Raw genomic sequence first — 1,005,582 nt, forward strand, 5'->3', positions numbered from 1 at the left:
GAAAACATTTAAGAATAAAGCTGTGGATTTGATGGAAAATCCTGAAAACCTATTTTACCAAGCGAGTTGGTTACATGGTTTGGGTCACCAGACCATCAGAGAACCACTGCAGAGCTGCCGACAGTGGAGTTGGAACCCACCATCTCCCAAATACAAGCTAACAGCCATGTAACCCGAACCACGTAGCCAACTTGCTTGGTAAATCCATTCTAAAAGACTTCATCTTCTGCCATTGAAAAAGATTGGATATATGCATCAAAGAACTGTGTAAGTGGCATGTCCAGCGTCTTTTCCTGTATAACACTCTTTTTCTTTCGTACTAATAAAAATTATGGTAGCAACTGTTGCTGCACTGCCTCACATGTTGCAGTCAATGATGAAGTTTTAGGAGGGGCATATATATGTGATGGCACTTGCGACAGCTTTTCAGGACATTATCATGTATATTATCAGAATCTTCTATTATTATTATTATTATTATTATTATTATTATTATTAGGTACCTTCTTCCAATGAGTTTCTTCAAATTAGAAACTCTTTCCCTGTAACTAAGTTTTTGTTCACATAAATTGTACCAGAGCTTTTGCTCATTATCTACAACACAGCATGAAACACGAGATACAAATTGGGAAGTCCACGCAAACTGTTACGAGGAATATGCTTCTGCATGTATAACTACCAGTAAGCCTAATACAAAGCACTTCAAATAACCAAAGAATACCAGTAACCAGCCAGCAGGTAACAGAATAGGAATGCCAGTACTGCCTCTAAATCGTTACAAAATTATCGTTTCCGTCTGCGGAAGAGTGCGCACTTAAAGCTAGCTATGCTTCCTAATATCTGCTTGTCAATCAGAAACTCCCTACCCTTCCCTTTGTTTTGCTGACACAGTTACTTTTGTATCAGGTTCTCTGGTGGAGCATAATATCTCTGACCCGGTTGGGAATCGAACCTGGGTGAGAGGCAGGCATGTTGCAGCTCAGACCGCGCGGGCGGCTCCCCGAGAGTGTGTCGGAAGCAATAACATTTACCATGCAATCACTTTGAATCTGTTAGCTGCTTTGGTGGATCATTGATATATTGTCTGACTTGTAGAGATGGAAGTTAAGACATATCGTAACATGATTCCATCACTCTTGGTAATGACACTGTGTCTTACGATTATACAGTTTGCTTGTACCGAGCTGGGACATCATGAGGCATCTGAATGAGGTGGAAGTGGCTCAGGCTGTCACAAAGTCACAGAAAGGTAAGATGTGGTCCTTTCTGTGATAAATAGGGCTTACAAAATTACAGACAGGTAGGTACACAAGAAGACAAGGCTCACGACAAAAATAAAGGAAAAAGTCACCATAACAGGCCTGTAATCAACTGTGCCTTTTGCCTCAGGGAGCATGGAAATGATCTCCAGGCTGCATCTGGAATCATTATTAGTGATCAAATTGTAAGGGGTAAGAGAGAGTAGGTCTGAGATCAAAATTCAGACTTTACCGTCTCCAATGTCTCATAGGAGACACTAATTACAGTTTGCTTATATATGTCCAACCCTTATCCCATTTATCTACAGGGTCAGGTATGAAATGAGATGAATCTTCGTAGTGAGTTTTTAATGACTGGATGCCCTTCCCGACATCAACCTCAGAGCAGTGAATGAGATGAGATGACGAGATATGGGAGAGGGTGAAACCAGGTGCTGTCACATAACCTGCTCATGTTGAATAACACCAAGGGATCTGCTTAAGGCTTAATATCTCCATTTGATGGACGAATCACCATCCATGTCACATGCCCTTGCTCTACATGAACAACACGGAGAGGTTTGGAATTTAATCCAGGCTTTTGGCAGGCAATCTAGTAGTTAGAAATTGTATACCACCACCTCTCCTACCCTGCCGGACAACATTTTGATGGTGAAAACTTTTTCGCACAACAGGACTCAAACTTGCTAACCACAGCGTCAGACCATACTGACTTGATGCCTTAACAATCATGGCCACCAGGCAGGCTGATCACAGTTTTCTTATGAGCACTAAATCTGGAAACTTCACAAGTGATTGTGTGTACTCTTCGTCGATCATTCTGTGATGGATATTTATAAGGGTATGTCATTGCTCTGGTCAGTAGTGTCGATTGAGGTGGGGGGAGTCTCCCCCCACTTTGTGGAGAAAACATTACATTTTTATTCCATTTTAGCCAGCTGAAACTAGGAATTATTTTTTAAAAAAGGCGAGTTGTACAAGCCCTTTTGTCTTATCAGCTAATGGTCTCCTTTATTTCTTTCATTATTAGCAGAAATATGCACAAAATGTCATTCGTCACGGCTAACCGATTTGTATAGCGCCACAGCATGTAGTGGAGACTTTGCAAGTGCTGTGAGGAAGGGTAGCAGCCAAGGTCATGGGCACTGAGGTATGATTCCCCCGCTTGCCGGGCGCATTCATCGGTCTGGCAGTCTCTTTAGCATCAGTTAATTTCTTACTGTGTAGTCAAATATTAAATGATTGTAATTGTGTAATCATGCCATACTTCTAATTGTAATACAGGTGTAATATTGTTCCATTGCTGAAAGTTTTATTGGATAGTGAATAAAAATCTCAAACAAACTATTATTACTGTCAACCTTTATCCTCTGTCGAAATCCACTTAGAGCATAAAAACTGACCATTTTGTAGCCCCCCCCCTTTTTTTTTCCAGTTTTGATGTATATACCCTCCCGCCATCCGTTATATTCCACAAACCCGGGTACTGTTTGTCGTCTGTACATTTTTTGCCCCCGCACTTTTAATTCCCAATCGCTGCTACTGGCTCTCGTGAGCATCTAAAAGAAGGTTTAGTCTAGAAAATGTACAGATTTGACTCTGGCCCATTCATGGTCTGGGGTGGTGTCAATATAAACAACAGAACAAATCATGTTAAAATCAGAAGCTAACTTAAAGCTTTGGGGTAGAGAGTAGATGTCATACTGGATCATGTGAAGCCCGCTACAGAGTGCACCATGAACGACGTAAGAAATCTCAATATTCTGACCATGGAATAACTTGCAATCAGCCCAGACTTCAATCCTGTTCTATGGGATATTCAGGACAGAAGAGTTTGATACCTGACCATAGCCCTAAAGACACTGCAGTAAATCAAAATTGTTCTTCTGGAAGAATGGGACAACATTCCTCCAAGAGACATAAACAAAAAGGAAAGTCTACAAAGCAAGTTGATCAGACGCAGGCCTTGAAGATGTTGGGCAGTGTTGCAGGCAAATGAGGATCATACATAAGGTACCAGTGCTAAAAATTATTTAAACAAACAATACTTATGTTGAGGAACATTTCAGTTTTGCTTCTTTCTTCATTCTTTCGACACTTTTCCCACATCATAGTGGGACTGTGTGGACTGTGTCGCACACATGGACTTGACACTGTTCCACAGCCGGATCCCCCTACCTACACTAACACTACACCGAGGGATATACTTGCAGATTTTTTTTTTCCTGTAGTGTTTGGATGTGTGGTGTCTTGTGTTTCCATGCATGTGTGTGTGTACTGGGACAAACAGCCAGTCCTCGAGTCAGCTAAAATCCCTGACCTGGCCAAGAATCGATCCAGGGCCCCTCAGAATCAAAGGCCTCAAAGCTGACTATTTAGTCAAGGAGCCAGGCTAATAATGTACATTATTACAAATGAATAATGGCACACATGTAATGTCGAAGTCCCAGATGGTACGGCACTGTGCATGTTCAAGGACGCAAAGCACTATTTACACACTGCTGCGCACCAAGGGATTTTCTTTTTACAACTGGCTTTACATCACACTGACACAGATACGTCTTAAGGCGATGATGGGATAGGAAAGGGCTAGGAGTGGGAAGGAAGCGGCCGTGGCCTTAATTAACGTACAGCCCCAGCATTTGCTTGATGTAAAAATGGGAAACCACGGAAAACCATCTTCAGGGCTATAAGTTGACTATAAGTCAAACATTGTCCAAACTCATTACTACATCCATAGACCGGTATGCAACATACGAAGATCTACCATCACAACAGATAGATCATATCTTGTTGAAAGTAGACAAAGTGATGCCCAGTTTGAGAGGGTGACAATGGCACAAATAATACGCACATGCCTTCACCAGGAGTGTCCAATAGGTTCAGGTTGAAGAATCAAACCTCGTTTTAATGGTATATAACGTTTATTACTTTTCATTTATCATTCAATTTTTCTGTTACTGGCATGAAATCACTTTTCTGTTCCTCTTTTGACGTGCATTTGGATATGAGTAATGATAAAAACAACAACAATAAGTGTATGGCCTCAGCTACTGTATGGCTTTTAGTGCCGGGAGTGTCCGAGGACATGTTCGGCTCGCCAGGTGCAGGTTTTTTGATTTGGCTCCCGTAGGCGACCTGCACACCATGATGAGGATGAAATGATGATGAAGATGACACATAAACCCAGCCCCTGTGCCAGCAAAATTAACCAATGATGGTTAAAATTCCCGACCCTGCCGGGAATCGAACCCGGGACCCCGTGACCAAAGTCCAGCATGCTAACCATTTAGCCATGGAGCCGGACGCAGCTACTGTGAAGAGGCATCTTAATCTGACACCTTCTAGACCATCTGCGCATCATTTTAACATTCCGTTACCAGATGGCAGAGAAACTGGGTGACCTATGACCAAGTTTTAATCAATTTTGTTAGGTGAACACCACACATGTCGATAAAGATCTTGTACATGCTGACGTCGAATGATATGTAAGTGCCAAATGAACATTTATCCGTCCTTTAAAAATGAGACTACATCCGCTGGGTTTGAACACGCTATCTTCGAATCTAGAGGCCAACAAGCATGAAGAATCAACAATAATAAATTTAAATGTTCAAAAAACAAGAGTTTCTTAAGCGGTGTCATTTAGGTGATTACACTTTCATCTAGTATTGAAACTTTATATCGAAGGTTTCTACAGCTTAGTAGTGATAGTGATTTTTTTTTACCCCGGGTGCTAAGTCCATCCATATGCCAACAAAAATTACAGTGTGTCAAGACTTGACCAGCCTTCAAAACTTGAATATGCCACCAAATTTGCTATACAGTCAATCACCTGTCTGAATAAAGAGCAGATCAGAATGCTTTTTTGATGTATTAAGAATTTTCTGTTTGAAAAGACATCTTTCAAGTTTGTGTTATGTATGTTGTAATAGGGTGGGACCAATACTTGATTAAACCTTTACACACCAGAGAAATAATTAAAGCTAGCTTAAAAACTACAGCAGAATATGTTACAATATGAAATATGTTACAAATATATACAAACATACCACAAATTAGAGAAAAATAACCAATGATTACAAAGGAATACTGTCAAAGCAAGGCTAATTTACACCAAGCCTAGATTTCAATGTAAGATTAATAAATATAGATAGATACCACTGCAAATTAACTACAACCAGATATCTACTACTGACAATTTAATATGTACAGCGATAATTAAAAAACAAGACATTTAAGTATATAAGAAATTTCTTCAAAACCATATATATACAAATACCCAACACAATTTTCTTTTAAATCTGGCACCAGAAATGCAGGTGTGGGCATTATTCGAGGTCAAATTATTACTGCCCTCATAATACCTGCATCCCATTATACTTCAGCGTAGTGCATGGCATCATTTATCTACTTAGAAGAGAGATGTGAATCACTTGCTAAGTACAGCTGTAAGTGCAACAAGTTCTCATTATCCCTTGTTCACAGCTAATAAAAAGCTTTGCATTATTAAAGATACAGAGAAGATTCAAAATTTAGCCAAGGGAGGAAAGTACCATATCAGCAACAACTGTATTAGCAAGTGGCAAAAAAGCACAACTCAACATCAAGAAACAGTCTGTAATCAGCAAGCATTTTGTAGCCAAAAAGCAAAGTATGTGGATTTGAAAGTAGGCTGCACGATTGTGTGAGTGAAAAGAGGCAATATGGACACGCATTTACGAGTAAAATGTGCCAGCTAACAGTTTGGATGGAAGGCGGCAGTGATAACGAATCTTCCACTGACAATGAAAGTGATGATGAATACAAGTAATAAAGCATGGAATTATTGACACACATTTTATTGTACATATTTACACTCAGTTTAAAAAAAAAACTTTGTTCTTGTAAGTAAAATCCCATTTGAGCATCCAAAGATTATGGTGCACCGTTTTGAAACTAATTGATCTTTTATGTAGGATTAATTTCTGGTAAATAAAACAAATTAAAACTCTGTTAGAATTTCCCCTCCTAAAATTAGGGTATGCACATTATTTGTGCATAGTACTTTCTTCACACGGTAAAAAAGAACTATGCATTTTCAGTCTTATAAAATAGTGTATGAATTAGCACTTCAGAGCATTAGAAGAGCTGCAAAGAGAGAAGGATGAAGAACAATGAAGAATTTTATGGTACTGTATATTACAAGGACAAAACCACTCGAAGCAAAATGATTAGTTAGTCTAGACTGACTACAGTAGACTGTATGATATTTGAACATCCTCCACAAGAAAACAGTAAGTACTATTATAATGCTTATCTTTTCAAGTAATTTCTCTTTCTCAAGATCTTTGCAGATCAACTGATCGAGAACTGCAATACTGCTATGCTTTAAGTTCAGTGGGTACATACTGCAAGCACCCAGTTTAACAGATTTCTTTTGTTAAGTACTGTATTGTATTTCAACTAATCCATTCTATAAAATACAATACACAATATTCACACTCTGGAGACTCTAGCTACATGAGCTATTTGAAGTTCATGATTCAGTTTTAAACAACTATTAAGAATCTCCCTTAAAAGTGCATATTATACTGAACAATTTTAAAAAGAAGTTAAATTCAGCCTATAATCAATATGCAGTGGATGTTGGTTCAAAATTATTGTCATCTTAGGGTCGATTCTACCACCTACTGGTAAAGTAGCGCGTAACTTGCCCTCCGCGTAAAAGGATGTTTCCGTTTGACCACTCCCAGTTAGCGCTATCGGCAGCATAAATCGTTACCCGGCGCGTGATTTATCGGCCACTTTGAGGGCCCAATAAGACTTTGCGCGCTACTGCTGGATTTTGAACATTAAAGGTAATCGCCCACTACACCACGCCGCGCCGCGCCGCGCAGCCGAGAAGAAATTTCCTTGGTCTGCTTCTTGTGAAATGAAATGGCTTAACGCCCACTGCAGGGAGCCGCGCCGTGCCGCGCGGAACAAGCTTGTGGAATTTCCGCACCAGAAGCCCCCAGGTTTCTGGAACGGAACTTCTTCCTTTCGGCGCGCTTGTATGGGCGAGGGTAGAAGGAAGGAATAACGGAAAGAATGTGGTTTCGTGGCGTTTCGGCAGTCCTCGTGAGTCCTCGACTAGTGCCAGCACGCTCGTACCTTCACGCGGTTAGTGGTATTGTGCACTGTACGCCTTTCTCAGCGAAAGGTGATATTATTTTCTCGCTCTACGCACGGCTTTTTTATTTGCTAGTTGCTTCACGTCGCACCGACACAGATAGTTCTTATGGCGACGATGGGAGAGGAAAGGACTAGGAGTGGGAAGGAAGCGGCCGTGGCCTTAATTACGGTACAGCCCCAGCATTTGCCTGGTGTGAAAATGAGAAACCACGGAAAACCATTTTCAGGGCTGCCGACAGTGGGGTTCGAACCTACTATCTCCCGAACACTAGATACTGGCCGCACTTAAGCGACTGCAGCTATCGAACTCGGCACACACGGCTTAACTAGGTTCAATAGTTCATAGAATTTTTCTTGGGACATAAGAAAGCAGTGGGAAAATTTACTTCGGTCCTTTAGTAGATCAGGAAATAAATGGTGAAACTCTCCGTACGTTTCCCTTTTCTTATAAATGTTGTGGACCCAAACTTTTCTTTCGCGTTTTTCTTCTTCCTCATTTGCAAATATCGCAACCGCAAATAATAAGTCCTCCTCGGAACTGGAACTCATATTTCTGTGTGAGCTGCACTTCCCCAACTGGCGAGAGGCGGCGCGGTGAGGTGTGCTGTATGGGCGAAGTCTCGGAAAATGGCCCGTGGAATGTTCCACAAGCTTGTTCCGCGCGGCGCGGCGCGGTTCCCTGCAGTGGGCGATTACCTTAATGCTTCCCTTGAGTTGCAACGGTCACATCAGCCTCTCGCACTGGTAGCGTAGGGAACACATTTTATACGTCAAGCTTTCGCAAACTGAGCTCGATAGCTGCAGTTGCTTAGGTGCGGCCAGTATCCAGTATTCGGGAGATAGTAGGTTCGAACCCCACTGTCGGCAGCCCTGAAAATGGTTTTCCGTGGTTTCCCATTTTCACACCAGGCAAATGCTGGGGCTGTACCTTAATTAAGGCCACGGCCACTTCCTTCCCACTCCTGGCCATTTCCTGTCCCATTGTCGCCATAAGACATATCTGTGTCGGTGCGACGTAAAGCAAAAAAAAAAATCTTTCGCAAAGAAACTATAAAAGGATATAAAATCAAAACCTATATGGAAATCATTTCAAATGGGCTTTAATTTTCTACTTTTTTAGTTTTAGACACCATGAATAACCTAGAATTTGGTGTATGTATGCCAGTTACCCCAATCCTTCTCGTGGTGTAATGATTAAAGCGCTGGCTTCATAGTACGAGGTATGCAGGTTCGAGTCTCCGTTGTGATGAATTTTTTTTTTTCATTACTAGCGTCGTATTAATCTGTATGCCTCTTTTCATACGTTCTTTTGTTAATAATATATTTCATTGAAATGTTTAATCACAATATTATGTCTACTAGGAAAATGCTTTATATGTGTGCTACTTATAGAAAGTGATGTTATGATTAATATAGCAAATAGGATATCGCCCAGGTAGCAGATTTCCTATAGCTGTTTACATAGTCTTCTTGTAAATGATTTTGAAGATATTGGAAACAATTCCATTCCCGAATTCCTCTTCCTATGAATGGATATTTACCCCGATTATTTCTTTAACAGTACCTTTCAACTTTATCTTCATAAAGTTAAACATTAGAATGAAATGTGTTATCACTAAATTGAAACATGTCGAACTAAACAAGGTCACAGAGCTAGTTGCAAATAGAGCTTCTTGGATATACTTAATCAATTCACAGAAGCCTGCAGATAGAATGCTCAAAGGCAATAAGTCCGTATGGAAGCTGTGTGGTGTATATATGTATATGGAAGCGCGTAAAAAAAAAAAGTTAAGAACAACGGCAGGGAACGAAAATAAATTTGTAAATGTAAATTAGAAAGACGATGAATACCCACGTATCTTCTATTACGGAGCGAACGACTTGACCAATCTACTACGAGAATACTTTCCGAAAACGCTGCCTTACATGACAGGTTATAACTGGCATAAGAAAATGTGATATTGAGATTTTAATCCCAATTAGGTTTTGATTTTGAAGCTCACAGATTAAAATCACGAAAGCTTGACATAAATCGTTGTCCATAACTCTTAAGACTCCCCTTATTAGGCTTTTTGGTAATAATCAGGCAGATGCAAGTACAGGAAAATAAGACAATCGAAATGAGCTTCATACATCTGATGATAGATAGCATGACACTCGAAAGCGAGAAGTCGCTGAAAATCGGTCTAGCCAACTCCGTACATCGGTGTCGAGCTCAGGGTAGCTACCCAGCGCTTGTGCGGAGGTGGTTGCACGCAAGGCAAAGTACCAGCTGATTTACACCCCCAGGTAGTTTACCTCCCGGGCAGCTGCCAGCCACTTTACCAGCAGATGGTAGAACCGGCCCTTAATTGGATAACATATTACAACATTTTCCAAACCCAAGAAGCCCAAAAGATCTACACACAACTTGCAGTTGTTGGAAAGTCATTAAGCTACATCGGGATAAATACATCTGAGACCAAGCTCTTATTATTTCAGAACACTTGGAAATCTATGTGTAACCACTGCTGTGTCAAAATTCTCCCTTAAAAGTGTTACGATGTTGTGATGTATTAGCATATCGTCGCTGCCGGGACAAAACCTCCTATGTGATAATATTTTTGGAGATATACTGATCCGCAGCACATACATTATCAAGAGCGAGAATGCCTTGACAATATTCACACAGTATTGCACCTCAGATGACAGAAACTTACCAGCCAAAGTTCCAAGCTAAAATATTTCACATAGGAGGTTTTGTCCCAGCAGCGACGATATACTATTACCAACTGCCTTTTCTACCATTAGATTAGGTTAAAACCACAAAATTGAGTTACTTTCTTGTATACAATCTTGAGAAACAGCATAACCAATATCCAAGAAGACTTCAACTGGAGACCTAAAGAGACAGAAAAGAAAGTTGAAATTAAATGAAGGTGACCTGTTTTAAAAAGACAGTTACTGGATTTGATTAATTTAGGATGCATGGATGAGGATACACAGGCTACTTTAGAAATGAGCTTGATTGATGAAGCTGTACGTATTAACCGGCTTTGATGGTGGGGTCATGTGAGGTGAATGGAGGATAGGTTACCTAGGAGAAAAATGGACCCAAGTCGTGGAGGGTAAGAGAAGTAGACGGAGACCAAGACAATGATTGTTAGACTCAGTTTCTAATGATTTAAAGATAAGAGGTATAGAACTAAATGAGGCCATACAACTAGTTACAAATAGGGGATTGTGGTGGCATTTGGTATATTCAGGCTTGCTGAAAGGCATAACAGTCTAGAATGAAAATGTATGATTTTAGATTAAAAATTCGATTGGTCATGTTAAGAACATTAGAAAAACTCCCTAAAAGGCTAGAGAAAAATATTGTATAACAACTCAATATTGAATGGTAGCAAAGAAATAAGAAATAAATTAACAACTACTTTAATTTTTTTTAGAAATTTCAACACTTAGCTACAGATGTTTCGGCTTGGATTTTGGCTTTATCAACAAGCTTAAACAACAATAGCTAATGCTGACAGTTAAGTTACAAACAGAAAGACAGGAACATAAATTGAAACCTTGTTAGTGTGTTCCTCACAACACATTTTCCCCGCTTAGCACGTCGTAATTTCAAAGTCCTGTATTAAATCTATATAAAAAATACCTAACTTATTGAGTCACGAATTTTCGCTATTACTGCTTAGTATTGCAAGCTGTCCACTTCATGGCCGTATCGATGAGTTTAATCAACAAATTAATCTAAAAGCCACCTAATCGATACTTTATTTATTTATTTGTTGATTACTGCTTAGTACGATCACACATTTCCAGGACCTGAAAATGTTACTGTATTTGTCATCTCTTATGAAAGAAACGTGATTTCCAGCTCGGGTAAGAGCAGTCACCACAGCTGCATGATTACAGGAAAAGGCCTTAAATTCCTTAACTTCACAGGATAACTTGTACCTTCATGCAGCAAGCCGTTAGCCTCAGGAATGTTCAGTTTTGCTTGCCAGTAGGCAGAGAGATTGCTGAAAAACAGTGAACCTATTTGTGCTTGTATTTTGCATTTCATTCAGAAGTTACAAATTTATTTTGTGTTCAGTAGTACAGTGAAGTGTAGCGAATATTTGTCTCATGATACGGTAGCCTATATCTGGATGAGGAACATAATTGTGTGAAATTGACTATTCTCCAGGCCACCTTTTGAGCAGACTAACGCAGAAGAGAGAGTATACGTCAGGGGAAGACGCGGGTGAGAGAGGATGCGCCTACGGTGTTGTGGCAACGGTACCCAATGTGGAGCTGCCATACATATTTTGTAGATGTCTTGACCACGTGGGTGCAGTTTCTATCATAGTCCCTTTAAAACAGCAGTGGCGGTATGGGACTCAACTAATACGAATACATTAATGCATTAATTCTTTCAAATGTGCTCAAGTAACAACCGGTGAATTGTGATGTGTTAAAGTTTTGGAGAACAACTTTTAATCGCACACTGGTTCATTTGGCAGTCAAGGAAAGTGTGACGAAGCAATGGTGTATTTCCACTTTAGTCTGTTCAAAAGGTTGCCCGGAGTTTAACGTGGTGCATATTTGTCTTGATAGCCTAGTTATGGATATGGAAAAAGTCCTTACTAATAACGACAAAATAAAAATCTGTCTGAAAGTGGAGTGGCGTAAGCGTGCTAAGGTCGCAAATGTTGAAACTTGCACCTTCGTGTTTAGACTTGATTACTCAAGTTGGTCGAAGTTTTGTTAAATTAAAAATGGCGGCTAAAGTCATTCCTCGCAGTTGCACATGTTCAAGTGTAACCTCCAATTCATCATCTAAGAATGAGACCAGAAAATGTTTAATACCCACTGCTCCGAAATAAAAGGCTCCTACTAACATTTGTTTTACAATAATTGAAATTAAGAGAGTTCCTCCTATTCAATACAAAGATATTTATTAACGTGAATGAGTCACATATCGTTCACATGAGGTACTAGTTTCGGCACTAAACTTGTCCCATTATCAGCCAACAAGTCAAATCGGGTAAACACAATATAACTTTAAACCACCTTTAAAACACACTATAACACCTGCACAGATGGATATGAAATAAAATATTGTACATGATGGTGTTGCATTTCAGTTTAAAATTCATTAAAATGACGATGACTCCGTTGTTGTATACCCATGATGGTTTGTCCAGCTTGTATATGTCTTTAGTTTTTTAAATCTGTTAAAATTATGCTGCAGAGTTTAATGTCATATGAAGTTAACACTATGTGTGTTCTGTAGTTTGGTTCCAAAAAATAAACATGCATATGATGAACTTGGTTAGATCCAAAGAATTAATTCCCACTTCAATATGGGTTGGAACCTGGAGAAGAAATTAAAAGTCGAATTAGGCCAGAGCTAGGAAGGAAAGACTAAAAAGAAAAGTCTAGAAAACACGAGGGACGACTAGAAACAAACTCACCTTGAGCAGCCTGAGTGATCGGCGGACGGAGCTGGACTGGTGGATGCGATCATGAGGTTAAGGGGCTAGGCGGAGGGGAGGAGAGGGAAGGGGTAGAGGCGGAGCAACTGTCACGGAGCTAAGGTGGAGCAGAAGGATGTGGTAGTGGGGGTAAATGATGTGGATATATCCTGCGTATGGTTTGAAAGATCGAATTGATTTTTAGGCGATCTAATATTTCTTAAGCATTTAATTAAGAGATCGTAACTTGGCGTAGGGATGTGGCGACCCCATCGCCCAGTGGGAAACCACTGCAATCAGTCACCCGAGTATTGGCGGGAAAACCATACTTCATTGGGTTAGGAGGAAATGCCAATCCAGAACCCTGAACATCTGGGGTTGTCCCTCTGCGGTTAACAACCGTAGTTGTAAATCGGAGCTTTATCCACCCCAGGTTAACTACCTTCGAAAGTCAACCATGGAAAGAGGAAAAAAAATTCCACCGTCCTGTCCAAGAAAGCAGGAGAAGGCTACATCGGATTCGGTGGGTAGCCACCTTGAAGGCATCAACGAGTCGGAGCGTTAGCAATCACTCATTCCTATGCCAGCACATACGAACAGGATCAAACAAGTTCAGATCAACTACATTGCAACTTGTAATATTAATTCTCTACTTAAAGCAGGAACACTAAAGAACTTGACGGATGAGTTAGATAAACAGAAAATTTTAGTAGCAGGACTCCAGGAGATGAGAAATACTACAGAAGAACCATTCGAATCTCAAGGCTACAGAATTTACAATGGGAAACCTGGACTAAGGGCCATGAAACAATGTCCCCAATTTGGAACTGGGTTTATAGTCAATGTGAAAATAATAGATTCGATAATTGATTTTCAAGCCATCTCACCTAGAATTGCAACTTTGAGTTTAAAAGCATCCAACAAAATTTATACCATCATAAATGTCCATGCCCCTACTAATGAAAAGAATTTTCTAACAAAGATTAGGAAAGAAGTGGAAAAGTTTTGGGATCTCCTTGACCAAACTGTAAACCAAATAAATATTAACAAAGTTAAGATCCTATTAGGGGACTTCAATGCCCAACTCGGAAGAGAAAAGAAATACCAAGATAACATAGGGAAATGGGCTCCACATAAACATACAAATAAGAATGGTCAAAGACTTCTTGAACTCTGCAGAGAACACTAACTGATCTCAAAGTTCACCTACTTCAAAAGGAGGCCCAACAAACTTAAAACTTGGAAACATCCTGATTGGAGAAAAGGGGAATGGCAGCTGGATCACGTATTTATGGACAAAACCTTCCGCAGAGAAATCTACAATGTTAAAGAGGAGTATATATAGGTTCAGATCATTACATAGTCAAAATCAAAATTAAGTTCACACCACTAAAAAGGAAACTAAAACGCAATAAAGGAAAGAGGAACATTGATCCACGCCAATTAATTAGGAATGACAAATATAGAGAAGTCACACAAAACATAAAACTGGCAGATAACTTAGAAAAACTGGTTCCAATTCTCAGGCAACAAGCTGAAAATTTAGCCCCATTGAACACACGTAAAAGACATGCCTGGTGGACCTCAGAATGTGACAAAATTCATGAAGAAAGACATCAGGCATGGTTAAAATTTCAAACACAAAATAGAAGAAAGTGCAACCAACCTCGAAAATATCAGGAAAAAGTTCACACAAATTATCAGGCAAACCAAGAGACAATCGCAGAAAGATCTAATCAACTCAATAGAAGAAAACTACCACAAAACCAATTCCAGAGACTTTTACAAAAAGTTTGGAAGACAAGTACAAAAATTTGCCCCTCCCACATTAATGCTGAAAAGTGAGGATGGAAAAACGACACATAATGACAAGGAAAATGCCAAAATCATGGCAAAAGCATTCATTAAACTTTTGAATTGTGAAGAACCCCAGGAACTTTTAGCAATTAATAGAGACACACCCATCAAAACCCCGCCTGAACTCATAAACCCCCCAACAATCCAAGAGGAGGAAACAGCACTCAAAGAGTTGAAAAATTATAAGGCATGCGGAGAAGACCTAGTTTTCGCAGAAATATGGAAATATGCCAGTGATACAGTTCGAATATCCTTACACATGGCCGTAACAAAAATCTGGATAACAGAAAAATTCCCTGAACATTGGTCCACAGCCATAATCCACTCATTCCACAAAAAAGGAGATAAAAGCAATCCAGATAATTACAGAGGTTTCTCTCTCTTAGACTGCACATACAAGATTTTCTCCAGAATCCTATACAGGAGGATCAGAGAGCAACTAGAGGAAGAATTAGGTGAATACCAAGGAGGCTTCAGACCTTGGAGAAGCTGTGCAGAACAAATCATCACTTTAAATTTAGCCATAGCATATTACAAGAAGCAAAACAAACCTCTTGCAATAACCTTCGTGGACTGTAAAAAAACTTACGACTGTACCCATAGACCTTCAATGTTGACAATTTTAAGAAATTTCTGGATCCATCCAAAATTAATCAAATTGATTGAACTCACCTTAACCAACACTAAATCAAAAGACAAGTTCAGAGGGGAATTCTCTGAGCCATTCATCATAAAAACAGGCTTAAGACAAGGAGATTGCTTGTCACCACTGCTGTTCAACTGCGCCTTGGAATATATAATGAGGGAATGGTACAAGAGTAACCCAAAGAACATCCGAATTGGAAGACCCAAAGATAACATAAGTTTAAATTGCCTAGGATTTGCCGATGACCTTGCTCTCTTGTCTAACCATATTCAGGAAACCAGACAAGAAGTTATATCACTACAGGAAATACCACAGAAAATTGGTCTTGGAATATCTTTTGAAAAGACAGTAATCATATTTACTGACCCACCACTCATAAACAAAATTGCCATAGGAAACCAAGAAATCAAAATTGTAGATAAATTTAAATATTTGGGAGAAATCATAACATATAACCTCAATGAAAAGCCAGCATGGCATAAAAGAATAAATAAACTGACCAGAGCACAATATGTCACCAAGAATACCTACAACAAAAAGGGCCTGTCAATAGCAACAAAATTGAAACATTAAAAAACAGTCACTCAACCAGAAATAACATATGCAAGCGAAACCATCTTCAAAACAACTAACACTGCACAAATAGACAAAATACTCAAGATAGAGAGAAGAATTATTAGAACGTGCATCAACAAATCATACGAAAAAGATGGACACTGGAGAGTAGCTTCTAAAGAAACAGTCTACAAGGAAATAGAACCAGTAATGAGTACAATCAGGAAGAAACACATTCATTTTTTGGACATCTAATCAGGACACCAGAGAACAGGATCGTCAGGAGAATAGTAAAAAAATTATGGAATAGTAAGTGCAACATTAAGTGGATTACAGAAATCAAGGAAGATATGGATGAACTACAAATTACAGTGGAAAACCTAAGAAACAAAACCGACAAAATCAAGAAACTCACAGACAACAAACCAGACTGCAAATCAGAATCAACAAACAGACAATAGGAAGGGTGATTTCCGATGAAGAAAGAAGGATAAGATCAGAGAGAATGAAGAAGTACTGGGCTGACAGAAAAGTGAAAAATTATTTGTATAAAGTTGGCTAGAGTGGTCCAATGAAGGCCATAAAATGTAAATAAGAAAAATAAGAGATCGTAAAGAATATTAGATTTTTCGGAAATTTCATTTAAGTTGTAGTTAGGGTTGAAATATTGATCGCAATGAATGAAACAATGTTCGACAATGTTCGTGATTAGCCCTTTGTTTGCTATTTGAAGTATCTCAAAATCATGTTCTATATTAGTGAACTTATGATTAGAGTCGTAAATGTGTTGGCCTATAGCAGAAAACTTGTTATATCTTACTGCGTTGACGTGCTCTGAATATCAGGTTGTGAAGCTGCGTCCTGTTTGACCCACGTAAGAGGCGCTGCAGTCGATGCACTTGAATCTATAGATTCCGGATTTAGAAAATCTGTTATAGAGGTGTTGACTGATGTTGAATTGTGTATAATTTCTGAAGTCCTATTATTCATTCTGAAGAAAATTTTTACGTTATGTTTTCGAAAGAGATTGGTGATTTGATGGACATTGTCATTGAATGTAAAAGTAGATGAAATGGTAGTTTTAGGTTTTTCTTTTGTGAGAGTAGTCTTACGTTGGTGTCTAAATTTATTGATTATCTGTTCTATAAATGATCTGTTGTAACAGTTAAATTTGGCGATTGCTCTTATAGTGTTGAGTTTGCTACTGAGGGTGTATGGAATCTTGACGAATAGTATTGGCAGTTTGTGTCTGTTTTCTGAAGATTCTATATGAAAGAGCAGATGGATTTCTGAGAATAGTTAAATCCAGAAAATTAATTACTTTATTATTTTTGGACTCAAGCGTAAATTTGATGTGGGGGTCAATGTTGTTTAGTTCTTGCAGGGTAGAGGTCGCATTCTTGATTTCTTCATCCATTATAACATGTGTCGTCAACACATCTGGCCCACATGAGGATGTTTGGAAAAGTGTTGCTATTTATTTTTGTATATTCCAGAAAGTCTAAATAAATGTCCGCTAGAATTCCCGATGCGGGTGATCCCGTGGCCAGTCCATTTTGTTGAGAGATGGTTTCAATAAATTTAAAGAAATTATTGTTGATGACCCAGTTTCAGAAGAGAAATAAAATCTTGTATTTCTAATTTGCTGAGAGAGCTATGTTTGTTTAAGTTATTTTCAATAATGGAGAAAAATTTGGTTGTGGGTATGCTTGGATACATATTTACTATGTCAAAAGAATGAAGGGTAAGGTTGGGTTCTACATTAAATGACTTCATTTTTTCAATTAGTTCGGTGGTGTTTTTGATGGATTTTTTAGAGAGAAATTTATAGTTCTTAGTTAAAAATCGTTGAACAAATTGCACAATTTTATATAGAGGGCTGGGTTTATAGTTAATAATGGGCCAGATAGGAATGTCAATTTTATGAATTTCAGGGAGTGCTTTAACTGTGGGTAAACCTGGATTCATATTTAATAGTTTAGATTTGTCTTGATCTGTAAAAAGAAAAGATATATTCTTTAATGTTTGTTTTAACTGTCTTTATTGATTATTATAAACGTGCTATTGTTAAAAAATTCTTTGGTTTTAGATATGTAATTAGTTTTGTCCATGATAACTGTAGTATTTCCTTTATTCGCTTTTGTGACAATTAGATCGTTATTTTTAATTTTCTTTTTGAGTTCCGCGATTTGTTTATGTTCGGAGGTAAAACTATTGACATTAGAATTGATAGGAGGATTTCTTTTATTTACGTTATTAGTACTTTCTTTTTACTTCAAATCTAATTTCATGTTGATCTTCTAGCGGCATTTTATTGATTGTAGCTTCCGACTCAATCAAGTTAGTGGCTGTGTTTATTTTGTTCATATTGGGCCAATTATGCTTTGGGTCTTTCGCTAAAATGGTGGTTTCTTCCGTGGTTAAAATTACGTTCGAAAGTTTGACTAGAGGAGGATGGAAATTCTCGATTAAGTTTCTTTGCTTCCTGGTATTCAATGGAATTTATTTCTAAATCAGATTAATAATAAACTGTTCGACATACTCTCACAAAAACAGTTTACATTAGATAAGAAATTAGCTGCATTAAAAATGAATAGAACTGCATCAAAAACTCAGCCCAAAGAGACCAGTTTGCAGAGGCTGGTTGGATCCTCAAAGAGAATAATGGGATACTGTTGTATTACAGGTAGATTTTGCTATGATTTATTCATGTGCATGGTAAGCTGAAACACAAATCAGCACTTTGGAGTAGCAGAATGTAACCCTATTCATCACTGCTCTTTTTGTAAATGAACATAAGAACACAGTGTTTTCTTACTGTGAACGACAAGAAAAATGAAACTAAGCAGTCTGTGTCCGCCTTCATCTCTTGTCGATCACCAACCGTTTGTCTCTCCCTGAACTTTCTCCGAACTCTGGTGACATAATTCTGACGCACATGAGCGGTGACATCCACTTGTCGCCATCAATCCAGCAGCAAGTGTCACAATGAATGTAGTCAGTAGGGAAAATAGGTACTCTTGCTATGTTTATCTCGGTCCTACAACATCATCATCATCATCATCATCATCATCACTGGCGCGACAGCCCTTTGTGGGCCTTTGTCTTCTGAAGATGTTTTCCCTATTCTTTTCTGTTAAGTGCAGAGCTCCTCCAATTCTTGATTCCAATTATCTTTACATCCTCTCTCACCCCTTCTTCCCACCTTAACTTTGGTCTTTCAACCTTCCCGATTCCTTCTGGCACTGCATTAAATATCTTCTTAATCATTCTGTTACTAACACCCAGCACATGTCCTGCCCACTCCAACCTTCTGATCTTTGTTCAGTTAACAATGTTCGGCTCGTTATATAAATTATACTATTCATGATTATATCTTCTTCTCCAGACAGCATTTTCTAGAAGTGACCCAAAAATTTGCCTCAAAATCCTTCTTTCAAATATACTGAGCTGTCTTTCATCAGATTCTGAGAGTGTCCAGGTCTCAGCACCATATGTTAATACAGGCTTGACTAAAACCTCATACATTAGGGCTTTAGTTTTCCTGAACAGCAGCTTGGACTTCAGGTGTTTTCTGAGGCCATGATAGCAATTGTTAGCAGACAGTATACGTTTTTGGATTTCAGAACTAATATTGTTCTTGGAATTAACTTCTGATCCAAGGTAGGTAAAGCTACGCACAACATCAAACTTATACGAGCCAATTTCTATTAATGTAGATCCACTAGGGTAGTCTTTCTTGGTTACGGGCATGTACTTAGATTTTTTCTTCATTAATCTGTAAATTAATCTTTCCTGCTGCTTTTTCAAGGCTTGTGAAAGCTTCTCTTAATGCTCTTGCGATTAAATCAATATCATCTGCATATGCCAAAATTTGAACTGATTTATATATGATGGTTCCCCTTGTGCTGATACTTGCATCTCTAACAACTTTCTCCAAAGCTATATTGAATAAAAGGCACGATAATGAATATCCTTGCCTAACTCCGTTCTTGGTCGTTACAGCACTTGATAACATATGCTAGACTTAATTTGATTCCGGATATTTTTCATAGTGACTTTCACAAGGGCGATCAGTTTCTTAGGGATCTCAAACTCTTCCATTGCTACATAGAGTACATAGAGATTACTTCTATCAATTACTTTTTACAGTTTGCTCACAGAAGACAATTTCAACCCCTATGCCCAATGGAAGGAAGATTGGATCTTAAAAACAGGTGAACATCTCTGGCCTTTCTTCCCACCTAATTCGAGGTCTGATCTCGCAAGAAGAACTTGGACCATCCTTAATAGGATTTGATGTGGTCATGGTGTCTGTGCTGCGTCCCTGTATAAATGGGGAAAGATACAATCCCCCGAGTGTGACTGTGGTGCTCCTTTTCAAACCATCGAACACATTGTAAAGGAGTGTAGCAGAAGAGCCTACCCTGGAGATTGGTTTGATTTTCTAGAGGCCAATACAGAGGCTCTAGAATGGATAACATCTTTGGACATTAAAATATAATCTACTTGCTTTCTTGTTTCTGTATATATGTATATATGCCATACGATAAATAAATAAATAAATAAATAAATAAATAAATAAATAAATAAATAAATAAATAAATAAATAAATAAATAAATAAATAACTTCTATCAATGCTGTAATAGGCTGATCGGAAGTCAACGAAGAGATGGTGGGTATCAATTCCAAATTCTTTACATATTTCAAGTATCTGGCGGATTGCGAAGATCTGATTAATAGTAGATCTTCCTTGGCGAAATCCGCATTTTCCACGTAAGTCGGTCCTACAATATGTGCTGTTTATACACCACCGACCTTACAAGTGATGTTAAACTGACCAACAAGAAAAATGCCTCCTATTATTATTCTTGTTTTGTATAGGCCGACTAAGGACCACGATATTCAACCATTGCATTTGGGGTGGGTTTTGATGTTTGCCCAGTAATTGCGCATCCTCTGGCTGTGTTGTTCACTCCTCTCCTTTTGTTGTTATTATTATTATTATTATTATTATTATTATTATTATTATTTTTTATTTTTTTTTTTTAAATTAATACAATCTAGGGGTGGTAGATGGAGAAAGGGCAAGCCCCACATACATGGAAGTGCCTCCATCCTCACATGTATGTTTACATAAACTCTACTGAATATTTACAGATGTATAGACAATTTTAAATTTACATATTTATACTCCAAACAGTGTTGTTGTTGTCTGAGTCATACATCCATAGACATTTTTGATGCAGCCTCTCCAAGCACTTATCCTTTGCTAATCTTTTCATTTCTACTTAACTACTATATCCTACATCTGTGCTTGTCATATTCATACCTTGGTCTACCCCTACCGTTCTTACTGCCTAAACGTCCATCAAAAACCAACTGAACAAGTCCTGGGTGTCTTAAGATGTATAGTATCATTCTATCTCTTCTTCTCGTCAAATTTAGCCAAATCGATCTCCTCTCACCAATTCAATTCAGTATTTCTTCATTCGCAACTTGATCTAACCATTTCACCTTCAGTGTTATTCTGTAACACCACATTTCAAACACTTCTATTCTCTTCCTTTCTGAGCTAGTTATCGCCAATGTTTCACTTCCATACAATGCCACGCTCCATACAAAAGTCTTCAAAAACATCTTTCTAATATTTTATTTTTAATTTTGCAAGTTGCTTAACGTCGCACCAATACAGGTCTTATGGCAACGATGGGATAGGAAAGGCCTAGGAGTGGGAAGGAAGCGGCCGTGGCCTCAATTAAGGTACATTTGCCTGGTCTGAAAATGGGGAAACCATCTTCAGGGCTGCCGACAGTGGGCTTCATACCCACTATCTCCTGGATGCAAGCTCACAGCTGTGTGGCTCTAACCGCATTGGCAACTTGCTCAGTCATCTTTCTAATAACTATATCAATGTTCGAAGCAAGCAAATTTATTTTCTTAAGAAAGGCCTTCCTTGCTTATGCTAGCCTGCATGTTATGTCGTCCTTACTTCTTCCAATGTTAGTTATTTTACTACCCAAGTAACAATATTCATCTACTCCCTGTAAATCTGGCTTCGTTCAACTGCACTCCATTACTTTTTTTTTAAACATTTATTTTCATCTTGTACTCTCAGAATAATAATTATCTTCATTTACGCTATACATATTAAGAGTAAAAAGACCCACATATATCAAAACTGATCAGAATTTAGCATCACTTGTCCTACAGTGCATATTGTAAGCATGTTTGAGCTACTGTTATATCGTCTGAAATTGTAATATATAAAACTTTTTTGAGCATTGTATATATGATGGTTCAAAAGTCTACCTACCCACATTGTTCACTTGGCTGAGCGAGGCACCTGGAAATGCACTCTTCTGTTGGGAGCTGTTTCAACTGATGACTCAGTAGTCTCTGAGAGAGGGCTGCACTCTGAATCCTCTAAGGACTGCACCAAGGATGAGGTGAAACTGAACTCAGAACCACCACAGTCATTCAGATCAGCCCCATCCCTGTAAAGAAAATGGGACAGTCATTTAAATTCAAGAATTCATATAAGGAGTTGGTGCTACAATAATCAACAACCCAAGGACGAAGACAGTCTGATAACAATGAGTTCCAAATATTCAACTCTTTCCTTATAAACTTAGTGGAAACATTTTAATAGTACTAGTTTCTATCAGGCTCAGTTTGCAAGAAATGTGCAAATAACATTTTTGAAATGTTGATTTTACACTAACATGATTCAAATTATACTAATATCATAAAGAGAAAAAATCTGCAGGGTTGTTTGTATATGGAGGGTAATCTCGGGAACCACTCCACCAATTTAATTAAGGTACAGCCCCAGTATTTGCCTAGTGTGAAAATGGGAAACCATGAAAAGCCATCTTCAGAGCTGCCGACAGTGGGATTCGAACCCACTATATCTCGGATACAAGCTCACAGCTGCGCGCCCCTAACTGCACAGCCAACTCACCCGGTTTTCACCATTAGAAAGCTTATTTCTTTCAAATTATTGTAGATTATAGAAAACTATGTTAGTTTATCAAGGAAACAGACAGATTTTTTAAAATCAGAAAAATTCTGCAACTGGGACCCTTAAAAGGAAATATGGTGCCCAAACTGGTAGTACTATTTTGAGAAAATGAAGCTCCCCGAGTGTACTTAGAATTCAGTTTTCTGTTAAAAAAAGTTCATATGTATGTTCTCCATAACTAACAGTTTACCAGAAAACTGCAATTTTCAATGTTAAAGAAGCGTTTTGTGCAGCCTAGGGCATCACGTGTCGAGGGTGGTACAGCAGGAAGAGTGACAAACATTACTTGTATCCATTCATTAATTATTATGCCTTTATTTACATGGTGTGACTAAGGCTATAAATCCTGCTATTCTACCAAACCATGACAGAGAGAGAGAGAGAGAGAGAGAGAGAGTTATAAACACATTAAAAGAAAGAAAAAAGAACGTAATTACATAAAATATCCCAGAACAAAGAAAATTGTCTAATGCTTCAATAAAAACAAATTTCGTGGTCATGAGAGTCCGAAAAATGTCGTACATTTTGAGAAGACAGGGGCAATGAAAGATAATGTTGATCAAGCCAAAGTGAATGTGTATCTTGGACCCTTAAATGAGAATACTCTGCTTAATCTGTTAGAAGTACAGGTTCTGGAAAAAGTAATATTTCCTGGCTGTACGGTAACTGATGTTCTGCCTTCAATAACAAGATATACAAACAGGAATGTCTAGCTATGGGAGACCCTATCTCGGGAATACTCGCCGAAATTTACACAGATAACCTTGAGAATAGTAAAATAATAGAAAACATTAATGGATTGTGTCTTTGGCTGCGCTATGTCGATGACACGTTGGCAATAATTGACAAAAGATGTAACAATAGTGAAAACATATTCATCATCATCATCATCATCATCATCATCATTTCCCTTTATCCAGCTGTCGCCGGGTAGGGGCAAATATGGTTCCTCTCCACTTTCTTCGGTCTTTCCACCACTCCTCCTCCAACACTGTGTCCCAGTCCAGGTTTCTTTCTATAATGCTGCGTTGGATGGTATCCTTCCATCTCAATCGTGGTCGTCCACGGCCTCTCCTTCCTTGGATTTGCATTTCCATCACCCTTTTTGGCATTCTTTCGTCGCTCATTCGCTTTATGTGCCCAAACCATCTTAGTCGGCTCTTCTCTATTCTATCATTCATTTTTTTCCACTCCAATTTCTGCCCGGATTTTCTCATTCCTTATTTTGTCTTGTCTACTCTTCTGTATCATACTCCTCAAGAATTTCATTTCGGCTGCCTGTATTCGACTCTCATCCTTCTTTGTCATTGTCCAAGTTTCTGCTCCGTAAGTTGTTATGGGTACGTAATACATCTTGTACATAGTATCCTTTGCTTCCATTGGCACATCTTTGTCCCATAACATATTTCTTACACTATGATAGAAACAACTTCCAGCTTGAATCCTTTTACTAATCTCAGCATCCAGTTGAGCATTCTCCATTAATTCACTCCCCAGGTATTTAAACGTTTCCACTGCTTCCAGGGGCTTGTCTGCAAGTCTAATCTGACCTTTCCCTTCTTTCTCCCCTCTAGTCATAACAAGAGTTTTACTCTTTTCTACACTTATTTTCAATCCCCATTCTTCAATCTTCCCATTCACCACATTCAACTGTTCTTGAACCTTCCTGTCGTCTTCTCCCCAAATCACAATATCATCTGCAAATAACATCATGTTCATTTCTCTTCCTCCATATGCTGCTTTTGCTGTTCTCATGATGTCATCCATTACTATTGTAAACAGGATTGGTGATAGAATACTTCCCTGTCTCAGCCCACTAGTTATTTTGAACCAACTTGTCCTGCCAACTTGTGTTTGCACGCAACTACAACATTCCTTATACAATGGCATGATCATTTTTATTAATCCCTGTCCAATTCATTTTTGCACCAGACTGTCCCAAACTTTCGTCCTAGGGACACTGTCATATGCCTTTCCAATATCAATGAATGTCATCACCATATCATTCCCGTACTCCCAATGTTTTTCCATTAGTTGTCTCATAATGAAAATGGGCTCTATTGTTGACCTTCCACTTCTGAAACCAAACTGATTTTCCTGTATCTGCTTCTCAACCCTCAACCTTATTCTACTTTCCAGTATCCTTTCCATTATCTTAGCAACATGGGATATTAGAGTAATTCCCCTGTAGTTCTTCAAAACTTTCTTATCACCTTTCTTGAAAATTGGGATGATTATTCCTTTTTGCCAATCCTCAGGGACCTCCTTATTCTCCCAGACATTCCTGAGAACCCGATATGTCCACTGCAGGCCTACAACTCCAGCTGCCTTTATCATCTCCACTGAAATTTCATCTATTCCAGCAGTTTCATCTTTCTTACTGCCATTTCAATTTCATTCATTGTAATTTCTTTATCCATTTCTTCGTCAACTAATTGCCTTTCCTGGTCGTCCATTGAATGACTGTCATCCGTTCTTGTGTTCAGCAGCTTCTGAAAATACTCTCTCCATCTATTTCTTATTTCTTCTGGCTTTGTTAAAATTATGCCACCTTCATCCTTCACAAATCTGGTGTTTACTTGATCTCTCTTTTTGTTTCTTAAGATACCATACAGTAATTTCTTGCTGCCCTGCATATCATCTCTCAATTTCTGTGTGAATAAGGCCCAGCTTTTCCTCTTTTCTTCCTCCACTACTTTCTTGGCCAAATTCTTTGCCTCCACATATTTTCTTCTACTTTCTTCAGTCTTAGATGTTTTCCATGCTTTCCGTGCCATTTTCTTTTCCTTCACTTTAATCTTTACCCTATCATTCCACCAGTGTGTTTCTTTGTCCTTCACATTTCCTGATGTTCTACCACACACCTTTTCTGCACATCCAACCAGTGCTTCCTTAAATCTTTTCCATTCCTCTTCAAAATTCCCCATCTCTGTCCTGGGTACCAAGGGTATTATTTCCCTTTGAAATTTTTCTTGTATGCTTTTCTCCTTCAACTTCCATTCTTTAATTCTTTTCTCTCTTCTTAATTGGGGTTTTTCAATCTTTCCAACTTTCAATTTTCCTATCACAACTCTATGATCTCCACCAAAGGCTTCTTCAGGCATGGCTGTTACATCTACAAGGTTCTTCCGGTGTTCTTTCTCTATGATTATATAATCAATCATGGTCTTTATTCGTCTGTCTCCCCAACCATACCTTGCAATCTTCTGACTGTTCTTCTTCCTAAACCAGGTGTTTCCAATAATCATTTGATTCCTCATGCAAAAATCCACCAACAACTCGCCTTCTGGATTTACATTTCCATATCCAAAGGGCCCTACAACATCTTCCTTTCCTTGTCTTTCCATTCCAACTTGTGCATTTAGATCTCCCATCAATAGTACTTCCTTATCTTCTATCTGTCTCTCCACTTCCTCTAAGAAGTCCTGTAGATGTTCATCTATGCAACCAGTTTGTGGGGCATACAACTGAAATAGATCTTTCACTTCATTTTCAAACTGGAATCTCATCATCATCATCATCATCATCCTATTGCTGATGTACTTTGTATATTCCAGATATTCTTGGATTTCTCTTCTAAGTATGATGGCCACTCCATTTTTTGCTTCAGGTCCTCTGCTGTAATACAGCCTGTATCCTTCCCTCAGAGGGATCTCCCCTGTACCCCTCTTCTTGGTCTCGCACAGTCCAAGTATGGCTATATCTTTTTCTATCATGAAGTCAACCAGTTCTTCTGTCTTTCCTGTCAGTGTCAGTACATTAACTGTTGCAATTTTGATGTAGTTTGGTGCTGGTTGCCCATTTTTCACAGTTCCCCCAGCACCTGAAGAGCTGCACGTCGCTTTTAGCAGGGGACGCCCTAACCTTTTCCGAGGCACCATATCTGCTTTGTCCATATAGGCTATTGTTACGATGGGCTCGCCACACCCAAAGGCATTTTATACCTACTGCCAGGTTCAAAATTAGGCCGCCCCTAACACGGAGACAGATGCCTTTCGTAGCCGCTCCTCTGGAGTACAGACGCTACGGGTATGCCCCTTCCGCCATCTCCGCCGTACCGAAGTCCACCTTCTCCGCCGTAGATGCCGTTGAGGTCTTCACTCGTAACCCTGAGCTGGGACCCATACCAGATGTTACACACCGGGTCAGTGTGCTCTGGGACTCACATAGGCAGGGGCGCCACTCCCTGGGTAGGGCTGCCTCCGAAGAGGGTCCCTACCTGCTACCAGGTCAACATACTAACCTATTTAAACAACTGATGTAGAAGCCGAAGAGAGAGAGATTTGACAGTGCTGATCAAGGTTAAATTATTATTGGACTATACACTATTATTACCAACAATGCACAAATCTAATTAAGTCTGACTTCAATGCAGGCAGAACCGCAGGTACTACTAGCAGTATATAAAGCATAAATTAAATTTTTGGCATGTCACAATTTTGATGCCACTGAGTAAATCTGAGTTCTAGAACAAGTTCTGCATACAATTACCAAATCCTCCTCCTTGACCTTGGACAGGTGGCGCTCTTTGATGCAACGTGAGAGGTGGCGTAGAATACTTTCTGACCACTATGATTGAACTTGCTCTTATAACAATGTTACTAATTTTTATGTATCATATATTGATGTATTAGATTTATTAACTCAATAGCATGATTTTTTATCAAAAATAATTGTATAAATTCAATACTAATTAGCTTCACAGCATATGAATGTTATAAAACTAAAAACTTGTCATGCATTGGAATAATCTTTATTAAACACCTTATCTTGCTGGATTCTGCTAAGTAGTAATGTTATTCCTGCAGTATATCCCTGGGTGGTGTGGAGGGGTACTTCCAAAATAATTACGCTACTGGAAATAATTATCCCCTTCATGAAAATCCATATCGTGATAAGTAATTAGTTTGCAAGTGTAATTTCCTTTGACTCTTTCACTTTGCAGGTTCGTACAGTTTACAATGAATTGTAACATATTATCATTCATGAAAAAAAATGCCCCAAGCTTCTTCAGGTGATGATGCACTTCTTGCTACGAGTTTCACTCCTGGTAAATGAGTGACAATGTTGTGGGTTCGAGTTTGTGAGTTTTTAGGATGAAGAATTTTCATCCATTTTGTAACACCATCCTTTTCTGTTATGGTCCAAAACCGTTGAGCAAGAGGTAGATCATCATCATCATCATCATCATCAATATTTACTAATTTTTCATTGGCGCTGTGTTCCATATCACTATTAGAGTCTACTACTTCTAATTCATCCTCACTCTCACTACAGCTTCTTCCACTTACACAGACTGTCAAAGAGATAACACCCTTGCTTATACTCTTCATAACTCATTTCAGTGAAAGGGGTTTGATTGAATGAATCCCTAACATGATTACACAGGTAACTCACTGGTTACACTCAGCGCTGCCGCTGGTGTAAGTCGGACGAACGGGACTGGTGGCGTGGGAAGTGTTCTCCGTAGGACCTTTTTAATGGGTGCACCGCCCTCCCGTTTTTACAGACCGCCCGGGTAGTATAACCTAGGTATGTGCTAATTACATAACATTAATACATATTTGAGTCACTGGGTGCTCCAAATTAACATGTAAATACTGTAAAACTGTTAATTTAAAATAAATTAATATTGTCAGCATAATTGCATCAATTACGTCAGAGATCAAATGTTTATCTTGACCACTACGTAGTGTCGTGTGCGAGCAGGGTCTGGATTAGCGTGGAATCGCATGCGAGCCCTCTATTCTGCATGATGTCACAAACCTGTATGGCAGTCCACAGCAACCGAGTGGTGGCCTAAGCCTGCTGTTACATGATTTGGAAGGAGCAGTAGAATACTTGAAGTTCAAAATACTCTTATGTCTTGTTTGTGATAACACTTAAATAGTTCAATTTTGCAGTTTATGTTTACCTGTCTGATATTATTGTTAATACCCTGAGGGGAATGAACTTAATTGTTTTTGTATTGAAGTTTTATGTAGTATTCCCCGCCCGGCTACTCATTCCTGACACCCGGCTGACGAAAATTTCTGGGGACAACACTGGGCGTAATTGAACCACTTGACAATAATCCCTCTTTCTAAGAATGAACACTCTTCACTACTATGCCACTGACCTCAAACAGAGGGCAAGGAATGTGGAGAGAGGTATGTGGCAGCTAAGGTCTCTAAGTTTAAAAATAAGCGCAAATGAGCCAAATAAATTTGTGCCATGTCACAAAAGACCCCACCTCACCACTCCCGGGTTAAACTCATTGCCCTCAACGGGGCATGGTAGCATTTCATGGTTTTACAGTCCTGACATGCTTTCCCCAAGTCTGGCAGTCTGATGCAATAACGGTAGCCTTGTGGAAAGATTTTTCTTCCAGGGGCTGCATCTAGTCCACCCATCTGAATGGGTGCCTTCCCTGCGGTATCTTGCCATTAACCTTTCCCTCCATCGTAAGTTTTTCCAGGGTGCCTGTTCTTCCAACCATGTTTCTGGAGTATTACACTTAATGCCTAGTTCTGCCAGCACGGATGTATTTGTATGGTGTTCAGACCAAGAAATATGGAGAATGTGTTGGTAAAGTTCTCTATTTTTCTCTGTTTGATTGCCCAGATCTCAGCTGCATAGGTGGCAAAGGGGAAAATGAGAGAGTGAGCCAGTTACAGTTTTCTGTTCTTTGTAACTGTTCGGTCCTTCCTGCTCAGCTTTGTGGTGGCTGCCTTGGCCATGGCAGTCCCCTCTTTATATCGTCAGCACTTCCTCCTGTCTTAGAGATCATGGAGCCCAAATACACAAATCTCCAGATGACCTAAAAACCAGCTCTATTGCTCTCACACTGGGTCGGTCGGTCGGTCGGTTGGTTGGTTGGTTGGTTGGTTGGCTTTGTCTCTGTTGACAGTGATCATTTGTCTTCCTACAGTTAATTTCTATGCCATATTCCCTGCTAGTCAACATCAGCTTCTTCATGAGGATCTGTAGTTCCTGTGCATCAGCTGCCAGGATCACATTGTTGTCAGCGTACATCAGGTTGCTAATAATCTTACTATCTACAGAAATATCTCCTTCTCAATCCTCAAGCACTTTTCTCATTACGTGCTCAGTACAGATATTAAAGAGGATGGGTGAAAGAATGCATCCCTGTCTTGTATCACTCTGAAGTTTCTGGACATTGCTTGTTTGAATCGGGCAGCCTCTGTGTTGCTCTGGTAAACACTGGACGAGTGGGACCAAGTGCTGTAGGACTCTCATTTCCAGAAGAAAGGTCCATAGTAGTGTCCATTTCACCAAGACAAATGTTTTGTTGTGATCAACAAAGCTGAGAAAGTTCACAACACAGAACTCTCTGGCCTTTTCCACAATATGACAGACATTCAGAATTTGTTCTCGGGTGCCTTTTCCTGGTATGAAACCACATTGCTCTTCAGTTATTTCAGGGAACAGAAAGTTCAGCCTACTGTGAAGGACAATGAGAATAATTCTGTTCACATGGAGGATGAGAGCTACTCTCCTGCAGATGGAACATTCAGGCGGTCAAACTTTCTTGTAAATAGGAATAAAGACAGAGACACCATTCATCCGGCCACTTTCCAGTCCTCAAGATGGTGTTGCACAGCTTGCATGTTGCTTGATCCAACTTGACTTATGGCTTTCTAAACAGCAAATGTGAAAAAATTCCAAGTAACAAATTAAACCTATCATCATATTTCTGACATACTGAATTATAAATATACACAAAGGAAAAACTGAGATACATTGGATAAAGAAGAAAGCAAGCAAATCTAAAAATAAAATAAGAATCGTAATTTATAAACATCACTGTGCATTCTTCTATACAATATACAGTGGATGCCGTTTATTGTAATCACGGATAATGTTATCAACAGAATTATATAATCACTTTTATGAAGTACCGTACGGACAAACACTGAAACATTGAAAATCTTCCGTTTATTGTGATCATGAATTCGCTTTATGTTATCACATTTGTTATAATACCAATAAAAATGGTCCGTTATTGGACATTATAAATTTTCCAGCTAACTCATTCCTGGTTGCCAGCGTTTCGTCCTCATGTGCTAGGCTGGGCTCATCAGTAGGTACCTAGCACACCTACCAAGACGCCAGCTAGTGCATACCATGGAGGCCACTGCATAGGCTAATTGTAGCCACCAGCAGTGCCAATGCACTATGAGACACTTTGTCTCATTATCAAAAATTGATGCCTGCTTGGCCATCAGATGATATAGATGGTGATTCCCATAGCGAATCTGAAATATTTGTTCCGAATGAGTAAATTTATAATACCAATATAAATGGTCCAGGCCTCCATGGTATGCACTAGCTGGCGTCTTGGTAGGTGTGCTAGGTACCAACTGATGAGCCCAGCCTAGCACACGAGGGCGAAACGCTGGCAACCAGGAATGAGTTAGCTGGAAAATTTATAATGTTCAATAACGGACCATTTATATTGGTATTATAAATTTACTCATTCGGAACAAATATTTCAGATTCGCTATGGGAATCACCATCTATATCATCTGATGGCCAAGCAGGCATCAATTTTTGATAATGAGACAAAGTGTCTCATAGTGCATTGGCACTGCTGGTGGCTACAATTAGCCTATGCAGTGGCCTCCATGGTATGCACTAGCTGGCGTCTTGGTAGGTGTGCTAGGTACCAACTGATGAGCCCAGCCTAGCACACGAGGGCGAAACACTGGCAACCAGGAATGAGTTAGCTGGAAAATTTATAATGTCCAATAACGGACCATTTATATTGGTATTATAAATTTACTCATTCGGAACAAATATTTCAGATTCGCTATGGGAATCACCATCTATATCATCTGATGGCCAAGCAGGCATCAATTTTTGATAATGAGACAAAGTGTCTCATAGTGCATTGGCACTGCTGGTGGCTACAATTAGCCTATGCAGTGGCCTCCATGGTATGCACTAGCTGGCGTCTTGGTAGGTGTGCTAGGTACCAACCGATGAGCCCAGCCTAGCACACGAGGGCGAAACGCTGGCAACCAGGAATGAGTTAGCTGGAAAATTTATAATGTCCAATAACGGACCATTTATATTGGTATTATAAATTTACTCATTCGGAACAAATATTTCAGATTCGCTATGGGAATCACCATCTATATCATCTGATGGCCAAGCAGGCATCAATTTTTGATAATGAGACAAAGTGTCTCATAGTGCATTGGCAATGCTGGTGGCTACAATTAGCCTAGGCAGTGGCCTCCATGGTATGCACTAGCTGGCGTCTTGGTAGGTGTGCTAGGTACCAACAGATGAGCCCAGCCTAGCACACGAGGGCGAAACGCTGGCAACCAGGAATGAGTTAGCTGGAAAATTTATAATGTCCAATAACGGACCATTTATATTGGTATTATAAATTTACTCATTCGGAACAAATATTTCAGATTCGCTATGGGAATCACCATCTATATCATCTGATGGCCAAGCAGGCATCAATTTTTGATAATGAGACAAAGTGTCTCATAGTGCATTGGCACTGCTGGTGGCTACAAGTAGCCTATGCAGTGGCCTCCATGGTATGCACTAGCTGGCGTCTTGGTAGGTGTGCTAGGTACCAACTGATGAGCCCAGCCTAGCACACGAGGGCGAAACGCTGGCAACCAGGAATGAGTTAGCTGGAAAATTTATAATGTCCAATAACGGACCATTTATATTGGTATTATAAATTTACTCATTCGGAACAAATATTTCAGATTCGCTATGGGAATCACCATCTATATCATATCACATTTGTTTTCAAGGATTTCGTTCGGAAGTATGCAAGTAGAGTGCATACAAAGAAAACGCTCCCAACCTTTAAAGAAACCCGTTTTTACACTGCGCCTGTCTTCAAAGCTACTTTCACGCCTCATCTTTTGTAGCAGGTGTACGGTACCAAACCGTAGTTTAGCCAAGAACCACTCATTCGAGTCTTACTAAAGCTTTCGCACTGTAAAGTTCTTAGCATTGTAGTGCAGTGATGGCTAGTGTGAAAAGCAAATGTAAAGACCTAACCATTAAAGAGAAACTTTCAATTATAGAACATTTTGACAAACTGCCTACAATGAGTCAACACAATGCTGCAACCTCTTCTATGCAAGCTATTGGAAAACTGAGACAATATTCTTAAGGCAGCAAAAGAAAACAAAAACTTCAACTGTAAGCGAAATCGTGGTGGGAAAGACCGTCAAGTTGAATCAGCTCTAAAACTTTGGTTCTCAAAGGTTTGTGAGAAAGATATTCGTGTTGACGGTCCTCTGACGTGGCAAAAGGCCGAAGAACTAACAAAAAAAAGTGGGAAAAATAATTTCTTGGCAATGGAAGGATGGTTTCACCGTTGGAAGACACGAGAAAATAGAGTGTACAAACGAACGCATAGTGAGCAGAAGGACGCTGATTCTGTCACTGCTGAGAGATGGATAGAAGAGGAGTGGCCTAAAATTGCTTCTGAATTCCCTCCCGAGTGTGTGTATAATGCTGATGAGACTGCACTGTATTATCACTCCTTGCCTGAACACACTTACTTGTTCAAAAAATGAAAGTGCTAACAGCTGTAAAACCTCCAAGGAATGAGTAACAGTTTTATGTTGTGTGAGTATGTCTAGTAAAAAGAAAAGACTGTTAGTGATTGGGAAAAATAAGAACCCACATTGCTTTAAAGGCATCAGTAAGTTTCCAGTGGACTATCATTCCAACTCTAATTCATGGATGACTGCCGTTATTTTCAAAGAATGGCTACTGAAGTGGGATAATAGGTTGAACCGTAAAAGAGTTATGCTGGTCGACAACCGTGCAACACACTTTCTGAATTGTGAGCTCAAGAACATCAATGTGGTTTTCTTACCGGTGAATACGACTTCATTAATTCAACAATGCGATCAACGAAATCATTCGCACCATGAAAGCTTATTATAGCCATGAAATACACACAATCATCTTAGAAAACATAGAGGACTCACATAAAACTAGTACCAATACCCTTGCCAAAACAAGCAGCCTTCTCGATGCCCTGCATCTTCTAGCCATGTCGTGGGGTAATGCCTCAGCACATACAATAAGGAACTGTTTCGGACATGGAGGATTTTTAAGAGAGTTACCAGAAGTAAAGGAGAATGCTGAACTTTGTCCAACAGGCTTAACAGAAGATGAATTTCAGGAATGGATGACCATTGATGAGGGCATCATTACTCATGCGAAACAGACAGAAGACGACATGCGAGGAGTTACTTCCACAGAATTTGATATGAGACGTGAAGAACATGGAGCAGAAGATAGTGATGCTGATGATGACGATGTTGCCGAAACTACCCGAACACCAACGAATGCTGAAATGCGACAGGCAATAGATATCTTACAACGAGGTCTTCAGCGTAAGTCAGTGGACTTCCAAAAATATTATGAATAACCAGAATCAAACAACAATTAGAGACTATTTTACATAGCTGAAAACGGTTAATTGTATTGCAATGCTGTGTACCGGTATCTGTTTCATTGCAGTGCAAGTAAGTTATGAATAAATAGAGTAGGCTACCTATCACTTTTTTATTTTTCAGCTACTGTTATCAATTGGTTAATGTTATAAAACGATCTGTGTCCCAGAGTGATCATAATAAGCAGCGTCCACTGCATTTGTATAACACAATAATGTCACATATCAAGACTTCCTTTTGTGTGTAGCTTGTGATGTGTTCCATTTTCAAGTTCCAGCAATAGTGTGGAGCACTGAAACACTGCAACTGCATTTCAGTCTCTGTTCAAGGATTTGGACTGACTGCCAAATTTCTCACCATGCTCATCTTCAACGACAGCTCCTCAATCGGTTGCACATAGTTCCCACTTTACCTGTTTCTAAGAAAGTTTTCATTATATGTTCAAGTGTTCTGAGGGTCAATGAAAACGCATTCTTTCAACTTCACTTCTGTCATACAAATAAATTTCTCCCTCTAACATACCGAGACCCTCTTTCTTTTCTTCATTTGCTTCATAAAAACTTAACTTTATATACAAGGTGTATCAAAACTCAATAGCAAAACTTCAGTATTTTTTTCTTTTAACAAGTTGCTTTACATCGCACCAACAGATAGGTCATATGGCAACGATGGAACAAGAAAGGACTGAAGTGGGAAGGAAGCGGCTGTGGCCTTAATTGAAGTACAGCCCCATAATTCACCTGCTGTGAAAATGTGAAAAAACGAAAACCCATCTTCAGGGACAGTGGTGTTCAAACCTGAATGCAAGCTCACATCTGCACATCCTTAACCACAAGACCAAATCGCTCGGTGCTTTAGGAATAGATTCCTCATATAGAGAGATGAAAGAAAAGGAAGGAAAAAAAAAAAAAAAAAAAAAAAAAGGTAATACAACATAGGTCCGAAAATGCATACTTTACAAAGTTCTGTTCACGTACCAGATGAAATGTTAGAAGAGGATGTGCAAAGTGGTATAAGGATGCTATATCGACTTGTAAGAAGGAAGGGAAAAGAAAGAGTCCATACAAAGCAGGTGGGAGAGAATAACACAACCAGACGAGATAAGGAAAAGATGGAAGGATTACTTTGATGAACTCCAGAATGTGAGAAGCGGGTGTAGATGAGATGATGGTAGAGTGTGAGGAGACAGATTCTGAGAGTGAAATCACAATGGAAGAGGCAGAAACTTCTGACAAATGAAAGACAGTGGGAAAAGCAGCAGGAATGAATGAAGTGTGTGTGGAAATGATAAAAGTAGCAGGACCCGTTGGTCTACAATAGCTCTGTAGGCTATTTAGATGTATCGGAAAGAAAAATCAGTATCAAGTGACTGGAGTACAGGAGTAATAATAAGTATATTTAGGAGGGGAGACAAGAAGATGCGTGATAATTATCGAGGAATCACACTTATATCTCAGGTAGCAAATATATGTGAAAGGATAGTAGAAAAGAGAATGAGAAGGAAGGACAATTACAAGAAGAGCAATATGGCTTTTGAAAATGAAGATCAACATTAAACCCCATCTTCAGTATGAGGTAGTTAATGCGAATACAGAAGAGGTATGGTGATGACATTCCTTGATTTAGAAAAGGCTTACGTTAGTGTACTCAGAACAAAGCTATGGAAAAGAATGTAAAGGAAAGGATTTGGAAAACAAACAATAGAATATGTGCATGCAATGTACAAAATTTGTTGCAGCGGTATTCAGATGGATATGCGGGAAGGACGGAGGGTCTTAGAATAAAACTGGATTATGAAAGGAGTGTGCTGTCACCACTGATATTCATAATGGTTATGGATGAAATTGTGAAAGTGACAAAGGGAAAATATGGAGACAGGGAGCTGAAGGTAATACTGTTAGCAGATGATATTGTGGTGTGATGAGCAACCAGAGAGGAAGTACACGGGCAATTCGACATACTGAGTCAAATTGTTGAAAATTATGGCATAAAAAAATCAGCATAGAAAAGAGTAATGGTGTTGACTAGAGAAGAAAGGGAATGGAAAGAAATTGTACGTAGGCAAATCAATAAATATCTGCACTTTTGCTCCAATTGTCATCAGGTTGGCTCTATGGCATTGTGTGCTCAACAGCCACTAGATGGCATCGTTGTCTACGTCTGTGGAAGGTTTCAGCGTTATCAGATCAGTATAGCTTACACTGTTGCGACGTAAAGATGGTCTCGCCACTCTCTGTTTGCACCAAGGAAGAACAGCGTTCTGTAATCCGTTTTTTGTGGTTTGAGGGTGTACCAGGAGCAGAAATTCATAGAAGACTTTCAGCACAATACGCGGACAATCTTTTGCCACAGCGAAGTGTTTACCAGTGGACTGAAAAGTTCAAAAGGGGTCGCATGATCGTGAAGGATGAGGAAAGATCCGGGCGTCCATCTGCAGGTGTAACCGATGTCAATATATATATATATATATATTTGCTAGTTGCTTTACAATGTTAGAAAGATGTTCCACCTATTCAGCACAATAATAAATTGTTGCACCAAATTAATGTTGCCAAATGTTTAATATGTTTTCACTGAAGTGCTACATGAACTTAAATTATTAATTCTTCAAGAAAAGTGTCATAAGTGTTACAATTACCCTTTAATGTTTTTTGTGTGTTGACTTCTTGCCATTTTTGTATCGGCTGATGATGACATGGAGATATGTTGAAACCGGTCCCATAACATATTAAACATGTTGCAACATTAACTTGGTGCAACACTTTATTATTGTATTGAATAGGTGGAACATCTTTCTCTTTCTAACATTGTAATTATTAGTTCAATACGGATCAGTGATGAAGTTTTTAACTTTAAAATAGTTGTTTTACGTTGCACCAACACAGATAGGTCTTATGGCGACGATGGGACAGGAAAGGGCTAGGAGTGGGAAGGAAGCGGCCGTGGCCTTAATTAAGGTACAGCTCCAGCATTTGCCTGGTGTGAAAATGCTAAACTATGGAAAACCATTTTCAGGGCTGCCGACAGTGGGGTTCGAACCTACTACCTCCCGAATACTGGATACTGGCCGCAATTAAGCGACTGCAGCTATCAAGCTTGATGATGTCAATATTGAACAAGTGCGTGATATGATCCTGAACAACAGACGAGCGACTGCTGATGACGTGGCAAACTATATGCACATTAGCCATGGTTCAGTTCCGATCAACAGGTGAAGGAAGCGGTGCATTAGTGGCTTGCTGCGCAACCAAAAATCTTTTTTGCAGAGGGTATCAGAAAGCTTGTGAAGCGGTGGACATTGTGCATTGAAAAGGAGGGTGACTATGTTGAAAAATGATATTTAAAAAAACTGTGTACATTTTTGTTTGCACTAGTGGCTTCACGTCGCACTGACACAGATAGGTCTTATGGCGACGATGGGATAGGAAAGGCCTAGGAGTTGGAAGAAAGCAGTCGTGGCCTTAATTTAGGTACAGCCCCAGCATTTGCCTGGTGTGAAAATGGGAAACCATGGAAAGCCTCTTCATCCTCCTCACTATTTTTGTAGTAGGTTATAAAAATTGATTGGAGATACTTATTAACTTGCCCTCATAAAAACAAAGGGACAAAACCTCAAAATTGTGGACTACTTGAAACACTTGGGAAGCAAACTGATGCAGGATGAAGCACTGGACATGAAGATCAGTAAAAGGATTCGACAGGGAAATGCATTCTACCAGAGTGTGAGAAACCTGGTGTGGGAGAAGGAAGTACCAGTGAAGTGTAAAGAGGTGATGTATAAGATGTATTACTGCCCACTACTGACATGTACAGCAAAGACCTGGACACTGATAAAAAAACAGGAGAATAAAATCCAGACCAGTGAAATTAAATTTTTAAGAAGTATGATAGGAAAGACAAGAACGGACAGAGGTTGTCAGTAAGAACATTGGAGTGGAAAAGCTTTACGACAGAATGGAGAGGGAGACTTAGATAGTTTGGACATGTTTAAAGGATGGAAGAGGGAAGGATGCCAATGCAGAAGATGGAAAGCCCTTCCCCCTCCCCTTGAAAAATGATGCATCGAGGTTTTACTGTAATTGTTTTCCTTCCGTATTGCTATCACATTGTGATGAAAATCTTCGACTTTGTCGCTAAAATTGCTTGGCATTCTCTGGCATAGAGAAGTTCATCTTCGCAGACACAATCCCTTTCGTGTCATGAATCTACGGATCTAACCTCGGCTCACTTAGAGACCCTGAATGGAAGGAGTGCAAGAGGGAGACTCAGGCTAAGGTGGTTGAAAACTGTAAAGAATAGCATAATTAGAAGAACCTGGATTGGAAACAGCTGAGGAGGAGCAATGGTGGTTGAATAGAGTAAGATCGAAAGGTGCCGTATACATCCCAACCTGGACGAAGGAAACTGATGATAAATGGGGAAAATAATGTCTAGTTAATGAAATAAAAATTTGTGAAAATGTGTTAATGAAGATATGTTAAAATGTATTTAATAGCACAGGATTGGCAACGACAAAAACTGTCATGTTAAACGGTAAAATGTACTGACGGAGAACATACTAAAGAGTTTCCACTGTATTATACTCTTCAATTCAACAACAATTGATGCAGGATGTAGGGCTGGACATGGAATAACAATCACCACCATCATCTTCTGGTGATGATCATCATCTTGTTGGCTACTCTCTGCAACAATTCATCAGATAACATTCTTAGCTGTTCCCTGAGATTGTGTAGCTAAGAAATTCATGATCTTCCTTGGGTCTCATCTGCTGAAGATCTTCCCTTACATAACAAGTTGGAGTGTGCATTATTTCTCCTCGTGTCACATAATGTGACCAAAACATTCCACCTTCGTCTGCTTAATATTTGTAAATTCTTTTTGTCTACCAATGCGACATACCGTATATATTCGCATATAACTCGCTACGCGTATATCTCGCACTCCATTCTTAACGTATGAAATTGCAGCTGAAAAAACCCTCGCATATAACTCGCATTAATTTCCGACGTTGTCATAAAGACATACGGTACATACATGAAATAAAGTTTGGGTATTCCGTGGACATGCCTACATTAAATATCGGGACTGTACTAATTGTTGTTACGGTACTTTGTACGTGACAGTACAAGAAGAAGCTGCATTTCTTTCTACCTGCAGAACGGTTGAGGCTAGCTGTTGTAACTCGCAAACCCCCGCCCCAAGGCCACATTCCTAGCCAGTCACACTCAAAACCATTCCTCTCACTCTTCCGTCTTTGTCAATATGCTGAAATATGCTTATTGATACCTGTCCGGCTGCCGGTCGAGAATTCAGTGTGACTGAGTTAAATGTTTAATGGCGTAAACAGAAACCTACGCTAAAAACCACCAACCACGTAAGGCATTCAGAGGGCTGAAAACTGGTTAAGTTTCCTGAGCTGGACGATGAGTTGCTTCATTACGTTACAGAGTTGCTAAATGATGGCTTTAGTATCTCAAATCAAATCAAATCAAATCAAATCAAATCAAATCAAATCAAAATCACTTTATTTGCAAATGAGGTGTCTACCTCGGTGGCAAATGGTACACTAACATACATTATTGTCAAGCACTAAATATTAAATTAACAAGAGAAGAAAATTTTCCTATAATACAATATTATACAATTTACGCTAACAATGTTTTCTATTAAACACACAGCTCATCCTTAATAAATTTATATTGTTTACAAAATTCTACTTATAATATCTCCTGTACTACTTACAAATATAGTCAACTGATATACAGTATGTGGAATTACTTCAAATGATACTGTACAACTGGTATAAGATTAATATTTACATTGCATTTATTTACTTATTTACTTTTTTTTTTTACCCGTTCTGGAACCTAAGTAGCATAACGACCTGCTGCGTCTTAACCAGAGCCCCTTTTGCCACCACTTTTCAGAGTTCCTGAAGGGCCTTCACAGCTACCGTAGTGGTCCCACTGTACTTCACCCCTACAGGCAGTCCCCTACTTTGGCTGTCCAAACTCCTTAGACCAGGGGATGGAATTAATTTATTCACACACGTTTTTAATTTACAATAACCTGCACTGGTCGAATGCCCTCTAACACTTCATTTATTTTCTCTGTTGCTGTTTATTCTCTTCTTGAATATCTGTACAGATTTTGGAAAAGGATCAAACACTACCCCTGGTAAACTGTTCCACTCCTCCACACCCTTCCAAATGAATGAAAATTTACCCCAATCGCTTCTGCTAAAATTCCTTCTAATTTTATATTTGTGGTCAGTCCTGCCGATATAATTATTTTCCAACTGAAACCTCTCATGGATATCTCCCCATGCTTCTTCTCTTGTATAGGCTCTATATAATCCTATAAGTCTAGTTTTCTCCCTTCTCTTACTTAAAGTTTCCCACCCAAGTTCCTTTAACATTTCTGATACACTACTCTTTCTCCTGAAATACCCTGTTACAAATCTTGCTGCTTTCCTCTGCACACTATCCATTTCTTTTATTAGGTATTCTTGGTGAAGATCCCAAACACTGTTTGCATATTCCAATAATGGACGAACCATACTCAAGTAACTTTTTTCTTTTAATTCTTTGTTGCATCCTTTAAATAGCCTCATTATGACATGTAACGATCTGTATGCTTTCCCAACAATGTCATCAACATGACCCTTCCAGTGCAAATTACTTTCAAATCTCACACATAAGTATTTGCACTTGCCATCTTTTGGGATAACTACCTCATCCAAAGTATATTCAAATTCAGTTTTAAAGCTCCTGTTTGTAAAAGTTGTAACAGTTGATTTGCCTCCATTAACCTTCATATTATTTTCTTCAACCCATTGTTGGATACTTTCAAGGTCCCTTTGTAATTCTGAACAATCCTCAATGTTGTTTATTTCCCTATAAACAATTATGTCATCTGCATACAATCTTATTTTTGATGTTATATTGTTCCCTAAATCATTTGCGTATATTAAGAAAAGTAACGGACCGATTATACTACCCTGTGCAATTCCCTTCCAAACTTTCTCTTCCTGAGATACATTATTTCCTACTTTGACTTTCTGAACCCTTGAATTTAGAAATATTTTTATCCAACGTCTAACCCTAACGTCCAATCCTATTCCCTCCAATTTCTTTACTAATATTCCATGTTCCACTCTATCAAAGGCTTTGGAAAGATCTATGGCTATGCAATCTGACCTCCTGAATCCAATTGATCTGATATGTCCTGCTGAAATCCCACCAGTTGTGCCTCACAAGAAAATCTCTTTCTAAATCCATACTGGCTCCTCATGAACCAATTTTTATCATCACATATCCCTCTGATGTACTTTGCTATTAAACTCTCCAGTATTTTGCAAACTATACTGGTCAGGCTGATTGGTCTATAGTTCTCTGGTTTCCTTTTATCACCCTTTCCTTTATAAATTGGTATTATTATAGATTCCTTCCATTCCTTTGGTATTACACTATTATTTATGACATAGTCAAAGAGAAATTTTAAATAAGGCACTATGTACCACCCCACACGAGATGCTACATTTCAAAGTGTGCAAACTAGTGATTAAAGGAGGAATTAGCTGTTAGGATCTGAAAGTGAGCTGGGGTTGGATCCGTAGATTCATGACACGAAGGGATTGTGTCTGCGAAGACGAACATCTCTCTGCCAGAGAATGCCAAGCAATTTCAGCAAAAAAATCATAGATTTTCATCGCAATGTGATAGATAGATAGATAGATAGATATGGTTTATTTTAACTGGCAAAGTTAAAATGTGGAAGGAAAACAATTACAGTAAAACCTCGATGTATCATTTTTCAAGGGGGAGGGGGAAATTGACGATGGATGCGGGAAAGCTATAAATGCGGATGACATGTAAAATAGGGGGAAAGCAAAATAATAAAATACGGGTACTGTATTTGGGCATTTTTTAAAATATAATAATAATAATAATAATGGTGATGATGATGATGATGATGATTGTGTGTGGCCTCTGAAGCCGGGTGCTACTTCAAGAGGGTAATGACCACAAAGGGAAATGGAAAAAGCTGTATTCATATATCAGGAATCAAAAAGGAAAAGGAATCCAAATTCCTACAATGGTGGGAGAAGGGGGTGAACACTATTTTTTTTTTTTTTGCTAGGGGGCTTTACGTCGCACCGACACAGATAGGTCTTATGGCGACGATGGGATAGGAAAGGCCTAGGAGTTGGAAGGAAGCGGCCGTGGCCTTAATTAAGGTACAGCCCCAGCATTTGCCTGGTGTGAAAATGGGAAACCACGGAAAACCATTTTCAGGGCTGCCGATAGTGGGATTCGAACCTACTATCTCCCGGATGCAAGCTCACAGCCGCGCGCCTCTACACGCACGGCCAACTCGCCCGGTGATGAACACTATTTAACAGATACTGAGAAAGCAAACCTATTTAGTAGGGAATTCAGAGATTCAGTAGATGATTGTCAAGAGTTGGAAACCGAAACAGAAGATAGATAGGGAGAGACACAGAGGGAAACAAGAAGCTTCTCATTCACAAATGAAGATATTTTCAGAGAAATCCAACTGCTTCAGCAAGGAAAAGCAGCAGGAAGTGATCAAATTACTGGGGAGGTATTAAAGACAATGGGGTGGTACATAGTGCCTTATTTAAAATTTCTCTTTGACTATGTCATAAATAATAGTGTTTCCCATTTTCACACCAGGCAAATGCTGGGGCTGTACTTTAATTAAGGGCACGGCTGCTTCCTTCCCACTCCTAGCCCTTTCAATGAAGCTGGCAGCCCTAGCCAGCCAACAATAACACAGAAAATGGTGGCAAATTTGAGTTTTACAGTGCCTCCGTTTAAATTCTTGTAAATACGAATACTTCTAGGGGCCAGTCAGTGGGTCGAGGAGAAGCGTTGACGCCAGGAAGTTCGTAGTGAGTTTGCACGTGAATAACCTGTGCACAGCACTCCAGCCTACAAGATCCTTGCTCAAGAATAGCAACTCGTAACTGCTCGTACATTCTCGCGTAACAGGTTGCTGCTATTATATGTAGAGTATTCAGCTGTCTCTTTAAATTCAAAAAACTTTTGGGTTCGATCGATCCATGCGTGAAAATTGTGGCCGAGGACAAATATTTTTTGACGATTGATGCAATAAAACAATAGCTCGAGAAATGATAGATGCGGGGAAATTTAACATTGGTTTATATGGACTATTTTTGGGACCGAATAAATTGAACAATGGATACGGGAAAATGACAGTTCCGGGAACAATGCATCGATGTTCTTCTGCACCTCTTATCTCAAATTGACAATGCAGATCAAATACCGATAAACTTCGACATGCCATGCAACAGCACCATCAACAAGAAGGGAGAAATTTTTTTTTTTTGCAAGTTGCTTTACGTCGCACCGACACAGATAGGTCTTACAGCGACGATGGGACAGGAAAGGGCTAGGAGTGGGAAGGAAGCAGCCATGGCCTTAATTAAGGTACAGCCCCAGCATTTGCCTGGTGTGAAAATGGGAAACCACAGCTGCCGACAGTGGGGTTCGAACCCACTATCTCCCGAATACTGGATACTGGCTGCACTTAAGCGACTGCAGCTATCCAACTCTGTAAGGGAGAATCTAGTGTGCTTATACATATGACTGGGTGTAAAAGAGAGCGTTGCACTGTCAGGCTAGCAATAACCGCAGACAGAAGAAATTTGCCACCATACGTTATTTTCAAAAGAAAAACAGTGCCTAAAGCGAAGTTTCCCAAAGGCATTCATGTATGGGTTCAAGAGAAAAGATGGATACAGCTCTTGTCCAGGACTGGGTCCGTATGGTGTGGGGAGCACGGCCAGGGGCACTGCTTCAACGCCCAGCAATGCTAGTGTGGGACAGTTTCCGCGGACACTTGGTGGAAGACACGAAGAAACGTCTTCAGGAAATGAAAAGTGATCTCGTTGTAATTCCTGTTGGACTCGCACATTGTCTACAGCCCTTAGATGTTTCCGTCAACAAGCCCTTCAAGGACAACATACGTAAATTGTACGTCGAATGGATGGCAGGAGGGGAGCATGAACTGATGCCAGCAGGCAAAATAAAGAAACCATCAGTTGAACTTGTGTGTGATTGGGTTATGCGGGCATGGGTTATGTTGTCAGCAGATGTTATTGTAAGAGTTTCTTGAAGACGGGCATCGCAAATGCGTTGGATGGAAGTCAAGATGATGCAGTATGGGATGGTGACCAGAATCATGCACGCAAGAATAACTCTGAGACTGAAGGCAGTGACAATGAATAGGGTAAGTATGCCAGTTGTCTTGTTTCAATAGACTAATGCAAATTTTACGGTTTTTGTGGGAATATGATCTTTTGCACACAAATCCCCGCATATATCACGCACCGAAAATGTTCACACTTATTTTTTGTCAAAAAAGTGCGAGTTATATGCGAGCAAATACGGTAATACTTTGACGTTCATGTGGTCCACCCATTGAAATTCATAATAATCGTCGCCAGACCCACATTTCAAAAGCTTCAAAGCTTTGGATACTTTGGACAACATAAGAGTTTCAGCCCCCTAAGCGCTGGCGACATCTAACAACTAATTATTCTGATCTTCATATTGGAGGTAAGGTCGCAGCAGCATGGTAGACAACGTCCTTTAGAGGTGGGTCTAGCTTTATCTATGAACGACTTAATCTTTACACTGCTCATTTAACCCATTGAGCCCTGCATATTTGTTGGATTGAAACTGCATTGGCACTGGGATTATTTTGGAGGAAATATAGTGTCGCTTTAATCATGAGAAATTTCTTACTTACAAGACCATTAAAGATTTAAATATACATAAAAACAAAAGGCTTTCATACCACAAACTGAGGAAGAAGGAATACTGTAAAACATTTTATTTTATTAGCATCACGCGACCGTACTCAGTCCCCCTGCTGAGCTGTAAACAAGTCTTCTCTTTGCACTTCCTCTTCGATTTCCACATCTATTTGTTCTTCAGGAGCGTTGCTCACACTAGTACTAATATTACTACTAATTTCACTAAAAAAATTACATTCCTAATCATCATTACGTCCTAAAAGGGGTTATATATATCGGTAAATATCGGTTCTATACTGGCAGCCATCTTGTTTACAAGCGAATCTCAAAGCTAGAGATAGCCCACTTCAAACTAATATTACCAAGCACACTATCGATATATATTAGCAAAGAGCATATAACACTGCAAAGAAAGAGTCCCTACACAAATTACAAATGCAACTCACTCTGCCATCTCTTGAGGAAAAGTTGAATAACGTAGTAAAATGAGACAACGGAACAGTTCTGTGGTCCGACGTTTGGTCCACCGAGATGAAACACGGAACGGTTCCGTGGCTCAGGCCCAATGAGCTAAAATACTACCCAGATAATCATAATTCTCTACACTTTCGATTTCTTGTGCACGTGCCTTCAGCCATCGTTGGACAGATCTCCTACTTACGATGAAATACTTAATCTTTCTTATTATAATATTCAGATTGTACTCTATGCCAGAACAACTGGTTCAGTTCAACAGCAGCTGAAGATACGCAAGTATCATCGTCAGCAGCACCATGTTATAGGTATAGCGAATGTTATTCAAGTACTTGTCGTTGATCCCTATGCAAATGTTCAGATCTAGCAGAGCTTTTGAAAATACTTCCCCTAGGTAGATGTTGAAGAAGGTATGGGATAGGACACAGCCTTAACAAATGCTCCAACAAATTTATATCTGTTGATTCAGTTTGCCATCCACTTTGGCTGCAATTCAATTATAACAATATTGAATGAATTTGTTAAACAAAGAGAAATGACCATGGGCCCTGTTACACACATGATATTGCTCTGGTCAGCAAAATGCATGAAGAGATTGAGGCAGCCATAGAATAACTGAGAGCATTGCTGGAGAGAAAAAGACTTAGTTTCAGCTACAAGAAGGCAGAACACATGTTCTGCAACTTTGCAGAGCCAATGCTGTTTGGTCCACACTACTCATCTCCCTAGCCAGCGAACCACTGAAGATATAGGTTCAGGTACCTGGACTCTCTCATTACCACCGATGCCAAAATCTATGACTGAAAAGCACTGTATCAATGTTCAGTGGATGAAATGGCAAACACTGACAGGTGTCTTATGCTATAAATGAATGTTCATATAGCTCAAAAGTAAAGTTTACAAGCTAGTCATTAAACCTGTCCTCATGTATAGCTCCAAATGCTGGCCTACATTTGACTGAATATGCAAGGATACTTCAGTATACCACTACTGGGGAGAAACTAGAGGGGACGACTACACAGGTAGGGGCATATCAAACAGCATGATGAAGTTTATCTTGTATAGAAAGCTCTTGCCATAGCAGAACCAAGGCGAGGCCAAAGATGCTCAAGAGCAATGCGGTGGCGAACACCTAGAACCACTTTGAGGAAAAAAGACATCGTAGTGCCCCATATCCAGAACTGGAGGGAATATTCTCTTCGGATCAGAAGAGCCAACGCTCAGTGATACTCAGGTGTGTGCATACAGCAAGCCAGGGAAAAGAATTAAAACATAAAGAGGAACTGATTAAAATGAAATCGTAAGGGTAGATTACTTACTTACCTTTCACTAACAGTGTCTAGACTGGAGACACTGCCGGTCAGGTCGCCATCATTGCTGACGAGCTTTCCGTCCAAGCGTAACATCTCCACACTGTCTGGTGGGAAGCAGCTTACAAAGATGGCTCCTACACCATTTGCAGCTCCTACAATAAATTTATAAGGTAATGATGGTGTAATTTCAAGGTATCAAGTACAACTTGTTATTACTCACAATATCCAAATTTTGAATAGCATACGTACATGTTTATTATCATAGTCCACTATTATTATTCTTTCAGTAATACTTAAAGCGTAACATTTAGCTTGATATGTAACAATGTCACTGACTTGATTTTATGATACGGTACATGGAAAAATTACTTTTCCAGGCAAAGATCACATAAGCAAAAAGTCTTAAAGCCAAAGAAAACAACATATAACTTTTTTTTTCATTTACAACTGGCACCGACACAGACAGGTCTTATGGCGACTATTGGAGAGGAAAGGGCCAGGAGTGGGAAGGAAGGAGTCATGGCCTTAATTAAGGTACAGTCTTTGCCTTGTGTGAAAATGGGAAGCAATGGAAAACCATCTTCAGGGCTGCCAAAAGTGAGGTTCGAACACACTATCTCCTTGAATGCAAGCTCACAGCTGTCCGTTTAATCAAACTATGTTCCACAAGCAGCAATTGTTAGTCATGGTTTGAAAACAAAAATAAATTACCATAGCATGCTTAAAATATTTCTAACATTGTCATTTTCACTCAGACAACAGTAACGTAACATCTTTTTATTTTCTAGTGGTTTATCATCGCACTCACACACGGAAGGTATGTGACAAAGCAAGGATGGACAAGGGCTAAGATCGGGATGGGAATTTGATATGGCATTAAAGTGATGTGACAATTTTGATGACTCAGACTTAAGAAAGTACCAAAAACAACTTACCCAAATATCTAGGGCTACTCAGTTCAATAAACTTCTGCTCAGGGAAGTTGAGAGTTGAATTAGAATCATCTTTTGTCCTTGTAAATGATGCTGGCGTCAGTTTCATTACCTCAACAGAAGTAAAGTGGATGATGAACAAGTAAGGTTTGCGATATGCTGAAAACAGACAAATTTGTTACATAAAATTATCAATATTTTTTATAAATAAATAAATGAATGAATAAATAAATAAATAAATAAATAAATAAATAAATAAATAAATAAATAAATAAATAAATAAATAAATAAATAAATAAATAAATAAATAAATAAATAAATAAATAATTTTTCTCTCTTTTTTTTTTTTAAATGAATAATAGACCTTTGTTAAGAGCAAAATTTTGTTTTCATGAATAACAGACCTCTGTTGCTATTACTTTTTCAGAATTTGTTTTGTGTCACACCGACACAGATAGGTCTTATGGCAACGATGAGACAGGAAAGGGCTAGGAGTGGGAAGGAATTGATCATGGCCTTGATTAAGGTACAGCCTCAGCATTTGTCTGGTGTGAAAATGGGACACCACGGAAAACCATCTTCAACGCTGCCGACAGAGTTTCAAACCCACTATATACCGAATGCAAGCTAACGCTACGTGACACAAGCCATAAAGCCACTCGCTCAGTATTGCAAATTTCGTTAAATACCGTACGTATTACCCGTCTTTTACACTTTTCAAGGGACCAAGGAATACTTGTGTAAAAGGGGGGAAAGTGTAAATCGTGGGAAACAACTTGTACAGGTATATATAAAAATGCTCTGGAAAAGGAGGTAAATGTTACACAAATGCATAATACTGTATTAATTTATAGAGTATTTCAATCTCAATTGATTTACTGTACTTACCTCAAATAAAGGTCCATGTAAGTTAATTACTGTACTGTATTAACTGTTGACTACAATGCCTTTGTAATTCTGCTCATCCTTTGCCCAGGAGAAGGTTACCGGTAGGTGGTTAAAAATTTGTGTAATATATTCTTTTAATATACAGTAGTTACTTTCTTAGAATGGCTGTCTGAATAAAACATTTCCATTACTATTATTGTACCTGTATTTACAACATTAACACAAATTTACTCCAGATGGAAAACTAGACAATCACTGCTTCCTACAAAAATAGTCCAGAATCAATCTCTGTTTAAACTTCTTATTTCCTATGACCTCTATTTGTTTCTCAAGCTCATAAAGGTTATGAAAATTATTTTCACCCCCCCTCTACAGATGACAGATACCTGTGTAAAACATCCACTGCTGCACTTGCATCAGCACTGGTAGGTATCACTTCACTGTGTCCGGTTCTATGGCTTAATGGTTAGCATGCTGGCCTTTGGTCACAGGGGTCCCAGGTTCGACTCCCGGCAGGGTCGGGAATTTTAACCATCATTGGTTAATTTTGCTGGCACGGGGACTGGGTGTACGTGACGTCTTCATCATCATTTCATCCTCATCACGACGCGCAGGTCACCTACGGGCTTTATATTCGAAAGACTCGCACCTGGCAGGCCGAACTTGTCCCCGGACAATCCTGGCACTAAAAGCCATACGCCATTTCATTTTTCACTTCACTGTCTTCCTTTGCTTCCGTCACTGGTGGGAGACTCGGCTGCTGTTTGCTCAGCAACCAACTCCTCCACACTTCTCTTCCTGTGCAGTGATCACAGAATCATCTACCCAAAGAAAATATTCAATAGTGCAGTCTTCTCCTCCTCCTCCTCCTTTGCAGTTTTGTTGGGCTCTGCATTTTGCCATTACCCAGATACTCTATTTGCGGTATTATACATGTTTTTTATTTTTACTGAGTGTTCGTTTACTTGCATTCAAAAGTCACTGGATTATGGTGGAAAGTTTGTGTGTATGTGAGATTTAGAGAGTTAATTCAACCTGTTTCGGATTTGAAAATAAGGTTTAGGACGTTGTGGAAAACATCTGATATCAAAGAAAGTGCTGCGTTGGTTAAGTGGAAGTTCAATACCGAGTCAGACCATGGCTGTTTGATTTGATCGTCATGCCATCGTTTTCAAAGCGTTTTAGGTTAGTTGCGACGCCATTTTACCTCAAATTTTTTTCTCTCGAACAGCCTGTAGTGGCGTAAATGGCGGGAAGCATAAAATGTTGCAAATGTAAATTTGAGGATTTTAATACATTGTGAGCATAGGGAATCTCAGGGGACCAACAAACATTTTTGTAAATGACAGGAAAACGTAAAAGCCAGGAACGTAAATGCGGGGTAATACTATAGTCAGATTTATTGCAAAATTTAAGAATTCAGCACCTTTTTGAATGGAGCAGAGTCTCGCTAAATTGCAGCAGTGTCCACATGGGACAGGGCATTGAAAGTGAAAATGTGAGGAGCAGAAGGGTATGAAGTACATGGTCAACTGGACATTTTGAGAGAATATATTGATAATGGGGAATGGGGAAGATACATCATGAATACAAAGATAATCCCCAGTAAAAGTATGGAAGGTGATCATAGATTATTAACTGTGGAATTAAAACAAGTACATATCCCTAAAATTGTACTGAAGAAGAAACCTAAGATCAGGATTTGGGAATTGGAGGAGGAGGATAAAAAGAATAGCATTCCAAGATTGTATAAAAAGGAAGTTGGCTAACACAGAAATACGAAGTGGAGAAGAAGAGTGGGACAATTTAAGACAGACATTTGTGGAAGCAGCAATTGAGGTATGCGGAAAAACAAAAGCAAAGGTTAAGGAAAAGGAGACACGGTGGTGGACAGACAAAATAAAAAAAGAAAGAAAGGAACAAGGTGAAGAAAGAAATGGTTAAGTAAAAGCAAAAAAACATATCAGAGGGTTGAGAATAAGATAGAAAGTTTACATGTGGAATACAAAAGATTGAAACTACAAGGAAAGAGGAGTATCAAGGAATAAAAGGACAAATGTTGGGGAGAGTTTACGAACAAAACTGAGCAAGATAGTCGAGGAAATTAGAAACTATTATACAGAGTAATAAAATCATAAAGAAAAAAAATCGAGAAAAAATCAAGACAGAGAGAGAAGATGGATCCATAGTACATGACGAAAAGGGTCTTCAGAAGGTGAAGGCAAAATATTTTGAAAAACTCTATAATGAGGATGACTGCTGGGAAGAAGAAGATAAGAAATTGGAAATAATAGATGGAGAAAAAGAAGAGAACCCGATAACATGGTTGGAACTTGAAAGGGCAGTGAAAGCAATGACCAAAGGTAAAGTAAGTGGAAAAGATGAATTCAATGCTGATATGATTAAGGCAGCAGGAAGCAGTGGACTACAGTGGCTATACCGAACCCTCAATGCGTGTGGAAAGAAGAAAGGATACCTGAAGACTGACAACAAGGAAGTACTGTACCATTGTTCAAAAAAGGAAATAGGAAGAAATGTGAAAATTATAGAGGTATAGTGGAACCTCGATTCTCCGTTTTTGGTGGGACCACGGAAAAAAAAATGTACAACATTGGGAAAACGGAAAATCCGGGAACGAATGAATCATCAACAATTTGGTTAAACATCACCAAAATGAAATATGTATACTTATAATCTTACAAACACCCCTAAACCAAACAAAACTATGGCCCCAATAGGCCTTCCACCTAGCAAGCGACCACCCTCGGTCCGAAGCCCTGCAGATTGCAAGATTTGCCATGGTCAGTGTAACGAATCCTCTCGGCCGTTATTCCTGTCTCTCTAGACCAGGGTCGCCATCTCACCATTAAATAGCTCCTCAATTAAAGGTAATCGTAGAATGAGTGAACCTGGAACCAGCCCTCACATCCAGGTTAAAATGCCTGACCTGGCCGGTAATCGAACCCGGCGCCCCTCCTGGTGAGAGGCAGGCAAGTTAGACCGCGGGGCCGGCTTCAAACATTAATTACTGGTACGCGACTTTAAAATCTCGAAACTTTACATTCAATTTTACTGGGGAAACTTCGTCAGTTTCCTCTGAAAACTTCTTTCAATTCAGCAACGGGACCTGTTGTATATTATTGAGAAATTCCACACTATTGCTCATGACACCAAAAACAGAACAATACAGAAATATAACACATAAAAAATCCCTTTGAAATCTTAAATTTTCATTACCTTATCTCACCTCAGAAATTCTTTAGTGTGTGTTATGGCCTTAATTTGCCTGATTTGAAAGAAGGAAATAATAGAAAACCAATACGACATGAGCCTAACATTTGCCTGATGTGGAAATAAGGAATTAATGGGAAACAAATCACGAGTAAGTGAATGAAGAGATTCGAACCTATATCCCAAATACGAACTTACAGCCGTATGTCTCTCTCGGTGTATTATTATTATTATTATTATTATTATTATTATTATTAAGTCTGAGGATCAGTGGTAAAGTGTTCACATCCAGGTACCAAGATTGTAGGTTCAAATCCGGCAGTCGCAATCGGATCTTGAGGGGCGGGAGAAAGTTCATTCGGCATTCCATGTCGTTCGATATTACTACGAAAAGATCTCTGGTGATATATTTCGTTTTCATTCATGCACAGGATCACTAATAACTTCTTCCTCACTAATACTGCTGAAATCAGAGCCTAAAACATCAAATATGCTTTGAATTTCGCTATTACTGAGCATTTCGCGCGAGCAAGCAACTTCCTTCTCAGTCATCCATCTTGTCAACAACAGAATACAAATTTCTCGATCGATATTTCAATAAATTCTCTTTGCCAAAGTTGCATACCAGAGCACTCTGGGGACACTATGGGACACCAAGAACAGATTTCCAGTAGAAATGTTTCCAGAAAAAGCCTACAGATGTCACAAACGTCTCTAATATGCGACCTTGCACTCCGGCGTACCAGTCCGCTTACGGAGTCCTGGCCCAGGCGCTTGAGCGCGTACCAGTCCGCTTACGGATGCATTGGGGTTAATGCAAGCATGACATCACGTTTTTCACTTTCTTTCATCTGGGTTTGAATTTCATGTTTCAGAGAACAGTAACCAGACCAGATATCGTTTCGTGAGAGATCTGTTGCTCCAAACAATTTCTCAAGCTCATCTTATTTATCAGTGTTATTCAAAATTATGTTTTTTGGATACAAAGCTTGAGAAATCGACACAAAATGCTTATGGTTGGGGTCTTTAGCTTTCAATGTGGCTAGCTTGCACTGTGAAGAATGAGCAGCTTTGACAAATATGTCTCTACATGCAGCCTGCTGTAGAGGAGTGAGCTTAATCAAAGCATCATTAGTTGCCACAGAAAAATTCCCCTCACAAATTAAGGTAAAACTGGCATCAAGGTTATGCAGTTTGGGGTAAAGGAGATGAGAGGTAGGATACAGAGACCCTTCAAGTTCAGTAAGGAGGTCAACCAATCCAGCTGCATGAGCTGTGACAAAAACCATGTGGGAGTGAGGCCTATTCACTTCTCGGTCACTCAGATCAGTCAGGTACTTAATACCACACTTTCATGTCAGACATCTTGAAAAATGTAACAACATCAGTAAAGTAAGCATTCAGATAGAAGACAGCCTGAAACCAGCTATTCCATCAGGTTATGACAGGTGCAGGAAAAAGCTTTGCTTCCTATGAAGCACCATACTTCGATGTTAAGAATTGTAAATAATTATATTTTCGCTTTCTTATGTTCAAAAATGCAGACTTTACCTTCGCAACCACATGATTTAAATCTGCCATCACTGCGACCTAACTATTGCCAACCAAGCTGATCTTATGTGCCCAGCACTGAACATGCATTAAATGATCCCCTATGACCACACTTAATGTTTCATAACACCGGGTCATGTATGGGGCACTGTCACTAACAAACACTTTAACTTCATCGTATGGTACACTATAACTGCGCATAGCTTCTAAAACATCACGAGAACAGTTTGTTGCATTTCCTGCATCAAGATAGTTCACAGAAACAACGTGCAGCTCTCTTTTCGATCTGGCTGGGACTTGTAATATGATGATAAAAACGCAACGGCAGATTCTATCTGCGGTCTCATCACAGAGTATATTGATGTTCTTTTTTTCCCCAACCAACTCGGCAATTACAATACTTGAAAAACACTGTCGCTGAATCTGTGGCTTATAAACCATCCTTTGTATATTGCTGAGCTCTTTCGTGCACAGTTTTTGTCATGCGCCCCATAACCTAAACAGTAGCTCGACTTTCTACTCTTCACCAAAGAGAATCCTCTTCACTAGTTTCAGTTTTGAACAACAGGAAAACAACGCTGCATCTATCTTGTTATTTACGTGACACTCGATTTACATTTCGATAATAATCATTACAGATCTTATTTCCCTTGCTATTCCCATTGTAAATATCGATTAAAGTCAGCAAGCAGCAATCGAACGGCTACTTTTCTTCATCGATCGGAACTGTCGAAAGATTTATGCATCATATTTTGAGTATTTCTGACGATTTTGCTGAAATATGTTGTTTTTGCCAGTAAAATAGCACATTTTTGCAGAATTCACACCAAAATTGCATATTCATACTAATTTCGTATTTTGGGTCACAATTCGCATTTTGTCGCACTTCTATTTATGCGCAAAAATTATTTTATTCCACATTAGAATTACCGTAGGCTTGGATTCAGAAAAAGATTCTAAAATTTATATTTATTGCAAATGCAATTTTTTCAGGTCCCTAATAATTAGTAAAAAGAAAACTGTAGTCATGCACTGTGAAAAAGAGAAAAGAGAAGCCAAGTGAACATAGACAGAGAACAGTTATAAAACATAGAACAGTTTACATATCAGGGTAGCATTATTAATGGAAGTAATGAAATCAACCCTGAAATTAATAACAGACTATGTAAAGGTACAACATAAGCAAGTCAGAGAGCTTTTATGGGATGACAAAGTACCCAAGAGAACGAAATTAACATTATATAAACAGTATTTTACACCAATTGTAACATACAGGCTAGAAACGCTGGTAACTAATAAGAGACAAGATAGTAAGATCCAAGCAGTAGAAATGAATTTTTTAAGAACATCGGTTAAAAAGACAAGAAGAGATAGAATCCAAAATATTAAAATCACAGAAGAGCTAAATATAGAACTGTTAGTATAGAAAGCAAGACCGAGATGGTTCGGACACGTAAAAAGAACGGGAAAGTAGCGGGTAGCAAGAAGGGAATTGGAAAGAGAAGTTAAGGGAGAGAGAACAGTTGGAAGACCGAGAAGAAGGTGGATGGGTCAGATCTGGAAGGACATTAGAGAAGCTGGATTGGATGTGGCAGAAGTAATGGAGCAGGAAAAGTGGAAGGACAGAAAGGAGTGGAGGAGGCTTGTTAATGGCACCCGGACGACTGGAGCGGGACATTGATGATGATGATGATGATGATATTGATAATTATGAAACCGGTCAGAGTGATGGCATGTGTTAATGCACTACTGCTATGGAGCCAAGCTCTGCATTTGGGAGTCAAGTGGATTCGAATCTCGCAGCCGGCTGTCCTGAGAATGGTCTTCTGTGGTTTCCCATTTTCACTTCCAGGCAAATGCTGTGGCCAGTTCCTATTCAGAGGTCATTGGAGATTCCTTCCACCTCCTTTTCCAATTTCAATCACTATCATTCATTTCATCTTCATCAGCTCCTCAACTGAGGTTATCATCAGGAAGGGCAAGCCAAATAATTTCATCTCAAACTTGTATCAGGTTAATGGGACTAAGAGGTAGACATGCATATTGATAATTATGGAATAAAAACAAGAGTGGAGAAAAGTAAGACCATGGTGTTGACTACAGGAGAAAGAGAAGGGAAAGGTATTGTAAAAAGTGAGGAAATTGTGGAAGGCATTAAGTATATGAGAAATAAACTGATGAAGGATTGGACACGAAGATCAGTGAAAGAAGGAAGTACCAAGGAAACAAAAGGAGGTGATGTACAAGATGTATTGCTGCCCCACACTGAGATGTGCAGCAGAGACCTGGTCATGGATGAAAAGACAGGAGAGTAAAATCCAGGCCAGTCAGATGAAATTTTTAGGAAGTGCAATAGGAAAGACAAGAAAGGACAGAGTAAAAAATGAGGATGTCAGGAAGAAAATTGGTGTGGAAAAACTTTCTGATATAATGGAGAGAAATAATCTGAGATGGTCTGAACTTGTTGAGAGGTTAAAAGAACGAAGGATGGTGAAGCAGATAATGGTGGCCAATACTGAAGGAATGAAAACAAGCAGTACTCTGACTAAAGTGGTTGGACCACTGCCTGCTCATTACAACATTTTAACATGGCACTAAATGAAACACTCTGTTTACAAATAACCACAGCAGATGGCAGCACCAACCGGCTCCAGACCTGTCGGAATGAAATAGCGGGAAATAGGGTAGTACTGTACTTGTTTTCAGTGAAAATGGTGTACTGCTGCGCACCTTTCTGCAAATCAAAGAAAAGAAAACCAGAATGCCGTGGATACATTCAAGTACAGAATTGCATCGAAAGTGGTTATTATATCCAGAGAAGGAAGCAGCAAGGGAAGTAAATGGATTCCTTCTGAATATTCCGTGGCTTGCGGTCTACATTTCATAAATGACGATTGCAAAGTGACCAGCAAAACGCAAAAATTAAAAACAGGATCTGTACCCAGCCTTTTTCCCGATTATCCAGCTTATAAAACCTGCTAAGTTTGGCGAAGAGGAAGAGAAGGTATTCCAGCACAGAGACGTCTAACAAGAGCTCTTCAAACATCATTGCAGAAAATGGTAAGCATTATATAAGGTTTGAAGTATTACATAGAAAGTAATATAATTTCTGGGGACAATTGTACTGTTAATGTGAAGGTACAAAACAGAATAATATGCTGACATATATTCCATTAAGAGTTGTTTATCAGTAGTATAAAATCGTGTCAATATACTGTTGTTCTTCTTCTTCTTCTTATTCATTACGCAAGTAAGGCCTATTTAGTTGTTTCGGTTTTACAGTTATAGCTAAACTAACGTCAGGTTCTTTCTCTTTCCAGCCGACTCTCCATTTACGGATACAGAGGTAGGCCTAAATACTAGTAACAATGAACCATGTGACATTGGTTGTCAAGTTGATATCTTGAATGACAGCAGCATGGAAAGTCTAAAGAGAACAAATAAAAGGCTTTGTGTTGCGCTATTCAGAATGAAGAAGAAAATAGTAGATCTGGGAGAAAAATTACACCGATCAAGTAAACAGCTTGAAGATTGTAACACGCAACTCAAACCACTGAACATTATAAAGAAAGCTGCAGGTGAGAGTATTGAAAAGGCCATTTATCTTCAAGATCAAGAGAATAATTTTCAGAAACTGCGCCCAGTATGGTCTGAAGAAATCAATGTATTTGTTGGCGGATTGCTTCTCCGAAAAGTTACGAGTATGGGCGGAGTTCAAAATTAATACTGTCGCCTTCACGTAGTACATTAGACAGGTATCTAGGGACGGTGAAGTGTCTATGTTATTTGTCTTGTGACGGACAATCATAGAACAAATTTTTCAATGTTTAAGAAATTTGGTGATGGTGAATTAGTCGTGTGTAGTTCATCCATGCAACGCCATGTGACAACTATATTTGTCTTTCGATTATTGTCATATTATTAAAAACATCAGATCACAGTTTCTTGAGCATGATATGGCAGATAAAGACGGATTATCACCTCCTTAAAGGAGCTGTATCGTCTTCAGAAGAATCTGCTAGTGAAACCGGTGTGGAATTTAACAAGGAAGCACGTCGAACCAAGTTCTTTTGAAAAGATGAATGTACTCTATGCTGTGCAAGTGTTCTCACCGCCAGTCACAGCAGCTTTGCAGTTCCTAATGGAAAACTCATCGCGCCTGACGGCAAGAGTCGATTTTTCGGAGGCTGGACCTACCATACGATTTATGAAATCTGTGTATAAATTCTTCAGTGTCCATGGCACCAGCAATAAAACACAGCACTTAAGGCAAAATAATCCAGACAAAATGATGTTCTTTTCTCCAGCAGACGAGCATCTCCAGTGGCTGAAAGACGATTTCTGTCAATATCTTGAAAAGATACAAGAAGCGTCCAAAGCTCTCAATTAAAAGGGACTTACCAAAGAAACTTCAAGCTATTATTTTTACTGCTTTATCTACTTCTTCATGCATTGTTCATCTTCTACAGAATGGATTTTTTTATGTGCTGACACGAGCCTTTTCAGGACATCCAGTTGAAGCCATGTTTAGTGCTGTAAGAATGGGAGGAGGGTGCAATGCCATGATTGACTCCCGGGCTGCTCAGAATTCCATAAAGAGAATTCTGAAATCCGGTATTTTAATGTCCATCGATGATGCTAACGTTATCCACAAGCAAAATTCAAAATTTTTTGCCTCAGTATCCTCTCCCGAACTTGACGAAACAGAACCAGTGTTGCTCCCCAAGTATGTACTTGATTTACTGGAAGAAGTTTGTGAGCCCCCCAAGTCAGTGTGTGTCACTTTGCAAACTGCTTCCCAGGCATTAGTGTGTGGTTATTTAGTGCGTGTAATCGAAGAAAAAACAGAAGGCAGCAAATGCTTGAATAACGTTTCCACCTCAGTTAATGCATCCCCATTGATGAACTTAATCAGACAGTCGGATAGAGGAGGTCTGCGCTATCCCCAGCAATGATTTATTGGCCTAATTATGGGGCTGCAGAAATTTGTTGAGGCGGCTCTACCATACTGCAAGAAATCTGCAAGTCTGCTCCAGACTATACAAAACTATGTTCTACCTTCTTTGTGCCAGAGTAACATTTTAGGGTGTTTTAGTAACAATAAGCACCAGGAACTTGCATTAGAAACTGTGGTGGCCAAATTTGTAAAACCTCTACTTAGTTATATAGGAAAGTACCATACAGACAAAGTTTCCAGGTTTTCTTGTTCGTCGAAACCTCTTTCTCGAAAAGTCCTGACGCTATAACTCTCTATAGAGTACCACTTTATACGTAAAATTCTTTAATTTTTCTGTTACTTTCAGATTTTAAATTTTGCTTGTATGCTTACCTAGTTGTATTCACGTGATAACTGGGTACATCTGGTGCTGCTATCTAGCGGCAGATTGTTTGTAAGTCATGTTACACGTTTGAATATGGAATGAGCAGGCAGTATAAGCAGCCATCGGATGCAGATCGAGCAGGCAGTGGGTTGGACTCCAGGAAAAAATAGTACAGGGAGTCCCTAAATTCTGGTAACACTTTTATTAATTTATTTTTAAAAAACTACAAATGATACAGTTTTTGTGCATATGTCATACTGAAGAGGAACTCAAATGGTTTTGTTTGAATGTTACAGCCAATGCTCATAGTTCCCACATTCATTGCAGTTGGCGACATCTGGCGAAGAACACGCTTTCTGAGCGTTGGAATTCTCCAGCCAATGCTCATAGTTCCTCCATTCGTCGCAGTTGGTGTTTTGTAAAGATGGATCCCACCTATTACCAGAGGAACGTTCCACCTCAACGCTGGATCAGACAAGCAGGGATGATGTATGACCACTGGCCTCCCAGATCCCGAGATTTAAATCTCTGTGATTTCCTCCTATGGGAATACATCAAAGATTGTGTGTATGTGCCACCTTCACCACAAAATGATGAACTCAAGCATACGATTGAAGAGGTTGCTACCACTGCATCCGCAGATATGCTCCGAAGAATATGACAAGAATTTTATTACTGTGTAGACATATGCCAAGTTACATGTGTTACCCAGATGGAGTCATTGTGAAATCAAACGCTGAAAACAAAACCATTTGAGTTCCTCTTTAATGTGACATATATTATAGCTGCATCATTTATAGTTTTTGTATAATAAATTACTAAATGTGCTACTGGACTTTAGGGACTCCCTGTATAATAAAAAGGAACTGGATTGGAACACATTATAGAAGCAGCAATGGGGGTTGGAGATAGGAAGATAAAAAGGCGCTATCAACATCATGAGTGGAGCTGGAAAAAGGAATGATGATGATGATGATGATGATGATGATGAAGCAAGAATGGTTATCTCTGTAACTGCAACACTGCATTTGGACTCTACTGGGACTTGGTCTTGTACGGGTAAGGGAAACTAAATAGGAAGAAAATACTACCTAGACAATGCGGAAATTAAAGATACACAGTGAATATGCCAACCAACTGAGCCACGAGTCAATCCTACAATCTTGAGTAGAGAAAGAGAACATCTAGCCACTTACATTATACAGTGCATTAGATTAGACTAGGGCATTTCTTCATTGATAATACCAGTGTAACAGTATAATCTTCAGAAGTCTGCACTGTAATAGAACTTACCAAAAGCAAAAGGCAGGTGACTCCACTTGACATCATCCTCACGAGTCCGTTGTCCGTACTGATCCACAAACACACCAAATTCATTAAAGCAGAGTAAATACTCAGGTTCTCCACTACGAGTAACATCCAGGATGGCGATGGGATAACTGTTGAGCTGCTGGGTGCCGAACACTGCGTGCGCCAAGGTCTTGTCTGATGAGTCCAGGAACTCTGTGGACAAGCATCTGCTCAGAAAGACAGTTTACATACATCCAGATAAGACAATAGTGAACTTCTGAAGAAAGGAAAAGGGAAAATTTTCCTTTCCTTGAGAAGAAGTCATTGGAATATTAGAATATTTAAGAAAATAATGAGTGTGACACAATTAGCTGGTAACAGATAAAAATTCTTCGCAAGAATGTACATACCGTATTTCTCTGAATCTACGACAATGTTATTTTTTGCAGAATCTCACGTGAAAAAAGAAGGGTCATCTTGCAAGGGTCGCGACCTAACAGTAATGAACACCACTGGCAGCTACCACGGTAACCACAATGCTTCCCTACACTCCCCTGCACACACATAAAACTCAGCCTTCAACATCCACGTATTTATTAGGCCTATAGGGTACATCGTTTGCCGCTGGCTCTCAGGAAATAGTGGAGAGAATGACCTTCTACTTGGCGGGAGACAGGCTCGCAGCGCGGGCGACTGACAATCCCTTGAATATATTTAAAAAGTATCTGTGTTAGCCTCTACAAAAACGTTTCTCAACTTCGCAGAATGGAATCAAAACATGCAAGCCTTCGAATACTTAGAAGGATCGTGGCTACTCAGTGGCCGAGTTATAATGCTTCTACTGTAGGTACTTGACACTTAGTAAAATTAACAGTTTTACAGACAGCAGGAATATTTTCGTGATGGATCATCGTATTATAAAGACACGTGGAACAAGTACTGCCGGCAAATTTTCAATGGGTCCTCATCGATATTATGATGCCAATTTGAAGTTAATGGTTACTAAACATGCGGAAATGAAGAATAATTATACAGCCGCAAGAAAATACGACATAACTGAAATCAATGTTCCGCGTTAGTGTGTAGACAAAAATAGCTTTAAAATGCGTATTGTACAAAAAATGCATTCAGTGGCCCGCAACAAGGACGCTTTAAGGAGGTCGAAGATTAAATTGTGAGGTATGTGCGTGAAAAATGCAACGGCAGAATGGCCATACCACAGGACAATGAACACGTTGACCTTCAACATCCACGTCTTCATTATACATAGCTAGCCGCTGAAGTCGGCCGAAGCCAGCAAGAGAGACATGCGTCTAGTTATGGGACAATTAGCCGGTAACAGTTAAAAATTATTTTATTTTATTTTTATTTTATGTGTGCAGCAGTTGTACCTGGCACTCAGTAAAAGTAACAGTTTTATAGACAGCAGGAATATTTTCCTAGTGGATCGTTGTATTGCAGAGACATGGAACAGGTCCTGCTGGCAAATTTTCAAATGGTTCTCTTCGATATTAAGACACCAATGTTAATTTAATGGTTATGAAACTCACAGAAATAAAGAATAATTGTGCAGCCGCAAAAAATACGGCGTAATTAAAGCTAATATTTGGCGCTGGCGTGAAGACAAAGATACTCTACAAAATGTGTACTGTACAAGAAAGGCATTCATATGATTTCACAAAGCACTTTTTAAGCTTGTTTTAATTTGTTTGAAGGAAAGAATGGGGTGGTCTTGGATTCAGTATATTATCCACCTGTACAGTCCTGTACAGTCATTATGTCTAAAGGACATGTTTCGACCCATGTTAAGTTCATTTTCAGCTTTTAATACAAATGATAAGACATACACACAAAAAGCACTACGTTCATGTGAATAAACTAATGAGAAAAAAAAGAATATTATATAAACAATTAAAGCATAATTTTACGAGGAAGATAGTTTAAAACAATTGACATAGTATTAAAATCTTGCTGTGGTTAATGTGGTGTTGATTTGACTATAATTAACACTCCAGATGAATAAAAGTACTTAGCTGGAGGAGTATCATTGATATCAGTGGACTGTTTACAATGGAATGTAATACAAGATATTAGAATCATTCCGTATTGGCGGTTTTCACTTTACAAAGGTAAAATTAAGTGTATCCTCCTAATTCAATACATCATATAATTCCATCATTAGATGGAGTAATCAAATTCAAATATGTTTCGGCTCATTTGAGCCATCTTCAGTTAAAAAGGGAGGGGTTGAACTAATTTATGTAATACAAGCTAAAAATGTGCCAAAAAAAACCATAATAAAGGAACAAATGAAAAAACAAAAGAGAGACATGGCAGAAATCAAAACAACCCAATATACAATATTTACATCATGTGGAGCAAAAAACAACTCGCTGCGTTAAAATTCAGTGAAAACAGGGGTTAATACAAAACATAATTGAATCTAAAAACTGTGTTACCTAAGAAGAAAAGAAATGAAAACAAATGATACAGATGGAAATGAACAATAAGTGCACATAGCGAGGTTGTGGACCTCTTAGTTTACAAAATTTGGTTTTATAACAATTCAAAACAGGATGAAAACAACGTGTCGAAAACTCAGGTCAAAAGTCTGTCTTTGTAGAAACACCATCACATCGAATGGCTAGGAGGGGAGCGGGAGTGAAAAAGTTTGAGAAACCAAGCCTGAGATAATATGCAGGTGAAATGCATGTGACAAGTGATGGAAAAACACCAATGAAATTTAAAACTGTAGAACAGCAGCTTCTTAATACAGTAGAGTCTCGATTATCCGACCTAAACGGGACCTGGAGTACGTCGGATCACCGAAAATGTCGGATAATACAGAATTACTTTGAAAATAAACTGAAACAAAGAGGAAGGCTATACTCTAGTACTAAAACAATGACATGTTTTACGGTACTCTATTTATTGAATTATAAATTCAATTGTACAGTATTGAACGAAAACATTGCAGATGTCTTACGAAAAGAAACTTTTCTCCACAGATATTATGCTGCATAATGCCGTACAGTTTTTCTACCCATCAAGCCACCCAGCATTGGCAGGAAAATTAGGGTCCCCTTAATTAAACTTCTTCTGGAAATACACAGCCTTTTCCTGCAGAATGGGGCCAGATATTGGCAGGCCCTTTTCCCGGTGTTGAGATAACCAAAGAAATAGTGCTTCACTTACTTTTTCGTATTCACATTTTTTCAATGTTTTTCTCTGCTCTGGTAGAGCACCACTTTTGAAATTCTTCCCTCTGTTTTTTTTTTTCAGTCTCCCACTGTAACACATCCAACACCATAATCTGAAGCAACATTTTGAAGAATTTTTGCCCAGTGACTTAAATGCACTCAACTTCTCTTCCAGAGAAACAATCAGTTTCTTCCATGTACTCGCTATACTCACAGAGGATATGAAAATGATAACATCCGCACCCAACCAATACTACAATGAACAATGACTGAAGACTCACTGCACCTGTCCTTGAGAGAAAAAAAACTGTCCTACCGCCAGCGGTCAGGCCAGTGCTTGTCCCATGGACGCACCCTCCACACCGGGTCCTTCTGAATTTAGTCTCCACCAAAAGTTCCAATTAAGTCTACCAGTGTCGGATAACACGGAATGTCGGATAAGCGAAGGTCGGATGAGCGAGACTCTACTGTATCTTCTCAATCTAGTGGTCCTGTTCTCGATTATTGTTTCACGATGTGGGCTGGTTTGCTTGCCTTATTTTAAAAGGTCGGGAGGGCCACAACAAAAATTGAGAAGCTATGTTAGAGCAGATGACAGATGCATGGTAAACTGTAAGTGATCTACTGGAAACCGTCAATGAAGTTCCAATCTGTAATGGAAAATATGAGGTTGTGTGAAAAAATTGGGCTGATTAGTAAAAAGTGTAAAATGGGTGTGAAGAAAGTTTTAAACTTACGGTGTTTAGTCGGTGGTTTTCCTCTCAAAATGGCCTGGCCTTCTCAAAGTAACGGTCCCGTTCGTACGTTCGAGTCTATTGCTGGCTCAGCTGTGTTTGCGCGGATGGAAGGAGCGGAGGGGGAAGGGGTGGTGTAGGGCTGGTTGGGGAGGGGGGGAGTGGTGGTGCGGTGGAGAGATGGAGGCAGGGTTTGTTTATATTATTGAAACATTCATTCCATATATATTTGTCAGAACATCCATAATATAAACAAACCCTGGCTCCATCTCCCCACCACTCCCCCCACCAGCCCTACACCACCCCTTCCCCCTCCGCTCCTTCCATCCGCGCAAACACAGCTGAGCCAACAATAGACAATAGACGGGACCGTTACTTTGAGAAGGCCAAGCTGTTCTGAGATGACAACCATCGTCTAAACACCGTAAGTTTAAAGCTTTCTTCACACCCATTTTATACTTTTACTTATCAGCCCAAGTTTCTCAGACAACCTCACTTTTTCCATTACAGACTGGAACTTCATTGACGGTTTCCACTAGGTCACTTATAGTATACCATGCATCTCTCATCTGCTCTAACACAGCTTCTCAATTTTTGTCGCGGCCCTTCCGACCTTTTAAAATAATGACATAGATAATGAATCTCATAGGGAATCCGAAATATTTGTCCCGAATGAGTAAATTTATAATACCAATATAAATGGTCCGTTATTGGACATTATAAATTTTCCAGCTAACTCATTCCCGGTTGCCAGCGTTTTGCCCTCGTGTGCTAGGTTGGGCTCATCAGTTGGTTCCTAGCACACCTACCGAGACTCTAGCTAGTGCATACCGTGGAGGCCACTGCGTAGGCTACTTGGAGCCACCGGCAGTGCCAATGCATTACGAGAGACTTTGTCTCTTTAACAAAAATTGATGCCTGCTTGTCTATCAGATGACAATATTTGTTCCGAATGAGTAAATTTATATATATAATGTCCAATAACGAACCATTTATATTGGTATTATAAATTTACTCATTCGGGACAAATATTTCAGATTCCCTATGGGAATCATTATCTATGTCATCTGATAGACAAGCAGGCATCAATTTTTGTTAGAGAGACAAAGTCTCTCGTAGTGCATTGGCACTGCCGGTGGCTCCAATTAGCCTACGCAGTGGCCTCCACGGTATGCACTAGCCAGCGTCTTGGTAGGTGTGCTATGTACCAATTGATGAGCCCAACCTAGCACACGAGGGCGAAACGCTGGCAACCAGGAATGAGTTAGCTGGAAAATTAAAATGTCTAACAACGGACCATTTATATTGGTATTATACTTTTAAAATAAGGCATGCAAGCCAGCCAACATGGTGAAACAATAATTGAGAACGGGACCGCTAGATCGAGAAGATATTGAGAATGCTGCTGTTCTACAGTTTTAAATTTCATCAGTGTTTTTCCATCACTTGTCACATGCATTTCGCCTGCATATTATCTCAGGCTTGGTTTCTCAAACTTTTTTGCTCCCGCTCCCCTCCTACCCATTCGATGTGATGGTGTTTCTACAAAGGCAGACTTTCGACCTGAGTTTTCGACACAGTGTTTTCATCCTATTTTGAATTATTATAAAACCAAATTTTAAAACTAAGAGGTCCGCAACTTCGCTATGTGCACTTATTGTTCGTTCCCATCTGTATCATTTGTTTTTATTTCTTTTCTTCTTAGGTAACACAGTTTTTAGATTCAATTATGTTTTGTATTAACCCCTGTTTTCACTGAATTTTAACGCAGCGAGTTGTTTTTTGCTCCACATGATGCAAATATTGTATATTGGGTTGTTATGATTTCCATCATGTCTCTCTTTTGTTTTTTCATTTGTTCCTTCATTATGTTTTTTGGTACATTTTTAGCTTGTATTACGTAAATTAGTTCAACCCCTCCCTTTTTTCACTGAAGATGGCTCAAACAAGCCGAAACATGTTTGAATTTGATTACTCCATCTTATGATGGAATTATATGATGTACTGAATTAGGAGGATACACTTAATTTTACCTTTGTAAAATGGAATGTATGACAATCAGTCACCAATGTAAGAATAGAGTGTGAGATTTAAGTTCAGTTTTTTCTTCAATGAACAATAAATACGTTTAACATGTATTCACTCTCTCCTCCAGCCCCGTAGATAAGCTGTTCAGGTCGGATTGATGTTGAATAGGTGGGCAATATATGTAAATTCTTGCTAAGAATTTTTAACTATTGTGTATTAAGTCAATACAGAACCAAAGGTGAAATTTGTCACATGTAGTAATGACAACAACCGAAATAGACTTTCAGCACATTAGGTCATGTTCAATACATATCGTACATACCGAACAAGTGTGAAGTACAGAATAGAATTAGCCATGTCAGGTTGCCGTAACCATAGCATGGGAGGAATGTTCACAAATAACCTGTAGCAGGATCTGCAAAAACTTAACGAAGCTCCCATTTTTTTTGTATTTTGTGGATTGTAGCATTGAATACGATTAACCTTGAAACTAACAGTACATTCATCAACTGATACCTTACTGTTAGGAATACAGAACTCCTGAAACTTGCTTCCCAAGTATAGAACTAGGTTTATTAAATTATTAATTGTTTATTAATCAACCACCTATTCAATACATAAAAGAATTGGTGGTTGATTAATAAACAATTAATAATTTAATAAGTATAGTGAATTTCAATACAGATTTACAATGATACTAATTACTTGCAATAGAACTAGGGGCCGAATTCATAGACAGCACTTATATATGTGCCCCTTATAAGCCAGGTTTCATTTCATATTACCTACTTAAGTGTCCCCACTTATTGCTATAAGTGGACCTCCCACACACACTTAAGTGTCTCACTTATGCTGCAGGAAGATGGAGGATAATGATTTTGCTGAACATGTTGCATTTCATTCACAGAATGCTTTCCGTGCATACAGCAGAGATGGAAAATCCTGTCGGAATGTAATGTGACCAACAATTTAATGAAGGTTTCGTTTTAGTAAAATGAGAGTTATGAATATTCTTGTTCCTTTGATTGAGAGAGTGAACATAACCTCTAGAGGACTCACTACCTATCTCACCATTAATGAAGATATTGTTTTGAGATTTTATGCCACTTCTTAATTTGAAGGTTATTGTTATTACTATCATCACCATTACCGGTATTTCGCTTAATTAATTGGAAACGTGTTACAAGTTGATAAGCTATCAAGACTGTAGCCCTACGGAATAGTAAAGAACTGTACTGAGTTATGAGAAAAATGAACGTGTTGCACTACCACCATTTATTTTAAGGTTGATCTGTGCTAATTACATCAGGTTAGTCAACGAATCGTTTGCCGGATTATATCAGAAGTTTCTGAAATTATGGCATCACACATCAAAACATACTATTTGTATTTTATTGGGGAAATAATTAGGCCTATTACAACATAATGGCTACGGATATACTTGTCAAATCATCAAAAGCGTTGTAAGGCTAGATATTCTACATTTCGATGAATATTTGCATAGGTTCGAGTACCTGGATAACTATAAACATATTAAGAAGAAAATTAGACTCTGGGCATTTTCGTAGTTTGCATTGTCCACAACAAGTATTTCCCACGTCATTCATATTCTAATGAGAAACTGCGTCGGTCTGCTTGTTCTATATTATGCGCAAATTCTTGCAGGTGTCGTCTCAGCTCGCTGTTTTGTTATCCATTCTGATAACCAAATACAATATAGACGATCTTTTAACCTCAAATATTACGCGCGTGGTTGTGTGATGTCCTTCGATAAACAAAGCACAATAGATCATTCCACTATTCGGTAGCCAGAACTGTACGATCCAGGAAGCATGGGCATAATATACAGCATTGCCACATCTCCAGTGATACTTACGGTATCAATAAGTGTGCTCTTTAAGTGCTGTCTATGAAATGTAAACTCATATAAGTGAATACTTATTATAAGTGATCCCTTATTACTTAAGGGTTCCACTTATGTATAAGTGCTGACTATGAATTTGGCCCTAGGTTGTCGATTTTATCCACTCCTGTTCTGATGGGGAACTGACATGACTTGGCTACGCGCCATCAAGTCGATATCGACTCCTGGAGAATATGTGGATGGAGAGTCTCCCACTATCTACTTCTGACGGTTTTCGGAGATGGCATTTTGTCCCGCAGGAGTTCTTTTACGTGCCAGTAAATCTACCGACATGGGGCTGACATATTTCAGCACCTACAAATACCACCAGACTAAGCCAAGATCAAACCTGCCAAGTTGGGATCAGAAGGCCAGCACCTCAACTGTCTGAGCCACTCAGCCCGGTTGGAGTGTCTCCAGATGCTTCTGTATCCACAAAGTCTTTCAGATCTTCTAAGGACATATTCATTGCACGTTTCATGACATCTATCCATCTCAATGCCGGCCAGCTTCGTCTTCAAGTCCCTGTTACAATTCCAAGCATGATTGCCTTCCCCAAGGATTCCGACTGCCTCATAATATACCCAATATATCATTGAAATATGGATATTTTTCAAGCTAATCCTCAGACTAATTGCCCTGCATTTTGGTTTTTCAGTTCATTCCCATATTCATAATGACATCGAAGAATGTTTTGAGCTTGTCCGTAGTTACATCCATCCAAAAGCCCATACACCTCCTCAGAACGATGTAATTTTTCTTCGGTTCTTCTGTGCACCAACTGGTTTTTTCCTTCCATTACATATATCTGTCTTCTTTCATAAAATTGCCATCAGTAATTACATAATATAGCGACACTTTTAGCACAATTAGGATACAGATCCAAAATATTTGTTTTTTAACCATCAGAAAACAATAAACAAATACATGCTACACAGTAATGAAAACATAAATTACCTTCAACTGTCAGGTCTCGTAGATCAATCTCGAAGAACTTATTCGAACCAACAAGGAGAGAATGGCTGGAGAAGTGAATACAGCTGCATGGCTCAGCAGTATCAAGGACTTTTAGAGGAGAAAATCCCTCTTGACTAGAGCTCCACCTTAGAAGACTGCAGGAAACAACATATAACATAATATTTTAAAAATAAATAATAAACAAATTAATTAACTAAATTAATAAAGCATGTACGTATTTGAAAGAACACTAGAAAGTAGAATGAGAAGAAAGGTGGAGGAACAATTAGAAGTGGCTTTAGAAATGGGAGATCAAAATTTGATCCCATCTTTTGTATGAGACAGCTGATGGAAAAGCAATGGGAATGTGGAAGAGATATGGTATGTATTAATTATTATGAAATAAATTGAAGGGTCAGGGAAGAAAGAACAACAGGTATGTCAACTTCCTTCAGAACTAAGTAAAAAACAATTTTTTAACTTCAAAACATTACTAAATAAAAAATTACAAGTTACAAAATCATATGCTTTGAACAACTGAAGTTCGAAATGTAGTAATCTGAATTAAGCTTCGTCTGATGCCCAGTATCTCACCGCTAACTCGATTACGACAAAAAGTGGTTTTACCTGTTTCTACCCCTGACCCTTCAATTTATAATTTTCATTAAGTCACTTTGTTAATGTTTTAGGTCTTTTTAAGAGAATTTAGGAGAATTATGTAGGTCATAAACATCTGAGCACTAATCTTGTGGTGATGAAATTGGTAAAAATACAGAAAATCGCAAGGTTTTACTTATTTTTGTCTAGAGAACAGTACACCTAAGAAAATTCATTTCATTTTCTGAATAATATAGACTAGACCAGAAGGAGCAAGAAGATTGAAACATGAGAAAGTTCTGGGAGGACTGCAAGGCCTGAACAGTCCCTTCAAATGGACTTGGATAATGGACGAACTAAAGTGATTCTATGCAGTCATAAAAAGGCCTGAACAGTCCCTTCGAACGGACGAACTAAAGCGATTCTACGCAGTCATAAAAATAAAAGAAGAAAACTATGTCCTAGTATTCCTCAACTATAAATTTTAGCTGTTTTTCTTCTTTTCTTTTTCTAGAATACCTATACTGTAACAGCTGTTCTATGTATCATTTACATTGTTTAAGATTTCCTTAAGTTCAAAACTGACTTCAATGTTCTCTACAATGGTAACCACCTTTAAACAAACGGAGATACTCCAGATTAGAGAAATGTGGAAAGGCATCTGCATCATTCCCCCATTTTCAGTCGACACCAGCTGGAGGCAAATATGGTCCTCTCCACTTCATCCTGACTCTCCACCATTCCTCATCCAATACTGTGTTCCAGTCCACATTCCATTGTCCTATGCTGTTCTTCACAGAGTACATCCATCGTAATTTTGATCTTCCTCGTCTTCTCTTCCCTGTCTTCTGTCTTTCCAGTGCTTGTCTTGGCAGTCTTTCTTGTTTCCACTGCTTGACATGTCCAAATCATCTCAATCTGTTCTGTTTCAGTTTGTCATTTAGTTCTTGCACATTTAGCTCTTTTTGAATGTCTTCATTTCGCACTCTATCCCTCCTTGTCTTCTGTCCTATACTGCTCAGGAATTTCATTTCAGCTGCCTGTGCTCTACTCTAATCTCTCTGAGACATTGTCCTCGTTTCTGCTACATAAGTCATTATAGGTAAGCAATATCCCTTATAAATTACTTATTTGTAGCCTTCATTGGTATCTCTTTATCCCAAATTAATCTCCGTACCTGGTGGTTAAAGGCACTCCCTGGTTGTATCCTACTACTTTCCATACCCAGTTTTCCATTTTCTGCCAGTTCACTTCCCAAGTATTTGAAGTGTTCTTCTTCTTCTTGGTACGAATGAGCCTACTTTGAATCACGCTTGTTCAACTGTGGACTTTGATCTTTGCTCAGTATTGGCACATTTTCTGTCGGTATAACTTCTTTCTTTCATCTGTCCAGGTAGTACCTTTCTTCTCGGATTTTGTCTGAAATCCAATGGACTTCCTTCAGGGTGCGTCGTACAGACCATCTATCTTGAAGATCTGATATTCCCAGTTCTTTAATGTCCTTCTCAGTTTCTGTCAGCTAAGTGGTACGGATCTTTTTGTTCTGCCCAAAGATGAACAGGCGATTGGTCAGTCATTTGGAAGGCAGTCTTACTATATGGCAATAGAAGGTTACTCTCCTTTTCCTAGCACATTCAGAGAGCCTCTCTATGTGTTCGCAGAGCTCGGAATTGTACCGTCTATGGAATTCTTCACCTTCCTTTATTGGAACTAAGATCTTCCTGAGAATTCTCCTCTCTCTGACTTCCAGTTTCTCTATCAGACCTCTTCGGTTCAATAAAAGATACTCAATATTAATAGTTTGTAATACAAACGAGTCGTATATTTTGGAAGAAATATTTTCAGAAATGTTATTAAAATATTAAAAATAATACTGAAACTTGATACTATATTTCAGTTCTATATTTTAAATGGGAAATGACTTGTTCAAATATGACTGACGTGTAGTGCTTCAGTTTCAGATTGCATGGTAGGCATTTTTTGTTATACGTGTTTCTTCTACTATTTCCATTTCCTTGTCTCCAATCTTGATAACTCTTTTTCCTTTCTTATTTCCTCTACTTATCACCATTGTCTTGTTTTTCTCCATGTTGATCCTCAATGCCCACTGTCCATTCCTTCTATTCAGTACATTCAGTTGTTGTATCTCCTCTTCATCTTCTTCCCAGATCACATCATCATCTGCAAACATCATTACAATCATTATTTCCCATATTCCACTAAAATCAACCAGATGACCCCACTCAACCACTACTTTGAACTCGACAGCTGAGAAACACATGGTGTCAACTGAACCATACAAGAACAGGCCACAGAAGATACAAGTGAGTGTGTACCCTAGGATGACCAGGTCTTCAAAACAAAACAAAACAAAACAAAACAAAACAAAACAAAACAAAACAAAACAAAACAAAACAAAACAAAACAAAACAAAACAAAACAAAACAAAACAAAACAAAACAAAACAAAACAAAAAAGAACATTTTAACTTTATCTTGAATCAAAGAGGGACAAAACTAGTTATTAAAATCAAATAGTACCTGATTACAATATAGCATATTTGAACAAGTTATTTCCCATTTAAAATATAGAACCGAAATATAGTATCAAGTTTCAGTATTATTTTTAATATTTTAAAAACATTTCTGAAACTATTTCTTCCAAAATATACAACTCATTTGGATTACAAACTATTAACATTGCGTATTTGTCCTATGATATAACTTACAGAAATACAGTGGGCTTGATCACATAACTGAGAATTGCACTAGAATTTATGACCACCACATCATTCACATATTATTTATCTGAAGAAAATATTTTCTCCAACAATCTTAGATCTTTCAATGTAACATTTCTATAATTTGTTGTTAGGACAGATGACACTGCAGTACTGCCATGCGTTTCAGGATCATGCCTCATCTTATCAAAGGGAGAGAGTGTTCAGAATAGTTGAAAATTCCACGGATTACAGATATTCGATCTCTGAATATAATTATGACTGTTATTTTGTGCATCATTCACAGAGCCTTCCACGGATTTAACATTAAAGTTCAAACTTCTACAACTACTATGCCATGCCTTTCTTTCTTTTAAGGACAAAATGGGACCGAATGGGACAATTTTGTATCCATGAGAGTTTCAGTAGTTGGGGGGAAAAAGAAAAAAAAAGGAATGTCTGGTCATCCTAGTGTACTCTATTCCCCGAAGTGTGATTGTAGAGCCCAAGAGCAACTATCAATCACGAACATGTTCCTCATATATTCAACCCTATGTTATGTTTCTTCCTCCTCCCTGTTTTTATCCAACTTTCTTCTTATCCTACACTTCCTGCATCAAAACTGAAGACCTATCAAGATGGCCGCTCAATGAATGTTGATGCCTGGTCTCCTGATGAAGCTGAGAAGAAGTCTGAAGTAAAGTTCTTATGAACTGAGCAAAGTAGAATTACTTACACAAGCTTCTCTGAGGTGACTGTACAGAGCATGGGACGGGACTGGTGGTTAGGTTCAGAACTGCCAGGCGATACCCCAAAGAGATGGAAACTGTTGGCAGGTACTCCTGGAGAAACAAGTATGGCCGACCGTGTTGTTATTGATGCCTGGGAGCATTCTGCAGCCTCTGCACTCGACCGCAGCTGACGGAGATCACACTGAAGGAGATTTCTGCTTTCTCCTGCAGGACATAACATGCAATGTAATATGACATATATTGCATAACAGTAACCTTTCCAAACATTTTAATTTCTTAACATTTCCATTTGAGAAAGTAACAGGTGAATAATAAACAAACTGAAATATGCCTATATCATTACTTTCAGCACTCACAGAAATTCTGAATGAATTATGTTTCTTCTCCTTTTACTGGCTGTCATGAATGATCAAAAGTTGTAAATAGGAAAGTCAGAAAGACTGACTGTTACATGTTAATTTACACAAGCAATTGCTATCATTATTTTTATCTAGGTTTTTTGTGACACTGTGATAGGAAAATACTAGGAATGGGAAGGTATGTCCCTGGCGTTTAGATGGTGAGATTCAAACTCACCACCTCCCAACTGCAAGCATACATTTATGCAACCCATTCTCAAATCCAAACCTCATGAGCATTAAGACAGACCCAGCAAATATATGTTTCTTTTTTTGTTTTTCCTTGGTGTGATCAATCAGGGTGACTCACTTCTTTGTGGAAGTATTTTACCAACCCCACCCACAGAGAGTAAATATCTCTCGCATGGATACTGTATTTTCATTTCTTTGTTTCTGGACCTGATCGACAAATTTAAGATAATAAATGTATCGCAGCACCTTGTTTTTTGAAGACTCCCAGGGAGTGTTCAACGAGTTTTGTTATGAACTATGTCTCTGAACTATAGAGTAGGAGTCAGACACATCTCAGAGTGGTACTGCTACAACTGGCTTTACATTGCATTGACACAGACAGGTCTTAAGGCAACAATGGGATAGGAAAGGGCTAGGACTGGGAAGGAAGCGGCCATGGCTTTAATTAAGTTACGGTACCAGCATTTGCATGGTATAAAAATGGGAAACCATGTAAAACCATCTTCAGGGCTGCCAACAGTGCACCAACAATCTCCCAAATGCAAACTCAAAGCTGTGCGCCTCTAACCGCACGGCCAACTCGCTTACTTCTGTGATGTTAGAAGATGTAATTGGAACAGTGATTTTCATGAGGAGAATACTGTTTTCACAACTTTGATGCAGCTCAAGACATCCTCCTTAACGAGGTTTACTCTGGTAAGTAGAGCTCCCAATATATAATTTCTCTGAAAGTTCTTGTCAGCTATTCTGATGCTGTCAATTCTAGTGTGTCCAATTCTACTGACATTCAGGTACATAGTTTTCTCTTGATGTTATGCCCTATCTTCCTTGCATCCTCTTCAATCAGCACCGTTATTCTTGCCAAGTCCTCAGCTCTGCCTGATGACATTTAGATCAGCTGCTGTGGCACTTGGTATCATTTTTGGTAGCTTGAGTTAATGTCAAGGTATCTTCAATTTTATAAGGTAATGTATAAAAGATACATATGAAAAGACGATATGAAAAGCACGAATTGAAAATTGTATTAGTTGGGATGGCCTCTCACAAGTCCAACCCTTAGTCCACGCTGTGGGAGATGGTGGTGGTTATTGTTTTAAGAGGAAGTACAACTAAGCAACCATCCTCTATATAACACTAATCAGAGGAAAAGACGGAAGTGATCCGACACTTCGAAAAATGAAGATATCGGTCAAAGAAAGACAAGGGCCACGAAGGGCGTGAAAATGAGACTCCCTAGCCCTCGCAAACCTAATAGCGTCGGGGTCTGAACAGAACAAGAGTTGACCAAGGGAGGTCGGATAGGATAGATGACAGTGAGGAGCCTAGCACAAGTAAGTGGAAGCAATGCCAGGACTCAGCTGAGGGCTCCGTGGTCGCCAACCCACGCTCCAAAGTTCAGAGCCCTTGGGGCCCCTTTTAGTCGCCTCTTACGACAGGCAGGAGATACCGTGGGTGTTATTCTACTGCCCCCACCCACAGGGGGACGTGGGAGATGGGCAACGTCATCAAGTAGGGAATAGCCTGTGGAGGTGAATTACAGTGGGGACCGCATGTGCCCCGAGACCACTACGGTACCTGTGAAGGCCCTACAGGAATCCTGAAAAAGATTGCGGCTAACGGGGTTCTGGTCAAGACATGACAGGCCTAGCAAGTCGGTTATGGATATCATCCCGCTTTCAAGAAAATAAGAAACAGTAAGCCGGATGGATGTAACAGATGACATCATTCTCATTTATGACACATCCATACGAATATTTATATCACACCAACACACGCAACATAATGCATAATAGTTTCCTTTATTAGACTGTAAAGTGAATGGAAATTTAATTTTTAGGTACCTCTTAACACTTGGAAATAATGTTTGTTATGTTTTTTGGCCATAACATGAAGAGAAAATACCAGAAACTGTCACCGACACAACTCCCTGAAATACACTCAATTCATTAAAATTATCAAGTAAGAATGAACAGAAATGCACTGAAATATGTGAAACTACCACCCCCCCCCCCCACACACACACAAGAGGAATCAACATGTCTCATACATTTCTTTTTAATTTGCTTTACGTTGCACCGGCACAGATAGGTATTGTGGCGACGATGAGAGAGCAAAGGGCTAGGAGTGGGAAGGAAGCAGCCGTGGCTACCCCAGCATTTGCCTGGTGTGAAAATGGAAAACCACAGAAAACTATCTTCAGGGCTACCGACAGTGGGGCTCGAATCCACTATCTCCCGGATGCAAGCTCACAGCTGCGCACATTAACTGCACGACCAACTCGCCCGTGTCTCATACATTATCATACAAGTTTGACAGGGGAATAAGCACAGAACTGAAAAAAAAAAAAACCTGTGGTCTACAACTCCAACGAAACTATGCACAGAAAACGATGTTAGCAGGGCGTGAAACACACAATAACAAACCCATTCTTTCATTCCAATTAACGGAGTCGCTAGTGTACGATTGCCATCCCAAATCCCCAGCTGTAAAGCACACACGCTGCTGTAGTGAGCAGGAAACACAATACACAAAGGAGACAGACGATACACTCGCAAAATAAAGCATCAAATAAATACTCTTGAAAATGAGTTTGCATAAATTACACAAGTACGTAAGAATTTTTGCTAGGGGAAGAGTATTGAGTGTACTCGAGGTTATATTGGTCAAAATTAGGAAGAGGTAAAAATAAATCGGGAAATCGGAAGAAGAGTTAAAAAACAGAAAAATTCCGGGTAAATCGGAAGGGTTCGCAAGTATGGAAGAGGTTGTAGACATGATGGAAAGAAGAAAACTGGATGTATTAGGGCTGGCAGAGACTAAATAGAGGGGGGAAAGATAAGAGAGAGCTGCAGAACGATTTTTGGTTGTACTGGATAAGAAATGACAAAGTAAAGCAAAATGGAGTAGGAGTGATAGTAAGAAATGGACTGAAAGAGGAAGTAAAAGGGATAAGTGACAGGTTGGTTAAAGTAAAAAAAAAAACCTGGGAAATTGTACAAAGTATGCTCCTCAAGTAGGATTTGGGAACTGAAGGAGAATGTTCCAGATTAAAGGGTAATACCATCAGAGGCCCTAGATAGTGACCACAGACTATTAGTAATGAAACTGAGAATAATGAAGGAAAGGAATAGGTCAGAGAAGCAAGAAAGATATCAAAATATGGAAACTGAAGGAGAAGAAAACCAAGGAAGAATACCAGGAAAAAATAAGATTGCAACTACCAACAGATGATACAAAAACAGGCAAGGAGGAATGGGAAAGGTTCAAGAGGACATTTCAACAGAGGACATGGAGACAAGACAGGAATATAAGACCAGAAAGGAAGAAACTAAAAAGGTTGTATCAGAGAAGAAAAAATGGATGGAAAGGTGACCAAAACATGATGGAAGAAGATAGCAAAGCAAATAAAAACGTACTGTATGGAACAGTCAAGAGTAAGAGGTACGACATGAGGGAAGATGTTATAATGATAGATAAAAAATATAAATGAAGTGCAGGAGAAAAAGAAACTCAAAGGAATGTGGAAGGAGTATTTTGAAGATTTACTCAACCCAGAAGGATGCGTAGAGGAGGAAAGAAGAAATAAAGAGGAAGGAAGAAACATACAAAAAGAAAAAGACTTTACATGGGGAGAAGCAGAGATAGCACTGGATAACATGAAAAGAGGGAAACCCCAGGTTTAGATGAAGCGAGTATTGAGATGGTGAAGGCAGCAGGAGAGGTAGGGAAACCGTGGCTTTATCATGTGTTGAAAGTAGTATGGAAGGAGAGGAAGACGCCTGAAGACTGGAAGAAGAGGATAATCATACCCATCTTCAAGAAGGGAAATAGGAAATATTCAAGAACTATAGGGCAGTCACATTGATATGTCACTGTGCAAAGGTGTTTGAGAAGATTCTGGAGAATTGAATCAGAAAAAGGGTGGAAGAGAATTTAAGAGAAGAGTATGGCTTCAGATCAGGAAGATCCCCACTAGACCTTATATTCACAGTAAGACAGTTACAAGAGTATCATTATGAGTGGGGTAAAGATCTACTGATGGCCTTCTTGGACTTTGAAAAATCATATGATTATGTGTGCAGAAACAAGATATGGCAAGCCTTACAGGTAAAAGGTGTCAAGAAGCAGACAATAGAAAGAGTAAGGGAGATGTACCATGGGAGTGTCAGTTGTGTGAAAGTAGGAGAGAGAACAGACTGGTTTGAGCAAAAAAGTGGATTAAGACAAGGAGGAAGTACTATGTCACCTTTGTTCTTCATTGTAGTAATGGACAAGCTAATTACAAAAGTGGCAAGGAAAATTGGGGAAGGAAAAATGAAAGTGATGATGTTTGCAGATGACTTGTTAGCCTGGGGAGAAAAGGAAGAGGATATCCAGGAACAGTTAGATGCATGGGAAGAGGAGGTGAAACAATATGGAATGAAATTTAATGCCAAAAAGAGCAAGATAGTGATCAAAACTAGAAAGAAGGAGAGATCTATGAGAGGAATAATGCTTGGAGGGGAACAGCTTAGGAAGGTAGAGAGTTTCAACTACCTGGAAAGTATCACATAGGAAAGTGGAAAAAATGATAAGCGTGAAAGACAAGCAGGAGTGATATAAAGGACATACTATGTACCTACTCTGACGTATGCAGCAGAAACTTGGGTAATGGCGCAGCGAGCCGTAGCTAGGATACAGGCAAGTGAAATGAAATTTCTGACAAGCAGGATAGGAGTGACAAGAATGGATAAGATGAGAAAAGAGAAGGTTAGAGATATAGTAAAAGAAGAGCCACCACAGAACAGGATAGAGGCATCTAGACTTAGATGGTATAGACACATGAAGAGAATGACAGAGGAAAGGATACCGAGGAAGAGGCATGAAATGGAGTTAACAAGAAAACGAATGAGAGGAAGACCGAGAGACAGGTGGATAAAAGGAGTGGAAGAGAGTGTACAGAGAAGAGGAGAGGGCCGGGCAAGAGTGACGAGGGAGAAGTGGTGGGAAGAAAAGAGATGAAGAGGCTTACGTTCCAAGCAGACCTGGCCAACAGCTGGAAACTGCATATGATGTTGATGATGATTAGTTGGGATGATAATAAGATACTCCATTATTCAAAACGCACCAAACTGAGCATGGTAAGTAAATGGCGATCCATAGAACAGACCAGCATTTTACAATAACTATCAAGTAATGATTCAATGTGGTACTACAGGATATATACATCGACTAAGGTAAAATTGTCAATAGACAATATCTGCAGAATTGTTGCACAAACAGCCAAAGCAGAGTCAATTTGGCAGTAGAAGACCTAAGAAAAGATATGACTTAATGTCAACATCGGTGTAATTCTGGGCTGATTCCCATGAGGTTTCCAAAGATGGTACAAATAGGACACTCTCTAAGAAGTTAATTGATAGGATAATTTACAATATCAAACTATGAACATTTATTATAGATTTATTTAGCCACATGTGTGGATGTTATAAAATTTGGTTAATGGTTCTGAAATGACATATTACAAGCACTCACTGTTTATCCCAACCTCAAATAGGGGCTGATTGGAAATCTTGTCACAAATCCCAATTTAAACATAGATCCATTGGATTAGCCAAAATTTCATAAGAAACATCTTCTTCAAAGTAAATCTTACAAATGCAAATATACTATACAAAGCGAAGTTAATGCCATACTCAATATTTGAAGTATTATTATAATCTCGATGGCTAACAAGCCTACCAATTTTACTCACTCACTCAGTAGGCTTCTGAGGGACATGAAGTTCCCGTGCCGATCTCACAATCCTCTTCCATCCTTTTTGATCTTGAGCCTGCTCTTCCCAGTTATCAATTTGGAGGGTCCAGCATACCTTGTTGATCTCCTTCTTCCAGGTGCTTCAGGGTCTTCTTGAAGGTCTTTTCCCATTAAGAGATCCCTTGTATAAGTCTACCGGTGCTCTGTTATCCTGCATCCTCAGTACATGTCCAGCCCAGCGCAGTCTGTTGGATTCTATCGCACCCATTATAATGCGTTGATGAGAAAGGGTGTAAATCTCAATTAGATCTTTTCTGCCAGCTTTGAGAGATAGGATCGAGCAATGGGCCAAATATTTTTCTATAAACTTTATTCTCAAAGAATTGCAACTGCTGCTGCTCTTTATTGGTAATACTCCATATTTCGGAACTATACAGAAGTACTGGTCGAATGATTGTATAGTAGAACCTCGATTATACGTTCCTGGAAACTACGTTTTCCCGTATTATTAGTTCAATTACGTGGTCCCACGAGCATCCTAATTAAATCACTTTGTAAAATCCTGAATTATCCGTTCCTCGAAAAAACAATTTCCCGGATCAACCGTCCAGAAATTTCAGTCCCATCAACGCTAAATCCTCGATCACGCGTTTTTCAAGAAACTGTATTTTACGAAAGGACAGCTAAAGCATACTTAAGGATCTTTGTGTTGACGTCCCGTCATTGTGGTAATTTGAAGAAGTACTGTACTGGGAAAGCAATCAGCAGTGAACTTCCATAAGGGATCATCTTAGCACCGCATTCGGGTAGTATTGTTTAGAGAATCCTCGGAAATCATAAGCAGAGAGTGCCCACGACAATTGGAAGGAGACAAGAGCGCATTTCAACAGCTCTATTTGAATATACAATATTAAATAGAAGGAAGGGTCCACCTTTCAATACTCCGTTGTTAAGTGAACCAAATAGAAGTTACAACCTGTTCATTTGGGACCGGTTTCAACACATTTGAATTATCATCAGCCAATTAGCAAAGCAGTGCAAAAATTAAGTCAGAAAGATCTAAAAACAGCTAACACAATGATCACAGGCAAAAAATTAACACTATTTCATGCCGAAGCAATTCCAGTAGATGTTCATAACACAATGATCACAGTCAAAAGAGTAAAAACAACACCACTATTTCGTGCCGAAACAAATCCAGTTGAAGTTCATAAACAGGTCTAGTACAATCCTGTTATGCCGCATTCACATATGAAGACGTATGAAGATGTATTCGAGATCAATAACGAGTTAAAGGACTTGTTCTAATATGTAAACCTGAAGGATAACTCGTTATGAAATTGAACTTGTGATGTGTATAGTTGTTGCTAGGCAGGTCTTGCAGGCATTTGTTTCTCCGGTCGAAGAATAAAAGGTGACATAATTGAAGTCTTAGGAAAACAGTGTAGGACTTAACTTCGACAATTCGAAGCGGATATACAAATTTTAAAAATAATTTAAATCGTTAAAAGGAATAAAACCAAATAAAAATATATAAAATATATGAAGAAATTATAAAGAAATTTCAATGTGAGGCTCAATTTGAAGACGGAATGAGTTTCATCAAATGTTCGTACTTGCAAAACATCTACATTATGTCCAGGGTTATATGTTTATCTCTTTTACCTTTTTTCAAGTGTATCGCCGAACAGGTTTTCGGAATTTCCCTCACAGCACTGTATAGTCACTGGGCTTTCAGGCAGGCATTGAAACTGCTCCTTCTTAAGTGACACAAATTTAGTATTTTAATATTATAGTACCATATACGATTATGTTATTGAGACCAGAACAGATGTTGCACCTTACATACTGTACCAGGAAGGCCTAGGTCCTGGCACATATCAATTGAAAAACTTTATTTCAGCATACAATTTCCGTCCGCCATGTGATCAGCTGAGCGAAGGAACATTCCAGTATGTACCAGACTCCACGACCGACCAGGCGAGGCCAAGTGACGTCACCTACAGCTTGAAACTTGCCTCCCCTAGAGATATTTCTCGAAAGAATTTTTCTTTCGTGAACTTTTTAACACCTTAACCAATTTGAACAGGACCAACGCTAAATTGTAGCAGACATCGTAAAAGTAAAATCCTGTACATTTTGAAGCAATTTGTCCAGTAGTTTCTGAGTTATAACAATATAAAGTTTAAGAAGATCGAGCACTCTCGGTCACATGACTTAGAATACCACCCCTCCTGGCGCAGATATATATGCCACTAGGTCAAGGCTAACAAGCAGTTCAGTTCAGCAGTACAGTCTAGCAGTGCAGTGCAGAGCAGTGCAGTATGTATGTGTGAGTGAGACAGAGGGGAGACTGACCCTCGTACAGTATGTCCGTGCAGTCTCGAAGACAGTACTTCCCGTCGCGTTTCGCGGAGACAAAATTATGGGATAATCAATCGCCGTCGCACTTGTAAAAGATGTCGCACTGTACCTAGTTTATCGAGCCGCGACTACGATATAATTCACAGACATTTCGAAGTATAACACGTGTGAAATCATTGAAGTATGAAGTTAAATATTGGACATTCACAAACTAGAACATGACGTGTGGACTTAATTAATTTCACATAATATTAAATTACCACAATAAACAGAAACTGTCGTGTACAATAACTCTAACTACTCTAAGACTCAATTTTTTTCTAATACAGTACATCCTTGAACTGTGTCTCTTTATTTACGTGCCATATTAGGACACGACTTACTACAGGGACAAACTTGGTGAATACTAAGAACTTTTGCTAAAGTAATATAATTTTATCACCACCAGAAAATCAGTGTTATCTGCTAGGATAACGATTCAAAGACTGTGGTCAGAGACGGTAATGAGAAATATTACACGTAACTTTTTCAAGTGTTTGAACTGTGTATTTATGGACGTTCTCAGTGACGGTTTAAAATAGTGTTTTATGCAGCAAGGACTGTAATCATTCATTTAACGTCATAAAATTAACACACGAACTGAACTGTGTTCAACAGTGAATGATAGCATCTGTAAATACTACTTGCACCAAATGAACGTTCCGTGTGCTAAAATAACCTCCACGAGCAGCGGAAATCTTGGTGAAATTCTACAAGATCCAGCTGCCTTCAACATCATCTCATCTATGGTACCCATCGAGGGACGTCAACGTGGTTTCTTCGTGGAACATCAAGTTCGAGTCTTCGTCCGCACCCCGCGGAATATTCCAGATTCCCATCAACATTTGTCAGCCAAATTTTCTTTATTAAGTGAGTAGTCACAAACTGACTGACCTTTTTTTTTTATCTTGAACAGTGATTTACTCAGTGCTGCGTGTAACGATGCTTCGTAGTTTTTCATCATTTCTCAAAATTCATCTTTTAATGATAAATTTATTTTACATAGAAGAACTCTAGGATTTTCAAGTGTTCTATATTACAAGGCTAACAAACTGAGAAACTTCCAACAGAAATTTTCAATTATAAGTGTGTGTTCATTTCATGAATTAATACTTGGAAAGACTTTAGGTGAAGAACTGACACTTCGTGTTTTCACAAAAATTTATAGGATCTATGATATTTATTTATTTTGATGAACTGAATTCAAGAAGATTTACGTTAACATTTTTGATTTCAACAAAATATCTGAGTCCTATATTGATATTGCAGGGTGATGAATCATTTAACATTATTAATAAATTGTTTGGAAAAGGTATAACCATCTATTATTCGCCCTGCGATTCTATCCTGCTCTGTATCGGCTCCAAAATCCACTACCTGAGATCTTTCTCATGCCCTAAACCCAAGAACTTTTCCTGGTACAATACATAAAGCCATGGGAGGTTTTGGGATTGCCTATTAGTGTTTTTGTCCTAATATAATACTGGAAATTTCATGTTTTTGTGTTAAAATGTTATAAAAGCCGCAGTCGTTTTATTTGTGCACGTTACATTTTAAAATTTTGTATCATTTCGAACTCGTGCCGACTAGTATAGCGAGCGCGCTTTCCAACTGAGTTCAAGGCCGCGAATAATCGTAATTTCGGAAGTGTTAATGATATTTTTTCTCTTTCCAATTTGATTATGATTAGTGATGGGCAGAACTAAATATAATGCATTCGAGAACTTGAGGATTGATACTTTCGAAACCATATTCTCAAGTTCAACATAACCTTTAAAAGTCGATGTAGGCCGAATTTACTGGGTACAAGATTTCCATAAACTGACTAGGAACAGCATATCGGTGACCTAATTACAATGGAAGATTAAAAAAAAAAAAAAAAAAAAGGATTTTGCCATCAAGTTGGACACTTTTGTATCTAATGTGCTTTATTTTATTAGATAAGAGAATGAAAAACTACTTGTGGTCGACTGTTGTTTGCTTTGGCGTTAGGAGTATTAGATTTTTCGAAGAGTTTGGCTGATCAAAGTTGCTGAACTGAAAGAAGTTTTCAAAGGAATATGACATAGTTTTCAGACGAAGTTTCCCCGGCAAAACGGAATGTAAAGTTTCGAGATTTTTAAGTCGCATACCGGTAATAAACATTTGAAGCCAGCCCCGAGATCTAACTTGCCTGCCTCTCACCCGGAGGCCCCGAGTTTGATTACTGGCCAGGTCAGGCATTTTTACCTCGCTATGAGGGCTGGTTCCAGGTTCAGTCATTCTACAATTACAGTACCTTTAATTGAGGAGCTATTTAATGGTGATATGGTGACACCGGTCTAGAGCGCCAGGAATAACGGCCGAGAGGATTCGTCACACTGACCATACGTCACCTCGTAATTTGCAGGCCTTCGGACCGAGGGCGGTCGCTTGGTAGGCGGAAGGCCCATTGGGGCTGTAGTTTGGTTTGGTTTAGGGGCGTTTGTAAGATTATAAGTACTGTAGTCTAATCTAGGACCTGACTTCTTTCTTACAGAATACTGTTGATCACAAATGCGAACTCACTGCATTAGCTTTTCTGCATCTTGATTCAATCACACTATACTATCAACCTTGGAGAACACACATCCAAAATATTTGAAATTATCTACCTGTTCCTGTTTAGTATATCCAACCTGACATTATTTTCTTAGTTTCTTCCCTACTTTGCTTTAGTCGTCCGGCTTCGTGGCTAAATGGTTAGCGAGCTGGCCTTTGGTCACAGGGGTCCCGGGTTCAATTTCCGACAGCTTCGGGAATTTTAAACATCATTGGTTAATTTTGCTGGCACGGGGGCTGGGTGTATGTGTGATCACCATCCTCGTCACGACGTGCAGGTCGCCTACGGGGGTCAAATCAAAATACCTGCACCTGGCGAGCCGAACATGTTCTCGGACACTCCCGGCACTAAAAGCCATACACGATTTCACTTCATTGCTTTAGTCTTGGAAAGACTCATTTTTATAACGTACCCATGGCACCTATTTTCAAGTTCTGAGGTATGACTGCAGGCTTTCAGCATAGCCTGCAATTAAGACCAAGCCTTTTTGGTAACAGAATTATATGTGAAAAAGAAACAACTTAATGAATTTCTTTTTCAGATGTAATTCTGTCACCACACGTTTTCTTTTTCAGACAGTAAAACCTCAATTATCCATTCTAATGCCTGGGAAGGGGTGAATGGTTAATAAAAAATAAAAAAGTGGATAATCCATACTACTAATTTTAATGGTCTTTAAAGTACATAAAATACATACTGTTTAACCTTAAAAAGCAGTGCATTAAACCCTCTTTAAAACCAAAATGTAGTCAAAACTACAACAATCCATACTAAATATTTACCTAAATTACCAGCAGACCATAAATAATGAATTTACCTGGCATCATTTAAGCTGCTTAAAAAAATCCATTACTATTTTTTTTGCACTCTCCTACAAGTTATTTTCTTCTTTATGGCCATTCTGAGCTTTTAAATTACAAGAATGTCTGAAAAATACGTATCGTCCTCTTGCTCCAAGAATTCCATTAACGTTTCAGCCGACTCCAGTGCGGTCTGAAGTGGTAAGCAATTGTTTGTGACACACACTTCTTCCTCATCCCCCTCACTTTCACTCATCACTTCGCAGCTGACTGCCGAGTTCCCGTTCACGCTTTTATTTACTATTTCATCATCAGTTAAAATGTGATGCCCAGGCAATACATCGTCAGTACGAAGCCACCCCTCAATGTTACTTTCATCCACTTCTCCAAAATGAATGTTATTTTCAAGAGTCTTCAGGATATCTCTGATCATCAATCCCTCATTTTCATCCTCATCAGTGAACCCATGAAAATCGTCGGCGAGCTCTTCGACATCAACATACAGTTTTCTCCACGATCGAGTGATGTTCTGAGCGGTTACCAGATCCCATGATTTCTGGGTAAGATAAAGCACTTCTTTAAGATCAAGCTTTTCCAGAACTCAACCATCGACGTTTCTTTGGAAAGTAAGAGGCCTAGCAATTCCCGCTTCTAATGTACCTTAAAGGTTGTGATGATCCCTTGGTCCATCGACTGAATTAATGAAGTTACATTAGGTGGCAAATAGGAAACAAAAATGTTTCCATCCTCTGATTTCAACTCTGTATCAACAGGGTGAGAGGGTGCATTATCAAGAAAAAGGACGGCCTTTAATGGCAAGCCTTTGGACGCCACGAAATCTTGAACTCGCGGAACAAACTTATTATGGAACCAAGTCCTGAAAATATTGCATGTCAACCATGCAGATTTGTTATGACAATAATCTATTGGGAAATATTTCATCACTGTTACTTTGAAAGAACATGGATATTTTGCTTTACCAACAACAGCTAATTTTAATTTATGGTCACCACTAACGTTCGCACAGTACAAGATGGTAACGCATCCTTTACTAGATTTGTGACCAGAAGCTGATTTCTCTTCAGCAGCTGCTGGTGTTTCTGTCAGAACTCGAAGCAAACTGCAACACTTGGTCTTTATTCTTCATTAGGTCCCGCACTGTTGTCACACCCACATCAAACTCTGATGCTAAAAATGAGACTAGTTCACTTTTCTTTAACCGTCTGATTATATTAACTTTATTTTGTATGGTTAAAACTACATGGGGTTTTTTTACTGCAGATTTTGATCTCAACATTTCTCGGCTGTTAGAACGGAAAATAAATGTTCAACTTCATCAGTCACTCTCACATTTTCTTACTTTGCACTACAGTACAGAATGTAGCCTACCTGTCTACTGATAGTGGAGGTTGACTATGACGGACCACTAGGCTGGTTTCTGATTCCTGTGCATTGTGAAATATTTACGATGCAGTAGCCTGTGGTGAAAATATTTAACCTTGACAGAGAACGATATGAAAGATCTACGTATGGTACTCAGAGATGTTACACGCTACCAAATAAGTTGTAGGGATCATTCTGAAGCAGAAATGACAAGCATACTGTACTCTACGCTCCATGGGCTGGGAGAGGGCATATTACAGTACATTATTCATTAACAATGGAATGGATAATAAAGTTTGTGACTGTTGAATATGAATAGCATCTCTCTTCTTTTGTAACAGTTAAAAGTTAAATAATTTTACACAAGATAAAATTACATAGTAAAAATATGTATGAAGTCATGTCTCCAATGCTGATTGCTGGTGTATGCGCGTGTACGTACAGTACCCCAACTTGGCAGGTTCGATCCTAGCTCAGTCCGGTGGTATTTAAAGGTGCTCAAATACGTCAGCCTTGTGTCGGTAGATTTACTGGCACGTAAAAGAACTCCTGCGAGACAAAATTTCGGCACCTCGGCGTCTCCGAAAACCGTCAAAGTGGTTTGTAGGACATAAAACCAATAACATTATTATTATTATTATTATTGTTATTATTATTGACATCAAGAGTACGCTCATTCAGGTTTGGAGCGACTGTACATTGCTTTGAAAAAAAAATCAAGATATTTTTTTTTTTGCGACGGATAATCCGCAGAATGGTTAATAGAGGTTTACTGTAGTTCACAAATATATTTATTCAAAATTAATATTGTCAGACGGAAGAACCTAACAGTTATAAATTAACTGAGTCTAAACTGATAAGAGATGGCTTCAAATATGTTTTCTTTCTCAGGTAGTTCATAATTGTTTTAAAATAAAAATTAACTTCAGCAGACTGAGGAACCTAACAGTTATAAATTACGACCAAGTCATCAACACGGAACTGCTTACTACATTTCACTCCCTGCCACTTTATACCTATCAGTAGATCGACGTAAACTAAGAACAGCAAAGGTGAAAGATTACAACAAAATGGAAGGGGCTCGTATACCACACCTGGGAAACTGGAGTTGGTCAACGATGATGATGATGTTGATATATAGAGCAAAATGTAGCTTCCACCTAAGTCCCAGCCTCATCCACAGCTGTGACAATATGGAAGCTGTTGTGGTATGGTCGATGCGGAGTAATGCCATTTGGAGCAGTGGTTTTTTTCTTTTAATGGCGACGATGGGATAGGAAAGGCCTAAGAGTGGGAAGGAATCATCGCTGGCCTTAATTAATGTACAGCCCCGGCATTTGCCTGGTGTGAAATTGGAAAACCACGAAAAACCATCTTCAGGGCTGCCGACAGTGGGCTCGAACCCACTATCTCTTGGATGCAAGCTCACAGCTGCGCGCCCCTACCCGCACGGCCAACTCACCCCATCGTCCGAGTTTTACGAAAGAGCAGGTCAGGGCCAGTCATTCTGCAATAGAGCTGTCGAGCCCGATGAGGAAAGGAATGGTCAAACTCCCTCGCTCTTTATCATACTTTGTACGTCTTATTATGGCCTTGGCATTGGAGTTTGCAGTTTTCCTATAACTGTATAACCTTTGGTGGTGCGTTTTGAGGATCTAGCCTCCCTGTGGGCTGAAGTCTTAACAGACTGGCTTTATTTAATAAGAATGCTAGCATATTTCTTCTATGTAGGCATTCCCACATTTTGACCCTTTATACAACGTCAGAGGTATTTTCAGGGTCCACAAAAACAAAGAAGAATGCTTTTCTCCCAGTATTTCTCCAAGACTATCCTGATTTTTTCAATCAAATCTGTTGTTGTCCTGTTATTTCTGAAGGTACGCAGTTCCTCTTCAAGTTTTATAAATCCCAATATACTGTATTTCTCTGAATCCAAGACGACAGGTTTTTTCCCCTCAGAATTTCATGTGAAAAATCAATGGTCGTCTTACATTTGCGACCTAACAGTAATGAACACTACTGGCAGCTACCACTGTAACCATGCTTCTTCACTTCAACCTTCCACGTGCGCAAACGAAACTCAATGACTTTAGACATCCGTCGCGTCTTTATTAAGCCTATAAATCGCTAGCCATGGCAGCCGGTTGTACAGTGCCTCCGTGTAACGTCACTGGTTCTCGGAAAATAGTTGAGAGAATGATGTTTTACTAGCCTCTACAAAGCATTTATCAAATCCACAGAATGGATTCAAAACATCTCTTGAGCAAACTGCAAGGTCGAGTCGACCATAATGTATTTCCAAGCCCCAGCTGTGCAAGAAATATCATTCAAATTGGAATAGCAAGGATGTGGCCCTTCGAATTTTTACAAAGGCCATGAATACTCAGTGGCAGTGGCGTCTACTGTACCTGAATGTGCCGCGCTGATCACCGGGAACTGGCGGTTTGCTTCTACAAATCTATTCGTCTGCGACTTCAAGTTTATTTATAATCTTCATATATTATTTGATAGTGTTGTGACTTTGTGCCTGACAGAGTGTGAAACTGACCCATTTCTCCAATATTCATAAACATTGTGTAATTTCGCCTACTTGTTTTTACGGCTGACGATGACCTGGACTAGGGTCGAAACCGGTCCCATTTAAATAAGAATGTAATTACTACATTTCTTTCTTTTATGTATTGAATTGGTTGAACTTCAATTATTTAATTTTTAATACTGTACCTGACACTTAGTAAAAGTACCGTAACAGATTTATAGACAACAGGTATATTTTCATTATGGATCATTGTATTGTAGACACACGTGGAACAGGTATTGCCGGCAAACTTTTAACAGGTTCACATCGATATTATGACGCCAATTTTAAGTTAATGGTTATTAAACACGCGGAAATAAATGATAATTGTGCAGCCACAAGAAAATACGGCATAACTAAAGCCAATGATCAGTGCTGGTGTGAAGACAAAGATAGTCTAAAATGCATACTGTAAAAGAAAGGCATTCAGTAGTCCACAACAAGGACGCTTTAAAAAAGTCAAACATGAAATTGTGAGATATGTGTACAAAGACGCAAGGTCAGAATGGCCATAACATGAATGTGATACGAATGCGGGTTCGCAAAGAGGAATTCCCTGAACTTTCAAAGGCAGTATCAGATACCTCTAATGAAAATGATTAAGGAAGTAGGTAGGACATACATGGTACTTGTGTGTGATTACTTTTTCTCATAAAACTTTGAAATTTGTTATAAATAACAATATGATTTCACAAAGCACATTTTAAGCCTGATTTAATCTTTCTAAAAGAAAAAGAGGGGGTTATCTTGGATACAGAGAAATATGGTATGTCAAACACTATTAGCCTCTGCATAGCAAACAGGAAATAGTACATTATAAAATGCTGCATGGAAGATTCCTGAAGTATAGTAAAAACGATGAATATTAAAACAGAAAATAAAGCACTTTTCAATATATACAATACCTGCTATCATGATTACAATACTGAGAGAATGAATTACAGCCAACTGGTAGACATGAGTTACACCAAAGATGTGGACTGGAGTGGCATCCTCTGCTTTTTTCAACATTCTCAGTGAGTAAAGGCCTTCTTCTGCTCCCAACACCAACAGCTAATGGAAAATAAGGGAGAAAAACCATTTACTTAAATATATTTCTTGTCTTTGACATGTATTTGTACTTAATTATACCCATTCTATTGCATATAAATAATGTACAATTTAGGATATCATTTATCAGTTTGGGCTTGACTTGTGTTGTGTGCTTTGCTTCCTACCACTTATATATTCACTTTTTTCTTATTTCCTCTTTCCTTCTGTCTTGTATTTATTCATAGTTTTCCTTATCTAACAACCCCCAGTCCCCTCCCATCAAAAAGGAAGATCTTTCATGAATAGCCCCCAAGGAGTGTGAATCTTTGCTCTTCAGATGACACTGTACAAAAAATGAGCTACAATGTGGATCTGGGCGACCTAGGAATCATTATGAGAGATCTATGAATTTGGCAATGTGTATTGATGAGTTCTTCATTGATGTGTTTCACATTTGTCCTTTCCTTTCTTCTCTACTGTTCCTGCTATCCACATAATCTGTCATTGCATTTATCCTTTGCACGTGTTCCTACCCACTACCCAGTTGCCTGTCCTTGACGTAAGTGTGCAGGTAACGAGGTAATAAAATATCTTACCACATTACATAGGATGCCCAACAGAAAATTATCTGAATGAGTTTGTGTAATTTATTTCTACTGAAGCATTACTGAATTTGGTAGCAAATATTTACAGTGTTTGTTCCATTTATCAAAAAAATAAGACCCAGTGCCTGTGTTATATACACAATAAGGTAATCATGCAGATCCAGAATGATGATAAAAGATACAAAGTAACATAAAAGAAAAACAATTCAAAACAAAATACAAGACAGAGTTACTTAATTCATACATCATTATGTTAATGATTGTACAAGATATGCATAGAATCCTTGAAAAATTCATCTCCAAATAACTTTATGGGTTTATCAAATCCTAAGGAATGAGATCTAGCTTTCTAATCCTGTTTAAAATTTGAAACTGATGGGAATCGATCAGAAAATTCCTATTCTAACATTCTGATTACACAAACCCAGTCTTCATCACTGGTTCTTTGTCAACAGAAAGGATGTCTCACATGTAAAAAAGACGAAACCCATTACCTCCCATGTGTAAGCAACCTGTGTTATATCTTCCAAATAGGTGACAAATATGTGATGAGAAACGGAACACCTGAACAATATCCTAAATAATGAGAAGTTCAGAAATTTCATGTGTATCAACACTTAAATGCCACCATTTCACTAGCTGACAATGGAGCACTCTCAAACGTATTGTGTAGTAAAACATTTAAAAAAAACTTTTGACTGGTAGCAGTTTTAATTATTCATGAAGAATTAATTTACAGTTAAGGACAAGGCCTACATAAAAAAACGTGATTATGTTCAAGATTTCAAACAATTTTAATTTAAGGGTCATACCATTGATGGACAATTACTTTCTGTGATACAAAACAACAACAATATAAGGTAGCATTGCACGGATGTGAATACTCCGCACATACTTTCCTAAAGTTGGCAGCAAAAAAATGCAGGTGTGCGCATTATTCGGGATAAGGCTGTTACTGTTCTCGTAATACCTGAATCCCATGATACTATGGCGTTGCACATGAGGTCGGTTACCTTGTTAGAAGAGAGGTGTGAATCATGTGTTAAGTATGACTGCAAGTGCAATAAATTCTAGTTATTGTTTGTTCACTGCTAAGGAACAGGTTTAAGTTATTGAAGATGCAAAGAATATTTAAAATCATGCAGCAGGAAGAAAGTATGATATCAGGAAAAGTTCTACAGTATTTGCAACTGGCAACAAAGAAAAGCTCAAATGGTAAACGCTGGGTGTTTTGCGGCCAGAGAGCTTTAGCTATCGCCAAGGACAAGGAGCCAAACATTACGGGCTCATGCTAGCCAGGGCTCACTAATAAGAGTCTTTAATCGGAATGGATTGAGCTTCTGCCGGCCCAGCGGTGTAGGGGTAGCGTGCCTGCCTCTTACCCGGAGGCCCCCGGTTCGATTCCCGGCCAGGTCAGGGACTCTTACCTGCATCTGGGGACTGGTTCGAGGTCCACTCAGCCTATGTGATTACAATTGAGGAGCCATCTGATGGTGAGATGGTGGCCCCTGTCTAGAAAGCCAAGAATAACGGCTGAGAGGACCCGTCGTGCTGACCACACGACACCTCGTAATCTGCAGGCCTTCAGGCTGAGCAGCGGTCGCTTGGTAGGCCATGGCCCTTTCGGGCTCTTGCGCCATGGGGTTTGGTTTACACTGAGCTTCTAGAGGAAAACTAGCATCGTACAGCAGTTACTAGGTGATTACAATTCTTATTGCTGTATGATAAATTTGTGCAGGGACCATAGTTTCACAAACTGGCAATGTGGAACGGATACCAGTCTCTTTTGAACTGAGGAGGGTGAGGGAGAAGATTATGATGCATTGTTTTAAAATGAACTGAAATATATACAGGAATGTAAGGTTCATTTCTTGTAAATAAAATATAAGCTAACATTTTTTACTTTTCTTTTAGAGTTTAATCTTAAAATGGTTCATTCCCTTGGCTCAGGGACTGAGTACTTGTGTTGTCTCCAACATTCCTTCAACTCACACATCATACAAAATCCTATCATGCACCACAAAACACTCAGTTTCCAATAAGCAACACACACTGTCCACCCCTGTAGGAGGGTTTGTCATACAAGGGCTGCACAAGGCTAGGAATAGCCACATTAAATTCTAACTGAAAATATTTACCTGGTCAGTGAGCTGTAGGCAGCAGTTGAGGTCCACAGCTTTCTCCTTGCTCAATCTGAGTACCAGCTGTCCCTTGTACCTCTGGCTAGGATTCCCCATAATCTTGTGCTGACCCTGCACAACAGCCTCTAGAGCCTGCACCCACTTCTGCTTGTCAGGGAAGCTAAGTGCCATAATGAGCATCGAGCTACCTGGCCAGCATGTCGTGCGAGGAGACACTTCCACCTGACAAAATAGCAGCCATTGTGTAACCACTTAAATAATTAAATACTAGTAACGGGACAGAACAAACAAGTCTCTAATCAAATCGTATAAAGGTAGAAAATTGAAAAGGAGCACGCCATAGGATGAACACAATAACAGGTCAGTGTAGGAGGAGGAAGCAATAGAAATAGAAAGAAGATGAAGATGAAGACAAACATGAAAACAGGAAAGTACAATCTCCACATCTTTATATACTGCCAACTTCCAAAACAGGAGCTGCCAAAAAATATGTACACACTCTTTAACAAAAGAAAACTTTGTAAGCACTAAATTTAATAACAGTGTTACCACAATTTAACAACAGAAAACTTTGTAAGTACTAAATTTAATAAATTTAAGAGGTCTCTATATCTTCCCTTGTATAAAAACTAGAAAAAGCCTGACTGGTAACCATGATCATTAAGGCGTCCAGTCTATATGGTCTGACACCGTGGTTAGCTAATTCAGGTCTCAGTGGTCGAAAAAATTATCACCATCAGAATGGTGGCTGGCAGGCTAGGAAAGATGATGGTATACAATTTCTAATCACTAGACTGCAAGCCAAAAGCCTCGATTCAACTTCAAACTCTCTGTAGTGTTCATATGGAGTGAGGTCATATAATGCTGTTGATGGTGACCATCTGGCAGATAGGGACGTTAAACCTTGAGCAGACCCCTAGGTGCTACTCGACAAGAGTAGGTAATGTGCCTGCACTGGGTTTCACCCTCACCCTTCCTCATATTATATACCATGTCATTCATTTAATCTCATTAATTCCTCTGATGATGTTGACGTCAAGAAGGGTTTCTGGTCGTAAAAATAAAAATGCTACAAAGATTCATCTCACTTCATACCCGGCCCATACGGAAACGGGGCAATAGTTGGACACACAATCAAAATGAACAAAAATATAACTGATTTTAAACAGGAATGTCTGAAGTATCTACTCAAATAGCTTTCAAGGTTAGATGGCACAACAGTGAGTGGCAAGCGCATCTGCCGTATTGTGATGAAATCCGAGTTTATTACTTGGTAAAATGAGTATGAATCGGGACTACAATGTGATAACACGTACCACGAGGAGTAGTTTGTTTTGTCTACATGACATCTAGCAAAATCTGTGATAATATTTGTTAGAAAACTTGACTAGACTCGTGATAAGTTACGAAATAGTTGAGAATTTTGTGAAAATTTCCAAAATAACTCGATATCTTAATCTGAAGAAGGTCCAAGTCTACTGCAAATGAAAACAAGTAGACAGAATGACTCAAGAGAACCGAACAAGCCCAAGACGTCTGAGGCTGGGCGTAAGAGAGCAACCGAGTACGTCTAACTTACTGTCCCCTTCTAGCCTAAGGGAACAGATAAGGACAAAAACATAGGAACAATATGTAACAGAGTCACTGGACAGATTGAGTTCATAATATTCACAAGATGAGAGCCTAGCAAAAAATACCCAGCTCTCTAAAAACCTAAACTCCATGCATCCCCTTCTTTCCCACACCCACCTAAACTCACATGATGTGGTTACGACACAGCCCCTGCCAATTTTTAAGATCAATAATAATCTTTATCGTGTTGTCTGGTCTCTTCTTTACTGTGTTCATTTGGGTTTCGTCTTATTCCACACTTCCCAGATCAAGAATTAAGATCTGTCAAGATGGCTCCTCAATGACTGTTGATGTTCACCGTCCTGATGAATTTCAAAAGCAGAAGCAGAAACAAGCTTGTTAGGGGCAGAGGAGAAATATATACAAACTGGGATTATTGAGGAGACAGTCCACATGTATAAAGATGTTGAGATTGTTCTTGTCTGAGAAATGGCATCAGATCCAAATGCTTACATGTAGTAGCCAATTCATACAAAACCTTGTTTGACTTAACACAATACACTTCGCTACTTGAGCAACAAAGTAAGAGAATATCGGCTTCATAATTAGAAAGGAGAAGTAAGCTTAATAATCTCCAACGTTGTGAGGTCTGGTTCTTCCCTACTCCTATAAATAATCCACTGATAAGATGACCTTCACAAACCTTGAGAATATACGGCAGGTCTGACTTCGCAGTATTTACTACATCCGAGTAGGGAACAGCACTGAGTACGCTGGTAGTTCCTTCTGGTGGACATACTTCAAAAGTACTGACAGGAACAGCATCCTTGCTGGTAGGCTGGGTGTCGAACACTTCAAGAACCGAGCCTTGTAGACGCAGGTAATTTCGCTCCCAGCCGGAACGGTTCCGTCTAAACAAGAAACACAAAGATTACTTACCCTAGCAATAAGCAGATACTTGAAAATCACTGATGTAGTATACACGATGGAAGAGAACACAAAAATGTATGAATATATCTCTAACAGGGTGTCTGAAAAATTCGAAGAAACAAAATTCATGACTTATTCATGATATCTTTTTAAACTGTGCTGGCCCTGCGTTCAAGGGGTAGTGAGCCTGCCTCTTACCCAGAGGCCCTGGGTTCGGATCCTGCCAGGACAGGGATTTTCACCTGAAACTGAGGGCTGGTCCGAGGCCCACTCAGCTAACATGATTACAATTGAGAAGTTATCTGACTGAGGTAGCTGCCCCAGTCGGGAAGGCCAACAATAACATCTGAGAGGCTTCATCATGCCTACCATGCATCACCTCATAACCTGTAGGCCTTTGAGCTGACCAGCAGTCATATGATAGGCCAAGGCATGTCAGGGCTGCTGCAGCAAGGTTTTTTAAAATATCTGAATGGTTATGTAGACCAAAGGTATCCACGAAATGTCACTTTAATATTTGTCCCAAATGGAACATAATAATTGCTTTTACACAAATAAAGTGAAAAATCTGTGGTAAATTAAGAAATACCGTCATTACTAGAGAAATATCTATACATACTTACGGGCTGTAGACAGGACTCCCTTATGTTGCATTCTGCTGCCCATGCTGTCTTTTGTTTCTTTCTTGAGGCCCAGGCCTAGCACCGACGAATGGGAGTGCTATGTCTGTGAATTTCATTATCTTTGTCCATATGACTAGCGCGGGCAGTTCAAACAGCATGATCCCTGGCCCAATAAATATATTACTTTTTTGTTGAAAGGAAAATAGCATGATTCCTGGACCAATAAATATATCATTTAATGAATAAGTTAGAGCACAAAACGAATAAGCAACATGAAGAAAACGACACCTAATTAATTCAAACAACTTCAGTGAGCAAGGTAGTAAAGTATGTATCCATATTATTCCCTCCAAGTAAAATAATTCGTACTACTGTATTTCTTAATTTACAGCTGATTTTACACTTTGAGTAAAATTATTATATTCCATTTGGGACAAATATTACAGTGACATTTCGTGGATACCTTTTGTCTACATAACCTATCTGAATAATTTATTCTTTTTCAGATGCATAAGTGGCAGAGTGTTTGCCACTTCAGACTTACAATGTGGGGCCCTAGGCACGAGACTCCCAAGTATTTTAAATTTTCACAAGTTACAAAACAAGTCCATTTCACAATTTTTGGTAGACACCTTACCAGTTGACCACAAAAGCACTGCTCTAAAAATTTACATAGTTAAAAAACCATTGTTTTTCATTAAACTATCCCCTACCTAAAAGATGGTTTAGATTAAAACTGAAAAGAAGGTATAAAATAGTATTCATGTGTAATTATTAATTTATATTACTAATTATTTATGGCAAAACAATACCAAAATGACAAGTACATGAACTTCTGTTTCTTCTTATGTCAGTAACAATACTACTTTTCTAAACAAAAATATTCAACTTTAATCTACAATTGGAAACGGCCATTTTTGGAAATATTCAATTATCAACACAACAATAAACATTGTATCTCCAATGGGGGAGCATTTTTTGAACGGAGAAATGATTTCTCCTTTAGCAGGTTAGCAAACTTGATTTGCTAACTCGGCGGGGCCACACAGTTTGGTCTGCCTGCTAAGCAGAGTCCTGGAGGGGCGTGCCATTCCAGCTGATGAGTCCAAATGGCACGTCTGGACGAAACTCTGCATAATGCACACGGCCTAACCACCCAAAAGCTGGTTCTATTGCTGTGATTTTAAGATCTGCGGCTGTGAAAGCATTTTTTGACAATAAACATATACATTCTTGTAACTTGACAATAATGTAACATTATGAAAAGGAACACAAATAGGACAAACACACAACAGAACTGTATGGGGAAAAGGCACGGGTGGCCCAGATTGGTTGCGCAGTAGATGTTAGTTTTCCCTCGTCCTGCTCGTGACGTCATCACAGGAGCACCGTGACTGTGTAGCATACAACCGCATGTGTATCTCATTTCATTGTTTATATATGTCTGTCTTATAAAGAAAGGATTTCCACGTAATAACTATACGTAATTTCTTTCCGTATATTGCTGTTGGTTTATACAGTGGCCTACTGTATTATGCAGAGAGAGAGAGAGAGAGAGAGAGAGAGAGAGAGAGAGGGAGAGAGAGAGAGAGAGAGAGAGAGGGAGAGAGAGAGAGAGAGACTCTCTCTCTCTCGTAGTTCGTTTCTGTGAGATCTCTGTTAAGTTGCTGTGTTTCGTGCAGTGAGGTACACTTATTTTCTTTTCGTTAGTTGCGTGAACAGTGTAATAGTAGCTGGAGTGAAATTTATGTGTTCATTGTACAGTATCATTGCGATAGAAAACTGTGCCGTTAATGATTCACCGACCGAGCTTGATAGCTGCAGTCGCTTAAGTGCGGCCAGTATCCAGTAATTTGGCGATAGTGGGTTTGAACCCCACTGTCGGCAGCCCTGAAGATGGTTTTCCGTGGTTTCCCATTTTCACACCAGGCAAATCGGTTTTAGGAAAGGTTATTCCACTGAAGCTCAACTTGTAGGATTCCAGCAAGATATAGCAGATATCTTGGATTCTGGAGGTCAAATGGACTGTATCGCGATTGACATGTCTAAAGCATTTGATAGGGTGGATCATGGGAGACTACTGGCAAAAATGAGTGCAATTGGACTAGACAAAAGAGTGACTGAATGGGTTGCTATATTTCTAGAAAATAGATCTCAGAGAGTTAGAGTAGGTGAAGCTTTGTCTGACCCTGTAATAGTTGAGAGGGGAGTTCCTCAGGGCAGTGTTATCGGACCTTTATGTTTTCTTATATATATAAATGATATGAGTAAAGGAGTGGAATCGGAGCTAAGGCTTTTTGCGGATGATGTTATTCTCTATAGAGTGATAAATAAGTTACAAGATTGTGACCAACTGCAACGTGACCTCGAAAATATTGTGAGATGGACAGCAGGCAATGGTATGTTGATAAATGGGGCTAAAAGTCAGGTTGTGAGTTTTACAAATAGGAAAAGTCCTCTCAGTTTTAATTACTGTGTTGATGGGGTGAAAGTTCCTTTTGGGGATCATTGTAAGTATCTAGGTGTTAATATAAGGAAAGATCTTCACTGGGGTAATCACATAAATGGGATTGTAAATAAAGGGTACCGATCTCTGCACATGGTTATGAGGGTGTTTAGGGGTTGTAGTAAGGATGTAAAGGAGAGTGCATATAAGTCTCTGGTAAGACCCCAACTAGAGTATGGTTCCAGTGTATGGGACCCTCAACCAGGATTACCTGATTCAAGAACTGGAAAAAATCCAAAGAAAAGCAGCTCGATTTGTTCTGGGTGATTTCCGACCAAAGAGTAGCGTTACAAAAATGTTGCAATGTTTGGGTTGGGAAGAATTGAGAGAAAGAAGAAGAGCTGCTCGACTAAGTGGTATGTTCCGAGCTGTCAGCGGAGAGATGGCGTGGAATGACATTAGTAGACGAATAGGTTTGAATGGCGTCTATAAAAGTAGGAAAGATCACAATATGAAGATAAAGTTGGAATTCAAGAGGACAAACTGGGGCAAATATTCATTTATAGGAAGGGGAGTTAGGGATTGGAATAACTTACCAAGGGAGATGTTCAATAAATTTCCAATTTCTTTGAAATCATTTCGGAAAAGGCTAGGAAAGCAACAGATAGGGAATCTGCCACCTGGGCGACTGCCCTAAATGCAGATCAGTATTGATTGATTGATTGATTGAAAGCTGGGACTGTACCTTAATTAAGGCCACAGACGCTTCCTTCCCATTCCTAGGCCTTTCCTGTCCCATCATCGCCATAAGACCTATCTGTGTCGGTGCGACGTAAAGCAAATAGCAAAAAGAAAAAAAGAAGAAGATTCACCGCAATCTACAGCGACACCTGATTGTTCAGCAGAGGGTTTTCGGTACCTCGCCGGCTACATCGCCGACCGTGAAAGAAAATATGACAGGTCAATGCGAAGTCCCACTGGGGAAATGCTTTCCATTTCTTCTGGTACAGCCCCTGTGGGATGGATAGAAATGTTATCTCGGGGAGGTCTACTCGTTCCATCGTTAGAATGGTAAACCAAATAAAGGAATTTGAGTTAATTTTCAGGGACACTCACGGACGTGCTGAACTGTGACACATACCTAATATTATTCGCAAAGTGTGTCAAATAATTCGCAGTAAATTCCCCGCTGTACCACCAGAAATATTTAAAATGTGTGTTAGAACGAGAATATTTATACGCATACGACAAATGAACATTCGGACAAGAACTGAAAAATCCATAGCAGCTCATCGGCGAAAGGCACGACAGTGGATTTCATCTTCAAAAGCAACCACTTCATGGCATTTAATCTCACAGGTAGGGCTGTGTTCTAATGAAGTGCTATCTATGCGGAGCCTCCGTGGCCCAGACGGCAGCGCGTCGGCTTCTCACCACTGAATACCGTGGTTCAAATCCCGGTCACTCCATGTGAGATTTGTCCTGGTCAAAGTGGAGGTGGGACAGGTTTTTCTCCGGGTACTCCGGTTTTCCCTGTCATCCTTCATTCCAGCAACACTCTCCATTAACATTTCATAGCATTTATCAGTCATTAATAAATCACTTTGGGAGTGGCGACCCCATTGTAATAATAGCCTATATGTGGTTCATTCACTACATCCCTGACCCGGTCAGAGACTGGAAAACAGGCTGTAGGTTTTCCAGGACTATCTATGCATGGTTTTGAATATAAACTTACTTTTGCTGCTGTTATAATATGTGTTAAGCTTTAAACTTGATACCTGCGGAAGTGAGTCAGTATATCGTAGGTTAACATACGGTAGTTCATCACGGAATTTCTGCTGTAAAGATTTAGTATGACAAAGATTTCATATCTCTAAATATTTATGTTTACAGATTTGAAAATGCGCAACCTTCCTCAAACTAAATAAAGGAACTTGGAAATGTTAATAAATTTCAAGCGTTGGTTAGTGTGCCGTCACGTTTACGCCTTATTCGTAATGGAAATCATGAAAAGTTACTATGCTGTACTCTTTTTCTATCTTATAATTGCAGTAATCTTTATGTCTGGTCTGCAATTAGTTCTGAGAAACTGTAATATTTGCTGATATGAGATTCCTACTGATTTGCACGCTCTGGGCTCGGCTGCTTTGCTCCTGCTGTAACGTCATTTCGTTAACCAATAGCAGCTCGGCTCGCGTTGGGCCCAACCTTTAGTAATGTTTAAGAACCTTGGGGAAAAGGAGCAACAGAAACAGGAGAAAAGAACAAGGACAATTTCTGCATCTTCATACACTGCTGTCTTAAGCATCAATCAGTCACTACTGATCTGCATTTAGAGCAGTAGCCCAGGTGGCAGATTCCCTATATGTTATTTTCCTAGCCTCTATCAGCTACAATATTCACTAAATATTCCTAATAAGTATGCTGGCCAAGACAACCCAGGGCCAAATAAGAAATGCGGTAATACGAGAAATATAATAGGTGGCCCATCAACGAGTGTTGATGCCCTCCTGATGAAGCTGGGAAGCAGAAAAGAGCACATCACAGGCAGAGAGGAGATTGGTATAGAAGAACAGGGATTGATGAGAAGAGAGTATATCTATTTAAAGATTCCGAGCTGTCAGTGGAGAGATGGCGTGGAATGACATTAGTAGACGAATAACTTTGAGTATGTATGTTGGGTATTGAGTTTGAGGGCTGGTCTGATCCTCTACAGCTCCACCGACAGCTGTCATACATGGCTTAGGAGTCACTAAAGAGGCATATTAGGGAAATGAGGAGTGAGGTAGTTTCCCGTTGTTTTCCTCACTGGGCCAGAAGTTATTACACATCAGTCTCCCAAGCCCACTGAAATGCATGCACCAACCGACCCTATGAGCGATATTTCCACACCATTCATAACAGGGACTGGCTGCATAAGGAACGGAATAAGGCATAAGGAATTGCTCATGCCTTGGTCACTTAAATGATTGCAAAGAAATTGGAAATTTACTGAACATCTCCCTTGGCAAGTTATTCCAATCCTTAACTCCCCTTCCTATAAACGAATAGTTGCCCCAATTTGTCCTCTTGAATTCCAACTTTATCTTCATATTGTGATCTTTCCTACTTTTAAAGACACCACCCAAACTTATGCCTTTGCTGGTGGGATGTAGTGTTTAGAGTGCACTCTGTCTTCTGGTATGGGCTAGAATAAATTTGTTGCTTTCATTGACCTGTCTCAGTCTCATCCTTGGCTTTGAAAATATGAAAGTGACCAAAAAATGTTTGTCATATTTATTTTCATATTTTAATACATTTTTAGGTCATAAATGTTTGCATATTTCTAACATTTTTAGGTCATAAACATCCGGGCCATAATCATCACTTCTACTACTCCTAAATGATAAATCAAGTGTTTCCTGTTTTAATGTTTTTTGTTATCATCGCCTAAATTGTAAAAATTCAGCATCCTTGTGGTCATTCACTCTGTGAACTGATGTAATTTGAGAAATATACATAAAACAATGTAATTGATGAGGAAATAATCAGTCTTTATATGAAGATGGTAATGTGCCTTGTCTTTTTGTTTTGTGTTTTCATCTCGTTGCTTTTCATCTCGTTGCTTCCTCTATCTACATTAGCCAGTCAGGGCGTTTCTTCTTTGTATATGTTCGTGTCTTGCTTCCTAAGAGCAATAAAATGAACAGAACAAACTCCACATCTTTCTACATTATCACTGTGTATATCCTGCTAAACAATCACACTGTATATAATGAAGATCAGTGAAGAAGAAGAGAGGAATGGGCAAGAGTGAAGAGGGAGAAGTGGTGGGAAGACAAGAGGAGATGGAGAGGCTTATGTTCGAAGTAGACCTAGTCAACAGTTCAAAACTGCATATGATGATGATGATGATCCCTAAGTGAGCATCAATGCCCACCTTCCTCCTGCCCTAATTTTATAGCAAGACAGACAAAGTTCCAGGAACCACATGTGCTGTTTAAGAATTGGAAAGGAACAAACAACTTTCAAGTGTTTGCCCTATTGTGTGTTCCTTTTCTTGCTTCTATCTCACTATATCGATCGTCTCATTCCAAAAGTAAGACATCTCAAAGAAGCTAGTTCTGAGTTATATGAGATTGAAGGTTTATACGCCTCTATAAAATCAGACATTCTTGGTAGCTTCTTATTCTTTTATCTTTTCCAGCCACTGTAGACTTAAGACATAGCATACTGTTCCTGTTCAAAACTACTACAGTGAAATATCATTAGTACATTCCTCATTAACACGTTTCCCCGCTTAACATGTTGTAAATTTGAAGTCCCGACGACCATCGTATTAAATCTGTATAAAAAATCCCTCACTCAACACGTCATGGTTTTTCGCCTTTACCGCTTAGAACGATCATATATTCCCCAGACGTGAAAATGTTCTTTGTCATCCCTTGTGTACGAAATGTGATTTCCAACAGAGGTAAGAGCCCTTGCCATGGGTTGGTCAGAGAAAGTTGCGCGATAGGAGAAAATGACCTTGAATTCTCGAACACCGAGTATATTGTGCCTTCGAGGAGCAAGCTGTTAGCTTGGTAAAGATGAGTTTTACGTCACTGATTGGCAGCAAAGACTTTACACTAGTACAAGACAGGACAGTGCTAAGTTAAAGCACAGTAATAGATTCTACTGAGGCTAGGAGCGCTGAATTCAGTTTTCATGCTTTTTTTTCTTTCTTTTTTTTCCCAAAGCTGTCCAGTGTAACGTGCTACTGCCATAACCTCTCCATCGACGTTCTACGAGTTTCTGCAAACTTCGTCGCATGTACATCTCCACATACTCTACAATTTTTTGTTTCTACAAGACTATAATGCCATTATTATCTGCTCTGGTTATCAATACTTCTTCCTATCATTGGAATTACCTTACTTTGCTCACCTGTCGTTACCCTCCGACATTTCTCGACACACTGACTGCTGTCTTTCTGTCTGCCTCGCACCTACTACGTCATCTGCCATGTCACAGGATCTTTCTCGAATGAACTGGTCTTCGCTTCCGGGCGTGTATATATTGGACTGCTTGGCCCGTCTTGGGCAGACTGGCATCATCTTTTGTAAATAGTGTGTGTGTGTGTGTGTGTGTGTGTGTGTGTGTGTGTGTGTGTGTGTGTGTGTGTGTGTGTGTGTGGAGGGACTACGGACCTCGCTCGGCTTGCCGTGTGCTGCGCCATTTTCTTCCCTACCAGCTGATGGAGTTATTCTGAAAGGACTTTGGTGAGCTAAACATATCATTTACTAAACTTGTTTTGGAAACTTTAAAACTCGGCCTGTTTCGGCATTTTGAGTGATGGCATGCTATGAAAACTTTCAAGGCCTTGGTTTCGAGTCTAACTCCTTGCCACCTTCAAACTGATTAAGATTAATTGATTTTTAGTGCTGAACACTTGGTGATGTGGACTGAGCCTAAACATCGTCAAACAGAACTTTCACAACCTTAGACGATTCTGAAAAAAATCTATTGGCAGATCAAACATTCTCCAGCATTACGCAGTCAGAGTTTCCTTTCTTTTCATCCTCACTTATCCTTATTGTACTGATCCTCCTTTTTACCCTACCCTTTTCTCTTTTATTAGGTGTATATGCTTTTTATATTAGGGCGCCCTGTTTTTTTTTGTTTTTTTTTTTTGGTGTGGCCAAATATTTCTTGATCTTCATGGTAAAAGTGTACTTGTTCCCTCGAAATTTGATCAGATAATAATATTAATAATTATCTTTTGAGGTGATTGTGTGTGTGACACCTCTCTTTTCAAAATAATAATTGAGAAAACTGGTTTTGTGATCTAGTTCCATTATATGGTCGAGATTCACGCTGACACACTGTTCTATGTAACGATTTTTGTAATTTTGTCCAAACTTATCTGTGGGTTAGTCCCCTTTCGAAAACGTTTCCTCTAAAACGGGGACCCGAGCTATTTTGTCTTTGTAATCAATGCCTGGGATTTTTGCTCGGACTATATCTTCTTGGTTAACAAGGTGTATATTGTGATAAACTTTTTTCACCAATTTTATTGACCAAAAAAAAAGAGTTGTTCTTTCAAAGGTTTTGAAACTCTACATAAGAAATATATCATCTGAGATGATTATCTGTATAACTTTGGAAAAACTGTTAAAGCACGGACCTTGCATGGCAGTTCCTTTTTAATCTCTTGTATATATATTGGTCAATTTTATTCTGTAGGTTAGCTTAATTATCCCTTTGATACTTTCCTAAAATGTCCAGGGTATATTTGAGGATCTATTTTCTCCAAAAATGTTAGTGTGTACTGTATTCTCGTTAAAGCTGCTGTTTCCAATACACTTGGTCATCTAAAATTTTTTTGTAACGTGGTGTCCTTTTTTCTTGTTTGGTACCTACCATGGTAAACCTCTCCTACTATCCCCCCCCAGTACTGCTTCCGCTCACTCTGCTCCTTTCTTGTTTGATGTCATCGACTCTTCGGTGCAGTGTTGCCTATGCACAGACATCGTTTGGTAGTTTTTTCTTTCAACTGGGATGAAAAGATTAGTTTTGGAGAAAGCTCTCAAGATATCTTAACTATGTTGCACAATACGTCACACCAGTTGACATACATGGCTTATGGCTGTGAATCATCCGAAATTATGCATCACGGAAGTTACCGCCAAAAAATGTGCAACGGAAGTATAACTCTAGCTGCCATTGGTAGATGGTAATGACCGAGAAACATATCCATGATAATTTGCTTTTCTCAAAGGAAAAAGTGGTTTATTTTTGTTCTATGTTCTATGGAAAGGTCTTTGTAGTCAGTGAGATTGTTGAATAACCCATTGCGCTTGATTGTGCTTGTAGCCTCTTTTGCATTCCAATCAGAAGTTAGAAATTTATTTATTCACAATCATTATTTCCAACTTCGGAAACTTTCCTTCGTGCACTCGTTTTCTCGTTCCATTTCTAGTTTGCTTATACGCATTTTCAATTTTGTCTCAGTTGCCCACAATAGTGTTCAAGTAGAAGGTGCTAGTTTTAACGTTCGCGCCAACTCTACACACTTAAGATGTGGATTCCTGTCTACTTCTTGAAGGATTTTAATTTTTTCTTCATTAGTGAGCGGTTTCACGACCCTTTTCTTATCCATAGCTAGGCTACCACAAGACAGATACCGTATATACCGCGCTACTGAACTTCTCAGGATTATCCTATTAGTCCGTAAGTAAGCTGTCATGTGACAAATAATCACTTCACTTCTTTTTACCACTCAACACAATAAATTGAAGGTAAAGTGGTGTACCATTCATAAAAAATACAAACTGCTAGTTGACAGTTGGCATTTTTATTCACCGGCGAGTCTGCCGAAGCTTTACATTAAGGAGTGAGGGTAATTGTTTCCACCTATTCAATACTACAACAGTGTGACGTCATTAATACATCATGTATTTATTAGATTTCAACATTGGGACCAGTTTCGGCATTTGTGTTTGCCATCATCAGCCAAAGGAAAATTGTTACAAGGCTTTATACGAATCAATATTAACATAATTTTAAAATATATGTACATACAAATTGAACCATAGTCTTAAATTATTTTGTAATTTGGTCTACACCACTTGTAGTTTCAAAGTTTTATGGTGTACACCAAATTACAAAATAATTTAAGACTATGGTTCAATTTGTATGTACATATATTTTAAAATTATGTTAATATTGATTTGTATAAAACCTTGTAACAATTTTCCTTTGGCTGATGATGGCAAACACAAATGCCAAACCGGTCCCAACGTTGAAATCTAATAAATACGTGATGTATTAATGACGTCACACTGTTGTAGTATTGAATAGGTGAAAACAATTACCCTCACTCCTTAATGTAAATCTGGATTCAATACGGACTAAAAATGAAGTTTTTGACATTGAACACTGCCAAAGCTTCATGTTCAAGATGGCGGCCGAAGGCGTTCAAATGGCAAGTATAACCTCGCGAGAAATTCAGTGACCAGAAAACAGTGTTTAATTACCCACTGGTCAGAAACCTATGGCTTCAACTAACAATTCATTATACAGTTGTTTTAGGAAGAAAGTGATCTGCTATAATATGTAGGTACTGTAGCTACTTCTATGAGCCGAAGGGCAAAAGAATGTTGTATCTGTTTTTCCGAGTTTTTCACATCTTCCAATAGTCTCCTGTTACTTTGACAGGCTCCAGTAGAGAATTATTGATATCTATTCTCTCGACTTTTTTTCACACAGCCCAGTAGAGAATTATTGATATCTATTCTCTCGACTTTTTCACACATTAAGTGCTCTCCTTTATCTCCTGAAACACTACACACACACAATGTAAAATGTACTAATGTGTGAAGTGATACCATCTCCCTGTTGGATAGTTTTTAGTGGGATATTTGATAGTACGTTTTCCCGCTTAACACGATTTTTTTCGTCGTCCCCTGCAGAAACGTACTAACAAGGTGTCGCTGTATATTTTGAAAAGGTGCAGTTGTAAAAATTCAACACGACAATTGTGGACAATTCCATACTACTTTTTTTTTTTTTTTTGGTTTAGTTCAGTTTTGATTAGCAATATGATTTATTGCAATACTCAACCAAAGAGAGCTTAGAAAATGGAAGAGAATGATATAAATATTTAAAAATAGACAATTTTTTTATTGTTGCACTTTTGAACCAAACCACTGATATGATTTCTTACGCTATTTAATGTACTGTAATAAAAGTATCAATTGCACCATAATATTGTAACTGACCTTGGTAACTTAACATAGCCCTCCATACTGAGAGCAGGTGATGTGTTCTGTTCTTTACCATCCGAAACATTTGAGTCTTGACTGTTGTTATTCCATGTCTGGGAGAAGTGACGTGCAAACCCTGTTGGTAAACCGCAAGTAGTGGGCAACACCAGCGAGCACTGTAACATAGAAATATATATATATATATATAGGAAATAGATTGACACAATGACTTACCATGTATGAACACGTGGATAGACTAGGTAAATATAAAAGGAAGACATGGATCTAAAATTTTCAGCCGCAGCCTTCATCAGTGGAGGATATACCATTATAAAGAAATAAAATATCCTCCAACCATCCTCTTTCAACACTAAACCGAGGGGAAAAAAAAAAATGGAAGAAGTGCAGCCCTTGAAAGAATGAGCGTATTGGAAAGTGTAGGACAGAATAAGAATAAAATAAAAATCCTCTGTACTTTTTCTTTTTGATTCAAAGGCCATAATACATTCATTAACCCCTTAAGCGGGGAGCTCGGTTCACACTAGCTCACTCCCAGGTGGGGAGCGATTTCCCTGATTGAAGAAAATATTTAATTACTTGATTAAAAACAGTCTTAGACTAAAATGAACTATTGAAGGGCCAAAAGAGAAATATTTACTTGAATATAATATATTTCATTGTTGAAAAATTCGATAATTTTTCAATACTTTGTGCAAAAACGTACTAAGTGCTTTCACACTGTGAAATCGAGATTGCTTCTTCCTAACAGCAAAACTCTGGTCTTTGTTTATACAGTAACTTTCACCTGAATATTTTAGGCAGTTTAATATCAATCTCTGCCTGCAAATAAATGTTTCTGCATATGTAAATTGTAGATTTACAAAGTTTACATGTACTTAAAAGATGTACAATTGAATAAATTATAATACTCACGTATTTTTCTGTTATGTTGGTTAACGCTTTCGAGGGATCAAGTTTATATCGCCTACCTACAGTTCATAAGTGACATAAACGGACTCTATTACACTACTATACAGGTAATATTTACAGTATTTACAGTCTTCACAGTGTGATGTCTTTTACAGCTGTTCATTATGATACAAACGAAAGCAGGTCATGTTATATAACCTGTCTCGCCTTCGCATAATTTATATAATTCCATTCCGAAACGTGATCGTTTTCTTGTTATGTAAACTTTCCACCCTAGCCACCCTTTCCATAGGAAGAGGTTGTCATCAATTGACATTTTGCCACCAGGGATGTAAGCTTCCGTAAATGTTGCTAACAGGTGGTCAAATACTGGATTTATCTCGTATATTTTGGGAGGAAGTTGTGCATTATTCACCTCATTGTCAGAGATATGTGAAAAGCTGTGGAGGAAAATCTAATAATAATAATAATAATAATAATAATAATAATAATAATAATAATAATAATAATAATAATAATAATAATAATAATGTTATTGGCTTCACGTCCCACTAACTACTTTTACGGTTTTCGGAGACACTGAGGAGCCGGAATTTAGTCCCGCAAGAGTTCTTTTGCATGCCAGGAAATCTACTGACAAGAGGCCGACGTAGTTGAGCACCTTCAAATACCACCGATCTAAGCCAGAATCGAACCTGCCAAGTTGGGGTCAGGAGGCTGGCCAGGCCACTCAATCTGGCGAGAAAAAATTCTCCTCTGTGTCATCAGTTCATAGAAAGTAGGCGTAGTGAACAAGCGATTGAGAGAAATAGTGTCCTAATTTAAGTTTCTCTACAATCCCCTGCGGGAACAGTATGGCCATAAGAAGCTTTATTTCGTCCTTATTTGTCCGGACATGGTCTTGATCTCGATTCTTTCCTTTTGTCTTACTAAACTGGGATTTATGTGCGATTTCCTGCTCGGCATCGTTGGTCTGTTCAGCTATGTTCTGGCATATCTCGTCATAAGAAAGGAATTACAATATTTCGCTCAGTTTTGTTTTCCCTAAAAACACTCTTTTTACATCACGATGGAAATTTGGATCAAAGCGAGAATTTCTTTGTCCATTTTCAGTATAAGTTGACGAAGAACTTGCAATGGTTGGATTGTAATCAGTATTATCGTCACAACTGTCACTGTCATGATCGCTACTTGAACTGGAATCGAACACGTGTTATCTCTTTTGCGACTGCTGAACATTCACATCAGATACGCCCAAATCCTGTATATTCGAGCTTGCAGTACTTTTTCCAGGTAAATTCCTGTCACTTTCGAATTCCCCTTCGGTAGAATTTACTTCACTAATATCACAATTCTCCCCACTAAATTCCAACATTTTGTTTATCATGACCCGTAAATCGTCTTCCTCTAACAGTGGGGGCCGGTAATTCGTTATAGATATTTTAGCGGAAAAAAATGTAAGAAAAAGGATCGAATAGAACCCTGGTCTCAGCAGTTTGGCCGGAAATCATGAAATGGGACTGTATTACGTATGCGTACGATAATAAAATGCTGTGTAACTCGCGATAAACACACACTCCAGTCGTGAATGATGAACTCAAGACTGGGGATAATAAATCAGGTCACAGTTCTAAAATGTCATCAGAGAAGTCTGTTCCGTGTCATAATCTCTAGAAATCCCTTCTACAGCAATATTATTACGTCCAAGGGACGATTAGGCGATGAGCTAAAGCTTCAGCGCGCAGCTATTAGGCCTTAGGTCGTTCTTGCCCGGACTCAGCTGCGTTCTTTACGTTGCAACTTCTGGATGACACATTTGTATTGGGATAACATAATTGAAAAAATTTACATCAGAGGGCAGACTCATCCAGAATACGCTGCTAAAAAGGAAATAAACCTCTGCAGGCAGGCAACTGAGAAAAAAAATATAATTCGAATCGGCGGATATATCTGCGTTCCCCACCGAACAAGCGACTTGTAGCCGCGGATCTCGCCGCTTCGCCCACCGAAGGGGTTAAGATATGTATCCTTAGGTACAAATGGTAGCAGAAACGAAATATTATTCTATCCTCCACCGACGGAGGCTGCACCGAAAATTTTTGCCCCACGTTTTCTTTTCATGCCTTCTATTTACGCAGTCTTACATGGTAAGTCGCTGCTCTCCATCTGTTCCCTGGACTTATATCAGATATATAACAATATCAAAATATGTTCTGGCATCACCAATGTATTGAAATCTTTAGGCCGCCTGAACATGACTTGATAGTGACACAAGTTGGAGAACTCTTTAGTAATTGGTTGTAGAGTTGGCTAGTGTGCCGGCGCAATCAGCTGTCTCGATGCCTTGACACATCAATGCTTCACTGTTTCGAAGCAGTGAGATTGCTTCGTGTGTTATGTTGCGTGAACAGAAACAAGAGTTGTTCCGTACATGTCAGCTACATCGATTCTTTGAAACAGTGACGATGTTTTATCTTCTCACCTCAATAGAAACATTCCATGTGACATTGCCCAGAAAATGAGCCGATGTTTATATTCCAAACCGCAACTGAAGTTACTAAAAGAACAATGTACTCCGCAATGTAAGGTCTTAGTTTTACACAGAAAAAGGACACTGTTTTCAAAGCAGGGTCATACTATAACAGAAAGACGCTCCCGTTTGTCAAGTGTCAATTTTCGACAATTATATTTTTAAATTTCAATTCGAAATAGATTTTTAAACTGGATTAGGTCAAGTTGTTACTTTGCATATAATACCAACCTTGGATGCTTCTTAGGTTTAATTTCTCATTTTATAATAATTCTAATTAGTTCATTTACTTTATTAACTATCTTAGTATGCTTTTGTAACTAGTTTAGGTTGTTTGTTAATGTATGTAAAATTCTGATTTCTGACACTTCTTGGATTTCATTACTCATGTTATAATTATTCAAGTTAGTTCATTTACTTAGACTAGTATTTTACTATGCTTTTGTAACTGGATTAGGTCAAGTTTTTTATTGTACATAGAATACCTATTCTGAACTGTTCTTAAATTTTATTAATCATTTTATAATTATTGAAATTAGTTACTGCTTTAGTACAACTGTAAAACTGATCCCTTTTATATCATTCTAAGTGCTTAATGAAGAAGCAAAGACAAAATATTACTATATACTATTATTATAATTACTATTATTATTAACATTATTAACTTTATTGGCCACATTGGACCAATTGAGTCTTCCGTACACTTTTTCTTTGAAGGTTATACTGTTTGATTCTTAGCTGCCCAGTACTTCTTCATTCATTCTGATCGCAGTGTTCTTAATTCGTCTGAAAACTCTACTGGCCTTCTGTTGCATCATTTCAGTTGAAAATTTGTGATTCTTAAGAAGGGTGGTAATTTTATTCTTATTCTTTGCATCTGTAATTTTGAGTCCAACTGTTTAGAGATCCTCTTGAATTTCTTTGATCCAATGGCCTCGTGTCTTCTTTCCCAGATTTCTCATCACTCGTTGTCGTAAAATCCTGTTTTCTGGTAATGGTAAGATGTGAAAGAAATAAGAGATTCTTTTCTTCTTCATCGTGCTGGTAACTGGGTCAGTCTCTTGATAGACAGTTTTATTGGGGAGGATTCTTCAGACTCCTTCAACCTGGTACTTTTTATTTTCTGCACTTGTACTATTATACTGTACATCATCTATTTATCATACTGTATCTTGTACATTTGCTCACTAAATATTTTATGAACCTCGTATTTTATCGTTATAAAAACGTCGGTGAACTGAACTTAGCCATGAAGCATTGTTCATGTTTCACCATACCATCGCAAAATATTGCTTTTCTTGTAGTCCGTGACAGAAGTGTGCCATGCGTCGACACACTGCTTCACTGTGCCATGGAAAGACACTGTCCAATTACTGCATATAGGAACACTTTCTCTTGCAGTCCGAGGAGGAAGTGCGCCATGTGTCGACAGTACTTCACTATGCCATCACGAGACACTGTCCAGGTACCGCTTGTCTTGCAGTCCGAGGCGGAAGTGTGCAGTGCGTCGACACACTGGTTTGAAGCAATTTGCTGTGCCGTATCGAATGTTTCGAAACAGTCAGCAGAGTCACATTGCCCATCTCTTAATTGGTTGGAGCTATGTCCTGCACATGGAGCAACTGAAAATAGTGAAAGTTTCGTGCTACCTGCTCAAATGCAGGAACTTTCTCAGTACAGTGCAGAGCAAATAAAAACATTTTTCACTGTATTATATATATCTAGTGCGTAAAAAATGTAAATAAGTAGGAAATAACATAACACATAGTTATTTCAATTTCTCCTACTGTTCAGTAGCCTAATGTATGTTACGCTTTCTGTTGCTTCAAGACATTTTGAGCATTCTTTTAGTTTAGTTTCATTCAGTTCCCTTCTCTTATTTAATAATAATAACAATAATAATAATAATAATAATAATAATAATAATAATAATAATAATAATAATCCATATTATGAGTACAGACCAACTGTTGAGCTTGAAAATAAATGGTTCAAGCTGTACTGACCTTGATCTTTGCAGACAAACAGGACCAGAAGATCAAACTGGTGGGATATTGTCCTTATTGACAAACAGCTAAGAAGACTAATTTTCTGGATGTAACAGTCCCTTCAGATCATAATGTCCACCAGGTCTATGTCCAGAAGATTGAAAGGTACATTGACCTCACAGCAGAAGTTAGAAAACTATGGGAAATGGACATATAATCAGCGTCAACTCAAGTCCTAAGTGGTCCCTTTAATGTAAGACCGGTCGTCAACTCAAGAACTGATGAAAATAACCTTCCGCGTGTGTGTACTTCCCGTCTATCCCCTTTTTAATCTACAAGAAAAGCCATATTTTGCGATGGCGTGGTGAATGTGGAAGGTAATGTAAGCGGCATTTATATAAGGTATACAGTGGAACCTCGATTATCCGTTCCCGGAACCTATGTTTTCCTGGATCATGCGTTCAAATTACGTGGTCTCGCGAGCATCGTAATTAAATCACGTTGTAAAAATCTCACATTATCCGTTCCTCGAAGACACGATTTCCCGTATCAACCCTCCACAAATTTCAATCCCAACAACGCAAAATCCTCGATCAAGCATTTTTCAATAAACTGCAACTCACAAAAGGACAACTATGGCATATTTATGAATCTTGGAGTTAACGTCCCGTCATTGCAGTAATTAGAGTAAATACTGTACTGGAAAAGCGATCGACAGTGAACTTGCATTAGGGACCATTTCAGCATCGAATTCGGGTGGTATTGTTTAGAGAATCTCGGAAATTATAAAGCAGAGAGTAAGGGGATACAGAGCATTGTGACAGCTCTACTTGAAGACGGAACGAGTTTCGTCAAATGTTCGCACTTATAAAACATCCACATTATGTCCAGGGTTAGACGTTTATATTTTTCGAACCAGAGACCAAATTACAATGGAAGATTAAGAAAAGAAGGGATTTTGCCATCATGATGTGCGCTTTTGTATCTAATGTGCTTTATTTTATTAGATGAGAAAATTAAGAACTACTTGTGGTCAATTTTCGTTTGGCTTGACGTTATTAGATTTTTCGAAGAGTTTGGCTAATCAAAGTTGCTCAACTGAAAGAAGTTTTCACGGGAAATTGACGAAGTTTCCCTTGTAAATCTGAATATAAAGTATAGAGATTTTGAGCTCGCGAACCGGTAATTAATGTCTGATGCCGGTTTCATGGTTGAACTTGCCTGCCTCTCATCCGGAGGGCCTGGGTTTGATTCCCTGCCAGGTCAGGCATTTTTACTTGGATGTAAGGGCTGGTTCCAGGTCCACTCAGCCTGCGTGATTACCTTTAACTGAGGAGTTATCTAACGGAGAGATAGCGACCCCGGTCTAGAGAGCCACCAGGAATAACGGCCGAGAGGATTCATCACACTGACCATGCGTCACCTCTGCAGGCCTTCGGGCTGAGCAGCGGTCGCTTGGCAGGCAAAGGCCCATTGGGGCTGTAGTTTGGTTTAGTTTAGGAGTGTTGTAAGATTATAATTATACATATTTCATTTTTGTGATGTTTAGCCAAATTGCTGATGGCTTTCATTCATTCCCGGATTTTCCGTTTTCCCGTGTTGTACGTTTTATTTTAATGGTCCCTCCAAAAATGGAGAATCGAGGTTCCACTGTATAGCATCAAAAGGACTGCTTAGTACGAGTCGACTCTGAGTTTAGCAACAGTGAGGCCTTCAGTCATTTCCGCCACAAGATTTGTGGACAATAAGCTGCAACAACACCTACAGGATACGGGTATCGCCTATACGCTTCACCAAATGCAGAACGTTGTCCTCCTCAACAACAGCCGCATGACAAGAACCTTTCTATCACAGCAGTAAAGATCGGAACAACTTGATCACAGTCCATCTCCTGATCGGTGAACTGCCACAGCGAGTGAAATGCGAAAATAATAATGAGTAATAATATTAATAATAAAAATTATCTTTTGTTTGTATTACCATAAATATTAATAATAATTAACTTTTATTTGTATTACCATAATGACAACTATTCAAATAAAGAATTACATATCTGTTGTTTTCGGCTTCTTTTGTCACTTCATGGTTTTCCTGTTCTATTCTTTCCTTGGCCATCCTCAGATCTAGTCAAATAGCTCAGAATCTTTTTCAATTTCTTCCACACATTTGAGGTTCACAATTTGCTCTTTCATATTGGAGTGCCAACCATGAGATAGCAAAAATAATGCAACTGTGCAGCTGACTTGTTTTGCAAACAGAGTAACAACCTGAATGCAACAGTTTGGTGACTGATTACTAACCAGTTACATTTGGAACAAGCCGTGTGCAGTGCCCCATTCTATTACTTGAAAACAAGTTTGCATACAATTCTCATGTAATGTGTTGCTAACTCTCATTACTAACCAGTTGAGCCAAGTACGGAGGATCTTAACGTGACAATATTTTACACAGTAAATTTTCCATGTAACAAATTATTAGGGACTATGGATTGTCTGTAAAAGTGGAAGTCTAATAAACTGCAAATCTTAAAAATTGTATTAACAATAAAAGACTTTTAGTGGTAATAATGTATTTTGATGGCAGCAATTTTATATACATATCATTTTATAGTGGATTTGTCTTGAATAAAGCATTGACCAAACGAGTGGCTGCACAGTTTGGGTCATGTAGCTGTCAGCTTGCATTTGGGAGTTTGAACCCCACTGCTGTCGGCAGCCCTGAAGATGGTTTTCTGTGGTTTCCCAGTTTCATGCTAGGCAACCTATTTAAATTTTTTCTTTTTTTTTTTAATATTTAGGGCAAGTACCAGAGAGTTCCCTTTACTCATCTGCTTCTGAGAAATGCCGATCACATGTCATCATCATCATCATCATCATCATCATCATCATCAATGTCCCACTCCAGTAGCCCGGGTGTGGTTTTCAGTAATCTCATAGTTTAGAATTTGACAGCCTGGGTCACCTTTATCGATATCTAGCCATTACTCAATATCATTTGCACTGCAATCATCACCAGCCTGCTTCAGATTCTGGTTAATTTCCGTTCGATCTGTAATTATTTGTTGAATGACATCCTTTGAATCGAGAGTTTAATGTATTATAAATTATAAAATGACTAATTAGTCAGAAGAAGAATGGCACTATAGGAGTAGCCAGGAGGTCAAATCTACAATATTTCCCTTTTTTTTTTTTCTTTTTTTTGCTAGGGGCTTTACGTCGCACCGACACAGATAGGTCTTATGGCGACGATGGGATAGGAAAGGCCTAGGAGTTGGAAGGAAGCGGCCGTGGCCTTAATTAAGGTACAGCCCCAGCATTTGCCTGGTGTGAAAATGGGAAACCACGGAAAACCATCTTCAGGGCTGCCGATAGTGGGATTCGAACCTACTATCTCCCGGATGCAAGCTCACAGCCGCGCGCCTCTACGCGCACGGCCAACTCGCCCGGTAATATTTCCCTTCTCCCTCACTCTTTGTGAAGGTAAGTACACAATATATAAGAAGCTACCGTTCTAGTTCCAGGAAACACAGCTCAGAGAACATACAGTACAAGAGGATCCCAAGCACCCCACACAAACACATGAAAGGCTTACAAAAAGCATTACCTTGGGATGTGCAGTGACTTGACACTCCTGACACACAGCAGCCTGACGTCCAAAGTGGATGCTATCCAAACACACAGCACACTTCGTGGCACGCATGCAGAGCTTGGGTTCAAACCTAGAAGATAAGACTAAGTTACAGTCCTACTGAAAAGAACATATGACTGGTCATAGTTTAGCCATGATAAGCATACACTGTACCTGTGAGGGATATTGTGATGCATACGCTGGAGGGATGGCTGGCGCTCAAAAGTTCCAGACCGCTGCGATTCTGGAGACTGTACAATTTGCGAGATGACATTCCGAGAATTGGGTGTTACAGGAGCAGTTACCAAAGAATTATCAGATTTTTCTGCAGAAGAAAAAATAATGTAATTCAAAAAATGTAATAGAAAATATAATTCATTCTGAAATAAAATTAAAAATACACATAGTGGAAAAAAAAATTATTGAGCCAAGGTCTTGAGATTGTTACATATACATGTGTAACATTCTATCAGAAAACCTGTCCTATTATGGTTTTAGTAATACAGTGCGGCACACAAAATGTCATACACAAGAAATATACAACATATTTCATATAACATGGTATTAAAATACTGACGGAAGTGTGCATGCTGGATAGTATGAAGAACGTGATCAATATATCAACTTTCTCAGTATAAAACTGTGCAAACCTACATGTTTGTGTCCACTCTACGACACATGACCTCACTCGGCCCTCTGAAAACATTCACAACGGCCGCTTGCAATTCCAGGATATTTTTTTGTTTCCTGGCGGTAGATTCATCATAATCATTTTACGGTTTGAGTTTCCTGGGTACTGTTGGCGAGCTTCTTCCACTCTGTCTTATTGAGATACGTTCTGTTAATGACATCCTCCAGTGTCCTTCCCCGATCTGCAAAGTCCATCTTTCCAATGTCCATCAAGTGGGTTTTTCATCTTCCCACGATCTGTTTTCCTGCCACAGGTCTCTCCAAGTTAACATAAGCTGTCCTTGTTGCCTCCATCCTCAATACATGCCCAAACCACCTCAATCTGAACATGCTGACCCAATCTAACAATGATGTCTCAATGTCAGCTTCCTTTCTAACCATGTCATTCCTTTACTTGTCCAGTTTTATTATTTGAATTGTGGACCTCAGGAACTTTATGTCAAATGCCTGCAACCTTGACGAGTCCTTAGTGAGAGTGCAGGTTTCGATACCACAGGTTAAGCTGTTATGAAGTACTGATTGAACATCATCAGCGGTAGACTGTCTCTTTCAAACATCCCCACAGGAAGACAACTCAGGGATTAACAATGGGGTTATGTGGTGGCCACACTGAACTGCCCTGAAAATATTTGGGATACTGATGGGACGTTACATGGGGCCCAAAATGTTCATGCAGGAAGTCCAGAACAACATTAGATGTGTGGAAGAGCTCCATCTTGCATGAATTATTGTGTCTATTAATAGTCGTGTTGCCAAGAGTTGTAAAGGGAGCTGTTTTGCAACATGTCCATTTAATGCAAACTGTTGAGTGGGTCACTGAAATCGAATGGTCCATTAATTCTATGGCTAGAAATTGCAACCCCTCCAGCTGCTCCACCCACCTGCCATGACTTTCAACCCCGTGCACAATATTAGGTGATTCTCTCACCCAAAACCGTGCATTCTGTTTGTTCACAGCACTGTTGAGGTAAACATATGTTGTGCAGCACAGGATCACCTTCTGCAATAGCTCATGCAACAAACTGTTACGCGGGCCGATCACGTATCTGTTAAGTGCAAGTTACATTAATCTGTTTTGTTGCTGAGGTGGTACGCCTCCAGCACAACACAACCTATTACCACACGTTTTTCTATGTTACCTTGTCAAAGAGCTGATAGCTGCCAAAATACACACACCTGAGTAAAATGCTTTATTGATCATCACCATCATCATCCTAAACCATCTCCAGTTTCGCGGGTGTGGTATATGAGCCTCCTCCATCTCATCCTGTCCTTGTACCATTCTTCCTCCACCAACTTGTCCCAATCATGACCTCTTAGCAGTACATCGCTCTTAACTAAATCTATCCATTTCCTTCGTGTCCTTCCCACGGGTCGTCTTCCTTCTACCTTTCTGTCAAATTCCTTCCTTGTAGTTCTGTTTATTGGCATCCTCTTCATGTGACCAAACCATTTCAGTCTTGATATATGAATCTTATTGAGGAGAGAATCATCTACTCCTACTTCTTCTCTAATTTTCTCATTCCTAATCTTGTCTTTCCTGGTTTTCTGGATCATAGTGCATAGGAATTTCATTTCAGCTGCCTGAAGTTTGGAATTATCTCTATTGGTCAGTGTTGTGGTTTCGAGACTGTATGTAAGAATTGGTGTATAATAGGACTTGTACAATGTCATTTTTGTTTTCATGGGTATTTGCTCATCCCACAGCAGGTGTCTTACCTGGTGGTAAAATTGTGTTGCCTTATTGATTCGATTGTTAACCTCATGTTTTGCTAGGTTGTCATTTGATATAACGCTACCCAAGTATTTGAAAACTGGAACGCTGTCCAGTTGAGCTTCATTTAACATGACTATTGGTTCTGCTCCTTCCCCATACACTTTCATCACCACCGTCTTGGTCTTGCTGATGATGTTTAAACCATATTTCTTAAACTCCTCATTCCAGCTTTGTATTCTCTCTCCCAATTCCTCTTCTGAGTCACTCCAGATCGCAACATCATCTGCAAATGTGAAGGCTTTGATATCTCCATGTTCTTTCCTTTTAATAGATTTCATTACTACATCCATTACAATAATAAATAGAAGTGGTGACAATGAGCTGCCCTGCTGCACTCCTCTCTTTGTTTCAAACCAGTCCGACAAACCACATCCTACTTGAATACAGCTTCTGTTCCCACTATACAACATTTTCACTTTGTCTATGAAGCTGTCTTGCACTTGAAGTTCTTTCATGCATTGCCAAATTCTTTCCCTTGGTACACTATCGTATGCTTCTCAATGTCCAAAAATATTAGAAATAAAGGCTTGTTCTTCTCCCAGTATTTTTCCATTAGCATCCTAATTGATATCCTATTGATAACTTCAGTAAATATTGGAGAATGTCCTCTTCAGAAGGTAATTAGATGCTTGGAGTGTAAGTAGCTTATAAATGACTACTTCATTGCAAATCCAATCCTATCCCAGGAGGTACCCGTTAAAAAAAGCTAATGAAGTAATGTTTCTAATTAACATTCAAATACAGTAGAACCCCTATTTAACATTTTGACCGAGACCTGATTTTTAAAACTTTAAATGATGGTTTACCGTAAATCAAGGTTTCAGTAGAAAGCACACGTTTTCCAGAGATCTTTGCCTGTATTAACATAAAATGTACCATCATACATTATTTACACAGTGACAGCAATAAAACAAGGAGATATCTACCCCACACACTGTTGTGTAGTTATGGTTTGTGATTTATTTTGACAGATTTTTGTTGGTGAATGCAAAACCGCTTTAGTTTAAGGTTGTTCATATGATGTTATACATAATTTTCCATAAAAGTCGGGAAAGATACCAAATTCGCACAAAAACTCATTAAAATTGGTATGAAACAGCAATTGGTTTGCTTAAACATTTTCGCAGATGTTTTCCAAGCAACAGCTTACTCATTAGCATGCATTTTCTAATTCCAATAATATGAACATGCATATTCAGTTACATTCTTAAAAATTGTAATAGCATCACTCCAGAGGCTTGTGGCAAACATTTCCATTTTCTTACTTCAAACGGCGTCACCTAACCCAGGTTTACCACGCACGTATTATGAAAACATATAACAAGCTCCCTCTAAAATAATAACATTTTCACTATAAATTTACACGGGGACAGCCTTTCTGAAATTCAACAAGACGCGAAAGTACATAACCTAACCTCTGAAATGAGTCATGTACACCGCTGTATCTTGAGAAGGACAAGTATCACGTTCTTATTTTATTTCAGTACATAGTATTAAAATTAAACAATCGTTTACCTCAGCCCTTATTTCTACGGTGTTAACAACTGCTGGCATTGCACTTATTGCAAAAACATATTATCCTGATGTTTGTTTACCAAGTCGGAGTTGTTAGGAGATATCAGGCTCGCTCAAGATCGACTCGCTCGTGCATAGCGAGGAATCAATATGGAAGATGATCGATCGCATTCAATATGAACGCTGGAGTAGAGTCATATACTGTATGTGGCTAGTGTGTATGAATATTGATAGCGGATAAAAACACGCCCGAATTTGTCCATAATAACGAATGAATCAGTAAAAGGGTTCTCACAGTAACCGAAGGATATATTGATATAGGAATGTTCGAAGGTTATAACAACATTAAAACAGGGGTTCTCTTCTGCTACAGCAGACGCGGTCGGATGTGCATCTGAGTTCGACATCCCACTTTAGCCCTAAGTGCCCACGCTGTAAATTCTTCTTCTGCCTTGAATCCTCCTTAGCAACATTATGACGTCTTTTCATAGGTTTTTGATGTCCCATAACCAAAACTAATAGAAATAAATATTTGAGAATTTAAAATTTCCTTAACACTAACTGCAGGTTCTGCCCTATTGTGAATTACGATGAATTGAATATAAAATTGCATTGCTCTTATGGAATAATTTTCGGGACTGGAAATTTCTTCCATTAAATGCGGGTTTACGTTAAATCAAGCTCACACAAAATCAGGGTTAAACTGTAATTCTCCTGTATGCTTATCTATAATTATCATCATCATCATCATCATCAATGTCCTACTCCAGCCGCCCAGGTGTGGTTAACAAGCCTCCTCCACTCTTTTCTGTCCTTCCACTTTTCCTGCTCCATTACTTCTGCCACATCCAATCCAGCTTTTCTAATGTCCTTCCAAATCTGATCCATACACATTGCTCTCGGTTTTCCAACTGGTCCCTTTCCCTTAACTTCTCTTCCCAATTCCCTTCTTGCTACCCATTCCATTCCCATTCTTTTTACATGTTCGAACCATCTCAGTCTTGCTTTCTGTATTTTCCGTACTAACGGTTCTATATTTAGCTGTTCTCTGATTTTAATATTTTGAATTCTATCTTGCTTTCTGTATTTTCTGTACTAACGGTTCTATATTTAGCTGTTCTCTGATTTTAATATTTTGAATTCTATCTCTTCTTGTCTTTTTAACTGATGTTCTTAAAAATTTCATTTATACTGTTTGAATTTACTATCTTGTCTCTTATTAGTTACCAGCGTTTCTAGTCCTTATGTTACAATTGGTATGAAATACTGTTTATATAACGTTAATTTCGTTCTCTTTGGTACTTTTTAATCCCACAAAAAAGCTCTCTAACTTAATGATAAAATGTTGTACCTTTACTTAGTCTGTTATTAATTTCAGGGTTGATTTAATTACTTCCATTAATAGTGCTACCGAGATATGTAAACTGTTCTACATTCTCTAACCGTTCTCCGTCTATGTTCAATTGGCTTCTCCTTTTCTCTTTTCCACAGTGCATGACTAGTTTTCTTTTTACTAATTACCATTCCAAACTCCTTCAGATTTTCATTCCAAATGTCCAGTCTCCTTTGTATTTCCTTTTCTCCCTTTCCCCAAATCACCACATCATCTGCAATTACCAAAGCATTCACTTCATCACTACTGATACTCTGTTGTACATGTTTTATGATTTCATCCATCGATATAATAAACAATAATGGTGACAGTGCACTTCCTTGCTTGAGACTTTTTTGTATATAATGTTTCAGAGTCACCACTCCCCACTTGCACACTGCTTTTACTCTCATGATGCTTATCTATATTCTATATATTTGAGTACACTGTAAACTCCTGATTATCTGTGTGTAGATGATCCACAGAAGTTGGAACATTTAAAAAAAAAAAAAAAAAAAAAAAAAAAAAATCAAGTGCAATAACAATAAGGTTAGTTTTTAAAACTTATGCCACAAAATTTCGGTCAGGTAATTTTTACACGGGACAGTTTTCAGCATAGCCAAGTAATGAAATTATGTAGATGTTTAAGTAAATTATGTAAATATTAAACTGTCTACTAAATAGCTGAACTAATTTTTGTCATGCAACACCTATCCCATTTCTTTCCACAGTTTCATTCATTTATTTGACTATAAAGAAAGATCTTCATTGGGCTAATCACATAAACTGGATTGTAAACAAAGGTTACAGGAAATTATGTAGATGGTTATGTAAATTGTGTAAATATTAAACTGTCTACTAAACAGATGAACTATTTTTTGTCATACAACACCTCTTCCACTTCTTTCCACAGTTTCATTCATTTATTTGATTATAGAGAAAGATCTTCATTGGGGTAATCAAATAAACTGGATTGTAAATAAAGGTTACAGATCTCTTCATACGATAAGGATATTTAAGGGTTGTAGTGAATTATGAGACATACCTTCTTTAACAGACATGAGTTGAGCCCTGTTCAGTTGGTCAGTCAGCAGTTTCACCTTGTTTCGTTCTCTTGCTAGAAGAACCTCCAACTCACGAGTGCCTGTTGGACCAGGAGCAATGTTCTCCTTCTGACGGCTGCCAAATAACTTATCTGTGAAAGTCTAAAGAAAAACGAGAATGACATCAGTACCGGTATTGCTTCTCCAGATATTGGCTTGGAGAAATGGGATTCCACAAGGCCATCATGATTTCACTCCATCTAATATCATCTACCAGCTCTAATAATGTCAACCCTGATGATGACTACATACAAAAAAACAGTGAATTTAAGGGGTTAAATATACAAATGTGGTTGTGGTGGTAGTGGTGGTGGCAGCGGTGGTAGAGGTTGTTTAAAGGAATGACATGAATGACTACTGTAAGATGATAATGAACATAAAAAGAAAATAGTACATACAAAAAAATAGTGAATTTATGAAAAGGCACTGATATAGAAATGAAACCAGTTATTCAGAAACCAGACTTCTCTGCACTTCTGCTTTTTGAGATATTGAACGAAATATATTTATATGGTTCAAAATGGAATGAAACAGATTCAGACTATTCTCAGTTCTTAATTAGATGATGATGTATCTTGACCTTTCAGTATGCCTCCCTAAGGAACTTATGTTCCTTGGATATAAGCCCCAAAACTAAATGGAAAAGTCCACTTTCTATACATATCAAAATTTTGCTGATAAAATTTAACTTTGGCTTACCTATTACAGCATTTTTTAACTTTATTTCTCTAGGACACTCTTGCATACTGTTAGACTGAAACAGTTATTGTAGAACTTCCAAAAAGAATTGTGCAAGAAAAATACATTTGAGATCTAAATCAAAATAATGGTGTATGTATCCATTTATTTTCATAGTAACTAATTATTTCAAACGCTGATTCTATGGAACACTCATCGATTTTATAACAACAGACCGAGAATGGGGAAGATACATCACGAATAGGAAGATAATCCCCAGTGAAAGTATGGAGGGTGATCATAATTATTAATTATGGAATTAAAACAAGTTAACATCCCTAAAATTGTATTGAAGAAGAAACCAAAGACCAGGATTAGGGAACTGGAGGAGGAGGATAAAAGAATGGCATTCCAAGATTGTATAAAAAGGAAGTTTTCCAGCTAACTCATTCTTGGTTGCCAGCGTTTAGCCCTCGTGTGCTAGGGTGGGCTCATCAGTTGGTACCCTATGGGAATCAACATCTATATCATCTGATGGCCAAGCAGGCATCAATTTTTGATAATGTGACAAAGTCTCTTAGTGCATTGGCGCTGCCGGTGGCTCTAGTTAGCCTACGCAGTGGCCTCCACGGTATGTACTAGCCAGCGTATTGGTAGGTGTGCTAGGTACCAACTGATGAGCCCACCCTAGCACACGAGGGCGAAACGCTGGCAACCAAGAATGAGTTAGCTGGAAAATTTATTATGTCCAATAACGGACCATTTATATTGGTATTATAAATTTACTCATTCAGGACAAATATTTCAGATTCCCTATGGGAATCAACATCTATATCATAAAAAGGAAGTCGCCTAACACAGAAATATGAAGTGGAGAAGAAGAGTGGGACAATTTAAGACATCTGTTGAAGCAGCAATTGAGGTATGCGGAAAAACAAAGGGAAAGGTTAAGGGAAAGGGGACACAGTGGTGGACAGACAAAAGAAATAAAAGGAACAAGGAGAAGAAAGAAATGGATAAGGAAAATTAAAAAAATGAATCAGAGGGATGAGAATAAGATAGAAAAGTTACATGTGGAATACAAAAGATTGAAACTACAAGTTAGGAGGAGTACCAAGGAAGAAAAGGAGAAATGTTGGGGAGAGTCTACCAACAAAATTGAGCAAGATAGTCGAGGAAATCGGAACTATTATACACAGTAATAAAATCGAAAAGAATAAATCAAGAAAAAATCAAGGCATTAGATAGAGAAGATGGATCCATTGTACATGATGAATAAGATAAAAGAATGGCATTCCAAGATTGTATAAAAAGGAAGTTGCCTAACACAGAAGGTGATGGCAAAGTATTTTGAAACACTTTATAATGAGGATGACTGCTTGAAGGAAGAAGGAGATAAGGAAATGGAAATAATACATGGAGAAAAGGATGAGAACCCAAAAACATGGTTGGAACTTGAAGGGCACTGAACGCAATGACTAAAGGCAAAGCAAGTGGAAAAGACGAATCCAATGCTGATATGATTAAGGTAGCAGGAAGCAGTAGACTACACTGGCTATACCGAATCCTCAATGCCATATGAAAGGATGAAAGGATACCTGAAGTTTGGCAACAAGGAAGCATTGTACCATTGTCCAAAAAAGGAAATAGGAAGAAATGTGAAAATTATAGAGGTACAGTATAGTATAACAGTATAACCCTATTATCACATGGGCTAAAAATCATTGAGAAAGTCATAGACAAAGACTGAGGGATATAAAAGGAACACAGAGGAAGATCAATATGGCTTTAGACCAAATACATCAACAATAGACTTGATGTTGCCATTAATGCTTTCACAGCCCGTACTTATAGACATGATATACTGTATATCATCATCTAATATCATGTCTAATAGACTTGATATTTACAGTGTGAAAGATAATTGGAAAAAATCTGGAAAAGAACAAGGAAATCATCTTCATATTTTTGGATTTGGAAAAAGCTTATGATACACTTAAGGGATAAAATGTATGGGAATGCCTACTGAAAAGGAATCCCCAAAATCATTAACAAGATAAAAAGATTGTATCATGAGAGTAAAAGCAGTGTACATGTGGGGAGTGGTGATTGAAACATTTTATACAAAAAAAAAGGTCTCAAGCAAGGAAGTGCACTGTCGCCATTATTGTTTATTATATTGATGGATGAAATCATAAAACGTGTAAAACAGAGTATTAGTAGTGATGAAGTGAATGATTTGGTATTTGCAGCTGATGTGGTGATTTGGCGAAAGGGAGTAAGGGAAGTACAAAGAACACTGGACATTTGGAATGAAAATCTGACGGAGTTTGGAATGGTAATTAGTAAAAAAGAAAACTAGTCATGCACTGTGGAAAAGAGAAAAGGAGAAGCCAATTGAACATAGACGGAGAACGGTTAGAGAATGAAGAGCAGTTTACATATCTCGGTAGCACTATTAATGGAAGTAATTAAATCAACCCTGAAATTAATAACAGACTAAGTAAAGGCACAACATTTTATGATCAAATCAGAGAGCTTTTATGGGATGACAAAGTACCCAAGAGAACAAAATTAACATTATATAAACAGTATTTCATACCAATTGTAACATAAGGACTAGAAACGCTGGTAACTAATAAGAGACAAGATAGTAAGATCCAAGCAGTAGAAATGAAAATTTTAAGAACATCGGTTAAAAAGATAAGAAGAGATAGAATTCAAAATATTAAAATCAGAGAAGAGCTAAATATAGAACCGTTAGTATAGAAGACACAGAAAGCAAGACTGAGATGGTTCAGACAACCAAAAGGAATGGGAAAGGGACGGGTAGCAAGAAGGGAATTGGAAAGAGAAGTTAAGGGAAAGAGACCAGTTGGAAGACCGAGAAGGAGGTGAATGGATCAGATTTAGAAGGACATTAGAAAAGCTGGATTGGATGTGGCAGAAGTAATGGAGCAGGAAAAGTGGAAGGACAGAAAGGAGGGGAAGAGGCTTGTTAACCACACCCGGACGACTGTAGTGGGACATTGATGATGATGATGATTACGATGATGATGATTCTATGGTTGACCAGTTTAACAGTTCATTGTAAAAGTCCTTGCATTATCTAATATGTGCCCAAGAAGTTGCTTTATGCAGCTGAGTTTCCATGCATTTATTGGAACCCTTCAACACTGGGATCTTTCATATAATTAATTAAGCAGAAATGTTGGTGGTGTGGATGAATACCACCGTCATCCTTCACTGACAAAGGACAAATTTTCCGTGTTCCTTTTGTTGTTTTACTTGATACATGCACACTTACCTGGCAAGTTGCTGTCCTCTATTTGTTCTCTAAGCTTACACACTCCAATGTCCATTATCTGAGTTATGCTCCAGATCCAGAATGAAACGACATGCATTGAACTGCACAGAATGTTGGGTGTGGTGATGGCGGTGGTGATTATTGTTTTAAGAGGAAATATATCTGGATGACTGCCCCATCTTAACACCAATCAAAGGAAAAAATTGAAGAGGTGGGACCCCGTGAAGAATAAGAGTATTGGCAAAAGAAGAGGAGGGCTTCCTAGGTCTCATGAGACTAATCTCAAGGGAAACCAGTAAGGAAAGATGTAAAGGTCATTCCACGTCAAGTCAATACAAGATTCGTACCTCAGCATTTCAGATCGGAATTTTACCCTAAGGCCCATATTCACCAAAGCGAGTAAAAGCTTTTATCTTGGTTTAAAGCTAAGAAAACTGAGATAACAGTTACATTTGCATTCACGAACAACATTAACTCAGTTTTAAATTTTACCTGAGAAAGGTTGGCCGGTAAAACAAAGATGGCAGCTCGTAGATGGCTGGAATATTTAACTAAAGGAGAAAATCGCACCAGTAAGGAATATAACCAAGATTATGCAATAAAACACCCTAGGTGGATAAAAAGAACGCGCTACATACTTTGCTGACACTGATTTTGAAATACACCTTAGGTTCTCTAAAGCTTTGACACTGTCAATGTTATCCATGATCAAACATAACCTGGAATTCCCAAAACATAGGAAGGCCTAAAATGAATTCTCTATTATAGCTTATATCTTGTACGGTACACGCCACGATAAATGAAGAATTAAGGAATACTACCTTTTTTTTTTGAATGAAATATACAATGTGTAGGCTATAATGTTTTCTTATTCTCTATGTTGTTAATGCTTTCTGCCACCAAATTCGATAACAATTCACTCGCTTCAAAAGTCATATTAGGCTTCTCTTCTTCATTTCTGCTCAATAGCGGACATAGAGTAGAACCTCGATAATTCGAAATTGGTTAATTCAAAATCCCACCTAATTTAAAGAAGCTCTCGTTCCTGGAAACATGAGGTACGGTTTTGCATGTTATTTAAATTGTTTAAATCGAAATATGGATAATTCTTAATTTGAAGAACAATGTCGGTCCCATTACCGAAATTCAGACTTTTAATTCAAAACTGCCATGACTTAAGATCAAGTGTAGTTTCTGTGCGTCTTATCTCCATCTATACGTTAGAACTATGCTCTGTTTGTGGCTTTTAGGCAGTATTTTTGACACTGCATTAAGTGTTTAGTGTGTGTTAGTGTTATCTAGAGAGTTTATAATCGTTTATCACCTATTTTAGGCATAAATATTTCTTACTGTCGTGCCCTAAGTATCAGCCATATTGTTTTTGCATGCATTTGATCCATAGATAACACAACGAAGAGAGAAACTTGATATACCAGTATAGGTTTACATTCTTTGCCTTATGGGTCAGCCATTTTGATTGACTTGCCACCAATACCACAGTAGTCATGGAGAAGATAGACACTATGTATGGCCGTCCCGTTATTCTTAAGACTCAGAGTCTACACTCCTGATTGCGGGGACAACGTTGCTCAACGTCCGTAGGTTTTACATGAAATTTCCCTACACGTGTCCTCTGGGTGGTGCTAACTGAGCAACAACACTGGTTGCCAGATAATCCTTTGGATCTCCTGGCATAAATCACATCATACAATGGAATGTAAGTCTGAGGTCCCACTGCCTAGAAAGTTAGGTCATTGCCTGACGATTTTTCAGTTGAATACAGAAGGCATTAGTCGATCTAAATGCCAAGTATTACACAAGATCTTGGTCGATAACAACATTGACATAGTCCGCCTCCGTAGCGTAATGGTCAGTGTTATTAGCTGCCGTCCTCGGGGGCCCGGGTTCGATTCCCGGTACTGCCAGAAATTTAAGAATGGCAGGAGGGCTGGTATGTGGTTGAAATGGTACATGCAGCTCACCTCCAATGGGGGTGTGCCTGAAAAGAGCTGCACCACCTCGGGATGAGGACACGAGTTTACTTTACTAACGTTGACATAGCCCTAATTCAGGAAACTCATGCAGGAGATGTAACTGAACTTCTTTCAAGAGGCTCCATACCTGGATTTGAATTATTAGGTGCCACCTATGACAAGGTCTATGGTATTGCAACATATGTACGAACCAATAGAGAAAATGCATATATTATTTCTATTAGTTCTGATTTTGGTATCCATGAGATTGTTTCCAAGATAGGAGAAGTTACTGTGGTTAATATTTATAAAACTCCGGGGATAACTTGGCCTGCGCATGTACACCATACTCACAGTCATCCTACGATATATGTGGGAGATTTCAATAGCCATCATGAAATGTGGAAATATTCTCACAATGATGATAATGGAATAGCTTTGGTTGATTGGACTGAACAACACAACGTCAAACTTGTTTTTGATGCCAAAGATCTATGTACATTTCGGTCCACAGCCTGGAGGACAGACCACAATCCCGACCTGTGTTTTGTCTCGTCCGATAATAATCTCCAACCCTTGCCAATGTCGAGACAGGTTATGGCAGACTTTCCACACAGCCAACATCGACCAGTTCTTCTGGAAATGGGCCTTAGTATCCCAATAATAAGGTCCTTTCCACACCCTAGGTGGAACTTCAAGAAAGCTAACTGGACTCTGTTCTCGGAAATTCTTGATACATGCGTCGGTTGGATTCCTCCCATAAGGTCCAATTACAAGCGATTTGTTGGTGCTATCATAAGTACAGCAAAGAAATGTGTCCCAACAGGCTACCGTAGGGAATATGTCCCTGGCTGGACTGAGAAATATGAGAAACTTTATGAGGAATTTCTGTAAGTAACGACCGAGAAGTAGCTGATGAACTGCTATGCCAACTTGACGCTGCAAGATGTGCTAAATGGACAGAAACTGTTGAATCCATGGACTTCCAAAAATCAAGTAGAAAGGCCTGGTCTCTCCTTAGGAAGCTTGGTGGAGGCAAACCATCACACCGTACTAACGGAGCTGTTACTCCAAATCAAATTGCGTCCAACATAGTCAACACTTCAAGAACTCCTCAAAATAAACAACACAGGATCAAAGTTAAGAAGGAATTAAGAGAGCTCAAGAAAATATGCACCTTGAATTCTGAATATTGCACTCCATTCACTCCAGAAGAAGTTACAATAGCACTGAAAGATATGAAAGCAGGAAAGGCTCCAGGTTCCGATGGTATTCATCCAGAGTTCCTTCTCAACTGTGGTAAAAATGTAAGAATATGGTTAGCTAAATTTTTCACAGACATTCTTCTATCAGGCAATATACCCCATGAATTAAAGAGGGCAAAAATCATTGCTATTCTTAAACCTGGCAAACCTAACAACGAACCTCAAAGCTATAGACCCATTGCTCTGCTTAGCATGATCTATAAACTTCTGGAAAGAATTATTTATAACCGTATTTGCCATATCATTTTCAAAAACTTACCTGTTAAACAAGCTGGCTACTGCCCACACCGAAGCTGTACAGATCAGGGCCTTTCTATGACAACATTCATAGAGGCTAATTTTCAGAAACACCAGAAAACTTCAATTACCTTCGTTGATCTAACAGCAGCATATGATACTGTGTGGAGACAAGATTGATTCTCAAACTTCTACGAATCATTCCATGCCTACACATTGGAAATCTTATTAACAACATGCTCAGTAACAGAAACATCCTGGTTCAAATTGGCAATAGTATGAGCTCACTGAGGAATCTTAATAATTATCTCCCACAAGGTTCAGTGCTGGCTCCCCTTTTGTTCTGTTCATATATAGCAGATATGCCAGAGACTACATCTAGGAAGTTTGGGTAAGCAGATGACTGGGCCCTTGCTGTTAGCCATATAGACTTCGAAGTCACCGAGGATATTCTAACCAGAGACCTATCTACTATGGAACGTTACTTTCGCGGCTGGAGGTTACAGCCAAGCGCAGCAAAGACAGTAGTTGCTTCGTTCCATCTTAACAATAAACAAGCGAATAGAGAACTGAAAGTTCACTTTGATGGAAGATTACTCTCACATACCAAGTATCCAAAATTTCTAGGAGTCATTCTAGACAGGACTCTAAGTTTCAAAGAACATCTTAGCAGAACTGCCGCCAAACTCAGAACCAGAAATAATATCCTGCAGAAACTGTGCGGCACTACGTGGGGGTCAACAGCTTCTACACTTCGGACTTCTGCCCTTGGACTATTTTATCCCGTGGCTGAATATTGTGCTCCAATCTGGATAAACAGCGCTCATGTTAAGCTTGTTGATACTCAGCGCAACCAAACAATGCATTTAATATCAGGGACAATCAGATGTACTCCAACATACTGGCTGCCATCATTAAGTCACATACCACCACCATCCGTGAGAAGAGAACAAGCACTTATCACGGTGTACAATAATATGTGCAACAATTCTTCTCTTCCTGTACATCTTGACCTCCCTGTTATTAACAGGAAGATACTTCGCTCTCGCCACCCTCCATTGAATACTGCAAGGAAGCTTGCTGAAAGTAATTTCAACATGATTGACAGCTGGAAGCAATTATGGAAGACCTCTGCAACACCTGAACAGCAAGCTATGCCATGCATCACGTCTAAGCCACCAGGTTTTGAGCTCGCCAGAAAAATTTGGTGTACTCTAAACCGAATCAGAACGAATTGTGGTAGATGTGCAGACTCCCTTTATAAATGGAAGAAAATTCCATCTCCCAAGTGTAGTTGTGGTGCTGAAAGACAAACTGTTCAGCATATTATCCAAGAATGTCCTCTATCAGCCTTCTCAGGAGATCCAGCCGAGTTCCTGATGGCTACTCAAAATGGTGTAAATTATATTAGAGATACCAATCTGACATTTTGACTTAATATGTTCAGACGTAAAAATAATTTTAAAATACTTTTATTGTGACGTGATTGTAAACCATACGATAAATAATTTTTTTTAAAGTTTTTTTTTTCCAAAGTAATTTAAATTTGAAATTTATCCGCGTAATGATAGAACGCGTCTTCCAGAATGTGCTGGGGTAGATTTCAGTATTTTCACTCACTTTGGTGCGTTTACAGTGTGCTTCATATTTGCTAAGTTCGAGTAAAATCGTAATTCTTTTTATTCAGCGTTTTAAGGAAAGCCATAATATCACGTAGCAGGCAGTGTGCGGAGAAGCAGAATCCGCGAATGCAAACACCAGCGATGCTGAAAGTTGGCGATACAGTGTGGCTCATATAATCAATCCGTACGCACCAAATAATATTGTCAATGCTAATGAAACGGCATTTTCTTTTTAATGCCAAGACCAAACAAACTTACGGTTTTATAGGAGGGAAGTGCCAGTCGGGAAATCGTACAAGGGGCGTCATTGCACTGTATTGCAATGCACACGGAAGCGAGAGACTTCTTCCCCTCGTTATAGGGAAGTTAGATAAGCCACGATGCTTTAAGGTGCGTCAGGCACTTTCCGTGCAAGTACAGGACATCTAAAATGCATGCAGTACAGTAATTCAATGAATAAAGGACTTGCACAAGGGAGCCAGCATAATTTGTCCTCGTCTTTGAATCGTGCGTTTTTTTTCTTTCGATGCGTGAGGTTATGTTTACCAGCGATTTACCCAAGTGCATTATTTCAATAATGTAAATGCACCTTGTTGGATGCATTTCGAGAATAGTTTTTCCAAGGCATTTGAAAGGTTTATTTTTTCAAAGGCATTTGAAAGGTTTAAACTGCGAATCAAGGTGATTGAATGCATTAATGCGTCTTAGAATACTTTGTGACGTGGCAAGGCTTCACATTTCTGAATTACGAGAAAAACCATGGTGGGAAATCGTACACGGATAGATTCACTGTACTGTGTTCTAATGCACACGGAAGCGAGAGACTTTCTCACCTCATCATAGGAAAGTTCGATAAATCACGATGTTTTAAGGGCATCAGGTACTTTCCGTGCAAATACAGGACATCTAAAATCTATTCAGTTCAGTAATCCAATGAATAAAGGACTTGCTCAGGGGAGCCAGCATAGATTTCTCCTCATCTTTGAATCATGCCTTTTTTTTTTTTCCCCGTTGCGTGAGGTTATGTTTGTCAGTGAGTTATCCAAGTTAATTCTGTAAATGCACGTTGTTGGATACATTTTGGAAATCATTTTTCTCCATGGCATTTCAAAGGTTTAAACTGTGAATCAAGGTTAACTGCATGCAGTACGGGTTGGCATTTCTGAATTACGAGTTGGTGGTTAATTCAAAATCACGTAATTCGAAGTCCCATTTTTGCATCCCAACGACTTTGAACTAACGAGGTTTTACTGTAATTTATGACAAATTATTTGCAAGCCCCAAATGGAGTCAAAAACTTGTTTAGAATTCGATAGTGGCAGCAGCACAGCCATTTGTTTCCCGTGCATCAGTGTGAAAAATATAGGTTCAAATTCAGACTGAAATGAAAACTTAGTTTTGGTAAACCAAGATAATACGAAGCATGTTTTTTAAGTAAGGTCTGTTTTGTTGTAGACACTAGTAGTTCTTGTGCATATCGCAACGAGCGCGTGGGTCGTGTACCGGCATGCCTCGGGAACAACTGTGCTCAGTTTCAGCTCTGTAGCTAACCTGTACGGTTCTGTTCTGTGCTTTCAAAATGTTTAAGACTATCAAATCGCCCGCCGCGTGTGAGGTTCGGTCAGTGATATGGTTTGTGTCAGCAAGGAACCTGCCTGCTGCAGAAATTCATTGACAGATTTGCGAAGTGTACATTGATACTGTTATGAGTGAAACCAAAGTGCGTAAGTGGGTACCCGGTACGAAAATTCAAAGATGGCCGTGACAACGTCCATGATGAGGACCGCTCCGGTCGCCCTTCTTTGATTACGGACGATTTGGTGGCTTCAGTTGAAGTGAAGATTCGTGAGAACAGGCGCTTCACAATAACAGGTCTCGCAAACGAATTTCCTGACGTGTCGAGATTAGTGCTTTACAAAATTGTTTCTGAACACCTAAAGTTTAGGAAACTGTGCTCCTGTTGGGTCCCGAAACTCCTGAGGAACACAAAAACCAAAGATTTGAGTCTGTGATGAAGTTCTTGACTCGTTATGACAAAGAAGGCAACTGCTTCTTGAGTCAGATCGTAACTGGAGACGAAACATGGGTTTCGCATGTCACACCCGAATCGAAGCAACAGAGCATGGAATGGAGTCACACACACTCGCCTGTAAAGGTGAAGGCCAAACAGACTCTGTCCCAGAGCAAAATCATGGCATTGGTGTTTTGGGATAGGCATGGTGTTTTGTTGGTCGACTTCATGCAACGAGGAACCACTATCAATGCAGAAGCATACTGCCAAACCCTGAGAAAGCTACGCAGAGCGATTCAAAACAAAAGACGCGGCATGCTGACAAAGGGAATTGTCCTTCTCCATGACAATGCAAGACCTCACACTGCAGGTCAGACCCGCGATTTATTGGACAGTTTTGGCTGGGAAGTTTTAGACCACCCGCCCTACAGTCCTGATCTTGCGCCGAGCGATTACCATCTGTTCCTCCACCTCAAGCATCACCTCAGTGGCAACCATTACAATGATGACGACGACGTGAAAACGGCAGTGAACTCTTGGTTATCGGAGTAGGCGGCAAATATCTATGAAGAGGGTATTTTAAAATTGGTTACGAGGTATGATATGATATGATAAGTGTTTGAACAAACTTGGCAACTATGTTGAAAAATAGAGTGAAGTACGTAATTTCTGAATATAAATTTACTTTTTTGAAATAACCTTTCGTTGTATACTTATTTTTAAATGGACCTTACTTAAAAAACACGCCTCGTAAATTCTGTGGTGAATTCAGAAGTGAGCATTATCCTAGTTTTGGAAGTCTAAGCTAACCGCAAAAGTTGACTGACGTTGGTGAATACAGGCCTAAGTGGGGAGTCTAACACAAGAGGAAGCAATAACAAACTCGGCTAAGAGCCCTGTGGTCGCTAACCCATACTCCGCAAACTGAGAGGTGATGCTGATATTTAGTGTTTACAGAAAAACTACAACTGAGTAACCAAACCAAAAAACCAAACCCCAGGGCACTACAGCCCTTGAAGGGCCTTGGCCTACCAAGCGACCGCTGCTCAGCCCGAAGGCCTGCAGATTACGAGGTGTCGTGCGGTCAACACGACGAATCCTCTCGGCCGTTATTCTTGGCTTTCTAGACCGGGGCCGCTATCTCACCATCAGATAGCTCCTCAATTCTAATCACATAGGCTGAGTGGACCTCGAACCAGCCCTCAGGTCCAGGTAAAAATCCCTGACCTGGCCGGGAATCGAACCCGGGGCCTCCGGGTAAGAGGCAGGCACGCTACCCCTACACCATGGAGCCGGCCAACTGAGTAACCACATTCACCAAAGATGAGAACCTCCAGTTGTTGCTCCTTTTAGTCACCTCTTATGATAGACAGGGGATACTGTAGATGTATTCTACTGCCCCAGTCGGTGTGGGGGGGGGATTAGTGTTGGGCCATTACTAGGGTGGGACCAATACAAAAGCAGGCATTAAGTTAATATGAATGGGGGAACTAATCTGTTACCTTTTTCTTCTTGGTGTGTTCAGCCAAAGTACTTTGAAGGAAGTCAATTAGCTTAGCCTGCTGCTGTAGAGTAGCATCAGTCTTGATCTCCCGATGTTTGTGGAACACTTGCAACTCTTCCATGGCTGCTTGAACCTCAGAAAGCCTGCAATGACACAGTGCAAATCTTGTATTTACAATGTTAAAAGTATTTGGCCAACAAACAGAAGAGGAACAGCAAGCCTTGTATGGAGGCTATTCCTGAATGTAAAAATTATTACTTATAATTAGAGTTTGTGATTTTTAGCATTTGCGATAAATGCGAAATATGTCGAAACTTTGTCAGTGTATGTGCCTTCATCTTATATGAGCCGTACGAGTGGTTTTTAGCGATTTCGAATTAGCGATAAAATGCGAAACTCGCAGTTTTATACGAAATAAAAATGTATCTTTTTAAAAACGATGCATTTTTCTTAAAAATAAGATATATGTTGTTATTTATTTCAGGAGAAATAATTATTACGGCGCCCATTGCGATCATAAAGCGGTAACATGCTTTGACGTACACTTCCGTCCTGCTGCATGGAACATTTATAAGTTCATTATCGCAATTAGCTGGTCGGAGAGATTTATTCTCTCTGTTTTGCAGCCTACCCGATTGATGTCAGATGATACCTGAAGCTACTTTCTCTGTGTAAATAGTAATTCTGAGCTGAAATACGGAAAATAAAAAGCACCTCATTTTGCCGCTCTTTGTAAACAATCATGGCGGCATCCAAGCGCGGCATGGACGAGTTTATTCGTAACTGCTTTGAAAATAGTGATGTTGAAAGTGGAAATGATTCTCTGGAGAGTGAAAATACTTCTTCTTATTCTTCTTCAACTGACAGTGATGAAAGTGATTCCGATTTCAGTTCTGAGATGATAGTGCCAATTGAAACTACGAGACAAAACCAGAATGCAACAAGAGCGAGTGAGAAGTCTAGTTTTTTTTGCTTTACGTCGCACCGACACAGATAGGTCGTACGACGACGATGGGGCAGGAAAGGCCTAGGAATGGGAAGGAAGCGGCCATGGCCTTAATTAAGGTACAGTCCCAGCACTTGCCCAGTGTGAAAATGGGAAACCGCGGAAAAACATCTTCAGGGCTGCCGACAGTGGGGTTCGAACCCACTATCTCCCGGATGCGAGCTCACAGCTGCGCGCTCCTAACCGCACGGCCAACTCGCCCGGTGAGAAATCTAGTAAAATTATAATTGGAATTATGATCTTGTTGACAATAAGCCTCTTTCTGTAACATGTAAACCAGTTTTGGAAATTCATTCTATAGTGGGGAGGGGGTTGGGTAATAATCCGAAGAAATGGACGTAGGGAATGAATTTCTTACCCCACAGTTATGGGATCGCGTTACTAAGGAGACCAATGCCTATGCTTCTACATTTCTTGCTAATTTATCTGCTTCCCTTGAAACCAGTAATATTTACGAACGAAAACATTAGTTTCCTGTTACTATAGACGAGCTAAAAGTTCACTTTGCTTTGTGTATTCTTATGTAGCCTATGTGATTAATCAAATTTATGTTAAAGTGACGAAAAAATAAATGGTATGTAAGGGAATATTTCCTTTCACAAGTAATGGTAGGCCAAAGGGTTTCTTTCACTGACTAAAGAGCACTGCAAGGAACAATCAATCAAACAGCAAATACACTTTCAAGCACCACGTTCGTTGACCCTTGATCATAGTTGGTTATTCTTGACATTGGTGTTGAGTAGTAGTTCTGTTTAATACGGTAGCGTTTTATTTTATTGTCTGGTAACCATGGATAGAAGCGAAGTGACGATCAAACAGTATGCCGAAAGTCACAAATCGGGACATTTTTATGTAAGCGATACAGATATTGATGTGCCGACTCTGCAATCAAAGACTTGAAGAAGAAGAAAAGAAATGTTTTTCAGTCCTTCCTTTGCCTTGGCAGCCCTTCTGTCCATTTGGGCCTCTACGAACAGTGTCGATGTAGAGTCGTTTTTAGCGAGTACAACATAATTGTGACTGATAAGCGGTCTCAAATGAAGGAGGACACCTTTTAAGCAATTGGCATGTTGAACTTTAATTATCATTGGAATTCCTCTTCCTTGTAGGTGTGTTGTACTGTGATAAATAAATACATTCAGAATAGTATTTTTCACTTTGAAATTGTGTTTGCAAATTTGAAAATAAGCATATTCCTGTGTGTGCGTTAATACTTCTTGCAGTCTTATGTTGATGTTTGTCTTATTTTCCATAGTGAAATCAAAACTGCGAATTCAAAACTGCATGACGAGCAATGTGTGATTAAACAGTATGATTTTACTCCCAACTGTTGTGTGTGCAGTTTAGCAAATTATGCCTATTTTCAATCAATTTGCTACAAAACGCTAAATTTGAGAAGTTTAGATGCTACAAAACGCTAAATTGGAAAATCAAAACGCTAAATCTCTGATTTTTAAATGCTATAAACCACGAACTCTACTTATAATGTAGTCCACTGAATAGATATCTTAAAATCCAATGAAATATATACCGTATTTCACGGCATAATCGTCGCACTTTTTTACCAAAATTTTCGAAAAAAATTGTAGGGTGCGACCATTATACGATGAATATTTAATACCAGTATTTGTATTACTCAAAAAATGTATTTATAACTAAATTGTATTTGATACAAATTTAAGATGCACGTAATACTCGCGTTTATACATCAAAATAATTAAAATAGTCTAAAACAAAATTCATAATTTTTCGCAACAATTCGGCGAACGTTTTTCCAACTTGAAAATAAAAATGAACGTATTAAGTTAATTTGTCATTAATTTGAGTATTAAAGTTAAAATATTACACTTGCAAAAAATTATCGCTTTGTTGTGAAATGCGGACTTACCGGTACGCAATTTATTCCAAATCTTCGGTGTCGCTGTCGCAGGTTTCGCTATCTTATGCGCCGTCCTCGCCTCTGTTAATACCATTATCAGATTCTTCGTCTCCCTGCCACACTGCGTCATCTTCGGAACCGTCTAGTGCATTCGAAATCCCAGTCCTTTTGAAGCTCTTGGAGACTAGTTCAGGTGGTATAAGATCCCAACTCTTCTTCACCCACGAGCATAACAAGTCCAAGGGTGGACGCCTGATATTTCCGGCGGGCGTCAATTGCTGATCGCCGCTCATCATCCACTCGTTGTAAAATCGACGTAAGTGGTCTTTAAAGGGTTTATTAACACATACATCTAGTGGCTGCAAAACAGATGTTAGGCCATCAGGAATGACTATCTGTCGTGTCTTATTTGTAGTGAGAATTTGCTTCACTTCGTTCACGAGGTGACCTCGGAAACTATCTAAAACAAGCAGAGCTGGTTGTTTTAGTAGTGCACCAGGTCTTCTATTCCACACAGTTTTAACCCAGTCCAGCATGAGTTCTACGTCCATCCAACCCTTTGGTTGCACTCGTACATGAATTCCACGGGGAAACTGTATATCCTTAGGCATCGTTTTCCTCTTGAAAATGATGTAAGGCGGCAACTTTCTCCCGTCAGCTGTAATGGCTAGCATTGCCGTGCATCGCAACTTCTCACTACCGCTGGTTTTCATTAATACACTCCGTGATCCTTTTAGCGCAATAGTGCTGTTGCGAGGCATATCAAAAAAGATTGGAGTCTGATCGGCATTACCGATTTGAGAAAGCAAGTACGAAGTTTCCTTGCGCAAACGTATGACAAATCGGTGAAAATTTACAATCTTGTCCGTGTAATCAGCAGGCAACTTTTGGCTTAGTGTTGTTCTCCTTCGCACTGACAGATTGTGTCGTCGCATGAACCCCTTAATCCACCCACGAGTCGCCTTAAACTGAGTTACCGGTATGTTGTGTTTGCGCGCTACCTCCTGTCTCTTAATTTGTAACATTTCATATGATACACTGCAGCCATTGTTACGTATTTCACTGACGTACATAAACAGTTCTTCGTCAATTATAGGAAACTTCCCTGTTTTAGGCCCTCTAAACGCGCGTCTAGAAGGGTTTGTGCTTTTGAGCTTGTTTTTTACTTTCCGCCAGTCACGCACCAACTTTTCACTCACAGAATTTTTTTTTTTCTGCAGCTCTGTTCCCGTGCTGTTCAGCGAAGGCAATTACGCTTAGCTTGAAGCCCGCAGAATAGTTTCTATATTTACCCATAATCGCTTATAAATGCTTCACACGTTAATGTTTTGCGATATAAATGACTTTCCGTAATTGTTCACTATTAAAACAAATTATTTCTGCAAACACCCAAAACACAAATTAAAAACTTAAATTCTCACGCACACATGTCTACAATAATCACGTAAATCTGAAACAAATACATGCATCTGTGATCTGTCCATTCCAGAGCAGCCAATACTGTTAGGCAGCAAGGAAGCATGCAACAATTTATCAGTTTAGCCAAATACTTTAATAAAGTATTTGGTTTAACTCGTTGGTTGGGACACACTACTGCGCTTGCGCAAAGCTCGCAAACCGGAGCTCTAGCTAGCGCGGTGTAGATCTACTGTATAGTTGACTGTAGAGGCGGCAAACTATCGATAGTAATCGCCATCGATATTTTCCGATATTATGAGCTCTACTATCGATTGTAATCGATAGTTTTCAAAAAGTGGAACGAATAATATCATTATGCCTGAAAATAGAACATTTATTGAACACAATACACAAAAAATCAGTAGAAAGCACAACTATTTCATGCTATGTAATTTCTGAAATTGAAATCGGAATTACTCATAAATCTCTTCATTGACCACCCGAGAAATTCTCGTTCTGCTGCAGTGTTCGTTTTGCGATCGCCCGACATTTTCTCAGGTATTGTAATATATTTGGAAAAATGTTTTACAGCAGTCTCAGCAGATGGCAGGAGAGTTTTCAGTTGCTTTCATGATTTCTTTGACCTAAAATGTGCATACATAAAATCTCTGATAATATATCAATCATATTTTTTGTCCCGTATTGGCATCAAGTCAACTAAGGTTAGGTTGTATGGAGAATCCAACCTTCCAAAATGCTAAATAGTATGTCTGCCGGCACTGAAGTCGCAGGTACACAAAGATTCTTAAATGCACACCTATGAATTGGAACAAACTCTTCACCAGTTAACTGCAAACAGCTGCACAATTTCTGTTAGCGCGAAAAATAAGCCAATGACGAAAAAGAAAACTGTCGTTGACTATCGATAGTAGGCAACTGACTATCGATGCCAGACGATAGTGATCGCTATCGATAGTTTTCCGCCTCTAGTTGACTGTATTCCGAGACGTCAGTAACAAACATTCATTTTTTTCAATTTCTTTTAAACATACGGTAATTAGGTTAATATTTCTTCCCAGTTATTGATGATTTTACATTACATTACTGACGAGTTTATAAAATAAAACTTTAATAGCATTGGATAATAATTATCTTGACTGCTTGGATAAAAGTTTTCATCCCATGCCCGGACACTTATGACGTAGTAGTAAGATAAGAATCTAGCGATGACAACTGAAACATCGTAAATAATTCGGCTGAATAATTCCGTGGAAATCTGCGTTATCGTCTTGGATTTCACTTCGTGCGCAATAACACAGGAGCCGGCCCCATGGTGTAGGGGTAGCGTGCTTGCCTCTTACACGGAGGCCTCGGGTTCAATTCACGGCCGGGTCAGGGAATTTTACCTGTATCTGAGGGCTGGTTCGAGGTCCATTCAACCTACCTCGCCGGTATTTCCTGGCGACGTTGCCGATAAGCGATAACTTACAGCCTTACGTATTTCAAATGGGAACTCATATGTAGGTCGTGAATAAATACTACACTGTCTCGCGACCACGTTGTCAAACTGCCGATAGCCTACCGGTAAGCATAATATGTAGGTGGTGAATAAATAGTACACTGTCTCGCGACCACGTTGTCAAACTGCCGATAGCCTACCGGTAAGCATAATATGTAGGTGGTGAATAAATAGTACACTGTCTCGCGACCACGTTGTCAAACTACCGATAGTCTACCGGTAAGCCATGCGTCGTACATATACCGGTATTATTTATTTATACGTTGTGCAACATGTCGCAAACGTGACTGTGTTGCCAAATTGCCCATAAACCATACACATATTTAAATTGCGCATTCATGTGCAACTTAGGTTGCAGTTCCATTTACCTTTTAACCAGATTAGTGAACAAAATTTGGACGTGCGACGATTATGTAATTAAAGGTTTAAAGTCCGATTTTTGTATTGAAAATAAAGGATGTGACGATTACGCGGTGGCGACGATTATGCCGTGAAATACGGTATTTTTAACAAATATTCAAGAAATACACTGAAGGCAATTTCAGGACGATACCGGTAAGGATAAAGATCAGGAGGCCACCTGAATGTTGGCTAGCAAGCTAGAAGAGGTGGTAGTATACAATTCCTAATCAGTAATTTGTGTGCCAAAAGTATGGGTTCAATTTCAAACCTCACCACATTACTAATATGGAGCGAGGGCATAAGGCGCCGTCAATGGCGATTTGTCCACCAAATAAGAACGTTAAGCCTTGAGCAGACTTCTTGGCACTATTTGATAGAAGTAGGCTGTATGCTGACTATGAGTTTAACCCTCTCCCTACCTCATTAATACCATCATCATCATCATCATCATCACACAATATGCAGTCAGGAACACTGCACACACAAACGAATACACACCGATGCCTCTGAGGCGAGAGTAATTAACTCTATGATCAAAGAGTTGCACACAAATAAATGCCATTTGCTTTACGCCACACTGACACAGATAGGTCCAATGGCGACGATGGGACAGGAAAGGCCTAGGAATGGGAAGGAAGCGGCCGTGGCCTTAATTAAGGTACAGCTCCAGCATTTGCCTGGTGTGAAAATGGGAAAGCACGGAAAACCATCTTCAGGACTACCAACAGTAGAGTTTGAACCCACTTTCTCCCGGATGCGACCTCACAACTGCACGCCCCTAACCGCACGGCCAACTCGCCCGGTCACAAATAAATGAAGATCACAATCCGCCCATCATTATGGCCAATGGATCATATGCCAAGTACCTGTGCATTAGAAGAAAAAAAAACATACACAGGATAAAGATCAGAAATGTTGATGAGTACTGAATATAATTTTCTATCACAATAGTTTGGAAACGAAAATTTTACACAAAAATAAAAATTCCAGCCAAGGTTTAAGTAATAAGGTGTTAAATAACACTTGTTAAAACATTGTAGAAATATCTTCTGTAAAAACAGATATAGCAACGACATTTATTTTTGTGTAAAATTTTCGTTTCCAAACTATTGTGATAGAAAATTATATTCAGTACCCATCAACATTTCTGATCTTTATCCTGTGTATGTTTTTTTCTTCTATATGATGATTAATTTTAATTTACTTTACGTCACACTGACACGGATAGATCTTATGACGACAATGGGACAGGAAAGGGCTAGGTGTAGGAAGAAATTGATTGTGGCCTCAACTGAGGAACAGCCCTAGCATCTGGTTGATATGAAAATGGGAAACCATGGAAAACAATCTTCAGGGCTGCTGGGGTTCAAACCCACTATCTCCCGAATGCAAGTTGACAGCTACGTGACCAAAATTGCACAGCCACCCGCTCAATTAATGATTATGTATTTTAAGGTCAAGTACACACAATAACTAAAATTTACAGCTGGATTAGAAGGTACTGATTTATTAAGGATATTTACTATCCCAGTCATTATCCCATTTATTATTTCAGTTTATTTTAAGGTCATGCCTTTGCTGGTGGGACGTAGTGCTTACAGTGCACAGTGTCTTCTGGTATGGGCTATATCAAATTTGTTACTTTCATTGACCTGTCACAGTCTCATCCTTGGCTTTGACAATATGAAAGTGACTGAGATATGAGTGATGCTAGTAATACCATTCCTTATGCAGCCAGTCCCTGCTATGAATGGCATGAAAATATTGCTCATAGGGTCGGCTGGTGCACGCATTTCAGTGGGCTTGGCAGACTGATATGTAATAGGAACTTCTGGCTCGGTGAGGAAAGCAATGGGAAAATACTTCACTCCTCATCTCCCTAGTACGCCTCTTCAGTGATGCCCAGGCCATCTAGGACAGCTGATGGCGGAGCTGTGGAGGATCCAACCAGCCTTAGTGCTGAGGATTGACCATACATATTAGGGTCAAGGACAATATTCTTTTTACAATTATGTGTACTTGAGTATGTAGAGATTAAACCTGTAATTTTCAGGTGTATGTAGAAGTGAGAATACTAAGAATTATTTGGACCAGATATCGTAATAAGAGCCTTGGGACTTGAAAGTAATGCATTATCTTGTCATTTTGATGTAATGAGTATGATAATCACCAATTAAAAGAGTTTGGCCTAAAAATGAATCACATGAAAACAGCTGTTATGTCAGTTAGCAGGCAAATATTACACACAAACATTCAGTCCCATGCAGTGAAACAGAAAGAAGTTAACAATGCCCAGTATGGTGGCAAAACTGTATCAAGAGGCAGTCAGCCCTCTCAAAAAGGTGCTCACTTTTACCGTCAAAATGTCATCTGGGACAATCAAATTCCTAGGAGAGCAAAAAGAACTCTTTATCAGGGCTACTTCTTACCAATAACAACATACACCCTTGAAACTTTCACCATTAACAGCAGAGACAATAGTAGGGTAGAAGCTGCAGAAGTGAAGTTTTTGAGGTCAGCGTTCAAGAAAATGGGAAGGGATAGGATTTAAAATAAAAAGACTGATCAAGAAATCCAAGTAAAACAGTCTCTTTGAGAAATTATAGCTGCATCAATGTTCAAATAGTTTGGATAAGTCAAGGGATGAGTGGCAACAGAATGACTTGAGAAAGATCTGGAAGAGACCAAGAGGCCGACCAAGAAAAAGAGCAACCACTCGATTAAAACAGAACCTGGAAGGAAGATTAGTGAAATGGTGCAAAGTTCAAGAGGAATAAATGTACATGGATCTATAATAACATTAGAAAATCTAAGGGTATGGAAAGTGAATTACATACTTTTCTTCCAAGAGCTGGCAGCGATCCTGAGCCTCATCCAACTCTCGACTTAATTTGAAGTTGGACTCTCTCAAGGAATGGATCTGAGTGAGTTGCTGAGTTGATTCCTCCTTCAAGCTGGTCAGTTCTCCCTCTTTGGTTTCGAGTTGTCGACGTAGACCGCGCAGGTTCAACTCTGCTGAACCACACTTGTCTTCCAGCTCTGTCACCTTAAATGTACAACAAAATAAATTTTCAGGAGTAAGTGGTTTATAAGATTTCCTTGATACATATTGAACACTACAAATTATGGATGACCTGTTATAAATTATATCAATTATGCAGTTGTACTAGCAATTCAGCTAGAAAACTAGGGGTTTGTTTCACAAACTGGAATTAAGGAATATAATCAACAGCATTTCCTGGAATAGCCCGCCCGGTGGCCATAGTCAAGTCTTTAGAATCCGACACCATGGTTAACTGGCTCAAGTCACATTGGTGGGCAAATACTTCACCATCAGAATAGGAGAGGTAGTGGTATACAATTCATAATAAAAACAGAACAGAGCGGCGAATTACCATGTAAGCACACATGGATACAGTTCACAGAAAAGAAAGGTTTCTTCTTCCATCACCCTTGTCCAGTGAGCTCTATTTCAGCCCCCTTTTTGTCCTAATCCACTTTGAGGCTTCATATAAGCTATTATTACCCAAAGGCATTTTATACTACCTGCCAGATTTCAAAGAAGCAAACCCCAACCTGGAGAATAGATGCTAAATGCTGGATTGCAGTGGCATTTGCTACACTGAGGAAACAGCACTCATCTAAAGGACTTCCTCCGCCCAAAGCCACTAACCCCTTTAAAGAGTCTGTTTATTTAGTGCCGCCTAACAAACAGCACTAATTCGCTGGCTGTACAGTCAATTCCATCTCGTAGCAGATAATCCTGGCCAGACACTCATTAAAGAAAGACATAGGACAAAAACTTTCAGCTGCAGCCTTTGTCACTGGACAGAAAAAGAATCACTAAATTACATGCCAAAAGCCTAGGTTAAACCCAAACCTCTACTGTTCATGGCAAATTGTCCATTGAGCACCCCCTTGGTAGTATTCGACAAGAGTATAGGCTAATTCCATTGTAAAGAGTCCATTAAAAATGATAAATTTTCCAGCCAACTCATGAGTTTAAGGACAGAAGGGAAAGATGGACAAAAATGGTTGAGGAACTAGTTTTTAAGTATTCGAGTAAAAAAGCCTGGAGCCTTGTGAAGAAACTAGGAGGCCATTCTCAAAAATCACAAGCACCTCAAGAAGTCAAACCAAACCGAATTATTCAGATGTCCAGGGCTAAATCAGACAAAGCACACTCAAAAGGAATCAGAAGAGACCTGTGAAAACTAAGAAAATCATGGTCCTCTATACGAGAGATAGCATCACCATTCACTGTAGATGAAGTTACAATAGCCCTTCAAAGCTGCAAAATGGGAAAGGCATCAGTCTTTGACAACACTCACAATGAATTCCTCGTTCACTGTGGTAAAAATGCTATGAAATGGCTTGCTGACATCTTTTCATTCATCCAACACACAGGACAACTGCCACATGAGTTCAAGAGATCAAAGATCTTTGCTTTCTTGAAACATGTAAAATCGCTCAATGCTCCCGAAAGCTAACGACCCATAGCATTATTAAGCTCAACCTATAAGCTACTGGAACGACAGATCTACAATAGAATCAATTCAAACATTTTCAAGGTCCTCCCCGCAGTTTTTAGACCAGACCGAAGTACTTGCTCTGACGACATTCACTGAAGCTGGATTTGAAGAGAAGCTAAAAACTGGTGCGGTATTTGTAGATCTCATGGCTGCTTTTGAAGCTGTACGGAGGGATGGGTTAATGTATAAACTCCCAAAAACCTTACAGTGTAAAAACACTAGAAATTTAATCAATCGCATGGTTTCAAATAGAATAATTCAAGTGGTTATGAACAATACCCTGAGCAAACCAGGACGACTAAACAATGGACTCCCAGAAGGTTCCATATTAGCCCCTCTATTATTCAGCATTTATCTCGCAGATATCCCAGAAACAATGATATTTGCATACCCACCCAACACACAGTATTTAACAGCCTTGAGGACACGCTAATAAAAGATCTCTGCTTACTGACAAATTTCTTTCAGAAGTGGCACCCAACACCTAGCACAACCAAACAGAAACATCTTGCTTTTATCTGAGTAACATACAGGCTCAAACCACCTTGAATGTGACTCTCCATGACAGCATTTTACTGTACAACCCTAACCCAGAATATCTTGGTGTAACACTGGACCGGACACAGTAAACATCTCTCCAACCTTGCAGCCAAACTAAGTACAAGATACAACATCCTATCTAAGCTATCTGGAAGCACTTGGGGATCTACAGCGGCAACTTTAAGTACTTCTGTGTTAAGTCTGGTGTATGTAACTCAGCTGAACACTGCTCTTCCGCCTCGCTGAATAACACCCACACCAAGAAAATTTTGACACCGTCCTGAATCAGTGGTGTCATAAAAACAACCCCATTGAACTGGCTTCCAGTCCTTATCCACATCCTTTCTCCAGGTCTATGCTGCATGAACAATCTTGTCCGAGAAACAAATAAAATTGATTATTTTAACCATGATGGTTCAATCTGTCCGTATTGACTTACATTCAATCTATGAAAACACTTTCCGCCTTGTCAATACTTTATTATATTACTTCCCACATATGTTTCAAGAGCTCAACTGCTCCCTTCCTCAGCAGTACAAAACATCAACAAAAATCCTTGGACTTACTATTATAATCTATGTCTTAATTCTACACTATACTCTTCATTGTACAATTTAAACATCCCTAGTATTACTAAAGTCTTTTCTTACTCACATTTTCCAAATTTGTAACGTCTTTTCTTACCCTCATTTTCGACACCCTCCCCTTCTGCTGGCTCAAAAACTGATGAAAGGAAACTACTGTGACTGTGAACCTGGAATGAAGGATGGACTGCTAAGACTCCCAATGAAATTCAAATCCGACTGAGGTCAGATGTGATATTTTACACACGTGAAACCTAATCCATAGTCGGATATGCTAGTAAAGGTGTGAAGAAGTGATTTTTCTTATTTTGTGTTGCTATTGAAGCTTATAGCAGCAAGTCTAAGGCAGACCCTCAGATGAAAATGGACAAACTGGATGTTCAGTGGTTGTGGTGGTTGTGGTGGCATAAGCTCGAAGCAGCAGGCAAGATCCTCAATATCCACTCTTGCTCACAGAGCCATGTTTTGTACATCCCTAGCTCAGTTAATTAAAAAATGTTGACAAAAACTGTTCAAAAATATATCATAAAGTTAAAATGGGGTATATGTACCTGTTTAGTAAGGTTCTCAGCCAGAGTCTTGTAATCCTGCACCTGTTTCTGAAGAGCAGTAATATCTTCCTTGTGGGTTTCAAGCTCTGCCTGCAACTGTTGTAGTTTTGTCTCTGCTCGGATACGTAGAGACTTCTCTTCATTAGTAGCTTGGCGAGCTGACCGCACCTCACCTTGCAGGCTTTCCACCTTAGACTCAAGAGTTTCTCTGAAACAAGCAATATAAATCTTCTAAACTTCTCTCTCGCTATTAAATGCCTTTATATTTCTCACAATTCACAAATCAAAGTCAAGTTATGTACTCATATTATTATTACTAGACCGAGGATTTGCATAAATGCATGTTTTTATTAAAGCATCATTTATCTTTGCATTTTGGAGGATATACAGTCAAACATTAACTACTAGCTGTTACTCGAGGCTTTGCTCTCGAGGATTCCGTAATTTGATAAAATTAATCGTTCCTCGGTACTGCACTAGAAGACATTATATGAAAATCTCTAATGTATAAAAACTCACTGAAAAATTGTGTTTCATTTACCCCCGAACCTCTTCGTAAACCATATTTGTTGTATTGCCTTTTGGAGCTAACGTGACCAGGCTACTGACAGAGCTAACTCTGTAACATGCGACATGGAACTCTACATACGAGAAACAGTCCTCTCTCAAGTCGAAAACAAAAAAATATGTGTTTGTTTATTTTTAAAGGAGATTCCTAACACCAATTTTCACATCTGTCAACTGTTCAGTTTTTAAGATATAGATACTCTCATTTTAAAATTTCACCCCTCTTTTCATCCAATTAGCAGCAGAATACACAAAAATCCTTCCTTAGTCGGATATTACACTGTAAAACAGTAGAACCTCAATTATACGTTCCCGGAAACTACGTTTTCCCGTATTATTAGTTCAAATTACGTGGTCCTGCGAGCATTCTAATTAAATCACATTGTAAAAATCCTGCATTATCCGTTCCTCGAAGAAACTATTTCCCGGATCAACAGACATATCGTCTATCATAAGCCTACCCACATAAATCGCAATCTTCATGCAGATTCTCACCACCACCCAGCACAAAAACAAGGCATTCTCACGACACTTGCCAAGAGGGCGAGGCGAATTTGTGAGCCATCACATACCCAGGTGGAGATGGACACGCTCAAAGTCACATTCAAGGGTAATGGTTACAGCGATTTGCAGATTCATAGAGCCTTGCGTCAAAAAGAAATGACCAAGCAAAGCTCACAGAAGGAAGAAGTGAAGGGAACTACCTACTTGCCTTACATTCACAACCCCACAGATCGAATTGCCGAGGTCCTCTGCAAGAAAAATATAAAAACCATGTTTGGCACAGCCACTAAAATTGCTCACAGTCTCAGTAAAACCAAGAACAAATTGACCTCACTTTTACATCCTGGGATATACGAAATTCCCTGTACTTGCGGTAAGGTATACATCGGCCAAACATGCCGGTCATTGGTACCCATATCAAAGAACATGAACGTAATATTCGTCTCAACCAGCCAGACAAATCGGCAATAGCTGAGCACGCTTTATCGTCGGGTCATGATGTCATGTTCCAAGATGTTCGAGCTCTTACCCACACTAGACACTACAGGTCCAGGATTATACAGGAAGCTGTGGAAATACATAGAAATACTAACAATTTCAACAGGGACACCAGCTATCAATTAAGTAATACCTGGTTGCCAGCCATTAAGAATTTATGTAAGTAGTTCCCTTCCCTGTCCTTTCACTACTGTTATTTCATCTCGGTGTTTTCCAAATTTGTACGTTCCTCATCGCCAGATGTTTCATTCCAGGCTTGTGTCTATGTCATACACCTGTCAATGTCATATATTACGTAAACACATGTGAACCGCTTAGACTCATTCTGATGGTTCGGTCAGCTTCCACTTCGAACGCTAGCATTGTGCCATGTCCTGGGAGCCATTTGGTGGCGAATGAACGTACTATTTCCACTTCTATTATAACGTCTAAATTCAAAGAGTCATTGTTTAAGAAGCCTTTCTCGTGGACAGTCGAGATTTCTTCTGAGGACGCAGAGCACAGTTCTCTGCGAAACGTAAAGAATTTCACCTTATTTTCTTGGTATGGCATAAGCCCAAAAGCCTATACAGTATCATGTCTAAAATATTGTATTGTTCCTAATCAGGTTTTGTTCTCTGGTCTAACATTTGCATGAACATCAGCATTACCATCATACTGTGCAACTGTAGCCAGAGACTTGTCAATTCCATTTCCAGTTTTAAACATCCATCCGAGGCTTGTATTATAATTGAAAGCAAGTACAAATTTACTCATCTGCTGACCTGCTAAGCCTAATGCACCTGAGGATTTTCTTTCAGGGTTTACTCCCTTAGCCTTTGAAGATCCCTCTTCTCAACAAGGCAGTGGTTTCCTATTCTAAATTTCCCCAGAGAGGATGGGTTGTCTCATCCACCATCTTTTGCCATTCTGAAGGTCTCCTTCTCTCCCTAAGATGCTGTTAAGATCCTCACCCGTAACCCTGGGCATGGGTTCCACGTTATACCCCGTGAGACTGGGTCCCTACCTGAACTTAACTCTCCTTCACGCCGGCCTACTGATGTGGAGGATACCCAGCCCCGCACGCGATGCGCCAGACAAGAATTACTCAAGTGAGCCGGGTTAATGGTTGTGTATGATGCTACAACCAATTGTACCCGTACAAAATGACTGTACAGTGGAACCTCGATTAACCGTTCCCGGAAACTACGTTTTCCGGAATATGTGTTCAAATAGTTAATAATACATTAGTTTAACTCTATTGTAATCACAGTTCAATACGGATCTATCACAATGAAACTTATTTCATTTAATTATGCGTTCAAATTACATGGTCCCGTGAGCATCGTAATTAAATCACGTAAAAATACCATATTACCCCTTCCTTGAAAAAATGATTTCCCGGATCAACCGTCCAGAGATTTCAGTCCCATCAATGCTAAATTCTCAATCCATCGTTTTTTTAATAAACTGTATCTCATGAAAGTACGGTATGGCATACTTATGGATCTTGGCGTTAACGCACCATCATTGCAATAATTAGAGTAAGTACTGTACTGGAAAAGCGATCGACAGTGAACTTGCATAAGGGACCATTTTAGAATCGCATTCAGGTGGTATTGTTTAGAGAATCTCAGAAATCATAAAGCAGAGAGTGGCCACAACAAATGTAAGGAGACATGGCAAATTTCGACAGCTCTGCGTGAAGACGGAACGAGTTTCGTCAAATGTTCGCACTTATAAAACGCCCACACTATGTCCAGGGTTAGATGTTTATATTGTAATGGTTATAGCGTCTGCCATGCTAACTCGCTACGCGCCGGGGGCGTCATCGTATCGGCCCCACACCCGTTACGCTCGAGCGCGCCAATCCCGAGCAACACTTGGTGCTAGGCCGGCCCTCTCGCCTCCGTCCGCGGCCCCACAGCAGAGGACGACGGAAATTACTCGACTATTAATCTGGAGTCTTCTATCTCACGAGGTTCCTGGATACATCTAGCATCCGGACTGTTCTGGAAGGCCCAGAGCAGGTATATAAGGAGAGGAGAAATTTGGAGTGACAGTCAGTGAGTTAGACGGAGTTAGTAAGAGTGAGTGAGAGTGAGATTGAGTTCGCTGGAGTGCAGTCAGTGATGGCCTGGGAGAGTGCAGCCTGATGGAGTATCTGCTTGTTGGAGCTAAGGACTCGTTCCTGTTTCCCTGACGTCGTGTGTGTGAGAGTCCCTTGTGGCCGGCTGCTGGAGAAGAACCTTGGGTGTTCTGGAGCAGCGAAGAAGGGAACACTGAGTAATGACGTGTGTAGACTGCGAACGGGGTTCGACAGATTGAGTGAACAGCGGATAATAATCCCGACCTGCGAGACTGACGTGTAGGCTGTGGACCGTGACCGCGCTAACGAGAGTGGCTGAGAGAATGTACTGTAAATAATCGATGACCCCCCCCCTCTCTGTGTGTGTGTGTGTGTGTGTGCGTGCGTGTGTGTGTGTCATTGTAGATGGAACATGAGAAACTAAGAGAGAAAGCGCGAACCGTGTGAGTGTACTTGCGTAAGTTGTAATCTCGGATATCGTCTGTGTGTGTGTAAATCTGTAATTGTAGTGCTAAGTTAATAAATCTTAGAAATAGGACGCTACCAGGTTCTGTACTCATTTATTCATTTATCTAGCCCGCCAACACGTTACAATATTTTTACTTTTTTCGATCGTACTGCCGAACATGTTTTCAGCACTTTCCTCAGGGCACTGTAGAGTAACTGGGCTTTCAGGCAGGAATCGAATTTGAATATTATTGTACACGATTATGTTATTGAGACCAGAGCAGATGTTACTCCTTACATTTAAAAAAAACTATGGGAGGTCTTGGGATTGCCTATTACTATTTTGGTCCTAATGTAAGACTGGAAATTTCAAGTTTTCATGTTAAAATGCAAATAACCACAGTCGTTTTATTTGCGCATGTTATATTTAAATGGTTTGTGTCATTTCCAACTCGTACTGACATGTGCAGCGAGCGCGCATTCCATATGGCCCTCTAGGTCACGAGTAACAGTAATTTCTGAAGTTTTGATGATATTTTTTTTCTTTTTCCAATTTGATTGGATTAGTGACAGGCAGAATTCAATATAATGCATTTGAGAACTTTTGAGAATCGATACTTACATTTGAAACCATGTTTTCAAGTTCAACATAACCTTTAAATGTCGATGTGGGCCTAATTTACGCGGTACAAGATTTCCAGAAACTGACTACGAACAGTGTAACGGAGACCAAATTACAATGGAAGATTAAGAAAAGAAGGGACTTCGCCATCATGTTTGGCGCTTTTGTATCTAATGTGCGTTATTTTATTAGATGAGAGAATTAAAAATTGTTTTTAATCGAATTTTAATGTTATTGTACACGATTATGTTCTGGAGTTTTTGAGGGGGTTATTAGATTTTACGAAGAGTTTGGCTACTGGTAATCAAAGTTGCTAAACTGACGAAGATTCCCCTGTAAAACTGAATATAAAGTATTGAGATTTTGAATCGCGTACCAGTAATTAATGCAGTTTCGTGGTCTAACATGCCTGCCTCTCATCCAGAATAGTGTTGGCTACTGAATGCATGATTCAAAGCAGTGTATCGATTCATTCAAGTGTCCGAGTGAATCGATTCACAGGAACGGCGAGCTTACGGCACACGATTCAGCTTACTCCCAGCGGACAGTGCTGAGTGGCGCACTCACTGGACATTGACGGGGAGCCGAGCTTCCGCTGCAGCGAGACATACAGTACAGTGAGCCATGGTACACCGAAAGAATCGTGAACGAGCGCGGCTCAGTGAGACACAAGATCACATGGCTCCTTATCGGCTCACTGGACACGCAGAGAGCCGAGCTTCCGCTACAGCGAGACATACAGTAAGCCATGGCACACCGAAAGAATCGTGAATGAGCACGGCTCAGTGAAACACAAGATACACGGCTCCTTATCGGCACACTGGACAGTTGGACACTGGCAGAGAGCCGAGCTTCCACTGCAGCGAGACATACAGTGAGCCATGGTACAGTACACTGAAAGAATCGTATGCTATAATGGATTCTCGAGCTCAGCTCATTTGAAAATAATACCCATTTGCATTCACTGTCCTCTTCTTACAGGGTGGTTTAAATAATAGATGGTTTTATTTGCAGTGTTAAAAAGGTAGTCAAAACATAATTCTGAAGTAGCTAGTAAGTAGGTAGGCTATTAGGTTATACTATTTATTAGTTTAATGAATCTTAGTATTATAACTTAGTTGACATTTGACAATTAAACTCTACTCTAGCCTGCCATATGACTATGAGTCATGCTCATGACCACTCAAAAGTACTCGTTTTATATTGGGAAGAACAGCTCAGTATTCTCTCAGTTCATATGTCACATCGTTGCAGAAGACTCCAATCATATGTGGACAGACGCAATAACTTAACCAACAGTATGTTGAATCAGAGAACCAGCGGGCTACTGTACATCTCGGGTAGCCTATACAAAATATGACGATTTAAAAAATCCTCAGCTGATAGAAAAATACCTATTTTCAAAAATGACGGAGCGAGTTGTCGTAGCTATGCGCTTGCGTTCGGGGGATGGTGGGTTCGAATCCCACCCTCGGCAGCCGTTAAGATGGTTTTCGGTAGTTTCCCCATTTTCACACCAGGAAATGCTGGGACTGTACCTTAATTCAGGCCATGGCTGCTACCTTCCGAATCCTAACCTTTCCTACCCTGCGTCGCCAGAAACCTTCGATGTATTAGAGTGACTAGCATTTTCTTTTCTAAGAAAGGAGTTCATAGCATGAAGACCAGATGGCAGCTGCGAGCACTGAATGCTGTTGCTGCTGTCTTACCAGTACATACTACACAGATGCAGTAGGAGCGGTGACTAATGTGCCGTGAATCGGATCACTGTATCGATTCAGTAACGTGAACGGAATCAAATGAATCGATTCAGTAAAATGAATCAAATGTCCCATCACTAATCCAGAAGACCCGGGTTGGATTCCAACCAGGTCAGGCAATTTTACCTGCATATAAGGGCTGGTTCCAGGTCCACTCAGCCTAAGTAATTACCTTTAATTGAAGAGCTATCTAATGGTGAGATGGCGACCCCGATCTAGAGAGCCAAGAATATCGGCCGAGAAGATTTGTCACACTGACCATGCATGACCTCGTAGTCTGCAGGCCTTCAGGCTGGGCAGTGGTCGCTTGACAGGCAAAGGCCCATTGGAGCTGTAGTTTGGTTTGGTTTAGGAGTTTTTGTAAGATTATTATTATACATATTTCATTTTTGTGATGTTTAGCCAAATTGTTGATGGTTTTCATTCCCGGATTTTCCGTTTTCCCATGTTGTATGTTTTATTTTCAGGGTCCCTTAAAAAACGGAGAATCGAGGTTCCACTGTACTACACAAGTTAACAGATCTTCACGGGCAAAGAGATTGCAGTACGCCTTATGGACTCAAGATAAAGATGAAATACTGTTTAACACTTGGTTTTCTGATGACGCCTATTTTCATCTCAATGGGGCAGTTAATAAACAAAATTAGCAGTTTCGGGCTACAAAAAAACCAGACATTATTCATTTTAAAAAAACACAAATGGGAAAAAAGTGAGTGTGTGGGTAGATCTGTCAGGTTGTGGGTTAATTGGACCATTTTTCTTCAGTCAGTTAATTCACAGCGATACAAGGACGTGCTGGAGAATGAATTCATGCCTCAACTTCTCACTACAGACCTCAAGTGGTTTATGCAAGATGGTGCAACACCTCACACAGCTAACAATGTTCTGGGGTTGTTGAGGGGAGTATTTATTGTGTGTTCGTGTAATGTATCATCGTTGCCTACAATACAACAATAATGGCGGATTCTTCTGGCCTCCTTTAATCCTTGTGATTTTTTTATGGGGCTATTTGAAAGAAAATCTCTTTGCTTCAAGACCTCAAAGCCGCATGGAAATGCGTGCTCGGATTGTGTAGTTCTGCAGTGAAATTCATGAAGACCTGTGACGCAAAGTCATCAGAAACATGCGTACTCTTCTCGAAGAGGTTGTCCGCCGCAGTGAAGGCCACAGTGAACATGTGATATAGTGAAACGTATTTCCAACTTCCAAGCTACCTGTGTCTAAAATTCCATTACTGTTCTGTGAAAAATAAAGTTGTTATTCTAAAATTAATTATGTCAACTATTTGTGTACCACCCTGGTATGAAAATTACAGTATATGAAGCTGTGGAGACTGTCCTTGCCCTTTTATGTTTGCATGCTTGTCCTCTCCTCCAATTTCTGTCGCTCCCTCTTCCCACACTGACCTGCCACCATTGTGATTGTCCTATTGTTTCTTCTCTCTCTCTCTCTCTCATCAACTCATTAATCCCCATTCCGCGGCATAGCAACAAGGAGAGCACTTTGCTCGCTTTACTCGCACATGACATGAGATAACAATTGAAATTAAGAAAATAAGAATTAAGAAAATTAGTAATTAAGAATTAAGAAAATAAGCTCGTACCTTCCAAAAATTTTAACATTTTCATAGCCTGCCATACTGAGCTCTTCGAAATCACAGCTTCTTGTCCAAGTCATCTTAGGGATTTTGTAGGCATATGTTCTAATCTTTCGGCGATTTCATTTAATTTTTTCTCGTTAAGTACACGTTTTTTAACACTTTGCTTCTTATTGAGTAAAAAACCAGTTCCTCTCAATTTGTTTACAATATTCCACTTGGTCTCTCTACGTGGAGGGCATACACCTGGATGTTGTGTTACAAATTGCCTAACAACTTCCCTGCAAGACTCTGTTTTCACATAATTATCGTACATAAATACCCTTTTCTCTACCATGTACACGTGTGGAGGCATTATGAGAATTATATTCGAAGTAACATTTCACAACTTGAGAGCAGTTGGAGCAACAGATCAACACTTAATATACAGTACATTACAAGCATGGACCTGAACTGCGAAGTGCGCGCATCCCGTGCTGTCGCTGCGCTGTGTAACGGGAAGTGATGAGTCTATGAGAGACAGATAAGCTGGGTGCGCCTGCCGGCCCACCGATGAGAGAAACTCACTGTATATATACGTGAAACATGCATGTGTGTTTTCCATCCCATCATGCTACCAAAATATGAAAACACTGTGATTTTGTCTATTTCTTTGTGTTCCAACGTCACCAACAAAGAAGAAATCTGTTAATGCGAGAAATCATGTAAAACTCAGTAAAGCAGCCAAATTCTACCACATATTCCAAAATGCCAAATACAGCCTGATATGACTGATCATAAAAGGCAAGACAGAAGGGATACATCGATGTGGGTGGAGAGGATTATCCTAGGCATGGAAACTCCCACGACGAGACAACTCAGATACAGGAAGCACAAAATTGGCAAACTTACTCAATAATAGTTGCCAGCCTTCTGTGAAGAGACAGCACCAGAAGAAGAATGACAGATTTAAGCTTGGCAAATTACAGTAAGTAAAAAGTTAACAATGTCACAATGTCATTATATCCCACATCTAATACACTCAAACACAAACTCACTAATTAACAACTGTTGTAAGGAATCTTAATCACTTACTTGTCAACAGCAGCAGTCTTCTCCTTCTCTGCATAGGTGGCTGTGAGAGTTTCATAATCCTCGAGCTGTTCCTCCAACATCGTGCAAGTCTCCTTCAGGACGTTCAAGTTCTGGAACAAAGTGCATGTTTCAATATGTGCACCAATACTATGATACAGACAAAATATTTGCAAACTTATGTCCACCATAGACCATGTCTCAACACCACATACTCCTTGGTACCTTTCTGTCACAACCCTTTCTTTTTTCCTACCAACAGATTAACTTAGCCTTGAGAAGACAAGTGAGAGCTAAATTTCATGAATGGTGGTGGCCTTAAATCTCCTAAATAAACACTAATATCAGTGGAATTAGTCATGCCCAGACCAAGAGATATTCAATCATAATCAAGAAAGCAGCCATTGATCAACAGTAGCTAAAGCTCAAGAGAGCAGATGTCTTAGGATTTCTTTTATTTAAACTAGTAACAAACATGTCACAAATTCCAATTCATTACTTACAATCTAAACATAGCAAAAATGACAAAAAAAACTCTCACTAAACAGAAACCCTTATTGTTAAACCAAATTGGTTGTCATTCTGATGGATTTCATTGTTTCAAAGCCATTTCATTACAAAAATATTTATGCTTTACTATGAGATAACGACTTCAGCTAAAGCTTGTCCAATAAGAGGAGGGTTCTGATAGATAAGGCCATTTCAAAAACTACTGCGAAAACAACGGGGAACTGCGTTGCAAGATACCCATCAGCTGATTTGTCGTTGAATCTCCAAATGGCATTTCTGAGTCAATTTTTGTAATTAAACTCTGTTTTTTGCTTCCCTAAGTTACAAAATTTACATAATCAACCAATAGCATGCATTCTTACTGTAATGATACTGCCATAAAATACAATATTATAGGCACGTAATATTAGCTGAAACAACTACATTTGTCAAAATGCATAAAGAAAACGGGCACTCAACAAAGCCATTATGATGAAGTAATAACCTTCCTGCAATACATATATGTAGGCTTCTGCATGGACTGACGGCTGTAAATAATCACAGATATTAACCTAGGTAATTCTAAGCAACTGAATCATGTGGAAATGCGCAGGTAAATAACAGCTGACTGAACGATTGCAGCGCTCAAATGTCAATAACCCTTCTCTTACTGGACAAGCTGTAAATTGTTTCATAGATCCTCTCAGCATGGTAATATTCATTTTGCTGTTCTGTTTTTCTAGTTACAGTAAAACCTCGTTAATTCGAAGTCGTTGGGACTCAAAAATCGGACTTCGAATTACGTGATTTCGAATTAACCGCCAATTCGCAATTCAGAAGTACCAACCCTTGCCGCGTTATGAAATATTCTAAGACCCGTTACTGCATGCAGTTAACCTTGATTCACAGTTTATACCTTTCAAATGCCATGAAAAAAGAACTATTTCCAAAAAGTATCCAAAAAGGTCCATTTACAGTATTCAAATAATGCACTTGCATATCTCACTGGCAAATATAACCTCACGCAACGAAAGAAAGAAAAAAAAGCACGATTCAAAGACGTGGAGAAATCTATGCTGGCTCCCATGTGCAAGTGCTTTATTCATTGGAGTACTATACTGTATGCATTTTAGATGCCTTGTATTTACACAGAAAGTACCCGATGCCCTTAAAATCAAACTTTCCTATGACTCTATCCTTGTACGATTTCCCGCCATGGCACTTTTCTCGTACTTCAGAAATGTAAACACTTGCCGCGTCACAAAGTATTCTAAGACCCATTAATACATGCAATCACCTCGATTCACAGTTTAAACCTTTCCAATGCCATAGAAAAACTATTTCCGAAATGTATCCAACAAGGTGCATTTACAATGTTCAAATAATGCACTTGGATAAATCACTGACGAACATAACCTCATGCAACGAAAAAAAAAATCACACAATTCAAAGACGAGGATAAATAATGCTGGTTCCCCTGTGCAAATGCATTATTTTTTGGATATCTGTACTGTTTGCATTTTTAGATGCTTTGTACTGGGATGGAAAATGCCCGACGCCCTTAAAACGTAGCTTATCGAACTTTTCTATGACGATGGGATAAAGTTTCTCGCTTCCACGTGCATTGCAATTGCAACGCACTACAATGACCCCATCCCCGACCCTTGTACGATTCTCCGGCTGGCACTTTCTCCTTTAAAACCATAAGACCGTTTGGGCTCGCATTAAAATAAAGCAATGCAGTTTTATCGGCAATGACAGTATTGTTCGGTGCCTACGAATTTATTATAGGAGCCACGCTTTTTCGTCAACTGTCGGCATCGCCAGTGTTCGCGCATTCTGTTTTCCCGCACACTGCCTGTTGCGTGATATTACAGCGTTCCTGAAAAGGTTGAATACAAAAGAATTCCGATTTCATTCAACTTGGCAATCATGAAGCGCAATGTAGACCCACCGAAGTGAGTGTAAGTGCGGAAAGCTACCCCTCCACGTTCCGGAACACGCGTTCTATTACCACGCGGATAAATTTCGAGTTGAAATTACTCTGTAACATACTATTGTTTTAAAATGTAAAGGCAGTTTTGAATTAAAAGTCTGAATTTCGGTAATGGGGCCGACATTGTACTTCGAATTACGAATTATCCGTATTTCGAATTAAACAATTTAAATAACATGCAAAACTGTATCTCATGTTTCCGGGAACGAGAGCTTCTTCGAATTACATGGGATTTTGAATTAACCGATTTCGAATTATCGAGGTTCTACTGTATTGGTACCTAAACATAGAACTTCCAGGCAGTCAGTCTGACTACTAGTGTTGAAATTTTAATATAGCAGTTTGTATGATTATGACCTGGGGAGTTCAGATTGGAGAGAACAAGTTATTCGTGGTGGTGGTTTTAAGAGGAAGCACAATTATGCAATCATCCTCTCTTAACATTAATCAAAGAAAGAAGGTACTAGCGAAAGAAAGGAAAGGGCCATGAAAATGAAAGACATCCTAGAGCTTGCAAATCTAACACCGTTAATGTCGAAAGAGAAAAAGAGTTGACCGAGGAAAGAAAAAGGCGAGGAGCCTGGCATAAGTAAGTACCTAATCATACCTTGGCAATCGTGGTCATATATACCTCCACCTGTTAGAGTACGTCCAAGGTGCACGCTGGTTTTCTGAGTCAGACAGTCGGCGCCGAGTCGGCATAAGTATATCCTTTGTTGCTAAGCAAGACTGGCCATAATGCACCTGCGTGCAGGAAGCCTGCGCACTGGTAGTCTGACTCAGATGTTTACCGGAATGATTAGTTCATTCTGGTTTCAGACAACCTGCCGCGCAGGCTGTTAATTTTCGTGTTAAGTGTGTTTGACATTTTGTTAACGATGGATATAGAGTATTTGATTTCAAAAGCTCAACTTATTTCTCTGATATGGGATAAGCGAATTAAAGATCATTCCAATAGGAACATCGTCGATGGCTGTTGGAGAAATATTTCTATAGTAACTGTGGCAAAAGGTGTTTGTACTCCCCATAAATAGATCTTAATTCATTGATTGGATGTATATCACTTCTCATTCATTTTAACTTGGTTGTAACATTGTCACTTAGCAGCAATAGAGCTGCAGCCTGTTCTCTTGTTAGTTCCATGCTACATTGATCAGTTGTAACTCATATCTTTTCTTTTCTGGCAGCTCTGTCTGCGCTGACAACCATCTTTCATAATGGCCACATCCCACCTGCCGCTCGGAGTCAGACAGTCAGCACCGACTGTCTGACTCAGACAACCAGCGCGCATCTTGGAGGTACCCTTAAAGATGAACAATTGCAGGACAATCGGAATGACATTCCTGACGTCATAACACAAACAAATTGCTCCAAACCTGGAGATCAGGCAGGTAAATGAACTAATGTCTCAGATGAAGATTATCACCATAAAGATGATTCAGACAGCAAATAGTGTGAAGAATGAGGAATATTTTCCCCCAGATTTATTTGAATATTGAGAGACTGAAGTTTCAAAATTATTGTTATTTCTTTACTCTCACAAATTTACAGAATGGACTGCAGCACTTCATGGACCAGATTTACTAAAAACTGCCAGCTAAGCTTCAGCTCGCTACATGGAAATCAAAAATCAATATAAATATATAAATGACAGATAAATAGAAGGAGGAAGAGGTGGAGGTGTCCAAACAGGACAATCAAAAACCAAAGTGCCAGAACAAGATGAACATGTTCTGCAGTAAGTGTATAAAGCACATTTTTGGATCCTGAAAAAAAAAAAAGAGCAAACTGGTTTGTGTATTTTATTCTGAAACAAGAACACTGGTGAATGTTTCCATAATCATATTGTGTGTGGTTAAATTTTATTCACTTCCTTTTTGAGACTTCATAATTTGATAATAAAGAAAAGTAACTAATTCATGTTTCTGTGGATTTAAAAATATTGTGTTAGCACTATACTGCGAGTGCAATACAGAAGAATAACAACAGCGGTCAAAAAATGACCAAGTCAGCTGTTCTGAGAGTGTAAGTAGTTATGGGTTCTAGGGTTAAAAACAGGTCTACAGCAGAATGGCAAAATAACCAACCATTTCCAAGCTGTTATTGCGCGATTTCTGTTCATCCAGCTCAGCACTAATTTTGTTCTTCTCCTCCCGAATCTTGTCGCACTGTTTCCTAAGGCAGGCTGTTTCACTTTGTAAAGAAGACACTTGTTTCTCCAGAGTTCCCTTATGCTGACGAACGGCATCACACTCACGACGCGACGCTTGTAACTGCACCTTACAAGCCTCTAGTTCATGGTTGGTGTCTGCAAGGAGTGCTTTCTCAGCCTGAAACAAGTAGAGCTTTTTAGTACACATAACACATCTGGATACAGAGCAAATACAAGGACATGCTGTTAATATTTTTGAAACCACCATACATCTAGTCCGTAAGTGCAATATTAGCTACTAATAGAAAAACTTGTTCACAATGTAATAATGGAAAGCTATTGTAAAAGCCTGAATATAAGACTATATTTTAAAATTATGGTTTCCTTTTGGGAATTTCATTTCTGATATAAATGCTTAATGCAGGCATTTATACAAGTGGAGGTACATACTCCACCTAGTGCACCTTCACTGCATTATCTTACATAGGAGGCTGGAAGTGGTGCCTCAACAGCACATTAGCCACTGGCCTCCTGGAAAGATGTGGCAATCCAACTGAAACCCACTGCCACACGGGCAATAAGCTAGTTCCATACCTGCCAACTTTTAGAAACCAAAAATAGGAAGATTTTTTTAATTCTTGGATTTCATCACATATATTCCACCACAGTCTATGTGAAAAAAGGTCAGGATAAAAGGCATACACATCTACAGTTACAATGTGAATTGACCATTAAATTTAAAAACTTCAACTAAGAAAACATAAAAATAGTCACAAAATGCATAATACCGTATTTTCTCGCGTAATTAACGCACATTTTTGAAGAAAAATACAGGCGAAAACTTCGGATGCGTAAATTATTCAAGGACTTCAGATCTTTACAAATTATTTACAATTCATTTACATTTAAAAGATACATAAAATATAATATAAACACAATTGGTTCAACTCATTTGCGGTTATCGTCATTTGGCGTAAAATTCCGACGTGAGATTTTTTCTGAAAAGTCAAATAGGGTACACCAGGAAAGTTAGACAGGTGGGTATGAAGTACTAACACTAGAAAATATTCTTCTCATTACGAGCTGATAATACGACCTGAATGACATACCGGCAAAAAAAAAAGAAAACTGTCCAACACGAGATGGGCCGGGCATCGAAGGAGGGACCCTGCTACATTACCCCAAACCGTTCGTATCCAATCTTGTACGAGTGACGTGTCCATCCATCCTTTTTCTTGAATAGAGTACAAACGTGGATCACTCGCGGAAATTTAACTTTAAGCATTGTTTTTCATTTTAGAACAATGTAAGGTGCAAGGTTTCTGCCATCAGCTGTTACAGCAAGCATTGCAGTACCAGTACATCGTTGTTTCTTGCTTCCGGAGCGCGTACGATAACACTGCATATTCCTTTCTTTTCGATTGTTCGATTTTGTGGCATATGGAAACTGATTGGAGTCTGACCTGCGGTTCCTATAAGGGAGATCAAATATTCCTTCACTTTACGCTTCTCAATCACAAAGCGATGAAAATGGTTGAAATCATTCATTTTTTGGCATAATGTTCGTCGACGAGAAAGTCCATTTCTCTTCATAAAATTAATCAAGCCTCGACTAACCTTCAAATCCGAGACACTGATTCCATGTGCGGCTGCTATATCTCATTCTTTAAAATACAGCATTTCGTGAGAAACGGCTTACCCAATATTGCGTAACAAAATCATATGTTTGAGCAGATACTCTACTTGTGGAAACTTGCCGCTTTTTGGTCCGCGAAATGCTTTGCGAGACTTGTTGGCCGCTTGAAGTGCACTTCTGTTACCGCGGTAGTGCATGTTTGATTTGGACACTGAATACTTGCTGCCCACTGCTCTATTCCCGTATGTTTCGGCGTAACTGATCACCGCGAGTTTGTATGATGCAGTATTGCTCCAATACTGTGGACTGACAATTATGAGATCACAGAATGTCCCGTACCCGAAACACTCGTAAAACTAGTGCAGTGGGATTTCCTGACGGCTAATAACAGCATGTTGCCCTGTGTTTGGAATGCCCGCTTTCGCAATAGGAAGCCTGCTACTTGAGTACCGACATCTCTATTTCGAAACGCATCCAGAGCTGAGTGATGGATGTTCGAAGTTGTGGGTGCGTCAAATACGTGGACATTTCTTGTTCTCCACTTTGGACCCAAAAATATTGGGATGCGTAAATTATGCAAGGGCGTTAATTACGCGAGAAAATACGGTAGTTTCCTTAAACAGACGGTAAAATAAACGGAACCACATACAAAACAATTCAATATGTCCCATACATTATTAACATGCGACTTTGACAGAGAGGGAAAGCACAGAAATGCAAGGGGAAAAAAGTGGCCTACAACTCCGACGAAACTACGCACAGAAATGATATTAACAGCGCGCGAACAACACAATAACAAACTCATTCTTTCGTCCCTATTAACTGAGTCGTTAGCGCGCGCTAGCATCTTGCTTGCAGGACGATCGCCGCCCCGAATCCCCAGCTGTATCAAGCGCACACGCTGCTGTGGTGAGCGGCAAACACGATACACGAAGGCGCCGGACGAAACACTCACGAAATAAAGTATCAAATAAATAGCTTGAAAATGAGGTTTAGTAAATTACATAAGCGTATAAGAATTTATCCTTTATCCTAGGGGAAGAGTATTGGCCGTACTAGAGGTTATTTTAGTCAAAAATCGGAAGTAAAAATAAATCAGAAGACGAGTTAAAAACCGGAAAGTTTCCGGGTAAATCGGAAGGGTTGGCAGGTATGTAGTTCTTTCATGAATGAAAAGGCCTAGGAAGTTTGAATGATGTTCTTTAAGTTAAAATTTACTAAATAAGAACCATAATAATTTTATATGCACAGCCTAAAATGTAAATACTTGATATTATGAAGGTCTGTTTGTATCATTCCTCAATTATACTGGCTTCTTGTAGGAGTGCCAACGGCCGTAGCCGTGTGGAAACACCGGATCCCGTGATATCTCCGAAGTTAAGCAACATTGGGTGTGGTCAAGATTTGGATGGGTTGCCATGCGCTGTTGGTGGGAGGTAAGGGAATGGAGGAGTGGAAAGGAACTGACCACCCTATCGTACGTAAACTCCGGCTCAGGCACACCTCTGCGGAGGTTCGGACCTGCCTGCGGGCAGAATACACCCTTACTTTACCTTGTAGGAGTCATACCGTGCAGCACAGCTGAGCTAAAGGTTGTGAATAAACCAAAACTTCTCAAGCTTTCACAACTTCTTCTAATTTGTAGCTTGTCACCTAGTGCTGTTTGGATTGGCAACATTGTTTAACATATTCAGTTTTGGTTATTATCCCAGCCATGGTAGACTGTGTGAAAATGAGAGTATATTAAACACACTAGTTAAACAAAAGATTGAGAGGTTATGATATAAACTCCAATTTGCAAGTGTAAAAATACAGTAGACGTCCGTTATAGCGAGAATTCACAACAGCGAAAAATTTACAAGCTACAACGGATTGTCGTTATATCCGATTTTTTGTAAAATGTCGATGAACTCTCATACACATTAAAATAGGTATGGAACGACAGTCAGCTTGCACAAAACCTGCATTTTCGAGGATAATATCCCCTCTTCGGCTTACTTGTTTGTAATTTTTTCGAAATCTGATATAATGTGAAAGTATGTTTGATTTCATTCTGAAAAATTAAAGTACCGTATTTCTCTTTCTCTGAATCCAAGACGCCCCCAGCTTTTCCTTCAAAAAATGTATATTAGTCTTAAAAAGTGCTTATTAAAATCATATGAATGCCTTTCTTATACAGTACACATTATAGACTATTTTTAGACGCCGAACATTGGCTTTAGTTATGGCGTATTACATTTTGGCTGTACAATTATTCTCTATTTCAGCGGGTTTAATAATCATTAACTTATAATTGGCATCATAATATCGAATAGAACCTCTTGAAAATTTGCTGGCAATACCTATTTCATGCATCTCTACAATACGACGATTCATCAGGAAAATATTCTTACTTACTATAAAACTGTTACTTTCACTCAGCGTCAAATATAACTGGCTACACGCGAGTCTCGCTTACCGGCTTCGGCCAACTTCAGCGGCTAGCGATGTATAGGCCTAATCGTGGACGTTGAAGATCAACAAATGAGTTTATTGCGTCGCGGTATGGCAATTCCGCCCTTGCGTTTTTTGTGCACATACTTCAAAATTTCATAAGGTTTGGTGTTTCCAAGTGACGTTGGCAAAAAGACAAAGAAAAGTTTAAGGTATGGCTAGATGGGCATTTTTAAACAACAAATTTTATAGAAATGAATGTAACTTTTATTCCATTTACCCTGACTAGACAGTCTGTTATTTATGCGTTAAATGGTGCAGATTTGAGAATGTGCCAGCTACGGATGTAGTTGCTTTTCTTGTAGGGCCACGTTTAAATGAAGTGTTTTGAAAATTTATGACAGAATTAATGTAACATCAAAGACAATTGTTTTGTTATTGGTTGATAGATGACATTATAAAGAGAAATGACAGGGAAAGTGGTAGAAATACCCAATAATTGGTGATCAGCCTAGTCTCTCGTACACTACATTAATTAACATACAGTACGTGTGGCCACTAAACATTGTCTTTTATTGGAAGATTATGGAGAGCAATCCATTCATCTGTGCTGTGACACCGAGGATGGCCTTATACTTTGATAATTCACAGTAACTTCCATAGTGTCCAGCCATGTCATATTTCACACGCTATGTATACCGTATTTACTCGTGTATTAGACCCCCTCGCCTATTAGACCCCCCCCGGCTTTTTGAGACCAAGAGAATGGAAAAAAATAAATCTCGCATATTAGACCCCGAAACGAAATTCAGCTGAGACCAATAAACGATTCCACTTCGTAGCGGGTACTACAAGCTGTACTGCAGCTCTGATGACGTCGTACAAATGTGTGTACAAGTTTGCGCACATTTTCTTGAGCCCTCAGCTGCCTTTTGCCAGATCGGCACAATCGGAGCTGACAGCTTTATCTGCGACAGCCACTACAGCAGTACGGTACAAGCATCACAGAATATTGTCCGAGTTCGTACGTGGATTAGCGTAAACGGAGAAATAGGCCTACTACTTTTTTATTCTCGACTTTCCAACTACAGACTATCACAGTAAGTGTGTCTGTGTCTTGGAAAATTGCCAACATGTCAGAAAATACGGTGGCGAGTATTCCTCCGTAGACTCGCAATCGGCCATCAGTGAATGAATTGAGACTTAAAATGTCCCGTAAAAGCTGATATAATCAGTACTTGTGATGCAAATGGCGGTTTATGAAAATATGCTTTGAATTCTTAACCTTATATATGTCAATATGACGAACTTTGTTACTGTTGGTTCCATTGCCGGCTGGTTGGCCTCCCTGCAGGAAGAGAGGCGGAAGTGAAACTCTCCACTCACCGCAGCTTTCTACACTGAGAGAGCTCAAGGTTCGTCCGTCCGACCCGCCCGATTCAAGCTCACACCAAAATCGTGTGATACGTCTGTCTTATAGTTAAGAGATGTCTATTTCCGTAGCTTTAGCACTATTAGCTGCTGATACGGTTTGCGATCTTGAACATTTTCATCAGTAATTTGTGTTTTTTAAATTGTTATATTACTTCTAGACTTCATCTCTCTAGGATAGCGTAGTTCACAGCATTAGTGCAATAACGTAGTTTTTTATGCGTTTAATAGTTTATTGTAGCTGTAGTTTTATTGATATTTGTGTGTTGGTTAGTGTATCTAGTTCTGTGTGTACCATGTCTCGTTTATTCCGGGAAATACACGTGGCAAGAAAGTTACTTGAGTCTCGGATCAGTGGAGTGTTTCTTTTGTACACCATAACCTCCCTTAACTGTAAGTACCGTAATTTGTTATTTCCTCACTCTCTTTTATTCTTGTATTCTCATTTTAGTGCCGGATGTTGTTAGTAAGTGTATATTTTGTGAATTTATTTTACCTCATGAATAATTATCTTTTGGAGTACAGTATTACATTTTATGCGGGCTGTGCGCCGCGGTCGTATTGCATCAGCTGAGCGTTGGTAACGTAGGTACGACGATGCTCGCGTGTTTCCCGAACTATCAAATACAACTGACAGTGACAAATGACTGGCCATTAAGTTCTTTTTCATTATTTTGTGTTAATATTGCTTAATACGGTAAATAAAAGTGATTGATTATATTTAAAATATATGTAGGCCTAAAAGTCATGTTCACCATTGTCTTTTTAAATTTATAAATTTTTGAACGAAAATAGCCAGTAAAACGCAGAATACATTCATAAGTTTATTAAAGAATAGTGTAGAATGTTTACGTGTACAATTTATAGCCTAGAAGTCATGGGTTCACTGCACGAAATTTGACGTTATCGCATATTGGACCCCCCTTCGCATTTTTTGACTGTAAAAGTGGAAAAAAAAAGGGGTCTAATACGCGAGTAAATACGGTATATTTCTTGCATTATTCTATGGACAAATGTTATACTTAAAACTGCCCGTTTAACCATAGACTAAGAATGTTGGCACATAAAGAGACATGGGCGTACCACCATAGTCTGGATGTGCCGATTTGGTCTAACAGCGATGTCTTTATTCCGGCTTCTTTTCTCACCTCATTTCTTAACTTGTCCATCTTGGTCTTCTCGATGGTGGATCTAAGAAATTTCATTTCTGATGCTTGCAGTCTTGATGAATCTCTAGAATATTACTAGATTCATGGAGGATAAATGAAACTGGGATTGTCCTATAAGTCAGGTAAGTTATTAGAAGGAAGACACTGGAGATGGCTAGTCAGTTAAAAGTTCTGGTAACAGAATTTAAGGCAAGCCTAGATTGGTGTAAACAAACAATAATGTGTTCTGGACTGTATTTACGTAGCCACACTATTACAGCACGATGCCTACTAGCAGATTACACCAACAAATTCGTCGCCTATGAGCATGACTTAATAAAACTGAGGGAAGCCATCAATACTTTACATTAAAATAAAACTTTTGTTCTTAGACTTACTTTAGGGCTTGAATGCATCTTAACCCTCAGCGGACGACTGTCGGGATATAACCGCAACCTGTCTCCGCGGTAAATATATACATGTGTGAAGCAATTATGCGTGCTGCTGCTATCTATAGTTTTTGTATAGAACGTTTAGGAATGTCACAGCCTTCTAGATGGATTAAAACTTTGTTTTATGAGTTTTACAGGTAAATAAAGAACGAGCTGTTGTTTACATTAATCAGCAGTGAAAATGGCGCGCAGACAGGGTAATGCTACTTAGTCTGATATAGTTAAAAATTAAATAATTGAAAAAGAGGTTCAACCTATTCAATACATAAGAGAAAGAAATGTAGTGATTACATTCTTATTTAATAGTAATTAAAAATGGGACCGGTTTCGACCCTAGTCCAGGTCATCGTCAGCCGTTCGAAACATGAAAAACAATGCACATGAAAAAGAAAAAGATTAAGTGAACTCTGGATCAGTATAAGATGAAATATAAATTGATGATGAGGGTAGAAATTGTGAGTCACTTATAAGAAAAACAGTACATAATATTATGAATGGTAATACGGCACACGCAATGATAGGTAAAGTCTCACAATGTTTATGAATAGTGGAGAACGGTCAAATGGGTAAGTTTTTACACTCTGTCAGGTACAAAGTCACAACACTATCGAACAACATATGAAGATCCATAAATATGTTGAAGTCGCAGACGAATAGATTTATAGAAGCAAACTGCCAGCTCCCGGTGATCAGCGCGGCACTTTCAAGGTAATGCGCTGTGGTCTCGAATGCCAAAGTAGAATGGAGAATATCCTGAAGATCCAGTATTTGCCTCGGTTCCGGGAAGTTAAGTACGTATATATAGAAATATACAACGCAATTCAGTATAATTAAATGAGTAATTGTGCTCCTGCTTAGTTCTTGGAAAACAGTTGACATTTAAAAAAACCATTGTAAAGAGAAAAAAAATTAATAAAAAATGCAATATCGGAAAACAAATGAAAACATATATGCACAGTGCGCTATTTTTTAAATTGAAAAAATTTAGGTCATGATTGAAGTAGTCGAAGTTGGCACAACACAAGAATTAAAATTTGAGTGAGGAGAACCGAAATGAAGGTAGGTGGTTTTTTTTTTATATATATATATTTTTTTTTAATATGTAGAAAAGGTAGAATAAATTAAAAGAGGAAGAGTGATAGTGAAATAAGAGAAGAATAAAAGAAATTGAAGTTAAATGGTGTTGAGGAAGGATAAGATAGGGAAATGAAGGAGGGGTAGTTTAGGGTGGGGTAGGAGGGTGGGTTATTGGAGGTAGAAAATGTGGGTGGGAACTTTGTAAGGCATGGAAAATAGAATTGGGGTTTTGGAATTTGGAATTTTTGAGAAGAAGAATTAGGAAGTTGAAAAGGATGTTGGGTTTTTCAGAAATGTCGTTTAAATTGAAATTAGGGTTGAAGTATTGGTCAAGGTGGATAAAGCAATTTTCAGTAATGTTTAAGAGGGGGCCTTTGTTAATGATTTTAAGTATTTTCATGTCATTGTCAATACTGGTGAAACTATGCTTGGAGTCTTGTATGTGCTGTCCTATGGCAGAGAATCTGTTGTATTTAATGGCGTTGACATGTTCAGAGTACCTGATATTGAAGTTGCGGCCAGTTTGTCCGACGTAGGAGGAATTGCAGTTGTTGCATTTGAATCTGTATACACCACATTTAGAAAAAGCATTAGACTTATTTAGAGATTTAGAGTTGTGTAAGATATCAAGATTTCTATTGTTAGTTCTGAAAGAAATTTTCATATTATGTTTTTTAAAAATATTAGTTATTTTATAAGCATCCTGAGTGAAAGTGAAGGTGGAAAAAGCAGTTGGTTTTATTATGTCTTTAGACAAAGTGGTTTTTGGACGGTGTTTGAATTTGTTGATGATGCGGTTTATGAAGGAGTTGTTAAAGCCATTGAATTTAGCAATGTTGAGGATGGTGTTTAATTCGTCATTTAAATCTTTTTTGGACATAGGGGTGTTGAAGGCACGAAAAATTAAGCTGTTATAAGTAGCACGTTTATGAGCTTGAGGGTGCGAAGAATCTTGTCGTATTGTCGTTGCTGTTTGGGTTGGTTTTCTGAAAATTTTGTAAGATAAAGAAGAAGGATGTCTAGTGATAGTTAGGTCTAGAAAATTAAGAGTTTGGTTGTGTTCTGATTCGAGGGTGAATTTAATGTTAGAGTCTAAGTTGTTGAGATGAAGAAGTGTAGAGGCTGTGTTAGTTGATTCCTCATTTAAAATTACTAATGTGTCATCGACATATCTGGCCCAAAAGAGGATGTTGGAGAAATTATTACGTACTGTTTTTCTTTTAAGTGACTCACAATTTCTACCCCCATCATCAATTTATATTTCATCTTATACCGATCCAGAGTTCACTTAATCTTTTTCTTTTTCATGTGCATTGTTTTTCATGTTTTTTATGTTTTGAACGGCTGACGATGACCTGGACTAGGGTCGAAACCGGTCCCATTTTTAATTACTATTAAATAAGAATGTAATCACTACATTTCTTTCTCTTATGTATTTGAATAGGTTGAACCTCTTTTTCAATTATTTAATTTTTAACGTTAATACTTTCAATACGGAACAATGAAATTTTTATCTTTAAATAGTCTGATATAGCTCGTTTTTTAGATGAAATCGACAGCAGTGATAACGAATTATTAGTTACGGACAGTGAGTTTAATGTTTCTGAGAGTGATGATGACAATTATAGCGAAATAGAAATAGTTGAAAGCAAGAATGAAGGCGATATAAATAGTAGTGAACCAGACAATGGTTGGAAAGTTCATTGCCCATGTGATCCGAACTTTGTAAAGAAACCATACACTTTGAATAGTGGTTTCCCACCTCTCAGAGGTAAGAAACCATCTACTCCCGTTGAATTTTTTACACTAGTTTTTACGGAAGAATTGGTACAACAAACTGTTGATGAGACTAACTGCTATGCAAGAGAAAAAATACAAATGAATGCTTCGAGAAGTACCTCATGGAGAAGAAATATAAATAGGAAAGGGGCAAACTGTCTTTCAACTACATGTTTATTGCTTATAGTGTGTATCTAGAGTGATAAATTAATTCATAATGTTGTGAGTCAGACTTTGTATCTTCATTATACCTTCATTGTAACTATACAGCTTTTTCAAAGAAGAAAAATACGACTAGTGCAGGACTACACAAGGAAAAAATTTGTCCGCAAAGGGTTAATTACATTCATTATTGAAGTTCTTTTGTAAATACCTTCCAAAAATTCAGGGTCATCTTATGTGCGGGGCAGTCTTATACTCAGGCCAATATGGTAACATGTGAACATTTGAATGGTGCTAAAAGCATCTGCCTCCAAATAGGAAGATGATCTATAGAGGTAAGAGTTACATATTACACAGGGGTAATTGTCAGAGTTCAGTGAACTGAATCTACTTTAGATTTTAACACTGCCCTTTACTAAAGTTACAAAGTACATTTCACATAACTATGCATTATTCACAGCAGATGTTCAAGAGAAGTTTCTAGAATAATTGTTATTCTCCTGAAAATTCCTAAAACATACATCCCCTTTCATAAGTAATAGAAAGAAACACTTAAAAGATGACAATAGTCTCCTTTTGTGCAAATCAAATATTCTAGAATTATCTAATCAAGGAAACCCAAACTAAGCGACGTGCTGCATACACTGCATAACACTATTTTCATGTTTTTTACCCATATTGAACTTAATACCAATTGTTACAATTAGTACTGCACACATACATACATACATACATACATACATACACACATACATACATACATACATACATACATACATTACATACATACATACAACTCAAGCATCTTAACTTCAGATATCAACTCTGAAATAATAGAATACAACCTCAAGTTGTAACACCAGAGTGGCATATTCCCCCTGGCGACGCTCAAGTTCGGCTCGAAGTCCATTCTGCTCTTCACGTAGCGCCTCCACTTTATCCCAATTAGCCTTCAGTTCTTCAGTGTGGAGTGATTTCTCTGCCTGAAGCTTTTCTTGCCAACTCTTCTTCTCCTCCTGTAAACCCTTTAGCTCCTCCTCTGCAGCTCGAGCTTCACGCTGAGCAATTCGCAAGTCAATCTTGGCATCAGACAGTTCTTTTTCTTTCTGGAAAGATAAATATTAATAATAATACCTCATTTCAAACAAAATTATAGATCTGACATTTTAACACAATGATGGTTTAGTAAACGAAGAAAAAAAAAACAGGTTCACACAAAGAAATTCACAGGCATTTTCAATCTGAAAATCATTCATCACAACAGCAAAGAATGTAATAATAATTATTCAGTTGTATTGCTGTTGTAGCTTCATACAAAGATCATCAGCCTCGTGTACTAAGTAAGGTGTGATGTACTGCTTAATAATCTGAGTTGTCGTGGTGCCTGTATTGCTAAGTGCAATATTGAACTTTACTAAAGTTACAAAGTACATTTCACATAACTATGAATTATTCACAACTGGGCTGGGAAGGAAGGAAGGAAGGAAGGAAGGAAGGAAGGAAGGAAGGAAGGAAGGAAGGAAGGAAGGAAGGAAGGAAAGAAGTAGCCATAACTTATGCATCATCTCTGCATCTATCTGGAGATGAAGTGTAGAAACTACAAACAAACAAACAAGAAACTTCTGGAAAGGCCAATAGAGACATTTTTAATCTACTTCTCTACTCAATTCTATAACCTGCACCTATTCCAGTCCCTCAAAATCAGTCTTAAATGCTTGCAAAACTTCAAGTCAAACTCAGGCAAGCCAGGAAGGATGTTGCAATGCTAACCACTAGACCAGAACAATAGAAAATGGAATATGAATTACGGATTTCAAAGGTATGACTCTACGAAATAAATCTACTTAAGCTCAAAGAAATTAAACTGGATAAGAGAAAATTGTGAGGAGGAAGAGAAAAGGAAGAGGTTGACAAGGAATATTTAGCTAATAGTTTGAACATCACACTAAATCAGATAGGTTTTTGGCAAAGATGGGATAAGAAAAAGGCTAGGAATGGGAAGGAAGCGCCTGTATCCCTTAATTAGTACCGCATGGTCTTTTAGACCATGTGTGTTACCTTTTGTTTCTCATGAGCTTTACAGGCAAAAGAGATAACCATCAAATCGTGTACCTTTCCCCACACTCATTGTTGACAACTCGGCCTGGTTACTTTAAATTAGAAAATGTTTTTGGTAGCAAAGTTATGTGTATTTTGCAGTACTGCACCAACATGGTTTAATGGTCAAGAAGTGATATTTTTATCATTGAAAACGTCATACTTTTCAAAATTTAGTAACTTATTCTTTTCCATGACATGCCACAATACATCCAAGATTTTTTTCTGACATGCTCTAAGTTTAATTTATTAGTGAGATATTTTTCATTTGAATTCTTTTAAATATTAATTAAATTAAATTTGTTTTCTATAGAAGAGGAGAAAGACAGCATTTCTACCAAGAAAACTGATACTGAAAACTTGAGTATGGGACAAAAAACATTCAGTATTCCTAACAAATACACCATTTATTTCAACAACACACTACCATTAACCATGAGAACAAACCGTTCCAAAAGGTGGGTTTTTTTTATTTGCTTTATGTCACACAACACAGATAGGTCTCATGGCGACAATGGGATACGAAAGGCCCTGGAGTGGGAAGGAAGCAGCCGTGGTCTTAATTAAGGTACAGCCCCAGCATTTGCCTGGTGTGAAAATGGGAAACCACAGAAAACCATCTTCAGGGCTGCCAACAGTAGGATTTGAATCCGCTATTTCACGGATGCAAGCTCACAGTTGCACACCCCTAACCACACGGTCAACTCGCCTGGTTAAAAGTGCTGTCTCAAACACACTATGAACTCTCATTCTGACTATGGTAAGATTTTCTTTTATCTCTCAAATTAAGTCATTTTTGCACATCATTTGCTGAAATGATCATTGCAAAACTAGTCGGATGAAAAGGTTGTATTCCAACTCTCGTACTCGTTCTGCAATAGAACCCTTTCTAAATTGATATGTTTATATTGATATTTTTATATTCTGGTTGCGTCAATAGATGCAGAGTGGGTCTCGGCCCGTAGGTGGCCACGGCTGGTCCGTGGTCCAACGGCTCTGCACTCTGACCAGCCAACCAAGCAGGGGAGAGGTGGCCATGGCTCTACCATGGCTCTACACTTCGGCATTCGGAAGACGGGACAGGGCTGGACCTCAATGCTGATTCCAACCATCGGCTATCCTAAGAATGGCTTTCCGTGGTTTTCCATTCTCTTGCACTAAGTTGAATGTCAGGACAGTTCCTAGTATAGGCCACAGCCCTTCACCTTCACTTTCTCCGAGCATCTCCTTCACTGTAACAAATCTTCCAGCCTGAAAGATGGTGCCACCGTCTAGGAGGCCTGCCTCCCCCTTCAGGAGAGGAATGAAAACATTTTAATAGCAGTAGTAACAGCAGCAGCAGCAGCAGTAGTAGTAGTAGTATTCTGGCTGCAAAATCACAAAAAATCATCTGAATTGCTTTGACCAGATCCCTGATCTCATTCTAATAATAACAATAATAATGAAACAGTCTACAAGGAAATGGTACGGTAACAAAAAAAAATTATGAAACAGGGAGAGCGACATTAGATGGATTATCGAAATCAAGGAAGATACGAGGGAACCACAAATTACAATAGACAATTTTAAAAACAAAACTGACAAAATCAAGAAACTCACAAACAAATCAGACTAAGAACTAAGATCAACAGACAATGGGACAGGTGATTTCAGACAAAGAAGAAAATTTAAGATCAGAGAGAATGAAGGAGTACTGGGCTGACAGGAAACTGAAAAACCATTTTTATAAAATTGACTAAAGTGGTCCAATGAAGGCCATAAAATGTAAATAAATTAAATAACAATTATTAATAATAATAATAAAGAATAGTTTTACGTCCCACTAACTACTTTAATGGCTTTCAGAGAATTCGAGATCCTACAATTTTGTCCCATAGGAGTTCTTTTATGCCTTTGCTGGCAAGATGTAGTGTTTACAGTGCACTATGTCTTCTGGTATGAGCTATATCAAATTTGTTACACTCATTGACCTGTCTCAGTCTCATCCTTGGCTTTGACAATATGAAAGTGACTGAGATATGAGTGATGCTAGTAATACCATTCCTCATGCAGCCAGTCCCTGTTATGAATGGTGTGAAAATATCACTCATAGGGTCGATTGTTGCATGCATTTCAGTGGGCTTGGCAGACTGATATGTAATAGCAGCGGCTGGCTCGGTGAGGAAAGCAACGGGAAACTACCTCACTCCTCATTTCCCTAGTACGCCTCTTCAGTGACGCCTAGGCTATTTATGACAGCTGTTGGCAGAGTTGCAGAGGATCAAACCAGCCTTAGGGCTGAATACCCAACATACATACATACATACATACATACATACATACATACATACATACATGAGTTCTTTTACATACCAGTAAATCTACAGACACAAGGCTGGTGTATTTGAGCCCATTCAAATACGACCAAACTGAGCTGGTATCGAACCAGTCAACAGAAGCTCAGGAGGTCAGCGCTCTACATCTGATATACTCAGCCTGACAATCTCCATTCTATTGCTTCCTCAACCCAAAATATTACTCTTCAAACTTTTAAAGATTTTTGGAATTGAATTCTTTTTGCTCTCTGTGTTTATAGGTTAATACTAGAAGACATCAACAATCTTACCTTGAAGAGCTGAGCCTGCACATTCTTGGCAGCGTCACGCTCTAGCACAGTCTCCTCTCGTAGTTTCTCCAGCTGAGCCTCAAGTTTTTCCACCTGTGTTTCCAAGAACACCTTCTGTTGAACTAACTCTGTATTATCAGCATGGTTGCACACAACAGTCTGCTGGACCTCCCCAAGAGCAGAGATCTGCTCTTTTAGCCTACAGTTTTCTGATTCTAGCCGAGAAGATGTCTCTCGAAGGACGGTGAAGAGATCCTCCAAGTTGCTCACTTTACGGGCTAGCTCCGCTTTTTAAAGACAAAATACAATCAAATTTAATATAAAATTTCTACATAACTTATAACAAAAGGAAGGGACATATCAATGGCAAAATGATTTATAAAGCTAGAATCAAATGATATGAAAGAACATACAAGTGCAAAAGTAAACATATCTAATTCCAAAATCACTGATGTCTATATTTCAATATTCATAAGAGAACATGCCACATGATGATGTGAGTGTAAAACAGCTGAGCAGCATTGCCAAATCGAATCAACTGATGAGAACCATTGTTTCCATGTGGTGGTCCACAACATAAACATGTTTTATGCCTATTGCTTCAATTAGTAAATAAGGATCACTCAAAATTAACTACGCATACAATAATACAATATTACCGGTACACAGCCAGTCAAGATCATTCAATATGTACATTAGTAAGTAAATAATCTAGAGCATATAATCATAATTTAGATATAAGAAGCTATCACCATCTTGGCAGGCAAGCAGCAAGTTAAATATGTCCAGAATGACAATGATCACTTATTATGTAAACTATGTGTGGCTCAAAACAATCCCAGACACTATTTTACCCCAATCAGCACATGGAAACATACAGTTCATTTTTTCAGTATATATAGACCGGTTAGCGGTATTTGTAAACACAGAAAACTACTCTTGTGAAAGCTGTAACACCCTCTTACAACTGCCAAAGCAAGGTCAGGCACACAATAACGTGTAGCCCCTTTACTACAGGTTGTAACAAAAGTATGCACGTCACTGTAGGTTGCCTCAAAATTATGTATATCACAGAATTTTAACTGGCCAATGTAATCGGCTCTGGCAACTTCCGAATGGATATTTAAAGACCGACCTGATCGGCTTTGGCAATTTAAAGGGTGGGTGCTCGCACTACCACCTGGCACCAAGAGAGTTAAAGGAGATTCGAAAAACCAGTTTTCACGTTTGTAACATCTTTAGATTTTTTGGTATATACATTCATACAAATAATTCAACTAATTTTTCAATTTTCTCTGTCACACACACACTCTCTCTCTCTCTCTCTCTCTCTCTCTCTCTCTATCTCTCTCTCTCTCTTAATGGATTTTCCAAAAACAAATATGTGTTTCCTTATTTTTAAACGAGATTCCAAATACCAATTTTCACATGTGCAATATGTTAAAGTTTTGAGATATACTGTAGATATGCTAATTTTAAAAATTCACCCCCTTTTTCAGTTCCCCTTAACTGGATTTTCCAAAAAAATATGAATGTTTCTTTACTTTTACGGGAAATTCCAAATACCAGTTTTCAAATTTGTAATATGTTACCTGTCCGAGATACCTTGCAGATATAGTCTTTTTAAAAATTCACCCCGTTTGTAACTCCTGTTCATCCCCTCTTCATCAGATTATCCCAAAACACAAAAATACGTGTTTATTTTCAAAGAAGATTCCAAATACCAATTTTCATGTCTGTAATATCTTCAGTTTTTGAGATATAGGTCTCCTCATAAAAGGTGTTCAACCCCTTTTCCCCCATTTTTCACCCCCCTTAATGGGATTTTCCGAAAACAAAAATATACATGTTTCTTTATTTTTTAAAGGAGATTCCAAATATTAATTTTTACGCATGTAAACTTTCAAGTTTTTGATATACAGATATCCTACTTTTGAAAATTAACCCCCCTTTTCACCCCCTTAGCGCTGGAATACCCAAAATTCCACCCTTAGTGGGCACCTACATGTTAATATGAATGTATCCCCAAAATTTCATTTCTTTATGTCCAGTGGTTTTCGCTCGGCGATGATGAATCTGTCAGTCAGTCAGTCAGTCAGTCAGTCAGTCAGTCAGGACAAGTTATTTTATATATATATATATATAGATGCTACATGTTTCGCCTGTCATTGAAGGCATCGTCAGCCATGAATTCTAACTCCAAGTCAAGAGCTCTGAGTGGATGCTTACTAGGATTATTCTAAAACAATATTTTTTATAACAATTTGCACTGGAGTACAAGAACATTAGGGCATATTGAAGTTAACAAGCTGTTCTTGTTTAAAAGTTAAAATGTGACATCCAACATAAGTTCACATCCACTGGAAATAAAATTAACTGTCAACTCTCATGTGCCGGTAATGAGAACGGTATGATATGAGTGGGATTTAAAACATCTGTACATTTTTACAGTCTATTAGGAGATTAATTTGTATTAGAACTATTCTTAAAAACAAATTTTTTTTTTATTTTTACACAATTTACTCTAATATATACAACAAATGGTACAATTTGGAAATGAACTTGCCGATCCCGTCATAAAGCTTCAATGGGACGTCCTACTCATGTCCACGTCGTATGGGGATAATACAAAATATCAACACACATAATGCCGATGCTGGAATGGCAATTGTAGTCTATTGGATCATAATATTTAAACATTTCTTTTTACATTAGTGGGAGATCACCCACATTTAGCATATATGGTTTTGGGATGGCTTAAATATTCTATAGTAACATCACTTCCTTGAAGAATGAGAATCGCTATTAAAGTGGAGTGCCAGTTGGATGGCAAGAATGCTGGCAGAGAGCTTGATTGAGTTTCATTAAATAACGGATTATTTCATCTCCGTATAAACAAGCTGTATGTTGTTTATGTTGTGAAGCTTTTGAAGTTATTCCGTGTAAGCCTGAAAAGGAGTTAAACTGGATTCTGGATGTAAGTGTGGGTCTAGTGAGTGTGTTGAAATCTGTGGAATGAAACGAAAAAGTGTGAGTGCTATATTAGGATAGTTTATTAGTGGATTTAATATTCTTGACACTTACCCTTTACTGTAGATGTTAGGAGGAAATCCGGTTGTGTAGCTTGTGTGAGGTGGTTTGAACAGTCGCTTTATCTCTGTTTCTCGTATTGTAGGGGTGTGTCATTGTTGGCTGGTAGTGTGTTGGGAGGAGTGGGTTGGGCGGGGAGTTAAGATCGCTATTGGTGCAAGTCGGAAAAGGGGTGAGGGTGGGCGAGGGGGCAATGGCTGCTGTTGATATATACAGAAGGTATTAGTGTTGGATTTATAGTTGAAGATTTAAAAAAAATTATTACTGTTTATGTTAAGAGATGACAATAAGTTAGGAATTTGTTCTGTGACCGGGCTCTTTGTTACTGCAATGTCATTTAGATTTTTATTTTTATTGAAGTGTTGGTCAAAAAAGACGTAGGTATTCAAAAATTCAGTCATTAGACTACCTTTCTTCTTCTTCTTTTATGACCACATAGGATCACTTTAGTCAGTCCGTCGTTCAGGTCTCTTTGAAGGGATTGTTCGGGCTTTGCAGTCCTCCCAGTATTTCTTCAGACGCTCCGATCTTCGTGCCCTTTCCTCAGTTGAAAATGTGCGTGTTGTTGGTTTGTTTTGTGTAAGGGTAAAGCGGAGGTTTGTATTCTTGAGTTTTGTATTCAATTTTATCTTATTTTTGGTGTCTTCTGTTGTAAGGCCTATTTCCTTCAGATCCTCTCTTACTTCTCTGATCCATTTACATCCTTTTGTGGTATTTTTTGAGACAAGATTGTGTTGTACTAGTTGTTTCAGAAGTCTCGAGTCCTGCATCCTCATGATATGTCCAAAGAATCCCAGTCTCCTCTTACGCATAGTATCTGTAATGGGTTCTAGCTCTTTGTACACGACTTTGTTAGGTATTAACCGCCACTGTCCATCTTTCTGATATTTTTTGTTGATACAGATTCTTCCAATCCTCCTTTCAATTTTCTGAAGTCTGTCAGTCTTTGATTGTTTATTCAGGTAAAAGAGTGTTTCTGCTGCATATGTAGCTTCCGGTTTTATAACTGTGTTGTAGTGTTTTATTTTTGTATTTATTGATAGACATTTCTTTTTGTAGATATCCCATGTTAATTTTTGTGCTTTAGCTAATCTATTTGTTCTTACTTGGATTGAGATTTTTTCATTTAAGTTATGTGTTATTACTTCTCCAAGATATTTAAACTGAGTTACTATTTTGATTTTATTACCATTTATGGTGACTTCTTTTAGCTGTGTTGGTTTTTGGGGCACAATTTCTGTTTTTTCAAATGATATTTTGAGGCCAATTTTATTTGCAATGTTTTGAAGTTCTGATATCTGGGTTTTTGCTTCTTTTATGTCCACTGCTAGTAATGCTAAATCATCAGCAAAACCCAGGCAATTTGTTTTGATTTTTCGGCCAATCTTTATTTTGGGGGGACATTTTCTAAACCATTCCCTCATTACCATTTCTAGAGCACAGTTAAATAATGGTGGTGAGAGCCCATCTCCCTGCCGTAATCCAGTTTTAATTTCAAATGTCTCTGATGTTTCACCCCTAAACTTCACTTTTGACTTGGTATTGGTGAGAGTCAATTTTATCATGTTTATTAATTTGGGGTGTAGTCCAAGGTGTCTTAAAATTTTAAACAGAGATTCTCTACTGATGCAATCATAAGCTTTCTTGAAATCTACAAATGTTATCACCATATCTCTGTTTCTTCTCCTGTTATAGTCCATTATCAACTTAAGACTCATGATCTGATCAGGACAGCTCCTCCAGGGTCTGAAACCTCCTTGATATTCTCCTAGTTCTTTCTCAAGTTGTAAACTTATCCTATTAAGGATGATTATTGAAAATATTTTGTATGTTATGTCTAGGAGAGAGATTCCCCTGTAGTTATTAGGGTCGGTTTTGTCCCCTTTTTTGTGCAGAGGATGAATGAGGGCTGTTGTCCAGTGTTCTGGTAGTTCTTCTTTAATCCAGATAGAGACAAGTTGTTGATGGAGGGCAACTTTTGCTGGTTCCTACCTTTATTAATGATCTTTAAGATTTGTAGGTCCTGGTCTATGGTGGTGAAGTTATGCCCTGTTTCTTTCATATGAATACTCAGAGCGGAGTGTTTGTTGTGCTTAGATGCGTTGTAATGCTCTAAATATCTTGTGTGAAAACTGCATCCAGTTCGTCCGACATAAGAAAATTCACATTGGGCGCATTTGGGTCTATAAATTCCTGAATTGGAGTATCGGTCGTGTGTTGAATTTACTGTATGGGAGTTAAAGAATATATTTCTGTTAGTATTACGGGTTTTGAATGCAATATTGATATCCTGTTTCTTGATTGGGTTGGTGATCTAATATATAGCCGGATTTGTGGAGGTAAAAGCAGCAAACCAGGTTTTTTTTTCTTTATTTAGGTCTTTCAGGGGTTAGGTTAGTAGCAGTTTTTAATTTGATTTTGTTTATAATTTTATTAACCCTGTTTGGTTTGTAACCGTTAAGTTTAGCCAGTTCTTTAATATATTGTAGTTCTTTTTTTCGGTTGTCACTGGAAAGGGGAATTTTGAACGCTCTATGGATTAAGCTGTAGAAGGTTGCTAATTTGTGAGAATGCGGGTGCATAGATTCATTTCTTATAGTCAGAGGGACAAAAGTGGGTTTTCTATAGATTTGAAATTCAAATTTATTATTGGCTCTATTTATGGTTACATGCAGAGCCTGGTCAAGGCTTAATGTCTCCACCCAACAGATGGATCACCATCAACAGCATCATATGCCCTCACTCTATATGAACAGTGCAGAGAGGTATGGAATTGAGCCCAGGCTTTTGCAATCTAGTGATTAGAAATTTTATACTATTACAAACATTCTGAAGGCGACTTTTCTTCTCCCAGCAATGGGACTCAAACTGGCTACCCACAGAGTCGGACCAGAAAGACCTGTCGCCACTAGACGGCCTAATAATACGGAGTAATTTACTTTCTTGATCCTTCACATATTACATGGATGTTAACATGTACTTACAGCTCTTCTCAGTAGCATCATGGAGTTTCTTCTGCAGCTTCATTCGCTCCTCAGACGACTGTTTCAGCTCACTTTCCAGAGCAGACACCTGAGCTTCACTCTCTTGCAGACGCAGGCTCTGATCTTGAGATCTCACAGAGTCGTTCAGCTGACCTTCCATAGCAACGAGTCGAACCCTCAGCTCCTTTAGCTCACACTGTTCCTTCTTTTGCTGCCGCAGCACTTGATCCAACTGGGATGAACGAGCTTTCAGTTCAACATTATATCTGCGGGTTTCCTGCTCCATCTTTGCTTCCAGGGCCAGACATTTCTGCACATTGAGGTCCAGAGCAGTCTGAAGCTCAGACTTCTCTGAGCGTAAGTTGTTGCATTGTACAGACAACTGTAACACAAGGATCAAAAATTGTACAATACACATATTTCTCTCAAGGGAAGCTCATACAAGCAATCTTGTCATTGTATGATTAAATTTTTAAATACGTCCTAATTTCTCTGTGAAGTAAAACATACTTCCACAATATAAAAAATTTTGAAATACCAAGTGAGCAGAATATGAGTTACCCATGCGAGTGATGAGTTCAATCCAGCAGTGATGTTAGCAGACAAGCTGGGAATCCTGAGCTTCGTGGGAACTATGAGCGCATTATCAATCTGAGCTAAACAGCTGCTGAAACCGCACGTGTACAGTAGTGTGCTAAGAAAGCTAAGGATAACAAAAGGCCTTAGTGTTCTATGCCATAACAAATGCTTATTTTCTATTTGTATGTGGGAACTGAATCAGTATATCTGACAGATTATTTCAAGAAAAATTTCATGATGATTAACCTCTAAGTCGCATAGCAATTTATGAATTACAGAAGTTAACGAGTATGAATGGCCATGAACTTAATGAATGAAAGCAGTTTGAACATCGCCCAACAAGACAAGGGTGAATACAAGTCTTTTTAAGCAATAATTTTTTTGTAATATTATTATCCGTGACTAGTATCAAATACCTGCCAATCTGGTCCAATTTTTGGGTTGCCAGATTCAGCCTGTCAGAGACTAGGACAAAGTGTGCGGGTGATAAGAGATTTAACAACTCTGCAAAAACGTTGGTCCAACCGGCCCAGCTGGTACCTTGTAATGGCTCTTTTCCAGAGTTACAGAAGAAGACTGTCAACGGTTTGGATGGTAAGTCATGACTTATCATCCACACGATAGAGAAAGTGGAAGAACTGTCTTCATATAGCGTCTGTACTTCAGTGAAGCGGACATACTCTAGAGCGCCCTTACTTAAACACCTGCCCGTACGTATAAAATGCACCTGCTGCCTTGCAGATGAAGTAGGGAACTAATGAAGGCTAAAGGGGTTCATCCCACCTGAAAAAACCTGTAAAACAAAGGAGTTGGAAAACAGATTATATGGAGGGTACAGGAGAAGTATCAATGGAGTGTGAGTAGTGTGACAAGAGAAGGAAAGAGAACAAATTGGCAGAACAGAAGAATGGTTTGAAACAAGGAAGTAATAATCTTGCCATACCTTTTTGTTGTAGTAATGGATGATATAATGATAAAAGTTGTAAAGGAAATTGGGGAAGAAAATATTAAAGCAATGGTATTTGAAGATGACTTGATGGCGTGAGAAAATAGAGAGGAGGAAATTTAGGAGCAGCTGGATGCATGGGATGAAACAGTACAAGGATATGGCAAGAAATTTAGTATAAAAGAGTGAGATGGTGCTTAAAAACAGGAAGAAGGATAGATCAACAACTGGAGTAACAATTGGTGGAGAATGACTGAGAAAGGTGGAGTCTTCGTGCCTAGGCAGCTTAATACAGGAAAATGGAAGACATAATGAATTAAGTAAATGGGGGAGACAAGCAGATTTTTTTTTTTCAAAAAAGTTAGAAACTTAGTGTGCAGTAACAATGTCCCCTACAACAGCAAAAGAGTGATAAACCAGATGTACTATATCCTAGTACTGACATAAGTTCAGAAACTTGTGTAATGAGGGAAAGAGAGAAAAGCACAATCCAAGATAGTGAGATGAAATTTTTGAGAAGTAACCAAAATTGTTCAGATATAAAATGAGAAGATTTAGAGACCTAGTGCAAGTGGAACCACTACAAAATAGGACACACGGATCAAGGCTAAGATGGTATGGACACGTGCAGAGAATGGCATTAAGAGGATACCCAGAACAATGCATGATATGGAGGAGGAAAGCAGGCAACCAAGGGACAAATGGCTGAAGGGAGTGGAGGAGCAGGTGAAGAAAACTGGAGGATTGGATCAAAGTGACAACAGAGACACAAGAAAACAAAAAACAATGGAGAGGCTTATGTTCTAAACAGAGCTGGCCAGTGGCTGAAAGCTGTGCAAAATGATGCTGACGACTCTAGTACCAAAGTAGTAGTCTCGTAAAGTGTAGAAATGTGTTGCCATCCAGCTGTGAGTACAGGCTACTTGGCAAATGCAGTCTCCAACATGCACACGGGAAACCCATAATCTGGTCACCCCTTTTCTTTTTTTTTTATCCCTAGCCCTGTCACAACAGTATTATCATACTGAAATGGGGAAAAAAATGGTTTAAATTATAAAATGTCCCAGAATAATAATAATAATAATAATAATAATAATAATAATAATAATAATAATAATAATAACCAATGACAACAGCTACAATGCTGCAAACCATCTGAAGCAATGTCATTTAGGAAAGGTATTATACTAATTTAGACTTTCTAATAATAATAATGTTATTTGTTTTACGTCCCACTAACAACTCTTTTACGGTTTTCGGAGACGCCGAGGTGCCGGAATTTAATCCCGCAGGAGTTCTTTTACGTGCCAGTAAATCTACCGACACGAGGCTGACGTATTTGAGCACCTTCAAATACCACCGGACTGAGTCAGGATCGAACCTGCCATGTTGGGGTCAGAAGGCCAGCGCCTTAACCGTCTGAGCCACTCAGCCCGGCAATTTAGACTTTCTAATATCACAGCCATCTACTAAGGTTGCATAAGCAGAACTATTCAGAGCATATGACAGCCAAGTAATTAATTTTGTCATGTAGATGCACAGTGTTCTGTTAGAGGACTTTAACATACTAACAAATAAGTCATGGATAGCCTACTGTACCAGTAAAGCCTAGGTCCTGGTCCATAGTTATCAAAAGAAATGTTGCTCCAGACATATAAGATCCATCCGACGTACGAACATCTAAGTAAAAGAATGTTCCAGTATGTACCAAACTCCACGAGTGCGCTAGGCGGAGTCAAGTGACGTCACCTGTCGTTCAAAGCTCACCTCCCCTAGAGATATTTCTCGAAAATATCTTTCTTTTCGCAAGTTTTCAACACCTGTACCAATTTTAATGGAACAAACGCTAAATTGTAGCGGACATCATAAAAATTAATCCCTGTGAATTTCAAATTAATCCATCCCATGGTTGCTGAGTTATAATGATTTAAAATCTAACAGAAATTACGCACTCACGGTCACATGACCGAGAGAAACTACCCCTCCCAGCGCCAGCTATATATGCCACTGGGTCAAGGCTAACAGGTAGTTGTGTGTTCAGTTGAGTTCAGTTCATTGCAAGCAGTCCAGTCTAGCAGCGCAGTATGTGTATGAGTAAGAGAGAGGGGAGACTGGCCCTCACATAGTATGTTCATGCAGTCTCAAAGACAGTACTTTTCGTCGTGTTTCGCGGAGACGAAATTACGGGCTAGTAAATCGCCATCGTACTTGAAAAAAAAAAGACGTCGCACCGTAAGTAGTCTATTGTGCCGCGACTACGATATAACTTACAGACATTTCAAAGTATAACACGTACGAAATCAGTGAAGTTCGAAGTTATATATTGGACATTCACAACATGACGTGTGGACTTAATTAATTGCACACAATATTAAATTACCAACAGAAACTGTCGTGTACAGTAACTTTAACTATTCTAGAACTTATTTTCTAACATAGCACATCCTTGGACTATGTCTTCTTATTTATGTGTCATATTAGGACATGACGTGTTACAACTGATAAACTTAGTGAAAGTTAAGAACTTTTTCTAAAATAAGATAGTCCTATCAACATTAGAGAATCAGTGTTATCTGTCAGGACAACGATTCAAAGACTGTGGTTAGAGACGGTAATGAGAAATATTACGTGTTTGCACTGTGTTGGATGTTCTCAGTGACAGTTTAAAATAGTGTTGTTTTTTTTTTTTGCAACAAGGACTGTGATCACTCATTGGACATCCTAAAATTAACATAGTATCTGTAAATACTACTTGCATGTTCCGTGTGTTAAGATCATTTCCACGAGCAGCAGAAATCTTCAGAAAATTCTACAAGATCCAACTACCTTCAACATCATTTCATCTATGATGTCAACGTGGTTTCTTTGTGGAACTTCAAGTTTGAGTCATCATCCGCACCCGCGGAATGTTCCAGATTCTCATCAGTATTCGTCAGCCAAGTTTTTTAATAAGTGAGTAGTCACAAACTGACTTTCTTTTTTTTTTTTTCTCCTTTCTTACCAATCGTGAACAGTGGTTTACCCAGTGCTGCGTGTGACGATAATTCGTAGTTTTCCACCATTACTCAAAATTCATCTTTTAATGATAAATCTATTTTCAAAATCTATTTCACATAAGGAAGACTCTAGGAGTTTCAAGTGTTCTATGTTTCAAGGCTCACAAACTGACAAACTCTCAACAGAAGTTCCAATTCTTATTTTCAATTATAAATGTGTTCATGTCATGTCATAATACTTAGAAAGACTTTAGGTGAAAAACTGACACTTTATGTTTTCGCAAAAGACTATTGGATCTGTGAGATTTATTTATTTTCACAAATTGCATTCAAGAAGATTTACGTTAACCCTTTTGATTTCAACAAATTATTTGCATTCTATATCGACATTGCAGGGTGGTGAATTGATTAACATTATTAATAAATTGTTTGAAAAAGGGTATCACCATCTATTATTCGCCCTGCGAGTCTATCCTGCTCTGTACCGGCTCCAAAAACCAACTTCCACTACCTGAGATCCTCCTCATGCCTTACGCCCCGAACTTTTACTGGTACACTACATTTCTGCCATCATGCAAAAATTATTCTTACTGTATGTGAACTGGATCAGATACCTCAGTCTCTTTCTGAATAGCTGAAGCCTCAAGCTCCCTTAGTTTAGTTTGAACATCTGTGCGCAACTTCACTTCCATGTCCAGTGCCTGTTGCAAGGAAATCAGCTGTTGTTGATTTTCAGAAGCTATCTTCTCCAGTCGAGACTCGGCACCAACAACGCTCATCCGACTCTGTTCACGAGCCTGTAAGCAAAAGCACCAGATCCCTCAATGCATAGAAACAGTTTTCAATATTTAAGGGCAGAAACTAATAACTTTATTAATTAAGGTTAGGGTTTTGCAGTCAAAATAAAATAATGTACTACATGTAAGAGAAAGCTTACTCTAAATTCTGTGGATGCACGCACAATCTAGTACATAACTTTTGTTACTTTCACCACCACACCACAAATCTCACATACATACCCACTAAACAGACAGACTTGAGGATAGCTCATGTAACCTGTCAACATCGGGACATTAGAAATTAGATATTCTTTCAAGCGTACACAAGCTTGATTGTGGAGTGATTAGTGCACATCTGTGATATTATTACATACAGGGTAAGGAAAATCTAACAAACTGAGAAATTCACGGGACATAGGAGTTGCTATATGAGGGCCAGGGCCTGGAGATCTCCAGTAATCATTTATTTTCCAGGTACAATGTAATTACAAAGCATATTTTTTTAAGCATTTTACATCAAATGGTACCATAAGCAATGAAGTACAAAATAAAAGGCATTTATTATTTTAAAGTTTTAACACACTCAACTTTCCTATAAAAAAATATGAAGCAGAATAATACCAAATACTATGCTGCTAATATATCTATATAAAATAAGAGTTTTGTCTGTACATTGTTCAGAATTTAAAAAGAATGGTATTTCTGTATCGGCCGTGCCCACAGAAACAAGGAAATGCACTTCTTAATGTTCCATCATTTCTGTCTGTCTGTATGTATGTATGCACGTACGGCCACATGAGAAAATGGCTGAAGAAAATTTAATGATAATCGGCATGTAAAGTTGGGGTATGATGCACTACAATCTGGACTATAAATCATTTTATTTATGCTGAATGAAAAGGTAGTTTAGGAGAAGGCCTAAAATTTAATTCTCAAATATTTATGTTATTAATGGTCCTGTAAATAAATAATACATAACAAAAGTTATATAGAATTAAATTTACAATCATTAATGTCTTATACACTTTTACCGCACCAGTTATAACAACAGAGATATTAGTGAATTTCAATTTTTGTTGCCAAGTCCATATCAACGCTGAACCACGAGAAAATGGGTGAACAGAATTTAATGAAAATCTGTATGTAAAGTCCGGGAATAAGGTGCTACAGTATAGGTTATAAATAATTTTTATTCATGCTGGATGAAATGGTAGTTTAGGGGAAGGTACCTAAAATGTAATTTTTTATGTACCTATGTTACTGGTCCTACAGAAAAGTAATACCTTACGTACCGCAACAAAAGTTATCGAGAATACAAGTTCCAATAATTTATGTATTAACAGTTTTACCATACTGACTATAATTAATGTAGACTTTTGTTGCTTACAAGGGACCGTCAATCAATGTTAAGAAAACTTGCAACCGATCTATACACCATCCAAAAGAGCGTACTGAAATACGAAAAACCCTAGAATATTATACCCTATCGAGCATGTATATACGAGTTACAGAGCGGTAAAAATGTGCGGGTGGGGGTTGTGAAGTGACCAATCGGAGTGGCATTATTTTGAACTGCTGGCGCGATGTAAGGAGAAGCGGGAGAAAGAAGGGGGGGAGACAGCACTGTGAGTGCAATGAACCGTGTGAACATTGTACGCCTGTTAACACATTATGCCCGTAACTTTTTTTCGCTAATTTTGATCATTTATGCTTATATTTTGTATATGAGACTCAAACATAACAATTAGTACAAATTTTACGTTATTGCGTATTCTGTATGGTGAAAATAGCATGGGTCCAAAACGACCCAGTGGGCATGACCTCTTATGTAGTTGTGATCAAGATTTTATGGTTAATTATTTTAAATGCAGGAATAATCTTGAACAAAATAAGTATATTCTTATCTAATAAAGTTACAAATAACACATGCTACTCAGAGTTCACTTGTTCTGAATTAGTTTTAAAAATTGTTTCACATTCACTGTTTAAACTTTTTGAGGTTTCACAATACACAGGAATTACATATGATGGAAAGCTGCAAAGCACTTGTCATGCAGTGGAATAGAGCACTTCTTACAGGCTTTCACTGTTTTGTTGGAGCACTGGGCACATATTCTACGCGGCTGATCAGTGAGAATAATATGTTGAGCTGCAATGGTCCGGATTGGATCTTCAACTCTCCTTCTACACTGCAAATGTTGTTGAGGTCCGGGACTCAGGCATGGTTTACCATACATTGTTAACAAGGCTCGCAGTACAGCTCTTCGAAATCCTAGAGCATCCAGGGACAACCCTACCCTTCTACTCAGAAGCCAGGCGTTGTTCATCGACACATCCAGCAACCACAAAATAATTGGAATGTACCCATTTTTTACCTCTCATGGAGATCCTGTAATTTTAAACGTTGTTACCCAGCTGGTCAACACCGCCCATTCCCTTGTTATATTTAGAAAACAAAAAGGGTTGACTCACTTCGATCTTCTTCCTTTCAATGTAAGAATATCTCATTGCTCACTGAAGTGGTAGTACCCCATGTTCATTACAGAGCATAGTCACAACGTTATTGTCTTTCCACTTCACTGCAATTATGGCATTGCCTTCATCCACACGAGAATCCTAATGTCTTAGCGTCTGTCAAAGACATTTCTCAGATCTGTTTTCTCTAACGGTCCCGGTTCCATGCAATCCCCTCTTACCAAGCTCGGTAAGGAGCCTAACGGAAGTGAAGAAGTTATCAACATATAAGGAGAATGTTGCGTTAGGGTAATTGGCTTGTAGAACATCACAAAATCCAAGAACAACAGACTCACCTAAGTTAGTGGCATGTGTTGTCGCGTCTCCAGTCTTTCGACCCTGATAAATATCCATGTGAACACCATATCCATTAGGATTTGCTAAAACCCATGCTTTGAATCCAAAGCGCACTGGCTTGCCTCGTATAAACCGCTTGCAGCCGTGCCTTCCAAAATAGGGTATCATGCATTCATCAGATGGGAGATCTTTCTGGATGGGAAAGTTTTTTAAAAAGGACTCATTCAAAGAATTTAGCATAGGTCGGACTTTATCCATCTTGTCTCCTGCAGAAAGATTACTGTTGTCTGCTACATGAAGATATCGGAAAATTTCTTCAAAACTGTTACGCTTCATTGCATTTGACACTAAATCATTATGTACATCATTCTGTGTCTCCCTTTGGATCCTCGTGTACCAGTAAAGACAGTCTCTTTGTCTGCCGAAGGAGCTGCGAAACATGGAGGAATATTTTCAAGAGTTTCATTCACACCATTGATGACAATTTCTGCAGAGGCTTCCAACAGCCCACGACTCAAACGATCTGGGTCGTTGCATTCATCTTCTCCGGAGTCACCATCTGTGTCGACTCCCTCATCATTTGGAGGCAAGATATAGATATCGATATCACCTGGAATATATTCCTCTTCTAGCAGTGCTATTACTTCACGAGTCGATAGGCCACTATAAACAGGAAAAGAAATGGATTGGAATTAGGTCAGTAAATACAGCATGTAACAGATGAGATATTCAGAATAACTGATATTTTTTACTATGAATTCCTAAATACAGCAGTGATCATAGAATTCATATTTCTAAAATATTTGTTCTAATCTTACATAAATGCTGCAATTGTGTAATAATGATATGGCATGATAAGAGTGCATGGTATTCATAACTCCCTAATTTCAACAAAAATGTTACTTTTACATCCTGCTCACTGGGCCAGTTATAGCCATTAAACCATAAGATGTGCAATAGATTTTATATATGCTAAATAATCTCCGTAGTATACAAATGCAAAATATATTATTCAATTATATAAGACTTAAACAAGTTCAGCTGTACTTACGTTTTTCTGAAGCTCGACATGATGGCTGGAGAAGACTTTTCGACTCACCAACACACTTGCACTTCTAGCTCAAGAATGAAAATTGCCTACAGTGTACCAAGGGTGACAATGTGCGAAGTGCATTATAGAGTGTGCAGCAGACCGGGTAACAAACGTCAACAATATATATACAGTTACTGTTTGTTTGTCCAACCCTTGTCCCGTTTCCCTACGGGGTCGGGTATGAGGTGAGATGAATTTGTCGTGGCGGTTTTTATGACCGGATGCCCTTCCTGACGTCAACCTCATCAGAGGAGTTAATGAGAGATGAAATGAATGACGTGATATATGATAGTAGGGAGAGGGTGAAACCCGGTGCCGGCACATAGCCTACTCCTGTCGAATAGCACCAAGGGGTCTGCTCAAGGCTTAACGTCCCCATCCGACGGACGAATCACCATCAACAGCGTCATATGCCCTCACTCCATATGAGCACTGCGGAGAGGTTTGGAATTTAATCCAGGCTTTTGGCACGCAATCTAGTGATTAGAAATTGTATACCACCACCTCCCCTACCCTGCCGGCCAACATTCTGATGGTGAAAATTTTTTCGACCAACGGGACTCGAACTGGCTAACCTCGGTGTTAGACCGTTTTTAGACTTCAGCGCCTTAATGATCATGGCCACCAGGCAGGCTAATATATATACAGTTACTAATATAATTTTAAAGTCACTGGGTCGTTTTCGACCCAGTGGACATTAATGGGTTAATCTATGTATTCATTTCTTTTAAATTGTAACACAGTAATCACAGAACTTGGAATTTATTTATGCATGTTTTAAAGGCACAAGTAAATACTAACCTGTGGTTCTGTTGTAATTGCATGAGAGATAAAAATATTCAAGGTAAACACTGTTTGTATGAGAATGTACTGATTAAACAATTACATACTCACCAATAATGTGGCAGTCGTGTTTAATTCCCTTCAAGAGATTCAATCTCCTATGAAAGATAATGGAAATGAAGAAAAAAATGTTCGAAACACAATAGCTTCTTGCACCAGCTACATTTGAGTAAAGACAACTGATCACAATTATACTTGTCCTCCACAAGGAATTCGCAAGTACCAGTTCCTTTTCAAATACAATATAGCCTGTGCTATTTTTAAAAGTTTCATTCATGTTAACTAGACCCGCTAATTTCCACCCATGTCTACGTGACAAACGAAAGCGCGGTGAACATTCTTGATTGTAGATCAATGACATGCATTTGATAATATTGTTGCGCTGTTGCAAGTTCACATTGATATTATTTAACACAATGAAATCACATACATTTTGGTCCATTGTTTTGAACATTCGGAAAAAATGCCTGTCTAATGAGGTAGGTCAGAAGTTGTTTTTGCTGGAATGATTTGCACGTTTAACTTTTCAGGTTCATAGTTATTTAATGAAAGTACTACATGTATTAAAATATTATCTTTGTGAGGCGCCCAGGAATTCAACAGTAAACAGTTTGATGGACCACTGAGAGGTAAAAATGTCAACACCATAAATATATGGAAAAATCTTTTGTCATTTTTCCAGATTGCAACCCCTGCATAATTAAATTAGGGTCTTTAAGCATACCCTGCTGGACAGCTTGACTTGGTGGCTTTGATACCTGCAGTACGATAAACAGACAGGGAAGGAGACATCCTATGCACGATACAATTGGCATAATTGTGAACGAATGTGTCTGTGCGCTTTGTAATTGTGCACTATCTTCTTACCACAGCAATCAAGTGTTCTCCCAGAATGCGATTCTTAATTGATGCCAGACTGATCTGCATTATACACATTGTCAGAACCATACTGCTCTATAAGCAACATTGCCTATTCTCTCCAGGAATGCAGTATGTTGTTAGTAGTTTCATCATCATCTTTTTTTCGTGTGACAAACTGTGTTAATTTTTCATGATCCTAAGTGAAAATGCTGCTTGAAATTTTATACAAATGTTGCACTTGCTGACAAAGGTAAATCAAGTGATTTGGCTTCTTCACGGGCCCATTCAAGTTGTTTACATGAGCTTCCATAAATTTCTGTGACTGTTAAACTAGACGATGACTTGCCAACAAAATCCGCTTTTGCAATATCTTCCTTAAAATGGTACAACTGAGTCTCGTGCTTCAATCGAGGATATCTGTTTTTCATAGAGTTCCATGACAAATGAGGAAATGATTGCTTTGGCTTCCGCTTCTTTGCATTCAACCATGTGTTTATAATCTTACTCTTTTTCTTCCAATGACCATTCTACTCTATGTTTCTCTGGGCTCTGTGGACCTTCTGATGTTGATTCCTGTTTTGATGAAAGTGAAGTAGATTCTTCTGATGGAAATTCGTATTTGTCGGGCACTAACACTGTTTCAGATACTAGTTCATATTCATTAATATCTAAAATCTGCATATACATTATTTCTGCATCAGACTAATATATCTACTAAATACTGAAACACTTTCTCATCTTTGGTTAAAATGGAGAGCTGGAAATTCTTTTTTTTTTTTTTAAGTGATTATATAACGCATTCACTACGTTTAGAGGATTCACTTTTATAGGTAGAAGCTTGCTTCGGAAAGACCCGTACACAACTCACTATGCCTAACTGCACTCACAGTGCTGCCCCCCTCCCCCCCCTCTTTCTCTCTCTCTCACTCTCTCGCTCACTTCTCCTTACATCGCGCCAGCAGTTCAAAGTAACTTCACTCCAATTGGACACTGATAATCCCCACCTGCACATCTTTACCGCCCTGTAACTCATATATACATGCATGATACGATATGATATTCATGGGTTTCACATACCGTATTTCAGTATACTCTTTCGGACAGTGTATAAATCGGTTTCAGGTTTTCTTAACATAGACTGATTGTTAGTCCATATCATCGCTAAGCATTGTTATAACATGGAACTACTGTTTAATAGTCTTAACTGGCAATGTCTTAAGGTTTAAAACTGCATGTTCATCAGTCCATATTGACAAGGGAAAATGAGAACATATAGTAAAGTAACGATAGCTTGAAATATGAGACAACAGGAAGTCATGAAAGAAGAGAGGACTACGTTTACATTAGCTGCTCTAATGTCTCAGTCGGAAGAAAACTAAACGTGAAGGCCTACAATATCGAAAACTCATAAAACTGATCACAGTAAGATAAAAAACATTTAAGCTATTTAGGCTTTTTCAATCGTGAAATTACCAGCGTTTCACTGCAGTGTAGCAGTGCGCTCAGTTGGATTGCTACACCTTTCCAAGACGCTGGCGCTAGTGCGCAGTTGAGACACCACTGCAAGCCTCTTATGTAGGAGAATGCAGTGATGGTGCGCATGTACATGCTTTCTCTACCACCAGCTAATTAGCATCCTACAGTAAGGTGTAGCAATCCAATCGTTGAGCCCACTGCTACACTGGGGCAAAACGCTGGTAATTTCAATACTGAAAAAGCTTAAATGATTTTAACATTTGCAATCGATGAAATGAAATTATGGTTTCCTCCTAGAAACCTTATCTGGGATAACAGTAACATTATACTGACCATTGTTACGATGCGATTTGTCTCTTCTGTCGCAACTCATCTCCGACAGATAGGACTTCTGCTGCATCCCGAGTAAAACAGCATGCCCGAATATTGATGGAAAGAAGCTACGAGTTAGATAACTTTGCATAATCTACATGATTGTCCCGTCAACGAAGGGCGCTGCAGCTAGTCACTTCTATAGCAAAAGGTCATGTTTTTATAAACTTAAACAAAATAAAATAGGCTTCGATAAAAGTAGCACCTCTTCAAGCAACCTTTTTGATACAAATGAACACAAGTATAAACACACACCAACACATTTCTGTGTCAATTGTTATGCCACAGCCTATGTAACTGTATGTTTCAACCATTACGTTTCAACCAAAACAGGTGACCGGAGCTTGTCATCGACAGGCGCTCAAAGCCCTGAGTCAGCAACGCGGGGAATTTCAAGCCGACTGGGGTGAAGAGACTTGTGCCTGCGTGCACAAGCCTTTCTAGAACGGCCACTCTGTTTACAGCAGGTAAGGTTTTGACACCTATGTTCTACATCCATTTCCAGTGTGTTCCTTGTCTCCTACAATGTTTATCCCATGTCCCTAATATTTCTTAACTTATATTCATCTTTGCTTGTGTGTCTTCTTTTCTCCTCTCTTTACCCAGCTTCTTCCTTACCCTACACTTTTTACATAAGACTGAAGATCTGTCAAAACAACACCTGAGTGAATGTTGAAGCCCACCCTCCCTAATGAAGCCAGGAAACAGAAACGAGCATGTCAGAACCCGAGAAAGATGAAAAGGAACTGGGACTGATCATTAGGGATCCCATACACATGAGGAATTTCGAGCGGAGTTTGTCCTCGTCTTTCGGTACCTTAATGTTTGTCCTTGTCTCCTCTTTCAGTTGCTCCTTCTTTCCATACTAACCTGTCATATTCATCCTCTTATTTGTTCCTTTTCATGCTACTGTCCTATACATGATTTGTCACTTGTTTATTCCTTTCCATTGACTAGGAAGAAATTTAATAACCAAATACACATGTCTGTCTGTCTGTCTGTCAGGTCATCAGCCCAGAGGCTGGTTGAATCTTCACACAGCACTACCAAAGGCTATGCAGTTAAAGAAAAACAAGAAAATCCAATGGCAGCACCAAAATGAGGCATACTAGGCAAGATGAGGAGTGAGGTAGTTTGCCACTGCTTTCCTCACTGGACAAGACAGTGCTACTGTAGCATGACTAACCCTGCGAGTAACACCTATCGTGACACTCAGACGCACTGATTGTGAAGTGAATGTCATTACCCAACACTACCCATACCCCAGCAGCTTCCATACTGTCACAGACGTGGATATACAGGAACTTCGGTGGAAGCTACATTTTACCCTGGTCTGTACCAGGAGATAGATGCAAAAGTACTGTATCCATCAACATCACATGAAAAATGAAGCTCTCAGGAATGGCCTCCTGAAAGAGTGCAGAAGCTAGTTTCACTGATCTGTCTACAAAGCAGAAACAAACTTGATGAAGGCTGAGAAGAAATATAATGGGAAAAATTGGGATTGTCAAAGAAAGAACCAATCTATGAAGATAACAGTGTGTGAAAATATGGAGTTTGTCCCCATGTATATTCACATTTATTTCTATCTCCCTTTTCTCTTTGTACATCAATCATATTAATCCATTATTAAAGGAACAAGCAACATCAAAGACAGCAAACTAAAAATATACACACACATACACAATGGAGAAACAAGGCAGGTTAATGTGAGTAGAAGAACAGCAGAAAGAAGAAACATGCAACAAACAAACAAACAAACAAAAAACAAACAAACAAACAAACAAACAAACAAACAAACAAACCAGTTCAATATCTTCACAGATGGCTTCTTTCTTCTTCATCCTCAATGCTTGAACATCTGTTCCATCTCAGCTATTGATAACCTCATATTTGTAACTTTTGACATGTTTTAGCTAGACTCCAGGGGATACTACAGACCTGTAGGCTGCTTCGCGACTCTAACCTGGGACCTACATACCCGGACCACTTTGCTTGCCCCTAAGACCGATGGTCTTGTCCAGACCATATTCTGACTTACCCAGAACAATGGTCTTGCCAAGACTATATACGGTCGCTAGCAGGACAAAACCTCCTATGTGAAATATTGTAGCTTAGAACTTTGGCCAGTAAGGTTCTGTCATCTGAGGTGCAATATTGTGTGAATACTGTCATGGCATTCTCGCTCTTCATAATGTATATGCTGCGTGTCAGTATATCTCCCAAAATATTATCACATAGGAGGTTTTGTACCAGCAACTAGGATATCCTGATCTATCCAGACCAATGGTCTTGTCTAGACCATATCCTTCTTCAAACCATATCCTGACCTATTCAGAACAATGGTCTTGTCCAGACAATATTCTAACCTATCCAGACCAACGGTCTTGTCTAGAACTATCCTAACATATCCAGACCACATCCTAACCTATCCAGACCAATGGTCTTTTCCACACCATATCCTGACCTATTCCAATGGTCTTGTCCAGACCATATCCTGACCTATTCCAATGGTCTTGTCCAGACCATATTCTAACATATCCAGACCAATGGTCTTGTCCAGACCATATACTAACCAACATGTGTCAAAACAAGTCTTTTACCATCTGTATTACCTTTGTCTTATGTTTCTTCCCTTTTCCTGTACTTATCCGGCTTTCTTTTTATCCTACACTTCTCCGCATCAAGACTGAAGATCTGTCAAGATCATGTAGTGAGTGGCATGAATGATGACAGCCCAGTTTAGCGAGGTTCTGCACAGTTATGTCACTACTTCGCACATAGCCAATCAACTTAGTAAGCGTCCTGAGTGTTGATGCCCACCCTCCTGATGAAGCTGGGAAGCAGAAATGACCTTGTTGGGGCGGGAAAGTGATGGATGTAGAAGAAATAGGACTGATAAGGAGAGAGGTTAAACAGACCCGGCCAACAGCTGGAAACTGCAGATGATGATGATGATGATGATGATGATGGAGAGAAGTTATGTATTTGAAGCTTGCGGTCTTTTGTGTTTCCATGTTTGTCCTAGTCTCCAATTTGTGTTGCTTCCTCTTCCCACACTGACCTGCCAATGTGTTCATCCTATTATTTGTGTTTTCCTTTCTTATGCCCCTCTCTCGCTCTCTGACTTGTATCAACAGACAAGAAGCTACTATGGAGCATGGATGTACATTCACTTACGAAGAGGTTCGGGAGGGATGTAACTATCGGTAACTGGATACCCTTGTGTGAAAAATGTACAAAGGAAAGCCCAGTATGTGAGTGTGTCAGTGATCAGATACTTGTCATGTCAATAGTAGCAGTAATGTCATACAATATATTGTTTTCTTGGTAAAGTACTCTATGTATGTTATGTAAACAAGGACCAAAGCTGAAAACATTTGACATGTAAATCTACATAGATAGCATATCCAGCAGCAACAACAAAATGCACACTATGTACCTGTACATCAGTGGAATTTTGTTTCTCACTCTGCTACAGGCATTCTGTTCTGTATCTCAATAACTTTCAACCACACAACTACAGTACATAGAAACTGGAGACAATTACAAATAACTACTTAACTCAGTTTGCAGGTCGCATTCCTATGCTGTGTGAAGTCCATTATTCCCTAACAGAATAACTGCAATATGGTACTACATGATAAATATTTGCTCTTTACTTAGTATGAACTTTGATTTGTCATCAGATTTAAAGCTATTGGAGTAAACATTGTGTCATAAGGAATCCACAACATTCTCCTAGTAAGCTGACATGTATTAAAATAATGAGATACAATAACAATACCCCAACAAGAAATATTCAAATTGCAATAATGAGAAAAGCATTAATAGAAATAAATCCTCAACCCACAACTAGTGTGTTTGTGGAATTGGGTAACATAAAATGGTGTTGTGCAGGTCAAAATGACCATTATAATATTTACTGTTTTATTTCTATGGTAGGGGTTAAATGACAGCATAAGCAATTTTTAACACATATTTTATTTGTAATTATTCATCATCATCATCATCATCATCATCATCATCAAGATGCATTTCTCCTGTCCAGCTCCCACTGGGTTGGGATGTTTGTGGCACCTTACCATCTTCCTCTATCCAACCACCATTGTTCCTCCTTAACTGTGTTCCAGTCCAGGTTTTCTACCACCTTAGTCTGGGTCTCCCTCTTGCCCTCCCTCCTCCTATCTGGATCTCCATCACCCATGTTAGCATACATCCTCTTAATATGTTCAAACCATCTATCTGAAAGCTGTCGTTTCTTGTCTTTCATAGCAGACTTTAAAAAAATTTCAGTTCACTGGCCTGGATTTTATTCTAAGTCTTCTTGTCAGTGTCCAGGTCTCTGATGCATTGGGCAGTAGTACATCTTTATACATCACAATTTTACACTTCATTGGTACTTCCTTCCGCCACACCAGGTTTCTCACACTCTGATACAATACATTTCCCTGTTGAATTCTTTTACTGCCCAGCATCCTGCATCAGTTCTTTTCCCAAGTACTTGAAGCATTATTATTATTATTGTAGTGAGTGGCATGAATGATGATTGCCCAGTTTAGCGAGATTCTGCACAGTTATGTCACTACTTTGCACATAGCCAATCAACTTAGTAAGCATCCTGAGCTTGTGATGGCTAGGTAAATACTCAATGCAAAGTTTGTATGTTGTTTCACGGCGTGAACAGTAAATTCTTGTGTTAAATCATGGAAGGTCAACAGTATATGCACCAAGTTTTGCATTATAAAGCCAGAGAGCAAGCATATAGTATATATACAGTATTTTCTCATGTAATTAACACACTTTTTTGATGAAAAATACAGGCAAAAACTTTGGACGAGTAAATTATTCAAGGAGTTCGGATATTTAAAAAAATTATTTACAATTCATTTACATTTAAAGGATAAATGAAATATAATATACACACAATTAGTTCAACTCATCTTCGGTTATCGTCATTTGGCGTAAAATTCCGACGTGAGGTTTTTCTGAAAAGTGAAGTAGGGAACATCAGGTAAGTTGGACGTGAGGGTTTGAAGTATTGACACTGGAAAATATTCTTCCCTTTACGAGCTGGCAATACGACCTGAAGTGAAATAAACATGAACTCATAGTACCATTCATGTAAGTGCATAATAATGACATACCAGCGAAAAAAGAAAACTGTCCACCACAAGAAGGGCCGGGCATCGGAGAGACCCTGATAGATTTTCCCAAACCGTTCGTATCTAATCTTGTACGAGTGACGTGTCCATCCACCTTTTTTCTTGCATACGAACGTAGATCCCTCACGAAAATTTTACTTCGGGCGTTGTTTTTAGTTTTAAAACACCGTAAGGCAATTGTTTTCGCTTCCGGTAGTGCGTACGAAAACACTCAATGTCCCCTTCTTATCGATTGTTCGACTTTGTGGTAACTGAATGGCGTACGACCTGCGGTTCCTATTTGAGAGAGCAAATATTCCTTCATTATACGCTTCTCAATGACAAAGGATGAAAATCAATTACTTTAACGTTGAAATCATTCGGCATTTTTTGGCATAAAGTTTTTCTTCAAAGAGAAAGTCAATTTCTCTTCATAAAAGTAATAATCCTGCCTAGCCTAACTTTCAAATCCGAGATACTGATTCTATGTGCAGCAGCCTATTTCTCATCCTTTAAAATACAGCATTTCGTGAGAAACGGCATATCCAACGTTGCGTAACAAAATCACATATTTAAGCAGATCCTCCTCTACTTTCAGAATCTAGTCGGCCTTTTGGTTCGAGACATGCTTTGCGAGACTTGTTGGTCACTTGAAGTGCACTCTCTGTTACCGCGGTAGCGCACGCTGCATTCGGAGAGTGAATACTTTTGCCCACTGCCCTATTCCCGTATGTTTCGGCGCAACTGAAAACCGCAAGTTTATATGATGCAGTATTACTCACATTCTTGCTCACTGTGAACAAACAAACAATCTTGAGATCAGAGAAAACAAATTTCTCGTTCCCAAAACACTCTTAAAATATGTTTGTACTAGACTGGAATAGAGCATCACTAGTCACTTCTGCGCTGAATCTCTCACTGTACTAGTGCAGTGGTATTTCTTACCAGCTGATAACAGCACATTGCCAAGTATTTGGAATGCCCGGTTTTGCAATAGGAAGGCGGCTGCTACCTGAATAGCTGAGATCTTAATTTCAAAACGCATCCTGAGCTGCATGATGGATGTCAAATATGTGAACATTTCTTTTTCTCCACTTTGAACACAGAAATATTGGGATGCATAAATTGTGCAAGGGTGTTAATTATGCGAAAAAATATGGCACATATAAGTTCTGTAAGTGAGAATCAGATGCTGGCATGCCCATTTACGATGTTGCCAAGACACAGGAATGAATAGCTGAAGCGTGTGGTATTCATGGCAGGAAGAAACACTACTTTCAAAATCGCAAGTATGAAGAAATTAGTTCATGAAGCTATTATGGCAAAGGCATGGGTGCACTGTGTTCAGCATGCTGAAATCATCCAAGAAGATGGCTTTAAACAGAAGACAATGCCTTGAAACCGGTGATGATCAACCTGCAAGAATCTGCATTGGATGCAGATACGAGTGATGGAGAGGAGAACACGGAATAATCAATGAGGTATTATGGAGTTATTTTACTGATAATCCCTGACAATGTATCGAGAAAGATGAATACATTATTTATTGCTTTCACATTGCTTCTTCGTTCAAACATGCATTGATGTGAATATAAGTCCATAAAAACTAGCCTATATTATAAAAGTGTCTTGTACACTGGAGGTTTGTAGCTGAATATTCTCAATGCCTAGAACTTTTGAATTAATCTCGTAATTAACGTCGTAGTGATTGTGATTATCTACCAATAAGAGACTCCGTGGCTCAGGAAGCAGCGGGATGGCCTTTCACTGCTGGGTTCCATGGTTCAAATCCCGGTCACTCTATGTGGACAAAGCTGGACAAAGCGGGGGCGGGACAGGTTTTTCTCTGGGTACGCCATTTTTCCATGTCATCTTTCATTCCAGCAACACTCTGCAATATCATTTCATTTCATCTGTCAGTCATTAATCATTGCCTCAGACGAGTGCTACAGGCTTCGGCAGCTGGCACAATTTCTATCCTCGCCACTAGATGGGGGCTTCATTTATTCCATTCCTGACCCAGTCGAATGACTAGAAACAGGCTGTGGATTTTCATTTTATATACCAATGAAACCAGAAAAAAAACTAATATAAGAATAAATGGCAGCTATTGCTTCCTCTTCTGCTTGTCATACAACATCGTAGTTCATATTATCTTTCTATTTTCATCTCTGTCTGCGCCATAAGTCATCGTTCGTGTCGCCTAGTATAGTTATTAAAGATATTCCATGAAATTTGCAGATGTATCACACAAAATTTTGGCATTGTTCCTCTGGCACCGATTAACAGTCCAACAAATTTTAACGCTAGAAATTCTGTAGGAGAGTTCGAATTATTTTATTTTTGGTTCATAGATGCTCTTTTCCTGGTCTATATCCTAATGAACATTGGTACAGTTTTTGAAACAGTCTTTTTTTTAAATGGAAATTTCCTCAGAACAGTCAGGATTCTTCCCAAAGCTCGTTCATGCACATGAATATATTCTGCACCCCAAGCTATAAATGCCATGTTCCAAACAGTCTGGCTTTCTGACCTTACTGTGTAATTTTATTGCACACTGAATAAAATTATTTATAAAATAGCCAATGGCACTCACTAGCTGAGATGGTCCCAGAAGGAAATACGTCATTCTGTATTCTCTACTTCCAACAATCAGAGTTCATTTACCATTTTTGAACACCCTAAAAGTATGCTGAGTTTTGCATGACAATCTTAAATGATATGCCACAGGCCTCAGTATTAGAACATGGATGCCAAACTACCCAGCCTAACTTTTCATTGTGAAAATCTTGTATCAATGTTTAAAAAAAAAAAAAAATCAGAAAAAATGACATATTACAATGTGTTAAAACGCGTTACTGATGACATAACTTACACTAATTCAAGAATATTTAACACAATATACTAGTCTTGTACATAATTTATGCAATTTATTTATTTATAAATGCTCAAATGCTGCACATATCTAGGATTTCAATCATTTTATTCCTCATCCTTCATCATCTCCAATTTTAGTCTATTCATGTACTCCTTCAAGACTTCACCCCAGTTGATTCCTTTGGATGTGATATCTTCCTTCACTTGGTCCAGCCATCTCCTCCTAGGTCTTCCAACAGGTCTCTTTCCAGTAATCTCAGTATGCAACCATTGTTTTGCAATTCTTCTTACTATCATGCGTTTGACGTGACCAAACCATCGCAAACGTGCCCTAGTTGTGGTCTCCTTCAGGGATGGATTTATTCCAGCTTGTTCTCTAATCTTCTCATTCTTACTTTGCCTTTCCTAGTCTTTTGAAGCATGCTGAAATCTGCTGTCATCTTTTTTGGTAGTATTGCATGTTTCCAACCCATAAGTCAATATAGGGACAGAGTATGTTCGAAACAGAGTTTGTTTTGATCTTATTGGCTCTTGTTTATTCCAGAGCAGATATCGAACTTGCTGACAGAATTGTCTGGATTTCTGAATACGGTTATTTAATTCAAGCTGTATTCTGTTGTCACTTGATATTATGCATACTGGTTTACTGCCTCCAATTGTACACCCTCCAGCATTATATTATCTTTACTTCTCTGTCCATTAACAGACATTGCAGTTTTTGTAGCACTTACTTTCAGTCCATATTTTTTCAGATGATCATTCCAGACGTTCAGACTTTCCTGGACTTCCATCTCGCTATTTCCATAGATAACTATATTATCTGAAAAAAACAAATGCTTTAAGATCCATGTTGGTGTTCTGCTTCACTTTTATGATTTCATCCATGATGGTGATGAATAGTAATGGTGAAAGGGCACTGCCTTGTTGCATTCCTCTAGATGTCTGGAACCAATCTGACTATCCACTTCCTACTTGAACACAGCTATAGCAGTCATCATAAAGCATTTTTATTCTCTGAATGAGTTCCAGAGATACATTATTCTTTTTTAAGACACCCCCATACAGTTGTTCTAGGGACACAATCAAAAGCTTTTTCGATGTCTAGAAACACAAATGTCAAGTTACGATTCTTCTCCCAGTGCTTTTCTAATATCATTTTCAGTGTGAATATGAGGACTATAGTTGATCAATCTTTCCTAAATCCATATTGTTCTTCTTGCAGTTGGGGTTCAATAACTTTCCTTAATCTTTTCTCACAAATCTTCTCAAATATTTTTAAACTATGGGACAGTAAGGTAATCCCTGTATAGTTGCTGCACTTTTCTCGAATTCCTTTCTTGAACACGGGAACTGTAACTCCCTTTTTCCAGTCATCTGGTATTATTTTATCCTTCCATATTGCCCTTATCACCCTGTTGAATTCCTCGTGGGCCAGCAGCTTTAAAACGTTGAGTGCCGAGCCGATTGTGGCACACTATTCCACTGGTGCCAAACATGTTTTTGAATTGCATTCCGCTGGTGCCAAAACAATTGTACGCATTGTAGTCTGTTTATATAATCTTGGGATGTATTTATATGATGTACTAAGTAAATTTTATCTCAACATACCATGGTCATGTGTGACGCCATATGGTGTCACATCAATTTTTAGGAAAGATAAAATATAGCGTGACGCCATATGGTGTCACAGAATTTTTTGTCATGGAATGCGCAATACGAATTTCAAATACGGGATATTTATTTGCTAATTCAAATTAGCGCAATATTTATGAAAACCTAGTAAAATGCAAAACAAGTACTTATATTACATTACATATTGTTGCGAACAGTTTTCTGATAACTCTAAACAATGAAAATATGCGTCTCGGCACGCCCGAGTTCTTGTTACTCGTAATTTTTCAAACCTTATTGGCATCGTGGCCGTTCGGGGCTGTTGTGCCATGGGGTTTGGTTTGGATTCGTTTGGTTTGGTTGGATAAGGTAACCTATATGATGAATTTTTTAAAATGTATTGTGGGCATAAGGTATAGGAGCCAGCCCCGCGGTGTAGTAGTAGTGAGCCTGTACACCTTGTACACTTGTTTCATGTGCTATTTTCATATTTACGTTTTGCACATCTGATCGGGAAGTTAAGGGGAACGCGCTAACTATACGCTACCTGGCTGCTAGCGCAGCTCGACGCAGCCCAGTTGATTCACGTCCGCTGCTTCGCTCCTCCCTACCTCTCCGCCACACCCCGATACTCCCGCGGCACTTCTAATTTTATGACTATTTATTTGTTCAATTTTGGTGTTTAAAATTGCGCTGGGTACATGCAGTTTTCACCTTAGCATTCTACTGCCTCCCACGAATATTCCTACCAAATTTCAACCGAATCCGAGTGTAACACATGTATGTGTTCCCTCGTAAGATTATTACCAATATCTTCCATTTTTTATATTTTTGCACAACTATATAAACTGAGTGATAATACGTACGTAAACGAGGAATACACAATGCCTGGCGCGCTTTCACCTGTGACAATGACCCCTGGCCAGTCAGTGGCTTCGGAAGAATACTGTGGTGCCACATGGTGGCATAGAGTAAAAATACATAGCTGGAATAGACCCTGAAGTTCGCCCTTCATGTAGTACCAATTTTACGCGCATAGATGTCGCAGCTGATTATCTATGGTGCATCGCCTGAAACTCAACTGTGCCGCCATATGGCGTCACGCCAACTCTGATTTCAAGAACGGTGTGCCGCCATCTCAAATTTGAAGACCGCCGTGACGCCATATGGCGGTACGTGGCACCCAACGTGTTAATCATGTCTGCACTTAGTTCATCAAAGCCAGTAGCTTGTTCATTGCGCATAATTTTAAAGGCTGATTCTACTTCACTCCAAGCTGGTGGCGTTTCTTCAGATATATTATCACTGCAGCTTGACTGAATCTGTGTATTAGGACTGGAGTCCTTCTTTATACTATTGTATAAATTCTCAAAGTACAATTTCATAATTTCTCTTATTTCTGTGTCTTCCCTAGTGATGGTCCCACCTGGTTTCTGTAAGGCTGTTATTTGCTCATAATTACTCCTGGTATTTCTAACAACACTGTACAGCAATTTGGAATTTGCTTTACTGTCTTCTTTCGATTTATTTCTAAAATCAATCCAAGACTTTTGTTTTTCTTCTGCTACTATTCGTTTCACTTGCAGTCTACAATCTCTGTATGTCTGTTGTAATTCACTCATTTTAAATTCATCTTTTTCATCTCATTTCTGAATTTCTTTATCTAGAGCCTTTCTTGCTTCATTTTTCTTCTGAACTGCCTCTTTACTTCATCATTCCACCAGGCTGTTTTTCTTTCCTTTACTTTACTACTAGTTTTGCCACATATTTCTACAGCAGTTCCAACAAGACATTCTTTGAATCTGTTCCACTCCGTATTTCCTCCTTGACTTGTGTTCTGTCTGCAGGTATTTTCGAGAGCACCTTTTTTTGTATACATCGTTTTGTTTTCTACTTTTTTCAGTTCCCAGGTTTTAATGTTTGGTTTTTTGTTTTCCTTGGTGCGTGGATTTTTACATTTTTGATTATTGCAAGAAGCAGTCTGTGGTCAGTATCCAAGCTCTCACTTGGTACAACCTTAACATCACTCATAGTTTGACCAGTTTTTCCATCAGATATTATGTAATCTATTAAGGATTTGGATTGTCCATCCCAAGTATACCTTGTTATTTTGTGAGATAATTGTTTTTGAAACCAGGTGTTATTTATTTATTTTTATTTTATTTACATTTTATGGCCTTCATTGGACCACTCTAGCCAACTTTATACAAAGAATTTTTCAGTTTCCTGTCAGCCCAGTACTTCTTCATTCTCTCTGATCTTATCCTTCCTTCTTCATCAGAAATCACCCTTCCTATTGTCTGTCTGTTGATTCTGATTTGCAGTCTGGTTTGCTTGTTTGTGAGTTTCCTGATTTTGTCGATTTTGTTTCTTAGGTCTTATGAAGGTGTTATTTATTTTTAAGCCATTTCTCACACAAAAATCTAGAAGTTGTTCACCTTCCTGGTTTCTGGTATCAAAACCATGTAGGCCCAACACATTTTCATACCCAAGTCTGTCTGTTCCCACTTGTGCATTCAGATCACTCATCACTAACACATTCTCCACTCCTTCAGTAGCTTTCCTGGTCAGATCGAAATTGCTCCTTTTCTTCATCACATCCCGACTGTGGGGCATATACCTGTATGACTGTTAACACCTCCTTATTGAAGGAGACCTTCAGTTTGATGATTCTGTCATGCACATATATCACTTCACTTACAGCATCTACATCTTCTCTCAATACAAATCTGACACCAAATTGGTTTTGTTACCCATCCAGTGAAGTTTATATCCTTTCCTCAGTTGTTTTACTCCTCTGCCTTTCCATTTTGTCTCACTTATGCCAAGGATGCAAAAGTTTCCTCCTCCCCATGAAATCCACCAGTTCTTCACATTTACTTGTCAATGTAAGGATGTTTAGTGTCCCAATCCTGTATTTGATTTTCTTGATTTGGGATTTCCTTGCATAACATTGTAAAAGATCATCAGCCTTTCGGTCATCATACGTCCCAAATGTACGAGAAGATTTGTCAGTCTGGTATTTGTTTTTCTTTCCGAGGCTCGTTTTAGTTTTGAAAGCAATCCAAATTACTCGCCAGCTGGCTTGCTAAGCCTAACACTGGAGAGGAGTTTGTGTTAGGGTTTTCTCCCTTAGCCTTTGGCAGTCACCTGCCACTTCTCTAAGGCAGCAGCGTTGGTATCCTCTTCTAATTAACCCCAGAGAGGATGGGTTGCCACATCCCCCATCTCTGCCATTCTGAAGGTTGCCTTCTCTGCCAAAAGTGCTGCCTGGGCAAGGGCTGCCTCATCCGCAATCTCCACCGTTCAGAAGTCCACCTCCTCTGCTGAAGATTCCGTTGAGGTCTTCACTCGTAACCCTGGATGTTACACACACTGGCCAGTGTGCTCTGGGACACACATAGGCAGGGCATCACTCCCTGGGCAGGGATGCCTCCAAAGAGGGTCCGTATATGCTACCTGTTAACTCCTCATCCTTCAATTTCCTAAATACTAAGTAATATAATGTTATTTGCTTTATGTCGCACTAACTACTTTCACGGTTTTCAGAGACAATGAGGTGCCCAAATTTAGTTCTGCAGGAATTATTTTAAGTGCCAGTATATCTACTGACACAAGGCTGATGTATCTGAGCACTTTCAAATACCACCAGACTGAGACAGGATCAAACCTGCCAAGTTGGGGGTCAGAAGGCCAGCTCCTCAACAGTCTGAGCCACTCAGCCCGGCTAAGTACTAAGTGACTTATGCTAATCATTCAACACTGTAGATGACTTAGCCCTCTTCTGAAACCCTGACCTCAATTCTTGCACAAAGCATTTGCATTGCTGAACAAATTTTGAGGTAAAATCTCTTCAAAAATTTTCTTTTCATGAAGCATTGATTTTGTAAATGTGCTAAAAAGTATATCACACTCAGCACAGCTATGTGGAAATTACAAGCAAGTATTGCTTTAGACTGTGTTGTGTTCAACAACATCATTAGTTGATTTCATCTGTCTTGGATGAATGATTACTGAATATCAATTCTCTCCAGCTATCGGCAGAACCGAGTAAACGTGTAAGATTTTTAAACAATACAAAAATACAAAGCCGCTCTCAAAATCGGGAGAATAATCTCAGCGATGAGGTGAAAAGGATGAAAGATCGAGTATTTCCCGTTTAAGTTGGGGGAGGGGGGAATTTGACACGTCTGAACCGGGATTCAGATCATGGTTGTCCTTGTGAGAAATTAGAACAAAGTGACTCAGCTTCTAGCACAACTTGATTCCACTGATGGTTCAGAAAGTCAAAGCAGCATACATTTCATTTCGTAAGTAAAAATTAAATTTTAAAATTTTCATTAGGGATGGTCTGTTACCTGGGCAGAGACAACAAACAACTGGTAAACGACACATTTAATCTGAAAACATTTCTAAACTCTGTGGTAATACTAAAAATCAAATGAATTTTTAAAATATATCAAATAGGAATTTCCTTTGCATTTCTTACCTTAGCAATCTTGTCCTGACTTTGTTCCAGTAGTTCCTGCATACGTCTGGTTTCAGACCGAGCAGCCTCTAGTTCATCTGTTAACTTCTGCACCTTGGAGACCATATCTTGTTTCAGTGAACCAAGTTCCTCTATTTGCTTGTTTCGAGCCTTTAAAAAAATTTTAAACATTTAAAAAGATACATGAATAAAATGTATAACTCTACTAACTGTGTGCAAGTGATCAGTTAATGTAAATGACTAATGAAACAAAAGAGATATGGGGCTGGGAACTGTGCTTCAACAAAGATGATGAAATTCTCACCTATTACAATACAAGCTCGAGAATACAATATCTGGAATGGCATTTATCAGAAGTCAGAAGGGTAGTACTGTGCAATAAATACTTCAGTTTCTCCAGATCTTAAGTAAAGAAAACTGGAGTGCTGGTTATGTAAGTTAATATGGTACTCCTTGAAGAATTCCATAGATTATCCAGTTTGAACCTGTTATGGTGATCCACATACCACTGGCTCCTAATCGCATTTCGTTCGAAGAAGACTGATACCTGCATTTGTTTAAAATAGCCATAAAAAAAACTAAAGAGCACAACACAAGACTGGATCAGGTTCAGCTAGTTAATGATCATAGAACATCTGCGTGGAGTGTGGAGAGAGGAAGAGTGCGAGCAGGTGACCTTGAAAGAACCAATCACAGTCCATGTTGTCCCCTGCAGAAACGTCTTAAGGAGGTTTTACGGTACATTAATTCTCATGGCTACCAGCCAGGCCAGTTGGATCACGGTTTTTTAAAGAGATGTTACTCCTCTACCACTCACCCTTTGTCCTGGCTGGGCCAGCATTAGCACCTTATGAGGGTGCCACATCTCAATTCCAGATAAAGTAGAGGAACTATCTTCAGCAGTGTCTGTACTTCAGTGAACCGGTGCAAAAGGTGCCTGTTCTCCACAGTAGTGGCCTCTTATTCGTATCTGGCAGTAGGTATAAAATACCTTCAAGGACATTGGACATGAGTCTTAGAGGAGATGCCAGTCTTCGTCCTTAATGTGCTTGGCATGTCCAAGGTCCAGAGTTGCTTGATATGTACAGGCCAAATGGTAGTTTTTATTTTCTCCTTCAGGCAAGTCCAATTTAGCATATACATAGCCACAGTAAGTAGCCTTGGCTGCTGCTTTCTATGCCTTGTAATGCAGAAGATCTTCATTGGTGCACGACAGGAACCATCCTTTAAATGCCTGTCTCTGCAGATTGTATATCCAATATAAGAGGTGAACCTGACTACACAGTTAGAAAGAAAAGAAAATTTGTGTTGGATAAAAATGAAGGGTGTCAAATAGACAGTATATTTTCAGAAGACTTCCGAACGGAATAAAGGTCTATTTTACTTTTATTTACAGAGTTATTTGTAGAAAAAAGGTCTATGGCACCTGCTTCATCTATCTATACACTTAAACTTAGCTTATGGTAATAGATGACATTGCTACGCAGAAAATTCTGAAGTGAAACATGCTTTGACAATCGCAGAACACGGGTCTATGTCAAACATGAAAGTAATGTGCCTGCTTCCCTCATGCCAAGCTACAACCACCACAGAAACCATACGTTCTACAATACACACCCATTGTTACTCTGTCTTGGAAAGTGAATGCTTTATTACCAAAATAAACGTGCAATCTGATAATAGCAATGATCATGTGCACCTACCGCCAAGTGTCATAAAGAAGATGACCAAGGACAGAAGAAAAAGAAAAAAATAATCCAAGTGAAAGTAATGATGTCCAACGAAAACAGCTATGAAATGGTGGAAAGGCTTACATCAGCAAACGAGGTAAGAGTGCTGAAGAACACAGAAAACCAACAGATAGTTTTGCTGTAAATGTAAAAGGCCAGGGTGCAAACAATTGATTTCCGAAGAGAAACTCTCGTACTTCTTTGACAGTTGTAAGTTATGATGATGCTTGTTTAAATGAGCCTAAAATCTAGGCCTCTGTCTCTTATTATAAGTTATCCTTTGATGATTAGTCCCTCTTCTAAATTCAATTAAATAAGGTGCAGGAATTCGAGAGGTAAAAGAAGGGGAAAACCAATACAACTCCCAGAAAATCAGCCATATTTTGTTACAAATTAGGCCTTCTGCAAGTCTGCAAAAATAAATTAATGCACATCTTTTCAATATCTTACAAATGTATCCAAGGTGGTCAAAGAAATCTTAAAGTAAATTTTGAAACTTAGTGTACAATAAATTGTCTTCTGCTGTAACTGAAAACGAACAGGGAAAAAAATCAACAGAAAGTATGTTGTATTACTTCAAAACTGATCAGGCATACAAAGTTATGCATAATAATAGCAAAATTGCCAAAATAAATACAAATACAACAGTTCTTTGTGTAGATCTCCAGCGAGTTCTTTTCTGTCCAACACTTGCATATTCTTCCATGTACTATCAGCTTCCACTGTACACCTACAACTTTGCTGTGCATGATTTGGAACAAAATAAAAATTACTTTCAGCTTGCAGAATTAATCACAGGAAAATGAGGACCAACAGAAATAGCATTATGCATACTTAAACATATCCCGGAAAATTTTCAATCTGAAAGTCCTCAGCACAGGAAATTAATTTTGTGGTTAGACAGATTTATAGGTCAAAATAACAATTGGCTAAATCTTGGAACGTGCAGAAAATTTGTACCTAAAGGCTTCTTTGATGCGGTACATCCAAAAATTTTCTGTTAGGAACAGTTTTCTTCCATACGATATACATTTCGCAGGACTTCAAAATCATTGAAATGAGCAGGGAAAATTTGAAAGATATTGAACCAGTGAGACGGAGCACTGTCAAAAATAAAAGACTTAAAATCACAGACCCATAATGGATTAAATTTATGCTAGATGAACCTTCTGACCTGTAAGTGAGCACATCTCGCAATACTCCGATTCCATTCACTTATTTCCCGATAATGTCACTTGAAAAATGTAAACACTAGCAAACATTATTTCAATTTTTCACATGGTCCCTATTTACTCAGATGACCCTAAAATTTTTTTTTTAATTGGAAGAGATGTTGAAGTATCAGTGAAAAATATCACAGTTTCTACATGAATCTCAAAACCAACAACAGTATTTACTCGCGTACTTTACCTCCCCGATTTTTAGAACAAAAATTTAGAAAAATAATATAATTGCACATTTTCCCCCCTCTTGTTTTATCCACAGTTTCAACCACACGGACTTGTCTTCGTGATTCATATGGAAATCTGAAACTAGTTTAGAAATTCGGGTTCATGCTTCCCATGCCAGGAGAGGAGAAAGTGACATTACTCAAAATTCCAGCACCCGGGCCAGAACACGCCTGTGACTGCTAGCCATAACTCACCCTTGTTATCAGCTGACACGCACAGCAATTGCTTGCAACGGTGTTCTTACGTGTGAATTGTTGTGCGAATTGTTTGTTAGTGACGTGATGGGAAAGAAAACCAGTAGTTACGACGCACAATTTGAACTGTCCGTAATAGAATTTGCCAAAAATAACGGCAATCATGCTGCATCTCGTGAATTTTCCGTAGCACCATCACACGTGCGTTACTGGCGGAAGCAGAAAGAATTACAGTGTACCAAGAAAACAACTTTGTCATTTTGGGGACCAAACCGGGATGCATTGAGAAATTGAAAAGGAAGTTGTTTCTTACATAAATCAATTGAGAAATGATGGCTTTTCAATTTCCCATCAGATGCTCCAGTTAAAGGCTGTAGTAGCAAGAACCTTGAAAATTCCTGATTTTAAAGCAAGCAGAGGGTGGCTTTGTCGGTTCATGAAAAGGAACATTTTTCCTCTTCGAAGAAAGACATCTCTCTGCCAGTGACTTCCGAAGGATTATAGTGAAAAAATCCTGCAGATTTGTAATTAGAAAGCGGTGGGAGTACAATTACCTGCTATCGCAAATCAGAAATGCAAATCAAATACAGATTTTCTTTGATATACTGAGAAACACTACAATTACTGAAAAGGGGACATCCGGCGTACGATAGTCAGGAGGACTACTGGGGCAGAGAAGCTTCACACCTGGGAGATGGAAAAGTGTGGGAGTGATTCATCGCAAATGACTTCGGAAGAAAGTGACGATGAATGACATGCTAAGTCTATTTCTCTGAAGTGAAATACATATTAGCGTAGGCAATTTTACAGATCTTACCTAATACAGAATTCTAATTTAGTTCAGGTATCTGGCTCCTATCTTCAGCGAATTCTCATGTGACATTAAAATATTGCCTTTGATTTTCTATTAAAATTCTGTTAGATATATTTTTGATTATTTTGTACTATTCTAGGCCTAAATGAATTTTGTAACTTAAAAAAGGTAATTATGATTGATTTTTTCATTTCCATTCTTAATTTAGATTCGCATAATTTTCCCTTTGTGAGGTTGAAAAAATTTTAAAAGGGGGCGGAGGAATTTACGTGAGTAAATCCGGAATGTCTTGGCAGTTCTCAACAAGGATTACTTATAAATGCTAAATGTGTAACAAAATTTGAGTAGTAAGTGGTAATAACACATATTATTATTATTAGCTTCAAATTTATCATTTCTACTATTTTATGAAAGTCCAGCTCCATGGCTAAATGCTTAGCATGCTGGCCTTTGGTCACAGGGGACCCAGGTTTGATTCCCGGCAGGGTCAGGAATTTTAATCATCATTGGTTAATTCCGCTGGCATGGGGGCTGGGTGTATGTGTCATCATCATTATTTCAATCCTTATCACGACGCGCAGGTCACCTACGGGTGTCAAATCAAAAAGACCTGCACGTGGCGAACCGAACTCGTCCTCAGACACTGCCGGCACTAAAAGCCATATGTCATATACAGCATGTGTTGGTTGCTAATTCGTACTCATGCACGACAATGCCAGGGCTCATGTAGCGCGGATCACCAGAGCTGTCTTGTGAGAACTGGACATTTATTTATTTATTTATTTATTTATCATGTCAGAAGTACAAAGTAAACGAGACAAAAATTAAACAGAGGAAATTTTAAACATTGGACATTGAAGAGATAGAGCAGCGACTCCTGACCTTAATCCTATCGATCATGTGTGAGATAAGCTTGACAGAAGTGTTCATGGGCATCCTGTTCCACCACAGACTCTCCAAGGCCTCGAACAGGCTCTCATTGAAGAATGGGGCCTGATACCACAACGTGACCTCCGTCGACTTACACGGAGTATGCCATGTAAGTGCCAAGCTGTGATAAATGCTAGCGAAGGACATACATCATACTGAAACTCTCCAACTGTGATAAAAATCCACCCTGGAGGACTGTTTTCACTTCGTTTTTGCCCCTATTTGGACATTTCCGTATGTGTTTTGAAAATGAACAAGAATCCATCGATGTTCTTTTGTATACTTCAACAGTAAAGAATAAAGGTTTAGTTGGTAATATATCTGGGTGTGAGGTATTGTTTTGTGGAGCATGGCATACGTTCAAAAACATGTTCCCCTAATTTTATTGAACTGTGTATTTGGAATCAATAGCCTACACTGCTCAATATGCTAAGGTTTTATTTCATTATGTAAATATTAAAGTATTTCAGAATTATAAGATTTAATTTTTCTTAGTAGAGAGTGGTAACATTCACTTCAAATGTCTTCAAAGTGAAATGGTATGGTAATTCATTCTTTCAGTAGCCTGTTTGAATGTTAAATTTCTAATGTGTTTTGAGTAGATAGTGTGTCGTAGCATTATACCAAGATATTTGCTTCAAATGTTTTGTTTCAATATAGAGTGTTTTCAGATCACAGTAATTTTTAGTCATTCCTGCATTACTTTGAGTAATAAACATGAGAAGTTAAGAACAGGTATTGTATTTCTCTGTCTGTAATATTTATACATTAGATAGCAGTATCACTTTTATGGAACGAGGATCTATGCTATATTATACTAGATGTCCCGACTCAGTAAGCAACAACACCTTTGGATTTTTCACAAAACTTGAAAGATGTACCATAGACACTTGTTTGCAGTTATGCATCAATTATTAATTTATGAATTATTTAGTAGTACTTAGTAGTAGTTTATTGTTTTACACCACAAATAATGAGAATTTTCAAGAGGTCATTTAAAAAAAATTAGATCATAAACATATGGACCCTTTTAATAACAAATGTTACATTGAAATTAAGAGGAAGAAATGTGAAGAGAAAACTGATCCACAAAATGAGACCGTTTCAGAAAAGAGCATAAAACTAATCTGCATTATTTGCAGCAAATAATTTATATAGGTTGTTTTCTGGATGCTCAGAAAATTGTTAAAGATAGTAAGTTACTCATGTAAGTATCTGCAAATCATTTCTCAACAAAACCACTGATAAGTTAATGAAGTAAAATGTATTTGCAAAGGTTTCTCCTTTTAAACCTTAATGTCTGCCACAAAAGATAGGAACTAGGGTAAAGGATAAGTGTACTCACCTCAATTTGCTTTCTTAATTCCATTGTTTCCTGTTGCCGCCGACGTTCCCACTTAGCTTTGCTGTCACGGATCATGGCAAGAGCATTTGTCTCCAACATTTTCCTGTCTTCACGCTCCAGATCCAAAGTCCGTTTCAGAGACTGCAATAAAATGAAATATGATTACTTGTGAATGTTGCATGATATTCAGGTGTAGCAAAATAGTATGAGAATCAAACAGGGGAGCTCATGTATACTTAGAATGCCAAACACTCAAGTTATAAATAATAATATTATTTATTTATTTATTTATTTATTTATTTATTTATTTATTTATTTATTTATTTATTCTGAGTATTCTCCCAATGAGCTACTAATCTGTTAGTCTACTAGTTTTGGCTTTACAATTAATGGTAAAAAAAAAAAAAAGTTTAATATTCAGAATATAATATACGTTGATCACAACAATATTGGCAGTACACTGGAGATAATTAAGAGGCACGAAATTGGGGTGCGGGTTTTATTTGCGTCAATGTTGGCTTCTCTTTTTTTTTTCAAAGTCAGCCTTCTTAAAGTTAGGGTGAGGGGATTATTGCTAGGGGCTTTACGTCGCACCGACACAGATAGGTCTTATGGCGACGATGGGATAGGAAAGGCCTAGGAGTTGGAAGGAAGCGGCCGTGGCCTTAATTAAGGTACAGCCCCAGCATTTGCCTGGTGTGAAAATGGGAAACCACGGAAAACCATCTTCAGGGCTGCTGATAGTGGGATTCGAACCTGCTATCTCCCGGATGCAAGCTCACAGCCGCGCGCCTCTACGCGCACGGCCAACTCGCCCGGTAGGGGATTATTCATGTTATGGTATATTTAACTATGGCAATAATAATTAACACTTTCAGCACTATGCCCGTACGGGATACGGGCGCCCTGCTTTCCTGCTTCTGGACGGCGCCCGTATATGATACGGGCGTGATTTTCTCGTGCGTTTATATCCAGCTGCACGTATCACGTACGGTACCCGTCCCTTGGTTGGAGGTAATAGTTCATCTAGTGACCACTAGAATGCAGCAGTTTTCGGGAATTTCGAAATGAAACGATAAACAGGGTATTTCTCCTTGCCGTGACCTCTACCGAAGCACTCGGTGTGCCGTGTGCTGCGCGCGCCAAATCTGTCACGCTGTCAGCTGTGTTACTCTGTGTAAACATGTCTTCACGCCGGCTCAATGATTGTGATATTTTATCGGGAGAAGCGGGTTCAGAGATGGATGAAAGTGATTACGACCCTGCTTACGAACCGGATAACGTATCAAGCGATAGTTCAGGTAAGATTTGTATTTATTACGTCACTTTGGAACGTAAGTGTTTAGCTGTATTATTTTACTCCGAATACAAATGATAGAAATACTTTGCCTACAGAAATGTGGGTTTATCTTTTTCGTTCAGACGAAGAGACGCAGGCTGATGATTCACCTGTGCCGGGAACATCTGCTAGATCATCTGAAACTGATGATGAATGGTCAGAAACAGATGACCAACTACAGCTACCTGTCTTCCAGTCGGCATCTGGTTCTAGTCAGTTTTGCGCGGGGTGTGACGAAATGGATTGTCTCAGTAATTTTTTTAGTGACGATTTGATCAAAAATATAAAAACAGAAACTAACAGATATGCAGGTACGACAATTGCAGCAATGAAATGTCAGGGCAAACTGAAGGAAAATTCCATGTGGCACCGGTGGTCTGCAGTAAAACTTCACAAAATTTATTGGTTTTTTGCAACAATTTTGTATATGTGTGAAAGCTACTCGTTATTGCAAGCTATGCTCAGACAGAGGCAAGAAGGAAAGTGGTAAGCACGTCAGAAAAGAGAGTAGATGGTAATGCAAGGAGTGCAAAGTAGGACTGTGTATAGTCCAATGTTTTCAGGAATACCATACCAAAACAAACTATTCCTAAATAGGTAAATATTTTATTCCATTGCATTTGTGTTTATTTGTGGCCTAAGTAGTCACATTAAATGATTATTTTTTATTGTTTGAGCAAGCTTATTGGTATAACCTCAATGTAAAAAAAAAATTCTGTACTATTTTTTCATGTTTTTCATAAGACTAGTATAATTAAATTACTTCAGATATTCACTTGTTGATTAACATCTTCATTTTGGACGGTTGGCACCTTCATATGGTACAAAAATCAGGCATGTAATATGTTTCGCTGTTCCATAATAACGCGTTAAAAATTAGCAAAAAGACCCAGTTCACAGCCAGGATCCGTGTTAAAATATGGTAGTGTTGAAAGTGTTAATACATTTCTATATACTTTTGTAATAAATGACTAAAGACAAAACTTCTTAAATAGAGAAAATGTTTTATTACTCCTTAACTCAGTTGGTAATTTGTTATATGATGCTATATTTTTTTATTCCATACCTTGAAGAAGATACATGGCCAGTGTATATCTGACCTACTGACCAAGTTTGATAGTTATGAATGTCTTTCCTGTACCTAATTTCAGTATTTAAGGAGATCATACCATTTTTAAATTTGTACATCAGTAGTGCTTCAGAGTATGTCTTATGCATTCTGGTAGGTAAGATGTTTGTTTCTCTGTACATATTAATGAAGGGTTTCAAAAAGCTGTATTTATAAATTAATCTCATGCCCTTTTTTGAAGTACAGTAGAACCTTGATAATTCGAAATTGGTTAATTCAAAATGTCTGTGAAATGGTGGGAGTTGCTGTATACATGTTTGCAGAAGGCTGAATGTTGATTGTATCAGTGTTCTTAATTTCTTGTACCAGGTCTGGAAGTTTTATTTTGTTTAGTCAACATGTGGCTCTGCACTTTAGTTCTTAGCATTTGGGTTCATCCTGTTTGGAAAAATGGTCTCTTATTTATGTTGCTTCAGACTGTTATGTTTTTCAGTCTGCAAGCCTCTGTGAATCAACTATGCACCTCCACAATCCTATTCTTGCACATAGTTCTGTGGCCACGCTTAGCTTCATACATCTCATCTTTAAATTACTAAAATCTGAGCCTAATCATTGTTGCCTTAGACTCCCTCTGCTTATCTTACCCTCCATGCCAAGTCCATTATTCTTTCCTCCTCCATCCGCTTCACATGACCCAACTACCAAAGCCAGTTTAGAAGCACAGTTTTACCTATTGACCTCATTCCTAATTTTATCTTTACTTTCTCATTCCAAATACCCTCCTGCCATTGTCCCGACCATTTGTATCAACAGCCATTCTTGCTACTTTCATGTCTTACTTCCATCTTATGGATAAGGTAACTGCCACAATCAGACCTACATCTACTTTCTGGCTACCCATATTTAGCAACATGCCACATCCTTCTATGCGGCAGGAAAGTGAACTTACACGGAAGTACAAAAATCTACAGAAAAATTCTCATCTCCATGTTAACACGGACATCCCAGTCATCAGTCAAGGAAGACTACGCTCTCATCACTTACTACTGGAAACTGCAAAGATGTTAGTTGGCAACGGCTTTAATACTAATGAATGCTGGAGACAAACATGGCAGATTATTAGTATTACGACTTAAGATGCCATGCATATCAACCAAGCCACCTGGCTTTGAATTACCACATAAGATCTAGTCAGTTCTTAACCAAATAAGAACAGCCACTGGCAAGTGTGCCGATTTCCTGCACAAGTGGAAGAAAATAACTTCTCCAAGTTGTGACCGTGGTGCTGAAAAGCAGAATGTTCACTACATAGTTCAAGAATGTCCTCCGAGAGCTTTCCCTGTCGATTAAAGAGAATTCCTGGTTATGATGGAGGGATAAATCTACAACATTCGTGACCTGCATATTAGTTTGTAATTCAAGATAATTTTAAATATTCATTTTTAGTGATGTAGCCATACACTAAATAAATAAATACGAGTAAGATAATTATCCTTACTCCAGACCAATAATAATAACTTCATGTGGCTATTTCTAGCCGAGTACAGCCCTTGTAAGGCAGATCCTCCGATGAGGGTGGGCAGCATCTACTATGTGTAGGTAACTGTGTGTTTATTGTGGTGGAGGATAGTGTTATGTGTGGAGTGTGAGTTGCAAGGATTTTGGGGATAGCACAAACACACAGCCCCCGAGCCATTGGAATTAAACAATGAAGGTTAAAATCCTCGACCCGGCCGGGAATCGAACCCGGGACCCACTGAACTGAAGGCCAGTACGCTGAACATTCAGCCAACGAGTAGGACTCCAGACAAATGTAAAAATAACTCTTTCTTATAAAATATGATTGATCGCAACTACGAGCTCACTGCATTACACACCTTGTTTCACCCTGGGAGAAAAGACATCCCAAGTATTTGAAGAGATCCACCTGTTCCAATTTCTGTGTTTTCTATCTGACATTCAATTCGCCTCACGTTTCTTTCCAAATGACAGAAATCAATCATGGAAATGCTTATGCTTATGCTTATATTAAACACAATATACTTCCTTGTAAGCCCTAAGACATTAGACAGCAGGCTTTCAGCACAGCCTGCTATTAGATCGTCATCAGAATGACCCAAACTGCTTACTACATTTCTACTCCCTTCTAGTAAATAAGTGTGAAAGATTACAGCCCTGCCCTGCAACTACTTTGAGCCATTTTAATAATGCTTTTAAAAAAATTATCCATTCATAGACTCACCTGCACTTCATTTCTGTACTTTTCAAGAGCAAGTTCCAACTGTCCACGATCCACTTCGACCATCTCTAGCCGTCGTGTCCTTTCCTCTAGCTTGCGCTCCAAGGCCTCAACTGATTGGTTTCTGAAAACAGACGACTTCAAAATTTATAGCTTGACTAGCTGTTGTGCCTATACATATTTAAATATGCCACTTCTACTGCACCACCTCCACCTCTTTTTTTCTTGACTTATGTAATGTAATCGATGTGGAGGAAATGCAAAAGGCCCAAATACAATCTTAATGGTGCAGAATATCGGACCCGACCGAAACTGATAGCGAACAATCAGGAGCTGGATTCATGCCTCTCAAAACCAAAGTCATCAAGGTAGGAGGCTATCGTGTAAAGTAACATCAAAAGAGAGATACAAGGAAATTCCAACGTTTATCAGAATTAAACAAGGGGAAAAAACAAAACAAAGAAGGTGACCCACATGGATCAAAAGAAACAAAATTTTAAATGTACAAAACTCTTAGAGCCTGTTCAAGATTAGTCAAGTTATATCTCAAAACATTACATTTCTCTCCACTCAACACCAATCTTTATCATCAATACAATATTTTGACTTTACTCATTTCCTTCACGCTTACAAACTATGACCCAAAACGATGTATGTGTACTTCTTTCTCTTCTTAAAAACACCAATATCATATCAAGGAAACAAAATCTTCCTCCCACGCGCCACGACAAAAAGGGCCCTCTCTCTCTTTTTTTATTACAATCTCCACAGAACAAAAAGAAACAGAAAAAGATCATTGCCAATGTAAAAAGAGGAGGAGGGTCTAAACAAGAAGTCATGCGCCAAAAGCACAAAATATGAAAATCTTAAACTACCATAATAAATGGATTGGCATGGCTACCTTCTAATTCCTCCCTGGGTGCAACAGCCCCGAATGACCATGATCTATCAAGCAACCGCTGCTCAGCCAGAAGGCCTACAGATTATGAGGTGTCGTGTGGTCAGCACGATGGATCCTCTCGGCCGTTATTCTTGGCTTTCAAGACCGAGGTCACTATCTCACTGTCAGATAGCTCCTCAATTGTAAACACGTAGGCTGAGTGGACCTCGAACCAGCCCTCAGATGCAGGTAAAAATCCCTGACCTGGCCAAGAATTGAACCCGGGGTCTCCGGGTAAGAAGCAGGAACGCTACCCCTACACTGCGGGGCCAGCACCTTCTAATTAAACAGATAAAAAAGTACCGGTAATGCATACTATCCATAAAATAGAGAAAAATAAATAAACGGCAGAAAAACCTGTAAGAACAGAAGTCTTAAAAGCAGAAAAAGGGTTTGAACAGCTGATACGTCCCATTTCCAAGCTACACTCCCACACATACAGAGACTCACAATATCCAAATCATAACAAAAGGAGCATAACAGCAAGGCATATCCAAGCATTCGTTGATCAGTTAAGCCAATAAATCAAATGCTCTTTGCCTAGTCCAGAAAATAAACCGATGTGCAATGTATACAATAGGAAGCCTTTATCGCCTGAACCAAACATGTCACGTAGTTATACATCCTCGCTGTCAACACTTATTCATGCCACACGATTTAGGATTTCATGTGGACATGAATTTCGCCCAGCAAACGATCGCAATTACAATCATGACTTCCAGGCTCGAGCAATGCATCGTAGGCCTGTGCTGTTGTGCCCCAACTTACCTTGTGTAGTGGCCATTCACATTTCACTACCATCTGTCGGACTTGTTCTCCACAGACTGACCGCCATTTTGAATGATCAGCTGACTCTCCCGCTCACCTGACATCGCTCTAATGTCTCACACATTCTAAAATGAACTGTCGGTTATATAAATACGCCTCTCCTCGCGCAGCTGGGCAGGTTGAACGAAAGGCTGCTCCTCGCTGGATGTGGGAGCACACCACAAAAGACAAAGGTGGTACTCTAGTACCTTCGACTGCTGATATTTTGGTTTCAGGTGAGACATAGAGAACAAGTCATGTAAAAATATCGTCGCATTCATCCACACATCTTGCTAAGTAATGACGGAGTTGGGAGAGTCACGCAATTGCAAGGCACTAAAATCCTTTTTTGTTTTTGACTACTGATCCATAACACAAGCTTAGACTTACACGCTTTACCGTATTTTTAACTACTTCACACTTCAAGCAAATTCTATCTTCATGTGACTGCCCTTACTCCTATTAGAACTCTTTTGGCGTCAGTCGTGTCTCTCGGTTCCCTCATTCCCATCCCGCCTCCACCCCTCATCTTGTTTGAAATTTTGTACGATTGCATGGTATTATGTGATATAGATGTTGATTCCCCTAGGGAATCTGAAATATTTGTCCCGAATAAATTTATAATACCAATATAAATGGTCCGTTATTGGACATTATAAATTTTCCAGCCAACTCATTCCTGGTTGCCAGCATTTTGCCCTCGTGTGCTAGGTTGGGCTCATCAGTTGGTACCTAGCACACCTACCAAGACGCTGGCTAGTGCATACCGTGGAGGCCACTCCGTACGCTACGCTGGCAACCAGGAATGAGTTAGCTGGAAAATTTATAATGTCCAATAACGGACCATTTATATTGGTATTATAAATTTACTCATTCGGGACAAATATTTCAGATTCCCTATGGGAATCAACATCTATATCATCTGATGGCCAAGCAGGCATCAATTTTTGGTAAGGAGACAAAGTCTCTTATAGTGCAATGGCATTGCCAGTGGCTCCAAGTAGCCTAGCAGTGGCCTCCCTGGTATGCACTAGCCAGTGTCTTGGTAGGTGTGCTAGGTACCAACTGATGAGCCCAACCTAGCACACGAGGGCGAAACACTGGCAACCAGGAATGAGTTAGCTGGAAAATTTATAATGTTCAATAACGGACCATTTATATTGGTACTGTATGGTATTAGGTATTTAAATTTAGGACTGAATTGTAATGAACTCAACAATCGTTTGATCAATCTCACTGTTGATTCATTTGAATTGTGTTACTTATTCAGTTAAATTTATGAGACTTGTTAACGATTTGGCATAAGTGTTTCCACGTCTACGCATCTGTATTAACTATATAAAGTATTTAAACTAAACATGTACCATACACTTTCAATATTTGTCTCAGTATCCATCGAATTATATTTGTTATGCTTTGTACCCGCTGGTCGGTTCAGTACACACATGCATCGTATTCTAGTAAAGGGTTGTTATTATTATTATTATCATCAAAATTATCTTTTCATTTAGTTTTATATCTTGTTACCATCCTCTAGGTTCCAGATCCCTCTGGGCTATATTCCACTGCGCACAAAAGTGTTCAGTTATTATTATTATCATCAGTAATATTGATGTTAAACCTGTACTCTGTCAATGAGCAGTAGCTCCGGCCTAACATAGGGTCACCACATGGTGCCAGAGTATTACAATAACCTAGTAACAGTTCATAACAAGATCGTGACAGTGATAATTACATCATAGCAGTACCACAGGCCATAATGCAAACAACACAACAGTTTCCAACCACACGGATATTCAGCCATAAACACACACACAAGATAAAACTAGGCTCGAGCCACACAACGCCTATTAAAATGCAAGTCAAGACACATCTTTAAGATATCCATGGCAAACACGTCAAAACAAAGGAAAAGAATGAAGGGATATTGTTACCTCAAATTACTTGAAGAGACAAATCATCTAACACTCCCGAAATGAACGAGAGTGTTCCATAGCATATAGTTGAAACGGCTGCAACATCGCCTATATGAGAGGAAAGCCATAGCTATCCCTTTCTCCTCCTCACAAGACATAACCCAGAAGACATTCCAAAAAATATTGAGTGACACAAAGCTGACTGTAAATAATGCAAAATCAGAATGAAGTTACAAGATATTCACGGGGACCACAGGCATGGTTCACTACATAGTCCACCTTGTTGGCACTGCCCAAAGCGCTAACAAATATTGCTCACGGCATCGCCCTCTCGGGCGTTCACTCTCTTTGACCAGTTATATCATCCCTAATTATGAACATTAAATTAGCAGAGGACACAATAACATTACTTCATTTAACATACTGGATTTTTACATGAACCTTCAAGGAAAACCCCTATCGGTATTTAAGGATCAGATAAATCCCTATGAGATCGCTCAAGAGGGGTTGTACTGTATGAAAAAATGTTTAATTTTCAATTCACATACTTGAATTTTTACATGACCTGACTAAATGTGAAATCCACACAGGACAGAAGATTACGAAACCTTACCTATGAGATTGTTCTGCCATCTTCAACTTAATATGTAGATCCTCTATTTCTTTCTTCTTTGCAGCTAGTTGAGACTCCACATCAGAGCTCTTGCGAGGAGAGCTGCTGGATTCCGACCTTGAACACAACGTAAAATAAGTTACAAATCTTCACTGCAACAATTTTTAATTCCCGAATGTAGTATTAACAAATCATTGAATTAAGAGAATTGGAAATACAACGCCATGCTACTTCTTAAAAGTAAAATGTGTATGCAGTCTGGTTAATGAAGAGTTGAAGTTGAGAATTATTGACAGTAATATAGGAAGAGTATAATCTGGTTTACAAATTGGTGTTGGAGCTCAGATATCTTCATGTACCTCATTTTCAATATGGGCATTCACCAAACCCTACTGCAGAAAGCTGTTCAGTTGAGAGTATAGTAAAATACTTTTCATAACAGATACGAACGGAGTGAGCACGCGTGTTAACACCAAACTCTGTACATGGGAGAAGAGTGGCCTCGAATCCCACCGTCGCCTGTCCTGAGAATTGTTTTCTGTATTCTGCATATTTAAAAAAATGCAAATGCTAGGAAGGTTCCTATTCATAGGCCACAGATGATTCCTTCCACCTGCTACCTAATTTCATTCACCATCATTCATTTCATCTTCATTAGCTCCTCAACTGAGATTGGTGTCAGGAAGGGCATCAGGCCATAAAGACATGCCATATAATTTTATCTCACCTCATCACCAAACCTGTATCAGGAAACTGGACTAAGGGGTAGATGTACACAGATACCCGTTGTGTTGAACTAAGTGTTTACCTTTCACAACTGCATTGTTAGACTTTCATCTTGTTAGATTTTGTGAAGTACATAATGAAGAGACATTAAATATAAAACAAAAATGGCTAAGACACTGGTGGAAACTGAACCCAAAACATCACATCAGATCCCTGCCTACAGGACAAGAATGACCTAGGCCATCACATCTCAATTGGTAGAGCATTCAAAGAGATAAAGTAGTTGTAGGTTCGGTTCCTACCCGTTTCCAGTTGGCCACTTGTTCTGTATTTAACATCTCTTTGGCATGCACTACATCTACTCAACATGACCTAGTAAGCTGAATGTCTATTTAAAAAATCAGTCATGTTGGTTTTTCTGTATTTCGATTGCACCGTCATGCCATTTTATATTTTTGACTGCACCATTCTGCCATTTAATGTATGTTTACCATCTTGAGACTAAACCTTAACTCTTTCGCTGCGCTATTTTGAAAAAGAACACTTACAGAAAAATGTAATTTTTTTCGTATTTTCCAAATGAACTGAAACTGTATTTTTTAAAGGAGAGCGACATATAATAAACCATTGCACCATTTTTAACTCAACTTCAGCAGTTTAGCAGTGACATTTGACCTTGAAACACACATTACTGTGATGCATCTCCAAACTTGGAACTGGACACATTGCAGGCTGTCCTGGGCTATTCTTACAAAAAAATTCTGTCTGTTTTCTCTTGCACAGTCCCTTGCCTTTCTTTGAACATTTTGCTGGTAATATGGAACAAACAACACAATTAGGTTTATGACTCTTGTCCTGGTGCTCCAAAGAAAGTGCCTCTCCGTCAGGTGCGCTTGTGGTATGTAATCAGAAAGTCTTCCTCGTTTCGCTGGCGAACTGCGCTGATACTCTCTTAGAAGTCCCATTATGACAGAATTTCTGAAGTCAGGAGTATTAATTGTCCTTTCTTGAAGCTTATTGTACAATATTCTTCCATTCATTAGTGCAGTTTCAAAGCCATCACCAATATCCTGCCAGTCTGAAACAAAACAAAGATCTTCCTCGTTGGCACTATCTTCCGAACAATCACTATGCACTTCATCACTTGTTTCGTTGTCCAAATTTATTGAACAGTCTGAATCAGAATCGGCCACTAAAAGATTGAAGATTGCTTCACTGTCATTCCTAATGTTATGCGTGCTCATAGCTGCTGAGTGAAGCCTGCTATCGGCCAGACAGCTGACAGGAATGTTGGCGGGCAGGCGAAAAATAACAAACATAGGTCCAGTATAGGCGGCAGCGTTTTCAAACAATGCTTAGTACAAAGTCAATACATGACTGCAGATGTTTGTGTTATTAAATGCGCCTTTATTAAAGAAGCGCGCGGAAAATATAGCAGGAAATTACCAAGTTGACAAAAGTCGATTACCGCAGCGAATGCTATAGGGAAGCAAGTCGACAAAAGTCGACTTCTGCAGCAAAAGAGTTAAGAAGAATCATACCTCGAAGAACCATCCGATGCACACACCAAGAAATGCTCCGTCTATAATCCAACCATCCCTTACTACAAGTCAAAGTGTCAACTTGACAACATTGAAGTCACTGGCTTAATGGTCGGTGCGAGAGGTATGATCCCTGGCTTCTTCGCAAAGTTTTGCAAGGACGACAATGCCTTTGTTCTAAAGCTGGGTTTCCACTGATTAACATTTAACAACAACATGTTAAAAATGACATGTATACGAACATTTGCTTCATAGTTGACTGAACATGTTAACTTGATATGTTGAAGTTAACATTTTTAACACATTCGCGTGTTTTCTGGTGGGACTGCAGAAATCATGCTGAATCAATTCATTGTTCGTGTGGTGTCGGCATAGCTTCAGCAAAGTTTGTGTAGGTAAACTACATTAAAATCATGCTCAGACATTCTCGAAGTTTTAAATCCAAACCTGTCTTCTACTTTGAGCTCATTCGGAATTTCATCCACATTGTGCCTTCTATTCAGATATTGTCGTACCCACATTATCCATTCCTTCTCTAGAAGGGATGATGACCTAGATGTTAGGACCCATTAAACAACAAGCATCATCATCATCCTTCTAAAAATCCTACAAGAAGCAACAGCGGCAATAACAAAGGCCAAATCTTCATCTGAGTCTATTGTCCTTGTTTGAAAATGCAAGACACCACCTGAATGTATTAACACAAAGTGATATGATGAACTAGAAGCATATAAACAAAGAAAATCAAGTTTAACATGTTTATAAGTGTGGACACAATGTTAAATGAAACAGTATTTAAGAGTTAAAATGTTTAACATGTTTTAACATTTAACATGTTGTTAAATGTTAATCCATGGAGACCGGCTTTAAGAACTGCAATGACTGCTCTCAAAGGATCTATTTAAATATTGTGTAATCAATTCAGTGGACAACTACAAAGTTTATTGAATGATTTTCCAAACTCTCTCATTTTAAAATTACAAAATCATAGTGTCAAGTAGGCTTTGTCTTATGGCAATCCCTCAACGGAGGAAAGCATATTGTCTGTTCTCAAGCAATAAAAATAAAATGGGTGTTACTTATACAAATAGCCAGTCCCGAGGTGTAGGGGTATTGTGCCTGCCTCTTCTTTAAAGGCTCTGGGTTCAATTTATGGCTAATTACCGATTGGACTGGAATGGGGCTCACTCAGCCTTGTGAGAGTGACTGAGGAACTGTCAGATAAAAGAGAAAGCCAAAAAATACAGCTGAGGATGTCATCAAGCTGACCACGAGACATCCCAGCATCTGCAGCCATTCATCTTGGCAGTACAATGCTCTAACGAGGTGTTGTGCCACAAGTTGATTTTGTTAGCTACTGAAATACAGTGGAACCTGCCTCTGCCACCTTCATTTAGTAGTCACCTCTCAGAAATCAATGAATTTCCTCACAAGGCCTGTGTTAATATCCCCTCCTTTAAGCGGACATCACACACTGTGGTCAACGTCCAGACACACTTCACAAACTGACCTGAATAAACGGCCGGTCATAACAGCTTCAAATACTTTGTTCATCCCTGAGACAGACACACAGTAATAAAGTTGATCTTGTAAACATGTAGGATAACAGACTCATGAAGTTATTGAAAAGAATTAACAAGGATAATAAAATGAAGATAAATGTTGTTCTGTTATGACTTGATGGTCCAAATAGGGTTTTAAATTCAGCATGAAGGGTGTGAATAACTGAATATCAGGTAATATTAATAATCCAAGGAAAGTTCTCAATGTGACCATACAAATAGTATTGTAGTTTCTCTTTTCTGGGGTACAGTGAACATTGCCATTCTTCCCCATCCTCTCTTTTCCGTAACCTACCAATAAACGCAGTTGTAAAATGTCTGCGACAAGTACTGGGGCAACATGTTTAAATAAGCCAACAAAGTGCAAACTCATTTCAAAATGTTTTTTGGTTGAAATCATATCTGTATAGTGTTCTTCTGTTATGCTTATTGGCAGTTTAGAATTTGAGTTCAGTTATAATACTGTATTCAGACAGTGAATGTGTAATATACTGTATCTAATAAGTCAAAGGTTGTTTTAACATTGGAGGATAGGAGAAAAGTGATCCTCAAGTGAGAATTGAAGAAAACTTGCTAAATTTTCAACAAGGGAATAACGCTTCATACAGCCACTGTGTCATGTTTTAAATTAACAGTATGGCAAGAATACAGTCTCATAGTACAGGGATACTATTTGCTTTACTGTAATTTACATAAATTAGATAAGGTGTTGACTAGTCAGTATATATATGTTACGTGGATCTGGCCCTGTTTTATTGCCGGTTGACCTTCCTAATGCCAACCCTATGTTAAGAGATGTTACTCACTATAGCATGTTTTTGTTGTGGTTGGCAGTGTGGTGTGTTGAGATAACACACACCCAGTCTGAGTCAGAAGAATTATCCAGATGTGATTAAAATCCTCAACCCAGTTGAGAATTAAATGCAGGACCTTCTGAACTAAAGGCCTTTACATTGACCATCCAGCCAAGGAGGTAGACTAGGTTCATATTGTTGCTGGATATGAGAAATACTTGTAGAGTTGTAACACACCCTCATACATTACGAGTACAGTAAAACCTCAAATATCAGTCACAATGAATGGAAGGGGAGGAACAGATAATACGTTTGACTTGTTCTTACCATGTTTTTGTGTTCTTTCAAAGAAGTCTGTACTTTCATTGAACTTTAGTACCAGCAATTTCTTTTCTGATGTCTACTCTAATTCTCTGGAGTAAAATAATGTCCGAGAATTAAGTGTGAAATGTCATCTTCTTGCTCCGTAAACTGGACGACACTTGCAAATTGTCACCCACCAATTCGCCATATTCGAATCTTTCAATAATTCAAAGTTTTGCTTCAACTTTCAATTTGTATTATTAATTGAATTTATTAACTTCGGGTTGCAGAATGTTCAAAATGAGATCTGAAGCTAAAATGACTACAGCCAACAAGATGCAAATTGGTGATTGGCCTTTTAAAAATTTTGTGGGAGATCAGTGACGCTCGATAAGCTGATCTCGACAGCAGTCAATAAGGCTCCCACAAAGATGATGTATAAGAATACCATGTGGTGTGAATAGCAACTGTAGCCTTGTATAGGATCTCTTCTTGGACGCTTCATACCCTACTTTTATAAGATACAAAACACTATTATATTCTCGCAGACACACATAATTTTACCAGAAAGTACTTATTACTTTAAAAACCGAAAGACCACTGGATAATCCGATGATAGGTTAAACAAGAGACAGATAATCTAGGTTTTACTCTATATCCATTTGTACAAACACCACATTAAAAAAAAAAATACTCACTACATAAGAGCGTGAGTAGCAGCACGTATAAAAAAGAAAAGATAAGAATAATCAAGAATTTTGGGATATGAATATTGGTATAAAGAACCAATTATGAATAATTCACAAAAAATGTCACTAAAATCCAATGGAACAATTTCTTACAAATGACTGGGGTTCACATCGTGGGTGTACGTGAAGCCAATGAAGGGTAAATCCTTGCCGCTGAATTCCTTGCGTGTTTTGAAGTTCTCAATGGAAAGAGCTGGAACCTCATGTTCAAACTCGACGAAGTTGGAAGTATCGTCCACGCCATTTACCACAGGTACAAAAGGTGGAACCACTGAAAAATAAAGAATAAAATTCTCAGTAGTTCATGTGAAACAACATCACCTTCACTGCATAACATAGTGAAAGGTTGATACTGATACTTAACAAGTTGTTAAATTTAGATGGATGCTTTCACGGCTCGTAGTTACAGATATGATAACCTTTTGGGCTTTGGCTGTGTCAAGAAAACAAGGTGAAATTCTTTACGTTTTGCAGAGAATTATTAGGGATGTTTTCCTGGTGAGAAGAGATTTTCTCCTGCGACACAGAGCAAACTTCTCTGCGAAACATAAAGAATTTCACGTGTTTTCTTGACAAGATAAAAGCCCAAAAACTAATTATCATGTCTATAAATTGTTAAATTATTTTAACATTTGACCTAACAAATAACTGTGTTTCATCAACAAATATTGTTAAAAATTTCTTGCCCTACACAATAATATTCTTATTCCATCATGATGATATTGTTCTTATTGGCTGCAATGAATTAGAAATTAGGCAGTTATTTGTAGAACTAGAGAAAATGGCAGCAAAAATTGGCTTACAGGTAAATGATAAAAAGACACATTACATGGTTGTACAGAGACCGAATCATGAGGAGGTTGACAGATTGCCTTTGAAAATTGGGAAATACAGTAGAAGTCCACTATAGCGAGTACGGCATACGAGAACTCTGTTATAACGACAATTATTGTGTGTCCCTTCAAAATTCCTATATTCAACTGTGTATTATACTTCGGTTACAGCGAGAGGCCTATCACTGACGCATCCGGTATTACGAGCAATTAAGCGCACAGAATTTTTTTCGCTACCGATATTTATGCACCCCAGCAATTATGTTGCATGCGATCGATTATATTCAGTATCGTATCCTCGCTATGTCCACTAGCGAGCTCTCTCATTAACATTCGAAGGCGATGTCGGAGTCAGTTAGTAATACCCGTCGACTGCTGTTCCGTAAAGAAAATTCAAAATGAAAGAGAACTTTTTTCGTAATAAATGCGTAAATAACATGTCCAATATCAGTTCTTCACTCATTAAAATTAAAGGCTGAATAAACAATTGCTTAATTTTAATGCTAAATACTGCAATTAAGTAAGAATGGGATACACCTCAAGGTATGGCAGAGTGCATCATTGATTTCAGAGGTTAGTTTATGTTTCCTCGCGTCTGTTAAATTACGGAAAGGCTATTATCATATAAATTTATAGCGAGAAGGTTATAATTTTTCTACTGGTGCTTGAAGTATATTTTCATCATATGTATAGTACAGTTAAGTTAGGACAGGTGATGCTGTTTGAATAAGAAAACTTTAATGTTTGCCACAAAATGCTATCGATCATGTTCGCAACGATGTAGTTTTCTCACTATGGGCATTTGCAAGCTCTCTCGTCTAAATTCAAAGGCGATGTTAGAGTGGATTAGCAATACCTGTTGATTGCTGTTCTCTGAAGAAAATTCGAAATGAAAGAGGATAACACGTTTTCATAATAAATGCATAAATAACGTGGTTGAGAGTAGTTGTTAACTCGTTAAAAATAAAGGCTGAAGTAAACGATCTCTTAATTTTAATGGTATATTCTAAAATTAAGTAAGAACGTGATACACCTCAAGATATAGCAGAGTACATCACTGATTTCAGAGGATAGTTTATATTTTCTCGCGTCTAGAAAAATTTTGGAAAAGCTTCTCCCATGTACATTTTTAGCGAGGATGTTATAATTTCTCTACATGCGTTTGAAATATGTTTTCATGATACACATACGGTTAGATTAGGTGACGCCGTCTGAAGAAGAAAACTGAAGTGTTTGCCACAGAAGCCTCTGGAGGGATACTGTATTTCTCCGAGTTCAAGACGAAGTTTCTTTCTAGTATCTCAGATGATAAATCAAGGGTTGTCATTCATTCGCGGCCTAACAGTACTGAACACCACTGGCAACTATCACAGTAACCACACTGCTTATTTTCACTCCCGCGCGAGCGCACACACACAAAACTCACTGACAATAAACGACTGCCTCTTCAGATATACATCGCTAGCCGCAGCAACCGGTTGTACAATGCCTCTGTGTAACGTAACTGGATCTCAGGGAAATAGTGAAGATAGAATGACTTTCTATTAGGCTCTACAAAAAAGTTTCTCAAATCTGCAAAATGCCTGAAAACATGCGAACCTTCAAATTCTTAGAAAGGCCACAGCTACTCAGTAGCAGAGTTATAACGTGTCTACTGTACCTGACGTTTAGTAAAATTAAGTTTTTCAGACAGCAGAAATATTTTCGTTATGGCTCGTCGTATTGTAAAGATAGGTGGAACAGGTATTGCTGGCAAATTTTCAAAGGGTCCCCGTCGACATTATGATGCCAATTTTAAGTTAATGGTTACTAAACACTTGGAAATGTAGAATAATTTTGCAGTCGCAAGATACGGCACAGGCCTAACTAATATTCAGCGTCAGCATAAAGACAAAGATAGCTTAAAATTGTGTACACTACAAAAAATGCATTCAGTGGCCCGCAACAAGGACGCTTTAAATAAGTCGATGATGAAATTGTGAGATATGTGAACGAAAAACGCAAGGGCAGAATGGCCATCCCGTGGCGCAATAAAATTGTTCATTGACCTTCAACGTCCGCGATTAGGCCTATACATCGCTAGCCGCTGAAGTTGGCCAAACGCAGCAAGCGAGAAGGGCAAGTAAGTAACAGAGTTTTATAGTAAACAAGAATATTTCCTGAAGGATCGTTGTACCGTAGAGACACGTAGAATAAGTATTGCTGGCAAATTTTCAACGGGTTCTCTTCGATATTATGATGCCAATTTTAACGTAATGGTTATTAAACCCACGGAAATAAAAAAGTTGTGCAGCCGCACAAAAAAAAAAAAAATACAGCATAACTAAAGCCAATGTTTGGTGTCTGAAAATACCATTAAAATGCATACTGTACAAGAATGGCATTCATACAAGTTTAGAAAGCACTTTTTAAGCCTGATTAAATTTTTTGAAGGAAATTCGGAGAAATACGGTACTATAATATTTTCAGAATGAAATTAAACCTACACTTTTACGTAGCATCGGATTTCAAATAAATAACAAACAATTAATCCGTTGTGTGGATATTATCCACGAAAACACAAGTTTTGAACAAACTGATTGCCGTTCAATCCTATCCTATTCATTCATTCATTCATTCATTCATTCATCCTATTTTAATGGGTATGGGGGTTTTCCCTACTTTTCAAAAAATCGGATATAACGACAATCCGCTATAGCAAGTATATTTTTCGCTGTTGTGAATTCTTGCTATAACGGACTTCTATATATTTAAAAGAGTAGAGGAGTTTAAATTCCTTGGTGTATTAATCGATGAGCAAAACCGAAGGCAACAGGAACACCAAGCTAGAATTAAGAATACAAATAAGGCATTTTACTCTATGAGCTCTATATTAGGTTCCAAGTTTTTAACAAAGAATGCAAAAATGATTATCTACAATACAATCATTCGACCAGTACTTATGTATGGTTCCGAGACATGGAGTATAACCAAAAAGGAGCAGCAGCAGTTGCAAATCTTTGAGAATAAAGTTTTAAAAATATTTGGTCCATGGTTCGATCTTATCTCTCAAAGCTACCAAAAAAGATCTAATTATGAGATTTACACCCTCTCTCAACAACACACTATAATAATAATAATAATAATAATAATAATAATAATAATAATAATAATAATAATAATAATAATAATAATAATAATCGTATGGCCTCAGCTACCGTGTGCAGACATTTCGATTTGACGCCATCTGGCTGTCTGCTCGTCAATTTCGACGTTCCGTTTTACTCAAGGCCCACTAGATAGCAGACAGAGTAAACCGGACCTCTCTTGGGCGACTATGGCTGAGATTTAATGAATTTTGTCAGGTAAATAGCAAATGTATCACCAGAGATCTTTTACATGCCGACATCGTATGACATGGAGTGTCGAATGGACTTTTTCAGCCCTTCAAAAATCCGACTACCTCTGCCGGGTTTGAACCCGCTATCTTGGGATCCGAAGGCCAACACACTACCACGGATCCACAGAGGCAGCTAACACACTATGATTTGTGTGATAGAATCCAACAGACTGCGCTGGGCTGGACAAGTACTGAGGATGCAGGATAACAGAGCACAAGCAGATCCATACAAGGGATCTCTTAACCCTCGGGACATCGCACGAGGCAGTGTAACATCAGTCGTCGCGTGCGGTGGAAAAGACCACAAGAACACAATATCATTTCAATTTGCTATTTATTTTGTTATGTTGCTATGTTTTTTCTTTGCTCTCTATTTTCACCATTAAAAATACAAATATTATTTGTTCACTTTTAAATAGTGCTTTAAAATAATACAATAACTAATATTATGTTCTACTTTAAAAGACACATCAAAATACAGTGAAGTGGGAAGAACATAGGTACACAGAATTTACGAACTTCTCCCCCCGCCCCATGGCACAAGAGCCCCAAAGGGCCATGGCCCACCAAGCAACCACTGCTCACCCCGAAGGCCTACAGATTACGAGGTGTTGTGTGGTCAGCACAACAGATCCTCTCTGCCGTTATTTTTGGCTTTCCACACCGGAGCCGCTATCTCACCGTCAATAGCTCCTCAATTGTAAAATCACGTAGGTTGAGTGGACCTCGACCAGCCCTCAGATGCAGGTAAAAATCCCCGGGAATCGAAATCGGGGCCTCCGGGTAAGAGGCAGGCACACTACCCGTATACCGCGAGACCGGCACAGAATTTACGAAAGTAAACTGGTAAAAATGTATACTACAATGTAGGAGTAATTTACAACTATCGGTAAAAATAGGTATAAAACAATGTTACAGCAATATAAACAAGGTAAACAGTGCAATGGTCAGAGCAATGTTATCGCTTTAAAGGCTACAACAGATAGAAGGGTAACAGCAATTAGAGTTTTACTGTTCACAAAGCAAAGCAAAGCCATCTCCATACAGGCCATGAAGACCCTTGGAGGGGTGGAAGGTAAAGGCTATCCGTAACCTCGTCACTTGATGGGGTAGAGTGGTTAGCTCTACGCCCGGCCGCCTTTGCCCCCAGGAATTAACCTGGTACTCAGTTTTGGTGTAGGCTGAGTGAACCTCAGGGCCATGTGCACCTCTGGAAGTGAAAATCTTGTTTCTTAAAATTTTACGACTTCCTGTTGGGGATTCGAACCCACGTCCTTCCGGGCGAACCGAGCACGCCTTTACCGCCTCGGCCAGGCAGCCCCTTTTACTGTTCACTAAAGACAATTTATTTATCAATCTTCATTATATTCGTGAGCTGACCGTATCCTTAGATAATAAAACTGCCATCTTCATTTCCTTCATCTTCATCTGCTATCCCCATACTGCAGGCTTGACAAGTGAAGACAGTGCGCTTCCGGTATATGTACAGAGAGCAGGTAGCACAGAAAGCCTTTGTCCTTCTGTTTCTTGTTCTGTTACAGAAGGCACATTTGCCAGGGTTTTGGTTAATCCTCTCAGGCCTTTCTTCTTCTCTTCCTGTCCCAAGAATATTGCATAGTATCAGCTTGATTCGTTGGGGAATATTTTGAAGAGAGAAGCGATACTACATGTAATCGTGGTATAGCTCAGTTGCTAGTGTCTTCAAAGATGTCGACGGTTTATGTCAACTTTGTTTTGTAGAATTATGAAACGGTTGCTGCCACCTGCGTTGAGCAGAGTGTAAAACAATGTCAGGGTCCATCGTCTGCTCGTTCGTGACACTGTATAAGATGCTTTAAGCTTATCAACGACATCCACTCCCCATTTCGATAGGTTGTAAAAAGTCAATATTTCAGGTTTCTCTGCCTCACCCGATTCGTCATCAATAGAGTTTGTGGTTTTTAGCATTTGCGATAAATGCGAAATATGTTGAAACTTTGTCAGCGTAAGTGCCTTCACCTTATATGACCCATACGAGTGTTTTTTAGCGATTTCTAATTGGCGATAAAATGTGATAATGGTTCAAAATGTGAAATTATACAATTTATGCAAAATAGATATGAAATTCTCCGTTTTATCTGAAATGAACACTTATCTTTTTAGAAACAATGAATTTTTCTTAAAAATAAGATATAAGTGGTCATTTATTTCAGTGGAAAGAAATGTTTTTCAACGGCCAAAGAGCGATGGAAAGAACCACCAATCACACAGCTTAATACAGTACGCGCAACTTTTAGTGACACCTGGTTTTACGGGGTGGGGAGTAAGGAGGGAGCTCTCCCGATTCCGGTAATACTGCCACTGAATGGAAATGAAATCTGAATTGAATCGATAGTATGATCGATCGATATGAATTTTCTAAACCTTTATTTTCTTAAGCCAACAACTGTGTCACACACACATTATATAACATTTTTCCATGAGAATCTTGTTCCTAGCAAGAATTCTATATTTCGGCTCTGCTGTGTAAACAACAACAGTACTAGTACGTTAAGTGTACGCCAAATGTCTCATGGCGATGCCTACTTGATTCACAGTTTGTGTTTCAAAGGTTGCCAATACAAATCTCGAAAATAACCAAGGTCTACCGATTCAACATTAGGGAGCACAGGTTTTTCGTACACTTTCAAACACACGTGTTCCCTAACTATGTGTTGACATGCATTGTATGTAAGCTTTGGGAAGGCATTCTTTCTGATTATATTAGACATGTTTGTGAAATTAATAACTGGTTCGATAGAAGGCAATTCGGTTTTAGGAAAGGTTATTCCACTGAAGCTCAACTTGTAGGATTCCAGCAAGATATAGCAGATATCTTGGATTCTGGAGGTCAAATGGACTGTATCGCGATTGACATGTCTAAAAGATTTGATAGGGTGGATCATGGGAGACTACTGGCAAAAATGAGTGCAATTGGAATAGACAAAAGAGTGATTGAATGGGTTGCTATATTTCTAGAAAATAGATCTCAGACAGTTAGAGTAGGTGAAGCTTTGTCTGACCCTGTAATTGTTGAGAGGGGAGTTCCTCAGGGCAGTGTTATCGGACCTTTATGTTTTCTTATATATATAAATGATATGAGTAAAGGAGTGGAATCGGAGGTAAGGCTTTTTGCGGATGATGTTATTCTCTATAGAGTGATAAATAAGTTACAAGATTGTGAGCAACTGCAACGTGACCTCGAAAATATTGTGAGATGGACAGCAGGCAATGGTATGTTGATAAACGGGCCTAAAAGTCAGGTTGTGAGTTTCACAAATAGGAAAAGTCCTCTCAGTTTTAATTACTGCGTTGATGGGGTGAAAGTTCCTTTTGGGGATCATTGTAAGTATCTAGGTGTTAATATAAGGAAAGATCTTCACTGGGGTAATCACATAAATGGGATTGTAAATAAAGGGTACCGATCTCTGCACATGGTTATGAGGGTGTTTAGGGGTTGTAGTAAGGATGTAAAGGAGAGTGCATATAAGTCTCTGGTAAGACCCCAACTAGAGTATGGTTCCAGTGTATGGGACCCTCACCAGGATTACCTGATTCAAGAACTGGAAAAAATCCAAAGAAAAGCAGCTCGATTTGTTCTGGGTGATTTCCGACAAAAGAGTAGCGTTACAAAAATGTTGCAATGTTTGGGTTGGGAAGAATTGAGAGAAAGAAGAAGAGCTGCTCGACTAAGTGGTATGTTCCGAGCTGTCAGCGGAGAGATGGCGTGGAATGACATTAGTAGACGAATAGGTTCGAATGGCGTCTATAAAAGTAGGAAAGATCACAATATGAAGATAAAGTTGGAATTCAAGAGGACAAACTGGGGCAAATATTCATTTATAGGAAGGGGAGTTAGGGATTGGAATAACTTACCAAGGGAGATGTTCAATAAATTTCCAATTTCTTTGAAATCATTTCGGAAAAGGCTAGGAAAGCAACAGATAGGGAATCTGCCACCTGGGCGACTGCCCTAAATGCAGATCAGTATTGATTGATCAGTATTAGACTCTTGACTATAGTCTGTTATTCTTGACATAGGTGCTTTGTATTAGTTCTGTTTTTAAGTATGGTAACGATTTATAGTCTTTTACATTAAAAGATATTAGAATCATTCTGTATTGACGGTTTTCACTTTACAAAGGTAAAATTAAGTGTATCGTTCTAATTCTATACATCATATAATTCCATCATTAGATGGAGTAATCAAATTATTCAAACATGTTTTGGCTCATTTGAGCCATCTTCAGAGAAGAAAAAAAAAAAAGGGGGGGGGGTCGAACCAATTTACATTATTAAGCTAAAAACTGCCAAAAAACCTAATGAAGGAACAAATGAGAAGACAAAAAGATATTGGAAATAAAAACAACCCAATATACAATATTTACACCATGTGGAGCAAACAACAACTCGTTGCGTTGAAATTCTATGAAAACAGGGGTTAATACAAAACATAACTGAATCTAAAAACTGTGTTACCTAAGAAAAAAAAAATGAAAAATGATACAGATGGAAACGAACAAAAAGTGCACATAGCAAGGTTGCGGACTTCTTAGTTTAAAAAATTTGGTTTCATAACAATTCAAAACAGGATGAAATCACTGTGTCGAAAACTCAGGTTGATAGTCTGCCTTTGCAGAAACACCATCACATTAAATGGCTAGGAGGGGAGCGGGAGCGAAAAAGTTTGAGAAACCAAGCCTGAGATAATGTGCAGGCGAAATGCACGTGACAAGTGATGGAAAAACGCCAATGAAATTTAACCCTTACCAATCGTCTGTCAGGTGAGGCCCGACATTACAACAATCCTGTTCTGGTCGCATGTCGGGGGAGACCCGACATGACATTTCATCGCCCACCGCTCGTCTGCCGTCTCTTAGCCGACAAATTACACTATGATATACTGTACTGCCATCTTTTGGTTCAGCGTGGAACTTTGTAGAATCCAGATACCATTTGACAATCAGTCAAAAACCTATTATTTAGATGGCAGTGTAGCCGTCATCTGTCCCCTCACGCACACGAAAGCTCGAGCGATAGTAAACAAACATGGTCGCCATGTGCTCTTCTAGTCATATACAGTATATGATGTATATGTCAGGCAACACACAAAACCACAGTATTTTTGCACCTCTGCTCCTAATGAATATATCTAATAGCATTTCACGATGCCTAAAAGTGAACTGACGATGGTCGGTTTGTGTACCGTAACCCAACATGTACCTGATGCTGACGGCTGGCACAATTATAAACCAGCAGATCCAGATTTCAAATTTGTACACTGAAATTATTAACGGAACCAATCGGTATGCGATAACGATGATAATAATAATATTAATAAAAATGCAAAATAATTTGTCTTAAATTCCACATATTGCTTTTATTTGCTGCAGTATAGCTTGCTGAAAACGTGTATAGCCTAACTACATCATTTAAAAGCAAGTGCTATCTCCAAATCATGAAAGATGAATACAGGTAATATAAGATAAAAATTTACATTTAAAATACGAGTAGTAGAGACAACACAGAGAACTTTAATTCGAGGGGTAAGGGTTAAAACTTTAGAGCAGCAGCATTCTCAATATCTTCTCAATCTAGTGGACCCATTCTCCATTATTGTTTCACAACGTTGGCTGCTTTGTTTGCCTTATTTTAAAAGGTCGGGAGGGCCACGACAAAATTTGAGAAGCTGTGTTAGAGCAGATGACAGATTCATGGTAAACTGTAAGTGATCTAGTGGAAACCGTCAATGAAGTTCCAATCTGTAATGGAAAAAAATGTTGTATGAGAAACTTGGGCTGACGAGTAAAAAGTGTAAAATGGGTGTCAAGAAAGCTTTAAACTTACGGTGTTTAGGCGGTGGTTGTTCTCTCAAAACGACCTGGCCTTCTCAAAGTAACGGTCCCGTTCGTACGATCGAGTCTATTGTTGGCTCAGCTGTATTTGCGCGGATGGAAGGAGCGGAGGGGAAAGGGGTGGTGTAGGGCTGGTGGGGAGTGGGTGGGGAGTGGGTGGGGAGTGGGTGGGGAGTGGGTGGGGAGTGGGTGGGGAGTGGGGAGTGGTGGTGAGTTGGAAAGATGGAGGCAGGGTTTGTTCATATTATGGAAGTTCTGACAAGTATATGGAATGAACACTTCAAGTAGAATGGGTTTTTTTTTCCGTTGATTTCATTTAAGTTGTCAGAGGGGTTCATAAACTGATCTAAATCGATGTGGATGCTCTCGAGAATGTTGAGCAAGGTGCCTTTTTGCTCATAATGCAAGATTTTAAGATCTTTATCTATTGAAGTGTATTTGTGGCTGGATGCTTTATGTTCACTCATAACTGAAAATCGATTATATTTGAGAGTGTTGCAATGTTCGGCGTATCTTATGACAAAATCGCGGCCTATTTGACCTATAGAGCTGGAATTACAGGATTGGCATTCTAATTTGTAAACTCCGGAGTTCAAATATCTATTATTAATGTTATTATTGACAGTGTGTGGATTGAAAACGAGTTTGGAGTTGGTGTGGGAGGTTCTGCAGGCTATTTTGATATTGTGTTTTTTTTAATATTAGAAATTGTCAGATGCAGAGGCCAGTCCCAGTTTTCTAACTGATGGTGTTTGGCCAGCGTGCACTAGTTCTTGCTAGGGACTTTTTTTTTTGTTAGTTGCTTTACGTCGCACCGACACAGATAGGTCTTATGGCGACGATGGGACAGGGAAGGGCTAGGAGTGGGAAGGAAGCGGCCGTGGCCTTAATTAAGGTACAGCCCCAGCATTTGCCTGGTGTGAAAATGGGAAACCACGGAAAACCATTTTCAAGGCTGCCGACAGTGGGGTTCGAACCTACTATCTCCCGAATACTGGATACTGGCCGCACTTAAGCGACTGCAGCTATCGAGCTCGGTTTTCCACACTATCAATCAATTTGTTTATCCTATCAACTTCTTTGGGATCAATTTTCACTCATAACACAAGTAAACAGTCAAACAATTTGTGTATACTAATTGTCGCGCATCCAGTGTTAGAACAAACGGCAGTAGTCGCCTGCGGTCGAAAGCACCGCGCACTCACATAAACATCCACAGCGACAGCAGAATAGCAACTAGGGAGCGCTATCAGGTTTTAAACACTAGAGGAAGGTTGCGGGGTAGATATGGTAGAGGGAGAAATCTGCCCTACAACAATCATAAACAGAGTAACAAAAGAAGAATATGTGCAGTCCAAAAGACCGCGGCGCAACGTCCCGAAGGTTAAAAGGAAAAGACCTTCAGGAAGACCCCGAAGCACCTGGAAGAAAGAGATCAACAAGGTATGCCGGACCCTCCAAATTGATAACTGGGAAGAGTGGGTTCAAGATCAAAAAGGAATGAGAGACGATTGTGAGATCGGCACGGAAACTTCACATCCCTCATAAGCCTACAGAGTGAGCGAGTGAGTGAGTATTCCCTCATGTTAAATGTCTAACAACTGTTAACAGTTCCAAAATGGCTGCTTTGAATCATGCTTCGGATGTCAAATTTCTGTGTTCAGATCTTTTGAACAACATTTTTGACAGAGGAAGAAATTTGCAAAGTAATGATTTTGAAAATCTGACAAGTGGAGAATTTCTACAACGAAAATCAGGTGAGGTTCGAATATTCCACAAACAGAAACTAATATCTTTTGCACATGCTGTTAGGATTTTGTGCTACTGGGTCTTTTCATGTAATAATATAGCTACAGTTAGTAGAACACTGTAAGTCGTGTAGCTGAAGCAATAGCATCCATGTGGTGGTGGTGATTAAGTGTGTCAATGGACTATCCATGACTTCTATGAAATATGCCTTTTTACTGATGTTTTAGGTGCAATAGATCCTGCACGTATAAAAATTAAATCAACTGCAGGCAAAGAGGCCGATGCATTTGAGCACCTTCAAATACCACCGGACTGAGCCAGGATCGAACCTGACAAGGAATTTTATATAAAATTAACAGCATAGTTATAATGAACAAATTAAAGATCAAAGTATGGCTTCACCTCCTGCTTGACTCTTCTTCCTCACTGACTGATGATGTAACATCCTAGATTTTAATGCAAAACAATAAAATGGGCACCAATGAGGAATACCCAGTTCAGCCATAACACAACTTCCAAATAAAACCACAGAAATTTCCACAAAACTTACTATTTCTTAAACCATTCCAATCAATGCTCGCAAAAAACTCGTGCTTAAGAATTCCTTCGTGAGTAAGGCGAACAGGTGCAGCTTCTAGAAGAGCACCAACCAGATGTCGGAAGGCTGCAGATGCTTCACAATCCTCTGGGAATTTAAGGCTCTTGTGGTGGTTCATGATGTTGTTATAAGTGGCAACGAGCTGCTCGCCAGAGAATGGGGTGCGTCCGACTATCATTTCATAAGCCACTACACCCAAGGACCAGTAGTCACATTCAACCTGTCAAACAGTAAACAGTTCTACTAACTAAAACTGACACAGATTAGAATTGTAGGAGAAGGCTTCAAGGCAGTCTTGAGTCATACCATCTAGCCCATATAACCTTTCTTTTCAAAACAAATATAGTTTTCTAAGGACCAGTTTCATCAAACCCTGTTAAGGATTTAACATCATATTAAACAGAATTGTTAAATGAATACACTGAGCGGCACGAAAATGCAACACTTCAGTTTCTTTCAAAACTGAAATTTATTTTAAATTTATGACACTAATCCAGTATCTTATGATAGAATATTCTGGTACGGTCCCATGTAAGTATCTAAAAATGAAAGGAAAACACGATTATAAACAAATTGAACAAATTAAGCCGAAGACGCACATTTTAAGGAAATATTGAGTAAGCTCATAAAAGTAATGCACTTATGTTTTAATGGTATACACTTCACAGACCTCGGAGACGATCTTGGGGACCTCTGTTCAATAGCATGTATTGCCACCTCTTGCAGCAATGACAGCATTCAACCTTTCAGGGATGCTCCTGATTAATGTGGTAATGTCCTGTTGAGGAATCATCTCCCATTGTTCCAGGAGGGCGTTCCGTAGGTCCTGTAGGGTCTCTGGATGGTGCTGATGGGCTTTTCTCCCCAGCTGGTCCCAAACGTGCTCAGTAGGATTCAGATCAGGGCTTCGAGCAGGCCAAGCCATAGCACGAATCCTTGTTTCATCCAAGAATTCTTGCACAATAATTCTTGCAACATGTAGGCGTACATTGTCGTGTATTAGTGTAAAATCATCACCAATAAAGGGAGCGAAAGGCACAACAGGCTCCCATTCTCCACGAAGACCAAATCCGTCCTTGCAGCTGTCCTGATTCCTGCCCACACCATCACAGAAACACCCTGAAAAGGCGCCCTGAATAAGAATGTGCAAGGGGAATACCTTTCCCCTGGCCTTCCCCAGACTCTCTCTCTTCCGTCAGGTGATCGGAGGCCAAATCGCATCTCATCGGTGAACAACACTTGATCCCATTTTTGTACTGTCCAGCCTAGATGTTCCCTTGCAAAACGTAGTCGAGCTGTGCGATGCTCTCTGGTGATTTCCGGACCTGTAGCAGGTCTTTAGGACTTCTTCCAGTCTTCTTCGAACAGTTCTCTCACTAACATTGACCCCTCGAACTTGGTGGAGTAGATTTCGTGCTTCAATGGCGGTGGTTTGATGGTTTCGGAGAACTTGAAATTGTAAGAAGCGGATGTTGCTCTTCTCGGGTCTGATCCTGGTCATCTTGCAAAGCCTCCAGTTTCCCTGTACCTTCGTGCGGTTCTGGAAATCGTGGAAGGTGTAGTCCTCAACACTTCAGCAACTTAATGCATGCTGTGACCATCTTCTACCAAAGCAACAGCTTTCGCAGTTTGTTCAGGGTTTAACGGCAGGTTTACTCCAGAAAACTGATTAAGACAATCACAGAAAGATCTTACAAACACGTGTGATTGAAAGGGGAACAATTAAAGCTACAACAATAAGCGCTACAAGAGCGGGAAAACATTATTTGCTCACATCCAGCCACGTGTTTTCCAGGTTGAGCGAGAAAAAACATTAGAGGCTAGTGCAATAAACAATCAACACTTCATTGTTTGTTCGCAGAGCAACACCATTAACATACCCCGCCTTAAAAAATTGATTGAAGTGGTTCACTTGATTAAATAGATAATTACACAATAATTACACATCATTTATTGGGTGTTGCGTTTTTCGTGCTGCTCAGTGCAGTTGTTTCATCAACTGTGGTTAGCACTGATGCTCTATTAAACTCTCTGTTAATTCAAGTGGGAATTCTCGTTCTCTTGAAGGAGCTTAACAGAGTGTCATAAATTATGAATTTCATTATGGTCCGTATTGACAATTGATCACTATCAAAGGGTAGGAAGGGTCCACCTTTTCAATACTATTAGTTTGTATACTGTCTTATAAAACTGGGACTAGTTTCGACCCCATATATATATTGGGTCATCTTCAACCATGCTCCAATTGGAAGACATAAGCACTCATATAACCAATAATGATATAGATACTGATATGACACAATTTATAGCCTTAATTTAAACCATTGATGAAGTCTGAATAACATATCTACACTTTAAACTAAATAATACATCAAAAAGGTTGTGGCTGATGGCGAACTATTTTGTCGTTTCAACAGCAGCTATTGTTTTTGAGTTGGTCTGGGAGTTGGTATCGTTTTCTGTGTAAACACTGATATAATTTAAATCATTGATAAAGTCCGAATAACATATCTACACTTTAAACTAAATAACACATCAAAAAGGTTGTGGTTGATGGCGAACTATTTTGTCATTTCTACAGCAGTTGATCTGGGAGTTGGTACCCTTTTCTGTGTAGACGAGCAACTTGATTGATATTCATGTTTGTTCAGTAGTAGTGTGGGTCAAGACTTATGTAGCTTAAAGGGGAACATTCATACTTTGAATAGGTTTTCCTTATTATCAATGCAGTGATCTATTGTTTAATTTATTTGGAGGTGAATGTCCCTATGTTGTTCGTGCACTTGGTAAGGATCCGTTTTTTTAAGTACTGTTTTGAAATAAATGAAAAACAGAGATTTTTTAACAATTTTATTTTTATACGAAAGCCTGTACATTACTCTACTTTTCAACAAAATTCCTACCAATATTGAGGCACGTATCATATCGTACAACGAGCTCTTGCATACCATCCTCATAGAAGTTGGCCTGATTTGTCAGCCACTGCAACACGGCCATCTTGACACCATCATCGTCGTCGTAAATCGTCCGTTTTCTCTCACTGCTCCGTCAACTGCCTGCACCAAATCTTCACTAATGAATGAAGGTCGCCCACTCCGTTCTTCATCATGCACATCTTTGCGGCCACCTTTAAATGCTCAAACCCATTTCCTAACCATTCCATTGCTCATAATGTTTGATCCGTAAACTGCACAGATCTCACGATGAATATCGATAGCTTTCAAACCTTTTTCACTCAGAAGACGAATAACAGACCGGACTTCAGATCGGCGCGGCGGGACTCTCGATCAGCGAGGCCATTTCAAATGCTTGCCAACAAACGTACACATCTCAACCTTGCCAATGGATGCAGGTACACAGCGCGCATGCACGGAATGCCGACCGCAGCGCTGCATTGGCGGAATATCAAAACGGTACTTACTTAAAAAACATGCCTCATAAATGAACACACTAAAATAATTTTAAAAGTTTGAAATACTGCATACATATTACACTATTGTCTTCCTTGTTCTGCTTTTTAATGCACAGTTCTTGCATAGTATGTCTTATGCTAACTGTATTTCAGTTTATAAAATATGTAATATGATACCATTTAAAATTTATTGAATTAAATTCTCTCCTTGGGAGTGTCCTGTTGAATTTTTGATGGGTCAGTTGTTATTATCCTAGCAAGGGGAAACTCCCCTCAATATTACCGTTTTTACTTGTGTATTTGACCCCCTCTACCCTCCTGACTTTTCAAGATAAAGAAAATTAAAAAATAAATCTTGCATACAAGACCCCCCCCCCCCACAACGTAATTTGTCAGAGAAGAACAACGATTTCACTTCAAAGCGGGTACAAGTCTTAACACAGCTCTGATGACGTCGCACAAATTTGTGAATAGTTTCGTCCGTACGACCCACAGAATGAAAACACGCGTGAAGTCATGCTGTACATCTTTGTTTCGTAGTTAGGAAATGTCCGCCTCCGTAGCATAGGCCTGCTGCAGCTCTGATGATGTCGCACAAATAGGGAATAGTTTTGTGTCCGACCCGCGCATTGCACACATGCATCAGTCGTGTTATATGTCTGTGTTTTGTAATTAATGCGTAATGATTAGCACAATTAGCTGCCGTTCTCGGGAGTCTTGAGTTTGATTCCCAGAACCGTACTGCCAGAGATTTACGAATGGCAGGAAGGTTGATATGCTGTAAAAATGGTACATGCAACTGCCCTCCACTGGGGGTAGTCTAAAAAGAGCTGCAGCATTCTGGGATGAGGAAATGAGTTTACATTAGTTGAGAAATATTCACGGTTGTTGCTATTAATATAGCAGGTGAGATCATTAACAAAGTGATCGTTTAATATCTCGTAACTTGGGCAAATATAGGTATTTTTTGGAAAGAAGTAAGTTTCAAACATGGACTCTATGGTCAGGAACGAAACTGTTTTTAAAAGGTTCAAAAAGACGGGACCTCAAATGCTCTCGATCGCAGTGCATGGCTGACGCGGCTGACGAGATGGCAGTGAAGATGACGTCACTTGGAATGACGACACACGGATAGCAGGGAAATTGGTGGCGCAAGACGGTAATTGAAATGAAAGCAGTGGTCAGGTTTACTCAGGTTTACTGTGTGGTAGGCCTACTGCTCAAATGACTGTATCCATACGGCATAATATGATAATACGATACCCTTATCCCTTTTCTCTACAGGGTTGAGTATGATGTGAGACGAATCTTCGTAGCGAGTTTTTACGACCTTATGCCCTTCCTGACATCAGCCTCATCAGAGGAATTAACGAGATGTAACAAATGACGTGATATGAGTAACTAAAACCGACTATATTTACTTTATATGTAGGCCTAAAAGTCGTGTTCACCAGTTATTGTCTTTTTACATTCAGAAATGCTGCCTTCCAATGAAAATAGCCAGTATAACGCAAATAGATTCATAAGTTTGTCAAAGAATAGTGTAGAATGTTTACATGTACAATTTATAACTCTTTATAGCCTAGAAGTCATGTGTTCACTGCACAAAATGTGAGGTTATCGCATATTGGACCCCCCTTTACTTTTTTGGCTGTAAATGTAGGGAAAAAAGGGGTCTAATACACTAGTAAATACAGTATTTGACAGTTGTATGGATGTATAGTTTGCCGGATGAACTTGAACAATTTGTTTCAAAATATTTCTTGAGGAGTTTCCCTGCTGGTTTTAGAGCGGTGGTGCTATTCGACAGGAGCACCGGGTTTCACCCTCTCCCTTACTACTGCTATATATCACGTGATTCATTCTGTCTCATTAACTCCTCTGATGAGGATGGTGTCAGGGGGAGCATCCAGTCCTAAAAACTCGCTACGAAGATCTACATATCTAAATTATAAATACAGAGAAAAAGGACAAGGGTTGGGCATACATACTTATAATTGCCAATTCTATTCTAGTATTATAATTTCATAGGTTTTGTATTGTAATGCCATGTGGAATCCTTAAATCTAAATTGCATTGTTCATAGTGATAAGTGTACTTTAAGTTTCATATTCAGTCTGTATTTTTATAACTTTATTACATAGACTATTGTGTCAAGTATAGTTTTACCATAGAAATTTGTTATGGTTTTATTATTTAACCTGTATTCTGGCCAATGTAATTGGGAAAAAAGCCTGTTATATAAATAAATAAACAAAACTTTAATTAGGTGTTTAAAACTAATTAATTCACATAAAAAATAAATTCAAAAGAAAAAGTTCTGTCTTAACTTACACCATATGACTGATGCTTGTTCTTCCCTCTGGGCTGGTCGACAGCCTGTAGAACTTCAGGTGCTATATATTCCGGAGTCCCTACCGGCAGCTGGCTGGTGACCACACCAGCCGGAGACAACCTTGCAGCAGAGCCAAAATCGGCCAGCTTGAGGTGGCCACAGCGATCCACCAGGACATTGTCTGGTTTGATGTCTCGATGTACATATCCCATAGAGTGCAAGCTTCGGACTGCTAGGGCCAGCTCTGCCAAGTAGAAGCGAGCCATATCCTCAGACAGGACCCCCTCAAATCTCTCCAGAAGAGCCAGTAGATCTCCACCAGGGTGGAACTCCATAACCAGATACAGATGATGCATATCCTGAATAGTAACCAATCTTCCTCGGTAAAGGTACACTTGTAAATTAATTATAAGAAGATATGAAAGAATCAATGTTGAAGTTGGCAAGAAAAGACTTGGGCAAAATTTCATTTTAAAAAACATATTACATGCAAACCGAGGAGTCTCAGAAAGGTTTGGTGAATCACAAGGTGTGTAATCTACAGGCCTGTTGCTCATACACAGAGGCTTGGGCCAGCTTCCACATATTGTATGCTGTATTTGAAGTTGTCAGTACTATAGTAAAATAATTCTCAGTTTTGAGTGCATACATATATGAAAGACAAGAAATTATGGAGGATACGAACACATGCATACAATGAAATGCCAGAATAGGCTGACCAGAAAACGAGAAAAGAACAAATATCAAAAAGGACACACTCCACATCTTCAAACATTGTCATCTTAATAGATGGGCTACCTCCCCAATATTTCCAGTTCAGTCAGATATATTTCTTCTCAGTTCCCAAACCTCCTCATTTTTGCTTCCCATCCTCATCGCAAAGTCAAGCGACCACAACCATCATCATCATCATCAACATGAATTCCTTCCAGCGAGCCGGGTAAGATGTTTTAGAACAATGTGCCTCCATTTATTACGGTCTTGGTATGCTGCTTCTCTCTCTAGCGCATCCCATGTTTCTCCTCTCTTCTCTAGGTCAAGTGTCTACAACCAACGAATATGATTATACTCGTTTATTGTGTTTTCCCATGTGATCCATCACTCACTGACATTTACTTTCTGTGCAGTTCCTTGTAATAACATACAAAACGTTTCAGTAAGTCCTGAGCGATAACTGCAATCACTAATAATCTTTAATTTATGGAATATCAAAATGCTGATGAAATGGGAGACCCAATTTTGAGGTCAGAGTTTGACAGAGCTGTGAGTGACCTAAATAGGAACAAGGCACCTGGAATTGATGATATTCCCTCTGAATTACTGACTGCCTTAGGAGAAACCAGCATGGTAAGGTTATTTCATTTAGTGTGCAAGATGTATGAGACAGGAGAAGTCCCATCCGATTTTCGGCAGAATGTTGTTATACCTATTCCCAAGAAAGCCGGTGCTGACAGGTGTGAAAACTACCGCACTATTAGTTTAGTATCTCATGCCTGCAAAATTTTAACACGTATTATTTACAGAAGAATGGAAAAACAAGTTGAAGCTGAGTTGGGGGAAGATCAATTTGGCTTCAGAAGAAATGTAGGAACACGTGAAGCAATCCTGACTTTACGTCTGATCTTAGAGGATCGAATCAAGAAGGACAAGCCCACGTACATGGCATTCGTAGATCTAGAAAAGGCATTCGATAATGTTGATTGGACCAGGCTATTTATGATTCTGAAGATGATAGGGATCAGATACCGAGAACGAAGAATTATCTACAACCTGTATAAAAATCAGTCTGCAGTGATAAGAATCGAGGGCTTTGAAAAAGAAGCAACAATCCAGAAAGGAGTGAGGCAAGGCTGCAGTTTGTCCCCTCTCCTTTTCAATGTTTACATAGAACAGGCAGTAAAGGAAATCAAAGAGAAATTTGGAAATGGAATCACAGTCCAAGGAGAGGAAATCAAAACCTTGAGATTTGCCGATGATATTGTTATTTTATCTCAGACTGCAGAAGATCTCGAGAAGTTGCTGAATGGTATGGATGAAGTCTTAGGTAAGGAGTACAAGATGAAAATAAATAAGTCCAAAACAAAAGTAATGGAGTGCAGTCGAACGAAGGCAGGTGATATAGGAAATATTAGATTAGGAAACGAAGTCTTAAAGGAAGTAGATGAATATTGTTACTTGGGTAGTAAAATAACCAACGATGGCAGAAGTAAGGAGGACATAAAATGCAGACTAGCACAAGCAAGGAAGAGCTTTCTTAAGAAAAGAAATTTGCTCACTTCAAACATTGATATCGGAATTAGAAAGATGTTTTTGAAGACTTTTGTGCGGAGCGTGGCATTGTATGGAAGTGAAACATGGACGATAACTAGCTCAGAAAGAAAGAGAATAGAAGCTTTTGAAATGTGGTGTTATAGAAGAATGCTGAAGGTGAGATGGATAGATCGAATCACGAATGAAGAGATACTGAATCGAATTGGTGAGAGGAGATCGATTTGGCTAAATTTGACGAGAAGAAGAGATAGAATGATAGGACACATCTTAAGACACCCAGGACTTGTTCAGTTGGTTTTTGAAGGAAGTGTAGGTGGCAAGAACGGTAGGGGTAGACCAAGGTATGAATATGACAGACAGATTAGAGCAGATGTAGGATGCAATAGTTACGTAGAAATGAAAAGGTTAGCACAGGATAGGGTGGCATGGAGAGCTGCATCAAACCAGTCTATGGACTGATGACTCAAACAACAACAACAACAACAACAAAAAGCTTAAATTTGGTGAGTCACAGCAGCAATTATGGGTCAAACATGCATCTATGGAAGCTGATATACCAAATTATTACAGAAAAATGACAGACATTATCTACTAAGAACTTTCAGACGTCTGATCAACACAGAGTGAAGCAAGTAATGAACTTCATAATTATTCCATATTGACTAACAAATTATTATACAAAATGTTCTTATAGAAAATATAATTACTTTCACATCTCAAATTTCAATTTTATGACCTAAAACTGTCAATCTTCGTCATGATTAAAAACTAAAACAGTACATGTTTTGGTTCTTTTCAAACTTCTTCAGCTTGTAAACATTAAAAATTATATAGAATATACAACACAATATACATTCAATCATCAAATCGTACAATTCATCAAACAGAATGTTCTTATGATAACATCTTGATACACATAAAAGACTGACGTAGTATACATTCATGCCATTAAAAATTCAATCAATCAATCAATCAATCAATCAATCAATCAATACTGATCTGCATTTAGGGCAGCCGCCCAGGTGGCAGATTCCCTATCTGTTGCTTTCCTAGCCTTTTCCTAAATGATTTCAAAGAAATTGGAAATGTATTGAACATCTCCCTTGGTAAGTTATTCCAATCCCTAACTCCCCTTCCTATAAATGAATATTTGCCCCAGTTTGTCCTCTTGAATTCCAACTTTATCTTCATATTGTGATCTTTCCTACTTTTATAAACGCCATTCAAACTTATTCGTCTACTAATGTCATTCCACGCCATCTCTCCGCTGACAGCTCGGAACATACCACTTACATGTAATAAATATCATTTTTGGTCCGTATTGATGATATTAGATTGAAATAATAACATTAAGTTATTTATTAGACCACCTAATCAATACAAAATCGTCTTGGATGATTTACATAAATTTGTTAGCTAATAGTGGGACATGTTTCGCCTTCCCTGAAGGCATCATCAGCCATAGTCTTAACCTTAAATTAAAAATAAGCGTCTAAATAACATGTAGTGATGAAATGAATTTTAAAATCTTGAAGAGATTTGAAGTAAAATAACATTAAAAATAACAATGATGGTTTGAAAATACAATGTGATGAGATACAATAGTGGAAGTATTAGCAAAATTAACATTAGAAGGCTGCTAAAATAAGTACAATGGATAAAACAGATTGTTATACAACCAGTAGGTAAGATTGCATAAAAGTAAAGTTGATAGTCATGGCGGTTATAATTAGACGATGGCGAAAAATCTTATATAATCAAAGTAAAGAGAGAATAAAAGTCAAAGTTAGTCGAGAGATCCGAAGTTCATCATGATCTTGAAGATAAAAGACGAAAGTCAGATGCATATGGTGAAGTTGTAGAACACGTTGAGGATATGAAGTTGGTGAATAGAAGTTGAAGAACAGTTTCAAATAGGATCACTATGGACCATCTCAAAATTTGAAGTGATGTTCAAATGTTGTAAATTGTGAGTTTGTAGATATTCTAGTTGAAAAAGCATATACAAGTGGAATCTGTAAATGGAAGCAAGAAACGTAGAGTTAATTGTGTGAAAAGATATTTGAAAAATATTGAAGTAGAATCGTATGCACTTACCATTTGACGGTGACAAAGATAGCTTGTAATATTATGAGTTAGAAGTATTTGCAACAGTAGACTTCTTGCTACGTGTGTTATAACTGAAGTTTTGTGCTGGAGGGGGATCTGTTTGCGTTGACGTAACTATTGGAGGGGGGCTGCTATTGGTGGGAGGGAAGGAAGAGAGTGTATTACTGCGCGTATTGTAACGGTGTAAGGCTATTGGAGGGAGCGATGTTCCGGTGGGTGTGGCTATGGGTTCATTGGTTGTATTTGAATTAGAGGTACTAGCGGCGGGGGGAAGGGAGGGGGGTATATTAGCTGTAGGGGAGGTGGGAACTCTAATTGATGTGAGGTTGAAGATTTTTAAGAATTTGTTGGTGATGGAAGTTGATTCTCGTAATAAAATAAGAATCTGTTCATACAAGGGGCTTTTTTATCAATAGTGTCATTTAGATTTTTATCTTTATTAAAATGTTGGTCGAGGAAAATAAATAAGTTTTCATATTCAGTCATGAGTTTGCTTTTATCGACTCTTTTTAGGATATGGAGGTCTTGTTCTATTGTGGTGAATTTATGCCCGGTGTCCCTCATATGGTTGGCCATTGCGGAGAATTTGTTGTGTCTTTGGGCATTGTAATGCTCGGCGTATCTGGTAGAGAAGCTGCGGCCAGTTTGGCCAACATAAGAAAAATTACATGTAGAGCATTTCAATCTGTATATTCCTGATCCAGAGTAACTATTGTCTGTGATGTTGATAGAGTTGTGATTGAAGAATAAATTACGATTAGTGTTTTTTGTTGTGTAGGCTATTTTTATTTCGTGCTTCATTAATGAATTGGTTATCGGGTAAATGCTATGGTTAGTGAAATTGAATTTAGCGTATTTAGGTTTGACGGGTTTTAATGGAGTTAAATTGGTAGCTAGTTTCAGTGTGGTTTTATTGATGATTTTATCAATCATATTCGTGTTAAATCCATTGAATTTAGCTATTTCCTTGATGAATAGTAATTCTTTCTTTAAATTAGTAGAGGACATAGGGATCTTTAATGCTCTATATATTAAACTGTGATAAGTGGCTTTTTTATGTCAGTTGGGATGTAAAGAATCATTTTTTATGGTTGTTGGAGAAAAGGTGGGTTTTCTGTATATTTGGAAGTCGAATTTGTTCAATGCTCGTGTGATTTTGATATCTAAGAAGTTCAAAGAGTTATTAAACTCATCTTCTTTAGTGAATTTAATATTATTATCTCAGTTGTTGAGGAATGATAGTATGTTATTGCTGTTGTTGATTTGTTTATCAATGATAGCTATGGTATCATCAACATAGCGATGCCAAAGACAGAGTCCGTTGATGTTATTAATAATCTTACTATGTTCGAGATTATCTAAGTATATATCGGCTAGTATTCCAGATAACGGGTCTCCCATCGCTAGACCTTCTTGTTTGTAAATTTTCTTATGCTCTACATGTAATTTTTCTTATGTTGGCCAAACTGGCCGCAGCTTCTCTACCAGATACGCTGAGCATTACAATGCCCAAAGACACAACAAATTCTCCGCAATGGCCAACCATATGAGGGACACCGGGCATAAATTCACCACAATAGAACAAGACCTCCATATCCTAAAAAGAGTCGATAAAAGCAAACTCATGACAGAATATGAAAACTTATTTATTTTCCTCGACCAACATTTTAATAAAGATAAAAATCTAAATGACACTATTGATAAAAAAAGCCCCTTGTATGAACAGATTCTTATTTTATTACGAGAATCAACTTCCCTCACCAACAAATTCTTAAAAATCTTCAACCTCACATCAATTAGAGTTCCCACCTCCCCTACAGCTAATATACCCCCCTCCCTTCCCCCCGCCGCTAGTACCTCTAATTCAAATACAACCAATGAACCCATAGCCACACCCACCGGAACATCGCTCCCTCCAATAGCCTTACACCGTTACAATACGCGCAGTAATACACTCTCTTCCTTCCCTCCCACCAATAGCAGCCCCCCTCCAATAGTTACGTCAACGCAAACAGATCCCCCTCCAGCACAAAACTTCAGTTATAACACACGTAGCAAGAAGTCTACTGTTGCAAATACTTCTAACTCATAATATTACAAGCTATCTTTGTCACCGTCAAATGGTAAGTGCATACGATTCTACTTCAATATTTTTCAAATATCTTTTCACACAATTAACTCTACGTTTCTTGCTTCCATTTACAGATTCCACTTGTATATGCTTTTTCAACTAGAATATCTACAAACTCACAATTTACAACATTTGAACATCACTTCAAATTTTGAGATGGTCCATAGTGATCCTATTTGAAACTGTTCTTCAACTTCTATTCACCAACTTCATATCCTCAACGTGTTCTACAACTTTACCATATGCATCTGACTTTCGTCTTTTATCTTCAAGATCATGATGAACTTCGGATCTCTCGACTAACTTTGACTTTTATTCTCTCTTTACTTTGTTTATATAAGATTTTTCGCCATCGTCTAATTATAACCGCCATGACTATCAACTTTACTTTTATGCAATCTTACCTACTGGTTGTATAACAATCTGTTTTATCCATTGTACTTACTTTAGCAGCCTTCTAATGTTAATTTTGCTAATACTTCCACTATTGTATCTCATCACATTGTATTTTCAAACCATCATTGTTATTTTTAATGTTATTTTACTTCAAATCTCTTCAAGATTTTAAAATTCATTTCATCACTACATGTTATTTAGACGCTTATTTTTAATTTAAGGTTAAGACTATGGCTGATGATGCCTTCAGGGAAGGCGAAACATGTCCCACTATTAGCTAACAAATTTATGTAAATCATCCAAGACGATTTTGTATTGATTAGGTGGTCTAATAAATAACTTAATGTTATTATTTCAACATACCACTTAGTCGAGCAGCTCTTCTTCTTTCTCTCAATTCTTCCCAACCCAAACATTGCAACATTTTTGTAACGCTACTCTTTTGTCGGAAATCACCCAGAACAAATCGAGCTGCTTTTCTTTGGATTTTTTCCAGTTCTTGAATCAGGTAATCCTGGTGAGGGTCCCATACACTAGAACCATACTCTAGTTGGGGTCTTACCAGAGACTTATATGCACTCTCCTTTACATCCTTACTACAACCCCTAAACACCCTCATAACCATGTGTAGAGATCTGTACCCTTTATTTACAGTCTCATTTATGTGATTACCCCAATGAAGATCTTTCCTTATATTAACACCTAGATACTTACAATGATCCCCAAAAGGAACTTTCACCCCATCAACGCAGTAATTTGTATTTGAAATCTTAATGATGGGTTGAAAGGATTTTCCGGAAATGACTAGAATGTGGCAGACGTTATAGATGAAGAGTGGATGTTGTTTTAATGCCAGACATTATGCTGAAATAAAATACTGTATATAAAAGACAGCTGTGTTATGAGCTTGTCAGTACGGAACAAGATTTATATTGTTATTAAGAGTTCCTTGTTGGTAATGTTAACATGTGAGGGCATGAAACACGCAACAGCTGTGTCAATGTAGGAAGCATTCAACCTTGTTCAGTTCTATGTCAGCTATGCACAACAATCTCCACACGAGATATCCTTTTCTAAAGAATGGGGCAGATAAATGTACAGTCTACATCAGTTTTTGCGCAATTCCGTTTTGACAAAGTCATATGTAACATTTTAATTTTTAATTTTTAAATGAGACAACAAAAAATTTCTCTGATATGAAGATAATATGAACAGTTTTATAACACTTAAGCAATATTTAACTCAGGAATGAATATTCTGGTGCTGTTTTGGAATAACATTATATCTGTAACTTCTTTTAAACCTCATGATTCACCATTACAATAAAATTTTGCTCAATGATCACTTGTATGTACCTATTTAGTTTCAAGAGGACGATTTCAGGTTTTGAAGTATAATACTGCATTTGTCTCGTTCATTTGGTCCATTACTGACTTATCATATGACTTTTATTGCCACGAGTATCCAAGGACATGTTGAAGGTCTTTCTATTTTTCGTCCATGGATGACCTGCATGTATGGATGTGGGATGATTATGATGAGTTAGGGAGAGGGTGAAACCCGGCGGTCGAACCTCCATCAAGAGCGTCATATACCCTCCATGTGAACACTTTGAAGATGTTTGGAATTGAATCGAATCCAGGCTTTTGGCATGCAATCTAGTGATCAGAAATTGTACGGCATCACCTACCCTACCCTGCCGGCCAACATTCTGATGGTGAACTTTTTTCGACCAATGGGACTCGAACTGACTAATCACTGTCAGACCATATAGACACCTGAACAAACATGGCCACAAGATGGGCTTTCGCTCCATTCATTTTATTCAATGTTGACAGCTAAAGATAGCTAAAGAAAAATAGGACTGAAATATGTTCTACAAAATGTAGCCTATGTAAAATGTACTGAGTAAATGGAAATGACCAATACAATTTCTTATTAAAGAAATATTTATTTTAACAACCCCAGATGAATGTGATCCTCATTTTTTTTTAATTCCCCATGCACTGATCAGGTTTCAAATGGAGGGAATATAGCACATGTCAAAGATGTTAAATTACAGAACAAAAACATAATACATACGGTAGTCAATCACATGTCAGCATAGATAGGGGAAGCGACAGAGAGGAAAGACAAGAACACACAACAGGCCAAAACTGTTGTCTAAATAGATGGGTTCTCCCTACAATTCCAGTTATTCTCAGTCTTTAAGGAATTTGTTTCTGTTTCCAAGCTTTATCAGAAAGGTGGGCTGCAACATTAAGAGCCATTCTGAGAGTGATCATGTGTAGAAGAAGGGAAAGGTGGAGAGGGTCAGCTAAAAGTTTGAAGAATGTAAGAGTTAACAATGAAGCATTTCTGCAATAAAATTTACCTGGAATGAATACTGTAACATTGTGAGCCAAGGAGAATTGGCATGAGCCATAATATCTCTCTCTTCCTGGTAGAATGCTGCAGCCTGCTGGTTCAGTGTGTCAGCTTTACGAAGGGTTTTCATGGCATACACATCTCCAGTCTGCTTCTCTCGTACCACTTGCACTTCACCAAAATGTCCACGGCCTATTACTTTCTTCACCTCGAAGTCAGCGATGTTGACGCGCAATCGGCGCAGTTCTGATACGATACCTCGAACTGCACAAAAATATTTTTAAAACTTTACAATCCAGTAATGAAACAGTGGCTAAATTTGATTACACACATGCTGACCACTAAAGCCATGATCAAATATTTGGACATGCAACTACCATTCTACTAAGTAATGGAACACTGGTAAGACTGAAGCTTCATGACAATCCTTTTTTCAATTTGTTTCTAAATTTACCATGGCTAATAAGTAAGTAATTTAACTGAACTCGTGTCCTCATCCCGAGGTGGTGCAGCTCTTTTCAGGCACACCCCCTTTGGAGGTGAGCTGCTTCAACCACATACCAGCCCTACTGCCATTCTTAAATTTCTGGCAGTACCGGGAATTGAACCCGGGCCCCCGAGGACGGGAGCTAATAACACTAATCGTTATGCTACAGAGGCGGACGGCTAATAAGTTAAAACAGTTAACAAATATAAGTTAGTAGATTCTCAAATGTTATGGGTGTGAAAAAATTTACGAAGATAACAGAAAACGACAGATATTATTAATATTATTTGCTTAATAATAATAATGAAAATGAAAATCCACAACCTGTTTCCAGTCGTTCAACCGGGTTAGGAATGGAATGAATCAAGCTCCCATCTAGAGGCGACGATAGGAATTGTACCAGCTACCGAAGCCTGTCGCACTATTCTGGGGCAATGATTAATGAATGGCAGATGAAATGAAATGATATTGGAGAGTGTTGCTGGAATGAAATATGACGGGGAAAACCAGAGTACCCGGAGAAAAACCTGTCCCGCCTCCGCTTTGTCCAGCACAAACCTCACATGGAGTGACCGGGAACCCAGCGGTGAGAGGCCGGCGCACTGCCGCCTGAGCCACAGAGGCTGAGCTATTTATTTAATAAAAATAATAATTTTATTATGGAAATATGCAGGTGACAAGGCGACTGACAGACTGAGATGATATGTGAGATTTGGGGAAAAGAGAAGCTTCTAAAATGCTGGACTTCATCCCTGATACACTCTCTTCGCACAAAAAAAGTGATATCAAAGTCAATGAAAATAAGTTTGATCCAACCCATATCAGAAGTTAAAGTGTACTCGTCAGTGTTCTATATGTCAGGTAATAGTTTTAAAAAACCCAGTATTTTCACATCTCTACTCCTTCCTTGTACCTTAATGAACATATCTAATAGCATTTGACAGCGCCTACAAGTGAACTGGCGATTGTCGGCTTGTATACCGTAACCACAACCTGCAAGACCACATCAAACATCTGTACTCCAACGTCCCTCTTCAATGATGTCACAGCCATCCGTCAACACTTCACATCACAGCCTGTAAGATCACATCGACCATCTGTACTCTTACACCCCTCTTTGATAATACATCTCTGTCATGGTCATCTATCAATACTTCACATCACAGCACAGCGGTAGCGTGGCTGCTAGGTAACATAACGCCACACATTTTGTAATCACTAATTTCATCACGCATATTTTCAGATGGCCCCCAGCCATAAGACATATTTATGTCAAAAATCATCCATTCACATCTAAGTGTAAATTGTTTTTATTGTTGTTTTTTTGTTTGTTTTTTTTTTACGTTGCATCGACGCAGATAGGTCTTATGGCGACGATGGGATAGGGAAGGCCTTGGAATGGGAAGGAAGCGGCCATGGCCTTGATTGATTGATTAATTAAGTAACAGCCCCAGCATTTGCCTGGTGTGAAAATGGGAAACCACGGAAAACCATCTTCAGGGCTGCCGACAGCGGGATTCGAACCCACTATCTCCCGGATGGAAGCTCACAGCCGCGCGACTCTAATATGTTTTCAAAACACATTCATGATGATGATGATGATGCTTGTTGTTTTAAGGGGCCTAACATCGAAGGTCATCGGCCCCTAATGGTACGAAATGAAATAACCAAAATTTTAAAGGCATCCACTGACCAAAATAAAAATAAAAAACGTCATGAAGAATGAATGGATGGATGGACAGGAACCCAACAAAACAAAAAAACTAACAAAAACCAGTGGATCAGACTCAAAACAGATCGAAAATAACATTATTACCGACCAAGGAACCACTTATAAAGCAAAATGATGCTTGGCGTCTAAAGGGGTGCAAAATCCACGTCTAAGGCCCCACAGAATGGTACATGTCGCGAGTAAAATAGAACCATGGTACGTGTCATGTTGGGGTATTAATCAGAAGTAGCGAAGACTCACGGTGTTCCACAAAAGATGGTACTACTCACAAGTATTGCAATACGTACAAGTAACGCAGACCTATGGTGTAACTCACACAATGGCGCAACTCATAGCCAACGCAAACCAAGAAGGTTCCCCACCTAGGTGTACTAAACACGGGCGCCGGTATTCCCGTGGTGTTCCTCACATAGTGGGTACTAATCACAGGCAACGCAGACCCACGGTGCTGCTCATATAGTGGTACAACTCACAGGCTACCCCCAGACCCGCGGTGTTGCTCACATGGGTACGACGCACGGGTACTGGAATCCACCAGGCCAGGCTTTTACTCCTACTAATCACAAACCTATTTCGTACCGAATTTAGTGGTACTACTCGCAAGTACAGGCAACCTATGGTGTTCCCCGCGTGATGGTACAATTCAAAATTAGTTTCATGGTTCTAATTCAGTCAGCCCTTGGTCGCCCCTTTTAGTCGCCTCTTACAACAAGCAGGGGATACCGCGGGTGTATTCTACATGTGCGTCCCCCACCCGCAGGGGGTAGTGTGTTTGGTCCGCGAGAGGTATTTTATTTCCCTCAAGTCCGCCGGCAAGCCGGTTAGGACCCCCCTATCCGCCACCTGGGACGCGCCACGTGGGAGTATCACCTCTCCCCCTGCTACGAAAACACACATTCAAAAATATTGGTAAAAATGTAGCCCGGCTGTCATGTTATTTGTAACGTTATATTAAATGGGAAATAATGAAAACTTACTTGGAGAGCATCTCAGAGGAGAGATGTGATCATTGCGAAGTCCAGGAACCCACCATCCCGCCCAAAGAAGTATATTTACTTTTATAACCTAATGAAGACTGTTACACGCCATTTTCATTTCTGAAGTAGCTATTTGCATCCCTATTGGCTAATGTGAAGTGCAACGTGATGCCGTTGCAGTCAATTATGTTAATCATAATCCGTTACCAACCCCAGCACAATAAAATGTCTTGTCTAGATCCTATTCTTAACCGTCCACACGGCAAGAACTTTCTTGAGGTTTAGGGTTAGCACCGACGAATAGGAGTGCTATGTCTGTGAATTCTTATTATCTTTGTGAATATGACTAGCGCGGGCAGTTAAAACAGCAAAATAGCATGATCCCTGGACCAATATATATATATTACTTTTGAGGTCCAGGGCTAGCACCGATGAATAGGAGTGCTATGTCTGTGAATTCTTATTATCTTTGTCAATATGACTAGTTCCTAAGTACAGAGGTTGTCAGCACTGAGCACTATTTGACAACATCCTTCCCTAGAAGGCCACGAGCGTGTTAACAGACGACAATCGTTATGCGGGTGTGAATGTCAAATGACAATCGTTGCGCGGGTGTGAAAATCTTGACAGCCGGGCTAAAGTATTAATAAAAGGGGTTTACACGTAATGAAAATATGAAAGTAGAAAAGTTCAATTAATCTAAACTGTTTGTAATTTAATATATATTTCTTTCCAGATAAAAGCATGCGCATTATGATACAAGGAAGAACCATCAGACGGTAAATATGGAAGGAGTCTGACACTGAAAAATGAAGGTATCGGCTATAGAAATAAAAGGCGGTGAAAGGCATGAAAATGAAAGACTTCCTAGGCTTCAGAAACCTAATACCAACGGGGTCAGAAAAAATAAGAGTTGACAAAAGGAGGTCAGGTAGGATAGATGAAAATTATGAGCCTGACGCAAGACGAAGCAATGCCAGAACTCAGCTAAAGGGCCCATGGTCACCAATTCACGTTCCCAAGTTAAGAGCCACCGTCAATCCACACAGCGGAAAGGTTGTGAACTGAATCCAGGAATACGCCCTATATTACAAAATGCAAGTCCCATAAGATAGTATGATTCCACACTTGAACTTCAAATCATCAGGATCAAAGAGTAGTTCAAGGAGAGGCAAAATTATAAGATGAACAAAATAAGCCTGGCAGAAATGAGGAAAAATAATACTACACTCACTAGCCCTACACAAGTTTACTAGGCCTATCGTTATCAGCAGTTTTTTGCTTCTAGGGCAGAAGTTGAAATTCAAAATATCACACAATTGATTAGTTTAGCCATCATCAATTGAGTTCATGCCTGGAAAGAAATTTAATGCCAAAACAGCATTGGTGGCGTTTCTGTACCTGGCGGGCATACACAGGAAAGAGAAAAACAATATAAAAATGATGTGCTGCTTACATTTATCAACGAAGGATCCAATGTTACGATCTTTTTTCAGAGTATCATTATTGCACTCATCGTACAGAACTACAAGTGCATCTAGTAGACCCTCTCTTCCGAGGTGATGTTTGCTGTTGATACAGTTTAAGAACGTTCCTGGCCGCCCTAAGAAAAGATTATTCATTCTTGCTATCCGGACACTAATAGGTTCTTTTGATGGCTCCATTTCCGTAAATGTATCAATTCTTCGACTGGAATCACACAACACACTTCAAAAGAACAAGATGTTTTAAAATTCAGAAAATTGAAAGTTCAGAAGAATATGTAGCTTTGCTTTAAATACATCGTACATAGCAAATATCACATCACCATGAAACTGATATTAAACAAGAGCTTAACAAACTTGTCAAAAACTTCATATTTGTACTTTCGGTTAAAACTTCAATTCACACATTTCGGATTTCACGCACATTCCCTGATTGGTTCAAACGTGTAAACCCGCATTCATATGTTAGTATATTTTCGACCAATGAGACGAATGCTTCGTGAATTTGTTCTCGTCAAGACTACTAGATGGCAGTACAATCAATCAGTACGGATGGCTGCAGCGGGTAGTTTAAAAATATCACTGAATTTTGGGTTTGTACTAAAGATTACCACAGCATCGTAAATGTTATAGAAAGTATATTGTTATATTTCCTTGCGAAAATTCAACTACTGTGAAGACCATTCACAATCTCTGTGTAATAATAATAATAATAATAATAATAATAATAATAATAATAATAATAATAATAATAATAATAATAATAATAATAATAATAATAATAATAATATAATACCCCCATGGCGCAACAGCCCCGAAGGGCCATGGCCTACCAGCCCGAAGGCCTGCAGATTACGAGGTGTGTGGTAAGCACGACGGATCCTCTCGGCCGTTATTTTCGGCTTTCTAGACCGGGGCCTCCATCTCACCATCAGATAGCTCCTTCAATTGCAGTCACGTAGGCTGAGTGGACACCGCGGGGCCGGCAATAATAATAATAATAATAATAATAATAATAATAATAATAATAATAATAATAATAATAATAACATAAGAAGGGCCAAGTTCTGCTATGAAAGAAATAGGCCTATGCTTCCTTCACGAGTCCCAATGGTGGCAGGTGGCACCAAAGATCAAGGAGCACCACTGACACTGACACTGTTCAACTCGATTCTGGAATGGTCTCCCTTCTGAAATTAAACACCTACCCGCTCCAACCCTCAGCAGATATTAACGGGCCATTCGATATTATGTACAAATAAGTTGACTGACCATTCATTATTCATTTATTTCATCCGTTTACCCTACAGGGTTGGTTTTTCCCTCGGACTCAGCGAGGCCCACCTCTACCGTCTCAAGGACAGTGTCCTGGAACGTGAGACATTTGGTCGGGAGTACAATTGAGAAGGAAGACCAGTACCTCGCCCAGGCGGCCTCACCTTCTATGCTGAACAGGGGCCTTGTTGGGGATAATAATAATAATAATAATCGTATGGCCTCAGCTACCGTGTGCAGACATTTCAATTTGACGCCATCTGGCTGTCTGCTCGTCAATTTCGACGTTCCGTTTTACTCCAGGCCCCCACTAGATGGCAGACCGAGTAAACCGAAACTCTCTTGGGCGTCTATGGCTGAGATTTAATTAATTTTGTCGGGTAAACACCAAATGTGTCACCAGAGATCTTTTACATGCCGACATCGTACGACATGGAGTGTCGAATGGACTTTTTTCCGCCCTTCAAAAATCCGACTACCTCTGCCGGGTTTGAACCCGCTATCTTGGGATCCGGAGGCCGACACTCTACCGCTGGGGATGAGAAGATTCGAAGGGACATGCAAGGAAGGAAACGGTCGAGGATGGCTGGGGTGGGAAACGAACCCTTTTCAACTTAGTTGACCTTCTGAGACTGAGTGGACCCTGTCCCTAGTCCTCGCACCACTTTTCAAATTTCGTGGCAGAGCCGGAAATCGAGCCTTCAGGGGTGGCAGCTAATCACTCAGAGGCGGACTTGACTGATTATACTCCTTAAAACATTTTCCCCGCAAATAATAGATAATATGTGTCTTTGGGGGCATTTCTTTTTACTTTTGTGTACTTCAGCTGTGTTTCGTTTTCAACTACTGTCTAAAAATTGTAATAATAATGTAGACCCTATGAGCAACATTTTCACACCGTTCATAACAGTACTGGCTGCATAAGGTCACTTTCATCCTCTCAAAGCCAAGGATGAGACAGACAAGTGAATGAAAGTAACAAATTTGTTCTAACCCACACCAAAAAACATAGTGCAGTGTATTAAATATAAACACTAGGTCTCGCTAGCAAAATGTTATATGTTAATGTTGTAGAAAGGATCATTTAAGCCCTGATTGTAGCCTTCTCTAGCTCTAACATAGATACCGGTAACACTTCCTGATTAGATAAATTCAAACCGGGTGAGTTGGCCGTGCGGTTAGGGGCGCGCAGCTGTGAGCTTGCACCCGGGAGATAGTAGGTTCGAATCCCACTGTCGGCAGCCCTGAAGATGGTTTTCCGTGGTTTCCCATTTTCACACTAGATAAATGCTGGGGATGTACCTCAATTAAGGCCACGGCCGCTTCCTTCCCATTCCTAGACCTTTCCTATCCCATCGTCGCCATAAGACCTACATCTGTGTCGATGCGACGTAAAGCAAATGATGTGTTTACCTACTAGGGATATTATTTTATTAAAAATGGGAAATTTTGTTGTTGGCAATTCTAGTTAGCCTTCTAACCAAAGAGGATAGACTCTTGCCCCCATTCTCTTTGCTTGTCCCTGATCAGTCATTTTACCTTGTTGGAATTGTGTACGAGTATAGAACTGACATAATCAAGTATCGTGTCTGGGTGAAATAACGAGCCCAAATCCACTTCAAGAACAAGAACAACAAGTCATTTTACCTTCTGAATAAGTTATGAAATGAACGACTATTCTCTTTGCGTACCGTATATATGTGCTATTCGCAAATGGCTTTCCTTGTACAACACACTTAAGTTGAAGATTCTTTGCGTGTAGAATTTGTATGAGAATAAGAATAATGTTTTTTAAAGTGAGGTTGAGGGTAACGAGTGTTCGAACAGTTCTGTATTATTGAAGACAATGTGGTTAGCTGATGTCCCATGAACAGCATTGTTATTAAAAAAGAAAGTTCTTTCGGGCCTGTGAGGCTTTTATTTCACAGCAGCTGATTTACAGTTTTATTTTGATGAATGTCATTCGACATTTTTCATGTCTTGAAAATAATAGGTGTTCTGTATACACCCACCGGACCGGTACGCATAAAAGTTTATTGAACAACAACCTTGGGTAAAATTGTGACGATTATAGCCAAATGAGGTGTTCATGAATAAGTTCGTTTACGCGTAAAAAGTGCGGTGCTGTGCAGTTATGTGCTTCTACGCACAATTTTCGTAATTGTGAAAATTAAGTGTTCTTCGAAATTAAGCTCCCGTTTTTGAGTAGTAGGCTACTAACTTGAATGAAGAAGACAGAGGGAAATTTTACATTGTATTGCATGATAAAATAACATTATAATGGCCCCTAAGAAAGTGGAAGAACCAGAGAAGAAACCTTTGATTGGACGTGTAGGAACTAATCTGAAAGTGGGAATTGTGGGCATTCCTAATGTTGGTAAATCTACTTTCTTCAATGTGTTAACTAAGAGCCAGGCAGCAGCAGAGAACTTCCCCTTTTGTACAATTGATCCCAATGAAAGCCGTGTACCTGTGCCAGATGAACGATTTGACTACTTGTGCTCTTACTTCAAGCCAGTAAGTAAAGTACCAGCCTTCCTAAATGTGGTGGATATAGCAGGACTTGTGAAGGGAGCATCTGAAGGTCAAGGGCTGGGAAATGCTTTCTTATCACACATCAAAGCCTGTGATGCTCTCTTCCATTTATGTCGAGCATTCGAAAATGAGGATGTGACTCATGTGGAAGGGGAAGTGAACCCCATCCGTGACCTGGAGATTATCACTGAAGAACTTCGGCTAAAAGATCAAGAGTATCTGCTGACGCACATGGAGAAAATGGAACGAACTGTGTTGCGTGGAAGTGATAAAAAATGTAAGCCTGAATATGATGTTCTGTGTAAGGTCAAAGGGATCCTTGTTGATGAAATGAAGCAATTAAGATTTGGGGACTGGAACGCAAATGATATTGAAATCTTGAACAAACATTTATTCATAACATCAAAACCTGTAATTTATTTGGTGAACCTCTCTGAGAAGGATTATATAAAGAAGAAGAACAAATGGCTGGTGAAGATAAAAGAATGGGTTGACAAGAATGATCCTGGTTCCATAATTATACCTTTCTCAGGAGTGTTCGAAAACAGACTAGCTGATATGGATGAAGAAGAGCGGGCCAAATACTTGGAGGAAGTTAAAGCAAATAGTGCATTAGACAAAATTATTGTACAGGGCTACAAGGCTCTTCAGTTGCAGTATTTTTTCACTGCAGGCCCTGATGAAGTTAAGGCTTGGACTATTCCAAAAGGTACAAAAGCTCCACAAGCTGCAGGTAAGATTCACACAGATTTTGAAAAAGGATTCATCATGGCTGAGGTGATGAAATTCGATGACTTTAAAGAAGAAGGTTCGGAAAGTGGAGTAAAAGCTGCAGGAAAATACCGTCAGCAAGGACGTAACTATGTTGTAGAAGATGGAGACATTATATTTTTCAAGTTTAATGCTGGAGCAGGTTTAAAAGAGGCCAAGAAGAAATAAGACATCATCTTTCTTAGCAACTCATTCGTGAAATACAGTATGTGCCACTCTGCTACAGTGTTCTCTAAATTGTAGGACTAAGCAGCAAAATAATCTTGCACCTTTGCTTTAATATTTGAAATTTTAAAAGTGAGCTGACTGACTAAAATTTTAGGCTGTATTGTGGTTATACCTAGCAGATTGCTGTCAACTCGATATGTTTCTTTGCTATATGCTCTCTCTCATTCTTACGAAATTTGTTTAATCAGTTGCTCAGAATACCCTCTTTCTTTTGGCTCTCTGATGTATAGGAATTTTGTCTAGGGAATATACTTTTGAAAACCCTCAGTAATCTATAGGCCTACTACAGTAGCATGAACAAATGAATGTAGATTCATTTTTGTAAATCAAAAATTATATTGGCATTTAAGTTTTCTGAAACTGTCCAGTTTCCTCTGATATTCATTTTTAACTATAAAACTGTCAAAGTTATACTTCTATTCATAATACAGTATTATGAACATAGTCTAAATATGTGATTTTTTATAATAATGTTATTTGTTTTACGTCCTACTAACTAAAATTTTATGGTTTTTGGAGACGGTGAGGTGCTAGAATTTTGTTTTGCAGTAGTTCTTTTACATGCCAGTAAATCTACCGACACAAGGCTGACTTCGGACTGAGCCAGGATCAAACCTGCCAAGTTGGGCTCAAGAGGCCAGCATTCTACAGTACAGTTTCCTTCAGAGTCTTCACTTCTTTGCAACTGTCCATTGCACAATTTTCCTGTGAAGAATTTGAGCCCATGGATTTTTTTTTTAAACTGACCAAATTCCCTGCCGATGATAAGAAAGAAATTTGAACTTTTCAGGATAGATAATAGATTCCTGATGGCCATGTTCATTGAAGCATTAAGTCTGTATGGTCTAACAGCTGTTTCGAGTCCCCTTGATTTAAAAAATTCACTATCAGAATGTTGACCGGCAGGGTAGGAGAGGTGGTGGTATACAATTTCTAATCACTAGATTGCGTGCCGAAAGCTTGGATTCAATTCCAAACCTCTCTGCGGTGTTCATATGGAGTGAGGATATATGATGCAATTGATGGCGATTTGTCTGTTGGATGGGGATGTAAAGCCTTGAGCAAATTTTAAAATAGAAAATATTTAATCTTGTTATATTATGTAGGCCTGTGTCCAACCCTTGTCCTGTTTCTGAATGGGTTGATGTGATATATGATAGTAGGACAGGAGAGGGTGAAACCTGTTTCTGGCACATAGCCCGCTCTTGTGGAATAGTACCAAGAGGTGTGCTCAAGGCTTAACGTTCTCACATATTAAATGTTAACTGGTGACACCATCGACATGTTAAATGTTGAGTACTATTTCATTTAACATTGTGTCCACACTTAATAAACATGTTAAACTTGACTTCTTTTGTCTACATACAGGTAGTTCATTATATCAGTTTGTGGTAATACATTTAGATGGTGTCTAGTATTTTCAAACAAGGCAATGGACTCAGATGAAGAGGATTACTGGGCGAGTTGGCCGTGCGGTTAGGGGCACGCGGCTGTGAGCTTGCATCCGGGAGATAGTGGGTTTGAATCCCACTCTCGGCAGCCCTGAGATGGTTTTGCGTGGTTTCCCATTTTCACACCAGGCAAATGCTGGGGCTGTACCTTAATTAAGACCACAGTCGTTTCCTTCCAAATCCTATGCCTGTCTCCATAAGGCCTATCTGTGTCATGACGTAAAGCCACTAGCAAAAGGAAAAAAGATGAAGATTTATTTGGCCTTTGTTATTGCCACTTTTGCTTGTTACAGTTTAGAGATGCAGTTTTATTAGGCATATTTCCTCCCCTCATCCTGCTCATTGCCTCAAAAGTAAACCACTTTGAAGTATAAACTTCGTCCGCTCTCGCCCCCGACTTCTGACTTTTCTGAACCTTTTGCAATTCTCGACTGTACTGGGAGCGGAGGGACACTAGGTTTTTCCCCCGATGCACTCGTGGGAACAATTATAGATAATATTGAATTCCTGGAAACTATCAGCTTTCTTCGCTTTATCTCTGTATTCCTTTGATGAGACATCCCACAAACGAGGCCTTTCTATTACATCATTAATTAAGTCTAGAGTAATCTCCTTGCTCCACTCCATTTCTGACTATAAATTTTAGTACCAGTATAGTGCACGGAGAATGACATACGTGCGCATACTGTATTTGTAGCTTATAACAAAGAGAGTTGCAACTATAATCCTACTTCATGAGTTTGCGTCATTAGGCTATCTGTTGGTATGGAAACAGCATGTAAGTTGTCAAAGCTGTGCAGACATCTCATGAACAATGAATTGACTTGACTTGGAGCGGAAAACACGCCGACGTGTTAAAAGTGTTAACCTCAACATTCTGAGTTAACATGCAAGGTTAATTGGAAGACACGATCACAATATACATGTCAATTGTAACATGTTAAATTTAACATGTTGGTGTTAAATGTTAATCCGTGGAGACCGGCCTTAACTCTAGGACAGGTCATTGTGGGAAGAGGGCAAAATAGAAGGAAGAATAGCAAAATAATGGGCCAAGGACAATCTCCACATCATCAGGCACTGCCATCTTCAAATAGATATGTTCTTAGTCTTTTAAACCCTTTTTTTTTTTTTCTCTACCTTTTTCTGTGTAAAGGCAGCCCAACGTATGAAGATGTGGATATTGTCCTTTTTCTTCTATTTCTTATTCTTACTTGATATTGTATTCCTGTTGTGTGTTCTTTAGATATTCCTGTCTTTTTATACACTGAGCGGCATGAAAAATGCAACACCCAATAAATGATGTGTAATTATCTATTTAATCAAAGTGAAGCACTTCAACGATTTTTTGTAAGATGGGGTAGGCCTATGTTATTGGCGTTGCTTTGTGAGCAAATAATGAAGTGTTGATTGTTTATTGTTCTAGCCTCATTTTTTTTCCTGCGTAACCTGAAAAATACATCGCTGGATGTGAGCTAATAATGTTTTCCCGCTGTTGTAGTGCTTATTGTTGTACCTTTAATTGTTCCCCTTTCAATCACACGTGTTTGTAGGATCTTTCTGTGATTGTCTTAATCAGCTTTCTGGAGTAAACATGCTGTTAAGCCCTGAACAAGCTGCAAAAGGGGTTGCTTTGTTAGAAGATGGTTGTTGCATGCATTACGTTGCAGAAATGTTGAGGACTACACCTTCCACGATTTCCAGAACTGTACGAAGGTACAGGGAAACTAGAGGCTTTGCAAGGAGACCAGGATCAGGCCTGAGAAGAGCAACATCGGAGAGAGATGACAGCTTCTTACAGCTTCAAGTTAAATAGTTTATAGTTTAAATAAACTATTTAGCATCCTACATATGGTATCTTCAATACGGATCAATAACGATATTTATCACTTGCAACTTCAAGTTCTCCGCAACCATCACACCATCGCCGTTGAAGCACGAAATAGACTCCACCAAGTTCGAGGGGTCAATCAATGTTGGTGAGAGAACTGTTCAAAGAAGACTGGAAGAAGCCAGTCTTAAGTCTAAAAGACCTGCTGCAGGTCAGGAACTCACCAGAAAGCATCGCACAGCTCGACTATGTTTCGCAAGGGAGCATCTTGGCTGGACAGTAGAACAGTGGGATTGTGTTTTCACTGCTGAGTCGCAATTTGGCATCCAATCACCTGACAGAAGAGAGAGGGTCTGGAGAAGGCCATTCAAGATGCCTTTTCAGGGTGGTTCTGTGATGGTGTGGGCAGGAATCAACACAGCTGAAAGGACGGATTTGGTCTTCGTGGAGAATGGGAGCCTTACTGCACATCGGTATATGGAGGAAATCCTTCTGGAGCTTGTTGTACCTTTCGCTTTATTTATTGGTGATGATTTTACACTAATGCACAACAATGCACGCCCACATGTTGTGAGAATTGTGCAAGAGTTCTTGGATGAAATAGGGATTCGTGCTATGGCTTGGCCTGCTCGAAGCCCTGATTTGAATCCTATTGAGTACGTTTGGGACCAGCTGGGGAGAAAAGCCCGTCAGCACTGTCCAGAGACCCTACAGGACCTACGGAACGCCTTCCTGGAATAATGGGAGATGATTCCCCAACAGGACATTACCGCATTAATCGGGAGCATGCGTGAAAGGTTAAATGCCGTCATAGGTGGAAGAGGTGGCAATACACACTTTTGATGATGTGAACATAGGTCTCAGAGGTCTGTGAAATGAAAGTATGAAGTGTACAACATCAAAACAGAAGTGCATTACTTTTATGAGCTTACTCAATATTTCCTTGAAATGTGCATCTCTGGCTTGATTTGTTGAATTTGCTTATAATTGTGTTTTCTTTTCATTGTTAGACACTTAGATGAGACCATACCACAATATTCTATCACAAGATAGTGGATTAGTGTCATGAATTTGAAAGAAATTTCAGTTTTGAAAGAAATTGAAGTGTTGCATTTTTTTTGTGCTGCCGTGCCCAGTGTATGTGACATGATTTGCCCTAGTTTGTTCAGACTTTCCATTATGTATGTAAGTACTCTTCTTCATTTCCAATCTTCTGTGTCGGGTTGTAAATCAAGGACCTCCAAAGTTGTCTATCTCCACCACTCCCTTTTTTCTCCAGTATTACTTTCTGTATACTCTCCTTCCACTGTATCCATCCACCTTTTTCTGGGCTTTCCCCATTGTCTTCTTCCTATTAATTTCTCTATAAAACCTGTTTTGGAAGTCTAACCTCTTCCATTCTCAACATGTGTTCATACCATTTCAGCTTGCTGGTCTCTTATCTTGTCTTGCAGTTTAGGGAATCCAGTTCTCTCTCCATCTTCTATGTTTCTAATCTTATCCCTTCGTGTCTTCCCAATTATTCCAGTAAGGAATTTAATTTTGGCTGCTCGGATTCTGCTTTCCTCATGTTTGGTTGTTGTCCATGTGCCCGTGGCATATGTCAAAATTGGTGTGTAATACACAGAGTACAGAATTTTCTTGCATTTCTGTGGGACATCCCGGTTCCACATTATACCTCTCACACATTGGTCCATTGGCTTGTTGAATTCTCTTTCTGATTTCTTTGTTTATTTTCCCAATATTTGAAGCTTTCCACAACTAATGGTATTATAGTATTCTAAATATTATGTGAGCAAATTTCCCTTCTTCAAAAAAGCTTTGTGTTATTTGTTAATCTGCCATCATTGGTTAATTTATTAACCCAGCAACAAAATTCACATACTTCATTCTCCCCACCCGTATCATCTGGCACTGTTCATCCAGAAGCAGCCTCCCCAGATATTACCAGGACTATATCTTGCTATGTCGTGATTGTATGTTAAGGTAGTATTCTGTAAAGACACTTCCAACAATCAGATGTGTGTTATTTTTATGGTGTATTTTTGTTTGACTGTGTATTCTGAGACAGCTTGAAGGGGCCTTGGAATTAGAATTGTTTTAAAAAGCTGATGTCTTCTAAGCAGGATGTAGCCTGGCTTCATTCTGTTGATGTGCTACAGGCAATAGCGAGCGAATGTGGGCTGTGGGATCCAGAATGCCTGGCCCAGTAGTGGACAAGGCCTATAGCCACCCAATTTCTAATTGTGAGCGAATGTTAAAAGGAAAGTAGTGACCGTTATTATTTGTAATGGCAGTTACTATGTGTGTATTGATGGACTATTTCAGTGTTATTTTAATGAAAATTCACAGCCTGTTTTCCAGTCATTGACCGAGTCAGGAATGGAATGAATGAAGCCCCCATCTAGCAGCGAGGATAGGAATTGTGCCGTCTGCCGAAACCTGTCGCACTCCTCTGGGGCAATGATTAATGAATGGCAGATGAAATGATATTGGAGAGTGTTGCTGGAATGAAATATGACAGGAAAAACCGGAGTACCCGGAGAAAAACCTGTCCAGCACAAATCTCATATGGAGTAACCGGGATTTGAACCACGGATCCAGCGGTGAGAGGCTGACGCGCTGCTGCCTGAGCCACGGAGGCTTACTGTTATTTTAATATGAAAAAAATATTAGCATACAGAAGTATGATGGTGACAAATTCTGTTCACAATCACCTTTGGAAATGTATGAAGAGCTTGCCTGCCCACCTCATTTGATCCCCTCCCCTCCTGGTCAGCCCTATCTTTCCTAACAGCTGCAGAAGCTAATTCCTCCCATGACCCTGTTCTATCTGTCTCTTTAAGCACCCAAACTGCTGTACTTGTTCCAGGATCTTCTGTCTGAATAATTCAGCTGTCCTGATCTTTTTTTAGGAAAAGTGCATGACTTCATTCTTGCTGATGTTCAGTTTCATTCCTTGGCCATGGAGTGCTCAGTCCTATTCTAGGATAGTATTCAGAAAGTCAGGTTAGCGGACTCTTTGCCCAATGGGACATTTCGTCCAAACCGACTTTGTCAAGGGATTTTCATCCAAGGCTTTTCATTCTGTAGTACATCTCATCCAAAGTGAGTTTGTCCAGGCCATTTTGCATTTCATCCATACTTTTATTGAAATAAAATAAAATTAACAACTTTAATTACTAATATTTATTAATGATGAAATTCTTTACATAACTTTTGCCTTAAGACACATGTTCTGTAGAATTTCATTAATGTTGTAACTCAGGATCAGATTGTATGTTAAGTGCTCAGCCCGGAGGCTGGTTTGATCCTCATCAGTTCCATCATCAGCTGTCATAGGTGGCCTATTTGTCACTAAAGATGCGTACCAGTACTAGGGATATGAGAAGTGAGATAGTTTCCCGTTGCTTTCCTCACTGAGCCAGAAGTTGCTATTACATATCAGTCTGCCAAGCCCACTAAAATGAACGCACCAACTGACGCTATGAGCAATATTTTCACTCCGTCCATAACAGCGACTGGCCGCATAAGGACTGGCATTACTCGTACCTCGGTCACTTTCATGTCAAAGCCAAGGATGAGACCGAGACGGGTTAATGAAAGTAACAAATTGCTCTAGCCCAAACTAGGAGACATAGTGCACTGAGAACACTTGGTCTTGCCAGCAAAGGCATAGGATCAGATTAAGAATAATTTTGAGAGGGCTTCATTGAATACAGTAAGCAATAGTTTTGGGTATGTTTCGACACAGTCATTTTTGTTATATTGTTGGTAATTGTGATTCTGCTATGTGAGATCCCTTTACAGTTCACTTCGTATTGCATGTTAGGCATATCTGTGTATGACCACCAAGAAGTTGTAAAATAGTCTGTTCAGTACCTTTATGAATTTCCGTTCCTGTGGGTGATGTACAATTTATTTCTGGAATCTACTATACCAACCCTCGACTACATTATTTGTTCTTTGTTCAGCTCTAATAAATGCATTGTAGACATTCCACATTTCAGGTGCTAACCATGGTGTTGCTCACTTCTTCACCTTCACGCAGCTGTGCCCCTCGCATACACTTCCTCAGCGTAGCCCATAATTTCACCGAGATCGTCTGCTGCACTGTTTGCTATCATATCAAAAGTATCCAGAATATGAGGGTTAGGTACAAGTGGGAGAGCAAATAGAACTGATCTGTTTTCCTATGTCATCTTATACTGTAGTATAAGCCCTTTTTAAACATTCTGATGCAATTTTTATCCAAATAATCTGCAAAAAAATGGAGTAAGCATCCCTTTAACTGCGTCTCTGGAAATGCAGTCCTTACAGCATTCATATTCGATGGCTTGGAGTTTATTATCTTAACCATATAGGTTAAATAGTTATAATTGGTCTGTATTGACTACAATCCTATTATCATAATAAATCACACATAGGCTATATCATCGGCCTAGTCAATACTTAAAATTATTTGTATCTATAACATTATAATATACACTGTCATATGGCTACAGATCTATTTATAACCTGTAAAACAACTCATTCTAACATCTTCTAGTTAACTACAATCTGTGTTAATTAAACAATGCACTTTTTTCTATTTACAATCCAGCCTTGTCAAAACAACTTCTACTCATTCTGATAAAATAAGTGTCTATTTTGCCCAAACGTATTAAAATCTTCCAAAAACCTTCCACTCACGAGTTTTCATCTACCAAATACCGCTTCCTCCTCTGCTATCAACTGTCCTTGAGCCAACACAAACTAACACTGTATTACATTGGATGGTAATGTGGTAAACAACATTTAACATATAATTTAAGTATTGACTAGCCTGATGGTATATGTATACATGTATGATTTAATGATAATAAGCTCGAAGTCTGTCACAAAGGTAACTGGATTGATAGCAATGTTGCCTTGTAAATTACACACACATGACAATTTTCAAAAGTGAAATATCAGGATGCTTTTTTACGACATACTCTGCCGCGTTATAACGCACCACTGATGATGTAACTTGCAACAGTTCAAGAATATTGAACATATCATACTACTGTATTACATTGTTGTTGTTGCTACGGTATATATTTATAAATACTAAACGTACTGCACATATCTAAACTTTAAAACACATGGCTCTTCAACATTCAACTTCCTGAACATTATATGACACCACCTCAGCTGACTTAGCTGGTTAACAAGCCGCCTCCACTCTTTTCTGTCCATTGACCATCAATATCTCTTCAGCTATTGCTAGAAAGAAGTAAAGACATGGAATTGTTTAAGCATTACAAGAGTATTTAATTTGCTCTCAAAATTGGTAGATCGATCTTAGTGATCAGGATATGGGAGGAAGGATGAAAAATTGGGAGTCTCAAAATTAGATTGGGGGAGTTTGCATATCTGTTTTTACATCAAAAATGATTCTGTATGTGTCTGTTTTTTAGGGGGGATTAAGACATAAACAAAAGGTATAACATGCTCCATGAAAATACCATGCATCGTAAATAACTGGGTGATGTTTTGAAGGTTCCATTACTGAAGAACCTCAGACTGGCAGTTAAAAATTTAATTTTTCCAATTTTATGAACACTAAAATTCTGTTTTCAACATCTATGCCTAAATTACTTATTAACAATTGTGTATTTGTTCTATTAAGCTTTTCCCCATGAGAAATTTCAAATCCATCAAGAAATGTAGTATTAGAAGGCCTTTTTCTGTTTTGTGCACAATTGACTTGTTTTGTCATTATACTTCTATCAGGTAGCATCTGCAGAATCTCTTCATTTTGTGCTGTTACCTACAATCATGTGTAATTCTTATGCAGGGGTTTGTTAGGATATTCCTCTGCTCTTCACATTGTGTACAACTTTACAGACCTTACATACAACGTGTGCTAGATGATGATTACAGCTTCCATCTGCCACTACTGTTATATTATTCAAATCTGCAGTAGTTATGCAGCAGGCATTATACGCTCTCCTTATAATTATTACATCTCCAGTACAGCCTGGTGTAATTACGTTTCATTGAGTGGTGATGATAGGAAAATAAATTTAATAAAAGTATTGGCCTTTCTTTGCTATTGTGTATACAACCTGTGACAATAAAGTTCGGTGAATGAAGTCAGAACGGTCGATCCGGCAACACTGGCGACAGATTTTGACCACCTGCTCCCACCATTGTTCAGATGAGCATCGTGTGTGTGCCGTGTAAGACCTGTTTCTTGATTTACAAGTTTTATTTCCGTATTGATAGTTAACTAATATATAGGTAAGAAAAGGTTCCACCTTATCAATACAATTTTATTATTAACTGCAGGACCGGTTTCGACCTTAAGTCATAATCAGCTTATGCTAAGATATCAATGCGATTGCTACATGCTCTGGCGGAAGAAGTTTAGAACAATAGCCGATGCATGCAACATCAATAGGTGTTGTGTACACGCTTTTAAACATGGCTATTTTTTTATGTTTTAAGCTCTTGTCGGTAAACAAAGCCACGTGCTTTTTTGACAGCTGTCATCTTGACGGACCCTAACCTCACTTTGAAGGACAATAGAGCATCGCTAACCTCACTGCTGCCATCTTTACGGTGCTAAACTTCAAGGCTGCCACCTTATGCATGTCGTAGCGCAGAATTTAAAATCCAACAACAGAACATCGCTAACCTCACTGCTGCTATCTTGATGGGGTTAAACCTTACTGTTCCTACCTTAGTTATACGCTTTTGTGTTAGTTTACTGTTAATCGCTAAGCTGTTCGCATCATCGAAGTAGCGAGTAAGAAGTGTCTAGCAGATTTAAAGAAGAATCTGTCAGCAGAAGATAAAATTCCGTCATGGAAAACTCTATTTCTAGGTATATTTGCAAACAGTGTGGAAAAGCATTTTCCCGAAGCTATCATAAGAGACGTCATGAGATATGTAGGACAATTTTTCAATGCAAACTTTGTAGAAGAGAGTTCAGGAACGCATACAACGCTCAACGTCATGAAGCCGCGTGTAATGTAGCTTCATCGAGAACAAAATACAAAGAGCTCAACCGTATTAAAGCGAACACTGATTTATTTTTAAAAAGTACACCTCTGCGAGAGATGTTTAATTCTCCCTTGTTGTCTAGGCCTGCTACAAGTTCTGTTACTATGCACAAACTTCAAGATAAAGAGAGGCAAGATCATGAGTAGTATAATACAGGGATTCGGCGGCCACCACCTCCTCCGGGCTCCCAGGGCTCCCTCCACCACCCGCGGGAAATTTGAATTTTGGCGCGAGATTTGAATTTGTAAACAAAGCCACGTGCTTTTTGACAGCTGTCATCGACAACAACGCATCGCAAACCTCACTGCTGCCATCTTGACGGGCCTAAACCTCAGTGGTGCCAACTTAACCTAACTAGCGTGAGGTAAACAAAGCCACGTGCTTCTTGACAGCTGTCATCGACAACAACGCATCGCTAACCTCAGTACTGCCATCTTGACGGGCCTAAACCTCAGTAGTACCAACTTAACCTAACTAGCGCGAGATAAACAAAGCCACGTGCTTTTTGACAGACAACAACGCATCGCTAACCTCAGTACTGCTATCTTGACAGGCCTAAACCTCAGTAGTACCAACTTAACCTAACTAGCGCGTGGTAAAAAAGCCACGTGCTTTTTGACAGCCACGTGCTTTTTTGACAGCTGTCATCCGCCATCTTTAAACCACAGAGCACTGTGCTGCCCTCTTTATCGTAGTAGATGTAAATTCGTCACCTGTCATCGGCAGTGCTGCCATCTTGGCGGACCTAAACCTTAGTGCTACCAACTTAACCTCACTAGCGTGAGATAAACAAATCCACGTGCAGCTGTCATCCGCCATCTTTAATCCATAGAGCACAGTGCTGCCCTCTTTAGCTACTTACCTTTGAAATGTGGTGGCGGATAATTTGAAAAATGCTTTTTGACAGCAGCCATCTTTGAGCACCGTGCTGCCCTCTTTAGCTACTTACCTTTGAAATGTGGTGGCGGTAAATTCCACGTGCTTTACAAACCTATATGCTTTTCTGACAGCTGTCATCCGCCATCTTTAATCCAGAGAGAACAGTGCTGCAATCTTTGGTTGAAATGTGGTGGCAGCAAATTCAACGTGCTCTTGTTTGGAAACAAATCAACATGCTTTTTTGACAGCTGTCATCCACCATCTTTAATCACCGTGCTGCCCTCTTTAGCTACTTGCCTTTGAAATGTAGTAGCGGTAAATTCCACGTGCTTTACAAACCTATATGCTTTTCTGACAGCTGTCATCCGCCATCTTTATCCAGAGAGAACAGTGCTGCAATCTTTAGTTGAAATGTGGTGACGGCAAATTCCACGTGCTCTTGTTTGGAAACAAATCAACATGCTTTTTTGACAGCTGTCAACCGCCATCTTTAATCACCGTGCTGCCCTCTTTGTGGCGGTGGCAAATTCCACGTGCTTTACAAACTCACGTGCTTTTTTCTGACAGCTGTCATCCGCCTAGCAATTCTCTTTCTATATAATAACTTCGTGTGGCTATTTCTAGCTAAGTGCAGTCTAAAAAAATAAATCCTAGTCTTGTTACATCATAAAGGGTAACTGGCTAAATCCCGGTCTTTCAGCGTCAGGAAGGGCAACCGGCCATACCGTGAAACAATAGTGTATGATGTAAGAGGCTAGATACTGCTTTTTAAAATCTAAGAAGAGCATCTAGCTGTAAAACCCCGATTCTCGTGTTAAAAAGAGCATCTAGTTATAAAACAGATTCTTAATCCGAGTTCTTTGACGTCAGGAAGGGCAACCGGTCGAAAACAATAGTGTATGATGTAAGAGGCTAGATACTGCCAGTTTTGCGTCAGGAAGGGCAACTTAAACAAATTCTTGCGATTTAAAATCTCAGTTTTGCGTCAGGAAGGGCATCCGGCTGTAAAACAATAGTTCGTGATACAGCGATTTAAAATCTAAGAAGAGCATCTAGCTCTAAATCCCCGATTCTCGTGTTAAAAAGAGCATCTAGTTGTAAAACAGATTCTTAATCCGAGTTCTTTGACGTCAGGAAGGGCAACCGGTCGAAAACAATAGTGTATGATGTAAGAGGCTAGATACTGCCAGTTTTGCGTCAGGAAGGGCAACTTAAACAAATTCTTGCGATTTAAAATCTTAGTTTTGCGTCAGGAAGGGCATCCGGCTGTAAAACAATAGTTCGTGATACAGCGATTTAAAATCTAAGATGTGTATCTAGCTGTAAAACCCCGATTCTCGTGTTAAAAAGAGCATCTAGTTGTAAAACAAATTCTTAATCCGAGTTCTTTGACGTCAGGAAGGGCAACCGGTCGAAAACAATAGTGTATGATGTAAGAGGCTAGATACTGCCAGTTTTGCGTCAGGAAGGGCAACTAGTCTTAAAACAAATTCTTGCGATTTAAAATCTGTAAAACATATTTTTAATCCCAAGAGAATCGAACCCGAGACTACCGGGTGAGAGGCATGCACACTAAACCAAACTGTAGGCTATAGGTTACATTTTTTTTGTTCCACAGTCTTTGAAGTTGTATCGGCGCAGTCATTCAGAGCGAGGTGCAGAATGCATGTGTTGGCTGAAATTGTACACGCATCTTCCGGCTGTAGTAACCTTGAACGAAGACACTGCGTGGTGATAAGCTACTTGTAACTCACGGAACGTCTTCTTAGCTGAGTAGCATTCAGCCCGTGTAAGCTCCTAACATAAAATATCATGATTGTACGGAGAGGTTAAAACACAGTGCCAGCATATAGCCCACTCCTATCGAAAGAGCCCGCACGGCGCCGGTATGTAGGCTACTCCTGTTGAAGAAGCCTGTACAAGATTTAACACCCCTCCATCAACAGCCCTTATTAATGCTGGCTTTTTTTTTGCACGCCCTCGAAACTACTTAAGAATGTAATATACAATAGTAGGGAGAGGGTAAAACCCGGTGCCGGCACATAGCCTACTCCTACCGAAGAAGCCTGCACACAGCTTAACGCCTCCATCCGACAAATGAATCACCCTCAACACTCTTGAACTCACAATCATTTTCGAAGGAGTTTGCATAAGGTTTAACGTCCCCATCAACAGCCCTTACTTAATGCTAGCTTTTTTGCACACCCCGCCTCTTAGATCATACACCATAGTTTTACGACCGGTTACCCTTCCTGACTAGGATTTTAAATCGCAGTATACGCGATAAATTTGTTATAGCGGGTTTTATAACTAGATATCCCGGTACCGGCACATAGCCTACTCCTACCGAAGAAGCCTGCACAAGGCTTATTACCTCCATCCGACAGATGAATCACCATCAACGTCTTGTACTCAAAATCATTTTCGAAGGAGTCTGCACAAGGTTTAACGCCCCCTATCAACAGCCCTTACTTAATGCTGGCTTTTTTGCACACCCCGCCTCTTAGATCATACACCATAGTTTTACGACCGGTTACCCTTCCTGACTAGGATTTTAAATCGCAGTATACGCGATAAATTTGTTGTAGCGGGTTTTATAACTAGATATCCCAGCGCCGGCACATAGCCTTCTCCTACCGAAGAAGCCTGCACAAGGCTTATCACTTCCATCCGACAAATGAATCACCCTCAACACTCTTCAATCATTCCCGCTACTTCGGGAGATAGCAGGTTCGAACTCCTACTGTCGGAAGCCGTAAAAAAATAGCAAATGCTAGGCGGGGGCCTGCGCGATCGTCATAACGTGTAATTACATGATCTAGCTAAATGTAGTTTTAGCTCAATACTTTTAAGTGCCTACAGGTAAGGAATACCGCGGATGTAGCTTAGTACCCTCCCGTCTAAGTCCAGAGGTCGAGGATCGCGCGCTAACTTTCCAAGGCTCGATCCGCTGCAGAACTCTTAAATTCTGACACCTCGGCATCAACAGCAGGTTCGATTCCGGCTTAAATACGTCAGCCTGCAGAACTCAACGTAAGACCCTCAGGAGAGCTCTTGTTGCATAAACATTTATTTCCAACTGTACTGCAGTTGTCAGCGACCTTCACATCCGCTTGGTAACAAGCAGCATATTTACTCGCTGCAGTCTGCGTGAAGCGCTCACAGTTCTCTGTATGCGTTTATTACGTACACATCTCCCGTCTAAGTACTGTCTGCTGTGAATATTATTCTTCAGCCTTTATCTTAAGGGAAGTCAGAACTGTTAGTTACTGTTTGCAAAGCAACGTCTACGCTAGGTAATAGACATATACCTTCATATATGTTTGTTCTTTTCTTTTTTAGGTACCGTTCGAGTTACAGGCTTGAAAGTACGCATTTTATTCATCCGAGTAACAGTCTGCAGCACGTGCATTTTAAGGTATGTTTTCGAACTTTGAGTTGTAAAGATAGCTAGGTTAACTGATGTACCCTACACTACATTCATATATGTTTGTTCTTTTCTTTTTAAGTACGACCAGAATATTATCATTCGAGTTTCAGGCTTGAACGTACGCATTTTATTTATCCGAGTAACATTCTGCAGCACATGCATTTTTAAGGTATGTTTTCGAACTTTGAGTTGTAAAGATAGCTAGGTTAGCTGATGTACCCTACACTACATTCATATATGTTTGTTCTTTTCTTTTTAGATACGACCAGAATATTATCATTCGAGTTACAGGCTTGAAAGTACGCATTTTATTCATCCGAGTAACAGTCTGCAGTGCGAAGATTTTAAGGTATGTCTGGCCTCTATTCGTTGAAACTTGGTTTCTTCAGAACATCGTAACTTTAAGCTAATCATAAATAGTTGTTCTCTTCAATCCTCATGCTATAGACGAGGTTAAATTTCAAACACACACATAGCTATGTCTGACCTCAACAGGCTGAAACTTGGTTTCTTCTCAAACATCGTAACTTTAGTCTATAGATAAATAGTCGTTCTCTTCAATCCTCATGCTATAGACGAGATTAATTTTATAATTTCAAACACACACATAGCTATGTCTGACCTCAACAGGCCGAAACTTGGTTTCTTCTAAAACATCGTAACTTTGATCTATTGATAAATAGTCGTTCTCTTCAATCCTCATACTGTGGACGAGGTTAATTTTATAATTTCAAACACACACATAGCTATGTCTGACCTCAGCAGGCTGAAACTTGGTTTCTTCTAAAACATCGTAACTTTAGTCTATTGATAAATCGTCGTTCTCTTCATTCCTCATGCTATAGACGAGGTTAATTTTATAATTTCAAACACACACATAGCTATGTCTGACCTCAACAAGCCGAAACTTGGTTTCTTCTAAAACACCGTAACTTTAGTCTATTGATAAATAGTCGTTCTCTTCAATCCTCATGCTATAGAAGAGGTTAATTTTAAAATTTCAAACACACATAGCTATGTCTGTCCTCAGCAGGCTGAAACTTGGTTTCTTCTAAAACATCGTAACTTTAGTCTATTGATAAATAGTCGTTCTCTTCAATCCTCATGCTATAGACGAGGTTAATTTTATAATTTCAAACACATACATAGCTATGTCTGACCTCAACAGGCCGAAACTTGGTTTCTTCTAAAACATCGTAACTTTGATCTATTGATAAATAGTCGTTCTCTTCAATCCTCATACTATGGACGAGGTTAATTTTATAATTTCAAACACACACATAGCTATGTCTGACCTCAGCAGGCTGAAACTTGGTTTCTTTTAAAACATCGTAACTTTAGTCTATTGATAAATCGTCGTTCTCTTCAATCCTCATGCTATAGACGAGGTTAATTTTATAATTTCAAACACACACATAGCTATGTCTGACCTCAACAAGCCGAAACTTGGTTTCTTCTAAAACACCGTAACTTTAGTCTATTGATAAATAGTCGTTCTCTTCAATCCTCATGCTATAGAAGAGGTTAATTTTATAATTTCAAACACACATAGCTATGTCTGACCTCAGCAGGCTGAAACTTGGTTTCTTCTAAAACATCGTAACTTTAGTCTATTGATAAATAGTCGTTCTCTTCAATCCTCATGCTATAGACGAGGTTAATTTTATAATTTCAAACTCACAGCAATGTCTGACCTCAGCAGGCTGAAACTTGGTTTCTTCTAAAAACACCGGGACTTTAGTCTATTGATAAATAGTCGTTCTCTTCAATCCTCATGCTATAGACGAGGTTAATTTTATAATTTCAAACACACACATAGCTATGTCTGACCTCAACAGGCCGAAACTTGGTTTCTTCTAAAACATCGTAACTTTGATCTATTGATAAATAGTCGTTCTCTTCAATCCTCATACTATAGACGAGGTTAATTTTATAATTTCAAACACGCACATAGCTATGTCTGTCCTCAACAGACCGAAACTTGGTTTCTTCTAAAACATCGTAACTTTGATCTATTGATAAATAGTCGTTCTCTTCAATCCTCATACTATAGACGAGGTTAATTTTATAATTTCAAACACACACATAGCCATGTCTGTCCTCAACAGGCTGAAACTTGGTTTCTTCTAAAACATCGTAACTTTAGACTATTGATAAATAGTCGTTCTCTTCAATCCTCATGTTATAGACGAGGTTAATTTTATAATTTCAAACACACACATAGCTATGTCTGACCTCAACAGGCTGAAACTTGGTTTCTTCCGAACATCGTAACTTTATTGATAAATAGTTATTTTCTTTAATCTGCATGTCATAGAAGAGGTTAATCTTATAATTTCAAACTCACAGCAATGTCCGAACTCTATACGTTGAAACTTGGTTTCTGCCGAACATCTTAACTTTAAGCTAATCATAAATAGTTGTTCTCTTCAATCCTCATGCTATAGACGAGGTTAATCTTATAATTTCAAACTCACAGCAATGTCCGACCTCTATACATTGAAACCTGGTTTCTTCCGAACATCGTAACTTTAGTCTATTGATAAATAGTCGTTCTCTTCAATCCTCGTGCTATAGACCAGGTTAATTTTATAATTTCAAACACACATAGCTATGTCTGATCTCAACAGGCTGAAACTTGGTTTCTTCTAAAACATCGTAACTTTAGTCTATTTATAAATAGTCGTTCTCTTCAATCCTCATGCTATAGAAGAGGTTAATCTTATAATTTCAAACTCACAGCCATGTCCGACCTCTATACGTTGAAACTTGGTTTCTTCCGAACATCGTAACTTTCGCCTAATCTCTATTGGTTGTTCTCTTTTCAGATGTTCCCCTGCTGTGAGGAATGTAATGTAACGTTTACAAGGCGAGATAACTTCATGGGCCATATGAAATCAAAACACCCTAGCATAACATCTGCTTTATGTAAAGTTTGTAGTGTGTAATTTCGCTAACGTAGAGCGATACGAGGCTCACTTAGTAGAGGTACATCAAATATCTACTTGCCCTCAGGTAGTAGTAGGGAAAAAGCGTGCAGCTACTGATGTAGCTGTAGAAAGTACTAGTAGTAAAAAACCTAGAAAAAATCATGAACTTCAAACTATTCACTGCGAGCACTGTAACACTGATGTACCATCTTCGCATTTTCAGGGACACTTACGGAGTAATGCACATAAAAATAATGCATGTAGAAGTGGTAGTAACGCAAACATCGAGGAAATTAATACAGCATTTAAAAGTAGGATTGCTAGTTACAGAATTCGCACTAGTCAAAAGTTTCAGAGCACTTCAAACTTTTTAAATTGCGTTCAACCGGATGTACAACAGCTTCTTGCCAAATCTTTGTCCAATCATAATTTATTTAAAGTTAATTTTGAACTTTTCGCCTTGTACATTAAAAGCACGGATGAATCCGAAATAACGGACATTAAATCATTTAATACGAAGAATTTGTCATAAGTGAGTCGACTAATTTTGGTGATGTACTTAGGGATGCCTCTAACATTATTTCAACTAAGAGCGAGGAATTTCAGGAAAAGGAATCAGGGTGGGCTTTAGTTGAAATAATGTATCTAGAAGTTAACATCAGTAAGTACAATCCCATGCGAGGTTCATCGTACATCGAGCTGCCGACATGGATTCAGCGAAAAGAAGCTGTTGTAAACATCCAAAACAATGATGAAGCATGTTTTGCATGGGTGGTGATGTTGGCTTTAAATCCTGCGAAATCAGACGTAGCTAAGAGAACATCATCGTATCCACACTATTCAACGCAACTAAATTTCGATAGTATAGAATTTCCTGTGCAGATAAAGGATATTAAGCGCTTTGAGGAACTAAATAACATTAGCATTAATGTGTATGGGGTAGAGAAAAAGTCTGTAGTAGGTCCTCTGTATTATACATGTCATAAGAAGAGTACTCATGTTAACTTACTCTATATTGAAAACAGTGAAAATAGCCACTTTTGCTGGATTAAAAATCTGAGTAGACTTGTTGGTAGTCAGTTATCCAAAGAAAGGTGTAAAAAGTGGCTATGTGATGGATGCTTGCAGTATTTTAGAACTGAAGATCAGTTAACGAAGCATTCCAAGAATGACTGCAATCATGTACGTACAGAGATACCTACTACAGGCAATAATGTTTTAAAATTTACAAATTTTCACAAGCAGATGTGGGTACCGTTCGTGATTTATGCAGACTTTGAAGCCATCCTCACGCCATGCAACACATGCTTACCTAATCCTGACAACTCTTTCACTAATAATACGCACATGCATGTCCCGTATAGCTTCGCGTATTACATCAAGTGTAGTTACGATAGTACGCTTAACAAGTTAGAGCTGTATCGAGGACATGATGCTGCTAAAGTATTTTAGAAAGACTTGAAAGTGATGCAGTTCGTCTTGGTCGTATTCTAAATAGTAATATTCCTATGAAGTCACTCACCGAAATTCAGTTAAATGATCATGAACGTGCTACAAAGTGTAGCATTTGTGATGGGGAATTTTCCGAAAATTACCCTAAAGTTTTTGATCATGATCATTTAACTGGTTTCTACAGATGTGCCGCACATTATAGCTGTAATCTTAAGTATAGAGTTCCTAAATTTATCCCTGTAATTTTTCATAACTTATCTGGTTACGACTCTCATTTCATCATTTCACAATTTGGAGCTTCAGATGAAAAAGTAGATATAATCCCTCAGAATAAAGAGCGGTACATTGCGTTTGCAAAGTCTGTAAAAGTAGATGCTGAGCATTCTATAAAACTGAGATTCCTTGACTCGTTTCGCTTTATGGCGAGTAGCCTTGATAAACTTTCTAGTCATTTACAGCCTGAACAATTTACAGAAATTCGACGCGTTTTTCCCGAAGAAGCGCAGTTTAATTTACTTCGGCGTAAGGGTGTTTTTTGTTATGAATATCTTGACTGCTTAGAACGCCTCGAAGAACGTGCCTTACCATCGCAACAATCCTTTTACAGCTCGCTGAATTCAGCAGATATTAGTGATGATGACTATTTACATGCACAACATATCTGGGAGCAGTTCCACATTCAAACGCTGGGTGAATACTCCGATTTATATTTAAAGACAGATGTACTTTTGTTAGCTGATGTTTTTGAAAATTTTCGCTGTGTTTGCTAGAAAACCTACAGCCTTGACCCATGTCTGTATTTCACCGCACCTGGGTTAAGTTGGGACGCGATGTTAAAATACACGCAGGTGAATTTGGAACTGCTAACCGATATTGATATGGTGCACTTTATAAAATCATCTATTCGAGACGGTCTAAGTGTGCAGCGGGCGGTATTCCAAGGCAAATAATAAGTACATGCCGAGTTTCGATTCTAGTCAGGAATCTCAGTATATCGTTTATCTCGATGCTAATAATCAGTATGGGTGAGCGATGAGTCAGCATCTACTGGTGAGTGGTTTCCGCTGGCTAACGCAGTGCGAAATTGATGCTTTACAGCTACACGCCCTAGGCGATGAAGCTGATAAAGGCTATTTCCTCGAAGTTGACTTACAGTATCCTAAAGAGTTACACACTTCTCATAATGACTTACCGTTCTGCCCTGAAAATATGAAGCCCCCGTACATCGCATCAACGACGAAAATGCTCATTGCTAATTTGTGCGATAAATCTAAGTATATCATTCATTACCGAAATATAAAACAGTGTTTGCAGCATGGTTTGAAGTTATCCAAAATTCATCGCGTACTAGAATTTAATCAGTCACCATGGCTAAAGCCATATATCGATCTGAACAATAATTTAAGAACGAATGCGGTTAACGAGTTTGAAAAAGATTTCTACAAGCTCATGAATAACAGTGTGTTTGGTAAGACTATGGAAAATGTTGACAAACGCGTTGATGTGAAATTGATTACAAACTGGGAAAATATTAAGAAAAGGTATGGTGCTAACTATTTAATAAGTAAACCAAATTTCCACAGCTGCACCATCATACATGAGAATTTAGTTATTATACAGATGAATCGTGTTAAGCTTAAATATGACAAACCTACCTACGTCGGCTTTGCAGTACTTGAATTGGCTAAAACACTCATGTATGAATTCCATTACGATTATATGATGAAGAAGTACGCGCATAATGCGCAATTGCTCTACACAGATACCGATTCGTTTATTTATCAAATCAAAACTGATGACTATTACAATGATATAAAGCCAGACTTGGGTAGGTTTGATACAAGTAACTATCCTGCAAATAATCAATATCATCTACCGCTAGTGAACAAAAAGGTTCTAGGTAAAATGAAAGATGAATGTGCTGGGAATATTATCGATGCATTTGTAGGTACTAAATCCAAGTCATATTGCATAAAACTCTTAAATGAATTACAAATAAAGAGATTGAAGGGGGTTAAAAAGAATGTCGTTCAGAATCAGCTAAGTTTTGAAAACTATAACAATTGCATTAAAAGTAATCCGCCTGTTTTGCATAAGCAAATGTCCGTCATTAGAAGCAAGAAGCACCAGGTGTACACTCATTTAATTAGTAAGGTAGCCCTTAATAGTGATGATTGCAAACGGTTTGTCATTCCAAATTCTACCAACACTCTAGGCATAGTAGTATTGATAGGTACTACTTTACATAAAGCAGATGTGTGTGTAAACATTATGCTAGAGGTGTGTACTTATGTTACGCTTTCTTATATCACAATTCACTGTACATATTGTAGGGAGAGGTACGCTGAGAGCGTAGTACGGCAAGTTTAAACTTGTACATACAAGAATTGCATCGAGAAGTACGCAAACATCACTAGGGTAAAATGATTCGAGATAAAACTTGTACATACAAGATGTAAATAAATAATGTAGAATTAGCATATTCTTTTATTTTACATTAGGTATTACCTTCCTCCCGCTCCTTATTTGCAAGATAGAGTTTTTGTTTATTACTCAAAGAAGAAAAGCAAGAAAGAAGGTGTTGAGCAGATTCGTAAGTATGTTATTGTCTAGCTCATGTTGAGAAGAGAATTCTTTTTCTTTTTCTAAACAGTGTTTGATTGCAATACAGTGTTCAACAACATCGAACTATAAACGGTAGTATGTGTTCAAGTCTAAACTTGCAATACTCTTACTTTTGCAATGCACGTTCGATAGAGATGTAGCTTGATAGAGGTAGAAGAGCAGTTAGTAAGTATGTTGAGAAGATATTTTGTTTTTCTTTCTAAACAGTGCTCGATTCTAGTTATACAATGCAGTGTTCAACAACATCGAACACTAGTATGCAGTTCAAGTTGTAATAAGTTTTGAACAGTAGTATGTGTGTGTTCAAGTCTAAACATGCATCACTGCGGGTATGCGAGCGGATGACAGCTAACGAAATTGCCCCGCATGAGGGCAGCACGGTGCTCTGTTCATTAAAGATGGCCGATGACAGCTAACGAAATTGCCAGTTTGTTTCCAAAGAAGAGCGCGTACAATTTACCACCACCACATTTCAAAGGCAAGTAGCTAAAGAGGGCAGCACGGTGATTAAAGATGGTGGATGACAGCTGTCAAAAAAGCATGTTGATTTGTTTCCAAACAAGAGCACGTTGAATTTGCCGCCACCACATTTCAACTAAAGATTGCAGCACTGTTCTCTCTGGATTAAAGATGGCGGATGACAGCTGTCAGAAAAGCATATAGGTTTGTAAAGCACGTGGAATTTACCGCCACCACATTTCAAAGGTAAGTAGCTAAAGAGGGCAGCACGGTGATTAAAGATGGCGGTTGACAGCTGTCAAAAAAGCATGTTGATTTGTTTCCAAACAAGAGCACGTGGAATTTGCCGCCACCACATTTCAACTAAAGATTGCAGCACTGTTCTCCCCGGCTTAAAGATGGCGGATGACAGCTGTCAGAAAAGCATATAGGTTTGTAAAGCACGTGGAATTTACCGCCACCACATTTCAAAGGTAAGTAGCTAAAGAGGGCAGCACGGTGCTCAAAGATGGCTGCTGTCAAAAAGCATTTTTCAAATTATCCGCCACCACATTTCAAAGGTAAGTAGCTAAAGAGGGCAGCACTGTGCTCTATGGATTAAAGATGGCGGATGACAGCTGCACGTGGATTTGTTTATCTCACGCTAGTGAGGTTAAGTTGGTAGCACTAAGGTTTAGGTCCGCCAAGATGGCAGCACTGCCGATGACAGGTGACGAATTTACATCTACTACGATAAAGAGGGCAGCACAGTGCTCTGTGGTTTAAAGATGGCGGATGACAGCTGACAAAAAGCACGTGGCTTTGTTTACCACGCGCTAGTTAGGTTAAGTTGGTACTACTGAGGTTTAGGCCCGTCAAGATGGCAGTACTGAGGTTAGCGATGCGTTGTTGTCTGTCAAAAAGCACGTGGCTTTGTTTACCTCGCGCTAGTTAGGTTAAGTTGGTACTACTGAGGTTTAGGCCCGTCAAGATGGCAGTACTGAGGTTAGCGATGCGTTGTTGTCGATGACAGCTGTCAAAAAACACGTGGCTTTGTTTACCTCACGCTAGTTAGGTTAAGTTGGCACTACTGAGGTTTAGGCCCGTCAAGATGGCAGCAGTGAGGTTAGCGATGCGTTGTTGTCGATGACAGCTGTCAAAAAGCACGTGGCTTTGTTTACAAATTCAAATCTCGCGCCAAAATTCAAATTTCCCGCGGGTGGTGGAGGGAGCCCTGGGAGCCCGGAGGAGGTGGTGGCCGCCGAATCCCTGTATTATACTACTATCATGATTATGATAATAAGGATAATGATGTTGATCAAAACAGTAGTAAAGAGAAAGTAGAAGATCTCAATGTTTCATTGCCGTTACAGCTTGATGATTTTACTTCATATCCTAAGCCTACTACACGTTCTGTCGCAGTGCAAACATCTCAAGAAGAGATGCAGGATAAAGAAGAAGAAAATTTCATTGCTATCGAAACAAGTTAAGTTTGTACCTAGAAACGCTACTGCTGAAGCACGCATTACATCAAAACAAGTCCCCACACATCAACTGTCTGCATATAGACTCAAAGTTCACAACAAGCCTCTGTTACCCTATGTAGACATAAGATACTGTAAAGACCCCAACGTACTCGTAAAACGTTTGCAACTGCTAAGAGCCTATCATGATGCTGATTACACACAGTACAAAGCAGATATTTTTGAAGTAGAGCATGAATTACGTCGTGTAGGTATTATTAAGTAATAGCTCTCTCTCTCGACAGTACAACAGCTTCAACACCTTCCTACATTCCCAGCGCTTACCCTCACCTAAGTCATCCTTCTGTAGTATACAGTCGATCGAGTAGCTATATTCGTATAGATTATTTTCCAACATTCTCCCTTCCTTAGGGTGTTAACTACGCCTCTAGATGTAGAGCCGGCCTCAAGCCCGGATAAAGAGAGGAGAGGCACATTAGGTCTTTAGCCTATTAGCCCTACAAGGAATGTGCGTTAATCTTATCTTCTTAGAACAAACGTATTCCCTGACATGTTCTAAACACATGTTGTATCGAGTACAGTGTTCTATTTCAGTCTTGATTACTTATTTAGTGTTCTGAACACATCAGTTAATGTTCCCATCACATGATGAAGTTAACGACATCGAATGCAGTGTTCGATTCTAGTCTTGTTATGTTTCAATCACTTTTTTGTGATTTGCATAGCCTTTCAAGGAATGTGCGGTAATCTCATCTTCTTAGAACAAAGGTATTCCCTGACATGTTCTAAACACATGTATCGAGTACAGTGTTCTATTTTAGTCTTGATGTATGTTCATGTTTGTGGGTTACTGTAGTCACGTCCTAGTTCGTGAACCATGGGCAACGACTGAGTGGCCTAGTAAGTGGTCCTGAGAGTCGGGATACCAGTTACTATGGAATGGGAGTGGGCATCTCGGACATATTCTGAGTCCTGACCCTCCTTGTGCTCAGGTGGCTAGGACTATACAATCCACCGGTGGTCCATAACCCGTTAGAGGAGAGATCCTCGCTTGGACTATGTGTAAGTAGGGTAGCATCCTGCTTCATGAATCTACCGAGCTCAGAACATTTTAAGCAAGTCTCGGACCTATGGGAGTAACGGAGTCCCACTCCCATTTGACAGGCGAGGGACTCCTTGGAAACAACTGGGCGAACGAAATGGAATTCGAAATACACAGAGGCTTGCAGACTGAACGCTGAAAGCCATAACAGTCTATAATGATAGTGTATGTATGTATGTACTTATTTAGTGTTCAGAACACATCAGTTAATGTTCCGATCACATGATGAAGTTACACGACATCGAATGCAGTGTTCGATTCTAGTCTTGTTATGTTTCAATCACTTCTTTTGTGATTTGCAAGTCTAAACATGCACAATGATGTTATTGCTGCACACTCTTACCTTCGCGATGCAGGTTTAAACTTGTTCGATAGAGCTATGCCTTGACATAAGAGGATGCCTTAACAGCTTATGTATAACCGCTATTGTTTAAAGATGGCTGCTGTCAAAAAAGCACGTAGAATTTTTCAAATTACCCGCCACCACATTTCAAAGGTATGAGGTTTAGTGCTGTAAAGATACCAGCACGATGCTCTGTTAATTAAAGATGAGAACTGTAAAAAATACGTAGAATTTTACAAACAAGAGCACGTAGAATTGCAAATTGCCCTCTACCGCATGCATAACAGCAGCCGCCATCTTGCGCGAGCACCCCTAGGCCGTCTCATAAGGAGCTGTGTATAGCCGCCATCTTGTCGCTGCTATCTTGCGCAAGCATCCCTAGGACATCTCATAAGAGCAGCAGCCATCTTGTACAAGCGCTCTTAAGCCATCTCATAAGAAGCTATATGTAGCCGCCATCTTGCGCAAGCATCCCTAGGGAGTCTCATAAGAGCAGCAGCCATCTTGTGCAAGCACCCTTAAGTTGTCTCATAAGAAGCTATGTATATCCGCCATCTTGTAGAATTAGATAGCTGTCAATGCCAAAGAGCCTAAGTAGGAACCGAACCGTTGATCTCATAATTAGACTATGTTTTTCTTATGCTATCATGTTCCTGATACTGCGAACCTACGTGATAGGCAGAAAAAATTTGTCCGTTTTGCTCTACGACGTACCGTTTTCGAGATATTTAACATTTTGCATTTAAGCCCCAAATTTAATGAATGAACTAGCACAGCACGTTAGCCTCTAAGCTAGTTTTCTTGACAAGAGCGGCAGCCATCTTGCAAAAGCGCCCTTAAGGCGTCTCATAAGGAGCCGTTTATAGCCGCCATCTTGCGCAAGCATCCTTAGGATGTCTCAAGCCATCTTGTGCAAGCACCCTTAAGCCGTCTTATAAGAGCAGTCGCCATCTTGCGCAAGCGCCCTTATGGCGTCTCATAAGGAGCCATGTATAGCCGCCATCTTGCGCAAGCATCCCAAGGGCGTCTCATAAGAGCAGCCACCATCTTGCGTAAGCACCCGTAAGGAGTCATGTATAGCCGCCATCTTGTGTAATTAGCGTCGAGAGATGGCTGCTGTAGAATTTTTTAAATTATCCACCACCACATTTCAAAGGTAAGTAGCTAAAGAGTGCAGCACTGTGGTTTGCGATGCAAGATGGCGGATGACAGCTGATGGATTTTTTAAATTGTCCGCCACTACGATAAAGATAGCAGCACGCTGCTCTCTTGATTAAAGATGACAGCTGTCAAAAAAGCACGTGGGTTTGTTTCCAAACAACAGCACGTGGAATTTTTCAAATTGCCACCACCATATTTCAAAGGTAAGTAGCTAAAGAGTGCAACACGGTGCTCTCTTGATTAAAGATGGCGGATGACAGCTGTCAAAAAAGCACGTGGGTTTGTTTCCAAACAAGAGCACGTGGAATTTTTCAAATTGCCGCCATCACATTTCAGAGGTACGGTAAGTAGCTAAAGCGTGCAGCACGATGCTTTCTTGATTAAAGATGGCTATGACAGCTGTCAAAAAAGCACGTGGATTTGTTTCCTAACAAGAGCACGTGGAATTTTTCAAATTTCCGCCACCACATTTCAAAGGTAAGTAGGTAAAGAGTGCAGCACGGTGCTTTCTTGATTAAAGATGGCGGATGACAGCTAACGGAACTTTTCAAATTGCCCGCTGCTACGTGCTTGAGGTAGTAGCCATAAAGAGGGCAGCACGGTGTTCTGTTGATTAAAGATGGCGGATGACAACTGATGAAATTGTCCGCTACTACGATAAAGATAGCAGCACGGTGCTCTGTTGATTAAAGATGGCGGATGACAGCTGTCAAAAAAGCACGTGGCTTTGTTTACCGATTCAAATCTCGCGCTAGTGAGGTTAAGTTGGCAGCACTGAGGTTAGCGATGCGCTGTTGTCGATAATAGCTGTCAAAAAAGCACATGGCATTGTTTACCTATTCAAATCTCGCGCTAGTTAGGTTACGTTGGCAGAATTGAGGTTTAGGCCCGTTAAGATGGCAGCAGTGAGGTTAGCGATGCGTTGTTGTCGATGACAGCTGTCAAAAAGCACGTGGCTTTGTTTACCAATTCAAATTTCCCGCGGGAGGAGGAGCGGCCCCTGGGAAGGCCCCCCGTGCGGAGGAGGAGGCCCCTGGGAGCCTGCGGAGGCGGAGGCCGCCGAATCCCTGACTTTATCTACTTACAAGTAACCATTCATCTTCCAAAACATTAAAAATACTACATACCACCAGGTCTAGGTCCCCCTACAAACTATCCTATGGGCGCCCATGGGTGTTGTGCCGATCCGCTTCCTGTTGTGTGATCTTGGTTTATTATTATTATTATTAGTATTATTATTATTATTATTATTATTCAAGAAAAAGATACATGCATGGAAAAACCTATATATTCTACGATAAATGGAATCAAGTTTTCGGTATCAATATATCGATAAATCGAAACGAAAATATCGGTATTTATCGTCCCCATCCCTACTCGTAAACAAACGAGATTATCTTTTCAAGACGCAGAGCGAAGTTCTCTGTGAAAAAAAAAAAAAAAAAAGCCAAAAATCTTATTATCGTATGTACATACAAACTATTATTATCTATGTAATGTCATCATCATTCATTGTGCAAAATTTGAATCACCAGTATACTGTGTATTTCAAGGAAAGTGTTTGTTTGGTGGTTACTTACACTAATGCGTCTATTTCATGTACATCACCCTTTAATGGGTCAGTTTCATTTGTAAATGGTCTGAAGGAATGCAGTTTATCAAGTTTCTATTGACTCAAGGAAAAGTATAAGTGGGCAACCATCATAAGCAAAATATGAAAAGTTCTAACAATGCTTAGAATGAATGTATTGGTCAAAGAAATACAAGCACCATAAAGGGATTAAAAATGAAAGACTCCGCAGGCCTCGGAAACCTAATACTGTCGGGACAGAAAAAAGAACAACAATTTACGAAGGGAGGTCGGATAAGAAATATGAACGCGAGTAGCCTGACACAAATAACTGGAAGCAATATCAGGTTCAAAAGTGCTACAAAAATGAAAGCCTCTGGGACCCCTTTTAGTCGCCTTTTACGGCAGACTAGAGATACCATGAGTGTATTTTACCGGCTCCACCCACAGGGGGAAAGTAAAATTATTGTTGCTATTATTATTCTTGTTCTATTACTAAATTCATTCGTCAGCCCGTACCGTAATTAGGTCTAGTTTTAATGCTGAATATTCTTCCTGGCGCCAACGCTGTGTGGTGGGATCTGTATCTGTATTCTTACAAATTTACTGTTGTGAATGCGTTAAATCGTCCAGACGAACTTTCGCATGTTGAGTTCTGCCAATGGTTTCTGAGCGAAGTTGGAGACAGGACTTTCCGATCCTCAGTTTTCCATTCCTTCAGATGAGGCCAGCATCTTCTGTGATGTTCGTCTTAAATCTTCACTTCCAGCTCACTTTGATTTGCAACTGATTTTTCTTTTCTTTTTCAACCGATGAAGTGTCTCAACCTTTCTCTTCTCTCCCATGTCGCCTCATCCGCTGCAATTCTGTTCACTTCGCTTTTATTCTGCAATCGCTTCTTTTTTTTCCTTAGCACTGGGCCCACACACATAACAAAGCATGTCTTGATCCACAACTATGGCAACCTCTCATTGCATCTTGTATCTGCTTATTCTTCTACCGCACCGGGCGAGTTGGCCGTGCGCGTAGAGGCGCGCGGCTGTGAGCTTGCATCCGGGAGATAGCAGGTTCGAATCCCACTATCGGCAGCCCTGAAAATGGTTTTCCGTGGTTTCCCATTTTCACACCAGGCAAATGCTGGGGCTGTACCTTAATTAAGGCCACGGCCGCTTCCTTCCAACTCCTAGGCCTTTCCTATCCCATCGTCGCCATAAGACCTATCTGTGTCGGTGCGACGTAAAGCCCCTAGCAAAATATATATATATATATATATATATATATATATATATATTCTTCTACCGCTGTGGGGTCACGGGTCCGAAATGTTTCGCACAGGAGGATTTAGCCCTGTTTTGCGGTCGGATACCCTTCCTGGCGCCAACCCTGTATGGAGGGATGTAATCGTTTTTTTTCTTTACAAGTTGTTTTATGTCGCACAGATAGGTCTTATGGCGACAATGGTACAGGTAAGGGCTAGGAATGAGAAGGAAGCGGGCGTTGCCTTAATTAAGGTACACTCCCAGCATTTTCCTGGTGTAAAAATGGGAAACCATGGAAAACTATCTTCAGGGCTGCCGACATTTGGGTTCGAACCCACTATCTCCCGGATGTAAGCTCATAGTTGCGTGCCCCTAACCGCACGGCCAACTCGCCCGGTCTACATTACCTTATAAAGGAGGCTTGGTGCCTCAACGGTGCATTAGGGGTCCCACAGGGCAGTATTATTGGACCTTTATGCTTTCTTATATACTGTATATAGTATAAATGGAATCACAGATAAAGCTATTTGCGGATGGTGTTATATTGTATAGAGTAGTAAATAAGTTACAGGACTGTGAGCAACTAAAAAAAAGGCTTAGACAATGTCGTGAGATGGACAGCAGAGAATGGTATGATGGTGAACGGGATGAACAGTCAGGCTGTGAGTTTCACCATGAGGAAAAGTCCTCTCAGTTTTAATTATTCTGCGAATTTGGTGATAGATGTCATTGTTGCTTTCACGGCCCGTACTTATAGAGGGAGTGCCCAAGAAAAAGATTTGAAGGAACTATTAATTTAATGTTTTCTGTCGGGTAAACACCAAATGTGTCACCAGAGATCTTTTACATGCCGACATCGTACGACATGGAGTGTCGAACGGACATTTTTCCGTCCTTCAAAAATTCGACTACCTCTGCCAGGTTTGAACCCACTCCCTTGGGATCCGGAGGCCGACACTCTATCACTGATCCACAGAGGCAGCTATTCTTTCTATCAACACCTAGGTATTTACAGTGATGTCCATGAGGTACTATCACCCCCATCAACATAGTTATTATTTCGTATGGCAAAATAAGGATACATTGGAAATGTAAATATTACAATAAGCTATATACAGTACTTACAGATCAGGTAAATGACAATGGAATGCCCAGCGTATTCACGCAGTTCACAACTTCATCCGTGGCACTGTGTATATCTTGAATAGTTCTTTCAAATCTTTTTCTTGGGCACTCCGTAGCAAAGTGTTTGGATGGTCTGTGGGACATTGTCACAGTCGCAGTATGAACTTTCAGCTTTTCCCCACTTGTGAAGCCAGAATTTGCAACTTCCGTGATTTGTCCTAATTCTGATCAAAGATGTCCATGCCTTTCTAGGTAAATTGAAACAAGGCGAAGCTAAACCCAGCTGATCAGGGTTTGAAGAAGACCATTCTTCTTTCCAGGTCTGATCAGCATTAAAATGTGATTCAGCAAGCCTTTCTCCTAATTTCCATGATGTGTTCCTTGATTTCAGTCTCACTGGTTTCTGAAATTTGCTGTCCTGATGTAAGGGTAATTGAGGGTTGATGCGACATGTCTTCCATTCACTTACCAGAGCTGCTTCCCTTCGTATATAAGGGGGGTGTATGTTCGTTCCACGCCATCTCTCCACTGACAGCTCGGAACATACTACTTTGTCGAGCAGCTTGTCTCCTTTCTTCCAAACTTAGGATTCAATTTGCTTTTGGTATCAAATTCTATCATATTGGTAAGCATTTTCGTTAATGAAGTGGAATAGGAATAGCTACTTTGTTCAATTGCATACAGTAACTTTTTAATAAAATGTACGATTAGCAAGTGAGACGGCTATCTACATTCTATTAATTGAAATACTCCTCTTCTTTTCTTAAAATTCTCTTCATTCTATTTTTAAGGTCTAATAACTGTTTAAACGTATTTAATGACTAATAATTGATGTCTCACTGCGAAGTGACTCAATCCTAACCAAGAAAATAAACATAATTCTCTTAGGCGTTATAAGGTCATACTGCACTGCAGTTATGAAAATCGACACGTCGGAGAAACAAACCGCATTAATGCGCAAAGACAAGTCGTTACACTGCTAAAATTATGAATAGAAATGTTATTTAATATTTCGAATGATATTCTTCGTGAATTTGGCATACGATATAGAGTAATGTACTAACTAACCGAGGGATTATGCTAGAATAACAGCCGCATATCATTGCTTAGCAACTTTAAAAACAGCAGAGCGAAGGGTTTCCAGATAAAATGATGTGCCTCTTTATTTTGCTAATTAAAGATGAGAGAACTTTTCATCTTGGTGAAACTTCCCACCTGACTGTTCATCCCGTTTAACATCATACCATGCTCTGCTGTCCTTTCACAACATTGTCTAGGTTCCTCTGTAGTGCTCATAACCCTGTAACTCCTTTACTATTCTATACAGTATAGCATCATCTGCTGATAGCCGTAACTGTGATTCCGGGCGAGTTGGCCGTGCGGTTAGGGGCCTGCAGCTGTGTACTTGCATCCGAGATATAGTGGGTTCGAACCCCACTGTCGGCAGCTCTGAAGATAGTTTTCCGTGGTTCCCCATTTTCACACCAGGCAAATGCTGAGGCTGTGCATTAATGAAGGCCACGGCCGCTTCTTTCCCACTCCTAGACCTTTCCTATCCCATCGTTGCCATAAGACCTATCTGCATCAGTGCGACGTAAAGCAAAAAAAAAAAAAAACCAATTATTTACCCATACCATTCATATGCCTATTTATATAAAAAATAAAGGCCCAATAATACTGCCCTGGGGGACCCCCTCTTAATCATTACAGCATCAGCTTTCACTAGGGGTTGTATTAAGGATGTAATGGAGAGGGCATATAAGTCTCTGGTAAGACCCCAACTAGTATAGGCCTATGGTTCCAGTGTATGAGACCCTCACCAGGATTACTTGATTCGAGAACTGGAAAAAATCTAAAGAAAAGCAGCTCGATTTGTTCTGGGTGATTTCCGACAAAAGAGTAGCGTTACAAACATGTTGCAAAATTTGGGATGTGAAGACTTGGGAGAAAGGAGTCGAGCTGCTCGACTGTGTGGTATGTTCCGAGCTGTCAGAGGAGAGATGGCGTGGAATGACATCAGTAGACGAATACGTTTGAGTAGTGTCTTTAAAAGTAGGAAAGATCACAATATGAAGATAAAGCTGGAATTCAAGAAGACAAATTGGGGCAAATATTCGTTTATAGGAAGGCGAGTTAGGGAGTGGAGTAACTTACCAAGGGAGATGTTCAATAAATTTCCAATTTCTTTGCAATCATTTAAGAAAAGGCTAGGAAAACAACAAATAAGGAATCTGCCACGTGGGCGGCTCCCCTCAATGCAGATCAGTATTGATTGATTGATTGATTGATTGATTGATTGATTGATTGATTGATTGATTGATTGATTGATTGATTGATTGATTGATTGAATTATCTGAGTTCTATTTTCTAATAATTTATCCACCCCTTCTACCACTGTTTTGTCTAGTGCAATAGCCCTCATTTTTGTCAGTTATTTCCCACGACCTACCCTATTGGGTATAAAAATCAAGTATCAGATTAATATTCATAATGTACAGACGAAAAATGATTTTATATAGATATATAAAACGTATATATTATATATCTATATAAAATAAAACGTATGTCTTTTCTGGCAGGACCTAGTGTTTACAGTGCACTATGTCTTCTGGTATAGGCTAGAGCAATTTTGTTACTTTCATAGATCTGTCTCTGTCTTATCCTTGGCTTTGACAATATGAAAGTGACTGAGGTATGAGCGATGCTAGTAATGCCATTCCTTATGCAGCCAGTCCCTGCTATGAATGGTGTGAAAATGTTGCTCATAGGGTCGGTTGGTGTATGCATTTCAGTGGGCTTGGCAGACTGATATGTAATAGCAACTCTGGCTCGGTGAGGAAATAAACGGAAAACTACCTCACTCCTCATTTCCCTAGTACGCCTCCTTAGTGATGCCTAGGCCATCTATGACAGCCGATGGCAGAGCTGTTGAGGATCCCACCAGCGGAATCGCTGACGGACTGAACATACATACATATAAAACGTGCCATTCTTCTTAAACTTTTTGAATGAGTGTATAATGCGCTATTTATACAAATGCTCCCCTAAGAAGCTACCGATGGACATCTTGTTAGACCTCCTCTTCCTGGGTCGCGTTGCGTCCGCCTAGTGGTTGTGATCTTTAAGGCGTTAGGTCTATTTGGTCTGACACCGTGTTAAGTCGGCAGGGTAGGAGAGGTGATGGTACACAATTTCTAATCACTATATTGGAGACAGAAAGCCCCCACAGCGTTTATATTGAGTGAGGGCATATGACGCTGTTGATAGTGATTCATTTGTCGTATAGAGACGTAAAGTTATGAGCAAACTCCTTGGGGCTGGAGTAGGCTACGCACCGACATCGGATTTCACCCTCTCCCTAGGTTATTATCATCATCCCACATGTCTTCCGACACTATAAGCCATACGATTTATAGATCGTGCGTTGCTCTCCCATTTTTTATTTTTTATTTTTATTTTAAGCATGTTTTCAATCCTTCCTTGAAGGTAACGCCTTCTCTCTGGCCAAGAGATTCAGGCAGGTTAAAGCTGAAGTGCGGGATTTGGGAGGCTGGTAACGGATGTGCGGAAATAAGAAGATGGTAGGCGTTTGGCCTATTGGTTTATCGTATTTGTTCTTTTTTTCTCTTTTATTCTGTATTTTTAATTTTTTTTTTCAGAGTAGATAGTTTATGGTATTTACAATTTAAGTTTTATTCGGAGGTATATAATACATAGTCCGACTCGTTGGCTGAATGATCAGTGTACTGGCCTTCGGTTCAGAGGGTCCCGGGTTCGATTCCCGGCTGGGTCGCGGATTTTAATCGCTTCTGATTAATTCCTCTGGCTGGGGGACTGGGTGTTTGTGTCCGTCCCAACACTCTTCTCTTCATATTCACACAACACACTACACTACCAACCACCACAGAAACACGCAATAGTGATTACATCCCTCCATGTAGGGTTGTCGTCAGGAAGAGCATCCGACCGTAAAACGGCAAATCCACATGTGCGACGCAGTTCGCACCCATGACCCCACAGGTGTGGGAAAAGCGGTAGGAAAAGAAGAAGAAGAAGTTGTATATCATACATAATTGGTTTTAAGTGTCTATTTACATCATCTATATACAAGGTTTCCCATAGCAATTGTTTTTCTGAATCATATTGTCTATTATTTTGGGGGTGGGGGGTGAGGGATGGGAGGAAAGTTGGGTTTAGGGCGTCCCGTCACAGATCACAATTGGGCGTCATCTTATCCCCATACAGGCTTCGTTTTAATGCAATAAGACACTCGATTATATCATTGTCATTTTCAGATCTGAAGTTCCTTGCTCCTCTTTGCAAACTAGATAAGGCTAAGGCAAAAGATAGAGCTGCCTATACATTTACATTTCACAAAACAGGCATTACGTAACAATCCATTCTCTGGCAGATATCTAGATATCACAGAACAATAAGATGAATTCAATGCTTCTTACTTCCTGGTCGCATTTTTGTGAACAATGAGAGTGCTCCAGGTCGCAATGGTCGGCAGCCAGCAGGGAACCAATTGTTACGCAACAGCTTCGCTTCATGGAGTCCCTACTCTGGCCAACAGATGGTGCTGAAGCAGGAGAAACTTTTGTTATACCTGTTTGGCGCTGTGTGGGAGGGGGAACTGGACAGGTGTAAGGTAGGGTGGGAGAGGTGTCTGCTAACAGTTCGCTGTGATAAGTGCTGCTTGGCGGGTTGTTGTTTGTTACTCGTTCCGCGTGGGTTTGTTGGTAACGTGACATATACAGTTTGTTTTCATACAGTATCGTCAATTATGATTGTTAATAAATGCAATAACATATACTTTTCTGATTGACTACATAAAAGATGCATATTAAAACTCTAATTTATTTTAGTGACGAATTCAGAGTGATTAGATCATATTTGTATAATGAGTGGCCTTATCAAAGTATTCAATTTTAATAACACAATATTGCTACTACACTTTAATATTTTGCTCGCGAAATAAAAAAGGGAATCTGAAATAACGCGAGAAACATTCAGTGAAGTTTGTTTTTAGTGACTTAATGTGAATACATTTGTTTGACAGTTTTTGTGGTGTTTATAGTAGTCGCGTACACTGTCGAAGTGTACGTCGAAAATGTGCTTTATAATTCATAGTGTGCGTTTTTAACCCGTTACGGCTTCATTAGTTCTGTGTAATGATGCACAGAGAAAAAATGAAGCCAAAATACGCTTTAGAGGATTATATTTACGAAATGGAATCGCGAAGCATGCAACCATCGGCTGATCCAGAGGATCTGGATATTTACGCCCAACTACAGCAAAAGGAAAAGGATCTTATTCTTGCCGCAGAATTAGGGAAAGCACTCCTGGAAAAGAACGAGGAACTCAGCAGGCAGAATGAAAGAATCGCTGAAGATTTTTCGCAGAAATTGGAGGTAAGATATTAAACAGTATTTAATTTAAGATATAGATCAACATCTACTGCTTCTCCGGGATGCTACCCTATCTTTTTCAATGACATGTTATGCTTTGCAACGCCGTCTAAACTGGCAGACACCATAGATTGCCGAAAATAAAGATATCTCATTTTATCTGAAACAAAATTATACGAATATTTCTAAGAAAGATTATATTCGTAATTTTACACTTCCAAAATGTGTTAGGTCAGAGCAAAATAAAGAGGCACATCATTTTATCTGGAAACGCTTCGCTCTGCTGTCTTTAAAGTTGCTAAGCAACGATATGTGGCTGTTATTCTAACATAATTCCTCGGTTAGTTAGTACATTACTCTATATCGTATTCACGAAGAATATCATTCGAAATATTAAATAACATTTCTATTCATAATTATAGCAGTATAACGACTTGTCTTTGCTCATTAATGTGGTTTGTTTCTCCGACGTGTCGATTTTCATAACTGCAGTGCAGTATGGCCTTATAACGCCTAAGAGAATTATGTTTATTTTCTTGGTTAGGATTGAGTCACTTCGCAGTGAGACATCAATTATTAGTCGTTAAATACGTTTAAACAGTTATTAGACCTTAAAAAGAGAATGAAGAGGAGTATTTCAATTAACAGAATGTAGATAGCCGTCTCACTTGCTAATCGTACATTTTATAAAAAAAAGTTACTGTATGCAATTGAACAAACTAGCTATTCCTATTCCACTTCATTAACGAAAATTCTTACCAATATGATAGAATTTGATACGGTACCAAAAGTAAATTGAAGCCTAAGTTTGGAAGAAAAGAGACGAACTGCTCGACTAAGCGGTATGTTCCGAGCTGTCAGTGGAGAGATGGCGTGGAACGACAGTAGTAGGCGAATAAGTTCGAGTGGTGTCTTTAAAAGTAGGAAAGATCACAATATGAAAATACAGTTGGAATTCAAGAGGACAAATTAGGACAAATATTCGTTTGTGGGAAGGGGAGTTAGGGATTGGAATAACTTTCCAAGGGAGATGTTCAATACATTTCCAATTTCTTTGATATCGTTTAAGAAGAGGCTAGGAAAACAACAGATAGGGAATCTGCCTCCTGGGCGACTGCCCTAAATGCAGATCAGTAATGATTGAGTGATTATTATTATTATTATTATTATTATTATTATTATTATTATTATTATTATTATTATTAGAATTGGGATGGTACTTGGGGTACAGCCCGAGTATTTGCCTAGTGTAAAAACAGGAAACCACAGGAATCGTTCCCACCATCTCCGAATTAAAGCTCACAACTACGCGACTCAAACCGCACGGCTAACTCGCTCGGTCAGTATTATTATTATTATTATTATTATTATTATTATTATTATTATTATTATTATTATTTGCATGAATTAATCAATTGACATAGTAACAACTGCATAGTATATAGACTATACTTCCCTTTTAGGAACAAATTAAAAGTCCCTTCTCCAACTCCTTTACAATTGTCATTTGTATGAACTTTCACTATCCCGTACTTCTTGTTAAATCTGTGATATGTAAGCCGTATCGTAAAAGTTAATGGACATCTATTTCATAAGAAAGGATAGCCTTGAACATTGTTTTATTAATGTGAAATCGCGAAACGTCAACTACCATGGTGGCCGTGGTAACCGTTCCAATGCCTTCTACAACTTTTTATAATCTCTTTCCTTTCCATTGGAACCTGCAACTGGTGCTGCATAAACCTGAGATGAGTGACATTATTTCAGTCTGATACTCACAGTCTTTACTTGCACTCTTACCTGAATCTGGCAATGTTTCCACTTAATTGCACCTACGCTCCTTGAATTCAGTTTTTGTCCATCCACTATTGGTCAATTATTGTTGTCTTCCGATCCCATTTTTATTAGGTTTGCGAGACCTAGGGAGTCCATTTACGAGCACTTAGTAGGCCTTATTTTTCTTTTGACTATAGCAGCCCAGACTCCCTCCAAAAGTTCCTCCATCGTTTTGAAACTTTCATTTATTTACAAATATTTAATTTCTAATCACTAGATTGCGTGCTAGAAACCTGGATTCAGTTCCAGACCTCTCCGCAATGTTGACATGGTGTGAGAGCACAGACTCTGTCGATTCGTACGTCGGATGGAGACGTTAAGCATTGAGCAGACCCCTTGGTGCTATTCGACAGGAGTAGGCTATGTGCTGGCACAGGGTTTCGCCTTCTGCCTTCAGATACCGCATATCCTATGATGAGGTTGACGTCAGGAAGGACATTTGGTCGTAAAAACTCTCTACGAAGATTCAACTCTCTTCATAAACGACCAAGTAGAGAAACGGGATTAGGGTTGGATATACTGTATATTTATTTACAAATATTTCATGTTGTAAGCTGAAGTCGTTAAGCCGATCAGTTAAATAGGAGTATTATTAAATGAACAATAAATAGGTTTATTATTATTAATAATAATAATGCAGCAATACAAGTAAATCTTCTGGAAGAAGTTCGGCAGAGAAAAAAAATTCATGACGAACATAAAAAATGCTCCAAAATTGCTAGGAACAGATGTTGGTTCAATCAAAAAGGTAAAGCAATTCGAATATTTGGGGGAAACAATCCAATAAAATTGTTTGGAAAAATTTGCTACAGAGGCAAGGGTACACAAAATGGAAAGACCATATTATTATTATTATTATTATTATTATTATTATTATTATTATTATTATTATTATTATTATTATTATTATTGAATATCCAAAGCAGTTTGGAACCCTATTTTACATAGTATACTAGGGTTGTAGTTAAAATACATATTCAGTTTTACAATGAAAAATAATTAATGTATGAAGTGGATGAAGTTAATAAATAATTGTAACAGCACGGCTTCTTAAACAAATGATACAGGGGTTTTGATAATGCAATGTTGCAATAATTCAAATGAGAGTTCAAGTCATGCGTTCTTCTTTCAAATGCAGCACATTCAAACAGTAGGTGATCGACCGTTTATGAGGATCCGCAAACACACACGTAGCCATCAGGACGATTAATTCTGAATCGATGAAAATAGTAACCAAATTTGCCATGACCAGTCAAAAATTGAATAATTTCAAAGCTTGGCACCAACACGTTACTTTGTAGGCGGTTGAAAATCTCAGGGAAGAATATTTCTCTGGTAACTTGGCCTCTAGTGGTAGAAGCCCAAATGTTCCATTGATGGATTACGCGCTTCTTTTTATGATTTTTTTAGCGTAGCTAGGTGACGTTTTGTCATAAGAAATTTCCAAATTAGATGTAGCCGCTGCTTTCGCCAGTAGATCAGCTTTCTCGTTTCCAGATATTCCACAATGACCATGAATCCAGTCAAAACAGATGTGTGGACTTTGTTGAGCTGTGGTTCTAATAGCTACAGCTATTGGATTCAGATTATATTTATGGAAAGACCATATGGTATAACAAAAGATACACACAACAAAAATTTTTTATCTAAAAATCTTAAAATAAAACACTACAACAGAATTGTGAAACCAGAATGCTTACATGCCAGTGAATGCTTAGTACTCAATTATTAACCTGAAAGGTTTGAAGTACTAGAAAGAAGAATTATAAGAAAATATTAGGCTCTCTAAAAACTACAGAATTTTGGAAATTAAGAAGTAATAACGAAATTTATCAGAACATAGAAAACATATCTATAACAGTACGGAAGAGGAGACTGCTATTTTTTGGACATATTTACAGAATGGACGACAATGGATTAACCAAAAAGTTCTTCACGTATCTTTGGAAGGAAAAGTCAACAACCACTTGGATTCAAGAGAACAAAAAAGACTTGAAAAGAAACAACATCAGAGAAGAAGAAGAAGTAATAGAAAGAGAAATTTTCAGGAAGAAAGGTTTTTTTTTGCTAGGGGCTTTACGTCGCACCGACACAGATAGGTCTTATAGCGACGATGGGATAGGAAAGGCCTAGGAATGGGAAGGAAGCGGCCGTGGCCTTAATTAAGGTACAGCCCCAGCATTTGCCTGGTGTGAAAATGGGAAACCATGGAAAACCATTTTCAGGGCTGCCGATAGTGGGATTCGAACCTACTATCTCCCGGATGCAAGCTCACAGCCGCGCGCCTCTACACGCACGGCCAACTCGCCCGGTGAAGAAAGTTTTAAAGATGGAAGGATTCCAACGGAGGAAGGCAAAGAAAACCGGCATAAAGTGGTCCGAAGAAAGAAAAAAGAAACATAGTGAAACAATGAAGGAATATTGGAAGAAAAGGAAGGAACAACAACAACGGATGAAGAATTAAAATTGGAACATGGTCCCTGGTAGGCCCTAACGCAAGAAGAAGAAGAAGAATACTATTGTGCTAGTTTAGTAGGTATTTTCTTTCATCACGTACCTTTATACGTGGGACAGCACTGCTAGTGATTTAGATATAGGCTACTATAAAGTATATGCAGTTTGCGGATTTAGAAAAACTAAGGCAGAGTATCAACTCATCATCATCTGTTTACCCTCTAGGTTCGGCTTTTCCCTCGGACTCAGCGAGGGATCGCACCTCTACCGCCTCAAGGGCAGTGTCCTAGAGCTTCAGACTCTTGGTCGGGGATACAACTGGGGAGAATGACCAGTACCTCGCCCAGGCGGCCTCACCTGCTATGCTGAACAGGGGCCTTGTGGAGGGATGGGAAGATTGGAAGGGATAGGCAAGGAAGAGGGAAGGAAGCGGCCGTGGCCTTAAGTTAGGTACCATCCCGGCATTCGCCTGGAGACCACTTCCAGGATGGCTGAGGTGGGAATCGAACCCACCTCTACTCAGTTGACCTCCCGAGGCTGAGTGGACCCCGTTCCAGCCCTCGTACCACTTTTCAAATTTCGTGGCAGAGCCGGGAATCGAACCCGGACCTCCGGGGGTGGCAGCTAATCACACTAACCACTACACCACAGAGGCGGATCAACTCATCACCAAATAATTCTGGACCCCCTCCAAAACTAATTTGTAAATAAGTCTCTACCTCTCTTAAGGGAAATTCAAACCCTAAGAAAATTAAAATTTTGACATGTTACATTTTCATTCTATAGGCTATGTGATAAATTAAATTGGCGTATCGTTTATTAAGTAACTCGTTCCAGACCAAGTTTTTGATTCTGCTGTATTACAGATAAAAATGACTCCATCTTTTCTCAGTCTTCTCTTTATTTTCGAAACCAAGCGCTAGAGAAAGCTGAAGTTTGCACTATTCTGTGGCTTTCTAGATTGATGTGTGGTTTATAATTCAGTGCTTCCTTGTGCGAGAATGCATAAGTTAGTACATTACTTTAAGGGCAATTTTTGACATTTCATACATTTTAATACTGTATGATATATTATAGGCCTACCTGTATTCCTGAAACTATAGAATAAAGAATATACAGATTTTCACCAATACTTTAAAACAGTTAAAAGTGACTACTGAATTAAATTATCAATTGTCTTTCTTCAACTTACACCGGATATTTCTGGTGTCGCTGGAGAGACCTGGCTCGTTTTGGTCGTTTCTATTTTGTTTTCTTTGCTAATATTTGTTTTACGTCGCACTTTATTAAGAAGGAAGAAATACTTTACAGTGCGAAGCAGTTAATGTAACTTTAAAGCTTCTCAGTGTGTCGAAAACACTCATTATAACACAGACAGATACATGTAGAAAGGCAGTAAAGGCATGTTCGGCCCGCGCGGAAGGTCGTCAATTCCCCATCAGGAAGTCGAAATTTAAGAAACGAGATTTCTACTTTCGGGGGTGCACATGGTCCCCAACAAGAGCCGAGGTTACGAGCAGTGGAAGCATTTACCTTCCACCCCTCCAAGGGTCTTCACGGCCTGTACGGAGAAGACTGCCTTGTTTTGTTTGACAGACTGAAAAGGTTTAAAGGTTTAAACTGGGAAGGAAGCGGCAGTGGCCTTAATTAAGGTACAGCTCCAGTATTTGTCTGATGTGAACATGGGAAACCACGGAAAATCATCTTCAGGGCTGCCGACGGTAGGGTTCGAACCCACCAGGCAAATGCCAGGGCTGTACCTTAATTAAGGCCACGGCTGCTTCCTTCCACTTCCGAGGCCTTTTCTCTCCCATCGTCGCCATAAGACATATCGGTGTCGGTGCGACGTAAAACAAAATAGCAGAGACTTATACGCCCTCTCCTTTACATCCTTACTTCTTCTTATCTCCTCAACCCCAAGGTTGGTGGGTATCATGCATGTCTTCCTAGTGTTTCCGTTCTTTGGCCAATAATTTCAAGTGGCAATGTGTGTGCTTGTCTTTAATGTTGCCTACAAATTGCACTCTAGGTCTTCCTTAGGTCCATTTTCCCTTCAAACAGGGTGGTGCACCAGTCAAAATGACGAAGCAAGTGTCACACGAAGCTGGGTTTTTTTCTTTTGTTTAAGGTGTCAATCAAGGCACTTGTCTCATTTACTCTTTTGAGAACGTACTCGTCTGTGACTATCAAAGACCAACTACAATTACAATCCGTAACCCGCCCCCCCAAAAAACAGAACAAAAAAACAGCGGACAACGGTGGGCGATATGAGAGGTTAAGGGGAAGATTATGTATGTTCATTCTGAATCACCTAAAGAAAATATCACAAGTCAAACGTCCTCATTAACTCAAAATATGAATAATTATACACCAAAATCAACGTTATCACCTCGTTCTAATTGTACTTTCAGTGGGAAAATAACGAAGGGAGAATTAGTTTATCAACGTCAGGTTGAAATAGACAGACATACACATTATAAAAATATTTCACGTATGAAACTCCGGGCAGTAAATAAGATGAATAAATGTCAACGAATAACATTATTAACCTGACATTAAATATAATGTAACATCATTAACCACAGCCCATTTCGTAAAACATGCAAACAAATACATTTCTTGAACAAAATTTCAACTCTCCACAATCCACTCGAATTGTTTATTAGGTACAGTGATATTAAATATCACAAACTTTGTATGATACTCTTGAACATCTAAAGCACTAGTCACCTTAAAACTCATCGGAATTGATGGCACATCGTCCTCTTGTATTTATATAGAAATGGGTTTAGATTTCGTACCTCCGTTGGAAAATACTAAAAGTGATTCAATTACATCATTCTGGTACCCGATTTAAAAAATTTCAGTGTTAGCCGTAACTCTGAGTCACGATTTTTTGGATCTTCCCGGGGCTGATTTAATTTTGTAATTAGGTACGTTGGCTGATTGGGGGAAATGCTAGGGTAGGCTTAATTAGGTAAGTTCAGAAGTTTGCGTGGTACCCGAACTGGATCACCACCTATTATGGCTATAATATCTTCCTTAACAATAAATTTGATATCAAAATGATTAATGCATCACGTGGTTCGAAGTTTTCGCTGTGAATGCACCAAAACCAATTTACCTTAGTACTAGGTCTTTTGGAAATCTGAACGCTGAAGCTTTTGCTCTGCCCCTATAATTGGACTTCCATCCAGGCACACAGCACATATGACCCATCTGATTAAACTATAAACATACTGCACAGGTAAGTGAAAATATAAAGAAAACTTGTTCTGAGAAGAACACGAGGACAATCACCTTATCACCACCGGAATTGCTCGAATGCATACTCATTTTATGAACAAACAGCTTCTTGCGGCACTGAAACAGGCCCTATAGCCTTTTAAAGGTTATAAATATATATAATTTTCGATCAATAATATTAACATTTCCGTAAATATTTGGTAACAACACGACTTACACAAATCGAAACAAACACATGTTAGCACTCAAAATGTCGCCATTGGGAGCAGTTTCGATAAGTCGGTGAAGGTCTGAGGTATTGTACTTGGTCTTGCTCTATTATTCCAAGGTATTCTTAGGAGTCGACATGAGAACCACATCTCAAAGGTCTTGAGTTTCAGCACTTTCGCTTTTTGCAGCGTCCATGTTTCTGACCCATATCACTCCATACAAAACTTTGCACGAAGTGTGTTCGTACCTCTATGCCGACAATCTTACTGCAACCGATAAATACTCATATAAGATATCTGTAACCCTTATGTACAATCTTGTTAATGTGATTTGTCAGTATCTGGACACCGTCTAACGTTCTTCAACGGTATCCGCAAAACGAGGTTCTAAACTATCTGAAGTCTTACTTGTTAGCTTCATATTAATTTATGCAGTTCCGTTTTTAGTAGTGCGTTCCACTTAATGCACATTAAGATAGACTCTAATGAGGTTGATCAGTTACATAACCTAATAACTGGTTGCAATGTGCACGAGAGATCAACAATTAGCCATTGCAGGAGAGGAGCGAGATCTTAGCTCAAGGCGTATACGGTAATGAGGTGTAATTAGTGGCACATTTTATCGTTCGTTTCTTCTTATTATTACGTCTGCATTGTGTTACTTCGACGGCCACAGACACCACTTAAATAAATTAATACTAATTGTCATAATCAGTTTCACTGTTAGTTACTCTTTACTTACGGGGGTATTTTTAGTTGGAGACAAGGTGATTTAAAACGCCTTAAAGGTCCTTTAGATATTTTTGGTTTGAAAACTGGGTAGCTATCGAAATTTTACTTAATAATTATTTCTTAGATGTATTAATTTATTTGCAAATAAGTTACATGCCAGAATAATATACCCGTTTTTGCACCTAAAATGAATTAACATTATTAATGAAATTCAAGGCCACCTTTATGCGGTTGCAGGTTGACAAAGCTGAACTATTTAAATATATATATATATATATATACAACAGAATAAGGTTATGGAACACAGGAAGCAAACTCAAAAGTTAGTTTATTAAATAAAATATGTAACTATTAGGTTAGTAACATGACAGTTTAAATGTATGAGAACTCGGTTTTTAATCATAGTAAATATTGTATATGTCCAACTCGTTGGCTGAATGGTCAGCGTACTGGCCTTCGGTTCAGAGGGTCCCGGGTTCGATTCCCGGCCGGGTCGGGGATTTTAACCTTAATTGGTTAATTCCAATGGCCCGGGGGATGGCTGTTTGTGCTGTCCCCTAGATCCCTGCAACTCGCACACCACACATAACACTATCCTCCACTACAATAACACGCAGTTACCTGCCGCCGCCCACCCTCATCGGAGGTGGTGGTGGTGGTGATTATTGTTTTAAGAGGAAGTACAACTAGGCAACCATCCTCTATATAACACTAATCAGAGAGAAAAAATGGAAGGGGCCCGACACTTCGAAGAATGAAGGTATCGGCAAAAGGAAGACAAGGGCCACGAAGGGCGTGAAAATGAAGGACTCCCTAGCCCTCGCAAACCTAATAGCGTCGGGATCGGAAAAGAACAAGTAGATGAAAGTGAGGAGCCTGTCACAAGTAAGTGGAAGCAATGCCAGGACTGAGCTATGAGCCCCGTGGTTGCCAACCCAGGCTCCAAAGATCAGAGCCCTTGGGGCCCTTTTAATCGCCTCTTACGACAGGCAGGGGATACCGTGGGTGTTATTCTACCGCCCCCACCCACAGGGGGCCTCATCGGAGGGTCTGCCTTACAAGGGCTGCACTCGGCTAGAAATAGCCACACGAACTTCTTCTTCTTCTTCTTCTTCTTCTTCTTCTTCTTCTTCTTCTTCTTCTTCTTCTTCTTCTTATTATTATTATTATTATTATTATTATTATTATTATACTGTATATTAAAATGAATTTTTATGATAATTTAAATATTAATTAATGCTCAATGTCCAGCTCTGTGGTGTAGTGGTTAGTGTAATTATCTTCCACCCCGGAGGCCCGGGTTCGATTCCCGACGGTGCGGCTTAGAGCAAATTGCAGATTCGTTTATATGACGAGGAATAATGGATTGGAATAATGTATCGAGGGAATTGTTTGATACATCTCCAAGTTCTTTGAAGTCATTTAGGTAAACAACTAATAGGGAATCTGCCACCTGGACAGCAGCCGTAAATGCAAATCATTCATGCCGTATAAGTGATATATTTGAATGGTCCCGCTTAGCTTCCTATCTTAGTAATTGTTAAAGGCTCTTTCAGTCGTAGAACTACCAGCGTTTCGCCCAGTGTCGAAGGAGGCTCGCCAGTTGAATTGTCACACCTGTCCAAGACGCTGCGACTACTGTGTCGTTGAGACACCGCTGTAAGCCTCCTTTTTCATTCATACAAGTCGAGGTTCATACTGTATCTGCCCTGTTGATTGCATGTGGTCTCCAGAGAGGCCTGGTGCAAGTCCCTCTGGTTGATCCCATGGGCGACCTGCGCGCCTGAATGTGAGGTAATGATGATGGCAATGTTAATAAGACTGGTAGATAGTGAAAGCCGGAATCGGCAAATAATCTACACCGAGGGATCTGCTCAACGCTTAACGTCTCCATCTGACAGACGATGCCCTCAGTCCGTATCAACACTGCGGAGAGGTGTGGAATCTGATGGTTATCAAATGTATAATAATGTTATTAATTTACGTCCAGCGAACTACTTTTACAGCTTTCGGAGACGCAGGATTTCTTTTACGTATCGCTAAATCTACCGACAGAAGGCTGGTATATTTGAGCACCTTCAAATTTCACTAGACTGAGCCGTTGTCTGAATCACTCAGCTCGGCCCTCTTGAAACAATAATTTCCACCTTTGAACCCGCGATCTTTAGATGTGGGGGTCCTCACTCTACCCACTGATCCACATACAGATCTGAACGTTAATCACATGGCATTATTATTATTATTATTATTATTATTATTATTATTATCTTTCTTGCAGAGACAATGAAACTGAAATTAGGTAAATGAACCCTAGCCATTACGCGCACTGATCTTACTAAGTTATCAGATGAAAAGGCAGAAGCACGATGTAGATGATTTAAAAAAACTCCATTTAGCGCGTGAGCTGGGAAAATGCTAATTACAGAGAAAGAATGAAGACAAGTATGTATGTGTCTCCACTTCACTTCCTCGGTTCAAAATATATTCTTCAGAGCGTCTTATTGTGTGCCAATTAAAAAAAAAAAAAGAACGTTTGTGCTGGGAAAACACTTGATTACGTAAAAGGTGAAATGATCTGAATCCCAAGGAGAAAGGTTGGTGGGAATAGCACTCACTTTAAGGATGTGAAAGGAAAGGTAAAGGGCTGCCAGAGTGTTAGAATTTCTCTGTTCCTTTTTCACTAAGACCACTCGCGGACTTTTGCCATTTGAATGTTTGTTGATGACGCTTGCCTCTTCTGAGAACACAAAGTTGTTTTTTCCTCCCTATAAATAAGGCATTCGGCTAGACCATTCCGGTATAATAGTACGAGGGTCTTCGATAAGTAAGGTAGGAGGAGTACTTATTGTTAACCGTTCGGTTTACACGAGGTAGTCCCGATTTCGGCGATATAGTCCTGTGTACCGGAAAATCTCTTCCTTGGACGCCAAAAATCCCGATTTTAAATGTATTAAGTGTCTGGCGTCAAGTGGAGTAAATTGTTAACAGACAGTAATGTCATACCGAGGTTGGTACGTGACGAAGTTGGCGAACATGACGATCTTTCATTCATTATTGCCTCACACTCATGTTTGAATTATTTGAACTCTGTAGGATAGTTCAATGGTTTGATTTACTACGTTGCTGTCACTATCGAGGAGACGGTAGCTACTTCATGAATGAGTGAAATTGACTGAACAAAACAGATGGGCTACGCATATTCAGCATTTCTAGGTTAATCTGTTCTCTTCGGAACTAGGCCTTGTAGGTTTATCTAGATTCATTCCATCTCACGATGCGTGTCACTAGGAAGTGAATGAAGTGAGTACTGTGTCTTGTAATACAGCAGAAAGCTCGGACTTTGAGAGCAAACGACGTGCCATTCAGAGTACTGCGTAACCTGGTTCTCACCAGAAGAAGAAGAAGAAAGACAATGTAATTAAGTCTAATCATCGTTATTACGGTACTGTGCCTGCCTTCTGCTCGACGGTCTCCCTAAAAATAAACCAAGAGAACAGCTGCAGCTTCCTTGTGAAGTACGCTGCAAGACGCACACATCAGCTGGTTCGCAGTGTTTCTTCACTTTACATGAGATTACTCAGGGTTCTCGTTAAGGTCCTCATTTCTTTCTTAATCATTTAAGGTAGAACATGTAACCTATATATACGAAATAATTGCATGAACATGTAATTCAGTATTAGTAAAAAGAGTTAACGATCTCTAACGATCAAAATATTATGCCATCGAATAACTTAATAATACAGTAGGTCACATACTGGATATAAATATCCGCAAAACTATCTCGATGTATTTTCACAATGCTCGGAATAGAGATATCTATATAGACAGTACCTATGTGACCACTGTCGGCAGCCCCGAAGATGGTGTTCCTTGGTTTCCCATTTTCACACCAGGCAAATCCTGGGGCTGTACCTTAATTAAGACCACGATCACTTCCTTCCCTTTTTCTATCCCATCGTCGCCATAAGACCTATCTGTGTCGGTGCGACGTAAAAAACTGATGTAAATAAAACCACTTGTAAAAACTGCGAATGTTTTTTACATTGAAGAAATTGAAAGAGGACTTGACATCAGATTCGAAGAACACTTGGCGGTACTTCGGCTACATAAGCATTAAAAAATCAGCAGTTGGTGTATATCTACATGACACAGGTCATGGAGTACCGTATCAAAGATACAAAATTCTCTCGCCATTTTACACACACATCCAAAAGGGATAAAACTGAACATTTTAGAAACTGTAGAAATTTACAGACATTCGTCAATACATGCCGTGATAATGTGACGTACCCACTCGGCCCACAGATGTTTGACAAAATATAACGTGGCGGGTCACTTTAATATTAAAATAAATAAATGATATCTCATTGTTTCTCCATAAACAATATCCTATGGGCGCCAGCCTTCAAGCGTATGGCTTGAAAATGAAAGTTGATAATTAATAATAATAATAATAATAATACGTAATGAGACTCAAAAAACTCCCAGGGGCGAGGTGACGAAACACAAATCATTAAGTACACTAACTTGGAATTTAAGGATCATTAATAATAATTTCAGAACATACAAATTAAAACAGCTATTTATTAGGATGAAAAACGTGACGTAACGGCGTATTAACGAAATCTGAACTTACGGAAGCAAAAGAAAAATTGAATGAAATTAACTCTAAGAAAATGAACTGTTGCGCGAAGACTTGCAGTAACTTATACCATAAGCTCACCATATGTAGACTCTGTTGTCTTGAAGCCGATGATCGATGGATCTCTCGTACCGACTGCCTCATCTGTTGTTGGATTTCAGTCCTACTTATGCTTTTCCTGCCTTTAACACATCCTATTGTACTCCTTATATAAAGTCGTAATGAGTCCTAATTTTAAATGCAAAACCACCATGGGTTATGTTCATGGAGAGAATACACATGTATTCTTCCGTATTACGGAACAGTAGCGTAACTAAATTCATAGCAAAAGCTCTCCTTCCCTGTACTAGTCAAAACCGGTCTCCCGTCGACTATACCTCTCGTCATTAAGATAACAAGTCCCATTGAGAGTAACTTTTGAGTAATATCCTACGGTACTACTCAGATGCGAAGTGAACTAAGTTAAAATCTTCTCCGATGTGCAGACGAAGATTCGTAGTAAGAGTGTCTCAGTGTCTAAGAGTGAGAATAAGAATGTCCTCTCCAGCTCTTGTCTTCTAAGTATATCGGTTCAAAAGTATCCTTTCATCAGCCATATCACATGGTCCAGTAAGATTGGAGGTCTCATCCCTTCTCCTATGCATTGCTGTGAATCTATCACGTTGCTTCATTATGTTAATTCACATAGGCTGAACTTTCCCGCTGAAATAAAGCGTCAGGTAGCGAAGTTCGAAAAGTGGGCGTTCATAATGTTTCAACTGTCTCTTCTTACGGCGGAGAGGGTAAGATCTCTTGTAACCTTGATGACGTTCTTTTCCTGGAAATGGGCTGAAATTAGCCTGCTGACTCTGGTCACCTCACAACGGCTATTGGAAAATTTACTGCAAGCTATTAATATGAATGGTGTTGAAATACTTTACCCAATATGTGGTTCGTTCAGAATACGTTATAGCCGCGATACAAAGAAATGAAAAATGATGATTGAAATGGATAAAAAAAACATATATATATATATATATATTAATTTAAAAATGACCTATCACTGATTAAATATATACATCTTATCAATTAATTATATAGTTCAATAATTGAAAACATGCAGTGATGTCCCAAACATCACAATAACATTGAAAATTAATATTTAGCTTTAGCAGCAACTGTGTATGTCTGAGACGACACACACAGTTATAGTTGACCCAACATAGATGTAATAAATTCACAATGCACATAGCTCCTATTCTTCAGTGAAATACTATAATATTCTTTAAAAACAATTGCTTATCAAATAGAACAACAATTATATGTCAATATTTCACCAACTGACGATACGTGAAACGCGTTGTGGAATACAAATTATTAAACATTAATTTCATGACGAATTAATTCAGTCACGGACAAGGCTAACTTCACAACATGATTATGTTTAATATTAGAAGTCCGTCATTCACTCCAATCTAAAAGGAATTGGGCTCCATAATGTTATAGAAGCACTGAATTTTATAGACACCATTGATGTGGGGATACACTCGTCACGTTAGCTTCCGCGCTGTGTGATATTCATTTTTTATTGCAATCTACAAAGAATTCAGACTATGGCGAAGTACACAAACCCTGTTTAGTGTAATCACCATTTAAGATTCTTCCCAAATCTTGTTTAAATTAAACTACGGAGCATCATTCCTGATTATTGTCGGTTAAACAGTCAAGTTCGAATGGACAAGAGCGCAAAAGTATAATAGTGGAGAGAGACGATCATTTTCAAGAACTTAGTGATTGAAAATTTGTGGAAAGGTTTCATTTATCTAAACAAACAGTTTCATTTCTTCCGGAAACGATACAAAACAACCTTATATTTCCAAAGCAGAGAAATAATCCTTTTTCCGCTATCAATCTGCGATTTTATTCCGTGTTTCTTCTTTCTCTTTGATGGTGATTCCATCTGCTTTTTATTTTATTCTCAACGACGTCTTTATGTCAATTGTTAAATAATGTCCGGCTCCTTGGCTAAATTCTCGGCAGGGTCGTCCGACTCGTTGGCTGAACGGTCAGCGTACTGGCCTTCGGTTCAGAGGGTCCCGGGTTCGATTCTCGGACGGGTCGGGGATTTTAACTTGAATTGGTTAATTCCAATGGCACTGAGGCTGGGTGTATGTGTTGTCCTCATCATCATTTCATCCACATCACGGTGCGCAGGTCACCTACGGGTGTCAGTTCAGAAGACCTACAACTTGCGAGCCGAACTTGTCCTCGGGCACTCCCGGCACTAAAAGCGATACGCCATTTCATTTAACTAATTCTGCTACAGTATCGGTTTCAAATGCAGAAAAATTAGATGACCATTTTCTCTCTTGTTCTTTCATGTTGCTAATAAGTACTTTTAGCATTGAAGAAATTAATATTCTTCCGACTAACAAAGGAAATACGAAATCACTGTAGCGCGATCAGAATCCTCTATTCGCAAACAAAACCACGGTAGTGTTTAATTCCGCTGCCGACTAAACGTTCTCTAAGTAATCATTGATTAAGTATGGTGCTCCACGATTCCTTGCAACCAGTCCTCAAATTTTAAACATGTTTACATACACACTGGTCAACTGAATCTTTTAAACAAGGTTGATGCACTTGGCCAGAAAATGTATAGTTTATTGGTAGTACTGGCACGTATTTGTGCTTGGAGATGAAGGTGGAAGGTGCTCTGCTGATGCGACGGAAGTGATGTGAAGAATGTGAACTTGCTGGCAGTGCATGTATTCTGTAGCAGCCGGTGTGGTGCCAATGCTTGAGTCATCCAGCGCGACGTGCCTTCATATCGTTGCCAGCTTTAGTTTCCATTTCTTGCGCTTTCTACACTGCCGCTAATAATACGTGTAGTGTTTTCACTCCCCGCCCCTTGGCCAAGGTAGTGTTTCGCCAAGGGTACACGCAACAGCTGATTCTACTTCAGTAAATAAACACTGTCAATGGTGCTGTTAAGAAGAAGAAAAACCCAGCGGCACTTACAGCCCATTGAAGGCGTTCACCTGTTAGTGGTGCCATTAAGGAGAAAGAAACAGTGGCACATTCAGCTCATGAAAACAACCGATAGCCTGCAGACATTACAGTGTCACGTGGCCAGCGTAACGGCATACGCAGCTGTATTGCTTGGCTTTCATGGGCGAATGCATTGTCTCCTATATCAAACATCTGGGTGAATCCCGTTTCAAACTTCAGAACAAGATTCAAATCCTTGGATCAGCCAGAAATAGTATATAGGACTCCGGAAAAGAGACAAAACCCCTACACCTACATCCCTCTGTAGTTGAAGGCAGTAGAATAACATCCTCGGTATCCTCTGCCTGTCGTAAGAGGCGACTAAAAGGGGCCTCAGGGGCTCTTAATATGGGAGCGCGGGTTGCCGACCACGGACCCTTAGCTGAGTCCTGGCATTGCTTCCACTTACTTGTGCCAGGCTCCTCACTGTCATCTATCCTATCCGACCACTCTTCGTCAACTCTTGTTCATTTCCGACCCCGACGGTATTAGGTTTGCAAGGCCTAGAGGGAGTCTTTCATTTTCATTTTCATGCCCTTCGTACCCCTTTTTCCTTATTTGGCCGATACCTTCCATTTTCCCCCTCTGATTAGTGTTAATAGAGGATGGTTCCCCAGTTGTACTTCCTCTTCAAACAATAATCACCGCCACAAACCTACAACTACACAACAGCACTGGCAGATCTAAGACATTCCCTAAATATTGCGAGTGAGAGTTAAATTTCAATAGTCTTTCGTTGAATTGTTCTGGTTGGATGTAATAATAATAATTCTAATTATGCTGATCAGTTTCAATGCCGGGAATTGAATAGCTAGTTGAGTTCTTGGAGATTTTTCTTGAAGGAAACTTCACCAATTCTGAAATTACAGAACTGTGCTTTTACGGCAGGGTCATCGGTGTATGTAAACTCGATGGAAATTCGATTTGCTGTATATACGTTGCGTTGAAAAGCATAGAAAAAAGGTCCGAACCTTGTGGATACCTATCGTTTAGTATGTACTGTTTGTTTTACGGTACCATATTACTAATCTCACTTCAAACCCCCCACGCTGTTAAGGAACACAAGGTCTGGACCAATTAATAACACATTGCATGAAATCGAATGTGTTACGATAAACGAGAGGTTTGGAACTCATTATCGACTTGAAACAGAATATAGACTTTTTTAAACAAGAGGTCTATAATTTACTTTTAAAAATCACGTGTTCAAGTAGATAATTGCCATAGATTTTATCTGTCCTGTTAGTTATATCATATCCTCGGCACTTATGTTAGGCAAGGTATCTTAATGTAGTGATAACAAGTATCTGATTAAAAGCACGATAAGATTAGTCTGGGTTTTACCTTCACCCCTCTCGCTAAAAATTATTGGATATAATAGAGAAATGTAAGAAATTAATTTGAACTTCTATTGGCAGCCTGACGTATTATTATTATTATTATTATTATTATTATTATTATTATTATTATTATTATTATTATTATTATTATTATTATTATTATTATTATTATTATTATTATTATTCCCCGTGGTTTAGGGGTAGCGTGCCTGCCTCTTACCCGGAGGCCCCGGGTTCGATTCCCGGCCAGGTCAGGGATTTTTACCTGGAGTTGAGGGCTGGTTCGAGGTCCACTCAACCTACGTGATTAGAATTGAAGAGCTATCTGACGGTAAGAGAGAGGCCCCGGTCTTGAAAGCCAAGAATAACGGCTGAGAGGATTCATCGTGCTGACCACACGACACCACGTCATCTGCAGGCTTTTGGGCTGAACAGCGGCCGGTTCATGGCTGTTGCGCCATGGAGCTTGGTTTGATTTTGCTCATCTGAAAAGTTCGTTTCTCCTCGGCTGAATGGTTAGCATTAAGGCCACCGAGCTTCATAGCTGCAGTCACTTAAGTGCGGCCCGTATCCAGTATTCGGGAGATAGTGGGTTCGAATCCTACTCTCGGCAGCCCTGAAGATGGTTTTCCGTGGTTTCCCATTTTCACACCAGGCTGTACCTTACTTAAGGCCACGGTCGTTTCCATCCCACTCCTAGCCCTTTCCTGTTCCATCGTCGCCAAAAGACCTATCTGTGTCGGTGCGACGTAAAGCAACTTGTAAACAAAACAAAAAAAAGCATTAAGGCCTTCGTTTGTGAGCGTCCTGGTTCGATCCTTGGCCGGGTCAGAGATTTTAACCTCGTCTGGCTGGCTCAGGGACTGGGTGTTAGGTTTAATACGCTTCCGTCCATTCATATACATCCCATCATACGTCCCAACACCACATAAACACGCCATATTGAACACATTCCTCCTCCTCATAGGGTTGAAGTAGATGTGGATCAGATCCACACGTGAAAACCAGATTGTGGTAGGGAAGGGAAGTTCATCTGTCGTGCCGACGAAGTTTTTTTTGCTAGTCGTTTAACGTCGCACTAGAACCAAGAATGGAAAAGTGATAGGATTGGGAAGGTAGCGATCGTGACTTTAATTGAATCGATTATTTCAGAAAGCAGTCGAGTGCCCAAAAATGAAAAAAAAAAAAAAAAAAAAGAGTTAATGGCAGAATATGTTACTAAGAGGGTATACGCATATTTTGGTGCTGAAAACAATCAAGAAACGTCCTCCCATAATGGTCAGGCATTATGTTGAATTTCGTATTTAGTTCAGAAACCAGTTGACACCGCTTGGCTGGTTTCTGCAGTAAACTGCAGGTACATTTTGTGATGTGTTGCACCTTGCCGGCTGCTCTGAATCCAGAATAGCCAGCTGTTCAGCTGTTTATGTTGTCATTGTTGTGTTTCTGGAATCCCATGTTCGTAGTTTTGTGAACAACTGTTTGAAAAAGTGTTTCTTTTGTTTAGTGCAGTGTTTTTATAATCGTAGTGATATGTCTGAAAGTTCAGAAGACGAACCTGTATCTAAAAGAAACGAGGAGTGGTAGACACACAAACTCACACGCGTGATATTATTCGGATTGCAAGGGTAAAAGGAGAAGGTTATATTTCTTACTCAGGCAAGGAAGTACCTCGTCTGAGCGCTACATTATTCTTTGTTATTGTTTGTTTTAGGTGCCCATCAATATTAATAAGATACGTGACCTATATGCCTTAAAACCTTACCTGATGGGATATGAATAATTATACAATGGCCTACTACGGAGACAGAATGTGCTGTGGAGTTTATTTATGGGGATTGAATACTTCCTGTCATGAGATGAGCAAGCATTGCTGATTTCATCCTTTTAATAATTATATTTGTATCAGCAATGTAGTCTAAACCTATTAAAATATTTTATATTTCCACAAATATGGGTTTTATGACATAATGCTTTCAAAATTCAAGAATTATCTCATAAAATATGTTTGCAACACTCGTTTATTTCAGAAACCAGTTAAGTGGAATATTTTTCAGATCTTTTTTACAGCAAATTTAATGAGCACAAAATAGTTTTCCTTAGATAGAAAGTATTAAAAGATATAATACTCTCATGCTAAAATAATAAAATCACTATCATAACATTCTGTCTGATGCTAGACAGTTTTTTTTTTCATTTTCCCAAAAATGACAGTTTTGGCGCTTGACCGGTTTCTGAAATAATCGATTCAGTTAATGTACAGCCCCAGTATTTGCCTGAAAATGGGAAACCATGGGAAACCAATTTCAGGACTGCCGGCAATGGGAGTCGAACCCACGATTTCCCGAATGCAAGCTCACAGCTACGCGACCCAAACCGCACGGCCAATTCACTCGGTTCGACGAAGTGTTCCGTTACGCAAGGAATAACACCTGATACCGACTTAACGGGAGATATTATCGGTTGATAAGAGATGACTCATGAAACATGTCAACAAGTGCTTATTGCATTGCCTTGACTCATTATGTTTCATATAGGCTTTCCCCACTGTATTGAGGATGCAAATCTCGATTACTTCACGTTAAGCTCTTGTCGGGTGCAGTGGAAACGAAACTTTCTCCAGAATGTATGGCTTTTTCTTATAGTCATTTAAATTCCCGTTACATTCCATAAATCATTCGTCATCGACTCGGGGATATGAAGCAGGTTTCACCAGCTGACGCATTGTTGTTTCTCCTCGGAACGTGGGTCAAAATGAATTTCCTTAACAACTTGGATTTAATTATAATAATACTGTTTGTTTGTCCAACCCTTGTCCCGTTTCTCTGCGGGGTCGGGTTTGAGGTGAGACGAATCTGTCGTGGCGGTTTATTGACCGGATGTCCTTCCTGACGTCAACCAAATCAGAGGAGTTAGTGGCATGAAATGAAAGACTCCTGTCGAATAGCACCAAGAGGTTTACTCAACGCTTAACGTCCCCATTCGACGGACGAATCACCATCAACAGGGTCATATGCTCTCACTCCATATGAGCACTGAGGACAGGTTTGGAATTTAATCCAGGCTTTTGGCATGCAATTTAGTGATTAGAAATTGTATATCACCACCTCCCCTACCCTGCCGGCCAACATTCTGATGGTGAAAATTGTTTCGACCAACAGGACTCGAACTTGCTAACCTCGGTGTCAGACCCTCTAGACTCCAACGCCTTAAGGGTCATGGCCACCAGGCGGACTCAATAATAATAACAATAATAATAATAATAATAATAATAATAATAATAATAATAATAATATCCACCTTTGTGCTGTAGTGGTTAGTGTGATTAGCTGTAACCTCCGGAGGCCCAGGTTCGATTCCCGGCTCTGCCAACAAATTTGAAAAAGTGGTATGAGGACTGGAACGGGGTCCACTCAGCCTCGGGAGGTCAAATGAGTAGAGGGGCCTCAATCCCCTCTCAGCCATCCTCGAAGTTGTTTTCCATGGTTTCCCACTTCTTCTCCAGATAAATGTCTGGATGGTACATAACTTAAGGCCACGGCTGCTTCCTTCCCTCTTCCCTATCCCTCCCCATCTTCCCATCCCCAACAATGCCCCTGGTCAGCACAGCAGGTGAGCCCGCCTGGGCGAGGTACTGGTCCTTCACCCCAGCCCTGTCCCCGAGCTGAAAGTCTCACGCTCCAGGACACTGACCTTCAGGCGGTAGAGGTGGGATCCCTCGCTGAGTCCGAGGGAAGAAACAACCCTGAAGGGTAAACGGATTAAGAAGGCCTTAGGATCTGCAGGCAGACAGTCTTCAACTGATCACTAAGCAAGGAGTCTTCAGTAATGGCCAAATTTAACAGTAAAAGTTGAAGGCAAGAAATGAAAGCAAGTCATTGGATAGGATAGGGTCTATTAAAACGAACTGCGGTCCATAGCCTTGGAACAGATTTTTATCCGTTTTGTGAGCACAATAATACGCCGTTAATCATTAGCGTGTATTGTAGTTGGGGCATCAGTTTATCACAAACAGTATCTCCGTTTCTAACGAACCAACCATAAATATAGCCTTGGATACCACATCTCGGTACGGAAGGCCGTGGCATGTGATATGTGCTTACGTAACGCCTTACTGAATTTCTGTACGCTACATACACGCACATATCGTGTGTTTATAAGCAAAACACATGAAGTCAAAAAAATTACTTTTAAGAAAAAAGATGTCTTTCATTGCTGGTATTCTCAGAATAAGAATATTTCTTTATATATTGTATATATTAACACGCGAGAGGTCGCACCCATTTTAGAACGCGAGAGGTCGCGCAAAGGCAAATTGCTCACGCCTAATATTCTAATGAGCTGCTATTTTCCTTTTGCAGTGAACGCTCTGATAAAAATATGTACCCTGTTTAACTGCCTTTCAACTAGTACTAACATAATTACCCAGTAACAATATTTTCTCACTGTGAAAAATTTATTTTACAAAATCTGGTAAAATTGCGTGAGCTTTTAAAAAACGCAAGAGGTCGCACGTGAGCAAATTGCCTCAACGTTTGCATTTATACATTTTCAACGAATGATTTGGTCACAATTCAAGATAAAACCACAGCACCACACTTCACTGAAAGCCACCATAAACTTCATGAACTTTACTTAATAAACTTTCTTGGAAATGCAGTCATGTAAGAATGCACTACGCGAGGGGTCGTACGAAGACAATTTGCCGCGGCAGATGCGAGAGTAAAACAAAACTTAAACTACTCCGCATATCAACGTCAGGCGCGAGAGAGGGAGGGGAGGGATGAAACGAGCGCCCTAAGCCCTGCAGCGGCTAGCAATGAAATTATTAACAAATATTCAAAAAGTGCGGCAAATTGCCGCGGGTGCGACCTCTCGCGTGTTAAACAAGTTTATTTGACTAATATTCCGACAGCTCCCCAACAACTAAAGACAAGGTATGGCAAGAGTGAAAGAGTTAACAGCTTCAGATATCTCGGTGAGATTGTGCAGATGGGATCTAATCAAAGAAAAGCTAACAACAGTAGATGAGATAGGATGACCGCAGCGTTTCGCAGAACACACGACAAAGGCAATATCAATGCAAGCTTAACTCAGACATTACAACACAGTGATTAAACCCGAATGTCTGCATAGAAGTGAATGCCCCCGAGTTACTGGAAAGGCTGGTCTGCGAGAGGTTGAGAAGTTGGAGAGGATGATCATTCGAAAGATAATGGGCCCAAATATCGTGAATGGACAATACAGGTTGTGAGGATGAGAGGAACTTTTATCAGAAAACCGAACGCCTGATGGAATCCATCAAGAAGCGACGACTCAAGTTCTATTTGCACCTATTTAGAATGGAAGACAAGCGGTTGACTAAGAAAATGTTTACCATACTTGATATTTGAAAAGTGGTTCAGGGAGGCCAGGAACGATATGAAAAAAAAAATTGGACTAAATTGTGAAGACATTGTTTACAGAACCAAGTACCGACACCAGATCAGTAACTTGATGAAGGGCCTTCGTGGATTGGAGTGGAGTGGAGTGGAGTGGAGTGGAGTGGAGTGGAGTGGACAACAGAAAGAAGACAGGTTGCCAGAGTGAGAATGCAATGACACTGGGCTGCAAAGAAAGCTGTTGCTTATCATGGTCTTTAATGGTCATAAATGCCTTAAAAGGAACTAGCAGTTTCGCGCTGGCAATGTACACAGTATGGTGTTGTTCGTTACTATCCTTACGGATGCATTTGCAAAGTTTCGACTTAATGAAATAAAGCACATGATCTGCTGTGGTAATAGAATGTAATATTATGTCAACAAAACACTTGATAATACATCACACAAAAAAATTGAATTAAACGTTCCTTGGAACAACACTACGTGCCGAACTGTTAAAAAGTCCTTCAAAGATCTTCATCATGGAGACAAATGTACTCATAACTTTCCTCAGAATCTACCAATTTCAGTAGTTATTACCTCAAAAGGAAGCGCTTGATCCACTGAGTGTTTTTAGACCAAAACGAACTGCGTACCTCAATGTGAAGCAAAGAAATGATTGCTTTAAAGAGACAAAAAAATGAAAAATCAAATAATTTGAAGAAGGCGGAAGTTAAGTGATTTATAGTACCTGATGATAAATCTGTGCATGAATACATTTATGAATTTGAAATTCGGGACCTATTTTAATGAAGTTAGCTTTCTGCATTCCTCTGAGCTTGACTTGCTCTGCTATACAACGGACGTCCTGTACATGCATATTGTACATGTTAACGGCAGATTCGGAATATCGGGTCGCTGTTAGCAGTGCTGACAGTAGAACGACTTGTGTCGAAATTGACACGCTTCGCGAGTCCGACATCCTGTCCAAGTGTTCCCTCCGATGTCATCGACCACACAGCTGATTCTCAGTTCCTTTGTAATGTAATCGGCTGAAAATTTCTACTTTCATCGAAATTTCTTAGCTAGTTAACACGTTGAGGTTTACAGTATCTACAGTACATAAGGGAAGTAATTTTCTCTGACATAATATACTGTATAGGTGAACTCTGTGGAAGAAAGAAAAAGCCGACTGCTTTCGTAATTTGAACATTTTTGCGGGAAAAGCAACCAAAAAAAAAAAAAATTAGCAAAGCTATCAGGGAAAGGCTAAGATATGAGGAGTTAAAAAATGTTGTTGCCTTTCTAAAAATGTAAAGGAATTAAATCAAATCAAAATCACTTTAATTACTAATGAACTGTCCACTTCGGTGGCAAATGATACACAAAAATACATTAACAAGCACTAAATTTTAAATTAAAAAGAAAAGAAGACATTTTCCTAAAATACAGTATTATACAATTTGCACTAACAACTTTTTCTATTTTTGTTTTTGTTTTTTGTTTTTGCTAGTTGCTTTACGTCGCACCGACACAGACAGGTCTTATGGCGACGATGGGACAGGAAAGGGCTAGGAGTGGGAAGGAAGCGGCCGTGGCCTTAATTAAGGTGTGAAAATGGGGAAACCACGGAAAACCATTTTCAGGGCTGCCGACAGTGGGGTTGGAACCTACTATCTTCCGAATACTGGATACTGGCCGCACTTAAGCGACTGCAGCTATCGAGCTCGGTGACTTTTTCTATTAAACTCACAGTTCATCCTATATAAATTTATATTATTTACAAAATTCTACTCATATCTTCTGTACTTGCACACATAATCACCCCATATAGAGTACGTGGAATCACTTCAAATAATACTATACGACTGCTATCAGATTTAAATTTATATTTCATTTCTTTTCTTTTTACCCATTTTGGTACCTAACATGGATAACGACCTGCTGCGTCTTAACCAGAGCCCTTTTTGCCACCGCTTTTGAGAGTTCCTGAAGGGCCGTCATAGCTACCGTAGCGGTCCAGGGCCCTCGAGGTCACCATTGCACCCCTGCAGACAGTCCCTTATTTAGGCTGTTCAATCTCCATAGACAAGAGGATGGAATTCATTTATTCACAAAAACCTGTACAGGTCGAAAGCCCTTTAATATTTTATTTCTTTTCTATGTTGCTGTTTATTCTTTTCTTGAATATCTGAACAGATTTTGGAAAAGGATCGAGCACTTCCACTGGTAAACTGTTCCACTCCTTCACGCCATTCCCAGTGAATGAAAATTTACCCCAAATCAACTTCTGCTAAATTCCCGTCTAATTTTATACTTGTGTGGTCATCCCTGCCTTTCCAACTGAAGCCTTTCACAGATTTTCCCCCACGCTGCCTCTCCTGTATAGGCTCTATATCATCCTATAAGTCTAGTTTTCTCCCTTCTCTTCCCACCCAAAGAACTGCCCTCTTCGCACAGCACCCTCAAGGAAATACGTGGTTCACAGCAAGTAGGCCTTTCAACATCTGAGTTCACTGAAAGCAAGAAAATGCTGGCAGACGTGGCTCCAGTAAGAAGCTTGTATGGTATGTGGATAAGCCAGGAGAACAACCACTGCAGGCGTGCCTGTGGTGTAGAGGTGTGACAAACGGTTATTTTTGTGGAACTGCTACATCTGTCACTGCTACAACAAAGCAACTGTGAAAAGTAACAGTTAAAAATAACGTCCAACGTTACTCGCTTTTATTGATTATAGCCTGGTCACGGCTTCAAGCTTGTCTCCTTACAGCTGTGTTGCGAGGTCCCATTCATTCACTCGCACATGCGCGCACGTATCACTACACGGTTGAAAGTCGGTGCAGCAAAACACGCTTTCCTATTTGCTATAAAGTTGGTGCAGCAAAACACGCTTTCCTATTTGCTATAAAGTTAACGAGAGGCGTCTTTTCTGATTTTTTTAATGTCGCATCGACACACATAGGTCTTATGCCGACGATGGGACAGGAAAGGGCTAGGAGTGGGAAGAAAGCGGCTATGACCTTAATTAAGGTACAGCCCCAGCATTTGCGTGGTATGAAAATGGGAAACCACGGAAAACCATTTTCAGGGCTGCCGACAGTGGGGTTCGAACCCACTATCTCCCGGATGCGAGCTCACAGCTGCGCGCTCCTAACCGCACGGCCAACTCGCCCGGTACGCGACAGGCTTCGACAGCCGGCACAATTCCTATCCTCGCCGCTAGATGGGGGCTTCATTCATTTCATGCCTGACCCGGTTGAATGACTGGGAACAGGCTGTGGATTTTTCATGTATTGACATTTACTTACTGAATATTTCTTTAATCAAACACTAAATATTTGGAAAAATTGAAGTCAAAATCAATGTGTATTCATTGTATTGTCAAATTGTTAAGTGTTCCACACATTGGTGAATTATTGTGATAAATGTGTTACTTCGTACATTAGGCCTATTATTTATTTATTTATTTATTTATTTATTTGAGGGGCTTGTCCGCCTCCTTGAATGAAATGGTCAGCATAATGGCCTTCGGTTCAGAAAGCCCCGAGTTCGATTTCCCGCCAGGCCGAGGATTTTATCTGCGTGTGGTTAATTTCTCTGGTACAGGGACTGGGTGTCTGTGTTCTCTTCATTTAGATACAACACACCACACTACCAACCACCGCAGAATACATTCGTCTAGATAGGGTTGACTCCAGGAAGTCAATTTTTTGTGTAAGTTGCTTTACGTCGCACCGATACAGATAGCCTTATGGTGACGATGGAATAGGAAAGGGCTAGGAGTTGGAAAGAAGCTGCCATGGCCTTTGTTAAGGTACAGCCCCAGCATTTGTCTGGTGCGAAAATGGGAAGCCACGGAAAACCATCTTCAGGGCTGTCGATAGTGGAGTTCGAAACCACTGTCTCCCAAATGTAACCTGACAGCTGCGCGCCCCTAACCGCACGGCCACTTGCTCGGTAATAACATTATTATTATTATTATTGAAGAGAAGTGGTCCATGTATGGACTACTTGTAAGGTTATCAAAAAATCACTTGGAATAATTTTACACTAACGTACTCAAGCACAGTAGGCCGTGCTATGAAAACAATAGCAAATGTAGCCAGCCCTCTACGACTAAATTATACCACCACAATGCATGTTCTTCATATGGAATTGCTGCTACTTTCCAAAGTAGTTCCAAGAGGAGAACATGCAAACGTTATTGTGTTGGACTGAACCCAGCACAATCCATGTCTTAACATGTCATCATATTAAGCTGTCTATTTAACTCTGAGGGAAAGCGTCATAAGAGAGAAGCCTCATTTCTCGCTAATCTTTACTTTACTACAAAACACATCTTTACATTATAAAGCGACTTGCATACCGTATAGCTTGTTCCTTTCACGTCGTTTCGCCGGAAATAGCGAACCTGTTTTCTCGCAACATGCATAAAAATACACCAAGCCAAGCAGCGCGGTCGAGAGAGAGAGAGAGAGAGAGGAATCATTGAAGACCTGTAATGTCACGAAAACGACGTTCATACGGAGAAGGTATTTTACTGCACGTCCTAGAAAATCTGACTTCATCCGTAAGTTACAGGACAGTGAGCGGCTGCAAAAAGATAGAGCTTAAGGGGGCCCACAGAATAATAATGTAAATAGATAAATAGTCCGCCTGTGTAGTATAGTGATTAGTGTGTATGGCTGCCACGTCTCGGAGGCCCGGGTTCGATTCCCGGCTCTGCCACGAAATTTGAAAAGTGGTACGAGGTCTGGAAAGAGGTCCACTCAGCCTGGAGACGTCAACTGAGTAGAGAGGGGTTCGATTTCCACCTCAGCCATTCTCGAAGTGGTTTTCCGTGGTTTCCCACTTCTCCTCCAGGCAAATACCGGGATGGTACCTAACTTCAAGCCACGGCCGCTTCCTTCCCTCTTCCTTGTCTGTCCCTTCCGATCTTCCCAACTCCTCACAAGGCCCCTGTTCAGCATAGCAGGTGAGGCGGTCTGGGTGAGGTACTGGTCCCCCTCCCCAGTTGTATCACCCCGACCTAAAGTCTCATGCTCCAGGACACCGCCCTTGAGGCGGTAGAGGTGGGATCCCTCACTGGGTCCGAGGGAAAAGCCGACCCTGGAGGGTAAATGGATTATTTTGTCTTCATGTGTTGGCAACATTGATCGGTGAGTTGCTTCTTTTTTTTTATAAACAAGGTGAAGTTCCTCTGTTGTTTACGATTCTGTTTTCAGCTATTGTGAACACCCAGCTAGCTACTTTGTCCACGGTTTCACAACTTCGGAAAGTACCACGTTACAGCTCATAGTGTGTCTTCAACATTTGCAGGACGTGCGACAGGCAATGTGCAGCTCACGAATAAACTCCTTATCTGCAAAGCTCACGTAGCCTACAGTCTTCTCTCAAGGATGACTGGCACGCATCTCAGCAGCATGATTCAGAGCATGGCCGATAGTTTTCTAGTGCATTCTCCGTCGATTTTCAATAGCGAAGAATGTTACTCCCTCCATAAATTGAAGATTTCCGCATTATTGTCTACCAAAATATTGTGTGTACTCGAGTTTGGAGGTTGTTTATGAAACAACTAATAGTTCTACAGAAAATACAATAACACCGTTATTTCCTTCGTTTCATTTCACGTTACCCGAGTGAGTTGGCCGTGCTGTTAGGGTTCGAAACCCCCTTTTATCACCCCTGAAGATGGTTTTCCGTGGTTTACCGTTTTCACACCAGGCAAATGCTAGGGCTGGTGGGCTGTACCTTAATTAAGGTTAACTACACTTCCTTCCCACTCCTAGTCCTTTCTTATCCTATCGTCTTTCATTCTTATATTCATCCGTGCATTCATTTAACCTGGCTACGCATTTAGGAGTAAATCCCGACAAGATCATCTAAAAGAGGCTAATGTCGTACAGTTCCTAACACTGAGCGGGAGAGAATTCCATAACCTGGCATTAGACACTTGGAATGAACAGTTGTACACTGATATATGATTTACCTAAATAGGCTAAATGATGTCGAATGAGGGGGTTTCATGATGATTTTCAAGGAAAATAAACGGCAGCACACTTGATAGTAAAAGGTAATAAACAAAATCTTAATTGACACGCTAATTTGAAAAGGTTTGCCGTCTCTGTCCTACAGTAGAATATGTAGTACTTTACTACATCTAGGATAAAAAGAAAATTAAAAGAAAAGAAAAGAAAAGAAAAAGGGATGATAATTTGTGGAATGTATATAAATCTTATTAGTTTTAGGTATTTAAGGTTTAATGTAGCAAGAGTCAAATAATTGCAAGAAGATTAATTGAATGAATGTATCAAGTAGTAATAATTAATAATGTTATTGGCTTTACGTCCCACTGACTACTTTTACAATTTTCGGAGACACCGGGGTGTCAAATTTAATCCCGCAGGAGTTCTTTTACGTAACAATAAATCTGTAGACACGAGTCCGGCTCCATGGCTAAATGGTTAGCGTGCTGGCCTTTGGCCACAGGAGTCCCGGGTTCGATTCCCGGCAGGGTCGGGAATTTTAACCATAATTGGTTAATTCCGCTGGCACTGGGGCTGGGTGTATGTGTCGTCTTCATCATCATTTCATCCTCATAACGACGCGCGGGTCGCCTACGGCCGTCAAATCAAAAGACCTGCGTCTGGCGAGCCGAACTTGTCCTTGGGCACTCCCGGCACTAAAAGCCATACGCCATTTCATTTCATTATAGACACGAGATTGACGTATTTAAGCACCTTCAAATACTGTACCATCGGACTGAGCCAGAATCGAACCTGCCAAGTTGGGGTCAGAAAACCAGCGGCTCAGCCGTCTGAGCCACTCAGCCCAGTCATGTATCAAATAAATGAATTGCAATGAGTTTCAGGCGATCCGGAATTAGGGGATGCGAGTATTCTATTCTAGAATGGAGTTTGCAGGGACGTCTTAAGTATTCTTGCACATATTTTCACGACCATTCATTTTCCAAAGAACGTGCAAATAATAAAAGTTTTCAGAAAAAATGTTTTTTCAACTAATTTTTCTGGTGTAAACAGGCACTCCTTTCTTATATCTAAAAAAAAACCCGTTTCTGATATTTACACGTTGAAAATTACATGTAATAACAAAAATTTGGTTTGACTAAAAGACTGATTTCTATTGCATATGAAGAGAATATTTTGAGTATGATATCTCTCAAATATAGAGCCCTGTGGATGAGAATAATGAAGACTTTACTAAAAAACCGAGATGCTATTCTCTTATACAATTGTTCATCCTTCCATCTGTTACGTATGTTACATGCATTATCCTAATCACAGCATGCGGGCGAGGTAGGGATTGTCAGTCAAGCATGTTCAATTTGCCGTGAGCATCAGACAAGCCCTACTAAATCACTGGTGAGTGAAATTATCGCTATCATTTTCAGCAGCAGTTCATAAAGTTTTGGCTTAGATAATACTAGGAGATTATGGTCTAGTCGAGTACCTTTGACACCAATTCGTTGTATTTTATTGCATATCATCTCATAGCATGAAATGAATGGAAGTGTTTTCCAGACCGATGTCTAGCATTTAGGGAGCCCACCTTGCAGAATAGTACGACCTTCAACGTACCGTGACAGTACTGAGAAGTCGTAGTAGAAATATTCGACAATATCCACAACTATGTTGACAACTATCTACCGAATAAAGCAAACCCTTTGGCGAAACAACCCCGAAAGGTTTTGGCCTACCAATCGACCGGTGCTCAGCTCGAAGGCCTGCAGATTATGAGGTGTCATGTGGTCAGCACGACGAATCCTCGCGCCCGTTCTTCTTGGCTTTCTAGAGTAGGTCCGCTATTTCACCGTCAGAGCTCCTCAGTTTTAATGTCCTATTCTTTAGGAGAATTACGAACAAACTGATTAAATGAATAATATACATTTTTAACTCTTCATTCCACGAAATTAACACTCCTTCCGTATCACTACTTGAAATAGAATCGCATCGAACAATACCTACATCCATTCATTCCTGGTCACTGCTTCCAGGCTACTGAACACTCTTGCTCGTCTACAACTTTTAAAACAGCCTACGTTAAATTACTCCAGAGTACATACAGTTGACCAGAATGGATGAATGGCGTGTGAATGAAACCAAAAATTACGTATTAGATTTAAGTATCCTAGGCTTTCCCATTTACGTTTTTACTTTTCTCATCTCTGTTCCTAGACATGGATAACGTAGTAACATGATTTTAGTATACTGATATTGCAACATAGTAATATGCAGTTACTTTCTTTCTGCCTGATATTAGAATAAGTTTTCCTTTAAGCTAGTTAGTAGAAATCTTCTTTAGTTATTAATTTGATATCTTTCTGTTATTGTCCACTCTCTATTTTTCACCCGCTCACCTCCTGAGTCCCAGACTAGCCTTAATCTCAAGGGTGATCAGTTCGTAAAAGATGTTAAAAATTTTAATCAATAACATTTAAAAATATATATAGGCGCACCAAATGAACACAGGGATGAACGGGGCATGCAAATTAAGGTAAAGGGGGACGGCTCATTCATAGATACTAATTATAGGACTCCACCATAGGACTGGGAAGTTACACTTAAATTCCATGGGCATACTGGACTAACTACAATGCACAATATTATTCTTCCTTGAGCCCGAACCACGAGTCGTGACACATTACGACGAAGTGTCGTTTCATTCGATTTCTGTCCTCCACTTTTCGCGCGTTAAGTCGGCGTCCCTGATGGCGTGATCGTCTTGACCAATGGCGAGATAGCGTGAGTCGTTTCCTAGAATTCTTTACTTTAATTCATTACAATTACAATTAATCAACTTTGAGATGATATCACAAAAATCCCCTCTGTTCAATTTGGTGGTTGGAATATTTTAATTATTGTTATCGGAGAAGCTAACTGGAGTTCATATTGACTTCGTTTATGTTGGCGCATCTGCGAGTCCTTTACTAATTTTGTCATTGGCTAACACTGCAGCGGTTCGTTTAAATATCTTACTCTGACAACTTAACAACAAAATATCTCGAGGCGTTGGAAACTTTGTTGCGACACATTCTCAGTATCGCGACGTGCTGGCTGCCCCTTGTTCAAGAATAAATGCTCACTTTTTCCTCGTAGCAATTAGCTCTGTTTATATTTATTTTCAGTAACGGATGTAAATTACACTGTCATATTATAAATACAAAATAATATTTCAACAATAATTTTTTTTTAACTTTGCTCCAGCTCAAAAGTCTAAGGTGTAAGATAAAAGACTTCGTCCAGTGGAGCGTTATCTGGAAATGTGCCCATAACAGTGGCAGCATTTCCTCGCTGGATAGCAATTCCTATCCGCTGTCTCAAGAATTCTGTTGAAGAGGTGTCTCCAGTGATTGCTGTTAGTCGTTTGCCAATATCTGAAATCAGACTTTTAGCTTCTTGACACCACGTCCCCATCGTTTTGACTGCGAATACCACGAAGATGTAGTTGTCCATTATTGCTCTGTATTTCGCCCTTTTATTGCGCACGGCCATTTCTGCAGCAGAGCCAGCAGCCTTGCCAGTGTGAGGCAAATGCGATGGTGCTAATGTGTCCACACACGTGGCATCCCACAGGAGAGATCTGCCTTCGTTACATGGGACTAAAGTCAGACCATCAGGGCGTTTTCCGTCCGTGCGGCTAATTCCACTCGGTTCTAGGACAGAAGGGACATCGATAGATGTAAAAGCTCTTTTGATATTGTCATTAATTGAACAGTGTCTTGAAAATCGGCCACCATTCTTGGGGCAACTTAAAGCATGGCGTCCATAAACGTCGACTTCCGCTCCACATATGCACTTATGAGACTGGCATAGTTTGCAACCAAGACGTAAGCCGATTACTATTTTAAACGACATGTTATTCATAAGCGTGCCAACATTGGGTGACGGAAAAGCCTTAAGCCATGAGCCCGCTTCCTTTTCCTGGATAGCAAGATGTCGTGCTCGATCAGTTTCTGTTGGACATGACAAAATCAAAGAATCGAAAATTCGACGGGTGTTTACCATATCCCAACTTCTTTGTGAATCCAGGGATACTGGAGGACTCAAGTTATTGGTCATGATATTCCAGTGATATCTTGCGTCAACCAGATGGCATATCTCGACATTATCACCGTAATCAGAGAACAGAGACTTGATAAAATCAGATACTCCATGAGCGGAAGCAAGAAAAGCGGGGATGGAAATATCACTTAATCTACGAATTCCGAGGCCTCCAGATCTTACTGGTCAACACGCCAGAGTCCAGTTATGTTCCTCAAACGGTATATTTAGTAGAGATTCGAGACAACTTCTTGTCAAATCATCAGCCTGAGCAAGGAACGAAGGAAATAACCATAGAGGTGTGGTCCGCAGAAAGTAATTAAATTTTGGAATAAAAATACAGTTCTTTAATAAGAAGTATGCCATGTGAGAATTGATCGCTTGGAGACCATCATTCAGCCTCATTAATTCTGTTAGCTTTTGCTTCGCAATTTCCTCCACGGCCTCGACTAAGCGGTGATCCAAGCAAGGATAGACTGGAATTTGTTGTAACGTGAATACCGGTAGTCAGTACTCGATTTTAATCCTCTTAGCTTCTGACAAGGAAGTATACCATCCATTATGACAAGCTTAACTTTGGCGACAGATTGTCGAGAACACGTCTGACTATGTTGAAACTCTTCCTTCCACACAAAACTGACACTGTGTATAATTCACTATTCCCATGTCTACATTTATATTATATTATCAAATCATGATAACTATGGCCCATCTCATCCGGGTACAATTTATCTAATAATTTTTCATCAAGCGTAATCCTCATTAATTGTACTATTGTTACTCCTTATCTGACTTACTCGTCTTATCTCATAAACTGTAATTGATTAACATGATATTTTAAATTAATGCTGTAACAAAAAGAGAAAGTCAAAATGCCATTTGAATATTGTTTGGAAAAACTAATTTATAAGGCTGTATCCTCAAACAAGAGAAGCTTTCTTTTCTGGATTTCTCTGTCCTCTCTATGCAGAACTTAGCCCACGTAGGTGCGATAAAATGGAACTGATAAGACGGAAATGAAAACATCGTGGAGATAGCTGTTGATTGGTTGAAGTTATTGGTATTCTTTTACCGGATTGGTCATTGGAGCCATAAACGAAATAGTCTTAGTGATCTTCATTTTTCGTTGTAAAGTTTCATATTAGTAACTCTCCATGATCATCATAGGTTACAGTGAAATAGACAATTGTTGCTTATAGCGTAATAGCATTGGTGACAAATATAATATGTCTTATAGCTAGGGATCACATGAATATTTGCGTAACCTAGCAACCGTGCAGGCTGTGATGTAAAATATGGATGGATGGCCAGACATTGTTACCAAGCAATCGTGCAGGCAGTGATGCAAGGTATGGATGGATGGCCAGACAGTGTTACCTGTGAACCGTGCAGGCAGTGATGTAAGGTATGGATGGATGGCCAGACAGTGTTACCTAGCAACCGTGCAGGCAGTGATGTAAGGTATGGATGGATGGCCAGACAATGTTACCTAGCAACTGTGCAGGCAGTGATGTAAGGTATGGATGGATGGTCAGACAATGTTACCTATGAACCGTGCAGGCAGTGATGTAAGGTATGGATGGATGGCCAGGCACTGTTAACTAGCAACCGTGCAGGCAGTGATGTAAGGTATGGATGGATGGTCAGACAATGTTACCTATGAACCGTGCAGGCAGTGATGTAAGGTATGGATGGATGGTCAGACAATGTTACCTATGAACCCTGCAGGCAGTGATGTAAGGTATGGATGGATGGCCAGGCAGTGTTACCTAGCAACCGTGCAGGCAGTGATGTAAGGTATGGATGGATGGTCAGACAATGTTACCTATGAACCGTGCAGGCAGTGATGTAAGGTATGGATGGATGGCCAGGCAGTGTTAACTAGCAACCGTGCAGGCTGTGATGTAAGGTATGGATGGATGGTCAGACAATGTTACCTATGAACCGTGCAGGCAGTGATGTAAGGTATGGATGGATGGTCAGACAATGTTACCTATGAACCGTGCAGGCAGTGATGTAAGGTATGGATGGATGGCCAGGCAGTGTTAACTAGCAACCGTGCAGGCAGTGATGTAAGGTATGGATGGATGGCCAGGCAGTGTTAACTAGCAACCGTGCAGGCTGTCTTATGGCTGGCGGTCGTCTGAAATTAGCAGACGGGGATGGATGACCATGACCCAGAGACATGCAAATGAAAATCCACAGCCGGTTTCCAGTCGTTTGACCGGGTCAGGAATGGAATGAATGAAGCCCCCTTCTAGCGGCGAGGATAGGAATTGTGCCGGCTGCCGAAGCCTGTCGCAGTTCACCCAGATACATATTTATGATCATTTGATTTTCGCAAAGGGAAAAGTGGTTTCACTTTTTACGTGATGATGGTGGTGATTATTGTTTTAAAAGGAAGTACAACTAGACACATCCTCTTATTTTTTTACATGAGTATGTCTTATGACTGGGGGTCATCCGAAAATTTGAATAACGCAACAAAATGTGTCACGGAAGTGACGTCACCGGGCGAGTTGGCCGCGCGGTTAGGGACGCCCAGCTGTGAGCTTGCATCTGGGAGCTAGTGGGTTCGAGCTCCACTGTCGGCAGCCCTGAAGATGGTTTTCCGTGGTTTCTCATTTCCGCACCAGGTAAATGCTGGGGCTGTACCTTAATTAAGGCCACGGCCGCTTCCTTCCCATTTCTAGGCCTTTCCTACACTCCATCGTCGCCACAAGACCTATCTGTGTCGGTGCGACGTAAACTCAATTTAAAAAAATAAGAAGTGACGTCACATTAGTCGTTACCGTAGGCCTTGGTTTGGCCTTGGTCGCCAAATATGCTGAGGCTATCGTTATCAATATTTGAGTTTCATTTATTGAAAGACATATTCATGACCGTTAGCTTTTCGCAAAGGGAAACTTTTTTTTTTTTTCCCAACACCTTGCATAGTAGGCTACATTTCTCCGGGGTAAAATAATGGCATTCTTCCTCTGATATATGTATGTACGTATGCCCTTTCATATAACTGATCTTTAACTTTCGGAAGAAGCCATTTTACAATCCTGCTTCATTATAATATTTCTCCATTCTTCCAGTTGTAAAACAATAGGCTGTTTTTTAAGACGATTATTGAAAGTTACACTGCATGATACAATAGAAATGGAGAAATAACACGTAAAGGCAATTGCTCCGATTATCGTAAACCACAAGACACGGAGAATTAAACTGCTGAAGACAAGAAGCAGTCAGGCCGCATTTCACGCGTGACTTGTTCTGCAGCGTCACGTGTTGTACTGACGAGTTCCCTACTAGTTCACGTACAGTACAGAACACCAACAGTGAAATAATTGTTTGTCATTATATCCAAAAGGTTAAAAATAATAACATTTTGGTTAACTGACTACTCAGTGGCAACTATAGTCGCTAGCTGTTAGTGTCACAGCAGGAAGGCTTGTGCACGAATAAAGCAAACAAAATCAGTTTTAATTTAAGTACTACACAGTGTAGCGTTCTGCATATAACTAAAAATTACAGAGCTATGTTTTGCTACCAACTGACCGAGCAGATATCCTGAAAACATCAAACCCTTTTTAAAGAGTTTGGCTTATTGTTAGAAGAAGTTCAGCGAACTCTGGAAATAAACCTGCCAGAAATAGAGAGGATAAACTCCCTGCTAGAAAAGAATGACTCTGGTTGTTGAAAGCCTTCGCATTCTTCAGTTGAACATTTAATTACAAAGACGTAAGAGTGAAAATCCTATTTTTATTTCAATGTTTAGTTGATACATCTCCGCTCAGAATCTCAGATATTAACCAAATTTTTAAAATATTGAATTTTTTAATCTCTCAGAATGGAGAAAGAGGAATCATCCGATTGAAATGTTTAGGAGTGGGGGTGGACAGTTTGGTTCGGAAAACTTTTTTTTTTCCAATTATTACAACCAAGATCGATTAGGCTGCAGTATCTCAGATCGTTATACCACAACCAGGATGGCGGAAATGATAGGGGAACAGCTGCTGGCTGTTTTATGTTATAACTTCGACGGGGAACATTCGCATATTTGATTATGCATTCCGCCGGGAACATTAAGCTTAATATTCTAAAGAATACGCTTTGTTAAAAACAACTGGAATGATGTACGACTATAAAGAACAGTATGTAGGTTACTGAAAATCTATCCATTTTCTCGTATGGTTGTTGTTACTGGAGTCATCAGTCTATAGACTGGTTTGATGAAGCACTCCATGCTACCCTTTTCGTTTCTACGTAACTACTGAATCCTGCATATGCCCTAATCTGCTTGTCATATTCGTACCTTGGTCTACCCTTACAGTTCTTACCGTCTACGTACCCTCAATAATCTACTGCACAAGTGCTGGGTGTCTTAAGACGAGTCCTATCATTCTATCTTTTCTTCTGTCCGGCTACATGGCTAAATGGTTAGCGAACTAGCCTTTGGTCACAGGGGTCCCGGGTTCGATTCCCGGCAAGGTCGGGAATTTTAACCATCATTGGTTAATTTCGCTGGCACGGGGGCTGGTGTAACGTGTCCTCATCACGACACACAGGTCGCCTACGGGAGTCAAATCAAAAGACCTGCACCCGGCGAGCCGAACTTGTCCTCGGACACTCTCGGCACTAAAAGCCACACGCCATTTAATTTTTCATCTTTTCTTCTGGTCAAATTTAGCCAAATCGATCTCGTAAGGTAAGTTCGTTCAAAATTTCAATAACTGTTGATAATAAGAACAAAACACTGATGTTATAAGATAGGTAAATAAATAAATACATACATACATAAATAATTTCGACTTTCTCCAACTGGAGATTGCCCATGAGGGCAAAGTACACGAAAAAAAAAAAAAAACAAGAGAAATGTTAAAAGTAATTGTGAGGAGTTGATTGGTTTCTTTAACAAGTTTGGGAGATATAGTTCTTCGGGATTTGGACTGAATATTTCAAGCAGTCACTGCAACTTCTCCTACTAACGCCTGATCGATGTTAAATAATTTGCAGAACTTGACGAAAAAGAGAGGATTGGTTCCTCTAGACTCAGTCATTAATCCGATGACTTCGATATTATTTCTCATAATTAAAGAACAGTTTACTGCCTGTTATTACAGAATACTGACATACAGTGGCTCAAAAAAGTATTGGTCTGTCGAGATATGCTACATATGAGGACGAGGAATCTAAGGGAATGATGATAAAAATTGACATATACTAGAATCCCTGATGATTTATCATCTTGTGTAACATGTAAATTAAGAAAAACATAATTCTTCCATGTCCATATAACTAAAAACCAATAACTTAAAACAATCATTTTCACTTGCCACCAAAAAAGTATTGGTCTCAATTAACATAACGCAATTTCTTGAACCTTCTTGAACGTTTCAGTACTTGGTAGGTCCTCCTTTACTCTTTATAATCTCAGCTAACCTATTTGGCATCGATCGTACCAAAGTTTCCGTACTTTTCTGTGGTTATGTCATTCCATTCGGTGAGTAAGGCTTCTTTCAGGTCAGCTTTGTTTGATATGCATGCTTTCTCACGTTTTGCTCCAAATAGTGCCACAAATTCTCGATGGGGTTGATGTCGGGAGATTGTGGTGGAGTTTCCATCCAACGCGGTGTATTATATAACAGCCATAGCTTCGTGTTCAGGCCTGTGTGTTTGGGGTCGTTATCTTGCGTAAACGTATACTTTGCTGAGAGTCTCATTTTGTGTCTTGAGGATGTTATTGTATGCTTTGTGATCCATAGTCCCTTCAATAAAGGCTAATTCACCTACACCATTCGTACTCATGCAACCCCAACAGTAGCTGTCAGACTCTTCCCTTCAAGTTCAGAATTCGTCTTCCTTCACACAGTCACTCGTCTGTCTGACCTGAAGAGGGTAAATTTACTCTCATCAGTAAAAACGACTGTCTTCCAATCCTCATAGCTGTCATTTCTGTGCTCTTTAGCGTACGCAAGTCTCTTCTTTCTGTTAGCCTTACTGATGTACGGCTTTCTAAGGGCTCTTCTGCCCGCATATCCTCTTTCGCGTAGCACATTTCGGATGATTTCAGATGACACTTGCACTCCTACATCTTGTTGTAACGCAGCTGCTATCTTCGGCGCACTTAGTTGAGGATTTTGGGCCACTTTACGCACAATTTGCCGTTTGTCTTGTACTGATAACTTTGAGGGACGGCCACTTATTGTCTATTTTCTATTGTCTTTGTTTGTTTGTACCTGTACACAATATTTTTAACAGTTGTAACAGCTTTTCCAATAATTTCACTTATACCCTTGAAAGATTTACCTTTCTGAAACAGTCGCACTACAATCCTCCTTTCTTCCACGGCTGTTTCTCTCATTTTCCTTCCCATTGCTAGCTGAACACAGAAACAGTGCTGAATATTACCCTCCGTCGTGTCAGCACAGACACAATGAGCCAGATGCAGCAGACAGCACGATATCACGATGATATTGTGTATTAGACCAATACTTGTTTGGCGTGTAATGACGCACGCCGTTGTATTACTGGTCCTTTTGCAAACAGCGTGAATCTCCTTGGCTCTATATTCAACCTACTGATGTGTTTGACTGTCTTACATATCTGCATATGCATAATTCCATTATATGCACTATTATTTGTACCATAGAGTTCCGTTCATACCACGGCTATGGGCAGACCAATACCTTTTTGAGCCACTGTAGTTTACAGCTGCGCTCGACAAAAGGTAAGAAAGACCCTTCTTGGGACGAAAAAACAGAAAAATTCTTTTTGGGCGTTATTATTTGTTTACAATATAGAGAACAAGAATTTGTTAAAAAAGTCAAAAAATTATGAAAATAGACCACTTTGTAACATATAAATTACTATGCTGCACCATGAAAGACAACGCCCACTTTTACTTCTGAACTGTTATACATAGATATCTGAACTAACTTCGGGTCTGCTCTGTTGAGCATAGACTTTATGTTGGTAACCATGACAACTTCCGGTATTGCTTGTTTATGTTACGAGTGGTTACCAAACATCGTTGTAGTATTATAATCCTTGTGATTTTGCATAGACGTATTGAAGAATGGGTCGTTTGAAATCTTTTGGAAAGAGGAAGAAATCGGGAAATCGACACATACGTAAACATCCCGGTGTAAATAATGTTAGTTCATGTGAAAGTTCAGATAGGCCTAGTTCCAATGTAGTGGAGGTTAAAAATGACATCGCCATATGCTCATCATGTAGTGTTTCTGGATCTGAAATAGTCACTGAATCTCCTTCATGTTCATCAAAAGAAAAACTGTTTCCCTAAGGGAGATGATTCATGGTGCAAATATAACAGAAAAGACCAAAATAATAAGCAGCATGGATTACCTCATGTTGTAGCTGAAGCTATAAAGCCAGTATATTGGGATTTGGCACACCCATATCTTTAAAAAACAGAACGTTAATGAAGCATTCAATCATGTTCTGTGGACCAGAGTTCCGAAAACAGTGTTTGTTGGTAATACTACACTCGAGTTTGGACTATGTGATGCTGTTATATCCTTCAACGATGGGAATATTGGTAGGGCTAAGGTGCTACGGATGTTGAACATCCTCCGAGGGTACAATACACTGAACATCCTAATGGAGTTGGATGACATCCGAATAAAGAAAGCAGACCTCATGGTGGAAGAAATGAGTAAAAGGGCCAGAAGACTGAAGAGAAACCTTAAGAGGACTAAGGAGGACACAAATGATGCAAGTTATGGGGCAGGAATGTTCTAAGAATTGTCAGAGCTAACAAATCATAATGAGAAACTTCAACCTAATTTTTATTAGTTTAATATTTTTCACTACTTTGGTACCATTTATAAGAAAACTAATAAAGATAGGTCCATTAAATTTTGTTGGTGCATCAACATCATCCTGATTAACAGTAATAAGAAGGGATATGCCTTTAAATAAAATACAAAATGAAATATAAATACTTTTCGACATTATTTTAGTTTTAAAAATCGTACCTTAAGAAAAAATTCATACTGACGAAAGTACTTGGTTTCTGCCAATAATCCTTCTTATTATTGTAGATAATGCTCTAACTAGTAATCCTTCAAAATTTCAAGTGGCTAACACAAACAGATTTTGAGTAAAGTGCACCAAAAGTTTGAAGATTTAACATGGGCGAGATAGGCAGGTCTTACTTACCTTAAACGCAATACGTACGGTACCGTCAAATCTATCAACTGACCGAAATAATAGGGGTAATCGTAAATTAAACTCGATGAATTCGATGACAACTGGTAGATTCCATCAGAGATCCATCGATGCATTTAAGAACAGGCTGTTTACCTATTGAAGTTTTGATGAAAATGCGATGTAATCGATTTGCTCACCGATGACTATTAAAAAAATGCGCCTAAATTCAACTTCTTACGGCAGCAGCTTGTTGCTTGAAGGAGGTTTCTCTGGCTCCAAAGAGAGGTTCATTCACTTCCCATGTGTATCCAATTGTACTGCAACTCTCACTTAAATGAGAAAACCAGGGCACTAAATGACTTTCTTCTCCTCGTCCACTATGTAGTCTGTTCTGCATCATTCTCAAATAATAATAATAATAATAATAATAATAATAATAATAATAATAATAATAATAATAATAATAATAATAATAATAATAATAATAATAATAATAATAATAATAGTAAAGTCTAATAATAATTTTACATCGCAATGACTACGTTTACGGTTTTCATAAACGACGTGGCCGGAATATTGTCCCGCAGGATTTCTTTTACGAGCCAGTGTATCTAGTGACACGAGGCAGAAGTTTTTGGAGCACCTTTAAATGCTACCGGACTAAGACGAGATCGAAGACGTTAACTTGGTCTCAGACTGCTAGCGCTCTACCATCTGAGCCACTCAGGCCGGCTTTCTCAAAACAGTCAATGGGATCTAAAAGAAAAATCTTGCAATTACGATCAGTAGTAATAATACTCTCTCGGCTCTTTGAAAACCATATTCTCTTGGGAGAAGAAGAACGACTGTTTGATGTCTGGTAGTTTTCTTCACTTCTCTCCTGGAAATGTAACCCAATACGTATTTTAATGAAAATCTCTCGCCATTTAACAGAATAGCGGTCAGTGAACTTGGAATTTGCATTAAGATGTCCTAAAAAAGTCTCGTCATAGAGCTGACGTACCTGAGTTGATGAATTTGAAAATCCTGACTCTCGATGTATCCGGTTAAAGCGGAAAAAGAAACCACTTTTCACTCTGGGAAAAATCAAATGATCATAAATGTGACTCCCGGTCGTAGCCATCCATCAACGGCTGTTAATTTCAAATGGCCACCAGGCACAAGACATTGCTTCAACGGTTGCTATGGTTACGTTACCTGGCTATCCACTCACACCTTACATCACAGAGTGCACGGTTGCTAGGTAACATTGTTCGGTTACCCATTACAGCCTGCACGGTTGTTAGGGTTTCACTCCGTCACACATTTTCTGACGCAAATTTGCAAATGACTCCCAGCCATAAGACATATTTATGTCAACAGATCAGTCAGCCATTAGTATAGGGTCATCCAATTAACATAGAACCGCAGCTGACACGAGGCGGAGGCCTCAGCCTGTAAGCTATCGCTTCCCACTGGCCGGACAATACGAGAGCAAGCTAGAGTGACTGCTGATAAATTCTAATGCACTACGATCCTAATTTCTCTAAACTTAAACACAGTATCCATCACCCGGTTTAAGTTTTTGCACCTCAGTACATTTAAACAGTAAAACAGAGCTCGATACCTGCAGTCGCTTAAGTGCGGCCTGTCTCCAGTACTCAGCAGATAGTGGGTTCGAACGCCACTGTCGGCAGCCCTAAAGATGGTTTTCCGTGTTTTCCCATTTTCATACCAGGCAAATGTTGGAGCCGTACCTTAATTAAGGCCACGGCCGCTTCCTTCGCACTCCTAGCCCCTTCCTGTCCCATCGTCTCCATAAGACCTATCTGTGTTAGTGCGAAGTAAAGCAACTTGCAAATAATAATAATAATAATAATAATAATAATAATAATAATAATAATAATAATAATAATAATAATAATAATAATAATAATAATAATTGTTACCGTGTTTTGGTGGTAGTTATGCATGAAAGAAGGTGCTGGGTGGTGAAGGGGTCTCAAGCTACTAAAGTGAAATTAATTTTAAAATTTAACAAGGTTATATTTTCTTTTCAAAATTAGGTAACAACAAATTGAACAGGTACTTAGTAGCCGAAACACGATTGACAATTACATTTACATAGGTACCCCATTTGGGGCTTCAAAAAGTCAGAAACATAATTCTTGAGCCATGAGCCCAACCTTACAATGAACACCATACAACAAAGGGGCCGAAAACCCCCAAACATGCCAGAAACACCGGCTTCCAATTACATCCAAAAGCCTCCTTGAGGCAGAAACACAATTTTCAAAAAGGGCAACTTCCCCTTAAAATACAAGCCTATCATAGGCCACTCCGAACTCCACCTTTAAGCCGTCCTCAAAGGACATATACACAGGAGCAAAATACCCAATCTACTGAGGTCTGTTAAATGACAAGAAAGTTAATACATGACCTCTAAAATCACAATTTGAGAGGAGGCGAACTTGCACTCCTAATACACTTTGTCTTTAAGACCTATTTTGGCTCTAAGGCCACTGTTGCAAGGGCTAATCCCATACTACAGAGGTGACTTAAGAAACTACTAACTTACATTACTGAAGAATAGGTTGCGAAAAATAAGTTCACCTCAAACAATGTGAGTGGGAGCTCGAGAGGGTTAACACTCTCTATCCCAGTATGTCGCTTTACAAGAGAATAGAGAAAAGAGAAGTTACATTATAGGGGAACGCTTAGAACCTGCCCCGAAAGTTAAACTGCTGAGCTGGCAAAGAAAAAAAAATTTATTAATCGGCCATTACCTTATTGTTGACCGCTGCCGAGGAAAGAGGCGCTTCCCGCCTCCTGCTATGTACTTAATACACTGAAAGATGGAACAGAAGTGGCCCGGAGACCCTAAAATCAGCAGTTTAAATACTCTCGCAGAAAGTTCTAGGCGTTAGGGGAAAGAAAACACCCTCCCACAAAGATTTTATTGGGTAGGACCCCGCAACAGATTCAAGTTGGGGAAAGATACACCAGATTGGTCAGAAATTAATTGAAAAAATTCGTGATTGGATACATTCAAAACAAGGGGAAGAAAGGGGTAAATATTGCCAACTTAAACAATGACAGAAAGAAATTTAACAAAGAACAAACTCCTGAAATTAAATTTTCTCCAACAAAATAGTTCTTTGACTCCGCACTAGGGTGCACTATTGTTGATCTTCAGTAGTGTCCTCTAGAAGAGAAAGTTCACACTTCTTAATACAAGCAAGACAAAAGTACGTCGAAAATGACACAGTTCACAAACTCAAAAATTTCCAGGTAGTGACATCTTCTGAGAAATTTGGAAATTAAGACCGTAGATAAAGTTCAGACTTCCTCCAGAAGAGGAGTTTCAACTGGCGCAACTTTTAAATAAACGGTGTGGAGGTGTACCGCCCGGTACAGACCTCCCCCCCCAAAAGTTCCTCCACGGGGTAACACAGAAGAACATAAACTTTTGTTTGAAAATAAGGTCCAAGTTTTGATGTTGATATTAAGATAACTTGCAGAAGTATTTGAGAAATTTCTTAATTCGGTTCCAAAATTTGGTTGTTGGAGGTGAAGTGAAGTCTTTAGGTTTATAGAAGTTGAATTTCTGAAGATAAGCTTTTACTACTTAAAAGTGAAGGAAAAATTTGCAATGTCCATCAGATATTGCGGTTGAATTCCCAAATGTAGTTATCTCTTATAGTAACTGTCCATGTAGTTGATGTTGATGAAGTTGGATGGCCGGACCGGCCGTTGCAGCTTGCGTCCAAAAGGAGGCCGCTCGGACCCCTTAAATACCCTGAGATACCGCTCGCCCGCACTATGAGGGGAGCAGAGTGTTGAAACACGCCGCGCCCGCGGTGAACATATACAGGCTGCGGGCCAGTAGCAGGTCGTGCGCCGCACATCAGCCTTGGCCGGGAGGAGAGCTCCGGCTCGCCGTGCACATGTCGTCCTCGCTGGAGAGGAGGGGGCCCATCCCCCTCCCCAGTTGCTGCACGGCGCTGCGCGGCTGCGGGGGCACTGAAACATTAAGGCTAGGCGGCAGAATTGTGTTGGACCATCGTCTTTTTGAAGGCACAGGCATTATGGAGAGGTTGAGGGGCCAGCGGCGTGTAGATATCCGTGGCATTTAATCTTATTAAGCCACAGTGTAAGGTGGAGCAGGAGACGGGAGCGTGGTAATGGCCGTGGCAAGAACAGGATGGCAGTTTAACGGATTGGGGCGGATTTTACAAAAGGCTTACATCTAAAACCAAAATATTATAGAAGGGGCAGAATGCCATAAAAGTGAAACTCAAAAAAAATATAACCTTCATATCCTTTCAAAATAATATGAAGCAAGTTAACACAAAATTACACCGGTTTCACCTGGGACAGGTGAACCCTAAATATCCTCTCGGTGGCTGGATTACTTAACAATAAGGTAACCGGCGTAAGAAAATCGAGAATGATACAAGGCCCATGAAATCTGGGGGCAAGCTTGCCCGCGGGAACAAAATTTTTGACCATAACCTGGTCACCTACCTTCAAAGGGGTGGGTCTCCGTCCACGATCATACCTTTCCCTAACCTTTTCATGAGACACTTTAAGATTGGCTTTAGCCTTCTTCCAAAGATCTTTAATGTTGTCCGGATCTATTATCTCGGGTAGAATGTCATTCAGAGACCAGAGGTTAGAGAGCGGCGAGTTGGGAACAAACTTGAACATTAAAGAAGCTGGAGTGAACTTGTGAGATCGCTGAATTCAAAGCAAAAGCTATCCAATGCAGGGACGTGTCCCACCTGGAAGGATCTTCATGATGATAGGCAATGAGTGCGGACCTGAAATTACGGTTAACCCGTTCAGCCAGAGATGGTTGAGGGTAATAAGCAGAAGTAGTTACATGAGAGATGGATAAGTCAAAACAGAATTTACGAAATAAATTCGATGTAAAAGCCTTAGCATTATCGGAAACTATGTATTGACAAGGACCAAAAGAAGCAAAGATAGTATTAAGACAAGAAATGGTGGACTGAGCGGTAGCCAGCTTAGTCGGAAATAACCAGGAAAATCTAGTAAAACCATCTACACATACAAAGATGAACTTGTTGGCATTCCCCTTTGACTGGGGGAAGGGTCCCACATAATCAATATACAGGCGCTCCATGGGGCGCGACGCTTGATGAGAAGACAAAAGACCTACCTTAGTGGACATGGTCGGTTTACTAAGCAAACAGGATTTACATGCCTTTACTAATTCACGGATTTCACCGTCCATACCCTTCCAGATGAACATATCACGAATCTTTTCACGAGTTTTAAAGATACCAAGATGCCCTCCTAATGGGGTCTCATGATAATACTTGAAGATCATAGGTACAAGAACCGCTGGAACAACAACTTTCATCATCTTATCATGCCTCGAAGGGCAACATAGAACTCCATTCCTCAGAACATAAGGGACAACATGTTCCCCAGAAGAAAGGGTTTCCATTATCGGAGCCAGCGTCGGATCTTCACGTTGGTATTTCTCGATATCCCTAAACAGCATGGGAACATCTGTTAGGATGGCATTAACCTCAGATAGCATGGACTCGGGAGGTGATGGACTGTCGACCTGTTCATGGTTCTCAACGTCGCCTGAAAACATACGGCTGAGTCCATCAGCGACAACATTTTCGGTACCTCGGATATGCCTGACATTGAATTGGAAGGCAGAAATACGGATGGCCCAACGGGCTATACGACCAGTACGACGCGGCCTACCTAAGACCCAGCTTAATGCTTGATTATCTGTCTCCAGGTCGAATTTGACATGTTCCAGATAGAGACGGAACTTTTCTAAGGCAAATAAGACTGCCAACCCTTCGAGCTCATAGATGGAATACTTGGCTTCTTGAGCCGATAGAGTCCTAGATGCATAGGCGATGGGTCGCCTCCCTAGTTCAGTCTCTTGAAGAAGGACTGCCGCTACCGCCGACGACGACGCGTCCGTTTGGACGATGAATTTCTTTGAGAAATCAGGCATAGCAAGGATAGGGGCATTACAGAGAGCTAATTTCAGATCTTCAAAAGCGGCTTGTTGAGAAGGTCCCCACTCGAATTTGATGCCTTTCCTACGAAGAAGGTTCAATGGCGCCGCTCTATTAGCAAAGTTAGGAATGAACTTTCTGAAGAAATTCACCATACCAATGAACCTGGCGATACCTTTAATGTCCTTGGGAGGTTTAAAATCACGGATGGCCTGTGTTCTAGAATGATCGACTGCTACACCATCAGGTGACACAATATGCCCTAGGAATGACATAGAGGGCTTAGCAAAAGCGACCTTGGACAACTTGACAGTTAACCCAGCCTTACGAAGGCGATTCAGAACTTCTCGCAGATGATCTAGATGTTCTTCGAAGGTCTCCGAAAACACGACGACATCATCCAAGTAGTGATATAAGTACTCGAATTTGATGTCGGAGAAGACCCTATCTAGTAGCCTAGTGAGCACAGCTGCCCCCGTGGGGAGCCCGAAAGGCACGCGGTTGTATTCGTATAAATTCCAGTCCGTGGCAAACGCTGTAAGGTGTTTAGACTCTTCAGCAAGGGGAATTTGATTATAGGCCTGATTCAAGTCCAAGATAGTAAAGAACTTGGCCTTACGAAACCATGAAAAGCAAGAATGAAGGTCGGGAAGGGGCACAGATTGTAACACCACCTTCCGATTGAGAGCCCTGTAGTCAATTACAGGCCTGAAGCCCCCTTGGGGTTTCGGGACTAGAAGAATAGGCGAAGAATACGCTGACTTAGAGGGCCTAATAATACCATCCTTCAACATCTGATCGATGATTTCTTTCAGAGCCTTCATTTTAGGTGGAGATAGCCTATACGGTGGAAAACGGACAGGAATCGAATCCGTGACCTCAATTTTGTATTCGATCAGGTCAGTAACGCCAAGAGTATCAGAGAATACCTCGGGAAACGACTGACACAGTTTGCGAATACTATCAGCCTGCTCCTCAGGTAGATGTCTAAGGTCTAACAACATCTCATCCTGGGTAGGCGAAATAGAAGAACATGACACAGAATTACACTTTAATAGTGGAATTTTACAACTAGAAGCAAATTTGAATGTGCACGACCTAGACTGGAGATCGAGCACAAGACCAGTGTGAGAAATAAAGTCAGCTCCCAATATAATGGGGCAAGACAATTGCTTGGCCACAAACAATTTAATTTTCCATGTAAATTTAAAAATACGAATTTTGACCAGTAAGGAACCTAGAATTTCTAATGGAGATGTATTAGCAGAAACACATTTCACAGGAGAAGAGTCATAGACAGGTAGATTACAAACAGACTTCAATTTCGAGTACCATTCAGCCGAAATAATGGAACAAACACTGCCTGAATCTAATAGAGCTGTTATAGGTTCGTTATTTACCTCAATCTTAAGGAAAGGAACAGGTGCGGGGGTATCCGCCGCAATCTTAAGACACTCTTTGGGGCATTCAAAGGACAGATTAGCAGATTGAACGTTCCCAGAATTTTCGATCTGCTTACTAGGGGCTGAGCCTCGGGAAGATGAATTAGTTGACTCAGCCGAAGCCACTAGTCACTTTTGATTGTTGTTGGAAGTTACCCCAGAAGTTGAGCAGGAGGGGGTGCTATTCGAATTGGGACAATTCTTGGCGATATGTGAGAAAGCCCCACATTTAAAACAGCCTTGTGATGAACCAGCTTCATTATTTGCCCTACTAGACTTGATCAGAGGACACTTATTGCGCAGATGGTCAGGCGCCCCGCACGCATAACATTTACGGGGATTGACTGGTCGGCGAGGTGGAGGCCGAGTGTTACTAAAGGAAGGCGGGGGTTCTTTCGCTACACGCAAAGAATCGGCGTATCTAACTCCTTCCGCCGAGACGGCCAACGCTTCAAGTTCCGAGAAGGTTTGCGGGCACGCCGCGAAACACAAATATGACCTATAGGGAGGTGAAATTCCCTCTACAATAGCCTGCACAATCTGATCTTCAGGAAAATGAAGGGCAAACACCCTAGTATAAAACTTAATGTCCTGTATGAAATCAGCCAAGTTTTCATCCAAGCGCTGTACCCGATAATAGTATTTCTGAATCAGAGATGACCTCGCGCGGGCAGGAATGAAATTTGCAAGCAAGTGTGCGTGAAAATCTTCAATAGATGACTGTTCAGCAATAGCTCTTACTATCTTATCTGAGAGAACACCAATAGCATAAGGATAGATTATTTGTAAAATTTGACAAGGGGAAAGAGAAAACACAAGGGCGTGATCCTGAAATTCAACTAAAAATCTTAAAAATGAAATAACTTCACTGGTGGTGTTGACAGAAAACTTAGAGATACCTCTTAGCAACATTGCCAATGGATGAGGCAAGCTGCTAAACCCGGGTGACATAGTAGGTAGAGGTTTCAGGGGCAAAGAATTTAATTCAGAACGGATGTTACTCAACGATGCACGGCGTTCAGGCTCGTTGTCCAATGGGGCAGAGATAGTTTGAGCAGTGGGGGTTTTCCTATTTACTTCTCCCTTAGGAGACTCTTCCTCGCTACCTACATTCACTATGGTGGGTTGATCAGATTTGGGAGGAATTTCCCCAGTTAACAATTGAGTGACTTTACTAGACAATTCAGAAATAGTTTCAAGGAGCGTATTAGCTTCCTTCCTCTGAACGTCATTCACCTTTAGAGACAACAGATCATTAACTCTATTTGAAAAATGATATAGCCTGCCTTGCACACGCTTAATTTGATTAGGAGACGGATCATTTTCATCAAAAAAACTAACGACCGATGCTAGCCCAGTAATGTTCTCGACGATCGTGGAAAGAGAGTCATCAATTTCTTTCTCTCCCAAATTGGGGATGGAAATGGGCAAATCAAGGGAGTCTCTAAGCTTGTTAGTATCGATAGCAACCGTGCCTCCAGATTGCACGTTTCTAATAGTTAATTCGTAGATCAACTCCTCTTTGCGCAAGTAGTTAAGGAGGAGAACATCGCGAGGGCCGGGCATGATAACAGAAAAATTTTGAAAAACCTCAATAAAAAATTTCCAGCAACTGAGAAAATGGTTAGAGTTCGGATCAAAACAGAGTTTAGCCGTCAAAAGGGGCTAAATTGAGACCCATTCAACCACGCTCTGCTACCACTTGTTACCGTGTTTTGGTGGTAGTTATGCATGAAAGAAGGTGCTGGGTGGTGAAGGGGTCTCAAGCTACTAAAGTGAAATTAATTTTAAAATTTAACAAGGTTATATTTTCTTTTCAAAATTAGGTAACAACAAATTGAACAGGTACTTAGTAGCCGAAACACGATTGACAATTACATTTACATAGGTACCCCATTTGGGGCTTCAAAAAGTCAGAAACATAATTCTTGAGCCATGAGCCCAACCTTACAATGAACACCATACAACAAAGGGGCCGAAAACCCCCAAACATGCCAGAAACACCGGCTTCCAATTACATCCAAAAGCCTCCTTGAGGCAGAAACACAATTTTCAAAAAGGGCAACTTCCCCTTAAAATACAAGCCTATCATAGGCCACTCCGAACTCCACCTTTAAGCCGTCCTCAAAGGACATATACACAGGAGCAAAATACCCAATCTACTGAGGTCTGTTAAATGACAAGAAAGTTAATACATGACCTCTAAAATCACAATTTGAGAGGAGGCGAACTTGCACTCCTAATACACTTTGTCTTTAAGACCTATTTTGGCTCTAAGGCCACTGTTGCAAGGGCTAATCCCATACTACAGAGGTGACTTAAGAAACTACTAACTTACATTACTGAAGAATAGGTTGCGAAAAATAAGTTCACCTCAAACAATGTGAGTGGGAGCTCGAGAGGGTTAACACTCTCTATCCCAGTATGTCGCTTTACAAGAGAATAGAGAAAAGAGAAGTTACATTATAGGGGAACGCTTAGAACCTGCCCCGAAAGTTAAACTGCTGAGCTGGCAAAGAAAAAAAAATTTATTAATCGGCCATTACCTTATTGTTGACCGCTGCCGAGGAAAGAGGCGCTTCCCGCCTCCTGCTATGTACTTAATACACTGAAAGATGGAACAGAAGTGGCCCGGAGACCCTAAAATCAGCAGTTTAAATACTCTCGCAGAAAGTTCTAGGCGTTAGGGGAAAGAAAACACCCTCCCACAAAGATTTTATTGGGTAGGACCCCGCAACAGATTCAAGTTGGGGAAAGATACACCAGATTGGTCAGAAATTAATTGAAAAAATTCGTGATTGGATACATTCAAAACAAGGGGAAGAAAGGGGTAAATATTGCCAACTTAAACAATGACAGAAAGAAATTTAACAAAGAACAAACTCCTGAAATTAAATTTTCTCCAACAAAATAGTTCTTTGACTCCGCACTAGGGTGCACTATTGTTGATCTTCAGTAGTGTCCTCTAGAAGAGAAAGTTCACACTTCTTAATACAAGCAAGACAAAAGTACGTCGAAAATGACACAGTTCACAAACTCAAAAATTTCCAGGTAGTGACATCTTCTGAGAAATTTGGAAATTAAGACCGTAGATAAAGTTCAGACTTCCTCCAGAAGAGGAGTTTCAACTGGCGCAACTTTTAAATAAACGGTGTGGAGGTGTACCGCCCGGTACAATAATAATAATAATAATAATAACTAATTGTCCAGTCCTTGTACGGAACCATAAGAAATTTCCGTTTGCCTAGAAAGATGGCCAAGAGATTTCTTAGGTTTCGGCCGTTGTCCAATGTCTTCAAGATTTTATTCAGTTAGCAGTGTACGTCGCCTTTTTCGCTCCGTATTATTAATACTGTATTTCCTTCTTCATAAAATTGATTAACTAATCTATGAACCGTCACACGACTTGAAACTCGAATATTAAAATAATCCAATAGCACGAGCTGATTTTGTACAGACATACGAATCGTAAATAAACAGTCAAGGTGGAATAGAATAATTATGCCTATTATTATGAGATTCCATTTATCCTCACTTCACCTTCTCACTGGATCACGAAACAAACTGCGTTGCGAGACAAAGCCAGAACCGGTATTCCTCGCAGGCTTCCCTCCTTCCCGCGCAGCTGTCGACTTATTCACTCCCAGACGTCGCTCTTGTTCCAAGATAACTGGATGACCCAGTAGACTATATCATGAAGGCGGTTCTCTGTTCAGATGATACCCCTGTGGGTGAGGGCGGTAGAATAACATCTATGGTATCCCCTGCCCGTCGTAAACGGGGCCCCAGGGACTCTTAACTTGAGAGCGTGGGTTGGCGACCACGAGGCCCTTAGCTGAGTCGTGACATTGCTTCCACTTACTTGTGCCAGTCTCCTCATTTTTATCTACCCTATCCCACCTCCCTTGGTCAAGTCTTGTTGTTTTCGGTCCCCGAAGGTATTAGGTTTGCGAATCCAAGGGAGTTTTTCATGTTCATATCCTTCGTGGCCCTTGTCTTTCTTTGACCGAAACCTTCATTTTTTTGAAGTGTCGGACTGACCCCTCCCATATTTTTTACTCTAAAATTGAAATGAAATCGCGTATATGGCTTTTAGTACCGGGAGTGTCTGAGGACAAGTTCGGCTTACCAGGTGCAGGCCTTTGGAATTGACGCCCGTAGGCGACTGCGCATCGTGATGAGGATGCAATGATGAAACGACACATACACCCAGCCCCCGTGCGAGCGGAATAAACCAATTATGGCTGAAACTCCCGACCCTGCCGGGAATCTAACCCGGGACCCCTGTGACCAAAGGCCAGCATGCTAAACATTTAGTCATGGAGCCATTTTCCCTCTGATTAATGTTAATAGAGGATGGCTGCACAGTTGAACTTCCTATTAAATCAATCCCCACCACCACCACCACCACCACCACCACCACCTTTTCGTTAGCAAGTCGGCGCCTGGTTGTGATACTGTTGATTGTATATTAATGTGGGACGCTCGAACATACGGCTGTGATTGTGGTGCTTGAAATACTGTATCTCTTAGTTTGCACATTCCTGTCCCATTGTGCCCCACATTGAGGCTGTCAGAACAAGCCGACAGCTGCTACAAGTAATAGTAATATCAACTTCCGGCGAAACAGTACCGCCAGATGGTTTTCGGCGAGACTAAATATAGAATAGGGTGCACTGTACTTCTCCACCCCTGACGTCACAGGTGATGGCTTTCAGCCGGTTAGATACAGATGTAAGGAAGTGGGTGATGGACTAGTTGTAGGATGATGGAAATCATTCATTCTCTCGTTTTCCAAACTGGCTTGCAGACAGAAGAATTAACTAATGGCGGGTAAATTCCTCGACCCGGCCGGAAATCGCACCCAGTTTCCTCTGCACTGAAGATTATTATTATTATTATTATTATTATTATTATTATTATTATTATTATTATTATTATTATTATTATTATTATTATGCCCGCCTGGTGGCCATGATCTTTAAGGCTCAAGTCAGTAAATGATCTGACACCACGATTAGCCGGTTCGAGTCCCGTTGATCGAAACAATTTTCACCATAAGAATGTTGGCCGGCAGAGTAGATTACGTGCCAAAAGCCGGGATTCAATTCCAAATCCTCTCCGCAGTACTCATATGGAGTGAGGGCTTATGACGCTGTTGATGGTGATTCCTCCGTCGAAGACGCCATTAAGCCTCGAGCAGACCCCTTGGTGCTATTAGACAGGAGTAGGCTGTGTGCCGTCACACTCTCTCTTCCTACTATCATACATCACGTCATTAATTTCATCCCATTAACTCATCTGATGAGGTTGACGTCAGAAAGGGCATCCGGTCTCGCTTCATACCCGACCCCGTAGGGAAACGGGACAAGTATAGGACATTTATATTGCTGTTCTTTCTACTTTTCGTTTTGGCCACCCGAGAACCACGTTAATTCGTATTAGCTTCGTTTCTTCTGGTCTTTCTTCTTCTTTATCTGTTTACCCTCCAGAATTGGATTTTCCCTCGGACTCAGCGAGGGATCCCACCTCTACCGCCTCAAGGGCAGTGTCCTCGAGCTTCAGACCCTGGGCCAGGTGGCCTCACCTGCTATGCTGAACAGGGGCCTTGCAGGGGATGGGAAGATTGGAAGGGATAGACAAGGAAGAGGGAAGAAAGCGTCCGTGATCTTAAGTTAGGTACCATCCCGGCATTTGCCTGGAGGAGAAGTGGGAAACCACGGAACCACTTCCAGGATGGCTGAGTTGGGAATCGGACACACCTCTACACATTTGACCTCCCGAGGCTGAATGGACCCCATTCTAGCCCTCGTACCACTTTTCAAATTTCATGGCACAGCCGGGAATCGAACCCGGGTCTCCGAGGCGTGGCAGCCATACACACTAACCACTACATCACAGAGTCGGACTCTGGTCTTTCTCCTTGTCCAATATTCTTTCATTCTCATACTTTGCAACTTTCTTCGCTCTTCTTGTCTTTTCTTTTTTCAATTGGCTTTATGACGCACCGACGCAGATAGGTCTTGTGGCGACGATGGGATAGAAAAAGGCTAGGGGTGGGAAGGAATCGGTCGTGGCCTTAATTCAGGTACACCCACAGCATTTGCCTGGTGTGAAAACGGGAAACCACCGAAACCCATCTTCAGGGGAGCCGACAGTGGGATTCGAACCCATGCCGCATGCAAGCTCACAGCTGCGCGCTCGTAACCGCACGGCCAACTCGCCCGGTCCACGATGATTTTGTTCTGCGCCTAATTCTGTCCTGAAAACCTGTGCAAGCCTGAATTTTTATTTAAAAATCGCTCTGTTTTATATCTCTGATTCCTGTATTCCCGTATCTTCCAGATCACTTCGATCCAGCGTACTTTGGTTCTCGTGTTCACAAGAAACTGTATTATTCGCAATGTTAACCTCCACTGGTCCATTCTCAGGATGTGCCCGAAGAACACATGTCCGAGATTTTCTCTATCTTGGTATACAGTTCTTGTATCGCTCGTCTTCTAAATTATTATTATTATTATTATTATTATTATTATTATTATTATTATTATTATTATTATTATTAAGTACACTGTAGGAAGTACTTTCTGAGGTCACTCAAAGGATTTTCCTTTTCTGGGACCCGGTAACACTGAATTAATCGCACTCCCATCTCCTTGATGGGTACCAGATCACTCCTTTAAAGTCATAACGTCATAACTCATAAGTCTATCATACACTTTACTACTTGTGTGTGTGTGCGCGAGCTATTCTTTTTACGGCCTATCTTAAGGCGACTAAAAAGGGCCCCAGGAGCTCTCAATCTGGGAGGACAGAGCAAGTTGGCTATGCCATTAGGGTCACGCAGCTGTGAGTTGCATTCAGGAGATAGTGGGTTTGAACCCCGAGGATGGTTTTCCGCGGTTTCCTTATTTCCACACCAAGTAAATGCTGGGATTTTACCTTAATTAAGGCCATGGCCGCTTCCTTCCCACTCCTAGCCCTTTCCTATCTCATCGTCACCATAAGACCTATCTGTATCGGTGCGACATAAAGCAATTTGTAACATGGCAGCATGGTTTTGCGACCACGGGGCCCTTAGCCAAGTCCCGGCATTACTTCCACTTACTTGCGCGAGGCTTCTCACTTTCTTCCATCCTATCTGACCTCCCCTGGTCATTCTTTCCGACCCCGACAATATTAGGTTTCGAGGTGTAGGGAGCCTTTTATTTTCACCCCTTCGTGACCCTTTTCTTTCTTTGGCCTCATACCTTCATTTTTCGAAGTGTCGGATCTCTTCCATTTTTCTCTCTGATTAGTGATCATAGAGGATGGTTTTTCCAGTTGTACTTCCTCTTACAACAAAAATCACCGTCACCACCAGGGGTTTGAACCCACTATCTCGCGAAAGCAAGCTCACAACAACGTGACCTAAGCCGCGTTGCCAACTCGCTTGGTTAATTTTATTGCTCGAAAGTATCCACCATATATTGGTTCCTCTTCCTTGAAGATGTTCCTGATCACTTTCTAATGAACACCACAAAAGCAACAAAAAAATGACATGCCACATTCGACGATGATATCCTAAAGAAGGAAGGAAGAATGAAAGTTTCTGGTCACATTTCGCTGCACACTTTAAATAACATTTGGTCGAGTGTACTTGGCACAAGTGAACGGGCACTGCAGCGATCCAGGAGACAGTGATCTCGTTCAACCGTAACGTGAGGTCACTCTCAGTTTCTCCTAGAACTGGACATAGCGTAACATCGGAGTTAGGATTACGTGTACCTTCGCAACATCCTTTCCTTTGTCTCGGGAGAAGACAGGGGAAAATGAAAGGGATTGCACTTTTGTTAGGGGTTTTTCATTTCAATATGAGCCGAGTTGAGTAGCTCAGACGGTAGGCCGCTGGCGTTCTGAGCTCAAGTTGGCAGGTGCGGTCCTGGTTCAGTCCGGTGGTATTTGATGGTGCTCAAATACCTCAGCCACGTTTTGGTAGATTTATTCTCACCAAAATGAACTCCTGAGGAACAATATTCCGGCTGAGAAAACCGTAAAAACAGTTAGTGGAACGCAAATTTAATTTTATTTTACTTAGGTTACCTCCAATTACAAAAGACAGTATATAAAATATACATATAACATTTTTTTAAATAACATACAAGGTTGGAAAAAAGAACAAAACAAAACAAAATAAACAAAATGCGTCTGTCTCGCAAACAAAGCATCTTCATGTACAAACATAATTTGTTTTAAAATTCTAATAAGTGCATTCATTAACATTATCAGTGAAAAATACTACAGTAATAAGATACTTCTTCTTCTTTATCTGTTTACCCTCCAGGGTCGGTTTTTCCCTCGGACTCAGCGAGGGATCCCACCTCTACCGCCTCAAGGGCAGGTCCTGGAGCTTCAGACGCTGGGTCGGAATATAACTGGGGAGGATGTCCAGTACCTCACCCGGGCGGCCTCACCTGCTATGCTGAACAGGGGCCTTGCTGGGAATCGAACCCACCTCTACTCAGTTAACCTCCCGAGGCTGAGTGGAGATCGTTCCAGCCCTAGTAGCACTTAAAAAAAAATTCGTGGCAGAGCCGGGAATCGAACCCGGGCCTCCGGGGGTGCATCTAATCACACTAACCACTACACCACAGAGGTGGACAATAAGAAATACTCATAAGACAAAATTTACAATGAAGTGATGTATATAGGAATATATTGGAATATTTAGTAAAGACAGGTTAATACTAACCATAAAGAAACTTCACAAATCAGACATGTATAAACCAATGTAAAACAGAAATTCGCAAATTGGCATTGCAAAATCAATATTATTATCATTTAAGGCTATTTGATTAAACTGTTCACATATTATAACCAGTGGTGATGATGGTAAGAATGGTGAATTTCTTTGACTAACGAACTTGGAACGTCCACAGTAGAATGGTTGCCGCTTCCTCAACGTATTATTATTATTATTATTATTATTATTATTATTATTATTATTATTATTATTATTATTATTATTATTATTTTGTTAGTGGTTTAACGTCGGACTACAACATTAAAGGTTTTCTGTGACGCGAGTAATGGGAAAGAAGCGGCCAAAATTAAGGTACAGCCCCTGCATTTGCCTGGAGTAAAAATGACAAAACCACAAAAAATCATCCTCAGGGCTGCCGACAGTGGGATTCGAACTCACAATCTCTCGAATGCAAGCTCACAGCTACGCGACCTTAACCGCACAGCCATCTCGCTTGGTTATTATTATTATTATTATTATTATTATTATTATTATTTACACTCTTCCCTCCTTTAACCTACAGTTACTCCCATAAATATTCGGTCACTCTGATTTTTGATACACTTTCATTGGATAATTATTCTTACACTGTAATGATAATGTATTATACAACGAAACATGTAGGAAAATATAATACAACGTTATAGACACATTGTGATGTAAGTCAAACTCTTCTGGCAGTCATTAGTACGCCATCTGTCGTACATTTAAACATAAGCAATAATTCCAATGCCGCCTCAAAAATATTCGGCCATTGTACAAAAAAGCAAGATAAACTCGCATAATTCACAACCCTGTTACACATTCAGTACTTTGTAGGTCCACCATCATGTTTTATGACCTCTTCCAGTCGATTCGGCATACTGGCGATAACTTTCTTGATATAATCAGGGCTTAATGCCGCCCATTCTTGTAGCAGTCTCCTCTTCAAGTCTATGAGGGAACTTGTCGGCCGGAATTGCAGAGCTGCCTTCATTTGACTACACACATTCTCGATGGGGTTCAGGTCGGGTGATTGTGGTGGAGTCTCCAAAACCTTCGGGCAGTTGTACAGCAGCCACTCGCTGACAAGTTACGACTTGTGCTTGGGGTCGTTATCTTGGTAGAATTTGAAAGTACGCTGTGTACCAAGTTGTTCCGCAGATTGTCGCAAATTGTTTTTGAGGACAGCCAAATAGCCCTCCTTTGTCAAAATATCTTCAGTGAAACTCAGTGCACCAACCCTGTTCGATGCAACACATCCCCACACCATTGCACTTCCTTCACCATGTTTTACCGTTGCTTGTAAATTGCTTGTTTTCAGTACCTCGTGACGTTTCCGCCACACCAATTGCTTTCCATCGGATCCAAACACGTTGAACTTTGACTCATCAACAAAGAACACATCCTCCCACCAAGCACTGGGTTTGGTTACGTAGGTTTTGCGAACTCTAACCGCTTCTTTTCATATACCGCGCTAATGAATGGTTTCCTCCTAGCGCTTCTCCCAAGTAACTCATTCCTTCGCAGTGCTCTTCGCACGGTTGCAGTACTCACTCTCTTTCTACACTCCTCTAAGACATCTGCTACCACTTTCTGAGCGCTAATTTTTGGATTTCGTTTCCCATTTCGAAGCACAAACCGCTCCTGTCGTTCTGTCAGCCTTCTTGGCCTGTCTGTGTGAGGAACCGAATCAATTCTGTCTTCATTTTTGAATCGTCTGATTATATCCAACTATTATTCTGCTATGTTAAGCATCTTTCTATGCAATTTACCTCGAGCATGATGGAATATCACGAGCTGGCGTTCTTCAAACGTGGTATTGTGTTGTCTTTTGCACCCTATTTGATACCTGTCCGCAACATTACAGCGAATGACTTCGGCACGATGGGTCTTGCGGCACCGCATTTCTGAACTGAAAGTTTTGCAACGCTATCTGCCCTGTCTCTATCAATGAACACAACGGCAATCCTGGCCTTTCCGGGTGACCGAATATTTTTGAGGCGTGTCATTTCACCCATGTGAGCAATATCCTTTCTTTTACAGCATAATGTAAATCAATGCTCCCTGATTCCTCTTCGGCATAAGCAACCACATGTAGTTCCATTACTTAGACACGTTTGGTTTCACTTCCCGCTCATGGTTGCGTTGTTGTCATCACTTTTTCGCGGATTTTATCAGTGGCCGAATATTTATGGGAGTGACTGTAACTGCTACCTTGTTGATTTTGGATACAGTGTGCACTCTCTCACCGGAAATTTAATTTGTAGAGCAGAATTGCCACACCAATCTGGACGGTAAAAGTCGTACACTTGAAGAAACTCCTATACGCCCCCCTAAACAGTATGCTGAATTAGAAGGTTGCAATGCAAGGACCACCAGTTGTTGATCTAAATGGAAACTAACAACAACCGTGGCCTTCTATATGGATGACTCAACTTTCAAGTAGGCGCGACACTGGAGGCGAAAGAGGATACAAGCTTAGGCGAACCGCTGACTAAACGCTACGATTGGCCAATCAGCGAGATCGTCCTGGATGGAACAGGTGATTGAGTTGCAGCAAGCTTTGTTCTTAAAGTAAAATTAACGGACTGTCGTAGCAAATGCAGTGGAGAGAATCGGGAGAACCAGGGATAGTAGTTCGAACATGACGTAAGTTCGTGTGAAGAAATATTTGAGAGAATTTCTTATCGGCTTAAAATGTCACAAATACGCAGCGTTGGAGTCCTTTTGAAGTGGTACCATTTAGACGGTCTCATTTCGGATGCACCGCCTACTAACAGCGAAGGGTCGATGATCTAGATGGAAGGCCCCTTTAAACAACAAGTATCACCATCATTTAACAGCGAAGTGGAAAAATACTGAACGGTTTCGGAGGGTGAGTAGTTAATCGAATATGGTAACGGTGATAATTTCTGTTTTTACGTTAAGTACAACTGGATAGGTAACTATCCCGTCTTACTACCAATCTATGGAAAAGAATTCGAACGTTGGTTTCGCATTTTTACACCAGGAAAATGCTGGGACTGTACCTTAATTAAAGCTGCGAGCGCTACCTTCCCACTCGTAGCCCTTTCCCATCCTTGAGTCGCCGAAAACTTTCATTGTGTTACTGCGGCGTTAAACCAGTAGAAAAACAAAATCGAACGAACGAGCGTGTAGCTGCGTGGTTTGGTCACGTAGTTGTCTGCCTGCATTCGGGAGATGGTGAGTTCAAGTCCCACTGTCGGCAGTTCTGTAGATGGTTTTCCCTGGTTTCCCATATCCACACCAGGTAAACCTTAATTACAATCACATTCGCTTTCTTCCCTTCTCCATTGTTGCCGTAAGACCTATGTGTGTCGGTGTCAGGGCCACAAGTTTTGACGCAGACTGGGTAATGCGTAATGTTGTAATAATGGTGTGTGGGCCCCGGAGAGACTTGGGGCAGGTTCTTCGAGTTGACGCGCATGAGTGAACTGCGTGTGAAATATTTATAATGTTGAGGACGGCAAAAATACTCTGTCCCCGAACCAGAGGAAAGAACCACTGAAGGTTAAAATCCCCGGGACGGCCAGGAATCGATCGAGGGACTCCATCAATCAAAGGCCGGTATGCTGACCATTTACCCATGGAGTCAGACAATAGTAAACCGGTGCACTCGAACCGAGAGAAATATTTAAAGAGCGCACAGCAACTGAGCGAATTCCACCTGCCTCAGCTAAATTAAACACTCGAATTGCGCGACTTGCTGAGCAGGTAACCTGAACTCACCTAACTTAACCTGACAAAATATAACCTAACCTAACATACCCTAACCTAACCTTACTTAATCTCACCAGACCTAATAAAACTTAACCTAACCTAATCTGACCTAACCAAACTTAATCTAATATAACCTAACCTCATTTAGTGATGGTGGTGATTATTGTTTTAAGAGGAAGTACAACTAGGCAACCATCCTCTATATAACTTACAACTAATCAGAAAGTAAAGATGGAAGGGATTCGACACTTCGACAAATGAAGGTATCGGCCAAAAAAGACAACGACCACGAAGGGCGTGAAGATGAAAGACTCCCTAGCCCTCGCAACCTAATGGCTTCAGGGTCGGAAAAGAACAAAAACTGACTGAGGAAGGTCGGATAGGATGGATGAAAGTGAGGAGCCTGGCACCAGTAAGTGGACGCAATGTCAAGCCTTAGCTAAAGGCACCGTGGTCGCCAACCCACGCTCCTGGAGTCGTATTAAGTCTCCTCTTATGACAGGCAGAGGTTACCGTAAGTGTTATTCTACCACCCCATCCACAGGGCGACGAACTTCACCTAATCTAATTTCGCTCAGTTCGTGTGCGCCGAAGTAAAGCTCGTCTCCCCGTTCCGAGGTGGTACAGCAACCCCAAATGAAGGTGAGTTGCATGCACCATACCAGCCCTCCTGCCATTCTTAAATCTCTGACCAGGTTAACCTAAACTAACCTAACCTAACCTAACCTAATGAATATTTAATTTTCATGACTGCATTGTAATCGAGACCGACTTTCAAACTATAAGGTCGTGTTACGCATATTTAGTACGCATTGAAGAGATGTTAAGTACAGAACAAAAATGGCCAACCAGACACCAGTGGGATCCGAACCCACAACCTCTACAATGTGTTGGCAGTTATGCCAGACCTGTAGCTTAGATCCTTTCCAAATCCTTTCCAACAGAACAAAGATGGCCTAGGCCACCATAGCTCAATTGGTAGAGCAATCGACGCGAAATCGGGAGGTTGTGGGTTCGGATGCCACTGATGTCTGGTTGGCCATTTTTGTTCTGTACTTAACATCTCTTCAATACGTAATAAATGTGCGTAACACGACCTAATAGGTTGAAAGTCGGTTTTGATTACCTAACCTAATCTAACCTAACCTCCAAGGTCCTCCAAGGACGGCAGCCAATAATGATAACCGTTACGCTACGGAGGCGGACACAGAATGAATTTCAACTCAGCCATTGTTCACCCGACAGAGATCCGTTTCTCTGCCATCTGGTAGAGTAAAACGGAACGTCCAAAATGATACACAGGCCGTCTTGATGGCGTAGAATCTAAATGCCTGCACTCGGTAGGTAAGGTCATACGACTGTACTAGACTTCGTATCAACTACAGGCTTATTTTCCGTTACATGACACTCTTCTCCACAGTCCCCAACAGAAAAAGAGGCATCACCTGTGGGCAATGATGCGAGAAATATGAGCTGTACATAAACGAAGACCGTAACGCACTTTTCTGCAGCACACCTGCGTAGACTAAAGAGCGTGTAATGCATGTGAACGAAGTTCGAAAGAATGTGTCATCTGTTTCCAGTGTGAGAAGTATTCACTGGCAAAACATATTCCGTACTCTCCCTAACCGAGACTGTGCAGCTCGTACTTACGTGGATGGTTGTAGGTAGGGAAGATTATGCTACGTTTTTAGGGTAGTCTCAAAGCAGGAAAGGACCGGATCGCGAGAGTGGCAACGTTTATAGTACTCTTCTTCTTAATCTGCCTACCTTCCAGGGTTGGCTTTTCACTCGGACTCAGCGAGGGATCGGGCAGTGTCCTGGAGCTGCCACCTCCGGAGGCCCGAGTTTGATTCCCGGCTTTGCCACGAAATTTGGAAAGTGGTACGAGAGCTGGAACGGGGTTCACTAAGCCTCCGGAGGTCAGCTGATTAGAGAGGGGTTCGATTCCCATCTCAGACATCCTCGAAGTGGTTTTCCGTGGTTTCCCACTACCTTCCAGGCAAATGCCGGGTTGGTACCTAACTTAAGACCATGGCCGCTTCCTTCCCTCTTCTTTGTTTATCCCTTCCAATCTTCCCATCCTCCTACCAGGCCCCTATCCAGGTTAGCAGGTGAGGCCACTGGGCGAGGTTCTAGTCCTCCTCTCCAGTTGTATCCCCCCACCCAAAGTCTCACGCTCCAGGTGAGATCCCTCGCTGAGTCCTAGGGAAAAGCCAACCCTGGCGTGTAAATGGATTAAGAAAGAAAGAGAATAGATAATCATATTATTAATTCATAAATAATAAGCGTAAAGGTTAGCACAAATGCTCCCATCATCGGGAGCCCGGGTTCGGTTCCCGGCACTGCTAGAAATTTAAGAATGACAGCAGGGCTGGTATATGGTTAAAATGATTCATGCAGCTCACCTTCATCACTGCACCACCTCGGGACGGAGACACGAGCTTACTTCCGGCTAGCGTGCTGGCCTTTGGTTCTAGAGATTCTGGGTTCGATTGCCGGCCAGGTCGGGGATTTTAATCTTAATTGGTGAATTCCTCTTGCTCGAGGACTGGATTAGAATTCATCATCACAAAGGCACAGGTCACTTCTACGGCGTCAATTCCAAAGACCTGCACCAGGCCTCTCCAGAGGCCATATGCCATTATTATTATTATTATTATTATTATTATTATTATTATTATTATTATTACTGGACGACCTCTTCTCCATTTTTGAATTGGTGCAGACGATTTCAAACACCTCGGCCTGTTGCAGATAAATTATCTATATAGAAGAGGATATTCCATTCACAGTGAAAGTACAACAACGGTACATCTCTACGAGACCTTCAGGGCAGTAAATGTGTTCCTTTCGAAGTTACCTGGTCAGATTTATTGTACACACTCCTGCTCTTATTTCAACACGTTAAATAGCCTTCGTGATTAAGGTCAGCTATTTCTCTCTGTCTCTGCAGGCCATGACTATGACGTCATTCTACAGAGATAAAATAACGTGCATGCTAAAAAATTATTCTTTGACAATGTATGGAAATTAACGTGGAGGATATTTAACAACTGCGTTTAATTAAAAACGGTGTAGAATACAATAACGTACGGCACTGTAAATGCGATTGCTTTTCGCCCCGCATTTTTTAAAGCCTATCACAGTTGAGTAATGCGATATCTTACTATAAAGAGAATACATTTCTAGCTCGAAACGTTATTAATCTACAGGGTGATCACAAAGTTCCATTACCCCCTATGTGTTACATAGATGGTAATGAATTGTTGCTTGGAATTGTTGTGTCTTATTGTTGTGGGATCATAACAGAGGACAACTTTGAGGCAGTGTGACTATTCGTTATTATTTATTCCAGGATGTCTGTGTTTACACCATTGTTTTCATAATAAGATTCTCCTCCATGTGCGATGTGAAATTCTCCTCAACATTGCTGGCGTGATGGTAGTAAATGCACGTCGAACAGCATCTTTAAGTTCGTCAACTGTCTCGTAACGTGTGGCAGCAACCTCTTGTTCAATGAACTCCCATAATGCATTACCGCAGGATGAGAGATCAGGACTTCGGGGTGGCCACTCCAAAGGCGCAGGCAGATGGACAAGAACCACGTCCAGTCCATTTATCAGGCAATACCTCATTGAGATATTCTCTGAGAAACAATCATTCATTGACATCAGTATAATACATAGGAAACACGATTTATGTAATACATAGGGGTTAATGGGACTTTGTGGTTACCTTGTAGAGAAGAAAAGAAAAGTATAGGCCTACTCTATGAATCCACCGTTGCCTACCTGAAGGAAAATACAGTGTTAAAGAAAATATCGAAGTTACAGGATTAACCCTCCGTTAAACGCGCGCTCTGTTGTAACACCAATACACGCGCGCGGACTAACAGTCCGCGATTGTTTGTAAGCTTCCATTCTTTTCATTTCAATTCTTTTTTCAAGAATTCCTTATTTCTCTCTTTTTTCAATCTGTCTTACATCGTAATTACTTTATTTGATTTTATTTATATTGATAAATGTGTATACAATCTACATTTACAAGAACATTTCAGTCCTTTAGGATAAATTAGAAGTTATCAACTGCAAATCACAGGACTTGGCAAAACTAATAGTAAATTAACAATAACTGGTTATTAATTTACTCCTTGGAATAAAATTGTAATCGTTACATTCTATTAGTTGATGTATATCGCACGGAAGAAGTCACGACGTCGTGATGTTCTTGCCATGGAGTAAGTGCATTTCATTTCATCCACCTTATCAACGCCCGACTTCGTGTCATTATAGAAGGTAATCATTGAGGGTTTTGATCCATCTGAATCGTCATCAATAGAATGGTCTTCATGGAAAGTAGATAGAACCAATATAACTTTGTCTTTCCTTGACTTGTATGACACAAGGGTATATATAGTCATTTGTGCATGTTACGATTTCTTGTAGCATTTCGTCGGTAAAGAACAATTGCAGAGCTTCAACTGGCGTCTCAGTATTCATGGCAACTCCTAAGTGTTTTTAATATTATGTTCAGGTTGCCTGACCTTTCTATTGCAGGGCGATGATTCCACTCGGCCCCGTCCTTTCCAACATATATTCCATACTGCTCACTTTCAGTCACGTCCTCTTCGTACGTGGACTGTTTGCTCTCAGAATTATGATCACTATCGTTTACGACGTCCCGATCACTATCATCAATTGCACTAACTTCATCGTCGTCCAGTGACTGCTCGATTTGATCTATAACTCTCGGAATAAATCGCACCAACTCCTTGGAAAGAGGACACAAAATAATTGTTCATAGCTCATTTTGCAATATCGTGTTTTTCCCACTGTAAATAATCACAAGTAGAAAATATATCAAAATGAGCCCACTGCTACACTTGTCGGTAATAAAAGTATATAATTTTATAATAAATAATAACGGAAGTGTGGACGACTTAACAAAAGAGTGAGTAAGACTAACAACTCACTAATACACGCCTGCGGACTCAGACTCCGCAGGTCTGCAGTTGACAATATAAACTTCTGTAATCAACAGCTCGGCGATTACTCAGACATTCTCACGCCGTCACGGCCTTTGTATTGTTGCAGAAGGAAGCTACAAGAAGGCAGCTCGTTCTGCCTTGCATTTTCGGCCTATAATACCAAAGAATAATAAAGTGCGGACTCTCACTCCGCGGCGCGTGTAACGGAGGGTTAATAATAGTTACTAGAGGAACTATTTCGGATTGTTTAGTAGATACATTTGAAATGTACAAAATCAACCTAAATTTAATATCAGATATAGTTAATACTGCATTGAAAGTTTCAGTATCATTCATGCGGAACCCTATATACCGGAATCAGGGCTTTAGTCGAAGGTACGCGCAGGTATATGGCGTTTGTCCTCTGCTTGACTCCACTAATTATATTCTGCCTTCTGATTTCTTGCGTATACCTTCAATTTCGCCATTCTGTCAGTGAGTTTTAACTGTCCTGTTACGCTCGTAATAGTGATCATCAAATGTTCAGCTTGATGAGTTACATTATCAGCCAGCACTTATTGAAGGTCACCAATGTTCATTGCTTACGTCTGCAGCAGTATGTTCATACGTTCAAATGCCTCATCAGTTAATCGATTTAAACCTGGGAAATACAAGAGGACGTGGCTGCAAAACCACCGTACTACAATATACAGTACACCAATTCAAGAGTTTGTTCCAGTGAAAAATGTGATCGCAAATCAAAAGAAGAAGCACCTTGGATTGTTTTTGTAATAAATAGCTGGAAGCAGATCCAGTAGAAAACTACTATGTATGCAAATTAAGGTGTAAAAACTAGTGCATTAAAATATGGATGTCCTCTTTAGTCATCATAAAATGTCTTCTGTATGCCTGATTTATGCTAAATTGAGGGAAGTTTGTTATAACTAGCTGTAACCACTAATTTTAAATGCCAGGGTGGTCTGACATTCGGGATTTGTCATGCCCTGACTGGAGTATACCCTGTGATAATTTTGGGGACTATAACGCTGACCGGAATTCGCGAGGAATTACCACAATAATTAATGCTGAATGTACACCTACTTTTATGTAATACATTATATTTTGTCAACTGAATAATTCTGGTGAGAGAAAGTTGAAGTCCATTTTCATTCTCTCTATTCTTTTATTTAATGAGGTGGGAAGCTTATATTTAATTTCATTTTTTACAGTTAGCTTTACGTCGCATCGACACAGATAGGTCTTATGGCGACGATGGGATAGGAAAGGCCTAGGATTGTGAAGGAAGTGGCCGTGGCCTTAATTAAGGTACAGCCCCAGCATTTTTCTGGAGTAAAAATGGGAAACCACGGAGAACCATCGTCAGGGTTGCCGACAGTGGGGTTCGAACCTACTATCTCCCTGATGCAAGTTCACACCTGCGCGCGTCTAACCACGCGGCCAACTCGCACGGTTTATTTATTTATTTATTTATTTATTTATTTATTTATTTATTTATTTATTTATTTATTTATTTATTTATTTATTTATTTATTATGATTTCTTTAAATTGGCGAAGTTAATTGTATAAAGAAACTTAATTGTCTAAGAATTCATAGGATTCGTGAAAAATACAGCACGAATTTCAAAAATGCCATAATTTCAAAAACAAATAAATAATTAAAGTCATTTTCGTACAGGCCATGAAGGTCCTTGGAGGGGTGGAATGTAAAAGCTTTCAGTATCCGTAACCTCGGCACTTGGTGGCCGCCTTTGCCCCCAGGAATTAATCTGGTACTCATTTTTGGCGTAGGCTGAGTGAACCTCAGGGCCATGTGCACCTCCGGAAGTGGAAATCTCATTTCTTACATTCTTCAATTTTCTGACGGGGAAACGAACCCAAGTCCTTCCGGGTGAACCGAGCACGCCTTTACCATGGCTATGAAATAGGTATATAGAATTGTAAAACATCAAAGATCGCCTCGTGGGTGTGAGCTTCTTGAACTTGTCTGAAAACTGTAGTACTGTGATGACTGGTGTATTGGTAGCACCTCTGTGATTTAAATTCTGGAAGTCTAAAGAAGTGTAGATGTCCTGGGACTAGAAATTATTAATAACAGTAATAATACTATGTGAACCGGTTCCTTTTCTGAATTGTTGGCGTTGTAGCCTTCGGTTCGTGGGGCCTCGGGTACGATTCCCAACTGTGTCGGGGATTTCAGCGTATTTGATTCCGTTCCTCTGGCTCGGTGGCTGGTTGTTTATAATCCATTTATATTTACACACAACACGTCACAATACCAACCACAGCCATTGAGTACCTCTCAGCTAAACTACAGTAATAAGCTACTTCTTGTTTTGAGATCGAGAACATGAGAGTCTCAGGACGAAAACTATGCCCTTTTACTCATCTATTTCTGAGAAATATCAGATGAGTCGGAAAATCTCCATCGTACTGCATTGGCGGGGGATAAAACGATCTGTCATGGAAGCTGTATTTACCCATATGTCAGAGAAGAAACCCCCATCACCGCAAATACCGTTATTTTGAAAATCAAATTGCATTGATGAGTTTAGTGAATGAAAGTGTGTGGGGGGGGGGGGCTGAGCTTCTTAAAAACGGGCCTGTCCGCCTCTGTAGCATAACGGTTAGCACAATTAGCTTCCGTTTACGGACGCCTGGGTTCGACTCCCGATACTGCCAGAGATTTAAGAATGGTACATGTCTTAAAATTTGGAATATGCCGAAAAATGGGAGGGTAACCAGTTAAAACAGGTCGTAAGTTAGCTAAGGGCCGTGGTGTTTTGAAACAAGTGTTCGGCTTCTTGGACCTTACGACCCGTTTTATGAGTCGGATGCCTGGGTCGGTAGATTGACTAAGGCGGATTCTAGATTTGGTCACCTTCCCTGTCCCATCGTCGCCATAAGACCTATCTGTGTCGGTGCGACGTTAAGCAACTAGCAAAAAAAAAAAAAAAAAAAAAAAAAAAAGTCATCTTCACTGTTCTGTTTACCTGAGACCTAATAAGCGGAATACAAAGTTCGGTTCGTATTCTTCTTTTTTTTCAGTCCGGTTCCATTGCTAAACGGTTAGCGTGCTGGCCTTTGGTCACAGGGGTCCCGGGTTCGATTCCAGGCAGGGTCGGGAATTTTAACCATCATTGGTTAATTTCTCCGGCACGGGGGCTGGGTGTATGTGTCGTCTTCATCATCATTTCATCCTCATCATGACGCGCAGGTCGCCTACGGGAGTCAAATGAAAAGACCTGCACCTGGCGAGCCGAACATGTCCTCGGACACTCTCGGAACTAAAAAGCCATTTCATTTCGTTTATTTAATTTCAGACCGAGCGAGTTGGCCGTGCGGTTAGGGGCGTGCAGCCCTGAGCTTGCATTCGCGAGAGTGGGTTCGAATCCCACGGTTGGCAGCCCTGGTTTCCCATTTTCACACCAGACAAATGCTGGGGCTGTACCTTAATTAAGGCCATAGTCGCTTCCTTCCCACTCCTAGCCCCTTCCTACCCATCGTCGCCATTAGACTAATCTGTGTCGGTGCGATGTAAAGCACCTTGTAAGTAAGATATCTTACTTGTTTTATCACAACGATGAGCAGTCGGTATTCTAGGATGTTTTGTAACCAGGTTTCCAATCGAAAGGAGAATAATTAAACGTTCTTTTTACAGCAGCAATAAGCTGCAAGTCATACAGCATTGGGAGTACCGTTACTTTCTGCTTCGTAAACCGCAACGCCAGATAGAGGAATTGCATTTCGACACCCGGTCATTCTCATTATCCACCAGCGCTGCGAGTTCTTTCTGCAGTAATGAAGAGATAACTCCGTTATAAAAAGGAATTAAATTAAACACAAGGTGCATTTTAGTTGGCTGCAGTCTTCAATAATTGTACTGTTTATATTAAGAGAAGATGGAGTCATGCTATTACATTAAGGAGATGAATGGCGCGGTCGGATCCCTTTCAGTTGTCCCCATTACCTTTTAATGCTGTCTCATATTTTAATTATAGACTGTTATACTTTTCAGTGTTATGTCTGCAATCTTTTGTGAACGAACTAAGTGCCTCTACAAACCGCTATGTGTAACTGCCGCTGTCACATTCTAATTCTACCCCTCATATTTGAAACTGGAGTCTAATCAATCAATCAATCAATCAATCAATCAATCAATCAATCAATCAATCAATCAATCAATCAATCAATCAATCAATCAATCAATCAATCAATCAATCAATCAATCAATCAATCAATCAATCAATCACTACTGATCTGCATTTAGGGCAGTCGCCCAGGTGGCAGATTCCCTATCTGTTGTTTTTCTAGCCTTTTCTTCAATGATCGCAAGGAAATTGGAAATTTATTGAACATTTTCCTTGGTAAGTTATTCCAATCCCTAACTTCCCTTCCTATAAACGAATATTTGCCCCAATTTGTCCTCTTGAATTCCAGCTTTATCTTCATATTTTGATCTTTCCTACTTTTAAAGACATCACTCAAACATATTCGTCTACTGATGTCATTCCACGCCATCTCTGCACTGACAGCTCGGAACATACCACTTAGTCGAGCAGCTCGTCTCTTTTCTTCCAAGTCTTCCCAGCCCAAACTTTGTAACATTTTTGTAACGCTACTCTTTTGTCGGAAATCATCCAGAACGAATCGAGCTGCTTTTCTGGTATTACACTAGGCCTATTATAGAAACTTGTTAAAGATCTTTTGTAAAATATTGTTGAGATATTAACCCTAACAGAACAGGAGAACTTTTGAAAATCAATAATTCATAATTCATGCGTGAAATAATTTACGGATAAAAGAGGGCGCAGGCCCACAAAGGTTGAGAACCACTGGTTTACGTTATCTCACCTGGCTTATCAGAAATATTATATTTTGATTATTATTATTATTATTATTATTATTATTATTATTATTATTATTATTATTATTATTATTATTATTATTATTGCAGCTAGTTGAGCAGTATCACAGGGTCCAAAACGGCCTCTTGTAGTACATGGAGTAAATATTCTTTGGGCAACCTCACACGCTTCAATATTGGAGTCAAGCTCTCGATCCTGATTGCGCCAAATTAAAGTCGAACTGGTTAACATCTTGCAGGGACAAAATATCTCGTCGTAAATGAATCACGCTGAGCTCTCGAACGCTGCAATGATGTTCCGGCAATAAAAGAGAAACATCCAGGCCCATTTGAGACTATTGCACATGAGGGTCCGTAACCCACTTTTCCTTTGTTTCTAGCTACGTCACCAACGGCGCAGCGATGCGGTCAAGGAGGCTGTGCACACGCTATTTTGAATTCAATGCAGGGGCTGCGACCATGAGCTAGCAATGAAGATAAGCTTTAATACTACCTTTTTTTTTTAAAAAAAAAAAAAAAAGAGATGCAAATAATACATCTGTAGATAGCTTGCAAAAAGAAAAGATAAAAACAAAACATTCGTGTATCTCGAAATTGGCAAATAGACCAAGAAACAGCATGCGTCGTTGCACCATAAAAAACGTGAATTACATCGACGTTCATTAAATTCGTGAAATTCGTGAAATTCGTGAAATTCGTGAAATTCGTGAAATAATCGATTTTCTTTTGGGAAAAACTTCCATATTCCCTAGTCTTTTTTAAAATGATTTCAAACAAGTTGGATATTTGTCAAACATCTTCCTTGGTAAATTTTTCCAATACCTAATTCCTCCCCCTCTAAAAGAGTATTTGTCTCAGTTTGTTCTCGTGAATTCCAACTTATTCATATAATGATCTCTCCTACTTTTAAAAATTTTACTCGAGCTTATTCATCTACTAATGTCATTCCACGCCATATCTCTCTGATGGCAGTTGGAAACATTCTGCTTTGCCGGGTGTACGTCTTCTTACTCACTTGGAAACACACACACTCACTAGTAATAATAAAAATAATAATAACTTTTCCGTGAACTGAAAGAATTCAAAGTAGACAGGAACGCAAGAGAATTAATCTTGCAAACACTAACAGGTACCACTTCAAAGATTAAATTCTTAAGGGAATTGTCTGAACCATTTGATGTTAAAACAAGGAGACGAACTGTCCCCTTTATTGTTTAATCTTGTTTTGGACTTGGAAAAAAATAAGTTAAATGAATAATATGTATTTGTGTTTCACGCCATTACGTTCATATCTGTCTGAAGCACAATAAATAAATAAATAAATAAATAAATAAATAAATAAATAAATAAATAAATAAATAAATAAATAAATAAATAAATAAATAAATAAATAAATAAATAAATCCCTTGCCAGATTACGTGAAAAACAAAATTAATTCACTGTGTTTGCAGCAATATTGTCCAAAGCGATTGCATCCATTGAAAAACTTCACGAAATTGCATCCAGAACAGGACTCCAGATGTCATACCAGAAATCTCACTACATGGAAGAAGCTCTTCGGTACCTAGATGGACAACCAATGAAATCCCAATACTGTATGGCAAAATATCCCAAGTGTCTAAATTCAACTATCTGGGAGAAGTCATCCAACCTTCAGGAGTGAGTCATGAAACAAACAAAGAAAGGAAGGATCTCTAAACAACAAAGAACATAGAGACTCACTTAGAAATGAAATGGCGTATCGCTTTTAGTGTCGGGAGTATCCGACGTCTTAAGAGTGAAGTACATCTGTGCATTTACTGGGAAGAAAACCGCCCCACTGGGGCACTTGAAGGAATACCTGTGTTTTATTTGGAATGTCTTTGAAAGTACTGGAGAGGTAAGAGAGTGCCCCATCCTGACCTGGTGAGGATACTGGTTCTACTGTATGAATGTAAACCTATAACCTGTTTTCCAGTCAATGACCGGGTCAGGGAAGGAATGAATGAAGCCCACCATCTAGCGGCGAGGATAGGAATTGTGCCGGCTGCCGAAGCTTGTCGCATTCCTCTGTGGCAATGATTATGGCTGACAGATGAAATAAAATGATAGTGGAGAGTGTTGCTAGGATGAAAGATGACAGGGAAAGCCGGAGTACCCGCAGAAAAAGCTGTCCCGCCTCCGCATTGTCCAGCACAAATCTCACATGGAGTGCCCGGGATTTGAACCACGGAACCCAGTGGTGAGAGGCCGACGCGCTGCCGTCTGAACCACGGAGGCTAACTGGTTCTACTGTAATAGAAGTGTAAAAGTTATCTTTATCATAATTTATTTCTCCAAATTTCTGTTTCAGTGCTAGAATGTAACGATTACAATTTTATTTCAAGAAGTAAATAACAAATAAAAATTACTTTTTGTAAAAAGTAACGATGTCCGCCTCTGTGGTGTGGTGGTTAGTGTGTTTAGCTGCCACCCCCGGAGGCCCGGGTTCGATTCCCGGCTCTGCCACAAAATTTGAAAAGTGGTACGAGGGCTGGAACGGGGTCCACTCAGCCTATGGAAGTCAAATGAGTAGAGGTGGGTTCGATTCCCCGCCGATTCCGAGCAAAAAACCAACCCTGGAGGGTAAACATATTAAGAAGAAGAAGAAAAAGTATCGATTACAAGTAAAAAATACATTTCGTAAAAAGTAACTATTACATGTAAAATTACTTTTTGTAAAAAGTAACAATTACAAGTAAAATTACATTTTGTAAAAAGTAACGATTACAGGTAAATATTACATTTTGTAAAAAGTAATGATTACAGGTAAAAATTACATTTTGTAAAAAGTAACGATTACAAGAAAAAATACATTTTGTAAAAACGATTACAAGTAAATATTACATTTTGTAAAAAGTAACGATTACAAGTAAATATTACATTTTGTAAAAAGTAATGATTACAAGTAAAAATTACATTTTGTAAAAAGTAACGATAAAAAGACAAAGTCACCTCCACACAGGCCATGAAGGCCCTTGGAGGAGTGGAAGGTTAACCGCGGCACGTGATGGGGTAGAGTGGTTAGCTTTACGCCCGGCCGCCTTTGCCTCCAGGAATTAACCTGGTACACATTTTTTGTGTAGGCTGAGAGAACCTCAGGGCCATATGCACCTCCGGAAGTGGAAATCTCGTTTCTTAAATTTTTACGACTTCCTGGAAGGGATTCGAACCCACGTCCTTCCGGGCGAACCGAGCACGCCTTTACCGCCTCGGCCAGGCAGCCCCTCAAAAAGTAACGATTGCAAGTTAAAATTACATTTTGTAAAATGTAACGATTACAAGTAAAATTAAATTTCGTAAAAAGTAAAGGTTACAAGTAAAAATTACATTTTAAAAAAAGTAACGACTAAAATTACGAAGAATGTAATGGTTACAAGTAATTCGATTACTTCTGTTCAGTCTGCAAGGAGACAGTCTTGCCACATCACCATAGAAAGCTACCCTCACTTTTCTTGACGCAGTCAGGAAATTTCTCCACTCGTCTGATTTCACCCTCTTCCAGAGACAGCTGTTCGTTAGACTCTTTCATGTTGGTATTATTATTCATTCATCCATCGATACGGCCATCTGTGGGCCACGTTTACACACTCTACCTGCCCTGTAACGCAAACTAATGTCGGTCTCTTTGTACTCTCACCAAAGATCCTTAAGTCCTTGGTTTCTCCTTTCTCGCTCTTCCGCCGAAATGCTCCATGCCTTGGTCAGTGGCTTTTCGCGTGCATCCCTCACTCCCACAAACTTTTTCCTAAAATGTTGCTCTGTCCTGTACCTCTTCCTCCTTGACACCTACTTCTGCTAAGTCCTTGTGCACCTGTATAAGCTACCCAGGCTTTCTTTTCCATTTTTCTTGTTCTGTTGCCAACCGCTGAATTATTATTATTATTATTATTATTATTATTATTATTGTTATTATTATTATTATTATTATTATTATTATTATTATTATTATTATTATTATTATTTTGATTCGTTATGTCCAACTAAGGAGCGCGTTCGATCTTATTAGCACTTTCTTCGGTTTTTCTTTTTCTATTCCCAACATCCTCTCGCTGTGTCCCTTATTAGTTATTATGGTCCCTAATGGCGTAAACGTCTAATAAATAAATACATAAAATTAAATAAATAAATAAATAAATAAATAAATAAATAAATAAATAAATAAATAAATAAATAAATAAATAAATAATAAGGAGTATGAATCCAAAGAGGCTGCCACACAAGAAAGATACTTGACTAAAGAAAAGTGGAAGACACAACCTTTATACCTTAAGGAGGTTCACAAGAACTTGGAAGAAGTGGGGATTCAGAATGGAGATATATACAAGAAAGAACAATCTTTCGGAAGAATATTGCGGGAATGAGGGATGCACCGGAGGAACTCATCAAGTCACGCAACATCTGGAAGGAGTGCAAAGAAAAGGGAATTCATTTGAGAGATAGAAGATCTTGTGGATTGTGTAAACGTAGTCCACAGATGACCGTAACAAATAGAATTATAATGCTTCTTTAAATAAATAAATAAATAAATAAATAAATGAAACGTGCGGAATTATATCCATACTCTGTATATAAGATAGAGTACGCGTAATTTCTGGAACGCATTGTGTAGCTCGACCTACAAAGTCTGTCGGAGACAAAAGATTACAGTTAGGGCGTCTTGGGCCGTGAATGAGATTCACATGGCTGCGTGAGCCGTCATTATCTGGCGTGTCCCTTAATGAGAATAGTTCTCAAGGTGTCATCTTTGCAAACTAGACCAGTTCCGTTCCAAAGAGGAATTAATATAAGACCAGAGCAGGTTCCGAAAATAGATTTTTTTTGTTCTTCATACTTATAACAGTACCATAATGAACAGTTGATAGTTTCAAACTTTGTTATTCATCGGGCTGTGGATAATATTATCAAGCACGAACCACCAGAGCTGAGTTCTCACGCTTAGCGAGTGACCAGGCCGTGAACTACTGTACAGCGTTGCCAATGAATTGCACACCCAGGTCAGCGTCCATGTTGTTCACAATGAAAATGAAGCGTTAAAATTATTGAGATGTTAATGTTATTGCACCTCTTCAGCCTCTTTTAAGCGGTCTTATCGAGATTACCTATTACATATATAACCAGCTTGTGTGAATGTCAGTATGAATGGACGAATGAATGTGGTTACGATTTTACGATTTTCGATTATTTAATTAGGGTCTGTTCAGGGTAACCTGATACAAACAAATACACGTGGTAAAGTCGCATTCTGATTAGCTGCCGGCTCTGCAACTTTGTTCAACAAATATTTTCTATTTTATTATATTTACGGCATCTTTTAACTTAAATAAATGCAATCAAGAATATCGTATTTAAATTGTAAACTTATTTATTACATTTTGTGATGAGAGATTGTTTCGTATGGCAAATATTGCACCAAGTCCAACTGAGCGCATAGTCATTTTTTATTACGAATAGCGTCTGATGCAGTCAAAGTCGAACTTCTTCAAATAGCCAAATCACTGAGAAACGATTATGACAAATATATCATAAATGACTCAGCAGGGAAGGTTAGTCATTAAGTCCTAAGATTACAGCCTTATCACTGCGAGTTGAACCCCATAGAATTAGTTTAGGGTCTTGTTAAATGTTACGCAGCAAGACATAATTAACACAACTTGCTAAAGTTACAGCTGAAATGTGACAGGCGTGTTTCGACCGTGTGGTGAAGGATGAGGGAAAACTATGGAAGTTAGACGGCATTACGGACTCTATGGTAAAACCCGTTTATAATTTGTGTAAATGCTTCATCGTCTTCAAGTGAATGCAAAGTCTGTGACACGGATATGAAGGGAATCGAGCTACTGCCAGAAGACGACTAATAAGACTACGTAAGTACAGCGTTCATCGATTGTATAGTTTATTTATGAGCCATATCTGTCTATTCTTGTGCCATTTATTCGGATTTTTATTGACATTAGAAGTTCAGTTACGTGGCTCAGTGCGGCTTCTTTTTACGATTGTAATATTGTAGGTTAGAACTCGAAGTAATCGTCCGTTTTATGAAGTTTTCATGTTGCAAGAGTACCGTACGAATAACATCGTCGATTTTATATCATTCTTAAAAAATCAATCACTACTGATCTGCATTTAGGGCAGTCGCCCAGGTGGGAGATTTCCTATCTGTTGTTTTCCTAGCCTTTTCTTAAATGATCGCAAAGAAATTGGAAAATTATTGAACATTTCCCTTGGTAAGTTATTCCAATCCCTAACTCCCCTTCCTATAAACGAATATTTGCCCCAACTTGTCCTCTTGAATTCCAACTTTATCTTCATATTGTGATCGTTCCTACTTTTAAAGACACCACTCAGACTTATTCGTCTACTGATGTCCTCCCACGCCATCTCTCCACTGACAGCACGGAACATACCACTTAAACGAGCAGCTCGTCTCCTTTCTCCCAAGTCTTCGCAGCCCAAACTTTGCAACATTTTTGTAACGCTACTCTTTTGTCGGAAATCACCCAGAACAAATCGAGCTGCTTTTCTTTGGATTTTTTCCAGTTCTTCAAGTAATCATGGTGAGGGTCCCATACACTGGAACCATACTCTAGTTAGAGTCTTACCAGAGACTTATACACCCTCTCCTTTACATCCTTACTAAACCCCTAAATACCCTCATAACCATGTGCAGAGATCTGTACCCTTTATTAACAACCCTATTTATGTGATTACCCTAATGAAAGTCTTTTCTTATATTAACACCTAGGTTACTTACAATGATCGCCAAAAGGAACTTTCACCCCATCAACGCAGTAATTAAAAGTGAGAGGACTTTTCCTATTTGTGAAACTCACAACCTGACTTTTAACCCCGTGTATCATCATACCATCGCCCACCGTCCATCTCACAACACTATCGAGGTCACCTTGCAGCCGCTCACAACCTTGTAACTTACATTAATTACTCTGTAAAGAATAACATCATCTGCAAACAGCCTTATCTCTGATTCCACTTCTTTACACATATCATTCATATATATATATATATATATAAGAAAACATAAAGGTCCAATAATACTGCCTTGAGGAATCCCCTTCTTCTAATTATCTGAGTTCTATTTTCTAGAAATATAGCCACCCATTCAGTCACTCTTTTTTCTAGTCCAATAGCACTCATTTTTGCCAGTAGTCTTCCATGATCTACCCTATCAAATGCCTTAGTTAGGTCAATCGCAATACAGTCCATTTGGCCTTCTCACACTCTGTAGGTTATATAACAGATAGTGAACTTTTAATGGTTTAGTGGGCCCGTTTTGGATATATCACAGTTTTCTCAGCGAAGGCTTTGTTAACATCGCGCATCAGGTTACCCCGAACAGATCATATCAAGTTTTCCGAAGTTTGTATTCATTATTTTAAGGTTAAGTCTAAGAGAGGTCTGTGATCCCTAACTTCGCTACAAATGAAGGCATGAAATAAATACATGTCGATGTAAGTATTTGAAAGTGAAGGTCTATACTCTACAGGTGACAGCTGACGTAAAATGGCTGCTTGTGTCCAGATACCGGTACTGAAGTAGGTTATCTACGGTCACAAACATAAACCACTTTTGATTACTTTCCTTCACCATTTAATTCACGTGAAACTTATACCCATACGTTGGCTTTGAGCACTGCATCTTTATACAATCTGTTTCTCTTATCATGCAAGCAGGGATGAGTCTGATACATTGCGACCAGTCCTTTCATCCGACGACGTCATTGTGCGTCTACGTACATCTGAAAGGCAGTGCATTCTGACTGGCTCACTTCTTACATTCCTCATTAACTTCAGCGAAGAAGCTGGATTTGCAAGCATATTTGTTAATATTTAATTGGGTATTTTCTTCTTTTTTTTACATGATCCATTGTGAACGGTTGCATTATATTACATAGTTTTATGTTTACGTTTCATCCTGTGGGTGGGGCCGGTTAAATATATCCTTCTTGTCGCAGGAGGTGGCTAAAAGGGGCCGGACACCGGGGGCTCTCAACTTAGGAGCGTGGGTTGGCAACCACGGGGCCCTTAGTTGAGTTCTGGCATTGCTTCCAGTTGTGACAGTCTCCTTACTTTTAACATTCCTATCCTATCTCCCTTGGTGAACTCTTGTTCTTTTCCGACCCCGACGGTATCACGTTTGCGAAGCCGAGGAAGTCTTTAATTTTTCATGCCCTTCGTGTCTCTTTCCTTTCTTTCGGGAGAACTGGACAAAATGATCAGTGAGGAATACCGTGGTGTAGCAATATTACGGGAACTAAAACGGAAAGTGTGAAATTTTTCTGTTAATATTAGCTGTATACAGTGTGTAACAACAAGATATAACCACACTTTTAGGAAGAAGAAAATATGTTATATGGTCATGGGTCCGAAAGAATTGGAATGATTATCAGCCGAACTAAAACCGTCGGTTTAGTGATGAGTCGAAATCCTGAAGCAGTCCACCTGTGAATGCAAAATGAAGAAGTAGACGTTATCAATAACTTCAAATACTTAGGGAGCTTCGTTTCTTCTGACAATACCATAAACGAGGAAATAGGCAATGGAATACAAGCTGCATCAAAATTCGATCACTCCGTTCGTCAGTTACTTTGGGATGACTCATTTCCCCAAGCTTGCAAGCTCACGCTGTACAAAACATATCTTGTACCAATTCTAACATACGGACTGGAAGCAGTAACGTTGGCTAGATCTGCACACTGAAATGAATTTCCTTTGGTCATGTCTCAAAAAGACAAGGAGAGACAAAGTAAGGAATGAAAGTATTCGGGAACAACTTGGATTGGACAAGAGCCTGTTGGAAACATTAGAATTAAGCAGATTACGATTGGTATGGACGTATGAGAATGATGGCTCCAATTAGGACCCCAGGAATGTTGTTGGTAAGAGGCCCAGAGGGAGGCCTCGTGATAGTTGGGAAAAGCAAATTTTCAAAGACCTTGACAAACGTGATGTAAATTGGCAGCGAAAGGTAGAACATCAGCTGTGGGTGGACAGCAAGAGGCTCGTAAACACCCGCACCCGGCTTGCTGGAGCGGAAAATTGATGATGATGATGATGATGATGATGATGATGATGATGATGATGATACATTGACAATGGGAAAGACACAGGAATAGAACGTACCATCTTACCACATGAAACTCTTTCTTAAATGAAATATTGAAAATGCCCTCCGTTAGCATTACACAGGCATCAACCCGACATCAGCGCATCAGAAACCCATGCATTTTTCTTTATTTTACCAAACACGTTTATGTAGGTCAAATGTTCTTTCCGTCTTCCTCACTCCTACAATCAGCTGCTTGGCTGTAACTTCCTCACGATCATATGCGCATTTTCACAGATTGCCGTCTGCAGTAAATTGACACACATATATAAAACGAAACAGAAATAACGATTTTCTCTTTATTTTTGCTAAACATGTAATCATGTCTGTCCAAAATTCATTCCAGAGTATTATTACTACGTGTCCCTTTCCTTGAAAACAGCTGTTGATATTTCACGGCGACGTATGACTTAGAAAGAAAGAAAGAAAGAAAGAAAGAAAGAAAGAAAGAAAGAAAGAAAGAAAGAAAGAAAAAGGATGATTCAATATTTCTCCCGCGAGTTATTAAAATAATTACTTAACATTCTCCATTTCATAAATATATTCACAGGGAGGAAGCACAATGACGGGAACAGCCATCCTTTGTTGCCTTCCTTCATTTTCCTTCTGAGTTGCTCTGTGTGCATATAATCGTAATCCGTTACGCTGTGAATCGCCGGTAGCTTATCACTGTTGAAGAGAAACCATCAAGTATGTGTGTGTGTTTCTTCTAATAGTCTCGTACAGTAGAGCAGTTGTTGCGGAAGCTTTTGCTGCTGCAGTGTGCGGCGATACATCACGGCATGACTTGAACTGGCACAGAAATTCGCTGTGATTTTTGTGTGTCCTTGATTTTGTAATTTAGCTGTTTCTTAAGCGCATTTTATTTTCAGCACTTTTTTTCCATTCTTTTCGTGGGGCCTACAGTAGTAGGCATTACCTGGGCAAATTTATTAAATGATCCCGAGCCTATAAAAGTTATATGTTGTCTATTTTCTCCCCCAGTTTCCCCTAAACTTAAATAATGAGGTCTTGCGTTTGCAGCAGTTTACCCTAGTTTTTGATGAAACCTAAATAAGCCCATCCCCCTCTCAAACCCCTGTACCATAGATTTCTTAAAATTAATTTTCAGCATAGTTTCTTCCCCACTTTTATGTCGAAATTAAATAGCGAGCTTCGCCAATATATGTGTCGCCGTTTTCACATGATGTTGTTGAGCAGAGCCGTTCGATATGGCAACCCTTAACGTGGAATGACCTAACCATGCTCAAATTCATAAAATTTACCAGCAGTAACATTGCACTTATTGACTGTTGTCGTTATTTGAGATGTACTTTATTCATCTCCGATACATGGCATTGCTGTTGCAAATTGGGCCGATGACCTTCGATGTTAGGTCCTTTTAAACAACAAGCATCATCAACTGTTGCAAATTCGAAAACTAACCCGTCAATGACGCGTTCACAGCAGCTAGTCTACAGTACTGGTCAAAAGTTTAGGACCACATAAAGAAATCACAAAATGTCATCTAGAACCTAAAATTGTGCCACTAGACCTCTATAATTTTCTTTCTGAGCCCTCACATCTAATAGGATATATGTCGCCTGATTTCATTGAGTTAGTCCAAATACTGTAGAAGTTATGAATTGTTTACTCTTGGAAGGCCACACCAATTTTTTTTTTTTTTTAAATGGTTATATAATGTACTCCATAGTCTAATTGGTTGCAAGTGTTACCACCAAGAATTTTTTGTAGACATAGCAATAGGTGGGGGCCACTTGAATATAAATATAAAAATTCCGAAAATATGCAGCACCGTTTTTGCGTGTTTTATTTTTTCGAACCAGCGTTAAAATGGTTGACTTTTCTTTGCCTTTGTCAAGTATGGCTCAACGTTTCAGGGCGAGCTATCGGCGTCAGACTTATCTGCCCTGATAGTTTCAATTACACTTTGCCGATGGCATCCAAGAACACATTTCTGATGCGGACAGCTCACACTGAGACCTATGACAAGAACACATTTCTGATTCGGATAGCTCACACTGAGACCTATGACAAGAACACATTTCTGATGCGGATAGCTCACACTGAGACCTATGACAAGAACACATTTCTGATGCGGACAGCTCACACTGAGACCTATGACAAGAACACATTTCTGATGCGGATAGCTCACACTGAGACCTATGACAAGAACACATTTCTGATGCGGATAGCTCACACTGAGACCTATGACAAGAACACATTTCTGATGCGGATAGCTCACACTGAGACCTATGACAAGAACACATTTCTGATGCGGACAGCTCACACTGAGACCTATGACAAGAACACATTTCTGATGCGGATAGCTCACACTGAGACCTATGACAAAAACACATTTCTGATGCGGATAGCTCACACTGAGACCTATGACAAGAACACATTTCTGATGCGGATAGCTCACACTGAGACCTATGACAAGAACAACAAAAAATTGACCATTTTAGCACTGGTTTGAAAAAATTTAAACACACAAAAATCGGTGACGCATTTTTTCAGAAATTTTTATTTATACTAAAATACCCCACAACTGTTGCTAAGTCTACAAAAAAATCTTGGTGGTGATGCTTGAAACCATAGCCTAATATTTCCAAAAATGTTAACTTTCTGATGTCGCCTTCTAACAGTTAAAAATGTATAACTTAATACAATAATACTTGGCGTAAATCAATGAAATCAGGTGACGTATATCATATTAGATCCGAGAGCTCAGGGAAAAAATACAGAGGTCTAGTAGCACAATTTTAGGTTCTAGATGACATTTCATGATTTTTTAATATGGTCCTAAACTTTTGACCGGTACTGTACAGTAAGTCACTGTGTGTACGGCGAGCTTCTTCCTGAAAGTTGCCGATCAGCTAATTGTATCATACCCGCCTGAGATAACCACAAAACAACATTCCTCTAACTTTTACTTCAACGCTAACGGTCCAGAGAAAGTGCAAGTCAGTTTCCAAGGTGGAAAACAACAAACACTATAGAAATTCCAGCTTGACAGACTCCTCACACTTAATGGCAAGTTGAGAACAAGAACCCATATCTCTGAGTGGTGGTGTTTATTGTTTTAAGAGAAAGTACAACTAAGCAACCATCATCTATGTATAACACTAAACAGAGGAAATAAATTTGCCTGGTGTGAAAATGGTAAAACCACAGAACACCATCTTCAGGGCTGCCGACTAAAAAGGGCTCTAGAAGCTCTCAACTTAAGAGCGTGGGTTGGCGACCACGGGGCCTTTAGCTGAGTCCTGACATTGCTTCCATTTACGTGTGCCAGGCTCCTCACGGTATTCTATCCAATGCAACCTCCCCCCTTGGTCAACTCTTGATCTTTTCCGACCCCGAGATTAGGTTCCCGAGGCCTAGGGAGCCTTTCATTTTCACACCCTTCACGGCCCTTGTCTTTCTTTGGCCGATATCTTCGTTTTTCGAAATGTCGGATCCCTTCCATTTTCTCTCTCTGATTATTGTTATATAGAGGATGGTTGCCTGGTTGTAGAATAGAATAGAATAGACTAGAATACTCCCGTCCCCCAATTCCGGATCGCCTGGAGCTGGGGAGAGAGCATTCGTTTATTGCAATTCCTTGAATTATGATACATGACTTACAATACCCTCTTACAATTATTGGCTGTTACTATACTGAATATGAATTATTTTGTCCTAGACATTAACAATATTATATAGTCTAGGACAACATGTATCTTCCCTACCTTAACTTACTAACTGAACGAATTTTTATTTATTACGTTATAACATTAAAAGAAAAGTTAGAATCAAAATGACAAATTTACATTGAATATATACTACATCTAACCTGAATCTGCCTGGTCGCGACATCCCCCCTGTTGAGGAACTCCTACCACCCTTCCCAGGGATGTCACGACCAGACCCGTCTCATGAGGCTCCGAAATCGAAACCTCGTAGACCCCTTAAGTTGTCAATATTGTTTCCTCACCACTCCTTCATGTGACAGCCCACATGTGTGCGGATGACCTAGCTCAACATGTAGGCTGCCTCGCCTGTATTCCACTGCCGAGACGGAATCCATAACTCGGCTCATATTTCGCTGACTGATTGACAACTTGTTTCCTCTGGTTTAATATTGTTCACACCTTACTCTAATCTACACGTGCAGGGGTACTGAGTCAACACTATGCTTGAGATAGGATAGGGTTGCCTGGTTGTACTTCCTTTTAAAACAATAATCACCACCTTCGAACCCACTATCTCCCGAATGCAAGCTCACAGCTGCGTTACCCAAACCGCTCGGCCAACTCGCTTGGTACAAGAAAATTGAGCAGCCCTCTCAATTAGGCCGTTTAGCACATCAACATAGGCTAATATTGGTAAAGTATCGAATTTATCTAACAAGGACGAGACAAGCCTCACGACGTGAAGAACAAAACTCGGTTTCAAGACCCTAAAACCAACCGTTTTCGAAATATTGGCACCACATTACCCACGCTGTAGGAATCTGATGAAACAATGACCGGCCGTAGCGATGGTAACGTCAGCTCAAGGATTCTACAGTAGAATACAGGCCTGGTGTTCCAAGTAGGCACATGCGCAAATGCAGGCAAGGCTAAGGAGAGATTATGTTTAAATATTTTCAAACTCGAAGCTAGCGTTATTCTGCCGAGATACTTACTGTTTCTGGAACCTCATTTCCATACTCGTATCACGGCTAGCTGAGTCTGGCTCCTCATTTTTATCTATCCTACCCGACCTCCCTTGGTCAACTCTTGTTCTTTTTTACCCCAGCGGTATCAGGTTTCCGAGGCCTAGGGAGTCTTTCATTTTTACGTCCTTCGTGACTCTTCCCTTTCTTTTGCCGATACCTTCATTTTTCGAAGTGCCGAACCACTTCCATTTTCCTTCTCCGATTAGTTTTTACAGAGGGCGACCGCCCATTTGAACTCCACCACCACCACCACCACCACCACCGTTTTTTTTGCTAGGGGCTTTACGTCGCACCGACACAGATAGGTCTTATAGCGACGATGGGATAGGAAAGGCCTAGGAGTTGGAAGGAAGCGGCCGTGGCCTTAATTAAGGTACAGCCCTAGCATTTGCCTGGTGTGAAAATGGGAAACCACGGAAAACCATTTTCAGGGCTGCCGATAGTGGGATTCGAACCTACTATCTCCCGGATGCAAGCTCACAGCCGCGCGCCTCTACACGCACGGCCAACTCGCCCGGTCTACCACCGTTTTAAGAAGCGTCATATCCTGTAAGTCTCTGTAACTTCTCGCTAATTTTGCCATATTCTTTCGTGCAGTCTTAATATAAATCCACCTCGTCGTTAGCTTTCTTTCTACTCCGCTGCTGTAGCCTACTTAAGATGAAAATGTCAGACGTAGGCTAGTATACTGTTGCCTAATGTGTAAATGAGAAACTACAGAAAAGCACCTTCAGTGTTACTAACGACGGAGTTCGAACCATGGCCTTTAAACTGTAAACTCAAAGCTACATATTTAAATGACAAACCTACTGTTACATCAGTCCACGCGTTTAGATTGTAGCGATCCTAATAGTCCTATTGTTACGTCAGTCCACGCGTTTAGATTGTAACGTTCCTAGTAGTCCTATTGTTACGTCAGTCCAAGCGTTTAGATTGTAACGTTCCTAGTAGTCCTATTGTTACGTCAGTCCACGTGCTTAAATTGTAGCGTTCCTAGTAGTCCTATTGTTACGTCAGTCCACGTGCTTAAATTGTAGCGTTCCTAGTAGTCCTATTGTTACGTCAGTCCACGTGCTTAAATTGTAGCGTTCCTAGTAGTCCTATTGTTACGTCAGTCCACGTGTTTAGATTGTAGCGTTCCTAGTAGTCCTATTGTTACGTCAGTCCACGTGCTTAAATTGTAGCGTTCCTAGTAGTCCTATTGTTACGTCAGTCCACGTGCTTAAATTGTAGCGTTCCTAGTAGTCCTATTGTTACGTCAGTCCACGTGCTTAAATTGTAGCGTTCCTAGTAGTCCTATTGTTACGTCAGTCCACGTGCTTAAATTGTAGCGTTCCTAGTAGTCCTATTGTTACGTCAGTCCACGTGCTTAAATTGTAGCGTTCCTAGTAGTCCTATTGTTACGTCAGTCCACGTGCTTAAATTGTAGCGTTCCTAGTAGTCCTATTGTTACGTCAGTCCACGTGCTTAAATTGTAGCGTTCCTAGTAGTCCTATTGTTACGTCAGTCCACGTGCTTAAATTGTAGCGTTCCTAGTAGTCCTATTGTTACGTCAGTCCACGTGCTTAAATTGTAGCGTTCCTAGTAGTCCTATTGTTACGTCAGTCCACGTGTTTAGATTGTAGCGTTCCTAGTAGTCCCATTGGTTCGCCAGTCCACATGTTTACATTGTAGCGTTCCTAGTAGTCCTATTGTTACGTCAGTCCACGTGTTTAGATTGTAGCGTTCCTAGTAGTCCTATTGTTACGTCAGTCCACGTGCTTAAATTGTAGCGTTCCTAGTAGTCCTATTGTTACGTCAGTCCACGTGCTTAAATTGTAGCGTTCCTAGTAGTCCTATTGTTACGTCAGTCCACGTGTTTAGATTGTAGCGTTCCTAGTAGTCCTATTGTTACGTCAGTCCACGTGTTTAGATTGTAGCGTTCCTAGTAGTCCTATTGTTACGTCAGTCCACGTGTTTAGATTGTAGCGTTCCTAGTAGTCCTATTGTTACGTCAGTCCACGTGCTTAAATTGTAGCGTTCCTAGTAGTCCTATTGTTACGTCAGTCCACGTGTTTAGATTGTAGCGTTCCTAGTATGTCTATTGTTACGGCATTCCACGTGTTTAAACTGTTGCGTTCCTAGTAGTCCTATTGTTACGCCAGTCCACGTGTTTAGATTGTAGCGTTCCTAGTAGACTTATTGTTACATCGCAAACTGCTTTACGTCGCACCAACACAGATAGGTCTTATGGCGACGATGGAATAGGAAATGGCTAGGAGTGGGAAGGAAGCGTCCGTGGCCTTAATTAAGGTACAGCCCCAGCATTTGCCTGGTGTGAAAATGGGAAACCACGGAAAACCATCGTCAGAGCTGCCGACAGTGGGGTTCGAACCCACTATCTCCCGAATATTGGATACTTAAGCAACTGCAGCTATCGAGCTCGGTATTGTTACGTCAGCCCACATGTTTCAAGTGTAGTGCTCCTAGTAGACCTATTGTTACTCCAGTCCATATCTGTAAACTGTAGTCTGGGTGATTTCCGACAAAAGAGTAATGTTACGAAAATGTTGCAAAAATTTGGGCTTGGAAGACTTGGGAGAAAGGATTCGAGCTGCTTTACTAAGTGGTAATCTATGTTCCGAGCTGTCAGTGGAGAGACGGTGTAGAATGACATTAATAGGCTAGACGAATGGTGTTTTTAAAAGTAGGAAAGATCACAGTATGAAGATGAAGTTGGTATTCAAGAGAACGAATTCGGGCAAATATTCGTTTATAGGAAGAGTTAAGGATTGGAATCATTTACCAAGGGAGATGTTCAATAAATTTCCAAATTCTTTGTAGTTATTTAACAAAGGACTAGGTAAAAAAAATAATGTAGGAAACCTGCCACTTAAGCAACTGCCCTAAATGCAGATCAGTGGTGATTGATTGATTGATTGATTGATTGATTGATTGATTGATTGATTGATTGATTGATTGATTGATTGATTGATTGATTGATTGATTGATTGATTGATTGATTGATTGATTGATTGATTGTAGTGTTCCTACTAGACCTATTCTTACATCAATCTGTTTGTTTAAACTGTAGCGTTCGAATTCGACCAATTATTGTTGTCAGTGCTTGGGCTTTACTGTCACAGTTCTTGTTACGTCAGATGATAAGTGTTATTGTTTTTGCGTCCCACTGCCAACCTTTACGTTCTTCGGATACGTGAACGTGCGATTATTCGTCCGTCAGGAGTTCCATTTACATACAGTACGTGCCGCTAAATCTACTGACAGCAGGCTGGCGTATTCGAGGACCTCCAACTCGGACAACATTTGACTGTGACATTAAACACTTGTTATCAGTACTTAATGAGCTCATTTATCTTGTTTCTGATAGTAGCGTTCTGTTTGGTTTATTGTTCACATTCATGGCACGCAGGCGTGAAATAAGAGAGAGAGAGAGAGAAAAAATTACCCTTACAAACAGTGGGCATTAGCATAACAAATAAAGTGGGAGCAGCTACCAACTCTTTATCGTTTGTGTACACCTTGTTTCTTTTCTTTTTATGAGAAAGAGTTTTTTAAAAGTATGTACATTTTTCCTCTACACAGAAAATCATAGAATCATGGGTAAGACGAGAGAGCAAGTATTGTTTCTTTGGTTGTTTCCGCCTTAGTAGTCTCTTTCAGTATACTGGCTACAGATAATGCCTCCTTTCACTCCACCTGCAGGGTACAGTATGTAAAGAGTTCCGATCAATGGATAGAAACATTACAAGGAGGCAAACAACACGTTAGTAAGAGCTTGCGTTGTATTATAGTAATACATAGTATATATGTTGCTACTGGCATAATATACATAGGTGACGAAGAATTGTTATTTGTGACACCATTACGTAGCTCTAGCACTGCACTTCAGTATCTTCTTCTCCCTCTTATTATCAACAAGGGTACAAATGTATTTATTTATTTATTTATTTATTTATTTATTTATTTATTTATTTATTTATTTATTTATTTATTTATTTATTTATTTATTTATTTATTTATTTATTTATTTAGTTCCGTTTGGGCCTGCTATGGACCACGTGGTTCTTATCTCTAGCAGCTTTCTTCTTTGACCAGTACTCCTTCATTCTTGCACTGTGAATGTCTTTTCGCTCCTGAGTCCATTTCACACCTCCTCCCGGACGTACTGTTTTTTCTGTTAGTGACTGGAGAGAGTTTGATGTTCTGATCAACGTTCTGTACCTATTCCTGTCATAAATTTCATTGGGAGCAATGTCCAATTCTTGAAGGTATTTTCTGACGAGTCTTGCCCACTTGGCATTAGTCGCTTTCCCTCTAGAGATGGTGTGGAAGATTCTGGAGGTGAGCCTCTGATTGTCCATTCTCATGACATGACCATAGAAGTTCAATCTCCTCTTCCTCATAGATGCTGTAATGCTCTCCAATTGTTGGTACAGTTCGTTGTTGTGCCTGATTCTGTACTTGCCTTCTTCTTTAATAGGGCCCATGATTTTTATTTATTTATTTATTTATTTATTTATTTATTTATTTATTTATTTATTTATTTATTTATTTATTTATTTATTTATTTATTTATTTATTTATTTATTTGAGCCTCCGTGGCTCAGGAGGCAGTGCGCCGACCTATCACCTCTGAGTCCCGTGCTTCAAATCCCGGTCACTCCATGTGAGATTTGTGCTGGACAAAGCGGAAGCGGGACGGGTTTTTCTCCGGGTACTCCGGTTTTCCCTATCAACGTTTATTCCAGCAACACTCTCCAATATCATTTCATTTCCTTTGTCAGTCATTAATAATTGCCCCAGAGGAGTGCGACAGGCCTCGGCAGCCGGCACAATTCCTATCCTCGCCGCTAGATTGGGGCTTCATTCATTCCATTCCTGACCCGGTCAAACGACTGGAAACAGGCTGTGGATTTATTTATTTATTTATTTATTTATTTATTTATTTATTTATTTATTTATTTATTTATTTATTTATTTATTTATTTATTTATTTATTTATTTATTTATTTATTTATTTAATTTATTTATTTATTGTATCGTTTTTGTGCCGGGAGGGTGTGAGGACATGTTCGGCTTGCTTGGTTCAGATCTTTCTATTTGACTCCCATAGGCGACCGGCACATCCGGGTGTGGGATGATGATAATGAGGTAGGGAGAGGGTGAACCCGGTGTTGGCATGTAGCCTACTTCAGTGGAATAACATCAGAAGATTTGCTCAAAGCTTTACGTCTCCATCCGGCGGACGAATCACCCTCAAGAGTGTCATATGCACTAACTCTATATGAACACTGTGGAGAGGTTTGAAATTTCATCCAGGTTTTTGGCACGCAATCTTAGAAATTGTGTACCACCACCTCTCGAACCCTGCCGGTCAACATTCGACCAACGAGACTCGAACTGAATAACGATGGCGTCAAACCATATACTGTAGACTTGACGCCTAAACGATGATGACCACCAGGCTAAGGGCACAAAAAGAATGAGACAAAATGGATGACAGAACGACGCCATTTTAATGGACGGAATAACGAATTCACAGCAGTGTTGCAAAGAAGATAACTATGTCATTACGAGGAAATAGAATAGGATCTGCTATTGGTCCAACGCACATGATTTTATGCCCAATAAATTATTTTATCTTCCTCCTGCGTTGTTCAGAATTGTAATTCTTCCTCTTCGTCGTGAATGGGCCACTTAAGACCACGCGTAATCAACATTTGTTGGCTTTTTCTTTTAGCCCAGTATTCCTTCATACATAGTGAATGAGTGTATTTTCCTTGCAGGGACCATACATGTCGATTAGTTTTTCTCTCATCATCCTCAAAATCCCGTGTGAATGTTATTTTTCTGATTTCATCTCGGTCCGGTAGATTTCTTTCTCTGTCTGTTTATAGCAATTTGATCTAGCGATTTTATTCTTTAAGAATTTGTAAATTCTGAGAGTCAGTCTGTTTGGGTCCATTCTTCGTAAGTGCCCCATGAATTGTATTCTTCGCATGCGCATTGTGTCTGTAATTTTGGAGATTCTTTTATATGTTTACGGATTTGGTTTTGGATTCTCGGTCCTAGGAGTTTTCTCATTATTTTTACGTTTTTCCACTTCTATTTGTCCTTTCAGTGTTTTGTGTTGGAGATTGAGAGTTTCTGATGCGTAGAGAGCTTCGGGTTTGATTACTGTAGTATAGTGTCGGATTTTTGAAGTTCCGGGAGAGAATTTTTTTGTTATAAGTATTTTTTGTAATGAATGTTTTCTCGTTAAAAGTATTCGCCATTGCTTTGTTTAAAGCCTCTTTTTGTGTGTCTAATACGTTCAGCATCAACGTCTTCCAAAGTTATGTATTTCCGTCGACCAAAATGGCGTCGTTCTTCAATCCATATGACTTACACGCGTTGCCTAGTTACGACGGTGCCGATTTTATGTCCGCGCAAAATTGTCCACGCTAAATTGCTTACACTACTTCCAGATAGACCTCTAGGCCAAAACATATCTATGCTAAAAGGAGAAGTGAATTTGGCTGTACTCTAGAACCAGGAAATACTGTGACGCCCATAATACCTGTTTATCAGAACGGGGAAACTTGACAATGACAGCTGTCTGTCTGTGCGATAGGCGGAGTAATCGTGAAGGGCCATCGCACCTCGCACGGTCAGTGTCGCCAATGGCAACATTCCATGGCCTCTGGGAGCCACATAAGCCATTCGAATGCGTTCACCAGTTGCGCTGGCAGGAAATGCACAGCATGTACTGGCGTGTAATTTTCTCACAAGTTCACCCAAAACACTTGGCTGTAAAAATACGTGCTGTGTTCCTTCAACAACGGAGCAGCGCCTCTGATATATCCTGCTGTTTCACGGCGTACTAACTCGTAACGAAAGGGATAGGCCACTCTCAATTGCCTTCCTGGAATGATTGCTAATTTCAAATGACCACCAACCATGAGACGTAGCCTGCACGATTGCTAGGTTACACTTCTGTCACACATTTTGTCACATGGCACTATTTCGTTATTTTCAGATGAACCCCTGCTCTAAGACATATTTATAACAACATAGCATATTCTTCTACTTTGTTCTCGTTCAGAAACTGCGACACAATTTGGCATCTCCTGTAAAATAGAATGAAAAAAGAAATCCACAAATCTAGCCCTACGGACAAGCAACTCAATGTTGAAAACATCCTGGGGATATTCGACTCGTTGGCTGAACGGTCAGCGTACTGGCCTTCGGTGCAGAGGATCCCGGGTTCGATTCCCGGCCGGGTCGGGGATTTTAACCTTAATTGGTTAATTGCAATGGCACGGGGGCTGGGTGTATGTGTTGTCTTCATCATCATTTCATCCTCATCACGACGAGCAGGTCGCCTACGGGAGCCAAGTAGAAAGACCTGCACCTGGCGAGCCGAACCCGTCCTGGGATATCCCGGCACTAAAAGCCATACGACATTTCATTTCATCCTAGGGATATTTTAGGTAAATAAAATATAATCAAGTATGAGAATATATTCTTTAGTTATTCGTAAAAAATACAGTCCTTTCCTTAATCATCGTTATCCCGTCGATTAGATCAGCAGTTTGCCTTTTTCTACCACTACGAGCGCTAATGTGAGTCAATGCAGAGTTTCCTTATAACTACATTCGGTGTGGACATTTTTCACAAATTCAAAAACCGTCTGAGGTTATTGAACCAAGGGACAAATTACAGAAAGAATTAAGGAAATAAGTTAATTTGGCTAGGATTTGAATAAAAAAAAGAAAACGAGTAAAGAAACAAGCGATTTTAGGTTGTTTTTACGGAACTGCATTTAATCTGTAAGTGATTTTCGAAATTTGTTTTATTTAGTTTGATAGAGCTATCCATGATTCACTTTTCATGCCCTTCATTATGGTGCAAACCCTCATTTGCCTGCATGGAATGATCTTGCTAACTTCAGATGACCGCCAGCCATAAGACACTGCCTGCACGGTTGCTAGGTAACATTGTCTGACCATCCATCCATACCTTACATCACTGCCCGCACGGTTGCTAGGTAACATTGTCTGACCACCCATCCATACCTTACATCACAGCCAGCACGGTTGCTAGGTAACATTGTCTGACCACCCATCCATACCTTACATCACAGCCTGCACGGTTGCTAGGTAACATTGTCTGACCACCCATCCATACCTTACATCACTGCCTGCACGGTTGCTAGGTAACATTGTCTGACCACCCATCCATACCTTACATCACAGCCTGCACGGTTGCTAGGTAACATTGTCTGACCACCCATCCATACCTTACATCACTGCCTGCACGGTTGCTAGGTAACATTGTCTGACCACCCATCCATACCTTACATCACAGCCTGCACGGTTGCTAGGTAACATTGTCTGACCATCCATCCATACCTTACATCACTGCCCGCACGGTTGCTAGGTAACATTGTCTGACCACCCATCCATACCTTACATCACAGCCAGCACTGTTGCTAGGTAACATTGTCTGACCACCCATCCATACCTTACATCACAGCCTGCACGGTTGCTAGGTAACATTGTCTGACCACCCATCCATACCTTACATCACAGCCAGCACGGTTGCTAGGTAACATTGACTGACCATCCATCCATACCTTACATCACAGCCAGCACGGTTGCTAGGTAACATTGTCTGACCACCCATCCATACCTTACATCACAGCCTGCACGGTTGCTAGGTAACATTGTCTAACCATCCATCCATACCTTACATCACTCCCCGCACGGTTGCTAGGTAACATTGTCTGACCACCCATCCATACCTTACATCACAGCCAGCACGGTTGCTAGGTAACATTGTCTGACCACCCATCCATACCTTACATCACTGCCTGCACGGTTGCTAGGTAACATTGTCTGACCACCCATCCATACCTTACATCACTGCCTGCACGGTTGCTAGGTAACATTGTCTGACCACCCATCCATACCTTACATCACAGCCAGCACGGTTGCTAGGTAACCTTGTCTGACCATCCATCCATACCTTACATCACAGCCAGCACGGTTGCTAGTTAAAACTGTCTGATCATCCATCCATACCTTACATCCCTGCCTGCACGGTTGCTAGTTAACACTGTCTGGCCATCCATCCATACCTTACATCACTGCCCGCACGGTTGCTATGGTTACACTTCCGTCACACGTTTTGTTCCATAACCCTATTTCGTTACAATTTTCGGATGAGCCTCACCTCCAAGACATATTTATATCAAAATAGCATATTCTTCTACTTTGCTCTCTTCAAGATACTGCGACACAGTTCGCATCTCCTGTAAAAAAGAATGAAAACAACAGTTATTTTTTTAAAAGATCCCAGTTGTTGCAGTGGATGAGAAAATACTTTAACTGTAACTATATTCCTCAGCATGTAAGCTCATACACTAAGGGAACAACCTCACTCTTTCTCCCCTGTTAATACTGAAAACCACACGGTACATTCCCGCAAATTCATTTCACCAACTATACAGTAAACAATTTGCATTTGAAATAAAGCTAGGTTATGATAACCTTCTATCAAAGCATTGAAAACATATGACATTGTCAAGGTCTCTGATCCACTCACGGAAAATCAATAACCCAGCGCATGCGCTCTGTTCAGTAATCTCAACTGTCAAGCGACATCTCGACAGAAATGTATGAATATTTAAAAGACAGAGTTACAATTATCGTCGAGCATAAACAGTCGTATACAACTCACCAATAATGTTAATTAAGACACGAGTATGGAAATACTCGTGTCTTAATTATTGCTATTATAGGCTTGTTGCATAATGTACTATTATTTGTCTTTAGTAGTGGCGAAGTTAGGACTCGTTGTCCTATTTACACTTAACCACATCATTGTACGGAAAAATTGTGGAGAATATTCGATATTTTAAAAGAAAGTAATGTGTAATATAAACTCAAAATACATGCAACATAATAATTATACCAATATGTACATAACAATTGTAAAACTACCAAATTAAATTTAATGAAAATTAAATTAATTTAATGAAAATGAACTCAATTACACACACACACTTACCACCATTCACTCATCAAGATTCACACGGTTGGTTTATGCATCTGTACTTTCTGTAGGAAGAATTGAAAGACTAATGAGTTACTGTTGCAGATGTTATTTGGAACAGAGTTCCACAATCTAGTTCTCTTCGCAATTAATGAGCGATTATAGGCAGCTGAATGGCAAGTGCAGTAACAGAGCGTGTATTATGCTGGTGAAAAGATGAAAGGTATGTAAAGTTTGATGACAGGTACTGGGGAGTTCTCTCAGTTAGTGATCTGAACACCAGCACGGCTACGTGAAGATTTCTAAGTTCTTCAGTTTTTTCTAACTGTTGAGTTCGATTCAGTATCGCCACGCATACAGTTTAGGGATCCTACTTGGTGATACGTCGTCTTACAGTTACCGTTCATCATGCATGTTGGCATATTTTTTTTAGTGACTTGCGACATTATACGTACTGGCACTGCCGTGTTGTGAAAATAACTACTTACATTTGTGAGTATAAGTAAAGCATATTTTCATTTTCTATAGGGTTGTAAACTTAAAGTATTTGGATAATTCAGGCAAGTAGAATTGTGGCACGTTCGACTCATCTATTAACGTAGTTGGTGTGAAATGACGAATGCAACATTTTATTAACACGGCCTTAGTTCAGTTGCTATGCATATTTTAATTACAATGTCTAAGAAGCAAGAAAAATCTGCAAGAGCTCTTCCAAAAAGGGAAGCAACGATAGGCTATCACAAATGTCTACGAGGAATTGAAATAGGAGGACATAGCAGACGATATCTACATGCCGCATTGATACGGCAATGATAACATGAGTGAGAATTTATTTTAACTTGTTTCTATCATTAATTCTGACATGATGAGATGGAAGAAAAAACCGTTATCAACATATCCTTAAACTTGTCTAGTTCGACTTTGGTATTGCTTTCAGTCTTAGCCTTTGTGTATTCTTTTCGACTTATGGCTTATTGAGTGAGGTTGAGGGTATGTGTTTCTTTCCTTAAGTCATCATTGAGCTTGAAAACCAACTTGATTATCAATATCGTGGTTTATTTCATCTTTATTTTCATCATTTACTTGGGGAATGGAACCTCCATTTTGATGCTTACATTGGGTTAGTTCGTTATGCTCGTTGATTTGATTATGTAACTGGTCAAGTTGGCAGCAGTGATGAGCCATTACAAAATAAACTAGGGTGGCGATATTTGCTGTTTAGTGTATTCGCTTACATGTCGAGGACTGTATAAACTTGGTGGTACTAATGTTGTACAGTATAGCTCCAAAAACTCTGCAATAACTTTCCGCACAGCAGTCACTGCTGTCATTATTATTATTACTATCCCAGTCCATAATTCGTAATTGTACTTTTCCTTTCTTTACTGAAAGCGAGGCACTAATATTAACCGCATAAAAGTAATATTTTAATAGGTTTACTTTGATATGAATCCAAGCATAGTGTTTAGGGAGATCTGCTATTTGTATTTAAAATAGCTTATAGAGATCATTTACGGCTATTTGAAAGTTCTTTGTCGAGTTTATTTGCCAATTCCTTCTTTCTTTCTTTCTTCTAACATCTGCGACCACTGCACGGGTTATGCATGAAACAAAATATTCTGCGATATTGGTTTGTGCTGTGGTTCATGTTCGGGTTTTTATATTTACATTGACTTAAGAGTAAATTAAAAGCTGACGTATTTAAATAATCACACACTATGACAACCTTGCTCTTGACAGCGCTCACTTGCCTTTCAAACGACACGTGCCTCTTTTGTCCAGAGGAAAGAAACCGACCGACAACCCTCATTATCACTAGCGCGGACCAAGTTTTGGGATCAGAAGCTGCCGCATGGGTATACGTTCAGCGTCAGGAGTACTGTACGTAGGTCGGCTCTGGTCAACTGACGAGCCGACCTGCCTGACGATGCACCAGACGATCTGATTTGGTAAGGTGGTCAGGCGGGCAAATGGAGTGGCAACCTGACTTTACTCAACTAACCAACAAGAGTTTCGTGGGACGACACAAACTACACACAACATGATTTAGTGCCTGATCTGACCAAATCATATCGTCTATGGTTTAGTTTTTTTTATGCGAAACCATATTAAGCAACACCGTTATACAATTTATAGAGTAATGTGAATAGTATAATATTGGGGCCCATATTTCGTCCGCTTACCAGATTTGGACTTGTAGAAACTCAGGAATATTATGGACAAGGCTAGAAATTCGTATATATATTACTGAATACATTCTCCACTTACGGGCAAGTTACAATAGAACTGTTATAACGCAAGGTAGTCAATATTTGACATAAACACTGCAAAATCTAAAATACCAAAAATATGTTCGTAATTTCGTCTCCCACCAAATTTATGAAAAGTACAATTAATTGTAATATGTTTGTGCTTTCTAACCTTGTCAAACACTTTCGCTATAATGAATTACTTGAAGGTAATTTATGAAAAATGTTTTATTTGTATTCTTTTTAACATAGTTTTCCAGCGTTGCTCGTGGAATGTTAAACGCTTCACTTGCACGTTTGTAGCCTATTATCTTGTCCCTCACTGTCTTTGTTTTTCATCGCCTCATTATCCCACTGCTTCATGTGCAAATAATAACAGACTTCATTAATAAGAAATAAAATGAAGGGGGCGAAATTACGAACATTCTCTGATTTATTACAATGGCAGCTACAGTAACTCACGCCAACCACCTCACTGTAGCGTTTACACGCTAGGAACTACACCACACGCCTGAAATGTAGTCCAGTATTTCATACACATATCAGTGCTCACTCTAGGAGTGACAGGTTGTTAATTTGAATGCTGCACGAACTCAGCTCGGCACGAAAAATGAGTTCTCCCTTGTACACGGAAACTGAACGTGGTGCTCACAACCAACTCTCAACAACACAAGGGGATTAGGCTACGCGTGCGGGGACGGAATTTGGCCCCCTACCTTATATATAATCATTAGTTAAACATCACATTTCTAAATATCACTAAAATTAATGTACTTGACTTCTATAATTTTGTATCCTTATTGATAATTAAGAACTATATATTAGATCTGTTACATTTGTGAGATCAACTTTCTACAGGTTTGATAACCACATTAAACACTTCCTTTTAAATATCATCTGATTGCCTAGCAGGGCCTTAAAGGTTCAACATTGTACGACAGACGTCAAGAAATTCTCACTCTTAGAATATATGTGTGCTGCGGGTCAGTATTTCTCCAAACATATTATCACATAGCGGTTTTCGCAGGCGCAACGGTGATATAACGTTTCCTTAACATCCAACCTTCAGTGTTGAATGAGGCTTACAACGAAGTCATATTCCGTTCCTAATAATAAGGAATTAGGAACATTCTCGTAACGCTCTGAAGATTATATGGGTCATTCTTAGTCTTGTTGAGTTTTAAAACGAGGAATGACTTTGAGATAATCTAGAAATCCACAGATAGCGAGAGAGTATTGTTTATTGTAATGTTTTATTTCGATATATGCAGTTTTAAAAAATTTATACCGTATAGTATAGTTGAACAACATGCGGTAGAAAGACAAATCTTCTTCTTTTTAAATCTGTTTATCCTCCAGAGTTTGCTTTTCCCTCGGACTTAGCAAGGGATCCTACTTCTACCGCCTCAAGGGCAGTGTCCTGGAGCGTGATACTTCGGGTCGGGGATACAACTAGGGAGGAGCACCAATACCTTGCCCAGGAGGCCTCACAGGGGCCCTGTGGGGATGGGATGATATTGGAAGAGATAGACAAGGAAGAGGGAAGGAAGTGGTCGTGGCCTAATGTTAGGTACCATATCGGCATTTGCCTGGAGGAGAAGTGGGAAACCACGGAAAACCACTTCGGCGATGGCTGAGGAGGGAAACGAACCCCCCTCTACTCAATTGATCTCCCGAGGCTGAGTGAACCCCGTTCCAGTCCTCCTACCACTTTTAAAATTTCGAGGCAGAGCCGGGAATCGAACCCGGGCCTCCGGGAGTGGCAGCTAATCACACTAACCACTACACCACAGAGACGGACAGAAAGACAAATAAAGAATTAAATGTACAGGAAATGTGTTTCTTAGATTTCAAATTTTGTATCTTATTGTAAATTGCTTTGTTATTATAGGCAAATTTCAGTACTTCGCCAGTATTAGTTACCTCCTCCACACCGACATTATCTGTGTTTTCAGCTATCTTTACATACTACTTGCTGAATACTTCTGCCTTCTGTATATCCTCACATATACATTTCCCTTGTTCATTAATGATTCACCGGGCGAGTTGGCCGTGCTGTTAGGGGCGCGCGGCTGTGAGCTCACATTCGGGAGATGGTGGGTTCGAACCCCCACTGTCGGAAGCCCTGAAGATGGTTTTCCATGGTTTCCCATTTTCACATCAGGCAAATCCTGGGGTTATACCTTAATTAAGGCCACGGCCGCTTCCTTACCATTCCTAGGCCTTCGCTGTCCTATCGTTGCCATAAGACCTATTTGTGTCGGTGCGACGTAAAGCAAATAGAAAAAAAAAGGCATTAGTGATTCTTGGAATGTCCTTCCTGGGACCTGTTTCTATCTATACCTAATACCCATCCAATTTTTACTAATATTCATACGACTGTGGATTTTATTATGTTTGCTATTATCAAATACAGTAGAGACATTACACGACACTTCCGGATTTAACCTTGTTAAAATGGGAGACAATTCGCAAGTGGCGCTCCTAGTGGCGTGGCCTGAAAATTCGCGCTAAATTCAAATATCAATGGAAATGCATATACGGAAATGGATAAATAAATTACGTATAGAAAGAAAGTGTTACTAAGATATTAACTTAAAAGTTGCTAAAATTATTCTGGATAAATAAATGAAAATTTATTTAACAGGTTGTTATTTAAAGACTGAAATTAGACCAAGATGTGAAATGGACTTTTCTTTTAAATTCCTACCTGAACTTTCACGGCTAGATTTGTCTTTCTTCTCATTTAAAAGCATTGTATCACCACATTAAGACACTTGTCAATAAAAATATCGGCACATTCCTTGCACACATGATTCAATGAATTTATATTTAAGAACTGGATAATTTTCCTTTTAACTTGAAGCCTACTAACAAAAAGGAAATCTGTAAATTTATCCTCAAGAACATTCAAAATTTCCCTATAAGCAATATTTGCCATTACATTTCTCTGCTGCTTCATTGTTTCAACAAAATATGTACATTTCTTATATCACCCATATTTCCTTCAGTGCTTGACAACGCATTACGGCATTCCAAATGGGGTAACTTGGAACACAGCCAGCCACACATATATTCATATGCATGTTCTTGAATTAAATCAAAACCCACAGATCACACTTACAATAACACATTGGTATTGAAGGTTAACTGCTGCACCATACAATAAAATAAGATTATATTTTAAAACAGTTAAAATATGGATCGCGCAGGTCAGAAATGTTGGAGGTACTATACAAATCTATTTGTAACTGGAGTAATATCTATTCAAACACAATATTTACTTACATTTTCTTGTCACGAGTGAAACGGAAGAAAGATCGCGAATCCTTCTGCATTTCACAGTTATTGCAGCCAAACACAGCACATATATTGCCGCTCATGTTGAGAGGAGATATAAAGGAAAAACACACGCTACTATTTACTTATGTCAGCTTACTTCAAACGCATAAATATCGCCAAAAACTTCACAAAAAAAAAAATTACACGTGCTCTTACGACAGAATGATTAACTCCATGTCACTCCACCAGACAGAGCTCTAATTGCTGTCCCTCGATATCTTGCAGAGTGTCGCGTATTGTCTCTACTGTATTTGCTATTATGTTATCATTAGCGGATTTCTTTTGTCAGTGTCCCAATTCAAGTGAAAAAATCGAGATAATCGGGATAAATGGGATATTAAAGGGATGTAGTAAACGAGATATATCGACCGTGGTTATGAAACAATAGTTCAAAGAAAAGTCTGTGTGATAGCATCGCGACAAAGCAGTCTAATGTGTCGTCAATTAACTTGGATTATTTAATACCAAGTCACCATAACAAGTCTGGATACATGCAATGCACCATTTGCCACCGGATAACCCTAATTGTCTACTCACAACAGTACTACTCCTTGGAGTCATCTGGGAACAAGTTATCAACTGTCAGAATAAATCTTCCTAGGTTGTAAATTGTGAAGAACTTGTCAAGTAAGGATGGATATATGCACGTACTTATCAGAGCAAAACAAACATCAGAGAGGAGGCCGAGGATGTAAGGCAATTACCATTCCACTAACGGTATAGCTGTCTGCTTGCTTCGGAGCAAGCTTCTCCTTTCTCTGCTGCTTCACTCAAAGTCGACTTCTTCCCGTAGCGGAACTGATTGCTGTTTTGAAACAGGCGTGACGCGTGCAGCTACGAAACACAACTGTCTTTTGTCTTTTTTTTTTTTTTTATTCGCGGAGAATTAGTAAAACCTTTAATCACGCGCTTGCTTCACGTTTGAAAATTCTGTTTCCTCTTTATTTCAGCCAGTCAGACAATGTTATAGGGAAATGTTAAAGGGAATGCGATTCTTAGGTAATTGACAGTAACATGTCTTGTACAGTCCATTTCTTCATAATGGCTTGAAAAGAGGAAAAGTGCTCTAAGAGACAGAGGAAAAGTTTGGCTTTAAAGTTCCATTCTTCTTCTTCTTCTTCTTTCGTTTTGGCCGACTATCCGACTATGGACCACGTTTATTCGAATTCAGCTTCATCTGTTTCTGGGATTTAATCCTTGCCCAGTTCTCCTTCAACCTTTCACTCTGCAATCTCCTTTCTTCTGTCGGGCCGATGACCTTCGATGTTAGGCCCCTTAAAACAACAAGCAAGCTTTCTTCTGTCCACGGCTCTTCGGTACGGGATCTAACTGTTTTCTTGAAACCTGTTGGTGGCCTTGATCTTCGACTTGTAAGCACCCCTGCTGCTGATTTCCGTTCCTTGTATTCCCATTTCTTCCAGGTCCTTCTTCACCTTCTGATACCAGCACACTGTAGTTTTCCTGATCTAAACATATCTTATTATCCGATTGATCAGTCTTCCCGGTATGTCCAAAGAACATGGCTCTCCTCTTCCGGATGGTATCTGAGATCTTTTCCATCTTGAGGTATAATTCTTGGCTTCCTTTCTTTCTGTATGATCCATCCTCTGTTCTTTGGGGTCCCAGTATCTTCCTCAGAACCTTTCTCTCCGCCAGTTTCACAATTTATTTATTTATTTATTTATTTATTATAGTCCATGAAAAATGAAATGGCGTATGGCTTTTAGTGCCGGGAGTGTCCAAGGACAAGTTCGTCTCGCCAGATGCAAGTCTTTTGATTTGACACCCGTAGGCGACCTGCGCGTCATGATGAGGGTGAAATGATGATGAAGACGACACATATACCCAGCCCCCGTGCCAGCGAAATTAACCAATTAAGGTTAAAATTTCTGACCCTGCCGGGAATCAAACCCGGGACCCCTGTGACCAAAGGCCAGAACGCTAACCATTTAGCTATGGAGCCGGACACATATAGTCCATGATATCACAATATAATTAATATGACAGTATGTAGATACCGGTAAATATTAATAAGATAATGAAGATACACATCAATATTACGTATCACGCAGCCAGTCCCTGCTATGAATGGTGAGAAAATGTTGCTCATAGGGTCGGTTGGTGCATGAATTTCAGTGGGCTTGGAAGACTGATATGTAATAGCAACTGTGGCTCGATGAGGAAAGCAACGGGAAACTACCTCACTCCTCATTCCCTAGTACGCCTCTTCAGTGATGCCTAGACCATCTATGATAGCTGATGCCAGAGCTGTTGAGGATCCTACCAGCGGCATCGCTGACGGACTGAACATACACATACATTACGTATCAAGTTAACAAACAATAACAAAGTAACAAGAATTACGACGATATACCAAGCGAGTTGGCTGCGCGGTTAGGGTCGTGTAACTGTGGGCTTGCATTCGGGAGGTGATGGGTTCAAATTCCACCATCAGCAGCCCTGAGATGGTTTTCCCATTTTAAATAATAATAATAATAATAATAATAATAATAATAATAATAATAATAATAATAATAATAATAATGTTATTTGTTTTACGTTCCGCCAACTAAATGTTTATGTTTTTTGGAGACACCGAGGTGCAGAAATTTTGTCCCACAGGAGTTCTTGTACGTGCCAGTAAATCTACCGAAACGAGGCTGAAGTATTTGAGCACCTTCAGATAGCACCGGACTCAGCTACTCAGCCTGGCTTTTCCCTTGCTCATGCCAGACAAATTGTGAGGCTGTACCGTAATTACAGCCACGGCCGCTTCCTTCCCAATCCTAGCCTTCTCCCATTCTTCCGTCGCCGAAAACCTTCAGTGGGTTAGTGCGACGTTAAAGCACATCCGCCTGTGTGGTGTAGTGGTTAGTGTGATTAGCTGCCATCCCCAGAGGCTCGGGCTCGATTCCCGGCTCTGTCACAAAATTTGAAAAGTGGTAGGAGGACTGTAACGGGGTCCACTCTGCCTCGGAAGTTTAACTGAGTAGAGGGGAGGGGGGTTCGAATCCCACCTTGAAATGCTTTTCCGTGGTTTCCCATTTCTCCTCCAGGCTAGTGATGGGATATTCGATTCATTTTAATGAATCGATTCATTTGATTCCGTTCACGTTACTGAATCGATACAGTGAACCGATTCACGGCTCATTAGAGTCATCGATCCTATTGCATCTGTGTAGTGTGTACTGATAAGACAGCAGCAACAACATTCAGTGCTTGCTGCTGCCATCTGGTCATCATTCTATGAACTGCTTTCCTATGCGTCATCTAACTTTCAGATTAAGTACTATAGCTACTTACTTCTTATATTACAGCACAAAACTTACGTAGTTAATAATAATAATAATAATAATAATAATAATAATAATAATAATAATAATAATAATAATAATAATAATAATAATAATAATTACTGACATAACTCAAATTTTATACACTACCTAATGGTTTTCCACAGTTCTCTGAAAGTCACAACCCACATATATAGAGAGGGAGAATTAGATGTAAAAATATCTGTGTCCACAATAAGTAGCCCATATATTAAACAAATAAGTTGCTTTACGTCGTACCGACACAGATAGATCTTATGGCGACGAAGAGATAGGAAAGGGCTAGAAGTGAGAAGGAAGCGGCCATGGCCTTAATTAGGGTACAGCACAAGCATGTGCCTGGTGGGAAAATGGGAAACCACGGAAAACCATCTTAACGGCTGCCGACGGTAGGATTCGAACCAACCATTCCCCGAATGCAAGCTCAAAGCTACGCAACCCTAAACGCACGGCCAACTAGCTCGGTCATCTTTGAAAATGTATTTTTCTATCAGCAGAAGATTTTTTTAAATCGTCTTATTTTGTATAGGCTACACGAGATATACAGTAGCCCACTGGTTTTCTGATTAAACATCTTTTTATTTAAAGTATTGCATCAGTCTGCTTACGTACTCACTGTCCACATACACTGGCGACCTCGTGATTCGATTATTGAAGTACTGTGCAATGATGCGACATACGAACTGAGAGAATACCGAGCGGTTCTCCCGAATATAAACAGACAGTTTCGAGTGGTCATGAGCATGACTCATAGTCATAGGGTAGGCTAGATAATAATGTTATTGGCGTTATATCCCGTTAACAACTTTTATGGTTTTTGGAGACGCCGAGGTGCTGGAATTTAGTCCCGCAGGAGCTCTTTTACATGCCAGTAAATCTATCGACACGAGGCTGAGCACCTTCAAATACCATCGCACTGAGACAGGATCGAACCTGCCAAGTTGGGTTCAGAAGGCCAGCGCCTCAACCGTCTGAGCCACTCAGCCAGGCGTGGAGGCTAGAAAGCTGAGTTTAAGTAATTGTCGAACGTCAACTAGTTATAAAAATACTGACTGATTAAAGTAATACGGTAAATAGAATAACCTAATAGCCTACCTACTTACAAGCTAGGTACTTTGGAATTATGGTTTGACTACCTTTTTAACACTGCAAATAAATCCATCTATTATTTAAAACTCCTTGTAAGAAAAGGACGGTGAATACAAGTGGGTATTATTTTCAAATGATCTGAGCTCGAGAGTCCATTATAGCGTACGATTCTTTCAGTGTACCATAGCTCTGTATGTATTGCTTCAGAGGAAGTTCTGCTCCCCGCCAATGTCCACTGTACCGATAATGAACCGTGTGTGTCTTGTGTCTCACCGATCCGCGACTGCGTACGATTCTTTCAGTGTTCCATGATTCACTGTGTCTCGCTGCAGCGGAAGCTAGGCTCCCCGTCAGTGTCCAGTGTGCCGATAAGGAGGCGTGTATGTCGTGTGACTCACTGAGCCGTGATTGCGCACGATTCTTTCAGTGTGCCATGATTCACTGTATCTCGCTGCATTGGAGGCTCATCTCTCCGCTAATGTTTAGTGCAAAGAGGATAGATAGTGTCCTGCTAGTGAGCCGTGAATGCGCCACTCAGCACTGTCCGCTGGCGAGTCAGCTGAATCGTGTGCCGTGAGCTCGTCGTTCCTGTGAATCGATTCAGTCGGACACTGGAATGAATCGATTCACTGCTTCTAATCATGCATTCAGTAGCCAACACTACTCCAGGCAAATGCCGGGATGGTACCTAACTTAAGGCCACGGCCGCTACCTTCCCTCTTCCCTTCCAATATCTTCCCAGCATCACAGGTGAGGCCGTCTGGGTGAGGTACTGGCCGTGCACCTCAGTTATATACCGCTCGACCCAAAGTCATTGCATGTTCCAGGACACTGTCCTTGAGGCGGTAGGTAGACTTGGGATCCTTTGCTGAGTACTAGGAAAAAAACCAACCCTGGTCGGTAAACGGATTGAGAAAGAAAGAAAGAAACAAAGAAACAAAGAAAGAAAACGAATAAATAAATAAACAAACATAATGACGATAATCGGCAAGGGTTGATTAACAGAAATAGCAAGAGGAGAAGGCACGGTTTGGAAAGACAGAAAGAAAATGGAAAACTGGAAAGTAATGCAAAGGAATCTTTTAATTTTGTGTTTGAAGGATGCATAGGGTGTGAAAATATCAATACGAGGTAGTGAGATACCAAGAATCGGTAATCGGTGAAAGAGCGTTGTTACAAGGTTAGGCGTGGACGGGACATGTGATGAATATACCGTTTGCGTGCGGGCCCCGGAGAGAGGCGTCGGGGGAGGGGTTTGGAACATGTTAAAAGAGCATTGCATATGGTATAGCCATTCTAAGAATGGTTCATAGAGAATACTACGATGTTACATGTTTACCTCCTGATGGTCTGGTGTTACCAATGAGATTTGCTGTCAATTTTCCTGCGGAAGCAGATGATGATTTATGGTGATTATTGTTTTAAGGGGAAGTACAGCAAGGTAACTCTCCCCGAGGCAGAGGATGTATTGTTGAACGCTTAAAAGTTATAAGCTGTTTCCGCTTGGGAAATTCAAATGATCATAATAATATGTTTTCCAGTAAAATGTGTGACGTGCTGTTACCTAGCAACCGCTCAGGCTGTGATGTGAAATGTTGATGGATGGTCATGACAGAGATCCACGGTCTGTGCAGTTCTCAAGGTACTGCTCCTAAGTAACATCGCATCATGCATTGTGTATGACACTATTTTGTTACACAAATTTTCGGATGCCCCCCGCCCCCCAGCTCTATGACATCTTTACTGTATGTCAAAACTCCGGTGTGCAAGATGTCTCCAGTCTCAGATCCCATCGCTAGTGCTATATAGGTGTTCTGTTTAACGCATTTGATAAACGAATAGTTTAAGCTCGGGGCATTATGACTTTTATTATAACCAGTGTACCTTTTGTTCCTTCAATCATTTTTTACATTTTTAAACATTTTAGCTGTACTATGAATAAAAACTCGGCTGCTTATACGTTTTTCACGAATAAATTACTTTAATTTTTAGTTTTTGATGTTTTATTTTATTTTTATTGCTTAATATTTTAACATTTTCTTGGTTTTTACCCTTTTAAACTCGATGTCTTTGTACTTAAGTGTTAAAAGAAAAACAAGCTTGTAGTTTTATGTGACTGTTATTGTGTAATCAAAGCCATAGGGCCTCCAGTTTTACAATGTATCTAAAGTAGGTGGGGGGGGGGGGGGGCGGAAATTACTTTTCGTTTGAAAAATCTCACATGCATTGGTGGTGATTCGGACCGCGGCTAACTTGACGAGAAGCCACTGGCAGTGTCATTCAGCTTTCGCCTTCTGTAGAAAAGGTTAGCCTTTATTTTTTCTTTACATCTGCCACCGCCGGGCTGAATGGCTCAGACGGTTGAGGCGCTGGCCTTCTGATCCCACCTTGGCAGGTTTGATTCTGGCCCAGTCCGGTCGTTCTTGAAGGTGCTCAAATACGTCAGCCTCCTGTTGGTAGATTTGCTGGCACGTAAAGGAACTCGTGTGGGACTAAATGTCGACACCTCGGCGTCTCCGAAAACTTTAAAAGTACGGTAGTTAGTGGGACGTAAAGCTCATAAAATTATTATTATTATTATTATTAATAATAATAATAATAATAATAATAATAATAATAATAATAAATCTGCCGCCCTTCGACTATGCCAGGTAGTTCGTTAGTTAGTTAGTTAGTTAGTTAGTTAGTTAGTTAGTTAGTTAGTTAGTTAGTTAGTTAGTTAGTTAGTTAGTTAGTTAGTTAGTTAGTTAGTTAGTTAGTTACCGGGCGAGTTGGCCGTGTGGTTAGAAGTGCGCGGCTGTGAGCTTTCATCCGGGAGATAGTGAGTTCGAATCCCACTGTCGGCAGCCCTGAAGATGGTTTTCCTTGGTTTCCCATTTTCACGCCAGGCTGTACCTTAATCAAGGCCACGGCCGCTTCCTTCCAACTTCTAGGCCTTTCCTGTCCCATCGTCGCCATAAGACCTATCTGTGTCGATGCGACATAAAGCCACTAGCTATTTTACTTAATTAGTTTAACCTTGTACGCCTTCTCAAAGACCGTCCTCCATCACAAAACAACTTCTCCAGATTCTTTCTATAACAGATTCAGAGGAAATCAGGGAGAATGTATTCTTTACTCCCTGGAAGAGATAAGCATATGTTTTGCCTTCAAGTGTCATGGCTGCCAGCGGTTCACGTAGATTCAAAGATGGCCACCAGATTAGCAGCCTATATTTTTAATGTCGTTGATTAGAGCGATTGGCGCCATTTTAGGTGTTTTTGAAAATTTCCCTAAGCTGACGTAGCGTAAGTGAACGTTGCGCTACCAGGGGGCTTTGCGTTCTCCATTTCGCAGCCTCCTGTTACAGAATACAAGACAGCTGATGTGATGGACATAGCCTTTCCAATTCTGTCTCCTTCTACGTCGTTGTTAAACCCGCCTGGCCGGATGTCTTTTCGCTACAGTGCGCAGTCATTCAGCGAGGTATTCAACCCCTTTTCCTCTCTCTTTCAGGAAGTAGCCGCCTCAACGGTTTAACGACATCGCTCTCCGGAACTCACTCATGAATTAGACATGGCCACGGATGGAATATGGAATTAATACTGATCTGGTTTGAAGTGTGCGTTGTGTAATCGAGTAAAATTGTTGATTACACTTTAAAAAATGGTGGTAGGCTGTCATTGTTGTAACAGCCGCAGGGTTTTGAGGGTTTCCTAGACTTACTTATTACAAAATATAAAAGACAAATGTTATATAGATAATAAATTTCATTCAGTAAAACGCGGTACACTTGGAATGTGGGTAATAACTCTGTGTGGTATGGGTCTGTGATATGAGAAATAAGAGACATAATTTAAGAGTTCGGGGGTAATATTACGAGTAAAAGTATGATCTTTCTTTTCCATTATTAAACTTGTTATTCTATACAACTGACCACGATGTATGCACAGCGACATCTAACCTCCATCTGGGCGCGCGAGTCAACACAACACCATCTTATAATAATAATAATAATAATAATAATAATAATAATAATAATAATAATAATAATAATAATAATAATAATAATAATAATAATAATATGTTTTATTTATTTTGGCAAAGTTAGGGATGTACCTCCCTTTCTTAAATTTAACCAGTCTTAAGCTAGAACACTGTTAATATTAACTACTGATGACAAAAATGTGATAACAATATTAACAGTAATAACATTAATAGTATTACTAAAATTAACCATACGTAAAAAAAAAGAAATCATATCATCTACATAATACACATCGTACGTAGAGTACATTAAAATATATGAATAATGAGTGCTATAACTACTACTTAACAGTTTAGAAAATACATACATTTTTACAGTATAACGAGATATCGTCTTCAAATTCAGAGCTAAAGAGAAAGATTAGTAAGAATAAGAAAAAGAAGAAGAATATATGTGAAAGTAAGATGGAAATAATGATGAAGAGGCGGTGGGAGGAGGTTCATGATTCATGCATGTTTACCTAGTATTTCGACACAGGTATGTTTAAAAGCTGAGCTGCTGTGGACATGCTTCTGACGTCCACTGGTAAGAGATTCCATTGTCGGGCTGTGGTAACGTGAATGATTTCGTGTAGATTGCTGTTCTGTATAAAGGAAGGGATAAACGCATGGTGCTGCAGGATCGGATATTTTTGTTATGGTCTGTGGAGAGGAGCTCGACGCGATCACGGAGATAGGCCGGTTGAGAAATTTTAAGACTATTGTGCAAAAAGCAAAGAGTATAAAGCGTGCGTCGGTCTTGCAGGCGAAGCCACCCGAGCCGTGTGTAAGACGGTGTGACATGGTCAGCGTATCGAAGTCCATAGATAAATCTTACAAAAGCTTTCTGAGCACACTGTAATTTCCTTCCCCAGTCTACTCCTAGGTTGTTGTAAGCTAGTATATCGCAATAATCAATATAAGGTAATGCGAGCGATTCAACGAGAATTTTATTCAGTTTAAAAGGGAAAGTGAATTTGAATTTACTGAGACAGTGTAGCGCTCCGTTTATTTTTCTTTCTTTCTTAATCTGGTTACCCTCCAGGGTTGGCTTTCTCCCTCGGACTCAGCGAGAGATTCCACCTCTGCCGCCTCAAGGGCAGTGTCCTGGAGCTTCAGACTCTGGATCGGGGTATACAACTGGGGAGGATGACCATTACCTCGCCCAGGCGGCCTCAGCTGCTATGCTGAACAGAGGCCTTGGTGGGGGATGGGAAGATTGGAAAGGATAGACAAGGAAGAGGGAAGGAAGTGGTCGTGGCCTTAAGTTAGGTACTATCCCGGCATTTGCCTGGAGGAGAAGTGGGAAACCACGGAAAACCACTTCCAGGATGGCTGAGGTGGGAATCGAACCCACCTCTACTCTACTCAGTTGACCTCCCGAGGCTGAGTGGACCCCGTTCCAGCCCTCGTACCACTTTTCAAATTTCGTGGCAGAGCCGGGAATGGAACCCGGGCCTCCGGGGGTGGCAGCTAATCACACTAACCACTACATCACAGAGGCGGATGTACATTTTTCTACACACATATATACAGTAGTTTGGGAAGACCAGGACAGCGTATGCGTGTGACGTCACATATTTAGCACAAATTTTGCCTTACTTTGAAGCGCTACGTTTCACAGCTAGGCTCCTCTTTTATCCGTAAATTGAGACATTAAACATCTTTACAAGTTAAATACTCTCGCCGATATACGTGTTCTACACAAACACTAAAAGTATCTTAAAATTTTTCTTTGCATGTAGCTGTTTTCGAGGAATGTAAGTCTACGTTAAAATAAACATTACTGAGAGTACATCGGCATGGGTTGGCGATCACGGGAACCTTCGCTGAGTCCTGGCATTGCTTCCACTTACTTGTGCCAGGCTCCTCACTTTCATCTAACCTATCCGACTTAACTTTGACAACTCTATCTCATTTCCGTGAGGCCTACAGATTCTTTCATTTTCACGCCCTTCGTCGTTTTTGGACTGATACCTTCATTTTTCGAAGTGTCGGTCCCCTTCCATATTTTCCCCTCTGATTAGTGTTAATAGAGGATGGTTGTCCAGTTGCACTCCCTCTTAATACAATAATCACCACCAACATCTATCCTTGGTGAAATACTTATAATAAAGGATATCCATAAAAGAACTTCGGAGTTTTGAAGTTAAATATTTTAATGAAATCATGTGTTATACATGGTTTGAACTGTAATATTGTCAAGTTTTTCTCTTATATATATGTTACCCATTTGTGGCAGGGCATAGACCTACATCCAAACAGTCATGGACCTACATTGCACTCTACATGTGGTTACAGTGTTGTCAGATTGCCACTCTTCAACGACTTTTTTCTCTCGGATATACTCGCAGGACGATCTTTTGAGAGAGACATTTTTTTATTGCTGGCATATGAGGAGTCGCGCTGCGACGCCCGAGTGCGCGAATTTCGCTTCACCCTGTATATTTGGAAGCTGTGAAAGGTTAGAGAATCAAAGAGTATCTAGCAAGGAATAGTATTCTTCCGTGATCAGAGGAAGTGTATACTCTCGGGCTTGGCAGGTAGTAATCAAACATTACTAAGGGTGAAAATCTCATAAATATCAGAATATTAATGAATGTGTTACTCGCTTAGCAACCTGTTAAGTACAGAATGTATTGCGGGTTAGGGTAAGGTTTCTCCAGCAATTATTGTAGTGATCATTTAATGATTTTATTTTATTATTACACGAAGTCGGATGAACTTAGAGACCTGTCAGTGTCTCATGATTCACCGGCAGGTAATTCCGGGGAGAATAAAACAAAAATGAAGCAAATTGGTCCAGTAGAACGCACGGACGGATTTGACAAAGCTGTTTTTAGTAAACTCTTGTTATGATCTAATGCCACTAGCTATGATCATCCTTTCTGCAGCAACCATCACCCAAGACATGCTGACCAGAGCGCGGCAAGAAGTCGATTACCGTTTGGATGTGTGCCGTGTCACGAATGGACCACATAATGAACTGCAAAGGAAAGTCATCTCTTTACAGGCCATGAAGGCCCTTGGAGGGATGGAAGGTAAAGGCTCCCACTATCCGTAACCTCAGCACTTGAAGGGGGTAGAGTGGTTACCTCTACTCCCGGCCGCTTTTGCCCCCAGGAATTAACCTGGTACTCATTTTTGGTGTAGGCTGAGCGAACCTCCGGAAGTGGAAATCTCGTTTCTTAAATTTTACGACTTCCTGACGGGCATTCACACCCACGTCCTTCCGGGCGAACCGAGCACGCCTTTACCACCTCGGCCAGGCAGTCCCTAATGAACTGCACTAAATTGTATAAAATATTCTTTTTTTTAAAAGAGACTAGATTACCTTTCAAACCATGTATAACACATTATACTTAGTTTTTGATTTAATTGAAATATTTAACTTCAAAATCCCGCAGTTCCTTTATGGATACCCTGTTTTTACAGAGCACTTTACCTATCTTATTGTTGTTAAAGCGACTTCATTGTGGCGAACTTAGGGTTCCTGGTCCTTTCTTACACTTAACCACTTCATGTATATAAAAGGGTACTAATTTACTACATAATTTTTATAATTTTGCAATGTAAGAATTTCAGCAATTTATATTTTAATATATGGTAACAGTATAACAACTGAAATGACCTAATTTAAACATATTAAATCTTTACAACCTAACGGTCCGCCTCTGTGGTGTAGTGGTTAGTGTGATTAGCTGTCACCCCCAGAGGCCCGGGTTCGATTCCCGGCTCTGCGACGAAATTTAAAAAGTGGTACGAGGGCTGGAACGGGGTCCACTCAGCCTCGGGAGGTCAAATGAGTAGAGGGGTGTTCGATTCCCTCCTCAGCCATCGTGGAAGTGGTTTTCCGTGGTTTCCCACTTCTCCTCCAGGGAAATGCCGGGATGGTGCCTAACTTAAAGGCACGGCCGCTTCCTTCCCTCTTCCTCTTCTACCCCTTCCAAACTTCTCCCCACAAGACCCCTGTTCAGCATAGCAGGTGAGGCCGCCTGGGCGAGGTATTGGTCATCCGCCCCAGTTGTATCCCCCGACCCAGAGTCTGAAGCTCCAGGACACTGCCCTTGAGGCGGTAGAGGTGGGATCCCTCGCTGAGTCCGAGGGAAAAACCGACCCTGGAGGGTAAACAGATTACGAACGGGCGAACAACCTAAAGTATAAACTAACTAACTAACTAACTAACTAACTAACTAAAAAACTAACTAAAGTATAAACTGGAATGCGGTTACAATAAACAGCCATATTCACTCTCATTCATGCATCCCATTCACACTCAAGAAAGACTGGAAGTGCTTATAAGATGACGCTGCCAGATGATGTTAAGCTTTGTCTTAAATTTAGCTTCCCTGATGTCATTGGGAAGTTCATTCCACCAGCTCGTGGCGGTGATCGTGAACGATCTGTTGTAGGTTGCGGTTCGATGTACATGAATTTCTAGCGTACAGCCTGACCGGGCATTGGACAGATGTAGTGCACTAAGGTAGCGAAATCTGGTGGATAGGTAAGAAGGAGTGTTTTCAGAAAGCATTTGATACACCAAAGTAGTTGCATGGAGTCTACGGCTGTCATTCAGTCGTAACCAAGATAACTGTCTATAGTATGGGGGGATACGTGGGCATATGGACGTACTGTATGTCAAATGCATACCTGATGCATGCATTTTGGGCACGTTGCAGTTTCATGCCTTGCTCATTATTGATATGAATAAAAACTGTATTACAGTATTCAAGAATCGGAAACAAAAGTAACTTCTGGTATGTATTAGAACAATTTTGTTACTATGATCACTTTTGTCATACGAGGAACGCATTCAGTTCCAATTTTAAGAACTGAACAAGGAGCTAGTTGGACGTAACTTAATAACATTAATTATTCATGCCTGCCGTGGCTGACCAGCCAAAGAACTGGACCTCATCTGTAGTGTATACTGCCGTATTATGCTCAGACGTCAAGCAGTCGGAGTCTACACAGCTATAAGGACTCGTTGTGTGGAGTGCATGACGTCAGAGCGGACTTGCACATATAAAGTTGCACGAAAGTTATGCAGGTCTGCCTATTCGCTAGGGGTTTCACTGCAGGACGAAGGCGTCGGGTTTGAGCACACGCTTTCATCTCCGTAGTTGGAAGAAGTGAATGAGGTCATGGAAAGTCAATATTCATTGTTATAAATGTATGTATATAAAGGTAACCAAATGGACCAGAACTACAGAGGGATCTATTAACTTCCAATCACCTATAAAATACTCCCTAAAACCCTGATGAACAGAGTTGAAGATCAAGCCGATCGCCTCATTGGAGAATACCAAGCTGATTTCTGAAAAGGGAGGCGGAACAGATATTCATCCTTAAAAGCATTCTTAGAACAAGAGCGATAAGAAACCGTGGTCTTCAACATCGTACTGAAGAAAATAATGGAAACATGGGGAGAGGCTCTGAAATTGGAAGGAATAATTGGAATACACCTGGGAAAGAAAGGACAGAACCCATAAATCAAGGAAGTACAATGGCGGGAAGAGCCATCGCTTTGTTGCCTTCCTTCATTTTCTTCCTGATGCATTTAACGCGCAATCCGTTACTCTAACAATCTTGGCAGCTTATTATTGTTGTAGATAAGTCATCCATTTACGTGGTCTTTGTGTTTATTTTTACTTTATGAATAAAGCTCAAAAAGAAACAAATGTAAAATGAGCTTAATTTGCTGCTTATTTTCTTCCCCTTTTACCTTGAACTTGAAAACTGTGTTTCACAAGTGTATGACCAGTCGTTTTCTCGTGATGCTGTGAATATCAAACTGAGACCCTCTAAATCCCCCCCCCCCTCATCCCATAGAATTCATGAAATAATTTTCACCTTAATTTCTTCTACCGTACCTTTTGTCTTGAATATAAATACTGAGTTTCACCAATGTATGTGCCGCCGTTTTCCAGTAATGCTGTGAATACTAAAATGAGACCCCCTCTAAACCCCCAGACCCCTTGAGTTCGTAAAAATAATTTTCAGGTTAGTTTCTTCCCCCTTTTATCTTGAACCTAAATACCGAATGTGACGAATTTACGTGCCAACGTTTTCCCATTATGCTATTGATCAGAACCGTTCGATATCGCAACACTGTTGTCATAAGAGCAATACTGTTTTCATAACATGGAATGATCTTTAGTAAGAATGAATGACAAAAAATATCTTCAGATACATCACGGGGTTAAAGGCCACATCCAAGTGAGAAGAAGAGGTCAAAAGGGGAGTGTGGAAGAAGTTGGAATTACAATGCAGATGATCCGCAATAGAAGAGAGTTCAGAAGAAGAGTCGACAGTATAAAATCATTTGAAAAGAAACCACTCAAAAGGAGACCCAAACTGATTATTTCCGAAGAGTACAGAATGATGAGAATCGAAAGAATGAAAGGGTTCTGTGAAGAGAAGAAAGGTCAAGAAGTCTTTAATTCTATGCGGTCCATAGTTGGCCAAGTTCGGAAGAAAAATGTTTTTAATAGTTATTCGGAGACTTTTTTTAAAAGCCGGTGTTATCGAGCAAGTGTAATGAATCTGACTTTTGTGGTTACTGTCTATTACGAAATATGTTTAAGCAGGGCTCGTGTCGTATTACATATCCCACATAGGCGAGCCCTGAAGAGACAAGTTTTGCAGGCCGGCAATGCACGCTTGAGTAACGCCAGATATCCAGTTTCAAATAGGAAAGCTTTCCATCTAATCTGGCTGCATTGTTCTAGAACTTCGATAATCTGATCTACGTCGACGGTCCGCCTCGGTGGTGTATAATAGTTGTTAGTGTGATTAGCTGCCACCCCGGAGGCCCTGGTTCGATTCCCTTCTCTGCCACGAAATTTGAAGAAAAGCCTAGGGAGTTCAACTGAATAGAGGAGTGTTCGATTCCCCCATCTTCGAAGTGGTTTCGTGGTCTTCTACTTCTCCTCCAGGCAAATGCCGGGATGGTACCTAACTTAAAGCCACGGTCGCTTCCTTCCTCTTCCTTGTCTATTCCTTCCGAACTCCCCCCCCCCCTCCCCACAAGGTCCCTTTTCAGCATAGCAGGTGAGGCCGCCTGGGTGAGGTACTGGTCCTCCACTCCAGCTGTATCCCCCGAGGGAAATGTCTCACGCTCCAGTACACTGCCCTTGAGGCGGTAGAGGTGGGATCCCTCGCTGAGTGCGAGGGGGGAAAACAACCCTGGATTAAGAAAGAAAGAATGAAAGAAAGTTAGATTCGTAGAGTAGATCGATCATACGTAGAAGAATTAGAATAATTTACCACGGGAGATGTTATGGTCTAGTCCACAGCATGTTCATTTCCATTGCATTAAGTGGCTGTTCATGCTACGATGTTGTAGGCCAGCGTGAATCACGCCTGCGATGGTATGTTACAAAGACTGCCCTGCAACTGAACGTGGAGAGTCGCTGACCCCGGGGACGTGCTCAAACATGCTGGCTGGACCGGGTAAGAAATAACGTGCGACTCACCAAACTTAGTCCCCGGAACGCTGTGGATTGACGGAGGTGGAGGAAACAATGCAAGAATGCAGACCCCACGTAAGTGGCAAAGTGATGACGGGAGATGTTCGGACCCTTCCCCAACTTCCTTGAAACCAAGAGGTATTGGAATAATAATGTATACGACACGAAAAGAATGCTTTTTCTAAGTTCCATTTTAACTTTCAGGAAAATATCGGGTCAGTCTCTATTCATTAATCTAAACCTCAAACTTAGGAGTAGGGACCTGGACGAGTGGCGTAGATACGACTTTCCTTGAGGGGAGGAGGTAAATAATAATAATAAACACATTTTAAATACGCAGAGGGTACATTTAAATACAATTTGTGGGGGGGGGGGGCGGATGAGAAAAATCCACAGCTTGTTTTCAATTTCTAGCGGGATAGGTATGGAATGACTGAAGGCCCATTTAGCGGCGAGGATAGGCTGCCGAAGCCTGCCGCACTCCTCTCGGGCAATGATTAATGACTGACAGATGAAGTGAAATGAAAACGGAGAGTGTTAATGGAATGAATGATGACAGGGAAGGCCGGAGTACTCAGAGGAAAACCTGTCTCGCCTCCGCTTTGTCCAGCACAAATCTCACATGGAGTGACTGGGATCTGAACCACGGAACCCGGCGGTGAGAAGCCCGTGCTCTGCCGCCTGAGCCACGGAGACTACTACGGGCTGATGGGAGGAAGGAAAAGAAAACAGGCACAAAGTGGACTGAAGACAGGAAAAAGAAGCACAGTGAAACAATGAATGAATACTGGAAGAAAAGGAAAAAACAACTAAGGAGGAAGAATTGAAATTGTAACGTGGTCCTTAGAAGGCCGGAACGCAAGAAGAAAACACATTTAAAATGGATGTTTTTATTAGTTTATTTTGTTTTTGTATATGTATATAATAACATGTCCTGACTGACTGATTCATCATCGCCGAGCCAAAACTACTGGACATAAAGAAATTAAATTTTGGGGACACATTTATACTACAGTGTAGATGCTCACTAAGGAAGGATTTTTGGATATTCCGTCGTTAAGGGGGTGAAAACGTGGGGGGGGGGGGTGATTTTTAAAATGAGTATATCTATATCTCAAAAACTGAATAGTTTAAAGTCGTAAAAATTTGTGTTTGGAATCTACTTTAAAAATAAAGAAACATGTAGAGTTTCATGTCTCATGTTCCAGAGTTAGCTCTAGAAGTAGCCTGGTCATCTTAGCCCCAAAGGGCAATACCACAAACGTGGTTTACGAAGAGTTTCTGGGCTGAATGAAACGCAATTTTTGGCGAGTTTGTATGCTTTAGGGATTTTCAGACAAAGTGCAGTACCGAGGAACGATTACTATTATCAAATTACGAAATCCTCGCGAGCGAAGCCGCGGGTAACAGCTAGTGGGGGGGGGAGGATTTATCCCCTTATCCTCCCTTCCCTAAGCCACTGACCTGCACTAGAGGCGGAAAACTATCGATAGTGCTATCGATAGTTATCGATAGCGGCCACTATCGCATCATATCGATAGTCAGTTGCCTATTATCGATAGTCAACGATAGTCTCCCCCCTTCCCCTTCTGGCTTATTTTTCGCGCTGACAGAAATTGTACAGCTGCTTGCAGTTAACTGGTGAGGAGTTTGTTCCAATTCATAGGTGTGCATTTAAGTATCTCTTTGTACCTACAACTTCAGTGCCTAACATTAGTTGAGTTCATGCCAATACGGGACAAAAACTGAGATTTATATGTTTGTCAGAGACTGTTTGTAGGCGAGAGAAGATAAGGCACATTTTAGGTCAAAGACTTCATGAAGGCAACTGAAAACTCTCCTGCCATCTGTTAAGAATGCTGTAAAACATGTTTTCAAAGATATTACAATACCCGATAGCAAAATGAACACTGCAGCTGAACGAGAATTTCACGGCCGGTCACGTTATGGGCAAGCGCGTTCAGAACGAGAATGTCTCGGACGTGCCACTGAAGAGATTCATGAGTGATTGCGAATTGAATTTTAGAAATTACATAGCATGAAATAGTTGTGCTTTCTATTGATTTTTTGTGGATTGTGTTCAATAATATTGTTCTACTGTATTTTCAGGCATATTGATATGGTTCGTTCCACTTTTTGAAAACTATCGATTACTATCGATAGTAGAGCTCATAATATCGGAAAAATCGATGGCGATTACTATCGATAGTTTGCCGCCTATAACCTGCACTGTCCAAGCTTTCTCCATGAACAGATCAGAGGCCTTTGAAGTGTGGTAACGTAGGAGAATGCTCAGAATAACCTGGAAAGATTTTGTAACAAGTTACGAAGTGTTAAGGAGAGCTAGACCTAAGAGTGAGTTGGTAAACATCATCAAAGCCGAGAAAACAGCTTATTTAGCCATGTTCTACGAGGTAGAATGTACGAGAATCTACACCTCATATTACACAACAAGACAAGACAGAAGACAAGTGAAGAGCTGGAAGCTCACCAATGCCATGGCTCGTTAACATCAAAGACTGAACTAGCATCAGGGAACACCTCTTCAAGTTAGCTAAAGAAAGGGCTGCTTTCTCCAGGTTGATCACCAATGTCTTAACATCTTTTCGCTGGGTTAGAAATTGTATTCATTCACGAACGTCTTTAGATTTATAAATAAACCACTCTTCCACAAAGCTTCACCCTCCTTTCTCATCTGTCTACCTTTGACTACAGGGATGGGGCAATCCGCTTGCCGCCGAAGTGTCCACCAGTGGGAAACCGTTATCGTCATGGTCAATGTTATCAGCTGACAAGGGCAAGGCCTGCTGTACTTGTCCTCTGTGGTTGTACGCGACTGCGTCACTGAGCACTAGGCATCACGACTGTCGTTTATGCTGATGGCAATACCGACAACAAAGTGAAGAATTCCACTCGTACATATACGGAATGATTCAATAAGAACGTCGACCTCAAATATCTCATTTTGTGAATTCTTCCGTTCATGCCCTCCTTGTCTACCGCTGTTACTGTTATTACTTCGTCTAAGTATTTGAATTTGTTGACTCTTTTAATTCTTTCGTGTTTGGATATTTGAATTTCTGCAGGTGCATTGTTAATACTAGTGATCAATTCTGTTTTTTTTTTTTTCATAGGAAACTTGTAATCCTATTTTGGCCGCACACTTTTCAAGGTCTTCTAATGTTATCCTTATTTTCTTATGGGATTTTTGCTATTACGGCTAGATCATCTGCAAAAGCTAAGTGATTTGTTACACTTCATTTGTTTGATGGTCCCATTAGGCCTACAACTAAAGTCGTAGATTCATTAGATCATTAGATTCTTATTCTTCTTATTCTTGCTTCGTTATGCCCATTCATAGAGCGCCTTGGAACTTGTTCATTGGTTTGATGACTTTCGCCTTCCTATTCTTCCAAAATCTCTTTATGAACTCACTGTGTTGCCTGTACCGTTCTTCTGGCCGCTTTGTACCAGTCCTGCTGCTAGTTTTGACCACAAATATGTGTTTATTTACTGAGGTCCTGAAGACTTGGCGATTTTTCATTATGTCTTCCCTGATGTTCAATTCATTCAGGTCTCTTCTTGTTTCCTCCAGCGTATTTTTTCTCCTGTTCTGGGAATTTATTCCTTTGAATAAACTTTTTGTGAGTCTATTATTAACCGTCTTAAAAATGTGTCCAAAAAATTCAAATGTTTCCTCCGTACAGTATTTGTGTAACTATAGAGGTCTGCAGTTCGCCTTTTGATACTAATTCTATTTTCTTGTATGGGGCCGAAACTTTTTCCAAGAATTGTACGTTCTTGTTTTTCAATAGGCTATCTGCAATTTCAGAATGAGCTCCTAAAGTTAAGGTTTCTGATGCACGTAGAGCTTCCCGTAGAATACTGTTTTGTAATGTTTTACTTTAGCATTACGTGACATTACTCGTTTGTTGTAGTGATCCCATGACAGTCTAAGTTCCCTATGAAGTTTTGAGGCCATTTCTGTATTGGCCAAACTGTCTAATCCCGAAGGAAGAATTATTTATCCAAGGTATTTAAAAATATATACCTGTGAAATTCTCCTATGTGACGTTTCATTTTTACCTTTCTTGCACTTTTGCTGAAAATTCTGCATATATTTGTTTTGCTCGAATGATATCTGAAGGCCTACCTGAGATGCTTATTCCGTGTAATGTCTCGACAGCATACCTATTTTCCTCCTTGTTCTTAGTGATGATAGCTTGGTCATCTACGAAAGCCAAGCATTTCACTTTGATTTTCATCATTATTATTATTATTTCTTTGTTATGCCCATCTAAGGAACGCGATTGAACTTATTTAGCTGATGCCGTTGCCTTTTTCTTCTCCCGAAATCTCTTCATCTTCATCGCTGTGGCTTTTCTTGCGATCTTCTGACCAGGTTTTGTTGGTGTTAGTGCTTGGATGATTTCCAAACTGGTGATTGTCGACTTATTTTCTAAACTTAGATCTGTCTAATACGATGTCATCTGTGGTGCCTATTTCCTGAAGATCTTTTCTAACTTCGAGCAGCCAGTTGTTTTTTACTTTCATTGATAGGGCAAGGTTCAGAATTTTCTTGGTCTCATTCTGAGAATATGTCCGTAAAATGTCAAACGTCTTTTCCTAAACGTGTCTGAGATTTTCTCTGTGTGTTGGTACAGGTCATGAGATTTCCTTATCATCCACATTCCCCCCTGTTCTGATTGGTCAAACACATTTCCTTAAGACTTTTCTTTCTTTCTTTTCTACATCTTTAATCAATGATCTGTCCCCAATGATCAGTGATTCAGATGTATATAGTGCTTCAGGCTTGATTTCAGTGTTGTAATGTCTTAATTTTGCATTTCAGAATATGGATTTGTTATTATATCTGTTCCAATTGAGTCTCTACGCTCTTTGCAGTTTAGAAATTCTTTCTTTGTTTACTTCACGATTGAGTCCTGAAGGTTGGATGACTTCTCCCAGGTATTAGAATTTAGATACTTGGGGATGTTTTGCCATATTGGGTTTTAATTAGTTGTCCATCTAGGTACCGAAGAGATCGGTGGTGGTGGTGATTATTGTTTTAAGAGAAAGTACAACTGGGTAACCATCCTCTATATAACACTAATCAGAGGGAAAAAAATGGAAGGGATCCGACACTTCGAAAAATGAAGATATCGACCAAAGGAAGACAAGGGCCACGAAGGGCGTGAAAATTAGACTCCCTAGCCCTCGCAAACCTAATAGCGTCGGGGTCGGAAAAGAACAAGAGTTGACCAAGAGAGGTCGGATAGGATAGATCAAAGTGAGGAGCTTGGCACAAGTAAGTGCAAGCAATCCCAGGACTCAGGTAAGGGCCCCGTTGTCGCCAACCCACGCTCCAAAGTTCAGATCCCCTGGGGCCACCGAAGAGATCCTTCCATGTAGTGGTTTTTTGTATGAGTGGTGGTGATTATTGTTTTAAGAGGAAGTACAACTAGGCAACCATCCTCTATGTAACACTAATCAGAGAGAAACATGGAAGGGGTCCGACACTTCGAAAAATGAAGGTATCGGCCAAAGGAAGACAAGGGCTACAAAGGGCGTGAAAATGAAAGACTCCCTAGCCCTCGCAAACCTAATAGCGTCGGGGTCGAAAAGAACAAGATTTGACCAAGAGAGGCCGGATAGGATAGATAAAAGTGAGGAGCCTGGCACAAGTAAGTGGAAGCAATGCCAAGACTCAGCTGAGGGCCCCGTGGCCGCCAACCCACGCTCCAAAGTTCAGAGCCCCTGAGGCCCCTTTTAGTCGCCTCTTACGACAGGCAGGGGATACCGTGGGTGTTATTCTACCGCCCCCACCCACAGGGGTTTTTGGTATGATATCTAGAGTCCTTTTCTATTATTATTATTATTATTATTATTATTATTATTATTATTATTATTATTATTATTATTATTATTAGTACGTTGATGACTCAAGGATGAAAATATTTCCAGTAACACATATGAGCCATTTTAGGAAGTATTTTGCAGTTTTACTGTAACTTTGCACTTGGCATTTTGGGAAAAACAGTACATCTGGGATGTTTCTGTTTGTTTAACCTTCGCTGAATATCCGAGACGAAAAAAAAAAGGTTCCGTCTAGCACAAAACGCTTTGTAAACGTCATCACGAAGGTCGTTTCAGATCGATGTCCGCGCGGACTCTAACCAAGGCCTTCCTGTCACCAGGGTTACCGGTCAAAGCGATTGCCTGTCTGATGTAGAAGGCTCTGACAACTTCACTGCAACACACAGCGCAGCGAAGCTTTGCGTGACCCAAACCTACAGGCAGCTTTCCATGAACTGTCTTCGCGTTGGTGGTATGTCCCATTGGGGAGCTATAATTCATGGAACAGTTCAATAACAACATATAGAGTATATTCCGGACAAGCCAACCTATTTCCAGTAATTCACTTATCATGTACAGACATTTCCTGTTTTTGTGGAAAGATTAACTAATTTCATTGTTACTAGACAGTATGATAATGTAAAGTCAATCCAATGTTATCGCATCAAAATATAGATATTTATTTCACTTCTATAATAATAATAATAATAATAATAATAATAATAATATGAGCCTCCGTGGCTCAGGCGGCAGCGCGCTGGCCTCTCAACGCTGGGTTCCTTGGTTCAAATCCTAGCCACTTCATGTGAGATTTGTGCTGGACAAAGCGGAGGCGGGACAGGTTTTTCTCCTGGTACTCCGGTTTTCCCTGTCATATTTCATTCCAGCAACACTCTGCAATATCATTTCATTTCATCTGTCATTCATTGATCATTGCCCCAGAAGAGTGCAACAGGCTTCGGCAGCTGGCACGATCCCTATCCTCGCCGCTAGATGGAGGCTTCATTCATTCTATCCCTGACCCGATCGAATGACTGGAAACAGGCTGTGCATTTTCATATTTAATAATAATAATAATAATAATAATAATAATAATAATAATAAAAAAACTCATGGCGCAACAGCTCTGATGGGCCTTGGTACCAAATGAGGTCTGCTCATCCAGAATGCCTGCAGATTACGAGTTGTCGTCTGGTCAGCGCGACGAATCTTCTCGGCCGTTATTCTAGACTTTCTAGACCGGAACCGCAATCTCGCCGTCAGAGAGCTCCTCAGCTGTTCTCACGTAGGCTTAATGGACCTCGAACCTGCTCTCAGATCCAGGTAAAAATCCCTGACCTAGCCGGGTGAAAGGAATGCTTGCTACCCTTAGACTGCGTGGCTGGCAGAAAATTATGTAAATTACTGTAATTTTTAGATCTATTTATCATTCCTTTTGGTAGCCGCCTCTTTGGGTGGGGGTGGTAGAATAACATCCACGGTATTTCCTGCCTGTCGTAAAAGGCAACTAAAAGAGGCCCTAAGGACTCTCAACTTGGAAGCGCGGATTGGACACCACGCGGCTCTTAACTGTGTCCTTGCATTGCTTCCACTTATTTGTGCCAGACTCCTCACTTTCATCTATGCTATCCGACCTCCCTTGATCAGCGCTTGTACTTTTTCGATCCCAACGGTATTAGGTTGCGAGGCCTAGGGAGTCTTGCATTTTTCACGCCCTTCGTGGCCATTGTCTTTCTTTGTCATTTTTTGAAGTATCGGTCCCTTCAATGCTTTCCCTCTGATTAATGTTAGTAGAGGATGGTTGCCTGTTGTACTTACTCTTAAAACAATAATCATCATCACCGCCACCTCCAGATCCCAAGATAGCGGATTCAAACCTGGCAAAAGTAGTCGTTTTTTTGAAGGGTGGACAAAAGTCGATTCGACACTCCATGTCCTTTGATGTCGGCACGTAAAGGATCTCTGATCACAAATTTGGTAGGCCTAGAGTAGAACGGATCGTTGAAATTGACGAGCAGGCAGCCAGATGGCTTCAAATTAAAATGCCTAGACACGGTTACTATTTATTTCTTCTGGCGGAATATAAAGCAGCCATATTGCTGGACGTCAGCAATGGCACTGTGTTTTCCTGCTGCTAAGTATTTTTCCCCAGTCTGGTGCAGTTCATCTCATGCCAGACAAGTAGATACGGCTCTCGGAACCTGCAGGTTGATTGCAACCTACTCCGGCAGACAAGCTCTATTACGTGGCTGGAACAGCGCCACCCTGTGTACATAGAGAAGCAGCTGCCACCAGGAAGAGACTTAAAAGTGTAACAAAGCAGCGCCCACCGGCTGCATGGACACAGTCCTCCTCGGCAACGGCTGAGATCCTGAAAGTTTTTCCTGAGGACATCTGAGGTACTTACCGTCTCACCAGAGAAGGCAAGGCTGGAGCTGTGGAAGAATAGGACTCCTCACCTCCGCGGATGGATGCCAGCAGCTTAGCAGTTACCTCCTGGACATAATGAAACCTATCTGGCGTGGAAGTTTCTGGAAAGATCCAGGAATAATTTGAAGAAATGAGGGTTCAGCGCAAGTGACACGAGATGTAATTGTCGACAAGAACAAACCACGAGCCACATGCTTCAGTGCCCTCTGTGCCAAGTATCTTGCACAGAAGATGATCTACAAGCCACTCCGAGTGCATTGGATATTACCAAGTACTGGGCATAGTATGATCTAACCTATTATGTTTTGTCTACTTCAAACTGACATTTTTTTGCTATTTGCTTTACGTCGCACCGACACAGATAGGTCTTATGGCGACGATGGGATAGGAAAGGTCTAGGAAGTGGAAGGAAGCGGCCGTGGCCTTAATTAAGGTACAGCCCCGGCATTTGCCTGGTGTGAAAATGGGAAACGACGGAAAACCATCTTCATGGCTGCCGACAGTGGGGCTCGAACCCACTATCTCCCGATTACTGTATACTGGCCACACTTAAGCGACTGCAGCTATCGAGCTCGGTCAAACTGATTTGTACATCAGCTGTAAATTTGTATGTTTTCGACTGAAGTATAATAATATAATACTGGACGTGTACCACAGCAGGATAGTTTTTATCGGGGAAAAAGTTCTTCTTGCTTTCTCCGGACTCAGCGAGGGATCCCACCTCTTCCACCTCAAGGGCAGTGTCCTGGAGCGTGAGACTTTGGGTTGGGCGATATAACTGAGGAGGATGACCAGTACCTCGCCCAGACGGCCTCACCTGCTAAACTGAACAAGGGCCTTGGTGGGGGGTGGGAAGATTGGAAAGGATAGACAAGGAAGAAGGAAGGAAGTGGTCGTGGCCTTAAGTTAGGTACTATCCTGGCATTTGCCTGGAGGAGAAGTGGGAAACCACGGAAAACCACTTCTAGGATGGATGAGGTGGGAATCGAACCCATCTCTACTCATTTGACCTCCCGAGGCTGAGTGGACCCCGTTTCAGCCCTCGTACCACTTTTCAAATTTCGTGGCAGAGGCGTGAATCGAACCCGGGCCTCCGAGGGTGGCAGCTAATCACACTAATCACTACACCACAGAGGTGGACGAGGAAGAAGTTACGCATTATTTATCTCATAGGATGTTATATACTACATCTAGATTTTATCCCAGCACGCTGCGATACCCCAAGACCCCCCCTGACATAAATAATTTTTGATATTGATTGCCCTCCATTTGGAGGGTCTAGCACAGATTTCAACGAATCCCTCTTCATCATATTTCCCCTTATACACCGATGTAATCAAGAGCTGTAATAGCTTGTTACGATCCGAGTTCCTCGACCTCAAACATGCAAAGAGAACATTAGCGTTACACATTACCATATGGACACTGAATGTTGACCAAGTCTCGGCCAGACTGAAGTTGTTTTCTACTGAGTAAAGTGACGCGTCATGTCGGAAGTCGAACAAGACTGCATGATATAAAGAGGTGACTGAAATATGGGGGTGACATATGATCTTAACGGGCAAAGCTCTTAATTGTAATCATATGTTCTGATCCAACGAAGAATTACTGTATAGACGAAAAAAATAATAAGGTCATGAAAGGCAGTAAAATTTGATCAAGTAGGTTTCAAGGAAAGATGAAAGAGAGGTTTCTAGCATATTGGCAGAATCAACTGAAGATCTAGACATTATTCTTAGTCTTTATGGAAATTGTGTGTTTGACTAGTCATACTCCTTGAAAACTCATGATTAGAGAGCAGAATTTTCCCTACTTGCTTTCTGACATAAATATGTGCCATCCGAAAGTATGTGTAACAAAATGTGTGACGTAATGTTACCTAGCAACAGTACCTTGAGGAAAGCACAGGCCATGGATCTGCATAATGACAGTTGCACAGGCTGTGGACAGAACGCAAAGAAACTGGTCCCCACCGCAATAATTAAAAATGGGCCCCTCGTTTCCTGATAAGGAAAGTTACACGTTTATTCCGTAGTAAAAGTTTATATATTATTACAATGAATAGCAACGACGATAAATACTATTAATAATAATAATAACAATAATACGTTACACAATTTAGTTTTCAAATCCAAAGGAATTAAAATAATAGACTTACTGTATAGTTGATGAACACACACACAAACACACACACGCGCGCACACCACACAAGAAATGCATATTCCAATTATAGTAAGCAAAACACGCTGACCGTCACAATATTAAAAAATAATCTCGTTCCTAGGACCAAATAATTTACAACTCAACCGTCCATCGTAGGCATACTTAGCTACACTGACTGCCGAGAGTTATAAACAGGCTCGAAACTTCAGTATTTAGAGTTTAGATAAGGAGGATGTCTTTGTTATCGCATCTTCGCTGACTATTGGGTTCTCAGAACTGGATAATTACTTAAAAAGTCTTGCTGATTGTAGTGAGTGGCTGCAAGGGATGGTTATTATTGGAACAGGCTGGGAAACTCACATTCTTTCAGAAATAACTACCGTACTCCTATTGACGAAAGAAGCTCTACACTACGACGGCCTAAGTTTGGAATAACCCTCTGTAGTACAAATAATACTGTCTTGCGTGCTGTAACTTTATCAATATGTAAAATCACTCTTCAGCTACTGAATTAAGAAACAGTCATGGGCCCCTCACAAGCCATGTGCCGCCGCCTCGTGGAGTCAGTGGGATCCTTATCGCCGCCATTGGCTGTGGATCTGTATGTCATCACTAATCAGCCAAGTAGGTGGTGGTGGTGGTGATTTTTTTTTTTTTTTAAGAGGAAGTGCAACTAGGTAATCAACCTTTCTGAATAATTTACATTGAAACAAAAGTTAAAATAAAATTCCATTCTCGACCAGATCTCGTCATCTGCTAAAATGAGTTCGAATGTCTCATGCAGGCCGATGTTCCGTTTCAGGTCAGAGAGATCTGAGGATGTGAGTCACGGTGAATTTGGCATCATAGGAACACACTGGGAGGTGGGGGGGGGGGTTCTTCCCACTTTAGGAGGTAAGAGTGCGTACATCTTCCACGACCTATCCTCAGCCTACACAAAGCTACGGCCTCTCTCCGTGAAGTCCAGGAAGATGACCGCCACACGTAAGTAGTTCTGGCGTTTATTCAATTTTAGTTTCATCCAGTAGGTTTTCAGTAGCTCGCTGTGTCGATCACGGCGGTCATCCGACCACTTTGCGCCAGCTGCCCATTTCTCATCTCGGAAAGTTCCAAAAATTCACGATGCTTGTTCTGAAAAAAATCTCATTTGTACGCGTCATCTGGTCGTAGGCCCATTTCTTCCAGGTCTTCCTGGTGGTGGTGGTGGTGATTATTGTTTTAAGAGGAAGTACAACTGGGCAACCATCCTCTATATAACACTAATCAGGGTGAAAAAATCGAAGGGGTCCGACACTTCGAAAAATGAAGGTATCGGCCAAAGGAAGACAAGGGCCACGAAGGGCGTGAAAATGAAAGACTCCCTAGCCCTCGCAAACCTAATAGCGTCGGGGTCGGAAAAGAACAAGAGTTGACCAAGGGAGGTCAGATAGGAAAGATAAAAGTGAGGAGCCTGGCACAAGTAAGTGGAAGCAATGCCAGGACCCAGCTTAGGGCCTCGTGGTCGCCAACCCACGCTCCAAAGTTCAGAGCCCCTGAGGCCTCTTCCTGGACGCTAATACACCAGGGAATTTTTATTTTTGGTACGGAATCAACATTTTTTTAAAATGCGTTTTGTCCATCCAGAGTCGTCCATCCGTCGGAGGTGGCCGCAGAAACGAGCCCTGTGTTCGCGCATTGTGTCCGTGATCCTCTCTATCTTAGAGTAGATTCCATGTCTAGATTTTCTTATGTAGATCCCTCTTTGCAGTTTGGACCAAGTATGCTGTGGAGAATCCGTTTCTCTTTTTGCTCAAACTTAGCAAGCGCACGTTTCAGAGAGAAGATAAGGCATTCTGATGTGTAGAGAGATGCCGGCTTGACGAGTCTTGTAATGATGAATTTTGGAATTTGTAGAGGATGGATGGTTTGGAAAGATATCTCCAGTATTTATTTATTTATTTATTTATTTATTTATTTATTTATTTATTTATTTATTTATTTATTTATTTATTTATTTATTTATTTATTTATTTATTTATTTATTTTATTTGTATTTTTGTTCTGGCTGCTAAGTTCTCTGTATCTATTCCGTTTGATTGGATCCACTCACCAAGGTGAAGTTATGCACGCGATTTATTGTTCCATATTTGGTGTTTAGCTGGGTCGTGTTTTCTTTGATGTTTGTCATTACTTCCGTCTACTCTTGATTTTTCACATTTTCCTGAAGGAAGAGTTGAAATTTGCCGAACCGAGCTAGTTGGCCGTGCGGATAGGGGCGCGCATATGTGAGCTTGCATTCGGGAGATACTGGGTTCGAACCCCACTATCGGCAGCCCTGATGATGGCTTTCCGTGGTTTCCTATTTTTACGCCAGACGAATGCTGGGGTTGTACCTTAATTAATTCCACGGCCTCTTTCTTCCCACTTCCAGCTCTTTCTTATCCCATCGTCGTCATAAGACCTATGTGTGTCAGTGCGACGTAAAGCCAATTGTAAACAAAAGTATCAGGTATACCAACCTTCTTTATTGAGAAAAATAATACTGGTTTTTGCATCATCATCATCATCATCATCATCACCACCACCATCATACACTTGTCGCTGCAACCGTTCTCATCTCAATCCTGCTCTTCTTTTCACTTCCTTGTAGTCTTTACATTCCATCAAATTTCTCACAACCTCGATGTATGTCTTCCTTGGTCTTCCTCTTCCTTTCTTTCCTAGTATTTTTCCTTCAAAGACGATTGCTAGCAAGTCATTATGTCTCAGGATATGACCCACAAGTTTTATCTTCCATTTTTCCATATCCTTTATCAGTCTCCGTTGTTCATCGATTTCCTTTAGAACATCTCGATTCGTCTTTTTTTTTTAGTCCAGCATGTCATTTTCCTCCAAATCCACATGAATCACGTTCCTTTTTTTTTCTCCAATAGTCCAGCTCTATATCTAATATTTTCGGTCCCTTCCTCTAAACAGAGGCACAGAAGTGTGCCATTTGCTCTTGATATAGGATACAAAGAACTTGTTACCTTTTTTAGAGATTACACTCCTGGAAGATTATGAAATCTTGTGCTTGTGCAAGGTGAACAATAAGTAAGTTAAATTACACCGCATATTTCTAACAATGAAGTGTTTGGCATGAACTGTAGCAACATGCAATCCTTGTATGAAAAGGAAATCTCAAGTGTAATAGTCATAAAGGCGTGTGGCGTACCTTTCAACTTTCACTACATAGCACTTTTGTTAAATTTATCCGTTGACCACACGGCTACCTTGGCCTGCATGTTGTCATATTGTTAACTTACTCTTCCCGGATGTTCCTAGCGGAAAGACGAGAGACTTTCCATTTTCACCCAACTATGTATTAACCAAAGTAAATGACAAAAGAGCTGTCTTTTTGTAGGCTACCGCCTGCATCCTGCCCTACATATTCTGCCATGTTCCCTCTTAGCACGAGCCGAATTGAGCAAGGCCACCTTCGCCTCTCTCAATTGCCGCTCACGCTATTCGATCGCAAGGCCTTCTCAGAGGCCGTGAAATAACAATTATTGGCACAGATACACAATACGACGGATGTATCGGGTAATGTTACATCCGCGAAGCATGGATTTTCAACAATGATAAGGGTTGAATCTGATGTCTTAGGTTACCACGTGTTCTATTAACATGGGTATGTTTTTGGACTGGGGGTCTATCTGGAATGGAAGATCTCCCCGGAATAAAGAAGTAACCAACACATTATTTAAAAGTGAGATTATAAATGGAAATAGTGTGTATCATCACCCCTCTATGTTGTGGTGTCATCCTATGTCTTACATTTGAACTTCAAGCTCGTTTACAGCCAGCCAAGACCATCTACAATAGTAAAAAAAAATGAAATGGCGTATGGCTTTTAGTGGCGGGAGTGTCCGAGGACAAGTTCGGCTCGCCAGATGCAGGACTTTTGATTTGACTCCCATAGGCGACCTGCGCGTCGTGATGAGGATAAAATGATGATGTGACTGACTGTTATCGAGGGCATCTGGCCATCAATACGCAGTATTATGTATTATAATGTGTTATGTAAGTGTCGCAAGTGTAATAAATGTTGTTATTTAATCAAGTGAATGATTTACGTTCAAAACAACAGGATTTCTTTGCTGTTATATAAAATGTAAGAAATACTCCATACTTGCACATTACTTTATGGACAAGAAACGATGATATACCATTTTTTCAATTGCATCACTTCAAATTCATGTGTAATTTTGAAACCTTAAGTTATAACACTAAAATATTACTTTTTAGATGAACTCATTTATACACTTGCATATTCAATTGGTTCAAGTAGTGCATATCATGAAATAAGCCCCCAAAATAATTTTTCTCTCTCCTGAAAAGTTACTGATTTGTTAGTTACATCCTTATTCCGGGGAGGTATTCAATTAGCGTGATCAATTTCCAGACACTATCGTAACCATGGCAACTAGTGCTCGTCTATGTACACCAGTAGTGCCATCTTCTCACTGTGCGCTTTCTTCCTGTAACTAACAGCTTAAGAAAGTATCGTATTAAGTCCAGAATTACAATCCTTGAACTGGCCGGAAAATGAACCCAGGGCCTTGTAATAAGAGGCCGGTGCCCTATCTCTACGCAGGGCTGTATAATAATAATAACAATAATAATAATAATAATAATGATGATGATGATAACAATAAATAAATAATATATATAAAGCAAGCATGAAATACCAAGTAAAGATTGATTATTATTATTATTATTCAAGATTCATTATTATTATTATTATTATTATTATTATTATTATTATTATTATTATTATTATTATTATTATTATTATTAGCCTTTGCTGGCGAGATGTAGTGTTTACAGTCCACTATGTCTTTTGGTATGGGCTAGAATAAATTAGTTACTTTCATTGACCTGTCTCAATCTCATCCTTGGCTTTGACAATATGAAAGTGACTGAGGTATTCGTATGAGCGATGCTAGTAACACCATTCCTTATGCAGCCAGTCCCTGTTATGAATGGTGTGAAAATATCGCTCATAGTGTCAGTTGGTGCATGCATTTCAGTAGGCTTGACAGACTGATATGTAATAGCAAGTTCTGGCTCGGTGAGGAAAGCAACGGGAAACTACATCACTCCTCATTTCCCTAGTATGCCTCTTCCGTGACGCCTAGGCTGTTTATGACAGCTGTTGGCGGAGCTGTGGAGGATCAAACCAGCCTTCGGGCTGAATACCCAACATACACATACTACAATAATAATAATAATAATAATAATAATAATAATAATAATAATAATAATAATCTTTTTATTCTTTTTCTACCGCTTTTTCCCACACCTGTGGGGTCGCGGGTGCGAACTGCGTCGCACATGTGGATTTGGCCCTGTTTTATGACCGGATGCCCTTCCTAACGCCAACCCTGTATGGAGGGATGTAATCACTATTGCGTGTTTCTGTGGTGGTTGGTAGTGTAGTATGTTGTCTGAATATGATGAGAAGAGTGTTGGGACGGACACATACACCCAGTCCCCGAGGCAGAAGAATCAATCACAAGCGATTAAAATCCCCGACCCGGCCGGGAATCGAACCCGGGACCCTCAGAACCGAAGGCCAGTACGCTGACCATTCAGCCAACGAGTCGGACAATAATAATAATAATAATAATAATAATAATAATAATAATAATAATAATAATAATCTTCTTTTTCCACCGCTTTTCCCACATATGTGGGGTCGCGGGTGTGAACTGTGTTGCACATGTGGATTTGGCCGGATGCCCTTCCTGTCACCAACCCTATATATGGAGATATGTAATTACCATTACGTGATTTTGTGGTGGTTGGTAGTGTGTATGAATATGAAGAGGAAAATGTTGGGACAAAAACACCCAGTCCCCGGGCCAGAAGAACTAATCAAACACGATTAAAATCCCCAACCCGGCCGGGAATCGAACCCGGGACCCTCTAAACCGAAGGCCTTAATGCTGACCATTCAGCCAATGAATCAGACTATAATAATAATAATAATAATAATAATAATAATAATAATAATAATAATAATAATAATAATAATAATAATAATAATAATAATAATTCGTCGCCATATGACCTATCTGTGTCGGTGCGACGTAAAACCCATAGCAAAAAAAAAAAAAAAATAATAATAATAATAATAATAATAATAATAATAATAATAATAAATGGCCGCATCTGTGATGTAGTGGTTAGTCTGATTAGCTGCCACCCCCTTCCCTGGAGGCCCGCGTTCGATTCCCGCCTCAGCCATCCTCGAAGTCCGTGGTTTCCCCACTTCTCCAGGCAAATGCTGGGATAGTACCTAACCTAAGGCCACGACTGCTTCCTTTCCTCTTCCTTGTCTATCCCCTCCAATCTCCCCTTCCCCCTACAAGGCCCCTGTTCAGCACAGCAGGTGAGGCCGCCTAGGCGAGGTACTGGTCTTCCTTCCCATTTGTGTCTTCCGACCCAAAATCTGACGCTCCAGGACACTGTCCTTGAAGTGGATGGGGTGGGATCCCTCGCTGAGTTCGCGGAAAGAACCAAACCTGGACGGTAAATAAAGAAATACGTTATTATTATTATTATTATTATTATTATTATTATTATTATTATTATTATTATTATTATTATTATTATTATTATTATTATAGTTGGCAATCGTGTCTAATGAAGCATGTATTCCCATTTCTCTTTGAGTTGGTGATGGATGTAAATATAATAGTAGGCCTTATATTTGTAGCTATGGACTAAGCGCTCCTAATTTGGAGAGAAAAGTGAAACTGTTTCTTGTATCACTCTTCCCTGGAAAGAATACTCAGATGGAAAATACCATCGTGAGCAGGATGTACACAAGCAAGTAGCCATGTACTAGAGAGGCCGACAGCCTCTCAACTCACCAGATGTATCGTGGCTGGACATCATCTCCTCCTTGCTCAGCAAATAATTGTCGGTTCGTGTGTACTGTAAAGCTATGTCACGCGTGTCTGATAACTTACAGTTAGACGTCATCTGCCATGCAGTTCAACTTGAACAACAGTTAGATGCATTTTAGACTAACTGACCAACGCCGCAGTGAAAGGGAACAGGATAAGTTTTAAAACGTATTACAACAGCTTGCTCAGCATTTCACTTGTGAGAAAGTCTCAGAAAAAAACTCTGGTCACGGCCATACAAATTACTGTCTGTTTAAATCGATCACTATCTTCGAACGACAGGAATTCCAACGCAACCCTGTGTATTCGGAACACAGAATTCTCGAGTTGTTCCCTGTAAATTTAGGACGTTGAATTACGGTTATAGTCCGCCTCTGTGGTGTAGTGGTTAGTGTGATTAGCTGTCAACGCGGAGGCCCGAGTTCGATTCCCAGCTCTGGCACGAAATTTGAAAAGTGGTACCAGGGCTGGAACGGGGTCTACTCATCCTCGGCAGGTCAACTGAATAGAGGGAGTTCTATTCCAACCTCAATCATCCTTGAAGTGGTTTTCCGTGGTTCCCCACTTCGCCGGAATGGTACCTAACTTAAGGCCACAGCCGTTTCCTTCCCTCTTCCTTGTCTATCCCTTCCAGTATTCCCATCCCCCACAAGGCCCCTGTTCAACATAGCAGGTGAAGCCGCCTGGGCGAGGTACCGATCCTCCTCCACAGTTGTATCCCCCGGTAGAGGTGGGATTCCTCGCTCACTTTTTTTAACAAGTTGCTTTACGTCGCGCTGACACAGATAGGTCTTATGGCGACGATGGGATAGGAAAAGGCTGGAAGTTGGAAAGAAGCGGCTATGGCCTTAATTAAGCCACAGCCCCAGCATTTGCCTGGTGTGAAAATGGGAAACTATCTTTAGGGCTGCCGACAGTGGGGTTCGAACGCACTATCTCCCGAATACTGGATACTGGTCACACTTAAGCGACTGCAGCGATCGAGCGCGGTGGCTCCCTAGATACTCTAAGTCCGAGGAAAAACCAACGGATTAAGAAACAAAAAGGAAGAACATCAACTTTGGAACTGAAAATATTAACTTTTCACACCAAGAGCAGAGAAATGTACGTTTGTGATCTTCGTTATCACAATAATTTAACAGTATATTCACAGTTATATTCGACAAAAAAGTAGATGCCGACCGTGACAGGACTCGAACCTGCAATCTTCGGATCCGAAGTCCGACGCCTTATCCATTAGGCCACACGGTCTACGGTATTTACCTGTGGTCGTAAGCCATTTCTCCATTACTGTATACTCGCATCTGGTCCATTTGAGGAGAAGGCGCTGAACAAATGAGGGCGTATTTCCACGCTGACATCAGCATGGGACAAAACAAAACAGGAACAATGAGGAGCAAGGAGAACCGATCGTATTGCGTGACAAGGTCGGAGAGCAGTACCAGTCGAGTCCCAGAACACTAGAATCGATAATATACAAGCAGCTAACGGAGCCTAACACGGAGTGTCTCTGGAGCCTAGATGGCTACGTCACGATGGGCCACACTTGAGATGTGTTTACGATGGAGCTGCAATGGAAAAATGTCTCCGAAATATAATCTAACCTGAATGTAAAAACTACGTGACCTGTCAAACTCAAATTTGGCAACCTTATAACTGATACCTTACGTTAACATAATATTATGGGTTACTTACCATCACGTTGTTTCTTCATGGAGCTATGCAGCTAAAGACAGTCGGAGGAAAATGTTCACCCTGGGGGACTTGGAAGTGAATACACCACCTAAACGGTTAGTCCTATTAAAGGATGGAGACGACCAAGTGTGCTTCAATTCGGTTCCCTAAAAAAAAATTATATACACCTTCTTACTAACTCTTAGCCCACCTGGTGCTGGCCATGAAAGTTAAAGGTGTCAAGTCCGTATGGTCTGACACTACTTGCCAGTTCTAAGGTTGGCCGGCAGGGTAGGACAGATGGTGGTACACAATTTCTAATCACAAGATCGCGTGCCAAAAGCCTGGATTCGATTCCAAACTGCCCCGTACTGTTCATATGGAGTGAGGGCTATGATACATGCATCCCCCTGTGGGTGAAGGCTGTAGAATAACACCCATGGTATCCCCTAAAATAGGCCACAGGGGCCCTGATATGCGAGCGTGGGTTGGTGACCACGGGGCCCTCAGCTGAGTCCTGGCATTGCTTCCACTTACTTGTGCGCGGCTCCTCACTTCCATCTATCCTATCCGACCTCTCTTGGTCAACTCCTGTTCGTTTCCAACCCCGAAAGTATTAGAGCATTCGAGGTCTAGGGAGTCTTTCATTTTCACGCTCTTCACGCTTGTCCTTGCCTTTCTCTGGCCGATACCTTCATTTTTAGAAGTAACGGGTCACTTTGATTAATGTTAATAGAGGATGGTTGCTCATTAACTATTTGCTATACATCGCACCGACACAGATAGGTGATGGGATAGGCGACGATGTGATAGAAAAAGGCCAGGAGCGGGAAGGAAGGTACAGCCCCAGCATTTGCCTGGTGTGAAAATGGGAAACAACGGAAAGCCATCTTCAGGGCTGCCGACAGTGGGATTCGAGCCCACTATCTCCCGCATGCAAGCTCACGGCTGCGCGCTCCTAACCACACGGCCGACTTGCCCGGTCATAGCCATTTCAAGCACAATATTTTTTTTCAAGCTTGTTGTAACTAAATATGACGTATCCGGACGAAGAACGAGTATTATAGCTAAATTGTTTATAAATAACATTGTTTTACTATCAATACAGAGCTCTTTGTTTATATTATCTTTCTCTCTCAAATTATACCGTTCGATATTAATAGAATGTCTACACAATTATGGGATTCTCTAAGACTGGTATAATCGCAGTGGAGCCATGCAACGTTCATAAATACGCTTCTTCGCAATCCTCTTCCTTGAAATAAAGCGATGGTATCCGCTGTATTGTTTGACCACTGTACAAGATGGTCAGTAACAATGTGAAGCGGTTATATGAGCTTTAGAGGGTTGGTCATACGGATAAATAATTTGAAAAAAAAAAAGATATTTCGCGCAGTTGTCATTTTATCAGCTGCTGAAGTTAGACAATCAGATCGCTTCGTGGGCAAATTGAGACGCTTTGCTTCTCTGTCTGTATTTATCTTCCATTTCACATATTATGTTTAATTAATGTTACGAAATCTTTTACTTTCTTTCTGTACTAGCAATTTTACACTTAATAGTTTATCGTAGTATCACGAGATGGCAATAGCGTCCCTTCTACCGGGCGAGTTGGCCGTGCGCGTAGAGGCGCGCGGCTGTGAGCTTGCATCCGGGAGATAGTAGGTTCGAATCCCACTATAGGCAGCCCTGAAGATGGTTTTCCGTGGTTTCCCATTTTCACACCAGGCAAATGCTGGGGCTGTACCTTAATTAAGGCCACGGCCGCTTCCTTCCAACTCCTAGACCTTTCCTATCCCATCGTCGCCATAAGACCTATCTGTGTCAGTGCGACGTAAAGCCCCTAGCAAAAAAAAAAGTCCCTTCTCATACCTTTGGCTTTTCTACCTCCTTGATTTTAAGTATCTTAATGATATTTTTTTCTTTGATAATCCACAACATGGCTTGGGGCTGGGTCCTCAACGTAGTCCCCAATTTGTCCGTATTTCTCATGTACTCAACTGGCTTATCTATTCATTTTATATCTCGTACCTTTGCCTGCCGTTTTCGCACGGAGGAAGACTTTCGCTTTGAAATGCCCTCTGGAAACAAATTAATCTATTCTGTGTCTAATAATGATTTGCCATCACCCTTATGTGACATCTCCTCCGAGGGGCAACTTTCCATTCTGAACAGTCTTCTAGAGAACTTTCCTCATGTACTGATTCCCGACTCTTGTTGTGCTAAGAACTTCACATATCGGATTGAGCTTAAGGATGATCCTCCTGTTAGGTCACACCCTTTCCCCTGTTCACCTCCAAAACTGGCTGCAATGAGAAAATTGGTCAACGATCTCCTGGCCAAAGCAGTGATCAGCCCATCAAAGTGTTTTTCAGTTGTCCAACTTTCTGGTTCCTAAAAAGGACGTTTAATACAGATTAATCATTGACAATAGGGCTTTTAATCTTAATGTGGTTTTTGACAGTTTTCCCTTGCCCACAATAGAGAGTACATTCCAACATTTCGGAGGGACAATTGTTTTAGCGTCTTCGACTTAAATTCAGGCTATTACCAAATTCCGTTAGACCCCCAGTGTCGTCATTACACCGCTTTCGCCACCCCCTCCCTCCACCTTTTGGTCTCTTCCAATTCAATAGGGAGCCCTTAGGAATATCGACTGGAGGGCAGGCATGTAGTCGCCTCCTCGACTCTGTGTTCGGAGATCTGAATTTCTCATGCGTTTTTAATATCTGGATGATTTGGTAATTTACTCATGTACTTCTGAAGATCACATGATTCATCTACAGGAACTTCTTGCTCCTATGAGGAAACATGTGTTCACCGTTAATCCTGACAAGATTTCTTTGTGTTCCCCGACGTAGAAATTTTTTAAGGCATGTCATGCCTGACCAAGGCATCTGTGTGAACCCCTACAGGGTAAAGTGCATCAAATAATTCTCTAGACACAAACATGTCCGTAGGATAAGGAGATTCCTTGGAAAGGTTGTTTTTTTACGCCAGATTCATACCAAATTTTTCCAACATTTCGGCCTCCTTGAATCTACTCCAAAGGAAAAAGGTCCGTTTCAAATTAAGTGATCCCCAATAAGAAGCCTTCACCAAATTCACGACAAACTAACACCCGTGGCGTATGTCAGTAAACTGCTCAAGTATTCAGTCTATGAGGAGTGTTTAGCAGTGGTTTCAGGTGTTGAGAAGTTACATTCCTACCTTGAACATCGTCATTTCTTCATACCAAAAATCATGCTTTGTCATGGATGAGCGCTAACGTTAGAAGTTAGGAAGGAGAACGTAGTGGCGGACTGCCTGTCCCGGATGTTTGATGGTATCGGACCGTCTGTCGTCAATTCGCCCGAAGACTCTTGTCTGTTCCAATCCATTAAGGTTCTCCAGCATTATCCGTGGAGCTTTACTGAACTTGTTGAATTTCAGAATAGGGATCAAGAATGCTACGAACTGATAAAAAATGTAAATGATGGAACACTCCAAGATAAGTCTTTCCAAATCAAAAAGGGTCTACTGGTTTGCCAAAACCCCAGCTACAAGACCACCAGGATATTTATTCCACGTGATTTGAGGCCTATGATTCAGAATTACTTTCATGACTCCTTTTGGGTGGTCATCTGGGTCAATTCAAAACCTTGCATAAGATTTCCCATAATTATTTTTGACCTAACATGAAAAAGGACGATTTTGAATATGTTAGAAGTTGTGATGTCTGTGAGAAAAGTAAACCAGGTATAAAAAGCCAGATTGGTTTTCATTCCGCCTATGTCGCTACGTATCCTGGAGAGAAGCTGTTCGTCGAAATTGTTCGTTGGTAAGGTCTAAACCTGGTCAAATCGCCATCTTGTCCGTTATCGATGCCTTCTCGAAATTTGTTTGGCTGTTCCCGGTTAAAAGTATTAATTCTAGCTTGGCCGTTGATCTGCTGTCCCGTCACGTCTTTCAAGTTTTCGGCATAATCCTGGGACATAAATCACGTCTTCCTATGGCCTTATCGCCCACAGTCCTCTCATGTCGAGAGGTTCCATCGTAATCTAAAGTCTTGTATAAGTGCTTCTCATTTTTCAGATCAGTGTAGTTGGGGTGTAAGTTATACCTGCCCTATTTTGAAGTAGCATTCAACAGTGCTGTCCACGAATCAAGTCGTCACTCACCGGGAGAATTGTTCCTAGGCAGACCTATCACCTAAAACCAAACCAAACCCCATGTCACTACAGCCCTTGAAGGGCCTTGGTCTACCAAGCGACCGCTACTCAGCCCGAAGGCCTGCAGATTACGAGGTGTTGTGTGGTCAGCACAACGAATCCTCTCGGCCGTTATTCTTGGCTTTCTAGACCGGGGCCGCTATCTCACCGTCAGATAGCTCCTCAGTTCTAATCACGTAGGCTGAGTGGACCTCGAACGAGCCCTCAGGTACAGGTAAAAATCCCTGACCTGGCCGGGAATCGAACCTGGGGACTCCGGGTAAGAGGCAGGCACGCTACCCCTACACCACGGGGCCGGCAGACTTATCACCTACCCGCTAGAACTCAACCGTTCAGTCATACGGACTAAAGGAGAAATGGAGAAGAACCACTGAAAATGTGAAAAAGGCCCGTAATCGTGTGGCGAGGAGGTATAATAAAGGCCGACATCCCGTTCAATTCCAGACAGGGGACATCTTTCTGGTGAGACAATTCCCTGATAACTCGGCAGTGAACCGGACTATTGCCAAACTGTGTCGCCGTTGGTCAGGGCCGAAAGAGATACTCGAACTTCTCGGGCCTGTTTCACACGTTTACGGGCCCTTTTCAGATTTTCAGTGGCTCTTCTCCATTTCTCCTTCACGTCCGTATGCATGGACGGCTGAGTTAGGTAGTCGATTTTCCACCCTAGGCCTTGCAATCCTAATACTGTCGGGGTCGGAAGAGAACAGACGTTGCCCAAAGGAGGTTGGAGAGGAATTAAGTCGCAGAAATGCCTGGATGAGCGGGGTTCCTTTGCTCGCCAAACCACGCCTCCAAGCTGAGAGCTCCAGGGAGCTAACCCTTTTAGTCTCCTCTCTCAGCGGGCAGGAGAACCATGGATGTATTCTACGCCCACACCCGCTGGGGAAACTTTGCTGATGTTCAAGACCCAGAGCTAGCTATTTCTCTTTGTAGAGTAATGCCAGATGTTAAATTGGCAAATGAGGTCGAGCTAGCCTGAAAATGAATTAATTGCCACATCATGGTTCCGCAAGTGAAACTGCCGTTTCCCTTTTGAACCAATATCCCTCAGCTTGTGGTGATGACAGAAGTGAATTTCTCTTGGAGAAATTAGACAAGCTAGTCAATTTGATAGGCGCCTGTCAATGAGGTGTCGTGACTCCGCCGTGAGTTAAATGAATTCATTGCCGCTATAGTAATGTTTAAAAAAACTGACACAACAGTCCCTACTGGCCTTGGCCTACCAAACGACCGCTGCTCAGCCCGAAGGCCTGCAGATTACGAGGTGCTGTGTGGTCAGCACAACGAATCCCCTCGGCCGTTATTCTTGGCTTTATAGACCGGGGCCGGTATCTCACCGTCAGATAGCTCCTCAATTGTAATCACGTAGGCTGAGTGGACCTCGATTCAGTCCTCAAATCTAGGTAAAAATACCTGACATGGCCGGGAATCTAACCCGGGGCTCCGGGTATGAGGCAGGCACGCTACCCACGGCCAGCGCTATGATAATGTAAGACCCGATTTGGATAATCTCCAGCTGCTGCTCCATCCCCTTTGGTAAGCTATAAAAATATCGTGCCCCTTGAACCAGCACACCAAATGCACTGGCCAAAAATCATCCTTCACTGCAGTTGTCCATGCAGTGGTACAATACCAAGTCATGCTGCTAGTGGTGATTATTGTTTTAAGAAAAGTACAACTAGACAACCATCCTCTATTAACACTAATCAGAGGAGGGACATGGTTCAACACTTCGAAAATATGAAGGTATCGTTCAAGGATCACGAAGGGCTTGTAATATAATATTCCGTAGGCCTCGCAAACCTAATACGTTCGGAGTCGGAAAAGAACAAGTTTTGTCCAGCGAAGGTCAGACGAGCCAAATGAAAGACAAATAAGCTTGTTAGTTTTATGTGATTCTTGATATTGCGGACATAATCATAGGACCTGCAGTTTTACATAGGATCCGAACCACAGGAATGTGTCATCATTCCAAAAATCGTGCGTGCAGTGGCTGGGATTGGCAAGAGGTCAGTGACAGTAAACACTAGGCTATCGCGGCCTCTAGAAAAGGAGGATCAATGCTGGACCTTAGATGGGGCTCCATACATGAAAATGTCGTTTCTACTCCGTGCCAGTTGAGCTATATCAAGTGGTCGTTTGTTTTCTACAGCATAAGGTTTTCTCTAAAGTACACAGAATGTATAGATCGTGCTCTCCTACATCCTGCTCTGTCACCCGCGAAAGTAGAATGACGAACGACGGGGGCTTTGAAATGGCTGACAGATTCAAAGACTCTACACATATACATCGGTATTTAACAGTGATCTCTATGGGGCACTGTGATCCCATCAACTCAGTAGTTAAAACTAGAAGGACTTTTCCTCTTGGTAAAACAACCTGACTTATCATCCCATTTACCTTCATATCATTGTCTGCTGTCCATCTCACAACATTGTCCTGGTCTTTTTGTACTCGTTCACTATCCTGTAGTCCGCCTCCGTAGCGTAACGGTTAGTGTTATTAGCTGCCGTCCTCGGAGGCCCGGGTTCGATTCCCGGTACTGCCAGAAATTTAAGAATGGCAGGAGGGCTGGTATGTGGTTCAAATGGTACACGCAGCTCACCTCCAATGGGGGTGTGCCTGAAAAGAGCTGCACCACCTCGGGATGAGGACACGAGTTTACTTACTTTACTATCCTGTAACTTATTTATTACTCTATACGGTATAACATTATCCACAAGGTGCCTTAACTGTGATTCCAGTTCTTTACTTACTTTTCATTTTCAAAATCTTCCTCCACTCGGAGGCTGCCAAAAACAAAGAATACACAAACAATGCCATTCAAAAATAAAAAAATAAGTAAATTATGTCTCAGTCTGGCGAATGTAAGTGGTGTTTGAGTATCAAAAGAGAACCCCTGAGCGCCTTCAGCCCATAGTCGATGAACTCCTTGGTACTGATGTTAAAGGTCTTCATCAGTTCTATCGTCTTCTTAGGGACCGATCATGAGACCCCTCACTTCTATGTCGTCCAGTTCGTATTTATTCTTATAATACGGCACAGTAGGCAGGTAGATAGACTTCTTTTCTCGGTCCACTTCGTCTGGTTGGTCGGAGTGTGTTTCAAATCTTATTGTGGGGTCTAATATATATCTCGTTTCTTCCTTTTAATTGCGATCATATCAATCCTTCTCGTGCTGCCATTTACTCCAATGCCATGGACTTCCTCATGGACTTGAAATAATAGTGCCTTGCGGAACCCTTCTTTTAATCATTACGTGATCAGATAATTCTTTACCTTCTCTAATGCTCTAAGTTATGTTCTCTAGAAATGTATCCACCCATTCATTCACATTTTTATCTAGTGCAAAAGCCCTCATTTTCGTCATAAGTTTCTCATTATATAGTCTATCAAATGCCTTGGATAGGCAAATTACGATACAGTTCATTTGACCTCCTGGATCTAAAGTATCTGCCAGATCTTGCTGGAACCCTACATGTTGATCCTCCTTTCATCCTTATCAAATCGGAAGTTCCCCTAAACAATTGGTCAGGATTTGATGTTAAGAATTTACTTGAACTTTGTGGAAACCACACAAAGTCTATAGGTCATCGGTTTGCACAAAGTTTCTCACTGGATGAAGGTACCTCCCAATTTCGAACCCCTTCCAGCACGTCTTTTTCGGTGAGTGGTGGGAATTTCTTTTTTTTCTTTTTTTCTTTTTTGCTAGTTGCTTTACGTCGCACCAACACAGATAGGTCTTATGACGATGGGACAGGGAAGGGCTAGGAGTGGGAATGAAGTGGCCGTGGCCTTAATTAAGGTGCAGCCCCAGCATTTGCCTGGTGTGAAAATGGGAAAAAACGGACAACCATTTTCAGGGCTGCCGACAGTGGGGTTCGAACCTACTATCTCCCGAATACTGGATACTGGAATTTCTGATTTTGTAGGAATCTTGAGGTGTGAGGTTCTCTATTACAAAGTGCCATGAAAGATCTCAGTAATTCACGTCTGTTTTCAATTTTACCTACCTTTAAGAATTATTACACTTCGAATTCCATTTATTAGCATATATCACTTACTTGATCATAATATGCTAATGATTCTTTCTTTCTTTTTTTCAGGTACGTATGCTGCTTGGTGAACGCTATTCGTTATTCTTTGGGTGCTTGTAAGTATATCACAAGTGTTCTTTAAAACTGATTTCGTAATATGTGGAGAAAACAGTTATATATTATCCCGTCTTTTCATAGACTGGATTTATTCTTAAGTTCGTGGAGTTTGTAAAATCTCACTGTGTTGTTGTTGCTGCTGCAATATTTGACAACCTATTTATTTTCAGCATGTTTCAAATACTTATATCTATGCCTATCTGTTATCTCTGTATAATAAGAATGTCTAGTTTTGAACTATAGTCTAGATAAAGACGAATCAAGAGAAAAGTCTTAGGTCCAATGAAAACAACAGAACGATGAAAATTAAGAAGTTATAAGGAAATATACCAGAACATAGAAAGTAGGCTATAGCAGAAATAATAAGAAAAAGGAGATTACTATTTTCTTGCACAAATGGCGTATGGCTTTTAGTGCCGGGAGTGTCCGAGGACAAGTTCGGCTCGCCAGGTGCAGGTCTTTGGGATTTGACTCCCGTAGGCGACCTGCGCGTCGTAATGAGGACGAAATGATGATTAAGACGACACATACACCCAGCCCCAGGGCCAGCGAAATTAACCAATTAAGGTTAAAATTCCCTACCCTGCCGGGAATTGAACCCGGGACCCCTGTGACCAAAGGCCAGCTTATCTATGGAGCCGGACCGCGCATATGTATAGAATGGATGATAACAGACTGACAAAGCAGATATTGAAGTATCATTGGGAGAAAAGTCAACAACGACCTGGATACAAGAGGCCAAGAAAAATGTAGAAATAAATAAGAGAAGAGGAATTTATAGAACGAGAGATTTTTAAGAATGGAAGGATTCCAAGGAAGAATGTCAAGGAAACCTGGTCCAAAGTGGTCTGAGGAAAGAAGAATAAAGCACAGTGCAATGATGAAGAAATACTAGAGATAACGGAAGAAGAAACAACAAGGAAGGATGAATTTTTACTCTCTGTGTGTGCATTATTAATTTTGTTTAGCCCACTGTCGGCAGCTCTGAATGGTTTCCCATGTTCACACCAGACAAATGCTGGGGGTGTAACTTAATCAAGGTCACAGTCGCGTGCTCCCCACTCCTAGCCCTTTCCTATCACGTCGTCGCCATAAGACCAGTGTCGGTTATCTTGTGGTCGTATTGCTCGAGTGAAGGAAGGCCTGGAACGAATTTCGAATAAATTTGAACGCCGTTTATCTGTGAAAATGGGAATTAAATGATCGTCGTGTCGAAACCTTATCAAAAAGGACCTGCATCTGTATCCTTACACACTTAGGCTGGTTTCATACCAAACACGTCCAGTCACGTCTAGTCCGTCAACAGGAAAATCCAACACGGAAATCTCCCTTTGTTTTTGGGCTACCACAGGTATATTTCATTCACACTGACCAAGTCTCAAGTCAAGTCAAGGTTAAACCAGTCCCGTCAAGTAGAAGGGGAACCAAACTGGGCTTGATTCTGATGCGTCCAGTCCAGTCCAGTCCAGTCCAGTCTCATTGTTTTAACAATACGAGTCACATTCTGATCAGTGTAGTTATTTAGCGTTTTTTCCTTCTTGCGTTTTGTGCACGAATCTGGAAAAGTGGATTTTCTTTTATGCAATTTTCTTAAATGTCTGTGCTTTGTAATTATGTTAATATCACTGTAATTATAGTATTTATGTTAAAATAATAGTATTGTAATTATTTTGTATGTAATAAATACTTATTTGCATTAAAGGTGGTATTTGTGTTAACTTACCTTAAAAATATTGCTAGTCGAAGCTCTGGTTGTATAGCCTTTCGGTAATTAGTGTTTTTCTTTCCACCTCCTTTCGAACCAGGTCATTAAGCTTCACAAACTTTCAAACCCCATTCGGGAAAAAAAAAAAATATAAAATTTGAACGGATCGTTCATCAAATCGGGAAACAAATGAGAGAAAGCACCATAGATATCCCTTCTGAAATTAATCGGATGAACCCACAATCGCGACCTTGCTTTTTTTTTTTTTTTTTTTTTTTTCGGCGAACTATCCGGCGCAAAACTATAAATGTAACTAGCTTAACTTCCATTTCCAAGTCAGAAGGAAAACTGAATTCTATCCACACCTTGTCCTTTCTTCTGGGGATGTGACTGGACTGGACGTGCTTGGTTTGAAACCACAGGACTTAACTAGACTGGCTTGGCCGTGACGGACCTAGACGTACCCAGACGTGACTGGATTGACTTGTAAAGACTTCCTTGGTGTGAAACCAGCCTTACTGTTGTGCATGCGTTAAAGCATCCAGACGAACCTTCGCGTGCTGAGTTTTGCCGGTGGTTTCTGAGTGAAGTGGAGTCAGGACTTTTGGATCCTCAGTTTTCATTTCTTCAGATAGGGTCATTTCCAGCATCTTCTGTGATGTTCAATCCCGTGTCAGTGCTATTGTAAATATTTTCTGGGCCAGTTCCATTCTGCCCAGCCGGTAGGCTATGTGCTGCGGGTCAGTATTTATCCTACAATATTATCACGTACCTGGTTTTCGCAGGCGCAACTACTATGCCTTTTAGTGGTCGTCAAAGTTTACGTTTTAAGAAAACAAGATGTGATGCCCTACAAACAGTGGCGGTTCGTGACATATTATTCTGGCAGGGCTGTCCCGCCATCACTTCCCCCTCCCCAATCGGTCCAGTTTTCACTGACCAGCACCACGATACTTTTAGATGATTAATAATAATAATAATAATAATAATAATAATAATAATAATAATAATAATAATAATAATGCCCTCCTCTGTGGTGTAGTGGTTAGTGTGATTAGCTGCCACCCCCGGAGGCCCGGGTTCGATTCCCGGCTCTGCCACGAAATTTTGAAAAGTGGTACGAGGGCTGGAACGGGGTCCACTCAGCCTCGGGAGGTCAACTGAGTAGAGGTGGGTTCGATTCCCACCTCAGCCATCCTGGAAGTGGTTTTCCGTGGTTTCCCACTTCTCCTCCAGGCAAATGCCGGGATGGTACCTAACTTAAGGCCACGGCCGCTTCCTTCCCTCTTCCTTGTCTATCCCTTCCAATCTTCCCATCCCCCACCAAGGCCCCTGTTCAGTATAGCAGGTGAGGCCGCCTGGGCGAAGTACTGATCATTCTCCCCAGTTGTATCCCCCGATCCGATGTCTGAAGCTCCAGGACACTGCCCTTGAGGCGGTAGAGGTGGGATCCCTCGCTAAGTCCGAGGGAAAAGCCAACCCTGGACAATAAACAGATTAAGAAAGAAAGAAATAATAATAATAATAATAATAATAATAATAATAATAATAATAATAATAATAATCAGATGATACTGGCTGAATAGAAATCCCGACTACTATAACACTGCACTGATCACAATCACAAGTGATAATAACAACCAACATTTATGAAAACAAATAAACAGTGGACTCCCAATTTTCTCTTCCCTTGCTCAAATTTCAAAGCAAGAAAACGTTTTTAACAATGTGATCACCCTACAAATAGTGCCGTCATGTAATGGTTACATTTTAAATCTTTATTGTAGCTTCTTCATATGTATGTTGAGTCCTCAGCCCTAAGGCTGGTTGGATCCTCAACAGCTGTGCCATCACCTGTCAGACATGGCCTAGGCATCACTGAAGAGGCGTACTAGGGAAATGAGGAGTGAGGTAGTTTCCCACTGCTTTCCCCACCGAGCCAGAGTTGCTATTACATATCAGTCTGCCAAGCCCACTGAAATGCATACACCAACCGACCCTATGAGCAACATTTTCACACCATTCATAGCAGGGACTGGCTGCATAAGGATTGGCATTACTAGCATCGCCCATACCTCAATCACTTTCATTTTGTCAAAGCCAAGGATAAGACAGAGACAGATCTATGAAAGTAACAAAATTGCTCTAGCCTATACCAGAAGACATAGTGCACTGTAAACACTAGGTCCTGCCAGGAAAGGCATGTAGCTTCTTTATACAACTGAATTGTTTAAATAGTCAGTATAATGGAATTCATTGGTTTGTTTTAGAATTAATCTCTAACAACAATTAATGTAAGACGTGGAAAAAAAAAGCCTAGGTACATTATAAAGTGGTTGACGATATTGCTGAGGGCTGCGCCGTTCAGCGCTTAATACACCCGCCTGCCGCCTGCACTCTTCCTCTCCTGACAAGCCCACATCGTCCTTCATGGCTCCTCCCGCACCCTGCACGCTTTCAAAGTCTTGGGACCTACTGAGGTGGTGGTGGTGGTGGTGATTATTGTTTTAAGAGGAAGTACAACTAGGCAACCATCCTCTATATAACACTAATCAGAGAGAAAAAATGGAAGGGATCCGACACTTCGAAAGACGGCCAAAGGAAGACAAGGGCCACGAAGGGCGTGAAAATGAAAGACTCCCTAGCCCTCGCAAACCTAATAGCGTCGGGGTCGGAAAAGAACAAGAGTTGACCAAGGGAGGTCGGATAGGACAGATGAACGTGAGGAGCCTGGCACAAGTAAGTGGAAGCAATGCCAGGACTCAGCTAAGGGCCCCGTGGTCGCCAACCCACGCTCCGAAGTTCAGAGCCCCTGGGGCCCCTTTTAGTCGCCTCTTACGCAGGGGATACCGTGGGTGTTATTCTGCCGCCCCCACCGGGCTCTCCTGCAACAGTCCGAGCGCCTCACGACTAAAGAGAAACCGTCGAGCTTGCCGGACAGTAGCCACGTTCTGAAAGCCTTTGTGCCATTTTCTTGAAAATAGAAAAGCAAAATGTTTACAGTCGAAATAATTGTATAACTGAATATCGCACCTTATAAGTTCGAATTCGCTACATTTGTCCGTCTCTTTATGTAATCAATTGCAGAGTGAAATAACGTTTAATGTTTATGAAAAGGCGGCGGGGCGGCGCCGAAAAGCCCTTCATGCACGAACCGCCACTGCCTACAAATTCCAAAGCCTCCTAAACTGATTAACAGAAACAAAGCAATGCCTAGTTGTAGTCAGATGAAATCTGTTGAAGTGTACTGTGTCCCTTTAGTGTCATGCATTTCCGCTAGATGGACGTTACTATTTCAGTTGCTCCAAAAACTAACACGTCACCAACGGATACACTAGCTATAGTATTGTTATCAGAAAGAATTTGTTCGCACAGTTATTGCTCGCAGCTGGTGTTGGTGTAGATATGTCGTGGTGCATAATTATGTTTTGAAGAAATAAGCTAGTATTACGTGGTTCGTAAAATGAGTCACACTGTGGCGAAAAGGTACTACTGCACGTATCAGGAGAGTATATTTAGTAATAAAGGAATCGAACGTGACTCAAGTTACGTAAAGCTGATGTGTGAGTCAAGAGATATCAGACAAATAAATTAGCGTTCCGTAGATAAGTGCATGAAATCGTTTTATCTTTGTAACACGTTGCAAAGAACGTGAGGTATGTTCAAGACCAGATTAAAGATATAAAACTATCAGCAAAGACCGCACGAACTTGTCGAAACTAGGTACTGTGATTACTTCGTATCGAGCGAAATACCTCTTGTTTCCATGCTTACAGCCAAGTAGACGTCAGTCCAAAACACGCCTTATGTGCAACACCGACGCTGCAGACGCCTGTAAAATAATAATAATAATAATAATAATAATAATAATAATAATAATAATAATAATAATAATAATAATAATAATAATAATAATAATAATAATAATAATAATAATAATAATAATAATAATAATAATTGTTACGGGGATACCCGAGGTGAATGGGTCTATGTACAATATCAAAATTAATTAAAAACTTGAACTGAAGGTTATATTTCTTCAAAAACAACAACTCAACAAATGTTCACATAACAACATGGGAGGTACAAGACAAGAAAGATCCAAGATAGTGAATTTTACAGATTGTGGGCTTCACGCCCCTATACTGCTAATAATAAGAGTTGGCGTCTGACATTTCTTAGAGGGAGGTCCGTTTACTGCCTGCCGAGGCGGGATAAAGGGAGTGGCTGTGTGGTTGCCATGGAAACGAGGGTGGGGCGACTGCGGTTGCCATGGAGATAACACTTCAGGGTAGCTCGTCTTACTGGGAGTTGCCAAACCTGTCACTGTCACTGATAAGAACCTGATTGTTTGCATAAGAGTGACCGCAAATGAAACGACACCGCCTGGCCAGGTAGTCTACAACAGATCACAGCGGTCAGAATAAAGGAGGAAACAAGTGAGCCGGAAGCGAGGGGTAAGAGTATGTAGAAAGGAATGCTAGAATGTGGCAACATCGTGAAATGGCACGTGCAGTGCTCCTCCCTCCAACCTTACCTGTCAGGTGGTGGTGGTGATTATTGTTTTAAGAGGAAGTACAACTGGGCAACCATCCTCTATTTAACACTAATCAGAGGGAAAAACGGAAGGGGTCCAACACTTCGAAAAATGAAGTTAATGGCCAAAGAAAGGCAAGGGCCACGAAGGGCGTGAAAATGAAAGACTCCCTAGCCCTCGGAAACCTAATAGCGTCGGGGTCGGAAAAGAACAAGAGTTGACCAAGGGAGGTCGGATAGGATAGATGAAAGTGAGGAGCCTGGCACAAGTAAGTGGAAGCAATGCCAGGACTCAGCTGAGGGCCCCGTGGTCGCCAACCCACGCTCCAAAGTTCAGAGCCCCTGGGGCCCCTTTTAGTCGCCTCTTACCCTTACCTGTCAGACGCCAACTCTTATTATTAGCAGTATAGTTTTACAATTCTCGAGATACCGGATCCAGTTTACAAAACCTTAATTAAAAACAGGGAGTTATTTAGTTAAGGGCAGAAAACCCCTCATTCAAGAGCACTTGCTCCCAAAATACAATATCTAGCCTTCCAGAGGCACTTGTTAAACTTACAAAAACTTTGAAAAAGAGCAAACAGGCTCTCAGTTTCTTACAGCCCACTCAAGGCAACATTACATCAAAATTTACAATCTCTGGCCCCTCAAGCCACCATTTACAAATTGACCTTACTTTTACAGGGGTATTTAATACCCAACCTACTGGGCCTTCATGGAAAAAGAACAAGTTAGATAACTGGCCCAAACACAAAATGAATGGAGGCGTACACTGCGCTCCAAAATAATGAAAACTTATAAACCTACAGGGCTCTAGGCCGATGAAACAGGGGCTATTCCCAAACTACTGAGGTGACTCGCATAGAATTTACTGTAATCCATTACAAAAAAAGTTGCAAAATCGCAGACATCTCAAACCAAGATGAAGGGGAGCTCGAGAGGGTAACTCCCTCTCTATCCCCAATTTACAATAAAAGATTTTATGAAGATTTTACATTAGCCAAAATAAAAGTTATGTTTTAGAAAAGTACTGTTACATAGTTTAAGATTCGGACCTTCCCCTCGGAATAATTTGCGGATACAGCAAGAAAGGTGAAATTATGTGGCCATTACCTTGTAGACGTTCTAGCTGCCGACGAAAGAGGCCGCTCGCCTCCTGCTTAAACACACACACTCAGAAAGACGACGATCAATTGGCCAGGAAACATGAAAATCCGCAGTTTATATACCCTCAGAGAAGGTTCGAGATCATTCAAGACTAATCAGGACACATCCTCTTAAATTTTATTAGCACATTCAAAGTGAACAAGAAACGCGGGATTGGTTGAAAATTAATTACAAAAATTCGTGATTGGCTAGTTTCAAAACTGGCGGAAGGAAAAGGAAGTGTTGCCAACCCAAAAATAAATGAACATAGATCAGTTATGGAAAACCTAGGAATATGAAACTTCTTTAAATTATAAGTTCTTCCACCTTGAACCAGAGTGCATGATCATAGTTTTTAGTAGTGTCATCTGTTGAAAAATGTCCAAACTTCTTGATGTATATCAAAACAAAACAAGGGAAAATTCAGTCCGTTTAGGAAACTTCACAACAAAACAATTACTTAATATTTCAGTGGTGACATCTTCTGATTAAAGTTCCAACTTGTTGTGTTATTAGTTTCACTTTTTGATCAATAGGGGAATTCTTAAGGCGCTGATTTTGAATGCGCGGCTTTGAGGTGTACCTCCAGGTATAATAATAATAATAATAATAATAATAATAATAATAATAATAATAATAATAATAATAATAATAATAATAATAATACCGGGCGAGTTGCCCGTGCGGTTAGAGGCGCGCGGCTGTGAGCTTGCATCCGGAAGATAGTGGGTTCGAATCCCGCTGTCGGCAGCCCTGTATATGGTTTTCCGTGGTTTCCCATTTACACACCAGGCAAATGCTGGGACTGTACTTTAATTAAGGCCACCGCCGCTTCCTCCCAACTCCTAGGCCTTTCCTATCCGGTCGTTGCCATAAGACCTATCTGTGTCGGTGTGACGTAAAGCCAATAGCAAAAAAAAATGTTATAAGCACTGATATGATGAGGTGGCTAAAATCATTCACGAAACACTTTCCGTATGAAATGTGGATTTCTCGACCCATCAACAGCGTATTCGAAAAATACACACCCCCAACCGTTCTCGAAAATTCTTCATACGACCTGATCAACATGAAGCTCAAGGTTTTCGTTTGCCAGAACATATTTCTATCTATGCAGCAGAAGCGCTCAAATATGCCAGACGATTCTACCGTAAGAGTATCACTATCCTTACCGATTCATTGAGCGTCCTTTCCACACTGTCTACACCGCTTATCCTCCAGAAACCCAATATCTACCATATCAGTATTATTAAAAAAACATATGAACTCCAAAGATGCGGTTCTAGAGTAAACTTCGTATGGGTACCAGCCCACATTGGAATACCACATAATGAATATGTAGATGACTTAGCGAAGAAAGCATGTGTCAGTGGACAGGTCCTGAATACTCCCAGCAACTTCATGGATTATACAGTGATTATGTTCCAACGAGCCTGTAGTCAGTGGTCACAGAAGTGGGAGGAAACAAAGAGCCATAAAGGTAAATTTTACTCAACAATTGAACAGAATTCCCCGCGACGTCCTTGGTTTGCACAATGGAACACTCACTCGAATGCGCTTCAATCACGGAAGTTTTAGAAGTCACCTTTATCGCATCAACGTAGTGGACACACCATACTGTTCCTGTGATGGCCAGCCGATTCAGGACCTAAACCATCTCTTTTTTGCATGTGCTCATTACCACCAACACCAAAATGTGTTTCTTACAGCTCTGCTTCACGTTAAGCAACAGTTACCAACCAGTGTAAATACACTACTGGCGACCAAAAACAGAAAAGTGTATATACTATTATTGGGAACTATTTAACAACAACTTGTCTACAAATTTGATTGATTTTTTGTGGAAATTATGTGATTTTAATGTAATGATGTGCAAGATCTATGTCTTTTATATATATACATATATTTCACACTGTGACAATGACTTGTAATGAATTGTAAAGTTCAAACCAGCGTACTGTAATATCCAGGTGGCTGTTTGGTCTATAACTGATCTAAATCCAAATAAATTTTTTAAAAAACTCCAGAAGGCCATCCTCTGAGCACCTAGAAAGTTTCTAGGGACGAGATTTCCTCTGAGTTACACTAAACAGCATGAAGACCCAGGCCGCAGTTCCGGTGGTACTGAAGGGCAGATTCCCATAGAAGGGTAGATGAAAAACGTGTTTAGGGACATCATATGTGCACATTTTTTCTATACATATATGTTGTAATTATTTCTATTGTAAATATTTGTAGATATCTGTACAGTTTCATATGGAGAGCGAGACTCCTTGCTTAGGCCGAGTCAGCCCATTATCAATCAATCAATCGATCGATCAATCAATCAATCAATCAATCAATCAATCAATCAATCAATCAATCAATCAATCAGTCAATCAATCAATCAATCAATCGACCAATCAATCACTACTGATCTGCATTTAGGGCAGTCGCCCAGGTGTCAGATTACCTATCTGATGTTTTCCTAGCCCCTTCTTAAATGATTGCAAAGAAATTGGAAATTTATTGAACATCTCCCTTGTAAGTCGAGCAGCTCGTCTCCTTTCTCCCAAGTCTTCCCAGCCCAAACTTACCGGCACAAGCCGAGCCTTCCGAAATTGATACTACTACTACTACTACTACTACTACTACTACTACTACTACTACTACTACTACTATTAAAAGACCGAAAGTTAGGCAAAATGGATATATTGAAGTGTCACATAGAGACAAACATGTTTTCGTACGTTTGGGAACGGTAAGTCCAGTTATTATTTTGCCACTATTTGGCTTATTTAGTTTTTGTGGATATTTTCTGCTGTTATTTATGCATTACAATTAATCAATGGGAAGAAGAAAATATAAATCCAATGAACTATATCAATTATTTATTTGTTTTACTTTAATTTTTTAGCCAACATAGGACTACTTAGTCAGGTTTATGGAGGTTTTTCTTATTTTTGTCAGCCCAATACTGTTTCATCCTTTCTGAACATAATTTTCTTTCTGCTCCTGGAATCACTCTTCCTATTCTCTGCTTGTTGATTTTTGTCTGTAGTTTAGTGTGTTTATCTTTCAATATGTTGAGTGTATCTGTGTAACTGTATCAATAATAAAGAAAAACATTTTAACTTCATAGATAAAAAATAACATTTACATAAACGATATTTTCATATGACACAAATCTCTACTGAAAACTCCACTAACCAAATGGTGGAGAGTGTTGGCAGGTCCCGTCCTTGCTACGTAAAATTACAGTAACTGCTGGTCGTGATTATTGTTTTAAGAGGAAGAACAACTTGCTAATCATCCCCTGTTAAACATTAATCATAAGAAAAATGGAAGAGGTCCGATACTTTGAAAAATGAAGGTATCGGAAAAATAAAGGGAAAGACCATGAAGAGCGTGAAAATGAAAGACTCCCCGGGCCGTTGGGGTCGGAACAGAACAAGAGTTAACCAAGAGGGGTCAGACAGAGAAAGTAAGAGTGAGGAATCTGACACAAGTAAGTGGAAGCAACGCCAGACTCAGCTCGAGAAACCGTGGTCGCCAGCCCACACTCCTAAGTTGAGAGGTCCTGGTCCCCCTTTAGTCGCCTCCTCTTACGACAGACAGGGGATACCGTTGACATTATTCTATCATCCCCACCCATAGGGGGATGTACTGTAACATTAAGTACTGAAATGTGATTCAGATGTCTGTTAGGTTAAAGCATCTATATTATTATTTTAGTGCCCATTTTGTCATTATAAATGCCTATTTTAATTTCTTTTGATTCGTTATGCCCTACTACGGAGCCTGTGTGAACTTATTTAGCACAACGTTTCTTCTTGTCTTCCCATGAAAAAAAAAAATGAAAACCTACAACCTGTTTTCCAGTCATTGGCCGGGTCAGGGATGTAATGAATGAAGCATATATAGGCTGTTATTACAATGGGGTCGCCACTCCCAAGGTGATTTATTAATGAGTGATAAATGCTATGAAATGATAATGGAGAGTATTGCTGGAATGAAAGATGACAGGGAAAACCGGAGTACCCGGAGAAAAACCTGTCCCGCCTCCGCTTTGTCCAGCACAAATCTCACTTGGAGGGACCGGGATTTGAACCACGGTATCCAGCGGTGAGAGGCCGACGCGCTGCCGTCTGAGCCACGGAGGCTTCTTGTCTTCCCAAAATCTCTTCATCCTTCCGCTGTGCTTCTTTTGCGTTCTTCCGTCCATCCTGTAGCTTGTCTTTTAGGTTGATCAGCAAATTTGTGTTTGTTTATGAGATTTCTGAATTATTTCTGTCTTCTTCATTTATACCAATTTCGTGAAGATCTTTGTTTATTTCTGTAAGCCAGTTGTGATTTTTAGAGATACTGCGAGATTTAGTATTTTCTTTGTTAGCCTGTTGTTATCCATCCTTCTTTTCCAATGACGTGTGTGATTTTTTCTGTTACTTGATATATTTCCTGTGATTTCCTTTTCATCCAAATACCATTTTCGCATTTAGGTCCTAGAACTTTCCTGAGAATTTTCCTCTCTTGTTTTTCGATGTTTTTTTAATATTTGTGATCTGCCACCAATTATCAGAGTTTCTGATGCATAAAGGGCTTCTGGTTTGACAACTGTGTTGTAGTGTCGTAATTTTGCGTTTTGGGATATCGATTTTTTGTTGTATCTGCTCCAGACAATTGTGTATCCTTTTTTGTAATTTTGTAATTCTTTCTTTGTTTGCTTGCTGATTTTTCCCGTTTGGTTAGATAATTTCGCCTAGGTATTTGAATGCCTATTTTAATTGTTTTACTGCCTATTTCCTAAATGTTAAGTGCTTATTTGCCTGCCTACTTTAGCAAATATAAGTGCCTGAACTTCCAGGCTCTAATAATAATAATAATAATAATAATAATAATAATAATAATAATAATAATAATAATAATATATTTACGAGGTCTACAATGTCTTTTATTTTCTCACAGTTCGTGAGCCGTACCATTATTTAGCGGATACAATAATTGTTCATTCGATTTATCGGAATTCTTTATCTCCTCTGTAGATGGAGTCCTGCATGTCGTAAGAGGATACTAAGAAGGGAATAATAATAATAATAATAATAATAATAATAATAATAATAATAATAATAATAATAATAATAATAATAATAATGTCCGCCTCTGTGGTGTAGTGGTTAGTGTGATTAGCTGCCACCCCCTGAGTCCCGGGTTCGATTGCCGGCTCTGCCACGAAATTTGAAAAGTGGGACGAGGGCTGAAACGGGGTCCACTCAGCCTCGCGAGGTCAACTGAGTAGAGATGGGTTCGATTCCCACCTCAGCCATCCTGGAAGTGGTCTTCCGTGGTTTCCCACTTTTTCTCCAGGCAAATGCCGGGATGGTACCGAAATTAAGGCCACGACCGCTTCCTTCCCTCTTCCTTGTCTATCCCTTCCAATCTTCCCATCCCCCATAAAGCCCCTGTTCAGCATAGCAGGTGAGGCCGCCTGGGCGAGGTACTGGTCATTCTCCCCAGTTGTATCCCCCAACCCAATGTCTCACGCTCCAGGACACTGCCCTTGAGGCGGTAGAGGTGGGATCCCTCGCTGAGTCCGAGGGAAAAACCAACCCTGGAGGGTAAACAGATCAAGAAAGGAATAATAATAATAATAATAATAATAATAACGTTATTGGTTTTACGTCCCACTACCTACTTTTTCGGTTTTTGGAGACGCCGAGGTGCCTGCCTTTTGTCTCGCAGGAGTTCTTTTACGTGTCAGTAAATCTACCAACATGAGGCTGACATAATTGAGCACCTTCAAATACCACCGGACTGAGCCAGCGCTGTACCGTCTGAGCTACTCAGCCCGGAAAGAGAGCAACAACCAAACACAGTCCGGCTCCGCGGTGTAGGGGGCAACGCGCCCGCCTTTCACCCCGGGTTCGATTCCCGGCTGCGACAGAGGTTTTTAATTGTAAATAATTAATATCCTTCGCCTGGGCACTGGGTGTACGTGTCGTCCTTAACGTTCCTTTCCTCACATTGAACACTCTACATTTCCTCCATTCCAATTACACGCAGGTTCATATCACATGGTGCAAGTAGGGGCAAAAGATCTCTATAGGTCGACGCCCCGAACAAATAGCATTTAAAAAAGAAATCCCAAAAAACATGTCCACGATCTTGTGTTTCTTCGTGTAGCAGTGCGATTTGTTATTGATCGCTTTACACCTCACATATAAACTGTGTCTGATAGCCGAGCATGTTTGGGATGACTCAAACCTGTGCGTTGACCTCGTCAAGGTGAGCCACAGCCCCCGGTGATACTGTAGCTGCTGTTTGAAATACGGCACGAAACAACTGATTGACTTCTGGGACCAGTCTTGAAGTTTGATTATTGACGAGATGTTGCTTCGAGGTGGCAGAAAAAGTAAAAGACATTTCTCTTCCAAAATAAGGGACAAATAATACTGCTGTATGAGAGTATGTATACAACTGTGAGAGGAATCTGTTCATCCTTGATGAACAATTTCGAGGGCACCGGCTGACCCAAATACGTACAACGAAGCTGTTTCATTTCAAAGCACGCGGAGAATGAGTGGTAATGTTGTGGATAAATACCATAATTTGTCACATCAATAAATAACTAAATAAATAAATTACGGTAAATAAAACTGGTTAATTTATGCATTTATTTACTTATTTATTAGTGCCTTCTTAGTGGGGAAGTTAGGGCTCGAGGCCCTCTCTTACACTGACCACATACTACTAATTAAAATCTTAAGTAAAATGCTAAGATTATCTTCTTTCTTTCTTTCTTTCTTTCTTTCTTTCTTTCTTTCTTAATCTGTTTACCCTCCAGGGTTGGTTTTTCCCTCGGACTCAGCGAGGGATCTTAGCTCTACCACCTCAAGGGCAGTGTCCTGGAGCGTGAGCCTTTGGGTCGGACGATACAACTGGGGAGGAAGACCAATACCTCACCCAGCCGGCCTCACCTGCTATGCTGAATAGGGGACTGGTGGGGGATGGAAAGATGGGAAGGGATAGACAAGGAAGAGGGAAAGAAGCGACCGTGGCCTTAAGTCAGCTACCATCCCGACATTTGCCTGGAGGAGAAGTGGGAAACCGCGGAAGACCACTTCGAGGATGGCTGAGGTGGGAATCGAACCCACCTCTACTCAGTTGACCTCCAGAGGCTGAGTGGACCCCGTTCCAGTCCTCATACCACTTTTCAAATTTCGTGGCAGAGCCGGGAATCAAATCACGCTAACCACTATACCACAGAGGCGGACTAAGATAATTATATTACTTAAAACTACATAAATTAATATAATTAATAGTTAATTTAAATAAATTAGGCTACTATTAAAACGCATTAATATTAAACACTCTTAAAACTAACTAATCCTCACCCACGCACACATTCATAATTAACCATTCAGTCAACTGTCCTCAGCAGGTACCCTAAAGTGGGGTAACTTCGGCCATACAGGGAAACTTCGGCCACTGACGAATAGCAACACTTACTTTTCTCCTGCCTTCCATACTGGAAAAGATGAACCAATTGCAACAACTAAAATGCACATACAATAGAATGCTCTATCAACACTTGGTAGTCCAAATAACATTGGCGGGCTCATTGTTGAGTTAATCGATTTTTTCCGCAGCCCCGACTATTGTCTTGTCTGGTAACAGCAGAAAACAAACTGTTCTCTAGCCCCAGCATTCGATTCTCCATTCCAGTAGTTTATGGAGTCAAAATGTAAGTTTTTCTGGCAACTGATCAACACAATTTGATGCATTTTATTCAAATAGGTTTTTCAGGGAATAGTTTTGTGATAAAAGTTGTCCTCTTCCGGGATAACTTCGGCCATGCCAAGAACGTGCAGGAAAACATTACGCGGCTGCGGATATTGTAATTACAATCCTGTTTACTTCAATAACACTTTAGAAGAGATTAATAAAGGCACAATAACAATAAACAGGGAAGTTTTTCCCGACAGGGATGGGAAAGACAGTTTCCATTTTCAATGATAAATAGACGGATATCAGTTGACATGGACGATAGACATTTAAGAACTTGACGCCGGCCCAGATATTTTCTAATTTAGAAGACAGTGTATTATGAGAACAGTCTACAAGATTGCTTCTTTTCCTACCGCCTTTTCTCTCCATACAATTGGGCTTTATGATTTCCGTACCTTTCATTTATTATATTTTGTACGATTACAAATATTTACGCATTGCAACATGTAAGCTGTAATATCATACAATGCTTGTGTGCTTAGGCTAAATAAAATAGTTTCTTCTTTTCGCAAAAAGTGAATTTGATCACTATACATCTTTTTCAGCATAAATCGTTTTAATTTGTTTGTGATTGTTGATCATCATCATCATCTGTTTACCCTCCAGGTTCGGTTTTTCCCTCGGACTTAGCGAGGGATCCCACCTCTACCGCCTCAAGGGCAGTATCCTGGAGCTTCAGACTCTTGGTCGGGGAATACAACTGGGGAGTATGGCCAGTACCTCGCCCAGGCGACCTCACCTGCTATGCTGAACAGGGGCCTTGTGGAGGGATGGGAAGATTGGAAGGGATAGGCAAGGAAGAGGGAAGGAAGCGGCCGTAGCCTTAAGTTAGGTACCATCCCGGCATTCGCCTGGAGGAGAAGTGGGAAACCACGGAAAACCACTTCCAGGATGGCTGAGGTGGGAATCGAACCAACCTCTACTCAGTTGACCTCCCAAGGCTGAGTGGACCCCGTTCCAGCCCTCGTACCACTTTTCAAATTTCGTGGCAGAGCTGGGAATCGAACCCGGGCCTCCGGGGGTGGCAGCTAATCACGCTAACCACTACACCATAGAGGCGGACTGTGATTGTTGATACGGGGCGTTTTGCAGGTTTTTAAAAAACATTCACGGTGGCCGAAGTAACACTACATCGAAGAAAACTTCGTTTCTTGAGTTGTTCTTATGGCGGCCGAAGTTACCCCAAAACTAGGGGTAGCTCCGGCCACTCTTTCGATGATCAAATTTTGTAGACTTTCTCTCCATCTAGTCACCTCTGTAACGTCGGGCCATAAGCCCAAATAGGGTTTTAAGTATTTCATGTGAATTCCAAGTGTTACTTGTTACCCCTGTTAAAGTCAATTGCATTCTTTTACTTTTAAGAAAAATCAGACTGTTGAGCATAGAAGAGAGTGTCTACTGTTTGTTTTTGTTAAATGTAAGTTGTGCCTTTCATAGGCCCGAAATGTTAAAATTTTGGAGAATAACCTCCAAGGAAGTAATAATGTAGAGCAAAGACGCTCACCCTACTGGTGTAAAATTGGGAGCTCCGTCTGCTTGTGTATGTAGTGAAGGGTCCAAATGGACTCTTGTTAAATTTGTATATGTTGAGCTTCAAGCTCAGGTTGTTAATTTGTTGTGATCTGACCTAACATTGTCACTGAAGCTCACGAGCTAGATTTTGTACCCGAATGTCAGTTATTTGCTAAGCAAAGTGTAAAGTTTAAAAAGAAAAGAAAAAAAAAAAGGAAAAAGAAATATAGCTCAAATTTTAAAGGTGGTGGTGGTGGTGATTATTGTTTTAAGAGGAAGTACAACTAGGCAACCATCCTCTATACAACACTAATCAGAGGGAAAATATGGAAGGGGTCCGACACTTCGAAAAATGAAGATAACGGCCAAAGGAAGACAAGGGCCACGAAAGGCGTGAAAATGAAGGACTCCCTAGCCCTCGCAAACCTAATAGCGTCGGGGTCGGAAAAGAACAAGAGTTGACCAAGGGAGGTCGGATAGGATAGATGAAAGTGAGGAGCCTGGCACAAGTAAGTGGAAGAAATGCCAGGACTCATCTGAGGGCCCCGTGGTCGCCAACCCACGCTCCATAGTTCAGAGCCCCTGGGGCCCCTTTTAGTCGCCTCTTACGACAGGCAGGGGATACCGTGGGTGTTATTCTACCGCCCCCACCCACAGGGGGAGGATCAAATTTTAAAGTTTTAAATTAATCTTCTGACTTTTGTATATACAAACATTCATGCCCGAACCTTCTTTCACCTCTGCGTTCCACGGAATCTCCGGAACAACAACAACAATAATAATAATAATAATAATAATAATAATAATAATAATAATAATAATAATAATAATAATAATAATTGTACCGGGCGGTACACCTCCACTCCGCTAATTTAAAATGTGCGCCAGTTGAAACTCCTCTGCTGGAGGAAGTCTGAACTTTATCTACGCTATTAATTCTCTACTTTCTCAGAAGATGTCACCACGTGGAAAATTTTGAGTTTTTGAACTGTGTCATTTTTGATGTGGTTTTGTTTCGCTTGAAGTAAGAAGTGTGAACTTTCTCTTCTAGAGGACACTACTGAAGATCAACAATAGTGCAACCTAGTGCGGAATCAAAGAACTATTTTGTTGGAGAAATTTTTATTTCAAATGTTTGTTCTTTGCTAAAATTTTTTTCAGTCTTTGGTTAAGTTGGCGATATTAACCCCTTCTTTCCCCTTGTTTTAAATCTAGCCTATCCCGAATTTCTTGAATTAATTTTCCACCAATTATGTGTTTCTTCTTAGTGTTGTGTAGGGGGTTTATTGATCTACCAATAAAATCATCGCGGGAGGGTGTTTTCATTCCCCTAACGCCTAGAACCTTCTGCGAGAGTATTTAAACTGCTGATTTTAGGGTCTCCGGGCCACTTCTGTTCCATCTTTCAGTGTATAAAGTACATAGCAGGAGGCGGGAAGCGCCTCTTTCCTCGGCAGCGGTCATCAATAAGGTAATGGCCGATTAATAAATTCTTTCTTTGCTAGCTCAGCAGTTTAACTCTCGGGGCGGGTGCGAAGCGTTCCTCCATGTAACCTTTTCCTAAAATGTAACGATCTTTTCTTCTATTCTCTTTTAAGCTGCATATTGGGATAGAGAGTGCTAACCCTCTCGAGCTCCCACTCACATTGTCTTGAGGTGAACTTATTTTCTCAACCTATTCTTCGTTAATGTAAAACAAATTGCTCTTTTCTAAAGTCACCTCGGTAGTATGGGATTAGCCCTTGCATTAGTGGCCTAGAGCCAGATTAGGTTTTTAAAAACAAGTGTATTGGGAGTGCAAGATCGCCTCCTCTCAAATTGTTATTTTAGAGGTCATGTAATTGCCCATTTTTATTTAATAGACCTCAGTAGGTTGGGTATTTTACCCCTGTGTCTATGTCCAGTGAGGACAACTTGAAGGTGGAGTTTGGTGTGGCCTGGGAGAGGCTTAAATTTTGAGAGCGAGTGGCTCTTTTGAAAATTGAGTGTTGTATGCCTCGTGGAGGCTTTTCTGTGTAATTTGGAGCAAGGGCTCCTAGGTATGAATGGGGTTTTCTGCCCCTCTGTTAAAACTCGTGTTTGGGGTAAAACTGAGCTGATTGCCCAAGCAGTGTAAAATCAGGGCGCGAAGCCCAATTCCTGTAAATATTGTAACTACCCTTTTTGATTTGCTACTTTGTACCTGCCATGCTTGTTATTTCTTTGTTTTTGAAAAGAAAATATAACCTTGTTAAATTTTAAATTAATTTTGCTTTCGTAGCTGGAGACCTATTCACACCCGCACCTTCTTTCACCTCTACCTACCACGGAAAACTCCGTAACAATAATAATTATATATTATTATATTCGTACAGTTGGAGAAAACGTATCTCCATAATCCTTTCGGCAGTAAGGCTCTCTTGCGGAGATGAGTGGCAGTGGAAGAGATAAAGCACACCTCAACTAACAATAAAACAGACAGGCAAAAATTGAACTGAACCTACATTCGACTCTTATGTACATAATTCGAGATAAAAACGAGGTATAAGGCAAAAAGTCCGCCTCTGTGGTGTAGTGATTAGTGTGATTAGCTGCCACCCGTGGAAGCCTGGGTTCTATTCCCGTCTCTGCCACAAATTGTTTTGAAAAGTGGCACGAGGACCGGAACAGGGTCCGCTCAGCATCGGAATTTCATGGAATGATTCAAGAGAAGAAGAGAACCTAGACTACAATACTCTAGAGAGACAGATCAGAGAAGATGTAGGAGCAGGCTCATATGTGGAAATGAAGGAGTGGGGGAGTAGAATTGCTGCCAAACAATCTTAGGATTATTGAAAATTAAGAAGACCTGTGATTTTATTACACTCTGTGTAAATCCTTGCTTTCGGATGTTTCATGAAAAGATAAGATATACATTTACATCCCATAGTAAAGTTTTCAGTATCATAAAATAATTATAATATTATCTCTTTTTGATTTTGTAACGGAATATAATCTAAATATATTTACAACATACAGTACAATCTAACAGTAACATATTTGTGTTTTATATAATTTTCGAGCAGCCTTTGAATAAAATAAGCTATTATTTGGATGTGATTCAAAATGGGCCATGGGAAGAATATTTCCTACCAATCTATTGGGGGTACTAAAAGTTTACAAAATGTTCTTTATTTACTTTCCAATTCCGACTCCAGAAAATATTGAAATTTCTGTTGCATTGCACCAAATGATAATGGCCAAGGACCATGATAATGATCACTTCACTTACCAAGTTACTCTGGATATATCCTTCAGTCCCAGTTGCGTATAACTGATTTAATTTAAACTTCATATTACAATGATTTCTTTCCTCGTCTAAAGGAAATGAATCCGGTTACTCATTTCCAGTTTTAGTTAACTTTATAAACTGTATGTATAACGAACTTTCCTCCCGAGAAACACTTGGATGAACAAGATAGCGAAATTATACAGATGAAATTGGTCATTATTTACATTGAATGGCCTCTTAGATCTTGCAACCAGTGGATAACTTGACAGAATTATTTTATGGAGTAAAACTTTTACTTTTCTACAGTTAGAACGTTTACCACTCGTAACTCAGCTTTCACCGACTGTATTTTCGCTTTATTAATTAAGACTTATTAGGTCTTCTCCAATTCCATGGATTTTCTCCAGAAAGGCCAAAAACATTGTACCTTGGTGAATTATAAACATGCACATTGCTCAAAGCTCTGTCGACATTTAGATGGCCTTGCTAGTTCGCATCGAATCTCCATGGAGACGGAGGAAAGAATCGTTCACAGAGGTAATAATTGATTGGATTTATTTATTTATTTATTTATTTATTTATTTATTTATTTATTTATTTATTTATTTATTTATTTATTTATTTATTTATTTTATCTCTGTGGTAGGGTGACAATTTCTCAGACCTAGAAGAAAGGACACTTTCATACTCAAATGAACTCACATCAATCAACATCCCATGCATGGGCAATATTTACAATCTGATGGGATTCTCGATTTTTGACATAAATATGTCTTATGGCTGGTTGTCATCTGAAATTAGCTCCCGTTCATGGATGGCCGTCACCGGAAGAAATATTTATGATTATGATCTTTTGATTTTAGCAAAAAAAAAAGTGGTTTCTTTCTTAAAACTATCGGTAGACTACCGATTGTGAACTGTCAGCCAGGCACAGTAGCTGAGGCCATACGATGATGATGATGATGATGATGATGATGATAATGATAATGATGATGATGATGATGATGATGATTATTATTATTATTATTATTATTATTATTATTATTATTATTATTATTATTATTATTATTATTATTACCGAGCTCGATAGCTGCAGTCGCTTAAATACGGTCAGTATCCAGTATTCTGGAGATAAGGGTTCGAACCCCACTGTCGGCAGCCCTGAAGATGGTTTTCTGTGGTTTCCCATTTTCACACCAGGCAAATGCTGGGGCTGTACCTTAATTCAGGCCACGGCCGCTTACTTCCCAGTCCTAGCCCTTTCCGGTACCATCGTCGCCATAAGACCTATCTGTATCGGTGCGACCTAAAGCCAATAGCAAAAATTATTATTATTATTATTATTATTATTATTATTATTATTATTATTATTATTATTATTATTATTATTATTATTATTATTATTATCTGGAATACAGCGACGTGTAATTTAAGCAGTAAAGGGAAAATGAACAATTTCAGAAACAAGAGAAACCGTTAAGCACTGTATCACTCATGTAATATATCTACGAATCTGAACTACTGCTGCGAAACCTGAACTTTGGAAGAGGACGTTAACCATAACGTCCTGCTTCGTTATAATGGAAGGATGTGTCAAACTTAATTAAAAATATTAGGTTTTAATCACGTTTCTTTTTATTACACAATTAGACAAGCTGCATGTTTCCTGAACTCTGCCGACATGCTTCCTGTTAATCGTATCGCACGAGTGCTTCTCTGAAATATATTTCAACGTTACTCTTTCCCTACAAACTTCCTTGTTCTAGGTGCAGTAAATTCTCACCATTTCGGACTTTACCATTTCGGACTTTACCCATTCGGAATCGCGATAATTCGAACTTCTTTTTCATCGCGTAACAGAACTTCGCAGTACCGTTCTGGACTTCGCTTTCGCACCAAGGCAAGAGGAGGAAGTCGGTGATAATAGTGAAGTTAATAGAGCAAAGTTTAAACTGTCAGACGTAAGGGAAAATTTGGACACACTTATCAGTTTTATTAACATAATTCTGGACTACCAGAAGTAATAGCGATTGATCAGTCAATCACTGTATCTATCACCATTGATCTACATTTAGGTCTGTCACCCAGGTGTCAGATTCCCTGACAGCTCTTTACCTAGTCTGTTCTTGAATGATTTCAAAGTTACAAATACACAAACCATATTTGCAATCATCAATTATTGAGGACCAAGAATGGAAAAGGATGTGAGTGCCGAAATATGAAAAAAATGTGTTTTTTTGTAATAAGGGGATGTATTGTCCATGCTGCATATGGTGTAACTTGTACATGTGCCTGAGGTCATTAGTTTAGTTGTTAGGAAGTTCACCAGGTAGAACCACAGTCCAATGTGGCCAGCTTGGTGGGGAAGGTTGAATGTGCCAGCGTCTCGCGCTGCAATTATTCTGTGCTGTCCATCGTGTCAGTGTGCTATCACTAATGTATTTTCTAATTTCTTAGTCTCTTAATTAAATGAAAGTAATTTATAGAAGCTGTTAGGTAATTATATAACGTCTGCCTCTGTGGTGTAGTGGTTAGCATGGTTAGCTACCACCCCCGGAGGTCCGGGTTCGATTCTCGGCTCTGCCACGATATTTGAAAAGTGGTACAAGGATTGAGTAGAGGTGGGTTTGATTCCCACCTCAGCCATCCTCGAAGTGGTTTTCCGTGGTTTCCCACTTCTCCTCCATGAAAATGCCGGGATGGTGCCTAACTTAAGACCACGGCCGCTTCCTTTCCTCTTCCTTGTCTATCCGCTCCAATCTTCCCTTCCTCCCACTAGTCTCTGTTCAGCATAGCATGCGAGGCCGCCTGGGAGAGGTACTAGTCATCCTCCCCAGTTGTATCCCCGACCCAAAGTCTCACACTCCAGGACACTGCCCCTGAGGCAGTATCGGTGGGATCCCCCGCTGACTCCGAGGGAAAAACCGACCCTGGAGGGTAAACAGATTAAGAAAGAAGGAAAGAAAGAAATTTAAGACGTCACTGTTTCTTTTCCATTATTAAATTTGTTATTCTGTACAACTGACCACAATGTATTCATAACGACAGCTGAGTGCTCGAGTCAACACAGCGCCATCTTATAACACAGTACCGTATGCGTGTGACGTCACATATGTAGCATGAAAGTTGCCTTACTTTGAAGCGCTATTTCGTGAAAACTACATTTCAGATTTTAAGTTTCTTTTTTTGCAACAGTTAGCCTCCTCTTTTATCTGTCATTTGAGACATTAAACATAATCGTAAGTTACACACACTCGGCGATATACGCGTTCTACCCAAACACTTTCTTTTTTTCGATTTGCTTTACGTCGCATTGACACAGATAGGTCTTATGGCGACGATGGGACAGGAAAGGCCAAGGAATGGGAAGGAAGAGGCCGTGGCCTTAGTTAAGGAGCCCCAGCACTTGCCTGGTGTGAAAATGGGAAACCAAGGAAAACCATCTTCAGGGCTGCCGACAGTGGGGGTCGAACTAACTATCTCCTGAATGCGCGCTGCGCGATGCGCTCACAGCTGCGCGCTCCTAACCGCACGGCCAACTCGCCCGGTACCCAAACGCTAAAAGCGTCTTAAAATTTTTCTTTCCGTGTACCCGTTGTTGAGGAATGGGAGTCTACGTTAAAAGCGGCCTTGTCTAACATCATATCACCGCCTTCGTTAGAGCATATCGACCGGTTGATGGCAATGCGTGCAACCAGGAGGAATGATCCTGACTGTTCTATCACGGTATGTCCCGAGAGAGTCAACCAGACTAAACTCGAAATCGACTTTCAACCTATAAGGACGTGTTACATACGTGTAGTGCGTGTTGAAGAGATGGTAAGTACAGAAGAAAAATAGCCAACTGGGCACAAGTGGAATCCCAACCCGCAACCTCCCGATTTCGCGTCGGTTCCTCTAGCAGTTGAGATATGGCGGCCTTGGTCATCTTTGTTGGCCCACAATGGGCGACTTGCACGCACTCTACAGTGTGATTGCAGTAGTGGCACACCTGTAGCTTACTTTCCAACAGAGCAAATATGACCAAGCCCACTACAGCTTAATTGGTAGAAAAACCAACTCTAAATCGGGAGGTTGTGGGTTCGGATCCCACTGGTGTCCGGTTGGCTATTTTTGTTCTGTACTTAACATCTCTTCAACACGTACTACATGTACGTAACTCGGCCTAATAGGTTGAAAGTCGATTTCGATTACATTGCGGTCGTGGAAATTCAATATTAACAGAATAATCTCCTTCGCTGAGTGAGGGAAGATGCTCCATGACTTGTTTCGTGATCACGCCGGAGTTGCAGATGACTTGAACCAGATTTTGAGGATACCGAATACCTATCGTACTTTTGTACGATGGCACATAATTTGTGCTTATTTGTATCCTACACATCAATCCAGTCCACATAAATCGCAACTCAATGCCAATCGCGATGTGAACTCGAGCTAAATCCCTCGTTAGGACGTTTTGTATTTCTGCTTTCTAATAGAAAGTGAGCTGTGAAAACTCTCGAAAATAATATAGCTCCACCTGTTGTGGAGTGAGAATCTGCAATGCAGTCGTAAAGTAAATGACGTTGTGGAGTGCGTGCGTGAGGTGGCAGAACAGCCATGAATATTTCATAAACATGGGTCCCCATGGCACTGCGTCCATTACTTCCGTCTTGTTCCCACCCTTAGGGAAGTTTTTAATGTAATGAGAAACTGCTCTTCCTCGTAGTTATCGTATTTGTAGGATTTCTGCTTATCTATACCAATACAATTGTATGTTTTTCTGTGCTCTTCCAATTTTCGTCTAATACCTTTCAAAAAGCACGGGTCCGACTCGTTGACTGAATAGTTAGCGTACAAAGGGTCCCGGGTTCGATTCCCGGTCGGGTCGGGTACTTTAATCGCTTCTGATTCATTCTTCTGGTTTGGGGACTGGGTGTATGTGTCCGTCCCAACACTTTCCTCTTTATATTCAGACAACATACCACACTACCAACCACCACAGAAACACGCAACAGTGATTACATCCCTCCATATAGGGTTGACGTCAGGAGGGGCATCCGGCCGTAAAACAGGGCCAAATCCACCTGTGCGACAGGTGTGGGAAAAGCTGTAGAAAAAGAAGAAGAAGACCTTTTAAAAAGCACGGATTAGATATGCAAAAATAGAATGTAGGTTCAGTTCAGTTTTGCCTTGTCTATTACATCATGGGAAAAGAGCATATATAATCCTGTTCAATCAATCAATCAATCAATCAATCAATCAATCAATCAATCAATCAATCAATCAATCAATCAATCAATCAATCAATCAATCAATCAATCAATCGATCAATCAATCAATCACCACTGATCTGCATTTCGGACAGTCGCCCAGGTGGCAGATTCCCTATCTGCTGTTCATCTAGTCTTTTCTTAAATAACTGCAATGAATTTGGAAATTTATTGAACCTCTCCCTTGGTAAATTATTCCAGTCCCTAACCCCCTCTTCCGTTCGGCTCCATGACTAAATGGTTAGCGTGCTGCCCTTTGGTCACAAGGGTCCCGGGTTCGATTCCCGGCGAGGTCGGGAATTATAAATATCATTGGTTAATTTCGCTGGCACGGGAGCTGGTTTTATGAGTTGTCTTGATCATCGTTTCATCCACATCGCTACATGCAGGTCGCCTACGGGAGTGAAATCGAAAGACCTGCACCTGGCGAGGCGAACATGACTTCGGACACTAAAAGCCATACGCCATTTCATATCCATCTTTCTATAAAGGAATATTTGTCCCAATTTGTCCTCTTGAATTCCAAATTTATCTTCATATTGTGATCTTTCCTACTTTTAAAAACACCACTCAAATGTATTCGTCTACTAATGTCATTCCACGCCATCTCTCCACTAAAGACTCGGAACATACTTTAGTCAAGCAGCTCGTCTCCTTTCTCCCAACTCTCCCGAGCTCAAACTTTGCAACAATTTTCGTAACGCTACTATTTTGTCGGAAATCACCCAGAACAAAACGAGCTGCGTTTCTGTGGATTTTTTCCAGTTCTCGAATCAAGTAATCCTGGTGAAGGTCCCATACACTGGAATCGTACTCTATTTGAGGTCTTACCGGAGACTTATATGTACTCCTTTACATCCTTACTACAACCCCTAAATACCCTCATAACCATGTGCAGTGATCTGTACATTTTATTTACAATCCCATTGTTCATTAGCTGTATACAGAAGGGTTCAAAGAAAATGTATACACATTTCTATAGCAGTTATTTATGAACGTTTTAAATCTAAATTATATTATTGTGGTAAAGTGTTGTATTATGCTGTCCCTTTTTAAGGGCCACATTCTCTACGCCATCTTATGGCCGTTAGTAGTGTCGAACAACATGGTGTAGTGTAGGCACGTTTGGCGTTCCAAGTTCAAACAGTGTATTGGTATTTCAAAATGGAGAATATTTACGATAAATACTGAAGAATGTGATATGGACAGTGCTCACCACGCGATTGTCTGATGTTCAGTTTAAATATTAAGGGAACCAGAAGAGGAAATGGCACATTTTCTCCTTAATAGTAGCTGTATCAAAAAACATGTACGGTATGTAATAAAAGAAGTGAAAAACATAACTTCCGAACTTTTATGTGTCATGTGTTTTACTGTACGAGGGATACTAACGGAGATACTCGTTTTTTATTCAATTTGTCACCATTTTAAAATATCAGCGAAAATACTTTCTAGAAGAAACAATTTTTTCCCTTTAAAAAAATCAAATAATCATAAGTCTCCCGGTTAATGTCATCCATCAACGGCTGCAAATTTCAAAGGCAACCAGCGTAAGACATAGCCTACTTGGTTGCTATTGCTATGGTTACTCTTCTGTTGCAGATTTTGTCGCATCACGTTACACACATTTTCGGATGACCCCCGGCCATGAGACATATTTATGTCAAAAAGTGAACGTAACAAATAGAAAATCCCATTTGCGATGTAACATACAGTGTTGTCGTATGAGCTTTGAGTTATTCACCAAATGAGATCGCCCATCAACGGCGAACATCTTTGACATGAAAACATTGCCCGCTTGTCATGGTAAAGAGCTGACTGACAATGGTCATGATAGTGGTGGTGGTGATCACTGTTTTAAGTGGAGGTACAACTGGGCAACCATCCTCTATTAACACCAATCAGAAGGGAGAAAATGGAAGGGATCCGACACTTCGAAAAATGAAGGTATCGGCCAAGAAAAGACAAGGGCCACGAAGGGCGGGAAAATGAAAGACTCCCTAGGATTCACAAACCTAATATCGCAGGGGTCGGAAAAGAACAAAAGTTGACCAGGGGAGGTCGGATAGGATTGATTAAAGTGAAGAGCCTGGCACAAGTAAATGGAAGCAATGCCAGGACTTAACTAACGGGCCCGTGGTCGCCAACCCACGCTCCGAAGTTAAGAACCCCATAGGTCCCCCTTTTTAGTCGCATTTTATGACAGGCAAGGGATACCAAGGTTGTTATTCTACCGCTCCCACCAACAGGGGGAGCTCCGGATGAAAAAAATACGACAGCCTACTATGTCCTACGCCACTTCACTAACAATGGTGTATTTTTTCCTGCTCCTTTTCGCCTCCGCTAGACAGCATTTCTCTGTAATTATGTCCGGCTCCATGGCTAAATGGTTAGCGTGCTGGCCTTTGGTTACAGGGGCCCGGGTTCGATTCCCGCCAGGGTCGGGAATTTTAACCATCATTGGTTAATTTCGCTGGCACTGGGGCTGGGTGTATGTGTCGTCTTCATCATCGTTTCATTCTCATCACTACGCGCAGGTCGCCTACTGGCGTCAAATCACAAGACCTGCACCTGGCGAGCCGAACTTGTCCTCGGACACTCCCGGCACTAAAAGCCATACGCCATTTCATTTCATTTCTAATTCGCCAGCAAGTGGTACGACAGCTAGTCAAATAATAAATAAAACCAAATCTGACCATAAACAATAATATCTTCATTTTTTGTGTATAAAACATTCCGGGTGTTGTGTCGATCTTGTGGTATGGATGAAGGTCAGACGACCAGCTGGTTGTATACCTAATACGAAGGCCCCGCCCAGTCACAACAGCTACTGTATTGTATTGTAAAGAAACTGGCAGCGGGCCTTGGATTTAGAAAGCGTGAGTCCGGCTCGCTGGTCCACGGAGATCATTGCATCACTGCTTGAGCAGGTTCGCTTCGCCATTCCAAATCTTTAGCCGAACTCGCAAAATCCATCACAGCCTCCACAAAACCATCGTAGTCCTGCAAACCGAGAAAACGAACAGGAAATAATAAAATTCTGCAGCCACGAACGACATCATTGTATTTTTCATCGGAGTTTTCAGATCAGTATCTCTGGTATAAATTCTGTAATATAACATAATATAACAATCAATGTCAAGACGAACCAATAGCAGAGGAAAATAAAAAATTCAACCTACATTTATTTATTTATTTATTTATTTATTTATTTATTTATTTATTTATTTATTTATTTATTTTGCGGCCTCATTGGAGCACTTAAATCAAACCATATGCATCTAAATCTTCAAAAAATTAACGGTGAATATAGTTTTTATCATCTATTTTTGCTAAAGTAGGCAGGCAAATAAGCACTTGACATTTAGAAAATAGCAGTAAAATAATTAAAATAGGCATTTATAATGACAAAAAAGGACACTAAAATAATAAAGATGTTTTAATGTAAGTTGCGTAACACATATCTGCATCACATTTTAGTACTTCATCTTACATTCCCCTGTGGGTGGGGATGGTAGGATAACGTCAACGGTATACACTGTCTGTCGTAAGAGGAAACGAGAAAAAGCGGGACCAGGGCCTCTCAATTTGGGAGTGTGGGTTGGCGACCACGGTTCCCGTAGCTGAGTCTTACTTATGACTCGTTCCTCGCTCTTACCTTTCCTATCTGACCTCCCTTGGTCAGCTCTTGTTCTTTTCCGATCCCGAGGACATTAGATTTGCGGGGCTCAGGGAGTCTTTCATTTTCACGCTTTTCGTGGTCCTTTCCTTTCTTTTGCCGATACCTTCATTTTTCGAAGAGTCGGACCTCTTCCATTTTCCTTCTGATTAGTGTTAGTGGAAGATGGTTACCAAGTTGTTCTTCCTCTTAAAACAATAATCACCACCAGCACTTAATTTTACGTAGCAAGAACGGGACCTGGCAACCTCTCAACCATTTGGCTTGTGGATTTTTCAGTAGAGATTTGTGTCATCTAAAAATATAGTTTATGTAAATGTTATTTTTGTCTTCTTCTTCTTCTTCTTCTTCTTCTTCTTCTTCTTCTTCTTCTTCTTAATCTGTTTAGCCTCCAGGGTTGGTTTTTCCGTCGGACTCAGCGAGGGATCCCATCTCTACCGCCTCAAGGGCAGTGTCCTGGAGCTTCAGACTCTGGGTCGGGGGATACAACCGGGGACGATGACCAGTGCCTCGGCCTCACCTGGTATGCTGAACAAGGGCCTTGATGAGGGATGGGAAGATTGGAAGGAATAGACAAGGAAGAGGGAAGGAAGTGGCCGTGGCCTTAAGTTAGGTACCATCTAGGCATTTGCCTGGAGGAGAAGAGGGAAACCACAGAAAACCACTTCCAGGATGGCTGAGGTGGGAATCGAACCCACCTCTACTCAGTTGACCTCCCGAGGCTGAGTGGACCCCGTTCCAGCCCTCGTACCACTTTTCAAATTTCGTGGCAGAACCGGGAATAGAACCTGGGCCTCCGGGGGTGGCAGCTAATCACACTAACCACTACACCACAAAGGCGGACTATTTTTTTATCTATTAAGTTAATAGGAATATTTCTTTATTATTAATACAGCGGATTGGAATTATGTTCTTTTTCTTTCCATTGATTAATTTGAATACATAAATAATAGCAGAAAATATCTACAACTTACGAAAAGAAAAAAATAGCCATTAAACTCTCAAATAGGCTACGGAAACTAGGCAAATAAAAAGGCAAAATAATAACTGACATGAGGGGTGGGGTTTGAACGCAGACCTACAAGCTGAGAGACTCGCGCCAAAGCAAGTACAGTGATACCGGCTGAAACCCACAGTGTGTTTATGTTTGATGCTGATTTCTCAGCGTGGCTTTCAAGTCAGTCCCGTACAGGTTCAGCAACACCGCCGCGCAAAGCCCAATTGAATTCGCCCGCGAAGTAATCTGATTGGATAACTTGAGCAGCTGATAAAATTACAACGGTGCGACATATCAAATTATTTCTTTCGAATTATTTATCAGCATCACCAACTTTCTAACACTCATATACCCGGTTTACGTTGTTTCCGACCACCCTGTATAAAATATAAAAAGGAAATCACTCACCTCTTTGCTGCAAACGTCATAGAATATAATTTTACCACTCGATGTGAAGTGGGGGAAATGCGTGTAACCACCGTTTAATTAAACACGACTTGAAAGTTGACACTGCACACACTGAACAAACGGAGACGTTGAAACGTCCTCAGAGAATGAAATGAAGAGGTTTTTCTTCAGCAGGTCAGTGGACACCCTTCCGCGCCTCGTGACACACACACACACACACTACGGGTCTGTTTACCGCAGGAGGTTCTGAAGGACTTCCGGAAAATGTGGTTTAGGCCATCTACACACGGAGCTACTCATTAGTAATTGATTGGTAACTGAAGTTTTCGGCCGATTACTTGAGTGTCACTTCTTGTGTATTTCAATGAAAAGCCACACACGGAGCTACCAGTTAGTAATCTGTTAGTAACTAGTTTGTAATCAGTTCCAGGTGTCTCGCGGAGCCAGTCACCAGCGAGTTTAGTTTCTCAGTTCCCAGTGATCAAGTGCCTTTTTACGATGGCGAGCGAACAAGTTTTCAACATAAAGTTAGTGGGAGAAATTGAAAAACACCCCGTACTGTACAATTGTACGCTGAAGGATTACGCAAGAAAGGACATTACGGAGAAAGCATGGAATTATTTTCTAAGATTGTTTTTTTTGTAAAAGTAAAGTTCACTTTTCTTACCTGAGAGTTATTAGCACACTTTCCTCAGCACTCACACATTCCCTCATATTTGTATTTCGCTGTCGAATGGCAGGCGCAATAAGCTGCACAAGTCCAAGACGAAGTCTGTCTGTGTTTGGTCATACGATAAAAATAAATAAATTTAGCATCCGTTTGTTCGAACTACTCTACTGCTATGAATAATCTGCAGTGGATGTTCCTTTCAAGATATGGGTGAACCCAATACCTCCTTCTATTTTTTCTCCTGAAATAATGAAACACAGTCATGTCTTCTTCGTTCCTTGAGTCAGTGGTTGACATTCTAGCAAAGTTAAGAAGCGATCTAGCGAGTCCGCATCAAACTTTACAAATGGCTAATCAGGAAGAATCCGTCACCGTACAGTAGCTTCGTGTGTGGAGCCGAGTCACTATTCAGTTACTAACCAGTTTGTGACCCCGGTTACAAACCAGTCACGTTTCTAATGAGTAGCTCCGTGTGTAGAGGGCCTTACAGTTTCACACTTTTAAGATTTTGTTTGAAAAATATTTTAAGAATATACTGTGCAAGATACTGAAAACGAGTCGGCAAATATTTCAGTTTCTCCCAATAAATTAAAAGTTTTTTTTTTTTTTTTTTTTTTACTTCTTCTTTTAGTAAATCTGTACTTAGACAGGTAGCAACTGGATGTCCTCCATTTCTCTCTGTCCTAAGCATATTCCTTCATGTGCTTGTAACTTCTTCCTCTCTTCACATCTGTCAGCATTCCAAACTTTCTTCGTCCTCTCTTTTTCCTTCAACGTTTCCCTCCTAGATTCTCCGTAGTAGACAATTTCTACATAATATGTGACCAATCCAAGATGTTTTCCTCTTCTGCATCATCATCATCATCATGAAGTTCCTCTCCTCTCCTACACTGCTCAGCACCTCCTCACTTCTCACTCTATGTCCATTTCACTTTCTCCATTCTTCTCCATAACCACATTTCAAAACTTTCTAAATATTGTTGTTCTTTCTGTCTGACTGTCCACGTTTCACAACCATAAGACACCACACTCCACACAAAACATTTGGCAAACATCTTCCTAAGTTTGATGGTGGTGGTGGTGGTGGTGATTATTGTTTTAAGAGGAAGTACAACTAGGCAACCATCCTCTATATAACACTAATCAGACGGAAAAATGGAAGGGATCCAACACTTCAAAAAATGAAGATATCGGTCAAAGGAAGACAAGGGCCACGAACGGCGTGAAAATGAAAGACTCCCTAGCCCTCGCAAACCTAATAGCGTCGGGGTCGGAAAAGAACAAGAGTTGACCAAGAGAGGTCGGATAGGATAGATGAATGTCAGGAGCCTGGCACAAGTAAGTGGAAGCAATGCCAGGACTCAGCTAAGGGCCCCGTGGTCGCCAACTCACACTCTAAAGTTCAGAGCCCCTGGGGCCCCTTTTAGTCGCCTCTTACGACAGGCAGGGGATACCGTGGGTGTTATTCTACCGCCCCCACCCACAGGGGGAGACTCCCCCCCCCCAAAGGAATTATAATAATATAGGAAAATGTAGGTTCTAACGTAAATTTAGGCATTTTAGGCACTATATACCTCTTCAGTGACACCTAGGCTATCTATTACGGCTGTTAGTGGAGCTGTAGAGGATCAAACCAGCCTTCAGGCTGAATACACAATATACATAGGATCACCGTTTTTAACCGTATGACACGTGTAAATACAACTTCATTTTTAAGTTATCTCTGAACTAATACTAGAAGTTATCATTCCGTCCCTGAAGGGGGCGGCGGGCCTCCCAGACGATAACGCCATCTCTCAGGCCAGGGGAATGTGGTGGAGTGAAGGAGATGTTCGGCGAATACTTTGGAATGGTGGTGATTATTGTATTGGGGACCGTGGCCTATACTTTTTTTTTTTTTTTTTGCTATTGGCTTTACGTCGCACCGACACAGATAGGTCTTGTGGCGACGATGGGATAGGAATGGGCTGGGAGTGGGAAGGAAGCGGCCGTGGCCTTAATTAAGGTACAGCCCCAGCATTTGCCTGGTGTGAAAATGGAAAAACACGGAAAACCATCTTCAGGGCTGCCGGCAGTGGGGTTCGAACCTACTATCTCCCGAATACTGGCCGCACTTAAGCGACTGCAGCTATCGAGTTCGGTGTGGCCTATACTACGAACTGACCCGGCATTCGCCTTAGTGCAGAAGAATGGAAAACCCTTCTCACGACAGCCGACTGTGAGGACCAGCCCCTCTTCGTCTTCCGAATTCAGAGGCTTAGAGCCACGGTAGAGCCGTGGCCACCCCTCCTCTGCTCGGTTGGTCAGTCAAAGTGCAGAGCTGTCCGACCACGGACCAGCCGTCGCCACTTGTGGGCCGAGACCTACTCTGCAACCACCGACATATCTCTTAAGTAACAAAATAAGTTTTCACCTCAAATCTGAGGTCTAATGATGAGAAGCATTGCTTGAGTTCGCACACAGCGGTGATTGTTCCGCTATTATATCTGTTTGTGTACATTGTAGTCGTTTGACAGCCACCATGCTAACCACACTGCTGACATGTTCCCTTTTCCACGCATTGTGACATCGTCCTTGTCTCCAGCTGTCCCATCGGACGGCTGAGAATCGTAAACACTGAATGACTCGTGCTAGTGACAGTAAACATTTTACAGATTTAGGCTCTTTAAGAAACCTACATGTTGTTAATGAATTTGTATATCTTGGCTCTTTGCTGAGCAACAATGGCAGCTGCAAGTAAGGGATAATAATAATAATAATAATAATAATAATAATAATAATAATAATAATAATAATAATAATCCCCCGTGGCACTACAGCCCTTGAAGGGACTTGGCCTAAAGCGACCGCTGCTCAGCCCGAAAGCTGCAGATTGCGAGGTGTCGTGTGGTCAGCACGATGAATTCTCTCGGCCGTTATTTTTGGCTTTCTAGACCGGGGCCGCTATCTCACCGTCAGATAGCTCCTCAATTCTAATCACGTAGGCTGATTGGACCTCGAAACAGCCCTCAGGTCCAGGTAAAAATCCCTCACCTGGCCGGGAATCGAACCCGGGGCCTCCGGGTAAGAGGCAGGCACGCTACCCCTACACCACGAAGCCGGCAATAATAATAATAATAATAATAATAATAATAATAATAATAATAATAATAATAATAATAATAACAGACTGCTTAGCATTTGCCGATGATATTGCTGTTGTCTCAAACGACATAGAAACCGCTAGAGCTCAAGTTGAAATTTTAAAGGAAATTGCCGAAGAAACTGGTTTGCAGATATCGTTTGAGAAAACAGAAGTAATGACTAACATCAAAGAGGCTCCACCAAAACTCCATACAAAATACGGGGACATCACCCGAGTAGACAAATTCAAATACCTGGGTGAGATCATCATGAAAAATGGACTGGACAAAGAAGCACTTCAGGAGCGAGTACGCAAACTGGAAATAGCCTACCAAACATCCTGCACAATCTACAACAAAAAATGCCTTTCCCAAAACACCAAGATTCGTCACTATGTAACAGTTCTGAAGCCAGTAGTTCTATATGCAGCCGAAACCCTGTCTCTAAATGCCAACAAAGGACTCCTTGAAGAACTGGAGAAAAGAGAACGCAAAATTGTGAGAGGAATCTTGGGATCAAAGTACAGAAATGGAATCCATCAAAAGAGATCCAACAAGGAAGTCTACAGCAAAATAGAGAAAATTACCGACACAATCAGAAAAAGACGGGCACGATTTTACGGTCATCTGAAAACAATGGACGGAAGAAAGTTAACTAAGGAAATCTGATTCAAACCCCAAAACCACAATTCCCTGGTTTAGAAATACCAAAGAAGACCTGCAAATGCTACATATCTCAGCTGAAGACGCCCTTAACAGAGATCTCTTCCGCAAGAAAATATTGACGAACGGGCTAAACCGAGACGAGCAACCGAAGAGAAGACACGGTGCCCCTTGGACAGAGGAGCGTAAGCAGGCCCACTCACAAAGAGTGAGGGAAATTTGGGCTCTAAAGAAGGCCAAGTTCAGTGTCAAATGCAACAAGACTTAACGTGGTCCTTGATGGCCCCAGCGAATTATATAATAATAATAATAATAATAATAATAATAATAATAATAATAATAATAATAATAATTACACTTGGAAAGGTGGCTATGGATAAGCTTCGAACGATCTGGCGTGACCAAGCAGTCAGTAAAAACAAAAAGAAACGTCTGGTTGGTGGCTTAGTATTGAAGGCTAAGGACTAAACGCGCATCGACACATTTGTAATGTGGTATTGGCGGAGGGTGCTGCGAATACCTTGGAAGTGGTGGTGATCATTAAGAGGAAGTACAACTGGGCAACCATCCTCCATGTAACACTATCAGAGAGAAAAATGGAAGGGATCCGACACTTCGAAAAATGAAGGTATCGGCCAAAGGAAGACAAATGTCACAAAGGGCATAAAAATGAAAGACTCCCTAGGCCTCGCAACTTAATACCGTCGGGATCGGAAAAGAACAAGAGTTGACCAAGTGAGGTCAGATAGAATAGATGAAAGTGAGGAGCCTGGCACAAGTAAGTGGAAGCAATGCCAGGACTCAGCTGAGGACCCCGTGGTTGCCAATCCACGCTCCCAACTTCAGGGCTCCTGAGGCCCCTTGTAGTCACCTTTTACGACAGGCAGGGGATACCGTGGGTGTTATTCTAGCGCTCCCACCCACAAGGGTATCTACCTATTCCTTATCAGAATCCGTTTCATTTCAACCCCGTGAATCTTCGGTGTCAGGAAAAAACGAACTAAATTACTGGCTCATTCAATCGGAAGACAGCCGGCCTGAGTAGCTCACGTGGTAGAGCGCTAGCCTTCTGAGGTGAAATTGGGGGTTCGATCCCGGTTCAGTCCAGTGTAATTAGAAGGCAACCCAGCCTCGTGTCTGTAGATTTACTGGCGCATTAAAGAAAATAACTTATTTATGAACCTAATAATCTCTTCAGCATATATACTCGTAGGCCTACATTGAAACAATTTGAGAATGTTGTAATTTGTAACTAGCAATAACACCTGTGAAGTAGAGTTCAAGAAAAAGATTGTCCTGGCCAAGAATATCGTGACTCAACAATCTCATTTTTGTAAGGGTCGCTTCATTTCAGTGAAGGTACTACAAACTCTGGTGTTCTCTGTCTTCCTGTACGGTGCTGAAACGTGGAACTGGCCAGCTGCAGATATGAAGAAGATCAACTCATTTGAGATGTGGTGCTGGAGAAAAATGCTTCACATTCCTTGGACAGCATTTCTTACCAACGAGTCCACTGTGAAGGAGTCGAGCATCGTTATCAGGTCATCATCAATGTGCCAGCAAAGACTTCTACAATTCTGTGGTCACATCATGCGGCACATAGAAGGGAGCTTTGAAAAGCACATCATTTTAAGAAATGTGCCTGGGAAGAGGGAGTGTGAAGGACCTGCGACACCGCTGGACAGATTGCTTAAAATGTGCCACCGAGATGTCACTCATACAAGCAACCAGTTTGGCAGAATGCCGCGAAGAATGGATACAAAGAAATATCCTCAAAAGTCACGATCCTCAGGATTGAGGGTACGAGAAGAAGAAGAAGAAGAAGAAGAAGAAGAAGAAGAAACGGCGTATGACTTTTCGTGTCGGGAGTGTCCGAGGACATGTTCGACTCGCCCGGTACAAATCTTTAAGATTTGACGCGCGTCGTGATGAGAATGAAATGATGATGAAGACACCCAGCTCCCGTGGCAGCGGAATTAACCAATAATGGTTAAAATTCACGACCCTGACGAGAATCGAACCCCGGACTCCTGTGACCAAAGGCCAACACGCTAACCACTTAGCCATTGAACCGGACAGAAAAAGAAGAAGTGGTGGTGGTGATTATTGTTTTAAGAGGAAGTACAACTAGGCAACCATCCTCTATATAACACTAATCAGACGGAAAAATGAAAGGGATCCAATACTTCAAAAAATGAAGATATCGGCCAAAGCAAGACAAGGGCCACGAAGGGCGTGAAAATGAAAGACTCCCTAGCCCTCGCAAACCTAATAGCGTCGGGGTCGGAAAAGAACAAGAGTTGACCAAGTGAGGTCGGATAGGATAGATGAAAGTGAGGAGCCTGGCACAAGTAAGTTGAAGCAATCTCAGGACTCAGCTGAGGGCCCCGTGGTCGCCAACCCACGCTCCAAAGTTCAGAGCCCCTGGGGCCCCTTTTAGTCGCCTCTTACGACAGGCAGGGGATACCGTGGGTGTTATTCTACCGCCCCCACCCACAGGGGGTAAAAAAAAGAAGAAGGTACAGTAGAAATAACAGCTGTCCTGATCGAAAATCGTGAGAATGACCCTGTCCAAAACAGTAGCGTTTCCTGGGCTAGAAGTTCAGGCGTTATTATGGATGAAATTAACAGGTTAAATATAAGCCTGCATATTCCTCCTTCCACCCTGTCTATTTCATTTATCACATTATTCAGATCATGAAATTAATGAATGCAATAGTAAGACATTGAGAAAGAAACAGAGAAAATCTATAGAGAATTACGATTTTCCTTCAAAGGTGAGATACGTACTCTGGTCATTTCAGTCACTTGACCGTTGTCACATTGTATATATTCTAGTAATACAATATAATACTGCAAAATTAAAGTACAGAAAATTAACAAACCACAGTCGGCATCCCTGAAAATGGCTGGGCATAGTCGGCCACTGTCAGTCACTTGTTATTATTTTACTGTAAGAAAGTGATGTAAAACTAGTGTTTAATAGTTGTTGTACTTTGCTTTCCACTACCCATATTAAAACATTTAAAGGTTCGAACCCCACTGTCGGCAGCCCTGAAAATGGTTTTCCGTGGTTTCCCATTTTCACACCAGCCAAATGCTGGGGCTGTACCTTAATTTAGGCCACGGTCGCTTCCTTCCCACTCCTAGCCCTTTCCTGTCCCGTCGTCGCTATAAGACCTATCTGTGTCGGTGCGACGAAAAGCAACTAGCAAAAAAAAAAAAAAAATTTAAACCTCCGATTTGATTGCGTAAACAATAATACACTTGCGTGGTAGTCGAAAACAAAAATCAACACAAAGCATTGGAAACCGGAACAACGCCTTGGTCAGGTTTAGCAAGCATGAGGCGAGGGGAGTGAGAGCGTATGCGGAATTCCACGGAGTGAAGCTGCCGAGTCTTTGGAAACACAGTGCCACACGCGCCTTGGGGACGCGGCGGACGGTTCCGGACGGTGCTGAGAATAATACCTGCGTCTCACGAGAAGTCGTGGCAGCTTGTAGGTACGGCACGAATAAAAGATGCTTCACTCTAAGCTACAAACATTCGTCATGACGGACACTGTAAACTCTCTGAAACAGACGCATGTTCAGTACTACTGTAAATGTGTAACTAACGCACAGTTGCAGTACCAATTCGAAGCTTCAGAACAGCATCTCATTCAGCAAGAGTAATCGCGGACGGAACAGATGTTTATTGTCAGGCCTCGAGACTTGAGATGGCGCATGCGCGGTAGCCTTGTTTACCCCTCGTACCCCTTACCCCGCATCCACACGACTTCTCGTCAGAAGGCCATAGTACAGTAGGCTGTATGGAGCGGAACAACGAAACACGGCATAATGTAACATAACATTTAAACAAATAAAATAAAATAATGGTTTTGATTTTATTTGGGCGTTGACTCACACCCTGACAAAACTCCACTGGTCCATAACCAAATCGTCGTAGGTCAAGATGGCAGCAAACTATAGTCCGCGAAACTTTTAGTGATACTTCGTTTTACGGGGGTGAGGAGTAAGGAGGGAGCTACCCCGGTTCCGGTAATACTGCCAACTGAATGGAAATGAAAACTGAATTGACTCGATAGTATGATCCATCGATATGAATTTTCTAAACCGCCGTTTCCGTGTACGACTTCTAGGTTGTTCCTGTGATGTACTTTGATTTTCCTCACTCATGTTCAAGCTCAACCTATATTTTGACTTTGCTGTGTAAATACTTTTTTTTTTTTTTTGCTTTACGTCGCACCGACACAGATAGGTCTTATGGCGACGATGGGACAGGAAAAGCCTAGGAATGGGAAGAGTGCGGACCTGGCCTTAATTTAGGTACAGCCCCAGCATTTCCCTGGTGTGAAAATGAGAAACCACGGAAAACCATCCTTAGGGCTGCCGACAGTGGGGTTCGAACCCACTATCTCCCGCACGCGAGCTCACAGTTGCGCGCCCCTAACCGCACGGCCAACTCGCCCGGTACTGTGTAAATAACAACAGTATTTAAAGTGTTGCAAATATTCCGCCAGATGTCTCACGGCGATGCTCAATCCATTCATATTTTTTTGTGTCAGCGGTTGCCAATACGATTCTCGAAGATAACCGAAGTCTACCGATTCAGCACTAGGGAACGGAAGTATCACTAAAAGTGTCGCGTACTCTACTTCCAAGAGACTATCGGAGATAGAGACGGCTTTGAGCCGAAACTTGGAAATGAAACTGTCTTGCTTGTTATTTATTAACAGCCGGGGAGGGGGGAATGAACTCCACGAACTAAAAGAACTAGCCCATTAATTTTCGTCAGCGTCTTGAACAAACATTTCTGTCCATATTATAGCTATTCCTTAGCTCGTAAAGATCTCCCGTATTTGTTTTTGTGGATGAGAACACATTTCCAGAGCTGGAAGCAGCTGAGGCACATCAATACCTCCCACTCTAAAGGAGTGAGAGATATATTTAAATTTGTACTCCAACCTGACGTCAGACCAGGGTGGAATTCTCTGAAGCAGCATCTAATTATTTTGTCTGCTTACTCTGCAGTTCAAGTGGCTACAGCAGGACTTCTACTCACCATGGAACGTTGGACTGATACAACTGCCATTCGTGTCCAAAGATTCATGCACGAGAAATTGTTTGCACCGGCCAGAAATAATAATAATAATAATAATAATAATAATAATAATAATAATAATAATAATAATAATAATAATAATAATAATAATAATAATAATAATAATAATGTATGTTCAGTCTTCAGCCCTAAGGCTGGTTGGATCCTCAACAGCTCCACCGTCAGCTGTCATAGATGGCCTAGGCATCACTGAAGAGGCGTATTAGGGAAATGAGGAGTGAGGTAGTTTCCCGTTGCTTTCCTCACCGAGCCAGAAGTTGCCATTACATATCAGTCTGCCAAGCCCACTGAAATGCATGCACCAACCGACCCTATGAGCAACATTTTCACACCATTCATAGCAGGGACTGGCTGCAGATAATAATAATAATAATAATAATAATAATAATAATAATAATAATAATAATAATAATAATAATAATAATAATAATAATAATTTAGAGATTTTTTCAAAGCTCCCTTCCATCGAAGATCTCCATAGATTTCATATACCGGTACTTCTTCCTTTGTTCTTTTTCTACCGCTTTTCCCACACCTGTAGGGTCGCGGGTACGAACTGTGTCGAACATGTGGATTTGGTCTTGTTTTACAGCCGGATGCCCTTCCCTATATGGAGGGACGTAATCACTATTGAGTGTAGTGTGCTGTGTGAATATGAAGAAGAAAGTGTTGGGACAAAAACAAACACCCAGTCCCCGAGCCAGAAGAATTAATCAGAAGCGATTAAAATCTCCGACCCGGCCGGGAATCGAACCCGGGACCCTCTGAACCGAAGGCCAGTGCGCTGACCATTCAGCCAAGGAGTCGAGGTTTCATACACTCACTAACGGAAATTTTATATACCAGCTATAGCAAATCGTACTCAAATATTTGGACTGAGATGGTGATTTAAGATTTGGCAGGATTTCTTCACCACCATCACTACAATCTCATCTCTAAGACAGGTTGGTAAGCCGAATGTCTTCCTAAAATCTTCAAAAACCATGGTATGACACCTCGAGCTACCAGTAAAAGGCCTCGATTGATGATGGTGGTGGTGATTATTATTTCAAGAGGAAGTACAACTGGGCGACTATCCCCTGTTAACACTAATCAGAGGGAAAACATGGAAGGAGCCCCTCCCCCCATGGCATGACAGCCCTTGAAGGGCCTTGGCCTACCAAGTGACCGCTGCTCAGCCCGAAGGCCTGCAGATTACGAGGTGTCGAGTGGTCAGTCTCGGCCGTTATTCTTGGCTTTCTAGACCGGGGCCGCTATCTCACCGTCAGATAGCTCCTCAATTCTAATCACGTAGGCTGAGTGGACCTCGAAACAGCCCTCAGGTCCAGGTAAAAATCCCTCACCTGACCGGGAATCGAACCCGGGGCCTCCGGGTAAGAGGCAGGCACGCTACCCCTACACCACGGGGCAGGCATGGAAGGAGTCCAACACTTCGAAAAATGAAGATATCGGCCAAAGAAAGACGTGAAAATGAGACACCCTAGCTCTCGGAACCTAATACCGTCGGGGTAGTGGTGGTGGTGGTGATTATTGTTTTAAGAGGAAGTACAACTAGGCAACCATCCTCTATATAACACTAATCAGAGGGAAAATGGGAAGGGATCCGACACTTCGAAAATTGAAAATATCGGTCAAAGAAAGACAAGGGCCACGAAGGGCGTGAAAATGAAAGACTCCCTAGCCCTCGCAAACCTAATAGCGTCGGGGTCGGAAAAGAACAAGAGGTGACCAAGGGAGGTCGGATAGGATAGATGAAAGTGAGGAGCCTGGCACAAGTAAGTGGAAGCAATGCCAGGACTCAGCTAAGGGCCCCGTGGTCGCCAACCCACGCTCCTAAGTTCAGAGCCCCTGGGGCTACCGTCGGGGTAGAGTTGACCAATGGAGATCGGATAGGATAGATAAAATCGAGGAGCTTGGCACAAGTAAGTGGAAGCAATGCCACGACTCAGCTAAGGGCCCCGTGGTCGCCAACCTACGCTCCCAAGTTAAGAGCCCGTGGGGCCCCTTTTGGTCACCTCGTACGACTGACAGGGAATTCCGTGTATGTTGTTATACCGCCCCACCCATAGGTGGTGCTCGGAGACTGGGTATTTCTACTATCCTCAACATCCCTGCAATAACACGCAGTTTCCTATACACTGCAGATACCGCTCACCCCCGTCCGAGAGTCTGCAGCAGGCTACAAATAAGACCCGAAATTATTATATTACCTTTATTACCATCACCACATTCCCCGAAGTCTTGTGTGTCCCTCTTTCGGTCGCCATGCCCCTCAAACCTTCTTAATCGTCATGGTTACACAACCTATTGTTACAGATACTGTGCTCCTGACGCACTTATTTTCCTTGGCGAGTGAGAGTTCAGCTCGAAAACGTGTCGAAATGTCTGCGTAACAGTGGCGATATGGGTGTGTTCGTGTAGAGTTGTGTTTACTCTATTTTTTACCTCCATTGACGAACAACTTGGCAGTGGAGATGGGGAGTTGGCGACCATGCAGCCCTTAGCTCTACCGTGGCTCTACGCCTCTGTATTCGGGAGACGGACCGTCTGCTGTCCTGATAATGGTTTTGCGTGGTTTTTCATTCTCCTGCGAATGCCGGGACAGTTCCCAGGCCATGGCCGTCAACCCCCTATATTCACCGCACATCTCCTGGCCTGGCCCTGAGAGTGGCGGCGTTGTTGTTTTAAGAGGAAGAACAACTGGGCAACCATCCTCAATATAACACTAATCAGAGAGGAAAATGGAAGGGATCCGACACTTCGAAATTAAGATATCGGCCAAAGAAAGACAAGGGCCACGAAGGGCGTGAAAATGAAAGATGGTGGTGGTGGTAGTGATTATTGTTTTAAGAGGAAGTACAACTGGGCAACCATCCTCTATATAACACTAATCAGAAGGGAATATGGAAGGGATCCGACACTTCGAACAATGAAAATATCGGCCAAAGGAAGACAAGGGCCACGAAGGGCGTGAAAATGAAAGACTCCCTAGCCCTCACAAACCTAATAGCGTCGGGGTCAAAAAAGAACAGGAGTTGACCAAGGAAGGTCAGATAGGATAGATGAAAGTGAGGAGCCTGGCACAAGTAACAATGCCAGTACTCAGCTAAGGGCCCCGTGGTCGCCAACCCACGCTCCAAATTTAGAGCCCATGGGGCCCCTTTTAGCCACCTCTTACGACAGACAGGGGATACCGTGGGTGTTATTCTACTGCCCCCACCCACAGGGGGGTGCGGACTCAGCTGAGCGTCCCGGGGTCACCAGCCCGCGCTACCAAGCTAATAGTAACTGGGGCCTCTTACGACAGCAAGGGATACCATGGGTGATATTCTACAGCGCCCACCCACAGGAGGATTTTGCAACAAACTTCGTGCTGGGAAGAGGTGGGAGTGAGGAGACGAGCTGGTCGACTAAGCGGTATGTTCCGAGCTGTCAGTGGAGAGATTGCGTGGAATTACATTAGTACTCGAATTAGCTTTAGTGGAGCTTTTAAAGCTATTAAAGATCATAATAAAATATCAAGTTGCCGGGCTGAGTGGCTCAGACGGTTTAGGCGCTGGCCTTCTGACCTCAACTTGGCAGGTTCGATCCTGGCTCAGACTAATGGTATTTAAAGGTGCTCAAATACGTCATTCTCGTGTCGGTAGATTTACTGGCACGGAAAATAACTCCTGCGGGACATAATTCCGGCACATCGGCGTCTTCGAAAACCGTGAAATTAGTTAGTGGGACGTAAAAACAATAACGTTATTATTATTATCATCATCATCATCATCATCATCTGTTTACCCTCCAGGTTCGGTTTTTCCCTCGGACTCAGCGAGGGATCCCACCTCTACCGCCTCAAGGGCAGTGTCCTGGAGCTTCAGACTCTTGGTCGGGGGATACAACTGGGGAGAATGACCAGTACCTCGCCCAGGCGGCCTCACCTGCTATGCTGAACAGGGGCCTTGCGGAGGATGGGGAAGATTGGAAGGGATAGACAAGGAAGAGGGAAGGAAGCGGCCGTGGCCTTAAGTTAGGTACCATCCCGGCATTTGTCTGGAGGAGATGTGGGAAACCACGGAAAACCACTTCCAGGATGGCTGAGGTGGGAATCGAACCCACCTCTACTCAGTTGACCTCCCGAGGCTGAGTGGACCCCGTTCCAGCCCTCGTACCACTTTTCAAATTTCGTAGCAGAGCCGGGAATCGAACCCGGACCTCCGGGGGTGGCAGCTAATCACGCTAACCACTACACCACAGAGGCGGACATTATTATTATTATTATTATTATTATTATTATTATTATTATTATTATTATTATTATTATTATTATTAATATATAAAGTTAGAATTCAAGTGGACAAATTAGAGCAAATAGTGATTTATAGAACGAGGAATAAGGAACTAGAATAATTTAGCAAGTGAAATGTTCGATAAATTTCTATTTTTAAAATCCATTTAAAAAAGTGTTAAGTAAACAATTGACAGGGAATCTGCCAGTTGGGTGACAGCAGATCGTCGATTCGATGATGACATGACTATATATGCTGAAACCCTTTGGGGTTACATTTGAAGGTAAAGGGTAGATTTAGCTACAAGAAGACAGCTGGATAATATCCTGCATTCCTCTGCTCCATAAAGTTATCCTCCCTTTGTTAGATCTCCTTAGTCCAGAGAGTTGTAACAAATGTGCGGCATATTTCAAAGAGAAGAGAAAGGCTGTCTGTTAGGATGACGCATTCTGAGCACAAAGAGGCGAAGCAAGAACAATGTGAGTCATCTGGTGAGAGCTGGCGGAACTGCAACTTCCTAACTTCAGAGATTCGTTCGAGGGTGGGAGCTGTAAACCTCTTCGGGTCAGTCGGCTGCTAAGATAATATCTTCAATTAGTTCGTAGTAGGAACTTCAGAGAAGCTGCTAGGCGCCACATACTTGCACACTCCCAGGTACACAGTGATGTGAGGATGTGTGGCCTCTGCAGGGACCTGGTGCAGGAGGGACCTATGCTTTAGTGATTGGGATAATCATATACTTTTAATATTCGAATAACCTCCATCCGATTATTTAGATAATCGAATAAAATAGGCGAATAAGTTTCAAACATCATTCAGTTGTATCGCATAGAATAGTCGGATGCGTCATGAATCAATTTTTCGGTTTAAGTGTGTCGGATGGAGAATCAATTGAAATAAGTGAACAGATGAACTCTTATGAAAAATAGAAATACGCCTTTTTCCAAACGTATCCCCAAATGTTGAAACTAAACGAGTGAATCAACGTACTGTTTTAATAACACCACTTTTCACTCGATTATTTCGAAAGCATTCACTATTCAGTTGCCTCATTCATTCGAATGCAGTTCCGAATGAATAATCTAAAAAATAATAGAATGGAAAAAACATTCACTATTCGATTGGCCTCATTCATTCGAATGAATAATCGAAAAATAATCGAATAAGCTATTATTTTGTATTTGATTATCCTATCCCTACTGCGCGTCTCTCTCTCCCTCTCTCTCTCTCTCTCTCTCTCTCTCTCTCTCTCTCTCTCTCTCTCTCTCTCTCTCTCTCTCGGTGTGTGTGTGTGTGTGTGTGTGTGTGTGTGTGTGTGTGTGTGTGTGTGTGTGTGTGTGTGTGTGTGTGTGTGTGTGTGTGTGTGTGTGTGATAATGAGGAAGCAGAGGATGACATCTGGTGTCGGCACATACAGTAGTCTACACCTGTCGGATAACACCAAGGGGCCTACTCAAGACTTTACATCTCCATCCGACGGGGGAGTGACCAGCAAAACCGTCATCTACCCTCACACCAAATGAACAATCAAGAGAGGTCTAGAATTGAACCTAGGCTTTTGGCACACAACCTAGCTATTATAAATAATATACCACCACCTCTTCTACTTTGCCGGCCAAAATTCTGATGGCGAACATTATTTTCCTAGCAACGGGACTCGAACCGGCTAACCATGATGTCAGACGCCTTAATGGTCATGATGAGCAGGCGGGTTAGTACAGTTACATAGGTGTAGCCAATATATACTTTATAATAGTGTGGATGATTGCTAAAGAGGGCAAAATACATCCAAGGAGGAGTTGCCATTTCTTTAAAGGTTTGTTTTGGTAGTAGTTTAACTAGTCACAATAACACATCGATGCAAGGATTGAGAAGGTAGCAGCCGTGGCCTTAATTCAGGTTAAGTGTTAAAGTGGAAACCACGGAAGACTATTTTAACATCTGCGGACGCGACGGTGGAATTCGAACCCACCATCTTCCAAATGTAAGCTCACCGTTACGTGATCTGAATCGCACGGCCAAGTCACTCGCTACCTTTTGAAGAATGAAGAAGATAAACGGCTAACGCAAGAGAACGGCCGTGGAAAACAGGGTAAATTCTCTTCAGACACAGTGTCCTCACCTGAAGACAAATACATTTAATTCTTTATCAATGGGATTAGAATTTTCAAATAATTGCATTTAGAATTTGTTCTCAAAGATTTTATTTATTTATTTATTTATTTATTTATTTATTTATTTATTTATTTATTTATTTATTCGAAGACGAATGTGCGAGACGAGCAGTGTTCCAATGAACAAAGGATAAAACCACTGGTTTAAATATTAGATACGGAGAAACAAAGCATTTTCATTGCTTAATACAGTTTGTGTTGTAAATATTGCAGTAAATTTGTTGAGTAGTGCAACTTGCAATTCTTGCTGATGTAACTATTTCTACTTCTTGACCTCTAGGAACATTCACTATTTACCAACCCGGTTTTAACCTTCACTTCACAAATGTCAGGAACACTTAGCGCAATGAATCATGCACGCAGTCTGACGGAAAGTATACATTGTTATCTTGAAGTTCTTCAGTTAGGTAACAAAAGAACAAGCGAAAGTTACAGGGAGAGTTTAAATGTTATATCGTGTTCTGAGAGTATATGCTGTATCTGTGTCTATGCTGAATTTTCGGCTAATGCTTCATTTTTATCTTTGAAGAGATGCATAATAATAATTAGGGCTCGGATGTTTAATACCTAAAAATAACCCAAATAAGCAAGCAAATATGACCTCAAAAGTGACGAAATATGACGTAAAAATTACAAAATATGACCCAAAAATTATTAATCTAAATATGGCAATTTTAAAATAAGTCGAAACGGCAATTCCTTTGATACATATTTGTTAACTAAATTGTTTATTCTTACTTTCATATCGATTTTCTGAATATACATGTTTAGCAGTTATTCACAGTCTATTGTCCTTCATTCACTTATCAAACGTTTGTGAATACATAGGTAGGTACCTATAAAGTACTAAGTTCGCTAAGTTATCAGATCACACAACATTTTAAAAGTCCATGTGATTGTTGTACTGAAAGTTCAACACTTCTCACAATTTCAATACTGTACTTGTATGAATTTCTAAGCTAGCAGCTTCTAAACGAGTAATTGCACTCGATATAATTCCAAAGTTCGACTTTGTATATGCCAAAATTTCTGATAAACTGTTGGAAAACAATTCCTGCGCAATGTTGATAGAAGAGGCAGAGTATTCCGCTTGTATTAACTGCAGATGTGATACCGAGAAGCAGTTTTGTGAATACTAGTCAGCATTCGATCAGTTGAAAATGATTTTGCGCAGCTACAGCTGTCGTCAAACCGCCGAATTATGACCGAAATATGACGTCTCTACGAAAATAGCTCAAAATATGACCTTATGACAAAAAATAGACAAAATATGCATTTATATGACAATTAAAAATCACTTAATTGTGACGATAATCACCTGATTTGCACCAAAATACAATCAGGCAAGAAAATAGAGACAAAGAAAAAAATATGATTTTTCCTAAACATCCGAGCCCTAATAATATAATAATAAATTACGACTTCGGTTTCATTTTCGATCTGTGTCTGTTCGCAGAAGTACCACTGAAAAAGGACTTTCTAACATAAAACCAGACTGCACATTATTACCAATGATGGGAAAAGTACAAGAAAAGGATAATTGGGATGAATTACACTGACTTGAGAATTGAACTGAAATGGCGTATGACTTTTAGTACCGGGAGTGTCCGAGACATGTTCGGCTCGCCAGGTACAGGACTTTTCATTTGACACCCGTAGGCGACCTGCGCGTCGTGATGGGGATGGAATTATGATAAAGACAACACACACACACACACACACACACACACACACACACACACACACACACACACACACACACACAGCTCCCGTGCTAGAGGAGTTAACCAATTATGGGTAAAATTCCCGACCCTGGCGGGAATCAAACCCGGGACCCCTGTGACCACAGGCCAACATGCTAACCATTTAGCCATGGAGTCGGACACTTGAGAAATATTTTACTCAGTTACAAATTACTTGTTGAACGAGTTTTTTATTTATTTATTTATTTATTTATTTATTTATTTATTTATTTATTTATTTATTTATTTATTTATTTATTTATTTATTTATTTATTTATTTATTTATTTATTTATTTCATCCGTTTAACTTCTAGGGATGATTTTCCCCCTTGACTCAGCAAGGGATCCCACCTCTATCGCCTCAAGGGCAGTGTCCTGGAGCGTGAGACTTTGGATCGGGGATGACTGGCGTAGAGGACCAGTACCTCGTCTAGGTGGTCTCACCTGCTATGCGGGGTGTGGGGAGGGAATAGGAAGATTGGAAAGAATGGGCAATGACGAGAGAAGGAAGCGGCCATGGCTTTAAGTTGGGTACCATCCCGGCATTTGCCTGGAGGAGAAGTGGGAAAACCACTTCGAAGATGGGTGAAGTGGAAATTGAACCCCTGACCCCCCGAGACTCAGTAGACCCCGTTCCAGTCCTCGTACAGCTTTTCAAATTTTGTGGCAATGCCGGTAAACGAATGCGGGCTTCCGAGGATGGCAGCTAATCACACTAACCACTACACCACAGAGACGGACAAGGCTGAAAAGTACCGGTTTAAAAGTTAGATTCGCAAAAACAAAGTAATTTGTTATTGCTCGATACAGTTTCTATTACAACTATTGCAGTAATTTGTTGAGTAGTGGAACTTCGGAACTTGCATTACTGTTGATGTAACTATTCCGACTTCCTGGAATCCAACCCGGTACCTCCAATTAGGAAACAGACTCGCTACGCTTAGACCGCAGAGCCGGTGAAGAGAAAAAATAAGTAAATCATTAATGATACATGAACATGGGCAAATGACTGTTGTGAAACGAATGTGAAGTAGCTACTCTAAAAACATTGATTAATTTTATCTATGGTCGTGACGATCTGCCCTTGAGAGCTACGTCAGCCTGCATTCGACGTCATTCAGTGATATTTATCTGCTATCGTGGCTGGATGAAACTCACATCTAAAGATAAACCACATTAGGAAGCCAATATTTGTTATTGACGTGAGGTCCATACTGTCTGTGTACCGAGTTCTCTGACACCAATTACAACACACCTCCGCACGACATGTTGCCCTGCCCAGATTCGTACCCAGGCCGTTCAGTCCCGTCGCCTTGGAAGTGTTGAGTCAGCCACAAGGAGGTCGTTTTGTGGGCGATTTGTGTCGTAGGCAGCAGACCGGACCAGATACTTCATAACGCAGAGGCTGGTAATTTTCTTGTCTTACCTAACATCTGCACAAGCTGCTTGAGGACTAGTGGTGGTGGTGATTATTGTTTTAAGAGGAGGTACAACTACTGTCGTGAAAAAAAGGTATAGACACCCGGGTTAATACGTTAATAGAAAACGTATCCTTTATCCCAAATAGAAACAAACTACACCAAAATTTAGCTTATTTTATGATACGTTTAATTATGTGGAGTTGCAATTTTTATCGTATTTTAACGCAGGTTGAACAAAAAAGGTGCCGGTATTTTTTTTTTTTTTTTTTTTTTTTTTTTCCATTTCCCACGGAGTGCTCACTTTGAAGCTTTATAACTTTAAAAGTATTGATCTGATCGTTAGTCTTAAAGTAACTTACTGTTGATCTGTATACCAAGTTTTTATATTAATATGATATTTGTGAAAAAGGTTGTTAATTTCGTGAAACAGCATTTTTCTCATTTCTGGGTGATCATAGCCGTAAAAATTCGGCTTGTTATGAAGCTCTTGAGAATGTTAGACTAAAATTAACACTAATTTTTGCCTGCATGTAATTGTTGATTATATTTTGATTAATGTTTAATTGTGTGGTTTTGAGAGAAAAAACCAGCGTATCGGCCGGCGAGAACAATACACTTTGCCCTGGAAACCGTAGCGACGTTGCCGGGTTGAGCATCGGTTAGGCGTTCCCTGCTGTACAATAAGTGGATGTTTGTTGTTTCGTCAGGAGGCAACCATCTATGTATATAATAAAATCCCTATTCAGTCTGTCATTCACAGTGATTATGAACAAACTGAGACTGTTTCAACTGCTGCAATTCTCACCAGATATATAGTATGCTGTTGTCTCTTGTTTACAAGAAATACACTACGAAAATCTTACAACCAGGAATTTAAGGCTTCGATCACATTGGAGGCACGCTTGTGCGAGTAATTTGGTGTCGCGCGCGTGCGCAAGCTGGCGTGAACAGCAATGTGCTCATGCTAAATGCAAGCAGGTGCAAGTTAATTATTATGAACAGGTCAGTCGAAATGGAGATGTCAGACGGTGAGGATACTGTTTTGGAAAATGGTGTTTTAAAGTTTTTATTTTTGGATGACCAGGAAATCAGAGAAGAGTGGGTGAACGAGTATTTTTTGGACAGAGAGGAAGATGGAGAGTATGCACGAATATTCAACGATTTGCTTAGACAGCCTGATATTTTTTTTAATACTTCATAATGATACCAGACACTTTCTACTATATACTAGACAAAATCACACCTAGAATAAGGAGGCAATCTAATTTCCGAAGAAGAGCTACAAAACACTACACTGTCACTGCTTCGATGGTCAGAAATCAACTGAGATCACGCATGCTTGCAGCTACAAAACAATTTTTTTTTTTTTTTTTTTCGAAGTTGGGTCGGATCAAGCTTGCGCAAGCGTGCACTTGCTTGTGGCGGGCAGTGTGAGCGACGATGGACAAGTCACCACTTGTTTCTGTCGCTCTCCTGCAGATTTTGTTTATATGTGCACGCTTGCGCACGCGCGCGCCACCAAATTACTTGCACAAGCGTGCCTCCAATGTGATCGAAGCCTAATACTCTTTAAAGAAAATTACGTGTCTAAAGCTTCGCTGTAGGTGATTGCCAATGAGCACAGGTAACATAGAGATGGCGACTCATACCGCAAGGCATTCGCTTGCTGAGGCCAAGATCTGTGCCCATCGCCATATTAGAAACATCGTCTATGCCAGCCAACGAGCATAGAGTTAGTAAATAGTACATCATTTACTAACTCTATGGTTGAGAGCACCTCACCAATGTGCAGCCAGAATTGAAGCCAATATACACGCGTGACCGCCAAATTGTTTGAGCTACAATATTATAGACCGGTGGCTGTCTGTTATTGATCAAGGTACTATACTTAAAGTAAATCCAAGGATTCAGTATTATTATTTGAGTTTATTGAGATGTTGAAAGGAGTTGCAATAACAGCGAAGGTACGGACTTAGGGAAGAAATCAGAAATCTGTATCTAAATGGCGGCAGGAGTGTAACTGTTGTAGAGCTAGACACGGGGGGAGGGGGGGGGGGGGGTGAAAGAGGGGTGAATTGTTTAAATGAGTATATCTAAAACTTAACAGTTTACAGACGTGAAAATTGGTATTTGGAATCTCCTTTAAAAATAAAGAAACACGTATTTATTTGTTTTCGGAAAATTCATTTAAGGGACATAAAAAGGACCGAAAAGGAGGTTGAATTATTTTTATGAGGATGCTTATATCTCATAAACGGAAGATGTTACAGACGTGAAAATTGGTATTTGCAATCTCCTTTAAAGATAAAGAAACACTTTTTTCCCGGAAAATCCACTTACGTGGGGAGGGAGGACGGGGAGGGGGATATATGGACTGCCAGTAGCCTCTTCAATTTAGCTCCAAAAGGCAATACCAGAAACGTGTGGGGTTTTTTTTTTTACTAATTGCTTTACGTCGCACCGACTCAGGTAGGTCTTATGGGAAGGAAGCGGCCGTGGCCTTAATTAAGGTGCAGCCTTGTGTGAAAATGGGAAACCACGGAAAACCATCTTCAGGGCTGCCGACAGTGGGGTTCGAACAGAAACGTGGTTTACAAAGAGATTCTGGGGTAAATGAAACTCAATTTTTCAGTAGGTTTCTATACATTAGGAATTCGAAAATGTCTTAGTGCATTACTGTGGTGGTGGTGGTGGTGGTGGTGATTATTGTTTTAAGAAGAAGTACAACTAGGCAACCATCCTCTATATAACACTAATCAGAGAGAAAAAATGGAAGGGGTCCGACACTTCGAAGAATGAAGGTATCGGCCAAAGGAAGACAAGGGCCACGAAGGGCGTGAAAATGAAAGACTCCCTAGCCCTCGCACACCTAATAGCGTCGGGGTCGGAAAAGAACAAGAGTTGACCAAGTGAGGTCGGATAGGATAGATAAAAGTGAGGAGCCTGGCACAAGTAAGTGGAAGCAATGCCAGGACTCAGCTAGGGGCCCCGTGGTCACCAACCCACGCTCCAAAGTTTAGAGCCCCTGGGGCCCCTTTTAGTCGCCTCTTACGACAGGCAGGGGATACCGTGGGTGTTATTCTACCGCTCCAACCCACAGGGGGAAGAGCCCTTGGGGCCCCTTTTAGTCGCCTCTTACGACAGGCAGGGGATACCGTGGGTGTTATTATACCGCCCCCACCCACAGGGGGAACATTACTGAGGAACGATTACTTTTATCAAATTACGAAATCGATGCGAGCAAAGCCCCGGGTAACAGCTAGTTTCGTATACATTTAGCCTTCTCTGTTACAGGCAGCAAGCCCCAGGGACAAACTTTACAGAACTTCACATAGATTTGGGATGAATCTCTCCACTGCAATGTTTAGTATACCCATGGATAACTATAGGCCTATGCGCTGTAGATTTCCCAAGAGTTCCGAAATCCATAAACGTCAAAGTACAACTCTTGTCTACATTTACACTCAACATGGTTCATGAGGAAATGTCATAATTCCAGTTACGATTCTATACAACTGACGTGTGCGTAACATGGGAAGAGTAACGTTTGTTTCTAAGATATATTAGCATATTCATTTCAAATTTCCAATTACAATTTACATACTAATTTTTACTGTCGAAGGCAGGCTTACATACTAGTCCTACTAGTAACACTAATCAGAGAGAAAACATGCTATTGGCTTTACGTCGCACCGACACAGATGGGTCTTATGGCGACGATGGGACAGGACAGGGAAGGAAGCGGCCGTGGCCGTAAGTAAGGTACAGCCCCAGCATTTGCCTGGTGTGAAAATGGGAAATCACGGAAAACTATCTTCAGAGCTGCCGACAGTGGGGTTCGAACCCACTATCTCCCGAATACTGGATACTGGCCGCACTTAAGCGACTGCAGCTATCGAGCTCGGTGGGAGAGAAAACATGGAAGGGATCCGACACTTCGAAAAATGAAGGTATCGGCCAAAGAAAGACAAGGGCCACGAAGAGCGTGAAAATGAAAGACTCTCTGGGCCTCGAATGCTCTAATAGCGTCGTGGTCGGAAAATAACATGAGTTGACCAAGGGAGGTCACATAGGATAGCTGAAAGTAAGTGGAAGCTATGCCAGGACTCAGATGAGGGCCCCGTAGTCACCAACCCATGCTCCCAAGTTAAGAGCCCCTTTTAGTCGCCTCCTACAACAGGCAGGGGATTGTGGTCATGATCAGAGAGGAAAAACGGAAGGGATCCGACACTTCGAACAATGAAGATTTCGGTAAGAGAAAAACAAGGGCCATAAATAGCGTAAAATGAAAGACACCCTAGCCCTGCAATGCTCTAATAGCGGCGGGGTCGGAAAAGAACGAGGATTGACCAAGGGAAGTCAGATAGGATAGATAATCGTGAGGAGCCTGGCACAGTGGAAGCAATGCCAGAGCATAGCTAAGGGCCCCATGGTCGCCTTTCAATGCTCACAAGTTGAGAGACCCTGGGGCCCCTTTAGTCACCTCTTACGACATGCAGGAGATGCCGAGGGTGTTATTCTACAGGCCCCACCCACAGGGAGATGAAAGTAAGGAGCTTGCACAAGTAAGTGGAAGCAATGCCAGGATTCAGCTAAAAGTCCTGTGGTCGCCAACCCACGCTCCCATGTTAAGAGTCCCCCTGACGCCTGATGGTTGCCAGTGCGTTGTGCTGTGTGTAAATGACGTGGGATAGCAGGAGGAAGAAAATAAAATTGGGAAACAGATGAGGAAAGAAGCAAGATGACCCAACACAAGGTCGAACCTTGGCAGTTGAATCACGAGATATCTAAACAAGTTTACAACGAGGAGGATGTGTGTCCAGGGAAGGAGTTGGACTGTTGACCTCCACCAACATTGTCCTCCCACGGCGCTACCCACCAGAACACGGGAGCTGATCTTGACATTAGTATAAAAGCAAATTTCGAAAGATGAAACGGTGTGGCTGGCGCCTCGTTCATAAAATAACTGAACTGACTTGTTGCTACGACATCCACAGCCACTGTCCACTATGACGGCAAGTATTCTCCGGACCAGTAGCGGCGATTAAGGGGAGATTTGTGGAAAAAATATTACATTTTAATTCCAATTTAACCATCTGAAACTAGTAATTATAGTTGTATTGGCTTTACGTCCCGCTAACTACTTTTTCGGTTTTCGGAGACGCCGATGTGCTGGAATTTTGTCCTTCAAATTCCACCGGACTGAGCCAGGATCAAACATGCCATGTTGGGGTCAGAAGGGCAGCGCCTGAGACCAGGAATTATTTAAAAAGAAAGCAATGTGTACAAGCCTTGCTGTCTTATCAGTTGATTCTTTACTTTATTTTATCCAGTTATTAACACAATTATTCGCAGAAATTAACAAAATGTCGTTCGTCTCGACTAACCGATTTGTATAGCGCTACAAGTAGCGGAGACTTCGCAAATGCTGTGAGAAATGGTAGCAGGAGTATATTTTATGGCAAGGTCGTGGACACTGAGGTATGATTCACCCACTTGGTGGTGGAGGTGATTATTGTTTTAAGAGGAAGTACAACTAGGCAACCATCCTCTATATAACACTAATCAGGGGTCCAACACTTCGAAAAATGAAGATATCGGCCAAAGGAAGACAAGGGCCTCGAAGAGCGTGAAAATGAAAGACTCCCTAGCCCTCGCAAACCTAATAGCGTCGGGGTCGGAAAAGAACAAGAGTTGACCAAGAGATGTCGGATAGGATAGATGAAAGTGAGGAGCCTGGCACAAGTAAGTGGAAGCAATGCCAGGACTCAGCTAAGGGGTCCGTGGTCGCCAACCCACGCTCCAAAGTTCAGAGCCCCTGGGGCCCCTTTTAGTCGCCTCTTACGACATGCAGGGGATACCGTGGGTGTTATTCTACCGCCCCCACCCACAGGGGGTAATTCGCCCACTTGCCGCGCATATTCGTCAGTCTGGCAGTCTCTTTAGTGTCTTAGCTTTTTAGTGTGTAGTCAAATACTAAATGATTTTTTAATTATATAATCACGCCGTACTTCTATTTAATTGTAATACACCTGTAATGTCCGGCTCCATGGCTAAATGGTTAGCATGCTGGCCTTTGGCTACAGGAGTCCCGGGTTCGATTCCCGGCAGGGTCGGGAATTTTAACCATCATTGGTTAATTTCGCTGAAACGAGGGCTGGGTGTATGTGTCGTCTTCATCATCATTTCATCCTCATCATGACGCGCAGGTCGCCTACGGGAGTCAAATCAAAATACCTGCACCTTGCAAGCCGAACTTGTCCTCGGACACTCCCGGCACTAAAAGCCATACGCCATTTCATTTCATTTTACATCTGTAATATTGTTCCTTTGATGAAAGTTTTATTGTATAGTATTGAATCAAAATCTCCAAATAAAAACTCTTATTGTCGCATTTAAGTTGGTAAACGGTCAATCTTCACCTGTCGAAATTCGCTCAAAGAGCATAAAAAACTTACAATTTTGTAGCTTTCTTTTTTCCCAGTTTTGATGCACAGTATAAACCCCTGCCCCCTATATTTTTTTTTTGCTAGTTGCTTTACGTCGCGCCGACACAGATAGGTCTTATGGCGACGATGGGACAGGGAAGGGCTGGGAGTGGGAAGGAAGCGGCCGTGGCCTTAATTAAGGTACAGCCCCAGCATTTGCTTGGTGTGAAAATAGGAAACCACGGAAAACTATTTTCAGGGCTGCCGACAGTGGGGTTCGAACCTACTATCTCCCGAATACTGGATACTGGCCGCACTTACGCGACTGCAGCTATCTAGCTCGGTGCCCCCTATATCTGTCAAACCCCCCACCCCCCTTCCGCTGAAAAGGTGGCCGGGAGTATAGGAAGTGTCGCGAATGACGGCCACATCGGTGAAGGTTGCTCAATGTCCGCGAATGAGGATTGTGAGGTGTTGTTACCTTGTTGAAATGATTTCCCATTTTCACACCAGGCAAATGCTGGGGCTGTACCTTAATTAAGGCCACGGCCGCTTCCTTCCCACTCCTAGCCCTTCCTTGTCCCATCGTCGCCATAAGACCTATCTGTGTCGGTGCGACGTAAAGCAACTAGAAAAAAAAGTGTCAGCGGAATTAACCAATTATGGTTAAAATTTCCGACCTTTCCGGGAATCGAACCCGGGCCCCTTTGACCAAAGGCCTGCACGCTAACCTTTTAGCCACGAAGCCGGACTGTTACCTTGTTGATTTGTATGTTGTGGACAAAAATAGATACAGGAGGCTATGTACAGTCGCGGTGATAAAATACTAAATGCGAAAAACATACAACACCATGTGCCAATTCCCTTTTTTTTAACGTAGACTTACGATCCTCGACAAGGAGTGCATAGAAAAGAAAAATGAAGACGCTTTTAGTAAAATGAAATGAAATGGCGTATGGCTTTTAGTACCGGGAGTGTCCGAGGACATGTTCGGCTCGCCAGGTGCAGGTCTTTTGGTTCGACGGCCGTGGGCGACCTGCGTGTCGTGATGAGGATGAAATGATGATGAAGACGACGCATACACCCAGCCCCGTGCCAGCGAAATTAACCAATGATGGTTAAAATTTCCGAGCTTGCCGGGAATCGAACCCGGGACCCCTGTGACCAAAGGCCAGGACGCTAACCATTTAGCCATGGAGCCGGGCTTACGATTATGTTGAATGTCTCAATTGACAGATAAAAGAGGAGGCTAACTGTTGCAAAAAAAGAAAAGAAAATCTGATACGTAGTGTTCATGAAATATCGCTTCAAAATAAATCAAAATTTGTGCTAAATATGTGACGTCACACGCATACTCTGTTATAAGATGGCGCTGTGCTGACTCGCGCGCTCAATTGGAGGTTAGCTGGCAGTACAGATGGTGGTGGTGGTGATTATTGTTTTAAGAGGAAGTACAACTGGGCAACCATCCTCTATATAACACTAATCAGAGAGAAAAAATGGAATGGATCCGACACTTCGAAAAATGAAGATATCGGCCAAAGGAAGACAAGGGCCACGAAGGGCGTGGAAATGAAAGAGTCCCTAGCCCTCGCAAACCTAATAGCGTCGGGGTCGGAAAAGAACAAGAGTTGACCAACATAGGTTGGATAGGATAGAAGAAAGTGAGGAGCCTGGCACAAGTAAGTGGAAGCAATGCCAGGACTCAGCTAAGAGCCCCGTGGTCGCCAACCCACGCTCCAAAGTTCAGAGCCCCTGAAGCCCCTTTTAGTCGCCTCTTACGACAGGCAGGGGATACCGTGGGTGTTATTCTACCGCCCCCACCCACAGGGAGTTGGCAGTACAGAATAACAAATTTAGTAATGGAAAAGAAACAGCTTATAAGAATTTATGCGTCCAAACAGCGAAGTTTTGAATTCCCGATATACAGATTCTATGTAAGTAGCACAACACAGGACAACTATTCATTCTATGCGTGCAGCTTAAAGCAAGAAAATTCATTACAGATTACCTCTTTTTTAAATTTTTTTTACAGCTCATCACGTCACTTCCAACAACGTTTATAGGTTATTCACAACAATTCGCTTTCCCTTGTTTATTTCCCGAGCCCCCGTGAAATGCTTCAAAGGAACTCTAAGGCACCGTGAAAGTAAGTGACGCATTAATGTGGTAAACTCATTATTCCTTGACGGAACATTCGTTAAATCTCCGTTTCAACTCATTAACTATTCGCCTAATTCAGCGTTTACCAACATAAGACTTCTGGAAGTTCTCTTTCGCTCCGATTACCAACATTTTACATAACAACTTTAAGCGCGTTACACTGTCGTAAGGAATGCCGTAATTCTTTGTGCACTGGTCCGTGCGACTGCTGGAATCTAAATCAGTGAGTTTTAATGCCTCAATAAAGTTGCCAGGGAATCTAGCTCCTTGGCAGCTTTCGGCCTGGAGAAGCCGCCTTCGATTCCCAGCCAATTTGGGTTGAATTATGACAGTAACGTTACATTGGGCAAATTTTCAGCCTATGGCAGAGCCTATTGGCTCCAGCCATTATTAATGATGATGATGCTTGTTGTTTAAAGGGGCCTAACACCTAAGTCATCGGCCCACAAATGGAATTGAGCCAACGGCACCTGGTGTTCCCAGGCGGTCATCCATCCAAGTATCGACAACGCCCAGTGTTCTTTAACTGCGGTAATCGGACAAGAACCGGTGTATTCCACATGGTGTGGCCGTTCGCCCGTAATTAATATGTTATTCATACTGGTGAGTGCCTTTGCTGGTGGGACCTAGTGTTTACAGTGCACTATGTCTTCTGGTACGGGCTAGAGCAATTTTGTTACTTTCATTGATCTGTCTCAGCTTTATCCTTGGCTTTGACAAAATGAAAGCGACTGAGGTATGAGTGATGCTAGTAATGCCATTCCTTCTGCAGCCAGTCCCTGCTATGAATGGTGTGAAAATATTGCTCATAGGGTCAGTTGGTGCATGCATTTCAGTGGGCTTGGCAGACTGATATGTAATAGCAACTTCTGGCTCGGTGAGGAAAGCAACGGGAAACTACCTCACACCTCATTTCCCTAGTACGCCTCTTCAGTGATGCCTAGGCCATCTATGACAGCTTATGGCGAAACTGTTGAGGATCCAACCAGCCTACGGGCTGAGGACTAAACATACACACACATACATACTGGTGAGAGCTTCGTAAAGTTTTGCCGACTTTGTTTATGTGTACCGTATGTATGAAATATTTGTTCAGCATTCGTTTCCCCTAGACCAATACTACTATTTATTACAAAATTAGTCCGCTCTGTGGTGTAGTGGATAATGTGATTAGCTGCCATCCCCGGAGGCCCGGGTTCGATTCCCGGCTCTGCTACGACATTTGAAAAGTGGTGCCAGGGCTGGAACTGGGTACACTCAGCCTCGGGAGGTCAACTGAGTAGAAGGGGTTGAATTCCCACCACCTCAGCCATGCTCGAAGTGGTTTTCCGTGGTTTTCCACTCCTCCTCCAGGCAAATGCCGGGATGTTACCTAACTTAAGGCCACGGCCGCTTCCTTCCCTCTTCCTTGTCTATCCCGTCCAATCTTCCCATCCTCCCACAAAGACCCTGTTCAGCATTGCAGGCGATGCTGCCTGGGCTAGGTACTGGTTCTGTTCCCAGTTGTATAACCCGACCCAAAGTCTCACGCACCAGGCCACTGTCGCCTCGCCGAGTTCGAGGGAAAACCAACCCTGAAGGGCAAACGGATTTAAAAATAAAGTGTTCCTTCAGATGCACCCATTTTTATTTTGATTCATAATCTTTTGTCGTGATGCGGATAAGGAATCGCACGGAGTGCTCCGGGTCTTCAAGAAACATGAGATCGTCTACTAGAAACATGGCTATCGCACTATACGGCTTCTTGTGTAACTGTACCAAGTTTCTCTGACTTTAGATGTCTTCGTTTCTCGTCTGTGTTTCACTACAAGAATGTCACGCATGGTAGACTCTAATGCTTCTTTTTATCTTTTCTTTTTGTTCTTTTTATTTTCTTTAAGTGACAATACCAGGATCCTCTTAAAGTAAGATGAAGCACTGTAACAGGATCATATTTTAATACTAACGAGAAATGGAATATTATTAAATCCCCACTCTCGGATATTCCAGGTCTCTTCTTTAATAGCCTCCCACTTAACTTCACTTAACCTATATATCATTTAGTCCCAGATAATTACAAATAAACATTCCAGTATGAACAATAAATTCACATAGTTTATAGTACAAACATTCTCTCAGGCGGGTCAAGTAACTCAGACAATATAGTGTTAGCTTTCCCAGCCGAATTTGGCGGGTAGTATCTGAAGGTGCTCAAATACGTCAGCCTCGTACCGATAGATTTACGCAAGTAAAAGAACTTCTGAAGGAAAGAAATCTGTCACCTCGGCGTCTGCAAAAACCGTAAAAGTAGTTAGTGGAACGTAAAACCATTATTATTATTATTATTATACAGGGCTAGTTAGCCGTGCGGTTAGGGGCGCGTGGCTGTGAGCTTGCATCCGGGAGATAGTGGGTTCGAATCCCACTGTCGGTAGCCCTGAAGATGGTTTTCCGTGGTTTCCCACTTCCACACCAGGCAAATGCTGGGGCTGTACTTTAATTAAGGCCACAGCCGCTTCCTTCCAACTCCTAGGCCTTTCTTATCCTATCGTCGCCATAAGACCTATCTGTGTCGGTGCGACGTAAAGCCACTAACAACAAAAGAAATTATTATTCATGTATCTCCTCTTCGTTTGTCTGATTACTTTTGACACATCCTTCCTTGTCTGAAGATAGTGTTGTTGAGTCTCGAGTGACTTTTTACAGTTATATTTTTAAAAAGCTCTCTTTCGCTTTTCCAGTGCTTCTTCACATGCAGAGTCCCACCCTGTGTATTCCGTATTCTCAATGGAATCGTCTCTTTAGCTCTCGAAATGATCTTGTCAGGGAACTGTTGCCAAGTGTCCGCATTATTATTATTATTATTATTATTATTATTATTATTATTATTATTATTATTATTATTATTATTATTATTATTATTCCTTTACTGACGAGATGTAGTGTTTACAGTGCACTATGTCTTCTGGTATGGGCTAGAATAAATTTGTTACTCTCATTGAACCCGTCTCAGTCTCATCCTTGGCTTTGAAAGTGACTGAGGTATGAGTGATGCTAGTAACACCATTCCTTATGCAGCCAGTCCCTGTTATGAATGGTGTGAAAATATCGCTCATAGGGTCAATTGGTGCATGCATTTCAGTAGGCTTGACAGACTGATATGTAATAGCAACTTCTGGCACGGTCAGGAAAGTAACGGGAAACTACCTCACTCCTCATTTCCCTAGTATGCCTCTTCAGTGACGCCTAGGCTATCTATGACAGCTGTTGATGGAGCTGTGGAGGATCAAACCAGCCTTCGGGCTGAATACCCGACATATATTATTATTATTATTATTATTATTATTATTATTATTATTATTATTATTATTATTATTATTAACTTTCTTTTTTAATCCGTCCACCCTCCAGAGTTGGCTTTTCTCTGGGACTGAGCGAGGGATCTCACCTCTTCCACCTCAAGGGCAGTGTCCTGGAACGTGAGATATTTTGTCGCGGACACAACTGTGGTAGAGGACCAGTACCTCGCCCAGGCGGCCCCGCCTGCTATACTGAACAGCGGCCTTGTGTGGGGAGGGAGGATGGGAAGATTGGAAGGGATAGACAAGGAAGGGGGAAGGAAACCACTTCGAGGATGGCTTAGGTGGGAATTGAAACCCTCTCTATTCAGGTGATCATCCGAGGCTGAGTGGACGCAGTTCCAGTCCTCGTACCACTTTTCAAATTTTGTAGCAGAGCCTGGAATCAAACCCAAGCCTCAGGGGCTGGCAGCTAATCACACTAACCACTACATCACAGAGGTGGACCATTATTATTATTATTATTATTATTATTATTATTATTATTATTATTATTATTATTATTATTATTATTATTATTATTATTATTATTATTATTATTATTATTATTATTATTTAATACACACACAATTATGCTACGTGAACAAAATATGGGGACTTTGCACCAAAAAAGAAATTAAATCGGTTAGAGGTTCTGCAAAATAGGGCACCTCGCAATATACAGTATTTGACCTACCATTCTGTTTACCGTCAAGATGTATTTATCAAATAGCTGATGTATTACCAATCTCAGAAGCTCTATAGCGATTTTCCTTCAGAAGGTAAAGCTCAGATTGCGTCACTCAAACACTCCCCTGCCTGTCATAAGAGTTGACTGAAAGGCAAGAGGTAAAATTCAGGTTGCATCACTCAAACACTCCCCTGCCTGTCATAAGAGTTGAATGAAAGGCAAGAGGTAAAACTCAGATTGCGTCACTTAAACACTCCCCTGCTTGTCATAAAAGTTGACTGAAAGGCAAGAGGTAAAATTCAGGTTGCGTCACTCAAACAATCCCCTGCCTGTCATAAGAGTTGACTGAAAGCCAAGAGGTAAAACTGAGATTGCGTCTTAAACACTCCCCTGCCTGTCATAAGAGTTGACTGAAAGGCAAGAGGTAAAACTCAGGTTGCGTCACTCAAACACCCCACTGCCTGTCATAAGAGTTGACTGCAAGGCAAGAGGTAAAACTCAGGTTGCGTCAATCAAACACTTCCCTGCCTGTCATAAGAGTTGACTGAAAGGCAAGAGGTAAAACTCAGGTTGCGTCACTCAAACACTTCCCTGCCTGTCATAAGAGTTGACTGAAAGGCAAGAGGTAAAACTCAGGTTGCGTCACTCAAACACTCCCCTGCCTGTCATAAGAGTTGACTGAAAGGCAGTGACTGCTGTAGTATCTTTGTTTATTAGTTTTACGTGTCCAGATCAAGCACAGTATTTCCACACTTCAGCCGTCGAAACAGCCTTTACATTTGCCTCCAAGACGTCTTGATTTCTCTTACGTCCTCTGAGCCCATGGCAGATCAGAAGATAAGGAATCGATCTTCATTGGGTTAACGGCATTAATGAGATTGTAAAGTAAAGTTAAAGATCTCTTCACATGTAAAGGAGAGAGCATATAAGTCTCCAGTAAGACCCCAACTGGAGTATGGTTCCAGTGTATGATGGTGATGATGCTTGTTATTTAAAGAGGCCTAACATCTAGGTAATCGGCCCTTAATGGCACGAAATGTAATGCCAATTTAGAAGTCCAAAACTCATCCACTGACCAGAAGTCAAAACGTGATGATGAAGAATGAATGGATGAATATGAATTTGAAATAATCAGTGGATCCAGCTCACAGTATTGGAAGTTAAAAATAATTCTTACCAGGCGAGTTGGCCGTGCGGTTAGGGGCGCGCCGCTGTGAGCTTGTATCCGGGAGATAGTGGGTTCTAATCACACTGTCGGCGGCCCTGAAGATGGCTTTCCGTGGTTTCCCATGTTCACACCTGGCAAATGTTGGGGCTGTACGTTAATTAAGGCCACGGCCGCTTCCTTCCAACTCCTAGGCCTTTCCTATCCCATCGTCGCCATAAGACCTATCTGTGTCGGTGCGACGTAAAGCCATTACTAAAAAAAATCTAAAATCAATCCACTGACTGGAATTTTAAGAAAAGAGACGATGAAAAATGATTATGAACTTAGAACGATTAGTGGATTTGGCCCACAACGCCCCTCCTTTCCCGAAATTATCTTAAAACAATAGTATATACTGATCAAGGGGCTGCTTCCAAAGCACAATCCTGAATCGATGATGCTTGTTGTCTAAAGGGGTCCAAAATCTAGGTCATTGGCCCCTCATATCGCTAGGAAAGTAAGAACCGTGGTATTTCTCATATAGCGGTATCAATGAAAAGTAACGTATACTTACAGTGTCCAACACATTGTGGGACTACTCACACCATGGTGTTCCTCACATAGTGGGTACTAATAACGGGCAGCAACTGAGACCTACGGTGTCGCTCATACAGTGGTACTAATCACAGGCAAGGCCCAGACCCGTATCACTTCTACCCCTGCTACGCCATCGTATTAGGTTCGTGGGTTCCAGTGTATGAGACCCTCGCCAGAATTATTTGACGCGAGAAGTGTAAAAGATCGAAAGGAAAGCTGCTCGATTTGTTCTGGGTAATAATGATAATACTCGTATGCCTCAGCTACCGTGTGCAGACATTTCAATTTGACGCTGTCTGCTCGTCAATTTCGACGCTCTGTTTTACTCTAGCCCCACTAGATGGCAGACCGTGTAAATCGGAACTCTCTTTATGGCTGAGATTTAATGAATTTTGTCGGGTAAACATCAAATGTGTCACCAAAGATCTTTTACATTCCGACATTGTACGACATGGAGTGTCGAATGGACACCTCTGCCAGGTTTGAACCCGCTATCTTGGGATTCGGAGACCGACACTCTACCACTGATCCACAGAGGGCAATTTCCGACCAAGGAGTAGTGCTACGAAAATGTTGCAAACTTTGGGCTGGGAAGACTTGGTAGTAAGGAGATGAGCTGCACGACTAAGCGGCATGTTCCGAGCTGTCAATGGAGAGATGACGTAGAATGAAATTAGTAGTCGAATAAGCTTGAGTAGAGTTTTTACAAGTAGGAAAGATCATAATATAAAGTTGAAATTTCAGAGGACAAATTTGGCCAAATATTCATTAATAGGACGAGATTAAGGGATTGGAATAATTTATCAAGGGACATGTTCGATGAAAAGTTATTTGAAAGTATTTATGAAAAGTTTAGGTAAACAAATAGTAGGAAATCTGTACCTGGGCGACGGCCCTAATTTCAGATCATTGATTGATTGATTGATTGATTGATTGATTGATTGATTGATTGATTGATTGATTGATTGATTGATTGATTGATTGATTGATATTCGCATTCTGCACCACTTCTAAAGTTTCGTCTTACACTTCAAAACGCCAGTTCTATGTCTCTAGATCTTGTAAGACAAATATCCTCCTGAAAGTTTCTCCGAAAGACAGTGTATCTAAACCTGCGTAAAACGAAGCACTTGTCGCCTTCGAGACTCTAATCCGAACTTGTCTTTATTAATCGATATTTCTCCACTTACTTTCAACATCTTTTGTTATCCCTTACATCAACACGTTGCCTTGGGCGGTGCTCCTGGGTACATCCGCTGCGGTAGGATCTTGTTGCTGGAAGTAGATCGACACGCTTGAGTGGCCGGCTGTAATCCTGTCTACTTCTTGCGGTCTTAGTGATTGTAGTTACGTGTTGTACATAGCCAGAGCCTTCTGGGAAAGAAACGTTAACATTAGAAACAGCTGAAAAGCGAAACAGAAGATAAATTAAATTGTCGTCAGTTCTTATAACAAGTACGAGTTAAGCGTACTTTGCTGATGACCTAGCAATCATTACTAAGACCAGAGATGAAACCAGATACGCCACGAGAGGTTACAAAATATAACGTGAAAGGCAGGCCTCCAGATATCGTGCGAGAAAACCCAGTTCATGGAAAATTGACATCAATATAGCAAAAAGAAAAATTCCGCTAGAGATGGAAAACGGCACAATTTCACAGGTGTCCTCCTTCAAATACCTTGGAGAAATCATACTCCTTCGGGACTAGACAGTTGGGCAAACATAGAAAGCCTTTAAACTCCCTGTGGATTAGGGGGCGGGGGGGGGGGTAGAATAACACGCACGGTACTGTATCCTCTGGCTGTCGTAAGAGGCCCCAGGGGCTCTGAAATTCGGAGCGTGGCTAGACGACCACGGGGCCCTTAGCTGAGTCCTTGCATTGCTTAAACTTACTTGTGCCAGGCTCCTCACTTTCATCTAGCCCATCCGACGTCTCTTGCTTAAAACTTGTTCTTTTCCGACCTCGACGCTATTAGGTTTGCGAGGGCTAGGTAGTCTTTCATTTTCACGTCCTTCGTGGCCCTTGTCTTCCTTTTGGCCTATATCTTCATTTTTCGAAGTGTCGGATTCCTTCCATTTTCTCCCTTTAATTAGTGCTATATAGAGGATGGTTGCCTAGTTGTACTTTCTCTTAAAACAATAATCACCACCACAACCACCATAAGGCGTTCAGACTAACGTGGAAACACTACAACAAGCGAGTCATATCGCGTAATGCACAATTACGACATTACAAGACAGTTGTTTTGCCGGAAGCTTTATACGCCTCAGAAACCGTATCCCTTGGAGGTCACTCTAAAAGTTATAGATATTGAAAGAAAAAACAAGAAAAGAAAATTCTCCGGAAAATTTATGGTCCCACCAGAGAAAATGGAATGTGGATTAAGAGCAGAACAGCGGACCTCCTACTCATTAACTGGCAGATTCACTGATTCCATACGCAAGAGACGCCTGAAATTCTATGGCCGTATCTATAGAATGGACAGCGACAGGTTCACCAAAAGATTATTTAAAGTAATCAACTCAAAGAAGGTGAAAATAAACTGGCTAGAAAACATGAACATCACGGGCGATATCACAGAAGATCGTGGAGGTTTTAGCACAATAGTAGCCAAGCACGAATTCGTGGAGACATCTATAAATAAAACTGGTAGCAAGTGGTCCACAGAACGCAAGATGCAACATAGTGCATTCATGAAGAGATTTTGGGAGGATAAAGAGGCCAAAACCATCAGTCGAACGAGCAAGTTCAAACGCGCTTTTGATTGGGCATAACGAAGAAATAAATAAATAAATAAATAAATAAATAAATAAATAAATAAATAAATAAATAAATAAATAAATAAATAATGTGAGATTGAATCAAGGTTCAGCAGAACTAATGCAGTGAGTTCGCAGTTGCGAGCACAGCTCCTGGACGAAACTATCTTTACAGCCGTCTGTTTTCAGACCAACTTTGCTGTGGACTCAGGGTATCTTAATCACATGTTAGACGAAAGAGAGATGAAAGTACAGCAGAGAGAATGATCGCTGGTATAAACAAGCGGGAACAATGGCATGAGGGTACTCGGAATGAGGAGATAAAGGCTAAGTTAAGAATTAACTCGATTGATGAAGCTGTATGCATAAACCGGCTTAGTGGTGGGGAGATGTGAAGCGAATGGAGGAGGATAGGTTACCTAGAAGAATAATGGGATCAGTTATGGAGGGTAAGAGTAGTAGAGGGAGACCAAGATTTAGTTTCCAATGATTTAAAGATAAGTGGTATGGAACTAAACGAGGTCAAAGACCTAGTTGCAAATAGAGGATTGTGGAGGTGTTTAGTTAATTCACATAGGCTTGCAGACTGAACGTTGAAAGGCATGCCAATCTATAATGAAGATGCGTGTATACTATGGTTGTAATATAGCATAGATGAAAGTGAGAAGCCTGACACTACTTAATGGAAACAATGCCGGACTAAGCTAGGGAACCCGTGGACACCAACCCCACCCTAAGGCGATGAATGAAGAGAAACTGGGAATAAAAGGAAAATATTGTGATAAATAAGTTCAAATTCACTACTTAGTTGGGTGTAAGGAATTAATAATAATAATAATAATAATAATAATAATAATAATAATAATAATAATAATAATAATAATAATAATAATAATAATAATAATAATAATAATAATAATAATAATAATAATTGGCTTTACGTTTACCGACGATGATGGGACAGGAAGAGGCTAGGAGTGGGAGGGAAGGGGCCGTGGCCTTAATTAAGGTGCAGCCCCAGTATTAACCTGGTGTCGAAAAACCACATTCGCGGCTGTCGACAGTAGATTTCGAACCCACTATCTCCCGAATGCAAGCTCACAGCTGCGCGCTGCTAACCGCATGGCCTTGCTCGGTAATAATAATAATAATAATAATGAACTGAAATGGCGTATGGATTTTAGTGCTGGGAATGTCCGAGGACAAGTTCGGCTTGCCAGATGCAGATTTTTGATTTGACGTCCGTATGCCACCTGCGCGTCGTGATGAAGATGAAATGATGATGAAGACGACACATACACCCAGCTCGCGTGCCAGCGGAATTAACCAGTTATGGTGAAAATTCCTGACCTTGCCGGGAATCGAACGGGTGACCAAAGACCAGTACGCTAACCATTTAGCTATGGAGCCGGAAATAATAATAATAATAATAATAATAATAATAATAATAATAATAATAATAATAATAATAATGCGATAGAAAAGTTAATGTGCTGAAAGAGGTAGTAGAACAAACAGACTTGCAAATTTCCTTTGAAAAGGTGGAAGTAATGTCAAACATCAAAGACAATACGACCCAACTGAACACAAAATATGGAACAATAAACGCGTGTGTAACTTTAAATATATTGATGAATGGATTCAATCAAACGGACTAGACACAGAAGCGTTAGCGACCTCAGCAAGGAAAATGAAGGCAGCTTTCGAAACCACCCGAAACATAACAAAAGGTGCTTTTTTATAAATACCAAAATGTACCATTATAACACTGTCGTCAAAACGGTATCTCTCCGTGCGTCAGAAATGTCAGAAGTGTGCACTCGCTTAGTTAAAAAAAGAAAGAAAAAAAGAGAAAGATTCTTGGCCCAAACTGCAAAAACGGAATCTACATATAAAATCCAGGCAAGAAATCTACTCTAAGATAAAGAAGATCACGGACATAATGCGCAAACACAGGGCTAGCTTCTGCGGCCACCTACGACAGATGGACGACTTGAGATGAACAAAGCGTATTTCTAATAATTTTGCCTCAGAACCAGGAACAACAATTTCCTGGTACGTTAACCTGAAGAAAGAACTCGAGCAGATGGGCCTACGACCAGATAACGCGCACAAACGAGACCTTTACAGAACAAGCATTGTGACTTTTGGGACTTTCCGGGATGTGAAGTGGACAACTGGTGCAAAGTGGTCGGATGACTGCCGAGGTAATGAAAATCTACTGAATCAATCGAAAACTGAAAAAACGCCAGAATGTATAATGGAACTTACCGTGGTCCCTACTTGGCCGATCAGTGAATAATAATAATAATAATAATAATAATAATAATAATAATAATAATAATAATAATAATAATAATAATAGTCCACCTCTGTGGTGTAGTGGTTAGTGTGATTAGTTGCCACCCCCTGAGGCCCGCGTTCGATTTCCGGCTGTGCCACGAAATTTGAAAAGTAGTACGAGGGCTGGGACGGGGTCCACTCAGCCTCGGGAGGTCAACTGAGTAGAGGTGGGTTCGATTCCCACCTCAGCCATCCTCGAAGTATTTTTCCGTGGTTTCCCACTTCTCCAGGCAAATGCCGGGATGGTACCTAACTTCAGGCCACACCACTTCCTTCCCTCTTTCTTGTCTATCCCTTCCACTCTTCCCATCCCACACCATGGCCTCTGTTCAGCATAGCAGGTGAGGCCGCCTGGGCGAGGTACTGGTCATCCTCCCCAGTTGTATCCCCCGACCCAGAGTCTGAAGCTCCAGGACACTACCCTTGAGGCGGTAGAGGTGGGATCCCTCGCTGAGTCAGAGGGAAAAACCGACCCTGGAGGGTAAACAGATCAAGAAAGAATAATAATAATAATAATTATAATAATAATAATAATAATAATAATAATAATAATAATAATAATAATAATAATAATAATAATAATAATAATAATAATAATAATAATAATAATAATAATAATACATCACCCACCGAGATTCCAATGTAAGACCTTCTTCGTTATAGCTCTTACGTTGTCAAGTTTAATTGCAGTTAAGTTCCTAGTTACTAAAACATGCGAAATATTATGTAATTCCTTAAAATGTTATAAAAAGTTTTAAACCTGTTATACTTTCCCTTGCTGGTGCCCATTAATTAATACAGTGCCTACGGTATATTAGTTTGCGAAGACCTGTTTTGACGAAAACTTGCTTCGTTCGACTTGCTCTGAATACTGCTTCACGCTTGTCTACTGTATGTGGAGCGGATATCAGCATCTTGTAACTAATACACAATGTACAAGAAGTCTTCTTTTTCTTGTTATATTGCTGTAGCTGCCAGCAATATTTCGTTCACTAGAAAACCTTTCATTATCCGCGTAGATTAACCCTGTAATTTAGGCAAAAGAAAATTGCCCTCGTGTTCCTAAATTAAGGCTGCCTGGCCGAGGCGGTAAAGGCATGCTCGGTTCGCCCGGAAGGACGTGGGTTCGAATCCCCGTCAGGAAGTCGTACAATTTAAGAAACGAGATTTCCACTTCCAGAGGTGCGTATGGCCCTGAGGTTCACTCAGCCTATACCAAAAATGAGTACTAGGTTAATTCCTGGGGGCAAAGGCGGCCGGGCGTACAGCTAACCACTCTACCCCATCAAGTGCCGAGGTTACGGATAGTGGAAAGCCTTTACCTTCCACTCCTCCAAGGGCCTTCATGGCCTGTACGGAGGTGACTTTGCTTTGCTTTGCTTTTTTTTTCCTAAATTAAGATTTTCGATTCCCACGACGTCTGTAGCATTCAAGAGTGTTTAAACACGACAACAGCGTGTCGTTAATTCTGGCCTGTGAAGGAACTACCGGCGGATAAAAGTTCGATACACTGCCATTTCTTGAGAGGAGTTGAAATGTCGAGAAAACTTCAATGACGACAATTTAAGGAGAGGTCTTACAATTTGTATTTTCTTCGGTATAAAACCACATGTTCAAAGAACTGTGCAATCAAAATAATGGGAACAAAACTAAGTTTTGTGTTTGTTTTATTTATTAATTATTACAAGGTATACTATTCATCTGTATTTATTGATCTAAGTTTTTTACTATCTGAACCCGAATAAAAGTAAACTCCAGTTTGCAAAAAAAAAAAAATCCACAGGCTGTTTCCAGTCATTCGACCGGGTCAGGAATGGAATGAATGAAGCCCCCATCTAACGGCGAGAATAGGAGATGTGCCGGCTGCCGAAACCTGTAGCACTCCTCTGGGGCAATGATAAATGACTGACAGATGAAATGAAATGTTAATGGAGAGTGTTTCTGGAATGAAAGATGACAGAGAAAACCGGAGTACCCGGAGAAAAACCTGTCCTGCCTCCACTTTGACCAGCACAAATCTCACATGGAGTGACCGGGATTTGAACCACAGTATCCAGTGGTGAGAGGACGGCACTCTGCCGCCTGAGCCACGGAGGCTTTAAAGTCCAGTTTATTGCTGATTAAAGATTATTCTGAATTATTTACTAAGAGGAATCCTGAAAAATGTGAAATATTGTCTTGTGAATGTGCGTTGAATGAAATTCGTGTGTTATTGATGTATAATCAATATAATAATAAATTATTATTTAATCCGTTTTCCAGCCCGCCTGGTGGCCATGATCGTTAAGGCGTTGAATTCTAAATGGTCTGACATCGTGGTTAGCCGGTTCGAATCCAGTTGGTCCAAAAAAATGTCACCATCAGAATGTTGGTCGGCAGGGTAGGGGAAGTGATGGTATACAATTTATATTCAATAGATTGCGTGCCAAAAGCCTGGATTAATTTCCAGTCCTCTCCGCTCATATGGAGTGAGGGCATATGAAGCTGTTGATGGTGATTCGTCCGTCGGATGGGGATGTTAAGCCTTGAGAAGACACCTTGGTGTTATTCGACAGGAGTAGGCTTCAGTATGTGCCGACACCGGGCTTCGCCCTCTCCCTTCCTACTATGATATACCACGTCATTCATTTCAGCTCATTATCTCCTCCGATGAGGTTGACGTCCGGAAGGTCATCCATTCATAAAAACCCGCCACGACAGATTCATCTCACCTCATATCCGACCCCGTGGGGAAACGGGACAAGGGTTGGACAAAACAAACATGTAATCTGTTTACCCTCCAGGGTTGCTTTTTTCTCGGACTCAGCGAGGGATCCCACCTCTATCGCCTCAAAGGCAGTGTCCTGGAGCGTGAGATTTTGATCGGAGATACAACTGGGAAGGAGGACCAGTACCTCGTCCAGGCGGCCTCACCTGCTATGCTGAACAGAGGCCTTGTTGTGGATAAGTTGATCGTAAGAGATAGGCAAGGAAGAGGGAAGGAAGGAAGTTAGGTACTATCCCGGCATTTGCCTGAAGAAGAAGTGGGAAACCACGGAAAAATACTTCGAGGATGGTTGATGTGGGAATCGAACCCCTTCTACTCAGTTGACCTCGTGAGGGTGAGTGGACCCCCTTTCAGCCCTCGTACCACTTTTCAAATTTCGTAGCAGAGCCGGGAATCGAATCCGGATCTCTGGGGGTGGCAGCTAATCACACTAACCACTACACCACATAGGCGAATTATTATTATTATTATTATTATTATTATTATTATTATTATTATTATTATTATTACAGTATAAGGACACCTCCACCATTATTTATCTGCACACACGGCAAAAGAGTAGTGTTACGGAAATACTAAGCAGTATGTTCCGAGCTGTCGGTGGAGAATTGGCGTAGAATGACATTAGGAGACGAATAAACTTGAGTAGAACTTTTAAAAGTAGGAAGGATCATAATATGAAGACAAAGTTCCAACTTCTTTTGATATCATTTAAGAGAAAGCTGAGTAAACAAACGATTGGGAGTGTGTCACATGGCAACAGCCCTAAAATCAAATCAAATCAAAATCAAAATCTCCTTATTTGCAAATGAGGTGTCTACCTCGGTGGCAAATGGTACACTAAAATACATTATTGTCAAGCACTAAATATTAAATTAACAAGAGAAGAAAATTTTCCTATAATACAATTTACGCTAACAATTTTTTCTATTAAACACACAGCTCATCCTTAATAAATGTATATTGTTTACAAAATTCTACTTATAATATCTCCTGTACTACTTACAAATATAGTCAACTGATATACAGTATGTGGAATTACTCCAAATGATACTATACAACTGGTATAAGATTATTTATTTACTTTTTTTTTTTTTACCCATTCTGGAACCTAAGTAGCATAACGACCTGCTGCGTCTTAACCAGAGCCCCTTTTGCCACCACTTTTCACATCATTGATTGATTGATTGATTGATTGATTGATTGATTGATTGATTGATTGATGCATTCATTCATTCATTCTTGAATCTCTGAGTGCTAGTGATGAAGATCCAAGGAGTTTATTAGCTTTTTGTTAGTTGCTTTACGTCGCACCGACACAGATAGGTCTTATGGCGACGATGGGATGGGAAAGGGCTAGGAAAGTTAAGGAAGCGGCCGTGGCCTTAATTAAGGTATAGCGCCAGCATTTGCCTGGTGTGAAAATGGGAAACCACGGAAAACCATTTTCAGGGCTGCCGACAGTGGGGTTCGAACCTACTATCTCCCGAATACTGGCCGCATTTAAGCGACTGCAGCTATCGAGCTCGGTTTATTAGCTTTTGATAGTGGTTGGTGGTTTAAGGAGCATTACTTCATAAACATCCTTTAGCATTATTCCCAAAGATACAATAACGGATGTTCCCCACGTCTGCTGTTAATCCCTGGTGACCTTATTTGCACTGTAATGCTATAGCTGAAGCTTTCTTCTCCAGGATACATTTTGCTTTCATCTTTCTTTCACAAGTGTATCAGATAACACTGCAATTCTTCCCATCACCTGCGTTTAAAAAAACTTGAAATACTTTCATCTTTGTCCACCTTCTTTAGCCTTACCTTCTATTTACATGGACGTGTCTGTACAGTTAACCTGTTTCAGAATAGAGTCCTTGTGAAAAAAATGAAAATCCACAGCCTGTTTCCAGTCATTCGAACGGGTCAAGAATGGAATGAATGAAGCCCCCATCTAGCGGCGAGGATAGGAATTGTGCCGGCTGCCGAAGCCTGTCGCACTCCTCTGGGGCAATGATTAATGATTGACAGATGAAATGAAATTATACTGGAGAGTGTTGGTGGAATGAAAGATGGCAGGGAAAACCGGAGTACCCGGAGGAAAGCCTGTCCCGCCTCCGCGTTGTCCAGCACAAATCTCATATGGAATGACCGGGATTTGAACCACGAAACCCAGCAGTGAGACGCCGACGCACTGCCACCTGAGCCACGGAGGCTACTACTTGGAAGCGCTATTTTTAAAAAAACTAAGTTTCAGACTTTTTTAATTTTTTGAACAGGAAGTCTCCTCTTTTATCTGCCAATCGTAAGTTGAATACTCTCGCCGATATACGCGTTCAACCTAAACGCTAAAAGCGCCTTATTTTTTTTTCTTTCCATGTATCTTCTTCTTCTACTTCTCGTAACATACCCTCATTGGATGTCGGCTGTCATCAGGGCGATCTGGTTCTTGTTCTCACCAACTCGGAAAAGAGTACGGTGGTGGTGATGGTGGTGGTGATTATTGAGTACTGGGCCCATACCATTCTCGTAGATTCCGTAGCCAAGGTATTCTCCTTCTTCCCTTACTTCTCCTTCCTTCAATTTTACCTTTAAGATAAGCCGAAGGAGTCTATATTTATCATTTCGAATGATATGGCCAAATTACTCAAGTTTCTTCTTGTTGATGTTGTGCATGGCCCTCTAGCTCTTTGTTCAGGTGTTGGAGTACTTCAGTGTTAGGTATTCTGTCAACCCATGATATTCTGAGCAGGCAGGCATCGGTAGCACCACATCTCAATGGAGCGAAGATTTTTGGTGGTGTTCTCAATTAGGGTCCAAGTCTCGGCAACATAAAGTAAGACAGAAAATACATAACACCGAAGTAAGTGGAGACGGAGACTGAACTTAACGTCTCTGTTACAGAGAAGTTAGCTCATTCTCTTGAATGCAATCCTCGCCTGTTCAGTCCGGGACCTAATTTCAACATCATTGCTCCAGCTGTGATCAAGTACGCTGCCGAGATACTTAAAGCGTTAAACTTGTATCTGTCAGAAGATAATACGGAAAAAGGGAAAGGAAAATCTTCTGACCTTTATAGTCTGTTTTCTTCAAATAGAAAGAGCCTTTCTTCATCAATCCCACTTTCCACATCAAGACTGAAGATCTGACAAAATGGCCTCTCAATGCGTGTTGATGTACACACTTCTGATGAAGCTGGAAGGAGAAACGAGCTTGTGGGGAGCTGAGAAGAAACGAATGTAGATGAACTTCGATTGATGAGGAGAGAGCCTGTCCAATTGAAGATGACAGTGTATGAGGTATGGTGAATGTCTCGCTTCTATAAACCGTAAGAGTGAACACAGAGACGATGTGTAGGTAAAGCAAGCGCCCTGAAAAGTTCCTGCACAAAATATTTTAACATCCCTTCTAACTGTTTACGATTTCAAAAGATATCAATGTGTTGGAATTTTGTCTGTAGGACTTTTCTTAACATGTCGAAACCAATAACACGGAGGTATTCCATTTATACCTCCTTAAACGTCACTGAAGTATGCTCGATTCGAACTCACTATTATGGAAACAGAAGAGGAACGTCTGACAGACTATGTCACTGAGGTCAGTCAGCATTATACGAGTGTTATCACTAGGGTTCGGAAGTTTATGGCCTAAAGAAGTACAAAATAAGCAAGCAAATATGCCCTAAACTAGCTAAATATGAGATAAAACTAGCTAAATATGCCCTAAACCAACCAATTATGTCCTAAAACTAGCTGAATATGAGTTAAACTAGCTAAATCTACCCTAAAACTAGCCAAATATGAGCTAAAACTAGCTAAACATCCCCAGACTGGCTAAATATGCCGTGAAACTAGCTAAATATGATCTATAACTAGTTAAATGTGCCTTAAAATGAGCTAAATGTGACCTTAAACTAGCTCACTGTGTCCTGAAAAACTAGCTTAATATTACCTAAACTAGCTAAATGTGAGCTAAACGAGCTAACTGCGCCCTAAAACTAGCTAAATATGAGCTAAAACTAGCCAAATATGTCCTAAAACTAACTTAATATGAGCTAAACTAGCTAAATGTGCCCTAAAGCTAGCTAAATATGTCCTAAAAGTAAATAAATTGAGCTAAACTAGCTAAATATGCCCTAAACTAAGTAAATATTAGCCCAAACTAGCTAAACATTCCATAAAACTAGCTAAATATGAGCTAAACTAGCTAAATGTGCTCTAAAGCTAGCTAAATATGTCCTAAAAGTAAATAAATTCAGCTAAACTAGCTAAATATGCCCTAAACTAAGTAAATATTAGCCCAAACTAGCTAAACATCCCATAAAACTAGCTAAATATGAGCTAAACTAGCTAAATATACCCTAAAATATAAAATATGACTTGCGCATTTTTAGGATAGGTAGGTATTACTAACATTAAACGTGCCAAACAGTGATGATAATGATGATGCTTGTTGTTTAAAGGGGCCTAACATCTAGGTCATCGGCCTTCAAAAGTGATAAGCGACAATACAGCAGACACATTGAATTATGCAAAATGACAGAGCTACAGTAGGTGCGTTAAAATTTTGCTGTTGAGACTTACTGTAGTGTTTACAGTACACTATGTCTTCTGGTGTGGGCTAGAATGAATTTGTTACTTTCATTGACCTGTCTCAGTCTCATCTTTGGTGGTGGTGGTGGTTATTGTTTTGTTTTGTTTTGTTTTTCTGCTAGTTGCTTTATGCGAAAGGGCTAGGAGTGAGAAGGAAGCGGCCGTGGCCTTAATTAAGGTACAGCCCCAGCATTTGCCTGGTGTGAAAATGGGAAACCACGGAAAAACATTTTCAGGGATGCCGACAGTGGGGTTCGAACGTACTATTTCCCGAATACTGGATACTGGCCGCACTTAAGCGACTGCAGCTATCGAGCTCGGTGGTTATTGTTTTAACTGGGCAACCATCCTCTATATAACACTAATCAGAGAGAAAAAATGGAAATGATCTGACACTTCGAAAAATGAAGGTATCGGCCAAAGAAAGACAATTCTCCGAATCATGTCTTGTAAACCTGCTACCTAACTCTTTCACGAAAAGAAAAGAAAATCACATCTACTACAGAATTTTGAAATCCTGTGTTTGAAAATCGACGCAGACAATATGTATTTTGTTAATAACATCACCTCAATTTAAACAAAAATACTCAAAATATGACCAAAAAATTTAAATTGGCCGAAATATGCATTTATTTATATGTAACATAAAATTGCTTTAAACGGGGTCAGGAACCCATCGTTCACAGTTATATTTCAAGTGAAATATGACGTTTCCTTAACATCCGAACCTTTTTTCAATATTTTACAGCGTTACTCAAGTGGCTCCCAACTTGGGAAAACCACAAGGTCCTTAGCTGAGACAAGCGTTACTTTTACTTACCTCTGCCTGTCTCCTCACCGAGCAAGTGGCTTTGCGGTTTGGATCACGCAGCTGTCAGCTTGCATTCGGGAGATAGTGGGTTCGAACCCCGCTGTCGGCAGCCCTGAAGATAGTTTTCCGTTGTTTCCCATTTTCACAGCAGGAAAATGCTGGGGCTGTGCCTTAATTAAGGCCACGGTCGCTTCCTCCCCTCTCCTAGCCCTTTCCTATCCCATCGTCGCCATAAATCCTATCTGTGTCGGTGCTGAATAAAATAAACCTTTTTTTTTTTACAGTCTCCTTACTTTTATCTTTCGTATATGGTCTCCATTGTTCATCTCTTTGTACTCTTCCGACATCCACAATATAAGGTGTGCGAGGTCTAGAGTGTGTCTCTTTTCACGCCCTTCGTAGCCTTTCTCCTTTTTTTTCAAATACCTTCACTCTTCCCAGGTCGAACCACTTCGTTAAGGGGGGGGGGGGGTTAGTTTGCTGTATTTCCCCTGTAAGCAATAATTCACCATCGCCACCACCTCCAAAGTAAACAGTATACTTCTTAATAACAGAACAAAATGCAACTGTGGTAAGTCCAATCGACGTTATCAGTGAAAGGTTAAAGGGTTCCAGAAAGATATCGCTAATACTTTAGATTCAGGAGGTCAAATGGACTGTATCGCTATTGACCTATCTAGGGTTTTTGATAGGGTAGATCGTGAGAGACTGCTGACGAAAGTGGGGACAATTGGACTAGACAAAAGAGTGATTGAATGGATGGATGTATTTTTAGTAAAAACAGAATTGAGAGAATTAGAGTAGCTGAAGCATTATCTGATCCTTTAAAGAATAAGAGCGGAGTGCCGCAAGGGAGTATTATTGGACCTTTGTTTTTTTATGTATAGAAATCTTATGAAGAGCCTCCGTGGCTCAGACGGCAACGCGTCGGCCTCTCATCGCTGGATACCGTGGTTCAAATCCCGGTCACTGCATGTGAGATTTGTGCTGGACAAAGCGGAGGCGGGACAGGTTTTTCTCTGGGTACTCCGGTTTTCCCTGTCATCTTTCATTCCAGCAACACTCTCCATTCTCATTTCATAGCATCTATCAGTCATTAATAAATCACTTTGGGAGTGGCGACCCCATCGTACTAACAGCCTATATATGCTTCATTCATTACACCCTGACCCGGTCAATGACTGGAAAACACGTTGTAGGTTTTCATTTTCAGAAATCTTATGAGTAAAGAATTGTAATCACAGACAAGGCTGTTACGTTACAAGATCACGAACAACTACAAAAAGACCTCGACAATATTGTGAGATGGACAGGAGACAATGGTATGATGGTAAGTGGGAAGAAATGTCAGGTTGAGAAGTTTCTCCAAGAGGAAAGTTCCTCTCGGTTTTAATTACTGTGTTGATGGGGTGAAAGTACCTCATGGGGTTCACCGTAAGTACTGACGTGGTAATATGGCATTAACGAGCTTGTAAAAAATGGCTACAGATCTCTTCATGTGGTTATGAGGGTATTTAGCGGCAGTAGTAAGGATGTAAAGGAGAGAGCGTATCAATTTCTGGTAAGATCTCAGAGCATGCTTGCGCTGTACGGAAGTACAGCAGGATTACTTGATTCGAGAAAGATCTAAAGGAAAACAGCACGATTTGTTCTGGGTGATTTCCGAAAAAAAAAAAAAATAGTGTCACGAAAATGTTGAACACATTGGTCTGGGAAGACTTGGAAGTAAGGAGACAAGCTGCTCAACTAAGCGGTATGTTCTGAGCTGTCAGTGGAGAGATGGCGTGGAATGACATTAGTAGACGAATAATATTGAGTGGAGCTTTTAAAATCGGGCAAGTTGGCCGTGCGGTTAGGGGTGCCCACCTGGAAGCTTGCATCCTGGAGATAGTGGGTTCAAATCCCATTGTTAGCAGCACTGAAGATGGTTTTCTGTGGCTTCCCATTTTTACACCAGGCAAGTGTTGGGACTGTACCTTAATTAAGGCCACGGCCGATTCCTTCCCACTCCTAGCCCTTTCCTATCCCATCGTCGACGTACGACCTATCTGTGCCGGTGCGATGTTAAGCAAAAAAAAAAAGAATATCCTGACTCAACAATCTCATTTTTGTAACGGTCGCCCCATTTCAGTCAAGGTACTACAAACTCTGGTGTTCTCTGTCTTCCTGTACGGGGCTGAAACGTGGAACTGGCCAGCTGCAGATATGAAGAAGATCAACTCATTTGAGATGTGGTGCTGGAGGGAAAAACTTCACATTCCTTGGACAGCATTTCTTACCAACAACGTAAAACAATCTTTAAAAATATATTTAAAAATAGAGCTTTTAAAAGTAGGAAAGATAAAGTTGAAATTGAAGAGGACAAATTGAGGCAAATATTAATTTATTGAAAGATGAATTAAGGATTGGAATCAATTTATCAAAGGCAATGTTCGATAAATTTGCAAGTTGTTTGAAATCATTTAAGACTGGGTGACAGTCCTAAATGCAGATTGATGATGATTGATTAAAACAGCTGATTATAAAACCGTCAATTACATCATGATGATAAATGCAGCGAGCCATCTATAGAAAGAATTTACCACCATGATAAAGTTCACTTGACTTAGCATTCACTTTTACTTTTACTCCCATTCTGCTTTACACATGTGTAATGCTAGAGTAGATTAGAACTACTCTTTTTGTCCAGGTATGCACAATTCTATTTAGCGTCGAGAACTGGAGTTGACGACCTGTTTATGAGGTAACACCCTGGTAGGAGTTTGGGTAATGCATTCAGCCCTACACTGCATCGCCTATTGTTTAGTTGGAAATCAAGGTTGCCAAACATTAGATTACAGGAGTCAATTACTGGTGCTCCCGCCCAAGCAGTGCCCCCCCCCCCCCCCCCCCCCCTGTTGTAACGTAAGATCCGCTTTCCTTGATGCTGCTGGCCTTGCAGCCGGCCTTGGTTTCTCGTGTCTTGTCTCGTTCGCTCTGGGGTGGGGTGATCACTGCTACTAGAGCACCACCACAGCTTCCTGTGATGCTCAGCTGCTTGGCTGTTGTTTCTTTTTGTTAAATCTATCTTCGAAGAAATCTGTACAGCAGTATTGTCAAGTCGCGGAGTTCAACCATGCCAGTAATCTCAGTAGTGAACGAGTTTGATGGTAACAATGACGACTACTGCTCTAATGTTGGAAACATTCCTTAACAGACAAATTAAGGGTCCCTGTACTAAGAAAAACGTAAAATTAACCCTTACATGGTACGGGTTCGCTTTTTGTATCATAAATGGTACGACAGTGTCCCTGGGACCCAGTTTAAATTTCGAATTTAAATGCAAAAAATAACATTAGTTTAGCTCAACACACTGTTTATATCATAAATAAACAACTTTTAAATATTATTCAACTTATTAAACCAATTAATGACTGATTTTCTTGTTTGCGTAAATGTTCAAAGGTGTAATGTTGCCATGTCAAATCGGATCAGTATTCAATATTTTTAATATAATGACACAAAATGAAAAAAAACCAGTGTTTATATTGATTCTAATAATGACTTATGGTATAAAACACTTAACAGGAAAATTCTGACAAAGCACCAAATTAATTTCTTACGTCACTCACTACTTCCACATACTTTACACACCTTTTGTACAGATTCATTGCGCATTGCTTTGCTGAACATCCTGCAAACAATATCTGCTTTTCTGTACTTGCTGTATGGGCAGGTGGAACACGCTTTACGTTTGGATTTGGGTGTTTCGGGTGCTTGAGCATGGCGTTCCTTTGATACCTCTGTTTGCAGAACTCTTCCAATGCCTATCTTAATTTCTTTTGGAATATTTTTGGTGGAGAAAAGTTTCTTCATCTGAAGAACGATCATTTCACTAGAAAGACCCTTCATTCTATAAGCTAAAGTGTGTGAAGAAAAGAAGAAAAAAGTCAAGCATGAACTTGAGAATACCTAAAATGTATGACATTAATGGAACCCCAGGGTTCCAAGGACCCTGTGTTACTAGCTTACCCAGGTGTACAGAAGAAATTGACCGCGTCCACATTTCACAGGTGCTTCTTATCAACTAAAATGAATTTACACGGAACAACAATGAAATCCCGTTACAGGCGGAAGAGTTACGTAAATTCAGAATTTGCGCGGGGTCCTCAGGACCCCGGCGTTAAGGGTTAAGTAATTTCCTCAATTGTGCCCAAAGTTGAAGAGCTAAAGGGTCCGGAAAGGTTTTCAGATTGTGAGTCTTGGATAGCTCTATCAAACTTTTTAAAAAAATGTTCGAAAATCACTTCCGGCCAAATGCAGTTACAGAAAAACAGCCTAAAATCGCTTGTTTCTTAACTCGTTTTTAAAAAAAATTCAAATCCTAGCCAAATTAACTTATTTACATAAGTCTTTCTGTAGAATGTTCCTTGATACAATACACTCAGACTTTTTGATTTTTTTTTTTAAATGTCCACACCGAATTTAGTTCCGTGTAAATGCATTGACACACATTAGCGCTCGTAGTGGTAGAACAAGGCAAATTGCTAATCAAATCGACAAAATAACCACGTTCACTTAACTACATTAAAGTTCGGCTCCATGGCTAAATGGTAAGCGTCCTGGCCTTTGTTCACGGGGGTCCCGGGTTCGATTCCTGGCAGGTACGGGAATTTTAACCATCATTGATTAATTTCCCTGGCACGGGGGCTGGGTGTATGTGTTGTCTTCATCAGCATTTCATCCTCTTCACGCGCAGGTCACCTACGGGTGTCAAATCAAAAGACCTGCACCTGGCGAGTCGAACCCGTCCTGGGATCTCCCGGCATTAAAAGCCATACGCCATTTCATTTTTTTACTACATTGAAGGGACACCCTGGTCATCAACTATGCGTGTATGTTTATGTGTGTTCTAATATCGTATCCACGAATCATAACTAGATGATCATTAAACCTCGGATTTTTATGTACTAAATTGTTATTTAAGGTGCTTAAAATAGGCTCCTAATTATGGAAAAAATATGTTTAAACATATATTTTCCTAATGCGTTTACCATCCAGGGTTGGTTTTTCCTTCGGACGCAACAAGGGATCCCATCTCTACCGCTTCAAGGGCAGTGTCCTGGAGCGTGAGACTTTGGGTCGGGGTATACTACTGGGGAGGAGGCCCAGTACCTCACCCAGACGGTCTCACCTGCTATGCTGAACAGGGGCCTGGTGAGGGTGGGAAGATGGGAAGGAATAGACACGGAAGAGGGAAGGAAGCGGCTGTGGGGTTAAATTAGTTGCCATCCTGGCATTTGCCTGGAGAAGAACTGAGAAACCATGGAGAATCACTTCGAGGATGGCTGAGGTGGAAATCGAACACCGCTCCACTCGGTTAAATTCCTAAGGCTGAGTGAACACCGTTCCAGTCCTCGTACCACTTTACAAATTTCGTAATAGAGTCGGGAATCGAACCCGGGCCTCCGGGGGTGGCAGCTAATCACACTAACCACTACACAGGAGCGGACTTAACAAGCGTCTACCAATTTTGAAATACTATTTTTATTTTGTTTAATTGGTAATAACTCTTTAGGGAATATATAAAACAAATTCCATTCACCTCTTTGCTACAAACGTCACAGAATATTATTTTAGAATCCGATGTGAAATGGGGAAACTCCTGTAACCACCGTTTAATTAAAGAGGACTTGGAAGCCGACACTTTCGGCATAATGCACACAATCAACAGAGACACTGTAATGTTCTCACAGAATGAAATTGAGAGGTTTGTTTCCTGCACATCAATTCACACGGCCTTGTACTGCAGAGTGTGGTTTACAGCTTCCCGCTTTTTAAGTATTTAAAGAATGTACAGTTCAAGAAACTGAAAACGAGTCGGCAAATATTTTAGTTTCTCGGAATAAATTAGAAGCATTTTAATCGATTAAAGGATAAAATATAGGAATATAGGAAAATAAAGGTTCTAACGTCAACTTTGCCATTTTTAGACACTCTTATTTTTTGCTATTTGCTTTACGTCGCATCGACACAGATAGGTCTTATGGCGACGATGGGACAGGAAAGGCTTAGGAATAGGAAGCGGCCGTGGCCTTAATGAATGTACAGCCCCAGCATTTGCCTGGTGTGAAAATGGGAAACCACGGAAAACCATCTTCAGGGCTGCCAACAGTGGGGTTCGAACCCGCTATCTCCCGGATGCGAGCTCACAGCGGCGCGCTCCTAACCGCACGGCCAACTCGCCCGGTTTCTTTAGGCACTATAGGACCACCGTTTCTAACATTATAAATACATGAAACGTGTAAATACAATTTCATTTACGAAATAATTAGATTTTTGCCTGAAATCCGAGGTGGTGGTGGTGATTATTGTTTTAAGAGGAAGTGCAACTAGGCAACCGTCCTCTATATAACACTAATCAGAGAGAAAAAATGGACGGAATTAGACACTTCGAAAAATGAAGATGTCGGCCAAACAAAGACAAGAGCCACGAAGGACGTGAAAATGAAAGACTACCTAGGTCTCGATGCCTAATTCCGTTGGGGTCGGAAAAGAAAAAGAGTTGACCAAGGGAGGTCGAATAGAATAGATGAAAGTGAGGAGCCTGGCACAATCCTATGGTTGCAATGCCAGGACTCAGCTAAGGACCCCCATAGTTGCCAACCCACGCTCTAAAGTTCAGAGCCTCTGGGGCCCCTAATAATCGCCTCTTACAACAGGCAGGGGATACCGTGGGAGTTATTCTACAGCGCCAACCCATACAAATGGAAAGTCTAGATCAACTTTTGGATGTAACTACTAGCTGCAACTGGAAGAAGCAACAGCTGATACAGATCTAAGAGCTTACTTCAGAATACTTGATAGAAATTCGGACATCCTCATGCACTTCAAGGATTTCTCAGCAGACAGTTGCACACCACTGTAAATGTCGTCATGATGTGGAAGCTGACATCCTGGCAGGATACAGTATAAGGAGGCTTTGACTGTTTTAGTGAAAGGTTGTGTGTGACTCACGGCACAGCAGTGGATCCAGCTGTGTTACCTTGGTAACCAGGAGAATGATTCAGGATTAACCTTTACCAGTGGATAACGTCATTAGACCTTGTCTGACCTTGAACAAATTCAAGCAGCGAGAGAGAAGATTGTAAGTAATAAGAGTTTCACTTTACCTTCCACTTTACGAGCGTTTAATTCGTGACTACAAAGAAATTATTATATTTTCATCCATCACTGACTCCGAGGGAATTAGAAATACACGCTTCGTTGGATAAGATTGGCAATCAGCACGATAATAATAATAATAATAATAATAATAATAATAATAATAATAATAATAATAGCCGGACCAAGTAGTTCAGATGGTAAACCGGCTTTCTGAGACCACGTTGACGGGTTTCATCCCAATTCAGTCCGGCGGTACTCAAGGGCACCCAACTCTAGCCACTTGTCAGTAAATTTAACTCGCCCGTATAAGAACTCCTATATCCTTTTCTTTCTTTCTTAATCTGTTTACCCTCCAGGGTTGGTTTTTCCCTCGGACTCAGCGAGGGATTCCACCTCTACCGCCTCAAGGCCAGTGTCCCTGAGCTTCAGACTCTGGGTCAGGGGATACAACTGGGGAGGATGACCAGCACCTAGCCCAGGCGGCCTTACCTGTTATGCTGAACAGGGGCCTTGGTGGGGGATGGGAGGATTGGAAGGGATAGACAAGGAAGAGGGAAGGAAGCGGCCGTGGCCTTAAGTTAGGTACCATCCCGGCATTTGCCTGGAGGAGAAGTGGGAAACCACAGAAAACCACTTCCAGGATGGCTGAGGAGGGAATCGAACCCCTTCTACTCAGTTGACCTCCCGAGGCTGAGTGGACCCCGTCCCAGCCCTCGTACCACTTTTCAAATTTCGTGGCAGAGCCGGGAATCGAACCCGATCCTCTGGGGGTGGCAGCTAATCACACTAACCACTACACCACAGAGGTGGACCTCCTGTATCCTACAGAACAAAATTTCGGCACCTGCGTCTTTGGAAATCGTAAAAATAGTTAATGGGACATAAAGCCAATTCTATTCTTCTTCTTTTACCACTGTTACCACACCTGTGGAGTCGTGGATGCGCAAATGTGGACATGCCCTGTTTTACGGCCGGATGCCCTTCCTGACGCCAACCCTATACGGAGGGATGTAATCACTGTTGCGTATTTCTGTGATGGTTGGTAGAGTGGTGTGTTGTCTGCATACTATATATAGAGGGCACAAACACAAACAGCCAGTCCCCGAGCCAGAAGAAATAATCAGACGCGATTAAAATCTCCAACCCGGTCGGGAATCGAACCCTGGATCCCCTGAACTGACGGCCAAAACACTGACTATTCAGCCAAGGAGTCGGACGAAGCCAATAATAATAATAATAATAATAGTAATAATAATAATAATAATAATATGGTCAAGTATCTAGACATCACTGCATCACATTATTATTATTATTATTATTATTATTATTATTATTATTATTATTATTATTATTATTATTATTATTATTATTATTGAAAATGAAAACCTACAACCTGTTTTCCAGTCATTGACCGGGTCAGGGATGTAATGAATGAAACATATATAGGCTGTTATTACAATGGGGTCGCCACTCCCAAGGTGATTTATTAATGAGTGATAAATGGTATGAAATGAGAATGGAGAGTGTTGCTGGAATGAAAGATGACAGGGAAAACCGGAGAACCCGGAGAAAAACCTGTCCCGCCTCCGCTTTGTCCAGCACAAATCTCACATGGAGTCACCGGGATTTGAACCACGGTATCCAGCGATGAGAGGCCGACGCGCTGCCGTCTGAGCCACGGAGGCTCTATTATTATTATTATTATTATTATTATTATTATTATTATTATTATTATTATTATTATTATTATTATTTATTTTGGGACATCAGTGCATATTGCAATCCTTGAATTATTCACCTCTGTGCTTAATCGACTGTGTTTTATTTAACAGCACCGAGCACGCCAAAGAAAATGGTGAGCGTCAGTTCTCAGATGTGTGGTTGAAGCATGTGAGTCATGCTGTACCTGTGTCATTAAGTGCTCTCACAGCTGGTGGGTGGCAGGGAAAACACAACACAGTGATGTTGCTACATCACCTGTCCGACTCTCACGACGTCATGGTTATATTCTGGATTATGTCCAATATGACGAATATTTTACGGAATTGAACAGATGTATGTTGTATGAACGGGGACCGGAGATTTCGCTATTGCGATTTGCGTGAATTTTGGAGTTATGGGTAGAGCCCTGCGCGGTTATACAAAATATTATCCGCATCCGGACTTCCTTCATCCGCACCCGCACCCGCATCCGCGAATGGCTATCCGGAGAAATTGCATATATAACAACTATATTACATCGACGGTATTGAAATGGATAGATGTTAACAATACAACAGGACTGATACCTGGCGCCAGAACCATCTACAGTGACAGGTTCATGAGAGATTTCCTCTTGCAACAACTAATTACCTGTTGTAGGTGTTAATATAAGGTCTTCATTAGGGTAATAACACAGTCTAATATATACAGTCGCGAAGCTCTAATAAGAGGAAGGTTCATCCACTTGATAACTGGAGCGACACCAGCACCTCTAGCGGCGAGGTAGAGGCAACTTGCTAGCAGACAACAGGGAACGAATTACCACTACAGTCTAAAATGGTCATAACTTCTGAACCATTCATACAAATAATGTCCTGACAAGGTTATTGTAATCCTTATGAAATAGTGGAGGAGGTCAAACAATTTATTTCGATGAGGAGTTCGAGGATAATATCGAAATATTTATTTAATCTAAGGAACTATTTTTCTTTACCGCGGACTATAATATAAAATCGCTTCTAGAGGGCAACCGGTTCGAAATAGGTATATACCATCGCGGACTCTTTTGTAAAGGTTTCTATGCTCTACAATTCTTACGCTTACACTTGGGGTCTATCGTTCACAGTTCAGGCAGCGTAAGCCAAGAAAGCAAGTGACGACCATGGTAGAGCGCTGTGCTGGCCTTCTTAGCCCAACTTGGCAGGTTCGATGTCGGTCGGTCGCTTGCATTCTTGGCTTACGCTGCCTGAACTGTGAACGATAGACCCCAAGTGTAAGTAAGAATTGTAGAGCATAGAAGCCTCTACAAAAAAGTCCGCGATGGTACATACTATACCTATTTCGAACCGGTTGCCCTCTAGAAGCGACTTTATATTATAGTCCGCGATAAAGAAAAGTAATTCCTATAGATTAAATAAATATTTCGATATTATCCTCGAACTCCTCATCGAAATAAATTGTTTGAACTCCTCCACTATTTCATAAAGATTACAATAACCTTGTCAGGACATTATTTGCATGAATGGTTCAGAAGTTATGACGATTGTAGACTGTAGTGGTAATTCGTTCCCTGTTGTCTGCTAGCAAGTTGCCTCTACCTCGCCGCTTGGAGAGCTGCAGTCGCATCGGATGAAAAATATCATCAGAGCTTCGCGACTGCATATATTAGACTGTGGTAATCACATAAACGGGATTGTAAATAAAGGGTACAGATCTTTACACATGGTTATGAGGTGTTTAGGGGTTGTAGTAAGGATGTAAAGGAGAGAGTGCGTAAGTCTCTGGTAAGACCCCAACTAGAGTATGATTCCAGTGTATGGGACCCTCATCATATAGCCATGAAGCTGCACGTTAAACGTAATGTTTCTTGCATTTTGTGTGTGTGTGTGTGTGTGTGTGAATTATGAGAACATTTTTCTTCTCTACAATCAACTGTCAAAAGTGAGCTTAAAGAGGGCAATGCCGAGCTCGATAGCTGCCGTCGTTTAAGTGCGGCCAGTATCTAGTATTCGGGAGATAGTGGGTTCGAACCCCACAGTCGGCAGCCCTAAAGATGATTTCCCGTGGTTTCCCATTTTCACACCAGGCAAATGCTGGGGCTGTACCTTAATTAAGGCCACGGCCGCTTCCTTAGCACTCCTAGCCCCTTCCTGTCCCATCGTCGCCATAAGACCTATCTGTGTCGGTGCGACGTAAAGCAACTTGCAAAAAGAAAAGAAATAAAGAAGGCAATTGATCGCAATGCTCGTCCAGATTAGGTTCTTGAAACTTTCATTGGGGTTCTGTGAATGTTTTTGACAGTGTACTGTGCCCGTCCTAGTCAGTCATCGAACACGAGACACCCCAGGGGTGCTCAGTTCGGTGGCTGTAGGCTTATAAAATAGATGAATGTGGCAGGATTATCATAGGGTTCATCAAATGAGTGCGTTCAAGTAGAAAACAAATATGACACTTTTATTCAATTTAAAGCAGTATTGGCCATCCTGAAATCTATGATTATGATTATGATCGTTACGTTATGGCATTTAATCTGGCTCTTGATGTAACAAACCTAGGCACACACAAATGGGATGGTACACGGCAGTTGCTTCCCTGACATTCTAACAGAGTATTTACATTGTAAAATTTTTTTTTTATCGTCTTCAAAGTTATTAAGTTATTTGTTTAAAGTTGAATTGAAAATTTTCATTCAGAAAAATGAGGTCTGGGCCAAGCCTTCATCGATAATCTGGAAAAAATGCAGTAATTGTAAGAACGAATTTAGTAAAGAAATAACCAAGATTCAAAAAGTTAACACTTATGACAAAATAATAAAATTTACAGTCGTTATCTTAACAAAAATGAAAAGTTGAATTTGCCTTGGTCTTCTCTAAGTTAATCCGAGACGTCGGATATACCTGTTCACGTCATCTCACATCTCCTTTCGTGAGAATTTATATTGAACGTTAAGTATTTGACCAATGATTAAACTAAACAAAACGCCTCTCGGGCTTGCAAACGTAAATAAATGGGGATAATACCATCCATGTGGATATCCTGTCCACTATCGATCGATAATATCAGTGTCACATGTTTCAGAATAGAACACATAAAAGAAATAACCCTCTAAATACTAATAAATTACTACTTCTACAGCTAACTACGGAAATTGGTAAGAAGACTGTGAGTACTAAGAAGAAAATATCTACATTATGTACATGTCGACGAGTGTCGATCAACCGTTTTACTCTCCTATTAACAAATTTATTTAGTTACAGCAAGATTGAGTTACCACATGAGAGTAAAAATTACATCAACGAATGAGCTGGTATAATCACGAATCAGACATTATTTAGATATTTCGTCGAAGACTTGTTCTTTAGACCTAAGGCCTTCTCGAACATTCATCTGTACCTTGAGATTGAAATTACTGGATTACTCGAGAAAATTTGGGATATTCCCACGAATTAAAAGTACATCGATAAACATGGACTTTCATTTTCTTCATCTGAAGACACTAATATTAGGCTACACTGCATTTATCGCGAATAATCCATAAACATGTGAAAAACTCAGTTTCGCGAAGATTCATGCCACTTATTCCATATACTCTATACGTACACTGTACCACAATGACGACTTTAATTTGTCGCATCTTAATCTCAAATATGTAGCCTTGAAATATCAGGACCTACCCTCGTCCTACAAATACATAATATCCACTTAAAAGTGTCTCGATGATTAATTACATCCAATTAATTATCACATGCTTCCAATGCACATGTTCACATTAAATTCGCACATAGAATTCGGACTCAATATCCCGATGACACGTTGTCTCAGACACGAGGTACAAGTAGAAGTTCAAATACAAGGAAAATATAGAAAATACGGACGAAATATCCTACCATTAAATCCATCAAACATAAACTAATTCATATTCGTGACGAAATTTACTCAATAAGCAAAGATGGTGTCGATAACACATGGATAACTCTGTCAGAACCCTCACTGTCAAATTCATGGCCACATGGTCATTAAATAATCACATGTGTCAGTTTTATGACGTATTCGAGAAAATAAACTGCCATAAAAAATGTCAAAATAGCTTACTAAGAAAAAGAAAGGATAGAACAAAACTACATAGAACAGATATAAATGAGACGTAATCGACTTAACTTATAGATGAATCTTCATGTCTGGAAGTCTGGGTTCTCAATCAGCCATGCCAGGAAGAAAGAATCTGCATCCCGGCGCCGCCAACGATGGTCAAAGGTTTAGAACCTCATGGTGAAGCACTGATAATCCATGATGTGAGATTCCGTCCTCTTCTGGAATTTATTCACGTCCACGTCTTCCGCGTCCACTCGTAAGAAAGCTGAAACTTACACAAAATGTTTTAGAGTAGGCTCCAAGCACACACGTAACAGTATTTTAGAAATGACACGTACACAAGGGATTATTGTCTGCACATTCGACGTCTGATCACAGCACTGTTCTAAATTATATCCAATTTTCAGACGTGTAGAGCACAGGAGTGAAGCGACGTTCCACGCCGAGCGACTGAAGGTGATAATCCAAGACACGCCAGAGGGTATGTGAGAGCGAGTATTCGTATCACATGACTTAAATGTCATGTCTGTTGCACATGCACGGAAGTAAAGTCAATTGAGGGGCTAAATTCTTCTCCTGTACGAATCTACAACTTCATCACCATCTTAGCCACAAGGTCGTGCAAATTATTCCAAAATTTCAGTTTTTAATTTATATCCTCCAAATGTGCTATTCTTTTATCCAGTTTATTTTATTTTATTCCTTGAGCCTTCCGTAATTACGCACGTCGCCACCAAAGATATTACAAATATTTCATTCATATCATTCCTCGCAATTACGAGTGACACGCGCTGGCCTCCTTCTTCCAGTCACCAACCTTCATTTTTTTATTTTTATTCCGTTAGCCAGTCGGCCGCTCTCTGCACAAAAAAACTCGTTCTCGCCCCTGCCCAAGGTCGCGTGCACCCCATCTCGCCGACAAGCAGACACAAGCCGCACCAACACCTGTTCTCTCATTTGTGGCCTCACGGTCACATCCACCTCTTACTGGGACAAAAATTTTTAAGCAAGATTAAAAATTTTTAAAATCATGTTCATTCCTTAAAATGTGGTCCGTATGCTGTCTACTTCACTGTTTAATTTTCCATGGTATTTCTTCGATAGCCGACCTGGGTCTTTTCTTTTTTTCTTTCCTCACTCTTCTGCTTTACGGTAGAGTCTTAGGTTCGAGGCATTGAATATAAATTCCTGTCGTCCATCGAGACTTTGGACTCGGTAGGCGTTGTTGTTATACGACCTTATAACCTTAAATGGTCCAGTATACAAGTCAGCAAACTTGCCGTAAAATCGTTCTGTAGGGCTGGAGACCATCAGTTTTCTCACTAAGACCAGTTCGTTCACTTGTAAAGGTCTGTGAAATCTTTTCCTCGCAACTCTGCGTAATCTGCGGTCAGCCTGTTTACGCAGGTGCTCTGCTGTCATTTCAATGCGCCTTGCTGGAGTCGGTTGTACGTCAGGCGGACATTGTACGATGTTTTCCCAAGGTCGAGAGGGAAACTGCCCGTGTTGAATAAGAACGGGTATCTGGCCTGTAGATTCATGAATGGTATTGTTATGGCAATCCATAAGAATAGGCAGTACTTTTATCCAGTTCCAGTGACATTGTCCAGAGTATATTCTGCAAAACTTAGCGATTTCGGGCATGACCCGCTCGGCTGGGTTACCGGCTGGATATCTGATTGAATTTAAGACGTGTTTGATATCAAGCTGTCTCATGGCTTGTTGGAATTCCTGAGATGTAAACTGAGGACCATGGTCCGATAATAAGAACTCTGGTTTGCCCATCGTAGGTATCACGTTACGTGTAATGCGTCTCAAAATTGACTTGGTATTACTCTTCTGTATGGCGAAAAGTGACAAGAATTTAGAAAAGACATCTATGGTCACTACTACATGTTTGTTTCCATGGGTAGACCTGGGAAGTGGTCCGAATAGGTCGATTGCGAATACCTTCCTGGGCTGTTCAGGCAATAGCGGAATGGGATATTGTTTTAGCAGGCGATTGTTCGGCTTTACACGTTGGCACGTGTCGCAGGTTCCGATTGTTACTCGTACCATCTCTCTCATCTTTGCCCATGTGAATGTTTCTTGTATAGCAGCCACCACCTTATCTGTCCCAGCATGACCTGTAGTTCGGTGTGTTAACCAAATAATTCCCTTCTGCAATTTTGCAGGAACCACAATTCTTAATTTCGTGTGGTCCGCGTCCACGTATTTATGTAACAGTTTATTGAACATCAGGTAGTGAGATGCCAACTTGTGGATAGCTTCATAGTCTAGATCACCAGCTACCAGCTTCCTTTCAAAGTAATCAATTAGTTTACGAGTAAAGGTGTCTCGTCTCTGCGCCTGTCGAAGATATCCGAGTCTTCTTAGTATTTCTTGATCCTCGTTTATTAGGTCTACATATTGTATAGAAGCGCTATTTTCTTCCGGGTTCCGGCTCAGGGCGTCAGCTATGACATTATTTCGTCCATGACAGTGTTCGAATTCAATGTCGAATTGTTGAACAAAGAGAGACCACCGTGAAACACGTTCGTTTGCAATTGTGGTTTTCAACATGAACGTTAAAGCCTTATGGTCAGTTCTTAATATCACAGGGTATCCGAAAACAATTTTCTGCCAGTGTCGCAGAGCACAAACTATGGACAGCATCTCTAGCTCAGTAGTGTTATAGTGCAGTTCATGGCTCCGTAGTTTTCTACTATAAAAAGCTAAGTACACTTTATTCGTAGGATTAGTAACATCTTCTTGGAAAAGAACAGCTCCTATTCCTATTGTGGATGCATCCGTCTGGATTATGAATTTAGAATTAAAATCTGGGTAACCCAACTTTATGCTTTCATTGAGTAAAGATTTTATTTTTCTAAAGGCCTCTTCACATTCGTGGTTCCAGCACCACCTGTTGTTTTTATGTAGCAGTTTTTGTAGTGGCGCTACTGTATCAGTATAGTTAGGACAATGTTCCGAAAAAAATCCACATAAGCCCAGGAATTGCCTTACATGTTTGACCCGTCGCGGCCGCGGAAAATTACTAATGGCCTGAATCTTCGCAGGGTTAGGTCTTATCCCTGTACCGTCCACAACGTGACCTAAAAATAAGATCTCAGGTTGGCAAAAGTTAGACTTTTCCAAGTTGATTTTAAAACCAGCGTCTTGCAAGTTGACCAACAGTTTCTCCAACTGTTCCAGATGTTCTTCAATACTTTTACTTGGGAGAATGATATCATCCATGTACCTCACGGTCTGTTCTTTCACCTCATCTGTGAGATTTCTATCTAAGGCCCTCAGCAAAACACATCCTGATGTCTTGATCCCGAATGGAAGTCTGACGAAGACGTAGGTTTGCTGGTCAAAGAGGAAACCTGTTAATAGTTGTGATTTATCGTCCAACACTATGTGATGGTATGAAGAAACTATATCAACTCCGGTCAGGTACGAACTACCCTTAAATCGTCGGATCAGGTCTTTCAGGGGCGTAACTTGATTGTGTTCCGGTATGATACGCCCATTTAATAGACGCGCGTCGAGGCACAATCTCAAGGACCCGTTCGGTTTACGAACCACGGCCAGTGGATTAACGAATGGAGTGGTAGCCTTTCGAATAATTCCATTAGCTTCCATTTCTTGAATAATTTTCTTCACTTCCGTGAAGTACTTCTCAGCGATGGGATAAGGTTTACGTTTGTACGGTGTCCAGTCATTGACTAGGAGTGAGTACTTGAAATTTGGGATCTTTCCCGGCTTGTCACTGAAAACACTCTCATATTTTGTCAATAATTCGAGTAATTTTCCCTGATTCTCCTTGGAACATTTGGCTTCGCTGACCTTTCTCCTTACTAGGCTAACGAAATCCTCCTTCGTTTCATCCTCTGCCATTTTCTCCGGTGAGGTAAAAAACCCTTGTTCTATTTCAGTGTTTTCCTCCTGAATTACCTCAGCAACTGAGCTAGCCGGGCTATCTTCGTCTTGATCCGCCTCTATCTCCCTGGCTTTCAGTACCTCATGATGATCAGACAGAAGTGACGTTCGTTCCACTGTATTTGCGTTATATAAATAAATTTCATTTTTTTGCATGTTGATAATGGCATTGTACTCTTTCATAAAGTCAGCTCCCAATATAAGATTAAAATTAATTTTGTTCATGACAACAAATATGTGTGGAAATACAGTGTCACCTAGCTGGAGATCAATGTACACCTGTTCTTTGCAAGTAGTGGTTTTGTCCGGAATTATTCCCTTTACTTTAACATTTGAGACCGGTATAGTGTGTATGGCATGTTTGTTTTTCAGCTCCTCACACAAAGCTTTAGAAATGATACTAATGGATGCGCCTGTGTCTACAAGAGAGTACACCCTAAGACCGTATAATCGGGTGACTATAATTGGTAGCCCCTTAGACTTATCAAGTTGACATGGTTGTTTTTCCTCGATTAGGTCTTCCGGTTTCACGAACCATGAATCTATTTGAGCAACTGTCCATTCCTTCATATAAAATAAATCGTTAAAGGAGAGTGAAAAAGTTGGTCTTAAATTGACGTTTTTTTTTTTCTTTGATCCTCCGGCGCGTATTGTGGCGCGGAAGGATTTAGCTCCCTAGCCTCCAGCTGTTGGTTCCTATGTCGTTGTAACTCTAAGCTTTCGGCTCCTGTCACATCTGGATCGGTGTCTTGATTATGAATGGCGTCCTTCCATTTTGAGCCTTTTTCAGTTTCCTTCCTTAATTCTTCAATGTACCTCATGCTTTCTCGATGACGGTTCTCCATTTCATCTCTGAAATTCCGGTAGTTACGATCTGAATAATATCTAGGTCTATCATAGGGCCTATTCCGTCTGTAGTCCTGTGGTCGGTCCCGTGTCCTGTAATTTCCCCTTCTTCGGACATTCTTCGGATCTTCCATCCTGTCCTCTCTGGGTCTCATTCTTCTCTCTTCCCATCGACGATCGTACGCTCTGGGATAGTTTTTATACTCTTTAGGTCCACTCTGATTTCCGTTTTCAGGCATTGGAGGCGAATTCCGGTTTTTCGGAATGTCTATTACGTTGACCTGATAAGTATTGCTCCTTTGAGTTTTCGGTACTGTTGAGACATTCATGGTGTGGTCGAGCTGTCTGAGAATAGTCTCAGCCTGCACGGCGGTCTGAACATTAGCAGCAATGAGTAAGCGCTGTACTTCCACAGGAAACTGCTTTGTTATCGCCTGGACCAACTCATTTTCAGATGGTGGAGTGTCGAGGTCTTTCATTCGTCGTACTTGATTACAGAAGTAATTAGCGTACTGCGTCTGCCCATCTGTGGAATATTTTCGTGAATACAAATCCAACCGTAGTGCTTGTTGCAGATCCGCTCCCCAGTATCTCTGTAGGAATAAGCGCTTGAAACTTTCATAGTCTTCAAACGTATAACGGAAAGCATGGTACCAGTTGAGCACGTCTCCCTCTAAAAATTTCTCTGCAGTTCGCAGATGTTTTTCAGTAGGGATCTTCTGTTCACGAATATATTCATCAAGGTCCCTAATGAAATTTTTAGGCGTGACCCCGTTTAAGTTGTTGAATTTTCTAGGCCTGTCCTCGCTCATTCGGATAAAATTAATGATTTGAGGTACGCTTTGTGCCGGTGTAGTACTGGGATTTACTGTGGGTTGTTCAACGTGGGTAATATTTTGAGACGATTCAGCTATGGGCGATATTCCTTCTGTTACAGTAGATTTAGCCTGTACGACCTCTTCGACATTACTCTGTCGGTCCATTAATGATGTCACTAAGACCCTAGTGCTCCTATCCTGCAACTTCAAGAATCCTACTTCTTTTTCTAATTTTTGGAGGGCGTCCATATTTTCCTCCATCTTCTGTTTCCCGGACTTGACATCTCCGGCAAGATTAATAATTTGCTCGAGTATTTCCGACTTGTCTTTATCAATCATGCTCTTGATATCATCGAACTGGAGTGAAATATCTTGTATCTCCATTTGGTTGACTGAGATACTGTCCTTTACGGAACGGAGATCATCGTCGACCTTCTCTTTTATTTTCTTCAAGTCTTCCGTGACCTCTCCTCTAAGATTTTTCACTTGTTCTGACATCTCTTCTTGTGCCGTAGAAATCTCTACCTTTATAACATCTATCTCCTTCCTCACTGATTCAATGTTATTTCTGACTAGGACTACGTCACTCTGAAGAGCGGCGACCTTCCCGGTGATAACCTTATTATCCTCTTTAATCTGGCTCGTCAGAGTAACAACTTGTTCCAGGGTTTTTTTCTGATTTTCCCTGCACTCTAACACGATATTGTCAATCCGACAAATAGTTTCCTCCAGTTTTGCATATAGTTCGTCACGACCCTTTTTCGCCTCTTCCTGTATCGCAGCACCCATAATGTTCATTTTCTGACTCAACCGTTCATTACTATCTTCCTGAATTTTCCTATTCTCTTCCTGTATTTTTCTGAATTCCTCCTTATTCTCGTCTTGTGCTCTCCTACTCTCTTCCTGTATTTTTCTGAATTCCTCCTTATTCTCGTCTTGTGCTCTCCTACTCTCTTCCTGTATTTTTCTACTCTCTTCCTGTATTTTTCTAAATTCCTCTTTATTCTCCTCCTGTGCTCTCCTACTCTCTTCCTGTGCTCTCCTATTCTCTTCCTGTGCTCCCCTACTCTCTACTGTCAGAGTCTCTAATAACTTCCTAATCTCCTCGAGATCCATTCTATTATTCATAAAGTGACCTGTGTCAGCAAACGCCGAAATGCAGAAACTTTCCCCCCAGACATGTTGATTGTGATAAGGCAAATTCAAGTTTCACGAAGAAAATTCCTAACCCTCATTTTTCCATGTGAAACACATAATCTTAAGTAAAATACTCTGAAAATTCCGCGTACTCTGTTAGAATTCTACCTAACTGGGATGGCATTAAATCTGAAATGAACCTGCCGAACCGTGAATAATTAATAATTTGAGCAAGTCAATTTAAACCACGTGGAGAAGCAATTAATCAAGTTCCACGATGGATTAAGCCACATTTTTAAGCCACAACTCGAGCCCCACGGATGGGAAAAGCCACTAAGATGTGCCCGTCCTAGTCAGTCATCGAACACGAGACACCCCAGGGGTGCTCAGTTCGGTGGCTGTAGGCTTATAAAATAGATGAATGTGGCAGGATTATCATAGGGTTCATCAAATGAGTGCGTTCAAGTAGAAAACAAATATGACACTTTTATTCAATTTAAAGCAGTATTGGCCATCCTGAAATCTATGATTATGATTATGATCGTTACGTTATGGCATTTAATCTGGCTCTTGATGTAACAAACCTAGGCACACACAAATGGGATGGTACACGGCAGTTGCTTCCCTGACATTCTAACAGAGTATTTACATTGTAAAATTTTTTTTTTATCGTCTTCAAAGTTATTAAGTTATTTGTTTAAAGTTGAATTGAAAATTTTCATTCAGAAAAATGAGGTCTGGGCCAAGCCTTCATCGATAATCTGGAAAAAATGCAGTAATTGTAAGAACGAATTTAGTAAAGAAATAACCAAGATTCAAAAAGTTAACACTTATGACAAAATAATAAAATTTACAGTCGTTATCTTAACAAAAATGAAAAGTTGAATTTGCCTTGGTCTTCTCTAAGTTAATCCGAGACGTCGGATATACCTGTTCACGTCATCTCACATCTCCTTTCGTGAGAATTTATATTGAACGTTAAGTATTTGACCAATGATTAAACTAAACAAAACGCCTCTCGGGCTTGCAAACGTAAATAAATGGGGATAATACCATCCATGTGGATATCCTGTCCACTATCGATCGATAATATCAGTGTCACATGTTTCAGAATAGAACACATAAAAGAAATAACCCTCTAAATACTAATAAATTACTACTTCTACAGCTAACTACGGAAATTGGTAAGAAGACTGTGAGTACTAAGAAGAAAATATCTACATTATGTACATGTCGACGAGTGTCGATCAACCGTTTTACTCTCCTATTAACAAATTTATTTAGTTACAGCAAGATTGAGTTACCACATGAGAGTAAAAATTACATCAACGAATGAGCTGGTATAATCACGAATCAGACATTATTTAGATATTTCGTCGAAGACTTGTTCTTTAGACCTAAGGCCTTCTCGAACATTCATCTGTACCTTGAGATTGAAATTACTGGATTACTCGAGAAAATTTGGGATATTCCCACGAATTAAAAGTACATCGATAAACATGGACTTTCATTTTCTTCATCTGAAGACACTAATATTAGGCTACACTGCATTTATCGCGAATAATCCATAAACATGTGAAAAACTCAGTTTCGCGAAGATTCATGCCACTTATTCCATATACTCTATACGTACACTGTACCACAATGACGACTTTAATTTGTCGCATCTTAATCTCAAATATGTAGCCTTGAAATATCAGGACCTACCCTCGTCCTACAAATACATAATATCCACTTAAAAGTGTCTCGATGATTAATTACATCCAATTAATTATCACATGCTTCCAATGCACATGTTCACATTAAATTCGCACATAGAATTCGGACTCAATATCCCGATGACACGTTGTCTCAGACACGAGGTACAAGTAGAAGTTCAAATACAAGGAAAATATAGAAAATACGGACGAAATATCCTACCATTAAATCCATCAAACATAAACTAATTCATATTCGTGACGAAATTTACTCAATAAGCAAAGATGGTGTCGATAACACATGGATAACTCTGTCAGAACCCTCACTGTCAAATTCATGGCCACATGGTCATTAAATAATCACATGTGTCAGTTTTATGACGTATTCGAGAAAATAAACTGCCATAAAAAATGTCAAAATAGCTTACTAAGAAAAAGAAAGGATAGAACAAAACTACATAGAACAGATATAAATGAGACGTAATCGACTTAACTTATAGATGAATCTTCATGTCTGGAAGTCTGGGTTCTCAATCAGCCATGCCAGGAAGAAAGAATCTGCATCCCGGCGCCGCCAACGATGGTCAAAGGTTTAGAACCTCATGGTGAAGCACTGATAATCCATGATGTGAGATTCCGTCCTCTTCTGGAATTTATTCACGTCCACGTCTTCCGCGTCCACTCGTAAGAAAGCTGAAACTTACACAAAATGTTTTAGAGTAGGCTCCAAGCACACACGTAACAGTATTTTAGAAATGACACGTACACAAGGGATTATTGTCTGCACATTCGACGTCTGATCACAGCACTGTTCTAAATTATATCCAATTTTCAGACGTGTAGAGCACAGGAGTGAAGCGACGTTCCACGCCGAGCGACTGAAGGTGATAATCCAAGACACGCCAGAGGGTATGTGAGAGCGAGTATTCGTATCACATGACTTAAATGTCATGTCTGTTGCACATGCACGGAAGTAAAGTCAATTGAGGGGCTAAATTCTTCTCCTGTACGAATCTACAACTTCATCACCATCTTAGCCACAAGGTCGTGCAAATTATTCCAAAATTTCAGTTTTTAATTTATATCCTCCAAATGTGCTATTCTTTTATCCAGTTTATTTTATTTTATTCCTTGAGCCTTCCGTAATTACGCACGTCGCCACCAAAGATATTACAAATATTTCATTCATATCATTCCTCGCAATTACGAGTGACACGCGCTGGCCTCCTTCTTCCAGTCACCAACCTTCATTTTTTTATTTTTATTCCGTTAGCCAGTCGGCCGCTCTCTGCACAAAAAAACTCGTTCTCGCCCCTGCCCAAGGTCGCGTGCACCCCATCTCGCCGACAAGCAGACACAAGCCGCACCAACACCTGTTCTCTCATTTGTGGCCTCACGGTCACAGTACCCAACACAAGTATTGAAACTTCCTCTTTCCTGTGAGGCAGGCTATGTTGAAAAACTATAACGAATTAGTTTCTTGAGTTACAATCTACGAAGCTAACACACTTCAAGAATGAAAGTGAGTGGAACGTTGTACACACTAAGCAAGAACCTAATTTTAACTGCACATGTGGAATAAAACTTAAGATTGTGATCGCAAACTTGTGTCCTCATACCGAGGTGGTGCAGTTTTTTCAGGCACACCCCCAATGGAGGTGAGCTAGATTATGATTTATAACGTAATAAACAACAGCAATTTAAAAAAAATGTTGTCGCTGTCTTCAGACCCCTCCCACCTACTACTCAGTATTCAACGTTCTTCTATTATAGTTCACCGCATTCAGCTGATTGGGAGGTCTCTTTCGAGAATGTGACGTAATCACCAATCTAGACAATAGCCTAACCTCATCAAAGATAAAGAGCACAGCACAAGAACCGTCAACTACAGATACCCCTGCATTTCCTCGTACAGGCTTCCCGTGCGACCTAAGTGTATAACATATAGTCTACACTGCCTTGCTGCTTGGGTAACCATGAATGGAATGGTGTAGGAGCCCACGGAAAGGCTAAACACCTCACGACGCACTCGGTCGTGTTTAGCGTGTAGACTTTATTGCTGTCAACTTTGTTTTGCACTCATTTGAATGCTTCATACTAAAAAAACAAAACTGTGCAGCAGTATTGCGAAAATACCTATAGATTAGAATACCCCTCCCTCCCCAAGTTCCGGATTGCTAGAAATGCCAAAGAAAGTATTAAATTTATTGGTAATTAGGCATATAACTATTACAGCCTAAACAAAACAACAAAGAAACAAACATGGTTAGAAAGAAAATGTACAATATATAAAAAGAATACAATTAAAACTGGACAAATAATTACAATAAAATAGAACAAGATATTACATTTATAATTATTATCGACCTTAATTATTATTGTCTTTGACTCTGTACTGTTCCATACTTGTGAGTCATTATTTTGTGGAGCATACCAATAATTTTCCCCGAAACATTTTTGGAATATTCCTTCTATTAATGACGCAGATGTTTCCACAATCTCTCTAATTTGACAATCATATCTGAAGCACATGCACAACAGGCCGGTGAAGTCGACAAAAGAAAAAGGAGGATATGCTCACCAACCATTCCGTATTACCTCAATAAGTACAACCTTGAGGACATCGAGATCATAGGGCTCATGCTGGGTGCAAGGGGCATCTTCCCTAAACTACAGGACATCTACTTACGACGTTTTGGTGTGCCGAATGGGATCATTGTGAACTGGGGCATGCATACATTGAAAGCCTCGATATAAATCTGAGGCATGACCTCTACACTCCACACAATTAATTAAATAAATCAAAGTATTTTTCTTTTATATTTTATCTGCGACTTCAAGGATTGATATATTAATGAATATTAGATGCTACGAAATGAGAATGGAGAGTGTTGCTGGAATGAAAGATGACAGGGAAAACCGGGGTACCCGGAGAAAAACCTGTCCCGCCTCCGCTTTGTTCAGCACAAATCTCACATGCAGTGACCGAGATTTGAACCACGGTATCCAGGGGGTGAGAGGCCGCCGCGCTGCCGTCTGAGCCACGGAGGCTCTCTAAGTCCTCTTCCTATAAATTAATATTTGCCCCAATTTCTCCTCTTCAATTCCAACTTTATCTTTCCTACTTTTAAAAGTTCTATTTTTTATATTTTTTACAGTTTGTTTTTCGTCGCACTGACACAGATAGGTCTTATGTCAACGATGGGATAGGAAAGGGCTAGGAGTGGGAAGGAAGTGCCCATGGCCTTAATTAAGGTACAGCATAAGCATTTACCTGCTGTAAAAATGGGAAACCACGGAAGACCATCTTCAGGGCCGCCGGCAGCGCGGTTCGAATCCACTATCTCCCAAATTCAATTTCACAGCTGCGCGCCCTTAACCGCACAGCCAATATCCTCAGTAGTAAAATAATTCTCAAGTAACTGTAATTGAGCCCAATTACTTTTTTTCTTGTTCTCTTCCCATCACTGGATATGGGTATTGACTTGCTCTGTGTGACAATGACTGTGTCTATGACAAAGTCAAGTGCTGCGCTTTGAGCTAATTGATGCGCAAACGTGAGCGTGGGAAAACAAGGGAAGATCGATTGTGACAGCTGGCAGACGTCAGATGATTGTGTGACGTCAATTAGGGACAAACATAAAGGCTTCCTGCCGCTTTCGGTAAGAGTTGCCGTAGTGATATGGCAAGGTCACGCGTGGCCGCTGACAGGTCGAGACGGAAAATTTTCATTTCAAGACCTAACTTACTACAAGTGAATAATAATAATAATAATAATAATAATAATAATAATAATAATAATAATAATAATAATAATAATAATAATAATAATAATAATAATAATACCGAGTAAGTGACCGCGTGGCTTGGGTCACGTAGCTATCAGCTTGCATTCGGGAGATAGTGGTTTTGAACCCCACTGTCCGCAACCCTGAAGATGGGTTCCCGTGGTTTCCCATTTTCACACCAGCCAAATCTACCTAAATTAAGGCCACAGCCCCTTCCTTCCCATTCATATCCCATCGTCGCCATGAGAGACCTGCGACGTAAAGCAAATAGTTAATAATAAAATAATAATAATAATAATAATAATAATAACCCTCAGGTGGGGGTGGTGGTGGTGATTACTGTTTTAAGAGGAAATACAACTTAGGCAACCATCCTCTATATAACACTAATCAGAGAAAAAACATGCGAGGGATCCGACACTTCAAAAATGAAGGTATCGGCCATAGAAAGACAAGGGACACGAAGGGCGTGAAAATGAAAGACTCCCTAGGTCTCAAGTGTTGTGATATCGTCGGGGTCGGGAAAAAAACAAGAGTTGACCAAGAGAGGTCCGATAGGGTAGATGAAAGTGAGGAGCCTGACACAAGTAAGTGGAAGCAATGCCAGGACTCAGCTGGGGCCCCGTGGTCGCCAACCCACGCTCCAAAGTTCAGATCCCCTGAGGCCCGTTTTAGTCACGTCTTACGACAGCCAGTGGATGCCGTGGGCGTTATTCTACCGCCCCCACCTACAGGGGGAAATAACCTTCACACAGCCAATAAGCAAGTGGAAGAATTGCAAAATGTTGTGGCTAAAACAGGATTAAGAATTTCCTTTAAAATGGCGGTAGACTGTCAATATTGTAACGGCCGCAGGAGTTTGAGGGTTTCGAAGACTTACTATTAGAAATATAAGACAAATATTATGTGGATAATAAATTTCGTTTCATTTCTTTCATTCCTTCGTCATTCACCTTTCTCATTTCAACTCTTTCTTTTGTACTTTTTGGCCGAATCCTAATCAAATCTTTCTTTTCGATTATTAAATTTCTTATTCTATACAACTGCCAACGGCCGTAGGCGTTTTCAAACACCAGATCCCGAGAGATCTCCGAAGCTAAGCAACATTGTGCGTGGTCAAGAAGTGGATGGGTTGCCACGCGCTGTTGGTGGGGGGTAAGGGAATGGAGGTGCGGAAAGGAACTGGTCACCCTATCGTACGTAAACTCCAGCTCAGGTACACCTCTGCGGAGGTTCGGTCCTGCTTTCGGGCAGAATACACCCTTACCTTACCTTTTCTATACAACTGACCACGATGTAATCACAACGACAGACAACTGAGCGCGCGAGTCAACACAGCGCCATCTTCTAACAGAGTATGCGTATGACGTCACATCTTTAGCACAAATTTTTGCCTTACTTTGAAGCGCTATTTTATAAAAGCTACGTATCAGATTTTTTTTTTCAACAGGTAGCCTCCTCTTTTATCTGCCAATTGAGACATTAAACATAATCTAAGTTAAATACTGCTTTTTTTTTTTTTTGCTTTACGTCGCACCGACACAGATAGGTCTTATGGCGACGATGGGACAAAAAGGTCTAGGAATGGGAAGGAAACGGCCTTGGCCTTAATTAAGGTACAGCCCCAGCATTTTCCTGGTGTGAAAATGGGAAACCACGGACAACCATCTTCAGGGCTGCCGACAGTGAGGCTCCCGGATGCGAGCTCACAGCTCGGCGCTCCTAACCGCACGGTCAACTCGCCCGTTTAAATTAAATACTCTCGACGATTATATGCGTTCTACCCCAACACTAAAAGCGTCTTAAGTTTTCTCCTTCCAGTGCCCATTGTCAAGGAACACAAGTCTACGTTAAAACAGTATTCGTATACTCAGACGAAGCACAGGCATGGACAAAATTGTAACCCAATTTGGGATCATCAGTCGCATTCATCAATTGAAATATCTGGGAGATTTTAATTTTTGTTGAGAATGAAGCCATATTTGCCAGTGTCGACGTAGTTAAATGTAACATAAAAACTTTCCAGACTGTCAAACACACAACAATTTCAGTATAAATTATAACACTATAAACATACCTGTAAAAAAATACACAGTATTATACAAAGAATGTCATGTTTCGTTCTACAAGAACATCCTCAAGTTCTATCAAATCACTTAAAACATGCTTATATATGTACAGTATTGTTTACGTTGCGTAAACTTGTCAATGATAGTTTAGTGATAATATGAACAAGTATTGAAGCCTCCGTGGCTCAGGCGGCACCGCACCGGCCTCTCACCACTGGATACCGTGGTTCAAATCTCGATCACTCTATGTGAGATTTGTGCTGGACAAAGCGGAGACGGGAGAGGTTTTTCTCTGGGTACTCCAGTTTTCCCTGTCATCTTTCATTCCAGCGACACTCTCCAATATCACTTAATTTCATCTCTCAGTCAGTAATCATTGCCCCAGAGAAGTGCGACAGGCTTCAGCAGCCGGCACAGTTCCCATCCTCCCCGCAAGATGGGGGCTTCATTCATTCCATCCCTGACCCGGTCACTGACTGGAAAACTGGTTCTAGGTTTTCATTCATTCATGAACAAGTATTGACAAATAATGAATTAACAAGTATTAACATAAATTAAATAAACTTGTTTACTTATCTAGACTGCCGATGCTAAGTTCGTTGTACCAAACACTATTTCAGGACTGTGGTCATGGAGAGGCAAATGGAGAATTTTGGGAATAGCACACAGTGTCTGCACACTGCTCCCATGGGAGAAATTCTCACTGCCATTGGAAATGAAAAGGAATTATTAACGGAGAGGGTGAGCAGAATGGAGATGGTCTTCAGAGTATGCCCATCTCTATTCATGCCCAGTTAAAACATTACTGCCAGGATGAGTGCCTCAGACGATTGAGGCGTTGGCCTTCTGATCCCTACTGCCTACTTGGCAGGTTTGATCCTGGCTTAGTTCGGTGGTATTTGAAAGCGCTCAAATCCGTCAGCCTATTGTCGGTAGATTTACTGGCACGTAAAAGAACTCCTGCGGGACAAACTTCCGGTCCCACGGCTTTTCCGAAAATCGTCAAAAGTAATTACTGGAACGTGAAAACAATAACATTATTCTTAGAAAAACATTGAGAAAAGGAAGTACGCATAATCATACGGAGAAATCTAGCCTCGTAACTCAGAGGCGATCAATACACTGACATTAAGAGTGACACGGTAAAAGGCAGATTAAAATTTTATAGACTGTCACAAAACATATATGTCTCCGCTATTCAGAAACATGTTTAGAATGTTACGCAATAGGATAAGCATTTTACAGTACTTTACGAACATAATGTGTTCTTTTTCCTACGTTCAAGGAGCAAAATACATATGGTGAATTTAAATTTACTAAATAAAATACAGCACATGCAGATAAATATTACTACATTCAAACGGCTCTTTCAATTTCAATAGCCTCTAACCATTTCTGGCCAGACACAGATTGTCCAAAATAATCATCTATCTTTTTCTGAATCTTGAAGTTCTTTACAATTGTCTCTTCAGTATATGTTTGAAGTTGAGATGCTAAATATGTGTTTCTTTCTGCGAGAGCGCGGCATAAATGACGCACACTTCTCAAGATAACCACAAATAATACTGTCTACGGTCTCCACATTTAAAAAGAAATACGTTCGGTAGTAACATGAGACAATGCGCGCTAGTTCGAAGTTTTAATTGCTTTGGATTGGTAGTTTTCATTGTCTACATCCGATATTAAGAACGTTCGTTCTACTGCTTTTCCCACACCTTTGAGGTCGCGGGTGCGAACTATGGCGCACACGAGGATTTGGCCCTGTTTCATGGCCGGATGTCCTTCCTGACGCCAATCCTATGTGGGGGAATATAATCCCTATTGTGTGTTTCTGTGGTGGTTGGTAGTGTTCTGTGTTATCTGATTATGAAGGGGAGAATGTCGGGAGAAACACAAACACCCAGACCCCAAGTCAGAAGAATTAATTAAACACAATTCAAATCCTTGACCCGGCCGGAAATCGAACCCGGTACCCTCTGAACTGAAGGCCTCACGCTGACCACTCAGCCAAGGAGTCAGACTTCAGCATTCTTCTGTAACATCATATTTCAAAAGCTTCTATTCTCTTTCTTTCTGAGCTAGTTATCGTCCATATTTCACTTCCATGCAATGCCACGCTCCAGACGAAAGTCTTCAAAAACATCTTTCTAATTCCTTTATCTATGCTGGAAGTGAGCAAGTTTATTTTCTTAAGAAAGGCCTTTTTTGGTTGCGCTAATCTGCATTTTATGTCCTCCTTTCTTCTGCCTCATTAGTTTTTCAACTGCCCAAGTAACAGTATTCATGTACTTCCTTCAAGACCATTTCCTAATCTAATCATTCCTGCATCACCCGACTTCGTTCGAATGCACTCCATTACGTTTGTGTTTGATTTATTTATTTTCATCTTTTACTTCTTCTCCAAGACTGTGTCCATACCATTCAACAATTTCTCCAGACCTCCTACAGACAACAACAACAACAAGAACATCATCGGCAAATCTCAGAGTGTGATTTCCTCTTCTTGGATTGTGATTCGCTTTCCAAATTCCTCTTTGACCTCCTTTACAGTTTGTTCTGTATAAACATTTAAAAGGGGAAGGGACAAACTGCAGCCTTACCTCCCCTCCTTTCCGGATTGCTGCTTCCTTTTCACAGTCCTCGACTCTTAACATTGCAGACAATGGTACTATTGCATAGGCTTAGAACATATTTTGCATTGCGGCCTGGATATATTCACTTGCTGGATTTTTAAAACAGGAAAGTCATAATGAAACGGAAAAGTAATTACTAATTACACTTTAGCATTCAGGTACCCGTATTTGTCTTGTACAAAGGGCACTAGGAAAGTTTTGCAATACACAAAAACTGTTGGCTGGACACCCCTGTTATGGCGAGGATGAAAATAGGGGTGAAAACCGGTCTAGAAGACAGCAAGGCGCGACATTCACACCAGTTTTTACCAAGCAGTGGGATTGAAAGCAAGTTAAGATGTCAGTGTGGTCTAAAAGTGAATATCGCTACAATTTAGCTCGTGGATTAACTGTTGACCAGTGCCTGGAGGAAATGACTCCTGTGCTGGGGAAAGACTGTCCACATCGGACAACAATTTTCCGCTGGTACAAAGAGTTCCAGAGGGGAAATTTTGGGGTTGAAGACGATCCTCGTTCTGGGCGACCGTCTGAATCAGTGACTAAGGAAAACATTGAAGCTGTGAGGAAAATGTTGCAGCAAGAGGGGCAATTGACATATCGGCAGGTAGAACAGACCCTTCACATCCCTGCACCAACTATTCATTCAATTCTACACGACCATCTCCATGTTAGAAAGGTTTGTTCCCTTTGGGTTCCCCATTCACTTTCAGAGGAACAAAGGGCATATCGAGTGAAATGGTGCCGAGAAATGCTAGAACAGTTTGAAAATGGGGCTTCGCGTAACTTCAATAGTATCGTTACAGGTGACAAAACTTGGTTTTATTATTACGATGTCCAACAAAATCCCAGAACAGGGTGTGGCTGTTTGAAGATGAGGGTACTCCAGTGACTGTGCGAAAGTCAAGGTCGTTGAAGAAAAAAAATGTTTGCAGTATTCTTCACTAAACGGGACATCCTGACTCGGGTTGTGCTAGAAACACAAAGGACAGTTACTGCGAAGTGGTACAGTGAGACTTGTCTGCCTCAGGTCATCCAGGCTCTCAAGCAGCTCCGTCCAAGGTCACGGCTCAACACTTGGCTCTTGCATCACGACAATGCTCCAGCACATCGTGCTTATGTAACAATGGATTTTCTTGCCAGATCAGGGTTGACTGTGCTTGATCACCCTCCATACAGTCCTGATCTTGCCCCATGTGACTTCGCACTCTTGCCAGAAGGGAAGATGAAGCTGAAAGGGCGGCGTTTTGCATCAGACGAGGAGCTTCTGACAGCATGGGATCAAGAGTGTGAAAATGTAACCGAAGAAAAGTGACAGAGTTGGTTCAGTGACTGGTTTCGAGGTATGGAGAAGTGTATTGAGTGTGGTGGAAATTATTTTGAAAAATGAAATGGCCTCAGAGGGAGTGTCCTGGAGTGTCAGATGTCGGGTCGGGGATACAACTGGGGAGGATGGCTAGTACCTCGCCCAGGCGGTCTCACCTGCTATGCTGAACAGGGGCCTTGTGGGGGGGGGGATGGGAAAATTCGAAGGCTTTCAGTGCCGGGAGTGTCCGAGGACAAGTTCGGCTCGCCAGATGCAGGTCTTCTGATTTGACTCCCGTAGGTGACCTGCGTATCGTGATGAGGATGAAACAATGATGAAGACGACACATACACCCAGCCCCCGTGTCAGCGAAATTAACCAATTATGGTTAAAATTCCCGACCCTGCCGGGAATCGAACCCGGGACCCCTGTGGCCAAAGGCCAGCACGCTAACCATTTAGCCGGAAGTCTAAAGCGTTCACTCACATTGCAAAACTTTCCTAGTACCCTTTGTATTATTGTATACCACTAATTAGTCCAATCTTTCTTTCTTTCTTTCTTTCTTTCTTTCTTTCTTTCTTTCTTTCTTTCTTAATCTGTTTACCCTCCAGGGTTGGTTTTTCCCTCGGACTCAGTGAGAGACCCCACCTCTGCCGTCTCACGGGCAGTGTCCTGGAATGTCAGACGTCGGGTTGGGGATACAAGTGGGGAGGATGACCAGTACCTCGCCCAGGCGGTGCACCTGCTATGCTGAACAGGGGCCTTGTGGGGGGGGGGGGGTAAGATTGGAAAGGATAGACAAGGAAGAGGGAAGGAAGCGATCGTGGCCTTAAATTAGGTACCATCCCGGCATTTGCCTGGAGGAGAAGTGGGAAACCACAGAAAAACCACTTCGAGGATTGCTGAGGTTGGAATCAAACCCGAGCCTCCGGGGTTGGCAACTAACCACGCTAACCACTACACCAGAGGCGGTAATTAGTCGAGTAGTATTCAAAATGTGGTACGCGAGGTCGTCTCAAGGGGTACGCAGATTTATCGTAGTTTCTAACTGTTTACAGCAAACAGTTCAGTAAAGAGCCGATTCTGCTCATTTTCAATACAAACTTGTTTTGATTGTCTACCACTACACAGCCCCCTTTCCGAACTATTCATTCTAAAACAAGTGTCAGTTTATACTTTCCATTGACTTCGTATGTAAAAATGCTTGCTTATGCTGCATTGCTCTCGTTTTTATTTTTTTGTTTCGAAATCCATTCATCGAATTGTTTCCGTAGCAGTGTGTATATTACAATAATAATTGTTGCATTAATAATACTCACCTCGAGATTCCACTCAGGAGATAACCACGTTTCTCCATCTGCCTTGTGAAGGCTTGCCGCGTTGCCTGAGAAGGGAACAGAAGACTCCGATGGTCGAATAACTAGGCTATCATTAAGCAATGAAAATGCTAAGAACAGTTCTCCGGCCATTGTTGACCGCTCAGTTTTGGACTTCTGTAAACTTTATTCCGAAGGAGTGACGTTTCCTTTGCCCAGCAACGAATAGGCTATATTGTTATTGTTGGGGAACAGGGTGGTGTAGCCAACGACATGAAAGATATAGACTGCTAAACCGTTGCCTGGGAGATATACAAGGCCGGGACATAGCTACTAATTTGTCGCTGAAAAGGCGCCCCGACCGTGTTCACGTTTTGGCCGCTAGATGTCAGGTTTCCGTTCTGTTTTTGGCGGACTTCAACATCGTGATATGCGGAGTAATTGTGATGCTGTGTTGATTTATTGTGAATATTGTTTCTGTCGGTGAGTGTCTATGAGGTTGAGAAGAAGGTGTACTGTTGTTTACCTCTATGTATTTCAGATGACACTTAAAAAGCATGAAAATTGACGTTCCATAGTGTCCCTTCCGAGTGCGGTTTAAGGGAGAAACGGAAGCAAGCTATTTCTAGGCAAGGTGATAAAGTAGGATCTATTTAGGTACCTAGCAATTCTTCTCATAAAATAGTTCAGTGTAAGCACATCAATCAAAGTTCCTTCTGTTTTCAGTGTGTATCATGTTCACAAACAGGAAAATGTCAAACGCAGGAAGCGTCCAGCTCCCAAAATTGTATTGCCATCAAAATTTAGTAAAAGTTCCGATTCAGATAACGATGAACATACCATATCTTCATACATCAGCCACAAACGAATGAGTACAAGTCTCGTTTCTGTGTCAAGAAAAGGCTACGAGTATCTCTGTTAAATCTAAAAATATACGGATGAGAAAATTAAATACCAGATTCCAGAAAACAATCTGTAAATTGAGAAGTAGGATACGGGTAATGAAATCAGAAAAAAAAGTTTTAAGGTACCTGAACTTGACCAAAAAGCAAACCAAATTGAAAAGAATGCTAAAATTGGTCATTTAGGAGCTCTATTCCTGTTGGAACAAATTTAATTTTACGGGAAGAAAAAAGAGAAATACGGTGAAACGCCACTAAATATTTGCGTCCTCTGGTATAGGAAAGCACTTACCAGTTACAGATTTCTGTGATCCTTGCCCTGCTTAACTCTACCGTATCAGAAGACGCTGAAAAATTTACATAGGATTTTCTAATGGCGAAACGGGCATAACATCGCTCACCAAACAGCGGCTTCAGTACGAATGTCAAAACATCAGATGTGCGGAGGAAAAAATCGCTGATAATTGGTGAAAGGACGATTAAACCCAAAGTTATTTATGAGCGCAATCTCGATCCGTTTATCGGATACTCTGAGGCACAGTTAAAGGAATCGATAAAAAGTGACAAACTCGCTATCAGATTTCTCTGCTTCTTTCGTGAATTGCTTATTTCGTTTAAGCATAGTGTAAGAAATACGTTGTAGAAAATAAGTCAAACAATTGCTCTTGGTCTATCTTTTATCTCACCTGTTTGCTACTTTCTGAAATTACTATTTTAATGAATTTTTATAGTTTTTCATATTCGAACGTGTTGGAATGAGCGGGCGAGACAGCTCAGTAAAGAGAACTCTAGTGGCGGTAGTCGGAAGTACCTCGTGGCCGAGTCTAATGTGCTCTCTTTCCCGGCCTTTAATATCTCGTAGGCAACGGCTAAACATACTCGTTGCAGCTCCCCTGGTTGAAGCACAGCGAAATTACGTTTGCCTGTAACTGTCATGGTGGCTGCCACTTCTTGACCTTGATAGTTAGCCCTATTATCAGTTCAATAAGTTGATGAGATTATATCTTATTGCAAATTAAAGTTTTATTTAAGAATGAACACGACATTTTCAAACACTCGTAATGTTGCATTAGTGTTATAATCAAATAAAAGAAGAATTACGTATGTAATGACGTATGTAGAAGGATGGATAATTCGGCATCATGCACTAGCAATAAAGTCATTCACTACTGAAAGACATGTTATACGTACAGCAGTTCATTGCGGATTTCACACGCGTAGAGAAAGAACCACTGCCTTTAAATGACATACTGTGTAGGGATGAGAAGAATGCAAGAATGAGGAATGTGGCCTTCAAGCACGAATTTCCTGTACTGTCCAGATAGATCGGCTCTTTTCTGCTCTTGCAGTTTGCTGGATTACAACTGACAAGAGCGAAGAGCTGCCAGTAGAAGTCGCCTGGGTAGTGGGGGAGTTGCTATGGTAACCATTTCGTCACTGGCTCTGCTGGTGAAAACCCCTTCGCCCCGTGCCTCACCGGGCATGTGCATTTTTCTGATCTCCCAACAATACCTTCAGTGTCATTCTGGTATATTTTTAAAATTTTGCTTCTTGGTCTAGTTTGTTATATTTATGCATTATACTACTTATGGATGCCTTCTGGGAACTGCTGTGCAACAAGTTGGTTGCGGTGTAGAATATCTGTTCGGCATCCTCTGCCTGCCGTAAAGGGTCACTAAACGGGGTAATCCCAGATTCTAAACTTGAGACCACCGGACTCCTGACTGAGTGTAGCATTCCTTCCACATATGATATTCTACCAGCTTTCACCGCTTTAGTATTTCTATCGGACCTCTCTCAGTCAACCCTCATCTGACTTCAGTCTACTGAATGCATAGCCAACATTTATTGATTTATATACTCACTCACTCACTCACTCACTCACTCACTCACTCACTCACTCACTCACTCACTCACTCACTCACTCACTCACTCACTCACTCACTCACTCACTCACTCACTCACTCACTCACTCACTCACTCACTCACTCACTCACTCACTCACTCACTCACTCACTCACTCACTCACTCACTCACTCACTCACTCACTCACTCACTCACTCACTCACTCACTCACTCACTCACTCACTCACTCACTCACTCACTCACTCACTCACTCACTCACTCACTCACTCACTCACTCACTCACTCACTCACTCACTCACTCACTCACTCACTCACTCACTCACTCACTCACTCACTCACTCACTCACTCACTCACTCACTCACTCACTCACTCACTCACTCACTCACTCACTCACTCACTCACTCACTCACTCACTCACTCACTCACTCACTCACTCACTCACTCACTCACTCACTCACTCACTCACTCACTCACTCACTCACTCACTCACTCACTCACTCACTCACTCACTCACTCACTCACTCACTCACTCACTCACTCACTCACTCACTCACTCACTCACTCACTCACTCACTCACTCACTCACTCACTCACTCACTCACTCACTCACTCACTCACTCACTCACTCACTCACTCACTCACTCACTCACTCACTCACTCACTCACTCACTCACTCACTCACTCACTCACTCACTCACTCACTCACTCACTCACTCACTCACTCACTCACTCACTCACTCACTCACTCACTCACTCACTCACTCACTCACTCACTCACTCACTCACTCACTCACTCACTCACTCACTCACTCACTCACTCACTCACTCACTCACTCACTCACTCACTCACTCACTCACTCACTCACTCACTCACTCACTCACTCACTCACTCACTCACTCACTCACTCACTCACTCACTCACTCACTCACTCACTCACTCACTCACTCACTCACTCACTCACTCACTCACTCACTCACTCACTCACTCACTCACTCACTCACTCACTCACTCACTCACTCACTCACTCACTCACTCACTCACTCACTCACTCACTCACTCACTCACTCACTCACTCACTCACTCACTCACTCACTCACTCACTCACTCACTCACTCACTCACTCACTCACTCACTCACTCACTCACTCACTCACTCACTCACTCACTCACTCACTCACTCACTCACTCACTCACTCACTCACTCACTCACTCACTCACTCACTCACTCACTCACTCACTCACTCACTCACTCACTCACTCACTCACTCACTCACTCACTCACTCACTCACTCACTCACTCACTCACTCACTCACTCACTCACTCACTCACTCACTCACTCACTCACTCACTCACTCACTCACTCACTCACTCACTCACTCACTCACTCACTCACTCACTCACTCACTCACTCACTCACTCACTCACTCACTCACTCACTCACTCACTCACTCACTCACTCACTCACTCACTCACTCACTCACTCACTCACTCACTCACTCACTCACTCACTCACTCACTCACTCACTCACTCACTCACTCACTCACTCACTCACTCACTCACTCACTCACTCACTCACTCACTCACTCACTCACTCACTCACTCACTCACTCACTCACTCACTCACTCACTCACTCACTCACTCACTCACTCACTCACTCACTCACTCACTCACTCACTCACTCACTCACTCACTCACTCACTCACTCACTCACTCACTCACTCACTCACTCACTCACTCACTCACTCACTCACTCACTCACTCACTCACTCACTCACTCACTCACTCACTCACTCACTCACTCACTCACTCACTCACTCACTCACTCACTCACTCACTCACTCACTCACTCACTCACTCACTCACTCACTCACTCACTCACTCACTCACTCACTCACTCACTCACTCACTCACTCACTCACTCACTCACTCACTCACTCACTCACTCACTCACTCACTCACTCACTCACTCACTCACTCACTCACTCACTCACTCACTCACTCACTCACTCACTCACTCACTCACTCACTCACTCACTCACTCACTCACTCACTCACTCACTCACTCACTCACTCACTCACTCACTCACTCACTCACTCACTCACTCACTCACTCACTCACTCACTCACTCACTCACTCACTCACTCACTCACTCACTCACTCACTCACTCACTCACTCACTCACTCACTCACTCACTCACTCACTCACTCACTCACTCACTCACTCACTCACTCACTCACTCACTCACTCACTCACTCACTCACTCACTCACTCACTCACTCACTCACTCACTCACTCACTCACTCACTCACTCACTCACTCACTCACTCACTCACTCACTCACTCACTCACTCACTCACTCACTCACTCACTCACTCACTCACTCACTCACTCACTCACTCACTCACTCACTTAGTTTAACCTTTCACGCCTTCTCAAATACCATACTTCCATCACACAACAACTTCTCCAGATACTTTTTTGGGCAGATTCAGAGGAAATAAGCATATTATGTTTTGCCTTCAAGTGTAATGGCTGCCAGTGGTTCAAGTATTATCTGCGCACTTTTTAGTGATAGATTTACACCCTAGTGCTGAAGCGGTCGACTTTGGTTATCTTCGAGATTCGTATTGGCAACCTTTGAAACACAAACTAAGAATCGCTTATCATCGCTGTGCGCCATCTGGCGTACACTTTAAGTACTCGTACTGTTGTTGTTTACACAGCAAAGCTAAACTTTAGAATTCATGCTAGGAACACTTTTCGCAACGGGAAATGTTATTTAGTATTAAATATTGTGTGTGTGACACAGTTGTTTGCTTAAAATAATAAAGGTTTATAAAATTCATATCGATCGATCATATTATCGATTCATTTCAGATTTCATTTCCATTCAGTTGGCAGTATTAACGGAACCCTTCTTTCTTCTCCTACGAATACAAAAATCTATCACTAAAAAGTGCGCGGATAATAGATTCAAAGATGGCCATTAGATTAGCCACGGCCGACTGGATCCCTCGCTGCGCTCCGAGCTAGCTAGAGCGACGCATCAAGTCGGCCGTGGATTAGCAGTCTATTTTTAACAGGGAGTAAAGATGATTTTTAATGTCGTTGGAAAGATGATTTTTAATGTCGTTGGGTGTAGCGGCTTAGCTGCTTGTCTGTCATCCCTCCGACCGTCATTTGATTCCTGGTGTGGTTACATGAACGAATCTTATCCACGAAATTTAATTATAATTGTTGTCGTAAATGGAAGATAATAATATTGCTTTTAAGCAAATTAAGATTAAAATTCGAGGTGAATTAATAAATATTGTCATTACTAGAAAATTATAGACGTACATACTTCGCTACATTACGACTATGAATTCTACTACATCACTGCGCTTCACTATGTCTTTTGTTCATGTAACACTTTTGTGTGTTCAGTCTTTGCTCACTTAACTTCTTTGAACACCTTTGCCTTGCTTCATTTTAGTTGGTGGGCCGAGTTGATGACTTGTGCCCATAACTCATTAATTAATACAATTATTGGTCCAGGGATCAGGCTATTTTTCTTTTAACAAAAAATAACTTTTGTGTTATTCACGATATACTTTTCACCTGCATTTTCCCGTTCGAACTGCCCGCGCTAGTTCATGATGGACGAAGATATTGAGAATTCACAGACATAGCACTTCCATTCGTCGGTGCTAGCCCTGGACCTCGAGAAGGAAACAAAAGACGGCACGATGAAAAGGAATGATACAGAAGAGAGTCGTGTCTACAGCGAAATAGTCGCCGTAAATTCGTATCTATATTTTTCTAGTAATAATGGTATTTCTTCTTCTTCTTCTTCCGAATTTGGCCAACTGTGGACCGCATAGAACTTAAGGCTTGTTGGCCTTTCTTCTCTTCTCTTCTCTTCCCAGAACCTTTTCATTCTCTCGCTTCGTTTTTTTCTCTCCTCCTCAGAGATTATCCGGTTGAGCTTCTTTTTAGGTGGTTTGTCCTCAAAAAATTTGATTTTGTTGATTATGTTTCCAAACTCTTTCCTTTTATTGATCACCTCTAGTGTAATTCCTACTTCTTCTGCATCTCTTTTGACCTCTTCTACCCACTTAGTGGTGGCCTTCAATCCTACAATGTACTTAAAGATCTTTTTGGTCAGTCTGCTTTCATCCATTCTTACTAGATGTCCGTAGAAGTTCAACCTTCGCTTCCTCATTGTGTCTGAGATCTTTTCCGTATGTTTATAAACATCCTTGTTTTTCCTTTTTTTCCAGGTTCCATCAGTAGTTTTCTGGGGTCCCAGAATCTTCCTTAGGATCTTCCTTTCTTTCTTTTCCAGTTCTTGTAGCTCCCCTTTTTTATTCAAAATAAGACACTCTGAGGCATACAATCCTTCTGGTTTGATTACTGAATGATAGTGTCGGATTTTGGCCATGTAGGATATTGCCCGTTTGTTGTACATACTCGGGGTTAGTTTGTAGGCTAATTCTAATTTTCTGATTCTTCCTTTGATAGCCTCTTTGTCTAGCCCATTGGGTTGGATCCATTCTCCCAGGTATCTGAACTTCTCTGCCCTTTTAATCTTCCCATACTTTATCTCCATGTACTTCTCATGTCGGTGCCTATACTCCATATACTCCGTCTTTCCGTAAGAAACTTTAAGACCTGCTTTTCCGGCGATTTCGTGCAGTTTCTCTATCATCTTTATAGCGTCTTCTCGATTTTTAGCTAAGTCGGCGAGGTCATCGGCAAAAGCCAGACATTTAATTTCCAAGTTCTGGCCTTCTCTTCCAAGGTGTATTCCTCTTATCCCTTCCGATTTCAGAGATTCTTCCCAAGTTTTCATTATTTTCTCCATAAGCTGCGGATGATGATGATGATAATGATGATGATGATGATGATGATGATGATGATGGTTAATATTATTTAACATCCAGCAACAATAATTTGTTATTTCTGGTATAATCGCAATATACTCGTACTTCGTGGGTACATAGGTAAATCAGTTGGATTTTGGGGGACTCCAACCAAAAAGTTTGAATACCTTATCTGCCTAAGTCCGGCTCCATTGCTAAATGTTTAGCGTGCTGGCCTTTAGTCACAGGGGTCCCGGGAATTTTAACCTTAATTGGTTAATTTCGCTGTCACGGGGGCTGGGTGTATGTGTCGTCTTCATCATCATTCCATCCTCATCACGACGCGCAGGTCGCCTATGGGATTCAAGTCAAAAGACCTGCACCTGGCGAGCCGAACATGTCCTCGGACACTCCCGGCACTAAAAGCCATACGCCATTTCATTTCAGTCTGCCTAAGTCCATACTAATTCTCCACCTGGTTCTAGGAAGTATTCCACCCTTCTCTCGACCCTTTTGGTATCGATTTCATAGCACACATGTCTCCCACACAGTCTTTAACCTTTTAAGACTTCACGTCTTAGTACTGTCAGTTCCAACATTCCACCTTTTTAAGCAACCTATCACAATTACTATAAACTCACGCTATCTTTATATATATAACTGTTCATTTTGCCTGTACACTTCAAATAAATATTTGTCCCATACTCGTTGGGTATACAAAAGCAGAAATTTTGTTTGAATGTTGTTTTGTTTTTCTAGTGGTTATAATTACCTTTGTTTCTTGGGAAGCAAATTTGTAAGTAATCAGTTCACTATTCTCAGATGATTCAAGAGTGGCAAAATAACAGTAGGAAAACTTACTCAAAGCGGAATCGCAAGAGATCAGAAAAAATGTTTCCGAATTAGACAAGTTACCGCATTACATAAAACATAGGATTTTTGCCTTAAAACAGTAATTTTAAATATTATTTGGAGCTTACGTGTACCTGCCTACGCGTGACGGTCGGCTATCCAGACTGATGTACGTATTACACTGATTTGTTAGTTATTATTATCACATACAGTATAGAGTATATCGTTTTGGCACTATATTACACTGTTTCAGAACACTGGTCATACGCTCCTTAAACTTACTTCTACCATAAAACTCTATACAGCACTTCACAACACTTAGCTTTCTTCCACAAATCCAACAAAGAGATTTGTTTCCTCTTCTTTCTAATCTTGTCTTTCTGGATGCAGGAGCTGAGTACATTAGTTCAAGAAGAGTGCAAAAGTTAGAAATGGCAAATTGCTTTATGTCACGAAATCACTGTTTGTTGGTCTTTTCGTGGATTCGGATCTTGTTTTGATCTTCATATTTTTTGCTCGTCTCCTTCTTCTTCCGTCTCCTCTTTTCTCGGCCTTTCTAACCACTAGAAGTGCTGTAGCTGATTCGAAAATGTGATGTGTTGTAAGTTGTCCATCACTTCGAATGAAGTTCTCTGCCTCCCAGGGAACATTTCTTATTTGACACAAGTTGGATATTGGCGTTACATTTTGAAGCACTTCATTCGTTCTACAAACACGCGCATCAGTTTGTCTAATTAATGACATTGATCATACCAGCACCAGAAATGTACAAATATCGTACGTACGACTACATCATTTCCTAACATTTTCGGCATTGTACAAGTAGATTTTAGAGAATTCTTTCATTTTTTCGTTTGCATTTCCGCGTTGAGATGATTCCGCATTATACGAGTACAAAAGTAAGAACATTTTTTTTCTCTTACAATAATGACCATACACCATTTGGCCAGCTGGTAGTGATAGGGATGATGCTACGTCTTCTCGCCATGAGGTCAGTCATGGCATTACTACAGGGTGGGAAGGCCATGGTAGAAAGGTAGTAGTTAATGGGGTGTAACAGTTAGGAGATTATTTTTATTAACTGTTTCAGTTGGTGGCTTCTGTATCAGGGTTTATATAGTTAGATTGGGGTGTCGTCCCATTTGCGATCACTCTTATCGGAGACATACAAACAGTCAGGTTGCTGTGAGGGAATTCCCTACTGAAGGACTGGTAAAGGAAGATATCCCTCAAGTAACTGGCTAAACTACATACTAGGATTCTTACGAAACGTATGTTGAAACTCATTAAATCACTTATATTTACCGTTTGAGACTGATGCGTTAATATCGGAACTGGCAGAGAATAAACAGGACACAAATGAACCTTTTATTTAGAGTTACCAGATGGTTGTGGGTGTAAACGCGGTTAAATGAGTTTTAAGAAGCAAGACAAAAGATGGGCGTATTAAAACCGTTGAATTTTACACTTTCCAATTTCAAAACAAAGGATTTTGCTGTAACACTTTGCTTCTTCGATAGTGCTACCCTTTTTGAAGCAATTGTAACTCATCTCAAACTTAACAGTTAACCTACACTTTCTTATACGATAGGGGACACTTAAATTACTGCTTAAATAATGCTCAAACTGTTCAAACATTCATACTGACACGTTAAGTAAGCAGCTGCTCAAAATATAATTAGCCTACTTCCATTTATCTGTATGCATGTCTACCCCTTAGTCTCGTTTCCTGATACCGGGTCGGGATGAGATTAGATTAATTTATACGGGATGTTTCTACGGCCGGATGCCCTTCGTGGTACCAGCCTCAGTGAAGGAGCTAATGAAGATGAAATGTGTTATGGTATTGGGTAAGGGGTGGGAGGACTCACCTCTGGTCTATGGATGGGAACTGTACCGGCATTTGCCTGGAAGTGAAAACATTAAACCACAGAAAACCATTCTGAGAATTGCAGACGGTGGGGTTCGAACCCACGCGTTTCCCGAATGCTTGGCGGCATAGCCAAAGCGCGTTAAAACGCGCGGCCATTCAGTCTGCTTTCACCTATATAAATAAAATGATGATTTTTGTCTGTACGCTCGGATTATGTGTACAAGATTCCAGAACTTAATGTTAAGAAAATGTTTCGATTAAAATAAGTTGAAGAAATGATAATTCTATAATGATAGCGCGAAAAGATGACATTGCATTCGGGAAATAGTGGGTTCGAATCCCATTGTCGGTAGCCCTGAAGATGGTTTTCCGTAGTTTTCTATTTTCACAACAAGCAAATGCTGGGGCTGTACCTTAATTAAGGCCACGGCCGCTTCCTTCCCACTCCTAGCCCTTTCCTATCCCATTGTCGCCTTAAGACCTATCTGTGTCGGTGCGACGTAAAGCCAGCGATAAACGACCCATGTCACCAAACATCCCTGACTTTTTCGTAAATTAATGTAAGAGTATCCATCATATAAAGCTCAAGGCTTACCTTTCTTCGTCTCAGTGATCTGCATTTCGTAAGTAAATACGCAGATAACAACATAACAATAAAAGCTACATTAACCATGGATGTCTACAGCTGGAATAATTTCAGAACGTTAAAAACTATAGGCTAATATTACCTCAAAAAACCTTCGAGAGAGAGGTTGTGTGGAGTACGCCTTAATTAGCAGTCCCCCTGCTGCATGGACGTTGGAAAACCCTGATAGGCTGCTGATAATTTTACAGTGGTCGCAAATGGGACACGAACTGGTCTTTCTTCACATTCTTGTTTTCCACTGTAATGGAAGTGATCGCAAATGGGACAATTTTTGCTGTGATCGCAAATGGGACACAACCTAAATTGGTGTCTTGTAGAAAATGGATCAGTGCTCTGTAGATTTTGTTATCGTGGTCTTGAAGAATAATGTTGACATTTGTGGGGAATGGGATATGTAGTGACCGAAGCTGTGCGAGTAACGTTGTTCGTTGTTGCTCATACCTGGGACAAGAAAATACTAAATGATTCAGATCCGCATCATCGTAATCGCCATGTGGGCTAACTTTCGAGGTACCGGTGGTTACTCCGATGCGGTGGAGGTGGAGAGGGTAGCATCCGTGTCCAAGTCTCATCCTTATGATGGTTGTTAGACGTCTCCTTGCAATATTTGTATATCCAGAACCAGGGTTTTTTTCGGTGTTGTTGTTTGCAGTGTTGCGTAATGTGTTCCTCGTTGGTGGCTAGTTCTTGCCCATTCATCTTTCCACTGTGCGTAGGCTCTTCTTTTAACTAGCGGAATAAAGTCAGTGTATGGCAGCTGTATCCCTTGAAACATACCACTGATTATACTTCCTTTCGCGAGGTGATCTACAACTTCATTGTCCCTTATTCCATTGTGTTCTTTGATCTACGAGGGTCGAGTCATAAGTCATGGCAACTATTTTTTTCTCTCGCGAGCAGGAGACAACACGGAAAATCTATGATATGAATTTGGAAATATAGAGCATGTACTTATGCATAGTGTCTGAAGACAAATTCTGACTTCAGGAGATTCTCGTAGGAAAGTGACAGAACACAGGTCATTGGTAAACATTGTTTTATTATGGTATAGACAGCAAATACACAAGACTACGTACAAAGGACAGATCTGCACTGGTTACAGACCTTCGAAATAATCACCCAAGAGTCCAGCGCCTGTCCTCATGTAAACACTGATCGATCACCATTATCCGTACATCTTTGTCCATGGACACTGGATGGCCTGGGCGAGGCAAATCGGCAGTTGATACTCTACCCCGTTTGAACGCCTCCACCCACCTCGCCACTGTTCTATAGGGCATGGCATGCTTCCCGCAGCTCTGCATGGCATTGGCGTGCATTTCTACGCGGAGAACTGCTATTTTAATATACGATCGTTGCTCCTGCTTGTTGACTTCCATTTTGTGACGCTCTCACTCACACACTGAACTTGGGGGCATGCTTAGACCCACAGTGTTGTTTACATACACCATCTAGTGGCATCATGCGCAAGTACATACCGTACGTTTCCAAATGCATATCTTAGATTTTCCGTGTTGTCGCCTGTTGGCGAGAAAAAAAAATAGTTGCCATGACTTATGACTCGACCTACGTATACAAAGTGTATTTGACTACCGGATCTTTTAGCTTCTTGAATCTCTTGAAGTCTTCTTCTTCTTTCGGTGCCTATCCGTTTCGGATGTTGGCGATCATGATGGCTATTTTCGTCTTGTTTGTGGCAGAGCGGAACAGTTCAACTGATGACATATTGCACCAGCCTCTAAGATTGTCAAGCCAAGATATTCTTCTTCTTCCAGGACCTCTTTTGCTGTTGATTTTCCCCTGGAGTATTTTTTGGAGTAGGTTGTATCTATCTGTGTTGCGCATTATGTCCCAGATACTGCAGCTTTCGGCATTTCACTATCTTGATCAACTGAGGTGTTGTGTTCATCCTTCTCATTACTTCCACGTTTGTAATTCTCTAGGTCCAAGATATTCTCAGGATCCGCCTATGAAGCCATGTTTCAAAGGCCTCCAGCTTCTTCTCTGTGTTTTTATTTAAGGTCCATGTCTCTACACCGTATAAAAGAACAGAAAATACATAACAGTGCAGACGTCTGATTTTAGTCCCTAAAGTTAGATTGTGGCTTTTAAACACATTAGATCATAATAATGTAAGGGTTTGTGGTACTGTTTTGAGTTGGGTGTTTCAGTTTTTCCAAGACACTTCTCGCGTCGGTGAGTATGAGTATGTTCTGAAAATGGTAAGAGAGATCATACTTTACGGCAGCAATGATGGCTAGAGTTTCGGCGGTATTAATAGATGTTTCTGTAGGGAGTTTGTGTTGGCCATATTCTTCCGTGAGGGATCAATAAAATGCACACCCTGTTGCTTCAGAGGTTTTAAAAATAACGCCGTAAGCTTCGCCGGGATCGAGAAAATATTCCGTAATGGACAAGTTTCCGCTTTATGCAAGTTCCGCTTTGAGCTCGCTTTATTGTATTAGGGTTTTCGGCGACGCAAAGACCTTCGGAAGGAAGAGGCCGTGACCTTAATCAAAGTACAGCCCTAGCATTTGCCTGTTGAGAAAATGGGAAACTACGGAAAACCATATTAAAGACTGCCAACGGTGGGATTCGAACCCAAGATCTCCCGAATGCCACCTCTGTTTCACAGCAATATCATTATTCAAGCTAAAAGTTGCAGTAGAAGCATCGTATGGAATTGAGATAACATGGCCGTACCTTTCACACAAACATCTGGAAACTTAAGACAGAACTAAAGTCGGATACATAAAAAAGTTTTCACTAAAACGACTTTATACCAGGAACATGTTCCTTCGAATACCTGATGACAACTGACACCAATCCCAGCTACCAAAAGGCTCCTGGACGAACGACTCCTGAAAACTGCAGAAATAGACCCAGAAGTCATTAACACTCCTGCCATGAAAAATGATGAATGGAATGCAGCCAATTTTGAGCTATGTCCCCTCTACATGAGTGGGGCATTTCACGGCTTTTATCGCCGTATTTGTAATGAGAAAGGTTTTCACCAGATATCCAGTGACTGTGTTTGTGAAATCTGCGGCTCATATTGTTCACTACACACAAAGAACACGACCTTTTTTCTCATTATGCCAAAGATAAAACCTTTTACTGACAGTAAACTTCTATATTTTTAAAATCATTTGTACACATTGTGTTTAAAAAACTTCAGTATTATTAAGGAGCCTCCGTGGCTCAGGCGGCAGCGCCGCGCGCCGACTTCTCACCGCTGGGTTCCGTGGTTCAGATCCCGGTCACTCCATGGGAGATTTGTGCAGGACAAAGTGGAGGCGGGACAGGTTTTTCTCCTGGTACTCCGGGTTTCCCTGTCATCTTTCATTCCAGCAACACTCTCCAATATCATTTCATTTTTAATATACTGTATGGAGAGCCGATACAGTTCCTATCCTCAACGCTAGATGGGGCTTCATTCATTCCAATGTACAGCGACTCTATTATGTACAGTGTGGCCAAGTCCAGTCCAGCTGCTATGTTTTAGCCAATAAAGAATAGACTAGGTCAAAGTTGTAATATGTTATTTATTTTGCTTATGCTGTGTGTACATAGGCCTATCAGTATTTATTATATTCAGATTCTGACTACCTGACGTAAGACTTCAAAATTTAGATTTATACGTGGTATAGGCCTACATGTTACAATTATTGAAGAGGTTATAACTTCTTCGTTGGTATATTTGGGCTTATAATAACATTTATATTATAATACATGTGACATATAGAGGTGGGGAATCCGATTCATTGAGAAGAACCGATTAATTTGAAACGACTCACCAAAATGATTCGTTCAAATGAAACCATGGACCCAGATGAACCATTCCCTTATGTTCTTTATAACTGCTACTGCTTTACAAGTTACAAGAAGGGAATGGAAGAGCGAAAAGGAACTGGCCACCCTACCGCACGTAAACTCCGGCTCAGGCACACCTCTGCGGAGGTTCGGACCTGCCTTCGGGCAGAATACACCCTTACCTTACCTTATCCCCACAACTATGGGGTTGTGGGTGGGAACTGCCTCACACGTGTGGATTTGGTCCTGTTTAACGGCCGGATGCTCTTTCTGACGCAAATCCTATTTGGAAGAATGTAATCACTATTGCGTGTTCCTGTGGTGATTTGTAGTGTGACATGTTGTCTGAATATGAAGAGGAGAGTGTTGGGACAAACATAAGCACCTAGTCCCCAAGCCCGAGCTATTAAAATCCCATCCCACTCTGAACCGAAGGGCAGTACGCTGAACATTCAACCACGGAGTCGGATTATTATTGTTATCATTATAATGTATGGGAAAACTCAACTTGATGCTAGGCGGCACTTATAACCACGTCCTTTAAGAGACGAATAGCCATAAAAGTTTGAATTCCAGATTATATCAATCATAATATCTCATACTGTGAGAATGAATGAGACTTTCTGTAAATGATCGGGAGTGACCTTTCCTGTAACTTTTTTTATGTACGGGTTTTAGATAAAACAGATATTTTCGGGGATAGTGGGAAAATTGTGAAAAATAATATAATGGTGAAAATCAGTTATTTCTTACACGGTAAAATCGCAAAAACCTAAAAGATCGGAAATTATATTCTAAACAACTTTCGTTATGTACAGGTTTTCGATACGGCGAATATTAATGGAGAAATCTGACATTTATTTTCTTGGCCTCCATAAAATTACTAACCCATTTTGTTATTATTATTACCATTATAATGCATGAGACAACTCTACTCGTTGCGTCTTATAACGCGCTTCTTTCAGAGCTGAAAGCAAGCAATGGTCCAATTTCATTTTAAAACCCTTTCCGGATCTGTTTCTGCATCCATAAGCATAGCAGCATGGCGTAATTTTCTTCAAAACTCAGACCTCGGAAATACGTATATTCACACGCATTTCGAAACTAATAATACTAAATAATCTTCCGTGTTTAATAAAAACATATTTTTTGATGTATCAAGGCTAAAACAGGTAACCTGTACTTCGCTGAAATTGCATGAAGAGTGATCTTACCCTGTGAGGAATACATACGTTCAAATCACCTGACGAGACACTTGGCTAAAACATGGCGGAGCCAATCATATGAAGCACTCATTGGCCACACTGGCATTGTATTCCAATCCTGACCGGTCGAATGATTGGAAACAGGCTATGGATTATCATTTACATGCAGAAGGGAAAATAAATTAAGAAATTGGAAAGATAATCCAACAAGCCAATGGGTTTTACGAATGTGTGAGAGGTATGGTGTGGAACTGGGACGTCCCAGAGAAATGCAAGAAAATTCTCTACTCAGTGTATTACACACCAGTGTTGACATACGCGGCGAGCGCATAGACAACAATAAAACGCGATGAAAGCAAGCTCAAAGCTGCCGAGAAGAAATTATTTAGGGGAATATTTGGAAAGAAAGGAAGAGATGAAATCAGAAACATAGAAATCAGAAAGAGAATTGGATTCCAAAGTAAGTATTTATGGAGAAAATTATAGAAGGAAGACAACGGGCAGGGCCTAGAAAGAGGTGGCTGGATACGGAGAAGGAGAGTATAGAGAAGAGAGGAATAAAAGTAGAAGGAAGAGAGGAAGGAAGAGAGTGGTGGAAAGATAGAAAACTGTGGAGGTCCTCGATTCATAACCCGACCCAGAACATTTTTCTCCGGGTACTCCAGATTTCCATGCCATCTTTCATTCCAGCAACAATCTCCAATATTTCGTTTCATCTGCCAGTCATTAATCATTGGAACAGGCTTCGACAGCCGGCACAGTTCCTATCCTCACCGCTAGATTGAGGCTTCATTCAATCAATTCCTGAATCATTTGAACGACTGGAATCAGACTGTGGATTTTCATTATGCTCACAGCTGCGCGACCCACCCCGTACGGCGAACGTTCTCGGGGATTTCAATTTTATACAGAGAAATTGTGTAACTGTACGTTTTCTTTTGAACTTGTTATCCCCACGCGACCTTTTCTTTTCCGCGATGACCCCGTCATGTCATTGTCTTCGCCTCTCCCTCGCCTGTAGATTGTAGGAGGACGGGTCGGTAGACACAGAGTGGGTCTCGGCCCATAAGTGGCCACGGCTGGTCCGTGGTCCAACAGCTCTGCACTCTGACCGGCCAAGCGAACAGAAGAGGGGTGGCCACGGCTCTACCGTGGCTCTGTGCCTCTGCATTCGGGAGACAGGACAGGGCTGGACCTCACGGCTAGCCCCAACCGTCGGCTGTCCTGAGAATGGTTTTCCGTGGTTTTCCATTCTCCTGCACTAAGGCGAATGGCGGGAGAGTTCCTAGTATAGGCCACGGCCGCCAAATCCCTCAACTTCTCCAAGCATCTTCTTCACCGCAACTGATCTCCCGGCCTGAGAGACGGCGTTACCGTCTAAGAGACCCGCCTCCCACCTCAGGGGAGGAATGAAAACATTTTAGTATTAGTAGTAGTAGTAGGAGGAGCAGGAGGAGGAGGAGGAGGAGGAGGAGGAGAATTCAACGATATAGAAAGTAAGACTCCGAGGATACGCTATCAGCGAGCTCTTAAGGACTAGTGCTTGCCAGTAGGCGCATACACTAAGGATACAACCTTACTCTTTCTCCCCTATTAATACTGAAAGTAGTGATTTACAGCGATTTTGTAACTGTTAGGTTCGGTTCAGTGTCACTAACCATGCAGTTTAGGGACCCCACTTGCCAATACGACATCTTACAGTTACTGTTAATCTTACATGTTGGCACTATGTAGTCATGATACAAAGGGCACTAGGAAAGTTTTGCAATGTGAGTGAACGCTTTAAACTTTTTCAGAATAATTTCCACCACACTCAATACTCTTTTCCATACGTTGAAACCAGTCACTTTTCCGTGGTTTCCCATTTTCACACCAGGCAAATGCTGGGGCTGTACCTTAATTAAGGCCACGGCCGCTTCCTTCCAACTCCTACGCCTTTCCTATCCCATCGTCGCCATAAGACCTATCTGTGTCGGTGCGACGTAAAGCCCCTAGCAAAAAAAAAAACAAAAAACAGTCACTGAACCAACTCTGCCACTTTTCTTCGGTTACATTTTCACACTCTTGATCCCATGCTGCCAGAAGCTCCTCGTCGGATGCAAAATGCCGCCCTTTCAGCTTCATCACTTCTGGGAAGAGTGCGAAGTCACATGGGGCAAGATCAGGACTGTATGGAGGGTGATCAAGCACAGTCAGCCCTGATCTGGCAAGAAAATCCATTGTTACATTAGCACGATGTGCTGGGGCATTATCGTGATGCAAGAGCCAAGTGTTGAGCCGTGACCTTGGACGGAGCTGCTTGAGAGCCTGGATGACCTGAGGCAGACAAGTCTCACTGTACCACTTCACAGTAACTGCCCTTTGTGTTTCTAGCACAACCCGAGTCAGGATGCCCCGTTTAGTGAAGAATACTGCAATCATCCTTTTCTTCACTGACCTTGACTTTCGGACAGTCACAGGAGTACCCTTATCTTCAAACAGCCACACCTTGTTCTGGGATTTTGTTGGGACATCGTAATAATAAAGCCAAGTTTCGTCACCTGTAACGATGCTAATGACGTTACGCGAAGTCCCATTTTCAAACTGTTTTAGCATTTTTCGGCACCATTTCACATCGAGGAATACGGTTATAGTAATGCGCAGACCTACATCAAAATAAAGGCAAATATATATACTGTCGTCCTGCCTAGTATGCCTCATTTTGGTGCTGCCATTGGTTTTTGCGGTTTCCTTATAACCGCATAACCTTTGGTGGTGCTATTTGAGGATCCAGCTAGCCTCTGGGCTGATGACCTAACAGACAGACAGACAGACAGACAGACAGACAGACAGACAGACAGACAGACAGACAGACAGACAGACAGACAGACAGACAGACAGACAGACAGACAGACAGACAGACAGACAGACAGACAGACAGATATATACTGTGACCTTAAATTGAGTTTATCTCCTTAATTCCTCGTTGAGCTATAAAACCTTTTTAATTATGAATGTCTTGATTGATCATTTATGTACGTGGGTAATGGAACCTCCATGATTGATACTTACATTGAGGTTAGTTTCTTGACGGTTAAGTCTCGTGATTTCAATATGTAACTAATCAAGTTGGCAGCAGTGATGAGCGGTTAAAAAGGAGAATACGGCAGCGGTTTGTTTTTTAGCGTTTGGCTTTATGTGCCGAGTGTATTTCGTACTTATCACAAGACCTAGCGGTTCATTGCAGCAAGCGCGCGCAAGATGCAGGCAGCAAAGCAGAGGGCTTTCTGTTTACCGCGGTTACCATGACGACGACGAGCAGTCAAGGCTGTTGACCGAGCAATCGATCACACTGCAGACTACCACACTGTTCTCATCATCGATTGTTGAACACGTGGGCAGCACTGTTGTCTAGGATCTATCACGTGCTCTTCATATGCTCTCCGAGGAAGCCGTGGTATTCGGCGTTAGATACTATTGAATTATAGAGAACTAAGTAACAAGTAAGCTTAGGTGCTCATTTCGCCGGCGTGCCTGAGTGGCTCAGGTGTTACATTGTATTTGGGATTTCTGTTTTTTTGTTTTGTCTGGTGTGAAAATGGGAAACCACGAAAAACCAACTTCAGGTCTGCCAACAGCGGACTTCAAGCCCACTATCTCCCGAATGCAAGCTCACGGCTGTGTGACTCTTCCCGCACGGCCAACTCGCTCGGTGCATTTGGGAGTGGTGGTGGTGATTACTGTTTTAAGAGTAAGTACAACTAGGCAACCATCCTCTATATAATACTAATCAGAGAGAAAAAATGGAATGGATCCGACACTTCGAAAAATTAAGGTATCGGCCATTAGAAGACAAGGGCCACGAAGGGCGTGAAAATGAAAGACTTCCTATGCCTTAAGTGCTCTAATACCGTCGCAGTCGGAATAGAACAAGTTCATCAATCAATCAATACTGATCTGCATTTAGGGCAGTCGCCCAGGTGGCAGATTCCCTATTTGTTGTTTTCCTAGCCTTTTCCGAAATGATTTCAAAGAAATTGGAAATTTATTGAACATCTCCCTTGGTAAGTTATTCCAGTCCCTAACTCCCCTTCCTATAAATGAATATTTGCCCCAGTTTGTCCTCTTGAATTCCAACTTTATCTTCATATTGTGATCTTTCCTACTTTTATAGACGCCATTCAAACCTATTCGTCTACTAATGTCATTCCACGCCATCTCTCCACTGACAGCTCGGAACATACCACTTAGTCGAGCAGCTCTTCTTCTTTCTCTCAATTCTTCCCAACCCAAACATTGCAACATTTTTGTAACGCTACTCTTTTGTCGGAAATCACCCAGAACAAATCGAGCTGCTTTTCTTTGGATTTTTTCCAGTTCTTGAATCAGGTAATCCTGGTGAGGGTCCCATACACTGGAACCATACTCTAGTTGGGGTCTTACCAGAGACTTATATGCACTCTCCTTTACATCCTTACTACAACCCCTAAACACCCTCATAACCATGTGCAGAGATCGGTACCCTTTATTTACAATCCCATTTATGTGATTACCCCAGTGAAGATCTTTCCTTATATTAACACCTAGATACTTACAATGATCCCCAAAAGGAACTTTCACCCCATCAACGCAGTAATTAAAACTGAGAGGACTTTTCCTATTTGTAAAACTCACAACCTGACTTTTAGCCCCGTTTATCAACATACCATTGCCTGCTGTCCATCTCACAATATTTTCGAGGTCACGTTGCAGTTGCTCACAATCTTGTAACTTATTTATCACTCTATAGAGAATTACATCATCCGCAAAAAGCCTTACCTCCGATTCCACTCCTTTACTCATATCATTTATATATATAAGAAAACATAAAGGTCCGATAACACTGCCCTGAGGAACTCCCCTCTCAACTATTACAGGGTCAGACAAAGCTTCACCTACTCTAACTCTCTGAGATCTATTTTCTAGAAATATAGCAACCCATTCAGTCACTCTTTTGTCTAGTCCAATTGCACTCATTTTTGCCAGTAGTCTCCCATGATCCACCCTATCAAATGCTTTAGACATGTCAATCGCGATACAGTCCATTTGACCTCCAGAATCCAAGATATCTGCTATATCTTGCTGGAATCCTACAAGTTGAGCTTCAGTGGAATAACCTTTCCTAAAACCGAATTGCCTTCTATCGAACCAGTTATTAATTTCACAAACATGTCTAATATAATCAGAAAGAATGCCTTCCCAAAGCTTACATACAATGCATGTCAAACTTACTGGCCTGTAATTTTCAGCTTTATGTCTATCACCCTTTCCTTTATACACAGGGGCTACTATAGCAACTCTCCATTCATCTGGTATAGCTCCTTCGGCCAAACAATAATCAAATAAGTACTTCAGATATGGTACTATATCCCAACCCATTGTCTTTAGTATATCCCCAGAAATCTGATCAATTCCAGCCGCTTTTCTACTTTTCAACTTTTGTATCTTATTGTAAATGTCATTGTTATCATACGTAAATTTTATTACTTCTTTGGCCTTAGTCTCTTCCTCTATCTTGACATTATCCTTGTAACCAACAATCTTTACATACTGCTGACTGAATACTTCTGCCTTTTGAAGATCCTCACATACACACTCCCCTTGTTCATTAATTATTCCTGGAATGTCCTTCTTGGAACCTGTTTCTGCCTTAAAATACCTATACATACCCTTCCATTTTTCACTAAAATTTGTATGACTGCCAATTATGCTTGCCATCATGTTATCCTTAGCTGCCTTCTTTGCTAGATTCAATTTTCTAGTAAGTTCCTTCAATTTCTCCTTACTTCCACAGCCATTTCTAACTCTATTTCTTTCCAGTCTGCACCTCCTTCTTAGTCTCTTTATTTCTCTATTATAATAAGGTGGGTCTTTACCATTCCTTACCACCCTTAAAGGTACAAACCCGTTTTTGCATTCCTCAACAATTTCTTTAAACCCATCCCAGAGTTTGTTTACATTTTTATTTACCGTTTTCCACCGATCATAGTTACTTTTTAGAAACTGCCTCATACCTGCTTTATCAGCCATATGGTACTGCCTAACAGTCCTACTTTTAAGACCTTCCTTTCTATCACATTTATTTTTAACTACCACAAAAACAGCTTCATGATCACTAATACCATCTATTACTTCAGTTTCCCTATAGAGCTCATCTGGTTTTATCAGCACCACATCCAGGATATTTTTCCCTCTGGTTGGTTCCATCACTTTCTGAATCAGCTGTCCTTCCCATATTAACTTATTTGCCATTTGTTGGTCATGCTTCCTGTCGTTCGCATTTCCTTCCCAATTGACATCTGGCAAATTCAGATCTCCCGCTACAATCACATTTCTTTCCATGTCGTTTCCCACATAGCTGACTATCCTATCAAATAATTCCGAATCCGCATCAGTGCTACCCTTTCCCGATCTGTACACTCCAAATATATCAAGTTGCCTATTATCTTTAGAAATGAGCCTTACACCTAGAATTTCATGTGTCTCATCTTTAACTTTCTCGTAGCTTACAAATTCTTCTTTCACCAGAATGAAAACTCCCCCTCCCACTTTTCCTATCCTATCTCTACGATACACACTCCAGTGCCGTGAGAAAATTTCTGCATCCATTATATCATTTCTCAGCCATGATTCAACTCCTATTACAATATCTGGTAAATATATATCTATTAAATTACTTAATTCTATTCCTTTCTTTACAATACTTCTACAGTTCAACACTAACAATTTTATGTCATCCCTACTTGATTTCCAGTTTCCTGCTCCCTTATCACCGCTCCCTAGGCCATCCCGTTTCCCTGAATGTACCTCCCTATTACCCTTCCAAACAAATTTCCTAACTTATACGTACCACTGCGGTTTAAATGAAGGCCATCCGAGCGCAGATCCCTTTCTCCTACCCACCCATTAGGATCTAGAAATTTCACTCCCAGTTTCCCACATACCCACTCCATAGTCTCATTTAAATCCCCAATCACCCTCCAGTCAGTATCCCTCCTACACAGTATTCCACTAATAACAATCTCCGCTTTCTTAAACTTCACCCGTGCTGCATTTACCAGATCCCACACATCTCCAACTATGTTGGTACTTATATCAGCTTGCCTTACGTTGTTGGTACCAACGTGAAACACTACCACCTTCTCCTTCCCCTCCTCCCTCTCTTCTACTTTCCTCAACATCTGCCTCAACCTAATTCCTGGATAACATTCTACCCTGGTTCCCTTTCCTCCACACACTTTCCCCACGTGTCTAACGATGGCCAAGGAAGATCGGATGGTGGTGGTGGTGGTGGTGGTGACTATTGTTTTAAGAGGAATTACAGGGTGATCACAAAGTCCCATTACCCCCTATGTATTACATAGACCGTGTTTCCTATGTATTCCACTGATGTTAATGAATTGTAGTTTCTTATTGCTGTGGGTGTTGGTATACATCTATATCATGGCGGATGGGTCCACTTACACCATGGAGGAACGAATCGTATTGAGCACGTGGGCTCACGAACGACCGCATACAGGAAAGTCAATGAGAGATATTCAGCATGTGGTTCCAGCAGGATGGAGCACCAGCTCATTGTGCTATTGCCGTTAGAGAATATCTCAATGAGGTATTGCCTGATAAATGGATTGGACGTGGTTCTGTCCCTTTGCCTGCGCCTTTGGAGTGGCCACCCCGACGTCCTGATCTCTCATATAATGATATAATTAATAATAATCTCTCATCCTGCGATAATGCATTACGGGGGTTCATTAAACAGGAGGTTGCTGCCACACGTTACGAGTCAGTTGACGAACTGAAGGATGCTGTTCGACGAGAATTTCACATCGTACATGGAGAAGAATCATCTCTGTTATGAAAACGATGGTGTACAAACAGACACCCTGGAATAAATAATAACGAATAGTCACACTACCTCAAAGTTGTCCTCTGCCATGATCCCACAACAATATGACACAACAATTCATTATCATCTACGTAATACATAGGGGTAATGGGACTTTGTGATCACCCTGTACAATTGCGCAACAATCCTCTGTTAACGCTAATCAGAGGAAACAAATGGAAGGGGTCCTACACTTCAAAAATTGAAGGTATCGGCCAAACGAAGACAACAGCCATGAAGGTTGTGAATATGAAAGACTTCCTAGGCCTTATGACCTAATACAATCGGGGTCGAAAAAGAACGAGAGTTGACCAAGGGAGGTCGGATAGGATGGATGAAAGTGAGGAGCCTGGCACAAGTAAGTGGAAAAATGCCAGGATTCAGCTAAGGGCTCCGTGGTCGCCAACCCACGCTCCAAATATCAGCGCCCTTGGGGCCACTAATGTGGATTAAGACTAGTTTAACGGCTGGATGCCCTTCTTGACACCATCCTTCGTAGCAGGATATATTCACTGTTCCGTTTCAGCCCAGCCTCCTCAAAGCAACAATTGCATCTGAAAAGTCTTCTTTTCCTTCAAGCTACCGACAGCAGATAAGAATCTTCACTTTCACCTCCAGGATTCGGCTTATTTTATCGAGATAATTAACCGTTGGAAACAGGATTCATTTCATTAAATTCTCTAGTACTGATGTGTTCTCATTCCTTGCACAAGATTCCGGCAGGCTGATATTTCGTAACGTCAGATCTAGCTGAGATTATGTGTTTTATAGCCAAGGCTACCGGGAAGATGAGAAAGTCTTCTTGTAACGATCTTCTGGACATCAGCTAAATCTCTTTCTGTGGCAGCCGTCCGTATCCAGAACATCTTACACCATATTAATTCTTTATGCCCACAACTTGATGACCGAGTGGTGTAGGTACCAGATTTTCAGTTTGCGTCAGTAATAAATTAAACAATGATGCGTGAGGAATAGACAGTTATATTAATGTTTGGTAGATCTAGCCTCAGCTTGGAGACACGTGACAACTTCTGTACGGCGCTGAAACATGGACTCTGAAATGTAAAACAATGGCTGCGTTCACAAAATACGACTCCGAGTAGAGTTGGAGTAGAGAAGAGTACCGCGGAGTAACTAGTAACTTTGAGTAACGGCATTTCGTGAACGCTTGGAGTGAATACAGAGTAACAGAATGTGGCTAATCAATTAAGGAAGGCTATTTGTTTTACCATAACCTCATTTGCGAGGAATTTAATATCTAATTTCCAGGTGAGTTTCTTCATAGCAGCGTGCTGTATGAGTTATTACTACTTTCCTCACCAAGTTGTGCCTTAAAACGGTATCCGTTATTCTTTATCTCGTAGGAACAATTTGATTACATTGATGATGAATACCAATACATCGGCTCCGCACTGGTGCACGATAAGCCATTTAGGACAACTACAGTAGCTGGGTAGATTATGTTGACAACTACGACGAAACTGAATTTAAACAACACATCCGATTGCCGGGATCAGCATTCGAACATCTACTCTGAGTCATTGGCCCTAAACTTTCTAAATGCAAAATCGGGGAACGAGGAAGACCATTGCAAGACCCACGAAAGCAACTTCTGGTTGTAATTTGGCTCTTAGCACCTGATTCGTACAAATCCGTTTCGTGAGAGTTATAAATGCACTGTGTGGTATTTCTGGTCATATAATTAAATGGTCTCATTCAGAAGGTCATTTAAAATAAAACAAAAGTTACGTATTACACATTTACCAAGGAAATCTTAGAAAGATGAGGTTAATAAATCAGCTGATAACATGTGTTTTTATAAAAATTAAATCATGTTACTTCTGCCGATGATTAAAATTGGTACCTATTTTTCCTGTTTTTAACGAAAATATCTCCTTCTTTATTCAATACATAACGCCCTTCTTTGTCAACAACTATAATATAATTTGAATTCATTGCCATGTCAATACACTCGCATTTTAATATTTTCCACCGCGTTCACAAAATACTACTCTCCAAACTCAGAGTTCACTCTATGTCTCTATCCGTTCACAAACGAAAGAGTTAACTGTACAAGGTGTTCAGAAAATGCATTCGAGTTAACTCAGAGTATACGGTATTCTTTTTACTCCGCGTAAATAGGTGGGTACATTTAACTCGACATGCGCAGTAATGCATAAATAATCCATCATTCATTTATCCAGAATTGCTTTAGCAACTTTGAAGTTAATATCTTTTTTTTCTAGACGTAATTTATTAATCCATTTCTGTATATACATTTCCATTGATATTTGAATTTAGTGCGAATTTTCAGGTCAAGCCACTAGGAGCGCCACATGCGACTTGTCTCCCATTATTAAGGCTAAATCCGGAAGTGTCGCGTATTGTCTCTACAGTATTTGATTAAATTTACCCACGTATTTACGCGGAGTAAAAAGAGTATACTCTGAGTTAACTCGAATGCATTTTCTGAACAGCTTGTAGAATTAACTCTTTACTTTTATGAACGGATAGAGTGAACTCTGAGTTTACTCGGAGTTGGATAGTAGTATTTTGTGAACGCAACCCATTAAGATAAGAAATGCCTTCGAGAAGTGGGTGTTCCGAAGGATGTTACGGACCTCGTGGATTGACCACGTCTCCAATGGCGTTGTACTCAGGCACATGAGGAGAGAACGAATGTTGCTGTGTTCGACCAAGGAAAGGAACATATTGTGAGGAATTTAAGTACATCCTACTAAACCTGATCATGCAGGATAAAAGTGATGGACGTAGAGGTTGCTGTCGAAGGAAACACTCTTGGCTGAGGAAGTTACAGGACTGGACAGGACTAGATTCTAGTAGACTGATGAGGAGAGCCGAACATAGTACTGTGTAGATATGAGAAATGCAAGAATGATGAATGTGGCCTGCAAACACGAACTCTTATCTGCTACACGAAAACACTGACTACAACTGGCAAGAGCGAAGAGCTGCCACTAGAAGATAATATAAAGTCGCCTGGGTAGTAGCGGAGTTGCTATGGTAACCATTGCGTCACTGGTTCTGCTGGTGAAAAACCCTTCGCCCCGTGCCTCACCGGGTATGTGCATTCTTCTGATCTCCCAACAATACAGACTTCGCTGTGATTGTGACCAACGTTCAGTAATGGAGAAGGCACTACAAGAAGAAGCAGATCTAGAGGTGGCATACGACAGAGTACCTACCAAGGGACGAAATGTTAGCCGTAGCGAGAGATTGTGGGATTCTCTCTCTGTCTTATTGTTCCCTCACTTCTGCGGATCGTGATCTCCGAGGAGGCTATTGGTCAGTTGTATTCATCTCTTACGGTCCTCGGCCAGGCGTGCTGCCCCACAGACGTTCAACCCAGTTATACTCTTGATAATGTTTGACCATCGAGTGAGAACTCATCCATGATCTCTCTTGCCGGGAACATTTCCAAGAATGATCAGTTTTTCTATGCTGTCATTCCCACGTCGCATAATGTCTCCAAAGAACTGTAAAACTTTTCGTTTACATTCAGGTTAAGCTGGTTCATAATGGAATCATTGGTGCGAAATGCTGTCCAAGGTATGAGAAACATTCTTCGCCAGCACCACATTTCAAAAGAATGGATTTTCTTCAGGTCTGTAGCAGGAAGAGTTTTGGCTCCATGGATATTAGAGTTCTGTCATTTTCAGTAATGACAAGATAAAACGATCCTTCCATACATGGTCCAAATTCGCCATTACATTTTTGGAGTTGGCTGATGCAGAGTGGGTCTCGGTCCACAAGTTGCCATGGCTGGTTCGTGGTCCGACAGCTCTGCACTCCGACCGGCCAGCCGAGCAGAGGAGGGTTGGCCACGGCTGGTCCATGGTCCGACAACTCTGCACTCCGACCTGCCAACCGAGCAGAGGAGGGGAGGCCGCGGCTCTACGATGGCTCTACTCCTCTGTATTCGGGAAACGGAGAGGGGCTGGTCCTTACCGTCGGCTGTCCTGAGAATGGTTTTCCGTGGTTTTCCGTGGTTTTCCGTTTTCCTGCATTAAGGCGATTGCCGGCACAGTTCCTAGTATAGACCACGGCCCCTCCCCCTCCCCCAACCCTATCGCCCTCTCCGATACAAATCTCCTGACCTGAGAGACGGAGTCACCGTCTAGGAGGCCCGCCTCCCCCTTCAGGGGATGAATGAAAACATGTATTAGTAGTACTACATATTTGGCCATAGCTGTTCTTCTCTTAATCTCAGAACCACAGCTACCTAATTGGGATTAGAGGTACGGCATTACAGACAATCAAAGATATTTATATTGATAATCAGACTGCTGTGAGAAATGATGGTAGAATGCGTTCTTGTTTAAAAGTTCTGTAGTTATGGGAGTTAGAGAAGGTGGTGGTAGCGATAGTTTTAAGAGGAAGTACAACTGGGCAACCATCCTGTATTAACCCTAATCAGAGAGAAAAATTGGAAGGGATTCAATATTTGAAAAAGACAAAGAAAGACAAATACCACGAAGGGCTTGAAAATGAAAGACTCCCTAGGCCTCGAATGCTCAAATACCGGAGTCGACCAAGGAAGGTCGGACATACTAGATTAAAGAGAGGAGCTTCGCAAGTAAGTGGAAGCAATGCCAGAACTCAGCTAAGAGCCCCATTGTTGCCAAGGAGATGAATGCTCTTGGGTTACCTTTTAGTCCCTTTTTACAGCAGATAGGGGATTATTTTAGTTTCTCTGTCCCACTAACTATTTACTCTCTTCAAAGATGTCGTCGAATCGGAAACTTGCCCGGCAGTTCTCTTTTACGTTCAGGTAAGGTTACGAATATGAGGAACCTCTGCAAATCCGTGTAATTTTCCCGTCCTCCTGCATGCTTCAAACTGTACGGGCTTCCCATGCTTAATGTTTGTTGATAACACCCCTATTGACAACAGTCCGATAAACGATCACGAACGTGGAGTGCCTTCCTACGGTCATCAAGCACTATCAAGCATACGGACAGCGGGTTGTGTGTGAGCTTGACGGACAGCGGTGATCGCGCCGATAATTATTTTCAGGGCCACAACGGCGTGTTTATCAGCGCCTCGTAGCACAGGATAAAGGGAAAGATGTCTGACCTTTCAAAAAAATAAGAAATTTGATAAAGAAAGTTGGGGAAGGGTTACAATTGAGGAGCTATCTGACTGTGAGATAGCGGCCCCGGTCTAGAAAGCCAAGAAGATTGGCTGAGAGGATTCGTCGTGTTGACCACATGACACCTCGTAATTTGCAGGCCGTCGGGCTGAACTGCGGTCGCTTGGTAGGTCATGACCCTTCGAGGCTTGTTCTGCCATGGGGTTTGGTTTGGTTCGGAAAGGGGCTATTCGAAGAAGGGACGCCTGGTGAAGATATTGGGGAACCAAGCAAGCCCCGAATACTATCTATTTTCATACACTTGGTTTTTGCTCTCAGTCGGAGGGTCTTATCCGTCATTCCAATAGTCTTAAGTTCCCAAAGAATTAAGGTAAAGAGACAATGAATAGGCTATACATTTAACCATTTATTTAATTTCCTTTGTCATTATTAGCCGGCCCCCGTGGCGTAGGGGTAGCGTGCCTGTCTCTCGCCCAGAGACCCCGGGTTCAATTCCCGGCCAGGTCAGGGATTTTTCTCTCGACCTGAGGGCTGGTTCGAGGTCCACTCAGCCTACGTCATTAGAATTGAGGAGCTATCTCACGGTGAGATGGCGGCCCCGGTCTCGAAAGCCCAGAATGACGGCCGAGAGGATGCGTCGTGCTGACCACACGGCCCCTCGTAATCTGCAGCCCTTCGGGCTGAGCAGCGGTTGCTGGACAGGCCAAGGCCCTTTCAAGGGCGTTAAGTGCCGTGGGGTTTGGTTTGTTGGTGCCACTGCAGGATTATGTTGGTATAATAAATTACAGATTTATTGACTCGTAAATAAAATTCTCTAATTCTGCTTAAATTTTTACAACGAAAAGTGACTTATGTATCTCTCCTCTAGAAATGAAGTCATTAGCTATAGAATAGATTTCCAAAGCGTTGGACTCCTCACCATGAACGTTCAGGGTTGCAAGAGGGATCAGTCACTTAGAAGTGAATTGTTAATCTCGAGCAGCTTTATAGTCTTCTCAAAATTCTGTTGTAGAACTTGATATAGGAATTGTTAGTAATAATAATAATAATAATAATGTTATTTGTTTTACGTCCCACTAACTACTCTTTTACGGTTTTCGGAGACGCCGAGGTGCCGGAATTTAGTCCCGCAGGAGTTATTTTACGTGCCAGTAAATCTACCGACACGAGGCTGACGTATTTGAGCACCTTCAAATACCACCGGACTGAGCCAGGATCGGACCTGCCATGTTGGGGTCAGAAGGCCAGCGCCTCAACCGTCTGAGCCACTCAGCCCGGCGGAATTGTTAGTAAGAGTGGAAATAATTTCAACCAATCTCGAAACTTGTCACCTTGCCCACCATGCCCGCAAATGCCTTCCGTTTAGTTTTATTTTCTCTTAATTTCCTTGTAAAATTTTGGTGGTGATTGGGGGGGGGGGCTCCTTAGCATTTTGTTGGTGGGGAGGAGGCAAAGGACCATGTTGATGGTGGTGATTATCACTTTAAGAGGAAATACAAGTGGGTAGCCATCCACGAAGGGCTTGAAAAAGAAAGACTCCCTAGGCCTCGCAAATTGATTACCGTTGGGTAGTAAAAGAACAAGGGTTGACCAATGGTGGTAGGATAAAAAAGTCAGGAGCCTGACACACGGAAGTTAAATACATTCAAACTCAGCTAAGGATCCTGCAATTACTACTCTAGAGTGGTGATGGTGCTGATTATTGTTTTAAGAGGAAGTACAACTAGGTAACCATTACAACTAGGTAACCACCCTCTATAACATTAATCAGAGAGAAAAAATCGAAAGGATCCGACAATTCAAAAAATGAAGATATCGGCCAAAGAAAGACAAGAGCCACGAAGGGCGTGAAAATGAAAGACTCCCTATGCCTCGAATGCTCTAATACCGTCGGGGTCGGAAAAGAACAAGAGTTGGCCAAGGGAGGTCGGATAGGATAGATGAAAGTGAGGAGCCTGGCACGAGTGGAACCCATTCCAGGGCTCAGCTAAGAGCCCCGTGGTCGCTAACTCACGCTCCAGAGTTCAGGGCCCCTGGGGATACTACGCTACACACTCAAGTGGGGATCCTCTAGAAGGATCTGGAGGGAGAAAAAAAATGTGTATGTGTTTTATTGGCTTTGTGTAGTTATGTCCCTTGGCCTTGGCATTTAATAGCTTGTTTCCCGTAGATGCCAATAGCGTGTCGTTTATTGCTACCATGGGGCTCCAGCAAAGCGTGATATTGTGCTCACTTAAATACAGATGAACCTCACTTATAAGTTTCAAAGGGAGACGGCTCAAATGTCGTATAAACGAGAAAACGTAAAAAAGAATGTTCTTATGGAACTGAAACTGTGTTATTACATTACATTATTACTCAAACTACTGTCTAAGAAAGCAATAAATGAACCAAACACACACACATACTACAGTATTTCACGTTCACTCACAGAACCGATCATACAGGCAGAATATTGGTGCTTTACATTGGTTTTAAAAAATCATAAATTTTTCTTTGTTTCTTTGATTTTTCCACACAATCATACACTAGCCGATTATATACAGTGCCGGCATCTATTGTCGCCTCGCCTAACGTATTGTCTATGGCAACCCTTTTATCCGCAGGTAGTGACTAAAAGGTAATCTCCAAAGATGTTTTCTCTCTGTGACTTTCATATCCTTAGTACTGCATACCGTATAAGTAAGTACCGGTAAGTAAATTAATATGTTTCGTTCATGACGACCAGACAAATATGACGTTGTTGTGGTGATTATTGTTTTAATAGAAAGTTCTACTAGGCAACCATCCTCGATATAACACTAATCAGAGAGACTAAATGTAAGGGATTCGACACTTCGAAAAATGAAGATTTTGGCCAAAGAAAGACAAGAGCCACGAAGGGCGTGGAAATGAAAGATTCCCTAGGCCTCGAATGCTCTAAGCGTCAGGGTCCGAAAAGAACAAGAGTTGACCAAAGCACGTGGTGATGATTGTTGGTTTTTTTTTTTTTTCTTGCCAGTTGCTTTACGTCGCACCGACAAAGAAAGGTCTTATGGCGACGATGGGATAGGAAAGGCCTAGGAGTTGGAAGGAAGCGGCCGTGGTCTTAATTAAGGTACAGCCCCAGCATTTTCCTGGTGTGAAAATGAGAAACCACGGAAAACCATCTTCAGGGCTGGCGACACTGGGATTCGAACCCACAATCTCCCGGATGGAAGGTCACAGCCGCGTGTCCCTGACCGCACGGCCAACTCGCCCGGTGATTATTGTTTTAAGAGGAAGTATGTACAACTGGGCAAGCATCCTCTATATAACACTAATCAAAGAGAAAAAAATCGAAAGGATCCGACACTTCGAAAAAATGATATCGGCCAAAGAAACACAAAGGTCACAAAGGGCGTGAAAATGAAAGACTCCCAAGAATTCGCAAACCTAATACTGTCGTGGTCGGAAAAGAAAAAAAGAGTTGACCAAGGGAGGTCGGATATAATAGATCAGAGTGAGGAGCGTGGCACAAGTAAGTGGAAGCAATGCCGGGACTCAGGTAAGGTCCCCTTGGTCGCCAACCCACGCTCCCAAGTTGAGAGCCCCTGAGACCACTTTTAGTCGCCTCTTACGATAGGCAGGGGATACCATGGGTGTTATTCTACCGCCCCTACCCACAGAGGGAACAAATGTGGCGTATTAATGGGAAAACGTATGAAATCCACAGGCTGTTTCCAGTCATTCGAGCGGGTCAGGAATGGAATGAATGAAGCCGGAATTGTGCCGGCTGCCGAAGCCTGTCGCACTCCTCTGGGGCAATCATTAGTGACTGATAGATGAAATGAAATGATATTGGAAAGTGTTGCTGGAATGAAAGATGACACGGAAAACCTGAGTACCCGGAGAAAAACCTGTCCCGCCTCCGCTTTGTCCAGCACAAATCTCACATGGAGTGACCGGGATTTGAACCACGGAACCCAGCGCTGAGAGGCCGGCGCGCTGCCGCCTGAGCCACGGAGGCTCTAATGGGAAGACATATAATTGGGCTAAATATTAATGGACAAAGTTTGGTGCGTAAAACATTTAGCGTATAACTGCGAGAAATGTAGAAGTGAATAGCGTATAAATGAGATTCAGCTGTACTATGTTGTAGCCTACCTGACGTCTTTTACAACTGTTTACTTTACTGACTCTCTTCGACAACTCTTCATTAGGAACGACATTCCGTGTGTAAATTTGAATTATTATATTATGCAGTCTTTAACAGTACCCTCACATTTAGAGCGATTGAAGATATTCTCCATCTTCTCATTGACATTTCAAACACGTAGTCTTCGTAATTATCGTCAAGACCGTGTGTATTTTCATTGTGTAGCGATGAATTATTATTATTATTATTATTATTATTATTATTATTATTATTATTATTATTATTATTATTAACAAATACAATGCAATTGGGAAATATCCCTGTGGCAATGGTCACTTACAGCAATGTGATAATAAAGTAAAGTTAAAACATAATTACTAGAGGCGGAAAACTATCGATAGTGCTATCGATAGTTATCGATAGCGACCACTATCGTCTGACATCGATAGTTGCCTACTATTGATAGTCAACGATATATATATATATTTCGTTATTGGCTTATTTTTCGCACTAACAGAAATTGTCCAGATGTTTCACGGTTTGGTAGTAACTTTAATATACCGGTTTAAACTTGTGAACTTCATATATAGATGCCCAAAAGGAAGATACCTAACGTTTGGAAGTGCTTTAGGCGTAGTGAGGATGAAAAGTTAGCTAATTGCAGTGGGTGTGGAATACTGTAATAGAACCCCTACACCAGAATATCCGTAAATGGAATGATATTAGATCGTTCAGTATTTACAATATTACATTTTTTCCACACGAATGTATGTGCTACGTCACCATTGTTTCCGACAAAATATCTTCCTCACATTCATTAGAAATACCAGGTCATCAAGAGAAAAATCATTATTACTACTATCAGAATTACCAATATAATTTAGAGATTCATCTTTGATGTAGGCGAGTCACTTATTTTGTCATCAGATAAACATTTCTTCCTTTTCGCGCTCGCCATTTCTGTTTACCTTGTCAGCTGGTGAGTCAAGAGATTGTATAACTTACAGGCGAGAGAAGATAAGGCAAATTTTAGGCCATAGGCTTCACGAAAGCAACTGAAAACTCTCCTGCCATCCGTTCAGAATGCTGTAAAACATTTTTCCAAAGATATTACTATACCCGAGAGAATGTCGGGCGATCGCAAATGAACACTGCAGCTGAACGAGAATTTCTCGGGCGGTCAAGTTATGGGCAAGAGCGTGCAGCTCGAGAATGTCTCGGAAGTGCCACTAAATAGATTTATGAGTGATTCCTATCTGAATTTCTGAAATTACATAGCATGAAATAGTTGTAATTTCTACTGAATTTTTTGTGGATTGTGTTCAGTGAATGTCCTATTTTCATGCATAATGATAGGCCTATGATTCGTTCCACTTTTTGAAAACTATCGATTACTATCGATAGTAGAGCTCATACTATCGGAAAATATCGATGGCGATTACTATCGATAGTTTTCCGCCTCTAATAATTACCCAACAACAACTACAACAACAAGAGTACAACAAGCAATTCCACGGAAAGAAAATATTACAAGAATAGTTTAACCAACTCTGCGGTGAGTTTAAACATTCTAAATCCAGCATCATATACAAATTCAAATTCAGTATTGAAGTTTTGAGAAGTTTTCTATTGAAATCAAATTCGGTAGCTGGTAACTCATCTCTTTTAAGAACAGAAAAAAAGAGGAAAATTTCGCAAGATCTACCTTCCGTTTGCGTCCTTTTTATATTCTTTACATGGTTGAGTCTGGAAAGTGTATTGTTTATCTCGGTGATGACACGCCGTTAAAGATGAGCTGAGAAAGTAGAGCATCGCGGAAACAAAAGCCTGCACTATTGCGATTGTCAAATGTTAAGACCAGGATAATTAAGTAGCGGAAGTGTTGTTACGTGTGCATCTCTCTCGTGCTCACCCAGTTCCGGAGTCATTCCACTGAGTATTAACATCTCAGACGGAACATATCCTCCTCAGCATCCTCTTTCATAATCCAAACTTCCAACTGCACACCTTATTTTAAAAATATAATTAAATGAAAAATTTCGTCATCATCATCATCATCTGTTTACCCTCCAGGGTCGGCTTTTCCCTCGGACACAGCGAGGGATCCCACCTCTACCGCCTCAAGGGCAGTGTCCTGGAGCTTCAGACTCTTGGTCGGGGATACAACTGGGGAGAATGACCAGTACCTCGCCCAGGCGGCCTCACCTGCTATGCTGAACAGGGGCCTTGTGGAGGGATGGGAACATTGGAAGGGATAGGCAAGGAAGAGGGAAGGAAGCGGCCGTGGCCTTATGTTAGGTACCATCCCGGCATTCGCCTGGAGGAGAAGTGGGAAACCACGGAAAACCACTTCCAGGATGGCTGAGGTGGGAATCGAACCCACCTCTACTCAGTTGACCTCCCGAGGCTGAGTGGACCCCGTTCCAGCCCTCATACCACTTCTCAAATTTTGTGGCAGAGCCGGGAATCGAACCCGGGCCTCCGGGGGTGGCAGCTAATCACGCTAACCACTACACCACAGAGGCGGACTGAAAATTTTCGTAAGTGGGAAAAATATTAGCGGTATAAGAAGAAACAAAATGATCTTAATGAAGTCGATAAAACTGAGACCAAGGACTCTGACCTTGGAATGAATTACTATAAAATATTACCATATACAAGAAGGCCATTGAGAGGCAAAAATAAATCATACCACAGCGTTCACAGCAGCCCCCACTAGTCATCCGTATGTGCCACCTATCTACGGAAAAATAGGTGGTGTGTGAAGTAGCGATACCGGTGCGCTGAATTGAGGTCTGTTAATAGTGTATTAAGTTATGGATCTTATTCAGTTGAGTAATTCTAACGTATTTGTTTTAATCTTATCAGTATTTTGTTAAAAGTAAACTCGTGTCCTCGTCCCGAGGTGGTGCAGCTCTTTTCAGGCACACCCCCATTGGAGGTGAGCTGCATGTACCATTTGAACCACATACCAGCCCTCCTGCCATTCTTAAATTTCTGGCAGTACCGGGAATCGAACCCGGACCCCCAAGGACGGCAGCTAATAACACAAACCGTTACGCTACCGAGGCGGTTAGTGTGATTGTGTAATATGTGTGTGATTGACCGGATCGACGGTTATTCTCTTGTGTTGGCAGACACGGTAATTTAATTATGCGGTTTCGGTATGTGGCAGTTCTGGATGGTCGCCCATCCAGGTACTGACCACGCCCAATGTTGCTTTGGTATTGCACCGGGACTCTACCGATGATAGTTCACAGTGACTACATATTAATTTAATGTGAGAATGCGGGTCTTATGATTTAGAAAGCAGCGTTTGATTGTGCGCCTGCCTCGATTACCTGTTTTCTGGTGTTTCAGGTTTGGATGGATTTAACTTGGCTTTGAAGGCGAAATGTTGGTGGTTTTTGGAAGTGAGAGAGAGAAAGAGGGGGGGTGGGGGGGGGGGTAACTTGGTATGAGTGAGTTTCTTGGCTACAGGGTCTCGGCTACTCGATCCACCGAGGTACCGCTGAATGGCTTATTCTGTCCAAGAAATGTTTGCTCGCGGATTTGGAGAGGAAAGAAAGAATGATCCTACACACCATACTTGGCTTAAGCTACAAAACTGGCATCTACATTAGAAAATCCAGGCAAGAAGTATACTCCAAATAAGATAGAGAAGATCACGGACACAATGAGTAAAGGCAGAGTTCGCTTCTACGGTCATATACGACGGATGGCCGACTCTCGATGGACGAAACGTATCTTCAGTATATTTGAATGAAAATCAAAATCGGCAATGCCATGGTATTTTAACGTCAAGAAAGAGCTTAAAGAACTGGGCATACAAGCAGAAGATACACAAGACAGAGATGAAATTTGAGAACATCAGCTTCTGGGACAAACATATACTGTACAAGGAATTCTAACTGTGGTGTAGTGGTTAGCGTGATTAGCTGCCACTCCCGGAGGTCCGGGTTCGATTCCCGGCTCTGCCAAGAAATTTGAAAAGTGGTACGAGGGCTGGAACGGGGTCCACTCAGCCTCGGAAGGTCAAATGAGTAGAGGTGGGTTCGATTCCCACCTCAGCCATCCTGGAAGTAGTTTTCCGTGATTTCCCACTTCTCCTCCAGGCAAATGCCGGGATGGTACCTAACTTAAGGCCACGGCCGCTTCCTTCCCTCTTCCTTGCTTGTCCCATCCAATCTTCCCATCCCTCCACAACGCCCCTGTTCAGCATAGCAGGTGAGGCCGCCTGGGCGAGGTACTGGTCATCCTCCCCAGTTGTATCGCCGACCCAGAGTCTGAAGCTCCAGGACACTGCCCTTGAGGCGGTAGAGGTGGGATCCCTCGCTGAGTCCGAGGGAAAAACCGACCCTGGAGGGAAAACAGATTAAGAAGAAGAAGACAAGGAATTATAATATTAAAGTATAATAGTGACAGAAAGCAAACACTAAATAATAATAATAATAATAATATTATTATTATTATTATTATTATTATTATTATTATTATTATTATTATTATTATTATTATTATTATTATTATTATTATGCGTGGATGGTCCCTTTCGGAACACACGAAACTTTATTTATGATTTCGTTTGCTGAGGATCCAGGATGCTTTCATCTGTTGACTAAAGATCCTCTTCCTTTCTTCCGTCCACTTGGTACCTGCTCTTTTTGGTACTTCATTTTCTGGAGTAACTTCCCACTTGTCAATTTTATTTCTACATATATTTCGATTCAACATTTGTTCAGGTTGAATTTGTGCGTTCTTCATGTCCACTTTTGTTTGTTCTGTACCGAGCTCGATAGCTGCAGTCGCTTAAGTGCAGCCAGTTTCCAGTATTCGGGAGATAGTAGGTTCGAACCCCATTGTCGGCAGCCCTAAAGATGGTTTTCCGTGGTTTCCTATTTTCACACCAGGCAAATGCTGGGGATGTACCTTAACTAAGGCCACGGCCGCTTCCTTCCCACTCCTAGCCCTTTCCTGTCCCATCGTCGCTATAAGACCTATCTGTGTCGGTGCGATGTAAAACAACTAGCAAAAAAATGTTTTATTATTATTATTATTATTATTATTATTATTATTATTATTATTATTATTATTATTATTATTATTATTATTATTATTAGGGAATAAAGATAAATGGGAAAAGAATCCACAGCATTAGATTTGCTGATGACTTTTCCATAGTAGCAGACTCTGAGAAGGAATTAAATAAAATAGAATGTTGAACGTCCTGTGTGATAAACTGAAACATTACAGACTTAATATCAACAGCAAGAAAACCAAAATTTTAGTTGTGAGGAAAGATGGTAGGAGAGGTTATACAAACATATGAATAGGAAATTCCAAAGTATAACAAGTGTAGCCAGGTGCAGCATTATAACTGAAGACAATAGATGCACAAAGGAAATTAAAAGAAGAATAGCTCTTGCTAAACAGACGCTTGAAAATAGAAGACGTCTTTTAATAAATACCCACGTAAGTTTAGAAACAAGAAAGGTTTTTTGTAAAATCCTTTGTCTGGAGTGTACAACTTTATGATTGTGAAAGCTGAACTATTGAAAAAAAGGAAAGAGATTCACTGGAAACAACTGAAAAGTGGATCTGAAGGAAAATAATGAGGATATGATGGACTAAAAAAAAAAAGACGAATAGAGATGTTCTAAAGGAAGTCAGCGAGCAACGGAGACTGATAAAGGGTATGGGAAGAAGGAAGTTAAAACTTGTAGGTCATATCCTGAGACATAATTACTTCCTAGTAAAGGTTTTTGAAGGAAAAATACTAGGAAAGAAAGGAAGAGTTAAACCAAGGAAGACATACTTCGAGATTGTGAGAAACTTGATGGAACTACAAGGAAGTGAAAAGAACAGGAAGATTGAGAGGAAAATGGTTGAAGCGCAAGGCTTAGCCTTTAGTATATAATGATGATGATGATGACGATGATGATGATGATGATGATGATAATGATGATTATTATTATTATTATTATTATTATTATTATTATTATTATTATTATTATTATTATTATTCAAACGCTAATTAGCACCACCGTACACATGCTCCTGATCACAAGATAGTAGATAACTTACCATCACGAACGCCTGTTCCATTTAGAAGTAAATAATTGCTGTTTTTGGACAATACACGGGTGTAGAGATCTTTAGCGTTATTTACTAATTCTCCAGTGTTTTGGTGTCCAACCAACAGCAATAAAATATACGAGAGAAAGAAAAAAGGAACACAGCTGATGTCATCCTGTAAGTAGTTACCCTTGAGAGACCTGGCCTTAGCAACTGGACAAATGTCATTGTAGTATATGTGCTGCTTGTATTGATCAAATGTATTTTATAGATCAATGCCTGACAAAATGTTCTTCTTGTCTGGGAACTACGTAATTTTCTTGGCGTTACAAGATTATTTTGTTTAAGAAATACAAGCATACTGTACTTCTAGTTCAACATAACATCTTTCAGCCATGTGTATGTCTAGGGGGCTCTGAACCGAACTTCAGTTATTTTCACAGTCTCATGGCCGGTTTCATCAATGTGAGTCAAACCTTAACCCCGAGTTATACAGTTTTAACTCTGAATTCGACTATTCATTCTGTTTCATCGAGGAGGGATAATTTTAACTCTAGGTTAAGGCCGGAGTTAAGTTAACCCCTCCTTTCACCTGGCTTAAACTGTTAACTCGAGGTTAAAAGCAAAATGGTCGCTGTAAATCATGCGTTTGATGCAGAGTTGCTTTATTTAAATTTGTTAAATGGTGTTCATAACTGAAACAGGCCTGTAATAAGAAGGAACGACTTTCAAAATCTACCTAAGAAATAATTTCTGAACAGGTATAGACTATCAAAAACCGTCGTCAGTAAAGTCGTCGATGAAATTCGCGAAAGGTTAGAATACAGAACTGATCGAAAAAGGCCTCTCTCTCCCACACTAAAGGTATTGATTGTATTTAGGTATTTTTTTTATAATTTACTTTACGTCGCACCGACACAGATAGGTCTTATAGCGACGATGAGATAGGAAAGAGTTAGGAGTGGGAAGGAAGCGGCCGTGGCCTTAATTAAGGTACAGCCCCAGCAGTTGCCTCGTGTGAAAATCGGAAACAATGGAAAACCATCTTCAGGGCTACTGACAGTGGGGTTCGAACCCACTATCTCCCGGATGCAAGCTTACAGCTGCGCGCCCCTAACCGCACGGCCATTTCACCCGGTCATTAAGATTTTATACCACAGGGTCGTTTCATATTAATGGTCGGAGACAACAAGGGTTATTTTTCTATCAATTGTCAAGTAATCAGTGATTCTAACCTCAAAATTCGTTATATAGTTGCAAGATGGCCAGTGACGTGGGCAGTGCTATTAAATTGGTCTGTTTCTTTTTCCCATGTGTCATCCTTTTCTTTTAGTTTTACACCGTCAGTCTTCTTGCGTTCTATAATGCTTTGGTACTTGATGGCTAATTCAATAAGTTATGTTTTTTCTAAAGCAGAAAAATTCGTGCCCCTATTTCTCTTCTGAACTTCTTCAATGTTTTGATCACTGCAATCAGTTCTATCACGATCACAAAAGAATAATATCTACCACGGAACTGAGGAAGAAAACGAAATACCGCGCAAGAAATAAACTAAAGAAACACGCGAGAAGTGTGTTCATAATCTCTGATTTTTAGACACTGCCTCCTTGATCAGCACGGCAGTTGTTTCCGGCGAGGGTTACTACGGTGTTAGTTAACCTTAACCCTCTGCCGAAATAGCTTGGTGAAACGCGTGAGTCGTAAGAATGAGTTAAAATATTAATCCTAAGTAAACAAACCCAGGGTTAGAGTATATTTAACCCACGTTGATGAAACCGGGCCTTAACTTGGTGGTTGCAGCATCAGTACGTTCATGGTGACCAATGAAAGTCGGTGAGTTGTACCTCTTGTACCGGGTGGCAGAATAAAACTGGCCCGGAAAATATTTACAGTAGGACTGACACGGGATTGACTCTTGTTAATGAACATCACAGAAGATGCTGAAAATGACCCCATCTGAAGAAATGAAAAACTGAGGATCCAAAAGTCCTGACCCCACTTCACTCAGAAACCACCGGCAGAACTCAACACGCGAAGGTTCGTCAACTAAGGAGACGGGGTTCGATTCTCACCACAGCCATCCTCGAAGGTATTTTCCGTGGTTTCCTACTTCTTCTCCAGGCAAATGCCGGGATGGTACCTAACTTAAGGCCACAGCCGCTTCCTTGCCTGTCCCTTCCAATCTTCCCGTCCCATGACAAGACCCTTGTTCAGCATAGCAGGTGAGGCCACTTGGGCGAGGTACTGGTTCTCGTCGCTAGTTTTATCCCCGACCAAATGTCTCACGCCCTTGAGGTGATAGAGGTGGGATTCCTCACTGAGTCCGGGGGAAAATCCAACCTTGGAGGGCATATGGATTATCGGGCGATTTCAACATGATTTTTCTGGTATTTAAAAAGTCGACTTTCGGTTTTTGAAAGATTGGCTGTGGTTAGATTTAACGGGTGTGTATCTACCTAATGGTGGTGGTGGTGTTTGGTGTTATTGCTCCATCTAATGATCGAATTATGTTTTGTATTGAATTAGGAGGATACATTTAGATTTTTTCCTTTGTAAAGTGAAAACCGTCAATAAGGAATGATTCTAATTTCTTGTAATCTGCAAATGATGTTATGGCAATAAATACATTGAAGAAAAAATTGTTGACGATAACCACATTAATATTTTCCTCGTGTTAATTGTGGTTTATTGCGCGTTTCTCTTGTTTTTAACAATGTATCCCACTGCTAGTCTAAGATCCGTGACTGCTGTCAAAAAATGCTTTCACAGCCGCAGATCTTAAAATCACAGCAATAGAACCAGCTTTTGGGTGGTTAGGCCGTGTGCATTATGCAGAGTTTCGTCCAGACGTGCCATTTGGACTCATCAGCTGGAATGGCACGCCCCTCCAGGACTCTGCTTAGCAGGCAGACCAAACTGTGTGGCCCCGCCGAGTTAGCAAATCAAGTTTGCTAACCTGCTAAAGGAGAAATCATTTCTCCGTTCAAAAAATGCTCCCCCATTGGAGATACAATGTCAAAAAATGCTTTCACAGCCGCAGATCTTAAAATCACAGCAATAGAACCAGCTTTTGGGTGGTTAGGCCGTGTGCATTATGCAGAGTTTCGTCCAGACGTGCCATTTGGACTCATCAGCTGGAATGGCACGCCCCTCCAGGACTCTGCTTAGCAGGCAGACCAAACTGTGTGGCCCCGCCGAGTTAGCAAATCAAGTTTGCTAACCTGCTAAAGGAGAAATCATTTCTCCGTTCAAAAAATGCTCCCCCATTGGAGATACAATGTCAAAAAATGCTTTCACAGCCGCAGATCTTAAAATCACAGCAATAGAACCAGCTTTTGGGTGGTTAGGCCGTGTGCATTATGCAGAGTTTCGTCCAGACGTGCCATTTGGACTCATCAGCTGGAATGGCACGCCCCTCCAGGACTCTGCTTAGCAGGCAGACCAAACTGTGTGGCCCCGCCGAGTTAGCAAATCAAGTTTGCTAACCTGCTAAAGGAGAAATCATTTCTCCGTTCAAAAAATGCTCCCCCATTGGAGATACAATGTCAAAAAATGCTTTCACAGCCGCAGATCTTAAAATCACAGCAATAGAACCAGCTTTTGGGTGGTTAGGCCGTGTGCATTATGCAGAGTTTCGTCCAGACGTGCCATTTGGACTCATCAGCTGGAATGGCACGCCCCTCCAGGACTCTGCTTAGCAGGCAGACCAAACTGTGTGGCCCCGCCGAGTTAGCAAATCAAGTTTGCTAACCTGCTAAAGGAGAAATCATTTCTCCGTTCAAAAAATGCTCCCCCATTGGAGATACAATGTCAAAAAATGCTTTCACAGCCGCAGATCTTAAAATCACAGCAATAGAACCAGCTTTTGGGTGGTTAGGCCGTGTGCATTATGCAGAGTTTCGTCCAGACGTGCCATTTGGACTCATCAGCTGGAATGGCACGCCCCTCCAGGACTCTGCTTAGCAGGCAGACCAAACTGTCGTCGTCCATGAGGTCATTTCATTTCATTCCTCCCAAAGGGGAGGCGGGCCATCAGCTGAACAAAGCAGCTCTTCGGCCATGAGAAGGAAGGAAATAGTACTGAAAGACATAGTTAAGAGAGTATGTATCGTACATACGTAAAAGAGCAGGTTATAGCTGTGGCGCAGGGGGCCGTGATCCGCAAAGGGGCCCACAGGGCAGACCCACGCCACACACACCGGGGCGGACCCCAACTGGGTACATGTTTATTGAGGGAGGAGTTGGTATATCTCGGGCGCGCAATAGCAGAAAAGAACAAAATACATGAGAAAGCAGAGTACAGTATACAAGAAAAGTGTTACATCAAATTAGTGGGTGGGAGAGGGGGTTGCGGAAGGAAGTGTGAGTACGGAATGGGATAGTATTGTAAGAGGAGGTAGTAGAGGATAGTGGTCATATTCGTGACGGAAGTGGCATAGAGACGGAGGAGGTCCAAAATCTGGTGAGGGGGTAGGACAAAAGGTGGTTGTGTAACAGGGAGGTTGACTGTGGGCGACGGTGGGGAGGGTGGCGTGATGGGAGGAGAACGAAGAGGAGGGGTGGGAGAGAACAGGGGGCCGGCACGAGATGAGGAGCGGGAAGGTTCCACTCTATACGCTCGACGGCGAAAACGGATTCCAGTCGCAATGAGATGATCGACGTCAGCAGCAGATGACAGTTGTAGACGCATCATGAAGGTCGGGCCTTCATCGTTAAAAATCCGAATCGCCCGGCGAGCTGGGATGCCTGTCCGTTGCAGTTCGTGAAGTAGGTCCCGTTCGGTAATAGCAGGATCAATCCCCCGGATGACACAGCTTGGAGGGGGAGACAGTTGGCGCGCTGGTCGGGAAACATCTGCGTGGCCAGTGAGGTGTGTTGGAGCCGTGTTGACGGTATCCGGAGAACGGCTGAAAGACGGATCCAAGGCGGGAAGGAGTGGGTCAGTGTCGCAGACAGTACTAGTCGAAAGAGGGAAGGGTTGCGAAGTGGGAGCACCAGTTGAATGGTCGGCGACTGTAACCGCAATGGAAGGATCTGGAGGCAAATTAGAACGAGGGAGGGATGTGAATGGGGCAGACATGATGGGAGAATGATGACTGGAGGTAGTAAGAACGATGGAAGGGGAAGCAGTGGTGGTGGACGGGGTAGTAGTGGTAGTAGTAATAGTAGTAGTTGTGGTAGTGGGAGCAGAGGTTTGCGCTGGTTTATGCGGGTAACGGGAGAGAATAGTGACAGGAGGGTCTGGAAGATGACTCAGATCTCGCAAGAGATGCTCGGGAGCGGTGACCACTTCGTGGTGACGATTCTTGAGAAAGAGACGATTGGTTGTTAGGCAGTATCCTTCATACGAGTCTCGGTAGAGAAGCAGAACATCCGGTGAAGGTTGACCCGAAAGACGGTCTTGAAGCCGGATAACTTCGGAGAGCGACGAGCCGGGAGGGTCATTGGGGCCACCAGCAATTCTCTCGTAAATGTAGGAGTCTGGAATAGATGTGTCCACGCCCTTAACAAGATAGGCATACATGTTGAGGAGGGAGGCGACTGCCAACGAGGCGTCTGCCTAATTATTATTGATTAGCCCGGCTGAGGCTACGATGAGGAAAGAGCCACCCAGCCGCAAAAAGTTGGGCGCGACGAAGTGTGTTGAGAGTATGACCAAACTGTGTGGCCCCGCCGAGTTAGCAAATCAAGTTTGCTAACCTGCTAAAGGAGAAATCATTTCTCCGTTCAAAAAATGCTCCCCCATTGGAGATACAATGTCAAAAAATGCTTTCACAGCCGCAGATCTTAAAATCACAGCAATAGAACCAGCTTTTGGGTGGTTAGGCCGTGTGCATTATGCAGAGTTTCGTCCAGACGTGCCATTTGGACTCATCAGCTGGAATGGCACGCCCCTCCAGGACTCTGCTTAGCAGGCAGACCAAACTGTGTGGCCCCGCCGAGTTAGCAAATCAAGTTTGCTAACCTGCTAAAGGAGAAATCATTTCTCCGTTCAAAAAATGCTCCCCCATTGGAGATACAATGTCAAAAAATGCTTTCACAGCCGCAGATCTTAAAATCACAGCAATAGAACCAGCTTTTGGGTGGTTAGGCCGTGTGCATTATGCAGAGTTTCGTCCAGACGTGCCATTTGGACTCATCAGCTGGAATGGCACGCCCCTCCAGGACTCTGCTTAGCAGGCAGACCAAACTGTGTGGCCCCGCCGAGTTAGCAAATCAAGTTTGCTAACCTGCTAAAGGAGAAATCATTTCTCCGTTCAAAAAATGCTCCCCCATTGGAGATACAATGTCAAAAAATGCTTTCACAGCCGCAGATCTTAAAATCACAGCAATAGAACCAGCTTTTGGGTGGTTAGGCCGTGTGCATTATGCAGAGTTTCGTCCAGACGTGCCATTTGGACTCATCAGCTGGAATGGCACGCCCCTCCAGGACTCTGCTTAGCAGGCAGACCAAACTGTGTGGCCCCGCCGAGTTAGCAAATCAAGTTTGCTAACCTGCTAAAGGAGAAATCATTTCTCCGTTCAAAAAATGCTCCCCCATTGGAGATACAATGTCAAAAAATGCTTTCACAGCCGCAGATCTTAAAATCACAGCAATAGAACCAGCTTTTGGGTGGTTAGGCCGTGTGCATTATGCAGAGTTTCGTCCAGACGTGCCATTTGGACTCATCAGCTGGAATGGCACGCCCCTCCAGGACTCTGCTTAGCAGGCAGACCAAACTGTCGTCGTCGTCCATGAGGTCATTTCATTCCTCCCAAGGGGAGGCGGGCCATCAGCTGAACAAAGCAGCTCTTCGGCCATGAGAAGGAAGGAAGTGTTACTGAAAAACAGAATTAAGAGAGTATGTATCGTACATACGTAAAAGAGCAGGTGATAGCTGTGGCGCAGGGGACCGTGAACCGCAAAGGGGGCCCACAGGGCGGATCCACATCACACACACCGGGGCGGACCCCAACTGGATACAGCTTTATTGAGGGAGGAGGCGGTATATCTCGGGCGCGCAATAGCAGAAAAATTACAAGAGACATGATAAAGCAGAGTACATTAGACAAGAAAATATTTACAGGTAGTGAGCAGTGGGAGGGTATGGGGTCGGAGGATATGGAGGGAAAGGAGTATAGTGATGGGACAACAGGTAATAAAGGGTGGTAGAAACATTAATGATAGAGGTGGAGAGAAGACGTAAAAGATCCAATATTGGGAGCGGCGAAAGAGGAAACGAGTGTGTAGGAACGGATGGATAGGCAGCCTGCGGAAGGGGGGTGGGTGGCGGAGCAAGTGGCGGACGAGGCGGAGCCTCGGTAGAAGGGGGGTGGACCAAGCGAGGCGGGGAGTGAGAGTGCTCAACACGATGGTGGCGACGACGAAGCCGAACACCGGAGGAAACCAGGTGGTGGACATCCGCATCACAGGGCAGGTGGAGACGCACCATGAACGTTGGACCACGATCATTGTAGATACGATACACTCGGCGAGCAGGAACGCCCGCCAGGTGAAGATCTTGCAGGATGTCGTCTTCAGGAATAGCAGGATCAACACCTCTGACGACACAACTCGGCGAGAGAAGAGGACGTTGGGCCGGAGAGGCGGCGGCAGTCTGGTCTTCACGAGGCGTGTCAGTGGCAGTCTGGAAGGAAGAAGAAGACGTCTGGGAACAGGGAGCGGGGGTGCTGAAAGTGGAGGAGGTCGTTGACATGAGAGGGGAGGAGTGACTAGCTGTAGAAGTGAGTGGGAGGGAGGTCAAGGAGGTATTGACCGTAGTGGTAGGAGTAGTAACTGTAGAAGTAGTCGTACAGGAGGTAGGAAGGTGTGTGCGGGGTGGAGCAAAAGGAGAGCCAAGAGGAAAATCAGGGAGGGAGGCTAGTTGGTGCAAAAGATGGTCCGGGGTAGGCACCGCCACGTGCGGGACACCGCCGAGAGCGACACCGTTGGCAATAATGCCAGCCGGTGGGCCGGGACAACGGAAGAAGGCCACCACATCCGGAGACGGTTGACCGGAGAAGCCATCCGGAAGACGAAGAACCGCATCGACGAGGGATCCTTGACGGCAGATTTCGTCGCGAATGGCAGTTGGAGAGTAGGAAGTATCCACGCCCTTGATGAGACAGGTATGCATCTTGGGAAAGGCGACAGCCAACGAGGCGTCTGCCAATTTGATTATTCTTGGGCCGGCTGAGACAGCGTCGAGAAGAGGGCCACCCAGCCGCAAAAATAGTAGGGCGTGACGTAGTGCTGGAGTATGACCAAACTGTGTGGCCCCGCCGAGTTAGCAAATCAAGTTTGCTAACCTGCTAAAGGAGAAATCATTTCTCCGTTCAAAAAATGCTCCCCCATTGGAGATACAATGTCAAAAAATGCTTTCACAGCCGCAGATCTTAAAATCACAGCAATAGAACCAGCTTTTGGGTGGTTAGGCCGTGTGCATTATGCAGAGTTTCGTCCAGACGTGCCATTTGGACTCATCAGCTGGAATGGCACGCCCCTCCAGGACTCTGCTTAGCAGGCAGACCAAACTGTGTGGCCCCGCCGAGTTAGCAAATCAAGTTTGCTAACCTGCTAAAGGAGAAATCATTTCTCCGTTCAAAAAATGCTCCCCCATTGGAGATACAATGTCAAAAAATGCTTTCACAGCCGCAGATCTTAAAATCACAGCAATAGAACCAGCTTTTGGGTGGTTAGGCCGTGTGCATTATGCAGAGTTTCGTCCAGACGTGCCATTTGGACTCATCAGCTGGAATGGCACGCCCCTCCAGGACTCTGCTTAGCAGGCAGACCAAACTGTGTGGCCCCGCCGAGTTAGCAAATCAAGTTTGCTAACCTGCTAAAGGAGAAATCATTTCTCCGTTCAAAAAATGCTCCCCCATTGGAGATACAATGTCAAAAAATGCTTTCACAGCCGCAGATCTTAAAATCACAGCAATAGAACCAGCTTTTGGGTGGTTAGGCCGTGTGCATTATGCAGAGTTTCGTCCAGACGTGCCATTTGGACTCATCAGCTGGAATGGCACGCCCCTCCAGGACTCTGCTTAGCAGGCAGACCAAACTGTGTGGCCCCGCCGAGTTAGCAAATCAAGTTTGCTAACCTGCTAAAGGAGAAATCATTTCTCCGTTCAAAAAATGCTCCCCCATTGGAGATACAATGTCAAAAAATGCTTTCACAGCCGCAGATCTTAAAATCACAGCAATAGAACCAGCTTTTGGGTGGTTAGGCCGTGTGCATTATGCAGAGTTTCGTCCAGACGTGCCATTTGGACTCATCAGCTGGAATGGCACGCCCCTCCAGGACTCTGCTTAGCAGGCAGACCAAACTGTGTGGCCCCGCCGAGTTAGCAAATCAAGTTTGCTAACCTGCTAAAGGAGAAATCATTTCTCCGTTCAAAAAATGCTCCCCCATTGGAGATACAATGTCAAAAAATGCTTTCACAGCCGCAGATCTTAAAATCACAGCAATAGAACCAGCTTTTGGGTGGTTAGGCCGTGTGCATTATGCAGAGTTTCGTCCAGACGTGCCATTTGGACTCATCAGCTGGAATGGCACGCCCCTCCAGGACTCTGCTTAGCAGGCAGACCAAACTGTCGTCCATCGTCGTCGTCCATGAGGTCATTTCATTCCTCCCGAAGGGGAGGCGGGCCATCAGCTGAACAAAGCAGCTCTTCGGCCATGAGAAAGAAGAAAATGTAACTGTAAGACATAATAAGAGAGTATGTATCGTACATACGTAAAGGACCGGGTTATAGCTGTGGCGCAGGGGGGCCGCGAACCGCAAAGGGGCCCACAGGGCAGACCCACACCACACACACCGGGGCGGACCCCAACTGGGTACATATTTATTGAGGGAGGAGGTGGTATATCTCGGGCGCGCAATAGCTGAACATGAAAGTGTTACAGAAAAGAGACAAATGTTCACAAGTATTGTGGAGGAAGAGAGAGGGGGGTTCGAAAAGGAGGCATAAGGAGCAGGACAGGGGTAGTATTGAAGAAGGAGGTAGTACAGATTAGTCGTGAGATTCGTAACGGAAGTGGCCAGGAGACGAAGAAGTTCTAAGATGGAGAGTGGCGGAAGGCGGAATGGAGACTGGGGAATTGGGGGAGGGATGGGTGTTGGCGGGGGGATGGGTGGCGGCGGGGGGACGGTTGGAGAGGGAGAAGGAGGAGACGTGGAACGAGTAAATCCAGCAAGCCGCGGGGGGGAGCGAGAACGCTCCACCCGATGGAGACGTCCCCGAAAACGGACGCCGGTGGTGAGAAGGCGGTCGACATCAGCAGGGGAGGCGAGGCGAAGGCGTACCATAAACGTCGGGCCATCGGCGTTGAGGATGCGAAACACCCGGCGGACAGGGAGTCCCTCCCGTTGCAGTTCTTGAAGAATATCCTGGTCCAAAACGTCAGGTGCAATCCCACGGACGACACAGCTCGGTGGGACAGATGGCGGAGAAGTCGATGTAGAATGGGCGGCAGGGCCTTGAGAGACAGACGAAGCTGCGAGAGTATCATCCAGGTGAGTTGCAGGTGACGAGTGAAATGTAGGAATGGACGGAGTGCAGGAGGTCGGGGCGGTGGACATGATAGGGGAGGAGTGACTGTATGTGACGGTAGAGGGAGAAGTAGACGGAACACAAGAAGGGACAGAAGAAGGGGAAGACGAAACGGAAGTTATGGTGGTGGTGGCGACAGTAGTGACGGGAGGAGTGGTGGACACGGGAGAACAAACGGTGGTTGTGGGAGGCTGCGCTAGGGAGGGAAACTTAGTTAAGAAATCAGGATCGGAGGCGAGTTGCTCAAGAATATGGGCCGGAGTAGGAAGAACGGGATGATCAGAATAGAGGAGGTATAAATAGCCGGAGCGGAGAGCGCTATGCGCACAAATGGAGGAACTGAAGAACACCACGATGTCCGGTGAAGGTTGTCCCGAAGAGGCATCTTGAAGGCGCAAGACCACAGAAGTCGGAGTATTGTTGTCACACAACCATTGACGAAGTTGAGCCGGAGTATAATGAGTGTCCACATTCTTAACTAGGCAGGAGTTGGACAGCATGGTGAGGGAAGGCGACAGCCAACGAGGCGTCTGCCCATAAGATTATTCTTGGGCCGACTGAGCCGCAGCAAGAAAGAGCGCCACCCAGCCGAAAAAATGTGTGGACATGCGTAGTGCTGGAGTATGACCAAACTGTGTGGCCCCGCCGAGTTAGCAAATCAAGTTTGCTAACCTGCTAAAGGAGAAATCATTTCTCCGTTCAAAAAATGCTCCCCCATTGGAGATACAATGTCAAAAAATGCTTTCACAGCCGCAGATCTTAAAATCACAGCAATAGAACCAGCTTTTGGGTGGTTAGGCCGTGTGCATTATGCAGAGTTTCGTCCAGACGTGCCATTTGGACTCATCAGCTGGAATGGCACGCCCCTCCAGGACTCTGCTTAGCAGGCAGACCAAACTGCTTGCTTGCTTCAATGCTTTCATTCCCCACCCTGAAGGGGTGGGGCGGGCCACCTAGAGGGTGTCGCCCTCTCTCTGGCCAGGAGAGATGACGGGGTTGAGGAGGGGTATTAGAAGAAGGAGATGGGAGTAGGTGAGGTAATTAAAGTGTGGATGTGGCGAAGTGGGGTAATTATACTGGGTTAGATTGAGATTGGATACAAGACATGAATAGATAGGACAGCGATGCTATGTAGCGAAGGTTTAGACAAGGTGGGAGGGAAATAGGTGAAGTGCAACGCTATGATAGAAGGAGGAGAAGTTAACAAGAGAAGTGAGGAGAAGTCGAATGATGTCAAAGGAAGGTGGTGGTGGTGAAAAATAACCGGGTGGAGGTGGGGGTGGATAAGATCGAAGATATGGACTAGGCGGTTGGGGAGGTGGGGCAGGCCGGGGACGGCTACGAGATGTGGTGGGACGAGGCGAAGTGTGGGGAGGTGAACGAGATGGTTCGATCCGATGGTGACGGCCGTTGAGGTGGATCCCAGTGGCGATGAGTCGTGCGGCGTCGTCAGAAGTTGGAAGGAGAAGTCTGACTAGATATGTTGGACCGTCGGTGTTGTAAATGCGGAAAGCTCTTCGCACGGGTAGTCCTGCCTGGCGGAGTTCCTGGGCGATGATTGCAGATGGTATGCTAGGCTCTACACCGCAAACCACGCAGCTATAGGTGTTAGCATAGGCAGAAGGCGGTGGTATCGGTGGAAGATGTACGATGTTTCCAGGAGCATCTGTAGTAGAATTTCCCTCGGCAGGTGACTGAAGAGATGCGCTCTGCGGATGTGTTAGATCAGGGTTGGGAGGGATGGGAAGAATAGACGTCATAAGAGGGAAGGAATGAGACATGACAGTAGTAGTAATAGGCAGGTGGGCTGAAGTGGTAATGGTGGGGAGAGTAGTGGTAGTAGTGGCAGGAGTGGTGTAAATGGTAGACGAAGGTTGTGGTGATGAGGTGGAGGAAGATAGCGTGGTTACGGCGATCAGAGCGGCTGTTGCAGGCTGAGAGGGTTCGTCGTCCTGTAGCTGGAGCTGGACTTGAATATCCTCTGGAGTGGGTTCTGCTGGATAAAGACGACCACGAATACGGGCTCCAGTCTTGTAGATGGTGGAGAGGTCTGCTGAAGAGTGAAAATACACAAGTATAGCTGGTGCTGGTTGAGTCCCTTCGTAGAGCCTGGTGACAGAATAGGCGCCGGTGGGATGAAGTTCAGTAAGGAGGTCATCTTCAGAAAGTACAACGGGAACGTCGTGAAGAACACAGGTGAACAGCATGATGGGAAGGCCGACCTCCAACTTGGTGCCAGCCTATGTGCTTTATTGTCTCGGCGGGGTGCTAAATTAAAGATGAGCAGTCACCCGGCCGAAAAAAAAAAGTTACGTTCCCCCGGAGTTGCAAAAGATTCGAGTATGGAGAGGACCAAACTGTGTGGCCCCGCCGAGTTAGCAAATCAAGTTTGCTAACCTGCTAAAGGAGAAATCATTTCTCCGTTCAAAAAATGCTCCCCCATTGGAGATACAATGTCAAAAAATGCTTTCACAGCCGCAGATCTTAAAATCACAGCAATAGAACCAGCTTTTGGGTGGTTAGGCCGTGTGCATTATGCAGAGTTTCGTCCAGACGTGCCATTTGGACTCATCAGCTGGAATGGCACGCCCCTCCAGGACTCTGCTTAGCAGGCAGACCAAACTGTGTGGCCCCGCCGAGTTAGCAAATCAAGTTTGCTAACCTGCTAAAGGAGAAATCATTTCTCCGTTCAAAAAATGCTCCCCCATTGGAGATACAATGTCAAAAAATGCTTTCACAGCCGCAGATCTTAAAATCACAGCAATAGAACCAGCTTTTGGGTGGTTAGGCCGTGTGCATTATGCAGAGTTTCGTCCAGACGTGCCATTTGGACTCATCAGCTGGAATGGCACGCCCCTCCAGGACTCTGCTTAGCAGGCAGACCAAACTGTGTGGCCCCGCCGAGTTAGCAAATCAAGTTTGCTAACCTGCTAAAGGAGAAATCATTTCTCCGTTCAAAAAATGCTCCCCCATTGGAGATACAATGTCAAAAAATGCTTTCACAGCCGCAGATCTTAAAATCACAGCAATAGAACCAGCTTTTGGGTGGTTAGGCCGTGTGCATTATGCAGAGTTTCGTCCAGACGTGCCATTTGGACTCATCAGCTGGAATGGCACGCCCCTCCAGGACTCTGCTTAGCAGGCAGACCAAACTGTCGTCGTCGTCGTCCATGAGGTCATTTCATTCCTCCCAAAGGGGAGGCGGGCCATCAGCTGAACAAAGCAGCTCTTCGGCCATGAGAAGGAAGGAAATGTTACTGAAAGACAGAATTAAGCGAGTATGTATCGTACATACGTAAAAGAGCGGGTTATAGCTGTGGCGCAGGGGGCCGTGATCCGCAAAGGGGCCCACAGGGCAGACCCACACCACACACACCGGGGCGGACCCCAACTGGGTACATGTTTATTGAGGGAGGAGGTGGTATATCTCGGGCGCGCAATGGCAGAAAAGTACACAGAACATGAAAGTGTTACAGAAAAGAGACAAATATTCACAAGTGCTGTGGAGGAATAGTGAGAGGGTTCGAAAAGAAGGCATAAGGAGAAGGACAGGGGTAGTATTGAAGAAGGAGGTAGTACAGATTAGTCGTGAGATTCGTAACGGAAGTGGCCAGGAGACGAAGAAGTTCTAGGATTGAGAGGGGCGGAAGGCTGAATGGAGACTGGGGAACTGGGAGGGAGATGGGTGTTGGCGGGGGGATGGGTGGCGGCGGGGGAATAGTGGGTGAAGGAGAAGGAGGAGACGTGTAACGAGGAAATCCAGCAAGCCGCGGGGGGGAGCGAGAACGCTCCACCCGATGGAGACGTCCTCGAAAACGGACGCCGGTGGTGAGAAGACGGTCGACATCAGCAGAGGAGGCGAGGCGAAGGCGTACCATAAACGTCGGGCCATCGGTGTTTAGGATGCGAAATACCCGGCGGACAGGGAGGCCCGCCTGTTGCAGTTCTTGAAGAATATCCTGGTCCGAAACGTCAGGTGCAATCCCACGGACGACACAGCTCGGTGGGACAGATGGCGGAGAAGTCGATGGAGAATGGGCGGCAGGGCCTCGAGAGACAGATGAAGCAGCGAGTGTATCATCCAGGTGAGTTGCAGGTGACGATTGAAATGTAGGAATGGGCGGAGTGCAGGAAGGCGGGGCGGTGGACATGATAGGGGAGGAGTGACTGTACGTGACGGTAGAGGGAGAAGTAGACGGAACACAGGAAAGGACAAAAGAAGGGGAAGAAGAAACGGAAGTGATGATGGTAGTGGCGACAGTAGTGACGGGAGGAGTGGTGGACACGGGAGAACAAACAGTGGTTGAGGGAGGCTGCGCTAGGGAGGGAAACTTAGTTAAGAAATCAGGATCGGAGGCGAGTTTCTCAAGAATATGGGCCGGAGTAGGAAGAACGGGATGATCAGAATAGAGGAGGTATAAGTAGCCGGAGCGGAGAGCGCTATGCGCACAAATGGAGGAACTGAAGAACACCACGATGTCCGGTGAAGGTTGTCCCGAAGAGGCATCTTGAAGGCGCAAGACCACAGAAGTGGGAGTATTGTTGTCACACAACCATTGACGAAGTTGAGCCGGAGTATAATGAGTGTCCACATTCTTAACTAGGCAGGAGTTGGACAGCATGGTGAGGGAAGGCGACAGCCAACGAGGCGTCTGCCCATAAGATTATTCTTGGGCCGACTGAGCCGCAGCAAGAAAGAGCGCCACCCAGCCGAAAAAATGTGTGGACATGCGTAGTGACCAAACTGTTGTTGTTGTTTCAATGCTTTCATTCCCCACCCTGAAGGGGTGGGGCGGGCCACCTAGAGGGTGTCGCCCTCTCTCTGGCCAGGAGAGATGACGGGGTTGAGAGGAAGTGAGAAAAAGGGGGAGATGGGGAAAATGCGGTATGAGTAAGTAATGGAGATGAGGAGAAAGGACGTGTCGGTTATCGATGGCTTTAGTGACAGATTTACAAGGACAGATGGGCTATGTGCGAGGTGTGGAGGTTAGAGCGGTGTGCTTGGGTGGAGATGAAAGGTTAGAAGATTGAGGGTAGCGGTGAGATTACAAAGGGAGGTAGTGAGGAGACGAAGGAGTTCGTACGTCGGAAGGGGTGTAGCGAAGAAACTTGGCGGGGGAAGGGGCGGACAGACTGGTTGACGAGGTTCGAAGGATGGAGGGGCTGGCCGGGGGCGACGAGACGTGTTTGGAAGGGAATGACGAAGTTGTAGGGGCGATGAACGAGAGGGTTCCACTTTATACCGATGACGGTAGATAGTTGCTCCGTTGTGAATAAGATGGTGTACATCGTTGGCAGTTGGAAGGTGTAGTCTGACCATGTATGTAGGACCGGAGTCGTTCTGGATCCTGGACGCACGGCGGGCGGGGACACCAGCTGCTTGAAGTTCTCGGAGTATTTCCCGTGATGAGATTGTAGGGTCGATGCCGCGAAGTACACAGCTAGGCATAGCTGTGGATGATGGTGGTAGCTGCGTTGGCGATGACAGAGAATTGGCTGTTGTTGCGGCGTCAGGGTATGGAGATAGTGGCGGTGCTGCGTGGGAGTCCAAGACGTTCGTAGGGGGTTGCTGAGGGATAGATTGTGTGGGAAGTGAAGTAAGAGGAAGGGATGATATCATTATTGACGAAGGATGACAGGTTGTTACAGTAGCGGGGGGAGTATTGGAAGTGGTAGAGACTGAAGTCGTAATGGTGGTGGTGGTAGTGGTGGTCGTGGTCGTCGAAGTGGGAAAAGGGGGCAGTGACTCTTCTTGCGGCGTCCTGGGTGGAGAATCAACTTCGGCGGGCAGGTTAGCAGGATCTGTGTTGAGTTGGGCGATGATGTTCGGAGGAGTAGGCTCCACTTGGTAAGAGCGTTGATAGATAGTAACGCCGGTATCGAGGAGGCGGGTCACATCGTCCACTCTGGGGAGATAAAGAAGAACCTTTGATGACCGTAATCCAGTAGTGCCATCCAACAGCCTGCAGGCATCGTAGATGGGGGCGCCAGTTGAGCGGAGTTCGTGATAGATGTCAGTATCGGTGAGAGCGGGATCAACACCGCTGAGAAGACAGGTGTGCATGGTGGTATTGGGAAGGCTGACCTCCAACTAGGTGCCAGCCTATATGTTTGAATTGAGGTCGGCTGGGTAGCGAATATAGATGAAGGCCACCCGGCCGAGCAAAAGATTTGAAGTTGCTGCGACGGGAAGTATACGTCCGCTCCCCAAGAGAAGTGAAGTCCCCTCCGTCGACCAAACTGCTGCTGCTGCTTAAATGCTTTCATTCCCCACCCTGAAGGGGTGGGGCGGGCCACCTAGAGGGTGTCGCCCTCTCTCTGGCCAAGAGATGCGGGCGGGTTGGGGAGATGTGATGGAAGAAGGAGGTGGGTAAAGGATGTGGAGAGTTAGGAGATGGGAGGGGAATTGCGTCTATTCCTAAGTATTTATTCTTTATTGAAGTGAGAATACAGTTGTGATTATGTCAAAATGAGCTGTGAACAAAGAGGAGAGGGGTTATACAAGGTGAGAGGAAAATAAATGAAGGGCAAGGGTGTTATAAAAGGAGGAGAAGCTAACAAGCGAAGTTAGAAGAAGGCGAAGGATATCAAAAGAGGGAGGTGGGGGAAAGTAAGGAGGTGGGGGCGGGAAGAAATAAGGATGAAATGATGGAGGAGGTGGTTGGGGAGGTGGGGCCGGCCGGGGACTACTTCGAGGTGTGGAGGGATGAGATGAAGGTTGTGGAGGTGAGCGAGATGGTTCTATGCGGTGATGACGGCCGTTGAGGTGGATCCCGGTGGCGATGAGGCGTTCAACGTCTTCAGCAGTCGGCAGATGAAGGCGGACGAGATAGGTGGGTCCAGCGGAGTTATAGATCCGAAAGGCTCGGCGCACTGGTATCCCTGTCTGGCGGAGTGTTTGGATGATAGATGCTGATGGAAGACTGGGCTCCACACCGCAGACGACACAGCTAAAGGTGGTAGTGCCGGTGGAAGGCGGTGGGACCAATGGTGGCTGTACCAAGTTGCCAGGAGTATCTTGATGGGAATATCCCTCTTCAGATGATGGAAGTGATGAGCGCTGGGGGTGTGTGGGGTCAGTGGAGGGAGGTAAGGGGAAAGGAAATGTCATGAGAGGGGAAGGATGAATGGTAACAGTAGTAGTGATAGGAAGGGAAGAGGAGGTGTGAACTGAGGTGGTAATGGTGGAGGTAGCAGTGGTTAGAGTAGTGGCAGAGGTAACAGGAGGGAAGGACAAAGGGGGCGGGGGTGAGCAGTAGGGAGGTGGTGTGGTCGTAGCGGGCGGATCGATGGTTCCAGGCGGAGGGTCGTCGGTGTCCGGTAGCTCAGCCAAAAGATCCTCTGGAGTAGGTTCAACTGTATAGAGATGGTTGTGGATGCGTGCGCCATTCTTGATGATGGTAGAGACGTCGGCTGGAGTGGATAAATAGAGAAGTACATCGGATAGTGGTTGAGCTTCGTCGTCGGCTACCCGGCAGGCACCATAGGCACCCGCCGGACGAAGAGCAGCGAGGACATCTTGGTCTGAGAAGACGAGAGGAACGTTGCGGGCAAGGCAGGTGTAGAGCATTGTGGGAAGGCCGACCTCCTACGTGGTGCCAGCCTATATGCTTTGTTGTCTCGGCAGGGTGATAAGTAAAGTTGAGCAGTCACCCGGCCGAAGAAAAAATATGCGTTGCGTTGGAGCAGAGGAGAGCAGTCGTCGTGTCCCCAACCAGAGCTCTTGAATGTTAAAAGCCTCTTGGAGTTCCTGGACCAAACTGTGTGGCCCCGCCGAGTTAGCAAATCAAGTTTGCTAACCTGCTAAAGGAGAAATCATTTCTCCGTTCAAAAAATGCTCCCCCATTGGAGATACAATGTCAAAAAATGCTTTCACAGCCGCAGATCTTAAAATCACAGCAATAGAACCAGCTTTTGGGTGGTTAGGCCGTGTGCATTATGCAGAGTTTCGTCCAGACGTGCCATTTGGACTCATCAGCTGGAATGGCACGCCCCTCCAGGACTCTGCTTAGCAGGCAGACCAAACTGTCGTCGTCGTCGTCCATGAGGTCATTTCATTCCTCCCGAAGGGGAGGCGGGCCATCAGCTGAACAAAGCAGCTCTTCGGCCATGAGAAAGAAGAAAATGTAACTGTAAGACATAATAAGAGAGTATGTATCGTACATACGTAAAGGACCGGGTTATAGCTGTGGCGCAGGGGGGCCGCGAACCGCAAAGGGGCCCACAGGGCAGACCCACACCACACACACCGGGGCGGACCCCAACTGGGTACATATTTATTGAGGGAGGAGGTGGTATATCTCGGGCGCGCAATAGCTGAACATGAAAGTGTTACAGAAAAGAGACAAATGTTCACAAGTATTGTGGAGGAAGAGAGAGGGGGTTCGAAAAGGAGGCATAAGGAGAAGGACAGGGGTAGTATTGAAGAAGGAGGTAGTACAGATTAGTCGTGAGATTCGTAACGGAAGTGGCCAGGAGACGAAGAAGTTCTAAGATGGAGAGTGGCGGAAGGCGGAATGGAGACTGGGGAATTGGGGGAGGGATGGGTGTTGGCGGGGGGATGGGTGGCGGCGGGGGGACGGTTGGAGAGGGAGAAGGAGGAGACGTGGAACGAGTAAATCCAGCAAGCCGCGGGGGGGAGCGAGAACGCTCCACCCGATGGAGACGTCCCCGAAAACGGACGCCGGTGGTGAGAAGGCGGTCGACATCAGCAGGGGAGACGAGGCGAAGGCGTACCATAAACGTCGGGCCATCGGCGTTGAGGATGCGAAACACCCGGCGGACAGGGAGTCCCTCCTGTTGCAGTTCTTGAAGAATATCCTGGTCCAAAACGTCAGGTGCAATCCCACGGACGACACAGCTCGGTGGGACAGATGGCGGAGAAGTCGATGTAGAATGGGCGGCAGGGCCTTGAGAGACAGACGAAGCTGCGAGAGTATCATCCAGGTGAGTTGCAGGTGACGAGTGAAATGTAGGAATGGACGGAGTGCAGGAGGTCGGGGCGGTGGACATGATAGGGGAGGAGTGACTGTATGTGACGGTAGAGGGAGAAGTAGACGGAACACAAGAAGGGACAGAAGAAGGGGAAGACGAAACGGAAGTTATGGTGGTGGTGGCGACAGTAGTGACGGGAGGAGTGGTGGACACGGGAGAACAAACGGTGGTTGTGGGAGGCTGCGCTAGGGAGGGAAACTTAGTTAAGAAATCAGGATCGGAGGCGAGTTGCTCAAGAATATGGGCCGGAGTAGGAAGAACGGGATGATCAGAATAGAGGAGGTATAAATAGCCGGAGCGGAGAGCGCTATGCGCACAAATGGAGGAGCTGAAGAACACCACGATGTCCGGTGAAGGTTGTCCCGAAGAGGCATCTTGAAGGCGCAAGACCACAGAAGTCGGAGTATTGTTGTCACACAACCATTGACGAAGTTGAGCCGGAGTATAATGAGTGTCCACATTCTTAACTAGGCAGGAGTTGGACAGCATGGTGAGGGAAGGCGACAGCCAACGAGGCGTCTGCCCATAAGATTATTCTTGGGCCGACTGAGCCGCAGCAAGAAAGAGCGCCACCCAGCCGAAAAAATGTGTGGACATGCGTAGTGCTGGAGTATGACCAAACTGTGTGGCCCCGCCGAGTTAGCAAATCAAGTTTGCTAACCTGCTAAAGGAGAAATCATTTCTCCGTTCAAAAAATGGGGGGTGTTTGCCTTTCCTCCATGTTGAAACGAATTGCTATCAAACCTTGCCACACATGGATTCCATGAAAAGTGCAACCTTGGCACGTTTTTGTAAACTATAAAAAAATAGTGTATGTTTAACTATATGAACTGTACATATTATGAATGGCCATATCTAGTGATGGACATACTTTTAAAATCATTATTATTAAATTTTAGATGCAGTTTTCGAGGTTTTTAATGAAAAAAAAAAATTGAAATGTCGTATGGCTTTTAGTGCCGGGATATCCCAGGACGGGTTCGGCTTGCCAGGTGCAGGTCTTTCTATTTGACACCCGTAGGCGAACTGTGCGTCGTGATGAGGATGAAATGATGATGAAGACAACACATACACCCAGCCCCCGTGCCATTGGGAATCGAACCCGGGACCCTCTGAACCGAAGGCCAATACGCTGACCGTTCAGCCAACGAGTCGGACAATTAAAAAATTGTAGAATTTGTAACAATATCAATGCTAGGTTTTCTTAAGTTTCTCTCTAATTATAAATATTATTCTAATGTATATTTAATAATAAATTACTATTCAAATACAAGGAGATCAGAATAATTGTTAAGAAGTCGTTAAATTTGTTCATGAGCTCCAATACTTTATTTACACATTTAAACAAACAATTTTATTTTATTTTAATTTGTCCTTACATACTATTACCTCCTTTAATCTGATAAGCGTTTTGCCAATTTTGCTCAGTTATAACGTTTTCTGTCAACTGTATAATAGAAGTTACAATTACTGTAACACCCGTTACATTCAAAATAGTAAAATAACAAGAAAAACAGCGATTGTCCTTTTTAAAATTATATGTTTAGTTTTTCAGAGTTTCTTTGGTCTTCAATAAAATTTGCAAGTTTCTATTAGCTGCCATCTCACAGAGTTCAGTGATTTTTCACTATCTACCTTAACAGGCGGGTTCTCATCAGACCTCTATCCATAGATTAGATTCAGTACAACATCAATTTCTTCGTTTATATTCATTTAGAGCAGGATTCTCATATGATAATGTTGATTATACATCCTTACAACAGTCCTTAAATATGCATAGCCTGTCACAACGCCGTGAATTATTGGATACACTCTTCATTTTTCCTTGGTGAATTGTCCACAACTCCTTGCAAAAATTAACGTACATGTACCAGACAGACTCACAAGGTTCAAGAATACATCGTCTACAAATTGGCATAGAACTAACTACGCATTCAATGGGCCAATTGAACGAATGTCAAGATCTTTAAACAAACTGGATATTGATATATTTAACTGCTCATTGTCAAAATTGAGAAATCACTTACATAATCTCCAGAATTGACTATTACTTTCCTGTGATTACTTGTAATATAACCTGTGTATATATCTGTACATATTTTTCTACTTATACTCCATTGAACTTTCTTTTTAGTGTGTTTTGTTTCGTTTATTCTTCTCTACTGTTATGTAAAATGGTATTACCGTTAATAAAGTATTATTGTTCCATTTGTGTAATACCAGTTACAATGGAATGCCTGAAAATCCTTTCAAATCTCGTCAAACCTTCAGCAATGTTGAACAGTCTTTGAAAAGATTTGACAATTTTTCTTGTGAAGTGTTGAATTTAAAGAAAACTTTGATGGTGTACAAGAGGCATTAGAAGAACCGACAATTACCGTCGTATGAAGAATGTGTGTGGGAATGATTGTGTATCACGCAGTAGTGTTCATATGGTGTTGGGAATTTCATCATGGGCGAGTAAGGTCGTGCGAGAACCAGATCAGACACGCTGTGCAGCCTGCTGAGAAGAATAAAAAAAACCAGGGATGCTGTTTCGCAAGCAATGGTGAATCCGTGACGCCGTTGAGGAATGTCTCTGCCCTCAACCACGGCTCGGGATATCCGTCATCAAGTGTCTCAGTGGTCCATTTATTTGAGAAAACAAGGTGACTATATTTAAACAGATGCCCTGTATCACCCATATTTACTTCCTGTTATGTTCACGTAATCCAACAAAGGTCTCGCTTGTCAGTTTCATTTGGTCAGCCCTTATACAGGGTAGGCAAACTAAAATTGGCCCGGAAAGACTGACGTGGAATTGACCATTGCTAATGAACAGGAGAACTGCCCATCACAGGAAATGCTGGAAACCGTGATTTAGATGCACCAATCGCTTGCTGTCACTTGTCACAAATTTGCTGTTTTGCATGCGTCAAAGCGTGTTGAGTTCTGCCGGTGGTTTCTGAGTGAAGTGGAGTCAAGGATTTTGGATCCTCAGTTTTTCATGTGTTCAGATGAGGCCATTTGCTGCTTCTTCTGTGATGTTTATTAACGAGGGTCGGTTTTATTTTGCCTACTCAGTATAAAACAGCAAAATCTAATTTTATGAGCGCTAATACTAAATGTATACATTTCTTACTTATGGTATAGTAAAAATTTTGTTTTGAAAACAATTTCCCCTTCCCAAAAGTTACGACCCGGCCTTGTGTACGACTACTCTCTTTACCTGGTTTCTGTACAACTGAACTTGATTCATAACTTTGAACCACTTGTTCGTCATTGTCCGTGGAAGTTCCCGAGCCGTGTTCGTGACCTCGTGAGCGCTCTGTTCAGATAATGATCTTCTAAACACGAGCCTCTTGAGATCTTCAACACTGGTACGTTCCCAGTTTAATTAAGTGTTCTGAAAGCGGGTCACCGACATCCAGCCACAAAGATTCATCACTGAAGTTTGTAGATATCTCTACCCTAGCATCTTACCGCGTGCGGGATGTGCTAGAGACCCCTTGTTCTACAAGGGAACTGTGTATACTGTGGGATATAGCACCCCCCCCCCCCCTCTGTGGATTAGTAATAGAGTGTCGGCCTTTGGATTCCAAGAAGCCGAGTTCAAACCCAGCAGAGACAGTCGACACTCCATATCCTGACGTGAAATACCTTTGGTAATTCATTTGGTGTTTACTGGACAAAATTCATGAAAACTCATACGTAGATCTCCTAACAGTGTTGCGTTTCCTCTGCCATCTGTTAGACTAAAACGGAACATTGAACTGACACGAGGCTGCGCGGTTTGGTTCACGTACCTATTAGCTTGCATTCGGGAGATAGCGGGACCGAACGTCACTGTTGGCAGCACTGACGATGGTTTTCCGTGGTTTCCTATTTTCATATCATGCAAAAGACCGGGTCTGTACCTTAATTAAGGCCACGATCACTTCCTTCCTACTCCTAGCCCTTTCCTATCCCGTCGTCGCCATAAAACCTATCTGTGTAGGTCCGATGTAAAGCAAATTGTAAAAAAACAAAAACAAGAAACATGCATCGGATCGAATTGTCTGCAAGATAGTAGCGGAGACCATACGATAATGATGATGATTATTATTATTATGTCCGGCTCCATGGCTAAATGGTTAACGTGCCGACCCTTCGTGCAAGGGATTCCGGGTTCGATTCCCGGCCGGGTCGGGGATTATTAAGTTTCATTAATTCCTATGGCACAGCGTGATTGTGGTGTTGGTGATTATTGTTTTTAGAGGAAGTTCAAATAGGCAACCATCCTCTTTAAAACACTAATCAAAGAAGGGAAATGGAAGGGATCCGACGTTTCGAAAAATGAAGGTGTCAGTCAAAGGAAGACAACGGCCACGAAAATGAAGGACTAGGCCTCGAGTGCTCTAATACCGTCGGGGTCGGAAAAGAACAAGAGTTGACCAAGGGAGGTGGAACAGGATAGATGGAACTGAGGAGCCTGGCACAAGTAAATGGGAGCTGGGTGTTTGTGCCGTCTTCAGCATTAGAATTCATTTCAGGTAGGGCCCCATCCTCACAGATAAGCAGGGCTTCAACTCGAAAGACCTGCCTCTCCGGAGACTACCACGTTATTATTAATAATTGATTAATTACTTAATTAATTAATTAATTCGATAAGGCCATCTTGGGACCACAGGAAACAGTTTTCTTCTTCTTCCTCTTCTTATTCTTCTTGTCTTCCCAAAAACTTCTTCATCCTTTCTCGGTGTTGTTTTCTTTCTTTCCTCCATTTACTGCCTCATTTCTCTGGGAATTCGCCATCAAATATTAACAAACAATAAAAAACCAAACCCCACGGCACTTAACACCCAGGGACCGCTGCTCAACCCGAAGGTCTGCAGATTACGAGGGGCCGTGTGGTCAGCACGACGCATCCTCTCGGCCGTTATTCTGAGCTTTCGAGACCGGGGCCGCCATCTCACCGTGAGATAGCTCTTAAATTCTAATTACGTAGGCTGAGTGGACCTCGAACTAGCCGTCAGGTCGAGAGAAAAATTCCTGACCTGGCCGGAAATCGAACCTGGGGCCTCAGGGCGAGAGGCCGTCACGCTACCCCTACACCACGGGGTCGGCGCCATCAAATATTGCTTTCCTAAATTCTTTTCTATTTGTAATTTGTTCTTTTTTTAAACGCTGAGTAGTTGGAGACCTTCTTTTATTATTATTATTATTATTATTATTATTATTATTATTATTATTATTATTATTATTATTAACAACGTACGATAGCAGGACAAATCTACACTTTTTTGGTAATTAGAGGACTTAACAACAATTATATATATTTGTCTACGACGCTGCGTACATTATTTAAAGTTTCACGCATCAGTGTTAGTACTCTGATCAACCCCATAAAAAAATGAGAACATCAAACAGAATTTCACCAGCTGTTTACAAGTTCTTAATTTTTTTAAAAAAATGTTTTCATTCTGTACCCTGAAGCGGTACGGCGGGCCTCCTAGAAATAAATATCGCCGGGCTCAGTGGCTCGGACGATTGAGACTCTGGCCTTCTGACCTCAACTTGACAGGTTCGATCCTGGCTCAGTCTGATGGTATTTGAACGTGCTCAAATACGTACGTCAGTCTCGTGTCGGTAGATTTACTGGCACGTAAAAGTACTCCTGCGGGACTAAATTCCGGCATCTCAGCATCTCCGAAAACCGCAAAAAGTAGTTAGTGAGTTAATGAGACGTGAAAGCATTATTATTATTATTATTATTATTATTATTATTATTATTATTATTATTATTATTATTATTATAAAATAATGCCCTCTCTCACGCCTGGAGATGTGTTGCGGTGACTTAAGGTGCGGAGAAGGTGATGGGATGGAGACAGTAGTCTAGAGAATGAGCTGTCCCGGTATTTGTCTGAAGGTGAAAATGGGAAATCACAGACAACCATTCTCAGGAGAACTGGCATCTCCCGAATGCAAGGCTAGTAAAGCTAGGAAGCCTAATCTGTTCGGTGTACAACTTCTTGATATGCCCGTCACTGATAGAGCAGAGAAGGTGGAATCAGTTGAAGTTTTTTTCCATCTGGTGATCATTTGATCAAGCTTGGCAGGCTACCGTACCGGGAAGATGTAGGCCGCTAAGGAAGTTCTGTTTCAGAATGCGACATAACCGGATACGTAATGTAACAGTTTTCACTTTACTTACAACAGTGAAAGGGAAAGGTCTTTAAAAGCCAGTCAAGGGTCACGATTACGCTGTTCGTTGTCGAGACTGAAATAGCATTCAATTTATCCGATCTGCACACCACCACACGCAACTTTCGAACAGGAGGTATGATGTTACAATTGATGCTTTCACGGCCCGTATTTATAGACATGATATAGGCTTTTGGGCTTATGCTGTGTCAAGAAAATAAGGTGAAATTCTTTACCTTTCACAGAGAACTTTCCTCTGCGTCTCCAGAAGAATATCTCGTGTGTTCACGAGGAATACTTCTCCAAGAATTCAGGAAAGAATTTCACCTTATTTTCTTGACACGGCATAATCTCAAAGGCCTATATCATGTCTAGGAGGTATGATCTTTTTCGCTCCATTTCGCGAAATACCAGTCAACTGGACCACTTTGTTTTCTAAAATATTCATACAGACTTAATTAGTCTGATCTGTGAGTAATTTATATCAAAGATAGTGTCTAGATATGTAAATACTGTAGCAACATTATTGATAATAATTCATTATTAATTTATTATAGTCCCAATGACTGTATATATTGCATAATAAATTACACGATAACTATTACGTCCTCGTGTTCATTCTCTACTTTTTGAAAGTTAACATACCACGTTGATAGTCGTCGTTCGCCCCATTTTCGCGACTGATTCTATGGGCATTTTATTTATTTTTCCTGGACCAAAATGACACAGTCAATGGAACATATCAAAAGAGATGACTACATCTGGTAATAGATGTCACTTAGTATTTCAGAGGATTTTAGATTTGTGGGGTGAGGTATACGTGACGGCTATGACAAGGACAACATTCTAAACACTTAACTTGGTTAGAGGCCAAGGGCATACAGTGGACAATATTTGTGTCAGGTTTACTATAATACAATTTCTCTTTAACCCTAGCGTTTCCTTGTATCTTGTCCACCTTCTACCTATGTTGAAATAATAAAAAAGCAAAAGTCAAAAGCAAAGTCATCTCCCCACAGGCCATGAAGGCCCTTGGAGGGGTGGAAGGTAAAGGCTTCCACTGTCCGTAACCTCGGCACTTGATGGGGTAGAGTGGTTAGCTCTACGCCCGACCGCCTTTGCCCCCAGGAATTACCCTGGTACGCATTTTTGGTGTAGGCTGAGTGAATCTCAGGGCCATATGCACCTCCGGAAGTGGAAATCTCATTTCTTAAATTTTACGACTTCCTGACGGGGATTCGAACCCACGTCCTTCCAGGCGAACCGAGCACGCCTTTACCGCCTCGGCCAGGCAGCCCCTCTGTTGAAATAATAACGGTGGCATTATTGACCCCACTTCACCGTTTGCGAAATTATAATGTACAGTATTTTACGAATTTGGCACCATGAACTTCATCTCTTTGTGCAAATACTGAAGTTCACATGACCGGGCGAGTTGGCCGTGCGCGTAGAGGCGCGCGGCTGTGAGCTTGCATCCGGGAGATAGTAGGTTCGAATCCCACTATCGGCAGCCCTGAAGATGGTTTTCCGTGGTTTCCCATTTTCACACCAGGCAAATGCTGGGGCTGTACCTTAATTAAGGCCACGGCCGCTTCCTTCCAACTCCTAGGCCTTTTCTATACCATCGTCGCTATAAGACCTATCTGTGTCGGTGCGACGTAAAGCCCCTAGCAAAAAAAAAAAAAAAGTTCACATGTTTCCAAAAAAGGTTTTTATCACTGACCTCGATTTTTTAGATTTTATGAGCAATGTACTACATGATGTTTACGATGGGAGCAATGCAAGAGATGCAAGAGATGGGTGGATGAGTATCGATCCCGAGTTTCAATCTGAAAGTTATCAATCAGAATCAAACTAACCAATACTGTTTGTGTCGCTTGCAACTCCCGTTCCGTTGTTTGCCGCGAATGTTCGGAGAACAGATTGTGGAGTTCTTTCACCGCCTGCGAAATCAAAGATTTTAAAAACCTGTATTTTTAGTCTCTGATAGGGGTTGATATTGATTTACCATTAGGCCTATAAGTTTTGAAATCATCTCTCTTTAAAGAAGATAGCTGCAGTCCCTCAAGTGCGGCCAGTATCCAGTATTCGGGAGATAGTAGGTTCGAACCCCACTGTCGGCAGCCCTGAAAATGGTTTTCCGTGGTTTACCATTTTCACACCAAGCAAATGCTGGGGCTATACTTTAATTAAGGCCACGGCCGCTTCCTTCCCACCCCTAGCCCTTCCCTGTCCCATCGTCGCCATAAGACCTATCTGTGTCGGTGCGACGTAAAGCAACTAGCAAAAAATAGCTCTTTCAAGAAGACGATTGTTTTAGGATCTTGTAATTTCTTCTCGAGTTTGGTGAGGAAGAGGATCATTCTGTCCATTAATCATACCAAATTTGTTAACATATTCACATGGGCTGTGATGACTTCTGAGTACGAATTATGTTGCTGCGAATGTTTCTTTGGTCATTTCACGTACATTTAGAATATGTACATTTTTATGATTGTGCCAGTTTTGACCCCAACTCACCATTTACGTACCATTTGAGGGTTAAATTGACCTTATTGCTTCAATTTTCTTCAATTTGCTTTAATTCGCAAAAGAAAACTAAATGTTTTCTTAATCAGAATCGTATGATTCGTTAGGAGATCTCAAAATCGCGTCCACATATATTTGTCGCGTTTTTCGTTAATGCGAACAAATCATGCCTCTACACAGAGCTAACCCCTCTGTCCCGCTTAGCGCCGAGGTTACCAAGCTGATACCGTACATTTTTTAATAAGTTGCTTTACGTCGCACCGTCACAGATAGGTCTTTATGGCGGCGATGGGATAGGAAAGATCTAGGAGTGGGAATGAAGTGGCCGTGGCCTTAATTAAGGTACAACCCCAGCATTTTCCTGGTGTGAAAATGGGAAAACACGGAAAACCATCTTCGGGGCTGCCGACAGTGGGGTTCGAACCCACTATCTCCCGGATGCAAGCTCACAGCTGCGCGCCCCTAACCGCACAGCCAACTCTCCCGGTACCGTACATTCTTCCAAGGGCCTTCACGGCCTGAACGGGGATGGCTTTGCTTTGTCTATCACAGGACTGATCCTGAATTTCTGATCTCCTTCCCCTGGGGGACAGTGAAGACAGCAACAGCTGCTTACGCTGGGAAATGTCATCCAAGGAAGGAAACGACCTGAGCAGCCACGCTGCACAATTAATGAGCTTAGAGAGAAATCCAGTTAATTGTAATCCCACGAGACTTGCGCGTGCCGAACAACATGGCACACATGTCTCCTTTTCGTCACATGTCCGCCTGTCTGGCCTTGTGCTTCATTTCATAATTGCCTTAGGTAAGATCCGATATAGAAAACGTGAATGTCCATCCACGACTCGTAAACAAACAAATATATCAGCAGAAAGCAATCATGGTGTGTTCTCTTGAACATAGATGTGTTTTTGCGCTGGGAGACTGTCTGGAATTAGCATAAGCAATTTAGCGTCGACAAAAAACTGACACCAGTGTACGTCATTGGATTAGAAACACGCGCCATTTTGGTGGACGGAAAGTCATGTTTTTGGAAGATGAGAAAGTTGGGATTTATGAATACAATAATGAAATGAAAAGTGAGGGCCCGGAATCATACCGGAGATACATACGAAGGGATATACTCGTAGACACAATTCAGAAGTTAGTTGAGAGTTGCTCCAATAGTGGTGAAGCAAAATATCCATTTGAGAAATGCTGTAAGTTTAAGAAGAGCGGCTGGCAGTAACTCTTCGTTTTTTGCCACTGGAGCAAGTCCAAATATATTTACAATATATTACACGTATTCCGGGAATTACGACTGAGGATGTGAGAAAAATAATGTTCTCAGGACCCAATACTTGGATGAAATAATGAAGGTAATTGCTGATATGTCCGCCTCTGTGCTGTAGTGGTTAATGTGATTAACTGCCACCCCCGGAGGGCCGGGTTCGATTCCCGGCTCTGCCACGAAATTTGAAAAGTGGAACGAGGGCTGGAACGGGATCCACTCAGCCTTGGGAGGTCAACTGAGTATAGGTGGGTTCGATTCCCACCTCAGCCATCCTGGAAGTGGTTTCCCGTGGTTTCTCACTTCTCCTCCAGGCAAATGCTGGGATGGTACCTAACTTAAGGCCACGGCCGCTTCCTTCCCTCTTCCGTGTCTATCCTTTCCAATCTTCCCATCCCCCACCAAGGCCCCTGTTCAGCATAGCGGATGAGGCAGCCTGGGCGAGGTACTGGTCCTTCTCCCCAGTTGTATCCCCGACCCATTGTCTCACGCTCCAGGACATTACCTTTGAGGCGGTAGAGGTGGGATCCCCCGCTGATCCTGAGGGAAAAACCAACCCTGGAGGGTAAGCAGATTAAGAAAGAAAGAAAGAAAGAAAGAAAGAAAGAAAGAAAGAAAGAAAGAAAGAAAGAAAGAAAGAAAGAATTGCTGGTATTATTTTATGTTTGTAATTATAACATTAAGTTTCACTAGGCATATATGATAAAAAGGTAATACTATCGGCAATTATCTTAATCTTTTCAGCCAAGCATTGGGCCATGAGAACGTTTTTCTTTTCATATCCTCAATCGTAATTACTCTTAAAGTTCATTTGCTGTATCGCCGTACTGCTTTAATCGCAATTCTCTTCGTGTTATACAGACAATCTTTCTCCTCATACAATGCAATGAGCAGTTTCACTGCAGCGACGCTTCAATTTAATTATTAGCCATTTTACCAGGTCACAAAATATTTGATAAATATAACAACATGGAGAAACTCGTCAAAGATTGATCCAAGATGGTTTTGATCCAATTTATTTTATCAAAGATTATTAAAAAATTTGATCCTAGTTACTTGAATCCAAGTTCTTTGATTGTGCAATACCGGAGTAACAGAGTCTTCCTATCTTGAGTTTAGTTACTATTGATTTGACAATTGCCATGAACAAATTTGTCATTGCTCTAAAGACGATCCTGGCTGCAGGTTTGAAACGCGTCATTGTATAATAAGTATTTCACGACCTAACATCCCCAAAGTTATATATTATAAAAATAATGCCTCTTTTAATAACAATTTTGTTAACTTGTAAAATGAAATTAAATACTTTTCTAAAAATGTTTTGAAAAATACACGAATTACAATTTGGTTCTCCGACTATTTTATAGTTTGCCCCAGGTGCCAGTTTCTCAAGGTTTAGTTAAATATTTCTGCGATTTCCTGAAACAAAAACAAAACGTTGGGAAATATGATCTAAAGATTAAATGACCGTGGGAATAATCATTTTATTGGTAAGAAGAAGGACCAGCGATAAGAGTATGGCATAGTTCAACTTTACGGCACCTCCTGTTCGTAGAACCCTTTCATAAGGACATTTTCAGACCTCTGTCGTGAATTCTTCAGATCGTGACCTGTTGTAATTTCAAGGCACTCTCAAACTCATCATCATTCTTTCATTCGGTGGACAGAGAGCGGTCGATTACGTACTGAAGTGAACATCTGTCGTGAGGTTGTATCTTGTGACCGTCAAATTTCCACCGCCACTTGGTGACCGGAATAGCTTGTAATCGGTTCGATTAATCGATTATTTAGCTGCCATGTTATGTTGAAAGTAGCCTTACGCAAGGTGACACAATGATGGTCAATGACGTTCTGAATATTTAGAATGTATTTTTAGTGTCATCAAGGTGAAGATTTTAAATAATTTATTCTCCTATTTTTGCTGAAAACATATAAATATTGGTATTCTGCTGTGAACTCATAATATTATAAGTTACTGCCAGCTGCTTTGTAAATCAAAATGTAGAGTTATGGACAGAGTAACGTATGCGAGAGCAGTGTCACAAACTTCTTCTTTACAAGTTCCTACAGGCGGTGATGATTTTTTTAAAAGGAAGAACAACTAGACAACCCTCCTCTCTTGACGCAAATTAGAGGAATGACTATGAGTTCCGGTTACAGACATGTAGTAGTCAGGCAGAACTCTATCTAGTGAAGTCAGGAGCGCCTAAGCCATTGCGCGTTAATACTCACAAACACTCCGTTCAGTAATAATAATAATAATAATAATAATAATAATAATAATAATAATATAATAATAATAATAGATCACGTCTCACTACTTAATGTTTTAACATACTTTGGACTACAGAATTTTTTTACAAATGATATACTGACTGAAACGAAAGCTAAAGTAATGTTTATGGGTGGACGTAGTGATGAGTTTGAAATAAATACAGGTGGACGTCAAGGGTGATGGACTCTCGCCTTTACTGTTTAACTGTGCCCTTGAAAAAGTCGTCAAGAGAGTGGAGAGAAGCAGGTGCACCATGTCACCGAGTAGGACCAAAAATTAAGGGTATTGGCAGAGATTGTCTAGCGTTTGCTGATGATATGGCAGTAATTGCCAAAGACATCTCTGATGCACAGAAATAGATTGCTATACTGGAAGCGCAAGCAGCAAAAATAGTAGTGTAAATCTCGTATGAAAAAAAAAAAACTAAATTTATGAAAATTATCAATACTGCTCCACCTGAACTTACCACTGATATGAATAAAATTGCAAGAGTTAAGGAACTGAAGTACTATCGGGACTATGATCTTCTTACGAGAAGTCGTGTGCATGCGAGGTAAGGGGTGCTGCGCATGCGTCAGTCTCAAGTCTCAAGGCCTGACAATAAACATCGGTTGCGTCCGCGGTGATTCTTGTGAACTGAGGTACTGCTGTGAAGTTTCAAATTGGTAGTGCACTTGTGGTTTAGTAACACATTTACTGTTAGACTGTATAATGAACAGTTTAATAACGAACACGCATCTCTTTCAGATGTTGGTGGTGGTGGTGATTATTGTTTTGAGAGGAAGTACAACTGGGCAACCATCTTCTACATCTCTTTCAGAGAACTCGCGCTGTTTATCACGACTAATGCTTGTGGCTTAGTGTGTATGTATGTTTAGTCATCAGCCCGAAGGTTGGTTGGATCCTCAACAGCTCCGCCATCAGCTGTCATAAATGGCCTAGGCATCACTGAAGAGGCGTACTAGGGAAATGAGGAGTGAGGTAGTTTCCCGTTGCTTTCCTCACCGAGCCAGAAGTTGCTATTACATATCAGTCTGCCAAGCCCACTGAAATGCATGTACCATCTGACCCTATGAGCAACATTTTCACACCATTCATAGCAGGGACTGGCTGCATAAGGAATGGCATTACTAGCATCACTCATACCTCAGTCACTTTCATCTTGTCAAAGCCAAGGATAAAGCTGAGACAGATCAATGAAAGTAACAATATTGCTCTAGCCCATACCAGAAGACATAGTGCACTATAAACACTACGTCCTGCCAGCAAAGGCATGGCTTAGTGTAGTATCTGTTATTCGTACCTTACCTTATAAGCTGCCGCGGCTTCTCGTGAGGCGCAGATAGTAATTAGGTGAATGCAAATAAATCACTAGCTTCAAGAATTCAGAAAATGGAAATTGCTTTTCAACACACAAAGAATGTTTATAACAAAAAGAAATGCTTGTCCTGGAACAGTAAAATTCGCCATTACTTAACAGTGATCAAACGTGAAACGCTTTATGCTTCAGAAACGCTCAATTTACATCATAACAGTTTAAAGGAACAAGTAAAGATTAATGAAAGGAAAATCATAAGAAAAATCTTAGGGCCAAGAATTAAAAATGGAATACATGACCCCAAACCCAACTCGGAAATATATTTAAAAGTATCTCAACTTACTGATACTGACTCAATACTGAAATACTGATCTGCATTTAGGGCAGTCGCCCAGGTGGCAGATTCCCTATCTGTTGTTTTCCAAGCCTTTTCCTAAATGATTTCAAAGAAATTGGAAATTTATTGAACATCTCCCTTGGTAAGTTATTCCAATCCCTAATTCCCCTTCCTATAAATGAATATTTGCCCCAGTTTGTCCTCTTGAAATCCAACTTTATCTTCATATTGTGATCTTTCCTACTTTTATAAACGCCACTCAAACTTATTCGTCTACTAATGTCATTCCACGCCATCTCTCCGCTGACAGCTCGGAACATACCACTTACTCGAGCAGCTCTCCTTCTTTCTCTCAGTTCTACCCAGCCCAAACTTTGCAACATTTTTGTAAAGCTACCCAGAACAAATCGAGCTGCTTTTCTTTGGATTTTTTTCCAGTTCTTGAATCAGGTAATCCTGGCGAGGGTCCCATACACTGGAACCATACTCTAGTTGGGGTCTTACCAGAGACTTATATGCCCTCTCCTTTACATCCTTACTACAATCCCTAAACACCCTCATAACCATGTGCAGAGATCTGTACCCTTTATTTACAATCCCATTTTTGTGATTACTCCAATGAAGATCTTTCCTTATATTAACACTTAACACTTAAAATGATCCCCAAAAGGAACTTTTACCCCATCAACGCAGTAATTAAAACTGAGAGGACTTTTCCTATTTGTGAAACTCACAACCTGGCTTTTAACCCCGTTTATCAACATACCATTGCCTGCTGTCCATCTCACAACATTTTCGAGGTCACGTTGCAGTTGCTCACAATCTTGTAATTTATGTATTACTCTATAGAGAATAACATCATCCGCAAAAAGTCTTACCTCCGATGCCACTCCTTTACTCATACCATTTATATATATAAGAAAACATAAAGGTCCGATAATACAGCCTTGAGGAATTCCCCTCTTAATTATTACAGGGTCAGATAAAGCTTCCCCTCCTCTAATTCTCTGAGATCTATTTTCTAGAAATATAGCAACCCATTCAGTCACTCTTTTGTCTAGTCCAATTGCACTCATTTTTGCCAGTAGTCTCCCATGATCCACCCTATCAATGAGTCTGCGACTAATTAAGTTTATAAGCCGTTTGGAAAGAATTAATAACAACAGACTTGCTTATCAAATACACAAATTTATACAAATCAAACGTACCAGATCAAATAAGCAAGTAGAGGTTGAATTAAGATCACCAAATTTGCAGGATGGAAATGTAATCAGGATAATTGTTCACACAAGGGGATTTGAGGAAGACGAGTTGGTCGGAGGAAAGAAATTACAACAATCAGTGAAAATGAACTGTTGGGCAAGGAGGAAAGCTCAACAGATGTTGATTCCGCGTGGTGCTAAATGACCCATTCGTGCATAATAATAATAATAATAATAATAATAATAATAATAATAATAATAATAATAATAATAATAATACGGAAAATAAGAAGACTAATGATGATGAACATTACTTGCAAAGGGGTGTGACATGAGGCTGTATTGTAAGGAGCTAAAGGCTAGTGTTATCTCGCTCACAGCCCACAAGAGTGTACAGTACATATTCACGCCTACGCTGCTCGTCTTATCTTATCAGCACACGCAGTAGTAATAACATCTGCCTGCCCGCTTATCAGCACAGCACAGGCAGGTGCTTAAATCAGCACACTCACAGGCTGCTTTAGCTTATTTCAGATCATTAGTGTGTTGTTTACAAAACATTACACGAGGGAGAGTCAAAGGAACACCCTTGATTTTCGTTTCAAACCGGGCGAGTTGTCCGTGCTGTTAGGGACGGACAGTTGTGAGCTTGCATTCGGGAGGTAGTGGGTTCGAACCCAATTATCGCCAGCCCTGAGGATGCTTCCCGTGGTTTCCCGTTTTCACACCAGGCAAATGCTGGGGCTGTACCTTAATTAAGGCCACGGTCGCTTCCTTCCCGCTCCTAGCCCTTTCCTGTCCCATCCTCGCCATAAGACCTATCTGTGTCGGTGCAACGTAAAGCAGATTGTAAAAATTTTAAAAATCAGTCAGTGTATTCTATTAAGTGAAAGTGGTACCCAAATGCATCACTCCACTTACACACTGCATAGACTCCTTTAGAAAAAAGAAATCCTTTGGCTGTCTGCTCTGCCATTCGTGCACCGTCTTCGCATTGATCCGAAAAGAACGCCTTTCCTTTCAGTACCTCCTTGATTCGCCCAAATATGTGGTAAACACTAGAGGCGAGGTCTGGTGAATATAGTGGACTCTCAAAATGCAGGTCTTGAAACTGTTGCACAGGTAAGATGGGGCCAAGCATTGTTATGTTGCTGCGACGAGGAATTTCAATACGTTCTCACCTTCAGTACTCCAAAACCGACTAACAAATCGCAGTTCTTTTTTGTGCCTGTCTAAAATTGGGGGAGGGGGCACTGTTTCATTGGCACAGTAGCCTACTTTGATGGTGTTCATGGTGCTGACGCCTGTGCAATATTGGTTAAAGCCTTCGTAACAATACTGTCAATGAGCAGAACCGTAGCGTGAAATTTCGAAATTTTATTACAATTTTAATGTTCTCTTTCGATTCGTCCTCGAAGTTTTTTATCGTTAGATGCTTTCATTCATGCTAATGTTTTCTGCCCAACTGTATGTCTCAAATTTTGTTTTATCAACAAGATTTGACCAAGGGAGGTCAGATAAGAGACTGGCACAACTAATTGGAAGCAACGTAAGATTCAGTTTGAGGCCCGGTGGTCGCCAGTCCACTGTTCCAAGCCGAAAGCTCCTAATGGCTCCGCTTTTAGCCACCTCTTTTGGCAGGCAGGGATGTGTAAAGCGTGGAAAAAAACTTGTACAGAAACGTTATTATTATTATTATTATTATTATTATTATTATTATTATTATTATTATTATTATTATTATTATTATTATTATTATTATTATTATTATTTTCGGCTCGATGGCTAAATAGTTAGCGTGCTGGCCTTTGGTCACAGGGGCCCCGGGTTCAATTCTCGGCAGGGTCGGGAATTTTAACTATAAATGGTTAATTCCCCTGGCATGGGGACTGAGTGTATGTGTCCTCATCATTATTTCATCCTCATCACGACGCGCAGGTCGCTTATGGGAGTCATATCAAAAGAGCTGCAGCAGACCTCTCCGGAGGCCACACGCCATTTTATTATTATTATTATTATTATTATTATTATTATTATTATTATTATTATTATTATTATTATTATTATATAACCAATGATTAAGAATTTTGCGGATACAACCTATCAGTGAGCTGATGGATATTTCATATATAGTGGTGTGATATTTGTTTTAAGATGAAGTAGGCCTACAACTGGACAACCATCCTTTATTTATTTATTTATTTATTTATTTATGTATTTATTTATTTGTAGCCTCTGTGGCTCAGGAGGCAGCTCGCCGGCGTCTCACCGCTGGGTTCCTTGGTTCAAATCGCGGTCACTCCATGTGAGATTTGTGCTGGACAAAGCGGAGGCGGGACAGGTGTTTCTCCAGTACTCCGGTTTTCCCTGTCATCTTTCATTCCAGCGACACTCTTCACTATCATTTCATCTGTCAGTCATAAATCATTGCCCCAGAGGGGTGTGACAGGCTTCGGCAGCCGCACAATTCCTATCCTCGCCGCAAGATGGGGCTTCATTCATTCCATCCCTGACTTGGTCACTGACTGGAAAACAGGTTGTAGGTTTTCATTTATTTATTTATTTATTTATCTATTTATTTATTTATTTATTTATTTATTTATTTATTTATTTATTTATTTATTTATTTATTTATTTATTTATTTATTTATACCTGTACAAGTGACGAAGTTAATGCTTTTGGCCCTCTCTTACATTAATAACTAGGCCTAACACTAAACAGAGGAGAAAAGGAGGTCCGACACTTCAGAAAATGAAGGTATCGGCCAAAGAAAGGTACAGGCCACGAAGGGCGTGAAAATGAACGACTTCCTACGCATTGCAAACCTAATACCATCGGGGTCGGAAAGGAACAAGAGTTGACCAAGGGAAGGCGGATAGGATAGGTGAAAGCGAGGACCGTGGCACAAGTAAGTGGAAGAAATGCCAGTCTCAGCTGGTGAACCCACGCTTCCAAGATGGATCCCTTTTCAGTCACCTTTCTTTTTTAGACGTAGGGGAAACGACGGATGTATTCTAGCGCCCCCCTGAAGGATGGATGACTCAGCCAACAAAAGGAGTATCTGAGAAAAGCCACCCAGTCTGAAATTAAAATGGGATCGGCCCATTTCGACAGTTTTAATTTCCAGCTAATTGCTTGGATTATATGTGAAACTTGAGAATTTCGTTGGTAATTTTATCCTTTACCTCCACGTCGTGTCTGGGCCTTGGCGGGTTTCTCGTGCCAACGTACAGTGCGCACGTGTTGTGAGCGAGCAACACAACACGATCTTCCGTCTACATCAGCACTGCGTCATCTGCTACATCGCTAACAATGCATTTGATCACAAGAGAATGGAGCTCCGCCTAACATTAAAATGGTTACCGAATTACTTGGTGTTCGACTATATCTAGAGAGTTGCTCGTATCGTCTAATTAGAGAGCACCATAATTTTTGTTTTGGAAGGTGAAAATATTTTTGATCAACGGGACTCGAACCGGCTAAAAGAGAATCTGAGTAGGACTGCTGGTCGCGTGGCTAAACATTAGCAGTCAGTGTAATTGCGAGAATGTCCACTCAGTCGTACATAAATTGGCCGGCAATGAAATATTTCATTTTATACATTCTCGAAATGCGAAGATGATCGTCAACTGTGGATAGCTGGTGGACGAAGAGACCAATTTTTGTGCGGTTTGAGTGTACAGTGCAATCTAGCTCGAAGAACGAACATTCATGAGCCATTTCTTTACATTTCATCACCTTTTATACAGCTCTTTTGTTTTGTTTTTGGAAACTATAGGCTAGCTCGGAGGACGTAAGTTCGATTCACAGAAAGTTGAAAATTATAGATCCCTGTGAGTATAAATTAATTATTTTCTTTCGCGTGTGAATTGCTGTCTGTCTGTCTGTTAGGTCATCAGCCCAGAGGCTGGTTGGATCCTCAAATAGCACCACCAAAGGTTATGCGGTTACAAGGAAACCGCAAAAACCAATGGCAGCACCAAAATGAGGCGTACTAGGCAAGATGAGGAGTGAGGTGGTTTGCCATTGCTTTCCTCATTATTGCAGCACGACTGACCCTATGAGTAACACCTTTCATAACACTCAGATGCTCTAGTTGTGCTCTGAATGTCAATACTCTGCACCACCCATACCCCAGCAGCTTCCATATTGTCACAGCCATGGATGAGACTGGGACTTCGGTGAAAGGTACACTTTACTCTGGCCTGTGCCAAGGGATGGATACAAAAGTACTGTATCCATCAAGAAATGGTAACAGGCAATGTGAATGGCTACATTTACATAACATACGCTACCACTATTTTCATTGTGCCGAGCATATTGGGACACGTTTAACCTAATGGCGTCCGAAGTTCGACAGGCGATAAGTCAGTCTCTGTAAATTCACCACTTTTCTAGTCGGAAAACCCTGTGTTTTGGTTCCCTCAACTCGAAAGCCAATTTACTCTCACAAAAGTAACCGCAGACGATCGCAGTCCCCGGGGCAGAAGAATTAATCAGACGCGATTAAAATCCCCGACTCGGCCAAGAATCGAACCGGGAACTCTCTGAACCGAGGGCCTTAACACTGACTATTCAGCCAAGGAGCCGGATAACTTGTCATAAGTTGTGGAAGCAATTCTGGACTCAGATAGGGGCCTTCGTAGTTACCAACCTCTACCCAAAAGGAAAGGACAAGGAAAGAAGAAAATTTAAGTGGACCAACCCTACTAAGAATTAAGGTAGCACCAGAAGAAAAGGTGGGCGAGCTATGGAAGGTGATATATTAATAATAGACTTAATACAGCATTTCTATTTGATCTCTCTCATTCTTACCCTTGGATTTGACAATATGAAAGTGACTGAGGTGTGAGCGATGCTGGTAATGCCATTCTTTAAGCAGCCAGTCCCGGCTACGAACTGTGTGAAAATGTTGCTCATAGAGTCGGTAGGGGCATTCATTTCAGTGGGCTTGTCAGACTGATGTGTAGTTGCAACTTGCAGTTCGGCGAGGAAAGCTCACTCTTCATGTTCCTAGTACGCCTCTTCAATCATGCTTAGGCGATCTATGACAGCTAACGGTGGAACTGTTGATGATACAACCAGCTTTCTGGCTGAGGATTGAACATACATACATTACCTATATTAAGTACACATTGGTACACTAAGGGCCTGTACTACGACTGTCAGGTAAACAGCCAGATACGTAGGCTGCAGTTTTGCAAACTAGAAGTTAAATATTTTCTTGCGTACTACCAACGAATTTTAACGGCGGTATTGTAATGCGGAAGATGTAGTAACATTTTTATTGGGTTGGTAATGAGGTTACTGAAAATATAGTGATATTTAGCGCGGTGGTATACGTGTTCCCTGGTGTTTTCTTTTGTTTAGCTGATTCCTTTTAAAATCGTATTACTAGAATCCAATATCAGAATCTTATTAAGCTATAATGTGGAAGTTCAGGTCAAAAACAGAATTAGGACTGAAATATACACAAACGAAGGAATGTTAAAATTAACTGTATAACGAAACTGAAACTGTTGTAGAAAATAAAGACTGAAAATGAAACCTGGACGCTAAAGTTAAGATTCAGGTTATGTATCATTTTTTTGCCTAGTACTATTTACGAGGTTGCGCGTTACGGCGAAAGTAAAGTTTATATTCGTAATTAATGCCACTGATGCAGCGTGGGATCATTAATTTTATTATTAATTCAATTTATGGTTTGCTCATTGAATAAGTACCTAGTTAGTTTCTTTCTTTTCAATACAATATGAGAATAGTAACTGGAAAGCATTTATCTCACTTTAGCGTAAATACTTTTGTAGCAAGTTGTTATGAAGTAAAAGAAATATAACCTCCTTAACATCCTCATTCGACGGACGAATCGCCATGAACAACGTCGTATACCTTTACTCCATATGTGCGTCGTGGATAGATTTGGAATAGAATCCACGCTTTTGACACGCATTTTAATGATTAGGAAATGTGTACTATCACCTCTAGTACCCTACCGACTACCATTTACAAGATAAAAAATGTTAGACTATTGGGACTCGAACCCACGAAAAACTGCTTAGCAGGAAACTTGCTGCTCTAACGACCACGGATACCCATAAAGCGTACGGTTGCCTGCTTGTGTACTAGTGATATACTCAGTAGCAACAACTTACTAGCTTGGGAAATATTTAAGAATTCTGTGATAGCTGGACAGGAAGCATGACATACTTTATAAATATATACATAAATTACATTGTAACAACTTAATTTCGCATAGCATCATGCAGATGTAGATTCATCTTCATGAGTAGCCATCTTGATTCTTTACCATAGCGTCCCCGATAAGAGCTAAGTGCCAGATAAGAGCGTTAACAGCCTCCCCAACTTCGGCATAGCTATACTCGAGAATATTTTCCCAGATTGCACATAAACAAAAGTCGTAGTACGCGGTTTCAACCGAACTTCCAGATAAATGTCCAAACTGCCAAATAAATTTATACCGCACTTTTATCTGGCTGTCGTAGTACAGGCCCTTAGTGTCCTATTTTGAAAATAGCCCATATCACCGGAGCTAAATTAACTAATTTTTAAATTACATTTTGGCATTTGTAACCATACTGATATGCTTTCGTTAACATTTTAGAATATTGTTAAAAACACTGTCCGCCTCTGTGGTGTAACGGTTAGTGAGATTGGCTGCCACCCACGGAGGCCCGGGTTCGATTCCCGGCTCTGCCACGAAGTTTGAAAAGTGGTACGACGACTGGAACGGAGTCCACTCAGCCTCGGGAGGTCAACTAAGTAGAAGGGGTTCGATTCCTACCTCAGCCATCCTCGAAGTGGTTTTCCACTTCTCCAGCCAAATGCCGGGATGGTAACTAACTTAAGGCCACGGCCGCTTCCTTCCCTATACCTTCCGATCTTCCCATCCCCCCACAAGGCCCTTCTTCAGCATAGCAGGTGAGGCCGCCTAGGCGAGGAACTGGCCCTTCTCCCCAGTTGTATCCCTCGACCCAAAGTCTCTCTCTCCAGGACACTGGCGTTGAGGCGGTAGAGGTGGGATCTCTCGCTGAGTCCGAGGGAAAAACCAATCCTGGAGGGTAAACGGATTAAAAAAGAAAGAAAGAAAAAAGTTTAAAACACTCTGGGCTTTAATGAATATATCCTCATAATGATAATGAGCAGCAATATGAAGTGTGAGTGCGGAGTTGATTGAACGTCTTGAGGGTGAGGAAAAAGTAGTTCACGGAGAAGACTGCTGCAGGTCTATTACTGGCCGTATGCTGGGGTCAGCGCGAATGAACTATTAAATGTAGACCACTAGCGAGGTCAGTACGTAGTCACGCAAATTTGGGGAGGAGCTGGGCGAGGCTATCGACTTACCCCATGTCTGGCACTCTTATCTTTGGATACTCGGACAGAATTAGCATAAGAATTTGAATAAACTTATTGGTGACAAATACTAACCTGCAAGGAGTTAGAAACTGTGTGTGTATTCTAATCTCCGGGCACTTGCGATCCACTGGCCGTGATGATGGGCGGTTTGCGATCTTCATTTATTTGTGCTTACCATCTTTGGTCAAGGAGTAGTTTCTCCTTGCCTCAAAGGCAAATATCGTTACGCGAGCGTAGACTGCGTGTTTCTGTATCCAGTGCATGTTGTGTTTTGTGTAGTGTGTGATGTTGGCCTATCATTAATGCATAGCGTATTACTCTCGAATAACACCAAAGGGATCTGCTCCATATGACGGACGAATCGCAATTAACAGCGTCGTGTGCACTCACTCATATGAACACTAAGGAGATGTCTGGAACTGAATCCACATTGCAGGCACGTAGTCTAGTGATTAGGATGTCCGACTCATTGGCTGAATGGTCAGCGTCGAGGCCTTCGGTTCAGAGGGTCCCGGGTTCGATTCCCGGCCGGGTCGGGAATTATAATCGCCTCTGATTAATTCTTCTGACCCGGGGACTGGGTGTTCGTGTTTGTCCTAACACTTTCCTCTTCATATTCACACAACACACTATACTACCAAACACCACAGAAACACCAACTAGTGATTACATCCCTCCATATAGGGTTGGCGTCAGGAAGGGCATCCGGTCGTAAAACAGGGCCAAGTCCACATGTGCGATACAGTTCGCACCCGCGACCCCACAGGTAGAAAAAGAAGACGAGTCTAGTGATCAGAATCTGTATATTACCACCTCTTCTACCCTGCCGGGCAGGTTTCTGATGGTGACTTTTTTCCACTAGTAAGACTGAAATCGGCTAACTACGGTGTTAGACTAAAAAAGACTTAACGGCAGACGAGGTAGGTGTGACCGAGTGAGCTGGCTGTGCGGTTAGGGTCGCGTAGCTGTGAGTTTGTATTCGGTAGATGGTGAGTTCGAATCCCACCATCGGCAGCCCTGAAGATGGTTTTCGGTGGTTTCCCCAGTTTCCTACTCATTCCCAGCTTTTTCCTATTCTGTCGTCGCCATAAGACCTATCTGTGTCGGTGCGACGTAAAGTAAAAAAAAAAAAAGTTGACCAAGGGAGGTTAGATAGGAAAATTAACGTGAGGAGTCTGATATGAGTCATCATCACTGGTGGTCTGCCTATCGGCAGGTCTTCGCATGAATTCTGCACGCTGTTCTGTCTTCAGCCATTCTCTTTGTCTTCCAATAGCTTCTGTTTACCTTTACACTGTCCACTAACTGATACCTCTTCCTTCAGTTTCCCTTGTATCTTCCCTTCCAATAGGGGCTGCCTGGCCAAGGCGGTCAAGGCGTGTTCGGATCGCCCCGAAGGCGTAAAATTTAAGAAATGAGATTTCCACTTCCGGAGGTGCATACGGCCCTGAGGTTCACTCAGCCTACACCCACAATGAGTACCAGGTTAATTCCTGGGGGCAAAGGCGGCGGGGCGTAGAGCTAACCACTCTACCCCATCAAGGGCCGAGGTTACGGATAGTGGAAGCCTTTACCTTACACCCCTCCCAGGGCCTTCATGGCCTGTACGGAGAAGATTTTGCTTTGCTTCCCTTCCAATGCTTCAGTTATTAAACAATTGCGTCGCAAGCAGTGGCCTAACCAATTTTTCTTCCGTCTTTGAATGCATATGAGTATCGTTCTCCTTCCTTCACCCACTATTTTTAATACTTCCTCATGTCCGACTCGTTGACTGAATGGTCAGCGTACTGGCCTTCGGTTCAGAGGGTCCCGGGTTCGATTCCCGGCCGGGTCGGGGATTTTAACCTTCATTGGTTGATTCCAATGGCCCTGGGGCTGGGTGTTTGTGCTATCCCCAACATCCCTGCATATCACACACCACACATAACACTATCCTCCACCACAATAACACGCAGTTACCTAAACATGGCAGATGCCGCCCACCCTCATCGGAGGGTCTGCCTTACAAGGGCTGCACTCGGCTAGAAATAGCCACACGAAATTTTAAAAAAATACTTCCTCATTCCTTATTTTTTCCTCCGTCGCCATAAGACCTATCTGTGTCGGTGCGACGTAAAGCAAAGTAGCAAATATATATATACAGTCATAGGAAAAAGTATTCGTACACTTAATACTGAAACAAAAAATACTTTATTTAGTACACTTATTGCCATGTACGTTGTATAACATAAATAGGTTAGCTTTCTGTACACTATGTTAAGACATATACACCATAAAACATACAATTGATGGACGTCCCTGGCATTAATACATAAATAAATGAAAATACCTTGATTTCATACTCATAAAAAGTATTCGTACAGTCCGGTTTTACTTTCATTCCTCACTGATTTTAGTGCATATTTAGTATTTGTTGGCAATCCTTTTGATTTTACAACGGCCTCAAGCCGCCTAGGCATTGAATGAACTAGCTTAGGGGTGAAGGTGGGGTCAATCTTATCCCATTCTTCCAAGAGAGCCATTTTCAATGCTGGCTTTGATGAAATATTTCTTGTGCCCAGTCTCTCTTTACGATAAGCCCGTACATCTTCAATCGGATTCAGATTCGGGGATTGGGGGGGGGGGGGGGTGTTATCATATATGTGGGTGTGTTTTATAAAATCCACAGTCGTGTATCCAGGGCCGTATGGTTCGGATCATTATACTGCATGATTACATAATCACCCAGAAGTCCCATTTTTTCGGCACTAGATACTAGACGTTTCTTCAAAACTTCAATACAATATTTACGGTCCACCTTTCCATCTATGAATTCTAAGGAATCTACTTCAGCTGAGCTCATGCACCACCAAACCATTAAACAACCTCCACCATGCTTCACTGAAGGAAGCAGATTTTTTCTTCCAGTTCTGTGTTCTTTTTACTCCTCCCCTTTTTGCAATGTTCTTGAAAAATAGTGAATTATTCTTTCATCCGTAAATATAACTGGATACCATAATGCTAGAGAAGCATGTTCGTAGTCTGTAGCATATTGTAGTCTTTTCTTCCTGTTTGCTGGGGTAATTAAAGGTTTTCGCCTGGCATTTCTACAATGATAGTCATTCGTATAAAAACCTTTTGAATTATGGAAGCACAGATATGAAGTTTTAAATCATTTCCTAGTTCAGACCTCAGTTTTGCAGCACTGATTCTAGGATTTCTCTTAAGTTTCCTGAAGTTTAGTCTTTCAGTTCGTTCGTCTAGTGTGCATGGACGTCCACATCTACGTGTATTTTTGAAAGATTTTCTCTCACCATACCTGTCAATAATTCCCTGAATTGTAGATCTTGGTCTCTTCACAAATTTAGATATTTCCGAGAGAGATTTGCAGAAATTATGAGCCCGAATTATAATCATTCTCCCTTCTTCTGTTGTTTCTTGCATTTTGCGGCCCATCTTACTGATAGACTGTATCACTTGTTGTTTACAACGATTGAAGCGCAACTGACTTGGTAAAAGACGTGACCTTTACTGCTTACCTGCGTTGCAAGTAATGTCATCAAGGTTTTTGATCTGAAGATTTTCCACCTGTACGAATACTTTTTATGCATCTCTATTTCGAAATTATTGGATGATATGCTTGTTAAAACAAATATTTCCAAAGTACTATTGTTATTTCCGGTACATATTCATAGTCATGTTTCGTGAAATACCGAAATATAGGAAAGTGGTGAAATTTCTAGCGGCCTATAGACAGTGCGTCAATTACAAACGACAATATTGCTTAACGTTTAAGGTGTACGTATACTTTTTCCCATGACTGTATATATATATATATATATACTGTATATACAGTATATTTTCCTGCCAGTTGATTTTCTCCATCTTCCGCCAGATCCACATTTCAACTGCTTCTAGTCTTTTTCCTTCCTCTTTTCTCAACGTCCAAATCTCAGCCATATAAAGCGCCACACTCCACACAAAGCAATGCCGAACTCAGCTGGGGGAATCATGGTCGCTAGCCCATGCTCCCAAGTCGAGATACCCTGGTCGCCTCTCACGGCAGGTAGGTGATACCGTAGAGACACCGCCCTCACCCACAGCAAGTCTGTAATAATCAAGTAGTTGTTAATTATAATATTTCAAATTGAGAAATACATTTCGTATTTCCTCTTGAGAGAGGGAAGCCGCTGTGTTTGGTGAGGTCAGGCCAAGTCACCTGTTTGGCCTGGGCTACATCACACTTTGGGTGGCGTGGCGCAGGACGGAAATGTGCTACTTTGTAAAATAGGTCATCACGATGAAGTCGAACACGGCAGGTCAGCGCTGAAGATGTGCGGCCACTTACGGATTTTCTTTAATCTTGTCTCCGACATTGATTACTTTAAGGGCGTGGTTAGTCGACTTTACCGCTGTTATGTTCTTGAGATGTCCAAACGGTTGATCGAGGAGTTGTGGACCCGCGTACTCCCACTGATTGATGATTTCGTGGAAGGAACTTCAGCTGCGTAAGTGAATAACGAGTCCGCCTCTGTAGTGTGTGATTAGCTGCCACCCCCGGAGGCCCGCGTTCGATTCCCGGCTCTGCCACGAAATTCGAAAAGTCGTACGAGGGCTAGAACGGGGTCAACTGAATTGAGGGTTCGGGTTACGTGAACGCTGGTGATCCACGAAATATCACGCGTGGATCACCAGCGTTCACGTAACCGAGGGTTCGATTCCCACTTCAGCTATCCTCAAAGTGGTTTTCCATAGTTTCCCACTTCTCCTCCACGCAAATGCCGAGATGGTACCTAACTTAAGGCCACGGCCGCTTCCTTCCCTCTTCCTTGTCTATCCTTTCCAAGGCCGCTGTTCAGCATAGCAGGCGAGGCCGCCTGGGCGAGGTACTGGTCCTCCTCTTTTTACCATTTGTTTTACGTAGCACCGACATAGATAGGTCTCATGGCGACGATGGGAGAATAAAGGGCTGGGAGTGGGAAGGAAGCGGCCGTGGCCTTAATTAAAGTACAACATAGTGTGAAAATGGGAAACCATGGAAAACTATCTTCAGGGCTGCCGACAGTGGGGTTTCGAACCTACTGTCTCCCGAATGCAAGCTGACAGCTGTGCGCTCCTTACCACACGGCCAACTCGCTCGGTACTGGCCCTGCTTACTAGTTGTATTCCCCCGACCCAAAGTCTCACGCTCCAGGACACTACCCTTGAGACGTTAGAAGTGAGATCCCTCGCTGAGTCCGAGGGAAAACCCAACCCTGGACGATAAACAGATTAAGAAAGACTACTGTTACTAAATGTTTTCAGTCCTCCCCTGACGGGGGAGGCGGGCCTTCTAGACGGTGTTGTATCGCAGAAGGTAAAAGGATTGGCGGCTGTGGCCTATACTAGGAACTGTCCCGACATTCGCCTTGGTGTAGGAGAATGGAAATTCACGGAAAACCATTTTCAGGACAGCCGACGGTGGAGACCAACCCCTCTCCTGAATATAGAGGCGTAGAGCTACGGTAGAGCCGTGGCCACCCCTCCTCTACTCGGTTGGCTGGTCGGAGAGCAGAGCTGTCGGACCACAGATCAGTTAAGAAAGAAATATATAACGAAAGGCCGATTTTGCAAGTTGCTCAGCTCCTGTGCTTAACAGTGCGGGATCGAATGCCGACAGAGTCCATTGAAATTGAAGAGGGCATATCTGCAAGAGAGAGTTCGTGTTGAGATTAGTGTATTTCCCAGAGCGAGGGTATCGACAAAGGAAAGGTAGGGGCTATGAAATGCGTGAAAATTAAACGCAACCTAGGTCTCGTAATCCTGTTACTGCCGGGGTTGGGAGAGAACAGCAACGTGGATGCCAACCCACGCTCTAAAGTTGAGGACCCCTTCTAGTCGCTTCTTACAGAGTAGTATGTACTATCCGCGAAACATTTGGCAATTGTTTGGCTGAATTAGTATACTGAATCGGTAGGACTCGTGTGATAAGAACGGGCATCCTCTTAACACCGAAAATGAATCAATTATGTATCGCTTTGACATCTGGTGATGTGAAAAAATGAAATGTCGTATGGCTTTTAGTGCCGGGATATCCGAGGATGGGTTCGGCTCGCCAGGTGCAGGTCTTTCTATTTGATACCCGTAGGCGTCCTACGCGTCGTGATGGGGATGAAATGATAATGAAGACAACACATACACCCAGCCCCCGTGCCATTGGAATTAACCAATTAAGGTTAAAATCCCCCACCCGGCCGGGAATCGAACGCGGGACCCTCTGAACCGAAGGCCAATTAGGCTGACCGTTCAGCCAACGAGTCGGACATCTGGTGATATGATAGCCAAACATGGAACGCTATTGGTATTTATACAACGGTGCAAAGAAATACATGTGAAACTTGATTTTTAAAAAAAAATCATATTGCAATGGCTGATGAAATTCCGGGTACATCATAGGAACGCCTATACGTTTCATAGTTTAGTTTAATTTATGTTCACTTGGAATAAATGGCTTTGCACTATACAAGAGTAGGCTACCCGTAGGTATGATGACTTTATGAAGGAAGCGACATTTCCAGACCTTGGACATACACACAAAGAGCTGACCGCTAAACATGGCATAGCGATGAAGACGGAAATTGTGAAATGCGAGGGAAGAATATCGATCGGTCGATTGATCGATCATACTATCGCTTCATTTCAGTTTTCAGTTCCATTCGCTTGGTATTATAGCCGGAACCTCTCACAAACGTAAAACGAAGTATCACTGAAAGTTTAGCGGATAGTGTTCTATGCCCTCGCTTATAGATGCAGCTAATTAAAAAAAAGAATAATCCTGAGTGTTTGAAGTCCTTTCTTCTAGTACTACAGTTCCTACGCCGCCGCAGTGTCAGAATTTTGCTCTAAAAAGGTTCTGAAGTGTGACAGGGATCTCTTGTCTGTAGTAGCACTCTTACATACCGGCAATCAATTATGCTGTCAGCCGGTCACCATATCAAGTATTATGTTTGCAAACTATAAGCAACAGTCTTAAGGAAAGGAGGAAGAAATTGATAATTAATGACGATGAACTCTGCGATCAACCATAGCTGCACGTCCAATAATGTTTGTAGAGTACAACCTTTAACTCATTTGTTTTTTGTTTATCTTTATAGCGTAATTGAATTGTTTCCCCTCTGTTGCCCATGACGTTTTATGATCGAATCATGCCTGGAATGGCTGCAGAACGTTGCGCTGCCTGGTGACTGAAGCTTAGAATTCAATACCCGTATATCATAGTAGATAGTACCGTAGTGTGTATCGGGGTGTAATGCAGATTTTAGCTGGTAGACACCGTCATGTCAATTGCCATTATACAATGATATAACCATATTATATTCTTTGATGGCAACTGTGTTATACGAAGGTTGTAAATAAAGTAGTGGCTGTGTTGATGAACTAACAAGTACAATTGCAATTCATTCCTTCATTGTTGTCACCTACACATGCATACGCCAAACTCTCAAAACCTCGCTGTACGTGGACGTATCTTCGTAGCAGCACCTCCAGTGTCTTTTGATCGGCCGGGTGGCTTCTTCACATCTCTAATAACAGCTCCCGCCGACCTGGATCAGCATAACGGCCGACTCCTCGCTGGAATTCAGCCTCCCTATTACGCTCAACAATGACGACCACCACCACTACCACCACAACGACTTCCGCCCTCACCTTTTCCTCCCACCCTATGACAACTTTTACGTCTTCCCATCCTACACCACTTATGTCCACATCTTTCTCCGTGCCACAAACTTTTCCTCAGATTAGTGTACCACCTCCTCGCTTTCTGAGCCGCAGTTCACCACCTGTCTCTTCGTCTGCACAGCCACCATCTACGACACCGTCAACTCCAACCGCATCAGCATTGGTCGCCCGTCAACCAGCATCACCGCCATCAACATCAGATACCAACAGAGTCTTCAGTTGCGTCGTTCGCGGCGTCGACCCAGTCATCTCCGTAACAGAAGTCCAACACCTTCACGCCATACCAGTCCGGAGGGCGTTTCGGATCTTCAACTCCACGGGCCCAACATACTTAGTGCGCCTACAGCTACCCACTTAAACAGCCGTCGACCATCTCATCGCCACCGGTGCCCCCATCTACGGTCGTCTCCATAACGTCGAATCCTCTCGTTCCCCTCCACAATCAAGACATCCCCTCACCACACCACGTCGCCGCACCCGGCCCGATCATCCTCCTTTTCAACTAGCCCACAACGTCCGTCCACCATCTCCCCCATTTAATATTTCCTTTCCACCGCCGCCAACCCTCGAACATCTCGGACAACTCACAACTATACTGTATCATATCGCCTCCACACTTTACCACCTCACCCTTCCCCGCAACTTCCCTTTAAGCACTCCCGTGTAAATGTCCATTTCTTCCCATCTCCATAACCAAGAGAACCCGTCTTCTCTTCCTATTAAATATTCACATCGCTTCACCCATCCTCTTCATCCAGCCACATCGCACTGCTCTCTTCGCATCTCCCGGCCCGAGCGAGAGCGTCACTCTCTAAGCGGCCCGCCCCGCCCTTCGGGCGGGAAATGAGAACTAGGAAAGTAAGTAAGGCACCTACAAAGTCTATTGCCAAATGTCGGAGAGCCGTTGGGAATCGTCGGCAAGGCGTTCTCTGATGATAACAGCGACCGCACGTTAGGAAATCGGCGGCTTCGGAGGGGTTCCTTCAACTTCGGAAACAGGTCGAAGTCACAAGGACTCAAGTCTGGTGAGTACGGAGGGTGTTCCAAGACCTCCCAATGCCACCGTTGCGATAACAGCTTTTGTTTGCGACGTGGCAACGTGCTGTACAAGAATATATTCTCGCACAGGCTTCACGTAATCGTCGAGAACACTATGATGCATTTTTGCCACAGACAACCTCGATTTTAATACACGAAACCTTTTGAAAACATGCTTTAGACCGGTGAAATCGACGTTTTTCACTTCAACGTCACACAGCCACAACACTCCCAACTGGGTGGCCGTCAAATGCACACTCTACATCGACATCAGCGCCACCTGATCGCTCCTATATCCTATTTGCGCATACCCGATCTCCTGCGAGTGTTTAGACTACGTTGCCACTACCAGCCCTCGTATTTATGGCAAGTACGATACCCTATGAAGTAATGTATCTCGGTTTAATGAATATTGAATATTTCGATTATCTCGGTTTGTTGAGCAGGTTCTTTTCCAAACTATTGAAGAATGACGAATCGAGTAAATGTCAGAACTGCCAAGGAACAAATTAAATAAATATTACAAGAATTTTGACAGTAACCAGTAAAAGTTTCTGATGTAGAATAAATGTATTTCTATTTCTGTTTATTTTTCGGAGTAGTTAATATCACTAATAAACGGCGTCTCTGAAAACCCAAAACTAGGCGGAACATAATAATAATGCCATAGTTACAGTATGCAGACTTCTTTATATTTGGCGCTATTTAGGCTGCCTTTAAGTCAATTTTGACGTCTTCCATTTTACTCTATCAGATGGGAGAGAAATAGAAATGTATCGGGCGACCTGTGGCCGAGTTTTTATTAAATTTACCACGGAAACATCATATGTGTTACCAGAGAATGGGACGACATGGAGTACCTATTGGACCTCAAAAATCAGACTACCTCTGCGAGGTTTAAATCTGCGATCTAGCTTTCTAAAAACCGGCACTATCGCTGGGATGGTTGCCGGGTTGTACTTCCTCTTAAAATAATAATCACAACCACTCTACTGCTCATCCACATGGGAATATTGTTCTTTTCATTGTTACGCAAGGTGAATTAGATTTTTTTTACAATAAATTGCTTTACGTTGCACCGACACAGGTAGGTCTTATGGCGACGATGGGATAGGAAAGGGCTAGGAGTTGGAAGGAAGCGGCCGTGGCCTTAATTTAGGTACAGCCCCAGCATTTGCCTGGTATGAAAATGGGAAACGACGAGAAACAATCTTCAGGGCTTCCGACAGAGGGGTTCGAACCCACTACCTCCCGAATGGAAGCTCACAGCTGCGCACCCCTATGAATAAAATACATGTACTATTTATTGATGATATTCATGGTTGTACAAAGAAGCCTCCGTGGCTCAGGCGGCAGCGCGCCGACCTCTCAGCTCTGGGTTCCGTGGTTCAAATCCCGGTCACTCTGTGAGATTTATGCTGGCCAAAACGGAGGTGGGACATGTTTTTTTCCGGGTACTCCGGTTTTACGTGTCATCTTGCATTCCAGCAACACTGTACAATAACATTTCATCTTTAATCATTGACCCAGAGGAATTCGACAGACTTCGGCAGCCGCCACAATCCCTATCCACGCCGCTCGATGGGGGCTTCATTCATACCATTCCTGACCCGGTAGAATGACCGGAAATAGGGTGTGTATTTTCATTTTCATTCATGGTTGTATAAAATAAAATAAAATTGTTCTGAAATATGTATTTAATACATAGTTATGATGTGTTATATTGGTTTTTTTTTTTTTTGCTATTTGTTTTACGTCGCGCCGACACAGATACGTCTTATGGTGACGATGGGGGTAGGAAAGGCCTAGGAAGTGGAAGGAAACGGCCATGGCCTTAATTAAGGTACAGCCCCGGCATTTGCCTGGTGTGAAAATGGGAAACCACGGAAAACCATCTTCAGGGCTGCTGACAGTGGGGCTCGAACCCACGATCTCCCGATTACTGGATACTGGCCGCACTTAAGCGACTGCAGCTATCGAGCTCGGTGTGTTATATTGTAAGGATGAAATCCACTTTTAGCAGTACCGGTAACGTATTATTTTAAATTGTACGAACTCGTATTTAACTGGAAAAAATATTTTATTGCTATACTCTGGATTAATTACAAGAGAAATAACACAAATTGTTAATATATATTATCAAATAATTGCATAAATTATGTTTTTAATTGAATTATCTGTGACCTCAGTGTGTGGTTTGATCCCTTAAAGTAACAGGGTGTAGTTCTAGTGTCGTAACATCGCTGTTTGTGATGCATTACAAGTGTATGTTTGCTGTTACAGCTGTTGGAGCAGGATCGACATGCCCTGCGACGACGACTCGCTTCGCTCCAGTCCGAGAGCGACGCGCGCCTCTTGGAGCTGCAGGCAGACATCAGCGCGCTCACTACCAAGCTCACGGAGCGCGAGGCGACGCTCAGACACGCGGAGCGCGAGAAGGCTGTGCTGGTGGCGGAACTCACGGAGCAGAACCAGCGGCTAGCCATGCAACTCAAGGAGGTTAGTCATATTAAAAAAATTAAAAAATAAGTTCCACTACATACAGTACTTCCTTTTGGCGGTTTTCGGAGACGCCGAGGTGCTGGAAATTTGACCCGCAGGAGTTCTTTTACATGCCAGTAAATCTACTGACACGAGGTTAATGTATTTGAGCACCTTCAAATCCCACCGGACTGAGCCAGGATCGAACCTGCCAGTTGGGGCTAGAAAGCCTGTGGTGATTGTTTTCTGAGGAAGTACAACTGGGCAGCCATCCTCTAATAACACTAATCAGAGGGAAACAAATGAAGGGGTTGACACAATGTAGATATCAGCCAAAAAAAAAAAAAAAAGGGTCACGTGGGGCATTTAAACAAAAGACTCCCTAGGCTTTGACACCTAATACTGTCGAGCTCGGAAAAGAACCAGAGTTGACCAGGGGAGATCAGATAGGATAGATGAAAGTGAGGAGTCTGGCACAAGTGGAAGCAATGTTAGAACTGAGCTATGGACCCCATGTTCGCAAACCCTCGCTCTCAAGTTGAGGGCCCCTTTTCATCCCTTCTTACAACAGGCAGGAGACACTGTGGGTGATATCTTACCACCCCTACCCACAGGGGGATGGTTGGTTATGACTACCGTACCTCTACTTCGTTCCTGGTCTAAGAAGCCAAAGTTACACACCAGGTTTCAAGTTGCTTTACGTCGCATCGACACAAATAGGTCTTATGGCGATGATGGGTTAGGAAAGGATTGGAGCGGGAAGGAAGCGGCCGTGGCCCTAATTAAGGTACAGCCCCAGCATCTGAGTGGTGTGAAATTGGGAAACCATGGAAAACCATCCTCAGGGCTGCTGACAGTGGAGTTACAACCCACTATTTCCTGAATGCAAGCCCACAGCTGTGTGACCCTAAGTGCACGGCTAACTCACTCAGTACATTTCAAAGGCATCTATCCGATTTATATCTGAAGCCTTCATTGTCCACGATTCAAGACCGTGGTCGCTTGGTAGGCCATGATCCTTTGGAGCTCTTATGCCATGGGGTTTGGTTTTTCAATATACCAGTATATGTTCAAGGTATACTTCAGTCGAAAATGCATACACTTCAATGTGTTTGTGTCCTCCTTTCCTTGCTGGTGACTTAATGTTGCAGAAAGACTTTTGACGTTGATGGGATAAGACCGGGCTAAGTCTGGGAAATGGGAAAGAAGCGACTGTGGCCTTCATTATGGTACAATCCCCCAGCTTTTGCCTGGTGTCAAAGCGGGAAACCATGGAAAACCATCTTTAGGGCTGGGGTTTGAACCCATTAATTCCTGAATAGAAGCTCACAGCTATGACAATTTGCCCAGTACTTTTTTGTGTCTTACTGTTACATCATCCTGGGAAAACGGCTAAACAGAATTTCTGAAAACTCTGTTTACATTCAAGGATAGCTAGATTACCTCACTGCATATATTTGTTTAGTTGTTTAGCGATATTAATGGGGCCAAAGCAGGAACTGTCAAATATCTCCATTAATAAAAAACTATACATAATCTTTTCTTTACCTCTGCATATCCTTCTTTTCATTTTCTAATGTTATCTAATAGCTCCTCCTTCCCTTTTTACTATCCCTTCCATCACTATTCATAAAAATAAGGAATCGTAATTCCAATACAAATGTACTATATATGCACTACCCATGCGTCTTGGTAGGTATGCCCAAATTGGCACACTGGGGTGAAATGCTGCCAACCAACACGAGTTAGCTGGAAAATTTATAATTTCCAATAATGGACCAATTATATTGGAACTATGAATTTACTAATTCAGAACAAATATTTCAGGTTCCCTATGGGAATCAAAATCTATATGGAATCATGTCATAGATAATGTCCTATACAATTTTGAATCCTTTTTTTAATCCTTTTAATCCTTTTCTCTTGCCTTCAGCACTTCCGCATTCATTGTTCTGTCTTCCCAGCTCACTCCTCCTATTCTCCTCTGCATCCACATCTCGAATGCCTCTATTCTTCTCTGTTCTTCCTTCCTCATCATTCATGTTTCTGCACCATATAGAACTACAGTATACTGCACAAACAACGCTGTAGTAGTATCTTTCTCAGATCTTTTTCCAAAGGACCACAAAACAAGTTTCTCTTCTTGTTGAAGCTTTCCTTAGCTACAGGTATGTTTCTGAATTACAAAAGTAGTCCAGTCATTTTACTGTATCCTTGCACAACCTGTGTTCATCAACAAGACCGTTATGAACATTGCATGAGACATCAGGATGAAAACATTCTGTACCTTGCATATTATAATCAGTGATGGGAAAAGTACAAAATAAAAGTAATTGGGATCAATTACAGTTACCTGAGAAAATATTTACTCAATTACTAATTACTTTTCAAAAAGTAATCAGTAAAATAACAAGTACAACTGTTGTTTCTTTTAATTAATATTAGGTTATTAATTATTATTATTATTATTATTATTATTATAGCATAAATGTACATAAAATTTAGCATTTAACTCATGTACATAGATCACTATTTATGGCCATGCTTATATTTCTATTACTTTATTACATATTGTGCTCTCTCTACGCATTGCTTATATTTTTCAGTTTGTATCTTACTTTTTTCATTATGACTTTGTCTCTTTCTTTTTACCTGTTGCTCCAGATTTCTTTTATTTTATTCCATTTTATTTGTTGAGCTTTGCTTTACTTTCTTCATTATATTATGTTCTCCAAATCTTTAATTTTTAGCTTATTTTCTTCAATACATTTCTTTCATATATGTATTATCTGTGATTTACGTGGGTAAGTGTAAAACAGGACCACGAGCCCTAACTTTGCCACTGCTTAAGTCAAATAAATAAATAAATAAATAAATAAATAAATAAATAAATAAATAAATAAATAAATAAATAAATAAATAAATAAATAAATAAATAAATAAAACACATACATACATACATACTTCACAGAATGCAAATCTGTAGGGAATCACTGACACTTTTTCACACAGGGATGTAATGATACTAAAGTTTGCAAGGAAAAATACATTACTCCATTTTGTGTTATTTAGCATAAAGACATTAAGTGGTTATCATCACTGGGTGAGATTAGTCAGACTTTCAAAATGATTGCTCCCAAGAAAAATTTGCGTGTCACTCTCGTGTTTTCATTATTTTCAAGATAACTAATTCAAAATAGGGGAATGGAAATGCCTTAACCCTTTCACTGGCACATGTTTCCTTCTCAACCACATAACCTCTGTGGGTGGGAAAAGTAGAATAAGATTCACGGTATCCTAGCCTGTCGTAAGAGGTGACTACAAGATAGACCAAGCGTGGGTTGGCAACCAAAGTTCTGTTAGCTAGTCTGGCATTGCTTACACTTACTTGTGTCAGTATCCTCAGTTTCATCTTTCCTATCTGACCTCCCTTGGTCAAGTTTTGTTCTTTCCCAACCTTGATGGTGTTAGGTTTTTGAGGCGGCCTCGGGAGTCTTACACTTTTATGCCCTTCCCTTTCTTTTTTCTGTTACCTTCACTTTTTGAAGTGTCCGACTTTCTTATTAATGTTATATAGAGGATGGTTGCCTTTTGAGTGGTGGGGTTCCAAAGTTGCCAAGCTCTCGATGCAATATACATCGATTGCTAGAATGTAATGATTACTGAAGTGTAACAATTACAATTTTCTTTTCAGAAGTAAATTACAAGTAAAAACTACATTTTGTGAAAATTGTGAAAATCTTAACAACAAATTTTCCACCTTCACAATACTGTAATCGTCTTTATTAATAAGACCACATTAAACTATATTGGTGATACATGTTTCATCCTCTTATGGGACATCTTCAGTCACACACAAAAACATTGGAAATATGGTAAGGACACATTAAAATTAGTGAAGTCTGTGAATCTTGTCTATGTGTCTTGTCTATCTTGGAATAACACAAACAAAAACATGATGTGAATCGTGAAGTCCAGATATTGCACAGGTTAAAATGTTGTTACATGTGTAGAATTGCACAAATATAATACGACATGAGTGGCTATGTGAATTAAATTAATCATATATATTGTGAACATACTGTACATGTTCTTGAAATGAAAATGAAAACCTACAACCTGTTTTCCAGTCTTAGACCGGGTCAGGAATGTAATGAATGGAACATATATAGGCTAGTATTACAATGGGGTTGCCACTCCCAAGGTGATTATTAATGACTGATAGATGCAATGAAATGATAATGGAGAGTGTTGCTGGAATGAAAGATGACAGGAAAAACCGGAGTACCCGGAGAAAAACCTGTCCCGCCTCCGCTTTGTGCAGCATGAATCTCACATGGAGTGACTGGGATTTGAACCACGGTATCCAGCAGTGAGAGGCCGATGCACTACCGTCTGAGCCACGGAGGCTCACATGTTCTTGAATGTGTACATAAATAATGTAATATTAACGCCATGTTAAAGTAGCTTCTTATGATGAGTTGAAGTAAGGTGGACTTACGTTGAATGATGCAAGTGGAACTTGGTTGTGTTGTTAACAATATGGACCTCCTTGCCGGTCCTGTGCCGTCTACTTCACACTAAGTGTTGAAGGCGATTACAGTATTGTGAAGCTGGAACATTTGTTGTTAAAATTTTCACATGTTGATACTTTCTGACAATAAGGGCTCAAATATGAAATTTATCATGCGCAAAAGTAATGGTTATGAGTAAAACTTATTAAAAATTTAATCGTTACAAGTAATTCAATGTTAAGAGTATGTTGGTAATTTTAGTAACGTTTGTTTTGCTGCATTTTGTATTGGTTGCTTGAAACTGTCTAGTACTTGCTGGGTTGTGCCATACTCCATGTGGTGATGTCACTGGTATGGACACAGTAATATGGCAGCTAGAATTGGGAAAGGTGTCTCCAGGGAATAAAATAAGGTGACATTGCAATATTTGTCTTATTGGGAGGGTAGAAAATTACAAGGAGTATCAAAGTGCTTAGCTAGAGTCAATACTAAGGATACACAGTTCCTCAGATAAAGGATATTGTTTTTACAACCAATCCATGCTATTAAATACTATTTATTTATTTATTTGATGGTGCTGAGTGGTTGTAAAAACATTATACTTTATCTAAGATGAATTAATCAATAGTTGAACATGACTTCATTTTCCATTACCAGAGATGGGAAGTCATTGAATAAAAGTAAACAAATTACTTGTAACAATTACATTCTTAGTAATTTTTACTAGTATTCATTAGTTTTTACAATATGTCATTTTTACTTGTAATTTAGTTTGTGAAACAAAATTGTTATCATTACATTCTAGATAATTGATATTCATCACAGAGAAGCAGAAATGTGAAAAAATAAATTATTCTGCTACAAGTAGAACCAATAATTTCACCAGTTCTGGATGAGCTACTTTCTTACCTCTCCAGTACTTTCAAATTAAACACAGCCATTCCTTCAAGTAACCCTGTAAGGCATCTTTTCAGTAAATGCAAAGATGTATTTTCACCTTAAGATGTCAAAGATTAGCGATGAAAATTTCAAGAACAAATGAATTTATTTGCAAAGTAAATGGAAAATCATTTCAAACGCTAAAACTCATTAACTAAAATTTAAAAAATGGGAAAAGATCATTTCGAAAATTATAAGGTATAATGTTTAGTTTCACCTAGTGATGATAATCACTTAACACCTCTGAGTTAAGGAAAATCCACACAGAATGAAGTAATATATTCCTTTTCCTTGCAAACTTTTGTATTATTCCAGCCCCAAGTGAAAAAACCCAGTGATTTCCTGAGACAAACATTCTGTAAAGTAATTGTAGTTTTACTGATTACTTTTTGTAAATTGAGTAAAATATTTCCCAAGTAACTCTAATTGAGCCCAGTTACTTTTTTCTTGTACTCTTCTTATGACTGTCCCTTATGCAGTTACTTGTTTCTAACATAAGAAATAGAAATCTCATCTTTGATAATGTGTGCATGTGTTCCAGTCAAACAAGGCAGAGGAGCAGCTTTCAGCACAACTCCAGGGCTTGAGAGACCAGTGCAACCTGCGCAAGTCCAGTCTGCAGGACCACGTCACCAGTCTCGAGATGCTGAGGGACGAAGTGAGTATTCAGCCCTTGCAAATCATTTCTGAATTAGCTTTCTGATCCCAAATTTCCTACATTGATTAGAAGTAATATGTGGTGTGTTGTTGAGGTCAGAAAAGAAATAGGGGTAGAAAAACTGAGTGATAGGATGGAGAAGAAAAAATTGAGATGGTTTGGACATGTTATGAGGATGGAGGAGGGAGATGCAGAGCAAGATGGACAGACTCTGTCAGGAACAGTATAAGAAAAGAAAGACTGGAATGGAATACAATTACTTAAGAGGAGTGGTGAAAGGAGAGGCAACGGTGGAGAAGTCCCATCAACACGCTGCCCTGGCAGGAGCTGGACAGGGGGAAATTAAAATGATGATGATGATGATGATGATAAATAATAATGGCATGTGGCCTCCGGAGAGGCTCGGTGCAGGTATTTCGATTTTGACGCTGTATAGACGATCTGTGCATCTGTGAGGATGGAACCCTGTCTAAGATGACATCTTATGCTGAAAACGCCCCCCGAGCCATAGGAATTAACTCATGAAAGTTAAAATCCATGACCCAACTGGGAATCAAACCCAGGAGCAACGTGTTAACCATTCAGCTCTGGAGCTGGACATGATTATTATTATTATTATTATTATTATTATTATTATTATTATTATTATTATTAAAGTGACTTTATTGTGGCGAAGTTAGGGCTCCCGACCCTTTCTTACACTTAACCACTTCATGTACATAAATTAGTACTAATTTACAATATAATTTTTACAGTTTTACAATGTAAGAATTTCAACAATTTACATTTTCATATATGGTAACAGTATTAAAACTGAAATGACCTAATTTAAACTTATTAAATCTTTACAACCTAAAGTATAAACTAAACTAAAGTAAGTAAAGTATAACTAAAGCATAACGTATAAACTGGAACACGTTACAGTAAACAACCATATTCACTCTCATTCATGCATCCCATTCACACTCAAGAAAGACTGGAAGTGTTTATAAAATGATGCTGGCAAAGGATCTTAAACTTTGTGTTAGATTTAGCTTCCCCGATGTCATTGGGAAGTTCATTCCACCAGCTCGTGATGGTGATTGTGAACGATCTGTTGTAGGTTGCGGTTTGATGTATAGGAATTTCTAGTGTGCAGCCTGACTGGGTATTGAACAGGTGTAGTGAACTAAGGTAGCAAAATCTGGTGGATAGGTAAAGAGGAGTGTTTTCAGAAAACACTTGACAGACCAAAGTAGTTGCACGGAGCCTACGTCTGTCATTTAGTCGCAACCAAGATAAATGTCTATAGTATGCGGGTATGTGGACATATGGGCGTATGTCGAATGCATACCTGATGCATGCATTTTGGGCATGTTGCAGTCTCATGCCTTGCTCATTATTGATATCAATAAAAACTGTATCACAGTATTTGAGAATTGGAAACAAAAGTGACTGAATGAGCTTTATTTTCAGGGACCAAGGAAATATATTTGGATATGAGGATGATGATGTCTAAAACAGGGTATCTGACCTCCTGACACTTTTTGGAATAGAGGGACACAACTTTCTCTTCAGAAATGTAGTCAACATTTTGAAATTTAAGTAACAGAATTGAACAGATCAAAGTGTCATATGAGAAAGTAGGAATATGAAAAGGAACAAATAATAGGATAGACACAGTGGCAGATCAGTATGGAAAGGGGGAGCAATAGAAACAGGAGAATAGGACAAACATTAAAATATAAACAGACAGTGACGATCTCCACATCTTCATACACTGACACAATCTCGAACATCTACCTTTCTCTTTAAAAATGTATTTCCACTGAAACAATTTGGAACATGAACAACTGTGCTGGCATTCACAGCTTTGAGCAGTTAACTAACTATAGTTCACTAAGCTAGAAAGAGAGGCTATGATCCTAGTTGCAGAGTTGTATCAATTTCTTCATTATATATTTCAGATTCAGATGCTGACAGACAAGAAAATGGAACTAGAAAGGAGGTTGCAGGCCCTTCTGGATGAGCGAGAGAGGCTCACGGCAGCGTTGGACGAGGCTACGGATCGCATTGTCTTGCTGGAGCATCAGTCTCGTGAGCACGAGTTGCAGGTAAACATTTAATAACCTTAATGTGTGGTAGCAGCCCAGGTCTATCTCTAGATGTAGTGTTTCCAGTGAAACTGTATCTCCTGATATGAATTGAATATCAGGGCAGGAATACAAAGCTGGAACAGACAGATCATTTCAAGTACTTGGGATGTGTAGGCCTTATCTCCTAGGATGTTTGTGTATTAAATGAAATTGTATCGAAGTGCTGTGATCAATGGCATTCTGTAAGAAAGAAGGGAGTTCTAGGAAAACATTATTTTTACATCAGTCTGTTTCCAGACCAACTTTGCTGTAGGCCTACAGGAGTGAAACCTGGGTGGACTGAGGATATCTTATTTAAAAGTTGGAAGGAACAGGGATGAAGGTAGCGAGAATAATAGCTGGTATAAACAGGTGGAAACAATGACAGGAGAGTATTCAGAATGAGGGGATTAAGGCTAAGTTAGGAATGAACTGGATGGTTGAAGCTCTGTGCATAGCCAGCTTTGGTGGTGGAGTAATGTGAGGCAAATGGAGGAGGATAGATTACCTAGAAAATTATAACTCAGTTTTTAATGTTTTATTAATAGGAGATGCAGAACTAAACAAGGCCAAAGAGCAAAGCTAATGCAGTTTTGATCAACGTTATTCTGTACGAAAGAAGTTAGCTCTCTGACTACATTGATCTATTTTCAGATTGATTTTGAGGTGTGGGAGTGAAAACTGGGTGGACTCAAGATATATTTTTTTTTTACTTTATTAATTAATTCCGAGCCAAAGGCTCATATACAGGAATTGTACAATACAATTTGTTTAGCGTCTAAAATTAATATAATACATATACATTGGCTGCAAATAAATACATAAATTTGTTATAATGAACGTTACTCTAAATATTTCCTTTATGTTACCACTACACAAAGTCTTATCTAGAAAGTCATCTACTTACTTAGGTACCGGTACTGATTCCATAGCACTTTCTTTAATTTTGAAAGTTGACAGATTGGAAACTGATTTTAAATCTCTTGGAAGATGATTTTACTTACAATTATCCAAATAGAAGATTGTGGAGGCAGTTAGTTAATTCACAGAGCCTTGCAGACTCATTGCAGTCTCTAATGAAGATTTATTATTTTTATTTATCTTATTACATATGCACAGATTCTTCTTCTTCTCCTTGGCCTTTTCCCACTTTATTAGGATCAACAATTGACGTGGATTTGGCTCAGTTTTATGGCTGGATGCCCTTTCTGATGCCAGCTTTCTCCAGAAGTATGTAGAGGATGGTTGCCCAGTTATTGCACCACCACCACCAGCATTGTAACATAAATGAGCACTATTAAAACAAGGAAAACATATGTAGCCTACCTGTTATGAGGTCAAAAAACAAAACAAAGACACCTCCGTACAGGCCATGAAGGCCCTCGGAGGAGTGGAAGGTAAAGGCTTCCACCATTGTTAACCTCGGCACGTGATGGGGTAGAGTGGTTAGCTCTTCGCCCGGCCGCCTTTGCCCCAAGGAATTAACCTGGTACTCATTTTTGGTGTAGGCTGAGTGAACCTCAGGGCCATATGCACCTCCGGAAGTGGAAATCTTGTTTCTTAAATTTTTTACAGTCTCCAAAGACCTTAAAAAGTAGTTAGTGGGACGTAAAGCAAATAACATTATTAAATTTTTTATGACTTCCTGACGGGGATTCGAACCCACGTCCTTCCGGGCGAACCGAGCATGCCTTTACCGCCTCGGATAGGCAGGCCCCTCCTGTTATGAGGTGGGAAGGGAATTTCTTATTGTTGGACAAAAACAGGCATTTTTTACTTGACGAAGGTGAACTAATTCCGTAAAATCTAGTACATCCAAATCCCACAGCCACCTTCTGTGCTAATAAGAATTCTGGTAAAAAAAATATTTTAAATATAATACACGGTTGAAGATTTTTAAAACAACAGCACAAACGAGTTGACAAACCATATATGTCATACATAATTAGAAGATCAGTTTCACAAGAACTTTTACTACTCTCCTTGTCATGGACAAGACATTTTCATTTAAGTGTTGTTGATTATGTAGTGTTTTATGGATCCTTGTTCTCTGTGTCAATTTTAATCTCTAACAAGAAAGTGCGACTGAGGATGTCCTAAAAGAGGATGAATCATATCCTGTAATAATGTATAACTTAATGTAGAAGAAATAATCAAGAGATTATTATTGTGTTGGAAAGGTGGATTTTTTATTTACTGAGGTGCGATTATACAGAGTGGAGATCTGTTAAGAAGGAAGCCATACTTTCCAGTAATGAACTTCATTTCGGTTCCATATTGACTTTAAATATCTAAGATAAAATTCTAAAAGAATTTAATTGTATAAAGTCCACCTGTTCAATACACATTTGCCATTTGATAAATGGTCTGTCTAAAAAGCTACATAGCCTAGAGGTCATCATCACCTAAAATAACATAAAGAAGAAAGACATATACAAAAAAACAGTGATACATGTCTATGTAGCTTTTTAGACAGACGATTTATCAAATGGCAAACGTGTATTGAACAGGTGGACTTCATACAATTAAATTGTTTTAGAATTTTAGATATTTTCCAGTGTCAACTAAGTTAAATGAAACTTTTTCAGTTTGTTGAACACACAAGTTCAATATAAATATTACAAAATAACATATCTGTTAAAGACCATACTTTTAAACAAGGAACAGTGTATATTTTTATTCCTTGTTTAATAGTGGTGGGTTTTTCAATACTTTGCATGTATGTTATAGTGTAAAATTTATATTGAACTTGTGTGTTCAACAGACTTTTATGTTACATTTAGAGTAGAGATCTTTTGAGGGAGACCAAAGCCTGAAAGGGGATTCTTGTTATTAAACAAAGGCTGCCAGTCAAGAGGAGCAGCATCAAGCCATGTTGAGTGCCACTGCTGTAATAAAGATGTATGTACAGTATGTTGTTATTCCTTACGCTGGCAATAGTTGTGATGAATGATGTAGCTTGTAGGGAGGCAGTTACGAGGTAGGATAGCAAAGTAACTATCACCTTGCTAACACTAATAAAGATAAAAAAGGAAGGTACTGGCAAAACAAAAAGAGAAGGGTCATATAGGGTGTGAAATTGGAGCACCATGTTGAGCTACAACAGGCAGGGGAAACCATGTTCCCTCACCAGTTGTGTGAATTTTAGTGGGCATGGCAGAAACCAAAGAGGGAACCACCTCACTGCTCATTTCCTAGGATACCCAGCCTTTCTATGACAACCAATGATAGATAGAATTGTTGTGCAGGTGATTTCAAATTCTTGTTGTGATTTACCTCTTTTATAGCTTCTAATATTTCAGATATAAAACATAGCCTCTAATATGCCTAACATTAATATAATGGTAGCCTATACTCCAAGCACCTTGAAATATGGGATAAATGTCTTCACAGCAACCATGAAAATATCAGTTTTGTGCAACTTCAGTAACTGGTTGTCTACCTCCCTGATGAACCAAACCAGCATTATGCTGAATCTAGATTAAATGTTGCAATTACATTACAGACTGCTATGCCTTTCAACCCTACGTCCGCAAGCCTCTGAAAATTAACTAAATGCCTCCACAATCCTCTGTTTGCAACTAGTTCTGTGACTTCATTTAGTTCCACACCTGTTATCATCAAATTATTTATGTCTGTCCGGCTCCATGGCTAAATGGTTAGCGTGCTTTGGTCAGAGGGGTCCCATGTTTGATTCCCGGCAGGGTCGGGAATTTTAACCTTAATTGGTTAATTTCGCTGGCACGGGGGTTGGGTGTGTCATCTTCATCATCATTTCATCCTCATCATGACGCGCAGGTCGCCTACGGGAGTCAAATCAAAAGACCTGCATCTGGCGAGCCGAACTTGTCCTCAGACACTCCCAGCACTTAAAGCCATAGGCCACTTCTATTTATGTCCAACCATCATCGCCTTGGTCTCCCTCTACTTCTCTTACCCTCTATGGCTGGGTGCACTGTATTGCTAGGTAACCAATCCTCCCCTATTCGCCTCAAATGACCCCAAGACCACAACCAGTTCATGCATACATCTTCATCCATCAATTTCATTCCTTGATTAGCCTCCATCTCTTTGGTCCAAATACCCTCCTGCCATTGTTCCCATCTGTTTGTACCAGCAATCTTTCTCACTGATTTCATGCCTGTTTCTTCCTTGCTCCACCCAAGATTCACTCCCATGCAGCAAAGTAAGTTTCATCTGAAAGCCGACTTCTTTCTTATGGAATATCACTAATTGCAACTGCAAGGTCATATTGTTTGCTTTGCTACACCTTGATTCAATTTCGTTTAGAGTACTAGCATCCTGGGAGAATCTTCTTCTTCTTCATCATCAGCCCGTTGTCATCCACTCTTGAATGTAGGCCATTTTCCACTATGTAGGTCGATCTGTTGCTGTTTGGAGCTAATCAGTATTTCAGCCCAGTGTAGCTGTTGTCTCACAACACTGCATCATGATGTTCTGCATTGTCACCTCAACACTCTCTTGGTCCATCGGCTTCCATCCTGTCCTGCTCATTTCCATTTAAGTGTGGCAATGCGTTGGATCACGTCTGTCACGCGGGTTCTTTGATGGATTTGTTTGTTTGATGTTCTGTCTCGATGCAAGATCCCAGGCATGCGTCCTCTTCATCGCCTACTGCACAACTCCCAGTCTGTGTTATGTTGGTTTAGCGAGACTGTTTTCCAGACCTTACGTAGTGACTGGTGTGTTTTCGCCTTGCAGCATGAAGTCAAGTTTTCCAAACGCACTCCAACTCAGACTAACTCCCCCTGTTACTTTTTCCCTGCAATGTTTCTTCCCAAGCTTGATCTTGCATCCAAGATACCACATTCCTCGACTTTCTCCAGGCAAGGGTGAAGAGCTTCATTCAGTGATGTCAAGGATGCCATCTGGGTTCTCTTCTTTTTTAAGCCAACATTCTTCTAAGCTTCATTCAACTCACTGAACATATCTTGCAATTGTTGTGGATCACTTGTTATCAGTATGATGTCATTCGCAAACTGTAGATGATTGAGGAAGTTGCCATCAGTACTAATCTCCTTTCCTTTCCTTTTCTTTCAAGTCCGAAATGCCTCTGTCAATTGCTATCCTCCCCGTCATCCCAACTTCACTTTCATGTGGAGACTGGTATTCTCGTAGATGTTTCTTATGAAGTTTACATATCTGGAGTCAGTTCCAACATTATGCAATGCAGGTATCACAGCCCAAGTCTCGATGGAAGTTGAATGATTTGTTACGTGTAGTAGGATAATACATTGTATTCTGTGGTCTTCTCAATGAGACTGTAAACAACTTGAAGCTGATCACTCATGCTGTATTGTTGTCGGAACCTAGCTTACTCAACAGGCTGGTTATCAGATTTGTAATAATTCTGGTCATGAGTTTGCAAAGGTGAGAGAGTAAGCTGATGGGTTTGTAGTTCTCTGTAACAGTACTGTCACCTTTTTTGTATAGGAAAATGACTTCAGCAGCCTCCCAAGCTCGTGCTATTCTGCCTTCCCAAGAACTAATATTGTCTTCTCTAGGTTGCTGCATCATTACGGTTGATATGTTTCAGTGGGTCTGTGAAGCTTTTAATGTACATGGGACTTGTCCTTTTCACTAGACCATCCATAAATTCTGTAGATCTGAGGTAAATGATGATGATAATAATAATAATAATAATAGAAAGCTGTTATGTTTATTAAAAACTATTTTTATTTAGAAGTGGTATTTCAGTGTTCTTTTCATGACTGGATATCTTTTGTTGGCTTGTTCCCAGTTTCGTCACTCGCAGCGTGAGCTCGAACAGCTGCGCTCTGTCAATAGTTCCCTAGGTGAGAGACTGGAGGCAATGTCTGGCAGTACAAGCAGCAGTAGTCACAGCACGCACCGCTCTCTCCTCAACGAGATGGAGTGTGATGGAGACATAGAGGAGGAAGAGGAGGAGCTACCCTTGCTCGCGCAGCAACAGTCGACAGACACGGTTAGTATCAGAGTTAGTGTAGAATACACATAATAATGGGAACTTAACATTTTAAATGGAAATATGAAATTGATATTATCTTAATCAATGGGCATCAGGTGGGTCATCTTAACGGTATAAACATTCGCCACAGGAGAAAGAACATGACAGAAACGAGACAGCTTTCAAAAGCCTAATGATTTAAGTTTCTTATTAATACTGATGTATCAATATTCCATATTATAGGAATACAGTTCAAGTAATGATTCATTCCACAAGGAACAATAATAGTATTTCTGTGATAACAAGGGAAACTGTACATGTTCTGAAACAGTTGGCAGCTCTGTTCATGTCTAATAAGGGGAGTGGAGCAAATGACACTGATTTTGTAGAGCTCTTGCAAGGTTGATTTACTTGGGTACGAAATTGGTACTATTTTGAAATTCTCTCAGATTGTCACTAATGTTGAAGAGTTTAATGTTTCAATCTTCAAACGCCAGTTACGAGCCATCCTTCACATTAGTATTCATGTAGCACAGTGGGCAAGGTGCTGGCTCCGTTGTGTAAGAAGTACAAGTTCAGGTCACAATCAATTCATTTTTTAATGTAATTTAATTTTAAAATTATTTTGATATAAATATGTCTTATGGCTGGGAGTCATCTGAAAATCTGCGTCGCAAAATTAGCGATACAGAATTTGAGACGCTATGTTACCTAACAACTATGCAGGCTGTGATGTGAAGTACTGATGGATGGCCGAGACTGAGAGACATCAAAGAGGCCTCATCTCATCACACTCTAGAGAACTGATTATTTTATTTCCTTCCCATTTGAATGCACTAAATCCTACACCTGTCGACTCCCAATTCCACACAGACGTCTCTTGAAAATGATTCGTTAGATGCAAATACAATAGAACCTTGATGTCTCGAATCACCTCGGGAGCTAAATTTTATTTTGAGTTATCGAAATTTTGAGATATACAGAAAACCATTTTTGAGCATATATAGCACATAATCGAAACATATATCTATGGGCTTATACTGAATAAATTATTTTTAACAGTATTTAAACATATACAAACAAACTCTATTTTATGGCATCACTTTAATTATAACCCTCATTATAGTAACTTTTTAGAAGACAGGATACAATACATACAGTAGCGAAACCAGAAACATACCTCGGTTAACACTTTTGGAAAAAAAATCCGTTAGTCTCTTCTGTTTGTTATTGTTAACCTTTCCTCCCTTCACATTGAAAATTCTCTTCAATAACACACAGCCGAGATTCGTAAATGGAGTTTGTCATCCGTGACTTCGGGGGTTGCTTTCATATGTGACCGATAATTGATTCACACCCGAGGCTTCGCCGATTTTCCGATCGCTACAAATTTTAGTTTTTGGTTCCTGTAATATTAGCTCCCAGAATCACTGTAACCCTTTCTTTACTTGTTAACTGTTCCTCACAAACCACAAATGCCGTATTGCACTATTAATGTTGCACAAAATTCGACTAACAGAGTATTCTTTTCCCCAAGGGAGGAAATGTTTGCTTCAAGAAATCGAGAAATTCATGCAACCGAATTTTGAGTAATAGAGAAATAAATACATGTGAAAAATAGAACAAATGGCCGGAAAATTTAAGTTACTTCGAGATACTGAAAATTCGAGTAATGGAGGTTCGAGATCTCGAGGTTCGACTGTAAAATCATTAACAATTTGAGTTTCAGTTATTGAAAGACATTTATGGTCGTTTAATTTTCCCAAAGGGAAATTTGACAGCATTTTTTGCTCCCTGCTTTTATTTTTAACTGTGTGTCTTAATTTTTTTTACTGATTACTAGCTCTTGTATCCCTTGTTTATGGGTTAGTTTTGCACAATTGTAGCAGTACAGTCACTTAGCGGACAGGAGTGGCAGGAGTAGAGACAGAGTACACACTTGAACAAACAACATTCAGTCACTGCCGATTAATTTTCGAGGCTATGAAATGTGTGCATTAACATGTACAAACGTAATTTGCTTTTGAGCTGTTTTAGAGTTGGAAAGAAAGTTCATACCATCCTTCTTGTAGACAACTGAATTTTAAATATACTGTACAGTACATGCTTTATTTTGTGATAGGATTGCTGAAAAATCAGAATAGGCTTGTATTTGGACTGAATATCAGAGGGTTTCTGTACCTAATAATATCTCATTCGATCCCATAGTTAGGAGTGACTGAGCTTGAAAGAGGAAAAGTGGCATAAACATCCCAAACCGGTGGGAGCTGGACGAAGGAAATGGGGTATGATAGTGAAAAGCTAAGAAGAAACTACAATCATCTCATTATAAGCTATTATGCAATAGTTTGCAAATAATTTCATAAATAATGCCCAGTTGTTGTAGTTTCAGAAGATAGACAGAATTTCATTTTTAAAAATTTCATTGTAATATAGGAAAAGGGAGCAGAACATCACTAGACTCATTTAGAGGAGTAGCACTAGAAAATGCATCCTTTAAAGTTTTCACAAAGATACTAAATGAAAGATTACTGGAAGCCTTCAGTGGGTACATTCCAGAAAATCAATTCGGTTTTATGAAAGGCAGGAGCACGGTCCAGGCAGTGAAATACCTAATAAATCAGGTAGAAGAAGCCTTAAGACACAAAGGAGGGAAATATCACGCAGTCTTTGTTGATTTCAAGAAGGCATTCGACTCAATCGACAGGCGAAAGCTAATCGAGAAAATGAAATTGACAATCGGCGAGAGAGACCCACTAGTGAGAATAGTTGAAGCATGTCTACGGAGGAACATAATCCAAATAAACAACAACGTAGAAATTTCTGAAGACATAATACAGACGAACGGAGTTATGCAAGGGGATCCCATGAGTCCCACACTTTTCAACATTTATACAGCAGATGTGAACCGCATAGTAGAGGAAGGATCAAAAGCAGAGCTGATCCTATACGCAGATGACATGCTGATCGGAGCGAAAGAAAAGGAGGATGTGCAAAGGGCAGTCCGCAGACTAGAGACCTGGGTGAAGGAAAACAGCCTAGAGATAAATGAAGAAAAGACAGTACAAATGACCTTCAGAAAAGGTGGGAAATCAACACCCAAAGACAACATAACATTACACCAAAAGCCATTACAAAAGGTACGAAATTACAAATATTTGGGAATAACACTACAGACAACGGCGGCGTCCTTTGGTATACATATTCAAGAAAGAACAGCAGCAGCAATCAGAGCCTCATACAGCATCCAAAACATTTCAAACCTTTCAATCAGCACGGCGATGAGACTTTTCAAGACGACAGTAGCGCCAGTGATAACATATGGAATTGAGATCGTGTGGGAAAAGCTAAAGATCGGAGACCTGATGAGAATAGAAAGTATAAAAGCAATGTTCATGAAGAGGATTACCCGAGTCGGAAAGACAGCGCCATCCCGGATGGTATACGAAATGCTGCGGGAGACGTATTTCATAGAAGACATATGATCACAGTTCTACCTACAATCAACGGAAGCAAGCAGGGCACTAGTAAACATCAGGGAAAGGAAGAAAAGTGAAATCGACCTCGACTTCTACGCCTCACCAGCGATGACGGACGATAGATGGACTAGAGAGTGCAACACACAGCGCCACGTGATAACACGACTCTCCATACATGGGTTTCACCACAAGGTATGCGTAAACCAGAAGTTCCATGAGCCAGACGAAGATTGTAAGTGCATTTTGTGTGGACAGAAGTGTAGAAGATATCACATCATAACATGCACGAAAAGAACCAGGACAATTACAGACTATAGCAAAGACTAAAATGTGAAATTTATTTAATGCTCAAACTTGAGTGTACATTTCTCTATTAATTAATTAATTAATTGTAATATATAATAATAACAACACAATTTTCTATGATTAACTATCATGGCAATAACAGGTTCTTTCAAACACAGTCCCTGGACCATTGGATCGTGCACAATACGAAAATTCCTATCCAACATGGTCAAAATTGCATTTGAGTATTCGTCCATGTACTATAGTCTGGCTTTCCAACTAAGTCTTGGCACATGTCACTGATAGTCGGAAACAGTCCACGATATGAAGCATGTACTGATTCGACCATTTCAGTGATATGCACACAAAGACTGAATCTGCCTCACGACTTTTACTTGTTTCTTCTGTGCGATGCATTTTATTAGATATGTTAGGCTATTGAGGTTGTATTATGGGAAGTGACTTTTTGCAACCTTCGTCCATTGAAAATGAAGGGGAATTGTTATTTTTTTGCAAAAAAGAATATTATTTAAATAATTAATAGTAAGTAAACTTGTGTCCTCATCCCGAGCTGGTGCAGCTCTTTTCAGGCACATCCCAATGGAGGTGAGCTGCATGTTCCATGTTAACCACATACATACCAATTTCTGGCAGTACCGGGAATCAAAACTGGGACTCCAAGGACGGCAGCACACATTTAATTATTTAACTTAATATTTTATTATGCATTATGTTACTCCAATTCCGTGCCAAACAATATGAGAAAGCATTTTAGCATAGTACAGTACATTGATGTATGAATCCCATAACCAATACGAAGCCAGTGCATGTGGATAGAGCGATACATGAACATGTTCATGTACAGACAATTAACTGTGTGCTGGAAAGGACCTGTATTATACAGGGTGAAGCGAAATTTGCGCAGTCGGGCGTCACAGCGTGACTCCTCATATGCCAGCAATAAAAAAATGTCTAGTTGCAAATCGAGGATATCTTTAAATCTTTAGAAACCGAGTCTAACCATTGTCTTCTTGGTCTACCTCTACTTCTCCTACCCTCCATAGCAGAGTCCATTATTCTCCTAGGTAACCTATCCTCCTCCATTCGCCTCACATGACCCCACCAACGAAGCCCGTTTATGCGCACAGCTTCATCCATCGAGTTCATTCCTAACTTAGCCTTTATCTCCTCATTCCGAGTACCATCCTGCCATTGTTCCCACCTGTTTGTACCAGCAATCATTCTTGCTACTTTCATGTCTGTTATTTCCAACTTATGAATAAGATATCCTGAGTCCACCCAGCTTTCGCTCCCGTAAAGCGTAACTACTTCTGGCAGCACACATTAATCGTGCTGTACGGTTGGTGCGGTGGATAGAGTTTTGGGTTAGCCTGCAGGAGGTCGAGGAGTCGATCCTGGGTTGAGGTGTATGCTTTTTATTTCGTAAATGTAGTCCAGGTGGTATGGTATCTGGCATCTTAATCGTCAACAGTGAATGCAGCAGGTCCTCTAGAAACCATTTGTATTTACATACTACGATCCTAGAAACGGACAAACATTCGTTTTCATTGGTCGGCTTTGAAAGAGGCCCTTTCCACTTCGTGGGCATGAATTTATTCGCACAACTTCATCTACTAGATGCGTTACGTGTTCAGCATTACTAAATTTTGTAAATATAGGATACATGTGACCTAAGAAACGGTGTCTTACTGTATTACAGTATGTAATGTCCGATGGAAATTAGCAAATAAAAATAGCGCCTCAACCCAGGATCGAACCCTCGACCTCCTCCATGCTAACCCAAAACTATAACCAGTACACCAACTGAACAGCACGGCTAATACATGCTGACAGAGGTAGTTACCCTACATATGGTTACAGTGTTGCCAGATTGCCACTCTTCAACTTTCTTTTTCTGCCGGATATACTCGCAGGACGATCTTTTGAGAGACACATTTTTTTAGTTGGTTGCTGTCCAGAATGCTGATTTTCTGCTTGCTATTTAATTATCACTAATTTTGTTTTCTGAATATTGTAATGCCAAACCTCATTGCTTACTTTGTTGAAACTGTTGAAGAGGAAATAAAGGTCTCCTAAACTGTCAACAAATATTATGGTGTCATCTGCACCCATGATCTCTTTTTCTTCGTCGACTGGCAAGAAACATCCCTTCAGAATATAAGTTAAAAAGGACTGCTGTATTATTGTTGCTATAATTATTCCAGTAGAGTAAGGAGTTTTATATTTCTAGGATACACTACTGCGACAAGAAGTGCTAACAGCCTGCCAACAACTACGAGGTATCTGTGGTCAGCTGAGGCGTTCTCGATCCGACTCCTTCAGTAGTTCAGGGCCAGAGTCCACTCCTGACAGCAGCAACTGCGATGTAGTCAAGGTGAGTTCTTACACATTACACAGTTATACAGGTAACAGAAAATTCTGTTCTCCATAAACATTCATACCTGAGGATTCAAGAGATAGTTATAGGCAATTTAGAGAGAACGAAGAGATGGACTGGTAGATTTATAAATTTACATCTTATAAATCCTACATTATGCCTTTGCTGGCGAGATGTAGTGTTTACAGTGCACTATGTCCTCTGGTATGGGCTATATCAAATTTGTTACTTTCATTGACCTGTCTCAGTCTCATCCTTGGCTTTGACAATATGAAAATGACTGAGGTATGAGTGATGCTAGTAATACCTTTCCTTATGCAGCCAGTCCTTGTTATGAATGGTGTGAAAATATTGCTCATAGGGTCGGTTGGTGCATGCATTTCAGTGGGCTTGGCAGGTTGATATGTAATAGCAACGGCTGGCTCGGTGAGGAAAGCAACGGGAAACTACCTCACTCCTCATTTCCCTAGTACGCCTCTTCAGTGACACCTAGGCTATTTATGACAGCTGTTGGCGGAGCTGCAGAGAATCAAACCAGCCTTTGGGCTGAATACCCAACATACAAATCCTACATACCCTTGTTAAGACCTATAAATGAGAGGCAGAAAAGAAGATATTAAAGATATTTCTAGCATTGGAGGATGCATTAATCTATGTATATATTAATAAATGTATGTAGGAACATTGGGATTTATTATTATTGATTCGTTATACCCAGCTAAGGAAGGCGTTTGAACTTACTAGCACTATTTTTGGTTTTTCTTCTTCTCTTCCCAATATCTCTTCATCCTCTCGCTGTGTTCCTTTCTATGTTGTTCAGTCCATCCTGTATTTAGTCGGGTGCGCTTTACAAAAAATTTGTGTTTGTGAATTAAGGTTCTGAATTCTATTTTGAAAGATTTCTTTACTGGTGCCAATTTCATTTAGGCCTCCACTGATTTCTTTTAGCCAATTATTATCATTTTTCATTGATAATGCTAAATTTAAAATTTTCTTTGTGAGCCTGTTATTATCCAGTCTACTGTATATGTAGTATCCTATATTCATTATCTAATTAATTTTAACAGTAAATTAAAGAATTTATTTAGTATTACTATTTGGGTGATTCCAGGATTATTTTTGACTCATAGATTTTTTTCTTAATACAAGGAAAAGAAAGAAAGAAAGAAAGAAAGAAAGAAAGAAAGAAAAAGATTTTGGCATTAGTTACAAAAATTAAATATGCTGATTTCAATCCAATGCTGGCGGAATCAGAAGATGATAAATGGGGCACACTGTAATAAATATGGTCCATAATGCCAAGAAAGTAGGACTGAAGATTACTGAAGAAAAAACTGAAGTCATATGCAGCTTCTAAATGAAAGGCGACAAAAGAGGAATGAAATTTGGAGCAAGTTCTGTGCAACAGATGCTATGCAAAAAAACATAGGGAACAAACAATTTACAGTCGAAGATACATGGTTACAAGCTTTACTGTTCATGGTTTCCACAATAAAATATGCATAACCAATACCACACCAAGAACTTTGTGCTATGAGTGGAATCTTTTCCCAAGTTTTATGCATCTGATTAGGTTTCTAAAACAAGTTCTTTCACCATACTGGCCATTGCTTGCAATCATTCAATAATAATAATTTGTGTAAGTTTCTATCCTATTTTTCATCTTCTAAGTATACTTAAGCAATCTTATCAAATGTTTTACTTTTTATTACCAAAACTTAGTATTATGTCAGGAATACTGGACCAGTAAACATTTAGAAATACAGTATTCCACTTTTCTCATTTCTTTGATCCTCTACGCTCTGATTTAAGAAAAGAGCTCTTTATTTGTTTGTTCTGGTGTTAAGTGTTTTTAAGTGACTTACTTTACTACGAGTATCTCTTGCTGCAGGTAGGGGATCTCTCTGAACTGGTCAAGGAGCTGACTGCCCTAGTGCGTACCGTGTGTTCGCACTCTCGGACCTGCAGCTCTAGCAGCAGTGGGCTCGACCTGGAGCTAGAACTGGAGGCAGAGCTTCATCGCGCACGAGAGGCGCTCGAAAAGGCTCAACGAGCCCTGGACGAGAAACAAGAGCAGCTGAAGCGAGCCAGCGACCAAATACGGGACCTCACTAGCAAGGTGAGAACTCAAAGTAGTATCCTGTAAGACGAAACCAGTAAAGAATAAATAATTTCTACATTTGTGGTCAAAGATGGTCTTCTTCTTCCGTGAATCTGTCTTGAGAGAGGTATCAACTGGATATTCTCCATGATTTTCTGTCCTGAGCATCTTGTTTCAGTTGTTCATAACTTCTACCTTGCTTGACATCTGTTAACATTTCAAACCTTCTTCTTCCTCTTCTTCCATCTATTCCCCCTCCCCCGTTGAAGACAATTTTTACATAGTATGTGACCCAACCAGGATATTTTCCTCTTCCTTATCATTTTCATCAGGTGTCTCTTCTCTCCTACTCTTCTTAGCACTTTATCTGTCCACTTAAGTGTTTTCATTCTTCTCCACAATCATATTTCAAAACTTTTGAAATATTTTGTATCTTTCTTTCTTAATGTCCATGTTTCAGGACCTCACTCCACACAAAACACTTCATGAACCTCTTTCTTAAATTAATAGGGATTACGTAAAATGTCAAAAACCCTCTCCCCTTTCCAAAAGCTTCTTTTCCTGTAGATATTCTGTACAGCTTCCATTCCACATTAACAAACTCCCCAAATATCTGAATGACTTTACTTGTTCAAATATCTTTCCCTCTAGTGTTATATTAATAGCACTTTCCTCCTTTCCTACTCTCATCACCTTAAGTCTTGCCATTGTTGATCTTCATTCCAAACTCTTACAAATACAAATGTCAGTATCTCCTTATTTTTTCATGAACTATTTTCTAATAGCAAAACCCAACATACAAGAACTTTTCTCCAGGTTTGCACAAGTAATGGTGAATTTATATTGTTTTGAATTTGTAACCAACAAATAGCACCTTTCTATCTTCCTCTAACCAACTACCATTGTTCCTCTTTAACTGATTTTCAACTTCCTTAATCTAAGCTATTTGCTTTACGTCGCACTGACACAGATAGGTCTTATGGTGACAATGGGATAGGAAAGGCCTAGGAATGGGAAGGAAGCGGCCGTGGCCTTAATTAAGGTACAGCCCCAGCATTTGCCTGGTGTGAAAATGGGAAACCACGGAAAACCACCTTCAGGGCTGCTGACAGTGGGGCTCGAACCCACTATCTACCGATTACTGGATACTGGCCGCACTTAAGCGACTGCAGCTATCGCTACCTTAATCTGGGTCTCCCTCTTGCTCCCCCTCTTTCTATCTGCATCACCATCATCTGCTTTGGCATCCTTTCCTTTACCATTCTCTTAACGTGCCCAAACCATCGAAGTCTATCCTCCATTCTATCGAAAAGCTTTTCCAATCCAATTTCCTTCCTGATATCCTCATTTCTTACTCTGTCTTTTCTTGTCTTTCCTATCATAATTCTTAAAAATTTCATTTCACTGGCTTAGATTTTATTCTCCTGTCTTTTTGTCAGTGTCCGGTCTTTGCTGCATATTTCAGGAATGGGCAGTAATATATCTTATACATCTCTCTTTACACTTCATTGGTACTTCCTTTACACCAGGTTTCTTACATTCTGGTAGAATGCACTTCCCTGTGGAATCCTTTTACTGGTCTCCATGTTCAGAACGGCACGCCATAGTGTAAGCGGGAAAACTGTAGAAATTGCAGAAAGTCCATAGTAGTTGGCATCTTTGTGAAGAAGTAGTTCATATTTGCACAGAAGTCTGACTTTTACTTAGCAGCATGTTAAAAACACAAGACCATATCCCAGCGATATACAGCCACAGTACTTTTATTCCACTTTGATTGTTTTTAACAGGGTCTGTGTGTTTTCAGCTAAGCATACGTGAGGCAGAGCTGAAAGGTGTGGTAGAAGAACGCGATCGAGCTCGTGGAGACCTGGAAGACACTCACTTGGCTAGGGACGAGCTAATACGCAAGGCATGGAACGCTCGCGATGGCGCTGTGGCACGCAAGAACCACGTGGAGGTAGAGCTAGCACGCACTAGAATTGACGTGATGCAGGCTAACAGCCAGCTACTGGAGGCAATCCAGCAGAAGGTGGAGCTCAGCCAACAGTTGGAACAGTGGCAGGTAAGTGATGTCATTAGCTGTGCACTTGCCCATTCCCCTCCTCCTGCATATTACTTGAGCGTAAAACATTGACAATGATACGAAGTACTGGCATGGAATGTCTGATTGAACACACTGGTCAGAAAGCAAGACATGTTGTCCCCAACTGTGTTGTAATATGTCATAAATGTCATTGTATGTATGTGTGTGGGTACTGCACCGGAGGGTTTATTACTGTTCCCGCGGTAACTTTCTCTATTGCGCCGCGTTGGAGCATTAATTAAATATACACCTGTTTAAACATCGCTCCGGCTACGAAATTCACAACATCGGGTAATGAATCATACCTAGACTCTGTATTATATCATTTACAGTTAACTTACATGAAAATTGGGATATCATGTATGAACATGAGCAATAACAATATGGTGCATATTTGTTTCTCAGGGTAAATTACTTTCATTGTATTCCCATATACTCTAAATAAGTCGTAGATTCCGTTGAAGAGTAGCTATATGCTTAACCAGTCATTCAGTCTCCACATATTAAGGAAATTGCCTGGCCTACGCGTAGTATTCGGCATAAACAAATTCAATTGATCCATATATTATCTTATTATTACATACTACAAGTTACTTTAGAAATAGAAACGCAATATTACTACTATATTTAGTTTATTAGCATGCTAATATATTATAAATCGGAATATCAGTGCATCTATCAGCAATAGAGAAAAGAATATCATACGAAGTTACAAAGATCATTCTCAAATTCTTGAATTCTGAGATAAACATAGTTGAAAATCTTTAAATTACCATTATATTTGTTTACATTTACGTTAACCTTCAATAATATTTCATATTTTCAGTATTTAAGTTGATTCATGGGGGAAAAGTAGGGACTAAAACTTTATTCATCAGGGAGGAGTGGAATATCTTCCTGTTAATACTGTTTGGGATTGTCTTTGGGGCATCATTTAGGTTTCATCTTTCTTTTCGGTCTATATGTCTGAATTTATTTGGATACTTGTTTGGATTCTCACTTCTGACTCATCACATTACGAGATAAACATTACGTTGTTTAAATCTGGGTTCAAAAACACCCATGCAGTTATTAACATTCCTATCATAGCCAAAACTTGAGTAAATTAAAACTGTACACCAACATATGTACATAATAAACCAAATATCCTTACAACAGAGTGCCATAGATATAATAGCAAGTCAGTCTAACCTGCGAAAATCGTGCCATGAATTCCTAATCATATGCCAATGTATTTACTTATTCTCAAATATCTCTTCGCTGTGCCAAGATTTTGTCAAAGAAAACCGTTCTTCATATTAGCATTAACGCGCTGAACTTCAAATATATATATGCGAGACTCCATTTTATTCTTGTATATTTGTATTACGTAACGTATAACAAACAAGTAACCTATCAATACCTTCAGTTAAAAAGTCACTACGAAACATATTATGTTTGGCTCAAGTCAAACACTCAACTTAACATGGCCTGAATCCTTCATTTGCAGTGCTAATCCTAATATAAATATTATATGTAACACAGGAATTCGCAATTCAATCAGTTATCCCTTACTCATGCAACGAACAGAATACATATCTCCTCATATTAACTACATCTTGCCACATTAATATTCCATTTCCTTTATATATACCTCCATAATTAAGAAACATATTCATTTAACTCCATTTAAATAACCTCTGTGTTACGGTAGAAATACTTAATAGCCTGAATATTCTTTCACTCACTGCAACTCCGAAATATTTCAACATTTCCTTACAATACAATTATCATACTGGCCATGACTGCAACTCATATTGACCTCAAATATTAGGTTACGTCTCGTATCTCGCATGCATTTTCTACAACCACAACTGGTTTAACATTTCACGGTCTGCTCGTATGGATTGGCACTAATCATGCACAAATGCTCAATCTGATCTTGTTTCCATTAACCTAAAATTATCTCATAAGCACCTTAGTTATACTGCAGAAATTGGCACATATCATCGGTTAATAATTGGCATTTATACTCTAGTATCCGTTCATTGGCACTAAATCTCTTACTTCTAGCACTCCTGCACTCATATGAAATATTTTTCATCAACTAATTTCAAATTCAATACGATGCAACTCATAATACTTACCTCGTAACGGGATTTTGCTGCTGGATTTCTCCTGGTCTAGGACATCTTGGAATAGGCAGCCCTTGCAGTCCAAAGATTACGTCATCTGCGGCTCCGGCTGGGAATCTTGGCTTGAGCTATTTCATCTTGAGCGATCCATTCCATCTGTTTAAGCTGACTCCATCTTGTCACCAGTTCTCATAAAATGATAAAACAATAAATACATGGTAGAATGCATATTTCACTGGTGAATAGTAGGTTACTCAATACGTATTAATTGTTTTGTGATTCTCGTATTGGTCGTAAATGTCTTTCTTAATTTGGTAATTTCTTTAATTCAGCCTACTTTTTGTTAATTCTTTAGCTTAAACAGATATTGTTCCCCACTTGGAAACAATAAATTATGCCTTCCTTAGCATAAATTTGCCGCTATAATATTGATTTCGGCAATGTTCGACTCAGCTGTAGTCTCTCTTTGCTTCTGAATTTGGCTGTTGCAATAATAAATATTCTCCCTCAAATCTTCGCTCTTCCTGCCGATATTTCGCAGATAAAGTCTTCAATGATATCTGTATATTAATACTTTAGTATTAACGTTGTGCTAATCTTTTCTTCTCCTTCCTTAGGTTGTGCTGAATCCTCTTCAAGTCGTAACTTTTTCTCAAGGTAGTCAAGAATCGGTTCCATTCAAATTTTTTTATAGTCCAACATTATTTAATCTTGAGACTCTTTTCTTTGCGACCGGTCGATATCGATTTACTATATCTCTACTCTGTGCATTTGCACATTGCCTGAAGCTATTGTACGCCATATTTGTCCACTGTTTCCATGACATTTACGGCCGCTAATGTAACGTAATGGTACAGTACGTATGTACTGTTTCAGTTTTTACACCTCCTCTTAAAAAACACTGGAGTGATTTCAACCAAACTCGGTACACTTATGACTTAGTATCAGAAGACAAACCACGTGGGGGTAAGACACCCCAAGCACCCTTCGAAGTGGGGGGCAAGGGGGTTGATATATAAAAATAATTGAATATAGTGCCAAATCCATAGTTTTTGGGATCGCTGAAATGAATAGTGACACTCTGGATTTTTTAAAACTCCAAGTTCACCCCCCTTTGGGGTGGGAGGCAAGGGAGCAGTGATATATAAAATTAATCATAAATAGTGCCGAATCTATCGTTTTGGGGGTTGCTGAGCTGAATAGTAACACTCCAAGTCCATAGGGGGTGAGAAAGGGTGGAAAAATAAAATAAGCAAATTGACCAAGATTATGGTTGTATGTGTGTATTTTCCAGCATAGCTGTCAACTGAATTTGGTACAAATATTACTTACAATGTGTGAAAAATGCTTTGGGGGCGAGACACCCATAGAACGCTACAGGAGTGGGTGAAATATAAATATAACTAAAAAGACCAAATTCCTAGTTTTAAGGACTACTGGAGCGATCTGAATCAAACTTGGTGCAATAATGACTTACTATCAGGAGATTAACCCTTAAGGGTGTGGGCGAGTGGGATGAGATATAAAAATAAGTGAAAATAGTGTCGAATCCATAGTTTTTGGGGTCACTGAGATGAACTATGACACTATGGACGATTAAGTCATACTTCAGCCACAAACAATATGGAGAGGTTGAGAAGGGATGAAAATGAATGTAAAAATAACCAAGATTATGGATGTATGCGGGTATGTTCCAGAATAGCTCTCAGCGAAACTTAGTACACATATGACTTACCATCTGGAAAAAAATACTATGGAGATGAAACATCCTGGTGGGGAATGGGAGGGGATGACATGAAAAATAATGGAAAATAACCAATATTAATGTTGAATCCACTATTTAAATGTCACTGAGATGAATTGTGATGCTCTGGACCATTAAGTCCATGTTCAGCTTCCATCGAGATGGGGGTCTAAGAAGAGCTTAAAAGTAATTAGTCTAAAATAACCAAGATTACTGTTGAATCCACTGCTTCTGGGGTCGCAAGGCTGATTGGTGACAGTCTCAATGACAGTTGAAACAGTGTACATCATATCTATAGCGCAACGGGTAAATACATACAGTTATCACTTATTAATTAATTTTTGAAAGGATCAAATACTTCCTAGTCAATTTGAGCTTCCACAAGGACAAAGTATTACTCGAAAATCAAATAATCTAAATAACTCTAAAAATGACATAACAGACCATAAAACAAACATCTCAAAAAATAATTCTAGAAAAATTCACTTCTCGCATAACTAACTGAAAAATCTTAAGGTAAACATTGAAAACTATCTGGGCAATCCCAGGTACTACAGCAAGTATTGAATATAAAACAAAAAAGATTGAAATCAGAAGATCTGAAATTTTGGTAAGTTTTTTTCCCCTTTCCTGTCCCCCTTCCCACACACACACAAAAATCTGTATTTGGGGAAAATGTGGAAAATTCTCTGAATTAAATATTTTGTTTGAAACAGTTTTTCATGAGTCTTTTAGTTAAATCATAAATAGACCATTTAAGGTCTACTTGAGGTGGTTCATAAGCACTTAGACAGGAGACTGTATTTATTATTTCATTATTAAACTACGCCGGTTTTAAAAACATTATTTGCTGAACTTGTTATTAAAATCGATTCAATTAAGGAGCCCCATTAGCATGCTAAACTAAGGTAGATGGGATGATTGTTACAGGAGGCAGCAGGCCTAATGTAATATCTATAAGCCAGAAATATTTTAAAAATAAAACAAAAATAAAATCAAGAGATACAGGAATATGGAATGAATGTAAGTGTGGAGAAGAGTAAGACATTAGTGATGGCGAGAGGTGACGGAGAAGGAAGAAGAAATATTGAAGTAATTGGAAGACCATTAGAAGTTGTGAAAAGCTTCAAATATTTGGGGAGTATGCTTGCAGAAGATGGAAAAATAAATTAAGAAATTTGAAAGAGAATCCAGCAAGCCAACGGGTTTTATCAATGTGAGAGGTATAGTGTGAAACCAGGAAGTCCCAGAGAAATGCAAGAAAACTCTGTACTCCACGCATTACCAGTTTTGACGCACACAGTCAGCACATACAGTAGATACAAACAAAACATGAAGAAAGCAGAATTCAAGCAACCAAGAAAAAGTTCATTAGAGGAAAAATTGAGAAGACATAAGATCATAAATGTAGAAATCAGAGAGAGATACAGATTTCCAAAACTGTAAGACAAGATTGAGACCAGTAAAGTGAAATGGTACGCACACACAATGAGAATCGCAGATGATGGAGTTCCGAAGTGAGTATTTACTGAGAAATTATTAAGAAGACAACAGGGAAGGTCCAAAAAGAGTTGGATTGATATGGTGAAGGAGAGTATAGAGAAGAGAGGAGTAAAAGTAGAAGAAATATTGGAGAAAGGAAGGGAACGGCGGAGAGAAAAACAACTGTGGAGGTCCTTGATTCACAGCCCACCCAAGAAGAAGAAGAAGAAGAAGAAGAAATGTAATAATATTGAGAATGTGCCCTCTAGTAGTTACATGTACACATCACTGTCTCCGGACAGACACAAGTTCAGCCCGTGGTATGGAAATTCACACAGTGAAGGTTTTGAGTCAGGAGGAGGAGTAACTTTAGAAAAAGAAAAAAGGATATTTCAGAAGCTGCTATCACTGCCAATATTTGTACCTAGAATGAGCCAATGAAGCAGCTGTTCAAGAAAAAGAAGTCAGGCATTTAAAATAGAACACTGGTACAAGAAAGTGGAAAAAACTGTGGACTCGGTGGTTAAGAGATGATTGTTTTAACCCATTCATGCACGATTATTTTGCTTGGAAAAATTCCACTTGGGCCCAGTTTCATCAACAGTTGTTAATGAATACTAATGAGTTTGTTAACATCGTGTTAAAAAATTAAACAGCACGTTTAAACTATTCCACTCTCGTGAGAGTTACAAACAGTGCAAATTTAGATGGCAGTGGCAGAACCATGCAGTTTTAGAGTGCGCTCTGATGGAATTTTGTTTGAATATAACTGTAAAATATGGCGTGTAAAGTCAACCTAAACAGGATGTATAACATTTGATATGTAATCCCCAGCTAAGAATGGGAAACTGACTTTTCCAGACCTCTTCATACTAAACAAGTACTTGTTCATTATATAGTAAAATTGTCAATACAGAATCAAAATGAAATTCATCAAGAGACCTCTTCATCCTTTCCACATTGTTTTATGTCCTGATGTACAGTACAGACATGCCAATTTTCAAATGTAAAAAATCAGGAGAAATTTGGCTGCGAATCGTGATGCATTACGACACATTGATGGCAGAACATATACTAATTCATTATAATTCAGTACATTAACAATTCTATTTGGCCTACATATATACCGTATTTACGTGAATAATATCCGCATATTTTTTAAAAAATTTGAGGCACGAAATTGGGGTGCGGGTTTTATTTGCGTCGATGTTGGCTATTCTTTTTCAAAATCAGCCTTCCTAAAGTTAGGGTGCGGGGATTATTCGCGTAAATACGGTACATTTTTTCCATCATTTATATGCGAATACTAAATACTGGACATACCTGAACTGTAGGAACATGTGACTTCATCCTTCAACATGGTGATCACATTACGACTAATAGTTGTTCACCACACCCGTAGCTGACTTAGCCCTCTTCAGAAACTCGGAACTAAATTTTTGCTCACAGCACTTGCCTTGCTGAACTGATATCAAGGTTAAAAGTTTCTCCAAAGTTTGTTCAGGCAGCAAAGATCTGAACTGTGTTTTTTTCTTTGTGACTCTGCTAAAAATCCTTTCACATTCTGCATTGCTATGTGGAATTGATAAAATAGCAAGCATCACCTTAGAGAGTCTGTCATATTTAAGTACATCATCAGCTGATTTCATCTGACCTACCAATGCTCACTGAACATCAATTCTTCCTTTTGCCAGGTCTGTTTCTTCGAGCTAAAAGTTACAGAACTGGGTGTGCAGAATATCAATTTCTTTATCTAAATGTTCCCTATCACTTGTCAGAATGTTCGGAAACTTGTTAATGAAAAATCTAAGGCTAGAAAATGATGCCTTACTTATAGCAGAAATATTTACAACTTCTGCATTAATTAAAACTTCATCTTTGAAGGGAAATTTGTGTACCATGCAGCAGTGGCGGCTCGTGGATATCAGCAGTGGGGGGCGCACCTTAGTTTCATAATTCCACAAAATATCTCAAGTTCTTCAAAACATGTTATCAAGGTACACACTTCGAACACTATACGGTGCAATGCATATGCAATTGTTTTGATTATGATGATGTTGATTATTATTATTATTATTATTATTATTATTATTCTTTCGAATGGGCCAACAGAGGACCACGTGCCAATTTCAATTCCTTCTTCTTTGTTCTTTCCTTTTCTTCCAGTACGCTTTCATCTGTTCACTATGTTTCTTCTTTCTGTCTTCAGACCACTTTGAACCAGTCTTTTTTACTTTCCTACCTTGGAATCCTTCTATTTTCAATACTTTTTCCCGAAAGCCTTCTCTATTATTTTTTTCTTGTGTTATATTGTTTTTTCTAAATCCTTTCTTACTTCATTGACCCAGCTTGTCGTTGATTTCTTACCCCACAAATATCTGAAAATCTTACTGGATAATCTACTATCTTGTATTCGATATAAATGTCCTAAAAACATAAGTCTCCTTTTCCTCATTACATCTGATATATTTTCTATTTTTTGATATATTTCAGCATTACTTCGTAATTTCCAACCTTCCGCTGTGTTTTGTGGGCCTAATATTTTCCTCATGATTCGCCTTTCTAGTATTTCTAGCTTATCTAAATTATAGTTTAATGCCAGACATTCGCTTGCATATAGACATTCTGGCTTCACTACTGTGTTGTAATGCCTTATTTTTGCATTTTTGGATATGCATCTTTTATTGTAGATATCTTTGGTGACTCCATTATTATTATTATTATTATTATTACTATTATTATTATTATTATTATTATATGCCTTTACTGGCAGGACCTAGTGTTTACAGTGCACTATGTCTTCTGATGTGGGCTAGAGCAATTTTGTTACTTTCATTGATCTGTCTCTGTCTTATCCTTGGCTTTGACAATATGAAAGTGACCGAGCTATGAGCGATGCTAGTAATTCCATTCCTTCTGCAGTCAGTCCATGCTAAGAATGGTGTGGAAATGTTGCTCATAGGGTCGGTTGGTGTGTGCATTTCAGTGGGCTTGGCAGACTGATATGTAACAGCAACTTCTGGCTCAGTGAGGAAAGGAACGGGAAACTACCTCACTACTCATTTCCCTAGTATGCCTCTTCAGTGATGCCTAGGACATCTATGACAGCTGATGGCAGAGCTGTTGAGGATCCAACCAGCCTTAGGGCTGAAGACTGAACATACATACAGATATATTATTATTATATTATTATTATTATTCATTTATTCATAATAATAATAATAATAATAATAATAATAATAATAATAATAATAATAATAATAATAATAATAATAATATTTGCCTGTTCTTGTCCACTATAGAGTTATGTTTACGAATAGTTTCGTTGTAGTGATCACTTACACAAGACACGACATTGACTTCACCAAGCATTTCAAAGTCCATGGTACTATTGATATCACCCCTGTAGTGATCCATTTATCTCCTTTCCTAGAACGGGAGAATAGCAGGTTAGGAAAGCAGTAAAAGGTTTCTGAGATATCACTTTCACATATCCGCGAGTTCTTGTTATATACGTCAGGAGAACTAATTTGTCTTTGGAAAGCCCTATTTTCATTTTTCTTTGTCTCCGGTTTTTTCAACGAGAAGTCTGGTGTCGGCCTAAAACACTCCTTCAGTTCGACTTTCTTCTTGATGGAGAGAGAAGAAAACGTTAGTTCTTTAATATGTTCGACGGTAATCATACTGTACGAAGTGCATACATAACACTACGCTTACATATAAATCACAACCTTTCTCGTAATTTCACCTTGTCACAGTCACCTCTCGAGATCATTCATCAACACAAAGTTAAACATCGCGCTCTCCAGTGAGTATGGCCAACATGAGTCAAGTGCGAGGAGCCAGTAGTTACAGTCGTTACTCGTTTCGTTAGTTAATAATCCTAAAAATTACAAGACAATTTTAAATGTATACCGGCACATTTAACTCAGGTAAGTGCCTCGGTAAAATAGTTCCTAGTTTTAGGAGAGAAATGGCATAAACTGACCCCTGTTAAATAGAAATCAGATCACCAATGTTTCGGGTAGGTTGGATGCAACGATGGGTCGCGGCAGAAACGCGCCGGAATCTCCGTAGAACAGCACATCTCTACTGCGCCTCCGATTGGCTCCCTCAAGGCCAGTCAAGCGAGACTCGGGAGTATTTGGTCCGCTGTGAGAGAGCGCCCTCCTGCGTAGGGCCAGCAGCGCATCGCGCCGCAGCACAGTACAACTCGCGCCCTTGATAATAATCTTATAGTAAAATATTTCCCTTGTTAACATTTAAGATTAAAATTCCCGAATTTAATGGAACCCCGTGGGGGGCGCGCGCCTTAGCGCCTCCCAAACGAGCCGCCACTGCCATGCAGTCACATAATGAAGAGAAACACTTTCTAACAGACTTAAAGAATATGTACTTTTCCTCAGACTTCAAAGTGTTCACTAAAACAAATGCAGAGTCCCCTATCATCAGATCACAATCATCCTTTTGATTTGCTGGAGTATGATGATCTACATCAAGGAGAGAGGAGAAGCTTTTAATAATGTGTGGTTTCACAAACCTTGCCATCAAATTCTTCAATAGTTCCTCCCAAACTGACCTCAATAAGTGGATGTGTGGCATACTTCACTGAAGAGCTACGTTTGAATTCTCAAAGATATCCATAAAACTTGAGAGAAAAAGACAAAAATATTTATGTAAATTTGATGAAAAGAACATGAACAGTCGTTTTTCACGTGACAATGCGTGGCTCTTAGTGTCATCAGTAGTTTTTTATAGTGAAACTGATGGCTGGGTTTTCCTTTTAACTGAGGAATGTGGTGAAATGTTATGACAGTCCTTTACCTTTTCAGACAAACAAGACACATCTGCACTTAAACTGTGCTTAGGAATTTTGTTAGTCTTCAAATTTCCTATCAGAGAATCCTTACTCACAATTTTGCTCCTGAATAAAGTAACCAAAGGGTCCCCCTGCAGAAAAATCCTATCTAAACACCTTCTTAGTGATAACCATCAAGTAAGCACATGCTTCAGAATTTTCCTGATCTCTGTGTTGTGTAATGTCTGAAATTCTCTGAACATTTCTTTCCTCTTTGCACTCCTTTCCAGATAATAAAATATATCAATTATACTTTCAGCTACATTTATGCGCAATCACGCCGCACCCTTCTCTGCAGCAAAGATTAATCAGGTGACAAGACCAGCCTATGATGATTATGTTACTATTTTCCCGCTTCAAACATCCTGCCACACCATTCTTTAATCCTACCATTACTGGAGCATTATCAGCACCAAGAGCTAGGCAGTTTTTTAATGGAATGCAGAATTCCCGAAAAGTTGAGAGCAAAAGATTGGCAATGTTAGCTCCAGTAGCATCCCCTTCTAAATCAGGCGCAGAGAGTAGACAACTATGAATTTCATTGAGTTCAGGGCTAAAAAATGTTACAACAATGGGATATATTTTCAAGTCGCTTTTATTGCTACCATCAGTAGCAACAGAAAATGTATTCACCTGCAAATGTGATACAATTTTTGCCCTTTCTTCCATGCACATTTCTGTAATAATAACCGTTGTTTTCATTCTAGTACACCCATATTGTTTATCAATTTCTGAATCAGGAAACATTTTGCAAAACAAAGGTCCCGCGTGATTGGTACAATTTACAGGCAGGTTATGTTCTATGATAAATGACGTAAATAACACCTCGGCATTTGTCACAGGATTTACATCTTGGTTTTTACATGAAAATTTCAGTTTCTGGTTTCTTTCTAAACACCGGACACTCTCCTTATGTTTTTTCGTTTGCATATGCTTGAGTATATCGCACATCCCACCACGCGCAACTGAAAAATTACATCTATATATAGTACAGAATGTGAACTTGGTCCCTTTCTGAATTCACTCAAACATGGAAACTCCTCCCTACAAGCAATTTTAAACACTGCATCATATTTCTTTTCTGACATTTTGGCTAAAACAAATAGTAAGGCACAACACGACACTTCTGCAGGTCCTGGCCCGGGTAGACGACTATGGCGTGCTACTTCTGAGGTTAGGTTACTTGCTTGCAAAGAGAATGACTGTATTATAGACCAAAGAGGTCTGACCACTGTGTCCTGTACTGCCGTCTGGTATCAGTATTAGAACTACTATCGACCAGTCAATCTCAGCCATATATCGATAGAAAGAGTAAATCCGCGGGAGTTTAAAATAACACGAAAATTACTGATACTGCTCTGAAAATCGGGAGATCGGTCCTGGCGATCGGGAGGAACGATGAAAAATCGGGAGTCTCCCGCTTAAATTGGGAGACTTGGCTCGTCTGGTTATAGTAACATGTTGAGCGGGGTAAATAAATGAAGACAGAACCTGGTAGCGTTTTACTTCTAAAATTTACAGTATTTACTAATTACTAAAACTACACACTGACACACACAAGATTATCGAGCTCATTACTTACACAAGTACACAGAACATACACTTACACATTTGGTGCTCTCTCTCTCTTGGTTTCCCACTACCATTCATTTATACTAATACACACAGACTACAGTCACCAGTACTACAGTTTCACAATCACACTCACTGGCATAAGCACAGTTCACACACAACAGTCTCGCATTTCAGAAGATGTTCGCTGCCCGCACTCCAGTAGAACTCAGCTCGGAACCTACACACGTCGGCACCCGGTGTCTTCTTCCACAGCTGCTTCAGAAGAAAAAAATCCACACACACGCGACGTCAGGCGACAGCTCCAACAGGCGAACACTCCGCAGGTTGGCACACACTGACTGACTGCACTTTTTACTCGCTCACTGACTGAACTACATCAACTCAACCCAACTGTCACTCAACTCTCGGCTGAGCTCCAACTGAGCTTCTCTGCAGGTCCTCTTGCCTTACGCATATGAGGCCAATGTTCGAGATACGTCAGTCACTGGAAACATTTATTCATCTCAAAATTGTGATGATACAAGTTGAAAAAGGGGATTGTGTGAACAGACAGCCAATTGTATAAAGCAACGTAAATCTTGGTGAAATGACATTCGTACCATGCTTCGTACTGATAAACACTCCAGGATGTTGGAGCGTGAGTAAACGCTGTCCTCTGAGACAGGAAGATGCCTCTCCATCTGAAGTCAAAGATATACCGCATGATTGTCCACCCAGTGGTTCTCTATGGGGCGGGGTGTTGACCTTCGATCACAAGATACTAGTAGGTGCTTCGTAACATGGAGATGAAGATGCTAAGATGGTCACTGAGAGCCATGTAGCTTGATCACATCCGGAATGAAGCCATGTGGGCCTCTTTCAAAGTCACCCCGATACAGCAAAGGATGAGAGAGACAAACTTTTTTTCTTCTTTTGCTATTTGCTTTACGTCGCACCGACACAGATAGGTCTTATGGCAACGATGGGACAGGAAAGGCCTAGGAATGGGAAGGAAGCGGCCGTGGCCTTAATTAAGGTACAGCCCTAGCATTTGCCTGGTGTGAAAATGGGAAACCACGGAAAACCATCTTCAGGGCTGCCGACAGTGGGGTTCGAACCAGACAAACCTTTGCTGGTATGGACACATGGCTCGAGCTAATCTGACAACCATTGTGCAGCAAGCTCTTGCACTGAATGAATGAATGGCGCGTGACCTCCGAAGAGGCCTGGACCAGGTCTTTCAATTTGACGCCGTATAGGTGACCTGCGCATCAATGAGAATGGGGCCCTACCTATGATGAATTCTAATGCTGAAGACGGCACACACCCAGCCCCCGAGCCATTGGAATTAACCAAGGAAGGTTAAAATCCCCGACCCGGCCAGGAATCAAACCCGGGACCCTCTGGACCAAAGGCCAGCACGCTAACCATTTAGCCACGGAGCCGGACAGCTCTTGCTCTTAACCCTGATGGACGGAGACCATGCAGACGGCAAGTAAACGCCGGATGGACTGTGCACGTGACAATATGTGGCATGTGGGCGTACAAGATGCTGGCACCATCGACCGGATAAAGTGGAAGGCCCGATGTAGACGTACGGCAGACCCCGCGTCTTGACGGGGAAAATCAAGGAAGAAGAAGAAATGCACTGTGAACGTAACATTAATTTGCAAAATGACAATCAAAACAATCTATAATCACAGTATGATATTTATGATTTTAAAACATGTAATGGTTGTATCCGCCATAGTAAGGGAAGGGGTTAAGGAGAAATATGAGAAAATCATCACCATGGTCGTGCTCCGACAGTCTAAGTGGCGTACCAAGAGACTAACTTCTCTCTCATTCATGAGGGTGGAGGTTTGGACAGGGTGTTTGGATTTATCAGGATGAGAAAGACTGCTTCAAAATAAGTTAATTTCACTTCTGAAGAAGACAGATCATAAGAAACCAGGGTTAGTCAGTGCAAAGTCACACTGAAATTTTCCATGTGTATACGGCTGGGCACAAATGGAACACCTAGCCACTGCCACAAGCTGCAGTTTGTATATAGTTTTAATAGACTCGGTGCAGGCACAGAATTCACAAGGGTCTATCCAGACCACTCGCTACGGTAGTGGTCGAATCTTGTTATTTGTGGCTGCATTAAAACTACCATTTATCCTGCAAAAATGCAGCCATTCACCTCTGCCTCACCATTCCTAGTTCCCGACCCAAACCTCAATAGAGACGGCGGGCCAGTCAAATTGTAGTACTGGCCGTTACTACACAATAATTCATTGAATATCATCAAACACATTTGAAGATACTTGATGCTTCTTTAATTCCTTGAAAAGCACAGCAAAATGGATGTGCTCACTGAGAGTTTTCAGAACCAAATAAACCCAAAGACAGTGCTGTATTTATCATTGTTCATGTTCGTCACGTAATACCATATTTACGTGAATAATCTCTGCATATTTTTTCAAAAAACTGAGGCACAAAATTGGGGTGCGGGTTTTATTTGCGCCAAGGTTGGCAACACGCTCCTGGTTCACGTAGTTTTCGATGTTGGGTGTACAGTTATGCTTTGTGCAACCACAGATGGAAAAAACTGCCCCCATATGTCATATTTAAACGGAAAACAATTCAGACTTTTAATTCAAAACTGCCTTTAAATTTTTTAAAGTAGTTTTTTACAGAGTAATTTAAATTCAAATTTTCTCGAAGTCATGATAGAATGCGTCTTCCGGAATGTGCAGTGGTAGCTTTCCACACTTTCACTCGCTTCAATGTGTCTACAGTGTGTTTCATAGTTGCTAAATTTGATGAAATCGTAATTTGTTTGTACTCAACATTTTAAGGAACACCACAACATCACGTAGCAGGCAGTATGCGGAGAAGCAGAATCCGTGAACACTGGCAATGCCGACAGTTGGTGAAAAAGCGTGGCTCATAATTATAATCAATTCTCGTAAGCACCGAACAATATTGTCAATGGCGATGAAACTGCTTTTTCCTTAATGGCGAGATCAACGGACTTATGGTTTTAAAGGAGATGAGGTCACTGTACTGTGTTGCAATGAAGACGGAAGTGAAAGACTTCCTCCCCTTGTCATAGGAAAGTTCAATAAGCCATGATATTTCCGTGCAAGTACAAGGTATCTAAAAATACAAACATTACAGTAATCCAAAAAATAAGGCACTTGCACAGGGGAGCCAGCATAGATTTCTCCTCGTCTTTGAATCATTTTTTTCTTTCATTGTGTGAGGTTATGTTTGCTAGTGAGTTATCCAATTGCATTATTTGAATACTGTAAATGCGCCTTGTTGAATACATTTTGAAAATAGCTTTTCCCATGACATTTGAAAGGTATAGACTGTGAATCAATGTTAATTGCTTGCAGTAACAGGTCTTAGAATATTTTGTGACGCGGCAAGGGTTGGCATTTCTGAAAAATCATGTAATTCAAAGTCACATTTTTGCGTCCATACGACTTCGAATTAACGAAGTTTTACTGTATCGCAAAACTAACAAACGAGTTCGCAGGTGTGTCTGTTTCAAGTGTTTACACTGCACGAAAAGAATTATCCACATATGGGTCGTGTTACTATCTGAGTATAAAGAGACCGTGTGTGAGAACTGTTTTAGACGTGGAATGTGACGAATTTGTAAGTAATTTAGGAGAGGATTCTAGTGATGCAAGAGACAAAGAATCTTCCGATCTACAGCGAATCAAGCCTATTGCAAATGCAGATTAATGACATACCGTGCTAATTTTCATGACAAATATATTTTATAGCAGTTTTATCATCTCAAATATGTTCAAGCAAAGTAGCTATATCTGTCATGTTCATATTTGCATAAATACCACGTGAAACTCGAGGAGTGATATGAAATGTTTCTTTATGCCTACGTTACTCTTTCAATGGAAGGAATTTTAGTTCATTTCATTTCATTGTTTTCAAATTGGTCCTTCCTAAAATTAGGGTGCGGGGAACATTCGGCGGCAGGGATTATTCACGTGAATATGGTATAAGTAGAGTACTTCCATATTAGAGTAAATTTTGCTACTGACATGCGGCTGGAAAAAATGTCTGCATAGTGGGGGCCACTAGTGGACATATTTGGCCACAGGTGGTGGTAACTAGTGGCTATGTTCAGTCACTGATGGTTGTGGCTCGTGCCTCTGTTTGCACCCAGCTGACTATAGTTTCTAATATTCACAAAATATGCCAGGACATCAAGATATTCCCCTGAAGAGATACTGTACGTGCCAGAAAATCTATTGTCTTAGGCACCCTGCTTTTGAAAACACCCATAAATAAGAACTGGCTATGGCAGCTAAGGCACAATGGGTGACTGCCTAACCATATGTGCCACACACCACCTGAACTTAGAACTGCGTTTAAAACGTCTGTTTACTTAGTAACAGAGCACTCCTATAGTGGGCAGAGAAGAAGGAAATAACATCTTTGTTATCTGCTTTGGACCAATTGTTCCAATTCAGGGTATTGAGTAAATTTGAGTTTCAAATTAAACAAAGTGGAAAACTACAGTGATTACAGTAATGCAGGGATGGTTTTAACACTTTAATAGTATTTATTCCGTACAACACTATGCAGCAAATAAGGCTATTGCTCCAAGCCCATAAGTAAAGAATTAACAGTTAAGTATGGTTAAATAACTTTTATTATATAAAGATAAGAAAATATAAGCATATTAAGGCAAACTTCAACTTCATTTACATTGATCACAATGTGGTAGGTAAATGGAACAGAGTGAATAAAATATAATAGGTGCACTTTCAATAGCTGGAAACACAAGAACATATCACATCATTGGAAGGTATCCTGCTCTTAAAAGATGTACTAGGTAATGGGGATGCAATATGCATTGGACATTTCAAAAAGTACATGTAGCAGCTAGGGCAGTGATGATTGTTGTTTAACGGGGCCTAACGTCTAGCTCATCAACCCATAATGGTAAAAGATGATGCAAAATAATGTATCATTTAGCCATAATAACAATGGCAAAAATTATTGTGAATTTAAGATAGTCAATGGGTCTAATTCTCAATGTCTTATTTTCTACAAAGTGATTAAAAGTAATTAAAATGTAGTAAAATAAGACACTGAGTTACAAGCACAATAATGTATATTAATCAATTTAAAAACTATAAAAGAGTTAAAAACAAAGAATTACTATAAAATTTCACTTTAAAAATTATAAAACAAGCCACTATCCCTCATAAAACAGAGGGACCAAAAGACGTGAAAACTCTTGCAGAATATAAATACAATGATTCAAGCTAACAAATGATTGTTCTGTATTTGACATTCCATGTAAGCTCCATCCTATGTTAACCCTTTTTGATGCCAGGCTGTAATGTAGTGGTTGTGCTAAGAATGCCAAGACAATTTTAATGAAAATGCACACACTAAGGAAAAACATTCTCCTACTTACATTATTGGAGGTAAATTCCTGTTCTTTTTTTTCCACAGCACACAGGTGAATAGAGAACACACGAGTGTCACTATAATTGCAATAGAGTTTAATTTTCTTAATTTAAAAGTTTGAAGTTTTGATTATTTTTTTGAAAAGTTTAAATTTCAAATTTGACCTAATTTTTTTAAAAATCACGAGTATGATGCCTTTGTGAGAATATTCACTTAATTTAAAAAAAACTAAAGTTTTCTGTAATTCTTGATAGTAGTTTTTGAGAATGACAAATTTTTGCAAAATTATCCACACACAGGTTAAATACACAATGACATCTTTTTACTTTGAACACTTGTGGTCAGGAAAGCACTCCCCATGAACTCCTCTTTCACACTATTTTTAAATAGGACCCGCACCCAATTTTGGAAGCGATATTTTCGAAAAAACAGTGCGGGTGGTATTCGAGATTATACGGTACCATTATAAAACTTCGACATCTGATTGATCGAATTAACTTGACAATTTTGTGGGACCCTGTGATCCAATAGATCGGATCTTGGCACTGAGCAGGTTAATTAAAAGCAGAATGACATTTCGTTATTGAAAGAATCAGATCCTATCAAATCATACTACTACTACTACTACTACTACTACTACTACTACTACTACTACTACTACTACTACTACTACTACTACTACTACTACTACTACTACTACTACTACTACTACTACTACTACTACTACTACTACTACTACTACTACTACTACTACTACTACTACTACTACTACTACTACTACTACTACTACTACTACTACTACTACTACTACTACTACTACTACTACTACTACTACTACTACTACTACTACTACTGTGACCTGCATAAATAAAAAAAAATATTAAAACACTGGACAATGGCGGATAGTGCCAAATGAAGTGCAGTGGTGTACAGAGAACTGGAGCCCATCACATTTACTGTATGGAAGAAGAACATCCCCTTTTTTGGTCACATTATGAGGACACCAGAAACCAAATTATGAAGAGAATTTATAGAGAAACTCGGGAATCTGCAGCAACAAGTAGGATAGATTAAGGAAATTAGAGAGGATATGGAAGAACTAGAAATAACTCTGGACAATTTGCAAAACAAAACAAAAGATTTAAAGAAACTGAAAAACATATAAGTTAAATAATTTAAACCCAAAACAGACAAATGCCATACAGTGAAACAGGTACTTGCAGATGAGGAATGACAGAAAAGATCAGAACGAATGAAAAGCTTCTGGGCAAGTCGGAAAGAAAAATTATCAGAGAAGATTGACTGAAGTCTAATGTGGCCATAAAAAAAGAAGAAGAAGAATGTGACATGCCTATCATGTACAGGCTCTTTGATTTTGTGCCATTTAGACTGCCTGTGTGTTATTTCAATGTTCTGTGTTACTCTACCAGGTGGCAAAGAAAATACGTTATCGAATGACTTATCACTGAATGTTGATCAATTAGTATTGTTAGATAAACACCGGATATTCCACTGGGAGTTTTTTCCATGCCGAAGCCTTTCAATGTGGAGTGCCTAAGGGACTGCTCTTCTGCCTTTCAACGTCTAATTACCACTGCCAAGTTTTTTTCTTCTTTCTATTTGCTTTACGTCGCACCGACACATATAGGTCTTGTGGCGACGATGGGATACGAAAGGCCTAGGAATTGGAAAGATGCGGCCGTGGCCTTAATTAAGGTACAGCCCCGGCATTTGCCTGGTGTGAAAATGGGAAACCACGGAAAACCATCTTCAGACTGCCAAGTTTAAACCTACGATCTTGAGATCTAGAGGCCAACAGTCTACCACTCATCTTCAGAGTAAAATAATTAAAAATTAAACTTATATTACAAGGGACTAATCTGGTACTCAAATTCTACTGGAGGACAGCTGCATCATATTTCAATTAAAAATTTACATTCATAACCGTTTGAACTCACTGAACTGCTGTAGAATACAATACGATATTATATTTGGTTTTCTTTCCATATAACTGTCTGAGAACATCCTAGGATGCTCCTGTAGACAGGAAATGTTGGCATTGCATTCCCATACACTACATATTTCCCCCACTAAATTTTGTTTACTGCTCTTGAAAGGAACAAATTTCATTGGTGCTACTGTTTCTCTAGTATCCTGCAATAGCTGTCATCATGTAGCACAAAGACGTTCTAAAAAGGGTGAATTAGTCAGTGCCATCTCAGCTCTTTTACCATACAGCATAACTATTCTCATATACCACTATTTTTTCTTATGTTATAGATGGACATGCATGCTCTGCTGGACGATAAAGTGCGCAAGAAACTGACATCTCAGGAACGGAAGACTCCTCCATCGGGAACCAGCAGCGGCTATGAGAGCAACAGCTCGACTGGGTCAGGCAAGAAAAGTTCCTCCCGACGTCTCTTCGGTTTATTTCAGCTATGACCAGCTGCAAAGCGGGATAAGGACACAAAGTGTTGTGAGTGAACTCAGGACTCTGAAACAAACAAAAAATAACTTAAGGATGCAAAGAGAGAAAGTACATTGTGCTTGCAAAGGAACTTACATTTGTTTAAAGGAGAAAGTATTATGATATTGAAAGATGTTAAATGTTGCCAACAAAACTTAAAATATCAGCTCAGTATAATTTCCTTGGGGCATGTAGACTATCCACTGACACACTGTGACTATCAGATAAGTAGAAATGTAAAAGGAACTTCATCTCATAAGAGGTAAACTGCTCACAAAGCTATGCTTGGCACAACAGATACATACCTAGTACAGTAATTTATGTGAAGGACTAAGTCACCTTTGTAGGATTTTCCTCTAGCGTTCTAATCTCAGACCAACTCAGATATGATACTAGTTTAACATCGCACTAACATAGCAAAGCTTTTGGTGATGGAAGGATGGGAAAAGGCTAGGATTGGGAAGGAAGCGGCCGTGGCGTTAATTAAGGTACAGCCCCAGCATTTGCCTTGTGTGAACATCGGAAACCATAGAAAACCATCTTCAGTTTGGGGCTGCCAAAGGTACTATTCAAACTCACCATCTCTCAACTGTGCGGTCTGTACCACTCGGCCAGCTCTTGGAATTGTAGCTTTTATTTAAGAGCTAGGGGTATCTTAGTTATCAGCCACACGAACTTACAAGGATGAAACCTGTGATACCATAGGTGTTTGCAGTCATATGTTGAACTAAAATTGTTTTGATGTCTTAGAACTTAATGGGAATTATTGTACCATCACAGGTTCGGCTGTAGAGTTGTTCGACTTATGATCTCAAGTTCGATTTTAGCCTAGACAGTCATTTTTTTGAAGAGCTACTTGTTGGTGCTCGACTGCCTTGAAAACTCTTATGACTCTCCAAATGGTGAATTAAGCCCAATATATTTCTGTGAAATGGCCAATAACTTCCTTTTGGTAGCCATACACAGGCACTAAAGACATTACATTAAAAAAATTATGGGTAGAAGCGCACAGATCTTCTCCATTCACCACAAAGTGAAGGCCTGGGCTTAAACAAAACAAGATTTCATTGTGGATAGATTCCAACTTTCTATCTATCCGCAGTGAATGGAAGACTCCTGACTCGTCCATTTGACCAAGACATCACAACATGTTTTCGCCTGTAGTGTACAGCGTGAATTAAGAGGTTTGTTTAAGTCTTCTTGGGCTCCTTGAGACATGCGCCCTCGTTTCCCAACCAACCTTGATCTTGGGTGGGCAGAACAACTGACTGAGGCACAGTGTTACAAAAACGAAGCACAATAACTAACTTTCACATTGATCTGCTATTATGTTTGTCCTATTATATGTTTCTTTTCTTGTTCCAAACCAAACCAATCCCCATGGCGCAACAGCCACGAAGGACCTTGGCCTACCAAGCAACCACTGCTCAGTCTGAAGGCCTGCAGATTATGAAGTGTCATGTGGTCAGCATGACGAATCCCCTCAGACATTATTCTTGGCTTTCTAGATGGGGATGCTATCTCATCATCCTCAACTGTAATCATGTAGGCTGTGTGGACCTTGAACCAACCCTCAGATCCAGATAAAAATACCTGGCCTGGCTGGGAATCAAACCTGGGGCCTCCGGGCAAGAGGCAAGCATGCTAGCTTTTTCTTGTTCCTATCTCTTTCTATATGACTTAACTTTCTTAACATATGACATACGGTAAACAGGCTGCTAGTCTACCCCATATAACAGTCCCCTAAGGAAAAAAATCCGAGTTGATCATGTTTTAAGTTGTAAAGTGATCCTAGACCTAGTCGCCAGTGGCAAGCTCCGTCCAGATCAGACAACTTGGAGAGAGAAACTGAAAGGAAAAAAAGCTGACAATCCCAAAGAAGATAATATTAAAACACTGTTGTATAAATTGTTTTCTAGTAGATCATTCCTAATCTTCGTGAGACTATTACAGTTTCTCTATATTTTTATATTAAAAAAGAGAAAAGAACTATTCATTTTTTATTTATTGTTTGTTTACAAATACTTAATTCAACTCCTAAGTTGTGTACATTAATTATATGAAGAGTCTATTTATTACAGTCTGTTTCATTCTGATGGTAAGATGATAATATATTAAAAAAGTAAACTTCTAATTATGAATTCTAATCAGGACTATTATTTTAAAAAAATATTTCTAAGTCTGTTTCAACATTCATGTCCTACTATACTTGTTGATATATTAAAGAAGTCTAATATTCAAGAAACGAATATAGTACCTGATGGAATAAAAAAAAAAAGCTACTTTGAAAAATCTTTAAATAACGAATGTTTAATAGTCATGGAATCCAAAGTAGCCAGCCTTCCTTCAAAAGACCTATATATCTAAAATATCAACTACTAGTGTGGTCTTCTTATCTCTCTTCTCTGTACCATATCCCCAAAGTTCACTGCAGGAACAAGGTTAATTTTACTTAACAAGAATAAATGTAACACAGCCTTCAATAACTGACTGTCATCAGCTGCATGGGACATGCCCAAATGAGCACTGGTTCTAACTGGAAGATCTTACTTTATTTTCATAGAAAACACAGTTGATTATAGCTGTAACTCACTATATTGCTATCCAGAGAGAACACACACAGTTCAGGTGGTCCATCTGGTGTTGGATCACACTAATAACTTTTGTTATAAAGGCTAAACTAACAAGTTAATCAGTGATAATATGGCTTAGTCGACTCAAAATTTACAATCCTATGTCTCCTTCTGTAGGGATACCTGGATCTCACTGAAACCAGAAGTAAGAATGGTTGAGACATCGACCTTTCAGGTAGCTGAACTTAAGAAAGTTGATGGCTCTTTTGAAATGTGGGGCTGGTAAAGAATACTTCACATACCTTGGGCAACCTGTTACACTACGTCCATTTTAAACAAATTCCATTAGCACCAGGCTCTTAACAACATACAAACAAAGAATTCTCCAATTGTTTGGCTCAAGGCAGCTGCAGTTTGAATCCCGTTCAATTCATAAGGAATTTTTTAAAGTAAAATTTGTGCCCTGTTGTTTCACTTCTGCATAAAAATGAAGGTTCCATGGCTATAATCAGGATATCACAGGCTTTTAATTCTTCAGCCTTATTATGCACCGTAGCAAAGCAAGCCTGGAAAAACATAGTTGTTGGAAATGAGAGATCATACAAAGTATTTTCCTACTGCTGTAACATACAACTTGAACTTCCTCTTTAAGGATACTGGAACGCTCAGAAAAAATTGAGGAAACTACATCCTGCCATCTAAAATAATCCTCATCCTTATAAGTGAGGGTATGACACGTAGGAACCTCCAACAAACACAACTTCTGTGTAGGAAATGCCCATTTTAACGTCACCCTCCCTTCCTTTCTGTACTATTCCAACATGTTAAACCGCAAGTTCTCTGAAGAATGTGTTGTCACAAATAGACCAGCCACCTGAAAGCAAACTGTTTTGTGAATGAAATAAACAATAATACAGCAAGGTCAAACTACAATTGATTACTTTGAACCAAAAGTCCCCTCTGTCATTGATTCTCAATTAAGATAATTTTGAAATAAATATCTTGGGACTACCTGTAATACGTGAAGATGATGGTCATTGTTTTAAGAGGAAGTACAACTTGCCAACCATCCTCTCTTAACAATAATCAGAAGAGAAAAAGAAGAGGTCCAATCCTTCCAAGAATGAAGGTATCAGCAAACAAAAGGGCATGAGAATAAAAGACTCCCTAGACCTCGCAAACCTAATACTAAAGTCGGAAGAGAATAAAAGTTAACCAATGGCGGTCAGAAAGGAAAGATGAAGCTAAATAGACTGGCATAAGTGGAAGCAATGCAACCTGTGCTCCCAAGATTGCAGCCCCTGGGCTACCAATAATATCTATCTAGCCCAGGGGTGCAGAAATCCTGGGCGCCAAGTCGCCGTGGTGACTGTGCTTTTGCTACTGGTGCCTTACGTTTCATCCCCCACCAAAAGAGTCTGTTTTCAGTTTCTTCATACTTTCTTTCTTCTACTACCCATCAATATGCAGCAAAAGCCCTGCAACATTGAATTTGAGGCCACTGAACAAGCTTAAAACCACGCCATGATCTTCTTGAGAATAAATAACTGCGAGACCAAAGAGAATATATGCCAGTATATATCTCTCTGCACATGACCAGCGATGTACATCCAAGAACGAGAGACTGGATAGTCAACATATATATAGCGCAGTTGGCAATTATCTGTTACAGCAGCAGAGCCCTTGGTGGAAGAACTGAGAACGAATTACTTCATAGTTACATCGTAGTCAAAAGTACAAATAATCTGTGGTACTGTGTTTACATGTTAGTGGTTGTGCGCGTGTCCCTACGCTAGCCTTCAAACATGAGAAGCAATAAGAAACCCGAGTGTGATGACCAATTAAACCATGCTAATTTCACAATTCTCACAATTCCTAAACCTATATACCAAAGTCAACGCTAAGTAGCAAAACTTGATTATTTATAGGTATCAGGTTAGTGGGATTCATGCTGGTGCCTAAATGTTTGGGATGGCTCCCCAATTCAGAGAAAATTTCTGCACCCCTGGCAATTAAGTTAACCTTTTAACCCTAAATTTGTTACTGAAAAGAACTTCACCAGGCTCAGTACAGCCCACTTTGGACCTTGGCTTGCCAACAGACTACTGACTAGCCAGAAATCTGCAGATATTGGAGTGCAAAGTGTTCAGCCTGACAATATCCATAGTCATTTTTTGCTTGGCTTTTATGACCAAGAACTCGTAAATAAAATATTTTTGACCAGTTTAACTTACTTTTCACCACAGCGGTGAGAGAAAAGAGATGTGATAGCCAACACAGGTACATGAAAGAAACACACAGTTTTTCATACAGAATTCTTATATAACGAATGGAAGTGCACACTTTAGAAAACAATCATGAGGAGTTGATCTTCCTCATTGTAAAAACGATAAATGTTGAAAATTCGAAATTAAAAAGTAGACTTTCTCTCAAATAAGGGTGATGCTATTGTAACTTGTAAATAGCTGTTTTTATTAACTAATTCTAATTGTGTAAATAGTATCCTGTGAAGTCAAGAGGATAAGAACTAGATTACTTTTTTATCAAGTAGGAGCAAGCACACTGTAGTTGTGATTCAAACAACAATTTTAAACGAAGAAAATGGGAGGAACGTAGCAATTTGTCTTGGAAGACAGCAACAATGCTGCATTCCACACATTTTTCTTCATTGTTATCCTGTTAGATGATCAAATAATATTAAATGGTATTTTATTTTATAAAGTCAAAGTTAAGAAATGCACAGTTGATTTTCAGTATTCAAGAATGGTACTAAGTGACACAGATTGGGAAACAATAAATGTCTGAGTTGTTTTCAAAACATCTTGTGAGAGGAGTCAAATTAGAGTTTGATACAAATGAAGCATTCCAGAGGCTAACACTGTTCATCAATTTCCTTAGGTAAGGGATGATAATGTTCCGATAACAAAACAAAATAACCCCGCATACTGCACCATGAACTAAGTTACCTGAAGAAAATCTGCATTCAGTAATAATAACATTTGTTTTGTTTGTACATTGTGAAAATTGTTACTTTATTTGACTAAAAACATTCCATGCCATATAAAGACCGTAGAGACGTAGACTTTACATAGATATGGTTTGTCTGTTTGAGTATTATGTGAAAATAGCAAGACGTACTTTTAAGAAACTCGGCATATATTTTTACATGCTGGGCTAAGTTGCATTGTTTTTTAAGGTGGTCACAAAAACTATGATATAACTTGCATCTTCTTTGCTAATTATAATTTGAAAATCACAAATACATGGAAACATTGACCAATTCTCACAGGACGGAGGTCATTGTATATGGCAAATTTCACACATTTCATGTTAATTCCTAACTATTATCAGAGATTTTGAAAAGAATCCCCCTAGAGCACTTCCCCTCCTGATGGCATATAGAAATATAGGGTCAAATAGATCTAGACAAAATAAATTTGATATGAGCTGGCTCATATCTCTATAAAATACTTCCCAAAACTGTGTCGCAAGTAACCTTCATATTGATGTGTGCAATATTTTGTGTATGTGTTAACAACTTATGATCAGTCATCAGTTTATTTGTTGTATATTTCAGGACAATCAAGAGAAGTGCAATTAAAATTATTCTGTTTCCAGTCCTTGTAAAAAGTAAAAGAACAGAACTGTACATTAACAGAGATGAAATAAAGTAGTTTATTTTAAACAATAAAAATTTATTTTCATTTATTGCTTTTTCAGACTATAATACCAGACATGGCAGCATTTAAGGTTTATTCTGTGTGTGACAAGAAAAACTGCTGGAAATCTTGAGGAGAAATTAATGTTAATGAGGAGAGAGCTCATCAATGTGGAGATTTTCCTTATAAGTTAGTCCTGTTTCCCTAGGCTATTTTTAAAATCTTACCTTTCCCTGTGTGAATCCAAGCTTTCTTTTTATCCTATCCTTCTCATAACTAGAAACCTTTGAAAGTAACCCTGCAATGACTGTTCATGCTGCCTCCTGTGATGCAGGCAAGCAGAAATGAACTTGCCAGAGCTAGGAAGAAATAGATCTAGAAGAATTGGGTTTTGTTAAAAAGAGAGAGCCCATCTATGTAAAAATGGCAGGGTGCGGAAACATGGAGTGTGTCTTTGTGTTTTCATTATTGTCCGTGTCTCAAAAATATCGCTTTAAATCAAGTTTGATTGAAAGAATTAAAGATTCTGTTGTATAAACTAACATTTAATCATTAAAGGAAGAAAAGGAAAGAAAAAGATAAGACTTGAAGACCCCCCTAGATGATTCTCACTGATCATCATCTAAATATTATAAGTTTTATGTAATAATAATTTTCCTAATATACCAGTAAATTTGTTTATTCATTGATATGATGAATTATGATATAACAGTTCTTTAAATTTTGGGCTAAACAAAAGAAAGTATTATATTGTTTTTTTTTTCTTTGATATTTGTAAATAAGTTGGACTTTAATAATTGCTGATGAAGGGAATGTATTACGCTCCCAAAATATTTCAATGAATAAATGGTTTTCAATGATAAAAGTGTACTGACAAGGTTGATTCAAGCATATACTATTTTAAATAGTTTTTTCAATAGGTATTGACAAGCCAATATCAGAATACATACAGCAACTATTATGGTTAAGTTTATAAACACCAAACTAATGTATCTATTTTTAAGCAACTGAATACCGGTATTATAAAATGACTGTTTTATTTTTTAATTTGCTTTACATCGCACCAACACAGACAGGTCTTATAGTGACAATGGGATAGGAAAGGGCTAGGCGTGAGAAAGAACCGGCCATGGCCTTAATTAAGGTGTGAAAATGGGAAACCACAGAAAACCATCTTCAGGGCTACCGACTGTGACGTTCGAACCCACTATCTCCCAGATGCAAACTCACAGCTACTCACCCCTAACTGCATGGCCAACTCGCCCGGTGAAAATGACTGTTTGAGGAAACTGAGTGATCATTCCTTCTAATATTATTATTAAGTGTATGGCATTATACATCACCATTGCACATTAAAAAGAAAACAATATGAACTATAACAACGCTATTTTGAAATTTAGATAACTTATTCATGTAGTCTATCACCTCTGGTGTAGTGTCCAAGAAATTTCCGGGTTTTCCCGGACAGGAGCTTAGCGGACACTCTATAATATGTTTGACTGTCTGCCTTGGGAAGAAGCAGCTATACTCTGCAGAAGACACCGTATCCACTAGCCAAGTAAATCAGGAACTCTCCCTTGGTTAGATTAGTGTTGACCACACTATATGTGGTAGATCAAGTTCCCATGGTTTGTTACAGACACAAAGAAAACTATGAACGTGTGGTGAGGTGCTATTACACAATTCTTGTAATCAGGTCTAATGAAGGTTAAAGGTACATTCTACCAGGGTGCTAGCTATTTTAAGTGGACGATGTCTGGAGCACAGCCTATTGTTTCTAGTGCCAGTGATGTTATCATGGATTGATAGCTGATGGTTGTCAATGATCTTGTATTCCCTCACAAGCAAATTTTTCTTTACAAATGAGGTGGGGGAATGTGGCTGAGGCCTGGAAGTCAGAATGTTCGGGTGTATTCGACTGTACCAGTTATAACTCAGAATGTCTGATATTTTATATTCTGGATGTATTTCCAGTAGAAAAGTGTCTAGAAAAATTAATGATCAAAGAAAGATCAATGGTAAACATTGAAGAGGAAGGTGTACAGACCACTGAGCAGGCCAGGTAAAGTCACACATTTGGCACAAGAATGCACAAAGCCACCTACACAGTACACCTGGAGAAAAACTGAATCAAAAAGTTATTTCATTCCTACTACAATTCATAGTCAGCTATACTAGCGGCTCTTTAGCCTAGTGAAGCAGAAAAGGTTTGCGAAATTAAATGATTGAGTGAATGCATGTGTCACACGGACGGGAAAGGAAGGGGAGAGGAGATGAGCCTGGCGCAGGGAGAAACCGCGAACACAAGTGGCCCCCAAGGAAAGCCCGCACTGCACCCCACCATAGTTTCATCCCACAAACCCCCGTATATTAGCAGAAAAATAGGATACAGAAAATGTACATTAACATGGTGGGTAAAAATATTATCAATCACAAATCACAAGAACATACAATAGAAAATATTCTTCACAGTAACTCTTATAGGCAGTTGTTGAGTGTATGTAAAGTTCATCTTGCGTAGAAAACTGAAAAATACACAAAGAACAGAACTCTTCTCGTGCTTAGGTGAGTACTTATAAGAAAAAAACACAATGGGAATGACCTTGTGCTGCCTTGGCACTGGTCAAGTCCAAATAAAAGTAAAATGACATAGTACACAAAGTGCATCAAAGATGGCCAGCACGAGTAGGTAACTGAAAGCACCAGGAGTGGTGAAACGAATACAAGTTCCGAATTATTGGTACGTAAAGTTAAGTAACAAAAATCGTTAAGAGGAATAATAATAATAATAATAATAATAATAATAATAATAATAATAACAACAACAACAACAACATTTCAAGAAACATACCCCAGGGGGTAAATCTGCGGATAAATCCCTCGTCGTGAACGCCACGGCGCACGAGTCACGTTCGGATTCTGGGGGAGACTCGACATCATGCAAGAGACGAGTCGGAGCGTCTCGGTGTACCCCAAAGAGTTAAAAACTCAGGCCAAAATCTAAAACCTTTCTAGCAACTTTCAACATAAATTCACTTACACAAACTGGCAAGCTGAAAACCCTCACCAAAGCTCTTCAAGAAAATCAGATTCCATAATGGCCCTACAGGAAACAAGGTACCCAGATGAAGAGATTTTTGAATCCGAAGGCTACCGATTTTTCAAGAGCAAAGCGCAAAGAGGAATCCTCAATGGAGCTGTGATGCTTGGAACCGCGTTTGCTGTTAGAACCAAGATCCTTAAATCGGTTGCAAATTTCGAACCTGTGAATGACAGATTGTCTATACTCACAATTAAATGCGCGAACAAAACCTACGCCCTAGTTAACGCACATGCTCCTACAAACGATAAGAACAAGTCTGATCCAGACGAAGTTGATAATTTCTGGGACCTACTGGATGAAAAATTAAACAAAATCCCCAAACACCATGTCAAGCTTCTTTTAGGTGTCTTCAATGCCCAACTAGGTCGTGAACAGAAGTACAAAAAAGTTATAGGAAATTACCCTGCTCACAAAAGAACCAATCTCAACGGCAAAAGACTGGTGACCATTTGCGAAAATCACAACCTGCAGGTCATGTCGACCCACTTTCGCCATCTACCCAGAAAACAAATGACTTGGCGTTCTCCCGTCCAAGCTCTCGGAGAGTTTCAAATTGATCATGTTGCAATCTCCAGGAGAAACAGCCCTAAGATTATGAATGTCAAGGTAAAGAAAGGCATCAATGTGGGCTCAGATCATTATATGTCTCTTATCAAATTCAAACCAATTCCCGCAAACACAAGGAAGACAACCAAACAGATCACACGCTTCGACAATGATAAACTTTGGCAAAGGGTCGAGGAGTTCCAGGAGAAGGCTAGACCAAATGACTGTGACTTTAACAACGCCAAAAGTCTCCTTGTTGAGGCCGCCAAAGACGTTGCAGAAATCAAGAGAAGCAAAAAGCATGCCTGGTGGAATAGTACCTGCGAATCAGTCCTCCAAGAAAGACTCAATGCGTGGAAACAGTACTACTCTACGAAATCAGAAAATGTTTGGGAAACCTACAAAACCCAACGTGCCCAAGCAGCTAGGGTGTTCAGAACTGAGAAACGTAAATACGAAAAATCTCTCACTGAAAAGAGAGAACAAAACTTTAGGAAGAATGAAAGCAGAGAGTACTACAGAGCCTTCAAATGCAAACTCACTGGCTATAAACCACCATCTCTATGCTTTGAGCGAAAGGACGGCACACTGGCGACGTCAAATGAAGAAAATTGCAGCATTCTGGCAGATTACTTCAAGAATTTACTTAATTGCTCTAAACCGCAAAGCGCCATTGAGACCAAGGAACCCTTACTCAGGTACCCAGATTCCAGACCACCCGACAGAGATGAAATCAAGCGCCACATTGCCCATCTCAAAAATAACAAAGCGCTGGGGGAAGACTCAATAGTAGCAGAACTATGGAAATATGCCCCAGAGGAATCACTTGATATTTTGGAAAAGCAAATAGAAGAAATTTGGAACAAGGAGACCCTACCCGAAGATTGGAAAATAGCTTTGATCCATCCATTACACAAAAAAGGCAGCATGAAGAACATCAACAACTACAGAGGAATATCTTTGCTACCCGTGACTTACAAAATTCTATTACTTGCCATCCTGGAGCGTTTGGAAGCACAAGTCGAACATCAAATAGGTGAATACCAAGGAGGGTTCAGAAAAGGTCGCTCAACAGTGGAACAGATCCAAAATCTCAAAACGATCATCAGATATTGTACACTAAGTTCCAAGCAGTATGCGTCTGTCTTTGTGGACTTTAAGAAAGCGTACGACTCCATTGACTGGGAAGTCCTGCTAAACATCTTAAATGAATTTGGAGTTGATTTGAAACTACTGGCATTAATTAGAGCCACCCTGACCGATGCAAAATCCAAGGTGAAGTTCCACGGATGTCTCTCGCATTCCTTTGACATCAAAACAGGAGTCCGACAAGGTGATGGTCTATCCCCGATACTCTTCAACTGTGTTCTTGAAAAGATCATCAGAACCTGGCGGGTGAGATTACAGGAAACCAACTACAGTCCATTGAGAATAGGAACCAAATCCAAGGGAATCGCAACAGACTGCTTAGCATTTGCCGATGATATTGCTGTTCTCTCAAACGACATAGAAACCGCTAGAGCTCAAGTTGAAATTTTAAAGGAAATTGCCGAAAAAACTGGTTTGCAGATATCGTTTGAGAAAACAGAAGTAATGACTAACATCAAAGAGGATCCACCAAAACTCCATACAAAATATGGGGACATCACCCGAGTAGACAAATTCAAATACCTGGGTGAGATCATCATAAAAAATGGACTGGACAAAGAAGCACTTCAGGAGAGAGTAGGCAAACTGGAAATAGCCTACCAAACATCCCGCACAATCTACAACAAAAAATGCCTTTCCCAAAACACCAAGATACGTCACTATGAAACAGTTCTGAAGCCAGTAGTTCTATATGCAGCCAAAACCCTATCTCTAAATGCCAACAAAGGACTCCTTGAAAAACTGGAGAAAAGAGAACGCAAAATTGTGAGAGGAATCTTGGGATCAAAGTACAGAAATGGAATCCATCAAAAGAGATCCAACAAGGAAGTCTACAGAAAAATAGAGAAAATTACCGACACAATCAGAAAAAGACGGGCACGATTTTACGGTCATCTGAAAAGAATGGACGGAAGAAAGTTAACTAAGGAAATCTTTCACTTTTTTGATTCAAACCCCAAAACCACAATTCCCTGGTTTAGAAATACCAAAGAAGACCTGCAAATGCTACATATCTCAGCTGAAGACGCCCTTAACAGAGATCTCTTCCGCAAGAAAATATTGACGAACGGGCTAAACCGAGACGAGCAACCGAAGAGAAGACACAGTGCCACTTGGACAGAGGAGCGTAAGCAGGCCCACTCACAAAGAATGAGGGAAATTTGGACTCTAAAGAAGGCCAAGTTCAGTGTCAAATGCAACAAGACTTAACGTGGTCCTTGATGGCCCCAGCGAATTTTATATTATAATAATAATAATAATAATAATAATAATAATAATAATAATAATAATAATAATAATAACAAGAGAACAAGTACGTAAAAACTAATATACAGGTAATAAAATGTTGAAAAAAATAGAAAGGTAACACTAATGCAGTATTTAAGAGCCAGAAGGCAAAAGTTGTGAGATTAGAAACACATGCTATTAACTTGTGACACCAGAACAAACCAACTGTAAGAAAGTAAAACAATGGATATGTAGCACATAAGATGAAAGGGGAAATAATGCACCGAAAACACAAGAAAGAAAGAAAGAAAGAAAGAAAGAAAGAAAGAAGCACACACACACGTGTAAATGAATAAAGCATTTAGCGTAAACACTGCACAGGCTTGATGTTCACTTGCACCAAGAGAGCACTTGTGGCGCTTAATGCCGGTGAGTGAAGGGGAAGGGGACGACCGCAGCCAAGAGCATCGCTAAGTACTTGTCAAACAGGCCGAACAGAAATAATAATTACTATGACGTAAAGGGGTGAGGTAGAATAGAAATGGATGGAAGCTAGATAATAGCAGGAGGAAAGAGGTGGGCGAGGGCAGGAGTACGAGAATTATTGAGAAGAGCAGTAGGTAGAGGAGATAAGGTGAGGGCTTCTTGAACTATCGCATTATGATTGGAAGTAGCTCGAGTGAGGTAGGTAAATGGAGATAATGAAGGTTGGTCAGAATCATGGTAAAATAATACAGATGGAAATGGAGTGAAGGGGTATCGTAGGGGAGATGGAAGGCAATATGGACGGCATGTCGGTCAAGTCTAGTCCATTTTTTTTTTTTTTTTTTTTTTTTTTTTTTTGCTAGGGGCTTTACGTCGCACCGACACAGATAGGTCTTACGGTGACGATGGGATAGGAAAGGCTTAGGAGTTGGAAGGAAGCGGCCGTGGCCTTAATTAAGGTACAGCCCCAGCATTTGCCTGGTGTGAAAATGGGAAACCACGGAAAACCATTTTCAGGGCTACCGATAGTGGGATACGAACCTACTATCTCCTGGATGCAAGCTCACAGCCGCTCTAGTCAATTTGGCATATTCAGTGGGATGGGCATCTATCCATGTTAAAGAAGCATACGTAGCAAGGGGACGAATTAAATATTTATAGATGTTGAGGATTTGGGGAGGGGATAAACCCCACGTGGAACTGGTTAAGGAGCAGACGACGCTGAAATGACGATAGGTTTTCTTATGGATGGCTGTTAGGTGGCGATCCCAACGTAAGTTATTCTGAAATTGTATCCCGAGGTAGGTTAGTAGATTATTTTCAATGAAAGGTATGTTATACATAGTTAGTTGGATTTGATTACGTGGGGGGCAAATACAGGATTTTTTCCGGAAGATGATGAATTGAGTTTTGGAGGGGTTAACGGAAATATGCCAGGAATTGAGCCATGATTCAAGAGAGGAGAGATAACGTTGGACTTAGTTTTGAATAGAGATGTGGGAACGACCAAGGGCGAGGAGGGCAAGGTCATCGGCATATTGATACAGGCAAAGACGAGGATCCGGGTGGGAGATATCATAGGTGTACAAAATATACAGAAGAGGGGACAATGGGGAGCCTTCAGCTAAGCCAGAAGTAATAGGAAAAGTGTAGGAGGGGGTAACATGGATTGTGATCGTGGCTTTCCGGGTTTTGAGGTAGCTGAACAGGAGGCGAAGAATGGTGGTGGGGAGAGGTAAGTGACTTAATTTATAAAAAAGACCAGGATGCCAAACTGAATCAAACGCTTTATCTACATCTAAGCATATTAAAGCCACGGAACGGTGGGATTTGAGATAGGCGGTGATATGGAAAAGATGATCTTGAGTAGAAAAGTGGGGTCGAAAACCAGCTTGGGAAGAGGGCAGGACGTTCAAGGACTGTAAATAACGGGAGAGTCTTTTACAAAGTATTCCTTCAAAGATCTTGGAAAGAACAGATAAAAGAGATATGGGCCTGTAAGAGTGACTATCAGAGGGGAGTTAGTTGGGTTTTAGAAATAGGAGAATAATGGCATGACCCCAGTGGTCGGGGTACATGCCAGTGTACAACATAGTATTATTATAGATAGTACAGAGGGTATGAATCGAAGGTCAAGGGCACTTCGCAAATATGACGGTAGGTAATGCGGTCATAGCCAGGAGCGGTATTGTATTTGTGACGTAGAAAAAGAATTTCGGAAGGAGTGATGTGGGCGTTAAGAGGGTGAGTGAAATCGACATCACAAAAATGAAGGAAGGAAGGCTGAAAGTGAGGTTGAGTAGGATTACTGTGGTGTAAAATAAGAGGTTCATCAGGATGAGAATAACGAGGGAGGAGAGCGGGAGAAAAAAGTTTAGAGTAGTAGTCGGCGAAAATTTCAGCTTTGTCTTTGTCCGTAAGAGAAGGGGTAGATCCAGTACTGAGAGGGTAGGTGGGGACGGATTTGTGAGTTTTAGTAAGTCATCGAAAAGTGGTCCAAAATTTACGTGGTTCGTGAAAGTCATTAAGATCAGAGCAAGCTGTCGTCCAGTTACGTTTCTTCATTGCTTTAATATAAGAACGAGCATGTCTCATAAGTCGGCGGTGTTCACGAAGGATCTCAGGGTCACGGGTTCGAGTATAGGATTTGAAGTAATCGTGGGCCAGCTGAAGGAGAGATAAGGCTTTAGGGGGATGGGTGGCTTGGAGGGATGATAAGAGTGACGGGGAATGTGAAGGCAATCAGCTATTGTGATAGCGAGTAAGGTTAGGGAGGGAGGTAGGGGGAAGGGAGTCACGCAAGATATTAGCGATGGTAGCATGGTAATTAGACCAGTTAGTTTGAGAGAAACGTCGTGTAGGAGGGGGACGAGGTGTAGAAATGCGTGAAAAGTAAGATAGATGAACTATAGTGAGGAGAGCAGCAGCATGGTCAGAATCGATACGAAGGAGGAGATGAATTTTAAGGTTGGAGAAAGAAAGAAGGGGAAACAATCAGGACATCAGGGGTGGTATTGGAAATAGGGTGGGTGGGGAAGGGGAAGGAAATATGTATGCCCCGGATATGTGACTCTAATGTAGTAAAAGTATTAGAAACGGAAACATTATATGAACGAATATTAATGTCAGCGACAAAAATATAGTTAGTAAAAGTGGCATCTAAATATTGAAGAAAGTCATTAGGAGGAGGCAAATAGAGAATAACAAATGTAAGAGAGGAGTGATCTGGAAAGAAAGTTTCAAGAATGAAATATTCGGAGAAGTTATTAGGAAAACTATACAACTGCTTTCGAGTGGGAATAGGTTTTTTTAATACCGATAGCTACGTCCCTACGAGCCGCACCAAGACGATCAGCTGGATAGAGGGTATAGGGAGGTAACGAAGGCTGTTGATTAGCAATGAGAAATATTTCGTTCAAGATAAAGATGTCTGGGGCATACAGGTTAAGGGAAAAGTCCAGGAGCACACGACTGGTATTCAGAGATTGAATATTAACATAATATACTTGTAACATTAACTATAAATAGGGAACGCATTCAGGGGAAAGAACGCAAAATGCATTCAATTCCCCGAATAGGCCACGTCCATGTGCGTGTTAAACACCAGTCTTGGACTTGGGAGAGGGTGTGGGGGCGGTGAAAGGGGAGGACGTTCTGGAGTACCACGTATGATGTTCTCAGAACATGGGGTAGGGAGACAGGAGGAAGGGGCAGGGGTTGGAAGGTCTTGGGAAATAACAGGGACCACGAGCTCAGGTTTGGAAGATTCTGGAGCGGGGCGGGCACAACATTTAAAAGAAAAAGAAGGATGGGGCTGGTCACAACTAACACACTTAGGCTGAGCCTTATTAGGACAAGTAGAAGTTAAATGCTCTTGGCTACAGATGCCACATACCTGGGGGTGAACACACGGGGCTCCGGGAGCGTGATCGAAAATGCTGGCACTGCTCGCACCTGGTCTTTTGGGGCGCCGCCGAACGTGAAGCTTCCACTCGATGGCGTTGGCCATAGATAACCACTCTATCACGCAGCAGATTGTCCAAAGTGGTGACGTCCCTCCACAGGATACGGATGAGGGAGGTGGGACCCTGGCCATTACGAATCCGGACCACCTTGAAGATCTGATGACCCTGGATCTGGAGCTGGGCGGCTATTTCGTCACTGGTCTAGACCCTCTTAACTCTGTAGGCCACCACAGACTGTATCGGTATTGGGGAGCCGGACGTCGAGCCGGGGCCTGTTGAGTGATGTTCACAGCTTGGGCTTTGGAACCAAAATGAGCCAAGCCGATGTTGGTAGAGAGAATGGTATAAAATGGTTGTCTGGTTTCAATGGTGAAGTAGCCATCTCTTGCACGTTGAATTTCAATGTTGAAATCAGAATAATTAGGAAAAAAGTGAATGATAATCTGATAGATAGATCTGGAATTAGCTTTGTTCTGGTCAATATGAAGTAGTTTAGTGACACAGAACGGTTCAGGGGGAAGTGAGGTAGGGTGCACGACACTCCTCTGGCATGTAAGGCAGGGCAGAAGAAGGTGAACGAGGAGTCATGTGGAAAGGGGCCACAATGTCGGCCCCGTCCAGATGATAGAAGTTAGAAATGCCTAGAACTTTCTGGGCAGAGGTAACTGCAGCCTGCTGACGAAGGATTGAACCAGGGGATGTAAGAACCAAACCCGGAGACCCGGCTTAGGCAGCACACCGTTTCTTCCTAACCCGTTCAGCTTCCGTACACCTGGAGAAGTAGAGTTCACACCACCAAAGAACATTATTGTGCTCTTGTTAAAAGTAATAGGATTGAAGAAGGTTTTAAGTGCACGTCAGAAATGCATCTGCATGACTTGCAATCTAATGCCTGGTTCTGGGATGGCAAGATATCTGTCTGATAGCTCTTGATTAGTTACAGCTGTCGACTCGATAAATCTTTGCTGCGTTGCACAGCAGAATAGCAGCTAACTTATCGAACTGTTAACTATTGGCTCATTGATCAAGTTTCAAAAATACACACTAGATGCCACACCACACACTGCTTTGCTTTTGTGCATTACATGTATTCCCTAGACTGTCAGGCGCATACGCACAAGTAATACATCGCATTTGAGCTTTCTCTTCTTTGCGATGCAGCAAGAAATTGGTATTCGACTAGTTCTTGCAGACATGGGTGTCAGTTTCATAGTGTTTAAGGACAGTCAGAAGAATTCGATACTGTTTGAGGATTTCTAATGAAATAGGCACACCGGCAGCACATGTCATGCGTAATCTACAGTACTTTGCACTGAGCCTTATAAATATACCGTATCTATTCCATGTTATTACACAATATGAACATTGCTCGACCACAGTATAACGATAAATATCGGGTAATTAACATAATTATACAACCTGTTAGTTCCTTGTAATGTAATATCGTTAATTAAAAACAATCTACGATAAAAGTGTGTGCTCACTAAAAAATGCAAGTAGGCCTACTACAATAAATGTGTAATTATCTGTTATACTCAGTTATAAGTGCTTTTATGGAAACAAATGCAGAGACATACAAATATGATAAGACTCAGTAGTATTAAAGGGTATTGTAATTAATATTTGATCAACAGGGGACAATGGAAAATTATCTGTCATAGGACGCAAATTGTTCCCTATAACCTCAGTCAAATGTATGACATTATATTTGTTTAGCATGTACTGTATCTGTTTTTGAATTCGCTTTCACTATATTTCACTAGAACATTAGGCCGACGATGATATAATCATGGCCATTCTCGAATGTTCACCATTTCTACAATTTCTTCATCGGAAGAAGATGAGAAAGCCATAGAAAATTTTAACAAACACAACATTAGCTGCTGATATTGAAGTACTGTGCACACGCCCACCAAGTTAACAAATAGATGTCTCCTGCTCAAGGCCCTCTAAATTAGCAGGCGATTTATCGAACCAATAGATGTACCTTACGTTTGCGCAACACGAAAACGCAAGTTAACCATTCTTTACCACTATAGGTTCAATATCTTACATTCCAGAAACCGGGCATTAGTACCGCAAAAGCCAAGCAACCACACAAAGCATTTACCTTGATTGGTCAGCTGAAATCTGTTGCCCCAGAGAACTCTAAGATGGTCATCCTCATTCCAGCAGTAATTGCCAGAGTTTTCCCCTGGGGATGCCACAGAACTTTCACAGCACGTAGGTCATACATAGACGAGCGAGGTAGCCTCATGGTGTGAGCTCCACTTGCCGGAGTCCACAGGCAAATGTTGGTTGTGTGAGATGCTGATGCCAGTCGTGTTGAACAGGGATCCCACTGTACATCTGTAACACAAACAATGCCTTGGCCATGACAGGAATACACAACTTACTCGAGCAAGAGACTGGATGATTACAGTCAAATCTCTCAGCAAGATCCTTGATTAAAATTACATTTTAACAATGCTGGTAAGTTCTACTGGCATGAAAAACAAACAAACAAACAAATTTTACATTACATTAATAAGAACTTTGAAAACTATGTAATTTCTATGTTATTCCTTTGTAAAGTCTCCATCACATGTGATCCGTAGTATATCTTATCACTCCTGGCAGCCTGTTAATAAATGAGGTTGGCCTTTTGTTTTTAAAACAATAGCCCCTTATGTATATATATATATATCCATGTTTAAAAATATAATGGTTTTTTTTTTTTACGTCCCACTAACTACTTTGACGGTTGTTGGAGAAGCCGAGGTGCCGGAATTTTTCCCTGCAGAAAATCTTTTACGTGCCAGTAATTCTACCAACACGAGGCTGATGTATCTGTATCTGAGTAACCTTCAAATACAACCGGGCTAAGCCAGAATTGAACCTACCAAGTTGGAGTCAGAAGCCCAGCGCCTCAACCATCTGGGCCACTCAGCCCGGCTATCCAATGTGGTACATACAGCCCCTTAATGCCTTAACTTGTCAAAACGACTGCTGCCCAGCGAGAGGGAGAGTAGATATATTGGAATGCTACACAACCAACCTGACAACATTCTCAGGCCCATTACTTGGCTTTTGTGATCAGGTCTGCTCAGACAGCTCCTCAGCTGGTCTCATGAGGCTGAATGTACCATGTTCTAGTTCCCAGTCCAGAGTAAAATCCCTACACTGACTGGGAAATGAACACGGAGCATCCAAGCACGTTACAAGAGGTCTGTGCAGGCAGAGATTCTTAGGCCCGGCCCAATATGAAACGAACAGGAGCCCGACCCAAGTACATGAATACATTATAGTTTATCTCCCTTCTGTCCCAAATTTTATATGCAATATGTTTTAAACAAAATGATTAATTGGAAGAGTGGACATTACTATTAACATTAAGTCTCCCACTGACAAATGCCATAAATTAGTTTTCCTTTTCTGACCCCTAAGCCCAGCACAAGCCTGTGCAGACCTCATTACATGCTTCCCCTACACCACAGGGCAGATCTGTGTTAAGAGATTCCCTGCTGATACTGTACTACTTTCATACCTACAACTGGTTTGCAGTGGACGATAAGCGAATGTATGTTCCCACTCTTCACATCCCAGATCCAGAGAATGGCAGGCATCGAATCGTCACGAGACACTAGGAACTGGCCACAAGGACTGAAGGAGACCAGTCCCACTCCTCGGTTCAAGTGAAGAGCTTCGGGATCAGGCTCGATACGGGAGATGGTTACGGGACGCTCCGACACTTTCTCGACTGGAAAGAAAAATACAAAATATGAATGCTGAAAGGAGGATACTAAAAAACAATAAGGACAAGCAACCATGATGAAAAACATGGGCTGCACAGCAGTAAATGAAATATACAACCAAACCTTAACTTAATAAAAATACAAGGTAAAATACTGGGAAGTTATAGCACCCAGGAGACAGTTCCAAATTTATTACTCAATCCTTAAACCAGGGAAAAGTGGAGACAGTGCAGAAGATTACAGACCCATAGCCCTTTTAAGTGTCTGCTACAAACTACTGGAGAGAGTAATATACAACAGAATCTCAGCCAAAATCCTAGAGCACATACCACTTGAACAAGCTGGCTTCAGACCAAGCCGCAGCTGTACCGACCAGGTGTTAGCCCTAACCACCCATATTGAGAGGGGATTTCAAGATCGAAAGAAGACCGTAGCAGTGTTCGTAGATCTGTCATCAGCTTATGACACAGTCTGGCGAAAAGGAATGATCCTCAAATTCCTGAAGTTAATCCCTTGTAAGACGCTTGCCACCCTGCTGAATAATATGTTGGCTAATAGAATGATTGAAGTACACCTACATGGCAACATAAGTAAAACTTACAAACTGAGTGACGGATTACCACAGGGATCGGTACTGGCCCCATTTCTCTTCAACGTATATACAGCAGATCTACCTTCAACTAACGCTAGGAAGTTTATATACGCTGACGACATCTGTTTGGCAGCCCAGTCTGGTGATTTTGCTGGAGCAGAAACCACACTCACTAAAGATCTCTGCAGAATTGATAATTATTTTAAAACCTGGCGACTGAAACCAAACATAACAAAAACAGAGGTCAGCTGCTTTCATTTGAGCAACAGACAAGCCAATTATGTCCCTCAGGTTCAATTCAGAGGTCATATACTGAAGTTCAATCCTCATCCAAAATATCTAGGCGTTACCTTGGATTGATCTTTGACTTACAGCGAACATGTACGCAAAACATCTGCCAAGATCAAAACCCGCAATAACATCCTGCACAAACTCACAGGAACAAGCTGGGGCCCATCTGCATCCACCCTCCGAACTACAGCACTTGCGTTAGTATACCCAGTAGCCGAATACTGCTGCCCAGTATGGCTCAACAGTGCCCATACAAAGATAGACACTCAGTTAAACGATACAATGAGGACTATATCAGGAACCATCCAATCCACACCTTTGGATTGGTTACCAGTTCTTTCAAATATTCCACCTCCTCATCTCCGAAGACAAATGGCACTGAAGAAAGAATGGGTTAAATGCTGTGACAATCCTCTTCTACCAATACATCAAGACTGCCTACGTGAAGATCTCAGGCTGAAATCTAGGAACCCTTCTTGGTTACTAGGAAAGAGGCTAGCCTAAGATGAATTTCATACTAACACTGCCTGGCGCGATGGGTGGGCAGCTTCAAACCCTGACAGATTAGGTCTAATTTCTGATCCAGTTATGCAACCTCCTGGTTTCAACTTACCCAGAAAAATCTAGTCATCACTTAATCGGATCAGAACTCAACATGGCAGATGCAACTTCTGGAAACACAAGTGGAAGATTACCAGCGATCCTTACTGCGACTGCTCTGACGTGCCTCAGACCGTTCAACATATCGTCACAGAGTGCCTACTCCGAAGATTCAGTGGGACAATAAAGGATATCCACGAGGCCAGTGATGAAGCTGTGAGTTGGCTAACAAAACTGGACATTCAGCTTTAGCAGCAATGCAGATATTGATGAGCTCAAATGTATAAATATAGTTTGTTTATTACGTACTTGTTCTGTGTGTATAGATGAAACTGTTTTTCGTGTAATTGTACATATTTGTTAATAACCAAATTGTAACAATGTATCCTCATGCCATACGAAATATATATATATAATTTTTTTTCAAACACTTTAAAAGAAATTCATCCATAGTACAACTTTTTTTACAAGTTGCTTAATGTCGCCCCGACACAGATAGGTCTTATGGCGACGATGGGGGAGGAAAGGGCTAGGAATGGGAAGAGAGCAGCCATGGCCTTAAATAAGGTACAGCCCCAGAATTTGCCTGGCGTGAAAATGGGAAGCCACGAAAAACCATCTTCAGGACTGTTAACAGTGGGGTTCGAACACCACACTATCTTTCAAATACTGGCCGCCATCCACAATAAAAGAAATTGACCTAAGTGTGTTCAGAGATTCCCTGCAGATTGTACACCAACACCTGTAAGGTTTCACAGAAAAGTAAAATAAAGCACTTCCTCCGCAGGGTACTGGATTTGGAATTTCTCATTTATAATAACCAAAACTGAATGCATGATTGTTTCATCTTTAAACTAATTATTGAGCTGTACCCCACAGTAACCCTTGCCTAAGGATACTTCTTCCTCAATATGCTTTCTTAATTTGCATGCTATAAAAAATGAGTGGCAGGAAAAAACAAACCATATTGGCCTGAATATAAGATGAGGATTTTTCCATGAAAATGTAAAAAAACAACAACGCAGTTATCTTATATTCGCAGCCTACCATTTCAAAAGTATAATTCCCTAGCTGTACAGAGTTATGCAGCGACTGTCGTCATGTGCTTCGCAGCTGAGCTCATGGTCACGAACACACAGAAATTTCTCCAGTTTTCATGACTTTTTTCAAAATTGTGGTTTGTGTTTGATGATAAGCAAAACTGAAAACAATACATTCAAGAACTTTTGAAATTCAATACTTGCATTCGAAACTATGTTCTCGAGTTACAACAAAACCTTTAAAACTTTAGTAGCCCTATAAGAATAAATTGATAAGAGTGTCCACCTTTTCAATACAATATATCAAGTAAATGATATTACATCCGTGGTAGAGTGTCGGCCTCCGAATCCCAAGATAGCGGGTTCAAACCCGGCAGAGGTAGTCGGATTTTTGAAGGGCGGAAAAAAGTCCATTCGACACTCCATGTCGTACGATGTCGGCACGTAAAAGATCTCTGGTGATACATTTGGTATTTACCCGACAAAATTAATTAAATCTCAGCCATAGACGCCCAAGAGAGATCCAGTTTACTCTGTCTGCCAACTAGCGGACCTAGAGTAAAACGGAACGTCGAAATTGACGAGCAGACAGCCAGATGGCGTCAAATCGAAATGTCTGCACACGGTAGCTGAGGCCATACGATGATTATTATTATTATTATTATTATTTATTGAAAAGAGGACTCTCTTGTCAATTTATTCTTATAATTGCAGTTTAATACGGAACAAAAAAATGAAATTTCTAGCTTATAATTGAGTAGCCCTAACGGTAATTTATGCGGCACAACCCTTACAGAAACTTATGACATATACAAAATAATAAGAAAAAATTAAGAAAAATCAAAGTATTTTGCCACTGTATTGAGTGTGTTTATATCGGATATACTTTATTTTATTACACAACTAAAAAAGTACGTATGATGATTGGTGCTTGGTTTTGCGTCACTCATTCGGGGGGTCTCTCTGCTTCTGCCAGCTGACCTCGGACTGACTGTTTTAGGCTTGCAGTCAACGAGCATGCTAATGTACGACACAGTGCCACATGTGACAAATGCCAGAGCACTACTGTTTAGAACTACAGTAGAAGTCTGTTATAGCGAGAATTTACAACGGGGAAAAATTTACTCTCTATAGCGGATTGTCGTTATACCCGATTTTCCCTAAGTTTCAGAAAAACAAATATTTCACCATGCACCTATCATGGAAACATATTGTACGTCCCGGTAAAATAATAATAATTTCGCTGTAAATTTATGAAGGAACAGCCTTTCTGAAATTTAACCCGATGTGGTAATAAATTAACCTCTGAAATCAGTGTCGCATACTGTCGTATCTTGGGATGTATAACATCATTTTTATTTATTTACTGTACCTAGTACTAAAGTTAACTGCTGTGCTGAGTGGCTCAGACGGTTGAGGCACTGGCCTTCAGACCCCAACTTGGTAGGTTCGATCCTGGCTCAGTCCAGTGGTATATGAAGGTTCTGAAATACGTCAGCCTCGTGTCTGTAGATTTACTGGTAAGTAAAAGAACTCCTGCGGGACTAAATTTTGGCACCTCGACATCTCCGAAAACTGGTAAAAGTAGTTAATGGTATGTACAGCCAATTACATAGTCATTACTGAAATCAGTTGTTTATTTCGGCCTTTATTTTGACCGAGCTAACGAAAGATATCAGTCAAGTTTTTATGCACTTATGAAGAAAAATTGTGAAGGCACGTTCTCTCTAGTTTCGAAACTTGAATGTTTATTTTCACCTGTCAATGGGGATTAATAATTGGCAGCACGAGACAGCTCGCTAGTGTGGGTAGTAGGCGTAGTGATAAATTGATATGGATGATCGATCATGTTCAGAAACACACAACTTAAAATGACTGTTGTACACCATCACATTTTTCTTTCAGTTCAATACTTCACAAGAAAAATTTCAAATCTTGTCAAAAACGGTTCAACATTGCTGAAGGTTTGACAAGATTTGGCAGGGTTTGATAGAATTTTGTTTTAATGTGGAGGAAAGTCAACCAGCAGTTGTGGTTCTTGGACTAGCAGTGTGATATAGTCTTAAAAAGAAGGAAAACGTGCAGCAAGGCATAATTTACATGAAAAAATAAATAAATTGCAATATTTTTGCTACATAATTTTTTTTTTGCTAGGGGCTTTACGTCGCACTGACACAGATAGGTCTTATGGCGACGATGGGATAGGAAAGGCCTAGGAGTTGGAAGGAAGCGGCCGTGGCCTTAATTAAGGTACAGCCCCAGCATTTGCCTGGTGTGAAAATGGGAAACCAAGGAAAACCATCTTCAGGGCTGCCGATAGTGGGATTCGAACCTACTATCTCCCGGATGCAAGCTCACAGCCGCGCGCCTCTACGCGCACGGCCAACTCGCCCGGTCTACATAAATTTTGTAATGTATTTGCTGCCTTAACATAATTTGCAGAGGTTATGTTATATTGCATTTATGCACATGATTTGAATTTAAAAAATGACAGCAATGCAATGGAAATTCATATCTTATTGCACAGAAACATATTAGGAATTCAATAATAATATTAATTGTGTTATTTGCTTCCTATATTGGGATAATTCGCTACTACTACTACTACTACTACTACTACTACTACTACTTCTTCTTCTTCTTCTTTTATGACCACATAGGATCACTTTAGTCAGTCCGTCGTTCAGGTCTCTTTGAAGGGATTGTTCGGGCTTTGCGGTCCTCCCAGTACTTCTTCAGACGCTCCGATCTTCGTGCCCTTTCCTCAGTTGAAAATGTGCGTGTTGTTGGTTTGTTTTGTGTAAGGGTAAAGGTTTGTATTCTTGAGTTTTGTATTCAATTGTATCTTATTTTTGGTGTCTTCTGTTGTAAGGCCTATTTCCTTCAGATCCTCTCTTACTTCTCTGATCCATTTACATCCTGTTGTGGTATTTTTTGAGACGAGATTGTGTTGTACTAGTTGTTTCAGAAGTCTCGAGTCCTGCATCCTCATGATATGTCCAAAGAATCCCAGTCTCCTCTTACGCATAGTATCTGTAATGGGTTCTAGCTCTTTGTACACGACTTTGTTAGGTATTAACCGCCACTGTCCATCTTTCTGATATTTTTTGTTGATACAGGTTCTTCCAATCCTCCTTTCAATTTTCTGAAGTCTGTCAGTCTTTGATTGTTTATTCAGGTAAAAGAGTGTTTCTGCTGCATATGTAGCTTCCGGTTTTATAACTGTGTTGTAGTGTTTTATTTTTGTATTTATTGATAGACATTTCTTTTTGTAGATATCCCATGTTAATTTTTGTGCTTTAGCTAATCTATTTGTTCTTACTTGGATTGAGATTTTTTCATTTAAGTTATGTGTTATTACTTCTCCAAGATATTTAAACTGAGTTACTATTTTGATTTTATTACCATTTATGCTGACTTCTTTTAGCTGTGTTGGTTTTTGGGGCATAATTTCTGTTTTTTCAAATGATATTTTGAGGCCAATTTTATTTGCAATGTTTTGAAGTTCTGATATCTGGGTTTTTGCTTCTTTTATGTCCACTGCTAGTAATGCTAAATCGTCAGCAAAACCCAGGCAATTTGTTTTGATTTTTCGGCCAATCTTTATTTTGGGGGGACATTTTCTAAACCATTCCCTCATTACCATTTCTAGAGCACAGTTAAATAATAGTGGTGAGAGCCCATCTCCCTGCCGTAGTCCAGTTTTAATTTCAAATGTCTCTGATGTTTCCCCCCTAAACTTCACTTTTGACTTGGTATTGGTGAGAGTCAATTTTATCATGTTTATTAATTTGGGGTGTAGTCCAAGGTGTCTTAAAATTTTAAACAGAGATTCTCTATGGATGCAATCATAAGCTTTCTTGAAATCTACAAATGTTATCACCATATCTCTGTTTCTTCTCCTGTTATAGTCCATTATCAACTTAAGACTCATGATCTGATCAGGACAGCTCCTCCAGGGTCTGAAACCTCCTTGATATTCTCCTAGTTCTTTCTCAAGTTGTAAACTTATCCTATTAAGGATGATTATTGAAAATATTTTGTATGTTATGTCTAGGAGAGAGATTCCCCTGTAGTTATTAGGGTCGGTTTTGTCCCCTTTTTTGTGCAGAGGATGAATGAGGGCTGTTGTCCAGTGTTCTGGTAGTTCTTCTTTAACCCATTAGTGCATGAAGTTTCCTGGTTGCATTTTAGTTAATTTTTTTGTGTTTTCCTAACCATATGTAAGTACATTAAATATATATTATGCATAGAACACGGGATATTGCGTACTTTGGTAGGGAGGTGCGATCCGAAAAATCGGATCACGTGCAAGGATAAAATACACTGTGGAAGAGGGAGAGGAAGAGAAGACTCAATAATAGAAGACCAGTACAACAACGATAGTTTCTTTATTGTTGATTTTGTCAGAATATCAGTTACATATACACTCACATACAAAAAACATGCTCAAATGTTGATACAAACAATATTTTTTTGCTCAAAATTCTGTACTTCTATCATACTTTTGTTGAGTTCTTCAAAGAAACTGCCTAAGTCATAATACCACCACTGTTTTCCTAGTATGAATGGTAGGCCTTGAAACATTTCGGGTGCAGGCCTACATCACATTTGTCGCACATGAATTTTGCTTTACCTGAACACTGGCGACATTTCTTTTCCGTGCTCACAGGAATAATCCAGTGGTTCCTTCCGTCGAAGCGACTATCTATGTTGGGATCACACGGTTGTTTTCCCCTTCTAGAAACAGTTCCATGCGTCTTCAGCAAACTAACGCATACATCCCTTCGATACTTCAGGAGACTTTGCAATTTATCATCATCCGGCAAGACTTTACGCATTATCAGCCATGCATTGACAATACAAACGTCCAGTAAGTAAACAAAGATGGGCCAGTACCACTTTTTTTGACGTATTCTGGTTCTGTATGTCGCCACTAACTGATCCATTAGATCTACACCCCCCATTCCTTTATTATAGGAGCCAAAAAGTGTAGGCTGCTTGATTGTCACCTTTCCTTTCTTTTCCTTGGACCATCTAGAGCAGGTTCCTTCTCTATTTTCACCGTGGTTTGTTGCTATGGTAACAACATTGTTATCCTTCCACCTGACGGCAAGTATTTCACCCGAAGAGCGGAAATCGCTGGATCCACGCGGCAGTTTCTTCATTTCTGCTGTGCTGATGAGAGGGCATTTCTCAGTACGGCCTTCTCGAATAGTTCCCATTGCACAGTAACCTTCATCAGACAGGTGTTTGAGCAATTTTATTGACGTGAAATAGTTATCAAAGTATAGCTTGAACCCTTTGTGTGGGGGTACCTCTGCAGATTTTATTAGTGAGATAACTGTATCACCACCTAAGCCAAACTGCTTCTCATCATTTTCTTCCTTCCCTGTATAAATTTTGAAGGACACCATATAACCAGATGAAGAACAAAGTGCCCAGTTCTTGAAACCAAATCTTATTGGTTTACCTCTTATATATTGCTTAGCATAATGTTTTCCATAGTATGGAATCATACTTTCGTCTATAGACAAGTGCTCTTCAAGTCCACCATGGCTCCTGAAATTTTCGTTCAGTATATCGATGATAGGTCTCAACTTGTACAGACGATCGCTCGGGTCAATGTTGTCATTATCATTGAAATGCAGGTAGTGCAAAATACTTTCAAATCTATTACAGCGGATGCTGTTGGCTAAAAGCTTGGGAACATCTTCATCTGCTGACCAGTACATCCTTCTGTTGGGATATTTAGCATACCCTGATAAAAGCAGGCCTCCTATCAGTACGGTACCCAAAATTCAGACTCTGTTAGGCCGAGAATAAAATTTTTCTGAGCTGCATATTTATTGCTTTCCTCTACAATTTTCTGTACCAAATTCTTTGAAAAAAAACAACTTAAAAAACTACAATGGTGTTTGGCATGTTTCTGCAGTCTCAGACACAGGTATTGGTTTCACACTGAGTTTTCAAGACAGGATGAGGATCTGATTTCCTCCATGTAAAATTTTGTTTTTCCCTCACCGGAACACGTTTCTTCTTTCGTGGGAGTCCACCATTTTCATCTATTTCAGATACCTGAACAACTTTTGAACCAGACGCGATAGGTTCTGGTGTAAGTCCGAGAGAATTTTCGGTTTCTTCAAAGTCGGTGTCATTAGTCTGTATTTCACACGAGGTAATCATCATCCTCCAACCAAGGTGGTTAAGGTTACCTTCATGTTCGTCATCTGTTTTATCACTGTCAATGTCTGTCTCCCTACCCTCAGCTGGAACTGCAGCATATATTACATTCTCAGTGTCATCACTGTCTTCCTCGTCCTCTTCCTCAAGCATTTCGATTATCTTGGCCACAGGGAGGCTGAAACAAAATGAGAAACAAATATTGTACTCATTATGTTGAGATCAGAAACATCCTACAACAATTACAACATTTAGTTGGTATTGTATAAGGAGAACAATGTAAGACTGCTTTGCATGTGATCCGATTTTTCGGATCCACGAAAATAAATCACGTTATTTCCAAAACATATGAACGTACTTGTCTAAAATACATATCAAACAAAAGCATGGATTCTCAACAATACTTCTACAACAAATAAGAGATCAGATATGTTATAAATAAGTGATATTTTTGCAAAATACTTACCACATGCTGTGAACAGTGCTCCTCCGAGACGCCATGTTGTCTTCTAATGAATACTGTATCAGTCTGGCCAACTGCACGCACTAACTAATGGTACTGACTTGTTCAGAAGGAATTACTGAACAGATATGAAAGTGGAAAGAAAAGAAAATCACACAATTATGAAATTTAAATCCTGAAATACCAAGATCCGATTTTTCGTATCATATGCACTAATGGGTTAATCCAGATAGAGACAAGTTGTTGATGGAGGGCAACTTTTGCTGAGGTTCCTGCATATTTCCAGATTTCCGCAAAGGTCTGATCTTCTCCTGGCGCTTTGTAGTTTTTTAATTTATTCAGAGCTTGGTAGACTTCCTTTATTGTGGGGGGATTGATGTTTTCTGGTGATGTTTTTATCGGGGTGTTGGTGTCCAAATGAAGGAGTTCTGTAGGTTCCTCACAATTTAAAAGCTTGTTGAAATGTTTAGCCAGAATTTCTGCATTGTCTTTATTGTTATGGGCCAGCTTACCATCTTCATCCTTCATCAGTAGGGTCGGGGGTTCATATTTTTGGAGCTGCTTTCTGAAGGTTTTGTAGTAGTCCCTTGATTTAGTTTTACTGAACTGTTCTTCAATTAACTGCAGGGTGTCCTTATGATGTTGTCTTTTTATTCTTCTTAAGACTTGGGTAGTTTCTTTTCTCTGTTTTACTAGCTTTTGATAGGATATTTCTGTCTTTTGGGACTGATGTAATAGCCATGCCTGATGTCTTTTCTCCACTGTTTCATCACATTCACTGTTCCACCATTGGTGTTTTTTACGTGGTTTAATTGGAGCTAGGTCTTCTGCAATTTGTTTAAGGTTGTGTACTAAGTCTTCAAGTTTGTCTGTGATTTTTATTTTTTCAGTTGCTTTCTGGTAATTTTTGTTGTTGATTAGCTGGGTAGGATCTATTTTTCTTTTAGTTTTAAGGGCTTGCTTTTGTTGTCTCCTCTGGGGAGTGAGTTTAATTTTAATTTTAACTACGTAGTGATCTGAACCTGTGTCTATTCCTCGGAGGACTTTGACGTTATAGATCTCTTTGTGGTGGTATTTGTCCATGCAGACGTGGTCCAGTTGCCATTCTCCTTTAGTGTAGTCAGGGTGTTTCCATGTTTTGAGTTTTTGAGGTTTCCTCTTAAAACATGTAGATTTTGAGATTAAATTATGGTTTCTACACAGGTCAACTAGTCTCTCTCCATTTTTATTTGTTTTCTTGTGTGCTGGCCATTTTCCGATGATGTCACGGTATTTTCTTTCTCTGCCTAGTTGAGCGTTGAAGTCGCCTATTAATAATTTTATATGGTGTTTGGGGATGTTATCTATGGTCTGGTCCAATAGGTCCCAAAATTCTCCTATTTCCTCCTGGTCTTTTGAGGAGTTGTTTTTATCATTAGTGGGAGCATGGGCATTTATTATAGTATAGATTTTATTAGATGCCTTTAAGGTGAGCGTTGAGAGTCGTGGAGACTGTGATCTGAATTCTTGAACTGAGTTTATTATTTTAAGGCTGACCAAAAATCCTGTTCCAAATTGTGGGACATTCTTCATCACTCTCTTCCCGGGTATACCTTTATAAAGTCTGTACCCTTGAGATTCCAAGGCATCCTGGTCAGTGTTTCTAATTTCCTGTAATCCCATGATAAGAATTTTGTGTTGGTCCATTATGTTGGTGATCACTTTTAGTTTACCGGTTTGCATGAGTGAGTTTATGTTGTGTGTAGAGAAGTATGTTATCTGCTTTGGTTTGATTCTTGATTTTGTCTCATTCGTGTATGTAGTACTGGGGTATTTCCGTGCCTCCGACTTCACGGTATCTTTCAGGTGGCAGCCCACCGTATCCGAATGCTGCCTTCTCTGAACTCTTGGTTCAGCCGGTGGAGTATTCCTTAAAAGACCTTCCATGATTGACTGTCAAGGTGTCACCTGTGTGGGACTAGGTCCCGAATTACAACTCTGGATGTGATCCAGTGAGGTGATAATGAGGCCGCTCCTCTGGAGTACAGACGCCTTGTGCAGCCGCCCCTAACCTGGAGAACAGACGCTGCATAATGGATTCCAGTGGCATTTCCTCCACTGTGGGGACCATCACCCCACCCAAAGGGGCTCATTCGCCCGAAGCCGTTGGCCCCCTTAGGGAGTCAGGTTATTTCCCGCCGCCCAACACTCGGCGTACTACTACTACTACTACTAATAATAATAATAATAAGCGAAGATCGTCATAAATCGAACATTGCGGGCAGTGTTTACTTATAGGTTATCATACGGTAATAAATATAAAAGCTGACCACTTCCTTGAGAAATTTCTCTTCTACCTTCTCGTACGCTACCGCTTTATTCATTTTATTGTGGTACTCTTCAGAAACATGGAACTTTAGCAGTTAATACACACGCAACATCCCTGGTCAAGAAGCCATTTTTGTTGTTACATTCCTAGCAATCCCAGCATGCCTGGCAACAGCGTGCACCGTTAATACTCAAATGCAATGGTCAATTCTGTCAAAGTCTTTGATCGACAGGACATGAATTGAGTTTCAATACACAACTTTTTATAATACAAAATAACACACACCAGCATGTGTCTTACTCCCACTGTTCCATGACTAAATGGTTAGTATGCTGGCTTTGGGTCAGAGGGGTCCCGGGTTTGATTCCCGCTAGGGTCGGGAATTTTAACCACCATTAGTTAATTTCGCTAGCACGGGGGGCTAGGTGTACGTGTCATCTTCATCATCATTTCATCCTCATCATGACGCGCAGGTCGCCTACGGGAGTCAAATCAAAAGACCTGCACCTGGCGAGCCGAACCTGTCCTCGGACACTACCGGCACTAAAAGCCATACACCATTTCATTTCATACACACCAGCATAATTCAAACAAAGGACCAGTTACCAAAACTGGCGAAAAGTGCAGCGATTAAAAATGTTTCACCACGCAAAATGAAAGTTAAAATTATTCTGGGCTATATTACATTTGCATTTAAAGTTTCCATTCACAACACTAAATCTGAATACAGAGTTACCTTACAGAGGCTTCGGGAAGGAGTCCGAAGTTGCTTGCTTCAGTCTTGTGCCGGCAATGTTGTACCTTATCACAAAATTCTTCATTCACTGGATAGCCACCAAATCGTCTAGTGATGTGTCATTTACTGCATAAAATATTTTTAAAACATCTGAAGCACCCATGACTTCAGACTGTGTTGATACATCTGTGATGTCTCCGTCCTCCTCATTCTCGTCGGATTCATCGTGTGAGTTAGTAGGCTTAACGAGTTCAAGAATTTCACTCTTATTCAGATCCCCGCACACAGGCACACCTTTGTCAGCTTTTACATAATCGTCAAATTGACAGGCAACTTCCAGCTGAGAAGAGACATGATTCCAGCTATCTGGCACTTCGAGATGAGGAAGTTCCTCCTCAATAATTTCGTTTTCTCTTTCACTACGTTGCAAGCCAGCATGTCTGAAACATGCAGAAATTGCAGCGGGAGATATGGTTTCCCACGACACTGCGATACCTTGGATAACTTCCAGTACATTCCATTTCAGTACTCGTTTTACCTCAAGCCTACGCACGAATGAGTTGAGCAGTATGCTATGAAAGCGGTGTTTAAGGCATTTAAATATGGGCTGATCAAGTGGTTGTAGCACACTGGTACAATTTGGTGGTAGGAATACCATTTCAATATTCCGGAACTCAACATTTGGATGAGTGGGTCAATGGTCTATAAAAAGAACGACTTTTCTGTTCTTCGATCCCATTCTCGAATTAAAAGCTTCAAGCCACTGCTTAAAAAGCGCCTATGCCATCCATGCTTTCCTGTTCACTTCATACGTGCACGAAATGTTACGCCTTTAAATGCTTGAAGGTTGGCTGACTTGCCGATAATAAACGGTTTCAGTTTATCACTACGGTCCATATTGCAGCACAAAAGAACGGTTAGTTGTTCTATGCTGCGTTTTCCACCTTTGCATGGGTCGCCCTTCACCGCAAGAGTCCTTTGGGGTAATAAATTATAGAAAAGTGCAGATTCATCAGCGTTGTAGACATCTTTGGGCTCGTACCTTTCAAGAATTTCACACGGAGAATTGGAAGCCAGTCATTGACCACTTTTTCGTCCACACTTCCCGATTCGCCTTTTATTGTATTAAGCGAAATGACACATCCGGCTTTAAAGAGGTTTGAGCATTCATTGCTGCACTGGAAGTCTGAAATATTTAGTCTGAGAGCCAAGTCTTGCGCCTTAGATTTTAACATGAGCCCTGAAATAGGAAAACCAGTGACTCGTTTCTGGGTAAACCACTAAAAAAAGGGCAGCTTCAAGGTCAGCATGGTCTGCGCCACGCACTTTTTTTACTCCCGCTTGGAATGCTACCTTTTAAAACAGCGTCTTTGATTTTCTCCTTATTTTTAAGGATAGTAAATAGAGTCAAAGATGTTAAATTATACCGCCTGCCTATTTCACTTTTGCTCACACTGCTTTTTTCACAAGCCTGCAAAATTTCATATTTTGTAGCCAAATCTAACTATTTTCGTTTCCCACTCAACATTGTAATGTGTTAAGTCACAGCAGAATGAAGTGGATTTGTTTTTGTTTTTTTGCTATTGACTTTACGTTGTACCGTCTTATGGCGACGATGGGACAGTAAAAGGGCTAGGACTGGGAAGGAAATGGCCGTGGCATTAAGGTACAGCCCCAGCATTTGCCTGGTGTGAAAATGGGAAACCACGGAAAACCATCTTCAGGGCTGCCGACAATGGTGGGATGACACTCCCCGTGTCACTTCAGTTGATGTTTGGTTAAGTGTCCCCATCTGAGCCTCAAAAATTGCATCACTGATGACTTTTTTGCAGAAAGTTGCCACGTTGTCATCAAGTGCAGCCAATTCTTCTGCAATGTGCCTGCCAAATGTCCTCCTGCGACTTGAGTTTTTTTGCAACAATCTGCAGTACCTCATCAGCTGGGTCGGGATTTTTACTCCTCTTTGGATGCCTTGATGAAGAGGACGCAGAGGATGTATTTGACAGTGATATTACTTCTTCTATTTTAACCTCATCAATATTGTCATCACCGTTCTGGAAACAATAATTTAACTTGCATGTAAAAGGAAAGGCTTCCATATGTTTTGAACTAATTAGATAATAATTATATCACAATAATATCTCTAAATATATTTTTACCTTACCTGATTTATTATGTCATCCTCATGAATTGATTCCTGCATTGTACAGACACTTGACCTTGGAGTTTCTTGATCTGCCAAAAATAACAGTTCATCAAAATGCCACAGCGTAGGATGATAAACTTCAACAGTGCCAGTTCCCGATCTTTTTGAGTCTCTCACTTTCTTTAGTTCCTTCCGAAATCAGGTTCCAAGCAAGTTAAATTTTTACATAACTCTATCTTTATTTGCTTCGGGATCAACCTCTTTGAGTTTTTCTCTTAACAAATCGTAAGCAACTTTTTAAATTTCGATCTGCATATTCCTTAAGGGTTATAAATTTCATGTTGTTGGTCCGTATTGAACTGAGAATAACATATGAGTAACAACACAGTAAAGGTTTCCACCTATTCAATACAAAATATATTCACAATATTTTAAAATTACATGGAACTAGTTTCGACCCATCTAGGGGTCATCATCAGCCACATCAAAGCAAAGATCACTCTTGACGAAATCCTAAGAACATGTTAATTTTAACAGTAAGATTATTATGGAATAACAAGTGAATGTGGTAAATGAAAAGAGATGTTAGTATGGGACAGGTGAGTAATAGCTAATAAATATACAAGGAATATACATAAGAGGTTTGGAACAAAGTATAAAAGGGGGCTTAGTGTTGTAAAAATTATATAATCATGGAAAACAGTAAGTCCTTATAATGAAGAGTGCAATGTGAAATGACACACATAAAATTATATATGGCTTAGGAAGAGTGGAGGTGGTTTAGGAGGGGAAGGGGGCTCAAGGCGGGGCTGAAGGGTGCGGGAGAAAGGGTAATTGTCTCGGAAAAGTACCTTTGATTAAATTTAGGATTGAGTTTTGGTTGGCTGCATTATTGTTTCTGAGGAAAGTGATAAAAAGATCGAAGAGTATGTTGGGTTTCTCTGAGATTTCATTGAGATTGTGACTGGCGTTAAAGTATTGGTCTAGGTCTATGTAGTAATTTTCCATTATGTCAAGTAAAGGGCCCTTGTTTGCTAATACGAGGATGTCCATGTCTTGATCGATATTGGTGAAATTATGGTTATAATCTTGCATGTGTTGGCCGATGGCTGAAAACTTGTTGTATTTTATTGCGTTAGTGTGCTCATGGTATATGATTTATAAGATCAAATGTAACACCTGTGGAAAAACCTACATCGGGCAAACCGGTAGAAACTTCAAATCGCTATAACAGATTTCTACTGTCAACAAATTAATCTAAAAAGCCACCTAATCGATACTTTATTTCTTTTGCCTTTGGCAAACTTAAAAATACATTAACAAACACAGTATATGTTTCGACCACTTAGTGGTCATCTTCAGCTGTATACAAAAAAATCTTAGATGATAACATTTAAAAGCAAGCACATTGCGATCTTAAAACTATATCCCATGGGAATCCAAAAACTATTGTACTAAATGCTTTAAATGAAATGGAAGATGGCGGGGGGGTAAGGAGATTTATGTGAATGATACTTAAATTACAGTATCGTTTACAATTGTGTTTAAAAACTTAAATGATGAAAAACATATTTAAAATATTTAAAAGCGTCTATGGTAAAATTCTTTTTGATAACATTAGGTGGCGTGAATAAAAAGTTCGTGTTTGTAATAATCTTCAGGCATTTGTGAGAAAAATAATAACTTAATTAAAATTCGTGTCTGTGGTGATGTTAAACATTTTGTTTTTAATAAACATACTTTAAAATATTCTAAAGTGTCTATGGTAAGGCACTTATTCAAAAACACTTGTGCTTGAATGAAAGTTTATATCATATGCACCAGTCTTCGTGTATTTATTGTTTATATTTAATAACTTCCTTGAGTGATATTCTTGTGGTTAAAAGGCCGTGTCGACTGTTTAACTTCCGAGAATTGCTCTTCGGAATGTGATAAAAGAAATTGTGTTAGTCGTTTAACTTGCTAAAACCCTGTGGTGGCTTCTGTTATATAAAATGGCGATCTGATTCGAGCAGCTTGCCTCGCGATCTGTAACCAGCAGGAGATCGTAATATATTAAAATATGACATATGATAAAAGTAAAAAGCTCCGAATTCTAAATAGATAGCGGGAAGATATTTGTATTCGAGATTGCGTGGCCTTGACTTACCTTATCTGGCAAATGTTTAATCCGCGTTGCCTCGGAGAACTGCCTTCGTGCACGACCTAGTGTGATAGCGGTGTGACATGGTCTGATTGTTCGTGGAATATTCCGGAGAAAGGGGAAGTAGAGTTGTGTCGTCATCTAGTACGTCTTGTGAGGGGGGAGGGATTACTGGTTGTGTTTCAGTGACGTCGTGTTCGAGTATTTCATTTGTTTGTCTTGTTTGTTTACTGTTTACCATTTCCACATATTTACTGAATTGTTCGTATAGGAGGTTTTTTCGTTCGTTTCGTTTAGATTCCGTTCCCTGTTCTCTAGTTTATCGAGAGTAATGTGGATGTTTTCTAGGTTATTCATTAAACTTCCTTTATTAATCCTACTGATAATTTGGAGATCTTGTCTGATGTTAGTGAAATTGTGATTTGCCTCCTTCATATGAGCTCCCATAGCAGAGTATATTCTGTATTTCTCTGCATTAACATGTTGCTGATATCTAATTAAAAAGCTCCTCCCAGATTGCCCCAAGTATGTTTTTTTTGCACTGGGTACATGTCAATCTGTAAATGCCAGATTCCTGGAATTCGTCATCTTTAAGTTTATTGACTTTATTGTGATTAAAAAATCTGTGTTTTGTATTGTTGTTGGTTGAGAAAGCTATTTTGGTATTGTGCTTCTTAAACAAATTTGTGATTTCATAAATCCTCGGGTTATTAAAGGTGAATTTGACGTATTTCTTTGCATTCTCCGATTGTTGCTTTAGTTTAATTTGTTGTTGATATTTGCACATAGTAATGATTTTGTTAATGAATTTCAAACTGAAACTGTTATGTAAGGCTTGTTGACGAATGAAAGATAGTTCCTTCTTTCTGTCTGTATCTGTTAACGGGATTTCAAAGGCCCTGTTGACGAAACTGTAGTAGGCGGATTTCTTTTGTGAAGTGGGATGTAAAGAATCGCTTTTAATTGTAGTCGGTGTAAAAGTGGGTTTTCTGTGTATTTTAAACTGGAAATGGTTGTTTATCCGAATTGTTTGAATATCTAGAAAATTGAGTGTACCTTCTTCTTCTTCTTCTGCTGTGAATTTAATGTTTGGGTCTAAATTATTCAAGGTATTTAGAATACTTTAACTGTCATTAAGTTCTTTGTTTATAATGACAAAAGTATCGTCAACAAAGTGTACCCAGAAATCTAGTCCTTTAATGTGGCCTACTATCTGAGTGTATTCCAAGTGACCGAGGTATATGTTAGCTAAAATTCCAGAGGCCGGTGCTCCCATAGGTAGTCCATCTTGCTGATAAATTTTATTATTAAAAGAAAAGAAATTATGGTTCAATACGAATTCCAGGATAGTTATGAAGTTTTCTATTTCAGGTTTACTGATGCGTTTGTGGTCTAATAAATTAGTTTTTATAATATTGTTAGTGTCTTTTATAGGAATGTTCGTATACATGTCTTTAATGTCGAAGGAACTTGTTAAGTTAATTAACTTGTTCTCACGTAAATTAAAAGCGATTCTTTACATCCCACTTCACAAAAGAAATCCGCCTACTACAGTTTCGTCAACAGGGCCTTTGAAATCCCGTTAACAGATACAGACAGAAAGAAGGAACTATCTTTCATTCGTCAACAAGCCTTACATAACGGTTTCAGTTTGAAATTCATTACTAAGTGCAAATATCAACAACAAATTAAACTAAAGCAACAATCGGAGAATGCAAAGAAATACGTCAAATTCACCTTTAATAACCCGAGGATTTATGAAATCACGAATTTGTTTAAGAAGCACAATACCAAAATAGCTTTCTCAACCAACAACAATACAAAACACAGATTTTTAAATCACAATAAAGTCAATAAACTTAAAGATGACGAATTCCAGGAATCTGGCATTTACAGATTGACATGTACCCAGTGCAAAAAAACATACGTGGGGCAATCTGGGAGGAGCTTTTTAATTAGATATCAGGAACATGTTAATGCAGAGAAATACAGAAGATACTCTGCTATGGGAGCTCATATGAAGGAGGCAAATCACAATTTCACTAACATCAGACAAGATCTCCAAATTATAAGTAGGATTAATAAAGGAAGTTTAATGAATAACCTAGAAAACATCCACATTACTCTCGATAAACTAGAGAACAGGGAACGGAATCTAAACGAAACGAACGAAAAAAACCTCCTATACGAACAATTCAGTAAATACGTGGAAATGGTAAACAGTAAACAAACAAGACAAACAAATGAAATACTCGAACACGACGTCACTGAAACACAACCAGTAATCCCCCCCTCACAAGACGTACTAGATGACGACACAACTCTACTTCCCCTTTCTCCGGAATATTCCACAAACAATCAGACCATGTCACACCGCTATCACACTAGGTCGTGCACGAAGGCAGTTCTCCGAGGCAACGTGGATTAAGCATTTCCCAGATAAGGTAAGTCAAGGCCACGCAATCTCAAATACAAATATCTTCCCGCTATCTATTTAGAATTCGGAGCTTTTTACTTTTATCATATGTCATATTTTAATATATTACGATCTTCTGCTGGTTACAGATCGCGAGGCAAGCTGCCCGAATCAGATCGCCATTTTATATAACAGAAGCCACCACAGGGTTTTAGCAAGTTAAACGACTAACACAATTTCTTTTATCACATTCCGAAGAGCAATTCTCGGAAGTTAAACAGTCGACACGGCCTTTTAACCACAAGAATATCACTCAAGGAAGTTATTAAATATGAACAATAAATACATGAAGACTGGTGCATATGACATAAACTTTCATTCAAACACAAGTGTTTTTGAATAAGTGCCTTACCATAGACACTTTAGAATATTTTAAAGTATGTTTATTAAAAACAAAGTGTTTAACATCACCACAGACGCGAATTTTAATTAAGTTATTATTTTTCTCACAAATGCCTGAAGATTATTACAAACACAAACTTTTTATTCACGCCACCTAATGTTATCAAAAAGAATTTTACCATAGACGCTTTTAAATATTTTAAAACCGGGCGAGTTGGCCGTGCGCGTAGAGGCGCGCGGCTGTGAGCTTGCATCCGGGAGATAGTAGGTTCGAATCCCACTATCGGCAGCCCTGAAGATGGTTTTCCGTGGTTTCCCATTTTCACACCAGGCAAATGCTGGGGCTGTACCTTAATTAAGGCCACGGCCGCTTCCTTCCAACTCCTAGGCCTTTCCTATCATATCGTCGCCATAAGACCTATCTGTGTCGGTGCGACGTAAAGCCCCTAGCAAAAAAAAAAAAAAAAAAAAAAAAAATTTAAATATGTTTTTTATCATTTAAGTTTTTAAACACAATTGTAAACGATACTGTAATTTAAGTATCATTCACATAAATCTCCTTACCCCCCCGCCATCTTCCATTTCATTTAAAGCATTTAGTACAATAGTTTTTGGATTCCCATGGGATATAGTTTTAAGATCGCAATGTGCTTGCTTTTAAATGTTATCATCTAAGATTTTTTTGTATACAGCTGAAGATGACTACTAAGTGGTCGAAACATGTACTGTGTTTGTTAATGTATTTTTAAGTTTGCCAAAGGCAAAAGAAATAAAGTATCGATTAGGTGGCTTTTTAGATTAATTTGTTGATTATACTCATCGATACGGCCATGAAGTGGACAGTTTGCAATAGATTTCTACTGTACGAACAACTGTGTTGTTACTCATATGAATATTCCTTTGATTTAATTCTCCACACACAAGTATTTTGTCTGTAGATAACAATGAACTCAGATGAGAATGTACGCGGTAAAACACGTAAATCACACATTTCTGTACGGTTTTAACTGAAGTTGAAACTTAACGCAATCAGTCACCACACACGCTACAATTTGCACGGCGTCATGCTTGTACACACGGGAAAATTTCAAGCAGCTCCAGACTCCTGTCATGCCATGCCCAAGACTGAGCAAGCCTACTAAATCGCACGACTTATTAACACACACTTTCAGTTTTACACTGCGACTTTGGCCTGCGCATGCAAACCGTCAAGCAAACATAGCGTGTGTGGCCGCCTTTAGTTGCTGTTAGTGAAGCACTAAAATCTTTAGGGAGCACTGTGCGTTGAATTTAGTCAAGCACAAATAAGAAGCACAGGTAAAAATGTGAAGTTAACTTCACAGTTTTGTTGGGTTGGTCAACTTCACATTTTTACCTGTGCTTCTTATTTGTGCTTGACTAAACTTCAACGCACAGTGCTCCCTAAAGATTTTAGTGCTCCACTAACAGCAATTAACAGAATTATTTTATAACTTCGCAGTTTATTTATCTGTGCATTGTTTTACACCTATTTGTGATTGGCTGACGAAGGCCAAGAATACTGGTCAAAACCGGTACCAATTTTAATTAAACAGGAATGTAAACTTACATTTCTTATTTTAATAGTATTGAAAGTTTGAACCATTTTATATCTTCTTTTAACTTAATAATGAACTCACTTCAATACGGAACACTATGATATGAAATTCTTATCTCTTAATAGCAATAAATAGGAGCGTCAGATTCAGTCACATCACGAGGAATGACAATTTTTGACAGCAATACTAGCAGCTCAACAAAGAACTCTTCATTGAGATAGTGCATAGCCATAACAGGTTGATCAACCCAACAAAATTGTGACATCCAAAAGAACTAGCGCTTCGTGTGAATTCTTGATATGAACAAGAGTATAATGGTACCAATAAAATCATCTGCAAGAGACCCACTGCTGCAATTTTTGTTGATCATTTCGTGGAAGGTTTTATAATCTAATTGTGTAAAATGGTCACACTAATGTACAAATACATACCGTACTTTACTTCGTGGAGTATCGAGAGTTACGTGGCCAAAAATAATATATAGTGTTTTGCTAGCTACTTATGCTGAAGAGTATAACTATCGATAACGGAAAATAATTTGTGACATTCGAAAGAACTATCGCTTCGTGTGAGAGCTTGATACGAACGAGAGTATAACGGTGCCAATAAAATCCTTTGCAAGAGATCTGCTGCTGCAATGTTTGTCGATCTTTTCGTGGAAGGTTTTATAATCTAATTGCACAAAACGATCACAGTAATATACACATATTTACCGTACTTTAGTTCGTGGAATATCGAGAGTTACGCGGAAAAAAATTGATAGTTTTTGCTAAATTTTTTATGCTGAAATGTAGAAATACCGATAACGGAAAATAAAACATGTTAAAATCTCTCGTTATAATGGATGACTCAGTGGAAGGCTATTGTACGCTTTAATATAGGAATTTTGAAGGGACATTAAAAACCTGTCGTTAAAACAGGGGTTCTCATTCTATCCCGTAGGTACTCGCTATAACGGATTTCTACTGTGCTACCAACTGCTACCAATGAAAACTCCAGGATTTCATGTGTTTTAAAATGATTGCATTAATGCACTCAGTTTTAGTTGTTCTGGTCATTAATTTCAGTCATGGCAGATAATGTGGAAAGAAGAGTATCTTCATCAATTCAGTCAAATAAAGGAGAGGGGAGAAGTTATGATATAAACTTCAAATTGCAAGTTTTACAGGAGGCAAAACATACAAAAAAATGTATAGGCTGCAACATAGTTTGATGTTTCTGAGTGTAACAAACAATGTTGGCAGAAAGACTAAGAAAAGTTTAAGATTGCTGGCACATCAAGAAAAAGCATTCAGAGGACCAATGATAGCATTATGAACAATTTTATATATAGAATATGAGTCAATGACACAGTTGCTTTCGGGATTCACCGCAAATTCCCTTCCCTTAGGATCAGAAACGAAAAGAATCGTATCATAACACTAAGACTTCATTCACTTAAAGGCAGAAATCTAAAATGTAAATACAATGTTCTTGATTATAACATTCATGACCTGAAAAATAAAGAAATATTCATATTCAATGGCCCATTTACAAGCAAAATTATCGTATATCAATTGGTTAACTGATGGACGTGGGACGTGATAATGAGAATTGACTGTATAATTTATATGATGTGGAATGTGGCATAAGACTTACTACGAGTTCTCAAGGCCTCTGCTTCTTTCTCGGTGGTCAAAGAAGGAGATATCTTCACCTTAGTCTCCTTGTACACAGTACATGCTGAGCTGGAGATCACATCAGCATGGCACAGTGAAAAGACAGGCCGCCATGTGATGTTGTTCAGGAGATGAACCTGACAAAATGTTAAGTGATCACAGTTCAAACAATTTTTATAACACTACAATTTATTCTTTTATGCTAGACAAATAACTCTCTTGGGCTGCAATTATCTGACTCTTGTAAGATATAAATATTTGAGTATACGTCCTCATATTTAGTCACACTGAACAGTCAGAAAACTTTTATACTATAGCAACAAAAATACATCGTTATCCTTATAGTTTCCATAAGCACATTTGATTTTATGTTCACATTTACTCCTGAATCACATTCACTATCACTCACATTGCTATCAGACTAGAGGTGTGATGAAAATTTACCATTATAAATGTTCTGAATTATCATCAGTAATATTGGTACCACTAGAAAAAGGCATCTTATTAAAATTACAGGACATGTTTTGGCCACAATAGACCGTCTTCAGCTGTCTAGAATTAGCTTAAAATGGGTCGTCCCAAAGTTTAAAATTTCAATCAGAGAAAACAGAAAGAAGCAAAATGGATAAGAAGGACTCAAAAACAAACTAATAATATTTGGTTAACGAGTGAAATAAAATTTATCTAGAAGAAAAATAAACAAATTATTGAATGCTAAATATTATGAAGCTCCGTTAGAAGCACCTCTCATGGCCCCATTAGAATGGGATTCATTTCAATGTCATATCAATTCTAAATTATCTAATATAATTTATAAGAAAGAACAAACCCTGAATAAGAAATTAGACAAATTGATAAATCTGGAAGTAAGTCACACACACACACACATCTCCCTACAAAACTGATTCAGCTTCTCAGACACTGAGTAATCATGAATTTCATTTTCCAATTAAAAACCTAACTAGTGTTCACTTTAATGAGATGGAACAAGTTATCCTTAGCAAAGGTCCTAAATATAACTGGGTGAAACCTTCAATGCACAATCATTTTGTTACCACTATAGCAGAAGCAGAATTAGCCCTTAACAACATCCCTTTGGATAAATAGGATGCGGTTAGGTACGGAATTAAAAGAAAATTTAACAAAGTACACAATAAACAAATAAAAGAAAATTTCACCGGATCCGAAAAACACCTAAACAAACTAAGACAAAAAATTAAAGATAATGACTTAATAGTTACTAAGGCTGACAAAGGGGACACTACGATTATTCTAACAAAAAATGATTATATCAATAAAATCGAACAATTCTTCACAGAGAATAAATTCACCAAAATGAACAAAGACCCCACTAACAAAATACAAAAGAACTTTAAACATATCTTGAAAAGTACTTATTTTCTCCTTACTGAACAAGAAATCGTCAATTTAACTACTATGAACCCAAGGCTTCTCTCAACTACTCTGCACGGCTCTACTTCTAAATTGACGTTTTGGCAGATTTTGGCTCCGTCTGGTGATTATGCACTGAAGCATAGGCTTCCAACCAATCCCAATCTGCCATTCATATCGATTTATATCGGCAGAGCACGATCTCGAAACCCAGTTGCCAACTCTACTATTTACATTCGCCACATGATTAACCTATCTCACGCGAAGCCCATCAAATTATCAAGACAAGACAAGGCAACCTATCTCGCTCAGCATGTATGCTATTTGGTATGCTTCGCGATCTTTTTCATTTTCCTTCAGTAATTAGTGTGTTTTTCATATTGTTGGAGGGTTCTAGTGACTGAGATCAGTGGAGTGTTCCCTTTGTAGGCCGTAACCTCCTTTCTGTGCCAGCCATTAGCGGTGAGTGATGTGTTATTTCCTCATTCTCTTTTATTCTTAATAAAATATTCTCTTTTAGTGTCAGATGTTAGTAAGTGTAGTTTTTGTGAATTTGTTTTCAATCCATATTCATTAGTTTTTCTGAGTACGGTATTACATTTTACAAGGGCTGTTTACCGCGGTCGCAATGCATCAGCTGTTCTCGAGGGCGTAGCGCGCTGGCAACAGAGGAAAGGCGATGCTCATTTGTTTTACGAAACTTAAATTTAGAAGTAAGGCCGTGCGGAGTATAGGGCTATGTCTAAGAATCATACAAATGGTGTCCCCATTAGACCAATAATAAACTTTAAAAACAGTCCAACCTATAAAATATCACTATTTATTCAAAACTTTAAAGTAACACTACCGTATTTTAGCCAACACATCAATTAAAATTTCAGTTGAATTCTGTAATATTACTAAACAATTAGAATTAGAACCCAATTGTACCATTCACTCATTTCATATAACAAACATGTATGCAAATATACCTATAAAAACACCAATGATCTAGTTAAAGATAACTTGAATAAATTTAGTACTCTTAGTACCTTGAAAATTGAAGAATTCACAATAATCTTTAGTTTTGTACTGGAGAAAATTTTTTTCATTTTCAATGACCACATGTATCAACAAAACGGACTTCCTATGGCCTCACCATCATCGGGTATCCTTGCTAATATTTATATAGACTACTTAGAAAAAAATGAAGATTATTAACAAATAAGAAGGTATTTGTCACTGGTACAGATTTATGAATGATATATTCGCAATCATGGATCAACAAAAAACTCCTTAGATTTTCTCAACTTTATACACCCATACATTAAATTCAAAATAGAATCGAAGTTGACAAATCTTTGAATTATCTGGACCTTAAAATCACCGGGGATCACAACCGTCTTACCTTTGACATCTATAGTAAACCCACTCAGACGATTAATGTAATAAAACAGGACTCTTTTCACCTGAATTCTCATAAGAAATTTCTTTTTACAGTTTGATACATAGAGCTGGTAAATATTCTGCTCTCCAAGTATAATTATAAGAAAGTGATTAATACCATCTACAAAATAGCCTTAAAAAAACGGCTATAACAAAAGCTACATGAATAAAATGATCACCAAGGTGAAAAATAAACCTGCTACGACTTTAAAAAAAGATAGTGCCAACAGTAAAAAGAAGTACATTACATTCACATATAACAGTAACAAAATTTTTCAAGTTGCCAATATTTTCAAGAAACATAACCTTCATGTCTCTTTTAAGATCGATAATACCAATGCTAGATTACTCGAGAATACGAAGATCATTAATAATAGTAATAAATTTCTAAAGTGGGGGTCTATAGAATGAAATGCAATCGATGCCGGGCAAGCTACATTGGTCAAACAGGCCACAATTTAAATATTTGCTACCAAGAACATGTCAATGCTAAAAGATACAATAGATTCTCGGCCATGAGTGAACACATGGAATAAAGTAAAATACTTCACCTTGCCATCATAACAGCCCAGGGCCAGGAACTGGCCTGAAGGAGACCACCCAACAGTCTGCACCCCTAGCCATGACTCCTTGAAGTGTTTGGAAGGTAACTTGGCTTCTGCAGACATAATTTGAACAGCACAATGGTCTGGTCTGCTATCCCACACGCAGATGTTAGTGCTGTCAGGGGACCACGCTAGACCAGCAGCACTGTGCACTCGATCACAGAAACATTGCTGCAACAGAAATTAGCCATCAGCTAAACACGACACACGATAAAATGAGACTTAAAAAGGAGTACAACTGACAAAAAAACTAGTTTGGAGAAAATTAAGTTCTGTGTTCACTGAGTGAAAAAATTCCATGCAGAAACTGAAACATGATTTATGCTGCAGCTTTTCTTATAATTGTGTCCAATTATTTAGAATAAACTGAACCCATTTAATGTAGAGTACACAGTGCTCAGTTATCATAATACACCAAGTGAGTTGGCTGCGCGGTTCGGGCCATGTAGCTGTTGACATGCACTTAAGATATACTTTTGATAATTACAAATCAACCTTATCAATACTTAAGAGTATTTAATCTACTTTTTATCACCTCATACATCATACATGTTTTGAGGATCTTACTGTCCTCTTCCTCAGCATTTTTTTTTCTTTTACTACTCATTACCTTGGACCTCTTTACGTATTATTACACATCAAACATCAAAGTTCTAAACATCTCTTAACAGATATCTAATATGTGTCATAATTAAAATAAAATATATCATAAATGTCAAAAGAACATTAAAACTACATTATTCTATTTACAATTTTCTTAAAATATCCTCCTTGTCTATTACCTAAGAATACAATCAACCGATTAAAATTAGTGTTTAAAGATAAAAATTTCATGATGTTGCATATTGAACTGTATCACAATTAAATTGAAATAACAAATAACGTAGTTCAACCTATTCAATACAAGTAAATAAGAAATGCTTATTTAATTATAAGCGGGAGCAGTACCGGTTTCGACCCCAATCAGCTGAATAAAATGCAAAAACAATGCATAGGTAAATTAGAAATTAAAGAATGAGTCTTTAACAAAAACAGTTGAAGAAGCAATATAAGATAATGGGAATAGGCACTGCACGATTTTATATCGTAAAATCTAGAAGAAGTAGAAGGTCAGTCACTTAAGGCGCAATCTTCTGAATAGTAGCACAACACACGCAAAGTTCGGCACTGTCTCAAAATGTTTACGAGAAACGGAGAACAGTTAAGTGAGCCAGCCTGCATATACTATCAGGCGCGAAGTCACAATACAATTTAGTAAATATGAAGTCACAGAATTGTGTAGGAGTCGAAGACGAGTCGCTTGAATGAAGCAAACTGCTGGCTCCAGAAGATCAGCGCAACATATTCAATGTCCGGCACTGTGCTTTCAAATGCCGATGGAACTCAATGAATAGCTTAGTGATCCAGTCTGTAACTGTTTTGGTTGCGAAAATGTATGTATCTATAGTCTATATATAAAATACAATTTAATATCATTGAAGTATGTAACTAGGATCTTGTAGATTCTTCACAATTGTTTTTTACGTGAACTGTTCTAAAGAAAGATCTACGAAGAATTGATAAGAATTAAACTTTTACAAGACGCAGTTGCAGTGCCATGGCATGACATACTTAACCTTAAGGATATAAATGACCAAGTGGCGCTTTTCAATCAACACATGACTGAGCTGTACGATAGACATGCCCCTGAAAAGACGGCTCAAGTTTTCCAGAAGCCAGCTTCCTGGCTTTCAGATGAGATTAGAGCACTTATGGCTGAACATGACGCTACTTATAGACGAGTTAGAAAACATTGCACTCCTGACAATCTACTTAACTATAGGAGACTGAGAAACGCTACGACCCAACAGATTAGAAACACGAAATTACGACTCGCTCATAGTTTAATTCAACCAAATGTTTCAACAGCTGTGTTGTGGAAATCCATAAAGAGCTTTGGCATTACCAAAGGACGAGACGACGACGAAAAAATATACCTTTGGAAAAACTGAACGATTACTTTTCATCTAACTGCACATTAAATGCAGCCCTGAAACAGGAAGTTCTTGACGGGAATTATGCAAAGACGTGAACAGAGAGAAAACTTCTACTTCCGTCCAGCAACCCACCCACAAGTCAGGTTTGCTATAAATCAGATAACATCAAAAGCGAAAGGAAATGACAGTACAGGAATAGAGATGATATAAATTATTCTGGACGTGATACTACCTGCACTATTTAACATAATTAACTCTTCCCTTGAAGACAGCACATTCCCCGAAACATGGAAAACAGGCATTATACACCATCTGCATACTTTCTGCTTTATCCAAAGCGCTAGAGTTCATCGCTCATAGACAAATAAAGACTACATGACGAATTACAACTTACCTGACCCACTACAACCTGGTTTTCGTCAAGCATACAGTACTACAACGGCACTACTGAAGGTCACAGAAGTCATTCAAGAAGCAATGGACAACAAAGAAGAGACAGTTTTAATACTTCTAAACTTGAGCAAAGCTTTTGACTCTGTTGACATTGACATTTGGCTCTCGAAATTGTATTCCCTCAATTTCTCAGACAGTGCCTTCCTTTGGTTGCATTCCTACCTGCATGGCCGTCGGCAGTGTGTTACAGATTGGATAAACAAATCAACTTGGCAGTCTGTGCAGTGTGGTGTGCCCCAAGGGTCGATGCTAGGACCCCTTCTTTTTTCTATTTACATTAATGATGTCTCCAAAACCTAACGCACTGCAAATACCATATTTACGCTGATGATGTACAAATGTACCTCCATACATCTCCAGATCTAATACTTTTGGCCATAGAAAAAATCAATCAGGATCTAACATCGTTTTCTTCTTGGTTTTTGAGATGGGGTCTTACGTTAAACCCAGTAAAAACGCAAGCCATCATCCTTGGATACCCAAAACTACTCGAGAAGGTCAATCGACCAGAGATTCCATCTATAAGGTTATGTAATACTAACATACCATTCACGTCATCAGTAAAAGTCCTAGGCGTTATTCAATGATGACATGTCATGGAAAACGTATATTATGAACATCACTCAGGAAACATTCTCTGCATTGCACATGCTGCACGGGTATAAATACTTATTTCCTGAAAAACTTATTTTTAAAAAAAAAAATGCTGGTAGAAGCTCTGGTTTTCCCTCATTTCGACTATTGTGACATGATTTATAGAGATGCTGGGTGTAAGTTATTGAGCAGATTACAACGTGATCAAAATGCATGTGAGAGAGACGTCTGTAACCCACGGTACTATGACCATGTAACTCCTTCATATAACCACCTATCTTGGCCCCGACTAGAAATCCGTCGCACTGTTCATACCCTATGCCATCTCCATAAAATCCTTCAATCTTCATAGCCATTTTACCTTACTTCATATATCAAATACCTATCTTCTTATCACAGTCTTAACACCAGATCTGCTAATAATTCCATCCTTGCTTTACCTACCCATAGATCTGCCAACTACGATAAATCACTCACAGTAATTGCCTGCCAGGAGTGGAACCTCATTCCTGAAAGTATCAGAGGGTAAAGCGCTATTAGTACTTTCAAGGAAGCACTGTGGAGACATTTTATGCACCAGTAAGGATCATCAGTAAACTTGATGCTGCTACTCATAACCATTCTATTGTCATGGATGTTTTGGTAGAAGATTATCTAAAAGTCTTACCTGATCTGTTTTTCAAATGTTATTAAATTTTATGTACTACCTCTTTTTACATGTAAGATATTAGCTTTAAGAATTTATCCTTTTATTATATCCAATTTATTTCATCTTAATTTAATCTTATCACTCATCATTCTTGTATTACTTTTAATTTAATTAGTATTAAATCTATTATTGTAAAGTGATACAATGTAATATATGTATATTTCAGTGCCTGGTTAGATGGAACAGAAGGCCTGAAGGCCTTAATCTTGCCAGGTAAAATAAAACATTACTAACTTGCATAGGTGAAAAGTAATATGTTGCCTCATGGCAACACTATGCAGTAAAGAGTTAAGTTAATAAACTCTAAATGCATTTAAGAGACGGTGGGTTCGAACCCAACAGCTGGCAGCTCTGACGATGGTTTTCAGTGGTTTCCTATTTTCATCATCATTTTCCCCTTTTCCAGCTGACACCAGGTGGGGGAAAATATAGTTCCTCTCCACTTCGTCCTGTCTCTCCACCATTCCTTAACCAACACTGTGTTCCAGTCCAGGTTCCATTGTCCTACCCTGTTCTTCACAGCGTCCGCCGTCGTAATCTTGGGTCTTCCTTGTCCTCTCTTATTTCCTGTCATCTGTCTTTCCAGTGCTTGTCTTGACAGTCTTTCTTCTTATATCCGCTTGACATGTCCAAACCACTTCAATTTGTTCCAATTTATCATTAAGTTTTGCACATTTAACTCTTTTCGTATCTCTTCATTTCTCACTCTCTCCCTCCTTGTCCTCTGCACTATACTCCTCAGGAATTTCATTTCAGCAGCCTGTACTCTACTCTCATCTCTCTTGACTCGTTGCCCATGTTTCTGCTGCAAACGTCATTATAAGTAATACATTTTTCTTTACAGTTTTCTTATCAGTTCGAGTGAAATTCGGCTGGAAGCAACTTGATTTACATGTTGAAGAGGTTAATGGACCTTAGTAGAAACTTAAGAATGACGCTGAAAACTTGTAATATTAAACTGTAAGTATGGCGCTATGTAGATGATAAAGTTGGATCCATTAATCCATTAATCTCGTTTTTACGAAGTGGGTTCGCGGTCTCCGTAATTTTGTTGAAGGAGTGATAAAGAGTTCATAATTGAAAGTTGCCGTATAGATCTTTGCTAACTCGTATACTGATAGTTAAATGGGAACATTCTTACTTGTTGTTGGCTGTAGTTTTGAATATAGATTAACTATTGAAGGATATATATACTCGAACATTGTTAAGGCAACTTTAGCCATAGACCTTCTTGTTATTATGTGGTTAAGGCCTAGTTTGTCTATTTTATAAAATTTTTTTAAAATTACTAGTGTAATATCATACCAACTTCAACCTTTTCTTCGCAAACATTTTAAATGAAGTTTCAATTGTAAATTATTATTTAAGAACTCATAACAATTTCTCACATTATATAATACTCATTCCAATCTTATATTATCATTTTTATTTTTTTACCATGACAATCAGGATCCTGATTTTTATCTTTGAGTATGAGTGTAAAAAGGCTGATAATGCCCTTTTAAAGGGCGAAACATGTCCCTTCAAATTTTAGTTTAATAGGATGTAAGTCCTAACTTTGGAAATTCAATTGTATTGAATAGGTTGATCCTAATAAATTTTGGTAATATCTTAAACTGACGTACATTTCAATACGGACCATAAATGAAATTTGTAACATGTAATTTGCTTTATGTCGCACCGACACAGATAGGTCTTGTGGCGACGATGAGATAGAATGGGAAGGAAGCGGCCTTGGCCTTAATTAAAGTACAGCCCTAGCATTTGCTTGGGTTGAAAATGGGAAACAATGGAAAAGCATCTTCAGGGCTGCCGACTGTACGATTTTAACCCGAATGCAAACTCACAGTTGTGTGAACCTAACTGCATCGCCAACTCCCTTGGTAACATATTTTATGCCCAAGTCAAAGGACAGGAATAATTTTCTAGTAAAGGCGGGTACCCACTTAACTTTCTCTCCAAGAAAGGTTTTACTGACAATATTTATTTTTGTGTATGTTGCATCAAAACATGTTTATCTGGTAATTCATTACTCTCCATCTGTTCCCTATGTACATATTACACACTTGTTAGCTTTCTTGCCAGAGATTTGACAAACAAGGATTGAGTAAAAATATTAAAAATTTGAGGAAACTCACCTTAATTAACTGCCAGGATGAGGTAGAAATTATGGAAATACAGTCAAATTCTTGCTGAGGTTCCACCACGGCGAGTAACTTTCCATCTTGGCTGAACTCCATGACAGGGTCTGCTGAGGTTTTTAAGTTGGAGATGTATACCACAGAGAGAGTGACCAGAGACCAAACACAAATCCACACCTGCGAAGCAGAACACTCCCTTCCATCATACAACCGTACAAAAGAGAAAGTCAAGACAAAAAGTAGAATAATGACCAACTAGATCAATGTTATTCTTGCAACACTTCAGGTAAATGACTATTTGTTTTGCGTCGGACCATCACAGAGTTTTATGGTGACAATGGAACAGAAAAGTGGTAGGAGTGCGAAGAAAGCGGCCGTGGCTTTTACTAACCTTCTCCCGCTCACAGTGTAGTAATGCGTAGCACAAAACCTGAGGGCCTCCAACCCACAGCATAGTAAAGCGTTCTTGTACTTCTAGTCGCATTTATGAGCCATCTATCAGCAGATATGCAAATAATATAACTTAATGTTACTAGCATGTGCACTTCCCAGAGACCAAAGATATTAGTTTTCTTCTTTTAAAACCTTAGCAGGCGTATTAGAACATGAAATATGGAAGGCAGTGACATATTGTAAAAAAAACATGTCGGCGCTTTCGCACGAAAATGTTTTATGCTATAACGACCTTGAACGTTTGGTGAACGATAACGATCATTCTGACTGTGAAACTGTTAGTAATGGCTTAAGTGAACTCAATGAAGTGAAAAGTGAAAACAAAAGTGACGATGGAAAATATCACACATCGTTATCTTGGACAGCAGTGCGAGCGTAGTCCAATCCCCAATTTTTAATCACTTGTCAAAGTTTACTGCAGGGTATCAATCAATCAATCAATCAATCAATCATTGATCTGCGTTTAGGATTATTTCTGAGGTGGCAGATTCCCTATCAGTTATTTACCCCCTATTTTATTAAGTGCTTAAAAATATGAAAGAAGCTAAATCATATTTTTATGTTCATTAGTTTTTGTAAAATATATATTTTTATAAATGTCTACATTTTCAGAATGATGGCAGAAAAAATTCCTTTAATTCTGGGGAAAACATACATTTCAATATGGGCAGGAGAGGGTTAAGATACAGACCCAGCATTTGTCTAGTGTGAAAATGGGAAACCATAGAAAATCACTTTCAGGGCTGCCGACAGAGGGGTTCGAACGCACTATCTCCTGAATGCAAACTGACAGCTGTATGTATGTACGTCTAACCCTTGTCTCGTTTCTCTAAGGGGTCGGGTATGAAGTGAGATGAATCTTTGTAGCGAGTTTTGATGACTGGATAGCCTCTCTGACGTCAACTTCATCAGAGGAGTTAATGAGATGAAATGATGTGATATATAGTAAGGAAGGAGGAGGGTGAAACCCAGTGCCAGCACATAGCCTACTCCTGTCGAATAATATCAAGGGGTCTACTCAAGGCTTAATGACACCATCCGACGGACGAATCACCATCAACAGCATCATATGCCCTCACTCCATATGAGAACTGCGGAGAGGTTTGGAATTGAATCCAGGCTTTTGGCACGCAATCTAGTGATTAGAAATTGTATACCACCACCTCTCCGACCCTGCCGACCAACATTCTGATGGTGAAAATTTTTCGATCAACGGGACTCAAAACCGGCTAACCACCGTGTTAGAAAATACAGATTTGATTCCTTAACTATCATGGCCACCAGGTGGACCGAATGGAAACTGATAGCTACATGCATAGCCACTCGCTCGTTTACCAGATAAAATTTCAAGGCTCTTGTAAGGCTAGTCAAACTGAAGAGTCCCAACGGACCATTAGCAGCTGGTGAGGAGTTCAGCTGGGTGTGCATACTTGAAATATAGTACAGTAAACTTTTGATTATTGCCCTTTTTTGTAAGGGGCAGAGTTCAAAAATTCAATTCTAACAGAAAGTTTAGTGTTTATCTCATAGATGCTCCTAATTTCAGGTTTAGATAATAATAGAAACAGGCATCATTCATGCACAACGCATTTTTCAGAAATAATAACTCTGCTTGTGGAAGAACTTGAAGTATTGTCACTTGTGGGCAAAACACGTCCCTGAGATTTTAAATTTATTTATCGACTAGGGTTAGTAAAATAGCCACTTCATCAAAACAACTGCAAGGTAGAAACGCTTGCTCACGTCCTTGGTTACTGCTTGCATGGGGAAACTCTACGAAATACAAGACATCATAAAATACAATCTGCCATTGCTTAAGCGTTTACAGTCTTCGAGGAGATTCACAGTCTATCTTCTAAGTCTACCTATCGAATTGACATGATAGTATTCAGAGACCAATGAAAGGGCGACATAACAGATCCGACAATCAGATTCAAAACATCCGAAGCAACCCAATGAGGTACATGAGGAAAAGAAAACAACATATGAACCAACCATCCCAACCAGCTGGATGATATTGAAGTCATCGGATTAATGGTTGGCGCTAGAGGAAACATTCCTCATTCCTCACTTTTTCATCAAGTTAGAAACTGCAAATCTTTTAACCTCGATCCAAATCCAAATATTTCAAGGCAGTCACTGCAACTTCTCTTATTGATGCCTGACAGACCGGAGAGAAGAACAGGTATCATCACCCATGAGCTTGCTAGACTAAACATAGACGTCGCTGCACTGAGCGAAACTAGACTATCAGATGATGGGAAGATTGTTTAGCCCAGATCGGGTTATACCAACTTTTGGAAAGGAAAGGAGGATGGAGAGAATCATATTCATAGGGTTGGATTCGCAGTTAAGACGAAACTGGTAAACGATCATCAGCTCACACCCACTGCTTTCAGTGAAAGGCCCATGTCACTCCATATACCACTCTCCAGAGATAGGTTCATCACACTTATCTCTGCATATGCCCCCACCCTGAAAGCCGGTGAAGAAACTAAGAACCATTTCTACCACCAGCTGAACTCCATTATCACAAAGATAGCACCATCAGACAAACTGCTACTGCTTGGAGACTTCAAAGCCAGAGTGGGAAGGGATAACACCGGCCTGCAGAAAAAAAAAAAAAAAAAAAAATCGCCGGCAAAAGGTTGAAGAGGTGATTTACTCTTATTTAGATGTGCTGATTTCAAATATGTACACCATTTTTGCCTATCACATACAGTTTTTTTTTTTTTGCTATTTAAAATCCAAATTTGACATATTGTTGTAATTTCGATAGAAAACACTATAATAGAGAATATATGTAATTTTCATGGAACATGATCAAATTGCAATGCATATACAAAAAAGTAACATGTTCATTGCTACTACAATGTATGGATCTCATTACAAGAACACTATTGTTTGCTGCACTTTGATGTGAATGAACGCTGTGTTGATTTTGTGTTCCTCAATAGTGTTATCTCGCACTAGACATCAACAGTAATCTGACATCATGGAGACGTCCCATCGCCCCTGATACCTTCGTTCCATTTCTCTTTGATCCTGATGGAACCGCTCACCATGTTCCTCACTGAATGCTCCTAAATTTGCAGGATAATAATCCATATAACTGCGCAGGAAATGTAATTTTAAGCTGAAAGTTGTAAGGCATGGTTTCCACAATCTGTTACATAGACTCGCTGTTGGTAGTTGACATCTTCATTTGCTACAAACATTCTTGAATGATTCCCATGCCTGAAGCTGTGTTTCGTTCATCGTCGTACTGAATGTTGGATCCTTCATAAGTTTCCGAATTTGACGGCTGTCATAAACACCTTCCTTAATTTTGGCATCCGACAGCCCTGGAAATTTCTGACAGAGGTACCCAAAGCAGAGACTGCCTCTATCCAAACTCTTCACGTACTGTTTCATAATTCCCAATTTAATATGTAAAGGGGGCAATAACACACTTTGAAGATCAATTAATGGACGAATTACCAGGTTTTTTTTCTCCAGGCAATAACCAGTGACGATCCCTGTCCCGAGAGTCCCATTCACACAGAAAACAGAGGAACTTTGTATATCCTCCTTGCTGCCCTAATATGACACCGCACACTTTTAAATCACAGCACAGTAACCATCTGTGTTCATTGTAGTTCAGTTTCTGCAACACCATAGATAAATTGTGATAGTTTTCACAAAGAGATGTTGAATAGGTGACTGGCACTGAAGCAAGTTTATTGCCATTGTGCAGAAGAACACCTTTGAGACTTCTTTTACTGGTATCAATAAATAGATGCCAGTCCTTTGCTTGGTAAATAGGTCCAAGACGACAAATCAAGCCAGCGATATCACAGCAAAACACAAGTTCGTCTTCGTGAACAAAACCTGCCAGAATTCTTCCTCCCGATTTCTGTAACAATATGAATTTGTCCCAGGAGGTAAAACATTTCTCTCTTTTAATCTTGATCCTAAAAGTTCACTCTTTTCTTTAGTGAGGCCTAGGTCATGCACCAAATCATTTAAGTCATGCTGATTATAAGACGTCGGGTTTTATCCCCAACATCTGGTAGAAAGGTATCATCATCACCATCCTCTGCACTTGAAGATGATGAAGACACACTCTCTGGTAACTGTATTATGGTTTTGGGACAGGAATATCGGGTCCATGTGGTAGGGGGTTATGGCAGATGGAAGGCAGGAATACACAATGTACTTGTAGTTTTTCGTATTGAATCCGGACACTTTACATACACAAAAATAACATTTGTCAAAATGATTTCTTTGTTCCCGCCAAGCCATTCGGATTCCAAATGGCACTAATGGCAAGAACCCATTTTACCATTGCCGCAGGTTTTCTACACGTTTTATACACAATATGGGGTGCAATATTCTTGTCCTGATCACCTAACTTCATGTTCAAATAAATGGCGTAATATTTTGCTTCTGGCCTTTAATTGTATACTGGCCACATATACAACAGAAAGAGTTAGGATTGTTCACACATTTTTGCCTCCGAACATCACTGCTACTTGCCATTTTAACACAAACTAACTCATTTATTCACTCAATCGACGTTCTCAGATTCTCCTCTCAGACTACGGAGAAACGCGATCTTGGCGTTTTGACCTTGTCTGACATTGCGTATGCATGAACTGCAACTGTTCTAATTGTTCTTCCAGTGTTTCTGTATGATTACCTACTCCCCTCCACAACAGCGTACATACAATATTTTCTCTCAGACACGTCCATACCTGCATTCCATACAACCAATCCAAACCTCATTTACAACAACGAAGCTCCATTAGCAAAAGCATGAGATGGACTTGCGACAAATCTGTACGTGATATGAAACAACTGGTATTATTTTTTACATAAGGACACTAAATGTAACGTACATCACATACAATTACTTTTGCCGGAAAATCTTCAAGGCCAGTTGTGGGAAAGTGTAATGGGCAAACATGGTATTTGTAATTGCAATGCCAATGGTCTGCTAGTTCTCAGCCTGTGTGTAGAACATGAGCTGTTCAGCACTAACACTCAGTTTCGCCTACCTAACCGTTACAAGACCATATGGATGCACCCACGATCTAAGCACTGGCACATCCTCGACTACATCATCACCTGACAGTGTAACAAGAAAGAAGTTTTCATCACTAAGACTGCGAGGAGTATTGATGATTGTTGGGCAGATCACAAACTTCTGTTCTGTCGACTCAGAATATCCTTCCATCAGAAACCAACTGTGCATCACCAATGCAAGCCCTGACGGACGCAGGTTTGCCTCTTTCAAGCTCTCAGATAAATCCACATCATCAGACTTCCAAAATGCGATCATGAATCATTTGGCAAGCAATCCAGTGTGCACAAATGATGTGGAGCAAGAATGGTCAACACTCCAAGTATGCTGATGATATCGCATCACCGGCTCGTACACCTGAGGAACTCCAACAGTCAGTCAACAGTTTCAAGGATGCATATGACCCTTTTGGCTTCACCATCAACTCCTCTATGGTGAGTCAGCTGAGGAAATCATCGGCTTCGAGAAAAGAAAGAGGCAAGACTGGTTCGAGGACAACAATGAAGAAATTCTGAGCCTTATCAATGCCAAATGGGAAGCCCACCTATCCCTTCTTCAAGATCCATCATAAAGTGTGAAGAAAGCTGTGTTTCAAAATCTGAAAGTCAGACTCAAATAAGAGAAATGAAGAACAACTGGTATCAGGCAAAGGGTCTAGAACTCCAAAGCCTATCTGATGCCAGAGTCTTGCGGAACTTTTACACGGGAATAAAAGAGATATACGTTCCATCTCCCTCTTCAATTGGAACTCTGAAAACAGTTGATGGTGCTAACACTCTTACTGATGGTAGAGACATCCTGGAGCACTGGAAGGAACACTTCTCCAGTCTCTCAAACCGAAGATCCAATGCTGCCAATGACTTTCTACGGGATGTGCCACAACTTCCCCCTCAACCATGGATGGCGATGCCACCAACTTATCAGGAATTTTGTGTGCCAGTTGATAGGTTGAAACCTAGGAAAGCAGCTGGACCAGACAACATCGCTCTGGAACTAATTCTAGGTGGAGGCTTACCCCTGAAAACAAGGCTCTTTACTCTCATCCTCTCAATTTGAGAAACCTAAAAAGTACCCAGCGATCTCAAAAATCACATTCAATTTTACAAAGTATACATTTATTATTCACCTATACTTGTATATGTATACTTCGTAAAATTGAATGTGATCACTGTTGTCAATACGGACCAAAAAATGAGATTAATGACTTGATCTCAAAAATGCTGATATCATTACTATTTTCAAGAAAGGTGACTGTAGTATATGTGACAACTATCATAGCATTTCCCTGCTATCCATTGCAGGTAAACTTTTCGCAAGGATCCTACTTAGCCGCCTGCAAGTCATCTCCGAGAGGACTCTACCAGAGTCTCAATGTGGTTTCCGAGCCCCCAGAGGTACTGTTGACATGATCTTTTGTGCAAGGCAATTGCAAGAGAAATGCAGAGAATAACAGAAGCCTCTATTTTGTGTTTTATGACCTGGAAAAGGCCTTCAATAATGTTCCAAGGCTTGCTATGTAGGCAGTTCTGAGACGCTTTGGCTGTCCTGAGCATTTTGTGAGCCTGGTGCAAGCACTTCATGATGGCATGACTGGGCAGATTATGCTTCAAAAGAACTTCTATTCCCAATCACACATGGATTGAAGCAAGGTTAAGTTACGTACTTTCTCCAACTCTGTTTGCCTTGTATCTGGCGGTCATGCTTTATGAAACAACAGACAACACCGGCGTAGAGATACCAGACATACCCGAGTTACTAGAGTAACTGAAATGCAGTACGCTGACGATACCGCATCAACGGCTCTTACACCTGAGGAACTGTAGCAGTCATTCAACAGTTTCAAGGATGCACATGACCTTTTTGGTCTCACCATCAATGCAAAAAAAAAAAAAACAACCAAGGTACTTGCTCAGCCTGCACCAGGGACTAAGATTCCAGAATTTAACATTACCATCTCAAACACCAAACTAGAACAAGTAGACCATTTGACCACCATACCGTGGGAGTATCTTATCAAAGAGCTGTGCTTCAGAACAGGATGTGAAAAACAGGCTTCGTGCTGCCCACGTGGCCTTTGACCGACTATCACACAGTCTTCAGAAATAAAAACCTTACAATTCGCACAAAACTAATGGTGTACCAGGCTGTAGTCATCTCTACACTTCTCTATGGCTGCAAAATGTGGACCTTATACTGCCGTGACATCAAAAAGCTGGAGCACTTTCACCAGCAAAAACTATGCATGAACATCAAGTGGGAAAACTACGTCTCTAATGTTGAAGTTCTCGGGAAAGTATGTGCTAAGAGTGTAGAAGCATTGGTTGTTGGCCATTGCCTCAGATGGGCAGGACATGTGCGCCGTATGAATGACACCAGACTACCGTGCCAGATCCTCTATGGTGAACTTAGCTCTCGTTCAAGACCACGGGGTGCCCCCCTGAGACGTTTCAAAGACCAATTGAAACAAACCTTAAAAGATGGCAGAAATAAACCCACAAACCTGGGAAACACTTGCCAAGGACGATTACTTTGGTGGCAAAGTGTCTGTGCCTCAGATCAACACTTTGAACAAGAATGCCACAGACATGAAGATATTAAGCGACAGGAACTAAAACTTCGCCAAGATCTCCCCTGTCCCTCAACTGCGCGATGTGTGGACGTATGTTCTACGCAAGAATTGGCCTGTACAGTCACCGGAAGTTTAAACACAAACTGTTGTGAATTGTAATGAGCTATCTGCAAGGAAATCTGTAAACTCGGAAATGAGTAACTGCCAACGACAACGTAGGCAAGTCAATAAGTATCTGCGATTTTGTTCTAATTGTCTTTAGACGGCACCGTTGTTTACCTCTGTAGTAGGTTTCAGCGTTATCAGATCAGTACAGCTTGCACTGTTGTAATGTAAAGATGGCCACGCCACTATGTTTGCACCAAGGAAGAACAGCGTACCGTAATCTGTTTTTTGTGGTCTGAGGGTGTACCAGGAGCAGAAATTCGTAAGACTTTCAGCACAATACGGGGACAATGTTTTGCCACAGTGAAGGGTTTACCAGTGGACTGAACAGTTCAAAAGGGATTGCACGAGTGTAGAGGATGAGGAAAGATCCGGGCATCCATCTGCAGCCGTAACTGATGCCAATACTAAACATGTGCGTGATATGCCTGAATAACAGACGAGTGACTGTTCTATGAATTGAAAACCCTGAAACCTACCACAGATGTAGAGAATGGTGCCATCTAGCGGCTGGTGAGCACACAACGCCACAGAGGGTAGTTGGATCACACAACATAAAGGAGTTGCAAAAAAGGAATCAATATTATACAAATAGAGGCAGACGAAAATAACCTGCATATCAATTCAGAAAAGACGAAACACATGACCTTCAAAAAGGGAGGACGCCTTTCACAAGAAGACAGATTATACACTATGTGATCAAAAGTATCCGGACACCTGGCTGAACATGACGTACAAGTTCGTGGCGCTCTCCATCGGTAATGCTGGAATTCAATATGGTGTTGGCTCACCCTTAGCCTTGATGAAAGCTTCCACTCTCGCAGGCATATGTTCAATCGGGTGCTGGAAGGTTGGTTGGGGAATGTCAGCCCATTCTTCATGGAGCGCTGCACTGAGGAGAGGTAGTGATGTCGGCCGGTGAGGCCTGGCACGAAGTCGGCGCTCCGAAACATCCCAAAGGTGTTCTATAGGATTTAAGTCGGGACTCTGTGCAGGCCAGTCCATTACAGGGATGTTATTGTCATGTAATCACTCCGCCACAGGTCGTGCATTCTGCTCTCTCACGATGTCTAATGACTACTGAGGTCGCTGCTATGAAGTACCTGGCAGTAGGTGGCAGCACAATGCACCCAAGATGAAAAACGTATGTTTTTGGGGGTGTCCGGATACTTTTGATCACATAGTGTATCTCAGATAAGCACCGCTTCAGACTGACAATAGCTTCAAATACCTAGGTCTAACACTTCAAGCGACATTACAGTCATTCCGAATTCACATAACACGAAGAGCACTTTTAGCTGCTACGAAGGCTATATATGACATCAGAGCTATATCCAGTGTCTCTCTCAGACATTGCCGATGGCCCTCTTTGAGATCAAAATAGTTCCCATCCTAACCTATGGAATCGAACTAACTTGGGCAAAGCCAAGCACGAGAGATCTACTCTGTATAGAGAAGGTCAAAGCCTGCTTCCTGAAGGTTGCCTTTAGAATATCTACCTGGATAATTTTACCCACTTAGTTTAAGGACGTGTGGGAGTACCTTTTCTAATGGAGAACCTGAGATATAAATTCACTCTGCCATACATAGATAACCAGAGGAAACTGCTTAAAGAGAGGGAGAAGAAAAGGAACGAAATTTGGCCTGAATTTTACACCATAGAGGCAACGAACAGAATAAATAATAATAATGCTATTGTTTTTACGTTAAACTAACTACTTTTACGGTTTTCGGAGACGCCGAGGTGCCGGAATTTAATGCCAAGTAGATAACTGTACTGAGATACAGGAAACATGTGAAGTCAATCAGAGAATTTTGTATTATCCGCACACTTTATCTTGGTGCATTTACACTGTAGTGCTGAATCGGTCGACCTCGGCGATCTTTGAGATTCGTACCGGCAACCTTTGAAACACAAACTATGAATCGCTTAAGCATCGTTGTGCGACATCTGGCGTACACTTTACGTACTAGTACTGTTGATGTTTACACAACAAAGCCAAAGTATAGAATTCATGCTAGGAACAAGATTCGCATCGAGAAATGTTTTATAATGTGTATGTGACATAGTTGTTGGCTTAAGATGATAATGGTTTAGAAATTTCATATCGATCGATCATATTCTCGATTCAATTCAGATTTCATTTTCATTCAGTTGGCAGCACCAGACAGCACTATCGATACCAGGACAGCTCCCTCCTTACTCCTCACCCCCGTACACAAATGCACCAAGATAAAGTGTGCGGATAATAGTAACTGATACATCTATTGACTACTCCTTAATCTTATTATTTATTTATTATCCATGAAAAAAGCCCTACTTTGTCTAGCATATTAGGGCTGTAGGTTATAACTAGTTACCTTAAATATTACAAACATATAATACAAAAGTTTTGAAGTGAGTGATTACACACACAGTTAATTAAACTGGGAGAAAAGTAAAACTATCCTTAAATTTTTTCTAAAATATACTGCATAAACTTAAAAAATTCTTTCAAACAACAGATCTTGTGAAATATCCTAAAAATAGGTTTGACTAACATTACTGTACAACAATTTAAGTGTTGTTCCAAAATATATCTAGCTTTGCTGAAGAATGGACAATCAAAAATAAGATGAGTTGCAGTTTCTTCATCTCCACAAACACAACTGTTATTACTACTAATTTTGAATTTATGTAAATAAAATTTAAATTTTCCGTGACCCGAAAGAAACTGAGTGCTGGTGAAGTTTGGTTTCAATAAACTGCAGTCCAAACGGTCCTGTGCCGTGGGAAAAGAGATTATTCTTGTAACTTCACCTTATTACTTGAGTTTAATCTTATACTTGGTGGTTCACTCGCCCTTACAGTTTAGTTTTATGCAACCCACCGAGTTTACTACAATTCTGGTATACATCAGTCGTCCCTCTCCCTAAATCAGGGTAATATAACAAGATGTATGGTTATGAGCTAGAAAATAGGAGGAATTGTATCACTATTAATTCATTATCAGTACCACGAATGAACCTGTAAAACTAGCACAGATAAAAAGAACATACCTTATAACAGGAGGCACACGCACAGACCAGGAACAGGTATTGTATAGGCTGAGAACTGTCTTCAATGTTGTACGGACTGTCTGACACGTTGCAACATCTCCAGCATGATTCTGTGATGAGCTGTCTAAAGTGACCAAGATTGGCTGGCTCCTGTGCATACACCAGTTGTTTTACATGGCCCCACAGAAAAAAAAAAAATATATAAAAAAAAAATCCAGGGGCAAAAGATCAGGAGATCCAGAGGACAGGTCTTCCCCTTTCTATCCATTTATCAGGATAACAGATGCTCGGCTGAAGTTCATCTCCTTGCAATGGTCTGTGCGATAGCATGAGGGTTATGCCAGATAGCATCCAAGACAACTTCTTCGTTGCGAGCACACGACATGGAATGAACTCGAACAGGCTGTGTCCTTCCCAGGGCCGCAGTAGCCTGCAGATGTCTTTCCATACTCCGAAATGTCATGCCTGTTGATTGTCGTCTATCCGGACAGCGTTCTTGATACAGGCATTGTGCCTGGTATGCATTCTGTCTAGTCTCTCCATAGATAACATATCCACGTACTCGTTGCTGGAATATATCACAAGGCTGTGAATAAACTTTGTGTTGTGTTGTGAGTTGCCTCAAAGGAGGGGAGTTTGTGCAGCTGCATACCTACCTGCCATTGTATGATGTTATTGTTCCAATGGGGCACACTTGATCCTACCTGTGGCCTAAGAAGTTTATAACATGAACAACACAGCTAACTGGTTGCCTATGTCCTATTCACAGACCATCACCTCCTCATCCTCGTCCAACCCAGCTCCACACCATATGCCATGATACACAAGGCCCTTCACAGGGCCAAATAAACAAATCAGTCTGTGGAAGCTATCAAGTATGCAAGCTTACAACGTTCCAGGCAAATGGCAGTAAAAAAGAAACTTGCATGGGATACAAACCTTCAAGCAATGTCCACTACCACATCTCTCACAGCACCCTTGCCATGTGAGCTACTGTGAGGTTTGACATGCAGCATCCAGTTCCCGGCCTACAGAATACCTGCTCCTGGTCTGTGTGTACACTTCCTGTTGTACTGTACGTGTTCTTCGTAGCAGAGCTCGTTTTATGGGTTCATTCAAGGTATATACACATATTTAATTAATAGTGGTGCTCAGGACTCCTGTCTTTTTCTAGCCCATAACCACACATCTCGTTATATTATCCAATTTAGGGAGAGGGACCGATGTATTTTAGAATGGTAAGAAAAGCGGCAGGATGCATAAAACTATACCGCAAAGGACTGATGGACCACCCAGTATATGACTACATTATGCACAATTTGAGCACATGTCTGTCTGTCTGCCAGGTCTACAGCCCAGAGGCTGGTTGGATCCTCAAATAGCACCACCAAAGGTTATGCGGTTATAAGGAAACCCCAAAAACCAATGGCAGCACCAAAATGAAGTGTACTAGGCAAGATAAGGAGTGAGGTAGTTTGCCATTACTTTCCTCACTGGGTCAGAAAGTACTATTGCAGCACTACTGACCCTGTGAGCAGCACCTTTCATAACACTCAGATGCACTAGTTGTGCTCTGAATGTCATTACTCAGCACCACCCATTTAACTTCAACTAAATAAGAAATAAAAGAAAAGGGGTTGACAAACCAGACTTTCTGCTATTATAAAGTGTTATTGACAGCAAACAAAGTTCTGTTGCCTCTAAAGGATGAAAGAAAGGTACAAGAGTCATTCAGCTTGGCAACATTAAACAATCGAGCATACATTATCACGTTACTTACATTAAATTCAGCAACAGTAAGAACACATCGACTATCTGGACTCCAACAAGCTTTAGTAATTCCAGCATCCCCCTCTCTAATCACACATTTCCACGACGGGGACAAAAGAGAGAAAATCTGGACAGCAGCGCGCTTATACATCGGACACAGGATCAGCTGGGAGTCTGAGGACCACTCGATGTACTGCAACAAGATTTTTTTAATAAACAATATACTGTTAATAAATGTTTAATTTCCTCGGTAGCAGAAAAAAACTCACGTCCACAATATCCATGGCAGAGAATGAATGAAAAACGTCACCACTTTTGGCGTCTCTAACGATTACATTATCTTGGAGAGCCATTGCCAAGTATCTACCGTTAAGTGAAAATTTACACATATTGTCGTTTATGCGATATATGCCACAGTATGTCATTTTCTTTCCTTTTGAAACAATATATATATATATATATATATATATATATATATATCGTCTGGAGAATTTATTGTATTGCCGCGTCTCGTCTCGTAGTGTTTACAAAAGACGGAAATGCTCTTCAATTGTTCACATCAACATCAAAGAGCTTCCTATCATAACTATTTCATGGAACGTCAAAAGTTCGATTACGACTGACTCAATATTTCCATAAAGAAATGCATGATAAATAAATAATATTAAGTGAGAAAAATATACAGTTGTATTATTATCAATTGAATTATTTGACTATGAATTTGTACGAAGTTGCGCAATTATTATTCTTTGACATTCCCTTTTCTCTTTCTGTCAGGCACAGATAAGAAACTACCAATTTCAGAAAGCTGTGACTTGGAGAACCAATCAAGTTCGTGGAAAGTACATGCCTTTGGTTTCGTTGTTTCCGTAGGGGTGCCGTTTAATGTCCTTTTGGGCATTAAAATATCTTTAAAAAATAAGTTTATCTGCATCTTCAGCATTGCAGACATCGAATATACATTAGGTAAGAATAGAATTAATGGTTATGGGAGAAATATATTAAGAGAACCTGTGGTAACCGTTTCTTTTAGTCGCGTGGCTGCTGCCACATGTTCGGGTCAGCTTTTTCACCGATTATTTTGGATGTCGCCGAGGCAGGTAGTGAAATAATGTAATATTATACATTGTTTATAAGTAAGTATTAGTTGGGATTTGGGTTAGGGGGAAATAATCCATAAAAATTAGAAGCAATAATTTGAACCGAGGTCTTCTTATTACCAGCCATACGCCGTGTTGTCCAGTTCATTCGTGATATGAATCAAGTATGGTGTTAGGTGCACAAATAATCATTCATGCCCCCACATGTGCTAGCGATGAAAATAATCGTGGCGAAGTAATGTTAAATAGACTCCAGTCGTCATTATTAGCTATTATCAAAATAACTACCCTAACCTATGATTTTAGTGAACAAATCGCCATATTTTCCATCGCAGGCTGACGTTCGGCATCCTTGGATCGATTGTCTCATTTTTTTGCCACATACTGTACGTGTTCAGACTACTTGAAGATTATTTGCCTTGATAGACTACATTATTTGTCAAATGCATAGGCCTATCTCTGTTTTAAGTGACAATTTAAGAAATGAGAATGAGATGTGCACATTGTCGTTAGACTTGTACCAGAGAACATACACTAATGTGAAATAATGTATTTTAGTGATTCAATGGAAAGTATTTACCTAGAATTCATTCATTTCATCAGTAAATTTGATAGCCTTTCTGGAGTGCTTTCAATCGTTTAGGAATGATCCATCTTTCAAAAGTTTTCTATTGTCAGGTTTGTTGATCATTGAGAAATTTCAGTGAACCTGCTCTACATCATATGAACATGAAATATAATTATGGAATTACTAAACACACTGTGAATACATAACGCTTACATAAAGTTCCTGTTGTCTGCTTAATACACAGATGAATTAGTCCTTGCTAGGCATGCTAGTGTATATTACTGTTGAAATCAATGGGGAACGCAGTAGCACTGTTACAGTGCTTGGTGAAATCTCTTTTGGCTGCAGAGTGTGTAATGGAGGCAAGTCTAAAGATTGATGTGATGCTCCTTTTAAGTTAAGGTGTGTCTTGCAAATAGTCTACCAGATTAAATGTACAAACCAGTGAATTTCCCATTAGAATCAGCTATGATGATTTAGAGGAAACTTGTTTTGGTGCTTACTGATGTCTGCGAGAAAGATAAGCATAGGTCCGTCCTGTTGGACCTCAGCAAGTAATATATTGCAGCTGTTTAAATGAGGGAGGCCAGTTTTGGTTTGATAGCAATGACCTCTATTGAATTTCTGATGCAAAATTGAAAGAATCCTACAGATACAGTGTTCAAAACAGATTTTGAATATTTTTGTTAGTGCACTTCTTATTTTCCTCTTTGTATGTATGTACATTGTAAAAAATTAAGGGTATATACAAAGAGAAGCAACATGTAGTCAGCTATCAACAGAAATGCATCAGAAGTGCAAAGTTGGTCATGTAGGATATTGGAACACTAAATTATTGTTCACTGTGTGACAACAGTACCTTGTAAGGCCATGTCAAGCCGTGAGACATGCTTGAACACGAGATATTCTATGCACCAAAGAATCCAGCTTGTTTTGGGGTAGATTAAGCCTATCCCATTCTTGGACGGCAGCTTTAGTTGCTGAATGTTGGCAGGAGGACTGGGACAGTGGGCAGTTGCTATGTTCAGTTCACATCGTGCATATTCAATAGAATTCATGTCTGCAGAGTAGGATTGATTCATTGGTGCTTGTTTAAAGGGGCCTAACATCTAAGGTCATCAGCCCCTCTGCAGTGTATGTTGGCCACACATTTTGCAGTATGTTTTACGTCTCAAGAAAGTGGCTCAATGTGCTCAAGCATTCACTAATGTAAACCTCTTGCCAGCAGTTGCAGCAAATGCTGTAACTACAGGTTGAAGGATGCTGTCTCTCTACACTAGACCAGTCGTGTTAACCCTGGATAGGAATTTGAGGCATACATCGAGCAAAAATATGACTGAAGCCCTATGTGACAACGCCACTCTTGGATGAAGAGCTCGTTGTGTCTTTTGCTTGAACATCTCCAGACCCTAAAGTTCCTGTTGTATGGACGCAAGCTTATGGTGACCTCATTAGAAAAGAGCATATGCTTCTACTTCTCCTGATTCCATGGACTACCCTCGGATGAACTACACTATGATGTGGTGTAAGAGGGGCTTTTGGCACAGGCCTCCTTCATTTGTCCTTTGCCGCATAGCGAGTTTTGCACTGTCTGATCTGATACATTAACTCCAGTAGCCCTCTGAAGATCCTTTTGGAGCGAGGTGACTGTAGCCATGGCCAACAACATGCTGAAAACGGCAAATACTGATCCTACCTGCAAGTTCTTTTGTTTGAGCATGTTGTTGATCGCAACAGTTTCTCTCTTCCTGAACTGTTTCAAAACTCTTCAGGCATCACTTGCGTTCCACCTTATCTCCATCCACCTTGCAGCCGTGTCGTATTTTGAATGTGATCAGTAGCAGAAAGCGGTACTCTGTCGTGTTTACCTCTGTCTTATACATACTGTCGGTACTCCATGGACCTTTAAGCTGAAACTTATGTTTTAGTGCTATATTTGGGTTGTTGGATTAATTAAAACCTGCGTTCTTGGGCTCCCCAAGTTTGAACAGACTCTACTTCAAAGTGAAATTAAGCAGTTAGCTGTGTTGTTGGTAAGCTCCTGATCCATGAGTGAACATTTCACCAAAATGCAACTGATCGCTAATTACCACTTAACATTAAGGGCTCCAAATTTAGGTGTATTATAATACATGCTGTTTTAATTCAGACATCGTTACACTTCCCTGGCGGGGGTGCATGTTTAGAAAGAAAAAAATCCTGGAAAAATGTGAAACCATACCTTTAGTTGCAAAGATGAGATATCGTACTTGCCAAGGACCCTCGAACCCACCCCTAGAAGTATTTTTACTTATATAGAAAAATTAAAACCAAGACTGTTAGTTTGGGAAATGCAACAGTTTTCTGTGTTGCTATTGGTTGGGATAGTTTGCTGTTTCCAGTAGAGCTTGCATCATGCGTGGCCTCATAAGGCTGCCTCGTTCTGCAAAATAACAAAAAAACGGCACAATTTGAAAGTGTCACAGTGCGTGCTGGATATATCTGCAGCGTGAATATATAAGTACAGGAGTGAAATTCACAAAAGAAAATTCAGCCAGAGTAGTGTTCCTGTTACGTGCTGGTACTGCCATGGTATACTAGAGGCCTGTGGGTTGCTTCATGGCTCTAACCTGGGGGCTTATGCCCCCAAATACTCTTAGCTTGCCCACAGATCAGTGATCTAACAAATTCAAACCAAGGGTCTTGTTACTAGCCACACCTATTGTACGCACACTTTTTAGTGATAGATTTTTTTACTCGGTTGAGGAGTAAGAAGGGTGCACTGCCGGTTCCGGTAGTACTGCCGACTGAATGGAAATGAAATCTGAATTGAATCAATAATATGATCGATCTATATGAATTTCCTGAACCTTTATTATCTTACGCCAACAACTGTGTCGCACAATATATAATACTATATAACATTTCCCGATGCGAAACGTGTTCCCAGCATGAATTCTATAGTTTGGCTTTGCTGTGTAAACAACAACAGTATGAGTACTTAGAGTGTACGCCAGATGTCGCACAGCGATGATAAGCGATTCTTAGTTTGGGTTTCAAAGGTTGCCAATACGAATCTTGAAGATAACTGAAGTCGACCAATTCAGCACTGGGGTGTAAATCTATCGCTAAAAAGTGCGCAGATAATAAGTTGCCAGTCTTTTCTGGCATGTTATTACTTTGTGCAAGTTAGCCATGTTGGATTCCTAACCTCTCTTTTGAACCCCCTTTAAGTAAAGTTTTATCTCGGGTAGAAAGGGGAGTAAATATTTCTGCTGATTTCAAAAGCTTTTTTTAATTTTTGGAAGTTACCGATTCAATAGTGTTACTGTACTGAACTGTTACGATAATTTCTTGGAAATCGCAGATATTTTGTTATAGTTGAGATTTTAAATCTTCCAACTTGCCTAAGTGTTATGTGAGAGTTACCCTGCTGTTGCCAGAGAAATCTCTCTAACCTGGCAATGATGGGCAATCATTCAAATCCCTGTATCTAGGCAAATAGTGGTCAGTGAATGGCTGCCTGTGATGATTGACTCGTTAAATAGATTTCTCTGGTGACAGCTCTTTGTCAAGTTGGAAGATATAATGCCCAAACTATACAGTAAATATATGGAGTAGGGTCAGTCTGGGTAAATATGAGACATTTTTTTACAACTTTGTTCATAAATTACAAACTACAACAGTGACAATTATGCAAATAATCGTAATAAGTTGTGACTGGTGTTACAAAAAGCAGTGGAAACTACAGATTACTATATATATATATATTCATTAACTTTTGAAAAATATATATAAATGCGCATCTCATTTTTAACCCACAAAAGGGGGAATTATGAGACAACCCAGGGGAAAAGTGAGAGATTATTGTAGAAGACTGTAAAATCATGTTGGAGAGTTAATACGGTAATCAGTTTAGGGTCAAAAAAAGACAGAAAAAAATCTGGGTGTAATAGTTTGCAACACTTTCCTCAGTTTTATTATAGGAACAAAATGGCCATGTTTCGATAAAACAAAATTTAGGCTTGGGATACATCTTTATACATTTTCCTGACAAAAATTATGTAGTATAGATTGTTGACATTATACCTTCTAATTAAATGGTACCTGAGCTTTATGTCTGAATTTATGTTACATTTTAATGATACTAAATAAATATATAATGCCCATTGTATTCAGAATGGTGAAAAAATGAGACATTTCACTTGGCTAAAAGTGGGTTAGCAGAAACTGTAGTTCTAGGTTGGTTTTTTTTTCTTTTTTCTTTCAAAAACATCAACTGTTCCTGGGAATGCAAATGTAATGCCTCTATCTTTCCCTGTTATTATTATTATTATTAGAAAAGCGCACGAATGTGCATTACAGAGATCATTGACCGTTTTAGTCTTTGCTATAGTCGCATAGAGATTTGTTGTTGTTTTTACATCTTGTGATGTGATACATGTCACAGAACTGATCACACAGAGAACATTCACATTTTTCATTTGGGTCGTGATAAGACATATTTTTACATATTTTATGGTGGTACCCGTGTACTGCTAGTTTTATTATCACATGTCTTAGCTTCTGGTTGGCGTTCGTCCAATTTCGATCCAACATGGCATCTGTGCTGTAGAACTCTAGCGGAATTTCTTCTCTCTTCTTCCGCCTCTCCGCTAGGTGTGCTTCTACATTCATTGTGGATGGCAGTGGTAGTTTAATCCTCAGTTCTTCAATAAGAAAGGGTTCCCGTGCTAGTTCGTATGTTAGGCGGGAACGCGTGTATTTTGAAATGCCCATTATGGTCTTTAGGAATTTTGCCTTAACTCCTTCTATGGTGGCCAGGTCTCTCTTTGTTAGTCTTTCCCATATCAAGTGGATTCCATAGGTGAGTATTGGTAGGATCGTTGTGTCAAATAGGCGCATAGCTGTTTTTAAGGATAACTGCTGTAGATTGTTGATGTCGTACATGGCTTTCATGGCTGCAATTGCTTTGTCTTTTATGTGTAGTCTGAACGTCCCAGTAGTCTGTAAGGTTATTCCCAGGTATTTGAATGAGTTTACTATTTCCACTTTGCCGTCTTCGTATTCTATGTTGTCGTTTGCTGCGTTTCCCTGTTATTATTGAAACGGGCAATATCGCAAGTAATTTTGACTTTTCCACAACGGATATGTCATTTTTGTTAAGCCTAACGCAGTTTTGTTATTGTCCACTCAATTGAGACGTAATTTGCATGTCTCTACCTTTCAATACTTTATGAACAGTGGCAACATGTTTATATTGAAAAGAATGCCACTTTCCACAACTTTCAATTTTCACAAAGTACAAAGTCACCCAGATTTACTTCATCTGCCATGGACATTTCCTCAGCATCTGTGTCAAGTAGACCAACTTCATCAAAACTTCCACCGCTGCCTTGCCAATCTTCACCTTCGCTTGAAGCTGAGTCAGACGAATCAACTTTTGCTCTTGTCTTAGGTGGAGGTTTCACTGCTGGAACTGTTGCCTTTTGAATACCATCACCCTTTCTATTCTTATGAACCAGTTTCTGCTTTTCCCTCATAAGCTGAGAATACTCTTCAGATATCATCACCTTTGCTGTTGGGTCCACTCTTTTTCGCTTGATTATGGTTTTTGTCAGTGCGTTTGATTTTTGAAAGTAGGATAAGTATTTAGGTACAGAAACAAGTGTACCAAGTGTCTCATTTTTCCCCTAGAAGTGCCTCACTTTTACCCTCATGATGTCTCATATTTACCCCCGTTTTTTAAAATGAATTTTCTTCTCAAATCAAAAACTTAAAATTGTGTTTACAAGCTGAAAAGGAAGGTTCTCCCTTATACTATGAAATAAAACCACAAACACTTCCCTGGATTTTTGGATTGAGTCAGAGTAACAAAATACAAAGTGCAACACACAAAATTTTTTTGGTTAGAAAAAACACCACTCAGGAAAACATTGTCTACTGGTAAATATATAGTTCGTAGACTTTTCAGTTATTTTATCATAATGGATATAAGACTAATATATAACATCAATCATGCAAAGTGTTGAGATCATTAATCAGAGCAGAAAAATTTGAGTGTCTCATTTTTTCCCTTTTTTTTGTCTGTCTTATAATTACCCTGACTGACCCTACTTACGATTTTTTTGTGCATTTAAAATATGTTGTAATACCAACTGCTGCCTTTGCTTCAGAGAAGTAATATTGGTTCCGGTAAAGAAGAGGGGACTGGAAATAATAATAATGCATTGAAAATGACTCACGTGTTCAGGACTCCATTTTGAATGTTTGGTCCTGAAATGAAATAGGTTACATCGAAATTTCCCACTGTCTGGTACTCGGACTATATTTTTATTTTCTTTGTCATGAAATTGAAGTCGTACCTCAGAAACCACCACAATTCACTAAAATAAATATCCAGTTTGCACGAAGGTTTGAGGAGTCTTCTGACAGGAGTGTATGCATTAAAAACACCAGCAGGGGTTGACCAAAGTATGAATATTACAAACAGATTAGAGTAGTTGCAGGATGTAGTTACGTAAACATGAAAAGTTTAACACAGAATAGGGTGGGATGGAGGCCGCATCAAACCAGCTTATGGACTGATGACTCGAACAGCAGCATATTTAGCGTGGTCTGCACAATTCAAATTTCTGTCAGTTATCAACCCAAGTTATTTGACAGTACCGACTAGTTTTACTTCCGTATTGTGTACATATACACTTCTGTCACTGTTTTGTATCCTTGATTTTGCTGTATGCAGCATCTACCTTTCCTACAACCTTTAACATCCTTGCATTTCTCTTTCAGCGTTTCTTCCTTAGCTGTTCTGCACTTCCTCTCTGCTTCACCTGTATTCTTTTCTGCTAATTTTTTGTATTTTTGTCGTTCATCAATTGCATATAATATATTCCAAGTTACCTACCAATTCTTACGTGGTCTTACCTTTCTTCCTAACTTGTCTTCAGCAGCCCTACTGATTCTTCTCAACTGTCCACTCTTCATCTATTTTGTTCCTTGTGCAACACGTTCTTTGAAACAATCCATGGATAGTATGGTCGTTTCTTCAAAGAATTTCTGTGCTCGCTGTTGGAGGCAGACCTTCACATGCCCTGATGAAGGCCAATGTAATTTGGCAGAAAGCTCGGCTTTATTAAATGTATATAAGTAGCTTCAATCCAGTTAGCATATGTATTTCTTTATTTTAATACAATGAGCCACAAAAAAAACCTATATTCATTAATCCAACACACTTTTCTTTCAACTTATCTAGATCTGGTCTTCTTGCATTCCTTCCTTTCTTCAATTTCTTCAACTTCAGATGGCATGTCATGACCGCCAAGTTGTGGTCAGAGTCCATGTCTGCTCCTGGGAAGGTCTTGCAATCCAACACCTGGTTTCTGAATTTCTGCTTAATCATAATGAAGTCTATTTGATAGTCTCCTGTGTCTCCATGTCTCATCCATGTATACAGCTGTCATTTATGGGGTTTGAACTAAGTATTAGGAGGGACTAAATTATGATCGGGGCAGAATTCAACTAGCCATCTCCCTCTTTTATCCCTTTGTCCCAGTCCAAATTCTCCCTCTGCATTACCACCTTCTCTTTCTTGGCCTGCTACTGCATTCCAGTCTTCCATCACAGATTCTAATCTCTTACATATTGTATTAAATCTTCATGTCTTCATATATTTCGATTTCTTCCTCATCTGCTGAAAGACAGGGACATTTTTATCTATGCAGGGGACTGTCATTCACCCGGTCGCCTGCGCTGCAAGCCTATCTCCCGCCAAGCACTTTGCCGTAATGCAACTGGCACTGAGTAATTGAGTCTACTCTCTCTCCAGTCTCACATAATTTCTCTTCTGTAAGAATGGCTTTTACGATTATTTACTGGACCTGCCTGTTTGAAGTTTTTAGCTGGATTTTTTTATTGTATTGATGCTAGACATGTCTATTTTGAAATTTGCGTTGTTTTTGCACAAGATTCCCTGTATGCATGCACACTTAATATAAATGGCATTGGGACAACATACTGAGCACTAAACATGCGAACATTTGACTAACCTGAACCTTACACTGATAAAGCTCCCAGCAGACTGTAAAGGAGGGATCTTGTGGCACCAAGAAGCGCATTATGGCAAAGTACTTGGTGGGAGACAAGCTCTCGGTGCTGGTGATCGAGCGAGTGGCAATCCTGTACATATATTTGTAAAAATGTCCCTGTAGGAAGCGTATAGACCAGCATTATTGTGGTGGGCATTGGCTGGTGTCTTTGTCAAGAATAATTCATTCACTGTGCTGGTCATAGTAGTGCTGCCCTATTTTCTTCTTATTAAACCAACTCCTGCATTTCCCATTTGATTTTGTGTTTATAATTCTGTAGTCGCCTCACCAAAAATCTTGTTCTTCCTGCCAACGTATTTCGCTTATACCAACTGCATATAACTTGATTCTATCCATTACCTTTTTCAGGTTGTCTAACCTACCATAATGATCCAAATTTCTTACATTTGACGCTCCGACTCACAAAATATCAGTACTCATAAGAAGCTGCAAATCCTCGGGAGTTATGGCTGTAGTTTCCTATTGCTTTCAGCCGTGTAGCAGTATCGACACAGCCAAGTCATGTTAAATATTATTACAAGAACATGTCAATCATCCAGACTGCTAACCCCGTTTCGATGAACCATTCGTTAGTCTTGTCTCTCGACAGATACCCATCCGATGTGGTTGCACGTAAGGCTCCGCTATCTGCTTCATTGGGACACGCAAGCCTCCCAACCGTTGCAAGTTCACATGGTGCACAGGGAAGGTTAGTGAGAATTATGTGTAAAATACATTGTGTTTGAAGAGAGCAGCATGGGCAAAGTGGGTACTGTAACATGCCCATATGTTTATCAGCTGTAGATCTAAAGGCAAGCACTTCCTTTTTTTCAAATGGAAGAAGGCTATCCCTAGCAAGGCCAGAAAGCTGACTTATTTTGCACATAATATTCATTTTTCCGATAACTTCTTAGTAAAAAAAAAAAAAGTAAACTCGTGTCCTCATCCCGAGATGGTGCAGCTCTTATCAGGCACACCTCCGTTGGAGGTGAGCTGCATGTACCATTTCAACCACATACCAGCCCTCCTGTCATTCTTAAATTTCTGGCACTACCGGGAATCGAACCTGAGCCCCCGAGGACGGCAGCTAATTACACTAACTGTTACGCTACGGAGGCGGACAGCTTCTTAGTAAAAGTAGGCTTGTTCTTCATTGTTGGTGAAAGGGTAGAAATTTCAAGGCAGAGGTGGAAAGTAAAGCCAGGAGCAGACTCTCATATCTTTCCTCCTGTGAAAAGGCAATCCTGCTGGGTATATGTTTCTTTCGATAATAGTACGTATTAGAATATCATCATTTCTATGCTCCAGCAAACAATGTGGTTGTGTGCGAGTCTCCTCTGGTTTGTTCTGTCCATCCATGGATGTTCATATATGCGATGCCAGTTTACATCTCAGATTTCAAGGTCCTTGAAAATTTGCTTCTCCCAAACATCACGAGAGCTCTTGGTCTCTTTCCAGGAACACTGCGGTCAGTGTGTTCTCGAGGAGTCCTATATGGGGATCCATGTTTTTCATGTGACCGTACCCTTGCAATCTCTTCACATCAAGGCTCTCCAGCAACAGGAATATAAAAGCCTTAATTGGAATGGGTTGATGAAGAGCTGGGCTTAGATGAAGATACCCTTATGACAAATGCTAGAAAAACTATTAATTGTTATGTTGAAGAGATTGAATAATCAGAAACTAAATTTAATTAGAACACAGAATAAATTGTTGCTAAAACTGAAATACATTTACTTTTACAAACGGAGATTTTGGATGTAAAATTTTACATAAGATTCAAACAAACAAAACAGGTCTCCTCAGCAAGCTGCAGAAAACTGTAGTCTATACAAAGTTAAAGAAATGCGAACTGACAAGTGATACTGATATGAGATAGTTATATATTTATTTTGGTTCCTCTACTTTTGAAAACGGTCTCCCAAAGGGCACTGCTTAAATCATTAGTTGCTACTTTTCCTTCTGAGGCTAACTTATGGAATTTAGTGAAAGGCCTTAAATTTCCGCATGGCATAAATGATCATACTACTATTGTCACAGCATATTTCTAGCAAAAAAGAGAATGAACAAGTCAGAGTGCTGAATTTTGACTAAGTTAAGCTTCAGGAAGAAATTCAGTTTAACCCTAATTCACTGACAGTGGGTGGCTTCACTGATTTGTGAAATTTAACTCTTGAGAACACGGATCAGCTTGCAAATCATGTTCTAGTTTTCATATTTGTTCTCTTTCTTTCGTAATTGGATTAATCGCATAGCTGGAATGCTACCCCTTTTGGCAGTCGTAGAAATTATCAGCCAGGTTATCATAAAATTAGAACAATCAGTTGTTACAATTATTGGTTTCACATCAGGCAGTAGCCAGTCTAATAAGTTACGGAAGATGTTCTATACTCAAGCCAGATGACTAAGGTAGAAAATTGTGGGTATTTTCAGATGCACTGCATATATTTATATAGTTTCCATGAGAAAGTGAAGGTATATTGCTGTGGTGGTGGTGGTGTGATTATTCATTTCAATTTATGAATGTGAGTGCTCTGGTATGAAACTACTATAGTATAAACTCACATCTGTTTATTTTGACCCAAATTTATTCCAATGAATGAACTTTTGATTGGCATTTGAGCTATTCAGTAGATTTGTTACTAATAGAATAAAATTTAATCAGAGGCTTGAGAAGGTACCGAAACAACTGACAAATTCAGCAGGCATTCATCTCTCTGATACATTAAATTCAACTCGTACACAGGATCAGAGGAACATGAAAAATTACGTGGCAGATCATCTTCTGAGATTATTACAATACATTCATTTCTAAAAAAATCTAGAATCCTTGAGCCATTGTGAAAGGCAATTTGATTATTTGTACCAGGTAATGTACCTGCTTTGCTAACATTAATTACTATTTCCACTCTCAGTAATACACCCCATACACTTTCCTATGCACAGGCATTGTACCATTTATATATTTTCATTAATCCTTATAGGACCGACGAGTGATATATCGCCAATGACTCCACTAACTGAAACAACCAACTGGTGACATTTCGTTGATGGAATAAACTTGAACGTGTTTTGAAATGTTCCTGTTATTTTTTCTTTTCATTTCCTTGGAAAAAATGACAGTTTTCTCAGCATTGTGGGGGAAAATCATATCAATACTTTAGTTACGATCTATTTCATGGATGAATGGACAATTTCAAAATAGACCTTGGTCTTTTTTCATTACATAATCCGTAAATATTTGGTCTTTTTGGGCACATTCTTTTTAAGCATACCCGGTCATCTATTTCCCTTGTTCAGCTCCCACTGGGTTGGGATGGTCGTGGCACCTTTCTGGCTTCCTCTATTAGACCACCATTGTTCCTCCTTAAATGTGTTCCAATCCAGCTTTCTTCTAATTATACTATTCTTGATAGTTACCAGCCACGTTAGTTTGGGTCTCCCTCTTGCCTCCATTGTCCTATCTGGGTTTCCATCATCTGCTTTGGTATCCTTCCCTCTTCCATCATCTTAACATGTCCAAACTATCTAAATTTTATCCCTCTCCATTCTTTTGGAAACCTTTTCCATTCAAATTTAGTTTCTTGTGTCTTTCCTATCATACTTCTTAAAAATTTCAATTCATTGATCTAGATATTATCCTGTCCTTTTGTCATTGTCCAGGTCTCCGCTGCATATGTCAGTATTGTGCAGTAGTACATCGTTATGTCACCTTGTTACACTTCATTGGTACTTCTTCCTCCACATCAGGTTTCTCATACTATGATAGAATCCTTTTACACCTCTCTATGTCCAGTCATGAATCAGTTCGCTTTCAAGTTCTATATATCTATTTCTTACATAGCAGTTGTTATGCATGCAACTGTTGGTTGCAATAGGTCTCAGGTGTTTGTAGTGCCATCTGGGCTTTCCAAGTACTTGAAGCTCTCCACACTTTCAAGTAAAGGCTTCTATAGTGTGATTTTATATATGCCAAACTTCTCAACAAACCATTCAAAAACAGATCTTGACCAGTTTTTGTGGAAGATGTTTTATTGCTATCAAAATTAATTAAAACTTTCTTCGTGCTTTTCGCATTTTTAGTCAGCTGCACTGAGTAAGTATTGGTTTGAGGTGGAAGAGGAACACAAGGTGCATCCTCTGTGAAACCTTGACAGTTTTCATGTTTGAAATCAACATGTGGAAAATGTTGCTCTTATTTCCTCAGCAGCTCTCTGCGAGCCTTGAACTAGGCAAGTGAAGTGCGCCATCGAAGGATGTAAAATCATTACAAATAATAGTGATGTATTGATCCCATATTGTCAACTTTGAACAGTTTAAAAATATTAACATTCAAAGTTCCACCTTTACGATACTTAGAAAAGTTTTTATTCTTAAAGCGAAGTTACAGGTACGTGTTTTGTCCCTCTTGGGGATTTTTATTCTTAAAGCGAAGTTACAGGTACGTGTTTTGTCCCTCTTGGGGACATCCTCAGCCTAGCTAGGAACAAAAGTTAAATAGTAAAATTAGCATAACAAAAAAAATACATGTCTAAAGCAAATCAAATTTACATGGTCTTATTGTGCCATTTGACAATGAAGTGGTGAAGTCCATTTGAAACTTAATGGAAATGGAAATTCTAAGTTCCCATGGAGGGAATTAGATATCTTTCCACCAATAGAGCATATCAAAAATCAGATCAAACATTTGAAACTTCTCATAAGAATCTTATGCTTACTGATACACAAGTTAAAAGGGAAAAATCATGACCAGTAGTTCAGTTCTGGTTCTATGCTGCTATTCATAAAATGTGTTCCATTAATGGGTTAATAGATTACAAACATATCATCATTGAAAAAGTATAGAATCTTACATTTTTTCATACAAAATATCTTCGGAGCTTTTCCAACCTTTAGTTTATACGACTTGGGCTTTCAACGTGGAATTGTGAGGGACAACCACAGGGCCTCTGGATGAGTCTGACATTGCTCCCTCCATCTGTTCAATTTCTGATTTCACCCTTCTTAATCTGACCTCCCTTACCGCTTGTTCTCTTCCGACTCCAATAGTATTAGGTTTGCTAGGCATGTTTTACACTGCAACTTTCTTTTACCTGTGCCATCCTTTCTCCACATTCATCTTTTTGTCATCTTTTTAGAGTTAAGGGGGATCGTTACCCATCTGTACTACCCTTCATAAACCAGTCACTGTTTTAAAGCGAATTGTGTCTCTTTTCAGGTGTTGCAGGGGTTTAAACCACCATCACAATGGGTAAGATTATGAAACCTGGGAAAGTAGTGCTGGTCCTCAGTGGCCGGTACGCTGGTAAGAAAGCGATAGTTATGCGCAACTTTGACGATGGCACCTCGGACAAACAGTATGGGCACGCGCTGGTGGCTGGCATCGATCGATATCCCCGCCGTGTGCATAAGAGGATGGGCAAAGCAAAGATTCACAAGAGATCCAAGATCAAGCCCTTCGTTAAAGTTCTGAATTACAACCACCTTATGCCTACCCGGTACACCGTGGACCTTTCTCTGGAGAAGACAACCGTCAAGGACCTTAAAGATCCAATGAAGAGGAAGAAGGCAAGGTTTCAAGTTAAAGTGAAATTTGAAGAGCGATACAAAGCTGGTAAGAACAGGTGGTTCTTCCAGAAGTTGAGATTCTAAGGACTTTCGAATAATACACATCTTTCCTGAGTGTCTTCTGTTGAAAGTACCTCACTTTTATTTACGAGAAAGGAATGTGTGAGCTACTTTCGCACAGTTAATACTCTTGGAAGAATTTTTTTAATATGAGATGAATGTAAGAAGATTGTAAAAAGGTTTGCTCTTCTCTTACCACCATTAAGTTTTGAAGTAATAAATTACTTTACAGAATGTTGTTATGTAAGGGTCACTTCATTACGTCCTTCTATTAACATCCTTATTTAAGTTCCTGAATTGTGATTGGTAAACAATCCTGAGGATTTGAAAAATGAATGAAAGGGTGCAGGCTAGTTTCAACTGATAAGCACTGTCTTCGCAGTAGAAAATGAAGGGGTTGCCTTTATAGAGTTCCTAGTGTGAAGGAAAAAATGAGCATTACGCAACTAGAAGAAATGAGGTTGAGTGCTGCTCGTGGACAGGTTTCTCTCTGAATTATGGATCTACTGTATGTATCTTGCATCCTTGTCTAGGACTTGTACTGAAATTCAATGACATATTAATACCAAGATATGGTGAGGTAACCTGAAGTGTATCTGTAAATAGGTATGGGAATTTTAATCAGGGGTGACGTGCGCTTCCTCTGTTGTATTGCCAACCCTATGTCATCCCAATAGGGGGGGACAAAAATGGTAACTTTGAACATAAATTTTGTCCTTGATTATCATCTACGAATGAAATTTCGCACATATGTAGCTCATTACAACCTGAAATACTTCTGCAGTTTACTACGATAAAAGCAAATGTACACGTTGATGCTAACGTGTTAATTTGCTGTGAGCTTGCATTCGGGAGATAGTGGGTTCGAACCCCACTGTTGGCAGCCCTGAAGATGGCTTTCCGTGGTTTCCCATTTTCACACCAGGCAAATGCTGGGGCTGTACCTTAATTAAGGCTACAGCCACTTCTTCCCACTTCTGGCCCTTTCCTGTCCCATTGTCACGATGTAAAGCAAATTGTAAAAAATAAAAGGAATTCTGTGTGAAATAAGAAGCCTTAGCTCTAAGTACCAAGCTGTTTCATGAAATTCTGGCTTAAAAAAAAAAAGATTTTGAAAGAGAGATTTAATATTCATGCTGTATTCCATGCTTTAATAGGTCAATTCCAGGTGTCGCGTGTTTACATTTGTACATTTCTTAACATATACAGTAGAGTCTCGATTATCCGACCTAATTGGGACCTGGAGTACGTTGGATCTCTGAAAATGTCTGATAATACAGAATAATTTTAAAAATGAACTAAAATAAACAGGACGGCTATGCTGTATTACGAAAACAATAACATGACGGTACTCTATTGAATTATGACTTCAGTTGTACAGTACATGCAGTATTGAACGAAATCATTCCAAATATCTTACGAAAAGAAATTTGTCGGTAATGTCTGCTTGCCTGCTGATTCACGTTTTCTTGCTGAAAGATCCTGCCATCGACGAAAAATCAACACCTTTGCGCTTGCTTCCAGCTGTTGCTCAACGTAGGTTAATGCCATTTCCAATGAACTTAATCCTTCACTGTGAGTCAATAGTTTTCTCCTTTTCTTCTGCAATGCCTCGTTCCTCTTCTTCATCATCCTCATTTTCGTTAGCATTCACAAAATCGATAATGTCAGGGCCAGTTAGTTCAAACAGCTGATCTTGTGCACACCACTTACATCTTGAGTCGTAGCATCCTCACAGCCAGGAATGCAATTGAGTAAAGGAGTAACTTTTCCATGTCGTCTTGCACCACCACCTCTCAATGTTCAACCTCACTCAACAATATGTTCCAAAACTTTGCTAATGTCGTCATTTCAACTTCTTCCCAAGCCTGTGCTATCCAATATGCCACGTCTTTCATGTCATTTCCATTATCCATTACCTCTATAAGGGATGAAAGGAGTTTCTGCTGATATTTCCTCTTCTGTGTTTCAAGCAGACCTGGGTCCATCGGCTGGCATAATGACATCATAGGAGGAATGAACATGACTGATGTCACCACGTCTTAAGTTACTCTATTTGGGTGTGATGGAACATTGTCTACTAGAAGAAGAGCTTTTTTAGGGAGATTGTTTGAATCAAGAAATGTTTTGACATCTTGAACAAACTGTGTAAAAAAACAGTCTTTAAAGAAGTCAGCAGACAGCCTTCTGATTTGTGTAATGGACTGAAAGAGCATTAATAGGAATATTTTACATGCCCTATTGTTTTACCGATCATAAGCAATTTTGCTTGTAGGTTCCCAGTAAAATTATTATAGGTAAGAACAGTAACTCCTTCCTTACTATGCTTGTAGTCAGGTGCAGAAGTCTCACCTTGGGCTGCGAGAGTTTTTGATGGCAGCATCTTGAACTTTAGCCCATTCTCATCATAATTAAAAGTCTGATCACCGTTTAATCCTTCAGCAAGAATTATTTCTTGAAGTTACTTTCTAAATATCACAACCTCATCGGATTTAGCTGACAGTTTTTCTCTACTGATATTAAGCTGCCTAATGCCGTACCGTTTTTTCAACCGATCGAGCCACCCAGCACTGGCAGTAAAATTAGGGTCCCCTTCATTAAACTCCTCCTAGAAATACTCTTGACTTTTCTTGCAGAATGGGGCCAGATATTGGCAAGCTCTTTTCCCGATTTGAGTGAACGAAGGAAATAGTGCTTCAATTACTTTTTCGTAATCACATTTTTTCATTGTTTTTCTCATTCACTGAACAAATTGAAATTTATGCATAAAAATCTAGATGATACTTAACAACCGCCACAAATTTCATTGTTTTAAACCTGATGTATGTGATTTTATAAAAATCTTCGATCGGTGTTTACATGGAATGGACTTTCGACTTTACATACCTTTGTTTTTTCTAAATTCTGCAAATTGTGGCAGCTTTTATTGGTATTGTCAAGAAATTGTTTACAAGAAGTACAAAGGTACATTTTGCAGGAAAAAACAAATATGTAAGTTGCATAATATAGTTAAAGGCAATTGTCACGTGTTTACTTGACAGCGTCATGGGATTACACGAGCGCGAATCAGTGCTATGGCGAAATGACATGAGGGGCTAATAAATCTTAAACTCCGCATTACATACGATAACTGAATGGCAAAATGTATATTTAATATTGCAGTAAGTAATAATAAAGGAGTGTGATGGCGCAGCGGTCAAGCTGCTTGGAACCATCAAGACGGACTGGGTTTGAGTCCCGATTAATGCATGTGTGATTTTCGAGGTGAAAGTCGCGTCCGTTGGTTCGGATTTCGTGTAAAAAATGAGGTCCCATGGCTTACAATACTGAGATTATCGGTCACATAAAACTACAAGCTTCATTCCTGCTAATAATAATAAATTAATAATGTATATAACTACAGATACTGTACTGAAATGTGTAGTGTTTTTATGAATTGTCACACATTTAACAATAACAGTGAATGTAAAATTAACTAAAATATTTAAAAATAACTGAACATTCAGCACTTAAGTAGCCTACAGTTTGAATGAAAGCTTGGTCAGAAAAAATATACAATGAAATAAACAATTTTTGTTCATTCTGCTTCTGGTATAGACTCATCACAATACCATTTTCTACAAGCAAAACGAGTCACCGGTAATTTTCTTTCGATTTCACTCACACTCTTCTTTCGTCGATGGTTCACGAAGCGGTTCAGCTTCATCGTTGCACTTGCGAAAATTAGTTACAAAATAAATATCACCATTACTTTCAGTTACGGTACAAACATAATATTTTGAATGTTTCTTTTCGCTGTATTTTCCAAGTACGAAGTCACGCACTTCATAAGCCGTATCACGGTGTGGGCTTTTTGTCATCTGCTTCAATCTTGTAGTCGGGATGTAGACAGTGTGTGGTAGTAGTTTGAATACCACCATATAATGAATATGTGTTCCTGGTAGTTCTCAGAAATGTACTATGGTCGAAGTCCACAAAGAGAAGACCGGCCGATTGCGTGCTGTGGGTATTCTTGTTTAAAAACTTTGTATGTGTCTTGCATTGTGATGCACATGAAATTTTAAAAAATTTTTTTGTCTAGAACTGTCCTTTACTGAGATGAAATCTCCTGCTCGAGGAGATGGCCAACTGATATCATCCGGATTGAGAAATATAAGAACTTCTTGATTTGGAAGTGAAGACTTCCTGCGCTTGTCGGGGGTAGATGAACTTACACCAAATTTTATACTCAGCACAGAAACATCTTGCCGTTTCTTCCACGGACTCGCTGGTAAAGCCTGCTCTGAATGCTTTACGGCTTTCCCCAGTGTTTGCTTGCATTTATAACCAGACGTTGGCGTACTCGGCTCTGCAATCGATGTTGACGGGTTCTGTTGTTGGTCTTTTAGAACAGGAAGTAACTGTTGATAAGCCCTGCAGTTTTTTCTGACCTGTGTTTCTTCACCGATTCTCGTACTTGTTCGCAGCGTACGCGTAACTGGACAGGTGTCTTCTTTCTTCTCGCGATACCGTTCAACATTCCTTATAAGTGTCATTCCTAAATATTGCCTCAGTGTGAACACAGATTGCTATTCTAAAAGACGTCCTTTACTAGTGAGTGTGACGCAGAAACTGAATCCTGTGGGCAATGTGTTGCGGCAGCGGAGAACTTCCCGGTCGTCGGCTCGCAAGAACGCCATGAACAGATGACGTACTGTACTATCAGCTTCGTATGAATCCATTTGAAATTTTAAACGAACGATATAGCAGTTTGAAAGGGTGTCCAGTATTGGCTTTGCATACTAAGTTGTATTCAAATTGAGCCATGCACTTCTCGTCTACAGAAACTTCTGTACCTTTTTCGTTGCATAAATTTGTCGCTTTATTACACCTTATATAAACTGTTAATAACCTAAATACTTTACTGCAGAGAGAAAGAGCATTAGAATTAACATTTACTATAATTATAACTTTTCACCATAGCAAACAGGATTTCCTAAAACTATTGAGAAAATCAAATTAATTTAGCCTCTATATAAAGGTTCAAATAAACACAATTAAAAACTGAAAGACATCAATAAAAACACATATGAAATTAATAAAATGTCATGTTTTATCTATCATAAAAACAAATTGTTGAGTTTTATTTTAAACTTCACTTTTTCCTACTTGGGTGGACTATTCTCTGGAATCAGCCAATAGCAAAAGCTCGTAAAAGAAAAATATTTCCATTTTTAAATTGCTATCAGTTTACTAGTTTTTATAAGAAATATAATTTTTGAAGATTTTAAGAATACATGAGTCAGGGGTGAAATCTGCTTATAAAGAGAGATTAATACAAATTTGTTAAACTTTGCTATAATCCCTCCCCTCTAGAAGTTTTTAAAAGATCTGCACCAACTCCTTCCCTTCCTGAATATTAAGTTTGCCTGTATATCAGATATTAAACATTAAGTTAATTCATACCCTTTTTGTAATACATCCTAATCATTAGTGAAAACTGCAACAATGAATACACTTCTGCAATATACACCCTTCTGTAAGTGAAAGAAAAAAAATATCTACCACCAGGTCATATCTTCTAGGCCTACATTAAAAAAGACTGCAATGTATAGAATAATTTGGCCTGCGCCTTTTAAGTTGCCTTGCACTATTAATGAAAGCAATAATCTGTGGCACCAGATGATTTTGCCTACATTTTACACTGGCAGTGGACATGGAATGAAGATGAAAATGCTCCGTTAGCCATTAGTACTTAAGAAACTCAACCATGTCAGACAACTGATGGGATTTGCACAAATTTCGGAGAACTTGCAAGAAGCTCGCCTTAAGATGGTATGGACATATCATGAGAAGAGATCAATCAGTTACAAAGACAGCTCTCCAGTACAACCAAGGAGGAAATTGACCTTGCGGCTATCCCAAGAAATGGTGACCTGATCGTCTGAAGCAAGACTTGAAGATCGTATCAGACCTGATAATGCTCATAACTGGACCAAATGGAGAATGGTGTGCAAAGTTGTAGACCCTGCATTATCATGGAAAAAATCCTAGCAAGGTGATGGACATAGTATAAATGTGGGAATATATCCATAATTAGAGCTCATATGGTAAAATCGTTCTGATGTAAATGTTTCCAAATTAGGTTTTGTATAATCCTTGCTTTTTAGATATTTTGGATAGAAGTAATATTTCTGGAGATACTTGAAAGGTATTGAATGTCCAATGCACCAGGGCTAGTACTGCTAACAGCAGCAATCTTTGTAGCCCATTACAATCACTTTTGGTATAATTTTCTTCTAAATAGGTCGTCAGTTTATGCACGCCGGCAATAAGACAATCTCTACTGCAGCTCCCTATGTTGCCAACAACTCAGCTCATCAACCACAGGGCCGATGACCTTCGATGTTAGGCCCCTTAAAACAAGCATCATCATCAGCAGCATCAACCACACATCCATGTCAAAGATCTCCAGGAAGAAACTATACGCATCTTAGGGAAGCTTCACTGGTTTCTAATGGAATGAAACACCTACTACATCTATTTGTACAAGCCTTTAGACACTAGGATATCATTGCGCCGATTGTCAGCTCTTGGCTATTCTTGTATGAGGAGCAAAAACCAATCTGATCGGTGCGTGGCACTCAAGTGGTTAAGCCATCTGGATGTTTTAGTGAAGAAATGTAAGTTATTCGATTTAAAGATGTAAAAACGCGTCATGCCTCGTCTCGAGTTCGAATAATGCACGCTCCTAGTATCCAGGTAGGTGTACCTACAGTAGCCGTCAGGTTCTGTATTTAAACCACTCATTCGTGTACCTGCCAGTGCATACAATGCCAGGATGCGTATCCTTTATAATTACGTTATACTGTGTCAAAATAGACCTCGGTAAAAATGAACGCCCTGGTCGCTTGTTGACCCGTATTTACGAAATGGAGAAGGCCCAATGTTGGCTATTCGCATACTCGGCGAAAACAACATTCAGCTTCGTTTACCTGTAGGCCTACGACAAGCTGCTTGCCGCACAATGGGGGGACAACGCTCTGGAGACCTCGAAATTTTTCGCGAGAAATAGTGCCTGCGCTAGTCTCGAGAAATCTCGAGACCTAATCTCTGACTGCCCATCACTAGTGGACGGTGAGAAGTAGCGGCAACTAGTGGCACTGTGTGAAAGCTCTCATTAAACATGTTTTACCTCGAGTGGCGGCGAGTCCAAGTTGCGGCCGCTAGCTGCGCAAGTGAGCGACTGTTTACCAGTCCCGCAACTGCAGTCAATACGTATGAAAGCTCTTATTTAAAATAATATTCCGCTGTAAGTTGCCATCACCGATCGCCGCCACTAGTCGCCTCGTGTGGAAGGGCCCTAAGATGTGATAGCTCTGTGACTGCCACTGGCTTCTCACCAAGGTGGCAGCTGTTCAAATCCTGACCAATGCACATGGGATTTTTGAAATTAAAAATGTCCCTGTCGTTCAGATTGTACTTAAAACTGGCTGTCCTGTAGTTATGACCACGATATCAAGTCGCGTAAAACTAACATTTTGCTTTTAAATGCAGTCCACAAGCATCATTCCTTAGGTGTTAACTAAAATAAAGAAATCTTGCTTATCTCCTATTGAACATGCATGAGGAGGTTTAAGGACTTGAACCCTATTTATCAGTAGTCCTAATTCTTCTTGGCCGGGCTGAGTGGCTCAGACGGTTGAGGCACTGGCCTTCTGACCCCAACTTGGCAGGTTCGATCCTGGCTCAGTCCAGTGCAAGGGCGCCCATACTCGGGGGCAAGGTGGGGCCGCGACCCCTCTCTAGCTCTCAGGGAAAGACATGAATCTAGTGTAGTCACGTGTTTTCTTTTCAAGAAAATGATTTAAAAGTCTGTATTACGAAAAAGCGGTAGTGCCGTCCATCACTAACAGGCAGGGGATACCGTGGGTTATTCTACAGCAGAATACAAATCGCCATTTATCTTCCAAAATATTAAAATTACTGCGTACCCCCATGTCTGCCCCCCCCCCCCCCCCCCTAGAAACTGTCATATGGGCGCTCATGGTCCAGTGGCATTTGAAAGTGCTCAGATACGCCGGCCTCATGTTTGCAGATTTACTGGCACATAAAACAACTCCTGTGGGACAAAATTTCGGTACCTTGGCGTCTTCGAAAACTAAAAGTAGTTAGTTTGACGTAAAGCAAATAACATTATTAATTATTCTTGGATACACACAACGCTTCATTCCAGAACAAGAATTCATCAGATGTCAGGCAGAAGAAATTAAGAAAGCGATGTCAAAGGTAAGTGAGGAGGAACTTTTCAGTAAAGCAAAATGCAATATTCTATACTTTTATACACCTTTTTTATCAGCCCAACAACCTATTGCCTCTCACTGAATTTGCACTCAATTTACACCTTTACTATTTTTCATTAGGTTCACCTATGTCTTCATTATTGTCTCTGTATGCTGTTTTATTTATTTGTGTGTGATAATGCAGAAGACAAGAGTGGGGCAAAGTGCCCTAAATACAGTGCAAAATTTAATAATCTTCTGAAGCCGAGAAAAGTATAATGTTTAAAAAATTGTTTTAATTAGGTAGAATCCAACTGGATTGTGTTTAATTAAACAAGCGTTGTTCCTTACGTGTTAACTAAAATAAAAATGCAGAAAATATACCATGTAAATCTCCTGCATAATTAAAACTTTTCACTAGTGTAAAAATAATTGAAGCAAATAATGCATGAAATAGGTACTCTTTTTTCTGAATATACTCGGTGATTTACAGAATTGTCTTGCTAAATACATTACGACTTGTCACATCAAAATTAAGTTTTCGGTATAAGACTGGACCCAAACAGAATGATCGAACGAGACTGATATGTAGGCACTCACTCAAAGGTGGCAGTACACAAGGTGTGTGACAGTGATCTGATGGGCAACGCTCTCGCTCGAGACTGACGTCGCAGATCTGAGAATCTCAAGACCGAGCCTCCTGTAGTGCAAGCTGTGCGACGCACCAGTAACTACAACTGTAAACTTGATAGTATATCATTGGCAGTTATAGTGTGAAATAACGTTCTCATATGAAAACGTGTGAGCCAATACATTTTGTCAAAAGCCTGTAAAAGTACTGCATGTTCAACTATGAACCCCTTAATACCATTAATGAAAGTGAAAACCGAATGTCAGTATCTTAAACTATTCATGGCTCATTTGAGGTGGACATCTTAGCTGAATAACCCTGCATAATTTGTGAATAACAGTAGATAGGATATATACCTACTTGGATACTAGAGGCGTGCATTATTCGAACTTGAGACGGGGAAGATGTGCCTTGCTACATATTATTATTAGAAAATGCGCACAACGTGCAAAAATTTACATGGAACAACAGAATTTTGTCAAAGATTCTGTTCTAAGTACACGGTACATAGCATGATACCCGTCGCATTGGAGATTACATCTTTCACACACATGTTTGTCCGGGTTTGTGAAATAGTTTATTCGCACATATCTTGTAATGAAACCCATGAGTAGCAAACCTTGTCGTGATACCGGTACGTCTGAGGTTGAAGTTAGCTTGCATCCAATCATTGGTCGTCGTAGCATCAGTGGAATAAAATTCACTCCCATATTTCAGATCCTTTTCGTTGTCTGTCTTTAATTAATTTTTCGTAGTTCACGGTACAAGGCAAACCGTGACTTATCCTTAAATCTTCTATGAAGAACGTTTCTCTAGTAAGTTCGTATGCGAGTCTTGAAAGGGTAAATTTTGATAGGCCTAAAACAGCTTTCAAAAACCGAGCTTTCACCTTTTCCACTGTAGTAAGGTCATGAAAGGATAATTTGGGCCATATGTTAGGCTGGGTACAATTTTGGCATAAAAAAGCTTCAATGCAGTTTCTAGCGAGAACTGTTCTGTATATCATGAATACTTTTTATTGCTGTTGTTGATCTGTCTTTTATATGGATTCCGAAGGATTTGATTGTTGTTTGAAAAGCAATGCCTAAGTATTTAAATGTGTTCACTACTTCTAATGGATTATTCTTATGAAATATTTTATCGTTTGCTGCTAAATTTCCCCCTTTTCTGAAGATCATTTGTACTGTTTTCTTATCGTTGATTTTGAATTTATTATCATCTGGCCAGACAGCTATGCTGTCCAATCCGTTTTGAAGATCTTCTTTGTTGTTTGAGGCCAGGACCATGTCATCTGCATACATATACAGTGATAAGTTTAATATGTCCGTAATTGATTTGACATTGTCAGAGGTTGCAATGTTAAACGTCAGTGGGCTGATGGCATCTCCCTGTAAGACTCCATTTGTTTGAATAATCTCAGACGAGCTTGATGTGGAGTCATTAATAATTACATACCGGTAGTTGAATGCTAGAATATTTCTTAATAATTTAACTAGTGGGTGTACTTTCCCAAGAATTTTTTCGAGTTTCTGAAATAGTAGTTGTCTGTCTAGTAAATCAAAAGCTTTTCTATAATCAATAAATACACAGTAGAGCTTCCCTTTTGGATGTCTCAAAGATTCTTTTTTATCATCAATCAGGTTTTTTATTGCGTGTAGTGTGCTTCTGCCTTTTCGGAAACCAAATTGCTCCTGTGGCAAATTGTTGTCTAGTACTTCAGTTAATCTATTTGTTAGTAACTTGGTATTTTTAATATATTATTTTCCAGTCTGACACCTCTGTATGAATTCGGATCTTCTGAATCACTTTTGCCTTCATATAATATTTTGATTGTCGATTTTCTCCAACTATTAGGGATGTTTCCAAGTTCAGCGCATTTATTTAATAATTTTGTCCAAATGTCCAAGAATAGATCTACCGGTTGTTTTATATGCTCGTTAAATATGTGGTCAGAACCTACAGATTTTTTGCTTTTGACTGATTTAATAACTTGCTCCACTTCAGCACTGGTAAAAACTTGTGAATTAATGTTTTCACTATCATTAGAGTCAAAATTGAAGGCCAAATGGACCCCAGAAATGTTTAGAATTTCGGAGAAATGGGATTCCCAAGTCTGCATGTCTATGTTATTAACATGTTGTGATTTTCTTTTTCTTAATGCTATAAATGGATCTCTTTTTGCTTCCTCTGAAAGTTCTCTAGCTTTAGTTTCTACATGGTTTAACTTTTTCTTTTGTATGAGGTCTTTATATTTCCTTCTAGCCAAAGAGTATTTTAAGAGATCTTCTTGTCGATTAGTTTCTCTTGTGATCCTTAAGAAATGTAAAGTTCATTGTCTTTCTTGAAAGCATTGTGAATCAAACCGTATTTGGGGTTCCTCTCTTTATATGGAATAACTGCGTCTAAAATCATATTTTCCAGTGTCTTATCCGCTTCATCTAGTTCATTATTTCTCAAGTGATGTTGGATAGCACTCACTTGATCCAAGGCTGCAGCGAGCTTCGCTTCATCTAGTTTTCTTGTGCCAGAGTGATGTGGCTGGATAGTTTCTTTCGCAGAAGATAAGATTTCCACTTTTATTGATAATGGACAGTGTTTTCTGAACGGGATAATTGATTTGAAAGTGCTTAAGTTGTAATCTGAGTTTTTCATCCGTTGACCTTTATACATATGCAACCCCCATTACACGAGTGGAAGCCGACTTGCTCCAATTCTTTCAGCAGGGGTGATGAGCAACGCTCGCGGGACCGATTCTCGTGTGCTGCGAGCTGTGCGACGCGACTTCCCAGTAACTACGAGTGTAAGCTTGATAGTTATCATCAGCAGTTCTCATATGGAAACGTGTGTGACGATAAATTTTGTCAAAAGCCTAGGAAAGCACTGCCTGTTGAACTATGAGCTCCGTAATACCACTAACGAAAGTGAAGACAGAATGCCAGTATCTTAAACTGTTCACGAGTTATTTCAGGTGGACTCCTTAGCTGAATAACCCGTATAATTTGTTGTTAACTGTTATTAGGATGTAAACCTACCTGGATGCCTCACAGTTGTTGTCGGCAGCGTAGCTTCTTGTGATTCAGACCGGGCCGGAGGTGTTCTGTGACTATTCCTTTTCGTTTACCTATATTATGTATTTTTAAGTGTCGGATCATCCCAGAATTATTTCTGACGACGTATTTTACTTCTTTTAAATAAACAACACAGCGGGCTGTGCTATGTGGCATCTCTTCAAAATAACCGACATCCACGACTTACGTTGCGTTGCGGACATCGTCTTCAAGTTGTCGCGTACAACTAGTACAATTTCACATTGCACCGTCATACCTAATTATGACGGGAATACTCTTATAACACTGTAAGGAGTTATTTCCTTCGTCACCAACATATGGGTAAACGCAAGCAGTGGTCATAATATGATATTGAATGTGGGGTCTGATAACGATGTCCACCTACCTGTCGAAAGAAATGAAGCAAACTCAATCATTTTATAATAATAAATAATAATAATATTTGCTTTACGTCCCACTAACTACTTTTACGGTCTTCGGAGACGCCGAGGTGCTGGAATTTAGTCCCACAGGAGTTCTTTTACATGCCAGTAAATCTACCGACACGAGGCTGTCGTATTTAAGCACCTTCAAATACCACTGGACTGAGCCAGGATCGAACCTGCAAAGTTGGGGTCAGAAGGCCAGCGCCTTAACCGTCTGAGCCACTCAGCCCGGCCCCAATCATTTTAGATTACACATTCCACTCATGCGTAATGGTGGTTGCATACGCAGCAGGGCGCATCTTGCCTCGTCTCGAGTTCGAATAATGCACGTTTCTAGTATCCAGGTAGATGTACCTACAGTAGCCGTCAATTTCTGTACTTAGCCTATTCATTCGTATACTTACCACTGCATACAATGCCACAATGTGTACCCTTTATACATCTCTCGAAATTTCTCGTGAGACATAGCGCCTGCGCTAGTCTCGAGAAATCTCGAGACCTAGTCTCAGACTGCTCATCACTATGTGACATATCTGTTTCGGTGTCTGCCGGATTCCTGCAAGCTAGGATTCTTACATAAAAGTCATAAGCTGCCGGTTGTTGCCCTCGGACAACCGCTACGAGGATGATCGACAACATTGTGTGTTGCACGATATTGACAACACTGCTATGGTGTACACCAACCAGGCCAGCAATTACCCTCACAGACAGGCCTTGCTGACGCAATGTCACTATGCCCATATGGTCAAAAGCGGTAATTACTTGTTGAGGGATGTCTGTATACTGCACAGGACACAAATGTGCTCTTGTCGTGTACTGTAGTCTCCACAGGTGACAGTGTGTATTACCTCCATGTCCACTAACAGGTAGTGTTACAAGTCGTTCGGATGCCTGTTGGCATGCAACAACTTGTAGTAATAATAATGTTATTTGCTTTACGTCCCATTAACTACTTTTACGGTCTTCGGAGACGTCGAGGTGCCGGAATTTAGTCCCGCAGGAGTTCTTTTCCGTGCCAGTAAATCTACCGACACAAGACTGCCGTATTTGAGCACCTTCAAATACCACCGGACTGAGCCAGGATCGAACCTGCCAAGTTGGAGTTAGAAGGCCAGCACCTTAACCATCTGAGCCACTCAGCCCGGCAACAACTTGTAGAACGAACATCCTTCACAAATACAAAGATACAGGTGCTGCAAAGCTTTTTTTTTTTTGAGTTGTGTATTATAAATTTAAAAAAGCAATACTGTAACTCTTAATCTTCTCAATGTTATTTTTAAAATGCCCAATGTTTTAACAGTTACCCATGTAATTTACATAACAGAGATGCTAACTTACAGACTGCCCATAATTATTGCGGATTTTGCCTCAGCATTAAGCAGAAATTATTATGGAAAAGCAAACTTACGCAGTTCTGTTTCGGTGTCTGCCGGATTCCTGCAAGCTAGGATTCTTACATAAAAGTCATAAGCTGCCGGTTGTTGTCCTCGAACAACCGCTACAAAAAAAAATAATTTAGCTTTGTTGGTAATCTTTGAGTAGTTCTTGCAAATTTCAAACTTGCAATTTTTATTTTTGTTTGTGCTTGGTGTTAACAAACGTTATTGTAATGAGGATACGTCTGACGTAGTTTAAAATTATTGTAGTGTGCTGTACAGTAGTATATGAGTAATATCTTATTAGAAATTAGTGTGCTTATTCTATTATTGTAAAATATTTGTGTAGTATAGTAGAGGTATCCCTAGATATTCTCTTACTAGAATTCTGTAGTTGTAATTAGGATAGGCTTAACTGCAGTTTAGAATTGTGTAATTCTTGTGTATTCCTTTCAGTATTCAGTAATTAATGGCAGTTTTTATCCTGTTGTGGTGTTGTAGGATAAAAATAGAGTACGATTAAGTAGTATTGTAGGGTAGTAGTATATTGATTACCCCATTGTCGTGTGATCTTTGTGTATCATCCTAGACTATATTACTTTCCTTTCATTTTTTTTTTTTTGCACATAAGTTATTTTTCCTTTTCTTTTAATTTTTCTGTAAAGAATGGCTAAGAATGCAAGTGCAGAACTGTGGGTGTGGCGAGGCATTGAGGAGTATGAGGAAAGCGTTGGAGAGTTTGAGGGAGATAATTAGGATTCTCTCAGAAGACAGGAAGGAAGTGCAGGATACAGTAGGTGTTAAATAGGGATGCGAAGGAAAGGGAGGAATTGTAGAAGACAGGTGGTCTAATGTTCTAAGGGGAAGGAGATAGCAGACTAAGGGCTCTACTCAGGATCACAATTCAGGACAGGTGTCTGTGAGAAATCAGTACGAGTCACTACAGATAGAACAGAGAAGATGAGGTACAGGGAACTGTTGCTGAGATGTGTGGAAGTAGGAGGAAGGGAAAAGGTAGGAAAGGGAAATGTAGAGTAGGGGATAGGAAAAGACAGGTGGAACAGGGTCATGGGAGGGAGAAAAGGGAGGAGGAAGTAGCTTCTGCAGCTGTCAGGAAAGATAGAGCTGATGAGGAGGGGAGGGGATCAAATGAGGTGGGTAGGTCTGAGGCTCTGGTCATGGGGGATTCCATTGTTAGACATGTGGGAAATGTGTGTGGAGGAAAGGGAACCAGGGTAGAGCGTTATCCAGGAATTAGGTTGAGGCAGATGTTGAGGAAAGTAGAAGAGAGGGAGGAGGGGAGGGAGAAGGTGGTAGAGTTTCATGTCGGTACCATCAACGTAAAGCAAGTCGGTATAATTACCAACATAGTTGGGGATGTGTGGGATCTGGTAAATTCATCAGGGTGAAGTTTAAGGAAGCGAGATTGTTATCAGTGGAATAGTGTAAGAGGGATACTGACTGGAGGGTGATAGGGAATTTAAATGAGACTATGGAGGGGTATGTGGGAAACTGGGAGTGAGATTTCTAGATCCTAATGGGTGAGTAGGAGATAAGGATCTGCGCTCACATGGCCTTCACTAAAATCGCAGTGGTACATATAAGTTAAGAAATTTGTTTAGAAGGGTTATAGGGAAGCAGGGTTGTCTAGGGAGCAGTGATAAGGGTACAGAGATCTGGAATCAAGTAGTGATGACTTTAAAATGTTACTGTCGAACTGTAGAAGTATAAGTAAAATTCTTTCAAGAATAAAATATACTGTGTCCACCTATTCAATATAATTATATTCTGTAGTCATTAAAAATCCTACATGAATTACATATACTAATTAGGTACAAGTTTTGCCCTAGTTTTGGGTATCTTCAGCCTAATAATAATCTTAAGATCAAGTCCTTAAACCAATTAAACATCAGAACTTAAAAACTAAATACAATGGTCTTATGCTTGAAAATTTTTTTTACAAAAAGTTGTGCTTTAGGTGATATTTACATAGATTTAAAATGTGTACATTAATTAAAACCCAGAATTTGTGATAAGGAAGCAATTAAAATTATCATACAATGACTAGAAATTGACCAAAAAGTAAATTGGAACTTCTCCAACTGTATGGATGAATCATTACATTGATAGTTGATACAAATGTACAAATGTAAAGGAGAGGGCATATAAGTCTCTGGTAAGACCCCCAACTAGATTATGGTTCCAGTGTATGGGACCCTCACCAGGATTACTTGATTCACGAACTGGAAAAAATTCAAAGAAAAACAGCTCGATTTGTTCTGGGTGATTTCCGACAAGAGAGTAACATTACAAAAATGTTGCAAAATTTGGGCCGGGAAGACTTTGGAGAAAGAAGACAAGCTGCTCGACTAAGTAGTATGTTACATGTAATCAATCTCATGGTTGATCCGTATTGAATTTGACGTAATTCTAAAATATCACACGTAAATTTATTAAAATCCACCTAAACATTAACAAATTCAATTAAAATTTTAACAACTTTGTATTGTATTGAATAGCTGGATTTTAATAAATTTATGTGTGATATTTTAGAATTAAGTGGTATGTTCCGCGCTGTCAGCGGAGAGGTAGCATGGAATGACATTAGTAGACAAATTAGTAGGCAACTGCCCTAAATGCAGATCAGTATCGATTTTCTGAACACGTAACCCATACGTTTCTGTTATGAGTGCATTTACCTAACTAGCAAGCTCACTCTCGCCAATTTCAGGTCTCTGATGAACACAGGCATTAGTTTGAAGAGTGATTGACTGATGGCTTTCTGTGAGTAATGTAGTTCATTTTTGTTGGTGGTTGTGTTTCTTGTAGTGGCTGTGTACAATGGGATTACTGATAATCCACTTGATGATAAGTTCTAGCTTGTTTGACTTATAATACATTTATTTCAATTTCTTTATGCTATTGTAAGTGTTCGTACAAAGTATGTTTCAAGATGATGATTCCAGAGTATGATAAAAATGCTTGAGCATACTCCACTAAATTGAATGCAGGGAAAACTGGAATACCCCAGGGATAACAGATTTAGGTTAAAAATAGGAACCCTGATAAAGATATCTTGCTTATCTGCTATTCTCTGAAGAAGGCTTTTATTCAAGATTTATTAAAAATGTAAAATTAATTACCCCCCTCCCAAAACTTTTTTTTCTTGTTGGACTGAAAATCCCAAAATATACATATGGGATTTCCATGTCAATACTGTAGATAGCCACATGTCTTGAGACAGAGGATGAAAAAAATAACAAAAAAAATTTCTGCATCCTTATTTTCAACACATTAAACTTGTTAACAATTGCCAAAAATGTTAAGTATTTTTTACCATTTTTTTTAACCGTAAGGTCATTTGGATACATATTTTCTTGTGGGCCGATGACCTAGCTGTTAGGCACCTTTAAACTACAAACGTATTTTTCTTGTGAAAAACTACTGTATCTATTTTTGTGAAGATTTGGCCATCACATTTTTCAGACCCCTTGCCCTAAATTTAAATCTTATAATATACTGTGATCAAGAAACAAGTGTTTTCAGCAAACTCAACCAGGGGTGTATAGTAAACTAACTGGTCGCCTGGAACCCTACCGAGAGAGCTGCTGTTCTCTTCAACTGGAAGGAATTAGGATACTATCTAATTATTATTTAAAAAACAGGAAATAAATCAAAAGCTTTCCTTACCTTAAGTGTCCTAGCTGAAAACTATTTTCGTTTAAGCATCTTCAAAGGAAATTCTGTGACTTGCATCGTAATTCGTCCTCAGTTAATTTACTTATATCCCTAATTTCGTTCTCTAGGACCTCAGCTGTACAAGGATTGTTCCCACGGATTGGCCCAGTTTTATAGCCGGATGCCCTTCCTGAAGCTAACCTTATGTGTAGACACTATTGCGCGTTGCGTTTCTGTATTAGGATGATTACACACTCAATTCCAGAACTAGAGGAATTAAACGTATTTAGTTAAAATTATTGGACCGGCCACGGTTCAAACCTGGGGTCCTCTGAACTGAAGACCAGTATACTGGTCATTCGGCCAAGCAGCTGGACAATAAAGAGACCTGTGAATTTTGACTATAATTATAAGAGATAGTTACAACACAAATGGCCTACACTACTATGACTAGTTTTTATGTTCTCACCTATGGTGCATGGATAAAGGGAAATGGTCCTTAGTGGTAAGTAACAAAATGAAAACATTGATTTAGGCATTAAGACAATATACGTACATTGTTGTTATTACTTCATAATAACCTATGTACAGTAAAACCTTGTTAAGACGTTTCTGCGGGGAGAAATCAAAAATGAATGTGTTAAGCGAGAAAATGTACTACTCAATATACGAATAAAAACTATCCAATAGGGATATGGAAACATTAGATACGATTTTTTCTGAAACAAAGGCATTTTACGTCGTGTATCTGCGGGTACAGTGAAAACTACACAGTTTAAAAAAAATTAGAGGAACATGTTTGGTAATATCTGGTATATGAACATTAATTTGGTAAAAGGGATTCCACTGGTCGTACAGCATACCTGGAGACCTTAGCTACTCAGGGTATATCAAATCGAAGTTATACTGCATCTGTAGGCGTAGCCATGCATTAAACTGTCAGGTGACCCCTCAAAACAAAGTGAATGGCGGTGCGTCCGTGTGTCGTTGTGAGGTACACAGACTACTGTTGAGCATGTTGTACGTCAACCAGCACATCCCATGAGACATCTTAACAAGCTTCAAGTAGCAAGAGCCGTCACTTTGATTCAGGAAGGATGGACAAGGTCGTGGACGCATGACAACCCCACAGGATGACCAATATCTGACCATCTGTGCGTTGCAACGTCATTCAGCAACTGTCAGAGAACTGCAACAAGACCTCAGGAGGGTCACTGGATTCACGGTGTCTGACCAGACAGTAAGGAACAGGTTGAGAGAAGTGTCCTGTTCGAGTGCCCTGTTCAATGCAGCAGCATCGCGCAGCTCGCCTTCTGTTTGCCTGTACGCACGTCAACTGGAAACTCCCCTGACACAGCGTGATGAATGTCAACGTGTATGGAAATGCCATGGTGAGCAGTACATCCCAAATGTTGTCCAGGAAGGCAACCAATTCAGACAAGGTTCTGTGATGGTGTGCGGTGGCATCAGTATCGATGGCTGTACGGATCTTGTCGTCATCCGTGGCAATCTTACTGCTGTGGGGTACATTAAGCAGATACTGCTACAGCATGTGTTGGTTGCTGCATACGGTGTTGGCCCTGAATTCTTACTCATGCACGACAATGCCAGGCTCATGTAGCGCAAATCACCACAACTGTCTTGGACATTCAAGAGATGGAATGGCCAGCAGTGAGTCCCGACCTTAATCCCATTGAGCACGTGTAGGATATGCTTGACAGAAGTGTTCGTGGACGTCCTGTTCCACCACAGACTCTCTAAGACCTCGAACAGGCTTTCATTGAAGAATTGGACCTGATACCGCAACGTGACCTCCGTTGACTTATACGGAGCATGCCACGTAGGTGCCAAGCTGTGATAAATGCTCGTGGAGGACATACACCATACTGAAGCTCTCCAACTGTGATAAAAATCCACCCTGGGGGACTGTTATCGCTTTGTTTTCACCCCTATTTGGACATTTCCGTTCGTATTCTGAAAATGAACACGAACCCATCGATGTTCTTTTGTATACTTCAACAGTAAAAAATAAAGGTTTAGTTGGTATTATACCTGGGTGTGAGGTATCGTTTTGTGGAGCATGGCATACGTTCAAAAACATGTTCCCCTAATTTTTTGAACTGTGTATAACTACCATTTCTCAAGATGAGAGGAAAGTATTAAAAAGTGTGAAAAACATGAGAGAATATAAAACACATGCATGGGGGCCAATAAAAATATCCAAGAAACCTTTTATTTCAGAGATGTGGATTATAAAACACTATATTTTGGTCACACTCTTAGACACTGAATTGGAGGTTACATTCGGCCATGTTCGACTGTGACAGAACAGAATGATTTTTGGCTGCCATTTTGAAAAACTTCGACCAAGTTGAAACTCAAAGGTGCGAGTTCAACATTCGTGACCTCTGCGCGCTTAAAGATGCGGATGCCAGTCCACTTTCTGAAAGATTTTAATGTTTTCTTCGTTAGAAAGGAATTTCACTTCTTCTGTATCAATACCTAGGCTATCACAAAACTAATATGCACCATGCTAGTCAATTTCATACGATTATGTTCGTAAGCAAGATACAGGCTACCGTATCACGCAAAAAAACTTCACTGTACCACTCAACACAAAATACATTTCTAACTTCTGAATAGAATACAAGCACAAATAGGCTCACTTTTTTCCGTAATCACGCAACTGTGGCAATGATTCTTACCCAAGTTGTAAATCACGTTTGTTTCGCAAGGGATGACAAATAAAATTTTCAGGGCTAGGAAAAATGTGATCGTACTAAGCTGTAACAGCGAAAATTCGGGACGCTATAAGTGAGGTATTTTTATGTAGATTTAATATGATGAGAATTGGGACTTTGAATTTACTACGTGCTAAGCAGGAAAACGTGTTAATGAGGAATGAACTAACGTGGTTTCACTGTATTAGAGAAACCTCGCTTAGTTCGTTATTGCCATCAGGGATGTAAGAAAACAATGATGATTCATTGTCATCTATGAACGAAATTTTACGTTAAGCAAATAAACATAGCAAAAGAAGTAAGAACATTATTACGTAGATTTATCAATGTGACAGATCATAACAACACAATCATAATAACATAAACTGTATATATATGTCATATGTTACTTTATAGTCTCTGCTAAGACCACAACTAGAGTACAGTTCCAGCGTATGGGACCCTCACCAGGATTATTTGATTTGAGAACTGGAAAAAATCCAAAGAAAAGCAGCTCGATTTGTTTGGTGATTTCCGACAAAAGAGTGGCGTTACAAAAATGTTGCAAAGTTTGGGTTGGGAGGACTTACGAGAAAGGGGATGAGCTACTCGACCAAGTGGTATGTCGTAATAAATAATGTTGCAATTTTTTAAGGTAGTTTTGAAGCAAGTGGTATGTTCTGAGCTGTCAGTGGAGAGATGGCCTGAAATGACATTAGTGGACAAATAAGTTTGAGTGGTATTTTTAAAAGTAGGAAAGATCACAATATGAAGATAAAGTTGGAATTCAGGAGGACAAATATTTGTTTATAGGAAGGGGAGTTAGGGATTGATATAATTTACCAAGGGATATGTTCAATAAATTTCCAAATTCTTTGCAATCATGCAAGAAAAGTCTAGGAAAACAACAGATAGGGAATCTGCCACCTGGGCAACTGCCCTAAATGCAGATCAGTCAGTGGTGACTGATTGATATACCGAAGTAATAGTACATCCAGCAAAACACATGACACTTTCTTCCAACTAGAAAGTAATAACACTGAACGATACACAAAGAAATGTCACAGCGCCGTACATAAGAAAATTGTTGAGATTTACAGGAACCTTACTCTTCAGGTTTAACTGATGCTTTATTGCTGTATGCATCTCATGTTGAATGGTCTCTGTAATACTGTTGGTGCACAGATGGAATGAGACTGGCATCGCATAAGGGTACGTTTATGCTGCAGCCTGGCTGCTGGCACATCACCAAGCCTCACTGCTCGATGTTAAGCAATGATGAAACAAACCTATGGATCTCAATCGCTGCCTTTATCCTGGAGCCTGGCTCATAGCTGCACTGCTGGCTGCTATCCTCGCCACATCCATGATCTCAAACACGTTTGATTTTCGAGCCTGGCCCATCGTCGGCTATCCTGTAACTTGGGCTGTGATTGGTTCTTTCAAGGTCACGTGCTCTCCCACTCTTCCTCTCTTCGCATTCTATACACACGTTCAGTGATCACTTGCCCACTTGCTATCTGAAACTGTCTTTGAACGCAATGCGATTTGGAACCAGCGCCATGCGGATCATCATAAGAGGTTCATATGGGATGAAAGGAGTAACGAGATGACGAGCGGCCAATAGACCTTTTTCTATGTTTTATGAGGAAGAGTGGCTTGTTTTATCGTGTTTAAAAGTGAAGTTTCTATTTGTGTTACAATTGTTTTATTGTTAACTACTATTTTACTCTACCGGGTGAGTTGGCCGTGTGATCAGGGGCGTGCAGCTGTGAGCTTGCATCCTGGAGACAGTGGGTTCGAACCCTACTGTCGGCGGCCCTGAAGATGGTTATCCGTGGTTTCCCATTTTCACACCAGGAAAATGCAAGGGCTGTACCTTAATTAAGACCATGGCCGCTCCCTCCCTATTCCTAGGCCTCTCCTATTCCATCGTCGCCATAAGACCTATCTGTGTTGGTGCGGCGTAAAACAAATAGCAAAAAAACTATTTTTTTCTACTGACTGTGTTAATCTTTGTGTATTTTTAATTTGAATTAAATATATTATTTTACTTCTATGTCAGTGCCTTATTCAATTTTATTATGTTTTACTCTTTTTAATTTTAGAGGAAAACAAGGCACTGTGAATTAGATCCATTAATTTTAAAATCATAATAATTTTCCTGATCATTATCATTTTTCTAATCCCAGTCAGTGGGTTAATTATAACTTTTAATCCATTTCTTCTCCTCTCGTACCATCAAGGGACGATGACCTAGATGTTAGTCCACTTCAAACAACAAGCATCATCAACAACATCATCATCAAACTATGACATGATGTGGCAAAAGAATGAGTAACGATTACGTCAACTTTGTTTTTTTATTCTTGCCATTTAGGGGACCTCTATCATTACAAGCAGGTGATTTATATGAAGTACCTCGTCTTACATGGAAAGTTCGACAGTTATTTTTTCAAACTGTAAACACATTTTGTTTAGGAGACCTAACTAAAGTCAAAATGAGATACCCCATAACCCCTTTTTTTACATTATTCAAAAGTACACTATTAAATTACGAAATGAAGCATTTGTAGCTTCATTCTTCAATCAACTCCCGCAGTAGAAATGCACTGAAAAATCCACGCGAAGCATTTTACACTTTTTATTTCACATTCAGTACACCAAATTATTGTAAGATACACTTGTCAACAGAACTGCGACTCACTCGTTAAAAAAATCTCTGAATTTATTCTGCACTTCAAAAGCTTCAGCTGAAGCTGTGTTGTTTCTCCTCGACGGGGTAGCTCTTCGAAGTACGTCTTGGTAGTCTAAGGCCCGGTTTCACAGTATACGCTTAAGCCTTGGATCGGGCTTAAGCGGGAGCTTAAACTCTGGACGAGTTTCACAGTGGGGGGTGCAAGTGGTAAGCCGAGCTTATCTGTGACTGGCTTAAGCTGTATGAAACTGAGGTTTAAGCTAAGGATTCAGTTCAGATGGTAGAGCGCTGGCCTTCTTATAGCCCAACTTGGCAGGTTCGATCCTGTCTCAGTCCTGTGGTGAAGGTGCTCAAATTCATAGTTAGTGGGACGTAAAACCAATAACATTAACATTAAATAACTTATATTTCTGAATATATTTCGAGGTTCGTGAAATAATACAGTTTCTGTGTTCCGATATACAGTAAAAGAGAGAAAAATGTCGGTCGGTCACTTGCTTTCTTGGCTTACGCTGCGTGAACCATCAACGATAGACCCCAAGTGTAAGTGTACGAATTGTAGAGCATAGAAACCTCTACAAAAAAAGTCCGGGATGGTATATACCTATTTCCAACCGTTTGCCCTCTAGAAGCCATTTAATGCTATACTCAGCGGTAAAAAAAAATATAACTCCTTAACATTAAATAAATATTTCGATATTATCCTCGAATTCCTCATCGAAATAAATTGTTTGGCCTCCTCCAGTATTTTATAAGGATTACAATAACCTTGTCAGGACATTATTTGCATGAATGGTTCAGAAGTTATGGCCATTTTAGACTGTAGTGGTAATACGTGTCAGCAGGACGGGCGAGTGACCTTTTTTAAACTTAATTTTTGTTACTATTATTGGAATCACATGTTCCGTTCATTTTTCTAAATTATCTTGGCTGATAAACGATGTATAACCTACAAGTCAATCAATCATAGGCTACGGATGTAAACAAAGATGAGAATTGAATCATTGCGCATGTGCAAGCATTACCAACTTCGGAGATGTTCAGCTTAGTAAAGCTGCACATGGTCCCCCTACTGTGAAACTCGTAGTGTTTAAGCCAAAGAGTAAGCCTTGCTTAAGCGGCGTGCGTGGCTTACTAAAGCTTCGGCTTAAACTCAAACTGTGAAACCGGGCCTAAGTGTTCATGCCCTCTATATCTATAATCAAATTATGCAAAATACAAACCGCCTTAACTATCAGTTCCTCTGTTTTGAATTTTCGACTACAACTGAGAGCTGCCAGCAGCGTGTGCGCGGGGCTGCTGCAGGGTAAAAGCTCCATGGCGAGCAGCCTGGCTATAGTCAGCAGCGAGATGCTAGCGCGAGCATCCACGTGCCAGCAGTGAAGCTGCAGCATAAACGTACCCTTTAGATACGTCTTCTTCGCTTCAGATATGCCAAGCAATTTGCTATAAGCCTTCTTCAACCTTAACAATCCTACCTGAGGATGTCCTCTTTGTTGTTACCTTGCATCTATCTGCTTGAAGTCTTCCCCAAAAGATTGCCTTGTATTCCAAAATGAAAGGTGTATCCTTTGCTCGTAGCACTTTAATATCATTCCAGATAACTTTATCATCACTCACATTTGTGGTAAAATTATCTGACATGTGGCAGTCTTCTAGTATTTAAGTTGTAACTTTCCAGTGAGCAGAAAACTGAAACATAGGCCATAGCAACGATAGAAGCATGATTTGACTTATGGCACTTTTTCAGGACATAGATGAAACATGAACCATTCATTCTACCCAATAACTCAAAATCAAATTTTTTGATTTGTGGCAGCTCCTTCCGGGGGCGCAAAATGTACATTTAGTGAATTGCTGCTAGATTTGCTACGAAGATTTTATCAAGAAATTTTTACTGTATACAACACATGAACAGTGACGATGGCAAACTTTATAGCTTCAAGCTATTTTTATTAACAAGATATTTTAGCGAGAATTAGGTAACGTACCATATTTCCATTCCATCCATGAAGGCCTCCCCCTTTTGTTCATGACACATACTTTTTAGTATAATTGAGTTTAAATTTTTTAATGTTTTTAATGTGTTTTAACATTAAGATAGTACGAATGTCATCATCATCATCATCATCATCTTCCTTCCAAGTATTGGGCCATGTGACCCGTTACGGTCTTGCATTTTACTTTTTGCAAGACTTGAAAGCAATCAAATGTCCTTCCGACGGGTTGCTAGCCTGAAGGAAGATAGTACAAATGCGTCAGTCTTAATTATACAATACACCTAAACATATGTAGCTGAGGATGTCTAGAAAGTAGATGAAACATGTTCTACAGTTTTTAGTTTGTCTTAGGCAAATAAACAGTATCGATCAGTTGGAACTGCTGTGTTTTTATTTACTTCTTTCAACAGTATATAACATCTATACGGAAAATGCGGACGATTGCTTGCAAAATGTTTGAAGCATTATAGAATGCCTAATCAAAATACAGAATGGTGCTATATAATATGGGATGTCTGGTCAGTTAGTTTAGCTACTGGGGATCCAACAAACCTTCAGGCTCAGGATTCAACACATGACTAGGAATGATAAAAGACAAAATTTAGGTAGGTAAAATTTAAAATTTTCTTTTAAAAATTATTACAAAGATGTCACTGACAACTAGAGTCCAGATTTGTATGCACAATGAAATAGTAAATTATGCAATGAAAAATGCAGAAAGTCATACATGCACCATAATATGTAAAGAGAAATTAACAAAACTCAAACTACCTGAAGATGTGACTTAAAAATTACAGTACAGTTCCACTGACTTTTGCTTATCCAAAGTTTTGTTTTATCCAACACGTTTGTGAAGATAATTCAGGTAAAACTATGCACATTTTTGGCATTTTCAACAATGGTGAAAAAGATACAATAGAGGAAGAAATCGAGTTGATGCCCCAAAAACATCAATGAAGGATTCGAAGCCCTTGAAGCATCGTTGATGTACATAGAGTAACAAGAGGATACCTGCAGCACTGGTGTGTTTTTTCTACAGAGAATACAGTGGAACCTCGATTCTCTGTTTTTGGAGGGACCATTAAAATAAAACCTAAAACACGGGAAAATGGAAAATCTGCAAATGAATGAAAGCCATCAACAATTTGGCTAAACAGGTGGAAACAATTACCCTCACTCCTTAATGTAAACCTTGGGCTCAGCTGGAAAGCGCGCTCGCTACACGTGTCAGTACGAGTTGGAAATGACACAAACTATTTACATGTAACGTGCGCAAATAAAACGACTGCAGTTTTTTACTTTTAACACGAAAACGTAAAATTCCCAGTCTTATAGTAGGACCAAAACAGTAACAGGGAATCCCAAGACCGCCCACCCATGGCTTTTTGTATGTAAGGTGCAACCTGTTCGGCAATCCAATCGGAAAAAGTAAAAATATATACATCTAACCCTGGATATAATGTGGATGTTTTATAAGTGCGAACATTTGATGAAACTCGTTTCCTCTTCAAGTAGAGCTGTCGAAATGCTCTGTATCTCCTTACAATTTTTTTTTTTTTTGCTAGTGGCTTTACGTCGCACCGACACAGATAGGTCTTATGGCGACGATGGGGTAGGAAAGGCCTAGGAGTTCGAAGGAAGCGGCTGTGGCCTTAATTAAGGTACAGCCCCAACATTTTCCTGGTGTGAATCTCCTTACAATTATTGTGGCCACTCTCCGCTTTATAATTTCCGAGATTCTCTAAACAATACCACCCGAATTCGATGCTAAGATGGACCCATATGCTAGTTCACTGCTGATCGCTTTTCCAGTACAGTACTTGCTCTAATTATTGCAATGACGGGGCATTAACGCTGAGATCCATAAATATGCCATAGTCATCCTTTCGTGAGGTATAGTTTATTGAAAAATGCTTGATCGAGGATTTATGTTGATGGGACTGTAATTTCTGGACGGTTAATCCAGGAAATCGTTTCTTCAAGGAATGGATAATGCAGGAATTTTACAATGTGATTTAATTACGATGCTTACGGGACCACATAATTTGAATGCATGATCCGGGAAAACGTAAATTCCGGGAACGGATAATCGAGGTTCCACTGTACATGACATGACAGTTGGCAGGCAAACAAAAGTCTATTACAAACTTTCTGAAACAAATTTAAATCTGTATCAACATCCCTTTATGTTCAAATGAAACTGTATTAATAATACACTCATGAGCAAGTGAATTGGAGATACCTAGCTAGTAACTTGCAGAACCCCCATTCCCCTTGACAGTGCAATGCGACGTGGTATGGACTCCACAAGATACCGGAAGCATTGGGGAACTATACTGATCCATGATCGCTGCACAGCCTCCCGTAATCCATGAAGATGGTCGAACATGGTCTGGGCATGCACATCTCTCTGGACAGAATCCCAAATGTGCCCAACGGGATAGAGATCAGGGCTCCTCGGGGGTCAGGTAAGCATCTTCACATCCGTGGAGTGCTCATCGAACCAGTCAGCTACAATTCAGGAGCGATAGGCTGGAGTATTGTCTTGCTGAAGGTACAGGTCGCCTGTAAAGAGGCTAACAAAGTGTGAACATGATCTGCCAGCAGGTTCCTGTAATGTTTACAAGTGAGGGATGTTGTCAAATGTACCAGGAATCACATTTCATCCCACGTGAACAGTGCCCAAATGAGGATACTGCCACCACCACCGGCCTGAACTGTACCCTGTCGGCAAGAGGGATCCATTGCCTCGTGTGGTTGATGATGTACTCGTTCCCGGTCATCGACTTGTACCAACTGGTACTTTCATTCATCTGACCATGCTGTGAGCGTCCAATAGCAGCGTTTCTTTTTCCATCTCAGTCATTCTGCCTTGTAATGGGTGCTGAGCAGAGATATCCTTGTGGAATGCTTGCTTCTGTACCCCATGGCGAAGAGATGATTCTGGATGGTGTGGCTACTCGCACAAGTCGTCGTCCAGCACTGAACTGATGAGTGATATGTTGCACTGTGGCTCATCTATCCACTCTTACAATCCGATGATCCGCCATCAATCCATCAATGCATCCATGTGCTCACGGTACTCTATTGATACGTGGCCTTTGGATAGCCCAGTGCCTGCATGACTTCAAAGATGGATTGGCCCATACATCTGGTGCTGACAACCTGGCAGTGATCAAATGCAGTGAGGTCTCATGACTTATCCATCCTGTAGTCAACTGTTAGTGATATGCCTGTACAAGGTCTGAAGTCCTCGCTGTCACATGCTCTTCTCTTACATTCGCCAGGCCGAGCACAGCGTCATTTCCCCACTACGACAGCTACTGTATCTCTAATTCAACTGTTTGTGACTGAAAGCAACTGTAAGCATTCGCAATACTGTTTTCTCTTTTCCTATTAACCAACACTCCCACTGATTCATTTATGACAGATAAGCAGAACTTGACTGTAAATCATTACTGCATAACACTAAATATATTTTTAAAATGAACACACATTTCAGTTACAAATTAAGGCTCTACTGATAACACATTATTCCTGAGACTGGGACATTTCAATCTGAATGTTCTGAACTCGATTCATCCACCTGACTGGGGTGAGACATATTTTCCAGCCATGAGCTGACTTTCCTAACGGCCTCATATTCCTCAATGGCATCTTCCTCACACATTTCAGGTACCTCTTCTGACCAATCAGGACATTCATCCAGATCCCACATCTCCAGTAGTATAGACGACATAACATCTGTACTCTTGAGCAGGCTGGATTTAGAGCGCTGCCAGGCCTCCGGTACTGTCGGTTCTGGGGTACCTTCTCTCCTTAACTTCAGTTTCTTGTTTTTGAGACCTGTAACAATATAAGGTACAAAATATCCATTAATTTTCTCAACCTTGTTAGCAATTTTTGATAGTGCCAGTGTAATGCTTAATATACCCTTAGCAGTATCTATATAAATATACGTCATCATCATAATCATCATCATCATCATCATCAACATCATCATCATCATCATTTTACAGTTCCAGTTTCCCGGGTACTGTTGGTGAGCTTCTTCCATTCTGTCTTATTGAGATACGTTTTGTTAATAACGTCCTCCAGTGTCCTTCCCTGATCGGCAATGTCCATCTTCACGAGGTCCATCCAGTGGGTTCTTGGTCTTCCCACCATCCGTTTCCCTGCCACATGTCGCTCTAAGTAAACACATGCTGTCCTTGTTGTCTCCATGCTCATTACATGCTCAAACCACCTCAGTTTGGACATGCTGACCCGATCTAACAATGATGTAACAATCCCAGCTTCCTACTTAACCACATCATTCCTTAACTTCTCCAGTTTGGTATTTTGAATTGTGGACCTAAGGAACTTCATCTCGGATGCCTGCAACCTTGATAAGTCTTTCTTAGTGAGGGGGCAGGTTTCAATACCATAGGTTAAGATTGGTATGAAGTACTGATTGAACATCACCAGCTTTGTTTTTTGTTGGTACTCTGGGATCCCAGAGGAGTATTCATACTTGTTGGTAAAACTGAGAGATCTTCTGCACTCTATATGCTGCCTCCTTTGTGGCTAGTGTATCGCGAGATATTACACTACCAAGGTATGTAAAGCTTTCCACACTTTCTAGTGGATGGTTTCCTAGCATGATGTTCGCTGGCTGTCCCTCTCTGTTTATTGCCATCACTACTGTTTTGAGTTCACTTCAGATTGAATTCCAGGAACTTAACCTTCCATTCATTGAGTCTCGACTGTACTTGTTCCTCAGTTTCTCCCCAGATCATAACATCATCACCAAAGGCCATTACATTTAGTTCACCAGAGGTTTTCTTGATGTTCTTCATTATATCATCCATGATGGTGAAAAACAATAATGGGGCAGCATCTGAACTTTCCTCACCAGTCCCTCTGGCACATTTCTTTTTCTCAGGCATTCCCATATCTACTCTCTTGCAATGCTGTCATATGCTTTCTCAATGTCAAGGAAAACCATAAACAGATCTTTGCCCTTTTCCCAATATTTTTCCATTAACATAAGGACACTGAAGATTAGGGATATTGCGGACCTGTTAGGCCTGAAGCCATACTGTTTCTCTTCAAACTGTGGCTCTAGGATAACACGCAATCTGCTCTCTAAGATTTTCTCAAGAATCTTAAGCCCATGAGAAAGGAGTGTTATTCCCCAGTAGTTGGAGCATTTTCGGCGATTTCCTTTCTTAAACAGGGGGATAATGACACTCTTGCTCCAATCAGTAAGTATTTTGCCATCTTTCCAAACTGCATGGACAACTCTGTGTAGCCACTGTAAACCCTGGACTCCTGCTGCTTTAATAATGTCCGTGCTGATGTCATCGATTCCTGAGGATTTCCCTTGCAGCATCTTCTTAAGGGCTGCTTCTGTCCTGTTCAATAGGTGATCAAAATGATTCCTCAGAACCTCTCTGATGTCCTCTTCTTTCGTGGCCAGGTTTCCATTAGGATCCTCAATTGCTTTGATGGCTTCAACTGAATTCCTTTGTTTTTGATCACTCTGAACAATAGTTTCATATTTCCTGTGCTGCCTTCCTTCAGTTTTTGAGTAGATTTCTCCCAGCACTTTATCTTCTCCTCGTCTACTACTCTTTAAACCCTCAATTTCTTGTCCTGGTAAACTTGCTCGAGGTCTCTGATCTTCCCCTCGTCCCTTACCTGTTCTGGCTTGGATTTCTCTCTATTGGGTCTTTTGGGGCTATATTCCTTTCATTTATCGAGGATCTTACTATCTCATTCCACCAGGGTGTCTCTTTTTCCCTTACTCTCGCACTTGTCTTCCGGCAAACCTCTATTGCTTCTTTTATCAAGGTGTTTTTAAAATCTTGTCCACTCTACCTCACCACTCTTCACTTCTTTCATAGGCAGTTGTCCTCTTATATGTCCTGATATACGGTCCTTTTTCCAATCTGTTGTAGTTCCCACACCTTAATCTTAGGCAATTTCCTGGTTGTTATCTTTGATACATTACTATCTTTCAGATCTGCAACTAATAACCAGTGGTCGCTATTGAGGTTCTCACTTGGAATCACCTTGATATCAGTCACAAGTCTACATCTTACTTCATCTGTAATGACATAGTCAATGACCGTCCTGCTCTTTCCATCCGAGCTGTAACGGCTAAGGGGCCGATGACCTTATATGTTAAAAAACAAGCATCATCATCAACAAGCATCTAACGGGTAATCTTGTGACTGACTCTTTTATTGAACCAACTGTTTTTTACTACCCAACAGTTTCTTATGCAATAGTCTAGGAGATGTTCCCCTTCTGAATTCCTTCTCCCATAGCCATGTGGTCCCATCGCTTTCTCATAGTCATTCCTGTCTGCCCCGAGCTGTGCGTTGAGATCCCCGATGATGGTTGCCCACTCTTCACTGATGGTCTCTTCTAGGTCTTCAAAAAACTTGTTCTTTTCATCTTAACTGCAACCCGTCTGAGGGGCATACACTTGCACCAGTGTCAGCTTCTCCTTCCCAAGGTGAACTGTTAACTTTATAATCCTCTCTTTGATATACTGGATCTCTGTAATACCATATAACTCTTTAGACAATATCAATCCTACTCCATTTCTCATCTCTCTATGCTTACCAATCCAGTAGAGAGTATAGTTTTTCCCCAAACTCTTTTCTTCCCTTTACCTTTCCATTTAGTTTCACTCAGTCCGAGGATTGATATTTTCCTTCTCTCCATGATGTCCACTAACTCTTCATATTTTCCAGTCAAACTCAGTACAATGATTGTTCCTATTTAAGTGTGCTGTCTTCTCCGGGGTTGTTGCACCATCGCAAGGTTTGGCCTATCATCAGGCTGTAAGTCATCATACCTGGCGTGGCTCGTATAACTGTTCAAAATCTCCTAATATCACATTTGATTTTGCATAAATAAAGTATAGATTTAAACAACTATTTCATTTTTTAATGTAAAGGTGTTAGACATTCCTTTTTCAGTTTTTAAACCATGCCTACCCAACCTATATGAAATTTCCACAAATTATACCCTCCTTTATTTTGAAGTTGAAAATTAGGAAAACAAGGGGATGTTATATGCGAGTAAATACAGTACACTGAATAGGATCCCAAAGTTTGCACAAAGCTAACAAAGTACTATATTGGGTGGAACCAGAAGTTTATATTCTATTAAGGAATACAGTTGTTTATATGTAACGTAGTCATAAATTCTCTATAACAAGTTTTACCTGAATAGAGTTTCTTCATATTACACCTCTTAGTGACGTACAGTTTCTTGGCTGGTACTGGCAGAGTACCTCTGAGACCTTGTCCTCTCCTGGTGTTGGAACCAGCCTGCACGCGCTGGTAGAACACATCACCAGCAGCCGTGAGAGACAGCAAGCTGAAGCCAGTCTCCTCATGAACAGATGGCAGACAAGTAATGCCCAACAGGCTCTGACCTAGCCTTGTGTTCAGGAACGGATCCAGACACTCGCCCCTCGACTGTGCCTGAAACGGTACACACTATGACATAGTATAGAGAGAGATAGGAACATGAAGAGGAGCACAGTAGATGTATAAACACAATGACAGGAATGTGTGGGAAAAGGGAGCAAAAGAAAAAGGAGATAACCTGGACAAAAATGAAAATACAAAAGGACAAGGACAATATCCACATCATTAGGTACTGCCATCTTAAAATAGATGGGCTCTCTCCTCAATAATACCAGTTGATGATCGTTGATTGATAAAATGCTGAAAGCGCTCCAGGACGAAGCAGCCACAATAGCTTTATCACTGACTGTAATGAAATCTTCGAGTTGGGATTCCACAGGGCAGTTTGGACAGTGAAATAGACGCTCAAGATCTTGAATTGTGCCACAGTCGCAATTAGCATTCTGCATATAACCCCATCTTTTGAGTGTAGCCTTGGTTTCTTATTCTGTTAGGGGTATTACAAACAGGCCAAGATTGTGAAGAATGTGCTGGAGTTCCTTCCATTCACTCATTCCAGTCGGATATAGGGTTGGCCAGACCGGAACAGTCAGTTGTTCTGAAACATTTATTTTTTTGCTATTTGTTTTACGTCGCACCAACACAGATAGGTCTTATGGCGATGATGGGACAGGAAAGGCCTAAGAATAGGAAGGAAATAGGCGTGGCCTTAATTAAGGTACAGCCCCAGCATTTGCTTGTTGTGAAAATGGGAAACCACGGAAACCATCTTCAGGGTGGCCAACAGTGGGGTTCGAACCCACTATCTCCCGGATGAAAGCACACGGCACTGTAACTGCGCGGTAGTGGGAACTTTGTAAGGCAACATGACATGCTCTGTGTCAGCCTGTACCGGATGTGCTGTGTGTAGTTATGGCCAGCATAAAGTTGCATGGAAAGTGAAGGAACAGTCGGAACACCTTAAATTCACGCCCAGTAACGTTTAAAGGCTGCTTTTAAGTTTAGATTTTTTCGGTCAATATGAAATATATAACACGGTTACAATGGCAGCACAGGTGTTTAAAAGTAACTAATCCAAGGATATTTTCACCTGTTGAATGTATCGGCATGTATTGTGAGTAATTAGGGCCAGGATAAAACTTCATGGTACGTGAAAATACATGTGATAAATATCATTCTTGATCCGTATTGATGAATTTGTGGTGAATTCAATAAATTATTGTTCCAATCGTGAAAATGCAGTCGGAACTTTGAAATATGCACCCAAAAATCATGTCTAAATGTTGTTTTTAGGATAAAAATGTTTTCATTCATTCTGAAATACACCTGCCACAATTACACTGGCAGTAGGTTTATTTAAGAAAGTCACAATGTTATTAAAAACATACTTGCACAGTTCAAGAAACATTCGTCAGTACTCTATTTACATATTAGCTCTTTTTAATTTGGGAAAAATTAATCTCTATTCCAATTTTAATAAACCCTGATAGGTACACAATATACAAGCAGAACATGAAAATAAACATGAACCCATACAAGCAAAACACGAAGATAAAAATTAATGTACACAAGCGGAACAGGAGATTAAAAATAAAATTATACAAGCAGAACATGAAAATAAAAATTGTGGGATGTTTAAGTTTGAAATGTCTCGTCATTGTGCCAGTTGAAGATCCCTCTGCAGACAGAGTAAAGAACATAAATTGCATTTCACTCTGTCCGGTCTTATTCTAGTAAAAAAGTCCTAAACAGGACTCCGGTGCAATATTATGCAAAGTTTACCATCTTTCATGCATATATTACAAGGGTTCAATGAAAACAGTCCTACAAAACAGTTGAAAACAAAGCAGAACACATTTATTTGCATGTACCGAAGGCCAGTTGCTGGTGCAACAGAACTCACAGGACGAAGAGGGTACGATGGAACACGGAACACTCCAGCACATGGCGGCACACTGCCGGTATCGATAGTCAGCTAGTCGAAGGGCAGTGCATAGTGGCGCTTCTGACGGGATAGCGAGTCACACTGTCCCAGTTGTGCTGAAACAGAGACATAGTCCCCAACTCTAGTCGGATAGTGTGGACTGTTGCTGCTAGTATTGATTCTGAGAACACGTCGTGTGGCGGGTGCTGCCCTGGTGTTAATGAAACTCCTCCGTGGCCTAAGATGTTTTACTATTTCACGACCGTAGAGAGGATTTCAGTTGTCCACTACTTGTTTGAGATTCTCAGTTTCAGCTGCTACTTGCCATCGGATTGAAGGTGGAGCTATGCCACAAGTGTGATAGAGCCTTTTGACATTTATTGGTTTGAGGCAGCTAAAATTACACAGGACATATAGTTCAAAGCAATATTCACTTTGTGGGGATGGACAGAGTTGACCCACATTGGACAAGCAGACTCGGATGTAGAGAAAGAAAGTGCCAAGCCTGGAGTACAGTTCCTGGATGTGCTCTCCAGCTTGACCCTGTTAGCATGTGTAGTGAACTATTTCTGGCTCAGACCTTTATACTGAACCAATACCAGTTCTTCTAAATCAATTTCTTCTCAGCCCCTGGCGAGCTCATTTCTGCTTCCCAGCTTCATCGGAGGGCAGGCTTTAACATCACCAAACAGCCACCTTGACAGATCATCAGCCTTGATACAGGAAGTGTAGGATAACAAGAACATCGGATGTGGAGATTGCCCTCATGGTTTTGTGTTTTTAAGTTTGTCATTACCTCTTCTTTCTGTTGCTCCCGCTTCCCACACTGACCTATCACCATGTTCACCCTAATACTATTTTGATCTTTTCCAACACTTACATTTTCAAATAAGAGAGGGAAAAAAAGGAGTTGATTTTAAGTTAAGCTGTTCAAAGAATATTCTTTTCAAATAGATTATGGAAGCTGACTGATGACCCATTCACTCACTTGTGAATGGCAACATCACAGATATTTCTCTCCAGATCCATAAGTTGTAGTATTAGGACAGATATAAAAATAGCTGAATAGGATGGCCCACTTGACAGAGAAGTACAATGAAAAAGAACAACCACGTCATTAAAATACAATTGTTTACAAAATAAATTAAATCTTTGCAGCACTGAAAATGCCCATCTTTAATGTTCCATCATCTACAGAATAAGTTTTTTAAATTTTTTAAGTATTCAGCAAACTTGTCCGTTGATCATCACGATCATCTTTCTTCTTAACCAATTTGATCTTGGATTGGGTTGTCGATCAGTGATCGCCATCTCTGCCTCTCTTTCCACCATTCTTCATCAGACATCTTCAAGCTTTGCCATTCTGTTCCTTAGGTCTTGTTCAATTTGTTCTCTCCGTAAGTTGTCCGTTGTAATGCAAAATAATGTTATATTGAGTTAAAATATGTTATTTTGAGGTTCTCACATCAGTTTAAAGTAACAGAAATTGTGATTAGTAAACATGGTCATCATGCAAATGTTGAAAAACTTGAAACAGACGGTCACTGACGCTAACCACCATGCACGAACGGATGACTGCTAACCATAGTGTTATGAAGAGTTAAGCATCTACCGTACGCAGCAAAACAAATGACACTGAAATGTTACTTTACTGCATTAGTATGGTATGTACATCAGGCCATTCAAACCCTAAAAAACACCTTGTTTGTCAATTGATGTGACTACATCTGAAAACCATATATTGCACAGAATAAATGTGGTTCTCATTCTTCATGGGCAACACTTGCTGCTATGCTGTCAACGGGGTCGCTCATCCCTATCTCTTAGATACTGAGGAATTTGAATGTGATACACAAATCCACCCAGCCCTTAAATGATCCGCCACAGACTTATCGCTCAAACCGAGTTTCAGTGGTGTTCATTGTAGATCGAACCTTCCAAGATGGGCTCAGAAGGCTCTACCGTCTGAGCTACTCAGGCCAGGAAGACTGTAATAATACACCACTCGTGGAGTAAAGACTTCACGATACATAAAGTTTCCCAACAGTTTGTTTCACTTCACAAACCCAAGTGAATATCAGTGAATATCATATCTAGGTCTATGGCCTTACCTACCTGATTTAAAGAATCCTGGATTGTTGTAAGTTTGAGCAGCTGATGCGTTGAAGGAACAGCTATTTGAACAGTAGCAGGTCTCTGGTTAGCAACACAGACCACTTCCTGGCTGGATGGCAACAGTAGGGTGTGACTGCATACAGGAGGGGAGCTCATCTGATGCGACCACGCGCTGACGACCTCGCAGGGGGAGGATCGCTTGTCCAGCAATGCTAGCTTGTGTGTGGTGGCCACGTACAGCAGGTGCCTGGAGCGGCGACTAGGAAACACCAGCGAGACCTCTTCGCATGACAACAAATCTAGCTGCTTTTTAAATGGCAGCTTCTGCCTGTTTCCTGACTGTTTATAAACATAAAAGACAGTATTTTATATGTTAAAAGCATAATGACAAGCTGTATTGACAGGAAGGTAGCAAGATTTTTTAGAAAATTTAAGAAAAAAGCCACGAACGTACCAAGGACCCTAGCTGAGAGTGGAAATGCTACCATTTCACCAAGTCAAGATCCTTAGTTTCAGACCTCCCTTAGTTAACCCAATGATGATAGATTTAAGTAAATATGATTTCTAAGCCAATTCACAAGGTTCTTGGTTCCAATTGAGATTGCGCTACTCAAAGTTCTCCCTCGCAAACATTGGAATATAGGCCCAGGAGGGATGCTCACGAAGCAGTCCAGCAAATATTTATACTCTGAAAATGTTACCACCCAGTAACAAATGTACTTGATGAATTGCAAGTACAATATTTATAACATTACAGGAGGACAATGGGATATGTGCTCACAACCCCATAAACAAGTACACTCTTGAGGAAATGAAGATGCCATTTTCCAAAAGAAAATTCCTGTCCTGGGCATACAGAAGATGCCTTTCAGGGAGGGGGCAGAAACACCCATTAAACTTGGCAACACTACTGGACAAGATGAAAAGCCTGTGTACCCTCCTGCATACGGCAGTGAAAGTGAAACCCTACCGATAAGGCCATATGCACTCAGTGGCGAGTATACAAAAGGTTCAGGCACTCTGTGCAGTGTTGTATGCCCCACTATCGATACAGGTGGTGCGCTGGACCTCTCCATCCTGTGACTGACTGAATGGTGGAGACCGCACCTTCATAAAATGTGACGGGAAACATGTGGTCAACTATAATCGATGCCCGAGCTGCAAGGAATATAATATTTCACAAAGAGCGAAGAAACTGAAGGGTGATGGAAGACAGCAGTGTAGCTCCTTTAGGTTTCAAAGCACCTCTCAGGCAAAGAGGGTCCAATAAACTCTTCTGATCCTTCAGCACACACTAATGCAAAAGTACAATCAACATCGGACCCAAGACTAGTCTCCAAGCAGGTCCTTCTCATTACACTTGGGGTCAAACCCAGAAACCTGGGGAAAAAAGCCTCAACGAAAAAACGTACGGCCCAACCTCAATAAACCCAAAGATAGGAGTAGGGAGATGGGGACCACGCCCAGGAAATCTGAGCAGACAGAGGCGGATACTCTCAATGCCTGCTCCACCCCTCGCAAGAAGTGCACGCTAGATAGAGCAAGATAAACAACATCCGATACCCAAACAGAATCCACTACCGAGGCTACGACCTACACATCAACAGCACACAAGGGGAGCTCAAGAAAAGTAGGTTGTGGGATCTGCTCCCTACAGCTCTTGAATTTATGGCAAAGGATGATGAGAATCCCAAGTGGCTAAAGCTGATGGTTGACTTCAACATCTTATGTTGTTGTTTGCCTACATTTTAGTCCCAATTAATAAGCAAACTGCAATGCCGAATATATAGGTCTAACAAAATGTAATTTCCACACCACATACAAAGAATACATAAATGTTGTTAGATAAAATCGGCAGTCAGCCTTTGGAGAACATGTATATGGCAGCTTCTACCATTTCACAGACATCAAGACAGATGTTCAAAATTTACATCGAATATAAAAGCAAATCATTGAAACAAAAAACAGGCAATAGAAATACACATGGCTAAAAAAGCCAACTAAACCCACCTCAACAATCACACAAACACCTGAAAACTTTCCACTTCATTGTGCTACTAAATTAATTCAAGACAACATATCACACTATTTTTTTTTAGATGTTAACTCTTACAGCGATCTATCAGCCATGTGAGCTGCTGCTAAAAATGCCAGGGGCTGATCTGTCGGCCATGTTTTCTTTTGCCTGTATCTTCAATCCCTGCTGCACGACGACAGCATAAATAATACCACTGAAAAGATTGAATTTTTACTCTCTGGAAATATCAATAACATTCAATATCTTTATCAGTAGAGTTTTATAAAAGCTTTCTTTCAATGCACTGCATGTTTTGCATCTGGTAGCCTTGTACTTTGCCCCTTCGTGTCAACTTGTTTGTTATTTTACTTGTTTATATGTTTGTTTATTTACCTCCGATAATGTAAAGATGGCTAAGTATATTATAGATGATGAAATATGCAATGTTTTAACATTAAGTTATTCATCTGAGAGTGGTTTATTGACTGACAAGTGTTCGAAGTAAAGAAAGGTCAATGTGTATTTAACCTGCATGTGCAGAATTATATAAAACTTATGTTTTTCATTCAAAATTAACTTAATATTCTCACAAAGGTATCACACCCATGATAAAAACATACTATAAAAGTAAATTTAGGTTAAATTTCAAAATTTAAATTTTTCACAGAAATAATAAAAAAATTGTACATTTTTACATGAAGTAAATTAAACTAAAGAGAGAAAATCCCTCCAAAAATGAAAGGAAGAGAATGTTTTACCCCGGTGTGCATATTTTCATTAAAATTGTTTTGGCATTCATAGCGCAATCATTACATTATACCCTGCGTCAAAAGGGTTAATTAATCTAATTAATCCCACTCGAGGTTACTATAATGCCGATTACGTCTGGAATGTGGGTTATATTATACCTGTCTGTGCTAAATTCTATGAATTCAAGCAGTGATTTGCACTACTATTTTATCACTACAGATAAAAGTCATACAAAGTACTCTTTAATTCATCGCTGCACATTTAATTTCTTCCAAAAATCCCTATCATGCATTCATTTTCAAATACATATACTACCAAATAGTTTATAGCTACATAGCATTTCTTCCTTCCCGCCTTCCCTACCTCCCGAACGGACATGTTTGTGCTAGCAAGCCAAAACCGAGACCAGAGACTGAAATCAGTCTAGGCTTTGGCGCTGGAGATAGTGAGGGAGTTTTAACCCCTTAACCGAGTATTTAGTTTTCACCTGTTAAGTAATTTATTTTGGTAATTTTTCCCTCAAGAATGAATATTTTTTCACTAGGACAAAGTTAACATGAAACATAAACAATGTCAAACACACACCTACACTCTCTCTCCTACACTATCAGTTTTGCTAGTTCATCAGAAAAGAAATGTTTGAAAATATTTTATTTTTTATTTTTTAGTTCTCTATTAGCCTTTACATAGTGCTTCATCCAGATGTTCATATATATCTAGATTCAGAGTTATCCTCAAAGTATACATGTGTCCATTGTGTTCGAATGCTTATAATGTCACTAAAATAACTGTCACTATTACCATCACTTTCTTCTGAATCTAACAAAGTATGCGCAATATGATTTTTGCCTAAATCCTTTAAACTGTTTTTGCCTCCAGAACCACTGTCATCACGCTAATAATAGCATTGCCTACTAGATGCAAGGGCGGTGTGCTGTAGGCGGGACAGGGATCCTGTAGGCAATTTCTCCGCCCCGCACTTGAATTCCGTCATCAACAAGACATACAACCAACATTCAATAGATGGCAGAAAGGTTCAGAGAAGGTTTTACGCTTATAACTGGCTCATGCAAAATGCAGTGCTAATTTGAAACGGCTTGACACTCGAAAGTGGTTCATGCAACTAGCAGACAGTATACTATGATGCGTGTAAGCGAGTAAGAATCAGAGGACATTCTTGCAGAAAGGAACATGTCATTTGTTACTAATACATTTTTTTTTTTTTTACAGATATGTTATAGTATTATATTTCATGTTATGTCAGAGTGGAAAAACATATACCCATATACCATATTTTCTTGCATAAATAACATACTTTATGGCAAAAAATACAGGCGAAAACTTCAGATGCGTAAATTATTCGAGGAATTCAGATATTAAAAAAATATTTACAATTTATTTACATTTAAAATATACATCAAATATAATATACACGCAATTGGTTCGACTCATTTGGCGTAAAATTCAGACGTTTTTTTTTTCTGGAAAGTCGAATAGGGTACATCAGGTAAGTGGACACGTGGGTTTGAAGTACCGACACTAGAAAATATTCTTCCTGTTACGACCTGACGTGAAATAAACGTGTACTAATAAAAGTACAATTCATGTAAGTACATAACAATAATACAACTAACTGAAGAAATTGCTTAAGGCAATAAATATATAGTATCAATAAGGTGGAAAAAATATTTAATTTATCAAATACTTTAGACATTGATACGGATCATGAAGTTGATTGCTTGCAATATGTAAATTGTTCGACAAAAGTATGCATTTACTGTATCCCCAAGGTGTCCAACATGAGAAAATTCTCCTTTTTGTCACATGTGCAGAAAGCATCAAGACATTTTACACCAAATAGGTGCGTATCACGTGTCTTGCTCAAGCCTTCCATACAGTGTCAGAAGTCGAAATATAGTTTCCTGATGTGGATATACAGTGTCCAACACAAAGAAAGTTTTCCTTAAGGCTCGACTGAGAGTTCAGTGCTTTTGCGAAGAATCTCCTGGCCTGCCCTTGCCACCACAACCTGTAGTAACACGATGGGAAACATGGATAAATGCAGCTGTCTATTACTGCAACAACTTCGATGTGGTTAAGTCCGTAGTTGATAGTTTTAAAGGGAAAGGTGCAGCTGCAATCAGAATCTGCCAAGATCTGCTAGCAAAACCTGACTTACCAGAATCTTGGGAATGCAAATGCAGTTTTGCTACACTTCCTCATAAGATTAATTATCTGGAAAAACAAGGAGAATCTATTATGTCGGTCATCGAGGAAGTCCATAAGGCAGAGAAAGATACGAAAAACTGCGAAGAACAAATTGGCGAAGTTGTGAGTGAAAAACTGAAATACGACCTGGATAAAAATGAAGGATTCCATACTATGTGCAAGATTTCCAAGATTTTACGAGGTGAAGAATTTTATACTAGAGTTTTCGAGGAAGAATTCTCTCCAAGTGACCTTGTGAACCTCAAATTTGCACCTCTGACATCTGCAGATGTAGAGAGAAGTTTCTCTGAGTACAAACATGTTCTGACACATAACTGCATTTACATGCGAGTATGGGCAATGCAGAGTAAGGTTAATGACAGCAAGTCATGCATGGACATCATGAAGATTCTGGCAAGGAATATTTACCGGTAATACGTAAAAGAGTGCTCCACAATTTCAATTCTAATTCTATAAGAATTAAATTACTTAAAATGGGCTGATCGTCAGATCATTATGATCACTGACAACCAAAGGGCAGCCAGGTCCGACAGGATGAAGAAGTTTTGGGAGCGGAAGAAGAAGCTGGAAAGGTGACTCTGTTTAATACTATTAGCCTTTAATATGTATGACTGATTAAAGTGCTATGAAAAAAAAAAAAGTTTTAACTCATTGGGCCCGACCCATGGAACCGTTCCGTGCTTCGTCTCGGTGGACCGCGGAACTGTTCCATTGTCCCATTTTACTACGTAATTCTACTTTTCCTCAAGAGATGGCAGAGTGTGTTGCATTTGTGATTTGTGTAGGGACTCTTTCTTTGCAATGTTATATGCTCTTTGGTAATATATATCGATAGTGTGCTTGGTAATATTAGTTTGAAGTGGGCTATCTCTACCTTTGAGATTCGCTTGTAAACAAGATGGCTGCCAGTATAGAACTGATATTTACAGATATATAACCCCTTTTAGGAAGTAATGATGATTAGGAATGTAATTTTTTCAGTGAAATTAGTAGTAATATTAGTACTAGTGTGAGCAATGCTCCTGAATAACAAATAGATGTGGAAATCGAAGAGAAAGTGCAAAGAGAAAACTGGGTTACAGCTCAGCAGGCGGACTGAGTAGGCCTACGGTCCCGTGATGCTAATAAAATAAAGTGTTTTACTGTATTCCTTGTTCTGCAGTTTGTGGTATGGAAGCCTTTTGTGTTCATGTATATTTAAATCTTTAATGGTCTTGTAACTAAGAAATTTCTTGTGATATGAAGCGACACTATATTTCCTCCAAAATAATCCCAGCGCCAATGCAGTTTCAATCCAACAAATATGCAGGGCTCAATGGGTTAAAAAGTTAAAATGGGCATTATTGTATTTAGTGTTTTAGGTTTCAATCCTATCTTTTGTGTTACGAAAGTATGCTTTATAAATGATGTTTTGGATAAAAAAGTAGACTGAAGTCATGCTGACCATTAAAAGGCGGAAGCTGGAATACTTCGGCCATATAATGCGGAATGATAAGTACAGAATCCTGCAGCTTGTTATACAAGGAAGAATAAAAGGGCATAGGAGTCCTGGTAGATGACGAACTCTATGGATGAAGAACCTCGTAGACTGGTATGGGTTGTACACGATGGCTCTGTTCTGTGTCGCTGCTTCCAAATTCAAGATCGCCATGTTGACCGCCAACCTTCGCTAGAAGATGGCATATTAAGAAGAAGAAGGATAAAATTTAAGAATTAAGCTAATGTTTTTAGTGATGCTCATGTTCCATACAATTCCAAGTAGGCCTAAATTATGAGATCATTATTTCTGTAAGAACAAGAACTGTGCAGTGAATGGAACAGGGATATATTTCTTGGAAAACAATTGTACGTCACCAGAATTTTCTTTTCATTGCTACTGGTCGCATTGAAGGTTTTTGGTGACCCAACGATATGAAAGGGCTAGGATTGGGAAAGTGGCAGCCAGAGCCTAAATTAAGGTATAGCCCCAGCATTTGTCTGGTGTGAAAATGAGAAACCAGGGAAAATGATGCTGTATAGGCTTTTGGGTTTATGCCGTATCAAGAAAATAGTGCGCTTCGAAAGCTAGGGCTGTGCCATGTCCAGTGAGCCATCTGGTGACGAATGAACGCACCATTTCCACTTCGATTATAAGTTCAAAATTTCAAAAAGTCATTGTTTAAGAAGCCTTTTTCGTGGACAGTCGAGGTTTTTTCTGATGACGCAGAGCACAGTTCTCTGCGAAATGTAAAGAAATTTCACCTTATTTTCTTGACATGGCATAAGCCCAAAAGCCTATACAGCATCATGTCTATAAGTACGGGCCGTGAAAGCATCAATAGCAACAAAGAAAACTATTTCCAGGGCTGCCGACGGTGGGACTCAAACCCACCATCTCCCAAATACAAGATCACAGCTATGTGACCTTAACTGCACGGCCAACTCATTCGGCCAGAATTCAGTTTGGTCAAATATTTTAGTCATTTTTTACTTATTTTATACTATTTTTCCATAAATTTAAGGGCATTTTATTGATGATTTTCAGTGATTTTTTTTAGGTCAACAACATCCCCCCACTGATGATAACTATCAGCTGCTTACCCTAAGGTCCAACAAATGAATGAAATGCGAATTAGACAATATCAGCTCCTCACTGCCTGGACTGAACTGGATTTGATTCCTATGTCTTCTTGCTTTTGATTTTCCTTCACAAGTTAGAGAACAGCGCCTGCAACAGACAAACGTTTGCAAACAGGGAGTAATCTTGCAGTAATTTGTACTTTCCAAATTAAAATTATTATTTTTTGAATAAAAACAGGAACATGAAAACGAACCCATTATAGGATAAACACAATGATATTGATAGGTCAGTATGGGCAAAGGTAACAAGAGAAAGAGGAAATGAGGAGAAATTTATGAAACCACAGAAAAAAAAAAAAAAAGACAATCTCCACATCTTCATAGACTGCTGTCTTCACATAGCACAATCCCCAAGTTCTCTACATCCAATTCTTCTGAACCCCGACGAGCTAGTTTCTGCCTCCCACCTTCATCAAGAAGACTGTCATTGAAGGGATCATCCTGAAAGAATTTCAGTCTTGATGCAGGAAGCATAGGATAAGAAGAAAGCTGGATAAAGACACAAAAAGGTAAATATGAATACAGGTGGTACGACTAGGAACACAGGACAAACATAAAAGGAGAAAAACGACTCTGATGAGTTGATATAAGTAATAAAAAGGAACTAACACAGTGTACAACCTAGATCTCCTCAATGGGCTCAGACTGCTCGGCTAGCATAACCTAGATATGTGCTAGTTACACAATAATACTTATTTGAGTCATTAGGTGTTTGAAATGAACATGTAAATACTGTAAAACTGATTATTTAAATGATAAATCTTCATCATTGTCAGCATAATTGCATCAATTACATCAGATTTTAAATGTTTAGCTTGACTATTACGTATGGTCGTGCACGAGCGGTGTCTGGATCAAGGAGGGTGGTCTGGATTAGCGTGGAATCACATGGGAGCACTTGATTCCGCATGACAACACAAACCCGTATGGCACTCCACAGCAACCATGTGGTAAGCCCCAGTGTTGCATGATTATGAACGAGCAGTAGAATACTAGAAGTTCAAAATACTCTGTTATGTCTTGTTCACGATACCACTAAAATAGTTCAATTTTGCAGTTAATGTTTACCTGCCTGAAATTAATTGTTAATGCCCTGAGGGGAATAAACTGAAATTTTATTATTTATTCTTTTACAAAGTATTCTCCGCCCAGCTACTCATTCCTGCCACCCGGCTGACGAAAATTTCTGGAGAGAACACTGAAACAGGTGGCAAGTCAAGTGATGTATACAAAAACAGAAACGTGTAGTAATACATAACAGGATAAACAGGGAAAAAGTAACAACAAAGAGAGGACAAATTTACAAAACCACAAAAGAACCAAGACTATCTAGTCATGCTCTCTCCTTATCCATTTCTTCTCAGCCTCCAACAAGCTTGTTGCTGTCTCCCAGCTTCATCAGGACTGGCATAAACACTCACTGAGCCATCTTGACAGATCTTCAGTCTTGTTAAGGGAAGTGCAGGATAAGAACAGACGAGCCCTTTAATGAGCAAGAAAATCCGCTCTCCTGATGAAGATGGGGAGAAGAATCAAGCTTGAGAGTGGCTGCGAAGGAATGGATGTAGAAGAACTGGGTTTGACTTGGAGACTGTCATTGTTCTGTCCTTTGGTGTTTTCATATTTGTCTTTATCTTCTTTTGTTGCTCCCTCTTCTCAAACTGACCTCCTTTATCCTCAGTTTCTCCCTATTCCTCAATTTCCTCTTCCATTTCTTTCTATCCAGTGCGTCCTCCTCACACAGTCCTTTTTCGCTTCACGTCCTCTGCCACATTTCTTCTTTGGTCTCCCACTTGCCCGTCTTCCCTCCACCTGCTGGCTGCTTATATTCCTTCTCTCTCCTCATGATGAGTCCAAAGCACATCAGTCTTTTCTCTTGATACTTGATGGAGTTTGAGGGAAAGAGAGCAAGAGGGAGACCTAGAATAAGGTGGATCAATTCAATAGAGAGGAGTGCAAGAAGAAGAAACCTGGACTGGGACAAAATGATGGAAACAGAAAGGAAGACTGAGAAGTGCCATAAATGCCCTGAACCCAGCAGGAGCTATATAAGGGGAAAGGAGGAAGAAGGAGGATGACTTCCACAACATCGCATATCTCTCATCATCCTGATTTCAGATATATTTAGCTTTATCTCATGGATTTCCTTCACCTCACAACCAATTTGAATACCGTTCCCTTCATCCTTTTCCCAATCTGTTAGTAACTTGGTAAACCTCTCATCACCTTCAAATTCCTCACATCCAGCCTGAATCCTATGACTGCTTTCTCTGTCCAATCATTCATTCTACATGATGTGTCAGCCAAGATACCATATATACACGAATCCTCAGTGCATATTTTTTTTTTTTTGGAATTTAGTGACGAAAAACTCAGATGCACACATTATTTGAAGTAAGAAATTGGTTGGATAGGCAACCAGCTTTATCTGAATTGTGACGCAGTTTGCTTACCTTCCCCTGATATTTGTAATCTGCTAGTTTCACCTATGTGTTGTCTACCTCAGCAGCGCAACGGTTAGCACTATTAGCTGCCGTCCTCCTGGTACTGCCAGAAATTTAAGAATGGCACGAGGGCTGGTATGTGGTTAAAACGGTACATTCAGCTCACCTCCATTGGGGCTGTGCCTGAAACGAGCTGCACCACCTCAGGATGAGGACGCGTTTACTATACCTATGTATTGTCATAATGAAATGTACTGTGTCATGAGCCACACAGACTGAGGCCGACCGAGCAAGTGGCCATGTGGTTAGGGGCTTGCCTATTGGAGATAGTGGGTTCGAACCCCACTGTCGGCAGCCCTGAAAATGGTTTTCTGTGGTTTCCAATTTTCACACCGGGTTAATGCTGGGATTGTACAAAGGCAGATCAAATATAAAAGGGAATTTGAATGTACCACTGCTGTTAGTAATAATTCTGAGCCGGGGCTTTCCTAGGATGTTGGTGGGGGTATCTGGAGAATGGGTTGGCATGCACACGAACAACGGTGGAGAGCTGGGGCTGCTTTAGTATGCCATGATTGAGCAAGAGGTGCACACGCCTGTTACTCAACGCATCATTATAAAATTTCTCACAAAAGAGGGCTCCAAACTTTCCGAAATTTTGAGACGGCTCTGCACACAGTTTGGGGAAGAAACACTTTCGCAGACTTGAGTGTATGAATGGGCTAAAATATTAGTGGCAGGAAGAGAAGCTGTGGAAAAATGAACCTCATGAACCAAAACTGCAGACAAGTATCACTGCAGACAACACTGTTGTCTTTGCGACATTACTGGTGAAGATCGGCGAATAAAAATTTTGCAAATTGTTTTAACCGTAGGAATAAGTTAAATAAGTTACGGAAGTGTTCAAACCATCATCTGAGATGAACTCAATTTCTGAAAATTCTCTCCCAGGTGGGTTCCTCGTCTCCTCATCCACGAACAAAAACCTTTATGCCAGGAAGCTTGTCAGAGACTCCGGTGTCACTACGAGGAGGAAAGAGAGGATTTCTTGCGTCGTATTGTGACTTGTGATGAAACTTAGGTGCATCATTACACCCCAGAGTCAAAGCAAGCAAGCATGGAGAGGTGGCGAAGACGAAGCAGGTCCGCTCAAGGCCAAAACACACCCATCTGCTAGAAAGGTGCTTGCAACTGTTCCCTGGGACTCTGTGGGCGTTTTGCTGGTGGATTTTCTTCATGAACAAAGGACAATTAATGCAGCCTATTACTGTCGCCTTTTGGATAAAGCAAAAGCTGTGCATCGCAACAAGTGACGCAGGTAACCCATCCGAAATTTCTTTCTTCTCCACAACAATGCAAGGCTGATACCGTCGCTTTAACGCGAGAAATACCGAAGGAAATTCACAGTCCACATTTATCGCCCTGCGACTATTTGTTTGGACCACTCAAACAAGACCTAGGAGGAGAGCGGTTCGATGATGATGCAAGTGTAGAAGAGTTCGTGTGCAACTGGCTTCACACACTCCTTCTTTCTATCAGGACGGCATCAAAAACTTACCAATCCGATGGAGAAAATGTGTATCGAAGATAGGACACTATATAGAAAAATGATCTCTATATGTGTATTTCTGTTGTTAGATGCAATAAATTTTTCAAAAATAATTCCCATTTATATTTGACAGAGATAAGTTTTAGTAAGGTTCAACCTTTTCAATACAAATTACAAGTTGTATAAGATGTCATCTACAACATTTACTCAATAGTGGTACCAGTTTTGACATATACAAATGTCATCATCAGCCCAAATCATAGAAATGACACAAATTGAGCAAGTACATATTAATTAAAATTGCCGTGGTGACATATAGGGATACACATCTACATACACTATTTTTCACCAAATAAATACATTGGTTAAAAGTTTTAACATGCTTAGCTGTACATTCAACCTTTTATTTTTATGCTCTGAACATGTGGAAGTCTTAGAGGTTTCTTTTTACTGTGTATTAAGATTAAATTGATACACTCATAGCAAATACATAGTAATCTCACCTTGCTTATCTATTTACATACAAATACTCAAATCATCACGTCATTTTTCATTTGCTATTAAAATCTTAAGTGATTATTTGTCAATTCATTAAAACCCCTTGTTAATGAAATGTCGTCCACGTAAAAACTGAAATTTGGTTGATAACATATTGCTCGTGTAATGGACCTTGTGGAAGTATGCATTTGTATATCTCATAAAGCACGTTGTCTTTGAAAGGCTTGTTACATTTGTTAAAATTTACACTGACGCATATATAAAATTGTATAAGACAGTGACGTCTAAATACGCTAATTGTTTGCCCTTCCGTTCTCCTCTTTGGGCATAATACAGGTGATCTAAAATTTCTCAGTCAAATCGGGAAGATTTAAAGATGCCTGAAGAGAAACCAAAGCAAAAGAGGAATAAGTTTTAGAGTTTAGTGGGCCTGGACAAGCTAATGGTGTATGTAAATACAGTATATGTGGCTCACCTTGGGCAGCGTGCTGTGAAACGGAGGTGCGGACTAACGTGCTAGCATGTGGAGCGTAGTGAGGCAGATTTGGGCTGGAGAGGAGAAGGGAGGGGGTGGCAGTGGGGTGGTGAAGGAAGGAGTGGGAGGAGGGGCAGAGTTTAAGGCGGGTCTTGTGAACAGTGTGGTGGGAGTTTGTAACGTGATAGAGTATTGTGTATCGCACAGAATATTGAATGTCTATTCAGAAGATCAACACACCTAAAGACTTTAAGTAAAAAAATCAAAGAGGATGGTTTTTTTTTCTGAGATTTCCTTCAGGTTCGAATTGGAGTTAAAGAACTGATCCAAGTGAATGAAGCAACTTTCTGTAACGTCAAGAATGGGGCTTTTGTTTACCTTCATGAGAACCTCTAAATCCTACTTTATGTTGCTGAAGTTATGTTTTGAATCTTGGATATGCTGTCCGACTGCCAAATATCTATTATATTTTATAGCATTTACATGCCCCATATATCTGATTTTGAAGCTTCTGCCGGTCTGCCCAATATATTCAAAGATATAAACTTCATTGTTTTATCGTATTGAACTGAGATTACAGATATAAGTTTTAGTAAGGTTCAACCTTTTAAATACAAATTACAAGTTGTATAAGATGTTATCTACATTTATTTGATAGTGGTACCGGTTTCGACATATACGTATGTCATTATCAGCCTAAATCATAGAAATCACACAAATTGAGCAAGTACATATTAATTAAAATTGCTGTGGTGACATATAGGGATACACATCTACATACACTATTTTTCACCAAATAAATATGTTGATTAAACATTTTAACATGCTTAGCTGTACCTTCAACCTTTTATTTTTACGTTCTGAACATGTGAAAGTCTTTAGAGGTTTCTTTTTACTGTGTGTTAACATTAAATTGATACACTCATAGCAAATACATATTTGATCTGCCTTCATGCCTTATTAAGACCACGGCCGCTTCCTTCCCACTCCTAGCCCTCTCGTATCCCATTGCTGCCATAAGACCAATCTGTGTCGGTGCGATGTAGAAGCTAATTGTAAAAAAATAAGCAGGCCGGACAGAACTGAGGATGATGCTCTATGGGAAGATGGCAATGACAAACATGATTCCTCCGGTGATGACAATAAAACAGATGATGAATACAACTAAAGGGAATATGCAATTACTGTATTGACTTTAATATTTTATTGCACACATGAAATTGATAAAAATTGTACATCCGTATTTTTTTTGCTACTTTAGATAGAGTCCAGGATGCTTTGCAACAGCATGTGCACATTATGACATGTTTATTAAAACAAATACACGTTTTATTCAGTTTTGGAGTACCTAATTATGTAGGATAATTTTTTTGTAAATATAACACAAATTAAAGCTTCTTTAAAAATTCTCTCTCCTAAAATTAGGATGCCCAGTCTCGAAAGCCCAGAATAACGGCCGAGAGGATGTGTCGTGCTGATCACACGACCCCCTCGTAATCTGCAGGCCTTGGGGCTGAACAGCGGTTGCTGAGCAGGCCAAGGCCCTTTCAAGGGCGTTAAGGGCCGTGGGTTTAAAAAAAATTAGGATGCACAGATTAATCAATGGCATGGAGTATTTGCATATGTACGGTACTTAAACACTCTGGTTATGATAATCTATCCCCTAGTATCCTTACATTTCTGTCTCTATCTTCTCCACTGAACCACATGTATTCAGTCTTTCCTCTGCTAATCTTAAGTCGTCCTTCCTCAAGGACCTTTTCCTACTGTTCTAGCCTTTTCTCCACTCTCTTCTTGTTCTCATCTATTAGCACAATATCATCAGCATTCCGTCTGCTGCCTTTCTTAAACGGGGAATTATAATGCCCTTGCTCCAATCTACAGGTATTTTGTTGTCTGTCCATACGGCATTTAGTACTCTATGCAGCCAATGTATACCCTGGATGCCTGCTGCCTTTATTATTCACTTCATCTGCACCTGAAGATTTTCCTTTAGGCATAGATTTTAAGGCTGCCTCAGTTTCTGTCCAGGTGATGGGAGGTTCTTCATTGTAGCATTAGATTTCTGGTTCTGTATTTTGTTCTAGAACTGGTCTATTCAGTAGGTGGTCGTAACGGTTCTTCAGGACTTTTCCCATGTCATTTTCTGTCCTAACCAGATTTCCATTTTCATCTTCAAGAATCTTTATGGTATTCATTGGTTTCCTTTTACCTCTGATAACACTGTACAGTAGTTTCTCATTGCCTCTGCTGTCTTCCTCCAGTTTCTGAGTGAATATATTCCATGCCTTGGTCTTTTCTTCTGTAACTGTTCTTTTAACGTCCAGTTTCTTGTTTCATTATAATTGTTCAAGGCTTTTGATCTTTGCCTCGTCTCTAGTAAGATTCGGTTTATTTTTCTTCCGATCCCTTTCTTTCCGCAAGAGATTTCTTTCCCTGATTGCTGCTCTCACTCTTTCATTCCACCAAAGTGTTTCCTTCTCTCTTGTTTTCAAATTTGTCTTTCCACAAACTTCAGTCGCTTCCTAGACCAATGTGTCCCTTAGTCTGGTCCATTCTGCTTCTCCATTTTACCTTTCATCTCTTGGTAACAGGGTTTTTATCTGGTTCTGATACTCAGTTCTCTTATCTGTTTTCTGGAGTTCCCATACTTTGATTTTTGGCATTTTTCTGTTCTGTACTTTTGGCATATAGAAGTTTCTCAGGTTCGCTACTAATAGACGGTGGTCACTGTCAAGGCTCTCGCTGGGTATTACTCTGACATCTGTTACCATTCTGCTCTTTTCTTCATCTGAAATAACAATCAATTACAGTCTTTTGTAGTCCATCCCAACTGTATCATGTTATCTCTGTCTCTTCTTGAACCAAGTGTTTTTCACCACCAACCCATTCCTCATACAGAAGTCAAGGAGATGTTCACCTTCTATATTTCGTACACCATATTCATGAGATCCCATTACGTTCTCATATCCTGTTCCATCTGTCCCAATCTGTGCATTCAGAATTCCTATAATAATTACTCTCTCTTTACCACATCCAGTTTGAGGTGCATGCACCTGTACCAAAGTTAGTTTTTCTTTCCCTAAATACACAGTCACCTTTATAATACTCTCACTAACATACTGAATGTCAGCAACTCCTTCTAGATCTTTACTCACGACGAAACCAACACCATTCCTCATCTCTTTGTCATTTCCATGCCAGTACAGTGTATACTGTTTTCTTAATTTTTTCATTTCTTTTCCTCTCCATTTGGTTTCACTCAGCCCCAGTATCATTAATTTCCTCTATCATCAGGCCATAAACCATCATCCCTGACATGAGTCTGCTCATGCTGGCATCTTAATTTAGTTAATAAATGCGTTCTGAGGCTCTTAAGTGCTTTCAAAGCAGCTACAAATAAGCTCTTTTACTGGCTTCCTAGGCCTAACGTAATTGAGGATTTTCTTTTGGGATTTACTCCCTTAGCCTTTGAGGATGCCTCCTCATCCCACAAGGCAGTGAGTTCTATCTGTACTACCCCCAGAGGAAGGGGTTGCCTCCTCCGCCAGCTCCACCGTACCGAATCACATTCTCCACTTTTATTGCCGTTGAGGTCTTCACTCATTACTCTGAGCTGGTACCCTTTACCAGACGTTACACATCGGGTCAGTGTGCTCTGGGGCTCACATAGGCAGGAGCGCCACTCCCTGGGCAGGGCTGCCTCTAAAAGGGTCCCTACCTGTTGCCTGTAAAATATGGTTATAATCTACCACGAACTTAAAAGCCCCCTTTGCTTACCCCCAGCCCAATGGTCTTGTCACTACCCGGACCTAACCAATCCAGACGTCGGCAAGCCTGCTGAGTGTTATGAGTAGAGTCGGGAATTTGCCTATTTGCCTATTTTATTCCTGTCTTCAGAAACGTAGGCTTTTGAGATATAAATCCATTTTGGGGTCTTTTTAGCTATATTTCGCTGGGTTTATTGTGCCTATAAATGCCTATTTCAGTGGTTTGTGCCTATTTGGAGTACAATTGCCTATTTGATACCTTTTGACTGTATTTTTAAAAAGCCGATTTTCTTCCAGTGCATTATATTGTAGCTAGTATGCTCGACAGAATTACCTTCTCTTTTCTCAACATCCCATTACCCCACGAACAAAAATGGGAATTCTCAGAAGTCACCAGAAATAGTTCTAGGGAAATTTCCAACAGGTGAAACAAGGAACAATTTGACCTCGAAAGCTTCAACCGCTCCAGCCTCCTAAGACATATGTGACCGGGTGAGTTGGCCGTGCGGTTAGGAGTGCGCGGCTGTTAGCTTGCATCCGGGAGATAGTGGGTTCGAATCCCACTGTCGGCAGCCCTGAATATGGTTTTCCGTAGTTTCCCATTTTCACAGCAGGCAAATGCTGGGGCTGCACCTCAATTAAGGTCACGGCCGCTTCCTTCCATCTACCAGGTCTTCCCCATCCCATCGTCGCCATAAGACCTATCTGTGTCGGTGCGACGTAAAGCCACCAGCAAAAGAAAACATATGCAAGAATCAGTCAATGTCGAACTATGTTGCACAACCCATATGCCCTATACCTCCATTTCGATGCGAACTGTTGTATGCGTACGCTGTATGTTCAGAACGTGTTGTGATTTATTATGAAGAAGAAAAAGTGTGTTTGCGGCAATGCCCAAAGAAAAATCGCCGAAGTCCTACTGGCTGAAGCAGTGGATCACAGGGTATCCCAATTTCACTACGGATGGAACAGTAGACTGTCAAGCTTGCTGTAAGGAGGTATGTTCGTTTGTTCCTTTTATCTTTTTTGTGACTGAGAACTATGATTGCATTTCATTGTAGCATATATAGGCCTATTATGTATTGTGGCAAGTTGTTCTGTTGCAATGCTGTATTAGTCGTGAACTTTCAGCAATTTATATTGCTAAAATGTAAATAATAATTAAATTACTGAACGAGGAGCTAGAACGCTGGTGGTCTCTTGTCACAGAATGGATGAAAATTAAATCGGTATTTTGAACTGTGATTCATTTCCTGTGGAAGTAGAGATTTACAACAAATGCAATTTTTAAAACTCCCTTTAAAAAACGTGAATTCTATTACACTTCCGTTACGCCGTTACAGGTTGCAGATCCAATGTAGCCCGGCTCGGACGATGCCACAGCGTGTTTTACAAGGTTGCCAAGACTATCTTTACAAGATAGCAAAAAGACCGTTGGTCTGGATTGGTAAGGTCTGGTTAGTAACCGTTGAGGGGGGGGGGGGGGGGGAAGGAAAGAGAGTCTAAGGGGCGCAAGCTCCCAGTTTAAGGCCGCGAAGTTTCCAACAAGCCTCTTGCATCCCCTCTAGAGTCTTGATAAATTGTGACAAAAATAAGGTTATTGGCGCATGTCATGACAAATTCAAATTACGCGGTTTTTAATTTTCAACGAGGGTGACGGCCTTGTGGACACACATGATGCAGGATCTATTGCAGGCAACAGAAAATAGTCTTCATGACAGCTGACCTGGCTGACCAAAGCCAGCGAATAGCAACAAATTAAATGTTCACAAATCTGAGATTTATAGTGCCTCCGTTTTCATTCTTCTACTGTATATAAGTAAGAATACTGCTAGGGGCAGCTTGGTGGGTCCTTGGCAAGCATAAATGACGGATCTCTCCTCTACGCTACTCCGATATCGTTTCACGTCTCTTTTATTATATTTTTCGCCCGGTGAACTCGACACGATACTGACAAATATAACTGGAAATCCTTGAAGACATATTTCCATGTAAATTACGAATTCCCTTGTTCCTACTTTAAAGTTTCGTACTTCTAGAAACATCATCTCTAACAGTATTATTTTCTACGAAACAAATGCATGATATATAAGCATTATTGCCAATTAGTCCAACTGTAGAAATTTAAGATATAGGGACAATGTAATTTATGTCAATTTTATTATTTTTCAGATCAAATGTGAGAAAAAAAACCACATAGATCAACTTAGAAATACTGTGATGCATCTGATACAAGTACAGAAATCTGTATCAACGAAGCCTGCGATGCATCTGATACAAGTACAGGCGATGCATCTGATACGAGTACAGAAATCTGTATCAACGCAGCCTTTCTACCAGTCCACTTTGGGCAGCGACCAACAACCATTTTTTCAGACCTATGCTCTGCAATGAAAATCCATTCGACCGGGTCAGGAATGGAATGAATGAATGAAACCCCCATCCAGCGGCGAGGATAGAAATTGTGCCGGCTGCTGAAACTTGTCGCACTTCTCTGGGGCAACGATTAATGAGTACCTGGAGAAAAACCTGCTCCACCTCCGCTTAGTCCAGCATAAATCTCACATGGAGTGATCGGGATTTGAACCACGGAACCCAGCGGCAAGAGGCCGGCGTGCTGCCGCCTGAGCCACGGAGGCTCTTATGTACTGCAGTGTTGGGAGCTAGTATGTCCCTGCATAAACCGGAGCACCTTCAAATTTCAACAAGCTGCCAGGAGCAATCACCAAGTTGGAGAAGAGTTGCATGCCCCTGGTGGAGTCATTTAGAGTTGTGGAAGAAGTCAGGGGAAGTTTTGACCGCTCCACTGGGAAGGCAGCTGCTGTCAGCGAAATAAAATCAGATGAAGTGACTTCATTGAAGTTTTGTCCAGTCACTTCATGCGATGTTGAGAGATCTTTCTCTCATTACAAAAACATTATACATGACAAGAGAACAAGATTGTTACCGGAAAACACTGAAACGTTGCTTGTAATTCATTTATAGTAATTGAGTATCTTATTAAAGTATTAGTAATATTTTCATGCCTATTTTGTTGCCTATTTTACACGTTAGTGCTTATTTACATGCCTATTTTGGGTAATTTAAGAGCCTATATGCCTGCCTATTTTAACTGTTTTTAGTGCCTATAATTCTCGTCTCTAGTTATGAGATGTCATCCGAGCCATGCCACGTTGGATTTCTAAGCTAACTTTCGCCTGTAGGGTACAGAAGTTTTACCAAACATGCCAACCACTTTATGCCTGTTGTACACCATCAAATTTTTCTTTCAATTCAATACTTTATAAGAAAAGTTATCAAATCTCATCAAAGATTGTTCAACATTGCTGAAAGTTTGACAAAAATTGAAAATATTTGGCAAGGTTTGATAGAATTTTGTTTTAACATGGAGGAAAGGCAAACAACAGTTCTAGTTCTTGTACTAGCAGTGAGATATATTCTCAAAAAGAAGAGAGATGAACAATAAGCCACAATTTGCATGTGGAAAATATTAATTAGGCCGGTCAAAATCGACAATAAATTATCAAAACATGATGCATCTCTGAATTTTTAGTATGTTGTTTGGACCCATTAAGACTATGTATACCCAAGTTTGCAACTCTCAAAAAGTTGTGGAAAAATTTTTACACACCAAAAACCGCAAAATTTTTGGACTTGTTTCAGATTCTGCCCTGTATCTCCTAATCCATGAATTTTTTGTCGAACGCTACTGTATATCATTTTAAGAGCATTAAATTTGTGACAAATTAAGCCCAACTGGAGCTCTGTAGGTCAATTGGTTACCAAATTACGGCACACTGAAAATAGGCCAGTTTTTCCAAAAATTGAAAATTTTAGTTTTAGACCTTCTTTGGACCGAAATTGCGTCGAAACCATTGATCCTACGAGTAGAACGTATAGAATATAATCTGTAGGCAATTTGATTAGCTTTAAATTAAATTTAAGTGCAGAGCAGGGTCTGCAAGCCTCCTATTTCACTCAAAATCTAAAAAAAACAAAAAAAAAAAACCATAAAAGGTAAAAATAGCATTTTTGCAGAAATGTTCCATAACCTTTCCTTTCTTTTTTTTTTTTTGTTTGGTAAAGAAAAAGAAGGCATGTAATCATTTAAAAAGGGTGAAATGTATTTTAATATAAACATAAATAATAAACATAAGTAATCAAAAGTACAGTACACCAATCAATCAATCAATCAATCAATCAATCAATCAATCAATCAATCAATCAATCAATCAATCAATCAATCAATCAATCAAATTAGAAACATAGTCAAACTCAACGCCTTGTTTTTGATGGCCTTGGACTGTCACTTTCGTTGCTCTCTTCAATAGGTAGGTCTTCGTCCCCTATAGGTAGGTACTCCAGTATTGGTGGATCATCAGGGTTGTCTTGAGGCTCGTCATCGTCGTCCTCTTCAATGATGATAAGGGCAGCGTTCTGGCACGTTTCCCCAGAGCAGGTAGCACACATCACAGAACATCTGCGCCCTGCTTTCAGGCAAGTGCAGCCACCTCTGTACCCCTTCTTGCATTTGCAAGAGAGGAGTTTCAGGAGCTCTGCGGGGGCAGGAGATTGCCGACTGGTAATGGGGATGAGTCCAGCCGAGGTCAATTACCAACCCCAGTCGGTGGCCTCTTTCTCCACCCCCAACCACTTTTGCACCTGGTGGTATGTGCGGTAGTGGTGATACGACGCAGCCTTTGTGGTTGGGGCAAATGGGCCAGATTCGCTTTGGCATTGGCTGCTGTCTTCACAAAAGTACAGAAGCGTACATCGTTGTGTCTGTCGTATACGTTTGTTTTAGTGGATCCTAGACTGCAGAGGAGCACGAGAAAATCCACATCCTCTCCAAAGATGATGACTTGGTCATTGGAGGCACTTTTTTACAGAGCAGTCACGACAATATCGCACTCTGCGTCTTCTTTTGATATTTTTGTCTCAATTCCCTCGAGAGCAAAAGCAGAACAGAGATGCTCAATGAGACGAACATTGTTTTTGTCATTCGAGAGCATGTTCTCTTGGGGTCTGTGATGATAGTCGATGCATCAAACACAGTTTTCGCTAATGCTGCAGAATACCGTCATGATCGCTCTGCAAATTTGGTGCTCTTTTGGGCGCCATCCTTAGGATACCGTCGAAGACTACAAACACATTTCTCCCAAAGTGGTTAAATATGTCGCTTATGTAGCTTGCTGTGATAGCCCGTACCTAATCATTCCGATGCCACACGACTTTATGGCCGAGGTATCCTCCATCGACGACAGTAAATGTTTTTGCCTGCACACTGACGTTCTCTGTGGCTTGAGGGAAGGCAGCGTAAAAAGCCGATTTTGTGCCTTTACGCACCCCTTTGTCAGAGAATAGGCCCATTGGATATGGAGCGAGCTTGTATGTGAAGTGGGCCTTCACCTGTAGGTCTGACTTTCATGATACACATGCGCTGGAAGATGGTGAGTGGTTCGACATCGACTCTCTTCTTGTGGATCTTTTTTTTTGCTATGTGCTTTACGTTGGCAGCCCTGAAAATGGTTTTCCGTGGTTTCCCATTTTCACACCAGGCAAATGCTGGGGCTGTACCTTAATTAAATCCACGACCGCTTCCTTGCCACGCCTAGCCCTTCCCTGTCCCATCGTCGCCATAAAACCTGTCTGTATCGGTGCGACGTAAAGCAACTAGCAAAATATATATGTTTGGTAAGAGATGAGTTGTGGCAATCAGTATGAATAGCACACTAAATCTTAAGTAAAAATAGATGCTAGTATTGGCAATTTGTTTGCAGTTTTCCCTACATTTTGTTTGTCTACATTTACATTATATAAATTCAAATAAAATAAAACACTAAAATGAAACACAAACTAACCAAGAAATAAGTATAAATATAGTACATATATACACCTATAGGGCATACATTCAGAAATAGTGCTTTAACTGAACTCGAAGTGCCCAGCATAGTGCGACCATTACTTTAACTGTGTACCTTCTTCAATAATTTTTCATAACTGTATCTAACAGCAAAGTCTAAATCAAGATCAGGAAATTTATGAACTGTGACGTTATATCACATTCTGAACAGCAGTGAGCTATAAAATACTGTTTTAGAAATCGGAAGAAACAAGAGATGTCTGTGTTTTAAACTGCCTTTCCGGGTATTAATAATAATGTTATTTGCTTTACGTCCCACTTACTACTTTACAGTCTTCGGAGACGCCGAGGTGCCGGAATTTAGTCCCGCAGGAGTTCTTTTACGTGCCAGTAAATCTACCGACACGAGGCTGTTGTATTTGAGCACCTTCAAATACCACCGGACTGAGCCAGGATCGAACCTGCCAAGTTGGGGTTAGAAGGCCAGCGCCTTAACCGTCTGAGCCATTCAGCCCGGCTTTCCGGGTATTGAACGAGAATTGTTGTAGAAAGTAACTGTTATCTACCACATTATTGATAACTCTATGGAGGTATTTTTGATCATTTATTATACGCCTATTTAATAATGAAGTGAAGCTAAATTCTTTCAGGAGATCTTTATAGTGAATTATGCCACTAAGGACAAACCTGTTATATTTTTAAAAGTAAAGATAACGAAAGAAATGTTTTTGAACTTTCTCCACATGGTTTTGATAGGATTTATAAAGGGGAGACCAAATTACCGACGCATACTCGAGTTTGGACCTCACAAGTATGTTAAACAAAAGTGTGAGGGCTTGGATATTCTTCAGGTCTCTGGTGTGTTGGATTAAAAAGCCCAGTTTTTGTAGGCATCATTAAATGTGTCAAACGTGTGGGTTAAAGGACAAATTGTTTGTGATGCGTACTCCTAGATCATTAAATGATGATGATGACGACTGGTGTTTTAAGGGGCCTAACATCGTAGGTCACCGGCCCCTAGATCATTAAATGAATTAATCTGCGTCAGTAATTCATTGTTGATAGAGTACACGTGTTCTTTAGGGGATTTGCCGTGTGTAATTTTTAAGAAGCAACATTTCTTTATATTGAAATATAAATTATTTTCTATACTCCATTCGTATAATTGATTCAAGTCACTCTGTAGTTTGTCGATGTCTCCATCATATTTTATTTCTTTGTAAAGCTTTACATCATCTGCATATAAAAGGCAGTTTGAAAACTTAACCTTAGAAGGGAGATCGTTGATATAAAGGTTAAATAGCAATGGACCCAGGTTTGAACCCTGTGGAATACCAGAATATACAGAAGTTATATTTAATGTTCTTTTCCATTTATAATATAATTTAAGCCTGAAGATAACCCAATACAAGGGTTGAAACTAGTGTAATAAATAATAATAACATATTATATATAGTACTGAATAGTTGGACCTTCTCATCTTTGTTGATAGTGATAAATCATCAATACGGAACAAAATGAAATTCATTTCATATGATAACCACCACAAAACAAAAACTTCCCGACTGTAAGTAAGACAGCTGAGCGGACTCTGGACTCTGCCACCAAACAGTGTAACAACAAATTGCGATTGTCGACGAAGTTGCACAAATGTTTTTAAAATTACGGTTCATTACGACAGAATTGCTTATATTAGGTTGTTAAGCTTTTGATTACAACATTAATACTAGGTGGTGCTTAAGTGTGTTTCATTTCATAACACTCATGAATGAAACTCTTACGAATAATTAAAATATTTATTCCTGAAAATCAAGATAATTTTTAGGAGTTCGTCTTATATTCGGGTAAAATGAAATGGCGTATGGCTTTTAGTGCCGGGAGTGTCCGAGGACAAGTTCGGCTTGCCAGATGCAGGTCTTTTGGTTTGACACCCGTAGGCGACCTGCGCATCGTGATGAGGATAAAATGATGATGAAGACAACACATACACCCAGCCCTCGTGCCAGTGAAATTAACCAATTATGGTTAAAATTCCTGACCCTACCGGGAATCAAACCCGGGACCCCTGTGGCCAAAGGCCAGCATGGTAACCATTTAGCCATTGAGCCAATACGGTGTGACACAGACCCCAGCCACACCAACTTCATATCTTCCTTTCCCAGTCTAATATAAAGTTTTTGTAGTCTGATGTTAAAGATTAAATCAATAACTAAATGAAAACTGGCATGAACTTACATAGTGGCCAAGTCCCACACTTGCACTGTCTGGTCGGTGTTGATGGTACAATAGCGGGCTTTAGGCTCAGAACAGAGATCCAAACCAACAAAGGGCTTTGACGACTTGGATTCTCCACAATTCTCAAGGGAAGGTGCACAGCCATGATCTTGAATTATGGAGTAGAAGATGCACTTGTTCCTCAGTCGGACTCCAACAAAACCTGCAAAGGATATTTTAAGATAGACACAATAAATTTGCCTTTTTTAGAACTTTTTAAACATTCATGTCTCATCATCAATAATTTTTTGTATCATGTTTTTATAGAGTTCTCATAGTTTTTAAGATGTCATAGTAATACTTAATTTGGGAATATTGGGTCGCGTAATGTTAATAATCTGCTGACCAGGATCATCTTCATAGCAATAACAAATAATGTATTGTATTTCACATGACCAAATTCAACATTCAATTGCAGTGAAAGGTTTAAATTGTATTGAAAGGTGGATGCGTAATACAACTTCTCTTAAGAGTTAGTATTTCTATTTAGCTGATGGACACTAAGGGCTTCATTCAGTGGTGTAAAGAGTGCCACTATTGGTCCATGGTAGACTGGAGATGCATGATTTGGAGCGATGATTCATGCTATAGCCTGTGAGTCAGATGGGAGGGTTGGGGTAAGGTGAATGCCAGACAAACAATACATGTCAGTCTGCACAGTGCTCATAGTGAATTAAGGTGGAGGTGGAGTTGCTTTTCATGAAAAAGACTAATACTACAGAGCACTTTAAAGGCAGAAGGATAGGAGGATATATATATAGGCCTATATATATTTTTTTGCTAGTTGCTTTACGTCGCACCGACACAGATAGGTCTTATGGCGACGATGGGACAGGGAGGGGCTAGGAGTGGGAAGGAAGCGTTCGTGGCCTTAATTAAGGTACAGCCCCAGCATTTGCCTGTTGTGAAAACGGGAAACCATGGAAAACCATTTTCAGGGCTGCCGACAGTGGGATTTGAAGCTACTATCTCCCGAATACTGGATACTGGCTGCATTTAAGCGACTGCAGCTATCGAGCTCGGTGGAGGATATTTTGACCAGCAGTGTTGTCTAAGGTAGAAGACCAGTTCAAAGATGTTATTATGATAATGTTCTCCACCATAAACTAAGGGCTGTTCATGAGTGTTTGTGAACAATAAGGTTCCACGCCTGTGAAATGAAATTTTAAGGAAGTATTATAGGAAAGGCAAGAAAGGACAGAGTAAGAAACGAGGATGTCAGGAAGGAAATCAGAATGGAAAAGCTTTATGTATGAATGGAAAGAGATGAACCTAGATGGCTTGGACACGTTAAGAGGATGGAAGAAGGAAGGATGCAAAAGTGGATGATGAAAACCCAGATAGAAGGAAGGAGGGTAAAAGTGAGACCCAGACTATGGTGGTTGGGAACTATCAAGAACAGTATAATTAGAAGAAACCTGAATTGAAACACAGCTAAGGAGGAACAATGGTGGTTGGATAGAGGAAGATGGAAAGGTGCCATAAACATCCCAACCTGGCGGGAGCTGGGCGAGGAAGATGGATGATGATGATGATAAGACGATGATTGTTACTTCCTTCTTCCTTTCCATTATTTGACAGCTTGTACATTGTAATTACAGCCCGGATTTTAATGCCGTAACAGGTTACATTGCAAACTTATTTTGCAAGTAATGAGTGTCGTCTAGCCTGCTCTTTGGATATGTAGGGAGAGTTGCATAAAGTATAGGGTTTCTAATGGGCTGTACCTTGAACGTTTATGCAAAATTTATGCAGAACCATTGAGTGGGCTAAAAGCTACTTGCTCTAATAATTTTGTTATCTAACTTAATACTGCATCAAAATCCTGACAATAGTGATAATGCTACATTAAAATGCTAGCAAAAAAGACATGTGGGAAATAGTAGCTCTTTTTTACAGAAAAAAAATATACAAAGTAAAGTAAAATGAAACTTAGAATTTCTTTGACAATGTAATCAATTTTTCCAGATGATACGTATTGACTCCACTCCAAGTGACTTCACAGTGTTATTTAAACAAATGACCAGGTGTGTCTGTTACTCGTTACACAGTTTTTGTTGGGCTTCTTTCTTTGTTACCGCTGCTACATCGATCAGTTGCGTACCTCTTCTCCGTTGCTGTCATTCGCTCCAGAGTGAAAAACGGCAGCTTACCTGTACTTTGTGTACTGCAACCTTCAACTTGCAGGATTGCTTTCTTTTTCTCTGGAGTAGTTGTATCAGCTGAAGGGAGAACTGGTTTCCAGGAAGAATCTCGTTCCAGACATGTCAAACCTTCAGTAGGAGAAAACATGGGATGAACAAACACCAACAACCAAAAGAGAAGCATTTAAGAAAAACTTTATTCTAAATGGAAATATTTCACACACAAATATTATGAGGCTAAAACAAACATCATAGGTAGGAATAATGAGTAACAGAGGAAATGTGGTGTCGACACTACATTAATAAAAAATAAATAAAAAAGGATGGTACAATAAAACACTCTACAAGGGATCATGTGTTTGTTTATAATGTCCAATGCAGCACAGGAATATTACAATTATACAATTACAGAGGTGCCAACCTTTGAAGTGGGTTTTTAGTAATCTCTTCTCCCCATAACACTCAGAAAATTTTCGAGTCAAATCCAAAGCATGCTCCTCTCTTCTCGATAATGACACCCCCTTTGCCCTTCCTGACAGCGATCTATTCTAAGTGTATCATATCACACAATAAAATTTGCACATTACCAGATAGTTATCATAAAACATTCTTTGTACCTTGTTGCACACCCAGCAGCTGCTTTTCAGTGTGGGTTTCTTTGAAGCTGATGATGATGATGATGATGATGCTTGTTATTTAAAAGGCCCTAAACTCTAGGTCATTGGTTAATTCCCTTTTTATTCCATTCTATGAACCTTCAGCAATTTTTCCACATAATTTCCATACTTATTCAAACATCTGTCATAACATGGGACAAGTTTTCTTTAGCTAGGCCTGCAAGGAAAATAATTTCTGAACTGTTGTTTTCATTTTATCATTGGTGTGAAAATGCTTGCCGCAAAGGAACTACTTCAGATGCAGAAAGGGGTGGTGGTCACTAAGAGCAAGGTTGGGGTTGCAGGGAGGGTGGTCGAACTGCTGCCAGCCAATGCTGCTTGCATTTGAACAGTAGAATGGAGCCTTGCAATGTCACAAGGGATGAATAATCCAGCAGGTGGCAGGCTGCGGCATTGATTCTGGACTGCACATTTAAGTTTTATAAACATAAAACAATATGAATAACGAACATTTACCAACTAAATAATAAGGAATGATCAAAAACAAAGAAGGGATTTTGCCATCATGTTATGCCCTTTTGTTTCAGATGTCCTTTATTTTTTTCTCTTCTTCCAATTTTCGCCTACTTCAGACCGTGGGAAACAACTGCTTCACCGGTACTGGTTAATTTTTTCTTCTTATCCAAGAATTAGAGGACTAAAAAAATCTATTAGTGATCGATTGTTGCCTGGCTTGATTTTATTTAAAAGCATGTTTTTTGATGAACATGCTGAAATGGACCCCGGGGGCTCTGAAATTTGGAGCGTGGGTTGGTGACCACGAGGCCCTTCGCTGAGTCCTAGCATTGCTTCCACTTACTTGTGCCAGGCTCCTCACTTTCATCTATCCTATCTGACCTCGCTTGGTCAACTCTTATTCTTTTCTGACCCCATCGCTATTAGGTTTGCGAGGGCTAGGGAGTCTTTCATTTTTACGCCCTTCGTGGCCCTTGTCTTCCTTTGGCCGATACCTTCATTTTTCGAAGTGTCGAACCCCTTCCATTTTTTCTCTCTGATTAGTGTTATATAGAGGATGGTTGCCTAGTTGTACTTCCTCTTAAAACAATAATCACCACTACCATCTCCTCCTTTGATGAACTTGGCTGATTAAAGTTAATGACATGAAAGAAGTTTTTACGGAAAAGTGAAATAGTTTCTGTGGTAAAACTGAATTTAAGGTATTGAGAATTTTAACTTGTGCAATTTAAAGTGCTTGTACTGTTCACTTGAAAATACATACACAGAAAACGACTTGGCTGATGGTAATGAATTTTTTATACGTTATAGACACATGTAGATTGATGTCCGACTCATTGGCTGAATGGTCAGCGTTGAGGCCTTCAGTTCAGAGGGTCCTGGGTTCGATTTCCGGCCGGGTCGGGGATCTTAATCGCCTTTGATTAATTCTTCTGGCCCGGGGACTGGATGTTTGCGTTTGTCCCCACACTTTCCTCTTCATATTCAGACCACGTACTACACTACCAACCACCACAGGAACACGCAATAGTGATTACATCCCTCTGTATTGGGTTGGCGTCAGGAAGGGCATCCGGTCGTAAAATAGGGCCAAATCCACAGGTGCGACACAGTTCGCACCCACGACCCCACAGGTGTGGAAAAAAGTTGTAGTAGAAGAAGAAGAAGATAGGCAATATAATACTCAAGTTACAATTTCTTTTCAAAACCACCCCCCCAAAAAATATTCTTATATTTCTAAAGTAACTTTTTTCTCAACCAAGGAGAAATGTACAGCAGGAATCTTGGGCTCATTTTGAGGCTCCCATTTGCAGAGGCGGCCGTACCTTATGTGCTGAAGTGCTGCAGCACATAGTCTATTTGAAAAATAAACTACTTTGATAATATTATCTACAATCAAATACAATGCAATGAAAAAACGCCAGCCAAAGAATAACAAATCATTCAACTCTCCTCACAACCACATTAGTCGTGCGCTCCACGCCGGGTGCTGGCTGTGCAGATCACAGCCCAGCGTGGCTCAGCGAGAATTTCTAAGCCTTTTGCCAGAAAGCAGGAATTCCGCCTTTTGTGCATGCGTGCCTAACTTCTTCGATAGGCTGTGGAAACAACAGCCAAGACATCACTTCACAGCGAGTTTTTGTTCCACCACATAGAGGCAGCACTGGTCACACCAGCATTTCGACGGAAATGAGAACGAGGCAGGTGACTCAGCGGTAGTATTTAAGAGTGGATCGTTCAAAGCAAACGGGAAACTAAATACTGTAGAGAAAGCCATCAGCTGTAGATCTTTTAATACTCCCAACTTGCCTATTCCATAGCCACATTTTTAAATCGATGAACTATAAAAAATGTACTTTTTATGTTGTCAAAATAAAGGACATGATATTGTGATGTCCTTTAATTACAAAATGTCTAGTTTATATATTTCACGAAGTAAACTAGTGTCCTCATCCCGAGGTGGTGCACCCCCAATGTAGGAGAGCTGCATGTACCATTTCAACCACATACAAGCCCTCCTGCCATTCTTAAATCTCTGGCAGTACCGGGAATAGAACCCGAACCCCCAAGGACGGCAGCTAATAACACCAACTGTTACACTACGGAGGCGGACATAAATTTCACTGTAGCAACATAACATGTAATTTTGCATTACGACGTTGCTGATCTTATTTCAATGATTTTTGTAACGTTGCGAAGTTCTGTTTTTGCGCGCTCACACCAAGTGTTTCCGAGTTTGTCAATGTTTTGTGATTGAAGGTGTTATTGTGTGTTTAATTAGTTTTGTATGAGGAATGTGTATATGTGCTGGGGTTGTTTGCGTGTTTGTTCAGTATGAAAACCTCAGTGGAGAGCCTCTTGAAAACCGCATGTTTCTAAATATTTTTATTTTTGGACAGGGGGTGGGTTACAGCACACAACTGATTTTCTGCACCAGCCGCCACTGCCCATTTGTGATTACCAGAAACTAGAACCACTAAAACTGTACAGTGTGACACCAAATTTACAAAGAGTGATATTGATGGGAGGGTGTGCGTGTGCTGGACCGTGTGATTAATGACAGGTGGGATGGTGAAACTGAGTGTAGCATTGCCATGTATTCTCGCCCTGGGCATCTGTGAAATGAAATGCTGGTGACTTCAATTTGTTAGCATGCTATTTTCAGTCTGCCAGTGTTCTACATGTTGGCCACATCACTTCAAAATGCCTCCTAGACTACAATTGTCAGAGGGTGAGCTTGTTATGGTTTTGAGTGCTATTTGTTTCTTTCAAAGTAACAGGGAGTGAGGGCGCGCGCGCGCGTGCATGCGTGTGTGTGTGTGCGTGTGTGTGGAGGGGGTGGGTGGGGTGGGTTATTGAACAAGAAGTACCATGTGCACCAGAAAGTGGCAGATTGTCTTGGATTATCATTGTCATCAGTGAAGGGAGTAAGAGCTGCTTCAAAGGAGAATGATGGAAATATGTCATCCATTTCAAGAAAGAAGCACTATGTGCGGACAGTATGTCCCAAAATTGAACTCTATTTTACTCTGGGCACAATGCGGAGAAATATACACGATTTTCCCTCCACAATTAAAAGCCTCCGCCCAAAATTGTTAGAAAATATGGCATATTTTCCCGATATGTCAAATTCTATGCTTTTGAAAGTAGTTAAATGCTTACTTACGTAGCTCATCGCCAGCTTTACCCTGAGTAGAAAGCAGTAATTCTTCACCACCAATTTGCAGACTCTTCAGAGTGCCTCCAGTGTAATACCAGTTGTAGTCCTGGGAAAACAAAATAACAACATTCATGTATACTGATGAGAAAATAAGTTGAGATGTAAAAGAAAGAATAAAGTAATATGATGCCCACAATTCATTTCTATGAGCTGTATTTTATGTTAATTTTTACAATTGGAAAACCACGGAAAAACCATCTTCAGGACTGCCGACAGTGGGGTTTGAACCCACTATTTCCCGAATACTGGATGCAGGCCGCACTTAAGCGACTGCAGCTACCGAGCTTGGTTTTTATGTTAATACAATGTTCTTAATTAAATGGTAATTTATTAATGAATATGATTAATTAAATGGTAAATATAGTCAACACAAATTTCCAAACAACTGGAAACTGTTTTCAAACTGTAACCCAGGCAGCAAAAGATTGCAAGAACTGGAGAAGGATTTTGTCGCAAGATGTCACCACACCTCAGGCAAGGAATGAAAGGGAGGAATGTTCTTCACCCTTAATCTCCGACAGCCCCAAAATTCTGAATGAGTAAATCAACCCATTCCTGTTACTTTGAGAATATTAGCGTGTATCTATGTTCTGGTGGGAAGCCAGATGTGCAGTGTACTTAATGGTGTCCCAACTACTTCGTGCAGTACCGTACTATAGATACAAGACATAGTATACTGCCAGCAATCTCTTAACCGCATGTCTGTGTCCACACAATTGTTTTTACTCATTGTTACTATGAATGCTAAACAAAGAACTTTGTAGAAAGTCAGTGTTTAGTTCAATTTTTATATAATTTCATCCATTTTTTAAGATTTATGAACCCTTTCAGTGTCACTTAAATATTTTATATTTTGCATCATCATCATCATCATCATCATCATCTACTAAAAGTAGTCCCTTGTCACTGTAGCCACATCTCACAATCTTCTGCTAGCGTCTTCATGTTGCTATATGAACCACATGCCAGTTCACCGACGGAGTTCCTGATGTACGACATCCTTGGTCGTCCCCTGCGTCTCTTTCTCCGTACTTTACCTTCAAAGATGGTTTGGAGAAGAGAGTCATGACTCAGTATGTGTCTGAGGAACTTTGTTTTCCTCTTCTGTATCATATTTAATAAACATCGACCTCTTTTATATTCTTTAAAACAAGGTCTTTTTTTAAAAAAAAATCCATCCACCTTGTTTTTGTAATTCTCCTCCAAAACCACATTTCTGCAGCCTCAAGTTCTGCTTCTTTCTGTTTCTCTAATGTCAAGGTCTGCATCCATACAGTAGAACACTCCAAACAAAGGTATTGAGAAATGATTTTCTGGTCTCCAAACTGAGATGGATTTTTAGCAGTACGTTTTTCTTATTTTGGGAGGCTCGTTTTGCTACCACTATTCTTTTCTTGATTTCGGAAAGGGATCTGTTATCAGAGGTAATTACACTAACCAAATAGGAGAATTCTGTGGCTTGTTCTATCGGTGTATTATTTAATTTTAAGTGTTTTCTGCCGGTAGGCTTCTTTTTTGTCTACTATCATGAATTTTATTTTCTTTATATTTTGCCTAAGTGATCATTTTTCCTTTTTGCAAGGAAAATGTCTAAAACATATCTTTCTTTCTTATTTTTTAATAACTGCTCCGAAAAAGACATTTTAAAAGAGTAAAAAGAGTACAAAATATGAATCAGTTGAGGGAAACCACACCATTTACGATCACCAAATTCAGTCTGCAAATCATTCTCTTTCCCTGTTCAATGAAAGCACACTCCAGACATCACTTAAAATTGACAAAAAAGCAACAAAAACAAATACAACATAACACTATGAAGTGATGCTCATACAAGCAAGGCTCGGGGAAGTGATAGGACTGGGATGATAGCGGCCATGGCCTTAATTAAGGGATGGCCCCAGTATTTACTTGGTGTAAAAGTGGGAAACCATGGTGTAAAGATGTTACCTACCCCTTGCCGCTGCTGCTGCATCGAACTGCTACAACATGCTAACTCGCTCCACAACTTACACCACTCCGCACTTTAACGCTATGAACTTTCAACTGAACGCTGGATCTACTACCTTTGACCTCTCTCTCTGACGTCATATCATGTGCAACTCTACAATTATTCAGCAACTTTATAATCTCTTTTCCCCCCTCATTTCCACCCTTCCTGAACTGCTATAAATTGGGCTTCCTCTTGGCCAAACATTTAGTTTGTGTTCAACTACGTCATTCGAATGTCAAGGTGGAGCCTGGTGTTTTAATTAGGGAGCTGATTCTACTGATTATTATAATCACTCTTCTATGTGAGGTAAGAGGATGGAAAGTGAACTTTACTAATATTTCAAAATGGGGTACTTCTTGATAAACTGACTTGCAATCTTGCCTTACTATTGAACTTAACCCATTGGCGCAGAGTCACGGAACCATTCCGTGCTCCGCTACTATGGACGCGAGGTAGAACCACAGAACTGTTCTGTGATCACGCACCAAGATGCAATTTAACCGATTCCACAATAGATGAAGATAGTTGTGGCTCCGTATGTGTGTGAGCGACATCTCTTTTCATATTCTTTGGATACATATATCAATAATCGATGATAGTTTGGTGTTATTTGATATTTTTAAGTGGTTAATCTTTGACTTTGACACAAGTAAACGAACATGGCAGCTTGTTGGTGGCTGAAAGCGAAAGAAATCAAATCTTTGTTTGAAAGTGATGATAATTATAATTCTTTCAATGAAAGTAACAGTGAAGTGGGTGGTATCAGTTCTAGTTCTGATGACTATGAACTGAATCCTGCCATAAATGAAAAGGAGGAGAAGCAAAGAGAAGATAAATGTGATGTACATGTGCCAATGGACTGGATATGGGTGCAGGATGATAACAAAATAAAACATATTCCATGTTCTGCAGTTCATGGAGTGAATGCTAGTGTGTTACGGAGGCTAGGAAATAATCCTACTGTTACTGACGTATCAGAATTTCTAGGTGATGAGTTTTTTTACATGATCACCTAGAAACAAACGACAATGCAAAGTATTTATTGGGTGATCATAACAGTAGACCGAAATGAGACACATTATGGCGTGACTGTACTGTTGATGACTTGAAATGCTATATTGCATTGTATATTCTTATGGTACAAGTAAAGAAAGCGAATGTCAAGTTCTCCAATTATAATTTTTTTCACAGAAAGTTGTAGGCAGAAATTATCTTTAAAATAATTCCTGCTGCGGGGAATATTCATTGTGCCAACAATGTCTGCCCCATTGGGTTAATAATATGGACTTTCATATATCAAAATGCAAATTTTAATGAAACAAGCTGACAAACTTAGCAAGAAAAGAAAGTGTTGTAGCCGTGTCCTCTGTTCGTCAAATTTGTTATTGCCACACTCCATTCACATGCCAAAAGGTGTAATTTTCTCTTTTATAAATCAGTAAAGGAATAAAAAGATGTATGATGCTCCTTTATAAACTGTGTAAAATTTGCCATGGAGGTGTTTGTACTATACATTGCGTTGAATTAATTGCCGTCCACAGTGCATCTTGGGCTTTCAAATGGTAATGATATAAATGAGAAATGCCCAGTAGAAAATACAATTATTAAAATAAGTAGATTAAAATATATTTGAAAAGTGATGTTTGGTTTACTTTCCAAGAAATTTGTTTAGGTGGTGCAAATTATTTATTGAACTTAACTTATACCTTACCGCAAATGCAGGGAATTTTGTATACCCCAGGATGTAAAAGTGGCGACAATTTGTCCTTGGTTTTACCCAGACTGTGAGCAATTTTAGTGATTGTGCACCAAACACTGTTTTTATATTGTGTTTGCGGAGGACCTTGGCAATTCGATCTGTGGTGTTATGAATGTAAGGCAGGTAGGCAGTTCCCTTAAATTCTTCCTTCTGTGAGCTCTGCTTGGTCGTTTCTCTAGGATGCAGTGCTCTATGAATCTGCAAATCGCTGTAACCATTACTCTTGAATGTGACTTTGAGTGTGCCCATCTCCACCTGGATGTTTGATGGCTCACAAATTCATCTCGCCCTCTTGGTGAGTGTCATGAGAATGCCTTGTTTTTATGCTGGATGGTGGTGAGAATCTGCATGAAGATAGCGATTTGTGTGGGTAGGCTTACGATAGATGTATGTCCCAAGGAGCCGTCCGGTTTCTTTCTTACTAGAACATCCAGGAAAGGAAGGCATCCATCCAACTCCATCTCCATAGTGAATTTAATTGAAGGATGTTGCTGATTTAGGTGGTTTAGAAATAGATGAAGTTTCTTAGGACCTTCTGTCCAGACCACAAATATCATCAACATACCTCCACGATATCATAGGTTTGACAGCTGTTGAAGCAATAGCCTCCTCCTCAAAATGCTCCATAAAGGAATTAGCCACTACGAGCGAAAGTGGACTTCCCATAGCCACTCCGTCCGTCTGTTTGTAAAAATTCCCACCAAACAAGAAATAGCTGGAAGTCATGCAGTAGTAAAATAGCTTAGTAATGACCTTGGGGAACAGGTGTTCATTGAGAGACATGACTTGAGTTAATTGGCACTTTAGTGAACAAGGACTCCACATCGAAACTCACCAAAAGTGCATTAGGTTGAAGGGTTATGGTTGACAGCTTGTTGACGAAATACCGAGAGTCCCTGATGTACGATTCAGTACTTCAGTACCTCCCATGTGTTTTTTTTTTTTTTTTCTTTTTTTTTTCTATTTGCTTTACATTGCACCGACACAGATAGGTCTTATGGCGACAAAGGGATAGGAAAGGCCTAGGAATGGAAAGGAAAAGGCTGTGGCCTTAATTAAGGTACAGCCCCAGCATTTTCCTGGTGTGAAAATGGGAAACCACGGAAAACCATATTCAGGGCTGCCGGCAGTGGGGTTCGAACCTACTATCTCCCATCCTATGTGTGGCTGAAGCAATTTGCTTAGATATTTAGCCAGAGCATAGGTAAGAGAACCTATCCCACTAACAATAGGTCTGAGGGGAACATCATTTTTATGGATCTTAGGAAGTCCATATAATCTAGGTGGCACAGCATCCCCGGGGACAGATATTTAGCCTCCTCTTTTGAGGTAGGGTCATATGAGTTCAGTCTGTAAACAGGCTCTGACAATATAGCCGAGATCCTATTCTTATACTCGTCAGTGTCCACAACCACTGTCGCATTACCCTTATCAGCTGAGAACGGTCAGTTCTGAATCCTTCAGAGTTCTTCTCTCGCCTCTTGTTAAATTGGGCGTGGGTACAACAGCTAACCTTATGACTCTCACAAATTTCTGTCTTAACTCCTCAGTCTCATTCACAGGTAATTTGTGGATGGCTGCCTCAACGGAAGTAATTAACTCGTCAGCGGGAATTGTAGAGGGAGTGACAGCGAAATCAAGACCCCTAGCTACAACTGCCGTTTGGTTCTTGTCCAAGGATTTCTTTACTAGCATCCGGGTTCGTGCGAGAGACCGCCTGTTTCTGGGCTAGTCGGAGGAACTTAGATTTCTGTCTAAATGACACCTGGTTGAATTTGCTTTCAGCCTGTATAGCAGTAATGCGATCGAAACATAACCACAATTCCTGTGAGAGAGTGTTGCTTAACAGCAGGTGTAAACGAAACAACTCTTGGGAGTTACAGCGAGAACCCTATCACTGATGCATCCATTATTACGAGCGATTAAGCATGCATGAATTTTTCCGTTACCGATATTTATGCACCCAGCGTTATGTTGCACACAATCAATCATCTTCAGTATTGTTTCCTCGTTATGTCTACTAGTGAGTTCTCTCGTCGACACTCAAAAGCAACAGAGTCAATTTGTAATACCCGCTGATTGTTGTTCTCTAGAAGAAAATTCAAACTGAAAGAGGATAACATGTTTTCGTGATAAATGTGTAAATAACATGGCCGATAGTAGCTGTTAACTCGTTTGGAATAAAAGCTGAAGTAAATGATCGCTTAATTTTAATGTTATATACTGTAATTAAGTAAGATTGTGATACACCTCAACAAGATACAGAAGAGTACATCACTGATTTCAAAGGATAGTTTATATTTTCTCGCGTCTAGTTAAATTTTGGAAAGGCTATTCCCATGTAAATCCGAAGTGAGAATGTTATCATTTCTCTACATGCACGTGGAATATGTTTTCATGATACATATGTGGTTAGGTTAGATGCTGTTTGAAGAAGAAAACTGAATTGTTTGCCACATAGGCCTCTGGAGTGATACTATAATTTTTTCAGAATGAAATGAAACCTACACTTTCATGTAGTATCGGGTTTCAAAAAATAACAAACAAGTCATCTGCAAAAACACAAGTTTTGAACAAACTGATTGCAGTTTCATATAGATTTTAATGTGTATGGAGTTTTCGCCAGATTCTACAAAAATCTTATATAACGACAATCCACTATAACGGGTACATTTTTCATCATTATGAATTCTCACTATAATGGACTTCTACTGTATATGATGATACCAAGAAAAACTGAAAAGTACTCTATAGGTGGTCTGTTACCCTCAAAATAACTTGGAAGATTTATGGAATAATAAGTGGATACATTGAAAGGCAATGTGTAAATGAGTCCAAGATCCCACTGAGAAACATTGTAGAACACTGCACTTGTATCTACATCACTACTATGCCCATCTCCTCCATCAACTTCAATGTTACTTGATCCTGAACCCTCAATCCCTTCAACACTGTCTTCAAAATCATAGTAATCACTAGAGCCCAGATTTCCATGCAAATTCATGTTTTTAAATACGCTAGCTACACTTCTCAAACTTTGCAAATATTCGTTCTACAACTTAACAATTCCAAATAACCGTTCTTTTTCCAGGCATGTTTGCATGTTTTGGCCTTTTTAGGAGAAAATTCATGCAAAATGCATATTTGGTAGATTTTGGATTTAATAGCGAATATTTGGACGTTTAATATTGCTTAATATAACTTTTATTCTGACTTTGAAGTATGTATATTATATATATTGTTAACTTACATCATAGTGCCTTTTCTGTATGTTAGTTGCTGATTTTGGACAATTTCTCCACGTTATAGGCTACAGTATGTTTATTACTGAGAGACTGAGAGGATGTATTCCTGGCATCCTATGTGACAACCAAAGTTAATAGCCTACATACAGCACAGGTCCTGTAATCCAATTAACCAGACGTAAGCCGGAAGGCCCCACGTTGATCTCTAATTCTTAGGAATGAGGTGTCCCAGTTTTACAGTTGCACATTGCTATAAATTGAACCATAAATTGTGCATTAATCTTTGACAGCTCATTTTTCGTCTATGTTAGAAGAAGAAGAGAAAACTTGTATCGCACTTCTGTGCGCTGCGGTACTGAGATAGCATTTTACAAACTCTGGTTTTGCATTGAACCCTCTTCCATTGTTATCCTGGAATTTCCTACCTGGAACTCTCACTCATCACACGTCTTTGTTATTGCAGCAGGCAATCGTTACGTTGTTGAGGACATTCAAATATGTCTGCAATCATCACATGGAGAAGTAGCTCCCGCAACTAGAGATAAGTTGAACAAATTAATTCGTTCAAATCCTGATTTTGAATTCGTCAAGCTTATAAAAGATGTATTGTGGTGAAAATACAAAAGACATACAATTTGACCTCACTTTGTCCAAATGTTTTCAATGAAGTATGCATCTATCACTTCTTGTGACGTAAAAAGATCATTTTCTGAGCTTAAGAATGTGCTGACAGATAAATGGATGTGCTTAAATCAAGACAATTTGGAGAAATTAGGGTAGTTTTTGTACAATGTTTCAACAGGAACTGAATTTTGATAGTACATATTTTCCAGTTTATTTTGCATGTTTTGCCATACGATAGTGCATGAATGCATGCATATTTTGAGATTTGATAGTGCATGGAAATCCAAGCTCTAGTAATCACTATTCAATTCATCCCAATACCTTGAAATTGTAGCCACATTTAATTGTGTGAGCCTGCCGTTTCACTGTCCATATCAGCTGATACTGCCACTCTAGTAACTACCAAACCAATCCAGGAAAATGTAAATGAAATTATTTAAGTAGTCATTTCAGATTCCACGTGTGGTCATAGACATAATTTAATACTCTTCTGATATAGAACGGTTGAGGCGGTGGCTTTCTGACCCCAACTTGGCAAGTTCAATCCTGGCTCAGTCCGGCACACTGTAAACACGACATCTCGCCAGCAGGGCTCAATAACATTATTATGATCAGATAATAGATTTCGTTTGCCATAGGGAACTTGAAATATTTGTCCTGATTGGATAAATTCATAATTCCAACATAATTGGTCCGTTATTGGAAATGATAAATTGTCCAGCCAACTCAGTAATGGTTGCCAGCGTTTCACCCTAGTGTGGCAATTTGGGCTCATCAGTTGGTAACTAGCACACTTACCAAGATGCAGCACCCTAATTTTAGGAGAGAATTAACAAAAACAAAAACTGGCTTTAATTTGTATTTTATTTACAAGAAATTATTCTTGCATAATGATGTACTCCAAAACTGAATAAAATATTGTTTTAAGAAACACATCATAATCTTTAAATATTGTTAGGTAGGCAACCCGCTCGATCAGACTGTCATGGGGTTCGCTTACTTTCTCCTGATAATTACAATCAGCGAGTTACGCCTGTCTGTTGTCGTAATGAGCTGTTCAAAATACCCAGCGATTATCATTCGTTTTTTTTGAAGGTGCATTTAGTTTGTTTGGAATTCACAAATTTGACCATTTTATGGCCTTATATTGGTTCGTACTGGCTGAGCTTATAGAATAAGAACACTGGATTGTTGTTTAAATTAACGAGGTTATAATAAATATTGACAGGGAGGACCCAACAACAACCCGGTATACGTATTACTTTTTTTGAAATGGTCGCCAGTACAACTTAACATTGTACTTTCTTCCTGCTGTGAAATTTCTAATGTACTGTGATATGTACGCCATCTTACACCTAGCTTAACCCTGGTAAAACCTTCAATTAATGTGTTTAATACATTTGAATTATCTTTTATTAAATGCTAAGTATGTCTAATATGATTTCCTTGTAAATATGTATTGTAAATTCGTCTAACCTCAAAATCTGTTCAGTCGAAAACTGTAGAAACCACACAGACATATAGATTTAGACTGGCAATGAGCAACAGGATTCTGAAGCCGGAAGCGTACAGCCGCTGCCATGTTACGTCACTTACACTACCCCAATACATTAATGTAAAATAGTAGCCGAACAGGGAATACTGGACAGGATATAAATAAAATACCTAAAAGCACATCAAAATAATAACAATAACATTGATAAGGCCTATTAGGTACTTTATTTTACAGTTTAAAAAAAGAAAGACTGGAATATCAATTTACCAATGCTTAAAAATAACCAACCTGTTTTAGACTGATCTTTAGTCAAATCTGTTTCCATTCAACTGTCTTACAACATGATTCACATGTATTTTCAGGTTTGTTTGTTTGTTTGTCCAATCCTTGTCCCGTTTCTCTATGGGGTTGGGTGTGAGGTGAGATTGATCTGCCATGGTGAGCTTTTATGACCGGATGTCCTTCCGGACGTCAATCTCATCAGAGGAGTTAATGAGATGAAATGAATGACGTGATATTTGATACTAGGAAAGGAGAGGGTGAAAAATGGTGCCAGCACATAGCCTACTCCTGTAGAATAGCACAAATGGGTCTGCTCAAGGCTTAACGCCTCCATCCGACGGATGAATCACCATCAACAGCGTCATATGTCCTCACTCCATATGAGTATTGCGGAAAGGTTTGGAATTTAATCCAGGCTTTTGTCACATACAAATTGTATACCACCACCTCCCCTACCCTGCTGGCTAACATTCTGATGGTGAAATATTTGACCGACGAGACTCAAACCGGCTAACCACGGTGTCAGACCATTAAAATTTCAATGCCTTAACGATCATGATCACCAGGCGGCCCCTCCGATGTATTTTCAGGTACAGTGATGAAATTACACTAATAATAATATGATAAAAAAGTGTGTCCTTTGAGTTTAGGTCTAAAGTATGTGAGCTTTAACTTAAAAGAAAAAAAAAATGTTACATGCAACTGAGCTGTGACTTCATTTGGTATGTTCCCTTTCATGACTGAGCTTAAACCATTACGTGTTCTCTCCAAAATACATCTCAGTAAATTTGCACACATGAACATATTTCGTAGGGACATACAGATTACCTCTATTCTTGGAAGAAATGAATGGATAAAAAATTTCTAATAATGATGTTTAATATTATTTATTTAACGTCCCACTAACTACTCCCGCAGGAGGTTTACGTGTCAGTAAATGTACCGACACGAGGCTGACATGTGAATACCGGTACCTTTAAATACCACCGGACTGAGCAGGATCAAACCTGCCAAGATGGGGTCAGAAGGCCAGTGCCTCAACCGTCTGAGCCACTCAGCACGGTTACGGATTTTCTTTTTGTACAACAGCTTCCTTACAAAGTATCACATTGTAGAGAATTGGCTAACAACTTTACCACAAATTTTGAGATATATTCAATAATATTCTATGATAATAAACCTAACACCCTATTTCGATTGATGCAAGCTTACCAGTCCTTCCACTCTAATTTTAACAGTTATTTTGACATCCTTATATCTTTAACCTTTTGCACTCCTATGTCTAGTGCGGTTTGACATGAAAATATTAGACTTGCGCTCCGATGTCGAGCTCCACTTGACATGACAATATCTCGTACTTTCAGCGCTCGTATGATGACTGTGCCATGTTCTGGTATTGTAGAGCTATCTAACAGTCTCTGAGAGAACACGTTTTCCTTTTTACAATAGTTCGTGGGAATTGTGGTAACTTTTTTAAGCTCTGTTATTCTCGAATGTTTATGCAAGTTCACAGATGTTGTTGTTTGAATATAAACATGGCTTCTACTTCGTCTTCACTTATGGATATTTTAGAACAGTTAGTGGACAGTGATATTGACGATGATGAACCAACAACTGACTTGGATGATTTATTAGTGAATAATGTACGTGAAAGTGAACAAAGTGATAATGAAACCAGAGGTGGTGATGCTCCTCCATACCCATGGCACGAGTGGAAAGCTGGCGATCCTGATTTACCTACATTCTCATTCAATGAAACAATTTGTGGATACAAAGCATCAGGTAGGAACAATCCCTCAACACCTTACGGATTTTTTCAACTTATTTTTAGTGACGAGTTATTCAAACAAATTGCCGACGAAACCAACAAACATGCTAAAGTCAAAATTCAGAAAGTGACACCACTTACAAGGCATTCGGCTTGGTGGGGTTGGACTGATGTTACCGTAAATGAAATGAAGGCTTTCCATGGAGTTTTACTGAATATGGCAATGCAGAAAAACGACAGAATGCAGGATTTCTTTTCAAGAGGTTGGTTAGAATCGTCTCGTTTTTTGTATACTGTTTTAGCCGCAAAAGATTTTTTTCAGATATTCTGGGCTCTGCATGTTTCTGCTCCAGATTCAGCAATCCATTTGAATCCTCAAGTTAGGTCTCGAATTAGCAAAGTCAAGTACGTTTTGGACTATATCAGTGAAAAGTTCTTGGAAGTTTATGCACCACATAAATATCTTGCAGGTGATGAATAAACAGTGTATTTCATAGGCTGTGTGTTATTCAAGATGTACAATCCGCAGAAGTCTACTAAATGGGGACTCAGAGTTTACGTAATATCCGATTCTACAAATGGATATGTGCGTAGTCTTATCCCTTACTACGGTTCTGCAAATACAGAATCTTTGATTCGACCGGACTTGGCTTTCACGGAAAGAATCGTGCTTCAGTTAGTTGCTAATGTTACAAATGCAACAGGTCAGCCTGGGTACCATGTCTACACTGATCGTCTCTAAACAGGTGTTACTCTGGCTGATGAATTACTAGAGCAAAAGATCCATATCATTGGAACAATTCAACCGAATCGCAAGCACTTGCCAAATGGGATCCGGAAGAAAAATCTGCGCCTAAAGAAGCATGAAGTCAAGTGCTTATGCACAAACACAATGATGGTTCTGGGATGGCATGACAAGCGCACAGTACTGATGCTTTCAACATCTGGAAACAATTCAATCTCAGTTATTGTCAGAAATAAGAGAAACTGCGTTGAACAATTACAACAATTAGAGAAACCAAAAGTAATTGTTGACCACACGTCACATATGGGAGGCGTTGATCGCTCGGACCACTACACATCAAGCTACGCTTTTGTAGTGAAAAGCTTGAAATGGTGGCGGAAATTGTACTTCTGGCTATTGGAAGTGGCAATTGTCAACAGCTTTTTGCTCTATAAAGATTACTGTACCACGAATTGCATGGAGATTCCGTCACACAAAATCTTCCGAAAACAGGTGATCAGCGAGGTGGTTGGCAAAGTACACAACAAAGGTCAAAAGCAAGGAAGACCATCTACTTCTGATGTTGAAGAACGTTTGAATGGTAAACTGCACATCATCAACAAGCTGCCTGGAAAACAACATAAAGACTGTGCTGTCTGTTCAAACAGGAGCAAGAAAGGTAGTAGAAAGGAAACAGTTTAGTACTGCAAAACATGTTCGAGAAAACCCAGTCGCCACCCAGAAAACTGTTTTGAAAAGTACCACACAGTGAAAACCTACAAGGATTAATGTATTTTGTGTTATATTCTTTTGCATTGTTCACATTCTACAGCTGTTCATAGTGCAGAAATTAATTAGGAGTGGAGCAGGAAGCATACGCTAAGAGTAATGAAGTTCAAAAGGTTAAAGATTAGAAGAGACCGAGACTGCTGTTACTTAATTACTAACACCAGCAAAACAAAAACTTAACTTGTAACCAAATGTTGCACTAACATTATTATTATTATTATTATTATTATTATTATTACTATTATTATTAGGCCCTATGCTGCACTCCCTCACAAAGGGGGCTAACGCCAACAAATATACACCGGAAGGAAGTGAATCGTAAATTTAATTGCGTTAATAAGTAGGCAACAAGTGTACATGAGCACAAGTACACCACTTACCGGTGTATTGAAACTCCTATTCTTTCCTTATTCTTTCTTTGTGAATAGGAAAGACCGCACCCAAACACTACACGGGTATTGATCATTCTGCCGCACAGTGGTTTTCCAAAAAAAATTAATGTGAAATGTATATAAAAACAACATAAAACAAAACTGCACATAACATAGTGACATGCATGTTTATAGTGAATCTGTAGTGACGTAAGATGGCAGCAGCCGCAAGTTTCCGACTTCACTAGCACCAATGCTATGAGATATGGTGCTGCCTGTCTATTTACGGTATGTCTGTGAGAAAACATTGTAATGGTCATATATTGGGTATGTTCCACTATCATTATGGTATATATGGAGGTTTCTGATAACGTGATGTTTTATTATCCAAATACGTGTGGAAGCTTTAGGAACTATACAAACTTATTCATTATGGCTTTTTGTAATTTAGTTGAATATTTGAGTCTAATCTGCACAGGAGTATTCCAATCGACTGGCCAGTTGACAGATTGTTCTTTCAATGTTCGGGGGTGTTCTATTCAGGACATTGTAAGAACATTTCCAGAAGTTAGAGATTTCTAGACAATATGTATAACGATATATGCTATATATCGAGCTGATGACCGAGAGGCTGGGAGGCTTGCCTTGTGATGGTGAAGTGAATAATCAGTGTGAGGACTTGTTGATATCTGTACTAGGCAGAATTGACTGTAAATTGCTCCTGACGCAACACAGACCAAGTCCGGGCAATGCTATAGTATAATGGAATTTACTGTTTGAGACAAAGCAGTACCAACCTTATTTCAATTAATGTGCACACCCACTAAATTCTAGATAAAATATGTGAAGAGTATTCATGTGTTTACAGTAGTTTTCATGATATCATGAACACTGTGTATTCCCAATCTTAAAAGTAGGATGTGGATCAGTGGCAGAGTGTCAGTCTTCAGATCCCAAGATAGCAGGTTCAAAACTGGCAGAGGTAGTCGGATTTCTGAAGGGTGGAAAAGAGCCCATTCAACATTCCATGTCACAAGATGTTGGCGTGCAAAAGATCTCTGGCAACACATTTGATGTTAACCCAACAAAATTCATTAAAACTCAGCTACAGACACCCAAGAGAGATTCACTTTACTCTGCCATCTAGCAGGCCCAGAGTTAAAATGCCTGATCACGGCAGCTGAGGCAGTAGTAGTAGTAGGTGATCCTTGTCACTGTAATAATATCCAACACTACAAGTAATGGAAAGAAAGAAAGAAAGAAAGAAAGAAAGAAAGAAAGAAAGAAAGAAAGAAACAAACAAACAAATAAATGCAAGTTAAGTCATTTATGTAGAAAGATATGAATATCAAAAGGCACATACAATAGGATAACCATAACTAGAAAAGAAAATACAAAAGTACAAGGACAATCTTCACACCAACACTAGTTCTGTAAAAATGACCCATTGAAGAGTGTTGATGCCTGGCCTCCTTACGAAAGTGGGAAGCAGAAATGAGTTCCTCAGGGGCTGAGACAAGATGAATGTATAAGAATTGGGACTGATGAGGTGAGAGCCAATCTATTTGAAAATCGCATTATATGAAGATTTATTATCATTTCTTTTTTTAGAACTTGCTTTACGTCCCACCGACACAGATAGGTCTTACGGCGACGACTGGGTAGGAAAGGGCTAGGAGTGGGAAGGAAGCGGCCGTGGCCTTAATTAAGGTACAGCCCCAGCATTTGCCTGGTGTGAAAATGTGAAACCACGGAAAATCATCTTCAGGGCTGCCGACAGTGGGGTTCAAACCCACTATTTCCTGGATGCAACTTCACAGCTGCGTTTCCATAGCCACAGGTCAACTCGCCCAGTATATGAAGATGTGGGGACTGACCTAGTCGTTCTGCATTTTCCTTCTCTTTCTCCCTCTTCCCACACTGGCCTGCCACTGTATTTGTTCTATTACATATTCCATTATATATATAATTTGAGTGTGTAACACAGTATTGTGAGATAACCGCAATACTAATACCTATGTATTATACATCAAAAGAAAGGTCTCCATCTCAGGATTACTAGAAAATATTATTTATTCATTAAGTCCTTTGTTTGCATAAAATAGTAATTTACTTGAAAAACAAAATGCTTACGTCATTGCAGTTAATTGTATTTGCCGGTAGATGGCTCTACGAAAGTTCTTTCCGCTGATCTTTCTATGCCAGCCCAATAGAAGGCTCTCTGAAGGTTGTCCATATAGATCTTTAGATCTCAGTCGGATAGATGGCTCTGTGAAATCAAGTTATCACCAGAATGTTAGCTATTGCTCCACGTTGGTTCTAATAAGTGAGAAACAGAAAGAAATCCATCTTAGGATATTCTATATTTCAAAAAGTTCTTTATTATGAAACTTACATTGAAATATTCAATGAAGGGCTATTAAACTAAATCTGTATGCACTGCCAAACACAACATTTTGCTGTGAACATGGTAAATGGATAAGATATTTTAATTCATGTTGTCACAATGGTTTGGTTTATTTTCCATAACCTCAAGTAAACAATGAACTTAAAAGGTACGATGCTACATGATAATGATTACATGAGCCGTACAAGGCAGTATAACAGTACAATGTCCTTTGCATCCTTCTCTGCTAACCGGAGCAACATTCCAGGATTAAGACCACCACACACAGAAAGCTAAGATAAACTACGCTAAGCTAAGTAATGCCAAGTTATGTTGTGCTATGTCATGAATAAAAAGCTAAGCTAAACTATGCTAGTCAGCCATTTAAAGATGATGGATTAATTGAAAAGGAGCCTTTTTTATTGGCCGCTGTCGTGGAAAGAGAAAGAGGAAACAGGAAGGAGAATAATTCATGGTTAATCCCATCATCTGATTCAAGCATTCTATGGAAATGAAGAATTAAATAATTATTTCATTTAAATCAGGAACAGTTTCTTGAACTTCCCTCTATTACTATTACTGAGGATGATATTAAGGAATAATGAAAATGAAGAACCCGAATTATAGAATGTAGGATAAAAATATATGTAAAAGCAATAAATGATACTTAACCTTTCAGGCGTTAATGACAGAATAAAATGTCATAGCCGCATGGCTTCCCAAGTGGCCATCACGGAATATTTCGTCATCATATTGTAAACGTCTTTCGGCGATGGGTATGACGACTTATTCCGTCGCACAATCAGAGATCGCTTCCCTTTGTGTGTTTATGTTAGTTTTGAGCTTTGCCTACAGCATCACTCTCCTAAAACCACGTGACCAAGTGAAATGCTTTTGTTCCACGCTCAGCTGGCAGCCAGCCACGTTCCGGCTGCCAGACTGCTGAGAGTGGTAGATAGTCCATTATGGCAGGTGCAAGCGGAGCTCGGAATGTCTGCGAGAAGAACTGTTTGATTTATTACACTGTGACAATTCGGAAAGTGATGTGTCATCTGATGGTGAGACTAATGTCAAAATGTCAGGAGATAGCAAGTGCAATGGTGAAAGCGACTCAAGTGATCGTGATAGTAGCACTAGTGGTGCTATTCAGCTCGGTATACGGTGAAAGGTAGGATCTGAATGGCTGAGATTTACATTTACGGTGCAACCTGGACTAAATGTACAAATTGAAGACGTAAATAATCCGCTAGAATATTTTCAATTGTTTATCATTCCTGAATTAGCAGAAGGAATATGCTCAACAGTTTTTAGCAAGCACACCGACCTTGAAATTATATTCAAGAGTGAATCAGTAGACTGACAAATAAAGATGAAATTATAACTTTACTTGCATTCTTTTGACTTTCTGAAAAATGAACCATATGCATCGAAAGTTGTTTCCCGTTGCTTTTCTCACTGAGAGAGATTCTCTTTCCTTTCCCTTGGCACTTTAATCATTTTAATAGCTTGAAAATGAGACTTTGTTTTTTAAACCTGATGAAAATACCAGACCAATTAAAAGTATCTCGCCGTAAGTTCCCGTTGCTTTCCTCAGCGAGGCAGACGCCTTACCCTTCGTACTATGATCATTTTTGATAGCTTAATACATATTCTGTACTATTTGAACCTGATAAATGAAATGAAATGCCGTATGGCTTTTAGTGCCGGGAGTGTCCGAGGACAAGTTTGGCTCGCCAGATGCAGGTCTTTTTCTTTGACTCCCGTGGGCGACCTGCGCGTCGTGATGAGAATGAAATGATGATGAAGACGACCCATACGCCCAGCCCCCGTGCCAGCGAATTTAACCAATTAAGGTTAAAATTCCCAACCCTGCAGGGAATCGAACCCGGGACCCCTGTGACCAAAGGCCAACACGCTAACCATTTAGCCATGGAGCCAAACATTTGAACCTGATAAAAATACACAAGAGCATCTCACTATATGTTACTTCCCAGTACCTTATGGAAAATGTGCCATTGTGCCAGTAGCTACTCAAAAGAAATGTACCACTTGAAAGGTTAAAATCAATTTCCAGAGTTTTGTTTATGTTGCCAACAGTTTTTTCATGGTTACCCTTAATAATTTGAGAGACAAGTGTATTTTTGTACCTCTTCAATCAGTCTTTCTTCCTTTCATCTGCCTTCCATGATAATTAACAAACACTACTGTATAGAGATAATTCACGGAAGCCACACACATGCTAGATGCCGGGCAAAAAAGTGCTTGTGTGCATACTTGAAGTCAGCTATAGCTATGAAAATCGCCTCCTTGGCGACCTGTAAAATTTATCTAGGCATTGCTTAGGTTAGTGTAACTTAGCATAGCAGTCTGTGTGTGCCATTCCATGTAATTTCATTGGAGCAATTTTTTTCGATGGCTTGCACAGCATAGCTTAGCTTTCTGTGTGTGGTGGCATTTAGCTCCTTACCATTATAAGGTTCAGGGGATGATTCATAGATACATTTCAGATTTACTGCCTGCTGAAAATTACCGAGCATTTCTGCCCGTCACTAATCACAATCAAATTGGAATGGGAAAAAATATCATGAACACTTTCAAAATTAAGATTATTTGTGACCTTGAGCTCAGCTGGAAAGCGTGCTCGCTGTACAAGTCGGTACGAGTATGAAATGATACAAAGTTTTAAAATGTAACGTGTGGAAATAAAACGACTGCAGTTTTTATAACATTTTAACACAAAAATGTGAAATGCCAAGTCTTATATTAGGAACAAAACAGTAATAGGCAATCCCAAAACCTCTCATGGCTTTATATACGGTATGTAAGTTGCAACATCTGTTCTGGTCTTGATAATATAATCGTATGATATACATGTTGATTCCCACAGGGAAACCAAAATATTTGTCCCGAATGAGTAAATTTATAATACCAATATAAATGGTCTGTTATTGGATATTATAAATTTTCCAGCTAACTCATTCCTGGTTGCCTGCGTTTCGCACCCGTGTGCTAAGTTGGGCTCATCAGTTGGTACTTAGCACACCCACCAAAACACATGGCTAGTGCATACCGCCTTTTTCAAGAAACAGTATCTCACGAAAGGACTGGGATTGAGACATCATTTTCAGATTGGGTCAGCATGTCCAGATTGAGGTGGTTTGGGCATATAATGAGGATGGAGCCAGCAAGGAGAGCTTGTTAATTTGGAGAGACACGTGGCAGGAAAACGGATGGTGGGAAGACCAAGAACCCACTGGATGGACATCGTAAAGACGGACATTGAAGATCGGGGAAGGACGCTGGAGGACGTCATTAACAACAGAATGTATCTCAATAAGACAGAATGGAAAAAGCTCGCCACCAGTACCCGGGAAACTGGAACTGTAAAATGATGATGATGATGATCAAGCCAGAACTGACCAGTCTTCCTGTAGAGAACTCTGGGTCAGGATCCTTCCTTGATAGTTCCAGGAACTTGATCTCATGCTGAGGAACAACAAGGACACGAGAGTTCCGCATCCTTAACTTCTTCCTCAGTATAGTCTGTCTTTCTGCAGCTGAAATAGAGAGAGAGTACATCAGAAGGAAAATGTTTGGGTTGTAATGAAACTGGGAAGGATAATAAATTAAAACATTATAGTCATTCTGCCAAAAAGTAATATTCACATACTTAAAATATAGCAACCTTTTTGCTGTATTTAAATAAAACATGATGCATCAAAGGCATCAATTGCAACAAAACTAGGCAGTATGATCAATCAGCCCTTAAAATTTACCAAAAACTAAAGAATCACCAACTAATTTGTAACAACATGAGCAGAAGCACAGTTCACTCCTTGAAGTCTTGCTTTAATACAGTTAAGAATTAGTAGGTATTAAGTGCCACGTTCTACATATCTCGCATTTCATGGCAGAGGTAATTCTTCAATTTTTTTTTTTTTTTTTTTGCTAGTGGCTTTACGTCACACCGACACAGACAGGTCTTATGGCGACGATGGGATAGGAAAGGCCTAGGAGGGCTGCCGACAGTGGGATTCGAACCCACTATCTCTGGATGCAAGCTCACAGCCACGCGCCCCTAACCGTACGGCCAACTTGCCTGGTAATTCTTCAATTAGCAAATACCGTATATATATACATTCATTTTGCTGGAGATATAAATAAGGATATGTGCATCATAAGGGCTTCGATTAAAGAAGGTTGTTAATGAATGGAAAATATATTAAAAGAAATTTGGTGGAGTCTTAGAAACTCTACATGACTGCAGGGGGACCTAGACAATGTTGTGAGATGTACAGTAGACAATGGTATGAGGGTTAACGGGATGAAAAGTCAGGTTTGTAGCTTTCACCAAGAGGAAAAGTCCTCTCAGTTTTAATTACTGTATTGTGTTGATGGGTTGATAGTACCTCATGAGGGACACTGTAATTACCTAGGTGTTAATATAAGGTATGATCTTCATTGGGGTAATCATGGAACAGAAGTATTTAAGGGTTGTAGTAATGTTGTAAAGAAGAGGGCCTAGTAAGACCACATTTAATAATAATGTTATTGGATTTACGCCCCCTAACTACTTTTTTTAATGGTTTTTGGAGATGCCAAGGTGCCAGAATTTAGTACCACAGGAGTTCCTTTGAGTGCCAGTAAATCTACCGACATGAGACTGACATATCTGAGCACCTCAAATACCACTGGATTGAGCCAGGATCGAACCTGCCAAGTTGGGATCAGAAGGCCAACGCCTCAACCGCATGAGCCACTCAGCCCAGCAAAGACCACAAACAGAGTATGGTTCTAGAGAATGGGATTCACACAAGGACTACTTGATATCAGAACTGGAAAAGATCCAAAGGAAAGTAGCACGATTTGTTCTGGGTGACTGCCGACAAAGGAGTAGTGTTACTAAAATGTTGCAAACTTTGGACTCAAAGTAAGGAGAGGAGTTGCTCAACTAAGCAGCATGTTCCAAGCTGTCAGTGGAAATATGGTGTGGAATGACATCAGTAGACAAATAAGCTTGACCAGAGTTTTTAAAAGTAGGAAAGATCATAATATGAAGATAAAATTGGAATTTAAGAGGACAAATTGGGACAAATATTCATTGGAATTGGAAAAGTTTATCTGGGGACATGTTCAATAAATTTCCAAGTTCTTTGAACATATTTAAGAAAAGGCTAGGTAAACAACTGATAGGGAATCTGCCACCTGGGCAACAGCCCTAAATGCAGATGATAGACTGAATGATTGAAGTATCCTGAGCGCTTATGTGAGCTGAAGAAAGTGTTTTATGGAATGAAATGGAATCTAAGATTTTGTCTGGACATCACTATACTAGGAGATGTCAGACAGCTGGCAATAAATGGACCACCAATAGAAGACTTCAACCCTGGTGTAGGCATACACAAGTGGTTTTTCTTGTCAAGGCTGTGCCATGTCAGAGGCGACAAGATTAAACACACCCAATCCAGCTAAGCAAGGCGCGAGAGTTAAGCCTGCACAGTAATTTTTCATTTTTTTAAAAAATCAACAATATTTAGTCTACGACATAACAACAAAACTACGAGAATCCAAATTGGCATAATAAACAATGGAGCAATAAAACAGATTTTCATTTAAGGTGAATATTAAACAATATCGGGAGATAGAGGAATATGGAATGAAAATAAGTGTGGAGAAGAGTAAGATAGTAGTGATGACAAGAGGTAATAGAGAAGGAAGAGGGAATATTGAAGTACATGGAAGACAATTAGAAGTTGTGACAAGCTTCAAATATTTGGAGAGTATAGTTGAAGAAGAAGAGAAGCAGAGCCTCCATGGCTCAGGTGGTAGCACACTGGCCTCTTACCGCTGGGTTCTGTGGTTCAAATCGCGGGCACTCCACGTGAGATTTGCACTGGACAAAGCAGAGACACGATAGGCTTTACTCCCGAGTACTCCAGTTTTCTCTGTCACCCTCCATTCTAGCAACACTCTCTACTATCATTTCATTTGTCAGTCAGTAATCATTGCCACAGAAAAGTGTGACAGGCTTCACAGCCGGCACAATTCCTAACCTCGTCGCTAAATTGGGGCTTCATTAATTCAATTCCTGACCCTGTCAATATCGCCCCATGAGCTGACGTGATTTTCGTTTCTTACCATTACTTGGAAGGTAGTAGATTGTAGATTTAACATTACATGGGAATTATTTACACGTACACATGAAAAGTAATCTGACGCACATGTGCATCATCGGCAGTGAAGAATGATATAACATCCAAGGTGCCAGGAGATGCACATATCCGTCATCGACTGTGTGTGTTATTAGTACAGCATATTTACACTGCATTGTAACAAATGACGTTACACTGTTATGTAATATTCATTCACACTGAGAATATCATTCAGCAACTGTTTTTCGATAACCTCAGACGGAAGGACATTACCAGACACCAGAACACAACTAAATGCTACATGGCTGAAGTGGCGTCAAGTTACTGGTATGCTATGTGACGAGAAAATTCCCACCTGCCTAAAAGGGAAAGGTCTACAAATCTAGGGTCCAACCAGTTGCACTGTATGGGTCGGAATGCTGGCCTACAACTAAGAAGCATGAGCAGGTTCTACATGGTAAGGAGATGAAAATGTTACGTTGGTCACTGGGTCTTACAAGACTGGAGCATGTCAGGAATGAAGATATTCGAAATCGATTGGGAGTAGCACCTATCCCAGAGAAGATGCGAGAAGCACGACTTAAATGGTATGGTCTATAAAGCCCTCTAATTTGATTGTGGAGGTTCTCGATCCCAATGACGTCCCAAGAAGCGATGGTTCGACTGCATCAAGGAAGACATGCGTCTTTTAGGAATCACTGGAGCTGACGCCCTTGACCTCAGGAAGAGGAGGATGGCATGTTTAAAAGCAGACCCTGCACCAATGCGGGACTGAACACTAGGAAAGAAGAAGTGAATATTACTGCAGTGTCCACCTCCATAGCGTAAGGGTTAGCACTATTAGCTGCCGTCCTCAGAGGCCCGAGTTTGATTCCCAGTACTGCCAGAAATTTAAGAATGGGAGGAGGGCTGGTATGTGGTTGAAATGGTACATGCAGCACACCTCCATTGGGGGTGTGCCTGAAAAGAGCTGCACCATATTGGGATTGAGGACACGATTTTACTGTAGTCATTCGCACCATGTAAAGCAGGGGTCTAAGCAAGTGCAGGATTTTCAGGGAACTAAGCAAATAATAAATGGAGTCAGTCCTTTCACCTTTTCATGCACAATTTATATTGCTTTCTCACTGATCTGTCTTTTGCATTTGCTTTTTGTGAAGGAATTTGAAGTACTAGTGGAACTGTCACTGCCACTTTCATCCATTATTACACCCTTTTTGAAAGCAACAGGTTACAAACCAATAACCCGATGATGTATTTGAACCTCAATCTGAGAGCCGTTTACACAAGGACAACGCCCAATCACAGCGCCGACCAGTAAAAACAATACAAACCATATACAATGATGGACATTCACGTCAACAGCATGTAGCATGGGAACGACATGATGCACAAGTGGCTCATTGGTGTTTGCCTTACTTTATTTTAATTTTTGATGTTATTTCTTTACTTTTCAATTAAAAGCATGATTGAATATCACTACTAAAAGCCAGAATAAAAAATGTATTTTTGGTCCACAGAGGTAACATGTTAACATCTATTCCAACTTTTCAAAACAACTTCTACAAGAAAGTAGCAAAACACTAGAAATATTCGAAACCAGCACTTACGAAACTGCTTCTTCGCACTCCGAATGAGGAGCTTGTAGCTCTCAATCCATTCTTGTTTTTGGGTGACTAGTGAGTTCACTGGATCTTGACCCTGTAACACTGAGACAAAATTTCCTTTTCTTTAAACACTAATCGTCAAGAAACAAAAGGTCAACATCTTAAAATCAAGACCAACTTTATAGTATCGGTCTGTTTTCAGACCAACTTTGCTTTACGGGAGCGAAAGCTGGGTGGACTCGGGATATATATCTTATTCATAAGTTAGAAGTAACAGACATGAAAGTAGCGAGAATGATTGCCGGTACAAACAGGTGGGAACAATGACAGGAGGGTACTCGAAATGAGGAGATAAAGGCTAATTTAGGAATGAACTTGACTGATGAAGCTGTACGCATAAACCGGCTTTGGTGGTGGGGTCATGGAGGAGGTTAGTTTACCTATGAGAATAATGGACTCAGTTATGGAGGGTAAGAGAAGTAGAGGGAGATCAAGACGACGATGGTTAGACTCAGTTTCTAACGATTTAAACATAAGAAGTATAGAACTAAATGAGGCCACAGCACTAGTTGCAAATAGAGGATTGTGGCGACGTTTAGTAAATTCACAGAGGCTTGCAGACTGAACGCTGAAAAGCATAACAGTCTATAATGATAATGTATGTATGTATGTATGTATGTATGTATGTATGTATGTATAAAAGAGATGTACTATTCTATTATTAAATCAAGGATAACTAACTTAAGTAACACATATGAAGAACATAACAAAGAAGAATGAAAGAAAAGCTCAACAAATAAAACAAGATAACAAGAAATCCGGAGCACAAAAGTAAAAAAAAAAAAAAGGATGAGAAAAGTCGTAATGACAAAGTTACATACAAACTGAAAAACATAAGCTGTGCATAAACAGAACAAAATACATAATAAAGTAACAGAAATACGAGTGCAGCAATAAACAGTGATCTATGTACATGAGTTAAGGCTAAATATCATGTACATTTACTCTATAACTATAAAAATATAATAAAAACCTAATAATTATAAGAACAACACTGTTCTTCAGTTGCACAGTAAAATGCCAATGTTACTAGCCTACATACCACAATCAGGATCACACGGAATCAATCAGCGGTATTCAACAGGTAATCTCTGCATGCAATTTCAAAATTTTGTTGTTGAGTTAAGAGTTCTTGACACCAGCTGGGTGTGAATTCCAAAGTCGTGACCCAGCCACAATGAAGGATCTCCTATACATTGAAGAGTGGTTGATGGGAATAGCAAGGGAAGTGCCAGATCTAGTGCTTACGGAATGAGGATAATAAATGGAATTTTGAAGAAATGTATTTGGGTAGATTTTCCTTCAGAGTTTGATAATTCACTTAGTCACTTGATGCAAAACTTTAATTTAATGACTGAGGGGTTGGCGTTAGGTCAAAATTCACTTTGCACGAAATCATACTGAGAATAAAAGACTGAACAATAAACTGTTTTAGCAATAAACTATATAATGTTCACACCTCTAGCTACCAGATGGAGTAACAATCTAAAAAAATCAATTTTGGCGCTTGGTCAAGACATGCATAAATTAATCCAATTCGAGCCTACATTAGATTCTAGAAAGTTGCATGTCCACATTATATTTTTATTGTCAAATAACAGTAATTTTATAAAGAAAGCAACTTTGAGGAAAAAAAGAAGGGGATAGTACTATAAAATTGGGGGAACGACCTTGAAAATTTTGGCAAGTTCAAGTACCTACTTAGGAAGCAAACTGATGCAGAATTGGACATGGAGATCAGTAAACAGGGAAATGCACTTTACCAGAGTATGAGGAACCTGATCTGGAAGAAGGAATTGTAAAGAGGTGATGTATTAAATGTGTTTTTGCAGCAGAGACCTGGAAAATGGCAAAAAGACAGGAGAGTATTCTCCAGGCCAGTGAGATGAAATTTTTAAAAAGGACGACAGAAAAGGCTAAAATGGCAGAGTAAGAAATTAGGATATCAGGAAGAAAATTGAAACGGAAATGCTTTCTGACAGAAAGGAGAGAAATAAATTGAAATAGTTTGCACAAGTTACTTTTAAATAGGGAATTCAATTTCTCTAAACCTTGTCCAGGTGGAGAGCAGTTTCTTACATTATTTATTTATTTATTTATTTATTGCATGGCTACACATTATAATTAGGCATGTAAAATTAACAATGCTTTCTTTATATTATAAATACTACACTAACCTAACCTAACCCCATGGCACTACAGCACTGAAGGGCCTTGGCCTACCAAGCGACTACTGCTCAGCCTGAAGGCCTGCAGATTACAAGGGGTCATGTGATCAGCACGACGAATCCTCTCGGCCATTAATTCTTGGCTTTCTAGACCGGGATAAATACTACGCTAAGATATCTAAATTTGTGACATTTTTATGACAAGGTGTTGTTCTTACAGTTCCACTGATCATTCACATTGTGCTCTTTAGCTGAGTGTCAACTTTCTTGTATGAGCACTGTTTAGCCACACTGGTGGGACAATCTTCTACCACTGAATAATCAATCCAAGTGTAGAGATGCGCAGTGTGTCGGCGGAGGAACCCCATGTAGTGCTACATAACTTATGGAGGATATTGTTTCTGGTTCTTAGTTTAACTGCAGTATTTTCCAGATGACTCTTGTAGGAAAGCGTTCTATGTAAAGTAATCCCAAGGTGACGTGCTTGAGTTGATGGCCTTCAAAGTAGACAGAAAGTTATCTGTTTGCTAATCTGCTAATACGCATACTGTTTCTGTCTTTAAAGTTGCAATCTCCACCTTCAAAAATATTTACTGAGGTTTGATAGTTCAGATGTTAAAGTAGCTTCAGTTGTCCCATAATTCTGGTGTCTTGTGGCTATAGCCAGTCACCTGCAAACCCAAATTTTCTCGAGACGGTGTTTGGCATGTCGGCAATATACAAACTGAACAGCAGTGGAGCCAACACAGAGCCTTGTGGTAAGACGTTACTAAGAGTTTTAGAAACACTTATGTAGTATCCATTTATCACCTGAAAGGGCCTGCTTGCTTGCTAGCTAGCTAGCATACTGTTGATAAGTCAAGCTGTTTTTTGCAAGGGATTACTTTCATGAATTTGTAGAAGAGGCCATGTCTCTATACTGTATCGAATGCAGCAGACAGGTCTATAAAGGTGACTAATGTCTTCAGTTTCCTTTGGAAACCTGCTTCTACGTAGGTTATTTGTGACGTCGCCTGATCAATACAGGTACGCTTTGGGAGAAATCCAGCTTGCTCCACAGTAGTATTGAGGAGATGATTCTGTAGTAAAGAAGTCTTTTAAGCAGCTTGTAAACAGTGCTTAAGAACGCCATTGGACGATAGCTCTCCGCTTGGTCACTCTGTTTTCCTAGCTTGAGAATAGCAACAATTTTGGAGCGCTTCATCTCTTGAGGAATTATGCCTGTTCTTATGACAGGGAAGAAATTTGCCAGCCACTTCTTCCAGTATTTGCCACAGTTCAAAAGAAATTCTGGATGAATTCCATCAGGTCCTGGTGCTTTACCTACCTTCACATCTTTAAATGCTGTCGTTATTTTATCAATAGAGAATGGACTGGAATATTCACTTCGTTCTTCACTGGTAGTTCTCAGTACCTTAAGTTACTGTTTGACTCAAGTAGTGTGTTGTCTATCCCATGATGTTCTAGATGTAGATACATATAGGCTGTGATTTTATTTGGAGATACTGGAGAGCCAATTGGAGTGGTTGTTTTGCTCTTAAACCATTTTTCACAGGAGAAGCCAGGCTTTTCTACTGGATGCCTTGAAGTCTAAAGTCTCTACTGCCTCGATCCACTTCTCACATCCTGCAGCATCGAGGCTATGTAGTAATTCATCAGCTATTTCTGGACCTTCATTCTTACATGATATAAAATACACCACAGTAGCATGTGATATTTCATATCTTGCATTTAGACTTTTAGGATCATCAAAATTACTTATTTTCTACAAAGCCATTAAAAATGTGCAGTTTCAATTTTGTCACATGTGAGAAATAGAATGATATACTCTATGTCTCGCTTTTCAAATAACTTTCTACCCTAATTCAAAAATCAGTTTCTATTATACATTCCGATGCATTATTAGAAAGATGAAGGTGAACTCTTGGGTATCCTAATGAAAATCACCTAGGGATTAACTGCCTTAAGTGGGTGGTCAGAATGCATAGATCATGAAGCAATTTTTTAATCATCGTAATGGATATTAGTTCAACACATTATCGTAATAAAATAAATGCTAATAATGAAGATAGATAGGATTTATGAAGCATTCAAATAAAAGTGTGGGTTTAAGAAAACCACTCACCACTACTATCAACAATTTTTGTCTCCCGCACTCGAATCACATATGGCAAGCGATTGAAGAACCCTACTTCTGCACTTGCTAAAGAATTGGGGCTCACAGTATTCTCTAAATGCTCCAATTAACCATCACTAGATGAAGATTCTTCTCTACACAGGCTATTTCTATCACTAAGTTCTAACTTTTCACAGATAACATCAGTGATAATCTACGATTTGTCTAATCATAGAAGACCTTTCACATGACAATGAATGTCTGTTATTATCTTGCAAGAGTACCAAAAAGTAATTAACGATAGAGGTAAATTTGCTTTCAGTTTTTATAAAAAATTCCATCAAGCTCTTAAATATTCAGTAGACAGTGATTATATTCAAGTAAATAATAATAATAATAATAATAATAATAATAATAATAATAATAATAATAATAATAATAATAATAATAATGGCTGGATCATTTGGGTTGATGTGTTACAGGCAACCTGCACATCTGTGAGAATTGGGCCCTATCTATGATAAATTCTAATGTTGCAGATGCACAAACCCCCAGCCCCCAAACCATCGGAATTAACGAATGACCCGGCCCCTTGGACCAAAGGCCAGCATGCTAACCATTTAGCCGTGAAGCCAGATAATAATCTGAAATGTAGCCTACATGTAATACTGTAACATGCTGGCGGGGTAAATAAATAAGTACAGATCCTGGTAGCATTCTACTTCTAAAATTTATTAACTAATTACTGAACTACACGTTAACACACAGCATTATTGAGCTCACAATTACACAGTTTGCGCTCTCTCTCTTAGTCTCTCACTGTTCATTCACACTAATATGCACAGACTCCAGTCACTCATACTACTGTCCCACTCAGCCACACAGTCTTCTCGTTGCCACTGTCACAGCCCACAGTTTTCAGCCCGCGCACGAGTGTCGCGGATCAGGATGATGCTCGCTGTCTGCACCCTCCTCAGCCTTGTGCTGACATTCCAGTGTTCTCTTCCATACTGTACCGGAATACTGGATATTTCCAACAAACACGTTACCAGGAATACAGAACGAGTCCTCAGCGCCCACAGAGACACTCGAACAGTCAGCCACTCTCCACCCAGACTCCACTCACACTCGGCCACCAACTGATGTAGCTCACGCTAAGCTCACACATTCACTGACTGAACTGCCAGCTCCCCGTTGGCAAGTCACTCCTCTCTTATGTACCTAGGCCAATCATTCAAGAACAGTCCAGATGCTGAATGTATCCAGAAACCTTGCGAGGTGGAAGACTCCAGATTAATCGTCTCGTACTTTTCATAGTCCTTATGCCACACCACCACGGGCGGAAGAGAGAGGGGACCCTAGAACCAAAGCCTCGTTCATGTTTGGTGCGGTCAAAGATTAAGCGGGCAGACCATAGTGGGTGACGTCACCAGTCCATATTACTGGTCTTCTCTTGTCAGACCCAGAACATCCCACTCGAAATATTTCCAAAAATTTCCTTTGGCTATAAAAATGAAAGTAAAGTTTAAACTTTGTAGTTATTCCTGTCAAGACTTATACCTCAATAAAAAAAAAAAAAGTTACTCTGCAGCTCCTAAAATAGCTAGAGTACAGAGATTTTACTTTTGCCGTATCTACTGTATATGTAAAAGCTTCCAGCAACTCAATCACACCCAAAACAGAAAGCATATTTTTTAATTTCTTTGGTTTCTGTTGAAGATAAATATCTGAAAGTTTTGTTAGTAACACCATTAGGTGGTGAACGATTCTGAAATCATAGTGTATGGGTCACTTCCTGGCAAGCTGCGATCCGCCTTAAACAAATCCACACCAGTGGCACTTTCCTCAGCTGTCACTTTTCACTCCAAGTCCAACAGCTATGGGATAAGGACGGTGGAGGCAGGTTCTTGGGTGAAACTGGAAGCCTTGAGTTTGGACCTGCACGTTGGCAGCAGGTGTGTGATGCTCGTCTTTCTAAGAACTGTGACTACTTGGGAATTCAGTCCTGCACCTGTGTTTGGGCAGGTCTATTTAGGATCACCTCTGCCCACTCCGAATGGGAAAGGCCCCAGAAAAGGTGGGCTAAACATCGGAAGTCACATTTTTGTCTGGCTGGGTGACCACACCCAGTGCGTCACCCCATCTGCTGTTGAAACAATCACGGAGAACAATTTATAATTACAACATGATATGTCCAAACACTTCTTGACACGAAAGGGAGCGACAGAACTGAAAGAAGAACAGCTCTTGATCTTGATCTTACAGATTGAATACTGATGTAGCTACTTTGACTGAAACAAGATTATCCAGTGAAGGTGAAGTTATTGAATCCAAATCAGGATATACTATCTTTCAGTAGGAGGAGGATGGAGGGCGTCATATTCATGGTGTTGGATTTGCCGTGAAGACTAATACAGTTGCTAACCACCAACTTCTCCCAACTTCAATTAGTCAAAGACTTGTGACTCTCCATACACCACTCTCTGGAGACAGTTTCACGACTCTCATCTCTGCTTATGCTTCCTACGTTAGATGCTGATAAAGATGTTAAAGAACCAGTTCTATAATAAGCTTTCCACAACGATCTCCAACATACCAACTAAAGATAAGCTCTTCCTACTAGATGACTTCAATGCTACAGTTGGGAAGGATAATCTGCTATGGGAAAATATAATGGGCAAAGAAGGACTCGGTACTTGCAATGCCAATGGACTGCTGCTTCTCGGTCTGTGTACTGAACATGAATTCTTCATAACTAATATGCAGTTTCATCTACCTAATCACTTCAGCACCACATGGATGCACCCTTGCTCTAAACAATGCCACATCCTTGATTGCATCATCACTCGACAATGTGATAAGGATGTCCTTATCACCAGGACAGCTAGAAATGTCCATGATTGCTTGACGGATCACAAGCTACTCTTCTCTCAACTTAGAATCAGTCTTCGCTGTAAATCATCCAGGCATTTTCAAACCCCGTCCAGGCAGAAGTTTGATACATCTAAACTTCGGGATGGTCCCACTGTCATGAACTTCCACAATATGATCTCTGACATGCTGCAAATGCACCAGTTAACACAAAAAAACGTAGAGCAGGAATGGACTACATTGTGGAAAGCAATCACAGAATCAGTTGAGAGAACCATTCGTTTTAAGATAAAGGTAAGACAAGACTGGTTTGATGACAACAACAAAGAAATCCTGTGCATAATCAATGCTGAACAAGAAGCCCATCTATCCCTTCTTCAAGATCCATCTTCAGACGCAAAGAAAGCACACTTTCTCAAACTCAAGTGTAAATGTCAGGGGCAAATACAGAGAGATTAAAAACAACTGGCGACAGCAGAAAGCTCAGGAACTGCAAAGTATGTTTGATGGCTGAGACCTGCATAACTTCTATGCAGGAATAAAAGAGTTATATGGTCCAACTAGCACCTCCTCCAGGACACAGAAAGCTGCTGATAATGCTACCTCTATTACTGATAGTCAAGAAATCCTAAAGCATTGAAAAGAACATTTCTCCACTCTTCTTAATCGGAGTTCAAATGCAGCTGAAGACTTTCTCAATGATGTGCCTCTACATCCCCAACAACCATGGATGGCTCTCCCACCAACATTCAATGAATTCAATGCTGCTTTCAGTAAACCGAAACCTGGTAAGGCTCCTGGCCCAGATAACATTCCTCTGGAATTGTTTCAAAGCAGAGGTCTACCTTAAAGATCAGACTTCAGAAACTTATCCTCTTAATATTGGAAACTTGCGAAAAACCTGGTAACCTTAAAAATGCCACTATTGTTACTTTTTTCAAAAAGGTGATTGTAGTGTTTGTTGCAACTATCGGGGTACATCATTGCGATCTATAACAGGTAAAATTCTTGCTAGAATTTTGCTCAATCACCTGCAGATTATTTCCTAGAGGATCCTACCCAAGTCGAAGTGCGGTTTTCGAACATCCAGAGACACAATAGATACGATCTTCTATACCTAGTGTTCTATAACGTGGAAAAAGCTTTCGACTCAGTCCTGAGACCAGCTATGTGGATAGTACTGAAACACTTTGGCTGTGCACATCATTTTGTAGATCTGGTCAAGACTCTTCATTATAACACGTCTGGAAAAATCATTCATCAAAATATTATCTCTGATCCATTTCCTATCACTCATGGATTGAAATTAGGATGTGTGCTTGCTCTAACACTATTCACTCTTTATCTAGCAGCCATGCTATGCGGACATCTACAGGCAAGCAAGGTGTAAAGGCCAGATATCGCTTCGATGGGGGACTGTTCAATCTGGCTGGATTTTGCTCCCAAAAGCTTATTAAGATTTCCTCCATTATAGAATTGCAATATGCAGATGATGCTGCTGCACCTGCTCTCACACCTGGGGAACTACAACAATCAGTCAGTTGTTTCAAGAGTGCTTGCAGTTGTTTTGGTATCTCCATTAATGTTCAGAAAACCAAAGTACTGACACAGCCTGCACCTGGGTTGAACCTCCCAGCTTTTTTTTCCAAATCGTTTTACGTCGCACCAACATAGATAGGTTTTATGGCGACGATGGGCGAGTTAAGGCCTAGATTGGGAAGGAAGCGACCGTGGACTTAACTAAGGTATAGCCCCAGAATTTGCCTGGTGTGAAAATGGGAAACCATGGAAAACCATCTTCAGGGCTGCCGACAGTGGGGCTCGAACCCACTATCTCCCGGATGACCCTAACCGCACGGCCAACTCACTTGGTCCTCCCAGCTTTCAATATCTTCATTGCGGATATTCCACTGGAGCTGGTCAACCATTTCTTATAACAAATGCTAACAGCTTACAAGATGTGGGTAGGAGAATTGGTGCTGCCCACTCGACATTTGTAAATTTATCCCATTGTGTCTTCATGAATAACGACCTTACAATGCATACCAAGATCATGGTTTCCACGCTGTTGTCATATCAATACTGCTTTATGGTTGTGATACTTCGACCCTCTACCATCAGGATATCAAAAAGCTAGAGTGCTTCCATCTGCAAAAACTTAGCTCCATCTTGAACATCAAATGGGAGGACCATGTCACCAACCTGCGTTCTTGAGAAAGCACATGCTACAAGCACTGAGGCTATCATCATTGGCCACCGTCTCAGATGGATAGGGCACATCCATCGCATGAGTGAAACCAAGGTTCTTCCTCAAGTCTTGTATGGTGAACTCTGTTCTGGCACAACACTTCATGGAGCCCCCTTGAGGCATTTCAAGGATCAACTAAAGCATACTATGAAAAGAACCGGAATTAACACTCAATCCCGGGATGCGCATGCTGAGAATCTCACACTTTGGCGCCACACTGTTTCTACATAAGTTACGGAGTTTGAAGATGAACGACGGCGTGAAGAGGATGAACAACAAGCATGGAAGCGCCATCAAGCTCAGCCCCTCCATTCCCCAGCCATTCCATGTGATCTGTTTGAACGTATGTTTCATGCCAAGATTGGCTACCAAGTCATATGAAATATGTTCATAAAACATTGCAAGTGTAAAAATGTAAACTGCTGAAGAATAGGTTTACTTGGATACATGTGGCAGCCGCCGACAAGGAGGTCCATAGTGCACAACAAAAATTGTAGAACTAAATGTTTGTTAACTTTTGAGACACAAAAATATAAACATCTGAAGCAACCTCAAATGTGCAACAACCAGATCTGAGGAATGACCTGAACGTTACTTTCCAAATAAGACAGACCATCACCTTTACTTGGAACTGAGCTTGCTGGAAGGAAGAACTCATGTTCAGCATCACCATGGAAGTCCTCTTCAGGTTTAATGTCACCATCTAAGTCCAATTCAAAGCCAGGAAAGAGTTCATGATTCAAAGTACGGTGCAGGGTACCTAGCCCTCTCAGAAAAATGTCTGCCATCTGCACAAAAAGAAATTAATAAATCAATTTTTAAAATGTTGAATTAGAAGGATATGGTCTAGTCATAACAAAGATTGTTTCACTAAATAAATGAAATGAATTTCTGTAAGAGGAATGTTTGAACCAACAAACAACTACAATACATAAGTTGTTCACGGTTTTATACATATACACAGACATGCCAGCTTTACCCCTCGGGACGTCGCGCCGCGGTCTTTTCGACCGCACTCATTCTTCCTTTGTTACTCTGTCTACAATTGTTGCAGGACAGATTTCTCCCTCCACCATATCTACCCTGTAATCTTCCTCTATTGTTTAAAGCCAAGTAACGCTCCCTCGTTGCTATTCTATTGTACGCTGTGGATGTTTATGTGAGTGCGCGGTGCTTTCGACCGTGCGTGATGACTGCTGTTTGTTGAATTTGGTTCTAACACTGTACATGCAACTATTAGTACACACGAATTGTTTGACTGTTTACTTGTGTTGTGAGTGAAAATGGATTCCGAGGAAGTTGAGAGGATAAACAAATTGATTGATAGTGTGGAAAAGGAAAAGAAACGTAATGAAACATTATGAAAACTACAAGTTAGTGCAAGGAAGAGTCTTTTTGATGACTATGTGAATGATACAGAAGAGGAGTGTAATATTTTAGAAGAAGAAGACGATGACATTGACGATTTTCTTGAAGAAAGTGATCACTACACGGATACCAAAGATTCTGCAGATACTGAAGATGAAAATATGGAAATATCAGAGAACAGGGTTCTACCAGAAAACAGAGCAATACCTCAGTACACTGGAAAGGACAAGATAACTAAGTGGGACATTCACTGTATTAGGTCTAAGGGACGAGCCAGAAGACATAATATAGTATCGCACTTGCCTAGCTCGTTAAATTTAGCTCGTAATGTAACATCTCCCATTGAATCATGGCAGTTATTCTTCCCTGATGATGTGCTAGACAAAATTGTTCGTTACACAAATCTATGGATTGGAATGAGACGAGAAAATTACCAAAGGCCTCGGGATGTCCCAGACACAAATCGTGTAGAGGTGAAGGCAGTAATAGGATTGCTCTACCTGGCAGGATTACATAAGTTGTCCCGTACAAATCTAAAAGATTTATGGGCTCGAGATGGTACAGGTATTGAGCTTTTTCGCACAACGAGTCTCAGAAGGTTTCAATTTCTACTGACTGCTTTGCAGTTTGACGATTTGACAAGCAGGGCAGATCATAAAAAATCTGACAAATTCACAGCTTTTCAGGAGGTGTGGGAGGAATTCATTGAACACTGCAAATCGTATTACTCTTTGAGTGAATACATCACAATAGACGAAATGCTTGACGCCTTCCATGGCAGATGCCCTTTTCGTCCATATATAGGAAATATGCCGGCCTAATATGGTTTTAAAATATTTGCACGGACAATTGGTATACTCCGTATTGAAAGAATCTCAATAATAATATAAGAGAATAGTCCAATAAATTCTCTTATATTATTATTGAGATTCTTTCAACACGGAAAATAAAATGATTTTCATTACTTGTAATGATAAAGCCAACCAATTGGTATACGTCAGTGCCATTAGCTCAGAGTCTTCTGGCCAACCACAGACTTACTCTGGTTGGAACGATAAAGAAAAACAAACGGGAAATACCTCCCGTCTTTGTTCAAACAAAAACCAGACCGGAAGGGAGCAGCATGTTTGGCTTTGGAAATGTGTCCACGTTGTTGTCGTATGTTCCCAAGAAAAATCATGTAGTGTTGTTGTTATCGACTATGCACAACAGCGATGACATTGATGAGGAATCGGATGAGGCAGAGAAACCTGAAATATTGACCTTTTATAACCTGACCAAAGGCGGAGTGGATGTCGTTGATAAACTGAAAGCATCTTATACAGTGTCACGAACGAGCAGATGATGAACTCTGACATTGTTTTACACTCTCCTCAACGTAGGTGGCATCAACAGTTTCATAATACAACAAAACAAAGTTGACATGAGCCGTCGTTAATTTTTGAAGACACTAGCGACTGAGCTATGCCACGATTACTTGCAGTATCGCTCCTCTCTTGAAAATATTCCCCGACGAATTAAGCTGAGACTACGGGATATTCTTGGGACAGGAAGAGAAGAAGAAAGGCCTGAGAGGAATAATCAAAACCCTGGGAGAAGTGCCTTCTGTGACAGAAGAAGGAACAGAAAGACTAAGACTTTGTGTGCTACCTGCTCTCTGTACATATGCCGGGAGCACACTGTCTTCACCTGACAAGCCTGCAGTATGGGGACAGCAGATGAAGATGAAGAAAATGAAGACGACAGTTTTATTACCTAAGGATATTGTCAGCTCACGAATATAATGAGGAATGATAAATAAGTTGTCTTTAGTGAACAGTAAATCTCTAATTGCTGTTACCTTTCTATCTGTTGTAGCCTGCTCTTACCATAGCTGCCTCTGTGGATCAGTGGTAGAGTGTCGGCCTCCGGATCCCAAGATAGCGGGTTCAAACCCGGCAGAGGTAGTTGGATTTTTGAAGGGTGGAAAAAAGTCCATTTGACACTCCATGTCGTACGATGTCGACATGTAAAAGATCTCTGGTGACACATTTGGTGTTTACCCAATAAAATTCATTAAATCTCAGCCATAGACGCCCAAGAGAGTTTCGGTTTAAACGGAACGTCGAAACTGACGAGCAGACAGCCAGATGGCGTCAAATTGAAATGTCTGCACACGGTAGCTGAGGCCATACGATTATTATTATTATACCATTGGTCCGACTCGTTGGCTGAACGGTCAGCGTACTGGCCTTCGGTTCAGAGGGTCCCGGGTTCGATTCCTGGCCGGGTCAGGGATTTTAACCTTAATTGGTTAATTCCAATGACATGGGGGCAGGGTGTATGTGTTGTCTTTATCATCATTTCATCCTCATCACGACGCGCAGGTCACCTACGGGAGTCAATTAGAAAGGCCTGCACCTGGCGAGCCGAACCCGTCCTGGGATACCCGGCACTAAAAGCCATACGACATTTCATTTTCATTTCATTATACCATTGGACTGTATACCTTATTTATATGGCTGTAACTTTGTTTTGTACATATTTTTACTGATAGTTGTAAATTACTCGTACATTGTACTATACTTTTTTTTACAATTTTAATTTTGTGAATTCGGTGAATCTATGTTCTTCCCATTTCAATGTTTTTTGATGTGTGTTAAGTAGAACATAACATTAGTTATTGTATTATTTTAAAGCACTATTTAAATGTAAATAAATAATATTTGTATTTTTAATGATGAAAATAGAGAGTAAACAGCAACATAACAAAAATAAATAGCAAATTGAAATACAAAAATGATATGGAATTTTGCGCAGTCTTTTCCACTGCGCGCGATGACTGACGTTACACTGGCTCGCGCGACATCCCGAGGGTTAAAGAGTACAAAATCAAGACAATGTTTTTCACAACATATTGCAACATGTTATGACTTAAAGGATATTTAAAACATTATACTACTTTATTACATACTTATTTCATGATTTAATGGTAAATGGTAAAATTACTGCACATATCTAAGCTTCATAACACACAGCTAATTATTCTTCAACTTCCTGAACACTGTGAGGCTAGTGCTGATCGTTGTTCAACACCTCAGCTGCTTAGCATCCTTTGGAAACTCTGAATGATATTTTTTTGCCTAAAGCACTTGGCTTACTTATTTTTGTTTATAATTGGCTTTACATCACATCAACACATATAGGTCTTATGGTGACGATAGGAGCTTGCTGGAAGGAAAAACTCATGTTCAGCAGCACCATGGAAGTCCTCTTCGGGTTTAATATCACACACCAGAGGAATGGAAAGGAAGTGGCTGTGGCCTTAATTAAGGTACAGCCGCAGCATTTGTCTGGTGTGAAAATTGGAAACCATGGAAAACCATCTTTAGGGCTGTTGACAGTGGGGTTCGAACCCACTATCTCCCGTATGCAAGTTCACAGCTGCGCGCTTCTAACCACACGGCCAACTCACATGGTCTTTAACTTACTCAACAAATTTAAAGGTTGCCAGTTTTCAATGTGGGCTGCTGTAGTCACGTATCTCCTTGTCCGTGAATCAAGGGCAACGGCTGACATGCGAGGGACTCCTCAAAAACATCTTGGCGAACGAAATGGAATTCGATGGGGAGCTATCAATCATAATGGGGCTTATGGAAGAAAGAAAGTAGAACTGGCTGAGCCAGCAAAGAGGATGCATCTGGATGTGCTAGGAGTAAATTATATTCGGGTAAGGGAAGATAACAAGGAAGAGACAGGAGATTATAAAGTGTACTTGACGGGTGTTAAAAGAAAAGGACAGAGTGTAGGGTAGGGTTGTTCACCAGGAATACTATTGCACACAATATATAGTTTCTATTAGGCACGTGAATGAGCAAATGACATGGGTAGATTTGGCAGTTGCAGGAATTAGGATGAGAAATGTCTGAAGTGTATTCACCATGTGAGGGTGCAGATGAGGATGAAGTTGACAAGTTTTATGAACCATTGTGACATCATAGTCAGGATCAACAGCAAGGATAGAATAGTGCTAATGGGCGATTTCAATGTGAGAGCTGGAAATAGAAATGAAAGATACGAAAGGTTGATTGGTAAATGTGGGGAGGATATGGAAGTTAGTAGGAATGTGAAGCGTATGCTGGACTTCTATGCTAGTACGGGTTTAGCAGTTACTAACACATTCTTCAAGCATAAGGCAATTCATTGCTACACATGGGAGGGTAGGGGGATCAGATCCATAATAGACTATATCCTAACCGGCTTCAAATTAAGGAAATCTGTTAGGAATGTACAGGTTTTCCAGGGATTTTTCGAGGATACAGACCACTATTTGATCTGTAGTGAACTAAGTATCTCTAGGTCTAGGATAAAGAAAGTGAAATCTGTCTGCAAACGAAGAAGGGCAGAAACTCTCCAGAATAAGGAAATTAGACAGAAGTATATACCGGTATATAAAATAAGAGTTTTGTCTGTACATTGCTCAGAATTTGAAAAGAATGTTATTTCTGTATCGGTCATGTCCACAGTAACAAGAAAATGCACTTTTTACTTTTCCGTAATTTCTGTCTGTATGTATGTACACGCATCACTAGAAAACGGCTAAAGAGAATTTAATGAAAATTGGTATGCAAAGTCGGAGAATAAGTCGCTACAATCTAGGCTATAAATCATTTTATTCACGCTGAGTGAAATGGTAGTTTAGGGGATGGCCTAAAAGTTAAATCTAAAATATTTATATTATTAGTGGTCATATCGATAAATACAATATAACTAAAGTTACATAGAATTAAATTTCAGACCATTTATGTCTTATACATTTTTACCGTACCAGCTATAACACAGATATTCATGAATTTGTATTTTTGTTGCTAAGCCCACATCGATGCCGAGCCACGAGAAAATGGGTTAACAGAATTTAATGAAAATCGGTATATAGAGTCGAGGAATAAGAAACTACAGTCTAAGCTATAAATAATTTTATTCACGCTGGATGAAATTGTAGTTTAGGGGAAGGTGGCTGAAATTTAATTTTTAAATACCTGTTTTTGGTCCTGTTGAAAAGTACTACATAACACAAGTTGTATAGAATACAATTTCCGATCACTGATTTTTATTCAGTTTTACCGTATCATGATGAGTGGTATTTCAGAGTCGGAAGAAAACTAAATGTGAAGGCCTACAAGATCGAAAGTGCATAACATTAACCAACAATAACATTACATTGATCATTGTTTGTTGTGATGTTATTTGTCTCCTATGCTGCCTCTGTGCTCTGATAGATGGGATTACTGCTGCGTACCGCATATGACAGTATGCGTGAATATTGAAGGGAAATAGCTGGGGAGTTAGATAACTTTCTTCTTTAGCATGCCATTCCTCTGGTTCATACATTTTCTGATACAGCTGGTACGTAACACACGGGTTCCTCATAGTATTCCAGTCATTCGATCCCTACTCTAACGCGCTGTCTGAATGAGCAGTGTGCATACTTCAGGCAGAGCCTGACTTAGTAGTAGTAGTAGTAGTAGTAGTAGTAGTAGTAGTAGTAGTAGTAGTATGGCCTGGTCTAGAGTAACAATTTAGGCCTATTCCAAATTATAGCACCACAATTCACTATATAACTCAAAATTCAATCCTGAAAAGAGCCATTTCTTAAGAAAAGCTTCTTCCTCTTCACTTTTATGAAATTCTACATTCATTTTATTCCAAGTTATTAGTGAAGAGAGGGTTTCTCCTCTGGCTTGGAGGAAAAATTGCCACCAAATCAGATAGATTTTTGCGCCGCGAGTGTAGTGAATTGATATTTTTCGACTCATCGGGTACTCCTAGGAAACAGAATAGTAAAAGGGCATAGTTTTTGCCCTGGGAATCTCCACTATTTGACTCTCCCCCCACCGAAAAAACACAAAGAGTGTTCATGAATCACAGCTGTCTGCGGCTTGGTCGTTCCAGCTCTGGAAGTTTGGACTGTTAGACCGACAGTGTAGTCCTGTTCGTTAAAAGTGAGAAAATGTGTGATGTTTCATTTGATCGAGTATTTCATATGAAAACATTGCTTTTAATCGCGCCATTCCTACTGACGTCATTGTAATGCATGTTCATTTCAGTTGGGAAAACCACTAAGACAGTCTTTCTGGTAAAACGGCAGGTGCAGAGTGAGTGTCTACCATTATAATGAAGACTCCCCAACCTGATTGTGACTGATGGTATGCAAGCGGGCCTACCATTACAGTGAAAATTCCCTAACTCAGTCTTCATATGAGAAAAGATGTTTGGTGACTTCCCCGTCGCGTTTCTAGGGTAACGTTAAGAGCTATGCAATTTGATACAATCTTGCTCACAACGTGTACACTAGAATTCCGTATACAATGTAGAATTCCGTATACAATGTAGAATTCCATAGCGAAGCACGGATACATCAGCTAGTTACTGATAAATTCCGAACAGTGGACAATGAGCAGGTTCAGAATATAGAAAGAGAACGGGTGGCATACAGGGATGCTGTAGTAGAAACAGCAAGGGAATGCCTAAGAATAACTGTGTGTAATGATGGGTAAAAGCAAACATCTTGCTGGAATGATGAAGTGAGAGCAGCTTGTAAATGTAAAAAAGAGGTGTATCAGAAATGGCTCCAAACAAGGGCTGATACAGACAAGGAATTGTACACAGATGAAAGAAACAGAGCGAAATAAATAGTTGTTGAATCCAAAAAAGAAGTCTTGGGAAGATTTTGGTAATAACCCGGAAAGGCTCGGTCAAGCAGTAGGGAAACGTTTCTGGACAGTACTAAAGAATCTTAGGAAGGGGGGAAAAAGGAAATGAATAGTATTTTGAGTAATTCAGGTGAACTCATAATAGATCCCGGGAAATCACACGATAGGTCAAAGGAATATTTTGAAAAATTTCTTAACATAAAAGGGAAATCTTCCTGGTGACATCGTGAACAACCGAGCTCATGGGGAGGAGGAAAATGGTGAAATTACCCTAGATGAAGTGGAAAGGATGGTAAATATACTCCATTTTCATAAAGCAGCAGGAATAGATGAAATTAGACTTGAAATGGTGAAGTATAGTCGGAAAGCAGGAAAGAAATGGCTTCATAGAGTAATAAGATTAGCATGGAGTGTTGGTAAGGTACCTTAAGATTGGACAGAAACAGTAACTGCACCTATATATAAGTAAGGGAACAAGAAGGACTGCAACAACTATTGAGGTATATCATGGATTAGTATACCAGTCAAAGTATTGACTGGCACCTTGGAAGGGAGGGGGTGATCAGTAGTTGAGAGGACGTTGGATGAAAATCAGTGTGGTTTAAAACCACAAAGGGGCTGTCAGGATCAGATTTTCAGTATGCACCAGGTAATTGAAAAATGCTATGAGAGGAATAGACAGTTTTATGTTTTGTAGATCTAGAGAAAGCATATGACAGGGTACCGAGGGAAAATATGTTTGCTATATTGGAGGACTATGAGATTAAGGGTACTGTAGATTATTAAAATCAATCAAAGGCATTTATGTTAATAATTAGGCTGCAGTGAGAATTGATGGTAGAATGAGTTCTTGGTTCAGGGTACTTACAGGGGTTAGACAAGGCTGTAATCTTTCACCTTTGTAGTTCGTAGTTTACATGCATCATCTGCTGAAAGGTATAAATTGGCAGGGATTCAGTTAAGTGGAAGTGTAGTAAGCAATCCAGCCAATGCTGACGACTTGGTCTTAACGGCAGATTGTGCCGAAAGCCTGCAGTCCAATATCTTGGAACTTGAAAATACGTGCAATGTGTATGATATGAAAATTAGCCTTTCGAAGACTAAATTGATGTCAGTAGGTAAGAAATCCAAGAGAACTGAATGTGAGATTGGTGATACAAAGCTGGAACAGGTAGATAATTTCAAATATTTAGGATGTGTGTTCTCCCAGGATGGTTGTACACTGAATGGCTAAAAGTCAAAGAAAGACACTGAATGTGATGTTAATAACAAGTTGGTCCTCTGTGAGCCCACAAAACAGCAGCAATACGGTGAGGCGTCTACTCTACAAAGTGTTGGATTGATTCTGAAGGGATCTGGACCCACATATTTTGCTACCCACAATTGCTCTTGTGTAGTTGATGCGGGGTTCATGGAACCTACACCTGCGTCGAGAGCTGTGGATGGGGGACGTGGAGGGCCAATCCATGGCTGTAACTTCACTGAAGTACTCCAACAACCATGTGCGTGCTACCACAGAGCGGTGAGACGGCGCATTGTCCTGTTGAAATATGGCATCTCTATCAGGGTGCTCTAGGGCCAGAAAGGGATGCAGATGGTCTGAAAGAATGTCCACATAGCATGCACCTGTCAGCATTCCCTGCAGCTGGACAATGTAGCCTAATTGCGACCAATGCCCAGACCAGAACTGAGCCACCTCCCACCTGGACATAACCTTATTGACACGCAGGATCCATAGCTTCATGAGGCACCCACCACACACTCACACGCCCATCAGCTCGATACAATTGGAACCGGGATATATCGGACCATACCATACGCCGCCTTGCCGATGTTCACGGGGCCCATGCACTTGGTTGAACTCTGTGTTAAGGTGTCATCAAATTGACACGATTTGGTCGTTGACTGGTGAAGCCAATGCAGTGCAGTTGCCACCTTACAGTCCTGGTAGAAATGACTCCCAACATTCAAACCTGGCTGATCTGCTTGAGAAGTCCAGTCTAAATGACTTGTTCTTCCAGCACAGACTTATTGGCAAGATGTTCAGTCCAAAAAATACGGAGAATGCGTTGGTAAAGCAACATCTCAAAGTTCCCTATTTTTCTTTTATCTGCCTGTTTCAGTGTCCAGGTCTCAGTTGCATAGGTGGTAATGGGGAATATGGGGAACGACTGAGCCAATTGCAGTTTTATGTTATTTGGATTGTTTTGGACCGTTCATATCCTGCTCAGCTTTGTGGCCATGGCAGAGCTTCCTTGATTTCGTCAGCACTTCCTCCTGTATTAAATCATGGAGCACAAGAGGACAAATTTACGGATAAAATCGAAAACAGCTAGTGCCCTCACACTGGGTTAGTTGGCTTTTTGTCTCTGGACAACCATCGCCTTTGACTTCCTTCTATTGATTTCCACGCCATATTCCCGGTTAGTCAACACCATTTTATCCGTGAGGATATGGAGTTCCTGTTCACTGAGCGTCATAAGTCAGATCGCTGATCTTCTTAACCCCAATAGAAATTATTCCTTCAAATTCTTTGAGGATTTTTTCTCAGAGTAAACACTGAACAGGATGAGTGACAGAATGAATCCTTGTCTTATACCACCTTCCGCTCTGAAGTTTCTGGATAATGTTTGGTTGAAATGGACAGCAGCTGTGTTGCCCTGGTAAAGATTCCACACAAATGCAACCAGGTGCTGTGAGACTCCCATTTCCAGGAGAATGGCCCCAAGAAGTATCCATTTCACCGAGTCAAATGCCTTGGTGTATTCAATGAAGCAGGTGGTGGTTGTGATTATTGCTTTAATTGGAAGTACAACTGGGCAACCATCCTCTATTAACAATAATTAGAGGGAAAAATGACGCTTCAAAAAATGACTACATCGGCCTACAAAGACAAGAGCCACGAAGAGCGCGAAAATGACAATACCGTTGGGATCAAAAAGAACAAGAGTTGACCAAGAGAGGTCAGATAGGTTAGATGAAAGTGGAACCTGCACAAGTGGAGGCGATGCCAGGACTCAGCTAAGGGCCCCATCATTTGCCAACCCACACTCCCAAGTTAATAGCTGCTGGGGCCCATTTAGCTGCCTCTTTCGACAGGTAGGGGATACCATGGGTGTGACTCCACCGCCCCCGCCTACAGGGGGAATTCAATGAAGCAGTGAAGCATGCAACACTGAATTCTAAGGCCTCTTACATAATCTGCCAGACATTCAGAACAGGTACCTTCTCTAGTGATGAAGCCATACTACCGTTCAGCTATTTGTAGGATTAGAAAGTTCTTTGGCATATTGCGAAGTACACGGAGAAGAAATTTCTTTCACATGAAGGAGCTTCTTTCCTGTACTTGGAACATTCAGTCACTGAACCTTTCTTGTAAACAGTAATGGACACTGAGCGACACCATTTGTCCAGCCAGCTTCCAGTAATTCCAGCTCTGGCATTTTGCTTGATCCAAATTGATCTCTGCACTAACTCAATATATACATTATAATTCAATTTTGTCTAGGAAGCTTTCAAATCTGTGATTTAAATAGTGTCATGAAGAAGAAATTCCTATCAATCTCCGCATTTCAACTCCCTATCATCATCTTCATTTCCCGTTTCCAGCTTTCTGGGTCGTGTTGTAAATCAAGGACCTTCGTCGCTGCCTGTCTCTCCATCACTCTTCTCCTTTTTTAAGACATTTTCTGGTTTTCCTCCCCTCTTCTCTATGCACTCCCACACTGAATCTGTCCACCAATTTTGGGGTCTTTCTCGTGGTCTCTTTCCTTTTGTTTTGCTATTTCCTTTACATCGCACCAACACAGATAGGCCTAGGAATGGGAAGGAAGTGGCCATGGCTTTAATTAAGGTACAGCCCTAGCATTTGCTTGGTGTGAAAATGGGAAACCACGGAAAAGCATCTTCAGTGCTGCCGACAGTGGGGTTTGAACCCACTATCTCCCGGATGCGAGCTCACAGCTGCGAGCATCTACCCGCACAGCCAACTCACCTGGTAGGTCTCTTTTCTGTTAACTTTTCTAAAAAAGCTTTTTTTGGCACTCTCTCGTCTCTCATTCTCATCATATGCCCATACCACTTTAGCTTTTTGTTGTTTCTCTCCTATCTTGAAGTTTCAAGATTCCTGTCCTTTTCCTTATCTCTTCATTTCTAATTCTATCCTTTCTGGTCTTCCCCTCAATACATCTTAAGAATTTCATCTTCGCTGCCTGTATTCTGCTCTCCTCTCGTTTTTTTTTAGTCCACGATCCAGCTGGATAGGTTAGTATGGATTCATAATAGGTTGAATATAATACTTTCTTACATTTAATCAGGACATTTTGGTTCCACAAAATACCCCTTACACTCCCTATACCAGCATAATTTATTTCAGAGCTATACCATCATCATAATCTCAAACACCATTAATTTTAGAAAAATTATATTCTCTATTGCTTGTTGACCCATGCAAAATCTATTTTGGTACAATTTACTTGACTTAATCACTTCCCAAGTGGGAGAGAAAAGACGGTATTACTGAACTGTTGAAAGAAATACTCATGAAAGGTGGATGAGGATGAGGAGGGGCTAGTTGTAAACAGGCTTGCCAACATCAAAACATCAAGCAACACAGCACAGCAGCTCATTCTATTTCTGAGGGTGGACACAACTTGAAATATGTGTCAAAAGACCCTTACTCTGCTTTGGTTAGACAAAGCAATTGTGACAAGTCCCCTGGGAGCAGAAATTTTATGCTTCTGGCCCTCACTAACGAAGCACCAAAAGAAAGAAAGAAAGAAAGAAAGAAAGAAAGAAAGAAAGAAAGAAAGAAAGAAACAAACAAACAAACAAACAAACAAACAAACAAACAAACAAACAAATAAATAAATAAATAAATAAATAAATAAATAAATAAATAAATAAATAAATAAATAAATAAATAAATAAATAAATAAATAAATAAATAAATAAATAAATAAATAATACCGTGCCCGATTAGCTTGTGTGGGATTTGGCTCTGAATTAAGTAGGGGCTAAATGTAACCCTGCATAAGACACTGGGGTGGCGGACCTCAACCCGGACACAGCGCGTCCCAATGGCTGATAGGGGAAGTTCCTGTAGAGATGCAGGACAGGTGTGAATAAGGCAATGCCAAATAAGCACTCGCGGATCAACTGAGGTCAAGATAAAAACGATCAACGGTCTCAAATGCTGAAGAATAATCTCATTTCTCAATGGCTGAGAGGGCGGAAGAACCTAGTGGAGTCAACCACGAAAAATAATCATTTCTGACTAACAATCTGATCTTACTTTGGAATGTTATGCCTACCCTTGAAACATACAATTTTAATTGCAGAATGGAAAAGCCGCTGAAAGAAAGCACTACCCCAGGTGGCAGCTTGGAAGAGAAATCCACCATTGCCTTATGCAATGCATCGGGACCTAGGGTTCTGGGGAATTCCAACTTCTGCAATAAGGATGAGTCGGAACATCTTTGGAATCCGCCCAGATTTAAGTTTAAATATAAGTTTTTTGCAGGCACTTTGAACGTAAATTCTTTGTTGAAGGTTGGTAAACAGAAGGAATTAGAACTACTAGTAGATAGAAACGAAATTCAAATCTTAGCAGTACAAGAGACTATATTTTTGGATGAGAATGTGACAGAAACAAAAGATTATTGAATCTTTAAAGGTAACCTGCGATTAAAATTATGAAAGGAATGCCACTCTTGGGAACAGCCTTTTATGTCCATAAAAGATTATTAGACAATGTAACTGAATTCAAATCCAGCTCAGAACGGATATCTCTTTTAACAATGAACTGCAAAAATAAAAAATAAAATACTTTTATTAACTGTCATGCAAGACAGTTTTGTAAAAATAACTCTTGAAACTTCTACCAGACTTTTAAGAGTCAGTTAAAAGGGTATCAAGCGCCTAACATATGCTTCAAAGATGAAAATGGTAGACTTGGCCTAAGCGGTGCTGAGAATTGTGAAATACTTGGAAGCACTTTGATCAACTTTTAAACTGCCCTGAACCCGACCATAAGTTGGAATTCTCTCAAACTACTGAAAATCTGGAAGAAGATATACCACTCACTGCTGAAGAAATTAAAGAATTAACAATCTGAAAAATAACAAAGCTAGTGGAGAAGACTCTATAACAGCTGAACTTTTGAAATGGTTTCAGTCAAAAATCATTGAAGAGCTGCAGTTAATCTTTGAAGATATTTGGAGAACAGAGAGGATTCCAGAAGAATGGAAAGTGGCTCTAATACACCCAATGCATAAAAAAGTGGACAAACAAAAGGTTGATAAATATAGAGGCATCTCTCTTCTGCAAATTGCATACAAGGTATTCTCAAAAATATTGCTGAATAGAGTAGAAACATCACTTGACAAGCAACTGGGTGAGTATCAAGCTGGATTTCGAAAAGGTAGATCATGTTCAGAACAAATATTTAACTTAAAATCCATAATTTGCCACAGGATACTGAATTCAAAAGATATTGTTGTGACTTATAGATTTTAAAAAGGCCTTTGACTCAGTTGATAGAGAAACCATAGATAAAACAATTCATGAATTTGGAGTGAAAACTAAATTGGCAAACTTAATACGTGAAACCCTTACTGACACAATTTCAAAGGTGAAATTTATGGGTGAGATATCCAAACCTATTAAGATAAATACAGGGGTACGGCAAGGTGACAGTCTGTCACCCCCTTCTATTCAACTGTGTTCTAGAGAAAATAGTAAGAATTTGGAACGTAAAGCTTAAAGAGCATAACATTTTGCCAGTAACTTTGGGGAGAAAAAACAAAGGCATTGAAATAAATTGCCTAGCATTTGCAGGCAATTTTGCTACATTGTCAGAAAACCTAACAAGTGCAACAACACAACTCAATATCTTGGAAGAAATTGCCAACAAGACAGGTTTGAGAATCTCTGTAGAAGAAACAAAATTTATTACAAACATCAAGAATGCTCCAAAATTTTTGGCAACAGATCCTGGTCCAGTAGAAAGAGTAACGAAATTCAAATATCTGGGAGAAATAATTCAAGAAAATGGTTTAGACAAATCTGCAATAGAAGAAAGGGTACACAGGATGGAAAGAGCATGTGGTATCACAAAGAATTTTTATAACAAAAAGTGTCCATCTAAAAATCTTAAAATAAGGCACTACACTACAGTGGTGAAATCGGAATGCTTATATACAAGTGAATGCCTGGTACTAAACTATAGATTAGATAAACTTGAGGTACTAGAAAGGAGAATCATGAGAAAAATCTTAGGCGCTGTGAAAACAACAGAAGTATGGAAATTAAGATCTAATAATGAAATATATAGGAACATAGAAAACATAACAGAAACCATAAGAAAAAGGAGATTGTAGTTTTTTGGACATATTTACAGAATGGATGATTCCAGATTAACAAAAAGGATTTTCAAGTACCTTTGGGACAAAAAGGCAACAACCAGCTGGATTCAAGAAGTAAAGAAAAATTTAGAAAGAAATAATATAAGAGAAAAAGAAACTATGGACAGAGAAATGTTCAGAAAGCGGGTAGTAAGTATGGAAAGATTCCAAGGAAGATTGAACAAGAAGCCTGGTGCAGAGTGTCCAAGGACAGAAGGAAACAGGATAGTGAAAGGGTGAAAGAATATTGGAAGGAGTGGAAGAGAAAACAACAAAGTATGAAGAACTGAACTGAAATTGGCATGTGATCCTTAGCAGGCATCATCGAGTAATAATAATAATAATAATAATAATAATAATAATAATAATAATAATAATAATAATAATAATAATAATAAACTCCGCCATTGCCAGTCCCAAACCCGGGGCCTCATCTTGCAAGTAATGGGGAAGGAGGAGGGGGAGGAGTAACAACCTCGTAAAAAAAATCTGGGTCCATCTTGCTCCAGATGGTAGCAACCTGTAAGGGCCTCTGCCTAGGGTTACAGGTGAAACCTGGTCAACGATCTCGAAGGCGGATGAGGAATTTAATGTCCCAACGGCGGAGAGAGCGGAAGAACCTAGTGGAGTAAAGCACGAATAAAAAATCATTTCAGACTAACAATCCGATCTTATCTTGGAATTAATTTCCTACCTTGTACAATGGACAATTTCAATTGCAGAATGGAAAGTCCGCTGAATGAAAGTACTACCCCAGGTGGTAGCTCGGAAGAGAAATCCACCATTGCGTTATGCAATGCATCGGGACCTAGGGTTCTGGGGAGTCCCAACATCTGCAATAAGGGTGAGTCAGAGCATCCTTAGAATCCTTTCAGACTTAAATTTAAGAGGAAATTATTTGCAGGCACTCTTAATGTGAATTCCTTGCTAAAAACCGGCAAACAGAAAGAACTGGAAATTTTCTTAGATAGACATGAAATCCATATCTTAGCAACTCAAGAGACACGGTTTATGGATGAAAATGTAACAGAAACCAAAAATTATAGAATCTTTAAAGGTAAACCAAGCAATCAAAATTATGAAAGGAATGGCACTAGTAGGTACCGCCTTTTATGTCCATAAAGCAATAGTTGATAATGTTATGGAATTCAAATCTAGTTCAGAAAGGTTATCTCTTCTCACACTTAAACGCAAGAACAAAACGTATACATTTGTTAACTGTCATGCACCAATAAATGAAGATAATAGCAAGAACCCAAGTAAAACTGAAGAATTCTGGAGTCTTCTAGATGATGAAATGTCAAAAATTCCAAATCAAATGTTGTTATTCTACTAGGTGATTTTAATGCACAGATAGGCAAAGAAAAAGTTTTCAGCAAAACAGTAGGGGCATATCCAGCACACAAAAGAACAAACAAAAATGGCATAAGACTAATTAATCCCTGTAAATCCTTTCAACTAAAATTAATGTCGACCTTCTTTAAGAAACTTCCAAGAAAGGCTAAAACATGGGTGTCCCCAAATCCGATGTTAGGTGAGTTTCAGTTGGACCCTGTAGCTATTTCTCAAAAAAGTATTAAGGAAATTATGAATGTTAAAGTAATAAGAAGTGGGGAGTTTGACTCCGATCATTACCTCTCTAAAATTAAGCTAAAGCTTCTACCTTGCAGGAATCAAAGAAGGCCGAGAAAATTAATGAAATACAACATAGATAGGCTCAACATTACACAAGCAACTATAGAAAACTTTCAGGAAGACATTAAAATAACTCAGCATGGCAAATGGCCAGAATTATCTAAACAGATTAATAGTGCAGCGAAGAAAGTATTTGGATCAGTTAAAACTAAAAAGAAAGTATGGTGGAATAACGTATGTGAGGAAGCACTTATGGAAAGAACAAAAAAGTGGAAAAAATGGAAATGTTCCGGAAAGAATGAACACTATGAGCTATTTAAACAACAAAGAAAGGAAACAACAAGAATAATAAGGCAGGTTAAAAGATCTTTTGAAAAATCGCAGCTAGTAGAAAATGAGAATAATTTTGTAAGAAATAACTCCCGAAATTTCTATCAGACCTTTAAGAATAACCTGAAAGGTTATCAATCTCGGAGCATTTACTTCAGAGATGCAAATGGTAATATTGGCCTTAACAATGCCTAGAACTGTGCGATTCTGGCAGAACACTTCGAACATCTGCTGAACCGCCCTGAGCCAAATCATAAATTAGAATTTTCAGAAATTCGGGAAAATCTAGAAGCTGATTCACCTCCAACAGCGGAAAAAATAAAGGAAGCATTAAAAAATCTTAAAAATAACAAAGCTAGTGGGGAAGACTCCATAACAGCTGAACTTTTAAAATGGGCTGAACCAAAAATTATAGAAGATCTACAAATAATCTTTGAAGAAATTTGGGAAACAGAAAAGATCCCAGAGGATTGGAAAGTGGCTCTAATACACCCATTACACAAGAAGGGTAACAAGCAAGATGTCAACAACTACAGAGGTATATCTCTCTTGCCAGTTGCTTACAAGATATTCTCAACAATACTACCAAATAGAGTAAAATCGACACTGGACAGTCAATTGGGTGAATATCCAGGTGGATTTAGAGAAGGAAGATCTTGCTCCGAACAGATTTTCAACCTGAAATCTATAATTCGACACAGATTAATAAACTCCAAAGACATAGTTGTAACATTTATTGACTTTCAAAAAGCTTTTGATTCTGTTGATAGGGAAACCCTAGATAAAGTAATCCGTGAATTTGGAGTTAAAACTAAATTGGCAAACCTAATTCGTGAAACACTTACAGACACTATCTCGAAAGTAAAATTTATGGGTGAAGTATCTCGACCTTTCAAAATAAATACAGATGTCAGGCAGGGCGATGGTCTATCTCCACTCCTTTTCAATTGTGTCATGGAGAAAATTGTAAGAATTTGGAATGAAAAACTGAAAGAATCTAAAATATTGCCACTCATGCTGGGGAAGAAGAACAAAGGTGTTGCAATAAATTGCCTAGCATTTGCAGATGACTTTGCCACACTTTCAGAAAGCCTTACAGTTGCAGTAATGCAAGTCGATCTCCTTGAAAAGACAGCCAACATGACAGGCTTGAGAATCTCTGCCGAGAAAACAAAATTTTTGACGAATATAAAAAGTGCCCCAAAGTTTTTAGTAACGGATATTGGTCAAATAGAAAAGGTAAAGAAATTCAAATATTTGGGTGAGACAATTCAAGAAAATGGTTTAGAAAAATCTGGTATAGAGGAGAGGATACAAAAGATGGAAAGAGCGTACGGTATAACTAAAATACTTACAACAAAAAGTGCTTATCAAGAAAACTTAAAATAAAGCACTACAACACAGTAGTGAAACCAGAATGCATTTATGCCAGCGAATGTCTAGCAGTGAACTACAATCTTGATAAATTAGAAATATTAGAAATATTAGAAAGAAGAATTATAAGGAAAATATTAGGTCCTCTAAGAATTGCAGAGTTTTGGAAATTAAGAAGTAACAATGACATTTACCAGAACGTAGAAAACATATCAGAAACAATAAGAAAAAGGAGATTGCTATTTCTTGGACACATTTACAGAATGGATGACAATAGACTAACTAAACGAATCTTCAAGTACCTTTGGGAAAAGAAATCAACTACCACCTGGATTCAAGAAGTCAAGAAAGACCTGGAAAGGAACAACATACGAGAAGAAGAATTATTAGAAAGAAAGTCTTACAAATGGAAGGATTCCAAGGGAGGAAGGAAAAGAAGACAGGCACAAAGTGGACTGAAGACAGGAAAAAGAAACACAGTGAAACAATGAAAGAATACTGGAAGAAAAGGAAAGAACAACTAAGGAGGAACAATTGAAATTGTAACATGGTCCTTAGAAGGCCGGAACGCAATAATAATAATAATAATAATAATAATAATAATAATAATAATAATAATAATAATAATAATAATAATAATAACCCATGTGGGGATTTACCGGTTACCTCCATCGGGCGCATCCCATTGGAATTGGGGAAGCTCGCTGGCTCTGCCGCCAGCAGAGTCAGAGGGTAGTAGGGAAATAAAATACCACCGTGAAAAAAAAACTGGTCCCTTGCCAGGGTTACGGCGAAGACTGGTAAATGACCAGAAGCCAGAAAACATCTTGAGGCAACCTCTAGGGCTAACAACCCTAATTGTAAAAGGATGGGTACCCGTCCAAAGAAAAGTAAAGTCAAAAAGCATGATGGCACAACATTTCAAGAAACATACCCCAGTGGGTAAATCTGCGGATAAATCCCTCGTCGTGAACGCCACGGCGCACGAGTCTCGTTCGGATTCTGGGGGAGACTCGACATCATGCAAGAGACGAGTCGGAGCGTCTCGGTGTACCCCGAAGAGTCAAAAACTCAGGCCAAAATCTAAAACCTTTCTAGCAACTTTCAACATAAATTCACTTACACAAAATGGCAAGCTGAAAACCCTCACCAAAGCTCTTCACGAAAATCAGATATCCATAGTGGCCCTACAGGAAACAAGGTACCCAGATGAAGAGATTTTTGAATCTGAAGGCTACCGATTTTTCAAGAGCAAAGCGCAAAGAGGAATCCTCAATGGAGCTGTGATGCTTGGAACCGCGTTTGCTGTTAGAACCAAGATCCTTAAATCGGTTGCAAATTTCGAACCTGTGAATGACAGATTGTCTATACTCACAATTCAATGCGCGAACAAAACCTACGTCCTAGTTAACGCACATGCTCCTACAAACGATAAGAACAAGTCTGATCCAGGCGAAGTTGATAATTTCTGGGACCTACTGGATGAAAAATTGAACAAAATCCCCAAACGACATGTCAAGCTTTTTTGGGTGACTTCAATGCCCAACTAGGTCGTGAGCAGAAGTACAAGAAAGTTATAGGAAATTACCCTGCTCACAAAAGAACCAATCCCAACGCCAAAAGACTGGTGACCATTTGCGAAAATCACAACCTGCAGGTCATGTCGACCCATTTTCGCCATCTACCCAGAAAGCAAATGACTTGGCGTTCTCCCGTCCAAGCTCGCGGAGAGTTCCAAATTGATCATGTGCGATCTCCAGGAGAAACAGCCCTGAGATTATGAATGTCAAGGTAAAGAAAGGCATCAATGTGGCCTCAGATCATTATATGTCTCTTATCAAATTCAAACCAATTCCCGCAAACACAAGGAAGACAACCAAACAGATCACACGCTTCGACAATGATAAACTTCGGCAAAGGGTCGAGGAGTTCCAGGAGAAGGCTAGACCAAATGACTGTGACTTTAACAACGCCAAAAATCTCCTTGTTGAGGCCGCCAAAGACGTTGCAGAAATCAAGAGAAGCAAAAAGCATGCCTGGTGGAATAGTACCTGCGAATCAGTCCTCTAAGAAAGACTCAATGCGTGGAAACAGTACAACTCTACGAAATCAGAAAATGATTGGGAAACCTACAAAACCCAACGTGCCCAAGCAGCTAGGTTGTTCAGAACTGAGAAACGTAAATACGAAAAATCTCTCATTGAAAAGATAGAACAAAACTTTAGGAAGAATGAAAGCAGAGAGTACTACACAGCCTTCAAACGCAAACTCACTGGCTATAAACCACCATCTCTATGCTTTGAGCGAACGGACGGCACACTGGCGACGTCAAATGAAGAAAATTGCAGCATTCTGGCAGGTTACTTCAAGAATTTACTTAATTGCTCTAAACCGCAAAGCGCCATTGAGACCAAGGAACCCTTACTCAGGTACCCAGATTCCAGACCATCCGACAGAGATGAAATCAAGCGCCACATTGCCCGTCTCAAAAATAACAAAGCGCCGGGGGAAGACTCAGTAGTAGCAGAACTATGGAAATATGCCCCAGAAGAATCACTTGATATCTTGCAAAAGCAAATAGAAGAAATTTGGAAAAAGGAGACCCTACCCGAAAATTGGAAAATAGCTTTGATCCATCCATTACACAAAAAAGGCAGCATGAAGAACATCAACAACTACAGAGGAATATCTTTGCTACCCGTGACTTACAAAATTCTATCACTTGCCATCCTGGAGCGTTTGGAAGCACAAGTCGAACATCAAATAGGTGAATACCAAGGAGGGTTCAGAAAAGGTCGCTCAACAGCTGAACAGATCAAAAATCTCAAAACGATCATCAGATATTGTACACTAAGGTCCAAGCAGTATGTGTCTGTCTTTGTGGACTTTAAGAAAGCGTACGACTCCATTGACCGGGAAGTCCTGCTAAACATCTTAAATGAATTTGGAGTTGATTTGAAACTGCTGGCATTAATTAGAGCCACCCTGACCGATACAAAATCCAAGGTGAAGTTCCACGGATGTCTCTCGCATTCCTTTGACATCAAAACAGGAGTCCGACAAGGTGATGGGCTATCCCCGATACTCTTCAACTGTGTTCTTGAAAAGATCATCAGAACCTGGCGGGTGAGATTACAGGAAACCAACTACAGTCCATTGAGAATAGGAACCAAATCTAAGGGGATCGCAACAGACTGCTTAGCATTTGCCGATGATATTGCTGTTCTCTCAACCGACATAGAAACCGCTAGAGCTCAAGTTGAAATTTTAAAGAAAATTGCCGAACAAACTGGTTTGCAGGTATTGTTTGAGAAAACAGAAGTAATGACTAACATCAAAGAGGCTCCACCAAAACTCCATACAAAATACGGGGACATCAGCCGAGTAGACAAATTCAAATACCTGGGTGAGATCATCATGAAAAATGGACTGGACAAAGAAGCACTTCAGGAGTACGCAAACTGGAAATAGCCTACCAAACATCCCGCACAATCTACAACAAAAAATGCCTTTCCCAAAACACCAAGATACGTCACTATGAAACAGTTCTGAAGCCAGTAGTTCTATATGCAACCGAAACCCTGTCTCTAAATGCCAACAAAGGACTCCTTGAAGAACTGGAGAAAAGAGAACGCAAAATTGTGAGAGGAATCTTGGGATCAAAGTACAGAAATGGAATCCACCATAAGAGATCCAACAAGGAAGTCTACAGCAAAATAGAGAAAATTACCGACACAATTAGAAAAAGACGGGCACGATTTTACGGTCATCTGAAAAGAATGGACAGAAGAAAGTTAACTAAAGAAATCTTTCACTTTTTTGATTCAAACCCCAAAACTACAATTCCCTGGTTTAGAAATACCAAAGAAGACATGCAAATGCTACATATCTCAGCTGAAGACGCCTTTAACAGAGATCTCTTCCGCAAGAAAATATTGACCAACGGGCTAAACCGAGACGAGCAACCGAAGAGAAGACACGGTGCCCCTTGAACAGAGGAGCATAAGCAGGCCCACTCACAAAGAATGAGGGAAATCTGGGCTCTAAAGAAGGCCAAGTTCAGTGTCAAATGCAACAAGACTTAACGTGGTCCTTGATGGCCCCAGCGAATAATAATAATAATAATAATAATAATAATAATAATAATAATAATAATAATAATAATAAGAACAACAACAACAACAACAACAACAATAATAATAATAATAATAATAATAATAATAATAGCAGCAGCAGCAGCAGATGAATTCACACAAGTGTTGTTCACAATCCTTTTGTGTTCCGGGATGCGGTGTACAAGAGTCGAACCTTTTTACGAATGTTTATGAAGGTGATATTGCTATCCATTGGACAGATGAGTTAGGGATTGTAATAATTTACCAAGAGATATCTTCAATAAATTTCAAAATTCTTTGCAATTATTTAAGAAAACATGCACCGTGTGTGATGATATAACTTCTATGGAAGTTAGTTATACGGAATGTAGCTAATTAGAACTCTTTGGATGTTTAATGCTCTTTGACATATTGTTAACCTAGTTCACATATTACATAACATAGTGTCTCATACCTATATGCTGAGATTTGTTTAATAAAACTTACATAAATGTCAACAGTCATTCCTAATCCTTTTTTAACCCCATGCAATCTTCGTATAGTTGGGGAAGTGTGGGATCTGGTAAATGCAGCACGGGTGCAGTGATCGTTACCAGTGGAATACTGTGTAGGAGAGATACCGACTGGAGGGTGATTGGGGATTTAAAAGAGACTATGGAGTGGGTATGTGGGAAACTAGGAGTGAGATTTCTAGATCCTAATGGGTGGGTAGGAGATATGGATCTGCGCTCAGATGCCCTTCACTTCAACAACAGTGGTACGTATAAGTTAGGAAATTTGTTTGGAAGGGTTATAGGGAGGTATATTCAGGGAAACGGGGTGGTCTAGAGAGCGGTGGCGATGGTAAAACCAAATGAGCTCTATACAGAAACCGAAGTAATAGATCGTATTAGTGATCATAAAGCTGTTTTAATAATAATAATAATAATGTTATTTGCTTTACGTCCCACTAACTACTTTTAACGGTCTTTGGAGACGCTGAGGTGCCGGAATTTAGCCCTGCAGGAGTTCTTTTACGTGCCAGTAAATCTACCGACACGAGAGTGACGTATCTGAGCACCTTCAAATACCACCGGTCTGAGCTAGGATCGAACCCGCCAAGTTGGGGTCGGAAGGTCAGCGCCTCAACCATCTGAGACACTCACCCCGGCTGAAGCTGTTTTAATCGTAGTTAAAAATAAATGTGATAGAAAGGAAGGTCTTAAAAGTAGGACTATTAGGCAGTACCATATGGCTGATAAAGCAGGCAAGAGAAAATTTTTAAAAAGTAACTACGATCGGTAGAAAACGGTAAATAAAAATGCAAACAGACTCTGGGATGGGTTTAAAGCAATTGTTGAGGAATGTGAAAATAGGTTTGTACCTTTAAAGGTGGTAAGGAACTGTAAAGACCCACCTTATTATAATAGAGAAATACAGAGACTAAGCAGGAGGTGCAGACTGGAAAGAAATAAGAGTTAGATATTGCAGTGGAAGTAAGGAGAAATTTAAGGAACTTACTAGGAAATTGAATCTAGCAAAGATGTCAGTTAAGGATAACATGATGGCAAGCATAATTGGTGGTCATACAAATTTTAGTGAAAAATGGAAGGGTATGTATACGTACTTTAAGGCAGAAACAGCTTCCAAGTAGGAATCATTAATGAACAAGGGGAGTGTGTATGTGAGGATCTTCAAAATGCAGAAGTATTCAGTCAGCAGTATATTCCCCCTGTGGGTGGGGGCGGTAGAATAACACCCACGGTATCCCTGCCTGTCGTAAGAGGCGACTAAAAGGGGCCTCAGGGGCTCTGAACTTTGGAGCGTGGGTTGGTGACCACGAGGCCCTAAGCTGAGTCCTGGCATTGCTTCCACTTACTTGTGCCAGGCTCCTCACTTTCATCTATCCTATTCGACCTCTCTTGGTCAACTCTTGTTCTTTTCCGACCCCGACGCTATTAGGTTTGCGAGGGCTAGGGAGTCTTTCATTTTCACACCCTTCGTGGCCCTTGTCTTCCTTTGGCCGATATCTTCATTTTTCGAAGTGTCGGATCCCTTCCATTTTTCCATCTGATTAGTGTTTAATAGAGGATGGTTGCCTAGTTGTACTTCCTCTTAAAACAATAATCACCACCACCACCACCACCACCACTCAGCAGTATATAAATGTTGGTTACAAGAATATTGTCCAGATAGCGTTGGTGACTAATGCTAAAAAAAGTATTAAAATGTACAAATGATAACAATGACATACACAATAAGATACAAAAGTTGAAAACTAGAAAAACAGTTGGAATTGATACGATTTCTGGGGATATACTACAGACAATGGGTTGGGATATAGTACCATATCTGAAGTACTTGTATGATTATTGTTTGCATGAAGGAGTTATACCAAATGAATGGAGAGTTGCTATAGCAGACCCTGTGTATAAAGGAAAGGATGATAGACATAAAGCTGAAAATTACAGGCCAGCAAGTTTGACATGCGTTGCATGTAAGCACTGGGAAAGCATTCTTTCTGATTATATTAGACATGTTTGCAAAATTAATAACTAGTGTCTTTACATCGCACCGACACAGATAGGTCTTATGGCGACGATGGGATAGGAAAGGCCTAGAAGTTGTAAGGAAGCGACCGTGGCCTTAAGGTACAGCCCCAGCATTTGTCTGATGTGAAAATCAGAAACCATTGGAAAACCATCTTCAGGGCTGCTGACAGTGGGATTCGAACCCACTACGTACCGGATGCAAGCTCACAGCCACGCGCCTCTAACCGCACGGCCAACTTGTCCGGTAGGTTCAATAGAAGAACTTTAAGAAAGTTTATTCCACTGAAGCTCAACTTGTAGGATTCCAGCAAGATATAGCAGGTATCTTCGATTCAGGAGGTCAAATGGACTGTATCGCGATTGACCACTCTAAAGCATTTGACAAGGTGGAACATGGGAGACTACTGGCAAAAATGAGTGCAATTGGACTAGACAAAAGTGTGTGTGAATGGGTTGCAATATTTCTAGAAAATAGATCTGAGAGAATTAGAGGAAGTGAAGCTTTATCTGACCCTGTAACAATTAAGAGGGGAAAACCAAACTAAACCCCAAACCCCATGGCACTACAGCCCTTGAAGGGCGTTGGCCTAGCAAGCGACCGCTGCTCAGCCCGAAGGCCTGCAGATTACGAGGTGCCGTGTGGTCAGCACGATGAATCCCCATGGCTGTTATTCTTGGATTTCAAGATCGGGGCCGCTATCTCACCATCAGATTGCTACTCAGTTCTAATCACATAGGCTGAGTGGACCTCGAACCAGCCCTCAGGTCCAGGTAAAAATCCCTGACCTGGCCGGGAATCGAACCAGGGGCCTCCGGGTAATTAAGAGGGGAACTCCTCTCTATAGACATGGAATGACATTAGTAGACGAATAAGTTTGAGTGGTGTATTTAAACGTAGGAAAGATGAAGATAAAATTGGAATTCAAGGGGACAAATTGGGGCAAATATTGGACCTTTATGTTTTCTTATATATAAATGATATGAGTAAAGAAGTGAAATCAGAGATAATGCTTTTTGCAGATGATGTTATTCTGTATAGTGTAATAAATAAATTACAAGATTGTGGGCATCTGCAAAATGACCTTGATAATGTTGCGAGATAGACAGCAGGCAATGGTATTATGATAAACGGGGTTAAAAAAACAGGTTGTGAATTTCAGAAATATGAAAAGTCCTCTAAGTTTTAATTACTGAATTGATGGGGTCAAAATTCCTTATGGGGATCACTGCAAGTACCTAGGTGTTAATATAAGGAAAGATCTTCATTGGGGTAATCAAATAAAAGGGAATGTAAATAAAGGATATAGATCTCTGCACATGATTTGAGGGAGTTTAGGGTAAGGATGTAAAGAGAGGGCATATAAGTCTCTGGTAAGACCCCAACTAGAGTATGGTTCCAGTGTATGGAACCCTCGCCAGGATTACTTGTTTCAAGAACTGGAAAAAACAAAAAAACAAAAAGCAGCTTGATTAGTTCTGGGTGATTTCCGACAAAAGAGTAGCATTATAAAAATGTTGCAAAGTTTGGGCTGGGAAGACTTGGGGAAAAGAAGATGAGCTGCTCGACTAGGTGGTATGTTCTGAACTGTCAGCCAAGAGATGGTATGAAATGACATTAGTAGACGAATAAGTTTGCTGCAATAAATTCTATTATTAATAAGTTTGAGTGATGTCTTTAAACGTAGGGAACATTATAATATGAAGACAAAATTGACATTCAAGGGGACAAATTGGGGCAAGTACGGTATTCGTTTATAAGACGGGAGTTAAGCCCCATTCACAATGCAAACTTAACGTAACGTAAACTTAAAATTAACGTTAACTTAAGACGTTAGCGGCCATCTTATCTAACGGAACCATTCACAATGCGCCGACGTAAACTTAACTGCGAGTCCGTAAAATTAAGGGATTGCAAACTCCAAGCTCTTGCGGTTAATTTTACGTTAACTTTAAGAACCAGCCAATCAGAACAGAGGTAAACATTGTGGTTTGTGCACGATATATTGACTTCTTTCGACAAAACGCTTGTACTGTAGGCCTACTTCTCTTTCAAAATAATCTTTGTGTGTAGGGCCTATGTATGATAGAAGGAAAAAGAATTACAAATACGCTGTACCGAAAAAGTAATAGGTGGAAATAAATATCTTCTGGCAATGAAATCTGACGGTAAATGGGGGGAGACAAGCTTGCAGCTCTGGCGAACGAACGAGACAATCCCTGTCATAAATAAAACAGTGTCCCTGTATATTTCTTAACATTATGACAGACTACTAGTTTACGAAAACGATATCATCTAAACAAATAGATCCAAACATCTCATCGGGGTGTGATAGATAGGGGCATAGATGTCGATAAAGGAGACCTTACATTTCTTTTTATTAGAAAAGGGGAAGCGAATCGTAAGAAAGGCGAACAGTTCAGGTTTCATCCGCATGTCCAAAACGAACTGATGAGGGTCATTTCTTACAGTAGATTACCGAAATCGCCCTGAGATAACCTCCTTTGATTCAAGGGATGAACCCATTTTCTGCACCGTTGTTAGATCGACTTTTGAGGTACCGTAGGCCTACACAGCTCCCAGGAGCAAAGCAATATGGGTTTGAAGTAATATGAATTCCGCTACCACGTTGTTTGATTCCATCGAGGTATTGAAATATAAAACTGCGAGATAGCCCAAAACCCGACTTCCGTGCTAAATAACACGGCAGTTTTTTGATTGGCTGCTGTGTACTCTTTACGTTAATGTTACGTTCCTCCATTGTGAATACCACAAATGTTACGTTAATTTTACGGTTACGTTACGTCGTTAAGTTTACGGTTACGTTTGCATTGTGAATGAGGCTTTAGGGATTGAAGTAACTTACCAAGGGAGATGTTCAATAAATTTTGATAAAATACCAATTTCTTTAAAATCATTTAAGATAAGGCTAGGAAAAAACAGATAGGGAATCCATCATCTGGGCGACTGTCGTAAATGCAGATCAGTATTGTTTGATTGACAACTTAACAAAAAAAAAAAGGAAACTTGCAAAGTTGCATGCTAAATGTAGATTATACCCTACTTACGTTGGTCTGCAGTCATGAGATGACAACCATCCAGTATTAAATCATAAATTCTATGTCAGAATGCTGCAAATCACGTCCATTTATTTATACACGCCGGTCATTAGGCAATCTCATTGCCAAAGAATTGTTAGGTTAGATTCATACTACAATTGAAAATTATTTTTGATAGAGCTTACTGGTGGTTCTGACAAGAAAAAAAGCATGCACTGCTACAATACGTAAATATAAATACTATAATAAGACATTAATTACACGAAGTATTGCAACATCAAGACTAAATTATATTCGGCCTGCATTTCATGCGTTTGTATTTTGGCACCTGTCGTCAGCACCAAGGACTGTTCTGTTCGTGAAGTTGATTTGGGCTCGTTATTTCACCCAGACACAATACTGTATTATATTCGTACTAGTTCTACACACGCACACAATTTCAATAAAGTACTACACCAATGCAGTTCACAATTTGTTCTGAGTACGAAGTACTTGAAGATTGAGGGAAGTAGACCATGCAGCGGACTCACAAAATGGTTTCAAAGCACTTGAAGTAGTTCATGAAAAGACGTAGCACCTAGACAACTGAGAGTGAAGAAATATGTATACAAGACTAGGAGATACAGGAAAAGCACAGGGACACAAGGTATCTTCACGCTAGAGTGGCCGATCTCAGCGACTTCTACAAAACATACACACCGGGCCAACATATAAGGGATAACCAGGAGAGGGCAGTGGAACTAGAGCTGGGAACGGAGCTGTTGCTCTTGTCTTGTCTTGTCTTGCGGATATTTATTTGGGATTCAATAAATTCTTTCCCAGTCACGAGACCATTAATATATTACACTTATATCACAAAAGCACACAATTACATCACTAATGCCCGATTTTAGCATGATCACACGTAGATAGATGCACTTAAAGAAGAAAAATTATATCGGGTATAAGTAGCTTCATGGAAGTATTACTTTCAGTACTGAGCAGAGACACAAATAACTTAGTAAGCTGGAATAGGAGTAACGTGTTACACTGTACAAGATCGGAAAGTAATAAAAACCTTGATACAGTATCCACTCACCAGGAACATATAGAAGTGCCACCTCACAAACATGTCGCAACAAAACAACTGAAAAACTAGATCATAATTACAATATGATGTGAGTGTTATCAAGGTATTCGTTTAAAATAGTAATGATCGTAGGCGAAGGTTGGTGCAACAAAACTGAAAGTCGTGTAGGGAAAGGTACGTGAACTTTTCTGCATTAAAATGGCCTGGTGATGTACATATTGGGAGCAATGAAAAAACAAGTGGTCACTATCGCCCTGAGATTCTCCGCAGGAACAGGTTGGGTCGTTGGTAATGTGAAATCGAGTTAAATATACTGGGGTTAAGGCATGATTAAAACGTAGTCGGATGATATTGGTAATGTGACGTCGTGTATACGTACCATTTGCAAACCACGGCAGTTTGGGAATACTCGGTTGAATTTGATAGTAATGTTGGCCTTTCGTACGAGCAGATAATAGCCATTGTGTGCAGCACGTGTGTTGAGCTGCAGTTTTGATATGTGGAAAGAAGTCGGGAATCGGAATTTTGATTTGTAATATATTCGCGGTATCTGCACTGGCGTCTTTCGCTGCTATATCGGCCATATCGTTGCCTACATGCCGATTATGCCCTTTAATCCATATTAGCGTTATAACAAAACCGGATGTTTCAAGTCGAAATAGAAGAGACTTAACTTCGTAGACATATGTATTTGTATAAGGGGCGAGTGATTGCAGAGCTTGTAAAACACTCTGAGAATCGCTGAATATATTTATTTTTTTGGATTGCAACTGTTGAACATATACGAGGGCTTGGTATATGGCATATAATTCTGCTGTAAAGATAGTTAACTTATTAGGTAACGGATATTTAAAGCGAGTGTGTAGTTGTGGATCGTAAAATGCTGCTCCGACTCCAGTATTTAATTTTGACCCATCGGTAAATAGGTGGTAATCTGATGAGGTTATGGGACTTTTAAATTTCTTATGAGCGTATAATGTGGGATAAGGTGCAGACATTGATTGGTTTGCTGCATCAGAAGGGGCAATGATAATAGAAGGACGGAATGTTTGAATATAATAGTGGTATGAATACGTATTAACGCGTGGTGTACGAAGTATAGTCTCAGTAAGATGGTGGATTTCAGCATAAGCCATATATATGGCGGGATACCGATGATTGGGGGGGAGGACGCTGTTGATAATATTCATATAATAATTGTAATTTAGGGACAATAAGGGAGTTCGTTCTACTAATATGTTTAAGTAGGAATTTTTTGGAAAGTTTTATCCTGCGAATATACAGTGGTTCTTCCGTAGTTTCTACTAATAAAGCGTTAGTTGGTTTGTGCGGAGGGCACCCACACTGATATGTAGTGCTGAAAATTGGAGACGATCCAAAGCTAATAAACTATGTTTAGAGGTTAAATCAATAACGTGGGCGCTATAATCAAGTATGGACCGAATGGTTGCATGATATAGCTGTAGTGCTGACAAGAGGTCAGCACCCCATGCACGTTTCGTTACCGTTCGTAAGATGGTGATATAACGATCAGATTTCCTAATAAGATGCCGTATATGAGTTTGCCATGTGAGTTTTTGATCGATATATATTCCTAAATATAAGTGTTGTGAAACCAAGGGAATGCTATAAGTGTCAAAGTTAATAGGGCTTTTATCAAAGGTTCGTTTATGTGTAAAGATCATCGCTGCACATTTAGGTATAGAAAGTGAAAGTCCATGGGCCGTTAGCCACTGAAAGACTAAACTTAAAACCCGAGATATTGTGGCTCTACAAAGGTCAATGTGGGAGTCAGAACAATAAATAACATAATCATCCGCGTAAGCTAGAATTCGAGCGTGTGGAATCACAAGAGATTCGAGCTCTTTCATGTAAAGGGCAAACAAAATTCCACTGAGTATCGAACCCTGTGGTAAACCTTGTGATGTGTAACGGCTATCAATTGTGTGTTGGGAAGATTTAATAGTTAACCGGCGGTTAGTAAATAATTGATTTAAAATAGAAAGGAATTGGATGGGGAATCCAGCACTAAATAATTTCTCCCAGAGCATATGCAATAACACAGCATCATAGGCTCCTTTAATATCCAAAAAAACTGCCACGATAGATTGTTTCCGCCATTTTGCTAATAAGATGTCGAGTAAGAAAATAATGATAGGGTCTTGTGTACTATTACCACGTCGAAAGGCGAACTGATACTTGGGTAATAGCGAGTGATATTCCAATACCCACGCCATTCGTTTCATAAGGATTTTACAAAAGACTTTGCGTATACACGATCCCAGAACTATGCCTCGGAAATTTTCAGGTTCGGTAGGTCGTTTTGTTGGTTTCAAAATGGGTGTGATGAAAAACTCGTTCCATGATGCTGGTACATGTAATGTCTCGAAAATACTATTATAATATTTGAGTAAATACATTTGGACATGGGGAGGAAAGGCCTTGAGCATTTGATAAGTAATTGCATCAGGTCCTGGTGATGAGCTATTAACGGTACATAATACAGAGTGTAATTCATTAAATGTAATTGGATTCAAAAGGGAAATAAAAGAACAAGAATTATTCTGTGAGGTGGGTAGAAAGAATGGATTTACTGTAACAGGGGCAAGGGTTAAAAAAAATCTTCTAGAACTTATCGCGGATAAGCAGAAGAAGTTTGGTATTGGAAAGTTCTAGTGATCATGCGGATCGCGTTCCAAAATTTCGCTGCTGGAAGTTGTGGAGTTAATTGAGAAATGAAAGATTGCCAAGCTTTTCGTTTTTTTTGCATTAAAGACGAGCTTTGTTTTCGCAATATGATTTCGCAATTGAAAATAATGCTGCTGCGTCATTGATTGGCGATATTGTTTGAATAATTGTTTGCGCTTATGAATAAGATCGTGACATTCTTTATCCCACCATTTTAGTTCATATTCCTGTGGATGGGTCGTCACGTTTAATGGTCGACACGGATGAAACATGTTTAAATATTGGGTTAAATAAGGGAGTAAGAGGGAAAAGGAAAGAGGGGACTTGTGTTTCTGCTGCAAAATATAATTGAGGTATGATTGATAGTTAGAAACATTAAAATTTTTATAAGATCGGACGTTACTTATACAGGAAGGTGTCTGAAACTGGGAATGTGGTGGGTGAATACCATATGTGATGAGAATTGGGAAGTGGTCACTAGTGTGAGTATCAGATAATGTATGCCAGGTGGTGACCGGGGCCATAGTTGTGCGGCAGAAAGTAAGGTCTACTGCGCTGGGTGGAGATCCAGGCGGAGTTAAACGGGTCGGGGAGCCGTCATTTAAAAGGAACAAATTCTGATGAGTTGAAGAACCTTTGATTGTATCCACCATACATCCCCATTCAGTGTGGTGGCAATTAAAATCACCAAGAAGGAAAAGATGTGGAAATGTGTCAAATTGTTGAAAAAATGCGTCCATTGATTCTGAGTAATGTAAATGTGGGGACGGCAATAGATGTTTATGAAACAAGTATTATGGTGTACTATTCCTACAGCATAAGTGTGCGGGATGATATATTGTAAAGATAAATGTGTAACTGATAAGGAAGTATGAACACATGTGGCAACTCCATCAAAGCCGTTACCATCATGTCGGAAAACTTGATAAGCTCGTAATCGAAAAATGAAATGCGGTTGAAACCACGTTTCTTGTAAGCAGATAAAATTAGCTCGTGTTTCATTCAGCAATATTTGTAACTCATGTCTTTTAGAGGCGGCACTTCGAAAATTCCATTGGAGTAAAGTAATCATGCTAGTATGTTCATAATAGAGTCTCATAGTTTATATAATACATGGTGAAGTTGAGGCTCGTGACCCATACTTTGGATTAACATTACCAGCAATTATTGGATTTCTTGTTGAAGGCGTTCCTTGGAAGGAGGATAATGTATATCTTGAGGGGTTGCGGAGGGTTGCTCCCTAGCAGATGTGGGCGCACTTGAGGGATATGCTAGTTGCAGAGGTTGTTGCATGGCACTCGTTGACGGGATCGAATGTACTGGAACCGAAGGTTCGTTTCGCAGAATGGCCATGTATCCCTGTCGGTCGAAACCGGGTTCAGGTGTAGGAGGGGGAGATTGCATGATTACTTGGGTGAACTTACGCTTACGCGGGTTTGGAGTCGAAGGGGATGGGGAATTCGACGATAGAGCAGGGAACTAAAGTTCTTGTTGCTCGGAATGATAAATTGGAAGGGCAATTCGGGCTTTAGCTTCGGGAAAAGATATGTGTTCAGTACTCATTAATTTTTAATGGTGACCTGATACTTATGTTCAGGACAAATTGAGGAACCTGTGACATGGTTTTTCTTACAGTACGCACATTGTGTAAATTGCTCAGTACACGCCTGGGTTTCATGTTGTTGCGCACATTTCCCACAACGAGCGTTTTTCGCTTGACATTGCCGAATTGTATGCCCATAGCGCTGGCATTTGCGACAGCGAATGGGTGAAAAGATGTAAGGTTCAACTTCCATGTACACCTTATATAAGGCGACATGGGAGGGTAATGTTTGTGATCTGAAAACAATTTTTACTGAACCCGTAGGAAGGTATTGGGTCTCTCCATCTTGAATTGCACGGAGATTAAGTCGTTGCACGCTTTTAACTGGTGCCTCGGATTCCAGGTACTGTAATATGTCATCATTCGATAAACCTTTTTCAACTCCACGAATAATGCCTACTCTTAACACTTGTGAGGATGGAATGTGAGCTTTAATTTTGAGGGTTTCAAGCATAGGATTACTCAAAAATGCGTTTGCTTGAGAAGCCGTATGGAAAGTAACTTGTAGTCGATTACGTCCTTTACGTTGGATCGATTTGACATTGAGTTTAGTTTCATAAAATCGGCGACCAAGTGCCATAGGGTGTAAATTGGCGATGTTTTGCTCGTTTATAGATTCAACAAATACAAAGAAAGGTCCATGATGAAAGCGATTATAATATTCCGGGGTAGAAGCCACTTGGGACGCCTCGGATTGATTGTTAGATTGTTCGGAATTAGAACGGTCTACCACTTCCGTATTACGCCTCTGTACATCAGACTCAGTTGACTGAGAACCTTGCTGTCGTGTCGTATTACTAGATGAGTTAGTTATGGGTTCCTCTTCCATAGGTACGACAATTTTACGCTCCACTCGTAAGGAATTCCCGGTTACCGCCGACGTTCCTCCACTGTCGGTCTCCATTGCTTGTCACGCCCGCACCACACTTGAACGAAAACACAAGTGATTACCACTACCGCGCACCACTGACTCGCACAAGTAGAGTAGTGTACCGTACCACTATCACTGCGTGACTGGAGCTGTTGCTCCTATGATTGCAATCGGTAGTGCGAGTGCAGCGCTCCCTCTGGTATTCTCCGGTAGTCAACTGTTGCTTGGAAACCAATCGGTGGTTTCGGAGGGCGAGCGGAGGACGGAGCAACAGTACTGATTGTGTGCTCGCTTGCACTTCCAGTAGTGGAGCGCAACGGATGTGGTAGCGACGTAGTAAATACTGCTTTATAAGTATGAAGAAGGCGAATATATGAAATATATACATTCGCATTTATCGTTAACGTTTAATAATATATGTATTTCCAATAAAAGTCTATGCAAATAGAATAGACCTTTTTCATTATATTACCTTTGAAGTGGAATATATATAATAGACTATAACTACTCTCGCACGTCCCCGCGGTGTTGGGGCCAACGCGCCCGCCTGTCGCCCGGCCGCCCCGGGTTCGATTCCCAGTCGGGCCAGGTTCTTTTAATTGTAATGATTACTGTCCCAGTCCTGGGGACTGGGTGTTTCTGACCTCCTTAATCTTCCTTTCCTCACACACAACATTCCACACTACCGCCATTCCAATTACACGCAGGTTCATGCAATGTGGTGCCTGTAGGGGCAAAAGATCCACAGGGGTCGACGCCCCGAACAAATAGCATTTTGAAGAAAATAACCAGTGTTGAAAAAGAACGCGAGAAGCGGGACTCGATCCAGCGAACCAGCGCTTTCGGAGCTTGAACTCTAACCACTCGACCACCGCCGCTTCGTGCTCGTGAACCCAAAGTACCGGTACATATTCGACGCGAAAAGTTGTCTTGCGATTTTCTCGAGAACGCCTTAGTAGTACGCCGTACTACTTGCACATTATGTTGTCCTAATGGACTACTAAATGTGTACAAAGTTGGAAGGTAGTCCGTGATCCGAACGTCATGGCCTCCCCTTGTAAGTGTATTGTACCTGTATTCAGTCTGTGCTTATTAAATTTGCGTCTATATTTCCTCTGCTTGTTGTGTTGTGTAGGTAATGCAAAGTATATTAGAAAATAATTGTGGTATTGGTTTGATATTTAATCCCATTTTTAGATGGTATTCGTGTTTTAGAATATTAAAGGCATTTAATAAATTTGTACAGAAATTTGTACCACAAATGCCACGAAGACCGACTGATGTATGGCATTTCTTTGAAATTACCGATGATAAACATCAGCAAAATGCACATTTTGCAGCCGCATTTACGCGACGGGTGGAAGTGCATCAAAGTTGTGGGATCGTATCAAGAGGCATCACAAGGATGAAATCAGCATGTCGGCTTCAGCAGAAGGAAACAACATTGCTGTATTAAGCAAAACAGTTATGTTGTGAGAAAAGGGCATTGAATATACGGGTGAAATACCTTTACGTTGTCATGCCGCTACAGTACATTCACTCGGTAGTTTACTCGGTACAACCGGATGATGACGTCACAACAACTGCACCGCTCCGTCCCAGCCACTAGCCAGCGCTTTACCGCCTGAACTACTGAGCCAGGTACAGCATATAAACAATTCCAATCACTTCTTTCTCTTCAGTAATAAATGAGCTTTCTTTTGTTTCTTAATCTGCTTACCCTCCAGGGTTGGTTTTTCCCTCAGACTCATCGAGGGATCCCACCTCTACCGCCTCAAGTGCAGTGTCCTCGAGCTTCAGACTCTGGGTCGGGGGATACAAGTGGGGAGGATGACCAGTACCTCGCCAGGCGGCCTCACCTGCTACGCTGAACAGGGGCCTTACGGGGGGATGGGAAGATCGGAAGGGATAGACAAGGAAGAGGGAAGGAAGCGGCCGTGGCCTTAACTTAGGTATCATCCCGCCATTTACCTGGAGGCGAACTGGGAAACCACGGAAAACCACGTCCAGGATGGCTGAGGTGAGAATCGAACTCACCTCTACTCAGTTGACCTCCCGAGGCCGAGCGGACCCCGTTCCAGTCCTCGTACCACTTTTCACATTTCGTGGCAGACCCGGGAATCGAACCCAGGCCTCCGGGGGTGGCAGCTAATTACACTAACCACTACACCACAGAGGCGGACGCAAACTAAATTTCAACAGATCAAAATCTGTTATTCACAGCGTAACAAAATAATGAGGCAATCTTGAAACGACTGCAGCATTTGAATGACAAACGTAGAAAGACACATGCATCTGTGGAATTGATACTGAAACCTAAATTGTAATTCCATTCAAGATCACCATTACTACATTGCCCACATTAAAGTATTTGAATTTTCCGCCAGTGAATTCAATCGGAGGACTATCGGAGGTCTCCAGAGGAAGAACGAGAACAATATTGCTCCGTTCCGCTCCTACCGTTCTCAGCTCTAGGCAGTCTGTCTTCGTCTTGGCTATGTCATGTTCCACAGTTTCATCTGAAATTGCATCGGTTCGTCATTGGACGTAGAGCTGGGAACGGAGCAGTTGCTCCTATGATTGCAATCGGTAGTGCGAGTGCAGCGCTCCCTCCGGTATTCTTTGGTAGTAAACTGTTGCTTGGAAACCAACGAGCTAGAATTTGTTGTTTTTCGAGCTAGAATTCTAGCTCGTTGTTGGAAACCAATCGGTGGTTCGGTCGGCGAGCGGAGGACGGAGGAACAGTACTGAATGTGTGCTCCCTTGCCGTTCCATCTGTGGTGCGCAACGGATGTGCTAGCGACATAGTAAATACTGCTTTATAAGTATGACGAAGGCGAATATATGAAATATATACATTCTCATTTATCGTTCGTGTTTCATTTGTCGATTACTTTGTAACAATTTGCTTTACGTCATGCCGTCTGTTGGCGACGATGTGATAGGAACGGCTAAGGAGGGCAATTTCTAGACGTGAAAATGGAGAACGACGTAAAACCATCTTCAGGGCTGCCGACAGTGGGGTCCGAACCCACTTTCAGTCGGGAGATAGTGGGTTCGAATCCCACTGTCGGCAGCCCTGAAGTTGGTTTTCCGTGGTTTTCCATTTTCACACCAGGCATATGCTGGGGATGTACCTTAGTTAAGGCCACGACCGCTTCGTTCCCACTCCCAGGCCTTTCCTATCCCATCGTCGCCGTAAGACATATCTGTGTCGGTGCGACGTAAAACAAAAACAAAACAAAAAAGAAAGTATCCTCGATCCGATGTCTGACGCTCCAGGACACTGCCCTTGAGGCGGTAGAGGTGGGATCCCTCGCTGAGTCTGGGGGAAAAACCAACCCTGGAGAGGAAATGGAAAGGCAGATTATTATTATTATTATCATCATCATCATTATTATTATTATTATTATTATTATTATTATTATTATTATTATTATTATTATTATTATTATTATTATTATTATTATTGTCCGCCTCTGTGGTGTAGTGGTTAGCGTGATTAGCTGCCACCCCCGGAGGTCCGGGTTCGATTCCCGGCTCTGCCACGAAATTTGAAAAGTGGTACGAGGGCTGGAACGGGGTCCACTCAGCCTCGGGAGGTCAACTGAGTAGAGGTGGGTTCGATTCCCACCTCAGCAATCCTGGAAGTGGTTTTCCGTGGTTTCCCACTTCTCCTCCAGGCGAATGTCGGGATGGTACCTAACATAAGGCCACGGCCGCTTCCTTCCCTCTTCCTTGCCTATCCCTTCCAATCTTCCCATCCCTCCACAAGGCCCCTGTTCAGCATAGCAGGTGAGGCCGCCTGGGCGAGGTACTGGTCATTCTCCCCCGTTGTATCCCCCGACCAAGAGTCTGAAGCTCCAGGACATCGCCCTTGAGGCGGTAGAGGTGGGATCCCTCGCTGTGTCCGAGGGAAAAGCCGACCCTGGAGGGTAAACAGATGATGATGATGATGATGATGATGATGATGATGATTATTATTATTATTATTATTATTATGATTATTATTATTATTATAATTATTATTATCCACATCTGTAGCGTAGTGGACAATATAATAATTTATTATTATTATTATTATTATTATTATTATTATTATTATTATTATTATTATTATTATTATTATTATTATTATTATTATTATTATTATTGTCCACCTCTGTGGTATAGTGGTTAATGTGATTAGCTGCCACCCGCGTAAGACCAGGTTCGATTCCCGGCTCTGGCACGCAATGTGAGGCGTGGTATGAGGTATGAGAGCTGGAACGGGGTCCACTCCGCCTCGGGAGCTCAACGGAGTAGAGGGGGGTTCGATTCCCTCCTCAGCCATCCTCGAAGTGGTTTTCTGTGGTTTCCCACTTCTCCTCCAGGCAAATGCCGGGATGGTCCCTAACTGAAGGTCACGGCCGCTTCCTTCCCACTCCCAGACCTTCCCTACCCCATCGTCGCCAAAAGACCTATCTGTGTCGGTGCGACGTAAAACAAAACAACAAAGTATCCCTGACCGAAAGTCTCACGCTCCAGGACACTGTCCTTGAGACGGTATTGGTGGGAGCCTCTCTGCGAACGAGGGAACACCCAACACTGGAGGGTAAATTGATAGAAAGATTATTATTATTATTATTATTATTATTATTATTATTATTATTATTATTATTATTATTATTATTATTATTGTACTCCCATAACCACGTATGTGGTTTTCTGCGACGTTAAGGTGCCGGTATTTTGTCCCACAGGAGTTCTTTTGGAGTTCTTTCATGTGACGGTACACCTGCCGACATGCGACTCTCGTATGTCAGCATCTTCAAGTACCGCCAAACAAAGTCGGAATTGAAACCGCAGACTTGAGCTCAGAAGGCCAGAGCTCTACCGTCTGAACTACTCAGCCCGGTACAGCATATAACCAATACCAATCAGTTCGTACTCTTCATTAAAAAATGAAATGGCGTATGGCTTTTAGTGCCGGGAGTGTCCGAGGACAAGTTCTGCTCACCAGATGCAGGTCTTTTGATTTGACACCCTTAGGCGACCTGCGCGTCGTGATGAGGATGAAATTATTATGAAGAAGACACGTACACCCAGCTCCAGTACTAGCGAAATTAACCAATTAAGATTAAAATTCCCGACGCTGCCGGGAATCGAACCTGGGATCCCGGTGACCAAAGGCCAGCACGGTAACCATTTAGTCATGGAGCCGGACGTACTCTTCCGTAACAAATGAGCTACACGTATAACACAATGTAAGAGCATCGTATATAATACATGTTTACATGCACTGGAATATACTTATTGCTTAAACTGTTTTCCTATTAATAATATTGTAAATGCATTTGCAATGGTATAATATGTGCCAATATTCAATCTACAGTATTCCATCCACCTGCACCTATTGCAAACTGAATGTCAGCAGATCAAAATCTGTTATTCATAGCGTAACAAATAATGCGGCGATCTTGAAACGACTACAGCATTTGAATTACAAACGTAGGGGAACACATGCATCTGTGGAATTAGTAATGACATTTAAATTGTAATTCCTCCTAAGATCACCGTTACCATTGCCCACATTAAATCATTTGAATTTTCCGCCCGTGAATTCAATCGGAGGACTACCGGACGTCTCCGGAGGACGAGCGAAAACAACTGCTCCGCTCCGCTCCTACCGTTTCCAGCTCTAAGTGGAACGACGGAGGGGTGGATATATGTGAGAGTGTGGGACTTTGGACAGATGGAAAGAAATATCTGAGCAACGTATATGGGGGATGTAGGCAAAATGTCATTGAAATCGTAAACAAAAGATTAAGAGGGTCGACAGTGTGTTGATATGAACATCAATGAAAATGTACACGCGATCGGTGGAGGGGGAGATGAGAATAAACGGTAGCTATGTGCCTTGGTTGAAGAAGAGGCCTTAGGGAGGGCGTGAGGCAAATGAGAATATGATGAAATATGTAAGTAGTGTCAATGTATTGTGGGAAAGTGGGGTTAGAGTTGTAAATTAGAGTGATCTAAGAACCGATTTAAGATACGTATGATTGTGGGAGAGGGCTTGTATACGAGACATGCAATTGACGATGGGAGTCGATAATTGTATTGTATCGTTGCCTACGAGATATACAGGGCCGGGACATAGCTACTAATTTGTCGCTGAAAAGGCGGCCCGACCGTGTTCACGGTTTGGCCGCTAGATGTCAGGTTTCCGTTCTGTTCTTAGCGGACTTTAACATTGTGATATGCGGAGTAATTCTGATGCTGTGTTGATTTTGTGCAATTTATTGTGAATATTGGTTCTGTCTATGAGGTTGAGAAGAAGGTGCACTGTTGTGTACCTCTCTATTTCGGATGACACTAAAAAGGCATGGAAATTGACGTTCCATAGTTTCCCTTCAGAGTGCGGTTTAAGGGAGAAATGGAAGCAAACTATTTCTAGGCAAAGTGATATAGTAGGATCTCTTTAGGTACATACCAATTCTTCTCATAAAACAGATTTCAGTGTAACCACATCAATCAAATTTCCTTCCGTTTTCATTGTGTATCCTGTTCACAAACAGGAAAATGTCAAAACAGGAAGCGTCCAGCTCCCAAAATTGATGTATTGCCATCAAAATTTAGTAAAAGTTCCCATTCAGGTAACGATGAACATATCATATCTTCATACGTCAGCCACAAACGAAAGAGGAGTACAAGTCTCGTTTCTATATCAAGGAAAGTCTACGAGTATCTCTGTTAAATCTTAAAAATATACGGATGAGAAAATTAAATACCAGATTACAGAAAATAATCTGTAAATTGAGAAGTAGTATACGGGTAATGAAATCAGAAAGAAAGTTTTACGGTATTTGAACTTGACCAAAAAGCAAACCAAATTGAAAAGCATGCTAAAATTGGTCATTTAGGAGCTTTATTCCTGTTAGAACGAATTTAATTTCCTCCTTTCCTCATCCGTTTACCCTCCAGGGTCGGTTTTTCCCTCGGACCCAACGAGGGATCGCACATCTACCGCTCAAGGGTAGTGTCCTGGAGCACCAGACTTTGGGTCGGGGGATACAGCTGGGGAGGATGACCAGTACCTCGCCCAGGCAGCCTCACCTGCTATGCTGAACAGGAGCCTTGTGGAGGGATGGGAAGATTGGAAAGGACAGGCAGGGAAGAGGGAAGGAAGCGGCCGTGGCCTTAAGTTAGGCATTATCCTGTCATTTGCCTGGAGGAGAAGTGGGAAACCACGGAAAACCACTTCGAGGATGGCTGAGGTGGGAATCGAACCCATCTGTACTCAGTTGACCTCCCGAGGCTGAGTGGAACTCGATCCATCCCTCGTAGCACTTTTCAAATTTTGTGGCAGGGCCGGGAATCTAACCCGCACCTCCGGGGGTGACAACTAATCACACTAATCTCTACACCACAGAGGCGAACACAAATTTAATTTTACGGGAAGAAGAAAGAGAAATACGGTGAAACGACGCTAAATATTTGCGTAACGGGCATAACATCGCTCACCAAACAGCGGCTTCAATACGAATGTCAAAATATCAGATGTGCGGAGGAAAAGATTGGATCGCTGATAATTGGATAAAGAGCGATTAAACCAAAAGTTATTTATGACCGCAATCTCGATCCGCTTATCGGATACTCTGAGGCACAATTAAAGGAATCGGTAAGAAGTGACAAACTCTCTATCAGATTTCTCTGCTTCTTTCGTGAATTACTTATTTCGTTTAAGCATATTGTAAGAAATACGTTGTAGAAAATAAGTCAGACAATTGCTCTTGGTCTATCTTTGATCTCATATCTGTTTGCTGCCTTCTGAAATTACTAGTTTTAATGAATTTTTATAGTTTTTCATATTCGAACGTGTTGTAATGAGCGGGCGAGACAGAACAGTAAAGAGAACTCTAGCGGCACTTGCCGGAATTATCTCGAGGACGAGTCTAGTGTGCTGTATTTCCCGGCCTTGTGTATCTCGTAGGCAACGATTGTATTAAGCTGGAGTACAGGCATCGGCGAGGAGAGTTGTACAATGGGCATTGAAAAAAGAGATGATTGATATCAGCATGTACAGATCCACAATGACATAGGGGATGCTGTTGTAAGCGAAATCTAAATTTATGTAGAGGTGTGAGGGAATGATTAAAGCGAAGACGTATGATATTGATGATATGACGACGAGTGTAGGTGGCGTGTTGATACCAGAAAGTAGTAGGTAATATGGGTTGGAGACTATGATAGAATTTGCCCTTCTGACATGCAGATGTTGTCCATGAGTTTTGCCATAATTGTCGTTGTTGTGATTTGAGGAGAGATATGAAATCTCTGGCTGGAACAGAAAATGTAGCTGGGGTTGAAGATAATAGGGAAGCCTCTTTCGCTAATCGATCGGCTCGTTCATTGCCTGGTATGTTCTTATGTGCAGGTATCCAAATGAGGGTTACTTGGACACCTAATTGGTGTAAATTGAAGAGGATATATTTTACATTATACACATGCCAGTTCAGCGTAAACTTGTTAGATTTTAGTGTTTGGAGCACGGAGAGAGAGTCAGTGAATATATTAGCAGATTGTATGGATACATTTTTTATGTACAGTAATGTTTGTCATATGGCAAGGAGTTCAGCAGAAAAAATAGAAAAGTGGGACGATAAATGAAACAATTCAGCATACCGAGTCTGTTCGTAATAAAAAGCAGCGCCGACACCACAAGAATTTTTGGATCCATCAGTATAAAAATTGGGACAGGCATTAGAATGGAGAGGAAAAAATGAAAGCCGGTAAGGGAGCATAGCAAAAGAAGATTGTTTAGAATGAATAATAGTAGGAGTATATTGAATCACGTCGTATGCCACAGAATAGTATGGTAGCACATGACTACGATTAATAGTAGGTTTAAATGGGGAGACAGACTCAAATGCCCAAATTAAGGCAGGGGCTCGGCAAGGATGTGTGATAGGTGATGAGAATGATTGGGCGAATAATTGTATTTTGGGTATAAGGTTATTGGAGAGCACTAGAAGTCGTTTGAGGAGATACTTAGATGCTAGAGGTTACGTGAACGCTACTGATCCACGAAATATCACTGTAATATTTGTCACATATGAAAGGTAATCATTGATTTACTCAAATAAAGTCTAAAATCCCAGGTAGATTAAGAAATAATGGAAATATTTAATTTTACAGAATACATACTTTACTGCCTTACAGCTATATACAATTTTTTCTGCGTCGCAGGGCTTCCGTGTTTTGTTTGTGTGTAACACAACACTTTCGTGTGTCATGTCTTTGCTCACGGTAATGCTTTGGTGTCGTGTCACTTCAACTGTCAATTGTCTAATAGTGCTGTTCCTTTAATAAAGTAATATATCTATTGGTCCAGGGATCATGCTATTTTCCGGTTGCTTCGGCACGAGATTTAGGTCTTGTAATTTCCTTATTACATGGTGATTTTCGTCGTCAAAAAAAGCGGTAACATCCTTAATGTTGTTCACCTCCATTTTGCTTTTTGAACTGTCCGCGCTAAACAAATGCACAAAGATAATAAGAATTCACAGACATGGCACTCCCATTCATCGGTGCCAGCCCTGGACCCCAAGAAACAAACAAAAGACGGCGCGAGCAGCGGAATGCAACATGATGGAATCCTGTTTACAGCTCATAAGTACGTATTCATATTTCTTGCTAGTAACGACGGTATTTCTTAATCTACCTGGGATTCGAGACTTTATTTGAGTAAATCAATGATTACCTTTCACATGTGACAAATATTACAGTGATATTTCGTGGATCAGTAGCGTTCATATAACCGATGCTAGAAATCGGCGTCGAAGGAGAAGAGGAGAGTCACCAGTTTCAACTAATAAGGCATTAGTAGGAGTGGTAGACAACGCACCAAAACAAACTCGTAGTGCTTGATTTTGAGTTGTATTGAGGGATTGAAGGGCGGAGGGTGATGCAAGATCAATTATATGTGCACAGTAGTCGAAACGAGCACGGATGGTGGAGCAGTAGACTAATTTTGCTGTAACAGGATCAGCTCCCCAGGAACGACGTGTAAGGGCTTTTAGAAGGTTAATATACGTGGCAGTACAGTTGCGTAGGTTTTGTAAATGTTGGGAAAATTGTAATTTACGGTCAAGGATAGTGCCAAGATATTTATGGTGCGAACGTATGGGAATTTAATAAGCATTGAACAGTAAAGGCTCGGAGTTGTAAACCCGCTTGGTAGTAAAGATTACTGCAGAGCATTTATCGGGTGATAAAGAGAACCCATGAGTGTGTAACCAGGACTAAACGTGAATTAGCAGCCGTGTTATGCATTTGCGAGCAACATCTACCTCTTTATGGGAAAAGTAGAGAACTATGTCGTCGGCATACATAAGAATTCTGGCAGATTGGAGGGCAAGTTGCTCGAGGCCGGATAAATATAAAGCAAACAGTATTCCACTGAATATATCACCTTGAGGGACGCCGACAGTAGCTTGACGAGGGGATGGTGTAGTGAGAGGAGGTTTGAAGATTAGAGTGCGAGAGGTTAACAGATGATGTAGAAGAGTTATGAAAGTGGTTGGAATGCCTTTCTGTGATAACACATCCCATAACATATTCAGTGGGACGGAATCAAAGGCACCTCGTATATCGAGAAAGACAGCAATAGTGTGTTCTTTTCTAGATTTAGCTAATAATATGTCTATTATAAGCATTTGATCGCATCCTGAGCATTTCGACCTTTACAGTAAGCATACTGATACTTGGGAAGAAGGGAATAATATTCTAAGTACCAGAGAAACCTTTGGAGCATGTGTTTAATAAATAGTTTGCGTATACGAGATGGCAAAATTATTCCCCTAATATTGTGAGGGTAGGTCATTGGACGACGAGGCTTTGGAAACGGGACTAGGAAAAAAGTGTTCCATTCGGGAGGAGGAGTCGTAGTATGTAACACAAAATTAAAGTACTGAACAAGCACTTATAGGGCTTTGGTCGGCAACTGTTGTAACATAGCATAAGAGATATAATCGGGACCTGGAGTGGATGATTTGCAGGAGTTAAGAACGGACGTGAGCTCAGGGAGAGTGATGGGACGAGAAAGGACTGAACACTGACTAATGGAAGCAGAGATAGCTGGGGTATAAGGTGGATGTGCATGATCTGCAGTGAGGGACTTTAGAAAGTCATTCAGAATATTCGGCGGGATTTGAGGGCGTGGGACATGAGTGGAAGCCCGGGTGAGAGCACGGATAGCATTCCATAATTGAGATGCAGAAATATGGTTATGGAAAGAGGATATAAGAGTTTTTCAGGCCTGTCTTCGTTTTTGATTGAAGACACGTCTGATATGAGCAATATGATGTTTGAGGTGAAAGTAGTGTGAAGGGGTTAGAGTTTTACGATAAATTTTGAAGAGTCTCTTGCGTTTAAGGATTAATTGGTGACATTCTCTGTCCCACCACTTTAATTTAGAGGTACCAGTTGTCATGGAGTTTGATGGTGTTGTAAAAGGATGGTATAGGTCCAGATACTGTGTTATTATTTGGAGAAGTGAGTGATAGGATAATTCTGTTACAGGGAAGGTCTCCAATTGGGTGACCATGTAGGAGTTAAAGCACGAAGCATCGAACTGTTTCATGGAACGTAGCGGAGCGATATAATGGTCGTTAAGTGGGTTTTTAGTAATATATCCATGGCCATAAGTAATGAGGAGAGGAAAGTGATCACTTGTATGAGTGTCACTGAGTACCCGCCACGTGGTGATAGAGGCAATAGAGTTGCTGCAAAGTGATAGATCGACTGCACTAGGCAACGAACCAGGAGGAGTGAGCCTGGTAGGGGAACCATCGTTCAAAAGCAAGAGATTATGTTGAGTTACAGCATGTAAGAACTGTGTGCCTTTGGAGGTGTCGAGTGGGGCTCCCCACTGAATATGATGAATATTGACATCTCCCAAAAAAACAGTTGGGTATCAGGTGGAAACTGATTAAAAAATTTGAACCATTGGGCGAAAGAATTGTAGTTATCAGGGGGATTATACAAGTTTATAACATATGTGTTCTGATATATACGGCCTAGGGAATAGGTATTTGGTATTATGCATTGTAGACGTAATGGAGTGTACGATAACGAATTATGTATCATAAGTGCGACATCATCAAGCCCTGGTCCGTCATGGCGTTCGATAGAATATCCTGGAAAATAAAAGTTAGTTGTATGAGAAAACCAAGTTTCTTGCAAAGCGACTATATGAGGAGATGTTTCGTGCATGAGAATTTTGAATTCGTATTGTTTATTTTGTAGGCTCCTAGCATTTCTTTGAAGTATGCGTACTACCATCATTAAAGATAAGGTGTAAACTTTCTCGAAGTTGAATAATAACTGGTAAGATATTGGGGTGATCTCCATTTAGTTGAGTAAGCTGCATGAGAAGATTGAGAACACACTGTTGAACATGTTCTCGCTATGGGAGTGTAGTAGCTGTTTGGTGATGCTGTGCGGGTTGCAGAGGTATTGACGGGCTCGATGTTGAGGGAGTTGCCTGACTGGGTTGAATGGGGTATTGATAACTCAGAGATTGAGAGGGGGCGAGAGGATGTAGTGGATTGCACTAGCTGGAGATATCCAGCTCTATCATATCCGGGAGAAGGCTTAGGTGGCAAATCCTTAACAATCACTCGTGTGAATTTGCGTTTGCGAGGGATGTCTGGTATTGGAGAAGGATGTTGAGAGGGTAGGGGATGAAATTGTTGAATGTTATTATACTCAGAATAAGTAGGTGGAAATAGTCGAGCAGAAGCTTCTGAGAAGGAGATGTTATCAGTGCACATGAGTTTTTTGATTTCCACTTGCTTCTGATGAACAGCACAATCTGATGAACCCGTTTCGTGTTCCCGAATGCAATGTAGACATAATTTGACATTAGCAAGGCAGTCTGAGGTAGCATGATTCAAACCACAGTTGCGACAGCGAAAGTTAGTGGACTGGCAATTGCGTATGGGGTGACCATAACGCTGGCACTTGGAACAAATAATGGGGTAGAATATAAAGGGATTGACTTCTAACATTACGTGATAGATTGAAACATATTTGGGCAAAGTTTTGGAGCAAAAAACAATCTTTACGGAGCCGGTAGGTAGATATACTGCCTGACCATCTTGGAGGGTTTTACGGCGTAGGCGATGAACAGAATGAACTTTGACGTCACTCTGAAGTAAAGTAAGAATATCGTAATCAGTTAGATCTTTCTCAACACCGCGTATAATGCCTACTCGGAAGATATTGGAGTGAGGAAGAAAGGCATGCAACTTGTGTGTATCAAGGAACTTATTCTGCAAAAAGTCATTAGCATGATTGGGAGAGTGAAAGTTTACCTGAATCCTGTTACGACCTTTATACTGGATGGATTTAACAGGAAAGTTTCCTTCATGGAGTAAACGCCCAATAGCCATAGGGTGCAGGTTGCCAATGTTATTACCTTGTTTGGATGAAACAAAAACAAGATATGGTCCCGGGTGGTTTAATGGGTATAAATTACATGCAATAGTATTAGGAGGTTGTACAGGAAGGGGAGAGTTATTATTGCATTGGGTCGAAGTTTGCAACGAAGGGGTAGTAGTAGAACTATCATTCACGCTTGTATCCATTTTCACTTCTTCTTCCCATTCAACATTACTATTTGACGCGGGATGAAAGTCCCGAGTTCCTCCACTATCAGAACTCATGCCACCACTTCACAATCACAAGCAAGCTAGCACTCGAATGCAGGAGTGAGTTCGAGAAACTTCAGACACCGAACACGAAACCTCGAACACTACCAACCGTACAGTACCTTCTTCTACTTTTTTGATTACTACGATAATATAGAGAAATATATCCGTCACTCCCGTCCCATTGAACTGAAGGTATTACCACGACCGACTGGATCCCTCGCTGCGATAGCTAGAGCGACGCATCAAGGCGGCCGTGGCAGAAGTCGTCACACTATGTACTTCTATTCGTCCTGAACTATAGCAATGCCTACTAGATTCTATTATAGCGTAGGCGACGACTATAGGTAATACCACCTTGGACATTTTACGGGTATGTTTTGCGGTCATACAAGCTTACATTTCGTTCCGTACTTCTTTTATTCCGAAATAAAATCGGCATCGTATGTAATGAAAAATTAATTTTGATACCAAGTCCTGAGCAAGTTCAGTACAGCACCAAAGTCTGTGAGAAACAGTAATTGAAGGTAAGCTATCCAGGCTTTCTTGAAATACTTCGCCCCATAAAGCTTCTTGTACACTAATATTCCTCACAACTTCCTATACATCAGAAAACATCAATAATAATTCACTCGATGGGTAAATAAGATAGTTGGATGAGTTACAATATTCTTCTAAACTTGTTAGGGCCTCCTCTGTATTGTTTTGCAGAGACCCAATACATGCTGTACAGCCTATCACTTTGCTTGCATGTTTAACAATATACCCACAGAACTGATGAATAACATTAACTTTTGAACTGGTGAAAGGAGCTATTTGTTCATCTTCCCAACTTGATAATGGTGGACCGAGCTAGCTGGCCGTGCGGTTAGTGGCACGCGACTGTGAGCTTGCATCTGGGAGATAGTGGGTTCGAATCCCACAGTCGGCACGCCTGAAGATGGTTTTCCGTGGTTTCCCATTTTCACACCAGGCAAATTCTGGGGCTGTATCTTAACTAAGGCCACGGCCGCTTCCTTCCACTTCCTAGGCTTTTTCTATCCTATCGTTGCCATAAGACCTATATGTGTCGGTGCGACGTAAGGCCACAAGGAAAAAAAAAAGATAATGGCGGCTGATAAAAGGTAAGCATGATGTAATTTTTTCCTGAGCTGTACTTGTGGTTTTTGCATTTTCTTTGACAACATCTTTTGCCATGACTCTAATCTGACTGGAAAATTTTGTTAAGGGTACTATCACTTTAAGGCAGATGTTGTGGATAGCCTTCGACCATTTTGAGAACAGAGTGGGATCTTTTGGGGGTGAAACAAAAACGACGCTTATCATTCGAATGTTTATTGTAACCCGAATTACAACCCGGGACATTGCAAGTTGTAGGCATACTCACATGCGGTAGTAAATTGAAGCATATGCCAAAGTATACGTCCTACTTCTCAAATGCTTAATCTTTTTCACTTTTCAATCAACGAAAATTAATACCAGCCATTTTGCACGTATATAACTGGAGAATATATAAAACTACTGAAAACGACCACAAATTGTTACCATAACTCCACAGTAAGCCGACGAAAAGCGCACGAAATTGGACCTTTTATCGACAGCAGCGCTGCAGGTGGCGGAAACATGTACACCGTGTCTGTTAACATGTGATTCAGTGGGAATCGTCACACTATACATTTCTATTCGTCCTGCTATAGTTCTTGTTCTTCTTCTTGCTGAAAGAAAATACAGTAGAGTCTCTACTGTATTTGCTGATAGGTATGTATGGGTTTCTTTGTACCACTGTCTGCTCGATCTGCAACCGATGGCTGCTTATGCTGCCTGCTCATTCAATTTCAAACGTGTAAACGACTTACAAACAATCTGCCGCTAGATGGCAGAACCGGACGTACCCAGTTATTGCGTGAATACAACTAGATACGCATACAAGCAAAATTTAAAATCTGAGAGTAACAGAAAAAATACAGAATTTTACGTATTAAGTGGTGCTCTAGAGAGTTATAGCTTCAGGACTTTTCGAGAAAGTGGTTCCGACGAACAAGAAAACCTGGAAACTTTGTCTGTATGGTACTTCCCTACATTAACATTAACCATACTAGGCGCAGTTTCTGAGTTATTCATTTGATCTTGAAGATAAATGGCCTTTCCAACACACTCACCATCAACAATTTCTTTATAATTTTCAGTGGTTTGAGTTGCGTATTACAACTCAAGCGGTTTACTTGATCGGTGTAATTTTTCTTCCAGATCTACTATTTTCTTCTTCATTCTGAATAGCGCAACACGAAGCCTTTTATTTGTTATCTTTAGAATTTCCATGCTGCTGTCATCCGACATATCAACTTGAAGGCTGGTCTCCACTGATTAACATTTAACAACAACATGTTAAATGTTAAAAGTGTTAAATGTTAACTGGTGACACCATCAACATATTAAATGTTAAATCTTGAATACTGTTTCATTTAACATTGTGTCCACACTTAATAAACATGTTGAACTTGACTTTCTTTGTTTATATATAGGTAGTTCATCATATCAATTTGTGGAAATATATTTAGGTGGTGTCTGGTATTTTCAGACAAGGACAATGGACACAGATGAAGAGGATTTGGCCTTTGTTATTGCCTTGTTGCTTCTTGTTATGATTAAGAAATGCAGTTCTATTAGACACATTTCCTCCCGTCATCCTGCTCACTGCTTCAAAAGCAAACCATTTTGAAGTATAATTTTTTTGCAATACTCGACTGTACTGGTAGCGGAGGGACGCTAGGTTTTTTCGATGCACTCGCAGGAACAATTATAGATAATTTAGAATTCCTGGAAAATGTCGGCTTTCTTCGATGGATTCCTTTGATGAGACATCCCACAAATAAGGCCTTTCAATTATATCATTAATTAAGTCTAAAGTAATCTTGCTCCACTCCATTTCTGACTATAAATTTTAGTATAGTGCAGAGAGAACGACACACGTGCGCGTATCGGTACTACCCTGTATTTGTTGCTTATAACAAAGAGAATGAGTGTTGCGGAGTGTTGTAACTATCATCCTACTTCACGAGAAGCACGTCGTTTGCATCGTTTGGCTATCTGTTGACATGGAAACGTAAAGGAAGTTGCCGAAGCTGTGCCAACATCTCCCGAACAACGAATTGACTTGACATGTTTTCCACTTGGAGCAGAAAACACGCCAACATGTTAAAAGTGTTCACCTCAACATTCTGAGTTAACATGCAAAATCAATTGGAAGACACAATCAAAATATACATGTCAATTGTAACATGTTAAATTTAACATGTTCATGTTAAATGTTAATCAGTGGAGACCGGCCTTGACAACCAACGTCACACGGTTCGTTGTTACTAGTACCTAGTCTATTTAGGCCTACCTCTTTATCCGTAAACGAAGAGTCGACTGGAAATAGAAAGATAGAGAACCTGACATTAGTTTAGCTAAAACTGTAAAACCGAAACAACTAAATAGGCTCTACTTGCGTAACGAATAATAATAATAATAATAATAATAATAATAATAATAATAATAATAATAATAATAATAATAATAATAATAATAATAATAATAATAATAATAATAATAATAATAATAACAGGATATTGACACGATTTTATACTACTAACAAACGTCCCATAATGGAATCTATGACAGCATATTATTCTGTGTTGTACCTTCACATGAACAGTACAACTGTCCCCAGAAATTATATTACTTATGCACCGATCCTCGGGGAATTATTTTTCTGCATCATATCGGGCGATCAGTCAAATGCTCCGGACATTTCCCCTATTATGTCGCCGAATGAATAGATCAATGCAATAAATATATGATGCTAAAATATCTGCAGCTATCCAAGCTTTCATACGTCATGTAGAGTTTAACTTATGTCAAAATCATTCCATCCGACGTAGTAATTCCATCACTTCGACTCATTGCAATCTTCAAAATATTCTCTAAGTTGCTACGCGACACCTCCCAGAGATTTTTATTACGCATCACAAACAAAAAAAATAAAATATATATATTACGTAGGATTCAAGCAGGAACCCATTTCTTCATACATAAGGTTCACCCACCAAAATTATTCGTCCGGCAATGTCAATTCTCAAATACTATCTAAAAATCAGTCTTTCAATAGCACGTTAATCATGCAAGTTCAACCTAAACTTATCTGCTAAATCAAATAATTTATCCTCAATAATATCATTTTTTATAAATTTGAATTTTATTAATGATCATGAATTAATAGAAGAAAAGAGAAAAAGAAAAAATATATATAACTTAACTTTCTAAAATATTCATCATGCTTTCCTTGAAATATTATATCGCCTCTTTAAAAAAAATCGATCATTCTTCCATCAGAATAAATATCTTAATCGCCTCTGGAAAAACAAAGAAAATTTTGCCTACTTTCATAAATTGTAGCTGTTAAATGAATTAAATTAGGTAATCAAGTCAGATGATTGAATAAATGAAAGCAGTTACATGAACTGAATAAATTAGATAAATCAAACAAAATAAACTTGATTTCAATTCTGAATACACTTATTTTCAGTTCCGATATCAATTTCATCTTCATGTATCTTGTAAAAAATTATTTATAACATCGGCAATGTCAGCCAAGTTTCAGAGCAATAGCTCTATTCAACTATATTAATTATCTTCCATCAAAAATATATATATAAATCATTTTATCATGTCATTAATATGTAAATGTAACCATCTAGTATTCTAATATCTCCGGTAGGTACTATATAATAGCAATGATATACTATCAATCGATGTCACTGACGTGCCTCACATTCGCATCCGGGTCCGAATAATATTTCATAACATCCCAAGGAATACAGCTGGTGACGTATTTCATTTTGCTTATGGACGAGAATAAAACTTAAAGACATTTCTCCCTTTAAATTATGGCTACATCCATAAATATCAAATAACATTCATTATCCCGTTTGAAATTTTCCAGGAAGACATCAAGTTTTATCCTCACTTATACTTCATTTATATATTGTATTTTGAAGAGAGTTTCGGTTACCCTACCAATACACTATGTTACGTAACGTCGTATAATCACATATATCTAACCCAAACGTATCACATTTCATTCTAACAGTCGTGCCGCACATATCAAATAATATTAATGGTTCGTAACAAGTCATAATTACTAGGTACCAACAACTTTCAAATATGGATACAACCTTCCATATATCATTTGGAAATATCATATCACGCCATAATCAAATTCAAATACATCTCAACGAATACTCATATGTATATTCTCCACAACATATTTCTCACAACCTGATCTACCAATCACTTTCCCCGCGGCATAACATTTCAACATACCACACTGAAACTACGACGTTACATAATTGGGTTAGTTTTCAGTCATATCACCAAATATTTGCGTTACTATGAAAAATAAATACATATTTGAATAACGTGAGCTCATATTTACTCACATGTAGTTGTGGTGAATCGGCAACCAAGTCTTAATAACACGTAAACTATTTTCTTTCTGTTTTACGGTTAAAGTTTACCGTATTAAATACGTCGTTTCATTTTAGCACGAGAAGAAAATCACCGGCTGATGACACACGGAGCGGTTTTTGCCGAGTCGGCGCATGTTTCTATTGTATCAGATGGGATGAAACAGACACAGCGGTGCTCACCGATAGGCGGCAGATTTGCCGAATCGGCCTGTCATTTAGCTGGCGGTGCAGCGAGCGTTATGAAGAATTTGTGCGCGCTCTAGCGCCACTGCTTTAATACATTCAGCTGAATCACGGCCGACTTGATGCGTCGCTCTAGCGAGGGATCCAGCCGGCCGTGGCTAAATTTACGCGGCGATTGCATCATTGGTAGGTATTCCTATATTGGATATCATGAAGTATCTTTGAAATTCAATAATATACACGTAAAATGACTTTTGGAATAAGAATAAGAACAAGAACAATGATTTATTTTTATATAATGTTAGCTAGCTTCCTCACCTAACGTCGCGCTCACTAACGTGTTTTGTCCACTGCCTGCTCGATACGCACCCGATGACTGCTTATAGGCAGTCATTTTAGATGCAGATCGAGGAGGCAGTGGTTTCGTCACAGTCGGCAAAAACCGCTGTGTGTATCAATCACAGGTGGCGGCCGACGCGGCTGCCGACTCGGCAAAAACCGCTCCGTGTTTCATCAGCCTAAATCTCTGCATATATGATTGTAAACATTCCTACGTATTGGCATTGATTATACATTATTGAAGAATACCTACGTCCAAACGTATCAATGAACCACATTAAACTCTTTGCGAAGAGATTGCCGATTGGAACTTTCTCTCGAAGATATGAATAACAACTTTCGCACTACAAATTCACAGCTTAATTTACATATTACTTCTAACATTTCTAACTACTACTAATATAAAAAAATATCGGAACTTAGCTGTCATTTGTCGATGTTACTAGACTGGGCTAGGTTTCCATGTGATCATCCATGGTCTGCGGGCTGGCACTGGACATCTACTGCGTCATGACTATGCACTGGAATGCATGTTTGGGGTAGCAGGCTCTGGGTAGCAGCATGGGCAGGGCGGCTTCCGTCAGGTTGTCAGATCCATCTCTAGTTTAGCTCCTCATGATGACGGCGATGAGTACATGCGACAGAATATTGAACATTGTCATTAGGATCAGGGACATAGTCTTCTGCAATATATTATTCAGGATCTAATTCGTAACTATTTCTACAAGTAATCCAAATCATAACTTCAACGATAGAATTTAGTGACAACACTTTAAGAATATAATCTAGTCAGCTCTCAATTTCACTGTCGTTAATATCTTCAGTTTATATATATTATTATCTCGTTTAATGCAATACACGAAGTTTGAATTGGAGTTACGGCTACCGACGAAGTGTTTAATCATCACACTCATCACACATTATGGGATTACTTAATCTGTTCGGTATTACGCTAGATTATGGTGTGATCCTTTAAGATTCGCTTGAAGTACTAATTCTTTAGCTAAATCTTCCTTCTTCTGTATACGACGGTTTCTTCTGCGTAGAAAATCTCGTCCCGTAGCAGTGAAATTTTTTATTGTCCAACTCGAGTTTTTTAACAATCCCAGAAGCATTCTATTCTTTTTTTCTCATCACGGCCGCATGGATTCTGCCGGTCCGCACGTCTAACTCCCGAAACCATGGCCTGTCTGCATCGCCAAATTAGCATTTTTCTTCGACATGTTACGGCTTCTTTAACTTTCTGTACCCGTATTTTATTATTTTGATAACCACGGCTTCTTTAATTCATTGTGTTCGTATATTTTTTTAATGTATAGCCCAACCAAGTGAATCTTCTCGCGTGCATGGGAAATTCTAACGCCGTATGACCTCGTTTATCTCGTTATCAGGACGATGAAATGGTACACTTATTATGTAATACTTCAAACCTTATATAACGCTTACCATTTTCTGCAATGATGTTTGAAGAGCTCTTGTTAGACGTCTCTGTGCTTGAATCCATTCACTTCCTCTTCGCTGAAATTATCGGTTGTATATAAGCTGGATAATCAGGGAAAAGGTTGGGTACAGAACCTGTTTTTAATTTTCTCGTTTTTCTGGTCAGTTTGAAATTGTCATTTATGAAATGTAGACTGCAAACTATGGAATACACAGAAAGAATCCATTTACTTCCATTGCTGTTTCATTCCATGCATATAATACTCAACCTCTTTCGATGCAATTCTGTACTTGAAGGTATTTCCACGGCATTCTGGGTTCCCTTTCTTTGATTTGCAGAAAGGCACGCAGCAGTACACCATTTTCACTGAAAACGAGTACAGTCACAGTGCTACCCTATTTCCTGCTATTTCATTCCGACAGGTCCGGAGCCGGTTGGTGCTGCCACTTGATGTGGGTATTCGAAAACGGAGTGTTTCATTTAATGTCATGTTAAAATGTTGTAATGAGCAGGCATTATAAGCAGCCACCGGATGCAGATCGAGCCGGCAGTGGTTTGTACTATTACCCAGTCGCTGTATATATGTATTATCGTCTCGTATTTGTTAGATAAGACTTGTTATTCACGCTCATCACACATTATGGGATTTTATTCACACATAAATTCATAATTGTTTTGTTAACACCAAAGGTTAACTAGCGGTTGTATTCAAAAGCAAGGCATAGTGATTGAAGATTAGGGTTACAAAGAATGTAGGAGTGTAAAACCTATGATAGCTGCTAAAACAAAAGAAGGTCGTTTGTTTACAACGTTAATTTGGCATGATCAAAAAACTGGTTTAAAAGTGAAATGATGTGGGGTGATGGTTCAAATACACTGACTGACAGAGCAAATGCAACACCAAGAAGGAGTGGTTCGAAAGAGATGAAAGTTGGGAAAAAACCAGAGACGGCACGGACGAATAATTGATGTTTATTTCAAACCGATATGCAGGTTACACAATGCGCACGGCATCGACTCAGTAGGATGTAGGACCACCGCGAGCGGCGATGCACGCAGAAACACGTCGAGGTACAGAGTCAATAAGAGTGCGGATGGTGTCCTGAGGGATGGTTCTCCATTCTCTGTCAACCATTTGCCACAGTTGGTCGTCCGGACGAGGCTGGGGCAGAGTTTGCAAACGGCGTCCAATGAGATCCCACACGTGTTCGATTGGTGAGAGATCCGGAGAGTACGCTGGCCACGGAAGCATCTGTACACCTCGTAGAGCCTGTTGGGAGATGCGAGCAGTGTGTGGGCGGGCATTATCCTGCTGAAACAGAGCATTGGGCAGCCCCTGAAGGTACGGGAGTGCCACCGGCCGCAGCACATGCTGCACGTAGCGGTGGGCATTTAACGTGCCTTGAATACGCACTAGAGGCGACGTGGAATCATACGCAATAGCGTCCCAAACCATGATGCCGCGTTGTCTAGCGGTAGGGCGCTCCACAGTTACTGCCGGATTTGACCTTTCTCCACGCCGACGCCACACTCGTCTGCGGTGACTATCACTGACAGAACAGAAGCGTGACTCATCGGAGAACACGACGTTCCGCCATTCCCTCATCCAAGTCGCTCTAGCCAGGCACCATGCCAGGCGTGCACGTCTATGCTGTGGAGTCAATGGTAGCCTTCTGAGCGGACGCCGGGAGTGCAGGCCTCCTTCAACCAATCGACGGGAAATTGTTCTGGTCGATATTGGAACAGCCAGGGTGTCTTGCACATGCTGAAGAATGGCGGTTGACGTGGCGTGCGGGGCTGCCACCGCTTGGCGGCGGATGCGCCGATCCTCGCGTGCTGACGTCACTCGGGCTGCGCCTGGACCCCTCGCACGTGCCACATGTCCCTGCGCCAACCATCTTCGCCACAGGCGCTGCACCGTGGACACATCCCTATGAGTATCGGCTGCGATTTGACGAAGCGACCAACCTGCCCTTCTCAGCTCGATCACCATACCCTTCGTAAAGTCGTCTGTCTGCTGGAAATGCCTCCGTTGACGGCGGCCTGGCATTCTTAGCTATACACGTGTCCTGTGGCACACGACAACACGTTCTACAATGACTGTCGGCTGAGAAATCACGGTACGAAGTGGGCCATTCGCCAACGCCGTGTCCGATTTATTGTTCGCTACGTGCGCAGCACAGCGGCGCATTTCACATCATGAGCATACCTCAGTGACGTCAGTCTACCTTGCAATTGGCATAAAGTTCTGACCACTCCTTCTTGGTGTTGCGTTTGCTCTGTCAGTCAGTGTAATAAACATTGGATGCTTGTTGTCAGAGATATGTTCATTTTTATTAATTGCTTGAATAAAAGACGTTGAAAGGAAGCATATTGAGAGCATTGAAAGAGCAGGTGGTTACTATCTCCGTTGGGATGTCCACAGATACAGTATGGGAGGTTAGAAATGTTAAAGCGGTATTTGTAGTCAGGCGTTAATGCATGGTTAAATATTGATCGTGTGATATTAATTATGTGACGTCGAATATAGGATCCGTTTAAGTACCATGGTTTTGTAGGAATATAGGGTTGCAACTGATAAAAGAATTTCCCTTTGGTACTTGCCGGCGTTGCCATAAATTTTGCCAAGATTGACGAGCTTCATGTTTGATAATTGAAAAATAATCTGTAATAGGTACTTTTATGTGAAGGGGGTCTGATAAGGAGTTCCTTGCTTCTATAGCGGCTAGATCAGCTTGATAATTACCTGGATGTGCAGAATGTCCTTTGATCCATATTAAAGTAAAATAGGCTCCGGAGTGTTCGAGTTGATACAGCATTTTTTTAATCTCATATAAGTATCCATTGCAGGACTGCGTGGGGGTATGCAGAGCGTGGCGAACACTTTGGGAATCCGTAAAAATGTTTACTTTCGGAAACGCATTTTGTTGCACATATGATAGAGCTTGTCGAATTGCGAAGAGTTCAGCCGTGAAGATAGTTATATTATTCGGTAGGTGATACGGAAAACTTGTGCGTGTATTGGAATCAAAGAATGCTGCTCCTACCCCATGTTGGGACTTCGCTCCATCTGTATGTATATATATTTACGTCGTTTCTGCATGGTGATATTTTAAGTTTCTTTACTGTTGGCATAATTGATGCGGTAGTTTGTGAGGGGTGAGGTGATAAGGAGGAAGACTGAATAATAATCTGAGGTTTAAAATTAAGGGTTTCATATGAATATGCGTGCATGATTAGTTGTGGTGTTCTTAGTACAGAGCAGCGAAGAATATGCAACTCTGCGTAAGTCAGATATATCGCTGGGAATCTGCCGTTTTTTTGGAGGGCGTTGTTGATAATATTCGTAAAGAAGTCGAAGTTTGGGTATAATAATGGAATTTGATCGAGTAATGTGTTTCAGGATATGTTTTTTTGCTAACATTAAACGTGTAATGAAGAGAGGGTATTCAATGGTTTCGACTAGCAGTGCATTTGTGGGGGTAGTTTTAAGAGCACCCATATAAGGTATTAATGTTTGGTGTTGTATTATATCGAGATGTGATAAAGCAGTTTTAGGCGATATATCAATTATACACGCACTATAATCCCACTAGGAGCGTATAGTAGCCCAGTAAAGCATTACTGCGGTTGATGGTTCTGCTCCCCATTTACTCCTGGTAATTGTTTGTAGAATTTTAAGGTAACCTCCTGATTTTCTACGTAAGGTTTGAATATGAGATTTCCAATTGAGGTTACGATCAAGACGCATACCTAAGTATGTGTGCTGATTAGTAAAACGAATGCTAAATCCGTCAAAACAAATGGGACTATTGTCAAATGTACGTTTATGTGTAAATGTCATTGCTGCACACACTGAGTTGTAGACCATGAATATCTAGCCACTGCAATACCTTGCTCATAACCTGTGAAATCGTTTGTCGACATTCATCGGTTTTGATGCGAAAAGTAAATCACAAAATCGTCTGCAATTGCCACTACTCGAGCTAATGGTGTTATTATTGTTTCTAATTCGCTCATGTATAAGGCAAATAATATTCCACTTAATATTGCGACTTGAGGCAAGCCATGAGAAGTCTGGCGACTCGAAATCTGGTAGTGGGCGGATTTTAGTGTTAATGTTCGATTAATAAATAATTCATATAAAATCGAAATGAATTTAAAAGGAAAACCGTTCATGGATAATTTTTCCCATAAAATATGTAGCAATACAGAATCATAAGCACCTTTTATGTCTAGGATTATGGCTATGGTAGTCTGCTGTCTCCTCCAGGCTAACAAAATGTCAATGATTAATATATTAATGGGGTCTTGGATATTGCGCCCTTTTATAAAGGCAAATTGCTACTTAGGATAAAGATTGTAGTAATATAACACCCATATTAATCGTCGAAGTAAAATTTTACAGAAAGTGTTACGTATTCACGAACTCAGTACTATCCCGCGAAAATATTCCGGAATATGCGGTAGTGTATGAGGTTTTAATATAGGTTTTACATAAAAATTGTTCCAGTGTACGGGGTTGAGTACTGCGTGTAAAGTATCATTAATGCAATGGAGAAGAAGTTGAATCTGTGAAGGAAGTAATCTGATCATATTTTTGGAGTTCGTTTAAAGTTATTGGTTGGGTTAAGATGGAGAAATAACGATGAAGTGTGTTGTTTCTTTTTTTGCTAGGGGCTTTACGTCGCGCCGACACAGATAGGTCTTATGGCGACGACGGGGTGTGTTTACTGGTGAAATAAATGGGGGTGGCGTATAATCGGGGGTAAGCGATTGAAGAAAGGAAACGGTGGGCTCTTGAAAAATGATACTGGGACTGGTGTTGAATAGTTCTTGTTATCTTGCGTATAACGTTCCATAAATGAGATGCAGGGATATGTAAAGTTAATGACGATAGAAAAGTTTTCCAGGCATTTCGCTTCTTATTATTAAAAATTAGTTTGGTTTTAACAATATGTTGTTTTAATTGTAAATAATTAGTTTGAGTCATTGTCGATAAATTTGAAACAATATTTTACGACGATAGATTAGTTCGTGGCATTCGTTATCGCACCATTTAATTGTTTGAGATGTTAGGGGTGAAGTTGAAATGGTTGGTTTACATGGGTGATACGTATTTAAATATTGCGTCAGAAATGTGAGAAGGGTGGAAAATGTGATCGTACGACCGCGTTCACGTAGTAATACATGATTGAGGTATTCGCTGTATGTATGATTACGAACATTTTTAAAGGAACGTATATTACTTACTTGATCTGTCTTTTGCTTCGTTATTAGGGATTTACCAAGACCACAAGTGATGATTATTGGAAAATGATCGCTCATATGAGTATCAGCTAACGTGTGCCATGTAGTGTATGGGATCATGAGTGTACGGCATAGCGTTGAATCCACAGCACTAGGAGGGGAACCTGGTGAAGAGAGTCGAGTTGGGGAACCGTCACTAATTATTGTAAAGTTATGTTGATGAGACGTGTAAAGCAAATTTGAACCCTTTGGAGTATCAGATATACTTCCCCATTCTGTATGGTGACAATTGAAGTCGCCGAATACGAAGACGTTTGGAAATTGATCAAATTGCGAAAAAAATTGTGACCATTGGCATTTTGTAATATAGACATCTGGAGGACAGTATAGATTAATAAAATAAATATTATTATAAATGAAACCTACGACATAAGTTTGAGGAATATGATTATTAATTGTTAAGAGCCTATTGCTAAATGAATTATGGATACATGTAACTACTCCCGCGTAACCATCTCTATCTTGTTTTAGAGTATGATAACCTGGTATGGTAAAACGAGGATTGGGTGTAAACCAAGTTTCTTGCATCATAATAAGATGGGCCTGGGATTCTTGAATAAGCAATTGTAATTCATGCTTTTTTGGAATTGCACTCCTAACATTCCATTGAAGAATGTTGATCATAAACAGTTAAAATGTTAGCTATATGATCCCGTAATTTGTATATTACGTGAGTGAGTTGGGGGTCATTTTCCAAAGATTGAATTAACAATAGAATTATGTGCGCTGGATTCCTTTTTGAAGATGTTCTTTCAAATGGTGGAAGTTTGGGGCCTGTGAGGCCGACCTATCTCTGTTAACTCGATTTTGTGAGGTGAATGTAGTAGGTTGCACTGTCACATTTGCTGATGACGTACTAGGTTGAAAAGGAAGTTGTTCTCTGGGGGTATTTTCGTTACGAATGATTGACATATAACCCCTTTTATCGTATCCTGGCGCTGGCGCAGGAGGCTGGGAATGCATTACTATCTGTGTAAACTTCCTTTTTCTGTAGGAGGCGGAGTAATCTCCTGAGATAGTGGAGGGAAATGCGTAGGGTTTTGTTCCGGGTAATAAACTGGAAGTGCTACTTTGGCTTTCGCTTCAGCAAATGAAATATATTCTGTACTCATGATTTTTTCAGTTGAACTTGATATTTTTGTGCCGGACACTCTGAAGATCCCGTCAAATGTTCCCTTTTACAATATGCACACTTGATGAATTGTTCCGTCCATTGATTAGTGGCATGCTGTTGTGAGCATTTACCACATCTATGATTTTGTGCCTTACAATGTTTTTCCGTATGTCCATGTCTTTGATATTTCCTACATCTGATAGGTGTAAAGATAAAGGGCTCTACGTCTAAATACACTTTGTACAACGCCACTTGTTATGGTAAAGTTTGTGCACGAAATATGACCTTGATTGATCCTGTAGGTAGATACTCAGTTGTGTCGTTTTGTACGATTTTTCGGTTAGGTCGTTGGACATCTTTAATAGGTACTGTCGTTTCTAGTTTTTGGAGGATTTCATTGTCTTAGGTTTTTATCAACCCCGCGTATGATACGTACACGGAGAATATTAGAAGAGGGGATGTATGCTTTGACTTTTAGCGTCTCTAATTTTTGATTACGTAAGAAGGCATTAGCTTGAACTGCTGTTTGAAATGTAACTTAAATACGATTTCTGCCTTTTCGTTGCAGCGATTTCTCATTTAAATCCTGTTCATGAAACCTTCGTCCGAGAGCCATAGAGTGTAATTTGGCTATATTTTTGTCCACGGTTGATTCCGCGAATACGATGTAAGGACCATAATGAAACTTACTATAATACTCAGGTATAATGTTCGAAAGGGGTGACGCACTACGCTCATCATGCTGTTGATCAGGAGAAAGATCCTTGTTTAATGGGGTTTGTCCTTGTTGAACACTGGTGGTTGATTTGGTTTAGAGTAACAGATTGTGAAGACCCACTATGAATGGATTCATCATCCATATGCACTTCGATTTCTTTATCCACTATTAACTGATCACCTGTGAGGGGCATAAGCAGCCATGGCGCACTATACTCTCACTACACACACTCGAGAACTCCAGTAACCAACACGCCGCACACGATATTACTACCACACAACTGTCGTGCCGAACGGCGAGCAAGCGTCTGATTACCTATAGTTCAGTGGTCACTCCTGTATAATACCCTTCGTTGAGAAAACAGGTCATGGAAGCTATAGTGGCCCCTGTTTCTCCGCCAACATAAAGAAAGAAATATCTACCACCATAGTACCTCGTAATTAACTTAATGACCGTCGTAACTTTGTTAAAATTTTAATTGTGATACGTGATAATGATTGCATTTTGGTAGGAAAGTTGTATCAGGAGCTTTTCTCGTGTCTGTTACTTGAAAAGTAAATTGCAATTACCGTATTTGTATGTTGGCAATCCTTTCATTACGCTAGCTTGTATCGTTGTTTCACCGTTCGCATTTTAATGTAAATTTACATCTATTAAACAACAAATGCAACATTGATTACTGAAAATGTTAGTGCAATTCATATAAAACCCCAAAACGCCCATACTTACCCAATCACCACATAACATAACCTCATACTTTTGCTCGTTCGTTGAACCCTTCCCACGACTTTTATGTATGGGAATGGAAAACAACAGAAGTAAAGGAAGAAGTAAAACACAGCTGAATACACACAGTTTATATTTTGAGATTATTTATTCCAAACAACAGTTAAGAAACACAAACACACACACAAGTTTACTCGTAACAGCTAGGTAGTTCAATGTGAGGTAAGTTCATGATCATAATACTATTTCTTCACACTAAGAACGCGTATAGTTTTAATTCACTCCATACTCCCAAAAACAAGTAAAACTTGAAAAACTAAACTTGGAATGAAAGAAATTCATCTTGCACAAGCAGGATACTCACATCACATAAAATCACAAAAATAACTCAAAATATATATAACAGCACCAAAACCAAATGTTTGCACTCTACAAACAAATTAGAAGGCGCAACAAACGGGACCAGTGAAATGATACTTCAAAACTGAAAATATACATAATATATATAACCTCCATCGTTGCCAAATATTGGAACAATCGCTAAGACCTGAATTCTTCGGAGAATGTTATATGGTGTTTTAAGTATAGTGTGCGAGTATGTGAAAAGGGGGTTCAATTAATTCCTAAACATCATGTCAGCAAAACAAAAATTCTGGATCTCGTCCTGTATCGATAACCACACTCCAGGTGACAAGACACAAGGTGATTAGAAGACTGATCAAAGACATCTTCATACATCAAGCATACGATTACAATAATAATCCTCGAGCTATTTATCTTCTCTTCAAGATTTTAAAAGCTTTCAAAACATAGTGCTAATTATAATTTTACATTCCGCAGCCCAGTACTCGCTACATTCAGCAGCGCGCGCAACGACTGTCATTTGTGTACACGCTCAACCGCAAACAATATCTAGGCCCCTAGTTTCATGCGGAAACACGTATGGTCTGAACTGGTTCTTGCCGTGCGGGCGGTTAGGATAAGACCTGGATAAGACCATTGGTCTAGACTGGTCCTTGCTGTGCGGACGGTTAGGATAGGATCTGGAAAAGACCATTGGTCATGACGGTTACAAGCCACATTGCTATTTTACATGGTGTTCTTTGTTTGTGGTTTTATTCAGCCGGGGTTGGCAACGCTATGTATTTATCTGCACTGATGGCAATGACGTCACATTCCGTTCACATTGACCAATGAGAATGCAAGAAGCTACTTTCGTCATGGCACTGGGAAAACACATGCAAAGAACACCAATTTGATGAGAAGAAAAGGTTAAGGAATAATGTGCCCAAATAGCATTTTCATTGCAGTAAGAAAGATGTTTTATTTTGTAAAATAACTTACATCTCCGATTTATTTTTCACTATCAGTCCAAGTTATTTCAATAAAAGAAAACAAAGTGTATGAAATTAAATAACCTCAACCAAGTAGAAATGGCGTATGGCTTTTAGTGCCGGGAGTGTCCAAGGACATGTTCGGCTCGCCAGGTGCAGGTCTTTCGATTTGACACCCGTAGGTGACCTGCGCTTCGTGATGAGGATGAAATGATGATGAAGACGACACATACACCCAGCCCCAGTGCCAGTGAAATTAACCAATGATGGTTAAAATTCCCGACCCTGCCGGGAATCGAACCCGAGACCCCTGTGACCAAAGGCCAGCACGCTAACCATTTAGCTATGGAGCGGACCTCAACCAAGTAATGGATCTATATCCGCAGCTTAATGCTCAGTCAAGAACTAATGACCTGACAAGATAAAATGAAAGAACACTGATGTTTCCTATCATCATCTAGGCGTCCAAAACGTGTACCTGAACATAATAATAATAATAATAATAATAATAATAATAATAATAATAATAATAATAATAATAATAATAATAATAATAATAATAATAATAATAATCATTGTTACGGGGGTACCCGTGGAATGCAGAGGTGAAAGAAGGTGCGGGCTGGAATGGGTCTAACTACAAGGCCAAGATATGAATTAAAATTGCTCGATAGCTGCAGTCGCTTAAGTGCGGCCAGTGTCCAGTATTCTGGAGATAGTAGGTTCGAACCCCAATGTCGGCAGCCCTGAAAATGGTTTTCCGTGGTTTCCCATTTTCACACCACGCAAATGCTGGGGCTGTACCTTAATTAAGGCCTTGGCCGCTTCCTTCCCACTCCTAGCCCTTCCCTGTCCCATCGTCGCCATAAGACCTATCTGTGTCGGTGTGACGTAGTAAAACAACTAGCAAAAAAATTGCATTAAAGGTTATATTTTCGAAAATAGCAAAACTTAACAATTTTCACATAGAATTTCAGAGTTTAGCAAATAATAAGTTAAGAAATCAGGTACAAGACCAGGAAAAACCAAGATATATGGAGATAATTTAACACACTGGGCTTCAAGCCCCTAGTTTACAATTTTTGAGCTCTCAGCTCACAAACACATGTTTACCAAAGGGCAGAAATCCCTTAATAACCTGGAGCACTTGCTCCCACCTAGCAATGCCAAGCCTCCTAGTGGCACGTTCCCAACACAAAAGAACTGACCCGCTCTCAGTTTCCCAAGCCTATTAAGGGCAATACCTGGCTTTACACTAGATTGCCGTCAAGACACAACTTACATTAAGTGAATCGGGGGCATCTCGTACCCAACCTACTGGGCTTCATTGGAAAAAGAGCAGATTAAGTAAATGGCCCAAAGTACAAAGATGAATGGAGCGTAGCTTGCACTCCTAAATGAAACTTCTAAAACCTAAGAGGTACTAGGCCGATGAAACAGGGGCTATTTCCAAACTATGGAGGTGACTCGTATAAGTAGAATTTACGACATTACAGAAAGGAAGAAAACCAGTTACAAAACGTAGTCACCTCACACTAGTATGAAGGGGAGCTCGAGAGGGTAAAGCACTCTCTATACCCTAATTACAGTTAAAGATATTTGAAGTTTTACAAAACGATGAGAGATTACATGTTTATTACATAGCAAAGGTTTCGGACCTTCCCCGCGGTTTAAAGATGTTAAGTGGCCATTACCTTGTTGAAGAGCTGCTGCCGAATGAAAGAAGCGCTTCCCGCCTCCTGCTACACTTCCATACACTAGGCTAGATGTTGTTCGAGTGGCCGAGAGGCAGGGAAATCAGCAGTTTTTATACCCTCGGGGAAGTTTCGAGACCCTTCATGAATAATTAAGACACACCCACAGCATTTTATTGGATAGCTTAAGGTTTCACGTCAAAATTGAAGAAGAAAGACACTATTGGTCATAAATTAATTACAGAAATTCGGGATTGGCTAAGTTCAAAACTGGCGGAAAAAAGATTAATATTGCCAACCCACAAATGAATGAACGAAATTCAGTAAGGACAAAAATTATGAATACAAAATTTCTTCAAAAAATTTCCTTCACTTCGCACCAGGGTGCATGATCATAGTTTTTTTTGTAGAGACATCTATGAAAGAATGTCACACTTCTTGATCAATGGAAAACAAAACGAGTTGAAGTCCACACAGTATTGACAACTTTGTAATCACAAAATTTACGGTAGTGACATCATCTGAGAAAACTTATGAATGGATCCAGTTTTTAAAGTTCAGTGTTTCACCTGTAGAGGTTTTACTGGCGCAAGATTTGAAGTTGCGGCATAAAGGTGTACCGCCAGGTACAATAATAATAATAATAATAATAATAATAATAATAATAATAATAATAATAAAAATAATAATAACCTTCGACTCGTATAACGACTGTGCGTTTGTTACGTTACCATGTGTTCGAGGAATGAAATTTCCTCTTGGTGTCGTAAGTGAAAAGTGCAGTGTGGACAGATACTCAAAATTAATTTTAAGTTCAACTATGATTTTAACCGGTAAATATTTATAGAACTACATGTATATGGGGAGCTATCGCAAGGACATGTTTAATTTTGGTTAACCTTTCTAAATTTCTTCCTTTGGGTTGGGTTTTTGGTTTTATTATTGCTTTCTGTTCTGCTTTTTGCGGCTCTTGTAATGTATTTTTCCTTTTATGGCTATTTCTGTGTCCGTTTTTGTCCTTGCGGGCATGCTTTTGTTGTTATTGCCTTAGCAACGGGTTGTTGATTGAATTGTTGAGCTAACTTGGATTTTAATCGGTCCGTGGTGACTTAATTGTACCTTCCTGTATGTGGATGTTTTATTTCCCTGTGCTCCAAGTGTGAAGTGATCCTAAATTTAATTTGCCATTTATTTATCTCGGTTTGGTAAATTTTTGAAAAGGGGATTCTCGTGTTTCGGTGGTATAATATACTATCCTTGCGTACGCTCGCCGTTATGCAAAAGAGATTCCTTATTGGAAAATTTTACTACAACCTAGAGCTAGTAATTTTCTAGATATTAAGTTTAATTAATTTTAGGGTAGGCGACCGGTCGTGTAGGTAAGTTTTAACATTCTTGTTGTTTTAGTTTTCTTATCGAGGTCAGCATTTTCTTCAAAAACGCATTCTATTGACTTATGTTTTATTGTTCCTGTAACTTTTTATCAATTTAATTTACATTTCACTTTATTTTAACTAAGCTAAGTGGTTTTCCACTTGTTTGTTTTGAATCATTCCAAAGCTGAATAAAGTTTCATAGTTTCCTAGAGTTATCCAGAAGGTTTTAATAGCATTCAATAATATTTAATTTCAAGCAGAATTTTAATTTTCACATTTTATTTATTGCAACATGTTTTCTTAAGTCAATTAAAGTCAATTTATGTTACAAGTTGTGGATTTTTATTTCACTAAATCAATGAAGCACTGTTATTGTCACCGTTTCTTATTCCATTTCTGACCGCGGCCTTTTCTGCTTGCTTCCACCTCCTAAGGTATGTATGCCTTACCCTCTTGTTCGTTGGATTCTGGTGTGGTGTTAATTTTTGCATGACTATTTTTGGGCTCTGTTGTGTTCGCTTTAACTCCCCTCCTGGGGGCGAATACACAATCAATCTTCCCACACTTTTTGGAGAGTAAGGTTATAAACCCATCGTCCGATGGGTTGCTTCGGGGACCCTGAGGATGTTGTCGGTTTGAGTGCGTATCTAAAATGGAATATCAAAAATGCATCCCTTTTGGGTCTAGAATGCCATATTTATATCGGAATTCTTCAAAGCAAAATAATTTATTTATTTATTTATTTATTTATTTATTTATTTATTTATTGCTGAACATAACAGGCTTCCGGCCAAATACATGTTCACATTCAACTAAATTATAAATTAAAATGAAATAATTTAAAATAAAATTCTAAATCTAGTATGTGGGCATTCTCATGGGCGGGAGACCGAGCCGCATGTAAGTGCCACCCCTATACTATGTGGACACTCATATGGAAGGAAAATCTTGCCCAATGTGAGCTCCACCCCTAAAACTGTAAATATCTTAATCTTGTGACCCCTCACACAGGCGGTAACCAATCCACATGTGAGACGCCACACCTATAGCTACTGTATTATTATTAAACTACAATGGTATACACAACTAATACTGATATATGGGCCTTGAACAGCTCCTTCTCGGAGGTCCAATGGCCATGGCATTGCAACGCAAAAATATCCTAAAGCAAATCTCAGCTCTTTCAATGTTATATTGATGCGGTTTTCAAATTTTCCACTCTCTAGCAATTCATCTGGGATCCTGACGTTGATGACATTTTCACAGTCTTTCAATTTAGCAAAATCTTCTTAGGAAAGATGCATTTCAATCTGTTATTGCCGCGGACGTGCGCATTTTCCGGCCTATTTTGGGTTCAGTACTTGCCCAAGATTAGGATGTACATTCCTACGTTCCCAACAAACGATGCGACAAACAACAAGCCTCTGGAAATCCAAACAAACAGTGTATTTGATCGAAGTTGCAAACTCTCACACAGAGAGGAATAACAACATTTCTTCTTTGCTCGGCATTATCCAGAAAGAAATAAAACACGAAGCATCATCATACACTGTTCATTTGATGAAGCCGATTTTCTGACTCAAGTAATCAAGTACATACAAAATTATCAACGGATTTAATGAAGGAATGGAATAATACGCGTTTAGCATTTAGTTTCAGCACAGCTTCTGTATACATAGTTTTAAGTGTAACCGTTATAATGTATGCCCTTACACGCAGCTTTTATTTCCTACTACCTCTATGCCAAGTTTCTAAATACTCTTTACCGAAAGAAGATACAGACATATTTCGTTGCAACCAGCGACCTATAGTTCAGTCGAGGCAGTCTACAATAGCTCAGACCTTAACTGTCCTATCAGAACTCTCCAATATGGCGGATATCGGTTTGATTGTGGAAGTATTATGTGCATTGTTAGAAGTTCCAAATTTAACTACTGATGCCAATCTTATCATTATCCCCAATCAGCCAAAATACCTCGTTACAAAAGTCAGTTATTCCTGGAAAGACCTAGAAATTCGCAAGCAAGATGTACGATTGTGAGGTGAAAATAATTTTCAACAGCGATGTAAAAATGATATAATTTATAATTTCCAGTTTTACAACAATGTTTCGATTAAGTTATCTCTATTTTTCCTGTAATTATTATTATTATTATTATTATTATTAGTAGTAGTAGTAGTAGTATTTTTGAAAGTTTGTACGAGAAATATATTTGTTTGCATGTTTTCTTACATAACGGGTTCTGGGTACTTCTGATGTTCCATTGTGTTTAATGAAGGTTGATAATGCAATTTGTTGAACTATTTAACTTATTTGCAGTCCGGATTTTCATATGTGAAAGTATTTTATGGTGTGCCTGTTTAAACCTGACATTTATAAGGTAATTCTCCCACTGAAGTTACAATAGATTTACGCGATATCGCTACTTTGGGTGTATAATTATTCATATTTTGAAATAGTTACTTGTATTTCATGATGTTTGACTTGTGATCTTTCCTTCAGTTCACTAGGAATGAGCACGCATGACCTACTCCTCCAACTCTCATGTCGCCCACCGATGTCCGCCATGTTTTTTCTGCGTTACGGTCGGTTTTACTTGTAGTTGGTATGGTTCAGTTCTTATGAGTTTCGACTTAACGTCAGAGCGCTGCCTTTTGGCGGAGGCAAAATTAATTAATAAACAGCCAAACATAGAGAGTCGATCGCTCTGATAGAGCGCGTTAGACTCTAGTTCAGATTACCAGTTTGTCGATCTTTTGTTTTTTGTAACCAGTTGCTATCAGCTGTGTGCTGTATTGTGCTGAGTGCTTTTCGCGATCTTTGTCAAGTTCACTCGGTCATTCTTGACAAAGCATCAACACTAATGGCTAGAAATAATGAGTTGATTGAGTAGTCCAAGGAGCATAATAATTCGGTTCGCCATAACATGAGGGAGGGGCGGGGGTGGCGGCGGGAATGTCATTACATCTCGTGATACAAAACAAGCTTTACCCAGTTTACGTGGTGGATGAAAAAGCCAGGAATCATTGGCATAAAGTTGTTCGCCTTCCACCATATCACTGCCATTTTATATACAGATTTATTAAACACACTGTGTACTTTTAACAAAGAATGGTTATAAGGCCCCTTGGAAGTTTTCATCGTTTCCATAGAAATTCAGGGAATTTATCCTCTCCTTACAATCAATCAAGTGGTACTGTGGACAATACAAGCCGCAGAGCGTACAAGGACACTGGGTTGAAGCATGATGGTAACCTCGTTGGTGAAAAAATTCTGTGGTGAAAGCCATGCGTTGCAGTCCACGTGAAAACATGTCGGAGTTCAAAGTTGGGCTCTTTCCATACATCTGTGTTCATTGCAGGAGTTTCGTAGAAGTCTGGATCTATTGGTGTAAGCTTTTGCTGTCTTTGTTCGATGTGGGCCTCATATGCTTGGGTGGATTCTAGATTATTACTTATCATTATCTCTCTGCTGAAAAAGTCCGTGTCTACCAGTTTGTACACTAACTGTGTCCGAACTGTTCTGTGTAGCCGTAATACTCTTTTCAAGTAGGTAGCTTTCACAGCTTCCAGCCTCCTCAGGTTGGCCATAGTGAGGTGCGTCCACATTTTGCTGATAGCATAGCTATCTTAATGTTAAAGAGAATGAGGGCGGTTCTTACTGATACTTTCTCAATGCTTTTTAGTTCAAATATGGGTTTGATCGCTGCAGTGCATCGCTCCTCTATGTGTTCAGTAGACGTCTTCCCAGTTACTTGCAAGGTTAAGTCTAAATAAAGATACGAGTTTACCAGCTCTAGTTTGTTCTTGCCGCAAACAAAGACATAGTCTGTGGAGATATTTCCTCCTCGCCTAAATTTCATAAGTTTTGTTTTGCTGGTATTTATCTCTAGATCATTTCTCAGAGACCATTCGTTTAGCTTATTGATTCCTTGCTGCAGGGATTTTCTGTTTTTTGATAGCAATATCATATCATCAGCGTACAGGAACATTGCAATATCTTCCGAGGTCACCTCACTGATGACATCATGAGTCAACAGATTAAAAAGCACTGGGCTGGGTTATAAGTCCAGACCGGCCTACTTTATCACTAACCGTAGGCCAGTTAGAACTTAGTATATCTTCCAATAAGTGCAATAGTGGATTCCCTAGTCCTAAGATAAAAGATAGTTTTCTGAATAGAATTGTTCTGTTAACTCCATCGAACGCTTTAGTATAATCCACGAAGATAGCATAAACGAAGCCTCCAGTTACGCTTGTAGCATCCCATATGATGCTAAGTATCCTCTCAATTGCTTGGATTGTTGATCTACCGGCAGTAAATCCATATTATTATTCTGGTATATACATCATGGCTTGTGGTAGGATGCGATCTAATATTAATTTGGTAAATACTTTAAAATGAGCACATTCGAGGGCTTTCCCACGATAAGAATCTGGTGAATCCTTTGGCCTTTTTCCTTTATATAGAACCTGGATAGTAGATTCCCTCAACCTCCTAGGGATTTTCCTCTGTACGATGCATTCATTGAATATTGCTCTCCATATAACTACAGTTCAAGAAACTGATTCTTTTAGAAGCTCGTTTGTGAGATTATCCGGACCTGGCGCTTTTCCTTTTTTACATTTTTGAAATGCATTCCATACTTCTTCCACTGGTATCACTGCAATTTTAACACCATATAATTTATTTAGGCATAAGTGAAGAATTATCTAGCTGCGAATAACCGACTCTTCACAGCTTCGGATGTTGAAAAACTTTTGTGGAAAGCCGTACACGGTGTAAGTGCAGGCTGAGAGACACAATTCGGGATAAGTGAAGTTTGGGAGAGGGAAAGTATCACAGACGATTATGTTGAAGACGTTATAATCTCGTTACGGTCAAGTGAGAATCAAACCTCAACAAATGATGACATTGCCGACAGTGACTCAGAAATGAGTGGTGTATCCCCTTTGTAGGATTTTTTCCTTCCTTACGAGTTTCTGAATCTATTAGCAACGCGAGCTATTCTAGATGGTGAATAGAAATTTAATTTAATTGCGTTTTATCTGCTCGAGCACTAACTAATTTTTAACTAATAGCCTTATCCTAAATGTGCTATGTATTATTGTTAACCTTATGTGAGTTATGCATGTTGCTACAAAGAATAATTGAATCGTTTTTTTAAACGACACATGTCAAAATTCTGCCACAATTGAGTTAAGGCAAGTAATACAGTCTTTAAGTACAGATCTATCGTTTTCTGCAGAAACTACACACGTCACTGCATTGCTTTATCCGGTGGGTCTGCCTGGTAATAATAGTTTGTTGGAGAAACAGCACTTGTCACGGTGACACTGTACGTTTTAAGTGGATATCTCCAAACTAAGATTTATTGACATGTGCTGTTTCAAAAAAAGAGATTCAATTGATTCTGGACTTATTTTCGAATAAATGCATTTCCGTTTGTGTAGTGTGTTGTGAATCAGGTATTTGTTCTCGTAACAATTTGACAGCAATATCTGACTTCTGGTTAACTGTCAAGTCGAAACCCAAATAAAAGGAACTATTTTATCAAGCAGGCAGTGCCAAAGAGCATAAAAGCACAAACACCCGAATATGAATAGTAACAGATAGTATCTTGTTGACTGGTGCAATTTTAGGATCATCCTGTCACTGGTATACTAATAATAATTAATAAGAACATAGAAATGTACATAGAGAATTGTGGGTGTTTATTCTCTGCTATAATCTAGTAGTCTTCTCTTGTGATTCATGCACCAGAAGTGATATTTGTCACAGAACTAATCACACAAACGACATGTCATTGTTGGGTTCATGGTATTTCGTATTCTTGCATATTCTGTGGTGGAATCGATATATATCGCCAGCCTTCTCAGTGCAGAACGCATGTCGTGGTTTCCTTTTGTCCGTCCTGTATCATTTATGGAGTCTCTAGAATAGAAATTTTCTTTTATATTCATCCACTTGTCTCGTCGGTGGGTCAGTAGTCTCCTCTCTTGACTGGCCGATGGAAGCATTAAATGAAATCTCGAATCCTCAATGAAGAAGGTTTCTCTTGCAAGTATATATGCAAGCCTTGTGGCCGTGGTTTTTGCTATTCCGAGGGCTCTTTTTTTAGGAAGCAGTTTTCTTCTATTGTCTCTAGATCATTGACAGTTAGGAATTTGCAGATTAGTTCCACTTCCTCTCAACGACTGATCGCACCCTCCCTTCCAAGATGCCAGTGAATACTTTGCCTGGTATACTAATCAATGAGGTACCTCGATAGTTGTTGCTATCCTTCCTGTTCCCTTGCTTATAGATAGGTGCAATTACTGCTTTTGTCCGATGTGAAGGTACCTTACCAACACTCCATGCTAATCTTATTACTCAATGAAGCCATTTCATCCCTGCCTTCCCACTATACTTCATCATTTCAGGTCTAATTTCATCTATTCCTGCTGCTTTATGACCATCCTTTCAACTTCCTCAAGCGTAATTTCACCAAAACCATTTTCCTCCTCCCCATGAGCTTGGCTGTATTTCTAGATGTTCAGGGAGCATACGACAATGTCGATATTAGCATTCTAGTACAAAAATTACAGACGATAAATCTTCCAATATCACTCATACATATAATTAGGAACCTACTAATAAATCGTAAATTAAATGTGAAAAATTATTAAATAGATTCTAATACGCGTTTTGCCAACTTTGGACTACCACAACATGATATGCTAAGCGGCATATTATTCACAATATATACAAGTGATTTGGAAAAAGCAATAAATCCTTACGCACGAATGTTGCAATTTGCAGATGACATACTTATATACTCAACACAACAGAATGTTGAAATATATCGTCACTCAATTACGCAAGCCCTCTCACATATACGTATAGGGATGAGGAAGCAGGGATTCGAAATAACACTCTAAAAGCGCTGCGATAATTTTCACCCAAAAACGAAAATATGACAAACCCTCAATTGCTTATGACAATAAACCCATTGCCATTCAATCCAACACCAAATATGTGCGTATCCACATGGAAAATAAATTAAATTGGAAAACACATATCACCCAACTCAAGTATAAAATTGAGAACACCGTTCAAAACCTTAAGTCTTTAACTCGAAGAAATTGGGGTTCAGACCCGGCCACGTTATTGACATCATCATCACCCTTCCATGTATTAGTCCTATAGAAGAACTGTTGCGGTCTATAAAAAGATTTGCATTTTCCCGCCATCTTTTCCTGGGGCGTCCCAGAGATCAGTTCCCACCGGACAGTAGTTTATGACTGCTTTGGAGATCCTGCTTTTGTCCATCCTGTTTAGGTGTTCTGGCCAATTTCTCTGGTATTCCCAGATGTATTCCGATACAGGTCTGCTTTTAAGATCATTAAGCACTTCTGTATTTCTTTTGTGTTCCCACCTGATCTTCGCCGCATGTATTTTATTTCAGCTCTAGTTATTCTTCTCTCATCGCATTTCCTCAGGATCCACGCTTCACTGCCATAGCAAAGTACAGATATTGTCAAGGTTTTGTAGATTCTTGTTTGCGTGTGTTTTTGAAATTATGATGGTCTAAAAACTTTATTGATGAATCCCAAACATCTGTTGAATTTGAAGATTTTCTCGGGTATGTCCAGTTCTTCAAAAAAAGACAGTTTGTACCCGAGGTATTTAAAATCATTTACTCTTTCCAAAATGTTGTTTTTAAGCAGATCTCACTCTTAATGGTTCCTTGCCAGAGAAAGCCATTATCTTAATTTTCTCAGGGGATATTTCCATTGAGTACTTTTCTGAGACTATGTTTAGGTTATACACTGACCGCTGTAAATCACCTTCTGAGATGGCGACCAGCACTAAGTCATCTGCAACTAATATTGTATCCAGCTGTAGATTTCTGTTAAAGCGGATGGAAACATGCATTGTTTCTCTAAATTCTCGTATGAGAGCATTCATATAGATTATGAACAGGATAGGGGAAAGACCACAACACTGTCTTACTCCTGTATTTATTGTTTTCCACTCTGATAATTTATCGTTGACCTTGACGGAAATCAGGTTATATTTGTAAAGTTTATTTATGTTCTGTACCATCTGGGTTGGGGTGTGATCAGATATTAAAATACCGTATTTACGGGAATAATCCACGCACCCTAATTTCAGGAAGGATCATTTAAAAAACCGAAATGAACTATAATTCCTTCCATCGAAAGAGTAAAGTAGGCATAAACAAACATTTCATGTCCCTCCGTGAGGTCCACGTGGTCTTTACGCAAATATGAACGTGTAAATTTACGGATATAGCTGTTTTGCCTGAACATATTTGAGATGATAAAAATACATTATCACTGCTATAAAATTTATCTACCATGAAAATTAGCAAGTAAGGCCCTAGGTATTTCATTAATCTGAACTTGCATTAGGCTAGATTCCCTGTAGATCGGAAGATTCTTTTGCATCACTAGAATACTTAGCAAGTAGGCCTGAGTATTTCATCAATCTGAACATTAAACAGGCTCGATTCCCTGTAGATCGGAAGATTCGTTGTCTCTTGCATCACTAGAATCATATCCTAAATTACTTACAAATTCGTCACAATCCACGTCTAAAATATTTTTCACACGCGGTCTCTTTTTATTCGGATATTAACACGACCGGTGGTGGATAATTCTTTTTCGCGAAATGTAAATTCTTGAAACAGACACACCGGCGAACAGTGATGTTAGTTTTGCGATACAGTATAACTTCGTTATTTCGAACTCCTTGGGACGCAAAAATCTTACTATGAATTACATGATTTCGAGTTAACTGGCAACTCGTGCTTCAGAAATGCCTACCCTTGCCGCGTCACAAGATATTGAAGACCCGTTACTGCATGCAACTAATCTTGATTCACAGTTTAAAATTTCAAACGCCATAGAAAAAAATCCAAAATGTATCCAACAATTTGCATTTACAGTATTCAAATAACGCACTTGGATAACTCAGTGGCAAACATAACCTCACGCAACGAAAGAAAAAAGAAAGACGAGGATAAATCCTGGCTCCCTTGTGCAAGTGCTTTATTTTTTGGATTACTGCTCAGTTTGCAATTTTAGATGCCTGGTACTCGCACGGAAAGTTCCCGACGCCCTTAAAACATCGTGGCTTATCACCTTTAACAACGTCCGTTTTGGCTTAGCACAAAAATGCAGTTTCATTGACAATAACAGTATTGTTCTGTGCGTACGAATTGATTATAATTATGAAACGCGCTTTTTCGCCAGCTATCGGCATCACCTGTGTTCGCGGATTCTGCTTCTCCGCACACTGCCTGTTACGTGATATTGTGGTGTTCCTTAAAACGCTAAATACAAAAGAATTACGATTCCACTCGAACTTAGCACCTATGAAACACACTATCGACACACCGAAATAAAAGAAAGTACGGACAGCTACCCTTGCACATTCCGGAAGACGCAGTCTATCGTGACATGGAGAAATTTTGAATTTTTTTTTGCTAGGGGCCTTACGTCGCACCGACATAGATAGGTCTTATGGCGATGATGGGATAGGAAAGGCCTAGGAGTCGGAAGGAAGCGGCCGTGGCCTTAATTAAGGTATAGCCCCAGCATTTTCCTGGTGTAAAATGGGAACCACGGAAAACCATCTTCAGGGCTGCCGATAGTGGGATTCGCCATGTTGCGGGCGCTTCAGCTTCGAATGCATGGCTTGTACGTGGTAATGTTTACGGACCCTTGCATGTTTTCGATTTGAATCATGCCTGTTAGTGAGTCTGGTTTGGTATTAGATGTGACGGAGTGATAATAATATATTGTCAAATATTTTCAAGGAATGTGGGAGCTGATACATTACGTTAGTTAAATTGTACGGCAATATTAGGCCTAAAGTTAGGCCTTACCTGTGGAATGGAAAGATATTCGCGAGAGTGAATTCGTGTGCATTTTTCATTTGTACAGACTGCTGTCAGAAGGGATCTGGTATTTCTTTTCACATGTGAGTAGAAATTGGACTGTTAAAAAATAACGTTCATTTACCATAATCGAGAACTAAACAAGTTATAGGGTGGTTGAATCAGAGAACGCATGGGCATGAAATTTAGAATATTTAGGCTTCTTCTTCTTGTTTGCCTTTTTCCAATTCATGGGGGATAATTGTGTATAACTAAAAAAGCTTTTCTGAAAAATACAACATATTTTTCATACAAACTGTGTAGCGGTATTACAAATTTGAGAAACCTGGGCCTAGAATCCGTAGCATATGATTGATACAACTTGATAAAATCTTCTAATATTAGGGTAAGGTATTACTTCAAATTATCAATTATCTGAAAAATGATTTATTAGTATCGTATTTTCCCACTTGCTTTATAATAAAAGAATACAATTGTTAATACGCTATTCCAGAAAAATCGGACAATATAACGTCTAAATAAACAAAGCTCATTAAAATCTTGTCAATCCTAGTATGCATTAGAAAACGCTAATCAAATTAACTGTTCCTTATGATATTAATCTTTTTTGTTTGCAAATGCTTTACTTTCAATTTCATTTTATTTTCTTTCTGCTGTAAATCAGGGTGCTCATATTAGAGAAAAATTAGTACGCACTTTCAGTTTTTATGTGCTCAGATAATGTTAATTCAGAATGAGTTTGTAAAAGCAGTAATATTTAAAAAGATAATATTATGAGGAGGGTTTTACATCTTAAATGATAACTTTCTTACTTAAGCCTAACCAGGCGAGTTGGCCGTGCGGTTATGAACGCGCGGCTGTGAGCTTGCATCCGGGATATGGTGGGTTCGAACTCCACTGTCGGCAGCCCTGAAGATGGTTTTCCGTGGTTTCCCATTTTCACACTAGGCAAATGTCCTGGCTGTACTTTTAATAAAGGCCACGGGCTCTTCCTTCCCATTCCTAGGCCTTTCCTATCCCATCGTCGCCATAAGACCTATCCGTGTCGGTGCGACGTAAAACAAATTGTAAAAAATAAAACTTAAGTCTAAACCCCGGAGAGAAATTCAAACTAACCCTAGACATTAATTTTATTTTAAGAAATACACAATAGAAGACTAGCAGCAGTGTAACGAATGTCAGGCAGCATTTAATTTACCTAAATCCTAATCACACAAACATGATAATTTAACTTCTACTCATCCAATTACGTTATTTCATATCCAAACCAAACCCCATGGCACAACAGGCCAGAAAGGCCATGGCATACCAAGCGACCGCTGCTCAGCTTGAAGGCCTGCAGATTACGAGGTGTCATGTGGTCAGAACGACGAATCCTCTCGGCTGTCATGTCACCGTCAGACAGCTCCGCAATTGTAATCACGTATGCTGAGTGGACCTCGAACCAGCACTCAGATCCAGGTACAAATCTCTGACCTGGCCGGGGATTGAGCCCAGATCCTCCGGGTAAGAAGTAGACACGCTACCCCTACACCGCAGAGACAGCATTTCATATTTAGAAAATGATAAAACATGTATCTGATTGTTTTAGAAATATTTCTGCAGTCATGTACATTTTAAACAATTTGTTCAGATAATTGATTAAAATGTAATGTTTGGCACTGTCTCATAATATTCACGAAAAGCAGAGAACAGTATGCATGTGTGCGAAATGTAAGTTAAAGCATGAATTCCATACGAACTGCGCTTCTGCGGCCTTGAATTTGAGCACCTTCAAATACCACTGAACTGAGCCAAGATCAAATCTGCCCAGTTGGAGCTAGAAAGCCAGCGCTTTCACCGTCTGATAGTAAACAGTTACCGGGCGAGTTGGCCGTGCGGTTAGGGTCGCGCAGCTGTGAGCTTGCATCCGGGAAATAATGAGTTCGAACCCCACTGTCGGCAGCCCTTGAGATGGTTTTCCGTGGTTTCCCATTTTTCACACCAGGCAAATGCTGGTGCTGTACGTTAATTAGGGTCACGGCCGCTTCTTTCCCATTCTTAGTCCTTTCCTGTCCCATCGTCGCCATAAGACCTATCTGTGTCGGTGCGACGTAAAGCAAATTGTAGTAAATAAAAGCGTGAAAATAGATTGTTTGCATGGCCTTTATAAGAGATTTTGGCATATAACTAGTGAACCATCATCTAATCAGTAGAATACGTTAGGTCATGACGTCATAATTCATTGTAAAACAATTTCAGGAATGCTTTCAATTATTTCTGACTGTTCACGTGCAAATGCATATCGTTCTAATTCGTCTATACACTACATTGCTTTTTCCTGTTATTTCCGAATTGAGAGGACAGATATAGAACTCTTGACATAATGAAATTACACAGTAAGCACAAGATAAGTTCATCCTCTCATTTCCTTAAATTGGAATGCAGGGAGGGAAGGAGGAAATTACGGTAACAGAAAAAAGAAAAAAAAAAAACACCATCCTTTCAAGCTGGTTCTCTAAGCCCCACGGCTAAATTGTTAGCGTGCTGGCCTTTGGCCACATGGGTCCTAGATTCGATTCCCGGTAGCGTCAGGAATTTTAACTATCATTGGTTTATTTCGCTGGCACGAAGGCTGGTTGTATGTGGTGTCTTCATCATTTCATCTTCATCACAACGCGCAGGTCGCCTACGAGAGTCAAATCAAAAGACTTGCACCTGGTGAGCCGAAGATGTCCTCGGACACTCCCGGCACTAAAAGCCATACGCCATTTCATTTTATCCACCACCAATGAAATTACAATCGGATCAAGTACAAAACCATCTACATCCTCTGCAAATGTTAAGAAATACATTGACGAAAAACTCCTTCAGATGTTCATAAAGGATTATCAACCTTTTACTCTGGTAGAAGATGAAGGGTTCAGACAATTTGTTAAGTCGTTGAACTCATCTGCATTTAGTGCAGTCGCCGAGGTGCTCCCTGTCTACTTTTTACGTAGCCTTTTCTTAAATAATTGCAAAGAATTTGGCAATTTATTGAACATCTCCGTTGGTAAATCATTCCAATCCCGAACTCCTCTTCCTATAAACGAATATTTGCCCTAATTTGTCCTCCTGAGTTCCAACTTTATCTTCATATTGTGACCTTTCATAATTTTAAAAACACCAATCAAACTTATTCGCACGTAGATTTACGTGCCAGTAAGTCTACCGACACGAGGCTGTCGTATTTAGCACCTTCAAATACCACCGAGCCAGAATTGAACCTGCCAAGTTGGGGCAGAAGGCCAGCGCTGTATTGACCAAGCTACTCCACCCGGCACAATTTATTTCAAGAAATAAATGACAAGAATTACTTTTTCTTGTAACACGTAACGGTTACAATTTTCTATGAATGGAATCGTTACAAGTAATCCGATTACATTTACCCAAATACTTCCCAACTTGGAAAATGAAAGCATTTTGTGTGCAATTCTTCCCTAAGATTCTGACATGTGAATGATTTTGACAATTGACTATATTTTAACTATGTTAAGAAAAACAACCATTAACAATAATTACAATGCCGTAATAAAATAATATGATTACTATTTGTTGAAAAGTTTTAGTGTTGAAGTAGGTTACTGTGAAATAATGAACACCGTACCGGTATGTCTCCGTCCTGTTCTTGTCACAACCTCCTAACCGTACGGGACGACGATGGCTGGACCACTGGACAATTTGCGGATAGCAGTAACAACACCTCCCGGTACAGGAACAGGAAACTGCGAATCGCAGCGCAACACTGTCACAGTAGCAGTGGACCGGTAGAGAAGAGACTGGAGCAGGTTGTCACTGCTCCATTCCGAGAATAGGTGACCCGTACCGGTACACCAGTACCGACACACCTCTAACACGTGCGGGCTTGCGTGTGGGGAGATCATTAGTCAATGGCTGTTGTTTTCGTGTTGATGTGTAGTGAAGTAAGCTGAGATTTGCTCTCAGTAAAGGTCAAATGAGAATTTATTGCTTACATGGACTTAAAAAATAACTCCTAACAATGCTTATGTCAGTACGAAGCGGTGTTTTTTGCACTTTCCAAGTTGCAAGCAGGCGATTGTCTGGTACATCATCCTTTCTACAAAGTGATCAGTTCGCATTAAGCTCACAACATACAGCGGATAGCAGTAAGTCTGCGGTCTCTTCGAAGCGCCCATGGTCAATGTCAGCACGGAACACAACCACGGCTGTTCCTCTAGCCTATTCTGGGACTGCTGTAAATAAAGATGAACGCAGAGAATTCATGGCAGTTTTTCCTGACATTGTTCGGGATCTCACAGATGCTGGAAGACATTTGGATGTACCTGATGCTACAAAGTGGTTTGCAAAAGTTTTGCAGTATAATGTTCCTGGAGGAAAGAAGAATCGCGGTCTTGCCGTGGTGTTTGCTTACCGAATGTTAACTCCACCTCAACAACTTACCCCAGAGAACATCAGACTTGCACAAATCTTGGGATGGTGTGTAGAGATATTACAGGCATTTTTTCTAGTTATGGATGATGTGATGGACAATGCATTGACAAGGAGAGGGAGACCTTGTTGGTACAGACATAACAACATTGGGACTGCAGCAGTCAATGATGGCATCCTCCTAGAAAGTGGTCTTTATCAGTTGACCCGAAAATATTTCTCAGATAAGTCATATTACACTCAGATATTGGAACTATTCCATGATGTTACCCTTAAAACAAGCATGGGCCAGTCATTGGACTTGTTATCTACAGAATTTGGAAAGAAACCAAACTTCAGCAAATTTACGATGGATCATTACAGTGCCATTGTTAAGTACAAAGCCGCATACTCTTCATTCCAGTTACCAGTAGCACTTGCTATGTTAATGGCTGGTGTGAAAGATGAAGAGATGCATCGCCAAGCTAAAACAATTCTTTTGGAGATGGGTCATTTCTTCCAAGTTCAGGATGACTTCCTGGATTGCTTTGGAGATCCAGCTGTTACCGGTAAAATTGGAACAGATATTCAGGAAGGCAAATGCACTTGGCTGGCAGTGGTTGCCCTTCAACGCATGACACCTGAGCAGAGAGCTTTGTTTGAGGACTCCTATGGTTCAAGTGATCCAGCAAAGATAGAAACAGTTAAGGAGCTCTACGAAGTTCTGTGCATTCCATCAATGTTTTCTGTTTATGAGGAGGAAACCTACAATCTTATCAGCACTCATATTCAGCAAATTTCTCGTGGTATGCCTCACCAACTCTTTTTCAAGCTCCTTGATAAGATATCTAGGCGAGTATGTTGAATGATTGCAATTGTTAATTTGTGTTCTGAGTTTTCAGTGGACTGTTGCAAAAACATTTTAAATGTGAGCCTGTAATACTCTCCTGCTTCAACCTTGATATGTACGTAATAAGTTGTAACCGTAGGTGGTTGGGCAGATCTTTAACTATATTATCATACAAAATTTAATTAAATTGAAGTTGTTGTTTATGTAGCCTACTAGTTTTATAATGGATTGAAACTTTGCCTGCTCCATTTACTTTAAGCGGACTTGTAACCCATTGAAGACTTGCCATGGATTTCTCATCTTTGCCTGAGTATCTGATCCTTACCTTCTTTTTTTTTTTTGGTGTTAGTTTTACATTGCTAGCTTAACACAGGCAGATTTTCAACAACATTGAGATAGGAAAGAGCAGCAAAGGAAGTGGACATGATGATCTTTACCTTTGTGATACTGTTGATAAAATGTTTCATTGCTATCTGTATCTGTAAAGGAGGGTGCAAAAGAGAGGTTAAGAATACAACATGGCATGGCTTGCAAAGATATCATAACACGTTACACAAAACTGTCAACTTACATGCAGCTAGTGACAATACCATTAGTCTGGTATGGTTAGGTTCTGGCTGAAAAAATCTGTGAATTTCATTCCTATTCTTAATATATTCATGTCGCAGATATACATCTGGCACACGTTATGAAACTCAGAAGTTAATGGTTTCATTATTTTTGCAGAATGGTCACATTTCCGTCTCCATTTTCATTTTTATATTAAGTAGAAATAATTATAATGGTGTGGCGGTGGGTCTCTGATAGACATAATGGAAGGATGTCTCATTTCTGCTAGTTAATGTATCAATTCACATCATTTTTGCAAGAGTTTCTCCTTCCAAAACCTGCACCCCCACTAATAAAATGTAACTTCTATGGTTTTGTTGGTTGCAGTGTATTATTAGGATGTTGACCTAATCAGGTGTTACATGAAATAAACTTCTTCATAAATCCTGTATAGTTGTAAGTAACTACTTGTGCAATTCCTGATCATACACTCCACCCTTATAATATAAATTGCCTGTCTGTATTAAGACAACATTAAAATCCAATACATGTTTTGTCCTTTATCAGGTCATCTTCAGTCGAAAAATAAATGTGCAGACCTTAAATTGTAACAAGGACATTGAACATATTAAGTATAAAAAATAAATGACGATTGTGTCCGACTAAAATGCAACATATGAAGCGTCATGTCATAACAATACTAAAATATTAATAATATTTTAATTATTTGCTTTACATTGCACAGACACAGATAGGTCTTATGGCGACGATGGAATAGGGAAGGCCTAGGAGTGGGGAGGAAGCAGCCATGGTCTTAATTAAGGTACAGCCCCAGCATTTGCCTGGCGTGAAAATGGGAAAACATGGAAAACCATCTTCAATGCTGCCAACAGTGGAATTCGAACCCCTTATCTCCCGGATGCATGCTCACAGCTGCGCGCCCCTAACAGCACGGCCAAATCGCCCGGTGCTAAAATATCAGATTTTAAAATAGCACAGATCTTAGGTGAACCTGTCTGTGTGATGACTGAATACTTGATGCTCTTGTTGTTGACTGCTGTGTAATTGTCTCTAATGTGCACAGACTGTTGCAAGCCTTGGTTACTTTGTAAGCAAATTCACAAGGAGGTGGAATATTTAATTTGAACTGCATAAGTTGCTTTGAGGGTTGTGCCACAATAATAAAGTTGGCGTCCTGCTCCGTCCGAATCGACCCGGCTCACCTTGAGTTCCAGTAACAAAGGAATTCCACCTCCTTATAAATTTGCTTACAAAGCAACCAAGGCTTGCAAGAGTCTGTGCACATTGCCAACAATCCCCAGCAGTCAACGGCAAGTGCATCAAATATTCATTCAGCACACAGACAGGCTCACCTAAGATTTTCATCTGTGCTATTTTAAAATCTGTTATTTTGTATTGTTATGAAATGACCGTTTTATACGTTACATTTTAGCTGGACGCAATCGTCAATTAATTTTTATACTTAATATGATCAATATCGTTGTTACAATTTAGATCATTTATCGGCTGAATATGTCCTGATAAAGGATGAAACATGTATTGAATTTTAATGTTGTCTTAATAAAGACAGGCAATTTGTATTGTAAAGGTGGAGTGTACAATCAAGAATTGCACAAGTAGTTAAGTAGTTTACATAACAAATTTATGTAAATCATCCAAGACTAGACTTTGTATTGATTAGGTGGTCTAATAAATAACTAACTGTTATTATTTCAATCAAATATCATCAATACGGACCAAAAATGATATTTATTACATGTAAGTAGTATGTTCCGAGCTGTCAGCGGAGAGATGGCGTGGAACGACATTAGTAGATGGATAAGTTTGAGTGGCATTTATAAAAGTAGGAAAGATCACAAAATGAAGATAAAGTTGGAATTCAAGAGGACAAATATTCATTTATAGGAAGGGGAGTTAGGGATTGGAATAACTTACCAAGGGAGACATTCAATAAATTTCCAATTTCTTTGAAATCATTTAGGAAAAGGCTAGGAAAACAACAGATAGGGAATCTGCCACCTGGGCGACTGCCCTAAATGCAGATCAGTATTGATTGATTGAGATGATACAGATGTTGATTCCCATAGAGAATCTGAAATAATTGTTCCAAATGAGTAAATTTATAATACCAATATGACAGCGTTTCGTCCCTGTGTGCTAGGCTGGACTCATCAGTTGGTACCTAGCACACCTATCTGTATCATCTGGTGGCCAAGCAGGCATCAATTTTTGGTAGTGAGACAGAGTCTCTCGTAGTGCATTGGCACTGCCGGTGGCTACAATTAGCCTACACAGTGGCCTCCACGGTATGCACTAGCCATGCGTCTTGGTAGGTGTGCTAGGTACTAACTGATGAGCCCAGCCTAACACACTGGGGCGAAACGCTGGCAACCAGGAATGAGTTAGCTGGAAAATTTATAATGTCCAATAACGGACCATTTATATTGGTATTATAGGTAAAATTGTTTATTACATTTCCACCTAACTGAATCCATCCCAGCCACGCTTAATATCTTTTAGTAGTTGATCCATGTAAACTATGAACTACAAAGGTGAAAGTTTATAGCCTTGTCTAATCCCTGTAAGTACCTTGAACCAAGAACTAATTCTACCATCAATTCCCACCTCAGCCCAATTGTAAATGCATTTGATTGTTTTAATAATCTACCCATAAATCCCATCACTACGGCAAACATCTTATATTTTGGTACTCTGTCATATGCCTTCTCTAGATCTACAGTACGAAACCTAAACATAACTGTATTCCTTTCGTAGCATTTTTGAATTACCTGGTGCATACTGAAAGTCTGATCTAGAGACCCCGTCTGTGGTCTGAAACCACACGGGTTTTCATTCAAATTACTCTCAACTAATGATCGCACCCTCCCTTCCAATATGCCAGTGAACACCTTCCCTGGTATATTGATCAATGAAATACCTTGATAATTGTTGCAATCCTAGGTGCAATTATGGCTTTTGTCCAGTCAAAAGGACCCTTGCCAACCTTCCATGGCAATCTGATTACTTTTCCCCCCTCTTCTACACTTAGTGACACATTCAGTATTTTAAGTACTATATTGTTTCTTGCCTAACCGTGGTGTCTCAGCTAAGAATAACAGTTTATTTTATACTTCGGTCTCTCTGTTTGACCAGTTCCTCACTTCGCTCATACTCTACTTTGTGCAGCTCTGTCATCACGTCATGTGATTGCCAATCTCCTATCAATCACCTGGACCTCTCTGAAAATTTTGGATAGAATTTATCAGTTTGACTGCCAAAATCAAAGTCAGTTTCTGTGTGAAAAGGTGCTGTGTCAGACTGTAGTAGTGAGATGGTTCCCCTCTGCATCCCTAACATCCATAGCATTAAGGTGAGGTTAAGAGAGACAGCCTTTACATTTGTTTATTCTAACTGATACATTACATTTTATCTGATCTACATTTGTTCCCATCTTGTCCTGCTGCTTGGAAATAGAGTATATCTTCCGTAACCATGTGCTGTGATCCTGATCTCGTGAATCTCTTGAATTCCAACTTTATCTTCATATAATTTTTCCTATATTTAAAAGCTCCATTCAAGCTTATTTGTTTACAAATGTCATTCCATGCCATCTCTCCACTGACAGCTTGTAACATACCACTTATTGCATGTGATAAAAATCATTATGGTTCCGTATTGAAAGTAAGTATCATAAAATTAGGATTTTAGCCTTGATAAATAGAATCCTAATTTTATGATTTTAATGTATTGAAAAGGTGGTCGAGTAATAAACATTTATTGTTTTTAATTTAACATACCACTTAGTCGAGCAGCTCGTCTCCTTACACCCAAGTCTTCCTAACCCAAATGTTGCAATATTATCACAATCCTACTCTTTTGTTGGAAATTACCAAGAATGAATGATGCTGTTTTCCTTCAGATATTTTCCGGTTCTTGTATCAAATAGTACTGGTGTGGTCCCCATACACTGGAACCATACTCTAATTGTGATCTTACCAGAGACTTATACACCCTCTTCTTTACATCCTTACTAGAACCCTTAAATACCCTAATAACTATGCAAGGAGATCTGCATTCTTTCTTTACAACCTCGTTAATGTTATTACCCCAAAGAAGATCATTCATTATATTAACAACTAGTTACTCTAATTCTCTGAGTTCTATTATCTAGAAATGTAGCCACCCATTTAACCACTGATTCAATAGCCCTCATTTTAGTCCGTAATCTCCCATGATGTACCCTACCAAAAGCGTTGGTTAGGTCAATAGTGATACAGTCCATTTCACCCCCTGAATCTGTATCAACCATTTAGTAATAATGCAAACGTGTCTAATATAATAGGAAATGATGCTTACCCAGAGCTTACAGACAACACATGTCAAGCTGATTGGCCTGTAGTTATGTGCTTTATGTTTTTTGCATAGGTGGCAACAGGGAACATTAGTGAGTGGGCAAGTTGCAGTTCTGTGTTCTTTGTAACGTTTTGGAAATTTTATACCTGCTCAGCTGTATGGCGATGAACATGCCATGGCAGCCCCCTCGATTTCATCAGCACATCCTCCTGTACTCAATTATAGAGCCCAAGAAGACAAATTTCTGGATGGCCTTGAAACCAGCTATTGCCCTCAAAGTAGGTTAGTTGGCTTCCTGCCTGTCTTCCTTCTGCTGATTTCCACGCCATATTCCCTGTCAGCCAACATCAGTTTCTCCATGAGGATATGTACTTCTAGTTCAACAGCAGCCAGGATCAGTTTATTGTTGGCATACCTTAGATCACTGACCTTATACCAATAGAAATTACTCCTTCCCATTCCTTGAGGACTTTTCTCAGAGTAGATATTGAACAGGATGAGTGACAGAATGCATCCTTGTCTTGTACCACTTCCCGCTCTGAAGTTTCTGGACACAGCTTTGTTGACTTGGACAGCCACTGGGTAGCTCTGGTAAAGATTCCCCACAAGTGTGACCAAGTGCTGTGAGACTCCGAATTCCAATAAAATGCCTCGATGTAATCAATGAAGTGGACGTGGTTGCAACATTGAATTCTATGCCCTCTTACACAATCTGCCAAACATTCAGTATTTGCTCTCAAGTGTCTTTTCCAGCCACAGAGCCCTTCAGCTTATTTGAGGGATTAAAATGTTTTTTCCTCATATTGTGAAGAAGACGGAGAAGAATTTTGCTCACATGAAGGACGAGAGCTTCTGTCCTGTAGATGGAACATCAGTCAGTGAACCTTCCTTGTAGACAGGAAATTAAATTACAAAGTCAATTTAATATTATTGATTTTATGTCCCACTAACTACTTTCATGGTTTTTCAGAGGTGCCAAGATGCCAGAATTTTGTCCTGCAGGAGTTCTTTAATGTGCCAGTAAATCTACCGACATGAGGCTGACGTATTTGTGCCCCTTCAAATACCACCAGACTGATCCAGGATCGAACCTGCCAAGTTGGGCTCGGAAGGCCAGCGCTCTACCATCCGAGCTACTCAGCCAGGCAGATCAACTTCCATTACAAATAACTATGTGGAGAGGTTTGTCAAAATAATATTCAATCTTACCTGGCATAATAATAATATAATAACCATATGGACTATTCAACTACTCAGCTGCAGACTTGCCTATCAATTCCCACATTTGAATTCCTTATAGCATTCATTTTGAAGCTATTCTAGCATCATCATCATTATCATCATCAATCATCCTTTCTTATCTCAACCACCACTAATTTCAGAAAAATTCTATTTCCTATTGCTTGTTGACTCCTGCAAAATCTGTTTTGGTACAATTTACTCAACTTACTCACTTCCTAATGGGAGAATGATAATATTACTACTAACTGCTGAAAGAAATACACGTGAAATGTGGACGAGGGCGGGTGGAGAGGGGATTGTTGCATGCAGGCCTTCCAACATCAGCGCATTAAGCGACTCAGCACAGCGGCACATTCTAATGTCCAAGAGTGGACAAAACTCGGAATAATGTGTGGTCTAGATCAGGCAAGTGAGACAACCCCTGGGAACTTCCCTTGGAGTGGAACTCCAGTGCCTCCAGCCCCCACTCGTAATCATCATCCTCAGTTAACCGTTTCCAGTTTCCCAGGTGCGGTGTATGAGCGCTCGCCACTGCAGTCAATTCAGGTACCATTCTTCTTCCTGTACTTGGTTCCAATCCACTCCTCTACATTCTACATCTTGTTTGACTTGTTCGATCCATCTCCTTCGAGGTCAACCTCTAGGTCTTTTTCCGTGTAAGGTTTTCTCCAACCATTCCTTAGCTACTGAGCAAGAATCCATTCTCATTGCATGGCCATACCATTCCAATCTTGATCTGATTATGGTATCACATAACGATTCTCTTATTTGAATCTCTTGGCAAATCCTCTCGTTGTGGACCTTGTCTCTCCTGGTTTTTTGTAGCATTGTCCGAAGGAATTTCATTTCTGCAGCTTGGAGTCTACTTTTTTTTTTCTCCGCCTGTGATGATACAAGTTTCAAGGCCATATGATATTATGGGCAAGAAGTAGGCTTGATAAAGTGTTTGTTCGGCTAGTATTGTAATTTGGCTGTCCCAGAGAAGGCTTCTGATGGTAAAGGACAGCTCCTCTTTGAACTCTGTTTGTGATTTCAGCATTTGATCGGTTATCTTCAGTCAGGACACTACCGAGGTATTGGAAGTAGTTAACTTTTGCAATTTCTGTCCGTCTACTGTGATATTTGCTCCTCACTTTTTTGTCTGTTGACTGTCATAACAACTGTTTTCTTAAGGCTAGTCTAAATTCCTTGAAATGACAATTCCAAGCATTAATCTTTCCTTGAACTTCTTCCTCATTACCTCCCCAAATTACATCATTTGCAAATGCAAATGCCTTTAATGCACTGTTCTTGCTTTGCTGTTTCACTCTTTTCATTATATCATCCATCACTGTGATAAATAGAGAGGTGACGAAGTACTGCCTTGTTGCACTCTTTTACTTGTTACAAACTGTTGGAATAGCCATTTCCTATCCTTACACAGCTCTGGCAGTGTTTATACAACATTTTTACCTTACTGATGAGAGATTCTGGAACGTTTCTCCTTCTCAACCAATCCCAAAGTTTATACCTCAGTATGCTGTCATAGGCTTTTTCTAGGCCTAGAAAGACAAAGATGACATTTTGTCCCTTTTCCCAATGTTTTTCCGTAATCATCCAAACAGTCCCCACTATGGAATAATAATAATATTATAATAATAAAATAATAAGAGTAGATACATTCATAAGTATTGTTCACGAGCTTTTAGTGTTCTGCAATTGGTAATGAAATATTGTCAGTGTTGAATTACAGGAGTGATACATTGCTGAATAACTTCAAACAATAGCAGCGTTCCTGTGGTAGACTGTTAGGTGCGTAAGCTGTTAAGTCTCTAGCATTCAACAGCAGCACATTCTATGTTTGACAGTGGAGAAAAGCTGAATTAATTTATCATGCTGGCTAGTGACAAAGCCAATGTTCCAGATTGATTAGGTCCGGCTAATGACAAAATCACTGGTCTGGATTGGTTAGGTCCGGCTAGTTACAAAACCAGTGGTCTGGATTGGTTAGGTTCAGTTAGTGACAAAAGCAATTGGACTTGGACTGTGATCAAGCAAAGAGGGTCTGGGGACATAGGCCTTTAGGTTAAGGCCATGAAGTGACTGTTACGTTTCCAGCAGTCCGTAGGATAACAGTGCATTCTATGTTGGCCAGTGGCAAAAAGCTGACACTTACATAGCCCTTCGTTACGTGCAGCTAATGACAAATAAATTGTTAGTGTTTCGTTACAGATTGCATTTGGTTGTGATTTTATTGTGCATGGGTTGGTAACAGAATGCAGTGAACACATCTGTTAATAAGGTTTTCTTCTTGTAAATTCTCCTCTAAGAGGTATTCCACACAAGATTTGTACTATTCCAGATCCATTATACGCTATAACGCCTGGTGGCCATTAAGACGTTGAAGTCTAAATGGTTGGACACCGTGATTAGCTGATTTGAGTCCTGTTAGTTGGAAAAAAAAAAATTCACCAACAGAATATTGGCCGGTAGGGTAGGGAAGGTGCAATTTCTAATCACCAGATTGCGTGCCAAGAAACCTGGATTAAATTCCAGACCTCTCCGCGGTGCACATATGGAGTGAGGGCATATGACGCTGTTGATTGTGATTCGTCCATCGGATGGAGATGTTAAGCTTTTAGCAAACCCCTTGGTGTTCTTCAACAGGAGTAGGCTATCGTAAGTTATGATTTTCATTTCCGTGTTGACGTATAACTTATATAATGGAAATTAATTGAAGGATGTTCCACCATTCAACACAATGTATAAAACATGACATTTATTGAGCGAAAACCGGTTTTGATTCCCCTGGAATCATCATCAGTTCGTGATAAATAAATAAAAAAATCAAAGGATCCTAATAACAATCAACATGAAAACTTTTTTTTTTTTGCTAGGGGCTTTACGTCGCACCGACACAGATAGGTCTTATGGCGACGATGGGATGGGAAAGGCCTAGGAGTTGGAAGGAAGCGGCCGTGGCCTTAATTAAGGTACAGCCCCAGCATTTGCCTGGTGTGAAAATGGGAAACCACGGAAAACCATTTTCAGGGCTGCCGATAGTGGGATTCGAACCTACTATCTCCCGGATGCAAGCTCACAGCCGCGCGCCTCTACGCGCACGGCCAACTCACCCGGTAACATGAAAACTGCCTTAAATACATTTACAATGGTTGACAAAATACATATGACCGTAAAACATATTACTATTTACAGAATGTTCTTGGAACAGGTCACATTACTGTAAAAAAAACTATTTACAGGAAGTTAGGAAAATGTGTACAAACTTGAAGTTGCAGAATACTGTGAGGTTCTTATTTACTACAGAGGGTATAAAAGACATATGTTAAAATGTTCAGATATTCTTGGTTAAAACGTTGGTGGATGGTAAAAACACGTATTAAATTTGACGGTCTTGTGAAGTGCCAATGCTTGCAGTTAAAACTATTAGCTGAGGGGTTGGGGGACATCCTTTGTTGTTACTGTATATAATATCTGCTTGTTGTTGAAACTGTCGACTGTTATTGTTGTTGAAGTAAAAGTTGAATGATGGTATGGCCTTGGTTGTATGGCATAGTATCTTAAAAGGTGGAAGGCTGAGGAAAAAGAATAAGAGAAAGAAATGCGAACTAATGTGTATGTTTGGATATAATTATTGGAAAGTGGTTTGATAGTACTTACTCTCTTGTCCCTCGCTCTCGTCAATCTGTCACTAGAAGAGTAGGAGGCGTACTGCTCGTCTGTGTCTGCGTGGAGTTTATTGCTGGCTTTGAGTAAGGGGGGGGGGGGGGGGGGGCAGTGACTTGCTTTGGATTGACTGTGTTGTAGAGGGTGTGTGAGAGAGTGGGGGAGTGATTTGTTGTCATGCTGTTTTACCTAGATATGTCTTGAGAATAAGGGGATGGATGCTCTCGCAAAGTATGTTAGTTTTATGAGACCATCCATCCCCTTATTCTCAAGACATATATAGGTAGAAAACCACGACAACGAATCACTCCCCCACTCTCTTACACCCCCTCTACAACACAGCCAATCCAAAGCAAGTCACCGTCCCTCCACCCCCATCTCTCAAAGCCAGCAATAAGCTCCACACAGACACAGACGAGCAGTTCACCGCCTACTCTTCTAGAGACAGTTTAACGAGAGCAAGGGACAAGAGAGTAAGTACTATCAAACCACTTTCCAATAATTATATCCGAACACACACATTAGTTTTCATTTCTTTTACTTATTCCTTTTCCTCAGACTCCCACCTTTTACTGTAAGATACTATGCCATACAGCCAAGGCCATACCATCATTCAACTTTTACTTCAATAACAATAACTGTCGACAGTTTCAACAACAAGCAGATGTAACAACAAAGGATATTCCCCCAACCTAATAGTTTTAACTGCAAGCATAGGCACTTCACACAAGAACATATCAGGTGTAAGGCTTTTCAGGCGTTTGCTCTATTAACCAGCGTTTCGTCTTAGGTCTGAGACTAGACTCTTCAGAGTGGGATGTGTCAGATCCTACCCACTGACGCTGGGTGTATGCAGGTGAACTTATCAGAAGCCTATAAAAGAGGCACAGTCTGATAACTGCATACGGGAGATAAATCTCCACAATGGAATTATTGCCCGCCTAGCAATTTCGATTGGAAAATTCTAAATTCCCATGGAGGGAATGAGATATTTTTCACCAATAGAGCATGTCAAAAACATATCAGGTGTAAGGCTTTTCAAGACCGTCAAATTTAATACATGTTTTTACCATCCATCAACGTTTCAACTAAGAATATCTGAACATTTTAACATATGTCTTTTGCTATCAACAGGCTGGCTGTACATGGATTTCATCATAAGCTATGTGTAAAAGAGATATATCACGAACCAAGCAACGAATGCATGTGCAAATTATGTGGGAAAATATGTGAATGATACCACTTCAGTAAGTGTAGCAAAAGAGAAAAGACCTTACATGAATATAGTAAAGAGTAGAACAATTTATATATGGCCATTGGGTGCAATAAAACTTTATTATTAACATATGTCTTTTATACCCACTGTAATAAATAAGAACCTCACAGTATTCTGCAACTTCAAGTTGTTACACATTTTCCTAAAGGTCTGTTCACCAGTGTTCAAACGCACTGTTACCAAGAACTCTTAGAAGAACTTCAGAACAAGAAAAATGAGATATGGCTGGAATTCTACTTGACCAAAGCAATGATGTCTACAGACTGGAAAGGTGCAGACTATGATCTGCCCCAATCTGATGCGATTCGCAGTGCACGGGTTCCACCATCGCGTATGCATGAAAAAGTTTCCACACTCCGGACGAAGTATTGAGTGTATGTGAACAGTGCGATAAACAGTGTGACTGGTATCATGATCATGCGCTATGGTATCACCAGAGACGTATATCCCTAACTCAACTTTGTAGTGAATAAACTGCTATATGTAGAACATCTATGCACGTTATGCGCTTTTCTGTTGTTGTTGTTATTATTATTATTATTATTATTATCTGTGACCTAAATCCAAGAACTTTCTGTAAATAGTAATGTGTTTTATGTCATGTGTGTTTGCAGTTATCTGTGACCTGTTCCAAGAACTTTCTGTAAATAGTAATAAGTTTTATGGTCATATGTATTTTATGTCTACCATTGTAAATGTATTTAACTTATACCTAAGGCAGTTTTCATGTTGATTGTTACTAGGATCCTTTGACTTTTTATTTATGTTATTGCGAAGTGATGATAATTCCAAGGGAATCGAAACAGGTTTTCGCTCAATAAAAGTCATGTTTTATACATTGTGTTGAATGGTGGAACATCCCACAATTAATTTCCATTATATAGAAGTAGGCTATATGCCGACATCTGGTTTCATGTCAGGAAGGGCATCCGGTCAGAAAAACCCGCCATGGATTCATCTCAAATCATTCCCGACCCCGTAGAGAAACGGGACAAGGGTTGGACAGACATACAGTGCTGTAAATCTTGGATACGGGTACTGAATTTCCACCCAATACAGAGTACTATGTAGTTTTGAAACTCCAGTCCTCTTTCTGATCTTTACATTTATTTTTTTGTTTCTGTTCTCACCATTCCTTTATTTATTCTGCGTAGCATAGTCTCTCTTATATGATCCTTGAAGTAGGCCTATGTATGCAATTTATTCTCCGAACTCATTCAGACTTTCAGGACCAGTTGTTTTGTCACTTAGATCAATAGGGTTTGGCTAAATAAACTTGAGCTTGTTACAGAAAAGGAACATTAAGAGTGGTAGGCTTTGTACATTTATGCTGCCCTCGTATAGCACCCGAAAAAGAAATAGCACTTGCTAGAAGGAAATAAAGTATTATACTTACTTTTGTCTTCAGTAATGTGATCGACATACATCCAGTATTAAACCATAAATTCTACGTCAGCATGCTACAAAGCACGTCCATTTATACGCCTTTCTCTAGGCTTATTTTTGCCATAGAATTGTTAGGTTATATTCATACTGTAGTTGAAAATTATGATTGACAAAGCTTACTGGTGACTCAGACATGATAAATGCATGCACTACTAGGATACGTAAATATAAATACTATAATAAGATATTAATTACACGAAATATCGCGACATCAAGGCTAAATCATATTCAGCCTGCATTTCATGTATTTTGGCTTCTGTCGCCAACACCACAGAACGACAGAAAATATGCAAAGAATACCAATAACCGCAAGTAAGAAACAAATATGAAGTATCGTATTAAAATATCTGATCTTTTCTTTCTGACTCTAGCCTAGCAATCGAGTACATTAAACTGATCAACGCATTTAATGATGAGGTGGAATATTCGCGCTTAGTTTTTTAAAATAATATTAGCGCCATTCGTTGTGAAGTTGCTAAAAATATTCTTTGCGTACAGGATCAAAGCCAAAGAGGATAGAAATCAAAGCAAGCAGAAAAAGCATAGCCTGCATAGTAACCAATGACAACTTTGTACACGTGCGAGCTTGCGTGAGGGGAGGTCATTTGTCAATGGCTGTTGTTTTCGTCTTGGTGCGTAGTGAAGTAAGCTGAGATTTGCTCTCAGTGAAGGTCAAGTGAGATATTATTGCTTGTATGGGCTTAGAAACGAACGCTTAGCAATGCTTGGTTCTGTACGAAGAGGCGTTTTTTGCACTTTCCAAGTTGCAAGTAGGCGATTGTCTGGTACATCGTCCGCACTGCAAAATGATCAGTTCGCGTTAAGTTCACAACGTACAGCGGATAGCAGTAAGTCTGCGGTTTCTGCGAAGCGCCCATGGTCCGTGACAACACGCAACACAACCACGGCCGTTCCCGTAGCCTTTTCTGGGACTGCTGTAAATAAAGACGAACGTAGAGAATTCATGGCTGTTTTTCCTGACATTGTTCGGGATCTCACAGATGCTGGAAGACATTTGGATGTACCTGATGCTACAAAGTGGTTTTCGAAAGTTTTGCAGTATAATGTTCCTGGAGGAAAGAAGAATCGCGGTCTTGCCGTGGTGTTTGCTTACCGAATGCTAACTCCACCTCAACAACATACCCCAGAGAACATCAGACTTGCACAAATCTTGGGATGGTGTGTAGAGATGTTACAGGCATTTTTTCTAGTTATAGATGATGTGATGGACAATGCATTGACAAGGAGAGGAAGACCTTGTTGGTACAGGCATAACAACATTGGGACTGCAGCAGTCAATGATGGCATCCTCCTAGAAAGTGGTCTTTATCAGTTGATCCGAAAATATTTCTCAGATAAGTCATATTACACTCAGATATTGGAACTATTCCATGATGTTACCCTTAAAACAAGCATGGGCCAGTCATTGGACTTGTTATCTACAGAATTTGGAAAGAAACCAAACTTCAGCAAATTTACGATGGATCATTACAGTGCCATTGTTAAGTACAAAACTGCATATTATTCATTCCATTTACCAGTAGCACTGGCTATGTTAATGGCTGGTGTGAAAGACGAAGAGATGCATCGCCAAGCTAAAACAATTCTCCTGGAGATGGGTCATTTCTTCCAAGTTCAGGATGACTTTCTGGATTGCTTTGGAGATCCTGCAGTTACTGGTAAAATTGGAACAGATATTCAGGATGGCAAGTGCACTTGGCTGGCAGTGGTTGCCCTTCAACGCATGACGCCTGAGCAGAGAGCTTTGTTTGAAGACTCCTATGGTTCAAGTGACACAGCAAAGATAGAAGCAGTTAAGGAGCTCTACGAAGTTCTGTGTATTCCATCAATGTTTTCTGTGTATGAAGAGGAAACGTACAATCTTATCAACACCCATATTCAGCAAATTTCACGTGGTTTGCCACACCAACTCTTTTTCAAGTTTCTTGAGAAAATATGTAGACGAGAATGTTGAAAGATTGATTTCAATTGTTCATTTTTGTTCTGAGTGTTCAGTGGACTGTCACAAAAACTCTTTAAATGTGAGACTTCCCTTAATACCGAATATATTGGGAGCCTGTATTACTCCTCTGCTTCAAGCTTGACTGAAATAAGTTGTATCCATAGGTGGTTGGCCATATCTTTTACTATATTACCATGCATAATACAGTTAAAATGAAGTTGTTGTTTATATACTTGTATTATAATGGATTGAAGCTTTGCCTGCTTCCTTTACCTTAAGCCAACTTGTAGACTTTATGAAGATTTGCCATATATTTCGCATTTTTGCCCGAGCTTCTGATTATTACTTATACTTATTACTTTTTGGAAGGAGCTTTACATTTTTTGCTTAACGCAGACAGATTTTTGCCTGACTGGGGTAACAAAGTAAGTGGGCATTATTACCTTTATAATGATGGTTCATTGCTATCTGTGGCTTTAAAATGTCACTAATGTTGGTACAAAAGATAGGTTAGGAATCCAACATGGCATGGCTCACAAAGATGTCATAACATGCTACACAAGGCTGTCAACTTGTGTGTGCAGTTAGTGGCAAGACCATCAGTCTGGTTTGGTTAGATTATTGGCTACCGAGCTCGATAGCTGCAGTCGCTTAAGTGCGGCCAGTATCCAGTAATTGGGAGATAGTGGGTTCAAGCCCCACTGTCGGCAGCCCTGAAGATGGTTTTCCGTGGTTTACCATTTTCACACCAGGCAAATGCCGGGGCTGTACCTTAATTAAGGCCACGGCTGCTTCCTTCCAATTCCTAGGCCTTTCCTATCCCATCGTCGCCGTAAGACATATCTGTATCAGTGTGACGTAAAGCAAATGGCAAAACAAATCAAAAAATAATAATAAAAATTATTGGCTAGTGACAAGACCATTGGTCTGGCTAAAAGAATCTGAGAATTTTACTCCTGGTTCTTAATATATTCGTGTCGCAGATACATCTGGTACAAGCTATGGCACTCAAAATTCGTGGTTTCATTATTTTCACTGAATGTGCAGCCCTGTAGCCACACGTGATGTGAGCTCTTTCAGAGACAACTGCTCCAGCCAATAAGAACATACATAATGGTCATATTTCCAAGTCTCTGTTTTACTTTTAATATTAAGTAAAAATATTTATATGGGCGGGACTGTTGGCCTCTGAGACTCATAATGGAAGGATCTCTCCTCTCTGCTAGTGTATCACTGCACATCATTTATACACAATTTTCTCTTTCCTAAACATGCACACTTGCTAGTAAATTGTAACCGAGTCTAAGTCAATGTTTAGCTATTGTAGCATATTATTAGGATGTCAACTTAATCAGGTATTGCATAGGATGTTTGTTCCATATTGACTTTAACTAATAAAATGTTTATTCCTTTAAATGGAATGTTTTATATTTCCATCATGTAATACTTATGTTAGTATATGTTTCAGTTGGTGAGACCTCCTCCTGTTAATGAAGGTCTCGCTGGCAGAAACCTGCTAACATACGTATTTATGTCCATAAGTATTGAATGGTGGAAATTTAAAACATTCTGTATAAAGGAATAATTATTTTATTATTAATTAGATGTATCTTTACAGTCTTAAGAACAAGAATTATTCTCTTATAATGCTATTAAAACAGCGTGCATGTTCTGACAGCTCCCAGCGTGGGAGTAAGAGGTGGCAGTTACTGTGGCAACCAGTACACGCCTCCCATTTAAGCCAATCCCAGCTAGACACACTCTCTCTCCCTTTTCCTACTCCCTCTGCTTAAAGCTCCGAAAGGCGGTCGGTCCGCATTCCACGCTACCAATTAGTAAGCACATGTGGGTGGGCTATATAACAGTGTCTGCTTTGAGAGATAACATCATTATCTGTGTAGTGTGCTTTTGAAATCAGCTAAGTATTTATAGTGCTATTGTGTTCGTGTTAATAAGTGTATCGTTACCAAGATTGGCATTTTAGTGTAGTGTAAATTTTATTATTGTGCAGTATAGCATCATTTTTAACACCTTGTCATTTACTGAACTACTTCTAAGATATGGACTACAAAATGTTACGACCTGTTCAGAGCGCTGCTAAACAACAAAGAGAACGACCAAGAATTCATTCACTTTGAGAAAAGACAAGTGTAATGAGGAGGCACGGCTTAGTTATTCGTGGTCAACCTCGGATATGGTGTGTGCCTTACAAGAATATTTTTAGGCTAAAAGAGAAAATGGAGGCCCACTGTTGTAGAAAGAACAGCAGCAGCGTAAAAGATATCTCAAGCTATAGTAATTAGGATCGGGGAAAGAACAAGAAAGAAAAGGTGCCTTGGGAAGAAGGTGAAGGGGAAAGAGTAGGGGTGAATATCTGGACCATCACATGATGGGTTTGGACAAAGAATGTGGGATTTTAGAAATTAAGAATAACAACCTGTGGTTAGAATGTATAAGTTCTTTTACTTCGGATTTCAATAAAAAGTGGTTCCATGACTAATGATGGCAAGTTAAAAGGCATAATACCAATATAAACGGTCCGTGATTGGACATTATAAATTTTCCAGCTAACTCATTCATGGTTGCCAGCATTTCGCCCCCGTGTGTTAGGTTGGGCTCGTCAGTTAGTACCTAACACACCTACCAAGACGCATGGCTAGTGCATACGCTGGCAACCATGAATGAGTTAGCTGGAAAATTTATAATGTCCAATAACGGACCATTTATATTGGTATTATAAATTTACTCATTCGGGACAAATATTTCAGATTCCCTATGGGAATCAACATCTGTATCATCAGTTAAAAGGCACTCAAAACGACAAGGTGAAAGATAGACTTTTACCTCTCACAACTCTAATTTCAATTATATCTGGCATCATAAACTGTGCTGATGGCTATGACAGGGTACGACCAATTTTTCCTCTTTATATAATACAAAAAACACATATTTCTCTCATCCTCACCCGGATATGAACCCAGAATGTTGAGCAAGCCAGTCAAAGTGCCATTCTGCTGCTGAAATCTGCCAAAAAATGAAATCAATCGTCCGAAGATAGATTGATTAAAGCCTATGAGGGAGGGCAATGAGGAGTGCGTCTTACGATATTTGAACTGATAAAATTACTGCTGCACTACCTTGGAATAATAGCAACAGTATTTAATGTTATTCTAACACTCTCATGATCCCCGTGCACGGATATTATTTTCCGCAGTGCCTAGTGCTTTGATTGTGATTGTAGTAACTCCTTTCTGATCATGTGGCAACACAGTGCTCCCACTCCCTTGCTTGGCGCCACGTGCTGCGAGCTGTCAGAACACATGGGTTGTTTTAATAGGACTATAGTGTGTATGAATGGCTGGCAGCTAACCACCTGTTTGTTTGAGTTGTTATGGCCTGTTATCCCTTTAAGGTTTAGTCTGCAAACATCTGTAAATTAACTAAATGCCTCCACAATCTTCTATCTGCAACTAGTTCTGTGGCCTTGTTTAGTTCTATACCTCTTTTATCTAAAAATCATTAGAAATTGAGTCTAATCATTGTCATCTCCCTCTACTTCTCTTACACTCCATTATTCTACTAGGTAACCTATCCTCAATTCACCTCGCATGTCCCCACTACCAAAGCCTTTTGATGTGTACACCTTCATCAGTCGAGTCCATTCCGAATGTAGACTTTATTTCCTCATTCCGAGTACCCTCCTGTTTTTGCCAGCAATCATTCCCTCTACATTCATGTCTGTTAATTCTAATTTATGAAAAAAATATGAATCCATCCAGCTTTCCCTCCTGTAAGGCAAAATTGGTCTGAAAACAGACCGCTGCTGTTAAGTTAAGTGTTGTCCTGGAGCTGATTTCCTTCTTACAGAATGCTGTTGATTGCAACAGCGAACTTCCTGCATTAGCTTTGTTGTACCTTCCATGGCAAAGTTTTACCATGTGCTAGGCAACGTTAGTACCATGAGTCACCACTTGTAGCACAGACATCTAGGCCCAGTATGACAGTCTTTTGTTTATTTCTCGGGAAGGACATGATAGTACAGTGCACAAAGCTGCCAAAGTAGCAACTAATGATGGGACGATTGGTATACATTGTTAGGTGCAGCTGGTGAAAAAATACCATTGGTCTGGATTGGTTACGTCCGGCTAGTGACAAAACCATTAGTCTAGAGTCAAGCAAAATGGGTCTGGCTGCAAAGAGGCCATTAGCCCTTAGTATGTCGGATAGAGACTAAGCCGTTGGTCTTGTTTTTATCGTGCACCGGTTGGTAGCAAAATGTATTTCTCTTGATTGCTGGGAATGACATATCCAATTATACTTCTGCCCATTGCAATGCTAGTAGCTGCTCAAGTAATAGAGAATGCCACGTGCTACATTTGATTAGGATATAAAAGTAAATGTACTACTGGGGGCAGGCTGGTGGGTCCCTGGCTATTGTAGTGCACCTATCTCTCCTGTAAAAGGAATTCCACGTAAGATTTGCATAATTTCTACTCCCTTATAATGTTATTAGTTTGCGTAACAGTTAGTAAAAAACTACCCAGTCTCACTCACTACACAACCATCCTGGGAGAATGCACACTTTAAAAAACTTAGTCCGGTGGTATTTGAAGGGGCTCAAATATGTCAGCCTCGTGTCGGTAGATTTACTGGCACATAAAAGAACTCCTGCGGGACAAAATTCCGGCACCTCGGCGTCTCCGAAAACCGTAAAAGAGTAGTTAGTGGGACGTAAACCAAATAGCATTATTATTATTTTTATTATATTATTAATTTTTGTATCATACTTATTGCACCTATTTTCAGACTTGTTAGATACAGTATTATCCTGCAGGCTTTAGGTACAATCTGCCATTGAAATGAAGTGGCATATGGCTATTAGTGCCGGGAGTGTCCGAGAACAAGTTCGGCTCGCCAAGTGCAGGTCTTTTGATTTGACTCCCGTAGGCGACCTGTGCGTCGTTATGAGGATGAAATGATGATGAAGACGACACATACACCCAGCCCCCATTACAGAGAAATTAACCAATGATGGTTAAAATTCCCGACCCTGCTGGGAATCGAACCTGGACCCCCTGTGACCAAAGGCCAGCACGCTAACTATTTAGCCATGGAGCCGGACAATCTGCCATTAAGACAAAGGCATCGGCTTAGGTCAAATTGTTTATTACATTTCTACCTAACTGAATCCGTCCCTGCCACTTAATAACTTTAAGTAGGTTAATCATGTAAAACTATGAATTACAAAGGTGAAAGTTTACAGCCTTGTCTAACCCCTATTAAGTATCATGAACCAAGAAATCGTTCTACCATCAGTTCTCACCGTACATAAATGCCTTTGATTGCTTTTAATAATCTACCCTTAATCCCATTTTCCCCCACTACAGCAAACGTCTTTTCCCTCTGTACTCTGCCATATGCTTCCTCTAGATCTACGAAACAAATATAACTGTCTATTCATACAGTTGCATTTTTCACTTAACTGGTGCACACTGGAAATCTAATCCTGAGAGCTCCCCTGTGGTCTGAAACCACACGAATTTTCATCCAGTTCACTCTTAACCGATGATTTCACCTTTCCTTCCAAAATGCCAGTGAATACCTTCCCTGGTATACTGATCAGTGAAATACCTCAATAATTGTTGCAATTCTTCCCTTTCTTATAGATAAGTGCAATTACTTTTTTTGTCAAACCAGAAAGTACCTTACTAACATTCCATTCTAATCTGATTATGTGTAACCTCCTCTTCTACACTTAGTGATACATATTTTAAGTATTATATTTTTCTTGCCTAACCTTGGTGTCTCAGCTAAGTATAACAGTTCATTTTATTCTCTAGTCTCTTTGCTGGACCAGCTCCTCATTCTGCTCATATTCTACTTTGTGTTGCTGTGACGTCATCACGTCATGTGATTTCCAATCTCCTATCAATTACCTGGACCTCTCATCTGCCTCCGTAGCACAACAGTTAGCACTATTAGGTGCTATTGCTAGAAATTTACGAATGGCAGGGGGGCTGGTATGTGGTTGATATGGTACATGCAGCTTGCCTCCATTGGGGGTTTGCTTGAAAAGAGCTGCACCACCTCGGAATGAGGACTCAAGTTTACGTTTATAAGCTCACCTGCCAAAATCAAAGTCCTGCGTGAAAAGGTGCTGTGTCAGACTGCAGAGGTGAGCTGGCTCCCCCCTGCTCTGCATCCCTAACATCCATGGCATTAAGGTGAGGTTAAGACAGAGACAGCCTTTACACTTCTTTATTCTAGTCAATACACTACATTTGATCTGATCCACATTTGCCCCCATCTTGTCCTGCTACTTAGAAATACTTCGTATATTCAGTTATCATTTGTTATGATCCTGATCTCCTGTTTTCCTTACTTTTCCTTTTCTATCTATGCCTTTTCTCTATAACCTTCCCCTTTCTTAGATGTCATCTGTTTTGCATTCCCGGATTACAGGTGGTGTAATGTTGAGGGAAGATTCGAGTAACTGTTCTAAGCTGCCTCATGACAGCAACCTCCAAACTTGTGACTAAGTTGTGCATGTTATTGAATTGATGTCAATGTATCTACATTGTAAATTTACAGTAATTTGAAGCTTGTTCTCCATTATTCCCTATTTTAACTTCTGGCGAGGTTATTTAGTGAAATTATTCTTATTAGACATTAAGCAATTTCAGACTTGTATAATAAATATACACTATCTGATCAAAAGTATGTGGACGTCCCTGTACACTAGTGAACAGCAATAAATAACGCATTGCACCGGTATAAAAGGAGGCAAAGGAGTTTGTATTGCTCATTGTGACTACAGATGCAACGTAAGTAGGTCAGGTTTGCTTAGCAACTTACAACGTGGGGGTAATCATTGGCTGCCGTATAAGTATGAAATATGTAAGGGACATTCATAACCTTACAGACGTACCTACATTGACTTTCAGTGTAAAGTGGAAATGTGAAAATAAACCACGACCTGATCGGTTTCGTATACTAATACCCAGGGACCAATGAACTTTAAAGAGGTTGGTGCAAGAAAAATCATCAGTTGCCTATGGAGAAAATCACCAGGGAATTTCAAAGTACAGTGCAAATTACAGCCAGACCCATGACTGCGTCAGGAATTAAAGAATAGGGTTTCATGGGCGAGAAGCTGCTCACAAACCAAATATTTTCCCTCTTAATTTAGGACTGCATGGCACTGTAAGCACAGAAGGATATCAACACATTTTGAATGCTTTCTTACTATCAACTATGGAAATCAGTTGAGCGATAGCCTTTATTTATACCAACCATTCTAAGCCATAAAGTGGCCTCTATAAGCCAATGGTTTAAGGATAATAATACTCTACTGTTGGACCTAAACCAAATTAGAACACCTTGGGATGAGTTAGAACAATGGCACTCCCCCGTCCAGCATCAACATGTTCTCTGGCTACGGCTCTTGGGAAAGAATGGGATGTCATTCCCAGAGAAACGTTCTGACACCTGGTGGAAAGTCTCCCAAACAGAGTTCTCCCTGTGGGTGGGGGCAGTAGAATAACACTCACATTATCCCCTGCCTGTCATAAGAGGCGATTAAAGATTAAGAGGGGCCCATGGGCTCTTAATTTGGGAGCGTGGGTTGGCAACCACAGGGCCCTTAGCGGAGTCTTGACATTGCTTCCACTTACTTGTGCTAGGCTCATTTTCATCTAACCTATCCAACCTCCTTTGGTCATATTTTGTTCTTTTCCAATCCCAAGGGTGTTAGAGGATATGAGGCCTGGGGAATCTTTCATTTTCATGCCCCTTGCATTTCTTTGGCAGATACCTTCATTTTCCAAAATGTTGGATCCCTTGCAGTTTTTGTCTTCTGATTTGAGTTGTTAAGAGGATGGTTGTCCAGTTGTAACTCCTCTTAAAACAATAATCACCACCACTCCGCAACAGAGTCAGGTTTGTGATCGTATTAATGTCGACTTTAGAGAGTATGCTGCCACTGGCTCTCTCTTTACTTTGAGGTAGGTGTCTGTATACGTTTGATATGGTAATGTATATTTATATTATTGCTCTTGACCAGCTATTTAGATGATAGGACAGTGTATCACTTGAGAGTGATCATAAATTAGTCTCTTTGAATAAAGCTATATTAACATTAATTTACCAAATTTTCAATGTAGATAAAAGAAGTTACTAAGTGACTGTTGTAAAATATTGGATGATTGTGCAAGTATCTTATAACCTCTGATTGTAATGAAGTTCGATTCATGTTGACTTTTTCAGTAGGGCATGTCTAGAGTCATGATTTTTTTGCATTCATTTTTGAATGATTTCGCGAGAGGCATACTAAATTTCGCGTTATTCGCGAAATGGACATTGCCATATCGCTTTAATGAAATTCTAAAATTAATCATTGTTTCCTTAATTGGTTGGCTGTGGGAAGGTCTCCAAATCCGAACCAATAGAAAAAAGAAAAATCTTTGTCAGAAAGAGGTCTTAAAAAACCTAGTCTTACTATCACTGATCCTTGATTGTGGAGGTTTAATTGATGGACTGTATAATCCTGGTACATACTTTTGAAGCCATTTCCGGACTGCAGGGTCGTCTACCTTCTCCAGCGGAATGTTGGCTTTGAGTAGCTTCGCTGTTGTTTCGTGAATAAATTCCATTTTTTCACTTTTAGTTTTCTTTTTCATATCTAATGGGAGTTCCATTGTTGCCTGCCGTTTCACTGCTGGAGTGCTAAATTTACGTTCTGAATGTTCCTTATTTTTAAAACAATGTTTTGAGACAGTATCTATTTTCTCCCACTCGATACAAACATTACAAAATCTACACATTAAAATATTGCTTTCGAAACGTACAAACCTTCACTCGCAAACTGTTTAGCTCTGCTGTGCACCGTAACACTTGTCGAGCGACCCATCTTCGCTACTGTCTGTGATCACTTTCTTAATTTTACCTGACCACGAAGCCGAATTACACCATTACGTCATTAGGGATTACAGGATTGCACAATGCCGTGAGGAGTCAGGTTGGGGTGCGATTACCAGCCACCAAGAACAACATTCCAAACATTTCGTTTGGCAAGAAGCCTTTTCTTTGATACCTTGTCTTAAAGAGATTTTCCAGAACAGTAATTATAACATATTTCTTTCCTGTTGATGAATCTTTGTTCACTCCTTTTCTTTTCATACATAATCTTGGAACAAAATGTCAATTTCGTTATTCTCTACAGATTTCGCTGTAATATCGCGCTTATCGTGAAATAATTGAATTTCGCTTTAAAATGGCCTTATCGCTTTAATTCGCTTTAATTCACGAACATAATATCCGTATTTTCTTAACCAGAAACATATGATTCGTAAAGATATTGCAAAATCGCTTCAAAATATTTTTTGTCGCGTTTATCGTTAATGCGAAAAAAATCATGCCTCTAGGTATGTCAAATGATGGCCATATTTGTATGTAGAGCAGTCTTCGAATACTACTTGTTTAATCGGATCATTCATTGGTTAGTTCGGCTGGCATGGTTGTGTCGTCTTCATCATTTTGTCCACATCACGATGTGCAGGTCACCTATGGGTGTTGAATCAAAAGACCTGCAGCTGGCGAGCCAAACATATCCTCGGACACTCCTGGCACTAAAAGCCATACATATATCTATATACTGTATTAAGAGTTTACTAAAAAGCAGCTTTGGCAAATCCGTCCGACTGTTCTACTGAACCAGTTTGCTTCATTTTAATTTAATTCTCTCCAGAATTACCCGCCGATGAATCATGAGACATTGATAGGACTCTTGAAGTAGCACATAACAACAGATAGTCAGTGTTCATAAAGGTATAAATCACATCACTATGTAACTCAACACTTTTGGTATTCTTACTCATTCTCTTAAGTTCAGTCGACTTTGAGTAATCATAAAATTAAATTAATAAATGATCAATCCAGTAATTGCAGGCGAAGGCTTACCCTAAACCGCAATACATTCTGTACTTAGCAGGTTGCTAAGCGACTAACAGAAGACTTAAAAACCCTCTTACTGAAAGTGAAAGAAGAAAGTTCAAAGGCTGGACTAATGTTGAATGTCAAGAAAACAAAAATTATGGCAACTACACCTGTCAATTCATGGCATGTAGGAGGAGAAAAAATTGAGGTAGTCTCCGTTTTCAACTATCTTGGCTCACAGATTTGCGGTGATGGTGAGAATCAAAAGAAGATTGCTACTTGGTAGAAAGGCAATGACCAATCTTGACAATATCTTAAGGAGTAGAGACATAACATTAACAGCAAAGATCCGTATAGTAAGGGCTATGGTTTTTCCAGTTGTGATGTACAGATGTGAGACCTGGACCATAAGAAAAGCTGAACACCGTACAATAGACTCCTTTGAATTGTGGTGTTGGAGGAAAATCCTTAAGAGTCCCATGGACCAGACTCCTGCAGCCAGACCCACCGCGCAGCACTTCGAACCCACGGGCTCCGGCAGCCCAGCCCGTGCAGTGCCTTTCTCTTTCTAACGCGGCGTGCCTTTCTCTTTCTAACGCGGCAGCATACTGGCCCACAGCACTGGGCTCATACGGCCCACCGCAGTCCACCGCACTGGGCGGGCTTCGTGGAATAACCTTGAGTAGTTCTCCACAATAACATGTGCGCTGTGCACAACGAAATGTTCAAGTCACACTACTATTCGGATCATTCACTCTATGAATTCCGTACGCTACTAACATATTGCAAAATAGGCTAATCAGATTTTGAAATTAAACGCTAGATATTTCTCCTGCAGTATAATAATAATAATAATATTAATAATAATAATAGTAATAATTGAAAACAAACAGAAACCTTATTATAAACTAATATTCGTTTGCAATTGACATCAAGTTAACTGAAAATGAATCTAAATAACACGAAGCATATTCATAGGACTTCATTCGCGTTTACCTCAAAATAAAATATAAACAGAAATGACGTGTAATTTGCCAACAACAAAAACAATCCTGAACATAGCTTTTACTTAATGTGAGTAGTTTACTGGTCATTGTTAATGTGGTGGAATGGAATTACTGTGAATGAAAAGAAGAGCATCAGCATTGTCGTGCGTTGATAATGAAGCCCGCTGAACTGCAATTTATCTCTGAAGCTGAACATGCTTGCATACATATTACTTTCTTAGCGATCTGGTGAAATTTTGGATAGTTTTGTCCATTTGTTCTCCAGTAGGATGCTATATCTATCTTCTTGCATTCCACAATTTTGCTTTAAATATCTTTCCAGCTCATCTGTTGGAATAGGAGCATCATGAACGTCAGTCCACGAAGAAAATTTCATTACTTTGGCAGGTTGTGGCATAGTCGTGGAGTCTGATGAAATGGCGTTTGGCTTTTAGTGCCGGGATTGTCCGAGGACATGTTTGGCTCGCCAGATGCAGGTCTTTTGATTTGACTCCTGTAGGTGACCTGCGCGTCGTGATGAGGATAAAATGATGATGAAGACGACACATGCACCCAGCCCCCGTGCCAGCGAAATTAACCAATTAAGGTTAAAATTCCCGACCCTGGCAGGAATCGAACCCGGGACCCCTGTGACCAAAGGCCAGCACGCTAACCATTTAGCCATGGAGCCAGACACGGAAACATTAGAATGCTCATCGTTCATCGTAAGTTTTTATCTAATCATAGAAAAGACAAAATCAGTGCGACTCCTTTAATCTAAACTAATATAATAAAGAGAGAGCGCGAATTTTGTTAGTTTGTGTATATCTGGAGGGTAATCTCAGAAACTACTGGATTGATTCTAAAAATCCTTTTACTAATGTAAATATACATTATCCCTGAGGGACATGGGCTGTATTTTATTTTCAAAACAATTCAAGGTGGGGGCGACAGGGAAGGCATAAAAATAATAGGCTAATATAGGCGAAATATCGAATTTGTCGTGCAAGGACAACACTAAGCTCATTTTAAGACCCTTGACCCAAAGAACAAATCTCGGTAAGCCCTATGGGCCCGAAAACTATGTTTTACGGCCCTGAAACCGACTGTTATGGAGATATTGGCACCACACTACCCCTGCTTTCGGAATCCGATAAGGAAATGAACTGCCGTAACCATGGCAACGCCAGCTCCAGGGTTCTACAGCAGCGCGATTATGTGTGTACGTTTGGGCATAGCTGCCAACCAAAATTTGTATACATAATCCCTGAGCATATCTACAATATATCTCCAAAAATTAACATGTTACAGATGTGAAGTGGTATTTATAATCTCTTTTAAAAATAAAGAGACATGTCTCTCTTTTTTGTTTTTGGAAAATCCACGTAGTTGGGGGTGGAGGAAGGGCTGGTAAAGGGGTTGAATTCTTTTTATGCAGATACTTATATCTCAAAACCTGAAGATGTTACAGATGTGGAAATACGTATTTGTAATCTCCTTTAAAAATAAACGTTCTTTTTTTTACTTGAGAGGAGACGTTCTCACGTGTACAGTTCTATGTCGCATGGTCATCTCAGCCCCGAAAGGCAATACGACAAACTTTGTTTACAAAGACTTTCTGGGGTAAATGAAACTCAATTTTTCAGCGAGGTTTTATACTTAAGGGATTTTCAGATAATGTCTTAGTACAGTATCGAGGAACGATTACTTTTATCAAATTACGAAATTCACGCGAGAAGCCACGAGTAACTGCTAGTGTGTACATAAAGTTCACCGCAGCAGATCGTACAGCACACAAAATTAACGTCTTTCCCATCACCGTCAACTGCAGTCTTGAATACCAATCAAATACGACTTTTAAGTTTAGGATCCGGTTCAGAAGTCTTGTATTGTGCGGTTTTTAGTTCGTTTGTTGCTGCTTTTTCTTACTTCACGATTTTTTGCCACGGTTTCTTTTCTTTTGGAATTACAGTCCACATTCGTTTCCGATAACAGGATAGACGGAGAAGTCAAACTGAAAACCACAGCAAATTTGATCGGCTCCACTCGACCGTATTGCAACACACTCCGGTGACACGCAGTACACTGTACACATTGAAACAGTCAGCCCATAGAACTACCACAGCACTGTCCTTGGCTCACCGCGTACGAATGACAGAGCGCTGGCCCAGACCGGCCCGTGCGATGACGTCACGGGCTTCGTTTGTTCGAGCCTTTCAAAGCCCATTGCAGTGTACTGCTGAAGCAGCTCATGGGCTGGGCCTCGCTGCAGGACTCTGCCATGGACTGCGAAGAGAACAAATAGGTCAGTTTTACAGCAAACAAAACCAGAGTGTTCTTTGGATGGCCTAATCCTGAAACAAAAACTAAGCTGCTTTGGACACACAATTCATTAGAAAAGACCTTAATGCTGGGAAGATCGAAGGCACAAGGAGAAGAGGGCGGCAAAGAATGAGATGGATTGATGGCATCACAGAAGTACTAAATTCCAGCTTGAAAAATCTTCAGGAGGCAGTGCAGAACAGAAGAAATTAGCGTATTTTAGTTCATGGGGTCACGGAGAGTCGGAATCGACGAAACAAATAGAGAGAAAGAGAGAAGCGACTAACAGTTTCATTAATATTCTGATCTAATTATATGATTTTCATCTTTAGTAATTTCATTGCATGCAGCCATGTTTGATTACTACATGTCAAGCCAGAGAGTATACACTTCCTCTGATCATTATTGTGTGTTATATCCTCTTTGATTTTCTAACCTTCCTCAGCTTCTTAATATACTTAACAGATGGCAGAACTTTCCTAAGAACTTACGTGCTGCTAATAGAAAATATCGACATACGCACAGACGGGAAGGTATCAAGTCGACTAGCCTTCTGTAGGACCATTAGCAGTAATAAAGTGCACGGGTAACCTCTTGATAAAGTACGTGTCTGCTTACTGGGAACCAGTATTCAGTCACGTCCAATTGTATGTTGCACTATCTCGGGCAAGATCGTTTGAAATAATGTTAAGATCCAGATACACCCGAATAGTCGAAGTACGGTGAATGTTGTATGGAAAGAAGTCTTATAAACTACATAATGAATGAATCGGTTATTATGTACCGGTGTTAAATATTCATAGAAATATTGGAAAGGGCAGGCATATCAAGACGAGTTATCTGACCTGTTTATAATGAATGCTGCAGAGCAGCGCGAGTCCACTAGTATATTTATTAATTTAAAACCAAATATATTTGTTCAACGTTACGCATAATCATCTTATTCCTTCTAAACTTTATTGCCTCCCCCCCCCGCATTTACTCCACGGGTTCCTCCGTCTTTAGGAGGTCTCAGCACAATCAGTTTTCCAGTGTGTGCTTTACCATGAGAATATAATAATGTATTAAGCAATATGCTAAATTTCTTTTCTAAGCAAGTATGTCATGAATGGTTTCATTCGTATTGGTACGTTGCCATGCCACCTAATTCAGAATATGTATGGTGCTATCTCCTGCGATCCCCTTGAGGTTACTTTGCACTTGTAATAGTTATTCCTACAGGGCCAACCGTAGCAAGTGTAAACAAGACTTGTCATAAGTGATCTCCTGCCTAATATCATTACACAAGTCGAATGTCATTACCTGCCCTATGAAGCAGTTTCATCCCTTCCTTTTCATTATATTTCACTATTTCAGGACTAATTTCATCTGTTCCTCCAGCTTTATGACAAGGAAGTATTTACCATCCTTTCCACTTCCTCAAGCGTTACCTCACCAACGCCATAGTCCTCTCCCCCATGAACTTGGTTGTTCGCGACATCAGCAGAAAAAATTCCTTTTACAATGAGCAGATTAAAAAAAAAAAATATTTGTTCCACCTGTCCAGTGATTCCCTGGGATCTATTATGAGTTCACCTGATTCACCCAAAACAATGTTCATTTCCTTTTTCCCCTCCCTTTCTAAGATTCTTTATTATTGTCCAAGAAGTTTTACCTGCTGCTTAACCTAGCTTTTCCAGGTCATCACCAAAATCTTCAAGACTTCTTCTTTGATTCAACAATTATTTGTTTTGTTCTGTTTCTTTCATCTACATACATTTCCCTGTCAGTCCTTGTTTGGATCCATTTATGACACACCTTCCTTTTTATTTTTACAAACTAGCGTAGGGTTTCCAATACTTACAAAGATAGAGCACCATGATTCAGAAGCAGAAAATTATAATTTAAAATATAGTTCATTTTTTCATATTTCTCATTTGTGTTACCAATATTAATGAAAGTATTTTAATTTTGAAAAGTAAGTACAATTTTTTTCAAAAACTATTTAGAGGTGGTTCCTTTTTTAAAAATTTTGCTAGTGATTTAACGTTGCTCTAAGACATCAAAGGTTTCAGTGACGGAAAGATTGGGAAGGTAGTAGTCGTGGCCTTAATTAAGGTCAGCCCCAGCATTTGCCTGGTATGAAAATAGGAAACCACGGAAAACCATCTTCATGGCTGCCAATGGGGGGGATTCAAACCCACCTCCCCCACATGCAAGCTCACAGCTACGTGACCCTAGCCGTAAGGCCAGCTCGCCTGGTTAGGTGGTTCCTATCATCACTGCTAATGTTTATCCAGTCCAGGCATTACCAGACAGGTCTCCGAAGATGGCAACCACTGCCACTGTTGCCACAGTGAGATAGAAACTGTTGCACACATCTTGGGTGCCTGCAAACATGGTGAAATCCTTAGAAATACCCTCCATCACAGTGTTCGGATCTTGATAGCTGATTCCTTAAGAGAACAATATTATCCTCTGCAACTCAACCAGTGGATGTTCATAATGAAAAGTGCAAAGCTTACGAACCCATAATTACATACTATAGAGCAAAATATAAGTTAACATCTATGGTAGTGGGTCTTATGATTGAAGGACAATAACGTCCATATTTGCACAGTTCTATAAGGTGTTCAGGTTGGACATTCAACTTGCGAACACTGTAGCCTTGATGCCTGTTAAGGGTTCTATTGTTATTTTGAGGAATCATTTGTATACTGTTATGACTAATATATAGAAATCTCAATTACCATCTGATTCTTCTTCTGTGTGCCCTGCCGAGACTCCCGGACGTTGGCGATCAATGTGGAGAGTGCTTTTATGTCTTCAACAACACGGTAGAGTTCTTCAGTGTTTTTTATGCCTTTAATATTCTTAAGGCATGTTGTTCTCCTCTTGCCTACTCCTCGGCACCCTTTAATTTTGCCTTTCAAAATTTGATGTAAAACTGCGTATTTTTCACCACACAAAACATGCCCTAGGTATGCAATTTTTCTGCATTTGATGGTGGTTACTAGTTCTTTTTTGCAGTTTGCTCTCTGTAATACTTGTTCATTAGTGATATGGTCAATCCATGAGACTCTGAGCATTCTTCTATGAAGCCAAAGTTCTAAGGCTTCCGATCTTTTGATGTGGCCTCTTTTAATGTCCAAGCTTCAACCCCATAAAGGTGAGTAGACCAATATAACATTTCACCATATGCTGCTGAAGTTTAAAATTTAATGCATCATCACACAATAATGTCTTCATCTTCCTGAATGTTGATCTTGCAATTTCTATTCGGCTCTTAATTTCTAGGTCTGGGTTCAAATCATCCGTTATCCAACAACCAAAATATTTAAGTTTATTTACTTGTTGAATTTGTTGGTCTCTAAGTTTCAGAGTAGCACTAATTCTTCCTCTGCTGAAAACCATTATTATTATTATTATTATTATTATTATTATTTTAATGTTGATGTTTAGACCCATCTCTTCCCTAACTATATTAATTTTGTCCAGCAGTAGCTGCAAGCTTTCAACACTATTAGCAAGAATTACTGTGTCATCTGCATATTGCAAATTACTTATTAGTTCTCCATTTACTTTAATTCTCACTTTCAAAGTGGCTGATGCTGCTGTAAATATGGCATCTGAATAGAGGTTAAACAATAACGGAGATAAAACACAGCCTTGACGAACTCCTTGTCGGATTTCTATGTAGTCCGCTGCAGCAGCGGCTGCTGAGGGGGACTGGCAGAGGGGCACTACATTTTCACAAATTTACGTTGTTACTAAACACACACAATAAACAAATGCATACACGGATACACATCACACAATGTTAAATAATAGATCATTACTCACCTACTTCACTGTCTTCTTAATTTTAAGAGAAAATGTGGAATGAAATGTGGTGTCCATTCGAAGAAGGTGGTGATCCAAACTCTTACCTCAGCCAAGTATCTTGAACTGTTTAAATGTATGTTTGCACTGTCACTGAAGTCTATCTGAAATACATTCACAGCGCTATATACATTATTGAACTACCATTGGATGGCCGCGTAATCCTTAAGTCCATTCAAATTACTGTACCGACTGATAGGCCTACAACTGAATCTATAGGACGAATGAAGTACAGTATACTCGCCCTGGCCATGAAAATAAAGAATATGATAATGCCTTGTTCGTCGATGGCAGTATTATTGTTTTATTTGAACAAAAATTCCATTCTTCTATGCCATAAATACACAAACTTAGAAATGACTTTTATCGTCAAAGTCAAGCATATCGTAAATGAGGTCTTTCGCAATTGAAATCATTGTCAGGAGAGACAGTCCTCCTTCGGTCATTGTGTTGCATAGACGTCTTAATAAGAGCCAGTGTCGAAAAACAGTGTTCTGTTTCAGCTGTGGACATGGGTGTTTTTACAATTATCCTGAGAAGCTTTAGGGTTTCTTTGAACGTTGATTTGAGATTATTTTCTAAAATAAAAGCGAGGAGTGGTAGAGCTCCTTTGACTTGTCTAAATCTGTCCGTTTATAAATCACATCTAATTCCGTCTTTAGCCTTTCTTTCTACAACATTTGATAATGTAACAAGTAGAATTTGATACATTTTCTGGAAAGTTTATAGAGAAATGTCAAATTAATTGGAGTACATTAGTGTTGAAGCTTCAATATACCCAGTAAATGCAAACCTATCATGCACCTGGTTCACTACGTCACAGACTTCTTTCGCTACAATGGTCCTTGTGTCACTTACTCTACGTATTTTTTATCAGAATTATTGTAGTCCGTGAGATCTCGTGCATTTATATCTATCTCTTCACGTTGTGTTACACACTTTGCAAAGTCAGATTAGCCTTTTTTTATTTGGACTGAATGTGTTTCACGTTTTTATAGCTGATTGTAGCTGCCTCTGTGGATCAGCGGTAGAGTGTCGGCCTCCGGATCCCAAGATAGCGGGTTCAAACCCGGCAGAGGTAGTCGGATTTTTGAAAGGCGGAAAAAAGTCCATTCGACACTCCATGTCGTACGATGTCGGCATGTAAAAGATCTCTGGTGACACATATGGTGTTTACCCAACAAAATTAATTAAATCTCAGCCACAGACGCCCAAAAGAGTTTCGGTTTACTCGGTCTGCCACCTAGTGGAGGCCTAGAGTAAAACGGAACGTCCAAATTGACGAGCAGACAGCCAGATGGCGTCAAATTGAAATGTCTGCACACGGTAGCTGAGGCCATACGATTATTATTATTATTATTATTATTATTATTATTATTATTATTATAATAGCTGATTGTACACTAATTAAAAGAAATAAGTTTCATAATGATAGATCCGTATTGAACTGTGATTACAATAGAGTAAATTAATATATTATTTTGGGTCCACCTTTTCAATACAAAATGTAAATAGTTTAAATTACATAGGGACTAGTATAGCATATGCTATACGGCGCACTGAACTTTATTCATAAATAAACAACATAACATCCGCTCAGGGCTTCGTCAATTGGAAGAGTTATTATTTTTAATATATTGCTACTCAATATCCCATATGGTATGTACCTTTAAAAAGACTGTACTTATGTTTACATTGTTTATTTTTTCTTCGATATTTACGCTTTAATTTACTTCAGGCTGATGATGACCTGTTACTAGGTCGAAACTAGTCCCTATGTAATTTAAACTATTTACATTCTGTATTGAAAAGGTGGACCCAAAATAATATATTAATTTACTCTATTGTGATTGTACACTATGTCAACATGTGGCATTCATTTGTGAAAAACAGACAACCAGAACATGAATATGGTATTCTCAAGAGTACACTGGCTTCATTTACTATAATAGATGTTTTACCTTCTTCTATTCTACGAAAGCACTCAATCAGCTTCTCCTCTATTCTCGTAAACTACGTTCACCGTACGAATGTTGTAGTTCCAGCGAGTAGTGGTTGTCCGAGGGAGTCTAGTCTTCATTTTTCATTCAGGAGGTCACTTCTGTGAGATGAGTTGGAAGAAAAAGCTGAAATTGCGGACAGGTTGCAGAAAAATATTTTGACTTGGGGATTGTAGGAACAAGCCTTCTGCATTTTCAAATTTAGTTGGTGTCCATAGCAATGAGTGAAATGTGTATTAAGGTAGGGTACTTTCAATTTCGCCTGCACACCCCGTCCTGCCCATTACGCTGGCTCCGTCATAACTCTGACAAATAAGTTCATGTGCTGTATCTCTTAATATGGGATAATTTGCTCTAACAGACACTGACTTAATCCAACCGCTGTCCTGTCGGTTGGATTCATGTACCCCAAAACCTTTCATGGATGTGACCCTCTAATGCATATCGAAAAACAAGTACCAATTGGCATTTGTTTCAAACATCCGTTGTTTCATCTGCTTCTATTGCAACAAATTGGGATTCCCCAATTTCTGAAGAAATTTATTCCCTACACACATTCAACATACAGTTAAGAAGCTTGTTCTGAATGGTCTTTGACGTACCTTTAAATACAGAAGCTTTGGCCAGGTGTTCTTTCATAGCAACATCTACTTCAGCCGTAAAATTAATGAGACCTTTCAAAATTCCAGGATTTAGAGAATTTTCTGTCTCATCATGGCCTTGGAGTGCTGCTTCAAATATGCTACAAAATTTTATGCACTGAATAATTCTGTGTAATATGTGCCTATTTTTCCTAACTTGATCATTGTGTTTGTAATGGATTGGTGATAAGCAGAATCCAGTTGAGTCACTATATTAACTTTCCCTAGTACAGCTAATTCCATGCATGAATTGATATGCTGGGAGGAACTTCCGTGCTTTTTTACCTTTTCTTTCAAGTGTTTGAGATCTGTTACTCCGGTTTTCATCCACGTCAGGTTATGTCCAAATAACATGCACGAAAAACAGAAAAATGCATTCCTTGAATCACAGCCACACGTATTCTGTATACACCCCTGGCTGGAATCTATGTCGATGTTCACGCTCTTTATATTGTCTGAATTGTTCTAGTTGTAAATGAGTTGTTTGTCAACTGAGTGTCTTTATCTCCATCCTTTCCATTAGGGACAGTTGAGAAAAAGGGTTTACTAAAAATATTATTCATAGAATTCATTGTACGTAGCCTACAGGTTAATCATACATGTGTGATATACCTTATGTGATTCTTCATAGGGATTCTATATATCCGCACATTACGCACGACAGATTTACTTTGACGACACCACACTAAATATTATGAGATAGGATACAGCCTAATTTCATTATCCAGTACAGCACGTTTATCAGACCGCAGATGACAGACTTGCAACACGAATTTGAAATGGATATTCTGCTCGACGCGATAAGCCTTAATGTATTTTACGGAATTGTAGCGGGCTGGCTTCGGCAATGACCCAAACTCCCATTCAGTGCATGTTAAAAAATAGTTAGTTCTACGCATGTGCAAATGAAAGATACCTAAGAAAGAGTCAACAGGTAAGGGCCTAGGGCCAGGATGACCGGCCAGCGAAGAGCCCGCCAGAGGAAGCAAAGTACGTGTCTGATGAAAACATTGACGCACTAGCTGCATATGGTGCCTAATATCAAAACTGAAGTATCAACATTCAAATTGCCAGTACTTATAAAACCATGCATTAACAGTAACTTAGCTGGACGGGCACGTGCCCCTCTGCCCTTTAGAGCGAGCCGCTACTGGTCCATTGTATCATCATCGACCTTCACCACAGCCTTCTGATGCCAATACAGACAGGTTTTCAATAATTCTTATATATTTATCAATAATGCTATTTGCTTTACGTCCCGCTAACTACTTTTACGGTTTTCGGAGACGCCGAGGTGCCGGAATTTTGTCCCGCAGGAGTTCTTTTACGTGCCATTAAATCTACCGACACGAGGCTGACGTATTTGAGCACCTTCAAATACCACCGGACTGAGCCAGGATCGAACCTCCCAAGTTGGGGCCAGAAGGCCAGTGCCTCAGCCGCCTGAGCCACTCAGCCCGGCTATATATTTATCATCAATTCCAGTTTGCTGCAGTAGTCTGATGAGTTCGGTATGTTTTACTCTATCACACACCTTTTCATAATCTATGAAACAGGCAAAGACATCTTTTCGTTGATCCCAACATTCTTGAAGAAGGGTCATTAAACTGAAAATAGCCTCACGAGTTCCATATCTATTCCAAAATCCAAACTGGGTATCATCCAGGTTTTCCTTACATTTCTTCCTTATTCGAGCATGGATAACTTTCAAGAAAGATTTTAACAAATGGCTCATTAGGCTAATGAGACGTTATTCACATTTTTTTTGGAAGGGGAATGAAAGTAGATGTTAGCCAATCTTGAGGTAATTCTCTGGAGTGAAAAATGAAATGACGTATGGCTTTTAGTGCTGGGGTTGTCCGAGGACATGTTCGGCTCGCCAGGTGCAGTTCTTTTGATCTGATGCCCGTAGGCGACCTGCACGTCGTGATGAGGATGAAATGATGATAAAGACGACACATCATCCTCCGTGCCAGTGAAATTAACCAATGATGGTTAAAATTCCCGACCCTGTTGGGAATCGAACCCGGGACCCCTGTGACCAAAGGCCAGCATGCTAACCATTTAGCCATGGAGCCGGACTTCTCAGGAGTTATAAATGTTATTAAAAAGGTCCACTATCGTATTAATTTGCTCTTCATTGATAAGTTTCATAACTTCAGCTGGAATTTCATCTGGGTGTAAAGTTTTCCTATCTTTAAACTGGCTTATCGCATGAATCATTTCCGATTTCAAAATGCTTGATCCATTTGAGCATTCACAATTTTCTTTTAATGTTTGTCAATTATGATAGAAGAGTTCTTCTGTATATTCTTCCCATATCTTAATTTTGTCAAGATGATTTATAATTGGTTTCCTTGAATTATCTTCTAGAACAAGAGGCATCTTTCTTCTGAAAGTTCCTTTACTTCTTTTATAATTTTGTACATATTGAAGGTATCATATTTTTCTTTCATATTCTCAATGTTTCTGCATTTTTCAATCATCCAATTTTGTTTTGCTTTTCTAATTATTCTCCTAATTTGACCATCTATCTGACTGTATTGAGCCTTATTGTTCTTAGCTTTTCTGATGTTCTTCTATTAAGTCCAAGATGATATCTGATTATAAGAATGCTTTTTGTACTGGGCAACCTCTGTCTAGGGGAATCTGAACATCGTATGCTGTTAAAAATATATTTTAAGATAAAATACCTCATTGGAAAAAGCCTTCATGACTCAGGTGGCAGCCTCTCACAGCTGGGTTCCATGATTCAAATTCCGGGCACTCTGTGTGAGATTTTTGCTAGACAAAGCAGAGGTGGGGTAGGTTTTTCTCTGGGTATTCCAGTTTTCCCTGTCATCTTTCATTCCATCAACACTCTCCACTATTATTTCATTTGATCTGGCAGTCATTAAGAGTGCGACAGGCTTTGGTAGCTGGCACAATTCCTATCTTTGCTGCTAGATGGGGGGCTTCATTCATTCCATTTCTGACCTGGTCAAATGACTGGAAACAGGCTGTAAATTTACATTTACCTCATCAGAAACATAAACAGAAGTATATAGAAGTGATGGATTTCAAAATCTTTCTGTAACAAACTGAATATAATCAAAATACCACAGTATCTTCATGTCAAGCACAACTAAAATGAGCAGTGTGGAAAGTGTTAAATCATCACCATAAGAAGCGACATAAAGCCAATTTGTAATATCTGACGTCATCTCTTTTCAGTTAATTTATAACTGTTAGGCTTTTTTTTGTTTTTTCTTCCAGGTATAATACTGTTTTATTTATTTATTTTTTTTGCTAGTGGCTTACGTCGCACCGACACAGATAGGTCTCATGGCGACGATGGGATAGGAAAGGCCTAGGAGTTGGAAGGAAGCGCCTGTGGCCTTAATTAAGGTACAGCTCCAGAATTTGCCTGGTGTGAAAATGAGAAACCATCTTCTGGGCTGCCGACAGTGGGATTCAAACCCACTATCTCCCGGATGCAAGCCCACAGCCGCGCGCCCCTAACCGCACAGCCAACTCTCTCGGTATGTAATACTGTTACCATGTTTTCTATTCAGGTAGTTCATTAATTAATTTGCTCAAAGTTAGTTTCACCAGGCGAGTTGGCCATGCGGTTAGAGGCGCGCGGCTGTGAGCTTGCATCCGGGGGATACTGGGTTCGAATCGCATTGTCAGCAGCCCTGAAGATGGTTTTCTGTGGTTTCCCATTTTCACACAAAGCAAATGCTGGGGCTGTACCTTAATTAAGGCCACAGCCGCTTCCTTCCAACTCCTAGGCCTTTCCTATCCCATCGTCGCCATAAGACCTATCTGTGTCGGTGCGACAAAGCCACTAGCAAAACAAAAAAAAGGTTGGTTTCGGCAGACTGAAGAGCCTAACATTTATAATATAAAACCAATTGAAAAAAAAGTGTGAAGTATGCAACATTATACTTTTTGGTTAAGTCAATATTCCATCTTTACAATACCATAAGTTTACTGTCTATTTATTTAAACAACATTATTAACTATGACGGGACATGTTTTGTCTAACTTGTAGACATCATCAGCCGTATTTAAGTTGTTTTTTTTAGACAGGAGTCTTGAAGAGATGATTGTTTACACCATACTCATAAAAGTTTGAAATTTAGTCTAGTTATTGTTATATTTAATTAATGAAATAAAAACAACTCTAATTTTTCTTCAAAACCTGGTGGCCTGATTGAGATACAGGACTCTGGGGTAGCACTAACATCACCGTTACTCATAATCTCTCCGATTTGTAGTGGAGAGCAGCAAGATTGAATTGTGTTTTTATTGATAATAGGAATGTCTCTTGATGAACAGGAAGACCAGGGTCTGCAGTTATTTGTAAACTCCCTTATGACAGCACATTCACATCTCAGAGATGAGGCAAACAGTGGGCAGCCAGAGAGTTGGTAGGTTTTTTAAGTGTTCCTGTGATAATGCGTATTGTCTGTTGAACATATTCCAGTCTAAGAGTGAAGAGCAAGCATAGCCAGCAATCGTAGAGATTAAGTTCTGGTCGTGCTTCTAATATAGCCCACGTTGGGTAAAAACCTGAACTGTACTATGTACGCCATTACAGTGTTGTTTAATATTCCACGAAGCTTTAGTTAGGGTTATATGTTGCTACATGGCAGTACTACTGCTCACGTACGATGCGCAACATTTTTGGAGTGTTTCTGTCTCTGATGATTGTCTGTGAAATTGTTCGCTAAACCAGGCTATGCAATTAGCACAAGCTGTGTTTGCCATTTACATCCAGAATTAAAGTAGAAAGTCAACCTAGTCTAAAGCAAAAACAAGTTTACAAACAAAAATGGTCATTAAAAAAAGTGTTTGAAAAACACCAGATCAGGGCAATTGGTACACATTTTGAAGTCCAGACCAGAATATGTCGAGTGTCAACAAGCATGATGTGAGCACTGTTAATCCAGGCTGTGGTGCAGTATTCAGCCTTACGGCACATCAGCCCAAGAGCACATGTCCCCTGGGTGGTATTCAGCAAGCAAATACCACTAGTGTGGCATTTATCACATCAACACTTGGTCTATATCTTCAATCAGCTATATGTAATCAGCATATTTTTTTAGGCTTTAAAATGTTAAAATAAGTCACAGTGGATAAAACAGGCATTTTAGTCACTATAACATCCCACCAAACATTCACGTTTTATATACAAATCTAGTTTCAGTTAACCTGCCATTGGGCGCACCACGGTCTTTTAGACTGGGTAGCGTGATTTTTATGTGCCATTTTGATCATGCATTTTTCCTGCTCTTCCCCCTCCACGACTTTGTAGGTGGAAGCATGCAGCGCCTTCTACTGGCTGATCAGCTCCCCCCAGTCGTGCAAAAAGTGTCAAGTTGGATGTATGTTTCAACTCACAATCATTTTAACCATGTGCGCATGACATCGTTAGTTATTTTGTTGAATGATATAATAGATGGACTAGAAGAAGAACGAATTATGGACCTTTTGTTGAGTGTCAAAAGAGAAGAGAAATGAACTTGTGCAACAAGAGCCAGACCAAGACTCTGTATGTGGACAATTATTTGAATGTGACGAAGATGAAACGATTAGTGATGATGAAGGTGATGTGGACAATGTTACAGTAAGTGATCATAACACTGATTCTGAGGTGTCTGCTGATTCACAGGATGAAGATGAGGTGATTGCAACAATTCGCCCTGCTTATTTAGGTAAGGATGGTGTTGCAGAGTAGCAGGTTCACACTAAGGCACCCAGTTGTGGCCGTGTAAGGGCACACAATGTTATTACGCGATTGCCAGGGGCTAAGGCGGAAACTCGCCACGTTTCTTCTCCTTTGGAAGCACGGAAAATATTTTTCCCAGACTGAGTTGGAAAACATCGTATGGTATAACAACAGATATATTGAAAGTAAAAAGAGACCATATTAGTTGAGAATGTAATGTGCTACCAACCAATGCAGCTGAGTTGAAAGCACTACTAGGATTATTGTATGCTGGTGTTTTGAAAGCCTCTCACCAGATACTGTCTGATGTATGGACAACAGGTGGTACCAACATTGATCTGTTTCAATGTGTCATGAGTCAAAAGCGGTTCAGTTTCTTCGTTTCGATGACCTGGATGAAAGTGAAAAGCATTTAGTTGTGGACAAACTGGTAAATATCCGTAATATATTCGATCCGCTTGTTAAAGATGTACAGAAGTGCTTATTCATCAAGTGAGTACCTCCCTGTTGATGAAATGCTTGACTCGTTTATGGGGTGCTGTCCTTTCAGGCAGTTCATGCCCAACAAGCCAGCCAAGTATGGCATAAAGATATTTGCCCTATGTTGTGCATGCACAATTTATACTGTAAAGCTTGAAATCTATGCTGGACAGCAGTCAGAAGGACTGCACTGACATATCAATACGCCAAGAGACATTGTTGAAAGAATGATTCAGCCTGTGACTACAACGGGTAGAAATGTGACATTGGTTTATGTCGGTTCCTTTAGCCGACCATCTCCAAGAGAAACATTGACTGACAGCCGTTGGCACAATAAAGAAAAACAAAAGGCAGTTACCTGAAGTGTTTGTGAAGTCAAAAGACGATCTGAAAGCAGTAGAATATTTAGATTTAGCAAAGACTGCACATTCGTGTTTTACACACCAAAGAAAAACAAAATTGTTCTTTTGTTAACACTACATCATAATACCAATATAAATGGCCTGTTATTGGACATTATAAATTTTCCAGCTAACTCATTCCTGGTTGTCAGTGTTTCGCTCCAGTGTGCTAAGTTGGGCTCATCAGTTGGTAAATAGCACACACTCCAAGACGCATGGCTAGTGCATGTCCAATAACTGACCATTTATATTGGTATTATAAATTTACTCATTCGAGACAAATATTTCATCATCTATAACATTACATCAGACAGATGCGACTGATCCTTCGTCTGGGGATGCCAACAAACCAGAAATAATGGCTGTTTATAACCTGACAAAGGGGGGAGTAGATGTGATTGATGAAATGAAGAAATCTTACTCTGTTTCAAGAATAAGCGCCACTGGCCACTAGCGGTTTTCTTCTTTATACTGAACATTGGCGGGATCAATAGCTATATATAGTTGAAATCTGTCGCTCAAAACTCCATCAAGAGACATCAGTACCCGAAGGAAGCCTTTGCATGGATTTCATGAAAGAGCGATTGTCATTCATCCCCATGCCTCGAGATATAAAATTGTGGATCAAGCAAGTTCTTGAAGCAAGAGGTGAAACTACTCCAGAAAAACAACCAGGAAGAAAACCAATGAATAGCAGGAAGAAGATCAGGCCGCTGTGCTATCTGTGATTGGAGGAAGAATCGCAAGACAAGAACATCGTGTGCATTTTGCGAGGCCTTTGTCTATAGACAACACACCACTCCTGCTTGTGTCATGTGTGCTGCAAAACAAGAGATTGCCATGAGTAACGAGGGCTAGCATGATTGGAATGTGAAGTAATGGACATGAAGTCTTCCTAAATGTTTCGACCCATGCATTTTTCACAAATCAATATTTGCATTTAATACATTTCCTGTAGTCACATCCTAGATCGTGAACCATGGGCAACGGCTGAGAGGCCTAGTAAGTGGTCCTGAGAATCAGGATACCAGTTGCTATGGAATGGGAGTTGGCATCTCGGACATATTCTGAGTCGTGGCCCTCCTTGTACTCAGGCGGTTAGGACTATACAATTCACCGGTGGTCTATAACCCGTTAGAGGAGAGATCGTCACTTGGACTATGTGCAAGTAGGGTAGCATCCTGCTTCATGAATTTACCAAACTCGGAATATTTTAAGCAAGCCTCGGACCTATGGGAGTAACGGAATTCCACTCCCATTTGACAGGGGAAGGACTCCTTGAAAACAACTTGGCGAACGAAATGGAATTCGATGGGGAGCTATCAATATTAATGGGGCTTATGGAAGAAAGAAGGTAAAACTTGCTGAGTCAGCAAAGAGGATGCATCTGGATGTGCTAGGAGTAAGTGATATTCGGGTAAGGGGAGATAACGAGGAAGAGATAGGAGATTATAAAGTGTACTTGACGGGTGTTAGAAAGGGAAGGATAGAATCTGGGGTAGGGCTCTTTATCAGGAATACCATTGCATACAACATATTTTCTGTTAGGCACGTAAATGAGCGAATGATGTGGGTAGATTTGTCAGTTGGAAGAATTAGGACTAGAATTGTCTCCGTGTACTCACCATGTGAGGGTACAGATGAGGATGTAGTTGACAAGTTTTATGAAGCGTTGAGTGACATCGTGGTCAGGATCAACAGCAAGGATAGAATAGTGCTAATGGGCAATTTCAATGCGAGACTTGGGAATAGAACTGAAGGATACGAAAGGGTGATTGGTAAATGTGGGGAAGATATGGAAGCTAATGGGAATGGGAAGCATTTGCTGGACTTCTGTGCTAGTATGGGTTTAGCAGTTACGAATACATTCTTCAAGCACAAGGCTATTCACCGCTACACATGGGAGGCCAGGTACCAGATCCATAATAGACTATATCTTAACCGACTTCGAATTCAGGAAATCTGTTAAGAATGTACAAGTTTTCCGGGGAATTTTCGATGATACAGACCACTATGTAGTGAACTAAGTATATCTAGGCCTAGGGTGAAGAAAGTGAAATCTGTCTGCAAACGAATAAGGGTAGAAAATCTCCAGCACGAGGAAATTAGAAGTACATGGATATGATTAGTGAGAAGTTTCCAACAGTAGACAGTAAGCAGGTTCAGGATATAGAAAGTGAATGGGTGGCATACAGGGATGCTGTAGTAGAAACAGCAAGGGAATGCCTAGGAACACGGTGTGTAAAGATGGGAAAAGGCGAACATCTTGGTGGAGTGATGAAGTGAGAGCAGGTTGTAAATGTAAAAAGAAGGCTTATCAGAAATGGCTCCAAACAAGGGCCGAGGCAGACAGGGATTTGTATATAAATGAAAGAAATAGAGCGAAACAAATAGTTGTTAAATCCAAAAAGAACTCTTGGGAAGATTTTGGTAATAACCTGGAAAGGCTAGGTCAAGCAGCAGAGAAACCTTTCTGGACAGTAATAAAGAATCTTAGGAAGGGAGGGAAAAAGGAAATGAACAGTGTTTTGAGTAACTCATAATAGATACCAGGGAATCACTGGAGAGGTGGAGGGAATATTTTGAACATCTTCTCAATGTAAAAGGAAATCATCCTGGTGGTGGTGTGAACAGCCAAGCTCATGAGGAGGAGGAAAATGATGATGGTGAAATTACGCTTGAGGAAGTGGAAAGGATGGTAAATAAATCCATTGTCATAAAGCAGCAGGAATAGATGAAATTAGACCTGAAATGGTGAAGTATAGTGGGAAGGCAGAGATGAAATGGCTTCATAGAGTAGTAAGATTAGCATGGAGTGTTGGTAAGGTTCCTTCAGACTGGACAAAAGCAGTAATTGCACCTATCTATAAACAAGGGAACAGGAAGGATTGCAACAACTATCGAGGTATCTCATTGATTAGTATACCAGGCAAAGTATTCACTGGCATCTTGGAAGGGAGGGTGCGATTAGTCGTTGAGAGGAAGTTGGATGAAAACCAGTGTGGTTTCAGACCACAGAGAGGCTGTCAGGATCAGATTTTCAGTATGCGCCAGATAATTGAAAAATGCTATGAGAGGAATAGGCAGTTGTGTTTATGTTTCGTAGATCTAGAGAAAGCATATGACAGGGTACCGAGGGAAAAGATGTTCGCTATACTGGGGGACTATGGAATTAAAGGTAGATTATTAAAATCAATCAAAGGCATTTATGTTGACAATTGGGCTTCGGTGAGAATTGATGGTAGAATGAGTTCTTGGTTCAGGGTACTTACAGGGGTTAGACAAGGCTGTAATCTTTCACTTTTGCTGTTCGTAGTCTAACATGGATCATCTGCTGAAAGGTATAAAATGGCAGGGAGGGATTCAGTTAGGTGGAAATGTAGTAAGCAGTCTGGCCTATGCTGACGACTTGGCCTTAACGGCAGATTGTGCCGAAGGCCTGCAGTCTAATATCTTGGAACTTGAAAATAGGTGCAATGAGTATGGTATGAAAATTAGCCTCTCGAAGACTAAATTGATGTCAGCAGGTAAGAAATTCAACAGAAGTGAATGTCAGATTGGTGATACAAAGCTAGAACAGGTCGATAATTTCAAGTATTTGGATGTGTGTTCTCCCAGGATGGTAATATAGTAAGCGAGATTGAATCAAGGTGTCATAAAGCAAATGCAGTGAGCTCGCAGTTGTGATCAACAGTATTCTTTAAGAAGGAAGTCAGCTCCCAGATGAAACTATCTTTACATCGGTCGGTTTTCAGACCAACTTTGCTTTACGGGAGCGAAAGCTGGGTGGACTCAGGATATCTTATTCATAAGATAGAAGTAACAGACATGAAAGTAGCAAGAATGATTGCTGGTACAAACAGGTGGGGATAATGGCAGGAGGGTACTCGGAATGAGGAGATAAAGGCTAATTTAGGAATGAACTCGATGGATGATGCTGTATGCATAAACCGGCTTCGGTGGTGGGGTCATGTGAGGCGAATGGAAGAGGATAGGTTACCTTGGAGAATAATGGACTCTGCTATGGAGGGTAAGAGAAGTAGAGGTAGACCAAGGCGACGATGGTTAGACTCAGTTTCTAATGATTTAAGAGGTATAGAACTAAATGAGGCCACAACACTAGTTGCAAATCGAGGATTGTGGCGATGTTTAGTAAATTCACAGAGGCTTGCAGACTGAACGCTGAAAGGCATAACAGTCTATAATGATAATGTATGTATGTACATTTCCTGTTTATTATATTCTTTTCTAGCTCTTATTACCAGTTTTAGTTAAAAAACTTGAGAAATAATAGTACATAATAAATAATTATACTGAAATGTCTCTTTAAACCACAGAAAGGATATGCAATAATTGTACATGTATTAATTGTAAGCGGTTCAGTTCCACAAATATTTGGGAAAAATCATAACTAGTCTATAAAATTCCAAAATAAAACATTACAGCGAAACAATGTTATTGTTTAATAAAGTTATAGCCAACCCGGTCATAAAGAATGTGTGCGCCCGACAATGTGACCAACATTCGTGCGCCAGACGCTGGGTTAATCACAATAGGAAAAAAAACCGGCATTTAGCCTAAAATCTGGAGTCTGCCAATTACAAATAGGGTTTTCCAACTCTGAAATGAATGGCAAGGAAATGAAGTCTCAATAATAAATAAAACAGAATATACAAACAAGTGGACCCAATTAAATGGGTATATTTTTTTCTTCTTTTCCTTCAATTTCATAATAAAATTTACAACAAATCATAACAAGAGCTTAAGACAATATTGTACTCTCTCTGAATTTCTCTTACAAGTGCTCCTCATCAGAACAATGTAACAACTCGATTCATTTTCAGACACGAAGTAAGTTATTAAAGGAGATCAAAACTATAATAAAAAAATTTAAAAAAGACATTATAAACATCAACGCTAGGAATTTTGTAGAGATTTTTATAAGCATTCTTGAGTAATATTTATTCATAGTGATTCCATGCAAACAAGAAAGATAGTAACTCTTCCATCCACAAATCCACCTACTGGTTGCTATTAAAACTTAAGGTGAATTTTTATTTGGTGCTATGTGTTATTAAAACTTTCAGTCTATATTATTATTCTGGTCCCAAAATTTGTGCTTTAAAACAAAACACTAATTCTTATTTTGAACTTTAAAAAATCTGAAAATCTCTTGCAATATGATGCTACTGAAACCCATATACCCTTCTCTCCACATAAGTGCATTTTCTGATTTCACCATGACGATCCATGTCTGAGAGAATCAGAGCTCAATTCTCCAACATCAAACATCCATCTGTGGAAGGATTTGCTGAGCAAGGGCTGAAATAGCATAATTCTGCTTAATGGAAGCATGGATGCATCCTGCCAAGAATGTCAAGAACTGATTTAACATTTAGAATCTTGGAAATGGTATTAGAGGATAGTCAGAAAGTGGAAGATTTGATGCTCCTTATGACTCAAACTCAAATGTCCACACTTTGGGTAGGTCCATTAATAAATTCCACTAGAGCAGTCCATTCATGAGAGCACCACAGTAAAAATATCAAGTATGAAGCCTTGTGATGGTGTATCAATCTTACTTATGCCAACAGAAAGACATTCAAAATCAAATGATTTAGCAGGTAAGCTTGGAAGGGGCTTTATCACCAAAAATAACTAACAACACCTCAAATCTGAGGCACAACAACGTATTAGGACCTTGGCATGTGAAGATAATTGCTGCCTAGACAGCCGGCCTGCAGATACTAGAGTGCTGTGCCTCTTTCTAACCCTCAGTCCAGAATAAAAATCCCTGGACTGGCTGGGAATCGAAGAGGTAGGAGATTATCAAAGTCTTCCCAATCATCATGAAATGGTTAGTCTAGAAGCTGTTAGAACTTGGTCTTCAACTGATTAAAAATGTCCATGTTGAGGTATGAAAAATGCATGGAACTATATACGCAAAAGTTAAAGAGATGCCAACATTGCTTTTGTGGTTATAATGAACACTGCCGCTTGGATCTTTTAATGCCTATAAACTAGCAAACAATGAAGATCTCTTTGCTCTGAAACTCTTTGACTTCTCAGTACGAAAGCATTTGTTACTAGACATAACTATTTACTAAGTCAGCAATGAATACTTCTTTGCTTTGAAACTCTTTGACAACTTCCTATATCCATTCTACTAGATTGCATTAAATCCTTATTTATTTTTTGTTAGTGTTGTTATGGATATTCCCCAATGAACTGTTTACGCTAGCAACTCCTTACATTTAAGAACCTCATACCTACATAGCTTAATAGTGTGCATCATTCTGAACAACCACTCTACAGCACAAGAAGAATATGTACTCTCAATGTCACAAACTGTCCCTACGTATACTACAGAAACTACATATTTCTAACTTTACAAGAGAAAGCCATAATGCTTAATTTTTGCTGAATTAAATAAGAACTGCTGTGTACCAGCGACAGTTCAGTCACAATGTAGCTTAATTGATAATGCTAATTAATGCTTTTTACACAATTTTTCACATTTGGCTAAGGTACAATTAAGTGCTATCTTTCCACAGTTTCGGTTTCAATAGTGTATGCAAGGACAGTCAATATATGATGTCATGACTTCATTGCAAAGATATTTCAATCCACAATTCAATTTCCACTGCTGGTCAGGACATTTAATCCCGTTCTGTAATTTCACTTGCATTTAAAAAAATTTAAGCTGTAGAGGTAGTCAATTTATTACACATGCTTTCATGTAGCTAAACTAACTCAGTTTTAATATATGAAAACATGAAGAGAAAAATATATCGCTCCAGCTATCAAGTGAGAACATAGGTAAGACTGAACTTCACAATAACACCTTGTCTTGAGTTGCAATATAAGAATCTCGTATTTAGGTTGTTCTGTACTGACAGTAAAGGAAAGGAAAATTATAAAATTGGTCCACCTTAGTCAATGCACAAATTTGTCTTGAAAGAAACTTTAAGAAAAATCACAATTATTTTTTTTAAGGCTGAAGAAGGCCCAATGGGGCCAAAACATGTATCTACAGTGTGATTTTCCTTATTGTTTTTTTCTTACATAAGGACACATTTATGTATCGACTAAGGTGGACCAATTATATCATTTTCTTTCGTTTTGAGTTCCCCAAACTTGGCAACCAAGAAAAAGTTCAAAACAAGCACTTTATTTATGCCTCAGTCACAATGATCTAGAAGTTTTGATCTCCATTAAAAAGAAAAACAGTTCAATCAGAGTTTAACTACTTCCAAAATTTACCATTCTGACTGTTAGTTGATTATATTCTACATTCAAGCTTTATGATGCAATCAGCTGCAATACAGCTAAAGAACAAAATAAATATGCTACTTAAAAAGGAAGATGAAATTCAATTTTAAACATTTCCTTTTTTTTAAATTATACACAGACCAAATTAAATATATGGCTTGGGAACTTCTCTTTTACCTCAGAACTATTGTAGTTTTACTGACAAGGGTGTTACAGATTTCATTCAAATTTTGAGAGCTTGATAGACATGAAAAATAAACATATGTATCTAAGGGTTTTTATGGTTTGTACCAATGGCCTTACTTAATGAGAAATTAGCCAGCTTACCTGTTGGCAATTTATGTGCGAGTATCTGTAGCACAGCTGATCAACTTATCTGCATCCCTAAATGATTTACAGTAAAAAACTGACCTAGGACAATACTTAATGTGTTTGTTACAATTCAGTTTATATTTCACATTTGCTAGCAAGTCTACACGGACAAAGAAAACAAAAGTATAAGATTTTTTTAAAAGAAGAAGAAGAAGAAGAAGAAAAAGAGATACAGTAAAAGTGAGGGATTACCATGCCTCAAACCTGATACGCTTCGCATAAAAATCAGGTACACTGATCACTAAACCAGCTGTGCTGCAGACACTTGCACCCAAACTGACAACAGATACGCAGGCTGATAAAGGGCCAATGGCACAAACTCTTGGGACACTTATTGTTTATTTTTTATGTCAATCAACCTCCTGAAGTGTGAATGAAATGTGTGACCCTACAGCTATACCCTCTCCTTGTGAGTAACCCAAAAGAGGTTAAAAAAAAAAAGTTCCACATATTTTACAGTAATACATATTAACAGCAGGTGAACAGAAGTGATATACTACAAGGTACAGACATTTGATCTTGTCACAATGATCTCAATGTAACTTAAATTTCAGTCTGTCGAACACACATGATAAATATGTATATTATATTACAACGTACCTGTAAAAACATTAAACAAGGGATCAAAATACACACTATTAAACTCCCTTCTTCTTCTTTTTAAAAATATTTTATCCCTTGTTTAATAAGGGTTTTCTTTTTTTTTTTTTTTTTTTTTTTTTTACAGGTATATTATAGTATAATATTTATATTTAACTGTGTGTTTAACAGACTGAAGAGTTTTTAAGTTACATTTAACTGAGTCGACAATGGAAAGCATGGCTTCTTTAAAAACAACAATGATTTCAGGTTACAAGAACTCATTTCAAAGAATTTTAGTGACTTCTGAATTAGTAGCCAGTGCT

The 1,005,582-nt window shown here is 40.2% G+C and overlaps 8 protein-coding genes and 1 non-coding gene across 10 annotated transcripts; 5 read left to right on the top strand and 4 right to left on the bottom strand.

The window, feature by feature from the left end:
• Positions 1-10,166: 10,166 nt before the first annotated feature.
• Positions 10,167-262,883, bottom strand: sti (sticky). Its single transcript, XM_068230935.1, has 32 exons — positions 262,494-262,883; positions 257,849-258,105; positions 248,567-248,926; positions 242,773-243,040; positions 230,482-230,659; positions 224,714-224,830; positions 220,441-220,561; positions 215,791-215,931; positions 209,327-209,476; positions 187,585-187,767; positions 182,450-182,831; positions 176,376-176,662; positions 172,519-172,779; positions 161,491-161,733; positions 156,922-157,031; positions 147,785-147,992; positions 144,415-144,623; positions 135,372-135,516; positions 122,719-122,878; positions 116,494-116,644; positions 116,296-116,410; positions 107,260-107,420; positions 95,217-95,424; positions 92,939-93,163; positions 90,069-90,216; positions 73,077-73,296; positions 69,025-69,179; positions 60,206-60,415; positions 47,925-48,080; positions 47,000-47,141; positions 22,235-22,415; positions 10,167-10,296 (listed from the first exon to the last, which is right to left on the bottom strand). The coding sequence occupies exons 1-31, from the start codon at positions 262,699-262,701 to the stop codon at positions 22,244-22,246; spliced, it is 6,051 nt and encodes a 2,016-aa protein (XP_068087036.1). The 5' UTR covers positions 262,702-262,883; the 3' UTR covers positions 10,167-10,296; positions 22,235-22,243.
• A 2,479-nt stretch (positions 262,884-265,362) lies between these two features.
• Positions 265,363-268,066, top strand: LOC136886467 (obg-like ATPase 1). Its single transcript, XM_067159258.2, has one exon. The coding sequence runs from the start codon at positions 266,077-266,079 to the stop codon at positions 267,268-267,270; it is 1,194 nt and encodes a 397-aa protein (XP_067015359.2). The 5' UTR covers positions 265,363-266,076; the 3' UTR covers positions 267,271-268,066.
• Positions 268,067-302,137: 34,071 nt separating this feature from the next.
• On the top strand, positions 302,138-698,915 carry LOC136886418 (bicaudal D-related protein homolog). The gene is made up of 9 exons (XM_067159190.2): positions 302,138-302,856; positions 648,278-648,493; positions 654,470-654,586; positions 656,533-656,679; positions 662,462-662,665; positions 668,663-668,806; positions 670,701-670,928; positions 672,715-672,972; positions 692,465-698,915. Exons 1-9 carry the CDS (start codon positions 302,617-302,619, stop codon positions 692,627-692,629), a joined length of 1,719 nt encoding a protein of 572 aa, XP_067015291.2. The 5' UTR covers positions 302,138-302,616; the 3' UTR covers positions 692,630-698,915.
• Positions 437,661-437,733, bottom strand: TRNAR-UCG (transfer RNA arginine (anticodon UCG)). The gene has a single exon. It is a non-coding gene; the product is annotated as a tRNA-Arg (tRNA).
• A 10,497-nt stretch (positions 698,916-709,412) lies between the features above and the next one.
• Positions 709,413-757,931, bottom strand: LOC136886743 (WD repeat-containing protein WRAP73). The gene is made up of 8 exons (XM_067159547.2): positions 757,776-757,931; positions 757,517-757,699; positions 744,443-744,622; positions 738,519-738,743; positions 735,131-735,287; positions 712,388-712,600; positions 710,972-711,210; positions 709,413-709,633 (listed from the first exon to the last, which is right to left on the bottom strand). Exons 1-7 carry the CDS (start codon positions 757,929-757,931, stop codon positions 710,981-710,983), a joined length of 1,344 nt encoding a protein of 447 aa, XP_067015648.2. The 3' UTR covers positions 709,413-709,633; positions 710,972-710,980.
• Positions 757,932-758,322: 391 nt separating this feature from the next.
• RpL27 (ribosomal protein L27) lies at positions 758,323-773,102 on the top strand. Its single transcript, XM_067159327.2, has 2 exons — positions 758,323-758,472; positions 772,459-773,102. The coding sequence occupies exon 2, from the start codon at positions 772,488-772,490 to the stop codon at positions 772,890-772,892; it is 405 nt and encodes a 134-aa protein (XP_067015428.1). The 5' UTR covers positions 758,323-758,472; positions 772,459-772,487; the 3' UTR covers positions 772,893-773,102.
• Positions 773,103-797,718: 24,616 nt separating this feature from the next.
• TAF1C-like (TATA box-binding protein-associated factor RNA polymerase I subunit C-like) lies at positions 797,719-901,671 on the bottom strand. 2 transcript variants are annotated; one of them, XM_067158732.2, is made up of 11 exons: positions 901,349-901,671; positions 873,460-873,622; positions 863,375-863,473; positions 859,033-859,169; positions 840,126-840,225; positions 835,836-835,955; positions 833,644-833,845; positions 816,771-816,897; positions 809,195-809,533; positions 804,948-805,209; positions 797,719-801,571 (listed from the first exon to the last, which is right to left on the bottom strand). In XM_067158732.2, exons 2-11 carry the CDS (start codon positions 873,620-873,622, stop codon positions 801,279-801,281), a joined length of 1,842 nt encoding a protein of 613 aa, XP_067014833.2. In that variant the 5' UTR covers positions 901,349-901,671; the 3' UTR covers positions 797,719-801,278. The 2 variants fall into 2 exon arrangements, with proteins under 2 accessions (XP_067014833.2, XP_067014832.2); XM_067158731.2 differs by having other exon boundaries at positions 873,454-873,622.
• A 53,078-nt stretch (positions 901,672-954,749) lies between these two features.
• On the top strand, positions 954,750-956,384 carry LOC136886840 (farnesyl pyrophosphate synthase). Its single transcript, XM_067159683.2, has one exon. It carries the CDS (start codon positions 954,939-954,941, stop codon positions 956,190-956,192), a length of 1,254 nt encoding a protein of 417 aa, XP_067015784.2. The 5' UTR covers positions 954,750-954,938; the 3' UTR covers positions 956,193-956,384.
• A 12,914-nt stretch (positions 956,385-969,298) lies between these two features.
• Positions 969,299-970,923, top strand: LOC136886396 (farnesyl pyrophosphate synthase-like). The gene has a single exon (XM_067159170.2). The coding sequence runs from the start codon at positions 969,452-969,454 to the stop codon at positions 970,703-970,705; it is 1,254 nt and encodes a 417-aa protein (XP_067015271.1). The 5' UTR covers positions 969,299-969,451; the 3' UTR covers positions 970,706-970,923.
• Positions 970,924-1,005,582: the final 34,659 nt, after the last annotated feature.

The sequence above is a fragment of the Anabrus simplex genome, chromosome X (genome assembly GCF_040414725.1).
Source record: "Anabrus simplex isolate iqAnaSimp1 chromosome X, ASM4041472v1, whole genome shotgun sequence".
Lineage (NCBI taxonomy): Eukaryota > Metazoa > Arthropoda > Insecta > Orthoptera > Tettigoniidae > Anabrus > Anabrus simplex.

Coding starts and splice junctions, on each gene's coding strand:
- LOC136886467 (XM_067159258.2), top strand. CDS start 266,077: ATGGCCCCTAAGAAAGTGGAAGAACCAGAGAAGAAACCTTTGATTGGA.
- TAF1C-like (XM_067158731.2), bottom strand. CDS start 873,622: ATGGCAGACATTTTTCTGAGAGGGCTAGGTACCCTGCACCGTACTTTG. Junction 859,170..863,374: donor GAGTGCGAAGAAGCAGTTTC/GTAAGTGCTGGT, acceptor TCTCTATTTCAG/CTGCAGAAAGACAGACTATA. Junction 801,572..804,947: donor TATGAAGAAACTCTATTCAG/GTAAAACTTGTT, acceptor ATATTGTTACAG/GTCTCAAAAACAAGAAACTG.
- LOC136886396 (XM_067159170.2), top strand. CDS start 969,452: ATGCTTGGTTCTGTACGAAGAGGCGTTTTTTGCACTTTCCAAGTTGCA.
- LOC136886418 (XM_067159190.2), top strand. CDS start 302,617: ATGATGCACAGAGAAAAAATGAAGCCAAAATACGCTTTAGAGGATTAT. Junction 654,587..656,532: donor TCGAGATGCTGAGGGACGAA/GTGAGTATTCAG, acceptor TATATATTTCAG/ATTCAGATGCTGACAGACAA. Junction 662,666..668,662: donor AGCAACAGTCGACAGACACG/GTTAGTATCAGA, acceptor TTATATTTCTAG/GATACACTACTGCGACAAGA.
- sti (XM_068230935.1), bottom strand. CDS start 262,701: ATGGAGCCATCAAAAGAACCTATTAGTGTCCGGATAGCAAGAATGAAT. Junction 182,832..187,584: donor CTATTCAGAAAGAGACTGAG/GTATCTGATCCA, acceptor CTTGTGTTACAG/TTGTCTGTACAATGCAACAA. Junction 69,180..73,076: donor GTCACCTCAGAGAAGCTTGT/GTAAGTAATTCT, acceptor TGTTTCCTGCAG/TCTTCTAAGGTGGAGCTCTA.
- RpL27 (XM_067159327.2), top strand. CDS start 772,488: ATGGGTAAGATTATGAAACCTGGGAAAGTAGTGCTGGTCCTCAGTGGC.
- LOC136886840 (XM_067159683.2), top strand. CDS start 954,939: ATGCTTATGTCAGTACGAAGCGGTGTTTTTTGCACTTTCCAAGTTGCA.
- LOC136886743 (XM_067159547.2), bottom strand. CDS start 757,931: ATGACATACTGTGGCATATATCGCATAAACGACAATATGTGTAAATTT. Junction 712,601..735,130: donor AGAGGCCTTGAGAACTCGTA/GTAAGTCTTATG, acceptor TTTTCTTTCCAG/TCGAGAAAGTGTCGGAGCGT. Junction 711,211..712,387: donor CCACTGCAAACCAGTTGTAG/GTATGAAAGTAG, acceptor TTTGTGTTACAG/ATGTACAGTGGGATCCCTGT.